The following is a 1,153,433-nucleotide window of genomic DNA, read 5'->3' as shown; positions in this document are numbered from 1 at the left end:
ACCAACACACCCCCCGAGGAAGCTATCGCGAAAGGCACGTAGGGTACGCGCTGGCACATGGACATCAGAACGGGTAGTGGCTGAAACCCTTTATTAACCAGGGACTTCCCTCCTTCTTCCCTTTCTGGGCCAGAGTTGGATATACTTTGTTAGGACACTATGTTTGTTAATATTGGCTCTTTTAGGGGGTTAGAAGGTTAAGGAGTGATAGGACCCCACTTTGCTTCCCCCATTCATTTGGGATATTGATGCGATGGTCACTGTATACCATACTATTTTGTATCTTGTGGGATCCTTGGGGTAATATGTCGGCCTAACCCTCTTTTTTATTGTGGTGCTCATTGTGCAGCACGGTTTTTATTGTATATGTTGGTGCAATCTGACCTGTGTTTAATGACTCTGTCTTTGTCTATACATTGTGATGATATATTTTTATGATGAATTTTGTATCAATAAAGCAAGTTTGATATTTAATTGAGTAAAAAACATGGATGTTTTGCTCCATTTTTTCCTCGTTTTCTAGAGTATTTTTGCATGTTTGTCATTCTGTGCTTTCTTTTAGTGTTTCAATAAATGAACACACGCGGGTTAGCGTCACCCGGTGTGTACAGAAGCGAGTTCTGTTACTTCACAGAACTGCGATGCCGCGCAAAGTAAATGCCAAAGCCTGTTAAGCTCACAGGACTCGTCCAGATGAGCACTAGAATATGGACACAGGACTGTCCCAAGAGCATGGGATTAGAGTCCTTCTAGTCCACTAGCGCTCAGCGCCCATGGGATAGTAATCCCAGGTAAGCATGCAGGTGGGCACAGAGCCGCTCAGGCAAACGCCTCTAATCACCCAGGGTTCAGCCAGATAAGCGCATAGGTTGCGCAAGGCGCTGCACAGGCGGTAGCTGCCACTTGCTGCGGTATGATCATGCCCTGCAGTGGGCGACACCATTGGACGCTAGTATGTGCAGAGTACTAGGGGCACAGTGGCGTGAGCATAGCCACCCATTAGCGCTGACTCTAACTCTGAATCCCTAACACAAACACAACCAGAGGGAGGGAATCTTAATGAGTTAGTCACCTGATACATGCATCCATCATCATACACACAAATCAGGATAAGAGTCTATACTAGCACATGGCCGAGCGGCCATGCGGCTCTTTTATAGCGCCATCCTTCCGGGACCTTTCCAGTAGTGGACCAATCAGAGCATGACTGGGACCTGCGCATGTGACCTCCGACCTCCAATGAGAGGTTGTCTCATGGGCATGCTCAGTAGGCAGAATACAGGACTTAGTCCCTGGAGCATCTGCTTGCCGCTGACTAAAACATTATGTTACAGCAGAGCCTGAAAGAGCAACCAGACGCCTAGCATTAGCCTGAGCAAGACGCCTGGACCAACATCTCTGCTGAGCAGGAATCTCTGAGGCCGCAGAGGAATGGGAGACCACAGAGGACATTGCTTGAGATTCTCCCTGTGCAGTGGGGGAAACTCGATGCCTACCACCACTGCATTTAAATAGTTAAACAACAGCGAATGCAGCTAGCGGCAATCACTGTTGTTGTGGACAGATGCTGCATGTACCCTGGCCATGTTGTAATTGTACAGAATGATGTGTGAAGGGGTTAAAATTCATAAAACAAATCCACAAATTGTACAAATGTGCTAGTTCATAACAGGACGATTATAAAATGACTTAACAAGTAAGACTTGTTTGGGAAGTTTGCTAGTAAAAAGCTTCTTCTTTCTAAAAGAGCATGACAGCATGGTTAAAGTTTGCAAAATTGCATCTGAACAAACCAGAAGACTTTTAGAACTTTGGCTTTTGGACAAACAATACAAGAGTGGAGATATTTGCCCACCATGTCTTGTGCCGCTTCATCACAAACATCTCATACTCATTGTAGGTTCACACGACCGTATAAAAAATTGTTCAGAGTTTCATGCAGAAAATCGGGACTTTCTTTTCTCACTTGTCATCTATGTGAAGTCTGCATGCAATCTGTTTTTTTTTTTTACATCAAGAGCTGTTATTCATATACAGGACCATTAACAGTTTCCTATGATAAAGAATAGCAATGTATCCGTAAAAATTAGATACTAGACTGTTGCTTCTGTTTTTTTTTTCATGTGCACCTGTAGACTTGAATGGCCGAGTTTCATCTGATTTATGGAGTAAACTTGTGCATGCTGCAATTTTTTTTCACACACTGATTTGGTCACTGGAAAAAAAATCGTTCATCTGCACTGCTTCATTCAATCACATTGGTCCTAGTGCAATCTGATTTTTTAATGGATAGTACTAGGATCGAAAGTATAGTCTTTTGCATGAGCCCTAATTTTCAGGCACTATGGTGGAGCGGTGATGATTTAGGCTTGCTTTCCAGCCATAGTACTGGGGCAACATACAGTCATTGAGTCCACTATGAACTCATCTGCATGCTAAAGTATTTTAGAGTCAAATATGAGGTCTACATTTTTAATGATACTAACATTATTTATTTCTATTCCCAAAGAACCTCTTTCATAAAATATACTTTTTGTAATGAAATTTGGATGTGCGCCTTTTTTTACATTTGCAACTTCTCCATAGTACGGTAATCTGTTTTTTTTTTACACATGGACTTTATTGCTATTTGGTGATTATCTCAAGCTCTGCCCACTATACCTTATTTTGAGGTCAGTTTGCTAAAAAAAATTTTTATAATAGATGAGACAAGAAGTAGGTGGACACTTGATTTTTACCAACACATCTGTAAATGTAAAATATTCTGATTTGTATATGATATTCTAAAAATGGTTTCCTTTCCTTACATTAAATGTAATATTTTACAGGCACAATCAAGAAAACATAAAAATGCATATTTTATAGGTACGATCAAAAAAGCGTTAACACAATCATAGAAAACACTGACCTGGGAATGGATTTATAAATACATTATTCGAGTGTGAAAGTAGGGCGTTTACAAGAAATGTGACCTACATTTCTTAGTTTGGAGAAAGAAAGATTATTTTTTTCATGGTTTCTTACTAAATAATATAAGGAATAAATGAGAAAAGTCACCATGTGCAAACACATACTTCTATGAAGTTATTCCTTTAAATGTAACCATGAATGTATTGGTCTGAAAGGTCTAAACAATCATAACACTAAGCAGGGAGAGTTTTTGAAGAGTTATATCCGAGCCTATTTATGAGAACCCTTGGGATCTGTAGTTAAGACTAGAAATATCTAGATACTATGAAAAGATTGTTATTCAGTTTAATAATAGAGGGCATTTTGGAAGGGACATGAGACAAGTAAGTCTTGAAGTTGGTAGTCAGATCTACCAAGTCAAGATTAAGGATTGTCAGCTAATGTTCATTACATACAGTGGGTTCGGAAAGTATTCAGACCCCTTTACATTTTTCACTCTTTGATTCATTGCAGTCATTTGGTAAATGCAAAAAAGTTCATTGCTTTCTCATTAATGTACACTCTGCACCCCATCTTGACTGAAAAAAACACATGTAGAAATTTTGGCAAATTTATTAAAAAAGAAAAACTGAAATATCACATGGTCATAAGTATTCAGACCCTTTGCTCAGACACTCATATTTAAGTCACATGCTGACCTTTTCCTTGTTATCCTCTTTGAGATGGTTCTGCTGCTTCATTGGAATCTGACTGTATTTAAATACTGACTGTACTGACTGTATTAAAATACACTGATAGGACTTGAATTGTAAAGGCACACACCTGTCTATATAAGACCTCACAGCTCACAGTGCATGTCAGACCAAATGAGAATCATGAGGTGAAAGGAACTGACCAAGGAGCTCAGAGACAGAATTGTGGCAAGGCATATATCTGACCAAGGTTACAAAAGAATTTCTGCAGTACTCTCGGTTCCTAAGAGCACAGTGGCCTTCATAATCCTTAAATGGAAGAAGTTTGGGACCACCAGAAGTCTTCATAGACCTGGCCGTCGAGCCAAACTGAGCAATCATGGGAGAAGAGCCTTGGTGAGAGAGGTAAGGAAGAACCCCAAGATCACTGTGACTGAGCTCCACAGATGCAGTAGGGAGATGGGAGAAAGTTCCACAAAGTCAACCATCACTGCAGCCCTCCACCCGTCGGGACTATATGGCAGAGTGGCCCGACAAAAGCCTCTCCTCAGTGCCAAACATACGAAAGCCCGCATAGAGTTTGCTATAAAACACATGGAGGACTCCCAGACTATGAGAAATAAGATTCTCTGGTCTGATGAGACAAAGATAGAACTTTTTGGTGATAATTCTAAGTGGTATGTGCGGAGAAAACCAGTCACTGATCATCACCTGCCCAATTCAATCCCAACAGTGAAACATGATGGTGGCAGAATCATGTTATGGGGGTGTTTTTCAGCTGCAGAGACAGGATGACTGGTTGCAATTGAAGGAAACATGAATGCGGCCAAGTACAGAGATATCCTGGATGAAAACCAATTCCAGAGTGCTGTGGACCTCAGAGTTGGCCGAAGGTTCACCTTCCAACAAAACAATGACCCTAAGCACACAGCTAAAATAACAAAGCAGTGGCTGCAGTACAACTCTGTGACCATTCTTGACTGGCCCAGCCAGTGCCCTGACCTAAACCCAACTAAGCATCTCTGGAGAGACCTGAAAATGGCTGTTCACCAACGTTCACCATCCAACCTTACAGAACTGGAGAGGATCTGCAAGGAAGAATGGCAGAGGATCCCCAAATCCTGATGTGAAAAACTTGTTGCATCATTCCGAAGAAGACTCATGGCTGTACTAGCTCCAAAGGGTGCTTCTACTCAATGCTGAGCAAAGGGTTTGAATACTTATGATCATGTGATATTTCAGTTTTTCTTTTTTAATAAATTTTCAAAAATGTCTATATTTCTGTGTTTTCCTGTCAAGATGGGGTGCAGAGTGTACATTAATGAGAAAAAAAAATTCTCTTTTGAATTTACCAAATGGCTGCAGTGAAAAATTTAAAGGGGTCTGAATACTTTCCATACCCACTGTATGGCAATCATGTTCAAATGGCAAAGACCCCAACATCCACAAAATATTTGAGCATGTTGAGATAGAATTCTACACATGTCCATATTTTTCAATAACAGTAGAAAAACAGGAGACTTATTCCAGGAACAGTTCTTTATTAAAACATTCAGTTTATTATTTTTTTGGTAAAAAACATAAATTAAAGTGTTTTCTTCAGAAAAGCCAACTCCTTTCCATCTCATTGTGATTTCTTAAGCCATAAAAATGTGTATTCCTCTCAAATAAAAATAAATAGTTATGTGTACAATAGTCAATTGTTGGCCAAGGGTTCCCTTTTTAAGAATATACTGTTTTGTGTATGCTTGTAAAGAAGAATTCATAAACTGGATGTTTTAATATTGGAGTATTGTGGAGTGACTTTCCGAGCACCTTCAACAGTCTCCAGAACAGTAAACTATTTCCTCTGAGAGTGGTTCACTGATCTTGCCTTTGCTGCCCTTAGCAATTTGTTAAGAATTATTGAAAGTCAAGTAATTAAATATTAAGGAATTCAATACTGGTAATTGTAAAATGTGACTTCTATATTCAAATTACCAGATATTATTTAATTGGTCCACAATTAGGACATTTGAAGAGAAGCTATCTAAAGAATAATAATAATAATAAATTTTATTTCTATAGCGCCGACATATTCCCCAGCACTTTACATTTCAGAGGGAACTTGTACAGACAATAGACATTACAGCATAACAATAATCACATAGATCATAACAGATACCAAGAGGAATGAGGGCCCTGCTCGCAAGCTCACAATCTATAAGGAAAAAAGGGAGACACGAAAGGTGGGTGGTAACAGTTGCCCTGATTGTATGGACCAGCCATAATGTTAAGTGTGTAACAGTACAGACACAGAGGGCTAATCGATGTATAAAGCATGTGGGAACATGATGCGGGGAACCTGGTTATGGTAAAAACTTTTGGCTGTGCCACACAGGGATAGATTAGGCTAATGTGTTGAGGCGGTAGGCCAATCTGAATAAATGAGTTTTTAGGGCACGCTTAAAATTGTGGGGATTGGGGACTAATCGTAATGACATGGGAAGTGCATTCCAAAGAATTGGCGCAGCACATGTATAGTCTTGGAGACGGGAGTTGGAGGTTCTGATTATTGTGGATGCTAACCTCAGGTCATCAGCAGAACGGAGGGCGCGGGTAGGATGGTATACTGAAACAAGGGAGGAGATATAGGGTGGTGCTGAGCCATATAGAGCTTTGTGGGTGAGTGTAATAAGTTTATACTGGATTCTGGAGTGGATGGGTAGCCAGTGTAATGACTGGCACAAGGTAGAGGAATCGGTGAAACGATTGGCGAGGAATATGATCCTGGTAGCAGCATTCAAGACAGATTGGAGGGGGGAGAGTTTGGTAAAAGGGAGACCGATTAGAAGAGAGTTGCAATAGTCGAGATGAGAATGAATAAGAGAAACAGTAAGAGTTTTTGCGGAGTCAAAAGTAAGAAAAGGTCGAATTCTAGAAATGTTTTTGAGGTGCAGATAACAAGAGCGAGCCAGTGATCGTATGTGGGGGACAAAGGAAAGCTCGGAGTCAAGTGTGACCCCAAGACAACGGGCATGTTGCTGGGGAGTAATAGTGGAACCACACACTGAAATGGCAATGTCGGGTATAGGTACAATAGTAGCAGGTGGAAACACAAGGAGTTCAGTCTTTGACAGGTTCAGTTTCAGATATAGTGAGGACATGATGTTAGACACAGCGTTTAGACAATCGCTGGTGTTTTCTAGAAAGCCAGGCATGATGTCAGGAGAAGAAGCGTATAAATGGGTGTCATCAGCATAGAGATGGTACTGGAAATCAAATCTATTGATTGTTTGACCAATAGGGGCAGTGTACAAAGAGAAGAGGAGGGGGCCTAGGACTGATCCTTGAGGAACCCCAACAGTAAGCGGAAAATGAGAGGAGGAGGAGCCAGCAAAAGATACAGTAAAGGAGCGGTCAGAGAGATAGGATGAGAACCAGGAGAGAACGGTGTCCTTGAGGCCAATGGAATGGAGCATAGTGAGGAGGAGCTGATGATTCACAGTGCTGAATGCTGCAGAGAGATCCAAGAGAATTAGCATGGAGTAATGACCATTTGATTTAGCTGCTAGTAGATCATTAGAGACTTTAGTGAGGGAAGTTTCAGTAGAGTGTAAAGAGCGGAAACTGGATTGGAGAGGGTCGAGAAGAGAGTTATCAAAGAGATAACGGCTAAGACGGGAGTGGACCATGCGTTCCAGGAGTTTAGAGATGAAGGGAAGATTAGAGACAGGTCTATAGTTAGCGGCACAGTTTTGGTCGAGGGATGGTTTTTTAAGTAGTGGATGTATGATGGCGTGCTTAAATGAGGAGGGAAATAAACCAGAAGAGATAAAGAGGTTAAATATTTTAGTCAGGTGAGGGGTGACAGCAGGGGAAAGGGACTGGAGGAGATGTGACGGAAATGGGTCACTGGTGCAAGTGGTTGGGCGAGAAGATGCAAGGAGTCTGCTTACTTCTTCTGTGACTGGTTCTAAATCAGAGAGTGAGCTAGATGCAGTGGGGGAGGGAGGACAGTGCATGGTGTGAAGTGATTGGGAGATAATTTCCTGTCGGGTCTGGTCAATTTTTTTTTAAGTAATTGGCCAGATCGTCAGCTTGAAGCTCCGTGGTTGGGGCCTGTACTCTTGGAGGCTCTAAAATGACTTAGAAGAAACCTAAGAAAATATGTTGAAACCTTTTTAAATCAAGATATAAAATATTTGAGTTGAAATTACTTGTGTTGGAGAAGGGGAAATACATTGGCTATATAGTTTAAACTTAATAAATCCAAATGATAGTGACATTTTGCAACTTCAGTATGGTTGTATAGGTTTGTATTGCCAAGTTTTTAACATTAAGGTTCGGATACAGCTTTAAAGAAGGCTACTACTTGCGATATAACTCAATTTTATTTCAAAGTACAAAATTAAAGGAATAGTATGATTGAATAGTATGATTGCGTACACTTTTGTATATTTTAAGATACAAAGGAAAAATACATATAATGATTAAATACGTATAATGATTAAGTACATATAAAGATTAAGTACATACAGTATACTTACATCATCACAAAGAGGCTTTTAAACATCATCCGTCTGGAATATCAGAGAGGCAACACCAAGACAGAGAACTCCTGGGAAATTCACAACACTGCACAGGCGCCCCCAATTATGCAACTATCACCACACTGTACATGTACAGGTACCCCTTTTTTTGCTTCTGTCTTAGTCATGTTTTTCTGGCCTTATATAGTGATTTATACTATGTAGTAACTCTAGTTTCACCCTGCCCTTCCAGTGGCCAGTTTTCAAAATGGGATGAAACTGAGATACCATGGAATCATCACACTATGAGCAATAAAGCTTTAGAATATAAAAGCCACAAGGACTAGATAACTCCACTACAGACAGAGATTAACCCCGCTTTTGACATTTGCCCGATATATCAATAAAAAAAATATTAATCCAATCGCTAAACCGCGTAGAGAGAAAAAAATCAAACTGCAGAATTACGTTTTTTTGGTCGCTGTGACATTGCATTAAAATCCACTAATGGGCAATCAAAAGAATGTATCTGCACAAAAGTGGTAACATTAAAAACATCAGTTCGGTGCGCAAAAAATAAGCCCCCACCCAACCCGAGATCACAAATAATGGAGACGCTACAGGTCTTGTAAGATGGCGCAATTTATTTATTTTTTTTTAACAAACTTTGGAATTTTTTTCACCAGTTAGATAAAAAAAGAAAATAGACATGTTTGGTGTCTATAAACTTGTAATGACCTGGAGAATCTTAATGGCAGGTCACTTTTAGCATTTAGTGAACCTAGCAAAAAAACAAGCAAAAAACAAGAGTGGGATTGCACTTTTTTTTTGCAATTTAACCGCACTTGGAATTTTTTTCATGCTTTGTAGTACATGACATGGTAAAATCAATGGTGTTGTTCAAAAGTGCAACTCGTCCTGCAAAAAACAGGGCTTCACATAGCCATACTGATGGAAAAATTAAAAAAGTTATGGCTCTGGAAAAGAAGGGGAGGGAAAAATGAAAATGCAAAACCAAAAACACCCCTGGTCGTTAATGGGTTAAATAAACCTTCATGTTTTACAATAACAAATATGAGAAATTTAGAACTGTTTGTGAGGTAAAGTCATTCAGACAATAAGTAAACAGTCCTCAAGATTGTGTCATTATAAGCATTGTCTGTCTATGTGTAAATGTTTGACCAGAAATGCAGCTATGTAATGGTCTGAATGTATTCTGTATATTTCAATATGGACTCAAAATAGCCATTTTTATATTCACACTACAATCCAACCTTGGCCATTTTGAGCCATACATTATTTATGAAAAGTGCCATATCCTAACGGGACAGTTTTAGTGGATGATTGGCTTAAGGATAATAATGGAAGTGTACACTGTGTACAACAACACAAAGCAATGTATGCACAAATTATAGCAAAAATTACTATTGTGTGTGAAATTTTGAGTCACATCTTCTTCTTGTATGTCTTCATCTTGAGTACATACCCCTATCAGCTGTGTCCATAACTGTAAAGGGGTCGGTACTGTCAACAGACAAGTTTCTAATATATTGGTAGCAGTGGCAGTCTTTGTCAGACAAAAATGACTAGTGTTCATCAACTGAGCCAAGTAAATCTTTAGACTGTTCTGTTTTCCATAAAGCCCCATTTTCCATGATTGGTCTCTTGGTTTTTCACCTGAAGATCTCTTGGGTAGTGGCAGAAGTTGAAAGGACCATGACACCGTGGCTGCAACGATGCACCATTTCCAGATTTTGATCTGAAGAGAAAAAAATATATACATTATATTATTCTCTAAGATAACACCTGTCAGTTGGGATGTGTTCCCACTTCTTTTGTCCAGGTTTCTTAACTATCAGCACATTATTGCGATGTCCACAGGTGACTGGATACTCCGCCTCCAGCAGGGCAAATTTCAATGACACCCGTGACCCTGGATACACCGCCTCCAGCAGGGTGAATTTAAACAATGAAACGTGCAGCCAGATACACCGCCTCCAGCAGGCAAATTTCAATAGTTACACGTGTATCTGGATACATCGCCTCCAGCAAGGCGAATTTTCTGAGATAAGGGAAACACCAGGGAAACCGATACAATGGAGGGACCTGCAATAGGGAACGGGGACGTGGAGACCTCCTTCACTCCCCTGAGTCACTCCTAACGGTCCCTAGGCAGGTTCCGCACCTGGTGACGAGCAGGATACCTAAAAACCCTAGCTCGCCCTGCACCTATCCCTTTCTAATGAATTGGACGGTGCAGAACCTAATCCCACCACTGCACTAAAACACACATAAGGATAGTTACAAACAGGAAAAAAACACTTAGCTTTGCTCTGTTGCTATTGCTCCCAGCAACAAAGTCCAGCACCTGAGTGCAGCTTTCCTCCTGAATAGCTGCTACTTCACCAAAGCTTTGTCAGAGCTGCAAGGAACTACTCACTGTAGCTCCTTCCACAACAGGACTCTGACTGAGCTGCAAGGAACTCTTCTCTAGCTCCTTCTTCCACCAAGGATGGTTGGAAATGACCAATATCACCAACAGTGAGTGAGAACACCTGACTCTCCTTTATAGGCAAGAGCCAGAGAAATCACACCTGCTAGTGATTCCCGTGTAATAATACTAGCCACCACCGGGGGCAAAACTATCTTTAACCCCTTTCTGTCATGTGACATACTATCCCGTCCATGTGCCCTGGGATTTAATTCCCAGGGATGGGATAGTACATCACAGCGATCAGCAGCGCCCATGTGGTGAGCGCCGCTTATCACGGCCGGATGTCAGCTGATTATCACAGCTGACACCCGGCACAATGTGTCATGAGTGGTAACGGACTGCCTCCGACATGTAACCCCTTGCACACCGCGATCAAACACGATCGCGGTGTACCGGGGGTTAAAGGTAAGCATCGGCAGGGAGAGGGCTCTCAACGTGCTTCCCTGAGCCCCCAACAGCAGCGCAATGTGCAGCGCTGCTGCGGGGGGCTCCATCCCTGCAGGTGCCCGAATCCAAGATGGCGACGGGGACCTTCGGGGCCTGCAGGGAGCTGGCTTCCTCATGCCTGCAAAGCGCAGGCAAGGAGGAAGCCTTGTGCAGTGCCTGTGACTGATCGCTGATCTGTCACAGTGATCTGTGATGTGACAGATCAGCGATCTGTCACAGGACAGTGATGTCCCACCTGGGACAATGTAATAAAGTTTAAAAAAAAAAAAAGTGTAAAAATAATTTTAAAAAAATCGCTAAATAAATTAAAAAAAAATATTCCCTAATAAATTCATTTTTTGGAAATAAAAAAAACCAAAACAATAAAAGTACACATATTTGGTATCGCCACATCCGTAGCGACCCGCCCTGTAAAACTGTCCCATTAGTTAACCCCTTTAGCGAACCCCTTAAAAAATAAAAAACGAAGTAAAAAATAATGATTAATTATCATACCGCTGAACAAAAAGTGCAATAACGCACGATCAAAAAGACACATATAAATAACTATGGTTCCGCTGAAAACGTCATCTTGTCCCACAAAAAACGAACCACCACACAGCATCATCAGCAAAAAAAATAAAAAAGTTATAGCTCGCAGAATAAAGAGATGCATAAATAATTATTTTTTATGTAAAATTGTTTTCATTGCATAAAAGCGCCAAAACATAAAAAAAGACATAAATGAGGTATCGCTGTAACTGTACTGACCCAAAGAATAAAACCGCCTTATCAATTTTACGGCAGGTGGAACAGTGTAAACGCACCCCCCAAAAGAAATTCATGAAACGCTGGTTTTTGTTCATTCTGCATCCCAAAAATCGGAATAAAAAGCGATCAAAAGATGTCACGTGCCCGAATATGATACCAATAAAAGTGTCAACTCGTCCCGCAAAAAATAAGACCTCACATGACTCAGTGGGTCAAAATATGGAAAAATTATAGCTCTCAATATGTGGTGATGCAAAAACTATTTTTACAATAAAAAGCGTCTTTTAGCGTGTGACAGCTGCCAAATATAAAAACCGCCATAAATAGTAAATCAAACCACCCGTTATCACCCCCTTAGTTAAGGAAAAATAATAAAATAAAAAAAATGTATATATTTCCATTTTCCCATTAGGGTTAGGGTTAGGGCTAGGGCTAGGGCTAGGGTTAGGGCTAGGGTTCGGGCTGAGATTAGGGTTAGGGGTGTGTTGGGGTTAGGGTTGGAGTTAGAATTGGTGGGTTTCCACTGTTTGGGCACATCAGGTGCTCTCCAAATGCAACATGGTGTCTGATCTCAATTCCAGCCAATTCTGTGCTGAAAAAGTCATATGGTGCTCCTTCCCTTCCAAGCTTTGCCATGCCCGCAAACAGTGTTTTACCCCCACATATAGGGTATCAGCGTACTCAGGACAAATTGCAAAACAACTTTTGGGGTCCAATTTCTCCTGTTACCCTTAAGAAAATAAAAAAATTGGGGACTAAATGATCATGTTTGTGGAAAAAATACGATTTTTTTATTTTCACGCCTGGGCGTTATAAACTTCTGTGAAGCACTGGGGGGTTCAAAGTGCTCACCACACATCTAGATAAGTTCCTTGTGGGGTCTAGTTTCCAAAATGGTGTAATTTGTGGGGGGTTTTCACTGTTTTGGTACATCAGGGGCTTTCCAAACGAGACATGGTGTCCGATCTCAATTCCAGCCAAAAACGTCAAATGGCGCTGCTTCCCTTCCGAGCTCTGCCATGTGCCCAAATAGTGGTTTACCCCCACATGTGGGGTATCAGCGTACTCAGGACAAATTGCACAATAACTTTTAGGGTCCTGTTACCCTTGGAAAAATAAGGATTGAGGGTGAAAAGATCATTTTGTGGAAAAAATATGATTGTTTAATTGTACGGCTGTACGTTATAAACTTCTGTGAAGCCCTTGGGGGTTCAAAGTTCTCACCACACATCTAGATAAGTTCCTTGGGGGGTCTAGTTTCAAAAATGGTGTCATTTGTGGGGGGTTTCCACTGTTTTGGTACATCAGGGGTTTTCCAATCGCGACATGGTGTCCGATCTCAATTCAGCCAAAAAAGTCAAATGGCGCAGCTTCCCTTCTGAGCTCTGCCATGCACCCAAATAGTCATTTACACCCACATATGGTGTATCAGCGTACTCAGGACAAATTGCACAATAACTTTTAGGGTTCTGTTACCCTTGGGAAAATAAAAATTGGGGGTGAAAAGATCATTTTTGTGGAAAATATGATTTTTTTAATTGTACCGCTGTACGTTATAAACTTCTGTGAAGCCCTTGTTGGTTCAAAGTTCTCACCACATATCTAGAGAAGTGCCTTGGGGGGTCTAGTTTCCAAAATTGGGTCACTTGTGGGGGGTTTCCGCTGTTTAGGTACATCAGGGGCTCTCCAAACGTGACATGGCGTCCGATCTGAATTCCAGCCAATTCTGCGTTGAAAAAGTCATATGGTGCTCCTTCCCTTCCAAGCTCTGCCATGCCCGCAAACAGTGTTTTACCCCCATATATAGGGTATCAGCGTACTCAGGACAAATTGCAAAACAACTTTTGGGGTCCAATTTCTCCTGGTACCCTTAGGAAAATAAAAAAAATTAGGGGGCAAAAATATCATTTTTGTGGAAAAAAATGTTTTTTTTTATTTTCACGCCCGGGCGTTATAAACTTCTGTGAAGCACTTGGGGGTTCAAAGTGCTCACCACACATCTAGATAACTTCCGTGGGGGGTCTAGTTTCCAAAATGGGGTCACTTGTGGGAAGTTTCAATAGTTTAGGTACATCAAAGGCTCTCCAACTGCACATGACACCCGCAGAACATTCCATGAAAGTCTGCATTCCAAAATGTCACTACTTCCCTTCCGAGCCCCGACGTGTGCCCATACAGTAGTTTTCTCCCATATATGAGGTATCAGCGTACTCAGGACAAATTGGACAACAACTTTCGGGGTCCAATTTCTCATGTTACCCCTGGGAAAATAAAAAAATTGGGGACTAAATGATCATGTTTGTGGAAAAAATACGATTTTTTTATTTTCACGCCTGGGCGTTATAAACTTCTGTGAAGCACTGGGGGGTTCAAAGTGCTCACCACACATCTAGATAAGTTCCTTGTGGGGTCTAGTTTCCAAAATGGTGTAATTTGTGGGGGGTTTTCACTGTTTTGGTACATCAGGGGCTTTCCAAACGCGACATGGTGTCCAATCTCAATTCCAGCCAAAAACGTCAAATGGCGCTGCTTCCCTTTCCGAGCTCTGCCATGTGCCCAAATAGTGGTTTACCCCCACATGTGGGGTATCAGCGTACTCAGGACAAATTGCACAATAACTTTTAGGGTCCTGTTACCCTTGGAAAAATAAGAATTGAGGGTGAAAAGATCATTTTGTGGAAAAAATATGATTTTTTAATTGTACGGCTGTACTTTATAAACTTCTGTGAAGCCCTTGGGGGTTCAAAGTTCTCACCACACATCTAGATAAGTTCCTTGGGGGGTCTAGTTTCCAAAATGGTGTCATTTGTGGGGGGTTTCCACTGTTTTGGTACATCAGGGGTTTTCCAATCGCGACATGGTGCCCAATCTCATTTCAGCCAAAAACGTCAAATGGCGCTGCTTCCCTTCCGAGCTCTGCCATGTGCCCAAATAGTGGTTTACCCCCACATGTGGGGTATCAGCATACTCAGGACAAATTGCACAATAACTTATAGGGTCCTGTTACCCTTGGAAAAATAAGAATTGAGGGTGAAAAGATCATTTTTGTGGAAAAATATGATTTTTTAATTGTACCGCTGTACCTTATAAACTTCTGTGAAGCCCTTATTGGTTCAAAGTTCTCACCACATATCTACAGAAGTGCCTTGGGGGGTCTAGTTTCCAAAATGGGGTCACTTGTAGGGGGTTTCCGCTGGATAGGTACATCAGGGGCTCTCCAAACGTGACATGGCGTCCGATATGAATTCTAGCCAATTTTGCAATGAAAAAGTCAAACGGCGCTCCTTCCCTTCTGAGCTCTGCCATGTGCCGAAACAGTGGTTCCCCCCAACATATCAGGTATCAGCGTACTCAGTACAAACTGTACAATAACTTTTGCAGTCCAAATTCTCCTGTTACCCTTGGTAAAATAAAAAAAATTGAACCTAAAGTATTTTTTTTGTGAAAAAAGTTAAATGTTCATTTTTTTTAAAATATTGAATAAAATTCCTGTGAAGCACCTGAAGGGTTAATAAACTTCTTGAATGTGCTTTTGAGCACCTTAAGGGGTGCAGTTTTTAGAATGGTGTCACTTTTGGGTATTTTCTACCATATAGACCCCTCAAAATGGCTTCAAATGTGATGTGGTCCGTAAAAATAAAATGGTGTTGCAAAAATGAGAAATCGCTGGTCAACTTTTAACCCTTATAACTTCCTAAGAAAAAAAATTTGGGTTCCAAAATTGTGCTGATGTAAAGTAAACATGTGGGAAATGTTACTTATTAAGTTTTTTGTGTGCCGTATCTCTGTGATTTAAGGGCATAAAAATTCAAAGTTGGAAAATTTTTTTTCACAAATAAACGCAAGTTATATGAATGAAATTTTACCACTAGCATGAAGTACAATATGTCACGAGAAAAAAATGTCAGAATCACCAGGATCCATGGAAGCGTTCCAGAGTTATTACCTCATAAAGGGACAGTGGTCAGAATTGTAAAAATTGGCCCGGTCATGAACGTGCAAACCACCCTTGGGGGTTAAGGGGTTAAGCAAACAGCTTAAAGGAAAAAAAAGGTTACATATGCTTTTATCTGTGACAATCCAGCATGGATCGTGACAGTACCCTCCCTCAATGAGGGGCCTCTGGACCCTCAAGACCGCTCATCATCAGGGAACCAACTTACAGAGGGGATGCCCAAATCCAGAGTTCACCCCAGCCACTACCTGTACATCAGGTTCATGACAAACGACAAACGAGCACCGCTGGTATTGGCAATGTATGTTCTGGAGGAACCACACATCTCCAAAGCGCCGACCTGGGGAACGAGTTGTGTATGTGCATGTTTGGGTGTAACTCGAGCTGGCAAGACTCCGCAACACACTTCCACTGGATGTTTTTTGGTGGCCACCCATACATGCTCGTTCACACACAGGTCCGGACCTGAACTTTATTGCCACACATTAGTTTCACAATACGGTGAACTCTTACTGGAACTGACAACAGAGGCGTCCCCCTGTGTCACCACACTCACACCCCTGCAATTCACCAAGGGGCTCACCACCCTCCAACTCCTTCCACCACGAGGTCTGTGCCTCCCAGGGTTGGCTAATGATGAGGGTTGAGACTTGCCCCTACTCTCCTGCAGCACATCTGCTGCTCCCATGGGAGAGGAAGGGGCCAGTTGCAGAGAGATGGCAGAGACAGTAGCCCCTAGGCAGCAGCCCTCACACGACTGCCCCCAGCTGACTACTTCTCTAGCCTGCCATTCTATTACCGGGTTGTGTTTTTTCAGCCAAGAGAGGCCTAAAACGATAGGCATCGGCATTCCCTCCAAGATGTAGCATGCCAAGGACTCCTCACGATGTCCTATCCGCAGATGGATATTTTCTACGACTTGAGTCAAGCTCCCCTGACTCTCCTTTATAGGCAAGAGCAAGAGCAATCACACCTGCTAGTGATTCCCATGTAATAATACTAGCCACCACCGGGGGCAAAACTAACTTTAAGCAAACAGCTTAAAGGAAAAAAAAGGTTGCATATGCTTTTATCTGTCACAATCCAGCATGGATCATGACAATTATCTTCTCCACGAACAACTACTTTAGCAGATTCTGGATAACCTTTGTCCCCCAGTTGCTTCCCCCTGATTTTTGCACCATCAATGATAGGATATGAGGTTCCAAATCCTTTATCAAATCTAACCTGATGGGCACCCCTCTGGTCTGTGCCCATTAGTAAGCAGCTATTTCTACCAGGTGTCCATATTTCTGGCATGACCACTGAGTCATTTCGAGCAGTCCCTCAGTGGTGTCAGTCTTTGAACTGGATTTAGCGACTGATATTTTGGAAGGTTCCTCTGCTAATAAGTTGAAGAGTCTTTCCAGTGTACCTGAAGCACAATAAGCATCAATATTAAACATAGTCACTTTAATTATTTGTACAATTTCCCAGATATCTTGTCACAACTCTTTCCCCATACTACAGGATGGTTCCATTAAGTAGTAGTAGGCACAAGCACACCCGTCTCCTCCTAATCCTGTAACTATAACCTTGCGCCCACTGAATTGCTTTGGATTTATATAAATCAAACTGGCCTCCACCCTTGTATCTACCAAAGCTTTAACATGTTGGCTGTTTTTATTTTTCAGTTACTCACCAAATCTATGTGGGGGTATCTATCCATTCGTGGGGTGTGGCCAGTAAATCAATAACTCTTATCTTTTTTCCTCCATTGATCCTCCATTTCAGATGATGACATCTTGGTAGGAGAAACTGATAGCCCCTTCAGTTGGGCTTTGAATTCCTTTATCAAGGACTTCATTTCAGCATAAGGATCCTCAATCCCCGGTGCTGTGGGCTTTGACAGAGACAAAAAGGAAGTGGGCCCTCTCTCTCCATGTGTCCTGTCTCGCCCCTGCTGTGGAGATTGAGAATCTTTTACTGTAACCTTTTTATAATGTTAAACACCTGGCTTTTTATTAAGTCCTCTCTTTTGATACAATTTCCATATCTCGTCAGTACCAATCCTGTCTATTTTATCCCTGTGGACGCCATCCTTTATTAAGGCCCTAAACATATATTTCCGGGTAATATGGGATCTAGGATTGTAATGACTTTTGTCATGCTGCTCTTCAGAGGGAAAATGACCATTTTGTTTGGGATCCCAATCTCCCAGATCCCTTAATTCTCGAATTGCCTCTAATGTATTAGTAATTGTTTTCCAAGTCTGATTTACCATTAGCATCATCATGATATGTTTATAAGCTGGAGGGGCATTTCTAATGATACGATTTCTAATAGATACACTTACAACAACTTGCATATAGTCATCATAGGTGTTTGCTGAAACTGCATTTTTCATTACCTCCTCCTTCAACCTCTGAGCACAATCTTTTAACGTAAACCATGGTTTTTCATTGGGCGGCCAGTCCGCCTCAGATGGGTATGTATGCCGCAATGTATGCACAAATTATAGCAAAAATTACTATTGTGTGTGAAATTTTGAGTCACATCTTCTTCTTGTATGTCTTCATCTTGAGTACATACCCCTATCAGCTGTGTCCATAACTGTAAAGGGGTCGGTACTGTCAACAGACAAGTTTCTAATATATTGGTAGCAGTGGCAGTCTTTGTCAGACAAAAATGACTAGTGTTCATCAACTGAGCCAAGTAAATCCATAGACTGTTCTGTTTTCCATAAAGCCCCATTTTCCATGATTGGTCTCTTGGTTTTTCACCTGAAGATCTCTTGGGTAGTGGCAGAAGTTGAAAGGACCATGACACCGTGGCTGCAACGATGCACCATTTCCAGATTTTGATCTGAAGAGAAAAAAATATATATATTATTCTCTAAGATAACACCTGTCAGTTGGGATGTGTTCTCACTTCTTTTGTCCAGGTTTCTTAACTATCAGCACATTATTGCGATGTCCACAGGTGACTGGATACTCCGCCTCCAGCAGGGCAAATTTCAATGACACCCGTGACCCTGGATACACCGCCTCCAGCAGGGTGAATTTAAACAATGAAACGTGCAGCCAGATACACCGCCTCCAGCAGGCAAATTTCAATAGTTACACGTGTATCTGGATACATCGCCTCCAGCAAGGCGAATTTTCTGAGATAAGGGAAACACCAGGGAAACCGATACAATGGAGGGACCTGCAATAGGGAACGGGGACGTGGAGACCTACTTCACTCCCCTGAGTCACTCCTAACGGTCCCTAGGCAGGTTCCGCACCTGGTGACGAGCAGGATACCTAAAAACCCTAGCTCGCCCTGCACCTATCCCTTTCTAATGAATTGGACGGTGCAGAACCTAATCCCACCACTGCACTAAAACACACATAAGGAAAGTTACAAACAGGAAAAAAACACTTAGCTTTGCTCTGTTGCTATTGCTCCCAGCAACAAAGTCCAGCACCTGAGTGCAGCTTTCCTCCTGAATAGCTGCTACTTCACCAAAGCTTTGTCAGAGCTGCAAGGAACTACTCACTGTAGCTCCTTCCACAACAGGACTCTGACTGAGCTGCAAGGAACTCTTCTCTAGCTCCTTCTTCCACCAAGGATGGTTGGAAATGACCAATATCACCAACAGTGAGTGAGAACACCTGACTCTCCTTTATAGGCAAGAGCCAGAGAAATCACACCTGCTAGTGATTCCCGTGTAATAATACTAGCCACCACCGGGGGCAAAACTATCTTTAACCCCTTTCTGTCATGTGACATACTATCCCGTCCATGTGCCCTGGGATTTAATTCCCAGGGATGGGATAGTACATCACAGCGATCAGCAGCGCCCATGTGGTGAGCGCCGCTTATCACGGCCGGATGTCAGCTGATTATCACAGCTGACACCCGGCACAATGTGTCAGGAGTGGTAACGGACTGCCTCCGACATGTTAACCCCTTGCACACCGCGATCAAACACGATCGCGGTGTACCGGGGGTTGAAGGTAAGCATCGGCAGGGAGAGGGCTCTCAACGTGCTTCCCTGAGCCCCCAACAGCAGCGCAATGTGCAGCGCTGCTGCGGGGGGCTCCATCCCTGCAGGTGCCCGAATCCAAGATGGCGACGGGGACCTTCGGGGCCTGCAGGGAGCTGGCTTCCTCATGCCTGCAAAGCGCAGGCAAGGAGGAAGCCTTGTGCAGTGCCTGTGACTGATCGCTGATCTGTCACAGTGATCTGTGATGTGACAGATCAGCGATCTGTCACAGGACAGTGATGTCCCACCTGGGACAATGTAATAAAGTTTAAAAAAAAAAAAAGTGTAAAAATAATTTTAAAAAAATCGCTAAATAAATTAAAAAAAAATATTCCCTAATAAATTCATTTTTTGGAAATAAAAAAAACCAAAACAATAATAGTACACATATTTGGTATCGCCACATCCGTAGCGACCTGCCCTATAAAACTGTCCCATTAGTTAACCCCTTTAGCGAACCCCTTAAAAAATAAAAAACGAAGTAAAAAATAATGATTAATTATCATACCGCTGAACAAAAAGTGCAATAACGCACGATCAAAAAGACACATATAAATAACTATGGTTCCGCTGAAAACGTCATCTTGTCCCACAAAAAACGAACCACCACACAGCATCATCAGCAAAAAAAATAAAAAAGTTATAGCTCGCAGAATAAAGAGATGCATAAATAATTATTTTTTATGTAAAATTGTTTTCATTGCATAAAAGCGCCAAAACATAAAAAAAGACATAAATGAGGTATCGCTGTAACTGTACTGACCCAAAGAATAAAACCGCCTTATCAATTTTACGGCAGGCGGAACGGTGTAAACGCACCCCCCAAAAGAAATTCATGAAACGCTGGTTTTTGTTCATTCTGCATCCCAAAAATCGGAATAAAAAGCGATCAAAAGATGTCACGTGCCCGAATATGATACCAATAAAAGTGTCAACTCGTCCCGCAAAAAATAAGACCTCACATGACTCAGTGGGTCAAAATATGGAAAAATTATAGCTCTCAATATGTGGTGATGCAAAAACTATTTTTACAATAAAAAGCGTCTTTTAGCGTGTGACAGCTGCCAAATATAAAAACCGCCATAAATAGTAAATCAAACCACCCGTTATCACCCCCTTAGTTAAGGAAAAATAATAAAATAAAAAAAATGTATATATTTCCATTTTCCCATTAGGGTTAGGGTTAGGGCTAGGGCTAGGGCTAGGGTTAGGGCTAGGGTTCGGGCTGAGATTAGGGTTAGGGGTGTGTTGGGGTTAGGGTTGGAGTTAGAATTGGTGGGTTTCCACTGTTTGGGCACATCAGGTGCTCTCCAAATGCAACATGGCGTCTGATCTCAATTCCAGCCAATTCTGTGCTGAAAAAGTCATATGGTGCTCCTTCCCTTCCAAGCTTTGCCATGCCCGCAAACAGTGTTTTACCCCCACATATAGGGTATCAGTGTACTCAGGACAAATTGCAAAACAACTTTTGGGGTCCAATTTCTCCTGTTACCCTTAAGAAAATAAAAAAATTGGGGACTAAATGATCATGTTTGTGGAAAAAATACGATTTTTTTATTTTCACGCCTGGGCGTTATAAACTTCTGTGAAGCACTGGGGGGTTCAAAGTGCTCACCACACATCTAGATAAGTTCCTTGTGGGGTCTAGTTTCCAAAATGGTGTAATTTGTGGGGGGTTTTCACTGTTTTGGTACATCAGGGGCTTTCCAAACGAGACATGGTGTCCGATCTCAATTCCAGCCAAAAACGTCAAATGGCGCTGCTTCCCTTCCGAGCTCTGCCATGTGCCCAAATAGTGGTTTACCCCCACATGTGGGGTATCAGCGTACTCAGGACAAATTGCACAATAACTTTTAGGGTCCTGTTACCCTTGGAAAAATAAGGATTGAGGGTGAAAAGATCATTTTGTGGAAAAAATATGATTGTTTAATTGTACGGCTGTACGTTATAAACTTCTGTGAAGCCCTTGGGGGTTCAAAGTTCTCACCACACATCTAGATAAGTTCCTTGGGGGGTCTAGTTTCAAAAATGGTGTCATTTGTGGGGGGTTTCCACTGTTTTGGTACATCAGGGGTTTTCCAATCGCGACATGGTGTCCGATCTCAATTCAGCCAAAAAAGTCAAATGGCGCAGCTTCCCTTCTGAGCTCTGCCATGCACCCAAATAGTCATTTACACCCACATATGGTGTATCAGCGTACTCAGGACAAATTGCACAATAACTTTTAGGGTTCTGTTACCCTTGGGAAAATAAAAATTGGGGGTGAAAAGATCATTTTTGTGGAAAATATGATTTTTTTAATTGTACCGCTGTACGTTATAAACTTCTGTGAAGCCCTTGTTGGTTCAAAGTTCTCACCACATATCTAGAGAAGTGCCTTGGGGGGTCTAGTTTCCAAAATTGGGTCACTTGTGGGGGGTTTCCGCTGTTTAGGTACATCAGGGGCTCTCCAAACGTGACATGGCGTCCGATCTGAATTCCAGCCAATTCTGCGTTGAAAAAGTCATATGGTGCTCCTTCCCTTCCAAGCTCTGCCATGCCCGCAAACAGTGTTTTACCCCCATATATAGGGTATCAGTGTACTCAGGACAAATTGCAAAACAACTTTTGGGGTCCAATTTCTCCTGGTACCCTTAGGAAAATAAAAAAAATTGGGGGCAAAAATATCATTTTTGTGGAAAAAAATGTTTTTTTTTATTTTCACGCCCGGGCGTTATAAACTTCTGTGAAGCACTTGGGGGTTCAAAGTGCTCACCACACATCTAGATAACTTCCGTGGGGGGTCTAGTTTCCAAAATGGGGTCACTTGTGGGAAGTTTCAATAGTTTAGGTACATCAAAGGCTCTCCAACTGCACATGACACCCGCAGAACATTCCATGAAAGTCTGCATTCCAAAATGTCACTACTTCCCTTCCGAGCCCCGACGTGTGCCCATACAGTAGTTTTCTCCCATATATGAGGTATCAGCGTACTCAGGACAAATTGGACAACAACTTTCGGGGTCCAATTTCTCCTGTTACCCCTGGGAAAATAAAAAAATTGGGGACTAAATGATCATGTTTGTGGAAAAAATACGATTTTTTTATTTTCACGCCTGGGCGTTATAAACTTCTGTGAAGCACTGGGGGGTTCAAAGTGCTCACCACACATCTAGATAAGTTCCTTGTGGGGTCTAGTTTCCAAAATGGTGTAATTTGTGGGGGGTTTTCACTGTTTTGGTACATCAGGGGCTTTCCAAACGCGACATGGTGTCCAATCTCAATTCCAGCCAAAAACGTCAAATGGCGCTGCTTCCCTTCCGAGCTCTGCCATGTGCCCAAATAGTGGTTTACCCCCACATGTGGGGTATCAGCATACTCAGGACAAATTGCACAATAACTTATAGGGTCCTGTTACCCTTGGAAAAATAAGAATTGAGGGTGAAAAGATCATTTTTGTGGAAAAATATGATTTTTTAATTGTACCGCTGTACCTTATAAACTTCTGTGAAGCCCTTATTGGTTCAAAGTTCTCACCACATATCTACAGAAGTGCCTTGGGGTGTCTAGTTTCCAAAATGGGGTCACTTGTAGGGGGTTTCCGCTGGATAGGTACATCAGGGGTTCTCCAAACGTGACATGGCGTCCGATATGAATTCTAGCCAATTTTGCAATGAAAAAGTCAAACGGCGCTCCTTCCCTTCTGAGCTCTGCCATGCGCCGAAACAGTGGTTCCCCCCAACATATCAGGTATCAGCGTACTCAGTACAAACTGTACAATAACTTTTGCAGTCCAAATTCTCCTGTTACCCTTGGTAAAATAAAAAAAATTGAACCTAAATTATTTTTTTTGTGAAAAAAGTTAAATGTTCATTTTTTTTAAAATATTGAATAAAATTCCTGTGAAGCACCTGAAGGGTTAATAAACTTCTTGAATGTGCTTTTGAGCACCTTAAGGGGTGCAGTTTTTAGAATGGTGTCACTTTTGGGTATTTTCTACCATATAGACCCCTCAAAATGGCTTCAAATGTGATGTGGTCCGTAAAAATAAAATGGTGTTGCAAAAATGAGAAATCGCTGGTCAACTTTTAACCCTTATAACTTCCTAAGAAAAAAAATTTGGGTTCCAAAATTGTGCTGATGTAAAGTAAACATGTGGGAAATGTTACTTATTAAGTTTTTTGTGTGCCGTATCTCTGTGATTTAAGGGCATAAAAATTCAAAGTTGGAAAATTTTTTTTCACAAATAAACGCAAGTTATATGAATGAAATTTTACCACTAGCATGAAGTACAATATGTCACGAGAAAAAAATGTCAGAATCACCAGGATCCATGGAAGCGTTCCAGAGTTATTACCTCATAAAGGGACAGTGGTCAGAATTGTAAAAATTGGCCCGGTCATGAACGTGCAAACCACCCTTGGGGGTTAAGGGGTTAAGCAAACAGCTTAAAGGAAAAAAAAGGTTACATATGCTTTTATCTGTGACAATCCAGCATGGATCGTGACAGTACCCTCCCTCAATGAGGGGCCTCTGGACCCTCAAGACCGCTCATCATCAGGGAACCAACTTACAGAGGGGATGCCCAAATCCAGAGTTCACCCCAGCCACTACCTGTACATCAGGTTCATGACAAACGACAAACGAGCACCGCTGGTATTGGCAATGTATGTTCTGGAGGAACCACACATCTCCAAAGCGCCGACCTGGGGAACGAGTTGTGTATGTGCATGTTTGGGTGTAACTCGAGCTGGCAAGACTCCGCAACACACTTCCACTGGATGTTTTTTGGTGGCCACCCATACATGCTCGTTCACACACAGGTCCGGGCCTGAACGTTTATTGCCACACATTAGTTTCACAATACGGTGAACTCTTACTGGAACTGACAACAGAGGCGTCCCCCTGTGTCACCACACTCACACCCCTGCAATTCACCAAGGGGCTCACCACCCTCCAACTCCTTCCACCACGAGGTCTGTGCCTCCCAGGGTTGGCTAATGATGAGGGTTGAGACTTGCCCCTACTCTCCTGCAGCACATCTGCTGCTCCCATGGGAGAGGAAGGGGCCAGTTGCAGAGAGATGGCAGAGACAGTAGCCCCTAGGCAGCAGCCCTCACACGACTGCCCCCAGCTGACTACTTCTCTAGCCTGCCATTCTATTACCGGGTTGTGTTTTTTCAGCCAAGAGAGGCCTAAAACGATAGGCATCGGCATTCCCTCCAAGATGTAGCATGCCAAGGACTCCTCACGATGTCCTATCCGCAGATGGATATTTTCTACGACTTGAGTCAAGCTCCCCTGACTCTCCTTTATAGGCAAGAGCAAGAGCAATCACACCTGCTAGTGATTCCCATGTAATAATACTAGCCACCACCGGGGGCAAAACTAACTTTAAGCAAACAGCTTAAAGGAAAAAAAAGGTTGCATATGCTTTTATCTGTCACAATCCAGCATGGATCATGACAATTATCTTCTCCACGAACAACTACTTTAGCAGATTCTGGATAACCTTTGTCCCCCAGTTGCTTCCCCCTGATTTTTGCACCATCAATGATAGGATATGAGGTTCCAAATCCTTTATCAAATCTAACCTGATGGGCACCCCTCTGGTCTGTGCCCATTAGTAAGCAGCTATTTCTACCAGGTGTCCATATTTCTGGCATGACCACTGAGTCATTTCGAGCAGTCCCTCAGTGGTGTCAGTCTTTGAACTGGATTTAGCGACTGATATTTTGGAAGGTTCCTCTGCTAATAAGTTGAAGAGTCTTTCCAGTGTACCTGAAGCACAATAAGCATCAATATTAAACATAGTCACTTTAATTATTTGTACAATTTCCCAGATATCTTGTCACAACTCTTTCCCCATACTACAGGATGGTTCCATTAAGTAGTAGTAGGCACAAGCACACCCGTCTCCTCCTAATCCTGTAACTATAACCTTGCGCCCACTGAATTGCTTTGGATTTATATAAATCAAACTGGCCTCCACCCTTGTATCTACCAAAGCTTTAACATGTTGGCTGTTTTTATTTTTCAGTTACTCACCAAATCTATGTGGGGGTATCTATCCATTCGTGGGGTGTGGCCAGTAAATCAATAACTCTTATCTTTTTTCCTCCATTGATCCTCCATTTCAGATGATGACATCTTGGTAGGAGAAACTGATAGCCCCTTCAGTTGGGCTTTGAATTCCTTTATCAAGGACTTCATTTCAGCATAAGGATCCTCAATCCCCGGTGCTGTGGGCTTTGACAGAGACAAAAAGGAAGTGGGCCCTCTCTCTCCATGTGTCCTGTCTCGCCCCTGCTGTGGAGATTGAGAATCTTTTACTGTAACCTTTTTATAATGTTAAACACCTGGCTTTTTATTAAGTCCTCTCTTTTGATACAATTTCCATATCTCGTCAGTACCAATCCTGTCTATTTTATCCCTGTGGACGCCATCCTTTATTAAGGCCCTAAACATATATTTCCGGGTAATATGGGATCTAGGATTGTAATGACTTTTGTCATGCTGCTCTTCAGAGGGAAAATGACCATTTTGTTTGGGATCCCAATCTCCCAGATCCCTTAATTCTCGAATTGCCTCTAATGTATTAGTAATTGTTTTCCAAGTCTGATTTACCATTAGCATCATCATGATATGTTTATAAGCTGGAGGGGCATTTCTAATGATACGATTTCTAATAGATACACTTACAACAACTTGCATATAGTCATCATAGGTGTTTGCTGAAACTGCATTTTTCATTACCTCCTCCTTCAACCTCTGAGCACAATCTTTTAACGTAAACCATGGTTTTTCATTGGGCGGCCAGTCCGCCTCAGATGGGTATGTATGCCGCAATGTATGCACAAATTATAGCAAAAATTACTATTGTGTGTGAAATTTTGAGTCACATCTTCTTCTTGTATGTCTTCATCTTGAGTACATACCCCTATCAGCTGTGTCCATAACTGTAAAGGGGTCGGTACTGTCAACAGACAAGTTTCTAATATATTGGTAGCAGTGGCAGTCTTTGTCAGACAAAAATGACTAGTGTTCATCAACTGAGCCAAGTAAATCCATAGACTGTTCTGTTTTCCATAAAGCCCCATTTTCCATGATTGGTCTCTTGGTTTTTCACCTGAAGATCTCTTGGGTAGTGGCAGAAGTTGAAAGGACCATGACACCGTGGCTGCAACGATGCACCATTTCCAGATTTTGATCTGAAGAGAAAAAAATATATATATTATTCTCTAAGATAACACCTGTCAGTTGGGATGTGTTCCCACTTCTTTTGTCCAGGTTTCTTAACTATCAGCACATTATTGCGATGTCCACAGGTGACTGGATACTCCGCCTCCAGCAGGGCAAATTTCAATGACACCCGTGACCCTGGATACACCGCCTCCAGCAGGGTGAATTTAAACAATGAAACGTGCAGCCAGATACACCGCCTCCAGCAGGCAAATTTCAATAGTTACACGTGTATCTGGATACATCGCCTCCAGCAAGGCGAATTTTCTGAGATAAGGGAAACACCAGGGAAACCGATACAATGGAGGGACCTGCAATAGGGAACGGGGACGTGGAGACCTCCTTCACTCCCCTGAGTCACTCCTAACGGTCCCTAGGCAGGTTCCGCACCTGGTGACGAGCAGGATACCTAAAAACCCTAGCTCGCCCTGCACCTATCCCTTTCTAATGAATTGGACGGTGCAGAACCTAATCCCACCACTGCACTAAAACACACATAAGGAAAGTTACAAACAGGAAAAAAACACTTAGCTTTGCTCTGTTGCTATTGCTCCCAGCAACAAAGTCCAGCACCTGAGTGCAGCTTTCCTCCTGAATAGCTGCTACTTCACCAAAGCTTTGTCAGAGCTGCAAGGAACTACTCACTGTAGCTCCTTCCACAACAGGACTCTGACTGAGCTGCAAGGAACTCTTCTCTAGCTCCTTCTTCCACCAAGGATGGTTGGAAATGACCAATATCACCAACAGTGAGTGAGAACACCTGACTCTCCTTTATAGGCAAGAGCCAGAGAAATCACACCTGCTAGTGATTCCCGTGTAATAATACTAGCCACCACCGGGGGCAAAACTATCTTTAACCCCTTTCTGTCATGTGACATACTATCCCGTCCATGTGCCCTGGGATTTAATTCCCAGGGATGGGATAGTACATCACAGCGATCAGCAGCGCCCATGTGGTGAGCGCCGCTTATCACGGCCGGATGTCAGCTGATTATCACAGCTGACACCCGGCACAATGTGTCAGGAGTGGTAACGGACTGCCTCCGACATGTTAACCCCTTGCACACCGCGATCAAACACGATCGCGGTGTACCGGGGGTTGAAGGTAAGCATCGGCAGGGAGAGGGCTCTCAACGTGCTTCCCTGAGCCCCCAACAGCAGCGCAATGTGCAGCGCTGCTGCGGGGGGCTCCATCCCTGCAGGTGCCCGAATCCAAGATGGCGACGGGGACCTTCGGGGCCTGCAGGGAGCTGGCTTCCTCATGCCTGCAAAGCGCAGGCAAGGAGGAAGCCTTGTGCAGTGCCTGTGACTGATCGCTGATCTGTCACAGTGATCTGTGATGTGACAGATCAGCGATCTGTCACAGGACAGTGATGTCCCACCTGGGACAATGTAATAAAGTTTAAAAAAAAAAAAAGTGTAAAAATAATTTTAAAAAAATCGCTAAATAAATTAAAAAAAAATATTCCCTAATAAATTCATTTTTTGGAAATAAAAAAAACCAAAACAATAATAGTACACATATTTGGTATCGCCACATCCGTAGCGACCTGCCCTATAAAACTGTCCCATTAGTTAACCCCTTTAGCGAACCCCTTAAAAAATAAAAAACGAAGTAAAAAATAATGATTAATTATCATACCGCTGAACAAAAAGTGCAATAACGCACGATCAAAAAGACACATATAAATAACTATGGTTCCGCTGAAAACGTCATCTTGTCCCACAAAAAACGAACCACCACACAGCATCATCAGCAAAAAAATAAAAAAGTTATAGCTCGCAGAATAAAGAGATGCATAAATAATTATTTTTTATGTAAAATTGTTTTCATTGCATAAAAGCGCCAAAACATAAAAAAAGACATAAATGAGGTATCGCTGTAACTGTACTGACCCAAAGAATAAAACCGCCTTATCAATTTTACGGCAGGCGGAACGGTGTAAACGCACCCCCCAAAAGAAATTCATGAAACGCTGGTTTTTGTTCATTCTGCATCCCAAAAATCGGAATAAAAAGCGATCAAAAGATGTCACGTGCCCGAATATGATACCAATAAAAGTGTCAACTCGTCCCGCAAAAAATAAGACCTCACATGACTCAGTGGGTCAAAATATGGAAAAATTATAGCTCTCAATATGTGGTGATGCAAAAACTATTTTTACAATAAAAAGCGTCTTTTAGCGTGTGACAGCTGCCAAATATAAAAACCGCCATAAATAGTAAATCAAACCACCCGTTATCACCCCCTTAGTTAAGGAAAAATAATAAAATAAAAAAAATGTATATATTTCCATTTTCCCATTAGGGTTAGGGTTAGGGCTAGGGCTAGGGCTAGGGTTAGGGCTAGGGTTCGGGCTGAGATTAGGGTTAGGGGTGTGTTGGGGTTAGGGTTGGAGTTAGAATTGGTGGGTTTCCACTGTTTGGGCACATCAGGTGCTCTCCAAATGCAACATGGCGTCTGATCTCAATTCCAGCCAATTCTGTGCTGAAAAAGTCATATGGTGCTCCTTCCCTTCCAAGCTTTGCCATGCCCGCAAACAGTGTTTTACCCCCACATATAGGGTATCAGTGTACTCAGGACAAATTGCAAAACAACTTTTGGGGTCCAATTTCTCCTGTTACCCTTAAGAAAATAAAAAAATTGGGGACTAAATGATCATGTTTGTGGAAAAAATACGATTTTTTTATTTTCACGCCTGGGCGTTATAAACTTCTGTGAAGCACTGGGGGGTTCAAAGTGCTCACCACACATCTAGATAAGTTCCTTGTGGGGTCTAGTTTCCAAAATGGTGTAATTTGTGGGGGGTTTTCACTGTTTTGGTACATCAGGGGCTTTCCAAACGAGACATGGTGTCCGATCTCAATTCCAGCCAAAAACGTCAAATGGCGCTGCTTCCCTTCCGAGCTCTGCCATGTGCCCAAATAGTGGTTTACCCCCACATGTGGGGTATCAGCGTACTCAGGACAAATTGCACAATAACTTTTAGGGTCCTGTTACCCTTGGAAAAATAAGGATTGAGGGTGAAAAGATCATTTTGTGGAAAAAATATGATTGTTTAATTGTACGGCTGTACGTTATAAACTTCTGTGAAGCCCTTGGGGGTTCAAAGTTCTCACCACACATCTAGATAAGTTCCTTGGGGGGTCTAGTTTCAAAAATGGTGTCATTTGTGGGGGGTTTCCACTGTTTTGGTACATCAGGGGTTTTCCAATCGCGACATGGTGTCCGATCTCAATTCAGCCAAAAAAGTCAAATGGTGCAGCTTCCCTTCTGAGCTCTGCCATGCACCCAAATAGTCATTTACACCCACATATGGTGTATCAGCGTACTCAGGACAAATTGCACAATAACTTTTAGGGTTCTGTTACCCTTGGGAAAATAAAAATTGGGGGTGAAAAGATCATTTTTGTGGAAAATATGATTTTTTTAATTGTACCGCTGTACGTTATAAACTTCTTTGAAGCCCTTGTTGGTTCAAAGTTCTCACCACATATCTAGAGAAGTGCCTTGGGGGGTCTAGTTTCCAAAATTGGGTCACTTGTGGGGGGTTTCCGCTGTTTAGGTACATCAGGGGCTCTCCAAACGTGACATGGCGTCCGATCTGAATTCCAGCCAATTCTGCGTTGAAAAAGTCATATGGTGCTCCTTCCCTTCCAAGCTCTGCCATGCCCGCAAACAGTGTTTTACCCCCATATATAGGGTATCAGTGTACTCAGGACAAATTGCAAAACAACTTTTGGGGTCCAATTTCTCCTGGTACCCTTAGGAAAATAAAAAAAATTGGGGGCAAAAATATCATTTTTGTGGAAAAAAATGTTTTTTTTTATTTTCACGCCCGGGCGTTATAAACTTCTGTGAAGCACTTGGGGGTTCAAAGTGCTCACCACACATCTAGATAACTTCCGTGGGGGGTCTAGTTTCCAAAATGGGGTCACTTGTGGGAAGTTTCAATAGTTTAGGTACATCAAAGGCTCTCCAACTGCACATGACACCAGCAGAACATTCCATGAAAGTCTGCATTCCAAAATGTCACTACTTCCCTTCCGAGCCCCGACGTGTGCCCATACAGTAGTTTTCTCCCATATATGAGGTATCAGCGTACTCAGGACAAATTGGACAACAACTTTCGGGGTCCAATTTCTCCTGTTACCCCTGGGAAAATAAAAAAATTGGGGACTAAATGATCATGTTTGTGGAAAAAATACGATTTTTTTATTTTCACGCCTGGGCGTTATAAACTTCTGTGAAGCACTGGGGGGTTCAAAGTGCTCACCACACATCTAGATAAGTTCCTTGTGGGGTCTAGTTTCCAAAATGGTGTAATTTGTGGGGGGTTTTCACTGTTTTGGTACATCAGGGGCTTTCCAAACGCGACATGGTGTCCAATCTCAATTCCAGCCAAAAACGTCAAATGGCGCTGCTTCCCTTCCGAGCTCTGCCATGTGCCCAAATAGTGGTTTACCCCCACATGTGGGGTATCAGCATACTCAGGACAAATTGCACAATAACTTATAGGGTCCTGTTACCCTTGGAAAAATAAGAATTGAGGGTGAAAAGATCATTTTTGTGGAAAAATATGATTTTTTAATTGTACCGCTGTACCTTATAAACTTCTGTGAAGCCCTTATTGGTTCAAAGTTCTCACCACATATCTACAGAAGTGCCTTGGGGGGTCTAGTTTCCAAAATGGGGTCACTTGTAGGGGGTTTCCGCTGGATAGGTACATCAGGGGCTCTCCAAACGTGACATGGCGTCCGATATGAATTCTAGCCAATTTTGCAATGAAAAAGTCAAACGGCGCTCCTTCCCTTCTGAGCTCTGCCATGCGCCGAAACAGTGGTTCCCCCCAACATATCAGGTATCAGCGTACTCAGTACAAACTGTACAATAACTTTTGCAGTCCAAATTCTCCTGTTACCCTTGGTAAAATAAAAAAAATTGAACCTAAATTATTTTTTTTGTGAAAAAAGTTAAATGTTCATTTTTTTTTAAATATTGAATAAAATTCCTGTGAAGCACCTGAAGGGTTAATAAACTTCTTGAATGTGCTTTTGAGCACCTTAAGGGGTGCAGTTTTTAGAATGGTGTCACTTTTGGGTATTTTCTACCATATAGACCCCTCAAAATGGCTTCAAATGTGATGTGGTCCGTAAAAATAAAATGGTGTTGCAAAAATGAGAAATCGCTGGTCAACTTTTAACCCTTATAACTTCCTAAGAAAAAAAATTTGGGTTCCAAAATTGTGCTGATGTAAAGTAAACATGTGGGAAATGTTACTTATTAAGTTTTTTGTGTGCCGTATCTCTGTGATTTAAGGGCATAAAAATTCAAAGTTGGAAAATTTTTTTTCACAAATAAACGCAAGTTATATGAATGAAATTTTACCACTAGCATGAAGTACAATATGTCACGAGAAAAAAATGTCAGAATCACCAGGATCCATGGAAGCGTTCCAGAGTTATTACCTCATAAAGGGACAGTGGTCAGAATTGTAAAAATTGGCCCGGTCATGAACGTGCAAACCACCCTTGGGGGTTAAGGGGTTAAGCAAACAGCTTAAAGGAAAAAAAAGGTTACATATGCTTTTATCTGTGACAATCCAGCATGGATCGTGACAGTACCCTCCCTCAATGAGGGGCCTCTGGACCCTCAAGACCGCTCATCATCAGGGAACCAACTTACAGAGGGGATGCCCAAATCCAGAGTTCACCCCAGCCACTACCTGTACATCAGGTTCATGACAAACGACAAACGAGCACCGCTGGTATTGGCAATGTATGTTCTGGAGGAACCACACATCTCCAAAGCGCCGACCTGGGGAACGAGTTGTGTATGTGCATGTTTGGGTGTAACTCGAGCTGGCAAGACTCCGCAACACACTTCCACTGGATGTTTTTTGGTGGCCACCCATACATGCTCGTTCACACACAGGTCCGGACCTGAACGTTTATTGCCACACATTAGTTTCACAATACGGTGAACTCTTACTGGAACTGACAACAGAGGCGTCCCCCTGTGTCACCACACTCACACCCCTGCAATTCACCAAGGGGCTCACCACCCTCCAACTCCTTCCACCACGAGGTCTGTGCCTCCCAGGGTTGGCTAATGATGAGGGTTGAGACTTGCTCCTACTCTCCTGCAGCACATCTGCTGCTCCCATGGGAGAGGAAGGGGCCAGTTGCAGAGAGATGGCAGAGACAGTAGCCCCTAGGCAGCAGCCCTCACACGACTGCCCCCAGCTGACTACTTCTCTAGCCTGCCATTCTATTACCGGGTTGTGTTTTTTCAGCCAAGAGAGGCCTAAAACGATAGGCATCGGCATTCCCTCCAAGATGTAGCATGCCAAGGACTCCTCACGATGTCCTATCCGCAGATGGATATTTTCTACGACTTGAGTCAAGCTCCCCTGACTCTCCTTTATAGGCAAGAGCAAGAGCAATCACACCTGCTAGTGATTCCCATGTAATAATACTAGCCACCACCGGGGGCAAAACTAACTTTAAGCAAACAGCTTAAAGGAAAAAAAAGGTTGCATATGCTTTTATCTGTCACAATCCAGCATGGATCATGACAATTATCTTCTCCACGAACAACTACTTTAGCAGATTCTGGATAACCTTTGTCCCCCAGTTGCTTCCCCCTGATTTTTGCACCATCAATGATAGGATATGAGGTTCCAAATCCTTTATCAAATCTAACCTGATGGGCACCCCTCTGGTCTGTGCCCATTAGTAAGCGGCTATTTCTACCAGGTGTCCATATTTCTGGCATGACCACTGAGTCATTTCGAGCAGTCCCTCAGTGGTGTCAGTCTTTGAACTGGATTTAGCGACTGATATTTTGGAAGGTTCCTCTGCTAATAAGTTGAAGAGTCTTTCCAGTGTACCTGAAGCACAATAAGCATCAATATTAAACATAGTCACTTTAATTATTTGTACAATTTCCCAGATATCTTGTCACAACTCTTTCCCCATACTACAGGATGGTTCCATTAAGTAGTAGTAGGCACAAGCACACCCGTCTCCTCCTAATCCTGTAACTATAACCTTGCGCCCACTGAATTGCTTTGGATTTATATAAATCAAACTGGCCTCCACCCTTGTATCTACCAAAGCTTTAACATGTTGGCTGTTTTTATTTTTCAGTTACTCACCAAATCTATGTGGGGGTATCTATCCATTCGTGGGGTGTGGCCAGCAAATCAATAACTCTTATCTTTTTTCCTCCATTGATCCTCCATTTCAGATGATGACATCTTGGTAGGAGAAACTGATAGCCCATTCAGTTGGGCTTTGAATTCCTTTATCAAGGACTTCATTTCAGCATAAGGATCCTCAATCCCCGGTGCTGTGGGCTTTGACAGAGACAAAAAGGAAGTGGGCCCTCTCTCTCCATGTGTCCTGTCTCGCCCCTGCTGTGGAGATTGAGAATCTTTTACTGTAACCTTTTTATAATGTTAAACACCTGGCTTTTTATTAAGTCCTCTCTTTTGATACAATTTCCATATCTCGTCAGTACCAATCCTGTCTATTTTATCCCTGTGGACGCCATCCTTTATTAAGGCCCTAAACATATATTTCCGGGTAATATGGGATCTAGGATTGTAATGACTTTTGTCATGCTGCTCTTCAGAGGGAAAATGACCATTTTGTTTGGGATCCCAATCTCCCAGATCCCTTAATTCTCGAATTGCCTCTAATGTATTAGTAATTGTTTTCCAAGTCTGATTTACCATTAGCATCATCATGATATGTTTATAAGCTGGAGGGGCATTTCTAATGATACGATTTCTAATAGATACACTTACAACAACTTGCATATAGTCATCATAGGTGTTTGCTGAAACTGCATTTTTCATTACCTCCTCCTTCAACCTCTGAGCACAATCTTTTAACGTAAACCATGGTTTTTCATTGGGCGGCCAGTCAGACTCAGATGGGTATGTATGCCGCAATGCCATAGCCACAACTAGAGTTGAGCGAAACGGGTCGAAAAAATTCAAAAGTCGCCGACTTTCGCCAAAGTCGGGTTTCATGAAACGAAATCCGACCTCAGCGTGAGGTCGGCCACGAGGTCGCCGACTTTAGCGCCAAAGTCGCGTTTCAAAACATGCTTAAGCGCCCTTTTTCAGCCAATGAGGAAGAACGGACACTGTGGGCAACGTGATGACATAGGCAGCGGTCCCCACCATCTTTGAGAAGGGCATGCAAGTGATTGGCTTGCTTTGGAGGGCGTCACAGGGGGTATAAAAGGGCGTTCACGCCGACCGCCATCTTACTTCTGCTGATCTCAGTATAGGGAGAGATGCTGCTGCTGCAGATTCTGTAGGGAGAGCGTTAGGCAGGGAAGAAGAAAAAAAATCAGCTGATGCTGCTAGCGATTTTGCCTGTACAACACACCAGTCACTGTGCAGTGCAAGGGGAGGCTATATTTTGGTGGATCAGCTCTGTTGGTTGTTAGGCTGCCTTATAAGGCTACCTGATAGCTGCATTGCTGGTTTCACACTGCTTTGCAAACTGCTTTTTTAAAAGCAATCCTTTTTTTTTTGTCCTGGTGAGATACTGAGCGTGCATTTTTTCACACCGTACAGTGGTGTACGCTGTTCTCTCAGTACCGTGTAATGGCTGTTATCACGGCCACAGTGAAGCTAAGGGTGTGACTCTGTAAGGATAAGTCGAGGAGTTGTTCCGTTCTTACAGACCTCCACCTTATAGTTTTGTCTGTTTTTCAAACAGTTTAGTCTATTTGCTGTTTGATTACATTCAAAACTATAGAGAGACAGCGTGTGTCAGTCCGTATACTAAAAAAACACGGAGCTTGACAATTTAACATACACCGGACAGCGGTGTACGTGCACGCTGCTCTCTCAGTACCGTGTAATGGCTGTTATCACGGCCACAGTGAAGCTAATGGTGTGACTCTGTAAGGATAAGTTGAGGAGTTGTTCCGTTCTTACAGACCTCCACCTTATAGTTTTGTCTGTTTTTCAAACAGTCTAGTCTATTTGCTGTTTGATTACATTCAAAACTATAGAGAGACAGCGTGTGTCAGTCCGTATACTAAAAAAACACGGAGCTTGACAATTTAACATACACCGGACAGCGGTGTACGTGCACACTGCTCTCTCAGTACCATGTAACGGCTGTTATCACGGCCCCAGTGAAGCTAAGGGTGTGACTCTGTAAGGATAAGTCGAGGAGTTGTTCCGTTCTTACAGACCTACACTCTAGGGAGATTCCAATCCTGCCCTGTCCTATATAACATTTTTCACACCAGCCAAATTCATCCTGTCATACAGCGGTGTGATATACACTGGGCCTGACACAATACATCAGTGTCCAGAAGTGTGTAAGGACATTCCATTTCTCCCGTCCTATATAACACTTTTCACACCTGCCAAATTCATCCTGTCATACAGCGGTGTGATATACACTGGGCCTGACACAACACATCAGTGTCCAGAAGTGTGTAAGGACATTCCATTTCTCACATCCTATATAACATTTATCACACCTGCCAAATTCATCCTGTCATACAGCGGTGTGATATACACTTGCCTGACACAATACATCAGTGTCCAGAAGTGTGTAAGGACAATCCATTTCTGCCGTCCTATGTCACATTTTTCACACCAGCCAAATTCAGCCTGTCATACAGCGGTGTGATATACATTGGGCCTCACACAATACATCAGTGTCCAGAAGTGTGTAAGGACATTCCATTTCTCCCATCATATATCACATTTTACACATCAGCCAAATTCAGCCTGTCATACAGCGGTGTGATATACACTGGCCTGACACAATACATCAGTGTCCAGAAGTGGTAGGAGAATTAAATTCTCCCCTGTCCTATATACACCTTGTACCTTGTTTTACAGTTCCATATCGTTGGTGGAATTGTGGGTACATTTTTCAAAAAAATGAGGAAGTGTGGTGTAAGAGGCCGTGTTAGTGGGCGGGGGTTGCTAGCTGTTAATGATGGTGTTGGTGTTGGATCTGCTGGTAGTGGCAAAAGCAAAATAACACCTAATGCAGGAGGTGTTAAGCCTGCATCATCGTCTGGCTCCACAAGGCCTCAAAGGCTCCCTTTTCTGGGAGTAGGTAAACCGCTTTTAAAGCCGGAGCTTCAGGAACAAGTTTTGGCCTACATTGCTGACTCGGCCTCCAGCTCTATCGCCTCCTCTTCTGAACTTGTAAAAAATAAAAGCACTGAGTCGTCTTTGGAGGCTAATCGTCATGAACCACACCTTTCTTTGTGTCCTTCACCCCAACCAAAATTGAAGGATGCGGCAGGCCACACAACAGATTACTCCATGGAGCTGTTTTCACATACCATGCCTGGGTTATCAAGTGAAATGGTGAATTATCCAGGCCAAGATGAATCTGACATGGAGTGCACTGATGCACAGCTACTAATAGATGATTCTGCTGGTACAGTCACTCAGAGCACGACATTGTCCTCGCAGTGTACTGAGCCAGATTCTGACCCTGATGAAACTCAGGTGCCCCTTCCCGCATACTATACCACCGTACACGGTGACACAGAGGAAGGTGCACATGACATTGAAGAGGAGGTGATGGATGACCCAGTTGTTGACCCAGATTGGCATTCCATTGGGGGAAGAGGGTGCCGCTGCCAATAGCTCTGAAGAGGAGGAGGAGCATCCGCAGCAGGCATCGACATGGCAACAGCTGTTATCTGGCAGGCACGGAGCAGTCCAAAAACGGGTTACAAAAAGCCAAAAAGTTGCTGGACTGCTTGGCCAGACAGTCAAAATAGCACAGCGTGCAAGGACGCAAAATGTCTTCCATAGTAGGAAGAGTGCAGTGTGGCACTTTTTTGAACAAAATCCTAATGATCAGGCCAAGGTTATCTGTAAGAAGTGCGCAAAGACCTTTAGCCGAGGGAAAAATCTGAAAAATTTGAATACCAGTTGCATGCTTAGACATTTAACCACCATGCACTTGCAAGCGTGGACGGAACACCAAACCTCAAGTACCACATATGCAAATGCTCCCAAAGAAGGTAGTCAGCAACGCTACATTGTTTCCCCCACTGTAAGCCCACCGGTTAGCACAGCAGCAAATGTTGAGGTGTCGTTGCAAGGCCAAAGCTGTCAGGGAATCACAATGTTATATCAACAAAAGACTGAATCTAGGCCATCAGAAAGAACACCTACTCCATCACCATCATCAACGCTCTCTCAGTCCGCCCTGTCCACCGCTAGTTCCACCATAGGCATCTCTCAAGTCCAGCTCACCCTGCCAGAGACTATGAGTAAAGTACTCATCCTCTCATCCGCGTACACTGGGTTTGAAGGCCCACATTGCCAAACTAATCTCGTTAGAGATGATGCCCTATCGGTTGGTGGAAAGCGCAGCTTTCCTCGAACTCATGGCCTACGCAGTACCACGCTATGAACTACCCAGTCGCCACTTCTTTTCTCGCAAAGCCATCCCAGCCCTCCACCTTCATGTGAAGGACCGCATTGTCCATGCACTCAAGCAATCAGTGAGTGGAAAGGTGCACCTCACAACTGATGCATGGTCCAGTAGGCATGGCCAGGGCCGTTACGTGTCCATCACTGCGCACTGGGTTAATGTGGTGGATGCAGGGTCCACAGGGGACAGCGGTGGTGGGACTGTGCTGCCTAGCCCACGGTATAGGAAACAGTTGGCTGTAGGCGTTCGACCCTCCTCCTCCTACTCCTCTAGAAGCGAAAGCTCGTCCCCAGAGCACAGTTGCAGCAGCACTCCATCCGCAGCTGCCAGTGTTGCACACGAGGTGTCCCCCTATCGATCAGCTAGTGGAAAGCGTCAGCAGGCTGTGTTGAAGATGATGTGTTTGGGCGACAGACACACCGCAGAGGTACTGGCCGACTACTTTCAGCAACAAACTGAGTCATGGCTGGGCAGTCTACATCTTGAGGCAGGCAAGGTAGTCAGCGATAACGGCCGTAATTTTGTGGCTGCCATAGCCCTTTCAAAACTCAGACACATACCTTGCTTGGCTCACACCTTGAACCTGGTGGTGCAGTGCTTCCTCAATAATTATCCAGAGTTAACAGGCCTGCTCCAGAAGGTTCAAAAACTGTGCTCGCACATCTGCCGGTCACCCGTACACTCCAGTCGTATGCAGAAGCTGCAGCAATTGCTACACCTTCCCAAGCACCGGCTAATTATCGACGTTGCAAGAAGGTGGAACTCCACCATGCACATGGTTGAGCTGCTGTGCGAACAGAGGCAGGCCGTAATGCATTTGTGGGAGGATACCCAGACCGGCAATTTGAGGGCAGACGTGGAGTTGACAGGTGTGCAGTGGTCAAAGCTGAAAGACCCCTGTAAAGTCCTTCAGTGTTGTGAGGAATGCACAAGGCTGGTAAGGCCAGACGACGCCATCATAAGCATGAGCATCCCACTTATGCGTCTGCTCATGCAAACTTTGACGCACATTAAGGGGCAGGCGTCTGCAGCCGAGGTTGACGAAGAGGAAGAGGAGGAGGAAATCCTTGATGACAGTCAGCCATTGTCTGCTCCGGGACCTCTCCTGGACGAGGTGGAGGAAGAAGAGGAAGAGGAGGAGGAGGGTGATGATGGGCATGATTATTTAGGGGAGGAGGATGCTTCTCGTGTGTCCAGAGAAAATGTTGGAGTGGCAAGGTTAGGTACAGGGTTTGTGCGTGACTGGAGGGATGTGGATTTGCCAGAAAGTGCTCCTCCACCAAGCAGTCGCACTGCATCATTGACACCGGGAACATTGGCCCACATGTCAGATTATGCCTTGCAGATCCTAAAAAGGGACCCCCCGCATTGCCAAAATGATGAACGATGACGATTACTGGTTGGCCAGCATCCTGGATCCACGCTATAAAGGCAAATTCCAAAACATCATGCCACACGAGAACCTTGACCTAATATTGGCTAACAAACAAGCTACTCTGGTAAACCGGTTGGTTGAGGCATTCTCAGCACACAGCAGCGGTGATGGTTCTCACACGAGCCGTATGGGCCAGGGGCAGCTTGGAAGAGGTGTTCGTGGTGCACACATCAGAAGTGGCGTTGGAGACAGGGGTTTCATGACCATGTTGTGGACTGATTTTTCAAGTCCCGCTCACACGACTGGTAATACTGCATCGATGGAAAGTGACAGGAGACAGCACTTGTCAACTATGGTTACAAACTACTTTTCCTCCCATGTCGATGTTCTCCCTCACAGGTCATTCCCCTTTGACTATTGGGCCGCTAAACTGGACACCTGGCCTGAATTGGCACAATATGCGCTACAGGAGCTCGCTTGCCCAGCTGCAAGTGTGCTATCGGAAAGAGTCTTCAGTGCTGCTGGATCAATCCTGATAGAAAAAAGGACCCGTCTGTCGACCCAAAATGTGCATGATCTAACCTTCATTAAAATGAACCATGCATGGGTTTCCAAGGATTTTGTCCCACCTTCCCCTGATGACACATAGGTTGACAGAAAAATGGCTTGCTTTGGTCCTCCTCTTCCTGGGCCTTGAACAATTTCGCCTTTTGCATCAGCTGAATGTCCAACATCAACATATGCCACTTTCTAAAACTCCCTAACTGTGCTGCCTCCACCCCCCATGGCCGGGGTCACCACCTAGCTCACGAAACCGTGCGAGTGCCGTTGCCCTGGACAGGTGGGTAGGCCGATTCTTGGGGGCGGGCACTGGCACAGGGTCCCTCATAGTGCAATCAAGTGTTTCTGACGGTGGTGGTGCACACCCGCCATCAGACACACCGCCGTACTATGAGGGGCCCAGTGCCAGTACCGACACCCACGAGTGGGCCCCCCTTGCTTGGGCAGGGCCCCAGCATTTGCAATCTTTACCTCTCCCTGCTCCTCCGCTGTGTAGTCTGGGCCGTCAAATCCATACTGGGCCTGACACCGTCTGAGCCTGCCTCCTGATCTATAGACATATATTTTGAATGTGTACACTATGCTATCCATACATGTTATCCGGTGATACGGTACCCTTTCTCACATTTGTGCAATCACGTGTAATCCATACTGGGCCTGACACCGTCTGAGCCTGCCTCCTGATCTATAGACATATATTTTGAATGTGTACACTATGCTATCCATACATGTTATCCGGTGATACGGTACCCTTTCTCACCTTTGTGCAATCACGTGTAATCCATACTGGGCCTGACACCGCCTGAGCCTGCCTCCTGATCTATAGACATATATTTTGAATGTGTACACTATGCTATCCATACATGTTATCCGGTGATACGGTACCCTTTCTCACCTTTGTGCAATCACGTGTAATCCATACTGGGCCTGACACCGTCTGAGCCTGCCTCCTGATCTATAGACATATATTTTGAATGTGTACACTATGCTATCCATACATGTTATCTGGTGATACGGTACCCTTTCTCACCTTTGTGCAATCACGTGTAATCCATACTGGGCCTGAGAACAGCTGGCGAGCTGTTAAGCAAGCTACAGCACCTGTGGTTTGCACACGTAAGTTTTTCATTTTTTCAGGAATGACGGTTAGGCCTAATTCTGGAACTGCGGCTGACCTGCACTTACTGGGAAATCATCGTTCGCGGGTAATAATTGTAATCCCAGATCCCCATCACTAACGGTGTTCAGCGGGTTATCTGCACCTGTAAGCGACAAACGCTGGCCCTTTCAGTGTAGCGCACATGCAGCCACGGACATGTAAGGGCATGACACACCAGTTATTGGCCCAACTCACGTGCCAGAGCCTCGCGTGTCCCTCTAGTAAGCCGGACTCGGACCGCGGGGCATGACGGAGTCTCGTTCATTAACGGAATTAAGCTTGCAATGTGTGCATCTTTTTTGTTGCTGGATGGTTGAGGTTGCCCGTGTTGAGTCAAATTACGCCGCAGGCTCCACTCCTGGTGGTGCCCTTCTGGACATTCCTTTAAGGTTCAGCTTTGCAACCATACTGCCCACGTAAAACAAACACTTTGCCTTCATGAACGCTGTTTGGAGGGTCGTGACTCGTGGGAATAACGCCGCCCAATCAGTTAACCTGCTAGAGAGATCCTTCGTTGCTCCCAAGCATGACATCACACTCCCTAGGAGGAAGGTAATGCCACTGTGGCGACTGTACTCCTGGGGGCGACACAAGTGAACTGATGCCCAGCCTCTGCTCTATGAATCTGCAGGTAAATTGACCCAGACCACTACATTCCCCTCGCACTCTACACGGCCTGAATCTAACCCTGATGAAACTCAGGTTACCCTTCCCATATACTGTTCCATCTTACACAGTGACAAAGAGGAAGCTGCAGATGAAAGTGCAGGTTCGGCCCCCCCGCCGTCAGACACACCACCGTACTCTCAGGGGTCCTGTGCCAGTGCCGTCACCAACGAGTGGGCCCCCCCTGCTTGCTCAGGATCACAGCACTTGATGGGGACGACGAGGAGTCCAGACTAGTACAGGGATTCCCTAGCGAGGAGACTTATTTCATTGTTTTCAATGTTGGGAGAGCAATTTTTGGGGAGCACTATACTCTGGAGAATGATAGATGGGGCCCACCATACACTGGAACATTCCAAAGGTGGACATTATACACTAGAGCATTAGAAATGGGGCCCGTTATGTATGGAGCATTATTTGGGCCCATAAGACAGTGGAGCTTCATCCATGGGGACCAACATATACTGTAGCATTATGTGGAGCTCATCATATACTGTTTCAAACATTATATGGGACCAATGATTCTGTATGGAGAAATAGATGGGCCTCGTCATGAGATGTAAAAAGTGAAGTATTTTTCTTTGTAGTATACCACTATTTCTCTGCCGTGTCGGAGCAGCATGAGTTGTGGTATGTGTTAAAGTGGCGCTCTTTCGCCCAGGGCACATGAAAACCTGGAGCCAGCCCTACCCCCCCACAACTTTAGCCAAATAACCCCCATTTTTCAGTGCGTAACTAGTATTATGAAGTAAATAAAGGGTGACAAGCTTCAGTAATAAGAATTTATGCTTTTGGCATTCAAATGGGCACTGTAAGTGTGTTTCCTGTCCTCCTCTCACTGCTGACTTTTCTTCCCCATTGACTTACATTGGGTTTCGTGTTTCAGTCGGACCCCCGACTTTTCCCTATAGTCGGCCGATTTCGTTCGACCCGACTTTTGCGAAAGTCGGGTTTCGCGAAACCCAACTCGACCCGAAAAAAGGCAAAGTCGCTCATCTCTAGCCACAACATCAAGCATACTACACACCACATGTAGTTGCTGAATTAACAGGGTACGAAATGCCTTTTTCACTACACGTTCTTGACTGAGTTGGACAAATTTTGGGCCACCCATAGCGTCCACCTGTACTTCATGAGCCACCATCTGCCATAATCTGACTGCCCAAGCTACCAGAGGTTCATTTGTGTTTTAAAAATGATCATAAAGGTCAATAAGCTCCTGCTGACTGTAATACTCTATCGCATTCTCCTTCTGTTTACCTGCAGCTGTCTCTACAATCCGCCTTCGATATATAGGATGAACTTTCACTGGGTTAAGAGGAGGAGCAATTTCCCTCTTTCCATGGAAATGTTCATCCTCAGACTCGGGATCAGTGATGTTTTCGTAGTCAGTTGAATTCCAAACATCACCATCCCAATGATCAGGGTTCCACTTTATCCCTGCTTTTGCTATGGCCAAAGTTACTTTCTTTTTATTCACCTTGCCTCGCTTCATTCTGTACTTATACTCTGCTACACATACTGCAGCCTTTTCTGCAACATGCTGATATCCATCACATCTGTCCATTAACCCCTTCCTGACATGAGACGTACTATCCCGTCCATGGGACCCGTGCCCCTATGCCCATGGACGGGATAGTACGTCTACCGCGATCATCGGCGCCCACGTGGTGAGCGCCGCTGATCGCGGCCGGGTGTCAGCTGATTATCACAGCTGACACCCGGCACAATGTGTCAGGGGCGGTCACGGACCGCCCCGACACGTTAACCCCTTGTACACGGCGATCAAACACGATCGTGGTGTACCGGGAGTTAAAGGGAAGCTTCGGCAGGGAGGGGGCTCCCTCCGTGCTTCCCTGAGCCCCCCACGGCAGCGCAATGTGCAGCGCTGCTGCCGGGGGCTCCTTTCCTGCAGGCCCCCGAATCCAAGACGGCCACGGGGGCCTCCGGGGGCCTGCAGGAAGCTGGCTTCCTCAGTGCCTGCAAAGCGCAGGCATGAGGAAGCCTTCTGCAGTGCCTGTGACAGATTGCTGATCTGTCACAGTGATCTGTGATGTGACAGATCAGCGATCTGTCACAGGACAGTGATGTCCCACCTGGGACTATTTAATAAAGTAAAAAAAAAATAAAAAAAGTGTTAAAATAAATTAAAAAAAATAGCCAAATAAATTAGAAAAAAAAAAAAAAAATTCCCCCCAAATAAATCCATTTTTTAGAAATAAAAAAAAACAATAAAAGTACACATATTAGGTATCGCCGCGTCCGTAACGACCCGCCCTATAAAACTGTCCCATTAGTTAACCCCTTTAGCGAACCCCTTAAAAAATAAAAATAAAAAACGAAGCAAAAAATAATGATTTATTATCATACCGCCAAACAAAAAGTGTAATAACGCGCGATCAAAAAGACGCATATAAATATCCATAGTACCGCTGAAAATATCATCTTGTCCCGCAAAAAACGAGCCGCCACACAGCATCATCCGCAAAAAAATAAAAAAGTTATAGCTCGCAGAATAAAGCGATGCAAAAATAATTATTTTTTTATATAAAATAGTTTTCATTGCATAAAACCGACAAAACATAAAAAAACCCTAAATAAGGTATCTCTGTAAGCGTACTGACCCGAAGAATAAAACCGCTTTATCAATTTTATCGCACGCGGAACGGTGTAAACGCACGCCCCCAAAAGAAATTCATGAAACGCTGGTTTTTGTTCATTCTGCGTCCCAAAAATCGGAATAAAAAGCGATCAAAAAATGTCATGTGCCCGAAAATGGTACCAATAAAAACGTCAACTCGTCCTGCAAAAAATAAGACCTCACATGACTCGGTGGGTCAAAATACGGAAAAATTAGAGCTCTCAATATGTGGTGATGCAAAAACTATTTTTACAATAAAAAGCATCTTTTAGCGTGTGACAGCCGCCAAACATAAAAACCGCCATAAATAGTAAATCAAACCCCCCGTTATCACCCCCTTAGTTAGGGAAAATAATAAAATACAAAAAAATGTATTTATTTCCATTTTTCCGTTAGGGCTAGGGTTAGGGTTAGGGTAGGGTTAGGGCTAGGGTTAGGGCTAGGGTTAGGGTTAGGGTTAGGGTTAGGGCTGAGATTAGGGTTAGGGGTGTGTTGGGGTTCGGGTTGGAGTTAGAATTGGGGGTTTCCACTGTTTGGGCACATCAGGGGCTCTCCAAATGCAACATGGCGTCTGATCTCAATTCCAGCCAATTCTGAGTTGAAAAAGTCAAATGGTGCTCCTTCTCTTCCAAGCTCTGCCATGCGCCCAAACAGTGTTTTACCCCCACATGTAGGGTATCAGCCTACTCAGGTCAAATTGCAAAACAATTTTTGGGTCCAATTTCTCCTGTTACCCTTAGGAAAATAAAAAATTGGGGGCAAAAATATCATTTTTGTGGAAAAAAATGATTTTTTATTTTCACGCCCGAGCGTTATAAACTTCTGTGAAGCACTTGGGGGTTCAAAGTGCTCACCACACATCTAGATAAGTTCCGTGGGGGTCTCGTTTCCAAAATGGGGTCATTTGTGGGGGTTTCCACTGTTTAGGTACATTAGGGGCTCTCCAAAGGCAGCATGACACCCGCAGACCATTCCATCAAAGTCTGCATTCCAAAACGTCACTACTTCCCTTCCGAGTCCCGACGTGTGCCCATACAGTAGTTTTCTCCCACATATGGGGTATCAGCATACTCAGGACAAATTGGACAACAACTTTTGGGGTCCAATTTCTCCTGGTACCCTTGGGAAAATAAAAAATGGTGACTAAAAGATCATGTTTGTGGAAAAAATACGAATTTTTTATTTTCACGCCCGGGCGTTATAAACTTCTGTGAAGCACTGGGGGGTTCAAAGTGCTCACCACACATCTAGATAAGTTCCTTGGGGGTCTAGTTTACAAAATGGTGTCATTTGTGGGGGGTTTCCACTGTTTTGGTACATCAGGGGTTTTCCAATCGCGACATGGTGTCCGATCTCAATTCCAGCCAAAAACGTCAAATGGCGCTGCTTCCCTTCCGAGCTCTGCCATGCGCCCAAATAGTGGTTTACCCCCACATGTGGGGTATCAGCGTACTCAGGACAAATTGCACAATAACTTTTAGGGTCCTGTTACCCTTGAAAAATAAGAATTGAGGGTGAAAAGATCATTTTTGTGGAAAAAATATGATTTTTTAATTGTACGGCTGTATGTTATAAACTTCTGTGAAGCCCTTGGGGGTTCAAAGTTCTCACAACACATCTAGATAAGTTCCTAAGGGGGTTTAGTTTCCAAAATGGTGTCATTTGTGGGGGGTTTCCACTGTTTTGGTACATCAGGGGTTTTCCAATCTCGACATGATGTCTGATCTCAATTCCAGCCAAAAACGTCAAATGGCGCTGCTTCCCTTCCGAGCTCTGCCATGCGCCCAAATAGTGGTTTACCCCCACATGTGGGGTATCAGCGTACTCAGGACAAATTGCACAATAACTTTTAGGGTCCTGTTACCCTTGGGAAAATAAAAATTGGGGTGAAAAGATCATTTTTGTGGAAAAAATATGATTTTTTAATTGTACCACTGTACGTTATAAACTTCTGTAGAGCCCTTGTGGGTTCAAAGTTCTCACCACATATCTAGATAAGTTCCTTGGGGGGTCTAGTTTCCAAAATGGGGTCACTTGTAGGGGGTTTCCACTGTTTAGGTATATCAGGGACTCTCCAAACGTGACATGGCATCCGATCTGAATTCCAGCCAATTTTGCATTGAAAAAGTCAAACGGCGCTTCTTCCATTCTGAGCTCTGCTATGCGCCGAAACAGTTGTTCCCCCCCACATATCAGGTATCAGCGTACTCAGGACAAATTGCACAATAACTTTTGCAGTCCAATTTCTCCTGTTACCCTTGGTAAAATAAAAAAAATTGAACCTGAAGTATTTTTTTTGTGAAAAAAAGTTACATGTTCATTTTTTTTTAATATTCAAAAAAATTCCTGTGACGCACCTAAAGGGTTAATAAACTTCTTGAATGTGGTTTTGAGCACCTTAAGGGGTGCAGTTTTTAGAATGGTGTCACTTTTGGGTATTTTCTATCATATAGACCCCTCAAAGTGACCTCAAATGTGATGTGGTCCTAAAAATAAAATGGTGTTGTAAAAATGAGAATTCGCTGGTCAACTTTTAACCCTTATAACTTCCTAACAAAAAAAATTTTGGTTCCAAAATTGTGCTGATGTAAAGTAAACATGTGGGAAATGTTAGTTATCAAGTTTTTTGTGTGCTGTATCTCTGTGATTTAAGGGCATAAAAATTGAAAGTTGGAAAATTGCAAAATGTTCAAAATTTTCGCCAAATTTCCATTTTTCTCACAAATAAACGCAAGTTATTTGAATGAAATTTTACCACTAACATGAAGTACAATATGTCACATGAAAACAATGTCAGAATCACCGGGTTCCATGGAAGCGTTCCAGAGTTATGACCTCATAAAGGTACAGTGGTCAGAATTGTAAAAATTGGCCCGGTCATGAACGTTCAAACCACCCTTGGGGATGAAGGGGTTAATAACTTATTCTGACATTGTGCTATAACCAATGCATTCTGCACCTCACACAACTGTTTTTTCCAATTCCTGTACTTTTGTTAACATAAGTATTCTTTCCTTATGCTGTTTTCTATATGCAGACAACAATATCCATCCACGCCTATCAACAGCGCCCAGCTCTTTACCCTTCTCCACTTTCACTTTCTCTAAGCATGCAACAACATCAGCAGGTTCAGCATCCTTCAAACATTTGTCCCATGCTTCACCCAAACCAGCACTGAGAAACCACTTGGTTCCCAGCCTGGAATCTCAACAGACTCACTCACAACCAACTTTTTCTTAAAGAGAGGCATGTTTTACTCATAATCACACTATCACACAAAGTCCTGTTAATACAGTGGCATGCAAAGTTTAGGCACCCCTGGTCAAAATTACTGTTATTGTGAACAGTTAAGCAAGTTGAAGATAAAATGATCTCTAAAAGGCCTAAAGTTAAAGATGACACATTTGTTTTGCATTTTAGGCTAAAAAGTAATACACATTGCAATTTTTTCACATTTTAAAAATTACAAAAAGAAAAATGGTCCGATGCTAAAGTTTGGGCACCTTTAGAGATTTGTGTGCTCAGATAACTTTGACCAAGGTTTCAGACCTTAATTAGCCTGTAAGGGATATAGCTTGTTCACCCTCAATGTTAGGAAAGGCCAGCTGATGCAGATTCCACAGGTTTGGAAACACATAGCCTCCTCTAACCTTGTGCAAAAAAACAGCCACCATGTGTTCTTTTAAGCAGCTGCCTAGCACTCTGAAAATGAAAATGGTGGAGGCTCACAAAGCAGGAGAAGGCTATAAGAAGATAGCAAAGCGTTTTCAAGTTGTCCTTTCCTCAGTTCAATATGTAATTCAGAAATAGCAGTTTACAGGAACAGAGGAGGTCAAGATAAGGTCTGGAAGGCCAAGCAAAATTTCAGAGAGAGCTGCTTTTAGGATTGCTAGAAAGGCATATCAGAACCCCCACTTGACTGCAAAAGACCTTGAGAAAGATTTAGCAGATTCTGGAGTTGTGGTAATTGTTCTACTGTTCAGAGACACCTTATCAAATATGGCCTTCATGGAAGAGTCATCAGAAGAAAACCTCTCCTGCACCCTCACCATAAAATTCAGCATCAGAGGTATGCAAAAGAACATCTAAACAAGCCCAATGCATTTTAGAAACAAGTCCTGTGAATCGTTGAAGTTAAAATAAAACTCTTTGGTAGCAATGATCAAAGGTATGTGCAGAGAAAAAATTACCTAGAATTTCAGGAAAAGAACATCTCTCCAACCATTAAGCATGGGGATGGATCAATCATGCTTTGGAGTTGTGTTGCAGACAATGGCACAGGGAACATTTCACAGGTACAGTAGAGGGAAGAATGGAGTCAATGAAATTTCAACAAATTCTTGATGCAAACATAACACCATGTGTAAAAAAGCTGAATTTGAGAACAGGATGGCTTCTACAAATGGATAATGATCACACACATCAAAATCCACAATAGACTACCTCAAAAGGCGATAGCTAGATCTTTTTCAATGGCCCTCACAGTCCCCCGATTCCATCATCATTGAAAATCTGTGGTAGTCCTCAAAATAGCAGTGCATGAAAGACGACCCAGGAATCTCACAGAAATGGAAGAATTTTCCAAGGAAGAATGGATGAAAATCCATCAAACAAGAATTGAAAGACTCTTGGCTGGCTACTAAAAGCGTTTACAAGTTTAAAAGGGAGTGCTACTAGGTACTAACTATGCAGGGTGCCCAAACTTTTGCATTGGCCTATTTTCCTTATTGTAATTTTTAAAATGTAAAAAATGACAATATATATTTTTTTGGCCTAAAATACAGAGAAAATGTGTCATCTTTAACTTTAGCCCTTTTAGAGATCATTCCATCTTCAACTTGCTTAACTGGTCACAATATCAGTAATTTTGACCAGGGGTGCCCAAACTTTTAAATGCCACTGTATTAATAAAAAACTTCGGACCCTTCTGCGTATCCTGCCGACTACGCCAAACTATGTATTGCCAAGTTTTTAACACTAAGGTTTGGATACGGCTTTAAAGAAGGCTACTACTTGCGATATAACGCAGGTTTATTTCAAAGTACAAAATTAAAGCAATAGTATGATTGAATAGTATGATTGCGTACACTTTTGCATATTTTAATATACAAAGGTTAAGTACATATAAAGATTAAATACATATAATGATTAAGTACATATAAAGATTAACTACATACAGTATACTCACATCATCAAGAGGCTTTTAAACATCATCTGTCTGGAAAATCAGAGAAGCAACACCAAGACAGAGAACCCCTGGGAAATTCACAACACTTCATGGGCATCTCCAATTATTCCAATTATGCAGGTATCACCACTAGTGTTGAGCATTCCGATACCGCAAGTATCGGGTATCGGCCGATATTCGCTGTATCGGAATTCCGATACTTAGTTCCGATACTTTTTTCATATCGAATACCGGAATCGGAAGTTCCCATAATGCTAGGAGCCCGCTCGATTTGATTCAGCCAATGGGGATCCTCAGAAGCGTGGGCACATCCTGTTAGGCATGTAAGCATGTTAACTACTGGCATGGCTATGATTGGCTGCTGAAATGATGTCATGATGCACTATAAAAACCGCAGCAGCCGCCATTTCGGGTTCACTCTGCTGTGAATTCAGTTAGGGACAGGCTGCTGTTGAAGACTGTGAGGGACAGTTAGAAATAGCGATCATCAAACATATTTATTGCTCTACCCAGGCTACATAATCCACCACTGTAGCATTTTTTTAGCCCAGCAGCGCTATTTTAATAGCTGTCTGCAAGGGCTGTGTGAGTGCAGACCCATGCTGTGTAGTGTGTCCTGCAGGCACGTCTGCTTGTAGGCCGCCCAGCGTGTGTCTCTGCCTCATACACATTTTTCTTTTATTGCTGCTTATTTTTTCTCCTGTATAGTGTGCTTCCATACGTATCCATATACGTTGGTTGCAAACACTAAAGATGTGGACAGCGGAGCCTTTCAGCAGCCTTTCAGTGCTATAGCCCATTTCTCTGCACTGTTTTTGGCTGTCTGATAGGTCTCTCTGTGTGTGAGTGCAGCTCACGTTGCAGTGTGTTCTACAGCCACCGCTGATTGTAGTCCGCTCAGCGTGCGTCACTGCCTCATACTTAGTCCTTTTTTTGCAGCTAATTTGTCCAGATTTTTGCTCCTATATTAGTGTGCTTCCATCCGCATCCATTGTCATTGGTTGGTTGCAAACACTATATAGGATTAGATAGAGGAGCCTTTTTGCTGGCTTGTGCCCTTCAGGGCCAGCCAGACTAGTATCACCCTATTTTTTGGAGCCTCATCAATTGCATTGTAGGTTAGCTTCCTGCATTGTAATCGCTCCAAAAAGTTTGTGATACTATAGCTTTCAAACTTTGGTAACATCCTTTTCTTTTTCCCCCCCCCAAAAAAAAAAGGAAATAAAGTTCACCAAACACTCCACTTTAGAGTTGTGTAGGCCACATTAGATCATATTAAAGTGTAGTACACACACTCTTAGCCAAATTAGTGTTTCTTATACTGGTTAGCAGGTGTTCAGGAATAAGAACACAAAGCCACCCCTTTTTTACTTTTCTGCCTATCTTTATCAGTCTACCAAGATGAAGAAGGCAGGGAGTAAGGCACGTGGTCGTGGCCGTGGAGTTTCAGCGTTGAGAGGATGGGGGGATTCAGCAGGGAGAGGACGTGGGGATTCGGTGTCTGCTGCGGCCACCAGTGACCCGGCATCCCCCACTTTTACCAGGCAACAGTCCTTCATGCGCAGCTTTGTAGGACCTCGCCGTACCCCACTGCTGCGTGACGAACAAATTGAAGCCGTTGGATGGATGGCTGCTAACGCATCCACTTCAATGACTTTCGCATCCTCCCAGGGCCAGAGCACTGAAGAGCAACCATCTGTCTCTTCAACACCTGCCAAATTGCCAAGGCAGTCTGAGAGCCCTGGACAGGAGCCATCTCAATCTTTACTTCTGTTCTCAGAATCTGTTGGCTTGGAAAGAGGTGGCCAGCCAAGCAACATTCTTGAGCGTGAAGAAGAGGGAGTATGCAGTGATGCGCAACTGCTTTGTCCCTCTGAATCTGAAGAGGCGGGTGGGCCAGTGCCTATTGTCAGCACACCTCAGTGCTCATCTGATGATGATGAGACTCAGTTGCCAATTTCTGGTGCGTACGGTGCTGGCGAGACAACCCAGGACCAGCCGGTGCTTGAAGAGGGGAGTGGAGATGATGAAGAACTTGACCCATCATGGCATCAGCCACAGGAAGGTGGTGGGAGCAGCTCTGATGAAGAGAGTCCCCGAACGGCCAAAAGAGGAGGGAGAGGGCGGGGGCAGACTTGGTTGCCTGTAGCCTCCACTTTGGCACCCGTGAGGAGCAATCCTCTTCCAAAACAGAAAACGGGCGCTCCCAGGACATGCAGTGCGTGGTCTTTTTTTGACACAGTTGCAGATGACATTTGCTTTGTCAAATGCAAGCTGTGTCATCAGAAAGTTAAACGAGGGAAAAATGTGAGCAACCTCAATACCACAAATATGTGGAAACATGTGCGTACCAAGCACGAGGTGGAGTTACACAGACACACTGAAGATGTAGGCCAACCTTCAGCAGCACCTACCACCTCTTCAGCTCGTGTTGGGGCCTCTTCCTCCAGCTCACACACAGCTGGTTCGGCTTCCTCACTGGAACGCCATGAAAGAACCACTGCCACTGTTGTCAAGAGACCCAGTGAAATTCCACCCACTGAACCACGTTCTCAGTCATCATCACACTCCCAGGCCACTCACCAGCAATCGGTAGCACAGGCATGGGAGAAAAAGCGGCCATACTCGGCAAACCATCCCCGAGCACTGGCTCTGAATGCCGGCATTGCCAAACTACTGGCCCTTGAGATGCTGTCATTCAGGTTGGTGGAGACTGACACCTTCCGGAACTTGATGTCATAGGCAGTTCCACAATACAATGTGCCCAGCCGCTTTTATTTCAGCAGGCAAGCCGTCCCTGCCCTGCAAAAGCATGTGGAGGGAAAAATAAAAAATGCGCTACTAAACGCCGTCAGTAGCAAGGTCCACCTGACCACCGATGCGTGGACCAGTAGCCATGGACAGGGACGATACCTTTCCCTCACTGCCCATTGGGTCAATGTTGTGGAGCCGGGTACAGATCTGGATTGTGGCTCTGTACGTATTCTGCCAACTCCAAGGATTGCAGGAATGCAGTCTGTACATATTGAGTCCTCCTCCTACTCTAGTTCCTCCGAATCAGCACTGCATGAGCCTGTTAGATATGAGCACAGGTGTGGCCAATCGTCAACAGGCCATCCTTAAATTAATTTCTTTGGGGAATCGGAGCCACACAGCACAGGAGCTCTGGAATGCCATCAAGCAGGAGAGCGATGTGTGGTTTGTGCCAGCGAATCTCCAGCCAGGTTTGGTAGTGAGTGACAAAGGCCGAAATCTAGTGGCAGCTCTGGGCCTAGGCAACCTCACTCACATACCATGTCTGGCACACGTGCTCAATTTGGTCGTGCAGAGCTTTCTGAGGGACTATCCGGATCTTGAAGCACTGCTGCACAAGGTTCGCCTAGAGTGTGCTCACTTGCGGCGTTCCAGCATGGCAAGATCGCGAATTGCATCTCTGCAATGCCGATTCCTCCTGCCAGAACATTGCATCATATGTGACCTCCCCACCAGGAGGAATTCAACGTTACATATGTTGGAGCGGTTGTGTGAGCAGCAGGCAGCAGTAATGGAGTACCAGCTGCATCAGGCACAAACAAGTCGCACTGTGCGCCGGACACACTTCATCACCACTGAGTGGGCCACTATGAGGGACATCTGCCAAGTTTTGCGTGCCTTCGATGACTCCACGCGGATGGCCAGTGCAGATGATGCACTAGTCAGCATGACTGTCCCCCTTATCTGTCTGCTTCAAAAAACCTTACAAGCACTAAGTGAGGAGGTTTTTGAAGAGGTCGAGGATGAGGAGTCAGAAATGCCATCTGCTTCTGGCAAGTCTGCGCAACGTGCTTCCACACAAAGGCCCAGGCAGGGGACACTTAGTGAGGAGGATGACAAGGAGTCAATGGAGGAGGAGGAACACATCTCTCCAGAGGAGAGAGGTACACAAGGCTCTAGTACTCAGTGTGTACAGCGAGGGTGGGGTGATGCTGAGCAGGCTGAGATGCTGCCTCAAGCTGGGGACAGCGTTTCCGGTCCAGTTGGCAGTCTGCAGCACATGGTTGATTTCATGCTGCAGTGCTTGATAAATGACCGCCGCATCGCCAACATTCTCCACACGGCTGATTATTGGGTGTACACCCTCCTAGATCCTCGCTACCGGGACAACTTACAAAGCCTCATACCACAGTTGAACCGGGAGAGAAAAATGCGGGAGTACCAAGAAACACTTGTGCAGGCCATCATGTTCTCCATTCCCCCCGCAAGTGTTGCTAGTAGTGCTTTTCAAAGCAGCCATGTGGGTAGATGCAGTGGAGGAAGCTCTGCACAAAGAGGTAGTCGAGGCAGTGCCGCAGGACAAGGCAAGGCCAGTATGGCCCAAATGTGGAAAAGTTTTGTGGGACCGCCACAAACGGCTACACCATCACAGACGGCTCCAGTCAGCAGGAGGCAACGTTTCCGTCAGATGGTGACAGACTACTTGTCTTGCCCTGTTAGTGTACTCCCAGACAGCTCTTCCCCGTTCAGGTATTGGGTCTCTAAGTTGGATACATGGCCGGAGCTTAGCCAGTATGCATTGGAGGTGCTTGCTTGCCCTGCTGCCAGTGTATTATCGGAACGTGTCTTTAGTGCTGCAGGTGGTGTGGTAACAGACCGTCGCACGCGACTATCTGCCGATAATGTTGACCGGCTTACTTTTCTGAAAATGAACAAGGCCTGGATCTCACCTGAATTTGCCAGTCCTCTTCCAGAATAAATAATTGGCTGGCAACAGGATCCAGGTCTCCTGTTGTGTTCATGTTTCTATGACCTGAACTTTATTTCCTGGGCTACAGCAATGCCCGTTGTTGCTCAGAAGTGCTGTCCACACAGACAAAACACTTGCTCATGTGTAAGTGGGGTTCGGTAATGTCAGCAGATCCCCTGCTGTGTGTACGGCAAACTCTCCTGCTGCCTACAACTTCTGACTACCTCTGATTTAATATGTTCTCTGATTTGCCCTCTGTCTCCACTCTGTTTTGAGTATTTCCTCTGGCCTACAACACCGCCTGTTTCTGCTCTCAAGTGCCGTCTGCACAATCAACACTTGTTCCTGTGTTACCTGGGTCCTGTAACATCTGCTCATCTCCAGAGGTGAGTCCGGCAATGTCTCCTGCTTTGTCTACATTCCCACTACTTGTAGTGGAAAAGTGGACAGAGCAGGAGACATTGCCTGACTCACCTCTAGGGAGAAGCTGCTGTTACAGAACCCCAGTAACACAGAAACAAGTGTGGGTTGTGCAGACGGCATTTCAGAGCAGCAACCGGCGTGGTTGAAAGCCAGAGGAAATACTCGAAACAGAGTGAAGACAGAGGCCTAATTGGAGTACGTTGACAGTTAGTAGTAGTCTAGAAACAATCTAAAACTGCCACCAAGTAGGCCTCAGCCTACTACTTGATTTTCCCTGGGCTCCGACACCGCCAGTTGGTGCTCAGAAGTGCTGTCCGCACAGACAAAACACTCGCTCATGTGTAAGTGGGGTTTGGTAACGTCAGCTGATCCCCTGCTGTGTGTATGGCAAAGTGTCCTGCTCCCTCCACAGTCAAACAACCTCAGATTTACACCTGGCTCCACGTAGGCCTCGGCCTACTACCTGATTTTCCCTGGGCTCCGACAACGGCAGTTGGTGCTCAGAAGTGCTGTCCGCACAGACAAAACACTCGCTCATGTGTAAGTGGGGTTCGGTAACGTCAGCTGATCCCCTGCTGTGTGTACGGCAAACTCTCCTGCTGCCTCCAAATTCAAACAACGTCTTATCTTAAACTGTCTCCAAGTAGGCCTCAGCCTACAAAATGACTATCCCTGGGCTCCAACATCGTCAGTTGTTGCTCGGAAGTGCTGTTCACACAGAAACAAACACTCGTTCATGTGTAAGTGGGGTTCGGTAACGTCAGCTGATCCCCAGCTGTGTGGAGGGCAAACTGCTGCTGCCTCCAAATTGTAACTACTTCAGATTTAAACATTCTCTGATTTGGCCTCTGTCTCCACTCTGTCTCTAGTATTTCCCCTGACCTCCAACACCGCCAGTTCCTGCTCACAGTTGCCGTCCATGCGTTCCACACTTGTTCCTGGTGTTCTGTTACGTGAGCTGATCCCCTAATGTGTGTCCGGCACTGTCTCCTGCGCTGTCCACCTTCCCACTGCAAGCGGTGGGAATGTGGACAGAGCAGGAGACAGTGGCAGACACACATCAGGGGATCTGCTGACATTACAGAACCCCAGTAACACAGGAACACGTGTGGATTGGGCAGACGGCTACTGTACGCATAAACTGGCGGTGTTGGTGGTCACGTGAAATCCTGGAAACAGAGTGGAGACAGATGCCTAATTGGAGCACGTTGACAGTCTGTTGTAGCCTACAAACAATCTAAAACTACCACCAAGTAGGCCTCGGCCTACACCATGATTGTCCCTGGGTTCCGACAACGCCAGTTGGTGCTCGGAAGTGCTGTCCACACAAAAAAACACTTGTTCATGTGAAAGTGGGGTTCGGTAACGTCAGCTGATCCCCTGCTGTGTGGAGGGCAAAGTGTCCTGCTCCCTCCAAAGTCAAAATACCTCCAATTTACACCTGGCTCCTAGTAGGCCTCGGCCTGCACCATGATTGTCCCTGGGCTCCAACAACACCAGTTGGTGCTCGGAAGTGCTGTCCACACAGAAAAAAAACACTCGTTCATGTGAAAGTGGGGTTCGGTAACGTCAGCTGATCCCCTGCTGTGTGGAGGGCAAACTGCTGCTGCCTCCAAATTGTAACTACTTCAGATTTAAACATTCTCTGATTTGGCCTCTGTCTTCACTCTGTCTCTAGTATTTCCCCTGACCTCCAACACCGCCAGTTTCTGCTCACAGTTGCCATCCACGCATTCCACACTTGTTCCTGTGTTCCTGATGTTCTGTTACGTGAGCTGATCCCCCAATGTGTGTCCAGCACTGTCTCCTGCGCTGTCGACCTTCCCACTGCAAGCGGTGGGAATGTGGACAGAGCAGGAGACATTGGCAGACACACATCAGGGGATCTGCTGACATTACAGAACCCCAGTAACACAGGAACACGTGTGGATTGGGCAGACGGCTACTGTACGCATAAACTGGCGGTGTTGGTGGTCACGTGAAATCCTGGAAACAGAGTGGAGACAGATGCCTAATTGGAGCACGTTGACAGTCTGTTGTAGCCTACAAACAATCTAAAACTACCACCAAGTAGGCCTCGGCCTTCACCATGATTGTCCCTAGGTTCCAACAACACCAGTTGGTGCTCGGCAGTGTCTTTGGCACGGGTACTCCCTGTTGCCCAGCCTGGTTCCAGCACGCCAGCTGTTTCCGGGTAGTGTCAAGGTCACTATGCCACCAATCCGTTGTCCTGTCGTCTTGCGGCCGGGTTAGCCGACTCTACGGTGCCTGCAGTTTAGGTGACTCCAATGTGGGCTGCGGGAACTGGCACTGAAGGCTGGATCCGTAGTGCCAATGGGACATGGACCCCCTGTAGGACTGTGGGTTTCGGTAACTGCGGCCGGCTTGCGGCCTGGCTACTTTGCTTTGGATGGGTACCTTCTGCTACCCACCCGGGTTCCAGCACTGTCAGCTGGTTCTCGCCAGAACCTTTGGCCTAGGTGCCTCCATCTCGGTATCCGAAGGTCCAGCACCATCAGCTGGTCCTTGGTAGTGCTTTCTAGCACAAGTACCTCCTGCCTAGTAACTGTGGTCCAGCACCGTCAGCTGTTCCTCGGTAGTGCCATTGGCTCTTGTAGCTTTTGCTACCCTTCTGGGTTCCAGCACCGTCAGCTGGTTCTCGGCAGTGTCTTTGGCATGGGTACTCCCTGTTGCCCAGCCTGGTTCCAGCACGCCAGCTGTTTCCGGGTAGTGTCAAGGTCACTATGCCACCAATCCGTTGTCCTGTCGTCTTGCGGCCGGGTTAGCCGACTCTACGGTGCCTGCAGTTTAGGTGACTCCAATGTGGGCTGCGGGAACTGGCACTGAAGGCTGGATCCGTAGTGCCAATGGGACATGGACCCCCTGTAGGACTGTGGGTTTCGGTAACTGCGGCCGGCTTGTGGCCTGGCTACTTTGCTTTGGATGGGTACCTTCTGCTACCCACCCGGGTTCCAGCACTGTCAGCTGGTTCTCGCCAGAGCCTTTGGCCTAGGTGCCTCCATCTCGGTATCCGAAGGTCCAGCACCGTCAGCTGGTCCTTGGTAGTGCTTTCTAGCACAGGTACCTCCTGCCTAGTAACCGTGGTCCAGCACCGTCAGCTGTTCCTCGGTAGTGCCATTGGCTCTTGTAGCTTTTGCTACCCATCTGGGTTCCAGCACCGTCAGCTGGTTCTCGGCAGTGTCTTTGGCACGGGTACTCCCTGTTGCCCAGCCTGGTTCCAGCACGCCAGCTGTTTCCGGGTAGTGTCAAGGTCACTGTGCCACCAATCCGTTGTCCTGTCGTCTTGCGGCCGGGTTAGCCGACTCTACGGTACCTGCAGTTTAGGTGACTCCTATGTGGGCTGCGGGAACTGGCACTGAAAGCTGGATCCGTAGTACCTATGGGACATGGACCCCCTGTAGGACTGTGGGTTTCGGTAACTGCGGCGGCTTGCGGCCTGGCTACTTTGCTTTGGATGGGTACCTTCTGCTACGCACCCGGATTCCTGCACTGTCAGCTGGTTCTCGCCAGAGCCTTTGGCCTAGGTGCCTCCATCTCGGTATCCGAAGGTCCAGCACCGTCAGCTGGTCCTTGGTAGTGCTTTCTAGCACAGGTACCTCCTGCCTAGTAACCGTGGTCCAGCACCGTCAGCTGTTCCTCGGTAGTGCCATTGGTTCTTGTTCCTTCTGCTACCCATCCGGGTTCCAGCACTGTCAGCTGGTTCTTGCCAGAGCCTTTGGCCTAGGTGCCTCCTTCTCGGTATCTGAGGTCCAGCACCGTCAGCTGGTCCTTGGTAGTGCTTTTTAGCACAGGTACCTTCTGCTTAGTAACCGTGGTCCAGCACCGTCAGTTGGTCCTCGGTAGTGCCATTGGCTCTTGTTCCTTCTGCTACCCATCCGGGTTCCAGCACTGTCAGCTGGTTCTCGCCAGAGCCTTTGGCCTAGGTGCCTCCATCTTGGTATCCGAGGTCCAGCACCGTCAGCTGGTCCTTGGCAGTGCTTTTTAGCACAGGTACCTTCTGCTTAGTAACCGTGGTCCAGCACCGTCAGTTGGTCCTCGGTAGTGCCATTGGCTCTTGTTCCTTCTGCTACCCATCCGGGTTCCAGCACTGTCAGCTGGTTCTCACCAGAGCCTTTGGCCTAGGTGCCTCCATCTCGGTATCCGAGGTCCAGCACCGTCAGCTGGTCCTTGGTAGTGCTTTTTAGCACAGGTACCTTCTGCTTAGTAACCGTGGTCCACCACCATCAGTTGGTCCTCGGTAGTGCCATTGGCTCTTGTTCCTTCTGCTACCCATCCGGGTTCCAGCACTGTCAGCTGGTTCTCGCCAGAGCCTTTGGCCTAGATGCCTCCATCTCGGTATCCGAGGTCCAGCAACTTCAGCTGGTCCTTGGTAGTGCTTTTTAGCACAAGTACCTTCTGCTTAGTAACCGTGGTCCAGCACCGTGAGTTGGTCCTCGGTAGTGCCATTGGCTCTTGTAGCTTTTGCTACCCATCTGGGTTCCAGCATCGTCAGCTGTTCCTCAGTAGTGCCATTGGCTCTTGTTCCTTCTGCTGCCACTACAGGTTCCAGTACTGTCAGCTGGTTCTCGCCAGTTTCTCAGCCTTCTTGTACCTTCTGCTACATTTCCAAGATCAAGCTTTTTGAAATTGTCTTTGGTGATCCATATTGATCTCCATGACGACGACCCTGATGACGACGACCCTGAAGACCACACCAAAGAAGACCAGAAATATGACCCTAAATAATATGACCAAGAGGACAAAGAACATGAAGACAACCACCAAGATACAGAACAAAAGACAGAAGAACAAGAAGCAGAAGAAGCAAAAGCAGAAGAACATTAAGCATAAGACTAAAAATCAGCATAGAAGAAATCAAAATTATAAGCAGAAGAAGACTAAGCAGTAAATGGGGGTGAGTCCGTTCCTCCTCGTGGTGCCCCTGGAAAATGCCTGCTGCTGCAGGCCAAACTGAACGCGGACAAATCCTGTTGTAAATCTTTAGTGACAGGCAGAGTGTAAGGTGTAATCTTATAACTTTTATAGACAAGTACTACAGGAATGCCTGTCACCATAAGAAAATGAAGAAAAAGAAGAATAGGAAGAAGATGAAGAAATAGCATATGAAAATTAATAATAGCTGAATAAGAAGAATATGAAGAATGGAAAAAAAAAATTAATGGGAAGAAGATGAAGAAGAAGAAGATGAATAAGGTGAAGAAAAAGTAGATGAAAAAAATGCTACTGCTGCGGATCATGAAGGAGAAAGTGTGGGAGAAGTACAAAAGAAGGTGAAGAGCATGGAAGTTGTGAAACATACATATCTGACAAAATATAAAAAAGGTTAACATAGTCAATATCTTTTTAACTCCGAACGTCTTGAAAAAAAAAATTGGAATTAATGCTATGCCATGTGATTTGAATAAACCACTATGCCTTTAATGTCTCCTCCACCTCCCACAATACATTCTACATGATTCTTATTTGTTTTCAATTATGTAGAATTAGCCAACAAGGAAATGAAGGGCTTTTTTAAATTCCGATACCGGAAGTCCCATTGGCTTGAATGGGACTTCGGGTATCGGAATCGGCGATACCCGATATTTTTTTCGTATCGAGCGATACCATCCGATACGATATTTTTGGGGTATCGAACGGTATCGCTCAACACTAATCACCACACTGTACATGTACAGGTACCTCCGTTTTTGCTTCTGTCTTAGTCATGTTTCTCTGGCCTTGTATAGTGATTTACACAATGTAGTAACTCTTTGATGAAACTGAGATACCATGGAATCATCAGATAATGGGCAATAAAGCCTTAGAATATAAAAGCCACAACGATTAGATAACTCCACCACAGACAGCAATTAAATAAACCTTTACAATAACAAACAACAAACATGAGAAATTTAGAACTGTTTGTGAGGTAAAGTCATTAAGATAATAAGTAATCAGTTCTCAAGATTGTGTCACTATAAGCACTGTCTGTCTATATGTAAATGTATGACCAGAAATGGAGCTATGTAATGGTCTGAATGTATTCTGCATATTTCAATATGGACTCAAAATAGCCATTTTATATTCACACTACAAGGTTGTTATCTTGATTGACACAAACATACTGTGACGCTAGTCACACCACACAGACAGGCTGTGAGGCAGAGAAGTTAAAAGTTCTGGGGTCAGTACCAATGCAAAGGTGTAAATCAAGTAACAGTCCAGGGTCATAATACTAGTGAAATACATGATTGCTCAGTGGTTAGCTTTGCAGCACTGGGGTCCTGGGTTTAAATCCCACCAAGGACTACATCTGAAAGGAGTTTGTATGTTCTCCCAGTGTTTGCGTGGGTTTCCTCCAGGTTCTCTGGTTTCCGCCCATACTCCAAAGACATAATGATATGGAATTTAGATTGTGAGCCCCATCGGGGACAGTGCCAATAATGTCTGTAAAGCGCTGTGGAATTAAAGTCGCTATATAAATGAGTAAAATAAATAAATTAAAAAAATAGCAGACTAGCAAAGGGGCAATAGTCAGGCAGCAGTAGATCAGAATTCAGAGCACAGAAATCAGTCAAACACACACAAAAAAGCATATGCTTTTGACTGGCAGTGATCTGGGCAAGACAGCTCACTTAAATGTCAGACGTATATGACTGTTTCTGATGTCTTTATGTTACAGTAGTCATTCCTTAGACTGAACTGTGAGGACAAACGGAGAAACAAAATAGGTGTTTGGTGACTGTGCTGCATACAAGGGGTCAGAGTTTGGTATGGGGTTTTCCTTTAATAAACATGGCTTTAGGGGGCTTGAAAGTTGAAAGTTCTGAACTCACGTCCAACAGCATGGAGGAACCTCTGTTAGACATCAACTTCAATCTGATAAATAAACTAAAATTTCATTGTCAAAAATTTCCTCCGTTTTAGCTGCGGGATTTATGCCAAGTTGAACATGAGCAAAAGATGTTGCTGTTAATGGAAAGCAGAATCTGCTATAAGTCTATGTGCATGGTGCAGTTTATCTGCTTGGCAGTAACATTTCATGTAATGTATTGTCACAAGTGAGATCTGCAACGTTAAAAATGATACAAACAGAGAGAGAGATTGAGCGTGAATTCCAATTGTAATGTAATAAAAACCATTTGGTAGCAATTACGCCCATGTTTTCCCCCCTTTGTTGACATGTATGGGATCCATCTGTAGGATTCTGTGAAGAGACTGAACTGCTATAACACTTTATGTTATTAGGATTACGTTGCAGCTTTATGGACCAATTTGCCAACCAACAGCTGTTTGATACTTCAAAACTAAGTTGACAAACTACAATCATTAAAATACTAATAGCCCGTTATTATCATTAAGACTTTTTCATATATCGTTAGCATAATAATAGGCATTTTATTTATTTCTTTATTACATTGATTGTGTAGGAGGACTAATTGTTGTTTTAGTCATCTGCTAGGAAAAACTTTTCAGTTTCTAAAGTCCGCATTGCCAAGACTCGTGATTTTGCCATTTTTATCTATTTCAACTCTACTGTATATAAGTTTTTCATCATTAAACATTTTTTTCCATATAAACTTGAACAATTCTGTAGAGTTTGATAAATAAGGAGAAATGTAATTTCAACATTAAGCAATAGGCAATTCCATATAAAAGACATTTTATTTTACTTATGGTCTAAATAATGAAATGAGAGCATATTTGAGTTGATAGAAACCAAATAGGTTTGTAATGAAAATCTCAACGGGAGATTATAAAAATTATATATAAAAAAGTTGACATTGTTCAAAAATCCATATTTGTAAAAAGTGCCATTTAGATAATGTTAGAGGTGCTGATGTCTTGCTATGTGTTCCCAATAATAAATTCCAGAACAGAACCTCCATTAATATTACCTAAGCTGGGTGCCCCTTATTACTAGTAAGAACAGAATACACCCAATACTTTCATTCAATAGTGCCTAGCAAAATTCCCCCTTGGATAATGTCATGAAGAGTACTCCCAATAACAGTGCAATAAAAAGTATCCAAAGTAAAAAAAGTTTTTCTCCATATTTGGCATACCACTCAGCAGTATGAATCGGTACATCTTTATTACATTTTATTGAAAAGTGTTGTTACTTTTCGATACAAGCAAAAATCATTTACTATTTGGTATACTGTTTTTACAATGCAAGCTAATGGGCATATGATGTCAGGAGCATCTGTGGCACCCCTGAGGGTTCAGTCACCACAGAGGTACTGCACCTCATCCAGATGTGTGGTATCTCACTCTCAGGTAAGGAGGGAGCACCACCCAGGACTCTAACGCTTGCACCCAACACACACCAGTTCAATCAGGGCATCTGGGTGTACCCTGTGGGAGGATGGCCTCATCCCAGGCTTTGCTAGGAAAGGGTGTTGGTAGGTGAGTGGGGAAAGGTAGAGAAGGGGCGGAGCTTGGTGAGTGGTGTGAGAGGTGACAACCAATGAGTAACAGTTAGTGGAAGGAGTGCTGAGGAGAAGGACTGAAGTAGGAAGATCAAGAGCCAGAGAGAAGTGAGAAACATCTGAAGGAAGCTCCTGTGAGGACAAAAGGGGTTCTTGGGGCACGGGAAGTGCGGAAGCCACCCATGGGGCCCGTATCCAGAAGTGGAAGGGCGGGGTTGCAGTGGGGTTGCCGTCCCTTAACACTAGTAGAGAACGACAAGCCTCAGCTAGCAAATCGGGGGCTGAGTTAATGGCAAGTAACTCAGCAACAATCACAACCATTCCTTAAAAAGCTAGCCATATCGGATCCCGGGGCCGACCAACGTCGCCCGACAAGGTCTGCAGCGGTTGACTTAGGGACACTGGTTGTGAAGGCGCTAAGTAGAAGAAGTGACAATCAGCGCAGTGAGATGGCCAAAGGAAAGGCAAACATCAAAGGGAGTCCTGGAAAGGTGTTTCCCGATCTGCCTGGGAGTTGGCTGGACCCCTCACCCAAAGGACATGGCACCAAGCAGGCACTAAGCACATAAAAAACTGTGAGCAAAATCTCTGAAACTGCACCCAGCCGTGTCCCTCGTGTCTCACGTGCACTACACCGCACTCACCACCACAGTCACCATCTCAATCGATAACATCTTTACTGCCCCAGGACAAAAGCTCTGCCTGTGGAGAGCTATAACAACTCAGCTGCATTACCATCAATCCCGGAGGATCTGCTTTGCAGCGCTGGTCAGCTTTGACCGGAAACCACAGGTGGCGTCACGACTTAATTTCCCTACAATTTCCCCATCATTTTGCCCATTATCATCATCCTTCATTTAACAACCATTTTTACTGGACGCCCAAGGCCATGGACTGGGCCACTGCCACTGTGACCCATTACCTTTAAGAAGCTGACGGGCCCAGTACTGATTAACCTACGAACCTGTGGGGTGCTCCACATCTCCTCATCTATATGAAAAAGGTTTCACTACACAGACCATGAATACGCCCAGTCAGCTGATTAACACTTTAATGTTCAATGACAGATGATCGCAGCTTCTAGTCTCCCCCATGGAGACTATGGAAACTAGTAAAAAAAAAAAGTTATTAAAAATACAAAAAATATAAAAGTTCAAATCACCCCCCATTCACCCCATTCAAAATAAAACAATTGAAAAAAATAAAATTACACATATTTGGCAACATCACGTTCAAACTCGCCCGATCTATCAGTACATAAAAATAATAATTCAATCAGTAAACGGGGCAATTAGAAAAAAAAATCAAAACTTCAGAATTACGTTTTTTTGGTCACTGCAACTGTAGGAGTGTCATCATTGCCGTCATGTATATTTATATGTATATTGTTTAATGCCAATGTAATAAATGGAAAAATGGAGACGCTAAGAGTCTTGGAAAGTGGCGACATATATATATATATATATATATATATATATATATATATTTTTACAAACTTTGGATTTTTGTTTGGCTTGGTATCTGGGCAGCCTGGTGGCTCAGTGGTTAGCACTGCAGCCTTGCGGAGCTGGAGCCCTGGGTTCAAATACCACCAAGGACAATATCTGAAAGGCGTATGCATGGGTTTCCTCCCACATTTCAAAGTCATAGAGATAGGGAATTTACATTGTGAGCCCCATTGGGGGCAGCGATGATAATGTGTGCAAAACTGTAAAGCACTGTGGAATATGTTAGTGCTATATAAAGATTATCATTATCTATGAACTCGTAATGATCTAGAGAATCATAATAGCAGGTTAGTTTTAGCATTTAGTGAACATGGTAAAAAAAATGGTGGAATTCGACTATTTTTGCAACTTTACCACATTTTTAATTTTTTACCAGTTTTCCAGTACATGATATGCTAAAATCATTGGTGAATTTCAAAAGTATAACTCGTCCCGCAAAAAACAAGCTCTCACATGGCCATATTGACGGAAAACTAGCAAACTTATGGCTCTGGGCAGAAGGGGAGCAAAAAACAGAAATACCCCTGGTCCTTAAGGGGTTAAAGCCTCTGCTGCACTCTGCTAAGTTCTGTAATGTAAGTGGCTTCTTTCCAGTATTACAGCTTAGTCCTTGATATAGAGCATTTAAGGGAGAATGTTTTTCTTTGTTTAGCGTGCCAAGCCATTGTGAGGAGTCTTATAGGCCTTGCGGTGCTTTACTGGGAATTTAAATATGCCAATGGCCTCTTCGGAAAGGAAAAGGATTGACTTTTGCTGCACCTGTCAGATGTAGCATTCCTAAAAGTCAATATTGACCCTATGATGCAACTTGCCACAAGACTTAGGATAATAAGCCAAACCAGTGTTTGTCCCTCACGGCAAAGCAGGACATCTGATTTGGCTAGGTGAGAGACCTTTGACTGTGGATCTAAGGGAGAACAGTTCTCCTTGAGTAGAGTGCCAAGTCGGCGTAAGTAAATTTATAGGCCATGCAATTGTCATGATTCCAGCACTCATGGTGTAATAAGGACACTGTGAGTGACAGCTCAGCCACCCTGTGGGATCATGCGCATAATGGGATGTCAAGTATTGTGAGAGACAGCCCAGTCATCTAATCTGAGGCAGAGGCAGGCAGGGCTGTCAGTATTGTGAATGACAGCCAAGCTGTTCTATCTGGCCAGATCTGTGGGGTTTCCTCCAGGTGTCACTCTTTCAGGGTTATTACCTGGCTATTTAGCTGGCTAGCGATGGTTAGACAATTGCCAGTTATAGCCTTGCTTTTTGGTGTGTTGCTCTGCACTCAATGTTCTGATTTCCTGATTTTTGTTGCTGGATCTTAAATTTACCTTTTGACCACTCATTTGTAATGCCCCTTTTGTCTTTGAGGGTATGAAAAAAAGTGGAACGGGGAACGGGAGAAGTCAGCTCACCATTTGCAGTCTCTTTCCAAGAATGAATTCCATGCACGGAGCCGCCTGGACTTGGGCGTGCAAGTTCCAAAAAATGAAGAAAAAAAGGTACTCCAGCGTAGAAAAATATAGAACTTTGTCTTTAATGGAAAAAAAATCATAAAAACAGGCACAGCCAACCATCGCAGTTCGATAATCTGGTCTTAATCATGAGCTTTTTGGCATTAACTCAAGTTGTTGTGTTTGGAGGAAGAGAAATGCTGCCTATGACCCAAAGAACACCGTCCCCACTGTCAAGCATGGAGTTGGAAACATTATGTTTTGTGTGTTTCTCTTCTAAGGGCACAGGACTTCTTCACCGCATCAATGGTAGAATGGATGGAGCCATGTACGGTAATATCCTGAGTGAGAACCTCCTTCCCTCTGCCAGAACATTAAAAACGGGTCATGGCTGGGTCTTCCAGCATGACCCAAAACATACTGCCAAGGCAACAAAGAAGTGACTCAAAAAGAAGCACATTAAGGTCATGGAGTGACCTAGCCAGTCTCCAGACCGTAATCCCATAGAAAACTTAAGGAGGGAGTTGAAGCTCCGAGTTGCCAAGCGACAGCCTCAAAATCTTAATGATTTAGAGATGATCTGCAAAGATGAATGAACTAAAATTCCTACCTATGTGCGCAAACTTCATCATCAACAACAAAAAATGTCTGACTGCTGTGCTTGTCAAGAATGGTTTTGCCACCAAGTATTAAGTCTTGTTTGACAGAGGGATCAAATACTTATTTCTCACTGCAAAATGCAAATAAATGTACAGTATATAATTTATACAATGTGATTTTCTGGATTTTATTTTTGATATTCTATCTCTCAATGTTAAAATTAACCTACCCTTAAAATTATAGACTGGTCATGTTTTTGCCAGTGGGCAAATTTACAAAATCAGCAAGGGATCGAATAATTATTTCCTTCATTGCACTCCTGGCTGCTTCATACACTACAGTATATTCATACAACCAAACTGTTTGTCCGAGTGTTGCCCATGGAAAAAACTGACAACACTCTGACCAGTTTAGATGGGCATTTGTACTGGTCAGGTGCAGTACACCTGCACCTAATTTCTCTAAGATGGATATATGCTTTCAAATATGTAGCAAAGCAAGGTTTGCTGTGCTTTTCTACACTGCTAAAAACATATCCTGTGAGTAATGGTGGTCACTAGAGTTGAGCGACTTTTTTTTTTTTTAGGGTCGAGTTTCGTTTCGTGAAACCCGACTTTTCCAAAAGTCGGGTCGAGCAAGATCGTCCGATTATAGGGAAAAGTCGGGGTCGTCCCGAAACACGAAACCCAATGTAAGTCAATGGGGAATAAAAGTCGGCAGTGAGAGGAGGACAGGAAACACACCTACAGTGCCCATTTGAATGCCAAAAGCATCAATTCTTCTTACTTAAGCTTGTCAACCTTAATTAACTTCATAATACAAGTTACGCACTGAAAAATGGGGGTTATTTGGCTAAAGTTGTGGGGGGGTAGGGCTGGCTCCAGGTTTTCATGTGCCCTGGTCGAAAGAGCGCCCCTTTAACACATACCACAACTCATCATGCTCCGATACGGCAGAGAAATAGCGGTATAGTACAATGAAAAATACTTCACTTTTTACATCTCATGACGAGGCCCATCTATTTCTCCATACAGAATTATTGGTCCCATATAATGTTTGAAACAGTATATGATGAGCTCCACATAATGCTACAGTATATGTTGGTCCCCATGGATGAAGCTCCACTGTCTTATGGGCCCAAATAATGCTCCAAACATAATGGGCCCCATTTCTAATGCTCTAGTGTATAATGGGCCCTGTAAATGCTGCTCCAGTGTCTGATGTCCACCTTTGGAATGTTCCAGTGTATGGTGGGCCCCATCTATCATTCTCCAGAGTATAGTGCTCCCCAAAAATTGCTCTCCCAACATTGAAAACAATCAAATAAGTCTCCTCGCTAGGGAATCCCTGTACTAGTCTGGATTCCTCGTCGTCCCCATCTTCCATCTCACTGCACAGTATTTCAACCTTGCAAGTGCTGTGATCCTGAGCAAGCAGGGGGGCCCACTCATTGGCGACGGCACTGGCACAGGGCCCCTGATAGTACGGTGGTGTGTCTGATGGCGGGTGGGCCGAACCTGCACTTTCATCTGCAGCTTCCTCTTTGTCACCGTGTAAGATGGAACTGTATATGGGAAGGGTAACCTGAGTTTCATCAGGGTTAGATTCAGGCCGTGTAGCGTGCAAGGGGAATGTAGTGGTCTGGGTCAATGTACCAGCAGATTCATCGAGCAGTGGCTGGGCATCAGTGCACTTGTGTCGCCTCCAGGAGTACGGTCGCCACAGTGGCATTACCTTCCTCCTAGGGAGTGTGATGTCATGCTTGGGAGCAACGAAGGATCTCTCTAGCAGGTTAACTGATTGGGCGGCGTTATTCCCACGAGTCATGACCCTCCAAACAGAGTTCATAAAGGCAAAGTATTTGTTTTACGTGGGCAGTATGGTTGCAAAGCTGAACCTTAAAGGAATGTCCAGAAGGGCACCACCAGGAGTGGAGCCTACGGTTAAATTCAACTCCACCTGGGAAACCTCAACCATGCCAGCTACAGAACAGATGCACACATTGCAAGCTTAATTCCGTTAACGAATGAGACTCCGTCATGCCCCGCGGTCCGAGTCCGGCTTACTAGAGGGACACGTGAGGCTCTGGCACATGAGATTGGCCAATAACTGGTGTGTCATGCCCTTACATGTCCGTGGCTGCATGTGCGCTACACTGAAAAGGCCAGCGTTTGTCGCTTACAGGTGCAGATAACCCGCTGAACAACGTTAGTGATGGGGATCACTGATTACAATTATTACCCGCGAACGATGATTTCCCAGCGCAGGTCAACTGCAGTTCCGGAATTAGGACTAACCGTCATTCCTGAAAAAATGAAAAACTTACGTGTGCAAACCACAGGTGCTGTAGCTTGCTTAACAGTTCGCCAGCCGTTCTCACGCCCAGTATGGATTACACGTGATTGCACAAAGGTGAGAAAGGGTACCGTATCCCAGGATAACATGTAAGGATAGCGTACACATTCAAAATATATGTCTATACATCAGGAGGCAGGTTCAGACGGTGTTAGGCCCAGTATGGCTTGCACGTGATTGCACAAAGGTGAGAAAGGGTACCGTATCCCCGGATAACATGTATGGATAGCGTACACATTCAAAATATATGTCTATACATCAGGAGGCAGGCTCAGACGTTGTTAGGCCCAGTATGGATTGCACGTGATTGCACAAAGGTGAGAAAGGGTACCGTATCCCCGGATAACATGTATGGATAGCGTACACATTCAAAATATATGTCTATACATCAGGAGGCAGGCTCAGACGGTGTCAGGCACATTATGGATTTAACGGCCCAGACTACACAGCGGAGGAGCAGGGAGAGGTAAAGATTGCAAATGCTGGGGCCCTGCCCAAGCAAGGGGGGCCCACTCGTGGGCATCGGTACTGGCACTGGGCCCCTCATAGTACGGCGGTGTGTCTGACGGCGGGTGTGCACCACCACCGTCAGAAACACTTGATTGCACTATGAGGGACCCTGTGCCAGTGCCCGCGCCCAAGAGTCGGCCTACCCACCTGTCCAGGGCAACGGCACTCGCACGGTGTCGTGCGCTAGGTGGCGACCCTGGCCATGGGGGGAGGCAGCACAGTTAGGGAGTTTTAGAAAGTGGCATATGTTGATGTTGGACATTCAGCTGATGCAAAAGGTGAAATAGGTCAAGTCCTAGGAAGAGGTGGACCAAAGCAAGCCATTTTTCTGTCACCCTATGTGTCATCAGGGGAAGGTGGGACAAAATCCTTGGAAACCCATGCATGGTTCATTTTAATGAAGGTTAGATCACCCACATTTTGGGTTGACAGACGGGTCCTTTTTTCTGTCAGGATTGATCCAGCTGCACTGAAGACTCTTTCCGATAGCACACTTGCAGCTGGGCAAGCGAGCTCCTGTAAGGCATATTGTGCCAATTCAGGCCAGGTGTCCAGTTTAGCGGCCCAATAGTCAAAGGGGAATGACCTGTGTGGGAGAACATCGATATGGGAGGAAAAGTAGCTTGTAACCATAGTTGACAACTGCTGTCTCATGTCACTTTTCATCGATGCAGTATTACCAGTTGTGTGAGCGGTCCGTGAAAAATCAGTCCACAACATTGTCATGAAACCCCTGTCTCCAACGCCACTTCTGCTGTGTGCACCATGAACACCTCTGCCAAGCTGCCCCCGGCCCGTACGGCTTGTGTGAGAACCATCACCGCTGCAGTGTGCTGGGAATGCCTCAAGCAACCAATTTACCAGAGTTGCTTGTTTATTAGCCAATATTAGGTCAAGGTTCTCCTGTGGCATGATGTTTTGTAATTTGCCTTTATAGCATGGATCCAGGATGCTGGCCAACCAGTAGTCGTCATCGTTCATCATTTTGGCAATGCGTGGGTCCCTTTTTAGGATCTGCAAGGCATAATCTGACATGTGGGCCAATGTTCCCGGTGTCAATGATGCACTGCGAGTGCTGGGTGGAGGAGCACTTTCTGGCAAATCCACATCCCTCCAGTCACGCACAAACCCTGTACCAGACCTTGCCATGCCAACATCTTCACTTGCCCCACGAGATGCATCCTCCTCCCCTAAGTAATCATCCCCATCATCATCCTCCTCCTCCTCTTCTTCCTCCACCTCATCCAGGCGAGGTCCCTGAGCAGACAATGGCTGAATGTCATCAAGGATTCCCTCCTCCTCTTCCTCCTCATCAACATTGGCTGCAGAAGCCTGCTCCTTTAGGTGCGTCATTATGGCCTGCCTCTGCTCGCACAGCCGCTCCACCATGTGCAGGGTGGAGTTCCACCTTGTTGCAATGTCGATAATGAGGCGGTGGTTGGGAAGGTGGAGCAATCACTGCAGCTTCTGCATACGAACGGAGTGTACAGGCGACCGGCGGATGTGCGCGCACAGTCTTTGCACCTTCTGGAGCAGGGCTGTTAACTCCGGATAATTTTTGAGGAAGCACTGCACCACCAGGTTCAAGGTGTGAGCCAAGCAAGGTATGTGGCTGAGTTTTGAAAGGGCTATGGCTGCCACAAAATTACGGCCGTTATCACTAACTACCTTGCCTGCCTCAAGATGTACACTGCCCAGCCATGACTCAGTTTGTCGCTTCAAGTACTCGGCCAGCACCTCGGCGGTGTGTCTGTCGCCCAAACACATCATCTGCAACACAGCCTGCTGACGCTTTCCACTAGCTGCTCGATAGGGGGACACCTCGTGTGCAACAGTGGCAGCTGCAGATGGAGTGCTCGTACGACTGCGCTCTGTGGACGAGCTTTCGCTTCTGGAGGAGGAGGAGGAGGGTCGAACGCCTACAGCCAACTGTTTCCTATACCATGGGCTAGGCAGCACTGTCCCACCACCGCTGTCCCCTGTGGACCCTGCATCCACCACATTAACCCAGTGCGCAGTGATGGACACGTAACGGCCCTGGCCATGCCGACTGGACCATCCATCAGTTGTGAGGTGCACCTTTCCACTCACTGACTGCTTGAGTGCATGGACAATGCGGTCTTTTACATGATGGTGGAGGGCTGGGATGGCTTTGCGAGAGAAGAAGTGGCGACTGGGTAGGTCATAGCGTGGTACTGCATAGGCCATGAGTTCGCGGAAAGCTGCGCTTTCCACCAACCGATAGGGCATCATCTCAAACGAGATTAGTTTGGCAATGTGGGCGTTCAAACCCAGTGGACGCGGATGAGAGACTGAGTACTTTCTTGACCTACTCATAGTGTCTGGGAGGGTGAGCTGGACTTGAGAGCTGCATATGGTGGAAGTAGCGGTGGACAGGGCGGACTGAGAGAGGGTTGATGATGGTGATGGAGTTGGTGTTCTTTCTGATGGCCTAAATTCAGTATTTCGTTGATATAACAGTGGGATTCCCTAACTGCTGTGGCCTTGCAACGACACCTCAACATTTGCTGCTGTGCTAACCGGTGGGCTTACAGTGGGGGAAACAATGTAGTGTTGTTGACTACCTTCTTTGTGAACAGTTGCACATGTGGCACTTGAGGTTTGGTGTTGTGTCCACGCTTGCAAGTGCATGCTGGTTAAATGTCTAAGCATGCAACTGGTATTCAAATTTTTCAGATTTTTCCCTCTGCTAAAGGTCTTTGCGCACTTCTTACAGATAACCTTGGCCTGATCATGAGGATTTTGTTCAAAAAAGTGCCACACTGCACTCTTCCTACTTTGGCAGACATTTTTCGGCCTAGCACGCTGTGATCTTTTGACCGTCTGGACAAGCTGTCCAGCAACTCTTTTGATTTTTGGAACCTGTCTTTGGAGTGCCAGATAACAGCTGTTGCGATGTCGATGTCTGCTGTGGATGCTCCTCCTCATCTGAGCTATTGGAAGCAGCACCCTCTTCCCCCAATGGATGCCAATCTGGGTCAACAACTGGGTCATCCATCACCTCCTCTTCAATGTCATGTGCACCTTCCTCTGTGTCACCGTGTATGGTGGTATAGTGTGCGGGAAGGGGCACCTGAGTCTCATCAGGGTCAGAATCTGGCTCTGTACACTGCGAGGACAATGTAGTGCTCTGAGTGAATGTACCAGCAGAATCATCTATCAGCGGCTGTGCATCAGTGCACTCCATGTCAGATTCATCTTGGCCTAGGTAATTCACCATTTCACTTGATAATCCAGGCATGGTATGTGAAAACAGCTCCATGGAGTAATCAGTAGTATGGCCTGCGTCATCCTTCAATCTTGGTTGGGGTGAAGGACACAAGGAAAGGTGTGGTTGATGAACATGAGCCTCCAATGACGACTCAGTGCTTTTACTTTTTACAACTGAAGAAGAGGAGGCGATAGAGCTGGAGGCTGAGTCAGCATTGTAAGACAAAACTTTTTCCTGAAGCTCTGGCTTTAAAAGCGGTTTGCCAACTCCTAGAAAACGAAGCCTTCGAGGCCTTGTGGAGCCAGATGATGATGCAGGCTCAACACCTCCTGCTTTCGGTCCTATTTTGCTTTTGCCACTACCATCAGATCCACCACCAACACCATCATTACCAGCTGCCAACCCCCGCCCAATTCCACGGCCTCTTCCACCAGCCTTCCTCATTTTTGGTAGAAATGTAGACAAAATCCAACAAACTATATAGTAATGTAAAACAAGGTACAAGGTGTCTATAGGACAGGGGAGATTTTGAATTTCTGCAGACACTTGTGGACACTGGACACTTTTGGATTGTGTGAGGCCCACTGAATATCAGAGCGCTATGTCACTGGCTCGATGGCACAGGTGTGAAAAAAGTGACTACAGGATAAGGGAGATTTTGAATTTCTGCACACACTAGTGGACACTGGACACTTTTGGATTGTGTGAGGCCCACTGAATATCAGAGCGCTATGTCACTGGCTCGATGGCACAGGTGTGAAAAAAGTGACTACAGGATAAGGGAGATTTTGAATTTCTGCAGACACTAGTGGACACTGGACACTTTTGGATTGTGTGAGGCCCACTGAATATCAGAGCGCTATGTCACAGGCTCGATGGCACAAGTGTGAAAAAAGTGACTACAGGATAAGGGAGATTTTGAATTTCTGCACACACTAGTGGACACTGGACACTTTTGGATTGTGTGAGGCCCACTGAATATCAGAGCGCTATGTCACTGGCTCGATGGCACAGGTGTGAAAAAAGTGACTACAGGATAAGGGAGATTTTGAATTTCTGCAGACACTAGTGGACACTGGACACTTTTGGATTGTGTGAGGCCCACTGAATATCAGAGCGCTATGTCACAGGCTCGATGGCACAGGTGTGAAAAAAGTGACTTCAGGATAAGGGAGATTTTGAATTTCTGCAGACACTAGTGGACACTGGACACTTTTGGATTGTGTGAGGCCCACTGAATATCAGAACGCTATGTCACAGGCTCGATGGCACAGGTGTGAAAAAAGTGACTACAGGATAAGGGAGATTTTGAATTTCTGCACACACTAGTGGACACTGGACACTTTTGGATTGTGTGAGGCCCACTGAATATCAGAGCGCTATGTCACTGGCTCGATGGCACAGGTGTGAAAAAAGTGACTACAGGATAAGGGAGATTTTGAATTTCTGCAGACACTAGTGGACACTGGACACTTTTGGATTGTGTGAGGCCCACTGAATATCAGAGCGCTATGTCACAGGCTCGATGGCACAGGTGTGAAAAAAGTGACTACAGGATAAGGGAGATTTTGAATTTCTGCAGACACTAGTGGACACTGGACACTTTTGAGGCCCACTGAATATCAGAGCGCTATGTCACAGGCTCGATGGCACAGGTGTGAAAAAAGTGACTACAGGATAAGGGAGATTTTGAATTTCTGCAGACACTAGTGGACACTGGACACTTTTGGATTGTGTGAGGCCCACTGACGCTGTATGGTGTGAAAAAATGCACGCTCAGTACCTCAGCAGGACAAAAAAAAAATTGGGATTGCTTTTAAAAAAGCAGTTTGCAGAGCAGTGGGTAAACAGCAATGCAGCTGTCAGGAAGCCTTAGAAGGCAGCCTAACAACCAACACTGCTAATCCACCACAATATAGCCTCCCCTTGCACTGCACACACAGTCACTGGTGTGTTGTACAGGCAAAATCGATAGCAGCAGAAGCAGTTTTTTTTTCTTCTTCCCTGCCTAACGCTCTCCCTACAGAATCAGCAACCTCTCCCTATGCTAAGATCGGCAGAAGTAAGATGGCGGTCGGCGTGCACGCCCTTTTATAACCCCTGTGACGCCCTCCAAAGCAAGCCAATCACTTGCATGCCCTTCTGAAAGATGGTGGTGACCCCTGTCTATGTCATCACGTTGCCCACAGTGTCCGTGGATCCTGATTGGCTGAAAAAGAGCGCAAAACAAACTTTTGAAACGCGACTTTGGCGCGTAAGTCGCCGACCTCGTGGCCGACCTCATCCTAGGGTCGGGTTTCGTTTCATGAAACCCAACTTTGCCAAAAGTCGTCGACTTTTGAAATTTTTCGACCCGTTTCGCTCAACTCTAGTGGTCACATAGAAGCACAGGTCTACTAGACAGATTTGTATGAACTTTTTTTGTATATTTTTTCATACATACTTGATCAATCAAGTCATCAATGTAAACTTTAATGCCACAGCACTGAAAAAAGGTATTAGTATATGAAGTACAAGTCAGTTATTACCCTGAGTATCCCATCTGATGTCTGTGCATGTAGTATATCACATACAGTATATAGGAGCAGGGCTGCCACTAGGAATTTCAGGGCACCTTACTTTCAAATTTTTGGGGTCTCTTGGGACTCCGCCCAGACTCCACCCCAGATCCGCCTTCACCCCTCGAATCTTCCACAGTTCCACCGCCCACTCTTGGAAAAGCTCCACTTTTGCACCACGTCCTCACCAATCACACATTAACAGTTCCCTGATCACATACATAGCCATTAGCTTTTTTCTGGCCAAAAGAATTTTCAATCCGCCACGATGATAAGGTAGACTCTTTTGGCTGGGCTCTACTCTACTCTGACTGCATTGCAGTGCAAGCACAGACCAATTTCCCCCTTTCAATAATTATACTGCCATAATAATAAATAAAGATGTTTCCCAATGATATATACCAACTTATTTTTCTATCAATATGGCCATGTGAGAGCTTGTTTTTTGCAGAACGAATTGTACTTTTGAATGACATCATTGGTTTTACCAAAGAGTGTACTGGAAAATGGGAAAAAAATTCAAAGTGCGGTAAAATTGCAAAAAAAGTGGAATTCTACAATTCATTTTGTTTGTTTTCTTTTTTACCATGTTCACCAAATGGTAAAACTTACCTGCCATTATGATTCTCTCGGTCATTTCTAGTTCGTAGATACCTAACATGTCTAAGTTCTTTTTTATGTAAGTGGTGAAAAAAAATACAAAGTTTGTTAAAAGAGGAAAAAAAAGTTGCCATTTTCCGAGACCCATACCATCTTCATTTTTCGTGATCTGGGATTGGGTGAAGGCTTAATTATTGCATGCCGATCTGACGTTTTTATTGATACTACTTTGGTGTGGATACGATCTTTTTATCGACAATTATTGCATTTTAATGCAATATTGCAGCGACCAAAAAAGTAATTCTGCCTTTTTTCTTTTTTTGCTCTATGCCGTTTACCTATCTGATTAATTCTTTCTATATATTGATAGATCTGGCGATTCCGAATTCAGCAATACAAAATATGTGTAATTTTTATTTTATTGCTTTATTTTGAATGAGGCAAATGGGGGGTGATTTAAACTTTTATATTTTTAAAAAATTTGTAAAAACATTTTTGTTTTCACTTTTTAATAGCTTCAATATTCTCCATGGGAGACTAGAATCTGCGATCATCCGATCGCCTCTGCTACACATAGCAGGGCTGCAGCCCTGCTCTATGTAGCGGAAATGCTCATTTGCTATGAATGCCTACCACTGAGTGATGCTCATAGCAGAGTAGCAATGACAACAACAGGGCTCTGCTGCAGAGCTCGGGATGTCATGCCAACCCAACGGCGACTAACAGTCATAGAATCATAGAATCATAGAATTGCAGAGTTGGAAGGGACCTCCTGGGCCATCTGGTCCAACCCCCTGCTCAAAGCAGGATTCGCTAAATCATCCCAGTCAGATGTCTGTCCAGCCTCTGTTCGAAGACTTCCATTGAAGGAGAACTCACCACTTCTTGTGGCAGCTTGTTCCACTCATTGATCACTCTAACTGTCAAAAAGTTTTTTCTAATATCTAATCTGTGTCTCCTCCCATTCAGTTTCATCCCATTGCTTCTAGTCTTTCCTTGTGCAAATGAGAATAAAGTTGATCCTTTTACAATGTGACAGCCGTTTAGATATTTGTAGACAGCTATTAAGTCTCCTCTCAGTCTTCTCTTTTGCAAACTAAACAATCCCAAATCCTGCAACTTTTCCTCATAAGACAGGGTTTGCAGACCGGTCACCATTCTGGTTGCTCTTTTCTGAACTTGCTCCAGTTTATTCATGTCTTTTTTAAAATGTGGTGCCCAAAACTGGACACAATATTCCAGATGAGGTCTGACCAAAGAGTAGAGGGAAATAATGACTTCACGTGATCTAGACTGTATGCTTCTGTTAATACATCCTAGAATTGCATTTGCCTTTTTTGCTGCTGCATCACACTGTTGACTCATATTCAGTCTGTGATCTATTAGTATACCCAAGTCTTTTTCACATGTGCTGTTGCTTAGGCCTATTCCTCCCATTCTGTATATGCTTTTTTCATTTTTATTGCCCAGATGTAGTACTTTGCATTTTTCCCTCTTAAAAACCATTCTGTTAGTTGCTGCCCACTTCTCCAGTTTATTTATATCTTTTTGATTCCTCTCTCTCTCTTCTCTAGTATTAGCTATCCCTCCTAGCTTTGTGTCATCAGCAAATTTAATCAGTTTACCTTCAATTCCTTCATCTAAATCGTTGATAAAGATGTTGAGCAATATAGGGCCCAGGACAGAGCCCTGTGGTACCCCACTTGAGACATTCTTCCAACTGGATGTGCAGCCATTTACGACCACTCTTTGGGTCCGATCACTAAGCCAGTTATGAATCCACCTAACAGTTGCCTTGTCCATTCCATACTTAGTCATTTTTTCAATAAGGATTGTATGAGATACATTGTCAAATGCTTTGCTGAAGTCAAGATATACTATATCTGCAGCATTTCCTTGATCCACCCAATCAGTGATTCCATCATAGAAGGAAATTAAGTTAGTCTGACATGACTTATTAGTTACAAACCCATGCTGACTCTGTTTAATCACTTCATTCTTATCCATGTACTGACATACATGTTGTTTAATAATTTGTTCAAAGATCTTTCCTGGTATAGAAGTCAGACTCACCGGCCTATAGTTGCCTGGGTCCACCTTCTTCCCCTTTTTGAAGATAGGAACAACATTTGCTTTTCTCCAGTCTTCTGGGACTTCTCCTGTTCTCCAAGAATTTTCAAAGATTATGGAGAGGGGTTCTAAAATTTTTTCTGCTATCTCCTTCAGTACTCTGGGGTGTAATTCATCTGGACCTGGAGACTTGAATTAATTTAGGTTAGCTAAGTGTTTCCTCACTATCTTTCTGTTTATAGATATCCTGGATTCTTCTATTCCCTTAATAGGACAGTGAAGAACAGTTGATGTTACATTTCCTTTCTGAGAGAAAACAGATGCAAAATAGGAATTTAAAAGTTCGGCCTTCTCAGCATCCTGTCTTACCATTTCATCATTTTCATCCTGTAAAAATCCTATAGCATCTTTGACTTTTCTTTTACTTTTGACATATCCCCAAAATCCTTTATTATTGCTTTTGACATCTCTTGCAAGCCTCAATTCATTGTCAGCTTTAGATAATCTGATTTGTGTCCTGCAGGTTCTGCAGACAGCATTATATTCTTCTTTAGATATGCCTCCCTCTTTCCATTTTATAAACATTTTTTTCTTCCTTTTTAGCATGTGCTTAAGTTCTGTGTTCATCCATCCTGGCTTCCTCAAATGCTTCCTATTCTTCCCTCTTTTCGGATTGTTAACAATTGTGCTTTGAGAATTTCATTTTTCAAGATTTCTCATCCTTGCTGGACATTTTTGTCTTTAAGGATATCCAGCCATTGGATCCCTCCAATTCTCTTTCTGAATCCCTTAAAATCTGCCTTTCTGAAATCTAACCTTGACGTCTGAGTCTTCACAGGTCTTCCGCCTCTAGTTATCCAAAATTCTAAAATAGCATGGTCGCTACCGCCTAGGGTCCCAGCCACTTTTACCTCCTCAACCATTTCCTCCCTGTTTATAAGGATTAGATCCAAGGTAGCAGTTCCCCTTGTTTTCTCCCCTACCTTTTGGAAGATAAAGTTGTCAGCAAGAGAGGATAAGAATTTCCTTGACCTATTAGTTTTGCCTGAGAGAGATTCCCAACAAATGTCTGGATAGTTGAAATCTCCCATGACAACTATGTCATATTTTTTGGAGAACTTGGCCATTTGATGCATAAAGAGTTCATCCATATCTTCAGCTTGCACAGGCGGCCTGTAGTAAATGCCTACAATGGTGTCCTTTCCATTGTTCTGTCCTTGTATTCTTACCCAAACAGTTTCCACAGAACTCCCAGTCTCTGAAGCTTCAATCTCTGTGCAGATATACGCATTTCTAACATACAATGCGACACCTCCTCCTCGTTTATCAAGTCTGTTTCTTGCAAATAAGTTGTATCCTTCTAGCCTTGTATTCCAATCATGTGTATCGTCCCACCAAGTTTCAGTGATTCCAATGACATCATATTTCTTTTCCTGTGTTAGTAGTTCCAATTCTCCTTGTTTGTTGCCCATGCTTTGTGCATTAGTATAGAAACATTTTAGTTTGTGATTGTTTTCTATTTCTCCAATATTTTTATTAATTAGATTCTTTTGTCTTTGTTCTTCCTTTCCACTCCTAATAGCAGAGTTCTCAATAGCATTTGTCAGGTGTATGGCTTTTTCTGGTCTTTTGCTTCCCTTCCCATGTTGTTCTAGTTTAAAGCTCTCCTTACAAGTGTAGCAAGGCGACTTCCAAATACATGTTTTCCAGTCTTCGTAAGGTGCACCCCATCTCTAGCAAGTAGTCCATCGTAAAGGTAATTCACTCCGTGATCCATAAATCCAAATCGTTGCTGACGGCACCATCGACGTAGCCAGTTGTTCACCTGCAGAATCTTATTCCACCTCCTTGCTTCATGTGACACGGGCTCCGTTGGGCGTGTGAATGTTAAGGCTGTCAGACATTGACAGTGTCATTTAACATATTAACAGCCGTAAGTGGATCATGATTCCACCTCCATGTTAGGGGCACATGACAGCTGATCAGCTCAGCTACCATGTGCCAGAAAAGGTGCAGGCTCATCGTCGGAGCCCGCACCAAACAGGGGGAGGCATCCAACGACTTACACTGCACGTAATTGGGTATCAAGGGGTTAATAAATGTAAACAGTGTTTATTCTAGCATATATATTCACTGATTAAACACTACCAAAAAATGTTTTTATTGGTATTCATGAAAAACCTTTAAATACTAGTATATAGAGTAAATGCACCCCAAAACATGAGAACTCTAAAAGTGATATGATAATATAAAAAAAAACAAGTAGTCAAGCATAAAAGGGGGGAGGGAATCACCCTATTTGTCAACTACTCTTCCTCATACCTGTCCACAGAGGTTGGCACCCTTTTGAAACGCAATTGGCGCTGCCGCTCCTTGTTGACTAGCCCTGGTCATCCTTGCCATTGCCTCCTCAGCCTCACCCTGTCAAATGCAGACTCCCCTCAGCAGCTTCCCCTGCTGGATGCAGACTTTCCTCAGCAGCCTCTTCTCACTCCCTAAGCAGCCTTCCCCTGCCAGATGCAGAATTCCCACAGCAGCCTCACCCTGCCGAACACAGACTCACCTCAGTAGCCTTCCCTCTGCAGCCTCATCCTGCCGGATGCAGCCTCTCCTCGGCAGCCTCACCCTGCCGGATGCAGACTCCCCTCAGCATCTTCTCTTCTCCTCACTCCCTTCAGCAGCCTCCCTTCTCGCTCATCCCAGCAGCCACCCATCTCCTCACTCCCCTCAGCAGCCCCCTTCTCCTTTCTCCACGCATCAGCCTCCCATCTCTTCACTCACCTCAGCAGCCTCCCATCTCCTCACTCACCTCAGCAGCCTCCCATCTCCTCACTCACCTCAGCAGCCTCCCATCTCCTCAATCGCCTCAACAGCCTCCCATCTCCTCACTCACCACAGCAGCCTCCCATCTCCTCATTCACCTCAGCAGCCTCCCATCTCCTCACTCACCTCAGCAGCTTCCCATCTCCTCACTCCCCTCAGCAGCCTCCCATCTCCTCACTCTGCTCACCGGGCCCCATACAGTAATAAGGGCAGTAATGCCCTGTATAGGAGACTATATTACTGGTATATAGAAATGAGCAACCTAATTTGCAGGACCCTGGTATAGCGGTCAGATCAATAATCAGTGGCTGCTGGACCAGAGCCCTGTGACCGCACCCTACCTGGCGGCATCCTTTCTCTTCCTTTTATTTGTAGCCTGATACAATGTCATGTATGTGTCACGCTGCAAAGATGACATCTCACAAGGTCTACGAATCAAAAGAGGAGCCAGAAATGGTGGCAGATAGAAGGAGGCTTGTAGGGCTCTGATCTGGTGGCCATAGACTACTGATGTGACCGTTTGACCAGTGTCCTGTGAATAAACTTGCTGATCTCTACTGGTATATGATATAGCTACACTTATCAGATATAATACACAGGATAGTATGTGACCGTTATATATTAAACAATGACTACAGACACCAGACACCAGTCATATATTATTCTGTGTATAACACTGGATGCCTGTGTACACGGTACAGCACATACACTATACAGGAGAATATGTGACTAGCATATATACTGTGAAACAGATAACAAATATTTTACCATCCGCCTATTATCCTGTATACAATATGGAATGTCTGTGCATATAGAATAGCACATATAGTGTACAGGATAATATGTAACTAGTATATATTATACTAGTATACATACCATACTGTACACACATCACGGTATATATACCATGTTATGGTATATACAGTATAATACTATGACTACAGACATCATATATTATGCTAGTCACACATTATACTAAACATAACATCTGATGTCTGTGCACTCAGTATACCACATATATTATACAGGAGAATGTGTGATTGGCATATGCTATTCTGTAACTACAGACATCTGATAGTATAAAGTATAATAGTGTGTATTTTGTTAAACATCTAATGTGTGTATCATAGTATCTCATAGACCAAAGTTGGGAAATTAATTTCCCCAGGGGCCACATGAGAGACCGTGACTGTTGCGGTGGGTCGACCCAATTAATACTTCTCAATATTAACATAAATTATAATTATTTTATATTAATAGTATTTGTGTCACTGAATATTGAGAAGAATTAAAGTGGTTTTCCCAGGAACAAAGTGAATTTTAATCAATAGGTCTTTGAAAAATAAGTTAGATAATTGGATGTGTTTAAAAATTGTTCTTGTGCTGAGATTATCTTATACGCTAGATGTGTGCCCGATTCTACCGCATCGGGAGGGCAGTAACATCACAATGGGGACAGCTTTGTGGCGCTGGGGGGTGGCGGCCCACCCACTTCTGTGCAGTCACAGCTGGCAGCAAAGTCGGAGTTTTGCGGCCTGTGCTGGAGATGGTGTGCAGCGCCACCAGAGGGTGGCCACACCCAATCTCCAGCACAGGCTTCAAGCCACAGTCTTTCCTGCCGGCTGTGACTGCACGGAGGTGGGTGGGCAGTCAGCGGTGGGATCCGGGGCGTGTAGTCAGGCGGTGGGTCCTGGCGGGGGTCCGGCTGCGGCATCCCTCTCATTACTCCCCTGCTGTGAATTCCCTTGTTCAGACTTCTGAGCAGGAGCTCCCTCTGGTGGTTGCTGGTGATTTCCTCCTTGTGCATTTGGAGTTCTTTTGTCTCCTGCCTGATCTGCATGGTTACGTTAAGTGATTCTTTTGCTAATCCTTTGCATCTAATCTGGTTGTGCCTTTTTTTTTTCTGCTTTGTTGTGAGGGCTCAGCGTACTCCCTGCTGGGGGCAGCGCTGGGCCCCGCTCCATATGTTACAGCTTGTGTCAGTTTGTTCAGTCCCCTGTTATATCAGTATCTTTTGCTTTGCTTCCAGTTCATACCAGAGTGCTGTTCTAGCGGGGGTGAGGTTGTGTGGCTTCAGTTTTTTTGTATATCAGATGTGTTGGATTTTTTTAAGGGTTTTTTGTGTGATTGCAGACAGTATCTTTTCTGTCCTGTCCTGTCTAGACAGCTTGGGACCCACCGTTTGCTCAGTCTATTCTCTGCCTGTGTTTGTGTCTCATCTGGTCTCACCGACAATATATGTTTGGGTGCTGTCTATTCCTTTGAGGATCTGCTCCCGGGCAGTTTAGATTTCACCTTTCTGGCTTTAGGCTTAGTTAGTTCTCCGGCTGTGCCGAGGCATCTAGGGCATCGTAGGAACGCTCCACGGCTACTGCTAGTTGTGTTGATAGGATCAGGGGTCTGCAATCCACTTATTTGCCAACCTCTCTGGTTTCCTGGTGGCTTAGCTTGTTCCTGTCATCCTCCTTGGTGACCCATTCATAACACTCCCCCCTCATTACACCCTATTGTTACACCCCTCTCACAGCTGGTAGGAAAGACGGTGTTTTGCGGCCTGTGCTGGAGATGGTGTGCGGCGCCACCAGAGGGTGGCCGCACCCAATCTCCAGCACAGGCCTCAAGCCGCGGTCTTTCCTGCCGGCTGTGACTGCACGGAGGTGGGTGGGCAGTCAGCGGTGGGATCCGGGGCGTGTAGTCAGGCGGTGGGTCCTGGCAGGGGTCCGGCTGCGGCATCCCTCTCATTACTCCCCTGCTGTGAATTCCCTTGTTCAGACTTCTGAGCAGGAGCTCCCTCTGGTGGTTGCTGGTGATTTCCTCCTTGTGCATTTGGAGTTCTTTTGTCTCCTGCCTGATCTGCATGGTTACGTTAAGTGATTCTTTTGCTAATCCTTTGCATCTAATCTGGTTGTGCCTTTTTTTTTTCTGCTTTGTTGTGAGGGCTCAGCATACTCCCTGCTGGGGGCAGCGTTGTGCCCCGCTCCATATGTTACAGCTTGTGTCAGTTTGTTCAGTCCCCTGTTATATCAGTATCTTTTGCTTTGCTTCCAGTTCATACCAGAGTGCTGTTCTAGCGGGGGTGAGGTTGTGTGGCTTCAGTTTTTTTGTATATCAGATGTGTTGGATTTTTTTAAGGGTTTTTTGTGTGATTGCAGACAGTATCTTTTCTGTCCTGTCCTGTCTAGACAGCTTGGGACCCACCGTTTGCTCAGTCTATTCTCTGCCTGTGTTTGTGTCTCATCTGGTCTCACCGACAATATATGTTTGGGGGCTGACTATTCCTTTGAGGATCTGCTCCCGGGCAGTTTAGATTTCACCTTTCTGGCTTTAGGCTTAGTTAGTTCTCCGGCTGTGCTGAGGCATCTAGGGCATCGTAGGAACGCTCCACGGCTACTGCTAGTTGTGTTGATAGGATCAGGGGTCTGCAATCCGCTTATTTGCCAACCTCTCTGGTTTCCTGGTGGCTTAGCTTGTTCCTGTCATCCTCCTTGGTGACTCATTCATAACACTCCCCCCTCATTACACCCTATTGTTACACCCCTCTCACAGCTGGTAGGAAAGACGGTGTTTTGCGGCCTGTGCTGGAGATGGTGTGCGGCGCACCAGAGGGTGGCCGCACCCAATCTCCAGCACAGGCCTCAAGCCGCGGTCTTTCCTGCCGGCTGTGACTGCACGGAAGTGGGTGGGCAGGCATCGGCGGGATCCGGCGCATGTAGGCAGGCGGTGGGTCCTGGCGGGGGTCCGGCGGTGGCATCCCTCTCATTATTCCCCTCTCATTACACCCTCTCATTACACCGCCTCATTACACCCCTTTCACAGCCTCATGATAGCAGCAGCGGCCTAGATCCGAGCGGCAGCTGGGATCTGAGCGACGGCTGGGATCCAAGCAGCGGCCGGGATCCCAGCGGCGGTTGGGATCGCAGCGGCAGTTGGGATCGCAGCGGTAGCCTGGATCCGAGCGGCAGCTGGGATCCCAACAGCGGTCGGGATTGCAGCGGCAGTCATGATCGCAGCGGCGGTTGGGATCGCAGCGGTGGCCTGGATCCGAGCGGCCACTGGGATCCCAGCGGCGGTCGGGATCGCAGGAGTGTTCGGGATCACAGCTGCATCCTGGATCTGAGCGGCATCACTTGGGTGTTCCAAAATGGTGGTCGGCATAGTTCCTGTGCAGCACAGTGGATTGTGGGATTCCGGGACATCCAGACGGAAGTGGATGACAGACAATTTAAGGCAATTATATATATACTTTGGAAGATGTGCATCTGCTGTGTACTGTGTAATGGCTGTGTCTGACTGTGCAGGGGAGGAAGCAAAAGAGAGTATACAAACGGGACAGCACAAGAGAACAGCTGATTCTTTCTTTGAGGTAAAATATTGCTTAAAAACGCAGTGAAATCTTTTACCATTAGCTGTGATCCCGAGCTGTGCTGTATGTATCTTATGTTTTGCTTCCTCCTCTGTCCAGAAGATGTGATAGGGTCAGACACAGCCATGACACAGTATACAGCAGGGGCACATTTGTAAGATTATCTCAGCATGGAGACATTTTCTAAAGGCCCCGTCACACACAGCGGTCTCGCTAGCGAGAGCGCTGATTTTGTGACGCCACAGCGCTCTCGCCAGCGAGATCGCTGTGTGTGACGGGGATCAGCGACCAGCCCCCCTGCCGGGTATCGCTGATTGTGCTGGATCGGCCTGGGCCATTTTTCGATTGCTGGTTTCCCGCTGGCCTGCACGCATCGCTGCGTGTGGCAGCGAGAGACCAGCGATCAGCTACGCTGGATACTGGTTTCTAATGTTTACCTTGGAAACCGGCATACACACTGGTTTCCAAGGTAAACAGCGGGTATCCAGGAGTCGCGCGGCTCTTAGATACCCGATGTTTACCTTGGAAACCAGCATCCAGTGTCGCTGGTCCTGATCACTGGAGGGGCTGTCTATGTGACAGCTCACCAGCGATCAGCCTAGCGATGTCCCAGCGATGCCATCATGTCGGATTGCTGGTGGGATCGCTGGGACATCGCTATGTGTAACGGGGCCTTAACACATCCAATAGTGGAACTTACTATTATTCCAAAATCTATTGATTAAAGTGTACTTTGTTCATGGGAAGCCCCTTTAAATATGCCAACATCCCCTTATATGGTGTATAAGCCCATACACAGCCTCCTATAAACCGTAAGAACCTACACAGAGTCCCCTATATACCGTAAAAGCTCACACATAGCCCCAAAATAAAGTATGAGCCCCAACATAGCGCCCTACATACAGTAATACAGTATGAGCTTCCACATAGCCCCCTGAATACAGTATGAGTCGCCACACAGCACCCTGTAAACAGTATGAGCTCCAACATAGTGTTAGGAACGGCGGAACGCACTAAATAAAAATAATAATAAAGTGCGTTCGCCGCTCGGGGGCCACCGTGCAGTAGGTGATATAACCGCTGCTAAGTGGTGGCAGGAGCAATATGGCGGTAAAGCGCACAGGGTTAAACTTCACCCAGGTGCGCAGAGCAATCTCAGTTAAGTCACAGAGATGCAAAATAAACACAAATACAAAGACTGAGCCTGTTGAGGTCACAGGAGTAGCCCAAGATGGTGGCACTACGTCCGTCTAGACCTACCGTGTGTGCGGCTTTGCAGCTGTGGACGCTAAGGAGAGCTGCTACTGCAGCTCGGCGTGGACACTGTCGCTAAACGACAATGCTATGACGCAAGCGCAATGTCGGACGCTAGCAGCTGTGGATGTTGCAGCAGAGGAGCGCTGGCGCTGATTCTAACTCAGTCCCTAACCACATACGTAATATCAGAGGGAAGGGGTTTTATAATGAGTCATTCACCAGAATCATACATCCGTCCTCATACACACAGCAGCAAGTAAGTCTATACTAGCGCATGGCGGAACAGCCATGCGCACCTTTTATAGCAGCCGGGACCTTCTGCAAGCTTCCAGATCTCTGAGATGGACCAATGAGATCTGGAGTGGGACCTGAGCACATGACTCCCGATTTCCAATGGGAGATCGTCCCATGAGCATGTGTGGCGCCCCTGAGGCTCAGTCACCACAGAGGTACTGCACCTTCTCCTACGGTGTAGTGCCCCACCAGCTAGGTAAGTTGGGAACTCCTTTCCACGCTCCAACACTCGCATCCCACACAACAGGGTAGTTCTGCACATCCACAGTGAGGTTTCTCTCTCCTCCTAGACTTTAGGAGTGCCTTGGTGGTTCCCTGCATGGAACATTGGATGTGCTGGGAGGTGTGTGGAGTTGAGATCCATATAAAAGGTTTAGAAGGTTTAGAATTACAGGTCAGTCTGACGGGAGGTCAGGCGGGAGAAGGACAGTCAGTCAGGAGAGTCTGAGGACGGGTCCGAGAGAGAAGAAGGAGTGCTGCAGCTGCCTCAGTGATCTGAGCCAGCTGGCATGGGAAAGGAACAGAAGAAGGAACGCGGGATGCAGTGACAGGACACAGGCAGAGCAAGGGTTAACAGGTCCAGCTCAGTCCAGCTCCATAACAGAATGTTGCTCCCTGTAAACTTGGGGAGATTACTCAAAATTGTTCCCAGTGGTATACTGGCCCTTGGAGCTCCCCCATCCGCTTTGTCTGCCACCCTTGTGCCTGTAGACTGCATCCTGCCGACTACGCCAAGTGTAAGATTCTAGCAGGAACTTGGGATGCAGTGACGTGACACAGGCAGAGCAAGGGATAACAGGTTTATTTACAGGGGAATACTCCACGCAGGGAGGTAAAGGGTTAAACAGCATGAATGGAAAAAGATGTAGGGAGGTAAAGGGTTAGATAGGGGAGACAAATGGTACATTAAGTAAAAGGATATCTTGAGGTGAAATACAACGGTTCAAATTACGGCAGTTCGTTAGCACAGATGTCAGGCAGTTCTTAAAGGGAATCTGTCACCCTTTTTTTGACTATCAGCTGCTGACATTGACATCAGGGGCTTATCTACAGCAATCTGTGAAGGTACTACAGCATTCTGTACAATAGAGTCTCCACATTTAAAAAAATTATTGTCACACACCACTAAAGTGGCATCAATTTTCACAGACTAGAAACAGTATAATATGCCTCTGACACACCTTCTGCTACAGGCAACTCACCAGATGGAGACCCAACTTGGAGTCTACTCTTCACGTTTCAAAAAAATTTTGTCACACACCACTAAAGTGGCATCAATTTCCACAGAGTAGAAACAGTATAATATGCCTCTGACACACCTTCTACTACAGGCAACTCACCAGATGGAGACCCAACTTGGAGTCTTCACATTTCAAAAAAATTTTGTCACAATTTCCACAGAATAGAAATAGTATAATATGCCTCTGACACACCTTCTACTACAGGCAACTCACCAGATGGAGACCTAACTTGGAGTCTTCACATTTCAAAAATTTTTTGTCACATACCACTAAAGTGGCATCAATTTCGACAGAGTTGAAATAATATAATAGGCCTCTGACACACCTTCCACCAAAAGCAACTCACTAGATGGAGGCCCAAATTCGAGATCTTACATTTCAAAAATTAATTTGTAACATCAGCAGAAGTAATTCGAGTCACAGACTGCAATAATGTGAGATCATTGCATGACACTAAAAAAGATACCATCGCCAAGTCTGCCCAGTCTTGCACTGAGGTGCAAAAGTCATTGGAGATCCATGACTTGTTGATTTTGATGAAAGTTAGGCAGTCTACACTTTCAGAGGACAGTCGGATGCACTTAGCAATCAGGACACTACTAGCATCACTGAAGACACATTCGCAGAGAACACTGTTTGCCGGGTATGATAAAACCTCCAGGGCGTGACAGGTGAGCTCAGGCCACTCATCCATTTTTGAAGACCAAAATGCAAAAGAGTCAAAACCACCCAATGGCATTGATATTGAGCTCTAGATACTCCTGCAGCATCCTATCAAATTGTACACAATGTGTCATACTTGTACTATGTTCTGCTGGTGTATGGGCTGGTCTAAAAATTGTGAAAATGACTGAAAGAAAATGCTTATGCCACTTACACTGCTGCTGCTGCTAATGTTTTTGCAATGATGCTCCCGGGGTTGCACGTCTAGAACTGCGATGCACACTGTGTGCCTCACTGCTGTCTTGGGGAAAACCATGTTTAAGATTGTCTACAAGTGTGTTTTGATACTCCAGTACTGTGGACCTAACAGAGTAGCAACCCAGTAGTAGCACTATTTCTAACCATAAGAATATGGGCATCATGTCGAAGATAGTGCAGCAAGAAGATGCTCATGTGTCAGGCGCTTCTATGAGGTTTGAGTCCATGGTGTGTTGCTCGTGGGGTAACACTCAAGGTTGCTTCCTCTGGGCAACCATGGACAACAGAGAAGGGATCATTATCCTCTTTGTCTCCTGACTGTTGCGTGTCTATCATCTCTTCCTCCTCATCCTTGTCTATTTCTTCTTTGTCTCCTGCACCTTCACTAACAGTTTGTCTGGTACCATGAGCCCCCCCTAGATCACTGTAAGCCACCCTCCCTTGGCATCCACATGTGCGACGACAGTCTGGAAATCTGAAATATTGTTATCCCTTCTGCATCCTCCTCTGCTTTCAAATCTTCCTCTGGGGCCACCACCTTCTCATGCAGACTATTGAAAGTCTGCTTCAGCATGTAGCTGACCTGAATAGTGATGCTGGTGATGCCATCATCCGCACTAACCATCTTAGTAGTCATTTCAAAACTATGCAGAAGAGTGCAGAAGTCCTTCATCTGTGCCCACTCTGCAAGCGTGATTTGCATCATGTTTATATTGCATTGGCTCAGGCTATACAAAATGACATACTGCACCAGGACCTTCCCTGGCTGCAGGTTTAATAGAATCAGCCATTGCTCTAACTCACCCTGAATATGTTCACAACTCTTGAGCTGTGTGACTGCGATCCCAAAAGCATGTTAATTTTAATAGCTGATTGTGGTGAGCCATGACTGCACAGTATGGAGGTGGGAGGGATTATTTCTGCACTGTTGCAACAGTGTCTGTTTAAGGGCAGGGTTGAGGGCACAGGTGGAGAGCTTAGAGAAGGTGGAGGAGCCAGAAGCAGTGAAGAATGTGCTAGATACAGAGGTTTATCATTCAAGCCTTGAGGATTTAAAGACTTGTGGAGCAGCCCAGTCAATAAGATGTAATGCCCCTGCCCATGTTTGCTCGTCTAGGTGTTAGTGGTGAAAATACATTCTGGCGGACGGATTTTTTCATGGAACAGGTGATGTTGTCTGTGAGATGCTGGTGTAGTGCAGGCACAGCTTTAGAGAAATAATGGCAACTATGCAACTGGGGGACTGCGATGGCTATCTACTTACTAAATCCGTCTGTATCCAACAGGAGGAAAAGGCAGCATTTCCGTGGCCAATAAATTGGCGATGGTGGCGTTCAAGCTCTTACCTTTGGCATGTGAATTAGGAACCATTATTTTACATGACCACAACTTCGGGATCGAGTGCTGACTGTTGTGCTGAGAGTGGGTGGAGTATGGAGAACACGACAAACTGCTGGACTGTGAGTCAGGTGCAGGCGGAGATTTTATGGCGGATTGAGAAAGATTTGTTGTGCTAGGTGATACAAAAACAGCAGGCATAACAGCTGATGGGCTCTCACTCACACCGAATGTAAGGGTAAACAAGTAAAGTTTCTGCTGCCTGTTAGCATTTTCGCTTGGCGAGTCAAGACTCCAGGAGTGCACCCTCTGGACCGTGGCACCGAGGGGTCCCCGGGCGAGCAACCAGGTGGAGCCGACCCCTATACAGGCACCGTTAGGAGCAGGCCCAGGTGTTCAAATGCAACGGCAGCCGGTACCAAGAGGGGCAGCTCGGAATGGACTGGAGTTGGACTGAGTACCTGGTACCATGAGCACAAAGCCAGCGTAGGGCTTGGGTGGCGAGACTGGAATAGGACAGCAGGAGATAGAGACGGACAGCCGAATGGAGCAAGAGCACAGGACCGTAGTAGGATGACAGGAATCAGGCATGGGCAGCAGGACAGAGCAAGGACACAGGACTGGAGTAGGATGACAGGACTCAGGCACAGGCAGCAGGATGGAGCAAGGGCACAGGACCGGAGTAGGATGACAGGAATCAGGCACGGGCAGCAGGACGGAGCAAGGCTGCAAGAAGAAGCACAAGGGAAGGTGAGAACCGGGCACAGAGCACAGGGCACGGGGAGCCTAGTGTGTGGGTAGGAACACGACGGTTAGGTGCCTCCAATACAGGAGGGCGGCCTGAAATACCTTAGGAGCGGCCCCCATTGGTCCGGCGGTGCTTCCGGGTCAGGGCACCGCCGGAGCACAAGAAGCGGTAGGGAGATGCGGCCGTGGCCTACGCCGCATGCGCAAAGCATGCAGTGACATCACAGGCGGCGGGCCGGTCAAAGGAGGACGCCACGGCTGACAGGAGGAGACAGGCTGCAGCACAGGAGCGAGCAGGTGAGTATACCGGGGCGCGACTGCGGCCGTGACATTGTCGGAGACCTGTGTGAGAAGACTTGGCCCGTGAAGGAGGAGGAAGATGCAGCATGTATGGTTGATGGGGTGGCCAGAGGTTGGTGAGACCTACTAGTCGGTATTTTATCTCAGTGAGAGTCCCACACTAAGGCATCTTGATTTCGCATCTGCAGCTTCATGCATGTAGTTGTCAAATTATTGCAGTTTTTGCCTCTACTGAGTTTTTTTCACAAATTTGGCAGATAATGTGAGTTGGGTCATCCTTTGTGGTCTCAAAAAAGCCCAGGCTAGGCAACCCTTGCCGCCCATGTGAACTGCACAGAGTTGGGGCTGAGGATGCAGTGCTTGTCGTGGCTGCATCACTTCATGTCTGTATGGGAAGCTGCAACGTAACCTCTTTGTCTTCCTCCTCCTCCATCTCCTCTGCTGAGCTACTCAGCTGCATACCTCTGGGTTCACACCAAGTTGGATCTGCAACCTCATAATAATCTATTGTGTTCTCTCACTCCACATGCTGATAGTCATACTCCTCCTCTTCCTGCCCTGACACCACAGTACAGTCCGCTTGTGCCTCTGGTATCTGAGTCTGATCAGGATCACCTCCACTCCCGGTGGTTAACATCTGGTAACAAGGGTCTGGTTTCTGCTAGGACCCTACTTCGTCCGGCCCAGATCCAACATGAAAAAATTTTGGGCATGGGTGCAGATGATTTCCTCCTCTGTATTTTGTGAATCTTTGTAGCAGACCTCTGATTTTCATAGAATAGAATGTGTGAACAGCTCTGAAGAATGGCCCATCCATTCCCCACATTCTGTCATTCATTTGGAAATTTGTGATGATGTGGGGAACAAGGTGATTGGTGTCCCACCTCTGAGGATAGTACTGTGTGTGATGTTAAGTTGGAGGAAGAGGAGGAGAGGCCACTTGATGCAGCGCTTGCAATCCACTGGAGCACATGCTGTTTCTTGACCTCATCCACAAGGCATATTGCTGTGCGGCTGTCAAAGAAAGGGAGTGGAGTAGCATGTACAGTAACAGATGTTGTCAGTGGTCTTTGGATAAGACGAGACAGTGTTTGTTCAGTTGAGTTTTCATTAATATTAACACCTAAGCCACATACTCTTCAAACACCAAGCCTATTCCCCTTTCCACCATGACCTTTTTCCCCACTCATGTTGAATGTACCCTTACCCTCTTGTAACCTGCTGTTTCACACTTTTAGGCCCACACCTGTCAGTTACCTGTCACTAAATGAACCATCACTATTTATTTTCTTAGATAGTGTGCCTGAACAGCACTGTTATAACTAATAATTTTTAAGAAGAAATGTGGCCTTTTGACATTAGGCCTAATGATTTTTAAGTGGAAATCTAGTTAGATGCTGGACAATTAATTTCACACAGGACAGGATTGTATCTAGCCAACTGACAAATTCACTTGCAGGCCTAGCAGGAGTGGCTTCTCTGACACTGAGAAAATGGTGCCAGCAAAACAAGCTTTTTATATGGCTAGGGGCATATGACTTCAGCAGCCAATCACAGAAGACAATGTGTCATGACGTTGTGGATGGTTTCCCCTCCCTGATTGGCTACCGGAATTTACACATATTAAGTTATTAAAGAAAAAGGAAAAAAAACTACACTGTGCAGTGTAAGGCGGCCAGGGTGGTAGTCGTAGCAATGAGCTGTAGTGTTCCCACACCCTGGCACCCCACATGAAATATAGTGTCCCTTCTGAAATGTGCTCAACAAGATACTCACACTAGTTGTCAGAGTCCCCTCGGCTTCTGTCTTTGGCTCCGTATCCACAAGCTTCACAAACCATTCCAGAGACAATGTCCTTTTTCAACAGTTCTACTTTACTTAGCAGTAGGGTATCCATCACATATGCAGCACAGTGTACACAGAGTGGCATCTCTCCACCTTTCCCTGTCTTCCTAGCAATCTCTGCTCTTCCTGGACAATCTCTGTCCTGTCTTAGCAATCTCTGCTCTTCCCTGCCTTCCTGGCACCTTTTGTTCCTTCTGGCAACCCGTGCAATGTTTCTGGTAATCACTGCCTCGCTTCTTGCAATCCCTGCCTCGCTTCCAGCAATCAATGCCTTTTGCTGACAATCTCTGTGTGAAGAAGGTGACTTGACGGACAGACGTGACTGGCAGTAGGAGGGGACGAGTTGTACACCAGAGACAGCGATGGACAGGATAGAAGGACTGTAAACATTCAAAAAGAGAAAAAAAAGCCAGCTCACCTGAAGGCATGTGTAGTGGATAGCCCGGACCACGTGCAGTCTTCACGCAGTAACCAAGGAAAAAGAAAAAAGGTCCAGCTTTGCAAATTCAAGTCCAATTTATTGTTAAAAACAAGTCCAAAACAGAGCAAAAAATGGTGTGTTCACATGAGTAACAAGTAGTAGATTACGCGTTTCGAACAATAGCTTGTTCTTTCTCAAAAACTGAGAAAGAACAAGCTATTGTTCGAAACGCGTAATCTACTACTTGTTACTCATGTGAACACACCATTTTTTGCTCTGTTTTGGACTTGTTTTTAACAATAAATTGGACTTGAATTTGCAAAGCTGGACCTTTTTTCTTTTTCCTAGGATAGAAGGACGACAGCTAGGAAAGGCATGATAGAAGGATGTAGTGTTGGAAAGTGACCACAAGATGGCAGGGGAGAGTAGTGTAGGACTGAACAACAGCTTAAGGCTCTGATACGCTTAGTCATGGGGGCGGGGAGATAGGAGCCCGGGTGGGAAATTCCCCTGTGGGAGAGGGGATAAATAGAAGAGGGCAGGGCTCGAGAGGAGTCTAGTCCCAGGAAGAGCTCAGAGGAAGACAGAGAAGAGAGAAGAGCTCGGCCAGGGGACGGACAGAGAAGAGACTGTCAGGGGGTGGTCCTGACCCAACGGACCGCAGGACAGGCAAGGTGACGTACCGCAGGACAAGTGAGGCCCCGGGGGTACTGACTGGATGGCGACCTCGGACAGGTGAAGCGCTGGAGGTAGATTGGTCTAGGACAGCCCCCAGTGAAAGATCCGCGAGGTGCGTTACTGCGACTGGAACGGAGGTACAGGTACCCGGGCCTGGAGACAGTGTGAAGAAGCTGCGGTGCATGTTTGGTGGTCGTCAGGAGGACGACGAAATAAACCTGGAACTGTTGCAACTGGATTCCATCTCCGTCTCGTCTGTGCCTCGTCTGGTAAGCAGCAGTCCACCCCCCATCCCCGGCTACATCTGTTCCTTTCCAGCAATCACTGCTCATTCAAACAATCCCTGTCCCTTTCCAGCAATCACTGTTCTTTTGGACAATCCCTGTCCCTTTCCAGCAATCTCTGCGCCTTCAGACAATACCTGTCCCGTCGTGCTTCAGGCCCACCAGCTTTCTGCCACTCCCCTGGTCCAGCTTCAAGTTGTAGGGTAATGCGCTCATCATCTCAGCTGCCCCCTAGTCCCTGCCGTAAGCTTTGGATCCTCCTCGGAATGGTCCTGTTTAAGCTGGTGAACGCCTGCATGACACTCAGCCTGGAATGCCTTCCTGCCTTTGCAGATTCACCCCCACGGCTGTCAGACTGTCTCTTCTCACTGCTGCATCTGCTCTGTACTGACTTCTTGCCCATGGCAAGGCTGCCTGGACTCTGCTCACTAACCAGGAAGTGTCTGCACTATATCCTATTGCTCTGCACTACACTACACTGTAAACTCCTCCCCGTCTGGAAAACCAATATGCTGACTAAACTTACTCTAAACTCTGATTCCCTATCACTAATGTGCCCCACTAATCTAATCCCACTATTGTCCTATGCTATCTCCTATTCTAGCCCTACTTCTATACCTAACACATATCAAATACCTTCACATTGCAGTACATAAACAATACAGCAACATTACATTAATTGTCCTGTCCTCACTAAATGAACGGGATTCATATAGCTTAACAAGCAGCTAAACCGCTATACCGGGCTCCAATAAGGGAGACTGTAGTTGAATCTGTGGTTTATTGAACGTAGGTATATAGATGTGGTAAAACTACAAACAGAAACAGATATATAGAATCAGTATTGGGTTCATGGAAATATTAAATATACATAGTATACAATCTGGACTAGTAGCTGAGTGGGGGGTGTAACTAAACTAGCTAATATAAGTCAGAAATTATATGCAGAGAGGGTGATTACATACCACAGATGCTGACACAAGGGGAGTAGAGCGATTAGATGCTTCCAATATGCAGACTTGAAAGAAATGGCCGACTGAACAGAGAAAGGGGACTGGGATAGACCATGGTACCTTGCAAAGTTACCCAGAATACATTAGGAATTGGAGGGAAATAATACAGGAAATACAATGCATAATATCATGCAGTTATAACTTTGGGCCACTAGATGGAGCTGGAAACAATGAACATTAAATGTGTGGTAAACTGAGCATTATATACATACAGCAATCATTGTATGTTATCAGAACAGGCAGTTAAGAGTTGTTGAATATGTCAGAGACAGAACATTAATAAACGACAAGGTGCCACACGTGATGCATGTGTACAGTGTCCAAAGGGGGGAAAGATACATGACAGACTCTGTCACCTTCTTATAGCAGCTCCTCTGATCTAGACACAGCCCCCCTTCATCAAACATATACCCCACCCTCCCCGCTCATCATACAGTTCCACTATCATAGCCAAAGTAATAACAAAGGCATTAGTGGAAACACAATGATTTACCGAACTGTGACCGAAATTGTACAACTTTAGGTAAAAATGCTTGTAAAACCGAAAAAGAATCTGAATGTGCTATGTTTGTGTTGACTTTGAAATTGGAGAATGTTTTATGAACAAGTTTGCTCATCTCTAGTCAGCACGGTGGCTCGCAATTGTTAGCATCTTTGCCTTGCAGAGCTGAGGTTCTGGGTTCAAATTGGGTTCAAATCTCACCAAGGATATCACCTGAATGAAGTTTGTATGTTCTCCCCGTGTTTGAGTGTGTTTCCTCTGGTTCTCTGGATTCTTGTCACACTCCAAAGACATACTGACAGGGAATCTAGAGTAAAAGCCTCAGTAGGAACAATGTTGGTGATATCTGTAAAGTGCTGTGAGTGAAATTTAAGAAAATTGTCTCAGCATAATTCTAGGCTCTTAAAGTGATCAGAATCTCTTTTTGCAGAGCTATTGTCACGCTGTAATATTGTGGGTTACTGCAGAGTAACACAAACTCCACTAGATGGCAGCAGAGTGGAGAATGCTCTGAATATCCTGCAATGAAGCAGACCAGCAGAAATACAGTGAAACCACCACTAGGTAGCAGCGGAATAGTCAGAGAGTTGAGTCAATATCAGAGAATAATGCAGTACAAAGGGGAAATCCAAAACACAGAGTCAGAAGAGAGCAAAAGGTCAGTGCTGGTCAATAGCTGAGCTAACAGATGGGAGAGACAGGATCAGGTCATAGACGAGCTAAGTCAAATACCGGGGAATCTAAACACACAGGGAAATAAGGAGCTGGGACGGGTAGGGGGAAGGTCCACAGACATGGGTAGGGTAAGAGAACGCAGCAAGACAGATCAGGAATTCACCAGAGCTAGCTAAACACACCAAAGGTAAGCAATGTAACTGCACACAGATTGCAGCACGGAGATATAGCAGACCGGACACAGGAATGAGGCAGGGAAAATTAACCCCTGATATGACCAAACCGGGAAAGGAGAGACAAGACAAAAACCCAGCCTGGATCATGACAGCACCCTCCTCTCAAGGGGGGGGCCACCAGATCCCCATGTTTCCCAGGAAAACGTATATGAAAAGCACGGACCAACCGATCATAATGAACTGATCGCGCCGGGACCCAAGATCGATCCTCCGGACCGTAACTCCTCCAATGTACCAAGTACTGAATTGAGCTGCGAACCATTCAAGAGTCGGCAATACGTTCAACTTCATATTCTGTTTGTCCATGCACAGAAACAGGAGGCAGAAACCAAGTTGAGGAAGGTACAAATGATTTATGAAGGCCTCTATGAAATACACTGGGGATACAAAGCGACGGAGGCAAGCGTAAGCGAAAGGCAACTGAGTTGACCACCTTCAATGATCTTGTAAGAACCAATAAACTTGGGACCTAGCTTGACAAAAGGAAGTTTCAGATGTATGTTCCTGGTAGCCAACCACACTTTATCTCCTACCAGAAACTTAGGTCCTACAGATCGTCGCTTATCAGAAAAATGTTTCTGTCTTCCCTGGGCCACCCCAATGTTCTTCTGAACCTCCCTCCAAACCTCCCCCAACGGTTGAACCACTGCATCAGCCCCTGGACACCCCAAATCCAGCCAGTAAAATTCCCCAAAATAGGAGTGAAAACCGTAATTACAAAATAATGGAGAGGTGCCAGTGGACTGATTAACCCGATTATTGAATGTGAACTCAGCTACGTGCAACGGGGAGCACCAATCATCCTGCTGAGACATGGCAAGACACCAAAAAATCTTTTCTAGTGACTGATTTTTCTCGGGATGATAGGCAGAGGAGAGCGTCAAGCAAATACTCAATCTCTTGCAAAATGCCATCCAAAACTTACACACAAATTGCACCCCTCTGTCAGACACCAAGTTCAGAGGCATGCCATGCAACCGTGCAATGTGCTCAATAAGCAATTTAGAGAGTGTTTCAGCATTAGGTAGTCCTGCCAAAGGAACAAAATGCTCCTGTTTGCTGAACCTGTCAACCACAACCCAGAGCACTGTTTTGCCATTGGAAAGAGGGAGATCAGTGATAAAATCCGTGGACAAATGAGTCCAGGGTCTATCCGGAATTGGCAATGGCACCAATTCCCCAGCCGTCCGGTTATGGGAGACTTTAGCACGATCACACGTATCACAAGCAGACATGACCACAGTGACATCATAAGACTCTAAGGACCACCAAAAACAGTCTAGCAATAGCTCTCCAGGTGGCAGAGACTCCAGGGTGCCCACTGAGAGCAGTGTCGAGGAACTCCCGGAGACCCCTCAACTGATACTCAACTGGGATGAAAAGCTTGTTATTGGGCAATGACAGAGGAGCAAGAGACTGAGCCTCACAAATTTCAAGCTCCAATTCGGAGGACACCCCAGCAACGACCACCCTGTGCTAAATAATGTAGGTAGGAGATTCGGGAGGTAATATTGGATACAAGCTGTGAGATAAGGCATCGGACTTGACATTCTTGGAACCAGGCCGAAAGGTGATAGAAAAATGAAAACGTGAAAAAAGCAACCACCTAGCCTGTCTAGGAGTTAAACATTTGGCAGGCTCAATGTAAGACAGGTTCTTATGGTCCATAATCACTGTGACCCAATGAACAGCCCCCTCCAAAATGTGCCACCACTCTTCAAAAGCCAATTTTATGGTCAACAACTCCCGATTACCAACATCATAATTTCTCTCCGCAGGAGAAAATTTCCTGTAGAAAAAGGCACATGGTCTTAAATTAGTCAAAGTGACAGATCCCTGGGACAACACCGCCCCCACTCCCACCTCCGATGCGTCCACCTCTCCAATGAATGGTTCTGATGGATGGGGCTGAACCAACACAGGAGCAGACATAAAACACTTCTTCAATGCTGTAAATACTTCAACTGCCAGAGACGACCAGGCTTTAAGATCAGCCTCCTTATGAGTGAGATAGCTGAGTGGTTTGACCACCTGAGGAAACCCCTTGATAAATTTGCGATAATAGTTGGCGAAACCCAAAAAACGCTGAAGACCCTTGAGGTCTCTGGGTTGTACGCAATCAACAATGGTCTGTACCTTTCATGGGTCTATACGAAAGCCATTGGCAGAGAGGATGAACCCTAAAAGGAGAGCTCTTGGACACAAAATGAACACTTCTCAGATTTAGCGAACAGGGAGTTCTCCCGTAACCTATGAAGAACCGCATGTAAATGACCTATGTGAGATTCTTTGTCAGGTGAAAAATAAGAATGTCATCCAGATATAGAACCATAAATCGCCCAATGAAATCAGAAAATACATAATTAACAAAGTTTTGAAACTCCGCAGGCGCGTTCATGAGACCAAAGGGCATGACTAAATTTTCAAACAACCCCTCAGAGGTGAGAAATGCTGTTTTCCACTAATCCCCTTCCTGAATATGGATAAGGTTATACACTCCCCTGAGATCCAACTTTGAAAACCACTTAGCCCCAGATAATTGGTTGTAAAGATTTGGAATGAACGGGAGGGGGTAGGTATTTCTCACTGTAATCTTATTTAGTTCTCGAAAATCAAGGCAAGGGCGTAAACCACCATCTTTCTTTTTAACAAAAAAGAATCCAGCAGCCACAGAAGAGACAGAGGGACCAATGTGACCTTTGCGTAAACTTTTTCAGATATAATCTTTTATAGCAGTGCGTTCCGGGCCAGAAAGATTGTAAAAACGGGCCTTGGGCAATTTAGCCCCTGGAATCAGATTAATAGTACAATCATAGGGTCGATGTGGTAGAAAGACCTCAGCCTCTTTTTTTGGGAAACACATCTCCAAAATCTTTCAGGTACTCTGGAATACCCTCCAGATTAACAGAAGACACAAGAACAGCAGAAAGACAACCATTAGAACAATTAGGACCCCATTTAACAATATCACGAGATTCCCAGTCAATAAAAGGATTATGCACCTGTGACCAGGAGAAACTCAACACCAGTCCCACAGGAAGGTTATCCAGAACTTAACATGAAATTAATTACTGGTGCAGGGAACCCTCCTTGAGGAGAAGCTCCTCAGAAACAAACTTATCCACATTTTGAGCCAACGGTGTCTTATCAATGGCAGTGATATGGATGGGAGTCTTTAGCCTAACTGTCCCTAACTTACTCTTGAACACCAGATCAGAGTCAATAAAATTCATGGATGACCCACTGTCCACAAAAGCTGAAGTGGATGCAAAACCATATCCACAACAAAGTTCCACCTCTAACAGAATCTTTTGAAATGAGGAAAATGGTACCTGAGAGTCTGGGTGACCTCCTCGACAATCACCCAGACTTAAGTGTTTCTCGGCAACTTGTTATTTGGTCGGCAAGAGAGGAAGTCCTTTTTCCAATGTCCCGGACTTCCACAATAGAAACATAATTTCCCTTTGCGTGGAGAGCCAGACTGTTATTGAGATGATCCGAAAGTCCTCTTTTGAACTGGCATCTTAGAGCAGAGTCATTTCAGGATACCTCGGTGGACCACCGTCTAAACTCAGAACAATACCCTTTAGCAGTGAGTTTACCCTGGGAGAGGCCCATGATCATGTCCGCCATCCTGACCCTGTCTGGTTTGTCATAAATCAGTCCTAAAGCCTCAAAGAACCTAACCACAGACATACATTCAGGGGCAGTAGCAGGTAAAGAAAAAGCCCAAGTTTGAGGACCCTCCCGGAGTAAAGAAATAATTATCCAAACCTAGTGACTCTCATCTCCTGAGGATCTGAGTCTAAGGGAAGAAAGTAGCTTACAACTCTCTCTGAATATATGAATCCTCTCCTTCTCTCCAGAGAAAGTATCTGGGAGCCTGACCGTAGGAGAGTGTAAAGAAATATCAATGGGGTCAGATTGCCTAAAGGCTGATTGGGTCAAGGAGCCCTGAAAAGATTTAACAGCTTCAGTAAGCTCTCTTTGTAGTTGGTTATGGGAAGTGGCAAGGGCTAAAAGCTCCACTGACAAATCCTGCATCATTTGGGTTAAATTTGATATCTGATCCACAAGAGTAAGAAGCGAATCCATAGAGAGAGGAAAAAAAAATGTAGGGCCAGTTATAATGTCACGCTGTAATGCTGTGGGTTACTGCAGAGTAACACAAACTCCACTAGATGGTAGCAGAGTAGAGAATGTGCTAAATACCCTGCAATGAAGCAGACCAGCAGAAATACAGCGAAGCAACCACTAGGTGGCAGCAGAATAGTCAAAGAGCCGAGTCAATACCAGAGAATAATGCAGTACAAAGGGGAAATCCAAAACACAAAGTCAGAAGAGAGCAAAAGGTCAGTGCCGGTCAATAGCTGAGCTAACAGATGGGAGAGACAGGATCAGGTCAGGGACGAGCTAAGTCAAATACTGGGGAATCCAAACATACAGGGAAATAAGAAGCAGGGACTGGTAGGAGGAAGGTCCACCGACACTGGTAGGGTCAGATGAACGCAGCAAGACAGATCAGGAACTCACCAGAGCCAGCTAAAGACGCCGAAGGTAAGCAATATAACTGGCAAAGCAAACAGGTTGCAACACAGATATATAGCAGACTGGACACTGGAACGAGGCAGGGAAAATTAACCCTTGACATGACCAAACCGGGAAAGGAGAGACAAGACAAAAACCCGGCCTGGACCAAGACAGGTATGGATTTTACTCCTTTGTCTACAAAATAACAAGGCACCCACTGTCTCACATGTAGCTGGCGTACACACCAACCACTCCATGTCTTTACATTATATATGCAGGCAACTCTTTTCCTCTGTGTCCAAATTCTTCCTGGATGTGAGTCCAATTTCTGCACTTTTTCTGCATGTCAGGAAAGAATTACTAACCCCACCAATGCCCATGGCGCTAGCATCATGGGCCTGTATAGGGGGTGTGCAGGTAGTGTCGCAGTCAGTCCTGGAGCCTGAGGAGCCTTAAAGACTCATCTATTATACAATGCTAAACAGCAGGTGGGAGGCTCTGTTAAAGGTTGTGAATTAGGGATGAAGAACTTACAACTCTGTGCTATGCTAGAACCATGTCATAGACATTTTAACAAAATATATATTGAAGATATTTCTTGTGCTAACTTGGCACAGTTCAGATGATGTGTAATTTACTTCTGGTATATTGAGTACATTTTACAATGCCTAGAGTGATGAGAAGTGCAAAAGTCATTGACTTTTTACATCCTATTAACAAGTTCATCTGAAGTTTGAGAAGTACTCTACACTGTGAACTGGGAGAGCCCCATCCTCCGCTTCAGTGGAGGGAAATGGAAACTTATAATGTATCTTTATTTTGGGTCTGAATGGAAATAGTTCCTGAGATTATGCCAGAAATGAAATAATGATTTGGGAATTGAAGTTGCCCTACATTCTGTAACCTTTGCTTGGTACGTTAAAGGCAAAAAGGAGAATCTGCACAGACTTAGGAGCGAGTCGTATTATAACTGCCTCCAGGTAGTTTCTGTAAATTGAAAGCAAATTGGAGGCAAACAAAGTCATCACCGCGGTTGGTGTCGCAAGTAATCTAAAAGAATTTGATGTATCCATAAATCTGGAGAACAGTCACAATGCTCAGGTAATAGAGGATTGGACACAGTACAGAACTGATTTACTGAAATTACACTGGACATGATTTAAAATGTCCTAATGTAGGAGATGGGAACATATCCTACTAGGTTTCATGTGCGCTCATGTATATTTTTAGATAATATTTGATTTATTAAAAAAGTACTGAAACTCCAGACCTGACCATGACAGAGTTATTAGGACAAAAAGTTTTTAAGGACTGAAGAAATATACAAAGACTGATCAGGGAAATAAGGAAGCAGCAGCGAGCAGGGCCCTCACTCCTCTTGGTATTTGTTATAATCTACTGTATGTGATTATTGTTATGCTGTAATGTCTATTGTCTGTACAAATCCCCTCTGAAATGTAAAGTGCTGCGGAATGTGTCGGCGCTATAAAAATAAAATTTATTATTATATTATTATAAGGAAGGAGTAAAGAATAGAGGCACATTGTAGGTGGGGACAAGTCAGAGCGTTCATTAGTTGCAACAATTTCCTATCTCTTTGACGTTTTGACTTTCTCTCTTTAATGGAAGTGAGTTGAGAAATAGTTGTTCATGCTTGTGTTTTCTTGATTAATATCTCTTGTTAAAAATGGTCGCAACACGTCTGCAACATTTGGAATGAGTTTAGTGCTCTCTTATTGAATGTGAAAGACTGCATCCACCCTATAAAAAGTCCTTAAATTATTGCAAAAAAGTTATGGATTTTTAACACTGAAAATAGTAGTCACTCAGCTTCTGAGTTAATTCATACATGGTATAATTATTAAAAAATTTTGGACAGGAAAATCCATTGCTTTTCTATGAATATACTGTAATATACACACCCAACATAAAACAGCTGTTAAAGACTAAAAAGGCAGTTATGATACATCTCAACTTTTCGACTTTTTAAAATTCTATTTATGGTATTCTTGCATTTCTAGATGTGTGTGTTTGTGTGTGGGGTGGGGTTGGATGGTAATTCTATTTTAGTTTGTTATGGAATATCTCAAGAATTATTCATCTCCATCCAAATCTCCAAATGATGGGACCACATCACTACTTCAGTTGTGCTTTCTCTTCACATGTTTTTTCTGGACCGCTATCTCTTGTCCTTTCAGTTGTGCCAGAGGCCTCAATAAAGCTCTACAGCTGTATGGAAGCGTATGTCTTTTGTACAGAGAAAAAGCTATGATGTGGACACATCACTTAAGGAGTGGTGCAAATAAACCCATCATTATCAGGAATTTTGATGTTTCAGAGGTTGGGCACCCAACAATTATGAAGTGGTCGCATATCCTGCTAATGAGATCCTAGCACCCATTTAAGATGAGGGCAATTTAAAATCCTTTACTATTTTGCTATCTTTTGCCCCAGTACCTATACACAGTATCATTTATGAAATGTTCTATAATTGGGCTTATATAGACAGGAAAAATATATAAACAAGCGGAGGGCACAGCCAAAATAACAAAATTACAAGGGTTCACCAAGGAAGTACTCAAAAATGATACATGGAGCAAGAAGGAAAAAAGTACATCCAAAAAATGGGAACTCCAAAAAATATATATTTGATAACAAAATGTATAAATTTTTATTGTTCATAACATGTACACGAAACAGCACAAAGACATAACATAGTAACATAGTAACATAGTTTTGAAGGCTGAAGGAAGACCTTATGTCCATCTAGTTCAGCCTATTTTTAGTGCAGTTGTTCTGCATTGTTGATCCTGGGGAAGGCAAAAAACCCACAGAGTAGAAGCCAATTTTCTCCATAGGGAAAAAATTTCCTTCCCCTAAGCTGGGTCAACCATCTACCTATAATATTCTGTTATTCGTAACCTTCTATACTGTTACTCACAAGAAAAGCATCCATTCCTTTCTTAAATTCATTCATTGAGTTGGCCATCACCACTTCCTCAGGAAGAGAATTCCAGAGCCTCACTGCTCTTACCGTGAAGAACCCTCTTCTATGCTGGTGCAGAAATTGTCTTTCCTCCAAATGAAGAGAATGCCCCCTTGTTCTTGTCACAGTCCTTGGTACAAACAGTTCATTGGAGAGATCTCTGTATTGCCCTCTGATATACTTGTACATATATATTAAGTCCCCCCTAAGTCTTCTCTTTTCTAGAGTAAATGTATAAATATATGCGGGGACAGTACAAAGACCTTTCTAATGATCTTTTTACTCTTAGACCTGTGACGGGGACCAGGGGGCATCCTCTACGTCTGGAGGAAAGAAGGTTTAAGCATACTCACAGACGCGGATTCTTCACTGTAAGAGCAGTGAGACTATGGAACTCTCTGCCATATGATGTTGTAATGAGTGATTCCCTACTAAAATTTAACCCTTTCGCGCCTGAGCCTGTTTTTGCCTTCGTGACCAGGCCAATTTTTTCAATTCTGACCAGTGTCACTTTATGAGGCCATAACTCTAGAACGCTTCAATGGATCCTGCTGATTCTGACATTGTTTTCTCATGACATATTGTACTTCAGGATAGTGGTAACATTTCTTAGATATGAACTGCGCTTATATGTTAAAAAAATCGAAATTTGGCAAAAATTTTGAAAATTTTGCAATTTTCAAACTTTTAATTTTTATGCCCTTAAATCAGAGAGTGGTATCGCACAAAATAGTTAATAAATAACATTTCCCACATGTCTACTTTACATCTGCACAATTTTGGAAACATAATTTTTTTTTTTTAGGAAGTTATAAGGGTTAAAAGTTGACCAGCGATTTCTCATTTTTACAGCAAAATTTACAACACCATTTTTTTTAGGGACCACCTCACATTTGAAGTGAGTTTGGGGGGTCAATATGACAGAAAATACCCAAAAGTGACACCATTCTAAAAACTACACCTCTCAATGTACTCAAAACCACATTCAAGAAGTTTATTAACCCTTCAGGTGCTTCACATGAATGAATGGAATGTGGAAGGAAAAAATAAACATTTAACTTTTTTTCACAAACATTTTACTTCAGAACCATTTTTTTTATTTTCACAAGTGTAAAAACAGAAAATTAACCACAAAATTTTTTGTGCAATTTCTCCCAAATACGCCGATACCCCGTATGTGGGGCTAAACCACTGTTTGAGCACACGGCAGAGCTCAGAAAGGAAGGAGTGCTGTTTGACTTTTTCAATGCAGAATTGGCTGGAATGAGATAGGACGCCATGTCGCATTTGGAGAGCCCCTAATGTGCCTAAACAGTGGAAACCCCCACAAGTGACCCCATTTTGGAAACTAGACCCCTTAAAGAACTTATCTAGATGTGTCGTGAGCACTTTGAACCCCCAAGTGCTTCACAGAAGTTTATAACGTAGAGCCATGAAAATAAAAAATCATTTTTGTTCCACAAACATGATCTTTTAGCCCCCAATTTTTTATTTTCACAAGGGTAACAGGAGAAATTGGACCCCAAAAGTTGTTGTCCAATTTGTCCTGAGTACACTGGTACCCCATATTTGGAAGAAAACTACTGTTTGGGCACACGGTGGGGATCGGAAGGGAAGTAGTGACGTTTTGGAATGCAGACTTTGATGGAATGGTCTGCGGGTGTCATGTCGCGTTTGCAGAGCCCCTGATGTGCCTAAACAGTGGAAATCCTCCACAAGTGACCCCTTTTTGGAAACTAGACCCCCCCAAGGAACTTATCTAGATGTGTGGTGAGCACTTTGAACCCCCAAGTGTTTCACTAAAGTTTATAATGTAGAGCCGTGAAAATAAAAAAATCATTTTTTTTCCACAAAAATGATCTTTTAGCTCCCAATTTTTATTTTCACAAGGGTAACAGGAGAAATTGGACCCTAAGAGTTGTTGTCCAATTTGTCCTGAGTACGCTGGTACCCCACATGTGGGGGGGGACCACTGTTTGGGCACACGGTGGGGCTCGGAAGGGAAGTAGTGACGTTCTGGAATGCAGACTTTGATGGAATGGTCTGCGGGCGTCATATTGCATTTACAGAGCCCCTGATGTACCTAAACAGTGGAAACCCCCAATTCGAATTCCAACCCTAACCCCAACACACCCCTAACTCTAGCCCTAACCCTAGCCCTAACCCTAGCCCTAACCCTAGCCCTTGCCCTAACCCTAGCCCTAACCCTAGCCCTAACCCTAGCCCTAACCCTAGCCCTAGCCCTAACCCTAACCCTAGCCCTAACCCTAGCCCTAGACCTAGCCCTAGCCTGCCTACCTGCTTTTTTTTTCTTTACTTTTTTTTTTATTTTTGTGTTTTTTATTTTTTGTATTTTTGACTCATAGTAACGCCACTTCTCCTCTGATCTCACACTGGCAGATGATCAGAGGAGAAGCAGCATTACTATGTGACAAGATCGCTGCCCGGCACATAGTAACGCCACTTCTCCTCTGATCTCACACTGACAGATGAGCAGAGGTGAAGCAGCGTTACTGTGTGACAAGATCGCTGCCTGACACAGCTGTGCCAGCGAGCTCTCTCATTGGCTGCTGTGACACGACATCATCAGGACCTGAACCAATCAGGTCTCGATGACGTCGGGGGTCCCAGCATGCATTGTGCACCGGGATCCCCGCGTTATAAGGTATGAGGGGGTCCCGGGGGGCACAAAACCGCCGACAGTAGATAAACGTCGGCGCTGCACAAAGCCCAGCAAGCGCCAACGTTTATCTACTGTGGGCGGTCGCGAAGAGGTTAAGAAGGGACTGGATGCCTTTCTTGAAAAGTATAATATTACCGGGTATATACACTAGTTTCCTTAATATTGCGTTGATCCAGGGAACTAGTCTGATTGCCGTATGTGGAGTCGGGAAGGAATTTTTTTCCCCAACGTGAAGCTTACTGTTTGCCACATGGGTTTTTTTTGCCTTCCTCTGGATCAACATGTTAGGGCACGTTAGGATAGGATATGGGTTGAACTAGATGGACTAAAAGTCTCCCTTCAACCTTAATAACTATGTAAATAGACCTAATTTTGATAACCTTTCTGGGTATTGTAGTGAACCAACTCCATTTATCATTTTAGTAGCCCGCCTCTGAACCCTTTCAAGTTCAGTAATGTCGTTCTTGAGCACCGGCGTCCAAAATTGCACACAATACTCCAAGTGTGATCTGACGAGTGATTTGTACAGAGGGAGAATTATGTTTTCATCTCATGTCCCCAGACCTCTTCTAATGCATCCCATGACCCTATTTGCTTTGGTGGCAGTTGCCTGACACTGGGCACTCCAATTTAGCTTCTTATTGACTAAAATGCCTAAGTCTTTTTCCATGTCTGATTTCCCCAGCAGTTTCCCATTTAGTAAGTAATTATAGCATCTGTTTCTCCTTCCCATGTGCATAACCTTACACTTATCTGTGTTAAACCTCATATGCCATTTTTCAGCCCAATTCTCCAATTTACTCAAACTTGTCTGTAGTTGCAACCTGTCCTTTGTGTTAACTTCCTTACATAGTTTTGTATCATCTGCAAATACTGATATTTTACTGTGTAAGCCATCCACTAGATCATTAGTAAATATATTAAATAGTAGGGGGCCCAATACAGAACCCTGTGGTACCCCACTAGTAACCCTGGCCCAATCTGAGTATGCCCCATTAATAACCACTCTTTGTTTTCTATCACTAAGCCAGCTTCCCACCCATCTACACACATTTTCCCCTAGTCCAAGCTTTCTCATCTTACTTACCAATCTTTTATGTGGGACAGTTTCAAATGCTTTAGAGAAGTCGAGATAAATGACATCCAATGATTCTCCTTGGTCCATTTGAGAGCTTACATCCTCATAGAAGCTGATCAGGTTAGTTTAAAAACAATTAAAAAGCACAAAAGGCAATCATGTTACAATCATGAAATACTGACATAGTGACTCTCCCACAGCAAATACCCCCATATCACAGTATAAATATACAGCAGGCCAACTCAGACACAATAATTCAAACGAACAATGTGTGTAATCACCATAAATAATTAATTGAGGAGGCCTACAATTGCAAGACAAAACGCTATTCACAGCACCATGTAAACAAGAAAAAGGGGGCAAGAGATGTATGAATAGGCCCCTAAATGAAATAAAAAGTGCCCTAATAAAGTATGCACTGTTGGATCAAAGATATTCACTGCATAACTGTTGGAAAAGAAGTCTAATAACCTCTAAACCGGCAAGTGTGCAAAAAGACAAAGGAATTATCCAGCATACCAAACAATGCCAAGTGAAAGCTGAAAAGTGGATTACCTGTGGGGTAAATGAGTGGGGAGAAGCTAACCCCACGCGTATCACCACACGCTGTGTGACTTCTTCAAGGGAGGATGAAGCGCTGAGAGGGTACATGAAACATCTTTATATATAAAAATAAAACACATGTTGTATAATTAATTAAATCAGTACTGACCCACGAGGTGAAGAGAATGGCATGGTTGCGGCCATCTTGTCGGCGTTATGGATGGACAAATAAAGTTATTCACAAGACAATTCAAAAGCCACGGCGTCACCAGACAAATCTGCACCTGCGCAAATGAGAGCAAGGAAGCAAGTGGGCGTGTTAGAATTATTGTTGCCAAGTAACATGGCGATGACATGGCCAATCAAATTGGCGCCTGCGCAGTAAAAGCCGCGACGTCATCAGATTGGACGGCGCCTGCGCAATGAAGGCAAGAACGTAGGCGTGACAAGTGTGTCGGTGCCAGGCAGTTCGGCGATGACGTCGCCAATCAAAGCGGCGCCTGCGCAGTAGAGACAAAGAGACAAATAGGTGTATTAGGCATGTTATTGCCAGGTGAATCGGCACTTGCGCAGTAGCGACAGCACATGAATCTTGGTATGATGAAAGCAAACTTCATAACTTGTTAAAAGACAGATGTTAAAGTTGTCGTGTTATCATATGTCAAGCACTTACACAGTAGCAAACTTGAGCGCTAGTTTATTAAAGAACAGAGTTTAATATTGTCGCGTTACCATATATCAGGCGCCTGCGCAATAGCCAGCTTGAGCGCTAGAGAGAGATACGAAGAGCAAATTTGCACCGCATCTACATAATAAAGTGCAGTACAGAGATGCAATCATATCGCATAGAACTAAAGTATACCAAACCTGATATAAAGAAAACAAGCTTGGTAACTTGTTTACAGACAAATTGATATAAGCGCATTATCATGTGTCAAACACCTATACAGTAGTCGACTTAAGCGCTTTGATTGGCGACGTCATCGCCGAACTGCCTGGCAACGACACACTTGTCACGCCTACGTTCTTGCCTTCATTGCGCAGGCGCCGACCAGTCTGGTGACGTCGCGGCTTTTACTGCGCAGGCGCCAATTTGATTGGCCATGTCATCGCCATGTTGCTTCGCAACAATAGTTCTAACACGCCCACTTGCTTCCTTGCTCTCATTTGCGCAGGTGCAGATTTGTCTGGTGACGCCGTGGCTTTTGAATTGTCTTGTGAATAACTTTATTTGTCCATCCATAATGCCGACAAGATGACCGCGACCATGCCATTCTCTTCACCTCGTGGGTCAGTACTGATTTAATTAATTATACAACACGTGTTTTATTTTTATATATAAAGATGTTTCATGTACCCTCTCAGCGCTTCATCCTCCCTTGAAGAAGCCACACAGCATGTGGCGATACGCGTGGGGTTAGCTTCTCCCCTCTCCTTTACCCCACAGGTCATCCACTTTTCAGCTTTCACTTGGCATTTTTTGGTATGCTGGATAATTCTTTTGCCTTTTTGCACACTTGCCGGTTAAGAGGTTATTAGACTTCTTTTCCAACAGTTAGGCAGTGGATATCTTTGATCCAACCGTGCATACTTTATTTGGGCACTTTTTATTTAGGGGCCTATTCATACATCTCTTGCCCCCTTTTTCTTGTTTACATGGTGCTGTGAATAACGTTTTGTCTTGCAATTGTAGGCCTCCTCAATTAATTATTTATGGTGATAACACACATTGTTCGTTTGAATTATTGTGTCTGAGTTGGCCTGCTGTATATTTATACTGTGATTTGGCGGTATTTGCTGTGGGAGAGTCACTATGTCAGTATTTCATGATTGTGACATGATTGCCTTTTGTGCTTTTTAATTGTTTTTATGTCTTTGTGCTGTTTCGCGTACATGTTATGAACAATAAAAATGTATACATTTTGTTATCAAATATATATTTTTTGGAGTTCCCATTTTTTGGATGTACTTCTTTCCTTCTTGCTCCATGGGCTTATATAGACATTAAATGAATAATATATTGTTTTCTGACACGTAAAACTGAACAATGAGTCTTATCGCTTTCCTATTCCAAAGTTTTAGGTCTTATTAAAAATACTTCATCAGTGATAGCAATTCTTCGTCTTGCTGACCTTTAACTCATGGTTGCTGTCGCTACCTGACTCATGCCCTCATAAGAAATGTTTCCATGGTAATGCTGTATGAACCATATCTAGTCTTGCCTTATTAAATGTTCCTGAATGGGAAGACACTCAGCAGGACACAAGGCGACGGGTTACCACGGCATATAAAACAGACAGCTGGGTCAAAGCTGAGAAGTTAGTGTGGTACTTACAAGGCAACTCGGTGGGACCGGTGGCCTCTCCTCGTCATCACCTGTGGTGTAAATGTTGAAGCAACAATACTGCATGTCAACATGTCTTTATAAAACTCTCTTTTTTCTCTCTATTTTAAACAGTAGCTAACAGACTCAACTGAGCAGCCAAAAGTCAAACCTTGCTTCAGTAATGAGGATCGGCTGGAAGTCTAATTGGATGGGTATTACTGTCTGAGGATCTTAGGCTTTTGGTTCATAGTCAGACTCATTAGTTTTAAGAAGATGGCTCTTTTAATCTGCAGTCTTACCTTCGCTGCTGTGCCAGGCTCTTCTGGAAATGCTTATGAGGGATTTATCAAAGCACTTTCTGCCTCAACAGACTGGAAGATGCACAATATGTGGAATTCCTGCAAAGAGGGGGGTGTAGTAATAATCATTACCATAGACAGACCAGAGTCCAAGTGCTGTGATACACATCTGCTCCATCACTAAACTGCGATATTCATCTGCAATAACAGTTGCTTCATGTGCTGGCTTAAAAATGGCTCTACTCAGAGAATACATAGAAAAAAAGCCCACAAAGTCAAAGCATTGCTCCGGCAATTGATTACAGAACGGATCAGAGTCAAACTGTGACTTCTCATCATGGACCATAAGTCCCAGCATGCTTAGGTAGCCTCAAAGTGTCTTTGTAATTGGCATTAAATAGATTTCTATCAATCTTTTATTACTTTTATTCATGTCTTATCCAGACTGCTACTCTGTAGTTGCCAAGGTGCTATAAAAAAAAGAATTATAAAATGAAATTAGGTTTGCTAATTTCTATGCATGCTCTTATAACAAACAGAAAACATTGACTCTGAGCTTGTTTCCCTTAATCAGTGGCTTAAAATACTAAAATTGTAGGTAGATGCCTAAAAGTGATTCATATTCCTTACAGTATGACTAAACGCTACATCTAAAAGATTTATGTGTTTCTGGCAATCAGTATAAGCTCTAGTGTATTCACATTGCCAATCACATCCCACAATCTGATCCGTATCTCTGAAATGCAAGTGACCGGATCAGATTGATCAGGAGCTGGTTCTCTGGTCTGGCCTTTAGAGGTAGATCCCATTCTATGAAATCCATCATATGTCCTAATATGCTGTTCTTATTGCGATTACCCATTTACAACAACCCTTTATGCTTAGTGGAATATTCATGCAGATAGAACAAAAAAACCCATACCTCCTGCCAAAAGAAGGAGCTTTGCTTCATGCAGAATCAAATTATTTATCAGCCATGTAATTACGATGTCCCTGCGAATTCTGCAGCCTAGATAAAGGAAGATACAGTTGTTTCTATTGGGTTAATGTACAAGAGAAAGTATCTTCAGGCAAAGGATTAATCTGCAAAACAAGGGAATCAGCTGCTTTAAAGGGTTAATCTGAGTCTATTACTATATAGGGTACACAGATACATTCACAATCCACTCCTGTGCCTAGTGGCAAATACTTGCTTGTCTAAGGTTATGAGAACATGGCAACATGACAACTTGGTGTCACTCAAGGCATAATTTAGGGTTTCCAGTTGTTTTTACCTGATTCATCAGTTACAACATTTCAAAAAGTCACAATATTTGTCTCAAATGTATTCCAGTTATGTCTTGGACTGACTTTATGTATGCCAGATAGAGTTAGGTCCAGAAATATTTGGACCGTGACCGAATCTTTGTGATTTGGCCTCTGCACGTGACTATTTTTTTATTTAAAATGAAGCATCTTAGATATAATTGAAGCTTAGATTTTCAGATTCAACTAAAGGGGTTGAACAAAAATATCCTGTGAAACATTTATTAACCATTTATCTACAAAACCTCCTCATTTCAATGGCTCTAAAGTAGTTGGACAAATTAGCTTTGCCAAATTAACTTTTCATTTTTAATAATTTGTAGAGAATCCTTTGAAGTCAATAACTGCCTGAAGTCTCGAAGCTATGCATGTCCCCAAACAGTTTCCTCTTTTGTGATGCTTTGCCAGGCCTTTACTCCAGCTGACCTCAGTTGTTGCTTGTTTGTTGTTTTTTTTTCTGCTTTAAGTTTTGTCTTAAGCAAGTGAAATACATGATCGATGGGGTTGAGATCTAGTGATTGACTCGGTCATTTGAGAATATTAAACTTATTTTCCTTAAAAAATTCCTTGGTTGCGTTCGCAGCATGTTTTGGGTCATTGTCCATCTGTACTGTGAAGCGTTGTCCAATCAATCTTGCTTCATTTGTTTAAATCTGAGCAGAAAGTATCACCCGGTACACTTCAGAATTTATCTGGCTGCTTCTGTCTTCAGTCACATCATCAATAAACACTAGTGACCCAGTTTCATTGGAAGCCATGCATGCCCACGCCGTCACTCTGCCTCCAAAGTCTAATCTGGCGTTTTTATTTTTAAGGCTAATTAATGGTTTGCAACTTGTGATGAACTCTCTGAATTTGTTCTCATGAAGTCTTCAATTTATGATAGACTTAGATACTGAACACCTACTTCCAATAGAGTGTTTGTCACTTAAGGTGTATGTCTCAACATGGAAAGGATTCTGCCCTCCGTGCTCACTTTTTTTTTCAAAATATACCAAACTGTTTATTTGGACACTCCTAACATTTCTGCTCTCTCTCCCATAGATTTGTTCTTTTTATTCAATCTAACGATCATCAATTTCTTTTCCATTGAAAGCTCATTGTCATGATCCAGGCTGGATTATGACAGATTTTGCACTAGTAACCTTTTTTTTTCCTTAAGCTGTGTGCTTAAAGATAGTTTTGCCCCCGGTGGCCATAAGGGTCATTGCACTGTGGTGGTTTCAGCTCTAGTTTTGCCCCCCGGTGGCCGCTATGGTCATTGCACTATGGTTACTTTAGTTTAGTGCACGTGATTATGAAGCAGGTATGATTGCTGGCTCTTACCTATAAAGAGTTTCAGGTGGTTGCAATCACTGTTGGTGATATTGCTCATTTCCAACCAAGTCTGGTGGAGGAAGGAACTACAGAGAGGAGTTCCTTGCAGCTCAGGCAGAGCTCTGGTGTAGTAGCTTCAGGTGGAAGCTGAATTCTGGTGGTGGACTCTGTTGCTGGGAGCAAGAGCAACAGAGCAAAGCTAAGTGGTGTTACTCCTGTTTAGTAACTTTCCTTTTGTGTGTTTCAGTGCAGTGGTGGGATTAGTTTCTGCGCCGTCCATTTCACTAGAGTGTATATACAGTGGGGGAAATAAGTATTTGATCCCTTGCTGATTTTGTAAGTTTCCCCACTGACAAAGACATGAACAGTCTATAATTTTAAGAGTAGGTTAATTTTAACATTGAGAGATAGAATATCAAAAATATAATCCAGAAAATCACAGTGTATAAATTATAAAAATATATTTGCATTTTGCAGTGAGAAATAAGAATTTGATCCCCTACCAACCACAATTAAGAGTTCTGACTCCTACACACCATTTAGATGCTCCTAATCAACTTGTTACCTGCATTAAAGACAGCTGTCTTACATAATCACCTTTATAAAAGACTCCTATCCACAGACTCAATTAATCAGTCAGACTCCAACCTCTACAACATGGGCAAGACCAAAGAGCTTTATAAGGATGTTAGGGACAAGACCATAGACCTGCACAAAGCTGGAATGGGCTACAAAACCATAAGTAAGAAAATGGAAGAAATACAAAAGACTTTCAATTGACATCGATCTGGGGCACCATGCAATACCTCACCTCATGGTGTATCCTTGATGATGAGGAAAGTAGGAGATCAGCCTAAAACTATACGGGGGGAACTTGTTAATGATCTCAAGGCAGCTGGGACCACAGTCACCAAGAAAACCATTGGTAACACATTACGCCATGCTGTGGTCAGGTGTGGCATAAATTGTGCTCTTTGGCATTAACTCAACTCGCCGTGTTTGGAGGAAGAGAAATGCTGCCTATGACCCAAAGAACACCGCCCTCACTGTCAAGCATGGAGGTGGAAACAAGTTTTGGGGGTGTTTATCTGTGAAGGGCACAGGACTACTTCACCGCATCAATGGGAGAATTGATGGATTGGGCCATGTACCGTAAAATTCTGAGTGACAACCACCTTCCCTCCGCCAGGACATTAAAAATGGGTCGTTGCTTTGAGTTCCAGCAAGACAATGACCCAAAACATACAGCCAAGGCAACAAAGGAGTGACTCATAAATAAGCATATTAAGGTCATGGAGTGGCCTAGCCAGTCTTCAGACCTTAGTCCCATAGAAAACTTATGGAGGGAGTTGAAGATCCGAGTTGCCAAGCGACAGCCTCCAAATCTTATAATTTAGAGATAATCTGCAAGGTGGAGTGGACCAAAATTTCTCCAGACATGGGCGCACACCTCATCATTAGTGATGAGTGAGCAAACTCGATAATGCTTGGTGCTTGCCCAAGCATCACAGTACTCGCGATACTCGGCAAGCACGATGATTTCCAGGAATGTTCTGCGGGAGTTTGCGTCCCTGCATGCATGTTTGGTGCTCTTTACAGCGCCAATCAACATGTTAGGATTGTCTGCCACCCACTGTAATGCTGCAGCCATATTGCTTGTGGCATTACAGTGACTGGCTGGTCACGCAGCATCATCAGGTCTATATCAGACCTGGCGCCGCCCTGTTCATCCCAGTCAGCTCCGGAATCACCAGTGTAGGGAGACTTGCTGCAGTGATAGGGACAGAATAGGTGCTATCAGTGCTAGGCAGGCAGGCAGTGTATGTGGCATACTTTATTGTATACAGCAAGAGGGTCCTTTACTTTACTGTCTGCTGCTGCCTATTATAGATATTGACCGTATATACATAGCCCCAGATATCAGTGGCCTGGAATAATTTTTTTTGGTTTAAGTTTTGCATCTTAATCCTGATTATTTTATTCAAAAGCAATCCAGAGCACACTTTTTTTCTCCATTTGCTTGTTGACACTGCAGAATACAGTCAGATCCTTTTCATAGTACAGCGTGAAAGTCTAGCTATTTTAAATGGGTTTGCCTGTCCCAGCCATCACAACTGAGTGATACTGTAAAAATTTTTGGGGAGTGTATTATATAATTTCTTGACACCATTTTGCTGCCAAAAAACTACACTGCTCAAAAAAAAATAAAGGGAACACTTAAACAACAGAATATAACTCCAAGGAAATCAAACTTCTGTGAAATCAAACTATCCAGTTAGGAAGCAACACTGATTGACAATCAATTTCACATGCTGTTGTGCAAATGGAATAGACAACAGATGGAAATTATTGGCAATTATCAAGACACCCTCAATATAGGAGTGGTTCTGGAGGTGGGGACCACAGACCACATTCCAGCACCAATGTTTTCTGGCTGATGTTTTGGTCACTTTTGAATGTTAGTTGTGCTTTCACACTTGTAGTAGCATGAGAGGGACTCTACAACCCACACAAGTGGCTCAGGTAGTGCAGCTCATCCAGGATGGCACATCAATACGAGCTGTGTCAAGAAGGTTTGCTGTGTCTGTCAGCGTAGTGTCCAGAGGTTGGAGGCGCTACCAGGAGACAGGCCAGTACTCCAGGAGACGTGCAGGGGGACATATGAGGGCAACAACCCAGCAGCAGGACCGCTACCTCCACCTTTGTGCAAGGAGGAACAGGAGGAGCACTGCCAGAGCCTTGCAAAATGACCTTCAGCAGGCCCAAATGTGCATGAGTCTGCACAAACGATTAAAAACCAACATCATGAGGATAGTCTGAGGGCCCAACATCCACAGATGGGGGTTGTGCTCACAGCCCAACACCGTGCAGGGCGCTTGGCATTTGCCACAGAACAACGTGATTGGCAAATTTGCCACTGGTGCCCTGTGCTCTTCACAGATGAAAGCAGGTTCACACTGAGCACATGTGACAGAGTCGGGAGATGCCATAGAGAGCGATCTGCTTCCTGCAACATCCTTCAGCATGACCGGTTTGGCAGCGGGTCAGTTATGGTGTGGGGTGGCATTTCTTTGGAGGGCCACGCAGCCCTCCATGTGCTCGCCAGAGGTACTCTGATTGCCATTAGGTACCGAGATGAGATCCTCAGACCCCTTGCGAGACCATATGCCGGTGCGGTTGGCCTTGGGTTCTTCCTAATGCAGGACAATGCCAGACCTCATGTGGCTGGAGTGTGTCAGCAGTTTCTGCAAGATGAAGGCATTGAAGCTATGGACTGGCCCGCCCATTCCCCAGACCTGAATCCGATTGAGCACATCTGGGACATCATATCTCGCTCCATCCACCAATGTCACGTTGCACCACAGACTGTCCAGAAGTTGGCGGATGCTTTAGTCCAGGTCTGGGAGGAGATCCCTCAGGAGATCATCCACCGCCTCATCAGGAGCTTGCCCAGGCGTTGTACAGAAGGGAGGTCATAGAGGCATGAGGAGGCCACACACAATACTGAGCATCTTTTCCTTGTCATGAGGCATTTCAACTGAAGTTGGGTCAGCCTGTAATTTGATTTTCCACTTTGATTTTGAGCATCATTCCAAATCCAGACCTCCATGAGATATTAATTTTGATTTACATTGACAATTGTTATGACTTATTGTTCTGAACACATTCCACTATGCAATGAATAAAAATTTGCAGCTGGAATATTTCATTCAGAGATATCTAGGATGTGGTATTTTAGTGTTCCCTTTATTTTTTGAGCAGTGTATTTAGCTACAGTGCAGATATTTTCCACGGGGTTTTGTCTGCCACACTGATCGCATATCATTGCATTTAAAATTGTGCCATTTCAGCCCTACATAGAATTGTTTTTGTTGTGTCTTAGCCTACTTATTGACACAATTTTACTGGCCAAAAAAAAGTAAAGGCCACATATTTTACAGTGTGGTATCTCTGTCACACAGCTATCTGTGGGATACAAATTGTGGCATTTCAGGGCTACATTGACTGTTTTTCCTGTGTGCTACCCTAGTTAGTGACACTAATTTCCTGTAAAAGATAAAAATACAGGCCACATATTTTACAGTGTAGTATCTACTTCACACACCTTATCTATCTATGGGCTACAAATTGTGGCATTTGAGGCCTCCATTCAACTGTTTATGTTGTGTCTTAGCCTAATTTTTGACACTAGTTTTTTGAAAAAAGAATTGTTACCTAGAGGCCCAATATTTTAAACTGTGGTTTTCCCGCACACGGATCACATATAAGTTCGCTCCAAATTCAGCTAATTGTAGTGAACATGGAATATATTGTAGTCCATTTATAATGGGCAAGGCTCGGGGAAGGGGACATGATGGTGATGGGGCATGCAGAGGTCAAGGCCGTGGGCAAGCTGAAATTGGGCCACAGCAAACACTCACATCTTCTCTTTCGACCTTCCTGTCCCAATTACTAGGGGACCGCAGCAGCACACCACTATTAAACCCAGAGCAGTGTCAAAGATTGTTGGTTGGATAGCAGATAATGCTTCCAGTCACTTTGCTACCACCATCACCCTGACTTCCACACAGTCAAGTTTGAGTAGTCGTGAGTCTGGACCGTATATTCCTCACCCTGACCCTTCTTCCTCCCACCATGCTGAGTGCCGGGAGGCAACTGATCCTACACTTGGACACTCCGACGAGCTGTTCACTTTTCCATTTAAAGATTGGGGCCTCTCGCTTTGTCCACTTGAAGCGGGGCAAGATGAGATCGCATGTAGCGATGCCCAAATATTTGAGCAGCCGCAGTCACACAAAGGTGACGGTGGAAATGTGTCACAAGAGGTGGACGATGATGAGACACACTTGCCAGAAATTCAGGAGGAGGACCAGGGTGCGGAAGTGGAAGACGAGGTGGTGGATGATATAGTAACTGACATAATATGGCAGGAGGACATGCAGAGAGAGGACAGCAACACACAGGGGGAGGGAGGCGTAGCACCCCAACAAGCAGGAAGAAGCAGCGTGGTGCCCACAGAGAGAAGGTGGGCAACCGTACCTCGTAACACCAACATGACAGAAGTTGGCATTACAACTGTTAGGTCTTCCCGAGTCTGGTTGTTTTTTAAAGACTCTGCTGATGACCCCAAACAGGCCATTTGCACAACCTGCTATGCCTGCATCAGCAGGGGAAGCAAAACTATCAGCCTGACCACCACCAGCATGATCAGGCACATGGCAGCAAAGCACCCAAATTTGTGGGCCGAACCACAGGCTCCAGGAACAGTGTCTGCGGGTGACACCACTGCTTCTTCCAATGCCCCACAGGCCACAGTACTAAACACACATTTCTTGTCTGCTTGCGCTCGAAATGTAGCCTTTTAGAGACAGAAGCTTTCCATAGTGTGATGGCGGCGGCCGTCCCAAGGTACTCGGTCTCCAGCTGCCACTATTTCTCCCGATGTGCCGTGGCATTACACAAGCATGTGTCCCACAACAATACCCGTGCCCTCAACAATGCTGTTACTGGGAAAGTCCACCTAACCATGGACACATGGACAAGTGCTTGTGGGCAGGGACAGTACATCTCGCTGACAGCACACTGGGTTAACATAGTGGAAGCTGGGACCCAGTCGGACCTTGGGATAGAACACATCCTTCCGATGCTGAGGATTGTGGGCCTAACGTCAATCAGGGTTATCCCCACAGCCTACAGCTTCGGCACCTCCTCCTCCTCCTCTTCAGCCTCCATCTCTGAAAAGACCACATCAGTCACAAGCTGGAAGCACTGCAGCACTGCCTCAGCCAAGCGGCAACAGGCTGTGCTGAAGCTAATATGCTTAGGTGACAAACTGCACAATGCTGAAGAGTTGCGGACAGCTCTGAAAGAGCAGGCAGATCTGTGGCTGACACCGCTGAACCTACAGCCTGGCTTAGTCATGTGTGACAGTGGCCAGAAACTGGTGGCAGCTCTGAGGCAAGACGAGCTCACACAAATTCAATGCCTAGCACTTGTGCTTTACCTCATTGTTCAACTGTTTCTCAAAAGTTACCCAGATCTGCAGGATCTGCTTGTGAAAGTACGCTGCCTGTGTGCCAATTTTAGAAAGTCAGCTACAGCTTCTGCCACCCTTGCCATGCTTCAGCAGTGTTTGCAGCTTCTGGCTCATTAACTGGTGTGTGATGTGCCCACGCGTTGGAACTCTACAATGCATATGTTGGAAAGGATTTGTGAGCAGAAGAGGGCAGTTGTTGACTACCAGCATCAACAAGGCCATCAGTATTCAGTTACGACTCCACACATAACTCCTCAGAAGTGTACATGGATGTCAGACATATGTACCATCCTACAAAACTTTGAGGAGTGCACCAAGATGGTGAGCGGCGTTGATGCCATAATTAACATCACCATCCCGCTTCTCTGTATTCTGAATAGCTCTCTGCTCACAATGAAAGAGGATGCATTGCAGGAGGAGCACAAAGTGATGGAGCAAGGAACCATTCAGAGTGATTACACACGGCCCCAACTCATCTTATCCCCACATGGATTGGTTGACAATGAGGAAGATGAGAAGGAGGAAGAACAGGAGCTAGTTTCATGCGCTATAGATGGTACTACAAGCATAACTTTCATACCGTCTGTTCGGCATGGATGGCCTGAGGACAGGGAGGAGCCAGCATGGTCCGTCATCTTCTTGGTGTGGACACGGAAGTCTTGCCTGTTAGGAGTCTGGCATGCATGGCTGACTTTATGTTGCGCTGCCTTTACCGTGACCCTCACATTCTCAAAATTTTGGGTGACACTCATTACTGGATGGTGACTCTTCTAGACCCACACTACAAGGAGAACTTTCAATCTCTTATGCCAGAGGCATACAGGTCTACAAAAACGGGGCAGTACCAGAAGGCCCTTGTTGCGTAATTATTAAAAAAATTCCAATTTGAAAACACTGGTGGCAGAGGTCACAGTTCCTTGGAAACCAAGGAGTACAGGTGAGAGAGACACAACTCCAATACAGCAGAGGTAGGGGAACACTGGCAAAGTTCTGGGACATTTTCTCAGACCATCCCATCGCATTGGCCCTGAGGCGCGGGGTACTCTCAGAAGGAGTGCAAAGTTTTGAAAGATGCTGAGGGAGTACCTTGCTGACTGTACCAACATGCTCTGTGATTCCTCTGTGCCTTTTAATTATTGGGTATCCAAGCTGGACATGTGGCATGAACTGGCTCTCTATGCCTTGGAGGTCCTGGTCTGCCCTGCTGCTAGCATTTTGTCAGAGGGGGTTTTTAGTGCCGCTGGTGGAATTATAACTGATAAGAGCATCCGCCTGTCAACTGAAAATGCTGACAGTCTGACTCTTATAAAAATGAACAAGGGCTGGATTGGGTCAGACTTCTCTTCACCACCGAATGATAACAGAAAAACATAACCTCAAATCCACTGTCATTTTTTGGGAGGTTTAATCCCATGCATCTCTTCACACCCACACATGGATACTGTATGTGCTTCCTGATTTTGCCTATTTGCTGTTATCCTGATCCTTCTCCTCATCCTCATCAGCCACCACCACTAGATCACCATAGTAACCATGGTCCATGATGCAACAGCCACCTTATTGTGTTAAAGGGTGTTTTTGATGCCTGTAAAAAATGTTTTACACATTATGCTGATGTGTACCCCCCAGGGGGAAATGCTTGTCAGCCCATACACTTAGATTATGGGCATTACAACCATAGGAGACCTGCTCCTTTAAATTGGGAAATGATTTTTAGAAGACCATCCTCCATGTCTCTTCCGACACCACCACTAGATCACCAGGGTGAAAGTGTTCTGTGATGCAGCAGCCAAGTTTGTTTTTTTTCAAGGGTGTTTATGATGCCTGTAAAAAAAAAGTTTACACAGTATGTTGATGTGTATCCCCCAGGGGGAAATGTTTGTCAGTCAATACACTTAGTGTATGGGCATTACAAGTATAGGAGGCCTGCTCCTTTAAATTGTGAAAAAAAATTTAGTAGGCCATCCTCCACGTCTCTTCCGGCACAACCACTAGATCACCAGGGTGAACGTATTCCATGACGCAACAGCCAGGTTATTTTTTTTCAAGACTGTTTATGATCCTCGTAAAAAAAAGTTTGCACAGTATGTTGATGTGTACCCCCCAGGGGAAATGTTTGCCAGCCCATACACTTGTTACGGTCACGTGTGTCTGGACGCAGCGGTTACCGCAAGGCGAACCCATAACACACGTGACCCAGGATACAGCGCCTCCAGTGGGGCGAATTTAAATAATAAAACGTGCAGATGGATACGCCGCCTCCACCTGGCGAATTTAGGAATTACGCGTTATACATACATTCTGGAAACCCCGCCTCCAGTAAGGCGAATTAAATAATAAGGGGGACCTGGGTAACATTAACAATGGTGGGCCCTGCAATAGGGAATAGGGAAGTGGAGACCTCCTGAGCTCCCCTGAGCCAGTGTCCCTGCACTCCTAACGTTTCCTATGCCGGTTCCGCACCGGGCGCTACACGCGTACCTCAAAACCCTTGCTCGCCCTGACCCTAAACCCTCACTAGGGAATTGGTCGGTGCGGAAACTAATCCCACCACTGCACTAACAACACACATGAGGAAAGAAGACAATACAGGGGAAACACCACTTAGCTTTGCTCTGTTGCGTATGCTCCTAGCAACAGAGCCCACCACCTGCGTGCATCCTCTCCTCCACCCGGATCCATCACCATCCCGGATCCTTCACCGTAGTGCAGCCTTGGAGCACAGTCCACCACCAATTGCAGCAGTCCAGTAACAGAGTCCCAAGGATGAGTCAGCCTGTGCCAAGAATCTAAGCATGCTTGAGTCCAGCTCTCGGCAACCAAGTCGAGCATGCCGAGTGCAACTCTCTCCATAGTCGCCACTCCACCAAGCCATGCACGCACTTCCCGCCGACACCTTAAACTGCGACTCCTCCACGCCGTGCCAGCAATTCCTGCAGACACCATTAGCTGCCACTCATCCCCTCTGGCTGACTGCGCAGGACTCATGTTCAGCTCCATGTTCACCCAGGCTTCCTTGTCAAATGAACACAATCAATGAATGAATCAACATCACCAGCAGTGATTGCACACCCTGAGACTCATTTATAGAGCCCCACACCTGAATTATAATTACAGAGAACTTTAAACTGAAAACCTAAGGTGCGATACCACTAACCACCACCAGGGACAGTCAAGTCACCTTGGCAACTTGCCAAAAGGAAAAAGTTCACTCTGTGCTTTTAAAACTGTCAGATCACTTCAGATCATGACAACACTTAGTATATTGGCATTACAACCATAGGAGACCCGCTCCTTTAAATTGGGAAAAGATTTTTAGTAGGCCATCCTCCACGTCTCTTCTGACACCACCACTAGATCAGCAGAGTGAACGTGTTTCATGATGCAACAGCCAGGTTTTTTTTTTTCAAGGATGTTTATGATGTCCATAAAAAAAAAGTTTACCCAGTATGTTGTTGTGCACTCCCAGGGGGAAATGTTTGTCAACCCATACACTTAGTGTATTGGTATTACAACCATAGGAGACCCGCTCCTTTAAATCTGGAAAAGATTTTTAGTAGGCTATCCTCCAGGTCTCTTCCGACACCACCACTAGATCGCCAGGGTGAACATGTTCCGTGATGCAATAGCCAGGTTTTTTTTCAAGGGTGTTTATGATGCCCGCAAAAAAAAAGCTTACACAATATGTTGATGTGTACCCCCAGGGGAAATTGTTTGTCAGCCCATACACTTAGTGTATGGGCATTACAAGTATAGAAGACCTGCTCCTTTAAATTGGGGAAAAAATTTTAGTAGGCCATCCTCCACGTCTTTTCCAAAACCACCACTAGATCACCAGGGTGAACCTGTTCCGTCATGCAAGACCCGCGTTATTGTTTTCAAAGGGGTATTTTTAGCATCAGCAGAGTTCACATATCAGTTCTTGTGGCCCCCCTCACAATGAGGAGTCCAAATGAATATCAATTTAAAAAAAAAATAGGGTTGTACAGGAAGAGCAAATAGATAGTCGTGGTATTGCACTGCACGCTGCCTACAATCGAGACATTTTTTTTTATCACCAGCATTAAATACAAATTTGTAAATGCAGATGAAGTTGATAGAAAACCACAATCTGTGTCCTCCCAGCATTCCTCTGTACACATCTCAGTATTTAGATGTCTATTATTGTGATCTATTTCCCTTCAGCATTTCTCTGTATTCTGATCAGAGATAGCACAACATGCTTCAGCTACAGGGCAATAAGTATTGCCTACAATTGAAGAGTTCTGGATGACATTTTCATAGTGGGAAACATTAATTAGGCATAAAAACTTTATTGGCCTAGAACACAGTTAATGGACAATTAGTAATTCCCCCCCCAATTTATTGGTATATGCAGGTCTTCATATCCATTTGTATGAATCCAGATATTAAAGCTACAAATTAAGAAATATTATCTTTTAAGTAGAAACAGATTATTGAAGAAATTTAAGCAAGTTATTCAACATTTTGCCTCCCTTGACATAACAGTTAAACCATAATCATGCTTTATCAGAATACAAGAGCAGGTGGAAAACAGAAATTCTTGATGCAATAATGCAACTGCCTCACAACGAAGGTGAACTGTACTACAATGCTAGGAACAGGATTGATTGTGGTCATCAGTGCTAAACAAAACCCAAGAAAAAAAAAGGAACGATTTTTTTAAAGGAGTATCTGGGCCCATATGTTAATTGGGAAGCTCTCTTATTACAATCTCCAATTTGTGGTGGTCTCATCAGAGCTTAATCTTAAATGCAGTTGGTTGAATGACTGCTGATGACCCTGAGGATTTAAAAAGTGCTTTTAAGAGAGTGAATCAACTTCAGCGGGAGGATTTGAAGCAACACTGGAGGAGGAGGCGGTTGTGTTTCTTGTAGATTCACCTTCCTTCTTTGATGGGGTGTCACTTAATCTTAGAAGGATGGGCTGGTTTAATGTTATCACACTACCATTCCAATGAAGAATGCATTTCATTGGTTGTCCATCTAGGTATCTGTTGTTGTATTTTTTTGTAGGCATCAACTGCATCTTCCTTTCTTACAAACACAACCTCTGTAACTCCGGAACTCAACAAGCAGGTGCGCGTCAAGGCACCACAAACACAGAAAAGTTACACAATATCTTCCTCTGTGACTCTTGGATGCACATTATTAACGGTCATTTTTTGGCCTTCTAAAGGGCTAAAGACAGACTCTTTTGGAGATGGCCCTACTGAAGAACTGTCCTCCTTTGTGACAAATGTCCGTGACATGTTGGTTGGAGCCTTTGTGTGCAATAAAGGTGCTGAAGTCTCATGCTGAGTAGACATGGGAGCTGTGATTGCATCACTCTGTGCCACTTTAGTAAGAGGTAAAGTTTGCTCAAGAGAAAATGAATTTCCAGACATTCCCGGCCTTTTTTGCACAGTGTTGGTAGCTGTGATCTTCATCTTCTTGGAGGGAATGTGGGAAAGTTCAAAGTTGTCATCAATACCATCATCGTCCATATCTTGTAAAGAGGAAATCTGTGGTTTCTCAGGTTCGTGGTTAACTACAGCTTCCAAAAATTAACAAAATGTATTAAGACATAAAAACAATGTCATCAGACAGACCGCATCAGTGCAGAATAGCGATAGCAGTAGCAACGCGTTTCGAACAATCCACTGTTCTTTTTCCAAGCTGCTAACACGCGGTATATATGACCCCTTCACCAATTACAATTACCCACACATATGGTGCATAATGACAAAACCACATGATGCATGATTAAAACCACAGATCGAAATTGTATCAAGCATTTCCTTAACAGACATAAAAAAATATACAAAAAGACAAATATAAAACATACATGATTCAATATAAAAAGAAGAATATAAGTACTTTAATAATGGAACATAATTTCCTTGCGCACATTAAGTTCATAAGGAACACATGTTCTCAAACGAAGCACCCTATCGACTATTCTTTCGGATGGCTGTCTAATTGTTGCCAAAAAAGCGGCTACCTTGGGGAACATTATTTCTCCTAGTTTTTTGAATTTTCAGTCAGAAACGCACCTGGTTGAATCACATCAGTTTTTACCTCTGTGGGGGAACCAGTTGCAGAACGTGTGCTCATTCCAGGACTATGCATTTTTTTCTGATAGTGGTGACAAGCAGCAATTTAAAATTCAACATTTTATCAATTGCAACACCAAAAATGTTGTATATTTAATTATGTGCACAGAATGCAAACTGAATTATGTTGGTTGCACTATGCGCAGTTTGAAAGTGAGGATTTATGAACACATAACTGATGTTATCTCTCGGCAGTTCCAATCGGGCGATGTCCTTCGCCTCTAAACATTTTATCTTCCAGCACCATAGAAATCTTTCTTCATTCCAAGTTGTGGGAATTGAAAAAAATCGATATTTCAACAAGAGGTGGAGATTTGAAGCAGCGATTAATGACCAGGGAAGCCTTTTGGATGCTTCGTTTGATAACATGTGTTCCTTATGGACTTAATGCGTGCAAGGAAATTATGTTCCATTATTAAAGTACTTATATTTTTCTTTTTATATTGAATCATGTATGTTTTATATTTGTCTTTTTGTATATTTTTTATGTCTGTTAAGGAATTGCTTGATACAATTTCGATCTGTGGTTTTAATCATGCATCATGTGGCTTTGTCATTATGCACCATATGTGTGGGTAATTGTAATTGGTGAAGGGGTCATATACAGTATACCGCATGATGTCTATGTGTTAGCAGCTTGGAAAAAGAACAGTGGATTGTTAGAAACGCGTTGCTACTGCTATTGCTATTCTGCACTGAAGCGGTCTGTCTGATGACATTGTTTTTATTTCTTAATAAATTTTGTTAATTTTTGGAAGCTGGAATTATTCATTTTTTCAAGTTTTACGTGGGACTACACGGAATCCGTGCTTCCTATGCACCACTCGCCAAGAAAGGTGAACTGGTTATCTACCGTATCGCACGTGGTTAACTACATTTATTCGCATTCCTTTATCAGTGTTTGTTACACCGGAAGAATAGTTTTTGGCTGTGAAATTTTGATGGTCTTGGTAATATTTATTGGTGAAGATGAACAACCTTGTGCCATGGGTGAGTTGAGAGTTAAGGCATGTGCACTCCTCTTTAAACTTTGTTTTTCATGAGCATCCATCAGTTTGGTTGGTTTTCCTCCAACACTGATCTGATGCTTTCTAGAATTCAGCATCTCACAAGCATCTTGCACTATACCCTTTATACGAAAACGTGTGTCTTTGGCAAACAATTTCTCATGGGTATCTTTTTTGCCTAGCTTCAGACACGCATCTGTTACACCTATCTTCTGATGGGTATCAAACGCATTCTGGTAATTGGTGGTGGGTAAATGACTAATCATTGTAGGCTGGATCCTGGATCTCATCCCTCCCACAGCCCCCCTGTTATTAATCCTGTACATACTCATTCCCGCCATCACCATACCCCTTTTCCTGATCACTTCATCCAACAACACGTCTGCCATATTTCTGCTACAAAACTGCACCTTCCCAGCAGCAACTTTGTAGGAAACCACATTATTGTTTTCAAGGGTGTTTATGATGCCCATAGAAAAATATGTACACAGTATGTTGATGTGTACCCCCCGGAGGAAATGTTTGTCAGCCCATACACTTACCTCATGGGCATTACAAGTACAGGAGACCGGCTCCTTTAAATTGGGAAAAGAATTTTAGCAGGCCCTCCTCCACGTCTCTTCCATGGGAAATATTATGGGAGCAGCAAATTAAAAAGAATGGTAACTTTGGTTTCATGTGGCCATCCAGTTCAAAGGGTTATTGGGGTGCATGTTACTTTGTGGCAGGGCAGGCCTTGCATTCACTTCAGGGGCAAACATTATGGGAGTAGCAAATGAATAAAAATGGCAACTTTGGTTTCATGTTGCCATTCAGCACTTTGGTTCAAAGGGTTATTGGGGTGCGTGTAACTTTGTAGCAAGGTGGGCCTCACATTCAATATTTAGGCAAACAGTATGTGAGTACCAAATTTCTAATAATGGGAACTTTGGTTTCATGTGGCCATGCACTACGTGACTTCAAAGGGTTATTCTGGTGCATGTAACTTTGGGGCAGGGCAGGCATTGCATTTGATGCATAGACAAACAGTATGGCAGTACCAAATGAAAAATAATGTGAACTTTGGTTTCAAGTAGCCATCCAGGATGTCGATTCAAAGGGTTATTGGGGTACGTGTAACTTTGTGATAAGGCGTGCCTTATATTCAATGCATTTGCAAACTGTGTGGCAGTACAAAATTTCTAATAATTGGGAACTTTGGTTTCATGTGGCCATCCAGGACATCTGTTCCAAGTGTTATTGGAGTGTGTGTAAGTTTCTGGCAGGGCAGGCCATGCATTCACTTCATGGGCAAACTGTATGGGAGTAAAAAAAATAAGCATAATGGGAACTTTGGTTTCAGGTGACCATCCACTATGTTGGTTCAAAGGGTTATTGGGGTGCGTGAAACTTTGTGGCAAGGTGGGCCTTGCATTCAATGCATAGGCAAATACTATGGGAAACCCACTTTCTTCTAATGGGAACAATTTTTCATGAGACCCTCCTGTAAGTCTCTTCAAAGGAGTATTGTGGTGCGTCTAAATTTGGTGCAGAGAAGTAAAGTTAGTGTGCACTCTGTCTGGATTGCGAGGTGCCGGTGCAATGGACCAATTGGTCCCATTAGCAATATAATTTAAATTCACCGCACACTCATATGGATTTAATGCTGATTAGTATAAATTTTTATTATATACAAATTTATGGGAGCAAACAAGAATATATAGTAGAAGCGATATAAACACTTTATGTTTCGGCTCTACCAGAGCCTTAATCACTTTATCGCTTAATCCAAAGCCAGATCATGGATAAGGTGCAGAGAAAAGAGGGGGAGGGAATATCTCCCTGTAGTGCCCAGAAACGGCTAGTACTGCAACACTATTCTTATGGTAATTACAGGTGACCACTTAATGATGTTGGAAGTCTGGTTTAATGTAGATATAAAGTGGCTCCCCTGGGTCGCAATATTTGCCAGAATGGATTGGCTCATCGTACTTGCTAAAGGAAGTTATAGGCCAAAATCTTTTACTGACTTTCCATGTACCCATAACACAGACTCAATTTCATGTATTGTCATATAGGGGGCCTTTTTCTACATAAGGGAAAAGTCTGTTATAGTCTGCCAAGTGATTTTTATTGTGCCTTTGAAACAATACAAACAATTGCCTAAGTTGTATTGGCATTTTGTAAGTGGCAGCTTCTGTTAGGCAAGTATCTATTCAGAGTCATCATCACTTAAATCTCTTGCATTACATATTTCTTGGAAAGTAGCAAAATGGCTTCCTTTAGTTGTTCTAAGATACTCAAACCTCCTCTAACATTGAGAAGGTGAATTCTTAGAAAGAATTTGTCTCTGTCTAATAAACTAACGGTAAGCATTCTGCCAATTGTGTTTTTTTTACCTTTGCTACATGGTTCCCATGTAACATTTTGATCATGCCATGTGTAATATTCAGGAATATTAATGTATAAATATTGTTGGGCATTAGGATCTTCCCGATTCAGTTTAAACCAAACAGGAAGTTTAGACTTGGTGTCTTTCTGCTGCACAGCTTCAGCTTCTTTTCCTGGTATAAAGCACATTACATGCTTGTCCTCAAGGTGGACTTTTAATCTTTCCACACAATCAGTTTGATGGTGCACTTTATATTCCCTGAGTCTACAGAATGCTTCAGGTGCACATACAAATCGAGTTTCCAAGTATTTTTTACTTTACCCCATTAAACTGTGCTTCTTGTTCTGTGGAGACAGTAACCCTTTGTAAACGTATTTGAACAAATATTTTAGACTTTGTATGGAACTGAAAATCTCTACTTTTATGTGGGCATTGAAAAGAAATATAAGGGTTGTAAGGTACAGCCCATCTGTTATCAACTTTGTTTCCACCAAGTTCAACAAACTAGTCATCGTCCCGTCTTTGGTATTTAGAACAATCCATTTACATTGCTATTAGTTTCAGAACAGAAATCCTTAGGAAAGCCTTTGATACAGTTCCCACTATCCATGCATGTTGCATTTGGATTCAGTAGACCACATGGACCGTGTATCATAAAAGATTTTACAGTTTTATAAAGCCTTGGATGAGTGTCTTGGTGGCAGCTCTGCACAAATAATTTTGTAAATTCTTTCTTTCTTCCAGGTCTTGTATTCCCAGTCCATAAATACTAATATGTGTCCGTGAGGGAACCCTCTTTTTTTGGAACTCAATTACATACACTATACCATTAACACGTCCAAATGTGTGGTATCTAGTTAAGTCTCTAAGTAGCAATTTTAGTTTCATGTTAAATACTCTACTAAATTGGGCCTGCCACATGGTTGCTGACTGGGAAGTAAGTTTTCCCTGATTTCCATCCATTTTGAATTGCATGTAAATGTTACAAGTAGGTCAGGTTTGCCATATTTTCTGACCATTCATAGTTTTGTACCATATTTCTTGGACTTCCCTGGAAAGTTGAGGGCAATATTACTTTTTTACAGGTAGGATATCTACATCCTTGAAATGGTAGTTGTTCATGAATCGATGAAGAATGACTTATTCTTCAGCTCTTATGGTACTTCGATTTTTGCGCACCCAATTCAAATGGTTTGTCTCAGTTTTACAATAGGTATCAACCATAAATTGGTGTGTCTGCTTTCCTGCATTAAGGAAATGGTTAAAAGTACCATCAAGAATGAGAAAGTGGTATGAATACCATTGAAGTTGAGTCACATTTCCCTGAGCAACTGTTTTTTTTAGATCTGTTGTCCACCCAAAGACCCCATAAGGGAAAAGCAAATGGTAACATACTGGGTCACAGAGTTTACTCAGGACAGATATATTTTGTAAAATCACACTTTTAAGGTGAGACAGATGTATTTTGTAAAATTACACTTTTAGGGTGAATTGTAACGTCATTGTTTTCTGGAGGTGTACTACAGTATCTGCGCTTTGGAAAAAGGCAGTAATTTCCCCTCTGGCAGTTGAAACTTTAATTCTGTAAGGGTCACAGTATATACTTTTTTTCTCATGAAAGTCATGTTATATTCAACTGGGGTTCGGTTTTTCAGATTTGCCTTTAGCATTTGTTCTTGTTCAAATTTCAACATAGTTTTGTATTCGAAAAGATTGATATCTTCAAGAATTCTTTGGAGATTTTCCATTACGCTATGAATTCATGCAATGATGGCTGGATTGTTCATTCTTATATTTAAGGCTTGAGCCGAATCAAGAATACATAACTGGGCGTATGTTGGTAATTCACCTTTGTCAGGGTGCAACGCAGATGCTGCATGATAATTTTGCCCATGGATTCTGTAACAGAAAGAACCTGATCACCTTTGAACTGATTGGTCAACTTATTTTCCCATTGATGCAAAAGCATTTGCGCTATTGTATGATCTTGTGTTTTCCATAAAATTCTTAGAGTTTGGTTCCGATCCCTTCATGCAATTAGTAATCCAGGGATGCATGCATATTTCTTCCAATATGATGGTTCCATTATGCCAACAGTTTGTTTGTAATTTCATTTTTTAAATGGTTGGCATTACAAAATAGGCAATTTTTTGTTCATTGGGCCAAAATAGCATGCTTTAATGTAGTTTTTCATTGAAGCTTTTAACAAACATCTGAAGTTCTTACTCCAGTGAGCAGGTTGGTTAGTATAAGTTACTCAGTGTCCATCAGTATTGGCTTTGCGATGCTGCTGAAGCTCACCTTCCATCATATTCTGCTGGGCAGACCTATGCCTTTCAGCATCAGCTTTGTGCATCTGTTGACAGTCTTTTTGGATGAGAGTTTGATGATCAGCCCTTTTTCTAACAGCATTCGCTTCATGCTGAACTTGAAGGTGCTGTTCTGTAACCTTACTTCTATGAACCCTTTGAGCTTCAGCTCTTCTTCCTTTTTTTGCATGAGCTTCCTCCTCAGAAGTTACTTGCTGGCATTTGGACGGCATTATTATGGAACTAATGAATAATGCTGTAAACTTTTATTGGCAGTTTTTAATTATATCGCAGCATTAGCCCTCTGATGAAGTTAATATGAAACGTGCGTTTCGGCTGAGGACAGCAAAGCTGAACATTGGATCCAGGACACACAACAAACGTCAAACTTTGCAGGTAAACAAATCAACCCATGTATATTTATTTATATGCACATAAGGAGATTTTACACTGCAGTCACTTGGCTTTCATTAGGGCAGAGTATATCTACCTTTATGCACATGCACTTTGTATAAATCAAGTTGCACTTTTATTATTGGTTGTCCTTTTACCTGTAACGAGGAATAGATAAAACTTAACTGTTATCTGGCTAAATATCCTAATGAACTTGCTCTGCTGTGTGGTCCCTCACATGTGAGGCACCAGTTCTGTGTATACCTATATGCAGTATATATATTTTTTTATTCTCATGTGTAGATTTTAAATTTGAATTAATAAAATTAAATGTTTTTACACTATTCATTGAAGTGGTAATGAGTGTGACCCCTTGGTTCCTTTTTTCTGATAAGGAACATATGGAGACCACCCTGTTGATATTTATTCCTGTATGATGCCACAATATTTTGGACACTTTATTGATTTTAATGAATAAGGTTGTAAACTTTTATTGGCAGTTTTTAATTATACTGCAGCATTAGCTGATAAAGAAATGTACCGTATTTATTTTTGAATAAATTGCCTGTAAACAACTTTTTTTTAAAACTGTGTGATATTTCTTTATGTTTGGTTGCTGTGGAAGTGTGTAGGTGGAGTTTTATGTACTGTATTTTTAGAATTAAAAGACGCACCTTTTTCCCCAAATTTGTGGGGATAATGGGGGTGCACCTTATAATTCGAATTGCACCAGAGTGTGGATATGCGCAGTGCTATGTTATTTTGTAGCCAATACTTCAATATAATGGCATCGGAGTCAGGGTGTGGGCAATTCACTGTGTCTATGAATTCGCATATACAACGTTTTCAATAAAATGGCGCTGGAGGTCATGGTATGCGCATGTGTTGACTCTGGCACCATTTTATTAAATTAATGTACAGCAATGTCAACATGGCAGTGCGCACGCGCTGGTCATATGCTTAATGGCAATGATTGATGCTTGCACACTGCTATGTTTACGTTGTAGTATATTATTTTAATAAAATGGAGGCGAAGTCTGTGTGCGCATTTACCGCGATATTCGGTGCCATTTTGTTAAAGACACTGTGTCTGCAAATTTACATACACAGTGTGCTCAATAAAATGGGCCGTAGTGTGAAACGCGCATGCGCTTTCTCCGGAGTCACACTACGCAGGTGCCGCCCATCCCGGCTACGGACAGAAGAATGTGATATCCTGCGCCATTTTTTGAAGACATTGTCTGTGAATTCACATAAACAGTGTGTTCAATAAAATGGAGCCGTATGGTGCAGTATGTGCATGTGCTGACTTCAGTGCCACACTGTGCAGGTGCGGTCCAGTCTGGCTTCAGACAGAAGGACGTGTCCACCATTACATGTAAGATAAAAATATATATACATTATATAATAATAGATATCAGACCTGCCAACCATATAAGAGATTATGGTTAAAGTATATACAATACTAGCTGAAGAGCCCGGCGTTGCCTGGGTAGAGTAACCAACTGTTGTTAGTTATAACAAATTATAATGATTATATTGCACATAAAAACCATGCATCTAATCCTATCCTGTGTGATACTGACTGCTGAGCCGTGTATCTAATCCTATTCTGCGTGATACTGTCTGCTGAGCCATGTATCTAATACTATTCTGTGTGATACTGTGTGCTGAGCTGCGTATCTAATCCTATCCTGTGTGATACTGTCTGCTGAGCCGTGTATCTATTCCTATCCTGTGTGATACTGACTGCTGAGCTGTGTATCTAATCCTATCCTGTGTGATACTGCCTGCTGAGCCATGTGTCTGATCCTCTCCTGTGTGATACTGACAGTTGAGCTGTGTATCTAATCCTATCCTGTGTGATACTGACTACTGAGCCATGTATCTAATCCTATCCTGTGTGATACTGGGCTCCCCCTGCAGTCTGTGTCAGAGGGTGGTCTGTATTGGCACGGTAATAAATTGTGTTATTTCCAGCTTTACAGAAGGACGATAACACCATAGAAATGATAAGAATAATAGGCCTCAGTTACCACAACTGTCTACAAAGAAAACTGTTGCTGATAGCAACCAATCACAGCTCATTTTTCATCTTTTAAACAGCTCTGGGACAGCGTGGCGAGTTTTGAGTGGCAACTTTTGTGTTTTGACTTTTATATGGTGAGGTTGGTGTATGTGTGATGAAATGTGTGCTGAGGGTGGTATATGTGTTGAAGCACGTGGTAGTGTGTGGCGCATTTTGTGTGTGTGTGTTCAAATCACCGTGTGTGGTGAGTATCCCATGTCAGGGCCCCACCTTAGCAACTGTATGGTCTATACTCTTTGGCGCCATCGCTCTCATTCTTTAAGACCCCCTTGTTCACAATTGGCAGCTGTCAATTTGCCTCCAATACTTTTCCTTTCACTTTTTCCCAATTATGTAGATAGGGGCAAAATTGTTTGGTGAATTGGAATGCGCGGGGTTAAAAGTTCACCTCACAACATAGCCTATGACGCTCTTGGGGTCCAGACGTGTGACTGTGCCAAATTTTGTGGCTGTAGGTGCGACGGTGTGGATGCCAATCCCGGACATACATACATACACACCCACATTGAGCTTTATATCTATACTAGCTGAAGAGCCTGGCGCTGCCCGGGCATAGTAACTAACTGTGGTTAGTTATAACAAATTATAATTATCCTCCATCCCATAGTCCCGTGCCCATATACCCATCATACATATCCACCATCCCATAGGCCCGTGCCCATATACCCATCATACATATTCTCCATCCCATAGTTCCATGCCCATATACCCATCATACATATTCACCATCCAATAGTCGAGTGCCCATATACCCATCACACATCCTTCATCTCATAGTCCCATGCCCATATACCCATCATACATATCCTCCATCCCATAGTCCCGCGCCCATATACCCATCATACATATTCTCCATCCCATAGTACCATGCCCATATACCCATCATACATATTCACCATCCCATAGTCGAGTGCCCATATACTCATCACACATCCTTCATCTCATAGTCCCATGCCCATATACCCATCACACATATCCTCCATACCATAGTCCCATGCCCATATACCCATCATACATATCCACCATCCCATAGTCCCGTTCCCAAATACCCACCGTACGTATCCTCCATCCCATAGTCCAGTGCCCATATACCCATCACACATCCTCCATCCCATAGTCCCGTGCCCATATACCCATCATACATATCCTCCATCCCATAGTTCAGTGCCCATATACCCATCACACATCCTCCATCCCATAGTGAACCATTATGACATCTTAATGAGCGGCGGGGCTTGCAACCTATGATGACATCAGCGTCACCATGGAAACCATTATAACATCATAATGAGGGGCGGGGCTTGATACACACACACTTTTTCCCCATTATGTAGATAGGGGCAAAATTGTTAGGTGAATTGGAATGCGTGGGGTTAAAATTTCACTTCACAGCATAGCCTAGGACACTCTCGGGGTCCAGACGTGTGACTGTGCCAAATTTTGTGGCTGTAGCTGCGATGGTGCGGATGCCAATCCCGGACATACACACACATGCACACATACATACACACACTTGAGCTTTATATATTAGATATATAATTGCCTTAAATTGTCTGTCATCTACTTCCGTCTGGATGTCCCCGAATCCCACAATCCACCACACCGACTGGAAGTACGCCGACTGCCATATTGAAATACCCCAGTGATGGGTGTTCCAATATGGCACCCGCTGGTGGTCCCAGGACCACCAGTGGGACACCGATGGGACCCCCGCCGCCGGACCCGTCCCCGCCCCTGCCAGACCCGCCGCCGATGGACCCCCCACTGCTGCCCTCCCACCCACCTCCGTCACATCCGGCAGGAAAGACCGCGGCTTATGGCCTGTGCACAGGCCGCAAGCCGCAGTCTTTCCTGCCGACTGGCCGCGGCCAGGCCCCCCACCCCTGGACCTGCCGCCACTGAACCCCCCACCGCCACCTGTACTCACATACACACACGCACGTATTCACATGCAGACACACACGTATTCACATACACACACACACATACTCACATACACACACACGTACCCCCCCACCGCTGGACCTGCCGCCTCTGCCCCCCCACCGCCGCCTGTACTCGCATACACACACACACGTATTCACATACACACACACGTATTCACGTTCACACACACACGTATTCACATACACACACACACTTACTCACACACACGTACTCACACACATGTACTTACATACACACACGTACACACACACTTCCCTCCTGATGTGATAGCATCGGGCACACCTCTAGTATTAGATATTTCCACCTGGTGCCATACAACTTGATAACATGTTTTAGCCACTACTCATCTGCAGAGTTTGCAAGAGTTTATAGCCAACATTACCTCTCTTGGTATAATAGCTCTTTTGTGGGATCAGACCACTAGTGCTAATTTTTCTTGCCTATACTCATCAGTGAGCTTTGGGTATACTTAATCCTCATGCCAGTTCATGGTTTTCCTTCCAGGGCCACTTTTGGCAGATGAGACATTTTGCAGTTAATCTGACAAAGTTATCTAGCTATCACAGTATGGTCCTTGTCAGAACTGCTCAAAACTTTACACTTGCTAATTTTCCTGTTTCCAATACATCAGCTTCAAGAACTGACTATTTTCTTTCTGCTTATTATATCCTATGCCTTGACATGTGGCATTGTAACATGATAATCACAGTGATTTTAATGTTATGATACTTAAAAATTCTGCTACTTTTCCTTCTTGGTAAACAAAAAACAAAAAACACAAATATCCTAAACTAAAAAGTAAAAAATAAACTGCAAATAATGCATAAAGGTAATAATAATAATAATAAGGGTATTTAGTAAACATAATTTTGATCAAAATAATGTACAAGCCATTCCACCACGTCACGGCAACCCTTGTGGGACAGTCCTCCTCTAGTATTTAAAACCTTTTCACTTGCCAAGTGACATGAATGTGAACAAGGATCGAGCGACTGAACCACTAGTAAAAGCTTAGGCCAGACAGGATGGTTTTCCCAGCTCAGAAAGAGGGCGGTCACACCCTTATATGCACAGAATTCACAATGAAATGAATAATATTACCTTTATGCATTATTTGCAGTTTATTTTTTACTTTTTAATTTAGAATATTTGTGTTTTTTGTTTTTTGCTTTCTCTGGTTAATGGTCATGTGTTAATATGCACGTACATTGTGCATACACATTAATTTACTTTTTCAGTTCAGATTCGTTTTTTTATTCATTTCATTGTGCATTCTGTGCATATATGGGTGTGACTGCCCTCTTTCTGAGCTGGGAAAATCATCCTGTCTGGCCTAAGCTTTTACTAGTGGTTCAGTCGCTCGATCCTTGTTCACATTCACGTCACTTGGCAAGTGAAAAGGTTTTAAATACTAGAGCAGGACTGTCCCACAAGGGTTGCTGTGACGTGGTGGGATGGCTTGTACATTATTTTGATCTAAATTTTGTTTACTAAATACCCTTATTATTATTACTACCTTTATGCATTATTTGCAGTTTATTTTTTACTTTTTAGTTTAGGATATTTGTGTTTTTTGTTTTTTGTTTTTTCTAATTAATGGTCATGTGTTAATACGCACTTACATTGTGTGTACACATTAATTTACTTTTTCAGTTCAGACTCCAGCTTTTTTTCCTTCTTGGTGTAGCAATTTTGATGTTGAGGGGTGTTTTTATGTAATATATATATTTATATCTACTCTACTTACCATTGAAATTGCAGCACCGAGAAAGAAAAGTTGTGGAATTATGGAAATCATAGGATCAATAAACATGTCAATGATATGCTGAATGCATTAGGGCACAGAAATCTTCAAGATCCACAGCTGGCAGCTGATATTTGCAATTGCCAACCAATGACGTCCCAATGATGTGAAATGGTTTTATCCTCTGATAATGTTGAAAATAATTTCCAAACTTGAAATGGCCTTGCATAGGAATCACCAGCACCATGACAACCACCACCAATATCACTGCTTATATGATATGATATGATTTCACAGCAACATTGGATGGACATCAGCTGATCCTCAGCTTACTGCAGAAGAAGCCGGACATCTTTTAATTCAATTCCACCTACCCATCCTTCTTGACACCTCTATTTGGTTCCCAATTTTCAGCAGCGATATCCACGACTAGGATCACAGTTCCCTCTGTGTGGAATAGTCCCTTACCTCCATGCCTGTTCCCCCACCTGATTCCCACATTGAGATTTGGTATGGCTCATAGTACTACTATCATTCACAGCACCTCTACCACCATACTATTAAATTCACAGTATATGGAGACATGCGGTAAGTTAGGAGCAACATATTAATGAAACGTGTAGTCTCCCTTAAGTTTACTCAGGAGGGTTTACATAATAGATACATCATTAAAGTAATCTCCATATACCGTATATAGCCTACAACAATGATTGGAGTACTTTGTTTAAGACAAGAACAAGCTTTTTCTTGAAATATTTTAAGAAAAATTACAACACATACATAATATATATATAAAACAGTCACTGCTGCAGGGACCAAGGAAGAAGAAAGGGTTAAAAAAGGGTTCCTTCCACGGTCCCTGCATCAGAGATTCAACATTGGTAAGCTATTCTAATATTTCATCTACGCTTTACTAATAGGGTTTAATCTGAGTATGTCGTAATAAACGTATGGTCAGCCATACATGTTATTATGGGAACTGGTCTATATTGACCAATCATTGAATTTTAATTGTGTGCCACCCAGACACCATTCAGGTTGCTCCATTGAATCTGCTGGGTAAAGAAATCATTATACTAGCCTTATAAGACATTCATATCAGCTAATATTTCCAGTTATTTTACTGTTTCTGAATTGCTTCCCCAGCAGACTATTATGTGTATATATAACAAACCCTATCACATATGTCACTGTCATCTAATTAATGATAATAAAGTTGCTTGCATACCACAAATGGACTACATTGTGGTATTTCCTTGACTCTACCTCTGACCTATATTTTACGTATGTGTTGTAATTTTTATTATAAAGGAGTTGTGAGACACAATTCCAAAGCCAAGCTCTGCAGCTGGATTTGCAAACCATAGTGATAGGGGTATATATAACCTAGAAAAATGATTGAAGTCCTTTGTTTATCATTTTTCTAGGTTATACATACCCCTACCACTATGGCTCGCAATTCCAGCCGCAGAGCTTGGCTTTGGAATTGTGTCTCACAACTCCTTTGGCCCCAGATCAGTTTGAATAAGTTATTTTAGTGATGTATCTTCCTTGGCCCCCAAGGCTGCTGTGGGTTGAGAGACTAATAGGCACAACAAAAACAGGTGTCATTGATGAAGTTGAAGCTTATTAAGTGTTATGGCGGGAGAGGAGATGGCTTGAGCAGAACACTGACTCAAGCTTGTGGTTTGCCTTTCAGAGGCTTAATCATCCTGCTGTGACTGAAACAAGTGATGCAACAAATATTTAATTACTCCCTCTGTCAGAGACGTACATATAATTCATTGGTCCCCATAGTAGAAATTCTTTTTGGACCACCTCCCTAAAAAAAACAGCACCGGACACAAGCAGCACCATACACCCACAGCAGCACCTGACACCTGCAGCGGCGCGCCACACATCCGAACACCCTCTCATCCCAGACTGCGGCCTTCAGCAATGCTCCACTCTTGCCTCCTCCAGCAGCGACCCTGAGACTCCGCTTCACCGCAGCCACCACACCCGGTAAGCAATAAGACGCATGGATTATAAGAAACACTACCATTTTATTTAAAAAAAAATTATTTTTCTCCTCAAAATTTGGGGTGCGCCTTAAAATTCAGAATGTCTTATAATCCACAAAATACGGTAGTTCCCAATTGTCAGGCAGTTATTGAGAAGTTACTGAAGAGGAAGAAGTGTTATACAATGTTGTGTAGATTATGGACCACAAATTAGAAGTGTGTTCAGCAACACAAGTTCTAAGGATAGCAAGTCCCAGACCAAAGTATACAACAGCAATTGTGTTCTTACACGGCAGGCGTGCAGAGATTGAAGGAGTATTAAGAAGGCTCCTATTTGCCATGAGTGAGTACCACCTTTAGCAAAATAGGGAGACAGAATTTCCTTAGGGATCTAGAAGGAATGAAATACAGAAAGGCACCATGTTAACCAGTTCTGGAGCTATAGAAAATTCCTATTCTGACTAGGAGGGGACATGTGGTAACATTACAGTGAAGACTAAAGAAATGTAAGCCACAGCTGTGAAGCTTGAGAAATACTCTGTCATTCTTGAATTGTACTAATACCATTGAAATGCTGTGTATATAATGCATTAGAAGAAAACCTCTATGTTAAAGAAGAAATGTATCAAAGAGTATTGTGTATTCTATTAATTGTTGAAAACCTGTTTAAACAGTTCCAGTACAAATGGATTCTGGTCTCATTGATTTGTTGCATGTTTTCACGGTCCCTGTACCATCAAATCGCTTGTGACTTTAATACGAGTAAGCAGCAAACCTGTGGAGGACCATAACATCATTGCTGCACCACACCATCTGTCCCAGAGGATCTCTCTGCAGCGTCGGCTTAACATCTTCATTGCCGAACACCACAGGTGGCGTCACAAATCATTCACTCATAAACTTTAATCATCATCCACACGTTCAACATTTCCCTTTTACAATGGATGCCCAGGGCCACGGACCGGGTCACAGCTACCGTGACATCTCCCATTGAAACCAACGGGCCCGGTACAGAGTACCCCACCAGCCCTGGCGGGCAATCCAACTTGGCGGAAATACATAACAGAACAGGTTGTCCAGGCTTTTCACATAATCTCAGTGCATATCTAGGCTGCAGAATGCTGACAATAAGTAATTTACCTTCTGTGGCTAGTCTGCACGGTTTCCAAGATATCATCTCTTGCTTCTAAGATAAACGTCCAGGGGGGTGTGTTCTGGCATTGAAATGAGAACTTGTTGTTTCCTCCTCCCTCACTAGTTTCACTTTCCATAGATCACTGTTCAGCGTGTGTCTGGGGGAGGAGCAGCTGGGTGGTCTGCTCACAGCCAATCACAGCCATGCCATTATTTAACATGCCTACATGCCTGACAGGATGTGCCCACACTTCTTAGGATTCCTCATTGGCTGAATCAAATCAAACTGGCTCATAGCATTATGGGAACTTCCGATTCCGGTATTCGATATACAAAAAGTATCGGAACTCAGTATCGGAATTCCGATACCGTGAATATCGGCCGATACCCGATATTTGCAGTATCGGAATGCTCAACACTAGTGCTGAGGAGTTAATGGGCCATGACAGGTTTGGGTTTTTTGTGAGTAGGTGTAAGAGATATGAGGGACTGCCACTTGCCATATTACCTCCGTAAGGGTGTAGTTGGGGAAGTTGGATGTCAAGCTGTTTTTTTTTCTCAGATATTTGTTTAGAGACAGGGATGTCTCCAGGTGGTATCTCCAGTGGGAGCTGAAGTGTACTGTATCCTGAGCGAGCGAGTCACACAGATATATGGGCTGTGCTCAGTGGCATAACTACAAACTTATGGGCCCCGGTGCGAACTTTTAAATAGTTCCCCCATGCCAAAATACACACACATCTCCGCTCCGTACACCTCATACACATGCGGCTCCTCTCCATCCACCTTGTACCCATGCGGCTCTGCTCCGTACACCTTGTACCCACGCAGCTCCGCTCCATACATCTCATACCCACGCGGCTCTGCTCTGTACACCTCGTACCCACGTGGCTCCGCTCCGTACACCTCGTACAAAAACAGCTCCGCTCTACTCACCCTGTACACACACGGCTCCGTTCGGTACACCTCGTACACACACGGCTCCGCTCTGCACTGCAGGCATCGGGAAAGGTCAGAGAGGTCCGGCGCCTGTGCACTGCAGTACTCTGCTCTGCCCTCAACAGGGCAGAGCAGTACACCTGTGCTGGAGCCGTGACAGTAAGCAAAGAAGAGGACATCACCGCTAGAAGATGGGAGGCGCTGGAGCGGACCGCGACACCCATTGGACCCGGACCGGACCGCCCCCGGGTGAGTATATTATAACTCGTTTTTCTTCTCTTTCAGGTTACATCTGAGGCTTATCTACAGCATTACAGAATGCTGTAGATAAGCCCCTGATGGTGGTGGCCGCATCTTATAGTCGAAAAAATAGGTGACAGATTCCCTTTAAATCCTGCCATGGTTTATGCTGTGTTTAATAAACCAGCAGAAGATTAACCCAAGCAGCGCTCCTGTATCTACTTCTGAGAGCAACTGAGAGCGTCAAACTACTGTACCACAATATATATATATATTTATAAACAAAATAGTAAATATGTATACACTATATATGAGAAATGTTTACTATTTTGCCTGTCTGTTATTTCATGAAGTTTTCCAGGAGGTGATAGGTCCTGTTTAAATACAGAATTTTTCTTTTTCTAAATGGTTGTGTAATTTTGCAGACACCTGCTGCCACTCATGATAGGCATGCAAGCATCCAAACATCATGTTAGCCTTCTAATAAATACATCAAACCCGAAGAAATCAATGATTATACCTGGCTCACAGTAAAAGAAAAGCTAAATGTCAAATTGAAGGTGTTGAGAGAACTTCAGAGTCAATTTGCTTGACACAATTCCCTTCACATATGAAATATAACTGCGAATTGGTAGATAAGTGAAAAAAAAATGTATGATTTGGTCAGAACAAGCCCTTAGCTCATATAGGTCTGAATTTCCAAGTAATAGACACTGTGAACACATAAATTACTATTTCTAACCTTTGAATTGTTATATATATATATACTGTGTGCACAATTTTTAGGCATTTAAGTATTTGACCATATCATCGTTTTTATGCATATTTTCTAACTGCAAGCTGTATAAACGTCAATGCTTATTGATTGACGCAGATCAGATGATGTGTATGTATGTATGCGCAGGTAGACAGAAGCTTCCCAGTCCCTGAGCAGGGTGATGCCTCTCGGGAACCACCTGTACGACTAGTCAATAGCACGGCCCAGTCCCCGGCACTGCTGATTAGTATGTTTAAAATATATTTTTCTCTGAAATACTGCAGCGTATCAGAGACAAAATATACGTGGCTATGGTCGTACACCCAATAGTTGAAACACGCTGCCCACGATTTGAGTATTGCCTGCCAGGTACCCTTTAGCTGCCAAAGATTTGAGTAGAATCATATGTAAAGTGACAGGAAGCCATCAAATACTTATTTCTCACTGCAAAATGCAAATCAATTTATATAATTTATACAATGTGATTTTCTGGATTTTATTTTTGATATTCTCTCTCGCAATGTTAAAATTAACCTACCCTTAAAATTACAGACTGTTCATGTCTTTGTCAGTGGGCAAACTTACAAAATCAGCAAGGGATCAAATAATTGTTTCCTTCACTGTATATATTCTGTAAGGTGTATACTTGTGCAGAATATGTTCAAATAAGTGAAAAAAGTTAACTTCTTTAAAAAAAAACCCAACTAAATACATCCTATATAAAAAAGAAAATAAATCTGTACTTTAACTTTATAATTCAAATGTGACGTGAACATTGCCTTTCATAGATGCAGTATATTAATTTACTGATTTCAATTCCATGCCACTTATTCTAGTAATGAAGAAAGATGAAAATAACGTAAGATACCCTCCAGATAAAAAAGTGGGTATAAGGCTGTCATTAATCTCAGCCAAGTCCATGCATGCAGGACTATTACTTTCCATCTTTATCAGTCATCTCTTTGATGCTCCACAAATAGAAAACACATTACTATGTAAAATAGTTTATGACCGGAGTGCTAAAGAGAATTGTAAAAAAGTTTATGAAAAACTTTCAAGGCTGCAAAATAAACAATCGATTGAAGCACGGCAAGATATTAAAGGGTTGTCTGGTAGTGATTCGGGTCCTGTGGAAAGTGAGGATTTTACATCTATTCACCTGGTTTTGGTGTTGCATGGCGGCCATTGTTGCTGTGGTTTTGTGTCTGTGGGGTGATGTGGTCTGGAGTAATGAGAACTAAGCTTTGCAGCATGGGTGCTATGAGGTAACAGGTTGCCCGCCCTGCTGGTGCCTTGTTGAAGAGGCGGTGGTTAGCACATGGCGCCACATCTTCAACACTATAAAAAGTTAGGAACCCACTAAGAGGTTCACTGTGATGTTGCAGTGTGCTTCATAGAGTCTGATCAGAATGTTAAACTAAGAACTTCATGTTCAGTTTTGTAAATTTTTGCCTAACTGCATTAGATCATCGTATTATTTTTGGATGTGCGGACTGTGACTCTTTTTTCTAAAGTTGAGCGCATGAAATGATAGTGGCTTAGTATCCGTTAATCTCATGAAAATGCAATGGACTAACTAGCTAAGCAATTAGGGTTTTAAGTTTTTCAGATAAAAAAGCCTTTAGCAAATAGACACATTGAGGCACCTTCATAGCAATAGTCATTTTTGCAAAAACGTTATCAAAATCGTTCAAATTTAAAAATCTATTTTGCTATAGGTTTTCACCTATTTAGCAAAAGGAAAGGAGAAATGTCACAAAACTTGTTTCAAACTAAATGAACTGCTACATTTCCCCATTAGTACACTTTAGACCTGCGTTAGGGGCTTGATTAGGGTTCCAGCTTTTTAATGGAAAAATGTTATACACCATAGTGAAAAATCAAACTTGTAAAGTACAAGTGACTAAAATTGTTTCCAACCACCTGAAAGCCTGTACTGATGCCTTATGGACACAATGACTATAATAAAGTCTGTTGGGTACCATAGCTGGCTTGGAGATGGCTGACTTGCAGTTTTACTGACATGTAATTTACAAATTTAATACATACTTATAGATTTCCTTTTTATTTGAAAAAGAAAAATCTTCTAGGAGGAGAGATTTCCAAAAATGGCGGCCAGATGCTGCATCAGCTCATATGCACACACTATTTTCTGTTCCGGATTCACTCAAAATGTCTGTATTATATTTCACTGACTGCACAGACTTCTTGGCATAGGAGGAAGAATTAAGGGATTTGTCTTGGTGCCAATAATATTATCCAAATAAAAGGAGCAGCACAACATTTGTAAGGGAGAGATTTGAGATTGCCTCTGTAGAGATTTTACCAGGGAAACGAGAGATTTCCATACATCTGTCTTCACTCCTGTTAACAGGATTAGATTACAAAGGTCAAACAGGCTTCTTAGCCATTTTCAAATAAAGAGAAGGCCATCGACAACAAGATTAATATTTATTTCAGTAGCATTTTGAAGATTGGCTGTATGGTTCTGTAAGCCTTCAAGCTGTCAAAGAAGATCCAGATGAGCTAATGGTTGCAGTTTTCTATTCTTGCCATACATGCAGACCAATACTAGTTAATGCACGCACACCTATTCCACTGGAAGGACGCTAGTGAAAATATATTCATCTAAGTCACCCACTGAAAATTCTGGTTTTAATAATTTATACCCACTTACAGGAAGGATAAATGGCTTAGGGCTGGCTATTTATAGTAGGATAAGAAGCATAGACGATTAACCGTTCCTCAGTCACAAGGCCGCACATGTAAGACCTAGAGCTTTAATAAATTCAGTATTTTATACTAGAGGTTAATTCAATACTTAGGATGCTATTTTCTCTCTATATTGTACATCCATTTTTTTTATTATGACTCACTTCAATAATGACGATATCTCCCTCTGGATGCAGATGTTTCCCCGGCAGGAAAGACTGCACCATACATATGTTAATATATTGCATGAAGAAGCACAATACACTTTATATGGCATGAATGTTGTTATTAGCATTTAAATAGCACGGACATATTGAGTGGAGCTGTATTGATAAATGGACTTTGCTTTCATACTGTATTTCTCAGTGGACAAAATTAATGGCTAATCTGGTGATCAGAATCAATCTCTGTTAACATTACTGCAGTAATTTCATGGCAGACATTCATTGGATTGCCTCAGCCAATCACCAAAGCCAGCGTGTTTGGCGCGAGACATGTCTGCTGCATCCAGGGCATGATATGAGTTATAGATTTACAGCAGCTAAAATGTCATCTCTTAGAGACGACTGCTTTATGGTATGTGCATTCGTACTTATTAAGAAAATTACCTTTATCATTCTATGAGAAAGGGAAATAATGTATTCATTGACTGTTCTGTCAGTTCATATGGACAATTTCTACATAAAACTCAATGAGATTTGCCTTTCAAATAATCTGAAAGCTTGTAAAATTAGCAGTTAAGCCAAATCTATATATATAATTACCTTGTAAAGTCTTCACATCCTGTTCTGTCCAGATGTGTCTGGATCCCCAAAAAAGTTCATTTCAAAAATTGTCTGTGTCTGACCGTGTAGGGAGCATACCACATCTCCTGGGTAGGGGAGGAAGCAAAAGACAATACTGACAATACAGCAGGGGATCACAGAGGATTCATTTTGTGAGATAAAATATTTCACTGACTGTTTTTAAACAATAGTTTACCTCACAAAATGTATCCTCTGCGATCTCCTGCTGTAATGACAGTATTGTGTTTTGCATGCTTCCCTGCCCAGGAGCTGTGGTATGTTCTGTGCACGATCAGACACAGACAACGAGAGGAGAAGACAGCAGATGGGGGAGAGAGAAAGCACACAGAAGTGAGAGAGACAGAGCACAGGGGGAGACAGCTCAAATGGGACAGCACATGAGGGGAGAACACAGCACAGGAAGGAGAGAGACAGCAGACAAGGGGACAGCACATGGGGTAGACAGGTCAAAGAAGAGAGCACAGATGGGAAAAGTCAGCACATGGGGAAAGACAGAGTGGATAGGTGGGTGAGCACATGGGGTGGAGAGATTCTCAACACTGCAAAGCCTGCCCCCATCGTGACATTACCGCCCTTCTGATGCGATAGCATCGGGCCGCCATCTAGTAATATATAAAAGGCTTTGATTGGCAACTTTAGTAGATACCCAAATAGTATTTTTGGACCTCCTTTGGCCTTTAAAACATGACAGTTCATCATGTCAGAGAGGACATAAAGTGCTGAAATATTTACGCAGTTATTTTGGCCCAGCCAGACAGGTTAGCTTTTTGGAGTTTCCTTATCTATTATTTTAAGTATTTATTGTGCTTTGATTTTATAGCACCATCATAGTGCACCGCACCTTACAGATATTATCACTGTCCTCAACGAGACTCACAATCTATATTCACTACCAATATATCTTTGGAGTATGGGAGGAAACTGGAGTACTTGGAGGAAACCGACACACGGGAAGAACATACAAGCTTCCTTTAACTAGATGGAGCTACTGACATGTTGTCAACAGCCTATTTCACCTCATACCAGGATTAATATGTGGAAACTGTGAAGGCCAGGGGAGTAAAGAAAACCCATATCATACCACAATGCTTAGCTAAGCATTAATGATAGATGTCCAGCCACAGGTGTCAGAGAACTAAAGGTTTGCAAAAAAAAAATTCCCCACAACATTACTCCACCTCCACCAACCTGAACCTGACATCCTGACAGGCAGGGTTAGTTGCATCATGCTGCTTGTGTCAAATTCTAACCCTCCCCTCAGTATGGTTTTGCCTTTCTTTTTCTATCATAGAAACATATCAACGGCTCTGAAACTGGACTTCTGCTGTTATATCCAATCCATTGTAAGGATCAAAGATCAGCGGAGGATCGAGTTGAATTTCCTGAAATTTGCATTTTCATGCAAATTCAAACACTTTGAAATTCGATTCACGGTTAGCAAAAAATGAAAACTTGCCTATTGCCCAAAGCAATTTACCACTCTGCTGGAGCATAAGGTAGCAGCAACATCATTGTGCGTGGCTGTGCAGGCCTTCCCATAATACCCTGCAGCTCTGACACCGAGTTATCATACCTTGTTCAGTGGTAGTCAGTACCTGGACTGTCACAGATTAGAGGTTCCCAGTGGTGCACAGTTTATACGGCAGAGTCATTTTCCATCTCCAGAATCACTGGCTAAGGCTGGGGTCACACAAGCATAGATTTTCTCTTCCAAGAGAATTGGATCAATTTTGTGAATAACACATGGATCAAACTCTGACCAGAGTTTGATCCGAGTGACAGCTTAATGTGATCAGATTCGCTCAGATGAGAGAATCATAACACAAATGAGGAGAAAATGGAGAACGAAATTTCTCCATCTTCTAAATTCTATGAGTGAGCGGAAATCGGACTGCACGCAGATGACACGTGAGTGCAGTCCAATATTCCACACACACCCATAGATTTGAAAGGGTGACTGCGATCCGATCTGTCCTGCAAATTGCAGCATGCTGTGATTTTCATTCTAATGCCGAATCTGCATGAGAAAAAAACATTTATCAGTGATCAGCACTGCCCTATAGTATAACATTGGTCTGAGTGCTAGCTGATAAAACATCTGATAGCACCTGTCCATTGTCTATGCTTGTGTGAGCGAGACCTATATCTCTCTTTCCTGTAGAGTGTAGGCTCTTATTGTCAATGGGATCCTCTCTTTTGCCCTCTCCTATTGAGTGCAAGCTCTTTTGCTCAGCAGGGTCCTGTCTCTTGCTTCTAAACAGTTTAAGCTCCTTTGCTCATCAAGGTTACCTCACTCTCTCACCTGTAAAGTATAAGCTCTTCTTGTTAACGGGTCCCCTTACGATATTTCCTCTCTTACTTGCTTATTCTCTGAGCAATTACAAGCTTTCCAGGATTGAAATTTGTGTAAATTTATTTGTTGCAAATCAAATTTTTGTGGAAAATTTGAAGACATCAGCGAATTAGAATTTCAAAAGATCCATTTATCTCTACTGTTTATGTCTAATTAAACAATTAAAAATAATCCTCACCTTGTCAAACTGTGATCCGGACCTAGCTCCTAACCATCTCTGAGTAGGTTCACTGATTGTGGGGATTTTGGACCATTAGGATAGTATGCGACAACAAAATAGAAACATATTCTTAACTTTAAGCTGTTAGAAAGTTTGAGAAACTGTTAATTTAAGAAACAGAAGATTCGGAACTTCGTAAACAAAGAGTTAAAAATTAAACTAATGAGAATTGCACTTCAAGTGCTACATTTAAAATCTGCATATTTTATTTCAGAAAAGAACATTTTTAAAAATATCATTTTCAAATTGTTTCAACTTGAAGAGAAGAATCTCAAAGGACTGCCGCTGATTTACCAGGTAGGGGGTAAAAGATTGAATGGAAACATATATTTTAGATGTATCCTTTCTTTAATAAGTAATCACACAGAGCATGTTTATGCATTCACATATTATAATACATAGGCAGTAATAAAAACAACATTGCACTCTAGCATATGAGACTGAGTCTTACAGGTTAGTGGGCATGCTGAGGGCTGCCAGTCACTCATTTCTGATTCCTGGGATTTTAGTGATTGTACTGATCCCCCCTGTGTCTCCTCTCTGCTGTATAGCTGTCAAGAAGAACAGCACTTATGTACTGCCAGCTAAAGACCTAAGAATGAAACCATGTAATATTGAGAAATAATTGTAATTACATCTATAAATGTTGCCCTCAGTATTGTATAGGTAATTGTTTTAAAATAGCCCTAGAAAATCTGTGTATAATTACAATGAAAGGGAACCATCAAAGCCCTGTAACAGTTTAAGGCTATCTGCACATTTATTTCATGAGCGCAGTAAAGTTTTTCTGATTTTGTTTGATCCTTTTTTCATACCGGGGCCATCAGGAGATGTGTGCAGGAGGTCAGGAACTGAATTCAGAGAAGCATGTAGTTACAGGGAAGCCATCGTACATGACTGCATACATACATTGTAAAACAGGTGTAGAAAACATTAACGTGGCACATAACATATTATGATATGGTGACAAAGAATTTCAATGGCTTGTGTAGGGGGGTAGTATGGTACCTCTTCTACTCTTGCTACTCATCCCCACATGTGTGTTCTAATATACTTCAAATGTGTTGTGCATGTGAGTGAATGTTGTGACAGGACGGCCATTAGGTGACAGGAGCAGAAGGCACTAGAAGGGGTGCAGTGGTAGACTACAAGCAGGCATGGGTTAACTTGGAGGGAGGAGCAAGGAGATAAGGGAACAGCAGCAGCAAAGCTTGGGCACTGGCAGCCATGCTCTGGGCAATAAGTGAATAGAGTGCAGAACTCAGGTAGCCATGCCCAGGGCAAGGAGTAAATAGAAGCCATGTTGCAGAGACGATGCTCTGTAGAGGAAAAGCAACACTACAGAACAGTGCAGACCGGTGATGGTGTAAGCACGCTCAGACCAGAGGTCAGAACACGTTGACTCAAGGGTCCAAGAAAGTACAAGAGTCAGGCAGCCAGAGACCAAGACAGGGTCAAGACAGTTTGTGGACTGGTGCACAAGAAAAAAGTCAGCAGCTGAGGCTGAGGACTGAATAGAGGCTCCCCTGGTGACGTTCGTCAGGCTCGAAAGCTGCAATAAGCTGGGGGGCACAAATGTGTTCAATCAGCTCTCAGGTCCTATCCTCTGGCCCATGACCCTTCCAGTCCACCAAAAATAATTTTTTTTACCACGTACCACCTTGGACCCAACAATGGCATTGACCTCAAAATTGTCCGAGGACGTACAGAGAGATATGGAAGGTGTCAGCGATGTTCAGATGTGGAAGAAGTCTGAAATGATATACCACAGGATTCACCTCTTCCAGAACCTTGAGTGAGGAGCAAATTGAGTGGACTCTACACCCAGCCTGATGGTACGAGCAGAAAGCCACACTAAATTGCCGGGGGCAAAAAACGGAGAGGGACGACGATGCAGATCGGAAGAGATCCTCATTTTCTCCTTAGAGGCCTTAATAGCATCCTGCATGCAATTCCAGATGTCACGCACCTCCACAACCCAATCCACCACCCTTGGATCGGAAGACAAGATGGGCATGGGCACAGGTACACATGGGTGCTGACCGTAACTAAGGAAGAATGGCATCTGCCCAGTAGAATCAGCAACAGAGTTATTTGAAGCAAACTCAGCCCAGGGCAGCAAGGATACCCAGTCATCATGCCTGGCAGAAGCAAAGTGCCGTAGATATGTGAAAAGGGTCTGGTTGGCCCTTTCCACCATTCCATTCTTCTCGGGATGGTATGCTGAAGAGAGAATGAGCTCTAAGCTTAACAGCCAACAAAGATCCCTCCAGAACTGAGACACCAATTGGGGCCCCCGATTGCTTACTTTCTTGTCAGGTATCCCATAGTGGCGGAAGATATGCTTTACGAAAAGTACAGCCAAGGCCCGTGCCGAAGTCATGCATGGGAGAGGAAAAAGATGGACCATTTTGGAAAAATGGTCAGTGACTACCCAAATAACCCTATTGTTACGAGACCTGGGCAAGTCCACAACAAAATGCATCCCGACCATCTCCCAGGGCCTATCCGCCACCGGCAAAGGATGTAATAAGCCCGCGGGTCTCTGCCAGGAAGACCAGTTCCTGACAGATGAGACGCAAGTCTGAACGTAATACCTGATGTCCCGCGCCAACCGAGATCACAAATAAGTTCTCACTAATAGCTCAGTAATCCTCTTAGTGTTGAAATGCCCTCCCAACCTGGAGGAGTAAGCCCACGCGAGGACCTCCGGTCACATGTTAGGTGGTACATAGGATTTGCCCAGAGATACCTGCTCCAGAGACACCAGAGCCACCATTCAGAGACTCTCTGATGGAACAATAAGCCATGGCTCATCTCCCTCCTTAGATGAGACAACGGAATGGAATAGGGCATTGACACGTAAATTCTTCTCCCCGGTGAGAAAGTGAAGAGTAAAGTTAAACCAGGAGAAGAATAAAGGCCACCTGGCTTGGTGAGAATTTAGCTGCTGGTCCATCTGCAAGTACAGTAGATTCTTGTGGTCAGTAAAGACCTGAAAGGGATACCAGGCTATCTTTAGGAGATGTCTCCACTCACAGAAAGCTAGCTTCATGGCTAATAACTCCTGATCCCCAATGGAACAGTTCCTCTCTGCTGGTGTGAAGGTCTTAGAGAAGTAGAAACATGGGTGTTTCCGTCCATGAGCATCCTTCTGGTAAAGGACTGCTCCAGCACTGACGGAAGAGACATCCACTTCCAGAATGAATTGCTTATCTACATTGGGTCGATGTATCACAGGAGCCCTAGCTAAATTGAACTTCACTGAAGCAAAATCCTTGGACACCTCCTCTGTCCACTGTCTGGGATTTGCTCCCTTTTTGGTGAGGGCTACCAACAGAGCTACCAGGGTAGAGAATTGAGGGATGAACTGGCGATAGTAGTTGATAAATCCCATAAAGCGCTGCACCGTTTTAAGAGAGTGTGGCTCTTGCCAGTTCATCATCGACTCCAGTTTGGCAGGATCCTTAGCCAACCCCTTGGCCGAAATAATATACCCAATGAAAGGCAAAGATTCCTTCTCAAACACACTTCTCTAGCTTAGCGTAAAGGGAATTGGCACGTAATAGCTCAAAGACTTTACAGACATCTCTTTGGTGAGTGTCAATATCAGGAGTGTAAATAAGTATATCACCCAGATAAACTACTACCGAGGAGGATAACAACTCCAGAAAGATGTCATTAACGAAGTCTTGGAAGATGGCAGGAGCATTACAGAGACCGAACAGCATTACCAGATACTCATAATGACCGTCCCACGTGTCTTCCATTCATCCCCTTCTCGAATACGAATCAAATTATAGGCACCACGCAGATCTAACTTACAAAATATCTTTGCCCCTTGCAGCCTATCAAAGAGCTCCGAGATGAGCGGCAGAGGGTATTTATTCTTGATGGAGATAGAATTCAACCCCCTGTAATCATTACATGGACGAAGTTCCCCGTTCTTCTTCTGTACAAAGAAGAACCCAGCCCCAGCAGGAGACACAGATTTCCTAATAAACCCTCTGTCCAAATTCTCCTTGATGTATTGGGACATAGCCTCAGTCTCCGGGAGAGATAATGGGTAGACATGTCCCCGGGGAGGCTCAGAACCAGGTAAGAGGTCTATAGGACAGTCATATGGGCAATGAGGCGGAAGAGTGTCCACGACTTTCTTGGAGAACACGTCTGTGTATTGCCAATAATGTCTAGGGATAGAGGTTAGATCTGGAGAAAGGTTAGATCTGTGATGACCTCAGATATACCGACCTGAACCTGGGACCCCAAACACCGTCCCTCACATGACCTACTCCACCCCAGTATGCTTCCAGTAGACCAATCAATGTGGGGTGAATGGTGACGCAACCATGGAATACCCAACAATACCTCATCAATACCCTCTGAAATGATTAATAAAGAAATGATCATAGAATCATAGAATCGTAGAGTTGGAATGGACCTCCTTGGCCATCTGGTCCAACCCCCTGCTCAAAGCTGGATTCACTAAATCATCCCAGTCAGATGTCTGTCCAGCCTCTGTTTGAAGACTTCCATTGAAGGAGAACTCACCACTTCTCGTGGCAGCCTGTTCCACTCATTGATCACTCTAACTGTCAAAAAGTTTTTTCTAATATCTAATCTGTGTCTCCTCCCATTCAGTTTCATCCCATTGCTTCTAGTCTTTCCTTGTGCAAATGAGAATAAAGTTGATCCTTCTACAATGTGACAGCCCTTTAGATATTTGTAGACAGCAATTAAGTCTCCTCTCAGTCTTCTCTTTTGCAAACTAAACATTCCCAAATCCTGCAACCTTTCCTCATAAGACAGGGTTTGCAGAACGGTCACCATTCTGGTCGATCTTTTCTGAACTTGCTCCAGTTTGTTGATGTCTTTTTTAAGATGTGGTGCCCAAAACTGGACACAATATTCCAGATGAGGTCTGACCAAAGAGGAGTAGAGGGAAATAATGACTTCAGGTGATCTAGACTGTATGCTTCTGTTAATACATCCTAGAAATGCATTTGCCTTTTTTGCTGCTGCATCACACTGTTGACTCATATTCAGTCTGTGATCTATTAGCATACCCAAGTCTTTTTCACATGTGCTGTCACTTAGCCCTATTCCTCCCATTCTGTAAATGCATTTTCATTTTTATTGCCCAGATGTAGTACTTTGCATATCTCCCTGTTAAAAACCATTCTGTTAGTTGCTGCCCACTTCTCCAGTTTATTTAAATCTTTTTGAATCCTCTCTCTCTCTTCTCTAGTATTAGCTGTCCCTCCTAGCTTTGTGTCATCAGCAAATTTAATCAGTTTACCCTCAATTCCTTCATCTAAATCGTTGATAAAGATGTTGAACAATACAGGGCCCAGGACAGAGCCCTGTGGTACCCCACTTGAGACATTCTTCCAACTGGATGTGCAGCCATTTACGACCACTCTTTGGGTCCGATCACTAAGCCAGTTATGAATCCACCTAACAGTTGCCTTGTCCATTCCATACTTAGTCATTTTTTCAATAAAGATTGTATGAGAGACTTTGTCAAATGCTTTGCTGAAGTCAAGATATACTATATCTACGGCATTTCCTTGATCCACCCAATCAGTGATACCGTCATAGAAGGAAATTAAGTTAGTCTGACATGACTTATTAGTTACAAACACATGCTGACTCTGTTTAATCACTTTATTTTTATCCAGGTATTGACATACATGTTGTTTAATAATTTGTTCAAAGATCTTTCCTGGCATAGAAGTCAGACTCACCGGCCTATAGTTGCCTGGGTCCACCTTCTTCCCCTTTTTGAAGATACATTTGCTCTTCTCCAGTCTTCTGGCACTTCTCCTGTTCTCCAAGAATTTTCAAAGATTATGGAGAGGGGTTCAAAAATTTCTTCTGCTATCTCCTTCAGGACTCTGGGGTGATCTCCTGATGTTTTGGAGATATATTGCAAGAGAGAAAGGAATGGTCTGATGTGTGATCAGAGAGGATAACGTGGACCCATTTACCACTTGGATGGTGATCGGCTTGGTGAGCATTACTAGAGGTATTGCGTGCTGTTGGGCAAAGGCAGAAAACATAAAATTACCCTCAGCCCTGGAATCCACGCAAACCTCTGTAGTGTGGGAGGCTGACCCATAAGACAGTGTGGCCCTGAAAGTTAGTTTGGAGGACATCTCTGCTGTGTCTAATGAGCCACCTCCAATAGCCACTAGACGTGATCACTGCACCTGCCGCTGGGGACACCTGTTAGCATAATGGCCTGCCTACAGACATGGCAGGTTGGGGGTGTGCGAGCGGAATGAGACTTAGATTCCACTCGAGATACCTCCATGGCCTCCACTGGCTCGCTAGACTAAAGTAAGCCAGAGATTCTAGATACTTGGTGAAATTTGGCACCAGACGAAACCTCTTTGTACACTGGGCTTGCTCCAACCTTCATTCGACATACCAAAGATTGATGTGGATGGAGACCGATATTAATTTCTCCAGTGTGGCAGGAATCTCCTTAGTGGCCAGGGCATCCTTTACATGATCAGTGAGTCTCTTCCAGAATACCAGGATGAATTCTTTATCCGACCACTCCAAATTGGTTGTGAGGGTTCGAAGATGGATGGCAAACTGGCTGACCATGGAGGAGACCTGGGCTAATGCCAAGAGTTGGAGCGTGGTGTCGTGGGGAACACGAGGTCCTAAGAAGACCTGTTTCAGAGCACTCAGAAAGCAAGAGACACTCTGCACCACCTGGTCATTGCACTCCCACAGCAGCATAGCCCATTTCAACACCCTGTCCATCAATAAAGAGACCACAAATCCAACCTTGGCCTGCCCTGATGGGAAACATGATGCCAATAGCTCCAAATAAATAGTGCACTGGCTCACGAATCCCCAACAGACTTTGCTGTCACCCGAAAACTTATCGGGCAGGGGGAAGTGCGTGAGAGACGGAGCAGGTGTGGCAGTGGAAACTATCGACACAGCTTCCCTGGCTGCTTGAGTCACTACTGCAGTAACATCCACTGCTAAAGTCATGCGCTCTAAAGTGAACAACCTGCCCTCCAGCTGCTGGATGTATCGCTGTAAGCGTTGCTCGTCCACCATTGCTAGCCAGACGCTGGCGCTAAGGTACTGTTGGAGTTTGCGGATCGCACCAAATATAAATTATGAAAAGGTGTGATCGCAACCCGGGATCCACCGTGCGGCGATGGAGGAACCAGCTAGTAATCAATGGTGGAGCAATGCTGCGTGTAAGCACCATAACCACATGGAGTTAAATGTTACTCCATGTGGGAAGAGTGCAAAGTACCTGCTTGGTTGCTCCACAGAGCGGTACAACAACAAGAGAGAGCACTCAAGCCTATACCCTGTTAGGCTTCACAGGAGTATAGTGATAATGACGCTAATTGGGGTCCCTATAGCTACCCCCCAGGAAAGTATAAGCTGGAAGTTGCGCTTGCTCTGATACATTGTGTGCGATGCACACATGCGACTTAGGACACCTGGTTCAGAAGCTAAGCTAAGTGGCAGATCCCACCCTACACTGCCTGCTTAAACACACTTGCAGTGCTAGTAGCGGCACACGTGCACACAGGGTGGTAACGTATCCACCAACACACCAAACATAAATTACCTTTGCGTGCCGACACCCGCTTTTGGGAACCTTTTATATGTTGCTTTCAAGTCTAGCCAGAAAGGACCTTGCTCGCAAACCAATCCGGACCTGCCACATCACCTGAGCAGCTGACGACCGACCACCAATGTGAGGTCGCCACCTCACAAGCATGCTCAGTAGGGAGAAATCTGGAATTAACCTCTGGAATGTCTCTTCGCCGCTGCCTGTTGTTAGTTAGTATAGCTTTGGCTGGAGAGCAGCAGTAACAGACAGCAGTAACCAAGCACACAGCATGAGTCTGAGCAAGACGCTGAGACCAATGTCTCTGCTGAGCAGCCTCCACTGTGGCTGGAGCAGAATGGGAGACAGCAGAGGCAGACAAAGCTTGGGATCTACCCTGTGTCAGTCAGTCAGTGGTTGGTGCATGGCTGCAAATACTGCTCACTATGATCTGAGCAATGACTGAATCTGCGCTGCCTGCACCTCTGTGACTGGGTTAGCGCTGCAGCCTTGCAGCGCTGAGGTCCTGGGTTCGAATCCCACCAAGGACAACATCTGAAAGGAGTTTGTATGTTCTCCCCGTGTTTGCGTGGGTTTCCTCCGGGTACTCCGGTTTCCTCCCACATTCTAAAGACATACTCCTAGGGAATTTAGATTGTGAGCCCCATTGGGGATAGTGATGATAATATGTGCAAACTGTAAAGCGCTGCGGAATATGTTAGCGCTATATAAAAAATAAAGATTATTATTATTATTATTATTATAAAGTTAATTTCCTTCTGGCAGTCGGCATTCTCTTCGCTTGATGCACCCACTAAATCTAACAAGGGCAACTTGAGTCTGTGCAATTTCTGCTGGCTTTAGTAATACTATGATTATCTCAGAATTCTCCCTAGTAAGCTAATAGAATATACAGCATGTATACGGTCATGGAAACTGAACTGTCATTATTCGTAAGTGACGAGAGCTGTATGATCATTACCAGTAACTGTGATAGGAGTTTCTGTTTCCACCCTTCACACCAGTAGAAAACATTTGTATTTTAATCCATGCATTTTCATCATACAGGGAGTTCTGGTGACCCCCGTCAGAGAAGAAAAAGGCATGTAATTCCCAAAGGTTTAAAATATAATAACATCATTCAATTGAAAGTATGCCTCAAATTTCCAGATAAAAATAATGATTAAATAAAGAAATATTTATACATATATACTGCTAAAAAAATAAAGGGAACACTATTCCATTTGCAACAAGCTGTTTGTGTTCCCTTTATTTCTTTGAGCAGTATATATTGCGGAACTTTTGACAGGCAGAGGTTTGTATGTTTGCATTTGCCCTAGATCCTGAGATTGAAAATGTCCCATTTTTTGGGTTTAAACTTACAGCACAACATTTTGTTAAGTATTCATACTGATAGAAATAACTATACACCACAATATATCTAGCCCAGTTTTAAAGTTTTCAAAACAGATACAAATAAAGGTGCACACACACTTACCAAACATGCACACACATTTACCAAATGCGTACACACACATAAACATATATACTGTCAGTATTCCGGGTTTTCTAAATCACCTTGTGAATGAATTTGCCCTTTGTCAAGATGGAGGTTGCTGTTCTTGTTTGCCCTACTTCCTGTTCATGTGTATAAAACCAGCTCAGGTGCTGCTTTCCTTGCTGGAGTATTCTGCTTCCTTCAGCTGTGCTGTTTGCTTCTTAGTGTGCTTCTGGACATTCCCTGTTCTCTGTAGGGAAAGCTGCACTCATCTTTGGAACTTAACCCTTGGTTCACTTTATCTGGTAAGAACTATGTGTTATTCTTAACCCTTCACTCTCCCCAGTGAGAGCAGTCGGAACTGTCACCAACCGTATGCTTTAATGTGAACCTGTTCCTGGACTCACCTGTGTTCACGCCGCTCCTGGGATCAACTTGTAAATCAGTTTTTGGACTTTCCTGTGCTTTCTCTCATCTGGGATTTACCTATAGACTTGTTCTGGAATTCCCTGTGCTTGCTACATACCTGGATTGGACTCTTTCTGCATCACTACTGTGTGAACTGCGCCACGTCACCTGAGTGTTACACTCACCTTTGGATCACATGTTTATGAGGACTCTGTCTTAAGAACTTTACTGAATGGCTATATAGCTTTAGGACTTGTCTCATTTCAGGTTATCAGCATATTGTTTTTGGGTGTCACTGCTGTTATAAAATACACAATTTGCACTAAAGTAACCCGCTTCTGTCTGATCATTGCCCCACGCTATCAGAATCCTTGAGTTCCTACAATAGTATTACAGGATACTCCAGCCTTAAAGAGGATTCTGCTGGGGCAATGTCACAGTCACAAGCAGATAAGATGTTTTCTATGATTAACTCCTTGCAGCAGGAGGTGGGGGCTTTACAAAATAAGCTCAGAGACTTGGAATCCCGGGTGGACCAAACTGCACAGGTTTTTGGTCAGGCTCTTCAAGATCTATGTACCAGGGCAGAGGTCAAGGAGGCCTTACCCACTGAGCATATACCGTTCCCCAGTATGCCCAAGTTGCCCCCATTCCGGTTTAATGGTGACCGAAGTCAATTTCGTGGGTTTGTTAATCAATGCATATTATTTTTTGATGTACATGCCTCTTACTACCGGTCTGATAGATCTAAGGTTTTATGTATTATTATGTTGTTGACATCACGGGCTTTGGCTTGGGCAAATCCTATGGTTGAAAGTCATGATACCCGTCTAAATAATTTAGATGATTTTCTGAAATCTATGGCGCAAATGTTCGACGATCCCAACCGCTGTGCCACTGCTGAATCTGCGCTGCTGTCATTGCGCCAGGGGAAGCGCTCAGTCATAGAATGTTACCGAATTTAAGAGGTTAGTGGTGGATACCAACTGGGACAACAATGCTTTATTGCCAATTTTTAGGAAAGGTTTATCCAGTACAATCAAGGATGAGCTAGCTCGTTCCGAGTCCCCACAGGAGTTCGAGTTGTTTTTACAACACTGTGTGCCAGAGGCGTATCTAGGCTTTCTGGCACCCGGGGCAAGAATTTGGTTCGGCGCCCCCCCCCCCAAAAAAAAAGTACATATGTGACTTGCACACTTAGCCATGTAGCCACGAGCTGCTCTCCCTAATGCTCTCAATGTTCAGTAAAAACTGAAAGCAGGAAGAGAAGCTCGTTGTCACAGGACCATAACTATGAAAATCGCATATGAGTGAAGTGTCCGTGTGGTGACTACTGGAACCTGCAGAGCTGAGTCCTGACATTGCAGCTTCTGAATTCTCACAATGAATGCACTGCACACTTTTAGGATTCTCCCTTGCCGATGTACAGTCATGTCAGCACAAGTATGTGATTTATATACTTCTGGCCACATTCCGACTAGACTTGCCCGGCCTCACTCCGTTCATTTTCATTGAGTGAGGCCACACATGTCTAGTCAGCATGTGACCGCATGTATGTAAATTACCGGCACGAGAGAATCCTGACAGCGTTCAGTGAGCACTGTGAGAATTCAGAAGTCTGCAGACTCCGTACAAACCTGGACAACCCCTGTAATGTTCCTAACAAATAAAAACATGAGAATTAGTCAGTGTCACAAATAACATTTACATCCAGGTACCTTATAGATGCAGTCGTTCTCCTTTTCTTCTTCTTGTCCAGACCCCATGATGAGTTTTCTCATCCACATCTCGTCTCAGCAGACTTCCATCTTCTCCGGTCTTCTGCAGCAAATCTTCACACGATGCCCTTAAAGATAGAAGTGTCATTATAATGCTCCTAAATAAAAATGTCTGCAATATACTGTCGCCTCACACTATTCCCCTCCCTCCTCATACTGTCTCCTCATATATTTACCCCCTCACTCTCTATACTGTCTGCTCACACATACCCCTGACTCCCCATACTGTGTCTGCACACATGCCATCACCCTCACTCCCCATACTGTGTCCACATACATTCATCTGTTCGCACCCCTTACTGTCTGCACCCATCCCCCATACTGCTTCCTCATATATGCCCTCATACATACTCTTCATTTTGTGTCCTCAAATTTCCCCACACACGTTAAATACCATCCCCACTCCAAATCCCCCATCCCAAATCCACCACACACATTAAGTATCCCCCATCCCCACTCAATAATCCCTTGTCCCTACTCCCAAATCCCCCCCCCACACATTAAGTATCCCAAATCCCCCCACACATTATGTACCTCCACTCATTAACCCCATCTTCACTCATTAACCCCCATCCCCACATTAACCCCCATCTCCACTCAATAACCCCCCACTCATTAACACCCATCCCCACATTAAACCCCATCTCCACTCATTAACACCCCCCCATCTCCCATCTTCGGTGGTTCTTCAGCTCCACAGAGGAGCACACTTACCACCAGCGTTTGCTCTGGGCGCCGGGGAGTGACGTCAGCAGCGTGATCACATGACATGATCACATAGCTGACGTCGCTCTGACCCGGCGGTCAGAGCTAATTGTACAGGCGTCTGTATAGACGCCAGTACAATTGCTGCCTGGGAGTCGGCGCGGCCTCCTTCTCTGTGCCGGCTGTCAGCTTGACAGCCGTCACAGAGAACAGCCGGCTCACAGGATGGGGGGTGGCAGAGCGCAGCCGCCGGGGGGGAGACACTGCGGACCGCTGCATTAGGCGGCCCGACTGTGCCCCCCTGCTGGCTGCGCCCGGGGCAACTGCCCCGGCTGCCCCCCCCTGGATACGCCACTGCTGTGTGCGTATTGACACTCGCCTAACTGAACGCAGACAAGAGAAATGGGCAGCTTTAAATCGCATTGCTAATTTTTCTCTTCCATCTAGGGAAACTACAGGCAAAAACCCGCGGGAGACCGAGGAGGTGCCTATGCAAGTGGACTCGCTACAAAGACGTGAGAATAATGAACGCCGGGAATACCGTTTCCGTGAACGATTATGTTTTTATTGCGGTCAATCAGACCATTTCCTCATTAATTGTCCTAAATGTCCCAGGCGACCTAACAAGGTGTTAGCGGCAGTAGGGGATTATGACAATACGGACGCTGAGTCTGAGGTTTCGGAGACCAGTCTACACCTAGACGCTGTTTCCCCCAACATTGATGTCAACTTCCCCTAAAGATCAAGGGGGAAAAATATTCACATTGTTCTCTTCCTATTCAGATTCTGTGGGAAGGTCAGTGGATACCAAGTTCTGCCATGATAGACTCTGGAGCAGGTGGGAATTTCATGGATTCATCTTTTGCCAGGAAACATGGTATAAGGACACAACTAAGAGCTTCGCCAGTCACCATGGAAATGGTGGATGGTTCCCCATTAACTTCTGGACCAGTAGACCGGGAAACGGTGCTCCTGGAGTGTAAGATGGAACCAGACCATCAGGAAACGCTTTCATTTATGCTAATATCTTCTCCTCATTTTCCTATAATTTTAGGAATTCCCTGGCTACGGTCGCAAAATCCAAACATCAATTGGGAAACCAAGGAGATATCCTTCCCCTCGAAGGGTAGTCCTACCATCTGTCCAACGGTCACAGTTCCAGTTACCCAGGACATGGAAGAGGCAATACAGGTACCTACTCTCCCTCTGGTTTACCAGGAATTCGCGGATGTTTGTAACAAAAGGAAGGCAGATCAACTCCCACCACATAGACCATATGACTGCCCCATAGAATTGCTTCCGGGGACAGCGATCACTTTCGGCCATGTTTACCCGCTGGCAGCTCCAGAACTAAAAACATTACGAGAGTATATAGATGAAAACCTAGCCAAGGGGTTTATCCGACCATCCTCTTCACCAGCGGGAGCCCCCATATTCTTTGTAAAGAAGAAAGATGGGACTCTAAGACCTTGCATTGACTACCGGGAGCTAAATAAGGTAACCATTCGTAACGGGTACCCGTTACCGCTAATTCCTGAAATGTTAGAAAGAGTTCGTCAAGCCAAGGTGTTTACCAAATTAGACCTTCGTGGGGCATATAATTTACTCCGTATACGTCCCAGAGACGAATGGAAGACAGCTTTTAGATGCCGGTATGGACATTTTGAATATTTAGTGATGCCATTCGGACTGTGTAACGCTCCTGCTGCTTTTCAACACTTAGCCAATGATATCTTCAGGGATTTATTGGACCATTATATGGTAATTTACCTGGATAACATCTTAATTTTCTCTGATTCTCTACAGGAACATCAGGAACATGTCAAGACCGTGCTCAGACGCTTAAGAGATAATGATTTATACATTAAACTCGAAAAATGTGAGTTTCATTGCTCCGAAATTCAATTTCTGGGCTATATTATTTCTCCCCAGGGATTGAACATGGAATCCAGCAAGATCCAGGCAATCATAGACTGGCCGGTACCAGGTAACATCAAAGAGGTACAACGATTTATTGGTTTTGCTAATTTTTATAGACGTTTTATCCGGAATTTTTCGGAAATTGTCCGTCCCATCACTCTTCTTACTAAGAAGGGGAAGAAGTTTGTATGGTCTTCGCAAGCCCAGGAAGCCTTTAACCGCCTCAAGGTTTGTTTTACCACGGCTCCGATATTAATGCATCCGGATCCTGCACTGCCTTTCATCGTGGAGGTGGACGCTTCTGACTGTGCACTGGGAGCTATCCTCTCACAACGAACCGGAGACAAATGTTTGCTGCACCCGTGTGCCTTCTTTTCGCGCAGGTTATCTTCTGCTGAACTAAATTATGACATTGCAGATAAGGAACTTTTGGCAATCATTTCCGCCTTTAAAGAGTGGAGACACCATTTGCAGGGAGCTACTCAACAAGTAGTAGTGCTTACAGATCATCGTAATTTGGAATTTCTTAAATCCGCCAGGTGTCTTTCTCCTCGACAAGCTAGGTGGAGTTTGTTCTTGAACCAGTTTGATTTTATTACCTTGTACCGCCCAGGTTCACGTAATGGGAAGGCCGATGCATTATCCCGAATCCACACGGTGGACTCCGTGCCTGGGACCCCGTCTAAGACCATCTTGTCTGATGCCAATTTCATAGGAGTGCTCCAGGACCGGGACTTGTGGGAGGAGATCAAGCTGGCCTATGACGGTGATGTATTTCTTGCTGCTCCACCTGACAACGTGAATCTTGTCTTTCAGAATGGTGTGTGGCTTAGGCTGGTTTCACATTTGCGCTTTTGTGCGCAGCGCATCGTGCGCACCCGTGCGCATGCGCACTGCGCACCTATGTTTAACATGACGTGCGCATGTTTTTGCGCACACTTGCGTTTTCGTGCGCATGCGTTTTTTTGTCTTTTGCGCCAGGTGCGCCAGACGCAACATGTTGGATTTTTTGGTGCGCCCTGTCTCGGCAAAAAAACGCATGCGCACGCTTGCGCACGGAATGCGCAAAAACAACACATTGAAGTCTATGGTAACGCATGCGTGCGCATGGTCTTGCGCACGGTTGCGTTTTTTTACGCATGCGTTTTTGAGTGAAACAAGTCTAGAATGTTCTCTAGACAATGGAAAAAACGTCACACTTAAAAACGCATGCGCATAAAAAACGCCAACGCATGCAAAAAACGCATGTAAAACGCAAACAACGCTGCGTTTTTTTTACACATCAGCGTGCGCATGACGTTAAAAAAACGCGCATTTGTTTTGCGTTTTTCTTTGCGTTTTTTATGCGCCCGATGCGCTGCGCAAAAAAACGCTAATGTGAAACTAGCCTTAGAGATCGACGTATTTACGTCCCAGAGGCTGTGAGACTTCGAATCCTCAAATTGGTCCATGACTCCGTATTGGCTGGTCATAGGGGGGTACAGAAGACTCAGGAATTTTTAAGTCGTTTTTTCTGGTGGCCTACCTGCTTAAAGGATGTGAATGAGTATGTCCACTCTTGTGAGGTTTGTGCCCGGTACAAAGTTCCTCGTGTTTCACCTACTGGTCTTCTCAAACCACTACCCGTACCATCTCGCCCTGGGGGTCTATTTCAATGGACTTTATTGTGGAGTTACCCACCTCTGGCGGTAAAAACACTATTTTGGTGGTAGTGGACCGTTTAACGAAGGCGGCCCATTTTATTCCATGTACCGGTCTCCCCTCAGCTACAGAGACAGTGCATCTGGTTATCCAAAATGTTTTCCGGCTGCATGGGGTACCAGATGAGATCATCTCTGACAGGGGAATACAGTTTACCTCTAGGTTTTGGAAAGAATTTTGCTCTGCGCTCCACATTAATGTTTGCTTGTCTTCTGCATACCATCCTCAGACCAACGGGCAGACCGAACGTACCAATCAAACCTTGGAGCAATATCTACGCTGCTAAGTCAGTCATTTGCAGGATGATTGGCTGAAGTTACTTCCTTTAGCGGAGTTTTCGTACAACAACTCACAGAACAGTTCCACGAAGGTAACTCCTTTTTTTTTTTTTTTTTTTTTTTTTTTTTTTTTTTTTTTTTTTTTTGCCAATCTGGGATATCATCCAAATATTCTCCCTAGGTCTCCGGTTGTCTCTTCGGTACCGGCGGTTCAAGACAGAGTGGAGCTGTTGCAACCTAATCTTGAAGTTTTGAAGGACTCGCTGACTGTAGCACAGGAGCGTTACAAGAAGTCAGCTGATAGGTTCCGGAAGCCAGCACCTTTGTATAAGGTAGGAGACTCGGTTTGGTTGTCTACCAAGAATCTAAGGTTGGGTGTTCCTTCGCAGAAACTGGGACAGAAGTTCATCTGTCCATTCAAAATTACCGGGATTGTGAGCTCCATTGCTTGTCGGCTGAAGCTACCACGAACTCTAAAGGTACACCCAGTATTTCATGTTTCTTTATTAAAACCGGTTTCTCCTAACAAGTTTCAGGGAAGTATCGTACCTCCTCCTCCACCAGTGTTGGTTAATGGCGAAGAACAATTTGTGGTCCAGGACATTATTGATTCAAGACTTCATCGAAACCGGCTTCAGTATCTAGTTAGATGGCAGGGTTACTCTCCTGAAGACGATTCCTGGGAACCAGTAAGTAACATCAATGCTCCCCTGAAGGTTGCTCAGTTTCATCGGAGATACCCAGACAAACCTGGTCCGGGATCGTCCTGAGGCCGTTTCTAGGGGGGGGAAGTAATGTCAGTATTCCGGGTTTTCTAAATCACCTTGTGAATGAATTTGCCCTTTGTCAAGATGGAGGTTGCTGTTCTTGTTTGCCCTACTTCCTGTTCATGTGTATAAAACCCGGCTCAGGTGCTGCTTTCCTTGCTGGAGTATTCTGCTTCCTTCAGCTGTGCTGTTTGCTTCTTAGTGTGCTTCTGCTGTGGCTCTGGACATTCCCTGTTCTCTGTAGGGAAAGCTGCACTCATCTTTGGAACTTAACCCTTGGTTCACTTTATCTGGTAAGAACTATGTGTTATTCTTAACCCTTCACTCTCCCCAGTGAGAGCAGTCGGAACTGTCACCAACCGTATGCTTTAATGTGAACCTGTTCCTGGACTCACCTGTGTTCACGCCGCTCCTGGGATCAACTTGTAAATCAGTTTTTGGACTTTCCTGTGCTTTCTCTCATCTGGGATTTACCTATAGACTTGTTCTGGAATTCCCTGTGCTTGCTACATACCTGGATTGGACTCTTTCTGCATCACTACTGTGTGAACTGCGCCACATCACCTGAGTGTTACACTCACCTTTGGATCACATGTTTATGAGGACTCTGTCTTAAGAACTTTACTGAATGGCTATATAGCTTTAGGACTTGTCTCATTTCAGGTTATCAGCATATTGTTTTTGGGTGTCACTGCTGTTATAAAATACACAATTTGCACTAAAGTAACCCGCTTCTGTCTGATCATTGCCCCACGCTATCAGAATCCTCGAGTTCCTACAATAGTATTACATATACATATATTCATACAGTACTGTGCAAACGTTTTAGGCAAGTGTTGATGATCTGTGATGACCCAGGTACTGACACATTCTATAAATGGTATGATAATCCATAAGATATCATAGATGCAGAGCATTTTGAAGAAGCAAATATGGCAACGCAAAATGTTAATGTTAGCCTGCTATTCGATGCTTTAACAGTGTGGGAAATGGTGCAGGAAAAGTTTTTTTTTTTTTTTTTTTTTTTTTTTTTTTTTTTTTTTCTGCAAACAGCTAAGCAAATTTCAAGTGAAATTGTTTGAATTCGTGTAAAACCAAATTTGACTCAAACTTGATCCTCCACTGCATACTGCAGGGTATTTGCTCATTTGTTTTTAATCCTAGGTTCCGTCTGTTAAATTGCTATAGTGTGAATGTGCATCTACACATTGTTCTTATACCAACATGTGTGCTGGCCAACATGTGTGCCAGTCCATTTTTCTGTTTTTGCTTTAGTCTCTTGAACTTTATTCATACAGAGGCACTTGTCCTCCTTTTTATGCTGTGCATCCCATTTACATAGTTTTCGACAGGCAAATGTTGAAACAGGGATGGGTCCTGCTCTTCTCCAGTCTATTTTGAGGCCTGCCGGCATACAGTGAGGTAGACTACAAGATTTAGGGACCATCCTGATTGGGTATACCTTGTTGCAGTGGGATGACTTTTACGCTGTATTGATGAAAATAATATTAATTAAGTACACTATATGATATTTACATGTTCAATTACAATTTATTTATATACTTAAGTTTTGATTTTCATCTAGTTTGGTGAGCATTTTATCCCCTTGATGGCATATGATGTGTACATATATCATTAGAAAATCATTAAAAAGTTCATTTATTTCAGTTCTTCGTTACAAAAAGTGAAACTCATTATAGAGTCACTACAAACAGAGTGATCTATTTCAAGTGTTTATTTCTGTTGATGTTTATGGTTTACAGCTAATGATAAAGAAAACCCAGAAGTCATTATCTCAGTAAATTAGAATACTTTAAAACTCCAGCTTGAAAAATGATTTTAAGATCCGAAATATTGGCCTACTGAAATGTATAAAACAAAATACATAAGAGAGACAGAAGATTCGGCACTGCTCCTTAACCTCAAAACAGTTCCTGGACTGCTATTCAAGTCGACAGTCACACACCTGGACCGACCGCCGAAATACCGTCAGAACCGGTGCTCAATCCAGAAAAGCAAACATGTAATCTGATTATGTCAAAAGAGAAAAACAAAAGGTGATGGAACTCACCGTTCTGTTGTGAAAATTCTTTATTAATTAATAGGCATTGGCATGGGAGGAGCGTACAGAGTGGACAATGGCGGTTTCACGCACTTGCGCTTCAACGGGCCCCTTTTTTTTTTCTCTTTTGTACAACTACTGAAATGTATGTTCATTAATGCACTCAATACTTGATCAGGGCTCCTTTTGCATCAAGTACTGCATCAATGCGGCAAGGCATGGAGGCAATCAGCCTGTGGCACTGCTGAGGTGTTATGGAAACCCAGGTTGCTTTGATAGCAGCCTTCAGCTTGTCTGCATTGTTGGGTCTGGTGTCTCTCATCTTCCTCTTGACAATACCCTGTAGATTCTCTATGGAGTTAAGGTCAGGTAAGTTTGGTGACAAATCAAGCACAGTAATACTGTTGTTTTTAAACCAGGTATTGGTACTTGTGAGGAAGGAAAGATAATCCAGCTTCATTATTAAAAATTGAAAAACTTTCATTGTAAAATTTAAAAAACAAACAAAGGAAAGCATAGAATACAAAAGTGAATTGCAAATGCAGATGGATTGGCAGATGCAGAAAACACTAGGAAGAAAACCGGACGCGTTTTGAACACTGACGTGTTCTTAAACTTGGTATATGGTACTTGTGGCATTGGTACTTGTGGCAGTGTAGACAGGTGCCAAGTCCTGTTGGAGAATGAAATTTCCATCTCCAAAAAGCTTGTCTGCAGGGGGAAGCATGAAGTGCTCTAAAACTTCCTGCTAGATGGCTGCGCTGACTTTGGTCTTGATAAAACACAGTGGACCTACACCAGCTGATGACATGGCTCTCCAAACCATCACTGATTGTGGAAACTTCACACTAGACCTCAAGCAGCTTGGATTGTGTGCCTCTCAACTCTTCCTCCAGAGTCTGGGACCTTGATTTCCAAATGAAATGCAAAATTTACTATCATCTGAAAACAACACCTTGGACCACTGAGCAGCGGTCCAGTTCTTTTTCTCCTTGGCCCAGGTAAGACACAAGGAACGTGACACTTGTAGCCTATGTCCTGTATACATCTGTGTGTGGTGGCTCTTGAAGCAATGACACCATCAGCAGTCCACTCCTTGTGAATCTCCCCCAAATTTTTGAATGGCCTTTTCTTAACAATCTTTTCAAGGCTGCGGTTATTTGGGTTGCTTGTGCACCATTTTCAACCACACTTTTTCCTTCCACTCAACATTCCATTAATATGTTTGGATACAGCACTCTGTGAATAGTCAGCTTCTTTAGCAATGACCTTTTGTTGTTACCCTCCTTGTGGAAGGTGTAAGGGGGCTGACGAGACAGCGGATATCTGCATGTCCGGAACTAGAGAGGCTGCATCCTCTGTTCCCGGGGGGAAGCTTGAGCGAGGCAGACCTTCCCCTGCTGCCTGCAGGAAGCCCTAGCGAGACGGCGCTTCCTGCTGTGAGAAGGTGGTGGAGAGTGAGAGGAGAAAAGCGCGCACAGCAGTGGGCGGATAAGAGCAGAAAACGTGCGCTGCAGAACAATTTGGCACCGACAGAGTGCAGCGCGCAGAGCGGTGAGTGGTGCACCCTGGTTCCCCTTTTCTCACCAGAGAGTACCAGCGCTGTGATGGGCTGCATAGAGAAGGCCACCGCTGCCCGCAGATAGATCGCCTTAGAGCAAAGCAGAGCAGTGCAGCGCAGAACCGTGCAGGACAGAGCCGTGCACACAGAACAGAGCCGGGCTGCAGCAGACCAGAAGGACAGGGACTGCTGGGCTGAGGAGAGCTGTGGGTCCATCAGTAGCAGCAGCCAGGGAGTGCTTAGTTCGGGGAGCGTCAGCATTGTGCATGCCAGCGTCCACTATCGCCCGCCGCCAGCAGCGAGGACCAGAGAGGGAGAGGCATGTGCAGTGTGCCGGTGACTACCAGAGAGAGGCAGTGCACCAATGGTTGTCAGCACTTGAGTCTTGGTGGGAACAGGTAGCGCACAGCATAGAGAGGAAAGTGCGCTGTGCCCAGTAGCTGGCAGAGATCAAGATGCCGTGCTCTTTGTGACCATGAGTACAGCGCACAGAACGCAAGGAGAGAACTTAGGACTGTACAGACTTTTGTAACCCACCACACCCACATAAACCGCGGAGCAAAGCTACGCTCCGTCGGTATCATGCAATGAACTGAGCACACTACGTGGAAGCCGTGAGAACAGGAGCCCAGCTGACTCAGCAAAGACCCCTCGCCCGCATAGGATACCAGAACTTCGTCTACACCAGACAACTCCAAGACTATACATGCCGCTGTTGTCGGTGCCACCGTTGGAGACCAAGGAGCTGCAAGCAAGAAGCCAACAGACTGATAAGTTTATTTTCTCTTGAACATTTTTTTGCCCTTGTTTTACCTCTTCCTTCCCTTCCCTTACAACATTGCTCCATACCATACCCCCATAATCACTTTCTCCCTGCGAGGAGTATAAGGCTGAGTTCACACGTGGAGTTTTTTTCACGTTTCCGCGGCGGTTTTAACCGCGCGATTTTGCCGCGAAAAATAAGCATCCCATGCATTCCTATGGGATTCCGCAATGCTGTGCTAATGCTGCGGTTTTTACCGCAGCGGAATCGCTTCGCGGTAAAAACCGCAGCATGCTCATTAATTTGCGGAATCGCGGCGATCCCGCACCCATAGGAATGCATTGTTCCGCTTATTTCCCGCATGTGGCTGTGCACACCATGCGGAAAGTAAGCAGAACAATTGCGGATGGTACCCACGGTCCGGAGGAGAGGAGACTGTCCTCCGGGCTTTGGGTACCATATCCCTGTAAAAAATAGAATTTAAAATAAAAAATATTGTTATTCTCACCCTCCGACGTCCCGCGCAGCCTTCCCGCTTCTCTTCACGCTCTCGTTCCCAGTAGTCCTTTGCGAAAATGCTCGCGATGACGTCCCTTCTCGTGGGATCGCGAAGTCTCGCGGTCATTCGCGCGACGTCATCGCGAATTACCGTGAGACGTCGCGATCCCGCGAGAACTGACGTCATCGCGGGCATTTTCGCAAAGGATTACTGGGAACGGATGCGCGGGACGTCGGAGGGTGAGAATAACACCGTTTTTTATTTTTTTTTTACATTCTATCTATTACTACTGATGCCGCATAGGCGGCCTCAGTAGTAAAAAGTTGGTCACACTCGTCAAACACTATGTTTGACGAGTGTGACCAACCTGTCAATCAGTTCTCCAAGCGATGCTACAGATCGCTTGGAGAACGCTAGCATTTTGCAAGCTAATTACGCTTGCAAAATGCTAGTTTTTCCGTGGGAAAATCGCGGGAATTTAAAATGCGATTTTCCCGCGGACTGGAATTCCGGAATTCTCGCGGTAATTTCCGCGAGAGTTCCGGTACGTGTGCACTTAGCCTAAATCTGTTAATAAATCTGTTATCCCTTGATCTGCATTCCTGCGATTTCTACACTTGGTGTAGTCGGCAGGATACCGAAGTCGTGCAATTTGGGAATGCTGTAAAAGATGAAACCGATGTGACAAGAAAAGATGAGACTGAAGATTTGAGAAAAGTGACAAGTGTCTTAGATGTTAATGAAACCCTGGAAGATTTGATGTGGATCGACACTCTGCAATGCGGAGATACCACGAAGAGAGCAGAGACTAAAATTCTGAATGTGACCACTTTATTGGATGTGACTAAAACTTTGTGTGGGACCGATAATGCTTTGGTGACTAAAATGGTGGTCATCAAGATGGTGGTGAATGGCGCCAAAGAAGAAAACGACAACTGTGACTCCACATCTCATGTTCATGTTGTCCTAGAAAGAGCGCGAAAATTAATCTGTAAACAGCCTCTGGCCTACTCATGGTGGGTGTAGCTTAAAGAACGAGGACCCCACACTCCACTATTGAATATTGCAAAAAATGGGTGGAGTGGTTTGAGATGGCCCCACCTTGGAACAGGTGGGGCTCTCAAGAAAACCGTGGGTGCGGCTGTGAGGTGTCATTCTGAGAGTTAGGACAGGCAGCAATGGAACAGTTCTGAACCCATCATTGCAGAGGAGTGGGTCGTTTAGAGTGGAAATGGCGGCAGGAGAAAGACTGGGCCCAATCTGGGTGACAGAGCGGTGTTGCAGCTGATGTACCCCCTTACCTGAACCCAGAGGACCACGGCGGCTGCCGCGACTAGTCCACCGATCCGGAGATCCAAAATTGCAAGGCCCAGCAGAGTAGGAGCCTCTTTGGTGGGAGCCACGGGACCCGCAGCTGCAACATCCCTATGGACCAGGATCCTCTCTTGCAGAGCCGGAGCATCCACGTCAACCCCGGGAGCCAGAACCTTGTCTTCAGGAACCTTGTCTTTGGGAATCAGGGGCCGGGAGAACGGAAGCAGCGGCCACCCCGGAGGAACCCGTTCCGGACGCTAAGCCGAAGCTGGAACTTCTTCTTTTGGAGCCAGACTGCACAGTCCTCGTGGAGGAACACAGCGACCGTGGTACGGGTGCGGTCAGATGATGACAGCCGGAGGTGGTGAGTGGGCCTCAGCCTCTGACCCCGGATGGCTGGTCCAGGCCCCAACCCCCATCATTGAGGTTCTACCGGTCATGCGGCCTCCCATTTCAGGTAGTGCACCCCTGTATAGCGGACCCAGCCTTCCTGGTTTGTCCCTTGTTCATCAGACTCAGGAGTCCAGGCCCACACCCAATGGCAGCGCATCACTTGGCATATCACAGTTCCACCAGACAGCAGAGGGCCCCTTCCCTATCTCCAAGCACGCTGCCTGGATTGAAGGGGAGAAAGGTCTGGGCAGAGCTGCGTCAACAGAGGGGGCACTTTGGCTGGCCACTGCACCAGTGGGCAGCCTGTGTACACTGACATGGACCGTGGCTATGGGTTTATTCATGAGATGGGGACCAACGCAAATGTTTATGTCAACGCCACCTTGGTGAAGTTTGGCAAACCCTTACAGGAGGGAGATCAGGTCACCTTTTACAAGGAGGATGGCACTCGTGATTTTTATGCTCTGGCCGTCAATGTGCAAACAGAGGAGGATGTGGAACCTTATGTGGGCCTGGAACAGACCCAGTCTCTTCCCTGTATTCAGGCTACTGCTTTGCCAAACCCTGTTTCTGCCATGCCCTGGCAGCTCCAGACATCTGCGGCTGCAGAGTCATCAGCCCAAACCCGAGCACAGAGTCTGGGAGTTGACAAACCGGCACGGGACGAATGCCGTTGAACTGCTACCACTGAAAAATTATATGTAACTGTTCCGCATCCTTGTGTACGTTGTGCTTGTTGCACCAAAATAATTTGGGACTGTTCTGCATCCCTGGTGGCGAAGAAGACCGGGTAGCACCCTCAGAGCTGGGAGTGTTGTGGTCAAGGTGACCAAAAGAAATTGATTTTGAGTTTCTTTTGTTGCTCCTGTTGCACCCTTTCTGCTGGATAGCAGAATCTATTGTACGTGGCACATATGGTAGTGCCATACACAAAGGGAGGGGGATGTGTTGTGAGTACATTTTCTGGTTCACAAGTTGTGAGTTCTCCTTCCAGACTCCCTCTGGTGGTAATAGGAGGTAGAGAGGTTGATTTGATCGGTGGAGATCTGCCACCTGAGAATGAGGATGACGATTGGATCTCAGGAGTCTCAGATTGGATTTAAGACAGCCGACGCCCTATTCAGTTGCTGGTGATTCCTTCTGGCTTGTCAGCTCTTGGTTTTCAGCTCTGTTCCAGTCATCTAAAGCTAAGTTTTTCTGCTAATGTTCACACTTGCTTTTGTTGGTCTATTCAGTTTTTTGGTGTGTTCAGCCAACCCCTGCTGGGGGCTGTGCTGAATTTCCTCTCTTATTTATCAGTATTTTTGCCAATTGGCTTTTTGTCCCCTACTAATTCAGTCTCTTTTTGCTCTGTCTCAGAATATTTCAGAGTGCTGATATAGTGGGAGAAGTCTAGTGACTTCAGGGTTAATTTTGGTATCAGAAGTGTTGGACATGATTTTTGTAGGGTTTTTTGCAGGTTGCAGACAGTGTCTTTCCTTTCTTGTCTAGTTAGTTTGGGCCCCGTCATTTGCTCAGCCTATTTTCCTGCCTGTGTTTGTGCCTTCATCTTGTTTCACCTTCAATACATGTGTGGGGGCTATCTATTCCTTTAGGGTCTGCTCTGGGGCAGTTAGTTTTCCCTTTTCTTGCTTTAGGCTTATCTAGCCCTCCAGCCGTGACGAGGCATCTAGGAACATCGTAGGCACGCTCCATGGCTACTGCTAGTTGTTGTGGTAAGATCAGGGATCTGCAATCTGCATAGTTACCAACCTCCCTGGTTTTCTGTGACTTAGCTTGTTCTGCTTTTTTTCTCCTCGGTGACCCATTCATAACAGGGATGCCTCCCCTAAAGAACTTTTGACCTCATGGACTGGTCATATTTTGTAAATATGTTGTATATGTAACCTGGAGGACTGTGAGCCAGGTACCTCTTTGGAGAAAAAGGATCTATTATGTATGTACATAATAAAGTTTTTGGGTAGTGGTCCGGGAAGACCATTGTTTAAGGAAGGAGAATGTAATGTGTTAATGAGACCGCTCTGTATAGATGTGTATATATTAATGTATGGTTTTATAAATGTATATTGTTATTATGATTTATGTTAGGTAAAGTGTAGCACCCTATTTAGTCCTCTTGATGGGGGTAAAGTTATGCTCAGAATGTAAATAGCTAAATGTAGGAGGGGCTAACTGTGGCTAAGCCGGGGAACATCCGGCATTTTGGTCAGTTGGGCTAGGTAGCACTGACAGGGCGGTTAACCCCCTAACATTTAAGGATATGAGCCCAGCATTTCCAGGCTTGAGAGTCACAGATGACAGCAGTGCAGAACATTGCAGTACAGAGCACTAGACTGCAAATGGTAGTGAGACAGTTGGCAGCAGTACAGCAGCACAGATTGCTCATCATGAGGCAGCTTACTACATAGGCAGATGCCCGTTTGTCTGGGGAGAAACAGACTGGGGAACTCCCAAAGATAGCAAAGCTGGACAGGGAGGATGCTGTGATGCTGACTGGGACAGGACAACCCGGGAATGTTCTGGAAGGTGATAGTGAAAATTTTGGGAAAGAGAAGAAGGCAAACTGTGTGTTACCTGATGTATATGCTGTAACTGAAGTGAATAGACTGAGAATGTATAAGAGTAAAGTTTCTTGTTTAGAGTTGGAATTGGACTGTGATTCCGTTTGTCAAAAAAGTTGGAAAAAATATACAGCCGCCTAGGGAAGGCCCTGAAGGTGAGAAGAATGGAGCAACAGGTATGCTGACAGAGAACTGTGGTGTGTATGTAAGGGGAGGCCAGGGCGCGCCTGACCCCATTACCTCAGTCATGACTACCACCCTGGCCGACCCTTATAAAGGTGACAATGACTGCCTTCTGGGCATCTGTCAAGTCAGCAGTCTTTCCCATGATTGTGGAGCTCACTGAAACAGACTAGGGGACTTTTTTAAATGCTTAGGAAGTCTTAGCAGGTATTTATTGTTAAATATTTTAATTTACTGAGATGATGACTTTTGGGTTTTCATTGGCTATAAGCCATAATCATCAACATTAACAGAAATAAACACTTCAAATAGATCACTCTGTTTGGCATTTAGTGAACATGGTAAAAAAAAACCAATAAATCATTATGAAATTCCACTTTTTTTGCAATTTCACCGCACTTGGAATTTTTTTTACTGTTTTCCAGTACATTATATCGTAAAATCAATTATATTGCTCCAAAGTGCAACTCTTCCCACAAAAAACAAGCCATCACACAGCCATATTGACAAAAAATAAAAAAGTTAGGCCTCTGGGAAGAAGGGGAATGAAAAGAGAAAACAGAAAAAAACGGAATGTCCCAGGGGTAATGGAGTTAAACGCAAAAACATTTTTTTTTCAATAACATTTAACTTTAGCCCTGTATTCTTCATGTTGACAAGTAGTAATAGACCAAACAATTTTTTATTAAATTGTTTTTCAATTCTTATAGAGGCACATGTGCGTTATCTACCTGAACAAAATAAACCTTCTGGGAATTAATACTGATAAAAGGATGCATGTCTCTAAAAGCGCATTTGCTGTAAATATAACTTTGTCTTGCTAATAATGCAGTTGTCCTTCTATTGTATTGATTAAACACAAAAAATAAACTGTACTGTTGTGAAGGGAGATATGTACAAAATATAGAGGAAAATGTATCCAGCATGTGGCAAATTTGAGTTTGGAGTTTGTTCCCAGGATGAAAGAACACCAGTAGGGCTTTAATGGCCAGTTTATTTTTCAATGTGACTGGTCAAGTGGTCATACTTAACATTGGCCTCATCAAACGCTCTAAGATGGACAAATGTGCCAAGCAACATGGTACACCAGGTGCCTTTCAAGGTAGGAATCACTGTGTGCAAGAACACTTACAGAAATTCTAAAAATATTGTTAGTTGTAAGAGGTTTAGCAAAAACCTTACAACACCGTAATGAAACCAATAATGTATTAATATGTTAAAGCTTCATTGTTAGAAATCGGCCAAAAAAAAAATGTGATCATGCCCATATCACATATCACCAAAGAGTTATATGAATGGAACAAAACATTTGATGTAGTACAACATGGTTGTAACAGTGGTAAAAAAAAACGCTAAATAATGAAAATGCAATTTTTATATGAGTTATTAAAGGAGTTTTCCGGGAAAAATGAAAAGCTCACTAGTGGCTGGGAGCAGTAAAAAAAAATAAATCAAGGGATAATACACACTTACTGACATCTACATGGATTTAACACAGGATGCTCTGTGGTTTCTGCTTGCATAAAATATCCAATGGGATCTATTTTGTTTTTGTTTTTTTCATTTTTTTTATCAACCCCATATATATTTTGATGGCATTTTATAAGTTTCAAGAACACTTGTTGAGATTAACATACTGGAATAAACAGATATGGTCGGCCAAACAATAATTTGTCTCCATAATAAAGTTTAGTGTGTGATGATCAAGGCTTGGAATTAATTATCCACAGGCTTCAATTTTCAAGAACAATTGTAGTTGTCCACATTGAAAAATATACAGATGTGTGTAGACAATAATTTGAATAATAAAATCTGGTATGTTATGGCCTGGAATAGGTCTAAAAATATTGACAAAAATTCATAAGAGGTAAAATGTGTTTCACTGATAAAAATATGCTCTGTTACTTCCAATAAGAAATAAACAGGAAAATATGAATAATATTAATTGATTACCCAATGAGAACCTTCCCAGACATGAAGTGATAAACATACCTCTATAAATATTTGGTTATTTTCAGAAGTATGAAAATACCTCATTAGTGACCCTAAATTGCATATTAGGAATAGTAGGAAAGACTTTCATGGGGCATTTACAGAGTTGACAATTTTCAGATGTTGTATACTGCTGTAATGTTTGCACGAATTCTAAAGTGGCAATGTTAGAAACTCTCTGAGAGCTGTAACTTTTAAAATTAAAGTATTCCTCAAGATTGGTGAAGAAATAGTTCAAGGACAATGAAGTAGAGGTGCTGAAATTGCCCCCACAGTCCCCCAGACCTCAACCCAATCAAACACTTGTGGGTAGTATTGAAGAAAAAACTGTATACATACCCAAGTGAGTCAACTAGAAAGCACCAACTGTGGGAACGTGTAGAAGAGACCTGAGATCAAATTTTGGACAACACATGCTTGAATCTGATCTGGAGCATGCCCAGAAGGATTCAGGCAGTGTTGAAAGCCAAATGTGAATTTATAAAATACTAACAAAATAATAAACATTTAAATTTAGATCTTTAGGATTAATATCCAAGATGTATCATTTCTCCTTGTGGAGATTGACATGCTAAGCATGCCGAGATGAGGAGACTTAAAGCCGCAATGCTCCTCTGGGAAATATGCAAATTGTCTCTTCAGAGAGGAAGAGGACTAGAACTCTGGTGCCACCTATTGGAAGTAGCAATCCTAAAAGTCAATGTCGACCCTTTAACAAGTCTTGCCACATGACTTAGGATAAAAGCCAAACCAGAATCTCAATTTGCAGACACTGTGTTTTGGGGTAGTGCCTCTCATCAGTGCAATGTGTGAGATCAGGTTTGGCTGTGTGAGAAGCATCTAACCAACATCCAAGAAGTATTGTTTCTCCTTGTGGAGATTGACATGCTAAGCATGCCGAGATGAGGAGACTTAAAGCCGCAATGCTCCTCTGGGAAATATGCAAATTGTCTCTTCAGAGAGGAAGAAGACTAGAACTCTTGTGCCACCTATTGGAAGTAGCAATCCTAAAAGTCAATGTCGTCCCTTCAACGAGCCTTGTCACATGACTTAGGATAAAAGACAAACCATAATCTCAATTTGCAGACACTGTGTTTTGGGGTAGTGCCTCTCATCAGTGCAATGTGTGAGATCAGGTTTGGCTGTGTGAGAAGCATCTAACCAACATCCAGGAAGTATCATTTCTCCTTGTGGAGATTGACATGCTAAGCATGCCGAGATGAGGAGACTTAAAGCCGCAATGCTCGTCTAGGAAATTTGCAAATTGTCTCTTCAGAGAGGAAGAGGACTAGAACTCTTGTGCCACCTAATGGAAGTAGCAATCCTAAGGGTATGTGCACACTCTGCGGATTCTGCTGCGGATCCGCAGCGGATTTGGCCCTGTGGATCCGCAGCAGAATCTGCTGCTTTGTACAGTACCATTATAACCTATGGAAACCGCAGTGCACACGGTGCGGAATTTTCCGCATGGTTTTTGCTGCGGTTTCCAATCCGCAGAAAGAAGTGACATGTCATTCTTTTCTGCGGATTCCGCTGCGGTTTGCCATCTCTTCCATTGTAAAGGTGATAAACCGCAGGGCAAACCTACAGGCTAATCCACAGATAAACCGCAGGTCTTCTGACCTGCGGATTTACCTGCGGATTTTGCAAAATCCGCGCGGAAACAAACACAGACCAATCCGCAGCATGTGCACATAGCCTAAAAGTCAATGTCGACCCTTTAACAAGCCTTGTTACATGACAAAAGGATAAAAGCCAAACCAGAACCTCAATTTGCGATCTTTAGGATGAAAACAAGAACAATGTAGTAACGTGACAAGAATTTACATAACTTATCATATGCTAAATAGTTGCAAGCCAAATTTAAGTGTGAGATATTTTTAAGACTCTTGTCTATAAAAAGATGGCAGACTCAAGTTCAAAGCAGAAGTGGGCAATGAGATATGTTCAAAACATTTTAACTTTTTGCTCTTCATTGTATACAGTGGGAAAAATAAGTATTTGATACACTGATGATTTTGCAAGCTTTCCTACCTACAAAGAATGGAGAGGTCTGTACTCTTCAACTGTGAGAGACAGAATCTAAAAATAAAAAAACAGAAAATCGCATTGTATAATTTTTAAATAATTAAATTGCATTTTATTGCATTATATAAGTATTTGATTACCTACCAACCAGCAAGAATTGTGGCTATCATGAACCTGTTTGTTTTCCTTTAAGAAGCCCTCCTACTCTGCACTCATCACACTGGGGAACAATTTTAAAAAAAATTTCTGTTGAGTTAGGTTTTTGAGCTGATTTATACTAAAATTGGCATGCTGATTCCAAAAATGTAGTCAGTTTTTTTCTATCATGTCAAGTTTTTCCTCCTCAACTTACTTGCCATAGAAGCACAATTGCACTGATTTCTGTAATAAGACTTGTTATCTGAGTACAATTCAACTCATATAGAGCTACGTGGCAACTTGTAAGAGTAGTCACAACTGAGACAGTGTGGTGAGAGGTGTGTACAGCTCCCAATACGTCATAATTATCAATATCTTTACACAAAAAATGTATCATAGTAGGAATAAATAGGATTTGTGATAGCTTTTCTCTTTACATTGGGCGCTTAGTTGTAATTTATATATCTTTTATGATTTTTTTCTTTGTTAGTTTTCAAAGCTTGTAACTTTCCATCTCAGTGTTTTATTTACTTATGTACATATTTCCTTTGTTTCAGATCATGTCTGCTCCTTCTTCCTCTCGTCGTAAATGCCTAAACAACCCTGACTCCTTCTGCTATATTTGTGGTGTTTTCACCATTCCAGTTCAAAGGGCAAACATCAGTGCATTTGTCAAACAAGCATATTTTGCATATTTTAAAGTAAAACTCGGTGATCAAGATAAGCCATGGGCCCCTCACATAGTGTGCAAGCAGTGTGTCGAGAGTTTACGGATGTGGACCAAAGGAACACGTGAAAAGTTGGCATTTGGTATCCCCATGGTGTGGAGAGAGCAAAAAAGTCATTCCACAGACTGTTACTTCTGTTTAGTGAAAACATCAGGATTTAACAGGAAAAATAAAAGTAAAATAGAATATCCAAATCTACCGCCAGCTATCAGACCAATGCCTTTCAGCTGAAATTCCAGTGCCAGTTTTCGAACAGCTACCATCTCTAGAAGTTCTGAGTGATGTTGACGAACACAGTGACAGCAATGATGCAGAATTTGAAAGTCACAAGGATTCAGTTCGTAAGGGATTTGATCAACACAAGTTAAATGATTTAGCACGTGAATTGGGCTTATCAAAAAAAGCTTCAGAATTACTAGCATCAAGGCTGAATGAGAAACAGTTACTTGAACAAGGAGCGAAGGTATCATACTTTCGTACTAGAGAAAGTACATTTTTGCAGTACTTTCGGTGTGGCAGCGGTTTTGTGTTTTGCCATAATATTCCTGGTTTACTAAAAGAATTAGGGCTTTCAATGTACAATCCAAATGAATGGCGACTGTTTATTGATAGCTCAAAGCGGAGTCTTAAGTGTGTTCTTCTACACAATGGCAATTTATTTGGTGCAGTCCCTATTGGGCATTCTGTCTCTCTTCGTGAAGAACATGGAGATGTAAAGAGAGTTATTGAGTTATTGAAATATGACACACACAATTGGATCATCTGTGTTGACCTTAAAATGGTTTGCTTCCTTCTTGGTCAGCAACGTGGGTACACAAAGTATCCCTGCTTTCTCTGTATGTGGGACTATGTCAGATCTTGAGAAGAATGCTTGGTTATCATTCAAAGACATCGTCAAGAACTTTCTTGGAAATACACGTGCAAGTAATTACAAAGAAATTGTTCAGAAACTATTGGAGAGCTACAAAGCGCTTGGTTGCAACATGAGTATTAAACTACATTTTCTGCATTGCCATCTTGCCAAGTTTCCGGAAAATCTTGGTGCTGTTAGCGATGAGCAAGGTGAACGATTTCACCAAGATTTGAAGGTTATGGAAGACCGTTACCAGGGTAGATGGGATGTACATATGATGGCTGACTGTTGCTGGAGCATCAAACGTGATTGTCCTCAAGTTAAACACTCCAGAAAAAGCTATAAATGTACATTTTTACCTTAAATACTTGCATATACAGTGGGGCAAAAAAGTATTTAGTCAGTCAGCAATAGTGCAAGTTCCACCACTTAAAAAGATGAGAGGCGTCTGTAATTTACATCATAGGTAGACCTCAACTATGGGAGACAAACTGAGAAAAAAAAATCCACAAAATTACATTGTCTGTTTTTTTTTTTCATTTTATTTGCATATTATGGTGGAAAATAAGTATTTGGTCAGAAACAAAATTTCATCTCAATACTTTGTGATATATCCTTTGTTGGCAATGACAGAGGTCAAACGTTTTCTGTAAGTCTTCACAAGGTTGCCACACACTGTTGTTGGTATGTTGGCCCATTCCTCCATGCAGATCTCCTCTAGAGCAGTGATGTTTTTGGCTTTTCGCTTGGCAACACGGACTTTCAACTCCCTCCAAAGATTTTCTATAGGGTTGAGATCTGGAGACTGGCTAGGCCACTCCAGGACCTTGAAATGCTTCTTACGAAGCCACTCCTTCGTTGCCCTGGCAGTGTGCTTTGGATCATTGTCATGTTGAAAGACCCAGCCACGTTTCATCTTCAATGCCCTTGCTGATGGAAGGAGGTTTGCACTCAAAATCTCACGATACATGGCCCCATTCATTCTTTCATGTACCCGGATCCGTCGTCCTGGCCCCTTTGCAGAGAAACAGCCCCAAAGCATGATGTTTCCACCACCATGCTTTACAGTAGGTATGGTGTTTGCTGGATGCAACTCAGTATTCTTTTTCCTCCAAACACGACAAGTTGTGTTTCTACCAAACAGTTCCAGTTTGGTTTCATCAGACCATAGGACATTCTCCCAAAACTCCTCTGGATCATCCAAATGCTCTCTAGCAAACTTCAGACGGGCCCGGACATGTACAGGCTTAAGCAGTGGTACACGTCTGGCACTGCAGGATCTGAGTCCATGGTGGCGTAGTGTGTTACTTATGGTAGGCCTTGTTACATTGGTCCCAGCTCTCTGCAGTTCATTCACTAGGTCCCCCCGCGTGGTTCTGGGATTTTTGCTCACCGTTAGTGTTGAGCATTCCGATACCGCAAGTATCGGGTATCGGCCGATACTTGCTGTATCGGAATTCCGATACCGACTTCCGATATTTTTTCAATATCGGAATTCGGCATCGGAATCGGAAGTTCAGTTGATTGACGGCCTGACGTCATCATGATGCGCGGTGTGTGCGCATCATGATGCGCCGTCATTTCGGGCCTTCCGGGGGTCTCTGCCGGCCTGCCGGGGGGCTGTGCCGGCCTGCCGGGGGGCTGTGTGGACTGCCCGGGGTCTCTGCCGGCCTGCCGGGGGGCTGTGCCGGCCTGCCGGGGGGCTGTGCACCCTGTGGGGGTCTGTACCGGCCTGCCGGGGGGCTGTGCCGGCCTGCCGGGGGGCTGTGCTGATGTCCGGGGGTCTGTGCAAGCATCGTCCGATGGGACTACAAGTCCCATCGGGCGATGCCTGCTACCATGACAGTGATTGACACATTAGCCAATGATGGGACAGTAGTAGTCCCATCATCCGGCTAATGTGTTAAATGTTAAAAAAAAAAAAAAAAATACTACATACATACTACATGCTACATACATACTACATATATACTACATACATACTACATACATACTACATACATACTACATACATGCTACATACATACTACATATATACTACATACATACTACATACATACTGCATGCTACATACATACTACATACATACTACATACATACTACATGCATGCTACATATATACTACATGCTACATACATACCACATACATACTACATGCATGCTACATATATACTACATGCATGCTACATACATACTACATATATACTACATGCATGCTACATACATACTACATGCTACATGCATGCTACATACATACTACATACATGCTACATATATACTACATACATACTACATATATACTACATGCATGCTACATATATACTACATACATACTACATATATACTACATGCATGCTACATATATACTACATACATACTACATATATACTACATACATGCTACATATATACTACATACATACTACATATATACTACATACATGCTACATACATACTACATACATACTACATATATACTACATGCATGCTACATATATACTACATGCTACATACATACCACATACATACTACATACATGCTACATATATACTACATGCATGCTACATACATACTACATATATACTACAATCATGCTACATACATACTACATGCTACATGCATGCTACATACATACTACATACATACTACATGCTACATACATACCACATATATACTACATACATACAATACATTCATACAATACATACATAGACATACAGTACATATAACATAGAGTAACATACTTACCAATACTTGTCACATTGTTCCCCGAAGCCATTGTCTTTCCGGAATAAATATTAACATAACAAACCACAAAAATACTCACCCACGATCCGAAGCAGTCCACGAGTGTGTCCCACGACGATCTTGGGTAGAGAACTGCAGCATCAGATGATGCTGCCGTTCTCTACGGGCTGCAGGAATCCAATGACGGAAGGTAGGTATCCTTCCGCACTGTATTCCTCCGCCACTTAAAAAAAAAAAAGTCCCTAGTCTCACTTTATGCCATTGCTGTGTGGGAAATTCCCACACAGCAATGGCATAAAGTGAGACTAGGGACTTTTTTTTTTTTTAAGTGGCGGAGGAATACAGTGCGGAAGGATACCTACCTTCCGTCATTGGATTCCTGCAGCCCGTAGAGAACGGCAGCATCAGCTGATGCTGCAGTTCTCTACCCAAGATCGTCGTGGGACACACTCGTGGACTGCTTCGGATCGTGGGTGAGTATTTTTGTGGTTTGTTATGTTAATATTTATTCCGTAGACGACAATGGCTTCGGGGAACAATGTGACAAGTATTGGTAAGTATGTTACTCTATGTTATATGTACTGTATGTCTATGTATGTATTGTATGAATGTATTGTATGTATGTAGTATATATGTGGTATGTATGTAGCATGTAGTATGTATGTAGCATGCATGTAGCATGTAGTATGTATGTAGCATGCATGTAGTATATATGTAGTATGTATGTAGCATGCATGTAGTATATATGTAGCATGCATGTAGTATGTATGTGGTATGTATGTAGTATATATGTAGTATGTATGTAGTATATATGTAGCATGTATGTAGTATGTATGTAGCATGCATGTAGCATGTAGTATGTATGTAGCATGCATGTAGTATATATGTAGTATGTATGTAGCATGCATGTAGTATATATGTAGTATGTATGTAGTATATATGTAGCATGTATGTAGTATATATGTAGCATGCATGTAGCATGTAGTATGTATGTAGCATGCATGTAGTATATATGTAGTATGTATGTAGCATGCATGTAGTATATATGTAGCATGCATGTAGTATATATGTAGTATGTATGTAGTATATATGTAGCATGTATGTAGTATGTATGTAGCATGCATGTAGCATGTAGTATGTATGTAGCATGCATGTAGTATATATGTAGTATGTATGTAGCATGCATGTAGTATATATGTAGTATGTATCATGTAGTATGTATGTAGCATGCATGTAGTATATATGTAGCATGCATGTAGTATATATGTAGTATGTATGTTGCATGTAGTATGAATGTAGCATGTATGTAGTATGTAGTATGAATGTAGCATGTATGTAGTATGTAGTATGAATGTAGCATGTAATTTTTTTTTTTTTTTTTTTTACATTTAACACATTAGCCGGATGATGGGACTACTACTGTCCCATCATTGGCTAATGTGTCAATCACTGTCATGGTAGCAGGCATCGCCAGATGGGACTTGTAGTCCCATCGGACGATGCCTGCACAGACCCCCGGAGCCTGCACAGACCACCGGCAGGCCGGCACAGCCCCCCGGCAGGCCGGCACAGCCCCCCGGCAGGCCGGCACAGCCCCCCGGAGCCTGCACAGACCACCGGCAGGCCGGCACAGACCACCGGAGCCTGCACAGACCCCCTGGCAGGCCGGCACAGCCCCCCGGCAGGCCGGCACAGCCCCCCGGCAGGCCGGCACAGCCCCCCGGAGCCTGCACAGACCACCGGCAGGCCGGCACAGACCACCGGAGCCTGCACAGACCCCCTGGCAGGCCGGCACAGCCCCCCGAAAGGCCCGTACAGACCCCAGAGAGGCTGTACAAGGGCAGGAAAGGGTTTTTCTTATTCCGATACCGGAAGTCCCATAGACTTGAATGGGACTTCCGGTATCGGAATCGGCGATACCGATACTTTTTTTAAAGATCGGCCGATACCATCCGATACGATACTTTGAAGTATCGGATGGTATCGCTCAACTCTACTCACCGTTCTTGTGATCATTCTGACCCCACGGGGTGGGATTTTGCGTGGAGCACCAGATCGAGGGAGATTATCAGTGGTCTTGTATGTCTTCCATTTTCTAATTATTGCTCCCACAATTGATTTCTTCACTCCAAGCTGGTTGGCTATTGCAGATTCAGTCTTCCAGCCTGGTGCAGGGCTACAATTTTGTTTCTGGTGTCCTTTGACAGCTCTTTGGTCTTCACCATAGTGGAGTTTGGAGTCAGACTGTTTGAGGGTGTGCACAGGTGTCTTTTTATACTGATAACAAGTTTAAACAGGTGCCATTACTACAGGTAATGAGTGGAGGAAAGAGGAGACTCTTAAAGAAGAAGTTACAGGTCTGTGAGAGCCAGAAATCTTGATTGCTTGTTTCTGACCAAATACTTATTTTCCACCATAATATGCAAATAAAATGAAAAAAAAACAGACAATGTGATTTTGTGGATTTTTTTTCTCAGTTTGTCTCGCATAGTTGAGGTCTACCTATGATGTAAATTACAGACGCCTCTCATCTTTTTAAGTGGTGGAACTTGCACTATTGCTGACTGACTAAATACTTTTTTGCCCCACTGTATATATATATATATATATATATATATATATATCCTTTGTAAAAAACATGATAGTGTTAAAAAACATATTTGTCATGCCTATTTCTTATATATTTCATTTTTTGTTCATATTTGTACTATTTAAAAAAAAAAAAACTTTTTAGGTACAGTAGTTTACATATTTTTGAGAAGACAAAAATCCTATAGTTCGAAAACTTGATGTGATAGAGAAAAACAGATCATTTCTGGATTCAGCATCCAAAAATTAATTAAGAACAGTTGTCTGACCTAACTCCTAAAAAATTGCGTTCCCTAGTTATCTATAATAGTTGCACTAGTTTGAACTCGCTACCTGTATAAAATACACCTGTCCACACACTCAATCAATCACACTCCAATCTCTTCACCATATTCAAGACCAAAGAGCTGTCTAAGCACACCAGGGACAAAATTGTAGACGTGCACAAGGCTAGAATGGGCTACAGAACAATAGGCAAGCAGCTTAGTGAGAAGGCAACAACTATTGGCATAATTATTAAAGAATGGAAGAAACATACGATGACTGTCAATCTTCCTCAGTGTTACGGTTGCAGTAGCGGAGAGGAACGAAGAGGCAACCCGTAAGTGGACCCTCTGGGTCACGGCTCCAGAGCCCCCGAGGGTGAGCGCCCAGGCGAGGACCACCCCCTATACAGGGAGTGTTAGGGACAGACCCCCAGGGGATGGAACCGCGACAGCCGGGAACCAAAGGGATGACTGGGGCTTAAGACCGGAGTGGAGGCACAGGCGGGTCCATAGAGAGAGCACAGAGGACCACAGAGACCGTGGATAATGGGCAGGACACAGGACTGGAGCGCAGTGGGTGGCAAGAGCCGGAGACTGCAAAAGAGGAAGCACAGATATAACACTGAGTGAAAGGCAAGGCAGACAAGCAGAGAAGATCAGAGGAAAGGACGGATGGATGGACGGAGCAGGACAGGGAGGATACCAGGACACAAGGAGGCAAGGAAAGGCTGGAGCACAGGGGAAGAGAAATCAGAGGCAGCACTAGCAGCAGCAAAGGCAGCGGACCAGAGACACAGAGGACAGCGCAGACAGAAGCGTTAGGATGGGGGGCCTGAGACACAGAGACAGCTGCCAAGAGACAGCGTCACCGCAATAGTAGACAGGCATCTTACCAGTCCAGACGCCGGCCATAAGTAGCGATGGGCGCCGCCATGTTGGAGGCGGAGTCATGCGCGTCACACTACCCAGGAGGCTGCGCGCCAGGAGGACGGCAGTGCACAGGTGCCCGACACCAAGGGAGCCGGAGGCCGGGTGCGGGAATGCGCCGGAGAGCAGGAGCAAGCCGGGTGGTGTGCGCAGAGGAACTGGTAAGGGCCGGGTCCGTGACACTCAGTCTGTGGCTCCACGCAACATCTCGCCTGGTGGGGTAAGGATGATTCTGAGAAAGGTCAGGTATCATCCCAGAACTACACGGAACGACCTGGTCAATGACCTGAAGGGAGCTGGGACCACAGTCTCAAACATTACTGTTAGTTAGCTATTACGCCGTCATGGTTTAAAATCCTGCAGGGTACGCAAGGTCCCACTGCTCAAGCCATCAGATGTCCAGGCCCATTAGAAGTTCATCAATGATCATCTGAATGATCCAGAGGAGGCATGAGAGAAGGTCATGTGGTCATATGAGACCAAAATAGATTTTTATGGTATCAACTCCACTCGCCATGTTTGGAGAAAGAAAACCCCAAAAACACCATCCCAACCATTTAGTATGTTGGGGGAAACATCATACTTTGGGGGGGCTTTTCTGCAAAGGGGACAGGACTACTATGCCATATTAAAGTTAACCAATGTGCAAAGCACCAGTAAATTGAAAGGTAGTATATCAATAACAATTTAAGTATAATGCTATAATGAATACCACCAGTGCTTAGTAAAAGGGAAGTGGAACCACTTAAATAGCAGAAAGGACCAAAGTACCCCTGATAGACGGACACCATAGGAGACAAACATTAAATTAATCAGGTAAAATGCCTTTATTTAAAATGGCAAATGGTAGTATCATACCAAAAGAGTGCCTGTATTTAGAGCCTACATAAAATAAATACAAGAATCATTGCATATACACACGTGGTCAAAATTGTTGGTACCCCTCGTTTAATCACAGAAAAACCCACAATGGTTGCAGAAATAACTTGAATCTGACAAAAGTAACAATAAATTAAAAATCTATGAAAATGGACAAATGAAACTTAGACATTGCTTTTCAACCATGCTTCCACAGAGTTTTTAAACAAATAAAACTCATGAAATAGGCCTAGACAGAAATGATGTAACTTAATATTTTGTTGCACAACCTTTTGAGGCAATCACTGCAATCAAACGATTCCTGTAACTGTCAATGAGACTTCTGCAATTCTCGACAGGTATTTTGGCCCACTCCTCAAGAGCAAACTGCTCCAGCTGTCTCACGTTTGAAGGTTGCCTTTTCCAGATGGCAAGTTTCAGCTCTTTCCAAAGATGCTCAATAGGATTTAGGTAAGGGCTCATAGAAGGCCACTTCAGAATAGTCCAATGTTTTCATCTTAGAGATTCTTGGGTGTTTTTAACTGTGTGTTTTGGGTCATTATCCTGTTGCAAGACCCATGACCTGCAACTGATGTTGATTCACACTCGATGCGTGTGTCATCTTAAGTGTCTGCTTCCAAATTAGAATGTGAGATTTTATGGCCGGGAAATCAGACACAAATGCAAGCAATTGTCTCAAAATGATTTCTGTTTTATTAGCTGAAAATGCAGAGTATTTATGGAGAAAACAAGGTACACCTTAGCTAGCTAATGGTGTTTGATATGGCCAATACTGTTTGATTTCTGTGAGAAGTGACACCTGTGGAGACTGGTACTGTCTAGTACAAGTGCAGTTTCCATTCTTAGATTTCCATTCATTAATCATGTCATCCTAGCTTGTTGACAGAATTAAATTAAAGAACAAGTACATTTAATACAGATTGAGTAAAAGCAATCATACAAGTTCAATTTTGGTATATATTCATATGCCATATATTCTCCCCTTAACAGTCCCCCCTTGGAGATATGTCAAATCAAAACCCTAATCTCGTCGACCCTATCGATCTGTCCTCCTATCTCAAAATGACGGTCCCTAACTAACTAATCTTCACCGTATACATGAGACGGACCATCTCTAGTAGATGGACCCCCTCCCAGCGGACTTTGCACAGGAGGAAGTCAGATTCTGGTCTCTCCCTTGTTGGTTTGCTTCAGGCAGACATATTCCGGGGGATGCGGATATGGCGTTTCTCGTATGATTTCATAGCAGCATCTTTTAGCTTTGGGATCTTCGAAGTCGGCATGCATGGTTATCACTGTGGTCTCCATGGTCGTCATCATTTTCTTAACGCAGGGAGCTATGCAGCATAGAATTATGGCAAATATGATCAAAACACATAAAAATAGCTATTGCAAACTTACTGGGTCAATAATTGCCTTTATGGTATCCCCAGTGTATTTTATAAACTGTTGTTGGTTATAGTATAGGTAGTTTATCCACTTTGCATTCTTAGTTACCGGGATGGTGGGGTTAAGCCCAACTGTTGTCTTGGTCCTGACACTGGTATCTATGCTTCTTAACCAAAATTTACCTTTTTTGTCACCATCCTTCCTCCCAAGTTTAGTACTTGAGCCCAGTACGTATAACCCTTGGTCACCTTCGGAGGGGTTCTCAATGGTGAGGTACAGAACTATGCATCCCTCATTGGGGCAATGAGTGGCAGTGATGGGGAGTATTGAATCTGGAAGGCCCCTCTGGCCCTTAAAGGGGGCTTTGGACAGGGTCATGCGGCTTAATAGGCTTATTCCCCATTTGTCTCTGCATTGTAGGGCCTGATCTAGTTGATGTCCCCAGTCCCTTTCACCAGTGTGCCACCCAACAAGTGACCAATCCTTGCAGTTTGAACCTTCCCCTGTTTCAGCAGTAGTGACACAGACGAATTGTGTACTTAACCAGATGTCAAACTGGGCCATGGGGCCTGGACATTTTACTATGAGACAGTAGTCAAATTGATATGTTACTCTTGGGGTGGAGACATTTTACCAGAATGCCACTATACCCTTCTCATGAGTGACTACCCCCTGGTGACTGACTACCCCTTGGGCTAGGAAAAGGATAAGTGCCAGATGGATGAAGAGTGGCCGCCGCCACTGGACTCTGGATTCAGCATCTCCTTGCAGTGGGAAGCGTGGACCCATGGACTGCTGTGATAGTTGACAGGACTCTGAATGGGCTGTCATCTCTAGGTCCAAGGGTACATCTGTTGAACCTCTTGGTGATGAGGACTCAGTCATCAGGCAGGATCTGGTGGGCTCCTAGGTCCTCAGGATCTGGGATGGATGGAACTTGAGAACAAATTTTAGTCACATGTTCTATTTAACTTAACAATAAACTTAGTCTGCATATAGACAACTATAGTGAGCAAGATATAATCCTAAACTGTGATTATTTACAAGTAGGATCTTATAGGGCTGAGTTTTGTTGGACCTGCTAGTGTGTGTGTGTGCATGTGTGTGGGTCACATATGTGTGCTTGTGTGTGTGTGTGTGTGACCCAAGGGAAAGACTAAAACTCTTATGCTATGGCTCCCCTGTTTCCTGTCCAGCAGCAAGTATGTAGGGTTTTTTGTTCGAGGCCTTAAATTTTCCTTGTTCATCCTTAGGCGTATTTGATCCTGTGTAGCTTCATCTTGGGTCCATTTCTTCTTTTCTTCTTTGAATGCTTGCTTCTCCATAGTCATCCATGTAGTATAATAGATTTCCTTATAGATTGTAAGCTTGCGAGCAGGGCTCTCACTTCTTCTGTAGCTGTTGAAATGTGTTACATTATATTATTCCCCCAGGGTTATCTCTTTCCCTCTGTTTCTGGATCCATATTAGAGTACAGATGAGATGTTTCTGTATCAAGTGGTGTCACTGCTGCTTCTTTTGCTGTTACTTCAGCTAGTCTGCTGGACACTGCTTCCCTTGAGGTGTCTCCAGTGTGTGTCTTCACCTTTTTCCATCGCAACTCTTCCTGGAATCAACAAAGACTCCATTAGTTCTTCTATGGCTTTGTGGTGTCCGACCGGCATTCCGTTAGCCGTGATGACGTCTCTTTCCCTCTAGATTGGTCATAGTTTCATGTTGAGTGGACCTCTTGCTTCTGTCAAGGCCCGCAGTCCTGCCTTTGTGTGGAGGCAGTGTGGTCTGCATTCCTTGGTCTATCCACAAAGAGCGTCAGGTCAGGATCTTCCAGATGTTTTCTTGCCTCATGACAGCGAGACAATCGCGTTGAGCCATTTCAGAGTCGACTACCTCTTCCACTGGTGTGTCAGAGATGTGGTGTTCACCCTCTTCCCCCTTGGCAGAGGTAGGAGAGTAGCTGGGTTATAGACAGCACATCTGGAGATGGTGACGTTGTCCAGGAGCAGAGTAGGGCATTGCAGACATAGGTGGCAGACAGGTGCTTTGGGCCAGGACCTTCAACTGGTGACCCATAATGATGTCAGAAGCCTTGTCGAACACAGGTGGGTTGCAAACACTGCTCTGATGCAGTTTAGGACTCCATGAGCCACTGAGTTAAGTCTGGGAGAGTAGTAGCCAGGAGGGCTTTGTCTTCCTCCGTGAAGCTGTGTCAGGACTCCAGTTGCATGGTCAGGCTTCTTTATGACAAGCAGACAGAACAGAGCTGGATAAATGTGATTGCAGATTAGCATATAAAACCAATCGATGGCCTCCTTGGTTAGCCTTTAGGTAGGTATAAAGGGGTTGCATGGGTAGAGAGGCATTATTGGCTCCAGGGACGGTAGTAGGATACAAGTCCAAGCCAGCTGTGGGGGCTTGGATGGCAGGGGTATGTTCTGCACGGCTGTTTTCCTGTCCTCAGTCAGGTGTTTGGTTTGATGGGAAATGCAATATCCCGAAAACACAACTTTCTCCTTGCAGACCTGCATCTTGTCTTTACATGCCTGGCATCCGCTATGTGCCAAGAACTGTAGTAAGGAGATGTACCCTGTCTGAGCTTCTTCCAGGGTGTCAGCACAGAGGAGGAGGTCATCCACGTACTGTAAGAGAGTGGCAGTGGGATGTGTCCTCTTCCAGGGCTCTAGGACCGTGGTCATGGTTCGGGTGATCATACAGGGTATTTGTTGTGCCCCTTGAGGCATCATAGTCCAAGTATATTGCCGACCCTCATGTGTGAAAGCAAACAGGTACTGGCTTGCCGCATGTAGGGGGTAAACTGAAGAAGCCATCGGCCAGGTCAATCACCGTAAACCATGGTGGGGTGGGTGTGATTGATGAAAGCAGAGTGTGTGGGTTTGACACAATGGATGTGTCCATTACTGTGGCTTCATTGACAGCACACAAGTCATGTATCATGCAGAACTTGATGGGAATGATTGCAGATTGAATCTACGATGGGTATTACAATTTCCTTGGTAGCAGGGCTCCATAGTGAGTCTGGGATCAGGGTCATCAGTTCAACATCATCTACATGACCTACAGGTATGTCCTGTAAAGAGAAGAGACCGCACACTTCTGTAGCGGGTAATTCAATGTCCCTGATTACGCTTCAGGCTGCATCTGGACCCACCAGGAATTTGAGGGGAGTATCCCCAATCTCTATCCGGGTGAGAGATGTTGATTCTCTCTTGTATTTTTGTGAACTGTAAGAATATATGTACTTTCAGGGGTACATACATTTTACATGGAGGTTGTCGGGCTCAAGGGTTAGTCACATCCTCGGCCAAAGGGAATATCCTGCTGTAATTTGAGCGAGCCTTTCTAAATCTGTCCATGAGGCAGAATTTGCCTTCTGTTTTTGACTCATCCTTTTATAGAATGGCATGAGATCTTGCACTGGGTCTGGCAAGCTGCTCACTAGGGTATCTATCTCCTGGTATCTCCAGGAGTCCTTGTGTGGGTAGATTGTGTACGAGAGTATAAACTTTCAGGCTTAAAAGATGATGATTAGAGTTGAGCGACTTTTTTTTGGCTTTTTAGGGTCGAGTTTCGTTTCGTGAAACCCGACTTTTCCAAAAGTCGGGTCGAGCAAGATCGGCCGATTATAGGGTCATCCCGAAACACGAAACCCAATGTAAGTCAATGGGGAATAAAAGTCGGCAGTGAGAGGAGGACAGGAAACACACCTACAGTGCCCATTTGAATGCCAAAAGCATCAATTCTTCTTACGTAAGCTTGTCAACCTTAATTAACTTCATAATACAAGTTACGCACTGAAAAATGGGGGTTATTTGGCTAAAGTTGTGGGGGGGTAGGGCTGGCTCCAGGTTTTCATGTGCCCTGGGCGAAAGAGCGCCCCTTTAACACATACCACAACTCATCATGCTCCGATACGGCAGAGAAATAGCGGTATAGTACAATGAAAAATACTTCACTTTTTACATCTCATGACGAGGCCCATCTATTTCTCCATACAGAATCATTGGTCCCATATAATGTTTGAAACAGTATATGATGAGCTCCACATAATGCTACAGTATATGTTGGTCCCCATGGATGAAGCTCCACTGTCTTATGGGCCCAATTAATGCTCCAAACATAATGGGCCCCATTTCTAATGCTCTAGTGTATAATGGGCCCTGTAAATGCTGCTCCAGTGTCTGATGTCCACCTTTGGAATGTTCCAGTGTATGGTGGGCCCCATCTATCATTCTCCAGAGTATAGTGCTCCCCAAAAATTGCTGTCCCAACATTGAAAACAATCAAATAAGTCTCCTCGCTAGGGAATCCCTGTACTAGTCTGGACTCCTCGTCGTCCCCATCTTCCATCTCACTGCACAGTATTTCAACCTTGCAAGTGCTGTGATCCTGAGCAAGCAGGGGGGGCCCACTCGTTGGCGACGGCACTGGCACAGGGCCCCTGATAGTACGGTGGTGTGTCTGATGGCGGGTGGGCCGAACCTGCACTTTCATCTGCAGCTTCCTCTTTGTCACCGTGTAAGATGGAACTGTATATGGGAAGGGTAACCTGAGTTTCATCAAGGTCAGATTCAGGCCGTGTAGCGTGCGAGGGGAATGTAGTGGTCTGGGTCAATGTACCTGCAGATTCATCGAGCAGTGGCTGGGCATCAGTACACTTGTGTCGCCCCCAGGAGTACGGTCGCCACAGTGGCATTACCTTCCTCCTAGGGAGTGTGATGTCATGCTTGGGAGCAACGAAGGATCTCTCTAGCAGGTTAACTGATTGGGCGGCGTTATTCCCACGAGTCATGACCCTCCAAACAGCGTTCATGAAGGCAAAGTGTTTGTTTTACGTGGGCAGTATGGTTGCAAAGCTGAACCTTAAAGGAATGTCCAGAAGGGCACCACCAGGAGTGGAGCCTATGGTTAAATTCGACTCCACCTGGGAAACCTCAACCATGCCAGCTACAGAAAAGATGCACACATTGCAAGCTTAATTCCGTTAACGAACGAGACTCCGTCATGCCCCGCGGTCCGAGTCCGGCTTACTAGAGGGACACGTGAGGCTCTGGCACATGAGATTGGCCAATAACTGGTGTGTCATGCCCTTACATGTCCGTGGCTGCATGTGCGCTACACTGAAAAGGCCAGCGTTTGTCGCTTACAGGTGCAGATAACCCGCTGAACAACGTTAGTGATGGGGATCACTGATTACAATTATTACCCGCGAACGATGATTTCCCAGTAAGTGCAGGTCAACCGCAGTTCCGGAATTAGGCCTAACCGTCATTCCTGAAAAAATGAAAAACTTACGTGTGCAAACCACAGGTGCTGTAGCTTGCTTAACAGCTCGCCAGCCGTTCTCACACCCAGTATGGATTACACGTGATTGCACAAAGGTGAGAAAGGGTACCGTATCCCCGGATAACATGTATGGATAGCGTACACATTCAAAATATATGTCTATACATCAGGAGGCAGGCTCAGATGGTGTTAGGCCCAGTATGGCTTGCACGTGATTGCACAAAGGTGAGAAAGGGTACCGTATCCCCGGATAACATGTATGGATAGCGTACACATTCAAAATATATGTCTATACATCAGGAGGCAGGCTCAGATGGTGTTAGGCCCAGTATGGATTGCACGTGATTGCACAAAGGTGAGAAAGGGTACCGTATCCCCGGATAACATGTATGGATAGCGTACACATTCAAAATATATGTCTATACATCAGGAGGCAGGCTCAGACGGTGTTAGGCCCAGTATGGCTTGCATGTGATTGCACAAAGGTGTGAAAGGGTACCGTATCCTTGTATAACATGTATGGATAGCGTACACATTCAAAATATATATCTATACATCAGGAGGCAGGCTCAGACGGTGTTAGGCCCAGTATGGATTGCACGTGATTGTACAAAGGTGAGAAAGGGTACCGTATCCCCGGATAACATGTATGGATAGCGTACACATTCAAAATATATGTCTATACATCAGGAGGCAGGCTCAGACGGTGTTAGGCCCAGTATGGATTGCACGTGATTGCACAAAGGTGAGAAAGGGTACCGTATCCCCGGATAACATGTATGGATAGCGTACACATTCAAAATATATGTCTATACATCAGGAGGCAGGCTCAGACGGTGTTAGGCCCAGTATGGCTTGCACGTGATTGCACAAAGGTGAGAAAGGGTACCGTATCCCCGGATAACATGTATGGATAGCGTACACATTCAAAATATATGTCTATACATCAGGAGGCAGGCTCAGACGGTGTCAGGCACAGTATGGATTTGATGGCCCAGACTACACAGCGGAGGAGCAGGGAGAGGTAAAGATTGCAAATGCTGGGGCCCTGCCCAAGCAGGGGGGGCCCACTCATGGGCGTCGGCACTGGCACTGGGCCCCTCATAGTACGGCGGTGTGTCTGACGGCGGGTGTGAACCACCACCGTCAGAGACACTTGATTGCACTATGAGGGACCCTGTGCCAGTGCCCGCGCCCAAGAGTCGGCCTACCCACCTGTCCAGGGCAACGGCACTCGCACCGTGTCGTGCGCTAGGTGGTGACCCCGGCCATGGGGGGGGGAGGCAGCACAGTTAGGGAGTTTTAGAAAGTGGCATATGTTGATGTTGGACATTCAGCTGATGCAAAAGGCGAAATAGGTCAAGTCCCAGGAAGAGGTGGACCAAAGCAAGCCATTTTTCTGTCACCCTATGTGTCATCAGGGGAAGGTGGGACAAAATCCTTGGAAACCCATGCATGGTTCATTTTAATGAAGGTTAGATCATCCACATTTTGGGTTGACAGACGGGTCCTTTTTTCTGTCAGGATTGATCCAGCTGCACTGAAGATTCTTTCCGATAGCACACTTGCAGCTGGGCAAGCAAGTTCCTGTAAGGCATATTGTGCCAATTCAGGCCAGGTGTCCAGTTTAGCGGCCCAATAGTCAAAGGGGAATGACCTGTGTGGGAGAACATCGATATGGGAGGAAAAGTAGTTTGTAACCATAGTTGACAACTGCTGTCTCCTGTCACTTTCCATCGATGCAGTATTACCAGTTGTGTGAGCGGTGCTTGAAAAATCAGTCCACAACATTGTCATGAAACCCCTGTCTCCAACGCCACTTCTGCTGTGTGCACCATGAACACCTCTGCCAAGCTGTCCCCAGCCCGTACGGCTCGTGTGAGAACCATCACCGCTGCTGTGTGCTGGGAATGCCTCAAGCAACCGATTTACCAGAGTTGCTTGTTTATTAGCCAATATTAGGTCAAGGTTCTCCTGTGGCATGATGTTTTGTAATTTGCCTTTATAGCGTGGATCCAGGATGCTGGCCAACCAGTAGTCGTCATCGTTCATCATTTTGGCAATGCGGGGGTCCCTTTTTAGGATCTGCAAGGCATAATCTGACATGTGGGCCAATGTTCCCGGTGTCAATGATGCACTGCGAGTGCTGGTTGGAGGCGCACTTTCTGGCAAATCCACATCCCTCCAGTCATGCACAAACCCTGTACCAGACCTTGCCAGGCCAACATTTTCACTTGCCCCACGAGATGCATCCTCCTCCCCTAAGTAATCATCCCCATCATCATCCTCCTCCTCCTCTTCTTCCTCCACCTCGTCCAGGAGAGGTCCCTGAGCAGACAATGGCTGAATGTCATCAAGGATTCCCTCCTCCTCTTCCTCCTCATCAACATTGGCTGCAGACGCCTGCTCCTTAAGGTGCGTCAAAGTTTGCATGAGCAGACGCATAAGTGGGATGCTCATGCTTAGGATGGCGTCGTCTGCGCTTACCAGCCGTGTGCATTCCTCAAAACACTGAAGGACTTTACAGAGGTCTTTCAGCTTCGACCACTGCACACCTGTCAACTCCATGTCTGCTCTCAAAGTGCCTGGCCGTGTATCCTCCCACAAATGCATTATGGCCTGCCTCTGCTCGCACAGCCGCTCCACCATGTGCAGGGTGGAGTTCCACCTTGTTGCAATGTCGATAATGAGGCGGTGGTTGGGAAGGTGGAGCAATCGCTGCAGCTTCTGCATACGAACGGAGTGTACAGACGACCGGCGGATGTGTGCGCACAGTCTTCGCACCTTCTGGAGCAGGGCTGTTAACTCCGGATAATTATTGAGGAAGCACTGCACCACCAGGTTCAAGGTGTGAGCCAAGCAAGGTATGTGGCTGAGTTTTGAAAGGGCTATGGCTGCCACAAAATTACGGCCGTTATCACTAACTACCTTGCCTGCCTCAAGATGTACACTGCCCAGCCATGACTCAGTTTGTCGCTTCAAGTACTCGGCCAGCACCTCGGCGGTGTGTCTGTCGCCCAAACACATCATCTGCAACACAGCCTGCTGACGCTTTCCACTAGCTACTCGATAGGGGGACACCTCGTGTGCAACAGTGGCTGCTGCAGATGGAGTGCTCGTACGACTGCGCTCTGTGGACGAGCTTTCGCTTCTGGAGGAGGAGGAGGAGGAGCAGGGTCGAACGCCTACAGCCAACTGTTTCCTATACCGTGGGCTAGGCAGCACTGTCCCACCACCGCTGTCCCCTGTGGACCCTGCATCCACCACATTAACCCAGTGCGCAGTGATGGACACATAACGGCCCTGGTCATGCCGACTGGACCATGCATTAGTTGTGAGGTGCACCTTTCCACTCACTGACTGCTTGAGTGCATCGACAATGCGGTCTTTTACATGATGGTGGAGGGCTGGGATGGCTTTGCGAGAGAAGAAGTGGCGACTGGGTAGGTCATAGCGTGGTACTGCATAGGCCATGAGTTCGCGGAAAGCTGCGCTTTCCACCAACCGATAGGGCATCATCTCAAACGAGATTAGTTTGGCAATGTGGGCGTTCAAACCCAGTGTACGCGGATGAGAGACTGAGTACTTTCTTGACCTACTCATAGTGTCTGGGAGGGTGAGCTGGACTTGAGAGCTGCATATGGTGGAAGTAGCGGTGGACAGGGCGGACTGAGAGAGGGTTGATGATGGTGAAGGAGTTGGTGTTCTTTCTGATGGCCTCGATTCAGTATTTCGTTGATATAACAGTGGGATTCCCTGACTGCTGTGGCCTTGCAACGACACCTCAACATTTGCTGCTGTGTTAACCGGTGGGCTTACAGTGGGGGAAACAATGTAGCGTTGCTGACTACCTTCTTTGTGATCAGTTGCACATGTGGCACTTGAGGTTTGGTGTTGTGTCCACGCTTGCAAGTGCATGGTGGTTAAATGTCTAAGCATGCAACTGGTATTCAAATTTTTCAGATTTTTCCCTCGGCTAAAGGTCTTTCCGCACTTCTTACAGATAACCTTGGCCTGATCATGAGGATTTTGTTAAAAAAAGTGCCACACTGCACTCTTCCTACTTTGGCAGACATTTTGCGGCCTAGCACGCTGTGATCTTTTGACCCTCTGGACAAGCTGTCCAGCAACTCTTTTGATTTTTGGAACCTGTCTTTGGAGTGCTCCGGGCCTGCCAGATAACAGCTGTTGCGATGTCGATGTCTGCTGTGGATGCTCCTCATCTGAGCTATTGGAAGCAGCACCCTCTTCCCCCAATGGATGCCAATCTGGGTCAACAACTGGGTCATCCATCACCTCCTCTTCAATGTCATGTGCACCTTCCTCTGTGTCACCGTGTATTGTGGTATAGTGTGCTGGAAGGGGCACCTGAGTCTCATCAGGGTCAGAATCTGGCTCTGTACACTGCGAGGACAATGTAGTGCTCTGAGTGAATGTACCAGCAGAATTATCTATCAGCGGCTGTGCATCAGTGCACTCCATGTCAGATTCATCTTGGCCTGGGTAATTCACCATTTCACTTGATAATCCAGGCATGTTATGTGAAAACAGCTCCATGGAGTAATCAGTAGTATGGCCTGCGTCATCCTTCAATCTTGGTTGGGGTGAAGGACACAAGGAAAGGTGAGGTTCATGAACATGAGCCTCCAATGACGACTCAGTGCTTTTACTTTTTACAACTTCAGAAGAGGAGGCGATAGAGCTGGAGGCTGAGTCAGCAATGTAAGACAAAACTTTTTCCTGATGCTCTGGCTTTAAAAGCGGTTTGCCAACTCCTAGAAAACTAAGCCTTCGAAGCCTTATGGAGCCAGACGATGATGCAGGCTCAACACCTCCTGCATTCGGTCCTATTTTGCTCTTGCCACTACCATCAGATCCACCACCAACACCATCATTACCAGCTGCCAACCCCCGCCCAATTCCACGGCCTCTTCCACCAGCCTTCCTCATTTTTTGTAGAAATGTAGACAAAATCCAACAAACTATATAGTAATGTAAAACAAGGTACAAGGTGTCTATAGGACAGGGGAGATTTTGAATTTCTGCAGACACTTGTGGACACTGGACACTTATGGATTGTGTGAGGCCCACTGAATATCACAGCGCTATGTCACAGGCTCGATGGCACAGGTGTGAAAAAAGTGACTACAGGATAAGGGAGATTTTGAATTTCTGCACACACTAGTGGACACTTGACACTTTTGGATTGTGTGAGGCCCACTGAATATCAGAGCGCTATGTCACAGGCAGAAATTGGCTAGTGTATCACAAACTACAAGGTGTATGTAGAATTGGGCAGAATAGGAATCTCCCTAGAGTGTAGGTCTGTAAGAACGGAACAAGTCCTCCACTTATCCTTCCACAGTGACACACAGATAGCTTCACTGTGGCCGTGATAACAGCCGTTACATGGTACTGAGAGGAGCGTGCACGTACACGGCTGTCCGGTGTACGTAAAATTGTCAAGCTCCGTGTTTTTTAAGTATACGGACTGACACATGCTATCTCTCTGTAGTTTTGAATGTGATCAAACAGCAAATATATTTAACTGTTTGAAAGCTAGACAAAACTAGTAGGTGCAGGTCTGTAAGAACGGAACATGTCCTCGACTTATTCTCACAGAGTGAAACACAGATAGCTTCACTGTGGCCGTGATAACAGCCGTTACACGGTACTGAGAGGAGCGTGCACGTACACGGCTGTCCGGTGTACGTAAAATTGTCAAGCTCCGTGTTTTTTAAGTATACGGACTGACACATGCTATCTCTCTGTAGTTTTGAATGTGATCAAACAGCAAATATATTTAACTGTTTGAAAGCTAGACAAAACTAGTAGGTGCAGGTCTGTAAGAACGGAACATGTCCTCGACTTATTCTCACAGAGTAAAACACAGATAGCTTCACTGTGGCCGTGATAACAGCCGTTACACGGTATTGAGAGGAGCGTGCACGTACACGGCTGTCCGGTGTACGTAAAATTGTCAAGCTCCGTGTTTTTTAAGTATACGGACTGACACATGCTATCTCTCTGTAGTTTTGAATGTGATCAAACAGCAAATATATTTAACTGTTTGAAAGCTAGACAAAACTAGTAGGTGCAGGTCTGTAAGAACGGAACATGTCCTCGACTTATTCTCACAGAGTGAAACACAGATAGCTTCACTGTGGCTGTGATAACAGCCGTTACACGGTACTGTGTGAGGAGCGTACACCGCTGTATGGTGTGAAAAAATGCACGCTCAGTACCTCAGCAGGACAAAAAAAAAAATTGGGATTGCTTTTAAAAAAGCAGTTTGCAGCACAGTGGGTAAACAGCAATGCAGCTGTCAGGAAGCCTTAGAAGGCAGCCTAACAACCAACACCGCTGATCCACCACAATATAGCCTCCCCTTGCACTGCACACACAGTGACTGGTGTGTTGTACAGGCAAAATCGCTAGCAGCAGAAGCAGTTTTTTTTTCTTCTTCCCTGCCTAACGCTCTCCCTACAGAATCAGCAGCAGCAACCTCTCCCTATGCTAAGATCGGCAGAAGTAAGATGGCGGTCGGCGTGCACGCCCTTTTATAACTCCTGTGACGCCCACCAAAGCAAGCCAATCACTTGCATGCCCTTCTGAAAGATGGTGGTGACCCCTGCCTATGTCATCACGTTGCCCACAGTGTCCGTGGATCCTGATTGGCTGAAAAAGAGCGCAAAACAAACTTTTGAAACGCGACTTTGGCGCGTAAGTCGCCGACCTCGTGGCCGACCTCATCCTAGGGTCGGGTTTCGTTTCATGAAACCCGACTTTGCCAAGAGTCGGCGACTTTTGAAATTTTTCGACCCGTTTCGCTCAACTCTAATGATGATGATGATGATGTCCCCTCACCATATAGCGATGGATGCTGTAGATTATCAGTCTGAGCTGTTGACTCATGTCTTCCCTGCTCTGCTTGATGATGTATCTCCATGTCATGTTCATCTTTTTCTTCATTATTCTTTTCATAGGCTGCATTAATTAATGGAGCTATAGTGGATGCTGGACAGGATGTTGCATAAGGTGTGCCATCTATATAGATAGTTGGAAAGAAGGTAGGGCTATTTGGGTTGGTCATCTGACAGTTAGAACAAATCTCACGATATTCTGCATTCTGCGTTTGACAGCTGGCACATGTCCAGCCATCGGGAATGTATATAGGAGGTATAAATGACTGTAATGCAGATGTTGCAAATGACACTTTTCCCGTAGACGCCTACTTGGCATAAAATCCAGTAACCTTGTCATATTCCTCTCCCCATTCCTTTCTTCTAACTTTCCTTACCATCTTATAAAATGCTTCAGGGTCCTGTAAGACCTCATAGTACCTGAGGTAGGGACGCTGCTCTCTACTCATTAACACATTCTTCCATTCCTTCTTATCTAATCCTCCTCCCGGAGGGTTCTTAACATACGTTTTCTTTCTTCACTCCGCCATGGTTCGTTTTTGTCTTATAGGTGTTGACTAACTACCCCCACCCATTCTATCATCTGAATTCTGAGTGCATCTGAGGGACATGTGTGTCTTATCTCTTGAGCCAAGTTCAGTTGGATATGTGGACAGTTTGATATGTGGACAGTTGGATATGTGAACAGTGAAAGCTGTATGTACTCCTTATGTCTGAGTAAAAGGTGTCTTCAGTGATATTGTGATGTCTAGCTATCTTCAACACAGTGATATAGGGAGTGCCACCAGGGTATTTCACAATTCTTGTGTATCCAGAAACTGTGTGGTCTAACAATACCAGATAACTTACTAGAATATCTGTTTCCGTAACACCTTTGCTTTAAAACATTTCAAACCCATCTCACAGAAAAATGCAGTGTCGCTAGTAAAACATTAACTGAAGAGTAACTGTGGACTTTGATCAATTACCATTCAAGGAATTCTTTTTCTACATGAATAAGTTTTAACAACTAACCTTACAATTCTGAAGTATGCGAAACAAAACCGGTTAACCAATTCCCTAATCTCACAACATATATACATATTCAAAACATCAACCATATGCTAGTATGCCTCCTGCCAGCAAATCATACACAATACAAACAGACAGAATGAATTCAAACCTGATGCTGACATCAAATACTGCGAATCCTTGACACCAAAACACATCACAATTTACCTATCTATACGCCAGCCTGATTTATAGAGATGAAAAGTCTACACCTGGGAAAAACACACTTTACGTAGACAGGGAGAGAGCAATCACTTAGTCACATCAATACGGTAATTGTAATTACCCTTCCACCCGTATAGAATAAAACCTAAGAACCTATGCTGCAGCTAAAACACCATAACCTTAGCCAGGTGATGTCCGGTGGGAACCCCGCAAGAAGTCACCAACCACTTAGAGGTTAGAAAATCACTCAGAGTAATCGAGCCCCTACTCCCACTTGCCCACTGGGAGAGACACAGTTCAGACTTCTGCGACCTCGGTCAAGCCAAGAGCAGGACTGGAACCAGAGTGACAGTGAATTTGCTCAGTACGTCTCTCTATCCGGCTGGCTGAGGTAACAATCATGTATGCAAACAACCAAAACAGCAAAGCAGAGAGGCAAAGCAGATAAGTCAGACAATTAAGGAAATCGTGACCAGGGTGGGTTTTTGGTGCTAGGACTTGTCAGATTGATCACTATGAGTGAATCTCACAGCCGACTGACCTTTATCTCAGCACTGGAGGCACTGGAGGGTTATAGGTAAGATTAATGATTTTCTTATCTAGTAGGAGGTACACTTCTCCACCCTCGAGTGGTCCAGTCCAAGATTCGAGGTCTTCTTCGTGGCTGGTCAGGTTCGAACTCTCGTCCTAGCCCCACGTTGGGCGCCAATTGTTGATTCACACTCGATGCGTGTGTCATCTTAAGTTTCTGCTTCCAAATTAGAATGTGAGGTTTTATGGCCAGGAAATCAGACACAAATGCAAGCAATTGTCTCAAAATGATTTCTGTTTTATTAGCTGAAAATGCAGAGTATTTATGGAGAAAACAAGGTATACCTTAGCTAGCTAATGGTGTTTGATATGGCCAATACTGTTTGATTTCTGTGAGAAGTGACACCTGTGGAGACTGGTACTGTCTAGTACAAGCGCAGTTTCCATTCTTAGATTTCCATTCATTAATCATGTCATCCTAGCTTGTTGACAGAATTAAATTAAAGAACAAGTAAGCATTTAATACAGATTGACTAAAAGCAATCATACAAGTTTGATTTTGGTATATATTCATATGCCATATATTCTCCCCTTAACACTGAGACCAAGCTTTCTAATAAAGGGCAGCACATTTCTCTCTAGAATCCCTTGGTAGTATTGATATTTCATTGTACCATGCACAGATTCTAGACACACTGTGCCAGATTCAACAAAGCAGCCCTAGAACATAACAGAGCCTCCTCCATGTTTCATAGTAGGGACAGTGTCCTTTTCTTGATATGCTTCATTTTTTCATCTGTGAACATAGAGCTGATGTGCCTTGCCAAAAAATTTGTCTCATCTTTCCATAGGACATTCTCTCATAATCTTTGTGGCTTGTCAACATGTAGTTTGGCAAATTCCAGTCGGGCTTTTTTATGATCTTTTTTCAACAATGGTGTCCTCCTTGGTCATCTCCCATGGAGTCCACTTTGTCTCACACAATGACGGATGGTGCGATCTGACACTGATGTTCCTTGAGCTTGAATTTCACTTTTAATCAGTTTAGAAGTTTTTCTAGGCTCTTTTGTTACCATTCGTATTACCAATCTCTTTGATTTGTTGGCTACAGTCCCATGGAGCTTAAATTTCCGAATAATATGTGCAACTGCTGTCACAGGAATGTCAAGCTGCTTGGAGATGGTCTTATAACTTTTACCTTTAAAATGTTTGTCTATAATTTTCTTTCTAATCTACCGAGACAACTATTTCCTTTGTTTCCTCTGGTCCATGATAAGTTTGATACACACCATGTCACCAAACAGCACAGTGAGTATCTGTAGCCCTCTATACAGACCCACACACTGATTCCAAGATTGTAGACACCTGTGATGCTAATTAGTAGACACACCTTGCATTAACATATCCCTTTTGTCACATTTTCAGGGGTACCATCATTTCTGTCTAGGCCTATTTCATGAGTTTTATTTATTTTTTTTAAATCTGTGGAAGCATGGTTGAAAAGCAATGTCTGACTTTCATTTGTTCATTTTCATAGATTTTTTTATTTATTATAAATTTTGTCATATTCAAGTTATTTCTGTTACCATTGTGGGTTTTTCTGTCATTACATGACATTCAACAATTTTGACCACGTGTGTATGGGTTCCCAAAGAGGATTCATTTTGACCAAAGAGCCTGCTTCCAGAGAAGAGTAAAGGAAGAGCTTCACCGTCTCTATGGAGTTGATACTTGAACCACACCATATCACCCACAAGGGAATGGGGCCTGTGAACTCTTCAATCGGACCTTGTTGCCGATGTTACAAACCTTGGAGGATGACAATTAGATGAAGGGACCAATTTTGTCTCTGAGTTGATGTGGGTATACAACAATCGAGTACATGCGACTACTGGTTACATGCCCTAAATGCTGCTGTTTGGGTGAAGTGGATGGGAGATTACTGAGACTCAGAAGACCCCTACCCAGGTAGTAGGCCGAGTACCCAGATCCGAGAACGCCGGCACTGACTCCAGATATTGAGGCGTTTGGTAGTGCAGAAGTTTTGGGAGGTGGAACATCCAGGTCTGCATACGACATCAGGTGAACAGCTTCAGTCAGGAGACAATGTTCTAGAGTGGGTCAAGTGGCCCAAGAATAAGCTGGATCACCATTTGGCAGCAGCTACATATCGAGTAGTGACGAAGATTCACCTGGATACTGAATAGTCCAGTCTATGAAGTCAGACCTGAGGGCAATGAGGGAGCCCACCTAGAGTGTTACATCAAAATATGCTGCAGCCCTCTTACTCTGAAATGGAGGAGCCCACCAAGATAAGGTCCCCAATGGGACTGGCTTACATCACACAAATAAAAGTCTAATACATACTCATAGACTTGCATTGGTGAAGATTGATTTCATCCTTCCTTACCTTGGCCATATGTCTGAGCATGAGCACTGAACACCTTGCACTTCTGGTCAGTCCAGGAAGGTTGCAGTTCTGGAATATGACAGCACTGGTTGGTCGTCAGCTGCTCAGGTCCTATGCCGGCTCCGGATTTGCTCGCAAGCAAGGTACTGTCTGACTGACGCAGTCTATAAAAGGATCTTTGGGGCGCCCGTCGGTGCGCTAAGATCACTTGTATTTGCTGTGTGTGTGTAAGTGGGACAGTTGCCACCCTATATGCACGTGTGCTGCTACTGGCACTGCGAGTGTGGTTCTTGTCAGGCAGTGTAGGGTTGGAACTCCCGCTTAAGCTTAGCACCTGCACCAGGCGTCATCGTCGCAAGTGCGTGATCGCAATAACCATGTGTCAGGGCAGGCACAATCACCAGCATAGTTGGGAGAGAGTTATAGGGACCCTAACTAGCGTCAATTCCACTATGCTCTTGTGACGTCTAAGAGGGCATAGCTTAGAGTGCTCTCAGTTTTTGTACTGCTCTGTGGAGTAACAGAGTCGGGTACCTTGCACGCTGTTAACACCGAGTGACATATAACTTGGTGTGTTTAAGGTGCTTGCTCGCAGCTATGCTCCGCCATTGTCCTCTCGCTGCTGTTTCTCCATCACCGCATGGTGGACCCCGGGTTGCGATCGCACCTTCTCATAATTTAAATTTGGTGCGATCCGCAAACCCTAACACATACTATTTTTTCTTACAAAGTTTAATTTTCATATTATTTGTTTCTCAATTTTTCTTCTTTAGGGCATTCCTTGATTGGCAGATCCCCGGCGACCCTAGTTTTTCTCTTTCACAGATTGTAAACTGTATAGCAGATATATTGAAAAACACAATAAATGCTTAATGGAAATATAAATTGAATTTAGCAAAGAAATGAAAATATATTAATTAAAACATTTTTTGCCAGTCACCATTTCAGCTTAAAGGATTAGTAATGCCTAGGAGTCACAACTGTATAATAAGGTTTTCATCTTTTAGTATCAGTGGGGTGTTAAAACATTTCTAAAAGTAGAATAATTACGTTTATTTTTTAAACTCTCAGTATCTCTACCCATTATCTCTATATTAAGCTTTCCTGTTTTGTATAAGGCTTTTAATTTCAATTGATTGTCACAGCTGTAACAAAAGTCCATATTATTACATTAAATAATTAGAAGTATTTGCATTCAGAGTGTGCATGGGTTTGTACAATCCACAGTCTTTAGAGATTACTCAGCAGATTAAAGCATTACTCCACACGTAGGTGATGTGGGAGATGGATTGGTGAGCAGTGAGCAGCAGTATTTGCTTGTATTCTTTCATATTTATTAAAACCAAAGGGAGATAAAATATGTAGCCCTTACCATTAGAGATTAGTGAATCCTATTCTCTAAAATGATTCTCTAAATGCAAAACATTTTGCAAGCAAATCTTTTAATAGGTTGTCCAGGATAAACTTAACAAAATCCACTTTTTTCCATGAATGTGTTTGATATAGCAGCTAGTTTAGATGGGTGAGTAAAAGTTGTTTAGAATTTTACAAGTCTCAAATTCACTAAAGTTTAAACTTTTTGAGATTAATTTTCATTGAATTCAGTAAATATCACTGAGGAGGCCTCACCTGACAACATAGCATGTGTCGTTTCACAGTCTGATGACATCAAGATGCTTAGTAAATGTTCAAAGAAATGAGTATTGCAATATTTTTTTTCAACCATATTTTTTATTATTCTATGATGTCTGGAAAGGCCTCAGAGCATAATAAATGTGCGCATATGGCAAATTTGAATCAAATTTCTTAGTCAAATTCGAGCACTGAATTCAAGTTTTGCAGATTTTCTCATTTAATTTCTAGTCCCATTCACTTAAAGAAGCACTGACATCAAAGTTTTTATCCTTTTACTATATTGCAGTCATCCAATTATATAGCATTGTGTACTTACAATTGCTCATTTTGCTTTTCTACACTTATAAGTCTCCTCTTTCCTCTGCTCTATATAGAACCAGGAAGTCTCTTGTCCCTGCATTTATCATTCACCTCTTCGATTCCTGACACAGCTGTTCCTTCCCCCCAGCCAGGGACTTTTGCAGTGACTTATGACTTATACATGGAAAATTGACCTCCTGTTTCCACATAGAGCTTAGTAGGATTCAGCTAGTCTGATTTTAGTCACATGATGTCAAGACCTCATGGAAAACAAAAGAATTAGCTAGGTACAAGGGCAAAATGAGTAATTGTAGTAAGTACACAGTGCTATATAATATGATGGCTGCAATATATTTAGAGGATAACAATTTTGATGGAAGGAATGCTTCTTTAAATGGAGATAAGCTGACATACCTGACCCATGGATTGTTTCTTCCAAAAATCAAATTGCTACAATTGCTCCCCCACTGAGGAATCACATCCACATGGAATCACTGTGATTGTGAGGACTGCAATTCTACCATCTTTAGTGGCCATTGACTTTAGTAAATGTACTCTAATTTACAAGCTTGTTATAAGGGATAACATTTCTCCTATTAGGATTGCAACTTTCAATAGGTGGCACTAAAGCTCAAGTCCTCTTCCTATGTGAAGAGGCAATTTTCATATTTAATTTCCCAGAGGAGCATTGCAAGGCTTTTAAGCCTTTTCACATTGGCATGCCAGGCTAGGCATGTCACTCTAAACAAGGAGAAACGTTACCCCTTAGATACCACTAAGAGACTTTTATACAGCCAAATCAGATCTCTTACTTTGCACTGATGGGGGAGCAATATCACGAAACACTGTCTGGAAATTGAGATTCTGATTTATCCCTAAGAAGTTGTCAGACTTTGCCCCATTAAGGTGAAGTTATTAGAGAAAATGTTACAGGCTTCTACTATATTTGTTGCTACATTGGTCAATCTTAACATCCAATATCTACTATATTTGTATGGTTTGTGGTTACTAATACGGCTGACTAGGGTCTAACTAGGGCCAGCCATCTTTGAATGGGAGCGTCACTTGCGTATTTAGGGTGCCAACCTCTGCGGCTAGGTAGGGTACAGTTCCCCATTAAGGCTTTATAGGGCACAATAATATCAGTATCTTTATTCACACCTTTTTCCAGTAAATGGGTCCAGGACATACCTGGACAGCAATCCAGATTTTAATTCTACACTGTAAGCATTTTTTTTACATTGCTAATAAACTTCATGTTTTTATTGTAGAATATTTTGTCTGAGCTATTTTTCTAATTAGATGCTACTTTACCATTTTTCGGTGATAGTTACTTCAGCAAAGTATTAGTTTAATGGTATGCATATTTAGGCAACCACATAATTTTAGTTATCTATTTTTGTTTTTCCACCAAAAAATATTAATTCTTCTTGGTATGATTTTTTCTTACATCACAAAACCTGGCATTTTAACATGGGTGTGTAGACTGTTTAAATCCACTATGTATAAGACAATCAGAACTTAGTTGTCACAGACATTCATAGTACCGGGTTTTCCCACCTCTCCAGGTGCTAATAAATGCCATCCGTTGTATGATATCACCAATGCAGCAACATTGGTTTATTAATTACCCTGCCTTAAATGCCTGAACACATCTTAAATCAAATGTATAACACTGTTACGTGACACAGTAAAATCCACTGTAACGGTAGATAATAGATCAACCAAGTGATGATGACTTATTAGACACATACAGATTGTAAGGGTCAAATGATTAAGTGACTTGACAACAGGATAATAGATTTACAGTAACATATGACCTTATGGATGTCCCTCAATAAAAACTTAATGGAGGAAAAAGGTTATCTAGGCAAACATATTTCCAATATACTTCCTTTGAAGAAATCAGAGATCCAGAGCAAGGGAGGGAGCAGTCACAGGTCCAACTTCTTCCAGATGTCAGTTGTGTCAGAAGGAGGAGAGTGGCCACAGCGATTGCATGACATAAAAGTGTAACAGGGGCCCTAGGTGAGCCAGTTCCATCAATGCTGGAACGGCACTGTATGTGATTATATCTGTTACTATTTTACTTGAGGGAAACATAGTGATTGAAAAAAGGGTTGACCGAGTAGTCGACAACCCCTTTAGTGGACCATTTCTGAAGACTGTAAATTGCAATCTCCTTTCTCTTTAATGCAATGTTAAGGACAGTATGTGTAGTTGTGTCCGCTTTTATAGAATATAGTGTTATACTAGCCACATTACAGAGCATGCTTTGGTTTTAGTTCATTCACTCCTATGCTGGCCTTCGCTGTGAATAAATTTGGGTGCCATTGAGAAAGTAGTTGCTGACTCAAGTTGGCAATAGAGTAGCCAATAAGCCGGGTCACGACTAGTGTTGAGCATTCCAATACTGCAAATATCGGGTATCGGCCGATATTCGAGGTATCGGAATTCCGATACTGAGTTCCGATACTTTTTGCATATCGAATACCGGAATCGGAAAGTTCCCATAATGCTATGAGCCAGTTTGATTTGATTCAGCAAATGAGGAATCCTAAGAAGTGTGGGCACATCCTGTTAAGCATGTAGGCATGTTAGCTAATGGCATGGCTGTGATTGGCTGCTGAAATGATGTCATGATGCACTATAAAAGCCGCCGCCGCCATTTTAGGTTCACTCTGCTGTGAATTCAGTTAGGGACAGGACGCTGCTGTTCACACTCTGAGGGACAGTTAGAGATAGCGATTTTGTATATAGTGCTTTACCCAGGCTACTTTATCAACCGCTGTAGCTTTCTTTTGCCTTGCAGCGCTGTTCACAGCTGTCTGCAAGGTCTGTGTGTGAGTGCAGCTCACGCTGTAGTGTGTTCTGCAGCCACCTCTGGTTGTAGTCCACTCAGCGTGTGTCACTGCCTCATACATAGTCCTTTTTTTGTTTTATTGCTGCTCATTTTTCCTGATTTCTCCTATTAGTGTGCTTCCATCCGTATCCATCTACATTGGTTGCAAACACTATATAGGAGTAGATAGCGGAGCCTTTCTGCAGCCTTTCAGTGCTAGAGCACAGTTCTCTGCACTGTTCACGGCTGTCTGTGAGGTCTCTGTGTGTGAGTGCAGCTCACGCTGTAGTGTGTTCTGCAGCCACCTCTGGTTGTAGTCCGCTCAGTGTGTGTCACTGCCTCATATATTGTCCTTTTTTGCTGTAGTGCTGCTTATTTTTCCTGAATTTCTCCTATTAGTGTGCTTCCATCTGTATCCAGCTAGATTGGTTGCAAACACTATATAGGAGTAGATAGAGGAGCCTTTTTGCTGGCTTGTGCCCTGCAGCCCCAGCCAGATTAGTATTAGCCTATTTTTTGGAGTCTCATCTATTGCATTGTAGGTTACCTTCCTGCATTGTAATAGCTACAAAAAGTTTGTGATACTATCGCTTTTACGTCTTTGGTCACATCCTTTTTTTTTGTGAAAAAAAACACGTAAAAAGAGTTCACCAAACACTCCACTTTACAGTTGTGTAGGCCACATTAGCTTCTATTAAAGTGTAGTCCACACACTTTATAAAATTAGTGTTTCTTATACCTGTTAGCAGCTGTTCAGGAATAAGCACACTAAGCCCTTTGTACTTTTCTGCCTATCTTTATCAGTCTACCAAGATGAAGAAGGCAGGGAGTAAGGCACGTGGGTGTGGGCGTGGAGTTTCAGCAGGGAGAGGACGTGGGGATTCTGTGCCTGCTGCGGGCACCAGTGACTCAGCATCCCCCAGTTTTCCCAGGGAACAGTCCTTTATGCGCAGCTTTGTACGAGCTCGCCATACCCCACTGCTGCGGGAGGAACAAATTGAAGCCGTTGTCGGATGGATGGCAGCTAACGCATCGACTTCAGTTACTTCCACATCCTCTCAGGTCCAGAGCACTGAAGAGCAACCATCTGTCTCTTCACCACCTGCCAAATTGCCCAGGCAGTCAGAGAGCCCTGGACAGGAGCCATCTCTACTTCTGTTCTCTGAATCTCTTGGCTTGGAAAGAGGGGGCCAGCCAAGCAGCATTCTAGAATGTGAAGAAAAGGGAGTGTGCAGTGATGCGCAACAGCTTTGTCTCTCTGAATCTGAAGAGGCGGGTAGGCCAGTGCCTATGGTCAGCACACCTCAGTACGCATCTGATGATGAGACTCAGGTGCCACTTTCTGGTGCGTACTGTGCTGGCGAGTCTACCCAGGAGAAGCAGGTGTTTGAAGAGGGTAGTGTAGATGATGAGGTCCTTGACCCATCATGGCATGAGGAACAGGAAGGTGGTGGGAGCAGCTCTGAGGAAGAGATTCCCCTAACGGCCAAAACAGGAGGGAGAGGGAGGGGGCAGACTTGGTTGCCTGTAGCCTCCACTTCAGCACCCATTAGGAGCATTCCTCTTCCAAAACCCAAAACGGGCGCTCCCAGGACTTGCAGTGCGTGGTCCTTTTTTGACACAGTTGCAGATGACATTTGCTTTGTCAAATGCAAGCTGTGTAATCAGAAAGTCAAAAGAGGGAAAAGTGTCAGGAACCTCAATACCACAAATATGTGGAAACATGTGCGGACCAAGCACGTGGTGGAGTTACAAAGACACACTAAAGACGTAGGCCAACCTACAGCACCACCTACCACCTCTTCAGTTTGTGTTGTAGCCTCTTCCTCCAGCTCACACACAGCTGGTTCGCCTTCCTCACAGGATCGCCGTGGAAGAACCTCTGGCACTATTGTACAGAGACCCAGTGTAATTCCACCCACAGCACCACGTTCCCTGTCATCCTCACACTCCCAGGCCACTCTACAGCCATTGGTAGCACAGGCATGGGAGAAAAGGCAGCCATACTCGGCAAACCACCCACGAGCAAAGGCTCTGAATGCTGGCATTGCAAAACTACTGGCCCTTGAAATGCTCTCATTCAGGCTGGTGGAGACTGACACCTTCCGTAACTTCATGGCATTGGCAGTCCCACAATACAACATGCCCAGCCACTTTTATTTCAGCAGGCAAGCCGCCCTGCCCTGCAAAAGCATGTGGAGGGAAAAATTAAACATGCGCTACTAAATGCCGTCAGTAGCAAGGTCCACCTGACCACCGATGCATGGACCAGTAACCATGGACAGTGACGATACCTTTCCCTCACTGCCCATTGGGTAAATGTTGTGGAGCCAGGTACAGATCTTGAGAGTGGCGCTGTACGTGTTCTGCCAACTCCAAGGATTGCAGGAATCCAATCTGTACACATTGACTCCTCCTGCTCCAGTTCCTCTGAATCAGCGCTGCAGGAGCCATCACGGTCTACCTCCACATGGAGCCCGTGAACGCTTACCTGTTACGACCGATATGAGCACAGCTGTGGCCAAACGTCAACAGGCCGTACTGAAATTAATTTCTTTGGGGAATCGAAGCCACACAGCGCAGGAGCTCTGGAATGCCATCAAGCAGGAGAGCGACGTGTGGTTTGTGCCAGCGAATCTCCAGCCAGGCTTGGTAGTGTGTGACAATGGCCGAAATCTGGTGGCAGCTCTGGGCCTAGGCAACCTCACTCACATCCCATGTCTGGCACATGTGCTCAACTTGGTCGTGCAGAGTTTTTTGAAGGACTGTCCGCATCTTGATGCACTGCTGCTCAAGGTCCGCTTAGAGTGCACTCACTTGCAGCGTTCCAGCATGGCAAGATCGTGCATTGCAGCTCTGCAGCGCCGATTCCACCTTCCGTAACATCTCATCATATGTGACCTACCCACCCGGAGGAAATCAACGTTAAATATGTTGGAGAGGTTGTGTGAGCAGCAGGCAGCAGTAATGGAGTACCAGCTGCATCAGGCGCAAACAAGTCGCACTGCGCGCCGTTCACACTTCACCACCACTGAGTGGGCCTCTATGAAGGACATCTGCCACGTTTTGCGTGCCTTCGATGATTCTACGCGGATGGCGAGTGCAGATGATGCACTAGTCAGCTTGACTGTCCCCCTTATCTGCCTGCTTGAAAAAACACTGCAAGCACTAAGGGAGGAGGTTGTGGAAGAGGTGGAGGATGAGGAGTCACAAATGCCATCTGCTTCTGGACAGTCTATGCATTGTGGTTCCTCACAAAGGCCTAGGGAGGGGACACTTTGTGAGGAGGAGGAGGAGTCAATGGAGGAAGACATCTCTCCAGAGGAGGGAGGTACACTTGCCCTGCTGCTAGTGTATTATCGGAACGCGTCTTTAGCGCCGCAGGTGGTGTACTAACAGACTGTCGCATGCGACTATCCTCCGATAACGTTGACCAGCTTACTTTTCTGAAAATGAACAAGGCCTGGATCTCGCCGGAATTTGCCAGTCCTCTTCCAGATTAAATAATTGGTTGGCAACAGTATCCAGGTCTCCAGTTGTGTTCATTTTTCTACCACCTGAACTGTAATCCCTGGGCTCCAACACCGCCAGTTGCTGCTCAGAAGTGCCGTCTGCACAGAAAAACACTAGCTCCTGTGTTAGTGGGGTTCAGTAACGCCAGCTGATCTCCTGCTGTGTGTACGGCAATGTCTCCTGCTCCCTCCACATTCACACTACATCAGATATTAAACTTGCTCCAATTAGGCCTCAGCCTACACCCTGATTGACCCTGGGCTCCAACACTGCCGGTTGCTGCTCAGAAGTGCCGTCTGCACAGAGAAAAACACTAGCTCCTGTGTTAGTGGGGTTCAGTAACGTCAGCTGCTCCCCTGCTGTGTGTCCGGCAATGTCTCCTGCTCTGTCCACATTCACACTACTACTGATTTTAAACTTGCTCCAATTATGCCTCTGGCTCCACTCTGTTTCTAGTATTTACCCTGTGCTCCAACACCGCCAGTTGCTGCTCAGAAGTGCCGTCTGCACAGTCAACACTTGCTCCTATGTTACTGGGGTTCTGTAATGTCAGCTGATCCCCTGCTGTGTGTCCGGCAATTTCTCCTGCTCTGTCCACAGTTGTGGGAATGTGGACAGAGCAGGAGAAATTGCCGGACAAACAGCAGGGAACAGCTGACGTTACTGAACCCCAAATCACAGGAGCAAGTGTTGACTGTGCAGACGGCACTTCTGAGCAGCAACTGGCGATGTTGGAGTCCAGGGTAAATACTAGAAACAGAGTGGAGCCAGAGGCCTAATTGGAGCAAGTTTAAAATCAGTAGTAGTCTACAACAGATATTAATCTTGATCCAATTAGGCCTCTGGCTCCACTCTGTTTGTACTATTAACCCTGGGCTCTGTGCCTTCTGCACAGTCAACATATGCTCCAGCGTTATTTGGGTTCAGTAATGTCAGCTGATCCCCAGCTGTGTGTCCGGCAATTTCTCCTGCTCTGTCCACACTCACACAACTACAGATTTTATACTTGCTCCAAATAGGCCTCTGCCTCCACTCTGTTTGTACTATTAACCCTGGGCTCCAACAGCACCAGTTGCTGCTCAGAAGTGCCATCTGCACAGTGAACATAGGCTCCAGTGTTATTGGGGTTCAGTAATGTCAGCTGATCCCCAGCTGTGTGTCCGGCAATTTCTCCTGCTCTGTCCACACTCACACAACTACAGATGTTAAACGTGCTCCATTTAGGCCTCTGTCTCCACTCTGTTTGTAGTATTTACCCTGGGTTCCAGCAACGAAAGCTGGTTCCCGGCAGTGTCTTTGGCATGGGTACTCCCTCCTGCCCAGCCTGGTTCCAGCACGCTAGCTGTTTCCGGGTAGTGTCAACGTCACTTTGCCTCCAAAACTTTGTCCTGTCGTGTTGCGGTCGGGTTAGCCGACTCTATGGTGCCTGCAGTTTAAGTGTTTCCTATGTGGGCTGCGGGATTTGGCAATAAAGGCTGATTCCATAGTGCCAATATGACAAGCACCCCCTGTAGGACTGTGGGTTTCGGTAACTGCGGCCGGCTCGCGGCCTTGCAACTTTGTTTTTCATGGGTACCTTCTGCTACCCATCCGGGTTCCAGTACCGTCAGCTGGTTCTCGGCAGTGCCTTTGGCTTAGGTGCCTCCTTTTCGGTATCCGAGTTCCAGCAACGTCTGCTGGTCCTTGGTAGTACTTTCTAGCACAGGTACCTCCTGCTTAGTAACCGGGTTCCAGTGCCATCAGCTGGTCCTCGGTAGTGCCATTGGCTCTTGTTCCTTCTGCTGCCCCTCCGGGTTCCAGCACCGTCAGCTGGTCCTCGGTAGTTCCATTGGCTCTTTTAGCTTCTGCTACCCATCCGGGTTCCAGCACCGTCAGCTGGTTCTCGGCAGTGCCTTTGGCTTAGGTGCCTCCTTTTCGATATCCGAGTTCCAGCAACGTTTGCTGGTCCTTGGTAGTGCTTTCTAGCACAGGTACCTCCTGCTTAGTAACCGGGTTCCAGTACCATCAGCTGGTCCACGGTAGTGCCATTGGCTCTTGTTCCTTCTGCTACCCATCCGGGTTCCAGTACCGTAAGCTGGTTCTCGGCAGTTCCTCAGCCTTCTTGTACCTTATGCTACATTTCCAAGTTCAAGCTTTTTGAAATGGTTTTTGGTAATCACTCTGGATCTCCCTGACGACGACCCTGAAGACGACGACCCTGAAGACCACCCCGAAGAAGACGACGACCCCGAAGAGAATGACCCTGAAGACCATGACCCTGAAGACCACCCCGAAGAACACGATGACCCCAAAGACAACGACCCTGAAGACTATGACCCTGAAGACCACCCCAAAGAAGACCAAAAAGATGACCCTGAAGAAGATGACCAAGAGGACAAAGAACATGAAGACAACCACCCAGATACAGAACAACAAGAGACAGAGAGTGCCGTAAGAAAAAAATCGTTACACTTGCGCAGCAAAAAAAAACTTTACATATAAAATCCACATCATAATTTCTCTTTTTAAAAGTGTACACAATGGGGGAGATAATAAAAAACTGTCTAATATTAAAGCTGGCTTTGTTGCATATATCAACCAATCAACGCTCAGTTTTCACTTCTCTGTTAAAGCGAAAGTTGCTCTCTGATTGGTTGTTATGTGCAGCTCAGCCAGTTTTGCTATTAGGCAGTCTTTTATTATCTCCCTCAGTTTTTTATTATCTCCCACAATGGGTTGAAAGAAGCTTAAAATGGAAGAGAAATCCCATGCCTTGGCTCTGCTCGAGAAGGGGGATTCGGTGATTGCTGTAGCTAGAGATCTGGGAGTGTCAAGAGAAGCAATTTATCAACTGAAGCAGTCGGTGGCATTATTGCCTCCTGGGATGGTACTGCAGAGGAAGTCAGGCTCTGGCGCACCTAAGAAGACTTCACCAAGGGCTGATAAACTTCTGAAGCGTGAAGTGATGTCACATCCTTCTATAACTGCTGTTGAACTAAAAAACGAGTACCCTATGCTCCTCCAAAACATCGCAACTAGGACAATTCATCACCGCCTGCAGAAGGACCTGGGTCTACCAAGTTGCCGTGCCGCAAAGATGCCCCTGCTCACAGCAGCAATGAAGAAGAAAAGGCTTGCCTTTTGTAAGAAATATCAAGATTGGACATCTGAAGAGTGGAAGAAAGTGATGTTTAGTGATGAGAGCACTTTCAGGCTGGTCAGGGGAGGCTCAAAGGTTGTGCGTCGTCCGAGTACCATGTCATGGTAAGACCCAAAATATACAGTTAAGACTGTTAAACACCCTGACAGTGTGATGGTGTGGGGTACATTCAGTGGAAGCATGGGCAGGGCAGGTTTGTACTTCCTTCCCAAGAATGTAACTATGAAAGCAAGCAATTATATTACTGTTTTGGAAGAACACATGCTTACTTTTGGGTCATACATCAGTGTGATTACTTTATGCATGATGGAGCCCCTGTACACAAAGCCAAGGCCGTGAGAAAGTTTCTCAGTGACCATAACATTAACATTTTAGAGTGGCCAGGTAATTCCCCTGACCTTAACCCCACAGAAAATGCCTGGAATTTAATGAAAAACAAGGTTCAAGAGACACGACCCAGCAACATCAACAATCTAAAGGAGGTGCTGAAGACACTGTGGGTAAACATGGACTCCTTGCTGAATCCATGCCTAAACGACTGCAGATGATGATAAAATGTAAGGGTGACATGACAAAATACTAATTGTAATAAAATATCCACAAAACACTTGAATCCACTTGAATATTAAGATTTTGTGGTTTCATTGAACTTGTAAAGATTTTTTTTGCCAGCACTGGAAGACCAAGAAGCAGAAGACCAAGAAGCAGAAGAACAAAAAGCAGAAGAACAAAAAGCAGAAGAACATTAAGCATAAGACTAAAAATCAGAGCAAAAGATATTATCTAAATTATAAGCAGAAGAAGACTAAGCAGTGTATGGGGGTGAATCCGTTCCTCCTCGTGGTGCCCCTGGAAACAGAAGCATACAGTCTAGATCACGTGAAGTCTTTATTTCCCTCTACTCCTCTTTGGTCAGACCTCATCTGTAATATTGTGCCCAGTTTTGGGCACCACATTTTAAAAAAGACATCAACAAACTGGAGCAAGTTCAGAAAAGAGCTACCAGAATGGTGACCGGTCTGCAAAACCTGTCTTATGAGGAAAGGTTGCAGGATTTGGGATTGTTTAGTTTGCAAAAGAGAAGACTGAGAGGAGACTTAATAGCTGTCTACTAATATCTAAAGGGCTGTCACATTGTAGAAGGATCAACTTTATTCTCATTTGCACAAGGAAAGACTAGAGGTAATGGGATGAAACTGAATGGAAGGAGACACAGATTAGATATTAGAAAAAACTTTTTGACAGAGTGATCAATGAGTGGAATAAGCTGCCACGAGAAGTGGTGAGTTCTCCTTCAATGGAAGTCTTCAAACAGAGGCTGGACAGACATCTGACTGACATGATTTAGCGAATCCTGCTTTGAGCAGGGGGTTGGACCAGATGGCCCAGGAGGTCCCTTCCTACTCTACGATTCTATGATTCTATGAAAATGTCTGCTGCTGCAGGCCAAACTGAATGCCGACAAATCCTGTTGTGACAGGCAGAACGGAAGGTGTAATCTTCAAACTTTTATAGATAACAACTACAGGAATGCCTGTCACAAATAAGAATATGATGAAGAAGAAGAATAGGACGAATAGGAAGAAGTAGAATATGAAGAAGAATAATAGTTGAATAAGAAGAATATGAAGAATGTAAAAAAAAAGAATAATAGGAAGAAGGTGAAAAAGAAGAAGAAGATGAATAAGGTGAAGAAGAAGTTGATGAAAAAGATGCTGCTCCTGCTGAGGATCATGAAGGAGAAAGTGGGGGAGAAGTAAAAAAGAAGGTGAAGAGCATGGAAGTAGTGAAACATACATATCTGACAAAATATAAAAAAGGTTAACATAGTCAATATCTTTGTAACTCCGAACGTCTTAAAAAAAAATAATTCCTGCTATTCCATTTGATTGGGCTAAGCCTCTATACCTTTAATGTCTCCTCCACCTCCCCCAATACATTCTACATTATTCTTAGTTGTTTTTCTTCATGTAGAATTAACCTACAAGGAAAGAAAGGGTTTATTTTAATTCCGATATTTCTGTCCCACTGACTTGCATTGGTTTCCGGTATCGAAATCAGTGATATCCGATACTTTTTGGGTATCGGTCCGATCCAATCCGATCCGATATTTCCCGATATCGGAAGGTAGCGCTCAACACTAGTCACGACCAGAGGGCAGAACCAAAGACAGAATCAGCAGGCAGAGATGTAACCATGATAATAGCTGAAGTGTAACCTGGAGGAAGAAACCAGAAACAAAGTCAGAACACAGGAGAAGAGTTAATCGATCTGAGCTCAAATTTCTATAGCGATTCAAGGCATTAAGCAGAAGAGGAGTGAAGTATCAAGCTGGGTTAGGTATCAGAATAACTTTCTGCAGCTTAGTGCACCAGGATCTGTAATAAAACTTATAATTGGCTTATAATTATAATTGGCCTACCGCCTAAACACATTAACCTAATCTATCCCTATGTGGCACAGCCAAAAGTTTTTACCATAACCAGGTTCCCATGCTTCATGCATCCATTAGCCCTCTGTGTCTGTACTGTTACACACTTAACATTATGGCTGGTTCATACAATCAGGGCATCTGTTACCACCCACCTTTCGTGTCTCCCTTTTTTTCCTTATAGATTGTAAGCTTGCGAGCAGGGCCCTCATTCCTCTTGGTATCTGTTATGATCTATGTGATTATTGTTATGCTGTAATGTATATTGTCTGTACAAGTCCCCTCTAAAATGTAAAGTGCTGCAGAATATGTCAGCGCTATAGAAATAAAATGTATTTTTATTATTATTATAACTGGCAGATACTCAGTGTCACAGGAAGATTTAAACCAGGTGTTGTGTTCAGAAATTGGTTTCCTGACCTAGCTTGTCTTTACCTCTTCAGAAAGACCTTTTATGCAGTGGCATGTAAAGGATTGGGCACCCCTGGTCACAATTACTGTTATTTTTAACAGTTAAGCAAGTTGAAGATGAAATGTTCCCTAAAATGCCGAATAATAAAGATGACACATTTCCTTTGTAATTTAGGCAAATATATATTTTAATCATTTACATATTAAAAATTAAAAAAGGAAAATGGGCCAATGCAAAAGTTTGGACATGGTTAGTACCTAGTTGCACCCCCTTTTGCAAGTATCACAGCTGGTAAACGCTTTTTGTAGCTAGCCAAGAGTCTTTCAATTATTGTTTGAGGGATTGTCAGCCATTCTTCCTTGGATATTTATTCTAGTTCTGTGAGACTCCTGTGTTTTCTTGCATGCTCTGCTTTTTTGAGGTCTAGCCACAGATTTTCAATGTTCAGATCAGTGGACTATGAGGGCCATAGTAAAACCTTCAGTTTGTGCCATTTGAGGTAGTCTATTGTGGATCTTCATTTGTGTTTAGGATCATTATTCATTTGTAGAAGCCATCCTCATTTCAACTTAATTTTTTTACCGATGGTGTTATGTTTGCATCAAGAAATTGTTGACATTTTATTGAATCCATTGTTCCCTCTTCTTGTGAAATGTTCCCTGTGCTATTGGCTACAATACAAACCCAAATCATGATTGATCCACCCCCATTTTTAATGGTGAGATGTTCTTTTCCTGAGATTCTGTTACCTTTTATCTCCACATATACCTTTAATCATTGTGTCTGAAGAGTTCTATCTTAGCCTCATCAGTCCACATGACTTGTTTCCAAAATGCATCAAGCTTGTTTAGGTGTTCTTTTCTATACTTCTGATACTGAATTTTATGGTTAAGAATGCAGGAGAAGTTTTCCTCTGATGACTCTTTTACAATATAAAGGTCATATTTGTGCAGGTTTCTATGAACAGCAGAACAATGTACCACAACCCTGGTCTGCTAAATCTTTTTGAAGGTCTTTTGCAGTCAAGTTGGGGTTCTGATTTGCCTCTCAAGCAATCCTAAGCAACATTGAAATTTTCCTTGGACTTCCAGGACTTATCTTGACCTCCACTGTTCCTGTTAACTGTCATTTCTTAATTACATTTTGATCTGAGGAAAGGGCAACTTAAAAACACTCTGCTATCTTGTTATAGCATTCTCCTGCTTTGTGGGCCTCCACCATTTTCATTTTTCAGAGTGCTAGGCAGCTGCTTAGAAGATCTCATGGCTGCTGTTGTTTTGGCACCAGGTTTTTATTAAACTGGGAAATTTACATCACCTGGCCTTTCCTAATGATGATAGTGAATAAGCCATAAACCTAACAGACTTATTCAGGTCTGAATCCTTGGGCAAAGCTATCTGAACACACAAATCTCCAAGAGTAGCCAAACTTTTACATTGGCCCATTTTAGTTTTTGTAATTTTTAAAATTTAAAAATGATGACATATATATATATATATATATATATATATATATATATATATATATATATATATATATATTGTGAGAATCATGTGGGAATAGTGGATGAGGGCAGGTATATCTCGCCCAGATTCCTTTCCTATGTGGCCTAGTCTTGTCAGTATCGCACCTGCTTACTAATGGATAATGGGAGGTGGATATAAAAGGATGTAAGGTGGTTGTGTGAGTGTCTCAGCCTGGGAACACAGAGAGCCTGTCTGTGTGAGAGACACACATGAGTGGAAGCAGTGCCCACTGCAACTGTGGTTTGGCTGGACGGGAGAAGCCCGCCAGTTGGTAGTTAGGTTGTACTTTGTTTAGTTAGTGCCGGACAGGCAAGGATTTGTTTTATGTTTTATTTCCTTTTGCATTGCTTTCACCGTTAATAAACCTGACCCAGGGTCAGTTACACCCGAATCCCAGCTCTGCGCCTGAGTTTCATGCTGAATGCACGTGACCTTTGACCCCAGCAAAGGCGATACCGGAGTGTTTTATCACATTGTGGTGGAGAACGCGGGCATCACGTTGCAAGCATGAGCATGGAGGACGTGGTGAAAGCGCTGGTACAGTCCACAGCCGTCCAGCAAGAAGCTAATCGGGTGATGATGGCCCAGCTGAAGGAGTTGGTGGACATGACAGTTACCGATCGTTCGCTTCTCCAGCAGGTGGCGCAGCGCTTGGCAAGCTTACCTGAGCTTAACCTGGAAGCCGAGTCGAGAGTGATTCACGTGAGTCGGTACTGGCAGAAAATGACGACCGAAGATGACGTCGAGGCATACCTGACCACGTTTGAACGGACGGCAGTGCGAGAAAAATGGCCGAAGGCACGATGGGCCGGCCTGATTGCCCCGTTTCTTTCCGGTGAGGCCCAAAAGGCTTATTATGACTTAGAGCCTGAAGCCGCGCAGGACTTTGACAAATTGAAAGCCGAGCTCTTGGCCCGGCTGGGAGTGACGACCGCTGTCCGTGCACAGAGAGTGCATCAATGGACTTATCAGCCGGATAAACCACCGCGGTCACAGATGTTCGACCTGATCCACGTGACGAAGAAGTGGCTACAACCCGAGGTGCTGACAGCGCCAGAGATAATCCAGAGAGTCGTCATGGACAAGTACCTGAGAGCTCTACCGCCAGCCCTGAGGAAGTGGGTAAGCCATGGAAATCCTATGACGGCAGATCAACTGGTGGATCTGGTTGAACGTTACTCCGTGGCGGAAGGACTCCGAGACGACGCTACCCCACCTCGTTCTTCATCATCTCCACGTGGAACCGGTAAGACTGTTCCAGGGAGTAGGGGAGATGGAAAAATCCCTAAGACAGTGGGGGAGGAAAACGGGACTGCCCGCACTGCGAGGCCGAGAGTAACGAACTATGGTCTAAGCAAGCGGCCCGTTAGGTGTTTCCGCTGCCAAGAGATAGGACATATTGCTGCGAACTGTCCGGTCACTACTGAACCCATGCAGTGTGACGTCACAGACTCTAAAAACCGCATGTCTATGGTTGCACGGGTAGTGAGTGTGAATGCCGGTCAAAAGGATGTGGAAAAACACCTGTGTGATTTAACTGTTGATGGCAAAAATGTGGTGGCATTGTTAGACTCGGGAAGTGTGGTGACTCTGGTGAAGGCCAGTCTGGTGTCAGCCCCGACTGGACCATCAGACAAATTTTCTGTAACGTGTGTGCATGGAGACACCTGTTTGTACCTCACCACGGTCATATGCATTACTACTTCCTATGGGTCTGTGCAACGTAAAGTGGGACTCGTCCCGGCGTTATTGCATGATGTTATCCTGGGCCGGGATTTTCCCCACTTCTGGCAATTGTGGGAGAATCAGTTGATGCCCTCGGGTAATCAGGTACATGATTCTTCTCCCAGGGCGCGTGTGGGTCCCGAAGCCCTGGAAGAGGTCTCCCCGAAAGACTCGGGGGAAGAGTCTGCGGGAAATGACCTGCAGTTCCCGTTTTCAGTCATGGCTGGTGATACGGAGGAGACCAGGGAAGAGGAGGAGGCCGACAGCCGTCCACCTCCCCGTTTGCCGGATTTAGAAGTTCAGAAAGATGACTTCCAAAGCGAGCAAATAAAGGATCCTACCCTTTCTCAGGCTAGGACAAATGTAAAAGTGATAAATGGGGTACCTGTAGAACCTGGCTCTTGGCTGGCATATCCTTACATGGTTCTGGAGAATGATTTACTCTATCAGATAGAGAAAAAGGGGGAAGATACGGTGCAACTATTAGTCGTGCCAAAACCCTACCGGCGGCAGGTGCTGGACCTGGCCCACAGACATGTGATGGGAGGTCACCTGGGAGTCCAGAAAACCACCAAAAGGATATTACACTGTTTTGTTTGGCCAGGCATGCATCACGATATTTGTGTATATTGTGAGTCTTGTCCTGACTGCCAAGCCTCTGCACCTAAGCCCCGGTTCTGTAGCCCTTTGGTACCCCTACCTATTATTGAAGTCCCGTTTGAGAGGATTGGGATGGATTTAGTTGGGCCCCTTCCACGGTCTGCAGGTGGACACCAACATATCCTGGTCATCTTGCATTATGCCACTCGTTACCCGGAGGCCATCCCTTTGCGTAACACGGCCACCAAGACGATTGCCAAGGAACTGGTGCATGTGTTTAGTCGGGTCGGTATACCAAAACAGATACTCACCGACCAGGGGACCCCCTTTATGTCCAGGATAATGAAGGAGCTCTGCCGATTGTTACAAATCGAACCGTTACGCACATCCGTGTATCACCCTCAAACAGATGGGTTGGTTGAACGGTTCAATAAAACTCTGAAGCAGATGCTGAGAAAGGTGATAGACAAGGATGGGAAGAACTGGGACTATTTACTTCCGTATTTGCTTTTTGCCATCAGGGAAGTACCCCAGTCTTCCACGGGATTCTCGCCTTTCGAGTTATTGTACGCCCGACGTCCTCACGGACTGTTAGACGTTGCAAAAGAAACCTGGGAGGGTCAGGTCACTCCATTTAAAACAGTGATAGATCACGTCACACAAATGCAGGACCGTATTGCGGCTGTTATGCCTATCGTCAAAGAACACATGATACAGGCTCAAGGAGCCCAAAAAAGAATCTATGATAGGGGCGCCAAGATCCGTACGTTTGCACCCGGAGATAGGGTGTTGATCCTGGTCCCCACGGTGGACAGTAAGTTCCTGGCAAAGTGGCAGGGCCCCTTTGAGATCAAGGAAAGAGTTGGTGAAGTAAACTACAAAGTATACCAGGCAGGTAAACGGAAACCTGAACAGATTTATCATGTAAATCTGATAAAGCCCTGGAAGGATCGGTCTGCCTTGTCAGCGGAGCTGGCCCGTCCTGTCTGCTCGCATACCGTACCAGAGGTACGGGTTGCAGAGACTCTCTCGGAGCGGCAAAAGACTGAGGTCAGGCAGTTTCTACTTCACAACCAAAAGTTTTTCTCAGAAAAACCCAGGCAGACTACGCTAAAAAAACATGACATCATAACGGAACCTGGTGTCACAGTTCACATAAAGCCCTACCGAATCCCGGAAGCGCGCCGTGAAGCCGTTTCCCGAGAAGTGAAGGCAATGTTAGAGTTAGGTGTCATTGAGGAATCACACAGTGCTTGGTCCAGCCCGATTGTGCTAATTCCTAAACCGGACGGCACCATCCGGTTCTGCAATGACTTCAGGAAACTGAATGCGGTCTCAAAATTTGATGCCTACCCCATGCCCCGGGTCGACGAGTTGATAGATCGGTTAGGAAAAGCCCGGTATATTACGACCCTAGCCCTAACAAAGGGGTATTGGCAGATCCCTCTGGTGGAGGCTGCCAGAGAAAAGACAGCATTTGCTACCCCAGAAGGTCTATTTCAGTATGTGTATATGCCGTTTGGTCTGCACAGAGCACTGGCGACCTTCCAGAGACTGATGGATCGAGTCCTGAGGCCACATAGGCAGTACGCTTCGGCCTATTTGGACGACATTGTCATTTACAGCTTGGACTGGGAGACTCATCTCCAGAAAGTACAAGCTTTGATTGATGACCTGTGGGAGGCAGGTCTAACCGTGAACCCCAAGAAATGTCACATCGGGCTAGAAGAAGCCCAGTATTTGGGGTATGTAATTGGGAGGGGTGTTGTTAAACCCCAGGTTGATAAGATTCAGGCGGTTCAGGACTGGCCACAACCTGTCAACAAGAAGCAGGTGCAAGCCTTCCTGGGGATCGCCGGCTATTATCGCCGGTTCATACCCAATTTTGCAGCCATCGCTACCCCCTGACGGATCTTACAAAAGGGAAAGACTCCGTCATAATTAAATGGAGTTTAGCGGCTGAAGAAGCCTTCCATAGCCTAAAACGGGCACTTTGCTCTCAGCCCGTACTGGTGACTCCGGACTTCCGCAGCGAGTTTGTGGTACAAACGGATGCCTCTGATACCGGTATCGGGGCCGTACTCTCACAAGTGAGGGACGGAGTGGAACACCCAGTCCTCTATCTCAGCAGGAAGCTGAATAAACACGAGCAAAGGTATGCAGTCATAGAAAAAGAGTGCCTCGCCATTAAGTGGGCTCTAGAGGCCCTCAAATATTACCTGGTGGGCCGAAAGTTCAGGCTGATCACTGACCATGCCCCTCTCAAGTGGATGCACTTGAACAAGGAACGGAATAGCCGGGTGACCCGGTGGTTCCTTGCCCTGCAGGCCTACACTTTTACGGTGGAGCACTGCCCAGGGGTACAGATGGGGAATGCAGATGCCCTGTCCCGAGTGCACTGTTTGGCGGGTGTCATTGCTCGACCAGAGTGGTCTGAGCAGAGGGGGGGGATATGTGAGAATTATGTGGGAATAGTGGATGAGGGCAGGTATATCTCGCCCAGATTCCTTTCCTATGTGGCCTAGTCTGGTCAGTATCGCACCTGCTTACTAATGGATAATGGGAGGTGGATATAAAAGGATGCAAGGTGGTTGTGTGAGTGTCTCAGCCTGGGAACACAGAGAGCCTGTCTGTGTGAGAGACACACATGAGTGGCAGCAGTGCCCACAGCAACTGTGGTTTGGCTGGACCTGAGAAGCCCGCCAGTTGGTAGTTAGGTTGTACTTTGTTTAGTTAGTGCCGGACAGGCAAGGATTTGTTTTATGTTTTATTTCCTTTTGCATTGCTTTCACCATTAATAAACCTGACCCAGGGTCAGTTACACCCGAATCCCAGCTCTGCGCCTGAGTTTCATGCTGAATACACGTGACCTTTGACCCCAGCAAAGGCGATACCGGAGTGTTTTATCACAATATATATATATATATATACTGCTCAAAAAAAGGGGACACTTAAACAGCATAATATAACTCTAAGTAAATCAAACTTCTGTGAAATTAAACTGTCCACTTAAGGGCCCGTCACACTAAGCGATATCGCTAGCATTATCGCTATAGCGTCACTGGTTTTGTGACACAGCAGCGATATTGCTAGCGATATCGCTATGTGTGATACTTACCTCCCACCGGCTCCCCCGCTGGTTATCACTGATCGCGCGAGAACGATCTGGGCCGTTTCTCGTCGTCAGCTTCCTGCTGGGCTTCCTGCTGTGGCGACGAGCGACGCGTGGACGCGGGCGGGAGGGCGTCTTCATCGCCGCGTCTGACAGGTAAGTAGCAACCACCGACCGCTGCTATGTCGCTGGTGAGATCTGCCTGTTTGGCAGCTCCCTAGCGACCATTTAGCAATGCACCAGCGATCCTGACCGGGTCATATCGTTGTCGGGATCGCTGGTGCATCGCTAAGTGTGACAGTACCTTTAGGAAGCAACACAGTTTGACAATCAATTTCACATGCTGTTGTGCAAATGGAATAGACAACAGATGGAGATTATTGACAATTATCAAGACACCCTCAATAAAGGAGTGGTTCTGCGGATAGGGACCACAGACCACATGTCAGTACCAATGCTTTCTGGCTGATGTTTTGGTTGTGCTTTCACACTCGTGATTTCATGAGATGGACTCTGCACAAGTGGCTCAGGTAGTGCAGCTCATCCAAGATGGCACATCAATGCGAGCTGTGGCAAGAAGGTTTGCTGTGTCTGTCAGCATAGTGCCCAGAGGCTGGAGGCGCTACCAGGAGACAGGCCAGTACACCAAGAGACATGGAGGGAGCCGTAGGAGGGCAACAACCAAGCAGCAGGACCGCTACCTCAGCCTTTGTGCAAGGAGGAACAGGAGGAGCACTGCTAGAGCCCTGCAAAATTACCTCCAGTAGGTCACAAATGTGCATGTGTCTGCACAAACAGTTATAAACCAACTCCATGAGGCTGGTCTTAGTGCCCAAGGTCCACAGATGGGGGTTGTGCTCACAGCCCAACACTGTGCGACCCTCCAAAGAAATGCCACCCCACACCATTACTGACTCACTGTCAAAGCAGTCATGCTGAAGGATGTTGCAGGCAGCAGATCGCTCTCCATGGAGTCTCCAGACTCTGTCACGTCTGTCACATGTGCTCAGTGTTAACCTACTTTTATCTTTGAAGAGCATAGGGTGCCAGTGGAGAATTTGCCAATCCTGGTGTTCTGTGGCAAATGCCAAGCATCCTGCACGGTGCTGGACTGTGAGCACAACCCCCATCTGTGGATGTCAGGCCCTCAGACCATCCTCATACAGTTGGTTTCTGTTTGTGCAGACTCATGCACATCTGTGGCCTGCTGGAGGTCATTTTGCAGGGCTCTGGCAGTGCTCCTGTTCCTTTTTGCACAAAGGCAGAGGTAGAGGTCCTGTTGCTGGGTTGTTGCCCTCCTACGGCCCCCTCCACATCTCCTGGTAGCACCTCCAGCCTCTGGACACTATGCTAACAGACACAGCAAACCTTCTTGCCACAGCTCACATTGATGTGCCATCCTGGATGAGCTGCACTACCTGAGCCACTTGTGTGGGTTGTAGAGTCCGTGTCATGTTACCAGGAGTGTGAAAGCACAACCAACATTCAAAAGTGACCAAAACATCAGCCAGAAAGCATTGGTACTTAGATGTGGTCTGTGGTGACCACCTGCAAAACCACTACTTTATTGAAGGTGTCTTGATAATTGCCAATAATTTCCATCTGTTGTCTATTCCATTTGTACAACAGCATAAAGTAATTATTCCCCTCTTCTCCTCCTTGGTCAAACCTCATCTGGAATACTGTGTCCACTTCTGGGCATCACATTTTAAAAAATATATTGAAAAACTGGAGTAAATTCAGGGAAGAGCTAGAAAATGGTGAGTGGACTGCAAAGTATGCCCTATGAGGAATGATTAAAAGATCTGGGAATGTTTTACCTTGCAAAAAAGAAGGCTAAATGGAGACTTAATAGATGTCTACAAATAACTGAAGGGATGTCACAGTATAGAGGGATCATTAGTATTCTCATTAGCAAATGGAAACACGAGAAGCAATGGAATGAAACTGAAAGGGAGAAGATACAGATTAGATATTAGAAAAAACTTTTTTGACATTGAGGGTGAACAATGAGTGAAACAGGCTGCCACAAAAGGTGATGAGTTGGAAGTCTTTAAACAGAGGCTGGACAGTCTGAAATGTTTTAGTGAATCCTGTACTACAGTGAGCAGGGGGTTGGACATGATGACCCTTGAGTTCCCGTTGAAGTCTAACATTCTATGATTATAAGTAGTTTCCCTATCCACATTTGTTTGCAGGGCACGTGTCTTCCTCTTACCCCATTTTTGTTTCCTTTTACAGCCTCTTGAAATTCGAATTCACTGCGTCGAATTTTGAAAACCTGTGATTTACAGCAAATCGATTTCTGATAGTATAAAGCTTTTAATTGCCCTGAAAAGATTTGTGCAACACTCTCAGTTCTCCTTGTACTGCATATAACCCCTTTCAAGCTCTTCAATACAAACTCATCCTTAGTAATGTCACAGGAACATTATTATAGAAATGTATGATAGCTAGTGATGAATGAACCCGTGGCTGTTCGGGTTCACCGGGTTCACTGAAAATGCTGTAAAAAGTTTGATTCAGGTCTGAACTTGATCTCATACTTTATTATGGGCCCGGAAACAATATAAGTCAATGAGAATCTGAACTTCGGTGGTTTAAAATGGCTGTAAAGTGGTCACAGTTAAGCGTATGAGATTCAATCACCTTTATCAAATGATAAAGGTAAATCACATGGATTTTATGGGAATTTTGATTTACAGCAATTAGTCTATGTAAATTAAATGTTTTGTGTTATTCTCTGTGGTCTCTCTAGACCCCAAAGAATAATATAGGTTGGCTGCAGAAAAAAAATATTATTTAACACACCGCTTAGCTATCTTGTCGTCCTCACAGCCCATCATCACATCCACTACGCCTCTTCTTTTTCCCTATCCCCATTGTGTGCATGTGCTACAGCCTCTTAACTCTAAGCCAGGAATTTAGGCAAGACTTGACTTTTGACTTAGGCCTCTTTCACACTTCAGTTTTTTACAATCAGTCACAATCCGCCAGGTTTTGAAAAAAACGGATCCTCAATTTTCTTTTGAGGATCCGTTTTTTTCCCCCATTGACTTTCATTAATGGCGGATTGTGACGGATTGCCGTCCGTTGCATCCGTTTTTTTTGAGGATCCGCCAAAAGTTGCTGTCCGTCACCATCCTCAAAGATTTCAAAACGGAGTTTGCAACGTTTTTTCCTCTGGCGGATTCTCCAGACACTGATTTAACCCGAAATTCTTTCTGGGTGCCGGACAAAAAAAAAATTCTCATTCTCTCTCTCTCTCTCTCTCTCTCTCTCTCCTTTTCCAGGCTGCGATTCCTTTAAAATTCTTCATTTTGCGGAACCGTCAAAAAAACGGACGGGTGGCATCCGTTGGCATCAGTACTAAAACGGATCCGCCATCCATCCTTTTAGCGGACTTTGACTGATGCAAAAAACTGAAGTGTGAAAGAGGCCTTAAATGCATGTTGTAATGTTGTGACATAGGAATATGAGACTTCTAGTAATGCAGGAAGTTCTGTAATGGTGTGAAGCGACCCATGTGGGTGATAAAAATAATAATCTTTATTTATATAGCGCCAATATTTTCTGCAGTGCTTTACAATTTAATGTGGGTGCGATCGATGAGTAAAGGAGAAAAGAAGAGGCTCTGAAGACCGGCTGGCAGGCTGCTGGGTTGAAGGCACATGTGAGCAGTGTGGCAAATATTATTATTATTCTATTTCAAATGTTTGCCTGGCCCTCTACAGCTCTGCAAACTGGCAGTCACAACTGGCTATTATTTTGCTAAATTGGAGCAGAATGAATAAAAAAATAAGTATTTTGGAGAATATTAATTAAAACAAAAAATCAAGAAGAATTGAATTAAATGAAAAATTCTGCAGAAAGACAAGTAGTATCACCTGATTGTATTTCATATCATATCTCTGTAATAAATCCCCCTGTACATTAGGTCAGCAGATCATTGGCTTTTAATTAATTTTATTTTTTATAAAAGGATTAGAGATTTGTTAAAGGTATTGCACATTGTTTTTAATAGAACAATGTCTCCTGTGGTGTATTGATGCATTGTTACATTCTCATGTATGTAGCCTTGCATTAACTGCCCCCTCTTCTTTTGCCTTCCTTTACAAAAAGCTACTATTCAATGTTGTCATGACAACATGTCATCACAATGAGCAGCTCACATGGATCCAGGCGCTGCTACCATAAGGGGGATACACATGTGACATTTTGGCTTTCAGCATTTCACTAATCTCTAAAAATATACAATTGATGTTTTCTTGAAAGGTCTGAGGACTTTTTATTGTGCCATTTATTACCCCCAAAAATGCTACTATAAATAACCATTAAAAGATGGAAAAATGGAGAAAAGTATAGTCAAATGATTTGTTGCTGGATCTGTAACTTGTATTATGCTGTAAATGTACTATATGTCTTTATATTTCTAGGTTATTTAACACTTATGCTGAGTTGAGCAGAAATAGGTTTGCAATACCCATGTATGGCTATATTAGAGTTGATGGGATTATCCATGGCTGGTACCCTGTTTGCTTATCTTTGTACCATCTTATTTATTTGTTGTAATACCAGTAGTCATTTTAGTATACACATGTATTAAACTTTTGTATATTCACTCACAAGTCTCTTTTCTCCAGTTTTTTATTTAAATTGCAAGGAGTTAGTCTTCTAGGTTGTGTGGCTCTTATGCACCCACTGGTGGTGCTTCCATACACACACCCCATGTATCTGGGTTTATGTTTCATCTATCTATCTATCTATCTATCTATCTATCTATCTGTCTGTCTGTCTGTCTGTCTGTCTGTCTGTCTGTCTATCTATTTATCTATCTATTAGTGATGACTCTGAGCGAATAGTGAAATATTTGGATTCGGGAAAATCGGCACAAATAATTTCTATTTTCCGTGTATTCGTACTGAATAACGAATGCAATGCAAATCAATGGAAAAGCCGAATATTTTTCTGCTGAACCCAACAAACAAATCTGAGGGCATGAGAAAAAAGCTGAAATGGATGGGAAAGAGCTAAAACTAAGTGGGAATAGCATGGAGAAGATGCCTGCATACTTTTCTGACTCACATACAGGTTCTTCTCACAAAATTAGAATATCATCAAAAGGTTAATTTATTTCAGTTCTTCAATAGAAAAAGTAAAACTCACATATTATATTGAGTCATTACAAACAGAGTGATGTATTTCACATATTTATTTATGTTAATGTTGATGATTATGGCTTATAGCCAATGAAAACCCAAAAGTCATTATCTCAGTAAATTAGAATACTTTATAACACCAGCTTGAAAAAATGATTTTAAAATCCAAAACGTTGGCCTACGGAAATTTATATTCGGTAAATTCACTCAATTGGGGCTCCTTTGGCATCATTGACTGAATCAATGCAGCGTGGCATGGAGGCAATCAGCCTGTGGCACTGCTGAGGTGTTATGGAAGCCCAGGTTGCTATGATAGCAGCATTCAGCTTGTCTGCATTGTTGAATCTGATGTCTCTCATCTTCCCCTTGACAAAAGGGTTAAGGTCAGGTGAGTTTGCCGGCCAATAAAGCACAGTGATACTGTTGTTTGTAAACCACATATTGGTACTTTTGGCAGTGTGGACAGGTGCCAAGTCCTGCTGGAGAATGAAATTTCTATCTCCAAACAGCTTGTTGGCAGCTGCATTGATGCAGTAATTGATGCCAAAGGAGTCCCTACCAAGTATTGAGTGCATTTACTGAATACACATTTACTGAATATACATTTTGGTAGGCCAACATTTCACAATTTTACAATCATTTTTTCAATCTGGTGTTATAAAGTATTCTAATTTACTGAGATAATAACTTTTGGTTTTCATTGGCTGTAAGCCATAATCATCAACATTAACAGAAATAAACACTGGAAATAAATCACTCTGTGTATTGGAGAACTGAAATATATAAATTTTTTGAATGATATTCTAAGTTTGTGAGATGCACCTGTATAGTATCTGGGAATAATGTTGTCAAACTATTGAGCCAGTTTTACGGATTTTTAAAAAGACCTACCAAACCAAACCAAATTTTTTTTTACAGGGAAAAATTCTAAGAAACTTTTTTTCCCTTCATAATTACATGTATATAACGCAAAATAAAAAAAATAAAAAATTATACCTCACCTTTAGCATATGTTCACACGGAGCGTTTTGGCTTTATTTTTTCCTTTAACATTTGGGAGAGCACTCACCCCTACATTTGGGAGGTCCCTCCCTCATTCCAAATTGTTAGCTAAATAGTGGCATACATATTCCCCATCACTTTAGAATGCTAGCTATAACATACCCATTTGAATTTTGGGCTTCACCTGTCATCACCACTACTTCCACCGCCATGTTATTATGTGGCCTTCGTTTGACATTTTCAGTGGGCAAGCAGGTCCCGTGAAACCTGAGTTTGGGAAGTGCCCTCAGGTGGCCCTGTATCATTCATTTGGAAGAGCTCTCACTGCTATGTTTGGGAGGTCCCTCCCTCATTCCAAATTGTTAGCAAGATAGTGCAATACATATTCCCCATCACTTTAGAATGCTAGCTAAAACATGCCCATTTGAATTTTGGGCTTCGCCTGTCATCACCACCACTTCCACCGCCATGTCATTATGTGGCCCTAGCTTGACATTTTCAGAGGGCCAGCAGATGCCGTGAAACCTGAGTTTGGGAAGTGCCCTCAGGTGGCCCTGTATCATTCATTTGGGAGAGCTCTCACTCCTATATTTGGGAGGACCCTCCCTCATTCCAAATTGTTAGCTAGATAGTGCAATACATATACCCCGTCACTCTAGAATGCCATCTAAAACATGCACATTTGAATTTTGGGCTTCACCTGTCATCACCACCACTTCCTCCGCCATGTCATTATGTGGCCCTCACTTGACATTTTCAGAGGGCCAGCAGGTGCCAAGAAATATGAGTTTTGTGAGCTACTACAAGAGATAGAGAGCACAAGTTTCCCCATTGCACAATGTGCAAAGGTTTCCAAAAATTAGCCAATGGGTCTCTCTCAGACCAACTGAAAGACGCTGTGATGGGGATATCACAATACACTTAGCAGTTATTGCAAGAGATAGAGAGTACAAGTTTCACCATTGCAGAATATGAAATGGTTTCAAAAAATTAGCCAAAGGGACTCTCTCAGACTCGCTGAAAGATGCCATGATGGAGACATCACAATACACTTAGCAGTAATTACAAGAGGTAGAGAGTACAAGTTTCACCATTGCACAGGTGCAAAGGTTTCAAAAAGTACAAAACAATACCCACTTGGGGTATACATAGATGAACACTAAGTACATATTGCAGAAGCAGGAGGAGGAGGATTTCCTGAGTTGATTTCCTGAACAAAATGGTTTTGGATGGTAAGCGACGGACATTAAGACAACTTCCAAAAATAAACATTTGGCCTGCATTTACATAACGTTGCTGTCATCCGTAGGGCTTACTGTACAAAGCCAAAGGAAATCCAGCCCTTGTTCAATTTTAGAATTGAACAAGCCTATCTGCATTTTCCTTTGACTGGTGTGTGCACCTATCCGTTATGATTGCATCTGCCAAACTAAAAACCCGCTCATACAACACACTCACGGCAGGGCATGGATTGGCAGCACCTTCAAGGCATACAAGGAGATGTCGGGGCAAGTGTACAGTTTGGACAACCAATAGTTAAAGGGCACTAAAGAATCAGGAAGGATGCTAGTATGGTCACTTAATTCGTCCTTCACCATCTTGGTCAACTTCTCCCTCCTCATCATAGTTACACCCACAGATAGCCCTTGCTGCCTTGCTGATGGGACAGTTTCATGAAAATGGACCAGTTGGTGGACATTTCCCCCCCTGAGTTGCACTTGGTGTTTCTGGCCCTCCTCTGTAATCCTTGTGGACAAAAAGAGCTGGTACTATGACCCTCTGGCATGCATGCACTCAAAATGCCACATCTGCCTCTGATATTAGAGAAGCAAATTTCTCCTTGTACTGTGGGTCAAGAAAGGTGCACAGCCAGTATTTCATGGTGGACAAAATGTCTTTCACGTGAGGGTTTTGGGAAAGGCATCTTGACATGAACTCTGCCATGTGTGGCAGAGTACAAAGAGTCAAAAGTTCAGTGTCTTCTCCAGGAGCAACACTTGCCATCCTCTCCTCCTAACGATGCATAGCCACCTCCTCCTCCTCCTGTTCAGGCCATCCATGCTGTACAGGCATGAAGCTGGGATTGGGAGTCCCCTCTGTAGCACAGAGCAAAAAATACTGTTCTTCCTTCTCATCCTCTTCCTCCTGTTCCTGATCATCACCCAATGTGGCCTTAGAATATTGTGTAAGGCTGGGCTGTGTGGTATAAGCCACTGTACAATCTTGCTCCATAGCCACTTGCTCGTCAGAAAGAGGTTTTAAGTTTGGGGTTAACTTTTTCTCCTTCTAACAATTTTAGTTTCTTTCTAGCGCTTAAGGACCTCCACCTCTTCTCTCGGAAACTGGTGTTACATAAACTACATTCCAAATCACAATCTGGACAACCATTGAAATCTACCCTTGAGAATGAGGCTATTGCTGCATTGGAGGAACTAGAACGGGAGTCTAACTTTGGAGCAGCAGGTATTTCACCGCCACCCATTTGTCCCAAGTCCACCACCTTCCCTCCCTTATCTATTTGCCCACAGGTTGACATTTTCACCTGTTTGGTGATGGAAGACTTTAAGAGGATTAAGAATCAGAGATGCAAGGATAATTTGACATCTGCACAACGTAGTGCTTTAGACGACCTCAGGAAACTGGAGGACGTCATTATCAAACCAGCCGATAAGGGAAGGAATGTGGTGGTTTGGTCGGTGGAGAAATACGAGAGGGAAGCCTTAAGACAGCTGAGAGATTGGGAAACGTATACCCTACTCTCTAACATTCCACTTGACTCCTATAAAAGTGAGCTAATCTCTATTCTGGAGATAGCATTTGAACGGGGTGTCATCCCCAAAAAGGTACTTGAGGGACTCCTAGTTAAGACCCCGGTGGTCCCGACCATTTACCTCCTGCCCAAGTCCATAAGGATTCAATCTCACCCCCCGGGCATCAGATTGTTTCTGACATAGGAGGGCTTTGCGTCCCTGTGTGTAAATATATTGAACACTCTCTTCAACTACAGGTGGAGGCACTGCCCTCCTATGTCAGGGACACTTCGGACGTTCTGAGGCGTCTAGATGCCTGTCCCTCGATCTGGACACGATTCTAGTGGTAGCCGACGTCGATTCGCTTTATACTAGTATCCATCATGTTGATGGACTTATAGCCTGAACATCGATGATATTTTGTTTTTTTGGCAAGGCTCTATACATGACCTTGACAATTTCATGTTGGGGTTGAATCGCAACGGGTCCAACATCAGACTCACCTACACCTATGATGGATGTATAGAAACCAATCTGTACCATAAGAAGACTTCTGTAAATTCTCTATTGCATGCATCGTCCGCACACCCAGTGTCTACTATCAATGCTATTCCCACGGGCCAGTTTTTGCAGGATCGGAAGATTTGCAATACAGATGTGTTATTTGAGGGACAGGCCAAAGACCTTGGGCGGAGGTTCAGGGAACAGGGCTACAGCAATAGAAGCATTCGCAAGGGCTACATGAGAGCAAGAAATACGAGGAGAGGGGACCTATTGGTGTTGAACAATCAAAATAGGAAAAAGAATAAGGGCACTAACGTGAAGATAAGATATATCTCCACATTTAACCAGGAATGGGGTACAATGCGCAAAGTACTTGAAAAACACTGGCCTATATTGATGATGGATGTACATCTGGGCCAACGGTTGTCCCTGTACCAATTAATAACGGCTAGACGGAGCAGGAATTTGAGAGACTCTTTGGTTTGTAGCCACTATGTGTCCAAATCTCGTTTCTTGTTTGATGGGAGGGGGAAGACCAATAGATTTATTCCCTGTGAGAAATGCCTGGCCTGCAGGAACAATGTTAGGGCTACCTCCTTTGCATCATCGGACGGTCTCAAATCATTTGAGATTAGAGAATACATCACATGCTCCACTACACACGTGGTTTACCATGAGACATGTAGCTGTAACCTTATTTATATAGGCCTTACTTCACGGGAGTTACGTGTCCGTACCCGTGAGCATATTAGGGATATTGAGGCCGCCCGTGACGCTGCTGATGTGGGATCCCTAAAAACCAACCCCTGACATTTTTGATTGAAACATAAATCTAACTCCAATGAATTGAAAATTAAGGGGATAGACCGGGTGAAAATGGGAATCCGGGGTTGGGATAGCATTCGGATTTTATCACAGATAGAACGTCGCTAGATTGTATTACTTGAAACCATGGTTCCTGCAGGACTTAATGAGCAACTCAGTTTTTCATCTTTTTATAGTTTTATACGTCTTCTCTGGACCAATAATCATTTTTATTTTTTAACTGTGTGTGTCTCTCTTTTTTGCTATTAGCATGAAACTTGATTATGAGATGTTGCCTTCGTCCCTCTGCTGCCTGAACACATACCCTCCATGGATGCATATCATATACAGATTACCGGCACTACGCTGTTGACGCCACTATTATGGCAATTTAAACACCGATATATATGATGTATTATGATGTGCTTATTGTGATATAGCTTTTTATATATACCTTTTTGCAATGTTATACTACTAGTACTGATGCATGAGTACTTGTGAACTATCCTATTGCATTTATGTATTTGTGTACTATTCTATTGTATCTATGTATTTTTCAAGCTACTCTCTGCGCAGGTGTAATGTCATTATATTGCAGTTTTTTGCTGTTTGCTATTTAAATCAAATATTTTGCTTGCATTATACTGTTTACATCTTTGGGTATTTGCCTATATATTTTGCAACGCGCTGGGGGCAGTGTTTATCCTTGTTCCTGTTGGTATACATTTTTTGAATGCTGCTGTGCCTCCCACTCTTGTGCACCTGTGGGACGCTTGAACTCTGTGATGCCTTGGGAGGTGTGGTGATGCCGCGTCTCATTACACCAATTACATGTGCTACCAATGGCAATGTTAACAGGGGATATAAAAGGCAAGGAGGGGCAACTATGTGAGCAAGGCCCCCTGAGGAAGCAACTGCGAAACGTGCGTAGGTGCACTTTCCTGCACACCAGACAAGAACATGGGTAAGATTAACCCCTGATTACTCTGTCTTTATGCCTCATGTTTTTGTCCCATATACCTGGATCCATTTAATAGCCATGTTTATATGTGTACGGGGATCTACTACAGGTAAGAGTATTATATGGTGACTGGGGTTTATTCTCTGATGGCATTATACTACAGACTAAGGGATATGATCCTAATTAAGGAACCAATACTCCTTGTTTCTTAGCCCATTTATGTCCATGTCTGGATGCAGGACGGCTTTTTCATCTGGTTTTTCCCGGCTCATGTGTTAACAACTATCTGTTTTGTGTGACATGCTGTACTATTCATCTATGTGAATTTTATATTTTGATACTATTACATTAAAGACTTCTTTAATATTTTGGGATATTTTGGTATTATGGTGGTTATTGCTCCGCTTGCTTGGTGTTATTACATATCAGGAGCTCCATAGGGGATTTTTCTCCAAAAAGTCACTGAGGGTGACTTAGGAAGGATTACTATTATGTACTCTGTACTTGGGATCTTGTTATTCATAGAATATAATGTTGCCCCCCATAGAATATATTGCATCTCACACATAGAATATAATGTACCCCCCATAGAATATAATGTACCACCCATAGAATATAATGTACCCCAATAGAATATAATACAACCCACCTCCCCATAGAATATGGGGCATAGACTATAATACAGCCCCCCATAGATTATAATGCAGCCCCCATAGAATAAAATGTACCCTCCATAGACTATAATACAGCCCCCCATAGACTATAATATAGCTCCCATAGAATATAGTGTACCCCACCATAGACTATAATACAGCCCCCATAGACTAAAAAACAGCCCCCCATAAACTATAATACAGTCCCCATAGACTATAATGCATCCCCCCCATAGACTATAATACAGCTCCCCCATAGACTATAAAGTACCCCACCATAGACTATAATACAGCCCCCCCAGAATGGCCCCACAGTACAGTACTCACTGATATATTTAAAAAAAACGCACAATCCTCACCTCATCTCATGCCCGTGCTGTTCCAGGCTTGGCTTCTGTGTCAGATGCTGCACTGCAAGGGCCTGGCACACAGCGGGTGCGTGATGATATGACGTCATCAAGCACCAGCAGTGTTTGAGGCAGCGATGGGAGAGGGAGCGTCAGCTGACGCTCTCTCCTCCATCATTGCTTTGAACTGCACCGGCGTCTATGACACCAGTATAGTTCAAAGCGATGGCAGCAGGGGGAGTTGGCGCTGGCGGCAGGTGGGTCCCCCTGCATCCCAGAGGCCCCATAGCAGCTGCGTGATGTGCCGCTAGCTGGGGGCCCCTGGGGGAGCGGGGGCTCTAGGCAGCTGCCTGGTCTGCCTATCGCTAACGTCAGCCCTGCTTGACAGCTGTATAGTAATCCATCATGTTGTCTTTCTCAGGTCAGGAGAGGCGTCGGGCCAGTGCATGCAGTGCGATGCAATTTTCGCACGAGTTATACGGCCGTCTGACTCAGCCTTAATGAAGAATATTGCCCCTGATAAATTGCCACGTATTGCCATCTCTACCTGGATTGAGCGAGTCGCACAACTGCTAGATAAAGATATGCTATTTTTTAGCACAATGGAAAATTAAGATTTTTTTTTAAATCGTCTTGCTGACACACTGCAGATGTGGAGTAATGAAGATTATTTCCCCTGAAAAATTGTCATGCACGATAATCTCTACCCGTATTGCGCCAGTTGCACAACTGCTAGACAAATATTAGGTATATTAAGTGGAAAATAGTAGAGAGCTGCAGCATGTAATTGCAATGGTCAGATCACCCAGGTGCCTGCCTTTCACCCTAACCTCCCTGCTATTAAATCTCTCACTACTAAATCCCCACCTATCAAACAAAAGCAAGAAATCAAGACAGTCTTCAGCTCTTACAAGAGCTTTTTGGAATAAATAACGCTCACTATAACTTTCTGTCACTGTCCCTACACTCCTTTCACTCTCCCTATGCTCACAATATGCTCTCCCTATGCTGTTTCCGGCTGCACTGTGCGCAAGATGGTGCCGGCAGCCTTTAAATTGCCCCTATGACACTGGAAGGCCAACCAATCACAGTAATGCCACAACAAAGATGGTGCCGTCATTACTGTGATTGACTAGCCAGCCCAGAATGTTCATTGGCTGCAAATAAAGCGCCAAACATGCTGGAGGGGTCACTCGAATATATCGAGGTGAATACCTAATTACGCGTTGAGAAGCTAATAGTCCGAATATTGTGCTATTCGTGTGAGCAACGAATAGTGCCGAATGTATTCGCTCATCACTATTAGAAAGGTTAAAATTTAAAAGCAATTTTTTTTTTCAGGGAATCTGTAAATCCTGTTTTTACCGAGCTATTGAGCTTATAAATTAGTTTTAGGTTCCTATATATTGGAAAACCCCAAGATGTGATACCATTTTAAAAACTGCACCCCTCAAATTATTCAGTCAGGAAATGAGTTATTTAGCTGGAATTGATTGTGGAAGTTATGCTGCAGTTGCAGAACACATGACATACTAAAACAGCAGAAATCCTCTATATAAAACTATGCCCCTCAAGAAATTCAAGTAAGGTTGTGCTGAAAATGTTTAACCCACAGGTACTTTACAGAACTTTATAATATTTAGATGTGATATTGAAAAATTGATTTTCCCATTAAAATGCTGTTTTAGCCCCAAATGTGTACATTTGTAACTTCTACAAGAGTTAATATGGACCCCATAATCATTTTAGCAATTTCTATGGAACACAGTGATACTTCATATTTCATAAAAAAAAATAATTTTGGGCACTTGAATTGGCTCAGAAAGAAAAGAGCAAATTTGGATGCTATGCTACATTTTTTTTGTGCCCTTGACGTGCCAGAAAGCTAAAAGCCTCACATGTGACCCCATTTTGGAAACTAAACTACAGAAGGAATTCATTTAGGTATATGGTGAGCATTTTTAACTTACAAACATCATCACAGAATTATGAAAGTTTGGGCCACACAAATGAAAATGTTAAAATGTTAATTTAGCTTCAAAGTCTTAATTCACGCAAGGGGCAACAGGAGAAAATAAACAGCAATTCAAGAATTGTCTTTTTTTATACAGATATTGATATACTGATAAGACTTTTATGAATTACAGATTATTCTTCGGGTCAGTACAATGGTGGCAACGCCAGGGTTAAATAATATTTTTAGACTAGCTTGGCCCCTGTAAAATTTTTGCACATTGGTCGTCGGGGTCACAGGCAATTTCAGAAAAAGCAAGCTGTTCAAATGTAAATGTATTTCATGACCTGATGAATACAGACAGGTATTTATATATGTAGATTGGTAATACAATAAATTGTTTTGATAAGTAGAGGTGAAAAAATGTTTTCCGGTTGAGGTGAGACTTGCAGGTCATTGTATCTTTCTGCAGGTTTATGAAAATGAATGTTTAAACTGTATTTAAGAATATTCAGAATTGAGGGTCCTCAGTGGTTAATACCTTTTAATGGCTAACTGAAAAGATGGTAACAAATTGCAAGCTTTCAGTTAGCCATTAAAAGGTATCAACCACTGAGGACTCTCAATTCTAAATATTCTTCTATCTACTGGCTAACATGGTACAAAGATGTATTTCTTTCCTGTATTAAACTGTATTTAGTGACAAAATCATGAATGTGTGGTTTGTTTGGCTGTTTTCTTGCTGAAGGGAGCAAGTTTACCTTTCAAATGGTGTATCATGTGATTATGTGGGGCGAAAAAGCAGTGCATGTTTACAAATGTGTTGGTGACGTGCTTTGGGGCACTGTGGTGCCACCTGCAGGTCATTTTTCCTCACTGAAGGTTTATGAAAATTAATGTTCAAACTGTATTTTGTGATCAAATCGTGGATGTGTAGTTTGGCTATTTTCTTGCTGAAGGGGGCAAGTTTAACTTTCAAATGGTGTATCATTTGTGTGTGTGGGTGCAGTATGAACGGGGATACAAAGGATTCACCTAAAAACAGTGTTTAGAAATAATAGAATAGATTTTGCTATTTTTTAAAATGAAAAACACTTTTGTATGCAAATTTTTTTTTGTATGACCATGTTCTGAGAGCAATCCTACAGATTTGGATCTGCTAAGAGGATCCCCCAGTGCTTTTTAAAGATTGGGTACACCCTATTTGCTTGACCATTTAAGATACCAATCATCCTAACCAGATTTTTTCTTCCACCTGGGTACACTTATCTCCCAAAAGAGAGTGCCTATCAACAGATAGAACCTCTTTTAGTGAATTGTTGAATACATCACATGGATATCCCCTAGTTCTAAATCTTTGATAAAGATCAGAGGCCTATCTTCTGAAGGTACCAGTTTCAGAGCAGTTTCTCCTAATACGGAGAAACTGCCCCTTAGGTATTCCCTTCTTTAAAGAGACTGGATGTACCGATAGGGTGTACCAAATCTTTAAAAAGTACTGGGGGATCCTCTTAGCAGATCCGAATCTGAAGGATTTTGTTGCACCAAAGCCCAGCATCACATAGAAGGGGGAGGTCTACTGGAGACCGTTTGGTCCATAGTTTCTACCAGAGACCTAGGAGGATGGGACCTTGGCTGGATAGAAAACCTGTTTTTTTTTTTTCGATGTGTTATTTGCTCTAGATATGGCATCATGTCTCAGTGTAAGACATTTTGTAGCACAGTGGATGGCAGGACCTATTGGATCAGGGATTTGGTAATTGTAGATCCATAGGGTTGGTGTATAAGGCAACATGCACCTTCCCCTTGTACTACGTTGGTAAAACCATAAGAGAACTGAGGGTTAGGGTGGGTGAACACCTGTGTGATATAAAAAATAAAATGGATACACCAGTTGCCTGCCACATGAATGAGATACATGGGGACCATTTGGGCGACATCACCTTCAGTATGATCGAATTGGTTAGACCCAAAGTTCGGGGGGGTGATCTGGAATAAAATCATACAGAGGAGCGAGACAGAATTAATTTATAGGGTCCAATCCCTCACCTCCAGAGGGTTAACTGAATACCTGTCATTCACATGCTTTATTTGAATGTACTTGCATTTTGGGGTTTACTTGGTATCGTCCGCTCTGAAGATTTTTGGGGTTGATGGTTATTTTTTATTGCATATTACATTCTATGCGGTATGATCCAGCATATACTACATTGAGAGTATTCATCAAATTGAATTAGCCTATTTACTCGTTTCTTTATGTCATTTTGTTTACATATGCTTCTTGTTTAGTCTCTTACCGTTAATTATATGTATTTTTTGTGGTTATTTATTGTATAGTTTATGCTCCACGGTCTTTTTCCGCTGTGTGCGTTCCACAACTTGGAATGCAAATATAAGAATACTTCTGGACATGCGCAGACAGCTGGAACGCATGTTGAATCTGCCCGTTTTCCAGTCATGCTCATTGTGCTTGATGCGCACGCCGGTGTTTTCATCTTGGAATGCAAAAAGGACTCCCGGCAGTAATTCCGCTAGAATATCTCATGATTGGGTAGGTAGCAGGTGTCTTTTTTCAAATGTTCTGACCCAGTTTACTACAGTGACGCTGATTGGATGTCTGTTGCACATTGTTGTGCCTGTTGATTGGTGGGGGTTATTTAAGTCCTCCCATCTTTGACCGCCGGTTATGCTATTTTCATCATGGCATCCGGCATCTGATGGCATTTGACATCTTTGGCATCCTCTCTTCTGTATGAACTGTCACAGTGGGGAAATGTGTCGGGCCGTACGCTATGCACGATAAGTGATCTTCAATGTGGAGTTCTGTTTTTGTTGTTATCAATGCATTTACTCTATTGGGCTTATAACTTTTGAGCCATTTTCATCCTGTGTTTATGATACCACTGGTTGGTCATGTTAGTGCTTAGCATTAATGTTTGGCCAAGATCCTATACATGCTAAGTTTCTTTGAATATGGTTTTTTGGTTATTGCCGCTATCAAAGCATTTGACCAGTTTTGGGTGCTTCATATTGTTTGAGCAAATATCAATTGTGCCATTTGCTATTTTTATGCATGATATAGGATGCTTATCTTTATGATGTTATTTGTCCAGCAAAATACATGCTAGTTCTTCCTTCTACTTCCTTCATCTCTACCCTATCAATTATTGTTTTATCACCTTTTTATCTAGGATGAGATTAGGGAGCGAGGGACAGTCTACGATGAGTGGGGGCGCCAAAATCGTTTTCTCCTAGGGTGCCAACCTCCACAGCAAAGAAGGTGTCATAACAGGCCTATTGCAGGGTTTTTGTAGGGCTTTTTTAGGTCTAGGTATTTGTGGAATTTTCCAGATTTTCTTGTTCCCTTGGACAGGTGTTATTTAGTATTTCTATTAACCCCTTCCCGACCTGTGACACACTGCATGCGTCATGAAAGTTGTTGCTAATCTCACCTGTGGTGCATATGCTATGTCATGGGGAGATTGCCCTCCTGCGGGTTGGGTGACCGGGGTCCATCAAAGGTCACCTGACCCGCAGATACAGGGGGACCTATACTTCACCCCGGGGGGGGTGGCTTGGCCCCATGGGGCTACAATCGCTATGATTGGCTGTTGAAAGTGAAACAGCCAATCAGAGCGATTGTAATATTTCACCAATGAAACTTGGTGAAATATTACAATCCAGCCATGGCCAATGCTGCAATAGCATAGGCCATGGCAGGAGACACCGATCAGACCCCCCCCATGACTGAAGGGAATGATCTGCCCCCACTACCGACTGATAGAGGCGATCTTCCGCCGCTGTCACTAATTGCTCCCCCTTGCTCCCCCCGCTTTCCGATTCCCCCCCGGCCGGTACCTCCCAAGTCCCAGTGTTCCTCGTTCTTCCTGTATGGGCGCTGCCATCTTCCAAAATGGTGGGTGAATGCGCAGTGCGCCCACCGAATCTGCCGCCTGGCAGATTCATTCATTCACTGCAGGTACATTTAAATCACTATGATAAACCCTATCACAGTGATCTAAATAAAAAAAAGTAAATAAACCCTCCCTTTATCACCCCCATAGGTAGGGACAAATAGTAAAAAAAAGAAAATATTTTTATTTTTCCATTACGGTTAGGATTAGAATTAGGGTTAGGGTTAGAATTAGGGTTAGAATTAGGGTTAGGGATGGAATTAGAGTTAGAGTTAGGGTTGGAATTAGGATTAGGGTTGGAATTAGGGTTAGGGTTGGAATTAGGGTTAAGATTAGGGTTAGGGGTGTTTTGGGGTTGGGATTAGGGTTGTTGTTAGGGTAAGGGGTGTGTTGGGGATAGTGTTGTGGTTAGGGTTGTGTGTTATGAATGGGTCACCATATCACCCACTTTAAACCAGGGACCAATGGTCCTATGTCGGTTGGAAAATCGTGGGCCTTTTCCTGAGAGAGTGACAACTTATCCACCACTTGGTCCCATATCTGCTGCATTCTCTTAACCACAGTGTCCACACCTGGGCAGGACGAAGATTCCACTTGCCCTGAAGAGAATCGAGGATGAAACCCAAAATTACAGAAAAAGGGTGACATCAAAGTGGCAGAACTAGCTCTATTGCTAAGTGCGAATTCGGCCAAGGGCAAAAATAAGACCCAATCATCCTGATCAGTAGATATAAAACATCTCAAATAAGACTCCAAGGTCTGGTTTGTTCTCTCAGTCTGTCCATTGGTCTGGGGATGAAACGCGGAGGAGAAAGATAACTGTATTCCCAGATTGGAACAAAAGGCTTTCCTGAATCTGGAAACAAACTGGACTCCTCTGTTGGACACAATGTTCTCAGGAATCCCATGTAACCGAACCACCTGTTGTAAAAACAAGGGCACCAACTCAGCAGAAGATGGCAACTTTGAGAGTGGTACAAGATGGAAAATCTATCACAAATCACCCAGATAACAGTCATTCTCTGAGATACAGGAAGATCAGAAATAAAATCCATTGAGATATGGGTCCATGGCCTCTTGGGCATCGGCAAGGGCATCAGCAACCCACTAGAACGAGTACAGGGTTTAGACCAAGAACAAGTCCCACAGGACTGTACAAAATTCCTGACGTCACGAGATAAGGCAAGCCACCAAAAGGACTGACTCACCAAATCTCTGGTACCAAAAATACCTGGATGACCAGCCAATGTGGAGCAATGAATTTCAGACATCACTCTCTTTCTCCACTGGTCAGGAACATACAATTTTCCCATAGGGCAACGCTCAGGTTTATCCTCCTGAAATTCCTCCAGAGCGCGTCTCAAATCAGGCGAAATATCAGAAAGAACTACCCCCTCACCTAGGATGGTAGTAGGCTCAGTCACACTAAGAGAATCGGCAAAGAAACTCCTAGAAAGGGCGTCTGCCTTAACATTGTTAGTGCCTGGAAGAAAAGAGACCACAAAATTAAAATGCATGAAAAACAAGGCCCATCTAGCCTGTCTAGGATTCAAGCGTTTGGCCGACTGCAGATAAATCAAATTCTTGTGATCGGTGAGGACCACAACTTGATGTCTAGCTCCCTCCAACCAATGTCTCCACTCCTCAAATGCCCTCTTCATGGCCAACAATTCCCGATTCCCCAAGTCATAGTTGCGTTCAGATGGGGAGAACTTTCGAGAAAAGAAGGCACAGGGATTCATCTTAGAAGTCGCAGGGTCTTTTTGGGACAAAACAGCTCCTGCACCAATCTCAGAAGCATCTACCTCCACCTGAAATGGAAGTGAGACATCAGGTTGCCGTAAAACTGGAACTGAGGTAAATCTCTGCTTAAGCTCCTGAATTGCTGAGATAGCCTCAGGAGACCAATTCAGCACATCAGCGCCATTCTTGGTCAGATCAGTCAGTGGTTTGACAATACCAGAAAAATTACCTATAAATTTACGATAGAAATTAGCAAAACCCAAAAACTTCTGGAGGGCCTTCAAAGAAGTAGGCTGAACCCAATCATAAATGGCCTGTACCTTGGTCGGGTGCATTTCAATAGTCGATGGAGATAAGCTAAATCCAAAAAATGAAATCCTCTGTGCACCAAAGAGGCATTTCGATCCCTTAACAAACAGGGAATTCTCTCTCAAAATCCGGAACACAGTCCGGACGTGTTCCACATGAGAATCCCAATCACTAGAAAAGATCAAAATATCATCCAGATAGATGATCAAAAACTTATCCACAAAGTCACGGAAAATATCATTCATAAAGTACTGGAAGACAGAAGGGGCATTAGTGAGCCCAAAAGGCATCACCAGGTACTCAAAATGTCCCTCCGGAGTATTAAACACCGTCTTCCATTCCTCCCCGTGCTTGATGCGAAAAAAATTATACGCCCCCCTGAGGTCAAGTTTAGTAAACCAGCAGGCACTCTTAACTCTGGAGAATAAATCAGACATCAGAGGTAACGGGTACTGATATTTAACCGTCATCTTGTTAAGGGAACGATAATCAATACACAGTCTTAATGAACCATCTTTCTTGGCCACAAAAAAACCCCAGCACCTAAAGGTGACGAGGATGGTCTAATATGACCCTTCTCAAATTACTCCTTAATATAGCATCGAATAGCATCATGTTCGGGTACTGATAATTTGAAAAGCCGACCCTTGGGAAATTTACACCCAAGCATCAACTCAATTGCACAGTCATAACTCCTATGAGGAGGCAAAGACGCAGACTTGCTCTCACTAAATACATCAGAAAAATCGGCTAGATAATCAGGAATATCATGAGACTGAGAAGAGGTGGTGAAAACAGGAGCATCCCTAAGAACACACTGACAACTCCAACTCACCACAGACCCAGATTTCCAATCCAAAACTGGATTATGAGTTTGCAACCAAGGAAAACCCAGAACAATAATATCATGCAAATTATGCAGCACCAAAAATTTACAATTTTCTTGGTGGTCTGGGGCAACCCGCATCGTCACCTGGGTCCAAAACTGAGGTTTATTCTCCGCCAAAGGAGTAGCATCAATACCCCTCAAAGGAATAGGCGTCCGCAGAGGCGTCATGGAAAAACCACAATGTTTAGCAAAATCCAAATCCATCAGATTCAACGCTGCTCCTGAATCCACAAAAGCCTTCGTGGAAAATGTGGATAAGGAGCAGATCAGTGTAATTGCCAAAAGAAACTTAGGTTGTATACTGCCCACAGCAAATGTGTGTGCAAAACGTTTCTCTCGTTTCGGGCAGACAGAAATAATATGAGAGACGTCTCCACAGAAGAAACACAGCTTATTACGCCTTCTAAACTCCTGACGTGGCGCCCTAGACAAAACTCTATCACATTGCATAGGTTCATACATTTGTCCAAAAGGTGGCAACTCCTCTCAAGTAGTTTTGCGTTCACATAAATGCCGATCAATTTGAATGGCTAATGACATAGAATCGTCAAGACCAGAAGGAACAGGAAAACCCACCATAGTATCTTTTACGGTTTCTGACAAACCCTTCCGAAAGAGAGCTGCCAAGGCACCATCATTCCAGGTAGTAAGGACCGCCCACTTTCGGAATTTTTGACAGTATAACTGCGGAATCCTGACCCTGGTTCAATGCCAATAGGGCTTTCTCAGCTTGATCAATAGCATTAGGTTCATCATACAACAACCCCAAGGCTTGAAAAAATGCATCCACATTAGTCAGAATAGGATCTTCAGGTGTCAAAGAAAACGTCCAATCCTGGGCATCACCGTGCAGCAAAGAGATGACAATTTTAACCTGCTGTGCAGAGCTCCCCGATGAATTAGGCTTCAAGACAAGAAATAATTTACAGTTATTCTTAAAATTCAAAAATTTAGAACGATCCCCAAAAAACACATCAGGAGAAGGGATCCTTGGTTCAGCAGCATGTGAATGAGCGAGATAGGCGGAAATGCCCCGCACTTCAGCAGTGATCTGCTCCACATGATCAGACAATTGCTTAATCTCCATTTAAAAAAAAAAATCCTCCTACGGCCCCAGAGAAAAAGAGGAAAAAATATACATATAAAAAAAAAAATTCTGACACTTTTTTTTTTTTACAATTCTTTCCTGCTTTAGAGTACCCTAGAATCTGCAGTATGGCTGGTGATTTAAGCCACAGAAAACCAGAGTGGTTGGTAACTATGCAGATTGCAGATCCCTGATCTTACCACACAACTAGCAGTAGCCGTGGAGCGAGCCTACGATGAACCTAGACGCCTCGTCACGGCCGGAGGACTACATAAGCTTAAAGCAAGAAAAGGGAAAACTAACTGCCCCAGAGCAGACCCCAAAGGAATAGATAGCCCCACACATGTATTGATGGTGAAACAAGATGAAGGCACAAACACAGGCAGGAAAATAGGCTGAGCAAATGATGGGGCCCAAACTAACTAGACAGGAAAGGAAAGGGAAGACACTATCTGCAACCTGCAAAAGACCCTACAAAAATAAAGTCCAACACTTCTGATAGCAAAATTAACCCTGAAGTCACTAGACTTCTCCCACTATATCAGCACTCTGAAATATTCTGAGACAGAGCAAAAAGAGACCAAACTAGTAAGGGACAAAAAGCCAATTGGCAAAATACTGATAAATAAGAGTGGAAATTCAGCTCAGCCCCCAGCCGGGGCTGGCAGACAACACAAAAAACTGAATAGACCACCAAAATCAAGTGTGAACATTAGCAGAAAAACTTAGCTTTAGATGGCTGGAACAGAGCTGAAAACCAAGAGCTGACAAGCCAGATGGAATCACCAGCAACTGAATAGGGCGTCGGCTGTCTTAAATCCAATCTGAGAATCCTGAGATCCAATCATCATCCTCATTCTCAGGTGGCAGATCTCCACCGATCAAACCAGTTGCACCACCTCCTGTCACCACCAGAGGGAGTCCAGAAGGGGAGCTCGCAACTGGTGAACCAGAGAATGAACTCACAACAGTTGTGGTTAGGGATTGGGGTGTGCTGGGGTTAGGATTGAGTTAGAATTGAGGGGTTTCCTTTATTTAGGCACATCAGGGGGTCTCCAAATGCGACATGTCACCACCATTGATTCCAGCCAATTTTGCGTTCAAAAAGTCAAACAGTGCTCCCTCCCTTCCAAGCCCTGACGTGTGCCCAAACAATGGTTTACCCCAACATATGTGGTATCAGAGTACTCAGAAAAAAATGCACAACTGCTTTGGGGGTCTAATTTCTCCTGTTACCATTGGGAAAATAACAAAATTGATTTTTGTGGAAAAAAATATTTTTCATTTTCACGGCTCTGCATTATAAACTTCTGTGAAGCACTTGAGGATTCAAAGTGCTCACCACACATCTAGATGAGTTCTTTGGGGGGTCTAGTTTCCAAAATGGGGTTACATGTGGGGGGTTTCTACTGTTTAGGCACATCAGGGGCTCTGCAAATGTAACATGATGCCCACAGACCATTCCATCAAAGTCGGCATTTCAAAACATCACTACTTCCCTTCCGAGCCCCGACATGTGCCCCAACAGTGATTCCCCCCACAAATGGGGTACCAGCCTACTCGGGACAAACTGGACAACAACTTTTGGGGTCCAATTTCTCCTGTTACCCTTGTAAAAATAAAAAATTGCAGGCTAAAAAAATCATTTTTTGAGGAAAAAAATGATTTTTTATTTTCACGGCTTTGCGTTATAAAGTTCTGTGAATCACCTGGGGGTTCAAAGTGCTCACTATGCATCTAGATAAGTTCCTTAGGGGATCTAGTTTCCAAAATGGGGCCATTTTTTGGGGAGCTCCAAAGTTTAGGCAAACAGGGGCTCTCCAAACATGACATGGTGTCCGCTAACGATTGGAGCTAATTTTGCGTTCAAAAAGTCAAATGGCGCTCCTTCTCTTCTGAGCCCTGCCGTGCAACCAAACAGTGGTTCCACCCACATATGGGGTTTCAGCGTACTCAGGAGAAATTGCACAACAACTTTTGGGGTCCGATTTCTCCTATTATCCTTGGGAAAATAAAAAAAGCGGGCTAAAAAATCATTTTTGAGAAAAAAAAATGATTTTTTATTTTCACGGCTCTGCGTTTATAAACTTCTGTGAAGCACTTAGGGGTTCAAAGTGCTCACTACCCATCTAGATAAGCTCCTTGGGGGGTCTAGTTTCCAAAATGGGGTCACTTGTTGGAGGTTTCTACTGTTTAGGCACATCAAGGGCTCTGCAAACGCAACATGACGCCCGCAGAACATTCCATCAAAGTCTGCATTCCAAAATGGCACTCCTTCCCTTCCGAGGTCTCCCATGCACCCAAACAGTGGTTCCCCCCCACATATGGGGTTTCAGCATACTCAGGACAAATTGCACAACAATGTATGTGGTCCAATTTCTCCTGTTACCCTTGGGAATAGCGGGTTAAAAAATCATTTTTATGGAAAAAAAAAGATTTATTTTCACTGCTCTGCGTTATAAACTTCTGTGAAGCACTTAGGGGTTCAGTGCTCACCACACATCTTGATAAGTTCCTTAAGGGGTCTAGTTTCCAAAATGGTGTCACTTATGGTTTTTTTTACTGTTTAGGCACACAGGGGTTCTGCAAACGCGACACGATGTCTGCTAACGATTGGAGCTAATTTTCCATTCAAAAAGTCAAATGGCGCACCTTTCCTTCTGGGCCCTGCAGTGCGCCCAAGCAGTGGTTTATGACCACATATGAGGTATCCGTGTACTCAGGAGAAATTGCCCAACAAATTTTCGGATCCATTTTATCCTTTTGCCCTTGTGAAAATGAAAAAAAGATGCTAAAAGAAAATTTTGGTTGGAAAAATTAAAATGTCAATTTTTTCTTTCCACGTCACTTTAGTACCTGTGAAGCACCTGAAGGGTTAACAATCTTCTTGAATGCAGTTTTGAATACCATGAGGGGTGCACTTTTTAGAATGGTGTCACTTTTGGGTATTTTCTGCCATATAGACCCCTCAAATTGACTTCAAATGTGAGATTGTCGATAAAAAAATGGTTTTGTAAATTTTGTTGTAAAAATGAGAAATTGCTGGTCAACTTTTAAACCTTATAACTTCCTAACAAAAAAAAATTTTGTTTCCAAAATTGTGCTGATGTAAAGTAAACATATGGGAAATGTTATTTATTAACTATTTTGTGTCACCTAACTCTCTGGTTTAACAGAATAGAAATTCAAAATTTGAAAATTGTGAAATTTTCAAAATTTTTGCTACATTTCCATTTTTTTAACAAATAGACACAAAAATTATCGACCTAAGTTTACTACTGACATGAAGCCCAATATGTCATGAAATAACATTCTCAGAATCGCTAGGATCCGTTGAAGCGTTCCTGAGTTATTGCCTCATAAATGGACACTGGTCAGAATTGCAAAACATGGGCAGGTCATTAAGGTCAAAATAGGCTGGGTCATGAAGGGGTTAAAGAGTATTTTTAAGGGAATATATGTTCACTCTTTAGAAAATAACTTGCCAGTACAAGATCCGCTCCATGTATGCCCAATAGCTACATACCGATACTGGTCCTCCAGTGAGCTCATTGCCCTCACTTCCCATATCCTGGACCCTGAAAACCCCTCCTAACATTTAGAATGCATTTCCAATGTTTCCTGGAGAAGTTTCAGGCCACATGGGATGATGTACTCTAGGTCATTTTACAGGAAAGGTAGTGACCCCCCTACTTACTATTGCTGCAGTGTCTCATGAATGGCCTTAGAACAGCTTAGACCAGACCCAACCACAGTATGTTCCATTCACTCAGAGTGGTGCAATATTCAATGGATTGATATGAAGGTAATAGCTTAAACTGGCAAATGTGATGAGACCGCTAGCGTCTCCCCCAAAGCTTTTCCAAACAGAGATTTCCACGACAAGATCCAAAGGCTCTAGAACCGTCATGTTTTTCAGAATCATATTGTCAATGTAAAGATCCCAAATTAAAAACACACTCCAGGACAGATAATTCAGATTACTGCTACTTGTATGGTTGGTACTTTGCACTAGCTCTTTTGCTGAGCTCAGGTTTTCTGCATGATGTGGAGTCCTTCAAGAGCACTTCTTCTTGAGAGGACTTCTTCACAGCCCTACACATATATTTGTCCAAACACACAAGATGTCTTTTCGTGATGAATCAATTCATGTTGAAGCACACTAATTCAGGCAGCAATTCATTCAAGCACAAAGACATTAGAAGAACCAAAGGCTTGATTAGTGGGCGAGAATGCAAAGCTTCTTACCCAGTCACTGACTTCAAATAACTGGTGCGTGGTACAACTGTGTTAATGGCACTATCGAACATTAATGACTGTTTTAGTAACCTGTGAATAACTTAAAATACCTAAATAAATAATAAAATATAAGAGATGTGTCAGCCTGGAGGTTTAAAGGAATTATAAAGAGCTGTAGGATATTAGTCTCTCAACGACTATTAGGCAATACTCTTCTCCGACTGGAATGAATGCTCTTTCTGCACTGGTTGTTTAGGTTAGTGGTGTTCAAACAGCTTCAAAGCTCAGTAATGAATGTCTTTGTTTTGCCTTCAACAATTAAAATTACTGAGCAAAAAAGAAGAATTTGATAGTCTAATGACTGAAACCACCAGGCAGATTCACAGCTCCTGAAGATGCATTGATTACAGTGACTTGTTCAATTTTCTGTACACAGAGGACTATTAATCCATCAGAGTTAAAGGAATACATATATTTTTCCTCCTAATGTTATACCCAAGTCCTACTACCTTTTTGTACAGAAAAATAGACATTTTTGTGATTGGAAGTAATTAAATAACTACTACAGAGTCCCATGTAAGCTTATCACTCTTATACACAATGCTGTGCACCACCCTACAGCTCCTCCCCTCATTTCTGTTCCTTGTCTACCCCCATGCCTTCTCTCCATTCTGCTAATGACTTAAGACAAACATCCTCTACAATCTCAACCTCCCACTACAGTCTCCAAGACTTCTCTTGTGCTGCACTAGTTTTCTGAAATGCATTACCCCAGACAAGCCAGTTAATTTCCAGTATTCACAGTTTGAAGCATGACCTTTTACCTTATCTCACAAATCAAACTAACTATTCCCTATTCTCTCTTCCACGCACTCAGTAGCACTCAGAAATTGTACAGATACTGGCTGGTGACTGGTTCATGCATCTTATTTGAATGCCCCTGCTTATTATACTGATGGCTGGACCTTACATGACATGTACTTTATTTTTTTCTTTTGTTACACTTATTTCCTCATAGATTACAAGCTTGAACATCACACTTGATATGAGTTGAAGTATGTGTTACTCTGTAATGTCTTATCTTGTTTGTATAATTACACTCTGAATTGTAAATTGCTGCAGAATATTTTGGCGCTATAGAAATTAAAATTATTATTAATAATAATGATGTGAAGCTGATATATAAACAAAATAAAAAGTGCTGGTTCGACGAAGAATGAGATGTCTTACTTTTCTGTCTTTTAATTTATTTATTCATGAGTCCTTCCATGGCCAACAGCGTATATGGTTCCAGATCCCCCAAAACCAAAATGAGGTCCACTCTGCAGTTCTTATGTCAGGAATTATTACAATACTTTTACACTTAATTCTTAGCAGAACAGAACATTTCCTGATGCTCTTTATGGAGATGGAATACATTGGTTAGCTTGTAACATGCACCTGAAAACTCTTCTGATGGCACCTTACTTCTTGTTTTTGTTTTTCAGGAATTAAGACATATTTCCCTCGAGCTCATAATGATGTAAGAACTGTGTTAACAAAACAGATGAAATCCTGAGAGTAAACGAGCGTCTTGTTGCCATTTCTTTGAAAAGTTGTGAAATTTCTATTAGCAAAAGCGTTTTAAAGCTGTTGCTCCACTGACGAGAAAGTCTCTTGGCCAAGGAGGTTCTGCAGAAGATACGATGTCAGTGCTTTTGCTTTCCTTTTCTAGAAACATTGACAGTATTGACCACAAATAACCTTGGATCACACATATCACAACACACCTCTTTCTACCCATCTCCACAATAAAATGACAGACTGAACCAGATCATTGACGTAACTAGCCACGTTCAATGACCACTGAAGACGAAAAAAAAGCAGAACGTATTACAGAATTTTACACAGTCAATATTGTTAATGACATTATCTATAATTTATACTTCATTTGGCTACACGGGACCCCAAACACGGAACACTTGGACTGGTTTAGGTATCAGTCACGGTATTACATTTAGATCTTCAGAAGGTTCAACTCCTAAATGACCCCGAAGTTTTACTACCAGAATAATGTATTCTAAGAAAAATACTCAGACCTCACAGGACTATTGGCGGTCACCCAGCTTTTTAAGAACAATATGACAATTACAGTAGAATGTGCTATTTCCTGACTGGTGAACATCATTGTTTTTTGTACACTTTTAAATACACCTATATATAACTGTATCATTTCTACCCCAAATGCAAATAATGTCAATGCACATCTATTTTTTTTTTAATACAAACAGTTGAATTGTAGTTATAGGCACAAATCAGCACTTGCTGAAAGCAGTACTAGAGAGAGACATCTGAGGCTCCTATTTCTTTGCACGAACTTGAATGATTATCTCAGAACATTATTAGCACTGTATATCTAATAACCAGGAGTAGCAATACTGCAGTTTGCTTACACTTGCTAGAAGCGAGTGCCATTTTCTCAGTCCAGAAAAACCATCAAAGTGTGTCCAAAAATTTTAGAAGGAAGTAGTAAATAATAATTACAGACAATCTTCATGTATATTGATAGCACCATATTCATCCTCCTATAAGACTGGGTTTGTGTTGTGTTGCTAGTACTACTTTTTCACTGTAAGAAGGCAAATATCAGCGCAAACAGTGCGCTCCACCATTCTGTGACTCAAATTTTGAGCTAGAAGTGTCTAGTTGTCCTACACACTTGAGCTCACTGAAGGCTCATTCCCTTCTGTATTCATACTTAAAGCCAACAATACTTTTACAACGCAATAAAATCTTGACAATTGTCACTGAAGCCGTCCTATCATTGTCCAGCTGCTTTTGTGTTTCGCGAAGAAAGCACTGCATAAGATGCTATGTTGCTGATTCGCATTTACCCACTGTAAGTTTCAGAGCTCCTTGTAAATGGAGATTTTTCAACGCCTTAAATTCCATGGGCATTGCATGTGGTCCAGCCTGTGATGTGTAGCCATATTTAAGGCTGTCATAGTAGTGGTATTTCACAGGGTTCTGGTGAAGATCTCGGGAAAATGGCCAGAAGCCGTACAAGTCAATTCTGCTGCAGAAACGCGTTGCCAATGTGTACATGAGGATTCCTGTAGTAGGTCTTTTTATATGCACTTTATTGGTCAACCAATACCTGGAAAAGACAAAAGACAATATTGTGTAACTCGTTTTGGTTCATCATGCAACACTATGCAGTCCATTATTACATTTTATGAATAACTTAGTTTAATTATTCAGGCAGTCATAATTTTACGAAAAGGTTATTTCAAATTTAGTATTCAGGAAGTCTCAAGGACAATGAATAGGGCATTGTGCACATACACAGCCAACTCTCCTTTCTAATGGAGCATTTCAGAGACCTGTTATGGGGATCGTGAGGATAGGTGATAACTTGTCAAGATTGGAATAAGCTTTTAAAGTAACAATATTTACAGTACTTTTTGGACTATAAGGCACACTTTTTTCTTCCAAAAATGTGGAGGAAAATAGGGGGTATGTCTTATAGTCCGGATGTACCTGCTCTGGCTGTGGTGAGGAGGTGGAAGAGCGGCAGCAGCTAAGCTGGCTGCTGCGTCTAACTCTTTTGTCCACTGCTAAAGAGAAATGAATATTCACTGCCCCCCACACCCATGGGTGTGGAGGGCAGTGAATATTCATTTCTCTTTAATAGCATCCTGATATGCATGTTTTTCTGATGGGGTCCAGCATACCAGAATGGGGATGGGGCCAGTCATACCAGGATAAGGATGGTGCCATGCACACCGGGATGGAGATGGGGGGCACTGCATACCAGGATGGGGATTGGGCCATTCATACCAGGATAAGGATGGGCCATGCATACCAAAAATGAGATGGGGGCCCTGCATACCAGAATGGGGATGGGGCCAATCATACAAGGATAAGGATAGGGCCCTACATACCAGGATGGCGATGAGGGGAACCATTCCTACCAGGATAGGGAAGAGGGGGCCATGCCTACCAGGTGAATGATAAGGGGGACTTATTTACCAGGATGAAGATGAGGAACCATGCATACCAGGATAAGGATGAGGGGAGCTATGCATACCAGGATGGGGATGAGGGGGCCACGTATACCAGGATGAGGTTGAGGGGATCATATATACCAGGATAGGGGATATTAAGTACACAATTGACCACATTTTTTGCTTCAATTTTTTTTATTTTCTCCTCTAAAACCAAGGTGCGTCTTATGGCCGGTGCGTCTTATGGCCGGTGCGTCTTATAGTCTGAAAAATATGGTATTTATTGTACTCTCTTATAAGGCGCCATTAATTCCACAAAACAACTAAAATGACAATACTTGATGAATACACTAAATGTGAACTCCCAGGCATCATATACTGGTATAAGGTTTGCTACAGAAACTCCCACTTGACTCCATCATAGGGATGATTCTCTTTATTGTTACTATACAAAAATTATACTTCATTCATCAAAATCTAAAACTATTTTTTTGCCATAGTCTTGTGGTTGAACAATTGCTAATTGAACTGTCCATGAATGCTGCTCAGTAAACCTAATGAAAAACTGTATCTACACTTACTGTGAAGCATATACTGCAAAGTCAGTCATAACATTAAGTTGAAAACAAAAAAGATGAATATATAATTCAAGTATAATATTCTCTTAAAGAAGCACTCCCCCCAACAATTTTTTTTCATCTTAATATATTGCTGTCACCATATTATATAACACTATGTACTTGCAATTGCTCATTTTGCCTCTTTACCCAGTTGATTTTTCTCTTTCAAATTAGGTCTAAGACATCATGTGATTAAGAACTGACTAGCTAAAATCCTTCTAAGATCTATGTAGATACCCGAGGTCTATTTTCCCTGAATGAGTCATCATTAGGCTAGGTGAAAACGACTGTTTATTCTCTAATTTGAGAGCATGGGGTCAATTATGAAAACCACCCCCTGATCAGTGCATGATCAGAATGGGAGCATAGTGTAATCTGATTCTCTCAGATGAGGATAAAATAGAAAAAAAAAGTCTCCATTATGTCAGTCTGTGGAAATTAGACTGTGCTCAGATGACATCCAAGTGCATTTTGATGGTTTCCACGTACTCACTGTGTTCCTTAGCTGAGTTCAATCAAAATTTCGGATCAAACTTGGGCATGTGGTGTTTTTTTCCTGGGACTGAGGACATATCCATGGCTCCATAGAATAACATTGATCCAGTGTGATCCAATGTTTTTTCGAATCACGCTCAAACCGAAAATACGGCCATTAGAACTACAATGCTACATTACTGCAAAGTCCCTGGCAGCCCAGATTTGCCCTTTCTTTACCTCCTGACCCAGCAGCTCCGCTTCTCACCCTGCCAGGAACTTTGCCGTTATGTAGTATTGTAGTTCTAATGATGACTCATGATGGAAAAATAAAGTTCCTGTTTCTACATAGAGCTTAGAAGGATTCAGCCACTTTTTTTAATCACGTGATATTATAGACGTAATGAAAAACAGTAGAATTAATATTGTAGAAGGGCAAAATGAGCAATTGTAAGTACACAGTGCTATATAATATGATGATTACAATATATTAAGAGGATAAAAAGTTTTATGGGAGGAGGAGTGCTTCTTTAATATAAATCACTCTTCAGGTCACTTCAGAAATATGAGGATTAAGAATTTGGATGGCATCTTGATTAAACTCTCTCCTACTTAGAAGAAGGAAAAAATTATGCTAGTTCAGTTTTTTGGAGAAAAAACACCTTAAGTTTTCTTTTTCTCAATAGTTATATAAACCTATCCAGACACAATATCATTTTTTATTCCAAGGACTTTTATAAATGATCAGCAACTGTGCAGAGATAAAAAGCGGATCTAGTGGCTCCTCACAGTAAGGGGTTCTTTACAGTAAAAGTGGAAGACATGTCATGCATGCCAATGGAAGCATTCTGCAAGTGTATATGCAAATGCATGTGCTTTACATATCAAATAGTATTTTTCATATTAATATTCCATCCATTGTGAATGAACTGCAAAAGAATTTGTGATTCATCCTGAATTAATCCTCAGTACAGTTTCTTAAGGCTGCAATTAATTGTGCAAGTGATCCATTAGAGCCTAGCTAGTAAAAGTGTATTCCTGTATTTCTCAAAATGGGACATGTTGACTGAAGAAAATGATAAACAAAATGATAAACTAAAGTACCGTATATACTTGAGTATAAGCCGACCCGAGTATAAGCCGACCCCCCTAATTTTGCCACAAAAAACTGGGAAAACTTATTGACTCGAGTATAAGCCTAGGGTGGCAAATGCTCCATAGATTATTCCCCCATATGCTGCCCCCATAAGAAGCTCCATAGATTATTCCCCCATATGCTGCCACCATAAGAAGCTCCATAGATTATTCCCCCATATGCTGACACCATAAGAAGCTCCTTAGATTATTCCCCCTTATGCTGTCCCCATAAGAAGCTCCTTAGATTATTCCCCCATATGCTGCCCCCATAAGAAGCTCATTAGATTATGCCCCCATATGCTGCCCCCATAAGAAGCTCCATAGATGATTCCCCCATGTGCTGCCGCTGCTGCTGCATGTAAAAATAAAAAAATGACATACTCACCTCTCCGTCGCTGGGTGTCAGATTCTCACCTGTCCTGCGTCCATGGCTGCTCACCACTATCTGCCACGTCATCAGTCAGTGACGTTCAGACTGCAGGGGGCGCGGCGCACACTAACCACGTCACCGCGCCCCCTGCTGTCTGAAGTCACTGACCGATGGCAGACAGCAGCAAGCAGCCATGGACGCAGGACAGGTGAGTATCACTATACTTACCCGTCCTGACGCTGTCTCTTGAGCCCCCAGCTTCTCTGCGCTCTCTCGTCCTGCGTTCAGCGGTCACGTGATATTGCTCATTAAAACTCATGAATATGCGCATATTCATGAGTTTTAATGAGCGGCACCACGTGACCGCTGAAGGCAGGAAGAGAGAGCACGGGGAGAAGCTGGGGGCTCAAGAGACAGCGTCAGGACGGGTAAGTATGACCTGACACCCCCGCTCCCCCTCCCCCTCCGACCCCCCGGTGTATATGAATCGAATATAAGCCGAGAGGGAGACTTTCAGCCCAAAAAATTGGGCTGAAAATCTCGGCTTATATTCGAGTATATACGGTATGCTAATTTGTCAAAAATGTGTCAGCAGGTTTTCCATGTAATTTGAGAGCAGCATGATGTAGGGACAGACAGCCTGATTCCAGCAATATATTACTTAATGGACTTCTTGGTGTGGTTTTGATAAAATCCCTGCTTTTGCGGTAGTTCTAGTAGTGGTTGGAATGCTGAACTGTTTGCTTTGTTGTCTCTTGATTTGGAACTAGTTGATCCGTCTGTTAAATTCGTTATCATTCATATTTTTCTAGTAACTAAGAATTTAATTGCTTTTTGGTGGAAAAAACCTGACTAACCATTATTTTCTGAAGTTCTAGATAGGATCCATCAGCACAGCTCTATAGAAAAGAGATTTGCATTTGTAAATGATGGAATAAGCAGATACTCCAACAAATGGAAGGTTTGGAACACTAAATTTTCAACGCTTAATTATATTTGGTGTGTTTTGAATTCGCTGGCTTAACTTTAAATATATACATTGTGCATGTGGTTACGACAACTTAATCTTGTATATTCATGTGCTAGTAAGGTATGGTCAAATTGGACTTGAGTTCTCTATTTTTTATCCCCTTATACCCTTAACCCTTTTCCTTTGCTTTCCCTTTATTTAACCCTTTCTTTGCCTTTCCTTCCCTCTCCTTTCCCATCCCGTTATTTAAAAATCTAATAAAAATGTTTGAAAATGAATGCTGAACTGTTTATACGTAACACCATCCCCACCCCTAGTTGACAGCTTTCCGAGCACAGCAAACTGCCAATCAGTGGTACAAGTGAAGTTACACAAATTAGCTGGACTGCCTTGCATTTGACCTGATACAGTAATGATAATCTCCTGCTGTGAAAATACTAACTTTATTAAAGCAACAGCACACAGCCTAGTGACACATCCCTGGAATCAGCCTCTGCCCCTACTTTATGCTGCTCTCAAATTAAATAGTAAAATCCTGCTGGCAAATTCCTTTTAGAGGGAATCTGTCATATACAGGCTTACAGGTCTGAAATGCAAATCAATGGACACCTTATTTCTTCTAGTAGTATTTTCATTTATATGCTAATTGTACGTTTCGTGCTCCAGGATATCTCTGTACTTGGCCGCATTCATGTTTCCCTCAATTGCAACCAGTAGTCCTGTCCCTGCAGCTGAAAAACACCCGTATAGCATGATGCTGCCACCACCATGTTTCACTGTTGGGATTGTATTAGGCAGGTGATGAGCAGTGCCTGGTTTTCTCCACACATACCGCTTAGAATTATCACCAAAAAGTTCTATCTTCATCTCATCAGAGCAGAGAATCTTATTTCTCATAGCCTGGGAGTCCTTCATATGTTTTTTAGCAAACTCTATGTGGGCTTTCATATGTCTAGCACTGAGGAGAGGCTTCCGTTGGGCTACTCTGCAATAAAGGCCCAACTGGTGGAGGGTGCAGTGATAGTTGTCTTTGTGAAACTTTCTTGGGGTTCTTCTTTACCTCTCTCACCAAGGCTCTTCTCCCATGATTGCTCAGTTTGGCTGGATGGCCAGGTCTAGGAAGACTTCTGGTGGTCCCATACTTCTTCCATTTAATGATTATGAAGGCCACTGTGCTCTTAGGAACCTTGAGTACTGCAGAAATTCTTTTGTAACCTTGGCAAGATTTGTGCCTTGCCACAATTCTGCCTCTGAGCTTCTTGGCCAGTTCCTTTGACCTCATGATTCTCATTTGGTCTGACATGCACTGTGAGCCGTGAGGTCTTATATAAACAGGTGTGTGCCTTTCCAAATCAAGTCCTATCAGTTTAATTAAACACAGCTGGACTCCAATGAAGGAGTAGAACCATCTCAAGGAGGATCACAAGGAAATGGACAGAATGTGATTTAAATATTAGTGTCTGAGCAAAGGGTCTGAATGCTTATAGCCATGTGATATTTCAGTTTTTCTTTTTTAATAAATTTACAAAAATTTCTACATTTCTGTTTTTTTTCAGTCAATTTGGGGTGCAGAGTGTACATTAATGAGAAAAAAACAAACTTTTTTGAGTTTACCAAATGACTGCAATGAAACAAAGAGTGAAACATTTAAAGGGGTCTTAATAATTTCCATACCCACTGTAATAGCACAACACCCTGACATAATAAAATTGCACCCTGTGGCGTTTATTGGACAGCTTTTTATGATTAAATAGATTAAAAAAATGATGGGATCCCTCCAAATTTTTGTAGCCAGCAAAGATAAAGCAGACAGCATTGAGAAAAGAGCCAGAGTTGGCGCATCTCATATGAAGTGCCATTTCTGGAATGGTTGCAGGCTGGTATTTTTAGGCTGAGGAGGGCCAAATAACAAGGGACATTCCCAACCTGATAATATAAAAAATGGGGGGACCGAATGTCATTTTTTTCACTTATTTAATCATATAAAGCTGTCCAATAAGCTCCACATTGTGTAATATTATAATATGTTGGGAGGATTGTGCAAATATTTTTCTATATGTCACTATTTGTCTGTCTTTCTATATCTATCTGTTATCTATCTCTATCTACTATCTATCTCTATAGATCTGATAGAAAAAAGAGACTCTCTTCTCCAATGATTAATGTAAAAATTATTTATTGGTACATCAAGTCAAAGGGATATACCATATTTTTCCGACAATTAGACACACTAGACTATAAACGCATCCCAAATTTACAGGAGGAAAATCGTAAAAAAAATATATTATTAATGTGAAAAGTTGATAGTCTGAATTTAACTCACTGGGGATGTGGCAGCAGCGGTGGAGTGGAATCACAGGAGGCAGGAAGTCAGAGGCTGGCTGCAGTAAATTGGCGTCTTCAGAAGTGGGGCACTGCTGTGGACCCTGGGCAGGGAGGAGGGGGTGTCCCGGCGGTGAAAGGCAGGAGCCATTGATCTCCCAGTGGTGTGCTTCAAGAAAATGTCAGCAGTGCAAGGAAGGAGAGGAGTCACTGCTCTGCACAATGATCTCCTGATGGTAGACTTCAGGAAAATGGCTTTTGTAGGCAGCTCATGCACAGATGGAGATATCGGCTTGTCATTGAGCCAAGATCTCAATCTCCACGAGCCAATACCGGGAGTCATTTTCCTAAGGCACACTGCTGGGAGATCAAAGCTCCTGCCTTGCACCACAGGGACACCCTAACCTCCTAGTCCCGGGCTCTCAGCATCACCCAACACCTGTTGTCATCGACTTCCTGCAGCAGTGACCTTGCCTCCTGTGACCCTGCTCCTCCACTACTGACTCCCCAGTAAGCTACATTCACACTATAAGATGCACCCACATTTTGAGGACAAACAGTGCATCTTACAGTTCAAAAAATGCTGCACATATTAAAATCATTGCAAAGAGAAAATAAAAGAATGTGTAGAATGCAAAAATACAGACCCAGGGCACAATATAAAAACGTTGTCAATTCTAACTAAAATTTACAACAAAATACAGTACTTTCCATATATACCTGATGACCTCTGAATCAAAACATCACATTGGTTGCATATATTAGGATGGAAAGGTATACACACATAGAATATAAATAGCATTTAAATAATTGATGGTAGTGTGATGCATAGAGCAAGTAGATATACCATGTATGCAATGGGGAAAATAGGTATTTGATGCACTGACGATTTTACAAGTTTTCCCACCTACAAAGAATGGAGAGGCCTATAAATTTTACACTTCAACTGTGAGAGACAGAATCTTAAAAAAAAACTCCAAAAAAATCACGTTGCATGATTTTTTCATAATTAATTTGCATTTTATTGCATGAAATAGGTAATCAAATACTTATCAACTAGCAAGAATTCTGGTTCTCACAAATCTGTTAGTTTTTCTTTAAGAAGCCCTCCTACTCTGCACTAATTACCTGTATTAATTGCACCTGTTTGAACTCGTTACCTGTATAAAAGACAACTGTCCACACACTCAATGAATCACACTCCAACCTCTCCACCATGGTCAAGACCAAAGAACTGTCTAAGGACACCAGGGTCAAAATTGAAGACCTGCTGAATGCTGGGATGGGCTACAGGACAAGAGGCAAGCAGCTTGGTGAGACGGCAACAACTGTTTGCACAATTATTAGAAAATCGAAGAAACACAAGATGCCTGTCAATCTTCCTTAGTTTGAGGCTCCATGCAAGATTTTGCCTTGTGGGGTAAGTATGCGTAAGGGGGTGCAGAGACTGATACATGCCCCTACCCCCTTACTAATATTGGACTACTATATATACAGTATATGTATATGTTCTGTTAATATATAGTTATGTATATATGTGAAATAGGGAAAGTGTAGTACCCCAAATTGGACACTAGATGGGGCACATTAGTGCACATAGTTACTTAGGAGGAGCTAGATGTGTTAAGAGGAAAGTGTCTAACTATTGTTAGTCAGTAAGGGTCTAGTGCCCATGTTGGGCGCATAGCTCTGTAACATTAAGCAGATGCCCAGTCTTTCGGAGTCCTTAAGGACAGAAGTGCAGCTGAAGCAGCAGCGTGGCTGCAGTTGAGAATAGGAGCTTGAGAAGTGGTCCTTGACAGTACAGGGACATAGGTTGCTCACCATGTGGCAAATCATTGCATGAACTGCCCTCCGTTCCGGGGTGAAACGGACGATGGAACTCCCAGGCGTAGTGAGCTTGTACAGGGAGGATGCTGTGTTTATGCAAGAAGTGGTGCGACTCCGTAATGTACTGAAGGACGTAGGAGGAAGCGCAGGGAGAGTGGAGTGATGGGATGAGTGTACACCAGAGCCACTAGTCTCAGCCACGACTATGGCCCTGGCCCTCTCTCACAGATGATTATGAGAAATGTAAGGAATCAGCCCAGAATAACACGGGAGGACCAGGTCAATGATCTGAATAGAGCTGGGACCACAGTTTCAAACATTACCATTAGTAATACACTTCGCTGTCATGGATTAAAATCCTGCAGGACATACAAGGTCCCCCTGCTCCCACCAGCACATGTACAGGTCCATTTGAAGTTCACCAATGACCATCTGGATGATCCAGAGGAGGCATGGGAGAGGACAAGGACATGTTGTCAGATGGGACCAAAACAGAACTTTTAGATGGTCAGCTGCTCCCATTCAGAGTGTGTTTGGTTGCCAAAATAATGTGTCTGGCCACCTATATTTGTTATACTCAGTGGTGTTATCCAGGGTGAATATACAAAGTACTGCTGCTTTCTATGTGAGTGGGTTGGATAGTTGGAATATAGAATATCACTACAAAAAAAACCCAAAGTCTAGCTTCTCCGATGTTCACTTTAGTCAAGGAGTAAAAATGTCCTGCATCCAGCACTTGTTGACCGACAAAACATTTTGTTACCACAACTGAATATCAAGTTGGGCCTAATAAAGAACTTTGTAAAGACAATGGATAAAAATGCAAAAGCATTCAAGTATTATTATTATTTATGTATATAGCACCATTGTTTCCATAGTGCTGTACATGAGAATACAAATATCACTTACAGTGAACAAACTAACAAAGGCAGGCTGGTACAGAGGGAAGAGGATCCTGCCCTTGCGGGTTTACATTCTACAGGATGAAGGGGAAGGAGACAGTAGGTTGGGGATTGCAGCAGCTCCAGTGGTGTTGAGGTGGCAAAGTGGTCATTGCAGGTTGTAAGCTTTCTTGAAGAGATGGGTTTTCATTTTCATAAATAGAAAAACGGCGGCAAACAGCACTTGCAGGATCAGAGAGATGCACGCTCACCGTCCAGAGACCCAATTGGACAACAGGAATCCCAATGTAATGAAGAAGAGCAGCATCCAATCCAGGTGAGAAATATATAAATTTATTCAGCCATGAAGAAATGCAACGTTTCAACCACCAAGTGGTCTTTTTCAGGCATGCTTGAAAAAGACCACTTGGTGGTTGAAACGTTGCATTTCTTCATGGCTGAATAAATTTATATATTTCTCACCTGGATTGGATGCTGCTCTTCTTCATTACATTGGGTTTTCATTTTCAGTCTGAAGGATCAAAATGTGGTGGATAGTCGGACATGTTGGGGCACAGAAATCCAAAGAATGGGGGATATTCGGGAGAAGTCTTGGAAGCGATTGGGTGAGGAGCGAATAAGTGTGGAGGAGAGAAGGATGTCTTGGGAGGACCAGAGATTACGTGAGGTAAGATATTGGGAGATTAGTTCGGAAATAAATGGAGGAGAAAGGTTATGGATGGCTTTGTAGATCAGTGTTAGTAGTTTGAACTCTGCATATGTCATGCATAATATTGCTTTAAGAAGGATTCTGTGCTCCAGAGGAGGTTGCATGGATTATGGTGTAGTGACTACTGTGTCTGCTAGGGGGCGCTGTGTGGGTGTCCCAGGACAGGTGTATAAGCATTTCCAGTGTCCTAATAGGAGTAGGATGATGAATGATCGTAATGTATCCCAAGGTGGGTGGCCTTTGGATGAATGCTTGCTTATGTGCTGATCAGCGGAGCTGATCTTTTGTTCCAATGTGTCAGGGAGAAGCCTTCAGGTGATTGATGAGATGGGTGGGATCAATCATCTACAAATCCACCCAGGGGTGTGTTTAAGAATGCCATTCTAAAGTGTATATGAGTGTGTGTGAAGGGCCTGTGATGTGGCCATAGCCATGTGACCCGATGGGCGTGGCTACGGACCATATAAGGTGGCCAGGGTAGGTCACATGGAGTGAATGCTTGGACCCGGTTGGTCCGTTGTGAAAGGTCCCGCTGGGAGATGGGGCTTCCTGCCTGACAGCACATGAATGCTGTGAGTAATGGCTGCAAGCGTCTGACAGTTCCCAGGGAGAGGGAATGAACATCTGCAGTGAGCTGAAGCAGCCATGAGGTAACCCTGATGGGGTGAGAGATCTGTGAGGCTGAAGAGCCCTAGTACTGGACGTTGCGTAACCTGTGTGACCACAGGCTTAACAAAGGGAAGATCTGTCATGAACGCTATGCTGATTATATGAACTTTATGTTGCTGCTGTGGGTTTATGATGCCTGAATAAACCGCATGGATTGTTATTGTTTTATGGAAAACCCGTGACAGATGTGATTATTTGGCTGCCAAGCGAGTGTCCCCAACCTTGAATGACAGCGCTACCTTACAGGATTAATATGGTCAGTGTCTAAGAGAGGGAGATAGTGAAGAGATTTGCAAAGGGGGGAAGCAGGAGTGTAGCGAGGAGCAAGAGTGTTAGAAGGCAGGCCACAGAGGAGAATGTTGCTGTAGTCAAGGTGGGAGATGAGTAAGGCATGCACAAGCATTTTGGTAGAGTGAGGGTTGAGGAAAGGACGGATTCTGGAAATATTTTTCAGTTGGAGGTGACAGCAGGTGGCGAGACCATGGATGTGCGGTTTGAAGGATAGGGCAGAGTCAATGGTTACTCCAAGGCAGCGGATTTACAGAACAGGGAACAGTGTGATGTCATTTATTGTGATAGACAGATCAGGTATATGCGAGATGTAGGAAAGATAACTAGTTCAGATTTGTCCACATTGAGCGAGAGGAGAAGAAGGGGGATATGGCTGGTAGATACTCTGGGATTTTGGACAGCAAAGAGGCGACATCTGGGCCAGAGAGGTAGATCGGAGTGTCATCAGCATATAGATAGTACTGGAAGCCATAGGACCTTATGAGTTGTCCCAGGCTAAGGGTATAGATGAAGAAGAGTAGGGGTCCTAGGACAGAGTCTTGAGGGACAACAACAGAGAGAGGGTGACATGAGGAGGTAGTGTGAGAGTAGGAAACACTAAATATGCGGTTGATAAGGTATGAGGAGATCCAGGATAGGGCAAGATCATAGACGCCAAAGGAAGAGAGGCTCTGTAGTAGGAGGCAGTGGTCAACTGTATGAAAGACAGAGGACAGGTCCAAAAGGAAGAGTATAGGGAAGTGTCTGTTAGCTTTGGTTGTAAAGTAAGTCATTAGTAAGTTTGGTCAAGGCAGTTTCAGTGGAATTGTGGGGACAGAAGCGAGATTGTAGGTTGTCGCATAGTGAGTTAGATGCAACGTGAGAGGAAAGTTCAGCATGGATGTGCTGCTCAAAGAGTTTGGAAGCAAATGGGAGCAACAATATGGCACAATAGCTGGACATAGTGCTCAGATTAAGGGATGGCTTTTTGAGGATAAGTGTGATTGTGGCATGTTTGAAAGCAGAGGGTAAGGTACCAGAAGTTAGTGATAGGTTGAAGAGATGGGTTAGGGGTGGAATAAGTGTGGTGGTGAGGTTGGGGAGAGGGTGGGATGGGGTCAAGTGCACAAGTGGTGGGGTGTAGTAAGCTCTCCTTCAGTGATTTTGGAAAGGGAAGTTATGGGGATAGGGCATTGGTCTCGTATACAAAGGGGTTGTGGTGGTCAGACAATAAAGATTTGCCTTGTTTGGTCTATCTTATTTTTTGAAGTGCGTAGTAAAGTCCTCGGCAGAGATTATTGTTTCTGCAGGGGTGCGCTAGTTGTTGGACATGGGTAACAGGTGAGGAGGACAGTAATGAAAACGTGAGTAGATGGTGGTCAGATAGTGGGAGAGGAGAGGTTGTGAAGTTAGATAGGGAGCAGAGACGGGTGAAAACCAGGTCCAATATATTTCTGTCTGTGTGGTTGGCTGACGAGGACAACTGAGTAAGTCCAAAAGATGAAGTGACCTACAGGAGTTTAGAGGCTGCAGACTGGCAGGTGTCAATGAGGATATTGAAGTTACCCATGATGATGGTGGGAATGTCAGCAGAGAGAAAGTGAAAGCCAGGTGGATAACTGGTCAATAAGGGCAGTGGTCGAGCCTGGAGTTCGGTATACAACAACCACTTGGAGGTTGCAGGGAGAGTAGATGCAGACAGAGTGGACTTCAAAAGAAGGGAGGATGAGAGAGGGAAGAGGTGGGATTGGGTTAAAGGTATAGTTGGTAGAAAGGAGAAGACCCACTCCTCCACCATGTCTGTTGCCAGGGCTAGGAGTGTGGGTGAAATGGAGGCCACCGTAACATAGCGCAACTTGGTAGGCTATGTGAGAGGGTGTCTGACATGTTTTGGTGAAGCCTAGGAAGGAAAAATTATGCGCGGTAAAGAGCTCATGAATCACATGAAGTTTATTGCAGACAGAGCGGGCATTCCAGAGTGATCCAGAGAGAGGAAGCAGAGTGGTGGGCGTTAAGGGCACGTGTTTTACGTAAGAGAGATTATTAGGTTGGGAATGAGAGGAAGAGGAAATAATGGGAGGTATTAGCTGTGGGGTCCAGGATTGGGGATATGTTCCCAGCAGTGAGGAGAAGCAGGGAGAGAGAGAGCAGGTTGGAGAAGGAAAGTGTTCAGCTTGATTTATGTTTTAGTAGAAGAGATCTGATGTTGAGAAACAGATCAGCAAAGGAGGTCAGGTGGGGAGGCAAAAGGAAAGGAGAGATTATTATTTGGTTTGAGGGTGCTGGAGTTCAGGGATAGCGAAGGAGAATTAGGATTAGTGGAGCAAAAACTGTAAGGACATATGTAAACATAAGGAGAGTAAGTGTGAGGAAAAAGAAAACTAGTTACTTTTAATAACAGAGGTTTCTCGCACCTTCTGTTCCATTTCTGGCATATTTCTAGCTGCACACTGAAAGAGCCATACTTATAGAGCCAGACCACAGTCAGTCTGACCTGGGACTCTAAATTTATAACAATTTAAGAGCACATGAGATAGGCCAGGTGTGAGCAGGAGGGAGGAGTAGCAGGAGGCAGATCACAGAAACGCAGGAGGGGAGAATTAGGAGACAGAAGCTGAAATGCATTCAGGAAATAGACATAATCAAATGGACAGATGAATAGACAAGTGTGTATTAGCATCAAGGAATTAAGGTGATAAATATGCAGGAAGCAACATATCAATAAATGACAGACACGTACAGTGTGAAAAAGGGTCAGGAAATATGAAACATGATTTTGCAAGAATGTCATTGATAAATTTCCAAGGTTGAGTGAAGTAAATATAAAGAAAAAAGTCTTTATTAAACATTAGCTTTGTTAGCTTCTTCAAGATGAGGAGTTTCTCCGTTTGAAGCAGGGCAAGGATAAGGCTGCATGGGTAGCATTCGTATTAGTGGTAACTAATATTTTGGGAAACACAAGAGCAAATAACTCTTGGTGGATTTGGTGGAAAATCTAAAACAAATATGGATCTCAGCTATAACATTTAATTAAAGATTAATTTCTTACAGTCGCATCTAGAATTTTTTCTACCAAACTGCACAGCATTGAGCAACTAGCACGGTGAGAGATTTCACAAAGATATTGCAGGTACAAAGAAAAAAAAATCAAGGATAATGGAATACATCAAAGTTTGCAAATTTCTGTTGGACTATTGTAAAAGATGATCTGATGTAGATGTACAAGAGGCAAACAAAAAAAGAGTTGACTGAATGAAGACCAAATTTTGTAGTGCAAATTCTGTAACTTTATATTTGGCAATAGTGTTTAGACATGTTTTCGCTATTTGAATTGTTAATTTTGTGCTAAATAAATATAAAATTGGCATAACAAAATAATCTGCATCTTTATATTTAAAAAATAATGTTTCAAAGTACTGAAACTTTTATACATTAATTTTATATAGCAGTAAAAGGAAAACTCTTTGTTATCATAGAAACAAGTGCCAACCCAAAACTTTCATAGTCGGATATGAATTCAGGAGCTCAAGGTCGTTGAGAAATGGCTCATTTTATAACCAAACCTGACAACTTTTGATAATATGTAGTGAAGAAATTCCTTTATGGGCACTCAAGGGCATTCGGTGGTCATAGGGCAGGATGATGTCACCAATTACTATGGTCAGGGTGGGAAAGCACAGAGCAATATTCCTTGTTACAGTTATATTTGTGAAAATGAAGTTCATATCTGGCCATATAGATATATTTTGACTGTGTCAGGTCATAAAATTGTGAAATAAAAATAATGTAAACTCTATGGAAATGAGATTTAAGTACAAGATGACAAATCCGAGGATAATCTGTCGCCTGAACTCCATGGTGCTGCATCATTTACTGCTGAATATATATTAGAGCAACATCACTCCATTTATGGCAAGATTTCAGCATGACTCCTCAGACACTGACCATATTAATCCATACAACCTCCAATATTATGCACAGCTACTAATCTTAAATATATGTTGCTTTAATACTACATTTAAGCGCTGACCTAGTGAATAAGAGAACAGTGACTTTAACAGAATCTGGATCTAAGTTACATTTTAAACAGGGATGTGACTTATGAAAAAGTCTGAATGGGTATAATAGCAAATGGTCGTGAGCCACCATAACATAGCAATACATCTCCAAACTAATATAACGGGATAAAACCTAGAAGAAAAAGATAGGGCTAGTGAAAACAATTGATTCTTCTGATTACAATAGCAACTGTGCTCAAATTTTAATTGGAGCTTTTAAATTGAAATATCCATCTCCTTTTCTAGGACTAATCCAAAGTAGTGCTATTAGCTTAAACGGCATGGGTTGTACGGTGGCTCAGTGGTTAGTTCTGTTTTTTTTTTACCTTGGGTTCTTAGGTTCACATTCCATCACAACCAACATTTCCAAGGAATTTGTATGATCATCCCATGTTTGTGTGTGTTTCCTCTCTATTGCAAAAAAAATTGCATGTTGGGAATTTAGACTAACCCCTTCCCAACTTGCACCGTACATATACGGCACTGCGGGAGATGCGTTTCCGTAAACCACAGTATATGTATGATCCTGCAATTGTGTGGGCTCACGCTGAGCACAGCGATGATCAGAAGAGGGTGTCAGCTCTATGTTAGAGCTGACACATTGCAGCAATGCCCACGATCAGTGATCAGTGCTAGCATCAATCGCAGACGTTTTATCCCTCTGATGCCGCTGTCAATAGTGATAGCACCACTGAGGAGCATTACACAGGGAGTGAGCTCCTGTCTGCTCTCAAAGGCACAATGCGTTGCGATCGCATTGCACTGAAAGTATCCATTGTGACCCCTGGCGGCATGATGGCCACGGGGTCCTTCAGGGAAAGTGGATTCCCTCCCTGCCTGAAAGACACTGCTCTGATGTCCTGCAATGCATAAGCATTGCAGAGTATCAGATCAGCTATCTGTCAGTAAAATTATGATGTCCCATAGTGGGATAATGTAAAATATGGAAAAAAAAGTTATTAAAAAATGTAAAAAAAATCCTCAAATAAAGACCAAAAAGAAGAAAAAAATATTATTTCAATAAATACATTTATTTATGTAAAAAAATATTAAAAAATACATATATTTGTTATCACCGCATCTGAAACATTCCTTGCTGTAAGGCTGAGTTCACACGTGATGGTGGTTTTAACCGCGCGATTTTGCCGCAAAAACGCGAAAAATAAGCAACCCATTCATTCCTATGGGATTCCACAATGCTGTGCTAATGCTGCGGTTTTTACCGCGGCGGAATCGCTTCACGGTAAAAAACGCAGCATGCTCATTAATTTCGCTGAATCGCAGCGATCCCACACCCATAGGAATGCATTGTTCTGCTTACTTTCCGCATGTGGCTGTGCACACCATGCGAAAACTAAGAAGAACATTTGCGGATGGTACCCACAGTCCGGAGGAGAGGAGACTGGCCTCCGGGCTTTGGGTACCATATCCCTGTAAAAAATAGAATTTAAAATAAAAAACATTGCTATTCTCACCTTCCGACGTCCCGCGCAGCCTTCCCGCCTCTCTCCTCGCTCCCGGTACCAGTAATCCTTTGAGAGCGATGACGTCCGATCTCGCGGGAACGCGATGTCTCGCGGTCATTCGCGCGACGTCATCGCGAATGACCGTGAGACGTCGCTATCCCACGAGAACGGACGTCATCGCGGTAATTGTCGCAAAGGATTACTGGGACCGGGAGCGTGGAGAGAGGCGGGAAGGCTGTGCGGGAGGCCGGAAGGTGAGAATAACAATATATATTTTTTTTTATTATTATTTTTTGCATTCTATCTTTTACTATTGATGCCGCATAGGCGGCCTCAATAGTAAAAAGTTGGTCACACTCTTCAAACACTATGTTTGACGAGTGTGACCAACCTGTCAATCAGTTCTCCAAGCGATGCTACAGATCGCTTGGACAACGCTAGCAATTCTGCAAGCTAATTATGCTTGCAAAATGCTAGTTTTTCCGCGGGAATTTAAAATGCGATTTTCCCACGGAATGGAATTCTGGAATCTCGCGGTAACTTCCGCGAGAGTTCTGCTACGTGTGAACCCAGCCTCAAACTGTCCCACTAATTCATCTCTTCAGTGAACACCGTCAAAAAAAGTTTATAAAAAAAGAGGCAAAAAACTGTGCTTTATTATGATACTGCCGAATAAAAAGTGCAACAAAACGTGTTCAAAAAGACGAATGCAAATAAAAAATGTACAGCCGAAAAAAAGCCACTATAAAGCTCCGTCAACCGAAAATTAAAAACGTTAGAATAAAGAATATAGCGATGCAAAGATTATTATTTTTTTCTATAAAATAGTTTTTATTGTGTAAAAGAGCCAAAACATAAAAACAATATAAATGTGGTATCGCTGTAATCATGCTGACCCGAAGAATAAAGCTGCCATATTAATTTTACTACACGTGGAACGGTATTTAAAAAAAAAAATCCTGAATTGCTGATTTTTGTTTATTCTAGGTCTCAAAAAATAAGAAAGTGATCAAAAAATATCATCTGGCCAAAAATGGTACCAATAAAAACATCAACTCGTCCCTCAAAAAAAGAAGCTGACACATGCATCAGAATTTTAAAATGTTGAATTGTGTCTTTTCTGCGTAAAAAAGCACATTAAAAATGCTGTGCAGAAAAAAGTCATGCAAAATGCAACAAAAACAGCATAGCTAATAGCTAATGTGTATATTGGTGCACGCATTGTCATTTAAAGTGGCTTGCAAAAGTATTCATCGCGTTGGCTGTTTACCTATTTTGTTACATTACAACCTGTGTTTAAAAATGTTTGTAATCCAATTTGTGTGATCAGCACTAAATGAATTGAAGTGACAAAAATATAGACACAAATTAAATTTATAGGATCAAAGAACAAAAAATTGCCATGTGCATATATATCCATTTCTTTTGCTATGAAGCCCCTAAAAATTTGTGGTGCAATAAATTACCTTCATAAGTCATAAGCTTAGTAAAAAGAAGTCTACTTGTGTGCAATCTAAGTGTCACATGGTCTGTCAGTATATACACATCAGGCCACAGAGGCTGCAACAACATTAAGCAATCAGCACCAGTAGAATCACAGAATGGTAGAATTTGAAGGGATCACCTGGGTCACCTGGTCCAACCCCCTGCTCAAAGCAAGATTCACTATATCATCCCAGACAGATGTCTGCCCAGCCTCTGTTTGAAGACTTCTATTGAAGGAGAACTCACCACCTCTCATAGCAGCCTGTTCCACTCATTGATCACCTTGTCAAAAAGTTTTTGCTAATATCTAATCTGTGTCTCCTCCCATTCAGTTTCATCCCATTGCTTCTAGTCTTTCTTTGTGCAAATGAGAATAAAGATGATTCTTCTACAATGTGACAGCCCTTGAGGTATTTGTACACAGCTACTAAGTCTCCTCTCAGTCTTCTCTTTTGCAAGTAAAATATTTCCAAATTCTGCAACCGTTCCTCATAGGACATGGTTTGCAGATTGGTCACCATTCTGGTCGCTCTTCTCTGAACTTGCTCCAGTTTGCTGATGTCTTTTTTAAAATGTGGTGCCCAAAACTGGAGACAGTATTCCAGATGAGGTCTGACCAAAGAGGAGTAGAGGGAAATAATGACTTCACGTGATCTAGACTGTATGCTTCTGTTAATACATCCTAGAATTGTATTTGCCTTTTTTGCTGCTGTATCACACTGTTGACTCATGTTCAGTCTATTAGTATACCCAAGTCTTTTTCACATGTGCTGTTGCTTAGCCCTATTCCTCCCATTCTGCACATGCTTTTTTCATTTTTATTGCCCAGATACAGTCATTTGCTTTTTTCCCTGTTAAAAACCTTTCTTTTAGTTGCTGCCCATTGCTCCAGATTATTTATATCTTTTTGAACCCTCTCTCTCTCCTCTAGTATTAGATATCCCTCCTAGTAGCCAAACAACACCTTGAATACCAATGAGATCTCCAAACAAGTCAGAGATAAAGTTGTTGAGAAGTATGAGTCAGGGTTGTGTTATAAAAAAAAATATCCAAATCTCTAATGATCCCCTGGTGCACCATGAAATCCATTATCATTAAATGTAAAGAAAATAGTACTGCAACAAACCTGCCAAGAGGGGGTCGCCAACCAAAATTCTCAGCTAGTCAGGGAAGCAGTATAGAGAACAAAGGTAACCCTGAAGGAGCTGCAAAGTTGCCAAACAGACACTGGAGTATCTGTCTATACGATCACAATAAGCCATACATTCCACATAGGTGGCCTTTATAGAAGACTTTGCAGAAAAAATCCTTTACCTACACTCAAAAATTGTAAGGCTCATTTTGAGATTGCTAAAAGACGTGGGAGACTTCCCAAATGTATGGAGAAAGTTGATGTGGTCAGATGACACCAAAACTGGACTTTTTAGCCACCAAGGTAAATGCTATGTCTGGCGCCAAACAACACAGCTCATCACCCCAAGAACATCATCACCACAGTGAAACAGGGTGCCGGCAGCATCATGCTGTGGAGATGTTTGTCGGCAGCAGGGACAGGAAAATGGTCCAAGGGGAAGATGTATGGTATGAAATATTGGCATATTCCTGAGCAAAGCCTGTTTCAGTCTGTCAGTGATTTGAGACTGGGATGGAGGTTCAGCTTTCAATAAGACAATGACCCAACTCATACGGCTAAAGCAACACTCAAGTGGTTTAAGGGGAAATGTGTAACTGCTTTGGAGTGGCCTAGTCAAAGCCCAGACCTTAATCCGAATGAGAATCTGAGGTGAGACTTGAAGATTGTTGTTCACCATAGGAAACCATCTAACTTGAAGGTGCTGGGGCAAATTTGCCTTGAAGAATGGGGAAAAATACAAGTGACAATATGTGGAAAGATCAGAGAAACTTATCCAAAGCGACTTGCAGCTGTAATTGCTGCAAAAAGAGGTTCTGCAAAATACTACCGTATTTTCCAGCGTATACGACGACTTTTTAACCCCTGAAAATCTGCTTAAAAGTCGGGGGTCGTCTTATACGCCGGGTGTCATCTTATATGCCGAGTGCATATAGCGGGGGAGTGGTCCCGATGAAGAAGGGAGGGTGTAGGTGGTGTTATCATCCCCTTTTACCTCATTGGTGGCAGCGGTGCGGCGGCTCCTTCAGCAGTGTGGCGGCTCTGTGCTTGGGTCATCGTCGGCGGCTCCTGTTTGTCCAGCATGGGGGCGCTGTGCTGAGGGGCGGCTGCGGCGGCTCTCTGTCCAGCGTCGGGGCTCCTCCGGCATTTCCCCATAGCCCGGAGGCCCAGGCAGCTCTATTGCAGCGAAGAGGTGGCCTCCAGGAAAATGGCCGAGATCTCGGGAGATGAGATCTGAATCTGAGCTTGCGCGGGCTCCGGCGGCCATTTTCCCGGAGGCCACCGCATCGCAGCAATGGAGCTGCCTGGGCCTCCGGGTTATGGGGAAATGCTGGAGTCCTGATGCTGGACAGAGAGCCGCCGCATTCGCCCCCCAGCACAGCGCCCTCACGCTGGACAAAGAGGAGCCGCCGTCGCCAACATCCAGCACAGTCGCCACACAGCAGATTGAGGAGCCGCCGATCCCGACAGCACAGAGACCCGCAGCACCGCTGCCACCAATGAGGTAAAAGGGGGACGATAACTCCACTTACACCCTCCCTTCTTCATCGGGACCACTCCCCCATCATATGAAGATTGCTCCGCACCCGGCATATAAGATGACACAGTCGTATAAGAAGATCCCCCGACTTTTAAGAAGATTTACTATTTTAACTGGAAAAGTTGGGGGGTCGTCTTATATGCCTGGTCGTCTTACATGCTGGAAAATACGGTACCTTTAGGGGGATGAATAGTTTAACACACAGAACTTTTCAGTAATTTTGTTCTATTTGTTGTTTGCTTCACAAAAAAAGGAAACCAAACATTCACAGTTGTATGCAGTTGTATGCTCAAAAAAAACAGTGAAATTCCAGGTTGTGAGGTAGCAAAGCATGAAAAATGCCAAGAGGTGAGAATACTTCCGCAGTCATTGTAGATGAAAACGTATCCTTGTCCACCATGCTTGGATACTGATTAATTGCAAGAAATTTAAAACTGGACCTGCACTAATATAGGCCTAAGTGTCTCTGTCACTTGAAGGGGGTAATAATATATCTTGCAACTTTGTATTTTGATAAGTCAGCTGATGGCTTTAAATATTTTACCAAAACATCTTATTCTGCTTTTTAAGACAATATCTTATCAAAGAGGCAATAAAACTACAGCATAAAGTGCAGGGTTATAAGACTCTATAAGATAAACAGCTAAAGCCATTGACACAAATGAAAATGTTTGTCGAGGTTTTAAGCACTGCAGATATGTGAGATAAAGCTGTCCTCAGGGGCAGACATTTTTATGGATTTCTCAAACTGTACAGTATACTTATCAACAGCCTTAAATATCTGATAATGGGGAATGATGGATAAGGTAGACTTCAGCCTAAATGGAATATGGATGGACTGTTACTTAGCTCAATAAAGGATTCTAAACTAACAGTAAGGATATGTTCATACATTGTATTTTTGCAGCTTTTTTTTCTGCATAAATCCCAGAGTGGTAGCAGGAAAATATGCTTTCTTATGTGCACTTTTTGCAGCGTTATTACTTCCAATTTTCACTCATGCATTTGAGTGGGTGAAAAGCGCTGCTGACATTTTGTTTCAGTATCACAGTATGCACTGGGATTCTGAAATGAAGTATCATCAGAAAGGAAATTGAAAAAAAATAAGTAAAGCAGTTTGATAATGTACAGTTGTGTTCAAAAGTTTACATACCCCTGCAGAATTTTCCTTCCAATGTGCAGCTCTGGGCTGAAGATTATAACTTAGCCTCCAGTATTTGCTGATAACATGCTGCATTCATCTTTCCTTCAATTTTGACCAAGTTTCCTGTGCCTTTATAGCTCACACATCCCAAAACATCCGCAATCCACCCCCATGCTTTACAGTAGGAATGGTGTTACTTTCATCATAGGCCTTGTTGACCTCTCTCCAAATGTAACATTTATGGTTGTGGCCAAAAAGTGCAATTTTGGTCTCATCACTCCAAATTACATTGTTCCAGAAGTTTTGAGGTTTGTCTCTGTGCTGTTTTGTGTATTGTAGGCGAGATTACTTTGAGGCATGTGTGCAGTAGTAGATTTCTTCTGGTGACTCGACCATGCAGCCCATTTTTCTTCAAGTGCCTCCTTATTGTGCATCTTGAAGCATCCACTCTGCTAGTTTTCAAAGAGTACAGTATTTCAGCTGATGTTATTTGTGAGTTTTTCTTTGCATCCTGAACAATTTTTCTGGCAGTTGTGGATAACATTTTTGTTGGTCTACCTGACCGTGCTTTTGTTTTTACAGAGCCCATGATTTTTCATTTGTTAATTACAGTTTGAACACTGCTGACTGGCATTATTAATTCCTTGGATAACTTTTTGTATCCCTTTCCTGTTTTTTACAGTTCAACTACCTTTTCCCGTAGATCCATTGACAATTCTTTTGCTTTCCACATGACTCACAATCCAGAAATGTCAATGGCTGGATGAAAGATGCAACAGTCTGTCTGGATCCCAGAAACACACAGCTTTTATGCACACAGACTGATTACAAGCAAACATGTCACAGGTCATGATGTTGCCTTTAGTATCCATTCAAACCCATTTGTGTCAACTCTTGTGCATGTTATCAGGCCAAAATCACCAGGGCATGTGAACTTTTGACAAGAGTCATTTGGATATTTTGGGTTGTCATTGTAATTTAAAAAGAGAAAACACAGTAGTTTGACAATAAATGGCTTCACTCAACCACTAACCATGAGTGGAGAAAAAGTTTTGGTGTTAGCATTCATATTCTGTGAAAAAAAGGCCAAGAAAGCAAAAATTCTGCTGGGATATGTAAACTTTTGAGCACAACTGTAGTTACTGAAGGATAGGGAATTTTCTATTAAAGTATAATGGAAAATAGATTAGATTATTGAATCTTCTTTAGGATGAAAATTAATTTGTATTTAGGACCACCAATTTCATCACCATTTGACGTTTTCTGCTAATTTTGGTGCACAGGGGTTGGATTTTACATGGGTCGGCTCCTTCCTGTCTGTGATTTTCCGAGACCCTGTCTGCCTTTGGCCTTTGAATGACAGGTCATTGCTGAGATTTCAAACAAAGGAAGCAGATAATTCTTAGAGCGGAGGCAGGCGGAGGGGTCGGGGAATCATAGACAGGGATAAGATGACCTTGTGTACAGTCCGGCCCCTGTGTAGCAAAATCTAATTACCAGAAGACTTCAAAAGGGGATTAAAGAATAAGAATAAAGATGACTCTTCACCAAATATATCAATTTAATCAGTATTATAGTGCCATTATAGTCATGTCTTGTCACAGGGTTACCGTAACTGAGAGGAGCCAGAAGACCGCAGCGTTTGATTGCTCCTACTACTACACTGAAGCTAAGCACTTCACCTTCTTTTTCAATGGTGTTTATTCCTTCTGGCAGAACAGGAGTTAATCGGACATGTTGAAACTCTGGGAGTCTGACCTCTCAGCTGAGCTCGGTAAGCCACTTCTATCCCCTATATAATCTGGTACCTGATTGAAACACATTGTCAGAACTAGCTTATACTGCATGGCTTGGATGAGAAGTGTTTTTGGTGGTTTCATGAGAAGGAATTTGGAGACGCTACCTGTCATTGTTGTGTGGGTTTGTAAGTGTGATAATTCCCATCCCTTCTCTTATTTTCGTGTCTCCCCATCCTCCACTCCCTGATGCATTCCTTTGCTATATGTGAGTGAATATTTGTATGCCTGGTATTTTCATTTACCCTTGTTCGTTTTGCCTTATTCATCGGGTTGGTGTTCTGCGGTGCAATGCAGCTCCCCTCTTCCCTGGGTAGGGGAAGGGAACAGATGGAGAACTGATTCAGGAGATAAGGCAAGGGTGGTGGCACCGACATCATCACCTTCAGAAGTTCCCCGGGGAATAGGGTGAGCTAGGGCGCCCCTGAGTGTTAGGGACAGGGAAGGAGCCGATGGTCCTGGGTCACCGAAAAACTGAGTCGTGACATGTCTTTACTTTACATGACAAAGTCATGCTGACATGTACTTTTTAAGGATTCATGTAATTGGGCCAATTGTGGCTGTTAAAAAGAATTCTAAATCACTACATGCAAGCCGATCGGCTTTGTTGTTGTTTAATAGCCTGATAGTCAGGCTGACTATGCTTCTTTGCACAATTATTAGTTATAATTTAATTTTCCCCATTATATATTATTATATAACTAATTATTATATACATCTTATTATACAGTGTGTCCATAAAGTCATGGTGCACTTTTGACCAGACACTGGAAAGCAACAAAAGACGATAGAAATGTGAAATCTGCTCTAAATAAAAGAAAAATTCTCCCAGTTTCATACCTATTCAGTGCAGTCTGATGTGGGCTCCATTTGTTGCCCTACACATATCCAAACGATAGTGAAGTTCTTGCCCCACACGGGTAAGGACGTCTGATGTAACAGAGTGAATAACGTCTGTGATTCTCTGTTTTAAGTGATTAATGTCATTGATACGTTCAATGTACACATGTTGCTTCACATAACCCAAAAGTGGGAGGGTTTTCCTTTTATTTAGTGCAGATTTCACATTTCTATCGTCTTTTGTTGCTTTCCTGTGACTGGTCAAAAGTGCACCATGACTTTACGGACACACTGTATATAGGTATAAACTGGATGTGTCTGAAAATTTTCACCTATAAAATAACATTTTGCTCCAATTGCTTTTTTATAACAAGATATCATGGCGCTAACATTCATTTGTGTAGAATAAAAAAAAAAAAAGCAACACTTGCATCAAAATGTAAAAATTCTAGGCAGGTTACAGTATATCATTGGGATTAAAGTGAATTAATTCAATAAATCATGCAGATTGCTTCAAGTAGGCATGGCATTTGAATGGTTAAGGTCATAGTGCTGTACCTCACAAATGTTCAATCCTTTCATCCTCTCCCTTTTCTCTGATTCCCTCTTCTGGTCACCATAGAGACACATAGTGAGGCTTTCATCTGCTAAATGAGACCAGTCTCAGACTGGAACAATTAATTAATCTTGAATATTTAAATGAGGGCGTTAAAATCTATACTCACAAAGCTTCTGCTTTCTTTATTAGGACACAAAATGACTGTAAATTTGTTTCAATGCTATAAGCTTAAAGGATGATCCAAATTACTGCTGCATTAGGACATAGTATAATGTCTGGCTGGAGGCAGGATTAGACACAAGGTATTGTTCACTTATATTTTTCAGCAGAAGGACTGTCCAGATCAAAGTATCATCTAAGGAAATGGAAACAGTCAAGACAATGAGGATTTACTAGCAAAGTGTAAATCAGCACTGCAATATATGAGATTTTCTTCCAATGGGGAGGTTAGGGGAGAAGTATGTTTTATTGTTTGATTATTGCAGCAAATTTACAATATAGTAATTTAGTAAATAAGTATTGATAATTTTATAAGAGAGCGATAACCTTCATCATGACATTCTTCATTATTCTTCAAGTTTTCACAGTCCCACCTCCATGACTATTCCCATGCTTCCTCCCACCCCCCTCTGGAATTTGACACCTTAGTGCATTTGACACTTCCCTACTCCACAATGCTTCTCTTTCATGATGTTTAGTTGTATTTGTATCTTTAAGCTCTCAATATTGTTGTGTATCTTTAAAGGGTTTGACCAGCCTTCTGAATCCTTATGTTTCCCCCTAGTTTCCCCCTTAGGCCAGTGTCACACTAGAGAGGAATACGGACGAGTGAGAGGCGTTAAAAAAACGCATTGCACGCGGACCAATAATTCTCAATGGGGCAGCTCCCATCAGCCGTATTTTTCTTGCGTATATTGATTCAGCTCTGCACAGCCTCAATAGCTGCCTGTAGATGATCTAATTACCATAGGAAAGTTTCTGACTTTTCTTCCACGGTCATTAGTTCATTGACAGATCAGCCGGGGACTCCCCACAGCCTCAGTGACGTCAGGAGGAGTCCCCGGCTGATCTGTGAATGAACTAATGACCGTGGGAAAAAAGTCAGAAACTTTCCCACGGTAATTAGATCATCTACAGGCAGCCATTGAGGCTGCACAGAGCTGAATCAACTCATTTTGTAGTAGATTATAGTGAGGCTAGTCGCATTAGCACCGGTCCTCATTGTAAACTTTTTAATCCCTTCTGATGGATTGCAGCGTCGGACATGACTGAACGACGGAGAGGTAAGGATATTGGTGATTTTTTATGTTATTTTTGTTGCAGGTCATGTTTTTTTGGGGATTACCAGACAAATAAAAATTTGTCAAAAACTTGGTGTATTTCTTTCATTAAAAGACTTTTTAATTAATGTCTGTGTGTGGTTTTAACCCTTTCTTAGTATAGGGTTAATAATGGATTGGTGTCTTATTGACACCTCTCCATTATCAATCGGCTTAATGTCACCTTACAATGGAATGGTGACATTAACCCTTTGTTATATTAACCCATTCGCCACCACTACAGGGCAATGGGAATACAGAGGATAAGTGCCAGAATTGGCACATCTTATACATGCGCCATTTCTGGGGTGTCTGGGGGCAGATTTTTGCATCCGGGGGGGCAAAAACAATGGTCCCTCTCATGGCTATTATAATCTGCCCTCACTCACCTGCTTTACCTCTATGGTTGACAAATTACCGCAGGAGCCCACGCATATTTTTACAATGAATTAACCCCTTAAATTAACACCTACACCTGTTATGAGCTCATTTTCTGCTCCACCAGTTGAGAGTTCTCCTTCCGTTCTCCCTCTGGTGGTGACAGGAGGTAGTGAGGTTGGTTTAAGTGGTAGTGATCTGCCACCTGATGAGGAGGATAACGATTGGATCTCTGGAGTATCAGACTGGATATTAGACAGCCGACGCCCCATCCTGGTGCTGGTGATTCAGTCTGCTTCTCAGGTCTTGGACTTCAGCTCTCTTCCAGTCTTCTCAAGTTGTTTGTTTTTTGCTAATGTTCACACTTGTGCTTGTTGTTCAATTCAGTTTCTTGTGTGGTCAGCTTGCCCCTGCTGGGGCTATGCTGAACTTCCACTCCTATTTATCTGTATTTGCCAATTTGCCTTTTTGTCCCTTATTTGATTGGCCTCTTTTTGCTCTGTTTCAGAATATTTCAGAGTGCTGATATAGTGGGAGAAGTCTAGTGACTTCAGGGTTAATTTTGCTATCAGACGTGTTGGACATGATTTTGGTAGGGTTTTTTGGCAGATTGCTGACAGTGGCTTTCCTTTCCTGTCCTTTCTAGTTAGTCGGGCCCCATCATTTGCTCAGCCTATTTTCCTGCCTGTGTTTGTGTTTTCATCTTGCTTCATCGTCAATACATGTGTGGGGGCTGTCTATTCCTTTGGGGTCTGCTCTGGGGCAGTTAGTTTTCCATTTTCTTGCTTTAGTTTACGTAGTCCTCCGCCAGTGACGAGGCATCTAGGAACATCGTAGGAATGCTCTACTGCTACTGTTAGTTGTGTGGTTAAGATCAGGGATCTGCAATCTGCATAGTTACCAATCTCTCTGGTTTTCTGGGACTTAGCTTTTTGTTGTTCCTCCTCGGTGACCCATTCATAACAGAATCATCAGCCATACCGCAGATTCTAGGGTACTCAAAAGCAGGGAAAGGTTGCTTAAAGGAGAGAGAGAAAAAAAAAAGTGTGTCAGAATTTTTTTTTTTTGTATATTTTTTCCTCTTTTTTTTCTGGGGCCGTAGGAGGATTTTTTCTTTCCTAATGGAGATTAAGCAATTGTCTGATGGTGTGGAGCAACTTGCTGCTGAAGTGCAGGGAATTTCCACCTACCTCATTCAGTCACATGCTGCTGAACCTAAGATTCCTACTCCTGATGTGTTTTCTGGGGATCAATCTAAATTTCTGAATTTTAAGAATAATTGTAAATTATTTCTTGCCTTGAAGCCTAATTCATCGGGGAGCTCTGTGCAGCAGGTTAAAATTGTCATCTCCTTGCTGCGCGGCGATCCCCAGGATTGGGCTTTTTCTCTGACACCTGAAAATCCTATTTTGACTAATGTGGATGCATTTTTTCAAGCCTTGGGGTTGTTGTATGATGAACCTAATGCCGTTGATCAAGCTGAGAGAACCCTGTTTGCATTAGACCAGGGTCAGGATCCTGCAGAGTTGTACTGTCAAAAATTCTGAATGTGGGCGGTCCTTACTACATGGAATGATAGTGCATTGGCAGCTCTCTTTCGGAAAGGTTTGTCAGAGACCGTAAAAGATGTTATGGTGGGATTTCCTGTTCCTTCTGGTGTGGATGGCTCTATGTCATTAGCCTATCAAGTTGATCGGCATTTATGTGAACATAAAACTACATGGGAGGCGCTGCCACCTTTTGAACAAATGTCTGAACCTATGCAATGTGATGGGGTTTTGTCTAGGGCGCAACGTCGGGAGTTTAGAAGGCGTAATAAGCTGTGTTTTTTCTGTGGAGACGCCTCTCATACTATTTCTGTCTGCCCTAAATGAGAGAAATGTTTTGCACACACATTTGCTGTGGGCAGTATACAACCTAAGTTCCTTTTGGCAATTACTCTGATTTGCTCCTTGTCCACATTTTCCACTAAGGCTTTTGTGGATTCAGGAGCAGCTCTGAATCTGATGGATTTGGACTTGTGAAAACGTTGTGGTTTGTCCATGACGCCTCTGCAGACGCCTTTTCCTTTGAGGGGTATTGATGCCACTCCTTTGGCGGAGTATAAACCTCAGTTTTGGACCCAGGTGATAATGCGAGTTGCCCCAGACCACCAAGAAAAGTGTAAATTTTTGGTGCTGCATAATTTGCACGATACTATTGTTCTGGGGTTCCCCTGGTTGCAAACTCATAACCCAGTTTTGGATTGGAAATCTGTGTCTGTGGTGAGTTGGGGTTGTCAGTGTGTTCTTAGGGACATTCCTGTTTTCTCCACCTCTCCTCAGTCTCATGATATTCCGGATTATCTGGCTGATTTCTCTGATGTATTTAGTGAGCGTAAGTCTGCGTCTTTGCCTCCTCATAGGAGTTATGACTGTGCAATTGAGTTGATGCCTGGGTGTAAATTTCCCAAGGGTCAGCTTTTCAACTTATCTGTACCCGAACATGATGCTATGCGATCCTATATTAAGGAGTCGTTGTAGAAGGGTCATATTAGACCATCCTCATCACCTTTAGGTGCTGGTTTTTTTTTTGTGGCCAAGAAAGATGGTTCATTAAAACCGTGTATTGATTATCGTTCCCTTAACAAGACGACGGTTAAATGTCTGTACCCGTTACCTCTGATGTCTGATTTATTCTCCAGAGTTAAGAGTGCCTGCTGGTTTACTAAGCTTGACCTCAGGGGGGTGTATAATCTTATTCGCATCAAGCACGGGGATGAATGGAAGATGGCATTTAATACTCCGGAGGGACATTTTGAGTACCTGGTGATGCCTTTTGGGCTCTCTAATGCCCCTTCTGTCTTCCAGTCCTTTATGAATGATATTTTCCGAGACTTTGTGGATAAGTTTTGGATCATCTATCTGGATGATATTTTGATCTTTTCTAGTGATTGGGATTCCCATGTGGAACATGCCTGGACTGTGTTCCGGATTTTGAGGGAGAATTCCCTGTTTGTTAAGGGATTGAAGTGCCTCTTTGGTGTACAGAGGATTTCATTTTTTGGATTTATCTTGTCTCCATCGACTATTGAAATGGACCCGGCCAAGGTACAGGCCATTTATGATTGGGTTCAGCCTACTTCTTTGAAGGCTCTCCAGAAGTTTTTGGGTTTTTCTAATTTCTATTGTAAATTTATAGGTAATTTTTCTAGTATTGTCAAACCACTGACTGATCTGACCAAGAAGGGAGCTGATGTGCTGAATTGGTCTCCTGAGGCTGTCTCAGCATTTCAGGAGCTTAAGCGGAGATTTACTTCATCTCCAGTTTTACGGCAACCTGATGTCTCACTTCCATTTCAAGTGGAGGTAGACGCTTCTGAAATTGGTGCAGAAGCTGTTTTGTCCCAAAAAGACCCTGTGACTTCAAAGATGAATCCCTGTCCCTTCTTTTCTCGAAAGTTTTCCCCATCTGAACGCAACTATGACGTGGGGAATTGGGAATTGTTGGCCATGAAATGGGCATTTGGGGACTGGAGACATTGGTTGGAGGGAGCTAGACATCAATTTGTGGTCCTCACCGATCACAAGAATCTGATTTATCTGGAGTCGGCCAAATGCTTGAATCCTAGACAGGCTAGATGGGCCTTGTTTTTCACGCGTTTTAATTTTGTGGTCTCTTTTCTTCCGGGCACTAAGAATGTTAAGGCAGACACCCTTTCTAGGAGTTTCTTTGCTGATTCTCTTAATGTGACCGAGCCTACTATTAGTATCCTAGGTGAGGGGGTAGTTCTTTCTGCCATTTTGCCCGATTTGAGACGCGCCCTGGGGGAATTTCAGGAGGATAAACCTGAGCGTTGCCCTATGGGAAGATTGTATGTTCCTGACCAGTGGAGAAAGAGAGTGATGTCTGAAGTCCTTTGCTCCGCATTGGCTGGTCATCCGGGTATTTTTGGTACCAGAGATTTGGTGAGTCGGTCGTTTTGGTGGCTTGCCTTATCTCGTGATGTCAGGAATTTTGTACAGTCCTGTGGGACTTGTTCTCGGTCTAAACCCTTTTCTCGTTCTAGTGGGTTGCTGATGCCCCTGCCGGTGCCCAAGAGGCCATGGACCCATATCTCAATGGATTTTATTTCTGATCTTCCTGTCTCGCAGAGAATGACTGTTATCTGGGTGATTTGTGATAGATTTTCGAAGATGGTCCATCTTGTACCACTCCCAAAGTTGCCATCTTCCGCTGAGTTGGTACCCTTGTTTTTACAACAGGTGGTTCGGTTACACGGGATTCCTGAGAACATTGTGTCCGATAGAGGGGTCCAGTTTGTTTCCAGATTCTGGAAAGCCTTTTGTTCCAATCTGGGAATTCAGTTATCCTTCTCCTCCGTGTTTCATCCCCAGACCAATGGGCAGACTGAGAGAACAAACCAGACCCTGGAGTCTTATTTAAGATGTTTTATATCTGCTGATCAAGATGACTGGGTCTCATTTTTGCCCTTGGCCGAATTTGCGCTGAACAATAGAGCTAGTTCTGCCACTTTGATGTCACCCTTTTTCTGTAATTTTGGGTTTCATCCTCGATTCTCTTCAGGGCAAGTGGAATCTTCGTCCTGCCCAGGTGTGGACACTGTGGTTGTGAGAATGCAGCAGATATGGGACCAAATGGTGGATATGTTGTCACTCTCTCAGGAAAAGGCCCAGCGTTTTTCCAACCGGCATAGGACCATTGGTCCCCGGTTTAAAGTGGGTGATATGGTTTGGTTGTCATCTAAGAATATTCCTATGAAGGTTGCATCTCCAAAATTTAAGCCCAGATTTATTGTACCTTATAAGATTTTGGAGATTCTTAATCCTGTTTCTTTTCGATTGGCTCTTCCAGTTACGTTCAAAATCCATAACGTATTTCACAAGCCACTGTTGAAGAGGTTTGTTGAGCCAGTAGTTCCTGTGGCGTCACCTCCTGACCCTGTATTGGTTAAAGGCAATGTGGAATATGAGGTAGAGAAAATACTGGATTCTCGTTTGGTTAAACGGAGACTCCAGTATTTGGTCAAATGGAACGGTTATGGCCAGGAGGATAATTCTTGGGTCTCTGCCTCTGATATTCATGCCAATAAATTGGTTTGTGCTTTTCACCGGGCCCATCCTGATCGGCCTGGTGGCATGCATGAGGGTTCGGTGACCCCTCCTCAAGGGGGGGTACTGTTATGAGCTCATTTTCTGCTCCACCAGTTGAGAGTTCTCCTTCCGTTCTCCCTCTGGTGATGACAGGAGGTAGTGAGGTTGGTTTAAGTGGTAGTGATCTGCCACCTGATGAGGAGGATAGCGATTGGATCTCTGGAGTATCAGACTGGATATAAGACAGCCAACGCCCTATCCTGGTGCTGGTGATTCAGTCTGCTTCTCAGGTCTTGGCCTTCAGCTCTCTTCCAGTCTTCTCAAGTTAAGTTTGTTTTTTGCTAATGTTCACACTTGCGCTTGTTGGTCAATTCAGTTTCTTGTGTGGTCATCTTGACCCTGCTGGGGCTAGGCTGAACTTCCACTCCTATTTATCTGTATTTGCCAATTTGCCTTTTTGTCCCTTATTTGATTGGCCTCTTTTTGCTCTGTTTCAGAATATTTCAGAGTGCTGATATAGTGGGAGAAGTCTAGTGACTTCAGGGTTAATTTTGCTATCAGACGTGTTGGACATTATTTTGGTAGGGTTTTTTGGCAGATTGCAGACAGTGGCTTTCCTTTCCTGTCCTTTCTAGTTAGTCGGGCCCCATCGTTTGCTCAGCCTATTTTCCTGCCTGTGTTTGTGTTTTCATCTTGCTTCACCATCAATACATGTGTGGGGGCTGTCTATTACTTTGGGGCCTCCTCTGGGGCAGTTAGTTTTCCCTTTTCTTGCTTTAGGTTTATGTATTCCTCCGGCGGTGACGAGGCATCTAGGAACATCATAGGAACGCTCAACTGCTACTGTTAGTTGTGTGGTTAAGATCAGGGATCTGCAATCTGCATAGTTACCAACCTCTCTGGTTTTCTGGGACTTAGCTTTTTGTTGTTCCTCCTCGGTGACCCATACATAACATACACCTCCTAAATTTTGCACACAAACCCTCATCTAATTATTAGCCAGGGACATATAAAAAAACATGAAATGAAATGGTTTACTGTATGTAAACCACGTGTCATTTCATGTCGGGTTGGGGAATGATTTGACAGAAGCCGGCAATTGAATTAGTGGCTTTTCTGCTATGAAGAACTCTGTGAAATATAAATACATATATATATATATATGTGTCTCAATGACATGTATATATATATATATAAATATATATATATATATGTATTCTATGTGTCTAGATCTATTCTTTCGTTTAGATTTGAAAACCTGTCATTGGGCTCCATTATATGTCCGTTTTGCAAGCCTGCGAGAAAAAAAGGTATACGGATGCCATACAGATTACATACGGATGCTTACATGAGAAAAATACGTGACCACACCCTGACAATGGATGACATACGGAGCACTATCTAGGGATCATTTATGCATATTACGGCCATCAAATATGGTCCGTATTTTTCTACGTTGTGTGTGACTCCAGCCTTATACTCACTTCTGATGCAGGCGCTGTTCCAGTGGTACCGGTACTGGCTCTCCTGCGCTTGTGTGACATTGTTATGTCATGTGATTCCTGAGACCAATTAGCGCTGACATTACTCTCCACCCCTACAGACGTAAATGACATCCGGAGGGAGTGAGAGAGCAGCAGCTCTCACTTCTTCTGGATGTCAATTACATCTGTAAAATAGGAGAGTGAAGTCAGTGCTAACTGGCCACAGGGATCATGTCAGGCTTGGTCTGGCCTGGCGGGGTACCGGGTAAATGCCCGGTGGGCCCCGAGGGTCGCTGGGGCCCTTTAAAATGCGGCCCCTTTAAAAGCGTGGGCCCTTTAAAAGCGTGTCCCAGTATTGCAGCCAGTGATGTGCACGCTCGTAACCATAGTTACCCCCTCTGACGCGGCGTCGGGCGACGCTGGCTGGCTCTGGCTGAAGCCCCACTTCCGCAGATATGGGCGCTCTGCTTTATGGTTCTGCTTTACGACTCCTGGCTGGCTGCTAATAGCGTGAGAGACGGCAAGCTGAGCTCTGCTCTCCTGACTGCTTCCTCCCACTCTGCTCTGTGTACTGCCGGCTCCGGTGAGTAGACACCCAGTACTGTGTTTTTGCAATATTAGTAGTAAGGTCCTTGTTTGTTGAACCCAGAGTAGCTGAGTCGGCTCAGTGGAGAGTCCCACCGCTAGCAGCATGCAGCCTGTCTGTCTAGTCCTGCCTCCCCGGGTCTAGTGTGCAGCTCTGAGAGGGGACGCTTGTGTCTGCATATATACACAGGGGGAAGGGGCCCTGGAGGCATATACATACAGGGGGAAGGGGCCCTGAATGCATATATATATATACGGGGGAAGGGGCCAGGATGCATATATATACGGGGGGAAGGGGTCAGAATTGATATCTAATATATAAATCTCAAAGTGTGTATGTATGTATGTATGTGTGTGTGTGTGTATGTATGTGTGTGTGTGTGTATGTGGGTGTGTGTGCGTGTGTATGTCCGGGATAGGCATCCACACCGTCGCAGCTACAGCCATAAAATTTGGCACAGTCACACGTCTGGACCCCGAGAGCGTCCTAAGCTATGTTGTGAGGCGAAATTTTAACCCCGCACGTTCCAATTCACCAAACAATTTTGCCCCTATCTACATACTGGGGAAAAAGTGTGTGTGCGTCAAGCCCCGCCCCTCATTATGATGTCATAATGCCCCTATTTGCATACTGGGGAAACAGTGTGTGCGCATCAAGCCCCGCCCCTCATTATGATGTCACAATGGTTGCCATGGTGACGCTGATGTCATCATAGGTTGCAAGCCCTGCCACCGCTCATTATGATGTCATAATGGTTGACTATGGGATGGAGGATGTGTGATGGGTATATGGGCACTGGACTATGGGGTGGAGGATATGTATGATGGGTATATGGGCACGGGACTATGGGATGGCGGATACGTATATGGGCACAGGACTATGGGATGGAGGATGTGTTATGGGTATATGGGCACTTGACTATGGGATGGAGGATACGTTTGACGGGTATATGGGCACGGGACTATGGGATGGCTGATATGTATATGGGCACGGGACTATGGGATGGAGGATGTGTGATGGGTATATGGGCACTGGACTATGGGATGGAGGATATGTATGACGGGTGTTGTGAGTTCATTTTCCCCTTCGTCTCTGAAGTCTGGTGAACTCCCTATTCTGGTAAAGGAAGGTAATGAGCCTGATTATCAGGCACCTGAGCCTGATCATGATGACTGGCTGAGTGGAGTCACGGACTGGATATAAGGCTGCCGACGCCCTTCTGCCCTGCGGGTGATTTCTCTGTGGACTTCTAAGAGACCAGTCTGATTCCTGCTCCTCTAAAGCTAAGTTTTCTGCTTTGCTTGTTAGCATTTGTGTTTTCTTTTTGTTTGCCTTGCTTTTTGGATTCTGCCATTCCCTGCTGGGGTGAGCTGAATCTCCTTTTTCCTGTTGCTCTGTCTTCAGAATATTCCTGAGTACTGACATAGCTTTTTGAAGCCTAGCGTCTTCAGGGCCTTTTTCTCTGTCAGTTTGTTGGCCCTTATTTTTCATAGGGTTTTTCACGGATTGCAGACAGGAGCCTTCCTGTCCTTTCCTATCTAGTTAGCTTGGGCCCCGTCTTTGCTCAGTCTATCTTTCTGTCTGTGTTAGTGTTCTTTCTTCTTGCTTCACCGTCATTATATGTTGGGGGCTGCCTTTTGCTTTGGGGTCTGCTCTGGGGCAATTTAGATTTCCCTTTCTGTCTTTAGCCTATATAGTTCTCCGGCTGTGTCCGAGGGGTCTAGGGCTTCGTAGGAACCCCCCACGGCTACTGCTAGTTGTGTTGATAGGTTCAGGGGTCTGCAATCCGATAGCTGCCAACTTCTCTGGTTTTCTGGACTTAGCTAGCATTTCTGTTTTTGCCTCCTACGGTGACTCATTCATAACAGAATCACCCGCCATACCGCAGATCCTAGGGTACTCAATAGCAGGAAAGAATTGTAAAAAAAAAAAAAAAAAAAAGGTGTGTATATTCTTTCCTCTATATCTCTGAGGCCGTAGGGGGAATTTTTTTTTCTCTCAATGGAGATAAAGCAATTGTCTGATCGTGTGGAGCAGCTCGCTGCGGAAGTGCAGGGAATTTCCGCCTACCTTGCTCGTTCGCATGCTGTTGAACCAAAGATCCCTACACCTGATGTATTTTTTGGGGATCGATCTAAATTTTTGAGTTTCAAAAATAATTGTAAATTATTTTTTGCCTTGAAGCCTAACTCGTCAGGGAGCTCCACGCAGCAGGTTAAAATTGTCATCTCTTTGCTGCGTGGCGATCCCCAGGATTGGGCGTTTTCTTTGAAACCAGATAATCCTATTCTGACTAATGTGAACGCATTTTTTCAGGCCTTGGGGTTGTTGTATGACGAACCTAATGCTATTGATCAGGCTGAAAAGACCCTGTTGGCATTGAACCAGGGTCGAGATTCTGCAGAGTTGTACTGTCAAAAGTTCCGAAAGTGGGCGGTCCTTACTACCTGGAATGATAATGCCTTGGCTGCTCTCTTTCGGAAGGGTTTGTCAGAAGCCGTAAAAGATACTATGGTGGGATTTCCTGTTCCCTCTGGTCTGGACGATTCTATGTCGTTAGCCATTCAGGTTGATCGGCGTTTACGTGAACGCAGGATTACACGAGAGGTGTTGCCACCGGTTGAACAGACGTCTGAACCTATGCAATGTGATAGAGTTTTGTCTAGGGCGCAACGTCAGGAGTTCAGAAGGCGTAATAAGCTGTGTTCTTTCTGTGGAGATGCCTCGCATATTATTTCTGTTTGTCCTAAACGAGAGAAACGCTTAGCACACACGTTTTCTGTTGGTGGTGTTCAACCTAAGTTTCTTCTGGCAATTACTCTGATCTGCTCCCTGTTCACATTTTCCGCCAAGGCTTTTGTGGATTCAGGAGCAGCGCTAAACCTAATGGACTTGGATTTTGCTAAACGTTGTGGATTTCCGATGACACCTCTGCAGACGCCTATCCCTTTGAGGGGGATTGATGCTACTCCTTTGGCGAAAAATACACCTCAATTTTGGACCCAGGTGGTCATGCGGGTCGCCCCAGACCATCAAGAAAATTGCAGATTTTTGGTGTTGCATGGTCTGCATGATGCCATTGTTCTGGGGTTTCCCTGGTTGCAAATTCATAATCCAGTTTTGGATTGGAAATCTGTGTCTGTGGTGAGTTGGGGTTGTCGGTGTGCCTTTAGTGAGGCTCCGTTTTTTTCCACCTCTCCTCAGTCGCATGATGTTCCTGACTATTTGGCGGACTTTTATGATATATTTAGTGAGAATGAGTCTGCATCCTTGCCTCCTCATAGGGGTTATGACTGTGCAATTGAACTGAGCCCGGGGTGTAAATTTCCCAAGGGTCGGCTCTTCAATTTATCTGTACCTGAGCATGAGGCTATGCGATCCTATATTAAGGAGGCGTTGGAGAAGGGTCATATTAGACCATCCTCTTCACCCTTAGGTGCCGGGTTTTTTTTTGTGGCCAAAAAGGATGGTTCTTTAAGGCCTTGTATTGATTATCGTGCCCTCAACAAAATTACTATTAAATATCAGTATCCGTTACCCCTGATTTCGGATCTATTCTCTAGAGTTAGAGGTGCTTGCTGGTTTACCAAGCTTGACCTCAGGGGAGCGTATAATCTTATCTGCATTAAGCAGGGGAATGAATGGAAGACGGCGTTTAATACTCCGGAGGGACATTTTGAGTACCTGGTGATGCCTTTTGGGCTCACTAATGCCCCTTCTGTCTTCCAGTGCTACATGAACAATATTTTCCGAGACTTTGTCGATAGATTTTTGATTATCTATCTGGATGATATTTTGATCTTCTCCAAGGATTGGGATTCTCATGTGGAACATGTTCGGACTGTGTTCCGGATCTTGAGGGAGAATTCCCTGTATGTCAAAGGATCGAAATGCCTTTTTGGAGTACAGAGGATTTCATTTTTGGGATTTATTTTGTCTCCGTCAACTATTGAAATGGACCCGGCCAAGGTACAGGCCATTTATGATTGGGTTCAGCCTACTTCTTTGAAGGCCCTCCAGAAGTTTTTGGGTTTTGCTAATTTTTATCGGAAATTTATAGCAAAATTTTCTAGTATTGCCAAGCCATTGACTGATCTGACTAAGAAGGGTGCTGATGTGTTGAATTGGTCTCCGGAGGCTGTTGCTTCCTTTCAGGAGCTGAAGCGAAGATTTACCTCCGCCCCGGTTTTGCGGCAACCTGATGTCTCACTCCCGTTCCAGGTAGAGGTGGATGCTTCTGAGATTGGTGCAGGAGCTGTTTTGTCCCAAAAGGATCCTGTAACATCTAAAATGAATCCCTGTGCTTTCTTTTCCCGAAAGTTCTCTCCATCTGAACGTAACTATGATGTGGGGAATCGGGAACTGCTGGCCATGAAATGGGCATTTGAGGAGTGGAGACATTGGTTGGAGGGAGCTAAACATCAAGTTGTGGTCCTCACTGACCACAAGAATTTGATTTACCTAGAGTCGGCTAAACGCTTGAACCCTAGACAGGCTAGGTGGGCCCTGTTTTTTACACGTTTTGATTTTGTGGTCTCTTTTCTTCCTGGAACTAAGAATGTCAAGGCAGACGCCCTCTCTAGGAGCTTCTTTGCTGATTCTCCTGTGGTGACCAAGCCTGCTACCATCTTAGGCGAAGGGGTAGTTCTTTCTGCCATCTCGCCCGATTTGAGACTTGCTCTACAAGAGTTCCAGGAGGACAAGCCTGAGCGTTGTCCCAGTGGAAAGTTGTATGTTCCTGACCAGTGGAAGAAGAGAGTGATGTCTGAAGTTCATTGCTCTGCATTGGCTGGTCATCCAGGTATTTTTGGTACTAGAGATCTGATGAGTCGCTCTTTTTGGTGGCCCACCTTGTCTCATGATGTCAGGAATTTTGTGCAGTCCTGTGGGACTTGCTCCCGGTCTAAATCTTGTTCTCGCCCTAGTGGGTTGTTGATGCCTTTTCCGGTCCCCAGGAGGCCATGGACCCATATTTCTATGGATTTCATCTCTGATATGCCTGTCTCTCAAAGAATGACTGTTATTTGGGTGATGTGTGATAGGTTCTCTAAGATGGTTCATCTTGTACCACTCCCTAAGTTGCCGTCTTCCTCTGAGTTGGTGCCCCTGTTTTTGCAACAGGTGGCTCGCTTGCACGGGATTCCTGAGAACATTGTATCTGACAGAGGAGTTCAGTTTGTGTCTAGATTTTGGAGGACTTTCTGTTCCAAGCTGGGAATTCAGTTGTCCTTCTCCTCTGCTTTTCACCTTCAGACCAATGGGCAGACAGAGAGAACAAACCAGACCTTGGAGTCGTATTTGAGATGTTTTATTTCCGCTGATCAGGATGATTGGGTTTCATTTTTGCCCTTGGCCGAATTTGCTTTAAATAATAGAGCTAGTTCTGCCTCTTTGATGTCACCTTTTTTTTGTAACTTTGGGTTTCATCCTCAATTTTCCTCAGGGCAGGTGGAGCCTTCTGCCTGCCCAGGTGTTGACACTGTGGTGGAGAGAATGCACCAGATCTGGGACCAAGTGGTGGATAAGTTATCTCTCTCCCAGGAAAAGGCCCAGCGGTTTTCCAATCGACATAGGACCATTGGTCCCCAGTTTAAGATTGGTGATATGGTGTTGTTATCATCAAAAAATATTGCTATGAAGGTGGCTTCTCCTAAGTTTAAGCCTAGATTTATTGGACCTTACAAGATTTTGGAGATTATTAATCCGGTCTCTTTTCGTTTGGCTATTCTTGTCACATTTAAGATCCATAATGTGTTCCATAAGTCCTTGTTGAAGAGGTTTGTTGAACCAGTTGTTCCTGGGGTGGCACCTCCGGACCCTGTATTGGTTGAAGGTAACATGGAATATGAGGTAGAGAAAATACTGGATTCCCGTCTGGCTAGACGGAGACTCCAGTATTTGGTTAAGTGGAAGGGTTATGGTCAGGAGGATAATTCCTGGGTCTCTGCCTCTGATATTCATGCCAAAAGATTGGTGCGTGCCTTTCATCGGGCTCACCCTGATCACCCTGGTGGCGTGGTTGAGGGTTCGGTGACCCCTCCTCAAGGGGGAGGTACTGTTGTGAGTTCATTTTCCCCTTCGTCACTGAAGTCTGGTGAACTCCTTATTCTGGTAAAGGAAGGTAATGAGCCTGATTATCAGGCACCTGAGCCTGATCATGATGACTGGCTGAGTGGAGTCACGGACTGGATATAAGGCTGCCGACGCTCTTCTGCCCTGCGGGTGATTTCTCTGTGGACTTCTAAGAGACCAGTCTGATTCCTGCTCCTCTAAAGCTAAGTTTTCTGCTTTGCCTGTTAGCATTTGTGTTTTGTTTTTGTTTGCCTTTCTTTTTGGATTCTGCCATTCCCTGCTGGGGTGAGCTGAATCTCCTTTTGCCTGTTGCTCTGTCTTCAGAATATTCCTGAGTACTGACATAGCTTTTTGAAGCCTAGCGTCTTCAGGGCCTTTTTCTCTGTCAGTTTGTTGGCCCTTATTTTTCATAGGGTTTTTCACAGATTGCAGACAGCAGCCTTCCTGTCCTTTCCTATCTAGTTAGCTTGGGCCCCGTCTTTGCTCAGTCTATCTTTCTGTCTGTGTTAGTGTTCTTTCTTCTTGCTTCACCGTCATTATGCCAACTTCTCTGGTTTTCTGGACTTAGCTAGCATTTCTGTTTTTGCCTCCTACGGTGACTCATTCATAACAGACGGGAATATGGGCACGGGACTATTAGATGGCGGATATGTATGATGGGTATATGGGCACGGGACTAAGGGATGGAGGATATGTATGATGAGTATATGGGCATGGGACTATGAGATGAAGGATGTGTGATGGGTATATGGGCACTCGATTATGGGATGGCGAATATGTATGATGGGTATATGGGCATGGGACTATGGGATGGAGAATATGTATGATGGGTATATGGACATGGGACTATGGGATGGAGAATGTGTGATGGGTATATGGGCACTCGACTATGGGATGGAGGATATGTATGATGGGTATATGGGCACAGGCTTATGTATTCGTGGATATGTATGATGGGTATATGGGCACGGGACTATGGGATGGAGAATAATTGTAATTTGCTATAACTAACCACAGTTAGTTACTATGCCCGGGCAGCACCGGGCTCTTCAACTAGTATATACTGTATATATATGTATATACAGGAGGAAGGGGCCCTAGATGCGTATATATATGGGGGGAAGGGGCCAGGATGCATATATATATGGGGGGAAGGGGTCAGGATGCATATATATACAGGGGGAAGGGGCCCTGGATGCATATATACAGGGGGAAGGGGTCAGTATGGATATATATATACAGGGGGAAGGGGCCCTGGATGCATATATATACAGGAGGAAGGGACCCAGGATGTATATATATACAGGGGGAAGGGGCCAGGATGTATATATATATAGAGGGGGAAGGGGCCCTGGATACATATACATACAGGGGGAAGGGGCCCAGGATGCATATATATCTAATATATAAAGCTCAAAGTGTGTATGTATGTATGTATGTATGTGTGTATGTATGTGTGTGTGTATGTCTGGGATAGGCATCCACACCGTCGCAGCTACAGCCACAAAATTTGGCACAGTCACACGTCTGGACCCCGAGAGCGTCCTAAGCTATGTTGTGAGGTGAAATTTTAACTCCGTGCGTTCCAATTCACCAAACAATTTTGCCCCTGTCTACATACTGGGGAAAAAGTGTGTGTGCGTCAAGCCCCGCCCCTCATTATGATGTCATAATGCCCCTATCTACATACTGGGGAAACAGTATGTGCGCATCAAGCCCCGTCCCTCATTATGATGTCACAATGGTTGCCATGGCGACACTGATGTCATCATAGGTTGCAAGCCCCGCCGCTCATTATGATGTCATAATGGTTGACTATGGAATGGAGGATGTGTGATGGGTATATGGGCACTGGACTATGGGATGGAGGATGTGTGACGGGCATATGGGCACGGGACTATGGGATGGAGGATGTGTGATGGGTATATGGGCATTGGACTATGGGATGGAGGATATGTATGATGGGTATATGGGCACGGGACTATGGGATTGAGGATATGTATGATGGGTATATGGGCATTGGACTATGAGATGAAGGATGTGTGATGGGTATATGGGCACTTGACTATGGGATGGCGAATATGTATGATGAGTATATGGGCATGGGCCTATGGGATGGAGAATATGTATGATGGGTATATGGGCACTGGAATATGGGATGGAGGATGTGTGATGGGTATATGGGCACTCGACTATGGGATGGAGGATATGTATGATGGGTATATGGGCACGGGCCTATGGGGTGGAGAATGTGTGATGGGTATATGGGCACGGGACTATGGGATGGATGATAATTATAATTTGTTATAACTAACCACAGTTAGTTACTATGCCCGGGCAGCGCCGGGCTCTTCAGCTAGTACATATATATATATATATATATACAGGGGGAATGTGTCAGGATGGATATATATATACAGAGGGAAGGGGTCAGGATGGATATACAGTATACAGGGGGAAGGGGCACAGGATGCATATATACACAGGGGGAAGGGGCCCTGGATGCATATATATGGGGGTAAGGGGTAAGGATGGATATATACAGGGGGAAGGGGCCCAGGATGGATATATATACAGGGGGAAGGGGCCCAGGATGCATATATATACAGGGGGAAGGGGTCAGGATGGATATATATGGGGGGGCCAGGTTGCATATATTTGGGGCCAGGATGGCTATATTGGGGGGGCAGTACAAGAGTCCAGGATGCATATATATGGGGGACAGGATGGATATATGTAGGGGGCAGTACAAGAGACCAGGAAGCATATATATGGGGGGAGCAGAATGCATATATATGGGGGGGCCAGGACATGGGACATATGTGGGCCAGTATGTATAGCTGGGGAGCGGGATGGATATCTGGGGCCAGGCAGGACAAGGAACATAGGGGACCAGGCAGGGCATATTATAAAATAAAGAGGGGCAGGCTAGGGCATATTATAAAATAAAGGGGGCCAGGCTGGGTGAGATTATTAAATAAAGGGGGCCAGGATGAGGGACTTAATTAATGTTCGAGGGCCAGAATGAGGAACATGATATAGTAGTTTATGGTGACAAGTGGGGAACATAATTTATTTAGGGTCCAATTAGGGACATTATTAGGCTGGTTTCACACTTGCGTTTTTTTTCGCGGTATTTTAGCGCTAAATAGCGCATGCGTTTTTTTTTCCTATACTTTGCATGGGATGCGCTTATGTGCGCATACACATGCGTTTGTACGCGTTTTACCGCGCATGCGGTTTTTTGCGGTATGCGCTCGGGCGCACAAAATGCAACCTGTTGCATTTTTTGGTGCGTCCGACTTGCCTCAAAAAAACGCATGCGCGCGCAATGCGTTTTTTTACAGCAAGACACCCATTATAGTCTATGGGTGCGCATATGTGCGCATTGGCATGCTTATGTATGCGTTTTTTTGCACATGCGTTTTTTTTTGTTAACCATGGAATTTAGGGGTTTGGGTTAGAGTTAGGGTTAGTTAAGGGGGTTTAGGGTTAGGGTTAGGGTCAGGGTCAGGGTTAGGGTTAGGGTTAGGGTCAGGGTTAGGGTTAGGGTTAGGGTTAGTTAGGGTTTAGGGTTTGGGTTAGGGTTAAGTATGGTTTGGTTAAGGGTTAGGGTCAGGGTTAGGGTTAGGGTTAGGGTTAGGGTTAGGGTCAGGGTTAGGGTTAGTTAGGGTTTAGGGTTTGGGTTAGGGTTAAGTATGGTTTGGTTAAGGGTTAGGGTCAGGGTTAGGGTTATGGTTAGGGTCAGGGTTAGGGTTAGGGTTAGGGTTAGGGTCAGGGTTAGGGTTAGTAAAGTCATGGTTTGGGTTAGTGTGAGGGGCCACCTAATGTTTGGAAAAAACGCAAACGTGGTAAAAACGCACTAAAAACGCATACAAACGCATAAAAACGCTGCGTTTTTTCATGCATGCTCATAAAAATGCTTGAAAAAAACGCAGCAGTTGTATGCTTTTGTATGCGTTTTTTCAATGCGTTTTTTTGCGGGAAAAACGCGCTGCAAAAAAAAGCAAGTGTGAAACTAGCCTTACTACTGTAATATAATTTACTTTTTAGGAAACTGTTTTCCATGTAGGGAACAAAATGGAGGTCCTGTTACTGTGCAGGGCGGTACTATGTCGCTTTTCATCTGATGTAGTGTAGAAATCAGGGAAAAAGTGGGGAACGTGCTCTGGAAGCAATCAGCTATTGATGACTGGGTTATTTTTTGCAGAGACGAGTCCTGGCTGGAAGAAGTGATGGCGGTCTGTGCTGGTTGAAGAAGAAAAACGAAGATGAAGGACTTTAACTACAGATGTCACTGGTGAGTCAGTGTATTACATGTACACGCACACTATACCCTGTGTACAGAGCTCCTGTGTATAATATCACTGGTTATCACTGTATTACCTGTACACTGACACTATATACAGAGCTCCTGTGTATAATGTCACTGGTGATCACTGTATTACCTGTGCATTTACACTATATACAGAGCTCCTGTGTATTATGTGACTGGTGGTAATAACAGTGTTGTTAGTATTGTGGTTTGTATTCATAATTAGTATTGTGGTATTCAGTCAGTATGTGGTGGTAATTTGTGGTCAGGTCACGGTGTGGCAGTATTTCTCCTTGTATGTGGTATTATTTGGTCCCTATATGCTGGTAATATGTCATATTATTTGGTCATTATATGGTGGTAATATGTGGTCTAGTGATGGTGTGGCAGTATTTTTCCTTGTAAGTAGTATTATTCGGTCACTATGTGGTCTAGTCATGGTGTGGCGGTATTTCTCCCCTGTATGTGGTGGTATTGGTCTTGGTATAGGGGATTGTGTTGTGTATGGCAGTCATTTGTTCTCTCTGATATTAATTAGGAGAAGATTCTTTATTTCCACTAAAGATTAAATACTTTGTACACAGCTGCAGAGATGCGCATACAGGGGGTTTCCTGTGGAAAAAGTAATCACCTCTCCACAGGTTTAGTGATAACGTATTGATTGGTGGGGGTCTGACTGATGGGACCCACTCGGCAAAATGTGGAACTTTTCCTCCCCATTAGACTGGAGTGGCATGTCTGACTTGACCACTGATCCATTCATTCCCTCCGTGGCTGCACTTGTTTTTTTCTAGAAGCCCCAAAGAGAATGAATGGAGCTGCGGTCAGACATCCCAGCTGCCCCTGCATTTTAAAATGGGGATAAGTGTCCTATCAACCAGGGTTCCCCAACTCCAGTCCTGAGGTCATGTTTTCAGGATTTCCTTAGTATTGTCAAGGTGATAACTGCATTACCTGTACAATACAAGGGAAATCCTGAAAACATGACCTGTTGGTGGGCCTTGAGGACTGGAGCTGGGGAACCCTGCTATCAATGATAAAACTTCGCCATTCTTCCAATCAGTGCAGTTTCTAATGGTCGGACCTAAGCGATCATCTATCCTGTGGAGCTCATGGATTGGTGATAACTTGTTTCAACCAAACAACCCCATTTAATGTAAACTACCATAATTATACATCCCAGTTATGGGGGCGCTCAGTAGATGTGCAGGAGCCGCCTGTGTTTTACAGTCGATGCTTCTCTACAATGGGGATAACGACTGACAGATATTTGCTTATAGCTGTAGGGTGGGCCCCTAGAGTCCATTACTCTGGTGGGCCCCAGACACCCCAGTCCGACCCTGGATCATGTCACATAGCAATGTCATGCAATCCCCGTGAAAGTCAGTGCTTACACTGCTGATACGGAAGAAGTTGTCAGAGTGTTGGACAATGCCTTTGAGCTCTCGTTGTTTTGTATCACATTGTATAACATACTAACTATGCAACTGCAATACAGAGCATGCAGCTATGCAAACCTTTTGTTACGCACCTGTCTCAACTGCAGGACTCTGCTCCATTCACCTATCAATGCCACCTTTTGTTATGCTTTACATCGGATTTTACAAGTTGCCCAGCAAACTATAGTAACATCATCATCACCAAAAACCTTTTAAGAACTAGTTAGACACACAAGTGTATCTGAATATTGAGAAACCCTTGTTTACTGTGTTACCGTGTGCTTTGAAGTTTGCCACCATCCAGTATTGTCAGCTGCAATAATCTCTGTAAATGCCTGTGTTTCTAAAATTTGCTTCTAAATGCCCTTTTACATTTAGCGATGCACCAGCGATCCAACCAGCGATACAACCCGGTCAGGATCGCTGGTGCATTGCTAAATGATCGCTAGTGAGCTTTCACACAGAAAGATCTCATAGCGATGCAGCAGCGACGCAGTGCACGATCCTCACCTTTCACACACAGCGATCCTGACGTCCTCCCGCCCACCTCCACACGTCGCTCGTCGTCACAGCAGGAAGCCCCAGCAGGAAACTGACGACGAGAAATGGAGCCGCCCGATCTCGCGCGATCAGCGATGGACAGCGGGGGAGCCGGTCGGAGGTAAGTATCACACATAGCGATATCGCTAGCAATATCGCTATAACGTCACAAAACCGGTGACGTTTTAGCGATATTGCTAGCGATATCGCTATGTGTAAAACCCCCTTAAGTCCAGGCGCAGTCCTGCTGATTACCACTTCATCTGATATAAGAACAAAATATTTTCTGTAGATTTTTGTCTACACCATTGCTCTGTGTCTTCTGTTATGTTCTTCTCCACTTGCCTGTCCTTCAGCTTAGGCTGGTTTCATACCTGCGCATGGCCTGCGTACCCAATGCTAAAGATAGGGTATGCAGGTCGCATGCAGTGTCATCCTCCCATAGGCGGAGCTAACAGGAGGAGACACTGGAGGGGGCGGAACTTAGCGGCGGCCATGCGCAGACCGACGCAGGTCTGTGCAACGCAAGTGTGAAACCAGCCTACCTTGTTGTTCTAGTCCTCGCTATTCCACATGCCATCCATGTAGTCTTGGCTGCTGTGCCATCTCCTCTGGGTCATGTGTTCGCCTTAACCTGCAGCTTACTCAGTGCTGGCGTCAATGTCCCCACCTTTGGACAAATCCAATATGAAGAGGAAGTCCAGGCTGTACCTGATTTCAGACTTCCTCTTCATGCTCAACTCGACACAACAACAACACTGGAGCCCCGGGGAGAGTGAGTGCTGACACTGTGGGAACGGCGCCAGCATGGAAGGTGAGTATAGGTTTTATTATTTATGGGGGCCAATCAAGGGGTATGAGAAGAAGTTATCCAACTAGTGGACAACTTTTTTAAATGGAAACTGTTCCTGTGTCAACGTTTGTGTGCAGCTGAGTGAGCCAATCTACCACACTGGCCATACATTACTTTTAAAGTGATTAGGCGTATGGAGGAGCTGCGGATGGATGCGGACTTCCTCCGTGAAGCTTCACCCACTGCCGCACCTCCTATGGTCAGCTCTGCCTCCATCGGCATGTGGCCTGTGTACCCTATCTTTAGCATTGGGTACGCAGGCCTTGCAGATGTGTGCGGATGCCTCCGCATGCGTCGTTTTGACGGTGCGGCGACCGCACCAAAATGCAACACGTTGTGTTCGGCGCAGGTCACCGCACTGTCAAAACAACACATATGGAGGTATCCGCATACATCCGCATGGCCTGCGTACCCAATGCTAAAGATAGGGTGCGCAGGCCGCATGCCGACAGAGGCAGAGCTGACCAGAGGAGGTGCGGCCCTGGGAGGAGCTTCACGGAGGAAGTCTGCATTCCTTCCCAGCTCCTCCATACACAAATGTGAAACCAGCCTTATGCAGCATAAATGTTTAACAAAATGGCAGTCATTTAAATGAATTCCTGTAACACAATAGTACATTCAATCCATTGGGGTGTAAGAAAATTTCTATGAAGGTCTCAATTCTGACTTATAAAGAGGGCCCTGAATGTGGCATCTCTTATCTGAACCTGTAGGTAAAATGTAAAGGTGCTGTATATGAGACTATGCTGAAAATACTTGGTGGCCTATAACCATATTGCCCATGCAAACGTGCATATACAAATGAACATACAAAGGGACTCAGTAATATTTTAAGAATTAAGATTTTTCAGTTTTCTTTTACAACCAGTGTAAATATTATATTGTCAAATCTTACTCTTCATCATTCCAGATTTACTGTATTGATGTGCTATCTATTAAAAAATGGGAACTTCTGTCTAATGTAGTATACCGTAATTCTTTAATATATGATGTTTCCCAGGAAAACTGAATAAGTGGGAAATTATGAAAGGTATACGATAATGAAGTGAAAGACAAAAGAAAAGAGCATGCTTAACCACATTCCCTCCAAGGAAATTTTTCATTTTTGCACTTTCATTCTTTCGTCCTCTTTTTCCAAAAGTCATAACTTTTTTTATTTTTCTATCCACATAGTTATATGACTGGGTTTTTTTTAGGGACAAGTTGTAGTTTTGATTGGGCGATTCCTTTTACTGTATAATGTACTGAAAAATGAAAAAATTCCAAATGTGGTGACGTGGTTAAAAAATGCAATTTGGTGTTGCCCGAAACTAAAACGTCTGTGGCTCCAGGTTTCTCGTCATATTGAATCATTTACAGACAATTTTACCCTGACTCCCAAAAAAGCATTGCTTTCTTTGGACTTGGATCAATTACACCCGTCGGTGAGACAGATAGTTATTCACATCCTTTTGGTAGTTAAAAATAACTTGGCTTACTCTTGGAAGAAGCCTGACCCTCCTAAATTTTCAGATATCGTAGACAAAATCTACCAACATAATGCTTTCAAATGGAGGTTCGCAGTTTGTAACAATAATATTCTCGCCTAAACTAATAAGTGGAAGGTCTGGAACAGTAAATTTAGATGAGATTAAATTTCTATTATGCACCTCCTTAAGTGGTTGGACTAGACTGCCTTCTTGTATCTCCTCCTTAAAGGTTCAGCATTATTGTGCCTCTTATTGACATTCGTATTTTGTATACTTATTAATGTATGCTTTGTTACAAGGGTTCTCTATTTTTTATGACCCTTACCCTTCCTATGTACATTTACCCTTTTCCCCTCCCTTTTTCTTGACCCCCCTCCCTATCCACCTCCCAGTTTTATAAAAACTTTAATAAAAATATTTAAACACAAAAAAAAAATATATGCAATTTGGCCATTATTTTTTTCTTTGTATTTACAGCCGTTCATTGTTTGGTATAAAATGACCTGTCATCATGATTCTCCAGGTCAGTACAATTATGGTTTTACAAAGCTTTTATTTTTTGTTTAAGTGGTGAAAAAAAATTCAGAAGTTTGTAAAAATGTTGTTTGTGTTGCCAATTTCTAACACTTTTTAAAATTTTTCCTCCAACAGACCAGTATGAGGGTTTATTTTTTGCGTAGTGAGCTGATGTTTTCATTGATCTCATTTTTTTATCATATGACATTTTGATTGCTTTTTAATCTTTTTTTTAGGGACGGCCATCATCAGAAAAAACGCAATTCTGACAATTTGATTTTTTTTCCTCATTGCGGCGTTTAGCGATTGGGTTAATTAACTTTATGTTTTGATAGATTTGACTTTTATGTACATAATGTCAGATACATTATTTCATTTGTAATACTTTTGTTTTCAAAAGGGGAAAAGTGGGGTGATTTTAATTTTTATATTTTTCATGTATATTTTTTTTAAATGTTTCTAATTTTTACTTTAAGGGTTAAGACCAGGGCAATCACTGAGCTCTTGAACATGGAGTAGGTAGTGTGAAGCCTGTTTGTGGACCTGCCAGGTGACCACAAACAGTCCCTTCATGACAGTCCCTGCCTGTCAAAATAACCAATCGGCACCCCGTAATTGGGTCATGGGACCCTGATGAGGACTTGGCTCCAGCTACAGGTGTTAGAGACAAATTCTGACTATTTAACATGGCTGTTAAATCAGTTTTGTGTGGAGAATGCTGAGCTCCTGAGCCCCTTCCACATGCGATCACCTTAGCGTGCATGTACAGTTACGTCCATATGCGCAGAGGGTTAAGATGGGCAAAATAATAATAGTTAATCTGGTTAATGCTACATTCTCATATCTGTTATACACGTCTATGAGCTGGCTAAGTTTTGAAATAAAGAGCACCCATATCCATAGAGTTTCATTGGTCCAGTCAGACATTTGAGAAAAAAGAACCATGTGCTCGATCTGTAAACCTCAGAGCATGTTCTATTCTGATCTGTTTTGTGGATTGGACGTGGCCATGAAAGTCTATGGAGATTCATAAATAAAGAAAGAAAATACAAGACATCCTTTTCACACCAGTTTACCATCCATACTTTATCTGTTTTTAAATGATTCATTCCTAAAAGTCAATAGGTATAAAAGTTTAGTATTCAGTTTACTTAGAAGCAAATATGGAAACTTCTGTGCGAAAGTAGCCTAACCGAATAGAAAAGAGTTGATCTAGCATTAGACTGGCATATCGACAACTGACTAAATGTATAATTGTATCGCAGGAAATTAAGAGATTTAATATAGTAAACTAAATGATTTTTTGGCTGTTTTGACTTCTCTCAAAAAAAAGTTTCTCTCTTTAAATGACAATAGCGTCATTAAGAACCTGTCAAAGAACATGTGTCTGTGACTCTGTGACATTTCCACTATCTGCAGCTAATTTATATTAAATATGCCAAAGGCTTGGAGTGACATTGATGATTTCAAATTATTGTCACCTGCCACCTTCTGGGCCACTGAGGCCTCACACTTCTAGAAAGGGCACACACTCTCCTTTTGAGGCTGGCGGAGCATTGTATACAATTTCTTGACTAAGCGTCCTGATCTGACTCGCACACACAAGATGTAGCGGCTGTTACCCTGGTGACTAGAGACAATGCTCGAGCGGTGACCTATTAAAATAAATATTTAATAGGCAATCATTCAGAGATCAAATGTGTCATGCTCATGGTGCACACCACGCAAGGAATTAAACAAGACCTATTTATGTTTTGCAGGGAATTACAGATAACACAATTACAGATAACAAGATGAGGACACTGTCGGAATCAGTTCATAACAAGTAGGACATTGCTGTTCATGAAGAAATTAACACTTACTGAACATGACAGCTTCACTGTCTAAAATACATGGCCAAATTATATCATGGCTGTCAGGAAATACAAAAGAATATGAGAATTCTTGGATGAAAGAAAAGACACAATGGAGCTTCTCAACTGGTATTACGACTCCACTTCGCACAGAGTTTACAGTAATAAATTACAAGAGACTCTACTGCAACTTTATATCAAAGGGGTCATCTCAGATTCTTCATGCAAAATGAGCTGAGAGTAAATAACAAAATAAATAATATTTGCTTATAGTTTTCCCCAGCAAGCCAAAACAACCACTTGGATGATCCCCTACCGTGATAATCATTACTGCCATTCATTTGACCACTGCAGGCAATCACTGGTCTCAGTGGTGATTCTTGCATGTATGATATGTGACTGATGATGCCAGTGACTAGCTGCAATGGGTATGTAAATGATGGATGTGATGTCATTACTGTAGTACCAGTGGGGAGGGGCAGGATGGGGACTGAATCGGTGAGTGTTGTTTATATTAATATTATAACCTACTAGCTGAAGAGCCCGGCACTTCCCGGGCATAGTAACTAACTACGGTTAGTTATAACAAATTATAATGATTATATCTATATATACAAAGCTGAGTGTAGAGCTCCGCCCACTCTGCATAGCCACATTCACTATAATATCCCACATCATACCGTCAGCCAGAGCCACCGGACTACTACCCCTAATATCCCACATCGTCCCGTCAGCCAGAGCCACCGGACTGCTACCCCTAATATTCCACATCATCCCATCAGAGCCACCGGACTACTACCCCTAATATCCCACATTATCCCATCAGCCAGGGCCACCAGACAACTAGCAATAATGTCCCACATCATCCCGTCACAGATGTCGGACTACTCCCCCTAATATCCCACATCATTCCTTCAGCCAGAGCCACTGGACTACTACCACTAACATCCCACATCATCCCGTCAGCCAGAGCCACCGGACTACTACCACTAACATCCCACATCATCCTGTCAGCCAAAGCTACCAGACTACTACCACTAATATCCCACATCATCCCATCAGCCAGAGCCACCGTACTACTACCCCTAATATCCCACATCATCCCGTCAGCCTGGGGTCAGAACCAGAGCACAGATGCCAGACTACTCCCCCTAATATCCCACATCATCCCGTCAGCTAAAGCTACCGGAATACTACCACTAATATCTCACATCATTCCATCAGCCAGAGCCACCGGACTACTACCCCTAATATCCCACATAATCCCGTCAGCCTGGGATCAGAACCGGAGCACTGAGTGGAATGGTCCTAACTTACATACTGGGGATCCCTTTAAGAGAGGCCTGGCATCAGAAACAGAGCGCTGAGTGGATTTGCCTTGACTTCCATACCAATGATCCCTTTAATAGAAGCCTGGGGTGAGAATCAGAGCGCTGAGGGATTTATCTTAACTTCCATACCGGAGATCCCTTTAAGAGAGGCCTGGGGTCAGTACCAAAGCGAACAGTGGATTTTCCCTCACTTCCATACCGGGGATCCCTTTAAAAGGGGCCTTGGGTCAGAACCAGAGTGCTGAGTGGATTTGCCCTGACTTGCATACCAATGATCCCTTTAATAGAACCCTGGTTTCAGAATCAGAGTGCTGAGGGATGTGCCCTAACGTTCATACTGGAGATCCCTTTAAGAGAGCCTGGAGTCAGTACCAGAGCATTTGAAGGCAATTGCCCTGACTTCCATACGGGGATCCCTTTAAGAGAGGCCTGGGGTCAGTACCAAAGCACAGAGTGGATATGCCCTAACTTCCATACCAATGATCCCTTTAAGAGACCCTGGGGTCAGAACCACAGCGCTGAGTGGAACGGTCCTAACTTCCATACCGGGGATCCCTTTAAGAGAGGCCTGGAGTCAAAACCAAAGTGCTGGAGGGATTTGCTCTGACTTCCATACCAATGATCCCTTTAAGAGTGAAGATGTGACTATGAGATGGAGGATGTGTGATCGGTATATAGGCATGGGAAGGGGGGACTCATTTCTGTCATGTACTCACTGCTCCTTTCTGAGGGACAGACGATGGCTGGAGCTTATGTTCCCGGGGATGCTAGATTTCTCCCACTATGTCAGTGTCTGCTGAGGTGCTGTCAAGTGGGAAAACTGTTGGTCATAGCAACCAATCACAGCTCAGCTTCTTTTAACCAGCTCTGGTGAAATGAGAGATGCTTAGTGATTGCTTGCAAGGAAAACTGTTGCTCATAGCAACCAATCACAGCTCAGCTTCCTTTGAACAGCTCTGTTGAAATGAAAGATGCTTTGTGATTGATTGGTTGGTGATATACTGTATACACACACACACATACATACATACAAACGACTGTCCAACATACTTTAAATGGGACAGTTTCCATCCAAAACACATAAAGAACTCTATTATCTATAGCCAAGCCATCAGATACAATCGTATATGTTCCAACCCCATGGATAGAGACAAACACCTTGGTCACCTCAAAGAGACCTTTTTGAATCAGGGCTACCATCCAAGAACAATTGAAAACGAAATTACAAGAGCTACCAGAATGTCAAGGAATCACCTGCTACATTACAAAGCTAAAGAAGAAAATAACCGGGTGCCTCTAGTAGTCACCTACAACCCAAATCTGAAAGTGCTAAGGGGAACTGCACGGAAATTACAACCTTTACTACAAAAAGATGCACGATTACAATCCATTTTTCCAGACCCCCCCACTACTGTGCTTTAGGCAGCACCCAAATCTAAGAAGCATCATTGCCAGAAGCTCCTTCCTCTCCAACAGCTGCAGGAACCTTTCCTTGCAACCAGAAAAAATGTAAAACCTGTACATCTATAATGACCACGGACAAGATAAAGATCCCCAATTCACATCAGGACTACAAGATCCCAGGTACTTTCAGCTGCATTACATCTAATGTGGTGTACTTAATTATTTGTACTAAATGTCCTACTGAGGGTCTGTATGTGGGAGAGACAGGGCAAAAGCTTAGAACAAGGATGAGTGCTCATCGTCACACAATAAGAGAAAAAAGAATGGATCTACCTGTGGCAAAACATTTTTGTATGCTGGACCACAACACCAGGGATATGAAATTACTGGTATTGAAAGGTAACTTCACATCTCAGAGAGAGACAAGAGTCTGTGAGTATAAATTTATGATGACCTTTGACACTTTCAATGCTGGAATGAATGTGTCGCATGGATTTATGTCTTTTTACATCAATTAAGGAATTTGCTCCTAAGACCTTGTGGGGGCATCACAACACATTAGGAGTCCCCAATCAGAGGACAATAAAACATCCAGACTCCTTATCTATGAACTGGTCCAATATTTATGTTTCTCCCTCTCCCATAATCATAATTCTGCTTCACGTCACTTGTCTCATCTATTGCATTTTTTCTGTGCTGTATTGTGCATAAATATGTGACGCTTCAGATTTTGTATTAGTCTATGCCTGATGAAGAGACCTGAGTAGTCTCGAAAGCTTGCAATGTGTTACCATCTTTTCAGTTAACCATTAAAAGGTATCAACCACTGAGGACTCTCAATTCTGAATATTTTTTTTTATACATACATACATTCACTTTTATATATATAGATTTCCTACTTTCAGCTTTTTTGTTAAATGCCAGGCAACCCCTTTAATTTTACTTTTTGTGAAGTATACTGTAAGTAGTCATCATTGCCAATGTTTGGTTTGATATTGAACTAGATATCCTTAGAAATGTAATCAGAATTCACAGGGCTCCTTTGCAAAATAGATGTGCACCCACCATCTAGTGATAAAAAAGAGAAAGAGGAACAACTAGCAATAATATAGCTATGGAAAATAAAAAAGTGCCATATATTAAAGAACCCATATTGTAGTGCTGGATAACTAAAACCCACCACTTTGCTATTTCCCACAGTAAGGAACAATGTTCTTTTACCCGAGTGAACCCAGTAAAGCTCAGCATCCCATATGGTTACTTTACACTCAGGTCAGGAGTCCAGCCTATAGAGTCAATAGCATTTTTAGCTAATATGCCTAAGGTAATGTGCAGATGTAGTGGACAACCTAAATGGGTTCTAAAACTAAAACTAAAATGTATCACGATGCACAAAATAAAAATGCAAGTCCTGATTCATTCAGAGTGGTGTTTTTCACGATGATGGTGCAGGGTGGAGGGTCAGGTGCCTGATTCATTAAGAGGATCATACCTTAATGAAATCAGGCAAGACACAAAAGTTTGCCTCATCACAAATTTTACTCTTTATAGACTAGAGTAAGGTGTGTAGCATAAGGAACTGCACCCCTTGTCAGGAATTTGATTATTGAGGTCACCACATCGTGTTCCCGTCCCTCCCAGGATTGCCAACCATCCAGAAATTCCAGGACAGTCTGTAAAAATAGGCCAATTCTTTCCCCTAACCGTAAATAAAAATTAAGGCATGTTTTTTTTCAAAGCAAAAGAAATTTATGCAGATTATTTTGACTGTAACTATGATAATTTTACAATATACAGTGAATCAAATTGATATCTACATATCAGAATCATGGGCTGTAGACACGTATCACTTACAATCATAATCATTTATTATAGTTTTCCAATGTGCCCACAAAAACTATTGTGTCTCTGTGATTTTTTGATAAGCTGTCCAAAAAAAAATAAAAAGTTAAGTTGGCAACCCTGGTCCATCTAGAGCCCCACCCTCTTTGTTGGTGCCGGACGCCAAAGGTCACAAAAATATTTGTGGACTTCGGTGTTGTGCAAAGCTTATAATACTTTTAACAGCTTTTTGTCATGATTCCTACTCTCAGTGTGGTGATTGGCAGCTCAGACATCCAATCTGGCAGGGGCGTGCTGAGCTGTAAAGCCCCCGTTACACGTAGCGATATCGCTAGCAATATCGCTGTAACGTCACCGATTTTGCGACGTAGCAGCGATATTGCTAGCGATATCGCTATGTCTGATACTTACCTCCGACCGGCTCCCCCGCTACTCATCGCTGGTCGCGGGAGAACGTCCTGGACCATTTCTCGTTGGGCGCTTCCAGCTGGGCTTCCTGTGGCGCCGACGAGCGACGCATGGACGCGGGTGGGAGGACGTCAGGATCGCCACGTCTGACAGGTAAGTAGCGACCCCCGACCCCTGCTATGACACTGGTGAGATCTGCCTGTGTGGCAGCTCACTAGCGACCACTTAGTGATGCACCAGCGATCCATATCGGTGTTGGGATCTCTGGTGCATCGCTAAGTGTAACGGTACCCTAAGTGTTGTGTCCAGTCACCCAATTAGGACGAGGTATGCTGGGTTTCCTGCAGGTGTCACCTGTTCTGAGTGATCCCCTGGCTATTTGGCTGGTTGTCTGCCTCTGATTGCTGCCAGTTGTAGCCTTAGCTCAGTGGTACATGTTGGCCCTGTTCTTCAGAGTTCTGTATCTGATCTCTTACTGTCTGACCTTTGACCTTGTCTCTGACCATCTGTTTGCCTAGCTCCTTTGTCTTGACCCAATACCTTCCTGGAATTCTGATCTCAGACTGTGACTTGACTATGCCTTTGCCTTACCCCTATTTTTTATTACGAGCACTCTTGGCATCTGACCCTGTACCTCTTGACTACTCTGCCTGACAGCTTGTCCATGAGTAGTGACTAGCATCACATTTTTTACACCAGTTTTCTGGCATAAAAAATTGGATGAAATGAGGCGGTAGTCTTTGTCGGAAGACAGGTTAATAAACCATCATCAATCTTCTCTATACCTCTTACTTGGTAAATAAGCATAGTGTAAGCTGGAAACAAAACAATGGCAGCAAGTAGCAAGATTAGATGAGCAATCAGTAATTTATCTACTATCCTAGGCAACAGGCACACAAGTGCCGGCATTATTAAAGCCTTACTTTGCGAGGAAGATTAAACATTCTGACGTATGTTTTGCACAGAACGTATCTCATTAAATCAATCTACTCTCCACATATCCAAATAACTTAACTCATACTGCTTGACACTTATCCCTTTCTCTTATAATGAAAGACAGATTACTGCTAAAGATTTAATAGAAAGGAGGGATGGTTCACTGAATCCTTCAATTGCGAAATGTAATACAAAGAGCTGTCCAAGGCTTGGCCCCTCTGCCTGGTTTTTTGAGCAGGTGCACCGGTAGATAAGCCAATCATAACTGTTTGGTGAGATAGGTCCAGCCAGGGGCATATCCCATCACAAGGCGGCCTCACTGTGTGTTCCTGAGATGAGTTAAGTAAATGATTGACTGTGGCATCTCAGAATGAAAACAGGAAACCAAGCAGCTGCTGCGGACTAAATTCAATTACAATGAAAATGGCTGAAATGGACTAGCCCACAGGCAGCAAGGTTTCAGATAGACATCTCAAGTGTAAAATGTCTAAGGATGGTTTAATAAAATCCCAAAAAATTGATAAGATTGCTTTCTCAATTCCTTGAAGGAGCATAGCAAGACCCTGTATAGCAAGATCAGGTAAGCAATCAACAGCCAACATTATCAGCAATATCCTACCTATAGATAATAAAGAAAAAGTTGCAGATTATGTTAAGGAAAATATCTAATTTTGAAGCTACTCCAAATGATTATGGTATAACTAACAGCAAAATAAGTGATAATTTCATCTCGTGTGCAGGAATGGAAAAACAGAATTAAATAAAACGTGCCTAGGGCCACAATGGACGCATTACAACTTTAAGTTTTAGTTTATTTTTGTCATGCCCGCAGGTGGCACATGTGATTCATGGACCCATTGGCTAACTGGTGCTTACTGGAGCTCCTGATGGTAAAGTCAGGTTTGAGCTGCAAGTAACCACAAGGTAGCACTCCTAGGCAGTCCCCAGTACTACAGCTGCTGACCCCAAGTGTCAGGTTCACTGGCACGGATATGGACTTAGGCTCCTTTCAGACTACTCATTTGACAGAACGGATACTGACATGGAGTTACCGACATAGCTGAATTTAGAGACTGGTTGTAGCAGTCAGTTTAAACGGCATACACATTCAGACACTAGCCACACACAGACCAGGGGACATGTTAAGGACCCAGACACACAAGAACCAGGAGAGCACGTTAAGTCACTGGCAGCACAAGGACCAGAGGTTTGGATTCTGGAGCTAGCCACATAAAGACCGGGAACTTAAGGTTCAGGACACTGGTCACATCAGGACCAGGGGACCTAACAACTCAGTAGCAGTAAACCTAACTCAGTAATAAATTCATGTTGCTTCTGCCCCTGTATTGACCTATTGGAGAGGGTGCATTTTAAACAAGATGCCTCCCAGTTATTGGCTGGGGTCATATTAGCAGGTGCACATGCTGCCCCTCTAAGAACAGGGGAGCCCGAGGGTGCAATAGGTTCTGTTCCAGAAACAGTGAAAAGGGGCAAAAAGCAGGGAACATGCCATGACGAGCGACGGGGAGGTGACAACACAACTGCGGCGGCATGACAGCATCCCCGCATGGAGGGGGGAAAGGGAACTAAGCTGGGGCACAGGCATTAGTGCTACACTTTAGTTATATTTAAAAGGGTTTTCCACCTTTGGAGGCATTTTTTTCTTCTTACTTAACCCAATAGTGACTGAGCCAATTTTAACCTAAATGACCAGGCAATTTTTTTTTAACTCAGAACAGTGTTAATATATGTGGTAAGAACTCTGGAACACTTCAAGGCATCCCAATGATTCTTAGATTGTACTTACAGTTAGGTCCATATATATTTGGACAGAGACAACATTTTTCTAATTTTGGTTCTAGACATTACCACAATGAATTTTAAACAAAACAATTCAGATGCAGTTAAAGTTCAGACTTTCAGCTTTCATTTGCGGGTAGCCACATTAAAATTGGATGAAGGGTTTAGGAGTTTCAGCTCCTTAACATGTGCCACCCTGCTGTTAAAGGGACCAAAAGTAATTGGACAGATTAAATAATTGTAAATAAAATGTTCATTTCTAGTACTTGGTTGAAAACCCTTTGCTGGCAATGACTGCCTGAAGTCTTGAACTCATGAACATCACCAGACGCTGTGTTTCCTCCTTTTTGATGCTCTGCCAGGCCTTCACTGCGGTGGTTTTCAGTTGCTGTTTGTTTGTGGGCCTTTGTGTCTGAAGTTTAGTCTTTAACAAGTGAAATGCATGCTCAATTGGGTTGAGATCAGGTGACTGACTTGGCCATTCAAGAATATTTCACTTCTTTGCTTTAATAAACTCCTGGGTTGCTTTGGCTTTATGTTTTGGGTCATTGTCCATCTGTAGTATGAAACGACGACCAATCAGTTTGGCTGCATTTGGCTGGATCTGAGCACACAGTATGGCTCTGAATACCTCAGAATTCATTCGGCTGCTTCTGTCCTGTGTCACATCATCAATAAACACTAGTGACCCAGTGCCACTGGCAGCCATGCATGCCCAAACCATCACACTGCCTCCGCCGTGTTTTACAGATGATGTGGTATGTTTTGGATCATGAGCTGTACCACGCCTTTGCCATACTTTTCTCTTTCCATCATTCTGGTAGAGGTTGATCTTAGTTTCATCTGTCCAAAGAATGTTCTTCCAGAACTGTACTGGCTTTTTTAGACTTTTTTTAGCAAAGTCCAGTCTAGCCTTTTGATTCTTGATGCTTATGAGTGGCTTGCACCGTGCAGTGAACCCTCTGTATTTACTTTCATGCAGTCTTCTCTTTATGGTAGATTTGGATATTGATACGCCTACCTCCTGGAGAGTGTTGTTCACTTGGTTGGCTGTTGTGAAGGGGTTTCTCTTCACCATGGAGATTATTCTGCGATCATCCACCACTGTTGTCTTCCGTGGCCACACAGGTCTTTTTGCATTGATGAGTTCACCAGTGCTTTCTTTCTTTCTCAGGATGTACCAAACTGTAGATTTTGCCACTCCTAATGTTGTAGCAATTTCTCGGATGGGTTTTTTCTGTTTTTGCAGCTTAAGGATGGCTTGTTTATCCTGCATGGAGAGCTCCTTTGACCGCTGTTTCTTTCACAGCAAAACCTTCCAAATGCAAGCCCCAAACCTCAAATCAACTCCAGGCCTTTTATCTGCTTAATTGAGAATGACATAACGAAGGGATTGCCCACACTTGTCCATGAAATAGCCTTGGAGTCAATTGTCCAATTACTTTTGGTCCCTTTAAAAACAGGGTGGCACATGTTAAGGAGCTGAAACTCCTAAACCCTTCATCCAATTTTAATGTGGATACCCTCAAATGAAAGCTGAAAGTCTGAACTTCAACTGCATCTGAATTGTTTTGTTTAAAATTCATTGTTGTAATGTCTAGAACCAAAATTAGAAAAATGTTATCTCTGTCCAAATATATATGGACCTAACTGTATGTGACTTGTAAATTTAGGTCGATATGTTTTGCATTTACTTGTGAAAATATCATAATTATGGAGAAAATGCAGAAAAATTAGCAATTTTCAAACTTTCAATCTTTATATTCCTAAACCAGTTAGTCATGCTGTACAAAATAATTAAAAACATAGCAATAAAATTCCCCATATATCAACTTTACATCTGCAGAATTTTTCAAATGTCATTTTATTTGGTTAGTATGTTAGAAGGGTTAGTAGCAATTTCTCATATTTTTCAACAAATTTACAAAATCTTTATGGATCTGTCAAGATTTAAATGGACTTTGCAGGACCTATATAATGGATACTTCCCAAAAGTGATATCATTTTAAAAACAGCACCCCTAAAATGCTGTCAGGAAATTTTTTAACTCTTCAGATGCTACACAGGAATTAATTTAAACTAAAAAAAAATTCACTCTAAAATGTTGCTATAGCCTCAATTGTACTCCCTTTTATGAGGAATGGCACAAGAAAATGGACCACACAATTTGTTACCCATTTTCTTATGCACACGATGATACCCTACATGTGGACAGAAACCTCTTTTCAAGTGGTAACATGAAAAAGAGGACCACACAGTTTGTTACCATCTTTCTTTTGAGCCTGGTGATACCTCACATGTTGTAAAAAAAGTTCTGTTTGGACACACGGCAGGGATCGGAAGGGAAGAAGTGACATTTGGTATTTGGGATATAAATTTGTTTGGAATAGATTGCAGAAACCATGTCTCATTTGCAGAGCTCCTGAGTAGAGATGAGCGAATTTGTTCGGATTCGGTTCCGAATAATCATCGGAATCAAATATTGTTTTTGAAATATTCGTCGAACACAGCCGAACGTCATTAGAGTCAATGGGAGTAGAAATTACTGAATATGTTCGGAACCGATCATAAGACATACAGAGACCGACAGGTCTTTCACTACATCCAATCCAGCAGATGGACACCCAACAAAGAGCGTTCACATTTAAAGAAATGAGGGCCTTATACCACAGAACTAGCATCAATTTCACCACAGTAGAAAATGTATAATAGGGACCGACAGGTCTTCCACTACACCCAATCCAACAAATGGACACCCAACCAGGAGTGTTCACATTTCCAAAAATTATAGGCAGACACCACCAAAGTGGCATCAATTTCACCACAGTAGAAATAGCATAGTAGGGACTGACACATCTTTCCCTACACCCAATCCAACAGATGAACATACTACAAGGAGTGTTCCCATTTAAGGAAATGAGGGCCTTACACCACAGAACTGGCATCACGGCATCAATTTCACCACAGTAGAAGAGTATAATAGGGACCGATAGGTCTTTCACTACACCTGATCCAACAGATGGACACACTACAAGGAGTGTTCACATTTATAGAAATGAGGGCCTTACACCACAGCAGTGGCATACAAGAGTAGAAATAGTATAATAGGGACCGACAGTTCTTCCACTACACCCAATGCAGCAGATGGACACCCAACCAAGATTGCTCACATTTTAAAAAATGAGGGCCTAACACCACTGAAGTGGAATAACTGTCACGAGAATAGAAATAGTATAATTGGAAGTGACATGTCTTCCACTACAGCGAACAAAGCAGATGTAAACCAACCATGCATGTTCACATCTCCACAAACTTGTGTTAACATGAGCAGCATCAGCCACAGGATCAACACTAAAGATATCACAGAGTGCAGTTACGTGACATTAATGCATGACACTAAAAAATGCAATATCACCTACTCTGTACAGTCTGCGATTGGGGTGAAAAAGACCTTGGAGATCCATGACTTGTTCATCTTATTGAATGTTAGGCGGTCTACACTTTCAGGGGACAGCTGGGGACAGCCGGATGCGCTTATCAATCAGGACACCAGTAGCAGCACTGAAGAAATGTTCTGAGAGAACGCTGGCTGCCGGGCATGATAAAACCTCCAAGGCATGTGAGGCGAGCTCAGGCCACTCCTCCATTTTGGAAGACCAAAATATGAAAGGGTCCATACAAAATATGAAAGCGTCCAAACCCTCCCTGATGGTATTGATATTTAGTTCTAGATACTCATCTCCATTTGTTCACTATGTGTAAGACTTGGACTCTGTTGTGCTGCTGCATGGAGATGGTGTAAAAAAGTGTCACAGGACTCACAGAAATTGCTTCTTCCACTTCCACCACTGCTGCTGCTAATGTATTGCCTTTGACTAATTGAAGGGCTGGAGGTTGGAAGTCTACAGCTGTGATGTGAACAGTGTGCTTCACTGTTGTCTTGGCGAAAAGCTCTCTTAAGGTTGTATAAATGCGTGTTTCGATACTCCAGCATTCACGGGTCCCGTTCTAGGGTGGGAATCATCTAGCAAAATTTCGTTTTAAAATGTCGATCTAACAAAGTGGCAACTTAGTAGTCAGCATAATTCATAACCATAACTATGCGGGGATCATGTTGCAGATAGTGCACCAAGAAGGCACTCATATGTTGGGCTCTACCATGAGGTCCGAGCCCATGCTGTATTGGTGGCTGGGTAACAATGAGGCTTGTTTCCTCCGTCCCCTCCCACCAACCACAAACAACCGAGAGGGGAGGATTATACTCTTCATCTGACAGTTGCTCGCCATCACCTCTTCCTCCTCCATTTGTTCCTCGGATCTTGCACCTTCGATAACAGTTTGTCTGTTATTAACAGCCCCCCTGAATCGCAGTAATCCACCCTCCCTTGGCACCTGCCTGTGTGACGACAGTCTTGAACTTAGAGACAATGTCATCCCTTCTGCAGCCTCCTCTGTTTTCCCCTCTTCTTATGGGACCACTATCACCTTCCGCAGGCTATTCAAAGTCTGCTCCAGCATATAGATGACCGGAATAGTGATGCTGATGATACATTGTCAGAGTTAACCATCTTAGTAGCCCTTTCAAAACTGTGCAGAAGGGTGCAGAGATCCTTAATCTGTGCCCACTCTGTAAACATGATATGTGCCACGTCCGTACTGCGTTGATCAAATCTATATGACATGACATACTGACTCAGGGCTCATTGCTGCTGCCACAGTGGCTGCAACATGTGCAGAGTGGAATTACACAGTGTCGGCACATCTCATATCAACCCGTTAACTGGCATGGACAAAGACCTCTGAGTCGATGAGCAGAGGGATGTGAATGGTGGAAATGAGCACACAGCTTACGTGCTTTCTAAAGCAGCTCGCCCAGGCCAGGATAGTGGCTGAGCAAATGCTGTACCATCAGGTTGAGGACGTGAGCCATGCAAGGCCCATGTGTGAGCTTGCTGCCTCGCCGTAGGGCCGCCACCAGGTTCACACTGTTAATGGACGCGGTCTTCCCTTGATGCAGGTTCAGTGGAGACAGCCATTGATCAAATTCAGCCTGGATAGCTGTCCATACCTTCAGCTGTATGACTGCGATCTCCAAGGCATATCAATTTTAAGACTGCCCGATTGCGGTGAGCCCTGGCTGCGCAGTATGGAGGTGGTAGGGGTTCGCTATGCACTGTTGGAATGCGTGTCTCATGAAGGCAGAGTTTGAGGGCTTAGGTGGAGGCCCTAAAGGAGATAGAGGAGGCAGAAGCGGTGTAGAAAGTGTTAAATGTAGAGGTTTGGTCTGCAAGCCTTGGGGATTCCAAAACTTATGGAGCAGCCCCTATCCCCACAGCCACCAGAGTCACTCAGTGCCCAGTCAGCTAGAGGTAATGCCCATGGCCATGCTTACTCATTCAAGTGTCTGTGGTAAAAAGCACCCTGGCAGACAGAGATTTTGTCAAGGAACGGGTGATGTCTGCTACATGCTGGTGTAGCGCAGGCATAGCTTTCTTAGAAAAGTAATGGAGACTGGGTAATTGGTACTGGGGGACTGCGACGGCCATCAGCTTTCGGAAACTGTCGGTATCCACAAAGTGGAAAGGCAGCATTTCCGTGACCAACAAATTGGAGATGGTGGTGTTCAACCTCTTAGCTTTGTCATGCGTAGGAGGGAACAATCTTTTCCGTGACCACAACTGCGGAACCATGGGCTGGCTGCAGTGCTGTGAGAGGGCGGAGTACAGTGAACCAGACAAACTGCTGGGCTGTGAGAGAGGTGCAGGCGGAGATGTTACTTTGGATTGAGAAATTTGTGGTGTGATCACTCTCTAAGATCAGTCAAAAACAGCAGGCATGTCCGCTTCTGTTATAGCTGAAGGCGGCCTGTTGTGAACTCTCTTAATCCGACTTTTGAGGCAGGGCTCCCTCTGGTGGATACTGCTGGTAGTGGAGCTGGTCAACATGAAGTTAATCCAACAGCTCCAGAAGATGATTGGAGGAGTGGGGGTAGTGACTGGGAGTACATAAGCGAGCAAGCTTCTCTCAGTGGCTGCCGGTGATACTCCTTTCTCTGCTTTTTTGAGGATATCTGTCTCCTGCCTGATCCTGCATTTTTTCAGCTAAGTGTCATTTGCTAAATCCTTTGCATTTGATTTTGCCTTGCTGTCAGGGGTCAGCTTGCTCCCCCTTGGGCTGCTGGCTCCTGCCCTGCATTTTGCATCTTGTGTTTGTGTGCTCAGTCCCCTGCTGTATTAGCCTGTTGCTAGTCGCCAGTTCACACCTGAGTGCTGATATAGTGGGGGCGAGGTTGTGCTAACCTCAGTATTTTTGTTCATCAGTCGTGTTGGAATTTTTAGGGTTTTTGCATGATTGCAGACAGTGCCTTTTCTGTCCTGTCCTATCTAGTCAGTGTGAGCCTCATCATTTGCTCAGTCTATTTTCTGTCTGTGCTTCATCTTGTCTCACCGACAATATATGTTTGGGGGCTGTCTATTCCTTTGGGGATCTGCTCAGGGGCAGTTTAGATTTTACCTTTCTGTCTTTAGGCTTAGTTAGTCCTCCGGCTGTGACGAAGCGTCTAGGGCATCATAGGAACGCTCCACGGCTACTGCTAGTTGTGTTGTTAAGATCAGGGGTCTGCAATCCGCTGAGTGACTAACCTCTCTGGTGTTCTGGTGGCATAGCCTTTTGTGCTTTCCTCCTCAGTGACCCATTCATAACAGCGGCCTCTCAGTCAGCATGACTCGATCAGGTAAAGAACCCAAGATTCTGCAGTCAAAGTCCTGCGTATCAATGGTTGGCAAGGTAACAGAGGAGGAGGAAGAAGCAGCAGATGTGATTGATGGGGCGGCTGATGGTTGTAGGTGTCCGCTGGTCCCCATTTTTGCGCAGTGGGATTCCCACAGTAAAGCATGTTGATTGCACATGTGAAGGTCCCTACATGTAGTAATCAAATTATTGAATTTTTTACCTCGATTCAGTTTTGTTTGCAAATGAGGTAGATTATGTGAGTTGGCTCATCCTTTGCAGTGTCAAAAAAGGCCCCAGCTAAGCAACCCTTGCCACCCATGCAAGCTGCAGACCTGCAGACACTGCTGGTCAGAGGCACAGTTGTGGCTGAGGATGCGTCACTCGTCGTGGCTGCATGACTATATGTCTCCGACGGACAGTGCAATGCAACCTCCTTGTCTTCCTCCTCAGATGACCTACTCAGCTGTGTGACTCTATGTTCACGCCAACTGCGATGTAACATCTCATCATCATCCTCTGTGTTATCACATTCCTCGCCATTGGAGTTACCCTCCTCCTCTTCTTGCCCTGACAGCACAGTACAGTCCGTGTGAGCCTCAGATATCTGAGTTTCATCAGGATCACCTCCACACCCAGGGGTTAATGTCTGATGACTAGGATCAAAATGCTGCTTGGACCGTACTTCTTCTTTCCCCGGATCCAAGCTAAAAAAATTTTGGGCATTGGTGCAGATGTCCTCCCCTTGACTCTGCGAAGCTTTTGAGTACACTTCTGATGAGCATGGCATAGAATCTTTGAACAGCTCTTCAGACTCATCCATCTGTGGTTCCGCATAGAGTTGAGCGAATTTTGGTTTTTTAGGGTCGCGTTTCGTTTCCAAAAGTCAGGTCGAGCAAGATCGGACGATTATAGGGAAAAGTCGGGGTTGTCCCGAAACACGAAACCCAATGTAAGTCAATGGGGAATAAAAGTCGGCAGTGAGAGGAGGACAGGAAACACACCAACAGTGCCCATTTGAATGCCAAAAGCATCAATTCTTCTTACTTAAGCTTGTCAACCTTAATTAACTTCATAATACAAGTTACGCACTGAAAAATGGGGGTTATTTGGCTACAGACTGTGGGGGGGGAGGGCTGGCTCCAGGTTTTCATGTGCCCTGGGCGAAAGAGCGCCCCTTTAACACATAATACCACAACTCATCATGCTACGATACGGCAGAGAAATAACGGTATAGTACAATGAAAAATACTTCACTTTTTACATCTCATGACGAGGCCCATCTATTTCTCCATACAGAATCATTGGTCCCATATAATGTTTGAAACAGTATATGATGAGCTCCACATAATGCTACAGTATATGTTGGTCCCCATGGATGAAGCTCCACTGTCTTATGGGCCCAAATAATGCTTCAAACATAATGGGCCCCATTTCTAATGCTCTAGTGTATAATGGGCCCTGTAAATGCTGCTCCAGTGTCTGATGTCCACCTTTGGAATGTTCCAGTGTATGGTGGGCCCCATCTATCATTCTCCAGAGTATAGTGCTCCCCAAAAATTGCTGTCCCAACATTGAAAACAATGAAATACGTCTCCTCGCTAGGGAATCCCTGTACTAGTCTGGACTCCTCGTCGTCCCCATCTTCCATCTCACTGCACAGTATTTCAACCTTGCAAGTGCTGTGATCCTGAGCAAGCAGGGGGGGCCCACTTGTTGGCGACGGCACTGGCACAGGGCCCCTGATAGTACGGTGGTGTGTCTGATGGCGGGTGGGCCGAAGCTGCACTTTCATCTGCAGCTTCCTCTTTGTCACCGTGTAAGATGGAACTGTATATGGGAAGGGTAACCTGAGTTTCATCAGGGTCAGATTCAGGCCGGGTAGCGTGCGAGGGGAATGTAGTGGTCTGGGTCAATGTACCAGCAGATTCATAGAGCAGTGGCTGGGCATCAGTGCACTTGTGTCGCCCCCAGGAGTACGGTCGCCACAGTGGCATTACCTTCCTCCTAGGGAGTGTGATGTCATGCTTGGGAGCAACGAAGGATCTCTCTAGCAGGTTAACTGATTGGGCGGCGTTATTCCCACGAGTCATGACCCTCCAAACAGCGTTCATGAAGGCAAAGTGTTTGTTTTACGTGGGCATTATGGTTGCAAAGCTGAACCTAAAAGGAATGTCCAGAAGGGCACCACCAGGAGTGGAGCCTACGGCGTAATTTGACTCAACACGGGCAACCTCAACCATGCCAGCTACAGAACAGATGCACACATTGCAAGCTTAATTCCGTTAATGAACGAGACTCCGTCATGCCCCGCGGTCCGAGGCCGGCTTACTAGAGGGACACGTGAGGCTCTGGCACATGAGATTGGCCAATAACTGGTGTGTCATGCCCTTACATGTCCGTGGCTGCATGTGCGCTACACTGAAAAGCGTTTGTCGCTTACAGCGTTTGTCGCTTACAGGTGCAGATAACCCGCTGAACAACGTTAGTGATGGGGATCACTGATTACAATTATTACCCGCGAACAATGATTTCCCAGTAAGTGCAGGTCAACCGCAGTTCCGGAATTAGGCCTAACCGTCATTCCTGAAAAAATGAAAAACTTACGTGTGCAAACCACAGGTGCTGTAGCTTGCTTAACAGCTCGCCAGCCGTTCTCACGCCCAGTATGGATTACACGTGATTGCACAAAGGTGAGAAAGGGTACCGTATCCCCAGATAACATGTATGGATAGCGTACACATTCAAAAGATATGTCTATACATCAGGAGGCAGGCTCAGACGGTGTTAGGCCCAGTATGGATTGCACGTGATTGCACAAAGGTTAGAAAGGGTACCGTATCCCCAGATAACATGTATGGATAGCGTACACATTCAAAATATATGTCTATACATCAGGAGGCAGGCTCAGACGGTGTTAGGCCCAGTATGGATTGCACGTGATTGCACAAAGGTTAGAAAGGGTACCGTATCCCCAGATAACATGTATGGATAGCGTACACATTCAAAAGATATGTCTATACATCAGGAGGCAGGCTCAGACGGTGTTAGGCCCAGTATGGATTGCACGTGATTGCACAAAGGTTAGAAAGGGTACCGTATCCCCAGATAACATGTATGGATAGCGTACACATTCAAAAGATATGTCTATACATCAGGAGGCAGGCTCAGACGGTATTAGGCCCAGTATGGATTGAACGTGATTGCACAAAGGTTAGAAAGGGTACCGTATCCCCAGATAACATGTATGGATAGCGTACACATTCAAAAGATATGTCTATACATCAGGAGGCAGGATCAGACGGTGTTAGGCCCAGTATGGATTGCACGTGATTGCACAAAGGTTAGAAAGGGTACCGTATCCCCAGATAACATGTATGGATAGCGTACACATTCAAAAGATATGTCTATACATCAGGAGGCAGGCTCAGACGGTGTTAGGCCCAGTATGGATTGCACGTGATTGCACAAAGGTTAGAAAGGGTACCGTATCCCCAGATAACATGTATGGATAGCGTACACATTCAAAAGATATGTCTATACATCAGGAGGCAGGCTCAAATGGTGTCAGGTACAGTATGGATTTGACGGCCCAGACTACACAGCGGAGGAGCAGGGAGAGGTAAAGATTGCAAATGCTGGGGCCCTGCCCAAGCAAGGGGGGCCCACTCGTGGGCGTCGGTACTGGCACTGGGCCCCTCATAGTACAGCGGTGTGTCTGACGGCGGGTGTGCACCACCACCGTCAGAGACACTTGATTGCACTATGAGGGACCCTGTGCCAGTGCCCGCGCCCAAGAGTCGGCCTACCCACCTGTCCAGGGCAACGGCACTCGCACGGTGTCATGCGCTAGGTGGTGACCCCGGCCATGGGGGGGGGAAGAAGCACAGTTAGGGAGTTTTAGAAAGTGGCATATGTTGATGTTGGACATTCAGCTTATGCAAAAGGTGAAATAGGTCAAGTCCCAGGAAGAGGTGGACCAAAGCAAGCCATTTTTCTGTCACCCTATGTGTCATCAGGGGAAAGTGGGACAAAATCCTTGGAAACCCATGCGTGGTTCATTTTAATGAAGGTTAGATCATCCACATTTTGGGTTGACAGACGGGTCCTTTTTTCTGTCAGGATTGATCCAGCTGCACTGAAGACTCTCCGATAGCACACTTGCAGCTGGGCAAGCGAGCTCCTGTAAGGCATATTGTGCCAATTCAAGCCAGGTGTCCGGTTTAGCGGCCCAATAGTCAAAGGGGAATGACCTGTGTGGGAGAACATCGATATGGGAGGAAAAGTAGTTTGTAATCATAGTTGACAACTGCTGTCTCCTGTCACTTTCCATCGATGCAGTATTACCAGTTGTGTGAGCGGTACTTGAAAAATCAGTCCACAACATTGTCATGAAACCCCTGTCTCCAACGCCACTTCTGCTGTGTGCACCACGAACACCTCTGCCAAGCTGACCCCGGCCCGTACGGCTCGTGTGAGAACCATCACCGCTGCTGTGTGCTGGGAATGCCTCAAGCAACCGATTTACCAGAGTTGCTTGTTTATTAGCCAATATTAGGTCAAGGTTCTCCTGTGGCATGATGTTTTGTAATTTGCCTTTATAGCGTGGATCCAGGATGCTGGCCAACCAGTAGTCGTCATTGTTCATCATTTTGGCAATGCGGGGGTCCCTTTTTAGGATCTGCAAGGCATAATCTGACATGTGGGCCAATGCTCCCGGTGTCAATGATGCACTGCGAGTGCTGGTTGGAGGAGCACTTTCTGGCAAATCCACATCCCTCCAGTCACGCACAAACCCTGTACCAGACCTTGCCACGCCAACATTTTCACTTGCCCCACGAGATGCATCCTCCTCCCCTAAGTAATCATCCCCATCATCCTCCTCCTCCTCTTCTTCCTCCACCTTGTCCAGGAGAGGTCCCTGAGCAGACAATGGCTGAATGTCATCAAGGATTCCCTCCTCCTCTTCCTCCTCATCAACATTGGCTGCAGAAGCCTGCTCCTTAAGGTGCGTCAAAGTTTGCATGAGCAGATGCATAAGTGGGATGCTCATGCTTAGGATGGCGTCGTCTGCACTTACCAGCCGTGTGCATTCCTCAAAACACTGAAGGACTTTACAGAGGTGTCTGCTCTCAAAGTGCCTGGCCGTGTATCCTCCCACAAATTATTGCATTATGGCCTGCATCTGCTCGCACAGCCGCTCCACCATGTGCAGGGTGGAGTTCCACCTTGTTGCAATGTCGATAATGAGGTGGTGGTTGGGAAGGTGGAGCAATCGCTGCAGCTTCTGCATACGAACGGAGTGTACAGGCGACCGGCGGATGTGCGCGCACAGTCTTCGCACCTTCTGGAGCAGGGCTGTTAACTCCGGATAATTTTTGAGGAAGCACTGCACAACCAGGTTCAAGGTGTGAGCCAAGCAAGGTATGTGGCTGAGTTTTGAAAGGGCTATGGCTGCCACAAAATTACGGCCGTTATCACTAACTACCTTGCCTGCCTCAAGATGTTCACTGCCCAGCCATGACTCAGTATGTCGCTTCAAGTACTCGGCCAGCACCTCGGCGGTGTGTCTGTCGCCCAAACACATCATCTGCAATACAGCCTGCTGACGCTTTCCACTAGCTGCTCGATAGGGGGACACCTCGTGTGCAACAGTGGCAGCTGCAGATGGAGTGCTCGTACGACTGCGCTCTGTGGACGAGCTTTCGCTTCTGGAGGAGGAGGAGGAGGAGGGTCGAACGCCTACAGCCAACTGTTTCCTATACCGTGGGCTAGGCAGCACTGTCCCACCACCGCTGTCCCCTGTGGACCCTGCATCCACCACATTAACCCAGTGCGCAGTGATGGACACGTAACGGCCCTGGCCATGCCGACTGGACCATGCATCAGTTGTGAGGTGCACCTTTCCGCTCACTGACTGCTTGAGTGCATGGACAATGCGGTCTTTCACATGATGGTGGAGGGCTGGGATGGCTTTGCGAGAGAAGTGGCGACTGGGTAGGTCATAGCGTGGTACTGCATAGGCCATGAGTTCGCGGAAAGCTGCGCTTTCCACCAACCGAAAGGGCATCATCTCAAACGAGTTTAGTTTGGCAATGTGGGCGTTCAAACCCAGTGTACGCAGATGAGAGACTGAGTACTTTCTTGACCTACTCATAGTGTCTGGGAGGGTGAGCTGGACTTGAGAGCTGCATATGGTGGAAGTAGCGGTGGACAGGGCGGACTGAGAGAGGGTTGATGATGGTGATGGAGTTGGTGTTCTTTCTGATGGCCTAGAATCAGTCTTTCGTTGATATAACAGTGGGATTCCCTGACTGCTGTGGCCTTGCAAAGACACCTCAACATTTGCTGCTGTGCTAACCGGTGGGCTTACAGTGGGGGAAACAATGTAGCATTGCTGACTACCTTCGTTGTGATCAGTTGCACATGTGGCACTTGAGGTTTGGTGTTGTGTCCACGCTTGCAAGTGCATGCTGGTTAAATGTCGCATGCAACTGGTATTCAAATTTTTCAGATTTTTCCCTCGGCTAAAGGTCTTTGCGCACTTCTTACAGATAACCTTGGCCTGATCATGAGGATTTTGTTCAAAAAAGTGCCACACTGCACTCTTCCTACTTTGGCAGACTTTTTGCGGCCTAGCACGCTGTGATGTTTTGACCCTCTGGACAAGCTGTCCAGCAACTCTTTTGATTTTTGGAACCTGTCTTTGGAGTGCTCCGGGCCTGCCAGATAACAGCGGTTGCGATGTCGATGTCTGCTGTGGATGCTCCTCATCTGAGCTATTGGAAGCAGCACCCTCTTCCCCCAATGGATGCCAATCTGGGTCAACAACTGGGTCATCCATCACCTCCTCTTCAATGTCATGTGCACCTTCCTCTGTGTCACCGTGTATGGTGGTATAGTGTGCGGGAAGGGGCACCTGAGTCTCATCAGGGTCAGAATCTGGCTCTGTACACTGCGAGGACAATGTAGTGCTCTGAGTGAATGTACCAGCAGAATCATCCATCAGCGGCTGTGCATCAGTGCACTCCATGTCAGATTCATCTAGGCCTGGGTAATTCACCATTTGACTTGATAATCCAGGCATGGTTTGTGAAAACAGCTCCATGGAGTAATCAGTAGTATGGCCTGCGTCATCCTTCAATCTTGGTTGGGGTGAAGGACACAAGGAAAGGTGTGGTTCATGAACATGAGCCTCCAATGACGACTCAGTGCTTTTACTTTTTACAACTGAAGAAGAGGAGGCGATAGAGCTGGAGGCTGAGTCAGCAATGTAAGACAAAACTTTTTCCTGATGCTCTGGCTTTAAAAGCGGTTTGCCAACTCCTAGAAAACTAAGCCTTCTAAGCCTTATGGAGCCAGACGATGACGCAGGCTCAACACCTCCTGCATTCGGTCCTATTTTGCTCTTGCCACTACCATCAGATCCACCACCAACACCATCATTACCAGCTGCCAACCCCCGCCCAATTCCACAGCCTCTTCCACCAGCCTTCCTCATTTTTGGTAGAAATGTAGACAAAATCCAACAAACTATATAGTAATGTAAAACAAGGTACAAGGTGTCTATAGGACAGGGGAGATTTTGAATTTCTGCTCACACTAGTGGACACTGGACACTTTTGGATTGTGTGAGGCCCACTGAATATCTGAGCGCTATGTCACAGGCTCGATGGCACAGCTGTGACCAAAGTGACTAGAGGATAAGGGAGATTTTGAATTTCTGCAGACAATGGACACTTTTGGATTGTGTGAGGCCCACTGAATATCTGAGCGCTATGTCACAGGCTCGATGGCACAGCTGTGACCAAAGTGACTAGAGGATAAGTGAGATTTTGAATTTCTGCAGACACTGGACACTTTTGGATTGTGTGAGTCCCACTGAATATCTGAGCGCTATGTCACAGGCTCGATGGCACAGCTGTGACCAAAGTGACTAGAGGATAAGTGAGATTTTGAATTTCTGCAGACACTTGTGGACACTGGACACTTTTGGATTGTGTGAGGCCCACTGAATATCTGAGCGCTATGTCACAGGCTCGATGGCACAGCTGTGACCAAAGTGACTAGAGGATAAGTGAGATTTTGAATTTCTGCAGACACTGGACACTTTTGGATTGTGTGAGGCCCACTGAATATCTGAGCGCTATGTCACAGGCTCGATGGCACAGCTGTGACCAAAGTGACTAGAGGATAAGTGAGATTTTGAATTTCTGCAGACACTTGTGGATACTGGACACTTTTGGATTGTGTGAGGCCCACTGAATATCTGAGCGCTATATCACGGGCTCGATGGCACAGCTGTGACCAAAGTGACTAGAGGATAAGTGAGATTTTGAATTTCTGCAGACACTTGTGGACACAGGATACTTTTGGATTGTGTGAGGCCCACTGAATATCTGAGCGCTATGTCACAGGCTCGATGGCACAGCTGTGACCAAAGTGACTAGAGGATAAGTGAGATTTTGAATTTCTGCAGACACTGGACACTTTTGGATTGTGTGAGGCCCACTGAATATCTGAGCGCTATGTCACAGGCTCGATGGCACAGCTGTGACCAAAGTGACTAGAGGATAAGTGAGATTTTGAATTTCTGCAGACACTGGACACTTTTGGATTGTGTGAGGCCCACTGAATATCTGAGCGCTATGTCACAGGCTCGATGGCACAGCTGTGACCAAAGTGACTAGAGGATAAGTGAGATTTTGAATTTCTGCAGACACTGGACACTTTTGGATTGTGTGAGGCCCACTGAATATCTGAGCGCTATGTCACAGGCTCGATGGCACAGCTGTGACCAAAGTGACTAGAGGATAAGGGAGATTTTGAATTTCTGCAGACACTGGACACTTTTGGATTGTGTGAGGCCCACTGAATATCTGAGCGCTATGTCACAGGCTTGATGGCACAGCTGTGACCAAAGTGACTAGAGGATAAGTGAGATTTTGAATTTCTGCAGACACTTGTGGACACTGGACACTTTTGGATTGTGTGAGGCCCACTGAATATCTGAGCGCTATGTCACAGGCTCGATGGCACAGCTGTGACCAAAGTGACTAGAGGATAAGTGAGATTTTGAATTTCTGCAGACACTTGTGGACACAGGACACTTTTGGATTGTGTGAGGCCCACTGAATATCTGAGCGCTATGTCACAGGCTCGATGGCACAGCTGTGACCAAAGTGACTAGAGGATAAGTGAGATTTTGAATTTCTGCAGACACTGGACACTTTTGGATTGTGTGAGGCCCACTGAATATCTGAGCGCTATGTCACAGGCTTGATGGCACAGCTGTGACCAAAGTGACTAGAGGATAAGTGAGATTTTGAATTTCTGCAGACACTGGACACTTTTGGATTGTGTGAGGCCCACTGAATATCTGAGCGCTATGTCACAGGCTCGATGGCACAGCTGTGACCAAAGTGACCAGAGGATAAGTGAGATTTTGAATTTCTGCAGACACTGGACACTTTTGGATTGTGTGAGGCCCACTGAATATCTGAGCGCTATGTCACAGGCTCGATGGCACAGCTGTGACCAAAGTGACTAGAGGATAAGTGAGATTTTGAATTTCTGCAGACACTGGACACTTTTGAATTGTGTGAGGCCCACTGAATATCTGAGCGCTATGTCACAGGCTCGATGGCACAGCTGTGACCAAAGTGACTAGAGGATAAGTGAGATTTTGAATTTCTGCAGACACTGGACACTTTTGGATTGTGTGAGGCCCACTGAATATCTGAGCGCTATGTCACAGGCTCGATGGCACAGCTGTGACCAAAGTGACTAGAGGATAAGGGAGATTTTGAATTTCTGCAGACACTGGACACTTTTGGATTGTGTGAGGCCCACTGAATATCTGAGCGCTATGTCACAGGCTCGATGGCACAGATGTGACCAAAGTGACTAGAGGATAAGTGAGATTTTGAATTTCTGCAGACACTGGACACTTTTGGATTGTATGAGGTCCACTGAATATCTGAGCGCTATGTCACAGGCTCGATGGCACAGCTGTGACCAAAGTGACTAGAGGATAAGTGAGATTTTGAATTTCTGCAGACACTGGACACTTTTGGATTGTGTGAGGCCCACTGAATATCTGAGCGCTATGTCACAGGCTCGATGGCACAGCTGTGACCAAAGTGACTAGAGGATAAGTGAGATTTTGAATTTCTGCAGACACTTGTGGACACTGGACACTTTTGGATTGTGTGAGGCCCACTGAATATATGAGCGCTATGTCACAGGCTCGTTGGCACAGCTGTGACCAAAGTGACTAGAGGATAAGTGAGATTTTGAATTTCTGCAGACACTGGACACTTTTGGATTGTGTGAGGCCCACTGAATATCTGAGCGCTATGTCACAGGCTCGATGGCACAGCTGTGACCAAAGTGACTAGAGGATAAGTGAGATTTTGAATTTCTGCAGACACTGGACACTTTTGGATTGTGTGAGGCCCACTGAATATCTGAGCGCTATGTCACAGGCTCGATGGCACAGCTGTGACCAAAGTGACTAGAGGATAAGTGAGATTTTGAATTTCTGCTGACACTTGTGGACACTGGACACTTTTGGATTGTGTGAGGCCCACTGAATATCTGAGCGCTATGTCACAGGCTCGATGGCACAGCTGTGACCAAAGTGACTAGAGGATAAGTGAGATTTTGAATTTCTGCAGACACTGGACACTTTTGGATTGTGTGAGGCCCACTGAATATCTGAGCGCTATGTCACAGGCTCGATGGCACAGCTGTGACCAAAGTGACTAGAGGATAAGTGAGATTTTGAATTTCTGCAGACACTGGACACTTTTGGATTGTGTGAGGCCCACTGAATATCTGAGCGCTATGTCACAGGCTCGATGGCACAGCTGTGACCAAAGTGACTAGAGGATAAGGGAGATTTTGAATTTCTGCAGACACTGGACACTTTTGGATTGTGTGAGGCCCACTGAATATCTGAGCGCTATGTCACAGGCTCGATGGCACAGCTGTGACCAAAGTGACTAGAGGATAAGTGAGATTTTGAATTTCTGCAGACACTGGACACTTTTGGATTGTGTGAGGCCCACTGAATATCTGAGCGCTATGTCACAGGCTCGATGGCACAGCTGTGACCAAAGTGACTAGAGGATAAGTGAGATTTTGAATTTCTGCAGACACTGGACACTTTTGGATTGTGTGAGGCCCACTGAATATCTGAGCGCTATGTCACAGGCTCGATGGCACAGCTGTGACCAAAGTGACTAGAGGGTAAGTGAGATTTTGAATTTCTGCAGACACTGGACACTTTTGGATTGTGTGAGGCCCACTGAATATCTGAGCGCTATGTCACAGGCTCGATGGCACAGCTGTGACCAAAGTGACTAGAGGATAAGTGAGATTTTGAATTTCTGCAGACACTTGTGGACACTGGACACTTTTGGATTGTGTGAGGCCCACTGAATATCTGAGCGCTATGTCACAGGCTCGATGGCACAGCTGTGACCAAAGTGACTAGAGGATAAGTGAGATTTTGAATTTCTGCAGACACTGGACACTTTTGGATTGTGTGAGGCCCACTGAATATCTGAGCGCTATGTCACAGGCTCGATGGCACAGCTGTGACCAAAGTGACTAGAGGATAAGGGAGATTTTGAATTTCTGCAGACACTGGACACTTTTGGATTGTGTGAGGCCCACTGAATATCTGAGCGCTATGTCACAGGCTCGATGGCACAGCTGTGACCAAAGTGACTAGAGGGTAAGTGAGATTTTGAATTTCTGCAGACACTGGACACTTTTGGATTGTGTGAGGCCCACTGAATATCTGAGCGCTATGTCACAGGCTCGATGGCACAGCTGTGACCAAAGTGACTAGAGGATAAGGAGATTTTGAATTTCTGCAGACACTGGACACTTTTGGATTGTGTGAGGCCCACTGAATATCTGAGCGCTATGTAACAGGCTCGATGGCACAGCTGTGACCAAAGTGACTAGAGGATAAGTGAGATTTTGAATTTCTGCAGACACTGGACACTTTTGGATTGTGTGAGGCCCACTGAATATCTGAGCGCTATGTCACAGGCTCGATGGCACAGCTGTGACCAAAGTGACTAGGGGATAAGGGAGATTTTGAATTTCTGCAGACACTGGACACTTTTGGATTGTGTGAGGCCCACTGAATATCTGAGCGCTATGTCACAGGCTCGATGGCACAGCTGTGACCAAAGTGACTAGAGGATAAGTGAGATTTTGAATTTCTGCAGACACTGGACACTTTTGGATTGTGTGAGGCCCACTGAATATCTGAGCGCTATGTCACAGGCTCGATGGCACAGCTGTGACCAAAGTGACTAGAGGATAAGTGAGATTTTGAATTTCTGCAGACACTTGTGGACACTGGACACTTTTGGATTGTGTGAGGCCCACTGAATATCTGAGCGCTATGTCACAGGCTCGATGGCACAGCTGTGACCAAAGTGACTAGAGGATAAGTGAGATTTTGAATTTCTGCAGACACATGTGGACACTGGACACTTTTGGATTGTGTGAGGCCCACTGAATATCTGAGCGCTATGTCACAGGCTCGATGGCACAGCTGTGACCAAAGTGACTAGAGGATATGTGAGATTTTGAATTTCTGCAGACACTGGACACTTTTGGATTGTGTGAGGCCCACTGAATATCTGAGCGCTATGTCACAGGCTCGATGGCACAGCTGTGACCAAAGTGACTAGAGGATAAGTGAGATTTTGAATTTCTGCAGACACTGGACACTTTTGGATTGTATGAGGTCCACTGAATATCTGAGCGCTATGTCACAGGCTCGATGGCACAGCTGTGACCAAAGTGACTAGAGGATAAGTGAGATTTTGAATTTCTGCAGACACTGGACACTTTTGGATTGTGTGAGGCCCACTCAATATCTGAGCGCTATGTCACAGGCTCGATGGCACAGCTGTGACCAAAGTGACTAGAGGATAAGTGAGATTTTGAATTTCTGCAGACACTTGTGGACACTGGACACTTTTGGATTGTGTGAGGCCCACTGAATATCTGAGCGCTATGTCACAGGCTCGATGGCACAGCTGTGACCAAAGTGACTAGAGGATAAGTGAGATTTTGAATTTCTGCAGACACTGGACACTTTTGGATTGTGTGAGGCCCACTGAATATCTGAGCGCTATGTCACAGGCTCGATGGCACAGCTGTGACCAAAGTGACTAGAGGATAAGTGAGATTTTGAATTTCTGCAGACACTGGACACTTTTGGATTGTGTGAGGCCCACTGAATATCTGAGCGCTATGTCACAGGCTCGATGGCACAGCTGTGACCAAAGTGACTAGAGGATAAGTGAGATTTTGAATTTCTGCTGACACTTGTGGACACTGGACACTTTTGGATTGTGTGAGGCCCACTGAATATCTGAGCGCTATGTCACAGGCTCGATGGCACAGCTGTGACCAAAGTGACTAGAGGATAAGTGAGATTTTGAATTTCTGCAGACACTGGACACTTTTGGATTGTGTGAGGCCCACTGAATATCTGAGCGCTATGTCACAGGCTCGATGGCACAGCTGTGACCAAAGTGACTAGAGGATAAGTGAGATTTTGAATTTCTGCAGACACTGGACACTTTTGGATTGTGTGAGGCCCACTGAATATCTGAGCGCTATGTCACAGGCTCGATGGCACAGCTGTGACCAACGTGACTAGAGGATAAGTGAGATTTTGAATTTCTGCAGACACTGGACACTTTTGGATTGTGTGAGGCCCACTGAATATCTGAGCGCTATGTCACAGGCTCGATGGCACAGCTGTGACCAAAGTGACTAGAGGATAAGTGAGATTTTGAATTTCTGCAGACACTGGACACTTTTGGATTGTGTGAGGCCCACTGAATATCTGAGCGCTATGTCACAGGCTCGATGGCACAGCTGTGACCAAAGTGACTAGAGGATAAGGGAGATTTTGAATTTCTGCAGACACTGGACACTTTTGGATTGTGTGAGGCCCACTGAATATCTGAGCGCTATGTAACAGGCTCGATGGCACAGCTGTGACCAAAGTGACTAGAGGATAAGTGAGATTTTGAATTTCTGCAGACACTGGACACTTTTGGATTGTGTGAGGCCCACTGAATATCTGAGCGCTATGTCACAGGTTCGATGGCACAGCTGTGACCAAAGTGACTAGAGGATAAGGGAGATTTTGAATTTCTGCAGACACTGGACACTTTTGGATTGTGTGAGGCCCACTGAATATCTGAGCGCTATATCACAGGCTCGATGGCACAGCTGTGACCAAAGTGACTAGAGGATAAGTGAGATTTTGAATTTCTGCAGACACTGGACACTTTTGGATTGTGTGAGGCCCACTGAATATCTGAGCGCTATGTCACAGGCTCGATGGCACAGCTGTGACCAAAGTGACTAGAGGATAAGTGAGATTTTGAATTTCTGCAGACACTTGTGGACACTGGACACTTTTGGATTGTGTGAGGCCCACTGAATATCTGAGCGCTATGTCACAGGCTCGATGGCACAGCTGTGACCAAAGTGACTAGAGGATAAGTGAGATTTTGAATTTCTGCAGACACTTGTGGACACTGGACACTTTAGGATTGTGTGAGGCCCACTGAATATCTGAGCGCTATGTCACAGGCTCGATGGCACAGCTGTGACCAAAGTGACTAGAGGATAAGTGAGATTTTGAATTTCTGCAGACACTGGACACTTTTGGATTGTGTGAGGCCCACTGAATATCTGAGCGCTATGTCACAGGCTCGATGGCACAGCTGTGACCAAAGTGACTAGAGGATAAGGGAGATTTTGAATTTCTGCAGACACTGGACACTTTTGGATTGTGTGAGGCCCACTGAATATCTGAGCGCTATGTCACAGGCTCGATGGCACATCTGTGACCAAAGTGACTAGAGGGTAAGTGAGATTTTGAATTTCTGCAGACACTGGACACTTTTGGATTGTGTGAGGCCCACTGAATATCTGAGCGCTATGTCACAGGCTCGATGGCACAGCTGTGACCAAAGTGACTAGAGGATAAGGAGATTTTGAATTTCTGCAGACACTGGACACTTTTGGATTGTGTGAGGCCCACTGAATATCTGAGCGCTATGTCACAGGCTCGATGGCACAGCTGTGACCAAAGTGACTAGAGGATAAGTGAGATTTTGAATTTCTGCAGACACTGGACACTTTTGGATTGTGTGAGGCCCACTGAATATCTGAGCGCTATGTCACAGGCTCGATGGCACAGCTGTGACCAAAGTGACTAGAGGATAAGTGAGATTTTGAATTTCTGCAGACACTTGTGGACACTGGACACTTTTGGATTGTGTGAGGCCCACTGAATATCTGAGCGCTATATCACAGGCTCGATGGCACAGCTGTGACCAAAGTGACTAGAGGATAAGTGAGATTTTGAATTTCTGCAGACACTGGACACTTTTGGATTGTGTGAGGCCCACTGAATATCTGAGCGCTATGTCACAGGCTCGATGGCACAGCTGTGACCAAAGTGACTAGAGGATAAGTGAGATTTTGAATTTCTGCAGACACTGGACACTTTTGGATTGTGTGAGGCCCACTGAATATCTGAGCGCTATGTCACAGGCTCGATGGCACAGCTGTGACCAAAGTGACTAGAGGGTAAGTGAGATTTTGAATTTCTGCAGACACTGGACACTTTTGGATTGTGTGAGGCCCACTGAATATCTGAGCGCTATGTCACAGGCTCGATGGCACAGCTGTGACCAAAGTGACTAGAGGATAAGTGAGATTTTGAATTTCTGCAGACACTTGTGGACACTGGACACTTTTGGATTGTGTGAGGCCCACTGAATATCTGAGCGCTATGTCACAGGCTCGATGGCACAGCTGTGACCAAAGAGACTAGAGGATAAGTGAGATTTTGAATTTCTGCAGACACTGGACACTTTTGGATTGTGTGAGGCCCACTGAATATCTGAGCGCTATGTCACAGGCTCGATGGCACAGCTGTGACCAAAGTGACTAGAGGATAAGGGAGATTTTGAATTTCTGCAGACACTGGACACTTTTGGATTGTGTGAGGCCCACTGAATATCTGAGCGCTATGTCACAGGCTCGATGGCACATCTGTGACCAAAGTGACTAGAGGGTAAGTGAGATTTTGAATTTCTGCAGACACTGGACACTTTTGGATTGTGTGAGGCCAACTGAATATCTGAGCGCTATGTCACAGGCTCGATGGCACAGCTGTGACCAAAGTGACTAGAGGATAAGGAGATTTTGAATTTCTGCAGACACTGGACACTTTTGGATTGTGTGAGGCCCACTGAATATCTGAGCGCTATGTCACAGGCTCGATGGCACAGCTGTGACCAAAGTGACTAGAGGATAAGTGAGATTTTGAATTTCTGCAGACACTGGACACTTTTGGATTGTGTGAGGCCCACTGAATATCTGAGCGCTATGTCGCAGGCTCGATGGCACAGCTGTGACCAAAGTGACTAGAGGATAAGGGAGATTTTGAATTTCTGCAGACACTGGACACTTTTGGATTGTGTGAGGCCCACTGAATATCTGAGCGCTATGTCACAGGCTCGATGGCACAGCTGTGACCAAAGTGACTAGAGGATAAGTGAGATTTTGAATTTCTGCAGACACTGGACACTTTTGGATTGTGTGAGGCCCACTGAATATCTGAGCGCTATGTCACAGGCTCGATGGCACAGCTGTGACCAAAGTGACTAGAGGATAAGTGAGATTTTGAATTTCTGCAGACACTTGTGGACACTGGACACTTTTGGATTGTGTGAGGCCCACTGAATATCTGAGCGCTATGTCACAGGCTCGATGGCACAGCTGTGACCAAAGTGACTAGAGGATAAGTGAGATTTTGAATTTCTGCAGACACTTGTGGACACTGGACACTTTTGGATTGTGTGAGGCCCACTGAATATCTGAGCGCTATGTCACAGGCTCGATGGCACAGCTGTGACCAAAGTGACTAGAGGATAAATGAGATTTTGAATTTCTGCAGACACTGGACACTTTTGGATTGTGTGAGGCCCACTGAATATCTGAGCGCTATGTCAAAGGCTCGATGGCACAGCTGTGACCAAAGTGACTAGAGGATAAGTGAGATTTTGAATTTCTGCAGACACTGGACACTTTTGGATTGTATGAGGTCCACTGAATATCTGAGCGCTATGTCACAGGCTCGATGGCACAGCTGTGACCAAAGTGACTAGAGGATAAGTGAGATTTTGAATTTCTGCAGACACTGGACACTTTTGGATTGTGTGAGGCCCACTGAATATCTGAGCGCTATGTCACAGGCTCGATGGCACAGCTGTGACCAAAGTGACTAGAGGATAAGTGAGATTTTGAATTTCTGCAGACACTTGTGGACACTGGACACTTTTGGATTGTGTGAGGCCCACTGAATATCTGAGCGCTATGTCACAGGCTCGATGGCACAGCTGTGACCAAAGTGACTAGAGGATAAGTGAGATTTTGAATTTCTGCAGACACTGGACACTTTTGGATTGTGTGAGGCCCACTGAATATCTGAGCGCTATGTCACAGGCTCGATGGCACAGCTGTGACCAAAGTGACTAGAGGATAAGTGAGATTTTTAATTTCTGCAGACACTGGACACTTTTGGAATGTGTGAGGCCCACTGAATATCTGGGCGCTATGTCACAGGCTCGATGGCACAGCTGTGACCAAAGTGACTAGAGGATAAGTGAGATTTTGAATTTCTGCTGACACTTGTGGACACTGGACACTTTTGGATTGTGTGAGGCCCACTGAATATCTGAGCGCTATGTCACAGGCTCGATGGCACAGCTGTGACCAAAGTGACTAGAGGATAAGTGAGATTTTGAATTTCTGCAGACACTGGACACTTTTGGATTGTGTGAGGCCCACTGAATATCTGAGCGCTATGTCACAGGCTCGATGGCACAGCTGTGACCAAAGTGACTAGAGGATAAGTGAGATTTTGAATTTCTGCAGACACTGGACACTTTTGGATTGTGTGAGGCCCACTGAATATCTGAGCGCTATGTCACAGGCTCGATGGCACAGCTGTGACCAAAGTGACTAGAGGATAAGGGAGATTTTGAATTTCTGCAGACACTGGACACTTTTGGATTGTGTGAGGCCCACTGAATATCTGAGCGCTATGTCACAGGCTCGATGGCACAGCTGTGACCAAAGTGACTAGAGGATAAGTGAGATTTTGAATTTCTGCAGACACTGGACACTTTTGGATTGTGTGAGGCCCACTGAATATCTGAGCGCTATGTCACAGGCTCGATGGCACAGCTGTGACCAAAGTGACTAGAGGATAAGTGAGATTTTGAATTTCTGCAGACACTGGACACTTTTGGATTGTGTGAGGCCCACTGAATATCTGAGCGCTATGTCACAGGCTCGATGGCACAGCTGTGACCAAAGTGACTAGAGGATAAGTGAGATTTTGAATTTCTGCAGACACTGGACACTTTTAGATTGTGTGAGGCCCACTCAATATCTGAGCGCTATGTCACAGGCTCGATGGCACAGCTGTGACCAAAGTGACTAGAGGATAAGTGAGATTTTGAATTTCTGCAGACACTTGTGGACACTGGACACTTTTGGATTGTGTGAGGCCCACTGAATATCTGAGCGCTATGTCACAGGCTCGATGGCACAGCTGTGACCAAAGTGACTAGAGGATAAGTGAGATTTTGAATTTCTGCAGACACTGGACACTTTTGGATTGTGTGAGGCCCACTGAATATCTGAGCGCTATGTCACAGGCTCGATGGCACAGCTGTGACCAAAGTGACTAGAGGATAAGTGAGATTTTGAATTTCTGCAGACACTGGACACTTTTGGATTGTGTGAGGCCCACTGAATATCTGAGCGCTATGTCACAGGCTCGATGGCACAGCTGTGACCAAAGTGACTAGAGGATAAGTGAGATTTTGAATTTCTGCTGACACTTGTGGACACTGGACACTTTTGGATTGTGTGAGGCCCACTGAATATCTGAGCGCTATGTCACAGGCTCGATGGCACAGCTGTGACCAAAGTGACTAGAGGATAAGTGAGATTTTGAATTTCTGCAGACACTGGACACTTTTGGATTGTGTGAGGCCCACTGAATATCTGAGCGCTATGTCACAGGCTCGATGGCACAGCTGTGACCAAAGTGACTAGAGGATAAGTGAGATTTTGAATTTCTGCAGACACTGGACACTTTTGGATTGTGTGAGGCCCACTGAATATCTGAGCGCTATGTCACAGGCTCGATGGCACAGCTGTGACTAACGTGACTAGAGGATAAGTGAGATTTTGAATTTCTGCAGACACTGGACACTTTTGGATTGTGTGAGGCCCACTGAATATCTGAGCGCTATGTCACAGGCTCGATGGCACAGCTGTGACCAAAGTGACTAGAGGATAAGTGAGATTTTGAATTTCTGCAGACACTGGACACTTTTGGATTGTGTGAGGCCCACTGAATATCTGAGCGCTATGTCACAGGCTCGATGGCACAGCTGTGACCAAAGTGACTAGAGGATAAGGGAGATTTTGAATTTCTGCAGACACTGGACACTTTTGGATTGTGTGAGGCCCACTGAATATCTGAGCGCTATGTAACAGGCTCGATGGCACAGCTGTGACCAAAGTGACTAGAGGATAAGTGAGATTTTGAATTTCTGCAGACACTGGACACTTTTGGATTGTGTGAGGCCCACTGAATATCTGAGCGCTATGTCACAGGTTCGATGGCACAGCTGTGACCAAAGTGACTAGAGGATAAGGGAGATTTTGAATTTCTGCAGACACTGGACACTTTTGGATTGTGTGAGGCCCACTGAATATCTGAGCGCTATATCACAGGCTCGATGGCACAGCTGTGACCAAAGTGACTAGAGGATAAGTGAGATTTTGAATTTCTGCAGACACTGGACACTTTTGGATTGTGTGAGGCCCACTGAATATCTGAGCGCTATGTCACAGGCTCGATGGCACAGCTGTGACCAAAGTGACTAGAGGATAAGTGAGACTTTGAATTTCTGCAGACACTTGTGGACACTGGACACTTTTGGATTGTGTGAGGCCCACTGAATATCTGAGCGCTATGTCACAGGCTCGATGGCACAGCTGTGACCAAAGTGACTAGAGGATAAGTGAGATTTTGAATTTCTGCAGACACTTGTGGACACTGGACACTTTAGGATTGTGTGAGGCCCACTGAATATCTGAGCGCTATGTCACAGGCTCGATGGCACAGCTGTGACCAAAGTGACTAGAGGATAAGTGAGATTTTGAATTTCTGCAGACACTGGACACTTTTGGATTGTGTGAGGCCCACTGAATATCTGAGCGCTATGTCACAGGCTCGATGGCACAGCTGTGACCAAAGTGACTAGAGGATAAGGGAGATTTTGAATTTCTGCAGACACTGGACACTTTTGGATTGTGTGAGGCCCACTGAATATCTGAGCGCTATGTCACAGGCTCGATGGCACATCTGTGACCAAAGTGACTAGAGGGTAAGTGAGATTTTGAATTTCTGCAGACACTGGACACTTTTGGATTGTGTGAGGCCCACTGAATATCTGAGCGCTATGTCACAGGCTCGATGGCACAGCTGTGACCAAAGTGACTAGAGGATAAGGAGATTTTGAATTTCTGCAGACACTGGACACTTTTGGATTGTGTGAGGCCCACTGAATATCTGAGCGCTATGTCACAGGCTCGATGGCACAGCTGTGACCAAAGTGACTAGAGGATAAGTGAGATTTTGAATTTCTGCAGACACTGGACACTTTTGGATTGTGTGAGGCCCACTGAATATCTGAGCGCTATGTCACAGGCTCGATGGCACAGCTGTGACCAAAGTGACTAGAGGATAAGTGAGATTTTGAATTTCTGCAGACACTTGTGGACACTGGACACTTTTGGATTGTGTGAGGCCCACTGAATATCTGAGCGCTATATCACAGGCTCGATGGCACAGCTGTGACCAAAGTGACTAGAGGATAAGTGAGATTTTGAATTTCTGCAGACACTGGACACTTTTGGATTGTGTGAGGCCCACTGAATATCTGAGCGCTATGTCACAGGCTCGATGGCACAGCTGTGACCAAAGTGACTAGAGGATAAGTGAGATTTTGAATTTCTGCAGACACTGGACACTTTTGGATTGTGTGAGGCCCACTGAATATCTGAGCGCTATGTCACAGGCTCGATGGCACAGCTGTGACCAAAGTGACTAGAGGGTAAGTGAGATTTTGAATTTCTGCAGACACTGGACACTTTTGGATTGTGTGAGGCCCACTGAATATCTGAGCGCTATGTCACAGGCTCGATGGCACAGCTGTGACCAAAGTGACTAGAGGATAAGTGAGATTTTGAATTTCTGCAGACACTTGTGGACACTGGACACTTTTGGATTGTGTGAGGCCCACTGAATATCTGAGCGCTATGTCACAGGCTCGATGGCACAGCTGTGACCAAAGAGACTAGAGGATAAGTGAGATTTTGAATTTCTGCAGACACTGGACACTTTTGGATTGTGTGAGGCCCACTGAATATCTGAGCGCTATGTCACAGGCTCGATGGCACAGCTGTGACCAAAGTGACTAGAGGATAAGGGAGATTTTGAATTTCTGCAGACACTGGACACTTTTGGATTGTGTGAGGCCCACTGAATATCTGAGCGCTATGTCACAGGCTCGATGGCACATCTGTGACCAAAGTGACTAGAGGGTAAGTGAGATTTTGAATTTCTGCAGACACTGGACACTTTTGGATTGTGTGAGGCCAACTGAATATCTGAGCGCTATGTCACAGGCTCGATGGCACAGCTGTGACCAAAGTGACTAGAGGATAAGGAGATTTTGAATTTCTGCAGACACTGGACACTTTTGGATTGTGTGAGGCCCACTGAATATCTGAGCGCTATGTCACAGGCTCGATGGCACAGCTGTGACCAAAGTGACTAGAGGATAAGTGAGATTTTGAATTTCTGCAGACACTGGACACTTTTGGATTGTGTGAGGCCCACTGAATATCTGAGCGCTATGTCGCAGGCTCGATGGCACAGCTGTGACCAAAGTGACTAGAGGATAAGGGAGATTTTGAATTTCTGCAGACACTGGACACTTTTGGATTGTGTGAGGCCCACTGAATATCTGAGCGCTATGTCACAGGCTCGATGGCACAGCTGTGACCAAAGTGACTAGAGGATAAGTGAGATTTTGAATTTCTGCAGACACTGGACACTTTTGGATTGTGTGAGGCCCACTGAATATCTGAGCGCTATGTCACAGGCTCGATGGCACAGCTGTGACCAAAGTGACTAGAGGATAAGTGAGATTTTGAATTTCTGCAGACACTTGTGGACACTGGACACTTTTGGATTGTGTGAGGCCCACTGAATATCTGAGCGCTATGTCACAGGCTCGATGGCACAGCTGTGACCAAAGTGACTAGAGGATAAGTGAGATTTTGAATTTCTGCAGACACTTGTGGACACTGGACACTTTTGGATTGTGTGAGGCCCACTGAATATCTGAGCGCTATGTCACAGGCTCGATGGCACAGCTGTGACCAAAGTGACTAGAGGATAAATGAGATTTTGAATTTCTGCAGACACTGGACACTTTTGGATTGTGTGAGGCCCACTGAATATCTGAGCGCTATGTCAAAGGCTCGATGGCACAGCTGTGACCAAAGTGACTAGAGGATAAGTGAGATTTTGAATTTCTGCAGACACTGGACACTTTTGGATTGTATGAGGTCCACTGAATATCTGAGCGCTATGTCACAGGCTCGATGGCACAGCTGTGACCAAAGTGACTAGAGGATAAGTGAGATTTTGAATTTCTGCAGACACTGGACACTTTTGGATTGTGTGAGGCCCACTGAATATCTGAGCGCTATGTCACAGGCTCGATGGCACAGCTGTGACCAAAGTGACTAGAGGATAAGTGAGATTTTGAATTTCTGCAGACACTTGTGGACACTGGACACTTTTGGATTGTGTGAGGCCCACTGAATATCTGAGCGCTATGTCACAGGCTCGATGGCACAGCTGTGACCAAAGTGACTAGAGGATAAGTGAGATTTTGAATTTCTGCAGACACTGGACACTTTTGGATTGTGTGAGGCCCACTGAATATCTGAGCGCTATGTCACAGGCTCGATGGCACAGCTGTGACCAAAGTGACTAGAGGATAAGTGAGATTTTTAATTTCTGCAGACACTGGACACTTTTGGAATGTGTGAGGCCCACTGAATATCTGGGCGCTATGTCACAGGCTCGATGGCACAGCTGTGACCAAAGTGACTAGAGGATAAGTGAGATTTTGAATTTCTGCTGACACTTGTGGACACTGGACACTTTTGGATTGTGTGAGGCCCACTGAATATCTGAGCGCTATGTCACAGGCTCGATGGCACAGCTGTGACCAAAGTGACTAGAGGATAAGTGAGATTTTGAATTTCTGCAGACACTGGACACTTTTGGATTGTGTGAGGCCCACTGAATATCTGAGCGCTATGTCACAGGCTCGATGGCACAGCTGTGACCAAAGTGACTAGAGGATAAGTGAGATTTTGAATTTCTGCAGACACTGGACACTTTTGGATTGTGTGAGGCCCACTGAATATCTGAGCGCTATGTCACAGGCTCGATGGCACAGCTGTGACCAAAGTGACTAGAGGATAAGGGAGATTTTGAATTTCTGCAGACACTGGACACTTTTGGATTGTGTGAGGCCCACTGAATATCTGAGCGCTATGTCACAGGCTCGATGGCACAGCTGTGACCAAAGTGACTAGAGGATAAGTGAGATTTTGAATTTCTGCAGACACTGGACACTTTTGGATTGTGTGAGGCCCACTGAATATCTGAGCGCTATGTCACAGGCTCGATGGCACAGCTGTGACCAAAGTGACTAGAGGATAAGTGAGATTTTGAATTTCTAGAGACACTGGACACTTTTGGATTGTGTGAGGCCCACTGAATATCTGAGCGCTATGTCACAGGCTCGATGGCACAGCTGTGACCAAAGTGACTAGAGGATAAGTGAGATTTTGAATTTCTGCAGACACTGGACACTTTTGGATTGTGTGAGGCCCACTGAATATCTGAGCGCTATGTCACAGGCTCGATGGCACAGCTGTGACCAAAGTGACTAGAGGATAAGTGAGATTTTGAATTTCTGCAGACACTGGACACTTTTGGATTGTGTGAGGCCCACTGAATATCTGAGCGCTATGTCACAGGCTCGATGGCACAGCTGTGACCAAAGTGACTAGAGGATAAGGGAGATTTTGAATTTCTGCAGACACTGGACACTTTTGGATTGTGTGAGGCCCACTGAACATCTGAGCGCTATGTAACAGGCTCGATGGCACAGCTGTGACCAAAGTGACTAGAGGATAAGTGAGATTTTGAATTTCTGCAGACACTGGACACTTTTGGATTGTGTGAGGCCCACTGAATATCTGAGCGCTATGTCACAGGTTCGATGGCACAGCTGTGACCAAAGTGACTAGAGGATAAGGGAGATTTTGAATTTCTGCAGACACTGGACACTTTTGGATTGTGTGAGGCCCACTGAATATCTGAGCGCTATGTCACAGGCTCGATGGCACAGCTGTGACCAAAGTGACTAGAGGATAAGTGAGATTTTGAATTTCTGCAGACACTGGACACTTTTGGATTGTGTGAGGCCCACTGAATATCTGAGCGCTATGTCACAGGCTCGATGGCACAGCTGTGACCAAAGTGACTAGAGGATAAGTGAGATTTTGAATTTCTGCAGACACTTGTGGACACTGGACACTTTTGGATTCTGTGAGGCCCACTGAATATCTGAGCGCTATGTCACAGGCTCGATGGCACAGCTGTGACCAAAGTGACTAGAGGATAAGTGAGATTTTGAATTTCTGCAGACACTTGTGGACACTGGACACTTTTGGATTGTGTGAGGCCCACTGAATATCTGAGCGCTATGTCACAGGCTCGATGGCACAGCTCTGACCAAAGTGACTAGAGGATAAGTGAGATTTTGAATTTCTGCAGACACTGGACACTTTTGGATTGTGTGAGGCCCACTGAATATCTGAGCGCTATGTCACAGGCTCGATGGCACAGATGTGACCAAAGTGACTAGAGGATAAGTGAGATTTTGAATTTCTGCAGACACTGGACACTTTTGGATTGTGTGAGGCCCACTGAATATCTGAGCGCTATGTCACAGGCTCGATGGCACAGCTGTGACCAAAGTGACTAGAGGATAAGTGAGATTTTGAATTTCTGCAGACACTGGACACTTTTGGATTGTGTGAGGCCCACTGAATATCTGAGCGCTATGTCACAGGCTCGATGGCACAGCTGTGACCAAAGTGACTAGAAGATAAGGGAGATTTTGAATTTCTGCAGACACTGGACACTTTTGGATTGTGTGAGGCCCACTGAATATCTAAGCGCTATGTCACAGGCTCGATGGCACAGCTGTGACCAAAGTGACTAGAGGATAAGTGAGATTTTGAATTTCTGCAGACACTTGTGGACACTGGACACTTTTGGATTGTGTGAGGCCCACTGAATATCTGAGCGCTATGTCACTGGCTCGATGGCACAGCTGTGACCAAAGTGACTAGAGGATAAGGGAGATTTTGAATTTCTGCAGACACTTGTGGACACAGGACACTTTTGGATTGTGTGAGGCCCACTGAATATCTGAGCGCTATGTCACAGGCTCGATGGCACAGCTGTGACCAAAGTGACTAGAGGATAAGTGAGATTTTGAATTTCTGCAGACACTGGACACTTTTGGATTGTGTGAGGCCCACTGAATATCTGAGCGCTATGTCACAGGCTCGATGGCACAGCTGTGACCAAAGTGACTAGAGGATAAGGGAGATTTTGAATTTCTGCAGACACTGGACACTTTTGGATTGTGTGAGGCCCACTGAATATCTGAGCGCTATGTCACAGGCTCGATGGCACAGCTGTGACCAAAGTGACCAGAGGATAAGTGAGATTTTGAATTTCTGCAGACACTGGACACTTTTGGATTGTGTGAGGCCCACTGAATATCTGAGCGCTATGTCACAGGCTCAATGGCACAGCTGTGACCAAAGTGACTAGATGATAAGTGAGATTTTGAATTTCTGCAGACACTGGACACTTTTGGATTGTGTGAGGCCCACTGAATATCTGAGCGCTATGTCACAGGCTCGATGGCACAGCTGTGACCAAAGTGACTAGAGGATAAGTGAGATTTTGAATTTCTGCAGACACTGGACACTTTTGGATTGTGTGAGGCCCACTGAATATCTGAGCGCTATGTCACAGGCTCGATGGCACAGCTGTGACCAAAGTGACTAGAGGATAAGTGAGATTTTGAATTTCTGCAGACACTGGACACTTTTGGATTGTGTGAGGCCCACTGAATATCTGAGCGCTATGTCACAGGCTCGATGGCACAGCTGTGACCAAAGTGACTAAAGGATAAGGGAGATTTTGAATTTCTGCAGACACTGGACACTTTTGGATTGTGTGAGGCCCACTGAATATCTGAGCGCTATGTCACAGGCTCGATGGCACAGCTGTGACCAAAGTGACTAGAGGATAAGTGAGATTTTGAATTTCTGCAGACACTTGTGGACACTGGACACTTTTGGATTGTGTGAGGCCCACTGAATATCTGAGCGCTATGTCACAGGCTCGATGGCACAGCTGAGACCAAAGTGACTAGAGGATAAGTGAGATTTTGAATTTCTGCAGACACTTGTGGACACAGGACACTTTTGGATTGTGTGAGGCCCACTGAATATCTGAGCGCTATGTCACAGGCTCGATGGCACAGCTGTGACCAAAGTGACTAGAGGATAAGTGAGATTTTGAATTTCTGCAGACACTGGACACTTTTAGATTGTGTGAGGCCCACTGAATATCTGAGCGCTATGTCACAGGCTCGATGGCACAGCTGTGACCAAAGTGACTAGAGGATAAGTGAGATTTTGAATTTCTGCAGACACTGGACACTTTTGGATTGTGTGAGGCCCACTGAATATCTGAGCGCTATGTCACAGGCTCGATGGCACAGCTGTGACCAAAGTGACTAGAGGATAAGGGAGATTTTGAATTTCTGCAGACACTGGACACTTTTGGATTGTGTGAGGCCCACTGAATATCTGAGCGCTATGTCACAGGCTCGATGGCACAGCTGTGACCAAAGTGACTAGAGGATAAGGGAGATTTTGAATTTCTGCAGACACTGGACACTTTTGGATTGTGTGAGGCCCACTGAATATCTGAGCGCTATGTCACAGGCTCGATGGCACAGCTGTGACCAAAGTGACTAGAGGATAAGTGAGATTTTGAATTTTTGCAGACACTGGACACTTTTGGATTGTGTGAGGCCCACTGAATATCAGAGCGCTATGTCACAGGCTCGATGGCACAGCTGTGACCAAAGTGACTAGAGGATAAGTGAGATTTTTAATTTCTGCAGACACTGGACACTTTTGGATTGTGTGAGGCCCACTGAATATCTGATCGCTATGTCACAGGCTCGATGGCACAGCTGTGACCAAAGTGACTAGAGGATAAGGGAGATTTTGAATTTCTGCAGACACTGGACACTTTTGGATTGTGTGAGGCCCACTGAATATCTGAGCGCTATGTCACAGGCTCGATGGCACAGCTGTGACCAAAGTGACTAGAGGTTAAGTGAGATTTTGAATTTCTGCAGACACTGGACACTTTTGGATTGTGTGAGGCCCACTGAATATCTGAGCGCTATGTCACAGGCTCGATGGCACAGCTGTGACCAAAGTGACTAGAGGATAAGTGAGATTTTGAATTTCTGCAGACACTGGACACTTTTGGATTGTGTGAGGCCCACTGAATATCTGAGCGCTATGTCACAGGCTCGATGGCACAGCTGTGACCAAAGTGACTAGAGGATAAGTGAGATTTTGAATTTCTGCAGACAATGGACACTTTTGGATTGTGTGAGGCCCACTGAATATCTGAGCGCTATGTCACAGGCTCGATGGCACAGCTGTGACCAAAGTGACTAGAGGATAAGTGAGATTTTGAATTTCTGCAGACACTTGTGGACACTGGACACTTTTGGATTGTGTGAGGCCCACTGAATATCTGAGCGCTATGTCACAGGCTCGATGGCACAGCTGTGACCAAAGTGACTAGAGGATAAGTGAGATTTTGAATTTCTGCAGACACTTGTGGACACAGGACACTTTTGGATTGTGTGAGGCCCACTGAATATCTGAGCGCTATGTCACAGGCTCGATGGCACAGCTGTGACCAAAGTGACTAGAGGATAAGTGAGATTTTGAATTTCTGCAGACACTGGACACTTTTGGATTGTGTGAGGCCCACTGAATATCTGAGCGCTATGTCACAGGCTCGATGGCACAGCTGTGACCAAAGTGACTAGAGGATAAGTGAGATTTTGAATTTCTGCAGACACTGGACACTTTTGGATTGTGTGAGGCCCACTGAATATCTGAGCGCTATGTCACAGGCTCGATGGCACAGCTGTGACCAAAGTGACTAGAGGATAAGTGAGATTTTGAATTTCTGCAGACACTGGACACTTTTGGATTGTGTGAGGCCCACTGAATATCTGAGCGCTATGTCACAGGCTCGATGGCACAGCTGTGACCAAAGTGACTAGAGGATAAGTGAGATTTTGAATTTCTGCAGACACTGGACACTTTTGGATTGTGTGAGGCCCACTGAATATCTGAGCGCTATGTCATAGGCTCGATGGCACAGCTGTGACCAAAGTGACTAGAGGATAAGGGAGATTTTGAATTTCTGCAGACACTGGACACTTTTGGATTGTGTGAGGCCCACTGAATATCTGAGCACTATGTCACAGGCTCGATGGCACAGCTGTGACCAAAGTGACTAGAGGATAAGTGAGATTTTGAATTTCTGCAGACACTGGACACTTTTGGATTGTGTGAGGCCCACTGAATATCTGAGCGCTATGTCACAGGCTCGATGGCACAGCTGTGACCAAAGTGACTAGAGGATAAGGGAGATTTTGAATTTCTGCAGACACTGGACACTTTTGGATTGTGTGAGGCCCACTGAATATCTGAGCGCTATGTCACAGGCTCGATGGCACAGCTGTGACAAAAGTGACTAGAGGATAAGTGAGATTTTGAATTTCTGCAGACACTGGACACTTTTGGATTGTGTGAGGCCCACTGAATATCTGAGCGCTATGTCACAGGCTCGATGGCACAGCTGTGACCAAAGTGACTAGAGGATAAGTGAGATTTTGAATTTCTGCAGACACTTGTGGACACTGGACACTTTTGGATTGTGTGAGGCCCACTGAATATCTGAGCGCTATGTCACAGGCTCGATGGCACAGCTGTGACCAAAGTGACTAGAGGATAAGTGAGATTTTGAATTTCTGTAGACACTGGACACTTTTGGATTGTGTGAGGCCCACTGAATATCTGAGCGCTATGTCACAGGCTCGATGGCACAGCTGTGACCAAAGTGACTAGAGGATAAGTGAGATTTTGAATTTCTGCAGACACTGGACACTTTTGGATTGTGTGAGGCCTACTGAATATCTGAGCGCTATGTCACAGGCTCGATGGCACAGCTGTGACCAAAGTGACTAGAGGATAAGTGAGATTTTGAATTTCTGCAGACACTGGACACTTTTGGATTGTGTGAGGCCCACTGAATATCTGAGCGCTATGTCACAGGCTCGATGGCACAGCTGTGACCAAAGTGACTAGAGGATAAGTGAGATTTTGAATTTCTGCAGACACTGGACACTTTTGGATTGTGTGAGGCCCACTGAATATCTGAGCGCTATGTCACAGGCTCGATGGCACAGCTGTGACCAAAGTGACTAGAGGATAAGGGAGATTTTGAATTTCTGCAGACACTGGACACTTTTGGATTGTGTGAGGCCCACTGAATATCTGAGCACTATTTCACAGGCTCGATGGCACAGCTGTGACCAAAGTGACTAGAGGATAAGTGAGATTTTGAATTTCTGCAGACACTGGACACTTTTGGATTGTGTGAGGCCCATTGAATATCTGAGCGCTATGTCACAGGCTCGATGGCACAGCTGTGACCAAAGTGACTAGAGGATAAGGGAGATTTTGAATTTCTGCAGACACTGGACACTTTTGGATTGTGTGAGGCCCACTGAATATCTGAGCGCTATGTCACAGGCTCGATGGCACAGCTGTGACCAAAGTGACTAGAAGATAAGTGAGATTTTGAATTTCTGCAGACACTGGACACTTTTGGATTGTGTGAGGCCCACTGAATATCTGAGCGCTATGTCACAGGCTCGATGGCACAGCTGTGACCAAAGTGACTAGAGGATAAGTGAGATTTTGAAATTCTGCAGACACTTGTGGACACTGGACACTTTTGGATGGTGTCAGGCCCACTGAATATCTGAGCGCTATGTCACAGGCTCGATGGCACAGCTGTGACCAAAGTGACTAGAGGATAAGTGAGATTTTGAATTTCTGCAGACACTTGTGGACACTGGACACTTTTGTATTGTGTGAGGCCCACTGAATATCTGAGCGCTATGTCACAGGCTCGATGGCACAGCTGTGACCAAAGTGACTAGAGGATAAGTGAGATTTTGAATTTCTGCAGACACTGGACACTTTTGGATTGTGTGAGGCCCACTGAATATCTGAGCGCTATGTCACAGGCTCGATGGCACAGCTGTGACCAAAGTGACTAGAGGATAAGTGAGATTTTGAATTTCTGCAGACACTGGACACTTTTGGATTGTGTGAGGCCTACTGAATATCTGAGCGCTATGTCATAGGCTCGATGGCACAGCTGTGACCAAAGTGACTAGAGGATAAGTGAGATTTTGAATTTCTGCAGACACTGGACACTTTTGGATTGTGTGAGGCCCACTGAATATCTGAGCGCTATGTAACAGGCTCGATGGCACAGCTGTGACCAAAGTGACTAGAGGATAAGGGAGATTTTGAATTTCTGCAGACACTGGACACTTTTGGATTGTGTGAGGCCCACTGAATATCTGAGCGCTATGTCACAGGCTCGATGGCACAGCTGTGACCAAAGTGACTAGAAGATAAGTGAGATTTTGAATTTCTGCAGACACTGTACTCTTTTGGATTGTGTGAGGCCCACTGAATATCTGAGCGCTATGTCACAGGCTCGATGGCACAGCTGTGACCAAAGTGACTAGAGGATAAGGGAGATTTTGAATTTCTGCAGACACTGGACTCTTTTGGATTGTGTGAGGCCCACTGAATATCTGAGCGCTATGTCACAGGCTTGATGGCACAGCTGTGACCAAAGTGACTAGAGGATAAGTGAGATTTTGAATTTCTGCAGACACTGGACACTTTTGGATTGTGTGAGGCCCACTGAATATCTGAGCGGTATGTCACAGGCTCGATGGCACAGCTGTGACCAAAGTGACTAGAGGATAAGTGAGATTTTGAATTTCTGCAGACAATGGACACTTTTGGATTGTGTGAGGCCCACTGAATATCTGAGCGCTATGTCACAGGCTCGATGGCACAGCTGTGACCAAAGTGACTAGAGGATAACTGAGATTTTGAATTTCTGCAGACACTGGACACTTTTGGATTGTGTGAGGCCCACTGAATATCTGAGCGCTATGTCACAGTCTCGATGGCACAGCTGTGACCAAAGTGACTAGAGGATAAGTGAGATTTTGAATTTCTGTAGACACTTGTGGACACTGGACACTTTTGGATTGTGTGAGGCCCACTGAATATCTGAGCGCTATGTCACAGGCTCGATGGCACAGCTGTGACCAAAGTGACTAGAGGATAAGTGAGATTTTGAATTTCTGCAGACACTTGTGGACACTGGACACTTTTGGATTGTGTGAGGCCCACTGAATATCTGAGCGCTATGTCACAGGCTCGCTGCCACAGCTGTGACCAAAGTGACTAGAGGATAAGTGAGATTTTGAATTTCTGCAGACATTGGACACTTTTGGATTGTGTGAGGCCCACTGAATATCTGAGCGCTATGTCACAGGCTCGATGGCACAGCTGTGACCAAAGTGACTAGAGGATAAGGGATATTTTGAATTTCTGCAGACACTGGACACTTTTGGATTGTGTGAGGCCCACTGAATATCTGAGCGCTATGTCACAGGCTCGATGGCACAGCTGTGACCAAAGTGACAAGAGGATAAGTGAGATTTTGAATTTCTGCAGACACTGGACACTTTTGGATTGTGTGAGGCCCACTGAATATCTGAGCGCTATGTCACAGGCTTGATGGCACAGCTGTGACCAAAGTGACTAGAGGATAAGGGAGATTTTGAATTTCTGCAGACAATGGACACTTTTGGATTGTGTGAGGCCCACTGAATATCTGAGCGCTATGTCACAGGCTCGATGGCACAGCTGTGACCAAAGTGACTAGAGGATAAGTGAGATTTTGAATTTCTGCAGACACAGTACACTTTTGGATTGTGTGAGGCCCACTGAATATCTGAGCGCTATGTCACAGGCTCGATGGCACAGCTGTGACCAAAGTGACTAGAGGATAAGTGAGATTTTGAATTTCTGCAGACACTTGTGGACACTGGACACTTTTGGATTGTGTGAGGCCCACTGAATATCTGAGCGCTATGTCACAGGCTCAATGGCACAGCTGTGACCAAAGTGACTAGAAGATAAGTGAGATTTTGAATTTCTGCAGACACTTGTGGACACTGGACACTTTTGGATTGTGTGAGGCCCACTGAATATCTGAGCGCTTTGTCACAGGCTCGATGGCACAGCTGTGACCAAAGTGACTAGAGGATAAGTGAGATTTTGAATTTCTGCAGACACTGGACACTTTTGGATTGTGTGAGGCCCACTGAATATCTGAGCGCTATGTAACAGGCTCGATGGCACAGCTGTGACCAAAGTGACTAGAGGATAAGTGAGATTTTGAATTTCTGCAGACACTGGACACTTTTGGATTGTGTGAGGCCCACTGAATATCTGAGCGCTATGTCACAGGCTCGATGGCACAGCTGTGACCAAAGTGACTAGAGGATAAGGGAGATTTTGAATTTCTGCAGACACTGGACACTTTTGGATTGTGTGAGGCCCACTGAATATCTGAGCGCTATGTCACAGGCTCGATGGCACAGCTGTGACCAAAGTGACTAGAGGATAAGTGAGATTTTGAATTTCTGCAGACACTTGTGGACACTGGACACTTTTGGATTGTGTGAGGCCCACTGAATATCTGAGCGCTATGTCACAGGCTCAATGGCACAGCTGTGACCAATGTGACTAGAGGATAAGTGAGATTTTGAATTTCTGCAGACACTTGTGGACACAGGACACTTTTGGATTGTGTGAGGCCCACTGAATATCTGAGCGCTATGTCATAGGCTCGATGGCACAGCTGTGACCAAAGTGACTAGAGGATAAGTGAGATTTTGAATTTCTGCAGACACTGGACACTTTTGGATTGTGTGAGGCCCACTGAATATCTGAGCGCTATGTCACAGGCTCGATGGCACAGCTGTGACCAAAGTGACTAGAGGATAAGTGAGATTTTGAATTTCTGCAGACACTGGACACTTTTGGATTGTGTGAGGCCCACTGAATATCTGAGCGCTATGTCACAGGCTCGATGGCACAGCTGTGACCAAAGTGACTAGAGGATAAGTGAGATTTTGAATTTCTGCAGACACTGGACACTTTTGGATTGTGTGAGGCCCACTGAATATCTGAGCGCTATGTCACAGGCTCGATGGCACAGCTGTGACCAAAGTGACTAGAGGATAAGTGAGATTTTGAATTTCTGCAGACACTGGACACTTTTGGATTGTGTGAGGCCCACTGAATATCTGAGCGCTATGTCACAGGCTCGATGGCACAGCTGTGACCAAAGTGACTAGAGGATAAGTGAGATTTTGAATTTCTGCAGACACTGGACACTTTTGGATTGTGTGAGGCCCACTGAATATCTGAGCGCTATGTCACAGGCTCGATGGCACAGCTGTGACCAAAGTGACTAGAGGATAAGGGAGATTTTGAATTTCTGCAGACACTGGACACTTTTGGATTGTGTGAGGCCCACTGAATATCTGAGCGCTATGTCACAGGCTCAATGGCACAGCTGTGACCAAAGTGACTAGAGGATAAGTGAGATTTTGAATTTCTGCAGACACTGGACACTTTTGGATTGTGTGAGGCCCACTGATTATCTGAGCGCTATGTCACAGGCTCGATGGCACAGCTGTGACCAAAGTGACTAGAGGATAAGTGAGATTTTGAATTTCTGCAGACACTGGACACTTTTGGATTGTGTGAGGCCCACTGAATATCTGAGCGCTATGTCACAGGCTCGATGGCACAGCTGTGACCAAAGTGACTAGATGATAAGGGAGATTTTGAATTTCTGCAGACACTGGACACTTTTGGATTGTGTGAGGCCCACTGAATATCTGAGCGCTATGTCACAGGCTCGATGGCACAGCTGTGACAAAAGTGACTAGAGGATAAGTGAGATTTTGAATTTCTGCAGACACTGGACACTTTTGGATTGTGTGAGGCCCACTGAATATCTGAGCGCTATGTCACAGGCTCGATGGCACAGCTGTGACCAAAGTGACTAGAGGATAAGTGAGATTTTGAATTTCTGCAGACACTTGTGGACACTGGACACTTTTGGATTGTGTGAGGCCCACTGAATATCTGAGCGCTATGTCACAGGCTCGATGGCACAGCTGTGACCAAAGTGACTAGAGGATAAGTGAGATTTTGAATTTCTGTAGACACTGGACACTTTTGGATTGTGTGAGGCCCACTGAATATCTGAGCGCTATGTCACAGGCTCGATGGCACAGCTGTGACCAAAGTGACTAGAGGATAAGTGAGATTTTGAATTTCTGCAGACACTGGACACTTTTGGATTGTGTGAGGCCTACTGAATATCTGAGCGCTATGTCACAGGCTCGATGGCACAGCTGTGACCAAAGTGACTAGAGGATAAGTGAGATTTTGAATTTCTGCAGACACTGGACACTTTTGGATTGTGTGAGGCCCACTGAATATCTGAGCGCTATGTCACAGGCTCGATGGCACAGCTGTGACCAAAGTGACTAGAGGATAAGTGAGATTTTGAATTTCTGCAGACACTGGACACTTTTGGATTGTGTGAGGCCCACTGAATATCTGAGCGCTATGTCACAGGCTCGATGGCACAGCTGTGACCAAAGTGACTAGAGGATAAGGGAGATTTTGAATTTCTGCAGACACTGGACACTTTTGGATTGTGTGAGGCCCACTGAATATCTGAGCACTATTTCACAGGCTCGATGGCACAGCTGTGACCAAAGTGACTAGAGGATAAGTGAGATTTTGAATTTCTGCAGACACTGGACACTTTTGGATTGTGTGAGGCCCACTGAATATCTGAGCGCTATGTCACAGGCTCGATGGCACAGCTGTGACCAAAGTGACTAGAGGATAAGGGAGATTTTGAATTTCTGCAGACACTGGACACTTTTGGATTGTGTGAGGCCCACTGAATATCTGAGCGCTATGTCACAGGCTCGATGGCACAGCTGTGACCAAAGTGACTAGAAGATAAGTGAGATTTTGAATTTCTGCAGACACTGGACACTTTTGGATTGTGTGAGGCCCACTGAATATCTGAGCGCTATGTCACAGGCTCGATGGCACAGCTGTGACCAAAGTGACTAGAGGATAAGTGAGATTTTGAAATTCTGCAGACACTTGTGGACACTGGACACTTTTGGATGGTGTGAGGCCCACTGAATATCTGAGCGCTATGTCACAGGCTCGATGGCACAGCTGTGACCAAAGTGACTAGAGGATAAGTGAGATTTTGAATTTCTGCAGACACTTGTGGACACTGGACACTTTTGTATTGTGTGAGGCCCACTGAATATCTGAGCGCTATGTCACAGGCTCGATGGCACAGCTGTGACCAAAGTGACTAGAGGATAAGTGAGATTTTGAATTTCTGCAGACACTGGACACTTTTGGATTGTGTGAGGCCCACTGAATATCTGAGCGCTATGTCACAGGCTCGATGGCACAGCTGTGACCAAAGTGACTAGAGGATAAGTGAGATTTTGAATTTCTGCAGACACTGGACACTTTTGGATTGTGTGAGGCCTACTGAATATCTGAGCGCTATGTCATAGGCTCGATGGCACAGCTGTGACCAAAGTGACTAGAGGATAAGTGAGATTTTGAATTTCTGCAGACACTGGACACTTTTGGATTGTGTGAGGCCCACTGAATATCTGAGCGCTATGTAACAGGCTCGATGGCACAGCTGTGACCAAAGTGACTAGAGGATAAGGGAGATTTTGAATTTCTGCAGACACTGGACACTTTTGGATTGTGTGAGGCCCACTGAATATCTGAGCGCTATGTCACAGGCTCGATGGCACAGCTGTGACCAAAGTGACTAGAAGATAAGTGAGATTTTGAATTTCTGCAGACACTGTACTCTTTTGGATTGTGTGAGGCCCACTGAATATCTGAGCGCTATGTCACAGGCTCGATGGCACAGCTGTGACCAAAGTGACTAGAGGATAAGGGAGATTTTGAATTTCTGCAGACACTGGACTCTTTTGGATTGTGTGAGGCCCACTGAATATCTGAGCGCTATGTCACAGGCTTTATGGCACAGCTGTGACCAAAGTGACTAGAGGATAAGTGAGATTTTGAATTTCTGCAGACACTGGACACTTTTGGATTGTGTGAGGCCCACTGAATATCTGAGCGGTATGTCACAGGCTCGATGGCACAGCTGTGACCAAAGTGACTAGAGGATAAGTGAGATTTTGAATTTCTGCAGACAATGGACACTTTTGGATTGTGTGAGGCCCACTGAATATCTGAGCGCTATGTCACAGGCTCGATGGCACAGCTGTGACCAAAGTGACTAGAGGATAACTGAGATTTTGAATTTCTGCAGACACTGGACACTTTTGGATTGTGTGAGGCCCACTGAATATCTGAGCGCTATGTCACAGTCTCGATGGCACAGCTGTGACCAAAGTGACTAGAGGATAAGTGAGATTTTGAATTTCTGTAGACACTTGTGGACACTGGACACTTTTGGATTGTGTGAGGCCCACTGAATATCTGAGCGCTATGTCACAGGCTCGATGGCACAGCTGTGACCAAAGTGACTAGAGGATAAGTGAGATTTTGAATTTCTGCAGACACTTGTGGACACTGGACACTTTTGGATTGTGTGAGGCCCACTGAATATCTGAGCGCTATGTCACAGGCTCGCTGCCACAGCTGTGACCAAAGTGACTAGAGGATAAGTGAGATTTTGAATTTCTGCAGACATTGGACACTTTTGGATTGTGTGAGGCCCACTGAATATCTGAGCGCTATGTCACAGGCTCGATGGCACAGCTGTGACCAAAGTGACTAGAGGATAAGGGATATTTTGAATTTCTGCAGACACTGGACACTTTTGGATTGTGTGAGGCCCACTGAATATCTGAGCGCTATGTCACAGGCTCGATGGCACAGCTGTGACCAAAGTGACAAGAGGATAAGTGAGATTTTGAATTTCTGCAGACACTGGACACTTTTGGATTGTGTGAGGCCCACTGAATATCTGAGCGCTATGTCACAGGCTTGATGGCACAGCTGTGACCAAAGTGACTAGAGGATAAGGGAGATTTTGAATTTCTGCAGACAATGGACACTTTTGGATTGTGTGAGGCCCACTGAATATCTGAGCGCTATGTCACAGGCTCGATGGCACAGCTGTGACCAAAGTGACTAGAGGATAAGTGAGATTTTGAATTTCTGCAGACACAGTACACTTTTGGATTGTGTGAGGCCCACTGAATATCTGAGCGCTATGTCACAGGCTCGATGGCACAGCTGTGACCAAAGTGACTAGAGGATAAGTGAGATTTTGAATTTCTGCAGACACTTGTGGACACTGGACACTTTTGGATTGTGTGAGGCCCACTGAATATCTGAGCGCTATGTCACAGGCTCAATGGCACAGCTGTGACCAAAGTGACTAGAGGATAAGTGAGATTTTGAATTTCTGCAGACACTTGTGGACACTGGACACTTTTGGATTGTGTGAGGCCCACTGAATATCTGAGCGCTTTGTCACAGGCTCGATGGCACAGCTGTGACCAAAGTGACTAGAGGATAAGTGAGATTTTGAATTTCTGCAGACACTGGACACTTTTGGATTGTGTGAGGCCCACTGAATATCTGAGCGCTATGTAACAGGCTCGATGGCACAGCTGTGACCAAAGTGACTAGAGGATAAGTGAGATTTTGAATTTCTGCAGACACTGGACACTTTTGGATTGTGTGAGGCCCACTGAATATCTGAGCGCTATGTCACAGGCTCGATGGCACAGCTGTGACCAAAGTGACTAGAGGATAAGGGAGATTTTGAATTTCTGCAGACACTGGACACTTTTGGATTGTGTGAGGCCCACTGAATATCTGAGCGCTATGTCACAGGCTCGATGGCACAGCTGTGACCAAAGTGACTAGAGGATAAGTGAGATTTTGAATTTCTGCAGACACTTGTGGACACTGGACACTTTTGGATTGTGTGAGGCCCACTGAATATCTGAGCGCTATGTCACAGGCTCAATGGCACAGCTATGACCAAAGTGACTAGAGGATAAGTGAGATTTTGAATTTCTGCAGACACTTGTGGACACAGGACACTTTTGGATTGTGTGAGGCCCACTGAATATCTGAGCGCTATGTCACAGGCTCGATGGCACAGCTGTGACCAAAGTGACTAGAGGATAAGTGAGATTTTGAATTTCTGCAGACACTGGACACTTTTGGATTGTGTGAGGCCCACTGAATATCTGAGCGCTATGTCACAGGCTCGATGGCACAGCTGTGACCAAAGTGACTAGAGGATAAGTGAGATTTTGAATTTCTGCAGACACTGGACACTTTTGGATTGTGTGAGGCCCACTGAATATCTGAGCGCTATGTCACAGGCTCGATGGCACAGCTGTGACCAAAGTGACTAGAGGATAAGTGAGATTTTGAATTTCTGCAGACACTGGACACTTTTGGATTGTGTGAGGCCCACTGAATATCTGAGCGCTATGTCACAGGCTCGATGGCACAGCTGTGACCAAAGTGACTAGAGGATAAGTGAGATTTTGAATTTCTGCAGACACTGGACACTTTTGGATTGTGTGAGGCCCACTGAATATCTGAGCGCTATGTCACAGGCTCGATGGCACAGCTGTGACCAAAGTGACTAGAGGATAAGTGAGATTTTGAATTTCTGCAGACACTGGACACTTTTGGATTGTGTGAGGCCCACTGAATATCTGAGCGCTATGTCACAGGCTCGATGGCACAGCTGTGACCAAAGTGACTAGAGGATAAGTGAGATTTTGAATTTCTGCAGACACTGGACACTTTTGGATTGTGTGAGGCCCACTGAATATCTGAGCGCTATGTCACAGGCTCGATGGCACAGCTGTGACCAAAGTGACTAGAGGATAAGTGAGATTTTGAATTTCTGCAGACACTGGACACTTTTGGATTGTGTGAGGCCCACTGAATATCTGAGCGCTATGTCACAGGCTCGATGGCACAGCTGTGACCAAAGTGACTAGAGGATAAGTGAGATTTTGAATTTCTGCAGACACTGGACACTTTTGGATTGTGTGAGGCCCACTGAATATCTGAGCGCTATGTCACAGGCTCGATGGCACAGCTGTGACCAAAGTGACTAGAGGATAAGTGAGATTTTGAATTTCTGCAGACACTGGACACTTTTGGATTGTGTGAGGCCCACTGAATATCTGAGCGCTATGTCACAGGCTCGATGGCACAGCTGTGACCAAAGTGACTAGAGGATAAGTGAGATTTTGAATTTCTGCAGACACTGGACACTTTTGGATTGTGTGAGGCCCACTGAATATCTGAGCGCTATGTCACAGGCTCGATGGCACAGCTGTGACCAAAGTGACTAGAGGATAAGTGAGATTTTGAATTTCTGCAGACACTGGACACTTTTGGATTGTGTGAGGCCCACTGAATATCTGAGCGCTATGTCACAGGCTCGATGGCACAGCTGTGACCAAAGTGACTAGAGGATAAGGGAGATTTTGAATTTCTGCAGACACTGGACACTTTTGGATTGTGTGAGGCCCACTGAATATCTGAGCACTATGTCACAGGCTCGATGGCACAGCTGTGACCAAAGTGACTAGAGGATAAGTGAGATTTTGAATTTCTGCAGACACTGGACACTTTTGGATTGTGTGAGGCCCACTGAATATCTGAGCGCTATGTCACAGGCTCGATGGCACAGCTGTGACCAAAGTGACTAGAGGATAAGGGAGATTTTGAATTTCTGCAGACACTGGACACTTTTGGATTGTGTGAGGCCCACTGAATATCTGAGCGCTATGTCACAGGCTCGATGGCACAGCTGTGACAAAAGTGACTAGAGGATAAGTGAGATTTTGAATTTCTGCAGACACTGGACACTTTTGGATTGTGTGAGGCCCACTGAATATCTGAGCGCTATGTCACAGGCTCGATGGCACAGCTGTGACCAAAGTGACTAGAGGATAAGTGAGATTTTGAATTTCTGCAGACACTTGTGGACACTGGACACTTTTGGATTGTGTGAGGCCCACTGAATATCTGAGCGCTATGTCACAGGCTCGATGGCACAGCTGTGACCAAAGTGACTAGAGGATAAGTGAGATTTTGAATTTCTGTAGACACTGGACACTTTTGGATTGTGTGAGGCCCACTGAATATCTGAGCGCTATGTCACAGGCTCGATGGCACAGCTATGACCAAAGTGACTAGAGGATAAGTGAGATTTTGAATTTCTGCAGACACTGGACACTTTTGGATTGTGTGAGGCCTACTGAATATCTGAGCGCTATGTCACAGGCTCGATGGCACAGCTGTGACCAAAGTGACTAGAGGATAAGTGAGATTTTGAATTTCTGCAGACACTGGACACTTTTGGATTGTGTGAGGCCCACTGAATATCTGAGCGCTATGTCACAGGCTCGATGGCACAGCTGTGACCAAAGTGACTAGAGGATAAGTGAGATTTTGAATTTCTGCAGACACTGGACACTTTTGGATTGTGTGAGGCCCACTGAATATCTGAGCGCTATGTCACAGGCTCGATGGCACAGCTGTGACCAAAGTGACTAGAGGATAAGTGAGATTTTGAATTTCTGCAGACACTGGACACTTTTGGATTGTGTGAGGCCCACTGAATATCTGAGCACTATTTCACAGGCTCGATGGCACAGCTGTGACCAAAGTGACTAGAGGATAAGTGAGATTTTGAATTTCTGCAGACACTGGACACTTTTGGATTGTGTGAGGCCCACTGAATATCTGAGCGCTATGTCACAGGCTCGATGGCACAGCTGTGACCAAAGTGACTAGAGGATAAGGGAGATTTTGAATTTCTGCAGACACTGGACACTTTTGGATTGTGTGAGGCCCACTGAATATCTGAGCGCTATGTCACAGGCTCGATGGCACAGCTGTGACCAAAGTGACTAGAAGATAAGTGAGATTTTGAATTTCTGCAGACACTGGACACTTTTGGATTGTGTGAGGCCCACTGAATATCTGAGCGCTATGTCACAGGCTCGATGGCACAGCTGTGACCAAAGTGACTAGAGGATAAGTGAGATTTTGAAATTCTGCAGACACTTGTGGACACTGGACACTTTTGGATGGTGTGAGGCCCACTGAATATCTGAGCGCTATGTCACAGGCTCGATGGCACAGCTGTGACCAAAGTGACTAGAGGATAAGTGAGATTTTGAATTTCTGCAGAAACTTGTGGACACAGGACACTTTTGTATTGTGTGAGGCCCACTGAATATCTGAGCGCTATGTCACAGGCTCGATGGCACAGCTGTGACCAAAGTGACTAGAGGATAAGTGAGATTTTGAATTTCTGCAGACACTGGACACTTTTGGATTGTGTGAGGCCCACTGAATATCTGAGCGCTATGTCACAGGCTCGATGGCACAGCTGTGACCAAAGTGACTAGAGGATAAGTGAGATTTTGAATTTCTGCAGACACTGGACACTTTTGGATTGTGTGAGGCCTACTGAATATCTGAGCGCTATGTCATAGGCTCGATGGCACAGCTGTGACCAAAGTGACTAGAGGATAAGTGAGATTTTGAATTTCTGCAGACACTGGACACTTTTGGATTGTGTGAGGCCCACTGAATATCTGAGCGCTATGTAACAGGCTCGATGGCACAGCTGTGACCAAAGTGACTAGAGGATAAGGGAGATTTTGAATTTCTGCAGACACTGGACACTTTTGGATTGTGTGAGGCCCACTGAATATCTGAGCGCTATGTCACAGGCTCGATGGCACAGCTGTGACCAAAGTGACTAGAAGATAAGTGAGATTTTGAATTTCTGCAGACACTGTACTCTTTTGGATTGTGTGAGGCCCACTGAATATCTGAGCACTATTTCACAGGCTCGATGGCACAGCTGTGACCAAAGTGACTAGAGGATAAGTGAGATTTTGAATTTCTGCAGACACTGGACACTTTTGGATTGTGTGAGGCCCACTGAATATCTGAGCGCTATGTCACAGGCTCGATGGCACAGCTGTGACCAAAGTGACTAGAGGATAAGGGAGATTTTGAATTTCTGCAGACACTGGACACTTTTGGATTGTGTGAGGCCCACTGAATATCTGAGCGCTATGTCACAGGCTCGATGGCACAGCTGTGACCAAAGTGACTAGAAGATAAGTGAGATTTTGAATTTCTGCAGACACTGGACACTTTTGGATTGTGTGAGGCCCACTGAATATCTGAGCGCTATGTCACAGGCTCGATGGCACAGCTGTGACCAAAGTGACTAGAGGATAAGTGAGATTTTGAAATTCTGCAGACACTTGTGGACACTGGACACTTTTGGATGGTGTGAGGCCCACTGAATATCTGAGCGCTATGTCACAGGCTCGATGGCACAGCTGTGACCAAAGTGACTAGAGGATAAGTGAGATTTTGAATTTCTGCAGACACTTGTGGACACTGGACACTTTTGTATTGTGTGAGGCCCACTGAATATCTGAGCGCTATGTCACAGGCTCGATGGCACAGCTGTGACCAAAGTGACTAGAGGATAAGTGAGATTTTGAATTTCTGCAGACACTGGACACTTTTGGATTGTGTGAGGCCCACTGAATATCTGAGCGCTATGTCACAGGCTCGATGGCACAGCTGTGACCAAAGTGACTAGAGGATAAGTGAGATTTTGAATTTCTGCAGACACTGGACACTTTTGGATTGTGTGAGGCCTACTGAATATCTGAGCGCTATGTCATAGGCTCGATGGCACAGCTGTGACCAAAGTGACTAGAGGATAAGTGAGATTTTGAATTTCTGCAGACACTGGACACTTTTGGATTGTGTGAGGCCCACTGAATATCTGAGCGCTATGTAACAGGCTCGATGGCACAGCTGTGACCAAAGTGACTAGAGGATAAGGGAGATTTTGAATTTCTGCAGACACTGGACACTTTTGGATTGTGTGAGGCCCACTGAATATCTGAGCGCTATGTCACAGGCTCGATGGCACAGCTGTGACCAAAGTGACTAGAAGATAAGTGAGATTTTGAATTTCTGCAGACACTGTACTCTTTTGGATTGTGTGAGGCCCACTGAATATCTGAGCGCTATGTCACAGGCTCGATGGCACAGCTGTGACCAAAGTGACTAGAGGATAAGGGAGATTTCGAATTTCTGCAGACACTGGACTCTTTTGGATTGTGTGAGGCCCACTGAATATCTGAGCGCTATGTCACAGGCTTGATGGCACAGCTGTGACCAAAGTGACTAGAGGATAAGTGAGATTTTGAATTTCTGCAGACACTGGACACTTTTGGATTGTGTGAGGCCCACTGAATATCTGAGCGGTATGTCACAGGCTCGATGGCACAGCTGTGACCAAAGTGACTAGAGGATAAGTGAGATTTTGAATTTCTGCAGACAATGGACACTTTTGGATTGTGTGAGGCCCACTGAATATCTGAGCGCTATGTCACAGGCTCGATGGCACAGCTGTGACCAAAGTGACTAGAGGATAACTGAGATTTTGAATTTCTGCAGACACTGGACACTTTTGGATTGTGTGAGGCCCACTGAATATCTGAGCGCTATGTCACAGTCTCGATGGCACAGCTGTGACCAAAGTGACTAGAGGATAAGTGAGATTTTGAATTTCTGTAGACACTTGTGGACACTGGACACTTTTGGATTGTGTGAGGCCCACTGAATATCTGAGCGCTATGTCACAGGCTCGATGGCACAGCTGTGACCAAAGTGACTAGAGGATAAGTGAGATTTTGAATTTCTGCAGACACTTGTGGACACTGGACACTTTTGGATTGTGTGAGGCCCACTGAATATCTGAGCGCTATGTCACAGGCTCGCTGCCACAGCTGTGACCAAAGTGACTAGAGGATAAGTGAGATTTTGAATTTCTGCAGACATTGGACACTTTTGGATTGTGTGAGGCCCACTGAATATCTGAGCGCTATGTCACAGGCTCGATGGCACAGCTGTGACCAAAGTGACTAGAGGATAAGGGATATTTTGAATTTCTGCAGACACTGGACACTTTTGGATTGTGTGAGGCCCACTGAATATCTGAGCGCTATGTCACAGGCTCGATGGCACAGCTGTGACCAAAGTGACAAGAGGATAAGTGAGATTTTGAATTTCTGCAGACACTGGACACTTTTGGATTGTGTGAGGCCCACTGAATATCTGAGCGCTATGTCACAGGCTTGATGGCACAGCTGTGACCAAAGTGACTAGAGGATAAGGGAGATTTTGAATTTCTGCAGACAATGGACACTTTTGGATTGTGTGAGGCCCACTGAATATCTGAGCGCTATGTCACAGGCTCGATGGCACAGCTGTGACCAAAGTGACTAGAGGATAAGTGAGATTTTGAATTTCTGCAGACACAGTACACTTTTGGATTGTGTGAGGCCCACTGAATATCTGAGCGCTATGTCACAGGCTCGATGGCACAGCTGTGACCAAAGTGACTAGAGGATAAGTGAGATTTTGAATTTCTGCAGACACTTGTGGACACTGGACACTTTTGGATTGTGTGAGGCCCACTGAATATCTGAGCGCTATGTCACAGGCTCAATGGCACAGCTGTGACCAAAGTGACTAGAGGATAAGTGAGATTTTGAATTTCTGCAGACACTTGTGGACACTGGACACTTTTGGATTGTGTGAGGCCCACTGAATATCTGAGCGCTTTGTCACAGGCTCGATGGCACAGCTGTGACCAAAGTGACTAGAGGATAAGTGAGATTTTGAATTTCTGCAGACACTGGACACTTTTGGATTGTGTGAGGCCCACTGAATATCTGAGCGCTATGTCACAGGCTCGATGGCACAGCTGTGACCAAAGTGACTAGAGGATAAGGGAGATTTTGAATTTCTGCAGACACTGGACACTTTTGGATTGTGTGAGGCCCACTGAATATCTGAGCGCTATGTCACAGGCTCGATGGCACAGCTGTGACCAAAGTGACTAGAGGATAAGTGAGATTTTGAATTTCTGCAGACACTTGTGGACACTGGACACTTTTGGATTGTGTGAGGCCCACTGAATATCTGAGCGCTATGTCACAGGCTCAATGGCACAGCTGTGACCAAAGTGACTAGAGGATAAGTGAGATTTTGAATTTCTGCAGACACTTGTGGACACAGGACACTTTTGGATTGTGTGAGGCCCACTGAATATCTGAGCGCTATGTCACAGGCTCGATGGCACAGCTGTGACCAAAGTGACTAGAGGATAAGTGAGATTTTGAATTTCTGCAGACACTGGACACTTTTGGATTGTGTGAGGCCCACTGAATATCTGAGCGCTATGTCACAGGCTCGATGGCACAGCTGTGACCAAAGTGACTAGAGGATAAGTGAGATTTTGAATTTCTGCAGACACTGGACACTTTTGGATTGTGTGAGGCCCACTGAATATCTGAGCACTATGTCACAGGCTCGATGGCACAGCTGTGACCAAAGTGACTAGAGGATAAGTGAGATTTTGAATTTCTGCAGACACTGGACACTTTTGGATTGTGTGAGGCCCACTGAATATCTGAGCGCTATGTCACAGGCTCGATGGCACAGCTGTGACCAAAGTGACTAGAGGATAAGTGAGATTTTGAATTTCTGCAGACACTGGACACTTTTGGATTGTGTGAGGCCCACTGAATATCTGAGCGCTATGTCACAGGCTCGATGGCACAGCTGTGACCAAAGTGACTAGAGGATAAGGGAGATTTTGAATTTCTGCAGACACTGGACACTTTTGGATTGTGTGAGGCCCACTGAATATCTGAGCGCTATGTCACAGGCTCAATGGCACAGCTGTGACCAAAGTGACTAGAGGATAAGTGAGATTTTGAATTTCTGCAGACACTGGACACTTTTGGATTGTGTGAGGCCCACTGATTATCTGAGCGCTATGTCACAGGCTCGATGGCACAGCTGTGACCAAAGTGACTAGAGGATAAGTGAGATTTTGAATTTCTGCAGACACTGGACACTTTTGGATTGTGTGAGGCCCACTGAATATCTGAGCGCTATGTCACAGGCTCGATGGCACAGCTGTGACCAAAGTGACTAGAGGATAAGTGAGATTTTTAATTTCTGCAGACACTGGACACTTTTGGATTGTGTGAGGCCCACTGAATATCTGAGCGCTATGTCACAGGCTCGATGGCACAGCTGTGACCAAAGTGACTAGAGGATAAGTGAGATTTTGAATTTCTGCAGACACTTGTGGACACTGGACACTTTTGGATTGTGGGAGGCCCACTGAATATCTGAGCGCTATGTCACAGGCTCGATGGCACAGCTGTGACCAAAGTGACTAGAGGATAAGTGAGATTTTGAATTTCTGCAGACACTTGTGGACACAGGACACTTTTGGATTGTGTGAGGCCCACTGAATATCTGAGCGCTATGTCACAGGCTCGATGGCACAGCTGTGACCAAAGTGACTAGAGGATAAGTGAGATTTTGAATTTCTGCAGACACTGGACACTTTTGGATTGTGTGAGGCCCACTGAATATCTGAGCGCTATGTCACAGGCTCGATGGCACAGCTGTGACCAAAGTGACTAGAGGATAAGTGAGATTTTGAATTTCTGCAGACACTGGACACTTTTGGATTGTGTGAGGCCCACTGAATATCTGAGCACTATGTCACAGGCTCGATGGCACAGCTGTGACCAAAGTGACTAGAGGATAAGTGAGATTTTGAATTTCTGCAGACACTGGACACTTTTGGATTGTGTGAGGCCCACTGAATATCTGAGCGCTATGTCACAGGCTCGATGGCACAGCTGTGACCAAAGTGACTAGAGGATAAGTGAGATTTTGAATTTCTGCAGACACTGGACACTTTTGGATTGTGTGAGGCCCACTGAATATCTGAGCGCTATGTCACAGGCTCGATGGCACAGCTGTGACCAAAGTGACTAGAGGATAAGGGAGATTTTGAATTTCTGCAGACACTGGACACTTTTGGATTGTGTGAGGCCCACTGAATATCTGAGCGCTATGTCACAGGCTCAATGGCACAGCTGTGACCAAAGTGACTAGAGGATAAGTGAGATTTTGAATTTCTGCAGACACTGGACACTTTTGGATTGTGTGAGGCCCACTGATTATCTGAGCGCTATGTCACAGGCTCGATGGCACAGCTGTGACCAAAGTGACTAGAGGATAAGTGAGATTTTGAATTTCTGCAGACACTGGACACTTTTGGATTGTGTGAGGCCCACTGAATATCTGAGCGCTATGTCACAGGCTCGATGGCACAGCTGTGACCAAAGTGACTAGAGGATAAGTGAGATTTTGAATTTCTGCAGACACTGGACACTTTTGGATTGTGTGAGGCCCACTGAATATCTGAGCGCTATGTCACAGGCTCGATGGCACAGCTGTGACCAAAGTGACTAGAGGATAAGTGAGATTTTGAATTTCTGCAGACACTTGTGGACACTGGACACTTTTGGATTGTGGGAGGCCCACTGAATATCTGAGCGCTATGTCACAGGCTCGATGGCACAGCTGTGACCAAAGTGACTAGAGGATAAGTGAGATTTTGAATTTCTGCAGACACTTGTGGACACAGGACACTTTTGGATTGTGTGAGGCCCACTGAATATCTGAGCGCTATGTCACAGGCTCGATGGCACAGCTGTGACCAAAGTGACTAGAGGATAAGTGAGATTTTGAATTTCTGCAGACACTGGACACTTTTGGATTGTGTGAGGCCCACTGAATATCTGAGCGCTATGTCACAGGCTCGATGGCACAGCTGTGACCTAAATGACTAGAGGATAAGTGAGATTTTGAATTTCTGCAGACAATGGACACTTTTGGATTGTGTGAGGCCCACTGAATATCTGAGCGCTATGTCACAGGCTCGATGGCACAGCTGTGACCAAAGTGACTAGAGGATAAGTGAGATTTTGAATTTCTGCAGACACTGGACACTTTTGGTTTGTGTGAGGCCCACTGAATATCTGAGCGCTATGTCACAGGCTCGATGGCACAGCTGTGACCAAAGTGACTAGAGGATAAGTGAGATTTTGAATTTCTGCAGACACTGGACACTTTTGGATTGTGTGAGGCCCACTGAATATCTGAGCGCTATGTCACAGGCTCGATGGCACAGCTGTGACCAAAGTGACTAGAGGATAAGTGAGATTTTGAATTTCTGCAGACACTGGACACTTTTGGATTGTGTGAGGCCCACTGAATATCTGAGCGCTATGTCACAGGCTCGATGGCACAGCTGTGACCAAAGTGACTAGAGGATAAGTGAGATTTTGAATTTCTGCAGACACTGGACACTTTTGGATTGTGTGAGGCCCACTGAATATCTGAGCGCTATGTCACAGGCTCGATGGCACAGCTGTGACCAAAGTGATTAGAGGATAAGTGAGATTTTGAATTTCTGCAGACACTTGTGGACACTGGACACTTTTGGATTGTGGGAGGCCCACTGAATATCTGAGCGCTATGTCACAGGCTCGATGGCACAGCTGTGACCAAAGTGACTAGAGGATAAGTGAGATTTTGAATTTCTGCAGACACTTGTGGACACAGGACACTTTTGGATTGTGTGAGGCCCACTGAATATCTGAGCGCTATGTCACAGGCTCGATGGCACAGCTGTGACCAAAGTGACAAGAGGATAAGTGAGATTTTGAATTTCTGCAGACACTGGACACTTTTGGATTGTGTGAGGCCCACTGAATATCTGAGCGCTATGTCACAGGCTCGATGGCACAGCTGTGACCAAAGTGTCTAGAGGATAAGTGAGATTTTGAATTTCTGCAGACAATGGACACTTTTGGATTGTGTGAGGCCCACTGAATATCTGAGCGCTATATCACAGGCTCGATGGCACAGCTGTGACCAAAGTGACTAGAGGATAAGGGAGATTTTGAATTTCTGCAGACACTGGACACTTTTGGATTGTGTGAGGCCCACTGAATATCTGAGCGCTATGTCACAGGCTCGATGGCACAGCTGTGACCAAAGTGACTAGAGGATAAGTGAGATTTTGAATTTCTGCAGACACTGGACACTTTTGGATTGTGTGAGGCCCACTGAATATCTGAGCGCTATGTCACAGGCTCGATGGCACAGCTGTGACCAAAGTGACTAGAGGATAAGTGAGATTTTGGATTTCTGCAGACACTGGACACTTTTGGATTGTGTAAGGCCCACTGAATATCTGAGCGCTATGTCACAGGCTCGATGGCACAGCTGTGACCAAAGTGACTAGAGGATAAGGGAGATTTTGAATTTCTGCAGACACTGGACACTTTTGGATTGTGTGAGGCCCACTGAATATCTGAGCGCTATGTCACAGGCTCGATGGCACAGCTGTGACCAAAGTGACTAGAGGATAAGTGAGATTTTGCATTTCTGCAGACACTGGACACTTTTGGATTGTGTTAGGCCCACTGAATATCTGAGCGCTATGTCACAGGCTCGATGGCACAGCTGTGACCAAAGTGACTAGAGGATAAGGGAGATTTTGAATTTCTGCAGACACTGGACACTTTTGGATTGTGTAAGGCCCACTGAATATCTGAGCGCTATGTCACAGGCTCGATGGCACAGCTGTGACCAAAGTGACTAGAGGATAAGTGAGATTTTGAATTTCTGCAGACACTGGACACTTTTGGATTGTGTGAGGCCCACTGAATATCTGAGCGCTATGTCACAGGCTCGATGGCACAGCTGTGACCAAAGTGACTAGAGGATAAGTGAGATTTTGAATTTCTGCAGACACTTGTGGACACTGGACACTTTTGGATTGTGTGAGGCCCACTGAATATCTGAGCGCTATGTCACAGGCTCGATGGCACAGCTGTGACCAAAGTGACTAGAGGATAAGTGAGATTTTGAATTTCTGCAGACACTTGTGGACACTGGACACTTTTGGATTGTGTGAGGCCCACTGAATATCTGAGCGCAATGTCACAGGCTCGATGGCACAGCTGTGACCAAAGTGACTAGAGGATAAGTGAGATTTTGAATTTCTGCAGACACTGGACACTTTTGGATTGTGTGAGGCCCACTGAATATCTAAGCGCTATGTCACAGGCTCGATGGCACAGCTGTGACCAAAGTGACTAGAGGATAAGTGAGATTTTGAATTTCTGCAGACACTGGACACTTTTGGATTGTGTGAGGCCCACTGAATATCTGAGCGCTATGTCACAGGCTCGATGGCACAGCTGTGACCAAAGTGACTAGAGGATAAGTGAGATTTTGAATTTCTGCAGACACTGGACACTTTTGGATTGTGTGAGGCCCACTGAATATCTGAGCGCTATGTCACAGGCTCGATGGCACAGCTGTGACCAAAGTGACTAGAGGATAAGTGAGATTTTGAATTTCTGCAGACACTGGACACTTTTGGATTGTGTGAGGCCCACTGAATATCTGAGCGCTATGTCACAGGCTCGATGGCACAGCTGTGACCAAAGTGACTAGAGGATAAGTGAGATTTTGAATTTCTGCAGACACTGTACACTTTTGGATTGTGTGAGGCCCACTGAATATCTGAGCGCTATGTCACAGGCTCGATGGCACAGCTGTGACCAAAGTGACTAGAGCATAAGGGAGATTTTGAATTTCTGCAGACACTGGACACTTTTGGATTGTGTGATTCCCACTGAATATCTGAGCGCTATGTCACAGGCTCGATGGCACAGCTGTGACCAAAGTGACTAGAGGATAAGTGAGATTTTGAATTTCTGCAGACACTGGACACTTTTGGATTGTGTGATGCCCACTGAATATCTGAGCGCTATGTCACAGGCTCGATGGCACAGCTGTGACCAAAGTGACTAGAGGATAAGTGAGATTTTGAATTTCTGCAGACAATGGCCACTTTTGGATTGTGTGAGGCCCACTGAATATCTGAGCGCTATGTCACAGGCTCGATGGCACAGCTGTGACCAAAGTGACTAGAGGATAAGTGAGATTTTGAATTTCTGCAGACACTGGACACTTTTGGATTGTGTGAGGCCCACTGAATATCTGAGCGCTATGTCACAGTCTCGATGGCACAGCTGTGACCAAAGTGACTAGAGGACAAGGGAGATTTTGAATTTCTGCAGACACTGGACACTTTTGGATTGTGTGAGGCCCACTGAATATCTGAGCGCTATGTCACAGGCTCGATGGCACAGCTGTGACCAAAGTGACTAGAGGATAAGTGAGATTTTGCATTTCTGCAGACACTGAACACTTTTTGGATTGTGTTAGGCCCACTGAATATCTGAGCGCTATGTCACAGGCTCGATGGCACAGCTGTGACCAAAGTGACTAGAAGATAAGTGAGATTTTGAATTTCTGCAGACACTGGACACTTTTGGATTGTGTGAGGCCCACTGAATATCTGAGCGCTATGTCACAGGCTCGATGGCACAGCTGTGACCAAAGTGACTAGAGGATAAGTGAGATTTTGAAATTCTGCAGACACTTGTGGACACTGGACACTTTTGGATGGTGTGAGGCCCACTGAATATCTGAGCGCTATGTCACAGGCTCGATGGCACAGCTGTGACCAAAGTGACTAGAGGATAAGTGAGATTTTGAATTTCTGCAGAAACTTGTGGACACTGGACACTTTTGTATTGTGTGAGGCCCACTGAATATCTGAGCGCTATGTCACAGGCTCGATGGCACAGCTGTGACCAAAGTGACTAGAGGATAAGTGAGATTTTGAATTTCTGCAGACACTGGACACTTTTGGATTGTGTGAGGCCCACTGAATATCTGAGCGCTATGTCACAGGCTCGATGGCACAGCTGTGACCAAAGTGACTAGAGGATAAGTGAGATTTTGAATTTCTGCAGACACTGGACACTTTTGGATTGTGTGAGGCCTACTGAATATCTGAGCGCTATGTCATAGGCTCGATGGCACAGCTGTGACCAAAGTGACTAGAGGATAAGTGAGATTTTGAATTTCTGCAGACACTGGACACTTTTGGATTGTGTGAGGCCCACTGAATATCTGAGCGCTATGTAACAGGCTCGATGGCACAGCTGTGACCAAAGTGACTAGAGGATAAGGGAGATTTTGAATTTCTGCAGACACTGGACACTTTTGGATTGTGTGAGGCCCACTGAATATCTGAGCGCTATGTCACAGGCTCGATGGCACAGCTGTGACCAAAGTGACTAGAAGATAAGTGAGATTTTGAATTTCTGCAGACACTGTACTCTTTTGGATTGTGTGAGGCCCACTGAATATCTGAGCACTATTTCACAGGCTCGATGGCACAGCTGTGACCAAAGTGACTAGAGGATAAGTGAGATTTTGAATTTCTGCAGACACTGGACACTTTTGGATTGTGTGAGGCCCACTGAATATCTGAGCGCTATGTCACAGGCTCGATGGCACAGCTGTGACCAAAGTGACTAGAGGATAAGGGAGATTTTGAATTTCTGCAGACACTGGACACTTTTGGATTGTGTGAGGCCCACTGAATATCTGAGCGCTATGTCACAGGCTCGATGGCACAGCTGTGACCAAAGTGACTAGAAGATAAGTGAGATTTTGAATTTCTGCAGACACTGGACACTTTTGTATTGTGTGAGGCCCACTGAATATCTGAGCGCTATGTCACAGGCTCGATGGCACAGCTGTGACCAAAGTGACTAGAGGATAAGTGAGATTTTGAAATTCTGCAGACACTTGTGGACACTGGACACTTTTGGATGGTGTGAGGCCCACTGAATATCTGAGCGCTATGTCACAGGCTCGATGGCACAGCTGTGACCAAAGTGACTAGAGGATAAGTGAGATTTTGAATTTCTGCAGACACTTGTGGACACTGGACACTTTTGTATTGTGTGAGGCCCACTGAATATCTGAGCGCTATGTCACAGGCTCGATGGCACAGCTGTGACCAAAGTGACTAGAGGATAAGTGAGATTTTGAATTTCTGCAGACACTGGACACTTTTGGATTGTGTGAGGCCCACTGAATATCTGAGCGCTATGTCACAGGCTCGATGGCACAGCTGTGACCAAAGTGACTAGAGGATAAGTGAGATTTTGAATTTCTGCAGACACTGGACACTTTTGGATTGTGTGAGGCCTACTGAATATCTGAGCGCTATGTCATAGGCTCGATGGCACAGCTGTGACCAAAGTGACTAGAGGATAAGTGAGATTTTGAATTTCTGCAGACACTGGACACTTTTGGATTGTGTGAGGCCCACTGAATATCTGAGCGCTATGTAACAGGCTCGATGGCACAGCTGTGACCAAAGTGACTAGAGGATAAGGGAGATTTTGAATTTCTGCAGACACTGGACACTTTTGGATTGTGTGAGGCCCACTGAATATCTGAGCGCTATGTCACAGGCTCGATGGCACAGCTGTGACCAAAGTGACTAGAAGATAAGTGAGATTTTGAATTTCTGCAGACACTGTACTCTTTTGGATTGTGTGAGGCCCACTGAATATCTGAGCGCTATGTCACAGGCTCGATGGCACAGCTGTGACCAAAGTGACTAGAGGATAAGGGAGATTTCGAATTTCTGCAGACACTGGACTCTTTTGGATTGTGTGAGGCCCACTGAATATCTGAGCGCTATGTCACAGGCTTGATGGCACAGCTGTGACCAAAGTGACTAGAGGATAAGTGAGATTTTGAATTTCTGCAGACACTGGACACTTTTGGATTGTGTGAGGCCCACTGAATATCTGAGCGGTATGTCACAGGCTCGATGGCACAGCTGTGACCAAAGTGACTAGAGGATAAGTGAGATTTTGAATTTCTGCAGACAATGGACACTTTTGGATTGTGTGAGGCCCACTGAATATCTGAGCGCTATGTCACAGGCTCGATGGCACAGCTGTGACCAAAGTGACTAGAGGATAACTGAGATTTTGAATTTCTGCAGACACTGGACACTTTTGGATTGTGTGAGGCCCACTGAATATCTGAGCGCTATGTCACAGTCTCGATGGCACAGCTGTGACCAAAGTGACTAGAGGATAAGTGAGATTTTGAATTTCTGTAGACACTTGTGGACACTGGACACTTTTGGATTGTGTGAGGCCCACTGAATATCTGAGCGCTATGTCACAGGCTCGATGGCACAGCTGTGACCAAAGTGACTAGAGGATAAGTGAGATTTTGAATTTCTGCAGACACTTGTGGACACTGGACACTTTTGGATTGTGTGAGGCCCACTGAATATCTGAGCGCTATGTCACAGGCTCGCTGCCACAGCTGTGACCAAAGTGACTAGAGGATAAGTGAGATTTTGAATTTCTGCAGACATTGGACACTTTTGGATTGTGTGAGGCCCACTGAATATCTGAGCGCTATGTCACAGGCTCGATGGCACAGCTGTGACCAAAGTGACTAGAGGATAAGGGATATTTTGAATTTCTGCAGACACTGGACACTTTTGGATTGTGTGAGGCCCACTGAATATCTGAGCGCTATGTCACAGGCTCGATGGCACAGCTGTGACCAAAGTGACAAGAGGATAAGTGAGATTTTGAATTTCTGCAGACACTGGACACTTTTGGATTGTGTGAGGCCCACTGAATATCTGAGCGCTATGTCACAGGCTTGATGGCACAGCTGTGACCAAAGTGACTAGAGGATAAGGGAGATTTTGAATTTCTGCAGACAATGGACACTTTTGGATTGTGTGAGGCCCACTGAATATCTGAGCGCTATGTCACAGGCTCGATGGCACAGCTGTGACCAAAGTGACTAGAGGATAAGTGAGATTTTGAATTTCTGCAGACACAGTACACTTTTGGATTGTGTGAGGCCCACTGAATATCTGAGCGCTATGTCACAGGCTCGATGGCACAGCTGTGACCAAAGTGACTAGAGGATAAGTGAGATTTTGAATTTCTGCAGACACTTGTGGACACTGGACACTTTTGGATTGTGTGAGGCCCACTGAATATCTGAGCGCTATGTCACAGGCTCAATGGCACAGCTGTGACCAAAGTGACTAGAGGATAAGTGAGATTTTGAATTTCTGCAGACACTTGTGGACACTGGACACTTTTGGATTGTGTGAGGCCCACTGAATATCTGAGCGCTTTGTCACAGGCTCGATGGCACAGCTGTGACCAAAGTGACTAGAGGATAAGTGAGATTTTGAATTTCTGCAGACACTGGACACTTTTGGATTGTGTGAGGCCCACTGAATATCTGAGCGCTATGTAACAGGCTCGATGGCACAGCTGTGACCAAAGTGACTAGAGGATAAGTGAGATTTTGAATTTCTGCAGACACTGGACACTTTTGGATTGTGTGAGGCCCACTGAATATCTGAGCGCTATGTCACAGGCTCGATGGCACAGCTGTGACCAAAGTGACTAGAGGATAAGTGAGATTTTGAATTTCTGCAGACACTGGACACTTTTGGATTGTGTGAGGCCCACTGAATATCTGAGCGCTATGTCACAGGCTCGATGGCACAGCTGTGACCAAAGTGACTAGAGGATAAGTGAGATTTTGAATTTCTGCAGACACTTGTGGACACTGGACACTTTTGGATTGTGTGAGGCCCACTGAATATCTGAGCGCTATGTCACAGGCTCAATGGCACAGCTGTGACCAAAGTGACTAGAGGATAAGTGAGATTTTGAATTTCTGCAGACACTTGTGGACACAGGACACTTTTGGATTGTGTGAGGCCCACTGAATATCTGAGCGCTATGTCACAGGCTCGATGGCACAGCTGTGACCAAAGTGACTAGAGGATAAGTGAGATTTTGAATTTCTGCAGACACTGGACACTTTTGGATTGTGTGAGGCCCACTGAATATCTGAGCGCTATGTCACAGGCTCGATGGCACAGCTGTGACCAAAGTGACTAGAGGATAAGTGAGATTTTGAATTTCTGCAGACACTGGACACTTTTGGATTGTGTGAGGCCCACTGAATATCTGAGCACTATGTCACAGGCTCGATGGCACAGCTGTGACCAAAGTGACTAGAGGATAAGTGAGATTTTGAATTTCTGCAGACACTGGACACTTTTGGATTGTGTGAGGCCCACTGAATATCTGAGCGCTATGTCACAGGCTCGATGGCACAGCTGTGACCAAAGTGACTAGAGGATAAGTGAGATTTTGAATTTCTGCAGACACTGGACACTTTTGGATTGTGTGAGGCCCACTGAATATCTGAGCGCTATGTCACAGGCTCGATGGCACAGCTGTGACCAAAGTGACTAGAGGATAAGGGAGATTTTGAATTTCTGCAGACACTGGACACTTTTGGATTGTGTGAGGCCCACTGAATATCTGAGCGCTATGTCACAGGCTCAATGGCACAGCTGTGACCAAAGTGACTAGAGGATAAGTGAGATTTTGAATTTCTGCAGACACTGGACACTTTTGGATTGTGTGAGGCCCACTGATTATCTGAGCGCTATGTCACAGGCTCGATGGCACAGCTGTGACCAAAGTGACTAGAGGATAAGTGAGATTTTGAATTTCTGCAGACACTGGACACTTTTGGATTGTGTGAGGCCCACTGAATATCTGAGCGCTATGTCACAGGCTCGATGGCACAGCTGTGACCAAAGTGACTAGAGGATAAGTGAGATTTTTAATTTCTGCAGACACTGGACACTTTTGGATTGTGTGAGGCCCACTGAATATCTGACCGCTATGTCACAGGCTCGATGGCACAGCTGTGACCAAAGTGACTAGAGGATAAGTGAGATTTTGAATTTCTGCAGACACTTGTGGACACTGGACACTTTTGGATTGTGGGAGGCCCACTGAATATCTGAGCGCTATGTCACAGGCTCGATGGCACAGCTGTGACCAAAGTGACTAGAGGATAAGTGAGATTTTGAATTTCTGCAGACACTTGTGGACACAGGACACTTTTGGATTGTGTGAGGCCCACTGAATATCTGAGCGCTATGTCACAGGCTCGATGGCACAGCTGTGACCAAAGTGACTAGAGGATAAGTGAGATTTTGAATTTCTGCAGACACTGGACACTTTTGGATTGTGTGAGGCCCACTGAATATCTGAGCGCTATGTCACAGGCTCGATGGCACAGCTGTGACCAAAGTGACTAGAGGATAAGTGAGATTTTGAATTTCTGCAGACACTGGACACTTTTGGATTGTGTGAGGCCCACTGAATATCTGAGCACTATGTCACAGGCTCGATGGCACAGCTGTGACCAAAGTGACTAGAGGATAAGTGAGATTTTGAATTTCTGCAGACACTGGACACTTTTGGATTGTGTGAGGCCCACTGAATATCTGAGCGCTATGTCACAGGCTCGATGGCACAGCTGTGACCAAAGTGACTAGAGGATAAGTGAGATTTTGAATTTCTGCAGACACTGGACACTTTTGGATTGTGTGAGGCCCACTGAATATCTGAGCGCTATGTCACAGGCTCGATGGCACAGCTGTGACCAAAGTGACTAGAGGATAAGGGAGATTTTGAATTTCTGCAGACACTGGACACTTTTGGATTGTGTGAGGCCCACTGAATATCTGAGCGCTATGTCACAGGCTCAATGGCACAGCTGTGACCAAAGTGACTAGAGGATAAGTGAGATTTTGAATTTCTGCAGACACTGGACACTTTTGGATTGTGTGAGGCCCACTGATTATCTGAGCGCTATGTCACAGGCTCGATGGCACAGCTGTGACCAAAGTGACTAGAGGATAAGTGAGATTTTGAATTTCTGCAGACACTGGACACTTTTGGATTGTGTGAGGCCCACTGAATATCTGAGCGCTATGTCACAGGCTCGATGGCACAGCTGTGACCAAAGTGACTAGAGGATAAGTGAGATTTTGAATTTCTGCAGACACTGGACACTTTTGGATTGTGTGAGGCCCACTGAATATCTGAGCGCTATGTCACAGGCTCGATGGCACAGCTGTGACCAAAGTGACTAGAGGATAAGTGAGATTTTGAATTTCTGCAGACACTTGTGGACACTGGACACTTTTGGATTGTGGGAGGCCCACTGAATATCTGAGCGCTATGTCACAGGCTCGATGGCACAGCTGTGACCAAAGTGACTAGAGGATAAGTGAGATTTTGAATTTCTGCAGACACTTGTGGACACAGGACACTTTTGGATTGTGTGAGGCCCACTGAATATCTGAGCGCTATGTCACAGGCTCGATGGCACAGCTGTGACCAAAGTGACTAGAGGATAAGTGAGATTTTGAATTTCTGCAGACACTGGACACTTTTGGATTGTGTGAGGCCCACTGAATATCTGAGCGCTATGTCACAGGCTCGATGGCACAGCTGTGACCTAAATGACTAGAGGATAAGTGAGATTTTGAATTTCTGCAGACAATGGACACTTTTGGATTGTGTGAGGCCCACTGAATATCTGAGCGCTATGTCACAGGCTCGATGGCACAGCTGTGACCAAAGTGACTAGAGGATAAGTGAGATTTTGAATTTCTGCAGACACTGGACACTTTTGGTTTGTGTGAGGCCCACTGAATATCTGAGCGCTATGTCACAGGCTCGATGGCACAGCTGTGACCAAAGTGACTAGAGGATAAGTGAGATTTTGAATTTCTGCAGACACTGGACACTTTTGGATTGTGTGAGGCCCACTGAATATCTGAGCGCTATGTCACAGGCTCGATGGCACAGCTGTGACCAAAGTGACTAGAGGATAAGTGAGATTTTGAATTTCTGCAGACACTGGACACTTTTGGATTGTGTGAGGCCCACTGAATATCTGAGCGCTATGTCACAGGCTCGATGGCACAGCTGTGACCAAAGTGACTAGAGGATAAGTGAGATTTTGAATTTCTGCAGACACTGGACACTTTTGGATTGTGTGAGGCCCACTGAATATCTGAGCGCTATGTCACAGGCTCGATGGCACAGCTGTGACCAAAGTGATTAGAGGATAAGTGAGATTTTGAATTTCTGCAGACACTTGTGGACACTGGACACTTTTGGATTGTGTGAGGCCCACTGAATATCTGAGCGCTATGTCACAGGCTCGATGGCACAGCTGTGACCAAAGTGACAAGAGGATAAGTGAGATTTTGAATTTCTGCAGACACTGGACACTTTTGGATTGTGTGAGGCCCACTGAATATCTGAGCGCTATGTCACAGGCTCGATGGCACAGCTGTGACCAAAGTGTCTAGAGGATAAGTGAGATTTTGAATTTCTGCAGACAATGGACACTTTTGGATTGTGTGAGGCCCACTGAATATCTGAGCGCTATATCACAGGCTCGATGGCACAGCTGTGACCAAAGTGACTAGAGGATAAGGGAGATTTTGAATTTCTGCAGACACTGGACACTTTTGGATTGTGTGAGGCCCACTGAATATCTGAGCGCTATGTCACAGGCTCGATGGCACAGCTGTGACCAAAGTGACTAGAGGATAAGTGAGATTTTGAATTTCTGCAGACACTGGACACTTTTGGATTGTGTGAGGCCCACTGAATATCTGAGCGCTATGTCACAGGCTCGATGGCACAGCTGTGACCAAAGTGACTAGAGGATAAGTGAGATTTTGGATTTCTGCAGACACTGGACACTTTTGGATTGTGTAAGGCCCACTGAATATCTGAGCGCTATGTCACAGGCTCGATGGCACAGCTGTGACCAAAGTGACTAGAGGATAAGGGAGATTTTGAATTTCTGCAGACACTGGACACTTTTGGATTGTGTGAGGCCCACTGAATATCTGAGCGCTATGTCACAGGCTCGATGGCACAGCTGTGACCAAAGTGACTAGAGGATAAGTGAGATTTTGCATTTCTGCAGACACTGGACACTTTTGGATTGTGTTAGGCCCACTGAATATCTGAGCGCTATGTCACAGGCTCGATGGCACAGCTGTGACCAAAGTGACTAGAGGATAAGGGAGATTTTGAATTTCTGCAGACACTGGACACTTTTGGATTGTGTGAGGCCCACTGAATATCTGAGCGCTATGTCACAGGCTCGATGGCACAGCTGTGACCAAAGTGACTAGAGGATAAGTGAGATTTTGCATTTCTGCAGACACTGGACACTTTTGGATTGTGTTAGGCCCACTGAATATCTGAGCGCTATGTCACAGGCTCGATGGCACAGCTGTGACCAAAGTGACTAGAGGATAAGGGAGATTTTGAATTTCTGCAGACACTGGACACTTTTGGATTGTGTGAGGCCCACTGAATATCTGAGCGCTATGTCACAGGCTCGATGGCACAGCTGTGACCAAAGTGACTAGAGGATAAGTGAGATTTTGAATTTCTGCAGACACTGGACACTTTTGGATTGTGTGAGGCCCACTGAATATCTGAGCGCTATGTCACAGGCTCGATGGCACAGCTGTGACCAAAGTGACTAGAGGATAAGTGAGATTTTGAATTTCTGCAGACACTTGTGGACACTGGACACTTTTGGATTGTGTGAGGCCCACTGAATATCTGAGCGCTATGTCACAGGCTCGATGGCACAGCTGTGACCAAAGTGACTAGAGGATAAGTGAGATTTTGAATTTCTGCAGACACTTGTGGACACTGGACACTTTTGGATTGTGTGAGGCCCACTGAATATCTGAGCGCTATGTCACAGGCTCGATGGCACAGCTGTGACCAAAGTGACTAGAGGATAAGTGAGATTTTGAATTTCTGCAGACACTGGACACTTTTGGATTGTGTGAGGCCCACTGAATATCTAAGCGCTATGTCACAGGCTCGATGGCACAGCTGTGACCAAAGTGACTAGAGGATAAGTGAGATTTTGAATTTCTGCAGACACTGGACACTTTTGGATTGTGTGAGGCCCACTGAATATCTGAGCGCTATGTCACAGGCTCGATGGCACAGCTGTGACCAAAGTGACTAGAGGATAAGTGAGATTTTGAATTTCTGCAGACACTGGACACTTTTGGATTGTGTGAGGCCCACTGAATATCTGAGCGCTATGTCACAGGCTCGATGGCACAGCTGTGACCAAAGTGACTAGAGGATAAGTGAGATTTTGAATTTCTGCAGACACTGGACACTTTTGGATTGTGTGAGGCCCACTGAATATCTGAGCGCTATGTCACAGGCTCGATGGCACAGCTGTGACCAAAGTGACTAGAGGATAAGTGAGATTTTGAATTTCTGCATACACTGTACACTTTTGGATTGTGTGAGGCCCACTGAATATCTGAGCGCTATGTCACAGGCTCGATGGCACAGCTGTGACCAAAGTGACTAGAGCATAAGGGAGATTTTGAATTTCTGCAGACACTGGACACTTTTGGATTGTGTGATTCCCACTGAATATCTGAGCGCTATGTCACAGGCTCGATGGCACAGCTGTGACCAAAGTGACTAGAGGATAAGTGAGATTTTGAATTTCTGCAGACACTGGACACTTTTGGATTGTGTGATGCCCACTGAATATCTGAGCGCTATGTCACAGGCTCGATGGCACAGCTGTGACCAAAGTGACTAGAGGATAAGTGAGATTTTGAATTTCTGCAGACAATGGCCACTTTTGGATTGTGTGAGGCCCACTGAATATCTGAGCGCTATGTCACAGGCTCGATGGCACAGCTGTGACCAAAGTGACTAGAGGATAAGTGAGATTTTGAATTTCTGCAGACACTGGACACTTTTGGATTGTGTGAGGCCCACTGAATATCTGAGCGCTATGTCACAGTCTCGATGGCACAGCTGTGACCAAAGTGACTAGAGGACAAGGGAGATTTTGAATTTCTGCAGACACTGGACACTTTTGGATTGTGTGAGGCCCACTGAATATCTGAGCGCTATGTCACAGGCTCGATGGCACAGCTGTGACCAAAGTGACTAGAGGATAAGTGAGATTTTGCATTTCTGCAGACACTGAACACTTTTTGGATTGTGTTAGGCCCACTGAATATCTGAGCGCTATGTCACAGGCTCGATGGCACAGCTGTGACCAAAGTGACTAGAGGATAAGGGAGATTTTGAATTTCTGCAGACACTGGACACTTTTGGATTGTGTGAGGCCCACTGAATATCTGAGCGCTATGTCACAGGCTCGATGGCACAGCTGTGACCAAAGTGACTAGAGGATAAGTGAGATTTTGAATTTCTGCAGACACTGGACACTTTTGGATTGTGTGAGGCCCACTGAATATCTGAGCGCTATGTCACAGGCTCGATGGCACAGCTGTGACCAAAGTGACTAGAGGATAAGTGAGATTTTGAATTTCTGCAGACACTTGTGGACACTGGACACTTTTGGATTGTGTGAGGCCCACTGAATATCTGAGCGCTATGTCACAGGCTCGATGGCACAGCTGTGACCAAAGTGACTAGAGGATAAGTGAGATTTTGAATTTCTGCAGACACTTGTGGACACTGGACACTTTTGGATTGTGTGAGGCCCACTGAATATCTGAGCGCTATGTCACAGGCTCGATGGCACAGCTGTGACCAAAGTGACTAGAGGATAAGTGAGATTTTGAATTTCTGCAGACACTGGACACTTTTGGATTGTGTGAGGCCCACTGAATATCTAAGCGCTATGTCACAGGCTCGATGGCACAGCTGTGACCAAAGTGACTAGAGGATAAGTGAGATTTTGAATTTCTGCAGACACTGGACACTTTTGGATTGTGTGAGGCCCACTGAATATCTGAGCGCTATGTCACAGGCTCGATGGCACAGCTGTGACCAAAGTGACTAGAGGATAAGTGAGATTTTGAATTTCTGCAGACACTGGACACTTTTGGATTGTGTGAGGCCCACTGAATATCTGAGCGCTATGTCACAGGCTCGATGGCACAGCTGTGACCAAAGTGACTAGAGGATAAGTGAGATTTTGAATTTCTGCAGACACTGGACACTTTTGGATTGTGTGAGGCCCACTGAATATCTGAGCGCTATGTCACAGGCTCGATGGCACAGCTGTGACCAAAGTGACTAGAGGATAAGTGAGATTTTGAATTTCTGCAGACACTGTACACTTTTGGATTGTGTGAGGCCCACTGAATATCTGAGCGCTATGTCACAGGCTCGATGGCACAGCTGTGACCAAAGTGACTAGAGCATAAGGGAGATTTTGAATTTCTGCAGACACTGGACACTTTTGGATTGTGTGATGCCCACTGAATATCTGAGCGCTATGTCACAGGCTCGATGGCACAGCTGTGACCAAAGTGACTAGAGGATAAGTGAGATTTTGAATTTCTGCAGACACTGGACACTTTTGGATTGTGTGAGGCCCACTGAATATCTGAGCGCTATGTCACAGGCTCGATGGCACAGCTGTGACCAAAGTGACTAGAGGATAAGTGAGATTTTGAATTTCTGCAGACACTGGACACTTTTCGATTGTGTGAGGCCCACTGAATATCTGAGCGCTATGTCACTGGCTCGATGGCACAGCTGTGACCAAAGTGACTAGAGGATAAGTGAGATTTTGAATTTCTGCAGACACTGTACACTTTTGGATTGTGTGAGGCCCACTGAATATCTGAGCGCTATGTCACAGGCTCGATGGCACAGCTGTGACCAAAGTGACTAGAGCATAAGGGAGATTTTGAATTTCTGCAGACACTGGACACTTTTGGATTGTGTGATGCCCACTGAATATCTGAGCGCTATGTCACAGGCTCGATGGCACAGCTGTGACCAAAGTGACTAGAGGATAAGTGAGATTTTGAATTTCTGCAGACACTGGACACTTTTGGATTGTGTGAGGCCCACTGAATATCTGAGCGCTATGTCACAGGCTCGATGGCACAGCTGTGACCAAAGTGACTAGAGGATAAGTGAGATTTTGAATTTCTGCAGACAATGGACACTTTTGGATTGTGTGAGGCCCACTGAATATCTGAGCGCTATGTCACAGGCTCGATGGCACAGCTGTGACCAAAGTGACTAGAGGATAAGTGAGATTTAGAATTTCTGCAGACACTGGACACTTTTGGATTGTGTGAGGCCCACTGAATATCTGAGCGCTATGTCACAGTCTCGATGGCACAGCTGTGACCAAAGTGACTAGAGGATAAGGGAGATTTTGAATTTCTGCAGACACTGGACACTTTTGGATTGTGTGAGGCCCACTGAATATCTGAGCGCTATGTCACAGGCTCGATGGCACAGCTGTGACCAAAGTGACTAGAGGATAAGTGAGATTTTGCATTTCTGCAGACACTGGACACTTTTTGGATTGTGTTAGGCCCACTGAATATCTGAGCGCTATGTCACAGGCTCGATGGCACAGCTGTGACCAAAGTGACTAGAGGATAAGGGAGATTTTGAATTTCTGCAGACACTGGACACTTTTGGATTGTGTGAGGCCCACTGAATATCTGAGCGCTATGTCACAGGCTCGATTGCACAGCTGTGACCAAAGTGACTAGAGGATAAGTGACATTTTGAATTTCTGCAGACACTGGACACTTTTGGTTTGTGTGAGGCCCACTGAATATCTGAGCGCTATGTCACAGGCTCGATGGCACAGCTGTGACCAAAGTGACTAGAGGATAAGTGAGATTTTGAATTTCTGCAGACACTTGTGGACACTGGACACTTTTGGATTGTGTGAGGCCCACTGAATATCTGAGCGCTATGTCACAGGCTCGATGGCACAGCTGTGACCAAAGTGACTAGAGGATAAGTGAGATTTTGAATTTCTGCAGACACTTGTGGACACTGGACACTTTTGGATTGTGTGAGGCCTACTGAATATCTGAGCGCTATGTCACAGGCTCGATGGCACAGCTGTGACCAAAGTGACTAGAGGATAAGTGAGATTTTGAATTTCTGCAGACACTGGACACTTTTGGATTGTGTGAGGCCCACTGAATATCTAAGTGCTATGTCACAGGCTCGATGGCACAGCTGTGACCAAAGTGACTAGAGGATAAGTGAGATTTTGAATTTCTGCAGACACTGGACACTTTTGGATTGTGTGAGGCCCACTGAATATCTGAGCGCTATGTCACAGGCTCGATGGCACAGCTGTGACCAAAGTGACTAGAGGATAAGTGAGATTTTGAATTTCTGCAGACACTGGACACTTTTGGATTGTGTGAGGCCCACTGAATATCTGAGCGCTATGTCACAGGCTCGATGGCACAGCTGTGACCAAAGTGACTAGAGGATAAGTGAGATTTTGAATTTCTGCAGACACTGGACACTTTTGGATTGTGTGAGGCCCACTGAATATCTGAGCACTATGTCACAGGCTCGATGGCACAGCTGTGACCAAAGTGACTAGAGGATAAGTGAGATTTTGAATTTCTGCAGACACTGTACACTTTTGGATTGTGTGAGGCCCACTGAATATCTGAGAGCTATGTCACAGGCTCGATGGCACAGCTGTGACCAAAGTGACTAGAGCATAAGGGAGATTTTGAATTTCTGCAGACACTGGACACTTTTGGATTGTGTGATGCCCACTGAATATCTGAGCGCTATGTCACAGGCTCGATGGCACAGCTGTGACCAAAGTGACTAGAGGATAAGTGAGATTTTGAATTTCTGCAGACACTGGACACTTTTGGATTGTGTGAGGCCCACTGAATATCTGAGCGCTATGTCACAGGCTCGATGGCACAGCTGTGACCAAAGTGACTAGAGGATAAGTGAGATTTTGAATTTCTGCAGACAATGGACACTTTTGGATTGTGTGAGGCCCACTGAATATCTGAGCGCTATGTCACAGGCTCGATGGCACAGCTGTGACCAAAGTGACTAGAGGATAAGTGAGATTTTGAATTTCTGCAGACACTGGACACTTTTGGATTGTGTGAGGCCCACTGAATATCTGAGCGCTATGTCACAGGCTCGATGGCACAGCTGTGACCAAAGTGACTAGAGGATAAGTGAGATTTTGAATTTCTGCAGACACTTGTGGACACTGGACACTTTTGGATTGTGTGAGGCCCACTCAATATCTGAGCGCTATGTCACAGGCTCGATGGCACAGCTGTGACCAAAGTGACTAGAGGATAAGTGAGATTTTGAATTTCTGCAGACACTTGTGGACACTGGACACTTTTGGATTGTGTGAGGCCCACTGAATATCTGAGCGCTATGTCACAGGCTCGCTGGCACAGCTGTGACCAAAGTGACTAGAGGATAAGTGAGATTTTGAATTTCTACACACATTGGACACTTTTGGATTGTGTGAGGCCCACTGAATATCTGAGCGCTATGTCACAGGCTCGATGGCACAGCTGTGACCAAAGTGACTAGAGGATAAGTGAGATTTTGAATTTCTGCAGACACTGGACACTTTTGGATGGTGTGAGGCCCACTGAATATCTGAGCGCTATGTTACAGGCTCGATGGCACAGCTGTGACCAAAGTGACTAGAGGATAAGTGAGATTTTGAAATTCTGCAGACACTGGACACTTTTGGATTGTGTGAGGCCCACTGAATATCTGAGCGCTATGTCACAGGCTCGATGGCACAGCTGTGACCAAAGTGACTAGAGGATAAGTGAGATTTTGAATTTCTGCAGACACTGGACACTTTTGGATTGTGTGAGGCCCACTGAATATCTGAGCGCTATGTCACAGGCTCGATGACACAGCTGTGACCAAAGTGACTAGAGGATAAGTGAGATTTTGAATTTCTGCAGACACTGGACACTTTTGGATTGTGTGAGGCCCACTGAATATCTGAGCGCTATGTCACAGGCTCGATGGCACAGCTGTGACCAAAGTGACTAGAGGAAAAGGGAGATTTTGAATTTCTGCAGACACTGGACTCTTTTGGATTGTGTGAGGCCCACTGAATATCTGAGCGCTATGTCACAGGCTCGATGGCACAGCTGTGACCAAAGTGACTAGAGGATAAGTGAGATTTTGAATTTCTGCAGACACTGGACACTTTTGGATTGTGTGAGGCCCACTGAATATCTGAGCGCTATGTCACAGGCTCGATGGCACAGCTGTGACCAAAGTGACTAGAGGATAAGTGAGATTTTGTATTTCTGCAGACACTGGACACTTTTGGATTGTGTGAGGCCCACTGAATATCTGAGCGCTATGTCACAGGCTCGATGGCACAGCTGTGACCAAAGCGAATAGAGGATAAGTGAGATTTTGAATTTCTGCAGACACTGGACACTTTTGGATTGTGTGAGGCCCACTGAATATCTGAGCGCTATGTCATAGGCTCGATGGCACAGCTGTGACCAAAGTGACTAGAGGATAAGTGAGATTTTGAATTTCTGCAGACACTGGACACTTTTGGATTGTGTGAGGCCCACTGAATATCTGAGCGCTATGTCACAGGCTCGATGGCAAAGCTGTGACCAAAGTGACTAGAGGATAAGGGAGATTTTGAATTTCTGCAGACACTGGACACTTTTGGATTGTGTGAGGCCCACTGAATATCTGAGCGCTATGTCACAGGCTCGATGGCACAGCAGTGACCAAAGTGACTAGAGGATAAGTGAGATTTTGAATTTCTGCAGACACTTGTGGACACAGGACACTTTTGGATTGTGTGAGGCCCACTGAATATCTGAGCGCTATGTCACAGGCTCGATGGCACAGCTGTGACCAAAGTGACTAGAGGATAAGTGAGATTTTGAATTTCTGCAGACACTGGACACTTTTGGATTGTGTGAGGCCCACTGAATATCTGAGCGCTATGTCACAGGCTCGATGGCACAGCTGTGACCAAAGTGACTAGAGGATAAGTGAGATTTTGAATTTCTGCAGACACTGGACACTTTTGGATTGTGTGAGGCCCACTGAATATCTGAGCGCTATGTCACATGCTCGGTGGCACAGCTGTGACCAAAGTGACTAGAGGATAAGTGAGATTTTGAATTTCTGCAGACACTGGACACTTTTGGATTGTGTGAGGCCCACTGAATATCTGAGCGCTATGTCACAGGCTTGATGGCACAGCTGTGACCAAAGTGACTAGAGGATAAGTGAGATTTTGAATTTCTGCAGACACTGGACACTTTTGGATTGTGTGAGGCCCACTGAATATCTGAGCGCTATGTCACAGGCTCGATGGCACAGCTGTGACCAAAGTGACTAGAGGATAAGTGAGATTTTGAATTTCTGCAGACACTGGACACTTTTGGATTGTGTGAGGCCCACTGAATATCTGAGCGCTATGTCACAGGCTCGATGGCACAGCTGTGACCAAAGTGACTAGAGGATAAGTGAGATTTTGAATTTCTGCAGACACTGGACACTTTTGGATTGTGTGAGGCCCACTGAATATCTGAGCGCTATGTCACAGGCTCGATGGCACAGCTGTGACCAAAGTGACTAGAGGATAAGTGAGATTTTGAATTTCTGCAGACACTGTACACTTTTGGATTGTGTGAGGCCCACTGAATATCTGAGCGCTATGTCACAGGCTCGATGGCACAGCTGTGACCAAAGTGACTAGAGCATAAGGGAGATTTTGAATTTCTGCAGACACTGGACACTTTTGGATTGTGTGATGCCCACTGAATATCTGAGCGCTATGTCACAGGCTCGATGGCACAGCTGTGACCAAAGTGACTAGAGGATAAGTGAGATTTTGAATTTCTGCAGACACTGGACACTTTTGGATTGTGTGAGGCCCACTGAATATCTGAGCGCTATGTCACAGGCTCGATGGCACAGCTGTGACCAAAGTGACTAGAGGATAAGTGAGATTTTGAATTTCTGCAGACACTGTACACTTTTGGATTGTGTGAGGCCCACTGAATATCTGAGAGCTATGTCACAGGCTCGATGGCACAGCTGTGACCAAAGTGACTAGAGCATAAGGGAGATTTTGAATTTCTGCAGACACTGGACACTTTTGGATTGTGTGATGCCCACTGAATATCTGAGCGCTATGTCACAGGCTCGATGGCACAGCTGTGACCAAAGTGACTAGAGGATAAGTGAGATTTTGAATTTCTGCAGACACTGGACACTTTTGGATTGTGTGAGGCCCACTGAATATCTGAGCGCTATGTCACAGGCTCGATGGCACAGCTGTGACCAAAGTGACTAGAGGATAAGTGAGATTTTGAATTTCTGCAGACAATGGACACTTTTGGATTGTGTGAGGCCCACTGAATATCTGAGCGCTATGTCACAGGCTCGATGGCACAGCTGTGACCAAAGTGACTAGAGGATAAGTGAGATTTTGAATTTCTGCAGACACTGGACACTTTTGGATTGTGTGAGGCCCACTGAATATCTGAGCGCTATGTCACAGGCTCGATGGCACAGCTGTGACCAAAGTGACTAGAGGATAAGTGAGATTTTGAATTTCTGCAGACACTTGTGGACACTGGACACTTTTGGATTGTGTGAGGCTCACTCAATATCTGAGCGCTATGTCACAGGCTCGATGGCACAGCTGTGACCAAAGTGACTAGAGGATAAGTGAGATTTTGAATTTCTGCAGACACTTGTGGACACTGGACACTTTTGGATTGTGTGAGGCCCACTGAATATCTGAGCGCTATGTCACAGGCTCGCTGGCACAGCTGTGACCAAAGTGACTAGAGGATAAGTGAGATTTTGAATTTCTACACACATTGGACACTTTTGGATTGTGTGAGGCCCACTGAATATCTGAGCGCTATGTCACAGGCTCGATGGCACAGCTGTGACCAAAGTGACTAGAGGATAAGTGAGATTTTGAATTTCTGCAGACACTGGACACTTTTGGATGGTGTGAGGCCCACTGAATATCTGAGCGCTATGTTACAGGCTCGATGGCACAGCTGTGACCAAAGTGACTAGAGGATAAGTGAGATTTTGAAATTCTGCAGACACTGGACACTTTTGGATTGTGTGAGGCCCACTGAATATCTGAGCGCTATGTCACAGGCTCGATGGCACAGCTGTGACCAAAGTGACTAGAGGATAAGTGAGATTTTGAATTTCTGCAGACACTGGACACTTTTGGATTGTGTGAGGCCCACTGAATATCTGAGCGCTATGTCACAGGCTCGATGACACAGCTGTGACCAAAGTGACTAGAGGATAAGTGAGATTTTGAATTTCTGCAGACACTGGACACTTTTGGATTGTGTGAGGCCCACTGAATATCTGAGCGCTATGTCACAGGCTCGATGGCACAGCTGTGACCAAAGTGACTAGAGGAAAAGGGAGATTTTGAATTTCTGCAGACACTGGACTCTTTTGGATTGTGTGAGGCCCACTGAATATCTGAGCGCTATGTCACAGGCTCGATGGCACAGCTGTGACCAAAGTGACTAGAGGATAAGTGAGATTTTGAATTTCTGCAGACACTGGACACTTTTGGATTGTGTGAGGCCCACTGAATATCTGAGCGCTATGTCACAGGCTCGATGGCACAGCTGTGACCAAAGTGACTAGAGGATAAGTGAGATTTTGTATTTCTGCAGACACTGGACACTTTTGGATTGTGTGAGGCCCACTGAATATCTGAGCGCTATGTCACAGGCTCGATGGCACAGCTGTGACCAAAGCGAATAGAGGATAAGTGAGATTTTGAATTTCTGCAGACACTGGACACTTTTGGATTGTGTGAGGCCCACTGAATATCTGAGCGCTATGTCATAGGCTCGATGGCACAGCTGTGACCAAAGTGACTAGAGGATAAGTGAGATTTTGAATTTCTGCAGACACTGGACACTTTTGGATTGTGTGAGGCCCACTGAATATCTGAGCGCTATGTCACAGGCTCGATGGCAAAGCTGTGACCAAAGTGACTAGAGGATAAGGGAGATTTTGAATTTCTGCAGACACTGGACACTTTTGTATTGTGTGAGGCCCACTGAATATCTGAGCGCTATGTCACAGGCTCGATGGCACAGCAGTGACCAAAGTGACTAGAGGATAAGTGAGATTTTGAATTTCTGCAGACACTTGTGGACACAGGACACTTTTGGATTGTGTGAGGCCCACTGAATATCTGAGCGCTATGTCACAGGCTCGATGGCACAGCTGTGACCAAAGTGACTAGAGGATAAGTGAGATTTTGAATTTCTGCAGACACTGGACACTTTTGGATTGTGTGAGGCCCACTGAATATCTGAGCGCTATGTCACAGGCTCGATGGCACAGCTGTGACCAAAGTGACTAGAGGATAAGTGAGATTTTGAATTTCTGCAGACACTGGACACTTTTGGATTGTGTGAGGCCCACTGAATATCTGAGCGCTATGTCACATGCTCGGTGGCACAGCTGTGACCAAAGTGACTAGAGGATAAGTGAGATTTTGAATTTCTGCAGACACTGGACACTTTTGGATTGTGTGAGGCCCACTGAATATCTGAGCGCTATGTCACAGGCTTGATGGCACAGCTGTGACCAAAGTGACTAGAGGATAAGGGAGATTTTGAATTTCTGCAGACACTGGACACTTTTGGATTGTGTGAGGCCCACTGAATATCTGAGCGCTATGTCACAGGCTCGATGGCACAGCTGTGACCAAAGTGACTAGAGGATAAGTGAGATTTTGAATTTCTGCAGACACTGGACACTTTTGGATTGTGTGAGGCCCACTGAATATCTGAGCGCTATGTCACAGGCTCGATGGCACAGCTGTGACCAAAGTGACTAGAGGATAGGTGAGATTTTGAATTTCTGCAGACACTTGTGGACACTGGACACTTTTGGATTGTGTGAGGCCCACTGAATATCTGAGCGCTATGTCACAGGCTCGATGGCACAGCTGTGACCAAAGTGACTAGAGGATAAGTGAGATTTTGAATTTCTGCAGACACTTGTGGACACTGGACACTTTTGGATTGTGTGAGGCCCACTGAATATCTGAGCGCTATGTCACAGGCTCGATGGCACAGCTGTGACCAAAGTGACTAGAGGATAAGTGAGATTTTGAATTTCTGCAGACACTGGACACTTTTGGATTGTGTGAGGCCCACTGAATATCTGAGCGCTATGTCACAGGCTCGATGGCACAGCTGTGACCAAAGTGACTAGAGGATAAGTGAGATTTTGAATTTCTGCAGACACTGGACACTTTTGGATTGTGTGAGGCCCACTGAATATCTGAGCGCTATGTCACAGGCTCGATGGCACAGCTGTGACCAAAGTGACTAGAGGATAAGTGAGATTTTGAATTTCTGCAGACACTGGACACTTTTGGATTGTGTGAGGCCCACTGAATATCTGAGCGCTATGTCACAGGCTCGATGGCACAGCTGTGACCAAAGTGACTAGAGGATAAGGGAGATTTTGAATTTCTGCAGACACTGGACACTTTTGGATTGTGTGAGGCCCACTGAATATCTGAGCACTATGTCACAGGCTCGATGGCACAGTTGTGACCAAAGTGACTAGAGGATAAGTGAGATTTTGAATTTCTGCAGACACTGTACACTTTTGGATTGTGTGAGGCCCACTGAATATCTGAGCGCTATGTCACAGGCTCGATGGCACAGCTGTGACCAAAGTGACTAGAGGATAAGGGAGATTTTGAATTTCTGCAGACACTGGACACTTTTGGATTGTGTGAGGCCCACTGAATATCTGAGCGCTATGTCACAGGCTCGATGGCACAGCTGTGACCAAAGAGACTAGAGGATAAATGAGATTTTGAATTTCTGCAGACACTGGACACTTTTGGATTGTGTGAGGCCCACTGAATATCTGAGCGCTATGTCACAGGCTCGATGGCACAGCTGTGACCAAAGTGACTAGAGGATAAGTGAGATTTTGAATTTCTGCAGACAATGGACACTTTTGGATTGTGTGAGGCCCACTGAATATCTGAGCGCTATGTCACAGGCTCGATGGCACAGCTGTGACCAAAGTGACTAGAGGATAAGTGAGATTTTGAATTTCTGCAGACACTGGACACTTTTGGATTGTGTGAGGCCCACTGAATATCTGAGCGCTATGTCACAGGCTCGATGGCACAGCTGTGACCAAAGTGACTAGAGGATAAGTGAGATTTTGAATTTCTGCAGACACTTGTGGACACTGGACACTTTTGGATTGTGTCAGGCCCACTGAATATCTGAGTGCTATGTCACAGGCTCGATGGCACAGCTGTGACCAAAGTGACTAGAGGATAAGTGAGATTTTGAATTTCTGCAGACACTTGTGGACACTGGACACTTTTGGATTGTGTGAGGCCCACTGAATATCTGTGCGCTATGTCACAGGCTCGCTGGCACAGCTGTGACCAAAGTGACTAGAGGATAAGTGAGATTTTGAATTTCTGCAGACATTGGACACTTTTGGATTGTGTGAGGCCCACTGAATATCTGAGCGCTATGTCACAGGCTCGATGGCACAGCTGTGACCAAAGTGACTAGAGGATAAGTGAGATTTTGAATTTCTGCAGACACTGGACAGTTTTGGATTGTGTGAGGCCCACTGAATATCTGAGCGCTATGTCACAGGCTCGATGGCACAGCTGTGACCAAAGTGACTAGAGGATAAGTGAGATTTTGAATTTCTGCAGACACTGGACACTTTTGGATTGTGTGAGGCCCACTGAATATCTGAGCGCTATGTCACAGGCTCGATGGCACAGCTGTGACCAAAGTGACTAGAGGATAAGTGAGATTTTGAATTTCTGCAGACACTGGACACTTTTGGATTGTGTGAGGCCCACTGAATATCTGAGCGCTATGTCACAGGCTCGATGGCACAGCTGTGACCAAAGTGACTAGAGGATAAGTGAGATTTTGAATTTCTGCAGACACTGGACACTTTTGGATTGTGTGAGGCCCACTGAATATCTGAGCGCTATGTCACAGGCTCGATGGCACAGCTGTGACCAAAGTGACTAGAGGATAAGTGAGATTTTGAATTTCTGCAGACACTGGACACTTTTGGATTGTGTGAGGCCCACTGAATATCTGAGCGCTATGTCATAGGCTCGATGGCACAGCTGTGACCAAAGTGACTAGATGATAAGTGAGATTTTGAATTTCTGCAGACACTGGACACTTTTGGATTGTGTGAGGCCCACTGAATATCTGAGCGCTATGTCACAGGCTCGATGGCAAAGCTGTGACCAAAGTGACTAGAGGATAAGGGAGATTTTGAATTTCTGCAGACACTGGACACTTTTGGATTGTGTGAGGCCCACTGAATATCTGAGCGCTATGTCACAGGCTCGATGGCACAGCTGTGACCAAAATGACTAGAGGATAAGTGAGATTTTGAATTTCTGCAGACACTTGTGGATACAGGACACTTTTGGATTGTGTGAGGCCCACTGAATATCTGAGCGCTATGTCACAGGCTCGATGGCACAGCTGTGACCAAAGTGACTAGAGGATAAGTGAGATTTTGAATTTCTGCAGACACTGGACACTTTTGGATTGTGTGAGGCCCACTGAATATCTGAGCGCTATGTCACAGGCTCGATGGCACAGCTGTGACCAAAGTGACTAGAGGATAAGTGAGATTTTGAATTTCTGCAGACACTGGACACTTTTGGATTGTGTGAGTCCCACTGAATATCTGAGCGCTATGTCACAGGCTCGATGGCACAGCTGTGACCAAAGTGACTAGAGGATAAGTGAGATTTTGAATTTCTGCAGACACTGGACACTTTTGGATTGTGTGAGGCCCACTGAATATCTGAGCGCTATGTCACAGGCTTGATGGCACAGCTGTGACCAAAGTGACTAGAGGATAAGGGAGATTTTGAATTTCTGCAGACACTGGACACTTTTGGATTGTGTGAGGCCCACTGAATATCTGAGCGCTATGTCACAGGCTCGATGGCACAGCTGTGACCAAAGTGACTAGAGGATAAGTGAGATTTTGAATTTCTGCAGACAATGGACACTTTTTGATTGTGTGAGGCCCACTGAATATCTGAGCGCTATGTCACAGGCTCGATGGCACAGCTGTGACCAAAGTGACTAGAGGATAAGTGAGATTTTGAATTTCTGCAGACACTTGTGGACACTGGACACTTTTGGATTGTGTGAGGCCCACTGAATATCTGAGCGCTATGTCACAGGCTCGATGGCACAGCTGTGACCAAAGTGACTAGAGGATAAGTGAGATTTTGAATTTCTTCAGACACTGGACACTTTTGGATTGTGTGAGGCCCACTGAATATCTGAGCGCTATGTCACAGGCTCGATGGCACAGCTGTGACCAAAGTGACTAGAGGATAAGTGAGATTTTGAATTTCTGCAGACACTGGACACTTTTGGATTGTGTGAGGCCCACTGAATATCTGAGCGCTATGTCACAGGCTCGATGGCACAGCTGTGACCAAAGTGACTAGAGGATAAGTGAGATTTTGAATTTCTGCAGACACTGGACACTTTTGGATTGTGTGAGGCCCACTGAATATCTGAGCGCTATGTCACAGGCTCGATGGCACAGCTGTGACCAAAGTGACTAGAGGATAAGTGAGATTTTGAATTTCTGCAGACAATGGACACTTTTGGATTGTGTGAGGCCCACTGAATATCTGAGCGCTATGTCACAGGCTCGATGGCACAGCTGTGACCAAAGTGACTAGAGGATAAGTGAGATTTTGAATTTCTGCAGACACTGGACACTTTTGGATTGTGTGAGGCCCACTGAATATCTGAGCGCTATGTCACAGGCTCGATGGCACAGCTGTGACCAAAGTGACTAGAGGATAAGGGAGATTTTGAATTTCTGCAGACACTGGACACTTTTGGATTGTGTGAGGCCCACTGAATATCTGAGCGCTATGTCACAGGCTCGATGGCACAGCTGTGACCAAAGAGACTAGAGGATAAATGAGATTTTGAATTTCTGCAGACACTGGACACTTTTGGATTGTGTGAGGCCCACTGAATATCTGAGCGCTATGTCACAGGCTCGATGGCACAGCTGTGACCAAAGTGACTAGAGGATAAGTAAGATTTTGAATTTCTGCAGACACTTGTGGACACTGGACACTTTTGGATTGTGTGAGGCCCACTGAATATCTGAGCGCTATGTCACAGGCTCGATGGCACAGCTGTGACCACAGTGACTAGAGGATAAGTGAGATTTTGAATTTCTGCAGACACTTGTGGACACTGGACACTTTTGGATTGTGTGAGGCCCACTGAATATCTGAGCGCTATGTCACAGGCTCGATGGCACAGCTGTGACCAAAGTGACTAGAGGATAAGTGAGATTTTGAATTTCTTCAGACACTGGACACTTTTGGATTGTGTGAGGCCCACTGAATATCTGAGCGCTATGTCACAGGCTCGATGGCACAGCTGTGACCAAAGTGACTAGAGGATAAGTGAGATTTTGAATTTCTGCAGACACTGGACACTTTTGGATTGTGTGAGGCCCACTGAATATCTGAGCGCTATGTCACAGGCTCGATGGCACAGCTGTGACCAAAGTGACTAGAGGATAAGTGAGATTTTGAATTTCTGCAGACACTGGACACTTTTGGATTGTGTGAGGCCCACTGAATATCTGAGCGCTATGTCACAGGCTCGATGGCACAGCTGTGACCAAAGTGACTAGAGGATAAGGGAGATTTTGAATTTCTGCAGACAATGGACACTTTTGGATTGTGTGAGGCCCACTGAATATCTGAGCGCTATGTCACAGGCTCGATGGCACAGCTGTGACCAAAGTGACTAGAGGATAAGTGAGATTTTGAATTTCTGCAGACACTGGACACTTTTGGATTGTGTGAGGCCCACTGAATATCTGAGCGCTATGTCACAGGCTCGATGGCACAGCTGTGACCAAAGTGACTAGAGGATAAGGGAGATTTTGAATTTCTGCAGACACTGGACACTTTTGGATTGTGTGAGGCCCACTGAATATCTGAGCGCTATGTCACAGGCTCGATGGCACAGCTGTGACCAAAGAGACTAGAGGATAAATGAGATTTTGAATTTCTGCAGACACTGGACACTTTTGGATTGTGTGAGGCCCACTGAATATCTGAGCGCTATGTCACAGGCTCGATGGAACAGCTGTGACCAAAGTGACTAGAGGATAAGTGAGATTTTGAATTTCTGCAGACAATGGACACTTTTGGATTGTGTGAGGCCCACTGAATATCTGAGCGCTATGTCACAGGCTCGATGGCACAGCTGTGACCAAAGTGACTAGAGGATAAGTGAGATTTTGAATTTCTGCAGACACTGGACACTTTTGGATTGTGTGAGGCCCACTGAATATCTGAGCGCTATGTCACAGGCTCGATGGCACAGCTGTGACCAAAGTGACTAGAGGATAAGTGAGATTTTGAATTTCTGCAGACACTTGTGGACACTGGACACTTTTGGATTGTGTGAGGCCCACTGAATATCTGAGTGCTATGTCACAGGCTCGATGGCACAGCTGTGACCAAAGTGACTAGAGGATAAGTGAGATTTTGAATTTCTGCAGACACTTGTGGACACTGGACACTTTTGGATTGTGTGAGGCCCACTGAATATCTGTGCGCTATGTCACAGGCTCGCTGGCACAGCTGTGACCAAAGTGACTAGAGGATAAGTGAGATTTTGAATTTCTGCAGACATTGGACACTTTTGGATTGTGTGAGGCCCACTGAATATCTGAGCGCTATGTCACAGGCTCGATGGCACAGCTGTGACCAAAGTGACTAGAGGATAAGTGAGATTTTGAATTTCTGCAGACACTGGACAGTTTTGGATTGTGTGAGGCCCACTGAATATCTGAGCGCTATGTCACAGGCTCGATGGCACAGCTGTGACCAAAGTGACTAGAGGATAAGTGAGATTTTGAATTTCTGCAGACACTGGACACTTTTGGATTGTGTGAGGCCCACTGAATATCTGAGCGCTATGACACAGGCTCGATGGCACAGCTGTGACCAAAGTGACTAGAGGATAAGTGAGATTTTGAATTTCTGCAGACTCTGGACACTTTTGGATTGTGTGAGGCCCACTGAATATCTGAGCGCTATGTCACAGGCTCGATGGCACAGCTGTGACCAAAGTGACTAGAGGATAAGTGAGATTTTGAATTTCTGCAGACACTGGACACTTTTGGATTGTGTGAGGCCCACTGAATATCTGAGCGCTATGTCACAGGCTTGATGGCACAGCTGTGACCAAAGTGACTAGAGGATAAGGGAGATTTTGAATTTCTGCAGACACTGGACACTTTTGGATTGTGTGAGGTCCACTGAATATCTGAGCGCTATGTCACAGGCTCGATGGCACAGCTGTGACCAAAGTGACTAGAGGATAAGTGAGATTTTGAATTTCTGCAGACACTGGACACTTTTGGATTGTGTGAGGCCCACTGAATATCTGAGCGCTATGTCACAGGCTCGATGGCACAGCTGTGACCAAAGTGACTAGAGGATAAGGGAGATTTTGAATTTCTGCAGACACTGGACACTTTTGGATTGTGTGAGGCCCACTGAATATCTGAGCGCTATGTCACAGGCTCGATGGCACAGCTGTGACCAAAGTGACTAGAGGATAAGTGGGATTTTGAATTTCTGCAGACACTGGACACTTTTGGATTGTGTGAGGCCCACTGAATATCTGAGCGCTATGTCACAGGCTCGATGGCACAGCTGTGACCAAAGTGACTAGAGGATAAGTGAGATTTTGAATTTCTGCAGACACTGGACACTTTTGGATTGTGTGAGGCCCACTGAATATCTGAGCGCTATGTCACAGGCTCGATGGCACAGCTGTGACCAAAGTGACTAGAGGATAAGTGAGATTTTGAATTTCTGCAGACACTTGTGGACACTTTTGGATTGTGTGAGGCCCACTGAATATCTGAGCGCTATGTCACAGGCTCGATGGCACAGCTGTGACCAAAGTGACTAGAGGATAAGTGAGATTTTGAATTTCTGCAGACACTTGTGGACACTGGACACTTTTGGATTGTGTGAGGCCCACTGAATATCTGAGCGCTATGTCACAGGCTCGATGGCACAGCTGTGACCAAAGTGACTAGAGGATAAGTGAGATTTTGAATTTCTGCAGACACTGGGCACTTTTGGATTGTGTGAGGCCCACTGAATATCTGAGCGCTATGTCACAGGCTCGATGGCACAGCTGTGACCAAAGTGACTAGAGGATAAGTGAGATTTTGAATTTCTGCAGACACTGGACACTTTTGGATTGTGTGAGGCCCACTGAATATCTGAGCGCTATGTCACAGGCTCGATGTCACAGCTGTGACCAAAGTGACTAGAGGATAAGGGAGATTTTGAATTTCTGCAGACACTGGACACTTTTGGATTGTGTGAGGCCCACTGAATATCTGAGCGCTATGTCACAGGCTCGATGGCACAGCTGTGACCAAAGTGACTAGAGGATAAGTGAGATTTTGAATTTCTGCAGACACTGGACACTTTTGGATTTTGTGAGGCCCACTGAATATCTGAGCACTATGTCACAGGCTCGATGGCACAGCTGTGACCAAAGTGACTAGAGGATAAGTGAGATTTTGAATTTCTGCAGACACTTGTGGACACTGGACACTTTTGTATTGTGTGAGGCCCACTGAATATCTGAGCGCTATGTCACAGGCTCGATGGCACAGCTGTGACCAAAGTGACTAGAGGATAAGTGAGATTTTGAATTTCTGCAGACACTTGTGGACACTGGACACTTTTGGATTGTGTGAGGCCCACTGAATATCTGAGCGCTATGTCACAGGCTCGATGGCACAGCTGTGACCAAAGTGACTAGAGGATAAGTGAGATTTTGAATTTCTGCAGACACTGGACACTTTTGGATTGTGTGAGGCCCACTGAATATCTGAGCGCTATGTCACAGGCTCGATGGCACAGCTGTGACCAAAGTGACTAGAGGATAAGTGAGATTTTGAAATTCTGCAGACACTGGACACTTTTGGATTGTGTGAGGCCCACTGAATATCTGAGCGCTATGTCACAGGCTCGATGGCACAGCTGTGACCAAAGTAACTAGAGGATAAGTGAGATTTTGAATTTCTGCAGACACTGGACACTTTTGGATTGTGTGAGGCCCACTGAATATCTGAGCGCTATGTCACAGGCTCGATGGCACAGCTGTGACCAAAGTGACTAGAGGATAAGGGAGATTTTGAATTTCTGCAGACACTGGACACTTTTGGATCGTGTGAGGCCCACTGAATATCTGAGCGCTATGTCACAGGCTCGATGGCACAGCTGTGACCAAAGTGACTAGAGGATAAGTGAGATTTTGAATTTCTGCAGACACTGTACACTTTTGGATTGTGTGAGGCCCACTGAATATCTGAGCGCTATGTCACAGGCTCGATGGCACAGCTGTGACCAAAGTGACTAGAGGATAAGGGAGATTTTGAATTTCTGCAGACACTGGACACTTTTGGATTGTGTGAGGCCCACTGAATATCTGAGCGCTATGTCACAGGCTCGATGGCACAGCTGTGACCAAAGAGACTAGAGGATAAATGAGATTTTGAATTTCTGCAGACACTGGACACTTTTGGATTGTGTGAGGCCCACTGAATATCTGAGCGCTATGTCACAGGCTCGATGGCACAGCTGTGACCAAAGTGACTAGAGGATAAGTGAGATTTTGAATTTCTGCAGACAATGGACACTTTTTGATTGTGTGAGGCCCACTGAATATCTGAGCGCTATGTCACAGGCTCGATGGCACAGCTGTGACCAAAGTGACTAGAGGATAAGTGAGATTTTGAATTTCTGCAGACACTGGACACTTTTGGATTGTGTGAGGCCCACTGAATATCTGAGCGCTATGTCACAGGCTCGATGGCACAGCTGTGACCAAAGTGACTAGAGGATAAGTGAGATTTTGAATTTCTGCAGACACTTGTGGACACTGGACACTTTTGGATTGTGTGAGGCCCACTGAATATCTGAGTGCTATGTCACAGGCTCGATGGCACAGCTGTGACCAAAGTGACTAGAGGATAAGTGAGATTTTGAATTTCTGCAGACACTTGTGGACACTGGACACTTTTGTATTGAGTGAGGCCCACTGAATATCTGTGCGCTATGTCACAGGCTCGCTGGCACAGCTGTGACCAAAGTGACTAGAGGATAAGTGAGATTTTGAATTTCTGCAGACATTGGACACTTTTGGATTGTGTGAGTCCCACTGAATATCTGAGCGCTATGTCACAGGCTCGATGGCACAGCTGTGACCAAAGTGACTGGAGGATAAGTGAGATTTTGAATTTCTGCAGACACTGGACAGTTTTGGATTGTGTGAGGCCCAATGAATATCTGAGCGCTATGTCACAGGCTCGATGGCACAGCTGTGACCAAAGTGACTAGAGGATAAGTGAGATTTTGAATTTCTGCAGACACTGGACACTTTTGGATTGTGTGAGGCCCACTGAATATCTGAGCGCTATGTCACAGGCTCGATGGCACAGCTGTGACCAAAGTGACTAGAGGATAAGGGAGATTTTGAATTTCTGCAGACACTGGACACTTTTGGATTGTGTGAGGCCCACTGAATATCTGAGCGCTATGTCACAGGCTCGATGGCACAGCTGTGACCAAAGTGACTAGAGGATAAGTGAGATTTTGAATTTCTGCAGACACTGGACACTTTTGGATTGTGTGAGGCACACTGAATATCTGAGCGCTATGTCACAGGCTCGATGGCACAGCTGTGACCAAAGTGACTAGAGGATAAGGGAGATTTTGAATTTCTGCAGACACTGGACACTTTTGGATTGTGTGAGGTCCACTGAATATCTGAGCGCTATGTCACAGGCTCGATGGCACAGCTGTGACCAAAGTGACTAGAGGATAAGTGAGATTTTGAATTTCTGCAGACACTGGACACTTTTGGATTGTGTGAGGCCCACTGAATATCTGAGTGCTATGTCACAGGCTCGATGGCACAGCTGTGACCAAAGTGACTAGAGGATAAGGGAGATTTTGAATTTCTGCAGACACTGGACACTTTTGGATTGTGTGAGGCCCACTGAATATCTGAGCGCTATGTCACAGGCTCGATGGCACAGCTGTGACCAAAGTGACTAGAGGATAAGTGAGATTTTGAATTTCTGCAGACACTGGACACTTTTGGATTGTGTGAGGCCCACTGAATATCTGAGCGCTATGTCACAGGCTCGATGGCACAGCTGTGACCAAAGTGACTAGAGGATAAGTGAGATTTTGATTTTCTGCAGACACTTGTGGACACTGGACACTTTTGGATTGTGTGAGGCCCACTGAATATCTGAGCGCTATGTCACAGGCTCGATGGCACAGCTGTGTCCAAAGTGACTAGAGGATAAGTGAGATTTTGAATTTTTGCAGACACTTGTGGACACTGGACACTTTTGGATTGTGTGAGGCCCACTGAATATCTGAGCGCTATGTCACAGGCTCGATGGCAAAGCTGTGACCAAAGTGACTAGAGAATAAGTGAGATTTTGAATTTCTGCAGACACTGGACACTTTTGGATTGTGTGAGGCCCACTGAATATCTGAGCGCTATGTCACAGGCTCGATGGCACAGCTGTGACCAAAGTGACTAGAGGATAAGTGAGATTTTGAATTTCTGCAGACACTGGGCACTTTTGGATTGTGTGAGGCCCACTGAATATCTGAGCGCTATGTCACAGGCTCGATGGCACAGCTGTGACCAAAGTGACTAGAGGATAAGTGAGATTTTGAATTTCTGCAGACACTGGACACTTTTGGATTGTGTGAGGCCCACTGAATATCTGAGCGCTATGTCACAGGCTCGATGGCACAGCTGTGACCAAAGTGACTAGAGGATAAGTGAGATTTTGAATTTCTGCAGAAACTGGACACTTTTGGATTGTGTGAGGCCCACTGAATATCTGAGCGCTATGTCACAGGCTCGATGGCACAGCTGTGACCAAAGTGACTAGAGGATAAGTGAGATTTTGAATTTCTGCAGACACTGGACACTTTTGGATTGTGTGAGGCCCACTGAATATCTGAGCGCTATGTCACAGGCTCGATGGCACAGCTGTGACCAAAGTGACTAGAGGATAAGTGAGATTTTGAATTTCTGCAGACACTGGACACTTTTGGATTGTGTGAGGCCCACTGAATATCTAAGCGCTATGTCACAGGCTCGATGGCACAGCTGTGACCAAAGTGACTAGAGGATAAGGGAGATTTTGAATTTCTGCAGACACTGGACACTTTTGGATTGTGTGAGGCCCACTGAATATCTGAGCGCTATGTCACAGGCTCGATGGCACAGCTGTGTCCAAGGTGACTAGAGGATAAGTGAGATTTTGAATTTCTGCAGACACTGGACACTTTTGGATTGTGTGAGGCCCACTGAATATCTGAGCGCTATGTCACAGGCTCGATGGCACAGCTGTGACCAAAGTGACTAGAGGATAAGGGAGATTTTGAATTTCTGCAGACACTGGACACTTTTGGATTGTGTGAGGCCCACTGAATATCTGAGCGCTATGTCACAGGCTCGATGGCACAGCTGTGACCAAAGTGACTAGAGGATAAGTGAGTTTTTGAATTTCTGCAGACACTGGACACTTTTGGATTGTGTGAGGCCCACTGAATATCTGAGCGCTATGTCACAGGCTCGATGGCACAGCTGTGACCAAAGTGACTAGAGGATAAGTGAGATTTTGAATTTCTGCAGACACTGGACACTTTTGGATTGTGTGAGGCCCACTGAATATCTGAGCGCTATGTCACAGGCTCGATGGCACAGCTGTGACCAAAGTGACTAGAGGATAAGTGAAATTTTGAATTTCTGCAGACACTTGTGGACACTGGACACTTTTGGATTGTGTGAGGCCCACTGAATATCTGAGCGCTATGTCACAGGCTCGATGGCACAGCTGTGACCAAAGTGACTAGAGGATAAGTGAGATTTTGAGTTTCTGCAGACACTTGTGGACACTGGACACTTTTGGATTGTGTGAGGCCCACTGAATATCTGAGCGCTATGTCACAGGCTCGATGGCACAGCTGTGACCAAAGTGACTAGAGGATAAGGGAGATTTTGAATTTCTGCAGACACTGGACACTTTTGGATTGTGTGAGGCCCACTGAATATCTGAGCGCTATGTCACAGGCTCGATGGCATAGCTGTGACCAAAGTGACTAAAGGATAAGTGAGATTTTGAATTTCTGCAGACACTGGACACTTTTGGATTGTGTGTGGCCCACTGAATATCTGAGCACTATCTCACAGGCTCGATGGCACAGCTGTGACCAAAGTGACTAGAGGATAAGTGAGATTTTGAATTTCTGCAGACACTGGACACTTTTGAATTGTGTGAGGCCCACTGAATATCTGAGCGCTATGTCACAGGCTCGATGGCACAGCTGTGACCAAAGTGACAAGAGGATAAGTGAGATTTTGAATTTCTGCAGACACTGGACACTTTTGGATTGTGTGAGGCCCACTGAATATCTGAGCGCTATGTCACAGGCTCGATGGCACAGCTGTGACCAAAGTGACTAGAGGATAAGTGAGATTTTGAATTTCTGCAGACACTTGTGGACACTTTTGGATTGTGTGAGGCCCACTGAATATCTGAGCGCTATGTCACAGGCTCGATGGCACAGCTGTGACCAAAGTGACTAGAGGATAAGTGAGATTTTGAATTTCTGCAGACACTTGTGGACACTGGACACTTTTGGATTGTGTGAGGCCCACTGAATATCTGAGCGCTATGTCACAGGCTCGATGGCACAGCTGTGACCAAAGTGACTAGAGGATAAGTGAGATTTTGAATTTCTGCAGACACTGGACACTTTTGGATTGTGTGAGGCCCACTGAATATCTGAGCGCTATGTCACAGGCTCGATGGCACAGCTGTGACCAAAGTGACTAGAGGATAAGGGAGATTTTGAATTTCTGCAGACACTGGACACTTTTGGATTGTGTGAGGCCCACTGAATATCTGAGCGCTATGTCACAGGCTCGATGGCACAGCTGTGACCAAAGTGACTAGAGGATAAGTGAGATTTTGAATTTCTGCAGACACTGGACACTTTTGGATTGTGTGAGGCCCACTGAATATCTGAGCGCTATGTCACAGGCTCGATGGCACAGCTGTGACCAAAGTGACTAGAGGATAAGGGAGATTTTGAATTTCTGCAGACACTGGACACTTTTGGATTGTGTGAGGCCCACTGAATATCTGAGCGCTATGTCACAGGATCGATGGCACAGCTGTGACCAAAGTGACTAGAGGATAAGTGAGATTTTGAATTTCTGCAGACACTGGACACTTTTGGATTGTGTGAGGCCCACTGAATATCTGAGCGCTATGTCACAGGCTCGATGGCACAGCTGTGACCAAAGTGACTAGAGGATAAGTGAGATTTTGAATTTCTGCAGACACTTGTGGACACTGGACACTTTTGGATTGTGTGAGGCCCACTGAATATCTGAGCGCTATGTCACAGGCTCGATGGCACAGCTGTGTCCAAAGTGACTAGAGCATAAGTGAGATTTTGAATTTTTGCAGACACTTGTGGACACTGGACACTTTTGGATTGTGTGAGGCCCACTGAATATCTGAGCGCTATGTCACAGGCTCGATGGCAAAGCTGTGACCAAAGTGACTAGAGGATAAGTGAGATTTTGAATTTCTGCAGACACTGGACACTTTTGGATTGTGTGAGGCCCACTGAATATCTGAGCGCTATGTCACAGGCTCGATGGCACAGCTGTGACCAAAGTGACTAGAGGATAAGTGAGATTTTGAATTTCTGCAGACACTGGGCACTTTTGGATTTTGTGAGGCCCACTGAATATCTGAGCGCTATGTCACAGGCTCGATGGCACAGCTGTGACCAAAGTGACTAGAGGATAAGTGAGATTTTGAATTTCTGCAGACACTGGACACTTTTGGATTGTGTGAGGCCCACTGAATATCTGAGCGCTATGTCACAGGCTCGATGGCACAGCTGTGACCAAAGTGACTAGAGGATAAGTGAGATTTTGAATTTCTGCAGACACTGGACACTTTTGGATTGTGTGAGGCCCACTGAATATTTGAGTGCTATGTCACAGGCTCGATGGCACAACTGTGACCAAAGTGACTAGAGGATAAGTGAGATTTTGAATTTCTGCAGACACTGGACACTTTTGGATTGTGTGAGGCCCACTGAATATCTGAGCGCTATGTCACAGGCTCGATGGCACAGCTGTGACCAAAGTGACTAGAGGATAAGGGAGATTTTGAATTTCTGCATACACTGGACACTTTTGGATTGTGTGAGGCCCACTGAATATCTGAGCGCTATGTCACAGGCTCGATGGCACAGCTGTGACCAAAGTGACTAGAGGATAAGTGAGATTTTGAATTTCTGCAGACACTGGACACTATTGGATTGTGTGAGGCCCACTGAATATCTGAGCGCTATGTCACAGGCTCGATGGTACAGCTGTGACCAAAGTGACTAGAGGATAAGTGAGATTTTGAGTTTCTGCAGACACTTGTGGACACTGGACACTTTTGGATTGTGTGAGGCCCACTGAATATCTGAGCGCTATGTCACAGGCTCGATGGCACAGCTGTGACCAAAGTGACTAGAGGATAAGTGAGATTTTGAGTTTCTGCAGACACTTGTGGACACTGGACACTTTTGGATTGTGTGAGGCCCACTGAATATCTGAGCGCTATGTCACAGGCTCGATGGCACAGCTGTGACCAAAGTGACTAGAGGATAAGGGAGATTTTGAATTTCTGCAGACACTGGACACTTTTGGATTGTGTGAGGCCCACTGAATATCTGAGCGCTATGTCACAGGCTCGATGGCATAGCTGTGACCAAAGTGACTAAAGGATAAGTGAGATTTTGAATTTCTGCAGACACTGGACACTTTTGGATTGTGTGTGGCCCACTGAATATCTGAGCACTATCTCACAGGCTCGATGGCACAGCTGTGACCAAAGTGACTAGAGGATAAGTGAGATTTTGAATTTCTGCAGACACTGGACACTTTTGAATTGTGTGAGGCCCACTGAATATCTGAGCGCTATGTCACAGGCTCGATGGCACAGCTGTGACCAAAGTGACAAGAGGATAAGTGAGATTTTGAATTTCTGCAGACACTGGACACTTTTGGATTGTGTGAGGCCCACTGAATATCTGAGCGCTATGTCACAGGCTCGATGGCACAGCTGTGACCAAAGTGACTAGAGGATAAGTGAGATTTTGAATTTCTGCAGACACTTGTGGACACTTTTGGATTGTGTGAGGCCCACTGAATATCTGAGCGCTATGTCACAGGCTCGATGGCACAGCTGTGACCAAAGTGACTAGAGGATAAGTGAGATTTTGAATTTCTGCAGACACTTGTGGACACTGGACACTTTTGGATTGTGTGAGGCCCACTGAATATCTGAGCGCTATGTCACAGGCTCGATGGCACAGCTGTGACCAAAGTGACTAGAGGATAAGTGAGATTTTGAATTTCTGCAGACACTGGACACTTTTGGATTGTGTGAGGCCCACTGAATATCTGAGCGCTATGTCACAGGCTCGATGGCACAGCTGTGACCAAAGTGACTAGAGGATAAGGGAGATTTTGAATTTCTGCAGACACTGGACACTTTTGGATTGTGTGAGGCCCACTGAATATCTGAGCGCTATGTCACAGGCTCGATGGCACAGCTGTGACCAAAGTGACTAGAGGATAAGTGAGATTTTGAATTTCTGCAGACACTGGACACTTTTGGATTGTGTGAGGCCCACTGAATATCTGAGCGCTATGTCACAGGCTCGATGGCACAGCTGTGACCAAAGTGACTAGAGGATAAGTGAGATTTTGAATTTCTGCAGACACTTGTGGACACTTTTGGATTGTGTGAGGCCCACTGAATATCTGAGCGCTATGTCACAGGCTCGATGGCACAGCTGTGACCAAAGTGACTAGAGGATAAGTGAGATTTTGAATTTCTGCAGACACTTGTGGACACTGGACACTTTTGGATTGTGTGAGGCCCACTGAATATCTGAGCGCTATGTCACAGGCTCGATGGCACAGCTGTGACCAAAGTGACTAGAGGATAAGTGAGATTTTGAATTTCTGCAGACACTGGACACTTTTGGATTGTGTGAGGCCCACTGAATATCTGAGCGCTATGTCACAGGCTCGATGGCACAGCTGTGACCAAAGTGACTAGAGGATAAGGGAGATTTTGAATTTCTGCAGACACTGGACACTTTTGGATTGTGTGAGGCCCACTGAATATCTGAGCGCTATGTCACAGGCTCGATGGCACAGCTGTGACCAAAGTGACTAGAGGATAAGTGAGATTTTGAATTTCTGCAGACACTGGACACTTTTGGATTGTGTGAGGCCCACTGAATATCTGAGCGCTATGTCACAGGCTCGATGGCACAGCTGTGACCAAAGTGACTAGAGGATAAGGGAGATTTTGAATTTCTGCAGACACTGGACACTTTTGGATTGTGTGAGGCCCACTGAATATCTGAGCGCTATGTCACAGGATCGATGGCACAGCTGTGACCAAAGTGACTAGAGGATAAGTGAGATTTTGAATTTCTGCAGACACTGGACACTTTTGGATTGTGTGAGGCCCACTGAATATCTGAGCGCTATGTCACAGGCTCGATGGCACAGCTGTGACCAAAGTGACTAGAGGATAAGTGAGATTTTGAATTTCTGCAGACACTTGTGGACACTGGACACTTTTGGATTGTGTGAGGCCCACTGAATATCTGAGCGCTATGTCACAGGCTCGATGGCACAGCTGTGTCCAAAGTGACTAGAGCATAAGTGAGATTTTGAATTTTTGCAGACACTTGTGGACACTGGACACTTTTGGATTGTGTGAGGCCCACTGAATATCTGAGCGCTATGTCACAGGCTCGATGGCAAAGCTGTGACCAAAGTGACTAGAGGATAAGTGAGATTTTGAATTTCTGCAGACACTGGACACTTTTGGATTGTGTGAGGCCCACTGAATATCTGAGCGCTATGTCACAGGCTCGATGGCACAGCTGTGACCAAAGTGACTAGAGGATAAGTGAGATTTTGAATTTCTGCAGACACTGGGCACTTTTGGATTTTGTGAGGCCCACTGAATATCTGAGCGCTATGTCACAGGCTCGATGGCACAGCTGTGACCAAAGTGACTAGAGGATAAGTGAGATTTTGAATTTCTGCAGACACTGGACACTTTTGGATTGTGTGAGGCCCACTGAATATCTGAGCGCTATGTCACAGGCTCGATGGCACAGCTGTGACCAAAGTGACTAGAGGATAAGTGAGATTTTGAATTTCTGCAGACACTGGACACTTTTGGATTGTGTGAGGCCCACTGAATATTTGAGTGCTATGTCACAGGCTCGATGGCACAACTGTGACCAAAGTGACTAGAGGATAAGTGAGATTTTGAATTTCTGCAGACACTGGACACTTTTGGATTGTGTGAGGCCCACTGAATATCTGAGCGCTATGTCACAGGCTCGATGGCACAGCTGTGACCAAAGTGACTAGAGGATAAGGGAGATTTTGAATTTCTGCAGACACTGGACACTTTTGGATTGTGTGAGGCCCACTGAATATCTGAGCGCTATGTCACAGGCTCGATGGCACAGCTGTGACCAAAGTGACTAGAGGATAAGTGAGATTTTGAATTTCTGCAGACACTGGACACTATTGGATTGTGTGAGGCCCACTGAATATCTGAGCGCTATGTCACAGGCTCGATGGTACAGCTGTGACCAAAGTGACTAGAGGATAAGTGAGATTTTGAGTTTCTGCAGACACTTGTGGACACTGGACACTTTTGGATTGTGGGAGGCCCACTGAATATCTGAGCGCTATGTCACAGGCTCGATGGCACAGCTGTGACCAAAGTGACTAGAGGATAAGTGAGATTTTGAGTTTCTGCAGACACTTGTGGACACTGGACACTTTTGGATTGTGTGAGGCCCACTGAATATCTGAGCGCTATGTCACAGGCTCGATGGCACAGCTGTGACCAAAGTGACTAGAGGATAAGGGAGATTTTGAATTTCTGCAGACACTGGACACTTTTGGATTGTGTGAGGCCCACTGAATATCTGAGCGCTATGTCACAGGCTCGATGGCATAGCTGTGACCAAAGTGACTAAAGGATAAGTGAGATTTTGAATTTCTGCAGACACTGGACACTTTTGGATTGTGTGTGGCCCACTGAATATCTGAGCACTATCTCACAGGCTCGATGGCACAGCTGTGACCAAAGTGACTAGAGGATAAGTGAGATTTTGAATTTCTGCAGACACTGGACACTTTTGAATTGTGTGAGGCCCACTGAATATCTGAGCGCTATGTCACAGGCTCGATGGCACAGCTGTGACCAAAGTGACAAGAGGATAAGTGAGATTTTGAATTTCTGCAGACACTGGACACTTTTGGATTGTGTGAGGCCCACTGAATATCTGAGCGCTATGTCACAGGCTCGATGGCACAGCTGTGACCAAAGTGACTAGAGGATAAGTGAGATTTTGAATTTCTGCAGACACTTGTGGACACTTTTGGATTGTGTGAGGCCCACTGAATATCTGAGCGCTATGTCACAGGCTCGATGGCACAGCTGTGACCAAAGTGACTAGAGGATAAGTGAGATTTTGAATTTCTGCAGACACTTGTGGACACTGGACACTTTTGGATTGTGTGAGGCCCACTGAATATCTGAGCGCTATGTCACAGGCTCGATGGCACAGCTGTGACCAAAGTGACTAGAGGATAAGTGAGATTTTGAATTTCTGCAGACACTGGACACTTTTGGATTGTGTGAGGCCCACTGAATATCTGAGCGCTATGTCACAGGCTCGATGGCACAGCTGTGACCAAAGTGACTAGAGGATAAGGGAGATTTTGAATTTCTGCAGACACTGGACACTTTTGGATTGTGTGAGGCCCACTGAATATCTGAGCGCTATGTCACAGGCTCGATGGCACAGCTGTGACCAAAGTGACTAGAGGATAAGTGAGATTTTGAATTTCTGCAGACACTGGACACTTTTGGATTGTGTGAGGCCCACTGAATATCTGAGCGCTATGTCACAGGCTCGATGGCACAGCTGTGACCAAAGTGACTAGAGGATAAGGGAGATTTTGAATTTCTGCAGACACTGGACACTTTTGGATTGTGTGAGGCCCACTGAATATCTGAGCGCTATGTCACAGGATCGATGGCACAGCTGTGACCAAAGTGACTAGAGGATAAGTGAGATTTTGAATTTCTGCAGACACTGGACACTTTTGGATTGTGTGAGGCCCACTGAATATCTGAGCGCTATGTCACAGGCTCGATGGCACAGCTGTGACCAAAGTGACTAGAGGATAAGTGAGATTTTGAATTTCTGCAGACACTTGTGGACACTGGACACTTTTGGATTGTGTGAGGCCCACTGAATATCTGAGCGCTATGTCACAGGCTCGATGGCACAGCTGTGACCAAAGTGACTAGAGGATAAGTGAGATTTTGAATTTCTGCAGACACTGGACACTTTTGGATTGTGTGAGGCCCACTGAATATCTGAGCGCTATGTCACAGGCTCGATGGCACAGCTGTGACCAAAGTGACTAGAGGATAAGGGAGATTTTGAATTTCTGCAGACACTGGACACTTTTGGATTGTGTGAGGCCCACTGAATATCTGAGCGCTATGTCACAGGCTCGATGGCACAGCTGTGACCAAAGTGACTAGAGGATAAGTGAGATTTTGAATTTCTGCAGACACTGGACACTTTTGGATTGTGTGAGGCCCACTGAATATCTGAGCGCTATGTCACAGGCTCGATGGCACAGCTGTGACCAAAGTGACTAGAGGATAAGGGAGATTTTGAATTTCTGCAGACACTGGACACTTTTGGATTGTGTGAGGCCCACTGAATATCTGAGCGCTATGTCACAGGATCGATGGCACAGCTGTGACCAAAGTGACTAGAGGATAAGTGAGATTTTGAATTTCTGCAGACACTGGACACTTTTGGATTGTGTGAGGCCCACTGAATATCTGAGCGCTATGTCACAGGCTCGATGGCACAGCTGTGACCAAAGTGACTAGAGGATAAGTGAGATTTTGAATTTCTGCAGACACTTGTGGACACTGGACACTTTTGGATTGTGTGAGGCCCACTGAATATCTGAGCGCTATGTCACAGGCTCGATGGCACAGCTGTGTCCAAAGTGACTAGAGCATAAGTGAGATTTTGAATTTTTGCAGACACTTGTGGACACTGGACACTTTTGGATTGTGTGAGGCCCACTGAATATCTGAGCGCTATGTCACAGGCTCGATGGCAAAGCTGTGACCAAAGTGACTAGAGGATAAGTGAGATTTTGAATTTCTGCAGACACTGGACACTTTTGGATTGTGTGAGGCCCACTGAATATCTGAGCGCTATGTCACAGGCTCGATGGCACAGCTGTGACCAAAGTGACTAGAGGATAAGTGAGATTTTGAATTTCTGCAGACACTGGGCACTTTTGGATTTTGTGAGGCCCACTGAATATCTGAGCGCTATGTCACAGGCTCGATGGCACAGCTGTGACCAAAGTGACTAGAGGATAAGTGAGATTTTGAATTTCTGCAGACACTGGACACTTTTGGATTGTGTGAGGCCCACTGAATATCTGAGCGCTATGTCACAGGCTCGATGGCACAGCTGTGACCAAAGTGACTAGAGGATAAGTGAGATTTTGAATTTCTGCAGACACTGGACACTTTTGGATTGTGTGAGGCCCACTGAATATTTGAGTGCTATGTCACAGGCTCGATGGCACAACTGTGACCAAAGTGACTAGAGGATAAGTGAGATTTTGAATTTCTGCAGACACTGGACACTTTTGGATTGTGTGAGGCCCACTGAATATCTGAGCGCTATGTCACAGGCTCGATGGCACAGCTGTGACCAAAGTGACTAGAGGATAAGGGAGATTTTGAATTTCTGCAGACACTGGACACTTTTGGATTGTGTGAGGCCCACTGAATATCTGAGCGCTATGTCACAGGCTCGATGGCACAGCTGTGACCAAAGTGACTAGAGGATAAGTGAGATTTTGAATTTCTGCAGACACTGGACACTATTGGATTGTGTGAGGCCCACTGAATATCTGAGCGCTATGTCACAGGCTCGATGGTACAGCTGTGACCAAAGTGACTAGAGGATAAGTGAGATTTTGAATTTCTGCAGACACTGGACACTTTTGGATTGTGTGAGGCCCACTGAATATCTGAGCGCTATGTCACAGGCTCGATGGCACAGCTGTGACCAAAGTGACTAGAGGATAAGTGAGATTTTGAATTTCTGCAGACACTGGACACTTTTGGATTGTGTGAGGCCCACTGAATATCTGAGCGCTATGTCACAGGCTCGATGGCACAGCTGTGACCAAAGTGACTAGAGGATAAGTGAGATTTTGAATTTCTGCAGACACTGGACACTTTTGGATTGTGTGAGGCCCACTGAATATCTGAGCGCTATGTCACAGGCTCGATGGCACAGCTGTGACCAAAGTGACTAGAGGATAAGTGAGATTTTGAATTTCTGCAGACACTGGACACTTTTGGATTGTGTGAGGCCCACTGAATATCTGAGCGCTATGTCACAGGCTCGATGGCACAGCTGTGACCAAAGTGACTAGAGGATAAGTGAAATTTTGAATTTCTGCAGACACTTGTGGACACTGGACACTTTTGGATTGTGTGAGGCCCACTGAATATCTGAGCGCTATGTCACAGGCTCGATGGCACAGCTGTGACCAAAGTGACTAGAGGATAAGTGAGATTTTGAGTTTCTGCAGACACTTGTGGACACTGGACACTTTTGGATTGTGTGAGGCCCACTGAATATCTGAACGCTATGTCACAGGCTCGATGGCACAGCTGTGACCAAAGTGACTAGAGGATAAGGGAGATTTTGAATTTCTGCAGACACTGGACACTTTTGGATTGTGTGAGGCCCACTGAATATCTGAGCGCTATGTCACAGGCTCGATGGCATAGCTGTGACCAAAGTGACAAAAGGATAAGTGAGATTTTGAATTTCTGCAGACACTGGACACTTTTGGATTGTGTGTGGCCCACTGAATATCTGAGCACTATCTCACAGGCTCGATGGCACAGCTGTGACCAAAGTGACTAGAGGATAAGTGAGATTTTGAATTTCTGCAGACACTGGACACTTTTGGATTGTGTGAGGCCCACTGAATATCTGAGCGCTATGTCACAGGCTCGATGGCACAGCTGTGACCAAAGTGACTAGAGGATAAGTGAGATTTTGAATTTCTGCAGACACTGGACACTTTTGGATTGTGTGAGGCCCACTGAATATCTGAGCGCTATGTCACAGGCTCGATGGCACAGCTGTGACCAAAGTGACTAGAGGATAAGTGAGATTTTGAATTTCTGCAGACACTTGTGGACACTGGACACTTTTGGATTGTGTGAGGCCCACTGAATATCTGAGCGCTATGTCACAGGCTCGATGGCACAGCTGTGACCAAAGTGACTAGAGGATAAGTGAGATTTTGAATTTCTGCAGACACTTGTTGACACTGGACACTGTTGGATTGTGTGAGGCCCACTGAATATCTGAGCGCTATGTCACAGGCTCGATGGCACAGCTGTGACCAAAGTGACTAGAGGATAAGTGAGATTTTGAATTTCTGCAGACACTGGACACTTTTGGATTGTGTGAGGCCCACTGAATATCTGAGCGCTATGTCACAGGCTCGATGGCACAGCTGTGACCAAAGTGATTAGAGGATAAGGGAGATTTTGAATTTCTGCAGACACTGGACACTTTTGGATTGTGTGAGGCCCACTGAATATCTGAGCGCTATGTCACAGGCTCGATGGCACAGCTGTGACCAAAGTGACTAGAGGATAAGTGAGATTTTGAATTTCTGCAGACACTGGACACTTTTGGATTGTGTGAGGCCCACTGAATATCTGAGCGCTATGTCACAGGCTCGATGGCACAGCTGTGACCAAAGTGACTAGAGGATAAGTGAGATTTTGAATTTCTGCAGACACTGGACACTTTTGGATTGTGTGAGGCCCACTGAATATCTGAGCGCTATGTCACAGGCTCGATGGCACAGCTGTGACCAAAGTGACTAGAGGATAAGTGAGATTTTGAATTTCTGCAGACACTGGACACTTTTGGATTGTGTGAGGCCCACTGAATATCTGAGCGCTATGTCACAGGCTCGATGGCACAGCTGTGACCAAAGTGACTAGAGGATAAGTGAGATTTTGAATTTCTGCAGACACTTGTGGACACTGGACACTTTTGGATTGTGTGAGGCCCACTGAATATCTGAGCGCTATGTCACAGGCTCGATGGCACAGCTGTGACCAAAGTGACTAGAGGATAAGTGAGATTTTGAATTTCTGCAGACACTTGTGGACACTGGACACTGTTGGATTGTGTGAGGCCCACTGAATATCTGAGCGCTATGTCACAGGCTCGATGGCACAGCTGTGACCAAAGTGACTAGAGGATAAGTGAGATTTTGAATTTCTGCAGACACTGGACACTTTTGGATTGTGTGAGGCCCACTGAATATCTGAGCGCTATGTCACAGGCTCGATGGCACAGCTGTGACCAAAGTGATTAGAGGATAAGGGAGATTTTGAATTTCTGCAGACACTGGACACTTTTGGATTGTGTGAGGCCCACTGAATATCTGAGCGCTATGTCACAGGCTCGATGGCACAGCTGTGACCAAAGTGACTAGAGGATAAGTGAGATTTTGAATTTCTGCAGACACTGGACACTTTTGGATTGTGTGAGGCCCACTGAATATCTGAGCGCTATGTCACAGGCTCGATGGCACAGCTGTGACCAAAGTGACTAGAGGATAAGTGAGATTTTGAATTTCTGCAGACACTGGACACTTTTGGATTGTGTGAGGCCCACTGAATATCTGAGCGCTATGTCACAGGCTCGATGGCACAGCTGTGACCAAAGTGACTAGAGGATAAGTGAGATTTTGAATTTCTGCAGACACTGGACACTTTTGGATTGTGTGAGGCCCACTGAATATCTGAGCGCTATTTCACAGGCTCGATGGCACAGCTGTGACCAAAGTGACTAGAGGATAAGTGAGATTTTGAATTTCTGCAGACACTGGACACTTTTGGATTGTGTGAGGCCCACTGAATATCTGAGCGCTATTTCACAGGCTCGATGGCACAGCTGTGACCAAAGTGACTAGAGGATAAGTGAGATTTTGAATTTCTGCAGACACTTGTGGACACTGGACACTTTTGGATTGTGTGAGGCCCACTGAATATCTGAGCGCTATGTCACAGGCTCGATGGCACAGCTGTGACCAAAGTGACTAGAGGATAAGTGAGATTTTGAATTTCTGCAGACACTTGTGGATACTGGACACTTTTGGATTGTGTGAGGCCCACTGAATATCTGAGCGCTATGTCACAGGCTCGATGGCACAGCTGTGACCAAAGTGACTAGAGGATAAGTGAGATTTTGAATTTCTGCAGACACTGGACACTTTTGGATTGTGTGAGGCCCACTGAATATCTGAGCGCTATGTCACAGGCTCGATGGCACAGCTGTGACCAAAGTGACTAGAGGATAAGTGAGATTTTGAATTTCTGCAGACACTGGACACTTTTGGATTGTGTGAGGCCCACTGAATATCTGAGCGCTATGTCACAGGCTCGATGGCACAGCTGTGACCAAAGTGATTAGAGGATAAGGGAGATTTTGAATTTCTGCAGACACTGGACACTTTTGGATTGCGTGAGGCCCACTGAATATCTGAGCGCTATGTCACAGGCTCGATGGCACAGCTGTGACCAAAGTGACTAGAGGATAAGTGAGATTTTGAATTTCTGCAGACACTGGACACTTTTGGATTGTGTGAGGCCCACTGAATATCTGAGCGCTATGTCACAGGCTCGATGGCACAGCTGTGACCAAAGTGACTAGAGGATAAGTGAGATTTTGAATTTCTGCAGACACTGGACACTTTTGGATTGTGTGAGGCCCACTGAATATCTGAGCGCTATGTCACAGGCTCGATGGCACAGCTGTGACCAAAGTGACTAGAGGATAAGTGAGATTTTGAATTTCTGCAGACACTGGACACTTTTGGATTGTGTGAGGCCCACTGAATATCTGAGCGCTATGTCACAGGCTCGATGGCACAGCTGTGACCAAAGTGACTAGAGGATAAGTGAGATTTTGAATTTCTGCAGACACTTGTGGACACTGGACACTTTTGGATTGTGTGAGGCCCACTGAATATCTGAGCGCTATGTCACAGGCTCGATGGCACAGCTGTGACCAAAGTGACTAGAGGATAAGTGAGATTTTGAATTTCTGCAGACACTTGTGGACACTGGACACTGTTGGATTGTGTGAGGCCCACTGAATATCTGAGCGCTATGTCACAGGCTCGATGGCACAGCTGTGACCAAAGTGACTAGAGGATAAGTGAGATTTTGAATTTCTGCAGACACTGGACACTTTTGGATTGTGTGAGGCCCACTGAATATCTGAGCGCTATGTCACAGGCTCGATGGCACAGCTGTGACCAAAGTGATTAGAGGATAAGGGAGATTTTGAATTTCTGCAGACACTGGACACTTTTGGATTGTGTGAGGCCCACTGAATATCTGAGCGCTATGTCACAGGCTCGATGGCACAGCTGTGACCAAAGTGACTAGAGGATAAGTGAGATTTTGAATTTCTGCAGACACTGGACACTTTTGGATTGTGTGAGGCCCACTGAATATCTGAGCGCTATGTCACAGGCTCGATGGCACAGCTGTGACCAAAGTGACTAGAGGATAAGTGAGATTTTGAATTTCTGCAGACACTGGACACTTTTGGATTGTGTGAGGCCCACTGAATATCTGAGCGCTATGTCACAGGCTCGATGGCACAGCTGTGACCAAAGTGACTAGAGGATAAGTGAGATTTTGAATTTCTGCAGACACTGGACACTTTTGGATTGTGTGAGGCCCACTGAATATCTGAGCGCTATTTCACAGGCTCGATGGCACAGCTGTGACCAAAGTGACTAGAGGATAAGTGAGATTTTGAATTTCTGCAGACACTTGTGGATACTGGACACTTTTGGATTGTGTGAGGCCCACTGAATATCTGAGCGCTATGTCACAGGCTCGATGGCACAGCTGTGACCAAAGTGACTAGAGGATAAGTGAGATTTTGAATTTCTGCAGACACTGGACACTTTTGGATTGTGTGAGGCCCACTGAATATCTGAGCGCTATGTCACAGGCTCGATGGCACAGCTGTGACCAAAGTGACTAGAGGATAAGTGAGATTTTGAATTTCTGCAGACACTGGACACTTTTGGATTGTGTGAGGCCCACTGAATATCTGAGCGCTATGTCACAGGCTCGATGGCACAGCTGTGACCAAAGTGACTAGAGGATAAGTGAGATTTTGAATTTCTGCAGACACTGGACACTTTTGGATTGTGTGAGGCCCACTGAATATCTGAGCGCTATGTCACAGGCTCGATGGCACAGCTGTGACCAAAGTGACTAGAGGATAAGTGAGATTTTGAATTTCTGCAGAAACTGGACACTTTTGGATTGTGTGAGGCCCACTGAATATCTGAGCGCTATGTCACAGGCTCGATGGCACAGCTGTGACCAAAGTGACTAGAGGATAAGTGAGATTTTGAATTTCTGCAGACACTGGACACTTTTGGATTGTGTGAGGCCCACTGAATATCTGAGCGCTATGTCACAGGCTCGATGGCACAGCTGTGACCAAAGTGACTAGAGGATAAGTGAGATTTTGAATTTTTGCAGACACTGGACACTTTTGGATTGTGTGAGGCCCACTGAATATCTAAGCGCTATGTCACAGGCTCGATGGCACAGCTGTGACCAAAGTGACTAGAGGATAAGGGAGATTTTGAATTTCTGCAGACACTGGACACTTTTGGATTGTGTGAGGCCCACTGAATATCTGAGCGCTATGTCACAGGCTCGAAGGCACAGCTGTGACCAAGGTGACTAGAGGATAAGTGAGATTTTGAATTTCTGCAGACACTGGACACTTTTGGATTGTGTGAGGCCCACTGAATATCTGAGCGCTATGTCACAGGCTCGATGGCACAGCTGTGACCAAAGTGACTAGAGGATAAGTGAGATTTTGAATTTCTGCAGACACTGGACACTTTTAGATTGTGTGAGGCCCACTGAATATTTGAGTGCTATGTCACAGGCTCGATGGCACAACTGTGACCAAAGTGACTAGAGGATAAGTGAGATTTTGAATTTCTGCAGACACTGGACACTTTTGGATTGTGTGAGGCCCACTGAATATCTGAGCGCTATGTCACAGGCTCGATGGCACAGCTGTGACCAAAGTGACTAGAGGATAAGGGAGATTTTGAATTTCTGCAGACACTGGACACTTTTGGATTGTGTGAGGCCCACTGAATATCTGAGCGCTATGTCACAGGCTCGATGGCACAGCTGTGACCAAAGTGACTAGAGGATAAGTGAGATTTTGAATTTCTGCAGACACTGGACACTTTTGGATTGTGTGAGGCCCACTGAATATCTGAGCGCTATGTCACAGGCTCGATGGTACAGCTGTGACCAAAGTGACTAGAGGATAAGTGAGATTTTGAATTTCTGCAGACACTGGACACTTTTGGATTGTGTGAGGCCCACTGAATATCTGAGCGCTATGTCACAGGCTCGATGGCACAGCTGTGACCAAAGTGACTAGAGGATAAGTGAGATTTTGAATTTCTGCAGACACTGGACACTTTTGGATTGTGTGAGGCCCACTGAATATCTGAGCGCTATGTCACAGGCTCGATGGCACAGCTGTGACCAAAGTGACTAGAGGATAAGTGAGATTTTGAATTTCTGCAGACACTGGACACTTTTGGATTGTGTGAGGCCCACTGAATATCTGAGCGCTATGTCACAGGCTCGATGGCACAGCTGTGACCAAAGTGACTAGAGGATAAGTGAGATTTTGAATTTCTGCAGACACTGGACACTTTTGGATTGTGTGAGGCCCACTGAATATCTGAGCGCTATGTCACAGGCTCGATGGCACAGCTGTGACCAAAGTGACTAGAGGATAAGTGAAATTTTGAATTTCTGCAGACACTTGTGGACACTGGACACTTTTGGATTGTGTGAGGCCCACTGAATATCTGAGCGCTATATCACAGGCTCGATGGCACAGCTGTGACCAAAGTGACTAGAGGATAAGTGAGATTTTGAGTTTCTGCAGACACTTGTGGACACTGGACACTTTTGGATTGTGTGAGGCCCACTGAATATCTGAGCGCTATGTCACAGGCTCGATGGCACAGCTGTGACCAAAGTGACTAGAGGATAAGGGAGATTTTGAATTTCTGCAGACACTGGACACTTTTGGATTGTGTGAGGCCCACCGAATATCTGAGCGCTATGTCACAGGCTCGATGGCATAGCTGTGACCAAAGTGACTAAAGGATAAGTGAGATTTTGAATTTCTGCAGACACTGGACACTTTTGGATTGTGTGTGGCCCACTGAATATATGAGCACTATCTCACAGGCTCGATGGCACAGCTGTGACCAAAGTGACTAGAGGATAAGTGAGATTTTGAATTTCTGCAGACACTGGACACTTTTGGATTGTGTGAGGCCCACTGAATATCTGAGCGCTATGTCACAGGCTCGATGGCACAGCTGTGACCAAAGTGACTAGAGGATAAGTGAGATTTTGAATTTCTGCAGACACTGGACACTTTTGGATTGTGTGAGGCCCACTGAATATCTGAGCGCTATGTCACAGGCTCGATGGCACAGCTGTGACCAAAGTGACTAGAGGATAAGTGAGATTTTGAATTTCTGCAGACACTTGTGGACACTGGACACTTTTGGATTGTGTGAGGCCCACTGAATATCTGAGCGCTATGTCACAGGCTCGATGGCACAGCTGTGACCAAAGTGACTAGAGGATAAGTGAGATTTTGAATTTCTGCAGACACTTGTGGACACTGGACACTTTTGGATTGTGTGAGGCCCACTTAATATCTGAGCGCTATGTCACAGGCTCGATGGCACAGCTGTGACCAAAGTGACTAGAGGATAAGTGAGATTTTGAATTTCTGCAGACACTGGACACTTTTGGATTGTGTGAGGCCCACTGAATATCTGAGCGCTATGTCACAGGCTCGATGGCACAGCTGTGACCAAAGTGACTAGAGGATAAGTGAGATTTTGAATTTCTGCAGACACTTGTGGACACTGGACACTTTTGGATTGTGTGAGGCCCACTGAATATCTGAGCGCTATGTCACAGGCTCGATGGCACAGCTGTGACCAAAGTGACTAGAGGATAAGGGAGATTTTGAATTTCTGCAGACACTGGACACTTTTGGATTGTGTGAGGCCCACTGAATATCTGAGCGCTATGTCACAGGCTCGATGGCACAGCTGTGACCAAAGTGACTAGAGGATAAGGGAGATTTTGAATTTCTGCAGACACTGGACACTTTTGGATTGTGTGAGGCCCACTGAATATCTGAGCTCTATGTCACAGGCTCGATGGCACAGCTGTGACCAAAGTGACTAGAGGATAAGTGAGATTTTGAATTTCTGCAGACACTGGACACTTTTGGATTGTGTGAGGCCCACTGAATATCTGAGCGCTATGTCACAGGCTCGATGGCACAGCTGTGACCAAAGTGACTAGAGGATAAGGGAGATTTTGAATTTCTGCAGACACTGGACACTTTTGGATTGTGTGAGGCCCACTGAATATCTGAGAGCTATGTCACAGGCTCGATGGCACAGCTGTGACCAAAGTGACTAGAGGATAAGTGAGATTTTGAATTTCTGCAGACACTGGACACTTTTGGATTGTGTGAGGCCCACTGAATATCTGAGCGCTATGTCACCGGCTCGATGGCACAGCTGTGACCAAAGTGACTAGAGGATAAGTGAGATTTTGAATTTCTGCAGACACTGGACACTTTTGGATTGTGTGAGGCCCACTGAATATCTGAGCGCTATGTCACAGGCTCGATGGCACAGCTGTGACCAAAGTGACTAGAGGATAAGTGAGATTTTGAATTTCTGCAGACACTGGACACTTTTGGATTGTGTGAGGCCCACTGAATATCTGAGCGCTATGTCACAGGCTCGATGGCACAGCTGTGACCAAAGTGACTAGAGGATAAGGGAGATTTTGAATTTCTGCAGACACTGGACACTTTTGGATTGTGTGAGGCCCACTGATTATCTGAGCGCTATGTCACAGGCTCGATGGCACAGCTGTGACCAAAGTGACTAGAGGATAAGTGAGATTTTGAATTTCTGCAGACACTGGACACTTTTGGATTGTGTGAGGCCCACTGAATATCTGAGCGCTATGTCACAGGCTCGATGGCACAGCTGTGACCAAAGTGACTAGAGGATAAGTGAGATTTTGAATTTCTGCAGACACTGGACACTTTTGGATTGTGTGAGGCCCACTGAATATCTGAGCGCTATGTCACAGGCTCGATGGCACAGCTGTGACCAAAGTGACTAGAGGATAAGTGAAATTTTGAATTTCTGCAGACCCTTGTGGACACTGGACACTTTTGGATTGTGTGAGGCCCACTGAATATCTGAGCGCTATGTCACAGGCTCGATGGCACAGCTGTGACCAAAGTGACTAGAGGATAAGTGAGATTTTGAATTTCTTCAGACACTGGACACTTTTGGATTGTGTGAGGCCCACTGAATATCTGAGCGCTATGTCACAGGCTCGATGGCACAGCTGTGACCAAAGTGACTAGAGGATAAGGGAGATTTTGAATTTCTGCAGACACTGGACACTTTTGGATTGTGTGAGGCCCACTGATTATCTGAGCGCTATGTCACAGGCTCGATGGCACAGCTGTGACCAAAGTGACTAGAGGATAAGGGAGATTTTGAATTTCTGCAGACACTGGCCACTTTTGGATTGTGTGAGGCCCACTGAATGTCACAGCGCTATGTCACAGGCAGAAATTGGCTAGTGTATCACAAACTACAAGGTGTATGTATAATTGGGCAGAGTAGGAATCTCCCTAGAGTGCAGGTCTGTAAGAACGGAACATGTCCTCGACTTATTCTCACAGAGTGACACAAATAGCTTCACTGTGGCTGTGATAACAGCCGTTACACGGTACTGTGTGAGGAGCGTACACCGCTGTATGGTGTGAAAAAATGCACGCTCAGTACCTCAGCAGGACAAAAAAAAAAAATTGGGATTGCTTTTAAAAAAGCAGTTTGCAGCTCAGTACCTCAGCAGGACAAAAAAAAAAATTGGGATTGCTTTTAAAAAAGCAGTTTGTAGAGCAGTGGGTAAACAGCAATGCAGCTATCAGGAAGCCTTAGAAGGCAGCCCAACAACCAACACCACTGATACACCACAATATAGCCTCCCCTTGCACTGCACACACAGTGACTGGTGTGTTGTACAGGCACAATCGCTAGCAGCAGAAGCAGTTTTTTTTTCTTCTTCCCTGCCTAACACTCTCCCTACAGAATCAGCAGCAACCTCTCCCTATGCTAAGATCGGCAGAAGTAAGATGGCGGTCGGCGTGCACGCCCTTTTATACCCCCTGTGACGCCCACCAAAGCAAGCCAATCACTTGCATGCCCTTCTGAAAGATGGAGGTGACCCGTGCCTATGTCATCACGTTGCCCACAGTGTCCGTGGATCCTGATTGGCTGAAAAAGAGCGCAAAACAAACTTTTGAAACGCGACTTTGGCGCGTAAGTCGCCGACCTCGTGGCCGACCTCATCCTAGGGTCGGGTTTCGTTTCATGAAACCCGACTTTGCCAAAAGTCGGCGACTTTTGAAATTTTTCGACCCGTTTCGCTCAACTCTATTTCCGCACAGTCACTTGAATGGTTGGATACTTGTAATGTGTGAGGAAGCAAACGGGAATTTGGGTGCCATATCTGTGGACTGTACAGGGTGTGATGTTGAGGTGGAGGATAAGGAGGAGAGGCCACTTGAAGCTGACCTTGCCATCCACTCAAGTACATGCTCTTTCTGGGAATCATCAACAAGGCATACCGCTGTGCGTCTGCTAAAGAAAGGTAGTTGTGTAACCTGTCCAGTAACATAAGTTGTCAGTCATCTTTGCATAGGAGGTGACGTTGCTTCACTAGTGCTTTCACAAACATTACTACCTACCCCTCATACATCTTGAACACGGAGCCTAATGCCCCTTCCATCACAACGTCGCTTTTTCCCAGTCATGTTGCTCAAAAATTGTGGTAGTGGCACATTACTAACAACCAAAAATTAGATTTTAAACTCTGCACCACCTCACCAAACAGATGAATTTCAGTGACAGTAAATTCAAAGTTGAAATATGGCATGCTGTATCATGTTAGTCACAGAAAATTGATTGTGGATCAGGCTTCTATAACACACTAGCTGCTACAAACTATTTTTAAAGTCAGGTCCCTTACTGTATGATGTTAATAACAGAAGAATTTTTTTCGGACCAAGCATCAGGCCTCTATAACAAGTAAGATAAAATGAATATTGGGCCTCAAACCAGACAAAGAAAAAACAGATCAGACCAATTCGAGGAACATAAAAAATTAATATCATTCAGGTAAACAATTATGGTCATAAAAATATATGGACCCATATATATACCCTATCTCTTAATGAAGTTTAGACAAAAAAAGATAATTTGCTTAAATATAATTCAATGCACATTATGTATACTTATTTAAAACATAGAGCATTCTAATGTTTTTTATAGACCAGAGTTGAAAAAAGTGCTCTCAAAAAAGGTGCATATAAATAAGGCGCCATATTCATACAGATACCATACCCATAGTGGCTGTTTGCGCGGCAATCTATTACATCCCACTGCCAATTCAACCTTATAAATTCAATGGAGTCCCGCTCCCAATGAAATCCATATACTGTATCAGGACAGAGGAATAATCTATCTGTACTGCGCAATTCAAGGCACATGGACCCTTAAAAAATACATATTACCTGAAAGTTGTTCCCCGCAATAGAATGTCAAGTGACAGACCGACCTCCCAAACCCCGAAGCGTTTTTCACATCGCAAGTGCTTCTTCCTGGGGGCGTGTCAATAGCCGGGCAACGTAGGAGTTATATACCATGACTCAACCAATCAAGATTCAATGGGAGGGACAAGATATGCACACAAAGACCAAAACTGCGCATGCGGCTCAAAATCACAGTGGCAACCAGTGAAAGCGTGTGTGACGTAAACCCGGCACGATACTACAGTGGTAAACAAGCTGTCAGGCTCAGATCATCACAGCACATGCGGCTCTAAATCACCACAACAATAAACCGGGATGGCGCATGCAGCTCAAACTCACCCTGACAACCAATGGAAGCATGTGTGACGTAAACCCAGTACGATACTACAAAGGTAACCGAGCTGTCAGGCCCAGGTTATCACAGCACATGTGGCTCAGAATTGCCACAACAGACAGGCTTAACTAAGCCAAAAATATTAAGTGAAACAAGTTACTTCGATGACTTTAATAACAGAAAAATTTTGGTGGCCTCTGGATCAGGCGTATACAGCTTAATTTCAACCCAAACAAATGACAAAGCGTGATATGGCGAGTTGTCTAAGTTTTTGCAACTGAAAAATTATAATTTTTTTTAATGTGCCTTAGGTCTGCAGACAGGTTCATGTCACCGCCACAAAATGACAAAGTGGGATACAGCAGGCTGTTTCACATTTAGCAACAGAAAACAATTATAACTTTTCTTTTAATGTGCTTTAGGTCTGCAGACAGACCTAAACTCCTCCATCTCAACTCCTGGAATGCCTGGTCCACTCCCATCTTATCCGCTATCTCTCTGATAACTCTCTTCTCGACCCTCTCCAATCCAGTTTCCGCTCTTTACACTCTACTGAAACTGCCCTAACTAAAGTCTCTAATGATCTACTAACAGCTAAATCAAATGGTCATTACTCCATGCTAATTCTCTTGCATCTCTCTGCAGCATTCAACACTGTGGATCATCAGCTCCTCCTCACTATGCTCCGTTCCATTGGCCTCAAAAACACCGTTCTCTCCTGGTTCTCCTCCTATCTCTCTGACCGCTACTTTACTGTATCTTTTGCCGGTTCCTCCTCCTCTCACCTTCCCCTTACTGTCCTCTCACCTTCCCTCTTCTCCTTGTACACTGCCCCTATTGTTCAAACAATCAGTAGATTTGGTTTCCAGTACCATCTCTATGCTGATGACACCCAATTATGCGCTTCTTCTCCTGACATCACACCAGCCTTTCTAGAAAACATCGGCGATTGTCTAAACGCTGTGTCTAACATCATGTCCTCACTCTATCTGAAACTGAACCTGTCAAAGACTGAACTCCTTGTGTTTCCTCCCTCTACTAATGTACCTATAGCCGACATTGCCATTTCTGTGTGTTGTTCCACTATTACTCTCCAGCAACATGCCCGCTGTTTTGGGGTCATACTTGATTCTGAGCTTTCCTTTGCCCCTCACATTTGATCACTGGCTCGCTCTTGTCTTCTGCACCTCAAAAACATTTCTAGAATTCGACCTTTTCTTACTTTTGACTCTGCAAAAACTCTTACTGTTTCTCTTATTCATTCTCGTCTCAACTATTGTAACTCTCTTCTAATCAGTCTCCCTCTTAGAAAACTCTCCCCTCTCCAATCTGTCTTGAATGCTGCAGCTAGGATCATATTCCTCACCAATCGTTACACCGATGCCTCTACCTTGTGCCAGTCATTACACTGGCTACCCATCCACTCCAGAATTCAGTATAAACTTATTACCCTCACCTACAAAGCCCTCCATGGCTCAGCACCACCCTACATCTCCTCCCTTGTTTCAGTATACCACCCTACCCGCGCCCTCCGTTCTGCTGATGACCTGAGGTTAGCATCCTCAATAGTCAGAACCTCCCACTCCCGTCTCCAAGACTTTACACGTGCTGCGCTAATTCTTTGGAATGCACTTCCCAGGTCAATACGATTAGTCCCCAATCCCCAAAATTTTAAGCGTGCCCTGAAAACGCACTTATTCAGACTGGCCTATCGCCTCAACACATTAATCTAATCTATCCCTGTGTGGCACAGCCAAAAGTTTTACCATAACCAGGTTCCCCGCATCATGTTACCACATGCTTTATGCATCCATTAGCCCTCTGTGTCTGTACTGTTACACACTTAACATTATGGCTAGTCCAAACAATCAGGGCAATTGTTACCAACCACCTTTTGTGTCTCCCCTTTTTCCTCATAGATTATAAGCTTGCGAGCAGGGCCCTCATTCCTCTTGGTATTTGTTATAATCTATGTGATTATTGTTATGCTGTAATGTCTATTGTCTATACAAATCCCCTCTGAAATGTAAAGTGCTGCGGAATATGTCGGCGCTATAGAAATAAAATTTATCATGATTATTATCATATTACCACAGCCCTAAATGACAAGGTGAGATACAGCAGGCTGTTTAATATTTTTTCACTAGCAACATGAGAATTAGAATGTTATACAAGTGCATTGATCACAATATAAGCAGTGCATGACACGTGCCCTGCTGGCTTTCTTTGTGTACCTCAGTATGGTCAAAAAAGAAAAAAAAATGCTGGAAGGTAAATTTAACAGCCACACTGGACACTAGCTACCTACAGAATCTTACTGATATACAACCACCTAGCTAACTAGCTAAAATGTGGGATACAGCAGGCTTTTTCACATTTAGCTACTGAAAAATTATTACTTAGAATGCTATACTTTTGCACGGAGCACAATAGAAGCAGTGCACAACACATTTGTAGGGCATGTGCCCTGCTGGCTTTGCCTGTGAACCTGTGTTGTGCATAAATATGTGATTCTTGAGATTTTGTATTAGTCTATGCCTGATGAAAAGACCTGAGTAGTCTCAAAAGCTTGCAATCTTTTACCGTCTTTTCAGTTAGCCATTAAAAGGTATCAACCATTGAGGACTCTCAATTCTGAATATATTTCACAGCCACACTGGACACTATCTAGCTATATCATCTGACTGATATACAACCAACTAACAAGCTGAAATCTTGCTGTTAACAGTGGCAACGTTAGGGCTCATACCCATATGTGAGAAAAAAATGGTCCATAATCTCGACCAAAAAAACGAATGAGTGACATGCGAGTGTCATGCGACTACAATGCGATTTTCACACCTAATATCCGATTTACATCCGAGTGCATTGAGATTTTAACATGAGCTTTTACATACAGCAGTTCCCTAGGTCATTTACACATCGTTTTCAAAGGAAATATTCTTCTAAACACATATACACACACATATATATATATAATTGATATTATGGCGTGGCTAAGGGTTGTGTAATCGATGGGAGATATGTGTCTCAGAGATGGCTTGTCTCCATAATGTAAGGCATAACAGATATTGCTGTATTACTATTGCTTCGCCAGGACCTGTGGTGAGGTCACAGTCACGTGACCAGTCAGCTGCTGGGTTTGTGGGTGTGGCTACACCCTTATAATGTGGCCTGCTCCTGAACCAGGCAGTTGTAGGTGGGGAGGACTAAGCCCCATGTGTGCGGAGACTCCCGGTCTGAGTCTGAAGCCACGGACGTTTGTGGTCTTTTTGCCAAAGCTAAAGGCTATTTTTGTTATACGCTGCTTTGTGGGTTTATGACGAAAATAAACCTCATGAACTTTTGGAAGAACCTGTCTCATGATTGTCTCCCGCTGCACCTGAGCAAGTCGAATCCCTACAATATATAGATAGATAGAAAGAAGAAAAACTTGCAATTCCTGTGCATGTACAGTAAAATCATACTGACAAGTTAGAATAGAATAGATATATACACATAGAAAACATATATATATATATATATGTCAGTGACACACACATATACAGTATATATATGTATTTATATTGCATAGAGAGATAGATAGAAGAAAAGCCGGTAAAACACCTGCCGGGTTCTGCAAAATCACTGCAGGAGCCGACAGGATAGAAGAGATGGTTTACATACAGTAAAGACAAATGGAATAGGTAGATATATAGATGTCAGTGACAAATACAATTAGTACAGTGTGTGTGCAAATTACTGGATATGTATTTAAATGATAAAAGCTTATTTTTCCGAAAAAAAAAATCTGCTGTGAATACATTGAGCATGAACTGCGATCACCTCATCACTGCAATTTTCCCATGGCACAGAGGTCACCGCAGTTTAGGCTGTGAGGTAGCAGAGAGTCAGTGACGTCACCGCTAGTCACTGAAGCTCCGCTCCCAGCAGCTCATTCACCAGTGGTTTTCAGCCAGGGCGATCGCATCTTGGCACCATCCAGGTTGAAAACTATTTCTCCCCCAGATATAGATTACAGCATGGGACACAATGACGGACAGGTATGGTATATTGTTGGTTTATTATTTTTCTTTTATTACAGGAGATCGAGGGATACGCAGGAATTAGGAGTGGTCATAAGTATGGTTTAATTAAGAATATTAAAGGAGTCTTCTGTGTCTTTATTTCAATTAAAGGATTTTTTGCTGGGTGTCTGTTTTATTTACAATTTGACTATGGGGTTAGTAATAGGAGCGTCTTATTGACACCTATCCACTACCAACGTCAGGGCTTGAAGTCACAAAGGTGACATCAACCCCCCAGCTATTACCCCACTCGCCACCGCTACAAGGCAAGTGGGAAGAGCAAGGCTAAGTGCCAGAATTGGCGTATCATAGAGATGCGCCTTTTCTGGGGTGGCTGAGAGCTGATGGTTTTGGCCAGGGGGGGCAGTATCCATGGCCCCTTCCTAGGCTATTAATATTAACCCAGTCCGCAAGGACAGGGTCCTCTCCCCTCTGTACCAGTCTGTCATTGTAAATTTGTTTACTGGTAACAATTTTTATAACTTTGTATGTAACCCCCCTTCTCATGTACAGCACCATGGAATTAATGGTGCTATGTAAATAAATAATAATAATAATAATAATAACCCACAGTTTTCTGTATAGCCTTTGCTGGCTATTAATTATAGGAGGACCCCACGTCATTTCTTTTAGGGTGTGTGCTCACGCTGTGGATTCTGCTGCGATTCCGCAGAGGTTTTGTCCCTGCGGAACCACAGCAGTTTCTGCTGCGGTGTACAGTACCATTTTAGTCAATGGGAATTGAAAACCACTGTGCACATGCTGCGGAAAAAAACTGCGCGGAAACGCTATGGTTTATTTTCCGCAGCATGTCAATTCTTTTTGCGGTTCTGCACCCATTGACTTCTATTGATTTTGGAAAATCCGCCGAAAAACCGCAGTTTGAAACATATCAGCGGTTTTTACTGCGGATTGGGGTGTAAAAACCGCTGCAGAATGGAGGGAAGTGATGTCAGGCGGGAGGAAGTGTAGTGTGTGGGCGGAGTGTAGTGTCCAGTCACCATATTTGCAGGATGATGGAGGGCTACTGTTGCATGGAGATGGACGTATGATTGACTTGGTATGTACAGTATGTCTGTATGTATACATGTATGTGTCTGTCTGTATGTCTGTCTGTGTGCCTCAGTCTGTGTGTGTCTCCATGCGACGGTAGTGCGACAATTGTGCTCAATTGCCGCATGTGACTGCTGCTCCTATCCGGCTATCAGATGGGAGAGTAGTTCCTGCGGCGACCGAGCACAATTGTACAGTGATAAACACGTAACAAAACACAACATACATGTAACATACATGACATACATTACATACAACATACATATAACAGACATGACATACAACATAAAAAATATACTATATACTCACCATACAGGCCAGGCCATCTTGCTCCCCGAAGCCCTCGCTCCCCTCGGTGATTAAAATCAAAAAAAAATATTTTCTGTCCGCAGTAATCCCAAAAAAGATTGTCCTGCAGCGATCTCTTGTGTCCTCGGCGATACACTAGCAGGAGTGGTGCTCCTGCAGTGTATCACCGAGTTTCCCAGTGTTCGGCCGCTCCGGGACCTCGCTTTACGGCATTATAGCTGCGTGAGAACTTTCACACGCAGCAGTGCCATAAAGGAGAGTACCGGAGTCAATGAACTCCGGTAAACTCTGTCGCATGCGCAGTAAGACACTGCAGGAGCTTAGCTCCTGTCAGTGTGTTTCTGCAGCCATGGAGAATGGTCACATCTCCTGATGAAAAAAATGGTCAAAAACAATGTTTTTGATTTCATTAAAAAATTTTTTTTAATGTGTCTGTGTATTTTTTTTAAACTTTTCGATTGGATTAATAATGGATCGGCGTCTTATTGATGCCTCTCCATTATTAACCAGGGTTAAAGTCAGCTTACAAACAAAGGTGACATTAACCCCTTGATTACCCCATCTCCCACCGCTACACAGGAGTGGGAAGAGAGGGGCTAAGTGCCGGAATTGACGCATCTTATAGATGTGCCATTTCTGGGGTGGCTGCGGGGTGATATTTGTAGCCAGGGGGGCCAATATCCATGACCCCTTCCTAGGCTATGAATATCAGCCCGCAGCCTTTCTGGCCCTAAAATATAGGGGGACCCCACGTAAAATTTTTTTGGGGGTCCCCCAAATTTTAGGGCCAGAAAGGATACGCAAACAGCTGCAGGCTAATATTCATAGCCTATGGAGGGGCCATGGGTATTAACACCTTCCCAGGCTACAATTACTAGCCCGCTATTGTCTGCTTAGCCTTTCTTGCCCAAAAATATAGGGGGACCCCACATAAATTTTTTTTTTGGTGTCCCCCGAACTTCATGGCCAGAAAGGATACGCCGACAGCTGCGGTGTGAGATTCATAGCCTGGGAAGTGGCCATGGGTATTTACCCCTTCCCAGGCTACAAATATCAAGCCGCTGCTGTCTGCCTAGCCTTTCTAGCCATAAAATATAGGGGGACACGACCTAAATTTTTTGGTGTAAAATTTTATTTTTCAAAGAAAAAAAACAACTTTGACATCTACATAAAAAAGCACATTATTTTACCACATTATGCAAAAAATAAAATCATGTGTGGGGATTAGGGTTAGGGTTAGAGATGGGATTAGAGTTAGGGTTAGAGATGGGATTAGGGTTAGAAATGGGATTAGGGTTACGGTTAGGGTTAGAGATGGTATTAGGGTTAGAGATGGGATTAGGGTTAGAGATGGGGTTAGGGTAAGAGATTGGATTAGGGTTAGGGTTAGAGATGGGATTAGGGTTAGGGTTAGAGATGGGATTAGGGTTATGGATGGGATAAGGTTTAGGGATGGGCTTATGGTTAGGCCATGTGTAGGGGTTAATTGTTAAATTTAGTTTCTTGTTTTTTTTTATTATTTTGGTAAAGGATATAGTAGCTTATTACATTATTTGTTTGTTTGTAGGTACGCGATTACCCAGCACTTTGGGACCCCTCAGACCATTTTTACAAAGACAGTGCCCACAGGGATAGATGTTAGTTAAAAATTTTGTGTGAACTTTACCCCGACTGGCATGCATTGCCAAATGCAACCCAGTCGCAAATTGGTAATTAGCCGTTTATGTACCAATTTTTAGATAACTTGCTAAGAAAGCAAGAAAGATTGGTAATATTGTGTGTTTACTTTTATTTTTTAGAAAAGGATGTAAAACAACGATGGTGGTCGGTTTGTGACCGCTTTAATAAATTCCTGGCAAGCTGCAACAAAAGTGGGACACCACCAAGCAGACGAACCTTCCCCTACCTATGCGGAGCTACAATTTCTGGTATCCAGCCGGACATTGCGGAGGTAAGTTGAAAAAAAAAATCCTCACTATGCTGACTAAAACGCATGTGAAACAACCCCGAATACAGACATACGGTGCAGCTTTTGACAATACAGCATGTGTATTTATCTTGCGTTGGCGCTATGTGTCACCAAGATAAGTAGCATAGTGTATTGATAGCATGCGTTGAATCCGCATGTGTACAACGCCAACATGCGTTATCAACATGCTATAAAAAAGGGGGCACCTCTTTGTTCCTAGATGTCTTTTGGAGTTGTCAAAAACGTTGCTCATATAAAGCGTTTCAAAATTAACATAATAATGTTTTTTGTTTTTTCTCTCCACAGCACTCAAGGGAACATTGTTTCTCAAGTGGAAGATTCAGAAGATGGAGCAGGGTCCTGTAAAGCTGGTGACATCTTGTCACCATGTCCTCACACAGCTTCTCATGGAGCCCCATCTTCATCAGCTGCAAGAACCATTGGGTTCCGCAGAAGCTGGTGGACTACAAAAAAACTGTCTTTCCGGTGTCCGGAGAGCCATTCAAAAAAAAAAAAAACTAAAAAGAAACACCAGGACACCACCTTCAAAGCTACAAACTAAACCCTTGATTTACTACGGAAATCGACCACTGAAGACGAATTAAATTTTCTTGGAATGGCTATAGCCAGCAAGACTCGCTCACTGACACTGGAGATGCAGTCGATCTTATTGAGCATGGTGCAGATGTCACTAACTGCTTTACAGGACCCTGCTCCCATTGCTCCATATAACAGTATCCTAATCGGCCTTTTTGGCCTATTCCGCCCTACACCACCCACACAACAGCAGCGACCACCAATGCCTCAACAAAATTACTATCCCCAGTCCGACTCTGGCAGCTTCCAGGTAACCTACCCCTATACCCCAGAGTATCAGTATCTGCCCTAAGTTTTCCTTGTTCAACTTATAGTTTTGGATATTAACCAGACATGGTGTACCTTTACAAAACTTTGGCTGCTTCAACATACTGATAAAAGAACAATGTTATTGTTGACCAAAAATTTTTATATTGAGGTTGTTAAAGAAATAATATATTTGGCATTATTTATGTTTGTATATGCCCAAAATGACTTTGAAGTTTGATGTATTTTTGAAATAAAAAATTATTTTTTTTCAAATTTGGTTTCTTTTCTTTTGGTATACATTAACAGAAGTGTGATAGAAAATCCCTTGATATGTGTGATGGTATATTTGCCAGGGAATATAAAAAATAAGATCGACCAAACAAGGCAAGTCTTCATTGTTCAACCAACACAACCCTTTTGTATACCAGACCAATGCCCAGACCTCATAACCTCCCTCTCCAACATCACTGAAGAGGGGCTTAGTCGCCTCTTCTCCAAACCACACCTCACAACCTGTGCATTTGACCCCATCCCTCCTCCTCCCCAACCTCACCACCACACTTATTCCATCCCTAAGCCACCTCTTCAACCTGTCGCTAACGTCTGGTACCTTCCCTTCTGCTTTTAAACATGCAACAATCATGCCTATCCTTAAAAAGCCAACCCTCGACCCAATGTCTAGCTATCACCCAATAACACTGCTCCCATTCGCTTACAAACCCCTTGAGCAGCACGTCCATGCTGACCTTTCCTCCCACCTCTCATCTAACTTGCTCTTTGACAATCTACAATCTGGTTTCCGCCCTCATCACTCTACTGACACAGCCCTGACTAAAATTACTAATGACCTACTTACAGCTAAAGGAAACGGACAATACTCTATATTCTTCCTTCTAGACCTGTAAACCTGTACACCCTCGCACCTCTCCAGTCCATCCTTAACTCTGCTGCCCGACTAATTCATCTCTCTCCTCGCTACTCCTCCGCTTCTCCCCTCTGCAAATCTCTTCACTGGCTTCCATTCCCTCAGCGTATACAGTTCAAATTACTAATACTGACCTACAAGGCCATCTATAACCTGTCTCCTCCATATGTCTTTGAACTAATCTCCTGATACCTTCCCTCACGTAATCTACGGTCATCCCAAGACCTCCTTCTCTCCCCACACATATTCGCTCCTCACCCAACCGCCTCCAAGACTTCTCCCGAATAGCCCCCATCCTCTGGAATTCTTTGCCCCAACATGTCCGACTATCAACCACATTTGGATTCTTCAGACGGAACCTGAAAACCCACCTCTTCAAGAAAGCCTACAGCCTGCAATGACCCTGCTACCTCCTCACCACTACTGGAGATATCACCTCAACCAAGTGCACACCAGGCACTCGAAACGCGTCAGTAACCTGATTTTAATATGGCTTAATTTGCCACAATAAAATATATATTTTTTCTTTATTCCTGGAGTGCCGTCAATCTCCTTTTTTCTTGATTCCGCTATGCTAACCAGCTTGGATGTGCACCCTCCACATGTAAATTGGCTCATCTAATTTGGATTCATCTCGTGGCAGCTCCAAGTCCTCCCTCCATGCACACCTCAACCAACACCACAACTGCTGCAACCCACCAACCTACTGTCTCCTTCCCCACCATCCTGTAGCACGTAAGGCCGAAAGGGCAGGGTCCTCTCCCCCTGTATCAGTTTGTGATTGTTAGTTTGTTTACTGTAAGTGATATCTGTAATTTGTATGTAACCCCTTCTCATGTACAGCACCATGGAATCAATGGAGCTATATAAATAAATAATAATAATAATTATATGTGATCTCTGCATCTCTGATGACATATGATATGTGCATCTCTGATGACAAATGTGCATGGGAGTATATGCATGATTGGTATCAAGGCACTGGACTGTGGCCAGGGGAGGAAGAATGAAAATTTGGTCATTGAAACAAACGTCGTTATTAAAAAAAACAAACACATCAATTAACAATCCAACTTTTTTTATTGAATCACAAAAAATTACTTTTTTGTTATACTTTTTCGAAATAATATTTTGTATATTACTTGAGGGGTCCTTAGTTTGTGACAGTCAATCTTCTTCCATCTTTCAGTGATGGCCTTCCTCATCATGGTATCCGCAAAGGTCAGATGGGATGATAATATTTCGAACAATCGTTCGAATGCTGGGATGGACAGCCGGCAGAACAAGATGAATTTGTCAGGAAATCTGAAAATATAACATGAAAACAATGGTTAGTTACTGCTTATATTTTTTTTAAGAGACGGATTACAGATATTTTTAACTTACCTCCTCAAATCTTGGTAAAGGACATAAAAATGCACTTTCTCCTGTCGCTCAACTACAAGCGGGTGCACCCACATTCTTCTGGCTCGCTTTCTCCTTCATTGCTCCTGCAAATAAAATATAAATTTGAATGACAAAATACATTAAAGCCATGTGCACACGTTGCGTAACTGCTGTGCAAATTTCAGTGGCAATTCATAAAGTCCCGCGGCTACCTATTCTGCTTCAGTAGTAAAAGACAGCATGTTCAAAATAATAAAAGCAAAATTTTATCACCTTCCAACGGCCCCCAATAGACTCAACAGCGCTCACGGCATATTCGGCTACCAGTCCTTTTCACAAATGACCTGAGATGACATCACGCTTGCGAGAATGCGATGTAATCAGAGGTAATTTGCACATACCATTATGGGAATATGGAAACGGAAGATGCCAGGAGCATGGTGAGAGGCTGGAAGGACTCCGGTGGTCGCCGGAGGGTGAGTATATCACTATTTTTTTTTTAATTGGATTGTTTACACGATTATTTTATCCTGGGCCTGGAACACAGTATCCACTACTCCAGACCCTGGGTACCATCCGCACATGAAGCACTGAATTACGCATGGTGGCCATAGCCGCATGCGTAACGGGATCGTTTCAATGCATTCCTATGGCGACAGAATCGCCACGATTACGCTACAAGAATGAGCATGCGGCATATTTAGCCGCTATCAATGTGGAATACTATAGGAGTGCATGGGAGGTGTTTTTTCCCATGACTCAACAAGGAAAAAAGTGTTGCAAAAAGTTTAAAAAAAAAAAAGAAGGTGTGCACACAGCATTACAAAACGTATAAAAAATAAAAAAAAGTACTTTATCTTACCTCCTCTCTGTGCTTATATGATTTTTCAGCATAAACCACATCAAAGGGATTGTATATCTCCTGCAGAGCAGGCATCGCTGTGTGATCTGGTTCTCAGGCTGCTGGGCGGTATGCTGAGCGCTCTTCTGGGTGCTCCACTGCTGGATGTTTCTGCTACTCATACTTGTTTTTGGATATCAAAATGGAGTAGGGGGGTTGGACAAGGAAATTACATCATCTTTTTTTTTTCCTCAGTCAAGTTTGACAAGCTTTATGTATGTAGTTTGCTTGGAAAAACGCTGACAAAACTGCACCAAAAACCGCACTAAAAACCACACCAAAAACCACACAAAAAACCGCACATGAGTTTTCTGGCAAGATCTGCGGTTTATGTGCAGAAAAAAAACACAGCTGAATCCACAGAGTGTGCACATACCCTTAGGTTCCCCCATTTTAAAAGCCAGTAAAGACAAAGTTTACAGCTGTGAGCTGATATTAATTGCCTGGGAAGCTCCATGGGCATTACCACCTTCCCAGGCTATAAACATTGGCCTCCAGCTGTCGGCTTACCCTCTGCTGATTACGAAAAGTGCACGGGAGTCCACGCCATCTTTTTCCGAAAAATAATATTTAATTAATTAAATAAATGTACAATAAGCTGCACACACACTGTATTAATTGTATTTGTCACTAACATCTATATATCTACCTATTTTGTATGTATTTACTGTATGTAATTCATCTCTTCTATCCTGTTGGCTCCTTTTACACTACCGCGGCTGCTGAATTACTGACTTTCTTCTATCTATGTAATATAAATACATGTATATGTGTGTGTCACTGACATGTATATATATATATATATATATATGTATTCTATATGTATATATATATTCTATCTATTCTATTCTAACCTGTCAGCGCAATTTTACTGTAGCCTCATATGAATTGCCGGTTTTTCAAAAGACACCGGTGCGTAAAAATTGGACAGCACTCGCATTGTGCGAGTGCTGTGCGTTTTTTTCTCGCACCCATTGACTTGCATTGGTGAGTCTCCTCCAAGATACGCAGCAAATCGCAGAATGCTGCGATTTTTTTCTCTGTCCGATTTCAGCTGAGAAAAAAAAAATTGCAGATGAGATGTAACCCTTTGAAGAACATTGGTCAGAGTGCAATCCAATTTTTTCTCGGATTGCACTTGTCCGTTTTTCTCGCAAATGATTATGAGCCCTTAAGAGCTGACTATCTGCGCTGCTACAGTGTCAAAATGGCGTTAAAACAAGATGTCCGCTATTTATGTGTAGACGGACGTGATTTCTGCAGCCAATGACAAAAACCGTTATGTCAGAACATTGTTGGTGTTTCCTGCACCCTGATTGGCTAGCCACAATGTGCACACATAAAGTTAGGAAAAAAAATGACTGCTGTGCTGTGCTTACAAAAACGCCGCGCCTCTGGGCTCTGAAAACCCACTCCCCTCGTCAAAGATGTGCCAAACGCTCATGATACACCACCATTATTGTTGCTAAAGTGGTGAAAATATTTTTGTGGCAACGCAAATATTTTCCCGCACTTTTACAGATTTTATAAAATCTTGCTCGGGTTTCCGATCACGTATCCGAATGTGCCATATTCATGTCGAAATTTATGTTTGACGATCGTTTTGCAAATAAATTTGCTCATCACTAATCATTACTTTGTATTTTCATTTTTGATATACATGTTGAACCCACATATGTTTTGATGGATATTTTATCACTATATAACTTGTTTAAATGCTTTTGATTGGTGGTTTTGATTCTATTAGTTCATTACTTATATAGCCACATATAATTTTTTTCATTTGTTATACTTGTGCCAATCAGTCATGCATTTGCTGTCTCTGCTTTATATGTGATTTCTTTGTTTTTTGTTTCTTTTGCAAGTTTGCAAGCTATTTTCACATTTTATATCAAGGTGTTTAGGAATGGCGCTGGACCATTCTGTTGAAGTTTTGGATGTTTCTTTTGAACACAATTTATTTAATGAATACTGTTGCTGGATGAAATTGAAGATGTTACTCATTTTTCGCACTTGAATAAAGTTCTATTTTGTCCTGCTTTTTCGGCTGGAGGAGGTTTTTTTCTTTTGGAAGTGCGTATGTATTCATATAAAAAAAATAAATAACACCAAACAGCAACAATTGTATAATCAACATATAATAAAAGCCTGATTTAAATTATAGATCATTACTTGTGATACATTTTATTCTGTATTGTTAATTGAAGTAACATCTCAAACAACATATTTCATTTCACTCCAATGAGCAATTTTAGCAAATATAAAGGGTATTTTGTGATGATAACAAATGGATGGAAAAATACAAAAATCTGTAAAAACTGGAGCCAAGTTTCAAGCTTATTACATATCAAATGGCTACATAATACTAGAACTAGTCACTTCAAAACTGAATAGGTCCCTTAAAAAATACATTTTGTAACTTTCCTTTAAAAAACGAAAAATTGCTGCTACAATTTTAAAGCTTCTAACATCCTAGCAAAATATATTTTTTTTTACAGATGGCTTTGATATAATGTAGACATAAATTAAATGTTATTTATTACCTATTTTGTGTGGAATTACTATCTCGATTAAAGGGATAAGTATTCAAAGTTTGAAAATGGCTAATTTTTAGACATTTTGTAAAGTTTCTGATAAGTTTTGCATTTGTTTATAAAACTATCGACCTAAATTTACCATTAACATAAGACATAATGTGTTGCTAAAAAAGATTCTCAGAATCACTGGGATATGTTGAAACATTCCACAGTTATTGTCACATAAAGTAGCACATGTCAGATTTGAAAAATTTTGCCCGGTCACTAAGGTGTTTTAACCCTCTAAGGGCAAAGTGATTTTTAGCTCTTTTGCATTCATTTTTCCTATCCTTCTTCCAAGAGCTGTAACTTTTTTACTTTCTCACTGACAAAACCATTTGAGGGCTTGTTTTTCATGGATCTAGTTAATTGTTGCCATGGACTTTACTGGAATTTCTGGAATGTTTGAAGACTAGTACGTAGTAGTTGTACTTTTGAATTAAACCATCCATTTTGGCATGCAGTTTAATGGAAAATGGGGAAGAAATTCCAAGAGAAGTGAAATTGTAAATAAAAAAAAACAACTTACCGTATATACTCGAGTATAATCCGAGGCACCTAAAACTGGATAAGCTTTTTGACTTGAGTATAAGCCGGGTATGCATTGTCCCCTTATCTCTATCCTGATATGCATGACTTCCCCCGTCCCTGTCCTGCTATGCGTGGCTCCCCTCATCCCATCATTGTATGTATGGCTCCCCCGTTCCGTCGTTGTATGCATGGCTCCCTCGGTCCTGTCATTGTATGCATGGCTACCCCGGTTCATCGTTGTAAGCTTGGCTCCCCCGGTCCCATCATTTCATGCTTGGCTCACCTCCTCCTTTCCTGGTATTCATGCTTCAAAAAAAAAACAAAAAAACATCCTACTCACCCTCCTCCAGCGTGACATCACATGTGCAGCACATTGTTCCGGTTTCCTGTGCGGAGAGATCACGGGGCCACGCTCATTAAGATAATGAATATGCACTACACACCTATGGGAGTGGAGACCATGCATATTCATTACCTTAATGAGCGGTGCCATGTGATCGCTCAGCACAGGAAGTGCTGCCGGCATCGGGAACAATGGAGATGCAGTGACGGCACGAGAATGAGAATGATGTCTTCTGGAAGCCGGTGGCTGCAGCTGTCACTGCTATAAGAGAAATGAATATTCATTTCTCTTTAGCAGCGGCACAGTTGCAACCGCAGCCGCTGGCTCCTGCCGCTGCTCCGCCGCCCCCCTACCCCGCCAGCTTTCTGGACAATGACTCATGTATAAGCCGAGGGGGGCGGTTTCAGCACAAAAAAATGTGCTGAAAAACTCGGTATATACACACGAGTGTATATGGTAATTCCACAATTTTTTGGGGGGTTTTGTTTTTTTGTCAGTAATTAATTCTGCACTAAACACGAACTGGAAACATGATTGCACAGAGCAGTACAATTATGATATCAAAACTGCATTTTTCATTTATTTTAGTGGTGAAAAGCAATTCAGAAATTTGGAAAAAAGAAAAATTGGTATGAGTAGACATTTTTCTAAACCTGTACCATTTTTAATTTTCAGTTCATGGAGCTGTGTGAGGGCTTATTTTCTGTAGAATGTTATTGATACTATTTTGGGGTAGATATGAAGCATTCTTTGCTTCTTATTGCATTTTTTGTGGAGTTGAGGCAACTAAAATCCTACATTTCTAATAATAATCTTTATTTTTATATAGCGCTAACATATTCCACAGCGCTTTACAGTTTGCACACATTTTCATCACTGTCCCCGATGGGGCTCACAATCTATATTCCCTATCAGTATGTCTTTGAAGTGTGGGAGGAAACCAGAGTGCCCGGAGGAAACCTACACAAACATGGGGAGAACATACAAACTCCTTGCAGATGTTGTCTTTGAAGGGATTCGAACCCAGGACTCCAGCTAACTGAGCCACCGTGCTGCCCTTTCTGGCATTTCACTTTATTTTTCTCTTTACAGGTTCCACAGAAGGGGTGAATTAATTCTATATTTTAATACATTGTATTTTTCTGAACATGTTGACATCAAATATCTATATATATATCTAATATATAAAGCTCAATGTGTGTGTGTGAGTGTGTGTGTGTATGTATGTGTGTATGTCCAGGATTGGCATCTGCACCGTCGCAGCTACAGTCACAAAATTTTTGCACAGTCACACGCCTGGACCCCGAGAGCGTCATAGGCTATGTTGTGAGGCGAAATTTTAACCCCACACGTTCCAATTCACCAAACAATTTTGCCCCTATGTACATAATGGGGAAAAAGTGTATGTATGTATGTAGGTGTGTATGTCCGGGATTGGCATCTGCACCGTCACAGCTACAGCCACAAAATTTTGCACAGTTACACGTCTGGACCCCGAGAATGTCATAGGCTATGCTGTGAGGCAAAATTTTAACCCCATGTGTTCCAATTCACCAAACAATTTTGCCTATTAGTCTTATCATTTCTATGGTGTTATCGTCCATATGAAAAGCTGTAAATAACACAATTTATTACCATGCCAACGCAGACCACCCTCTGACACAGACTACAGGGAGAGCCCAGTATCACACAGGATAGGATTAGATACACGGCTCAGCAGTCAGTATCACACAGAATAGGATTAGATACACAGCTCAGCAGTCAGTATCATACAGGAGAGAATTAGACACATGGCTCAGCAGTCAGTATCACACAGGATAGGATTAGATACACAGCTCAGCAGTCAGTATCACACAGGATAGGATTAGGTACAGAGCTCAGCACACAGTATCACACAGAATAGTATTAGATACACGGCTCAGCAGACAGTATCACACAGAATAGGATTAGATACACGGCTCAGCAGTGTGTATCACACAGGATAGGATTAGATACACAGCTCAGCAGTCAGTATCAAACAGGATAGGATTAGATACACAGCTCAGCAGTCAGTATCCCACAGGATAGGATTAGATACATGGCTGAGCAGTCAGTAACACACGTGATAGCATTAGGTACACGGCTCAGCAGTTAGTATCACACAGGATAGGGTTAGATACATGGCTGAGCAGACGTATCACACAGGATAGAATCATAGAATCGTAGAGTTGTAAGCGACCTCCTGGGCCATCTGGTCCAACCCCCTGCTCAAAGCAGGATTCAATAAATCATCCCAGACAGATGTCTGTCCAGCCTCTGTTTGAAGACTTCCATTGAAGTAGAACTCACCACCTCTCGTGGCAGCCTGTTCCACTCATTGATCACTCTAACTGTCAAAACATTTTTTCTAATATCTAATCTGTGTCTCCTCCCATTCAGTTTCATCCCATTGCATCTAGTCTTTCCTTGTGCAAATGAGAATAAAGATGATCCTTCTACAATGTTACAGCCCTTGAGATATTTGTAGACAGCTATTAAGTCTCCTCTCAGTCTTCTCTTTTGCAAGCTAAACATACCTAAATCATGCAACCTTTCCTCATAAGACAGGGTTTGCAGACCGGTCACCATTCTGGTCGCTCTTTTCTGAACTTGCTCCAGTTTGTTGATGTCTTTTTTAAAATATGGCGCCCAAAACTGGACACAGTATTCCAGATGAGGTCTTAACAAAGAGGAGTAGAGGGCAATAATGACTTCACGTGATCTAGACTGTATGCTTCTGTTAAAACATCCCAGAATTGCATTTGCCTTTTTTGCTGCTGCATAACACTGTTGACTCATATTCAGTCTGTGATCTATTAGTATACCCAAGTCTTTTTCACATGTGCTGTTGCTTAGCCCTATTCCACCCATTCTGTATATGCTTTTTTCATTTTTATTGCCAAAGATATAGTACTTTGCATTTTTCCCTGTTAAAAACCATTCTGTTAGTTGCTGCCCACTGCTCCAGTTTATTTATTTCTTTTTGAATCCTCTCTCTCTTCTCTAGTATTAACTATCCCTCCTAGCTTCTATTAGCTATCCCTCCTAGTATTAGATACACTGCTCAGCAGTCAGTATCACACAGGATAGGATTAGATACACGGCTCAGCAGTCAGTATCACAATGGATAGGATTAGATACACAGCTCAGCAGTCAGTATCACACAGGAGAGGATTAGACACACGGCTCCGCAGTCAGTATCACACAGGATAGGATTAGATACACATCTCAGCAGTCAGTAACACTCAGGATAGGATTAGATACACAGCTCAGCACAGTATCACACAGAATAGAATTAAATACACAGCTCAGCAGACAGTATCACACAGGATAGTATTAGATACACAGCTCAGCACAGTATCACACAGAATAGAATTAAATACACAGCTCAGCAGACAGTATCACACAGAATAGGATTAGATACACATCTCTGCAGTCAGTATCACACAGGATAGGATTAGATACAAGATTCAGCAGTCAGTATCACACAGGATAGGATTAGATACACGGCTGAGCAGTCAGTAACACACATGATAGGATTAGGTACATGGCTCAGCAGTCAGTATCACACAGGATAGGGTAAGGCTGGTTTCACATTCGCGCTTTTTAAGCGCACGCACGGCCGGGGGTAGCTCCGCCCCCGAGCCGGCTCTCTGCCCGGCGTGCCCGCCCCTTGCTTGTAGCGCCGCCTCCTAGCGCACAGCGGCGCCTGCGATCGGCGCACCCTATCTTTAGCATAGGGTGCGCAGATCGTGCGCAGGCCGTGCGCTAGTTGCGCTTTGACCTGCGCTGCGCACTTTTGACGGTGCGCCGTGCGCGCCAAAATCAAACTTTTCGGATTTTGGCGCGCACGGCGCACCGTCAAAAGTGCGCAGCGCAGGTCAAAGCGCAACTAGCGCACGGCCTGGGAACGATCTGCGCACCCTATGCTAAAGATAGGGTGTGCCGATCGCAGGCGCCGCTGTGCGCTAGGAGGCGGCGCTACAAGCAAGGGGCGGGCACGCCGGGCAGAGAGCCGGCTCGGGGGCAGAGCTACCCCCGGCCGTGCGTGCGCTTAAAAAGCGCGAATGTGAAACCAGCCTTAGATACACGACTCAGCAGACGGTATCACACAGGATAGGATTAGATACACTGCTCAGCAGTCAGTATCACACAGGATAGGATTAGATACACAGCTCAGCACAGTATCACACAGAATAGAATTAAATACACAGCTCAGCAGACAGTATCACACAGGATAGTATTAGATACACAGCTCAGCACAGTATCACACAGAATAAAATTAAATACACAGCTCAGCAGACAGTATCACACAGAATAGGATTAGATACACGGCTCTGCAGTCAGTATCACACAGGATAGGATTAGATAAAAGATTCAGCAGTAAGTATCACACAGGATAGGATTAGATACACGGCTGAGCAGTCAGTAACACACATGATAGGATTAGGTACATGGCTCAGCAGTCAGTATCACACAGGATAGGGTTAGATACACGACTCAGCAGACGGTATCACACAGGATAGGATTAGATACACTGCTCAGCAGTCAGTATCACACAGGATAGGATTAGATACACGGATGAGCAGTCAGTAACACACGATAGGATTAGATACACAGCTCAGCAGAAAGTTTCACACAGGTGAGGATTAGGTACACAGCTCAGCAGACATTATCACACAGGATAGGGTTAGATACACAGATACACATGTTGTTTATCAAAAGGCTCTTGAATGAGTTGAAAATAAAATACTGTCAATACTTGGGTAATCGTTTAGTTAATTTGTGTTGCAAATCTGTAGTGCTGAATATATGATGTGAAATGTTTTTATGTGCAATATAATCATTATAATTTGTTATAACTAACCACAGTTGGTTACTATGCCTAGGCAACGCCAGGCTCTTCAGCCAGTATATATATATATATATATATATATATATATATATATACAGTCATATGTTAACGTTTGGGCACCCCTATTAATGTTAACCTTTTTTCTTTATAACAATTTTTGTTTTTGCAACAGCTATTTCAGTTTCATATATCTAATAACTGATGGACTCAGTTATATTTCTGGATTCAAATGAGGTTTATTGTACTAACAGAAAATGTGCAATCTGCATTTAAACAAAATTTGACCGATGCAAAAGTATGGGCACCCTTATCATTTTCTTAATTTGAACACTCCTAACTACTTTTTACTGACTTCCTGAAGCACTAAATTGGTTTTGTAACCTCATTGAGCTTTGAACTTCATAGCCAGGTGTATCAAATCATGAGAAAAGGTACTTAAGATGGCCACTTGCAAGTAGTTCTCCTATTTGATTCTCCTATGAAGAGTGGCATCATGGGCTCCTCAAAACAACTCTCAAATGATCTGAAAACAAAGATTTTTCAACATAGCTTTTCAGGGGAAGGATACAAAAAGTTGTCTCAGAGTTTTAACCTGTCAGTTTCCATGACTTAGAAAAGTCTGACTGACGGCTTCACTATAATGACCCATCCCAAAACCCACACTTACCCCTTCTTAACTTAAATAAGACACGACTGCGTGACTTTTGATGTAAAAGGCCACAGCAGCCCCGTTTATTAACACCAAACAAGCAATAACATTTTATCCATAAACGTAGAAATATTCCATAAACATAACCACCAGCAAAAGGAGGGGGGGTAAATGAAGAGTCCATTGTACATGATTGCAACACCAGCTCCACCATGTGCCCTCAGCCGCACCACACCGGCACGAGGACACCCAGCCGAGTGTTGCCCAACCAATGTCCTGCTGGGACCCGGCCCAGCAGGGACCCACGTTAACATGCCCCGCTGTGACCCAGCACAGCAGGGTCCCACGTTAACATGTCCCGCTGTGACCCAGCACAGCTGGGACCCACCTTAACCAAGTATACCATTGCACCACCAGGGGTAACCCGCTCCTGCACTGGGTTCACCCCCCCGCTCTTTGTGCAATCCACCGACTTCAAATACCCCCCTCCTTTCCGCCACCGCGAGCACGTATGACACCTTGTACGTGCGAGTACCACCACCAAAAAACCCAACCCGAGCCGACTCTGCGGCTCGAGTAACCAATGCTTCTGTACCAAGACCAGTCGATCAAAACTGATCCCCATTAGACCTCACAATGCCAACCTACACCAAACAACCAGTACAACAAGGTCAGCCACACCCAAGACCTGCAACTAGCCAACCGCATTGTCCAATCCTGTGCACCGCCTGCGCGACCAGTCCCCAACCTGAGCCGCCGCCTTTGCCTCGTTGAGACCGCAACATTGCAGGCGCCTCCGAAAATTGCACTTCACCTAATAATTAATCAAAGCCAACCATTATTGCCGTGAAAAAAAGAACCTACATTGGTTCCCCAAACCTCCGATAGATTCTTGAAATTGTGCCCAGTAAAACCCACTATGTAGTCATTCCAAACAGGAGCCCCTATGAACAACAACACGAGCACGGCTCCCAGGCAGAAAATTGCACTCCACCTGATAATAATCAAAGCCAACCATTATTGACGCAACAAAAGAACCTACACTGGTTCCCCAAACTCCGACAGATTCTTGAAAAACGTGCCCAGTAAAACCCACTATGTAGTCATGAACAACAACACGAGCATGGCTCCCAGGCAGGAAGAAATGAACCACAGCATTCAGGCCCGATGTCTCAGATCAAACCCCTTGACGCCCCAGCGACCAAGTCTCCACCACACACGTGCAGTACCAAAACGCTGTTGGTCCCGTCAACCCTGCGTGATAGCATCGATCTTAAAATATCCACCCAACTCGAAAACATAAACCAATCCACCCTGGAATCACCACGACCCGGAAACGAATTAATTGTGTGCATCACCCGTGCACTTCGAACCCAGAATCACAACACTACTGTTGCCACCCTCTTACCGAAAGTGAGATGTACTCCGCACCCATTCCCCGCTGAACTGCGGACTCGACACTACTCACAAAAAGAAAGAAAAGCGACTCCACACCACCTGAAGTCCAGGAAAACTCAGACACACATCACGTCTCGCGAAAACCCCAGACACCATAAACCCGGGCCATCCGTCAAAACATTGCACTCACCGGTGCCCGATGCTTGTCCACCACTCAGCCTTAAAGCACCGCAAAAAACACCCCCAAACGGAGCACAGCCCCAGACGATTACCAGGTCCTTAGAATCATTAAAAGTCAATGCACATCGCACTAGCTTCCCCTGCCACGGCGTACCACCAGCCTGACATTAATGAAAGTAATGTTATAGTTGCAACCTGCTCACCCACTACCTAAAGTACACCTCCCCCGCAGCTGCGCTGCACCACAACTGTGTCCCCATAATACCAGCCGGTCCTGACAAGTGCGCATAACGGAATGAATGACATAGCCATGCATTGCCGGACGGGCTACACCCACACGGGAGACCATTCACACGGCCATCGGTCCTGCCTCATGCTCTATACAGAATTCCCGACAAATGGAACAACACCCGCTGGATAAACAAACCGTTCACCAACCAGGACCCCCGAGACCAGTAAAGCACACGCTGGGTTACCCAACTCAAATGTTGCATCATCCTTGCACAACACTTCACCCTAGCCCCCCGTCCGGGGGCACCCAAAAAGAAAAGACTCTAAGGAGAGCTGTATACCCAGAAGGCAAAGCAGGACCAGCTGCACCCACAATAAACCTCCTAGCCCATCGTAACGAAAACTACCCACTCTGTATAATAAACTCCTACGTAGCTGCCATCAACGGCTGTAACAAATACCACCCGATACAGTCTGCCAAAAGCTCAATCGGCAACCCTAAAGAACCGCAGTGAGAACCCACCAGTCCTTACATACAAAAGTTGTTAAAACTGCCCCTGGGCAGCCACGATCAGCAAATTACTGTAAGAACGCCATATGACTGCAGATCATGCAAAAGCCCCCAGTGGCTCGTAGACCCACGTATTCAATAACCACACTCAACCCCCAAAACAGCAGCGCGATATACACGGGAACCTAATAACGACCCCCGACCTGACACGATGTACTCGTTAACCTAACCTGACTTAGACATAGGGCCCCAGGTGAATCAAACAGGTTGACTTATCCACACACATGATAATCGCAAATACGCCCTGAGCATGAAGAAACCCTAAGTAGTCAAGGGTTGGACCATGAACAGAAAATAAGCACACCACCTTCCCTAATACCAGATAATCCCTAGTAGTCCCAGGTTGGACCATGAACAGAAAATAAGCACTCCACCATCCCTAATACCAGATAATCCCCGACTACCACACAGAAACCAAACCACGGACCTCAACAACCAGACATTGACCAACCATAAAACCCCAGCTCCACGCAATATCTACGTACCCCAAGAAATTAACCAGGAAAACAAATCCGGTAAAAGGTCAACTCCAAGCCCCCCGGGGGAAATGTCATCCATTGCTGCCAGAAAGGCAGGTTCCCAAAAGATCTGCCGTCCCAAGCATCTCGACCTCTCCTGAACGTCTGCCGCAACAAACCATAATGCCCCTAGTGAACATGAAAACCCTTAGTACACTCAAAGCCCCTATTGGAGAACCGAACCCGGACCGAGGCATATAAATAAAACACACCGTAATGAAAACTCGACCACCTACCCCCTCACCTCTGACCAGCAATAGCACACACCCCACTGTAACGTGAAAGATTAAGCCGCCCGGTGCACTCCCCAAACTGCTCACCACGTCAGTGAACTGCCATCAAACCCTTATCAAATACTAGGCGCGGCGATAAAACTGCTCACCACCTCAGTGAACTACCATCAAACCCTTATCAAATACTAGGCGATAATCCTCCAGCCAAAAGACCCCATGCCTATAACAATAAACCATAAAACCGGCATGGATATGGCTATCCACCACCGCTCTGCCAATATCCGTATCACCACCTGAATTACTCACAAACTGCCATGGAATCACCACCAGTCATACACAAACACCCAGAGAATGCAAGCACAATTATACCAACCAAAATAAAATGATGTCGTCACCTATAGATATACCCACTATCATAAAAGCAAACTAGCATGAAAATAAAAAAAACCTCCCAACACTCATGAAGTGCACAAAACAGCCTTCTGGACCACAAAGCAACCATTCCCTCACAGATTCGAACGCTGTCCACATGGACCAGCCGTGCATCTTTCCGAACCCCCAGACAAACACACTACCACCCTAGTGCACCCGAAACCATACGTAGCAACACCCTTCCCAACCAATATAATCTAGACATTAATAAAGGTTTAAGTGAGCCTTACTTACTAGGCTGACTCCGCGGAACCCCACGGAACAGCCGTCACGTGTCCTCCGTGTCGAGCACCGCAACTGCGATCTTCTCCATGGATCTACGCCGACTGCAGCCCTCCTGGGCCGCAGCGCCAGCGCCCAGACCGACTGTCCGTCTGGGAATGCTTGGCAAAAAGTCACCGGCTCGGAGCCTCAAACAGGGGGGGGGAGGTTGGCGCTCCAGCCGCAGGCAACACCTCCTGAATCTGGCGCCCAACGCCGGGGGAACGCGACGCCGGACCACATGACCTGTGGCCCTTGGCTGCTGAAGGGTGGCCACATGACCGTGCCACCGCCCGCTTCCCCCAGCGCCGCGAGAAAGGAAATGAGGCCAGTGACATCACACACCACCTCGCCACCGGGCTCCTTGCCGCATCACGTCACCGCCGATGACCGCGCCGGGTCAGGTGACCACGCCGGGTAACGTGGCCACGACGTGCGCGTCACCACTGGGTGCCACGATCCGAAATGGAGGGGAGGCCGGCCACGTCACTCACCGCCCCACTGTCTTGCTGCCTGCTTCTCGACTTCTGGCTCCAGCCCCGCGATGTCTTCTGCAACAGGTCTGCTAATGGGGCTCATCCTCCGCTGCAAACTTAACTCCGGGCTGAGGTGCTCAGGAGGCCGTGATCGTCGCTGCCGCTTCGAAGGCAGAGGGGTCCCATCTTCTCCGCCGTCGCCATCACCGGACCATCGCTGCAGCTGTTCCTTCATCCACTGCTGGTTGCGCTGCTCCATCATCCTCTTCATCTGTGCCACGAGGTATTCCATCTTCTGGATCCAAAGATTCAAGCTGAAGTCCCAGATGTGAGGGGCTGACGATTCCGGACGTCTGCAAGGTAAGGAATGACCATCCCCCACTGTTCTGCCCTATATATCCATCCCACAACTGACCACTCCCTGCCAACTCACATTGCACCATAAGCCCCATAGCTCCAACCCACACCTTCCCCACAAACACAAAAGCACTACACCTTAACCCTTCACTAACCCTCAGGCCTAGCATCCCTCCTTAGTCATGTGCGCCCTCCCTGTAGCCCCTTTGGGGCAGGCATCCGGGCTTGCCTCTGTGAGGAACATAGTAAGGAAATGGAAGGACACAGGTACAGTTCTTGTTAAGCCTAGAAGTGGCAGGCCAAGAAAAATATCAGAAAGGCAGAGAAGAAGAATGGTGAGAACAGTCAAGGACAATCCACAGACCACCTCCAAAGACCTGAAGCATCATCTTGCTGCAAATGGTGTCACTGTGCATCGGTCAACAATACAGCGCACTTTGCACAAGGAGAAGCTGTATGGGAGAGTGATGCAAAAGAAGCCGTTTCTGCAAGCACGCCACAAACAGAGTCGCCTGAGGTATGCAAAAGCACATTTGGACAAGCCAGTTACATTTTGGAAGTAGGCCCTGTGGACTGATGAAACAAAGATTGAGTTGTTTGGTCATTTAAAAAGGCGTTATGCATGGAGGCTAAAAAACACAGCATTCCAAGAAAAACACTTGCTACCCACAGTAAAATTTGCTTTGGGGCTGTGTTGCCAATGCCGGCACCGGGAATCTTGTTAAAGTTGAGGGTCGCATGGATTCAACTCAGTGTCAGCAGATTCTTGACAATAATGTGCAAGAATCAGTGACGAAGTTGAAGTTACGCAGTGGATGGATATTTCAGCAAGACAATGATCCAAAACACCGCTCCAAATCTACTCAGGCATTTATGCAGAGGAGCAATTACAATGTTCAGGAATGGCCATCCCGGTCCCCAGACCTGAATATCATTGAACATCTGTGGGATGATTTGAAGCGGGCTGTCCATGCTCGGCGACCATCAAACTTAACTGAACTGGAGTTGTTTTGTAAACAGGAATGGTCACAAATACCTTCATCCGGGATCCAGGAACTCATTAATAGCTACAGGAAGCGACTAGAGGCTGTTATTTTTGCAAAAGGAGGATCTACGAAATATTAATGTCACTTTTATGTTGAGGTGCGCATACTTTTGCACCGGTCAAATTTTGTTTAAATGCAGATTGCACATTTTCTGTTAGTACAATAAACCTCATTTGAAGCCAGAAATATAACTGAGTCCATCAGTTATTAGATATATGAAACTGAAATAGCTGTTGCAAAAACCAAAATTGTTATAAAGAAAAAAGTGTAGGGATGTGACTCACTAAGGTGCAGCGGGAGACAATCAGGAGACAGGTTCTTCCAAAGTTCATGAGGTTTATTTCTGTCATAAACCATAAAACAGCGTGTCACCAAAAATAGCCTCTAGCTTAGGCAAACAAAAACATAAACGTTCGTGGTTGCAGACTCAGACCGCGAGTCTCAGCACATGCTGGGAGGTGTAGTCCTCCCCACATACAGCTCCCTGGTTCAGGAGCAGGCCACATTATAAGGCTGTAGCCACACCCACGAACCCAGCAGCTGACTGGTCACCTGACTGTGACCTCACCACAGGTCCTTCAAACAACAACAATAATAATAATATCTAGTACGCTTTACTTATGCCTTACATTATAGAGACAAGCCATTTATGAGGCACATATCTCCCATCAATTACACGACCCTTAGCCCTGCCACAAAAGGTTAACATTAATAGGGGTGCCCAAACTTTACCATATGACTGTACATATATATATATATATATATATATATATGTACAGATTCTTCTCACAAAATTAGAAAAGTTAATTTATTTCAGTTCCTCAATACAAAAAGTGAAACTCATATATTATATAGAGTCATTACAAACAGAGTGATCTATGTCAAGTGTTTATTTCTGTTGATGTTGATGATTATTGCTTGCAGCCAATGAAAACCCAAATGTCACTATCTCAGTAAATCAGAATACTTTATAACACCAGCTTGAAAATGATTTTAAAATCTGAAATATTGGCCTCCTGAAATGTATGTTCAGTAAATGTACTCAATGCTTGGTCGGGGCTCCTTTTCCATCAATTACTGCATCAATGCAGCGTGGCATGGAGGCGATCAGCCTGTGGCACTGCTGAGGTGTTTGGAAGCCAAGGTTGCTTTGATAGAAGCCTTCAGCTTGTCTGCATTGTTTGGTCTGGTATCTCTCATCTTCCTCTTGACAATACCCCTTTGATTCTGTATGGCGTTAAGGTCAGGCAAGTTTGCTGGCCAATCAAGCACAGTGATAATGTTTTTAAACCAGGTATTGGTACTTTTTGGCAGTGTGGACAGGTGCCAAGTACTGAAGAATTAAATTTCCATCTCCAAAAAGCTTGCCGGCAGAGTGAACCATGAAGTGCTCTAAAATTTTGTGGTACATGGCTGTGCTTACTTTGGTCTTGATAAAACACAGTGGACCTACATCAGCAGATGACATGGCTCCCGAAGCCATCAGTTACTGTGGAAACTTCACAGTAGACCTCAAGCAGCTTGGATTTGGTGCCTCTTCCACTCTTCCTCCAGACTCTGGGACCTTGATTTCCTAATGAAATGCAAAATGTACTTTTATCTGAAAACAACACTTTGGACCACTGAGCAATAGTCCAGTTCTTTTTCTCCTTGTCCCAGATAAGACACTCCTGGCGTTGTCTATTGGTCATGCGTGGCTTGACACAAGGAATTCGACACTTGTAGCCCATGTCCTGGATACCTCTGTGTGTGGTGGCTCTTGAAGCAAAGACTCCAGCAGCAGTCCACTCCTTGTAAATCTCCCCTAAATTATTGAATGGCCTTTTCTTAACAATCCTTTCAAGGCTGCGATTATCCCGATTGCTTGTGCACCTTTTTCTACAACACTTTTTCCTTCCACTCAACTTTCCATGAATATGTTTGGATACAGCTGTGAACAGCTAGCTTCTTTAGCAATGACCTTTTGTGGCTTACCCTCCTTGTGGAATGTGTCAATGACTGCCTTCTGGACATCTGTCAAGTCAGCAGTCTTCCCCATGGTTGTAAAGCCTACTGAAACAGACTACGGGACCTTTTTCAATGCTTAGGAAGTCTTTGCAGGTGGTTTTTGTTAATTATTCTAATTTACTGAGATAATAACTTTTGGGTTTTCATTGGCTGTAATCCATAATCATCAACATTAACAGAAATAAACCCATGAAATAGATAACTCTGTGTGTAATGACTCTATATAATAAATGAATTTCACTTTGTGTATTGAAGAACAGAAATAAATTAACTTTTTAATGATATTCTAATCTTGTACAGGGTGCATGATCAGAACAGGTTTGAGCAATGGTTATTGTTTAGTCTTCATAAGTCATGTAGCTGGATATGTATCCCAGTGATCTGGGAAGCTATGGGTATAGTGCAAATTATATACCTTTTAGTTAATGTTAGGAAATGATCCTGCTCATGTTCTGTGAAAGTACAAGGTGAACACAGTATATTTCTATTTCCACATCACATGGTTAATGTTACAGTAAACCTCATGTAATAACCTTTTTGCCAGGGTCTATTAGACCTTAATACATTACTATATTTATGTGATTCCGTCCACCATTACTATAAAATGCTGTCTTCTAAAGCCTACTTAGCACACAATTATCCTGTAGGAGAGCAGCCAAATGTAAACCATTGACCGCAATGAAATTTTAGATAGGAGCTATAGAGAGAAGGAAAATGTGGTCACTGAGCACCATTCAAAAAGTAATAGAGTAATACCAGGGAGCTTAAAAAAATGTTCTGTAGAGTTACTGGGGATTTCACAAATTAGAAAAAAATCTTCACAAATCATCAATAAAAGAAGAAACAATATGTTTTTGTAAGTATGCTGAATTTCTGAACTTAATGTATGCAGCTGAAATTAAAAATGACTAGAGTTGAGCGAAACGGGTCGAAAAAATTCAAAAGTCGCCGACTTTTGGCAAAGTCGGGTTTCATGAAACGAAACCCGACCCTAGGATGAGGTCGGCCACGAGGTCGGCGACTTACGCGCCAAAGTCGCGTTTCAAAAGTTTGTTTTGCGCTCTTTTTCAGCCAATCAGGATCCACGGACACTGTGGGCAACGTGATGACATAGGCAGGGGTCACCACCATCTTTCAGAAGGGCATGCAAGTGATTGGCTTGCTTTGGTGGGCGTCACAGGGGGTATAAAAGGGCGTGCACGCCGACCGCCATCTTACTTCTGCCGATCTTAGTATAGGGAGAGGTTGCTGCTGATTCTGTAGGGAGAGCGTTAGGCAGGGAAGAAGACAAAAAAACTGCTTCTGCTGCTAGCGATTTGGCCTGCACAACACACAAGTCACTGTGTGTGCAGTGCAAGGGGAGGCTATATTGTGGTGTATCAGTGGTGTTGGTTGTTGGGCTGCCTTTTAAGGCTTCCTGACACGCTGACATTGCTGTTTACCCACTGCTCCGCAAACTGCTTTTTTAAAAGCAATCCAATCTCCCTTATCCTCTCGTCACTTTGGTCACAGGCAGCTGTGCCATCGAGCGTGTCACATAGCGCTCAGATATCAGTGGGCCGCACACAATCCACAAGTGTCCACTGTCCACAAGTGTATGCAGAGATTCAAAATCTCCATTATCCTCTCGTCACTTTGGTCACAGGCAGCTGTGCCATCGAGCGTGTCACATAGCGCTCAGATATCAGTGGGCCGCACACAATCCACAAGTGTCCAGTGTCCAAAAGTGTACGCAGAGATTCAAAATCTCCATTATCCTCTCGTCACTTTGGTCACAGGCAGCTGTGCCATCGAGCGTGTCACATAGCGCTCAGATATCAGTGGGCCGCACACAATCCACAAGTGTCCAGTGTCCAAAAGTGTACGCAGAGATTCAAAATCTCCATTATCCTCTCGTCACTTTGGTCACAGGCAGCTGTGCCATCGAGCGTGTCACATAGCGCTCAGATATCAGTGGGCTGCACACAATCCACAAGTGTCCAGTGTCCAAAAGTGTACGCAGAGATTCAAAATCTCCATTATCCTCTCGTCACTTTGGTCACAGGCAGCTGTGCCATCGAGCGTGTCACATAGCGCTCAGATATCAGTGGGCCACACACAATCCACAAGTGTCCAGTGTCCAAAAGTGTACACAGAGATTCAAAATCTCCATTATCCTCTCGTCACTTTGGTCACAGGCAGCTGTGCCATCGAGCGTGTCACATAGCGCTCAGATATCAGTGGGCCGCACACAATCCACAAGTGTCCAGTGTCCAAAAGTGTACGCAGAGATTCAAAATCTCCATTATCCTCTCGTCACTTTGGTCACAGGCAGCTGTGCCATCGAGCGTGTCACATAGCGCTCAGATATCAGTGGGCCGCACACAATCCACAAGTGTCCAGTGTCCAAAAGTGTACGCAGAGATTCAAAATCTCCATTATCCTCTCGTCACTTTGGTCACAGGCAGCTGTGCCATCGAGCGTGTCACATAGCGCTCAGATATCAGTGGGCCGCACACAATCCACAAGTGTCCAGTGTCCAAAAGTGTACGCAGAGATTCAAAATCTCCATTATCCTCTCGTCACTTTGGTCACAGGCAGCTGTGCCATCGAGCGTGTCACATAGCGCTCAGATATCAGTGGGCTGCACACAATCCACAAGTGTCCAGTGTCCAAAAGTGTACGCAGAGATTCAAAATCTCCATTATCCTCTCGTCACTTTGGTCACAGGCAGCTGTGCCATCGAGTGTGTCACATAGCGCTCAGATATCAGTGGGCCACACACAATCCACAAGTGTCCAGTGTCCAAAAGTGTACACAGAGATTCAAAATCTCCATTATCCTCTCGTCACTTTGGTCACAGGCAGCTGTGCCATCGAGCGTGTCACATAGCGCTCAGATATCAGTGGGCCGCACACAATCCACAAGTGTCCAGTGTCCAAAAGTGTACGCAGAGATTCAAAATCTCCATTATCCTCCCGTCACTTTGGTCACAGGCAGCTGTGCCATCGAGCGTGTCACATAGCGCTCAGATATCAGTGGGCCGCACACAATCCACAAGTGTCCAGTGTCCAAAAGTGTACGCAGAGATTCAAAATCTCCATTATCCTCTCGTCACTTTGGTCACAGGCAGCTGTGCCATCGAGCGTGTCACATAGCGCTCAGATATCAGTGGGCCGCACACAATCCACAAGTGTCCACTGTCCACAAGTGTACGCAGAGATTCAAAATCTCCATTATCCTCTCGTCACTTTGGTCACAGGCAGCTGTGCCATCGAGCATGTCACATAGCGCTCAGATATCAGTGGGCCGCACACAATCCACAAGTGTCCACTGTCCACAAGTGTACGCAGAGATTCAAAATCTCCATTATCCTCTCGTCACTTTGGTCACAGGCAGCTGTGCCATCGAGCGTGTCACATAGCGCTCAGATATCAGTGGGCCGCACACAATCCACAAGTGTCCACTGTCCACAAGTGTGTGCAGAAATTCTAAAACTCCCCTGTCCTATAGACACCTTGTACCTTGTTTTACATTACTATATAGTTTGTTGGATTTTGTCTACATTTCTACCAAAAATGAGGAAGGCTGGTGGAAGAGGCCGTGGAATTGGGCGGGGGTTGGCAGCTGGTAATGATGGTGTTGGTGGTGGATCTGATGGTAGTGGCAAGAGCAAAATAGGACCGAATGCAGGAGGTGCTGACCCTGCGTCATCGTCTGGCTACATAAGGCCTCGAACGCTTAGTTTTCTATGAGTTGGCAAACCGCTTTTAAAGGCAGAGCATCAGGAAAAAGTTTTGTCTTACATTGCTGACTCAGCCTCCAGCTCTATCACCTCCTCTTCTTCAGTTGTAAAAAGTAAAAGCACTGAGTCATCATTGGAGGCTCATGTTCATGAACCACACCTTTCCTTGTGTCCTTCACCCCAACCAAGATTGAAGGATGACACAGGCCATACTACTGATTACTCCATGGAGCTGTTTTCACATACCATGCCTGGATTATCAAGTCAAATGGTGAATTACCCAGGCAAAGATGAATCTGACATGGAGTGCACTGATGCACAGCCGCTGATGGATGATTCTGCTGGTACATTCACTCAGAGCACTACATTGTCCTCGCAGTGTACAGAGCCAGATTTTGACCCTGATGAGACTCAGGTGCCCCTTCCCGCACACTATACCACCATACACGGTGACACAGAGAAAGGTGCACATGACATAGAAGAGGAGGTGATGGATGACCCAGTTGTTGACCCAGATTGGCATCCATTGGGGGAAGAGGGTGCTGCTTCCAATAGCTCAGATGAGGAGCATCCACAGCAGACATCGACATCGCAACAGCTGTTATCTGGCAGGCCCGGAGCACTCCAAAGACAGGTTCCAAACATCAAAAGAGTTGCTGGACAGCTTGTCCAGAGGGTCAAAAGATCACAGCGTGCTAGGCCGCAAAATGTCTGCCAAAGTAGGAAGAGTGCAGTGTGGCACTTTTTTGAACAAAATCCTCATGATCAGGCCAAGGTTATCTGTAAGAAGTGCGCAAAGACCTTTAGCCGAGGGAAAAATCTGAAAAATTTGAATACCAGTTGCATGCTTAGACATTTAACCAGCATGCACTTGCAAGCGTGGACACAACACCAAACCTCAAGTGCCACATGTGCAACTGATCACAACGAAGGTAGTCAGCAACGCTACATTGTTTCCCCCACTGTAAGCCCACTGGTTAGCACAGCAGCAAATGTTGAGGTGTCGTTGCAAGGCCACAGCAGTCAGGGAATCCCACTGTTATATCAACGAAAGACTGATTCTAGGCCATCAGAAAGAACACCAACTCCATCACCATCATCAACCCTCTCTCAGTCCGCCCTGTCCACCGCTACTTCCACCATATGCAGCTCTCAAGTCCAGCTCACCCTCCCAGACACTATGAGTAGGTCAAGAAAGTACTCAGTCTCTCATCCGCGTACACTGGGTTTGAACGCACACATTGCCAAACTAATCTCGTTTGAGATGATGCCCTTTCGGTTGGTGGAAAGTGCAGCTTTCCGCGAACTCATGGCCTATGCAGTACCACGCTATGACCTACCCAGTCGCCACTTCTTCTCTCGCAAATCCATCCCAGCCCTCCACCATCATGTGAAAGACCGCATTGTCCATGCACTCAAGCAGTCAGTGAGCGGAAAGGTGCACCTCACAACTGATGCATGGTCCAGTCGGCATGGCCAGGGCCGTTACGTGTCCATCACTGCGCACTGGGTTAATGTGGTGGATGCAGGGTCCACAGGGGACAGCGGTGGTGGGACAGTGCTGCCTAGCCCACGGTATAGGAAACAGTTGGCTGTAGGCTTTCGACCCTCCTCCTCCTCCTCCTCCAGAAGCGACAGCTCATCCACAGAGCGCAGTCGTACGAGCACTCCATCTGCAGCTGCCACTGTTGCACACGATGTGTCCCCCTATCGAGCAGCTAGTGGAAAGTGTCAGCAGGCTGTGTTGCAGATGATGTGTTTGGGCGACAGACACACCGCCGAGGTGCTGGCCGAGTACTTGAAGCGACAAACTGAGTCATGGCTGGGCAGTGTACATCTTGAGGCAGGCAAGGTAGTTAGTGATAACGGCCGTAATTTTGTGGCAGCCATAGCCCTTTCAAAACTCAGCCACATACCTTGCTTGGCTCACACCTTGAACCTGGTGGTGCAGTGCTTCCTCAAAAATTATCCGGAGTTAACAGCCCTGCTCCAGAAGGTGCGAAGACTGTGCGCGCACATCCGCCGGTCGCCTGTACACTCCGTTCGTATGCAGAAGCTGCAGCGATTGCTCCACCTTCCCAACCACCGCCTCATTATCGACATTGCAACAAGGTGGAACTCCACCCTGCACATGGTTTAGCGGCTGTGCGAGCAGAGGCAGGCCATAATGCATTTGTGGGAGGATACACGGCCAGGCACTTTGAGAGCAGACATGGAGTTGACAGGCGTGCAGTGGTCGAAGCTGAAAGACCTTTGTAAAGTCCTTCAGTGTTTTGAGGAATGCACATGGCTGGTAAGCGCAGACGACGCCATCCTAAGCATGAGCATCCCACTTATGCGTCTGCTCATGCAAACGTTGAAGCACCTTAAGGAGCAGGCGTCTGCAGCCAATGTTGATGAGGAGGAAGAGGAGGAGGGAATCCTTGATGACATTCAGCCATTGTCTGCTCAGGGACCTCTCCTGGATGAGGTGGAGGAAGAAGAGGAGGAGGAGGAGGAGGATGATGGGTATGATTACTTAGGGGAGGAGGATGCATCTCGTGGGGCAAGTGAAAATGTTGGCGTGGCAAGGTCTGGTACAGGGTTTGTGCGTGACTGGAGGGATGTGGATTTGCCAGAAAGTGCTCCTCCACCCAGCACTCGTAGTGTATCATTGACACCGGGAACATTGGCCCACATGTCAGATTATGCCTTGCGGATCCTAAAAAGGGACCCCCGCATTGCCAAAATGATGAACGATGACGACTACTGGTTAGAGTTGAGCGATACCGTCCGATACTTCAAAGTATCGGATCGGAATGGATCGGCCGATCTTTAAAAAAAGTATCGGTATCGCCGATTCCGATACCGGAAGTCCCATTCAAGTCTATGGGACTTCCGGTATCGGAATAAGAAAAACCCTGTTTTTGCCTTGTACAGCCTCTCTGGGGTCTGTACGGGCCTTTCGGGGGGCTGTGCCGGCCTGCCAGGGGGTCTGTGCAGGCTCCGGTGGTCTGTGCCGGCCTGCCGGGGGGCTGTGCCGGCCTGCCGGTGGTCTGTGCAGGCTCCGGTGGGCTGTGCCGGCCTGCCGGGGGGCTGTGCCGGCCTGCCGGTGGTCTGTGCAGGCTCCGGGGGGCTGTGCCGGCCTGCCGGGGGGCTGTGCCGGCCTGCCGGTGGTCTGTGCAGGCTCCGGGGGGCTGTGCCGGTCTGCCGGGGGGCTGTGCCGGCCTGCCGGTGGTCTGTGCAGGCTTCGGGGGTCTGTGCAGGCATCGTCCGATGGGACTACAAGTCCCATCGGGCGATGCCTGCTACCATGACAGTGATTGACACATTAGCCAATGATGGGACAGTAGTAGTCCCATCATCCGGCTAATGTGTTGAATGTAAAAAAAATTCCCACACACCGCGCATCATGATGACGTCAGGCTGTCAATCAACTTTGAACTTCCGATTCCGATGCCGAATTCCGATATTGAAAAAATATCGGAAGTCTGTATCGGAATTCCGATACAGCAAGTATCGGCCGATACCCGAAACTTGCGGTATCGGAATGCTCAACACTACTACTGGTTGGCCAGCATCCTGGATCCACGCTATAAAGGCAAATTACAAAACATCATGCCACAGGAGAACCTTGACCTAATATTGGCTAATAAACAAGCAACTCTGGTAAATCGGTTGCTTGAGGCATTCCCAGCACACAGCAGCGGTGATGGTTCTCACACGAGCCGTACGGGCCGGGGGCAGCTTGGCAGAGGTGTTCGTGGTGCACACAGCAGAAGTGGCGTTGGAGACAGGGGTTTCATGACAATGTTGTGGACTGATTTTTCAAATAACGCTCACACAACTGGTAATACTGCATCGATGGAAAGTGACAGGAGACAGCAGTTGTCAACTATGGTTACAAACTACTTTTCCTCCCATATCGATGTTCTCCCACACAGGTCATTCCCCTTTGACTATTGGGCCGCTAAACTGGACACCTGGCCTGAATTGGCCCAATATGCCTTACAGGAGCTCGCTTGCCCAGCTGCAAGTGTGCTATCGGAAAGAGTCTTCAGTGCAGCTGGATCAATCCTGACAGAAAAAAGGACCCGTCTGTCAACCCAAAATGTGGATGATCTAACCTTCATTAAAATGAACCACGCATGGGTTTCCAAGGATTTTGTCCCACCTTCCCCTGATGACACATAGGGTGACAGAAAAATGGCTTGCTTTGGTCCACCTCTTCCTGGTACTTCACCTATTTCGCCTTTTGCATCAGTTGAATGTCCAACATCAACATATGCCACTTTCTAAAACTCCCTAACTGTGCTGCCTCCCCCCCCATGGCCGGGGTCACCACCTAGCGCACGACACCGTGCGAGTGCCGTTGCCCTGGTCAGGTGGGTAGGCCGACTCTTGGGCACGGGCACTGGCACAGGGTCCCTCATAGTGCAATCAAGTGTCTCTGACGGCGGTGGTGCACACCCGCCGTCAGACACACCGCTGTACTATGAGGGGCCCAGTGCCAGTACCGACGCCCACGAGTGGGCCCCCCTTGCTTGGCCAGGGCCCCAGCATTTGCAATCTTTACCTCTCCCTGCTCCTCCGCTGTGTAATCTGGGCCGTCAAATCCATACTGTGCCTGACACCGTCTGAGCCTGCCTCCTGAGACATATATTTTGAATGTGTACGCTATCCATACATGTTATCCGGGGATACGGTACCCCTTCTAACCTTTGTGCAATGACGTGCAATCCATACTGGGCCTAACACCGTCTGAGCCTGCCTCATGCTGTATAGACATATATTTTGAATGTGTACGCTATCCATACATGTTATCCGGGGATACGGTACCCTTTCTAACCTTTGTGCAATGACGTGCAATCCATACTGGGCCTAACACTGTCTGAGCCTGCCTCATGCTGTATAGACATATATTTTGAATGTGTACGCTATCCATACATGTTATCCGGGGATACGGTACCCTTTCTAACCTTTGTGCAATGACGTGCAATCCATACTGGGCCTAACACTGTCTGAGCCTGCCTCATGCTGTATAGACATATATTTTGAATGTGTACGCTATCCATACATGTTATCCGGGGATACGGTACCCTTTCTAACCTTTGTGCAATGACGTGCAATCCATACTGGGCTTAACACCGTCTGAGCCTGCCTCATGCTGTATAGACATATATTTTGAATGTGTATGCTATCCATACATGTTATCCGGGGATACGGTACCCCTTCTAACCTTTGTGCAATGACGTGCAATCCATACTGGGCCTAACACCGTCTGAGCCTGCCTCATGCTGTATAGACATATATTTTGAATGTGTACGCTATCCATACATGTTATCCAGGGATACGGTACCCTTTCTAACCTTTGTGCAATGACGTGCAATCCATACTGGGCCTAACACCGTCTGAGCCTGCCTCATGCTGTATAGACATATATTTTGAATGTGTACGCTATCCATACATGTTATCCGGGGATACGGTACCCCTTCTAACCTTTGTGCAATGACGTGCAATCCATACTGGGCCTAACACCGTCTGAGCCTGCCTCATGCTGTATAGACATATATTTTGAATGTGTACGCTATCCATACATGTTATCCGGGGATACGGTACCCCTTCTAACCTTTGTGCAATGACGTGCAATCCATACTGGGCCTAACACCGTCTGAGCCTGCCTCATGCTGTATAGACATATATTTTGAATGTGTACACTATCCATACATGTTATCCGGGGATACGGTACCCCTTCTAACCTTTGTGCAATGACGTGCAATCCATACTGGGCCTAACACCGTCTGAGCCTGCCTCATGCTGTATAGACATATATTTTGAATGTGTACGCTATCCATACATGTTATCCGGGGATACGGTACCCTTTCTAACCTTTGTGCAATGACGTGCAATCCATACTGGGCCTAACACTGTCTGAGCCTGCCTCATGCTGTATAGACATATATTTTGAATGTGTACGCTATCCATACATGTTATCCGGGGATACGGTACCCTTTCTAACCTATGTGCAATGACGTGCAATCCATACTGGGCCTAACACTGTCTGAGCCTGCCTCATGCTGTATAGACATATATTTTGAATGTGTACGCTATCCATACATGTTATCCGGGGATACGGTACCCTTTCTAACCTTTGTGCAATGACGTGCAATCCATACTGGGCCTAACACCGTCTGAGCCTGCCTCATGCTGTATAGACATATATTTTGAATGTGTACGCTATCCATACATGTTATCCGGGGATACGGTACCCCTTCTAACCTTTGTGCAATGACGTGCAATCCATACTGGGCCTAACACCGTCTGAGCCTGCCTCATGCTGTATAGACATATATTTTGAATGTGTACGCTATCCATACATGTTATCCAGGGATACGGTACCCTTTCTAACCTTTGTGCAATGACGTGCAATCCATACTGGGCCTAACACCGTCTGAGCCTGCCTCATGCTGTATAGACATATATTTTGAATGTGTACGCTATCCATACATGTTATCCTGGGATACGGTACCCCTTTTAACCTTTGTGCAATGACGTGCAATCCATACTGGGCCTAACACCGTCTGAGCCTGCCTCATGCTGTATAGACATATATTTTGAATGTGTACGCTATCCATACATGTTATCCGGGGATACGGTACCCCTTCTAACCTTTGTGCAATGACGTGCAATCCATACTGGGCCTAACACCGTTTGAGCCTGCCTCATGCTGTATAGACATATATTTTGAATGTGTACACTATCCATACATGTTATCCGGGGATACGGTACCCCTTCTAACCTTTGTGCAATGACGTGCAATCCATACTGGGCCTAACACCGTCTGAGCCTGCCTCATGCTGTATAGACATATATTTTGAATGTGTACGCTATCCATACATGTTATCTGGGGATACGGTACCCCTTCTAACCTTTGTGCAATGACGTGCAATCCATACTGGGCCTAACACCGTCTGAGCCTGCCTCATGCTGTATAGACATATATTTTGAATGTGTACGCTATCCATACATGTTATCCAGGGATACGGTACCCTTTCTAACCTTTGTGCAATCCATACTGGGCGTGAGAACGGCTGGCGAGCTGTTAAGCAAGCTACAGCACCTGTCCAGACAAGTACAGGGATTCCCTAGCGAGGAGACTTATTTGATTGTTTTCTATGTTGGGACAGCAATTTTTGGGGAGCACTATACTCTGGAGAATGATAGATGGGGCCCACCATACACTGGAACATTCCAAAGGTGGACATCAGACACTGGAGCAGCATTTACAGGGCCCATTATACACTAGAGCAGTAGAAATGGGGCCCATTATGTTTGGAGCATTATTTGGGTCCATAAGACAGTGGAGCTTCATCCATGGGGACCAACATATACTGTAGCATTATGTGGAGCTCATCATATACTGTTTCAAACATTATATGGGACCAATGATTTTGTATGGAGAAATAGATGGGCCTCGTCATGAGATGTAAAAAGTGAGGTATTTTTCATTGTACTATACCGCTATTTCTCTGCCGTATCGGAGCATGATGAGTTGTGGTATGTGTTAAAGGGGCGCTCTTTCGCCCAGGGCACATGAAAACCTGCAGCCAGCCCTCCCCCCCCACAAATTTAGCCAAATAACCCCCATTTTTCAGTGCGTAACTTGTATTATGAAGTTAATTAAGGGTGACAAGCTTAAGTAAGAAGAATTGATGCTTTTGGCATTCAAATGGGCACTGTAGGTGTGTTTCCTGTCCTCCTCTCACTGCCGACTTTTATTCCCCATTGACTTACATTGGGTTTCGTGTTTCGGGACGACCCCGACTTTTCCCTATAATCGGACGATCTTGCTCGACCCGACTTTTGGAAAAGTCGGGTTTCACGAAACGAAACGCGACCCTAAAAAAGCAAAAGTCGCTCAACTCTAAAAATGACAACTACAGGGGCAGGCGTTTCTCATATCATATCAGGCATGGATGATGTGACTGTATTGTCCATTATCTTTACACTAAACGTGCATCAACAATAAGGCTATGTTCCCACATTGCATTTTGGCAGCTTTTTTTTATGTAAATTTAAGCTGCTATTTAAGAGTACCATCAAAACCTATGAGATTTCAGAAATCTCATGCACACAGTTTTTTCCTGAATGAATTGGAAAACTACTGCTTTTTTAAAATATGTAGCATGTCAATTCTTTTAGCATTTTTTTCATCATAGAAAGCAATGACAAAGAGCAAGTATGCTGCAAAAATGCAACCATGCATTTTATTGTGCTTTTGCTACGTTTTTGATGAATAAAACTATAAAACTAACTTTATGAAATACTAGCTGAAGACCCAAGCGTTGCCCGGGCATAGTAACTAACTACGGTTAGTTATAACAAATTATAACGATTATATCTATATATTTAAAGCTGAGTGTAGAGCCCCGCCCACTCCGCATAGCCACATTCACTATAATATCCCACATCATCCTGTCTGCCAGAGCCACCGGACTACTACCCCTAATATCCCACATCATCCTGTCAGCCAGAGCCACCGGACTACTACCCCTAATATCCCACATCATCCTGTCAACCAGAGCCACCGGACAACTACCACTAATATCCCCCATCATCCCATCACAGCCGCCGGACTACTACCACTAATATCCCACATCATCCCGTCATCCAGAGCCACCAGACTACTACCCCTAATATCCCATATTATCCCGTCAGCCAGAGCCACCGGACTACTACCCCTAATATCCCACTTCATCCCATCAGCCTGGGGTCAGAACCAGAACGCTGAATGGAACGGTCCTAACTTCTATACTGGGGATCCCTTTAAGAGAGGCCTGGCATCAGAACCAGAGCACTGAGTGGATTTTCCTTGACTTCCATGCCAATGATGGTGAGAACCAGAGAGCAGAGGGATTTACCCTAACTTCCATACCGGAGATCACTTTAAGAGAGGCCTGGGGTCAGTATCAAAGCACAGAGTGGATTTGCCCTCACTTCTATACCGGGTATCCCTTTAAGAGGGGCCTGGGGTCAGAACCAGAGTGATGAGTGGAATTGCCCTATCTTCCATACCAATGATCCCTTTAAGAGAGACTGGGGTCAGAACCAGAGCGCTGAGTGGATTTGCCCTGACTTGCATACCAATGATCCCTTTAATAGAATCCTGGGGTCAGAACCACAGCCCTGAGTGGAACGGTCCTAACTTCCATACCGGGGATCACTTTAAGAGAGCCTGGGGTCAGTACTCAAAAAGTAATAGAGTAATACCAGGGAGCTTAAAAAAATGTTCTGTTGAGTTACTGGGGATTTCACAAATTAGAAAAAAATCTTCACAAATCATCAATAAAAGAAGAAACAATATGTTTTTTTTAGTATGCTGAATTTCTGAACTTATTGTATGCAGCTGAAATTAAAAATGACAACTACAGGGGCAGGTGTTTCTCATATCATATCAGGCATGGATGATGTGACTGTATTGTCCATTATCTTTACACTAAGGCTACTTTCACACATCCGGTGTGTGGGGTCCGGCGGCGTGCGGCGAAAAGCCGGGCCGCCGGATCCGGCCTGCAGCCGTGACACCGGATGTGTGTGCGGCGAGACGATACGGCTCGGACATTATTAAAGGAGCCGCAGGACGAGGTGGACAGAGGCAGCCAATGAGACAGCTGCTGAAAGGGAGGGGAGGAGAGGGGAGGGGAGGGGGGTGGAGAGAGACATGGGGGGTTAACACTTAGTGTCCAGGCAAGAGAATCTTTCTCTCTTGCCGGGCACTTGTGGGGTTAACCCCACAGAGAGATCTCTCTCACCCAGACACTGTGAGTGTTAACCCCACAAGTGCCCGGCGAGAGAGATCTCTCACAAGTGTCCGGGTGACAGAGAGAGATCTCTCTCTCTCTCGCCGGGCACTTGTGGGGTTAACATTCACAGAGTCCAGGCATGCGCTGTGGTCCGGCGCTGCAAAAAAAGTTACATGGAACGTTTTTTCCAGACGCCGGACAGGCTGTTTTTTCCGGATCAGGCAAAAACCGGATACGCCGCATAGGTATCCGGCGCGATGCGGCAATAATGAAACTGAATGGGGGAAAAAACGGATCCGGTGGCAACCGGCGCCGGATCCGGTTTTTACACTTTTCGCCGCATCGCGCCTGATGCTGAAAACCGGATGTGTGAAAGAGGCCTAAACGTGCATCGACACGTGGATTTTCCCTCACTTCCAAACCGGGGATTCCTTTAAGAGACCCTTGGGTCAGAACCAGAGCGCTGAGTGGAACGGTCCTAATTCCATACCGGTGATCCCTTTTAGAGAGGCCTGGGGTCTAAACCAAAGCGCTGGATGGATTTGCCCTAACTTCCATGCTAATGATCCCTTTAAGAGATGCCTGGAGTCAGTATCAGAGTGCTGAGGGATTTGCCCTAACTTCCATACCAGAGATCCCTTTAAGAGGGAAGATGTGCCTATGGGATGGAGGATGTGTGATGGGTATATGGGCATGGGAGGGAGGGATTCATTTCTGTCATGTGCTCTCTGCTGCTTTCTGGGGGCTGACAATGGCTGGGAGCTTATGTTCTAGGGGATGCTAGATTTCTCCCACTTAGTCAGTGTCTGCTAAGGTGTTATCGAGTGGGAAAACTGTTGCTCATAGCAACCAATCACAGCTCAGCTTCTTTTAAACAGCTCTGGTGAAATGAAAGATGCTTAGTGATTGGTGCAAGGAAAACTGTTGCTCATAGCAACCAATCACAGCTCAGCATCTTTTAAACAGCTCTGGTGAAATGAAAGATGCTTCGTGACTGGTTGGTGATACACACACATACATTCAATTTTATATATATAGATGTACTTTAGACAAATGACACATGTAATCTGCACCAAAAAATGCAGCAAAAACTCACAAAAAATGTAGCAATAGTCTACTATTTGTAATCAGCTTCTTTACAGCCAAGAGATTAGATTTTGACTGCAGAAAAAAAGTAGCAAAAAAGCAATGTGTTAACATAGTCTTACACAGATTACAAAAGGCATTCAAATTTTCAATTACAATAATATATATAAAAATGCTACCGTGTCTAGATAGTTCTGTTATATACTTACAGAACTGTTTGTGTTATTTTTCATTGTTTGACCTAATGCTTTATGGTGTGACCTCATTTCACAAAAACCCAGTCCTGTTGCTCAGATGTGCTTGCTCATGGAAAGCAGAACAGTTTTGATTTTTTTAGCAGCCCGATAAATAAGAATCATTGCAGAATACACTATATGGACATTTTGAAAGGGGATCCAGAGAACACTAAAGAATGCCGTAACAAATATGTAAACAATGTCTAGAAAAATAAGTACTTTGTTGTAAAGAATGCCAACTGAAAACAGAAATTGAATGCATAAATTGAATTTACTATGTCCAGAAACATTTCCTTAAGGTTTTATTATATTAATTGTAGCATATTTTATATTATCACATGTATTTATATGGGATTTTTTTTTTACAAACATTAGCAGTTATCTTTAGATAATAAACTTGCTGAAAGTTTCAGTCTAATTTGCAATCTTCATTCCTCCATTTTCAAATATTTCTCTTCTGGGAGTGTCCCTTTTTGTAATACAGATGTGATGGGAACTATGTGTATATTCAGTGTGTAGATGCAAAACTGTACATTCCATGTGTTTTCCTTCTTTCTATAGCCTGTTTCTCATGCTTTCTGAGATACTTTGGCTCCCATCTACACTACAGATTTGTGTACAATCTCCTCTCCCTCCTGCTATGTCTAAGTCTATGGGCACGAGTGAAATATCGGATATCGGAATGGAAAAATTACTTTCTTTGTCTCCATTGCACCTGTGCTGTGATTCTCTCATCCTGGAGGATCGAAGCAAAGAGCACTGGCACTCGTTGTCATGGGTTTAACACAACAGAGAGGAGCAAGAAGACCTCAGTGTCTGATTTATCCTACTCCTGCACGAGTTAGAAGAAGCGATTAACCTTCTGATTAGGCTGCTGATTTACGGGCCGTATTGCTGCTCTTTTTGCGTTCTTTCGCAAAAATGGGCCACAGAAAACCTTCTCGGATCACCGTTTTTCCGTGTTATGACAAATAGCAGGGAAAAAAACAGCGATCCGCAAGTATGGTGTACCGCAAAACAAGCAAACGTTTTTGCGGTACCACTGAAATGCATTGTGGCCATGTCTGTAAGCCATGAAAAATATCGAGCAAGCTCGATATTTTTTCACGGCCACAAATACGGCCCTCATGATCATACGGAGTACGGCCCTCCTACTAATTTTTGCGGGCCGATTTTGCGGCCTCATAGAAATCTATTGAGGAAGCAAAAACAGCCCTCAAAAATACAGCAAGTATAAAACCAGCCTTAAGCAGTGCAAATTTCTTTTGGCAGTGAGGGGGTTAATCTGCTTTGTTTAGAGCTCCTGGAGCGTTTAAGCTCTCAGCTGTGCACTGTTAGCCACTCCCATCTCATATAAAAACAAGGCCCTGGCTAGCACTCATTGTCAGAGTTAGCTTATGCGGCATGGCTGGAGGTTGTTGTTGGTTTAAAGGAGAATACAGTTGGTGAGTTTATCTGAGACTGTTGGTTTGTTCTGAATGTGTGATAATCCCCTTTCTTCTACTACTTTGATTAAACCCCATCCTCCACTCCCTGGTGTTTTCCTCTGTAAAATGTGTGAGTATATTTGTGTTTGGTGTTTTTGTCATCCCTGTTCATATCACCTTGTTAGTCTGGTTGTTGCATTACGGTACACTATTACCCCAATCTTCCCTGGATGATGGAAGGGTACAGACTGATGGCTAATTCAGGACTAAGGCAAGGTACATGGCCCCATCATCTTCACCATCAAAAGTAATCCGAGGTACAGGGTGAGCTAGAGCGCCCATAGCATTAGGGACAGGGAAGGAGCCCCTGGTCCAGGGACGCCCAACAACAGAATCGTGACACTCAGCTCGCGGTCACAGCAGAGCTGGAGCAAAGGATCATTAGCATATTGCATCAGATGCTCTTGCACTGGATACCATATGATAGTGTGATTCCAGCTAAGAGTAAGTTTTCACAACTGGATAATCTCATCCAATTAAAAAATCATGATTTTTTAGTACCATATTTAAAAGGAAACAACTCAAGTTTCTGGTCAAGAAAAAATAGAACGATGGCATCTACTAGAAAAACAAAGTATTAATAAAAGTACACAATCAAGGTGCCACAAAAGGCAGGGGTTTCATTAAGGAATAAAACGAGGGAAAGGATAGGCCTTTTCTCTGACTCCCTCCCCACTTGCTCTATATATATAAAATAGTGTTGAGCATTCCGATACTGCAAATATCGGGTATCGGCTGATATTCGCTGTATCGGATTTCTTGATACCGAATACCGATATTTTTACAATATTGAATACCAGAATCGAAAGTTCCCATAATGCAATGACCCAGTTGTGTTAGCCATGTTAACTAATGGCATGGCTGTGATTGGCTGCTGAAATGATGTCATCATGATGAGCGGTCTGTGCGGGGCTGCCGGGGGTCTGTGCGGGCTGTCGGGGGTAGTATGTATGTAGTATGTATGTATGTATGTAGTATGTATTATGTAGTATGTATGCTGTATGAATGTAGTATGTATGTATGTTGTATGAATGCTGTATATATGTAGTATGTATGTGTGTTTTTTTTTTTTTATATTCAACACATTAGCCGGATGATGGGACTACTACTGACTTCAATCACTGTCATTGTAGCAGGCATAGCCCAATGGGACTTGTAGTCCCATCGGAAGATGCCTGCAAGCCCGCACAGACCCCCGAGAGGCCCGCACAGACCCCGCCCGCACGCACAGACATGCACAGTCTCCCCCCACGCACCGCCCACACTCTTCCCCCCTCCAGAACTGGATGTGCAAGGAAAGAAAGGGCTTATTTTTATTACGATATTTGTGCCCCATTGACTTGCATGGGTTTCCGGTATCGGAATCGGCGATACCCGATATTTTTGGGGTATCGGTCCGATCCGATATTTCCCGATATCGGAAGGTATCGCTCAACACTAATATAAAATAAGGCCCTGGATATTTGTGTGGCATATTGATTCTGTACTTATATGAATACTTTGTTTTTCTAGTAGATGCCATTGTTCTGTTTTTCCGTGACCAGGAAATTTAAGTGTTTCCTTTTAAATAAGGTACTAATAAAATTATGGATTTTTAACTGGATGACATAAGCCGATTGTGAGCACTTTCAATACACTCCACCTTACTTATATTTTGCTAGTCAAAAGTAGCTTCACACGACTGATGTCTCCACATCTGAGAAAAATGGTCCAATTATTCTAATCAGACTTGGATCAGAATTTTATCAGAGTGGCATCAGTTTTTCTTGGCCATAGAAAGAAAAAAAAAGTTTCTCCATTTTCTCCTTTCTGTCAGTCCTTGAAAATCGGACCACATTCGGATGTCATCTGGGTGCGGTCAATTTTTTTTAGATGGACCCATAGACTTGCATTGGCGATTTTGAACCGACAATCGAATCAAAATTGGACATGTCTCTGATTTTTTTTTTTATACGTACCACTCGGTCTGAGGAAAAAAATCGGACATATGCATAGCCCTATAGAATATCATAAGTTCTATCTGAAAAAACATGAACAGCACTGGTATGAGAAAGTTTGTTTTGTGCATGAGGCCTATCACTGAGGGGATTGAGAGGAATTTTTGATGGATTTGTAATATTCCTGTAAAACACTAAGCTACATAAAGGACTTGCAGATCCTCTGCAGCAGAATGTTAGAACGTTTTTAATGGAGACTATATAGAAAGTTTCTGAAAGGGAACCTGTCATTATATTCATGCTACCAATACCACGGCTGCGTGATTAGGGCAGCCTTTCAGAGTAAATCTACCTGGCAGCAGATTCAGGCAGATTCACCATATTCAGGCAATCAGGAATCTCATGCCAGGTTTCCTTTAACTTTGCAGTTAGGTAGTAAAATTATAAATAAAAATAATTATGTGCAATGGTGTAGATAGCATTTAGTAGAATGTATGAGTCAAGCACAGGAATATAGCTGGATTCCCAATTAGAAATAAATATGAGATATTGGGCTACAATATTAGGCCATGTTCACACATTTAATATTTAGTCAGTTTTTTACCTCAGTATTTGTAAGTTTAGACCAGGAGAGGAAAAATCAGAGGAAAAGTATAATCGAAACAAGTCACCACTTCTGGATTTATCACCCACTCCTGGTTTTGGCTTATACAGATACTGAGGTAAAATACTGACCAAATACTGACCGTGTGAACGTGGCCTTAATATTATCTTAAATTTACATGACTTTTATGGTAATGGGAATGGGCAGCGTAGTGACTCAATGGTTAGCACTGATGATTTGCAGTGCTGGGATTCCAATCCCACCATGGACAACATCTGCATGAAGTGTGTATGGTCTCCTCCGGTTTCTCTGGTTTCCTTACACTCCAAAAACATACTGATAGGAAATCTAGATTGTGAGCCCCAATGAGGCAGCAATGGCAAATGTCTATAAACATATAAGTATAATAGATGGCAAAAAAGCCAAATGAACATTTGCACCTATCTACTATGCAGTGATGTAGCCAGTATAACACAGAAGAAAGAGATCAGGCGCCGGAAGTTAACATAACACAACAAATGCTGTTAAATATATATTGTTAGGCATTGTAGATCCCGCGCCGGGATATTTTTCTGCATTTGATATCGTTGTCATTTTAAGAATGGCTGCATCTTTGGATAAGAAAGCCTGACTCGTATATTTCTAGAGACAATACTTTCCGCCCATCAATAATATAAATCTAATCACTTCCACTCAATCAAATTAATGACAAGAGATATTTTTCAACCAGGGCTGCCTGGACCCGAGAGCACACTTACTGCTGAGATTTACCTGCCTGGCGCTATACAATCCTTGGAAAAACATTTCCGAAATTGGCATCTATAGCATTTTCTGTCAGGAGGAAGGATTAGAACTGCTTAGCAAATGTGTTCCCTTTGCTTTTCTTTGTCGAGAAAGATATTGTACCTTCCCATTCTGGAGCTGAGTGATATTATTTCCTTGACACGCTCCTTTCTCCCATGCTGAGCTGCAGCAGGTGCATAGGAAAACCTCGATCTGTATTTTTCGTCTTGACAGTAAAGACTAATATGTGACTCACTTTCTGCCCCGTTCAGCTTCCTAGAGATAAGTCTTGGAGATTCAGTGACCCAATTATGAAAACAACCAACTTTGAGCAGTACATTGCTGCACACACTATAGAGCCTTCTCCCGATAGAAGGCCGCGGTGAATACCGTTATCTGCAGGAGGTAGTGCTGAGGCCACAGTGCCGGGATTAGAAATGTGCCTGTTTATAAGGAGCTTATTACAGAAGAATAACTACCGAGATGAAGGAATGTCACTTACAGCCATAAGATCTCAACCTTTTGTTCCCTTCATTTTTTTTTTACAGGTACTAAAATAAATAGCTTTACTGCTGTACAGAGCTAATACCCCTCTAATGGTCTTGACGTTTTGTATCATTCCCCCCGTTGATTAGCGCATTTTGTTATTTTTTTTTACAAGGAAAAGCACAAAAATCAAACAATTGCTGACCTGTAGCGCTCGCAGCAAAGCCATTGAATTTCACAATCTCCCGACCCACGGCCTTTATTTTGCAAACTCTATACTTAGAGCTATTTATGTGACCTGCTCATAATGTAACTGTGCTTCATGCTTGCAACATATACTCCAGCTTACTTACAATCTCACTGATTCAGTTCCATTATCCTTTGTGTTCCTGGAGGGAAATGTGGTTAAAATGATGTACTTATTTCAAATAGTATTAGCTTTCTTTAAAGACCCAAGATACACACTTGATGAATTTATTGAGAAATGCGGATACCACCACAGCCAAAAATATCTAGAATGTGTGTGTGCTGTATGCTTTGTATATGAGCAGCAATTGTTAAGGGATAAGCTGTCAACATGTATGTAGGAAATCAGCATGTATTAATCAATGTGATTGGTATGGTGGTTGTCCAACTTTGAAATAAAAAAAGAAAGAAATTAAAAAAAAAAAAAGCTATAAATAAAGCACACTCACCTCACTGGTTTAAGATGCTGCTCTTCTAATGCTGCCCGTCTCTGTACTTCCATTTCCAGATGTATGGACATCCAGCTGCTGCAGACAATCATGGGCCACAGATGACGCATTTGTTACGACAACAGGCAATGCCCATGCTGGAAGAGGAAGTATAGAGTCTGACAGAGGCAGCATTAGAAGAGGAGCGGCAAGGACCGGTAAGATAATATGCTTTATTATTATATTTTACAATATTCTGAATGTTTTTTGGAAATTTTAGCGAGTTGATCTTCCGTGTTCACGAGCAAACCTCTCTATTAGGACTATCTTACACGAGTGTATAACATAGCCTAATGCTATCTGATGTTTCGTCGGATAACACTTGGCTCAATGCTATGCTATGGGGTAGTGCCGATTCGACATGAGAAAAAAAATTGTAGCATGTTGCGAGTGGCTCCAGAATTCGGATCACACACACCCACAGAAGACTATCGGTCACTGGAAAACATCGGACTACAGTCTGATATCATCTGAGTTGAGACCGCCATTAGCTGACTCAGACAATGGAGAAGATGGAGAAATTAAGTTCTCCATCTGTTCCTCACCTGTAATACAATTCTCTCATGCAATAGAATTGGATCACACTGTGATGACACTCGGCTTGAACACTAACAGAGTTTGAGCTGAGTGTCATTAGCATAATTGGCCCGATTATCTTGCATGAGAGACTCTATGGCCGTCTGACCGCAGCTCGAGACAGAGTAAAGTACCATCTCAAAAATGGGCTTGCACTCTGGAGCTCGAACACAAATGTGTCCACCTCTACTTTTCCTCAAACTTCATTAAGAACTCCAATTTCTGCAATACAAAATCAAGTCAATATGGTGACATGCCAGAGAAACTTTCAACATTGTAACCACTGGGTTATGCAAATTGTCACTGATAGAGCATAATTGTCAGGCCATAGAGACACATATAGCATAAACATGTCTTGCTAAACTATTGCAAAATCATGGCTTGTTTTTTTTCAAAGCTAGCCATCTTTTGAGACTTGTCTCTTGTTTTAAGCCTTTGAAAAAATTACAAAAGGACATATTTGCATTATTACATGGTCTACATAGCTTTGAATGTTTGGAGAAAACGTACCCTCTGACAGCATGAAGGAGTCGTAGAGACGGGTAAGCTGTATGTACATTGATGTGGTGCTTTATAATAAGGTCATTAACCCATTCAACTCGCTCTTCTCCGCCTTTAGCCATGAATGCTGGAATCCACAGAATGCTTTCATTCAAGCTTTTCAGACGTTGCAAAAATTTATCCTTCCAAGTGTCATTCACTAGGTCCTCAAATGCACGCTGCACCACGGATGGGTTCATAGTTACCAAATGCGTCTTCATACCAACATCTCTTGCATATTCTTCAACTGGTGCCAAATTACATCTACAAAAAGAAGGCTGTTTTTTAAATATTTCAAAATAACATAAACGTACAATTTGTCATATAACAAAACTTGTGGAAACTAGCGAGAAAAATGGAGTGTTTGGCAGTGCTGTCAGTTTTTCGGTTACGTACCAGGATCTTCATCAGGCCTCCAAAACCTGAGAAAGGTCCTGGCACAGGATCGAAAACACGTTAGCACTGTTTTTATTTTTGGTTTTATCTTGACCAATAAAAAAGTGGATTTAAATTGGTGAATGGAAGACGACTTCTTTTACATGAGACGGTGCCAAAAAAAATTCCAATTTTTTTCATGGGTTTCCATGTGTATGACGGACTCGACCTCAATCACATTATTATATATCAGCAATACTACTAGTTGGAGCATTCTTGTTCCTCTAATTTTTTTTTCTACAGTCACTGATATAACTAAACATAACTTGATTGTTTGTGCCTTTGTATAACTCTGTAAGCAAATGCAACGTAATAAATTTACCTATAGCATTGTTACAGACTAGGACTGATCCTTTAACTGCTAAGCTGAGGACATTCAGAGATTTCATGGAATTATCTTTTCCCTATAATCTGTATAATAATATGCTAAGTTCCTTGTGTTCTGTAACCTGTGCCAATAGACTGAATAGCGTTACCATGATGACAGAATACCTGTAAGGCCAGGGTTACACTAGTGTATGGCAACCGATCCAAGAACATCGGATGCGATATGCCAATGACCCTCGGCTCCTGCTCTGCTGTGAGCGGGAGCCGAGTGTCATGCGACTGTGCTCCGAGCCTCTCACACACAGAGGATCGGAGCACAGCTGCGGTAGAGTCGGAGAAAGTAATTTCTCCATCTCCATTGCCGGGGTCAGCTTATATCGTACAGCACTCAAATACATAAGTTACAAAAGCATTCCCAGTGCATCACAATGGTAATAATGGACAACATATGGATTGCACATGAATGACAATATACGCTGCCCATGATTTTCACAGACCCATAGACTTAAAAAAACGGATGTTTCTGTGATTTTTTTTTCCGGACACAGTCTGCAAAATAACACGAAGTGTGAATAGCACCATGGACTAGAGAAAGGTATGTGTTCTATCAGTAAAAAACACAGAGAGAACACATATGTGAAAAATAGAAGTCTGAATCAGGCCTAAAACAGCATGCAAGAAAGATGGGCTTTGGTCTTTTAAATACCGATTCTAATCATCCACAGATGCGACATCAATTATATGGCTGCAATTAGTAAAAAAAATAGAAAAAAATACTAAACACCAGGATTCTGCAAAGACCTATGTTTTAAAAGAGTCTTCCAAAATCTGTACAATCTGTAATCTAAAGGCTGCCAGACACATTAAATCGCTATCTACTTAACAGGGATCCAAAGGGTAACATTTCTCCAAGCGGAGACTGACTTGTTATGGTAAGGAGACTTTTAAGCTTTGCAGTGCTCCACTGGGAAATATACAAATTGTCTCTTCAGAAAGGAAGAGGACTAGAACTCTAGTGCCACCTATTGGAAGTATCTACTGAACAATCATGCAGTTGACGCTTGGCTCGGCAAAGTGCTCTTGTATTTTCTGTGCAAGCTACTGTCAAAAACAAATTTATCTTTCGAAGAAGAAAAGTATCGGGCATTAGAAATCCAACAAGCCAACATTATCTCCCAACATTACATCTCTCAACATTATCTGTTGGGGTAGAGTCTGGAGGCCCCATAAATAATACTGTCAGCCGATCCTGATGATATCTCTATGATTGTGTAAGAATATAGTCCACCAAATAGTTTCTGTCTAATAGATACCCAATAAGAAGGTCCTTAAGTGTCCAATGGGTCCAGTTGATGGCGCAATAATGGGCTCTGAAGGTCCTGTCCATCACAAACCCATTTCATTTCAGAATCCATCACTTGCTGTTATTAATAAATACTTAAGGCTTAGTTCATACATAACTTAATAATAGGTTGCTTATTCATAAATGGATACTGCTTGTACCATCACCTCAATCAAATAAATATTCTCATATAAAGTTCTACAAACATAACTTAACATCTTTTTGGCCAAAGTCATGAACTAGGAATCAGTGAAATCTTTGTAATAGACAGTAAGACTATTCTTGACATCAGGAAAATGTTTTTTTTCAAGCCCTCTGCACTTCTGTGTCATGAATCTTATGATGTAATTTTCAATACCTAAAGCTCGCAGACATAATGACTCGTCCAAAGTCACAAGGAGGTGACACAAGAATTAAACCAGGCTCGCCTACTCAGTTATTAATCAAATGAGCTGTTCTCTCCTCACATCAAGGCAAACAGAGCGCTATTTGAATTCAGATTTCCTTTAGCATGGATCTTTGAAATCACAATGCTAATGCCTCCAGTCTTTGAAGACAGTTGCTCCGTGCTGCAGCACTTCAATGGCATTGTACTCCATAACACTCTCAGCTATATAATCTCCTATTCTGCTCTGTACACCTGTTGAGCTCAAAGATGCTGAGAGTCTGAGAGTCTAACAGCTAAGAAAGAAGCCATTCTGTAGCTTAGCGTCAACACCTCCAACATTCCTGAAATGCCAACATCGTATACACCAGTGGAATGGCAATGAAGTGGTTAAATGTGCCTTTTAATTCACATTTCATATATAGTAGATCTACTCTAAGTGGTATATAATTACAATGCTTCTTCCTATTACAGTACAACTCATAGCGGCCATATTGGCATAGCGAACAACATGGCATCCTTTCGGTATTTAACTAGAGTATTTTCAATGTCTTTGATAATTTTTTTCATTTACTGAACAGCTTAACATGACAGGACAACCCCTGACTATAATATTAAAGGATGGGATGTATAGAATATTTTTTTCAGTCTAGTGTACAACTAAAATAGCTACTTATATTTTAACTTTATGTTTTGTTTCCTAGTGGTGTTGCCTCAAAAAAATTAGATGGATAATATTTTATGTGAAGCTAAGACTCTCTTGTCTCTACTGTTCAGTACTGCTCAGCTTCACATACTAAGGATCTCGTTGCAATATAGTAATTTCTTCTGCTATTATGGAAACCATGACAGGTGTAACAAATCTATCTATTGGACGTCATGAGACAAGTTTGGGTAGATTGACTTTTAAAATGGAAAGATTGATAACATCTTCAAGTCGGGAGAACCAGTGTGGATTTATGCCAGAAAAGTCAACAGTGATGGACATAAGAAGACTCTATTGCAGCTTCCGGATCAAGGAGGGAGAGTCAGGAGGAGAGTGTCACTCTATGTTCTCCTTGGATGGAGTAAAAGCGTGACATCTTGATACTGGGAAGTAGCTGGAGAGTAAAGAGGGGCAGTACAATTGCACAGGAGAGGGCTGGGGTGAGGTGGGTATAATTTTTTAAATACTTCCTGGCCCTTTAGAATTCAGCAAAAATGACAGCTGGCTGGCTTCCATTTTTCTGGTTTCGTGAGCGACTTGCCTAAAATTTGGATTCAAATGAAACTAATAATTTGGGGAAATCCTAAAGGAATTGCATTCATTTTGAATTGATTTGCGTCTCTCTAGTAGAATACCTTCATAGAATTTGCATAGGTAGGCTGTTCTCATTTACTTTAAATGAGCAACACACAACAGAAATATCATAAGTGCGTAACTTTCAAATTGGCAAACTGCTACTTCAGCATAGAGCCTTTACTGGCTAAAATTAGGCAAGGTAAAAATATGAGAGAGGACAATATATAATTATATGGGCATCATATTCTTTCATGTTTAATCAGTCTTTCTCCATATATAAGTCAGAAGCTGGTGTATGGAGCGGGCTCAAGCAGCGGACCCGTCCCAAACCAGCATGCGATGGCTGAGTATTACAGCCAGGACCTGCCTCTAACAATTGTGCGTAGAGTGAAGCTCCGCTCGCAACTGCTAACCTGTTAAATGCTGCTGTCAATCTCTGCCATAGAGCATTATTGGTCAACCGAAGATATAAAATGGGCCTACAATTTGGTGCTTGACTCTGTCATACATATATACCTGACATTTGCTTAGGGCTAGGATGAAGGCTAGGAAACAGACAGTACAACTCACAAGAACTACCGCATTTGTGGTACTTCACAAGAACTATCATACTTGTGGTTCTTGTTTTCCCATACTTAATTTACACTCAGCAAAAAGAAAACATCCAGTTGTCCAGTGAGAGGCATATAGACTATGAATATGACTGTCACAACTTTCAGGATACTGGGGGCCAGGGTTTCCTTTCTTGTTCCTAACGCTAGGGATGCCCAGCTATGCCTGCTCCCTGGATTACTTCTAATAGTGAAGATGCCGGAGCCACATATCTTGCTGAACTCCTGAATCAGCCCTGTAGCTGTCCCTCTCCCCCACCCATAGAGTAATAGTGCATGTATATATACACACCAGACTAACAAGGGAGGACGTACGGATAAATGAAATACTAAACATACAAATATGCACTCACAGACAACAGAGCGGAACACCCGGGAGAAAAGGTAGGTGAACCAAATTGGAGATTATAAGAATTTACACACAGCCAAAACACCAAGCAACAGTCACAGATCACTCCAAACACTTCTACCAACAACTGACACCTTCACTCGAGGCAGTACAAGATTAACACTGGCAATCCAGATTGCCAGAGGTGAGTATATATAGGAGACAGAAGTAGCCAATACTGGACAGCTGAGCTCACCTAAGCAGAACAGTGTAACCCCTGCACTGCTAACAGAAACCTCCTTTAATATGAAGAAGTGCTCATAATCAGAGCAGAAGAGCGGGAAATTAAATGCTGCGCCTTCTGGCCCCTCTTTGTAGAGGTAAAACCATGACAATGACCATATATGCAAGATCATAGCTTATGTAGATTATCCTGTATAAATACATACACCTCTGAAATTGCAAGATAGTGAGTATCTAATAATGATGTGCGAGTGTGCTCGTTACTCGAGTTTTCTGAGCATGCTCGGGTGTTCCAGTATCATGGGCGTGCTCGTAAATTATGTCTGAGTCCCCACAGCTGCATGATTTGCGGCTGCTAGACAGCCTGAATACATGAAGCGATTGCCTGTTTGTTAGGGAATCCCCACATGTATTCAGGCTGTCTAGCAATGGCAAATCATGCATCTGCGGGGACTCAGACTCATTTACGAGCACGCCCAAGAACACCCGAGCATGCTCGGAAAACTCGAGTAACGAGCACACTCGCTCATCACTAATACCTAACCAAACAGAATACACCTGAGAGTCAGCAACTGAGCATTACTGCACTCAAAAATAGTATTCCTTGTTCATATGCCATCTGCATGAAATCGCCCTGAAAAAGCAATAGAGCAGAGGCAACAAGCACTACGGCCCTTGAAAGCAATTTATATACTGTAGCTTCTCACTGCAGTAATGGTGTAAGTAAACTGACAATATTCTATAGAATGAACACACCGCAGCCCATAATGGCCAATTTAGAAATAATACAGTTTCATTTTACAGCAGTTGCTGACAGTTTGAATCACAGATCTGTGGTTTAATGCCAAAACAATCGCGCAAGTTTCCAGCAAATACGCCGTTTTACAAAAACAACTCTCCATCCAAGATCTAACAGTTAAGAAATGTCTGTGCCAAGGCTGCTGATGAAAAGCAATATTACTTAATTAGCACTTAGTGGATTAGTGTACAAACATTGAGTCTCATTCATCCTTCATCTTCCCAGGACACAAATAGTTATATCATCTCCTATAATCCAGTCATCACTTTTCTTGCTTTATTCAGTACATTTACTCTAGGACAGTGAATACTAATAAACAAATGTATGTATCTGAGATGAGACAAAGCTATGAAATATTAATACTAATTACAATGCTAATTAAAATAACAGTTACAAGACCCATCAATATAAAATGCTATTATAAAAATCAAGATGTTAAAAAGGACAATTCTATGGGCAAAATTGATTTTGCTGGGGTTTCAGAAGAAAATTATTAGTTCATTAATCACTTGTCTATCTGTAGGTAAATAAGGCATCAATTAACAATGCACAAGACTCCTACACAATACACTTTCTGTGTCCATTTAGTTTCTAAATACAGATCAGAGGGATTGCTGCAAATTTGACATTGTGATGCGTTGATGACAAAGTTAGTATTTTTTTAACTTGTCTGATTACTATGGAGAGCCCATTTTAAATTTTGGGGATCATACACTAGGTATTTTTGCCATTCTGACTACTATATCGGGCAAATAGCAAAGTTGTAGGAATATATATAGTATATTCCATCGCTTTACTTACACTTTGTGATTTGCAGATAACTATCATTCATAATTTTCATGCACCAAAGGCTCAGCAAAGAGTCCTGGTCCTTCAGCTACAATCCACACATGGTGAATCATTATAAACCAAGGGACTGTTCAGACCAACATGTAGAAACAAAAGAGAAAAGAAAGCGCTCAACCAGGGACACCAATCCCTCACTATTTTTTATGAAACCACGTTAATCAGATTCAAATGATACTCACTTTTTATGAGAGGACCACTACTTTATCCATCTCAATTACAAGTGAACTCATCTCAAATCCACTTGTTTGCAACCAGGAAACAGATGAACCCACAGTATGAGATAAACCTGGAGATCCATATATATTGACTAAGAGTATAGTTCAAGGTAGGGTATCAAAAAGGTTCACCATGAAAAAGCCCTGTAAAATTTAATTTATTAACATACTATCTAAAATAGACCCTAAAAAGTGCAAGTGTGCAAAAGTATGTACAGAGTACCAAAAGAGTCAAGAGGGACAAAGGGCAGGGAGACAATATAGTCTCACACTGCAGAATATGTAACAGTGACTATGGGAGTAAGAGCTAACCATATAGATGCAACAGATAGATTTCCAGCCTGCACTTTTTTTCAGTTCCAGAACAATATCAAAACAGACCAAATAAAAGTTGTCGGTGTCCCTCATAAAACACACCTCATATGTAGAGGAACATGTAAAAAATAGGGGAGCACTAGGGGGTGTGCCATAGTGCTTTTCTTTTTGCATACTCCCCCATTTTTTACATGTTCCTCTACATATGAGGTGTGTTTTATGAGGGACACCGACAACTTTTATTCCGTCCATACTGATATTGTTTTGGGACTAAAAAAAAAGTGCAGGCGGGAGTTCTATGTGCTGCATTTATATAGTTAGCTTTTACTCCCGTAGTCACGGTTCCTTATACTGCAGTGTGAGGCTAAATTGTTTCCCTGCCCTTTGTCCCTCTTGACTCTTTTGGCACTCTGTACTTATTTTTGCACACTTGCATTTTTTTTTACCCCCTTATGGGTCTATTTTAAATAGTATCTTAGTAAAAGTTAATAAATTTTATAATTTTTTTTTCACTCTGAACAGAGAATAGTATGTATATATGTATGTATATATATATATATATATATATGTGTGAAAAAAGGGAAAAAGCAGCACAAAAAATGAACTGACATAGCGGGTGCAAGCCTTACAGGCATATACCAGACCTCAAAAATAGTCCTCAAGATGAAAGCAACACACCCAAAGAAATCCAGTCAAAGTGTTATTAATTGGCCCATCTGGCTAGTTGCCCATACAGCGACGTTTCGGTCCTGGGAGTTGTGGACCTTTCTCAAGCAGTATATGTATATGCTGAAAAGTGGATTTAAGATGTTTTTAGCTGGAATCGGGAGGGACTTAAGAGAGGCCCCTCTATAAAAGGTCAGTGCTATTTGATTTTGAGTTTGAAGTCATCATACAAAATTGTGAATGATTGATGTTCCTGGTTGCTTGCTCTATTTTTTCCTTTGTTTCTACAGTTTGCATCGTGCACAAGGACATTTGTTAATTGTCCTTACAACATGATTTATGGGCTCCTTGCATGAAAACCTTTAAATCCACCTCATTAATTGTTCTTAACTAATACTTAGATTACTTTTTTTATTGTCTTTTTCAATCTTAAATATAATTTAACTTGACTAATGAGAAAACTTCGCAGAAATTTATGTATACTTCCTAGATTGGCAAAAAGTCTTGGCTTTATCTTCTTTACACTAACGACTCACATGCTTTGAATATTGGAGGGGCATATATGATGGTGATTGGACCATGAGAGGACCAAGAAAGGAAAATAAAGTTTGAATGGGGGCTATGGGTTTGGATCAATAAGGGGTGGGAGGGGGCAGTAAAAAGGGTGTATAAAAGAAAAAGTGGAGAAAAAGGGGTCATTATTGTGGGAAAATCAGTAAGAATAGTCCATCCACCCCCACACACACTCCTTCACCTGCTTACCTACAAAGTGGCAATCCTGGATGCCTTTATGGGCCAGCTGAGATTTGAGGCAGGTGAGCGAGGTGAGGTCTGTCCGGAAGAGCAGTTATCCAGACTACTGTGAAGAGGAGAGCCCCAGCCTCAGCCTGAGGGGCCAATCAGCAGCTGAGTTGGACAAGGCCGTCGGAAAGATTGAGCCCTGTTGTGACCCCTCACTCCAGGCGTCTGCTCAGGAGCCCCTCGGGGTAGTGGGTGATTGCACACAGCATCCAGACTGCATCCGTGGTCTGGGAAGAATCCTGCAACCAGCAAGGGGTTGTGGGAGGAAGTACGCTGAAGTACAAGCAGGCTGCATGGCCTGCTTCTCCTTGGACACCGGCTTGTGTAGCTGACTCTGGAGAACCCCTGGTTTGTCCTGCTGCGCTTAGCTCACTTTGCTTGTGTCTGTGCTTTCTGTCCCTGCCTGTCTCATCTCTGTGTGTCCTTATGTGTTTGGATTCCTCAGTGCCCGACTCTGCTTTGGCCTGACCTGCTCCTGTCTCTTGCTTCTGGTATTTCTGCTTTTGACTGGTACTGACCTTTTTGGCATTCCTCTGACTCTGTGTTTTGGTATTTCCCTTGGTACTGCACTACTCTCTGGTATCGACCCAGCTCGTTTGACTAATCTGCTGTCACCTAGTGGTAGCCTCACTGCAGTGCTGCTGGTATGCTCTGTGCAGTATTTCAGCCTTCCCTCCACTCTGCTGCCATCTTGTGGAGTTTGTATTTACCTGCAGAGCTCCAGTGTGACATTATGACTGAATCGAAGACTTGTTTTAACTTTTTCCCTTTTGCCATAAATCCGCTTTGTAGCCTTGTGGATCAGATGTCAAATTTGACTCAAATGATGCAGGACTTGTCTGTGGAACATAGAACTCTGGCTACTTCCCATAATCAACTCCAGAGGTAACTTACTCTGACGGTTAGGTCTGTTCAGGTTTCTGTGACACTATTAGCCTGTAAGCACTCAGACTAAATAGAGGTCTCTTTACACTCTCCTGAACCTACGGTCAGGCTCCCTGATATTTTCTCCAGGGAAAAAGAGAAGTTCTGTACATTTAGAGAGAGTTGTAAGCTGCATTTTTCCCTTAGACCCAGATCTTCAGGAGATGAGAGTTAACGGGTGGGGATAATTATTTCATTACTCGGGGAGGGTTCTCAAACTTGGGCTTTTTCTTTATCTATGACTGCCCCTGAATGTGTGTCTGTAGATAAGTTCTTTGAGGCTTTAGGACTGATTTATGATGAACCAGACCAGGTCATGGTGACAGAGGATATGATCATGGGTCTCTCCCAGGGTAAACTCACTGCCGAATGGTATTGCTCGGAGTTTAGACGGTGGTCCACTGAAGTGTCTTGGGACGACTCTGCGTTAAGAGGTCAGTTCAGGAGAGGACTGTGAGATTATCTTAAGGATGCTCTGGCTCTCCATCTGCCTCCCAACTCTTTGGAGGAGGCCATGACTCAGGCCATTCGTATGCATCAGAGATTGTGGGAGAATGAAGTAATCTAGCACGAGGATCCTATACATCTTGATAAATTCAAAGTGATGCCCTATACGGAACCTTTGGAGGTTGGGGACACTAGCCTCAGGGGGGAAAGGAGAGGAGGTGACGACATGAAGGGAAGTTATGTTTTTACTGTGGAAGTCCGGGACATTGGAAAAAAGACTGCTCCTCTTGTCCACCAACTAAAAAGTGGCCGAGTCTGGGTGATTGTCGAGGAGGTCAACCAGACTCTCAGGTAACTTTTTTATTTCAATTCAAAAAATGTTGTTAGAGGTGGAACTTTGTTGTAGGGATTGCTTCACACCCACTACAGCATTTGTGGACTGTGGATCAGCCATGAACTTCATTGGCTCAAGTCTGGTATCCAGGAGTAAGAAAGGGACAGTTAGGCTTGAGTCCCCAATCCATATCACTACCATTGATAAGACACCGCTGGCGAAAAATGTTGTTAAATTTGTCTCTAAAGAGTTTTGCCTCAAGGTGGGGTCCCTGTATCAGGAAATTTCATGTTATGCTCTGGATAATATTCCAGCGGGACTGGTGTTGGGAGTCCCCTGGTTGCAATTGCATAATCCTGTTATTGACTGGGAATCTCGGGATATTGTGAAATGGGGTCTTAATTGTTCAAATGGTTGTTTTTCGACTGTGCTTATGGCGTCCGTTAATCTGGAGGGTATTCCGGAGTACCTGAAAGATTTTGAGGATGTTTTTTCTGAAAAAGAGGCTGAGGTATTGCTACTCCAACGCCCCTATGATTGTGCTATTAATCTTATTCTGGGTGCTAAATTGTCCAAGGCCCGTTTGTACAATCTTTAACGTAATGCTATATAAAATTATATCTCTGAAAGTTTACGCAAAGATCAAGTCCGTCCCTCTGTCTCTCCGGTGGCCGCTGGATTCTTTTTTGTTGAAAAAAAGGATGGTGGTTTACGTCCTTGCCTCGATTTTCAGGAACTAAATAAAATTACGGTGAGAAATACCTACCCCCTCCCGCTTATCCCTGATCCGTACAACCAATTTTCTGGGGCTACGTGGTTTTCCAAGTTGGATCTCAGGGGAGCGTATAACCTTATCTGTATTCAGGAGGGGGATGAGTGGAAACCGGCATTTCTCACCTCTGAGGGTTTGTTTGAAAATTTGGTCATGCCCTTTGGTCTCATGAATGCGCTAGCGGTTTTTCAGAATTTCATCAATAATGTATTTTCTGACTTCATTGGGAGCTTTATGGTAGTTTATTTAGATGACATTTTTGTATTTTCATCTGACAAATAATCTCACTTGGGTCATCTACGTGCAGTTCTCCAGAGGTTGCGGGAGAACTCTTTGTTCAATAAACCTGAGAAGAGCTCATTTTTTCTCCAAGAGCTGTCCTTTCTGGGGTTCATCCTGTCTGCCAAGGGGTTTCGTATGTACCCTGGAAAGGTGGTGGCCATTGTTGATTGGACGCAACCCAGAGACCTTAAAGGTCTTCAGTGTTTTTTGCATTTTGCCAATTACTATCGCAAATTTATTAAGGGGTTTTTTTCAGGTGGTCAAGCCTCTCACTATTCTCACTCTTAAGGGGCCTGATCATAAAAACTAGTCGGCCCCGGCAGTGGTAGCCTTTTCTACATTGAAAAAATGTTTCATATCAGTATTGGTCCAGCATGATCCATCTGAACCACTCATTGTTGAGGTGGTTGCGTTGGAGGTGGGAGTGGGGACGGTGCTGTCTCAGGGACCCATCACTTTGACTAACTTAAGACCTTGTGCCTTTTTCTCCAAGAAATTTTCTCCTGCTGAAAGAAATTATGATGTTGGGAATGAGGAATTATTAGCCATAAAACTGGTTTTTGAAGAATGGAGGCACTTTTTGGAGGGGCTGTTCATCAGATCATGGTGATTATAGACCACAATAACCTGTCCTACATTGAGTATGTCAAATGTTTGACTCATAGACAAGTGAGGTGGTTGCTTTTTTTCACATTTTCATTTTTCCATCACCTTTCAACCTGGTTCCAAGAATGTCAAGGCAGATGCCTTATCTCGCAGCTTAGATCTGATCTCACCTTCCGAACCTCCTTCCTCCATTCTTCAGCGTTGGGTGGTCTTTGCAGGGGTGTCCTCTGAATTGGAGCAGGAAATTCGTGAGGCTCAGTCCCTTGCTCCTTCATCTTTGCCTTATAACAAGCTCTTTGTTCAATATCGTTTGAGGTTGCTCCAGGAGTTCCACTATTCCACCAGGGGAAGAGTCTTGAGGAGATCATCTGCATATTCCCAGTGCCTTCTGGGATAAGTGAAGAGTCTCCGTGAGCTCAACGATCACTGGGTTTTGGCTGTTGCAGCTGAAAAGAGGACATTTTGGCTCATCTTTCATCGTTTTTAAGAAATCTCAATATGGAAGAGGCCAGGAGCCATTTGGTGAGCTGCATTTCTTGCTACATGTTCACAGATTTACCAGTGGAAAAGCCAAACTTCACATGCCACAAATGCAAGCTTGTGTCCCTGTTGGAGGAAAAGTTGCAAAGTCTCGAAGACAGGTTAGCTACGTTGAAGATCATTAAGGAAGGTGAAGAGTTCTTGGACAGCGCAGAATTATCTCTTCATGTTACAGAAAGAGAAGAAATTCGTAGTGCACCTGAAGAAACAGAGGAATGGAGACATGTGACCCAGAGAAGCAGGAGGACCAGGAGGCAGTCAGCACCCATACTGCTCAGGAACCAGTACCAGGCTCTCACGCAGGAAACCAATGAAGAAATACATCAGGATAAGACTTTGCCCACAAACAGCAACCTTGTACGCCTTCAGAGTCCTCCTGGATGGAGAAAGAAAAATGTTGTGAAGAAGAAACGGAGAGTGGTTGTCATGGGGGATTCCCTGTTGAGAGGAACAGAGGCCGCTATCTGCAGACCGGATATAACTTCAAGAGAAATGTGCTGTCTTCCAGGTGCAAAAATTAAAGATGTGTCTGACAGGATATCAGGACTCTTCAGATCTACAGATGACTACCCATTCCTGCTACTACATGTGGGGACAAATGACACCGCAAGAAACGACCTGGAAACCATCTGCAGAGACTTTGAAGACTTAGGCAAGAAAGTGAAAGAACTGGGAGCGCAGGTGGTCTTCTCTTCCATCCTCCCAGTGGATGGCCATGGAACAAGGAGGTGGAATAAGATTCTGCAGGTGAACAACTGGCTACGTCGATGGTGCCGTCAGCAACGATTTGGATTTCTGGATCACGGAGTGAACTACTTATACGATGGACTACTTGCTAGAGATGGGGTGCACCTTACGAAGACTGGAAAGCATGTATTTGGAAGTCGTCTTGCTACACTTGTAAGGAGAGCTTTAAACTAGAACAACATGGGAAGGGAAGCAAAAGACTAGAAAAAGCCATACACCTGACAAATGCTATTGAGAACTCAGCTATTAGAAGTGGAAAGGAAGAACAAAGACGAAAGAATCTAATTAATAAAAATATTGGAGAAAGAGAAACCAATCACAAACTAAAATGTTTCTATACTAATGCACAAAGCATGGGCAACAAACAAGGAGAATTGGAACTACTAACGCAGGAAAAGAAATATGATGTCATTGGAATCACTGAAACTTGGTGGGACAATACACATGATTGGAATACAAGACTAGAAGGATACAACTTATTTGCAAGAAACAGACTTGATAAACGAGGAGGAGGTGTCGCATTGTATGTTAGAAACGCGTATATCTGCACAGAGATTGAAGCTTCAGAGACTGGGAGTTCTGTGGAAACTGTCTGGGTAAGAATACAAGGACAGAACAATGGAAAGGACACCATTGTAGGCATTTACTACAGGCCACCTGTGCAAGCTGAAGATATGGATGAACTCTTTATGCATCAAATGGCCAAGTTCTCCCAAAAATATGACATAGTTGTCATGGGAGATTTCAACTATCCAGACATTTGTTGGGAATCTCTCTCAGGCAAAACTAACAGGTCAAGGAAATTCTTATCCTCTCTTGCTGACAACTTTATCTTCCAAAAGGTAGGGGAGAAAACAAGGGGAACTGCTACCTTGGATCTAATCCTTATAAACAGGGAGGAAATGGTTGAGGAGGTAAAAGTGGCTGGGACCCTAGGAGGTAGCGACCATGCTATTTTAGAATTTTGGATAACTAGAGGAGGAAGACCTGTGAAGACTCAGACGTCAAGGTTAGATTTCAGAAAAGCAGATTTTAAGGGATTCAGAAAGAGAATTGGAGGGATCCAATGGCTGGATATCCTTAAAGACAAAAATGTCCATGAAGGATGGGAAATCTTGAAAAATGAAATTCTCAAAACACAATTGTTAACAATTCCGAAAAGAGGGAAGAATAGGAAGCATTTAAGGAAGCCAGGATGGATGAACACAGAACTTAAGCACATGCTAAAATGGAAGAAAAAAATGTTTATAAAATGGAAAGAGGGAGGCATATCTAAAGAAGAATATAATGCTGTCTGCAGAACCTGCAGGTCACAAATCAGATTATCTAAAGCTGACAATGAATTGAGGCTTGCAAGAGATGTCAAAAGCAATAATAAAGGATTTTGGGGATATGTCAAAAGTAAAAGAAAAGTCAAAGATGCTATAGGATTTTTACTGGATGAAAATGATGAAATGGTAAGACAGGATGTTGAGAAGGCCGAACTTTTAAATTCCTATTTTGCATCTGTTTTCTCTCAGAAAGGAAATGTGACATCAACTGTTCTTCACTGTCCTATTAAGGGAATAGAAGAATCCAGGATATCTATAAACAGAAAGATAGTGAGGAAACACTTAGCTAACCTAAATGAATTCAAGTCTCCAGGTCCAGATGAATTACACCCCAGAGTACTGAAGGAGATAGCAGAAGAAATTTTTGAACCCCTCTCCATAATATTTGAAAATTCTTGGAGAACAGGAGAAGTCCCGGAAGACTGGAGAAGAGCAAATGTTGTTCCTATCTTCAAAAAGGGGAAGAAGGTGGACCCAGGCAACTATAGGCCGGTGAGCCTGACTTCTATACCAGGAAAGATCTTTGAACAAATTATTAAACAACATGTATGTCAGTACCTGGATAAGAATGAAGTGATTAAACAGAGTCAGCATGGGTTTGTAACTAATAAGTCATGTCAGACTAACTTAATTTCCTTCTATGACGGAATCACTGATTGGGTGGATCAAGGAAATGCTGTAGATATAGTATATCTTGACTTCAGCAAAGCATTTGACAAAGTATCTCATACAATCCTTATTGAAAAAATGACTAAGTATGGAATGGACAAGGCAACTGTTCGGTGGATTCATAACTGGCTTAGTGATCGGACCCAAAGAGTGGTCGTAAATGGCAGCACATCCAGTTGGAAGAATGTCTCAAGAGGGGTACCACAAGGCTCTGTCCTGGGCCCTTTATTGTTCAACATCTTTATCAACGATTTAGATGAAGGAATTGAGGGTAAACTGATTAAATTTGCTGATGACACAAAGCTAGGAGGGATAGCTAATACTAGAGAAGAGAGAGAGAGGATTCAAAAAGATATAAATAAACTGGAGAAGTGGGCAGCAACTAACAGAATGGTTTTTAACAGGGAAAAATGCAAAGTACTACATCTGGGCAATAAAAATGAAAAAAGCATATACAGAATGGGAGGAATAGGCCTAAGCAACAGCACATGTGAAAAAGACTTGGGTATACTAATAGATCACAAACTGAATATGAGTCAACAGTGTGATGCAGCAGCAAAAAAAGCAAATGCAATTCTAGGATTTATTAACAGAAGCATACAGTCTAGATCACGTGAAGTCATTATTTCCCTCTACTCCTCTTTGGTCAGACCTCATCTGGAATATTGTGTCCAGTTTTGGGCACCACATTTCAAAAAAGACATCAACAAACTGGAGCAAGTTCAGAAAAGAGCAACCAGAATGGTGACCGGTCTGCAAACCCTGTCTTATGAGGAAAGGTTGCAGGATTTGGGATTGTTTAGTTTGCAAAAGAGAAGACTGAGAGGAGACTTAATAGCTTTCTACAAATATCTCAAGGGCTGTCACATTGTAGAAGGATCATCTTTATTCTCATTTGCACAAGGAAAGACTAGAAGCAATGGGATGAAACTGAATGGGAGGAGACACAGATTAGATATTAGAAAAAACTTTTTGACAGTTAGAGTGATCAATGAGTGGAACAAGCTGCCACGAGAAGTGGTGAGTTCTCCTTCAATGGATGTCTTCAAACAGAGGCTGGACAGACATCTGACTGGGATGATTTAGCGAATCCTGCTTTGAGCAGGGGGTTGGACCAGATGGCCCAGGAGGTCCCTTCCAACTCTACGATTCTATGATTCTATGATTCTATTCTGCTCTCAGTGGGGACCTTGGAATCTCGGTCACCCAGAGAGCTATTGCTAGACTGTTTTGGTGGTCCTCCATGTCTTCTGACATCGCTGTGTTTGTGTCTGCTTGTGATATGTGTGCCTGTGCTAAAAGTTCCCATAACTGGCCGGGGAATTGGTGCCATTGCCAATTCCAGATAGACCTTGGACTCATTTGTCCATGGATTTCATCACTGATCTCCCTCCTTCCAATGAAAAATTGGTGGTCTGGGTAGTGGTTGACAGATTTAGCAAACAGGTGCATTTTGTACCTTTGGCAGGACTACCTAACGCAGAAAAACTATCTAAGTTGATTATTGAACACACTGTGCAGTTGCATGGCATGCCTCTGAATTTGGTGTCTGATAGACGGGTGCAGTTTGTGTCCAAATTTTGGAGGGAATTTTGTAAAAGATTGGGTATTAGCTTGACCTTCTCCTTGGCCTACCATCCCGGAACCAACGGTCAGATGGATAGGGCCAATCAGTCACTGGAACAGATTTTGCGGTGTCTTGCCATGTCTCAGCAGGACGATTGGTATTCCTCATTACCCGTGGCTGAGTTTGCATTTAATAATTGAGTTAATCAGTCCTCTGGCACTTCTCCGTTTTTTTTGTAACTACGGTTTTTACCCCCATTTTGCTGAATTTTCCAGGCTGGATTTGAGGAGTTCAGGGGCTGATTTAGCGGTGCAACGGTTGGGGTAGGTTTGGTGAGAGGTCTAGAAGAACATTGGGGTGGCTCAGGGCAAACAAAAACATTTTGCTGATAAGCGACGAACTGTAATACCTACATTTCTGGTAGGAGATAAAATGTGGTTGTCTACCAAGAACATATGTCTGAAACTTTCTTCCGTTAAGCTGGGTTCCAAGTTTATTGGTCCTTACAAGATCATTGAGGTTGTCAATTCAGTGGCCTTTCGCTTAAGCTAACCTCCGTGGCTTCGTATCCCCATGTGCTCCATAAGTCCCTGCTTAAGTAATTTGTACCTTCCTCTGCTGGGTTTCAATCTCCATCTCCTCCGTCTCCTGTATTGGTGGATGTTCAGAGTGACTATGAAGTGGAACGGATTGTTTATTCTCGATTGGGTCGCTTCAGTACTTGGTACATTGGAGGGGTTACAGTCCTGAGGATTGACCTGGGGTCCCAGCGTGCTCACGCGCTCAGTCATGCACATCGGTTTGTCCGGGCTTTTCATGTGCACTATCCTGAGAAACATGGGGGTCCGGTGACACCCCTTTGAGAGGTTGGTTTTTCCTATCTCTCCTTTTCCTGGTCTGGTCATTCAGGGGTTAACTTTTCTCTGTCTCGCTCTGGTGTCAGGTTGGCTATTTCTCTGCGCTGCTTCCTGCAGGCAGCGTCAGTTATATTTCCTGCCTAGGGCTTGTGTAGCTGACTCTGGAGAACCCCTGATTTGCCCTGCTGCGCTTAGCTGTCTTTGCTTGTGTATGTGCTTTCCGTCTCTGCCTGTCCCATCTCTATGTGTACTTGTGTGTTTGGATTCCCCGGTACCCGACTCTGCTTTGGCCTGACCTGCTCCTGTCTCTTGCTTCTGGTATTTCTGCTCCTGACCGGTACTGACCTTTTTTGGCATTCCTCTGACTCTGTGTTTTGGTATTTCCCTTGGTACTGCACTACTCTCTGATATCGACCTGGCTTGTTTGACTATTCTGCTGCCACCTGGTGGTCGCCACGTTGCAGTGCTGCTGGCCTGCTCTGTGTAGTATTTCAGCCTTCCATCCACTCTGTTGTCATCTTGTGGAGTTTGCATTTACCTGCAGAGCTGTAGTGGCAGGCTCTACCAGCGATGCTTCTGTGGCAGGGCCTGCTTGTAAAATGAGAGAACGGCGACATATAGTGGACACAGATGGAATTGCAGGTGGATGGATGGCTGGATCAGGATCCAGACTGCAAGGAAAGAGACAGTTCAAGAGGTGAGTCTTGGTACTGGGGTTACTGGTACAGGGCCAGCTGGTGTCAATGACCAGAAAGTGAGAAGAGATGAAGCCCAGGAAATGAGAAAACGGGCCATGTGTAGAGGTCGTCACCCATGCAGCAGGTGCAGGAAGAAGGAGCAATACGAAGGTCTGGACAACGAAAAGTCTGCATTTGAATAACAAACACCCCCTGACCGCCACAGAGGTGAGGAGTGAAGGACTGGTGAAAGACAGAAGCGAGAATGAGCCATCAAGACCGAGAGTGGCTATTGGAGAATGGCTGGATGTGAGATCTGCAGCTGGCAGGCTTACATCATCTTTGCAGTTTCGTGAGTATAACTCTATGTATGTCCTTTGCAGAGCATTAGATTATCAGTTTTGGGGAAGGAGGACACGTGGGGCCCCTTTCGGTGGCTCCAAATGGAGGAGTCAGTGATACAAACATTGCTGGGTTTAAGGATTTATTAGGTAACATGAAGGAGCTGTTGTCGTGTTTGGAGCATGGAACGGGAATGGGGAATAGGGTATCCCCATCTGCGGCATGTATATTGGATCTGGTTAGCCTGGCAGGGATAGGAAGCATTGCGCTTGCGCAGGAAGTGAGTCGGGGCAAGGAGGGATATAGGTGTCAGTTCAGACAGAAAATGAAAAAACGGAGACGGCAACTTATAAATTAAGAAAGTAGAACAGAGGTGACTTGGCAGCCTGGGGTACTTTTTTGGAAAACTACAATGGCCGGTCTATGATTCAGGATGAGGTGCAGGATAATGTGGATCGCAAGACCTATACGGATGCTGCTGGTGGTGCAGGTTTTGGGGCCTACTGTAGGGGGCAGTGGTGCGCTTGCGAATGGCCAATGAGTGGAAAGAGTTACTGTAGCTGTGGTAGCTGTGTTTTACTTGGGAAGAATTTAATAAATGTAAAATCAGGTTTCATTGTGATAACAAGGGGGTGGTAGCTATTATTAACAGTTTAACGGCTTCATCCCCCCGTGACAAAAAAAATTGCTCAGGGAATTTGTCTAGCGTTGCCTAGAACTGAATGCTTGGATTGTAGAGGTACATGTTCAGGGAACTGAGATTTCTATTACAAATTCTTTATCTCAATGTCAGTGGGATTGCATTAGCAAATTTGCCCCAGAGTCTCAGGATTCAGTATTGGAGAGCCCAGTGCACCTGTGGAGGCTGGTTATCGAGAAGCAAGACAACTGATTCAGGGTTTGTTTGCTGACCATATGTGGTAGGCTTATGAATCACCTTGGCTAATATGGATAAGCTGGTTAATCTATTGGGGTGAGGTAATTTCGGATTGGGATAGAATGTTTGCAGTGATGTTTTTAATTGGACGAGCGGTGGAAATGCGTTGGTCGGACGGTAGCTAAAATCAATAGTTTCAGAACATTGGCTTTTAGTTTTAAACTTCAGTGACAGAAGAATATGACTAAATAATTTATGGTGAATCAGGCCTTAAAGGGTTATAGAAAGGATCAGGTATTGATGAATAACTGATGTCTAGTTTCATTTGATGTTTTGGAACGACTAGGAGGGCAGTTGGTTTTTGTTTGTATTTCTTGGTTTTAGACTGTGCTATTTAAGTTAGCTTTTCCATTAGCCTTTTTCGAGGAATTAGCGTCGCCAAATAAAAATAAAGGTGGAGGTTTGTTAGGGGAGTATGTTTGTTGTTTGGACAGAAGAATGCAATTTTGGATTAGGAGGTCAAAAACTGATCAGACTGAGAGAGGCAGAAGGGTTTTGTTGGGGTCAGTGGCTAGTTCAGCGATGTGCCTTATATACTGTTTTCAGGAATACCAGCAGCTTGTGAGGGATAAGAAGAGACCCTTGCTGCGACATTGAAGATGGGTTTTTTCTTTCTCAATACCAATTCATGGCTGTCCTGCAAAAGTGTTTAGTGAAGGTGGGATTGGATTTGTCTCGTTTTGCCTCCCATATTTTTCATATAGGTGCTGCAACTGATGCGGCAAACAGAGGCCTTAGACCAGAAGAAATACAACGGGTAGGGAGGTAAAGCTCTAATCATTATAAATCTTATTTTCACCATTGAGATGTTGGGGTGGTAATTGTCTTTTAAGGTAGGCATGAAAAATTGGTTGATAATTCGAAGTGTATTATTTGGTTTATTCTATTACAGATGGAGGCCCAGATTAAGACTGGTTTTTAGGACATTTGTACGTTCATTGGGTGGCCCGTCATGTGGATATCAGACCCGAGAGAAGGCAGCTAGGTTTTCATATAGATGGCCTGATTATTAGATGGCAGGAATTTAGAGGTATGGTGTGAAGCAAAGTTTTAACAGAATTGCATAAGACCGCACGTTTAGATAGGATGCCAGATATACTTGTTCTGCACGTTGGAGGCAATGATTTAGGTGTAATAGCAGTAAGAGAATTGATAAAAGACATTTGTTTTGGTCTCCTGAAGTTCTGGTTGGTATCTCTAAAAATTGTGGTAGTGTGGTCAGACATAGTGCCTAGGAGGAGGTGGTGAGGAGCTACATGTCAAAAAGGTATTAATAGGGTGAGGGTAAAACTGAAAAAGGCTATTGAGGGTTTTGATGCATGTAATGGAGGAGTTTGTCTATGACATGACGACTTGGAAACGGGCGAAAGGAATTTTTGGAGAAGTGTTGGGGTACATTTGAATGTGGTTGGAATTGATTTATGGGCACTTCTCCATTCAGCGAGGGGTGGAGCATGCGTTGGAGTTGTTGGAGGGCTCATGCACTTTAGGTGTCAGAGTGTGTTTGCTGTGGCGGTGGTGGGGTACTTGGGGCTGGTGGAATTCTTTATGGGGAAGAATTTACAGAGATAGTTCCCCTCAGGATGGAATTACTAATCAGCTGACCTGCCACTTAGTGGGGCTCTAGATGGGAGTGTACCCTGGGAGCCAGTGGTGGTGATCTTTTACCACTGATTGTGGCATGGTGCCCTCAAGCTTGGGGTTACGGCTGAGCTTAAAATAATTCTATTGAAAAATACTTTGTTCTACAAGTGCTCATTTAGCCCGAACGACCTCCCCCAATTCTTTCATTGGCTATTATTGTTTGTTAATAAATGGCTGCTGTGGCCAATTATACCAAAAAAGAAAGTCACTTGTGTATCATTATTATAAGTTACGTGGTATGAGGAGACTGATGGGAGGACAGAAAGTTAATTAATATAGGGGATGGTTTCAGTGGAATGATTTTAGCCATACACTGTCATGATTCCTAAAGGTGTTAATCACCACTTCTCACTTCCACTTCAGGAAGTGATAATAACTGCTCAAGTGGTATCCATCTGTCCATTGCTAGGTATCAAAGATGCTTGGCAAGTGTTGTGCACTAGTCCTAATTAAAGGGGTTGTGCCACCATAAAGAATACATTTAACTAAGCAGAAAAGGTGGAAATAAATCGTTGTAATTTACAGTTATTAAAAATGATGCTTCATTCAAAAAATAGCAAACTTTCATCCGGTGAAGTATGCTCCCTGGCGCCTCCTGGCGTTATTCCGTCTGCAAGCCATAGCCATCCTCTCAGTGGCTGATCAGCTGCCCGAGCATGCACAGTTCCTGTCATCATAAGAGTTCCACCCCAACTCCTGACCCCACATTATGCTAATGTCACTCGTATCACACTTTGATCTCAGTGGTACCTTTAGTGTGATTCAATTTCCTTGCATGAATCCGCAGTAATCGGAGTGCCCTCAGATGATATCCAAGTGCAGTCCAATGTTTCACACACATACATATACTTGTATGGGTGTGCGTGATCCAATTATCGAATGCTTTCGCAGCTTGCCATGATCGTTTTTGGCATGAGAAGAAAATGTCAGATTTGCACTGCCCCACAGTATAACCTTGGGCAGAGTGCTATCGGATAAAACATACACTAGTGTGAGTGTACCCTGAAGGTCCCGTCACACACAGCAATCTCGCTGATTTTGTGACATATCAGCGATCTCGCCAGCGAAATCGCTGTGTGTGACGGGGATCAGCGACCGGCCCCCCTGCCGGTTATCGCTGATCGTGCTGGAGCGGCCTGGGCCGTTTTTCCATTGCTGGTCTCCCGCTGCCCAGTGCGCATCACTGAGTGTGGCAATGAGAGACCAGCGATCAGCGACGCTGGTTTCTAATGTAAACATCGGGTATCCAGGAACCGTGGCTCCTGGATACCCGCTGTTTACCTTGGAAACCGGCGTACACGCTGGTTTCCAAGGTAAACAGCGGGTATCCAGGAGTCGCGCGGCTCCTAGATACCCGTTGTTTACCTTGGAAACCAGCGTGTACACTGGTTTCCAAGGTAAACAGCGGCTCCTGGATACCCGACATTTACATTAGAAACCAGCGTCCAGCGTCGCTGGTCCTGATTGCTGGGGCTGTCTAACGATGTCCCATCCATGTCGGATCGTTGGTGGGATCACTGGGACATCATCATGTGTGATGTGGGCTTAAGAGTGTATGTCAGAAGAAATCTGGCAATCTAGGAGAGGGCAGCAGTCAGCCAGCAGTCAATAAGGGCTGGACTCGGACTAGTCATCTGAGATATATAGTCTGCACCTTGTTCTTCACAGTTTGCTTCTCTGGAACGCCACAGAGTTTCAGAGTAAAGCATTCCTAGGTGAACTTATGCAGCCCGTATTTTATTACTGCTTGTTGTTTGAGCAGTAAGAATCAGGTGACAAGTTCCCTTTAAACACACATGCCGAGTCATATTAAGAGTTCTTTGAAATGTAGTCACAATCCGGGGTGAATACTCACATTGTCGAATCATTGTTGAAAAATGAGTTTTGTGTCTATCAACTTCAACTTATCTCTTCCAAAATATATATGAGTTAATTTTATTTTTCAACTTTACTACTCTAATTGTAAAGAACCCTTCCCTATTTCAATATCTGATTTGCCTTTTTTCCATCCATAAGTTTCCACAAGTATTACCTTATGACAAAGTCATGTGAGTCAATCTCTTTCCCACAGCCACTGTTGAGCAAAATGCCAGAGTTTCCCACAATGGCGCAAGTCTTGAAGTTCTTGTTTTTCAAAGGAGAAGTTCTTGGTAAGAGTTCATACAGGTTCTTGGATATATTCATGGTGCTGTCTCTGTCGAATATATAATGTATAATATCTCCTGGTTTCAGAGTTCCTTTCAGAACCGAGATGTCCCTTTCAGCATCCAGAAAATGTAATATTTGCTTCCTGTAAACAGAAGCAGAAAGAACATGAACATTTATTAATAAGCTTTCGTATAAGGAGAACAGGCAGGCATTCCTAAGTACTTTGATCTCCGTTGCTTCGCCATCTGAAGCATGGAGTTTTTCTTGATTATGTTCTGTGTTGCTTTTGTAATCATATAACACTTGCCAAAAGCTTATCAGCCAATGTGTGCTCATTGAAGTGGATATAACGGCGCATCTTATTAGTACACAACAGAATTGCACAATAACTACAATAGCCCACGGTGTGGGATTTTCATGTTTATGTACTTTTCGCTTTCAATCAGTGCCATGCGCTTGGGGGGGGGGGGAGCATGGTGACCAGACTTTAAAAACTCAAGAAAAGGCATATGTCCCATTGTAGTGTAAAACTTCTTATTAGAAATAGTATATTTTTTATTCATTATTTATTATAATTGGCTTATAAATTTTACATTGATATCATCTTGTTACAAGGGTGCTGACATTTCTATAATATCGAACCATAATGGGGAAATTACTATAAGATGGGACCAGGATGAGAACATTACTATAGGACAGAGGACATTATTACAGGCTGAGAGACATTATTACAGGACAGTGGACATTATTACAGGATTGGAGACAATCCCATTAAAATACATTTAAGTTTGTGGGTGTAACATGGGAAAATGTCAAAAGTTCACGAGGTATGAATACTTTTTCAAGGCACTGTATATAGAAATGCTTTAACAAATGTGCACTTTTGAACATCATACAGTACTTATTTTTAACTAGCTGAAGAGCCCGGCGTTGCCTGGGCATAGTAACCAATTGTGGTTAGCTATAACAAATTATAATGATTATATTGCACATAAAAACATTTCACATCATATAGTCAACACTACAGATTTGCAACACAAATTAACTAAACGATTACCCAAGTATTGATAGTATTTTATTTTCAACTTATTCAAGATTTTTGGTTTTTCCTTTCGGTGAAAAGATGAACAAATTTTTGGCAGTTCCAACTCTTGAACAGACCACGTAAAGTTGACCATGAGAAAAGCATAGAGATTGCAAATCAATCCCTACTACTTTCAAGGACTGTCCCTGAGCACTGTTAATGGACACTGCAAATAGCAGTTGAACTGGAAACTGGAGGCGTTTAAAATCAAAAAACAAATCAGATGGAATGAATGGAATTCTTGGAATGAAAATGTCCTCTCCTTTGGCACATCTTGTTTCTGAGCTGTGTAGCTAACCCTATCCTGTGTGATAATGTCTGCTGAGCTGTGTACCTAATCCTCTCCTGTGTGATACTTTCTGCTGAGCTGTGCATCTAATCCTATCGTGTGTTACTGACTGCTCAGCCGTGTATCTAATCCTATCCTGTGTGATACTGACTGCTGAGCTGTGTATCTAATCCTATCCTGTGTGATACTGACTACACAGCCATGTATCTAACATTATTCTGTGTGATACTGTCTGCTGAGCCGTGTGTCTAATACTATTCTGTGTGATACTGTGTGCTGAGCTGTGTATCTAATCCTATCCTGTGTGATACTGACTACACAGCCATGTATCTAACATTATTCTGTGTGATACAGTGTGCTGAGCTGTGTATCTAATCCTATCCTGTGTGATACTGTGTGCTGAGCTGTGTATCTAATCCTATCCTGTGTGATACTGGGCTCCCCCTGCAGTCTGTGTCAGAGGGTGGTCTGTGTTAGCACGGTAATAAAATGTGGTATTTCCAGCTTTACAGATGGCCAAATTGTTTGGTGAATTGGAACGTGTGGGGTTAAAATTTCACCTCACAACATAGCCTATGATGCTCTAGGGGTCCAGACGTGTGACTGTGCAAAATTTTGTGGCTGTAGCTGCGACGGTGCAGATGCCAATTCTGGACATACACACATACATACATACACTTTTTCCCCCATCATGTACCTAGGGGCAAAATTGTTTGGTGAATTGGAACATGTGGGGTTAAAATTTCACCTCACAACATAGCCTATGACACTCTTGAGGTCCAGACATGTGACTGTGCAAAATTTTGTGGCTGTAGCTGCGACGGTGCAGATGCCAATCCCGGACATACACACATACATACATACAAACATACACACACGCATTCAGCTTTATACTGTATATTAGACTGTTTGCAACTCATTTGTTTATATATATATATATATATATATATATATATATATATACAGTTGAAACCAGTAGTTTACATACATTATATAAAAAGACACATTTGCATGTTTTTCTCAATATCTGTAATAACCCAAGTCATTCAGTTTAAGGGCAATGGTACCAAATACTAATGAAATGTATGTAAACTTTTGACTTGCAGTAATAAAAATGCCTTAAAACATTCTCTCTCTCATTATTCTGGCATTTGGCATGTATTAATAATTATGGTAATCCTAATTAACCTAAAATGGGAAAGGATTATTCTGATTCCATGTCAGATATTGAGAAAAACATGCATATGTGTCTTTTTATATAGTGTATGCAAACTTCTGATTTCTTTTCCAAAGATTTTATTCTTTTAAACAATGGGGAGAGGGGAAGACGGGGGGGGGGGAGGGATGGGAATGGGAAGAGAAGGAAAGATAAGGAGAAGTAGGGAAATTACAAGTTGACATCATGTACAGAAAATGCAAAACATGCATGATGTCATTTTACAAACGTATCTTGCCAACGCCTAAATATGTAGAATGCAAGATTGTACAACAGAATAATAGCAATAAAGAACATAAAAACACACAAATGAGTATAATGAGTGTCATTACAGATCTAACCCTATGTCAAATAGTAGATACAAGATCAGTTATGTCAGAGGCAAGACTAAAACAGCATTTATTATATCGAGATTACTAAGTGTTAAAGGATTCATTCAAGTAATAGGAGTAGGGAAAGTTTGGTCCCATTTAGACCATTTCCTATAGAAGTTACTGAATTGGTCATTAGCCAATGCGAAATGTAACTCATGGGATCTATGTTGTGCGATCAACTGTAAGATATCAGCAACTTTGGGACGGAAACAGTTCTTCCAATGGAATGCAATGGAATTTTTTACCACAAGACAAACATGGATGACTATATCTTTTAAGGCAGGGTCCAATTCCTCTAGATTAAGGGAAAGTAGGGCCGAGTGAGGTGTGAGGTTTGTGGTTTTGCCTGTAAGTTTGCTAATGATGCGGGAGTAGATCTGCGACCACAAGATATTAACCGTTGGGCAACTCCATTAAACATGTAGGATGTCTCCCTTCTGACCGCAGTCCCTCCAGCATAGAGGCGAGTGGTATACACCTTAAAATGTATAATATTTTTGCCAAAGTAAAAAGCTTTATTGTAAGGATCCTTCGTAGTCCCAATATGGCAAGTCTATTGGGGGTATAGTACCAACGTGATACAACCTTAAAATGGGTCTCCTGCAATGACGTGGAGAGTACGGAGTGATATGATAAAGAGAGAGAGTCCTCCCAGTCTTCTACAGTGAAGGAAGAGTTTAAGTCTTTCTCCCAACTCAGCATTGAAGGGCTTTTTGTCAAGGCCGTATCTTGGTTGTAGTTATCATAAACAAAGCCATGACTCCAGAAAATACGATGACCACAATTATTTAGTATTTTTATGGATGACTCAGTGAAGTTTATTTTCTTGTCGAGAAATATTTTTATATTATCCTTAAGAGTAAGGTATTCGAGATACAGGGACGAGGAGATATTACATGTAGTTTTTAGTGTTTGAAAGGATAAAAATTCCGTCCCGTTAAAAATGTCTTCTAAGTTTGATATTTTTAAATCTGCCCAGATGGGGGATAATGAATGGTTAGTCATAGAGTAAATGAGTGTTAGGGGGAGTTTCTTAAGGATGGTCGTTTTATGGGATCCTCTCTTTGGTTTAGAGATCTTAAACCAGGCGAGTGCAACAGCTTGAAAGATTGGATGAGCAACAGAGTTTGGAAGGTTGTTAGCTATGGCATTATAGATTATGGATCTAGGGTGCTTATTGTTATTAAGTGTAGACTCTAAGTCAAGCCAGGCCGGGGGATCTGAATCTATTAACCAATGGGCACTTTATTTAAGTAACAAAGAATAATAGTGGGCTGTGATGTTAGGGATGCTTATACCTCCATTCAATCTTTTCTTAAATAAGGTTTGAGTGGCCGTTCTGGACTTCTTATAGCCCCAAATGAAAGAATTAATCTGTGCCTGTAAGTTAGAAAGATGGATAGAAGGGATAGGGAGTGGTATACACCTTAAAATGTATAATATTTTTGCCAAAGTAAAAAGCTTTATTGTAAGGATCCTTCCCCACCATGATAGAGATCTATCCCTGAAAATCACGCAATCCTTATTTATTAATTCAGATAGTTTTTTAAGGTTGGATTTAACTAACCCAGTGAGGTTACTGTTCACCGTGATTCCCAAATAAGCAAATTCCTTGTCACACCAGTTAAGAGAGGTTACAGTTTTAATACATCTGGTTTGGTCCTTACTGATGTTTAACGGGAGAATGTTAGACTTGCGTTCATTGATTTTAAAATTGGACAATGACGAGAATTTGTTAATTTCTGAGAGAGCCTCAGGGATGGAGATCTCGGGTTTGGTTAAAGTTAGGATAACATCATCAGCAAAAAGACTGATCTTATGATGATGATTTAAGGTGTTTAATCCTACTATTTTGGGTTTTTTTCTGATCTGTTCGGCCAGAGGTTCCATAGCTAAATTAAATAGAATGGGGTAGAGGGGGCAGCCTTGTCTAGTGCCATTGATATGGTAAGTGGCTCTGAGACATGGTTGTTACAAATTACACTGGCTCTTGGGTCTGAATATAGGGCCATGATGGAGGATGTCAGATTATCATCGAACCCGAATTTTTTGAGTGTCTGCTTGAGAAAACACCAACTAAGTCTGTTGAATGCTTTCTCGGCATCGAGTGACAACAGAGCCATGGGTGTTTTCGAAGAGTTAGCCCATTTTATGGTATTGATGATTCGCCTTGTTGCATCAGCTGGTTGTCTCCCTTTTGTAAAGCCCATCTGATCATTGCTTATCAGTTTAGGAATTATCAGACATAGCCTATTCGCTATGATCTTAGAATACAACTTAATGTCTGTGTTAATTAGTGAAATAGGGCGGAAGTTCTCTATGGCTTCAGGATCCCCTTTCATTTTGGGGATGACCGAGATCGAAGCCATCAGCATTTCGGATGGTAAAGCTCCCTTTCCTGAGGCATAATTGAACATCTCGGTAAGGTGAGGGGAGAGAGAATTGTTGAAGGCTTTGTAATAGGAGTTGGTTAGTCCATCGGGACCTGGGGATTTGTGAAGATTAAGTTTCTTGATGGTGTCTTCAATTTCAATAGAAGTAAACGGGGCTGACAAGAACACTATATCATCGGAAGATAAAGAAGGCATATTTATTGTTGATAGCTAGTTATCAATTTTTTCTAGGTTTTGGGAAAGCGGCTTAGGGTCATGGTTTAAATTATACAATTATGGCGTAGAAGTTCGCAAATTCATTTGCTATTTCCTGGGGATGCGAAAGTTTAGAGCTACCATTAATCGAGTTAATTCTATTAATTTTATTATGAACTCTTTTGTTTTTGATTTGGTTGGCCATGTACCTCGTGGGTTTATTGAGAGACGTGTAATAGTTATACTTAGGAGATTTTACTATTGCTTTATACTGGGAATTCAGCTGAGTCCTGAGTTCTTGTCTTAGTTTAGCAAGTTCTAATTTTAGGGTGGGAGATGGTGAGGCAAGGTTCACAATGGAACTTTCAAGTTTACTGATTGATAGTAGAGTGGCGTTAATTTTTTCTCTATTCTCTTTCTTTAATTTAGACGTAATGCTAATAATGACGCATCTCACAACTGCCTTGTGAGCACACCAATTAGTGAATGGGTTTGTCACTTCAGTTCTATTCTCTCTAAAGAAGTTATCTAAAGCTTCCTGAATGACAGTCTTGTGAATTGGATTATGTAAAATGTTTGCACTACACTTCCAGAGTTTGGCATTCTTCAAGGGAGGACCCAATAAAAGTTTGCCAAAAACCGGAGCATGGTCAGAAATGGTTCTGTTTCCAATGGAGATTTCCTTAAATCTAGTGAGAGAAAATACATTTGTAACAATCAAATCAATCCTGGATGCGGATTGATGCACCTCAGAGAAATGTGAATATTCCCTCGATGTGGAATTTAAACACCTGAAAGCATCCAGTAACTCATTTTTATCTAACCATGCATTGAGGTTATCATGATTAGGTCTTGAGCTTGAAGAAGAATCCATAATATTGTTGGGAGTGATGTTGAAGTCACCTAAAAGGAATAAATCACCTCTTTTCACAATAGACACTTTTTTCATGACTTTGTTGAGGAATGACACTTGATCTTGGTTAGGAGCATAGATATTGACCAGTGTACATACCTGATCGTTCAGTCTGCACACCAAGATATGGAATCTACCCCCCTCGTCCTTGTGTTCCTCCAAGGCTTCGAAGGGGATAGAACTCCCAATCATTGTCAATACTCCAGCTTTCTTTTTCGAGTTACAGGACTCGAAAATATGCGGATATTTATGATGATTAAAGTAAGGGTGATTCTTGTGTAGGAATTTTGATTCCTGGATACAGGCAATGTCTACACGAGAATCTAGGAGTTCCTTCCAGAGGATATGCCTCTTTCTTGGACTATTCAAGCCCCTGACATTGTACGATGCCACTTTGAAGCTCATGGTTACAATGCGGTGTGACTGTCTAGGGTTAGTCTGCAGCGGAATTACGCTGGATGCTCAAGGAGAAGGTTGAACTAGCAACACCAAAACTTATAGAACTTTGCTAACTACCAAACCTTTAGTTAACTTGTCATCAACTTTGAATTTAGCTGCAACGAAAGGGTTAACACAATAAAGAAATTGTTCAAGTAGTTCAATTACGAAACTACCTCCTTACAATGGGGTCCAGAATGTGGACGGGAAAAAAAAGAGAAAACCTCCAATACGAGGTTAATCAGGCCAAAGCTGCCTGTTAAAACAAGGTAATCTTCCATGGCGAAGGCCTAAGTCATTTGCCGTGGTTAGGTTGAGCTTCTTTAATAGACCTGAGGAAGTCTGCTCCTTCTTCCGGTGAGAACAGAGGTATTGTCCTCCCTCTGTAGAAAACCAGCAGCTTCACGGGGAATCCCCATTTGTAAAGGATGCCTTTCTCCTTCAGTGCTGATGTTATGCTTTTGAATGATCGGCGTAGATCCAGAGTCTCCTTGGAAAGGTCAGGAAACACTTTAAGATCCTTGTGTGGATCCAGGAAAGTTTTGTTGGATTTCAGATAGTTCAGAATCTTCTCTTTAGTTTGATAAAAGTGCACCCTGAGAATGGTATCTCTAGGGACCTCTATAGGGAGCTTAGGAGGACGGGGTAGCCTATGGGCTCTGTCGATGATAAGGTCAGATGGTGTTAGATCAGGGATGGCCTTCTTAAAGATATCCTGAATATGGCCCGAAAGTTCATCTTGGGAAATGCTCTCCGGGATTCCTCTAATCTTTAGATTATTTCTGCGGCCTCTATCTTCGAGATCCGCCATCTTGGTCCTGAGCTTATGTATTTCCGAAGATAGGTATTCCAGGTCCACTGAGTATTCTGACGATCTCTGCTCGAGCTTATGTATCCTCTCCTCCTGGTTTACTAATTTTTTCTCCACCGTCTCGCGGAATTCTTGAAACTGCAGGTCAAGTCTTTGACTTTGAGTGTTGAGTTTTTTGTCAAGTAGGGCACTTAACTTATTGAATAGGACCTCCATGTTATCCGAGGTTTGTGATTTCGGAGGAGGAATGTCGAGATCCAAATTAGACCCAAGTGTTTGCATCTTGGACCTGCTTTTGGCTGGAGTTGTGTTTGGGGAGTAGTCACTAGATTCCTCCTCAGACTCAGATATCCCTGCCGTATTTGAGTATTTTTCACCATAGGTTCCTGGCATTCTCCGCTTGGCATTTATGGAGGAGTCCATGCTTTCTTGTAATTGGACTTCTGGTACAAATGTAACTTTTCTACCACGATCCGCTTGGTGATAGAGGTCTCTCGGAGGAGATCTAGATCTAATGGGGCTCCGAGCATTGACTTGGTCCCTTGAATGATGTCGGTTGTTAAATGATTTGTCAGATTTCAGAGGGTTTTGAGCTTTATTTAAGGGCGAGGTTAAATTTTTCCCCCTGGTTTTAATGCCGCTCATGATGCTGTAAGAGGATCCACTTAGATGCTGAACCGCAAAAACTTCACCAGCGATCTCAGAGGGATAATAAAGTTGGTCGAGATCTCTGTTGTGACTCCAAACGAGAATGCGCAGAGGGGTCGCAGTGGGCGATATTATTTATCTCAGGATGCGTTCTGCCGGGATCACAGCTGCGATCCTAATGGAAGACGCTCAGGAGAGGTCGCAGGTGTGGTGGAATTGGAGACTGAGATGCGTTCTGAGACTTTGCAGCGTCACCGTTTATAACGCAGCTGCGATCTCACGTCTTTGCTGATAAAGAGCACCGACTCTAGGCAGAGTTATGGCTCTCCAGAAAGTCTATATAAGCTAAGGGGAGGAGGTCGGGGCGATCTGTCATGTAATACTCACAGCCCCTACGATCTCCCGTGGTGAGCTTCTTTTTGCAGGCTGCAGCGTCTGGACCGGGGTCTCAAGGGAGACGCAGCTGCGTCCCTGATTATGGAACCAGAGGGGAAGGCTGGGTAAGCCTTACAATAAAATGCTGATTCCCACTTGTAGGTTGAGGGTCCTGACTAGTGTCGCTAGTGTGGGTGAGCTGGGAGCAGGTCCTGAAGGGTTGCGGAGTGTTGATTGAGGCTCTGGAAGCAGGGAGGCTGCAGCCCTGGAAGTCCGGGTGGCTGCACAGTGGTAATTTAGTCCGAGGCTTTGAAGCCCAGTGGTGTGGAAGGCCTCAGATGGTTTCTATGCTCCAGGAGGTCCAAAAACGTCGGTTTTGGTGTCAAAATGTTCCTTATAGGGTCAGGGGTCCTTCCTAAAAGGTATCCAGGCAGAATGGCATGAAATAGTCGAGTTGAGAGTCGGGTTGGGAGGTTTTTCTCAGGAGCTCTCTATTCCTAAGTCTCACATGCTAGTGAGCTAGGCCACGCCCCCATAAACTTCTGATTTCAACTGTATGTATATACATATATTTATTCATTCCTCAGATCTCTACATGCTGTCTCTGAAGACAAGACTTTACAAATTCAGAGGTAGATAAGTTTTCTAATAATTTACAGCTGACACAGTTGTACTTCTTGTTCAGAGTTTAAGTGCTTGTTATAGTGACTAACCTCAAGCACAAATTTTGAAAACCAGTAGTGTAGCTACCGGGGGTCAGATGGTGCAGTTGCTCTGGGCCCTGTGCTCAGAGAGACCCATCCGGAGCTATTCTACCCTTAACTATATCAGTGTGTGGCACAATAGAGCACTATGTCAAGTTAATTATACAGTTTGGGGGCTAGTGAGGGGGCAATTACACAGTATAGGATCTAATATGGGGCCCATTTTAAAGTGTGGGAACTTATGTATGGGCCATTATACAGTCTGAGGGCTAATGTGGGGGTCATTATAGAGTATAGGAGTTAACATGGGGCCCATTAAACAGTATAGGAGCAAATGTGGGGCCTATTATACAAAGTGGGAGCTAATGAGTGGGTCATTATACAGTTTAGAGCTTACTGTGGGGCCATAATACACTGTGGGAGCTAATGCATGGGCCAATATACAGTTTGGGGCTTACTCTGGAGGCCATTATACAGTGTGGGAGCTAATTAAGGAGCCATTATAGAGTTTAAAGAATAGCACAGGGACTACTGTGGAGGCTATTATACAGTCTGGGGACAATTATACAGTGTGAAGGCTTTTGTGGGGTTCATTATACTGTGTATTTGGGGAGTAGTTGTATAGAGGAGCTGTGAAGGTTTCATACTGTGCATACCGAAGCTATGGACCCACCATACTGTGTATAAAAGAGCTGTAGTGACATCATACTTTGTATAAAGGAGATGTGGGACCAACATACTGTGTAAAGGGAAGCTGTGTGCCTACGTTACTGTGAATAGGGGAGCTGTGAGCTTACTATACTGTGAATAGAGGAGCTGTACATTGGGGTACTCAGTAGACATTATCAACAAATGTTAAAGAGGTTGTCTATATTCTCTAACTGGGTCGCTGTGAGCAGTGGGGTACCACAGGGGTCGGTGTTGGGACCTCTTCTCTTCAACATATTTATTAACGATTTGGTAGAAGGATTGCAAAGTAAAATATCGATAATTGCAGATGACACAAAACTATGTAAAGCAGTCAATACAAGAGAAGGTAGTATTCTGCTACAGATGGATCTGGATAAGCTGGGAACTTGGGCTGAAAGGTGGCAGATGAAGTTTAACAATGATAAATGTGAGGTTATACACATGGGAAGAAGGAATCAATATCACCATTACACACTGAGCGGTAAACCACTGGGTAAATCTGACATGGAGAAGGACTTGGGAATCGTAGTTAATGATAAACTTACCTGGAGCAGCCAGTGCCAGGCAGCGGCTGCCAAGGCAAACAGGATCATGGGGTGCATTAAAAGAGGTCTGGATACACATGATGAGAGCATTATACTGCTTCTCTACAAATCTCTGGTTAGACGGCACATGGAGTACTGTGTACAGTTTTGGGCACCGGTGCTCAGGAAGGATATAATGGAACTAGAGCGGGTACAAAGGAGGGCAACAAAATTAATAAAGGGGATGGAGGAACTACAATACCCAGAGAGATTAGCAAAATTAGGATTATTTATTCTAGAAAAAAGACGACTGAGGGGCAATCTAATAACCATGTATAAGTATATAAGGGGACAATACAAATATCTCTCCGAGGATCTGTTTATACCAAGGAAGGTGACGGTCACAAAGAGGCATTCTCTGCGTCTGGAGGAGAAAAGGATTTTCCACCAACATAGAAGAGGATTCTTTACTGTTAGGGCAGTGAGAATCTGGAATTCCCTGCCTGAGGAGGTGGTGATGGCGAACTCAGTTGAAGGGTTCAAGAGAGGCCTGGATGTCTTCCTGGAGCGTAACAATATTGTATCTTACAGTTGTTCGGTTCTTTAGAAGGACATAGATCTGGGGATTTATTCTGACAGAATTTTATAGGCTGAACTGGATGGACTAATGTCTTTTTTCAGCCTTACTAACTATGTTACTATGTTACTACAAGGAAAACCCCTTCTTAAACTAAATGTTTGGTCCCGATAAAATAAATAAACCTATACTCACCTCCCATGCCGACTCTGTTCCCACAATGTTGACACTCGCAGTTCCGGGGCTGTGATGCAGTGAAATGACAACATGATGGCGCGACGCCCAATCAGTGCTTTTGTCACTGTGTCTGCCTTTGGACAAACTGAACTTGAAGTGGAAGTCCTGGCTACAGCTGATAAAGGTCTTCCTCTTCATGTTCATTTCGAGGGGAGGCGGAAACAGTGACGCCAGCGCTGATTGGGCATCAGGGTCACATATCATTTCACTGCACCACAGCCCTGGGACCGCGAGTGCCAACACTGCCGGAATGGAGCCAGCACAAGAGGTGAGTATAGGTTTAGTTATTTTATCGGGGACAAACATTTAGTTTAAGAAGGGGTTGTCCCAATAGTGGACAATCCCTTTAAGTGGGCACTTAAAAAGCATTATTGTTATAGGTGCTCTCAGAGTATTGTGGCCATCAATGGAGCAAAATGTGGACACTGGTTAGTAGGTCATTTACACAGGGTACTAATATTTTTAGGGGGCAGTTTTACCATCTAGTGATTGCCATGTTGGTTTGGGCCAAATGGAAAAGGCGTGCAAAATGAACGACTTTATCATTAAGAATATCAGCTGTAAAGCACCATCTATAATTGTACTGTGATCACTTGTATGTTATGCAGGACTGGTATCTGCTAGAGTTGAGCGAAACAGGTCAGCCAGATTCATAAGTCGCCGACTTATGCCAAAGTCGGGTCTCGCCGACCGAAACTCGACCATAGCGTGAAGTCGGCCATGCGGTCGGCAAAATGAGCGCCAAAGTCGGATTTCCCAGAATGCTTGCAGGTGCCTTTTTTTCAGCCAATGAGCAAGGACACACAGTGTGCGCAATGAGATGACATGTGCATCGTCCACCACCATCGTAGATAAGGGCATTGCAGTGATTGGCTTGCTTTGGGGGCATCATAGTGTCTATAAAAGCCCTGACCGCAGACCTCCATCTTACTTCTGCCAATCTTAACAGTAGGGAGTAGTGTTGAGTGATACCATCTGATACTGAGAAATATCAGATCGGATTGGATCGGCCGATACCCAAAAAGTATCGGGTATTGCCGATTCCGATACCAGAAGTCCCATTCAAGTCAATGGGACAGAAATATCGGAATTAAAAAAACCCCTTTCTGTACTTGCACATCCTGTTCGGGAGGAGGGAAGAGTGTGGGTGGTGCGTGGGCGGACACTGTGCATGTCTGTGTGTGCGGGTGGGGGTCTGTGCGGGCCTGCCGGGGGTCTGTGCGGGCCTGCCGGGGGTTTGTGCGGACTGCCAGGGGTCTGTGCCGGCTGCTGGGGTCTGTGCGGACTGCCAGGGGTCTGTACGGGCCTGCCGGGGGTCTGTGCCGGCTGCCGGGGGTCTGTGCGGGCCTGCCGGGGGGGTCTGTGCAGACTGCCGGGGTTGTGTGCGTGCCTGCCGGGGGTCTGTGCCGGCTGCCGGGGGTCTGTGCGGGCCTGCCGGGGGTCTGTGCGGGCTGTCGGGGGTCTGTGCGGGCTGCCGGGGGTCTGTGCGGACTGCCGAGGGTCTGTGCGGGCCTGCCGGGGGTCTGTGCGGGCCTGCCGGGGGTTGTGTGTGTGCAGGCATCGTCCGATGGGACTACAAGTCCCATCGGGCGATGCCTGCTACAATGACAGTGAGTGACACATTAGCCAATGATGGGACAGTAGTAGTCCCATCATCCGGCTAATGTGTTGAATGAATGTAAAAAAAAAAAAAAATACTACATACATACTACATATATACTACATTCATACAACATACATACATGCTACATACTACATACATACTTCATATATACTACATTCATGCAACATGCATATATACTACATACATACTACATATATACTACATTCATACAGCATATATACTACATACATACTACATATAGACTACATTCATACAACATACATACATACTACACACATACTACATATATACTACATTGATACAGCATACATACATACTACATATATACTACATTCATACAACATACTACATACATACTACATATATACAACATGTATATATGTAGTATGTATGTATGTTGTATGAATGTAGTATATATGTAGTATGTATGTTGTATGAATGTAGTATATATGTAGTATGTATGTAGTATGTATGTATGTTGTATGAATGTAGAATATATGAAGTATGTATGTAGTATGTATGAATGTTGCATATATGTAGTATGTATATTTTTTTTTACATTCAACACATTAGCCAGATGATGGGACTACTACTGTCCCATCATTGGCTAATGTGTCAATCACTGTCATTGTAGCAGGCATCGCCCGATGGGACTTGTAGTCCCATCGGACGATGCCTGCACACAGACACAAAGACCCCCGGCAGCCGGCACAGACCCCCAGCAGCCGGCACAGACCCCCGGCAGGCCCGTACAGACCCCCGGCAGTCTGCACAGACCCCCGGCAGGCCCGTACAGACCCCCGGCAGGCCCGTACAGACCCCCGGCTGGCCCGCACAGACCCCCGGCAGCCGGCACAGACCCCCGGCAGGCCCGTACAGACCCCCGGCAGTCCGCACAGACCCCCGGCAGCCGGTACAGACCCACGGCAGGCCCGTAAAGACCCCCGGCAGGCCCGCATAGACCCCTGGCAGGTCCGCACAGACCGCGCATCATGATGCGCACAGACCGCGCATTATAATGACATCATTTCAGCAGCCAATCACAGCCACAACAGTGGCTCACTGCATTATGGGAACTTCCGATTCCGGTATCCGATATTGTAAAAATATCGGTACTCGGTATCGGAATTCCGATACAGCGAATATCGGCCGATACCCGATATTTTCAGTATCGGAATGCTCAACACTAGCAGGGAGAGGTTGCTGTTTATCAGTAGGGAGAGAGTTAGGGCTGTAAAGATATAAGAAGTTCTTATGTGCTTGTGCTGATAGCAATTGTGCTGTACCGTTAGTGTGCAGTGACAGGGGAGAATTTTCTTGTGTGCAGCAGCGCTGGTTATTAGGCTGCCTGATAGCTGTATTGCTCTGTGTACATTGCTGTGCAGACTGTTTTTTACACAGCACTAATACTTTTATTCTTTTTTTCTGCACAGTTACCGACCGTTCATTTTTTCCCACAGCGTATAGAGCTGTACGCTCCTCACAAACTACCGTGTACCAGCTGGTATCACGGACAAATACATGCTGACTATCTGTGTGTGACTCAGGAAATAAATACGGAGATTTAAATTTTCCCCTACACCGTATACAGTTGTACGCTCCTCATACAGTACTGCATAACTGCTGTTTGTATTACGGTCAAATACATACTGAGTGAGCGTCTGTGTGTGACTCCGGAAATATATACAGAGATTTAAATTTTCCCCCACACCGTATACAGCTGTACGCTCCTCATACAGTACCATATATCTGCTGTTTGAATTACGGTGAAATCCATACTGAGTGAGCGTCTGTGTGTGACTGCAGAAATAAATATGGAGATTTAAACTTTCCCCTACACCGTATACAGCTGTACACTCCTCATACAGTACCGTATATCTGTAGTTTGTATTACGGTCAAATCTATACTGAGAGAGCGTCTGTGTGTGACTCCGGAAATATATACGGTAACTTAAATTTTTCCCTACACCATATACAGCTGTATGCTCCTCATACAGTACCATTTATCTGATGGTATTTTTGGTACATTTTCCCAAACATGAGGAAGTATGGTGGAAGAGGCCGCGGATGTGGGTGGGGGGCAGCTGATACTGATGTGGTGGTGGTGCATCTGCTGGTAGTGCCAAAAGCACAATAGCACCTAAGGCAGGAGGTGTTGAGCGTATCGTCTGGCTCCAGAAAGCCTGGAAGGCTCCCTTTTCTGGGAGTAGGTAAACCGATTTTAAAGCCGGAGCATCAGGAACAGGTTTTGGCTTACATTGCCGAAACAGCCTTCAGCTCTATCACCTCCTCTTCTGAAGTTTCAAAAACTGCAAGCACTGAGTCGTCAGTGCAGGCTCCTGGTCAGGAACAACACCTTCCCTTGTGTCCTTCACCCCCACTAAAAGTGAAGGATGCGGCAGGCCACACTTCAGATTACTCCCTGGAGCTTTTTTCACATACCATGCCTAAGTTATCAAGTGAAATCCTGAATTCCCCAGTCCAAGATGAATATGACATGGAGTGCACTGATGCACAGCCAGTGCTATATGATTCTGCTGGTACAATCACCCAGAGCATGCATTGCCCTCGCAGTCTACTGAGCCAGATTCTGACCCTGATAAAACTCAGGTGCCCCTTCCCGCATACTATACCACCTTACATGGTGACACAGAGGAAGGTGCAGATGAAATTGAAGAGGAGGTGATGGATGACCCAGTTGTTGACCCGGATTGTTATCCATTGGGGGAAGAGGGTGCCGCTGACAATAGCTCAGAAGAGGAGGAGGATCCGCAGCAGGCATAGACATCACAGCTGTGGTTATCTGGCAGGCACGTAGCAGTCCAAAAATGTGTTAAAAAACAAAAAGAGTTGCAGGACAGCTTGACCAGATGGTCAAATTAGCACAGCGTGCAAGCCCTGAAAATTTATACCATAGTAGGAAGAGTGCAATGTGGCACTTTTTTGAACAAAATCCTATTGATGAGGCCAAGGTTATCTGTAACCAGTGCAGAAGGACCTTTAGCCGAGGGAAAAATCTCTGAAATTTGAATACCAGTTGCATGCTTAGACATGTAAACACCATGTACTTGCAAGCATGGACGGACTACAAAACCTCAGGTAGCACACGTGCACCTGCTCCGACTGAAGGTGGTCAGCAGCGCTACATCGCTTACCCCACTGTAAGCCCACCGGTTAGCACACCACCAGCAAGAAATGTTAAGGTGTCGTCACAAGGCCAAAGCAGTCAAGAATCACAATGTTTTTCCAACAAAAGTCTGCATCTAGGTTATCACCACCACCACCAACCCACTCTCAGTCCGCCATGTCCACCACTAGTTCCACTATATGCAGCTCTCAAGTCCAGCTCACCCTAGCAGAGACTCTGAGTAGGACAAGAAAGTACTCATCCTCTCATCCACCTACATTGGCATTGAACGCCTACATTGCCAAACTGATCTCATTAGAGATGATGCCCTTCCATTTGGTTGAAAGTGCAGCATTCCGAGAGCTCATGGCCTATGCTGTCCCATGCTATGACCTACCCAGTCGGCACTTCTCTTCTATAAAAGCCATCCCTGCCCTCCACCTGCATGTGAAAGACCACATTGTCCATGCATTCAAACAATCAGTGAGTGGAAAGGTGCACCTCACAACAGATGCATGGTCCAGTAGGCATGGTCAGGGCCATTACATGTCCATCACTGCACACTGGGTGAATGTGGTGGATGCAGGGTCCACAGGGGACAGCGGCAGTGGGACAGTGCTGCCTAGCCCTCGGTATAGGCAACAGTTGGCTGTAGGCGTTCGACCCTCCGCCTCCTGCAGAAGCGAAAGCTCGTCGACAGAGCGCAGTCGCACAAGCACTCCATCCGCAGCTGCCAGTGTTCCACACAAGGTGTCCCACTGTCAAGCAGCTAGTGGCAAGCATCAGCAGGCTGTTTTAAAGATGATGTCTTTGGGCGACAATAGACACACCGCGGAGGTACTGGCCGACAACTTGCAGCGAGAAACTAAGTCATGGCTGGGCAGTCTACATCTTGAGCCAGGCAAGGTAGTCAGTGATAACGGACGTAATTTTGTGGCGGCCATAGCCCTGGCAAAATTCAGACACATACCTTACCTGGCTCACACCTTGAACCTGGTGGTGCAGTGCTTCCTCAATAATTATCTGGAGTTACCAACCCTGCTCCATAAGGTGTGAAGACTATGCTCGCACATCCGTCACTCGCCCATAGACTCCAGTGGCTGCAGCGATCACGCCACCTCCCCAAGCACCGCGTAATCATAGATATTGCTACAAGGTGGAACTCCACTATGCACATGGTCGAGAGGCTGTGTGAACAGAGGCAGGCTGTAATGCATTTGTGGGAGGATACATGGGCAGGCAGTTTGAGGGTAGACATCGAGATGTCGGGTGTGCAGTGGTCAAAGCTGAAAGACCTCTGTAAAGTCCTTCAGTGTTTTGAGGAATGCACATGGCTGGTAAGCGCAGACAACACCATCATAAGCATGAGCATCCCACTTATGCGTCTGCTCATGCAAACTTTGACGCACATTAAGGATCAGGAGTCTGCAGCGGAGGAGGGAAGCCTTGATGACAGTCAGGCATTGTCTGCTCAGGGAACTGTCCTGGACGAGGTGGAGGAAGAAGAGGAAGAGGAGGAGGATGATGGGGATGATTATTTTGGGGAGGAGAATGCTTCTCAGGGAGCAAGAGAAAATGTTGGCTTGCTAAGGTCAGGTAGAGGGTTTGTACGTGACTGGAGGGATGTGGATTTGGCAGAAAGTGCTCCTCCACCCACCAATGGCAGTGCATCATTGACATCTGGAACATTGGCCCTCATGTGTGATTATCTCTTGCGGATCCTAAAAAGGGACCCCCGCATTGCCAAAATTATGAAGTGTGATGACTACTGGATGGCCAGCATCCTCGATCCACGCTATAAAGGCAAATTACAGAACATCATTGCACAGGAGAACCTAGAGCTAATATTGGCGAACAAACAAGCAACTCTGGTAAACCAATTGTTAGAGGCATTCCCAGCACACAGCAGCGGTGCAGGTTCTACCACGAGCCGTACTGGGCAACATGGAAGAGGTGTTTGTGGTGCACACAGCCGAAGTGGCGTTGGAGACAGGGGTTTCATGACCATGCTGTGGACTGATTTCTCGAGTACCGGTCACACGACTGGTAATACTGAATTGATTGCAACAGACAGGAGACAGCAGTTGTCAACTATGGTTCAAAATCACCTCTCCTCCCCTGTCGATGTTCTCCCTCACAGTTCATTCCCCTTTGACTACTGGGCCTGTAAACTGGACACCTGGCCTGAATTGGCACAATATGCCTTACAGGAGCTTGCTTGCCCTGCTGGTAGCGTACTATCAGAAAGAGTCTTCAGTGCTGCTGGATCAATCCTGACAGAAAGAAGGATCCGGCTGTCGACCCAAAATGTAGGTGATCTCACCTTCATTAAAATGAACCATGCCTGGGTTTCAAAGGATTTTGTAACACCTTCCCCTGATGACACATAGGTTGCCAGCAAAATGGCTCACTTTGTCCTCCGCTTCCTCCGACTTCTCCAATTCCTCCATTTGCAGCTACTGAGCGTCCAGCCTACACCTCAACATATGCCAGTTTTTCCACCACCCTAACTGGGCTGTACACCCCCACAACTTTAGCCAAATAACCCCAAGTTTTCAATGCGTTACTATTATTATAAAGTTAATTAAGGTTGACAAGCTTAATAAGAATTGATGTCGTTGCCATTGAAGTGGGCACTGTAGCTGTGTTTACTGTCCTCCACTCACTGCCGACTTTTATTCCCCATTGACTTGCATTGGGGTCGGGTTTCGGTCGGAACTCCGACTTTTGCCGATAGTCAGCCGATTTCGTTCGACTCGACTTTTGGTAAAGTCGGGTGGTCCGAAACCCGACTCGACCCTCCCGGAGGCAAAGTTGCTCATCTCTAGTAGCTACCACTATATGGTCACCATATGGCGGTAATATCAGTGAGCCACCATAGTTGTAATCAGGGTTCCCTGTTAGGTGCCCACTCAGATGTTTCACCACCCACCTGCCGCTCTCTGTGAGCTGAACCCATAGCTACCCCTCTGCAAACTGCAAGCAATCAATACACAGAACATTGCCAAGTAGCAAAATGCTTTATTTTACAGTGATTAAGCTTTACTCACATTAATCTGCATAGCCCTTCACAATTTATGATGTTGGCAATCTAACAAACGTACCTTATCTTCATTGAGAGTGTCTCATTGTGTCTCCATTTCACTATTGCTGGTTTCATATTTAATTTGAGGCTTTCATTGCTTCTGTCTGTAATAGCTGGACTACTTGATTCATTCATTGATAATCCCACTCTAAAACAAAACGTAGGTTAATATACTTAATGCAATTTAAAAAAACATATAGCTGTAAATTAAAAGAAGCTAAATATAAGAATTTGGAAGAAACCAGTGCTAATAAATTGAAAATAAGATGCTACGAGCAACTGTAAGGGTCATGCAATATGTAATCTCTCATGACCTGAACTAAAGCATTTTACAACAGTTGGAGGCTTGTGCGTTAGAGGGACTGTGTTGAGCAGGCAACAGGTGGCGCCGTGTGGTTAGAGTATGTTCACACTGTTATGAACGGTGTCTTTAGTTTGTGTGTTCTCTCAGAAACAGTAATCCTCCATTTTTGTGATGATGTGGATAATAGTTTCTGTATGCCTCAAGCTGAAAATCTGCAAAACATACAATGAATTGTGAAATGTGGACGTACGAAGCTGGCTTTATTCCAGTGTCAGATGTTGCTTTTCTTACAAGGGCAGAAATGCACCTTTTCTTTTTGTTATTGAGATGCAGAACTGGTGACTACACAATTCTCAGTTACTGGCACAAATTATGAACATGCAGATGAGCAGCCAGTCATAAAAGAAGTGATCAAAGAGTCTGTATAAAAAGCCTTAGGGTGCAGAGCATTTAGTTCAGCTTCGGGAACAGTAAATTGGAAAGTAGAGATGTAGCTGACATTCACGGAAAAATACTGTGAGTAAATCTCAAACAATTATATTATATTTTTAGTCACCCTTTTTATTGTATCTTAAACTGATTATATATAGTTATATGATAAGTAAGAATATTTATTAACATAGATCCATGCTACATTTCAGCTCCTCATTTGAAGCCTTTCTCAAGCATAATACATGACACCTAGAATACATATTTATGTGCCAGTGCAATTAGAGCTTAAAGGGATGGTCTGCCAAAAAAAGTAATTTTCATCCACCATAATCTAAGCTACCTATTTCCAATATACTTAAACTAAAAATCCACTATCCTTCCCTAACTGCTTTTTTTACTACTTCTTTTCTTGATAATGCTCCGTTTGAGAATTCCAGTGCATACTGGGATACTCAAACGAAGTGTCATCAGGGGGCAGAGACTGCTTCCACTGCTGCAGCATTTGTCCTCTTCCTGAAATGAAGCATCATCGGTATCGCTCATTTCTAGGCCAGGGTTAGTCCCTACTCTGTCACTGCACGATGTGCACTATGTCGCCCCCATGTGAACATAGATGAAAATAGACAGTAGCAAAAATTGGGTGAAAAAATGTCAGAACTTCTTTATTCTGACATAAAGTGTGACGTTTCCAACTACCAAGCTTGAAAAAACCTATGGTAGGGCGAAACGTCGCACTTTACGGCAGAATAAAGAAGTTGTGACATTTTTTCACCCAATTTTGGATGCTGTCTACCTATTTTAATCTATCTGCTCTTTAAAAGTTGGCTCTTTGGGATCTTTTTGACGATACATTCACACATGGGCAACTGCCTTGTTTTGCAATTGTCAATTTTAGGTGCACTCTGGTGCTGGCTCTTTACTGCTGATCTGAGTCAGCAACAGAGAGGGCACTGTCATTGTGCACAGACCCATTTAAGCATAACTGATTTTGCTTCACACTCGCATGTATGGTATACAGTATACTGTATGTATCTGAGGGATATATATCAAACTGCTGTTTTGTGGTATGCTGTTACCATATTGTTGAGCATACATTTTTAACATAGTGCCCTGTACACACATTTAGATTATTCATGCCAATATCGATGAGTAAGTGTAGTGGAGCCGGAAGTGCTGGATTCTTTAAAAGGAGGACATCACCTAATGAATCAGGCACATTTAAAAATGGCATGCAACTAAATGTGCATTGCTACAAATCTTAGGAGTCCACACTGAAGTAAGATTAATCACATAAGGTACACCTTAACCCGTCATAAATCAGGTGAGCGTGCATCGCCATGCCCCATATTGCCCCCATCCCACCACAGCTCCACCAATTTTGGTGGAACTGACCAAAACTGGAATAAAAATATCAAGAGTAAAAAAAAATTAAGCGCAACCTCACGTTGCACATAAATTTTGCAAATTTTCAAAATATTTTATTTTCTGCAAGATTTCTGGTGTAAACACTATTATTACTATTGGTATAGTGCACTATATTAACAACACAGAATGGCCATGGTCCACTATGTTTAAAGTATAGTGCGCTAGCTGTCCACTTTTTTAGCACTACAGCAGCCCATAGTCCTCCTTTTTCTGCCTGTGAGAGCTTTGCAAATATTAAGAAACTTACTTGTTACTAAAATGTCTAGAATAATAAAGCACAGTGGCATGTAAAAGTTGTGGCACCCCTAGCCAAAATTACTGTTATTGTGAATAGTTGAAGATGAAATGATCTCTAAAAGGCTTAAAGTTAAAGATGACACAAATATATATATTCATCTTTTGCATTTTAAAATTACAAAAAGGACATTGTGCCAATGAAAAGTTTGGGCACCCTGCATGGCTAGTACCTAGTAGCACCCCTTTTGCATGTATCACAGTTTGTAAATGCTTATTGTATGAAGCCAAGAGTGTTTCAATGCTTGTCTAAGGGATTTTCTTCCTTGGAAAATTCTTCCAGTTTTGTGAGATTCCTGGGTTGTCATGTATGCACTGTTATTTTGAAGTCTAGCCACAGACTTTCAATGATGTTCAGATCAGGGAACTGTGAGGGCCATTGCAAAACCTCCAGCTTGCACCTTTTGAGGTAGTCTATTGAGGATTTTTAGGATCATTGTCCATATGTAGAAGCCATCCTGTTTTCAACTTCAGCTTTTTTACAGATGGTATTGTGTTTTCAACAAGAATTTGCTAAAATTTCATTGAATCCATTCTTCTCTCTACCCATGAAATGTTCCCCATGCCAATGACTGCAACACAACACCAAAGCATGATTGATCTACCCCCATGCTTAATGGTTGGTGAGATATTTTTTACTGAAATTCTGTGCCCCTTTTTCTCCACACATGCCATTGATCATTGTGGCCAAAGAGTTCTATTTTAAACTCATCGGTCCACAGGACTTATTTCCAAAATGTATCAGGCTTGTTTAGATGTTATTTTGCATACTTCTGATATTGAATTTTATGGTTAGAATGCAGGAGAGGTTTTCTTCTGATGACTTTTCCATGCAGGCCATATTTGTACAGGTGTCTCTAAACAGTAGAACACCTTATCTTGACCTCCACTGTTCCTCTTAACTGCCATTTCTTATTTACATTTCGCACTGTGGAAAGGGCAATTTGACAACACTTTGCTATGTTCTTATAGCCTTTTCCTGCTTTGTTGGCCTCCACAATTTTCATTTTTCAGAGTGCTAGGCAGCTGCTTAGAAGGCTGCTGTTTTTTTGCCCAAAGATAGAGGAGGTTGGATTTTTTTAAAGCTGGGAAATTTGCATCACAAGGCATTTTCTAACAATTATCGCAAACAAGCCATAACCCTAACAGGCTAATTAAGGTCTGAAACCTTGGTCAAAGTTATCTGAGCACACAAATCTCCAAGGGTGTCCAAATTTTAGCATTGGCCCATTTTCCTTTTTTTAATTTTTTAACCCCTTACCTACAATGGACGTAATATTCCGTCCATGTGACCCTGGACCTAATTACCATGGACGGAATATTACGTACCAGCGATCAGCGGCGCCCACGTGGTGAGCGCCGCTGATCGCGGCCGGGTGTCAGCTGATTATCACAGCTGACACCTGGCACAATGTGTCAGGGGCGGTCACGGACCGCCCCCGACACGTTGACCCCTTGTACACCACGATCAAACGCGATCGCGGTGTACCGGGGGTTAAAGGGAAGCATCGGCAGGGAGGGGGCTCCCTCCGTGCTTCCCTGAGCCCCCCACAGCAGCGCAATGTGCAGCGCTGCTGCGGGGGTCTCTTTCTCTACAGGCCCCCGGATCCAAGATGGCGACGGGGGCCTTCGGGGGCCTGTAGGGAGCTGTCTTCCTCACTGCCTGCAAAGCACAGGCATGAGGAAGTCTGCAGAACTGCCTGTGACAGGTTGCTGATCTGTCACAGTGATCTGTGATGTGACAGATCAGCGATCTGTCACAGGACAGTGATGTCCCACCTGGGACAAGGTAATAAAGTAAAAAAAAAAAAAAAGTGTTAAAAATAATTTTAAAAAAATCGCTAAATAAATTAGTAAAAAAAAAAAAAAATATTCCCCAATAAATCCATTTTTTCAAAATAAAAAAAAACAATAAAAGTACACATATTTGGTATAGCCACGTCCATAGCGACCCGCCCTATAAAACTGTCCCATTAGTTAACCCCTTTAGCAAACCCCTTAAAAAATAAAAATAAAAAACGAAGCAAAAAATAATGATTTATTATCATACCACCGAACAAAAAGTGCACTAACGCGCGATCAAAAAGACGCATATAAATATCCATGATACCGCTGAAAATGTCATCTTGTCCTGCAAAAAACGAGCCACCATACAGCGCCATCCGCAAAAAATAAAAAAGTTATAGCTCGCAGAATGAAGTGATACAAAAATAATTATTTTTTATATAAAATTGTTTTCATTGCAAAAAACCGACAAAACATAAAAAAAGACCTAAATGAGGTATCCCTGTAACCGTACTGACCCAAAGAATAAAAATGCTTTATCAATTTTACCGCACGCGGAACGGTGTAAACGCACCCCCCCAAAAGAAATTCATGAAACGCTGGTTTTAGTTCATTCTGCGTCCCAAAAATCGGAATAAAAAGCGATCAAAAAATGTCACGTGCCCGAAAAAGGTACCAATAAAAACGTCAACTCGTCCCGCAAAAAATAAGACCTCACATGACTCGGTGGGTCAAAATACGGAAAAATTATAGCTCACAATATGTGGTGATGCAAAAACTATTTTTACAATAAAAAGCGTCTTTTAGCGTCTGACAGCCGCCAAACATAAAAACCCGCCATAAATAGTAAATCAAACCCCCCGTTATCACCCCCTTAGTTAGGGAAAAATAATAAAACTAAAAGAAAATGTATTTATTTCCATTTTACCATTAGGGTTAGGGCTAGGGTTAGGGTTAGGGCTAGGGTTAGGGCTAGGGTTAGGGCTAGGGCTAGGGTTAGGGCTAGGGTTAGGGCTAGGGGTGTGTTGGGGTTAGGGTTGGAGTTATAATTGTGGGGTTTCCACTGTTTGGGCACATCAGGTGCTCTCCAAATGCAACATGGCGTCTGATCTCAATTCCAGCCAATTCTGCGTTGAAAAAGTCAAATGGTGGTCCTTCCCTTCCAAGCTCTGCCATGCGCCCAAACAGTATTTTACCCCCACATATGGTGTATCAGCCTACTCAGGACAAATTACAAAACAACTTTTGGGGTCCAATTTCTCCTTTTACCCTTAGGAAAATAAAAAATTGGGGGCAAAAATATCATTTTTGCGGAAAAAAATGATTTTTTTATTTTCACGCCCAGGCGTTATAAACTTCTGCGAAGCACTTGGGGGTTCAAAGTGCTCACCACACATCTAGATAAGTTCCGTGGGGGGGTCTAGTTTCCAAAATGGGGTCACTTGTGGGGAGTTTCAATAGTTTAGGTACATCAGGGGCTCTCCAAACGCACATGACACCTGCAGACCAATCCATCAAAGTCTGCATTCCAAAACGTCACTACTTCCCTTCCGAGCCCCGACGTGTGCCCATACAGTAGTTTTCTCCCACATATGAGGTATCAGCGTACTCAGGACAAATTGGACAACAACTTTTGGGGTCCAATTTCTCCTGTTACCCTTGGGAAAATAAAAAAAATGGGGACTAAAAGATGATGTTTGTTGAAAAAATACGATATTTTTATTTTCACGCCCGGTCGTTATAAACTTCTGTGAAGCACTGGGGGGGTTCAAAGTGCTCAACACACATCTAAATAAGTTCATTAGGGGGTCTAGTTTCCAAAATAGGGTCACTTGTGGGGGTTTCCACTGTTTAGGTACATCAGGGGCTCTCCAAAAGCAACATGACACCCGCAGACCATGCCATCAAAGTCTGCATTCCAAAACGTCACTACTTCCCTTCCGAGCCCTGACGTGTGCCCATACAGTAGTTTTCTCCCACATATGAGGTATCAGCGTACTCAGGACAAATTGGACAACAACTTTTGGGGTCCAATTTCTCCTGTTACCCTTGGGAAAATAAAAAAATTGGAGACTAATTGATCATGTTTGTGGAAAAAATATGATTTTTTTATTTTCATGCCTGGGCATTATAAACTTCTGTGAAGCCCTTGGGGGTTCAAAGTGCTCACCACACATCTAGATAAGTTCCTCAGGGGGTCTAGTTTCCAAAATGGGGTCAATTGTGGGGGGTTTCCACTGTTTAGGTACATTAGGGGCTCTCCAAAGGCAACATGACAACCGCAGACCATTCCATCAAAGTCTGCATTCCAAAACGTCACTACTTCCCTTCCGAGCCCCAACGTGTCCCCATACAGTAGTTTTCTCCCACATATGGGGTGTCAGCGTACTCAGGACAAATAGTACAACAACTTTTGGGGTCCAATTTCTCTTGTTATCCTTGGGAAAATAAAAAAATGGGGACTAAAAGATGATGTTTGTGGAAAAAATACGATTTTTTTATTTTCACGCCCGGGCGTTATAAACTTCTGTGAAGCACTGGGGGGTTCAAAGTGCTCACCACACATCTAGATAAGTTCCTTGGGGGGGTCTAGTTTCCAAAATGGTGTCATTTGTGGGGGGTTTCTACTGTTGTGGTACATCAGGGGCTTTCCAAACGCGACATGGTGTCCAATCTAAATTCCAGCCAAAAGCGTCAAATGGTGCTGCTTCCCTTCCGAGCTCTGCCATGCGCCCAAATAGTGGTTTACCCCCACATGTGGGGTATCAGCGCACTCAGGATAAATTGCACAATATCTTTTAGGGTCCTGTTACTCTTGGAAAAATAAGAATTGAGGGTGAAAAGATCATTTTTGTGGAAAAAATATGATTTTTTAATTGTACCGCTGTACGTTATAAACTTCTGTGAAGACCTTGTGGGTTCAAAGTTCTCACCACATATCTAGATAAGTTTCTTGGGGGGGTCTAGTTTCCAAAATGAGGTCATTTTGGGGGGTTTCCACTGTTTAGGTATATCAGGGGCTCTCCAAACGCGACATGGCGTCCGATCTGAATTCCAGCCAATTTTGCATTGAAAAAGTCAAACGGCGCTCCTTCCCTACTGAGGTCTGCCATGCGCCGAAACAGTGGTTCCCCCCCACATATCAGGTATCAGCTTACTCAGGACAAATTGCACATTAACTTTTTCAGTCCATCTTCTCCTGTTACCCTTGGTAAAATAAAGAAAATTGAACCTGAAGTATTTTTTTTGTGAAAAAAAGTTAAATGTTCATTTTTTTTAAATATTCAAAAAATTCCTGTGATGCACCTAAAGAGTTAATAAACTTCTTGAATGTGGTTTTATGCACCATAAGGGGTGCAGTTTTTAGAATGGTGTCACATTGGTGTATTTTCTATCATATAGACCCCTCAAAGTGGCTTCAAATGTGATGTGGTCCCTAAAAATAAAATGGTGTTGCAAAAATGAGAAATCGCTGGTCAATTTTTAACCCTTATAACTTCCTAACACAAAAAAATGTTGGTTCCAAAATTGTGCTGATGTAAAGTAAACATGTGGGAAATGTTATTTATTAAGTTTTTTGTGTGCCGTATCGCTGTGATTTAAGGGCATAAAAATTCAAAGTTGGAAAATTGCGAAATTTTCAAAATTTTCGCCAAATTTCTGTTTTTTTCACAAATAAACGCAAGTTATTTGAATGAAATTTTACCACTAACATGAAGTACAATATGTCACGAGAAAACAATGTCAGAATCACCGGGATCCATGGAAGCGTTTTAGAGTTATGACCTCATAAAGGGACAGTGGTAAGAATTGTAAAAATTGGCCCGGGAGTTAACGTGCAAACCACCCTTGGTAGTGAAGGGGTTAAAATGTAAAAAATGACTATATATCTATATATATATATATATTGTTTAAAATACAAAGGAGATGTGTCATCTTTAACCTTAGCCTTTTTAAAGATAATTTAATTAAATTTTGACCAGGGGTGCACAAACTTTTACATGCCACTGTATATTGAAGATAAGGAGTGGTTTTAGTCACTGTATCTCTCCCTCAATTCGCTCAATTAATCAGCTGATCAGCTAACCAAAAAATTTTGGGTTCTATTTTCTCCTGTTACCCTTGTGAAAATAAAAAAAAATTTCAGTTCTTCAATACAAAAAATTGGGGCTAAAATAACATTTTTGTGGAAGAAATGTGATTATTTTATTTTTACGGCTCTAAGCTATAAACTTCTGTGAAGCACCTTGAGCTCATCACACACTTAGACAAGTATCCTGAGAGGTCTAGTTTACAAAATGGTGTCACTTGTGGGGGGTTTCCACTGTTTAGGCACATCCGGGGCTTTCCAAATGCAACATGGCATCTGCTAAATATTCCAGCAAGTTTTGCATTCAAAAAGTCAAATGGTGCTTCTTCCCTTTCGTGCCCTGCCCTGCGCCCAAAATCAGGTTTCCCCCCACATATGGGGTATCAGCATACTCAGGAGAAATTGCACAACAAATTTTTGCAGTCCATTTTTTTCTCCCTTGTGAAAATAAAAAAAATTGGGTCTAAAGTCAATTTATTATGAAAAAAAAGTTAAATGTTCACTTTTCCCTTCAATATTCTAAAAATTCCAGTGAAGCACTCTAAGGGTTAATAAAATTCAGGAAGGTGGTTTTTAGTACCCTTTGTGGGTGCAGTTTTTAGAATGTTGTTACTTTTGGGTGTTTTCTGACATATAGACCCCTCAAAGTCACTTAAAATGTAATGTGGTCCCTAAAAAATTTTCTAATTTTTTTTAAAAAAAAATAGAAATCACTGATTAACTTTTAACATAAAAGCCACAAAAAGAGGAAAAAAGATCCTCCACTATTCAAGATAAAACAAAAACAGGCAGAGATGCTTACCTGCCTAAACAGGCCTCAATACAAATGCACAAACGGTGCAGCGGGCCCAAGTAAAATGGCAACTGCACAGGTGCAATAATACCAAATGAGACAGCCAGCCTACAATTAGGGATTGGCCATGTGGCACACCAATGCAAAAAAAATATATAACCCATATCTGGCAATGAATGTGGCATTTTGAAAAAATGGAAATTTGTCGAAAATTTAGCAATTTTCAAACTTTTAATTTGTATGCCCTTAAATCAGAGACATACATCACACAAATTATTTAATAGATAACATTTCACATATGTCTATTTTACATCAGCACAATTTTTTAAACATAATTTTTTTGTTAGCAATTTATAAGGGTTAATCAAGAAAAAACAAAAACAGGCAGAGATGCTTACCTGTCTAAACAGGCCTTGATGCAAATGCACAAACAGGGTGTAGCGGACCCAAGTAAAATGGCAACTGCACAGGTGCAATAATACCAATTGAAACATCCCTCCTTCAATCAGAAATTGGCCATGTGGCACACCAATGCAAAAAAAAAAATCCATTTGTGTCAATGTTCACACAAGGAATACAGAGCATCTGGTTCACAGCCTATTACTGACGCCATATGGTGGGCTGCCAGTGCTAACTATAATGCATCCTGTGTAAACAGAGGTCACAGTTTACAGAACCATTTGGGCCAAACTGCTCCCCGAAAAAAATATAGAGTGCGCAAAAAACATATCACTAAATTTTCGACAAATTTCCCTTTTTTAAAAAATAAATGCAAGTCATAGCGAAGTAATTTTACCACTATCATGACGTACAATATGTCACAAAAAAGCAATCTCAGACTTAGAGGCATACGTTGAAGTGTTCCAGATTTATTGGTCAAAATTGGTCATGAAGATGTTAACAGCCCTTGTGGGGAAAAAGAGTTCAAAGATTTTTTGTTTACGTTTCACTTTATTTTGAATTCCATTTAGAGGACTTGAGCCTTTGATTATGTTATCTCTTTTACTATATACAGTAATATTATAGTACTATATACAATATTGCTGTATGTAGAAAAAATTAGTGTCTGCTATGATGCCCAGCCCATGGCTGGATGTCACAGAAGAAATATTATGTCAGGCACAGGGGCCTTCAGATGACAAAACAACCCATTGGCTCCCCACAACACGTCAGGTAGGGGCAGATGGACCCACAAACTAACGCGGATCGTGGTGCTTAAATATTGCTGTCAGTGATTTAAAATGTTAACAGATGTGATGAGCCATATCGTTTATTGCTGCAGTAAAAGACAGATGCCAACTGTGTAATATAGCCGGCATCTTTTTGTGTTGAGCGGGCTCAGCTTTTGAGCCTGCCCCAGGCACCTTGACCAACTCCATGGCATGATAGTACATCTAGAATGCGTGATGCCTGAAATATACATTTTCACATAACCTGGGCCTTAGGCCCTTGTGCAAATCATATGGAGGAACTCAAATAAATATCTTCTACAAGTTTACTTCAAAATTGCAAAGATATATGAAAAATGCACAACATTGTAATTATAAAACAGCGAAAAAAAGGTAAGCTACTAAAAGACTTGGGTTACTCATTATAGAGTTAAGCAGTTAAAGATAGGCATGCTTTAAACCTTTTTATGACCACATGGTCTATGTTTAACAAATATGTTATTTTACAATGATTATTATTATTATGACATGCGACAAGCTAATTTCCTTCACTTCTGATTCATGCTCATCTCATTGTTCACCTGACAGGGTAATTCTTTGACCCAAAGCAATTTCTAATTAGCTTGGCCAGCATGACCATTAAGTACCTCAGTGCCAGACGTTAAGTAAACATGTCAGGCATTGAAGGATCATTTGTTCAGAGTTTCTGTTTTACATGCCAAGTAAGTTCTGCTGCACAATACCAATCACTTGAAAAGTGATAAGAAGAACCTCTTAAATATTCATCTTTTCTCCAGAAAACTCAATGTTCTCTCCTATTGAATCTGTATATAATGTTAAAGAAATCCATGGTCAAGAAAAAAATTAATCTGTTAACTTTAAGTTATAGGAAAAGGGATATAAAAAGTGTAAAACATATCTGTGTATAGGGGGGACAAAATTTTCCCCCCATTTTACTTAATGGTAGCAATATAATTATATACAGGTGCTTCTCACAAAATTAGAATATCATCAAAAAGTTAATTAATTTCAGTTCTTCAATACAAAAAGTGAAACTCATATGTTATATAGAGTCATTACAAACAGAGTGATCTATTTCAAGTGTTTATTTCTGTTAAAGTTGACGATTATGGCTTTCAACCAATGAAAACTCAAAAGTCATTATCTCTGTGAAATAGAATAGTTTATAGAACCAGCTTGAAAAATGATTTTAAAATCTAAAATGTTGGCCAACTGAAATGTATGTCCAGTAAATGCACTCAGTGCTTGGTAGGGGCTCCTTTTGCTTCAATTACTGCATCAATGTGGCGTGGCATGTAGTCCTGCTGAAGAATGAAATTTCAATCTCGAAAAAAGCTTGTCAGTAGAGGGAAGCATAAAGTACTCTAAAATTTCCTGGTAGATGGCTGCGCTGACTTTGGTCTTGATAAAACACAGTGGACCAACACCAGCAGATCACATGGCTCCCCAAACCATCATTGATTGTGCAAACTTCACACTAGACCTCAAGCAACTTGGATTTGGTGCCTATTCACTCTTCCTCCAGACTGTGGGACCTTAATTTCCAAATGAAATGCAAAATTTACTTTAATCTGAAAATAACACCTTGGACCACTGAGCAGCAGTCCAGTTCTTTTTTCTTCTTGGCCCAGGTAAGACGCTTCTTGCGCTGTCTGTTGGTCATGAGTGACTTGACACAAGGAATGCGACACATGTAGCCCATGTCCTGGATCAGTCTGTGTGTGGTGGCTCTTGAAGGAATGACTCCAGTAGCAGTCCACTCCTTGAGAATCTCTCCCAAATTTTTGAATGGCCTTTTCTTAACAATCCTTTCAAGGCTGTGGTTATCCTGGTTGCTTGTGCACCTTTTTCTACCACACTTTTTCCTTCCACTTCACTTTCCACTAGTATGCTTGAATACAGCACTCTGTGAATAGCCAGCTTCTTTAGCAACGACCTTTTGTGGCTTACCCTCCTTGTGGAGTGTGTTGTGAATGGCTCACCAAGGAGGAAAACAAGACCAAGCCAAGTCACAGAAAACCAGAGAGGTTGGTAACTATGCGGATTGCAGACCCCTGATCCTAACCACACAACTAACAGCAGCCGTGGAGCGTACCTATGATGATTCTAGACGCCTCGTCACAGCCAGAGGACTAAATAAGCCTAAAGCAAGAAAAGGGGAAATCTAAAACTGCCCCAGAGCAGACCCCAAAGGAATAGACAGCCCCCACACATGTATTGACAGTGAGACAAGATGAAAACACGAACACAGGTAGGAAAATAGGCTGAGCAAATGATGGGGCCCTGTTATGATTGAGTCACCGTAGGAGGCAAAAACAAGAATGCTAGCTAAGTCCAGAAAACCAGAGAAGTTGGCAACTATCGGATTGCAGACCCCTGAACCTACCAACACAACTAGCAGTAGCCGTGGGGGGTTCCTACGATGCCCTAGACCCCTCGATCACAGCCGGAGAAATAGCTAGGCCTAAAGAAAGAAAGGAGAAAACTAAACTGCCTCAGAGCAGACCCCAAAGCAATAGGCAGCCCCCAACATATAATGACGGTGAAGCAAGATGAAAATACTAACATAGACAGAAAGATAGACTGAGCAAAGACGGGGCCCAATCTAGCTAGATAGAAAAGGACAGGAAGGCTGCTGTCTGCAATCCGTGAAAAACCCTATGAAAATAAGAGCCAACAGACTGACAGTAAAAAAGGCCCTGAAGATGCTAAGCTATGTCAGTACTCAGGAATATTCTGAAGACAGAGCTACAGGCAAAAGGAGATTCAGCTCACCCCAGCAGGGAATGGCAGAATCCAGAAAAGCAAGGAAAACAAAAACAAAACACTAATGCAAACAGGCAAAGCAGAAAAACTTAGCTTAGAGAAGCAGGAATCAGACTGGTGTCCTAGAAGTCCACAGAGAAATGACCCGCAGGGTAGAAGGGCGTCGGCAGCCTTATATCCAGTCCGTGACTCCACTCAGCCAGTCATCCTCATCAGGTTCAGGTGCCTGATAATCAGGCTCATTACCTTCCTTCACCAGAATAGGGAGTTCACCAGACCTCAGTGACGAAGGGGAAAATGAACTCACAACAGTACCTCCCCCTTGAGGAGGGGTCACCGAACCCTCAACCACGCCACCAGGGCGATCAGGGTGAGCCCGATGAAAGGCACGCACCAATCTTTTGGCATGAATATCAGAGGCAGAGACCCAGGAATTATCCTCCTGACCATAACCCTTCCACTTAACCAAATACTGGAGTCTCCGTCTAGCCAGACGGGAATCCAGTATTTTCTCTACCTCATATTCCATGTTACCTTCAACCAATACAGGGTCCGGAGGTGCCACCCCAGGAACAACTGGTTCAACAAACCTCTTCAACAAGGACTTATGGAACACATTATGGATTTTAAAAGTGACAGGAAGAGTCAAAGGGAAAGAGACCGGATTAATAATCTCCAAAACCTTGTAAGGTCCAATAAATTTAGGCTTAAACTTAGGAGAAGCCACCTTCATAGCAATATTTTTTGATGATAACCACACCATATCACCTATCTTAAACTGGGGACCAATGGTCCTATGTCGATTGTAAAACCGCTGGGCCTTTTCCTGGGAGAGAGATAACTTATCCACCACTTGGTCCCAGATCTGGTGCATTCTCTCCACCACAGTGTCAACACCTGGGCAGGCAGAAGGCTCCACCTGCCCTGAAGAAAATCGAGGATAAAACCCAAAGTTACAAAAAAAAGGTGACATCAAAGTGGCAGAACTAGCTCTATTATTTAAAGCAAATTCGGCCAAGGGCAAAAATGAAACCCAATCATCCTGATCAGCGGAAATAAAACATCTCAAATACGACTCCAAGGTCTGGTTTGTTCTCTCTGTCTGCCCATTGGTCTGAGGGTGAAAAGCAGAGGAGAAGGACAACTGAATTCCCAGCTTGGAACAGAAAGTCCTCCAAAATCTAGACACAAACTGAACTCCTCTGTCAGGTACAATGTTCTCAGGAATCCCGTGTAAGCGAACCACCTGTTGCAAAAACAGGGGCACCAACTCAGAGGAAGATGGCAACTTAGGGAGTGGTACAAGATGAACCATCTTAGAGAACCTATCACAAATCACCCAAATAACAGTCATTCTCTGAGAGACAGGCATATCAGAGATGAAATCCATTGAAATATGGGTCTATGGCCTCCTGGGGACAGGCAAAGGCATCAACAACCCACTAGAACGAGAACAAGATTTAGACCGGGAGCAAGTCCCACAGGACTGCACAAAATTCCTGACATCATGCGACAAGGTGGGCCACCAAAAAGAGCGACTCATCAGATCTCTAGTACCAAAAATACCTGGATGACCAGCCAATGCAGAGCAATGAACTTCAGACATCACTCTCTTCTTCCACTGGTCAGGAACATACAACTTTCCACTGGGGCGACGCTCAGGTTTGTCCTCCTGGAACTCTTGCAGAGCAAGTCTCAAATCGGGCGAGATGGCAGATAGAACTACCCCTTCGCCTAAGATGATAGCAGGCTTGATCACCACAGGAGAATCAGCAAAGAAACTCCTAGAGAGGGCGTCAGCCTTGACATTCTTAGTTCCAGGAAGAAAAGAGACCACAAAATCAAAACATGTAAAAAACAAGGCCCACCTAGCTTGTCTAGGGTTCAAGCGTTTAGCCGACTCTAGATAAATCAAATTCTTGTGGTCAGTGAAGACCACAACTTGATGTTTAGCTCCCTCCAACCAATGTCTCCACTCCTCAAATGCCTATTTCATGGCCAACAGTTCCCGATTCCCCACATCATAGTTACGTTCAGATGGAGAGACTTTCGGGAAAAGAAAGCACAGGGATTCATTTTAGCTGTTACAGGATCCTTTTGGGACAAAACAGCTCCTGCACCAATCTCAGAAGCATCCACCTCTACCTGGAACGGGAGTGAGACATGAGGTTGCCGCAAAACCGGGGCGGAGGTAAATCTTCGCTTCAGCTCCTGAAAGGAAGCAACAGCCTCCGGAGACCAATTCAACACATCAGCACCCTTCTTAGTCAGATCAGTCAATGGCTTGACAATACTAGAAAATTTTGCTATAATTTTCCGATAAAAATTAGCAAAACCCAAAAACTTCTGGAGGGCCTTCAAAGAAGTGGGCTGAACCCAATCATAAATGGCCTGTACCTTGGCCGGGTCCATTTCAATAGTTGACGGAGACAAAATAAATCCCAAAAGTGAAATCCTCTGTACTCCAAAAAGGCATTTCGATCCTTTGACATACAGGGAATTCTCCCTCAAGATCCGGAACACAGTCCGAATACGTTCCACATGAGAATCCCAATCCTTAGAGAAGATCAAAATATCATCCAGATAGATAATCAAAAATTTATCGACAAAGTCTCGGAAAATATCGTTCATGAAGCACTGGAAGACAGAAGGGGCATTAGTGAGCCCAAAAGGCATCACCAGGTACTCAAAATGTCCCTCCGGAGTATTAAACGCTGTCTTCCATTCATCCCCATGCTTAATGCGGATAAGATTATACGCCCCCCTGAGGTCAAGCTTGGTAAACCAGCAAGCACCTCTAACTCTAGAGAATAGATCCGAAATCAGGGGTAACGGATACTGATATTTAATAGTAATTTTATTGAGGGCACGATAATCAATACAAGGCCTTAAAGAACCATCCTTTTTGGCCACAAAAAAAAAAACGGCACCTAAGGGTGAAGAGGATGGTCTAATATGACCCTTCTCCAACGCCTCCTTAATATAGGACCGCATAGCCTCGTGCTCGAGTACAGATAAATTGAAGAGCCGACCCTTGGGAAATTTACACCCCGGGCTTAGTTCAATTGCACAGTCATAACTCCTATGAGGAGGCAAGGACGCAGACTCATTCTCACTAAATACATCATAAAAGTGCGCCAAATAGTCAGGAACATCATGCGACTGAGGAGAGGTGGAAAAAACCGGAGCCTCACTAAAGGTACACCGACAACCCCAACTCACCACAGACACAGATTTCCAATCCAAAACTGGATTATGAATTTGCAACCAGGGAAGCCCCAGAACAACGGCATCATGCAGACCATGCAACACCAAAAATCTGCAATTTTCTTGATGGTCTGGGGCGACCCGCATGACCACCTGGGTCCAAAACTGAGGTTTATTTTTAGCCAAAGGAGTAGCATCAATCCCCCTCAAAGGGATAGGCGTCTGAAGAGGTGTCATCGGAAATCCACAACGTTTAGCAAAATCCAAGTCCATTAGGTTTAGCGCTGCTCCCGAATCCACAAAAGCCTTGGCGGAAAATGTGGACAGGGAGCAGATCAGAGTAATTGCCAGAAGAAACTTAGGTTGAACACCACCAACAGAAAACGTGTGTGCAAAACGTTTCTCTCGTTTAGGACAAACAGAAATAATATGCGAGGCATCTCCACAGAAAAAACACAGCTTATTACGCCTTCTGAACTCCTGACGTTGCGCCTTAGGCAAAACTCTATCACATTGCATAGGTTCAGACGTCTGTTCAACCGGTGGCAACACCTCTCGTGCAATCCTGCGTTCACGTAAACACCGATCAACCTGAATTGCTAATGACATAGAATCGTCCAGACCAGAGGGAACAGGAAATCCCACCATAGTATCTTTTATGGCTTCTGACAAACCCTTCCGAAAGAGAGCAGCCAAGGCATTATCATTCCGGGTAGTAAGGACCGCCCACTTTCGGAACTTTTGACAGTACAACTCTGCAGAATCTCGACCCTGGTTCAATGCCAACAGGGTCTTTTCAGCCTGATCAATAGCATTAGGTTCGTCATATAACAACCCCAAAGCTTGAAAGAATGCGTTCACATTAGTCAGAATAGGATCATCTGGTTTCAAAGAAAACGCCCAATCCTGGGGATCGCCACCCAACAAAGAGATGACAATTTTAACCTGCTGCGCGGAGCTCCCTGACGAGTTAGGCTTCAAGGCAAAAAATAATTTACAATTATTTTTGAAACTCAAAAATTTAGATCGATCCCCAAATATACATCAGGTGTAGGGATCTTTGGTTCAACAGCATGCAAACGAGCAAGGTAGGCGGAAATTCCCCGCACTTCCGCAGCGAGCTGCTCCACACGATCAGACAATTGCTTTATCTCCATTGAGAGAAAAAAAAATTCCCCCTACGGCCTCAGAGATATAGAGGAAAGAATATACGCAGCACACCTTTTTTTTTTTTAAACACAATTCTTTCCTGCTATCGAGTACCCTAGGGTCTGCGGTATGGCGGGTGATTCTGTTATGATTGAGTCACCGTAGGAGGCAAAAACAGAAATGCTAGCTAAGTCCAGAAAACCAGAGAAGTTGGCAGCTATCGGATTGCAGACCCCTGAACCTTTCAACACAACTAGCAGTAGCCGTGGGGGGTTCCTACGATGCCCTAGACCCCTCGATCACAGCCGGAGAAATAGCTAGGCCTAAAGAAAGAAAGGGGAAAACTAAACTGCCCCAGAGCAGACCCCAAAGCAATAGGCAGCCCCCAACATATAATGACGGTGAAGCAAGATGAAAACACTAACATAGGCAGAAAGATAGACTGAGCAAAGACCGGGCCCAATCTATCTAGATAGAAAAGGACAGGAAGGCTGCTGTCTGCAATCTGTGAAAAACCCTATGAAAATAAGAGCCAACAGACTGACAGTAAAAAAGGCCCTGAAGACGCTAGGCTTCAAAAAAGCTATGTCAGTACTCAGGAATATTCTGAAGACAGAGCTACAGGCAAAAGGAGATTCAGCTCACCCCAGCAGGGAATGGCAGAATCCAGAAAAGCAAGGAAAACAAAAACAAAACACTAATGCAAACAGGCAAAGCAGAAAAACTTAGCTTAGAGGAGCAGGAATCAGACTGGTGTCCTAGAAGTCCACAGAGAAATGACCCGCAGGGCAGAAGGGCGTCGGCAGCCTTATATCCAGTCCGTGACTCCACTCAGCCAGTCATCCTCATCAGGTTCAGGTGCCTGATAATCAGGCTCATTACCTTCCTTCACCAGAATAAGGAGTTCACCAGACCTCAGTGACGAAGGGGAAAATGAACTCACAACAGGGCCCACACTAACTAGAAAGGACAGGAAAGGAAAAATACTGTCTGCAATCACGCCAAAAAACCCTGCAAAAATGTCCAACACTTTTGATAGCAAAAAATACCCTGATGTCACTAGACTTCTCCCACTATATCAGCACTCTGGCATATTCTGAGAACAGAGCAAAAAGAGGCCAATCTAATAAGGGACAAAAAGCAAACTGGCACATACAGTGACATAAGATTGGAAAATTCAGCACAGCCCCAGCCGGGGCTGGCTGACCACACAAAAAACTGAATAGACCAAACCAAATCAAATGTGAACATTAGCAAAGACAACTTAGCTTGAGAAGGCAGGAGCTGAGCTGGAAACCAAGACCTCAGGAAGCAGGAAAAAATCACCAGCATGCGAATAGGGAGTCGGCTGTCTTAAATCCAGTCTGGGACTCCAGATGTCCAATCCTCTTCCTCATTATCAGGTGGCAGGTCTCTGTTAATTAGATCAGCTTCACTACCTCCTGCCACCACCAGAGGGAGCCCAGAAAGAGAACTCACAACTCCTCTGTCAGCACAACCAGCTCCCTCACCAGAAACCAGTGGCATAACAGAAAATGAGTTCACAACAGTACCCCCCTCATCACTGAACCCTCATCCACGCCACCAGGCCGATCAGGATGGGGGCGGTGAAAAGCATGAACCAATCTATTGGCATGAATTTCAGAGGCAGAGACCGAAGAATTATCCTCCTGGCCATAACCCTTCCATTTGACCAAATACTGGAGTCTCCGTCTAGCCAAACGAGAATCCAATATTTTCTATTCCTCATATTCCACATTGCCTTCAACCAATACAGGGTCAGGAGGCGCCACCACAGGAACTACTGGCTCAACAAACCTCTTCAACAGAGATTTGTGAAATACGTTATGGATACTTAAACGTAACTGGAAGAGCCATTCGAAAAGAAACAGGTTTAAGAATCTCCAAGATCTTATAAGGTCCAATAAATCTTGACTTGAATTTTGGAGATGCAATCTTCACAGAGATATTCTTTGATGACAACCAAACCACATCACCCACTTTAAACTGGGGACCAATGGTCCTATGCCGGTTGGAAAACCACTTGGTCCCAAATCTGCTGCATTCTCCCTACCACAGTGTCCACACCTGGGCAGGCTGAAGCTTCCACTTGCCTTGAAGAAAATCGAGGATGAAACTCAAAGTTACAGAAAAAGGGCAACATCAAAGTGGCAGAACTAGCTCTATTGTTTAGCGCGAATTCGGCCAAGGGCAAAAATGAGACCCAGTCATCCTGATCAGCAGATATAAAACATCTCAAATAGGACTCCAAAGACTGGTTTGTTCTCTCAGTCTGCCCATTAGTCTGAGGATGAAACACAGAGGAGAAAGATAACTGAATTCCCAGATTGGAACAAAAGGCTTTCCAGAACAAACTGGACTCCTCTGTCTGACACAATGTTCTCAGGAATCCCATGCAACCGAACCACCTGTTGTAAAAGCAAGGGCACCAACTCTGAGGAAGATGGCAACTTTGGGAGTGGTACAAGATGGACCATCTTAGAAAATCTATCACAAATCACCCAGATAACAGTCATTCTCTGAGAGACAGGAAGATCAGAAATAAAATCCATTGAGATATGGGTCCATGGCCTCTTGGGCACCGGCAGGGGCATCAACAACCCACTAGAACGAGAATAGGGTTTAGACCGAGAACAAGTCCTACAGGACTGCACAAAATTCCTGACATGATGAGATAAGGCAGGCCACCAAAATGACCGACTCACCAAATCTCTGGTACCAAAAATACCTGGATGATCAGCCAATGCAGAGCAATGAACTTCAGACATCACTCTCTTCCTCCACTGGTCAGGAACATACAATTTTCCCATAGGACAACGCTCAGGTTTATCCTCCTGAAATTCCTCCAGGGCGCATCTCAAATCGGGAGAAATGGCAGAAAGAACTACCTCCTCACCTAGGATGGTAGTAGGCTTGGTCACAATAAGAGAATCAGCAAAGAAACTCCTAGAAAGGGCATCTGCCTTAACATTCTTAGTGCCAGGAAGAAAAGAGACCACAAAATTAAAATGCGTGAAAAACAAGGCCCACCTAGCCTGTCTAGGATTCAAGCGTTTGGCTGACTCCAGATAAATCAAATTCTTGTGGTCAGTGAAGACCACAACTTGATGTCTAGCTCCCTGCAACCAATGTCTCCACTCTTCAAATGCCCATTTCATGGCCAACAATTCCCGATTCCCCACGTCATAGCTGCGTTCAGATGGGGAGAATTTTCGAGAAAAGAAGGCACAGGGATTCATTTTAGAAGTCACAGGATCTTTTTGGGACAAAACAGCTCCAGCACCAATCTCAGAAGCATCTACCTCTACCTGAAATGGAAGTGAGACAACAGGTTGCCGTAAAACCGGAGCAGAAGTGAATCTCCGCTTAAGCTCCTGAAATGCAGAGACAGCCTCTGGAGACCAATTCAGCGCGTCAGCGCCCTTCTTGGTCAGATCAGTCAGTGGTTTGACAATACCAGAAAAATTACCTATAAATTTACGATAGAAATTAGCAAAACCCAAAAACTTCAGGAGAGCCTTCAAAGAAGTGGGCTGAACCCAATCATAAATGGCCTGTACCTTGGCCGGGTCCATTTCAATAGTCGACGGAGACAGAATAAATCCCAAAAATGAAATCCTCTGTACACCAAAGAGGAATTTCGATCCCTTAACAAACAGGGAATTCTCCCTCAAAATCCGGAACACAGTCCGGACATGTTCCACATGAGAATGCCAATCACTGGAAAAGATCAAAATATCATCCAGATAGATGATCAAAAACTTACCAACAAAGTCCCGGAAAATATCATTCATAAAGGATTGGAAGACAGAAGGGGCATTAGTGAGCCCAAAAGGCGTCACCAGGTACTCAAAATGTCCCTCCGGAGTATTAAACGCTGTCTTCCATTCATCCCCGTGCTTGATGCGAATAAGATTATACGCCCCCCTGAGGTCAAGCTTTGTAAACCAGCAGGCACTTTTAACTCTGGAGAATAAATCAGGCATCAGGGGTAATGGGTACTGATATTTAACCGTCATCTTGTTAAGTGAACAATAGTCAATACAAGGTCTCAATGAACCATCTTTCTTGGCCACACAAAAACCCCAGCACCTAAGGGTGAAGAGGATGGTCTAATATGACCCTTCTCCAACGACTCCTTAACATAGGATCGCATAGCATCATGTTCGGGTACTGATAAGTTGAAAAGCCGTCCCTTGGGAAATTTACACCCAGGCATCAACTCAACTGCACAGTCATAACTCTTATGAGGAAGCAAAGACGCAGACTTACTCTCACTAAATAAATCAGAAATATCAGCCAAATAATCAGGAATACCATGAGACTGAGGAGAGGTGGAGAAAACAGGAGTGTCCCTAAGAACACACTGACAACCCCAACTCACCACAGACACAGATTTCCAATCCAAAACTGGATTATGAGTTTGCAACCAGGGAAAACTCATAACGATAGTATCATGCAAATTGTGCAGCACCAAAAATTTACAATTTTCTTGGTGGTCTGGGGCAACTCGCATTATCACCTGGGTCCAAAACTGAGGTTTATTCTCCGCCAAAGGAGTAGCATCAATACCCCTCAAAGGAATAGGCATCCGCAGAGGTATCATAGGAAAACCACAATGTTTAGCAAAGTCCAAATCCATCAGATTCAAAGCCTCTCCTGAATCTACAAAAGCCTTAGCAGAAAATGTGGATAAGGAGCAGATCAGAGTAATTTCCAAAAGAAACTTAGGTTGCACACTGCCCACAGCAAATGTGTGTGCAAATCATTTCTCTCATTTAGGGCAGACAGAAATAGTATGAGAGGCGTCTCCACAGAAAAAACACAGATTATTACGGCTTCTAAACTCCTGACGTTGCGCCCTAGACAAAACCCTATCACATTGCATAGGTTCAGACGTTTGTTCAAAAGGTGGCAACGCCTCTCGTGTAGTTTTACATTCACCTAAATGCCGATCAACTTGAATGGCTAATGACATAGAATCATCAAGACCAGAGGGAACAGGAAATCCCACTATCATATCTTTTACGGTCTCTGAAAAACCCTTCCAAAAGAGAGCTGCCAATGCACCATCATTCCATGTAGTAAGGACCACCCACTTTCGGAATTTTTGACAGTATAACTGCAGAATCCTGACCCTGGTTCTCAATGCCAATAGGGTTTTCTCAGCTTGATCAATAGCATTAGGTTCATCATACAAAAACCCCAAGGCTTGAAAAAATGCGTCCACATTAGTCAGAATAGGATTTTCAGGTGTCAGAGAAAAAGCCCAATCCTGAGGATCTCCGCGCAGCAAGGAGATGACTATTTTAACCTGCTGCACAGAGCTTCCCGATGAGTTTGGCTTCAAGGCAAGAAATAATTTACAATTATTCTTAAAATTCAAAAATTTAGACCGATCCCCAGAAAACACATCAGGAGTAGGGATCTTTGGTTCAACAGCATGTGACTGAGCTAGATAGGTGGAAATTCCCCACACTTCAGCAGCGAGCTGCTCCACACGGTCAGACAATTGCTTAATCTCCATTAGTGAAAAAATCCTCCTACGGCCCCAGAGAAAAAAAGGAAAAAACACATATAAAAAAATCTGACACTTTTTTTAAAAAAAATTCTTTCCTGCTTTTGAGTACCTTAGAATCTGCGGTATGGCTGGTGATTCTGTTGTGAATGGGTCACCGAGGAGGAAAACAAGACCAAGCCAAGTCACAGAAAACCAGAGAGGTTGGTAACTACGCGGATTGCAGACCCCTGATCCTAACCACACAACTAACAGCAGCCGTGGAGCGTACCTACGATGATTCTAGACACCTTGTCACAGCCGGAGGACTAAATAAGCCTAAAGCAAGAAAAGGGGAAATCTAAAACTGCCCCAGAGAAGACCCCAAAGGAATAGACAGCCCCCACACATGTATTGATGGTGAGACAAGATGAAAACACGAACACAGGTAGGAAGATAGGCTGAGCAAACGATGGGGCCCACACTAACTAGAAAGGACAGGAAAGGAAAGATACTGTCTGCAATCACGCCAAAAAACCCTGCAAAAATGTCCACACTTCTGATAGCAAAAAATACCCTGAAGTCACTAGACTTCTCCCACTATATCAGCACTCTGGCATATTCTGAGAACAGAGCAAAAAGAGGCCAATCTAATAAGGGACAAAAGCAAACTGGCACATACAGTGACATAAGAGTGGAAAATTCAGCACAGCCCCAGCCGGGGCTGGCTGATCACACAAAAGACTGAATAGACCAAATCAAATGTGAACATTAGCAAGGACAACTTAGCTTGAGAAGGCAGGAACTGAGCTGGAAACCAAGACCTCAGGAGGCAGGAAAAATCACCAGCATGGGAATATGGAGTCGACTGTCTTAAATCCAGTCTGAGACTCCAGATGTCCAATCCTCTTCCTCATTATCAGGTGGCAGGTCTCTGTTAATTAGATCAGCTTCACTACCTCCTGCCACCACCAGAGGGAGCCCGGAAAGAGAACTCACAACTCCTCTGTCAGCACAACCAGCTCCCTCACCAGAAACCACAGGCAGACCAGAAAATGAGTTCACAACAGAAGTGTGTCAATGGCTGCCTTTTCCATGATTGTTGAACCTACTGAAACAGACTAAGGGACCTTTTCATATGCTTAGGAAGCCTTTTCAGGCATATTTTGTTAATTATTCTAATTCACTGAGATAATGACTTTTGGGTTTTCATTGGCTGAAAGCCATAATCATCAACATTAACAGAAATAAACACTTGAAATAGATCACCCTGTTTATAATGACTTTATATAATACTAGCTGAAGAGCCCGGCGCTGCCCGAGCATAGTAACTAACTGTGGTTAGTTATAACAAATTATAATTATCCTCCATCCCATAGTCCCGTGCCCATATACCCATCATACATATCCACGATCCGATAGGCCCGTGCCCATATACCCATCATACATATCCTCCATCCTATAGTCGAGTGCCCATATACCCATCACACATCCTCCATCCCATAGTCCCATGCCCATGTACCCATCATACATATTCTCCATCCCATAGTCCCATGCCCATATACCCATCATACAAATTCGCCATCCCATAGTCGAGTGCCCATATACCCATCACACATCCTTCATCTCATAGTCCCGTGCCCATATACCCATCATACATATCCTCCATCCCATAGTCCTGTGCCCATATACCCATCACACCTCCTCCATCCCATAGTCCCGTGCCCATATACCCATCATACATATCTTCCATCCCATAGTCCAGTGCCCATATACCCATCACACATCCTCCATCTCATATTCAACCATTATGACATCATAATGAGCGGCGGGGCTTGCAACCTATGATGACATCAGCGTCGCCATGGCAACCATTGTGACATCATAATGAGGGGCAGGGCTTGATGCGCACACAGTTTCCCCATTATGTAGATAGGGGCAGACATCATAATGAGGGGCGGGGCTTGACACGTACACACTTTTTCCCCAGTATGTAGATAGGGGCAAAATTGTTTGGTGAATTGGAACGCCCAGGGTTAAAATTTCGCCTCACAACATAGCTTAGGACGCTCTCGGGGTCCAGACGTGTGACTGTGCCAAATTTTGTGGCTGTAGCTGTGACGGTGCGGATGCCTATCCCGGACATACACACACACATACAGTGGGGAAAAAAAGTATTTAGTCAGTCAGCAATAGTGCAAGTTCCACCACTTAAAAAGATGAGAGGCGTCTGTAATTTACATCATAGGTAGACCTCAACTATGGGAGACAAACTGAGAAAAAAAAATCCAGAAAATCACATTGTCTGTTTTTTTTTTCATTTTATTTGCATATTATGGTGGAAAATAAGTATTTGGTCAGAAACAAAATTTCATCTCAATACTTTGTGATATATCCTTTGTCCTTTGTTGGCAATGACAGAGGTCAAACGTTTTCTGTAAGTCTTCACAAGGTTGCCACACACTGTTGTTGGTATGTTGGCCCATTCCTCCATGCAGATCTCTTCTAGAGCAGTGATGTTTTTGGCTTTTCGCTTGGCAACACGGACTTTCAACTCCCTCCAAAGGTTTTCTATAGGGTTGAGATCTGGAGACTGGCTAGGCCACTCCAGGACCTTGAAATGCTTCTTATGAAGCCACTCCTTCATTGCCCTGGCGGTGTGCTTTGGATCATTGTCATGTTGAAAGACCCAGCCACGTTTCATCTTCAATGCCCTTGCTGATGGAAGGAGGTTTGCACTCAAAATCTCACGATACATGGCCCCATTCATTCTTTCATGTACCCGGATCAGTCGTCCTGGCCCCTTTGCAGAGAAACAGCCCCAAAGCATGATGTTTCCACCACCATGCTTTACAGTAGGTATGGTGTTTGATGGATGCAACTCAGTATTCTTTTTCCTCCAAACACGACAAGTTGTGTTTCTACCAAACAGTTCCAGTTTGGTTTCATCAGACCATAGGACATTCTCCCAAAACTCCTCTGGATCATCCAAATGCTCTCTAGCAAACTTCAGACGGGCCCGGACATGTACAGGCTTAAGCAGTGGGACACGTCTGGCACTGCAGGATCTGAGTCCATGGTGGCGTAGTGTGTTACTTATGGTAGGCCTTGTTACATTGGTCCCAGCTCTCTGCAGTTCATTCACTAGGTCCCCCCGCGTGGTTCTGGGATTTTTGCTCACCGTTCTTGTGATCATTCTGACCCCACGGGGTGGGATTTTGCGTGGAGCACCAGATCGAGGGAGATTATCAGTGGTCTTGTATGTCTTCCATTTTCTAATTATTGCTCCCACAGTTGATTTCTTCACTCCAAGCTGGTTGGCTATTGCAGATTCAGTCTTCCCAGCCTGGTACAGGGCTACAATTTTGTTTCTGGTGTCCTTTGACAGCTCTTTGGTCTTCACCATAGTGGAGTTTGGAGTCAGACTGTTTGAGGGTGTGCACAGGTGTCTTTTTATACTGATAACAAGTTTAAACAGGTGCCATTACTACAGGTAATGAGTGGAGGAAAGAGGAGACTCTTAAAGAAGAATTTACAGGTCTGTGAGAGCCAGAAATCTTGATTGCTTGTTTCTGACCAAATACTTATTTTCCACCATAATATGCAAATAGAATGAAAAAAAAACAGACAATGTGATTTTCTGGATTTTTTTTTTCTCAGTTTGTCTCCCATAGTTGAGGTCTACCTATGATGTAAATTACAGACGCCTCTCATCTTTTTAAGTGGTGGAACTTGCACTATTGCTGACTGACTAAATACTTTTTTTCCCCACTGTACATACATACACACTTTGAGCTTTATATATTAGATATGAGTTTCACTTTTTATATTGAAGAATTGAAATAAATTAACTTTTTGATGATATTCTAATTTTGTGAGAAGCATCTGTAAATCTGACCTCAATATAGAATTAACTGAACAAAATAAGAACAATTTTAAAAGCCATTTTTCTGGAATTAAGGTGGTTGAAGAAAGTCTGGGAAGGTACTATCTCGTCTAAAAATTTGAGTTATTTTAAACAATATAGTGAAATAAAAATGAACATAAAATTTTGTGTTTCTGCATCTTATGTATGTTTGGATGTTTTTATTCATCACACTGTTTTTACACTACACAATGTTATTCAGATTGTATCTTACAACCTAAAGTTTAAAAATGGCATGCATCGTATCAGACACTTACGGTAATTAAAACACTAGGATACATATTTATTTAGATGAGGATAAAGTTTAATTTGAAGAGAAAATCAACTTTTTAATCATTATGCAAGTTAGAGTATTTCAAAGACGTTCTCCAGCACCAAGCTATATAGGTCTTTCAAGTGTGGACCAGGGCTCCACCATTACAATGAACAAATCTAGTGTCCAAAAGAATGGCTCTGCACCAATGACACCAATAAGGTGGTATCCAAACTATAGTGATGAACTGAAAAAGGCCACTTTCTGGCTGAAACTTCAGTATTATCTCACTACATATACTATATACAGTATTTACTGATGGACATGTAATCAAAGAATTACTTGGGTAATATTCTATCTTCTTGCAATTGGTGTAGCAAAATTCTCTTTGAATACTGCAAAGAGTTCAAATGGTACCCAGTGGGTGTTTATGAGCCAGTCGAGAGCTTTGACAGTTGTCATTAAAGGGTAACTGTACTTTCGAGTACCGTATATTCTCATGTATAAGCCGACCCGTGTATAAGCTGACCACCCTAATTTTGTCACAAAAAACTGGGAAAACTTATTGACTCGTGTATAAGCCCAGGGTGCACAGTGAGTGGCCCCAGATAATGCTGCTAGTGAGTGGCCCCAGATAATGCTGCACAGTGTGTTGTGGCCCCAGATAATGCTGCACAGTGAGTGGCCCCAGTTATGCTGCACAGTGAGTGGCCCCAGTTATGCTGCATTTTCCCGCTGGGCCGCTGTCATGTGGGCCGCGGGCGTCAGCGCCCGCTCATCTGGCCGCTTGCCAGCTGATCCGGCCACTGGCCTGGCTGTTGTTCCTGCCGCCGGCCCTCTGCGCGCACTGCAGGGAGATAAGCGGCCATGCACCCCATCCTTGCCCAAGCTTGAGACCCCCCCCGCAGCCACTCACAGCATCACTTGACTGCTCTCTTCTCTGTACACAGGACCTGTAATGAGGTCACAGAAGGGGAGGAGTCAGGGGTCACATGATCAAGAGCCTTTGTCCAGACCCCTGATCAGGTGACCCCCCTGACTCCGCCCCTCATGTGACCTCATCACAGGTCCTGTGCACACAGCCCTGCCTCTTGGTGTCTGCCGAACTCTGCTGTGCTGGTTGTCATGGTGCTGGATGAGGTAAGTATGTGTAGGGTTAGGAGGGGTTTACAGGGTAGATGTAGCAGTGCTGTGTGTGTATGAGGTGTATGGAGCGGAGCCGTGTGTTTACGAAGTGTACGGAGCGAAGCCGTGTGTGTACGAGCTGTACGGAGCAGAGCCGTGTGTGTACGAGGTGTACGAGCGGAGCCACATGTGTACGAGGTGTACGGAGCAGAGCGGGATGTGTACGAGGTGTACGCAGAGGAGCCGTGTGTGTATGAGGTGTACGGAGAGGAGCCGTGTGTGTATGAGGTGTACAAAACGGAGCCGCGTGTACGAGGTGTACGGAGCGGAGCCGTGTGTGTACGGGGTGTACGGAGAAGAGCCACGTGTGTATGAGGTGTACGGAGAGGAGCCGCGTGTGTACGAGGTGTACAGAACAGAGCCACGTGTACGAGGTGTACAAAGAGGAGCAGCGCGTGTATGAGGTGTATGGAGCGGAGCCGTGTGTGTACGGGGTGTACAGAGAGGAGCTGCGCGTGTACGGAGAGGAGCCGCGTGTGTACGAGATGTACAGAGCAGAGCTGGATGTGTACGAGGTGTATGGAGAGGAGCCGCGTGTACGAGGTGTACAGAACGGAGCCGCGTGTACGAGGTGTACGGAGAGGAGCCGCACGTGTACGAGGTGTACGGAGTGGAGCCGTGCGCGTACGAGGTGTACGGAGAGGAGCCGCGTGTGTACGAGGTGTACGGAGCGGAGCCGTGCATGTACAGGGTGTACGGAGAGGAGCCGTGTGTGTATGAGGTGTACAGAACGGAGCCACGTGTATGAGGTGTATGGAGAGGAGCCGTGTGTGTACGAGGTGTACGGAGAGGAGCCGCATGTGTACGAGTTGTACGGAGAGGAGCCGTGTGTGCATGAGGTGTACAGAACAGAGCCGCGTGTGTACGAGGTGTACAGAACGGAGCCACGTGTACGAGGTGTACAGAGAGAGCTGGATGTGTACGAGGTGTATGGAGAGGAGCCACGTGTACGAGGTGTACAGAACGGAGCCGCGTGTACGAGGTGTACGGAGAGGAGCCGCGCGTGTACGAGGTGTACGGAGTGGAGCCGTGCATGTACGAGGTGTACGGAGAGGAGCCACGTGTGTACGAGGTGTACGGAGCGGAGCCGTGCATGTACAGGGTGTACGGAGAGGAGCCGTGTGTGTATGAGGTGTACAGAACGGAGCCGCGTGTACGAGGTGTACGGAGAGGAGCCGCATGTGTACGAGTTGTACGGAGAGGAGCCGTGTGTGCATGAGGTGTACAGAACAGAGCCGTGTGTGTACGAGGTGTACAGAATAGAGCCGTGTGTGTACGAGGTGTACAGAATGGAGCCGCGTGTACGAGGTGTACGGAGAGGAGCCGCGCGTGTACGAGCTGTACGAGGTGTACGGAGAGGAGCCGCATGTGTACGAGGTGTACGGAGCGGAGCCGTGCATGTACAGGGTGTAAGGAGAGGAGCCGTGTGTGTATGAGGTGTACAGAATGGAGCCGCGTGTATGAGGTGTATGGAGAGGAGCTGTGTGTGTACGAGGTGTACGGAGAGGAGCCGCATGTGTACGAGGTGTACGGAGCAGAGCCGTGCATGTACAGGGTGTACGGAGAGGAGCCGTGTGTGTATGAGGTATACAGAACGGAGCCGCGTGTATGAGGTGTATGGAGAGGAGCCGTGTGTGTACGAGGTGTACGGAGAGGAGCCGCATGTGTACGAGGTGTATGGAGCGGAGCCGTGCATGTACAGGGTGTAAGGAGAGGAGCCATGTGTGTATGAGGTGTACAGAACGGAGCCGCGTGTACGAGGTGTACGGAGAGGAGCTGCATGTGTACGAGTTGTACGGAGAGGAGCCGTGTGTGCATGAGGTGTACAGAACAGAGCCGTGTGTGTACGAGGTGTACAGAATGGAGCCGCGTGTACGAGGTTTACGGAGAGGAGCCACGCGTGTACGAGGTGTACGGAGCGGAGCCGCATGTGTACGGGTTGTACAGAGAGGAGCCGCGCGTGTACGGAGGGAAGTCGCGTGTGTACAAGGTGTATGGAGCGGAGCTGGATGTGTACGAGGTGTACGGAGAGGAGCCGTGTGTGTATGAGGTGTACAGAACGGAGCCATGTGTACGAGGTGTACGGAGAGGAGCTGCGCGTGTACGAGGTGTATGGAGCGGAGCCGCACGTGTACGGGGTGTACGGAGAGGAGCCGTGCGTGTACGGAGGGAAGCCGCGTGTGTATGAGGTGTACGGAGCGTAGCTGGATGTGTACGAGGTGTACAGAGAGAGGAGCCGCATGTGTACGAGGTGTACAGAGCGGAGCCGTGCCTGTAGGGGGTGTGCGGAGAGGAGCTGCGCGTGTACGAGGTGTACGGACCGGAGCTGTGTGTGTACTTGGTGTACGGAGCGGAGCCGCGTGTGTATGGGGTATATGGAGCGGAGTCGTGTGTGTATGGAGTGGAGCCATATGTGTACGGGATGTACGGAGCAGAGCCAAGTGTGTACGAAGCATACAAAGCAGGCTTTTCCCACGGACACAGGAGTACACGGTGGAGCCCCGAGGAGCATTTTAAAACTCACACATGACATTCCGCCGGAAGTGATATGCTGGAAGCTGACCGGAAATGGGATAATTTCATGAGGAGATTGTGACGGAACTAGGAATGCTTCAGTTCCATCACCATGTCCTCCTCCGACAGCGCAGACAGCAGGATCGCCTTGGAATCGAGGATGCCGGCCTTGTGAGCGGATCATGATATGTTCTGCATCGGGAGGCACAGGTGGGCACTACAATGGGAGGCGGGCTGCTATAGTATCTTTATAGAATCTTTCTTTATTTCTTTCTCTTTATTTCTTTCTCTTTTTCTTTCTTTCTCTGTTCTTTCTTTCTCATTCTCTGCTCTGTCTTTCCCTCATTTTCTTTCTCTCTCTCTGTTCTTTTTTCTCTCTCTAATCTTTCTTTTTTCTCTCTCTCTGTTCTTTCTTTCCCCTCTTTCTTTCTTTTTCTTTCCCCTCTTTCTTTCTCTCTGTTCTTTCTTTTCTTTACTTCTTTCTTTCTCTCTCTGTTCTTTCTCTGTCTCTCTCTGTTCTTTCTTTCTTTCCCCTCTTTCTTTCTCTCTCTGTTCTTTCTTTCTCTCGCTCTCCTTTCTTTCTCTCTCTGTTTTCTTTTTTCCCTCTCTCTGTTTTCTCTCTTCCTTAGTGCCAGTGTGCCCATAATGCCAGCCACTGTGCCCTCAGTACCAGTCAGTGTGATCAGCAGTGCTAAATGGGTGCGGTTGGGCGTGTACATGGGTGTGACTAGTTGCAAAATGGATGTGGCCGGGGCGTGGCCTAAAATTTAAAGCGTCTTTCTCCCTCTTTCCCTTCTTCAAAACCTGGGAGGTATGATAGGGGCGGCTGTGACCAGGGGGTCTGGTTGCCCAATGGATAGCAGTTCTGCCAGGAATTCTGTCACCGTGCGTACAAAAGGGGACAGAGCTTTGGGAGGAGTACTGTACCTAAAAGCAGAAAATTGGATCCTACACAGGACTATTACAAGGAACTAAACAAGTTGGTATCTTGTCTGACAGACGAATCCATAAGAGCCGATGACCTGATACCAGAGAGTCCAAAAATAGGGACATTCTACATGCTTCCCAAAATCCAAAAATCTGGAAATCCAGGGAGGCCGATTATCCTTACTGAGCAGGTATCTGGATGGGTAGAGGGTGTTCTTAATCCCCTGGTAAAGGATACACTCAGCTACATTCAGGACACAACTGACCTATTGAATAAACTAACAGCAATAGGTCCTCTACCAGAAGGAACCTGTTATGAATGGGTCACCGAGGAGGATAGCAGGCCAGGCTAAGCCACAGAAAACCAGAGAGGTTGGTAACTAAGCGAATGCAGACCTCTGATCCTGTCCACACAACTAGCAGTAGCCGTGGAGCGCACCTACGATGATCCTAGACGCCTCAGAACAGCCGGAGAGCTATTTAAGCCTAAAGCAAGAAAGGGGAAATCTAAACTTCCACGGAGCAGACCCCAAAGGAATAGATAGCCCCCAAACATATATTATCGGTGAGACAAGATGAAAACACAAACACAGGCAGAAAAATAGACTGAGCAAACGATGGTGCCCACACTGACTAGACAGGACAGGAAAGGAAGGACACTGTCTGCAATCACGCAAAAAACCCTGCAAAAAGTCCACCAAATCTGATGCACAAAAACAATGAAGTCGCACGACTTCGCCCCCACTTAGAATCATAGAATCATAGAATCGTAGAGTTGGAAGGGACCTCCTGGGCCATCTGGTCCAACCCCCTGCTCAAAGCAGGATTCGCTAAATCATCCCAGTCAGATGTCTGTCCAGCCTCTGTTTGAAGACTTCCATTGAAGGAGAACTCACCACTTCTCGTGGCAGCCTGTTCCACTCATTGATCACTCTAACTGTCAAAAAGTTTTTTCTTGTGCTTTATCAGCACTCTGGTATATTCTGAAAGCAAAGCAAAAAAAGACCAATATAAAAGGGGACAAAACAAAATGGCACATGCAGTAACATATGGGCGGTGATTCAGCACAGCCCCAGCCAGAGCTAGCTAACCCGCACAAAGCAGAGATAAACAAAACCAGATCAAATGCAAACAGAATAGCAAATGAACCACTTAGCTGAACATGCAGGGAAATAGAAGGAGACATCAGACCTCAGGAGGCACAGGAAGAAAATCACCAGCAGGGATAGAGGGAGTCAGCTGTCTTAAATCCCAATCAAAAACCCCAGATCTCCAATCGTCTTCCTCATTATCAGGTGGCAAGCCTCAGTCAATCAGATCAGCTCCACTACCTCCAGTAACCACCAGAGGGAGCCCAGAAAGAGAACTCTCAATCTGACCAGCTCCACTATCTTCAGTAATCACCAGAGGGAAGCCAGAGAGTGAATTCACAACAGTACCCCCCCTTGAGGAGGGGTCACCGAACCCTCATCCACGTCACCAGGCCGGTCAGGATGGGCCCAGTGAAAAGCATGAACCAATCTTTTGGCATCAATTTCAGAAGCAGAGACCCAAGAATTATCCTCCTGGCAATAACCCTTCCATTTGACCAGGTACTGGAGTCTTCGTCTAGCCAAATGAAAATCCAATATTTTCTCTACCACATACTCCAAATTACCTTTAACCAATACAGGGTAAGGAGGCGCCACCATAGGAACTACTGGCTCTACAATCCTCTTCAACAAGGATTTATGGAACACGTTATGAATCTTAAATGTAACTGGAAGAGCCAAAATGAATGAAACGGGATTAAGGATTTCCAAAATCTTATAAGGTCCAATGAATCTTGGCTTGAATTTTGGAGAAGCAACCTTCATAGGAATATTCTTTGAAGACAACCAAACCATATCACCCACTTTAAACTGGGGACCAATGGTCCTATGCATGTTGGAAAACCGTTGGGCTTTTTCCTGAGAGTGGAACAACTTATCCACCACTTGGTCCCAAATCTGCTGCATTCTCTCTACCATGGAATCCACACTTAGGCAGGCTGAAGATTCCACCTGCCCTGAAGAAAATCGATGATGAAACCCAAAATTACAGAAAAAGGGCAACATCAAAGTGGCAGAACTAGCCCTATTGTTTAGTGCAAATTCGGCCAAGGGCAAAAATTAGACCCAGTCATCCTGATCAGCAGATATGAAACATCTCAAATAGGATTCCAAAGTCTGGTTTGTTCTCTCAGTCTCCTCATTGGTCTGAGGATGAAATGCAGGGGAGAAAGATAACTGAATTCCCAGTTTGGAACAAAAAGCTCTCCAAAATCTGGAAACAAACTGGACTCCTCTGTCTGACACAATGTTCTCAGGAATCCCGTGCAACCGAACCACCAGTTGTAAAAACAAGGGCACCAACTCAGAAGAAGATGGCAACTTTGGGAGTGGTACAAGATGGACCATCTTAGAAAATCTATAACAGATCACCCAGATAACAGTCATTCACTGAGAGACAGGAAGATCAGAAATAAAATCCATTGAGATATGAGTCCATGGCCTCCTGGGCACCGGCAAGGGCATCAACAACCCACTAGAACGAGAGCAGGGCTTGGACCGAGAACAAGTTCCACAGGACTGCACAAAATTCCTGACATCACGAGATAAGGCAGGCCACCAAAAAGACCGACTCACCAAATCTCAGGTACCAAAAATACCTGGATGACCAGCCAACGTGGAGCAATGAATTACATTACTCTTTTCTTCCACTGGTCAGGGACATACAATTTTCCCATAGGGCAACGTTCAGGTTTGTCCTGAAATTCCTCCAGGGCACGTATCAAATTGGGTGAGATGGCGGAAAGAACTACACCCTCAATAAGAATGGTAGTAGGCTCGGTCACATCAAGAGAATCCGCAAAGAAACTCCTAGAAAGGGCATCCACCTTAACATTCTTAGTGCCTGGAAGAAAAGAGACCACAAAATTAAAACGTGTGAAAAACAAGGCCCACCTAGCCTGTCTTGGATTCAAGTGTTTGGCTGATTCAAGATAAATCAAATTCTTGTGGTCGGTGAGGACAACCACAACTTGATGTCTAGCTCCTTCCAACCAATGTCTCCACTCTTCAAATGCCCATTTCATGGCCAACAATTCCCGATTCTCCACATCATAGTTACGTTCAGATGGGGAGAATTTTCGAGAAAAGAAGGCACAGGGATTCATCTTAGAAGTCACCGGATCTCTTTGGGACAAAGCGGCTCCTGCACCAATCTCAAAAGCATCTACCTCCACCTGAAATGGGAGTGAAGCATCAGGTTGCCGTAGAACTGGAGCAGAAGTGAATCTCCGCTTAAGCTCCTGAAATGCCGAAACTGCCTCTTCTTTAACAATACCAGAAAAATTACTTATAAATTTATGGTAGAAATTAGCAAAACCCAAAAACTTCTGGAGAGCCTTCAAAGAAGTGGGCTGAACCCAATCTTAAATGGCCTGTATCTTGGCCGGGTCCATTTCAGTAGCCGACGGGGACAAAATGAATCCCAAAAATGAAATCCTCTGTACACCAAAGAGGCACTTTGATCCCTTAACATACAGAGAATTTTCCCTCAAAATCCGGAACAAAGGTGAAGAGGATGGTCTAATATGACCCTTCTCCAACGACTCCTTGATATAAGATCGCATAGCATCATGTTCGGGTACCGATAAGTTGAAAAGCCGACCCTTGGGAAATTTACACCCGGGCATTAACTCAATAGCACAGTCATAACTCCTATGAGGAGGCAAAGACACAGACTTACTCTCACTGAATACATCAGAAAAATCAGCCAAATAGTCAGGAATATCATGAGACTGGGGAGAGGTGGAGAAAACAGGAGTGTCACCAAGAACATATTGACAACCCCAACTCACCACAGACACAGATTTCCAATCTAAAACAGGATTATGAGTTTGCAACCAAGGAGAACCCAGAACAATATCATGCAAATTGTTGGTGGTCCGGAGCGACCCGCATTATCACCTGGGTCCAAAACTGGGGTTTATTCTCCGTCAAAGGAGTAGCATCAATACTCCAAAGGATAGGAGTCCACAGGGGTATCATGGGAAAACCAGAACATTTAGCAAAGTCCAAATCCATCAGATTCAAAGCTGCTCCTGAGTCAACAAAAGCCTTAGCGGAAAATGTAGACAAGGAGCAGATCAGGGTAATCGCCCAAAGGAACATAGGCTGTACACTGTGCACCGCAAATTTGTGAGCAAAATGCTTTTCTCATTTAGGGCAGACAGCAATAGTATGAGAGGTGTCCCCACAGAAAAAACACAACTTATTATGCCTTCTAAACTCCTGATGTTGCACCCTGGACAAAACCCTATCACATTGTGTTAGGAACGGTGGAACGCACTAATTAAAAATGAATAATAAAGTGCGTTTGCCGCTCGGGGTCCACCGTGCAGTAGATGTTACACCGCTGCTAGGTAATGACAGACGAACAATATAACGGTATAATGCGCATGGGTTAGACTTCACTCGAAGTGCACAAAGCGGGCTCTGTTCACACACAGAGGCGCTGCAACATAAACATATGAAAACGCTGAGCCTGTTAGTGTCACAGACCACAGGGAAATGCACACATGGTATCTAGTCACAGGAGCAGGACCCAAGGCAGAGGAGCTGCGTCCGTCTAGACTTACCGTGTTTGCAATGTCGCTACTGCGGACGCCAAGGAGAGCTGCAACTGCAGCGCGGCGTAGGGCACGGCCACTAGTCGACAAAGCTAGGAAGCAGGCGCAGTGTTGGATGCTAGAGTAGAGATGCGGTGTGCACAGTGGCATAAGGCTTGCCGCTGACTGGCGCTGACTTCTGCACTAATTCCCTATCCACATGTGTAATATCAGAGCGAAGGGGTTTCAAATGAGTTAGTCACCAGAGTCATACATCCGTCACCATTCACACATTAGCTTGAAAAGTCTATACTAGCACATGGACAAATGGTCATGCGCGCTTTTTATAGCTGTGCGGGACCTTCCAGATCTCCGAGATGGACCAATGAGATCTGGAGTAAGACCTGGGCACATGACTCCTGATCTCCAATGGGAGATCGCCTTGTGAGCATGCCCAGTAGGAGCACAGAGGAACTTAGTCTCTGCAGCGGTCTGCTGCAAAGTAATCTCTGCAGTAGATAGACAGCAGGAGACCGCAGAGTGTGAGGCTCTGGATTCCTGCAGAGCAGATGCAGAAACCAGACGCCTAACATTACCCCCCCTCCTAGGGCCCCCTCCCCTCTGAGCCTTCCAGTCCAACACCTTGTGCCCATCAGAGGCATAGGTCTCAGACTCATCCGAAGGCAAGTTTGATGTCCCTGTAGATGACACAGAAAACCGGGACATGTGGAAGGTATCAGAGGCGGCAAGATAGCCAGGTTTAAGAAGGGACACATGGGAGACAACGGGAGCTGCAAAACCACCCGGAGCATAGGTTGAAGTGGAACACCACGGTGTGTCGGCGGACATTTCCATTCTGTTTAAGGAGGCTATCCCGAGCACATGAGGCGCATGCCCGAATATATTTTATAATGTCCCGAGCCCTGTGCGGCCACCAATATGACCCTGCCTGGAGTTTTGTGGTCTGTATGTTGCCACAGTGACCACCCGCCCTGGACGCATGTGCCCACGCGAGAACCTTCGGCCGAAGGCGAGGGAGAACAAAGGTCTTGCCCGGCGGCACAGAGTTTGGCCATTGCGGGGCCCCGTTATCCTGGGGAACAGAGTGTTGACAGTGGTAGCTGCAAGTGGAGCTTAGTGCCGGACGTGCCTCGAGACTGGCGCGAGACACCTCCATGGGCTCTGGGAGTGAACACTCTGGCTCGGGTGATTCCAGAGATTCAAAGAGGTTGGGAGCCGGAGTAACTCTCCGTCTGGATTGAGCACGCTCCAGCCCGCGCTCCGAGAAACGGAGATTAATACGGGTGGCAATGGCAATCAGCTCCTCCAGACTTGCAGGAACCTCTCTGGTAGATAGAGCATCCTTAACATGCTCAGCTAAACCTCTCCAAAACACAGGGATGAGGGCTCTATCAGACCACTCCAGCTTGGAAGCCAGTGTCTGAAAATGAACGGCATACTGGCTGACCGAGAGGGATCCCTGCGTTAATGCAAGGAGCTGAAGAGAGGTATCGTTCGTGACTAGTGTTGAGCATTCCGATACCGCAAGTATCGGGTATCGGCCGATACTTGCTGTATCGGAATTCCGATACCGACTTCCGATATTTTTTCAATATCGGAATTCGGCATCGGAATCGGAAGTTCAGTTGATTGACGGCCTGACGTCATCATGATGCGCGGTGTGTGCGCATCATGATGCGCCGTCATTTCGGGCCTTCCGGGGGTCTCTGCCGGCCTGCCGGGGGGCTGTGCCGGCCTGCCGGGGGGCTGTGTGGACTGCCCGGGGTCTCTGCCGGCCTGCCGGGGGGCTGTGCCGGCCTGCCGGTGGTCTGTGCACCCTGTGGGGGTCTGTACCGGCCTGCCGGGGGGCTGTGCCGGCCTGCCGGGGGGCTGTGCTGATGTCCGGGGGTCTGTGCAAGCATCGTCCGATGGGACTACAAGTCCCATCGGGCGATGCCTGCTACCATGACAGTGATTGACACATTAGCCAATGATGGGACAGTAGTAGTCCCATCATCCGGCTAATGTGTTAAATGTTAAAAAAAAAAAAAAAAAAAAATACTACATACATACTACATGCATGCTACATACATACTACATGCTACATACATACTACATATATACTACATACATACTACATACATGCTACATACATACTACATACATACTACATATATACTACATGCTACATACATACTACATGCATGCTACATACATACTACATACATACTACATACATGCTACATACATACTGCATGCTACATACATACTACATACATACTACATGCATGCTACATGCATGCTACATGCATGCTACATACATACTACATGCTACATACATACCACATACATACTACATACATGCTACATATATACTACATGCATGCTACATACATACTACATATATACTACATGCATGCTACATACATACTACATACATACCACATATATACTACATACATACAATACATACATAGACATACAGTACATATAACATAGAGTAACATACTTACCAATACTTGTCACATTGTTCCCCGAAGCCATTGTCTTTCCGGAATAAATATTAACATAACAAACCACAAAAATACTCACCCACGATCCGAAGCAGTCCACGAGTGTGTCCCACGACGATCTTGGGTAGAGAACTGCAGCATCAGATGATGCTGCCGTTCTCTACGGGCTGCAGGAATCCAATGACGGAAGGTAGGTATCCTTCCGCACTGTATTCCTCCGCCACTTAAAAAAAAAAAAGTCCCTAGTCTCACTTTATGCCATTGCTGTGTGGGAAATTCCCACACAGCAATGGCATAAAGTGAGACTAGGGACTTTTTTTTTTTTTAAGTGGCGGAGGAATACAGTGCGGAAGGATACCTACCTTCCGTCATTGGATTCCTGCAGCCCGTAGAGAATGGCAGCATCATCTGATGCTGCAGTTCTCTACCCAAGATCGTCGTGGGACACACTCGTGGACTGCTTCGGATCGTGGGTGAGTATTTTTGTGGTTTGTTATGTTAATATTTATTCCGGAAAGACAATGGCTTCGGGGAACAATGTGACAAGTATTGGTAAGTATGTTACTCTATGTTATATGTACTGTATGTCTATGTATGTATTGTATGAATGTATTGTATGCATGTAGTATATATGTAGTATGTATGTAGCATGTAGTATGTATGTAGCATGCATGTAGTATATATGTAGTATGTATGTAGCATGTAGTATGTATGTAGCATGCATGTAGTATGTATGTAGCATGCATGTAGTATGTATATGGTATGTATGTAGCATGTAGTATGTATGTAGCATGCATGTAGTATATATGTGTTATGTATGTGGTATGTATGTAGCATGCATGTAGCATGCATGTAGTATGTATGTAGTATGTATGTAGTATATATGTAGTATGTATGTAGCATGTAGTATGTATGTAGTATGTATGTAGTATGTATGTAGCATGTAGTATGCATGTAGTATGTATGTAGCATGTAGTATGTATGTAGTATGTATGTAGTATATATGTCGTATGTATGTAGCATGTAGTATGTATGTAGCATGCATGTAGTATGTATGTAGCATGTAGTATGCATGTAGTATGTATGTAGCATGTAGTATGTATGTAGTATGTATGTAGCATGCATGTAGCATGCAGTATGTATGTAGCATGCATGTAGTATATATGTAGTATGTATGTAGCATGTAGTATGTAGCATGCATGTAGTATATATGTAGTATGTAGCATGTAGTATGTATGTAGCATGCATGTAGTATATATGTGTTCTGTATGTAGCATGTAGCATGCATGTAGCATGCATGTAGTATGTATGTAGTATATATGTAGTATGTATGTAGTATGTATGTAGCATGCAGTATGTATGTAGCATGCATGTAGTATATATGTAGTATGTATGTAGTATGAATGTAGCATGTATGTAGTATGTAGTATGAATGTAGCATGTATGTAGTATGCATGTTGTATGTATGTAGCATGTAATTTTTTTTTTTTTTTTTTTTTACATTTAACACATTAGCCGGATGATGGGACTACTACTGTCCCATCATTGGCTAATGTGTCAATCACTGTCATGGTAGCAGGCATCGCCCGATGGGACTTGTAGTCCCATCGGACGATGCCTGCACAGACCCCCGGAGCCTGCACAGACCACCGGCAGGCCGGCACAGCCCCCCGGCAGGCCGGCACAGCCCCCCGGCAGGCCGGCACAGCCCCCCGGAGCCTGCACAGACCACCGGCAGGCCGGCACAGACCACCGGAGCCTGCACAGACCCCCTGGCAGGCCGGCACAGCCCCCCGAAAGGCCCGTACAGACCCCAGAGAGGCTGTACAAGGGCAGGAAAGGGTTTTTCTTATTCCGATACCGGAAGTCACATAGACTTGAATGGGACTTCCGGTATCGGAATCGGCGATACCGATACTTTTTTTAAAGATCGGCCGATACCATCCGATACGATACTTTGAAGTATCGGACGGTATCGCTCAACTCTATTCGTGACCCATGGTCCCAGGAACCTGCTTGATAGATGTTAAGAACTGAGCAGCGGTCCGAACCTCAGGGTCACCATGCTCCCACAGTGGCATGGCCCACTCCAACGCCCTGCCCGACAGAAGGGAAATAATAAACCCCACCTTAGCCTGTTCTGTAGGGAATCACGCAGCCAGTAACTCCAGCTTGATAGAGCACTGGCTCACGAAACCCCTACAGGAGGCACAATCGCCAGAAACTTTATCGGGCATTGGGAGGCAGGAAACTGTCGGCGCAGGGGAGGACGTGGACATTCGTGAAACCGCCTCTGCGATCACCTGTACAGCAGCCTTCAACGACTTCGCCGCTGAGATAACACTCTCAAGAGTAGCCAACCAGCCCTCTAGCTTGCGAATGCACTGAAGGCGTTGCTGCTGATCTGCTATTACTAGCCAGACCCTTGCGCTAGTATAATGTTAGGAACGGCGGAACGCACTAAATAAAAATAAATAATAAAGTGCGTTCGCCGCTCGGGGTCCACCGTGCAGTGGATGATACACCACTGCTAGGTAATGACAGACTAGCAATATGGCAGTATAATGCGCATGGGTAAGACTGCACCCGAAGTGCGCAAAGCGGGCTCTGTTCACACACAAAAGGTGCCACAAGGTAAACATACGAAAACGCTGAGCCTGTTAGTGTCACAGACCACAGGGAAATGCACACACGGTATCTGGTCACAGGAGCAGGACCCAAGGCAGAGGAGCTGCGTCCATCTAGACGTACCATGTGTGCGGCGTCGCTACTACGGATGCCAAGGAGGGCTGCAACTGCAGCACGGCATAGGGCACGGCCACTAGTCGACAAAGCTAGGAAGCAGGCGCAATGTCGGACACTAGAGTAGAGGTGCGGTGTGCACAGTGGCCTAAGGCTTGCCAATGACTGGCACTGACTGCTGCGCTAACTCCCTATCCACATGCATAATATCAGAGGGAAGGGGTTTCAAATGAGTCAGTCACCAGAGTCATACATCCGTCACCATTCACACATTAGCTGGAAAAGTCTATACTAGCGCATGGACAAATGGTCATGCGCGCTTTTTACAGCCATGCGGGACCTTTCAGATCTCTGAGATGGACCAATGAGATCTGGAGCAAGACTTGGGCACATGACTCCCGATCTCCAATGGGAGATCGCCTCGTGAGCATGCCCACTAGGAGCACAGAGGAACTTAGTCTTTGGAGCGGTCTGCTTCAAAGTAATCTTCTCTGCAGTAGATAGACAACAGGAGACCGCAGAATGTGAGGCTCTGGATTCCTGCAGAGCAGACCCAGAAACCAGACGCCTAACACATTGCATGGGTTCAGAAGTTTGTTCGAAAGGCGGCAATGCCTCTCGTGTAGTTTTACGTTCACATAAACGCCGATCAATTTGAATGGCCAGTGACATAGAGTCGCCAAGACCAGAGGGAACAGGAAATTCCACCATAACATCTTTTATGGTTTCTGCCAAACACTTCCGAAAGAGATCTGCTAGGGCATCGTCATTCCATTTAGTAAGGACCGCCCACTTTCGGAATTTTTGACAATATAACTCTGCAGAATCCTGAACCTGGTTCAATGCCAATAAAATTTTCTCAGCTTGATCAATAGCATTAGGTTCATCATACAACAACCCCATGGCTTGAAAAAACGCATCCACATTAGCGAGAATAGGATCTCCGGGTGTCAAAGAAAAGGCCCAATCCTGGGGATCGCCGCATAGCAGGGAGATGACAATTTTAACCTGCTGCACAGAGCTCCCCGATGAGTTAGGTTTCACAGCAAAAAATAATTTAGAATTATTCTTAAAATTCAAAAATTTAGACCGATCCCCAGAAACACATCAGGAGTCGAGATTTTTGGTTCAACAGCAGATGATTGAGCGAGATATGCAGAAATTCCCCGCACTTCAACAGCGAGCTGCTCAACACGATCAGACAATTGCTTAGTCTCCATTTAGACAAAAAATATCCTCCTATAGCCCCAGAGAAAGAGGAAAAAAAATATGAAAAAAAAATTCTGACACTTTTTTTTTCTTAAATCTTTCCTCTTTAGAGTACCCTAGAGTCAACGGTTAGTCTGGTGATTCTGTTATGAATGGGTCACTGAGGAGGATAGCAGGCCAGGCTAAGCCACAGAAAACCAGAGAGGTTGGTAACTAAGTGGATGCAGACCCCTGATCCTGTCCACACAACTAGCAGTAGCCGTGCAGCGTACCTACGATGATCCTAGACGCTTCTACACAGCCGGAGAGCTAACTAAGCCTAAAGCAAGAAAGAGGAAATCTAAACTGCCCCGGAGCAGACCTCAAAGGAATAGATAGTCCCCAAACATATATTGTCGGTGAGACAAGATGAAAACACAAACGCAGGCAGAAAAATAGACATTTTGGGTCGACAGACGGGTCCTTTTTTCTGTCAGGATTGATCCAGCAGCACTGAAGACTCATTCAGATAACACACTAGCAGCTGGGCAAGCGAGCTCCTGTAGGGCATATTGTGCCAAATCAGGCCAGGTGTCTAGTTTATTGGCCCAATAGTCAAAGGGGAATGACCGGAGAGGGAGAACATCGATATGGGACGAGAAGTAGTTTGTTAGCATAGTTGACAACTGCTGTCTCCGGTCACTTTCGATCGATGCAGTATTACCAGTCGTGTGAGCAGTACTTGAAAAATCAGTCCACAACATGGTCATGAAACCCCTGTGTCCAACGCCACTTCAGCTGTGTGCACCATGAACACCTCTTCCATGTTGCCCCCTCCAGCTCGTTGGAAAAACATCACCACCGCTGTGTGCTGGGAATGCCTCAAACAAACGGTTTACCAGAGTTGCTTGTTTGTTAGCCAATATTAGCTCTAGGTTCTCCTGTGGCATGATGTTTTGGAATTTGCCTTTATAGCGTGGATCCTGGATGCTGGCCAACCAGTAGTCCTCATCGTTCATCATTTTGGCAATGCGGGGGTCCCTTTTTATGATCTGCAAGGCATAATCAGACATGTGGGCCAATGTTCCAGGTGTCAATGATGCACTGCGAGTGCTGGGTGGAGGAGCACTTTCTGGCAAATCAACTTCCCTCCAGTCACGCACAAACCCTGTACCTGACCTTGCCACGCCAACATTTTTTCTTGCCCACTGAGAAGCATCCTCCTCCCCAAAATAATCATCCCCATCATCCTCCTCCTCTTCCTCTTCTTCCTCCACCTCGTCCATGAGACTTCCCTGAGCAGACAATGGCTAACTGACATCAAGGCTTCCCTCCTCCTCTTCCTCCTCGGCTGCAGATGCCTGCTCCTTAATGTGCGTCAAAGTTTGCATGAGCAGACGCATAAGTGGGATGCTCATGCTTATGATGGCGTTGTCTGCGCTTACCAGTCGTGTGCATTCCTCAAAACACTGAAGGACTTTACAGAGGTCTTTCAGCTTTGACCACTGCACACCAGACAACTCCATATCTGCCTGCAAACTGCCTGCCCGTATATTCTCCCACAAATGAATTACAGCTTGCCTCTGTTTGCACAGCCTCTGAAACATGTGCAGGGTGGTATTCCACCTTGTTGCAACGTTGATAATTAGGCGGTGCTTGGGAAGGTGGAGCAATCGCTGCAGCTTCTGCATACGACTGGAGTCTACGGGAGAGCGGGGAATGTGCAAGCACAGTCTTCGCACCTTATGGAGCAGGGGTGTTAACTCCGGATAATTATTGAGGAAGCACTGCACCACCTGGTTCAAGGTGTGAGCCAGGCAAGGTATGTGTCTGAGTTTTGAAAGGGCTATGGTTGCCACAAAATTCCTGCCGTTATCACTAACTACTTTGCCTGCCTCAAGATGTAGACTGCCCAGCCATGACTCAGTTTGTCGCTGAAAGTAGTCGACCAGTACCTCCGCGGTGTGTCTGTTGTCGCCCAAACACATCATCTTCAACACAGCCTGCTGACGCTTACCACTAGCTGTTTGATAGTGGGACAACTCGTGTGCAACACTGGCAGGTGCGGATGGAGTGCTCGTGCAACTGCGCTCTGTGGACGAGCTTTCGCTGTGGACCCTTCATCCACCACATTAACCCAGTGCGCAGTGATGGACACGTAACGGTCCTGGCCATGCCTACTGGACCATGCATCTGTTGTGAGGTGCACCTTTCCACTCACTGATTGCTTGAGTGCATGGACAATGCGGTCTTTCACATGCACGTGGAGGGCTGGGATGGCTTTTCGTGAAAAGTGCCTACTGGGTAGGTCATAGCGTGGTAATGAGTATGCCATGAGTTCGCGGAAAGCTTTGCTTTCAAGCAACCGGTAGGCCATCATCTGTAACGAGATTAGTTTGGCAATGTGGGCGTTCAAAGCCAGTGTACGTGGATGAGAGGATGAGTACTTTCTTGTCCTACTCAGAGTCTCTGGTAGGGTGAGCTGGACTTGAGAGCTGCATATGGTGGAACTAGCGGTGGACATGGCGGACTGAGAGAGTTGGTGATGGTGTTGCTGATGGCCTAGATTCAGTCTTTCGTAGCAATAACATTGTGATTCCATGACTGCTTTGCCCTTGCGACGACACCTCGACATTTGTTGATGGTGGTGTGCTAACCGGTGGGCTTATAGTGGGGGAAGCGATGTAGCGTTGCTGACTACCTTCATTCGGAGCAGGTGCACATGTGGTACATGAGGTTTGGTAGTCCGTCCACGCTTGCAAGTGCATGGTGGTTAAATGTCTAAGCATGCAACTGGTATTCAAATTTCTCAGATTTTTCCCTCGGCTAAAGGTCTTTGCGCACTTCTTACAGATAACTTTTGCCTGATCATTAGGATTTTGTTCAAAAAAGTGCCACACTGCACTCTTCCTACTATGGAAGACATTTTGAGACCTTGCACGCTGTGCTAATTTGACCATCTGGCCAAGCTGTCATGCAACTCTTTTGGTTTTTGTAACACGTTTTTGGACTGCTACAGTCATGCCAGATAACAGCTGTTGCGATGTCGTTGCCCGCTGCGGATCCTCCTCCTCCTCTTCTGAGCTATTGGCAGCGGCACCCTCTTCCCCCAATGTATGCCAATCTGGGTCAACAACTGGGTTATCCATCACCTCCTCTTCAATTTCATGTGCACCTTCCTCTGTGTCACCGTGTAAGGTGGTATAGTATGCGGGAAGGGGCACCTGAGTTTCATCAGGGTCTGATTCTGCCTCAGTACACTGCGAGGACAATGTAGTGCTCTGAGTGAATGTACCAGCAGAAAAATCTAGCAGTGGCTGTGCATCAGTGGACTCCATGTCAGATTCATCCTGGACTGGGGATTTCACGATTTGACTTGCTAACCCAGGCATGGTATGTGAAAAGAGCTCCATGGAGTAATAGGTAGTGTGGCCTGCCACATCCTTCACTTTTGGTAGGGGTGAAGGACACAAGGAAAGGTGTTGTTTCTGACCAGGAGCCTCTACTGACGACTCAGTGCTTTTATTTTTTGAAACTTCAGAAGAGGAGGTGAGAGAGCTGGAGGCTGTGTCAGCAATGTAAGCCAAAATTTGTTCCTGAAACTCCGGCTTAAAAATTGGTTTACCTACTTCCAGAAAAGAGAGCCTTCGAGGCCTTGTGGAGCCAGATGATGACGCAGGCTCAACACCTCCTGCCTTAGGTGCTATTGTGCTTTTGCCACTACCAGCAGATGCAACACCACCACCACCACCATCGGGACCAGCTGGCAACCCCCGCCCACTTCCATGGCGTCTTCCACCATACGTCCTCATTTTTGTGAAAATGTGCCCAAAATAACACCAGCTATATGGTACTGTAAAACAAGGTAGAAGGTACAGTATATCTACTATTGGTGAGAATTTGTGGACGCTGAACTATTGTCTCAGGCCCAGTAGAGATTACACCTCAATGTAACAGGCTGAAATTGGATGGTGTATGACAAGGTGGAGGGTGTCTATAGGATTGGTGAGAATTTGGATCTCACTAGAGATTTGAGGACGCTGCCAATGATGCTCTCAGTCCAAGTATGGACACAGGCAGCCTAATAAACAGGACTGCTGCACACACAAAAGGGTGGAAAAATGAATGCTTGATACCTGTGCAGAAAAGAGGAAGAAAAGTATTTTTGCTTTTGAAAAAGCAGTTTGCACAGCAGTGTGCAAACAGCAATGCAGCTATCAGTGAGCCTTATAAGGCAGCCTAATAACCAACAGAGCTGATGCACAAAAATAGAGCCTCCCCTATCACTGCACACAAAGTGTTGTGTTGTAAGTGGAAATCACTAACAGCAGAAGCAGTTTTTTGTTCTTCTTACCTGCCTAACGCTCTCCCTACAGAATCATCAACAGCAGCAGCTCTCCCTATGCTAAGATCGGCATAAGTAAGATGGCGGTCAGCGTTCACACCCTTTTATAGCCCCTGTGACGCCACACAAACCAGCCAATCACTTACATGCCCTTCTCAAAGGTGATGGTGACCGATGCCTATGTCATCACGTTGCCCACAGTGTGCGTCCTCCATCATTGGCTGAAAAAGGGCGCTGGAAGCATCTTTTGAAACGCAACTTTGGCGCTCTGGTCGCCGACCTCATGGCCGACCTCACGCTATGGTCGAGTTTCGTTTCATGAAACTCGACTTCAGCGAAAGTCACCGACTTTTGAATATGACCGACCCGTTTCGCTCAACTCTAGTTGCAATCAATGTTGGTGATAGTGTTCATTTCATCCATCCTTGGTGGAGGAAGGAGCTGTCTTAGCTCTGGTGTGGAAGGAGTCATAGGGGATTTCCTTGTAGCTCTGACAGAGCTTGGTGGCAGCGATTCAGGAGGAGAGCTGCATTCTGGTGGTGGACTCTGTTGCCAGGAGCAAGTGCAACAGAGTAAAGCTAAGTGGTGTTTCCCTGTTTGTTTCTTTCCCTTAGTGTGTATTAGTACAGCGCTGGGGCCAGTGCCTGCGCCACCCAGCTCCCTAGCAAGGGATAGGTGTAGGGTGTGCTAGGGCGACAGGTTCCTGATCGGTGCCCGGTGCAGAACCGGCATAGGGAACGTTAGGAGCATTAGGGACACTGACTCAGGGGAGTGCAGTAGGTCTCCACGTCCCCTTTCCCTATCGCAGGGCCCACCGTTGTAACTGTTTCCCCTTTCCCTGTGTCTCGTTGTTTACAGTTACCGGCCTGCGGGTCGTGTCACACAGGACGGGTCATCGTGACAACTTGCCTTTCATTTTATCCTGCTCTTTAACCATGCTCACATTTGCCCTCACCGCTTTTTCTCCACTAATCCTCACTCTCCTTCACTATCCCCACCTGTACCCTCGAACCAAATAACTATCTTCCCCTCTTTCTTACCCCCTACCTTGCTTCATCTGCAGACCTGCTCCTTAACCTTAGACCTCTCCTACTAAAATATAATATAAGCCGGTCACTCTCCTTCACCCTCCTGCTTTCCCTTTCTCTGCTTCTTCTCACTGCTGGCGGCATATCTCCCAATTCTGCCCCCTGCCTCATACATCCCACTAATCCTCACCCCAATCTTTCTTACACTAAGAGAAACTACTGCAATCCCTCACACTTAAAATCTGTGCCACTGACCCCCACCCCCTGCTTCCTCTCTCTTGAGCTCTTTGGAATGCCCGCTCCATCTGCAACAAGTTCCAAGTGATCCACAATCTCTTTACTTGCTGCAACCTTTACTTTCTGGCTCTCACTGAGATTTGGCTGATGCCCCCTGACACGGCCTCCCCTGCTGCACTTAGTTACGGTGGCCTCCACTTTACCCACACGCCTAGCTCTGGCAACAGACATGGCAGAGGAGTGGGTTTCCTTCTTTCTAAAAACTGCTCCTTCAACCCTATCCAACCCCCACCATCCCTTATCCTCCCTTCTTTCGAGGTCCACTCTGTCCGTATTTACTCTCCCGCTAATCTCCAAATGGCTTTCATATACCGTCCACCAGGCTCAGCCACTGCCTTCATCGACCAATTCTCCACCTGGCTTCTTCACTTTCTGTTTGCTGACATCCCCACCATCATCATGGGTAACTTTAATATCCCTACTGACACCCACCAGCCAGCAGCCTCCAAACTCCAGTCACTTACTTCATCCTTTGGACTTACTCAGAGGTCCTCCTCAGCCACCCACACAGATGGACATACATTAGACCTCATCTTCACCCGCCTCTGTTCGCTATTTAATCGTACAACCTCTCCCCTCCCCCCTATCTGACCATCACCTACTCACCTTCTCATCCCAGTCCTCCTCACCTGCCCAATGTTAGGAGTCAGATTCCTGCATTTACTCAGCAGGGATCCAGATCCTCACATTCAGCACTCTCCTCCTATTTTACCACTGCAGAGGAGATTGCAGAGGAGATTGCCTTGCAGCAAATCTCTCTTGATGCTAAGTCCTTCTGTCCTTTTACTGGGCATGCTCATGGGACGATCTCCCATTGGAGATTGGGAGTCATGTGCTCAGGTCCCGCTCCAGTTCACATTGGTCCATCTCAGGGATCTGGAAGCGTGAAGAAGGTCCGGGCTGCTATAAAAGGCGCGCATGGCTGTTCCGCCATACGCTAGTATAGTCATACTTGCTGCTCTGTGTATGAGGATGGATGCATGATTCTGGTGACTGACTCATTTGAAACCCCTTCCCTCTGATATTACACATGTGAATAGGGACTGAGTTAGTTTCAGCGCCAGCGCTCCTCTACTTCAACTTGCACAGCTGCTAGCGTCCGACATTGCGCTTGCGCCTTGCCTTTGCCGTTTGGCGGCAGTGTCCATGCCGTGCTGCAGTAGCAGCCTCGTTTGCGTTCGCAGTTGCAACGCTGCACACACAGTAGGTCTAGACGGACGTAGTGCCGCTGACTTGGGCTACTCCTGTGATGTATACCGTGTGTGCGTTTTTTACTGAGTACTGTGACTACAACAGGCTCAGTTATTTGTGTTTGTACTTTTGGCATCTCCGTGAGTTTAACTGAGATTGCTCTGCACACCTGGGTGGAGTTTAACCCTGTGTGCAATTCCGCCATAGTGCTCCTGCCACCACTTAGCAGCGGTTATTTCACCTACTGCACGGTGGACCCCGAGCGGCGAACGCAATTTATTTATATTTTTATTTAGTGCGTTCCGCCATTCCTAACATTACACTAGCGCCAGGGTCTGGCTAGTGATGGCAGAACAGCAGCAACTCTTACAGTGTATTCGGCAGCTTGAGGGTCGGCTGGCCACTCTTGAGAGGGCTTTCTCAGCTGCACAATCCAACGAAGCTGCTGTAAAGGCAATCACAGACGCAGCTTCCCGTATGTCCACGTCCTCCCCAGCGCCGACAGTTACCCGCCTCCCATTGCCCGATAAATTTTCTGGCGATGGTGCCTCCTATAGGGGTTTCATCAGCCAGTGCTCCATTCAGCTGGAGTTACTGGCTGCACGATTCCCTACGGAACGGGCCAAGGTGGGGTTTATTGTTTACCTGCTGTCGGGCAAAGCATTGGAGTGGGCTACGCCACTATGGGAGCGTGGTGACCCAGAGGTCCGGACCGCTGCTCACTTTCTAACAGCTATTAAGCAGGTCTTCCTCGGTCCACGGGTCACACACGATACCTCTCTTCATCTTCTAGCTTTGACTCAGGGTGCTCTCTCGGTTAGTCAGTATGCTGTCCGTTTTCGGACACTGGCTTCTGAGTTGGAGTGGTCCGATAAAGCCCTCATCCCTGTGTTTTTGAGAGGTTTGGCGGAGCATGTAAAAGATGCTCTCTCCACTAGAGAGGTTCCTGCCAGTTTGGAAGAGCTGATTGCCATTTCCACTCGCATTGACCTCCGATTTTCGGAGCGCGGAATGGAGCCTGCTCAATCCAAACGGAAGGATACTCCGGCTCCCAATTTTTTTGAGCCTCTGGAACTACCCAAGCCAGAGGTTCCACCTCCAGAGCCCATGGAGGTGTCTCGCACCGTTCTTCAGGCGTGTCCGGCACAAGACTCCAGGCGCGGCCTTATTTGTCAACACGCGGGGTCTCAGAACAACTGTGCCCCGCAACGGCCAGATTCTGTACTGCCGGGTAAGACCCTTGTTCCTCCCCACCTTCGGCCGAAGATTCTTGCCTGGGCACACACGTCCAGGAGGGGTGGTCACTGCGGCTATATGAAGACCACAAAACTCCAGGCAGGGTCTTACTGGTGGCCGCACCGGGCTCGGGATGTTAAAAAATATATTCGGGCCTGCGCCTTTTGTGCTCAGAATAGCCTCCTTAAGCTAAGAGCGGAGACGCCCGCCGACACACGGTGGCATTCCACTTTAACTTCTGCTCCTGCTGTCTCCCACGGGTCCCTTCTCAGACCTGGCGAGCTTGCCACCCCTGAGGCCTTCCACGTGTCCCGGGGCTCTCTGTCATCTACCGGGACATCAGACTTGCCTGCAGACGAGTCTGAGGCCTATACCTGTGACGGGCACAAGTTGGTGGATCGTAAGACTCAGGGAAGGGGGGTAATGTTAGGAGTCAGATTCCTGAGTTTACTCAGCAAGGATCCAGATCCTCACATTCTGCACTCTCCTCCTATTTTTCCACTGCAGAGGAAATTGCCTTGCAGCAAATCTCTCCTGAGGCTAAGTCCTTCTGTCCTCTTACTGGGCATGCTCATGGGACGATCTCCCATTGGATATCGGGAGTCATGTGCTCAGGTCCTGCTCCAGTTCTCATTGGTCCATCTCAGAGATCTGGAAGCGTGCAGAAGGTCCGGGCTGCTATAAAAGGCGTGCATGGCTGTTCCGCCATGCGCTAGTATAGTCATACTTGCTGCTCTGTGTATGAGGATGGATGCATGATTCTGGTGACTGACTCATTTGAAACCCCTTCCCTCTGATATTACACATGTGAATAGGGACTGAGTTAGTTTCAGCGCCAGCGCTCCTCTACTTCAACTTGCACAGCTGCTAGCGTCCGACATTCCGCTTGCGCCTTGCCTTTGTCATTTGGCGGCAGTGTCCACGCCGTGCTGCAGTAGCAGCCTCGTTTGCGTTCGCAGTTGCAACGCCGCGCACACGGTAGGTCTAGACGGACGTAGTGCCGCCGTCTTGGGCTACTCCTGTGACCGTATACCGTATGTGCGTTTTTTACTGAGTACTGTGACTACAACAGGCTCAGTTATTTGTGTTTGTACTTTTGGCATCTCCGTGAGTTTAACTGAGATTGCTCTACACACCTGGATGGAGTTTAACCCTGTGTGCAATTCCGCCATATCGCTCCTGCCACCACTTAGGAGCAGTTATTTCACCTACTGCATGGTGGACCCCGAGCGGTGAACACACTTTATTTATATTTTTGTAGAAAAAGACAGCAGGATGGCACTCACCGTTCTCTTGAAATGATTTACTTTATTTCATATTAATAAAGCATAGGCAATGACAGGGGAGGAATGCAAAAAGACGGACGACAGCCGTTTTGTGCGCAACGGCTGTCGTCCATCTTTTTGCATTTCTCCCGTGCCATTGCCTATGCTTTATTAATATGAAATAAAGTGAATCATTTCAAGAGAACGGTGAGTGCCATCCTGCTGTCTTTTTCTACTATGATATTTCATGTTTTTTCTTCACATGGATAGAGCACCCGTTCAGCAAGGGTTACAGCTGTCACACTGATAGCGGTTATAAGTGACTTTGCGGGTATTTCTTTCTCAGGGACAGTGCCGGATGTTTCTTTTTTCTTTGACTGACTATTATTTATATTTTTATTTAGTGCTTTCCGCCGTTCCTAACACCCTCCATGTCCAGCCACTAGCACATCCTCACAGAAACCTCACACACCTTGATATTCACAGACTCTCAGACTCTCTTCTACCTCTGTCATCCATATCCTCAGTCCACAACACGGACAGCACCACTGCTTTCTATAACGCCACCCTCACATTAGCCATAGACTCAGTCACCTCTCTCATGCATGGCAAAGTGTGATGATTCAATAGGCAACCCTGGCACAACAATCTCACCAAAACACTTTGACAATCATCCAGGGGTCATGGAGCGGCGTTGGAAGAAAACACACCTGTCAGGCAACTTCACTGCTTTCAAACAAGCTACATTTGCCTTCAAATTAGCCCTCACCTCTGCTAAACAGACCTACAAACCTTGTATCTTCATTATCCTACAACCCAAAACAACTGTTCAGCACATTCAACTCTCTAAGGCTACTTTCACACTTGCGTTTTTTTGCTGCGCGTTTTTTGCGCACACAAACGCATGAAAAAAACGCATTATGCGTTTGTGTGCCTTTTTTTGCGTGTTTTGGTGCTTTTTTAAAAAAAAAACGCATGCGTCTTTTTGCACATACGTGCGCACTACAATGCGCACGTATGCGCACCCATAGACTATAATGGGTGTTTTGCTATAAAAAAAACTGCATTGTGTGCGCATGCGTTTTTTGGGGGCAAGTCGGACACGCAAAAAATGCAACAGGATGCATTTTGTGCGACCGAGCGCACACTACAAAAAACGCATGTGCATACAAACGCGTACAAACGCATGTGTATGCGCACACATGCGCACCCATGTTAAAGTATAGGGAAAAAACACATGCGTTCTTTTGCGCTAAAACATAGCGCAAAAAAACGCAACTGTGAAACCAGCCTAAATCCACCCACCACTGCCACCTCTAACTCCCCTCATCTCTGCCGATGACTTTACCACCTACTTCAAAAATAAGATCGACCAAACAAGGCAAACCTTTACTGTTCCACCACTCCAACCACTCCATATACCAGACCTCTGCCCTTCCCTAATAGCCTCCCTCTCCAACATCACTGAAGGAGAGCTTACTCATCTTCTTTACAAATCACACCTCCCCACCTGTACACTTGACCCTATCCCTCCCCACCTGCTCCACAACCTCACTAACATGCTCATTCCAGCCCAACCCATCTCTTTAACCTATCACTATCTTCTGGTACCTTCCCTTCTGCCTTCAAACATGCCACTATCACCCCATCCACAAAAAAACAAACCTTGACCCAAATGCTAGGCCCAGCTATCACCCCATATCACTGCTCCCGTTTGCTTCCAAACTCCTTGAGCAGCATGTTCATGCTCAACTTTCCTCCCATCTCTCATCTAACTCTATCCTTGACAACACACAACCTGGCTTCCGCCCCACCACTCCACTGAAACTGCCCTGACCAAAATTACTTATGACTTACTCACAGCCAAAGCTAACAGACAGTTCTCCTTCCTCCTCCTTCTTGACCTGTCCTCTGCCTTTGACACAGCTGACCACTGCCTACTGCTCCAGATTATTTCTTCCCGTGGCATCAAAGACCGTGCCCCGTCCTGGATCGCCTCTTACCTTTCCAACCGCACATTTAGCATTTTCCACTCCCACACTACCTCCTCATCCCGCCCTCTCTCTATTGGAGTCCCTTAAGGCTCTGTCCTGGGGCCCCTTCTTTTTTCCATCTATACCCTTGGCCTAGGACAACTCATAAAGTCCCATGGCTTTCAGTACCACCTGTATGCGGACGACACTCAGATCTACCTCTCTGGCCCAGATGTCACCTCCCTGCTGTCCAGAATCCCGGACTGTCTATCAGCCATATCCTCCTTCTTCACCTATCACTTCCTAAAACTCAATGTATACAAAACCGAACTCATCATCTTTCCTCCATCTCATGTATCTTCCCTACCCGATCTATCTATTATGGTAAATGGCATCACGCTCTCTCGTGCACCTGAAATTCACTGCCTCGGAGTAACTCTTGACTCTGCCCTGTCCTTCAAACCACACGTCCAAACTCTTGCCACCTCCTGTCACCTCCAACTCAAAAATATTTCCAGAATCCATCCCTTCCTCAACCCTCAATCTACTAAAACTCTTGTGCATGCCCTTATCATCTCCCACCTTGATTACTGCAACACCCACCTCTGTGGCCTCCCCGCCAACTCTCTTGCACCACTCCAGTCTGTCCTCAACTCTGCTGCCCGACTAATCCACCTTTCTCCTCGCTATTCCCCTGTTTCTCCCCTCTGCAAATTCCTCCACTGGCTCCCAATTCCCCAACGAATTCAGTTCAAACTACTAACACTAACCTACAAAGCCATCCACAACCTGTCCCCTCCCTATATCTCTGAACTAATCTCCCAATATCTTCCCTCACATAACCTTTGATCCTCCCTAGACCTCTTACTCTCCTCCACACTTATTCGCTCCTCACACAACTGCCTCCAAGATTTCTCCCGAATATGCCCCATCCTCTGGAATTCCATGCCTCAACACGTCCGATTATCAACCACCTTCAGATCCTTCAGACGAAACCTGAAAACCCATCTCTTCAGGAAAGCTTACAGCATGCAATAACCATTCTGCCTCCTCACCACCACCAAAGCTGCTGCACCCCTGACCTTCTGTCTCTTCCCCATTATTCCATAGAATGTAAGTCTGCAAGGACAGGGTCTTCTCCCCTCTGTACCAGTCTGTCATTGTAAATTTGTTTACTGTAAACAATATCTATAACTTTGTACTTAACCCCTTCTCATGTACAGCACCATTAAATCAATGGAGCTATACAGTCATATGTAAAAGTTTGGGCACCCCTATTAATGTTAACCTTTTTTCTTTATAACAATTTTGGTTTTTGCAACAGCTATTTCAGTTTCATATATCTAATAACTGATGGACTCAGTTATATTTCTGGATTCAAATGAGGTTTATTGTACTAACAGAAAATGTGCAATCTGCATTTAAACAAAATTTGACCGGTGCAAAGGTATGTGCACCTCAACATAAAAGTGACATTAATATTTTGTAGATCCTCCTTTTGCAACAATAACAGCCTCTAGTCGCTTCCTGTAGCTATTAATGAGTTCCTGGATCCTGGATGAAGGTATTTGTGACCATTCCTGTTTACAAAACAATTCCAGTTCAGTTAAGTTTGATGGTCGCCGAGCATGGACAGCCCGCTTGAAATCATCCCACAGATGTTCAATGATATTCAGGTCTGGGGACTGGGATGGCCATTCCAGAACATTGTAATTGTTCCTCTGCATGAATTCCTGAGTAGATTTGGAGCCGTGTTTTGGATCATTGTCTTGCTGAAATATCCATCCCCTGCGTAACTTCAACTTCGTCACTGATTCTTGCACATTATTGTCAAGAATCTGCTGATACTGAGTTGAATCCATGCGACCCTCAACTTTAACAAGATTCCCGTTGCCGGCATTGGCCACCAAAGCCCCAAAGCATGATGGAACCTCCACCAAATTTTACTGTGGGTAGCAAGTGTTTTTCTTGGAATGCTGTGTTTTTTAGCCTCCATGCATAACGCCTTTTTGTATGACCAAACAACTCAATCTTTGTTTCATCAGTCCACAGGACCTTCTTCCAAAATGTAACTGGCTTGTCCAAATGTGCTTTTGCATACCTCAAGCTACTCTGTTTGTGGCGTGCTTGCAGAAACGGCTTCTTTCACATCACTCTCCCATACAGCTTCTTGTGAAAAGTGTGCTGTATTGTTGACCGATGCACAGTGACACCATCTGCAGCAAGATGCTGCTGCAGGTCTTTGGAGGTGGTCTGTGGATTGTCCTTGACTGTTCTCACTATTCTTCTTCTCTGCCTTTCTGATATTTTTCTTGGCCTGCCACTTCTGGGCTTAACAAGAACTGTACCTGTGTTCTTCCATTTCCTTACTATGTTCCTCACAGTGGAAACTGAAAGGTTAAATCTCTGAGACAACTTTTTGTATCCTTCCCCTGAAAAGCTATGTTGAATAATCTTTGTTTTCAGATCATTTGAGAGTTGTTTTGAGGAGCCCATGATGCCACTCTTCATAGGAGAATCAAATAGGAGAACTACTTGCAAGTGGCCACCTTAAATACATTTTCTCATGATTTAATACACCTGGTTATGAAGTTCAAAGCTCAATGAGGTTACAAATCCAATTTAGTGCTTCAGGAAGTCAGTAAAAAGTAGCTAGGAGTAGAGTTGAGCGACTTTTGGTTTTTTAGGGTCGAGTTTCGTTTCGTGAAACCCGACTTTTCCAAAAGTCGGGTCGAGCAAGATCGGCCGATTATAGGGAAAAGTCGGGGTCGTCCCGAAACACGAAACCCAATGTAAGTCAATGGGGAATAAAAGTCGGCAGTGAGAGGAGGACAGGAAACACACCTACAGTGCCCATTTGAATGCCAAAAGCATCAATTCTTCTTACTTAAGCTTGTCAACCTTAATTAACTTCATAATACAAGTTACACACTGAAAAATGGGGGTTATTTGGCTAAAGTTGTGGGGGGGTAGGGCTGGCTCCAGGATTTCATGTGCCCTGGGCAAAAGAGCGCCCCTTTAACACATACCACAACTCATCATGCTCCGATACGGCAGAGAAATAGTGGTATAGTACAATGAAAAATACTTCACTTTTTACATCTCATGACGAGGCCCATCTATTTCTCCATACAGAATCATTGGTCCCATATAATGTTTGAAACAGTATATGATGAGCTCCACATAATGCTACAGTATACAGTATGTTGGTCCCCATGGATGAAGCTCCATGTCTTATGGGCCCAAATAATGCTCCAAACATAATGGGCCCCATTTCTAATGCTCTAGTGTATAATGGGCCCTGTAAATGCTGCTCCAGTGTCTGATGTCCACCTTTGGAATGTTCCAGTGTATGGTGGGCCCCATCAATCATTCTCCAGAGTATAGTGCTCCCCAAAAATTGCTGTCCCAACATTGAAAACAATCAAATAAGTCTCCTCGCTAGGGAATCCCTGTACTAGTCTGGACTCCTCGTCGTCCCCATCTTCCATCTTACTGCACAGTATTTCAACCTTGCAAGTGCTGTGATCCTGAGCAAGCAGGGGGGGCCCACTCGTTGGCGACGGCACTGGCACAGGGCCCCTGATAGTACGGTGGTGTGTCTGATGGCGGGTGGGCCGAACCTGCACTTTCATCTGCAGCTTCCTCTTTGTCACCGTGTAAGATGGAACTGTATATGGGAAGGGTAACCTGAGTTTCATCAGGGTCAGATTCAGGCCGTGTAGCGTGCGAGGGGAATGTAGTGGTCTGGGTCAATGTACCAGCAGATTCATCGAGCAGTGGCTGGGCATCAGTGCACTTGTGTCGCCCCCAGGAGTACGGTCGCCACAGTGGCATTACCTTCCTCCTAGGGAGTGTGATGTCATGCTTGGGAGCAACGAAGGATCTCTCTAGCAGGTTAACTGATTGGGCGGCGTTATTCCCACGAGTCATGACCCTCCAAACAGCGTTCATGAAGGCAAAGTGTTTGTTTTACGTGGGCAGTATGGTTGCAAAGCTGAACCTTAAAGGAATGTCCAGAAGGGCACCACCAGGAGTGGAGCCTATGGTTAAATTCGACTCCACCTGGGAAACCTCAACCATGCCAGCTACAGAAAAGATGCACACATTGCAAGCTTAATTCCGTTAATGAACGAGACTCCGTCATGCCCCACGGTCCGAGTCCGGCTTACTAGAGGGACACGTGAGGCACTGGCACATGAGATTGGCCAATAACTGGTGTGTCATGCCCTTACATGTCCGTGGCTGCATGTGCGCTACACTGAAAAGGCCAGCGTTTGTCGCTTACAGGTGCAGATAACCCGCTGAACAACGTTAGTGATGGGGATCACTGATTACAATTATTACCCACAAACGATGATTTCCCAGTAAGTGCAGGTCAACCGCAGTTCCGGAATTAGGCCTAACCGTCATTCCTGAAAAAATGAAAAACTTACGTGTGCAAACCACAGGTGCTGTAGCTTGCTTAACAGCTCACCAGCCGTTCTCACGCCCAGTATGGATTACACGTGATTGCACAAAGGTTAGAAAGGGTACCGTATCCCCGGATAACATGTATGGATAGCGTACACATTCAAAATATATGTCTATACATCAGGAGGCAGGCTCAGACGGTGTTAGGCCCAGTATGGCTTGCACGTGATTGCACAAAGGTGAGAAAGGGTACCGTATCCCCGGATAACATGTATGGATAGCGTACACATTCAAAATTTATGTCTATACATCAGGAGGCAGGCTCAGACGGTGTTAAGCCCAGTATGGATTGCACGTGATTGCACAAAGGTGAGAAAGGGTACCGTATCCGCGGATAACATGTATTGATAGCGTACACATTCAAAATATATGTCTATACATCAGGAGGCAGGCTCAGACGGTGTCAGGCACAGTATGGATTTGACGGCCCAGACTACACAGAGGAGGAGCAGGGAGAGGTAAAGATTGCAAATGCTAGGGCCCTGCCCAAGCAAGGGGGGCCCACTCGTAGGCGTCGGTACTGGCACTGGGCCCCTCATAGTATGGCGGTGTGTCTGACGGCGGGTGTGCACCACCACCATCAGAGACACTTGATTGCACTATGAGGGACCCTGTGCCAGTGCTCGCGCCCAAGAGTCGGCCTACCCACCTGTCCAGGGCAACGGCACTCGCACGGTGTCGTGCGCTAGGTGGTGACCCCGGCCATAGGGGGGGAGGCAGCACAGTTAGGGAGTTTTAGAAAGTGGCATATGTTGATGTTGGACATTCAGCTGATGCAAAAGGCGAAATAGGTCAAGTCCCAGGAAGAGGTGGACCAAAGCAAGCCATTTTTCTGTCACCCTATGTGTCATCAGAGGAAGGTGGGACAAAATCCTTGGAAACCCATGCATGGTTCATTTTAATGAAGGTTAGATCATCCACATTTTGGGTTGACAGACGGGTCCTTTTTTCTGTCAGGATTGATCCAGCTGCACTGAAGACTCTTTCCGATAGCACACTTGCAGCTGGGCAAGCGAGCTCCTGTAAGGCATATTGGGCCAATTCAGGCCAGGTGTCCAGTTTAGCGGCCCAATAGTCAAAGGGGAATGACCTGTGTGGGAGAACATCGATATGGGAGGAAAAGTAGTTTGTAACCATAGTTGACAACTGCTGTCTCCTGTCACTTTCCATCGATGCAGTATTACCAGTTGTGTGAGCGGTACTTGAAAAATCAGTCCACAACATTGTCATGAAACCCCTGTCTCCAACGCCACTTCTGCTGTGTGCACCATGAACACCTCTGCCAAGCTGCCCCCGGCCCGTATGGCTCGTGTGAGAACCATCACCGCTGCTGTGTGCTGGGAATGCCTCAAGCAACCGATTTACCAGAGTTGCTTGTTTATTAGCCAATATTAGGTCAAGGTTCTCCTGTGGCATGATGTTTTGTAATTTGCCTTTATAGCGTGGATCCAGGATGCTGGCCAACCAGTAGTCGTCATCGTTCATCATTTTGGCAATGCGGGGGTCCCTTTTTAGGATCTGCAAGGCATAATCTGACATGTGGGCCAATGTTCCCGGTGTCAATGATGCACTGCGAGTGCTGGTTGGAGGAGCACTTTCTGGCAAATCCACATCCCTCCAGTCACGCACAAACCCTGTACCAGACCTTGCCACGCCAACATTTTCACTTGCCCCACGAGATGCATCCTCTTCCCCTAAGTAATCATCCCCATCATCATCCTCCTCCTCTTCTTCCTCCACCTTGTCCAGGAGAGGTCCCTGAGCAGACAATGGCTGAATGTCATCAAGGATTCCCTCCTCGTCAACATTGGCTGCAGACGACTGCTCCTTAAGGTGCGTCAAAGTTTGCATGAGCAGACGCATAAGTGGGATGCTCATGCTTAGGATGGCGTCGTCTGCGCTTACCAGCCGTGTGCATTCCTCAAAACACTGAAGGACTTTACAGAGGTCTTTCAACTTCGACCACTGCACACCTGTCAACTCCATGTCTGCTCTCAAAGTGCCTGGCCGTGTATCCTCCCACAAATGCATTATGGCCTGCCTCTGCTCGCACAGCCGCTCCACCATGTGCAGGGTGGAGTTCCACCTTGTTGCAATGTTGATAATGAGGCGGTGGTTGGGAAGGTGGAGCAATCGCTGCAGCATCTGCATACGAACGGAGTGTACAGGCGACCCCCGGATGTGCACGCACAGTCTTCGCACCTTCTGGAACAGGGCTGTTAACTCCGGATAATTTTTGAGGAAGCACTGCACCACAAGGTTCAAGGTGTGAGCCAAGCAAGGTATGTGGCTGAGTTTTGAAAGGGCTATGGCTGCCACAAAATTACGGCTGTTATCACTAACTACCTTGCCTGCCTCAAGATGTACACTGCCCAGCCATGACTCAGTTTGTCGCTTCAAGTACTCGGCCAGCACCTCGGCGGGGTGTCTGTCGCCCAAACACATCATCTGCAACACAGCCTGCTGATGCTTTCCACTAGCTGCTCGATAGGGGGACACCTCGTGTGCAACAGTGGCAGCTGCAGATGGAGTGCTCGTACGACTGCACTCTGTGGACGAGCTTTCGCTTCTGGAGGAGGAGGAGGAGGAGGGTCGAACGCCTACAGCCAACTGTTTCCTATACCGTGGGCTAGGCAGCACTGTCCCACCACCGCTGTCCCCTGTGGACCCTGCATCCACCACATTAACCCAGTGCGCAGTGATGGACACGTAACGGCCCTGGCCATGCCGACTGGACCATGCATCAGTTGTGAGGTGCACCTTTCCACTCACTGACTGCTTGAGTGCATGGACAATGCGGTCTTTTACATGATGGTGGAGGGCTGGGATGGCTTTGCGAGAGAAGAAGTGGCGACTGGGTAGGTCATAGCGTGGTACTGCATAGGCCATGAGTTCGCAGAAAGCTGCGCTTTCCACCAACCGATAGGGCATCATCTCAAACGAGATTAGTTTGGCAATGTGGGCGTTCAAACCCAGTGTACGCAGATGAGAGACTGAGTACTTTCTTGACCTACTCATAGTGTCTGGGAGGGTGAGCTGGACTTGAGAGCTGCATATGGTGGAAGTAGCGGTGGACAGGGCGTACTGAGAGAGGGTTGATGATGGTGATGGAGTTGGTGTTCTTCCTGATGGCCTAGATTCCCTGACTGCTGTGACCTTGCAACGACACCTCAACATTTGCTGCTGTGCTAACCGGTGGGCTTACAGTGGGGGAAACAATGTAGCGTTGCTGACTACCTTCTTTGTGATCAGTTGCACATGTGGCACTTGAGGTTTGGTGTTGTGTCCACGCTTGCAAGTGCATGCTGGTTAAATGTCTAAGCATGCAACTGGTATTCAAATTTTTCAGATTTTTCCCTCGGCTAAAGGTCTTTGCGCACTTCTTACAGATAACCTTGGCCTGATCATGAGGATTTTGTTCAAAAAAGTGCCACACTGCACTCTTCCTACTTTGGCAGACATTTTGCGGCCTAGCACGCTGTGATCTTTTGACCCTCTGGACAAGCTGTCCAGCAACTCTTTTGATTTTTGGAACCTGTCTTTGGAGTGCTCCGGGCCTGCCAGATAACAGCTGTTGCGATGTCGATGTCTGCTGTGGATGCTCCTCATCTGAGCTATTGGAAGCAGGACCCTCTTCCCCCAATGGATGCCAATCTGGGTCAACAACTGGGTCATCCATCACCTCCTCTTCAATGTCATGTGCACCTTCCTCTGTGTCACCGTGTATGGTGGTATAGTGTGCGGGAAGGGGCACCTGAGTCTCATCAGGGTCAGAATCTGGCTCTGTACACTGCGAGGACAATGTAGTGCTCTGAGTGAATGTACCAGCAGAATCATCTATAAGCGGCTGTGCATCAGTGCACTCCATGTCAGATTCATCTTGGCCTGGGTAATTCACCATTTCACTTGATAATCCAGGCATGGTATGTGAAAACAGCTCCCTGGAGTAATCAGTAGTATGGCCTGCGTCATCCTTCAATCTTGGTTGGGGTGAAGGACACAAGGAAAGGTGTGGTTCATGAACATGAGCCTCTAATGACGACTCAGTGCTTTTACTTTTTACAACTTCAGAAGAGGAGGCGATAGAGCTGGAGGCTGAGTCAGCAATGTAAGACAAAACTTTTTCCTGATGCTCTGGCTTTAAAAGCAGTTTGCCAACTCCTAGAAAACTAAGCCTTCGAAGCCTTATGGAGCCAGACGATGACGCAGGCTCAACACCTCCTGCATTCGGTCCTATTTTGCTCTTGCCACTACCATCAGATCCACCACCAACACCATCATTACCAGCTGCCAACCCCCGCCCAATTCCACGGCCTCTTCCACCAGCCTTCCTCATTTTTTGTAGAAATGTAGACAAAATCCAACAAACTATATAGTAATGTAAAACAAGGTACAAGGTGTCTATAGGACAGGGGAGATTTTGAATTTCTGCACACACTTGTGGACACTGGACACATGGATTGTGTGAGGCCCACTGAATATCAGAGCGCTATGTCACAGGCTCGATGGCACAGGTGTGAAAAAAGTGACTACAGGATCACAGAGATTTTGAATTTCTGCACACACTTGTGGACACTGGACACTTATGGATTGTGTGAGGCCCACTGAATATCACAGCGCTATGTCACAGGCTCGATGGCACAGGTGTGAAAAAAGTGACTACAGGATAAGGGAGATTTTGAATTTCTGCACACACTTGTGGACACTGGACACTTTTGGATTGTGTGAGGACCACTGAATATCAGAGCGCTATGTCACAGGCAGAAATTGGCTAGTGTATCACAAACTACAAGGTGTATGTAGAATTGGGCAGAATAGGAATCTCCCTAGAGTGTAGGTCTGTAAGAACGGAACAAGTCCTCCACTTATCCTTCCACAGTGACACACAGATAGCTTCACTGTGGCCGTGATAACAGCCATTACATGGTACTGAGAGGAGCGTGCACGTACACGGCTGTCCGGTGTACGTAAAATTGTCAAGCTCCGTGTTTTTTAAGTATACGGACTGACACACGCTGTCTCTCTATAGTTTTGAATGTGATCAAACAGCAAATATATTTAACTGTTTGAAAGCTAGACAAAACTAGTAGGTGCAGGTCTGTAAGAACGGAACATGTCCTCGACTTATTCTCACAGAGTGACACACAGATAGCTTCACTGTGGCCGTGATAACAGCCGTTACACGGTACTGAGAGGAGCGTGCACATACACGGCTGTCCGGTGTACGTAAAATTGTCAAGCTCCGTGTTTTTTAAGTATACGGACTGACACACGCTGTCTCTCTATAGTTTTGAATGTGATCAAACAGCAAATATATTTAACTGTTTGAAAGCTAGACAAAACTAGTAGGTGCAGGTCTGTAAGAACGGAACATGTCCTCGACTTATTCTCACAGAGTGACACACAGATAGCTTCACTGTGGCTGTGATAACAGCCGTTACACGGTACTGTGTGAGGAGCATACACCGCTGTATGGTGTGAAAAAATGCACGCTCAGTACCTCAGCAGGACAAAAAAAAAAATTGGGATTGCTTTTAAAAAAGCAGTTTGCAGAGCAGTGGGTAAACAGCAATGCAGCTGTCAGGAAGCCTTAGAAGGCAGCCTAACAACCAACACCGCTGATCCACCACAATATAGCCTCCCCTTGCACTGCACACACAGTGACTGGTGTGTTGTACAGGCAAAATCGCTAGCAGCAGAAGCAGTTTTTTTTTCTTCTTCCCTGCCTAACGCTCTCCCTACAGAACCATCAGCAGCAACCTCTCCCTATGCTAAGATCGGCAGAAGTATGATGGCGGTCGGCGTGCACGCCCTTTTATAACCCCTGTGACGCCCACCAAAGCAAGCCAATCACTTGCATGCCCTTCTGAAAGATGGTGGTGACCCCTGCCTATGTCATCACGTTGCCCACAGTGTCCGTGGATCCTGATTGGCTGAAAAAGAGCGCAAAACAAACTTTTGAAATGCGACTTTGGCGCGTAAGTCGCCAACCTCGTGGCCGACCTCATCCTAGGGTCGGGTTTCGTTTCATGAAACCCGACTTTGCCAAAAGTCGGCGACTTTTGAAATTTTTCGACCCGTTTCGCTCAACTCTAGCTAGGAGTGTTCAAGTCAAGAAAATGATAAGGGTGCCCATACTTTTGCACCGGTCAAATTTTGTTTAAATGCAGATTGCACATTTTCTGTTAGTACAATAAACCTCATTTGAATCCAGAAATGTAACTGAGTCCATCAGTTATTAGATATAGGAAACTGAAATAGCTGTTGCAAAAACCAAAATTGTTATAAAGAAAAAAGGTTAACATTAATAGGGGTGCCCAAACTTTAACATATGACTGTATAAATAATAATAATAATAATAATAAAAATAATAATTTCTGTGCTGTTTGGTGCACAAATATGTGATTCTTCAGATGTTGTATTAGTTTTTTCCTGATGAAGAGACCTATGTTGTCTTGAAAGCTTGCAATTTGTTACCATCGTTTCAGTTAGCCATTAAAAGGTATCAACCACTGAAGACTCTCAATTCTAAATATTTTTTTATCTACTGGCTAACACGGTACAAAGATATATTCTCGCCATGTCATTGTGAGCATCTGCTGAGCAGCTGGAACCAAATAAGTGAATTCCAAATCTACTGTTTCCATCTGCAGGCTGGCTGAGGGTAGACAATCTTTCCATCTTTTCACCTTGATAAATGAAATCATACCTAAACCTTGTCTGGTTATTTTCTGTAGACAACGATCATAATTCATATGTCTCCAATAGATAGGGTTATTGGAGACAAATATAGAGATTTATAAAATTGCGGTTACATGAGTATAATTTTTATGGATCACATATGGGGTATTTGTAATAGGAAAATCTACCGTAATTTATGAAGAACTTATGTTCAAGGAGAATTTAAAGGTACCAGGCAAAACTGAAAGGATAACTAAAAATGCAAATATCTTCGGATATGTTATAGCACCCCTTGGCGACTGAGCCAATTTTGACCTTAATTACCAAGCCAATTTTTACCATTCTGACCACTGTCACATTATCAGGTTATAGCTCTGGAATGCTTCAACAGATTTTTTCGTGACATGTTAGTTGTAAAATTTATTCGATATAACTTGCGTTTATTTATGAAAAAAATGGAAATTTGGCAAAAATTGAGAAAATTTTGCAATTTTCAAATTTTAATTTCTGTGCCCTTAAATCAGAGAGTCATGTCACACAAAATAGTTAATAAACATTTCCCACATGTCAAATTTACATCAGCACAATTTTGGAAACATAATAATTTTTTTTGTTAGGACATTATAATTTACTTTAGACCCAAACTTTTTTATTTTCACAAGGGTAACAGATGAAAACGGACGACAAAATTTGTTGTGCAATTTCTCCTGTGTATGCTGATACCCTCCACGTGGGGGAAAGCCGCTGTTTGGGTATATGGCAGGGCTCAGAAGAGAGGGAGCACAATTTGAATTTGAATCATATTTGGAGTCCCCCTGATGTGCCTAAATAGTGGAAACCCTCCCAATTCTAACTCCAACCCTAATACAGCCCTAACCCCAACCCTAACCCCAACACACCCCTAACCACAACCCTAATCCCAACACCAAAACAATAACCCCAACACCACAACCGTAACCCCAAGACAACCATAACCCCAACACAACCCTAACACCAACACAAACCTAACCCCAATACAACCCTAACCCTAGCCCCAACCCTAATCCTAGCCTCAACCCTAGCTGCAACCTTAACCCTAGCTCTAACCCCAACCCTAACCCTAGCACCAACCCTAACTGCAAAGAATGGAATAAAATATAATTTTTGTATTATTTTTACCTATCTAAGGGGGTGACAAAGGGAGCTTGATTTACTATTTTTTTTATTTTGATCACTGTGCTTGGGTCTATCACAGTGCTCAAAATGAACCAATAGGAAAAATCTCCTATTGTTACCCGGTACCGACTGGCAGATCTCAGCGGGCGTACTGCGCATGTGTCCGCCATTTTCTTTCAGGAAGCAGATGCGGAGGGCTGGGGGACAGAGCAGGAGGGTCTGGGGATGGCGGGGGTACTGGGGTGGTATGGGCGACCCCATTTCTCACTCCTCTGGTATGACAGATCATAACAGAGGAGAGAGAAAAGAATGGGAAATCATCCCTTTTTTTGCAATCACGCAACTAGGGATGGTAAAAACCAACCCGAATCATGTTCTCCGGAGTCTCAGCTACCCCCGGTAGCTGACACCCTGGAGATTTTCCAACACTGGGGGTTCTATACACATATTTGTCAGCGCCGTTAAAAAGTGGCACTGAATACCCTTAACTGCTGCCGTTAAAAGGCCTATCGGCAGTCGTTAAGGGGTTCAAAGCTCTGTTTATTTGTGGGGGGATTAAAGTCCATCATTCACCCAAATCACTGGGCTGAAATATTCAAACAATGCATGATTGTGCACACAGTAGTATAATGGATCAATAGAAAGACTATGTGTCCATACCCACAATGTGCATGAATGCTTCTGATTTTCGGATTGAGTGATCAGTGGTAGACTCAGGATATTCTTATGTGGCATTTATATCACACCATCATTTGTTATTATGATATGCATTTGTGGTTTTCAAGATTTAATAAAGTGATCAACCCAGGCGGTCAACCCAGAGTTCATAGAAAAAACAGCACAAAATTCAAACTTAAACACTGTATCGTAACATGAACCCTTGATCCTAAGTAGACTGTGTATAGTTTTGAGTGCAATATAAAGCATTTTAGAAATTATATGGTTCTATGCAAACATTGTCTCTACTTTGTACAGAAGTGTCAACTATGTGTACTATATGGGAAAACTTTAGTGCATTTTGGAACTGTTTACCGTGACAGAGAGGAGCCAGAAGCCACAGCGTCTGATTTCTCCTACTATTGCAGTAAATGGTGCAGGTTTCGTTTAGCAATGCAAGGATTAATCTGCCCAGTTGAGAACACCTGGAAGCTTTCCTGCATTAAGGCTCAGCTGTTCACTGTTAGCCACTCCCATTTCCTATATAATAAGGGCCCTGGCTAGAACTCATAGTCAGAGTTAGCATTAGCTGCATGGCTAGAGGTTGTTGTTAGTTGTTATTTGAGAAGGCGTTTAGTGGATTTATCTCTGACTGCTGCTAGGTTTTGGGTGTGTGATAATTCCTCTTCTTCAACTACTTTGGTTTAACCCCATCCTCCACTCCTCGATGCATTCCTCTGTTGTTTGTTTGAGTATATTTGTATGATTGTTATTTTTTGTTATCCTTGTTCTTATTACCTTATTAGTCTGGTTGGTGTATTACGGGACACCACTAATCCCCTCTTCCCTGAGTGGGGGAAGGGTACAGACTGAGGACGGAATCAGGAGCTAAGGCAAGGTACTTGGCCCCGACGTCTTCAACATCAGAAGAAATCCGGGAAACAGGGCAAGCTAGAGCGCCCCCTAAAGTTAAGGATAGGGAAGGAGCCCCTGGTCCCGGGTCACTCAACAACAGAGTTGTGACAATTACTATGTAAATAGTTTGCAGTGTCCTCCCTGTATGTAAAATTAGTCTAATTCACCGCACCCTCAAACAGATTTTATGCAAATGGGTGTTCATTTTATTACATGTGGGAGCCAAACAAGAATATATAGCACACAGTAGAAGCGATATAAACAAGACGCTTCAGCTCAGCCCGAGCCTTTATCACTTTATCGCTGAAATACAAAAAACATATATCAGATATACGAACGAAATACAGAGAAACAATAACAAAAAATCATTAAAACACAAAGATCATCCCGGTGGATCAAAGTGGTGGATGTCCCTGTATGTAGGGACACACATAATTTCTATTGTAGGCATAGTATAGCTATGTGAACATATATTTCTTTACTATATTAGCAATACATGGCTATTTGTGGACATTGCATATGTTGTCCGTTTTCTAAAATGTACTTTGAATTTCTTTTATAATTGCTCTATATATTTGGCTTAATATATTGGATGAGACACTACTTAAATAGTGTGTGGCCAGTTTTTGTTCTTACATTATTCACACTGCTTTTCTGATTTAGTTTTTTTATTATCTTTTAAATTCGCCATTTGAATCCAGAGATATGAGCCTTTTATGTAATGCAAATTTTGATAGTCTTTATCAAAGGGGGCATTGCTCAAGGAGTAATGATGCAAAAGTAACTAAAGACACACACCCAGAGAATCCTGTGAGCAACACCTCCTTGGTAAAGACTTTAAAAATTAGCACTAAAGAAGGACCATATGCCTGGACCCATTCTGTATTTAAAAAGAGAGAAACAAAAAGAAATCATTATACTCAGGGGAACAATGAAAACAAAATAATGGTTAAGACTGGCCACTTGGAACCTGTAACTCTTTTTTGTTTTAATGAGCAACAAAAAAGTGCATTCATGCACCTAAATAAGCTGTTTTGAACTGCCAGGCTAGCAAATATTTGATCCTGTGTGAGACTCCCTACTCCCCTCTCCCATGAGGAGGCAGACACTATATAAAAACTCATTCCCTGTCTGATCATCAGTAAGGGAGCACAAAAGCTCACACGGAAGTATGGATATTTGTGTCACAGTTTAACCTGTGTGCCTCCTCAGCACCACCCTACTGACCATGGTCACCGAGCAACGTCTCCTAGTGTCAGGTCGGCTGGATGAAGTTTGCTTCTTGCAGTACTCCTCTGCACTGCTCCTACAGTATGGTATTTCTATTTGACTTTAGGGGGGGCGGGCCGGTCTCTGCAGGAATTTAACCCTGCTGTGTCCTGCAGAGATCTGGCTCACTGGCCTATTTCATGCTGCCTGCCCTGAGCTCGGACCATCTGAACACGTTTTGTCTTTGCCCTCCTGTAGCGCATACCTGTACCTCGGACCCTATGGTAAGCTGCTGCAGTCCCGGGGACTGTCCTGGGATGGCAAAAATTATAGGTCCTGATGAAAAACAGGTAGTTGCTTAGTCAAACCCCTTCCCAGCGTGGTAAGATAAGATAATGGGGTATTTTTTAAAAGATTCATAACTTTGGAACAACTGATCAATAACTAAGTTAAAAAAAGTTAAGTTACTATTTCAATCATACATTTAAAGCAAATCTGTAACCAAACTTCAGGATATAAACTGCATACATTACTACATAGATCACTTAGACCAGCTTAGACTGCTGTACTTAGGCCTCTTTCACACATCAGGTTTTCGCCGTCAGGCGCGATCCGGCGCTTTTGACAGAAACCGGATCCGGCGAAATGCAATGCCGGATCCGGTTTCCCCCCCATTGACTTGCATTTGCGCCGGATCGCGCCGGATGGCCATGCGTTTCATCCGGTTTTCGCCGGATCCGGCAATGTGTCGCGATCCGGCGTCTGGAAAAAACGGTGACTGTAACGTTTTTTGTCTCCGGCGAAAAAGCCGGACACGCCGGATCCGGCGCGTCCGGCTTTTTCACACAATGAAAGCCTATGAGCGCCGCAATGCGCCGGATCCGGCAAAAGCCGGATCCGGCGGCTGGATCCGGTTTTTTGGTCTGAGCATGCTCAGTAGCTCTGCCCACAAGACATATATAAAAGCAAGACAGTGGGACCCACAGCCACACCCAACATGCCACCCAAGAAAGCAACCAAGCGAAGCAGGAGAAGGCAGGAGACCACTGCAGCACCATCCGCACCACCACCACCCCAAATGGAGCAGCAAATAGAACATGCTGAGGAGGGGAGGCCAGCAGCAGATGAGAGACGGTAATTATCAAATAACCCATTCCTCCAAACTAGGGCTATTGAATATCAAGATATTCATTGGCCCTTTGTTTCTCTTTATTCAACAGCCGCCCAATAGATGCAGCAGCAGCAGCAGCAATGGCAGCAGCTGGAACACCACCCACAGGCATGGAGTGTGGCCACCAGGAAGACAGCACATCATCTTCTGGGAGCCCTCCCTCGCATCGTCAGCGTTTGACGGTAAGTTTTTATTTCCAAAATCCATCTTCTCTGTAATATATGTCTATTCATTGCCTTTTATTTCAAAACAGGAATCACAAGATGAAGAGGAGCTCCCAGAAGAAGAAGGAAGGGGTGGACAGACACCTGGAGTGGGCTCACAATTGGTAAGTTTTTTGCATCAAACGCAGAAACACAACATCACACTACACACAACACATAGAAAACAATGTTCTGCAGACCACACACAGCAAACAAATGCCTACATCCAAAGACATAACATTTTTTGTTTTCTTCTCTAGTCTTCCCAATCTGGTGCTTGGCCAAGAGGTCCTCGCAGTGCCTCCCAGGGTCGTCGGCGACAGCAACGCGGCGGTCACCAGCGTGTAAGTATAAATATTTTTGCTTTGTTTTTTTGCACTTTTTATTTCATTTCTTTTGTGGAGGCTAATTATGTTATTTTTGTCTTTTTCTTTAACAGCCTTCACAGCGTGCTCCCGATTCTGACGGTGAGGATGGAGGGATTGATGTGGACCGCCTCATCGATCTCGTCAGAGAAAGGGAGCCGCTCTGGAATATGGCTGACCGCCGCCACGCTGACCTGATCGTTACCCGACGACTCTGGGAGGAAATCTGTTCGCTCCTTGTGGGCCGCTGGGAGGACCTCGAAGCTCGGGCCCAGATTAAAGAGCGTAAGTATATACAGTACCGGTTGCTTGATGTAAACCAGTGTTTCCCGAACTCCAGTCCTCGTGGTCCCCACGGATCATGTGTTCAGGATTTCTATTTACTATGGAAATCCTGAAAACATGACCCCTGGGGACCATGAGGACTGGAGTTTGGGAAACACTGATGTTGTATACTAACCACTCCTTTCTCGTTTCAGGGAACAGAATTGTGAATCGGTGGCGGTCTGTGAGAGATCGTTTCAAGAAGGAGTTCAATAAAGAGATGCGGGCCCCGAGTGGATCTGGAGGACGCAGGAGCAAGTACAAGTACGCAGAAGCCCTGTCGTTCCTCCGGGAAACAATGGTCACCAGAAGGTAAATATTACACACCACATGTGAAAAAAAATGTTATATGTAAATTTTTTTTTCATCCAGGGCCATACCATGTCAGTATTTTAATTGTTTTTTTTTCTCTTTATTCCACAGCACGGTGAGCAGCACTCGGGAGCCGGCACGATTGGACCCTTCTGAGGCGATCCCTGAGGAGACCGGCACCGAGGGACACTTCGACCGCCCCGGTACATCTGCACCTTCCCAGCCTTCCCACACATTCGACCCATCTGTCCCATCCACCAGCACAGGAGCATCGTGGCCGCCTACATTACATGAAGCTGCTGGTGAGGAGATCGCTTTCCCTTTACCCCACCCTTCTGCCCCTGCCACCTCTAGTACACCTGCGGGTACTGGGCGGCAGCGGCAGAGGGGTCAGGAAAAGACTTATGCGCCAGAGTTCTTGCATCTGAATGCATCTTTCCAAAACTGTCTAAAAGTCTTGTCAGAGCAAATCTCTGCAGGCTATCAGCAGATCAACTCCAGCATTCTGGAGGTGAAGACACTTCTGCAAACCATGCATTCAGAAGCAAGATCTTCGCCAAACCACACCTTTTTCAGGTCTGTTGTGGAGTGCATGGAAACGCTCTCTCCTGCCCAGCAGATGCATGTAATGCATTCATGCCACGCTGCTCTCCAGCAAGTTACCTCCCAACCTCCTCCTCCTCCCACCACAGTAGTTCCTCCACCTGCACCCCCTCCAGCCACTTTCCATCCTCCCCCTCCTATTACATCTACACCCCCTCCAGCCACTTTCCATCCTCCCCCTCCTATTACATACCATCCACCTCCAGCCACTTTCCATCCTCCCCCTCCTATTACATACCATCCACCTCCCCAGTACCATCCACCACCCCAGCACCATCCACCTCCCCAGCACCAGCAACCTCCCCAGCACCAGCAACCTCCCCAGTACCAGCAACCTCCACAGTACCTGCAAACTCCCCAGTACCAGCAACCTCCCCAGTACCAGACATCTCCCCACTTCCAGCAACCTGCCCCGTACCAGACATCTCCCCACTTCCAGCAACCTGCCCCGTACCAGACATCTCCCCACTTCCAGCAACCTGCCCCGTACCAGACATCTCCCCACTTCCAGCAACCTGCCCCGTACCAAACTCCTTCCCCATACAACTTGCCATCAACATCATCTGCTCCTACAGTCCCTGCCCAACCTTCCACTCCACCACCCACCACCTCTTCTGCTTCCCACATGTCCACCCATTCTGTAGTTTTTTCCACACCTTCACCTCTAACTGTTCCTTCCCCACCACGATCCCAGTCCTCTCTCCACACTCCCAGTGTCGAAGTGTCCCGCAGCCCCTACAGCAGTATTTCCACCACACACTACACAGATTTATAATGTGTGTATTTAAATAAAAATTACCAGTTTTATGGTTTCAGTTTTATAGTTTCAAAGTTTTATTAAACAAGTTTATTAAAATTTTAAAAAAGTTTACTAAAAAAAACATTTTTCAATAAAAGTTAAATTATTTTACACTGGTTGTCTGTCATTTCTTTCTGCGGCGAAAAAGGTTAAATACAGGGTATTTAAAAGGTGAAATGGTATTCAAAACTAGGTATATAACTGTGGGTAAATTTTAGCTTTTTGCCACAGTTGTGTTCCTGGTTGTGTTTGAAGCAAAGTATTTCACCTAAAAAGTTGTGTTTATTGGTGGTGATTTCCTAACAATGTACACAACTTTTGTTAAAAGGTGAAATACTTTGCATAAAACACAACCAGGTACACACCTGTGGCCTAAAGCTAAAAATAGAGACCATGACAAGATAGCCAACTTTGGTTGGCAAAGGTATATACTGTTGGTACAGAAGGTACACAAGTATGGTTAGGGCACAAATCTTTCACACTCTGTCATCCTGCCAGTGTACTCTGCCTTGAGGTGACATAAAGTATAGTGCAAAATTGTCCCTCATTACTGAAACCGTCACAGAACTTCTAGTGGTAATGTCATGGTAATCTTGCAAGGTGGTTTCTTCAGAGGTGTCCTCAATGGAAATGGGTTCCTTGCAGATAACAAAATTGTGGAGTACCACGCACGCTTTGATCACCTCGTCCACAGTTTCTGTCTTGAGGTTGATCGCAGTCAATAGGACCCGCCATTTGGCTGTCAGAATACCAAAGGTACATTCAACCATTCTTCTTGCTCTTGTGAGGCGGTAATTAAAAATGCGTTTTGGTCTTGTCAATCCTCTGCTAGAGTACGGTTTCAAAAGGTGTTCTGACAGCTGGAAGGCTTCATCCCCTACACAGACAAATGGCATAGGTGGACCAGATGTTTGCGGCAGCGGTCTAGGTGGTGGGAACTGGAAGGTGTTTCCATACAGTTTACGCCCCATGGCAGACAGTTTGAAAACTTGAGAGTCATTGGAGCGGCCATAGGCCCCAATATCAACCGCAATAAATTTGTATTCCGCGTCAGCGATGGCCATGAGGACAATTGAAAAATATTTCTTGTAATTGAAATATTCCGATCCCGATCCAGCTGGCTTTACAATGCGGATATGTTTCCCGTCCACAGCGCCCAAGCAGTTTGGAAACTGACATATCTGTTGAAACTTGTCAGCAATTTCAATCCACCTCTCTGTTGTTGGCTCTGGTAAAAACTCTTCAGCTAAGGAGTCCCACAGTGCACGGCATGTGTACTTCACAATTCCAGATATGGTGGAAATCCCGAGTCTGTACTGGAAATGCAGTGACGAAAGGGATTCTCCAGTTGCAAGAAATCTGTGGGGAATTAAAAAACAATAAATTAGTTTTAAATCACAGCATTACATACCAAAACTGACCTATAACACTTGGAGATACAAATTACCACCAACAAGATTGCAGTGAAAGTGTGCTCTGATGCGCTCATATCCAATAAATGTGGCTTACCTTAAAGTCACCATCAGACGCTCTGCGGGTGAAACAGAGAAGCGGCAATAGGTGTCCGCTTTTCTTATGAGGTGTGCAATGCGCTCCACCAAGTAATCAAAATTCTCCATTTTCATCCTAACATATTCAAAAAATTTATCCGGGTTTCGTCGAAGGTCCATGCATAGTGTAGAATAGACCCCACGCGTCATTCTCTTGGCTGTGATGGGGTGGATCCACAAACGTCGTCTACGATGCCTGATGCGCTGCTGTCTCGCTCTCTCCTTCTCCAGAACAATCACCCTCAAACGATTTGCCTCCGCTGTAAAATCCGCCAAATTCTTCAAAATATTTCCAATGACAACATCCATCTTCGCCAGTAACTTGCTCTTCTCTCCAACCTGCACTTTCTCCTCTACAACCTGTCAGAGAAGGGCTGTAGGAACATGCTATATATAGTTTTCCAGTAGCCAATCCCGTTCGGAAGGCCACAAGGGTCAATTTTAAAAACCGGATCCGGCGTAATCCGTCGAAAAACGGATAGAAAAACGGATGAACCGGATGAGACAGATCCGGTTTTGTCTGTCCAGAAAAAGACGGATCCGCCAGAAAACCGGATCCATCACATCCGGTTTTACGAAACATTTGCCGGATCCGGCGTTCCGGCACGACGCCGGATCGCGCCTGACGCCGAAAACCTGATGTGTGAAAGTAGCCTAAGTCTTTACAGCCATTCTGAAATTGATTTTCAAACCTTTTTAAAAGTTTCCTTTCTTAATAAAATGATATAGAAGAAAATGCAGGGCACTATCGCTGCTGATAATAACAGTCCAAAGAATAGAGGATGTTGCTAAGGTTTATTTATTGGTAAGACATTCAGATTATGCACTTCGATGCTAAACTGGTATCTTCATCAGGCAAAATACTGTACCTGATGAATTTTTATATTTTGCAGCATCTATTCATATTAAAATGTACATTCTATGAGATCAGATCTAGTTTGACTCACAAATTGCTCATTTGGATTTTAAAATTTTTACAACCATTAGGAAATGGACCTTGAAATTAAGTACACCAGCCTCATCAAGTCTAAGTGATCCACATAATAATGCATTCATTTTGTATTATGACATATGATTACAGATCTATTTTAAACAAAATCTATTCCCAAGTAAAAAGTGACCAGTTTTTGCATTTATTTTATTCTATTTTTTATTTTATTTTTTTTAAATCTGCCTTTCACTTCCAGAGATTTAAGCCTTTTTATTTGGTGTCATAAGAAGTCTCCAATCAAACATTGTAGTATTTTATGCATATATATACACATAGGACCCAATAGGTAAATATGGTAGCAACTCTATAGAATATGAAGAGTAGAACACTGAGTCAATGCTACAAGTAAAAACTATAAATTTTTTTGAGAAAATCACAAACAATTAAAATACATAGATGATGGGCAAGGGTCAAGAATAAGGGCAGGACAGTGACAGTTAACCCAGAAATTAAGCAGCCGGTAGCACTAAATGGTGGGTAAAAAGTAATGACTAATAAAGAATGTATGAAAAATATTTTTTAGTGTATCAAATTAAGTCATCCTAAAAGGAAATTGTATTGAATGCCCAGTTAGAGCATAAGCAGCATTAGTAGTGTGTACATCAAGTATAGTATAAATCTGTGGGAATGGATCTCCAAATACCCCATGTACTATGGAAACTTGATATGAGTTCAAGGGGAATGGATCTCCAAAAAATCCCTGCACTGTGGAAACAATGTAGCAGGGCTCCACATCTATTTGACAAGATGACACACTCAGTAAACAGGGTAAACAGTGTATGCAGTGATAAACACACCCAAATATGCATGCATACGCATAAAAAACATGCAGCTGTAGTAAAGGATGATGATATAGGTAAAGAAAGTGAATTAGTAATTACCCATGGCTGTCATCAGAGCAGTGCGCCGGACCAGCTTTCCCCAATGCACATTTCGCTTGAGGGTTCCTTCTTCAGGGGTGTGGCTTATTAGCTCATGGGTCCCTCCATATGTATTTGGTACCACCGATCACATGGTCGGCGGGAACCATTCATGATGGATAAGCAGTGTAAGCGGCGCATGCGCAGTAGCGCCATGGAGCCTCACAGCTGTTCACCCCTCCGTCAGTCCAACACGATCACATGGAGCGGCTGGCGCCTGGCCATAACTAATAACCACGCAACCATATCAAACCTTGGAAGACAAGGGGATGTCCAGAGGAAGATACTGAGAGAGAGCTCATGCGCTCGCTTCGAAGATAAAGTGCATGGGTGAATATAGAATATACAACAAAAGTGCCTTCGTGCAGGGTAAGGTATATACATACCAAGGCAGAATTTTTGCTTGCTTGGCCCTTTTTCAGAGAATATGAATGATAACACCAAAACATCTCCACTAAAGGTTAGTGGTTGGGAGAAGCCATTTATTGTCAAACTACTGTGTTTTCTCTTTTTAAATCATAATGACAACCCAAAACATCCACATGACCCTAATCAAAAGTTCACATACCCCATTTCTTAATACCATGAATTTCTCCCTTCTAACATCAATGACAGCTTGAAGTATTTTGTGGTAGTTGTGGATGAGGCTCTTTATTTTCTCAGATGGTAAAGCTGCCCACTCTTCTGGCAAAAAAACCTCCAACTCCTGTATATTTCTGGGCTGTCTAGTAAGAATTGCGTGCTTGAGATCTCCCCAGAATGGCTCAATGATATTGAGGTCAGGAGACTGAGATAGCCACTCCAGAACCTTCACTTTTGTGCTGGAGCCAATAACAGGTCAACTTAGCCTTGTGTTTTGGATCGTTGTCATGTCGGAATATCCAAGTACATCCAAGTACGTCCCATGCACAGCTTCTGGGCTGATGATTGCAAATTTTCCTCCAGTATTTTCTGATAATATGCTGCATTCATGTTTCCTTCAACTTTGACCAAGTTTCCTGTGCCTTTGTAGCTTACTCATACCCAGAACATCAGCGATCCACGTCTGCGCTTTACAATAGGAATGGTGTTCCTTTCATCATAGGGCTTGTTGACCTCTCTCCAAATGTAACATTTATGGTTGTGGCCAAAAAGTTCAATTTTGGTCTCATCACTTCAAATTACCTTGTTCCAGGTGTTTTCAGGATTCTCTGTGCTGTATTGCATACTGTAGGCGAGATACTTTGTGGCATTTGCACAGTAATGGCTTTCTTCTGGCATCTCAACAATGCAGCCCATTTTTCTTCAAGTCCCTCCTTATTCTGCATCTTGAAACAGCCACACCACTAGTTTTCAGAGAGTCCACTATTTCAGCTGATGTTATTTGTGGGTTTTTCTTTGCATCCCGAACAATTTTCCTTGCAGTAGTGGATGAAATTTTTGTTGGTCTACCTAACCGTGGTTTTGTTTTTACAAAGCCCCTGATTTTCCATTTGTTAATTACAGTTTGAATGCTGCTGACTGACATTATCAATTCCTTGGATATCTTTTTGTATCCCTTTCCTGTTTTACACAGTTCAACTACCTTTTCCTGTAGATCCGTTGACAATTCTTTTGATTTCCCCATGACTCACAATCCAGAAGTGTCAGTGGCTGGATGAAAGATGAAAGAGTCTGTCTGGATCCCAGAAACTCACTCAGCCTTTATGTACACACACTGATTACAAGCATACAGGTAACAGGTGAGGATGTTACCGTTATTAGCCATTCAAACCCACTTGTGTCAACTTCGTGCATCTTATCAGGCTAAAATCACAAGGGTATGTGAACTTTTGATCAGGGACATTTGAATGTTTTGGGTTGTCATTATGATTTAAAAAGAGAAAACACAGTAGTTTGACAATAAATGGTTTCGACTTAACTATAAGTGGAGAAAAAGTTTTGGTGCTATTCATTCAAATTCTCTGGAAAAAAGTCCAAGAAAGCAAAAATTCTACAGGGGTATGTAAACTTTTGAGCACAACTGTAGGTGAAGCTTGGAGGCTATATCACCCCATTAGGGAGAGCAGATTATAAGATTAAGAGATGGTGATCGCACGTTCATCTAGCAGAGTCTAAATTGTGGCCATATATACATAGACAACATGTCTGCTCTCATTAATGGGTATAGTAACAGGGTAAATTAGACAAATCAATATTTACAGATATACATTACATTGTCAAAAAATGCGATAACATGTTCACATAATATTGAAATATATACAAACAATATAGATGAGACCCCTGTAGGTTAACCCCTCTCTGCCATTAGATGTACTATTCTGTCCATGTAACCTGAGACTTAATTCCCATGGGCGGAATAGTACATCATTAGCGATCGGCCGCGCACACACGTATTAAATAATTGTAAAAATATTTTTTCAAAATAAAAAAAATAATAAAAAAATCAATATTTATTCCATCAATAAATAAATATTTAAGCAAAAAAATCAGAACAATAAAAGTACACATATTTAGTATTGCCGCATTTGTAATGACCCGACCTATAAAACTGTCCCATTAGTTAACCCCTTTAGTAAACACCATAAGAAAACAGGGCAAAAAAGCAATGCTTTATCATCATATCACTGAACAAAAAGTGGAATAACACGCAATCAAAAAGACAGATATAAATAAACGTGGTACCACTGAAAATGTCATCTTGTCCCGCAAAAAACTAGTCACCATACAGCGTCATCAGCAAAAAAATAAAAAGTTATAGCTCTCAGAATAAAGTGATGCAAAATAATAATTTTTTATATAAAATAGTTTTTATTGTATAAAAGCGCCAAAACATAAAAAAAGGATATAAATGAGGTATCGCTGTAATCGCACTGACCCGAAGAATAAAACTGCCTTATCAATTTTACCACACACAGAACGGTATAAATGCCTCTCCCCCAAAAGTAATTCATGAATTTTTTGCTTTTGCTTATTCGGCCTCTCAAAAATCGGAATAAAAAGCGATCAAAAAATGTCATGTGCCCAAAAATGGTACCAATAAAAACGTCAACTCGTCCCACAAAAAGCAAGACCTCACATGACTCTGTAGGCCAAAATATGGAAAAATTATAGCTCTCAAAGTGTGGTGATGCAAAAACTATTTTTTGCGATAAAAAGCATCTTTAGTGTGTGACAGCTGCCAAACATAAACACCCGCTACAAAAATCCACTATAAATAGTAAATTAAACTCCCTTTTATCACCCCCTTAGTTAGGGAAAAATAATAAAATAAAAAAATGTATTTATTTCCATTTTCCCATTAGGGTTAGGGTTGGGGCTAAAGTTTGTGTTAGGGTTAGGGTTTGGATTAAGGCTACGGTTGGGATTAGGGTTAGAGTTGGAATTAGAGTTAGGGTTGGGATTAGGTTTAGGGGTGTGTTAGGGTTAGCTTTGTGGTTAGGTCTATGGTTAGGGTTGGGATTAGGTTTAGGGGTGTGTTGGGGTTATGGTTGTGGTTAAGGTTGGGATTAGGGTTAGGGGTGTGTTGGGGTTAGGGTTGTGGTTAGGCTTATGGTTAGGGTTGGGATTAGGGTTAGGGGTGTGTTGGGGTTAGGGTTGGAGGTATAATTGGGGGCTTCCATTGTTTGGGCACATCAGGGGCTCTCCAAATGCGACATAGCATCTGATCTCAACTCCAGCCTACTCTGCGTTGAAAAACTCAAACGGTGCTCCTTCCCTTCTGAGCTCTGCCATGCGCACAAACAGTGGTTTACCCCCACATATAGGGTATCAGCATACTCAGGACAAATTCCACAGCAACTTTTGGGGTCCAATTTCACCTCTTACTCTTTGAAAAATAAAAAACTGGGGTGAAAAGATCATTTTTGTGGAAAAATTATTTTTTATTTTTACGGCTCTACATTATAAACTTCTGTGAAGCACTTGGGAGTTCAAAGTCCTCACCACACATCTAGGTAAGTTCCTTAGGGGGACTACTTTCCAACATGCTGTCACTTTTGGGGTTTTTTCACTGTTTAGGCACATCAGGGGCTCTCCAAACGTGACATGGCGTCCAATCTCAATTCCAGACAATATTGCATTGAAAAGTCAAACGGCGCTCCTTCCCTTCTAAGCTCTGCCATGAGTCCAAACAGTGGTTTACCTGCATATATGTGGTATCAGCGTACTTAGGACAAATTGTACAACAACTTTTAGGGTCCAGTTTCTCCTGTTACCCTTGGTAAAATAAATTGTATCTGAAATAAATTTTTTGTGAAAAAAAGTTAAATGTTCTTTTTTTTTTAAACATTACAAAAATTTCTGTAAAGCACCTGAAGGGTTAATAAACTTCTTGAATGTAGTTTTGAACACCGTGAGGAGAGCAGTTTTTTTTAGAATGGTGTTCCAGAGTTATTACCTCATAAAGGGACAATTTTCAGAATTGTAAAAATTGGCCGTCATTAACATGCAACCACACTTGGAGGTAAAAGGGTTAAATGAGTTTCCACCAAACATGGCAAGCACATGATGCTACTGTATAATTCAAACAATGCACAATAGTGGGATGGATGTCCATATCGCGAGAGAAAATAAGGGGTGGAGATTTTTGCCACAGATATTTTGTTACTAGTGGTCACTGGAAAAAGGGGGACAAATTGAAAGAAAAAAAATAATAAAAGAACTGTAAATAAAAAGCATAAGATATCAGATAAAACAGAGGGTGCCAGAGACCATTAGACTATTATGAGGTTATTTATACAATTAAAGGAAGGAGGTAAATCCTTGGGATTCGTTCAGACAGTGAGGGGAACTGTCTGATGTAAATCTGCTATCATTCGGGAACTAAATAGTGAATTTGTAGTCAAACCTCCACCAGGGGGAGCTGGTGAAGGAAGAGAGGTTACACACTAAGCGTAGCAACACTGAGCAACCTTACAGGTGTCACAGGTAATGAGAGAATGGTCAGACGAACTGAGTCAGAAACGATCAGGAGCAGACGTACCAGAAGTAGCAGCAATACACGTAGTCAAAATACCAAGCCGAATGTCAAAAAGCCAAACGTGTGTGGGGTCCAAAAACGTGAGACGGAAGACGTGGTCGGGGTACAAGCCGGGGAATCAAAAACCAGACAGAGAACATATCAACAGAGACGAATACCAAGAGACAGGGTCAGAGATCAGTCCGGGTCATACACGTGGATACAAGTCAAAGGCAGGAGGATCACCAAGGTACAAGGGTCAGAGGCTCTAAACTGGAAGCTTGAGCTATCACTAACACTGGTCAGCAGGCTGTGACGGACTGAAATAGCCCAGCAAGCTTCAGAACAAGGCTGAGGCTGAGGAGATTAATTCCTGCATGACCATTCCAGAGAGAAGACAGCAGAAAGTAATCTCTGGACTGGACCATGACAGAATTCCTCAAATGGGAGGAAGACATCTGTGAAGCCAAAACAAAAAATATCCAAAGAGATATTAGGGATCAACTGTCTAAAACCGATTTAGGAACGTCTCCAGAATGAGATCAATATTTATGACATCATATGCCTCATTAAAGAGTCTTCTAAATCTAGACCAAAATTATGGAGATTCACAACAAAGGTCCCAAAAGAGATACGCAAGCTGTAAAACATAAAATTCCCCAATCTAATAAACAAGATAAAAGGAATAAAAATAATCTCGAGGTAATTAATCTATCCAACTATATCCTAACACAATCACAAATAGAGGTACTTTCTAAGGGATTAACCTTTTCCCCTACTAATTATTTTCATTTCTTCTCAGCTATAAAAGATTTATACTTATTTTCAAGAAAACTGATTCTTAATAAATTATATAACAGCAGAACAGGGCATCAACTCTCTAATGGCCAGATGGAGGAGAAAGCAGGGAGCAGGACATAGATATAACAGATATGTTCCCTCAATCCATATACCCGTGGTCCACTAGGTTTCCCCCTTTGCCAATTTGTCCAGCGGTTGAAATCTTTACCAAGTTGATTCTGGAATGAATTCCAAGTAGATGGAGATTTGATAATTTAACAGCTAAACAATGCACTGCTCTGAAAGAATTACAAGCTTATCCAGACATTGTGATCAAACCTGTGGACAAGGGGGGAGACATAACGGTATGGACATAGTGTATGTATGAAAGAAAGGCATATACCTGAGGGATAAAAATATGTACTTCAAATTAGATCATAGTCCTTTGGCAACTTTTTTTGTTGAACTAGAAACTATTCTCCTCCAGGCATTTGAGAAAGGAATAATCCCCGAAAAAGTCCTAGATGGCTTATTAACTAAATTTCCCAAGATCCCAAGTATATACTTTGTACCCAAAATTCACAAAAAACCAGTGGAACCACTGGGACGTCCAAATGTGTCTTGTATAGGTGAGCTTTGTGAACCAAGCTGCAGATTTATAGATTATTACTTAAGTTGAATCACTGCCCTCTTATGCTCATGACTAGAGTTGAGCGACTTTTGGTTTTTTAGGGTCGCGTTTCGTTTCGTGAAACCCGACTTTTCCAAAAGTCGGGTCGAGCAAGATCGTCCGATTATAGGGAAAAGTCGGGGTCGTCCCGAAACACGAAACCCAATGTAAGTCAATGGGGAATAAAAGTCGGCAGTGAGAGGAGGACAGGAAACACACCTACAGTGCCCATTTGAATGCCAAAATCATCAATTCTTCTTTCTTAAGCTTGTCAACCTTAATTAACTTCATAATACAAGTTACGCACTGAAAAATGGGGGTTATTTGGCTACAAACTGTGGGGGGGGAGGGCTGGCTCCAGGTTTTCATGTGCCCTGGGCAAAAGAGCGCCCCTTTAACACATACCACAACTCATCATGCTCCGATACGGCAGAGAAATAGCGGTATAGTACAATGAAAAATACCTCACTTTTTACATCTCATGACGAGGCCCATCTATTTCTCCATACAGAATCATTGGTCCCATATAATGTTTGAAACAGTATATGATGAGCTCCACATAATGCTACAGTATATGTTGCTCCCCATGGATGAAGCTCCACTGTCTTATGGGCCCAAATAATGCTCCAAACATAATGGGCCCCATTTCTAATGCTCTAGTGTATAATGGGCCCTGTAAATGCTGCTCCAGTGTCTGATGTCCACCTTTGGAATGTTCCAGTGTATGGTGGGCCCCATCTATCATTCTCCAGAGTATAGTGCTCCCCAAAAATTGCTGTCCCAACATTGAAAACAATCAAATAAGTCTCCTTGCTAGGGAATCCCTGTACTTGTCTGGACAGGTGCTGTAGCTTGCTTAACAGCTCGCCAGCCATTCTCACGCCCAGTATGGATTACACGTGATTGCACAAAGGTGAGAAAGGGTACCGTATCCCTGGATAACATGTATGGATAGCGTACACATTCAAAATATATGTCTCAGGAGGCAGGCTCAGACGGTGTTAGGCCCAGTATGGATCGCACGTGATTGCACAAAGGTTAGAAAGGGTACCGTATCCCTGGATAACAAGTATGGATAGCGTACACATTCAAAATATATGTCTCAGGAGGCAGGCTCAGACGGTGTTAGGCCCAGTATGGATTGCACGTGATTGCACAAAGGTTAGAAAGGGTACCGTATCCCTGGATAACATGTATGGATAGCGTACACATTCAAAATATATGTCTCAGGAGGCAGGCTCAGACGGTGTTAGGCCCAGTATGGATTGCACGTGATTGCACAAAGGTTAGAAAGGGTACCGTATCCCTGGATAACATGTATGGATAGCGTACACATTCAAAATATATGTCTATACAGCATGAGGCAGGCTCAGACGGTGTTAGGCCCAGTATGGATTGCACGTGATTGCACAAAGGTTAGAAAGGGTACCGTATCCCTGGATAACATGTATGGATAGCGTACACATTCAAAATATATGTCTCAGGAGGCAGGCTCAGATGGTGTCAGGCACTGTATGGATTTGACGGCCCAGATTACACAGCGGAGGAGCAGGGAGAGGTAAAGATTGCAAATGCTGGGGCCCTGCCCAAGCAAGGGGGGCCCACTCGTGGGCGTCGGTACTGGCACTGGGCCCCTCATAGTACAGCGGTGTGTCTGATGGCGGGTGTGCACCACCACCGTCAGAGACACTTGATTGCACTATGAGGGACCCTGTGCCAGTGCCCGCGCCCAAGAGTCGGCCTACCCACCTGTCCAGGGCAACGGCACTCGCACGGTGTCATGCGGTAGGTGGTGACCCTGGCCATGGGGGGGAGGCAGCACAGTTAGGGAGTTTTAGAAAGTGGCATATGTTGATGTTGGACATTCAGCTGATGCAAAAGGCGAAATAGGTGAAGTACCAGGAAGAGGTGGACCAAAGCAAGCCATTTTCTGTCACCCTATCTGTCATCAGGGGAAGGTGGGACAAAATCCTTGGAAACCCATGCGTGGTTCATTTTAATGAAGGTTAGATCATCCACATTTTGGGTTGACAGACGGGTCCTTTTTTCTGTCAGGATTGATCCAGCTGCACTGAAGACTCTTTCCGATAGCACACTTGCAGCTGGGCAAGCGAGCTCCTGTAAGGCATATTGTGCCAATTCAGGCCAGGTGTCCAGTTTAGCGGCCCAATAGTCAAAGGGGAATGACCTGTGTGGGAGAACATCGATATGGGAGGAAAAGTAGTTTGTTACCATAGTTGACAACTGCTGTCTCCTGTCACTTTCCATCGATGCAGTATTACCAGTTGTGTGAGCGGTATTTGAAAAATCAGTCCACAACATTGTCATGAAACCCCTGTCTCCAACGCCACTTCTGCTGTGTGCACCACGAACACCTCTGCCAAGCTGCCCCCGGCCCGTACGGCTCGTGTGAGAACCATCACCGCTGCTGTGTGCTGGGAATGCCTCAAGCAACCGATTTACCAGAGTTGCTTGTTTATTAGCCAATATTAGGTCAAGGTTCTCCTGTGGCATGATGTTTTGTAATTTGCCTTTATAGCGTGGATCCAGGATGCTGGCCAACCAGTAGTCGTCATCGTTCATCATTTTGGCAATGCGGGGGTCCCTTTTTAGGATCTGCAAGGCATAATCTGACATGTGGGCCAATGTTCCCGGTGTCATTGATGCACTGCGAGTGCTGGGTGGAGGAGCACTTTCTGGCAAATCCACATCCCTCCAGTCACGCACAAACCCTGTACCAGACCTTGCCACGCCAACATTTTCACTTGCCCCACGAGATGCATCCTCCTCCCCTAAGTAATCATCCCCATCATCCTCCTCCTCCTCCTCTTCTTCCTCCACCTCGTCCAGGAGAGGTCCCTGAGCAGACAATGGCTGAATGTCATCAAGGATTCCCTCTTCCTCCTCATCAACATTGGCTGCAGACGCCTGCTCCTTAAGGTGCGTCAAAGTTTGCATGAGCAGACGCATAAGTGGGATGCTCATGCTTAGGATGGCGTCGTCTGCGCTTACCAGCCGTGTGCATTCCTCAAAACACTGAAGGACTTTACAAAGGTCTTTCAGCTTCGACCACTGCACACCTGTCAACTCCATGTCTGCTCTCAAAGTGCCTGGCCGAGAATTCTCCCACAAATGCATTATGGCCTGCCTCTGCTCGCACAGCCGCTCCACCATGTGCAGGGTGGAGTTCCACCTTGTTGCAATGTCGATAATGAGGCGGTGGTTGGGAAGGTGGAGCAATCGCTGCAGCTTCTGCATACGAACGGAGTGTACAGGCGATCGGCGGATGTGCGCGCACAGTCTTCGCACCTTCTGGAGCAGGGCTGTTAACTCCGGTTAATTTTTGAGGAAGCACTGCACCACCAGGTTCAAGGTGTGAGCCAAGCAAGGTATGTGGCTGAGTTTTGAAAGGGCTATGGCTGCCACAAAATTACGGCTGTTATCACTAACTACCTTGCCTGCCTCAAGATGTACACTGCCCAGCCATGACTCAGTTTGTCGCTTCAAGTACTCGGCCAGCACCTCGGCGGTGTGTCTGTCGCCCAAACACATCATCTGCAACACAGCCTGCTGACGCTTTCCACTAGCTGCTCTATAGGGGGACACCTCGTGTGCAACAGTGGCAGCTGCAGATGGAGTGCTCGTACGACTGCGCTCTGTGGACGAGCTTTCGCTTCTGGAGGAGGTGGAGGAGGAGGAGGGTCGAACGCCTACAGCCAACTGTTTCCTATACCGTGGGCTAGGCAGCACTGTCCCACCACCGCTGTCCCCTGTGGACCCTGCATCCACCACATTAACCCAGTGCGCAGTGATGGACACGTAACGGCCCTGGCCATGCCGACTGGACCATGCATCAGTTGTGAGGTGCACCTTTCCGCTCACTGACTGCTTGAGTGCATGGACAATGCGGTCTTTCACATGATGGTGGAGGGCTGGGATGGCTTTGCGAGAGAAGAAGTGGCGATTGGGTAGGTCATAGCGTGGTACTGCATAGGCCATGAGTTCGCGGAAAGCTGTGCTTTCCACCAACCGAAAGGGCATCATCTCAAACGAGATTAGTTTGGCAATATAATAATAATAATAATAATAAATTTTATTTTTATAGCGCCGACATATTCCGCAGCACTTTACATTTCAGAGGGGATTTGTACAGACAATAGACATTACAGCATAACAATAATCACATACAGTAGATTATAACAAATACCAAGAGGAAAGAGGGCCCTGCTCGCAAGCTTACAGTCTATGAGGAAAGAGGGAGACACGAAAGGTGGGTGGTAACAGTTACCCTGATTGTATGGACCAGTCATAATGTTAAGTGTGTAACAGTACAGACACAGAGGGCTAATGGAGGCATAAAGCATGTGGGAACATGATGCGGGGAACCTGGTTATGGTAAAACTTTTGGCTCTGCCACACAGGGATAGATTAGGTTAATGTGTTGGGGTGGTAGGCCAGTCTGAATAAATGCGTTTTCAGGACAAGCTTAAAATTGTGGGGATTGGGGACTAATCGTATTGACCTGGGAAGTGCATTCCAAAGAATTGGCGCGGCACGTGTAAAGTCTTGGAGACGGGAGTGGGAGGTTCTGACTATTGAGGATGCTAATCTCAGGTCATCAGCAGAACGGAGGGTGCGGGAAGGGTGGTATACTGAAACAAGGGAGGAGATGTAGGGTGGTGCTGAGCCATGGAGGGCTTTGTGAGTGAGGGTAATAAGTTTATACTGAATTCTGGAGTGGATGGGTAGCCAGTGTAATGACTGGCACAAGGTAGAGGCATCGGTGTAACGATTGGTGAGGAATATGATCCTGGCTGCAGCATTCAAGACAGATTGGAGGGGGGAGAGTTTGGTAAGAGGGAGACCGATTAGAAGAGAGTTACAATAGTCGAGACAAGAATGAATAAGAGAAACAGTAAGAGTTTTTGCAGAGTCAAAGGTAAGAAAAGGTCGAATTCTAGAAATGTTTTTGAGGTGCAGATGACAAGAGCGAGCCAGTGATCGAATGTGGGGGGCAAAGGAAAGCTCGGAATCAAGTATGACCCCAAGACAGCGGGCCTGTTGCTGGGGAGTAATAGTGGAACCACACACAGAAATGGCAATGTCGGGTATAGGTACATTAGTAGAGGGAGGAAACACCAGGAGTTCAGTCTTTGACAGGTTCAGTTTCAGATATAGTGAGGACATGATATTAGACACAGCGTTTAGACAATCGCCGGTGTTTTATAGAAAGGCTGGCGTGATGTCAGGAGAAGAAGCGTATAATTGGGTGTCATCAGCATAGAGATGGTACTGGAAATCAAATCTACTGATTGTTTGACCAATAGGGGCAGTGTACAAGGAGAAGAGGAGGGGACCTAGAACCGATCCTTGGGGGACCCCAACAGTAAGGGGAAGATGAGAGGAGGAGGAACTGGCAAAAGATACAGTAAAGGAGCGGTCGGAGAGATAGGAGGAGAACCAGGAGAGAACGGTATCCTTGAGGCCAATGGAACGGAGCATAGTGAGGAGGAGCTGATGATCCACAGTGTCGAATGCTGCAGAGAGATCCAAGAGAATTATCATGGAGTAGTGACCATTTGATTTAGCTGTTAGCAGATCATTAGAGACTTTAGTGAGGGCAGTTTCAGTGGAGTGTAAAGAGTGGAAACCGGATTGGAGAGGGTCGAGAAGAGAGTTTTCTGAGAGATCGCGGATAAGACGGGAGTGGACCAGGCGTTCCAGTATTTTAGAGATGAAGCGAAGATTAGAGACAGGTCTATAGTTAGCGGCACAGTTTTGGTCGAGGGATGGTTTTTTAAGTAGTGGATGTATGATGGCATGCTTAAAAGAGAAGGGAAAAATACCAGAAGAGAGAGAGAGGTTAAATATTTTAGTTAGGTGAGGGGTGACAGCAGGGGAAAGGGACTGAAGGAGCTGTGACGGAAATGGGTCACTGGTGCAAGTAGTTGGGCGAGAAGATGCAAGGAGCCTGCTTACTTCTTCTTCTGTGACTGGTTCAAAATCAGAGAGTGAGTTCGATGCAGTGGGGGAGGGAGGACAGTGCATGGTATGAGGTGATTGGGAGATAATTTCCTGTCAGATCTGGTCAATTTTTTCTTTGAAGTAATTGGCCAGATCGTCAGCTCGGAGCTCCGTGGTTGGGGCCTGTACTCTTGGATTGTGGGCAATGTGGCAATGTGGGCGTTCAAACCCAGTGTACGCGGATGAGAGACTGAGTACTTTCTTGACCTACTCATAGTGTCTGGGAGGGTGAGCTGGACTTGAAAGCTGCATATGGTGGAAGTAGCGGTGGACAGGGCGGACTGAGAGAGGGTTGATGATGGTGATGGAGTTGGTGTTCTTTCTGATGGCCTAGAATCAGTCTTTCGTTGATATAACAGTGGGATTCCCTGACTGCTGTGGCCTTGCAACGACACCTCAACATTTGCTGCTGTGCTAACCGGTGGGCTTACAGTGGGGGAAACAATGTAGCATTGCTGACTACCTTCGTTGTGATCAGTTGCACATGTGGCACTTGAGGTTTGGTGTTGTGTCCACGCTTGCAAGTGCATGCTGGTTAAATGTCTAAGCATGCAACTGGTATTCAAATTTTTCAGATTTTTCCCTCGGCTAAAGGTCTTTGCGCACTTCTTACAGATAACCTTGGCCTGATCATGAGGATTTTGTTCAAAAAAGTGCCACACTGCACTCTTCCTACTTTGGCAGACATTTTGCGGCCTAGCACGCTGTGATCTTTTGACCCTCTGGACAAGCTGTCCAGCAACTCTTTTGATGTTTGGAACCTGTCTTTGGAGTGCTCCGGGCCTGCCAGATAACAGCTGTTGCGATGTCGATGTCTGCTGTGGATGCTCCTCATCTGAGCTATTGGAAGCAGCACCCTCTTCCCCCAATGGATGCCAATCTGGGTCAACAACTGGGTCATCCATCACCTCCTCTTCTATGTCATGTGCACCTTCCTCTGTGTCACCGTGTATGGTGGTATAGTGTGTGGGAAGTGGCACCTGAGTCTCATCAGGGTCAGAATCTGGCTCTATACACTGCGAGGACAATGTAGTGCTCTGAGTGAATGTACCAGCAGAATCATCCATCAGCGGCTGTGCATCAGTGCACTCCATGTCAGATTCATCTTGGCCTAGGTAATTCACCATTTCACTTGATAATCCAGGCATGGTATGTGAAAACAGCTCCATGGAGTAATCAGTAGTATGGCCTGCGTCATCCTTCAATCTTGGTTGGGGTGAAGGACACAAGGAAAGGTGTGGTTCATGAACATGAGCCTCCAATGACGACTCAGTGCTTTTACTTTTTACAACTGAAGAAGAGGAGGCGATAGAGCTGGAGGCTGAGTCAGCAATGTAAGTCAAAACTTTTTCCTGATGCTCTGGCTTTAAAAGCGGTTTGCCAACTCCTAGAAAACTAAGCGTTCGAGGCCTTATGTAGCCAGACGATGACGCAGGCTCAACACCTCCTGCATTCGGTCCTATTTTGCTCTTGCCACTACCATCAGATCCACCACCAACACCATCATTACCAGCTGCCAACCCCCGCCCAATTCCACGGCCTCTTCCACCAGCCTTCCTCGTTTTTGGTAGAAATGTAGACAAAATCCAACAAACTATATAGTATGTAAAACAAGGTGTCTATAGGACAGGGGAGATTTTGAATTTCTGCACACACTTTTGGACACTGGACACTTTTGGATTGTGTGAGGCCCACTGATATCTGAGTGCTATGTGACAGGCTCGATGGCACAGCTGTGACCTAAGTGACTAGAGAATAAGTGAGATTTTGAATCTCTGCACACACTTTTGGACACTGGACACTTTTGGATTGTGTGAGGCCCACTGATATCTGAGCGCTATGTGACAGGCTCGATGGCACAGCTGTGACCTAAGTGACTAGAGAATAAGTGAGATTTTGAATCTCTGCACACACTTTTGGACACTGGACACTTTTGGATTGTGTGAGGCCCAATGAATATCTGAGCGTCATGTGACAGGCTCGATGGCACAGCTGTGAAATAAGTGACTAGAGAATAAGTGAGATTTTGAATCTCTGCACACACTTTTGGACACTGGACACTTTTGGATTGTGTGAGGCCCAATGAATATCTGAGCGCTATGTGACAAGCTCGATGGCACAGCTGTGACCTAAGTGACTAGAGGATAAGTGAGAGTTTGAATCTCTGCACACACTTTTGGACACTGGACACTTTTGGATTGTGTGAGGCCCAATGAATATCTGAGCGCTATGTGACAAGCTCGATGGCACAGCTGTGACCTAAGTTACTAGAGAATAAGTGAGATTTTGAATCTCTGCACACACTTTTGGACACTGGACACTTTTGGATTGTGTGAGGCCCAATGAATATCTGAGCGCTATGTGACAGGCTCGATGGCACAGCTGTGACCTAAGTGACTAGAGGATAAGTGAGAGTTTGAATCTCTGCACACACTTTTGGACACTGGACACTTTTGGATTGTGTGAGGCCCAATGAATATCTGAGCGCTATGTGACAAGCTCCATGGCACAGCTGTGACCTAAGTGACTAGAGAATAAGTGAGATTTTGAATCTCTGCACACACTTTTGGACACTGGACACTTTTGGATTGTGTGAGGCCCAATGAATATCTGAGCGCTATGTGACAGGCTCGATTGCACAGCTGTGACCTAAGTGACTAGAGAATAAGTGAGATTTTGAATCTCTGCACACACTTTTGGACACTGGACACTTTTGGATTGTGTGATGCCCAATGAATATCTGAGCGCTATGTGACAGGCTCGATGGCACAGCTGTGACCTAAGTGACTAGAGAATAAGTGAGATTTTGAATCTCTGCACACACTTTTGGACACTGGACACTTTTGGATTGTGTGAGGCCCAATGAATATCTGAGCGCTATGTGACAAGCTCGATGGCACAGCTGTGACCTAAGTGACTAGAGGATAAGTGAGAGTTTGAATCTCTGCACACACTTTTGGACACTGGACACTTTTGGATTGTGTGAGGCCCAATGAATATCTGAGCGCTATGTGACAAGCTCGATGGCACAGCTGTGACCTAAGTGACTAGAGAATAAGTGAGATTTTGAATCTCTGCACACACTTTTGGACACTGGACACTTTTGGATTGTGTGAGGCCCAATGAATATCTGAGCGCTATGTGACAGGCTCGATGGCACAGCTGTGACCTAAGTGACTAGAGAATAAGTGAGATTTTGAATCTCTGCACACTTTTGGACACTGGACACTTTTGGATTGTGTGAGGCCCAATGAATATCTGAGCGCTATGTGACAAGCTCGATGGCACAGCTGTGACCTCAGTGACTAGAGGATAAGGGAGATTGGATTGCTTTTAAAAAAGCAGTTTGCGGAGCAGTGGGTAAACAGCAATGCCAGCCTGTCAGGAAGCCTTAAAAGGCAGCCCAACAACCAACACCACTGATACACCACTATATAGCCTCCCCTTGCACTGCACACAGTGACTGGTGTGTTGTGCAGGCCAAATTGCTATCAGCAGCAGAAGCAGTTTTTTTTTCTTCTCAGCAGGACAAAAAAAAAAAAATTGGGATTGCTTTTAAAAAAGCAGTTTGAGGCCCAATGAATATCTGAGCGCTATGTGACAGGCTCGATGGCACAGCTGTGACCAAAGTGACTAGAGGATAAGGGAGATTGGATTGCTTTTAAAAAAGCAGTTTGCGGAGCAGTGGGTAAACAGCAATGCCAGCCTGTCAGGAAGCCTTAGAAGGCAGCCCAACAACCAACACCACTGATACACCACTATATAGCCTCCCCTTGCACTGCACACACAGTGACTGGTGTGTTGTGCAGGCCAAATCGCTAGCAGCAGAAGCAGTTTTTTGGTCTTCTTCCCTGCCTAACGCTCTCCCTACAGAATCAGCAGCAACCTCTCCCTATACTGAGATCGGCAGAAGTAAGATGGCGGTCGGCGTGCACGCCCTTTTATACCACCTGTGACGCCCACCAAAGCAAGCCAATCACTTGCATGCCCTTCTGAAAGATGGTGGTGACCCGTGCCTATGTCATCACGTTGCCCACAGTGTCCGTGGATCCTGATTGGCTGAAAAAGAGCACAAAACAAACTTTTGAAATGCGACTTTGGCGCGTAAGTCGCCGACCTCGTGGCCGACCTCATCCTAGGGTCGGGTTTCGTTTCATGAAACCCGACTTTGCCAAAAGTCGTCGACTTTTGAATTTTTTCGACCCGTTTCGCTCAACTCTACTCATGACACAATGGACGTCCTGGGGAGGATTGATGGGATAGTTTTGGAAAGGGACATGTTACTAGTAATGGTGGACATTGACTCCCTTTAAACATGCATCCCCTATCATGATGGGGTAGATGCACATCTATTATTTTTGAAAGGTAGCAACTGGGATGGCCCTATTTGTTATCTAGTATTGGAACTGCTCAAATACATCCTTACTCATAACTTTTTTGTTTTCCAAGATGTATATTATTTGCAACAGTGCGGCACTGCCAAGGGTGTGGCCTGTTCGTCCTCCTTCGCTAACCTCTTTTTGGGGTTTTGGCAGAGGGAGATTTTCGGAGAGGCCGCCAACCAGGTGTAGTGCTGGCTACGTTGTATCAAAGATGTGCTTATGAAAGATTTGAATATTAACATATTTAATATCAAGTTGACCTTATACATCTAGTAATGTTGAGGTGGATTTTCATGACATTAAAATTCAAGTGGACCACCACTTACAATTGCAGACAGATGTTTAGCGTAAGCCAACCTCAGTCAACTCTCTCCTGCACACTTACTCCTGCCACACATATTGTCAGGATTCGTACCGGGGTCTAGTGTGTGTTCCACAGCAAGTCTCGCTGCCTTACTGGCTGTGCCACACAACCAGTCTGAAGATACAGTTTCTGATCAACTAGTTCTTTTCGTTCTTCGTTCTCCTCCGTTCTGGTGATTGGCTGCTTCACTGTTTCCTGTGCTTATGTCCCGCCTTCTTCCTATTTAGCACTCCACAGGGCTTTCACTCCTTGCCGGTGATTCTTCTGTGGTACGGATTCCTGCCTTCTCTACCGCGCTGTCCTGGACAACCTCTGACAGCCTCCCGGTCTCTCTTTCGTTGAGTACCTCTGGACTCCAGTCTTCCACTTTTGTCTTTGCTGAAAGCTTAGTATTTTTTGTGTTAGTTTGGGGTTTAGTGGTTTTACCCTTCAGGTTCATTTACTCTTTAGTTTCACTTTAGTAGTCCTCCTTGCTGCTGCTTGCCTCCCTTAGGTTGTCCTGCACTAATTCCACCCTCGGTTTACCCTCACTGTAGCTCCCTGCACTTACGCCGAGGTAGGGACCGCCGCCCAGTTGTCGCCCACCGGCTAGGGTGGGACCGGCAAGTAGGTAGGGTCAGTGGGGGGTGGAGCTCAGTGGCACCTTCTTCCCCCGCCGTGTGGTGGAATCATAACAGAATCACCGGCCTTCCCTATGGACGCTATGACCTCCTTAGTCAATCAAATGCAGGGTCTTACTCAGCTGGTGCAAGATCTTGCTGCGCAGGTCCAGCGTCAGGAGCAAATTCAAGCAGCTGCCGTTGCAGGGACAACTAATTCTGAGCCTAGAGTTAACTTACCCGAGCCATTTTTCGGAGATAGAAGCCAATTTGCTTCTTTTAGAGAAAATTATAAATTATATTTTCAATTACGACCTCTTTCTTCTGGCCCCCCAGCTCAAAGAGTCCGTATCATAATCTCTCGCTTACGGGAGGGACCCCAAGAGTGGGCCTTCTCTCTGCCGCCAGATTCAAATCTCCGTGATTCAGTAGACAACTTCTTTCAAGCCTTAGGGAATATTTATGATGAGCCTGACCAAGTCGCTCTGGCCGAGGCAAACCTTACCTCCCTGACCCAGGGTGATCAGGAGGTAGAGGTTTACTGCACCCAGTTTCGTAGATGGAGCTTAGCTACCCGTTGGAATGATCCCGCCCTTCGGAATCAATTTCAGCGGGGCCTTTCACCAGCCCTGAAGGATGAACTGGTACACTACACCCTGCCCCAGTCTCTGGAGGAGCTGATGGCTTTAATGGTCAGAATAGATCGCAGGTTAAGGGCGAGGAGATCGGAGCAGGCAGCAGCACAAGTTTCCATTTTCTCTAGGGTCACTCCGGCTGTTCCGAATCTGCCTGCTGCCGAACCTATGGAATTGGGAGCCATGCAAGCTACCACAGATCCTAGTCCATGCCGTCCATGCCACGCACTTGGAACCTGTTTTTACTGCGGGGATCCTCGGCACTGGATAAAGGATTGCCCGCGGCGCCCGGGCACTCCACAGGAATCTTCTCGAAATACACCACCTAGGCCTGTGGGTGGACAGGTAATTCCTTTAAGTTCTAAGAGACTCTTAGTGCCAATTTCTATTGCTTTCACCTCCTCTAAGGGAGAAGGAGTTGCCATGATTGATTCAGGGGCTACTGCTAATTTTATGTGTTATGAGTTTGCTGTCTCTTTGGGTATTCCTTTAATTCCACTTGCTCACCCCACTAAATTAGTTGGTATTGATAACACCCCACTAGCAAGTGGGGAGATTAGTCTCTGTACTCCATTGCTATCATTTCAGGTTGGTGTACTGCATGTGGAACAGCTGTCATTTTTGGTTATGCATGACCTCCCAACTAGTGTCATACTGGGGCTTCCATGGCTCCAGCTCCATAACCCCAACATTAACTGGGTTTCTGGTGAATTAGAGAAGTGGGGTGCAGATTGTTCACAGAAATGCTTGTTAACACACGTTTGTGGTATCGTCTCCGTACAAGCTTCTCTTCAGAATCTTTTGGGCCAATTCGCAGATGTCTTTTCTATGAAGGAGTCTGAGCGGTTGCCACCTCATCGCTCCTATGACTGTACTATCAATTTGGTTCCCAATTGTAAATTCCCTAAGGGACGCCTATATAATTTATCTCCTCCTGAAAGAGAAGCTTTACGTGAGTATGTACAAGAGGCTCTAAAAAAGGGGCATATCCGTCCGTCCACCTCACCCCTGGCCGCAGGTTTCTTTTTTGTCAGTAAAAAGGATGGAGGCCTTAGGCCGTGTGTAGACTACCGAGGTCTTAATGAAATAACTGTTCGTAACCAATATCCACTACCGTTGATTCCGGACCTGTTTAACCAGGTTCAGGGGGCTCGATGGTTCTCGAAGTTGGACCTGAGAGGGGCGTATAATCTCATTCGTGTAAAGGCTGGCGACGAGTGGAAGACCGCCTTCAATACCCCCGAGGGCCACTTTGAGTGTCTAGTTATGCCCTTTGGGCTGTGCAATGCCCCGGCGATTTTTCAAAATTTCACTAATGATATTTTCCAACATGCTATTGGCCGCTATGTAATTGTCTATCTGGATGATATTTTGGTGTTCTCTCCTGACTGGGACTCACATTTAAATCATGTAAGGGATGTACTCCGCAATAACCAACTTTTCGCCAAGCAAGAAAAGTGTATTTTCGGGGTCCAAAGTCTATCTTTCTTGGGTCATATTTTGACACCCCAGGCCATCACAATGGAGCCGGAGAAGGTAAAAGCGGTTCTTAATTGGGCTCGTCCTGCATCTTTGAAAGCTCTTCAAAGATTTCTGGGATTTGCCAATTTTTACTGCAAGTTTATAAAAAACTTCTCCATTGTGGTGAAACCTCTCACATATCTTACTGTGAAAGGTTCCGACTTGGTAAACTGGAGTAAAGATGCAGTGGACGCCTTCACGTTTCTTAAGGAGAGCTTTGCCACTGCTCCTGTTCTTACCCAGCCCGATCAGGAGAGACCCTTTGTGGTTGAGGTTGACGCCTCGGAGGCAGGGGTGGGGGCAGTACTTTCTCAGGGGACTTCGTCTTTGACTCATTTGAAACCCTGTGCGTTCTTCTCAAAGAAGTTTTCCCCAGCGGAAAAAAATTATGATATTGGGAATAGGGAACTGCTCGCTATAAAATTGGCCTTTGAGGATTGGCGGCATTTCCTGGAGGGGGCCAAACATCCTGTTACTGTCCTCACCGACCTTAAAAATCTTGAATATCTCAAAACGGCCAAACGGCTTAATCCAAGACAGGCAAGGTGGGCGTTGTTCTTTTCACGTTTTAATTTTGTGATTTCTTTCAGACCCGGCTGCAAAAACGCCAGAGCAGACGCGCTATCTAGAAGCTTCTTGCCTGAACAACCGTCAAACATCCCACCTGTTCCCATTTTACCTGATAAAGTATTCTTGGCTGCTAATTCCTCTGATTTGTTTGCTGAAGTTAAGCAATTTCAACATTTGTCTCCGTCCGGCTCTCCTGATAATAAATGGTATGTTCCCTGTCATTTGCGTTTGAGACTGCTGAATGAACACCACAACTCTCCTCTTTCAGGTCACCCTGGTATCTCGGGTACTATGGAGTCAATCTCCAGAAATTTTTGGTAGCCGACTTTACGCCGGGATGCCACTGCCTATGTCAAGGCGTGTGACATTTGTGCCCGGTCTAAGGTTAACCGCTCATGGCCTTTGGGAGAACTATGTCCTCTACCTGTTCCCTCCAAGCCATGGACCCATCTTTCCATGGACTTTGTTACTGATTTACCTCCCTCCCTGGGAATGACTACCTTGTGGGTTGTGGTGGATCGTTTTAGTAAGATGGCGCACTTTTTTCCTTTACCCAAATTGCCATCCTCCAAGCAATTGGTCCCCTTGTTTCTAAATCATGTGGTGCGGCTGCATGGAATTCCTTCTAATATTGTGTCAGATAGGGGTACCCAATTTGTCTCCAAATTCTGGAGAGCTTTCTGTAGTAAAATTGGCGTTTCCCTTGCTTTCTCATCGGCCTTTCACCCGGAGACCAATGGGCAGACAGAACGGGCCAATCAAGCCCTTGAACAAATCTTACGTTGCTATGTGGCTGATAAGCAAGAGACCTGGGCATCTTTTATTGCCCTGGCAGAGTTTGCCATAAATAATAGGGTGAACTCTTCCACAGGGATATCTCCCTTCTTCTGCAACATGGGATTTCACCCTAAATCCAGCTCTTTCTCTGGGGACCCCTCGGACAATCCTGAGGTAGAGATTGTTTCCTCTGATCTGCGGTCAGTTTGGGAGCAAGTCCAAAGCAACATCAAAAAGGCTCATGAGTCACAGTGCCACTTTGCTAATATGAAAAGGAGGAGAAGTCCTTCCTTTGAAGTGGGGCAGAAAGTGTGGCTTTCTACTAAAAATCTGAAACTAAGAGTCCCCTCTGGTATACTGGCTCCCCGGTATATTGGTCCTTTTAAAATATCTCAGATAATCAACTCTGTTTCTGTCAAATTGGACCTCCCTCAGGCGATGAGAGTGCATAGGGTATTCCATGTCTCTCTCCTAAAACCTTATGTACCTCCAGTTTGTCCGGCTGACACACCTCCTGCTCCTGTTGTTGTACTTGGTCACCCTGAGTTTGAGGTAAGAAAGATCTTGGACTCCAGGAAAGTTCGTGGGGTCCTGCAGTACCTGGTGGACTGGAAGGGGTATGGCCCTGAGGAGAGGTCGTGGGTGTCTCATTCTGAGGTTCATGCTCCCAGGTTATGTAAGAGGTTCCATATCAATTTTCCTGAGAAGCCTTCCCTGTGTGAGGGTCCAGGGGCCCCTCATAAAGGAGGGGGTAATGTCAGGATTCGTACCGGGGTCTAGTCTGTGTTCCACAGCAAGTCTCGCTGCCTTACTGGCTGTGCCACACAACCAGTCTGAAGATACAGTTTCTGATCAACTAGTTCTTTTCGTTCTTCGTTCTCCTCCGTTCTGGTGATTGGCTGCTTCACTGTTTCCTGTGCTTATGTCCTGCCTTCTTCCTATTTAGCACTCCACAGGGCTTTCACTCCTTGCCGGTGATTCTTCTGTGGTACGGATTCCTGCCTTCTCTACCGCGCTGTCCTGGACAACCTCTGACAGCCTCCCGGTCTCTCTTTCGTTGAGTACCTCTGGACTCCAGTCTTCCGCTTTTGTCTTTGCTGAAAGCTTAGTATTTTTTGTGTTAGTTTGGGGTTTAGTGGTTTTACCCTTCAGGTTCATTTACTCTTTAGTTTCACTTTAGTAGTCCTCCTTGCTGCTGCTTGCCTCCCTTAGGTTGTCCTGCACTAATTCCACCCTCGGTTTACCCTCACTGTAGCTCCCTGCACTTACGCCGAGGTAGGGACCGCCGCCCAGTTGTCGCCCACCGGCTAGGGTGGGACCGGCAAGTAGGTAGGGTCAGTGGGGGGTGGAGCTCAGTGGCACCTTCTTCCCCCGCCGTGTGGTGGAATCATAACACATATGCCATCCCAGTTGGCCAATACCTGAGAATGAGACACATCTGCTCATCTGATATTCAACAAGCAGATGACCTAAAGGAGAGGTTTCAAATGAGAGGGTATAATAATAGATGTACTAAACAGGGCTACATTAAAGCCAAAAAAGCAGCCAATAGGCACTCTTACATCCCTCATGTAAGTATAAAAGATTACAAGACCATATAAGGTTAATTTCCACCTTTAATGGAGAATGGTCTGCCATGAGGGAGTGCCTCCAAAGACACTGGAATGTGCTACACATGGAATGTATCTTATGTAAACATCTGCCAAAATATCCTCTCATGACCTCTAGAAGAAGCAAAAACCTGGGTGTCATATTGGTACATAGCCACTATGTCCCCACCATCAAAAACTCATTCAACTCCCGTGGTTATCTACAGGGATGTCTGACATGCTTTTTCCTTTGTTTTGACAGATGGCACCCAAACTTACACTATGAAACAATACATCACTTGTACCGCTACACAGGTGATATATTATGCCACCTGTAGTTGTCCCAAAATTTATATTGGACTAACATGCCTTCAACTCAATACTCGCACAAGGGAACACATACGTGACAAAATGGCCGCTGAAACTGTTACCGACTTGTCTAATCTGAAAACAATACCTTGGCAATACAAAATGTTCCATCACTGTAACCCTAAGTCCTTCATGGTGAGAGGAGCTCAGCATGTTCAATGTGGAATTAGAGGAGGAAATATCAAAAGTCTCCTTGCACAAAAAGAGTGTAGATGGATCACTGTTCAGGGAACAATGATCCCTCACGGTCTGAACAAATCCCAAATCCCATGCCGACTTTAATTGTATAAGTAACATCCTAATGGTTCCAATGGTCTCTGCCGTCCTCTGTTTCAACTGATATCTTATGGCTTTTTATTTACAGTATTTTTATTATTTTATTTCTTCCAATTTGTCCCCCATTTTCCAGTGACTCCTAGTGTTGCAAAAATCTCCATCCCTCCATTTTCTCTGCTGATATGGACATCCATCCCACCATTGTGCATCTTTAAATTATACAGTACCATCATGTGCGTGTCATGTGATCTGTGAGGCTCCGTGACGCTAGTGCGCATGTGCTGCTTACCCATCATGAATGGTTCCCACTGACCATGTGATCGGTGGAACCGAATACGCGTAGAGGGACTCATGATCTAGTAAGCCACGCCCCCTGAAGGAGCAACCCACAAGCAAAACATGCGTTGGGGAAAGCTGGTCCGGTGCACTGTTCTGATTACAGACATGGGTAAATACTAATTAACTTTCTTCACCTATATCATCATTCTTTACTCCAGCTGCCTGTTTTTGACGCATATGCATGCATATTTGGGTGAGTTTATTACTGCATACACTGTTCACTGAATGTGTCATCTTATCATATAGATGTGGAGCCCTGCTACACTGTGGCCACAGTGCAGGGGTTTTTTGGAGATCCATTCTCCTTGAATGCATATCAAGCTTCCATAGTACATGGGATATTTGGAGATCCATTCCCACAGATTTATACTATACTTGATGTACACACTACTAATGCTGCTTATGCTCTAACTGGGCACTCAATACAATTTCCTTTTAGAATGGTTATATTTGAAACACCAAAAGAAAATATTTTTCATACATTCTTTATTAGCCATTGCTTTTTACCCACTGTTTAGTGTTGCTGGCCACTAAATTTCTGGGTTAACTGTCACTATCCTGCTCTCATCCTTTACCCTTGCCCATCATTTATGTATTTTAATTGTTTGTGTTTTTCTCGATAAAATTTCTGTTTTTTACTTGAAGCATTGACTCATTGTTCTTCATCTTTTTATTTGCTGCTAGTTTTTATAGTTTTTACTATTGTTCACAGGATTCTCCAGGGGGGTGTCTTTAGGTTCTTCTGCATTATTACCTAGTGAACCATGCCCTGTTGGTAAAGGCCATAATTACTATCCAAAGTATCCATGGAACTGTACTGCGGATACAAAAAAAACAGAATACTCACAGTAGCAACAGTAACGAAATAAGAGAAAATACTGTCCACTTTTGATCTAGGTTACCTTAATATAAATGTATCATTTACAAATACTTTTTCAAATCATTTTCTATTTATTTAATGCGATTCTCTCCTTATATATTATTCACATTCCCCAATATAATGATGATGTTTTGAAGCATAAACTATGTGTTCTACAATACATAATGTTTGGAGAGCTGACTGCCATATATATCAGTTGAACTTTTAGAACTAAAACCATAACTTATTTATGATCTTGGAAAGAATTGCAGGATACTCTATGCTATTAGCTGTACCTAGAGAAGAATTAAATTTATTTTTGAATTTGCACAGTACAGTATTCCGTAAAGTCATGGTGCACTTTTGACCAGTCACAGGAAAGCAACAAAAAACGATAGAAATGTAAAATCTGCTCCAAATAAAAGAAAAACTCTCCCAGTTTCATACCTATTCAGTGCAGTTCAATGAGGGCTCCATTTGTTGCCCTACACACATCCAAACAATAGTGACGTTCTTGCTACACATGGATAAGGACGTCTGATGTAACAGAGTGAATGATGTCTGTGATTCTCTGTTTTAATTGAATAATGTCGTTGATACGTTCAATGTACACATGTTGCTTCACATAACACCAAAAGTAAAAGTCTTAGGCTGGTTTCACATTTGCGTTTTTTAGCGCTGGAAAAAAACGCATACGTGCGCATGCGATTTTTCCCCTATATTTAACATGGGTGCGCATACCTGCGCACTTGTAAGCGCATGTATGCGATTTTCATGCGCTGCATTTTTTTGGGGTGTGCGTTGGTATTTTCCAGACGCTGCATGTTGCATTTTTTGGCCCTTGAAAAAATCGCATGCGCACGTATGCGCACGTTTTGCGCTAAAAATGGCCATTATAGCCTATGGATGCGCACTGGCATGCGCAGGTATGCGCTTTTTTAGCGCAGCGTTTTTTGGGTGGTGTCCACTTTTTATCCTAGTTAGAATCTTCTAAAGTCCAAAAAAAAAAGGCTATATAAAGGAGGTGCCTGCCAAAACTCTGCCACTACTACACTAGACAGATTGAAGAGCAGACATTCAACCAAGAACCCATTATATCAGCGAAGAATGTGAGTATATTACATTATATGCCTGTCCTTTTAAATTATGTATGTACTAATGATTTTTATTATTTTTACATGCAGTATGTCTTCAGAATCGGAGTATTCCCCATCGCGGCAGGAATTGGCGCAAGCAGACCGTGAGGTGATTATTTTCGTGCATCTGGTAAGTATATCTGCTGCTTCTCCAAATCTCTTACGTTTTTTTCAACTTTCAGACATCGTCATCATCATCTGCGGACGGGAATAGTGAGGGCGAACAGCAGGAGCAGCGAAGCCAAGTCCCGGTGGTGATACGTAATGTAAGTATCAAATGATTTGTAATGTTTTTTTTTTTTTTTTTATCTTCTATTTTTACTCTTTTTTTTTTTTCTTTTTTTGTAACTTTTTAGTCAATTTAAATTTGATTATTCTAATGAATGTGTTTTGTCTAGGTTCCACAACGGGATGAAGACGTCTACCTGGATAATGAGCAGCTCATCAGCCTGGTCCAGGAGCGTTCGCCGTTGTGGGACAGCCGTGACCGGCTGTACAAGGACAATGTGGTGACACGGCGGCTATGGAATGAGGTGGCCGCAGCGTTGATGGATGGCTGGGACAGCGCCACAGCATCCGCCAAAAAGGCGTTTAGTGAGTATTTCCCTGCTCTGTATTGTGCCGCAGTGACTGTTGTCCTTGACGGCACTGTTGGGTTTCGTGCTAGGCGTATTCTAGCAGGAAACCCAACAGTGTCATCGTGGTCTACAGTGACTGCTTTGAGTATTGTATTGCTACATTGTGCCGCAGTGACTGTTGTCCTTGACGGCACTGTTGGGTTTCGTGCTAGGCGTATTCTAGCAGGAAACCCAACAGTGTCATCGGGGTCTACAGTGACTGCTTTGAGTATTGTATTGCTACATTGTGCCGCAGTGACTGTTGTCCTTGACGGCACTGTTGGGTTTCGTGCTAGGCGTATTCTAGCAGGAAACCCAACAGTGTCATCGTGGTCTACAGTGACTGCTTTGAGTATTGTATTGCTACATTGTGCCGCAGTGACTGTTGTCCTTGACGGCACTGTTGGGTTTCGTGCTAGGCGTATTCTAGCAGGAAACCCAACAGTGTCATCGTGGTCTACAGTGACTGCTTTGAGTATTGTATTGCTACATTGTGCCGCAGTGACTGTTGTCCTTGACGGCACTGTTGGGTTTCGTGCTAGGCGTATTCTAGCAGGAAACCCAACAGTGTCATCGTGGTCTACAGTGACTGCTTTGAGTATTGTATTGCTACATTGTGCCGCAGTGACTGTTGTCCTTGACGGCACTGTTGGGTTTCGTGCTAGGCGTATTCTAGCAGGAAACCCAACAGTGTCATCGTGGTCTACAGTGACTGCTTTGAGTATTGTATTGCTACATTGTGCCGCAGTGACTGTTGTCCTTGACGGCACTGTTGGGTTTCGTGCTAGGCGTATTCTAGCAGGAAACCCAACAGTGTCATCGTGGTCTACAGTGACTGCTTTGAGTATTGTATTGCTACATTGTGCCGCAGTGACTGTTGTCCTTGACGGCACTGTTGGGTTTCGTGCTAGGCGTATTCTAGCAGGAAACCCAACAGTGTCATCGTGGTCTACAGTGACTGCTTTGAGTATTGTATTGCTACATTGTGCCGCAGTGACTGTTGTCCTTGACGGCACTGTTGGGTTTCGTGCTAGGTGTATTCTAGCAGGAAACCCAACAGTGTCATCGGGGTGTACAGTGACTGCTTTGAGTATTGTATTGCTAAATTGTGAAGCAGTGACTGTTGTACTTGACGGCACTGTTTTTTTTTATCAACAGTGGACAAAGTCCGAACACGTTGGCGTTCGATCAAGGACCGCTTCAACAGTGATGTTCGTGCTGAGGGCCAGGTTCGCAGTGGATCTGCGTCAAGGACCAGAACTAGATACCGTCACTATCACGCGTTGCAGTTCCTAAGACCGGTCCTTGCCACAAGATCGTAAGTATTATACATTTTGGGTTTTTATTTTTATTAATCTGTGTTTTTCTAATCCACAGCTGATGCTTCTTGTAAAGGCATGGTAGTAATGATTTTCCTTTCTTCCACAGCACCTGGAGCAGCACCCTGCAACCTGGCCCTGGAGCGGTCCTTCGTCGGACGTCCTCTGACCCGTCCCAGCCATCCGACAGCCAGGAAGCACCTTGCAGGTCCCACACACACACAGCTGGTGACCAGGAAGCTGGGCCATCAGGTGTTCCCCTGTCCCAGGTCTCTGCCACTGGTTATGCGGGCACTACCCGCCAGCGGCAGAGGGCCTTGGACAGGAATGTCTTGCCCGAGTTTATGCATTTGAGCGAGACATTTAATTCCAGCCTCAAGTCACTGTCCGACAGAGTTGAAAGCGGTTTTGCACTGATGGAACGTGGTTTTAACCACTTTGAACACCGCTTCAATTCTGTAGAACAGCGCCTTGACCGTCTGGAGGCCGACCTCAACAGACCAGCACACCATTTTTTTAGTAAGATTGAAAAGGGCATGGCGGAACACCTTAGTCCTGATCAACAGCTGAATGTGCTGCAGGCCTGCAACAATGCTTTCTTGCAGGCTATGCAGCATAATCGGTACGGTCAGCAGTCAGTGGTGTCCTTTCCACCTGTGCCACCATTGACTCGCTTCACCTCACTACCGACTTGTGCTGCATACCACTGCACGGACACCTCTCTTCAAAGGCTGGACACCCACCGTTACACCACCACAAGTCTGAGTGCAGCTGGTCACTTCACCGACACCACCATGGCAAGCGCTGCTCCTGTCTGGAGCACCACCGCCAATCCCATGCATGCGTGGAGCTCAGCCACCACTAGGCAAACATGGAACAGCCCTGCCGCTACAACAACATGTAGTAGCCCTGCCACCACCACTCTGCAAACCTGGGCCATCACTGCCGCCACCAGTCCTCCTGCAAGGACGAGCACTGACCAAGAAGAGCAGCATCAGCCACCTCAGCAGCAGCAGCCAACTCAGCAGCCGCCACCTCAGCAGCAGCAGCCACCTCAGCAGCAGCCGCCACCTCAGCAGCAGCAGCAACCACCTCAGCAGCAGCCGCCACCTCAGCAGCAGCAGCAACCACCTCAGCAGCAGCAACCACCTCAGCAGCAGCTGCCACCTCAGCAGCAGCTGCCACCTCAGCAGCAGCCGCCACCTCAGCAGCAGCCGCAACCTCTGCAGCAGCAGCCGCCACCTCAGCAGCAGCAGCCATACCAGCAGACGGGGGACCTACATTCCATATTTGCCCCTACTTCAAGGCGAAATCAATCAAGGCGGGCATTGGGCCAAAGTCGGTCCAGGCACACAAGCCTACGGCGACATGCCATTACAACTAATGTAACTGAACAGATTTCCTCTCCTACAAGTGTTCCAAGTTTAATTCCCTTAACTGGACTACCTTCCCCCACAAGTTTTGTTGCCCCTTCCCCTCAAACACCGTCTTCAACTGCAAGTGTTGCATATTCCCTGCACACCCCCAAATTGAAACCATCTGCCCCCAAACGCCGTAAAAAATAATTTTTAAATTTTTTTTTTGTGATAAAAAATAAATTTACATTTGTGGTTCACCATTAATAAGTTTCATTAATGTTGTTTGCGCCGCTCACACACACTGATGGGTAAATACATGTTAAAAACCAACCCAAGGGCTAGTATAGTCATATGTGAAATAACATGGACTAGTATAGTCATTCAAAGGCCTAGTGTAATAACTCTAGTTTTACCAAATAGAATCTGGTTTCATGAAAAACAAATTGTTGAAACTTGTCTAAAAAATAAAGTTTCTTTCTAGTTTCACCACTTTGTTTTTGGTGAAACAAGATGCTAGTTGTTTAAAATGCTAGTTGTTAAAAATCGAGTTATTACAGTAGGCCTTGGTATGACTATACTAGGCCGTGGTATTTCACATATACTACTAGCCCCAAGGCCTAGTATACTCATATTTGAAATACCACGGCCTAGTATAGTCATTCCAAGGCCTAGTGTAATAACTCTAGTTTTACAAAATAGAATCTGGTTTCATGAAAAACAAACTGTTGAAACTTGTCTAAAAAATAAGTTTCTTTCTAGTTTCACCAGTTTGTTTTTGGTGAAACAAGATGCTAGTTGTTAAAAATCGAGTTATTACAGTAGGCCTTGGTATGACTATACTAGGCCGTGGTATTTCACATATACTACTAGCCCCAAGGCCTAGTATACTCATATTTGAAATACCACGGCCTAGTATAGTCATTCCAAGGCCTAGTGTAATAACTCTAGTTTTACAAAATAGAATCTGGTTTCATGAAAAACAAACTGTTGAAACTTGTCTAAAAAATAAGTTTCTTTCTAGTTTCACCAGTTTGTTTTTGGTGAAACAAGATGCTAGTTGTTAAAAATCGAGTTATTACAGTAGGCCTTGGTATGACTATACTAGGCCGTGGTATTTCACATATACTACTAGCCCCAAGGCCTAGTATACTCATATTTGAAATACCACGGCCTAGTATAGTCATTCAAAGGCCTAGTGTAATAACTTTTAATGGAGCAGATTACATTCATCCACTCAATGCTGACTTGTATTCCCCATGGACTTTCATTGGGGTTGGGTTTTGAGTGTTGTGTTTTGAGAAAATCACATACTTTGTTTTAAACTATTTGCACAATTTTATCTTGAAAAAAAATGGTTTCCTGATTCATGGCCTGCAGCTTTGCTCATTCCAATATATTTAACGCAGACTAGCAATGCTGCATTTTAACTCGTATGTGTATTTACCTGCCCAGGTGTGTGAACATAACAAAATTCAGTTATACATAGGAAGTTTTTTAATTAATCGGAGTTTAAAAAATATAGTGCACTCAGTAATGGTATCAAATAAGGATTTTTATTACCATAAACAACAACATTACACCATTTCATCTTGCCAGTGCACCCGTCCTACATCAGAAATAAAGTAGGCCGCAAATTTGTCCCTCATTTGGCCAACTTCAACGGATGACCTGAGAGTGTGCTGAGTGAATTCAGGCAATGGGTTAGGAGCATCATCGTCCAGTTCAAAGGTCGGGTGCTCTTTAGCCATCACAAAGTTATGTAGAACCACACAGGCCTTCACCACCTCATCGACTGTTTCAAGTTTAAGATTAATGGCCGTGCCCAGAATTCGCCATCTGGAAACAAGAATCCCAAAAGCACACTCGACAGTTCTTCTGGCCCTGGTCAGCCTGTAATTAAAAATTTTTTTGGTGTGGTCCAAGTCCCGGCTGGAGTAGGGTTTCAGTAAGTTTCCGCACATTTGAAAAGCCTCATCGCCAACCATTACAAAGGGCAGTGGCGGAGCTTCGGTGTGAGGAAGAGGCCGTGGCATAGGGAAATTAAATTGGTTGCCATACAACCTCCGGCCCATGTCTGAGTTTTTAAAAGCCTGCGAGTCATTACCACGGCCAAATGCTCCAATGTCCACTGCTACAAACATACATCCGGCATCCGCAATTGCAATGAGTACTATTGAAAAGTACTTTTTGTAATTATAGTACTCAGATCCCGTTCTTTGGGGTTTGATGATCCGTATGTGTTTCCCATCAACAGCTCCCAAACAGTTGGGAAAATTGCATACTGTCCAGAATTTGTCAGCAATTTCCATCCACTTTTCAGCGGTGGGCAGGGGCATAAATTCTGGGCAAAGAACATTCCAGAGAGCCCGGCAGGTGTCAGCAACAATTCCAGACAAGGTAGAGATTCCAATACGGTACTGGAAGTGTAGTGAGGATAGGGTTTCTCCAGTCGCCAGGAATCTGTGAACAGACAAAGAAGTAAAATTAATATTTATGTATATTATTTTTAAAAACTATAAAAAAAAATTAGTACATTCACGAAAACTAATTACCCAAGGTTTTGAATACTAAATTTACAAAAAAAAACATCAGACCACACCCCTTTGTTTTTAAAACATACCGTAATGTCACCAGTAGCCGTTCCTCAGGAGGAATCGCACGACGGAGCTGTGTGTCCTGTCTCCGGATGGATTGTTGGACACGAGCAAGCAAATCCATGAAACTTTCGTGGGACATCCGGATATAATCAGTAAATTTCTCCGGGTTTGCACGTAGCTCGCTGTAGAGGGTGTGGTATGCCCCACGGCTCTCCCGGAGTTCAACAATCGGATGTATCCACAAACGCCGCCGTCTTCGCTGCCTCTCTCTCTTCCTTTGTTCATGGCAAGCAACTGCATACGCCTGAGCCATCGCGATGTCCAAATCCAAGTTGAAGTGAAAACTCTTCCAGCGCAGATCCATGGTCACGAGAAGAATCAAGCAAATGTGAAGAATACTGTAGACAGGGTGTATATATATTAACATACCACACCCACAATGAAGTCCCATTGGTCTTGTGTGTTGTTGAATGGTTGTTTTTTCTTTTTTGTGGGGTTTTTCCAAAATCTGTAAAAAAACGCAAACGCACAAAAAACGCATACAAACGCGCAAAAACGCTGCGTTTTTTTCCTGCATGCGCATTAAAATGCTGGAAAAAAACGCAGCGTTTGTATGCATTTGTATGCGTTTTTTTAATGCGTTTTTTTGCGGGAAAAACGCGCTGCAAAAAAAAGCAAGTGTGAAACTAGCCTAAGGGCGTCAGATCTGGGGATCGTGGTATACTTGTATACTTTCCTATGACTGGTCAAAAGTGCACCATGACTTTACGGACACACTGTATTATAGGTAAACTACATCATAATCCAGCAATGAAAAAAGAACTGCTAAATCTGTAATCAGATTCCAGCTCTTATTTCTCAGAGCTTAGAAAATGAAAATATTAGTCTGATTGGTAGTCTTTGGCTCATACTCCACTTTTTCTATACTTTTTCATCAGCAATTTTATTTATGTGTTTATGTTCACCTAGCAAAAGCTCCCAAATGATCACTTAATGAGTATTCCTGTTTGTAAAAAAAAGTGATGACATATTGCTTTATGATCGGTGCAGGCCCAACTTCTAAAACCCAATCAATCCTGAGAATGGATTGGGCTGCACTGGAACTCCTGGGCAGCCGGATGGTTAGGAGTGACCTTGTGTTGGGAAACAGAATTTTAGAATGGTGGAAATCCCAGAAGTGGGACTCAAAATGATCAATGCAACTTTATAAGATGGGAAAACTGCTTTATCTGGAGATTAGTTTTAAAATATCAAATTAGAAAGTAGATTTGAAAAAAAATATAACATTTCCACAAAACTGTACTTAGCCAACATTAGTATCAAGAGATATTTATTATTCATTTATGTGAGGCACTGACATGAGCTTTGACATCAGCGACAGATCTCCTTGAATAAAACTTTGCTAAAAGTTAGCACACACAGTCCCCAGGATCCCAATGACAAGACCTGCATGTCAATTTCCCTTTAATGAGTGCTGAGGACTACATTTTACCTACACAATTCCTCAGACTTCTAGAAAAACTCCAGCAGTTTACAGGGACATGTGAAGGTTATAAGAATCGTGATGTCTTCTCAGAAGAAACAGATTATTTTGTCTGTTCTGAATTGAATACTTTGATGTGTTTTCTCTTCTTCATTTTGCTCATTTTGAATAGCAATATGGTAAAATCTAGTCCTATAAGAGTAGAAAAAAATTGGTTTGCAATGGCTTTTTTTTCCATCTCAACAATATGATTATTGTTTACTGCTATTTTTAGATTTTATCCCCTTGTTTAAAATGGGCAATTTTGATCTTAAAAAATGTAAGGTCTCCACACTAAAGAATAGTGAATTGATTTGATGAAAATCGAATCTGTGTCAAATTTTTAGGAAATTAATGAACCATACATCTTGTGATTCAATTAGAGTGAATTGGCCGTCTTCAATGGTGAATGTTAATTATCAACCACAGTTCAGGTGCCCAGGTGGGAACGCTGCCTCAGTGACCGGAGGTATGCTCACAGCAGCTCATTCTCCCAGTGGTTTTCAGCCTGAAAAGTCGCATCTTGGCACCATACAGGTTGAAACCTATTTATCCCAGACAAGGATTACAGCGTGGGACAAAACGTCCGGTAGGTGAAGGATATGGTTGTTTTTTTATCTTTTTTTTTTTACAGGAGACCATGGCTTCAATGGAATGGGCATTAGGTGAGTACAATTGTGTGTGTTATTTTTAAATAAAAAAGTAAAAGTGTGTTTTTTTAATTTCAAGTAAAGGACTTTATTCAGACTGTGTGTTTATTTACAATATAGCTATAGGATTAGTAATGAATAGGTGTCTTATAGACGCCTCTCCATTACTAACCTGTGGGTTTATTGTTACTAGAAAACACAATGATGACATCAACCCCACAAATATAAACCCCACTTGCCACCATCATATGGCAAGTGGGAAGAGTCAGGCAAAGCGCCAGAACTAGATGCATCTTTTTTGAGGCGGGTGCAGGCTGCTAATTTTAGGATGGGGGGCCAATATCTATGTCCCCTTACCATCCTGAGAACACTAGCCCCCAGCTGTCTGCTTTAGCTTGCCTGGTTGTCAAAAATGGGGGGGCCCCATGCGGTTTTTTTTATTTATCTAAATAATTTAAAATAATGGCATTGGACCCCTCTATTCTTCATAACCAGCCATGAAAAAAGCTGACAGCTGAGGGTTGCAGCCTGCAGCTGCCAATTTTGCCTGGCTTTTTATCAAAAATACAGGCGGAACCCATACAATTTTTAAAATGTATTTATTTATAGCTCTCACTGTTATTAGCAGCAGCAGGCGTAGGCTTATGGGAGTAGTAGTCCCGCCAGCCAATACCTTTGATAGGAGGCAAACTGTTTTTTGTCATCTGGCAGCATGGGAGCCACAGCTCTCCAACCAGTGGTACTAATCTTACCGCCGATTAGAGCCGCCGATGTTTGACACACCCAAACCCGAATAATAACACAGACTTCCTGGTGGAGTCCGTGTTCGGGGCCATACCCGAACACTTGTTACGGACCCCAAACTTTACTGTTCAGGTTCGCCCATCTATAGTGGTTAGCTATCAATAGACATATGTGGCATAGATATCTCTTGACAAAATATTGTAATATCTTGGTTTTTTTTTTTCAAAGATGCTATGAGGACCACCAATGAAGAAGGTCCACCTCCACACAGGTAAAGGGCTGTGATAGATGAAGAACATAAAACATTTAAGTCAGTTCATTACTACACCAAGTTGAGGACGATAAACTCATACTGTGACAACTCTATGTTTTACCTCCTAACTGTGATTTTACTATCTTTCATTATCTTTGTATCTTGACAATATTACTTACATTATTCCTGATCTGTAACATATCTTTGTAGGATAACACTCTTATGTACATTTTACCTGTTCTGTGACATCATTGTGCACATGTCTGTTCTATGACATCGCTGTCATAATTATTGCTATAAAATCAAATCTAATAAAATGAGTTTCATAAATTGTGTAAATAAATACAATTAGGCATTATTCACACTACTATCATGACTTATATCTAGAATGAAAGCTATGACATTGTGATGGATATGTTTTACAAGGATTTCCTGCTAATTCTGATGGATTTCATTGACTTTGGGGAGGTCCTGTAATGTCTGGTCAGGATTATTGTATATTTAAAGGCACACTGCACAATTCTCAATGTGAAATCAATAACACTGGCAACCATGATCCCAATGTGAAAGTGTGAACAGAATTTTACAATTCTGTACCCTCAGAATTAGAATTCTGTTTCACCTGTATGACCTTCATGCCTGCAGTTTACAATATGCCTTTCTGAGATACACAATCTGTGTTGCCATCTCGGCTTTTAATTACAGTTTTTCTCACTTCTCCATAGGAATTTTTCACACTTAGCACATAGTTTGTGTTTTCTAAAATGATCTAGAAATAGAATCATTGTTACAATTGGCACAGCATTGGAATTTCACAATGTTTACTTCATTATTTGTTGTTTGGACTGTACAACACCTCAAAGAAAAGAAATGGGAATTTCATATTTGCTTCTGAACTGTAACAGTGTGACACAGTAGGGGTCACTAAGCATGACCGCCTAGAGCCATATTTTCAATGACTACCTGCTGAGATGCGCCAAATGGGAATAAAGCAAAGTTTTTCTATTGTCTTCAAAGTGAAGGACAGTGTTATAAATGATGCAATGCAGCAACTGTTAATGGAGTCATTCTGCAATACTATAAAACTGAAATCTGATTTGGATTATTTCAGTGTGTTAACAATAACTTATGTGACAATAAATAGTATTGGAATACTACTGTACTTTTTCCTGGAATGTTTTGTCATTGGAAGAAACCCCATATAAATACACCTAAAGGTACTGTCTCACTAAGCGATGCACCAGCGATCCCAACAACGATATGGATCACTGGTGCATCGCTAAGTGGTCGCTAGTGAGCTGCCACACAGGCAGATCTCACCAGCGACATAGCAGCGGTCGGGGGTCGCTTCTTACCTGTCAGAAGCGGCGATCCTGACGTCCTCTCGCCCGCGTCCACGCGTCGCTCGTCGGCGCCACAGGAAGCCCAGCAGGAAGCTGACGACGAGAAACGGCCCAGGCTGTTCTCGCACGATCAGCGATAACCAGCGGGGGAGCCGGTCGGAGGTAAGTATCAGACATAGCGATATCGCTAGCAATATCGCTATAACGTCACAAAACCAGTGACGTTATAGCGATATTGCTAGCGATATCGCTTAGTGTGACAGGCCCTTAACATTCCTAGGAATCAGGGATAGATTCGACTGTCTATATAAGGCCCCGTGCACACATCAAGTATTTGGGGAGTTTTTTACATCAGTACTTGTAAGCCAAAACCAGTGGTGGAATAATCAGAAGAAAAGTATAATAGAAACACATCACCACTTCAGTATTTATCACCCACTCCAGGTTTTGGCATACAGATAGTGATGTAAAATGGGCAGCTTGGTGGCTCAGTGGTTAGCACTGCAGCCTTGCAGCACTGGGGTCCTGGGTTTAAATCCCACCAAGGACAACATCTGCAAGGAGTTTATATGCTCTCTCTATGTTTGCGTGGGTTTCTTCCAGGTACTCCAGTTTCATCCCACGTTCCAAAGACATACAGCTAAATCTTATGGTCACTACTCCATGCTAATTCTCTTGGATCTCTCCACAGCATTTGACACTGTGGATCATCAGCTCCTCCTCATTATGCTCTGTTCCATTGGCCTCAAGGACACTGTTCTTTCTTGGTTCTCCTCCTATCTCTCTGACCACTCCTTTACTGCATATATTGCTAGCACTTCCTCCTCTCATCTTCCCCTTACTGTTGCGGTTCCTCAAGGATCGGCTCTAGGCCCCCTCCTCTTCTATTTGTATACTGCCCTATTGGTCAAGCAATCAGCAGATTTGGGTTCCAGCACCATCTCTATGCTGATGACACTCAATTATACATTTTTCTCCTGATATCACGCCTGCCTTTTTGGAAAATACCAGTGATTGTCTTACCGCTGTCTCTAAGGGTACCGATACACATAACGTTGTCCCAGTCATCCCACCAACGATCCGACGTGGATGGGATCGCTGGGACATTGTTAGCTGATCGCTGGTGAGCTGTCACATAGACAGCCCCTCCAGTGATCAGGACCAGCGAGCACGCTGGTTACCAACCTAAACATCGGGTTTCTAAGGGCTCCACCTCCCGCCCTGCCTGTAGTGCATGCTGGTATCTAGGGTAAACATCAGGTTTCTAAGGGCCCCGCAGCCCTTAGAAACCCAATGTCTACGTTGGTAACCAGCGTGCAGCGTCGCTCATTGCTAGCTCCCGCTGCTGCACGCAGCGATGCGCGCTGGCCAGCGGGAGACCAGTGATGAAAAAATGGGCCAGGACGATCCAGCATGATCAGGGATACCCCACGGGGGGGGGCGATCGCTGCTGGATGTCACACACAGTGATCTCGCTGGAGAGATCGCTGATGTGTCACAAAATCAGCGATCTCGCCAGCGTGTGTAACGGGCCCTTAACATCATGTCCTCTCTCTATCTGAAACTGAACCTTTCAAAAGTTGAACCCCTCATGTTTCCTCCCTCTACTAACCTACCTATGCCCGACATTGCCATTTCTGTGTGTGGTTCCACCATTACTCCACAGCAACACGCCTGCTGTCTTGGGGTCATACTTGATTCCGAGCTTTCATTCACCCTCCACATAAAATCACTGGCTCGCTCTTGTTATCTGCATCTCAAAAACATTTCTAAAATTCGATCCTTTCTTACTTTCGACTCTGCAAAAACTCTTACTGTTTCTCTTATTCATTCTCTTCTGGACTCTCTACTAATCGGTCTCCCTCTTTCCAAGCTCTCCCCTCTCCAATCCATCCTGAATACTGCTGCTAGGATCATATTCCTCACCAATCGTTAAACCGATGCCTCTACCTTGTGCCAGTCCTTACACTGGCTATCCATCCACTTCAGAATTCAGTATAAACTTATTACACTCAACCACAAAGCACTCCATGGCTCAGCACCACCCTACATCTCCTCCCTCGTCTCAGCCTACCGCCCTACCCGTGCCCTCCATTCTGCTAATGACCTGAGGTTAACATCCTCATTAATCAGAACCTCCCACTACCATCTCCAAGACTTTTCACGTGCCACGCCAATTCTTTGGAATGCACTACCCAGGCTAATATGATTAATCCCCAATCCCTAGGGATAAGCGAGTATACTCGTTAGGATTCGGTACTCGGCGAGTAATGCGGTACTCGCGGTACTTGAATCCTAGAGAGTAAATTTCACTAATCACCTCGCAATATTTGGATCTCTTCTTTGTTGTGGCATTACTGTGATTGGCTGGCCGCGCAGCGTTATATGTGTGTGGGGGGGGTCTGTGCGGGCTCTGCCAGGCTGATCGGGGGTCTGGGCAGCCTCTGCCGGGCTGATCAGGGGTCGGTGCGGGCTCTGCCGGGCTGATCCTGGGTCTGTGCGGGCTCTGCCGGGCTGATCGGGGGTCTGTGCGAGCTCTGCCAGGCCAACACAGACCCCCGATCAGCCCGGCAGAGCCCGTAAACACAGCCCCACAGTCCCCCGCACATATTCTCCACCCGCACACATAGTCTCCGCCTGTTACTCGCATTTCCCATAGACAAACCTTGGACTCGCTACTCGTTACGAGTACCCGAGTATTAGGAGCTACTCGTAACAAGTACAGTGAGTCCGAGTATTTCACTACTCGCTCATCCCTACCAATCCCCACAGTTTTAAGCGTGCCTTAAAAACGCATTTGTTCAGACTGGCCTATCGCCTCAATGCATTAACCTAAATATCCCTGTGTGGCGCATTTCAAAATTTTTTACCATAACCAGGTTCCTCTCATCATGTTTTCACATGCTTTTTGCATTTAATAGCCCTCTGTGTCTGTACTGTTACATATTTAGACTGTTAACTGGTTCATGCAGCAAAAGGAGCACCTAATTCTTACACTAGGGATGGTCCAAACGATAAAAGCAATTGTTACCGCCCACCTTTCGTGTCTCCCCTTTTTCCTTATAGATTGTAAGCTTAAGAGCAGGGCCCACATTCCTCTTGGTATCTGTTTTGATCTATGTGTTTATTGCTATGCTATAATGTCTATTGTCTGATATTCTGGCCATAATACGTAAGTGCAGAAGTATTGAGGCCTGTATATACAGGTAAGCATCTCTGCCTGTTTGTTTTTTTCCTGAATGTCTATTGTCTGTAGAAGTCCCCTCTAAAATGTAAAGTGCTGTGGAATATGTTGGCGCTATAGAAATAAAATTATTATTACTATGGGGAATTTAAATTGTGAGCCTCATTACAGTGCCAGTAGTGTCTGTAAAGCGCTGTAGAATTAATAGCGTTATATAAATGAGTAAAGTAAATAAAATAAAAATACTGTGTGCACGTGGTCTAAATGTAGTTATGCATTCAAATTTAATTGGCCATCCATATAAAATACTCAATGGAGGTCCTAAAGCCACCAGTGCCACTGCTTGTTAGGTTAGATCCAAAGCAAGCATAGCACAGAAGTGATCCTAATGATACACAGGTCCAGCTGCAGGGACCCAAAGTAAATAGCCGGTTTTAGTAGTTTGAGATCGCTATACAAGTGTCTATTGAGCCTGTACTTTTAGTAATTCCATTACTATTCCTTCTTACAGTTCCATATATAGGAAGCCTGGATGAGGGGCGGCCACAAGACAAGGGGTACAGCAAGAGTCAGCAGACATGCATAATGATTAGATAATACAATATAAATGTTTACTAACCAGTTTTTAAAACAAAGGAAATGAGGGTGGGTAAACAATGTAAAAGTAACAATGACAACAATTACTTTCAGTAACACCAACTAAAGGGCCTGTCACACTAAGCGATATCGCTAGCAATATCGCTATAACATCACTGGTTTTTGTGACGATATAGCGATATTGCTAGCGATATTGTCTGATACTTATCTCCGACCGGCTCCCCCCGCTGGTTATCGCTGATCGCGCGAGAACGTCCTGGACTGTTTCTCGTCATCAGCTTCCTGCTGGGCTTCCCGTGGCGCCGACAAGTGACGCCTTGACGCGGGCGGGAGTATGTCAGGATCGCTTCGTCTGACAGGTAAGTAACGACCCCCGACCGCTGCTATGTCGCTGGTGAGATCTGCCTGTGTGGCAGCTCACTAGCGACCACTTAGCGATGCACCAGCGATCCTGACCGCGTCATATCGCTGGTCGGGATCGCTGGTGCATCGCTAAGTGTGACAGTACCTTTAGAGTATACGCAGGTGTAGAATTAACAATTATATGTGAGCAAAATACAATGCTATTAACCCTTATTTTGCATAAATCAATAAAACAACAGTGTTGTGCCAGTACATTAGTAATTGCCTACTCAGAGCAGTTTTTGACTTAGATCCCAGTCTTAGCTTCTCACCCAGCCAAATCAGATCTTATACTGATGATTGTTCAACATCTTTATCAACGATTTAGATGAAGGAATTGAGGGTAAACTGATTAAATTTGCTGATGACACAAAGCTAGGAGGGATAGCTAATACTAGAGAAGAGAGAGAGAGGATTCAAAAAGATTTAAATAAACTGGAGAAGTGGGCAGCAACTAACAGAATGTTTTTTAACAGGGAGAAATGCAAAGTACTACATCTGGGCAAAAAAAATGAAAAAAGCATATACAGAATGGGAGGAATAGGGCTAAGTGACAGCACATGTGAAAAAGACTTGGGTATACTAATAGATCACAGACTGAATATGAGTCAACAGTGTGATGCAGCAGCAAAAAAGGCAAATGCAATTCTAGGATGTATTAACAGAAGCATACAGTCTTGATCACGTGAAGTCATTATTTCCCTCTACTCCTCTTTGGTGAGACCTCATCTGGAATATTGTGTCCAGTTTTGGGCACCACATTTTAAAAAAGACATCAATAAACTGGAGCAAGTTCAGAAAAGAGAGACCAGAATGGTGACCGGTCTGCAAACCCTGTCTTGTGAGGAAAGGTTGCAGGATTTGGGAATGGTTAGTTTGCAAAAGAGAAGACTGAGAGGAGACTTAATAGCTGTCTACAAATATCTAAAGGGCTGTCACATTGTAGAAGGATCAACTTTATTCTCATTTGCACAAGGAGAGACTAGAAGCAATGGGATGAAACTGAAGGGGAGGAGACAGATTAGATATTAGAAAAAACTTTTTGACAGTTAGAGTGATCAATGAGTGGAACAAGCTGCCACGAGAAGTGGTGAGTTCTCCTTCAATGGAAGTCTTCAAACAGAGGCTGGACAGACATCTGACTGGGATGATTTAGCGAATCCTGCTTTGAGCAGGGGGTTGGACCAGATGGCCCAGGAGGTCCCTTCCAACTCTACGATTCTATGGTTCTATGATTCTATGATTTGTAGGAGCAAACTTTAATGTTTTTACAGATGGTGTTATGTTTATATCAAGAATTTGTTGAAATGTCATTGAATCCATTCTTCCCTCTACCAATAAAATGTTCCCCGTGCCACTAGCTGCAACACAACCCCAAAGCATGATTGATCCACCCCCATGCCTAATGGTTGTTGATATGTTCTTTTACAGAAATGCCCTTTTTTCTCCATATATACCTTTGATCATTGTGGCTAGAGTTCTATTTTAACCTCATCAGTTCACAGGACTTGTTTCCAAAATGCATCAGGCTTGTTTAGATGGTCTTTTGCATGCTTCTGACACTGAATTTTATGGCGAGGATGCAGGAGAGCGTTTCATCTAATAACTCTTCCATGAAGGCCATATTTGATAAGGTGTCTCTGAACAGTAGAACAATGTACCACAACTGCAAAGTCTGCTAAATCTTTCTGAAGGTTTTTTGATGTTAAGCGGGGTTCTGATTTGCTTCTCTAGCAATCCTACAAGCAGCACTGAAACTTACGAGCAGCACTGAAATTTTGCTCTACGATTCTATGATTCTATGATTCTATGATTCTATGATAATGTCTGTAAAGCGCTGTGGAATTATTTGCAATATATAAGTGAGTAGAATAAAGAAATAAAAATAAATAAATAAATACTTTGTACTGACGAGGAGTATTACCCCAAAACACTGTGTCTACAAATTAAGATTCTGATTTGAGTTTTATCCTAAGTCATATTGCAAGGCTCATTAAAGAGTTGTTAATGGCTTGTAGGATTGCTACTTCCAATAGGTGGCACTAGAATTCAAGTCATCTTCCTCTCTAAAGAGACATTCTTACAGAACAAGCATTTTGTCCTAAGTTTACTTCTATAAGGTTATTTATATATGCACATACAGAATATATTTAGATGTAAGATGGTACTGGTATGTCCTGAAACTGAAGTAGAAGGGTCCTTGCTGTGCTGAGTCCTGAATAATCAGAAACACCATCTTGAAGCTCTTATTGAATGGCAATTAGGGATGAGCGAATAGCTTCGGATGAATGCTTATCCGAATAGTTTTAGCGGTTTCCGAATAGCTGCATCTGGAACCCGGATACCTGGAGTGCTCCCGATAATAAGCTGTTCGGTGCCGCAGCTGCAAGTGTCGTGGCTGTGTGACAGTCACAACTAGAGTTGAGCGAAACGGGTCGAAAAAATTCAAAAGTCGCCGACTTTTGGCAAAGTCGGGTTTCATGAAACGAAACCCGACCCTAGGATGAGGTCGGCCACGAGGTCGGCGACTTACGCGCCAAAGTCACGTTTCAAAAGTTTGTTTTGCGCTCTTTTTCAGCCAATCAGGATCCACGGACACTGTGGGCAACGTGATGACATAGGCACGGGTCTCCACCATCTTTCAGAAGAGCATGCAAGTGATTGGCTTGCTTTGGTGGGCGTCACAGGGGGTATAAAAGGGCGTGCACGCCGACCGCCATCTTACTTCTGCCGATATTAGTATAGGGAGAGGTTGCTGCTGATTCTGTAGGGAGAGCGTTAGGCAGGGAAGAAGACAAAAAAACTGCTTCTGCTGCTAGCGATTTGGCCTGCACAACACACCAGTCACTGTGTGTGCAGTGCAAGGGGAGGCTATATAGTGGTGTATCAGTGGTGTTGGTTGTTGGGCTGCCTTTTAAGGCTTCCTGACAGGCTGGCATTGCTGTTTACCCACTGCTCCGCAAACTGCTTTTTTAAAAGCAATCCCAATTTTTTTTTTTTGTCCTGCTGAGAAGAAAAAAAAACTGCTTCTGCTGCTAGCAATTTGGCCTGCACAACACACCAGTCACTGTGTGTGCAGTGCAAGGGGAGGCTATATAGTGGTGTATCAGTGGTGTTGGTTGTTGGGCTGCCTTTTAAGGCTTCCTGACAGGCTGGCATTGCTGTTTACCCACTGCTCCGCAAACTGCTTTTTTAAAAGCAATCCCAATTTTTTTTTTTTGTCCTGCTGAGAAGAAAAAAAAAACTGCTTCTGCTGCTAGCAATTTGGCCTGCACAACACACCAGTCACTGTGTGTGCAGTGCAAGGGGAGGCTATATAGTGGTGTATCAGTGGTGTTGGTTGTTGGGCTGCCTTCTAAGGCTTCCTGACAGGCTGGCATTGCTGTTTACCCACTGCTCCGCAAACTGCTTTTTTAAAAGCAATCCAATCTCCCTTATCCTCTAGTCACTTTGGTCACAGCTGTGCCATCGAGCCTGTCACATAGCGCTCAGATATTCATTGGACCTCACACAATCCAAAAGTGTCCAGTGTCCAAAAGTGTGTGCAGAAATTCAAAATCTCCCTTATCCTCTAGTCACTTTTGTCACAGCAGTGCCATCGAGCCTGTCACATAGCGCTCAGATATCAGTGGGCCTCACACAATCCAAAAGTGTCCAGTGTCCAAAGGTGTGTGCAGATATTCAAAATCTCCCTTATCCTCTAGTCACTTTTGTCACAGCAGTGCCATCGAGCCTGTCACATAGCGCTCAGATATCAGTGGGCCTCACACAATCCAAAAGTGTCCACTGTCCACAAGTGTGTGCAGAAATTCAAAATCTCCCTTATCCTCTAGTCACTTTTGTCACAGCTGTGCCATCGAGCCTGTCACATAGCGCTCAGATATCAGTGGGCCTCACACAATCCAAAAGTGTCCAGTGTCCAAAAGTGTGTGCAGAAATTCAAAATCTCCCTTATCCTCTAGTCACTTTTGTCACAGCTGTGCCATCGAGCCTGTCACATAGCGCTCAGATATCAGTGGGCCTCACACAATCCAAAAGTGTCCAGTGTCCAAAAGTGTGTGCAGATATTCAAAATCTCCCTTATCCTCTAGTCACTTTTGTCACAGAAGTGCCATCGAGCCTGTCACATAGCGCTCAGATATCAGTGGGCCTCACACAATCCAAAAGTGTCCAGTGTCCAAAAGTGTGTGCAGATATTCAAAATCTCCCTTATCCTCTAGTCACTTTTGTCACAGCAGTGCCATCGAGCCTGTCACATAGCGCTCAGATATCAGTGGGCCTCACACAATCCAAAAGTGTCCAGTGTCCAAAAGTGTGTGCAGATATTCAAAATCTCCCTTATCCTCTAGTCACTTTTGTCACAGCAGTGCCATCGAGCCTGTCACATAGCGCTCAGATATCAGTGGGCCTCACACAATCCAAAAGTGTCCAGTGTCCAAAAGTGTGTGCAGATATTCAAAATCTCCCTTATCCTCTAGTCACTTTTGTCACAGCAGTGCCATCGAGCCTGTCACATAGCGCTCAGATATCAGTGGGCCTCACACAATCCAAAAGTGTCCAGTGTCCAAAAGTGTGTGCAGATATTCAAAATCTCCCTTATCCTCTAGTCACTTTTGTCACAGCAGTGCCATCGAGCCTGTCACATAGCGGTCAGATATCAGTGGGCCTCACACAATCCAAAAGTGTCCAGTGTCCAAAAGTGTGTGCAGATATTCAAAATCTCCCTTATCCTCTAGTCACTTTTGTCACAGCAGTGCCATCGAGCCTGTCACATAGCGCTCAGATATCAGTGGGCCTCACACAATCCAAAAGTGTCCAGTGTCCAAAAGTGTGTGCAGAAATTCAAAATCTCCCTTATCCTCTAGTCACTTTTGTCACAGCTGTGCCATCGAGCCTGTCACATAGCGCTCAGATATCAGTGGGCCTCACACAATCCAAAAGTGTCCAGTGTCCAAAAGTGTGTGCAGATATTCAAAATCTCCCTTATCCTCTAGTCACTTTTGTCACAGCAGTGCCATCGAGCCTGTCACATAGCGCTCAGATATCAGTGGGCCTCACACAATCCAAAAGTGTCCACTGTCCACAAGTGTGTGCAGAAATTTAAAATCTCCCCTGCCCTATAGACACCTTGTACCTTGTTTTACATTACTATATAGTTTGTTGGATTTTGTCTACATTTCTACCAAAAATGAGGAAGGCTGGTGGAAGAGGCCGTGGAATTGGGCGGGGGTTGGCAGCTGGTAATGATGGTGTTGGTGGTGGATCTGTTGGTAGTGGCAAGAGCAAAATAGGACCTAATGCAGGAGGTGCTGACCCTGCGTCATCGTCTGGCTACATAAGGCCTCGAACGCTTAGTTTTCTAGGAGTTGGCAAACCGCTTTTAAAGCCAGAGCATCAGGAAAAAGTTTTGTCTTACATTGCTGACTCAGCCTCCAGCTCTATCGCCTCCTCTTCTTCAGTTGTAAAAAGTAAAAGCACTGAGTCGTCATTGGAGGCTCATGTTCATGAACCACACCTTTCCTTGTGTCCTTCACCCCAACCAAGATTGAAGGATGACGCAGGCCATACTACTGATTACTCCATGGAGCTGTTTTCACATACCATGCCTGGATTATCAAGTCAAATGGTGAATTACCCAGGCCAAGATGAATCTGACATGGAGTGCACTGATGCACAGCCGCTGATGGATGATTCTGCTGGTACATTCGCTCAGAGCACTACATTGTCCTCGCAGTGTACAGAGCCAGATTCTGACACTGATGAGACTCAGGTGCCCCTTCCCGCACACTATACCACCATACACGGTGACACAGAGGAAGGTGCACATGACATAGAAGAGGAGGTGATGGATGACCCAGTTGTTGACCCAGATTGGCATCCATTGGGGGAAGAGGGTGCTGCTTCCAATAGCTCAGATGAGGAGCATCCACAGCAGACATCGACATCGCAACAGCTGTAATCTGGCAGACCCGGAGCACTCCAAAGACAGGTTACAAACATCAAAAGAGTTGCTGGACAGCTTGTCCAGAGGGTCAAAAGATCACAGCGTGCTAGGCCGCAAAATGTCTGCCAAAGTAGGAAGAGTGCAGTGTGGCACTTTTTTGAACAAAATCCTCATGATCAGGCCAAGGTTATCTGTAAGAAGTGCGCAAAGACCTTTAGCCGAGGGAAAAATCTGAAAAATTTGAATACCAGTTGCATGCTTAGACATTTAACCAGCATGCACTTGCAAGCGTGGACACAACACCAAACCTCAAGTGCCACATGTGCAACTGATCACAACGAAGGTAGTCAGCAACGCTACATTGTTTCCCCCACTGTAAGCCCACCGGTTAGCACAGCAGCAAATGTTGAGCTGTCGTTGCAAGACCACAGCAGTCAGGGAATCCCACTGTTATATCAACGAAATACTGATTCTAGGCCATCAGAAAGAACACCAACTCCATCACCATCATCAACCCTCTCTCAGTCCGCCCTGTCCACCGCTACTTCCACCATATGCAGCTCTCAAGTCCAGCTCACCCTCCCAGACACTATGAGTAGGTCAAGAAAGTACTCAGTCTCTCATCCACGTACACTGGGTTTGAACGCCCACATTGCCAAACTAATCTCGTTTGAGATGATGCCCTTTCGGTTGGTGGAAAGCACAGCTTTCCGCGAACTCATGGCCTATGCAGTACCACGCTATGACCTACCCAGTCACCACTTCTTCTCTCGCAAAGCCATCCCAGCCCTCCACCATCATGTGAAAGACCGCATTGTCCATGCACTCAAGCAGTCAGTGAGCGGAAAGGTGCACCTCACAACTGATGCATGGTCCAGTCAGCATGGCCAGGGCCGTTACGTGTCCATCACTGCGCACTGGGTTAATGTGGTGGATGCAGGGTCCACAGGGGACAGCGGTGGTGGGACAGTGCTGCCTAGCCCACGGTATAGGAAACAGTTGGCTGTAGGCGTTCAACCCTCCTCCTCCTCCACCTCCTCCAGAAGCGAAAGCTCGTCCACAGAGCGCAGTCGTACGAGCACTCCATCTGCAGCTGCCACTGTTGCACACGATGTGTCCCCCTATAGAGCAGCTAGTGGAAAGCGTCAGCAGGCTGTGTTGCAGATGATGTGTTTGGGCGACAGACACACCGCCGAGGTGCTGGCCGAGTACTTGAAGCGACAAACTGAGTCATGGCTGGGCAGTGTACATCTTGAGGCAGGCAAGGTAGTTAGTGATAACGGCCGTAATTTTGTGGCAGCCATAGCCCTTTCAAAACTCAGCCACATACCTTGCTTGGCTCACACCTTGAACCTTGTGGTGCAGTGCTTCCTCAAAAATTATCCGGAGTTAACAGCCCTGCTCCAGAAGGTGCGAAGACTGTGCGCGCACATCCGCCGGTCGCCTGTACACTCCGTTCGTATGCAGAAGCTGCAGCGATTGCTCCACCTTCCCAACCACCGCCTCATTATCGACATTGCAACAAGGTGGAACTCCACCCTGCACATGGTGGAGCGGCTGTGCGAGCAGAGGCAGGCCATAATGCATTTGTGGGAGGAATACACGGCCAGGCACTTTGAGAGCAGACATGGAGTTGACAGGTGTGCAGTGGTCGAAGCTGAAAGACCTTTGTAAAGTCCTTCAGTGTTTTGAGGAATGCACACGGCTGGTAAGCGCAGACGACGCCATCCTAAGCATGAGCATCCCACTTATGCGTCTGCTCATGCAAACTTTGACGCACCTTAAGGAGCAGGCGTCTGCAGCCAATGTTGATGATGAGGAAGAGGAGGAGGGAATCCTTGATGACATTCAGCCATTGTCTGCTCAGGGACCTCTCCTGGACGAGGTGGAGGAAGAAGAGGAGGAGGAGGAGGATGATGGGGATGATTACTTAGGGGAGGAGGATGCATCTCATGGGGCAAGTGAAAATGTTGGCGTGGCAAGGTCTGGTACAGGGTTTGTGCGTGACTGGAGGGATGTGGATTTGCCAGAAAGTGCTCCTCCACCCAGCACTCGCAGTGCATCATTGACACCGGGAACATTGGCCCACATGTCAGATTATGCCTTGCGGATCCAAAAAGGGACCCCCGCATTGCCAAAATGATGAACGATGACGACTACTGGTTGGCCAGCATCCTGGATCCACGCTATAAAGGCAAATTACAAAACATCATGCCACAGGAGAACCTTGACCTAATATTGGCTAATAAACAAGCAACTCTGGTAAATCGGTTGCTTGAGGCATTCCCAGCACACAGCAGCGGTGATGGTTCTCACACGAGCCGTACGGGCCGGGGGCAGCTTGGCAGAGGTGTTCGTGGTGCACACAGCAGAAGTGGCGTTGGAGACAGGGGTTTCATGACAATGTTGTGGACTGATTTTTCAAATACCGCTCACACAACTGGTAATACTGCATCGATGGAAAGTGACAGGAGACAGCAGTTGTCAACTATGGTAACAAACTACTTTTCCTCCCATATCGATGTTCTCCCACACAGGTCATTCCCCTTTGACTATTGGGCCGTTAAACTGGACACCTGGCCTGAATTGGCCCAATATGCCTTACAGGAGCTCGCTTGCCCAGCTGCAAGTGTGCTATCGGAAAGAGTCTTCAGTGCAGCTGGATCAATCCTGACAGAAAAAAGGACCCGTCTGTCAACCCAAAATGTGGATGATCTAACCTTCATTAAAATGAACCACGCATGGGTTTCCAAGGATTTTGTCCCACCTTCCACTGATGACACATAGGGTGACAGAAAAATGGCTTGCTTTGGTCCACCTCTTCCTGGTACTTCACCTGTTTCGCCTTTTGCATCAGCTGAATGTCCAACATCAACATATGCCACTTTCTAAAACTCCCTAACTGTGCTGCCTCCCCCCCATGGCCGGGGTCACCACCTACCGCACGACACCGTGCGAGTGCCGTTGCCCTGGACAGGTGGGTAGGCCGACTCTTGGGCGCGGGCACTGGCACAGGGTCCCTCATAGTGCAATCAAGTGTCTCTGACGGTGGTGGTGCACACCCGCTGTCAGACACACCGCTGTACTATGAGGGGCCCAGTGCCAGTACCGACGCCCACGAGTGGGCCCCCCTTGCTTGGGCAGGGCCCCAGCATTTGCAATCTTTACCTCTCCCTGCTCCTCCGCTGTGTAATCTGGGCCGTCAAATCCATACTGTGCCTGACACCGTCTGAGCCTGCCTCATGCTGTATAGACATATATTTTGAATGTGTACGCTATCCATACATGTTATCCGGGGATACGGTACCCTTTCTAACCTTTGTGCAATCACGTGCAATCCATACTGGGCCTAACGCCGTCTGAGCCTGCCTCATGCTGTATAGACATATATTTTGAATGTGTACGCTATCCATACATGTTATCCAGGGATACGGTACCCTTTCTAACCTTTGTGCAATCACGTGCAATCCATACTGGGCCTAACACCGTCTGAGCCTGCCTCATGCTGTATAGACATATATTTTGAATGTGTACGCTATCCATACATGTTATCCAGGGATGCGGTACCCTTTCTAACCTTTGTGCAATCACGTGCAATTCATACTGGGCATAACACCGTCTCAGCCTGCCTCATGCTGTATAGACATATATTTTGAATGTGTACGCTATCCATACATGTTATCCAGGGATACGGTACCCTTTCTAACCTTTGTGCAATCACGTGCAATCCATACTGGGCCTAACACCGTCTGAGCCTGCCTCATGCTGTATAGACATATATTTTGAATGTGTACGCTATCCATACATGTTATCCGGGGATATGGTACCCTTTCTAACCTTTGTGCAATCACGTGCAATCCATACTGGGCCTAACACCGTCTGAGCCTGCCTCCTGAGACATATATTTTGAATGTGTACGCTATCCATACATGTTATCCAGGGATACAGTACCCTTTCTAACCTTTGTGCAATCACGTGCAATCCATACTGGGCCTAACACCGTCTGAGCCTGCCTCATGCTGTATAGACATATATTTTGAATGTGTACGCTATCCATACATGTTATCCAGGGATACGGTACCCTTTCTAACCTTTGTGCAATCACGTGCAATCCATACTGGGCCTAACACCGTCTGAGCCTGCCTCATGCTGTATAGACATATATTTTGAATGTGTACGCTATCCATACATGTTATCTAGGGATACGGTACCCTTTCTAACCTTTGTGCAATGACGTGCAATCCATACTGGGCCTAACACCGTCTGAGCCTGCCTCATGCTGTATAGACATATATTTTGAATGTGTACGCTTTCCATACATGTTATCCAGGTATACGGTACCCTTTCTAACCTTTGTGCAATCACGTGCAATCCATACTGGGCCTAACACCGTCTGAGCCTGCCTCATGCTGTATAGACATATATTTTGAATGTGTACGCTATCCATACATGTTATCCGGGGATACGGTACCCCTTCTAACCTTTGTGCAATCACGTGCAATCCATACTGGGCCTAATACCGTCTGAGCCTGCCTCATGCTGTATAGACATATATTTTGAATGTGTACGCTATCCATACATGTTATCCAGGGATACGGTACCCTTTCTATCCTTTGTGCAATCACGTGCAATCCATACTGGGCCTAACACCGTCTGAGCCTGCCTCATGCTGTATAGACATATATTTTGAATGTGTACGCTATCCATACATGTTATCCGGGGATACGGTACCCTTTCTAACCTTTGTGCAATCACGTGCAATCCATACTGGGCCTAACACCGTCTGAGCCTGCCTCCTGAGACATATATTTTGAATGTGTACGCTATCCATACATGTTATCTGGGGATACGGTACCCTTTCTCACCTTTGTGCAATCACGTGTAATCCATACTGGGCGTGAGAACGGCTGGCGAGCTGTTAAGCAAGCTACAGCACCTGTCCAGACAAGTACAGGGATTCCCTAGCGAGGAGACTTATTTGATTGTTTTCAATGTTGGGACAGCAATTTTTGGGGAGCACTATACTCTGGAGAATGATAGATGGGGCCCACCATACACTGGAACATTCCAAAGGTGGACATCAGACACTGGAGCAGCATTTACAGGGCCCATTATACACTAGAGCATTAGAAATGGGGCCCATTATGTTTGGAGCATTATTTGGGCCCATAAGACAGTGGAGCTTCATCCATGGGGACCAACATATACTGTAGCATTATGTGGAGCTCATCATATACTGTTTCAAACATTATATGGGACCAATGATTCTGTATGGAGAAATAGATGGGCCTCGTCATGAGATGTAAAAAGTGAGGTATTTTTCATTGTACTATACCGCTATTTCTCTGCCGTATCGGAGCATGATGAGTTGTGGTATGTGTTAAAGGGGCGCTCTTTCGCCCAGGGCACATGAAAACCTGGAGCCAGCCCTCCCCCCCCACAGTTTGTAGCCAAATAACCCCCATTTTTCAGTGTGTAACTTGTATTATGAAGTTAATTAAGGTTGACAAGCTTAAGAAAGAAGAATTGATGCTTTTGGCATTCAAATGGGCACTGTAGGTGTGTTTCCTGTCCTCCTCTCACTGCCGACTTTTATTCCCCATTGACTTACATTGGGTTTCGTGTTTCGGGACGACCCCGACTTTTCCCTATAATCGGACGATCTTGCTCGACCCGACTTTTGGAAAAGTCGGGTTTCACGAAACGAAACGCGTCACAGTGGGTATAAAAGGCTGTGTCCGCCGACCGCCATCTTACTTCTGCCCATCTTAGAATAGGGAGAGGTGCTGCTGCTGATTCTGAACAGGGAGAGCGTTAGGCAGGGAAGAAGAAAAGCAAACTGCTTCTGCTGATAGCGCTTTTCACTGTACAGTTAGTGTGCAGTGAAAGGGGAGGATTTATGTTGTGTGCAGCAGCGCTGATGGTGATTAGGCTGCCTTTTAAGGCTACCTGCTAGCTGCATTGCTGTGTGCACACTGCTCTTCAAACTGCTTTTTTCAAAGCACTCCAACTCTTATTATTTTGTCCTGGTGAGTTACTGAGCGTTCATTTTTTCACACACCATATAGTGGTGTACATTCCTCACACACTACCGTGTGCCTGCTGGTATCACGGACAAATAGAAGTTATCTGGGTGTGACTCTGGAAGAAAAAGCCAAGGAGTTTTTCTGTTTTTCCAGACCTACACCTTAGAGTGCTGTCCGCTTTTCAAACAGTTTCGTATATCTGTTGTTTGATGACGGTCAAAACTAGACAGAGACAGCGTGTGTCAGTCCCTATACAAATAGACGGAGATTGACAATTTTCCAAACAGACAACGTATAGCGGTGTACGCTCCTCACACACTACCATGCACCGGCTGGTATCACGAACAAATAGAAGCTATCTGGGTGTGACTCTGGAAGAAAAAGCTGAGTTTTTCCATTTTTCCAGACCTACACCTTAGAGTGCTGTCCGCTTTTCAAACAGTTTTGTATATCTGCTGTTTGATAATGGTCAAAACTAGACAGAGACATTGTGTGTCAGTCCCTATACAAATAGACAGAGAATGACAATTTTCCATACAGACACCGTATAGCGGTGTATGCTCCTCACACACTATTGTGTACCGCCTTGTATCACGGACAAATTGTGACTCTGGAAAAAAAAGCAGAGGATTTTTCTGTTTTTCCAGACCTACACCTTAGAGTGCTCTGCGCTTTTCAGACAGTTTCGTATATCTGCCATTTGATCACGGTCAAAACTAGACAGAGACAGCATGTGTCAGTCCATATAGAAATAGATGGAGATTGACAATTTTCCATACAGATACCGTATAGCGGTGTATGCTCCTCTCACACTACCGTGTACCGCTTTGTATCACGGACAAATAGAAGCTATCTGTGTGTGACTCTGGAAAAAAAAACCGAGGAGTCTTTCCATTTTTCCAGACCTACACCTTAGAGTGCTGTCCGCTTTTCAAACAGTTTTGTATATCTGCTGTTTGATAACAGTCAAAACTAGACAGAGACAGCATGTGTCAGTCCCTATACAAATAGACGGTGATTGACAATTTTCCATACAGACACCGTATAGCTGTGTACGCTCCTCACACACTACCGTGTACCACCTTGTATCACGGACAAATAGAAGCTGTGTGTGACTCGGGAAAAAAAAGCCGAGGAGTTTTTCAGTTTTTCCAGACCTACACCTTAGAGCGCTGTCGGCTTTTCAAACAGTTCCGTATATATCTGCTGTTTGATTATGGTCAAAATTAGACAGAGACAGCTGTCATGATACCAGTGCTGGGTGACTGGCACTGCTGGGGTTAATGTTCTGACCTCAGTGCAGACTCTCACCTGCACACCTGGGACCTATTATGGTTGCCTCTCATTGGTTCTGGGGAGGCTTCTTATAGCCTCAGGAAGCTCCCATCCCCCGTCAGTTATACTTTCACCCTTGGCATTGTGTGGTGACCCCTGAGTGTGTTAGTGCTGTGTTCTGGTTGCATGATTCTCTGTGTATGACTCGGTCTGTTCTCTGGATATTGCTTTGGATTCTGCTAGGTACCTTCTATGTCTGTTTGGTTTTGATCTCTGCTTGGCCCTGACTATCCGTTCTGTCTCACCCCTGGTACTTTACTGATATCTTGTGTATGACCTTTGGCTTTGCCTGACCTCCCGTCTGTTTATCCCTCCTGTACCTCGCTTGCCTGTATTGTGCATGACCCCCGCTTTGCCCAACTTTGAGTTTTCTACCTTCTTTGAAAGCAGGATGCTAAGCCCTGCCCCCTTGCAGTCACATGACCGTTCACATGACCGTAGGTACTGTGCCAGCTTGCTAAACTTCTACATTCAGGTCCTGTGCATCTTTATTTACTGTTCTTGTCCCCAGGGGTCCCTACGGTGCGGGTGAGTCCCTGCTTAGCGGAGGCTGTACACCGGCGCTGTCAGGACCCTGACATTATAACTGACAATTAAGTTTTTTTGTTTTTTTTTATGCAGACAGTTATGGATCCCATACAGTCTCAGGCTGACCAGATGAAAAGTCTGAGTCAGATGTTTCAGGGTTTATCTCTGGAGCAGCAAGCTCTGGCTCGTTCTCAGCAGCAGGTTTCTGAGACAGTGCGGGGAGCTCTAGCTGCTGGGTCTCTGGGGGCTGGGGCGAGTGATGTTGTTTTGGTGTCCCCAGAACCACCTATTAAACTGCCTGACTTTTTTTCTGGAAACAAAAAGGAGTTCAGGGTCTTCATGGAGGGGTGCAAACTTTTTTTTAGTTTGAGACCACGCTCCTCTGGGGACGAAAGTCAGAAGGTTGGGGTTATTATGTCTCTGTTAACAGGGTCCCCACAAGCTTGGGCTTTCTCTCTTCCTCCCACTGCCCCTGAGAGAGTGTCTGTGAATGCATTCTTTGAGGCCCTCGGGCACATTTATGATGAGCCTGACCGAGTGCGATTGGCAGAGGACATGGTGATGAGCGTCTGTCAGGGGAAACACTCAGCTGAGTGGTTTTGTACTGAATTCCGCCCCTGGGCCGCAGAGGTCTCTTGGAACAACGCCGCACTCCGAGGATTCTTTCGCAGAGGCTTGTCCAAGCGGCTGCAGGATGCCTTGGCGTTACATCCCTCACCTAACTCTCTCGAGGACGCCATGACCCAGGCCGTCCAGATGGACCGCAGGCTGCGGGCCAGAGGGGTGATGCAGGTGGAAACTCCATTGTTCCCCAGTGGAAAAGAGACTGCCCCTGAGCTCATGGATGTAGGCGCCCTCTCCCTGAAGGATACGGAGAGGAAATGCCGGAAGGACAAGCAGTTGTGCTTTTACTGCGGTAAAACGGGACATTGGAAAAGGGAGTGTCCTGATTGCCCATCTTCAACCCGGTCGGCGGGAAATGACTAGGTCTGGGTAGTCAGCGGGGAGACTACTCAGACCCTCAGGTACCCTTTTCCTCATTTTCTAAAGTGTTACTGCATGTGGAACTGTTTGTGGATGGTAGTTCTTTTTCCTCTACAGCCTCCGTGGACTGCGGATCATCGATTAACCTCATTGACTCCCAATTGGTCACACACTGTAATATAGGGACAGTTAGGCTCAAGGTTCTGATCAAGGTGATGGCCATTGACTCCTCTCCCCTAACTAAGGAGGGAATTCTCTTTATGTCTGACTTGTTTTCGCTCAGAGTGGGCGCTACTCATGTGGAAAACCTAAGTTGTTTTGTTCTGGACAATCTACCTGCAGGGTTGGTGTTGGGCATGCCCTGGTTACAACGTCATAACCCAGTTATTAACTGGAAAACAGGGGAGATTGTTCAATGGGGGTTTAATGATTCAATGTTATGTGATAAATCCGCACTGCTGGCTGAACCTGTTAAATCTGTGTCTGTATCATCTGTCGAGCTGGAAGGTATTCCGGAATGCCTGAAGGACTTCGAAGATTTATTCTCTGAAAGCGAAGCCGAGACGTTACCGCCACATAGACCCTTTGACTGCGCTATTGAGCTGGTCCCGGGGGCTAAATTACCTAAAGCCCGTCTGTTTAATTTGTCCGGTCCTGAGCGCTTGGTTATGAAGAAGTACATTGCTGAAAGTCTGCGCAAAGGACACATACGTCCTTCAGTCTCACCTGTGGCGGCAGGTTTTTTTTTTGTAAAGAAAAAAGATGGCAGGTCCCAGTCTCGATTTTCGGGAGCTTAATCAGATTACGGTACGGAATACGTACCCCCTACCGTTGATTCCTGATTTGGGTAACCAACTATCAGGGGCAAAGTGGTTTTCTAAACTGGATCTTTGGGGGGGCATATAATTTGATAAGGATCCGAGAGGGGGATGAATGGAAAACCGCGTTCCTCACGACCGAGGGACTGTTTGAAAATTTAGTCATGCCGTTTGGTCTTACCAACGCCCCTGCCATATTTCAGAATTTTATCAACGTGGCATTCTCGGATCTCATTGGTTGTTTTGTCGTTATCTACTTAGATGATATTTTGATATACTCCTCCGACAAGCATTCTCATTTGGAACATGTACGAACTGTTCTCCAAAGACTGAGAGAAAATCATCTGTATGCCAAATTGGAGAAATGTGTATTCTGTGTGCAAGAATTGTCTTTTTTGGGATTAATAGTATCCGGTGAGGGTTTTTGCATGGACCCCAAGAAGGTGCAGGCCATTTTGGATTGGGTGCAACCCCGAGATCTTAAGGGTCTTCAGCGCTTCTTGGGGTTCGCCAATTATTACCGCAAATTTATCCAGGGGTTTTTGCAAGTGGTCAAACCTCTCAGGGATCTAACATGCAAAGGTGCGGATGTGAGAAATTAGTCCTCACTCGCAAAAGAGGCCTTTGCGATGCGGAAAAAATGTTTTATGTCTGCTCCTGTCTTGGTACAGCCAGATCCTTCCAAACCATTTGTGGTGGAGGTGGATGCCTCTGAGGTGGGGGTGGGGGCAGTGTTATCCCAAGGGTCTGCCACTCTAACCAACCTCAGGCCATGTGCTTTCTTTTCCAGGAAGTTCTCTGCTGCTGAAAGAAATTATGATATAGGCAATAGAGAGCTTCTTGCGGTCAAGTTGGTGTTTGAGGAATGGAGGCACTTTTTGGAGGGGGCCAGTCACCCGGTTACTGTGATCACTGATCACAAAAATTTGTCATACATTGAGTTTGCTAAAAGATTAACGCCCAGACAGGCCCGTTGGTCACTTTTTTTTCTCGTTTCCAGTTTACTATTATATTCCGTCCAGGGTCAAAGAATGTCAAGGCTGACACTTTATCTCGTAGTTTTCACCCTGTGTCTGCCCCTGAGCCACCGTCCTCCATCCTGCACCCTGGGGTGGTGTTAGCAGGGATCTCGTCTGAATTGGAACAGGAAATTGAGGGGGCCCAGTTGCTGGCTCCTGCGGCCAAGCCAGGGGGCAAGTTGTTTGTCCCAGAGCAACTACACCTTAAACTCTTGCAAGAGTTCCATGAATCCAAGTTGTGTGCTCACCCTGGTATATCAGCCACACGACTGGCGGTGGCTAGGATCTTCTGGTGGCCTACTCTTGGTTCTGATATAAAGAAATTAATTTCTGGTTGTGGGGTCTGCGCTCGTTCTAAAAGCTCCCATAGCCGGCCGTGGGGGAGCTGATGCCCTTGGAAGTTCCCGAAAGACCGTGGACCCATCTGTCCATGGATTTTATTACCAATCTTCCCTCTTCCAGGGGTAATACGGTGGTATGGGTAGTGGTGGACAGATTTTCAAAGCAGGCTTATTTTGTACCCCTGTCAGCATTACCTTCTGCTGAGATCTTATTCAGATTGTTTGTACAGCATGTGGTCCGCTTGCATGGGGTACCCCTGAATGTGGTGTCTGATCGTGGTGTGCAGTTTGTGGCTAAGTTTTGGCGTGCTTTCTGCAAAAAATTAGGGATATGTCTGTCCTTTTCGTCTGCATACCATCCTGAGAGTAATGGTCAGACGGAACACACTAATTAGTCTCTGGAACAGATCCTCAGATGTCTGACTTCTGCTAGACAGAATGACTGGTGTGATATACTGCCGTTGGCTGAATTTGCCTTCAATAGTCGGGTGAGTCAATCCACTGGTATGTCCCCTTTCTTGATCAACTATGGGTTCAGTCCTCATTTTGGTGAGTTTTCTCGTCTGGACTCGGGGTGTCCTGGGGCTGAGGACTCTGTTCAGCGGTTAAAAGATACATGGGCTGAAGTCCAGCGGTGTATATCTAGGTCTCAAGGCACGTATAAGTTTTTCACGGACAGGAAACGAACACCTGGTCCCATGTTTCAGGTTGGAGAGAAAGTTTGGCTCTCCACGCGAAACATTAAGTTAAAGATTCCATCAGCCAAGTTGGGCCCCAAATTCATTGGCCCGTACAAGATTGTGGAAAAAATCAACCCAGTAGCATACAGGCTGTGCCTTCCACCCTCTTTCAAGATCCCTAACGTCTTCCATAGATCTCTACTGAAACCGTTTGAAGCAGTCCGGAGAGAATCCGAGTCCACTGCTCCTTCGGTTTCGGTTGAGGGATATGTGGAATATGAGAATGGTCACATTATAGATTCTAGGTTGTTACGCCGGTCAGTACAATACCTAGTTCATTGGAAGGGGTATGGGCCGGAGGACAGGTCCTGGGTGCCGGCCCGGTTGATGCATGTGGATCGTCTGGTTTGGGCTTTCCATGCTAGATACCTGGGCAAGCCTGGGGGTCCAGAGGCCCCCCGTTGAGAGGGGGTACTGTTATGATACCAGTGTTGGGTGACCGGCACTGCTGGGGTTAATGTTCTGACCTCAGTGCAGACTCTCACCTGCACACCTGGGACCTATTATGGTGGCCTCTCATTGGTTCTGGGGAGGCTTCTTATAGCCTCAGGAAGCTCCCATCCCCCGTCAGTTATACTTTCGCCCTTGGCATTGTGTGGTGACCCCTGAGTGTGTTAGTGCTGTGTTCTGTTTGCATGATTCTCTGTGTATGACTCAGTCTGTTCTCTGGATATTGCTTTGGATTCTGCTTGGCACCTTCTATGTCTGTTTGGTTTTGATCTCTGCTTGGCCCTGACTATCTGTTCTGTCTCACCCCTGGTACTTTACTGATATCTTGTGTATGACCTTTGGCTTTGTCTGACCTCCCGTCTGTTTATCCCTCCTGTACCTCGCTTGCCTGTACTTGCATGACCCCCGCTTTGCCCAACTTTGAGTTTTCTACCTTCTTTGAAAGCAGGATGCTAAGCCCTGCCCCCTTGCAGTCACATGACCGTAGGTCCTGTGCCGGCTTGCTAAGCTTCTACATTCAGGTCCTGTGCATCTTTATTTTCCAGCTGTTCTTGTCCCCAGTGGTCCCTACAGTGCGGGTGAGTCCCTGCTTAGCAGAGGCTGTACGCTGGCGCTGTCAGGACCCTGACAACAGCATGTGTCAGTCCCTATGCAAATAGACGGAGATTGACAATTTTCCATACAGACACCGTATAGCTGTGTACACTCCTCACACACTACCGTGTACCGCCTTGTATCACAGACAAATAGAAGCTATCTATGTGACTCTGGAAAATAAAGCAGAGGAGTTTTTCTGTTTTTCTAGACCTACACCTTAGAGTGCTGTGTGCTTTTCAAACAGTTTCTTATATATCTGCCATTTGATCACGGTCAAAACTAGACAGAGACAGCGTGTCAGTCCCTATACAAGTAGACGGAGATTGACAATTTTCCATACAGACACAGTATAGCTGTGTACGCTCCTCACACACTACCGTGTACCGTGTTGTATCATGGACAAATAGAAGCTATCTGTGTATGACTCTGGTTAAAAAGCCGAGGAGTTTTTCTGTTTTTCCAGACCTACACTATAGAGTGCTGTCCGCTTTTCAAAATTTTCAAACAGTTTCGTATATATCTGCTGTTTGATGACGGTCAAAACTAGACAGAGGCAGCGTGTGTCAGTCCCTATACAAATAGATGGAGATTGACAATTTTCCATACAGACAACGTATAGTGGTGTACGCTCCTCACACACTACCGTGTACCGCCTTGTATCATGGACAAATAGAAGCTATCTGTGTGTGACTCTGGAAAAAAAAGCCGAGGAGTTTTTCCGTTTTTCCAGACCTACACCTTAGAGTGCTGTCCGCTTTTCAAACAGTTTCGTATATCTGCTGTTTGATGACAGTCAAAACTAGACAGAGACAGTGTGTGTCAGTCCGTATACAAATAGACGGAGATTGACAATTTTCCATACAGACACCATATAAAGCTGTCCGATTCTCAAACACTATTGTATATCTGCCGTTCGCATTACAGTCACATCTATACAGAGTCAGCGTGTGTGTGTGACACTCCGTAAATATATATATGGAGATTGTTAGTTACACAAAAAACGTATACAGCTGTACAGTTCCTTATATCTGCTTGTTGGATTACGGTCCAATACATACTGTGAGAGCGTCTGTGACTAACAAAATATATACGTAGATTTAATTTTTTTAATACACCTTACAAAGCTGGACTTTCCGCATACAGTACCATCTCTCTGCTGGTATTTTTGGTACATTTTCAAAAACATGAGGAAGTATGGTGGAAGAGTCCGCGGATGTGGGCAGGGCGGCGCAGCTGGTACTGATGGTGGTGGTGCATCAGCTAGTACTGGCAAAAGCACAATAACAGCTAAGGCAGGAGGTGATGAGCTTGCGTCATCATCTGGACCAAGAAGGCCTGTAAGGTTGCCTTTTCTTGGAGTAGGAAAACCGCTTTTAAAGCCGGAGCATCAGGAATAGGTTTTGGCGTACCTTGCCGAAACAGCCACCAGCTCTATTGCATCCTCTTCTGAACATTCGAAACCACAGAGTCATCAGTGCAGGGTTCTGGTCAGGAAAAACACCTTTCCTTTTGTCCTTCACCCCCACCAAAAGTTAAGGATGCGGCATCCCACACTTCAGATTACTCTATGGAGCTATTTTCACATATCATGCCTGGGTTATCCAGTCAAATCCAGAATTCCCCAGTCCAAGGTGAATCTGACACGGAGTGCACTTATGCACAGCCACTGCTAGATGATTCTGCTGGTACATCAACCCAGAGCACTACATTGCCCTCGCAGTCTATTGAGCCAGTATCTGACCCTGATGAAACTCAGGTGCCCCTTCCCACACACTATACTACCTTTCACGGTGACACAGAGGAAGGTAAAGAGGAAGGTGCAGATGACTTTGAAGAGGAGGTGATGGATGACCCAATTCTTGACCCGGATTGGCATCCATTGGGGGAGGAGAGCGGCGCTGGCAATAGTTCAGATAAGGAGAAGGATCCGCAGCAGGCATTGACATCGCAGCAGCAGTCATCTGCCAGGCCCGTAGCTGTCCAAAAACGTGGAACAAAAACTAAAAGAGTTGCAGGACAGCTTGGCCAGATGGTCAACTTAGCACAGTGTGCAAGGCCAGAAAATGTATACCATAGTAGGAAGAGTGCAGTGTGGCACTTCTTTGTCCAAAATCCTACTGATGAGGCAAAGGTTACCTGTAAGAAGTGCGGAAGGACCTTTAGCCGAGGTAAACTCAGAAATTTGAATACCAGTTGCATGTTTAAACATTTAATCAACATGCACTTGCAAGCGTGGATGGAGTACAAAACCTGAGGTAGCACATGTGCACCTGCTCCGACTGAAGGTAGCCAGCAACGCTCCATCGCTTCCCCCACTCTAAGACCACCGCCACCATTAAGCACACCACCAGCACTAAATGTGGAGGTGTCGTCGCAAGGCCAAAGCACTCAGGGAATCACAATGGTTTTGCAACACAACACTGAATCTAGGCCATCACCACCAATACCATCACCAACCCCCTCTCACTCCGTCCGGTCCACCGCTACTTCCCCCATATGCAGCTCTCCAGTCCAGCTCACCCTACCAGACACTCTGAGTAGGACAAGAAAGTACTCATCCTCTCATCCGCGTACACTTTGTTTGAACGCCTACATTGCCAAACTAATCTCATTAGAGATGATGCCCTACCATTTGGTTGAAAGCGAAGCTTTCTGCGACCTCATGGCCTACGCTGTCCTACGCTATGACCTACCCAGTCAGCACTTTTTTTCTCGAAAAGCCAACCCTGCTCTCCACTGGCATGTGAAAGACTGCATTGTCCATGCACTAAAACAGTCAGTGAGTGGAAAGGTGCACCTCACAACAGATGCATGGACCAGTAGGCATGGCCAGGGTCGTTACGTGTCCATCACTGCGCAATGGGTTAACGTGGTGGATGCAGGCTCCACTGGGGACAGCGGCGGTGGAACAGTGCTACCTAGCCCACGGTATAGGAAACAGTTGGCTGTAGGCTTTCGATCCTCCTCCTCCTCTATCAGCGAAAGCTCGTCAACAGAGTGCAGTCGCATGAGCGCTCCATCCGCAGCTCGCAGTGTTGCACATGAGGTGTCCCACTATCGAACCGCTAGTGGTAAGCGTCAGCAGGCTGTGTTAAAGATGATGTCTTTGGGTGACAACAGACACACCGTGGAGGTACTGGCCGACTACTTGCAGCGACAAACTGAGTCATGGCTGGGCAGTCAACATCTTGAGGCAGGCAAGGTAGTCAGTGATAACGGCCATAATTTTGTGGCAGTCATAGCCCATGCAAAACTCACACACATAACTTGCCTGGCTCATACTTTGAACCTGGTGGTGCAGTGTGTCCTTAATAATTATCCGGAGTTAACATCCCTGCTCCATAAGGTGCGAAGACTGTGCTCGCAAATCCGTTGCTCAAACGTCCACTCCACTCGTATGCAGAAGCTGCAGCGATTGCTCCACCTCCCCAAGCATCGCCTAATTATAGATGTTGCAACAAGGTGGAACTCCACCCTGCACATGGTTGAGAGGCTGTGCGAACAGAGGCAGGCTGTAATGCATTTGTGGGAGGATACATGGGCAGGCAGTTTGAGGGAAGACATGGAATTGTCGGGTGTGCAGTGGTCAAAAATGAAAGACCTCTGTAAAGTCCTTCAGTGCTTTGAGGAATGCACATGGCTGGTAAGCGCAGACGACGCCATCATAAGTATGTGCATCCAACTTATGCATCTGCTCATGCAAAGTTTGACGCACATTAAGGATCAGGTGTCTGCAGCGGAGGAGGAGGAGGGAAGCCTTGATGACAATCAGCCATTGTCTGGTCAGGGAACTGTCCTGGATGAGGTGGAGGAAGAAGAGAAAGAGGAGGAGGAGGAAGATGAGGGGGATGATTATTTTGGGCAGGAGGATGCTTCTCAGGGGGCAAGAGAAAATGTTGGCGTTCCAAGGTCAGGTACAGTGTTTGTGCGTGACTGAAGGGATGTGGATTTGCCAGAAAGTGCTCCTCCACCCATCACTGGCAGTGCATCATTGACACCTGGAACATTGACCCACATGTGCGATTATGCCTTGCGGATCCTAAAAAGGGACCCCCGCATTGCCAAAATGATGAGGGATGACGACTACTGGCTGGCCAGCATCCTCGATCCACGCTACAATGGCAAATTACACAACATCATGCCACAGGAGAACCTAGAGATAATATTGGCTAACAAAGAAGCAACTATGGTAAACCATTTGTTTGAGGTATTCCCAGCACACACCAGCGGTACTGTTTCTCCCACGAGCCGCAGTGGGCAAAATGGAAGAGGTGTTCATGGTGCACACAGCCGAAGTGGCGTTGGAGACAGGGGTTTCATGTCCAGGATGTGGACTGATTTCTCAAGTACCGCTCACATGACTGGTAATACTGAATCGATTGCAAGTGACAGGAGACAGCAGTTGTCAACTATGGTTACAAACTACTTCTCATCCCATATTGATTTTCTCCCTCACAGGTCATTCCCCTTTGACTATTGGGCCGCTAAACTGGACACCTGGCCTGAATTGGCACAATATGCCTTACAGGAGCTCGCTTGCCCAGCTGCAAGTGTGCTATCGGAAAGAGTCTTCAGTGCAGCTGGATCAATCCTGACAGAAAAAAGGACCCGCCTGTCTACCCAAAATGTTGATGATCTAACCTTCAGTAAAATGAACCACGCATGGGTTTCAAAGGATTTTGTCCCACCTTCCCTTGATGACACATAGGTTGCAAGAAAACTGCCTCGCTTTTGTCCTCCTCTTCCTCGGACTTGCCCAATTCCGCCCTTTGCAGCAGCTGAATGTCCAGACAACACATCAACATATGACATTTTTTAAACCTCCCTAAGTGGGCTGCCCACCCCCCTGGCTCGGGTCAACACCTGGCGCAGCCGGGCAAGTGCCATTGCTTTGAACAGGTTGATGGGCCCACAGATGGCCGACGGCACTGGCACAGGGCCCCTCATAGTACAATACAGTGCCTCTGATGGTGGGAGGGCCCACTCGCCGTCAGACACACCAGCGTACTATGAGGGGCCCTGTGGCAGTACCGTCGACCATGAGTGTGCCCCCCCTGCTTGGTCATGGCCACAGCACTTGCAAGTTGCAATACTTACCTCTCCCTGCTCCACCGCTGTGTAGTCTGGGAAGTTAAATCCTTCACAGGGACGGCCACTAGAAATTTGGTTTATTGATCGATGATGGGTAAGATGTAGCTATGGCCTTTCCTGCTGGCATCTACCTTCAGATGATCAATGGCTACCATTTGTAATGGATGTCAACTTACAAGCGAATGCAGTGGTGCTTTATGATTACCTTTCACAGTTGTGATAGTCACAGACATGTGACATTCCAGCCACCAATTTTCAATGTCTCCTCTCATGCCAATCCAATAGAATCATTTACGGTCTGTGACTTCTGTCTTTTTCTCTCCAAAATGACCAGACACATCATGATAGGCAGTGAGGACCATGTCTACATTTCTCACTGTGATCACAGTTTGATGGAGATGAGTAACAGTGATGTGATCCACACTACTGCGATAAAGCAATCCTTTCTTCACAAAGAACCATTTTCGCTGTCTCCACAGACACAGTAATTGATGGTCTGCATCGCCTCTGCAACATGTACCGGGAGGTATTCCCGCGATGAGTAATTCCCAAATTTCTGCTAACATTCGATTTTTCGTCTGTACTTGTATCCATGTACTTTCCAGTAGCGGAGAGTCTGGACTGGCTTACTGAGATTGAAATATATATGAAGATTTAAAAGTACCACAACACTGTATACTCTTGTGCGCATCGACTACCTTTCCCTTTTTCTACTTGTTAAATTCTGGTGTAATACATACTGAGCCTGTGAGTGTCTGTGTCTTACTCCGGAAGTATAGACGGAAATTTAAAATTACCCCTAGATTGGATACACCTGGTATGTGCTGATACAGTACCTTTGTTGAAAATTTGTTATTACGGTATCATCCATTGTGAGTGAGCGTGTGTGGTTTATGCCTTCTATATATACCGTGAATCGGAGATACCAATTTTTACCCTATACTCGATACAGCTTGTATCTTGTTATACAGTACCTTTATTCGACATTTAGTATTACGGTCAAATCCATACTGAATAAGCGCCTGAGACTGACTACAGAACTATGTATACGGAGATTTCAATTGTACCCTATAATATATATACTTGCTATCTTGTTATCTAGTACCTTTTTTACAACATTTTTTATTATGGTCAAACCCAGACTGAGTGAGCGTCTGAGGGTGACTCCGGAAATATATACCGAGATTTCAAATTTGGCCAACACTGTATACAGCTGTACGCTTGTGTTACATTACCCATTTACAGCTTTTCATATTCTACTGTCATCCATACTGGGCCTGAGAGCGTTTGTGTCTGCCTCCTGAAATGTATACGGAGATTCAGAATGTTTACACTATTCTATATATACCTTGTATCTGGTGATACTGTACCCTTTTTCACCTTTTTATTTTATTGGGTAATCCATACTGAGCCTGTGAGTGTCTGTGAATGACTCATGAAATACATACGGAGATTTACTGTTATCCCTAGACTGTATAGAGCTGTACGCTTCTGATACAGTACCATATATCTGCTGGTATTTTGGGTCAATTTTCTAAAACATAAGGAAGTATGGTGGAAGAGGATGCGGACGTGGGCATGGGGGGACACCTGGTACTGATGGTGGTGGTGGTGCATCTGCTGGTAGTGCCAAAAATACAATAGCAGCTAAGGCAGGAGGTGTTGAGCCTGTGTCATGGTGTAGCTTTGGAAGGCCTGTAAGGCTCCGTTTTCTGGGAGTAGGTAGACTGCTTTTAAAGCTGGAGCATCAGGAACTGTTTTTGGCTTACATTGCTGAAACAGCCTCGCCTCCTCTTCTGAAGTTTAAAAAAATGCAAGCACTGAGTCGTAAGTGCGGGCTTCTGGTCAGGAGAAACCACTTTCCTTGTGTCTTTCACCCACACCAAAAGTGAAGGATGCGGCAGCACACACTTCAGATTACTCCATTGAAACTTCCATAACAGGTCTTTTATCATTTGAACATGTTTGGAAGATAACTGAATGGTGTCAATTCATATTATTTTGAGGATCTTTTGGTCATTCCACTCCGTATTAAGCTCTGTCCTTGAAGCTTCAGACACAGTCGCAATCCATGGTTTCTGTTCCTCAGCAATCAGGGCCAGTTGGACTTTGGGGACTGTCTCTCCTCCATACTCAAAAAAATCCACAACTTTTTCATATGCACAAAACACAACAAAAGAATCATGTAAATTAGGACACCGCATGGCCACTTGTCCATCCATCACTGTTGCTATAGTACGTGTGATCATCTGGCGTTGTCCGGTTCCTGTTGGCTTCTTTGGCTCAATAATATGTACCCTACTCACAGTACCAAATAAAACGTGGATGAGGGACAGCCACAAGATGAGTGGTACAGCAAAAATCAGCAGACATGCACAAAGATTAGATAATATAATATGAATATTTACTAACCAGTTTATAAAACAAAAGGAAAGGATGTTAGATAAACAATGTATAAGTAACAAATACAATTACAGTTCGCTCAATAATGCTAAGAGTATAATATGCAGGTGCACTTAAACAGAAATAACAGCAAAATGCAACCCAATTAACCCATTCTATGCATAAATCAATAAAACGACAGTGTTGTGCCAGTACTATAGTAATTGTGTCTCTTACAGAAAGCGCCTTTTCTCCTAACTAACTGGACCTCTAAAAAGCTATTTATATATGCACATATAAATTCAGATGTAAGGTGGTGCAGGTACATCCTGAAACTGAAGTAGAAAGGTTCTTGCTGAGTCCTGAATAATCAGAAATGCCATCTTGAAGCTTTTAGGGAATGCCAATCTCCCTAACATAGGGCTTCCCTAAGTCCTTAGAGATAGAAATGTAATCTTGAAGCTCTTATGGAATGCTGATCTCTCCAACACAGGGCTTTCATATACAATATATATGTATTGTATATGTATATATTTAAATACAAGATTCCTTCAACATTTCCTGTACATTTGAAAAACTAAAAAAAAACATTTCATAAATTTTTCAATGGAATATGTGGGTAACCATTAAAATTATAGTTGAGTGAAACGGGTTGGTCAAATTCAGAATCCGCCGACTTTTGCTAAAGTCGGATTTCTCCGATCAAAACCCGACCATAGTGTGAGGTCGGCCATGAGGTTGCCGACTTGAGCGCCAAAGTCGTGTTTCCCACAATCCTTCCAGAGCCTATTTTCAGCCAATCATGAAGGACGCACACTGTGGGCAATGCAATTACATCGGCAGCGGCCCCCACCATGTTAGAGAAGGGCTTGCAAGAGATTCGCTGGCTTTGTGTGGCATCACAGTGCCTATAAAAGGCTGTGACCGCCAACCGCCATCTAACTTCTGCCGATCTTAGCATACGGAGAGGTTGCTGCTAATCATTCTCAATAGCGAGAGTGTTTAGGCAGGGAAAAAGAAGAAAAAATTGCTTGTGCTGATAGAGAATGTCACAGTAAAACACAACTGTAGAGTGTGCAGTGACAGGGGAGGATTTATTTGTGTGCAGCAGCTCTGTTGGTTATTAGGCTGCCTTATAAGGCTCCCAGATAGCTGCATTGCTGTTTGCACACTACTGTGCAGAATGCTTTTTTAAAAGCAAAAATATTTTTATTCCTTTTTTCTGCACAGAATCCTTCATTTTTCACACTTTTTTGTGCAGCAGCTCTGTTGGTGATTAGGCTGCCTTATAGGCTCCCTGATAGCTGCATTTCTTTTTGCACACTGCGGTGCAGGCTGCTTTTTTAAAAACAAAAATCCTTTTATCCCTTTTTTTCTGCACAGTAGATACTGAGTGTACATTTTTTCACACACCGTATAGAAGTGTACGCTCCTCACACACTACCGTGTACCGGCTGGTATCACGGACAAATACATGCTATATGTGTGTGACTCCGTAAAAAAATAGACGGAGATTATCATTTTTCCATACATACACCGTATAGAGGTGTCTGATTCTCAAACAGTATCGGATATCTGGTGTTCTTATTACTGTCATATCTACACAGAGTCAGTGAGTATGTGACACTTCATAAATACATATACGGACATTTCCGTTTCTTTATACAGCGTATTGAGCAGCCCGATTGTCAAACAGTATTGGATATGTGGTGTTCTTTTTACTGTCACATCTACACAGAGTCAGCGTATGTGTGTGAGACACTCCATAAACACATATATGGACATTTCCGTTTCTTTATACACCGTATTGATCAGTCCGATTGTCAAACAGTATCGGATATCTGGTGTTCTTATTACTGTCACATCTTCACAGAGTCAGCGTGTGTGTGACCACTCCATAAATACATATGCGAACATTTCCATTTCTTTATACACCGTATTGAGCAGTCCGATTGTCAAACAGTATCGGATATCTGGTGTTCTTATTACTGTCACATCTACACAGAGTCAGCGTGTGTGTGACACTCCATAAATACATATACGGACATTTCCATTTCTTTTTTCACCGTATTGAGCAGTCTGATTGTCAAACAGTATCGGATATCTGGTGTTCTTATTACTGTCACATCTACACAGAGTCAGCGTGTGGGTGTGACACTCCATAAATACATATATGGACATTTCCATTTCTTTATACACCATATTGAGCAGTCCGATTGTCAAACAGTATTGGATATCTGGTGTTCTTATTACTACCACATCTACACAGAGTCAGCGTGTGTGTGTGACACTCCATAAATACATAAATGGACATTTCCATTTCTCTATACACCGTATTGAGCAGTCCAATTGTCAAACAGTATCGGATATCTGGTGTTCTTATTACGGTCACATCTACACAGAGTCAGCGTGTGTGCGACATTCCGTAAATACTGTACATAGACGGAGATTGACAGTTTCACCAACAACATATACAGCTGTACACCTCTGATACAATACCGTATATCTGCTTGTTGGATTACGGTGAAATACATACTGGGAGAGCATCTGTGACTCACAAAATATATACGGAGATTTCACTACTTACATACACCTTACACAGCTGTATGCTACTCATACAGTACCATTTCTCTGCTGGTATTTTTGGTACATTTTCACAAACATGAGGAAGTCTGGTGGAAGAGGCCGCGGATGTGGGCGAGGGGGTGCAGCTGGTACTGATGGTGGTGTTGGTGGAGGTGCATTGGCTGGTTCTGGCATAAGCACAATAGCATCTAAGGCAGGAGGCATTGAGCCTGCGTCATTGTCTGGCACAAGAAGGCCTTTAAGGTTCCCTTTTCTGGGAGTAGGTAAACCGATTTTAAAGCCGGAGCATCAGGAACAGGTTTTGGCTTACATTGCCGAAACAGCCTCCAGCTCTATTGAATCCTCTTCTGAAGTTACAAAAACTGCAAGCACAGAGTTGTCAGTGCAGGCCTCTGGTCAGGAACAATACCTTTTGTTGTGTCCTTCACCCACACCAAAAGTGAAGGATGCTGCAGCACACACTTCAGATTACTCCATCGAGCTCTTTTCACATACCATTCCTGGGTTATCAAGTCAAATCCTGAATTCCTCAGTCCAACATGAATCTGACATGGAGTGCACTGATGCACAGCCACTGCTAGATGAATCTGCTGGTACATTCACCCACAGCACTACATTGCCCTCGCAGTCTACTGAGCCCGAATCAGACCCTGATGAAACTCAGGTGCTCCTTCCCGCATACTATACCACCTTACATGGTGACACAGAGGAAGGTACTGAGGAAGGTGCAGATGACATTGAAGACAAGGTCATGGATGACCAGTTGTTGACCCGGATTGGCATCCATTGGGGGAAGAGAGTGCTGGTGACAATATGTCAGAACAGGAGAAGGATCCGCAGCAGGCATCTTCACCGCAGCAGCAGTTATCCGGCAGGCCAGTAGCTGTCAAAAAACTTGGCAAGAAAACTAAAAGAGTTGCAGGACAGCTTGGCCAGACGGTCAAATTAGCACAGTGTGCAAGCCCTGAAAATTTGTACCATAGTAGGAAGAGTGCAGTGTGGCACTTTTTTGAACAAAATCCTACTGTAAGAAGTGCTAAAGGACCTTTAGCAGAGGGAAAAATCTAAGAAATCTGAATACCAGTTGCATGCTTAGACATTTAACCAACATGCACCTGCAAGCGTGGATGAACTACAAAACCTCAGGTAGCACATGTGCACCTGCTCCGACTCAAGTTAGCCGGCAATGCTCCATTGCTTCCCCCACTGTAAGGCCACCCCTAAGCACACCACCATCAAGAAATGTTGAGGTGTCGTCGCTAGGCCAAATCAGTCGTGCAAACACAATATTTTCACGAGGAAACACTGAATCTAGGCCATCAACACCATCACCAACCCCTTCTCAGTCCATCATGTCCAATGCTAGTTCCCCCATATGCAGCTCTCAAGTCCAGCTCACCCTACCAGACACTCTGAGTAGGACAAGAAAGTACTCAACCTTTCATCCACATACACTGGCTTTGAACGCCTACATTGCCAAACTGATCTCATTAGAGATGATGCCCTTCCGATTGATAGAAAGCGAAGCTTTCTGAGAGCTAATGGCCTATGCTGTCCCACGCTATGACCTACCCAGTGGGCACTTTTTTTCTCAAAAAGCCATCCCTGCCCTCCACCGGCATGTGAAAGACTGCATTGTCCATGCACTAAAACAATCAGTGAGTGGAAAGGTGCACCTCACAACAGATGCATGGACCAGTAGGCATGGCCAGGGCGTTATGTGTCCATCACTGCGCACTGGGTTAATGTGGTGGATGCAGGCTCCACAGGGGACAGCGGCGGTGGAACAGTGCTGACTAGCCCACGGTATAGGAAACAGTTGGGTGTAGGCATTCGACCCTCCTCCTCCAGAAGTGAAAGCTCGTCGACAGAGCGCAGTCGCACGAGCACTCCATCTACACCTGTCAGTGTTGCACACGAGGTAACCCACTATCGAACAGGTAGCGGTAAGCAGCAGCAGGCTGTTTTAAAAATGATGTGTTTGGGCGACAGTAGACACACCGTGGAGGTACTGGCCGAGTACTTGCATCCACAAACTGAGTCATGGCTGGGCAGTCTACATTTTGAGCCAGGCAAGGTAGTCAGTGATAATGGGCGGAATTTTGAGGCAGCCATAGCCCTTTCAAAACTCACACACATACCTTGCCTGGCTCACACCTGGAACCTGGTGGTGCAGTGCTTCCTAAATAATTATCCAGAGTTAACAGCCCTGCTCCATAAGGTGCGAAGACTGTACTCGCACATCTGTCGCTCAAACGTCCACTCCAGTCATATGCAGAAGCTGCAGCGATCACTCAACCTCCCCAAGCACTGCCTAATCATAGACGTTGCTACAAGATGGAACTCCACCATGCACATGGTTGAGAGCCTGTGTGAACAGAGGCAGGCTGTAATGCATTTGTGGGAGGATACACGGGCAGGCAGTTTAACGGCAGACATGGAATTGCCGGGTGTGTAGTGGTCAAAGATGAAAGACCTCTGTAAAAGTCCTTCAGTGTTTTGAGGAATGTACACGGCTGGTAAGTGCAGACGATGCCATCATAAGCATGTGCATACCAATTATGCGTCTGCTCATGCAAACTTTGACGCACATCAAGGATCAGGCGTCTGCAGCTGAGGAGCAACAGGAGGAGGAGGAGGAGGGAAGCCTTGATGACAGTCAGCCATTGTCTGGTCAGGGAACTGTCGTGGACGAGGTGGAGGAAGAAGAGGAAGATGAGGAGGAGGGGGATGATTATTTTGGGTAGGAGGATGCTTCTCAGGGGGGAAGAGACCATGTGTGCATGCCAAGGTTAGGTACAGGGTTTGTGCGTGGCTGGAGGGATGTGGATTTGCCAGAAAGTGCTCCTCCACCCACCACTGGCAGTTCAGCATTGACACCTGGAACATTGGCCCACATGTGTGACTATGACTTGCAGATCCTAAAAAGGGACCCCCGCATAGCCAAAATGATGAGGGATGACGACTACTGGTTGCCAGCATCCTCGATCCACGCTATAAAGTCAAATTACACAACATCATGCCACAGGAGAACCTAGAGCTAATATTGGCTAACAAACAAGCAACTCTGGTAAACAGGTTATTTGAGGCATTCCCAGCTCACAGCAGCGGAGCTGGTTCTCCCACGAGCCGTAGTGGGCAAAATGGAAGAGGTGTTCGTGGTGCACACAGCCGAACTGGCGTTAGAGACAAGGGTTTCCTGACCATGTTGTGGTCTAATTTCTCAAGTCCCATGCACACGACAGCTAATACAGAATCGATTACAAGTGACAGGAGACAGCAGTTGTCAACTATGGTTACAAACTACTTCTCTTCCCATATCGAGGTTCTCCCTCACAGGTCATTCCCCTTTGATCATTGGGCCTCAAAACTGGACACATGGCCTGAATTGGCACAATATGCCTTACAGGAACTTGCTTGCCCTGCTGGTAGTGTGCTAGCTGAATGAGTCTTCAGTGCTGCTAGATCAATCATGACAGAAAAAAGGACCCATCTGTCAACCCAAAATGTTGATGATCTAACCTTCATTAAAATGAACCATGCATGGGTTTCAAAAGATTTTGTCCCACCCTTCCCTGATAACACATAGGCTGCCAGAAAAAAGGCTCGCTTTTGTCCTCCTCTTCCTCTGATGTCTTCAACTCCTCCATTTGCAGCAGCTGAAAGTCCAGCCTACACATCAACATATGCCATTTTTAAACCACCCGAAATGGGCTGCCCCCCACCCCAGGCCCAGGGTCAACACCTGCCGCACCCGGGCAAGTGCTGTTGCCCTGAACAGGTGTGTGGCCCAACCCTTGGGTGACGGCCCTGGCACAGGGCCTCTCATAGTACAATAAAGTGTCTCTGACGGTGGGGGAGCCCACTCGCCATCAGACACACTGGCATACTATGAGGGGCCCTGTGCCAGTACCGGTGCCCACGACTGGGTCCTCCCTGCTTGCTCAGGGACACAGCACTTGCAATACTTACCTCTCCCTGCTCCACCGCTGTGTAGTCTGGCCAGTTAAATTTGTCACAGGGACAGCCACTACAAATTTGGTGTACTGATCGATGATGGTTAAGATGTAGCTATGTCCGGTCCTGCTGGCCTCTACCTTCAGATTACCAATGGCTACCATTTGTAATGGACATCAACTCCCAATCGGATGCAATTGTGCTTTATGATCACCTTTCACATTTTCGTAGTCTCAGACGTGTGACATTCCTGCAACCATTTATCAATGTCTCCTCTCATGGCAATCCAATAGAATCCCCAACAGCCTGTGGCTTGTGTGTTTTGCACTCCAAAGTGACCAGACAGATCATGATAGGTAGTGAGGACCATGTCTTCAGCTCTCGCTGTGATCACAATTTGATGGAGATGAGATACCGTGATGGGATCGACGCAACTGCGATACAGCAACCCTTTCTTCACTAATTTGCATTTTAGCTGTATCCACAGTTAACCCCTTCACCCCCAAGGGTGGTTTGCACGTTCATGACCGGGCCAATTTTTACAATTCTGACCACTGTACCTTTATGAGGTCATAACTCTCGAACGCTTCCATGGATCCCGGTGATTCTGACATTGTTTTCTCGTGACATATTGTACTTCATGTTAGTGGTAAAATTTCATTCAAATAACTTGCGTTTATTTGTGAGAAAAACGGAAATTTGGCAAAAATTTTGAAAATTTCGCAATTTTCCAACTTTGAATTTTTATGCCCTTAAATCACAGAGATAAGGCACACAAAAAACTTGATAACTAACATTTCCCACATGTTTACTTTACATCAGCACAATTTTGGAACCAAAATTTTTTTTTGTTAGGAAGTTATAAGGGTTAAAAGTTGACCAGCGATTTCTCATTTTTACAACACCATTTTATTTTTAGGACCACATCACATTTGAAGCCACTTTGAGGGGTCTATATGATAGAAAATACACAAAAGTGACACCATTCTAAAAACTGCACCCCTTAAGGTGCTCAAAACCACATTCAAGAAGTTTATTAACCCTTTAGGTGCGTCACAGGAATTTTTTTGAATATTTAAAAAAAAATGAACATCTAACTTTTTTTCATAAAAAAAATACTTCAGGTTCAATTTTTTTTATTTTACCAAGGGTAACAGGAGAAATTGAACTGCAAAAGTTATTGTGCAATTTGTCCTGAGTACGCAGATACCTGATATGTGGGGGGGAACGACTGTTTCGGCGCATGGCAGAGCTCAGAATGGAAGGAGCGCCGTTTGACTTTTTCAATGCAAAATTGGCTGGAATTCAGATTGGACGCCATGTCACGTTTGGAGAGTCCCTGATGTACCTAAACAGTGGAAACCCCCTACAAGTGACCCCATTTTGGAAACTAGACCCCCCAAGGAACTTATCTAGATATGTGGTGAGAACTTTGAACCCACAAGGGCTTTACAGAAGTTTATAACGTACAGCGGTACAATTAAAAAATCATATTTTTTCCACAAAAATGATCTTTTCACCCCAATTTTTATTTTCCCAAGGGTAACAGGACCCTAAAAGTTATTGTGCAATTTGTCCTGAGTACGCTGATACCCCACATGTGGGGGTAAACCACTATTTGGGCGCATGGCAGAGCTCGGAAGGGAAGCAGCGCCATTTGACGTTTTTGGCTGGAATTGAGATCGGACACCATGTCGCGTTTGGAAAACCCCTGATGTACCAAAACAGTGGAAACCCCCCACAAATGACACCATTTTGGAAACTAGACCCCCTAAGGAACTTATCTAGATGTGTGGTGAGAACTTTGAACCCCCATGTGCTTCACAGAAGTTTATAACATAAAGCCATACTATTAAAAAATCATATTTTTTAAACAAAAATGATCTTTTCACCCTCAATTCTTATTTTTCCAAGGGTAACAGGACCCTAAAAGTTATTGTGCAATTTGTCCTGAGTACGCTGATACCCCACATGTGGGGGTAAACCACTATTTGGGCGCATGGCAGAGCTCGGAAGGGAAGCAGCGCCATTTGACGTTTTTGGCTGGAATTGAGATCGGACACCATGTCTCGTTTGGAAAACCCCTGATGTACCAAAACAGTGGAAACCCCCCACAAATGACACCATTTTGGAAACTAGACACCCTAAGGAACTTATCTAGATGTGTGGTGAGAACTTTGAACCCCCATGGGCTTCACAGAAGTTTATAACATAAAGCCATACAATTAAAAAATAATATTTTTTCCACAAAAATGATCTTTTCACCCTCAATTCTTATTTTTCCAAGGGTAACAGGACCCTAAAAGTTATTGTGCAATTTGTCCTGAGTACGCTGATACCCCACATGTGGGGGTAAACCACTATTTGGGGGCATGGCAGAGCTCGGAAGGGAAGCAGCGCCATTTGACGTTTTTGGCTGGAATTGAGATCGGACACCATGTCGCGTTTGGAAAACTCCTGATGTACCAAAACAGTGGAACCCCCCACAAATGACACCATTTTGGAAACTAGACCCCCTAAGGAACTTATCTAGATGTGTGGTGAGCACTTTGACCCCCCCAGTGCTTCACAGAAGTTTACAACGCCCGGGCGTGAAAATAAAAAATTCGTATTTTTTCCACAAACATGATCTTTTAGTCACCATTTTTTTATTTTCCCAAGGGTACCAGGAGAAATTGGACCCCAAAAGTTGTTGTCCAATTTGTCCTGAGTATGCTGATACCCCATATGTGGGAGAAAACTACTGTATGGGCACACGTCGGGGCTCGGAAGGGAAGTAGTGACGTTTTGGAATGCAGACTTTGATGGAATGGTCTGCGGGTGTGATATTGCCTTTGGAGAGCCCCTAATGTACCTAAACAGTGGAAACCCCCCACAAATGACACCATTTTGTAAACTAGACCCCCCAAGGAACTTATCTAGATGTGTGGTGAGCACTTTGACCCCCCCAGTGCTTCACAGAAGTTTACAACGCCCGGGCGTGAAAATAAAAAATTCGTATTTTTTCCACAAACATGATCTTTTAGTCACCATTTTTTTATTTTCCCAAGGGTACCAGGAGAAATTGGACCCCAAAAGTTGTTTTCCAATTTGTCCTGAGTACGCTGCTACCCCATATGTGGGAGAAAACTACTGTATGGGCACACGTCAGGGCTCGGAAGGGAAGTAGTGACGTTTTGGAATGCAGACTTTGATGGAATGGTCTGCGGGTGTCATGTTGCCTTTGGAGAGCCCCTAATGTACCTAAACAGTGGAAACCCCCCACAAATGACACCATTTTGTAAACTAGACCCCCCAAGGAACTTATCTAGATGTGTGGTGAGCACTTTGACCCCCCCAGTGCTTCACAGAAGTTTACAACGCCCGGGCGTGAAAATAAAAAATTCGTATTTTTTCCACAAACATGATCTTTTAGTCACCATTTTTTTTATTTTCCCAAGGGTACCAGGAGAAATTGGACCCCAAAAGTTGTTTTCCAATTTGTCCTGAGTACGCTGCTACCCCATATGTGGGAGAAAACTACTGTATGGGCACACGTCAGGGCTCGGAAGGGAAGTAGTGACGTTTTGGAATGCAGACTTTGATGGAATGGTCTGCGGGTGTCATGTTGCCTTTGGAGAGCCCCTAATGTACCTAAACAGTGGAAACCCCCCACAAATGACACCATTTTGTAAACTAGACCCCCCAAGGAACTTATCTAGATGTGTGGTGAGCACTTTGACCCCCCCAGTGCTTCACAGAAGTTTACAACGCCCGGCCATGAAAATAAAAAATTCGTATTTTTTCCACAAACATGATCTTTTAGTCACCATTTTTTTTATTTTCCCAAGGGTACCAGGAGAAATTGGACCCCAAAAGTTGTTGTCCAATTTGTCCTGAGTACGCTGACACCCCATATGTGGGAGAAAACTACTGTATGGACACACGTCGGGGCTCGGAAGGGAAGCAGTGACGTTTTGGAACGCAGACTTTGATGGAATGGTCTGCGGTTGTCATGTGCGTTTGGAGAGCCCCTGATGTACCTAAACTATTGAAACTCCCCACAAGTGACCCCATTTTGGACAGTAGACCCCCCACGGAACTTATCTAGATGTGTGGTGAGCACTTTGAACCCCCAAGTGCTTCACAGAAGTTTATAACACTCGGACGTGAAAATAAAAAAATCATTTTTTTTCCACAAAAATGATATTTTTGCCCCCAATTTTTTATTTTCCTAAGGGTAACAGGAGAAATTGGACCCCAAAAATTGTTTTGCAATTTGTCCTGAGTAGGCTGATACCCTACATGAGGGGGTAAAACACTGTTTGGGCGCATAGCAGAGCTTGGAAGGGAAGGAGCACCATTTGACTTTTTCAACTCAGAATTGGCTGGAATTGAGATCAGACGCCATGTTGCATTTGGAGAGCCCCTGATGTGCCCAAACAGTGGAAACCCCCAATTCTAACTCCAACCCGAACCCCAACACGCCCCTAACCCTAGCCCTAACCCTAGCCCTAACCCTAGCCCTAACCCTAGCCCTAGCCCTAACCCTAACCCTAGCCCTAGCCCTAACCCTAACCCTAGCCCTAACCCTAACCCTACCCCAACACACCCCTAGCCCTAACCCTAGCCCTAACCCTAATGGAAAAATGGAAATAAATACATTTTTTTTATTTTATTATTTTTCCCTAACTAAAGGGGTGATAACGGGGGGTTTGATTTACTATTTATGGCGGTTTTTATGTTTGGCGGCTGTCGCACGCTAAAAGACGCTTTTTATTGTAAAAATAGTTTTTGCATCACCACATATTGAGAGCTATAATTTTTCCGTATTTTGACCCACCGAGTCATGTGAGGTCTTATTTTTTGCGGGACGAGTTGACGTTTTTATTGGTACCATTTTCGGGCACGTGAAATATTTTGATCGCTTTTTATTCCGATTTTTGGGACGCAGAATGAACAAAAACCAGCGTTTCATGAATTTCTTTTGGGGGGGGTGCGTTTACACCGTTCCGCGTGCGGTAAAATTGATAAAGCGCTTTTATTCTTCGGGTCAGTACGGTTACAGCGATACCTCATTTAGGTCTTTTTTTATGTTTTTGTCGGTTTTATGCAATGAAAACTATTTTATATAAAAAATAATTATTTTTGCATCGCTTTATTCTGCGAGTTATAACTTTTTTATTTTTTTGCTGATGATGCTGTGTGGCGGCTTGTTTTTTGCGGGACAAGATGACGTTTTCAGCGGTACCATGGATATTTATATGCGTCTTTTTGATCGCGCGTTATTGCACTTTTTGTTTGGCGGTATGATAATAAATCATTATTTTTTGCTTCGTTTTTTATTTTTATTTTTTAAGGGGTTCGCTAAAGGGGTTAACTAATGGGACAGTTTTATAGGGCAGGTCGTTACGGACGCGGCGATACCTAATATGTGTACATTTATTGTTTTTTTTTTTTATTATTTTAAAAAAATGAATTTATTGGGGAATATTTTTTTTTTTTTTTACTAATTTATTTGGCGATTTTTTTTAATTTATTTTTACACTTTTTTTTTAATTTTTTTTTACTTTATTACATAGTCCCAGGTGGGACATCACTGTCCTGTGACAGATCGCTGATCTGTCACATCACAGATCACTGTGACAGATCAGCAATCTGTCACAGGCAGTGCACAAGGCTTCCTCATGCCTGCGCTTTGCAGGCACTGAGGAAGCCAGCTTCCCCAGGCCCCCGAAGGCCCCCGTCGCCATCTTGGATTCGGGGGCCTGGGGGATAGGAGTCCCCCGCAGCAGCGCTGCACATTGCGCTGCCGTGGGGGGCTCAGGGAAGCACGGAGGGAGCCCCCTCCCTGCCGATGCTTCCCTTTAACTCCCGGTACACCGCGATCGCGTTTGATCGCGGTGTGCAAGGGGTTAATGTGTCGGGGGCGGTCCGTGACCGCCCCTGACACATTGTGCCGGGTGTCAGCTGTGATAATCAGCTGACACCCGGCCGCGATCAGCGGCGCTCACCACGTGGGCGCCGCTGATCGCGGTAGACGTACTATCCGGTCCCCGGTCATACGGGCCCGGGTACCGTGGACGGGATAGTACGTCTCATGTCAGGAAGGGGTTAAAGTTATTGAGGGTCAGCATCGCCTCTGCGAATTCTCCCAGGAGGTTTTCCCATGATTACAAATTCAAAAACATCTAAATTCACTCGACTTTACGTCTGTACTTTTATCCATCTACCTTCCTCTAGTGGAGAGTCTGGACTGGCAGACTGACACTGAAATATAAACGAAGATTTCAAAGTACTCCAACACTGTACACTGGTGTACGTTTCGAATACAATTCCCTGTTTCTCATTTTTATATTCGGATGTAATCCATACTGAGCCTGTGAGAGTTTGTGTCTTACTCTGGTAAAATATAAGGAGATTTAAAATGAGACCAACACTGTATGCAGCTGACCGATTGTATAACATTACCCTTTTTCAAGGTTTTATATTCTTGTATAATACATACTGAGCCTGTGAACGTCTGTCTGTAACTCCAGAAATATATTTGTAGATTTAACATTAACCCAACACTGTATACAGCTATACGCTTGTGATACCTTACTCATTTACTGCTTTTTATATAGTGGTCTAATCCATACTGGGCCATTGAGAGTCTGTTTCTGACTCTGGAATATCTACTGAGATTTACAATTACCCCAACACTATATGCAGCTGTGCGCTTCTGATCCATTACCCTTTTACTGCTTTTTATATTGTGTACTCCATACTGACCCTGAGAGCATCTGTGTCTGCCTCCTGAAAAAAATAAGATTTATAATGTTTAAACAATACTATATGTACCTTGTATCTGGTGATACAGTAACCTTTTTATACTTTTTATATTCTTGGCTAATGCATACTGGGACTGAGAGCATCTGTGCCTCTCTCATGAAATGTCTACGGAGATTTAGAATGCTGAAACTATACTATATATACTGTGTATCTACTGTACCCTTTTTCAACTTGTTACACTATTGTCAAATCCATACTGAGCATGTGAGCATATCTGTCTGCCTCCTGAAATACATACAGAATTTTTTTTGTATTTTGAGTAGACTATATACACCATGTATCTGTTGATCCAGTACCCTTTGTGCCCGAAATTCATCCTCCACCCACAACTCAAAGTGCATCATTGACACCTGGAACATTGGCACACATGTGTGATAATTTCTTGCGGATCTTCTTTTTATATTATGGTGTGATCCATACTGAGCCTGTGAGAGGTTGTATGTTACTCTTGAAATATATATGTAGATCGCCAAATGACTCCAACACTGTATACAGCAGTACGCTTGGGATCCATTCCCCTTTTACTGCTTTTTATATTGTTGTGAAATCCATACTGGGCCTCAGAGCGTCTCTGTCTGCCTCCTGAAATAAATATGAAGATTTTGAATGTTGAAACTATACTATATATACCTTTGATCTGGTGATACTGTACCCTTTTTCTATTTTTTAGATTGTTGTCGAATCCATACTGGCCATGACAGCGTCTGTGTCTGCCTCCTCAAATATATACGTAGATTTATAATATTGAAACTATACAATATATCCCTGTTATCTGGTGTTAAAATGAAACGCCACGCAGGGCCGGGGGTTACTCAGTACCAGGCCTTTCAGGCTCTTTTAAGGGGGAAGTATGTCACGGTGGTGATTGGGACCCGGTCCGTGGCCTTGGGTGTCCAATAAAGAAGATGACAGTTCAGATGAGGGGGCATGATAATTAATTTGGAAAAGGGGGATCGTAACGCCACCCGTGGTACTCGGCTAGGGTAGCTGACTCTGCAATGCAGATACTCTGTGCTGGTGTTAAAGCAGACAAGATGATGAAGCTCTCCATGGGCAGAGCTGTATCCCAGAGCAGTTGAGATGGTGTTTGTGAGCCACTGATGGTGATGGTGAGTGTAGCGTGTGTAGCAGGCGAGTTGTAAAAGCCACCAAGGACACAGTTGGGTGCAGTTTCTGAGTTTTTCCTCAAAAGTTTTGTGCACAAGATGACCCGAATGGTCTGGCAAACTCCAAGGTAGATCAGGAACACCTGTTCAAGACTCCTCCTTGTGTATCCTTTCTAGGCCATGTCTCTGTGCCGATCTCTTCCTTCCTTCCTGCTGTGGGCCTTCGCAAACAGTGTCCCAAGCCGGCAGCCACGGATCACACCGGGCGACGTGGGTCAGGCTCCAGGGTCCTTTATTCCAATTGCTGCCTTTTTGAGTATTGAATGCGGCTGCGACTGAGGCACTTAAAGTTACATCAGCCTCCATCTTTCCAGCTGAGTCCTGTATTTCTCCACTACCTTCAGGAGCCACCTTCCCCAACGAGGCCTCGTCCTTCCTTCTCCAGAAACGGGCTTCAAAGGTGGCTTATTGCACTTCCCGTGCCCCAAGGACCCCTTCCTTCCAGTCTAGGAGCTTGGACAAGATTTTTCTCTCTTCTCTGACCCTCAGCCCTCTCACAGCAATTCTGCTCTTACTCTGTCCTGTCACCGACTGACAACTCTCTAGAAAGATTCATTTACCTCAGACTAGCTCCACCCATCAACTGTCAGCTTGCTTTCTCTGATTGGATGCTCACAATCACTCCACTACCTAAGCTCCTCCCACTGTACCTACCTTCCACACTAACCCCCAACACCCTTTCCTAGTCAGTCTGGGATGAGGCCATCCTCCTCCCGTGTACACCCAGAAAGCACTGACTAACATGTGTGTGTTGAGTGCAGGGTTAGGAGTCCTGAGTGGTCATCCCTCCTTACCTGAGGGTGAGATACCACACCTTTGGATGAGGTGCAGTACCTCTGAGGTGACCGTACGATCAGGGGCGCCATAGTACCCTTTCAAAACTTTCTATATTGCTGTTGGATCCATACTGGGCCTGAGAGCGTCTGTGTTTGCCTCCTGAAGTGTAGACGGAGATTCAGTATGTTTAAACTATACTATATACACCTTGTATCTAGTGATACTGTACCCTTTTGCAAATTTTTATATTATTGTCTAATCCATACTGAGCCTGTGACCATCTGTATCTGATTCATGAAATATATACGGAGATTTACAATTATCCCTAGACTGTATAGAGCTGTCCGCTTCTGAGACAGTACCATATATCTGCTGGTATTTTGAGTCCATTTTCACAAAAATTATTAAGTATGGTGGAAGAGGCCGCGGACGTGGGTGTGGGGGGGCCAGCTGGTACTGATAGTGGTGGTGGTGCATCTGCTGGTATTGCCAAAAGCACAATAGCATCTAAGGCAGGAAGTGTTGAGCCTGCGTCATCAGCTGGCACAAGAAGGCCTTTAAGGCTGCCTTTTCTGAGAGTAGGTAAACTGCTTTTAAAGCCGGAGCATCAGGAACTGGTTTTGCCTTACATTGCGGAAAAAAATTCCAGCTCTATCGCCTCCTCTTCTGAAGTTTAAAAAAATGCAAGCACTGAGTCGTCTGTATGCTCTCTACCGAAAGAGTACAAGTGCAGAGAGCTTTAAAATGGCAATGCTGAGGTGTCCAGAGTAGAGCAGTGCCCAGTGAGGAGAGGCATTTAATTTTTTTAAATGTTGGGAGCTTTTTTGGGGAGCAATATACACTGGAGAATGATATATGGGACCCATCATACACTGGAGCATCATCCATTTGGCCCATCATATACTCTAGCATTCCAAATGGGGGACATCAGACACTGGAGCAGCATTTACAGAGCACATTACACACTGGAGCATTAGAAACGGGGCCCATTATATATGGAGCATTATTTGGGCCCATAACACACTGGAGCATCATCCATGGGGACCAACATATACTGGAGCATTCCAAATGGGGGACATCAGACACTGGAGCAGCATTTACGGGGCCCATTATACACTACAGCATTAGAAATGGGGCCCATTATATATGGAGCATTATTTGGGCCCATAACACACTGGAGCATCGTCCATGGGGACCAACATATACTGGAGCATTCCAAATGGGGGACATCAGACACTAGAGCAGCATTTACGGGGCACATTATACACTGGAGCATTAGAAATGGGGCCCATTATATATGGAGCATTATTTGAGCCCATAACACACTGGAGCATCGTCCATGGGGACCAACATATACTGTAGCATTATGTGCAGCTCATCATATACTGTAAAGAACATTATATGGGACTAATTATTCTGTATGGAGAAATATATGGGGCTCATTATTCTGTATGGCGCACTAGGTGGTGGCCATAATACTGTATGGAGTAATATACTGTCCGGTTTTTGAGCTATTGTAGAATTTAAAATAGATATCAGTCATGTCATGTAAGCAGTGAAGTATTTTTCATTGTACTATACCTATATTTCTGTGCCGTATCGGAGCATTATGAATTGTGGTATGTCTTAAAAGGGCGCACTGAAACTCTTTGGCCCAGGGCATACGAAAACCTGGCGCCAGCCCTACCCCCCCACAACTTTAGCCAAATTACCCCCAGTTTTCAATGCGTAACTATTATTATAAAGTAAATTAAGGTTGCCAAGCTTAAGTAATAAGAATTGATGTCGTTGGCATTGAAATGGGCACTGTAGGTGTGTTTACTGTCCTCCACTCCCTGCCGACTTTGCTTCCCCATTGACTTGCATTGCGTTTCGTGTTTCAGTCGGCCTCCGTCTTTTCCCTATAGTTGGCCGATTTCGTTCGACCCGACTTTTTAGAATGTCGGGTTTCATGAAACCCGACTCGACCCGAAAAAAGGAAAAGTCGCTCATCTCTAATTAAAATAAATTCCTTTGAATGGACAAATGAGGAACATTTGGCCCCAGTAGCAGCTTTTTTAAGTCAAAAGTCTGTATGTAACAAAAACACTTTCACCTTCAGATCTAGAATTGACTAGAAGTCATGTAATGTCTTTCAGGCGTCCAAATTCTTGCAAATAAGCTGTTATCAAGATGAACATACTGACTGAAATCTTAGATAATTCATAGAAAATGAAAATTTGTTTAAGAAATGTATTTTCAGAGGCTAAGGTAACATTCAAACATAGCATTGAGAACTAATTTCTGTATAAACAAACTTTTGAATGAGGTTTTCAAAATCCCAATTACAATGAGTGGATTTAAAGTAAAGATTCTGAAAGTGTGAACACAGGGATAATGTAGGAACAGCAAAAAGAATAAACAGAGGATCAGAAAAAAACAACATATTAAGTTCATAAAAATGTTTCCATTATAGAGAAACTTCGGCAGCTTTCAACTCTGAATGGTGATCTTCTCCACAAAACATATTTTTGCGACTTTACACTTGGTTTTTATTTATATTTTTAAGTCATTGCTCAATACAAAGTAGGACAAAGTCTGAACGGCTTGCAACTCAATAACACCAGAAATCAGGTGGTTTCCAAGATGTGCAGTATTTTCAAAGCCATTGGCTGAGGTACAGTATATGCTGTAATTGATATATTCCCTTAGGAGCTTATTTTAACAGTCCACTAAGGAATTATAAGAAATGTTTGATAATCTGGAACCCACCTGATCTTTGGTGCATCTGAGTTCTGAGCTCTTAAGACTGCATTCTGTTGAGTGGACACTTAAAATATTTCTATAAAAGGATAGAAGAACTTGCACACTTTTAAATTCACAGTATGTCTATTATGTTACCTCATACTGCAAGACTGGATCAAGTAATTGACAAAATTCATACTTTTACTTGCAAGGACACTTGCAGGGAGCTCTAGCACTTTATTCTTACAGTAATTTCCCCCGCATATCTGTTTTGTGCTGCTTGAGGCTCATGCACTTGTGCAAACTTCTTTTTTCTTGACATTAGTGCTAAAATCTCAAGTCATCAAGCAATGCCTAGAGGACCAAGGATGTATGAGACCATTCTCCTTCACCTTGAGCCTAAGCAATAAAAATTTTTAAAAAGAAGCTGTCAGCAGGATTCACCCCTCCCCAAAATGTTTGTATGGTAATTTATCTTTATATATGTCAGGTGTTGCAAACTGGCTGAAAAATTGTTGTTTTAATTCATATGCAAATGAGGCTAAAGTACTGTGGGCATGTCAAAGCACTTCCCAAGCCTCTGGCTCTATTCTGTATAGTCAAGCACGTGAGCTGTCAGCCAAGCAAACAAGGTGGGACTGGTTAGAAAATTGGGCCATAGAGGCAGAAGCTTGGGAGTTTGGAGGGGGGAGAGAAGGGTGAATCAGATTCTCTTTCTTTAAATTCCTGTGCTGTGGATAATGTGTTCTTCTGTTCTGAATGCTTCATTCATGCTTCCTGACTATATCTACAGAACCTGTCTGTTGCATGGCTTAATCTACTTCCCGTATACTATCGTTATATAAAAAAAATTGCTCTAACTCCAGGCTGTCTGATTAAACTCTCAAGCTACTGCTTTGACACTGTATATAGAAGTCTTTCATACATCAGCGGTTTACTGTCATAATCTAAAGGTGACAACTTGAGGATTCTCTATAGAGAAGCTCACATCTCTATACAGGGGTTCAATAACCTGGCAATCACTTAGATTCCACTCCTCAGTTTATCTCAATGTCAAATCCACAGAAACCCACTTTGTCAACATCATCCCGAATAGGCACAGTAATGTAAAGTGTAATGATTCACATGATATATGTAGCCCCAATTTTTAGCCTTAATGCATTGTACATTTATGTAAGACACAATGAATTTGAATAATTAAAGAGGACGGCCTCTGTCTCTTGTTCGGGCAGCTTTCCTCACAAACTGCCCTGCACTTCTGTCCATAAAACGGCTGTTGATGAAGGAGAATGTAACCAGATCAGTCCTTCATCTTCTTCCAATGGAAAAGCAGTTTTCCCATGTAAGATGTTTTACAATTGGAGGATCGACTGATCTGGCCAAATTCTCATCCAACAGCAGCCATTGTATGGACAAAAGTGCTGAGCAGTTTATGAGGAAAGCCAAACAAGAGAAAGTGGTGCCTTCTTAAGAGTACTAACTGTATGACCCAATCATCATACCTCATAGAACAGATCACCTAAAAAATACAGACAATACACCTGGCACTCAAAATTTAGGCACTCAATAAGCACCCTAATCAAATAATAACCCAGATTGCTAATTAACCCTTCCTCGGGCAACAGGAACAGCTCACACATTTTTGTTTCCCTCTCTTTTCCAAGGTGACAGGGGATCCTGCCCCGATCCCGCCCCTCACGGCACCTTCCTATCTTTAGATGCTGCTTGAAACCCCCCTACTCAGTTTCACAGCTGTCCTTGTGGAGAGCAGGTGTGACCTCCGTGGCCTCTCAGGCTAATTGCACCTGAAGGTTCTCATTTTTGAAGGTTCATATTTTTGGGGTTTTTTTTATCACAATTGTTTATTTTGCTCGTTTTATGATTGAATAATGCATAGCTTATGGATATTTCGTAGAAACAAGAGGGTTTTCTTAGAAATGGCCTTTCAGGCAAAGTGCTCTGGAACTCGTATTGATAATCTCTGATATGATAATATGATCTGCCAACCTTGCTTTTGTGTTTCTTCTGCTGAGCTTTTAACATCTGGATCTGAGTGAATATGACTCTAGTGGCATATAACTGCCTTACAATTAAGTGTTTTACCTACCATAATTTTAAAGGTTAGTAATAGTTATGTCCTGATAACTGGAGGCTATTTGGTGGTGATTGCAAAATTTGGGTACTTTTTGTTTTATTACTTTTATGGTTATTCAATGAGACTTTTTGCATCTGATTTTGTACACTCTCTTTTAATACATCCATATGAAAGTCACTGATTACTTTTAGAGCCCTAAAATGAGATAAATAGATATTATAGGTGATTTCGTAACCTGTTCTTGTCAGGCACATTGAGCCCAAACTCTAGTGTGCCAGAGATGCACATGATACAGGGTAAATATAGACCCCAGAACCATCAAATAAATATAGTCTTCAGATCATAAGTGATATAATTATAGACCTCACAACTAGAGTTGAGCGACTTTTGCTTTTTTAGGGTCGCGTTTCGTTTCGTGAAACCCGACTTTTCCAAAAGTCGGGTCGAGCAAGATCGTCCGATTATAGGGAAAAGTCGGGGTCGTCCCGAAACACGAAACCCAATGTAAGTCAATGGGAAATAAAAGTCGGCAGTGAGAGGAGGACAGGAAACACACCTACAGTGCCCATTTGAATGCCAAAAGCATCAATTCTTCTTACTTAAGCTTGTCAACCTTAATTAACTTCATAATACAAGTTACGCACTGAAAAATGGGGGTTATTTGGCTAAATTTGTGGGGGAGGAGGGCTGGCTGCAGGTTTTCATGTGCCCTGGGCGAAAGAGCGCCCCTTTAACACATACCACAACTCATCATGCTCCGATACGGCAGAGAAATAGCGGTATAGTACAATGAAAAATACCTCACTTTTTACATCTCATGACGAGGCCCATCTATTTCTCCATACAAAATCATTGGTCCCATATAATGTTTGAAACAGTATATGATGAGCTCCACATAATGCTACAGTATATGTTGGTCCCCATGGATGAAGCTCCACTGTCTTATGGGCCCAAATAATGCTCCAAACATAATGGGCCCCATTTCTACTGCTCTAGTGTATAATGGGCCCTGTAAATGCTGCTCCAGTGTCTGATGTCCACCTTTGGAATGTTCCAGTGTATGGTGGGCCCCATCTATCATTCTCCAGAGTATAGTGCTCCCCAAAAATTGCTGTCCCAAAATAGAAAACAATCAAATAAGTCTCCTCGCTAGGGAATCCCTGTACTTGTCTGGACAGGTGCTGTAGCTTGCTTAACAGCTCGACAGCCGTTCTCACGCCCAGTATGGATTGCACGTGATTGCACAAAGGTTAGAAAGGGTACCGTATCCCTGGATAGCATGTATGGAAGCGTACACATTCAAAATATATGTCTATACAGCATGAGGCAGGCTCAGACGGTGTTAGGCCCAGTATGGATTGCACGTCATTGCACAAAGGTTAGAAGGGGTACCGTATCCCCGGATAACATGTATGGATAGCGTACACATTCAAAATATATGTCTATACAGCATGAGGCAGGCTCAGACGGTGTTAGGCCCAGTATGGATTGCACGTCATTGCACAAAGGTTAGAAGGGGTACCGTATCCCCGGATAACATGTATGGATAGCGTACACATTCAAAATATATGTCTATACAGCATGAGGCAGGCTCAGACGGTGTTAGGCCCAGTATGGATTGCACGTCATTGCACAAAGGTTAGAAGGGGTACCGTATCCCCGGATAACATGTATGGATAGCGTACACATTCAAAATATATGTCTATACAGCATGAGGCAGGCTCAGACGGTGTTAGGCCCAGTATGGATTGCACTTCATTGCACAAAGGTTAGAAGGGGTACCGTATCCCCGGATAACATGTATGGATAGCGTACACATTCAAAATATATGTCTATACAGCATGAGGCAGGCTCAGACGGTGTTAGGCCCAGTATGGATTGCACGTCATTGCACAAAGGTTAGAAGGGGTACCGTATCCCCGGATAACATGTATGGATAGCGTACACATTCAAAATATATGTCTATACAGCATGAGGCAGGCTCAGACGGTGTTAGGCCCAGTATGGATTGCATGTCATTGCACAAAGGTTAGAAGGGGTACCGTATCCCCGGATAACATGTATGGATAGCGTACACATTCAAAATATATGTCTATACAGCATGAGGCAGGCTCAGACGGTGTTAGGCCCAGTATGGATTGCACGTGATTGCACAAAGGTTAGAAGGGGTACCGTATCCCCGGATGACATGTATGGATAGCGTACACATTCAAAATATATGTCTATACAGCATGAGGCAGGCTCAGACGGTGTTAGGCCCAGTATGGATTGCACGTCATTGCACAAAGGTTAGAAGGGGTACCGTATCCCCGGATAACATGTATGGATAGCGTATACATTCAAAATATATGTCTATACAGCATGAGGCAGGCTCAGACGGTGTTAGGCCCAGTATGGATTGCACGTGATTGCACAAAGGTTAGAAGGGGTACCGTATCCCCGGATAACATGTATGGATAGCGTACACATTCAAAATATATGTCTATACAGCATGAGGCAGGCTCGGACGGTGTTAGGCCCAGTATGGATTGCACGTGATTGCACAAAGGTTAGAATCATAGAATCGTAGAGTTGGAAGGGACCTCCTGGGCCATCTGGTCCAACCCCCTGCTCAAAGCAGGATTCGCTAAATCATCCCAGTCAGATGTCTGTCCAGCCTCTGTTTGAAGACTTCCATTGAAGGAGAACTCACCACTTCTCGTGGCAGCCTGTTCCACTCATTGATCACTCTAACTGTCAAAAAGTTTTTTCTAATATCTAATCTGTGTCTCTTCCCATTCAGTTTCATCCCATTGCTTCTAGTCTTTCCTTGTGCAAATGAGAATAAAGTTGATCCTTCTACAATGTGACAGCCCTTTAGATATTTGTAGACAGCTATTAAGTCTCCTCTCAGTCTTCTCTTTTGCAAACTAAACATTCCCAAATCCTGCAACCTTTCCTCATAAGACAGGGTTTGCAGACCGGTCACCATTCTGGTCGCTCTTTTCTGAACTTGCTCCAGTTTGTTGATGTCTTTTTTAAAATGTGGTGCCCAAAACTGGACACAATATTCCAGATGAGGTCTGACCAAAGAGGAGTAGAGGGAAATAATGACTTCACGTGATCTAGACTGTATGCTTCTGTTAATACATCCTAGAATTGCATTTGCCTTTTTTGCTGCTGCATCACACTGTTGACTCATATTCAGTCTGTGATCTATTAGTATACCCAAGTCTTTTTCACATGTGCTGTCACTTAGCCCTATTCCTCCCATTCTATATATGCTTTTTTCATTTTTATTGCCCAGATGTAGTACTTTGCATTTCTCCCTGTTAAAAACCATTCTGTTAGTTGCTGCCCACTTCTCCAGTTTATTTAAATCTTTTTGAATCCTCTCTCTCTCTTCTCTAGTATTAGCTATCCCTCCTAGCTTTGTGTCATCAGCAAATTTAATCAGTTTACCCTCAATTCCTTCATCTAAATCGTTGATAAAGATGTTGAACAATACAGGGCCCAGGACAGAGCCCTGTGGTACCCCACTTGAGACATTCTTCCAACTGGATGTGCAGCCATTTACGACCACTCTTTGGGTCCGATCACTAAGCCAGTTATGAATCCACCTAACAGTTGCCTTGTCCATTCCATACTTAGTCATTTTTTCAATAAGGATTGTATGAGAGACTTTGTCAAATGCTTTGCTGAAGTCAAGATATACTATATCTACAGCATTTCCTTGATCCACCCAATCAGTGATACCGTCATAGAAGGAAATTAAGTTAGTCTGACATGACTTATTAGTTACAAACCCATGCTGACTCTGTTTAATCACTTCATTCTTATCCAGGTATTGACATACATGTTGTTTAATAATTTGTTCAAAGATCTTTCCTGGTATAGAAGTCAGACTCACCGGCCTATAGTTGCCTGGGTCCACCTTCTTCCCCGTTTTGAAGATAGGAACAACATTTGCTCTTCTCCAGTCTTCTGGCACTTCTCCTGTTCTCCAAGAATTTTCAAAGATTATGGAGAGGGGTTCAAAAATTTCTTCTGCTATCTCCTTCAGTACTCTGGGGTGTAATTCATCTGGACCTGGAGACTTGAATTCATTTAGGTTAGCTAAGTGTTTCCTCACTATCTTTCTGTTTATAGATATCCTGGATTCTTCTATTCCCTTAATAGGACAGTGAATAACAGTTGATGTTGCATTTCCTTTCTGAGAGAAAACAGATGCAAAATAGGAATTTAAAAGTTCAGCCTTCTCAACATCCTGTCTTACCATTTCATCATTTTCATCCTGTAAAAATCCTATAGCATCTTTGACTTTTCTTTTACTTTTGACATATCCCCAAAATCCTTTATTATTGCTTTTGACATCTCTTGCAAGCCTCAGTTCATTTTCAGCTTTAGTTAATCTGATTTGTGCCCTGCAGGTTCTGCAGACAGCATTATATTCTTCTTTAGATATGCCTCCCTCTTTCCATTTTATAAACATTGTTTTCTTCCTTTTTAGCATGTGCTTAAGTTCTGTGTTCATCCATCCTGGTTTCCTTAAATGCTTCCTATTCTTCCCTCTTTTCGGAATTGTTAACAACTGTGCATTGAGAATTTCATTTTTCAAGATTTCCCATCCTTCCTGGACATTTTTGTCTTTAAGGATATCCAGCCATTGGATCCCTCCAATTCTCTTTCTGAATCCCTTAAAATCTGCCTTTCTGAAATCTAACCTTGACGTCTGAGTCTTCACAGGTCTTCCACCTCTAGTTATCCAAAATTCTAAAATAGCATGGTCGCTACCTCCTAGGGTCCCAGCCACTTTTACCTCCTCAACCATTTCCTCCCTGTTTATAAGGATTAGATCCAAGGTAGCAGTTCCCCTTGTTTTCTCCCTTACCTTTTGGAAGATAAAGTTGTCAGCAAGAGAGGATAAGAATTTCCTTGACCTGTTAGTTTTGCCTGAGAGAGATTCCCAACAAATGTCTGGATAGTTGAAGTCTCCCATGACAACTATGTCATATTTTTTGGAGAACTTGGCCATCTGATGCATAAAGAGTTCATCTATATCTTCGGCTTGCACAGGCGGCCTGTAGTAAATGCCTACAATGGTGTCCTTTCCATTGTTCTGTCCTTGTATTCTTACCCAAACAGTTTCCACAGAACTCCCAGTCTCTGAAGCTTCAATCTCTGTGCAGATATACGCGTTTCGAACATACAATGCGACACCCCCTCCTCGTTTATCAAGTCTGTTTCTTGCAAATAAGTTGTATCCTTCTAGTCTTGTATTCCAATCATGTGTATTGTCCCACCAAGTTTCAGTGATTCCAATTACATCATATTTCTTTTCCTGTGTTAGTAGTTCCAATTCTCCTTGTTTGTTGCCCATGCTTTGTGCATTAGTATAGAAACATTTTAGTTTGTGATTGGTTTCTCTTTCTCCAATATTTTTATTAATTAGATTCTTTCGTCTTTGTTCTTCCTTTCCACTTCTAATAGCAGAGTTCTCAATAGCATTTGTCAGGTGTATGGCTTTTTCTGGTCTTTTGCTTCCCTTCCCATGTTGTTCTAGTTAAAAGCTCTCCTTACAAGTGTAGCAAGGCGACTTCCAAATACATGCTTTCCAGTCTTCGTAAGGTGCACCCCATCTCTAGCAAGTAGTCCATCGTATAAGTAGTTCACTCCGTGATCCAGAAATCCAAATCGTTGCTGACGGCACCATCGACGTAGCCAGTTGTTCACCTGCAGAATCTTATTCCACCTCCTTGTTCCATGGCCATCCACTGGGAGGATGGAAGAGAAGACCACCTGTGCTCCCAGTTCTTTCACTTTCTTGCCTAAGTCTTCAAAGTCTCTGCAGATGATTTCCAGGTCGTTTCTTGCGGTGTCATTTGTCCCCACATGTAGTAGCAGGAATGGGTAGTCATCTGTAGGTCTGAAGAGTCCTGATATCCTGTCAGACACATCTTTAATTTTTGCACCTGGAAGACAGCACATTTCTCTTGTAGTTATATCCGGTCTGCAGATAGCGGCCTCTGTTCCTCTCAGCAGGGAATCCCCCATGACCACCACTCTCCGTTTCTTCTTCACAACATTTTTCTTTCTCCATCCAGGAGGACTCTGAGGGCGTACAAGGTTGCTGTTTGTTGGCAAAGTCTTATCCTGATGTATTTCTTCATCGTTTTCCTGCGTGAGAGCCTGGTACTGGTTTCTGAGCAGTATGGGTGCTGACTGCCTCCTGATCCTCCTGCTTCTCTGGGTCACATGTCTCCATTCCTCTGTTTCTTCAGGTGCACTTCGAATTTCTTCTCTTTCTGTAACATGAAGAGATAATTCTGCTCTGTCCAAGAACTCTTCACCTTCCTTAATGATCTTCAACGTAGCTAACCTCTCTTCGAGATTTTGCAACTTTTCCTCCAACAGGGACACAAGCTTGCATTTGTGGCATGTGAAGTTTGGCTTTTCCACTGGTAAATCTGTGAACATGTAGCAAGAAATGCAGCTCACCAAATGGCTCCTGGCCTCTTCCATCTTGAGATTTCTTAAAAAGATGAAAGATGAGCCAAATTTCGCGCGCCTATCGGCGCGCAGTTTTTCCGATTTCCTCTTTTCAGCTGCAACGGCCAAAACCCAGTGATCGTTGAGCTCGCGGAGACTCTTCACTTATCCCAGAAGGCACTGGGAATATGCAAATGATCTCCTCAAGACTCTTCCCCTGAAGGGGTACCGTATCCCCGGATAACATGTATGGATAGCGTACACATTCAAAATATGTCTATACAGCATGAGGCAGGCTCAGACGGTGTTAGGCCCAGTATGGATTGCACGTCATTGCACAAAGGTTAGAAGGGGTACCGTATCCCCGGATAACATGTATGGATAGCGTACACATTCAAAATATATGTCTATACAGCATGAGGCAGGCTCAGACGGTGTTAGGCCCAGTATGGATTGCACGTCATTGCACAAAGGTTAGAAGGGGTACCGTATCCCCGGATAACATGTATGGATAGCGTACACATTCAAAATATATGTCTATACAGCATGAGGCAGGCTCAGACGGTGTTAGGCCCAGTATGGATTGCACGTGATTGCACAAAGGTTAGAAGGGGTACCGTATCCCCGGATAACATGTATGGATAGCGTACACATTCAAAATATATGTCTATACAGCATGAGGCAGGCTCAGACGGTGTTAGGCCCAGTATGGATTGCACGTCATTGCACAAAGGTTAGAAAGGGTACCTTATCCCCCGATAACATGTATGGATAGCGTACACATTCAAAATATATGTCTCAGGAGGCAGGCTCAGACGGTGTCAGGCACAGTATGGATTTGACGGCCCAGATTACACAGCGGAGGAGCAGGGAGAGGTAAAGATTGCAAATGCTGGGGCCCTGGCCAAGCAAGGGGGGCCCACTCGTGGGCGTCGGTACTGGCACTGGGCCCCTCATAGTACAGCGGTGTGTCTGACGGCGGGTGTGCACCACCACCGTCAGAGACACTTGATTGCACTATGAGGGACCCTGTGCCAGTGCCCGCGCCCAAGAGTCGGCCTACCCACCTGTCCAGGGCAACGGCACTCGCACGGTGTCATGCGCTAGGTGGTGACCCCGGCCATGGGGGGGGAGGCAGCACAGTTAGGGAGTTTTAGAAAGTGGCATATGTTGATGTTGGACATTCAACTGATGCAAAAGGCGAAATAGGTGAAGTACCAGGAAGAGGTGGACCAAAGCAAGCCATTTTTCTGTCACCCTACGTGTCATCAGGGGAAGGTGGGACAAAATCCTTGGAAGCCCATGCGTGGTTCATTTTAATGAAGGTTAGATTATCCACATTTTGGGTTGACAGACGGGTCCTTTTTTCTGTCAGGATTGATCCAGCTGCACTGAAGACTCTTTCCGATAGCACACTTGCAGCTGGGCAAGCGAGCTCCTGTAAGACATATTGGGCCAATTCAGGACAGGTGTCCAGTTTAGCGGCCCAATAGTCAAAGGGGAATGACCTGTGTGGGAGAACATCGATATGGGAGGAAAAGTAGTTTGTTACCATAGTTGACAACTGCTGTCTCCTGTCACTTTCCATCGATGCAGTATTACCAGTTGTGTGAGCGGTATTTGAAAAATCAGTCCACAACATTGTCATGAAACCCCTGTCTCCAACGCCACTTCTGCTGTGTGCACCACGAACACCTCTGCCAAGCTGCCCCCGGCCCGTACGGCTCGTGTGAGAACCATCACCACTGCTGTGTGCTGGGAATGCCTCAAGCAACCGATTTACCAGAGTTGCTTGTTTATTAGCCAATATTAGGTCAAGGTTCTCCTGTGGCATGATGTTTTGTAATTTGCCTTTATAGCGTGGATCCAGGATGCTGGCCAACCAGTAGTCGTCAACGTTCATCATTTTGGCAATGCGGGGGTCCCTTTTTAGGATCCGCAAGGCATAATCTGACATGTGGGCCAATGTTCCCGGTGTCAATGATGCACTGCGAGTGCTGGGTGGAGGAGCACTTTCTGGCAAATCCACATCCCTCCAGTCACGCACAAACCCTGTACCAGACCTTGCCACGCCAACATTTTCACTTGCCCCACGAGATGCATCCTCCTCCCCTAAGTAATCATCCCCATCATCCTCCTCCTCCTCCTCCTCTTCTTCCTCCACCTCGTCCAGGAGAGGTCCCTGAGCAGACAATGGCTGAATGTCATCAAGGATTCCCTCCTCTTCCTCCTCATCAACATTGGCTGCAGACGCCTGCTCCTTAAGGTGCGTCAAAGTTTGCATGAGCAGACGCATAAGTGGGATGCTCATGCTTAGGATGGCGTCGTCTGCGCTTACCAGCCATGTGCATTCCTCAAAACACTGAAGGACTTTACAAAGGTCTTTCAGCTTCGACCACTGCACGCCTGTCAACTCCATGTCTGCTCTCAAAGTGCCTGGCCGTGTATCCTCCCACAAATGCATTATGGCCTGCCTCTGCTCGCACAGCCGCTCCACCATGTGCAGGGTGGAGTTCCACCTTGTTGCAATGTCGATAATGAGGCGGTGGTTGGGAAGGTGGAGCAATCGCTGCAGCTTCTGCATACGAACGGAGTGTACAGGCGACCGGCGGATGTGCGCGCACAGTCTTCGCACCTTCTGGAGCAGGGCTGTTAACTCCGGATAATTTTTGAGGAAGCACTGCACCACCAGGTTCAAGGTGTGAGCCAAGCAAGGTATGTGGCTGAGTTTTGAAAGGGCTATGGCTGCCACAAAATTACGGCCGTTATCACTAACTACCTTGCCTGCCTCAAGATGTACACTGCCCAGCCATGACTCAGTTTGTCGCTTCAAGTACTCGGCCAGCACCTCGGCGGTGTGTCTGTCGCCCAAACACATCATCTGCAACACAGCCTGCTGACGCTTTCCACTAGCTGCTCGATAGGGGGACACATCGTGTGCAACAGTGGCAGCTGCAGATGGAGTGCTCGTACGACTGCGCTCTGTGGACGAGCTGTCGCTTCTGGAGGAGGAGGAGGAGGGTCGAACGCCTACAGCCAACTGTTTCCTATACCGTGGGCTAGGCAGCACTGTCCCACCACCGCTGTCCCCTGTGGACCCTGCATCCACCACATTAACCCAGTGCGCAGTGATGGACACGTAACGGCCCTGGCCATGCCGACTGGACCATGCATCAGTTGTGAGGTGCACCTTTCCGCTCACTGACTGCTTGAGTGCATGGACAATGCGGTCTTTCACATGATGGTGGAGGGCTGGGATGGCTTTGCGAGAGAAGAAGTGGCGACTGGGTAGGTCATAGCGTGGTACTGCATAGGCCATGAGTTCGCGAAAAGCTGTGCTTTCCATCAACCGAAAGGGCATCATCTCAAACGAGATTAGTTTGGCAATGTGGGCGTTCAAACCCAGTGTACGCGGATGAGAGACTGAGTACTTTCTTGACCTACTCATAGTGTCTGGGAGGGTGAGCTGGACTTGAGAGCTGCATATGGTGGAAGTAGCGGTGGACAGGGCGGACTGAGAGAGGGTTGATGATGGTGATGGAGTTGGTGTTCTTTCTGATGGCCTAGAATCAGTCTTTCGTTGATATAACAGTGGGATTCCCTGACTGCTGTGGCCTTGCAACGACACCTCAACATTTGCTGCTGTGCTAACCGGTGGGCTTACAGTGGGGGAAACAATGTAGCGTTGCTGACTACCTTCGTTGTGATCAGTTGCACATGTGGCACTTGAGGTTTGGTGTTGTGTCCACGCTTGCAAGTGCATGCTGGTTAAATGTCTAAGCATGCAACTGGTATTCAAATTTTTCAGATTTTTCCCTCGGCTAAAGGTCTTTGCGCACTTCTTACAGATAACCTTGGCCTGATCATGAGGATTTTGTTCAAAAAAGTGCCACACTGCACTCTTCCTACTTTGGCAGACATTTTGCGGCCTAGCACGCTGTGATCTTTTGACCCTCTGGACAAGCTGTCCAGCAACTCTTTTGATGTTTGGAACCTGTCTTTGGAGTGCTCCGGGCCTGCCAGATAACAGCTGTTGCGATGTCGATGTCTGCTGTGGATGCTCCTCATCTGAGCTATTGGAAGCAGCACCCTCTTCCCCCAATGGATGCCAATCTGGGTCAACAACTGGGTCATCCATCACCTCCTCTTCTATGTCATGTGCACCTTTCTCTGTGTCACCGTGTATGGTGGTATAGTGTGCGGGAAGGGGCACCTGAGTCTCATCAGGGTCAAAATCTGGCTCCGTACACTGCGAGGACAATGTAGTGCTCTGAGTGAATGTACCAGCAGAATCATCCATCAGCGGCTGTGCATCAGTGCACTCCATGTCAGATTCATCTTGGCCTGGGTAATTCACCATTTGAGTTGATAATCCAGGCATGGTATGTGAAAACAGCTCCATGGAGTAATCAGTAGTATGGCCTGCGTCATCCTTCAATCTTGGTTGGGGTGAAGGACACAAGGAAAGGTGTGGTTCATGAACATGAGCCTCCAATGACGACTCAGTGCTTTTACTTTTTACAACTGAAGAAGAGGAGGCAATAGAGCTGGAGGTCAGCAATGTAAGACAAAACTTTTTCCTGATGCTCTGCCTTTAAAAGCGGTTTGCCAACTCCTAGAAAACTAAGCGTTCGAGGCCTTATGTAGCCAGACGATGACGCAGGGTCAGCACCTCCTGCATTCGGTCCTATTTTGCTCTTGCCACTACCATCAGATCCACCACCAACACCATCATTACCAGCTGCCAACCCCCGCCCAATTCCACGGCCTCTTCCACCAGCCTTCCTCATTTTTGGTAGAAATGTAGACAAAATCCAACAAACTATATAGTAATGTAAAACAAGGTACAAGGTGTCTATAGGACAGGGGAGTTTTAGAATTTCTGCACACACTTGTGGACACTGGACACTTGTGGATTGTGTGCGGCCCACTGATATCTGAGCGCTATGTGACACGCTCGATGGCATAGCTGCCTGTGACCAAAGTGACGAGAGGATGATGGAGATTTTGAATCTCTGCGTACACTTTTGGACAGTGGACACTTGTGGATTGTGTGCGGCCCACTGATATCTGAGCGCTATGTGACACGCTCGATGGCACAGCTGCCTGTGACCAAAGTGACGAGAGGATAATGGAGATTTTGAATCTCTGCGTACACTTGTGGACAGTGGACACTTGTGGATTGTGTGCGGCCCACTGATATCTGAGCGCTATGTGACACGCTCGATGGCACAGCTGCCTGTGACCAAAGTGACGAGAGGATAATGGAGATTTTGAATCTCTGCGTACACTTTTGGACAGTGGACACTTGTGGATTGTGTGCGGCCCACTGATATCTGAGCGCTATGTGACACGCTCGATGGCACAGCTGCCTGTGACCAAAGTGACGAGAGGATAATGGAGATTTTGAATCTCTGCGTACACTTGTGGACAGTGGACACTTGTGGATTGTGTGCGGCCCACTGATATCTGAGCGCTATGTGACACGCTCGATGGCACAGCTGCCTGTGACCAAAGTGACGAGAGGATAATGGAGATTTTGAATCTCTGCGTACACTTGTGGACAGTGGACACTTGTGGATTGTGTGCGGCCCACTGATATCTGAGCGCTATGTGACACGCTCGATGGCACAGCTGCCTGTGACCAAAGTGACGAGAGGATAATGGAGATTTTGAATCTCTGCATACACTTTTGGACACTGGACACTTGTGGATTGTGTGCGGCCCACTGATATCTGAGCGCTATGTGACACGCTCGATGGCACAGCTGCCTGTGACCAAAGTGACGAGAGGATAATGGAGATTTTGAATCTCTGCGTACACTTTTGGACACTGGACACTTGTGGATTGTGTGCGGCCCACTGATATCTGAGCGCTATGTGACACGCTCGATGGCACAGCTGCCTGTGACCAAAGTGACGAGAGGATAATGGAGATTTTGAATCTCTGCGTACACTTGTGGACAGTGGACACTTGTGGATTGTGTGCGGCCCACTGATATCTGAGCGCTATGTGACACGCTCGATGGCACAGCTGCCTGTGACCAAAGTGACGAGAGGATAAGGGAGATTGGATTGCTTTTAAAAAAGCAGTTTGCGGAGCAGTGGGTAAACAGCAATGCCAGCGTGTCAGGAAGCCTTAAAAGGCAGCCCAACAACCAACACCACTGATACACCACAATATAGCCTCCCCTTGCACTGCACACACAGTGACTTGTGTGTTGTGCAGGCCAAATCGCTAGCAGCAGAAGCAGTTTTTTTGTCTTCTTCCCTGCCTAACGCTCTCCCTACAGAATCAGCAGCAACCTCTCCCTATACTAAGATCGGCAGAAGTAAGATGGCGGTCGGCGTGCATGCCCTTTTATACCCCCTGTGACGCCCACCAAAGCAAGCCAATCACTTGCATGCCCTTCTGAAAGATGGTGGTGACCCGTGCCTATGTCATCACGTTGCCCACAGTGTCCGTGGATCCTGATTGGCTGAAAAAGAGCGCAAAACAAACTTTTGAAACGCGACTTTGGCGCGTAAGTCGCCGACCTCGTGGCCGACCTCATCCTAGGGTCGGGTTTCGTTTCATGAAACCCGACTTTGCCAAAAGTCGGCGACTTTTGAATTTTTTCGACCCGTTTCGCTCAACTCTACTCACAACCGATTCTTAAAGAAATACAGACTCCTCTTAATGTAGACCCCAGACCAAACTTATATTAATTTTATAGCAGACCCTTAAAGGCAATCTGTCTTGTTTTTTCCCAATTTAAATTAAGGCCATCACCTTTAATGTTTCTTACATACAGGTTGTTAGGCTGTTGTAAAAGTCCTCAATTCCCTCTACATATCTCAAAAAATACCTTTGATGCCCCTTTGCGACATGGCCGTTGCTGGTCTTGCTTCGGTGGCTCCTCTATCCCCACAAACATCCACCTTCTGCTCTGCTTCATGTGGATGATCCATCCTATGTCATCCACTCAGTGCCCCCAATCTTGCTCCTGCGTAGGCATATTTCAGTCTGCCCTACTGACGGCAGAGCAAAGTTCTGTAATGCACATGCATCAACTTTACTTCTTGGTTATCAGCATTCATTGGCCTTTCATGGCACATTCCCATTACAGGACTTTGCTCTGCTCTCAATAGGGCTGAGCAAAGTACACCTGACAAGAGCAAAATTAGGGGTTCTATGTGAAAGACATAGAACATGTCAACTGCTGGGATAGAAGAGGCGCTGAAGCAAGAACAACGACGCCCATGGTACTGAACCCCTATTCAAATAGACCCCCGACCAGAATTACCTGATTATATCTTAGACCCAGTACAGTACCCAGACAAGACCCCTTGTTTCCACAATGCCAGACAGGCAGAAACACAACTCCCCCCTATACTCCTTGCCTTTCACTTAAGTAAGCCACAGGCATTGTCCTGATGCTGGCCTTAGTGTCTGTGTCAACACCTGGGAATAAAGGGAAATGCAGGAACGAAGAGGGATAAGAATAATTTTGAAAACTCTCAACCTTGTTAATGCACCTTCTCTTTTTGGGAGTTCTGGAGATTTCTGCAATTTTCTGAGAATCTCAGACATTTTGGGAGATTTGGCAATAATGTATGCACCTCAAAATTGTCGCAATAAAAATAATAGAAATAAATTAGTAAAAATATTACAGTCTAGTGGTGGCTTGTGCATCTTTGTCATGATCAAGACAATCTTAGTCCCTAACGGCACGGCAGCCTGGAAAAAACTGGATATTTTCTACTGCAGTCAGAAAGCAGAAAAGACTAAGCTGCACACCATGAGCAGTGTCCTAATCATTATATAAAGAACAGCAAGTCCTGTGTCTGAGAGCATCTGTATCTGCTAGACATAGAGGATCTGTGAAGTGTTTGTGTAAGGCTTCAGGGGATATCAGATGCAGGTCAGAAGGTGCAGAGAATGCTCTGTTAAGGATTAGAAGGTCTAAAACCTGACTAACAAACAGTAAAAACATATTTTTCCAAGGCATGTAACATAAATTGTGGATGGATTCTAATTACATATAATGTAGGATTTAGTGGAAAGGAAGAGTGGCGATGGCTCTTCTTATTTCTACATTAGTCTAAGGCTATTGTAAGAGATTGACAGTAGCTACAAATCAATCTTACCATAGCTGTCTATTAGAGATTGGTATTATGAAAGATGTAATAAAAGAAATAGCATATAATGATTGTTTTGATATTTTATGTAGAAATAATATATTGTCACACAGTCATCAGCATTGACGAAATAAAAATGCATCAAAATAAATGTAAAAGTGTAAAATTATCAGTTCTGTGGGTTTTGTACTACGTGAAAAGAATTGGGGCCCATTACTTTTACTATATTTTCCTGGAATACACTTGAAATTACAAGTTTTAGATCTTTCCAACCAATCACATTTACACACAGTTGCCAACCATCCAAAAATTCCTTGGTCAGTGCATAAAACTAGGGCACTTGATTGTTTGTTAAAAAAAATTGAGGCGTCTGAGATATTTTTGGAGCTGAAGAGACTTATACAGATTATTTTGACAGTAATTATTTTACAGTTCACAGTAAATGAAGCTGATGTTTACATATCAGTATTACGGGCTGTAGACATGTATCACTTATAATCAGAATGATTAATTATGGTTTTGAAAAGTTTTTGTAAAAAATATTGGAAAAGACTGGAGGTATCACACATGCGCTGCTGATAACAGATCACTGATGTATGGATTAATAACATTTATTAGTCAAGTTTAAAAAGTCAACACGTTTCTAGTTCACACAGGACCTCTTCATCAGGACAAAAACCTGATGAAGAGGTCCTATGTGACCTCAAAATGCGTTGACTTTTTAAACCTGTCTAATAAATGTTATTAATCCATACATCAGTGATCCGTTATCAGCAGCGCCTTTTCCCGTATGCTTGGTCTACGTACTGACCGGTATCTATGCAGCAGCTGTTTTACATGCTCGTTTCACAATGCTTTTGAGCAAACTAACTGGGTGAGTGCATCCTCCTTTCTGACACCCCAATGTCATCAGATAAGATCCTATTGCGCTTCATTTGTTCCCAGTTTTCCCCATCTGTAAAAAATATTGTCTGTCTGTCTGTGATTTTTTTTGATAAGCTCTACACAAAAAATAAAGCCAGGTTGGGAACCCTGCACTTGCATCATGTGCAGAATACATTTGTCATGTTTATTGCTACAATTCTTGGTTACCCATTTTCGGAGCATCCAGTCTCCACTTACCCCCAAGCCAGATAAAAAAATTATCTAATACTTCACCAGCATATGAAATCCTATTACAGACTGATCAACTTTAGTTCGATGATCTTAAAATTCTAACAAAGATAAGTGCAGGATAGATATGAATAATGGAATAGCTATTATCTCTGACTGACAGGAGTGCCCAGTACTTTTTGAACAGTTCATCATTTGACTTTTCCTGATGTATTGTTTCACTTCAAACAGAGGAAAATGAGCTGATATATTGACACATGTGGTATAAACTCATATTACAACCAACCTGTAAGCCACAGCGCATGGGAAGCATGCAGATAAAGCTGTGGCAGATGCACCTTCAGGTGCCACCAGAACTGGATTGTAATGAAGCCTACTGGCTTGTGGGACCTCACTCAAGCTAAGATAGCATGATCAGTTCCCCCTCTAATTGGCCAATCTGGAAAGTAAGAAGTTAAACCAACAACTCCAATCCCATATTTGTGGAATATTTTTTAACTGCATCATTTCCAGCTTGTAGGGAACAACATGCATGACTGCTTCAAGACCAGGACTGCCCACATTACTCCTCAGGATTAATAAACAACTCACAATAAATTATAACTTTCTTTTACACGTTTTAGTTCCAGGGACAGTTTAGACCAGACATCTTTAGAAAACTATTATCATGGGGTACAATGTCAATATGTTACTTTAGAGGAAGAAAACATGGTGACTTCAATTGAAAATGACAGGTCTTTATTGAAGTATGAAGATATTTGTTGAAAACTCGAAATATACACATTGCTGATACAATTCACATACATTGTAGCTTCATCTCCTACTTTACTTTTCCTATTTTGACACAATTGGAAATGAAGTTGCAATGAAGAAGAGCACAGACAGGTTGAGAATTGGGCTGAGTGATAACTGTTTCCATTGAGGCGAGCATCACAATTTAGGGCTGCAGCAGATTAATAGCAGCCTCACAGCCAAAACAAATGAACAAAAACAAAAATCTCATTTACAAACCTATTAGATTTGCTATGTAAGCTTTCCACAGCTGATCTGATTGTGCCTCTTCCTCCAGTGCTCCTGCAAGACAAAAGACAATACATTATTTATCAAATTCTGTTACTGTCTGTAAGCTTTGCTCTAACAATCCACGATCCCTTATAGAGAGCTGAGACATTTCCTCTTGCTTGTTAAGACCTGGTGAAAACACACATTTGTAGACAGAGGGGACAGATGTTTGCGGCACAACTTTGCAGTAAAATGTAACCAAGAGACATTACATCAGATCCCATCATGAAAAGACTATGCATTATTTAAGACTGATTATTTCAAATGTCAACTTTTTAAATCTAGGTCCTGAGAAGACTTTCGGAGACACATGAAAGAGCATTGATGTTAACTGATGACTGAATTAGAACTCAAATAATATTTAACAGGATTATATCACGCATTTAATTTCAGTTTCACAAACTAAATAGAAGTACTAGAGACACAAGCAGCTTCCATCATCCACGCAAACCATGCAGCAGGACTTTTGACCTTATGGCTACTGCAATGAAAAAAAAATTGAGGGATTGTCCAAAAACAGTAAGTCTTCCCCTATCCATAGGCCGCAAAATAACTTAAAGAAGCACTCCTCCTATCAAAATTTTTATCCTTGTAATATATTGCGGTCATCATATTATACAGCCCTGTGTACTTACAATTGCTACACCAAAATGGTATCAATAAAAACGACAGCTCAGCATGCAAAAAATAAGCCCTCACCCAGCCCCAGATCACGAAAAATGGAGATGCTTTGAAAATGGCTCAGTTCTTTTTTAACAAACTTTGGATTTTTTTTCACCACTTAAATAAAAAAGATACATGCTTGGTGTCTATGAACTCGTAATGACCTGGAGAATCATAATGGCATATCAGTTTTAGCATTTGGTGAATATGGTAAAAAAAAAATAAAAAACATTGTGGAATTGCACTTTTTTTTGCAATTTCACCACACTTGGAGTTTTCCCATTATTGAGTACACAACATGGTAAAACTAATGGTGTTGTTCAAAAGTACTATTTGTTTCTTAAAAAACAAGCACAAACATGGCCATATTGACGGAAAAAAGAAAAAAGTTATGGCTCTAAGAAGAAGGGGAGTGAAAAACAGAAACCCAAAAATGAAGAGGGGCAAGGTCTTGAAGGGGCAGCTAAAATAAACTGCCATCAAATTCATCCATCTAGTAACATTTTATTTCACTTGTTTTAGATTAATACTGACTTTCAAATCATTTTAAATTTAAATACCTTATTTTTGCATCTTTTCTTTGTTTCAAATGTGCACCGACATGTTGTAATTATGTAAACTGCTCAAAAAACTAAAGGGAACACTTAAACAACAAAATGTAACTCCAAGTCAGTCAAAGTTCTGTGAAATCAACATTGATTGTGATTCAATTTCTCCTACTGTTGTGCCAATGAACAACAGGTAGAAATGATAGGAAGGTCACTAACATCCATATGTTGGCTCAGTAAGAGTGTCTAGTGTTCCCTTTATTTTTTTGAGCAGTATAGTTTTGGTTTGAGAGAGGGTTTGGTATGGACCTGAAACACGCAACTGAAGACTAGGAGAAGCACAACTACTAGCGTGAAACCACTCTGTCTGCCTAGCAGTGTGATCAGCTAAATGTCTACCTCCTAACCACTCTCCAATTGACATCTTGTGGTTGGCATCTCAGAGTTTCCTTTGGTTTGCACATCATTCTAATGTGCAGGCACACTGCTTTACCATTCTTCTAATTCCTGCTCATGGAGATCACACTGTTTAGGACACAAAGTGCAGCAATGAAAAAGAATCGTCCCTTTACTATGGATGCTGTAGGTTTTCTTATTGAAGAAGCTCTCCTCCCATCAAAGTTTTTATCCTCATAATGTATTGCAATCATCATATTATATAGCACTGTGTACTTACAATTGCTCATTTTGCCTTTCTATACAGATAATTATTCTCTTTTCTCTGCTCTCTGTAGAGACAAAGTCTCTTGTCCCTGCATTTATCATTCCCCTTTTCAACTTCTGACCCAGCTGCTTTTCCGTATTGCTAATCATATATCATATATTTCACATTGACATGCTTTAGCATTATAGAGTGCAACATTTGTTTGCATATTGTATATGGAGGTAGCTACTCCTGGTACACACCTATTCACACTAGTCTGGATGTGGCAGTCAGTTTTTTGTCATTATTCATCCTTATATATTGTGGTCTGTCTAATTAACAATAGTGCTTAGTCACGATCATTTAATGGATGGTTTATTAGGATTGATATATTGATATGGGTACTTTTTGCCTCTATGTACTGGACACTGCACATACTCAATTTGGTTGGATTTTTGTACATTTCTCTTATCATCCTAGTGCCTGAAGATTTACCGTATGTGAATTTAATACTGATAATTGGTAGTCATTATCTTGATACCCACTAAACAGCCAAAATAATTGCAGCATTTTCTTATTTATTATACGCCTTGCCTTACAGGAATACAAGACACCTGGTTGTGGTATTTGCACATTCAATGTGCCCATCCATTGTCATCACATAGGGACTAGAGTCCCATAAATGGGTCTCTGTCAATCTGTAATATGGCTAAAGTTTCAGCACGTAGAATGGGTGAGATATCCATGCAACCACTTGGAGATTTGCCGATACGCTCTGATATAAATTACAATGTGCGCTCTAAATAACCAAAACACACTGGATCAGTGATCAATATATTTGCAGTTTCCATTTGCCACAAGGCCATTTCCCTTGGTTTACACAATGTTCACACATTGCCGTTCTAGGGAGGTTCAGTGGCACTTTGTACCTATATTGTGATATTAGTTTGCATGATACTTATATGTACCATTCCATCTTATTTGATTCTCTATTTTTAATTCTTCTTTCTTCATCTATAATTGACTATTGAGAGATTAGAGTAAACTGCAAATCCTTTTACAGGCTTATCAGCCTGTGCAGGATGTGGGCATTCCCTATTCTAATATGGCAGATGCATACAACTGAGAATGCCCAGATTAGTCCCCTGATCCAATATGGTGCCACGCAACTCAATATAGAGGAGAGTGCAGGTACAAAGTATTAAGTGCAGTGAGTCGTGGGGAGTCCTGACATCACAGCTGAGCCCAGTACTAGACTGTCCCTAGGATGCCATGCTCTGAGTGATTACTGACATCAGCAGTTGGGTGAGCGGTTTTTCACTATAACACAAGCATTATCACGATATCATTATCATGCGACTAAGGTTTTCTAATAGTCTATGCACACTACATGTGAACTGGTTCATATTCTAAGTGAATTATTGTTACATATGTAATGACACATGAGGAGGTTGATGTTATTGTGCCGTATACATATGGACTATGCTCTCCTGATGTATATAGATTAATCACTGATTATGGAGGGGAACCTTTATATGCCTTGTTCATGCACTATGAATGTTTTTAGCTTGAGACAAGCTAACAGATAAAAGAGCCATAAAAAAAACACCATGAGCACAACTGGGGGATGGTGCTAAAGGTTAGGTTCCCAAACCATATAGATAGTAGTTATGAACCTAGCACTCAACTTTGATGTAGTCAGGAGGAAATTTATTGTAGTATGCAAACAAAAAATGTTTCGGTCAATTGTGACCTTCTTCAGCTAATACAAAACCAGATACATAAAATAAGATAAGTACAAAATAAAAGAAAACAAACAAATTGCAACATAAGTATATACATTAAATGGTATATGGTCATATATATAGCAGATCTATTAAATGCAGACATTAGTCCACCGCAGCGCAGCATTGCATTGGCCGTCAATCACCTAGTCCCGCCTCCCTGCCTGACCGAAACGTTTTTTGCGTACTACAATAAATTTCCTTCTGACTATATCAAAGTTGAGTGCTAGGTTCATAACTACTATGTAAAGAGCCATAAGGGCAGATACAGTCTATATCGGTGAATAAAGACCACAGCTCATTTTTCACTAAAGCTAGAGTGCTGCCATTTTTGCTGTACATTTATCTTACATGGGATGGCTGCTAATCAGACAACCCGTTATCAATGCCTATGTTTCCCACAGTAAAATAATAACACCTATACCCACTTCCAGTACTGATGCTGTTCCAGTGGTATCGGCACTGGTTCTGCTGGGGACAGCATGACACTGTTAAGTCCCATGATCCTTGCAGCCTGTAAGCACTAGCTTTACTTTCCCCACCCTCAGACAAATCACAAAAATCTGGAGAAGCAGAAGCGCGCACTTCCTATAGAGGTATGTGATTTGCCCAAGGGTGGGGAGAGTGAAGCTAGTGCTGGTTGGCCGCATGGATTTCATGACATTGTCATGTCACACAAGCCCTGGGAGAGCCAGTGCTGACACCGCAGGAACAGCACCAGCACAGGAGGTGGGTATAGGTGTTATTATTTCATTAGGCTGAAACATAGGGATTGAGAAAAGTTGTCTAGGTAGCGGATAACTTCTTTAATATAAAAATATAACCTATCTTTTAATTTAATATTTATAAGTCGACATTTTCATTAAAAAGAGTTAGGTGGTTCACTTGTGACTCACACTTTGCTTTCTTCCTTTCCATTCTGCTACTTTTTAAGTTATTGAGTGCTTGTCCTTATATTAGGCCTTTTAATATTAGTGAAAATTACCATCTGAATTAAGGTGTATTAATGACTGACCGGCTCATTAATCTGAATGGGGCTGCCACCAAAGTTATCCATTCCTGATGAATGAACTGAATTTCAATCACAGAAAATTCTGTTCCAAATCTGATCTGTGTGAATATATTCTTAGAGGATATAGTCGCGTGCACTAACTGTCTTCTATTCAGCCCTAGCTCCTTAGTACACAAGTTATTTCTGAACTCTGAAGAATAATGGGGTAAGGACAATGGCCTTTAATGAACACTGAGTTGCCTACTACTACAGTTTGGATCCACAGAAAATGACTATCTCTAGAGGTTTACCATTCTTACATCATGGAGATTAATTGCCTCAGGTAGAGATGCAAAGAATTTCTCTCATTGTTCCATAGGCACACAGTTTGGTTGAAAAAAGACACATCCATGAAATTCAACAGAGGGATGAGAAAGTATAAAGGGAATGTGGTTTTGTTATATCCAGAACACATGATTCCATCTGACTTAACCCTGCTGTTCTGTTCGCATTTGCTATACACTTGTACTGTTCCCAGGTCAATATGACCCGACCTATTAATTCTTGATTTTTAGCTACTCTAATTGTTTTATTTGAATACTTTTTTCATTAAAATACTGTATGTGAACATGGTTGATCATAAACAAATGAAAAATTTAAATTAAAACTTAATTATTTATTTTTTTCATAAAAAGGTTACACAGGCTTTTTGCAATTATCTTCGATTGTTGACATTCTGCACACAAATAACAAAGAAGATTTACATTACTATTACTTAAACATGAAATTTAACTTTTTGAAAACAAATTTTATAAATCAACAAATGAAAAATCATAAAAACTTCAACCTTTTTAGAAAGAAGAAAGAAAAAACTGAACATGTTCATGCGTTTTTACACTAACACAATAAGACACATGTCCTTTACACAGATATTTTGAACATCCAGCACATGTCAGATTAGTCTTATTGTCACAGGAAGATGGACAGAAGCTACAACTCTTCCTTTTTTTGCTGGTAGCTGTGCTGCTGGTAGCTGTGCTGGTGGAGGCCGTGGATGTGGAGTCTCTTTCTTGAGCATGCTGGACACTTTTTACAATGGCTGTTGCTCCATCACTTCTGGGAGTCACTTTTCTGCTCTCAATATATGGTCTCACCAGGGATTTTCCCAATTCCTCAAGAAATAATCTTTTATGCAGCTTATTCCGGTTCCAATCGGGGTCGATTTCTCTCCGTAAGACAAATGCATTGTATACAGAAACGTCCAGTATGTTATAAAATAAAATCATTGGCCACCGATTGGTTTTGTGTTTGCATGTATATGTTGATATTGCTTGGTCTAAAGTATCAACTGCTCCCTTTGTGGCATTATAATCCAAAATAATGTCAGGCTTTCTGTCTTCTCTATCACTTACGGCATTGTCATGGTGCATTGTGCTCATTAGAATTACCTGTTTGTTTGTTTTTGGATCATAAGAAACAACAGTTGTATTTCCAGAAAAATAAAAAGTAGAACTGTACACCTCTCTCTTGCTAAGGATACCTTGCGGTAGTTCAGGTTTGTTTTTTCTCATAGTACCCAGCATGGTAAGTTGTTTTTTCTTCAACATCTGGCCTAGTTGATAGGATATAAAAAAGTTGTCACATGTGACATTTTGTCCTTTTAGTCTATGAGTCAAATCAAGAACAACACGCATACCCTAATTTTTTTCAGGTCTTTCATCAGGGGTTTTTCCTGTATACACTTGAACATTTAGAGCATATGAACTTTTGCTGTCGCAAAGTGTCCAGATCTTGATGCCATATTTTGCTGGCTTACTTGGTATATATTGTCTGAATGGGCACCTACCTCGGAATGCCACCAGTTGCTCATCAACAGTTACAGTTTCACCACTATTATACAATTTTGGTAGAATCTCTACCCATTGATTCCAAACATTTCTAATAGGGGCTAGTTTATCTTTAGCTCTTCTTTCCATTCTATCTGTTTTAGAATCAAACCGCAGTACTCTAGAAATTTCATGAAACCTTTCTCCTCTCTCACAAACAGACTAGATAATGACTTTCTTACTGATAAGAACAGTGAAACCACCACCATTTTGAGATGAAGTACACATAAAAAAAATAACTTTTGCAGTCAGAAATAATCAGAGACCTGTAGAACAGTATAAAATGCTATCGGGTCATATTGACCCGAACAGTACAAGTGTAACAATCAGCGTGTAGCAAAAAGTAAACAAAAAAACAAAAACAAAAAAAAAATGTAGAGCTCCACAAATGAGGAGAAGTCAAGGAACCACTAGTTTCAAATCCTCATTAAAAAAAATCTGCAGGGTCTCAAAAATCATTTCGGGTCATATAGACCCGACAAGTACAGCAGGGTTAAAGAGCAAAATCTTCTCATTTGATATCAAGTTTCGATCAACTGGATCAACATTCAGAGATAGAATTTTATACATTTTATACATTTTTCATAAGTGTTTTCATATTTTTTTTCCTCTAAAAAAAGCATCTTAATTATATTTGAACCACTTACAGTTCCCTATGTAACCAGCTTCTGAGGTAGGCTGTTTTACAGATTAATAGTTCTCATGGGAAAGAAGCCTTGCCTCATATTGAGGTTGAACCTTTTTTTTCCTCCAGAAGGTGGAAGTGTCCTCTTGAAGGGTTTTTACATGCCTTTGACCACATTTTTTGTATGGGCCATGTATGTACACATACAAGTTATTCATTTTCCCACTCATTTGTCTCTTTTCAACACAATATAAAATTTAATTATTTTAATCATTCCTTATAATTAAGATTATACACGCCCCTTACAGTTTTATGGCTCTTCTTTGCACTTTTTCTAACTATACTTTCTATGAACCCTCCATTTTGCTGATGACCTGAGGTTAGCATCCTCAATAATCAGAACCTCCCACTCCCATCTCCAAGACTATACACATGCTGCACCAATTCTTTGGAATGCACTTCCCAGGTCAATACGATTAGTCCCCAATCCCTACAATTTTAAGCGTGCCCTGAAAACGCATTTATTCAGACTGGCCTACCGCCTCAACACATTAACCTAACTATCCCTGTGTGGCACAGCAAAAAGTTTTACCATAACCAGGTTCCCAGGATCATGTTCCCACATGCATTATGCATCTATTAGCCCTCTGTGTCTGTACTGTTACACGCTTAACATTATGGCTGGTCCATACAATCAGGGCTATTGTTACCATCCACCTTTCATGTCTACCTTTTTCCTCATAGATTGTAAGCTTGTGAGCAGGGCCCTCATTCCTCTTGGTATCTGTTATGATCTATGTGATAATTGTTATGCTGTAATGTCTATCGTCTGTACAAGTCCCGTCTGAAATGTAAAGTGCTGCGGAATATGTCGGTGCTATAGAAATAAAATTTATTATTATTATTATTATTTTTATTATGAACTGTTGGCCAGAACAGAAGAGTATATTACAGATGAGGTTGAAATAATGCTTGGTAAAGTGGTATTATGTCCCTATCCTGCGAATGAATGCTTCTTTTAATACATGACAAAATCCTGCTGGCCTCAAATGCAAATAGATTCTTCTCTACAAAAAACTATCCTAGTTTGACTTCTTCTAAAACATATGGTGCCTCAAGGCTGTTAGTGCCAAGATTCATAGTTTTACATTGATCCACCTTTAATTTTATCTACCACGTTGTTTTTGTGCGAGTCAGTTGTAACTTATGGTCGCCTTATTTCGTCTTATTTTGCTTTAATTATTGTATTGTTAACGTTGTTACTTATGACTTGTGTTTTGAAACTATTAAACTGTAAAGCGCTGCGGAATATGTTGGCGCTATATAAATAAAGATGTATTATTAATATTATAATTATTACTTATGAACAGCTTTCATAGACTGCACTATACTACATGGTTTGGTTTTATATGCAAAAATAGAAACCACACTATTCATCCTATTCATCCAATTTTCTGTATCATTAATAAGTAAATTAGTAGTAGCGGGCTGAACCTTGAAGTGCACCACTTATAACAGGAGACCATCAAGAACATCTCTCTGGGTGTGGTCTTAGAGCTAGTTTTTTTTATCCAACTATAAACCTAATTTACCCATACGCTCAATGGGTGAAATTTACAGTGGAGGAGATACACAGCACTCTACCTTATTTACAGTTAGGTCCATATATATTTGGACAGAGACAACATTTTTCTAATTTTGGTTCTAGACATTACCACAATGAAATTTAAACAAAACTATTCGTATGCAGTTGAAGTTCAGACTTTCAGCTTTCATTTGAGGGTATCCACATTAAAATTGGATGAAGGGTTAAGGAGTTTCAGCTCCTTAACATGTGCCACCCTGTTTTTAAAGGGACCAAAAGTAATTGGACAATTGACTCCAAGGCTATTTCATGGACAGGTGTGGGCAATCCCTTCATTATGTCATTATGCAATCATCCACCACTTTTATTCTCCCGTTTGTATTTTGGACTTTATTAGTACATTTTGGGCTCTATTTGCATTGCACATTTTTGCATGTTCTTTGTCATAACCAATCTAAATAGCAATTGTTATTCCAATCCATTCCTGTGGTGTGCTTGAGAGCCAGCATATGACAGCTTTTTGTGAAACCCAGTTAACAATGTCCAAGAATTACTTCCAGACCCAATGCATTTTATAGTCAATGTAATAGATTGACACAAGATGGAGTTTTATTTCTTATTCTATTATTTTAGATCTGCTTTAGGTTTTGGTCTACACTAAGCGTTCAAAATAAAGCAGGCTGTTTTGTGGATAGAGATGTGATGGTCTTGCTGGAAAGGGAAAGGAAATGCGATTACAGAGATGGATAACATAATTTTGAAATTCTGATTTTATCTTCCTCAATATGTCCAAAGATATAATGATGGGCAGTTATGAAACAGGCAAGAAGTGCAGTGACATACATCATGAATGATTGCTGTATGAAGAACAAATTCTTTAGCCATTTTTCATAAATTGTTTTTGAAGAGCAGCAATCCTAATGTCAAACCATTTTTATTGTCATCTATACCGTCATGCATTTCACATTCAGTATGAATAAAACAAAGGAATAAGGAATGAATAGGAAAAGTCAGATAGTGACATCTCCTGTCCTATAACCATACTGTTGTGTTAATGCTTTCAGACAACAACAAAACTTCATTTTCAAATCCAATACTCGGCTATTGGTAGCGTCATACATGTTCTGCTCAAACAGATTCCTCAAAGCTCACAATTTTTTTTTTTATAAATTACGTTTGCCAGAGCCTTCGGATCCTGCTGTGAGTAAATCTCAACATTCTCCCAGATGTCTCAAGCACTCTTAAGGGGGATTCATCAGAGAAAATAATAGTTAAAATGGCATGAATAATAGTTAAAATGGCATGAATAAAGAAAGGTATCCAAACATTCTGTTACAGCAACTCCTCCCAACGATCCAGGAACAATTTGGTGATGGACAATGCTATTTCCAGCATGATTTATCACCATGACACAAGGCCAAAGTGATAACTATGTGGATCAGTGAACAAAATATTGGAATTTTGTGTCCATGGCCAGGAAACTCCCAAGTTCTCAATCACAATGAGAACCTGCTGTCATTCCTCAAAAAGTGGGTGGACAAACAAAAACCCAGAACTTTTACTAATATTTAAATACTGATTAGGCAAGAATGGGCTGACATAAGATAGTGTTTGGTCCAGAACTTGATGTCCAGCGTGCTAGGGAAAAATGTCAAAATGTCTTGAAAACAAAGGGGTAACACTGAAAAATACGAGTCTTTGCCACAGCCTGACTCTGTCAGGTTTCTGCCAACTCATGGAGGGAGAGACCCGTCACTCAATGGGAGTTGGCAGAGAGAAGCTGATTGGAACCGGTCTTTTTGACGAAACACCCGTGTGCCATGGTCCTCGGTGGCTTTTAGAATATGATTTTCTATGTAACACTGCAGTGTTTCAGAATCAAACATACATGGTTGAAACTATGCAGCCAGTGTCTAATGCATGCTGCCCACTCTTCAGACTGTATGTATCCGCTGTCGGTTTTTTTATGCAAATTTTTGGTAGTATTTGCTTTTAGTGAAGCTAATGTTCAGATTGTTCCCAAGTGATCTACCCATCTCATTTTACACTCATGTAAGCTAAAAGGTATTCCAGTGGTGACTGAGTGGGCATTTCCTACCACTGCCTGTATTGAGACCAGGGGGTAGAAACATAGAGGGAGCAAATCAGCTAGGGTAAGAATCACTTTTTTTATTTTATTTTACACCACTCAGAGACCCCGGTAATTTTTGTTTCACGCTGAAAGTCTCTTTAACCATGATTGATAGACACTTTCAGAACGACTGGGCCAGAACGACTTTACATCATTGATGGTACAATGAAGTCATATTTTTTTTAAACAAATGCTAAGGGAAAATGTCTGAGTTGAATCTCAAGACATCATGGGCAATGTAGCAAGACAACAACGAAAAGCACACAAGCTGTTTTACTAAATGGTTAAAGAAAAATAAAGTGAAAGTTTTGGAAATTGGTAAAAATTTCTCCAAGTCAATGTGCAGTTCTAATCAACAATTACAGAAAATGGCTAGAGGCAGTTAGTGCTAAACAAGAGGCTCAGATACTGAAAGCAAAGATTCATATACTGTATCTAACAGACATGACATGTTGAATCATTTTGCTCAATATGAAACTGTCAAAGTGAAATATTTTTTACTCATTTATTTAATTTGGTTCTCTTTTTCTACTTTTAGGTCTTGTGTTAAAATCTGATGTAGCTTGAGGTCAAATTTATTTTGAAATATAGAAAATTCGTAAGGGTTAACAAACTTTCAAACATCACTATATATAAGGTTTACAATTTTCTCATCACAACGAATCAGTTAAGTAAATTTTGACAGTAAATTATATTCATAAGTTTCTCTCTTTTGAACACCAGAGAATTATTGATCACCCTGTTACGACTTAGAAGCTAGCCTACAGGACTACCATGTAACTCCATAATTTAATGCAGTACTTCTTCACAGTTCACCTGAACTCACCATATGAAGCCAGCTTCTTAGTACAACTTACAGCTTTGGTGCTTTTTCATCTATGACCCTTTCCAGACTCTAGCACCTTGTATAAATCCATCCATCACATAATATGTTCAAGTATTTTCTTTCAGAAAAGTATGTGATAATTTGTGTCTATCATGTCAAGCATGACAAAATATTTTAAGAATAAAGAGCTGTTATCTATGGAGTATTCTAGTCCTTGTGTGGGTGGTTTATAGTCTGAATTAAATTAAATACTGTACATTTTTTTAGCATTTTCCTAATGATAGGAAGTAGCCATAGCATAAGCTTAATGCTTTCTTTGTCAATAGACCAGGTGTCAGGATCCTGTCAGCGTTGGCAAACTGCCACAGCTGAGCAGGGTGACTTACCCAAAACTACGGGAGGGCCCGGGGTCTGATACTGCAGTGAAAGTTCAAGCAGACAGGACCTGCGACACTGAAAGTAGTAAGGAGTACAAGGACCTACGATCATGTGACTGCAGGGGGCTGGGCTTAGCGTCCTACTGCTGCAGATGATGTAATATACTTACTACAGGGATACTGTAGTAGAGGAGAGGGAAGCGCAGGTCAGACAAGCAGAGGTCATACACGGAGAGGGCGGCGCGGTAACAGAGGGACGAAGAGAGAATAGTCAAGTCACAGGCCAAGAGTCATACACAGAGAGGGTAGCGCAGTACAAGAGGGACAGGCAGAACTAGTAACAGGGACGGAACCGGATCAAAACCAAACAAGCAACACGTTATCAGGCACAAGGCACACGTACGCAAGGGGTCAACTAACTCAGCTGAGGGCAGGAGTATAACTGACACAGGACCTAGGTCAAGTGGCCACTAAATAGCCGCCCTCTGCCAGAGAGAGGTAGAAACAATTAACCCCTGTCTGACCAGGACGGGCCAAAGACAAAACCCCGTCCTGGATCATGACAGTACCCCCCTCTCAACAGGGGGCCACTGGACCCCTGGGTCTCTCAGGATACTTGGCATGAAAGGCCCGGACCAACCGATCCGCATGAACCGATCAGGCAGGAACCCACGACCGGTCCTCAGGACCATAGCCTTTCCAATGCACAAGATATTGAAGAGCACGACGGACCAACCTAGAGTCAACAATATGTTCCACCTCGTACTCAGACTGCCCGTCTACCAAAACCGGTGGCGGGGAAGACAATGATCCCTCCCCACAGGACCCCACAGGTTTCAAAAGGGCCCTATGAAAAACATTGGGGATCCGTAGAGACGGCGGGAGATGCAACCGAAAAGCCACTGGGTTGACCGCTTCGGTAATTTCATAGGGACCAATAAATTTAGGTCCAAGCTTCGTAGAGGGGACCTTGAGCCTTATATTCTTGGTAGACAACCATACCTTATCCCCAACCTGGAACACTGGCCCCACGGACCGTTTTTTGTCTGCAAAAAACTTATATTTAGTCTGAGCCTTTGTAATTTTACTTAGGACCTCCCGCCATACCTCCCCCAACCGCTGGATAGTCTCATCTGCCCCAGGACACCCAGAGTCCAAATGGGAGAACTCTCCAAAATGTGGATGATACCCATAGTTGCAGAAAAAGGGAGATGTACCTGTAGACTGGTTAATGCGGTTGTTAAACGCAAACTCGGCCAAAGGTAACGCAGAACACCAATCATCCTGTCGGGCTGAGGTCAGGCAACGCAGAATTTGCTCCAGAGACTGATTGGTCCGCTCAGTCTGCCCATTAGTCTCTGGATGATAAGCGGATGAAAAAGACAGACCAATACCCAACCTCTTGCAAAATGCCCTCCAAAATCTGAAAACAAATTGTACCCCCCATCAGACACCACATTCAGGGGTACCCCATGCAACCGCACCACATGCTCAACAAAAAATCTTGACAACATTTCCACATTAGGTAGAGTCGCCAAGGGTACAAAATGTGCCTGCTTACTAAACCTGTCCACCACTACCCAAATGACGGTATTACCCTTGGAAGGGGGAAGATTGGTGATGAAATCCATGGACAAATGGGTCCATGGTCTATCAGGAATTGGCAGTGAAAGTTAAAGCAGACAGGACCTGCGACACTGAAAGTAGTAAGGAGTACAAGGACCTATGATCATGTGACTGCAGGGGGCGGGGCTTAGCGTCCTACTGCTGCAGATGATGTAATATACTTACTGCAGGGATACTGTAGTAGAGGAGAGGGAAACGCAGGTCAGACAAGCAGAGGTCATGCACAGAGAGGGCGGCGAGGTAACAGAGGGACGAGCAGAGAATAGTCAAGTCACAGGCCAAGAGTCACACACAAAGAGGGTAGCCCAGTACAAGAGGGACAGGCAGAACTAGTAACAGGGACGGAACCAGATCAAAACCAAAGCAGCAAGTTATCAGGCACAAGGCACACGTACGCAAGGGGTCAACTAACTCAGCTGAGGGCAGGAGTATAACTGACACCGGACCTAGGTCGAGTGACCACTAAATAGCTGCCCTATGCCAGAGAGAGGCAGAAACAATTAACCCCTGTCTGACCAGGACGGGCCAAAGACAAAACTCTGTCCTGGATCATGACACCAGGCATATCAGGCCCATTGAGGTTCAACCAGTTATCCTTTATTGAATCATAGAATAATCGAATGGTAGAGGTGAAAGGGATCTCCTGGGTCTTCTGGTCCAACCTCCTGCTCAAAGCAGGATTAATTATATCATCCCAGGCATGTCTGTCCAGCCTCTGTTTGAAGACTACCATTGAAGGAGAAATCACCACCTCTCGTGGCAGCCTATTCCACTCACTGATTACCCTCACTGTCAAAAAGTTATTTCTAATATCTAATCTGTCTCCTCCCATTCAGTTTCATCCCATTGCTTCTAGTCTTTCCTAGTGCAAATGAGAATAAAGATGATCCTTCTACAATGTGACAGTCCTTGAGATGTTTGTAGACAGCTATTAAGTCTCCTCTCAGTCCTCTTTTTCAAGATAAATATTCACAAATCCTGTAATCCTCATAGGACATGGTTTGCAGACCGGTCATCATTCTGGTCGCTCTTCTCTGAATTTGCTCAAGTTTGTTGATTTATTTTATAAAATATGGTGCCCAAAACTGGACACAGTATTGCAGATGAGGTCTGACTAAAGAGGGGTAGAGGGGGATAATTACGTCACGTGATCTAGACTGTATGTTTCTGTTAATATATCCCTGAATTGTATTTACCCTTTTTGCTGCTAGAGAGCCCTGAGGTACTCCACTTGAGATATTCTTTAACTGGATGTGCAGCCATTTACGACCACTCTTTGGGTCCGATAAGCCAGTAATGAATCCACCTAACAGTTGCCTTGTCCATTCCATATTTAGTCATTTTTTCAATAAGAATGGTGTGAGATACTTTGTCAAATGCTTTGCTGAAGTCAAGATATAATATATCCACAGCATTTCCCTGATCCACCCAGTCAGTGCTTCTGTCATATAAGGAAATTACGTTAGTCTGACATGACTTATTAGATGCAAACCCATGCTGACTGGTTAATCACTTCATTCTTATCCAAGTACGTACATACATGTTGTTTAATAATTTGTTCAAAGAACTTTCCTGGAATTGAAGTCAGACTCACCGGCCTATAGTTCCTTAGGTCCACCTTCTTCCCCTTTCTGAAGATAGGAACAACAATTGCTCTTCTCCAGCCTTCTGGGACTTCTCCCGATCTCCAAGAATTTTCAAAGATGATAGCGATAGGTTCAAAAATTTCTCCTTCAGTATTCTGGGGTGCAATTCATCTGGACCTAGAGACTTGAATTCATTCATGTTAGCTAAGTATTCCCTTACTTTCTTTCTGTTTATAGATAGCCTGGATTATTAATAGGACAGTGAAGATCAGTTGATGTTACATTTTCTTTCTGAGAGAAAAGAGATGAAAAATAGGAATTTAAAAGTTCGGCCTTCTCAACATCCTTTCTTACCATTTCATAATTTTCATCTTGCAAAAATCCTATAGCATCTTAGACTTTTCTTTTACTTTTGACATAACTCCAAAATCCTTTTTTATTGCTTTTGATGTTTCTTGCAAGCCTTAATTCATTGTCAGCTTTAGATAATCTTATGCGTCCCCTGCAGGTTCTGCAGACAGCATTAAATTCTTCTTTAGATATGCTTCACTCTTTCCATTTGATAAAGATTTCTTTCTTCCTTTTTAGCATGTGTTTAACCCCTTCATGACAAGCCTATTTTGACCTTAATGACCAGGCCATTTTTTGCAATTCCGACCAGTGTCCCTTTATGAGGTAATAACTCAGGAACGCTTTAATGCATCCTAGCGATTCCGAGATTATTATTTCGTGACATATTGGGCTTCATGTTAGTGGTAAATTTAGGTCGATAATTTTTGCATTTATTTGTGAAAAAAATACCAATTTGGTGAAAATTTTGAAAATTTAGCAATTTTCAAATTTTGAATTTTTATTCTGCTAAACCAGAGAGTTATGTGACACAAAATAGTTAATAAATAACATTTCCCACATGTCCACTTTACATCAGCACAATTTTGGAAACAACATTTTTTTTATTAGGAAGTTATAAGGGTGAAAAGTTGACCAGCGATTTCTCCTTTTTACAACAAAATTTTCAAAACCATTTTTTTAGCGACCACCTGACATTTGAAGTCACTTTCAGGGGTCTATATGGCAGATTATACCCAAAAGTGACACCATTCTAAAAACTGCACCCCTCAAGCTACTCAAAACTACATTCAAGAAGATTATTAACTCTTCAGGTGCTTCACAGGAACTAAAGCAATGTGGAAGGAAAAATTGGACATTTTAATTTTTCCAACATAAATTTTCATTTAGCATCAATTTTTTCCTTTTCACATGGGTAACAGGATAAAATGGATCCTAAAATTTGTTGGGCAATTTCTCCTGAGTACACCGATACCTCATATGTGGTCATAAACCACTGTTTGGGCGCACAACAGGGCTCAGAAGGGAAGGAGCGCCATTTGACTTTTTGAATGGAAAATATGCTGGAATATTTAGCGGTTGTCATGTCGCGTTTGGAGGGCCCCTGTGCGCCTAAACATTGGATCTCCTCGACAAGTGACCCCATTTTAGAAACTAGACCCTCCAGGCAACTTACTTAGATGCATAATGAGCACTTTGAAGCCCCAGGTGCTTCACAAATTGATCCATAAAAAAGTACTTTTTTTTCACAAAAATTTTGGTTTGCGGGCGTCATGTTACGTTTGCAGAGCCCCTGATGTACCTAATCAGTGGAAATCCCCCACAAGCGACCCCATTTTGGAAACTAGACCACCCAAGGAACTAATCTAGATGTGTGGTGAGCACTTTGAACCCCCAAGGGCTTCACAGAAGTTTATAATGCAGAGCTGTGAAAATAAAAAAATATTTTTTCTTCCTCAAAAAATGATTTTTAGCCCTCTATTTTTGATTTTCACAAGGGTAACAGGATAAATTAGACTCCAAAAGTTGTTGTCCAGTTTGTCCTGAGTACGCTGGTACCCCATATGTGGGTGGGACCACTGTTTGGGCACACGTCGGGGATCGAAAGGGAAGTAGTGACGTTTTGAAATGCCGACTTGATGGAATGGTCTGCGGGCATCATGTTACGTTTGCAGAGCCCCTGATGTACCTAAACAGTGGAAACCCCCCACAAGTGAACCCATTTTGGAAACGAGACCACACAAGGAACTAATCTAGATGTGTGGTGAGCACTTTGAACCCCAAGTGCTTCACAGAAGTTTATAACGCAGAGCCGTGAAAATAAAAAATAATTTTTTTCCACAAAAATAATTTTTTTAGCCCCCAATTTTTTATTTTCCCAAGGGTAACAGAAGAAATTAGACTGCCAAAGATGTTGTGCAATTTTTTCTGAGTACGCTGATACCCCATATGTGGGGGTAAACCACTGTTTGGGCACATGTCGGGGCTTGGAATGGAGGGAGCACTGTTTGACTTTTTGAACACAAAATTGGCTGGAATAAATGGTGGTGCCATGTCGCGTTTGGAGACCCTGTGATGTGCCTAAACAGTGGAAACCCCTCAATTCTATCTCCAACCCTAACCCCAACACACCCCTAACCCTAATCCCAACCCTAATCATAACCCTAACCACAACCCTTACCCCAACACACCCTTAACCCTAATCCCAACCCTAACCCTAACCACAAGCCTAACCCTAATCCCAACCCCAACCCACCCCTAACCCTAATCTTATCCCTAATTCCAACCCTAACCCTAATTCCAACCCTAACCCTAATCTCAACCCTAATTCCAACCCTAACCCTAATCCCAACCATAACCCTAATTCCCACCCTAACCCTAATCCCAACTCTAATTCTAACACTAACCCTAATCCCAACCATAGCCCTAATTCCAACCCTAACCCTAATTCCAACTCTAACCCTATTTCTAACATTAATTCCAACCCTAACCCTAACCCTATTTCTAACCCTAATTCCAACTCTAACCCTAATTCTAACCCTAGCCCTAACCCTAGCCCTAACCCTAATGGAAAAATAAAAATAAAAATATTTTCTCTATTTTATTATTTTTCCCTACAGGGGACGGTGATTTCCTTTTTTTTATTTTGATCACTGTGAGAGTTTATCTCAGTGATCAAAGCAAATGAATGAATCTGCAGCATTGCAGATTCGAGCGGGCACACTGCACATGCGCCCGCCATTTCCCAAGATGCCGGCACACATGGACAGAGATCGCGGGACACCGGGACGGCCAGAAGGATGTCGGAGGCACCGTGGAGGGTGAGGGGGGATCGGAAGGCGGGGGAGTGGAGGGAAGGGGAGGGGGGGCAGATTATGACGGCGGCTGCCGATCGGTGCCGTCAGTCGGTGGCGGCAGCTGATCGGCGCCTCCAGTCGGTGGGGGGGCTGATCGGTGTCACCAGGCATGGCAGATGCTATTGCAGCATTGGCCATGGCTGGATTGTAATATTTCACCAAATTTCATTGGTGAAATATTACAATCGCTGTAATTGGCTGTTTCACTTTTGACAGCCAATCAGAGCGATCATTGGCACGTAGGGGCTAAGCCACGCCCCCTGGGGTTAACTTTGAAGGGTCCTCTGTGTGCGGGTCAGGTGACCTTTCAGTGAACCCGGTCACTCAACCCGCAGGGGGGCTTTAGAGTCATGACGCCACATAGGCGACATGGTCATAATGGCACAGGCTTTCATGACGCCTATGTGGCGTCATTGGTTGGGAAGGGGTTAAGTTCTGTTTTCATCCCTCCTGGTTTCCTTAAATGCTTCCTATTCTTCCCTCTTTTCGGAATTGTTAACAATTGTGCTTTGAGAATCTCATTTTTCAAAATTTCCCTTGCTTCCTGGACATTTTTGTCCTTAAGGATATCCAGATATTGGATTCCTCCGATTCTCTTTCTGAGTCCCTTATTACATTTATGAGTTTGTAAGGAGGTAGCGGGGAACCTCACGTACCTTCTCTCTTATAATTCATATAATTATATAGTTCATATAATTGTAAGGGGGTGAAATGGTATAACCGCGTTGCTCTGCTCCCATAATGGTTGTTGGTGTATAACTGTTTACATGTGTTGGTTACTGTAATGTCGTTGTTAATACTCGGTGGTATTGCTACATGCAAAGTATGTATTATCCCGTATAGTTAATGGTACTGCCACACTCTTTTCTGTGATAACATTCTCTGTATAATGTTATATATGCGTGTTGTTCCTTTAATGTAAAACTGTATCTACAGTATGTCTAGGGGATAGGGACAATTCTTCGTACATCTTTTGGACACTAGAGGGGGGTACTGTACAGTTCATAATTCTGAGGAAGTTTAGTTTCCTGGTTGGCCACTAGATGTTGGCCATTTCAGTTCATACAGTTATTAGATTAATATACAGGACTTGTTTAGCTTAGGAGGGGCTTTCTGTAAGTTAAGCTGCAGGATTTCCTGTATTGAGTCAGTTGGGCTAGGGAGCTGAAGGAACTCAGTTGGGGCCAAAGAACCCCTCACCGTCCAGGAGGCTAATGCTAAAGGTTCACCACTTGAACCGAAACGTCACATTTATGGGCTAAATAAACAGCTCTCATTTAACCCTGAAAAACCGGTGTGCTGTTCCTGCTTTTTGGATTTTTTTTATATCAAAAGAAAGATATATTTATGGATATACTGTATCTATAGATATATCTATAGATAGATATGGATATATATAGATATATCTATAGATAGATATAGATACATCTATAGATAGATACATCTATATCTATCTATCCCATATTTATCTATCTATCTATCTATCTATCTATCTGTCTATCTGTGTGTGTAATGGAGTGTGGGTTGGACAAATGTAAAAGAGGAGGTTGGACCAGAAATGATATCACAAATCTTTCTTTGTTTTGTTAAATAACATATCATTATTTAGCTTACAAAAACGCATACAATCCGCATTGAAAATCCGCAACAAAACCGCATCAAAAATGCGCTGATTTTTACCTGCGTTTTCTCCCAAGAGGTGCAGATTCTGTACAGAAAATTCTGCAGGCAAATCTGCAACGTGTGCACATACCCTTACAATTTGATATGCAAAAATAACTCAAGAATGGTTATGACCATTTTATACACTGTAGTAGATTGCATCTTTGAGATAATGCTGCATGGGCTTCACCAACATATCACGCAGCTGTACGGCAGCCTCGCTCCCCACCAAGCACTAATCGCAAAGCCCAGTCCAGGCTAGTATTGTGCTTCCTGTAATCAGGTTCTCATTTCTCCCATACACTCTAGATCTGTCAACTTCTCTCATTTTATCACAGCCTGTATCCCACTTATAGCTTTTCTTATAGCCCTTTTAAATTTATGTAAAAAACATTTTACATAATGACTACGGCGAACAGACACAGAATTCACATGTGAAGGAGCATTGCAACTACCACACATTGTCCTGCGTCTGAACTCTACGCGTCTCTCTCTCTATTTCGCATCTCACTTCCAGCTAACTGTGATGGTCAACATGTGACTGGACACACCGCCTCCAGCAGGGTGAATTTAAATAATATAGGGAAACACCAGGGAAACCGATACAACAGAGTTCCCTGCGATAGAGACCGGGGACGTGGAGTCCTCCTGCACCCCCCTGAGTCAGTGACTCTACACTCCTAACGATCCCTAGGCCGGTTCCGCACTGGGCGCTGATCAGGAACCTAAAAACCCTAGCTTGCCCTGCACCTAGCCCTTTCTAGTGAAATGGACGGTGCAGAAACTAATCCCACCACTGCACTGAAACACACAAAAGGAAAGTTACAAAACAGGGGTAACACCACTTAGCTTTGCTCTGTTGCTCTTGCTCCCAGCAACAGAGTTCAGAACCTATACAGCTTTCCTCCAGAATAGCTGCTGCTTCACCAAGCTTTGTCAGAGCTGCAAGGAACTCTCTCTAGCTCCTTCCACACCAGGACTCTGACTGAGCTGCCAGGAACTCTCTCTAGATCCTTCCTCCACCAAGGATGGTTGAAATGAACACTATCACTAACAATGAGTGAGAGCACATGACACACCCTTATAGTTAAGCCAGAGGAATCACACCTGATAGTGATTCCCGTGTAATAACGCTAACCACCACTGGGGGGCAAACTAGAACAAAAGACACTACTGTGCAATGACCCTAATGGCCACCGGGGGCAAAACCAAACTTAAGCACACAGCTTAAGGAAAAAAAAAGGTTACATATGCTTTTATCTGTCATCATCCAACCTGGATCATGACACTAACTCGGGCCACTTAAACACACTAAAACCAGCAGCATAAATTTCTAACACCTCACACTGTAAGGGCTCATGCATTATCGATCCAAATGTCATCCGAGAAAACAAATGTATTCTAAGGGGTTATGCACATGTCCAAGTCTATCAGAGGAAAAAATTGCTGCATGTCCGAGTTTGATCCGATATTCGGCTCACACTCAGCCACGCAAGTCAATGCTCCTCATCGGGTGCTCAGATTCTCTCATCTGAGATCACACTAAGTTGACACTGATCAAACTCTGATCAGAGTTTGATAAGAGTCTCATTTGCATAATTGTCACGTAACTAATCCCTGGAAGTATTTTGCTGTGTTCTGGGGCCTAGTTAACCGGCGCATGCGCAGTAAGGCTTTTCGACTTTGCCAGCAGTTGGGCAAAGCATACTGCGCGTGCGCGAGCCAAGAATGCTTAGCGCACGCGCAAAAATTGGCAGACACCTACTCCTATTCATGAAAAAACTGCGGATGGCAGCCAAGGATGGGGAGGCGGCAAAGATCGGAAACACCGCCCATCGGACCATACCAACCTCATTTAAATAGCCCGCCAAAAGTAGGTGACAGATTCCCTTTAATAATATTAGGTAAAAACTGGTAACCCTTTCTATGTCAATATTGTACAATGAGTATAAATAAGAAATAGTGCGCACCACTATATGACAAAAATAATGGGAGGTGCAACACAAGTAGCAAATGAACAATGGTAAACAAAAAAGAATGTACTATGACTGGACAATTTTTTCCTTCCATGCTTTGGCAGGTACCTATTTGGGAGTCCCTATTTTAATCATGTCTTTAATGTGCACTGTTTATATTGTGTGCCAATAAAGCTGAATTCACTTCACTCTATTGTACCATGGTGTAGTGTGCATAATTCCGGTAGCGCTTTTTCTTTCTTTTCTGTTTACTATTTTAAAATGAGTAGCCTTCTCCATGTGACTATTGGTCAAAATTAGCTTAATGGGAACCTGTCACCAGAAAAAATGCTATTGATCTGCAGTTATTGAATATATTTGCAGGTTAATAGTGTTACTAACCAGCCCGGTGCCTGTTATATCATTGTGGTGACTGAATCTACACTGTTGCTGCCCCCCATCATTGAAACCAAAACGCTGCTGGGGTGAATAAAGTTCATTTTCTCCCCATAGCGTTCAACTAAGTGCAGGTGCCAGGCAGGTTAGTAACCCTATTAACCTACAGATTAATCCCAGATCTGCATGTTAACCCCTTAGTGAGAGAGCAAATTTTGTCCTTAATGACTCGGCCAATTTTTACAATTTTAACTACTGTCAATTTATGAGGTTATAGCTCTGGCGTGCTTCAACGTATCCCACTGATTCTGAGAATGTTTTTTCATGACATATTGTACTTCATGCTAGTTGTAAAATTTCTTCAATATACCTTGTGTTTATTTATAAAGAAAAATGGATTTTTAGTAAAAATGTTGAAAATTTAGCAATTTTCCAACTTTTAATTTTTGTGCCTTTAAATCAGTCGTGTCACACAAAACAGTTAATAACATTTTCCACATGTCACCTTTACATCAGCACAATTTTGGAAACAATTTTTTTTTTTTTTGTTAGGATGTTATAAGGGTTAAAAGTTGACCTGCGATTTCTAATTTTTACAACAAAATTTACAAAACCATTTTTTGGGACCACCTCACATTTGAAGTGACTTTGGGGGGTCAGTATGAGAGAAAATACCCAAAAGTGCCACAATTCTAAAACCTGCACCCCTCTAGATGCACAAAACCACATTCAAGAAGATTAACCCTTCAAGTGCTTCACGAGAACTAAAGCAATGTGGAAGGAAAAAAATTAACATTTAACTTTTTTACAAAAAAATTTACTTTAGACCCAAATGTTTTTATTTTCACAAGGTTATCGGGAGAAAATGGACAACAAAATATGTTGTGCAATTTCTCCTGAGAACGCCAATACCCAGAATGTGGGGGAAAGCCACTGTTTCGGCACATGGCAGGGCTTAGAAGGGAGGGAGCATCGTTTGACTTTTTGAGCACAAAACTGACTGGAATCAATGGCGGGCACCAGTGACCCCCTGAAGTGCCTAAATGGTGGAAAACCCCCAATTTTTAGTCCAACCCTAACACAGCACTAACCCCAACCCTAAACCTAACACACCCTTAACCCTAATCCCAACCCTAATTCCAACACAACCCTAACCACAACCCTAACCCCAACACCACAATCGTAACTCTAAAACAACCATATGCCCAACACAACCGTAACACCAACAATAACCCCTAACCCCAACACAATCCTAACCCCAAGCCAAGCCCCTATCCTAGCCCCAACCTTAACCCTAATACAACTCTAACCACAGCTCTAACCCCAACCCTAATCCTAGGCCCAACCCTAACCCTAACTGCAAAGAATGGAAAAAAAATATTTTATTATTTTGATCATTGTGACACGGTCTATCACAGTGATCAAAATGAACCAATAGGAAAAATCTCCTATTGTTGCCAGGTAATGGTCAGCAGATCTTGGCGGGTGTACTGATGATGTGGATGGCCGGGGGACAGAGCAGAAGGATCCAAGGATGTCGGAGGTACCGGGGGTGCATTTTTCTCTCATCTGATATGCTAGATCATATCAGAGGGGAGAGAAATGAATGGAAAACCAACTTTTTTTTTGCGCCGTTATTCAGTGCACTATACACTTATTTCTCAGTGCTGTTAAAAAGCGTTGCTGAAGAATAAATACTCTTAACCGCCGCCATTAAAAGGCGTAACGGCGGTGGTTAAGAGGTTAATAGCATTTTTCTGGTGGCAGGTTCCTTTTAATTGGAGTCTCCCAGCACAAAAATGATAGCTAAAATAAAGCGCAGAAGATCAGTGTATCCTTGCTGTAGCCAAAATCTCAAGGCAACTTCCCACCTACTTGTTTTCTGTCTATTTCCAACCTTCTTTAGCACATTTTTAGTGACATCATGTATTCCTTTCCCCCATAAGCAGTTTGCCTTCACCTCTGCCCCTTGTATCTATTATTGTCTGTGTAGGGAAGGTGGACTGATGTACGGACCTGTCTGTAGAAGAAGGGCAGATGTGTAGTGTATACAAGGTAGACTGTTGTAGTAAAAGAGGGGAAACAGCCTAGCTGGAGATAGGAAGGAGGGCTGTAGTGTTGGATTTTGACCATTAGAGGGCAATGGAGAGCTGTGAGGTTAGGACTGAACAACAGCCATTGGCTAAGAAAACCGTTGAGTCATGGTGGGCGGGGTTACCAGAACAGAAGTGCATAAAAGAGGGAGAGAAGGTTCTGGAAAAGTCAGTCAGCGAAGGGAGCACAGGAAACAAGAAGCACGGCTGAGGAGAAAGGAAGTTCCTGAGAGGACTGACAGTTGTGCCAGTTACGGGGGGTGGCCCTGACAGGATTAGCCGCAGACAGAGACATCAGAGGCCACAGACGGAGAGTAAAGAGAGGCCGCAGACAGAGACAGCCTGGGGTATCACTAAACAGAACGGACTCGGACTGGTGAAACGCTGTGGTGGTAGGCCTAGGGCAGCCACAGTGACAGAGCCGCGAGTGTCATCCATTTGCCAACGAAAGAAAGTGAAGGTACCCGGGCCTGTGTGCGATGTCAAGCAGCTACTGTGTGTAGCTGAGGGAATTGTCGAGCAGCTGCTGTGTGCGGCTGTGGAGTGATGAGCAGCTGCTGTGTGCGGCTGTGGAGATTGTCAAGTAGCTACTGTGTGTGGCTGAGGGGATTGTCGAGCAGTTGCTGTGTGTGGCTGTGAAGATTGACAAGCAGCTGCTGTGTGCGGCTATAGGGATTGTCGAGTAGATTCCGTGTAAGGCTGCAGAGATTAAGGTGCCGTTGCTGTGAGGTGCTGTGGGTCGTGGAAGGACGATCAATAAAGAAGACCTGTTGAACACGATCCTGTCTCTGTCTCAAGTCTGTCTGCGGCAAGTAATGGACCACCCCCCGGTCGGTTGCCCTCACTCCTACCTTACCTACATCTGCAGTGCTAATGTCATGTTGACAGCACTGCAGCCAGTAACTGAGCTCAGTGGTTCGGCGCAAGTTGACGGCACAAGCTGCTCAGAGCCGATGAGCTTACTGATTGGCTGCAGCACTGTAAATGTAAGCTAAGTACTGCAAACAATAACAGACACTGGGTATAGAGGAGGAGACTCAGTGCTGGATCCAGTGAGGGTGAGTAAAGCACAGTTTGTTGATTTAAAACAAAATGCAGATAAAACCGGAAAACCCCCTTTAACAGTTATATATCAGATTTCACATTGCCTTCACTAAAAAAAGGATTCTACCCTGAAATGGGTGCATTCCTGCGGTCTGCAATATTTGGAATATCAGAAAAAGGGAGAAAGTAGAATTAGATTTGGCTAAATATATATAGATTCTTGACAAGTAGCTTTTTCATATCGATGCATAAATCTCTTTTCATCTTCTGAGGAGGATCCATGTGGTGCGTCCTTAGAGGAACAATGTAGCCATAGATAACCTTTACACATTCATAATATTGCTTCCTCTACTGCAGATGATCCTCAATATGCTCCAGTTCTCTTCATATGTAGAAACTAAATTTTAGTGCATGTCAGTCACAGTCGGTAAAGGCTGCGGCAAACTTACAGTTTTCCAAGTAACAAAACACGGCATGAACTCTGTTACACACAATCTCAGCGACAGACAGTTTCTGTGGCTGTTGGAGAAGTTTCTTAGATATAAGATATTTACAAGACTTTAAAAAAAATAATAGCTTTTCTTTAGATGGAAATGAGGCTCCCAAAGAAAGAATGATGGGGAGTTGGGGGTATAAAACATAATGAATGGTGCTGGTCCTGCTATAAAACAACTCACCAAACAATACCGGTTCCCATCCGGCAGCACAATGTGCTGTATGACATAGTCCCATTTCTCAGCTTGGTATTTTCTTTATTTCACAGCTATTTGGAATAAACCGCTGTCAAAAATATACAATTACAATAACATATAAGAAGAAGCCATTGATAAAGGCCGAGCTCAGCGGCTAATTCCGTAATCGCTGCTTGTAGCCACTTTGTCCGAGATATACTACAAACGTTCATACAACAGTCCCTGAACCTACTCCTTCAATCTTTGCTCTGCCTTTTCTTCCTATCTAACATCTGCTTCATGGATCGCTTCCAAAAAAGCCATAAAATAGGTTCTAGTAATAGGCCCAGCTTATAATTTGTGAATTGGGAGATAAGTGAATCCAGCATTTGGCCGGCATTGATGCCCACCCGCGGGCAACACAAATATATATTTTTTAAATAATGCTGTCAGTTTTGTGCTATTTCAATTTACTGCCCGCTGTCCATGACGTGAAGCCTATGCACATGGATCAGCTTTTATAGTTTTCTTTTTCTTTAAATTGCTGTCTTTTTAAACCAGCACCAAAAAGAAAAGAAAAAAGGATGTAAATCACAAGTAGAGAAAGGGCGAAGTGCTCCTTGTTTTCTACGCTAAAATGAACATCACGAGTCTAGTAGATTTACATTTGTCAATTTGCCTATTGATGTATTTTGTATCTGCCAGTGAACTGAACGTGTTAATGATGTTACACTCATTCATCATGGATTTGCTCCAATTACTGACTGAAGCCAATACAGTAATAACAAATCCCAACCTTGGATTTATTGTTCTCTTCACTTTGTTATACATTGTTTATGTATAAGAGATAATACAAAGAAAATGGAATGGAAAAACGCTATGACATTAATAAGAAATAACTTTCCTAAACAATGTGGGAGCATGAAACAAATGGGTGTGCGAGGTTCTCATAATGAGACATCCACAATTTACATGGCTCGTAAGCAAAAATAAATGGTTTCATAAACATCCGACTGATTTACTGTGTTCCACATCTATTTCATTAAACTATCAGGATTCAATTACTGACACATTTTTTAATAAATTGGGATGACATGGCAGTAAATCACTAGGCTATCCTTAAATCACCCAGTGCACTCATGTTTACGAGACAGATTGGGTACATTCAGGTGACTCTTACATATGAAAAATGTGGTATGTGGGGTCCACATTACATATCTAGCATCATGTAGGAACTTAAAATGGTATTCCCATCTCCAAGGTACTATCCCAATATGTAGTAGATGAAATAATAATATTAGAAAATACCTCCAATTAGAAATGTTGTATAGTTCTTCTGATTCTCTATGTTGCTTATTCTATGTGCAGGGCATTGCGGTAGCTTAGATATCTATGGCAGCAACCACTAGCAAATGACTGGCCTTAAAGGGAATATGTCACCCATTTTTAGTGATATTATGTAAATATATCATTCAATTGTGTGTCACATAAGGATTCTATTAGGACTTTTGATTCTCCCTGACCCAGCACCTTTGATGCATAAATAACTTTTTTATCTTGGTTGAGATGTATGTAAATCGCCGCGGTCCGGTCCGATGGGTGGGGCTTATTCACCTTCTCCCCCCTTCCTCGGCTTGCTGAACGTAACTTCATCTGTGAATATCACAGATGCCGTAGTTTTTCCATGCTTGTGCATTGAAAAGGCCTCCAGTGCTTGCACAGTATGCTTTGCCCAACTGTGGGCAAAGCATATAATCAGTACTGCGCATGCGCCGGTATTTTTCAGCATGCATCTGGCATCCAGGAAGAGTGTCCTGCATGTGAAGACTTCCGGGGCATAGACCGTGTTGAAAGATACTGGCGCATGCGCAGTACCGATTATATGCTTTGCCCACAGTTGGGCAAAGCATACAGCGCAAGCGCCGGAGGCCTTTTCAATGCACAAGCATGGAAAAACTACCACATCTGTGATATTCACAGATGAAATTACATTCAGCAAGCCGAGGAGGAGGGGGAGAAGGCAAATAAGCCCTGCCCATCAGACCGGACCACGGCGATTTACATACATGTCAACCAAGATTAAAAGGTATTTATGCATCAAAGGTGCGGGGTCACGGAGAATCAAAAGTCCTAATAGAATCCTTATCTGACACACAATTGAATGATATCTTTACATGATATCACTAAAAATGGGTGACAGATTCCCTTTAACCAGCTATTGCAATGCCCTGTACATGTGGTAAGCAACATAGCAAATCAGAAGAACTATACTACATTTCTAACTGGAGGTAATTGCCTATATTATTATTACACCTACTACATATTGGAAAGGATTTTGAAAATGGGAATACATCTTTAAGCCCTGTGTCATTAAGACTGGCATTTTATATGCCAGTTTAGAAGACCAGTACTCTGGAGAAAAATGTGCCAAATTCATAAAAGAGAATCTGAAAGCAGATACATGCTACCTGATCCGCGGACAGCATGTCTCAGACACCACCTGTATGATTAAAGCCCCATATGATTAACTCTGAAGCATGCAGCATTTCAATGAAAACCACAGTTTATTAGCCACCAGGGTTGGCTCCTCCCCACCCACTGCCCTCCAGTGATTGATCTCTCCTTTGACACGCAAGAAGAGACCTGTCACTGCAGGATAGCAAAGCCAACTGGTTTCCCATGCGGGTCGGTCCCTGATTACTGGAAAACTATGTTTGTCTCTGAGATGCTGCTGATTTGCAGATTAAACCTACTGTATTATGGCAGAAATTGTGCAGCCAGTGTCCGATAGATGCTGCACGTGGAGCGGGCAACATGTGTCAACGCTCAGCTTCCCTTTCATTAATCCTTTAATGAATTTGCTGCATTTTTAGCTTCTGTGTGCAAATCCGAAAACTGTACACTGGTCCAGGAATGGAGTACATCTATATTGTTATTTGGTTGCATTTAATGTCAGAACATGATTAAGACCTGAGGCGTCGAAACGCGTTGTTCTGTAGCCATCCGACTGATATGCTGTACCTGCTGGAATTTTAATATGCATTGGCACAATAAAATGGATTTTTAATTTTCCATTTCTGGCGCTGGAATTTCTCTTTTCTTTCTTCCAATATTGTAATTTAAGCCACTTTTATAACATAAATTATAATAAAGTTACCTGACACGCTGGATAAAACAACACAAATGAGAAGCCAATTTACCTAGACAAACAGTCTCAATGTGCTCTGCCAATTAGACATGAGCGAATATCGTCGGATCCCTCCATATTTGGCTCACTAATAGCGCTTACCGAATAGCTGCTGCGGGAACTCGGATAATTGGAGCGCTCCCGATAATCAGGTGTCCGGCACTGCAGCTGCATATGTCACGGCTGTGTGACAATCACAACACATGCATGGGAAGGCTGTGTGTTGTGACTGTCACACAGCTGCTCAGTGTGTCATGTGTGTATATAAAGTATGTATGCTGCGTGTTAACTGCATGAGATACCATCTACTCATTGTCTGGTGCGTCCCTTGCATACATCTATGTTTGCCTGTCCACATGTGTTCGTCCACACCTATTCTTGCCTGTCAAACGTATTAACCCCTTAGTGACAGAGCCAATTTGCAGATTAATGACCAGGCCAATTTTTACAATTCTGACCACTGTCACTTTATGAGGTTACAACTCTGGAATGCTTTAATGGATCCTACTGATTCTGAGACTGTTTTTTAGTGACATACTGTACTTCATGTTAGTGGTAAAATTTCTTCGATAAGACTTGTGTTTGTTTATGCAAAAACAGAAATATGGCGAAAATTTTTAAAACTTTGCAATTTTCAAATTTTTAATTTTTATGCCCTTAAATCAGAGAGATATGTCACACAAAATACTTAATAAATAACACTTCCCACACGTCTACTTTACATCAGCACAATTTTGTAAAAAAAATCTTTTTGTTAGGCACTCATAAGAGTTAAAAGTTGACCAGTGATTTCTCATTTTTACAGCAAAATTTACAAAAGAATTTTTTTAGGGACCACATCACATTTAAAGTCACTTTGAGGGGTGTACATGACAGAAAATACCCAAAAGTGACACCATTCTAAAAACTGCACCCCTCAAGATGCTCAAAACCACATTCAAGAAGTTTATTAACCCTTTACGTGCATCACAGGTACTGAAGCAATGTGGAAGGAAAAAATTAACATTTACTGTATATACTCGAGTATAAGCCGACCAGAGTATAAGCCGAGGCCCTTAATTTTGCCACAAAAAAAACTGGGAAAACTTATTGACTCGAGTATAAGCCGAGGGTGGGAAATGCAGCAACTACTGGTAAATGTCAAAAATAAAACTAGATACTAATAAAAGTAAAATGGTGGCCCCATAAGATGTTCCATATTAATAAATTCCCCCATATAATGCTGCAGAAAGGTTAATGGTGGCCCCATGAGATGCTCCATATTAATATATGCCTCATGTAATTCTGCACAAAGGTTAATGGTGTCCCCATAACATGCTCCATATTAATACATGCCCCATATAATGCTGCTCAAAGGTTAATGGTGGCCCCCGAACATGCTCCATATTAATATATGCCCCATATAATGCTGCTGCTGTGATTTAAAAAAAATGACATACTCACCTCTCGTCGCTGTCAGCTGCTCCTCAGCGACTGTTCAGGCAGAGGGCGCGCACTAATCACGTCATCGGTCCTCTGACCTGAACGTCACAGCCAGAGGACCCAGGAGACACGGCGCAGTGGTGGAACGGGGACAAGTGAATATGATATGGTTGGTTCACCCTCCCCCAGTCCTACTCACCCTCCTGGTGTCTGCATATCAGGCTCTGCTACATTTCAGTCCTGCAATCTGCATCTCCCTTTTTGTCTTCTTCCTGTGCTGGTCACATGGTACCGCTCACTAAAGTCATGAATATGTTCACCACCCCTTTGGGAGTGGAGACATGTCCATATTCATGACTTTAATGAGCGGTACCATGGGACCAACACAGGAAGAAGACAGGAACGGAGATGCAGACACCGGGACTGAGATGTAGCAGAGCCTGATACTCAGACGCCAGGAGGGTGAGTATGATGTCTTCTGCTCCCCCACCGGCTTTCTGGTGTATGACTCATGTCTAAGTCGAGAGGGTCTTTTTCAGCCCAAAAAAGGGGCTGAAAAACTCGGCTTATACATGAGTATATGCGGTAACTTTTTTACAAATATTTTACTTCAGAACCAATTTTTTTATTTTCACAAGTGTAAAAAGGAGAAAATGAAACACAAAATTTGTTGTGCAATTTTTCCTGAATACATCAATGTCCTATATGTGGGGGTAAACCACTGTTTGGGCGCATGGCAGAGTTTGGAAGGGAAGGAGCGCCGTTTGACTTTTTCAATGCAGAATTGGCAGGAATTGAGATCGGATGCATGTCATGTTTGGAGAGCCGCTAATGTGCCTAAACAGTGGAGATCCCTCACAAGTGCCCCCAATTTGGAAACTAAACCCCCAAGGAAGTTATCTAGATGTGTTGTGAGAGCTTTGAACCCCCAAGTGTTTCACTAAAGTTTATAACGCTAATCCCAACCCTAACCCTAACCACAACCCTAACTCCAACACACCCCTAACCCTGATCCCAACCCTAACCATAACCCTATCCACAACCCTAACCCTAATCCCAACCCTAACCATAACTCTAACCACAAACCTAACTCCAACAGACCCCTAACCCTAATCCCAACCCTAAACCTAATCCCAACCCTATCCCTAACCCTAATCACAGCCCTAACCCTAATCCCAACCCTAACCCTAATTCCAACCCTAACCCTAATCCTAATCCCAACCCTAATTTTAGCCCAACTCACTTTAGCCTAACTCTAACCGTAATGGGAAAATGGAAATAAATATATTTTTTATTTCATTATTTTTCCCTAAGGGGGTGATAAAGAGGGGGTTTATTTACTATTTTTTTTGATCACTGTGATAAGGTCTATCACAGTGACCAAAATGAACACACAGAAAAAATCTTCCTATTGTTGCTGGGTGGCAGTCGGCAGATCTCAGTGGGTGAACTGCGCATGCGCCTGCCATTTTCTTACTGGAAAAAGACGCTGGCGGCCGTGTGGGGAAGTCAGGAAACCCAGGGACACTGGGAGGTTCTGGAGGGGGATTGGGGACCCTATTTCTCTCTCCTCTGATATGTGATCACATCAGAGAAGAGAGAAATTCAATGGCACATCTGACTTTTTTTTGCGGTTGCCGTCATAGGTTAATAACAGCGATCGCAACACCGGCGCTGGCAAAAACTGACCCGAATCATGTTCTCTGGGATCTTTGCTACTCCCGTTAGTCGAGAACCTGGAGAACATCCAACTCTAGAGGGCACTATACACTTAAACTTCAGTGCCATTAAAAAGCGGTGATGTGGTTTAAGTACCCTTAACTGCTGCTGTGAAAAGGCGTATCAGCAGTCATTAATGGGATAACAAAAAGATATTTTGTATGCACTTTGCTATGGACCTTGAAATTGTCTTTTTGGTTCTCCCTCTCCCCCTGTCTCTCATAACTGACAATCAGTCCTGCTTACATGTGAAAGGTTGCACATATTTTTTGCATATTTTTATGATACCTTTTTTAGGGGGACATTTAAAATACAATATAATCTTTGCACTCAATCCCTCTAGCATATCAATGTCTGTCATTAACTTCTTATGATTTCCTGTGTTTCACATTTATTTCATTAACGTCTTCAACCCCAAAGCCTGTTTCCACCTTCATGACCAGTGTCACTTTATGTGTAAATGACTCTGGAATGCTTTGGAGGATCCTACTCATTCTGAAAAAGTTTTTTAGTTACAAATTGTACTTCATCATTGTTGTAAAATTTGTTTGATATGACTTGCATTCATTTGTGAAAAAAATCAAAAATCTGGTGAAAATGTTTTAATTTTCAAACTTTTCATTTTTATGCCTTTAAACCATAGCGTTATGTCACACAAAACAGTTAAGTTTTTGCGGGATGAGCTCACTTTATTTTGGTACTATTTTTGGTCACACGACATCTTTTTATCGCTTTCTATTCTGATTTTTGAGGGGCAGAATGAAGAAAAAAATGTATTTCAGGAATTGTTGTTATTTTAATGCAGTTTAATACTTGTGGTAAAATTGATAAGGCAGCTTTATTTTTTGGATTAGTTCAATTACAGCGATACCACATTTATATACTTTTTTGTATGTTTTGGCGCTTTTACACAATAAAAACTATTTTATAGAAGAAATAATTAATTTTGCATAGCTTTATTCTGAGAGCTCTAACTCTTTTTATTTTTTTGTTGATGGAGCTGTGTGGTAGCTTGTTTTTGTTGGACAAGATGACGTTTTCAGAGATACCATTTTTATTTACATTCATCTTTTTGATTGCATTTTATTCCAATTTTTGTTTGGTGGTATGATGAAAAAGCATAGTCTTTTGCCTCATTTTTTGATGGTGTTCATTGAAGGAGTTGAGTAGTGGGACAGTTTTATAGGTTGGGTTCTGGATGTGGAGATACCAAATATGTGTCTTTTTTTGTTTATTTTTATTTTTTATTAATATATTTATTTATGGGTATAATATACTTTTATTTTGTGATTGTTTTAAAAAAAATTTTTTTACAATTTTATTTTACTTTCTTAATTTGTCCCACTATAGGACTTTCACTTTTAGGCCGGGGTCACACTTGTGAGTGCAATGCGAGAAACTTGCGCGAGTCTCTTGCCTCAAGCACTGCCGCCGGCGGTTCGGACCGGAGCGTTCAGCTGCATAGAAAGATATGCAGCAGCACACTCTGGTCCCAAGTGCTGGTGCAGTGCCGGGTATTGAGGCGAGAGACTCACGCGAGTTTCTCACATTGCACTAGCAAATGTGACCCTGGCCATAGGACTCTTATCGCACTTAGAAAAAAATTGCAATTGTGGCGCATTGCTATGCTTTAGAACTGTCAGTGCTGCACTGACACAAGTTAATTAACTCATGCACTGCAGTTGATCTAACTAACTTTCTAACCCTGGTGACCTAGATGTCATCATGACGATATCGGATCACCATGGAAATGATTGGTACCATCGTGATGACATCATGTGGGCCCCAATCTGAGGGCTCTGCCTGCTTTCTAAATGCTGCGATCAATATCAACTGCAGCATTTAGAAGGAAAAACTGCTGGAAGCATTTCAGGCATTGCTCCTGGCAGTGAGTGATGGGTGTCAGTTGTCATGTCAGCTGAACAACCGGTGGGATCGCTCTCTAACACAGCTTTTGTGCAGGCAAAATCGCCTGGACATATCCATACATCCAAGGTCAGTAAGCACCCCCAGGACTGTCAAACGCTTCTTACACAGCCACGCTTTAGTTTCCATGGCTGTGTGTTTTGGGTCATTGTGATGCTGGAAGACCCAGCCATGACCCATCTTCATTGCTTTTACTGAGGGAAGGAGGTTGTTGGCCAAAATCTTGCAATATATGACCCCATCCAACCTCCTTTCAATACGTTGTGGTCATCCTGTACCCTTTGCAAAAAAGCACTCCCAAAGTATGAGGTTTCCCCCACCATGCTTCACAGTTGGGACAGTGTTCTTGGGGTTGTACTCATCCTTCTTCTTCCTCCAAACACATAGGGTGAAGTTGATACCAAAAAGTTCTATCTTGGTCTTATCTGACCACATGACCTTCTCCTATGCCTCCTCTCGTTCATCCACATGGTCATTGGTGAACTTCAAATGGGCCTGGACATGTGCTAGCTTGAGCAGGGGGACCTTGTGTGCTATTCATGGCATCGTAATGTGTTACTAGCGGTAATGTTTGAGACTGTGGTCCCATTTCTCTTCATGTCATTGACCAGGTCCTTCCATGTAGTTCTGGGCTCATTCCAGAACTTTCTCTTGTCCATCCTTACTCCATGAGGTGAGACCTTTCATGGAGCCCCAGACTGAGGAAGATTGACAGTCATCTTGTGTTTCTTCCATTTTCTAATAATTGTGCCAACAGTTGTTGCCTTCTCACCAGGCTGCTGTCCTATTGTCCTGTAGCCCATCCCAGCCTTATGCAGGTTTAAAATGTAGTCCCTTTCTCCTTAGCCGGTTCTTTTGTCTTAGCCATGGTGGAGTAGTTGAAGTGTAATTGATTGACAGTGTGGACAGATGTCTTTTATACAGGTAACAAGTTCAAACAGGTGCAATTAAAACAGGTAATAAGTGCAGAGAAAGAGGGCTTCTTAAATAAAAAGTAACAGGTCTGTGAAAGCTAGAATTCTTTCTGTTTGGTAGGTGATCAAATACTAATTACATGCAATAAAATGCAAATTAATTATGTCCCCCAACAGACCTATCCATTAAAGTAAATGGCTGCTCACTCCCCCCAGTCCCACAAGCTTGACAATCCCACAAGCTTGTAATCCTTGACACTGATCTCTCCTTCAAATCACATACCCAAGCCCTTTCCACTTCCTGCTGACATCAACTCAAAAATATTTCCAGTATTCGTACATTCCTCCACCACAAATCTGAAAAAACCCTAGTCCATGCCCTCATCATCTCCTGCCGTAACTACTGCAACCTCCTACTCTGTGGCCTCCCCTCTAACATTTTTGCACCCCTCTAAACTCTGCTGCCTGACTAATCCACCTGTCCCCCTGATATTCCCTGGCCTCTCCCCTCTGTCAATCCCTGCACTGGCTCACCATTACCCAAAGACTCCAGTTCAAAACCCTAACCATGACATACAAAGCCATCCACAACCTGTGTCCTCCATACATCTGTGACCTCGTCTCCCTGTACTTACCTGCACACAACCTCAGATCCTCACAGGATCTCCTTCTCTACTCCCCTCTTATATCCTCTTTCTACAATCGCATACGAGATTTCTCCCGCGCATCACCCTTACTCTGGAACTCTCTACCCCAACATATCAGACTCTTGCCTACCATGGAAACCTTTGAAAAGAACCTGAAGACCTACCTCTTTCGACAAGCCTACAACCTGCAGTAACCACCGATCGACCAAACCGCTGCACGACCAGCTCTACCCTCGCCAACTGTATCCTCACTCATCCCTTGTAAATTGTGAGCCCTCGCGGGCAGGGTCCTCTCTCCTCCTGTACCAGTCGTGACTTGTAACGTTTAAGATTGCTGTACTTGTTTTTATTATGTATACCCCTCCTCACATGTAAAGCGCCATGGAATAAATGGCTCTATAATAATAAATATTTATAATTAAAATCATACAATGTGATTTTTTGGATTTTTTTTTAAAGATTCTGTCTCTCACATTTGAAGTGTACCTAAGATTAAAATTACAGAACTCTCCATTCTTTGTAGGTGGGACTTGCAAAATCGTCAGAGTATCAAATACTTATTTTCCTCACTGTATATACCATATTTTGCGGATTATAAGATGCACCGGATTATAAAATGCACCCCAAATTATGGGTAAAAAAATATAAAAAACCTTTTCTTTTAATCAAATGGTGGTGCGACTTATTGCTTTTGGTGGGTGGCAGCTACAATGGAGTGAAGTGGAGGCAGGAATGGGGCAATGCTGTGGATCCCAGGCTGGGAGGAAAGGGGATTTGGAGGTGTGACGCTGTGGGTGTTGGATGTCACGGGGGCGACATTAACATTTTTTTAAATCCTGGAGGCCCTGAACTTACATGGTTTAATTTGTGATGGAAAATGGCGGGCGGGGGTTGTGAATGTCGAGATGGAGATATTTTCGTAGAGATCTTGTCTCTTGAAATCTCCATCTGAGCATGCACCACCCCAGGTGGTCATTTTCCTGGAGTCCTCCGCAGTGTAAATCATGGAAGTGCTGAGGGCTCCGGCCTTTAACAAAATGTCGACGGAGCCCAAACGCGACCGAACATCCACAGCGGGGCACCTCTGAATACCCCCTCCTCCCAGCCTCAGGCCCGCAGCATCACCCCGCTCCTGCCTCCACCGGCAGCATGCCTGTGACCCCGTGCAACCGCAACTGGTAAGGTATATTCAAATTGTATGACTCACCCCCATTTTCTCAAAAAAAATTTTTTGAGAAAATTTTGTATAATCCAAAAATTATACACAGTTGCCAAGAAGAGTGGGCAGTTTTACCATCTGAGAAAATAAAGAAACACACCCACAATTACCACAAACGACTTCAAGCTGTCATTGTTAGAGAGGGCAATACACGGTATTAAGAAATGGGGCATGTGAACTTTTGATCAGGATCATTTGGATGTTTTGGGTTGTCATTATGATTTAAAAAGAGAAAACAAGGTAGTTTGACAATAAATGGCTTCACTCAACCAGTAACCGTGAGTGGAGAAAAAGCTTTGGTGTTATTCATATTCTCTGAAAAAAGGCCAAGAAAGCAAAAATACTGTAAACTTTTGAGCACAACTGTATATTTATATATATATTAGTTTTGGGGTGTATTTTTGATGAGTGGGTGTGGGGGAATGGTTATAGGACATTTATAGAAAATAAAAGTTAGGAACCACTTAAAATTGATCTTTTCATAAAGTGGACAAAGCAAATAACCAGCTTCTGTATTTGCTATTGCCATTAACTAGGTATAATATATTTTCCTGTAAATCATCACAGCATATTTGTGCTCTTGCTCTCAGCAGTATGGATAGAACAGATCTTCAACTTCAGCATTACTGAAACAGACTATGTCTAATTTGACTATGACTTTTGATCTTGGGCCTTATTCTTTCTTGCGTGCAAAAGGATCTGAGGGCATATGTTATGTGTCTTGTGTAGCCTGGCCCTCAGCAGCACATGAGCTTATGACACTTGAATTCATGTCAGCTCTTGTTACTAATATCCTGGAGTCACACACAAGCTACTTAGCCTTCTCGCTATGTATATGCGCCAGATAGGGTTTTTTACTTGAACAGATTATTCTTCAGCAAACAAACAGTTTTTCAAGGTTTTGATGTTTCCAAGTTTTAGATATAGGCATTTACTAATTATTTCCTCCGGTCTTATACAGTATATAGATCTGTCCAGATTTAACTGCTCTGGAATTTTTTTAAGGACTTCAGTTTATTAAAATAAAATTAATTGTAATATTGCGTTTTGCTGCAATTTACATTCTATTAAGTGGCCACATAAAAAAATTTGCATAACTGTGAATTATGCAAAAATTTTACAACTTTTTTTTATAACTTTTGGCACTTTTACGCTACATATTATTATACAGGAAATGGTCAGAAAGAAGGCAGTGCTTAGCCAAGAGTGTGTGTGGCTAAACACAGCTGACAATTTCATCATGATTTAGTCCACAAAAAGTGGTGTAAAATTACAACAGAATTAAACTCGAGTAGATTTCTTTCAGTGGTGCACAACAATGGAAAGATGAGACAATTTCATTAGAAAATCATATGTTTCTTTTAGAAATTTTTTGTGCTTCTTACGTGAGAGCACTTTTAATCAAGTCTGGCATAAAAAAATTCAGTCTCAATGAATCAAGACCCATTAAGCATTAGACAAATGCACAAAGAATACTGAAAAATGCTTTAAATTTTGCATTTATTTTTTAAACTGAATGGTTTATCTCATGCCTCTTATGTACCAAGTTCAAAGGTAAAAACAGACAAATCTGTATTGTCTGAAAATTCTTTTGCTCATTTAGTTGTTACACGTACAAAGGAGTGGTCTCATAGCAAATAACAATATTGGATCCTCGACTGATGTCAGACTATGCTCTTTCTTTCTACCATTCTAGTACAGACAGCCTGCTCCACCAGTCTCAGGCAGTGTGCCCACGTTGGATTTTTTTTGCATTTCTGCCGCATTTTGCAACAGCGGAATTGCTTAAAAACGCTAATAAAACGCATCCCGTTGCAATCCTATGGGATTCTGCAGTTGCTGTGCCCATGCAACGGATTTTTCCGCTGAGGAATCGCATAGCGGTAAAATCCGCAGCATGTTCATTATTTCTGTGGAATCACGGCGCCATAGGATTGCTTTGAAACACTCACTTTATGCATGTGGCTATGCCCACCATGCGTAACGTGAGCACTTCATGTGCAGGTGGTACTCAGGGTCTGGAGGAGAAGAGACTCTCCTCCATGCCCTGGGTACCATATTCCTGTAAAATTAGAATTAAAATTAAAAATACTGATATACTTACTACGTCATCAGAGGTCATTGTCGCAAGGCATCCCTGGGAATGGAAGTTTCCGGCAACGCCATGAGGGCCGGGATGACTCCGGGGGCCGACAAAGGGTGATTATATCTCTATTTTTTCTTTCTTTTTTTATTTTTAACATTCTATCTTTTACTATTGATGCTGCATAGGCAGCATCAATAGTAAAAAGTTGGTCACACTTGTCAAGCACTATGCACTGTGTGCACCCTGGGGGACACATAGCGACCCTCGCATATAACACTGGTCACTGCCTCACAATGATGATTGCAATATATTAAGAAAATTGTGATAGGCGGAGTGCTTCTTTAATGCTGCTCCACTCTGAATGACTGTCAGTCTTTAAAAATTATATCACTGCCCTTAACATCATGATCTCGATGACATCAGGCTGGTTACAGCAGTGTTTATGTGGCTGACATTGGCATTAAAAAACTAAAACTATGGCCACGACATAGCGACAGCTCTCCTTTATTCACATGAATTTGAGCATAATCTCCCTGCCTTAGGGCAGTTTCACACTCCCAGATAATTCCGGTACCGGAAAAACCGGTACCGGAGCTATCCGTGTCTGTGTGTCCGTGTGCATACGGAGGTCATCCGTGTGCTATCCGTATGTCTGTGTGTACCATCCGTGTGCTGTCCATGTCCTGTCCGTGTGCTGTCCGTATGCTGTCCATGTGTCCATGTTTTTGAAAAATTATTTTTAATGTTAACCCTTTGACTTTTAAAAACGCACACGGATCGCACACGGACAGCACACGGACAGCATCCGTGTGCGGTACATGTTTACACGGACCCATTGACATGTATGGGTCCATGTGATCCATGCTGCTGCACAAAAACGGACATGTCAGCGTGTTTTGCACATGGACACACGGTCCGTGAAAACATGCTGACATCTGCATAGACACATTCCTGAGAATGTGTCTACGTGTGTTAGTGTCTCCGGTACGTGAGAAAACTGTCACTACACGTACCGGAGACACTGACGTGTGAAACTGCCCTTAAGCAGCGAGATCTTGGGATAACTTGCAAAATCTCACTCTTTAGGAGCGAGATTATGTGTTGTGCTGGGAAGTGGCATAACATAAAGTAAGCTGGGAACTTCTGATCCAAATGCCTAGCGGTGAAAGTCTAGGGGTCAGTGCACAGGTTGCAGTTTTGTCGCATTTTTTTTCTGCACAGATTTGTCACAAAACCAGATTCCTGAAGTCTCATGCACAAATTGCTTATTTGTTCCTTGCAGAATTCGTGCAGATTTACATCTGCAGCATGTCAATTCTTTCAGCGTTTTTGCGGCATATTTCACCAATACTAATGAGTGTGCAAAAAACTGCAATAAAAAAGCATGTAACAAAGCTGGTAAAAACGAGCCTATACTGTATTACACATATTTTCCTGCCAGAGATGCAGAAATGGTGCAGAAATGTTGCTGCAAACACTTAAAGCACCACTCTAGTGTTTTTTTTTATCCAGCACTTCAGTGGCACTTTCTCGAAGGGCTCGCATACAAAAGGCTTTTTTCTCTCATCTGAGATAATCAGGCAGATTACGCCAATGACACTCAGCTCAAACTCTGTCAGATCAAACTCTGTCATGTTAGCATGATCCAATTCTCTCACATGACAGAATCATATCACAGGTGTGGAAAAGACAGAGAACTTCAATTCTCCATCTTCTCCATTGTCTGTGCCCACGGTAATCGCACTGAACTGGGATGACATTTGAGTGCAGTCCGATGTTTCACACGCACCCATAGACTTGTATAAGTGCATGTGATCTGATAATAGGATAGATGCTAGATGATAGCATCAGCATGATAGAAAAGATCCCAGATCTTCACTGCCCCATAGTATAACACTGCTACACAATAAATCAATGGATAACACGCATCTGATATATACGCTCGTGTGAGCAAGACCTTAAAGAAATTGGAGGCAGCATTGAACACTTGAAAGCAAAAAAAAAAATCACCAATTTCACATTCCCATTATCTGTATTTCCTCCATAAAAGCTCATGCTACCTTTATATTTTTCAGTACATACAGTTGTGCTCAAAAGTTTACATACCCCGGCAGAATTTTTGCTTTCTTGGCCTTTTTTAAGATAAGATAAGATAAGATAATCCTTTAATCGTCCCACCATGGGGAAATTCAGAGCATTATAGCAGCAAAGCAGGAACAAGTACAGATATAGATGCATAAAGGCATTACACTGACAGTAGGTAGGTACATATACGAAAAAAAAAAAATGTAACCGGACTGTCTCAACTTTGGATCTATCAGTTCTCTGTTTGGGTCGTTCTCCGTTTTGGACAGTGCTGGTTATACAGCCTAACTGCAGCAGGAAGGAAGGACTTTCGATAGCGCTCCCTCTCACATTTAGGATGAAGTAGCCGGTCACTGACAGTACTGCACATCTTTGTCACGGTCTCATGCATGGGATGGGAATCATTCTGCACCATGTAGCTCACCTTGGCCAGTATCCTCCTGTCTCCTACTTCCTGAACTGGGTCAAGGGGGCATCCCAGGACAGAGATGGCCCTTCTAATCAGTTTGTCCAGCCTATTCCTGTCCCTGGTTGATATGCCACTACCCCAGCACGCCACACCAAAGAAGATGACTGATGTCACAACAGAGTTGAAGAAGAATGCAAGGAGTGCCCCTCTAACACCGAAGGCTCTCAGCCTTCTGAGCAGATAAAGCCTGCTTTGGCCCTTCCTGTACACTGCATCCAAGTGATGGGCCCAGTCAAGCTTATTATTGAGGATCACACCAAGGTACTTATAGGTGTCGACTATCTCAATGTCATTTCCCTGAATGTTCACCACTACTGGTGGATTTTTGCCCTTGCGAAAGTCCACCACCAATTCCTTGGTCTTCCCGGAATTAATCCTAAGGTGGATTCCTCTGACACCACTCCACAAAAGCTTGGTTAGTATCTCTGTACTATCTTTCATCTCCTCCTGTGATGAGGCCTACTATTGCAGAGTCATCAGAATACTTCTGCAAGTAGCAGCTAGATGAGTTGCACCTAAAATCCGCAGTGTACAGTGTGAAGAGAAAAGGGGCAAGAACTGTACCTTGAGGTGCCCCTGTATTGCAGATCACTGTGTCTGACACACTGTCCCGAACCTTTACAAACTGAGGTCGGTTCGTGAGGTAGTTAAGGATCCAGGTGGAGAGTTGGAGGTCCACACCAACAAGGCCCAGCTTGTCTCTCAGTAGACCTGGCTGTATGGTGTTAAAAGCACTAGAGAAATCGAAGAACATTATTCTCACAGTGTTCCCAGGTTTCTCCAGGTGAGAGAGAGGCCTGTAGGCAAACTGGAGAGGGTCCATATCCGAGCTCACTAGAGGACGGAGACGTGTGAGAACCAATCTCTCTAGTACCTTCATCAGGTGTGATGTCAATGCTACAGGTCTATAGTCATTAAGCTCTTTTGGATAAGAGAATATGAATGATACACCAAAACTTTTTCTCCAATCATGGTTAGTGGTTGGGTGAAGCCATGTATTGTCAAACTATTGTGTTTTCTCTTTATAAATCATAATGACAACCCAAAACATCCAAATGGCTCTGATGAAAAGTTTACATACCCCATTTCTTAATACCATGTGTTGCCCCCTCTAACAACAATGACAGCTTGAAGCCTTTTGTGGAAGTTGTGGATGAGGTTCTTTATTTTCTCAGATGGTAAAACTGCCCACTCTTCTTGGCAAAAAAACTCCAGTTCCTGTAAATTCCTGGGCTGTCTAGCATAAACTGCGCAATTGAGATCTGCCCAGAGTGGCTCAATGATATTGAGGTCAGGAGACTGAGATGGCCACTCCAGAACCTTAACTTTGTTCTGATGTAGCCAGGTTGACTTGGCCTTGTGTTTTGGATCATTGTCATGTTGGAGTGTCCAAGTATGTCCCATGCGCAGCACGTAGTTTTTCGGTTGTGCGGATTTTGTTGAAAAATCTGCAGGTAAATCCGCAGGACAAAAGTCCTGCAGTTTATCTGTGGATTAGCCTGCGGTTTTACCCTGTGGCTTCACACCTCATAATGATAAGGTGTGAAACCGCAACGGAAACCGCACAAAGAATTGACATGCTGCGGATTGTAACCCACAGCAAATCCGTGCGGAAAAATCCGCAGCATGTGCATAGTGTTTTTTTTCACAGAAAATAAAGGTACTGTACAACGCAGCAGAATCTGCTACGGACCCGCGGAGCCAAAACTGCTGCGTATCCACAGCAGAATCCGCAGCATGTGCACATACCCTTATATGGTTTTTCTGTATTTTGGCACTTTTACACAATAAAAACTATTTTAGAGAAAAAATAATTATTTTTGCATCGCTTTATTCTGAGAGCTATAACTTTTTTATTTTTCTTCTGATGGAGCTGTATGGCAGCTTGGTTTTTTCGGGAGGTAAGACATTTTCAGCGGTACCATATTTGTTTATATTCATCTTTTTGATCGTGTTTTATTCCACTTTTTGTTCCGCGGTATGATAAAAAAAGCATTGTTATTTGCCTTGTTTTTTATTTATTTTTTCTTATGGTGTTCACTAAAGGGGTTAACTAGTGGGACAGTTTTAACGGGCCCCGCTGTGGGGTCTCTGATCAAAAGGCAGAGGGGGCTGCTTGCCCTCTGCCGGTTCCAGGAATTGAAGCATTTCAGGAGTTAGGCTGCGTGCACACGCTGCGGATTTTTCCGCAAGGATTTGCAGGTAAAACCGCAGGTAAAGTGACCTGCGGTTTATCTGTGGATTTGCCTACGGTTTTCCCCTGCAGATTGACACCTGGACAATGGAACAGGTGTCAAACCGCTGCGGAATCTGCAGAAAGAATTGAAATGCTGCTGATTTAAAACCGCAGCAAAACCGCACGGAAAAATCTGCAGCATGTGCACAGTGGATTTGAAATCCCATTTGCTAACATTGTACTGTACACTGTCTGCGGAACTGCTGCAGATCCGCAGGGCCAAATTCGCTGCAGATCCGCAGCAGAATCCGCAGCGTGTGCACATACCCTAACAGTGCCGTGAGCGGTGCGTGACCGCTCCTGGCACTTAGTGCCGGATATCAGCTGTCAGAATCAGCTGACACCTGGGGAGTGATCGCCCACATACAGCCCATGTGCGCGGGTGATCTTGCCTAGGTAAAAATTCATCCCTGGTCATATAGGCCCAAGTCACATGGACGGATTACTACGTCTGATATCAGAAAGGGGTTAAACATGGCAGTACTTTGTATTAAATAAATTAAGAAAACACCAATTACCATAAAACAATGCCTAAGTCCAATCTTTCATTAAAACATTAATGATAATACAAAAAAATGGAGAGAGTTCCAATTCCATGCATGCAGAGATAAACATTTGGTCAGTAGTGAATAGAGGGATAGTCACATTGAACATCCTGTCCTTGAGGTCCTTGAGTTTCTCAGCAGTCAGACTTCCCATGTATTTAATGATAGGATGCCTTTAAACATAGCAAGTTTCTTGACATTATCCAAAAGGTGTTGGATAGATGCTGCTTAATTACACTAAGTAGGAGACTTCAAGATTGAAAGTGTTAATCCTCTATAATTCTTGACTTGGGTGTGTGCCTGAAAGGGATGAGAGACTAAACGCCACTGCAGGAGATAAACATTCCTGACGGTAAGACACTATGGTATAAGAATATATAAAGGAGGATAGTAAAACAATCGCTTGCTCAGCATTATCCACTTTAATATAAGAATATTTATTGTACATTTAACTCTAGACCAAGTGCATTTGCTGGAGATACTTCCGCACAGCTTTGTTTCTACACATAGTCCGTGAATACTTTGGACTGTACAGCTGGCTCTAATCCAGTTGCGAAGCCTAAACCATGAATAATGATTGTGTCAAGTGTACTAGCCTTCTATTAATAGCAAGCGAGCCTTGAATCCCTAAGCTTTGCACTGAATTTATATACAAGAAGACTAAACGGGGCTATAGATAACAGAAATGTGATTCAAAATACAAATCTTGACATTTGGTCAGCAGGCATAGCAACTACGCAGATATATTATTGTTCTAGTAGTCGATACAGTGAAAAAATAGCATAAAAAAATATATTATGTTGTGATAAAGTCAGTCAGTATGACGTCTAATGTGGTTTAAAACAATGAGGTTGTGAAGTGTCTAGATCTACACTGCCCTTTATGGCCAAAATGGACTAGGAATGTCAATGTGACTGTAAGGCCGGAGTCACACTACAGCGAGATACGGCCGAGTCTCGCAGGTTAAAACCAAGCTCTGGCGCCGGCACTCCGGAGGTGAGCGTGCAGCTCCATGTTTTGCTGTGCGGCTGCACGCTCCACTCCGGAGTGCCGGCGCCAGAACTTGGTTTTAACCTGCGAGACTCGGCCGTATCTCGCTGTGTGTGATCCTGGCCTTATGCTGATTATAATGACTTGTGGCATTCACTTGGCTCTTGGACAACATTTTTCAGAATCAGCTTTCATATAAAAAAGAAAAAAAATAGATGAAAAGAATTTAGACTGTCATTGCAATTTTTGCAAGATAGCCAACATTTTACCATTAAAAAACCATGGGGATGGACAGGCATTCCATAGTTTTTGGACATTAGGTTTTGGCTGAAATCTGACTTATTCACTCTCTGAGATTAATATTCCATTCAAGTTGTAATTGTGACAGCTGTTGGAAATGTTATTTTCTGCAGGATCCTTGATTATGTTCCATGGAACACCAGGGGTCATTGGAAGCTTTGTTTAGGCAATGTATATATTTTAATGGCATGTTTGGAGGACCATAGAAAAGATTTATCTTCATTGGATCCGGCAGCAAACTACAGTATATCTAACTTTACTAAAGACTTGAAGTTGTTCTGTAGTCTAGACCAGTAAAGAAATCTTTAAATGATGTAAAAGTGGAGATTAAAATAATTCTCATAGACCTGATCAGGCTGGTGTGCTTTATCAGACCATCTGTATAATCCTATTATAAAATGTATTCAATATTTTCCCATCCAATCTGATTGAAACCTGCAGCTTGTACTGAGCCGTGAGAGATCTCAGCTGCAGGGAGTAGGGACACTGAGTAGGCTGGGGGTGGGGGGGTGGAATATTGAATTTACATTTTTAAATGGAATTATACAGCCATTATGACATGGATTTTAAAAGTAAGAACTTTAGCCTCATCAATCTAAGAGATTTTTCCAATACTAAAGTTCAGTTTTTACTGGTGACTAATCCTCTAACTTTAAGAGATGTTTGTACTCAAATTTCAAACATTTCATCTCTTACTAAATCATCTCTAAAAATCAATGTAACAATGCAATATCCTGTAGATTTGTTATCATTGGATAGGTGAAACTAAGTCATGATTTCTACTATTACTTGTTGGACAAAATTGCTGTCTGAAGATATGTTCTCACAGGGAAAATTTCCATTAACTTGAAGGGGGTTGTCACCCCATTTGGATGATGCAACAGCTACAGAAATTTCTACAATAAATCCACCAGCTGTAACATATCTTTAGGCAACTATAGTGACCCACAAATGATAGGTTTACTCACTGGGCATCGAAACTGTGAAGATCTGATGTTGTTGGTTTTAATAATCTAAAAAAGGGAGTACTTAGTGGTGCTGATGTATAAAGAAAGGTTCTGCTGCAAATATGACAATCACACAATTGTCAAAATTGATCCATATGAAATAATAAAAATGTATTTGCGCTAGAAAACTTTTCCAAATGGGAGTCAAATGCACCTATGTGGATACAGGACCCATTGAGAGCCTGTGCAACGATGGTAATATAATTCTCTGGTTTCTCAATGAGTATACCAGTATAGCAACTTTCCCTATATTACATTCTTGTGACTGCTACTAACACACTGGTATCCCATTGTACTGCGCTCCTACTAACCTCAAATTGAATATACCTCACCATAATATGTGGAACCCTATTTGTACTCTAAACATCTCTTGAACCTTATAGATCCAGTTGCTTTACTGGCCTCTCACTGGAAAACCAGTGATTTATATTACACTGATGCACAGGCTCTCATTAGGTCCTATATCCACATAGGTGCATTTAACTCCCATTTGGAAAAGTATTCTAGCACAAATACATTTTTATTATTTCATAGGGTTCTAATAATCACCTAGGCAGGTTAACAATGTAAGTATTTTTATTACTTACGTCCACAGTCTTACACCAATTCCGGGTAGATGGTCACAATGTAATGTACCCAGTCCATAAGATCCCATTTCTGTGTCAATAGTTAAACTGCCCCCGTACCAGGAGACACCCACTGTCTCCCAACTTTTGGTTAGCCTACAGCTTTAGCCCACAGCTTTTGTAGCTCATGCAGTTCATGCTCCTCCAGATGACAGATATCATGACAATTGAATGTGTATCCCACTCCATCCAGCAACAGCAGACCTTAAGATAGTTCCTCACATCAAAACAATGGATATCACAACTGTAGCATCTGTACTTAGCTAAAGCCTACAACAACATATACTTATGTCCCAATCTGTGTTTTCCAAATATCTTTGTGGGATCAGTGAAGGGCTGAGGAGGAGACCTGTATTCCACCAGATGGAGCCATGGTTCCTTGTGATGTTCCTGAAGAGACCCTCTACATAGGGAGCCATATACTTTATAGCCACAGCTCCAATTCAGAAAATTACTTCTTGGGAAGGCACAGGTAGAGAATCCTTCACTGTTTGTCTATTCAACTAACCTCATATTTATGCTAAATTGTTCTGATTAGTAAACTGCTGTGGGCTGATGCAATGAGTACTCAGCAGGCATTTAAAAATTAACATACAACAAGAGTCAAAGTACTGCTTTATACCAAACAATGGTTCAATTGAGGCCTCTGAGGCACTAAAAAAATTACCAATCTCGTAACTGGTCATATGTATACATAAGATTCAGCCTCCACATCTTCTCCACTTACTGTCACTGAAAAGAAACATTGATTTCTGAGGATGAATTGATGAGCAAGCAAATCTCTAATAAAACAAAGCAAACAAATCTCTAATAAAACACAGCAAGCAAATCTCTAACAAAACACAACAGTAATATTAAAGTAACCGATGCTCCATCCTGGAAAAAGTCTGCATCCCTTAAGGTACTGTCACACTAAGCGATATCGCTAGCAATATCGCTATAACTTGTGACGTTATAGCGATATTGCTAGCGATACCGCTGTGTCTGATACTTACCTACGACCCACTCCCCCGCTGGTTATCGCTGATCACGCGAGAACGTCCTGGACTGTTTCTCGTCGTCAGCTTCCTGCGGCGCTTCCTGTGGAGAGACGAGCGACGCGTGAACGAGGGCGGGAGGACGCAGGATCGCCTAGTGTGACAGGTAAGTAGCGACCCCCGACCGCTGCTATGTCGCTGGTGAGATCTGCCTGTGTGGCAGCTCACTAGCGACCACTTAGCGATGCACCAGCAATCCTGACCACGTCATATCGCTGGTCGGGATCGCTGGTACATCGCTATGTGTGACAGTACCTTTAGAGCCGTGGATTCCGCAGTATGCGCCAATGGTCTAACAGTCATTAGAACAATGCCAGCTCCTCATAGAAATCATGAATCTAATCCTACAAAATGCCAGCAGCATTATATCACTTTTCAACTATAAATCAAAAGTATATATAAATCCATTTATTAACAAATGTATTATCAAATTGCGAAATTTTATTACAAGATGAGTTTGCAATTTCTTTATGATGTGTTTGTAGCCTAGAGTCAGAAAAATGTAAATGAGTAAAGGATAATGTGATTTCTAGGATTTCTAGAATATGCAGGGATAAAATTGAATGGAGAACAGTTAATTTCTGTTGCTATACAATCCCATACCATATAAAAATAGCAATATACAGTAGCAAAACCCACAATAAACTGACTATCAGTTTTTTCTGATTCACTTGCCAAGCTGCTCCATCTCCTGGTATTGTCCGGGGCTTAATACTGAATATCTGCCTCTTATTCAAAGCAATAGGAGGCGGATGTGTAGTACCAAGCCCCGGCAACTACAAGTAGATGGAGGAGCTCGGCAAATGAGTACTTTCAGTTGGCGGCGGCCATCACAGATAACATCTGATTGGTGGACCCGGCCAATCGGACATTAATTACCTATCTTAAGGATAGATCATTTATGTAAGAGCAATGGACAACCTCTTTATATCTAGCAGCAGGCACAAATGTACACAGTTAACTCATTCAACTACTAAAAGACTGATAGAAACCGTGAGATTTAGGGATGGAGACACAAATATTTTCATAATAAATCCTCTTCATATTAATAGAGTTAAAAAATAAAAATGTGCTATCCCGCAACAACTACTAGAAAAAAAAATCTTAAAAACTATTTTGTTGTTCTTCATGTCTAACAAGTTTTCATTGAGTTCTCACTAGAGGTCACTTAAAGCAGCCAAAACTTTATATCACTTAAAGAGAACCTAACAGATGATACATACTGCCCAATTCATGGTCAGCATGTCAGGCACTGGCTGTAGCATCTCATCCAGGTATACTTGACTCTGAAAAGCTGTGGCTGTTTTCATTTATAAAATATGAAACAGCTGCATTGAATATATCTAAACAGCTAAAAGAATTGCAAAACAAACAAAAGCTTTACAGGTTCTGTGAAAAAATATGCTATCTAATGTATCATGCAAAGGAGGTTACACTTGTAAAACCCTTCCACAAGGGCTTCTGTTTATTATGTCAAACAATATTGATCATGAGAACTACAAAATTGTTATTTCTGTCTTCAAGAAGTGAATACATTTCAATATACAGTAGGGCAAGAACCAAAAACAAAAAAATGAATTCAGCAATATGCATGATGTATGATTTTAACATGATAAAAATAACTAATTTCAGAATAATAAATGTAATATCTGTATTGTATAGCTGGCAAGATCCGATACAGAAATCATCTGTCATGGGGTTACAGCAACAGAGAGAAACCAGAAGACTGCAGCGTCTGATTGCTCCTATTCCTGCAATGAAAAGAAGCACTTTTCCTTTTTAAATAACGTTTCTTCCTTTTGGTAGAACAGGGGTTAATCAGCCTTGTTGGAAACTCTCTCAGCTGAGTTCAGTTAGCCACTCCCATCACCTTTATAACCTGGGTCCTGATTCAAACCCATGTCAAAGCTAGCTTTTGCTGAATGACTTGGTGGAGATGTGTTTATATGAGGAGTTTTGGAGGAGTTATCTGTGACTGTTGCGTTGTTTGTAAGTGTGATAATTCCCTTCCCACCTCTTACTTTGGTTAGTTCCTTGTCCTCCACTCCCTGGTGCATTCCTCTGTTATATGTAAGTGAATATTTGTATGCTTGGTGCTTTCAGTTTACCCTTGTTTGTGTTGCCTTATTCATTGGGTTGGTGTACTCATGTGCACAGTAGCACCCCTCTTCCCTGGGTGGGGGAAGAGAACAGACAGACAGCTGATTCAGGAGATAAGGCAAGGGTGGTGGACCTGGAGTCTTCACCTTCAGAAGTATCCTGGGGAATAGGGTGAGCTAGGGCACTCCCTAGTGGTAGGGACAGGGAAGGAGCCCCTGGTCCCGGGTCACCCAAAAGCATGGTCGAGACATTAGCTCTGACGGTAACCATTTTCTAATCCATTATGAATCCTATTACTGCTCTGACGGGGGAACTACAGCAGCTCAGTCTGGAGGTGGCTGATGTATGCATGGCTGTTTTGCTGCACTCTAATACATCTGGCATAGGAATCACATCTCCCAGGCAAACCGTAGTGGAGTCCAAGATCGCTTTGCCTGACAGGTTCTCTGGGGGCGTGACAAGCTTTATGTTTTCAGGGAGGCCTGTAAACTGTATTTTAAGTTAGGCCTTGTTTCGTTAGGTACAGAAGAGCAATGCGTGGTGATAATAATACTGCTCTTTCAGGAGGACCCCCAAGCATGGGCATTTTCCCTCCCGTCTGACTCCTAGTCGCTTAAGACAGTGGAGTAGTTTTTTTGGGGTGCTGGGCTTTATATATGGTACCCCTGACTGCGTCTCCTTGGCTGAGTCCACACTGTGCCAACTTCAGCAAGGAGACCAGCTGGCGGAGAAGTATTGCTCTGAGTTTCAAAGGTGGGCCATGGACACTAAGTGGAATGGTCCCACACTCCATAGCCTGTTCTGTGAGGAGCTTACAGTAAGGGTTAGGGATGCTTTAGCCCTGTATTAGACTCCTGTCTCCCTTGAGGCGGCCATGTCTTTTGCAATCCAGGTTGATTGCCATCATTGCCAGAGCCATAGGGAGACACCCCAAGCTGCGGAAGGTCCGGGGCCAAGGGAGATTGGGACTGAGTCATCTGAGGTACCCATGCAGGTGGGAGTGGCAATTCACTCTGCTGAACTGTCTGTTGTTCGGCGAAAAGGGGAGTGTATTTTTATTTTGGTAAAAAAAGGCCACTTTGTGGTCACGTGCCCTTCTTGATCTCACAGTAAACAGCCGCCAGGAAAACTAAGGCCCGGGATGAGGGGAGGTTAGCAACCCAGGTGTACTCATCACCTCCAGGGGTAGGAAACAATTTTTTTAGCCAGCAGAAATTACCCTGGGTGAAATTGAGGTAGATGTGTCTGTACTTTTGGACACTGGGGTGGGGTTTAACTTGGTCTATGCTATAGTGGGTACAGAATGTATTCAGACCCCATTAAATTTTTTACTGTTTCATTGCAGCCATTTGGTAAAGTCAAAAAAGTTCATTTTTTTCTCATTAACATACACTCTGCACCCCATCTTGATTGAAAAAAAACAGAAATGTAGAAATTTTTGAAAATTTATTAAAAAAGAAAAACTGAAATATCACATGGTCATGAGCATTCAGACTCTTTGCTCAGTATTGAGTAGAAGCACACTTTTGAGCTAGTACAGGTATGAGTCTTATTGGGAATGATGCAACAAGTTTTTCACACCTGGATTTGGGGATCCTCTGTCACTCTTCCTTGCAGATCCTCTCCAGTTCCATCAGGTTGGATGGTGAACATTGGTGGACAGGTATTTTCAGGTCTCTCCAGAGATGCTAAATTGGGTTTAGGTCAGGGCTCTGGCTGGGCCAGTCAAAAATGGTCACAGAGTTGTTCTGAAGCCACTTTTTTGTTATATTTTAGCTGAGTGCTTAGGGTCATTGTCTTGTTGGAAGGTGAACCTTCAGCCAAGTCTGCGGTCCGGAACACTGTGGAAGAGGTTTTCATCCAGGATATCTCTGTATTTGGCCACATTCATGTTTCTTTCAATGGCACCAGTCGTCCTGTCCCTGCAACTGAAAAATCCCCCCCATAGTATGATGCTGCCACCACCATGTTTCACTGTTGGGATTGTATTTGGCAGGTGATGAGAAGTGCTTCGTTTTCTCCACACATAACACTTAGAATTATCACCAAAAAGTTCTATCTTCATCTTATCAGACCATAGAATCTTATTTCTCATAGTCTGGGAGTCCTTCATGTGTTTTATTATCAAACTCTATGCGGGCTTTCATATGTCTTGCACTGAGGGGAAGCTTCCGACAGGCCACTCTGCCTTAATGGCCCAACTGGTAAAGGGCTGCAGTGACACTTAACTTTATGGAACTTTCTCCCATATCCCTACTGAATCTGTGGAGCTCAGCCACAGTGATCTTGGGGTTCTTCTTTACCTCTCTCACCAAGGCTCTTTTCCCACAATTGCCCAATTTGGCTGATAACCAGGTCTAGGAAGACTTCTGGTGGTCCCAAACTTCTTCCATTTAAGGATTATAGAGGTCACTGTGCTCTTAGGAACCTTGAGTACTGCAGAAATTCTTTTGTAACCTTGACCAGATCTGTGCCTTCCCACAATTTTGTCTCTGAGCTCCTTGGCCAGTTCCTTTGACCTCAAGATTCTCATTTGATCTGACATGCACTGTGAGCTGTAAGGTCTTATATAGGCAGGTGTGTGCCTTCACAAATCAAGTCCCATCAGTTTAATAAAACACAGCTTGATTCCAATGGAGTAGAACCATCTCAGGGAAGATCACAAGGAAATGGATAGTATGTGACTTAAATATGGAGTGTCTGAGCAAAGGGTCTGAATACTTATGACCATGTAATATTTCATTTTTTCTTTTTTAATAAATTTGCAAAAATTTCTACATTTGTTTTTTTCAGTCAATGTGGGGTGCAGAGTGTACATTAATGAGTAAAAAATGAACTTTTTTGAATTTACCAAATGGTTACAATGAAACAAAGAGTGAAAATGGGTCTCCCATCAGCTGGGTTGTGACATAATCACTATGGTACGGGATCTATTTGCATGGGGAATATAGGCCAATGGGCATTTAGTAGGTAATGCACAAAAAAATGCCCAAAACAGAAACTGTGCTACTTATTTAAATCAAGATTATACATATATCCTTTGCCGAGTAAAGGACATAATTATAGCAGGTTCTAGTCCCATAGGGGGACTACAATAAAAATTAAGCAAACAATATTTAATAAAAATATTCAAAACATAAATAGGATCAGTTTACATCACCACCTTTTCCGATTAGAAAATAGAGAGGTAAAAAAATAACATTTGTTATTGTTTTGTGCATAAAGTTTCAATGTCTCAAAATCTAAAATTATTTGACCATTATGTAAAACGCACCCCCCAAAAAAAATAACACCACAATTGTATTTTTTGATGACCAAACTTTACCCCAAAAAATGCAATAAAAATTGATCAAAACATCACAGCCACTCCAAAGTGGAGTCAATGCAAACTGCTGCTTGGCATGGAAAAAAACATGCCCTTATACTCCGCCATCAATGGAAAATAAAAAAGTTACTGGTTTCAAAATATGGCAACACAAATCAAGTATTTTTTTTTATTTTTACAAGGTTCAATTTTTTTAACGGCGTAAATATAAAAAAATCATTAGAATATTAAACATTTATTGCATTTAAATTTTACAATTTTACTTGTTTTCAGTATATTATATGATAAAATTAATGGTGTCATTCAAAACTACAATCTCTCATATGGCTATGTCGACTGAAAAAGGAACAAAATTAATAGTTTCCAGAGAAAAACGAGTGAAAAAAATTAACAGTTGCCGGGAAAAAAAAAGAGTTAAAAATAAATTATCACAAGTGAAGCTTAATATAGAAAACTCCTACTTCTTGGTCTAAACACTGTTGCAACCATTGATGTAAAAAATGAAATATCAAGTACCTAAAATCTGCTTAGATTTCTCAAACTCAGTGTGTTACTACACACATTGCCGGTAAGCACAAGTTAAATTTGACAATATGGTGGTCATTTATTAACAGTGTCAATTTTAAAGTCAGTTTTGCTTGTGGGTGTTTTTGCTTTATTTTTGTCTAATTTATTATTATGTAACACAATGTTTGATACATTTAGTACATTTTTACACACTCTATAACACCTCTGTATCCAGCACTAGAGTGAAAATTACAACTGTTTGCAACTTTTTAGTCTCATAAGCATGTAGTCCTTTCTGTGGACAATATGTTATAGAGAAGAAGTTGAGTAGAATAATATATAGGTTTGTTGGAAAAGATTCAGTGTAACTAGTACTTTATTCAGTGAAATTCTTGCTGTTTCTATGTACCAAATTTTTCGGATTATAAGACGCACCCCAAATTTTGAGGAGAAAAATAAGAAAAAAATATTTTTTAATAAAATGTTGGAGCTTCTTATAATCCTTGCATCTTATTGCTTACCATGGGTGGTGGCTGCGGTGAAGCGGAGTCCTAGAGTCGCTGCCGAAGGAGGCAGGAGTGGGGTGATGCTGCAGGCCACAGGCAGGGATGAGGGGGGCTCCGATGTGCGGCGCACAGCTACGGGGATCTTGTGCTGCTGCAGGGTTCTTGTGCTGCTGTGGGGGTCTTGTGCTGCTACGAGGGTCTTGTGCTGCTGCCGGGTGTCTCCGTGTGCCCAGCGGTTGCTGGCCGGTGCTGCGGGTGTCTCCAATGCCAAGAGGTGCTGCGTGGGTGTCCGACGCTGCCACGGTTCCATGTGCCGTGGTCTCCGCAGCCGGGGGCAGCGTATGTGCACATGGTGATCTCGGGACCAAGATCTCGAGAGATGAGATCTCAGTGCTGAAATCTTATAAATGACGACACTCTGACTAAACTCTGATGCTGATAACTTCACACTGATCAAGTTCTGATGACACTCTGATATTATTACGGGCTTCTTCATGCAAAAACAGTTCAAGTTGCGTCAGTGTTTATGTTCAAAGTGGCCTTACCATAGAAAAGGATGGCAACCCAGTAGTAACCAACAGCCTATTTAATAACAAAATGCACTCAAAGACATTTAACTCTTTTTCTTTCAAAATTATTCCTTATAGTCATTTTTCATCAGACAGACAATTCTGTGCTAAACACTGACTCAAACTGACGGTGTCCCTGTTATCAGTAACATCATCCTGCCGTGAATAGATGAGTGATGTGAAATATTCCCTGCGCCATTGGCTGCAACACAATCCCAAAGCATAACTGTTATGAATGAGTCACCGTAGGAGGCAAAAGCAGAGATACAAGCTAAGTCCAGAAAACCAGAGAAGATGGCAACTATCAGATTGCAGACCCCTGAACCTATCAACACAACTAGCAGTAGCCGTGGGGGGTTCCTACGATGCCCTAGACCCCTCGATCACAGCCGGAGAATTACATAGGCCTAAAGAAAGAAAGGGGAAATCTAAACTGCCCCAGAGCAGACCCCAAAGCAATAGGCAGCCCCCAACATATAATGACGGTGAAGCAAGATGAAAATACTAACACAGACAGAAAGATAGACTGAGCAAAGACGGGGCCCAAAACTACCTAGATAGGAAAGGACAGGAAGGCTGCTGTCTGCAATCTGCCAAAACCCTATCAAAGACATAAGCCAACAAGCTGATATGAAAAAGGCCCTGAAGAAGCTAGGCTTCAAAAACTAAATCAGCACTCAGGTATTTTCAGAAGACAGAGCTAAATGAATTCAGCACACCCCAGCAGGGAATGGCAGAAATCCAGAAAAACAAAGCAAAACAAAGTCAAAGCACCAAAGCAAAAGGCCGAGCAGCAAACTTAGCTTTAGAGGAGCAGGAATTCAGACTGGTCTCCAAGGATCCCACAGAGAAATCACCCACAGGGCAGAAGGGCGTCGGCAGCCTTATATCCAGTCAGTAACTCCACTCAGCCAGTCATCATCATCAGCCTCAGGTGTTTGATAAGCTCACTACCTTTCTTTACCAGAAGAGGGAGTTCCTCGGGCCTCAGTAATGAAGGGGAAAATGAACTCACAACAGTACCTCCGCCCACCAGGGCGATCAGGGTGAGCCCGATGAAAGGCACACACCAATCTTTTGGCATGAATATCAGAGGCAGAGACCCAGGAATTATCCTCCTGACCATAACCCTTCCACTTAACCAAATACTGGAGTGTCCGTCTAGCCAGACGGGAATCCAGTACTTTCTCTACCTCATATTCCATGTTACCTTCAACCAATACAGGGTCTGGAGGTGCCACCCCCGGAACAACAGGTTCAACAAACCTCTTCAACAAAGATTTATGGAACACATTATGGATTTTAAATGTGACAGGAAGATCCAAACGAAAAGAGACCAGATTAATAATCTCCACAATCTTGTAAGGTCCAATAAATCTAGGCTTAAACTTAGGAGAAGCCACCTTCATAGCAATATTTTTTGATGATAACCACACCATATCACCAACCTTAAACTGGGGACCAATGGTCCTATGTCGGTTGGAAAACCGCTGGGCCTTTTCCTGGGAGAGAGATAACTTATCCACCACTTGGTCCCAGATCTGGTGCATTCTCTCCACCACAGTGTCAACACCTGGGCAGGCAGAGGGCTCCACCTGCCCTGAAGAAAATCGAGGATGAAACCCAAAGTTACAAAAAAAAGGTGACATCAAAGTGGCAGAACTAGCTCTATTATTTAAAGCAAATTCGGCCAAGGGCAAAAATGAAACCCAATCATCCTGATCAGCAGAAATAAAACATCTCAAATATGACTCCAAGGTCTGGTTTGTTCTCTCTGTCTGCCCATTGGTCTGAGGGTGAAAAGCAGAGGAAAAGGACAACTGAATTCCCAGCCTGGAACAGAAAGTTCTCCAAAATCTAGACACAAACTGGACTCCTCTGTCAGATACAATGTTCTCAGGAATCACGTGCAAACGAACCACCTGTTGTAAAAACAGGGGCACCAACTCAGAGGAAGACGGCAACTTAGGGAGTGGTACAAGATGAACCATCTTAGAGAACCTATCACAAATCACCCAAATATCAGTCATCCTCTGAGAGACAGGCATATCAGAGATGAAATCCATTGAAATATGGGTCCATGGCCTCTTGGGGACAGGCAAAGGCATCAACAACCCACTAGAGCGAGAACACGATTTAGACCGGGAGCACGTCCCACAGGACTGCACAAAATTCCTGACATCACGAGACAAGGAGGGCCACCAAAAAAAACGACTCACCAGATCTCTAGTACCAAAAATACCTGGATGACCAGCCAAAGCAGAGCAATGAACTTCAGACATCACTCTCTTCTTCCACTGGTCAGGAACATACAACTTTCCACTGGGACAACGCTCAGGTTTGTCCTCCTGGAACTCTTCCAGAGCACGTCTCAAATCGGGCGAGATGGCAGAAAGAACTACCCCTTCGCCTAAGATGGTAGCAGGCTTGGTCACCACAGGAGAATCAGCAAAGAAGCTCCTAGAGAGGGCGTCTGCCTTGACATTCTTTGTTCCAGGAAGAAAAGAAACCACAAAATCAAAACGTGTAAAAAACAAGGCCCACCTAGCCTGTCTAGGGTTCAAGCGCTTAGCCGACTCTAGGTAAATCAAATTCTTGTGGTCAGTGAGGACCACGACTTGATGCTTAGCTCCCTCCAACCAATGTCTCCACTCCTCAAATGCCCATTTCATGGCCAACAGTTCCCTATTCCCCACATCATAGTTACGTTCAGATGGAGAGAACTTTCGGGAAAAGAAAGCACAGGGATTCATTTTAGATGTTACAGGATCCTTTTGGGACAAAACAGCTCCTGCACCAATCTCAGAAGCATCCACCTCTACCTGGAATGGAAGTGAGACATCAGGTTGCCGCAAAACCGGGGCGGAGGTGAATCTTCGCTTCAGCTCATAAAAGGAAGAAACAGCCTCCGGAGACCAATTTAACACATCAGCACCCTTTTTAGTCAAATCAGTCAATGGCTTGGCAATACTAGAAAATTTTGCTATAAATTTCCGATAAAAATTAGCAAAACCCAAAAACTTCTTGTCATGTCCACCATGTTTACCATGTCTGCCATGTCTGTTTTGTCTCAAGAACTCCTGGAGCGATGTGCATGTGCATATCTTGTCTGCTGTCCTGCATGTTCACTAGAGCAGTGTGCACACTCACCTCATGTCTGAGCTGCAGGATGCCTGCGTTTCTGCTCTGCCTTCTGTGATCTTCTCGTCATGTCTAGGATTCCTGATCATGTGTTCCTGCCTGGATCCTGCACTGTCTGGTTCTGCAATCATCTCGTCATGTCTGAAACGTTGATCATGTGACCTGTCTAGGTTTCAGCACTGGATCTGCAGTCGTCTCGTCATGTCTGGAACTCTGATCATGTGACTGTGCTCTTTTATCCTGTGGATCTGAACCCGGAAGTGGTCCCCTGGTCCTGACCTGGAGGAGGAGGTGCTATGCCCTATATCAGGCCGCCCCTTCTTATGCTCTGGGCCTGAGTATTGTGTGGTGTCCCTGCATGGCTGCTTGGTCTGTGGGGCGCTCCCTCTATTCTTTGCCCTTGCACTCTGCTCTGTCGTGCCTCTCTGCACACGCTCCGTGCTCGTATTCCGTCTCTTGTCTTGTGCCATGTCTTGTGTTGTCCTTCGTGCCATGTTCTGTCCCTGATCTGCTTTGCCTTGTAGTCCTTGTCTGCTTCTGTTCCGTGTCTCTGTCCCTGGCATGCCTCTCTGCACGCGCAGGACTCTGCCTCGCCTGTCTCTGGCGTGCCTCTCTGCACGCGCAGGACTCTGCCTCGCCTGTCCCTGGCGTGCCTCTCTGCACGCGCAGGACTCTGCCTCGCCTGTGTACCTTGTCTAGTCCCAAGGTCCTTCCTTGGCCCGGCTCTGGGCTTCGGCCTACGCTCCGCTGCTAGACTATCCCTGTCCCTGGCATGCTCTTTGCATGCGTAGGTCTCTGCCTTGTTCTTTGTATTGTCCCTGATGTTTTGTGCGCCCTTGCACTTTTCGCACTAGGCTCTGCCGTACTGTCTGTACGTGTTTCTGTCCTGTGTCTTTGCCTAGCCCTGCCTTGTGACTCAGTGCCTCCGTGCACGTGCCTGGTCGTCTGTGCCTGCCTGGTGTGCCTCAGCCGTGCCGCCTCTAGCCGTGCTCGCCTGTGTGCCTCAGCCGTGCCCCGTCCAGTGCTATAGTGGTCTGGCTGCGTGGCCCCACGGCGGTGCCACCTCTAGTCGTGCCCGCCTGCAACTGCCATTGTCAGTACCACCTGCCGGCGCTCCCAGCCGTGGTCTCCGTGCTCCCTTGCACTCACGCTGGTTCTCGCACTGTGCCTTTTCGTGCTACTCTTGCACAACTCTTTGTTAACTTTGCTCTGCTCTGATTCCTGTCTTGCCTGGTCCTTGAGCCCTGTTCCTGGCGTGCCTCTCTGCACGCGCAGGACTCTGCCTCGCCTGACCCTGGCGTGCCCTTTGCACGCTCAGGACTCTGTCTCGTACCTTGTTCCTTGGCGTGTCTCTACACACGCACTCCATCTTGTGCCATGGCGTGTCTCTACACACGCACTCTGTCTCGTACCTTGTGCCTTGGCATGTCTCTACACACGCACTCTGTCTCATGCCTTGGCGTGTCTCCACACACGCACCCTGTCTCGTCTGTGAACCCTGGCGTGTCCCCTACACGCGCACCTAGCCTTGAACCCTGGCATGTCCCCTACACATGCACCTTGCCTTGCACCTAGCTTTGAACCCTGGCGTGTCCCCTACACACGCACCTTGCCTTGCACCTAGCCTTGGACCTCGGGGTGTTCCCTATCACGCACCATGCCCGGATATCTGTCGTGCCTCCTTGCCTGGAACCTGGTTTGCCTGCCGGATGCCCGGAACCTGCTGATCGCTGCCAGAGACCATGAGCTGGATGACTGCGGCCTGACGTCCGGAGCTGATGTCCGCAGCCTGATGCCTTGATGATGTCGATCGTTGCCAGCAGTCCGGAGTCCGATGCCATCGTGCCGTTACCTGTACCTAGGCGCTCCACCTGGCACGTACCATGCTATGGACCTTGGCGTGCCCACGTGCGCACCTTGCACGTTTTGCTTGTTTAGACTGTATGTGATCCTGAGTTATCCTAATGAAGTTACCTTGCACCTACGTCTTGTCTCGTCTTGCTTCCTGCTCGTCCTTGTCGTCAGACACTCGTCTAGTGTCCCCTGAGCCGGCCGTCTGGTCCCAGCAGTCATGGTGGCTCACCCCCTTGGTCTTGCCCCTGACACTCCCTGTATAGGGGGTGGATTCTCACAAGGTAAGCTCGCCCTCGGTGGGTGGGTGCCATGACCCAGAGGGTCCACTCAAAAAATGGGCTCAGCAGGAGCTGAGTCCGCCACACTTCTGGAGGGCCTTCAAAGAAGTGGGCTGAACCCAATCGTGAATGGCCTGTACCTTGGCCGGGTCCATTTCAATAGTTGACGGGGACAAAATAAATCCCAAAAAAGAAATCCTCTGTACTCCAAAAAGGCATTTAGATCCTTTGACATACAGGGAATTCTCCCTCAAGATCCGGAACACAGTCCGAATATGTTCCACATGAGAATCCCAATCCTTGGAGAAGATCAAAATATCATCCAGATAGATAATCAAAAATTTATCGACAAAATCTCGGAAAATATCGTTCATGAAGCACTGGAAGACAGAAGGGGCATTAGTGAGCCCAAAAGGCATCACCAGGTACTCAAAATGTCCCTCCGGAGTATTAAACGCCGTCTTCCATTCATCCCCATGCTTAATGCGAATAAGATTATGCGCCCCCCTGAGTTCAAGCTTGGTAAACCAGCAAGCACCTTTAACTCTGGAGAATAGATCAGAAATCAGGGGTAACGGATACTGATATTTAACAGTAATTTTGTTGAGGGCACGATAATCAATACAAGGTCTTAATGATCCATCCTTTTTGGCTACAAAAAAAAAACCGGCACCTAAGGGTGACGAGGATGGTCTAATATGACCCTTTTCCAATGCCTCCTTAATATAGGATCGCATAGCCTCGTGCTCGGGTACAGATAAATTGAAGAGCCGACCCTTGGGAAATTTACACCCCAGGCTCAGTTCAATTGCACAGTCATAACTCCTATGAGGAGGCAGAGACGCAGACTCATTCTCACTAAATACATCATAAAAGTCCGCCAAATAATCAGGAACATCATGCGACTGAGGAGAGGTGGAAAACACCGGAGCCTCACTAAAGGCACACCGACAACCCCAACTCACCACAGACACAGATTTCCAATCCAAAACTGGATTATGAATCTGTAACCAGGGAAACCCCAGAACAATAGTATCATGCAGATTATGCAACACCAAAAATCTGCAATTTTCTTGATGGTCTGGGGTGACCAGCATTACCACCTGGGTCCAAAACTGGGGTTTATTTTTAGCCAAAGGAGTAGCATCAATCCCCCTCAAAGGGATAGGCGTCTGCAGAGGTGTCATCGGAAATCCACAACGTTTAGCAAAATCCAAGTCCATTAGGTTTAGGGCTGCTCCCGAATCCACAAAAGCCTTGGCGGAAAATGTGGACAGGGAGCAGATCAGAGTAATAGCCAGAAGAAACTTAATTTAAACACCCCCCACAGAAAACGTGTGTGCAAAGTGTTTCTCTCGTTTAGGACAGACAGAAATAATATGCGAGGCATCTCCACAGAAAAAACACAACTTATTACGCCTTCTGAACTCCTGACGCTGCTCTCTGGAAAAAACTCTATCACATTGCATAGGTTCAGACATTTTTTCAACAGGTGGCAACACCTCTCGTGCAGCTTTGCGTTCGCGCAAACGCCGATCAACCTGAATGGCTAGTGACTAGAGTTGAGCGATACCGTCCGATACTTCAAAGTATCGTATCGGATGGTATCGGCCGATCTTTAAAAAAAGTATCGGTATCGCCGATTCCGATACCGGAAGTCCCATTCAAGTCTATGGGACTTCCGGTATCGGAATAAGAAAAACCCTTTCCTGCCCTTGTACAGCCTCTCTGGGGTCTGTACGGGCCTTTCGGGGGGCTGTGCCGGCCTGCCAGGGGGTCTGTGCAGGCTCCGGTGGTCTGTGCCGGCCTGCCGGTGGTCTGTGCAGGCTCCGGGGGGCTGTGCCGGCCTGCCGGGGGGCTGTGCCGGCCTGCCGGGGGGCTGTGCAGGCTCCGGGGGGCTGTGCCGGCCTGCCGGGGGGCTGTGCCGGCCTGCCGGGGGGCTGTGCCGGCCTGCCGGGGGGCTGTGCAGGCTCCGGGGGTCTGTGCAGGCATCGTCCGATGGGACTACAAGTCCCATCGGGCGATGCCTGCTACCATGACAGTGATTGACACATTAGCCAATGATGGGACAGTAGTAGTCCCATCATCCGGCTAATGTGTTAAATGTAAAAAAAAAAAAAAAAAAAAAATTACATGCTACATACATACAACATGCATACTACATACATGCTACATTCATACTACATACTACATACATGCTACATTCATACTACATAAATACTACATGCAACATACATACTACATATATACTACATGCATGCTACATACATACTGCATGCTACATACATACCACATATATACTACATACATACTACATGCATGCTACATGCATGCTACATGCTACATACATAACACATATATACTACATGCATGCTACATACATACTACATGCTACATACTACATGCATGCTACATACATACTACATGCTACATACTACATATATACTACATGCATGCTACATACATACTACATACATACTACATATATACTACATGCATGCTACATGCTACATACTACATGCATGCTACATACATACTACATGCTACATACTACATATATACTACATGCATGCTACATACATACTACATGCTACATACTACATATATACTACATGCATGCTACATACATACTACATACATACTACATATATACTACATGCATGCTACATGCTACATACTACATGCATGCTACATACATACTACATGCTACATACTACATATATACTACATGCATGCTACATACATACTACATGCTACATACATACTACATATATACTACATGCATGCTACATACATACTACATGCTACATACATACTACATATATACTACATGCATGCTACATACTACATGCTACATACATACTACATACATACTACATGCATGCTACATACATACTACATGCTACATACTACATGCATGCTACATACATACTACATGCTACATACTACATATATACTACATGCATGCTACATACATACTACATACATACTACATATATACTACATGCATGCTACATGCTACATACTACATGCATGCTACATACATACTACATGCTACATACTACATATATACTACATGCATGCTACATACATACTACATGCTACATACATACTACATATATACTACATGCATGCTACATACATACTACATGCTACATACATACTACATATATACTACATGCATGCTACATACATACTACATGCTACATACATACTACATGCTACATACATACTACATATATACTACATGCATGCTACATACTACATGCTACATACATACTACATACATACTACATGCATGCTACATACATACTACATATATACTACATACATACTACATACATACTGCATGCTACATACATACTACATGCATGCTACATACATACTACATGCATGCTACATACATACCACATGCTACATACATACCACATATATACTACATACATACAATACATTCATACAATACATACATAGACATACAGTACATATAACATAGAGTAACATACTTACCAATACTTGTCACATTGTTCCCCGAAGCCATTGTCTATTCCGGGATAAATATTAACATAACAAACCACAAAAATACTCACCCACGATCCGAAGCAGTCCACGAGTGTGTCCCACGACGATCTTGGGTAGAGAACTGCAGCATCAGATGATGCTGCCGTTCTCTACGGGCTGCAGGAATCCAATGACGGAAGGTAGGTATCCTTCCGCACTGTATTCCTCCGCCACTTAAAAAAAAAAAAGTCCCTAGTCTCACTTTATGCCATTGCTGTGTGGGAATTTCCCACACAGCAATGGCATAAAGTGAGACTAGGGACTTTTTTTTTTTTAAGTGGCGGAGGAATACAGTGCGGAAGGATACCTACCTTCCGTCATTGCATTCCTGCAGCCCGTAGAGAACGGCAGCATCATCTGATGCTGCCGTTCTCTACCCAAGATCGTCGTGGGACACACTCGTGGACTGCTTCGGATCGTGGGTGAGTATTTTTGTGGTTTGTTATGTTAATATTTATCCCGGAATAGACAATGGCTTCGGGGAACAATGTGACAAGTATTGGTAAGTATGTTACTCTATGTTATATGTACTGTATGTCTATGTATGTATTGTATGAATGTATTGTATGTATGTAGTATATATGTGGTATGTATGTAGCATGTGGTATGTATGTAGCATGCATGTAGTATGTATGTAGCATGCATGTAGTATGTATGTAGCATGCAGTATGTATGTAGTATGTATGTAGTATATATGTAGTATGTATGTAGCATGCATGTAGTATGTATGTAGTATGTATGTAGCATGCAGTATGTATGTAGCATGTATGTAGTATGTATGTAGTATATATGTAGTATGTATGTAGCATGCAGTATGTATGTAGCATGTATGTAGTATGTATGTAGTATATATGTAGTATGTATGTAGCATGCATGTAGTATGTATGTAGTATGTATGTAGCATGCAGTATGTATGTAGTATGTATGTAGTATATATGTAGTATGTATGTAGCATGCAGTATGTATGTAGCATGTATGTAGTATGTATGTAGTATATATGTAGTATGTATGTAGCATGCATGTAGTATGTATGTAGTATGTATGTAGCATGCAGTATGTATGTAGCATGTATGTAGTATATATGTAGTATGTATGTAGCATGCATGTAGTATGTATGTAGTATGTATGTAGCATGCAGTATGTATGTAGCATGTATGTAGTATATATGTAGCATGCATGTAGTATGTATGTAGCATGCAGTATGTATGTAGTATGTATGTAGTATATATGTAGTATGTATGTAGCATGCATGTAGTATGTATGTAGTATGTATGTAGCATGCAGTATGTATGTAGTATGTATGTAGTATATATGTAGTATGTATGTAGCATGCATGTAGTATGTATGTAGTATTTTTTTTTTTTTTTTTTTTTTTTTTTAACATTTAACACATTAGCCGGATGATGGGACTACTACTGTCCCATCATTGGCTAATGTGTCAATCACTGTCATGGTAGCAGGCATCGCCCGATGGGACTTGTAGTCCCATCGGACGATGCTTGCACAGACCCCCGGACATCAGCACAGCCCCCCGGCAGGCCGGCACAGCCCCCCGGCAGGCCGGTACAGACCCCCACAGGGTGCACAGACCACCGGCAGGCCGGCACAGCCCCCCGGCAGGCCGGTACAGACCCCCACAGGGTGCACAGACCACCGGCAGGCCGGCACAGCCCCCCGGCAGGCCGGTACATACCCCGGGCAGTCCACACAGCCCCCCGGCAGGCCGGCACAGCCCCCCGGCAGGCCGGCAGAGACCCCCGGAAGGCCCGAAATGACGGCGCATCATGATGCGCACACACCGCGCATCATGATGACGTCAGGCCGTCAATCAACTGAACTTCCGATTCCGATGCCGAATTCCGATATTGAAAAAATATCGGAAGTCGGTATCGGAATTCCGATACAGCAAGTATCGGCCGATACCCGATACTTGCGGTATCGGAATGCTCAACACTACTAGTGACATAGAATCGTCAAGACCAGAGGGAACAGGAAATCCCACCATAGTATCTTTTACGGCTTCTGACAACCCCTTCCGAAAGAGAGCAGCCAATGCATTATCATTCCAGGTAGTAAGTACTGCCCACTTTCGGAATTTTTGACAGTACAATTCTGCAGAATCACGACCCTGGCTCAATGCCAGCAGGGTCTTTTCAGCCTGATCAATGGCATTAGGTTCGTCATACAACAACCCCAAAGCTTGAAAGAATGCATTCACATAAGTCAGAATAGGATCATCTGGTTTCAAAGAAAACGCCCAATCCTGGGGATCGCCACGCAGCAAAGAGATGACAATTATAACCTGCTGCGCGGAGCTCCCTGATGAGTTAGGCTTCAAGGCAAAAAATAATTTACAATTATTTTTGAAATTCAAAAATTTAGACCAATCCCCAAAAAATACATCAGGTGTAGGAATCTTTGGTTCAGCAGCATGTGAATGAGCAAGGTAGGCGGAAATTCCCCGCACTTCCGCAGCGAGCTGCTCCACATGATCAGACAATTGCTTTATCTCCATTGAGAGACAAAAAAATTCCCCCTACGGCCTCAGAGATATAGAGGAAAAAATATACACACTTTTTTTTTTTTACAATTCTTTCCTGCTATTGAGTACCCTAGAATCTGCGGTATGGCGGGTGATTCTGTTATGAATCAGTCACCGTAGGAGGCAAAAGCAGAGATACAAGCTAAGTCCAGAAAACCAGAGAAGTTGGCAACTATCAGATTGCAGACCCCTGAACCTATTAACACAACTAGCAGTAGCCGTGGGGGGTTCCTACGATGCCCTAGACCCCTCGATCACAGCCGGAGAATTACATAGGCCTAAAGAAAGAAAGGGGAAATCTAAACTGCCCCAGAGCAGACCCCAAAGCAATAGGCAGCCCCCAACATATAATGACGGTGAAGAAAGATGAAAATACTAACACAGACAGAAAGATAGACTGAGCAAAGACGGGGCCCAAAACTACCTAGATAGGAAAGGACAGGAAGGCTGCTGTCTGCAATCTGCCAAAACCCTATCAAAGACATAAGCCAACAAGCTGATATGAAAAAGGCCCTGAAGAAGCTAGGCTTCAAAAACTAAATCAGCACTCAGGAATTTTCAGAAGATAGAGCTAAATGAATTCAGCACACCCCAGCAGGGAATGGCAGAAATCCAGAAAAACAAAGCAAAACAAAGTCAAAGCACCAAAGCAAAAGGCCGAGCAGCAAACTTAGCTTTAGAGGAGCAGGAATTCAGACTGGTCTCCAAGGATCCCACAGAGAAATCACCCGCAGGGCAGAAGGGCGTCGGCAGCCTTATATCCAGTCAGTAACTCCACTCAGCCAGTCATCATCATCAGCCTCAGGTGTTTGATAATCAGGCTCACTACCTTTATTTACCAGAAGAGGGAGTTCCTCGGGCCTCAGTAATGAAGGGGAAAATGAACTCACAACACATAACTGATCCACCCTCATGGCAAAATGTTCTTTTCCTGAAATTCTGGGCCTATTTTTCTCCACACATACATTTTATCAATGTAGCCAAAGAGTTCTATTTCAAACTCAATGGTCCGCAGGACCAAAATGCATTTGACTTATTTTGCATGGTTTTTTTTGCATACTTCAGGCACTGGATTTTATCATGAGGACGCGGGAAAGGTTTTCTTATGATGACACTCACATGAAGGCTATATTTGTGCAATTATCTCTGAACAGCAGAACAATTCACTACAACTCCAGAGTCTGCAAAATCTTTCTGAATGTTTTCGCAGTCAAGCGGGCATTCTGATTTGCTTCACTAGAAATCCTACAAGCAGTTTTCCATGAAATTTAGCTTGGTCTTCCAGACACCTGATCTTGACCTCTACTGTTACTGCTAACAGCCATTTCTTAATTACATTTTGAACTGCAGAAAGGGAAACTTGAATAATGCTTTGCTTTCTTCTTATCGCCTTCTCCTGCTTTGTGGGCATTCTGCTTTAATAGTGCTATGTTTTATAATATGTGTCAATAAAAAATGTTTTTATACAGTTGTGGCCAAAAGTATTGACACCCCTGCAATTCTGTCAGATAATACTCAGTTTCTTCCTGAAAATGATTGCAAACACAAATTCTTTGCTATTATTATCTTCATTTAATTTGTCTTAAATGAAAAAACACAAAAGAGAATGAAGCAAAAAGCAAAACATTGATCATTTCACACAAAACTCCAAAAATGGGCCAGACAAAAGTATTGGCACCCTCAGCCTAATACTTGGTTGCACAACCTTTAGCCAAAATAACTGCCACCAACCACTTCCGGTAACCATCAATGAGTTTCTTACAATGCTCTGCTGGAATTTTAGACCATTCTTCTTTGGCAAACTGCTCCAGGTCCCTGATATTAGAAGGGTGCCTTCTCCAAACTGCCATTTTTAGATCTCTCCACAGGTGTTCTATGGGATTCAGGTCTGGATTCATTGCTGGCCACCTTAGAAGTCTCCAGTGCTTTCTCTCAAACCATTTTCTAGTGCTTTTTGAAGTGTGTTTTGGGTCATTGTCCTGCTGGAAGACCCATGACCTCTGAGGGAGACCCAGCTTTCTCACACTGGGCCCTACATTATGCTGCAAAATTTGTTGGTAGTCTTCAGACTTCATAATGCCATGCACACGGTCAAGCAGTCCAGTGCCAGAGGCAGCAAAGCAACCCCAAAACATCAGGGAACCTCCACCATGTTTGACTGTAGGGACCGTGTTCTTTTCTTTGAATGCCTCTTTTTTTCTCCTGTAAACTCTATGTTGATGCCTTTGCCCAAAAAGCTCTACTTTTGTCTCATCTGACCAGAGAACATTCTTCCAAAATGCTTTAGGCTTTTTCAGGTAAGTTTTGGCAAACTCCAGCCTGGCTTTTTTATGTCTCGGTGTAAGAAGTGGGGTCTTCCTGGGTGTCCTACCATACAGTCCCTTTTCATTCAGACACCGACAGATAGTACGGGTTGACACTGTTGTATCCTCGGACTGCAGGGCAGCTTGAACTTGTTTGGATGTTAGTCGAGGTTCTTTATCCAACATCCGCACAATCTTGCGTTGAAATCTCTTGTCAATTTTTCTTTTCCGCCCACATCTAGGGAGGTTAGCCACAATGCCATGGGCTTTAAACTTCTTGATGACACTGCGCATGGTAGACACAGGAACATTCAGGTCTTGGGAGATGGACTTGTAGCCTTGAGATTGCTCATGCTTCCTCACAATTTGGTTTCTCAAGTCCTCAGACAGTTCTTTGGTCTTCTTTCTTTTCTCCTTGCTCAATGTGGTACACACAAGGACACAGGACAGACGTTGAGTCAACTTTAATCCATGTCAACTGGCTGCAAGTGTGATTTAGTTATTGCCAACACCTGTTAGGTGCCACAGGTAAGTTACAGGTGCTGTTAATTACACAAATTAGAGAAGCATCACATGATTTTTCGAACAGTGCCAATACTTTTGTCCACCCTCTTTTTTATGTTTGGTGTGGAATTATATCCAATTGGGCTTTAGGACAATTCTTTTTGTGTTTTTTCATTTAAGACAAATTAAATGAAGATAATAATAGCAAAGAATTTGTGTTTGCAATCATTTTCAGGAAGAAACTGAGTATTATCTGACAGAATTGCAGGGGTGTCAATACTTTTGGCCACAACTGTATCATGGCTCTCGGCATCACTCAGCCTAATGCATGTTTGGTCTGGGTTAATAGCCGTCAGATTATAAAGGCTGTAAATACTTTTGTCAATTACTATTTTTATTACATGAATACATCTAAAAATTTAAAAAAAAATCTGTCTCCTTGGTTACAGACTACAAAGTTGTATGTAGTCAGATTCTGCAGTTATATCCTATTTTCTTTAATATGCCCTCTTCTATGAAAAGTGGACAGCGTATGTAGTGTGTGCTAAATCAGCTGTAATTCATCCATAATTTACCATCAACAATTTTAAATGTGATTTATTATTTTTAGCCGAACAGCACAGTATACCATATTATATATTCACTGTAAGCTCTCAATTGCCAGTAGACAGTGCGGATTATAAATGAGATGATAAACAACTATCCTATACAGTGTAATAAATTATTTTTTGTCATTTCATTGAATGATAATCCCACAATTCTTACACTGTCTGAATGTGACTGAGTCACTGGACCGTGACTTAAGCGGGCAACTTTTTACTGGTCATTGCTTTTGCATCTTGCAATTTATTTTTGTCCTTCTGGATAAGAACTGCTGGTATCTAACTGTTCATAAATCCGCACTCCTACACTCGAAATGTGCAGTGCTGTATAATTATACCAAATACCGCTATATGCTTTCCACTCACATCCCACATATCATTTGTGTGGAAAATAAATGGCCGAGAGTTAAAGTCAGGCATCCATGTTAGACCGACTGCAGCAGTGACCTTCCTCACATTTTTTTCATATTTTTATAGTTGAGTAAGAAACTTAACAATAAAAAATGCTAAGAAAATCAAAGAATGTGTTTTGTTTTTAATCCTGTCGCCAAGGACTGCCATTATAAATCTTGTCTGGCCATGAACCATACATTATGATTTTTCTGTGTTTGCACATATAGCTGCGTATGTTATGTTATATCTAAATAGAAGAGATGATGTAAAGTATACTTGGCTATATCTTTTGAAAACATTATCCATTATATACAGTATATCACGATGAAAGGGCATGGTCACCTTTGAACAAAACTTTACAGTTTTGAGATTGAATTATTCTACATAAAAGTTGAGTTTATTTGCACGTACCGGGTGTCATCTACACACAATTTTCTAAGCTATAGGTCTAAATGCCCTAATGTCAGCATAGAGCTTAGATTGGTGATAATCCTGCCTAGAGTGTAAATTTAAGTGCTAAACTTTTTTCTGATAAAGGAGAAAAGTGATTTTCCTGCTATATCACAAGAACTCAGCTAAGCTGTTAGAGATGTGTCTGTTGACTCACTTGTTGACCATTTTGAATGGCAAATAGCAGAATTGTGAAATCAGTTCTGGAGTATCAAAGCGTAGGTACTAGGTTGTAGCAGATAAAAGTGTTTTTTAAAGTATACTTGCTCTTTAAGCACACTATTGACATTTCATTAAAACATGTCCAAAGTTTTAATCGGTAGGAGTCTGGGTGCTGAGACCTTACTCGATCGATGAAATGAAGGAACAGAAGCGCTCAGTTGAGTTCTGTGTCACCTTCTAAACTGAAGAAGGGCTTAGACTTTTCATTGAGCTCATTTACAGTTTCTGTGGAAAGTAGTTCTCCACTGAACATTTATTTACCTTTGCTGTAGAAATCGGTTGGGGTCTTAGCATGCATGCCATCACTCTTCAACCCTTGTTTTGAAAGTTTTTTTTTTAAAGGAAATCAGTCACCAGGATCAACCCACATAAGCCAGCTATTTGGGCATGGAGATCATAGAAAGTTGAATAAAATGATTCTATCATATCTGCATTTCAATGTCTTATTCCCCAGAAAATCAAGAGTTTTCGGAATATATACAGTATATGAGCTGTTAAACTCTATGAGCTGGACACAGATCTACATGAGAATCTTCCTGTAAAGCTTATTTTAAATGAAAAGAGGGTGTTACGAGTTTGAGACATGTAATAAGTTACTGACAGTCTTCTCTCTGGACCTATATGTCTTACACTAGTAACACACCCTTTCATTTAAAATAAGTTGTGGAGGCAGACTCTCGGGGAGATATCCAAAGTGAAAAAAGTAAATTAAATACCATAAAAATATACACATTTTATTGACATGAGAAAAATAAATTTTTTTAAAAACAATTCAACAATAATATAATCATGGGAACAACATGTGCAATTGGAAGTCACACATAAAGGTAAAGTGCCAAAGTGCCAGACAAGGTATTAGAGAATGACAAAAATTGTTTTGTGCAATATACTGTGAGGCCACAAAAAAGTAAAACAGGAATCTTCAAACTGATTTTCTAATATGTGAAAAAAGGGCCAAATAGAAAAGTGCTTTCAACAAATCAAAGGTGGCATCCAAAATAACCCAAAAATATATATGCCCCTAAAAAGGCAATAAGTGAGCCAATACTACCAATTAGCATAAATTAATCAAGGTAAATATGATAAATAAATCAAAATAGTGATTAGATGCAAGTGCGTAAGCAAGTGAATGCAATAAACATGATCATTCATAAGTATGAAGGTATGGTGTGCGACAATAAGGGGCAAATATGGGGTAAGTCTGGTGATAAATTACCTTGATGTGATGACCGGACACCCCCTGGGTAATTTATCACCAGACTTACCCCATATTTGCCCCTTAATGTCGCACACCATGCCTTCATACTTATGAATCACGAGAACTCATTGCCGAGATGTAAATCTGAGCATGAGCCGGCCTGGCGGCCATTTTCCGGAGGCCACCACATCGTAGCACTGGATCTGCTGGGGCCTTCGGGCTTTCACAAAATGCCTGTGGAGCGCAGCCGCCATCCAAAGGAGCAGCACTGCCCCACAGAGGAGCAAGACCACCACCATACCTGGCACAAAATACCGGTGGAGCTCTGCTGCACCAGAGAGCAGCAGCACCACCACAGAGCACCAACACCGCAGCAGCCTGGGATGGGGTTTCCCGGAGGCCACCGCACCAGCCTGGACCACCGAACAACTCCTGTGACCACTCCTCCACCTGTGCCAGACTGTAAGATGGACCCCATTTGACACATTATATTTTTTCCCTATTTTCCTTCTGAAAATTTTGGGGTGTGTCTTTTGTTCTGATGCATCTTATAGTCTGAAAAATACGGTAGATATCCCTAAGCTTAAGGTAATAATGCCTCAGAAAATAGCATAAATTACTTACCTACAGTCCTTACTAAGTTCCCCCCAACCGCAGCTGAATCTTTAAAGATTCAGAACATCTTTTTAGAACTTATTTAGTCTAAGTAAATGTTTAATACATTTACTATAACCTTGATATGTCTACTCCTTCTGTTGACTGATAAGACAACAACCCTACTCACAATATGTAACAAACTACAAACAGAAAAGAGGATTTCTCTTGCTGATAGAAGAGGAGTGATATGAAGCCCAAGTGCAAAACGTAAAAGTCTCTAATAGACAGCCACCTACCATGTCTCATTTATAATACTAGTATGTTCTGCTGTGGTAGAGGGCCATTTGACTCCTCATGTAAAACTGTTTCCGCTTCACACCGTGAAGCTTTGATCAAGACTAGAGTTGAACGACTTCGGTCGGATCGGGTTTCATGAAACCCGAATGAAACAAAATTTGAGTCGGATGAAACGGATCCGACTAGGGCAAAAAAAGTCGGACTTTCGTCCGAAACCCAATCCCAATGCAAGTCAATCTAATATATAAAGCTCAAGTGTGTGTATGTATGTATGTGTGTGTGTATGTCCGGGATTGGCACCTGCACCGTCGCAGCTAAAGCCACAAAATTTGGCACAGTCACACGTCTGGACCCCGAGAGTGTCCTAGGCTATGTTGTGAGACGAAATTTTAACCCCGCGCGTTCCAATTCACCAAACAATTTTGCCCCATCTACATAATGGGGAAAAAGTATGTGTATCAAGCCCCGCCCTTCATTATGAAGTCATAATGGTTGACCATGGGATGGAGGATGTGTGATGGGTATATGGGCACTGGACTATGGGATGTAGGATATGTATGACGGGTATATGGTCACGGGACTATGGGATGGTGGATATGTATGATGGGTATATGGGCATGGGACTATGAGATGAAGAATGTGTGATGGGTATATGGGCACTCGACTATGGGATGGCGAATATGTATGATGGGTATATGGGTACGGGACTATGGGATGGAGGATGTGTGATGGTATATGGGCATGGGACTATGGGATGGAGGATGTGTGATGGGTATATGGGCACTCGACTATGGGATGGAGGATATGTATGATGGGTATATGGGCACGGGCCTATGGGATCGTGGATATGTTTGATGGGTATATGGGCACGGGACTATGGGATGGAGGATAATTATAATTTGTTATAACTATACACATTTAGTTCCTATGCCCGGGCAGTGCCAGGCTCTTCAGCTAATGGGGAATAAAAGTCGTCATTGAGTGGATGAATGTCATCCCCTCAAAGCCGACTTTTATTTCCCATTGACTTGCATTGGGGTCGGGTTTCGGACGAAACTCCGACTTTTTTTTGCCCTAGTCGGACCAGTTTAATCCGACTCAAATTTTGTTTCATTCGGGTTTCACGAAACCCGATCCGACCAAAGTCACTCAGCTCTAATCATGAATAAGTGCAGAGGGCACTGAGTTTCTATCTCACTTTTCTTCCTGATGCTCCCTGTGCTTTTTGATAAATACAGACAAATGTGACCTTGGCAAAATAAGTGACTGTAAAAAAAAGAGGATCCCAAGTCAATTAATTTAAATTACATAAGATTTGTAGATTAAAGCTCAACATGGTTCTTTGTGCTTACTTTGCTGTTTCTTCTGTTAAATAGAACCGATAGTAATATTATTCATAACTTGTCAATTGATTTTTTTAAAGGAGCAACATAAGGTCAGAAACAAAATCTTTTTTTTTCCAAAAACCACAACCCTTTGTTATGCATCTGGCATCGCAATTAAGCTCCATACACTTGAATGCAGCTGGTCTACAACACAGTCTATGGCCAAAAGTGGAAGTATTCAGTAAAAAAAAAGGCAGATACTTTTATACCAACTCATGGAACTACATCAATGTATGGCTTCATGGGATCACATGTATCTCATGGCCAAAATTAATACATTACCATAATAATTGAAAAAATGGGAAACAATGATGTCTAGTCAATTGTAGAATTCCGACCTGTAGCACAGCCACAGTTGCCTTTTTGCCCACCAGATCCTGTTATTTTGGCATTCACTATCACTAGAGATGAGGAAATAAATTAGAATGGAATTCTACTCAAATTTTACAGAAATCCGCTTTTGCCAAAATGCTAGTTTTTGGTAATTCACCTCCGTATGGAGACAGCAATATAGTAGCCACAATTTTTCTGATTTTTTTCTGAAGTCCATCAAAGTAGAATAAAAACAAATCCTTAAATTCACTTCTCTGACCACTCCTCTCCTGATTATCATCACATCTTCAAATTGCCATAAGCGGTGCTGAAGCCTCCAGGAATCTTACACTAGGCTGGGATTTCCCGGTTTCATAGGTTCGGGGGGCTCTGAAAATGCGCTTACAAAGGTCAGTGCCCACACTGAGCCATCATGATATTATGGCTTTTCCGTGACCTTTGTGGGTGCACGCACAGAACCCTCCTAAGCCTATCAACACTGGAAGCCCAAGCCTTGGTTCCTTGCCCGGGGATTTTAGTGTGGCTGACGGCAAGCCAAAGATATGATGAGGTGGTGAGGAGCAGAAGGGTGACTATATGGATTGCTTTTTTTTACATATTATATCTATTATGTTATTAAGTTATATGGAGAGATCCCAGTGCATTAGAAGGGACATTAAATTAGTGGAGAATAACGTCTTTTCAAATGGAGCTTTTCAGGAAAATTCTGTGCAAATAAGTGAATTTGAATGTTGCCTAATCCGCTAATGGTTATGACTATAAAGGTTTGCATTTGTGGATGGAGTTAAAAATACAGGGGCAGTAAGGTAATTGTAGCCCACCACAGGGAAATGTTATATTTCCTACTGTGGGAAAAATAGAAACAGCTTTTGTGCCAAAGTTTACATTTTTTATCTCCTGTCTCATACTTCTCAGCACGCCTTAAAAACAAAATCAAATTCAGAGCTGGTTATCTCCCAATGCCGATGCGTGCTTCCCATACATATTATGCAGTAGAAGGCAGACACATTTAAATTTCAGGTTACACATGGTTAAATACAACATGGTTATTTTTAGGGAAAGTAAGTGTCCTTTTCATTTACCATTAGAGATCAAGCGTATAAAATAGCAGTGCTAGGACATTGAAAAATGTTAATGAGTCATAAATATTCAGTTGGGGATAATTAATATGACAGGATCGGAGTCCTCTGTTAGCTATTTATTGACACAGTGGCATGGAGGTTCATGAGACTGGAGATCTACAATATTCAATATTAGCATTTCAGAAAGTTACATTAAAAGCTAAAACATGAAAAAGCTCAGCCCATCCTAGGAAATTACACTACTATAGCATTAATTATATGATTCTATAATTGCATTATGAGAAATCGTAATTACTCCAAATTTTAAAAGCTATAATATTCTCATTACCCCAGCTATTAAGGCGTATTTTTCTATTATTAGTGCTATTCTGGAATAAAATGTTAATAATATATTTAATAACATCGTCTCCAAACTGCAAACTGTGCCCATTATATCAGGATTTATATGTTTATACGCCTGTTACCTGTTTTTAGCAGCAATATATCACCACAGGTGAAGCGTTTTGTGATGTTTGTAGACTTTTGCCACCTGTCACTTTAACTATGACATCCGTAGAATAAAAGTGATATCAGATTTTGCAGCTGTTCACATGGCTGAAACTGCACTCACCTGCAGCGGATCGTGGCTGCGCGACTTTGCTTCGATATTGTGCCATTGACCATGGTGGTGTGTGGAGTTTTAGGCACATGTGGTCAGCCATCTGATCTTACCCTTAGGCATAGTCTAGTTTATTTCATTTTAGTTTAATTGATTTAAACATTCAGATTGTTTCCATACTGTACTTTTCTAAAACACACAACCTCCCCCATTCGAGTTATTTCATAACCTTACCCAAATTTATCCCTTATCTATAACTTGCTGTATTTGGGGGTCTGACTGCTGTGAGCCATGGTCATCTCAAAATTGAGACTCTGGAACACCAAAAACACAGCTCTGGAATAGGAAAGAGTGGAGGTGTATGTACTCAGCTTCCATTCCATTCATTGTCTATGGGACTGCCAGAAATAGCCATGCTCTGTAATCACAATGCCATAGGCAATGAACGAAGTGTTGGACAGGGATACCTTGGCTTTTTATGAACAACCCTTAAGCCCCCATCACACACAGAGATCTCGCTAGCGAGATCGATGCTGAGTCACAAGTTTTGTGACGCAACAGCGATCTCACCAGCGAGATCGCTGTGTGTGACACTTATTAGCGACCGGCCCCCCTGCCGGCCCCCCTGCCGGGTATCGCTGATCGTCCATTTTTTTGATCGCTGGTCTCCCGCTGGCCAGCACGCATTGCTGCGTGTGGCAGGCGGCAGACCAGCGAGCTGGCGCTGGTAACTAAGGTACACATCGGGTTTCTAAGCGGCGCGCAGCGCTTAGAAACTCGATGTGTACCTTAGTTACCAGCGTGCTGGTGCAGGGAGCTGATAACCAAGGTACACATCGGGTTTCTAAGTGCCGCGCGCCGCTTAGAAACCCGATGTGTACCTTGGTTACCAGCTCCCTGCACCAGCGCGCTGGTAACTAAGGTACACAGTGGGTAACTAAGTGACGTGCGTCGCTTGTTACCCGCATGTCGCTGGTGCTGATCGCTGGTGAAGCTGACTGTTTGGCAGCTCACCAGCGATCATGTAGCAACACACCAGCGATCCTGACAAGGTCATATCATTGTCGGGATCGCTGATGCGTCGCTATGTGTGACGGGGCCCTTAGAAACCATTCTTTCCTAATCCAAATAATTATTGGAATATAAAACCACTCTTCCTTGATGATGCTTAGTTACTAAACCTCCAATGATGTAATGTGCCCCCTGCAGCACAAACCGGTCACAATTAAGATGACCTAATTATAATCACATATGTACAAAAGTCAGGAATAGGATATGATGGTTATTTCTTAGCATTTTTTCTGCCTTCATATATCAAATTTTTCTTGATTTATGTGACCACTTTTGTACATATGTGATTATAATTGGGTCATCTTAATTCTGACCGGTTTGTGGTGCAGGGGGCACATTACATCATTGGGAGCTCAGTGTCCTTGCTTTTAATTCCATTTTTTGGTGTGTGTTTTTCTATGACCAATTGAATAAAGTATTTCATATTTTGTAATATATATTTTTTTTGGTGATCCCTGGTGTGTAGTATGTCTCTCTTCTCTCTCGTTCTTACACATATTTTTGACATAGTCCAGGTTTGTATCCCATTGTTTATTTAAATTTGATGGTGCCCTCCATCCCTTGTATTCATTAGTTACTAAACCTACTACTTATTTTAAGCAGTCTTTGCTGCTTTTTAGATATTCTCCATTGGCACTATGATTAGCAACTACAGTTTACGTGCATGACAGAACCAGGCATTACATTTATGGTTCAATCACAGAAAGGTATACCTTGTCATGGCTGATGGGCACACACCAAATTGGCCAATTTTTGGCAACGTAACTCAACTGTGCAAGCATAGTCTTATGTAGCAGTAATGTAGTTTAATATTAATATATTTACTTGATATATGTTTAATATTTGCTTATAACTTGGTGCACACAGTACCTTTTTGGTATTATCTAAACCAGTGGTGGACAATGCTTTCTAGTCTGATTTTGACAGTGTACACATGTGTTTTAGTGTATTTCCAAGGAGGAAATGCATTAAATTTGCATGATATCATCTCCTGACTATATCAATAAAGTTTTTGCACAGTCAAATGCCAGGAAGTCTTAAAAACAAAACAGCTTTATTTAAAAACAAGACAAAAAAAATGCAGCGTCAAAAACGAGATAAAAAACCCGTGTGAAAAACACACTAAAGAATGCAATGAAAAAACACTAGTAACCTAATTTACCTAATAGGTGCAGAGATGACAACATCAAAAATAGCTGCATTGTGTGCCCAGTTTGGCTGTTATGTTTAAAGATATACGCTTACTGGATTTTTTATTTACAAAAGCCTTCTTCCTCCCATCAAAGTTTCTATTATCATAATATATTGCATTCATCATATTAGATAGCACTATTTTCTTACAATTGCTCATTTTGTCTTTCTACCCAGCTAATTCTTCTCTTTTCTCTGCTCTGTATAGAAACAGGAAGTCTCTTTTCCCTGCGGAAATCATTCCCCTCTTCAACTCTGGACCCAGCTGCTCCATCCTCCTCCTGTCAAAGACTTTTGCAGTGACTCATGAGTCATACAGGTAAAATTGACTTGCTGTTTTTACATAGAGCTTAGAAGGATTCAATTAGTCAGTTTTTATTCACATGATGTCATAGATCTAATGGAAAAGATTATCTGGGTAGAAAGGCAAAATGAGAAACTGTAACTACACAGTGCTATATAATATGATGACTGCAATATATTAAGAGGATAAACATTTTGATGGGAGGAGTGTTTATTAAAGCTGACTACCTCCTCCAATTGGCACTGCTATACTGATTCTGAATACGTTTTTCTTCTTCTGTGTCCCTCCATTCCAAAGTCATGCCCTCCCAGTAATAGAGATTCCAATTTTCCCTTCAACCTACAGGGTATAGACCACAGAACTCTGAGGGAATGACCGTCTTTTGACTGGCTAGTGTTAGAAGAAGAAAGCAAAACCCAAAGAGTTTTGTAGCATATGACAAGTTGGTTGATAATAATACATTTATTATCGAGGGGTATAACTTTGGAACAGAGGGCCAAAGAAAAAGAAAAACTGTTCTAGAATCACCAATTGCAGTTACTTAGTTAAAATATCCATTCAAAGCTCCTTTTACGCACAATTTCCTGAGAAAGTCAGTGCAAGTTTAGATGACTGCTCTTACAACAAGGAGAGAATGGATACAAATTGTAAGCAATTAGACAACCGCCAGGAAAAAAGACAATGAGGCAAATTTATTAACTCTGTCTAATATGTACACAGCATAAACTTAGGGCCCAATTCATTATTTAAGTTTTTTATGTCACCTTTCTTTTATTATTGTCTTTTGATATTCATTGACATTTTACATTAAATTCTTAAAAAGAAAAGCAATTTGTAATAAAAAACTATTTAAAAAAGGTGCAAATTAAAAAAAATTAAAAATGCTTAAAATACAAGAAATAATAGACAAAAACACGCATAAATACAACAATGAATCGACATTCTCAAATGCACTGAATTTCTCACAATGGTATATCCTTTAGAGATGGGCAAACCCAAACAGTAAAGTTCGGCATCCATACCGAACACCTACTGTTCAGGCACGGACACTGACTTCACCAGGAAGTCCATGTTACTGGTCGGGTTTGGCCCCCTGAACGCCGAGTGTTTCTCGCACTGTCATGCACATTCACTTGAATGGGGGGCCCGAACAGCCAGTGTTTGCCACATTTGCATGACAGCACTGCAAACACTGCCTCTGATCGGTGGTAAAATCATTACCACCAGTCATACAGCCACGGTTCCCACGCTGTCAAATGACAACGTGAGAACGCAGCTGTGATCGGAGGTAAAAAGGTTACCTCTGGTCACTGGCGTCAGATGATGGAAATACTGCTCCCATCAGCCTATGCCTGCTGCCGCTTATAATCAGGCGGCATCTGTGCTTAATAATTAAAAAAAGGCATAGGTTTCCCTGTAATTTTGATAACCAGCCAGGCAAAACTGACAGCTGCGGGCTACCACCCTCAGCTGTCAGCTTCAGCAAGGCTGGTTATCAAGAATAGAGGGGTCCTCACGCTGTTTTTTAATTATTTAAATAAATATTTTTTTTAAAAAAGTGTAAAATCCCCCAATTTTTCACAATCAGCCTTGCTAAAGCAGACAGCTGGGGGCTGGTATTCTCAGACTGGTAAGGGGCCATAGATATTGGCCCCCCAGCCTAAAAATATCAGCCTGCAGTCACCCAGAAAAGGTGCATCTATTAGATATGCCAATTCTGGCTCTTTGTCCTATGGCAGTGGCAAGTGAGGTTTATTTTTGTGGGGTTGATGTCACCTTTATATTGTCCGGTGACATCAAGCCAACAGCTTAGTAATGGAGAGGTGTCTATATGATGCCTATCCATTACTAATCCTATAGTAATATTGTAAATAAACATACAGCCATATTTAAAAAACTCACACTTTTCCTTTTTTATTTAAAAATAACAAAAACAGTTATACTCACCTAACATCCATTCCATTGAAGACCTCGTCTCCTCTAATAAAACAAAAATAAAAAAACATATCCCTCACCTTTCCGACATTCTGTCCCATGAAGTAATCAATGTCTGAGGAAAAACAGTTTTCAACCTGTATGGCGCCAAGATGCGACCTTCCAGGCTGAAAACCACTAGAGAATGAGTGGCTGCAAGCGCAGCATCAGTGATTAGTGGTGACATCATCGAGGTTACCACCAGTCACTGAGGCTATGTTCCCAGCTGGGCCTCTGAACTGCAGTGACCTATGGTAAGATCACCACTAGCACAGTGAGAAAAAGTCTCTGGATGCAGAGATGAGTTCACAGCAGTTCACCAGGAGAAATCTCTCATTTCTCCTGGTGAACTGTCTGAGCTCAGCACTGCACCATGAGACTATTTCTCACTATGCTAGCAGTGAACCACGGCTCTGGCTAGCGGTAATGATTTAACTGCCGATCAGAGGCAGTGCTTTCCGCACTGTCATGCACATGACAGTATGGCAAACACTGGATGTTCAGGCCCTCCATTCAAGTGAAAAAGTACCCTAACCTGAACATCCAGGGATCTGCCCATCTCTAATCCTGGATTATACATTTGGTGCACCATTACATATTTTTTTCTAATATAACACCACCTTGTAGTTGGTTTAATTTTATGTGGATTTATCATGCCAAAGTTGGTGTTTCTCACTCTACACCTATTCCTAAATAAATCTTACCTTTTCAAAGTAAACCATTCTTTTTGTCTAGTGAGGTGCAAACTGCTTTAAACAATAAATAGGTCTAAAACTAAATTGACAATTTGTGTCAAAATTTGCAAATTTTCTTTATAACCTGAGGCACATTCCTACTAGTAAATCTTCCCAAATGAAGTGATCACACCACATGTACTCTGCCAAAATAGTACCCTTTTTTTCATATAAAAATGAATTAGCCATGAAAATAATATTTAAAAACCTCTTTGCAAACCTACATTTCTCTATAGTAATAGAACATAAACACATCTTGCAGTGTCTGACATTGTAGTTCTTATAAACTCACAAGAAGAGTACAATATGTTTTCAAGTAAGAGACAGATTGACCGGAATATGATGGTAGGATCTGACTGCACGCGGTATGTTTGGCTTCTACTACCATGAGATCCAAAAATCTCAATAGAAGGAAACTTGTCAGCAGCTTTTCAGTCTCCAAATCTAGCCAACTATGCCCCATTATCCACAGGGACATCAATTAATCCAGATTGTGCAGTACTATGATGTGGCCATCTAGACTTTTCCCCTTAGCATCTCCACCTCATTGACTCTGACAATGTAATAATTACCATAAGTTTTTTTTACAAGAAAATTGAGCACTTGTATTGGCTAAAAATGACACCTTTGGAAATCTTGGGAGGATCACAGTCAACTAGTGATGGCTGTAGATGACTATTTAATCTTTAAAATCAATATTTTATCAAGCTTTAATTTTCTCTATGTCTTTATGACTCAGCTTCAGCCTTGTATAAACAGTAAAAACTCAATTTATTTTTCAGCGGAATCGTACGACTTCTCTGACTTCTTCAGAACTACCATGCAAGCAACATGTCTCTGGAAATTTTTAACACAGTTTTCTATATTTTTTTTCAATGCCAGCTAGAAGGCAGCTGTAAAAATGATGAAAACATCTTCACTTTGTCTCTGTCTTCACGTGCCTTTGTTAAAAACTGACATTTCTAGACACTGTGTCTGGCACTTATGGATTTAGTCTATTACCTTTATAAAGTATGTTATAAGTCTGCACTTGGGCAAGTTAAAGTCTCAGCTGTAATGTTAAAAAAAATAGCTTTTATCCTCTTAACCTAAATTCTAGTTTTCTATTTCTGGGACCTTTCAATGGAACAGGGCTGATGTAATACTTATAGGTAAGCCAGTGATCTAACTTGTGGTCATTGCACAAAATTTTGGCAGCCCTGCTACCTTACATTTGGAATGGAAATGTAATACAGAACTTATACTGGTAATGTGCATCTGAATGCGACCCTCATGTGCCTAATATCTAGCCCCCCAGGTGAAGACATATGGCAATGTTATTTTTTTAACGCATTTTCTAGTTTTCTATTTCTGGGGTCCTTCAAAGGACTAGGGATAATATAATACTTATTGATATACCAATGGTCGCACTAAGGGTTATTGCACCAAATAACTATTGCTGTAAAGATTCATATGCAATGACAAAAAGCTAAAATACACTGTGTTCCAAATTATTATGCAAATTGGATTTAAGTGTCATAAAGATGTTATTTTTTGTTTTTCAAATAAACTCATAGATAGTATTGTGTATCAGGGCTCTTTGGATCACTGAAATCAATCTCAAATGCCTGTGATAATTAGTTTACCAGGTGAGCTCAATTAAAAGAAAACTACTTAAGAATGATGTTCCACATTATTAAGCAGGGCACAGGTTTCAAGGAATTTAGGAAATAAAAAGGATCTCTCTGCTGCTGAAAAGCATCAAATAGTGCAATGCCTTGGTCAAGAGATGAAAACATTAGATATTTCCCAAAAATTTAAACGTGGTCATTGTACTGTTAAGAGATTTGTGGTTGATTCTGAGCACAGACATGTTTGTGCTGATAAAGGCAGAATGAGGAAGGTTTCTGCCAGACAAGTCATTGGATTAAGAGAGTGGCTGCTAAAAAGCCACTACAAACCAGCAAACAGATATTTAAAGCTGCTGGTGCCTCTGGAGTCCCTCGAACCTCAAGGTGTAGGATCCTTCAAAGGCTTGCTGTGGTGCATAAATCCACTATTCGGCCACCCCTAAACAGTGTTCACAAGCAGAAATGGTTGCAGTGGGCCCAGACATACATGAAGACTAATTTTCAAACAGTCTTGTTTACTGATGAGTGTCGAGCAACCCTGGATGATCCAGATGGATGGAGTAGTGGATGGTTGGTGGATGGCCACTATGTCCCAACAAGGCTGCGACGTCAGCAAGGAGGTGGAGGAGTCATGTTTTGGGCCGGAATCATGGGGAAACAGCTGGTAGGGCTCTTTAAGGTTCCTGAAGGTTTGAAAATGACCTCTGCAAAGTATATAGAGTTTCTGACTGACAGCTGTCTTCCATGGTATAAAAAGCAGAAACATGCCTTCAGGAGCAAAGTCATTTTCATGCATGACAATGCACCATCTCATGCTGCAAAGAATACCTCTGAGTCATTGACTACTATAGGCATAAAAGGAGATAAACTCATGGTGTGGCCACCATCTTCCCCTGACCACAACCCTATAGAGAACCTTTGGAGTATCATCAAGCAAAAGATCTATGAGGGTGGGAGGCAGTTCACATCCAAACAGCAGCTCTGGGAGGCTATTCTGACTTCATGCAAAGAAATACAAGCAAAAGCTCTCCAAAAACTCACAAGTTCAATGGATGCAAGAATTGTGAAGGTGATATCAAAGAAGGGTTCCTATGTTAACATGTAACTTGGCCTGTTAAGCTATTTAACTCCAAAATATCCTTTTTGTTCAGTGAATGTGACCTCCTAATGCTGCAAATTCCACAAATGAGCATTTTCAGTTCTTTAAAACATATCAAATGTTTAGAAATTCTACTGTGCCTAATAATTTGGAACAGTGCAATTTGAGCTTTTATTCATTTTGGAGATTATACTGTTATTATTGGGAGGTTTCTTCAATAAAATTTGATGTATACTCTAACCGGTGATGACTTTTATTAGACTGACTGTCATTTGTAGCGACTATTTAGGAAAATCAGAGTAAAATATCGTTTGCATAATAATTTGGAACACAATGTAAAAATCCTACGGTGAACTGATATGAGAATATTGCTGAAAGTGTAATCGTTGTTTTAATTATTATTTCACAAATTAAAATTACACAAGAAAGTAAGCAACTTTGCAAAATATCTTATCAGAAGACAGATTGTAAGATTACCGAGATAGGAGATGGCAGTTACTACGAGTAAAGTTCCGGTTACACACAGCGAGATCGCTGATTTTGTGATGCCACAGTGATCTCGCCAGCAATATCGCTGTGTGTGTCACACATCAGCGACCGCCCCCCCACCGGGTATCGCTGATCGTGCTCGAATGTCCTGGGCCGTTTTTTGATCGCTGGTCTCCTGCTGGACAGCGCGCATCGCTGCATGTGACAGAGAGAGACCAGCAATCAGCGATGCTGGGAGCTGGTATCCAACGTAAACTGCGGGTTTCTAAGAGCTGCGGGACTCTTAGATACCCACTGTTTACCTTGGAAACCAGCATCATGCTGGTATCCAACGTAAACATCGGGTTTCTAAGAGCCACGCGGCTTTTAGAAACCCTCTGCTTATGTTGGATACCAGCTTACTCGCTGGTCCTAATCGCTGGTGAGTCTGTCTATGTGACAGGTCACCAGCGATCACCTAACCTAACTATGTCCCAGTGATCCCATCCACGTCGGATCGTTGGTGGGATCACTGGGACATTGATGAGTGTAACAGGGCCTTTAGAGAGTCTATGAAGACCAATGGGGAGGAGCTCTGCCTCTAGCACCACCCCCTCACCTCCCTTCTACATAGATGACAGTTACTACTAGTAAGATTATATGAAGAGCAATGGAGAGGAGCTCTGCCTCTAGCGCCACCCCCTCACCTCCTGTCTACATAGGAGATGGAAGTTACTACTAGTATGATTCAATGAAGACCAATGTAGGAGGAACTCTGCCTCTAGCTCCACCTCCCCCTCACCTCACATTTACATAGGAGAGGGCAGTTACTACTAGTAAGATTCTATGAAGACCTATTGGGAGGAACTCTGCCTCTAGCTCCACCTCCCCCTCACCTCCTGTCTACATAGGAGATGGCAGTTACTACTAGTAAGATTCTGTGAAGACCAATGGGGCGGAGCCCAGCCTCTAGCTCCACCTTCCCCTCACCTCACATTTACATGGGCAGTTACTACTAATATGATTCTATGAAGACCAATGGGGCAGGAGCTCTGATTCTGGCTCCATCCCCCTCACGTCCCATTCACATAGGAGATGGCAGTTGCTACTGATAAGATACTATCTCGTTAATGTAAAAAATTGTCTTCACTGAATACAGATTTTAAAATGAGGCTTTTGAGAATGAAAGATCAGGAGGAGAAAGCAGATTTCTCTGATAAGATATATTACAAAGTTGCTTATTTTCATGTGCACTATCATAGAATCATAGAATCATAGAATCGTAGAGTTGGAAGGGACCTCCTGGGCCATCTGGTCCAACCCCCTGCTCAAAGCAGGATTCGCTAAATCATCCCAGTCAGATGTCTGTCCAGCCTCTGTTTGAAGACTTCCATTGAAGGAGAACTCACCACTTCTCGTGGCAGCCTGTTCCACTCATTGATCACTCTAACTGTCAAAAAGTTTTTTCTAATATCTAATCTGTGTCTCCTCCCATTCAGTTTCATCCCATTGCTTCTAGTCTTTCCTTGTGCAAATGAGAATAAAGTTGATCCTACTACAATGTGACAGCCCTTTAGATATTTGTAGACAGCTATTAAGTCTCCTCTCAGTCTTCTCTTTTGCAAACTAAACATTCCCAAATCCTGCAACCTTTCCTCATAAGACAGGGTTTGCAGACCGGTCACCATTCTGGTCGCTCTTTTCTGAACTTGCTCCAGTTTGTTGATGTCTTTTTTAAAATGTGGTGCCCAAAACTGGACACAATATTCCAGATGAGGTCTGACCAAAGAGGAGTAGAGGGAAATAATGACTTCACGTGATCTAGACTGTATGCTTCTGTTAATACATCCTAGAATTGCATTTGCCTTTTTTGCTGCTGCATCACACTGTTGACTCATATTCAGTCTGTGATCTATTAGTATACCCAAGTCTTTTTCACATGTGCTGTCACTTAGCCCTATTCCTCCCATTCTATATATGCTTTTTCCATTTTTATTGCCCAGATGTAGTACTTTGCATTTCTCCCTGTTAAAAACCATTCTGTTAGTTGCTGCCCACTTCTCCAGTTTATTTAAATCTTTTTGAATCCTCTCTCTCTCTTCTCTAGTATTAGCTATCCCTCCTAGCTTTGTGTCATCAGCAAATTTAATCAGTTTACCCTCAATTCCTTCATCTAAATCGTTGATAAAGATGTTGAACAATACAGGGCCCAGGACAGAGCCCTGTGGTACCCCACTTGAGACATTCTTCCAACTGGATGTGCAGCCATTTACGACCACTCTTTGGGTCCGATCACTAAGCCAGTTATGAATCCACCTAACAGTTGCCTTGTCCATTCCATACTTAATCATTTTTTCAATAAGGATTGTATGAGAGACTTTGTCAAATGCTTTGCTGAAGTCAAGATATACTATATCTACAGCATTTCCTTGATCCAACCAATCAGTGATACCGTCATAGAAGGAAATTAAGTTAGTCTGACATGACTTATTAGTTACAAACCCATGCTGACTCTGTTTAATCACTTCATTCTTATCCAGGTATTGACATACATGTTGTTTAATAATTTGTTCAAAGATCTTTCCTGGTATAGAAGTCAGACTCACCGGCCTATAGTTACCTGGGTCCACCTTCTTCCCCTTTTTGAAGATAGGAACAACATTTGCTCTTCTCCAGTCTTCTGGCACTTCTCCTGTTCTCCAAGAATTTTCAAAGATTATAGAGAGGGGTTCAAAAATTTCTTCTGCTATCTCCTTCAGTACTCTGGGGTGTAATTCATCTGGACCTGGAGACTTGAATTCATTTAGGCTAGCTAAGTGTTTCCTCACTATCTTTCTGTTTATAGATATCCTGGATTCTTCTATTCCCTTAATAGGACAGTGAATAACAGTTGATGTTACATTTCCTTTCTGAGAGAAAACAGATGCAAAATAGGAATTTAAAAGTTCAGCCTTCTCAACATCCTGTCTTACCATTTCATCATTTTCATCCTGTAAAAATCCTATAGCATCTTTGACTTTTCTTTTACTTTTGACATATCCCCAAAATCCTTTATTATTGCTTTTGACATCTCTTGCAAGCCTCAATTCATTTTCAGCTTTAGATAATCTGATTTGTGCCCTGCAGGTTCTGCAGACAGCATTATATTCTTCTTTAGATATGCCTCCCTCTTTCCATTTTATAAACATTTTTTTCTTCCTTTTTAGCATGTGCTTAAGTTCTGTGTTCATCCATCCTGGTTTCCTTAACTGCTTCCTATTCTTCCCTCTTCTCGGAATTGTTAACAACTGTGCTTTGAGAATTTCATTTTTCAAGATTTCCCATCCTTCCTGGACATTTTTGTCTTTAAGGATATCCAGCCATTGGATCCCTCCAATTCTCTTTCTGAATCCCTTAAAATCTGCCTTTCTGAAATCTAACCTTGACGTCTGAGTCTTCACAGGTCTTCCGCCTCTAGTTATCCATTATTGATTAATGAAAAAAATGTAAACTTTTCATAGTACGCTGAATAACATTTATTGCTAAATCTAGAACCCCTTTATATCATGCTGTGCCCTTATATCAGTAAGGAGCTAAATTCTTACAACTGTAACAGACACATCTGACTAGGACTTGCTTGCTAGAAATAATGTGCTATTTCCAAATGTTACTTCTGATTGAAAGGATACACTTGAAGGCTAGTGGAGCTGGGGTTTGTTAAAAAAAAGCCATCCTCCACATTTATTAGAATTACAGATCACCTTTAATGCATTCACCTCTCGGGTCCTACACCCAGCAGGCACCATTGTTTCTCTAATTTCATGTTCTTGCTTAAAAACAAGAGCAATACAATGCTGGATTACTTTCAATTGCACTGCCATTCGGGAGCCTCATTTTACAATTATATACTTTAACTCTTTATTGTTGTTGGAAGCTTAAGGTTTGTGAGTACAATACATGCATTGTAATACAGTATGCATAGTTTATATATGGAAACCATAGATTTCTACCAATAGTTGAACAAGACCAATGGCCTGTGCTTAGCCTAGCTTATTTTGCTTCACCCATGTAATATGGTAGGTTGAAGATTGCATGGTTAGGCGGATGAGCACTGCTGCTGCTACACTGTCTTCCCGCTGAGCCTGAACTTTTACTGAATCACTGCACTTCTCTGCTGGTTTGAGGAGATGCCAAGCAGCATCTACTAAAAATAAAACTTAGAGCCCACAAAATAATTGACATTTTTTATCTGTAAAATGACCTACGGGATTTAAAAATATTACAGATTTACTAAGCAAAATATTACAGAATATTTACAAAATATTACACATACAGAATTGATAAAGGTGTACCATATGATATGTGGCAAATGTATATGTTAAAAAACAAACAAGCAAACAAGACAAACAAAAACAAGCCAAACCAGTGACCTACTGTATCTGTAGACTGCACTGTTTCTGGGTTTTTGAAACTCATCAGTACAAAGAATGAGATTCTTTAGAGGCAGCTCAGGGGGAAAACTGCTCTCAATGAAGAGACCCTATGGTGTATTTAGACTAATTTTCAAGGCAATGTTCCATTTGGAAACAGAATGAAAAACTGTCAATCACAGTCAAACTAGAAATCTGTATGAAAACCGCACAGTATTAAGAGCTTTGAACCTCATCAGTATAGAGCATGGTACTGGGGGCTGAATGATATGCCAAGGCATTAAGTGCAGTTCTGTGGGAAAAATGGCTCCATTGAAGAGACTTAGCCAGTGTCGAACTGGCCCACCAGAGAACCGAAGATTGTTCGGTGGGCTCAGGCACTGACACCTGCTGGCATACAGGGACAGCAGCTGCCTAGGGCCCCCAATGCTCCAGGGGTCCCAGCCAGTGGTGTGTCGCTAATAGCGGCACACCATGCAGCTGCCATGGGGTCCCCTGGTGCCAGCAAAGCAGCAGCGGTGACAGGAGGCAGAAGCCAACTGCTGCAGCTAAAGCCTGTACCCGCTGCTAAAGAGAAATTAATATTCACTCTTCCCTATGCCTCCATGGGCATGGAGAGGATCTGAATATTTATTTCACTTTAACAGTGGGCAGTGTTAGCTGCAGACTGCGGCTAACACTGCCCGCTATCAGGGCCAGTAGACCAGGGCCCCCCACTCACCTAGGGGCCCCCAGTCCATGTGGCCACTATGGAGCAATAAGTCAGGGGGGCCCGGTGACAGCGCCGCTCCCCACTGTGCACTGCATTCAACTGTATTGGCATCATAGATGACGATACAGTTGAAAGCAATAAAAGAGGAGAGAGCGTCAGATGGCTCTACCTCTTCCATCATTCCCCTCTGCATTTAACACTGCCGATGCATGATGACATCACTTCATCGTGTACCTGCTGTGTGCCGGGCAGATGGCAGAGCAGCTCCTAAGCAAAGCAGGAATCAGCGTGGGAGCAAGAATGAGAGGTGAGTATTGTGTTTGTTTTTATGTATATTATATACTAGCTGAAGAGCCTGGCGTTGCCTGAGCATAGTAACTAACTGCCGTCCCGCTCTCTCCCTGCACATCCCCTGTCTCCACTGGCCATCCCGCTCTCTCCCTCAGCAGCCCTGCTTTCACTCCACAGCCATACTGTCACCCTCCACAGTCCAGCTCTCCATCCACCGTCACGCTCTCTCCTTCCTCAGCCCCACTCTCCAATCGCTGTCCTGCATTCTCCCTCCACAACCCCGCTCTCTCCCTCATCAGCCCATCTCCACTGGCTATCTCGCTCTCTCCCTCTGCAGCCCCGCTCTCCACTGGCCATACCACTCTCTCCCTCTGCAGGCCCGCTCTCCACTCGCTGTCCCACTCTCCACTCGCTGTTCTGCTCTCTCCCTCTGCAGCCCATCTCCACTGGCCATCCCACTCTCTCCCTCAGCAGCCCAGTTCTCCACCTGCATCCTGCTCTCCCTTAACTGCTCCGACTCCACCCTACATCATGCTCTCTCCTTCCGCAGCCCCGCTCTCCACCCGCCGTCCTGCTCTCTCCCTCTGCAGCCCTGCTCTCCATGCACAGTCCTATTCTATCCCTCTGCAGCCCTGATCTCTCCCTCCACAGCCGTGCTCTCTCCCTCCACAGTCCCGCTCTCTCCCTCCACAGTCCCGCTCTCTCCCTCCACAGTCCCGCTCTCTCCCTCCACAGCCCCACTCTCTCCCTCCACAGCCCCACTCTCTATCTGTGTCCTGCACACCCTCCACAGCTCTGCTCTCTTCCTCCACAGCCCCGCTTTCCACACACCGTCCCACTCTATCCCTCTGCATTCCTGCTCTCCATCTGTGTCTCTCTCTCTGCCTTGCAGCTCTGCTCTCCACCCATGTCCCACACTTTCCCTCTGAAACCCTGCTCTGGGCGGGGCTATGTAGCGTGGGCGTGGCTTGATGATACACATACATATACTCATATATATATATATATATATATTAGGGTGCCAAGGAAATGCATGGTAAAAATTAAGTAGCAAGTTTTTGAAGGTCTTACCTCCTACTTTTGTTCCTTTTTGGTCATAGATATTTTATAATTTTCTTTTTTTAAGATTATGTCAGGAACACCGAACTGCACTTGCTCACTGAGCCAGGGCACGTGTCTTGAGTGCAAAAACAGTGCTCAAAGATACCTGTGGAGCGAGGCAGCAGCAGTGAGGATGCATGCTTCAGACTATCAAGACCTGAAGCACGTGACTGCTGGGGGCGTGACCTAAGCTCCACAGAGCTAGGAGCTGCAGGGAAACTCCTAGAAAGGTAACTATGGGACAAGTTACCAAGGGGCATAGACAGGGACGTAAATCAGATCAAGTCGGGTCAAAGCACGAGATAGCAGGACAGTACCAAAGGGTTAGACAGAGTGAATAGTCAGGACGTAGCAATAGATCAGAAAACCAGAACGGGCAATGGACAGTACAATAGGGACAAACTGTAACGGAGTAACAATAGTCAAGCCAGAAGGTCAGAACCGGAGAAGACAATAGTACCAAAACGAGAGACGGAGTACAGAGTGTGGGGACAGACCGGGTCATACACGGGAATCAAACAAGCAATGCAGTATACACGCACACCAGGGGGGTCAGACACACAGCCAGAATAACTAACAACTGGTTGGTGCGTTCAGTCTGTCCACTGGATTCCGGGTGATAGGCAGAGGAGAATGACAACGTGACCCCCAACTTCATACAAAACGCTCTCTAAAACCTGGCCACAAATTGCACACCCCTGTCCGACACCACGTTCATGGGCACTCCATGCAATCAAACAATGTGCTGTATAAACAAACGGGCCAAGGTTTCAGCAGATGGTAACGCAGGTAATGGCACAAAGTGGGCTTGCTTAGAAAATCTATCAACCACTACCCATACCACTGAGTTGCCCTTGGAAGATGGAAGATTAGTGATAAAGTCCATGGACAGGTGTGTCCATGGTTTATCCGGAATTGGCAAAGGCACCAATTCCCCGGCAGGCTGGACCTGACAGCTTTTAGAGCGCATGCACACCCCACAAGTAGTTACAAACCATTTTATATCAGTACCCATAGAGGGCCACCAAGAACCCCTAGCTACTGCCCCCCGGGTAGCTGCAATACCAGGGTGTGCACTTAACACAGAATCATGAAATTCTTGAAGGAGTGTGAGACGGAATTGTTCGGGTACAAACAATTTACCTGGGGGTTTATTCCTGGGAGCTTGTGCTTCCAGAATCGCTCTCTGTAAGTCAGAGGAGATTTAAGCTACAACCACTCCTGTTTGAAGAATGGAAGAAGGAGGTTCTGGAGGGGACACAGAATCAAAACTTCGGGATAAGGCATCCGCCTTTACATTTTTAGACCCTGGTCGGAACGTGATGGAAAAAAAGTGCCCACCGAGCCTGTCTGGGGGTCAGTCTCTTAGCTGACTCGATATAGGCCAGGTTTCTATGATCAGTGATGACCGTAATGGGATAAGCGGCCCCCTCCAAAAAATGCCTTCATTCTTCGAAGGCCAATTTAACCGCTAACAATTCCCTGTTACCGACATCATAGTTTCTCTCGGCCGAAGAGAACTTCTTAGAGAAAAAGGCACAGGGTTTGAGGTTAGTCAGGGTAGAGGGGCCCTGTGACAATACTGCCCCCACCCCCACCTCCGAAGCGTCGACCTCAACAATAAAAGGTCTTGACGAATCGGGTTGTACCAACACAGGGGATGTGGTAAAGCACTTCTTTATTGTAAGAAAGGAATTTTTTGAGGCCAAGGACCAATTTTTTACATCTGCCCCTTTAAGAGTGAGGTCCGTCAAGGGTTTCACCACCTGCGAGAACCCTTTAATGAACTTCCTATAATAATTAGTGAAGCCCAGAAATCGCTGCAAACCCTTCAGGTAATGGCCTGAACCTTCCCTGGATCCATGCGGAATCCCTCCCTGGATACAATTACACCCAGAAAAGACAGTTCTTGCATAAAAAATGAGCACTTCTCCAGCTTAGCATACAAATGGTTCTCCCGCAGTCTCATAAGAACCGTACATAAATGGTGTAAGTGTGACTGACTGTCCTCAGAGTATATCAAGATGTCATCCAAGTAGATGACTACATAACGCCCAATCAAGTCAGAAAAAACAACATTAATGAAGTTCTGAAAAACAACAGGAGCGTTAGTGAGGCCGAAGGGCATAACCAGGTTTTCAAACAGTCCCTCAGTTGTAAGGAATGCTGTTTTCCATTCGTCCCCCTCCCGGATCCTTATAAGGTTATAAGCCCCTCGTAGATTGAGCTTAGAAAACCATTTGGCCCCCGTGAGTTGGTTGCATAGATCAGGAATCAATGGGAGAGGGTACGTATTCTTATCAGTAATTTTGTTCAGTTCCCAAAAGTCGAGGCACGGTCGCAACCCACCATCTTTTTTCTTTACAAAGAAAAACCCCGCTGCCACGGGTGAGACCGAGGGCCGAATATGCCCCTTGCAAAGGCTCTCTTTGATGTACTCTTTCATAGCTTGGCGCTCAGGCCCGGACAAAATAAACAAACGAGGCTTGGGTAATTTGGCTCCAGGTACTAAATCGATAGCACAATCAAATGGTCTATGTGGTGGAAGCGCCTCAGCCTCGCTTTCGGAAAACACGTCTTCAAAGTCTCTCAGGTACTCCGGAATACCCTCCAGACCGACAGACGACACAGATACAGATCTTATCGGATTGACAAGAGGAACCGGGTTAGAACACAGACCATTATCATTACATCCCCATCGGATGATCTCCCCCTTCACCCAATCAATGAGAGGATTGTGGCATTGCAACCAGGGCATCCCCAATACCAGTCCTGCAGGCAAATTATTCATAATGAAACAACTTAACTTTTCCACATGAGTGGAACCAATTTTCATTGAAAAAACTTCTGACATAAAGAAAATTCCATCCCGGGTAAGAGGGGATGAATCCAGAGCCACAATTTTAACAGGGTCTTTTAACCTGACTGTCCCTTGTTAAGAGTCATAACTTGGGCATCAATCAGATTAATGGAGGAACTACAGTCAGCAAAGGCGATGGTCATAACAGTACCGCCAGCAAGTTCCAATTCAACCTGGAGCACCATCTTTGTACATGAGAAAAAATGTACCTGGGAGTCTGGACAACCTCCTTGATTGTTGCCCAAACTCAGTCGTTTCTTTGATGGTTTCTCTGAAGAAGGGCAGGAGGGGCAATTCCTTGTCCAATGTCCAGAGGCTCCACAGTAAAAGCATAGTAGATTGTCTCTAGGGTGCCTTCTCTCTTTCTCCTTAACCGAGACTGACCCAACCTCCATGGGCTCAGATACAGGTGCAGTGTCACACAATTTGGGGTACAAGGGAGACTCTTGTTGCATCATTCCTCTAGCACGGAGTCTCCGGTCCATAAGGACCACCTGCATCATGGCATTCTCCAGGGTATCAGGGGGAGGATGTAATGCCAGAGCGTCCTGCAGATGGTCAGGCAGGCCCCTGCGGAACAACCCCCTCAGGGCAGTGTCGTTCCAGGATACTTCGGCGGTCCAACGTCTAAACTCTGAGCAGAACCATTCAGCAGAGTGCCTCCCCTGTGTCACACTCATCACCATATCCTCTGCCAGATGCACTCTATCAGGCTCATCATAAATGTGCCCCAGAGCCTCAAAGAATACATTCACAGACATACGTTCAGGAGCAGAGGAAGAGAGAGCATGCCTGTGGAGCCCTCTGAAGTAGGGAAATGACGATCCCCACCCTCTGGAACTCATCCCCGGAGGAGCAGGGCCTCAGAGAAAAAAAAAGCTTGCATCCTTCTCTGAACGACCTGAACTCCCTTTTATCCCCTGAGAAAGGGTCTGGCAATTTGACCGGAGATTCGGGGGATGCCAATGGCACATCTCTATCCCCAGCACTAGGAGCCCCTGCAGCGACAGCTCCCTGCACAGTATCCACCAACTGTTGCTGGGTATGGGCCATCGTGCGCTGTTCCGCATTAAGTTTGTGGAACATTTGGGTCAGGTGCTTGACCTGATCAGCCAAAGCTTGTATGGGATCCATGAGAATAACACACTTTTTTTTTCCCTTCAGAGGAAAAAAAAATGAAATGGTCAGCTATAATGTCAGGAACACCGCACCGCACTTGCTCACTGAGCCAGTGCGCGTGTCCTGAGTACAAAAACAGTGCTCAAAGATATCTGTGGAGCGGGGCAGCAGCGGTGAGGATGCGTGCTTCAGACTATCAGGACCTGAAGTATGTGACTGCTGGGGGGAGTGACCTAAGCTTCACAGAGCTAGGAGCTGCAGGGAAACTCCTAGAAAGGTAACTTACGGGACAAGTTACCAAGGAGCATAGACAGGGACATAAACCAGATCAAGCCGGGTCAAAGCACGAGATAGCAGGACAGTACCAAAGGGTTAGACAGAGTGAATAGTCAGGACGTAGCAATAGATCAGAAAACCAGAACGGGCAATGGACGGTACAATAGGGACAAACTGTAACAGAGTAACAATAGCCAAGCCAGGAGGTCAGAACTGAAGACAATAGTACCAAAACGAGAGACAGAGTGCTGGGTGAGGGGACAGACCGGGTCATACATGGGAATCAAACAAGCAATGCAGTATACACGCACACCAGGGGGGTCAGACACACAGCCGGAATAACAGTATAGCTTACAGGAAATCCTAGTCTGGAGTGAGCATAAATACCCCTTCCAGATCCAAAGAGAGGCCAGCAAAAGTTAACCCTGTGAGAACAGGACATTAACCATGTCCAAACCATGACAGATTAGTTATCATTTACTGGTTGCTCAATGGCACATCATATTGCAGTTTTAAATGTTTGTTTAGTATTTATCGGCATGCATATCCCGCATTATGTATAGTATTAAAAACACATGAGACATGCACAAGAATAAACAGGTCAGTAAGAGACTGTTCACACCACCTAAAGACTGAAACACAAAGAAAAAACGCACCCTGTTCTTGTTATCATTTTTTACTAGCACTGGCTGTCTACTGTTATGTATTTTTTACAACAGAGTATTTTTGCACATTTGTCATACTGCGTTTTTTCGTTATGTATAGAATGTTATACCGTTTACCGATCAGATTAATTGATTTTATGAAAAACTGAATTGACTGCTACACTAAGTGCTGATACATGTACAATGTACAGAATTGTGTAATGCATATTTTACTGTAATAGAATGATTACTGCCATTCTATGTTTTTTGAATTATACATAGTATATCCATCCAGTTAAAGATATGCTGACAAACTGAGTGGTTATTGTGTGTACAATATTGTGGAAAATGAGAAACATGGAATAATTCACATGCCTTGAGCAAGTGGTAAATCTAAATTTAATGTCAACATATTTTACATGGTGAATCCTTATGCCAAAAGGAACAAATTTGAGGGGTAAGACTTACCAATTTGCAAAGGTCATGTTTCCTTGGCACCCTAATATATACATATATATATATACACTGTGTGCAGAATAATTAGGCAAATGAGTATTTTGATCACATCATCCTTTTTACACATGTTGTCCTACTGCAAGCTGTATAGGCTTGAAAGCCAACTGCCAATTATGTAAATCAGATGATTTGCATCTCTGTAATGAGGAGGGGTGTGGTCTAATGACATCAACACCCTATATAAGGTGTGCTTAATTATTAGGCAACTTCCTTTCCTTTGGCAAAATGGGTCAGAAGAAAGATTTGACGGACTCTGAAAAGTCAAAAATTGTGAGATGTCTTGCAGAGAGATACAGCAGTCTTGAAATTGCCAAACTTTTGAAGCGTGATCAGCGAACAATCAAGCGTTTCATGGCAAATAGCCAACAGGGTCGCAAGAAGCGTGTTGATAAAAAAAGGCGCAAAATAACTGCCCATGAATTGAGGAAAATCAAGCGTCAAGCTGCCAAGATGCCATTGCCACCAGTTTTGCCATATTTCAGAGCTGCAACATTACTGGAGTATCAAAAAGCACAAGGTGTGCCACACTCAGGGACATGGCCAAGGTAAGGAAGGCTGAAAAATGACCACTTTTGAATAAGAAACATAAGATAAAAAGTCAAGACTGGGCCAAGAAATATCTTAAGACTGATGTTTCTAAGGTTTTATGGACTGATAAAATGAGAGTGACTTTTGATGGGCCAGATGGATGGGCCCGAGGCTGGATCAGTAAAGGTCAGAGAGCTCCACTCCGACTCAGACGCCAGTAAGGTGGGGTACTGGTATGGGCTGGTATCATCAAAGATGAACTTGTGGGACCTTTTCAGGTTGAGGATGGAGTGAAGCTCAACTCCCAGACCTACTGCCAGTTTATGGAAGACACCTTCATCAAGCAGTGGTACAGGAGGAAGTCGGTATTGTTCAAGAAAAACATGATTTTCATGCTGGACAATGCTCCATCACATGCATCCAAATACTCCACAGCATGGCTGGCCAGTAAAGGTGTAAAAGAAGAAAAAATAATGACATGGCCCCCTTGTTCACCTGATCTGAACCCCATAGAGAACCTGTGGTCCCTCATAAAATGTGAGATCTACAGGGAGGGAAAACAGTACACCTCTCGGAACAGTGTCTGGGAGGATGTGGTGGCTGCTACACGCAATGTTGATCGTAAACATATCAAGCAACTGACAGAATCTATGGATGGAAGGCTTTTGAGTGTCATTGTACAGAAAGGTGGCTATATTGGTCACTGATATTTTTTTGTTTTTGAATGTCAGAAATGTTTATTTCTAAATTTTGTGTTGTTATATTGGTTTACCTAGTGAAAATAAACAAGTGAGATGGGTATATATTTGGTTTTTATTAAGTTGCCTAATAATTCTGCACAGTAATAGTTACCTGAAGAAACAGATATCCTCCTAAGAATAGCCAAATCTAAAAAAACCCACTCCAACTTCCAAAAATATTAAGCTTTGATATTTATTTATTTAAAAATAAAAAGAATCCTCACAAATACAACTTGCCTAATAATTCTGCATGCAATATATATATATATATATATATATATATCTCAGTGTGTCTTGGTTACATTATACCCTAAGGGGGACTCCACTGTATCCTATGAGGGGGGCAGCATTATTCCCTATGAGGGAAGTATTATTCCCTATGACGGCGCATCATTATACCCTATGAGTGGGGCAGCATTATACCCTATGAGGGGGCAGCATTATACCCTATGAGGGGGCAGCATTATACCCTATGAGGGGGGCAGCATTACACCCTATGAGGAGGGCAGCATTATACCCTATGAGGAGCAGCATTATACCCTCTGAGGGGGCATTATACCCTATGAGGGGCAGCATTATACCCTATGAGGGGGCTACATTATATTCTGTGGGGGGCTGCATTATACCCTTTAAGGGGGCTACATTATATTCTTTGGGGTGATACATTATGTTCTATGAGGGCTGCATTATATGCTATGAGGGAAGCGCCATTATATTCTATGAGGGGAGCTACGTTATATTATATGAGGAGGATGCATTATACTACAGTATATGAGGGCAGCATTACATTCTATGAGGGGGGCTACATTATATCCTATGAAGGGGCTACATTATACTATATGAGGGGGCTACGTTATATTCTATGAGGGGGCTACATTATCTTCCATTATATTCTATGAGGGGGCTACATTGTATTCTATGACGGGGCTACATTATATTCTATGAGGGGGCTACCCCAACTCCTGCTACATAATTAATACATGTACTACCTTATATTATACTTGGATATTAACGCGTTTTATAGCACAATTGATGGTCTTGTATTTATTTCTTTGTAGCTATATAGTGGACCCCAAGAATGATTTTCTCTGGTGGGCGGAAGGTGCTCCAGTCTGACGATGGACTTAGCTATGTATGGCAACGTATTATCAATGAAATGATTCATGGGACATTAAAATATTAAGTGTACTAGCCAAATCTGACAGATTTTGAAAGGGTCTACAGCATCACATGGGTAGCTTTAAAATGTAAAGGGATAGCTGGAATATAAGCCCCCACAGCTGAGACCCACACCAATCACCAGAACAAGAAGTATTTGGCTTTTTCTGTTCTGTTAGACCTCATTCAGGCATCCGCTTTTTACTCCTAAATCAAAAAAATGCCAATTTAAATCAACATACTGTTGCAGATTTTCATGTGTTTGGTCAGTGTGTTTGTTCTTACCATCGGTGTTTCATCAATATTAGACATGTACAAAAAAAAACTGATGGATGTCTCTTAAGGTTGTGTTAGCAATGAAAAACGGACAGTAGCAGAATGCTACGAGGATGGCATTAGAGTGTTGTCCAAGTTTTTATGTACAAATAAACTTGAATGTATCACTATAAAAAAAACATATCTCCATTTTTTCTGTGGTTTGTTCATAAAAAAAATGAATAGAACAAGAAAGTGAAACACGGACATCTGAATGAGGTCTATTTCCTATAAATTTTGAATATACAGTAGTACCAGCTAGTATACTCAACTGGCATTCGATTCACGTACCCCATTTGTGTGAATGTGGAGGAATGGTAGACTTGAAACCTCCATTCTAGTGATTGGTGGTATATCAGTGTTACTCTTTATATATTTATTACCTATACTCAGCCTGAGTGAGTTCAAAACGCGTTGCTTTGCACTGTGGATTCATGTTTTTAAATTTTTTTAAATAAATACTGGAATTCTAGAAGCTAGAATCTTCCTAATTTTTGTGGGATTGGTAAGAATACCCCTGAAAATGGATTCCACATTTTTCTCTACAAATTAAATTAAAGAAAAAAATAATTATACAAACAAATTATTCATATACAACATAAACAGAAGAGGGAAAAACATGGCTAAAAAGTCATTGCCCGTGGTGCTGCTGTTGGCATAATTGGAAACTTGGAAATAGGGCATCAGATCATATTTTATTGATGTGCAGCTACGTGTTTCAGCTCTTGACTAATACAGCCATCTGGCTGGTAGATCCTAAATGTAATTTTCATATGCCTACACTATTCAGTTGTGCTTCTATTCTGATGATTACTACGGCTATCACAGTCAGAAAGTAGAGATGGGTATGAAGGTACACTGTTCAGCGGGGAGTTGACTTCTTACCTATCAATGTGACAATCAAATCAATGTGCAACTCCTGGCAGTTTGTTGTAGAATTTCAAGCCTGTTATTGATTGACCCCTCTAGAAAGTAAGCAGGGTTCGTTCCTGTCATCCAGTGGGTTCAGTGTTGCTGAATGGAGGAGTTAGGTGTTAAAGATAGTGTCCACTTCTGGAAACTTCCTAATGTATAGCTCAACCTTGCGGGATAACATAATACAAACTTCATACTTACGGACCAGTGTCATTCCTCAAATATTGGATCTAGTTGGATGAAACACGTATGCTGGGCTGCACTGCTGGATGATAATAATGTTTTTATTCACAACACAATTCAATACCATCCTGGCATTTTTTATCAACTGATAATATTTCATAGAGGATTTATCCATCAACCACTAGGCAGTAGCAGCTGTCTATATGTCTACATAGGAGTTGGGCCTGTCGCAACTCCAACAGGTGAGTATTAACCAAGGACTTACCCACTCTTCCTCCGTAGGGTATCACCCTATTGTCTGCTCTTATCCCCACAGATTTATTCATTCCTCAAATGTTGGTGGTGTGTCCCTCACGGCCACGTAACATTGGTATTTCACTTGACAACTGCAGCTAATCAACAGCAGATGATCAGCTGCAGCCTTAAAATTTTGTCAAAGTGGAAGTCTTGTCTGACCGAATATTGATCGCTGCAGCCAATCAGTAACTGCAGAATTCCAAACTGACGGAATTGTGAATGCTGCACCAATCAGCGGAGATAAGCTTGAAATTTGTTTCTTAATTTTAGGCTGCGATGAGCTGTTCATAAGACATTATCCAGGAGTGAAGAACCCCTTTAGCAAAAACTTGTTGCTTTGAATTCAATGATAAAATCATAACATATATTGTAAACATACAGAAAATGTCCAAAAACATATCAAAATTATATAAGGAAATTCAATATTCCCATCATAATACAAAAAGATGGGTGTGTAATAACTATGTATACAATACAGCGGATATCAAGTATCCAAACAAACCACTAAAGAAATTCTACTAAAATATAATCTTTATTGTAAATTCTTAAAAAGAATATTATTGAGCAAAGAACAACAAATAAATACAGAAATAGTACAAAATGAGGATATAATCAAACAAGATAGTACCCAAATGCAAACGAATGGCAATGTGGAAAAGTTACGGGCTATATAATAATAATAATAATAAATTTTATTTTTATAGCGCCGACATATTCCGCAGCACTTTACATTTCAGAGGGGATTTGTACAGACAATAGACATTACAGCATAACAATAATCACATACAGTAGATTATAACAAATACCAAGAGGAAAGAGGGCCCTGCTCGCAAGCTTACAGTCTATGAGGAAAGAGGGAGACACGAAAGGTGGGTGGTAACAGTTGCCCTGATTGTATGGACCAGTCATAATGTTAAGTGTGTAACAGTACAGACACAGAGGGCTAATGGAGGCATAAAGCATGTGGGAACATGATGCGGGGAACCTGGTTATGGTAAAACTTTTGGCTCTGCCACACAGGGATAGATTAGGTTAATGTGTTGGGGTGGTAGGCCAGTCTGAATAAATACGTTTTCAGGACACGCTTAAAATTGTGGGGATTGGGGACTAATCGTATTGACCTGGGAAGTGCATTCCAAAGAATTGGCGCGGCACGTGTAAAGTCTTGGAGACGGGAGTGGGAGGTTCTGACTATTGAGGATGCTAATCTCAGGTCATCAGCAGAACGGAGGGCGCGGGTAGGGTGGTATACTGAAACAAGGGAGGAGATGTAGGGTGGTGCTGAGCCATGGAGGGCTTTGTGAGTGAGGGTAATAAGTTTATACTGAATTCTGGAGTGGATGGGTAGCCAGTGTAATGACTGGCACAAGGTAGAGGCATCGGTGTAACGATTGGTGAGGAATATGATCCTGGCTGCAGCATTCAAGACAGATTGGAGGGGGGAGAGTTTGGTAAGAGGGAGACCGATTAGAAGAGAGTTACAATAGTCGAGACGAGAATGAATAAGAGAAACAGTAAGAGTTTTTGCAGAGTCAAAGGTAAGAAAAGGTCAAATTCTAGAAATGTTTTTGAGGTGCAGATGACAAGAGCGAGCCAGTGATCGAATGTGGGGGGCAAAGGAAAGCTCGGAATCAAGTATGACCCCAAGACAGCGGGCCTGATGCTGGGGAGTAATAGTGGAACCACACACAGAAATGGCAATGTCGGGTATAGGTACATTAGTAGAGGGAGGAAACACCAGGAGTTCAGTCTTTGACAGGTTCAGTTTCAGATATAGTGAGGACATGATATTAGACACAGCGTTTAGACAATCGCCGGTGTTTTCTAGAAAGGCTGGCTATATGGTAGCTGAGTAGAAGAATCATAGAATCATAGAATCATAGAATCATAGAATCGTAGAGTTGGAAGGGACCTCCTGGGCCATCTGGTCCAACCCCCTGCTCAAAGCAGGATTCGCTAAATCATCCCAGTCAGATGTCTGTCCAGCCTCTGTTTGAAGACTTCCATTGAAGGAGAACTCACCACTTCTCGTGGCAGCCTGTTCCACTCATTGATCACTCTAACTGTCAAAAAGTTTTTTCTAATATCTAGTCTGTGTCTCTTCCCATTCAGTTTCATCCCATTGCTTCTAGTCTTTCCTTGTGCAAATGAGAATAAAGTTGATCCTTCTACAATGTGACAGCCCTTTAGATATTTGTAGACAGCTATTAAGTCTCCTCTCAGTCTTCTCTTTTGCAAACTAAACATTCCCAAATCCTGCAACCTTTCCTCATAAGACAGGGTTTGCAGACCGGTCACCATTCTGGTCGCTCTTTTCTGAACTTGCTCCAGTTTGTTGATGTCTTTTTTAAAATGTGGTGCCCAAAACTGGATACAATATTCCAGATGAGGTCTGACCAAAGAGGAGTAGAGGGAAATAATGACTTCACGTGATCTAGACTGTATGCTTCTGTTAATACATCCTAGAATTGCATTTGCCTTTTTTGCTGCTGCATCACACTGTTGACTCATATTCAGTCTGTGATCTATTAGTATACCCAAGTCTTTTTCACATGTGCTGTCACTTAGCCCTATTCCTCCCATTCTATATATGCTTTTTTCATTTTTATTGCCCAGATGTAGTACTTTGCATTTCTCCCTGTTAAAAACCATTCTGTTAGTTGCTGCCCACTTCTCCAGTTTATTTAAATCTTTTTGAATCCTCTCTCTCTCCTCTCTAGTATTAGCTATCCCTCCTAGCTTTGTGTCATCAGCAAATTTAATCAGTTTACCCTCAATTCCTTCATCTAAATCGTTGATAAAGATGTTGAACAATACAGGGCCCAGGACAGAGCCCTGTGGTACCCCACTTGAGACATTCTTCCAACTGGATGTGCAGCCATTTATGACCACTCTTTGGGACCGATCACTAAGCCAGTTATGAATCCACCTAACAGTTGCCTTGTCCATTCCATACTTAGTCATTTTTTCAATAAGGATTGTATGAGAGACTTTGTCAAATGCTTTGCTGAAGTCAAGATATACTATATCTACAGCATTTCCTTGATCCACCCAATCAGTGATACCGTCATAGAAGGAAATTAAGTTAGTCTGACATGACTTATCAGTTACAAACCCATGCTGACTCTGTTTAATCACTTCATTCTTATCCAGGTATTGACATACATGTTGTTTAATAATTTGTTCAAAGATCTTTCCTGGTATAGAAGTCAGACTCACCGGCCTATAGTTGCCTGGGTCCGCCTTCTTCCCCTTTTTGAAGATAGGAACAACATTTGCTCTTCTCCAGTCTTCTGGCACTTCTCCTGTTCTCCAAGAATTTTCAAAGATTATGGAGAGGGGTTCAAAAATTTCTTCTGCTATCTCCTTCAGTACTCTGGGGTGTAATTCATCTGGACCTGGAGACTTGAATTCATTTAGGTTAGCTAAGTGTTTCCTCACTATCTTTCTGTTTATAGATATCCTGGATTCTTCTATTCCCTTAATAGGACAGTGAATAACAGTTGACGTTGCATTTCCTTTCTGAGAGAAAACAGATGCAAAATAGGAATTTAAAAGTTCAGCCTTCTCAACATCCTGTCTTACCATTTCATCATTTTCATCCTGTAAAAATACTATAGCATCTTTGACTTTTCTTTTACTTTTGACATATCCCCAAAATCCTTTATTATTGCTTTTGACATCTCTTGCAAGCCTCAGTTCATTTTCAGCTTTAGATAATCTGATTTGTGCCCTGCAGGTTCTGCAGACAGCATTATATTCTTCTTTAGATATGCCTCCCTCTTTCCATTTTATAAACATTTTTTTCTTCCTTTTTAGCATGTGCTTAAGTTCTGTGTTCATCCATCCTGGTTTCCTTAAATGCTTCCTATTCTTCCCTCTTTTCGGAATTGTTAACAACTGTGCATTGAGAATTTCATTTTTCAAGATTTCCCATCCTTCCTGGACATTTTTGTCTTTAAGGATATCCAGCCATTGGATCCCTCCAATTCTCTTTCTGAATCCCTTAAAATCTGCCTTTCTGAAATCTAACCTTGACGTCTGAGTCTTTACAGGTCTTCCACCTCTAGTTATCCAAAATTCTAAAATAGCATGGTCGCTACCTCCTAGGGTTCCAGCCACTTTTACCTCCTCAACCATTTCCTCCCTGTTTATAAGGATTAGATCCAAGGTAGCAGTTCCCCTTGTTTTCTCCCTTACCTTTTGGAAGATAAAGTTGTCAGCAAGAGAGGATAAGAATTTCCTTGACCTGTTAGTTTTGCCTGAGAGAGATTCCCAACAAATGTCTGGATAGTTGAAATCTCCAATGACAACCATGTCATATTTTTTGGAGAACTTGGCCATCTGATGCATAAAGAGTTCATCTATATCTTCGGCTTGCACAGGCGGCCTGTAGTAAATGCCTACAATGGTGTCCTTTCCATTGTTCTGTCCTTGTATTCTTACCCAAACAGTTTCCACAGAACTCCCAGTCTCTGAAGCTTCAATCTCTGTGCAGATATACGCATTTCGAACATACAATGCGACACCTCCTCCTCGTTTATCAAGTCTGTTTCTTGCAAATAAGTTGTATCCTTCTAGTCTTGTATTCCAATCATGTGTATTGTCCCACCAAGTTTCAGTGATTCCAATGACATCATATTTCTTTTCCTGTGTTAGTAGTTCCAATTCTCCTTGTTTGTTGCCCATGCTTTGTGCATTAGTATAGAAACATTTTAGTTTGTGATTGGTTTCTCTTTCTCCAATATTTTTATTAATTAGATTCTTTCGTCTTTGTTCTTCCTTTCCACTTCTAATAGCAGAGTTCTCAATAGCATTTGTCAGGTGTATGGCTTTTTCTGGTCTTTTGCTTCCCTTCCCATGTTGTTCTAGTTTAAAGCTCTCCTTACAAGTGTAGCAAGGCGACTTCCAAATACCTGCTTTCCAGTCTTCGTAAGGTGCACCCCATCTCTAGCAAGTAGTCCATCGTATAAGTAGTTCACTCCGTGATCCAGAAATCCAAATCGTTGCTGACGGCACCATCGACGTAGCCAGTTGTTCACCTGCAGAATCTTATTCCACCTCCTTGTTCCATGGCCATCCACTGGGAGGATGGAAGAGAAGACCACCTGCGCTCCCAGTTCTTTCACTTTCTTGCCTAAGTCTTCAAAGTCTCTGCAGATGGTTTCCAGGTCGTTTCTTGCGGTGTCATTTGTCCCCACATGTAGTAGCAGGAATGGGTAGTCATCTGTAGGTCTGAAGAGTCCTGATATCCTGTCAGACACATCTTTAATTTTTAATTTTTGGACATATATAGAAGAACCATATATAGATCTAAGCATAGGCTGATAATAAAGTGCATATAGCGTAGACCCAAAAGGTCACAGTGGAATAGCCATAAAAGTAAATAAGTAACATGAATTAATGCAGCTTACTCATAATGAGATATAAAATGCCCATCCACAGTGCAAAAGACTCCTCGACACATGTTTCGCAGATGTGCTTTATGTGGTCGATATCGGGTAAAGTGCGCGTGTGCCTTTATCATTGGTCCTCTTCATTTCCTTTAGCTCTTGAGCACATCATTTATATATGTTGCAGTCTGATTCATCGCGGTCAGTTCACATATGCGTACTGTCATGTTGATTATAAAGAAGCATACATTCTAAGATGGCCGCGGCCAATGTACTTTTCAAAAATGGCGACCGCCATGTGCATGCAAACAGTGGCTTTCCTCTATGTACGGGGTATTGGCATACTCAGGAGAAATTGCACAACAAATTTTGTGGTCCATTTTCTCCTGATACCTTTGTGAAAATAAAAACGTTTGGGTCTAGAGTAGAATATTTGTGAAAAAACTTAAATGTTAATATTTTCCTTACACATTGCTTTAATTCTCGTGAAGCACTTGAAGGGTTAAATAAACTTCTTGAATGTGGTTTTGCGCATCTTGAAGGGTGCAGTTTTTAGAATGGTGTCCCTTTTGGGTATTATCTGTCATATTGACCCCTCAAACTCATTTCAAATGTGAGGTGATCCCTAAAAAAATGGTCTTGTCAATTTTGTTGGAAAAATGAGAAATTGCTGGTCAACTTTTAACCCTTATAATGTCCTATCAAAAAGAATGATGTTTCCACAATTGTGCTGATGTAAAGTTGACATGTGGGAAATGTTATTTATTAACTATTTTGTGTGACACAACTCTCTGATTTAAGGCCAAAAAAAAAATAAAAAGTTTGAAAATTGCAAAAATTTCAAAATGTTTGCCACATATTTTCATAAATAAACGCGTCATAGCTAAGAAATTTTACCACTAACATGAATTACAATATGTGACGAAAAAACAGCCTCAGAATCAGTGGGATTCGTTGAAGTGTTCCAGAGTTGTAACCTCATAAAGTGACAGTGGTCAGAATTGTAAAATTTGGCTCAGTCACTAAGGGGGTTAGAATTTATTTTGAAAACATTGCTGTATCTAGAGCCAAACTAGAGGAATATACAACTGCTGATTGAAAGTAGAGTTTTCACTTTGACTTTTTTGTTATTTTCTATGCTCTTCATATGAATAATTCTAAACTATGATTCAGTCCAATCTGTAGGGGTTCAGCTTTACCGCTACATCTATAATAAAAATAAAAGCAGAACAGAACACGGTGTAACATTCACATACACGGCTATGCCTCAACACTAATGATATTTTTCTTACAATGTAACATTCACATGTATATTTATAAAACATTCATACTGTGACAGAAACAGAAAAATCAATGTCGTGGCCAGACTTAGGATATTTCTAGCTACTGTAATACACAAAATGTATCTTACGCCAAGAGCAGCGATTTTTCAGACCAGAAGTGGCAGATTATCAGTTGGTGACAAGAATCTATAGATTCCTCCAAGTATATAGGACCTTCCACAAGGAGAATGATCCCAAGCATACATCAAAATCTACTAAGGCTTGGGATCAGGAGAAGTCTTGAAAATTCTGGAGTGGTCATCAGAATCACCTGACTTGAACCTCATGGAAAATCTTTGCTAGAATTTGTAGATGGTAGTTTCCACACATTAAATCATGAATATTCGTGAAATGGAAGCCATTGCCTTGAAGGAATGAGCTAAGATTTCTCAGGAACACTGATGTATTCTGATCTTTGGATATGTATCATATTTTCAGCCAAAGACAGGGGTCACACTTGCGAGTGCAATGCGAGAAACTCACTAGAGTCTCTTTCCTCAATACCCAGTACTGCCACCGGTGGTTCGGACCAGAGCCTTCAGCTGCAAAGGAAGACATGCAGCCGCACACTCCGGTCCCGAGTGCGAGTGGCAGTGCCGGGTATTGAGGTGAGAGACTCGCGCGAGTTTCTTGAATTGCACTCGCAAGTGTGACCCCGGCCAAAGGGTGATCTACAAAGTAGAAAAAATGCTTGTGATGATGAACTTAGTCATATTAACCCTTTAAAAAATTATTTGAGTTCATTTTTCCTCCCCCTTGTTCTAAGAGCTATAAAGTCTTTACATCTCTGTCGACCTAACCATAAAAGGAATAAGTTGTAGTTCTGAATCACACCAAATATTTTAACAAACAGTGTACTGAAAAATGGGGTATAAGTTCCAAGTGTGATGAAATTAGCAAAAAAAAAAGAAAAATGCCATTCCTCCATTGTTTTGGGGCTTTGATTTTACAAAATTCATTGTATGGTAAAAATGACCAAACAGCATGATTTTTCAGATCAGTACGATTACAGCAATACCAAACCGGTCCAGTTTTATTGTTTTTTTTAGGATAAAAAATTCTGAAATAAGTAAAAAAAATGTTATATTGTCATATTCTGAGACTTTTACATTTTTAATTCACAGTTTATGCAGCCAGGAGATGACATTCTTTTTGTGTGCTAAGCTGATGGTTTTCTTGACACCATTTTGTGGCACTTTCATTTTGATAATTTTTTGTTGTTTTTTGGGGGGGAGGTGTAGCAACCAAAAAAGCATCAATTCTGATATTTGGATTCTTTTCCGGTGTTTAATATACAGTTTCAATAATTTTATAGACTTATTTTTTCCTCCCCTTATTCCACGTACCATAACTTTTTTATTTTCCCATCCACATATTTGTATGTTAGCATGTTTTCTGCAGGAAGAGTTGTAGTTTTGAATGGCACCATTCATTTTACCATTCCATGTACAGGAAAATGGGAAAAAATTTCCAAGTGTGGTGAAATTGGGAAAAAACTACAATTCTGAAATGGTTTGGGGTTTTGTTTTACAGCATACATTGTGTGGTGAAAGTTACTCTGAAACATGATTTTACAGGTCAGTACCATTATGTTTATACCAAACTTCCTGCATATATGACAAAAAATATAAGTAGAGAAAAAGAAATTCAGAAATGTATTACAAATGTTTAGCTTGCATTGCCATTTTCAGAGACCCATAATATTTTTGGCTTTCCTTTGATTAGCTGGGTGATAGCTTGTTTATTGTGTGATGAGCTAATGATTTAATTAATACTCTTTTTGGCTGACATTCTGATCTGTTTTTATTGCATTTTTTTAAGGAGGCATGGTGACCAGAATAAGGTACTTCTGACTTTTTTTCCTCATTATGATGTCTACCAATTTGGTTATTTAATTTTATATTTTGATAGATCAGACTTTTATCAATGCATCGACAAAATATATTTATCCTTTTACTTTTTTAATTTGAGCTTTTTTTAAAACATTTTGTTTGTTATATTTTGAAAAGCATTTATTTTATTTTTTGCTTTAAATTTTAAGTCCCCTTTGGTAACCATGATCGCATCACAGGGCACCGATGGGAGTCGGTAAGTGCAAGCAACGGTGCACATTTCATTTTGTTTTTGTAAGAGATTGCTAGTTATCCTCTCTGTGGATGCCTGCCAAAAGTGGGGTGCCACTGTTTAGGGTAGTTGGCCTTGGAAATCCCAAAGTCGCAGATGTTTTAATTCCTGTCAAAAAAGCAGAAAGGTGAGACTCTGTTATTTGCTCCATCTTCTGTATTTGCTGGGACTGTACTATAAAGCTGGAGTCACACATAGCGACTCACCAGCGATCCCGACAACGATATCAACGTGTCAGGATTACTGGTTAGTCACTATGTGATCGCTGGCGAGCTGTCACACAGACAGCTTCACCAGCGATCAGCACAGCGACGCCGAGCGCGCCGCGTCACTGTGTTCATAGATACCAGCGCGCTGATGCAGGGAGCTGGTAGCTAACGTACACATCGGGTTTCTAAGAGACGCACATAACTTGGATACCCGATGTGTATGTTAGTTACCAGCTGATCACTGGTCTCCCGCATGTCACACGCAGCGATGAATGCTGGCCAGCGGGAGATCAGTGATGAAAGAAATGTCCAGAGGTTTCCCAGACCGATCAGCGATACCGGCAGGGGGGCCGGTCGCTGATCGCTGTCGCACACAGCGATCTCGCTGGTGAGACCGCTGTTGTGTCACAAAATTTGTGATTCAGCAGCTTTCTCGCTAGCGAGATCGCTATGTGTGATGGGGCCCTAAGTTATTGACTGTTGGTGAACCAATTAAGTATCATCCCATTGTGTTACCCTCATACTTTGTTGCCTGTGTAACATTATGCCCACGAGAAAGGATTAGAGCTTTCAGTGGGATGAGCCCTGGTCTATGTGGTCTTTCGAAAGCCAGCGGATGATAGCACCCACTGTCCCTCATGCCTGCACATTTGTAAATTTTGAAAATTAACCTAATTTGAAATGATGGGTTGAATAATTTTGATTTCAACAATAAGAAACTAGCAGGAGGGTTTAATTTGTAAGCATTGCTAGAGGACCTAAAGTGTGCATCAACAGATAAGATGTGTCTATAAACCATGGTCAAATTCCAAACCAAAAGATATCTAGTGAGTTTTAAACACCAAGTGCTTGCCAGTCCTGTTATCGCTTACTACATAGGAAGCAATTCTTTCCAGTACCTTTAATTCTTACTGCTTAAGAACAGATGGAAGCCCTTTGTTACTCACCTCTCCGGCACAAGCAAACTCTGTTCACATCATCCTTTAAGGCCAATTCTGGCCAATTCTTTGTGCTTGGGTTTCATGTAGCATTGTCTAAAGTTGCTACTTTTCTTGGCTCAGTTCCAGCCTGGAGTCTGTCAATTCTTTAGATTCTCCTAACTTCTATGCCACAACAAGAGTTATTTCCATGCTCACTCCAGTACACTGGGGTTGTCCTCATGAACCTCTCAGCTAGTTACCAACTTCTTGCAACTGTTTTCTGTTTTGTTCATACCTGGCCTCATTATTCAAGTTAACATATCTCTTCAAGTAAATCTCCAGTTTGCTTGTACTCATACTGCTATCCTGCAGCAAGCCATTTATTTGCTAGAAATCTGTGTTTACATTAGCCACTTTCCCTGCTGGAAGATAACAGATTGCATTTGTCTGTTATACCTGTGGTTCACCATTTACCTGCTGGAAGATCCCAGAATGCACTTCTGTTACATCTATAAATAACCATTGTCCTGCTGGAAGATACCAGACTATATTCCTATGATTGACAAATGGTTCAGGAAAATTCCCATTTCCTTTATGGCACTATTTTGAGAAATATTTTTTTTTCAGAATAAATGTATACTAATAAATAATATAATTTAATGCATGTTATAGATGCGATCATGCTGCAGCACAGGAATGTGATTTTTATTTTTTTAATAAATATCATATTCGGTATGTAAAATAGGGGGCAGGTCACTGAGGGATCAGTGACCTGTCAAGCCATTGTAAGGTGGCAGCTGGACAGGTTGTGGATGGGAGGTATGTGTCCCCCAGGTGCCAAACCTTGCTGATGTAGGACCCGGCGAAGCAGGCTGCAGCACATTTAGTGCTGAGAGGTGTTTTTATGAGCCCATATTATGGGTCTGGGATTTATGAGCAGCTGAAAGAGCTGGGTGGGATCGGCTGCTTACTTACCTCCAGTCCAGGTCTTGGAAAGTCTGATTTTAGGCAACTGGTGCTGTGTGTTTTGCAAGGTGAGGAAGCCTTGTATGTGTTTCTCAGATCCTGCTGGAGTCTGATAGGAAAAGACTCACATTGAAATGGCTGAACCCGTGTTTTATATCGACTTGTTATTTTCTACTTTGTTCTTTGATGCCTTTGTTCACCTAGAAGAGGGTGTTTTTCTTTGTAACCCGGATGGCTTATGGACTTCTTTTAATAAACCACACATTTGTTTGAACCTGCAAACTAAGTCCCATGTGTGAACCAGCGTCTACTGCAGACCCGATCCATCACACCATACAGATGCATATGTAAGCAGAGCACCACATAAAGACCCCCCACAGCTCCGCCCCAAAGCACAAGAATCTAATTAACTGAAAACTGCAAATAAAGATTAAACAACAACCACAAGGCGGATTTCATCTATTAAGATATCATTTTAATTAATCAGTATAATGTTGTCAAACTGGCAATGTCTGGAGGTTAATTAGCACAATCCAGCTGACAGGTGTCACAAATCCTCTGCTCAGAATGTTTGGAACTCTGTGCTGGACAGCTCTGTCATCTTATCCTGTGCTGGGACGTGCTGAGCTGCCGATGCTTTGACTGACTGCTCAGTTGACCGATCTGTCTGGAAGGTGCAGAGATTTCCACAGGTGCTCCATGTTCTTGGTAATTTGCTTGTTATTTAGGTGAGCTGTCTGGACCAGATCATTGCCAGTCAAAACACTCACGCTGCTGCTATGCAGTTACAGTTGTCGCCAAAAGTATTGACACCCCTGCAATTTTGTCAGATAATACTAGGTTTCTTCCTGAAAATGATTGCAAACACAAATTCTTTGGTATTATTATCTTCATTTACTTTGTCTTAAATGAAAAAACACAAAAGAGAATGAAGCAAAAAGCAAAACATTGATCATTTCACACAAGACTCCAAAAATGGGCCAGACAAAAGTATTGGCACCCTCAGCCTAATACTTGGTTGCACAACCTTTAGCCAAAATAACTGCGACCAACCACTTCCGGTAACCATCAATGAGTTTCTTACAATGCTCTGCTGGAATTTTAGACCATTCTTCTTTGGCAAACTGCTCCAGGTCCCTGATATTTGAAGGGTGCCTTCTCCAAACTGCCATTTTTAGATCTCTCCACAGGTGTTCTATGGGATTCAGGTCTGGACTCATTGCTGGCCACCTTAGAAGTCTCCAGTGCTTTCTCTCAAACCATTTTCTAGTGATTTTTGAAGTGTGTTTTGGGTCATTGTCCTGCTGGAAGACACATGACCTCTGAGGGAGACCCAGCTTTCTCACACTGGGCCATACATTATGCTGCAAAATTTGTTGGTAGTCTTCAGACTTCATAATGCCATGCACCCATTCAAGCAGTCCAGTGCCAGAGGCAGCAAAGCAACCCCAAAACATCAGGGAACCTCCGCCATGTTTGACGGTAGGGATCGTGTTTTTCTCTTTGAATGCCTCTTTTTTCTCCTGTAAACTCTATGTTGATGCCTTTGCCCAAAAAGCTCTACTTTTGTCTCATCTGACCAGAGAACATTCTTCCAAAACGTTTTAGGCTTTTTCAGGTTAATTTTGGCAAACTCCAGCCTGGCTTTTTTATATCTCAGGGTAAGAAGTGGGGTCTTCCTGGGTCTCCTACCATACAGTCCCTTTTCATTCAGATGCCGACAGATAGTACGGGTTGACACTGTTGTACCCTCAGACTGCAGGGCAGCTTGAACTTGTTTGGATGTTAGTCGAGGTTCTTTATCCAACATCAGCACAATCTTGCATTGAAATATCTTGTCAATTTTTCTTTTCCATCCACATCTAGGGAGGTCAGCCACAGTGCCATGGGCTTTAAACTTCTTGATGACACTTCGCACGGTAGACACAGGAACATTCAGGTTTTTGGAGATGGATTTGTAGCCTTGAGATTGCTCATGCTTCCTCACAATTTGGTTTCTCAAGTCCTCAGACAGTTCTTTGGTCTTCTTTCTTTTCTCCATGCTCAATGTGGTACACACAAGGACACAGGACAGAGGTTGAGTCAACTTTAATCCATGTCAACTGGCTGCAAGTGTGATTTAGTTATTGCCAACACCTGTTAGGTGCCACAGGTAAGTTACAGGTGCTGTTAATTATACAAATTAGAGATGCATCACATGATTTTTCGAACAGTGCCAATACTTTTGTCCACCCTCTTTTTTATGTTTGGTGTGGAATTATATCCAATTTGGCTTTAGGACAATTCTTTTTGTGTTTTTTCATTTAAGACAAATTAAATGAAGATAATAATACCAAAGAATTTATGTTTGCAATCATTTTCAGGAAGAAACTGAATCTGACAAAATTGCAGGGGTGTCAATACTTATGGCCACAACTGTAGTTGCAAGCTCCACTAGATGGCAATAGAGTGGAGGGAGGACTGCATACAGCAAGAGGGACCTGCAGTGCAGCAGTGAGGTTGCCACCAGGTGGCAGCAGAATAGTCAAATAAGCTGAGTCAATATTAGTCTGTAGCGCAGTACCAAAGTAGCATATATGCCAAAGACAAGAAACAAAGAGCAGGTCAGTGTCCAAGCTGAGTCAGATACCAGGGAGTCCTAAACTTGAAAGGGAAACACTGAGTAGGGATGAGGAGTGGGGGACAAACAAACACGGGCAAAGTCAGCAACAGCAGGAGGACAAATCAGGGTACTACCAGAGTCAGATACTCACGCCAAAGGCAGAAAATAAAACTGACATGGCCTGCAGGACGCAGCAGGAAAAAATAGCAAACCTGAATCCAAAATTAGGCCAGGCAAAGTTAACCCTTGACATGATCAGCTCGGGATAAAGGCAGACAAGGCTCAAAACCTGGACTGGATCATGACAAAAAGCTTGTTCTAAGCTTGTGCTCTCTGGTGTGTTTGCCTGTACAATGTGCTGTAAGTTCTGATCTTCTTCTGCTGCTGACCTTTGGACGGTGTTCAGACTACCCATTGTTATTGCCCCTTCGCATCTGATATTCTGCTGCTGACCTTTCGACTGTGTTTAGACTATGCATTTGTTATTACCCCTTTGCTTATCTGCTATTTCTCTGGTAATCTGACCCTGGCATGTGGCCTGACTTATGACTTCGTGTTTTCCCTTGGTTTACTATGTGATCTTTTGGTATTGACTCCAAAATGTCTGACTGCACTGATTCATGGCCCAGCCATGGGTTGTGACTAGCATCACAACAGGTTCCCTTTATCCCCTTCACGACATGCGCCGTATATGTATGGTGAATGTCGTGTCTTCGCCTTTGATGTGGGCTCCAGAGCTGAGCCCACATCTTTCCCAGCACATGTCAGCTGTTTTGAACAGCTGACATGTGCCTCTCTAACAACCTCGGGTGGAATTGCAATCTACCCGCAGCTGTTAACCTGTTATATGCAGCTGTCAATCTCTGACAGCGGCATTTAACTTGGTATTCTGTGAAGCGCACCGGAAATGCCAACCATCGTTGACCCCGTCACGTGAAGCATTGAAGAATGCAAAAAGTAAAAAAAAAAGTTTAAAAATATTTTTTAAAATTTTAAAAATATGAAAGTTCAAATCACCCCCCTTTGGCCCCATTCAAAATAAAACAATAAAAAAAATCTGAATTAATCTGATTGGTAAACTGCTTAGCTAAAAAAAAGTCAAACCCCCAGAATTATGTTTTTTTTGGTCGCCGCAACATTGCATTAAAATGCAATAAGAGGCGATAAAAAGTTTTTATACACACCAAAATGGCATAATTAAAAACGTCAGCTCGGCATGCAAAAAATATGCTCTCACCCGGCGCCAGATCCTGAAAAATGGAGATGATAAGGGTCTCAGAAAATGACGCTTTTTTTTAACAAACTTTACAATTTTTTTAACCACTAAAATAAAAAAGAACCTAGACATGTTTTGTGTCTACGAATTCGTAATGACCTGGAGAATCATAATGGCATGTCAGCTTTAGCATTTGATGAACATAATTATAAAAAAAATTTGTGGAATTGCACTTTTTTTGCAATTTCACCGCACTTAGATTTTTGTTCCCATTTTCGAGTACATGATATGGTAAAATCAATGGAGTCCTTCAAAAGCACAACTCGTCCCCCAAAAAACAAGCCCTCACATGACCATATTGACAGAATATAAAAATTATGGCTCTGGGAAGAAGGGGAGCCAAAAACAGAAAAGCAAAAATGAAAAAGGGCTCAGTCATGAAGGGGTTAATAAAGGACCAAACCCACAGAGCTCTAAGAAAATTCTACCTGGTGAACTGCATAGCCTAAATATTTGGATCATCTGGAACATACGGATAGCTAAGCACTAAATTCACTGTATTGTAGATAATATATAAATACAAAGATGCTGCCAGTTCAGTCACCTGCTTGATTTAATTGTGCAGGTGCTCAGTCTATTGAAACGACTTGAGATTTGTTTATTTCCCTGTATTAAAATGTTTGCATCACTAGGAGGTGAATAACTCATCGGTCTTATAGCGGAAGCATAATTTGCTTTACATTAGTGATGGTTGGAGGCTGCACAAAACAGCCTCATGGACTGTATGTAGTCCATAGGTTTAATATGGTAGAAAACTGAGCTGTTAGAGTGAATAAAAGTTAAAAAAAAATCTAAAAGTACCATCAACAATAATGAAACATATGTAAAGGGAAAACTTTAACTATAAATGTAAAAGAGAATTTTGTTTTCAGACACAACAACTTTACATCATGTACTTTTTCTGGCAATCACAAAGTAGTTCATGATAATGGAATTTAATTATGTGACTTGCGTGTGATTGCAGCTCCCAGCAAGCCAGGTGACATTTCATGTAGTTTTAAATTACAGTCTGTGCAACACTGCCAAATTTTCTACAATGACTCACTTCAAGTATTTACTTTTCTATAATCTATGTATTTATCTGTAGTGGACATAGCCTCCTTTCAAGTGTGATACTTGAAATCATTTATGTATTATAATTACAGATTGTCACGTGACTGCAGTTTGATATCCCTGGAATAGAGGCTCCTTCTCTATCCCAAAAGCTAGGGGCACCCTAGCCAACACCGCTCCCTGGATTACTTATTTTCCAATGTTTTTATTGACAAAATTTAAAACCATACAGTAATAACAAAAGTGTTTCACAGCTGGATATTAATAGGAGGGGGGGAGGGGGACAGGAAAGGGGGAGGGGGATGAGAAAAGGGTAAGGGAGGAGGGGTAAAAGCACACAGAGAAGTTATGCTTTATAAAATATTACCATATGAGAAAACAGTGAGATAATGAGATCTACAATAATATGGCAATGCTCTAAAAACACTGTTATGGTTCAAAATAATACATTAACAACAGAACCATCAAAGCCTAAAAAATAAAACAAAAAGCAAAAGAAATAATAGCACAAAGGTTTCCTAACCAATGAGGTATAGGTTAGTACCTGGATTACTTCTAATGTTGAAGATGCCAGGGCCGCGAACCTTGCTGAGCTCCTGAATCAGCCCTCTCTGTCCCCCCCAACCTGGTAAGTGGAGAGTAGTTGTATATAAGAATACACAACCCAGATTAACAAGAGAAGACATACAAGGCTAAATGAAAGTACCAATCATACAACTATGCACTCACAAACAACAGAGTGGAACACCATGAAGTAAAAGAAAGGTACACACAGGGTCATCTTTTGCTGAGACTATGAACTTTGAAAAAGGCCACAATATGACCGAAACGTTGTATTTTGTACTGGCAGAATAAATTTTTGATACAATTTTTCACCTAGACCGGATGCTGTTCCTTTTCCTTATATGAACGTTGTGTTGTCTGCTGGGTGCTCGGGTTCCACATATTACACATTGGATAGACAGATTGCTGGGTGGGGCTGGGTAAAACCCAGTGGTCATGGTACACAACGGCACCAATGACAAAGTTAAAGGGATGTGGAAGGTCCTTAACAATGATTGCAGGGAACTAGGAGAGAAGCTGAAGGCCAGGACCTCCAAGGTGGTGTTTTCAGAAATACTGCTAGTACCATGAACGTCACTAGAAAGACAGTGGGAGCTTAAGGAGATAAATAAGTGGCTTAGAAATTGGTGCAGGGAGGAAGGGTTTTGGATTCTGGAGAAGTGGGCCAAATTATCTGTCAGCTACAGGCTTTACAGTAGGGAAGGGCTGCATCTCAATGGGAAGGGTGCAGCTGTGCTTAGGGAAAAATGGTAAGACGGATGGAGAAGCTTTTAAACTAGGATCTGGAGGAGAGAGGGTTGTTGTACTAATAAGGAGATAGACAAAGTAGACAAAAGGAGTTGGTCACTAGAGGTTAATGAGGATTTAGGATGCTGGGATATGCAAGGAAAACAGGGAGCTGAGTAGGAGTAACAAATGTGCTAATAATATTAAATGTCTGCTAGCAAATGCAAGGTCTCACAAATAAAACTAATGAACTGGAGACTCTTAAGTTAGTCATAGAATATGATGTGGTGGGAATTACAGAAACCTGGCTGGATGAAAGCCATGACTGGGTAACAAACGTAGAGAGTTAAGGGGGCTTTACACATAGCGATATTGCTAGCAATATCGCTAAAGAGTCACCGATTTTGTGACGCCGCAGCGATATTGCTAGCGATATCGCTACATGTAATACTTACCTCCGACCGGCTCCCCTGCTGGTTATTGGTGATCGCGCAAGATCGGCCTGGTCCATTTCTCATCGGCGGCTTCCTGCTGGGCTTCCTGCTGGCGCTGACGAGCGACGCGTGGATGCGGGCAGAGGATGTCATCATCGCCGCTTCTGGCAGGTCAAGTAACGACAGCTGCTGTGTCGCTGCTGATATCTGTCTGTTTGGCAGCTCACTAGCGACCATTTAGTGATGCACCAGCGATCTTGACCGGGTCACATCGTGGTCGGGATAGCTGGTGCATCGCTAAATGTAACGGGGCCTTTACACTTCATTTAGGAAGGACAGGAAAGATAAAAATGGCAGAGGGGTTTGCATATTTGTAAAATTCAAATTAAAACCTACCTGTGCTCAAAGACTACATTGGAGCGAGTTACAGCAATGTAGAGTCACTATGGGTAAATGTAAATGGGGATGGCAATAATGGAAAGCTGCTAATTGGAGTTTTCTACAAGCCTCCTAACATAGCTGAACAGGTAAAGGATTGAAATGCTGCAGCAAATTAAAAAGGCAGCAAACAGTAATAGAGTTCGTATAATGGGGGATTTTAACTATCCAGACATTTAATGGGACATAGAATCTTCTGGCTGTGCTAAAATCTACAAGTTCTTATCCATACTTCAGAACAATTACCTCTCTCAGCTGATAGATGAACCAACCAGTGGAGGTAAACTGCTGGATCTGGTTCTGTCAAATAGATCAGATACAATCTCAGTTCTACAGGTCCAGGAGCATTTGGGAAGCAGTGACCATAATATGGTAAGTTTCAATGTAATTTTCAATCAAACATTCAAAAGTGGAAATGCCAAAACCTGGAACTTTAGGAAAGCTGATTTCAACAAATTAACCCCTTAACGACCAAAGGTATTTTTGGTTTTGCATTTTAGTTTCATGCTCCCCTTCTTCCCAGAGCCATAACTTTTTTATTTTTTGGTCAAAATGGCCATATGAGGGCTTGATTTTTGCAGGACGAGTTGTATTTTTGAACAACACCATTGGCTTTAACATATCGTGTACTGTAAAACGAGAAAAAAATTCCAAGTGCGATGAAATTGCAAAAAAAGTGCAATGCCACAGTTGTTTTTGCTTTTATTTTTTTTTTACCATATTCACTAAATGCTAAAACTGACCTGCCATTATGATTCTCCAGGTCACTAAAAGTTCATAGACACCAAACATGTCTAAGTTCTTTATTTAAGTGGTGAAAAGAGTTCCAAAGCTAGTGATTGCCTGCAGTGGAGAAATGCCTGACCCCCTGAAACAAAAAGCAGAAAAACTGCAAGGGGACACATTGGCAGCAGTGGAGTGGCGCAAAGGGGGATACGTAACATGTGTCCATTTTGATTCATTCTTGTAGAGCATTGTATGTGGCATAAAAAAAACATGGGTGGATAACTTTGCAAAATAAATGTGTGCAATGATAATTATAATAGCAAGCATCATATTTTATATATATATAGATATATATATATCTATATATACACAGTATACTGTGAGGGGTTGACTCACTCAGCTTCTTTCAGAAGTAGACGCAGGAACACTTCTTAGGTAACTCACCTGCTAGTTCATTATGGAACAGCAAGAAACATAGCAGGGTTCAGTAAAGTAAACATTTTCTTTCTGGCATAACAGCAAAACAAAGCATATATCACTGCAAGTCCTTGTATCTGAGGAGTTTGCTCGTTCAGACCATCATATGTATTCAGCTCCTCCTGGAGACATGTCTGGAGACTCACCTCTCGAAAATACAACACACCGAAAAAAACAATGGCTGAACATTTAACTTCCCAGCCAAACCCCTGAGGTGGAGATATGGTGAGTAAGGCTGGGATCACAAATGCGAGAAACACAGCCGAGTCTCGCATGTTAGAACCCGGCACTCCCACGTGCACTCAGGAGCGGAGCGCGTGAATCTGGAAACATCAGTGGCTTTTTTTGCAGCATTTTTAAAACACTGCAAGACACCAAATGTCTTCCATCAGTTTTTGGCGGGGTCCCATACACTTCTTTCAGTTAAAGCATCATTGAGGAGGAATACACCACACATTAAAGAGGCTGCCCACTACTAGGACACTGCCTTCTTAAACTAAATGTTCAGCCCCGATAAAATAAATTAACCTATACTCACTTCCCGTGTAGGATCTGTACCTGCAGTGTCTGCGCATCACAGCCCCGGGACTGTGAGTGCAAAGTGGGAACGGAGCCAAAACGAGAGGCGAGTATAGGTTTAAATATTTAGTTTAAGAAGGGGTTGTCCTAACAGTGGCAACCCCTTTAAGAATGGTCAGGATACTTTTTTTTAACCGCTTTACATCTGAAACTAGCAATGGTAAAAGAAGATCAGAAGACTGAATATATGAACCAATCGCTTTGACATAGACATGTTCAATCTTTTGAATGTTTTTGTGGCTCTTTTTACAGGCGGGTGTTAGAGTGGAACCTCCTGAAAAAAGTCTTTGTGTGCACATACCCTTAGGAGATGAAAAATTCTAAATCAGAAACAAGATATACTGACATACACAGTAGTTGTACAGAGTCTGCTGCTTGGATACATGACAATGTCAAACACCTGGCATCATGTTCATGAATCTGGTTAGACAAACTATTATTTTCTAAGGCTAATTCTCTGGGTAAAATCGTGTAATTAGCAAGTGGTTTGAAGAAAAGTCAGTTCGCAGCTTGTACAAGAGTAATATCCCTTGCAATATAGTTTCAGGTCAAGCAAAAGCTACCTGAAGTTTCCTGTCAGTGTCAGTATAAGACTCCTTCAGTTATTTAGTATTTGGTCAGTATTTTACATCAGTATTTGTGAGCCAAGTGGGTGATAAATACCCCAGAATCACAAAAGTGGTGACATGTTTCTATTATACTTTTCCTCTGACTGTTACACTCCTGATTGAATGTGACTGTGCTTTTGGTACAATCAATTCAAAATTCAGTGTGCAGAGAGCCGCCGCAGTGATCTCTGGTGCTTCCACTACGTATTCCTAGGGTCTTAAAAGATTAGGGGCACAAGGCATATACACCCCTCTACACACTAGCAAAAGATTTAAATATAGAGTTATTAAATAAAACCCATATGCAAAGTCAAAATGTTACCAGAGTATAGTGATTGCAAGTTAATTCTAATAAACAAAACGCAATGTACAAAGACCAAAATAATACCACCACAACATGTCCATTACCATTACCACCACCTTGTGAGTAAATAATATTACTCTAATGTTACTGAATAAAAGACAATTATTTATATTATATTGTGAAAAAAGGGGGCAGAAAGCCGTTTTGAAAAGGCGCTCTTCAAACCATGATTTAATACAATTCAGTAAAATCTAGTGACTTGCGGATGATTTTCTGACATCATTCACCTTCCCTCTCTTTTCTATCCAGCCGACTGCCTTGAAGACTTCTTATAGCCGTGTGTTAGATGCCAGGATTCTCCCTCTGCACAAGGTAGATCCAAAGCCTTATCTCCCTCTGCGGTTCTCCATTTAGCTTCGACCACAGTGGGTGCTGCTTAGCAGAGATGTTGGTCTCAGCGTTTTGCTCAGACTCGTGCTGTGCGCTTTGTTACTGCTAGCTCTCCAACTTCAGCTATAGTAACTAGAAATAGGCAGTAGCGAACAGGCATTCCTGATGCTAAGTCCGGGAATCACTTCACTGGGCATGTTCGTGAGGTGGCGACCTCTCATTGGTGGTCAGTCGTCAGCTGCTCCGGTGATGTGGCAGTCCCAGATTGGTCCACGAGCAAGGTCCTGTCCAACTAGACTAAAGCGCTGTCTATAAAAGGGTCTTTGGGGTGCCCGGCGGCATGCTAAGATCATTTGAGGTTATGTATCTTTGGGTGGAGACTCTGCCGCTCTGCGTGTGTGAACATCTAGTTTTACCTATAGAGGCAAGTTTTTCCTTGGCTTGACCTTGCGCCTGTCTTGGCTGCATGTGCTGTTAGCACAGGCTGTTTACAGAGCACAGTCAAACCCACGTGCTTTAACCCTTTCATTTTGTGTAATAGCACACACCTCTTTTGGTACCACTCGGCAGTTAGCTGAGCTTGGTACTCTTATTTTTGCGCCACTCAGTGGAGCTGAATTAGTTGTATTTTTGTTGCTGCTCGGTGGTTGGCTGAGCTGGTAGTCCTCGGCCAGTGCTCACCCCTCTGAAAAGCTATTAGAGTAGGGTAATCTGCACTCAGTCCACAAAGGGTGACGTTTAACCCTGTGTGTTCTTCGTGATCGCTCACCGCTCTGCTCCACTATTGCTCACTAGCAGCAGATTAACATGTCTGCAAGGTGGACCCCGGGTTGCGATCGCACTAAATAAAGTGATTAATAAAGTGAGATCCAACAACCCTAACACCTTGTCTATAGTTTTCAGCCTAGTCATCTTTAGCTAATCACTTTTTATACATCCTCCCTGCCTATACCCAGCCTTCATAAACTCCTTATTCTGCTGCTATGTGTTATGATAGTGTAGCAACTCACTCGGGAAAATAAGTAACACACTAAAAACTGAAACTGACCCTGACGTTTCCTTTACAGACTAGAGATCTTCATCCCGCAGTCCCTAGTAGTTCCTGCGTGAGCTGAGGTAGCCCTAACCACGGACTAGAGAATGTCAATTTGGACCTATGCTGCTTGAAAGGCCATTGAGTGCCTGATATAAAAACGGAGTGCAGGGCAGAGTGCAAATTATCTACAGAAGGGAAATTTGCATAAATAGAAAGAGATCCCAGAGTGCGCAAAACAAACCACAGAATACAAAATAAAGGATTGACATTGAAAAAATGGTTATCCATAAACTGAAGTCCTCCAGTAGTGCAGTCCAGCAGCCTAATACACAGTTTTCAATAAAGTACACCCAAGCACCATATTCACACAAAAATGTCATCAAATTTGTCCCAACAGTGCTATTCAAAGGAGGAGGCATATGCTTTACTTGCCTCTGACACTGATAGCGAGGGAGAGGATCCCACTTTTCTTTATTTTTCAGATTCTTCATCCTCTTCCTCTTCTCCCTCGGGTCCTGCAGAACCGCCACGCAGACGCTCCAGGACAGAAGATGAGGCAGCGCCCACCATGCCCGCATCTGACCCAGCGCTCCTCGTATGGACCTTGTCCCCCAAAAATTACGAGCCACTGATTCCTGATTTTGTGGCAGAATCAGGAATCAAGTTTGACACCACTGGCCTCACAGAAATTGACTTTTTCAAAGTCTTTTTCTCTGAGTATTTTATTAACCTCATGGTGGAGCAAACTAATTTGTACGCTCGACAATTTTTGGAGCAAAACCCGCGTTCATAATTTTCAAACTGTTCTCCTGTAGACGCAGTTGAAATGACGCAGTTTTGGGGCCTGGTCCTCCATATGGGGATCCTGAATAAGCCCGAACTTCGGCAATATAGGAGTGTTGACATTTTATAAAACACTGTTCCGAATGGTCATGGCCCGGACGCGTTTTGAGGCCATCCACAAATTTCTGCATTATACTGATAATGCACAGTGTCCCGCACGAGATGACCCCAACTTTGACCATCTTTTCAAAGCTCGGCTGGTCATCGGCTGGTCATCGAACACTTCAACAAATAGTTTGCTGAGGTGTACGTGGCCCAAAGGGACTTCTGCGTGGATGAGTCCTTGGTTTATTTCAAGGGAAGGCTGCAATTCCGTCAATACCTGCCCAGTAAGAGGGCCAGGTACGGAATCAAACTCTATAAGCTGTGTGAGAGTACCTCAGGGTACACCCACAGGTTTAGAGTGTGCAAAGGGAAGGACACCAGGATTGAACCCCCTGAGTGTTCTCTTTTCCTGGGAGTGAGTGGGAAAATTGTGTGGGATTTGGTGCTGGATAAAGGTCATCACTAGGGATGAGTGAGTATACTCGCTAGGATTCGGTACTCGGCGAGTAATGCGGTACTCGCGGTACTTGAATCCTGGCGACTATTTCACGACTCACCTTGCAATATTTGGCACAGCCCGCACAGTCCCCGCACAGCCCAGCACAGTCCTTGCACAGTCCCCGCACAACCCAGCACAGCCCTGCACAGTCCCGCACAGCCCTGCACAGTCCTGCACAGCCCGGCACAGTCCCCGCACAGTAGCTGCACAACCCAGCACAGTCCCCGCACAGCTCAGCATAGTCCCGCACAGGCCAGCATAGTCCCCGCACAGTCAAGCACAGTCCCGCACAGGCCAGCACAGTCCTGCACAGGCCAGCACAGTCCCCGCACAGCCCAGCAGTCCCGCACAGGCCAGCACAGTACCTGCACAGCCCAGCACAGTCTCACACAGCCCTGCACAGTCCTGCACAGCCTGGCACAGACCCCACATAGTACCTGCACAGCCCAGCACAGTCCCGCACAGCCCAGCACAGTCTCCGCACAGCCCAGCACAGTCTCCGCACAGCTTGGCACAGTCTCCGCACAGTACCTGCACAGTACCTGCACAGTCCCACACAGCCAGGCACAGTCCCTGCACAGTACCTGCACAGCCCAGCACAGTCCTGCACAGGCCAGCACAGTCTTCGCACAGTCCCCGCCCAACCCAGCACACACACACAGCCCATTACTCGCATTTTCCATAGACTTACATTGGACTCACTACTCGTTACGAGTACCCGAGTATTAGGAGGTACTCGTAATGAGTACAGCGAGTCCGAGTATTTCACTACTCGTTCATCCCTAGTTATCACCTCTACACTGATAACTTTTATACCAGTGTCCCACTCTACAAATCCCTCTCTGAGCGAGGTACCACAGCCTGCAGTACTGTCTGCAAAAATCAGAGAGGCCTCCCGAAGACGCTACTTGGGCAGATGCACCGAAAAAATGAGAGCAGGGATTGGAGAAGCAGGAAGCTCATCTGCATATTTCCGGTGCATTCTGGGAAGAGGAGAAGAGTCACCTTAAGAGGACACAAAACCACCCATCATAGACTGCATCAGCAATATGGAAGAGAAGAAAATCCACATGGTCACCTGCAACACATGCTACATGTTTACGGATCTTCCGGACCAAAAACTCAACTTTACCTGTCAGAAGTGCAAACTTGTTGCACTCTTAGAGGAAAAGGTGCAGGGACTGGAAGAAATAATAGCAACATTGAAGGTAATTAAAGAACATGAGGACTTCTTGGATGAAGCAGAAGCAACCATTCAGGATTTGGAAAGTGAGAAAAGGTTCAGAGCACATACAGAGGCTGAAAAGTGGAGCCATGTGACGAAAAGAAGCAAACGGATCAAGTGGTCATCACCACCCACACAGCTTAGCAACCAATATGAAGCCCTCATGCTGGAGAAAGAAAATGGCACAGCTCAGGATGATACAGTATCTACAAGAGAAGACACACTATCAACAAAAGTTACTCTGTCAACAAAAGTGGAAACAAATGACACTCAAAAACACGAGCAACAAGCAGTGCGTCCGGAAAGAAAAGAAGAGTGGTAGTTGTGGGCGACTCACTACTAAGAGGCACGGAGGCAACTATTTGCAGGCCGGACATAACCGCACGAGAAGTATGCTGCCTCCCAGGAGCAAAAATCAAGGATGTGGCCAACAGGATACCAACTATCCTCAAATCCAAGGACGACTACCCTTTCCTACTGATACATGTAGGCACAAACAACACGGCAAGAAATGACCTACCAACTATCTGCGAAGACTTTGAAATTCTGGGGAAGAAAATAAAGGAACAGAACGTACAGGTTGTTTTTTCATCAATCCTCCCAGTCGATGGCCATGGCATCAGAAGATGGAATAGGATGCTAGAGGTGGACAACTGGCTACGACGGTGGTGCGGGCAGCAAGGATTTGGATTCTTGGACCATGGCGTGAATTACCTCTACGATGGACTTATCGCAAGAGATGGGATACACCTCATAAAACCTGGGAAACACACATTCGCCAGAAGACTTGCCACACTCATCAGGAGGGCTTTAAACTAGAAGAAGAGGGGATGGGAGGAAAAACAGCAGACAAGAACATGCAGCAGTAGGACAAATTAATCAATGATACTAGATGTGGTAAAGAGGACCCAACACAGGGTACTCAGAAGGAAGATAAGAAAAATGAAGCAAAACTTCTTTCCTGCATGCTGATCAATGCAAGAAGCCTGACCAATAAGATTGAAGATCTGGAGTTGGTAATGTATGAGAAAAATACGACATAGGAGGAATAACTGAGACATGGTTAGACGACAGCTATGACTGGGCGGCTAACTTGCAAGGATATGATTTGTTTAGGAGGGATCGCATAAAAAAGGAAAGGGGGTTGAGTCTGTCTAGATATAAAGTCCACTTTAAAGCCCACACTAAGAGAAGATATACAAGAGGGAAATGAAGAGGTGGAGTCTCTATGGGTGGAGATACAAGGAGGGAAAAGTAATAAAATCCTCATAGGGGTTTGTTATAAGCCACCAAATATAACAGAAACCACAAATGTATTATTGAAACAAATAGACAAAGCAGCAAATCACAATGAGGTGATTATTATGGGGGACTTCAACTACCCCAACACAGACTGGGAAACTGAAACCTGCGTATCTCAGAAAGGAAACCAATTTCTGTCAGTGACCAAGGATAATTATCTGTCACAACTTGTGCAGGGACCAACTAGAGGGACAGCCCTTCTGGACTTAATTTTAAGCAACAGGCCAGATAGAATAACAGAAGTACGAGTCGATGGGCACCTAGGGAACAGTGATCACAATACAATACAATTCCACTTGTCCTTCAGTAAGGGGCCCTGGAAGGGGTTACGAAAATGCTGAATTTCAAGAAAGCAAAGTTTGATCAGCTTAGAGAGAACCTTCGCCGAATTGATTGGGACAATGTCCTCAAAAATAGGAGCACAGAAAATAAATGGGAAATATTTAAATCAGCTTTACACACCCACTGCGAGCTAGCCATACCGTACAGAAATAAAAGGGCTAGGAACAGGAGAACACCAATGTGGCCAAATAAGGATGTAAAAAGGGCAATAAATAACAAGAACAAGGCATTTGGGAAGCTAAAACAAGAAGGCAATGAAGAAGCGTTAAAAAGTTATAGAGAAAAAAATTAAATGTGTAAAAAACAAATACATTTAGCAAAAGTGGAAACTGAGAGACTCATTGCAAAGGAAAGTAAAACAAACCCCAAACTATTCTTTAATTATATAAAACAGTAAAAAGATTAAAATTGATGGTGTCGGTCCTTTAAAGAACAATGAGGGTGAAATCATAGAGAGCGATGTGGGAAAAGCAAATGTTTTAAATACTTTTTTCTCAACAGTGTTCACACAGGAAAAGGATTTGCCAGGGGAAATGCAGAGTGATAATGTAAACTCTCCGTTAAGCATTACCTGCCTAACCCAGGAAGAAGTGCAGAACCGCCTTAGTAAGATTAAAATTGACAAATCACCAGGCCCTGATGGCATTCACCCTCGGGTATTAAGGGAGTTAAGTAATGTGATAGACAGGCCTCTATTTCTTATATTTAAAGACTCTATAGAAACAGGGTCTGTTCCTTTTGATTGGCGGCAAGCAGATGTGGTACCAATATTCAAAAAGGGTTGTAAAAGGGAACCTGGAAACTATAGGCCGGTAAGTTTAACGTCTGTTGTGGGTAAAATTTTTGAAGGGTTTCTAAGGGATACCATTATGGAATATCTCAATGTTAATAAATGTTTAACTGCATATCAACATGGATTTATGAAGGATCGCTCCTGTCAAACTAACCTGATCAGCTTCTATGAGGATGTAAGCTCTCAAATGGACGAAGGAGAATCATTGAATGTCATTTATCTCGACTTCTCTAAAGCACTTGACACAGTCCCACATAAAAAATTGGTAAGTAAGATGAGAAAGCTTGGGCTAGGGGAAAATGTGTGTAGATGGTAGGTAGCTGGCTTAGTGATAGAAAGCAAAGACTGGTTATTAATGGTGCATACTCAGATTGGGCCAGGGTTACTAGTGAGGTACCACAGCGTTCTGTATTGGGCCCTGTACTATTTAACATATGTATTAATGATCTAGTGGATGGCTTACACAGTAAAATATCAGTATTTGCAGATGATACAAAACTATGTAAGGTAATTAACACAAAGGAGGACAGTTTGCAGATTTGAGTAAATTGGAGAATTGGGCTGAAAAATGGCAAATGAGGTTTAACACAGATAAGTGTAAGGTTATGCACATGGGAAGGAGAAACAGATGCTATAATTACTTACTAAATGGAAAACTGCTGGGGAAATCAGACATGGAAAAATACTTAGGCATCTTAGTCAATAGGAAGCTAAATTGGAGTGCCCAGTGTCAGGCAGCTGCCACCAAAGCAAATAGGGTCATGGGATGCATTAGAAGAGGTCTGGGGACATGAGATAAAAACATAATTCTCCCTCTGTACAAATCACTCGTCAGATCACACTTGGGGTATTGTGTGCAATTTTGGACGCCGGTGCTCAAGAAAGACATTACTGAACTTGAAAGGGTTCAAAGGCGGGCTACTAAAATGATAAATGGAGTTGGTTCACTACAATACCCAGAAAGGTTATCAAAATTAGGTCTATTTACTCTAGAAAAGAGAAGACTTAGGGGAGACTTAATATATATGTCCAAGTATATCAGAGGTCAATACAGAGATCTCTCCAATGAACTGTTTGTACCAAGGACTGTGACAAGAACAAGGGGGCATTCTCTTTGTTTGAAGAAAAGACAATTTCTGCACCAGCATAGAAGAGGGTTCTTCACGGTAAGAGCAGTGAGGCTCTGGAATTCTCTTCCTGAGGAAGTGGTGATGGCCAACTGACTGAATGAATTTAAGAAAGGAATGGATGCTTTTCTTGTGAGTAACAGTATAGAAGGTTACGAATAACAGAATATTATAGGTAGATGTTTGACCCAGCTTAGGGGAATGAATTTTTTTCCCTATGGAGAAAATTGGCTTCTACTCTGTGGGTTTTTTGCCTTCCCCAGGATCAACAATGCAGAACAGCTGCACTAAAAATAGGCTGAACTAGATGGACATAAGGTCTTCCTTCAGCCTTCAAAACTAGGTTATGTTACTATGTTATGTTAGAGCAGAGCCCAATGTAGCGACCACCTGCTTGTGGTTAAGTACAAGGACAAGAGGGATGTCCTTCTCTTCACCACCATACACGGTGATGGCAGTGCCCTCTGCACTGTACGGGGTACCTCTACACAGGTCCGCAAGCCGACCTGTATACTGGGGTACAATAAAAACATGGGGGGCGTTGATCTCTCCGATCAACTCCTTCAACTGTACAATGCTTTGAGGAAGGCCAAGGTGTGGTATAAAAAGCTGTCTGTGCACATCGTTCAAATGGCAATGCTCAACGCATTCCTGCTGTCACAATGTGCACGCCACACCGGTACGTCGTACCTTCATTTCCAGGAGGTAGTGGTTAAGGCCCTGATGTTTGGCACTCAGGAAGGAGAGGGCCCCAGTACTTCTAGAACTGAAGGTGTTCATATTGTACCAAGTCAGCATTTTCCGGGAGGTGATCCCGTCAACACAAAGAAAAGGTAAGGGGTAAAGGTAAGGGGTTTCTACTGTTTAGGCACATCAGGGGCTCTGCAAACAGAACATAACGCCCACAGACCATTCCATCAAAGTCTGTATTCCAAAATGTCATTACTTCACTTTTGAGCTCTGACGTGTGCCCAAACAGTAGTTTTCTCCCACATGTGGAGTATCAATGTACTCAGGACAAATTGGTCAACAACTTTTGGGGTCCAATTTCTCCTGTTAGACTTGGGAAAATTAAAAATTGGGGACTAAATGATCATGTTTGTGGAAAAAATGATTTTTTTATTTTCAAGCCCGGGCGTTATATACTTCTGTGAAGCCCTTGGGGGTTCAAAGTGCTCACCACACATCTAGATAAGTTCCGTAGGGGATCTAGTTTCCAAAATGGGGTCACTTGTGGGGGGTTTTCACTGTTTAGGTACATTGGGCGCTCGTCAAACGCGACATGGCGTCCGATCTCAATTCCAGCCAATTTCAGGTTGAAAAAGTTAAACGGCGCTCCTTCCCTTCTGAGCCCTGCCATGTGCCCAAACAGTAGTTCCCCCCTCATATTGGGTATCCGCGTACTCAGGACAAATAGGACAACAATTTTTGGGGTCCAATTTCTCCTGTTACCCTTGAGAATATAAAAAATGTTGCTAAAAGTTCATTTTTGTGACTAAAAAGTTAAATGTTCATTTTTTCCTTCCACGTTGCTTCTGCTCCTGTGAAGCATCTGAAGGGTTAATAATCTTCTTGAATGTAGTTTTGAGTAGCTTGAGGGGTGCAGTTTTTAGAATGGTGCCACTTTTGGGTATTTTCTGCCATATAGACCCCTCAATGTGACTTCAAATGTGAGGTGGTCCCTAAAAAAAATGGTTTTGTAAGTTTTGTTGTAAAAATGAGAAATTGCTGGTCAACTTTTAACCCTTATAACTTCCTAACAAAAAAAAATTGTTCCCAAAATTGTGCTGATGTAAAGTAGACATGTGGGAAATGTTATTTAGTAACTATTTTGTGTCACATATTTCTCTGTTTTAAGGGCATAAAAATTCAAAGTTGAAAATTGCAAAATTTTCAAAATTTTCGCCATATTTCTGCTTTTTTCATAAAAAAAATGCAAGTTATAGCGAAGAAGTTTTACCACTATAGTGAAGTACAATATGTCACGAGAAAACATTCTCAGAATCACTTAGATCCGATGAAGCGTTCCAGAGTTATAACCTCAAAGGGACAGTGGTCAGAATTGTAAAAATTGGCCCGGTCATTAACGTGCAAACCACCCTTGGGGGTAAAGGGGTTAAATACAATGGTCCCATAGCTATTGATATTTCAGAAATCTATTCCACACAGACAGGGTCCCTAAATACAATAGTGCCAGATTGTGGTGCCAAAGAGGAAGTGCTACCTGTTGTAAACCACACAGTAATATTGCCCTCTTGAAGCTCTGTACTGTAGTGTTCCCTAAAAAGTTAGTGTACCCCCTTTCCTTTGATAAACTGAAATAACTGTTTGATTTGGGGGGGAAGGTTGATGAACACCGAATATGATTTGATGGTTATATCTAGGAATTAATTCATTGTACATCAAGAAAGCGTGTCCAGTCAGACAGTCACTTGTGATGTCAAGGATGATTAGTAATAATAAATTTTAATATTTTTTTTAATCTTAATCAAAGCAGCTGTCATGACTACTGCCATTGTCAACCTATTGCTTTCCCCTTCCAGCAATGTGCTAAGACCTTAATGCCTTTACAGTCAGTGTAGTGTAAGTGGATGGAGATGGTGCAGTTGGGATCCAGAAGAAGAGCTACAGGACAATGGAAAAAAGGCTAGATTTTATTAATTTATTTTCCATAAAATGTACTAGAAAAACAATAATTACACACCAGAAGACTAAGTTAAAAAAAAGTGTGCAGAAAATCATCCAATTTTGATACAGAAAAAAAACTGGACGTTTTTTCATTTGTATTTTCATCATCAGTATGCGATCCGTATGGCATCTGTGTTTATGCATCATCAATTATAAGTTTTACAACACCAAATGCAGTCTCCTATGTTAAAGAGTTGCAATGTTTCTGTAAAAATCAGATGTTGTATGGTTGATCAGTGTAGAATCCGATTTTGGTCTATTTGCTCACCCATACATGAACAGGAGAGTCTCATTAGAAATACAAATGAGACTAGCGCATGCTGCAATTATTTTTTACGCTGACACTTGGTCCGTGAGAGAAAAGGGTCATCTGAACAGCCCAACTGAATAACATTGGGCCAAATGCTGCCTGATTTTTCATGGACAGCACTCAAATTGAAAATATGATAGTGTGAATGTAACTCAGTGAGAAACTACAAGTATCGCCATTACCTAGAAAATCATTATAATAAATAGTAGAATTGTGAAATACTGCAAGTCGCAGCAAAAAAAATTCACACAGCAAAAAAATAAAGTACCATTCTCAGCATTACCTGATTATAATTCATTTGAAACTGAAATACTTCACTAGTATAATTTCCGGCATAAGATAGTCAGGATTAATTACATAATGCAGAGCCGAGGTACAACAAATCCCAGCAGCAAAGCCTGTATCCAAAAGCACACTTCAAAATCGAGGTACAGCAGATCCCCACTGTGGAGACACAGCATTGTGTCTTACTTAACCAGACATCTTAATTTTAGCAAACCAAGAATAGACTGCTATCTGCATGTTGGCTTTTGAATTTAAGCATTTCTGGCTGGTCAAGAAACCAGACCTTTGATTGTGTAAGCCTGTAGTATTGACCTGTAAGCTGATATTTGATATAACATAGTGTGCTCTGGTTAAGGACTGACCTGGTTTGGAGTAATGATATTGTAGTCACTAGGGTCAGCACAGGCAGGTAGCGTAATCAGGAATAGCCAAGGATTTGCTACACAGGAACAGCAATGTTGTTTGAAGGAATAAGCAGTAATCGTAGTCAGGAAAGCCAGAGGTCGATATCAAGAACAGTAGTGTCATTTGAAGAAATAAGCAGTAATCGTAGTCAGCAAGCCAGAGGTCGATATCAGAAACAGCAGTGTCATTTGAAGGAATAAGCAGTGGGTGGAAGGAAGCTTGACTAGAGGCTGGTAGTTCAATAATCAGTATCACACAAGGGTGTGCAATCTGTGTGGAACTCAGGGTGGTAAACAAACAGGAAACTCAGAGTGGAGTCATCAGCAACAATGTAGGTACAAGTATTTGGGTTAGCAAAAAACTGTCCAGCAAGCTCAATAGCACAGAGGGAAGAGCTGCTGTCTGGTGCACAGGAGCTGCTAGGTTCAAATCCTGACAGCTCTTATCCTTGATCACTTGTGATATGCTAACTATTCATTGGGATTTTTAAAACAGAGGATGAAAATGTATGCAAATGGATTGCATAATCAAACCAGACAACTTGGTCTTCACCATTCTCCCCTTTACCTGTGATGCTGGACTGAAGGACACTGGTTAAAAGATAAAAAGAAGTTAAATGTCTCTGTGTACAGAGACTCAGGGACAGAGAGAGACAGCCAGAGATTCTGCCAAGACAGCCATACATCAAAAGGACCAGAGACAGGACAGCAGCATTACATTATGATTCCATCACAAGGGGCATGGATCTATCATTCTACAGTAAACAACCTTGGGGTTCTCAGCCTTGGTTGGAAGAATGCAGATCTGTTCCAATGACCATCGCTGAACCATGGATACATTTGAAGAAAGCCAGGATTGAGACTCGACGGTCACCTGGCTCCATGGAGATGTCTGGAGAAGCCTGGTTGTGACCCTCAGGTCAACATGTCTTGTACATCAATGGATTGGTATCTCCCTTCCCACCACTACTTTTTCTTACACTGATGATGTTATTCGGATCCTATCTGGTACTCATGTGGATAATTCATTTTTAAATAAACCTACTGTTGACATGCTCAGGGAAAGATATGAGCATGAGAGAAGGAAACTCATTTCCTTTGAGCAACATGTCACTACTCTTACTGAATACTATAAAGCTTGCAGAATACCAAGTGGTTTGCGTCCACACTTGCGACCTACACTGCTTTCTGATAATGCACAGTTTTGTAGCAAGTTTGAATCAATTACTAACACATTTTCATATGATTTCATGCTCCTTAATATTGAGTTTCTACATATAGAGATGGATACCATCAGAAAGAGCATTGTGGATCTGATCTGGAGCAACAATTGACAGCCCAGTTGACAACATAGGATATGGACTCATGTAAGACCCAGCTGAAAAAAAAACCTCCTGAAATATTGTGGAGACATTGAAATGACCAAAAGGACCAAACGGTTCCGTGATGCAGAAGACTACAGGACAGGTTGTATTTTTTCTTGGCATACTGGTTTTCAAGTGTCTTCTTATACTAGAAAAGAAAAAATTTTCTCATTCACGAAGACAAAGGAGACCACTAGAGTTGAGCGACTTTTGGTTTTTTAGGGTCGCGTTTCGTGAAACCCGACTTTTCCAAAAGTCGGGTCGAGCAAGATCGTCCGATTATAGGGAAAAGTCGGGGTCGTCCCGAAACACGAAACCCAATGTAAGTCAATGGGGAATAAAAGTCGGCAGTGAGAGGAGGACAGGAAACACACCTACAGTGCCCATTTGAATGCCAAAAGCATCAATTCTTCTTACTTAAGCTTGTCAACCTTAATTAACTTCATAATACAAGTTAAGCACTGAAAAATGGGGGTTATTTGGCTAAAGTTGTGGGGGGGGAGGGCTGGCTGCAGGTTTTCATGTGCCCTGGGCGAAAGAGCACCCCTTTAACACATAATACCACAACTCATCATGCTCTGATACGGCAGAGAAATAGCGGTATAGTACAATGAAAAATACTTCACTTTTTACATCTCATGACGAGGCCCATCTATTTCTCCATACAGAATCATTGGTCCCATATAATGTTTGAAACAGTATATGATGAGCTCCACATAATGCTACAGTATATGTTGCTCCCCATGGATGAAGCTCCACTGTCTTATGGGCCCAAATAATGCTCCAAACATAATGGGCCCCATTTCTAATGCTCTAGTGTATAATGGGCCCTGTAAATGCTGCTCCAGTGTCTGATGTCCACCTTTGGAATGTTCCAGTGTATGGTGGGCCCCATCTATCATTCTCCAGAGTATAGTGCTCGCCAAAAATTGCTGTCCCAACATTGAAAACAATCAAATAAGTCTCCTCGCTAGGGAATCCCTGTACTAGTCTAGACTCCTCGTCGTCCCCATCTTCCATCTCACTGCACAGTATTTCAACTTTGCAAGTGCTGTGATCCTGGGCAAGCAGGGGGGGCCCACTCGTTGGCGACGGCACTGGCACAGGGCCCCTGATAGTACGGTGGTGTGTCTGATGGCGGGTGGGCCGAACCTGCACTTTCATCTGCAGCTTCCTCTTTGTCACCGTGTAAGATGGAACTGTATATGGGAAGGGTAACCTGAGTTTCATCAGGGTCAGATTCAGGCCGGGTAGCGTGCGAGGGTAATGTAGTGGTCTGGGTCAATGTACCAGCAGATTCATCGAGCAGTGGCTGGGCATCAGTGCACTTGTGTCGCCCCCAGGAGTACGGTCGCCACAGTGGCATTACCTTCTTCCTAGGGAGTGTGATGTCATGCTTGGGAGCAACGAAGGATCTCTCTAGCAGGTTAACTGATTGGGCGGCGTTATTCCCACGAGTCATGACCCTCCAAACAGCGTTCATGAAGGCAAAGTGTTTGTTTTACGTGGGCAGTATGGTTGCAAAGCTGAACCTTAAAGGAATGTCCAGAAGGGCACCACCAGGAGTGGAGCCTACGGTTAAATTCGACTCCACCTGGGAAACCTCAACCATGCCAGCTACAGAACAGATGCACACATTGCAAGCTTAATTCTGTTAACGAACAAGACTCCGTCATGCCCCGCGGTCCAAGTCCGGCTTACTAGAGGGACACGTGAGGCTCTGGCACATGAGATTGGCCAATAACTGGTGTGTCATGCCCTTACATGTCCGTGGCTGCATGTGCGCTACACTGAAAAGGCCAGCGTTTGTCGCTTACAGGTGCAGATAACCCGCTGAACAACGTTAGTGATGGGGATCACTGATTACAATTATTACCCGCGAACAATGATTTCCCAGTAAGTGCAGGTCAACCGCAGTTCCGGAATTAGGCCTAACCGTCATTCCTGAAAAAATGAAAAACTTACGTGTGCAAACCACAGGTGCTGTAGCTTGCTTAACAGCTCGCCAGCTGTTCTCACGCCCAGTATGGATTACACGTGATTGCACAAAGGTGAGAAAGGGTACTGTATCCCCGGATAACATGTATGGATAGCGTACACATTCAATATATATGTCTCAGGAGGCAGGCTCAGACGGTGTTAGGCCCAGTATGGATTGCACGTGATTGCACGTGATTGCACAAAGGTTAGAAAGGGTACCGTATCCCCGGATAACATGTATGGATAGCGTACACATTCAAAATATAAGTCTCAGGAGGCAGGCTCAGACGGTGTTAGGCCCAGTATGGATTGCACGTGATTGCACAAAGGTTAGAAAGGGTACCGTATCCCCAGATAACATGTATGGATAGCGTACACATTCAAAATATATGTCTCAGGAGGCAGGCTCAGACGGTGTTAGGCCCAGTATGGATTGCACGTGATTGCACAAAGGTTAGAAAGGGTACCGTATCCCCGGATAACATGTATGGATAGCGTACACATTCAAAATATATGTCTCAAGAGGCAGGCTCAGACGGTGTTAGGCCCAGTATGGATTGCACGTAATTGCACAAAGGTTAGAAAGGGTACCGTATCCCCAGATAACATGTATGGATAGCGTACACATTCAAAATATATGTCTCAGGAGGCAGGCTCAGATGGTGTTAGGCCCAGTATGGATTGCACGTGATTGCACAAAGGTTAGAAAGGGTACCGTATCCCCAGATAACATGTATGGATAGCGTACACATTCAAAATATATGTCTATACATCAGGAGGCAGGCTCAGACGGTGTCAGGCACAGTATGGATTTGACGGCCCAGATTACACAGCGGAGGAGCAGGGAGAGGTAAAGATTGCAAATGCTGGGGCCCTGCTCAAGCAAGGGGGGCCCACTCGTGGGCGTCGGTACTGGCACTGGGCCCCTCATAGTACAGCGGTGTGTCTGACGGCGGGTGTGCACCACCACCGTCAGAGACACTTGATTGCACTATGAGGGACCCTGTGCCAGTGCCCGCGCCCAAGAGTCGGCCTACCCACCTGTCCAGGGCAACGGCACTCGCACGGTGTCGTGCGCTAGGTGGTGACCCCGGCCATGGGGGGAAGGCAGCACAGTTAGGGAGTTTTAGAAAGTGGCATATGTTGATGTTGGACATTCAGCTGATGCAAAAGGCAAAATAGGTGAAGTCCCAGGAAGAGGTGGACCAAAGCAAGCCATTTTTCTGTCACCCTATGTGTCATCAGGGGAAGGTGGGACAAAATCCTTGGAAACCCATGCATGGTTCATTTTAATGAAGGTTAGATCATCCACATTTTGGGTTGACAGACGGGTCCTTTTTTCTGTCAGGATTGATCCAGCTGCACTGAAGACTCTTTCCGATAGCACACTTGCAGCTGGGCAAGCGAGCTCCTGTAAGGCATATTGTGCCAATTCAGGCCAGGTGTCCAGTTTAGCGGCCCAATAGTCAAAGGGAAATGACCTGTGTGGGATAACATCGATATGGGAGGAAAAGTAGTTTGTAACCATAGTTGACAACTGCTGTCTCCTGTCACTTTCCATCGATGCAGTATTACCAGTTGTGTGAGCGGTATTTGAAAAATCAGTCCACAACATTGTCATGAAACCCCTGTCTCCAACGCCACTTCAGCTGTGTGCACCACGAACACCTCTGCCAAGCGGCCCCCGGCCTGTACGGCTCGTGTGAGAACCATCACCGCTGCTGTGTGCTGGGAATGCCTCAAGCAACCGATTTACCAGAGTTGCTTGTTTATTAGCCAATATTAGGTCATGGTTCTCCTGTGGCATGATGTTTTGTAATTTGCCTTTATAGCGTGGATCCAGGATGCTGGCCAACCAGTAGTCGTCATCGTTCATCATTTTGGCAATGCGGGGGTCCCTTTTTAGGATCTGCAAGGCATAATCTGACATGTGGGCCAATGTTCCCGGTGTCAATGATGAACTGCGAGTGCTGGGTGGAGGAGCACTTTCTGGCAAATCCACATCCCTCCAGTCACGCACAAACCCTGTACCAGACCTTGCCATGCCAACATTTTCACTTGCCCCACGAGATGCATCCTCCTCCCCTAAGTAATCATACCCATCATCCTCCTCCTCCTCCTCTTCTTCCTCCACCTCGTCCAGGAGAGGTCCCTGAGCAGACAATGGCTGAATGTCATCAAGGATTCCCTCCTCCTCTTCCTCCTCATCAACATTGGCTGCAGACGCCTGCTCCTTAAGGTGCGTCAAAGTTTGCATGAGCAGACGCATAAGTGGGATGCTCATGCTTAGGATGGCGTCGTCTGCGCTTACCAGCCATGTGCATTCCTCAAAACACTGAAGGACTTTACAGAGGTCTTTCAGCTTCGACCACTGCACACCCGTCAACTCCATGTCTGCTCTCAAAGTGCCTGGCCGTGTATCCTCCCACAAATGCATTATGGCCTGCCTCTGCTCGCACAGCCGCTCCACCATGTGCAGGGTGGAGTTCCACCTTGTTGCAATGTCGATAATGAGGCGGTGGTTGGGAAGGTGGAGCAATCGCTGCAGCTTCTGCATACGAACGGAGTGTACAGGCGACCGGCGGATGTGCGCGCACAGTCTTCTCACCTTCTGGAGCAGGGCTGTTAACTCCGGATAATTTTTGAGGAAGCACTGCACCACCAGGTTCAAGGTGTGAGCCAAGCAAGGTATGTGGCTGAGTTTTGAAAGGGCTATGGCTGCCACAAAATTACGGCCGTTATCACTAACTACCTTGCCTGCCTCAAGATGTACACTGCCCAGCCATGACTCAGTTTGTCGCTTCAAGTACTCGGCCAGCACCTCGGCGGTGTGTCTGTTGACCAAACACATCATCTGCAACACAGCCTGCTGACGCTTTCCACTAGCTGCTCGATAGGGGGACACATCGTGTGCAACAGTGGCAGCTGCAGATGGAGTGCTCGTACGACTGCGCTCTGTGGACGAGCTTTCGCTTCTGGAGGAGGAGGAGGGTCGAACGCCTACAGCCAACTGTTTCCTATACCGTGGGCTAGGCAGCACTGTCCAACCACCGCTGTCCCCTGTGGACCCTGCATCCACCACATTAACCCAGTGCGCAGTGATGGACACGTAACGGCCCTGGCCATGCCGACTGGACCATGCATCAGTTGTGAGGTACACCTTTCCGCTCACTGACTGCTTGAGTGCATGGACAATGCGGTCTTTCACATGATGGTGGAGGGCTGGGATGGCTTTGTGAGAGAAGAAGTGGCGACTGGGTAGGTCATAGCGTGGTACTGCATAGGCCATGAGTTTGCGGAAAGCTGTGCTTTCCACCAACCGAAAGGGCATCATCTCAAACGAGATTAGTTTGGCAATGTGGGCGTTCAAACCCAGTGTACGCGGATGAGAGACTGAGTACTTTCTTGACCTACTCATAGTGTCTGGGAGGGTGAGCTGCACTTGAGAGCTGAATATGGTGGAAGTAGCGGTGGACAGGGCGGACTGAGAGAGGGTTGATGATGGTGATGGAGTTGGTGTTCTTTCTGATGGCCTAGAATCAGTCTTTCGTTGATATAACAGTGGGATTCCCTGACTGCTGTGGCCTTGCAACGACACCTCAACATTTGCTGCTGTGCTAACCGGTGGGCTTACAGTGGGGGAAACAATGTAGCGTTGCTGACTACCTTCGTTGTGATCAGTTGCACATGTGGCACTTGAGGTTTGGTGTTGTGTCCACGCTTGCAAGTGCATGCTGGTTAAATGTCTAAGCATGCAACTGGTATTCAAATTTTTCAGATTTTTCCCTCGGCTAAAGGTCTTTGCGCACTTCTTACAGATAACCTTGGCCTGATCATGAGGATTTTGTTCAAAAAAGTGCCACACTGCACTCTTCCTACTTTGGCAGACATTTTGCGGCCTAGCACGCTGTGATCTTTTGACCCTCTGGACAAGCTGTCCAGCAACTCTTTTGATGTTTGGAACCTGTCTTTGGAGTGCTCCGGGCCTGCCAGATAACAGCTGTTGCGATGTCGATGTCTGCTGTGGATGCTCCTCATCTGAGCTATTGGAAGCAGCACCCTCTTCCCCCAATGGATGCCAATCTGGGTCAACAACTGGGTCATCCATCACCTCCTCTTCTATGTCATGTGCACCTTCCTCTGTGTCACCGTGTATGGTGGTATAGTGTGCAGGAAGGGGCACCTGAGTCTCATCAGGGTCAGAATCTGGCTCTGTACACTGCGAGGACAATGTAGTGCTCTGAGTGAATGTACCAGCAGAATCATCCATCAGCGGCTGTGCATCAGTGCACTCCATGTCAGATTCATCTTGGCCTGGGTAATTCACCATTTGACTTGATAATCCAGGCATGGTATGTGAAAACAGCTCCATGGAGTAATCAGTAGTATGGCCTGCGTCATCCTTCAATCTTGGTTGGGGTGAAGGACACAAGGAAAGGTGTGGTTCATGAACATGAGCCTCCAATGACGACTCAGTGCTTTTACTTTTTACAACTGAAGAAGAGGAGGCGATAGAGCTGGAGGCTGAGTCAGCAATGTAAGACAAAACTTTTTCCTGATGCTCTGGCTTTAAAAGCGGTTTGCCAACTCCTAGAAAACTAAGCGTTCGAGGCCTTATGTAGCCAGACGATGACGCAGGCTCAACACCTCCTGCATTCGGTCCTATTTTGCTCTTGCCACTACCATCAGATCCACCACCAACACCATTATTACCAGCTGCCAACCCCAGCCCAATTCCACGGCCTCTTCCACCAGCCTTCCTCATTTTTGGTAGAAATGTAGACAAAATCCAACAAACTATATAGTAATGTAAAACAAGGTACAAGGTGTCTTTAGGACAGGGGAGATTTTGAATCTCTGCACACACTTTTGGACACTGGACACTTTTGGATTGTGTGAGGCCCAATGAATATCTGAGCGCTATGTGACAGGCTCGATGGCACAGCTGTGACAAAAGTGACTAGAGGATAAGGGAGATTTTGAATCTCTGCACACACTTTTGGACACTGGACACTTTTGGATTGTGTGAGGCCCAATGAATATCTGAGCGCTATGTGACAGTCTCGATGGCACAGCTGTGACAAAAGTGACTAGAGGATAAGGGAGATTTTGAATCTCTGCACACACTTTTGGACACTGGACACTTTTGGATTGTGTGAGGCCCAATGAATATCTGAGCGCTATGTGACAGGCTCGATGGCACAGCTGCCTGTGACAAAAGTGACTAGAGGATAAGGGAGATTTTGAATCTCTGCACACACTTTTGGACACTGGACACTTTTGGATTGTGTGAGGCCCAATGAATATCTGAGCGCTATGTGACAGGCTCGATGGCACAGCTGCCTGTGACAAAAGTGACTAGAGGATAAGGGAGATTTTGAATCTCTGCACACTCTTTTGGACACTGGACACTTTTGGATTATGTGAGGCCCAATGAATATCTGAGCGCTATGTGACAGGCTCGATGGCACAGCTGCCTGTGACAAAAGTGACTAGAGGATAAGGGAGATTTTGAATCTCTGCACACACTTTTGGACACTGGACACTTTTGGATTGTGTGAGGCCCAATGAATATCTGAGCGCTATGTGACAGGCTCGATGGCACAGCTGTGACAAAAGTGACTAGAGGATAAGGGAGATTTTGAATCTCTGCACACACTTTTGGACACTGGACACTTTTGGATTGTGTGAGGCCCAATGAATATCTGAGCGCTATGTGACAGGTTCGATGGCACAGCTGCCTGTGACAAAAGTGACTAGAGGATAAGGGAGATTTTGAATCTCTGCACACACTTTTGGACACTGGACACTTTAGGATTGTGTGAGGCCCAATGAATATCTGAGCGCTATGTGACAGGCTCGATGGCACAGCTGCCTGTGACAAAAGTGACTAGAGGATAAGGGAGATTTTGAATCTCTGCACACACTTTTGGACACTGGACACTTTTGGATTGTGTGAGGCCCAATGAATATCTGAGCGCTATGTGACAGGCTCGATGGCACAGCTGCCTGTGACAAAAGTGACTAGAGGATAAGGGAGATTTTGAATCTCTGCACACACTTTTGGACACTGGACACTTTTGGATTGTGTGAGGCCCAATGAATATCTGAGCGCTATGTGACAGGCTCGATGGCACAGCTGTGACAAAAGTGACTAGAGGATAAGGGAGATTTTGAATCTCTGCACACACTTTTGGACACTGGACACTTTTGGATTGTGTGAGGCCCAATGAATATCTGAGCGCTATGTGACAGGCTCGATGGCACAGCTGCCTGTGACAAAAGTGACTAGAGGATAAGGGAGATTTTCAATCTCTGCACACACTTTTGGACACTGGACACTTTTAGATTGTGTGAGGCCCAATGAATATCTGAGCGCTATGTGACAGGCTCGATGGCACAGCTGTGAGAAAAGTGACTAGAGGATAAGGGAGATTTTGAATCTCTGCACACTCTTTTGGACACTGGACACTTTTGGATTATGTGAGGCCCAATGAATATCTGAGCGCTATGTGACAGGCTCGATGGCACAGCTGCCTGTGACAAAAGTGACTAGAGGATAAGGGAGATTTTGAATCTCTGCACACACTTTTGGACACTTTTGGATTGTGTGAGGCCCAATGAATATCTGAGCGCTATGTGACAGGCTCGATGGCACAGCTGTGACAAAAGTGACTAGAGGATAAGGGAGATTTTGAATCTCTGCACACACTTTTGGACACTGGACACTTTTGGATTGTGTGAGGCCCAATGAATATCTGAGCGCTATGTGACAGGTTCGATGGCACAGCTGCCTGTGACAAAAGTGACTAGAGGATAAGGGAGATTTTAAATCTCTGCACACACTTTTGGACACTGGACACTTTAGGATTGTGTGAGGCCCAATGAATATCTGAGCGCTATGTGACAGGCTCGATGGCACAGCTGCCTGTGACAAAAGTGACTAGAGGATAAGGGAGATTTTGAATCTCTGCACACACTTTTGGACACTGGACACTTTTGGATTGTGTGAGGCCCAATGAATATCTGAGCGCTATGTGACAGGCTCGATGGCACAGCTGCCTGTGACAAAAGTGACTAGAGGATAAGGGAGATTTTGAATCTCTGCACACACTTTTGGACACTGGACACTTTTGGATTGTGTGAGGCCCAATGAATATCTGAGCGCTATGTGACAGGCTCGATGGCACAGCTGCCTGTGACAAAAGTGACTAGAGGATAAGGGAGATTTTGAATCTCTGCACACACTTTTGGACACTGGACACTTTAGGATTGTGTGAGGCCCAATGAATATCTGAGCGCTATGTGACAGGCTCGATGGCACAGCTGCCTGTGACAAAAGTGACTAGAGGATAAGGGAGATTTTGAATCTCTGCACACACTTTTGGACACTGGACACTTTTGGATTGTGTGAGGCCCAATGAATATCTGAGCGCTATGTGACAGGCTCGATGGCACAGCTGCCTGTGACAAAAGTGACTAGAGGATAAGGGAGATTTTGAATCTCTGCACACACTTTTGGACACTGGACACTTTTGGATTGTGTGAGGCCCAATGAATATCTGAGCGCTATGTGACAGGCTCGATGGCACAGCTGCCTGTGACAAAAGTGACTAGAGGATAAGGGAGATTTTGAATCTCTGCACACACTTTTGGACACTGGACACTTTTGGATTGTGTGAGGCCCAATGAATATCTGAGCGCTATGTGACAGGCTCGATGGCACAGCAGTGACAAAAGTGACTAGAGGATAAGGGAGATTTTGAATCTCTGCACACTCTTTTGGACACTGGACACTTTTGGATTATGTGAGGCCCAATGAATATCTGAGCGCTATGTGACAGGCTCGATGGCACAGCTGCCTGTGACAAAAGTGACTAGAGGATAAGGGAGATTTTGAATCTCTGCACACACTTTTGGACACTGGACACTTTTGGATTGTGTGAGGCCCAATGAATATCTGAGCGCTACGTGACAGGCTCGATGGCACAGCTGCCTGTGACAAAAGTGACTAGAGGATAAGGGAGATTTTGAATCTCTGCACACACTTTTGGACACTGGACACTTTTGGATTGTGTGAGGCCCAATGAATATCTGAGCGCTATGTGACAGGCTCGATGGCACAGCTGCCTGTGACAAAAGTGACTAGAGGATAAGGGAGATTTTGAATCTCTGCACACACTTTTGGACACTGGACACTTTTGGATTGTGTGAGGCCCAATGAATATCTGAGCGCTATGTGACAGGCTCGATGGCACAGATGTGACAAAAGTGACTAGAGGATAAGGGAGATTTTGAATCTCTGCACACACATTTGGACACTGGACACTTTTGGATTGTGTGAGGCCCAATGAATATCTGAGCGCTATGTGACAGGCTCGATGGCACAGCTGCCTGTGACAAAAGTGACTAGAGGATAAGGGAGATTTTGAATCTCTGCACACACTTTTGGACACTGGACACTTTTGGATTGTGTGAGGCCCAATGAATATCTGAGCGCTATGTGACAGGCTTGATGGCACAGCTGCCTGTGACAAAAGTGACTAGAGGATAAGGGAGATTTTGAATCTCTGCACACACTTTTGGACACTGGACACTTTTGGATTGTGTGAGGCCCAATGAATATCTGAGCGCTATGTGACAGGCTCGATGGCACAGCTGCCTGTGACAAAAGTGACTAGAGGATAAGGGAGATTTTGAATCTCTGCACACACTTTTGGACACTGGACACTTTTGGATTGTGTGAGGCCCAATGAATATCTGAGCGCTATGTGACAGGCTCGATGGCACAGCTGCCTGTGACAAAAGTGACTAGAGGATAAGGGAGATTTTGAATCTCTGCACACACTTTTGGACACTGGACACTTTTGGATTGTGTGAGGCCCAATGAATATCTGAGCGCTATGTGACAGGCTTGATGGCACAGCTGCCTGTGACAAAAGTGACTAGAGGATAAGGGAGATTTTGAATCTCTGCACACACTTTTGGACACTGGACACTTTTGGATTGTGTGAGGCCCAATGAATATCTGAGCGCTATGTGACAGGCTCGATGGCACAGCTGCCTGTGACAAAAGTGACTAGAGGATAAGGGAGATTTTGAATCTCTGCACACACTTTTGGACACTGGACACTTTTGGATTGTGTGAGGCCCAATGAATATCTGAGCGCTATGTGACAGGCTCGATGGCACAGCTGTGACAAAAGTGACTAGAGGATAAGGGAGATTTTGAATCTCTGCACACACTTTTGGACACTGGACACTTTTGGATTGTGTGAGGCCCAATGAATATCTGAGCGCTATGTGACAGGCTCGATGGCACAGCTGTGACAAAAGTGACTAGAGGATAAGGGAGATTTTGAATCTCTGCACACACTTTTGGACACTGGACACTTTTGGATTGTGTGAGGCCCAATGTATATCTGAGCGCTATGTGACAGGCTCGATGGCACAGCTGTGACAAAAGTGACTAGAGGATAAGGGAGATTTTGAATCTCTGCACACACTTTTGGACACTGGACACTTTTGGATTGTGTGAGGCCCAATGAATATCTGAGCGCTATGTGACAGGCTCGATGGCACAGCTGCCTGTGACAAAAGTGACTAGAGGATAAGGGAGATTTTGAATCTCTGCACACACTTTTGGACACTGGACACTTTTGGATTGTGTGAGGCCCAATGAATATCTGAGCGCTATGTGACAGGCTCGATGGCACAGCTGTGACAAAAGTGACTAGAGGATAAGGGAGATTTTGAATCTCTGCACACACTTTTGGACACTGGACACTTTTGGATTGTGTGAGGCCCAATGAATATCTGAGCGCTATGTGACAGGCTCGATGGCACAGCTGTGACAAAAGTGACTAGAGGATAAGGGAGATTTTGAATCTCTGCACACACTTTTGGACACTGGACACTTTTGGATTGTGTGAGGCCCAATGAATATCTGAGCGCTATGTGACAGGTTCGATGGCACAGCTGCCTGTGACAAAAGTGACTAGAGGATAAGGGAGATTTTGAATCTCTGCACACACTTTTGGACACTGGACACTTTTGGATTGTGTGAGGCCCAATGAATATCTGAGCGCTATGTGACAGGCTCGATGGCACAGCTGCCTGTGACAAAAGTGACTAGAGGATAAGGGAGATTTTGAATCTCTGCACACACTTTTGGACACTGGACATTTTTGGATTGTGTGAGGCCCAATGAATATCTGAGCGCTATGTGACAGGCTCGATGGCACAGCTGTGACAAAAGTGACTAGAGGATAAGGGAGATTGGATTGCTTTTAAAAAAGCAGTTTGCAGAGCAGTGGGTAAACAGCAATGCCAGCCTGTCAGGAAGCCTTAAAAGGCAGCCCAACAACCAACACCACTGATACACCACAATATAGCCTCCCCTTGCACTGCACACACAGTGACTGGTGTGTTGTGCAAGCCAAATTGCTAGCAGCAGAAGCAGTTTTTTTTTCTTCTCAGCAGGACAAAAAAAAAAAATTGGGATTGCTTTTAAAAAAGCAGTTTGCGGAGCAGTGGGTAAACAGCAATGCAGGAATGTCAGGAAGCCTTAGAAGGCAGCCCAACAACCAACACCACTGATACACCACTATATAGCCTCCCCTTGCACTGCACACACAGTGACTGGTGTGTTGTGCAGGCCAAATCGCTAGCAGCAGAAGCAGTTTTTTTGTCTTCTTCCCTGCCTAACGCTCTCCCTACAGAATCAGCAGCAACCTCTCCCTATACTGAGATCGGCAGAAGTAAGATGGCGGTCGGCGTGCACGCCCTTTTATAACCCCTGTGACGCCCACCAAAGCAAGCCAATCACTTGCATGCCCTTCTGAAAGATGGTGGTGACCCCTGCCTATGTCATCACGTTGCCCACAGTGTCCGTGGATCCTGATTGGCTGAAAAAGAGCGCAAAACAAACTTTTGAAACGCGACTTTGGCGCGTAAGTCGCCGACCTCGTGGCCGACCTCATCCTAGGGTCGGGTTTCGTTTCATGAAACCCGACTTTGCCAAAAGTCGGCGACTTTTGAAATTTTTCGACCCGTTTCGCTCAACTCTAGAGACCACAAGAGAGAAATCATCAACATTCTGGTTTTACTACAGCTGAGTCTGACTCTACTGATGATTGCAGTTTGGGGGCGACAACATCGTCTAATTTTTTAGGAAGAGACAAGTTGGACAAACCAATATCCAAAGGAGGGTCCATCGAAGCGGCAGGAAACACAGGAGGAAGAAGAACCAATCGGGAACAGAGGCCTATTCGCAGCACTTGAATGAGGACCCGGAACATGGAGGAGAAACAGAAGGGTAACTGAGTCATAGAGAAATTGGTGGTAAATATATCTTCTCTTGAACTAACTGAAGTGGAATGTGATATGTTAGCAAGGGGATTATAATTTTGCCCAACAAATTCTCCAGATTAGTTTGGACTTGAATGTGACTTCTTTAGAAGATTGCGGCTGACTACTTACTTTGCAGATAAACAAAGGGTACATATTGATTTAGGTGTGGACATCACACTGGTTTTTCCCTACAATGGGTGGGTTTGTGTAACAAAAGTCATTTTCAGCCACCCATTAAGAATCATTTTGTTGAGTCATATATACAGCTTGTAGAGAGGGATATTAAACAGCTGAGGAATACATATCATGGTTCTGGTGAATGCAATCTCACAATTAATGAAAGACAGGTCTTGATTAAGTTGTCTAACAACACTGCCATTACGATAAAACCAGCCGATAAAGTGGCAGTGGTTGTTATCGATACGGTTAAATACAGGGCTGAAATTCTCAATCAATTGGCTGATAAATCTGTATATACTAAATTATCTAGTGACCCAACCTCTCGGTTCCTTAAGGAATTACAGCTTCTGGTCAATGACGTCTTATTGAATCACATGATTTTTTGAACAGTGCCAATACTTTTGTCCACCCTCTTTTTTATGTTTGGTGTGGAATTATATCCAATTTGGCTTTAGGACAATTCTTTTTGTGTTTTTTAATTTAAGACAAATTAAATGAAGATAATAATACCAAAGAATTTGTGTTTGCAATCATTTTCAGGAAGAAACTGAATATTATCTGACAGAATTGCAGGGGAGTCAATACTTTTGGCTACAACTGTATGTATGTATGTATGTGTGTATGTCCGGGATTGGCATCCGCACCGTCGCAGCTACAGCCACAAAATTTGGCACAGTCACACATCTGGACCCGAGAGTGTCCTAGGCTATGTTGTGAGGTGAAATTTTAACCCCCCGCGTTCCAATTCACCAAACAATTTTGCCCCTATCTACATAATGGGGAAAAAGTGTGTGTGTGTCAAGCCCCGCCCCTCATTATGATGTCATAATGGTTGCCATGGCGACGCTGATGTCATCATAGGTTGCAAGCCCCGCCGCTCATTATGATGTCATAATGGTTGACTATGGGATGGAGGATGTGTGATCAGTATATGGGCACTGGACTATGGGATGGAGATATGTATGACGGGTATATGGGCACGGGACTATGGGATGGAGGATGTGTGATGGGTATATGGGCACTGGGCTATGAGATGGAGGATATGTATGATGGGTATATGGGCACGGGACTATGGGATGGCGAATATGTATGATGGGTATATGGGCACGGGACTATGGGATGGAGGATAATTATAATTTGCTATAACCACAGTTAGTTACTATGCCCGGGCAGCGCCGGGCTCTTCAGCTAGTTATAAATATATGATTAAAATTTCCATTAAAACAAAAAAATACAAGAAATATTTTAACATTATGCTTTAAGTGTTCTTCTTTTCATTTATTTAAATCTACCGGTACTTCTTTTTATTTACCTACTTTCTGCTTTTAAACCTGGGGACAATGAAGTTTCTGCTATACTCTTGCAAGCCCTATGTTGCTTTTATGGTTTCACAGGCTCAGTTGCTCATCCGAATGATCAGCTGTTCCTGGTACTGCAGCTTATTCCTTACACTTAGATGAGATGAGCTATGAAAGAGACATAACATTTGCAGGAGCACTGCAGCCACTTCAGCTTCATTGTGCTCATTGGCAAGGGTCCCAGAGTCCCACCGGGATCAAGCAATCAATGTACACTTCCTGGAGAATCCTTTTAAAGTCCTGATAATCCCTAAAATAAGCCTTAAAATGCTCCAAATGACTAAAAATATCAAAATGACATGTATTTCCTCTATAACGGATTTTCCAGCTTTCAAAAAAAAAAGAACTGTTTACACTGTACCGGATCACTGCCGGCAGCACTCACACATTGCCGCAGTAGCCAGAAATGCCACTCACGGAAATGTGTTGTGAAAAGATGGACGTGTATTAGATGCATGAATTCTGCACTTAAAACACGAAATAGAAGAATATAACTCTTTGTCTCAGTCAGCCGTCAAATCTAAACTAATTTGGCTGTTTATAGAGGTATTCTCAGAACCGAGTATTGCTATGGCATTTAACTTTCGCAGCGGCAGCCGTCTGCTGACATTATAACCATGCCGTTTATATCTAAGTCTAAAGTGGCCTTTACAAAGATTTGCTGATGGGAACTGGACAAAAACCTTAACAAACTGAAAAGAAAGTTATAAAAAGCTCACCGGAGTAATTCTACCTACTGTTGTACAATATGAGAGTGTCAGAAACCACTGGAATGTAATGTAACTATTACAAAGGAACGTCGGGGACTGAGCTACGCTCTCATTCTTATTGCATCTTTTTTACATTAAAACTAAGTTATTTCTTAAAATATAAGAAAAGGTTATTTCAAAAAGAGCCACCATGTTTCTAAAGCCGTGCAATCACCGCCACTCATGTAACTTGTACTTATATTTCCTATTTAATGAGGACCTGCATCCTGTACATAGGGATTTTACGTAGCCCACATCCAGTCCTCATGTTCTCATTAAAGCTATGTTCCCATGTTCCGTTTTTTGAGGCATATTTAATGTAAATTAAAAACTGCTTTTTACAGTTACATATTTTATACATCTAAAGTCCATATATAATTTTGGAACAACCTCATACACATCAGAATAAACAAAATCCCAATTAATGTTATCAAGAGGGATGAAGTGGCATAAGCATAAATGTCATAAAATACAATTTATTGAGAAGATATTAAAAAATAATTTAAAATATAAACAAAGGGATTTTCTCAGAGGTAGCAGGGTGTGGACTGTCATTGGCGGAAAGACTTAGCAACAACTAGATATAATGGAAATGGCTGAATCATAATCACAAAAGGTGCAAATTAGGAGAAGGTATGACCTGTGATAAAGTGTAAAGTGCCCAAATATAGAGGAATACAATCACAGAAAGCACAGTAGTTGTAAGCAAATTAATATAGATGAATCAAATAAAAATAAAGTGCCCATATGCATATATAGGAAGCTGCAAAGCATCGCAAGATCTCACATTACTTATATCAGTGTGAATCCCAGCTACAGCCATGACCCCGACAGTGCCGATTCGTCTATCTGGCTTCTTCCAAAGGGAGCAAAACAGCAACAAATACGTTATCATAGTTTTTGCAGCATTTTTGGTTAAAAAAAAAAAATCACAGGTACACCTGAATGGGAAGGGATTTATTTTTTGTGATTTTCCCAAGCCTAAACCATAATATCTTGGTATCCTCACATGAGCATAGATATTAGTATTAGTAATAATAGTGTTCAAAGTAATAGAATTGTTCAAAAACATAAGTTAATCACAAAATCTCTATACTAGTTTTTATTTCCATGCACTGGGAACATTGTACACTGTTTTCTAATTCAAAACATGAAGACAAATGTATATAATTTTAACTAATTTACAGAAAATAACAAAAAATAAACATTGGGTGGGAAAATTCTACCACAGCCGCGCCGTTAGTGAGAGAACCGGAGCTAATGAACTCCGGTGAACTCTCACGGAAGCTCAGTGATACACTGTAGCAGCGATTACCTCCTGTCAGTGTATTGTCAGTGGCTGGGTAGAGCGGTCACATCTCTCGATGTGACTGTTCTACATGAGAGATCGCTATGCGACACTCGGATTACCTGGACTATGGCGGAAAGGTGAGTATATATTGGTTTATTATTTTATATTATTTCTAGGAGATGAGGGCATCGGGGATTGGGTATTAAGGTGACTATAATGTTTTTTTTTTTATTTGAATATGTATGTAATTTAACATTTTGTGAGCACAGGCGCCGGCAGATGAGACTACATCTCCCATCAGCGGCACCTGCTGTCACTGTTATCAGTGACAGCAGACGTAGCCCGATGGAAGCAGTATTTTCATCGGTAAATGCCTGTGGGTCATAGTCACAGTTGCGGGGTCATGCTCACATCTGGCAGCATGATCCCGCAGCGCTCTGACTGACAGTCTGCTGTAGCATCGCGGGTTGCAGTCACAGCTGCGGGATCATGCTGACATCTACCAGCATGATAGCGCAGCGCTGAGACCGACAGTATCGGTGGTAGGGTTACCGTGGATGACAGTCACAGCTGCGGGGTCACTCTCACCTCTGCCAGCATGATCCCGCAGCATTCTGATTAATGGTCTTACCGGCAGTAGTGTTACCGCCAAAAAGAAACACCGCGCCGGTGTCTCTCACGCTGTCACACAGATGACAGTGTGGGAAACACCCTAGGAAGCCGGTAAAATGCAAAACAAAAACTCAGCAAATCCGCAAACATTTTTTTATACCTGCGCTTTTGCTGCAGATTTAACTGACTCAATTGAAGTCAATGGGTGCAGAAAAGCTGCAGAAACGCAAAAAGAACTGAAATGCTGCAGAAAAAAATGCACTGCAAATGCGTACGAAATTTACTGATCATGTGCACAACACTTTAGGACTGTCATTGCATGAGCTTGCATAAGGATTCCATAGCATTTTTGCTTCATTTCCATGCAGAAAAAAACGCCACAAAAATGCATCAAAAACTCACTGTGTGCACATAGCCTTAGGATTAGTACAGTGATATGTGTGAAAGGTAACATTGCCTGACCAATGTGAGAATTGAACAATGCCTGAACAACTCAATGGCCCTGACCAATGTGTAAAAGTAAATTGTGCCCAACTTACAAAATGTACTGCTAATATCTTGGATAAACTGTGTCAGACCAATACAGCTCGCCCGCTGTTTTTACAATTGACATTGTGTATTTTTTCACGAACTCATCAACTTTGTGGTTTAGAATCGTCACTATTTTTCAAATATAAAAATCTATTTCCACTAAATAATTTGACCAAATTGACCTTTGTTCCAAAAATGCTTAAATGCTTTCACATGCATCTTGCATTGGTGACCTAACAACTTGCATTGTTCATGCTTGTAAGGTGGAAGCAAAACTGAACTTTGCTGAAAAAAAATGCTGAGAAACCTGATTTTTGTCTGCAGCTTTTTTACTGCCGAGAAATCAGGTTTTGGCTGCAAAAAAAAAAAGAAAAAAAGCAATGTGTGAACATATCCTTACTTGGCAAAATTTATTTACAAGAATTCTTGGAAAGTTATTTCTGGTTCTGAGATCTGTAGAGCATCAGGTAGGTTGATAGTGGGAAGTGCCAATCTCTCTTTCACTGCAAGATTTCTGTATGTTACTAGGTCAGCTCAGGTCAACCCCCTGAGCTTGTTTCCTGGCCATACAAGGTATACAGACAAGGCAGGCAGAGAGACAAGAAACCCACATGGGGCCAGTGTATGACGTATCACACCTATGAACACATTTTGACTTTCAATTTATGGTTAGGTGAGATAACCAGCATTTAGTTTCTATTTAAAGTGAATCTGTCACCAGGTTTTTCCTATCCTATCTGAGAGCAGCATAATATTGGGAAAGAGACCCTGATTCCAACAATGTATCACTTAGTTTACTGGGTGCAGCTGTTGTGACACAATCAAGAGTTTTCAGTTGTAGCATGTCGCAGAGCTCAGAAAACTAAACCTGCCCCCACTATGGCTTTCTATGTGCATTATATATTGACAGTGAGCTGCTTATGAGAGGAGGGGGGTTGGTCGGTCAAAAATTCACATGAGACGTAGTGCAGGAAGTGACAATCTCCTGGTAATAAACTATAATTGTGACTCATTCCTAAATTCTGCTTTTCAACCTCTATCTCTTTCTGCCTTTAGATTATGTAGCAAAACCTGCTAACAGATCCTCTTTAATGCCTACGTGTGCAGCTCTCTGCAGGTTCATAAACCAAACACTGGTGTGAAGAGCTCCCCTCTCTCCTGGTCCTTTCCATGGAACAAATCAGAGGCCAAAGTTAAGGGTGAACAATTTTTAAGGCTGTGTGCACACGTAGCGATTTTTAAGCGTTTTTGCCGCGATTTTCGGCGCGAAAATGCTTAAAAATTGTGTACAGAACGCCCCCCATGCATTCCTATGGTATTCCGCACATGCTGTGCTAATGCTGCGCTTTTTTCCGCGGCGGAATCGCATCGTGGAAAAATCGCAGCATGCTCATTCTTTTGTGCGGAATCGCAAAGAATTGCCGCGATTCCGCACCCATAGGAATGCATGAGAATCGCTTACTTTCCGCATGTGGCTATGCCCACCATGCGGGAAGTTAAGCGTCTCATGTGCGGTTGGTAGGAGGAGAGGAGACTGTCCTCCAGGCCCTGGGTACCATATCCCTGTAAAAAAAAGAATAAAAAATAAAAAATCGGGGTATATTTACCTTCCGGTGTCCCGTGCTGCATTCCCGGCCTAGCGTTCCCAGTAATGCCTTGCGGCATGGCCCTGTAATGACGTAGTCTCGCGTGACTCTAGCGGTCTCGCGAGATCGCTATAGCAACGCGAGACTACGTCATCACAGGTCTCGCAAGGCATTACTGGGAACGCTGAGGCCCGGGAATGCAGCGCGGGACGCCGGAAGGTAAATATACCCCGATTTTTTTTTTTTTTTTTTTTTTAGCATTTTAACATCCTATCTTTTACTATTGAGGCCGCATAGGCGGCCTCAATAGTAAAAACCTGGTCACACTTGTCAAACACTATGTTTGACGAGTGTGACCAACCTGTCAATCACTTTCCAAGCGATGCTTCAAATCGCTTGGAAAGTGCTTGAATAACGCACGCGAAAATCGCGGCAAAATCGCGATCATAATCGCGGTAAAATCGCGGTGAAATCGCGTGGAAAAATCCGCGCGATTTCTGGGAAGGAGTCCGGTTTTTAGTGAGCGTTTTAAAACGCTACGTGTGCACATAGCCTAAAAGTGTTCTCTAGTTGTAACAGTTGTATTTACTTTCTGGTCCCTATCTGAATGACCTCATAACCCACTCAAAAACTAGCATTTGGATATTCTATTTCTCTGTTTTGTTTTTACGAATAGTCAAAATAAATTAATGTAAAAAACTCTGCTGCCTATATAAAGGTCGGCCTGGGCCATAGTCGAGGCTGAGAATTTTTGCTTTAACGCACCCTGGCCTCCCATCACATGTAAACACTGTCCATCACTCTGCATACCTGTAGATTTATCAACTGCACCGTCAGGGCCTTCTCTACATAGCTGGACGCTTCTTCTGTCCGGTTTTACACAAAATGAGCCACAGTCCATTTCAACTTGCAAATAACCAACTTTACTGATCTTCTTACACAGCACATCCATGATTGTTACAGCATCAACATCAGATCGTACGCAATGCAACTCTTCCTCTTTTCCTGTACTTCTCTCTCTGTCACCTAGCACACTCCCAGGTCGGACCGTATCTCTTGGGTCCTCAGCGTTCTCCCTACTCAGACTTACTTTATTCAGGAGTTCCCTCAGCTGTTTTGCCCCGGTTCTGAGGGCATCAGCCAACGCAATAAGCTGCTACATGATGAGTGACCTGCCTGTCTGTAATGCAATCATACCATCTCACACAGTAACGCAGTGTCCTCTCTGTTCAGCCTCACCACGTCTAGGAGTTCCCTCATCTGTTTAGCATGGACATTAGGGTGTCAGCACATGCAGTCAACTGCCATGTTGTAGAGCGATCTGCGTCCCTGTACTGTTGTCACTGTTGCATTAGCCTCTGTTCCACCGCTGCTGTTACTACTGCTGCTATGGTTGTGTTTCTGCCCCACTGAGCCCTGGATGGCTGGGCACTTTACTTCCCAAAAACGTTGCGTGGTTTGCTGTGTTTTTCGGGCATTAAGCCCACCCGAGCTCTGTGGGCGGACTGGCCCTAACCCCTTACAATCAGTAAACCCCTCCTATGTTTAACTATTCCCATGCTAATTCCCTTATTCCTAATATAGTGTATACAGTTCAATGATCTCTGTGCCCCATCTAGTGGCTATATTTAGCACTGTGCTTTCCCTATAATCACACATTATACATTATGCAGCAGAAGCTAAAATACGATACATATATACACAGCACTAGACGACAAGAATTATACAATACTAATAAACCATATTTACATTGAATCGAGACGTGCTTTAAAGGGGTTAGATGCAGATACTATACATTACAACCCCTTACACACCTATTTGATGCAAATAAAAGCAGAGGGACTGCAAGTATAATGGGATCTGACTGGGATTCATTATGTCTCCATTTTTAGAAGAAAATAAAAATTATATAATGCAGAATGTATTTTTCAGACACAATAGGGAACACAGATGGACTCCATAATAATTAATTTGTATCCTCTGCTTCTGTTTGTATCAGTTATATAACATTTTTTTAGATAAATTGTATTGTTCAACTGCGATTATCCAAGATTAAAGCAAAAATCGTACAGCAAAAAGACAAAAGGCAGCATCAAATGTATGAGTGATTCATGTTGTTTGATAAATCTGGTGCCCCTTTGTACTATCTGGTCTATGACCCCGATTCATCATGACTTGTGCTTTGTCGTTGATAGCGTGGCTGGTCTGGGCCCAGGGCGAGCTGCCAGGTGGAACCGACCCCTATATAGGGACCGTTAGGAGCAGGCCCAGAGGTTCGAGTACCACGGTAGCTGGTACCGAGAGGGGCGGCTCAGGATGGACTGGAGCAGGATTGAACAGGAACACCGGAGACAGGACTGGAGCAGGATGGAACAGGAACACCGGAGGCAGGACTGGAGTAGGGCGGCAGGACTGGAGCAGGATGGAACAGGAACACCGGGCAGCGAGGGGCTGCGGCGTGGGAGCGATGGCCGGGTGAGTATGCAGAGACAGCGTAACAGTCGTCCAGTCTTGATGAAGGGTTCACTTGAGTCAGATGCACCAAATTTGCAACTTCAGTGGCATAAATGATGAATTTTTCATAGAATCATAAAATGTTAGAGTTGGAAGCCCCCTGCTCCATGCAGGATTCACTAAACAATCTTAAATAGATGTCTGCTCAGCCTCTGTTTGAAGACTTCCATAGAAGGAGAACTCACCATTAGAGATGAGCGACTTTGCTTTTTTTCGGGTCGAGTTGGGTTTCATGAAACCCGACTTTCTCAAAAGTCGGGTCGTACGAAATCGTCCGATTATCGTGAAAAATCGAAGGCCGACTGAAACACGAAACCGAATGCAAGTTAATGGGGAACCAAGGTCGGCAGGGAGTGGACGACAGGAAAAACACCTACAGTGCCCATTTTAATGCCAAAAACATCTATTCTTATTACTTAAGCTTGTAAACCTTAATTTACTTTATAATAACAGTTAGGCATTGAAAACTGGGGGTTATTTGGCTAAAGTTGGGGGGGTAGGGCTGGCTCCAGATTTTCGTGGACCCTGGGCCAAAAAGTGTCACTGGGCTCTTTTAACACATGCCACAATTCATGATCCTCTGATACAGCAGAGAAATAGCAGTATAGTACAATGAAAAATACTTCACTTCTTACATCTCATGACTGATATCCATTTTAAATTCTCCAATAGCTCCAAAAACGGACATTATATTACTCCATACAGTATTATGGCCACCGCATAGTGCGCTATACAGAGTAATGAGGCCCATATATTTCTCCATACAGAATCATTGGTCCCATATAATGCTTGAAACAGTATATGATGAGCTCCACATAATGCTATATGTAGTATGCAGTATATGTTGGTCCCCATGGATGAAGCTCCACTGTCTTATGGGCCCAAATAATGCTCCATATATAATGGTCCCCATTTCTAATGCTCCAGTGCATAATGGGCCTTGTAAATACTGTTCCAGTGTCTGATGTCCACCTTTGGAATGCTCCAGTGTATGGTGGGCCTCATATATCATTCTCCAGAGTATAGTGCTCCCCAAAAATAGCTGTCCCAACGTTGAAAACAATTAAATAAGTCTCCTCGCTAGGGAATCCCTGTACTAGTCTGGACTCCTTGTCGTCCCCATCTTCCATCTCACTGCACTTGGACTGTTTAGGCAGAGGGCGTACAGACGTGATGTCATCGCGCTCTCTGACCAGAATGTCACTGTCAGGAAACGCGGAAGACGTCACGGCGGTGGAGCAGGGAGAGGTAAGTATTTCAACTTTGCAAGTGCTGTGATCCTGAGCAAGCAGGGGGAGCCCACTCGTTGGCGATGGCACTGGCACAGGGCCCCTCATAATACTGCGGTGTGTCTGACGGCGGGTAGGCTCTCCCACCGTCAGAGACACTTTTGCGTACTATGAGGGGTACTGTGCCAGTGGCATCGCCCATGAGTATGCCCCCCACCTGCTCAAGGAACCTGCACTTTCATCTGCACCTTCCTATTTGTCACCGTGTAAGGTGGTATAGTATGCGGGAAGGGGAACCTGAGTTTCATCAGGGTCAGATTCTGGCTGTGTAGAGTGCGAGGGGAATGTAGTGGTCTGGGTTAATGTACCAGCAGAATCATCTAGCAGTGGCTGGGCATCAGTGCACTTGTGGCGCCCCCAGGAGTACGGTCGCCACAGTGGCATTACCTTCCTCCTAGGGAGTGTGATGTCATGCTTGGGAACAACGAAGGATCTCTCTGGCAGTTAAACCAACACACAACACAATTCCCACTCCAGGCCAGCAGGGAGACCTCTGAACCTGACTGCTGAGGAGCTGCTCTCTGTGGTCGGGAGGAGGTAAGTTAGAGTAGTCTGTGAAGGGAAAGGGAAGTGTGTTGACGTGAGAAGGGGAGTTGGAGGATAAGCAGAGTTAAGGCTCACTCCTAGCTGGAGCGCATGGTCAGGATTCTGGTCTCCGAGTTTGTAGGGACACTGACGGTCCTGCAACTAAGGCTCGGAGGCCCCAGCAGCGATGTGTGTGAGCCAGAAGGAAAAGGCTATGGCTGCCTGCCATACGAGAAAGTTCCAAAAGAGAGTCAACAGGGGGAACTTCAGTGAACTCAGTACTGCGAGTACCTCAGATAAGCGCTAGAACGGAGGCCACACTACCTATCTGCAGAGAGAGAATTCCAAATTTGCTTCCAGGCTGACCAACTCCTTCTCCATCTGTACTCTGGGTCCTGGACAGCACTTACCAAGTACAGGTAAAGGAACTGCACGACTGTGTCTGTCATCTTTCTCCTGCGCCTGGTGCATGGCTCTGCTACATCCTGCACTTCACACCATCTACCAACTCTTTCATCTGCCCTGAAACTACGGCCCTACCTGTGCAGGGCTTCTACATCTTAGCTGCACCACAACATCTGTCCCAGAGAAGTGACACTGCAGCGCGGGTCAATCTGATCAGAAACCACAGGTGGCGTCACGTATCATTCACCTTTAAACGTTATTCACCCCTTTGCATGGACGCCCAGGGCCACGGAACGGGTCATCACCATCAACGTGAAACATCCCTCTGAGACACCGGCCCGGTACCGATTAACCCCACTGCCCTGGCTGGCCACCCACACGCCATGTCAGATTCATCTTGGACTGGGGAATTCACGATTTGACTTGATAACCCAGGCATGGTATGATAGAAAGAGCTACATGGACTAATGTGAAGTGTGGCCTGCTGCATCATTTACTTTTGGTGGGGGTGACAGACACAAGCAAAGGGGTTCTTCCGGACCAGGATCCAGCCCAGCACTTGACGACTCAGTGCTTGCATTTTTTGAAACTTCAGAAAAGGAGGGCATATTTGCTGGAGTCTGTTTCAGCAATGTAAGCCAAAACCATTTCCTGATGCTCCGGCTTTAAAAGCGGTTAACCTACTCCCAGAAAAGGTAGCCTTCCAGGCCTTGCTGAGCCAGACCATGACGCAGGCTCAACACCTCCTGCCTTAGCTGCTATTGTGCTTTTGCCACTACCAGCAGATGCACCACCACCATCAGCACCAGCTGACCCCCCCATGCCCACGTCTGCAGCCTCTTCCACCAAACTTCAAAATGTTGCAGAACATGAACCCAAAATAACATCAGATATATGGTACTGTATCAGAAGAGTACAGCTCTATACAGTCAAAAGCTGATTGTCAATCTCCCTATATATACCATCAGTCACACAGAGACGCTCACAGACTCAGTATGGATTAGACAAGAATATAAAAAGTAGAAAAAGTGTACAGTATCATCAGATAGCAGGTATATATAGTATAGTTTAAACATTCTTAATCTCCGTAGATATTTCTGGAGGCAGACACAGACACTCTCAGGCTCAGTATGGATTACAACACAATATAAAAAGCCATAAAATGGTAATGGATCTGAAGAGTACAGCTGTACACAGTGTAGGGGTCATTGTTGTCAATCTCAGTATTTATTTCCACAGTCAGAAAATAACTCTCACTTGGTCAGTTTGGATTAGACCAGAATATAAAAAGCAGTAAATGGGTAATGTATCACAAGCGTAGAGCTGTATACACTAGTGTTGGGGTAATTTTTAAATGTACATCTAAATTGCAGGAGTAACCCACAGACTGTCACACGCTCAGGATGGATCACACCACAATATAACAAGAAGATGCGCAAGAAATAATCACACATGTGGGACAATGTTCCAGGTGTCAATGATACACTTAGAGTGGTGGGTGAAGGAGGACTTCCTGGCAGAAAGGGTACAGTATCACCAGATGCCAGGTATATATAGCATAGTTTAAACATTAAAAATGTAAGTCTATATATTCAGGAGTAGTGTTGAGCCACCCCGCTAGTGTTCCAGTTTGTTTTGGTTCGTCGAACACGAGGCAAGTTCGTCGAATGTTTGTCGAACGTTTGACGAACAACGTCGAACACCATTGAAAACAATGGCAGGCAAACACAAACACATACAAACACATAGAAAACAATTACAAAACACCTTAAAAGGTGTCCCAAAGCAGACAAAATGCTCAGAAGACACAAATAACATATTGAAAAGGGAAACTACATATAGAAAAGAGGTGGAGGAGTAAAAGGAGGAGGAGACACAGATATAGGCTCTTATGTCATGCTCTTATGAGGTCAAGAAAGGCTGGAATCAAAATGTAAAATACCAAAAAACAGTAAAAAGCTGAAATTGAAGACGATCATTTACCGTTGGACTTCCCACCATAAATTAGGCCAACTGCTGATCGGGCGGCATTATTTTCTCACGAACCTCCGAACAGCGTCCATGAAGGCAAAGTGTTTGGTTTCCGGGGGCAGTATGGTTGTAAAGCTGAACCCTACAGGAATGTCCAGAAGGGCACCACCAGGAGTGGAGCCTGCGGCTTAATTCAACTCCACCCGGGAAACCTCAACCATGCCAGCTACAGAAAAGATTGACAGATTGCAAGCTTTGTTGATTCTGTGGGTGGTGGTGGATGTACGTTTTTAGTTGTGCTAGCGATTTGTCAGCTTAATTCCGTTAACTAACGAGACTCCGGCATGCCCCCGTGGTACGCATCATGCTTACTAGAGGGACACGCGAGGCTCTGACACGCGAGATCGATCAACAACAGGTCTGTTATGCCCTTACATGTCCGGGGCTGCATGCGTGCTACACTGAAAGGTCCAGCGTGTGTCGCTTACAGGTGCAGATAACCCGCTGAACCCCGTTAGTGATGGGTATCTGGGATTACAATTCTTCCCCGCGAATGAGGGTTTCCCAGTAAGTGCAGGTCAACCAGAATTCCGGAATTAGGCCTAACCGGCATTCCAGAAAAAATGAAAAAATTAAGTGTTCAAACCACAGGTTCTGTAGATTACTTAACAGCTGGGCTCCTCTGCTGAGTAGCACGCAGTTCTTACATAAACAGGCGGCATAGCTTGGTTCACTGATGGGCTCCTCTGCCGAGTAGCAGACAGTGCTACAAGGCCCAAAAGGATTTTCTGGACAAGATGCGGTAAAAAATAATTAGAAACACACACGGTGTAGCTCCTTGACAGGTGTACTACACAGCTTGCTACCACACACCGCTACTATGACATGAAACAGTCTATTAACATTGAAAACCATTATTAATGTGAAAATGAAGTTACGCTTTTGGTGAACGAACCGTTCTCGAACGGAACCTCGAACAGCCGAATTTTAAGCAAAGTGTTCGAGTTCGACGAACGGCTCGAACACCGCCAAAAACAGCAGGAATTTTAGCTTGGCGAACAGGTCGACTCAAACACCGCTCATCTCTAATCAGGAGGCAGACTCAGATGGTCTCAGGCCAAGTATGGATTCGACGTGATTGTAGAAAGTTGAGAAAGGGTACAGTATGACTGGATAGCAGGTATATACACTCACTGGCCACTTTATTAGGTACACCTGTTCAACTGTGTGTTAAGACTTAATTTCTAATCAGCCAATCACATGGCGGCAACTCAGTGCATTTAGGCATGTAGACATGGTCAAGACAATCTCCTGCAGTTCAAACCGAGCATCAGTATGGGGAAGAAAGGTGATTTGAGTGCCTTTGAACGTGGCATGATTGTTGGTGCCAGAAGGGCTGGTCTGAGTATTTCAGAAACTGCTGATCTACTGGGATTTTCACGCACAACCATCTCTAGGGTTTACAGAGAATGGTCCGAAAAAGAAAAAAAATCCAGTGAGCGGCAGTTCTGTGGCCGGAAATGCCTTGTTGATGCCAGAGGTCAGAGGAGAATGGGCATACTGGTTCGAGCTGATAGAAAGGCAACAGTGACTCAAATTGCCACCCGTTACAACCAAGGTAGGCAGAAGAGCATCTCTGAACGCACAGTGCGTCGAACTTTGAGGCAGATGGGCTACAGCAGCAGAAGACCACACTGGGTACCACTCCTCTCAGCTAAGAACAGGCATCTGATGGCTACTTTCAGCAGGATAATGCGCCATGTCATAAAGCTCGAATCATCTCAGATTGGTTTCTTGAACATGACAATGAGTTCACTGTACTCAAATGGCCTCCTCAGTCACCAGATCTCAATCCAATAGAGCATCTTTGGGATGTGGTGGAACGGGAGATTCGCATCAGGGATGTGCAGCCGACAAATCTGCGCCAACTGTGTGATGCCATCATGTCAATATGGTCCAAAATCTCTGAGGAATGCTTCCAGCACCTTGTTGAATCTCTGCCACGAAGAATTGAGGCAGTTCTGAAGGCAAAAGGGGGTCCAACCCGTTACTAGCATGGTGTACCTAATAAAGTGGCCAGTGAGTGTATATCATAGTTTAAACATTAAACATCTGCGTGTATATCTCCGGAGTCCGACAAAGACACTCACAGCCTCAGTATGGATTAGACAAGAATCTAAAAAGTAGAAAAAGGGTTATGTATTCGAAGCATGCACCAGTTTACACTGTTGGGGTATTTTTCAATCTTCATATATATTTCAGTCTCAGTAAGACAGTCCAGACTCTCCGCAAGAGGAAACAAGATGGATACAAGTACAGAAGGAAAGTCGACTGATTGCCGAAATTTTAGAATTACTCATCATGGTAAAAACTCCTGGGACAATTCTCAGAGGCAATGCTGACCCTCAATTACTTTGTCTATGGAGACAGCGTAAACAGTTCTTGTGAAGAAAGGTTTGCTGTATCGCAGCACCGTGGAACCCATCACCGTTACTCATCTCCATCAAATTGTGATCACAGAGACAGATGTAGACATTATCCTCACTGCCTATCATGATCTGTCAGATAAATTTGGAGTGCAAAAGACACAAGCCACAGGCCGTAGGCGATTTTATTGGTTTGGCATGAGAGGATACATTTAAAAATGTGGGCAGGAATGTCACACGTCTGTGAGTCAGAAAACCGTGAAAGCTGATGAAAAACCACCACTGCATCTCATTGTGAGTCAATGTCCATAACAAATGGAAGCCATTGATCATCTGAAGATAGAGCCCAGCAGGAGAGGGCATAGCTACGTCTTAACCATCATCTATCATTTCACCAAATTTGTATTGGCAGTCCCAGTGAAGTATTTCACAGGCCAGACTACACAGTGGTGGAGCAGGGAGAGGTAAGTATTGCAAGTGCTGGTGCCCTGAGCAAGCGGGGGGGGCCCACTTGTGGGCGGCGGTACTGGCACAGGGCCCCGCATAGCACGCTGGTGTGTCAGACGGCGGGTGTGCACCCCCACCGTCTGAGACACTTGATTCTACTATGAGAGACCTTGTGCCAGTGACGTTGCCAAAGAGTGTGCCCACCCACCTATTCAGGGCAACGGCACTCGCACGGGTGCGTGCACCAGGTGGTGACCCCGGCCCTGTGGGGGGAGGCAGTCCAGTTAGGGAGGTGGAAAAAATGGCCTATGTTGATGTTGGACATTCAGCAGCTGCAAATGGAGTAATTGGAGAAGTCTGCGGAAGAGGAGGACAAAAGCAAGGGGAGGGTGGGACAAAATCCTTTGAAACCCATGCATGGTTCATTTTAATGAAGGTTAGATCATCAACATTTTGGGTCAACAGACGGGTCCTTTTTTCTGTCAGGATTGATCCAGCAGCACTGAAGACTCGTTCAGATAACACACTAGCAGCAGGGCAAGCGAGCTCCGGTAAGGCATATTGTACCAATTCAGGCCAGGTGTCAAGTTTACTGGCCCAATAGTCAAAGGGGAATGACCGGTGAGGGAGAACATCGATATGGTAGAAGTAGTTTGTTACCATAGTTGACAACTGCTGTCTCCTGTCACTTTCTATCGATGCAGTATTACCAGTCATGTGAGCGGTACTTTAAAAATCAGTCCACAACAAGGTCATGAAACCCCTGTGTCCAACGCCACTTCGGCCTTGTGCACCACGAACACCTCTTCCATGTTGCCCTCTATGGCTCGTTGGAAAAAACATCACCGCCGCTGTGTGCTGGGAATGCCTCAAACAAACGGTTTACCAGAGTTGCTTGTTTGTTAGCCAATATAGCTCTAGTTTCTCCTGTAGCATGATGTTTTGGAATTTGCCTTTATAGCGTGGATCCAGGATGCTGGCCAACCAATAGTCAGCATCGTTCATCATTTTGGCAATGCGGGGGTCCCTTTTTAGGATCTGCAAGGCATAATCAGACATGTGGGCCAATGTTCCAGGTGTCAATGATGCACTGCGAGTAATGGGTGGAGGAGCACTTTCTGGCAAATCAACATCCCTCCAGTCACGCACAAACCCTGTACCTGACCTTGCCACGCCAACATTTTTTCTTCCCCCCTGAGAAGCATCCTCCCTAAAATAATCATCCCCATTATCCACCTCCTCCTCCTCTTCCTCTTCTTCCTCCACCTTGTCCATGAGACTTCCCTGAGCAGACAATGGCTGACTGTCATCAAGGCTTCCCTCCTCCTCTTCCTCCTCGGCTGCAGACGCCTGCTCCTTAATGTGCGTCAAAGTTTGCATGAGCAGACGCATAAGTGGGATGCTCATGCTTATGATGGCGTCGTCTGTGCTTGCCAGCCATGTGCATTCCTCAAAATACTGAAGGACTTTACAGAGGTCTTTCAGCTTCGACCACTGCACAACAGACAACTCCATGTCTGCCTGCAAACTGCATGCCCGTGTATCCTCCTCTCAGGCAAAACTAACAGGTCAAGGAAATTCTTATCCTCTCTTGCTGACAACTTTATCTTCCAAAAGGTAGGGGAGAAAACAAGGGGAACTGCTACCTTGGATCTAATCCTTATAAACAGGGAGGAAATGGTTGAGGAGGTAAAATTGGCTGGAACCCTAGGAGGTAGCGACCATGCTATTTTAGAATTTTGGATAACTAGAGGCGGAAGACCTGTGAAGACTCAGACGTCAAGGTTAGATTTCAGAAAGGCAGATTTTAAGGGATTCAGAAAGATAATTGGAGGGATCCAATGGCTGGATATCCTTAAAGACAAAAATGTCCAGGAAGGATGGGAAATCTTGAAAAATGAAATTCTCAAAGCACAGTTGTTAACAATTCCGAAAAGAGGGAAGAATAGGAAGCATTTAAGGAAACCAGGATGGGTGAACACAGAACTAAAGCACATGCTAAAAAGGAAGAAAAAAATGTTTATAAAATGGAAAGAGGGAGGCATATCTAAAGAAGAATATAATGCTGTCTGCAGAATCTGCAGGGCACAAATCAGATTAGCTAAAGCTGAAAATGAATTGAGGCTTGCAAGAGATGTCAAAAGCAATAATAAAGGATTTTGGGGATATGTCAAAAGTAAAAGAAAAGTCAAAGATGCTATAGGATTTTTACAGGATGAAAATGATGAAATGGTAAGACAGGATGTTGAGAAGGCTGAACTTTTAAATTCCTATTTTGCATCTGTTTTCTCTCAGAAAGGAAATGTAACACCAACTGTTATTCACTGTCCTATTAAGGGAATAGAAGAATCCAGGATATCTATAAACAGAAAGATAGTGAGGAAACACTTAGCTAACCTAAATGAATTCAAGTCTCCAGGTCCAGATGAATTACACCCCATAGTACTGAAGGAGATAGCAGAAGAAATTTCTGAACCACTCTCCATAATCTTTGAAAATTCTTGGAGAACAGGAGAAGTGCCAGAAGACTGGAGAAGAGCAAATGTTGTTCCTATCTTCAAAAAGGGGAAGAAGGTGGACCCAGGCAACTATAGGCCGGTGAGTTTGACTTCTATATCAGGAAAGATCTTTGAACAAATTATTAAACAACATGTAAGTCAATACCTGGATAAGAATGAAGTGATCAAACAGAGTCAGCATGGGTTTGTAACTAATAAGTCATGTCAGACTAACTTAATTTCCTTCTATGACGGTATCACTGATTGGGTGGATCAAGGAAATGCTGTAGATATAGTATATCTTGACTTCAGCAAAGCATTTGACAAAGTCTCTCATACAATCCTTATTGAAAAAATGACTAAGTATGGAATGGACAAGGCAACTGTTAGGTGGATTCATAGCTGGCTTAGTGATCGGACCCAAAGAGTGGTCGTAAATGGCAGCACATCCAGTTGGAAGAATGTCTCAAGTGGGGTACCACAGGGCTCTGTCCTGGGCCCTGTATTGTTCAACATCTTTATCAACGATTTAGATGAAGGAATTGAGGGTAAACTGATTAAATTTGCTGATGACACAAAGCTAGGAGGGATAGCTAATACTACAGAAGAGAGAGAGAGGATTCAAAAAGATTTAAATAAACTGGAGAAGTGGGCAGTAACTAACAGAATGGTTTTTAACAGGGAGAAATGCAAAGTACTACATCTGGGCAATAAAAATGAAAAAAGCATATATAGAATGGGAGGAATAGGGCTAAGTGACAGCACATGTGAAAAAGACTTGGGTATACTAATAGATCACAGACTGAATATGAGTCAACAGTGTGATGCAGCAGCAAAAAAGGCAAATGCAGTTCTAGGATGTATTAACAGAAGCATACAGTCTAGATCACGTGAAGTCATTATTTCCCTCTACTCCTCTTTGGTCAGACCTCATCTGGAATATTGTGTCCAGTTTTGGGCACCACATTTTAAAAAAGACATCAACAAACTGGAGCAAGTTCAGAAAAGAGCGACCAGAATGGTGACCGGTCTGCAAACCCTGTCTTATGAGGAAAGGTTGCAGGATTTGGGAATGTTTAGTTTGCAAAAGAGAAGACTGAGAGGAGACTTAATTGCTGTCTACAAATATCTAAAGGGCTGTCACATTGTAGAAGGATCAACTTTATTCTCATTTGCACAAGGAAAGACTAGAAGCAATGGGATGAAACTGAATGGGAGGAGACACAGATTAGATATTAGAAAAAACTTTTTGACAGTTAGAGTGATCAATGAGTGGAACAGGCTGCCACGAGAAGTGGTGAGTTCTCCTTCAATGGAAGTCTTCAAACAGAGGCTGGACAGACATCTGACTGGGATGATTTAGCGAATCCTGCTTTGAGCAGGGGGTTGGACCAGATGGCCCAGGAGATCCCTTCCAACTCTACGATTCTATGATTCTATGATTCTATGATTCTATGATTCTAAATGAATTACAGCCTGCCTCTGTTCGCACAGCCTCTGAACCATGTGCAGGGTGGAGTTCCACCGTGTTGCAACGTCGATAATTAGGCGGTGCTTGGGAAGGTGGAGCAATTGCTGCAGCTTCTGCATACGACTGGAGTGTTCGGGCGACCGGCGGATGTGCGAGCACAGTCTTCGCATCTTATGGATCAGGGGTGTTAACTCCGGATAATTATTGAGAAAACACGGCACCACCAGGTTCAAGGTGTGAGCCAGGCAAGGTTTGTGTCTGAGTTTTGAAAGGGCTATGGCTGCCACAAAATTCTGGCCGTTATCACTAACTACCTTGCCTACCTCAAGATGTTGACTGCCCAGCCATGACTCAGTTTGTCACTGCAAGTAGTCGGCCAGTACCTCCGCGGTGTGTCTGTTGTCGCCCAAACACATCATGTTCAACACAGCCTGCTGACGCTTACCACTAACTGTTCGATAATGGGACAACTCGTGTGCAACACTGGCAGCTGTGGATGGAGTGCTCGTGTGACTGCGTTCTGTGGACGAGCTTTCGCTTCTGGATGAGGAGGTCGAACGCCTACAGCCAACTGTATCCTATACCGTGGGCTAGGCAGCACTGTCCCACCGCCGCTGTCCCCTGTGGACCCTGCATCCACCACATTAACCCAGTGCGCAGTGATGGACACGTAACGGCCCTGGCAATGCCTACTGGACCATGTATCTGTTGTGAGGTGCACCTTTCCACTCACTGATTGCTTGAGTGCATGGACAATATGGTCTTTCACATGCACATGGAGGGCTGGGATGGCTTTTCGCGAAAAGAAGTACAGACTGGGTAGGTCATAGCGTGGTACTGCGTAGGCCATGAGCTCGCGGAAAGCTTTGCTTTCAACCAACCGGTAGGGCATCATCTCTAACGAGATTAGTTTGGCAATGTGGGCGTTCAAAGCCAGTGTACGCGGATGACAGGATGAGTACTTTCTTGTCCTACTCAGAGTCTCTGGTAGGGTGAGCTGGACTTGAGAGCTGCATACGGTGGAACTAGCGGTGGACATGGCGGACTAAGAGAGGGTTGGTGATGATGGTGGTGCTGATGGCCTTGGTTCAGTCTTTCGTAGCAATAACATTGTGATTCCATGACTGCTTTGCCCTTGCGACGACGCCGACACCTCGACATTTGCTGCTGGAGGTGTGCTAACCGGTGGGCTTACAGTGGGGGAAGTGATGTAGCGTTGCTGAATACCTTCATTCGGAGCAGGTGCACATGTGGTACTTGAGGTTTGGTAGTCCATCCACGCTTGCAAGTGCATGGTGGTTAAATGTCTAAGCATGCAACTGGTATTCAAATTTCTTAGATTTTTCCCTCGGATAAAGGTCTTTGCGCACTTCTTACAGATAACCTTTGCCTGATCATTAGGATTTTGTTCAAAAAAGTGCCACACTGCACTCTTCCTACTAGGGAAGACAGTTTGAGACCTTGCACGCTGTGCTAATTTGACCATGTGGCCAAGCTGTCCTGCAACTCTTTTGGTTTTTGTAACTCGTTTTTGGACTGCTATGGTCCTGCCAGATAACAGCTGTTGCAATGTCATTGCCTCCTGTGGATCCTCCTCCTCCTCTTCTGAGCTATTGGCAGCGGCACTCTCTTCCCCCAATGGATGCCAATCTGGGTCAACAACTGGGTCATCCATCACCTCCTCTTCAATTTCATGTGCACCTTCCTCTGTGTCACCGTGTAAGGTGGTATAGTATGCGGGAAGGGGTACCTGAGTTTCATCTGGGTCTGCTTCTGCCTCAGTACACTGCGAGGACAATGTAGTGCTCTGAGTGAATGTACCAGCAGAAAAATCTAGCAGTGGCTGTGCATCAGTGCACTCCATGTCAGATTCATCTTGGACTGGGGAGCTCACGATTTGACTTGCTAACCCAGGAATGTTATGTGAAAAGAGCTGCATGGAATAATCTGTAGTGTGACCTGCCACTTCCTTCACTTTTGGTAGGGGTGAAGGACACAAGGAAAGGTGTTGATCCTGACCAGGAGCCTCCACTGATGACTCAGTGCTTTTATTTTTTGAAACTTCCGAAGAGGAGGCGACAGAGCTGGAGGCTGTGTCAGCAATGTAAGCCAAAACTTGTTCCTGAAGTTCCAGCTTTAAAAGTGGCTTACCTACTCCCAGAAAAGAGAGCCTTCGAGGCTTTGTGGAGCCAGATGATGACGCAGGCTCAACACCTCCTGCATTAGGTGCTATTGTGCTTTTGCCACTACCAACAGATGCACCACCACCATCGGGACCAGCTAGCAACCCCCGCCCACTTCCATGGCGTCTTCCACCATACTTCCTCATTTTTGTGAAAATGTACACAAAATACCACCAGCTATATGGTACTGTAAAAAAGGTAGAAGGTGTATCTACTATTGGTGAGAATTTGAATCTCACTATAGATTTCAGGACGCTGAACTATTGTCTGAGGCCCAGGAGAGAATACACCTCAATGTAACAGGCTGAATTTGGATGGTGTATGACAAGGTGGAGGGTGTATACAGTATTGGTGAGAATTTGAATCTCACTATAGATTTCAGGATGCTGAACTATTGTCTCAGGCCCAGGAGAGATTACACCTCAATGTAACAGGCTGAAATTGGATGGTGTATGACAATGACAAGGAGTAGGGTTTCTATAGGATTGGTGAGAATTTGAATCTCACTATAGATTTGAGGACGCTGAACTATTGTCTCAGGCCCAGGAGAGATTACACCTTAATGTAACAGGCTGAAATTGGATGGTGTAAGACAAGGTGAAGGGTGTCTATAGGATTGGTGAGAATTTGAATAGCACTATAGATTTCAGGACGCTGAACTATTGTCTCAGGCCCAGGAGAAATTACACCTCAATGTAACAGGCTGAAATTGGATGGTGTATGACAAGGTGGAGGGTGTATATAGTATTGGTGAGAATTTGAATCTCACTAGAGATTTGAGGATGCTGAACTATTGTCTCAGACCCAGGAGAGATTACACCTCAATGTAACAGGCTGAAATTGGATGGTGTATGACAAGGTGGAGGGTGTATATAGTATTGGTTAGAATTTGAATCTCAATAGAGATTTGAGGACACTGAACTATTGTCTCAGGCCCAGTAGAGATTACACCTCAATGTAACAGGCTGAAATTGGATGGTGTATGACAAGGTGGAGGGTGTATATAGTATTGGTGAGAATTTGAATCTCACTAGAGATTTGAGGACGCTGAATAATTGTCTCAGGCCCAGTAGAGATTACACCTCAATGTAACAGGCTGGAATTGGATGGTGTATGACAAGGTGGAGGGTGTATATAGTATTGGTGAGAATTTGAATCACTATAGATTTCAGGACGCTGAACTATTGTCTCAGGCCCAGGAGAGATTACACCTCAATATAACAGGCTGAAATTGGATGGTGTATGACAAGGAGTAGGGTTTCTATAGGATTGGTGAGAATTTGAATCTCACTATAGATTTGTGGACGCTGAACTATTGTCTCAGGCCCAGGAGAGATTACACCTTAATGTAACAGGCTGAAATTGGATGGTGTAAGACAAGGTGAAGGGTGTCTATAGGATTGGTGAGAATTTGAATAGCACTATAGATTTCAGGATGCTGAACTATTGTCTCAGACCCAGGAGAGATTATACCTCAATGTAACAGGCTGAAATTGGATGGTATATGACAAGGTGGAGGGTGTATATAGCATTGGTGAGAATTTGAATCTCAATAAATTTTGAGGATGCTGAACTATTGTCTCAGGCCCAGGAGAGATTAGACCTCAATGTAACAGGCTGAAATTGGATGGTGTATGACAAGGTGGAGGGTGTATATAGTATTGGTTAGAATTTGAATCTCAATAGAGATTTGAGGACACTGAACTATTGTCTCAGGCCCAGTAGAGATTACACCTCAACGTAACAGGCTGAAATTGGATGGTGTATGACAAGGTGGAGGGTGTATATAGTATTGGTGGGAATTTGAATCTCACTAGAGATTTGAGGACGCTGAATAATTGTCTCAGGCCCAGTAGAGATTACACCTCAATGTAACAGGCTGAAATTGGATGGTGTATGACAAGGTGGAGGGTGTATATAGTATTGGTGAGAATTTGAATCTCACTAGAGATTTGAGGATGCTGAACTATTGTCTCAGGCCCAGGAGAGATTACACCTCAATGTAACAGGCTGAAATTGGATGGTGTATGACAAGGTGGAGGGTGTATATAGCATTGGTTAGAATTTGAATCTCAATAGAGATTTGAGGACACTGAACTATTGTCTCAGGCCCAGTAGAGATTACACCTCAATGTAACAGGCTGAAATTGGATGGTGTATGACAAGGTGGAGGGTGTATATAGTATTGGTGAGAATTTGAATCTCACTAGAGATTTCAGGACGCTGAACTATTGTCTCAGGCCCAGGAGAGATTACACCTCAATGTAACAGGCTGAAATTGGATGGTGTATGACAAGGTGAAGTGGGTCTATAGGATTGGTGAGAATTTGGATCTCACTAGAGATTTTAGGAGGCTGACAATGATGCTCTCAGTCCAAGTATGGACGCAGGCAGCCTAATAAGCAGGACTGCTGCACACACAAAAGGGTGGAAAAATGAACGCTTGGTAACTGTGCAGAAAAGAGGAAGAAAAGTATTTTTGCTTTAAAAAAAAAGCAGTTTGCACAGCAGTGTGCAAACAGCAATGCAGCTATCAGGGAGCCTTATAAGGCAGCCTAATAACCAACAGAGCTGATGCACAAAAATAGAGCCTCCCCTGTCACTGCACACAAAGTGTTGTGTTGTAAGTGGAAAGCGCTAACAGCAGAAGCAGTTTTTTAGTTCTTCTTCCCTGCCTAACGCTTTCCCTTCTTCTGAATCAGCAGCAGCAATCTCTCCCTAAAGCTAAGATCGGCAGAAGTAAGATGGCGGTCGGTGTGCACGCCCTTTTATAGCCCCTGTGATGCCACACAAAGCCATCCAATCACTTGCATGCCCTTCTCAAAGATGGTGGTGACCGATGCCTATGTCATCGCATTGCCCACAGTGTGCGTCCTCCATCATTGGCTGAAAAAGCGCGCTGGAAGCATCTTTTGAAAAGCGACTTTGGTGCTCTCGCCGACTTTTGAATCTGACCGACCCGTTTCGCTCAACTCTACTCACCTTCTTTCGTGGCAGCCTGCTTCACTCATTGATGACCCTCACTGTCAAAAATATTTTTCTGATATTTAATCTGTATCTTCTCCCTTTCAGTTTTATTCCATTGCTTCTTCTGTTTACATGTGCAGATGAGAATAAGGATGATCCCTCAACACTGTGACTTCTTTTCAGATATTTGTAGACAGCTATTTAAGTCTCTTCTTAGTCTTCTTTTTTACAAACGAAACATTCCCAGATCCTTTAACTATTCCTTGTAGGAAATACTTTGCAGTTCACTCACCAACCTGGTAGCTCTTCTCTGAACTTGCTCCCTTTTTTCAATGTCTTTTTTAAAATGTGTTGCCCAGAACTGTGCTTAGCGGCATACCCCCAGACTAAGCTCAACATAATTAAAAATCAGGCAGGACTGGCTGGGATTGGTGTAAAAACACCAAAAGTCTTAACATTTTTGTGCAACTAGGATTTGCACTAAATTTTTTTGACATTTTAAAGGCCCTGTTACACATACCGATGTCCCAGTGATCCCCCAACGATCCAACATGGATGGGATCGCTGGTACATCGTTAGGCTGATCGCTGGTGAGCTGTCACATAGACAGCCCCTCCAGCGATCAGGACCAGCGAGCAAGCTGGTTTCCAATGTATCCACGTGACTCTTGGATACCCGCTGTTTACCCTAGATACCAGCGTGCATGCTGGTATCCAACGTAAACATTGAGTAACTAAGAGCCGCGCGGCTCTTGGATACCCGCTGTTTACCCTAGATACCAGCGCTGCCCTTAGTTACCCGAAGTTTACTTTGGAAACCAGCATCCAGCATCTCTGATTGCTGGTTTCTCACTGCCACATGCAGCGATGCGTGCTGGCCAGCGGGAGACAAACGATCAAAAAATGGCCCAGGATGATCGTGCACGATCAGTGATACCCGGCAGGGGGGGCTGGTCGCTGATCCCTGTCACACACAGCGATATTGCTGGAGAGAGCGCTGATACGTCACAAAATCAGCGATCTCTCCAGCAATATCGCTGTGTGTGATGGGGCCCTAAGGAGTTTTACATCGGAAAACTGGCAAAAACTGCTTAATAAATCGGAACCAAAGTTTACACCACCTTTAAGTTGGCTTACACAGAACAAATAAGTCATCCCAAATTTCAGCCCTCAGGATGACACTGTAAGCTATACACCTTTACAACAAACCACATCCTTTTCTGGTATTGCTTTTTGGCACAAACTAAACCAGAATTCTGGTGCAAAAAAGCAATAAATCAACCATTTTATTTCAATACCATGCTTTCCCGCTCTGTAGTGAACACTGCGCACCTCACATGTCCCTGTCTAACCCCGTCCATCTGCCATGCAGCTGATAATCACAAAATCATATAAGATTACACAGCGTGTCATGTGTTCGAGCTTTGTGATGTGTGTGCTCCAATGATATTATGTCTCCAAAACTTGGTAAAAATTTCCAGCAGTGAAACATTTAATATCTGTCAAATGAGCAAAGTGAGCTGAACAGTGCTGATTATGAGAGGCCATTCTAAAAGTTGACCTATTTACTTTAGCACCATTGATTCAGACTTCCCAGATTTCCATTTCAAAAGGAAAGTTCATTAAGCCAAAGAGACACGCATTGATTTTCAAATGCTCCTTTAAGTTACTGAGCTGACTGAATTTTATAATATCCTTAACCCTTCCGCTGCCATATGTGCATTGCACAGCAGATTAGGAAGCGATTCTGGGCCCATTACAAGCCTCCAGCCCAAATCTCTCAATAACAATGACAGCGTTCCTCTGCCAAAGCAACCAACAAAGCCATTTGAGGTTTTAACAAATTAACCTGACTGACAGGGATTATCCTTAAGCCACTGATTTACTGTATTACTAGGCTGTCTTCTAAAATGCAAACGTTCAAAAACGGATCAACCTGTCTCACGGCTTCCTCTTATATCATACTCCTGTACACAGCAGGCAATGTCTTATTACTTTACAGATGTTGAGGATAAATTATATGTTGACTCGTATGTATAAATGTATATATTACTAATACAACAAAGCACAAAGCTTATTTTGGCAAACAGACAAGACACATTTAACCGCTAGTCCAGAGTCTGTTCCAGATGCTGAGGTGAAAGCAAGCTGAGGACGACTGTAGATTATCTTCTACTCTCGAGTAGTGTTGAGCTTTCCGATACCGCAAGTATCGGGTATCGGCCGATATTTGCCGTATCGGAATTCCGATACCGAGTACCGATACTTTTTTCGTATCGGATACCGGAATCGGAAGTCCAAAATGCAATGAGCCACTTTTGTGGCTCTGATTGGCTGCCGAAATGACGTCATCATGATGCGCTGTCTGTGCGCATCATGATGCCCCGTCAGTTCGGGCCTTCGGGGGGCTGTGCCGACTGTCCGGGGGTCTGTACCGGCCTGCCGGTGGTCTGTGCAGGCTCCGGTGGTCTGTGCCGGCCTGCCGGTGGTCTGTGCCGGCCTGCCGGTGGTCTGTGCAGGCTCCGGTGGTCTGTGCCGGCCTGCCGGTGGTCTGTGCAGGCTCCGGGGGTCTGTGCCGGCCTGCCGGGGGGCTGTGCCGGCCTGCCGGTGGTCTGTGCAGGCTCCGGTGGTCTGTGCCGGCCTGCCGGGGGGCTGTGCCGGCCTGCCGGTGGTCTGTGCAGGCTCCGGGGGTCTGTGCAGGCATCGTCCGATGGGACTACAAGTCCCATCGGGCGATGCCTGCTACCATGACAGTGATTGACACATTAGCCAATGATGGGACAGTAGTAGTCCCATCATCCGGCTAATGTGTTGAATGTAAAAAAAAAAAAAAAATGTACATGCTACATACATGCTACATACATGCTACATACATACAACATGCATACTACATATATACTACATGTAACATACATACTACATATATACTACATACTACATACATGCTACATACTACATACATGCTACATACTACATACATGCTACATATATACTACATACATAATACATATATACTACATGCATGCAACATGCATACTACATATATACTATATATACTACATGTAACATACATACTACATATATACTACATGCTACATACATAATACATACATACATAATACATATATACTACATGCATGCAACATACATACAACATATATACTACATGCATGCAACATGCATACTACATATATACTATATATACTACATGTAACATATATACTACATATATACTACATGCTACATACATGCAACATACACACTACATGCTACATACATGCAACATACATACTACATACATGCTACATACATACTACATACATACACTACATGCATGCAACATACATACTACATATATACCACATGCATGCAACATGCATACTACATATATACCACATATATACTACATGCATACTACATATATACCACATGCATGCAACATGCATACTACATATATACTGCATATATACTACATGCATACTACATATATACCACATGCATGCAACATGCATACTACATACAGTCATATGTAAAAGTTTGGGCACCCCTATTAATGTTAACCTTTTTTCTTTATAACAATTTTGGTTTTTGCAACAGCTATTTCAGTTTCATATATCTAATAACTGATGGACTCAGTTATATTTCTGGATTCAAATGAGGTTTATTGTACTAACAGAAAATGTGCAATCTGCATTTAAACAAAATTTGACCGATGCAAAAGTATGGGCACCCTTATCATTTTCTTGATTTGAACACTCCTAACTACTTTTTACTGACTTCCTGAAGCACTAAATTGGTTTTGTAACCTCATTGAGCTTTGATCTTCATAGCCAGGTGTATCAAATCATGAGAAAAGGTATTTAAGGTGGCCACTTGCAAGTAGTTCTCCTATTTGATTCTCCTATGAAGAGTGGCATCATGGGCTCCTCAAAACAACTCTCAAATGATCTGAAAACAAAGATTATTCAACATAGCTTTTCAGGGGAAGGATACAAAAAGTTGTCTCAGAGATTTAACCTGTCAGTTTCCACTGTGAGGAACATAGTAAGGAAATGGAAGAACACAGGTACAGTTCTTGTTAAGCCCAGAAGTGGCAGGCCAAGAAAAATATCAGAAAGGCAGAGAAGAAGAATGGTGAGAACAGTCAAGGACAATCCACAGACCACCTCCAAAGACCTGCAGCATCATCTTGCTGCAGATGGTGTCACTGTGCATCGGTCAACAATACAGCGCACTTTGCACAAGGAGAAGCTGTATGGGAGAGTGATGCGAAAGAAGCTGTTTCTGCAAGCACGCCACAAACAGAGTCGCCTGAGGTCTGCAAAAGCACATTTGGACCAGCCAGTTACATTTTGGAAGAAGGTCCTGTGGACTGATGAAACAAAGATTGAGTTGTTTGGTCATACAAAAAGGCGTTATGCATGGAGGCTAAAAAACACAGCATTCCAAGAACACTTGCTACCCACAGCAAAATTTGGTGGAGGTTCCATCATGCTTTGGGGCTGTGTGGCCAATGCCGGCACCGGGAATCTTGTTAAAGTTGAGGGTCGCATGGATTCAACTCAGTATCAGCAGATTCTTGACAAATAATGTGACGAAGTTGAAGTTACGCAGGGGATGGATATTTCAGCAAGAAAATGATCCAAAACACCGCTCCAAATCTACTCAGGCATTCATGCAGAGGAACAATTACAATGTTCTGGAATGGCCATCCCAGTCCCCAGACCTGAATATCATTGAACATCTGTGGGATGATTTGAAGCGGGCTGTCCATGCTACCGTTCTCTACCAGCTCCAGGAATACAATGACGGAAGGTAGGTATCCTTCCGCACTGTATTCCTCCACCACTGTAAAAAAAAAGTCCCTAGTCTCACTTTATGCCATTGCTGCATGGGAATTTCCCACGCAGCAATGGCATAAAGTGAGACTAGGGACTTTTTTTTTTTTTTTTTTTAAAGTGGTGGAGGAATACAGTGCGGAAGGATACCTACCTTCCGTCATTGTATTCCTGGAGCTGGTAGAGAACGGTAGCATCAGCTGATGCTGCTGTTCTCCACGCAAGATGGACGTGGGACCCTCGTGGACTTCTGCGGATCGGGGTAAGTATATTGGTGTTTTTTTATTTTGATATTTATTCCTCAGGCGACAATGGCTTCGGGGATCAAAGTGACAAGTGACAGTGAGTATGTACTCTATGTTATATGTACTGTATGTCTATATGTATGTATTGTATGTAGTATATATGTATGTTGCATGCATGTAGTGTATGTATGTAGTATGTATGTAGCATGTATGTAGTATGCATGTAGTATGTAGCATGTATGTAGTATGTATGTTGCATGTATGTAGCATGTAGTATATATGTAGTATGTATGTTACATGTAGTATATATAGTATATATGTAGTATGCATGTTGCATGCATGTAGTATATATGTTGTATGTATGTTGCATGCATGTAGTATATATGTATTATGTATGTAGTATATATGTAGCATGTATGTAGTATGTAGCATGTATGTAGTATGTAGCATGTATGTAGTGTGTAGCATGTATGTAGTATATATGTAGTATGAATGTTACATGTAGTATATATGTAGTATGCATGTTGTATGTATGTAGCATGTATGTGGTATATATGTAGTATGCATGTAGTATATATGCAGTATATATGTAGTATGCATGTTGCAAGCATGTGGTATATATGTAGTATGTATGTTGCATGCATGTAGTGTATGTATGTAGTATGTATGTAGCATGTATGTAGTATGCATGTAGTATGTAGCATGTATGTAGTATGTATGTTGCATGTATGTAGCATGTAGTGTGTATGTTGCATGTATGTAGCATGTAGTATATATGTAGTATGCATGTTACATGTAGTATATATAGTATATATGTAGTATGCATGTTGCATGCATGTAGTATATATGTTGTATGTATGTTGCATGCATGTAGTATATATGTATTATGTATGTAGCATGTATGTAGTATGTAGCATGTATGTTGCATGTAGTATATATGTAGTATGTATGTTACATGTAGTATATATGTAGTATGTATGTTACATGTAGTATATATGTAGTATGCATGTTGTATGTATGTAGCAGGTAATTTTTTTTTTTTTTTTTACATTCAACACATTAGCCGGATGATGGGACTACTACTGTCCCATCATTGGCTAATGTGTCAATCACTGTCATGGTAGCAGGCATCGCCCGATGGGACTTGTAGTCCCATCGGACGATGCCTGCACAGACCCCCGGAGCCTGCACAGACCACCGGCAGGCCGGCACAGACCACTGGAGCCTGCACAGACCACCGTCAGGCCGGCACAGCTCCCCGGCAGGCCGGCACAGACCCCCGGAGCCTGCACAGACCACCGGCAGGCCGGCACAGCCCCCCGGCAGGCCGGCACAGACCACTGGAGCCTGCACAGCCCCCCGGCAGGCCGGCACAGACCACCGGAGCCTGCACAGACCCCCCGGCAGGCCGGCACAGCTCCCCGGCAGGCCGGCACAGACCCCCGGAGCCTGCACAGACCACCGGCAGGCCGGCACAGCTCCCCGGCAGGCCGGCACAGACCCCCGGAGCCTGCACAGACCACCGGCAGGCCGGCACAGACCCCCGGAGCCTGCTCAGACCACCGGCAGGCCGGCACAGCCCCCCGGCAGGCCGTCACAGACCACCGGAGCCTGCACAGACCCCCCGGCAGGCCGGCACAGCTCCCCGGCAGGCCGGCACAGACCCCCGGAGCCTGCACAGACCCCCCGGCAGGCCGGCACAGCTCCCCGGCAGGCCGGCACAGACCCCCGGAGCCTGCACAGACCACCGGCAGGCCGGCACAGCTCCCCGGCAGGCCGGCTCAGACCCCCGGAGCCTGCACAGACCACCGGCAGGCCGGCACAGCCCCCCGGCAGGCCGGCACAGACCACCGGAGCCTGCACAGACCCCCCGGCAGGCCGGCACAGCCCCCCGAAAGGCCCGTACAGACCCCAGAGAGGCTGTACAAGGCAAAAATAGGGTTTTTCTTATTCCGATACCGGAAGTCCCATAGACTTGAATGGGACTTCCGGTATCGGAATCGGCGATACCCGATATTTTTTTTAGATCGGCCGATCTATTCCGATCCGATACTTTTAAGTATCGGACGGTATCGCTCAACACTACTCTCGAGATGTTCAATTTATAGACATGGTTTAGCTGTATCCTTGGCATATGTATTTGGGAAAGCTCCTAGCACATAGCAAGCATATTTATAGGACTCCATTCACCTCCATTCAAATGTCTTTTTGTCATCCTTTGGATCAGTACTTCAGACCAACTAAGTCAGTATAACTTTTAGAGAATCTTAGCTGATTATACTTTTCCCACATAAACAGTACTGTATATTGCACAGTAAACCTTTTAAAAAAAAATTTAACATAGGAATCTACTGGCAGTGGCAGATGTTGGAGCCACCTTTGAAATGTGGTGAAATCTTCCAACTGTATATGTCCAATGGAAAACTTAAAGGGAATCTGTCACCCCTTTTTTGAAATATCATATAATGATATAATTCAATTTTGTGTTACCTAAGTATTGTAGTTGTATTTTTCCCCCCTGTCCCCGCACCTTTGATGCATAAATACCATTGTTATCACTCTTCAAATGTATGGAAATCGCCGCGGTCCGGTCCGATGGGCGTGGCTTATTCTTTCCCCACCTTGGCTTGCTTGACGTAATTTCTTCTGTGAATCTAACAGATGGCGTTGTTTATTCACACCTGTGCATTGAAAACACCGTTCATGCTTGCTCAGTATGCTTTGCCCAAATATGGGCAAAGCATATAATCACCACTGCGCATGCGCCGGTATTTTTCCCGGCGTCTATGACCGGAAGTCTTCATATGTCTGAGAGACACTCTTCCTGGACACCGGATACCTGAGGAAGGCCCTGAGCAGAGCGCAAACACCGGACCCTGAGATGATTTTCTTCCTCAGGGTCCGGTGTTTGCGCTCTGCTCAGGGCTTTCCTCAATGATCTGGCGTCCAGGAAGAGCGTCTCTCAGGCATATGAAGACTTCCGGGTTATAGACGCCGGGAAAAATACCGGCGCATGTGCAGTGGTGATTAGATGCTTTGCCTATAGTTGGGCAAAGCATACTGTGCAAGCGCGAACGGTGTTTTCAATGCGCAGCCACTGACATACTACCTACGTGAACGCAAGAATTCTTATAATGAAATACGCAGAGCAAGACAGAAGGGAGGGGAGAATAAGCCACGCCCATCGGACCGGACCACGGTGATTTCCATAAATCTGAAGAGTGATAACAAAGATATTTATGCATCAAAGGTGTGGGAACAAGGGGGAAGAAAATACGACTACAATACTTAGGTAACACAAAACTGAATGATATCATTACATGATATCTCAAAAAAGGGTGACAGATTCCCTATAAACATAATGCGAGTAGAGATGAGCGAATGGATTCATTCGACACCACCATGCAGCTAGACGAAAGGACTGTGAATATCTTACCTTCCAAGGTCCCTGGGCAGCTTTTGATTAGTGTCATGTCACACAGATGTCAAGCCAGCCAAGACTAATCAAAAGTCACGCCAGGAAAGCTGGAAGGTAAGAGGTTCTCAGGCGTGCTGTCTAGCTGACATGGACGCCAGACCGGAGTCCTGCAAATCGATCTGCTCATCGGCCTCATTCAGACATCTGTTTTTTTGCATACAAGTGATATCCGCATTTTTTACAGATAGCACTTGTACCTGTGATAGTCTATAGGGCCAGTCAAGTGTCTAAATTTTTGCGGACCAAACGATTTTGATCCAAGTGTCAGATTGGAATAGGCAATGTAAGTCTGTGGGTTTGTGAGAAAATCGGACTGCACTCGGATGACATGGATTGTCATGAAGAAGAAGGTGGAGAAACTTTTTTTTCTGCATGTACAATAAATACTGATGATATTTGGACCACACTCTGATTAAAGTCTGGTCAATAAATCCATCCGTTATTCTCCCACGTGGAGAAAAACAGGCATCTAAATGAGCCCTTTATGAGAGCAAAGCCTTTGATAGAACTTCTACGCAACTATTATGGTCCATGTGGATAACAGGAAGCAATTTTTGCAGATTTTTTTTCTTATTTACAAATTTTGCAATATTGAAAGCCTCAGATTAGGCTGATTCCTACTATTCTGTAGAGATCACTTTTCAGAAGTTTTTTTTATTACTGCAGGAAGGATTACATGACAGGTAACCTACAGTATATATAGATATCACAGGATCCATCATACACAATAAGTAATAGCCACAGTGTGAGGGGGTGGTTGAAGATTTCCACTCCACACCTGTTTACCTGCGCAAACATAAAAGATGTTATTGGTGTTTTAGCCACTAGATGGCAGCGGTTTGCAGATTCATACAACTGTCACCGATATGTCCATTGGCACACAGGGAGATAACCAGTTTGAGCCGCCCCCAGCAACTGTTGGAAAACTGAAGGATGACTGAGAGTTGCAGGCAGCTATCTTGGAGTGCAGTTTGTAAGAGACAGATGTGACGGGAGATGGTCAGATTACCGAAGAAGAATCACGTTGGAGAGACGACTACGGTTGGATACAGAGTTAGGTTCCACCCAAAGCATCGGCTGGGCTTCTGCTAGCCTGTCAGGCAAAAGCTGCGCTCCAGGATCTACTCCATGGTCTCCCAGCTAAACGGCTGTTCAGATGATTAGACAGCCACTTCTGTGTTCGGTTAATGGCCTATAAGTCCTGAGCTTAAACCCCACTACAGGGATACTGGTGGGAGAGTGCACGCAGACTTTAGAGTTTGGCGTCAAACCTAAATTCTCAGTTAGATACATTGTTTGCTTAGAGGGCTGTGTGAACCTTAGCTAGATACTCCCCTCAGTGGGTGAGCTTGTGTATAGATATAACAGAATTGTAATTTTAGAGAATTGTTAAGTTTGTGAATCTCTGCGTTGCACCAGTGCAGGGGTCACCTCTCATCTAATTAGACCCTTGCTCTGGGTAACTCCAGGTTACCGCATTAGGCAGAACCACAGTTCAGGCAAATGTACCCGATAGAGCCTGCTGGGCCTATCAGTTGTGCAGCGCAGGGGTCCTAGCTGATCCAGGCTAGGTGTGTGTGTGATAGTTAACTGTAAGTTTCCTGCTGTTTCCGGGGTAACACAGTTTCATTCTTAGTAAAAACTAGTTCCTTAAAGGGAATCTTTCACCACTTCTCTGGCCTACCAACTAAAAATATCAGTTAACTGAGTGTCAGCTATGCATTCCACAACTACTTATCAAACCCCCTGACTCCCCATGCTTCACCCATAAAAACCTTTTTTTTATTGCTCCCGCACTGTATGGTAATGTATTCGGTCTGGTCTGCTTTTCGGCTTTGCCCGCAGTTGATCAAAGCATACTGCGCACGCGCGAGATCCCATTTGGCTGCACACGCGCAAAATCTCTAAGCGATGTGCATTATTCACGTCAAGGAATGCGTACAGCAAGCCGAGGAGGGGTGGAGTGAGGGAACTGAAGCAACGCCCATCGACCGGACTGAACACATTAGCATACAGTGCAGGAAAAAAATGGTTTTATGGGTGATACATGGGGAGTCAGGGGTAGTTGTGGAACGCATAGCTGACTCTCAATCAACTGATATTTTTAGCTGGTAGGCCATAAAAGTGGTGACAGGTTCCTTTTAACAAACTGCCTGGTTGTGTTCTTTGTCCTCAGCCCACTGTATTCTGGGAGCGACCACAGCTGATTCTTTTTGCAAGGTAAAACATTTCCCTGCCTGTTTTTAAACAATGTTTTAACTCAAAGCTGTGATCCCGTGCTGTCCTGTCTGTATACTCTTTTGCTTCCCCCCTGCCCAGGAGCTGTGGTATGATCAGACCATGTCCCTGTACGGTCAGACACAGCCATTACACAGTACACAGCAGGGACACATTTATAAGATTATCTCAGCACAGGAGCATTTTATGTAAACACATCCAATTGTGGAAATTATTATTATTCCAAGATCTAATGATTAAAATGTACTTTGTTCATGGGAAAACCCCTTTAAGAAAATAGAATACAAATTATACAACCTGAAAAAAAAACAGATTAGAAAAACAGAAGGTTGATCATTGCAAGGATTTAATTAGAAAATACATTCTCTTTATAGTGGAACCCACATAAGATTGATGCTGCCCAAATTATGGATAGCATGGATAAGAGAAATTGATGTATATTTTACATGGGAAACGATGCTTTGCAAATCTGTCCTGAGAACTATGTTTCTCAGATGAGAATTCCAAGACAGGTCCTCAATGACTTCTCCACGCCACTTTCCTCCAGCCTGACAGTTCCATCCCTATATACACACAGTGGGAGGGACCTGTCAATCTAGAGGAACGAGGCAGTGAGAAGCGGCTGAGGATCTGCCTCAGGCTAGTCATTCTAGATGCATATGCCCCAGCCGACTTTTCAAAGCTTCTTTTCACTGTGGCATTTCATAGTAAGACATACACGTCAGGGTTGACAATATTAATTTTCTATTTTTTTATGGACAGCTTTTCAAAAAATAAAGGACTGCCAATTTTTTTACAGTCATATTAGAAAAGCATAATAAATCTGAGATTACAAATGATATATGTCTATAAAATATACATCCTATACAATGTTATTAGCTGGATTCACTGTGAACTGTAAAAATGTGATAAATATTGTAAAAACAAATCTGTACAAGTCTCTACAGATTCAAAAAATCCCGGAAATTTTCTTACAGACATTAAAAAAAATTGGGATTGTCCAGGAATTTCTGGATTTGTGGCAGTCCTGATTCACTGCTGCATTAGTGCAGCCGATCTCAGACTCATGCTGTCTGTAGTTCGGGTAAGAAACCCGGTAAGGTTTTGCCACTGTACTTATCACCCAGAAGTTACAGCTATAACAGCATTAAATAAGTGACTTTCCTAAAGGTCTCTTGCTTTGTTAAGGCTCGGTTACACTTTTCCTGCCCCTCTTTCATTAGTAGAGCTCCAGCACGCTTCGAGGACGGATCTCCAGTTTCTCCCCTGAGCACTGTCACCAGCAAGGCCAGTAAGTAGAAATGTTGCTTTCTAAAAGAGATCAATGATCTTCGATCATTACTATATATTTCACACAATTGCAGGCTAAATTTCCCTTTTGCTGGTGCAATCTCACTCGCATCACTCTATTCTCCGATGCTACCTGTGATTAACCAATAATAGCATTGATTTGTTGTTTGCATGACTTTCTGTTTGACCACAGTCACAAGTTAAGAGCCACAGTGGGCTGAATATTGCCTCTACTTATGTCAATATCTGTATACAAAGGAAGTTTATCTGTTTTTAATCACTTACATTTCTCTTTATTAAAACTAATATGGACATTTTTACAAATGTTTAGGAAAATTATATGATATGAATAATAACTTATTCTCTAGGTGGAAAAATCGTATGATCTCCTCAAAACACCACCTCATTGAGAAGATGACCACTCATTTATTTGAATGAAATATACATATTTTTTATTTCAGATTTTCAGCTTCATTAAAACTATGTATACTGACCATCTTCTTGAAAATGGAGAACCCATCTATAGCACCATTTTTAATGCCTGAGAATATTGTAATCTTCAGGAGTACTTTAAGTAAACTGCAACATACAAAAGGGTTAAATATGTTGATGTGTGAACTGATTCTGATTATACCAGACATATCTTGAAGTGTTTCGTCTGAAATCATTAATCTGCATTAAAACTATACATTGTGCGATATATTGTATGTTACAATTAGGTGTAAAGTTAATATGTTCTCAGACTCAAAAGTCAGGCATGTTCCTTGTGTCTAGAGCTCCATGGTGTCCTTCCTAAATACTGGAGATGTACCATCATCTTTGGCAAAGATCAACTTTATGCTTGCGAGGTGCACCTACTTGATTGAATGTTCATTTCAGCATCACTGGTCCAAACTTTGCACTCCATGATGCTGCTATATGAGACAACTTTGCCTGGTCAGCATCGAAGGAGCTCAGGGACACTGACGATCACTAGGATTGGGAGCTAATGGTGATCTACAGAGGTTCCGTTAAGCTTTAGAGGAGTGCTTACAAGCTTTATTCGAATTTACTTACAAGTAGATTTGGGCAAATTTGTTCGGGTCCCGCTTATTCAGCTGATCGGTGCCGCAGCTGCATGTGTCGAGGCTGTGTCACAGTCATAGCACATGCATGGAGAGCCCAACACACAGGCTCTCCATGCATGTGCTTAAAGGGTGTCTGTCACCCCCAAAATGCAAATTAAACTACTGTATTTTCCGGCGTATAAGACGACCAGGCGTATAAGACAACCCCCCAACTTTTCCAGTTAAAATAGTAAATCTTCTTAAAAGTCGGGGGATCTTCTTATACGATTGTGTCATCTTATATGCCGGGTGCGGAGCAATCCTCATATGGCGGGGGAGTGGTCCCGATGAAGAAGGGAGGGTGTAAGTGGAGTTATCATCCCCCTTTTACTTCATTGGTGGCAGCGTTGCTGCGGGTCTCTGTGCTGTGGGGATCGGCGGCTCCTCCATCTGCAGTGTGGTGGCTCTGTGCTGGGTGTCGGTGGCGGCTCCTCTTTGTCCAGCGTGAGGGCGCTGTGCTGGGGGGCGGCTGCGGCGGCTCTATGTCCAGCGTCGGGGCTCTGGCTCTGGTAAAATGGCCGTGCAAGCTCAGATTCAGATCTCGTCTCCTGAGATCTTAGGAGGAGATCTGAATCTGAGCTCGCACGGGCTCTGGCGGCCATTTTCCCGGAGGCCACCCCATCGCAGCAATGGAGCTGCCTGGGCCTCCGGCCTATGGGGAAATGCCGAAGGAACCCCGACGCTGGACAGAGAGCCGCCGCAGCTGCCCCCAGCACAGCACCCCCACGCTGGACAAACAGGAGCCACTGCCGCCGACCCCCAGCACAGAGCTGCCACACTGCTGAAGGAGGAGCCGCCACACCGCTGCCACCAATGAGGTGAAAGGGGATGATAACACCACCTACACCCTCCCTTCTTCATCGGGACCACTCCCCCGCCATATGCACTCGGCGTATAAGATGACAACCGGCGTATAAGACGACCCCCGACTTTTAAGCAGATTTTCATGGGTTAAAAAGTCGTCTTATACGTCGGAAAATATGGTAACTAAACAGTTATACAGTGTGCGCCACTGACGCCTGCCCAGTCAGTGTGCACCTTGGTTAGAATTCAGGCAGTGCTAGCTGAGCGCTAAGCATACTGAGCGCTGTTAGAGATAGGCTACAGTCACACATTCAGTATTTGGTCAGTTTTTTACCTCAGTATCTGTAAGCCAAAACCAGGAGTGGGCGAAAAATACAGAAGTGGTGACGTGTTTCTTTTATACTTTCTCTCTGATTGTTCCACTCCTAGTTTTGGCTTACAAATACTGTGGTAAAATATTAACCAAATACTGAATGTGTGATCACAGCATTAGCGGACTGCTCAGCATGTATATTAACCCCTTAATGACAGCCAATACGTCTTTTTAATGACCTGAGATATATGCCAATGCCGCTTATATCCTTTGTTAATGCTGTGGTTTACCGTTAACCCAAATATGGTGGAGATCCAACCTAGTTACCCAAGTTGCCTTATTATGAAAGTACTTGTACCTTATTCATGCTGATTTTATGCTGTGTATCTATAGCTGGGCATAGTTGCTTCTTTTTATTGTGCCCGTTCTAATTCTAGGTATACAGGGTGGGCCATTTAAATGGATACACCTAAATAAAATAGGAATGGTTGGTGATATTAACTTCCTGTTTGTGGCACATTAGTATATGGGAGGGGGAAAACTTTTCAAGATGGGTGGTGACCATGGCAACCATTTTGAAGTTGGCCATTTTGGATCAAACTTTATTTTTTTCAATGGGAAGAGGGTCATGTGACACATCAAACTTATTGAAAATTTCACAAGAAAAACAATGGTGTGCTTGGTTTTAATGTAACTTTATTCTTTCATGAGTTATTTACAAGTTTATGACCACTTATAATATGTGTTCAAAGTGCCGCCCATTGTGTTGGATTGTCAATGCAACCCTCTTCTCCCACTTTTGACACACTGATAGCAACACCGCAGAAGAAATGCTAGCACAGGCTTCCAGTATCCGTTGTTGCAGATGCTGCACATCTCTGAGGTAAAATATTCACCAAATACTGAATGCGTGATCAGCATTAGTGGACTGCTCAGCATGTATATTAACCCCTTAATGACAGCCAATACGTCTTTTTACTGACCTGAGATATAAGAGAATATCATCCCCATACAGGTAACAATCCAGCAGCTGTCGGCTGTACACTATAGCTCACAACTTGCTGCATCAGCCACGATCAGTGTTGGAACCGTCCATAACTGTTTAACCTCTTAGTTGCTGATGTTAAAAGTGACTACATCAAATAAATGGTTAATAGATTGTGGAGGCTTCCGCTTTAACCTAATTGACACACCGAGATCATGATTGTGTGGTCCTGATGTTTGCCATAGCAGTTCATGGCCAAATAGCGACCTTATCAGTTCATGGCCAAATAGCAGCCATAAAATCATGCCTGCGTCGCACAGTTCTGAGTCGCCAACGAGGTTGCTCATCGTTGATTAAGGCTGTCAAACACAGAAATGCATGCTGGCTAGCGGGACTCCAACAATCAATAAATGGCCCAGGACATTCGAGCACGATCAGTGACATTGCAGTGGGGGCACGGTTGCCGCTGTGTGTCACACGTAGCGAGATCGCTGGCAAGGTCGCTGTTGCGTCACAAAATCGATGACGCTTCAGAAATCTCGCTAGCGATCTCGCTATGTGAGAAAGGGCCTTTAGAGTCTCGTGGCTATAGCGGTCAGTTAAGAAGTTAGCAACATTTAGGTGGTAAACAAACACTTTTTCATTCCTGCTACACCACTTTCCATTAATTCCTGAAAATTTCCTTGAAGGGTTAATAAACTAGCTGACAGCGGTTTCAATATGTCAAGGGGTGCTGTTTTTAAAATTGTATCACTTTTAGGGGTTTTCAAATATATAGGACCCCCAAAGTCACTTCAAACTTTGATAGGTCCCTAAAAAAATAAATTTTGTAAATTTCCTTGACAAAATGAAAAATTACTGCTACATTTTTAAACCTCCTAAAAGGCTAACAAAAAAAACTAGCATTTTAAAAATAGTGCTGATGAAAGGCAGACACGTGGGAAATCTTACTGATTAATGTTTTTTGTGGTATGACTATCTGGATTAAAGGGATAATCATTCAAAGTTTGAAAATTGCAATTTTTTTTACATTTTTGTCAAGTTTCTGATATTTTTTATAAATAAACACAAAACATATCAATCTAATTTTATCATTATCATAAATTATAATGTGCCACGAAAAAACATTCTCAGAATCAGTGGGATTTGTTGAAGCGTTCCTGAGTTATCACCACATAAAGTGACATTGGTCAGAATTTAAAAAATGTATTTAAAAAAAGGTGCACAAAACATAAACAGAAACCCCCTAATTTGCATATGGAGTAAAAGGAGTTTTAAAAGTAATTACAGCAATTAAATATATTGAAATATATGCTGCTTACATGATTTTTACAGGAGGTAAGTCCTGTATGTAGCTTTTTAATTAGTTTAATTTGCATTTCGGGGGTGTCAGAGTCCATTCAAGAAGCTCTTTTCTCGCACTTAACTACATACATACAAAATACACTATCACAGAAAAAACAATATTGATTAAATTTCATTCATGTTGATTCATACTTTTTCAAGGGAGGCAAGAAGCCTTTTGTAAAGAATAAAAAAGGTAATAGAAATATACATGATTGGATTATACAATCTGAAAAAAGATAATTTTACATTTTGTAGCATATTGTAAAAAGTAAAACACTATATCGAGGCTCTATTATGGCTGAAACACAATTTAAAATTATCTTTCATTTAATACAATGTAGTCTAGAATAAGAAAGATGCTAATACTTTATTTCCTGAGCGACAATCTCAATGACAGCCGTCTTAGCCACATCTGCTTACTCTGCCGGTCACTTAAAGATTAGAAAATCTTTTTTTTTTTTTTTAAAGACTTGAATTACACACCATATAATGTAATAAACACTGCTGAAAAATAATAATATGGATTAGAATAACTTTACAAATCCTGAAGCATTACATGTCTAGGAAATAACTTTCTAGAAGAGGCAAATGCAGATAATGAATTAAAAATAAAAATGTCACGGTGGAGAAATTAATTTAAAGGTGTAGAAGTTTCATGCTTAGTGTCTATGGAGCTTCTATTCCCTGTTCTGGTAAAGTCTAAGGCTGGACAATTTGGGACTAGTGGGTAGCATGAAGCAATTACTTGGCTGTCCTGGAGCAATATAATGGCCTGGTTGGTTCATTTTTGAATGGAAGCACAGAAGTCGGGGAAGTTATGGAGGAGCTTTCAGAAATAACGCTAAGAATATCATTAATGCTCCCCCTAATTGCACACCGAAGGTTGTGTTGTAAAGTTAAAGGGAAGCATCTTTGGATCGGAGGAGCCGCACTAGGCCAAACTGTCTCCGACCCAACAGTAATCCAATGGACGAAGTACTAGGACAGTGTTCTGTTCATGGTTCATCCTACCGGAATGTCAGAGGGTGGTTTATGGCAGACGTGCCAGCCGTGACAGTCTTTGTCTTCACGTGAGTTGTGATAAGATCTTGCAATGTGGACTAATCTTGCTATAGTCTGGACAAGTTTCATCCAATTGGAGAAGCGTTCGAAGCGCTGGCAACCGAGGCTGGAGGTTAGTTTAGTCAATAATGAAAAAGTTTCCAGCTTCCAATTATACAAAAATTTATTAAATGCATAAGAGCAAGGGTAAACAGACATGCCACATCATAGCGGAAAGACACAGCAATGCGCATCGAACAATATGTTCTTTTTCAAGCTGCTTTGGGGTGAACATAATGGGAGATATATACTACCACCCACCAATCAAATTACAACACACATGGTGTATAATCACTATAAAATTACATACCAAAAAAACAAAAAACAGACAATAGTTAAAAACAATTACCAGGTATGGCAAAGTATATACATAAACAGTTACAATAAAAAAGTAGTCATCCCCAGCATACTATAAAAGCAATTCCCGTGGGGGAACTCACCAGAATTACCAGAAACTGTAGTGACACACAGATGCTGACACAAGAAATTCATTCTTGTAATAGACTCAAAAAAGAGGTTATCCTCATTGGGCATTGGATCGAGCAAAAAAAATTGTGAATAATAAAAATAGAGAGAATTTATTGAATTCGCAAAAAATATGTGGTCATAATAGTATGGATTAGACAAAAAATAAAAAATTGGTGTGTTCCATTAATTTTAGTCCACAATTTAATGCCATTAAACAAATTTTTCACAAAAATATAGGAATTTTACATGAAGATGATAATCTGTCTGAGGGTTGCCATATAGTGGCTAAAAAAGCAGCCACATTAGGTAATATAATTTATCCCAGTTTTTCAGATGTCCAAAGCAATAAAAGCACCTTGCTACAACGTGAAGGATGTGGTGAAGCCAGATGCAGGACCTGAACACATTCTCAGGTAATAAAATTTTTTCCAGATAGTAAAAATGTGCAGCAATTTAAAATTTGGCAGTTCATTAACTGCAATATTAAGTGTTGTATATATGATCATGTGCACAGATTGCAAACTGAATTATGTAGGTTGTACCACGAGAAAGTTAAAAATAAGAATTTCTGAACACAACTGACATAATTTCTCTTGGCAGCTCCAATCGGAATATATCTTTTGCCTCCAAACATTTTATTTCCCAACATCAAAGAAATATATCTTCGTTTCAAGTGATGGGAATTGAGAAAGTATGTGTTCCGTTGAGAGGCCCTCCGTGGTTCTGCACCACCCTACATCTCCTCCCTTGTTTCAGTATACCACCCTACCCGCGCCCTCCGTTCTGCTGATGACCTGAGGTTAGCATCCTCAATAGTCAGAACCTCCCACTCCCGTCTCCAAGGCTTTACACGTGCTGCGCCAATTCTTTGGAATGCACTTCCTAGGTCAATACGATTAGTCCCCAATCCCCACAATTTTAAGCGTGCCCTGAAAACACATTTATTCAGACTGGCCTATTGCCTCAACACATTAACCTAATCTATCCTTGTGTGGCACAGCCAAAAGTTTTACCATAACCAGATTCCCCACATCATGTTCCCACATGCTTTATGCATCCGTTTGCCCTCTGTGTTTGTACTGTTACACACTTAACATTATGGCTGGTCCATACAATCAGGGCAACTGTTACCACCCACCTTTCGTGTCTACCTCTTTCCTCATAGACTGTAAGCTTGCGAGCAGGGCCCTCTTTCCTCTTGGTATTTGTTATAATCTATGTGATTATTGTTATGCTGTAATGACTATTGTCTTTACAAATCCCCTCTGAAATGTAAAGTGCTGCGGAATATGTCAGCGCTATAGAAATAAAATGTATTATTATTATTATCTTAAAAGACGCTTTATGATGAGAGAAGCTTTCTGGATGTTTCAGCTTAAAACCTGTGTCCCAAATGGATTGAATGCACACAAAGAGATTATGTTTCAGTATTGATATGTACAAAAAACAATTTTTTTTCTCTTTGCTACACATTGGAACTGTTTATGTACAGTGGGGCAAAAAAGTATTTAGTCAGTCAGCAATAGTGCAAGTTCCACCACTTAAAAAGATGAGAGGCGTCTGTAATTTACATCATAGGTAGACCTCAACTATGGGAGACAAACTGAGAAAAAAAAATCCAGAAAATCACATTGTCTGTTTTTTTTTCATTTTATTTGCATATTATGGTGGAAAATAAGTATTTGGTCAGAAACAAAATTTCATCTCAATACTTTGTGATATATCCTTTGTTGGCAATGACAGAGGTCAAACGTTTTCTGTAAGTCTTCACAAGGTTGCCACACACTGTTGTTGGTATGTTGGCCCATTCCTCCATGCAGATCTCCTCTAGAGCAGTGATGTTTTTGGCTTTTCGCTTGGCAACACGGACTTTCAACTCCCTCCAAAGGTTTTCTATAGGGTTGAGATCTGGAGACTGGCTAGACCACTCCAGGACCTTGAAATGCTTCTTACGAAGCCACTCCTTCGTTGTCCTGGCGGTGTGCTTTGGATCATTGTCATGTTGAAAGACCCAGCCACGTTTCATCTTCAATGCCCTTGCTGATGGAAGGAGGTTTGCACTCAAAATCTCACGATACATGGCCCCATTCATTCTTTCATGTACCCGGATCAGTCGTCCTGGCCCCTTTGCAGAGAAACAGCCCCAAAGCATGATGTTTCCACCACCATGTTTTACAGTAGGTATGGTGTTTGATGGATGCAACTCAGTATTCTTTTTCCTCCAAACACGACAAGTTGTGTTTCTACCAAACAGTTTCAGTTTGGTTTCATCAGACCATAGGACATTCTCCCAAAACTCCTCTGGATCATCCAAATGCTCTCTAGCAAACGTCAGATGGGCCCGGACATGTACAGGCTTAAGCAGTGGGACACGTCTGGCACTGCAGCATCTAAGTGGCGTAGTGTGTTACTTATGGTAGGCCTTGTTACATTGGTCCCAGCTCTCTGCAGTTCATTCACTAGGTCCCCCTGCGTGGTTCTGGGATTTTTGCTCACCGTTCTTGTGATCATTCTGACCCCACGGGGTGGGATTTTGCGTGGAGCACCAGATCGAGGGAGATTATCAGTGGTCTTGTATGTCTTCCATTTTCTAATTATTGCTCCCACAGTTGATTTCTTCACTCCAAGCTGGTTGGCTATTGCAGATTCAGTCTTCCCAGCCTGGTGCAGGGCTACAATTTTGTTTCTGGTGTCCTTTGACAGCTCTTTGGTCTTCACCATAGTGGAGTTTGGAGTCAGACTGTTTGAGGGTGTGCACAGGTGTCTTTTTATACTGATAACAAGTTTAAACAGGTGCCATTACTACAGGTAATGAGTGGAGGAAAGAGGAGACTCTTAAAGAAGAAGTTACAGGTCTGTGAGAGCCAGAAATCTTGATTGCTTGTTTCTGACCAAATACTTATTTTCCACCATAATATGCAAATAAAATGAAAAAAAAACAGACAATGTGATTTTCTGGATTTTTTTTTCTCAGTTTGTCTCCCATAGTTGAGGTCTACCTATGATGTAAATTACAGACGCCTCTCATCTTTTTAAGTGGTGGAACTTGCACTATTGCTGACTGACTAAATACTTTTTTGCCCCACTGTATATACTTTGCCATACCTGGTAATACATCTTGTATTAGATTGTTTTTAACTATTGTCTGTTTTTAGTTTTTTTTGGTATGTAATTTTATTGCGATTATACATCCTGTGTGTTGTAATTTGATTGGTGGGTGGTAGTATATATCTCCCATTATGTTCACCCCAAAGCAGCTTAAAAAAGAACATATTGTTCGATACGCGTTGCTGTGTCTTTCCGCTATGATGGGGCATGTCCGTTTATCCTTGTTCTTATGCCTTGAATACATTTTTGTATAATTGGAAGCTGGAAACTTTTTCATTATTGATTTACTCCACGTGTGGCTTCACAAAATATCCGAGCTTCCACGCACCACTACTAGCCAAGAAAGCAGGTGAGCTGGTTACCATTATTTTTTGCACTGGTTAGTTTAGTGTTTGTGACCAAAGCACTGACCTCGGAGCGGACTTCTGGATCCTTATCCGGATGCTGAAGACTTCCTGGTCACATTCACTTCCCTTCAGTTCCAACAGAAACTTAGGACCTGAAAGCCAAGAATAGTTAGTAAAGGATCTTATAGACTTAGGTCTAGTGGCATGGTCAGCTGGATTAAGTTCAGATGGGATATAGTGCTATTGTTCAGCCTTGGAAGACCTCCTTATTCTCTCGATGCAGTTACTGACATACACGTAGAAGCACCTTGTTTGGTTGTAGATGTAACCTAAGACAACCTTACTGTCACTGTAGTATTGAACGTCATCTATGTTGGTATCCATCTCATGCTGTATAAAGTCTGTGAGTTCTACTGCAAGCACGGTCGCACAGAGTTCGAGCCTGGGAATAATGTGGTCAGGCTTGGGAGCCAACTTAGCCTTGCTGAAAACGAACCTAACGTGATCTTGATTGTCAGGTCCCGTCACCTTCAAGTAGGCGACAGCTGCAATGGCTTCTGTGGATGCATCTGAAAACACATGGAGATCCGTCCTAGTGCTAGCAGCAAGTGAGATTCTGGCGTAGTATCTTGGTATATGGATTTCATCCAAAGCATTCAAAGACTGCTTCCAGGTTTCTCATTTTGGTTCCTTAACAGGAGGGAGTGGGGCATCCCAGTTCTTGACCGTTTCGGAAAACTGTCTCAGAAGGGATTTACCTTGTATGGTAATTGGTGCTACAAATCCCACTGGGTTGTATAAGCTATTCACCACTGACAGGACACCACATTTAGTGAATGGTTTGTCTGCACAGTTGATTTGGAAACTGAAGGTGTCGACTGACAGGTTCCACCTGAAGCCTAAGCTCCTCTGCACAGGCGAACAGTCTGGTCCCATGTCTATATCCTTGAATCCTGGTGTGTGGTAACTTGACTCAAAGGCTCTCATGACAGCCAGGCTGTTTGAAGCAATTTTGTGCAATCTAAGCTTAGCTTGGTACAGCATACCTTGGGTTCTCTTCAGTAGGTCGAGCGCCTCTTCTTATGTGGGTAGAGATTTTAGTCCATCATCTACATAGAAGTCTTTCTCTACAAAGTCTCTGGTGTCTGTTCCATATTCGGCCTCTCCTTCTTGTGCGGTTCTCCGCAGGCCAAAGGTTGCCACTGTGGGGGAAGGGCTGTTTCCGAATACATGCACCTCATGCGATACTCCACCATCTCTTTGCTGAGGTCATTGTCCTTGTACCATAGGAACCTGAGGAAATTCCTATGGTCCTCTCTGACTATGAAACAGTGGAATATCTGTTCAATGTCGGCAGTGATGGCAATGGGCTCGTTCCAGAACCTCATCAACACTCCTTCTAGGTTGTTTGTAAGATTAGGACCCGTGAGGACATCATTGAGAGATAAGCCTTGATGCTTGGAGCTTGAATCAAAGACAACTCTAATTTGCTTAGGTTTCCATGGATGATATAGTCCAAATGAGGGTAGATACCAGCACTCCTCGTTTTCCTTTAAGGGAGGTGCTGGCTCCGCATGGTTATTATGGAATATCTTGCTCATAAGGGTGACAATGTGTTCTTTCATCTCCGGTTTGTTGCTAAATGTGCGCTGGAGAGAGTTGAAGCTGGACAAAGCTTGTTCGTGATTGTTCCGGAGTCTTACCCTGGTAGCTCGGAAGGGTAGGGGAAAAACCCAGTGATTGGTCTCGTCCTTAAGGAACTCATTGTCCATTATCCTGTCAAATTCCTTGTCTTCCATTGACGGGGCTACCTTGTTGTCATCCTTAGTTGTATGAAACACCAATTTTCCCAAGTCATCTGCATAGGGAGAAGGAATGACATCAGGCAGCTGTACAGGATCTGGAGGTTTCTCTTCCTTCGTGAAACGATAGTTCTCGAGGACCTTTAACGTTGGCTTAAGGGAGCGTACTGGTCGTGAGTCTTGGTCTGTTTGTGAAGCTGGCTGTTTCCCACTCTTCTTAATGGGCAATATTGGGTTGTATTTGCTCTGTTTCAGCAGTGGGAGACTGTGCAGGGTCTTTTTCGGCCATTTTGATTTAAGGTGCCCTGTCTCTTTAAGAAACTGAACTTTTGAATTGGAGGCTGGAAATCGCAATGCAGCTTAGTTAAGATGTCCTGACAAGATTCCCAAGCTGTTTTTGGAGAATTGTGAGGTTTTGCAGTCCAACAATCTGCAGCAATGTGGTAAAATATACAGAGAGTCTCTATACACAATGCAGTCTGGGGTGATGTGCAGACCATTTCTTAGCAGAGCAGGGCTGCAGTATGTGAGCAGGCAGAGCACAGGCATGTGGATAGGGAAATAAGGATGATTTTTGCCGGGCTTCAAGGCAGTTTTTCGACTGTTCTATTCCCACATGAGGCGAATGGAGGTATAGTTGATTGGGGCTGGGAGAGATTCCTACCTTCCATTTCCTCAATGCAGGGCAGACTGGAACATGTTGCTCAGCTTCCGGAGAGATAATGCACACCAGGGATTGTGAAGTCCAGACTTTTTTAATTGGCAATCTGGACATACAGCATAGGATTGGTAATACAATAGGTTCTCCAGACGTGTAGAGTGTTATCAAAGTGATACAGCAAAGTGGTCGAAAAACTGATGCCTTTCACAGCTTGGTACAAGCATGTCTCTCCCAGGTGAAAGTGAAACTAACAATGGCTGCTAGAAGGAAGAGAAGGCGTGACCTCTGAACCCGAAGTGAAAGGCATGTACAAGAATTAACTAACTTCAGACTGCCATACAGAAAAAATTCCAGCAGGTAGCAGCAGAGCAAATGCAAGACAACCATATAAGCATAACTTAGACGGAACAACACACTGTTAGCAGCTCATGCAAGATGGCCATCCCTATAATGATTTACAGTAAACAGAATAAGATTGAACATTGAAAATAAAGATTAGCATATTTTTTTAATTATAATACACACTTTTTCTCCCCCAAATTTGGAGGGAAAATGAGGGTGCGTCTTATAACCCAAATATAGCTCACCAGCTGTGGTGGAGCAGGGGTCTCAGGGTCAATGCAGCAGGAAGCTTCTGGCGGTGGCAGGAGTGGGGTGATGCTGCAGGTCCCAAGCTGATAGAAGGAGGGTGTTCGGCAGTGCGGGGTCTCTGCCGACAATTTGTGAAAGACCAGAATCTTCTGTAACTTTCCATGTTTTTCAATGAGATGGACTCCAGGAAAATGGCTGCTGGAGGTGGAGCATGTGCAGATTGTGATCTCGGCACCATTTTCTCGGCTCCTGAGATCTCAATTGCTTATGCGCCGCCTCCAGAAGCCATTATCCTGGAGTCCACTGCATTGAAAAGCATGGAAAGTGGGGTGGCTCCGCCGAACACCACCTATCAGCCTGCGACCGAGCTCTGCCGCCGTCCCCAGGTAAGCTACCGTAAAACCAGATTATAAGATGCACCATTTTATTAGAAAAATGTATTTAATATTTTATTCCCCAAAATTTGAGTGCGTCTTTTAATCCACAAAATATGGTATCTATCACGCACATGGTTTTAATGTGTTAAAAAGAATAGATTTTTCTGTTCCCTCTAAATTAGCTCTCTACCATGCAACATTTAGTTGATACATGATCACCTGTTCTGATTGTCCAACATGTGCAGTGGTTCTATGGTTACAATCGTATACGTAACATGCTCTACTTTCCAAATATACTCATTGCTGTAACTTGTGCCCAGAATGATGATCTCAGGGACCATGTCTTCATGGGGCAGTGTTAGTTTACGTCACATCCATATGGATGAAATGCTTACAAATCCCTATGGATGTATCCCATGTCTTTAGATGACAGATAACACCCCTCCCCGCAGCAGCACTGGTCCCCTAGAGTTTGCCAGTAAATTAGAACACATTTTATGCTCTATTAAGTTTGCTTCATGTACTCACAGATAATCTCTTCAGATTTTGCTTAAAAAATAACAAGAATAAACAAGAAATTCACAGACCCGAGACCAAAGAAGCGTTTGATTTTTTGAACACAGCTGTCTGCAAAACTTTTTTAGAAATCAGAATCTGACTAGCGATAGTATCTATACATTGAGAAGACTTAATGCAGGCTACTGTACAACAGCTTCATACAACCCAAAATAATACAGCATAGATAGATGGAACTCATACTCAGAATGCTGTGTCATGCTTCACTGGAAGAATATTTCCATAATAAGGGCAATCAAGAGGCAGTAAACGGTGCAAACGCCGCTTATATCCTTTGTTAATGCCGTGGTTTACCGTTAAACCAAATATGGTGGAGATCCAACCTAGTTACACGAGTTGCCTTATTATGAAAGTACTTGTACCTTATTTCTGCTGATTTTATGCTGTGTATCTGTAGCTGGGAATAGTTGCTTCTTTTTACTGTGCCCGTTCTAATTCTAGGAATACAGGGTGGGCCATTTATATGGATACACCTAAATAAAATGGGAATGGTTAGTGATATCATCTTCCTGTTTGTGGCACATCAGTATATGGGATGGTGGAAACTTTTCAAGATGGGTGGTGACCATGGTGGCCATTTTGAAGTCTGCCATTTTGGATCAAACTTTTATTTTTTTCAATGGGAATAGGGTCATGTGACACATCAAATTTATTGAGAATTTCACAAGAAAAACAATGGTGTGCTTGGTTTTAATGTAACTTTATTCTTTCATGAGTTATTTACAAGTTTATGACCACTTATGAAATGTGTTCAAAGTGCTGCCCATTGTGTTGGATTGTCAATGCAACCCTCTTCTCCCACTTTTGACACACTGATAGCAACACCACAGAAGAAATGCTAGCACAGGCTTACAGTATCTGTTATTTCAGATGCTGCACATCTCGTATCTTCACAGTATAGACAATTGCCTTCAGATGACCCCAAGAATAAACGTCTAAGGGGGGTCACATCGGGAGACCTTGGTGGACATTCAACTGGCCCACGACGACCAATCCACTTTCCAGGAAACTGTTCATATAGGAATGCTTGGACCTGACACCCATAATTGATGGTATGGTGTGGTATATGGGGTACAAAGATAGTGGGGCCATTCTTCATCAATGGAAACCTCAATGCCACTGAATATCTGAATTTGCTACATGATGATGCTTTGCCCTCTTTATGCACTGAAGATGGCATGCTTCCTAAGTTTTTCCAGCAAGATGGTGCACCACCACATTATGAGTGTCAGGTGCGAGCATTCCTACAAGGAATCTGACCCCCTTAGACTAGCATTTCTTCTGCGGTGTTGCTATCAGTTTGTCAAGAGTGGGAGAAGAGGGTTGCACTGACAATCCAACACAATGGAAGACACTTTGAACACATTTTAGAAGTGGTCATAAACTTGTAAATAACTCATGGAAGAAAAAAAGTTACGTTAAATCCAAGCACACCATTGTTTTTCTTGAGAAATTCTCAATAAGTTTGATGTGTAACATGACCCTCTTCCCATTGGAAAAAATAAACTTGCATCCAAAATGGCCAACTTCAAAAGGGTCGCCATGGTCACCACTACAGATGAGCGACTTTGCCTTTTTTAGGGTCGAGTCGGGTTTCATGAAACTTTCGCAAAAGTCGGGTCGAACGAAATCGGCCAACTATAGGGAAAAGTCGGAGGCCGACTGAAACACGAAACCCAAAGCAAGTCAATGGGGAAGCAAAGTCGGCAGGGAGTGGAGGACAGGGGGGGGTTAAACCTAGTCGAAGAAGACATTATGCTGTATTGTGAACATCATGATGAGTCCCAGTCATACTACATCTTGGAGGAAAATCCAGCACCTATTGTTGTGGGCCCACCTTGGTCTAAAAAATACAACCCGGTCTTAGATGGGCGGACTAGGGAAGTAATCAGCTGGGAGCAGTCGTGTGAGAGCTGCTGCCTAGGGGCTACTGTCCCTGCCGTCTCTCTACAATTGTCCCCTTCCTCTCCAGTGAGAGCAGCGGAGATGCTGCGGGAGAGTAGAGGCAAGGCTCAACCCTCGCCATTAGCCAACCCTGAGAGGCGCAGACCTCATAGTAGGAGGGGTTGGAGGGTGGTGTTTCCCATGGTGAATTGCAGGGGTGTGAGTGTGGTGACACAGGGGGACGCCTCTGCTGTCAGTTCCAGAAAGAGTTCACCCTATTTTGACAAACAAATGTGTGGCAATAAACGTTCAGGTCTGGACCTGTGTGTGAACGAGCATGTATGGGTGGCCACCAAAAATATCCAGTGGAAGTGTGTTGCGGGGGTCTGGAATTCTCAGGTGATCGGACCGTATCTGGTGTCAGCTGTCCAGGGCCCAGAGTCTTACCAGCTCGAGTTAACCCCAAACATACACATACACAACTCATTCCCCAGGTCAGCGCTTCGGAGATGTGTGGTGCCAGAACATACATTGCCAATACCAGCGGTGCTCGTTTGTCATCAACCTGACGTGCAGGTAGTTGCAGGGGTGAACTCTGGATCTTGGCGTCCCCACTGTGGGTGGTTCCCTGTTGCCCCTGATCATTTGACCATTCCCTTTTCCTATATAGGGTCACATGATCTATGAGCAGGTGTTGGTGATAGCGCCTTTTAGGATTCCAACCACGGTGAAGTGAGCAGCTGGCTGGAATGTTGGAGCCACTGCTGAAACTGGTGTTGAACTCTGTCTGCCCGGTTTCCGCAGCAGAGGGAGAAGGTGAAGGCGGCAGCTGGCTCTGAGGTGTCGAGCCACTGCGAAAAGTTTATCCGGTGATACATTCTGCTGCCTGGTGCTGCAGCAGAGCAAGATAAGGGTTTTGGTGTTTCTCCTGTTTGTATTTTTCCCTGGTGTGCATTAGTACAGCGGTGGGGCCAGTGCTTGCACCACCCAGCTCCCTAGCAAGGGATAGGTGTAGGGTGTGCTAGGGTCACAGGTTCCTGAGTGGTGCCCGGTGCGAAACCGGCATAGGGAACGTGAGAAGTGTGAGGGACACTGACTCAGGGGAGTGCAGGAGGTCTCCAAGTCCCCATTCCCTATCGCAGGGCCCACCGTTGTAACTGTTTCCCCTTCCCCTGTGTCTTGTTGTTCTAGTTACCGGCCTGCGGGCCGTGTGACACAGGACAATTACACGTGCCGTGTCCAGTTGTTTTAGTTATCGGCCTGTGGGTCGTGTCACACAGGACGGGGCACATGACACATAGTTGACAGCTGCTGTCTCCCCTCACATTTAATCGATGCAGTATTAGCAGTCATGTGAGCGATACTTGAGAAATCATTCCACAACATGGTCATTAAACCACTTTCTCCAATGTCACTTCGGCTGTGTGCACCACGAACACCTCTTCCATTGTGCCCACTACGGCTCGTGGGAGAACCAGCACCGCTGCTGTGTGCTGGGAAAGCCTCAAACAAATGGTTTACCAGAGTTGCTTGTTTGTTAGCCAATATTATCTCTAGGTTCTCCTGTGGCATGATGTTGTGTAATTTGCCTTTGTAGCTTGGATCGAGGATGCTGGACACAGCCTAGAGAGTATCCCACATAAAGTCAATTAAAACATGACCTTTAATGAACCATTAAAAGGACATAACACACAAAATCATTACAAAAGAGTGCTCATGTGAACCAGTGCTCAATAAAAAATGGTTTGGTCTCACCATTGGTATTAGATATAGCATTCCAGCATCAGGGCGTATCCTGCTGGAGAGACGATCAACTCATGGGGAGCTGAGACATGGGAAAACCAGTGTTAATGTAAAGTATTCCCCTACACTCCCTGTCGTGCCCCAGTGTTACTCCTGTCCTAACAAGGACAAGCCCCAAGTGGATCCTATAGTGGACACCCCCACTGATAAGGGGAAAAATAGACAGAAGCTCCCTACGGGTTTCTTCCCCAATGGTGGGGATTCATCAGGGGAGTCAAATAGATATAAAGCAGTAGGAAAGGATATATAGAATTAGTGTTGTCCGTTAAGTCCACAGTCCCTGCAGTGGTGAGGTGCCTAACAAACTAGTGTGACTGTCCCTGTCACTACCAAGTGGAGTCCTGGAGGGGAAAGCACATGGACTCTTGATAAAGACTCTATTATTGGTATGCTCCACCCCAGCATCTTTTGACTTTATGTTGGATTCTCTCTAGGCTGTGAGCAACATTTAACCCCTGAGGATTTTTTGGAATAGTGTCAAAAAGCTCACACTATAGCTGAGTGCACATCGAGGATGCTGGCCAGCCAGTAGTCGTCATCCCTCATCATTTTGGCAATGCGAGGGTCCTTTTTTAGGATCCGCAAGGCATAATCGCACATGTGGGCCAATGTTCCAGGTGTCAATGCTGCACTGCCACTGCTGGGTGGAGGAGCACTTTCTGGCAAATCCACATCCCTTCAGTCACGCACAAACACTGTACCTGACCTTGGCACGCCCACATGTTCTCTTGCCCCCTGAGAAGCATCCTCCTGCCCAAAATAATCATCGCCCTCATCCTCCTCCTCTTCCTCTTCATCCTCCACCTCATCCAGGACAGTTCCCTGACCAGACAATGGCTGACTGTCATCAAGGGTTCCCTCCTCCTCCTCCGCTGCAGACCCCTGACCCTTAATGTGCGTCAAACTTTGCATGAGCAGATGCATAAGTGGGATGCTCATGCTTATGATGGCGTCGTCTGCGCTTACTAGCCGTGTGCATTCCTCAAAATACTGAAGGACTTTACAGAGGTCTTTCAGCTTTGACCACTGCACACCCGACAATTCCATGTCTTCCCTCAAACTGCCTGCCTGTGTATCCTCCCACAAATGCATTACAGCCTGCCTCTATTCACACAGCCTCTCAACCATGTGCAGGATGGAGTTCCACCTTGTTGCAAAATCTATGATTAGGCGGTGCTTGGGGAGGTGGAGTAATCGCTGCAGCTTCTGCATACGAGTGGAGTGGACGTTTGAGTGACGTATGTGCGAGCACAGTCTTCGCACCTTATGTAGAAGGGATGTTAACTCTGGATAATTATTAAGGAAGCACTGCACCACCAGGTTCAAAGTGTGAGCCAGGCAAGGTATGTGTGTGAGTTTTGCACGGGCTATGGCTGCCACAAAATTACAGCCGTTATCACTGACTACCTTGCCTGCCTCAAGATGATTTCCCACACCCCTGGAAGAAGCTACATAGCGAAACGGCGCTCATCGGGCGGAGGGAGACTCCTGCGGCATTCCCTCAGCTGTTACTGGTGGATGCTGCACCGAATCCGGCACATTCTTCTAACTCAGGTATTAACAACCAGTCCCCGGTTTATACCAGGCACTTTATTTCTCTTTTACTCATTAACCCTTTAGCACACTCAGGACGCTAATAGTCACATGGGCAATGTGCTATACTGTTTCCTTTGCAGATACTCAGCAGTAACAAACAATGGCTTTTGTCTACTGAGGCATGTTGAACCCTGCAGTGATTATTTTGCATGTCAATACCTCTTTATATTTACATCTAATTTACATCTACTTTTTCCATAGCCACATGGGCAATGTGCAATATTGCCATTTTTTCAAAACCTAGTAGTAACAAGCAATGTGTTCATTGTCATCTACTATGGTGCACTGACTCTGGCAGGAATTTTATTATTACTTTTGCATGCAAGAACCATTTTTGTATTTATATTCAAATCAACAGGGTTATTATTGTGTGTGTATTATTATTATTTTTTTACATCATTGTATACTGTTTTGCCGCAGCCTGTCCCCTTTTTTTGAAGGCCTTTTGCCCTGTCTTTTTAAGTTCTCTTTTTAATAATGAATCATTTTTTATCAATCAATATTTTCTCTTATTTTCACTTTTTTTCCCACGATATACCTTCTTGTGGAATATGTTGAGCTCAAGATATAGACTGCCCAGCCATGACTCAGTTTGTCGCTGCAAGTAGTCGGTCAGTACCTCCGCGGTGTGTCTGTTGTCGCCCAAAGACATCATCTTTAACACAGCCTGCTGACGCTTACCACTAGCTGTTCGATAGTGGGACACCTCGTGTGCAACACTGCCAGCTGCGGATGGAGTGCTCGTGCGACTGCGCTTTGTGGACGAGCTTTCGCTGATGGAGGAGGAGGAGGGTTGAAAGCTTACAGCCAACTGTTTCCTATACCGTGGGCTAGGCAGCACTGTTCCACTGCCGTTGTCCCCTGTGGAGCCTGCATCCACCACATTAACCCAGTGCGCAGTGATGGACACGTAACGGCCCTGGCCATGCCTACTGGTCCATGCATCGGTTGTGAGGTGCACCTTTCCACTCACTGACTGTTTTAGTATGGACAATGCGGTCTTTCACATGCCGGTGGTGGGCAGGGATGGCTTTTTGAGAAAAGAAGTGCCGACTGGGTAGGTCATAGCGTGGGACAGCATAGGCCATGAGCTCGCGGAAGCTTCGCTTTCAACCAAACAGTAGGGCATCATCTCTAATGAGATTAGTTTGGCAATGTAGGCATTCAAACACAGTGTACGTGGATGAGAGGATGAGTACTTTCTTGTTCTACTCAGAGAGTCTGGTAGGGTGAGCTGGACAGGAGAGCTGCATATGGGGGAAGTAGCGGTGGACCGGACAGAGTGAGAGGGAGTTGGTGATGGTATTGGTGGTGATGGCCTAGATTCAGTGTTGTGTTGCAAAACCATTGTGATTCCCTGAGTGCATTGGCCTTGCGACGACACCTCCACATTTAGCGCTGGTGGTGTGCTTAACGGTGGTGGTGGTCTTACAGTGCGGGAAGCGATGGAGTATTGCTGGCTACCTTCAGTCGGAGCAGGTGCACATGTGCTACCTGAGGTTTTGTAGTCCGTCCATGCTTGCAAGTGCATGTTGATTAAATGTCTAAGCATGCAACTGGTATTCAAATTTCTGAGTTGTTTACCTCGGCTAAAGGTCCTTCCGCACTTCTTACAGGTAACCTTTGCCTCATCAGTAGGATTTTGGACAAAGAAGAGCCACACTGCACTCTTCCTACTATGGTATACATTTTCTGGCCTTGCACGCTGTGCTAAGTTGACCATCTGGCCAAGCTGTCCTGCAACTCTTTTAGTTTTTGGTCCACGTTTTTGGACAGCTACGGGCCTGCCAGATAACCGCTGCTGCGATGTCAATGCCTGCTAGGATCCTTCTCCTTATCTGAACTATTGCCAGCGCCACCCTCCTCCCCCAATGGATGCCAATCCGGGTCAAGAACTGGGTCATCTATCACCTCTTCTTCAAAGTCATCTGCACCTTCCTCTTTACCTTCCTCTGTGTCACCGTGTAAGGTGGTATAGTATGCGGGAAGGGGCACCTGAGTTTCATCAGGGTCAGATTCTGGCTCAATAGACTGCGAGGGCAATGTAGTGCTCTGGGTCAATGTGCCAGCAGAATCATCTAGCAGTGGCTGTGCATCAGTGCACTCCATGTCAGATTCATCTTGGACTGGGGAATTCAGGATTTGACTGGATAACCCAGGCATGGTATGTGAAAACAGCTCCATAGAGTAATCTGAAGTGTGGGCTGCCGCATCCTTAACTTTTGGTGGAGGTGAAGGACACAAGGAAAGGTGTTTTTCCTGACCAGAACCCTGCACTGATGACTCCGTGCTTGCAGGTTTCAAACATTCAGAAGAGGAGGCAATACAGCTGGTGGCTGTTTCGGCAATGTAAGCCAAAACCTGTTCCTGATGCTCCGGCTTTAAAAGCGGTTTTCCTACTCCAAGAAAAGGCAACCTTACAGGCCTTCTTGGGCCAGATGATGATGCAGGCTCAATGCCTCCTGCCTTAGATGCTATTGTGCTTTTACCAAAACCAGCCGAAGCACCACCACCATCAGTACCAGCTACGCCCCCCTGCCCACGTCCGTGGCCTCTTCCACCATACTTCCTCATGTTTGAGAAAATGTACCAAAAATACCAGCAGAGAGATAGTACTGTATGAGGAGCGTCCACCTGTGCAAGGTGTATTAAAAAAATTAAATCTACATATATATTTTGTTAGTCACAGACGCTCTCACAGTATGCATTTTACCGTAATCCAACAAGCAGATATACGGAACTGTATCAGAAGTATACAGCTGTATACGCTTTTTTGTGTAACTAACAATCTCCGTATATGTATTTACGGAGTGTCACACACACACGCTGACTCTGTATAGATGTGACTGTAATGCGAACGGCAGATATACAATACTATTTGAGAATCGGACAGCTCTATATGGTGTGTGTAAGGAAAATTGTCAATCTCCAGATAGTTTCTATTTGTCCATGATACCAGCCGGTACATGGTAGTGTGTGAGGAGCGTACACTGCTATACGGTGTGTGTATGGAAAATTGTCAAACTCTGTCTATTTGTATACGGACTGACACACGCTATCTCTGTCTAGTTTTGACCGTCATCAAACAGCAGATATATGAAACTGTTTGAAAAGCGGACAGCTGTCTAAGGTGTAGGCCTTGAAAAATGGAAAATCTCCTCGGCTTGTTTTTCCAGAGTCACACACAGATAGCTTCTATTTGTCCGTGATACAAGACGGTACACGGTAGTGTGTGAGGAGCGTACACCACTATACGGTGTCTATATGGAAAATTGTCAATCTCCGTCTATTTGTATACGGACTGATATACACTGTCTCTGTGTAGTTTTGACCATTATCAAACAGCAGATATACGAAACTGTTTGAAAAGCAGACAGCTCTCTAAGGTGTAGATCTGGAAAAATGGAAAAACTCCTCGGCTTGTTTTTCCAGAGTAACACCCAGATAGCTTCTATTTGTCCATGATACCAGCCGGAACACGGTAGCGTACACTGCTATACGGTATGTGAAAAAATGAACGCTCAGTAACTCACCAGAACAAAATAATAAAAGTTGGAGTGCTTTGAAAAAAGCAGTTTGAACAGTAGTGTGCACACAGCAATGCAGCTAGCAGGTAGCCTTAAAAGGCAGCCTAATCACCACCAGCGCTGCTGCACAGAACAAAAATCCTCCCCTTTCACTGCACACTAACTGTACAGTGAAAAGCGCTAGCAGCAGAAGCAATTTTTTTTTTTTGCTTCCCTGCCTAACGCTCTCCCTATTCAGAATCAGCAGCTACAGCACCTCTCCCTATTGTAAGATCGGCAGAAGTAAGATGGCGGTCGGCGGTCACGGCGTTTTATAGCCACTGTGACGCCACACAAAGCCAGCCAATCACTTCAATGCCCTTCTCTAAGATGGTGGTGGCCGCTGCGCATGTCATCGCATTGCCCACAGTGTGCATCCTCCATCATTGGCTGAGAAAAGGCACTGGAAGCATTATTTGAAACGCGACTTTGGCACTCTGATCGACGACCTCATGGCCGACCTCACGCTATGGTCTGGTTTCAAGCGGCGAAACCCGACTTTAGCTAAAGTCGGTGATTTTTGAATTTGACCGACCCATTTCGCTCAACTCTAGTCACCACCCATCTGGAAAAGTTTCCCCTCTCCCATATACTAATGTGCCACAAACAGGAAGTTGATATCACTAACCATTCCCATTTTATTTAGATCTATTCATATAAATGGCCCAACCTGTATAATAATGCTAAGCCTCTGACTGGTAGGTACTTCTGGATTTCATAATTGATCAATATGTACACAATTATAATATACAGTGGGGAAAAAAAGTATTTAGTCAGTCAGCAATAGTGCAAGTTCCACCACTTAAAAAGATGAGAGGCGTCTGTAATTTTACATCATAGGTAGACCTCAACTATTGGAGACAAACTGAGAAAAAAAAATCCAGAAAATCACATTGTCTGTTTTTTTTTTCATTTTATTTGCATATTATGGTGGAAAATAAGTATTTGGTCAGAAACAAAATTTCATCTCAATACTTTGTGATATATCCTTTGTTGGCAATGACAGAGGTCAAACGTTTTCTGTAAGTCTTCACAAGGTTGCCACACACTGTTGTTGGTATGTTGGCCCATACCTCCATGCAGATCTCCTCTAGAGCAGTGATGTTTTTGGCTTTTCGCTTGGCAACACGGACTTTCAACTCCCTCCAAAGGTTTTCTATAGGGTTGAGATCTGGAGACTGGCTAGGCCACTCCAGGACCTTGAAATGCTTCTTACGAAGCCACTCCTTCGTTGCCCTGGCGGTGTGCTTTGGATCATTGTCATGTTGAAAGACCCAGCCACGTTTCATCTTCAATGCCCTTGCTGATGGAAGGAGGTTTGCACTCAAAATCTCACGATACATGGCCCCATTCATTCTTTCATGTACCCGGATCAGTCGTCCTGGCCCCTTTGCAGAGAAACAGCCCCAAAGCATGATGTTTCCACCACCATGCTTTACAGTAGGTATGGTGTTTGATGGATGCAGCTCAGTATTCTTTTTCCTCCAAACACGACAAGTTGTGTTTCTACCAAACAGTTCCAGTTTGGTTTCATCAGACCATAGGACATTCTCCCAAAACTCCTCTGGATCATCCAAATGCTCTCTAGCAAACTTCAGACGGGCCTGGACATGTACAGGCTTAAGCAGTGGGACATGTCTGGCACTGCAGGATCTGAGTCCATGGTGGCGTAGTGTGTTACTTATGGTAGGCCTTGTTACATTGGTCCCAGCTCTCTGCAGTTCATTCACTAGGTCCCCCCGCGTGGTTCTGCGATTTTTGCTCACCATTCTTGTGATCATTCTGACCCCACGGGGTGGGATTTTGCGTGGAGCACCAGATCGAGGGAGATTATCAGTGGTCTTGTATGTCTTCCATTTTCTAATTATTGCTCCCACAGTTGATTTCTTCACTCCAAGCTGGTTGGCTATTGCAGATTCAGTCTTCCCAGCCTGGTGCAGGGCTACAATTTTGTTTCTGGTGTCCTTTGACAGCTCTTTGGTCTTCACCATAGTGGAGTTTGGAGTCAGACTGTTTGAGGGTGTGCACAGGTGTCTTTTTATACTGATAACAAGTTTAAACAGGTGCCATTACTACAGGTAATGAGTGGAGGAAAGAGGAGACTCTTAAAGAAGAAGTTACAGGTCTGTGAGAGCCAGAAATCTTGATTGCTTGTTTCTGACCAAATACTTATTTTCCACCATAATATGCAAAGAAAATGAAAAAAAAACAGACAATGTGATTTTCTGGATTTTTTTTTCTCAGTTTGTCTCCCATAGTTGAGGTCTACCTATGATGTAAATTACAGACGCCTCTCATCTTTTTAAGTGGTGGAACTCGCACTATTGCTGACTGACTAAATACTTTTTTTCCCCACTGTATGCTTTCATATTTATTGCTACTTTGTGAAGTGTGGTGGTGTTACAACTGAAGTGTAACTGATGTGCAACCTGTTGTTCATCAAGCTTAAGAACATCACATGAGGTATGTGAAAGAGTAAAATGCTTAAAAGGGTTGTCCACATTTGGGATGAAAACTGTAGTCAAGCTATGTGACTGCAGACTTCTGAATCCTTACAGCCTGCATATAGCAAATTGTCAGGATTTTCCGATGCCAGTAGTCAGAGCGTGAGGTCATGTGACCGCAAGTTTGTGATTTGCATACTTCCAGGCATATTCCAACTAGATGTGCCCAACCTCGCTCAATAGAATTGAATTGATCTAATCAGCACGTGTCTGCATGTATGCAAATTGTGAACTTGTGCTCATGTGACCGCCCGCATACATCACTGACACTGGAGAATCCTGACACCTTGCAATGCACGCTGTGAGGATTCAGAAGTCTGCAGTCACAACCACTTCAATAGAAAAAATGCCTATGTTTAGTTAGTCCTTGTAGGAGTGAGCGGAGTGGCGCATCAATAGGAATCAATCCTATGTCCTTTGAAATGTGAGAGTCTTAAAAATGGCTAATTTTCTATGAACATAGGCAGGCACATGTAGGTGAACAACTTCACAGATGTTGGGAGAACTGTGCCGCACAGTAGAAATTGTTTGCATCATAGATAGCTAGAATTAGGGGTAAGTAGTAATTGGGCTGTATATTGTGCATGAGCTATAGTAAGGGCCACAAGGAAGCAAAGCAGGAAGCTACAACTTTTTACTGCCATCCTGCTACAGTATCTGTCTCATGTTGAGGAAAACCAGCCCACCTGTGAGTGAATATTGCCACTGTTAAGAGAAATTGAGAATATCCACCACATAAGGTTGAATATTAGCAATAACAAGGCTTAAAGAGTTGAAGAGAAGACACCAGAAGTAGGGGCTGTTTCACGCACCAAAACGGAGAAAATGCTGTACTATAATAGAAGTGAGGCAAAGCTTGCACCTTAGTAGCTGATGAGGTTTCTGGCAGTGGGCTCACTAAGGGATTTCAAGGGTTGATGTTAGAGTTGAGCGACTTTGGTCAGATCGGGTTTCATGAAACAAAATTTGTTTCAGACGAACCTGGTCCGACTAGGGCAAAAAAAATTCGGAGTTTCGTCCGAAACCCGACCCCAATGCAAGTCAATGGGGAATAAAAGTCGGCATTGAGTGGATGAATGTTTTTTGCCCTAGTCGGACCAGTTTCATCTGAAAAAAATTTTGTTTCATGAAACCCAATCCGACCAAAGTCGCTCAACTCTAGCTGATGTTATTGCTAATTGTCTACCTCGGTGAACATGTTTGTAACTACCAAGCATGAGGTTTTTTAACAGAATATGTAACCATCAAGTTTATCTATTAACGCTCTGTGGTTAAAGTTATCTTGAACTGTCTCATGTGTACACCTGGATTCCTGGAGAGTGGAAATCTGATAACCACTATCATTATGGGTTATTGTATCATGTACCTCCATCCTATCAAGCCCCCTCTTAAACAGTATGTGTAACCATGTGTCACAGTAATGGTGTCTTCTTATCTCGCTTGTTGGCCCCCTCAGCTACTATGCCCTGATGTGACTTCTACCTCTGTGCTGTGCTATGTACAGGAGACCTTATGAATATTTGGGACTTCTCACAGCTAAATATCCAGCAGAAAGTGACATAGCTTCTACAACCCAATAAAATTATCTCTTTTTTATGGGCCATTAAAAGTAAATGAAAACAGCTTCACTGGATCCAATAAATGAATCATAGTGGACTCGTGTGAGATTTCTCTAGCCACTTATAGCATTTCGGGGACATTCTAAAAATAAAAGCCTGGCATTCTTAGAGCCTAAGCAGCAATTTAGAACTGTGAGCAACAAAGAAAAACTACACAGAAATCCCAGATCTTCTAACTATTTGTATTCCTTGCAGGTGGATATCTGAAACAATGAGGCATGGAGGAAGAGTTTGCTGGAGCATATGGAAATGGATCAGCACGTGATGCCTGGTGTCTGCTGGATGGATTATAAAAGAGAATTCCTCAAAAAATCAAAAATAACGGATGTCATAGCTTGTCTTTTTGCAACAGTCTTTTATTGTTCTACTCAACAGTTTAAGATTTATTTTCTTTCATTTGTTGGTAATAGATTCCAAGTAACATTCACTGATAGGAGCCATTACATTGCTTGTTTGTAGAGCAGTGGCTGGCCTTCTTGTCCCCTGTGGCAAAGGTTCAGTATAATGCACAAGACTGACCTGTATCTGAAAACGGCTTGTCTTGGTAGCCCCCTCTATCGGCCACATCTTTGCTTATATGTGTATTAGTAACTCAGCCTTCCTAAGGTTAGTTTCACACTAGCATTCTTGGGTGCAGCGCAGGGCCGCCACTAATCCCCGCCCCTGGCCGCGCCCCCTCCTGTCAGCTCCTCCTCTCATCGCATGAGGCTGCATGCAATTAGAAAATGCAACACAGTGCCAGCAAAATCAGACCAGTGCACGGTCAGCACACGATCAGCGTATCCAACGCTAAATATAGGATACGTTGATCGCATGCAGCCTCATGCGATCAGAGGAGGAACTGACCGGACGGGGCGCGTGATGTGAATTGAGACTTTCATTGCTTATATATATATAAAGTATACATATATATATCTATATATAGTGGGGGAAAAAAGCATTTAGTCAGCCACCAATTGTGCAAGTTCTCCCACTTAAAAAGATGAGAAAGGCCTGTAATTGACATCATAGGTAGACCACAACTATGAGAGTCAAAATGAGAAAACAAATCCAGAAAATCACCTTGTCTAATTTGGCAAGATTTATTTTGAAAATTATGGTGGAAAATAAGTATTTGGTCACATAAAAAATTGCATTATTTCTGGCTCTCACAGACCTGTGACTTCTTCTTTAAGAGGCGCCTCTGTCTTCCACTCATTCCCTGTAGTAATGGCACCTGTTTGAACTTGTTATCAGTATAAAAGACTCCTGTCCACAACCTCAAACAGTCACACTCCAAACTCCACTATGGTAAAGACCAAAAAGCTGTGGAAGGACACCAGAAACAAAATTGTAGCCCTGCTCCAGGCTGGGAAGACTGCATCTGCAATAGGCAAGCAGCTTGGTGTGATGAAATCAACTGTGGGAGCAATAATAAGAAAATGGAAGACATACTAAACCACTGATAATCTCCCTCGATCTGGGGCTCCACGCAAGATATCACCCCGTGGGGTCAAAATGATCACAAGATCCTGCAGTGCCAGACATGTCCCCCTCCTTAAGCCAGTACATGTCCGGGCCTGTCTGAAGTTTGCTAGAGAGCATATGGATTATCCAGAAGAGTACTGGGGGAATGTCATATGGTCTGATGAAACCAAAGTAGAACTGTTTGGTAGAAACAAAACTTGCCATGCTTGGAGGAGACAGAATGCTGAGTTGCATCCAAAGAATACCATACCTACTGTGGAGCATGGGGGTGGCAACATCATGCCTTGGGGCTGTTTCTCTGTAAAAGGGACCAGGACAACTGATTTGTGTACATGAAAGAATGAATGGGGCCATGTATCGTGAGATTTTGAGTGCAAACCTCCTTCCATCAGCAAGGGCATTGAAGATGAAACGTGGATGGGTCTTTCAGCATGATATATACTGATATATATATTAGCATTGAAAATCTCAATTCACATCAAATTTTTGCATATAATTGGCAGTATACATAAGTAAACAACAAGAAGAAGCCTTGACAGACCTGCACAGTATCCATTGACCTTTACGGTGCAGTCCTATGCCAATAATGCTTTTGGCATGCATCTGGCACAATTCCATCTAGATTCTATTTTTGACTGTATTAAAAATATTGGCTGCTGAAATTTGCAAAACAACAAGATACTGCAAAAAAGTACATATTAAACTGAATAATGTAACTCAATGGAAGATACATCTAAACATAGGGACATATGTTAGCAATGGTTGCGTTGGGCAAAGAAAACAAATCTGTCATAAGAATGCCAACTGTATGGAATTATAAGCCAGCGTTATACAGGTACCATAGAAATCCTGAAGAACAGTTGCGCCCCTACAGGTGACTTCTGCGTTACATAGATTTACAAAAGGGCTCAAAAAACTTTTTTTCAGAAAAACTGTAAGGAACGGAAGCTCTGGTGCCTTCCTAACTAGTGATTTGAGCTTTTGTGTCATTGACAGACTGTACATTTCAAGCACTTGAGGATCCGGAGATATTTGGAGATGAATTGAGTTCAGTGTTTAGATGTGTCCACAATGGGTTGCTTCCCGCTGTCATACAAGTAAATAAATACCAAAAAAGGTCTCAGTACTAAAAATATAACAAAGGTTGTTTGGGAAAGGTGAGAAAGCAAAAAATGGTTTTTGAAACCTGCACTTTTCAGTGCTATAAATGTCAAGCAATGCAGCCAATTTTTACAACCCTTTAACCCATCCAAAGGAACAATCAAAGTAACAGGAGCTTTTGAAAAACCCTTAATATATCCAGCAATATAAAAATGGTTTTGCTATCCACAAAATTCAGATAACTGGCCCATGGTAGTGGTCGTCTGCTCATCTTACCAAATCAACTAGAAAGCATTATCAATTAATATCAAACTAGATGGTAATAATGGACAGGATGTTTAAAGAACCACTCCAGGGTTTTATTTTTTTTTTCAACACTGGAGTGGCGCTTCTTGACTAAGTTCCCTTACCCTTGTCTTATACTTACCCGCCTGCAGGGCCAGTTTTAGACAACGTGAGGCCCCAAATGCTCCTCATATTGCACCATCACACAAACATTGGTTGTCTTTACTTGCGCTGAGTTCAGATCATTAAACGAACGTGATCAATAGTATTGAAGTCGTTCGACACTTGTTACCCGGCCTTTTTACACCGGCTGAGGAAGAATGAAGGGCACAGAACAATCACTATTAGTTCAATCTGTCCACATACAGTATCACGTTATTAACAGCATATATGCAGTTCTCCCAGGGCGATGTGCTGCTGAGAACAATGATTTCTGTCCTAGCATAAACAATCTAATCACTGGATGAATAGGCAGCATTTTGCTCATTTAGTATAATGCAGCTCGTAGTCCTCCATACAGTATAATACATCCCATAGTCCTCCATATAGAATAATGCATGCCCTATAGTCCTCCACATAGTATAATAAACACCCCATAGTGCTCTACACAGTATAATGCACACCCCATAGTCCTTAATATAGAATAATGCATGCCCTATAGTCCTCCACATAGTATAATAAACACCTCATAGTGCTCAACACAGTATAATGCACACCCCATAGTCCTTCATATAATAGTATAATGCATGTACCATAGTCCTCCATACAGTACAATGCACACAATAGTCCTCCATTGGAGCTTAATGCAGCCCCATACCGGTATCATATACCCCCATAGGGGTATCATGCAGCCCCCATGGGGTTATAATGCAAGCCCATAGGGGTATCATTCAGCTCTATAGGGGTATCATGCAGTCTCCATAGGAGAATTATGTAGGCCCGATAGGAGTACCATGCAGCACCCATAAGAGTTCAATGCAGCCCTCAAAGGAGTATAATGCAGCCCCCCATAGGAGTATTATGCTGCCCCCATAGGAGTATAATGAAGCCCCATAGGAGTATCATGCAGCCTCCATAGACATATAAAGTAGCGCTTATGGTCCTGCAGTATTATGGCCACCACGTACTCAATAATTTAAAAAATATATGCAATACTTACCTCCCCTCAATCCCTGCTGCAGCACATCTCATCACCCCATTAGCTCCACTGCCCGGCATAGTGTGGTGCACGATGAAGTAATGTCATCGTGCGCCTGCTGCGTCTGAGGCAGAGGGGGATGATGGGAAGGGGGGCATTATGTGACATGACGCTCTCTCATCCATCATTGCTTTCAACTGTATTGGCATCAATGAAGCTGATGTGGTTGAATGCGCAATGCAGGGGGCACTGGCACTGGACCAACCTGACTCATGGGTCCCATAGTGGCCACGTGGTCTGCTGCTATTAGCGACACACCACTGGGTGGATGCCCCTGGGGCAGTTGGGGCTCTAGACAGAAGCCTAGTGTGCCTGCCTCTCACACCGGCCTTGTCCATTAGCATATTCAGCTTCTATTGACGCTGCTTCATTCTTGCGGTGCCATCTTGTGACTGCCTCTCCTGGCTGGCCGGACATATGAGGTAACAATCATAAGCCAGAACAAGGCTTTCATATACTTGCACTGGAAAATTACCTCCAGCTCGCTCCAGCAAACACCGGAGCAATCCGGCAGGCTACAAACTGATAGGGACCGACAGGAGCGGTGCGGATAACAGATGAATATGGCGGCTGGTAGGTAAGAGGCTGGGGACAGGGACCTTAGATTAGAAGATAACTTTTTTTACACATTGAATCAGAGGAATTACTTTTGATTCTATTTGCATATGTGGAAATGGCAAAATATGGTATACAGAAGAAACTCTTTAATCTTGCTGCATAAAAACAGTTCCAGGATTTGTGTTTCAGAAGGGAGGCTGCACTCGCTGTTGGGGACACCAGTACGCTATGGGGTCCATGAGTTGGGGGAGCCCAGTACTAGTGCTGGCACCGGTACCCCCTCAAATACTCCTCATTCCACACTACTTTGGTCTCTTCACTGTCTTCTGACTCTCTGTGACGTCTCAGGGCAATGGGTGTGATGAAGACACTAGAGCGTGCCGAGCAGTGGAGAGAATCAGAAGACACTGAGGTGACTGCAGCAGCAGGGAATGAGGAGAGGTGAGTATTTGATTATTTTTTTTTTTTTTGTATGTAGAATTATATGACATTGTATGAAGATGGGAGGCGCCGGACCCGGACCTGCAACACTCATCGGACCGGACCACCCCAGGGTGAGTATAATAAAACTTGTTTTTCTTCTCTTTCAGGTTAAATCGGGGGCTTATCTACAGCATTCTAGAATGCTGTAGATAAACCCCAAAAGGCAGCTCATAGATGAAAAAGGAGGTGACAGGTTCCCTTTAAAGAGGCCCACTGAGACTCTTTCACTCAAGGCGCACAAAAAACCTGGAGTCGGCACTGGAGAGGGGTTATCATATTTTGTATTTGATTTATTTGGGGAGGTGTTCCCCGTGGTTGTAGCTAGTTGAGAAATATTTAATAAAAAAGTATCTGATTAGAAACAAAAAGCACCACATCAATACACTATCAAGCAAAGTTAAGTTGGTTAATACTTAAATTGCATGCAGCACAATGTACTCCTTTAGACTGTAGTTGTCATTTGAGAGTTAAACTTGAACTTAAAGTTTTCGTTAATCCATATCGTAATAGGCAAATTATTATATGACCAGAAGCATAGGAATTTCACAGAGCAATGTAATGTATTCCAACTTAGCAATTCTAATAGAACATTCCTTAATATACGGGTACGGGTACGAAGGAATCGCAGATTACTCTTCATCTCATGCCATGGGTGCATTTATTTTCATCCCTTGAGTATTTTTGACAGTCTAAGCTATTTCTTATAATGATCTTCAACATTTTATGAGTTTTTGCGGCCAGCTACATCATGAATATTGCCCCAATGACCTATTAGGAAGCAAGAGGACGGCAGAGAATACAGACACAACACACCCAGGAGATACCAGGAAAAGCTTAGCTCATCTTTCCTGCTGCTGTCCAATATCGATTCCGACATGAGTAATGCCAGCCATGGGGGCAACTCACCACACCCCACATCGCATGGCCATACACTGTAGCCATGAAAATCCTACCGAAATCCACCATTTAATCACTGATCAATAATAGAAATTAACACATCTACAGAAAATGGAATCCTTCTCTTGACTGAGGTTCCAACATGATTTGCAACCCAAGTTGTCAAAGAGGCAGGTGAGTAGGTGAGTTGGAAGAAGTCCAGATCACAAAGATGCAAGAGTAACAGAATAGAGTCCTGGAGCCCCCACCATGATGCACGTATCAGTCCTGGAGCCCCCACCATGGTGCAGGTATCAGTCCTGGAGCCCCCACCATGGTGCAGGTATCAGTCCTGGAGCCCCCACCATGGTGCAGGTATCAGTACCGGGGGCAGATGTTTGGATCCTGAGCAGGAAGCCTGGTTCTGCATTCAGGAGGCTGGTGTTGTGATAGAAGCACAGCTTTGCATCATAACTATTGTTTTCCAGCATCCACTGTTTTGCATTGGAGGCTCAGCCTTGTCTCCAAGGCATGGTCCAGCATTAAGCATTGTGCTTTCCAGCAATATGTTGCATTTATCTTACTAGCAGATCATTCATAGCCTAAAGCAGCCCCATCTCACTAGTGATGCTACACATTGCCTAGGTCATAACTACATGAAGTCATCAGTGAGATCTGTCAGTAGATATTCACCTATATGTACAATGGAAAGTACTGACTGCTACGACCCACACATTATACGGCCAGTGGCACACACCTTGCACCTGAAGGGGTTAAATACTAGAAGAAGGAAACCATAGAAAGGCATGAGTTAAGCAAGAGCCAAGCTGAACTATGAAGACAAAGAAACTAGATGATCAGGAGCTCCCTGCTGCTCTAGGTGAGGGGGTAGATGTGCACTTACCCGATCTCCTCCTCCAGCTCAGATATATCCGCCAAAATGAGGAAGACCACCAGCAAGGTGACAGTGGCCAGGACCCAGCTCCTGAAGTCCGGATGCATAGCTCCTGAAGGTGCCGGCTAGCAATGCAAGCGATGCCAAGACAGCCCTAGCTCCACCACTGCTCCAAGTCAATCCCAGCTCGGTGCAAGCCCAGCAGGAGAAGCAGGGTCTCTGGCGATGAGTCCTCCTCCTGTGATGAGAGGGTGCGGGGAAGGTGGCAGATCACTGTCACCTATCATCAGAGTACATGCTGCTGCTCTCACAGACACTGAGAGGGAGAGCAGAGATCCAGGCAAAGTACTGACATCCACTGGCTGACACAGATCCTCCCTCTCCCCCACCTCCTCTCTTGCCTAAAGTTAGTGTGGCAGAGAAGAAGAGCTCCTCACCTGGGGATGGTCCTCAGGAGGAGACTGGGGAGAGGTGTCTACAGTCTACTGGTATCAAATCATAGGAACCAGAACTACATTACACTAGGGAGGGAAGGTATAGTGACATCTGATTGGATCTTAAAGTGTCAGTAAGTAAAGGGTTACACGGCACAGAATAATGGCTAAGTAGCATGATGCCTCTTCTGTATGTTGGATCTGAAGGTGTACACACAAGCACAGACGTGCGCACACATAATCATCACTCATCGGCCGGGGTCACACTGGCGAGGAATACGGGAGAGTGAGAGGCGCTAAAAGCACGCATTAGACACGGACCAATGATTCTCTATGGGGTCACTCGCACCAGGCATATATTTCTCATCCGTATTCTACGCTCCGTGCCAATCGCAGCATGCTGCGATTGTCAGCGTACTACGGCCGTAATACGCCAATGCAAGTCTATGGGTGCGCAAAAAATACTGATTACACACGGACCACACATGTGACTTGCGAGAAATACACACCCGGTGTCTTTTAGCAAAGCCGGCAATTCAATGCGCTATACAGTAAACTCACACTGACAGTTTTAATAAAGAAAGAAAGAATAGATATATACACATAGAATACATACATATATATATATATATAGATATATATGCATTCTATGAGTCTATATCTATTCTTTGGTTTCTGTTATAAACCCTGTCATAGGGCTCCATTATGTGTCCATTTTGCAAGCCTGCGAGAAAATCTCGCCATACGGATTACATACGGATGCTCACATGCGCAAAATACGCGACCACACCTTGATTACAGATGACATACGGAGCACTATTTAGGGGCCATTCATCCGTATTACGCATGTAAAATACTGACCGTATTTTGCGTCGGTTAGTGTGACCCCGGCCATACACATGCACAGGCGCGCACACCCCCCAAAGAACTTATTCATGTGCACACGCAAGCACTCATACACATACACACATGCACAGATGTACACACACGCACGAGAACTTATACATACAGTATGCACACGCAAGCACCCATACACATGCACACATACACACATGCACAGACGCACACACACGCACGAGAACTTATACATATGCACACATAGGCACTCATACACATGCACAAGCACACATGCACAGGCGCGCGCACACACCCCCAAGAACTTATTCATATGCACACGCAAGCACTCATACACATACACAAATGCACAGATGCACACACGCATGAGAACTTATACATACGGTAGGCACACGCAAGCACTCATACACATGCACACATACATGCACAGACGCACACACACGCACGAGAACTTATACATAGGCACACATAAGCACTCATACACATGCACACACATAAATGCACAAGCACACATGCACAGGTGTGCGCACACACCCCCAAGAACTTATTCATATGCACACGCAAGCACTCATACACATGCACACATACATGCACAGACGCACACACACGCACGAGAACTTATACATATGCACACATAAGCACTCATACAGATGCACACACACAAAAGCACTCATACGCACAGACGCGCACACACACAAGCACTCACACATGCGCACACACACAAGCACTCATACACGTACACATGCACACATACACACATACACAGATGCGCACACACCTGAATCTACACACAAATGCACACACAGATGCACACACACATGAATGCACACACACAAGCACTCATACACACATGCATACACAAGCACACACACTTGTCAATCTCACAGACAAAAGTTGCATTTAACAATAACTTTTGAACAAGCTATTAAATCTTATAAAGGACAATGATAATTGTTCACAACTGTGACACAATGTTTCGATTGATTTTTAGCAAACAATCACCACAAACGCCGATCTTTTGCAGCAGCAGTAAGGCTGGGTTCACACGTAGCGGAACTCTCGCGGAAATATTACCGCAAGAGTTCCGGAATTCCATTCCGCCTGAAAATCGCATTTTAAATTCCAGCGATTTTCCCGTGGAAAAACTAGCATTTTGCAAGCGATGTGTAAAGTAAGTGGAACAGTGCATTCCTATGGGTGCGGGATCGCCGTGATTCAGCAAAATTAATGAGCATGCTGCGGTTTTTACCGCGAAGCGATTCCACCGCGGTAAAAACCGCAGCATTAGCACAGCATTGCGGAATCCCATAGGAATGCATGGGATGATTATTTTTCGTGTTTTCGCTGCAAAATCGCGTGGTTAAAACCACCGCGGAAGCGCGAAAAAAACGCCATGTGTGAACTCAGCCTAAGGTGTGAAGAAAAGTAACGTTACTTCTGTTGGAATTTTCATTTGATGTCATTACACCCAAATACCCGGTGACACCCGCTCACTAATGAATGATAACACTACTCACACTACAAATCTCTATTTATTGTTTCATTTACCAAAATCCACTCATTTCGGTTTGTGAAGAAGGTTTGTAGAAGCGGAGTTATGTTCCCAGGGACAAATGTAGAATTATTGGAATCATGAGCAGGACCAGGAATGTTACATTGGGGGGTCAGAAGATTTCAACATCACTCTGGCACCTGAATACATTACTAACAGATTATTAACCCCTAATGAATTCTGCATTTTACGTATCTTGCAGAGATCCTACGTATCTCATGACCGCATATGGCGAATCCAGTTTTTCTCTCTTCTCCCAAAAACCACCCCGACTCCTAGTATCCCATATTCTTAAAATAACACAGACTACCACTTTTCCTTTGGATAATTATGGCCACAGCGGCCAATTTATTAACAAACAATCAAATATTAACAATAAACATCCAAATATTAAATACAAATAATATGAGGGGAGGGTTCTTGGAGCTAAAAGATCTGGCTATAAAAAACCTTTTTGGCCCAAGACCAAAAACTAAACCACCATGTTACCCCCAGCCGTCCAACCCAGCTCAAGGGCACCGTAACTCCCGTTCCGGGAGACTCACCACCAGAGCTCCCGAGGTAAAAACCCCGTCCAGAGCCCATAACCAAAAAGCCAGATCCCCCATACCATTTTTTAAAACTGTCGGGAATATTACATCCAACTCCTTCCCCGACCAATCACCGTCAACTCCAAGAACCCCACCCCCCACCCCTTAGCCACTGTGACGACAGCAACAAGCAGCGCCTCGCATAGATTCCCACCAAAATGCCTCTGCTACTTTTTCCTCTTTTTTTTTTTTTTGTTATCAATTACAAAAATCCCCTAGCACCTTTAATTCAATCCTGCTGCCTAAAAAAGGGAGGGTGGGTGGGTCTTCTCTCCTTCAGATTCGTTGGTGAAGTGTGGCTTTCCCGCACTTTTCCCTGACCAGGCTGCCCCCCCACCCCAAACCCCTCCCCTGGCCCATCCCAGCCAACCATTATTGCCCGGCCAAAACAAATTCAAAAACCTACCCGCCCATTGCAGTCATGGGGGGCTTCCTTTAGGCTGTGCCCCCTCCAGCCCCCTTCTTGACCGCATATGGCGAATCCAGTTTTTCTCTCTTCTCCCAAAAACCACCCCGACTCCTAGTATCCCATATTCTTAAAATAACACAGACTACCACTTTTCCTTTGGATAATTATGGCCACAGCGGCCAATTTATTAACAAACAATCAAATATTAGCAATAAACATCCAAATATTAAATACAAATAATATGAGGGGAGGGTTCTTGGAGCTAAAAGATCTGGCTATAAAAAACCTTTTGGCCCAAGACCAAAAACTAAACCACCATGTTACCCCCAGCCGTCCAACCCAGCTCAAGGGCACCGTAACTCCCGTTCCGGGAGACTCACCACCAGAGCTCCCGAGGTAAAAACCCTGTCCAGAGCCCATAACCAAAAAGCCAGATCCCCCATACCATTTTTTAAAACTGTCGGGAATATTACATCCAACTCCTTCCCCGACCAATCACCGTCAACTCCAAGAACCCCACCCCCCGCCAACCACGAACAGCCCTGACCACCTCAGGCTCGTGAGTGCCCCAAAACCACCAAGGCCCTCTCGATCCCCTCTTGTATTGCCAATGCCCACAGATCAGTGCCGATAGAATTTAAATGAACCCCATCACCCAACCAAAAATTACCGACACCTGCCTCCAACTCAAAGTGCCTGACACTAATGCCCCCATTCCTAGACACAAACCCCGACACTGCCCGATTCAATTTGACCCTTGCCCTGTTAATGCCCTTTAAAGACCTAGCCTGCCTCCACTTTTGCCTCGGAACAACGTCCGACCATACAGTCAACACTTCCGGGAAAGATTCCCACAATCTTAAAAAATCGGAACGTATGTCCCTGATCAAGTCCCTCACCGGCCTGACCCCCAAATCGTTACCTCCAACATGTATGACGATAACGTCGGGGGCTCGGTCCAGGCGGACGGACCTGGCAAATTCCGGGAACACCCTGCTCCACACCATACCACGAAAACCCAACCACCGAACCAGAACCTGTCCCCTCCTAAAACCCAACTGCCTACCATCTGGCCTCGCATCAGCTCTCAGCGCACCCCAATACACATACGAATGTCTAAATATCCAGGCAAGCAAGGGGTCGCCACCTGAAAAAACATAACAGATTATAAAAAACAAATTACTTAACCGGAGCCACAACCACTGTTAACGTCGAACATATAGTAAGTAGCGATCCGACTGCCACCCGCCAATTCCTTTGATTGCCTCCGCCCCCAGACCAAGACCGTCCGCCTCAGTTGCCGCTCCGATCCTAAAAGAATGCGACCCGAACCTGTCCTGGGGAAGGCCCAACTCCAACAATCCCCTCTTCAAGACTGCAATGAACTGGAAGCGAGACAAATAGGTGCCATCCGCATGGCACAAAAGAGGCCCCGTCCTACCTGCCCACACATTCCAATATGATTCCAAACAACTACTTGGGCACATTAGTGCCCGACCAATGCGCCCCAAAACTACCCTTCTGCCCCTCCCCAGTTGATCCGTTTTTGAACGCCGGATCCAAAAAACAATGCCCCCTGACCAAAATTCCACATATTCTGTCTGCAACCCACCAGGTGAAACCTTGCTGCATGACACCACCTCGCCAATCCGCATTGCTCCAAAAAAGGCCAAAGAAAAAGCCAACCTAAACAGCACCAACTCGAATCCTGAAGTACAAATACCCTCCAGGACTCTGCCTAAGCTTTCCAACGTAGTAAACGAAATAGGCCTTCGTTTATCACAAACTTTCTTACCCCTACGAAAGCCTTTCAACGCCTGTCTCACCAAAAAACTCTTCGTCACGTCCGTCATCCCCTGTAACTTGAAACCGAAAGCCAAGCCTGACACAAATTTGTTGACCTTAGCGGCGGACCAACCGCTGTCAGCCGCCTTCCCGACCAAAAACAATACCGCCAACATCCTATCCTCCTCGCTATCAACCCCATCCCATTCTGCCATCCACCGCTGCCATACTCGCCACGAGGATTCGTATGCCGACCAGGTTTGCTGAGATAACGATTCCCGGATTAGTCTTCCCGCTCTTCCAAAATCACCTTCCACAGCTGAGAAGGGCATTCCACGCCCACGACATCCGCTCCTGGTGCCAACTCTCGAAAACGCCCCCACTGAAAACGAGACAAAGAGTCTGCTATTGAGTTCGAAACACCGGGCACATGCACTGCTGAAATCCCTGCATTCAACTCCAGACAGCGAAGAACCAAAACTCTAACCAATCTGATCACTGGGGGAGAAGAGGCCGACAAGCTATTAATCACCGCCACTACACTGGCGTTGTCGCAATGAAAACGCACTTTCCGGTTCGCAAACATAAGACCCCACACGAACACCGCCACCACAATAGGAAACAGTTCCAACAATGCCAAGTTTTTTGTATGGCCCAGCAACTGCCAGGCCTGAGGCCAACGCCCCACGCTCCACTTTCCTTTGCAGTAGGCGCCGTAACCAGAACCACCCGCTGCATCCGTATAAATCTCAAAATCAAAATTGCTCAACGCCTCCTCCTGCATTAGTGACCGACCATTGTAATTCTGCAAAAAACACTGCCAAACCAACAAGTCCGCCCTATGCTCTTTATTCAAACGAACAAAATGGTGCGGAGCCTTTACTCCTGCCGTCGCACCTGCCAAGCGACGAGAAAAAATGCGGCCCATAGGCATGATCCTACAGGCAAAATTCAAACGCCCCAACACTGATTGCAACTCCTTCAGAGTCACTTTATGCAACTTCGCAATCCTATCCCCCTCCTGTTTCAACAATGACAACTTGTCCTCTGGCAAACGACACTCCATCCTTTCCGAATCAATGATTATGCCCAAAAAACTTATAACGGTTTTCGGCCCTTCCGTCTTCTCTGATGCAAGCGGGACCCCAAAATGCTCTGCCGTCCAAACCATGGCTGCTAACGCATTCCTACACAACGGTGAATCCGGGGGACCAATAAAAAGAAAGTCATCTAGATAGTGAATGATCGATTCCACACCCGCGACATCCTTTACCACCCACTCCAAAAAAGTACTAAACATCTCGAACAACGAACACGAAATTGCACAACCCATCGGCAAACACCTATCAAGGTAAAAATTCCCGTCCCAAAAACAACCCAACAGCGGAATGCTGTCTGCATGAACCGGCAATAACCGAAACGCGGACTCGATGTCCGTCTTTGCCAACAAAGCCCCTGACCCATAACGACGCACCCAATGCACCGCCGTATCAAAGGAGGTATACTCCACTGAGCACAACTCTCGGTCAATGCCGTCATTGACTGACAAGCCCTTTGGGTACGACAAATGTTGAATCAAACGAAACTAGTTCGGCTCCTTCTTTGGCACTACCCCCAATGGGGAAACAACCAAACCCGCCACTGGAGCCGCGGGGAACGGACCCGCCATCCTGCCCAATTCCACTTCCTTATTCAATTTCGCATCAACCACCTCCGCATGCATTACTGCCGACCGCAAATTTTTTAACGAAAGCGGAACCACATGGCCGGGAGCCGGAATCCTAAAACCCTCAACAAAACCGTGCCAAAGAACACTAGCCTCTGCCCTAGATGGGTATCTATTTAGAAAGGGGGCCATCTTTTGAACTCTCACCGGGCTCTCCCCCTTGACCGGCACCCACGTTTGGCTTACCCTTCCCCTTCTTAAAACATTTTGAAGCCCCGTGGGAGCCACCGTTACAGTGGGAGCACGCATGCCTGAACTTGCAGTTGGTCCCATACTTGCACTGCCCATCATTAAATTGCCAGCACGTCCCTGACTTTTCTCTTCCTCCCTGGGTTGCCTGACCACCACTTCCGTGACCTGCCAGCTGACTACTACCGCCCCCGCTCCCGTGAAAGGACTGCCCATACCTCACTGGAGCCATCACCTTCAACCACAACCCGATATCTTTCTGGTCCCACTTTATCTCTGGCCTTACTGCCTTCCTCTGTCTAAACTGCTCGTCATATCGCAGCCACGCCTGCCCCCCGTAGATACGATTCGCCTCCCCAATAGCGTCTAAATAACAGAACAAGCCAGAACAATTATCCGGAGACTTTTCACCTATGACACTCGCCAAAATAGCGAATGCCTGCATCCAATTCACAAAAGTCTGTGGAATCAGACGCCACCTCCTCTTTTCCTCCTCTTCTTTCTTACTATCATCTTTTTTTCCCTTCTCCAGATTAAATTTTTCTAACGGAAGCAGGGAAAATATCTCAACATACTCGTCGCACCAAATCTTTTCCTTCACCTCTTTTTTCAAATGGGCACCCAGAGGCCCCTCAAAACACACATAAACTTCCCCCTTTGCCCTATTGTCCAGTTTTATCTTATCCCCCTTATCCGTTTCCGTCTGCACCAAGACAGATACCCCCGCCGATGCTCCCTCGTCACCTTCCACAGAGCGAACCGCCTCACCTACTGACTGAGTGACGGAACCACGCCCCGCTAACCATACCCCCGCCGGGGATGGAGCTGCTTCTCCAATTACCCCCCCCCTTCCAATCTCCGCAATACTTTTGACATAGTATCTAAAATATCCCTGAGTCCGGGCACCTCAGCTCTGGTAGGACCCCTACGCCCCCCCTGTTCCCTAACATCTCCCATCCTATCTCCAATCTCATGTAATACAGCCCCTGCGGGCAACAAACAAGACATAGAGCCATACTCACCAAGCTGCGCGGGTGCTGTTTCCCCGCCAGCCGGATATCCAGAATCCTGACGCCTTCCGTCCTCCTGAAGCACGCTCGGCTGCTCAAGGCCCGCGCCCCTGGCCTCCTCGTCACCAGGGGGGGACCCGAGCACGAGAATCCCGACGCTCCCTTGAACTCCCGCCCGAACGGGATCTGCGACGTTCTCTAGACCCGGACCAGCCTGACCGGTCCGTATGACACTCCAGCCGACTGCCGGGCATCCGGTCGGGGGTACCAGTCGCTCTCTCCACCCTCCATTCTGTGTTGGGGCCAGGTCGGGCGGTCTCCAACTGCCTCCTCCCGCCCGCCGCTCTCTCTGCCGTCCGCGCTGTGCTGGGGCCAGGTGGGGTGCCGTCCCGCTGCCCCCTCCCGCCCGCTGCTCCCTCTGCTCTCCCTGCTGTGGTGAGGCCAAGCAGGGCGTCCCCTCGCTGCCCCCGCCCGCCCGTTGCGCCACTCCATCTGGCGCCCCGACTGCCAGGCACCCCGGAGCAGTCCGCATCACTGGGGGTACCTGCCGCCGCTCCACCAGGCGCCGTCCTTCCTGTCGCTGCCCGCTGCCGCCCCCCACGTGTGGCAGCAGACCTGCCGCGGCCTGCTCCGTCTCCCTGGGGCCGGCTGGACGCTGCTGGGCCCCGCGATGAGTCGTCTCCAGCCGGTGACGTCACCTCCGGTCTCACTTCCTGCTCCTGGGCACCCTCCGCTCTCCGGCTATAAGCGCCCACAGGCCGGCTGAGCGGATTCCTGCCGGGACGGGCGCTAGGAGGGGAAGCGACCCCAGTGCCTGCGCCGCCCGCAGGGTCCCTGGAGGGGCTCCGCAGCCGTCGCCTGCTGCGCCGCCTCACCTCCGGCGACAGCCTTTCGGGGGGTCTGGTCCTTCTTCCTCGCCGGCTGGTCCCTGGAGGGTCCGTTGCTCTGAGGATGGTGGAAAGCTGAGTTTGAAGCCATCCTCCCCTCCTGGACCGGGCGGCCTCTTGAAGTCTGGCCATCAGCTGCTCCACGGTCTCCATCTGGCTGCTTCGTTTAAGGTAAGGGTCTTCTCTCCTTCAGATTCGTTGGTGAAGTGTGGCTTTCCCGCACTTTTCCCTGACCAGGCTGCCCCCCCCACCCCAAACTCCTCCCCTGGCCCATCCCAGCCAACCATTATTGCCCGGCCAAAACAAATTCAAAAACCTACCCGCCCATTGCAGTCATGGGGGGCTTCCTTTAGGCTGTGCCCCCTCCAGCCCCCTTCTGTATCTGCTTTATTTCTCAGGAAAGAACAGTTCTGGATCTCTTCTTCTTAGGTCTTGCGGTATTATTCCTTCTGGACATATAAATGAATAGACCACTAGGTGCTACCATTGCTCATGTCAATGCTGCGAGTCTCTGTGCGCTCCGGCACTGTCTGGTAATATCACACTGGAGACAAAGCAAAGCGTTACTCGCAGTTATCTACTTACACATTTCCAGGAGGAATAATAGAGGAAAGGCCTAAGGCCTCATTCACACATCAGTATTTTCGATCAGTATTTCAGCAGTATTTGTATGCCAAAACCAGGAGTGTCTCCAAAACAAAGGAGTCAATCTTTCAATTACATTTTTCCTTAGTAAGATCCATTCCTGGCTTTGGCATACAAACACTGATGCAAAATACTGACCAAATACTGACGTGTGAATGAGTTATAGGAAAACTGCTCTTGCAGCGTTTTTCTTAAGGATGTTAAGAAAGCTGACAGGTGTTGTATAAAGATTTATACCAAATGTTGTTACTGGCCTGAGATGGTTTAGCGGTTAATAGTGAATATTAACAGGATCGTCTAGGGGTTAAAAATAATAATATAATATAATAATATATAGACTAGTCTTAGAGGTAATATATTTTTGGTGGTTTATGAATGGGAATGTTGTAACCGTGGTTCATTTTAGCATGTAGTGCTTATTCTACTTGATCATTCAAGGAGACCTGTCATGTGGTTTGGACAGTAAGGATAAGTTCACACTAGGCGTCTTTTTTAGCGGTTTTTTTTTCTGCAGCAAAACCTGATCTCTTGGCAGGAAAGAAGCTGCAGAAAAAAGCTTGCATTTGCTGCCTGGCAGTTTTGGCATGCTAGATTAGTCTCTTGTGCATGCTGATAAAGTTCAGTGTGGTAAAAAAAAAGTTCTATTCTCTATAATCAGATGTTGGAAAAAGAATGCAGAAAATCTTGATACCTGCGTTTTTTTTTAATGTTTTTTCACCACCCATTCATCTCAATGAGTAAAAAACGCTGAAAGAAGTGACATGCTCCATTGTGCAAAAAAAAAAAACCATGCAAAGCACAATATCCTGATGACAAAAGAAACAAGCTGTGTGCATGAGATTCCTGAAATCTCATAAGCTTTGCTGGTACTGTAATACGCAGCTGAAAATTTGCATAAAAAATGAATTAAAAAAAATCAGCAAAAACGCCTAGTGTGAACTCAGCCTTAAAATCATAGACCAGCTCCTCTTTATAAATATATATATGTGTTTTAGGCTATGTGCCCACGTACGTAACGTTTTAAACCGGACACTCAAAACCGGACTCCTTCCCAGAAAACGCGGGTTTTTTTCCCGCGCGATTTTACTGCGATTATGTTCCCGTTTTTGCCGCGATTTTCACGAGCGGAATTCAAGCACTTTCAAAGTGATTTGAAGCATCACTTGGAAAGTGATTGACAGGTTGGTCACACTCGTCAAGCATAGTGTTTGACAAGTGTGACCAGGTTTTTACTATTGAGGCTGCCTATGCGGCATCAATAGTAAAAGATAGAATGTTAAAAATGATAAAAAATACAAAATCAGGGTATATTTAAGTTCCGACGTCCCGCGCAGCCTCAGCGACGCTCCCGTTCCCAGCGATGCCTTGCGAGACCTGTGATGACGTTGGTCTCGCGTTGCTATAGCGATCTCACGAGACCGCTAGAGTAACGCGAGACTACGTCATCACAGGTCCTTGCCACAAGGTATTACTGGGAACGCTGAGGCCCGGGAAGGCTGCGCGTGACGCCGGAAGGTAAACATACCCTGATTTTTATTTTTTATTCTTTTTTTTACAGGGGTATGGTACCCAGGGCCTGGAGGACAGTCTCCTCTCCTCCACACCATGGTACCATCCGCACATGAGATGCTTAACTTTGCGCATGGTGGGCATAGCCACATGCGGGAAGTATGCGGTTCTCATGCATTCCTATGGGTGCGGAATCGAGGCAATTCTTTGCGATTCCGCAAAAAGAATGAGCATGCTGCGTTTTTTTCCGCGATGCGATTCCGCCGTGGAAAAAAGCGCAGCATTAGCACAGCATGTGTGGAATGCCATAGGAATGCATGGGGTTCGTTCTGTACAAGTTTTTTAAACGTTTTCGCAGCATTTTTGCGCCAAAAATCGCGGCAAAAATGCTTAAAAATCGCATCGTGGGCACACTGAAGCTATGCAGCATTTTAGAGAAAAGCATAGTTGAAAGTGTGGCCAGTGATGAGGTGACTGGTCCAGAAGCTGTGTCCACGACTTCTCAATGCAGGAGCCGGTCTCTGATTCATGCTGCTTGTGGTTCAGGCAGCATGAATTATCTGACAGGTTCCTTTGAATGGACCCTATGAGAAACTTCTAAACCCCTATCACTTATAAGAATATGTAGTGCTTTGCAAGATACGATAACCCATCTCTTTATCCCTTCAAAGAACTGATTGAAAGGGCAAAAATACATTTTGAAGTTCAGTATACATCAGTCTGGAAATCCGTTGGAATGTGGAAATGCACTTCCAGCATCTCAGTCTCCTACTGTATTTCCTGTATAGGACCAGCACCACCCTTTTCTTGTTGATCGCCAAGTCATTGGTCATCTTCCAGAGCAAACAAAAAGTCGAACAAAACATGGCAGTGCTAAGCAGGAAATACAGTGTGAGGCTTAGGAGCTGAAAGTGCTTCATCATGCCACAATGCACTTTCAGTCTGATGCTGAACTTAAAGGAGCAGGGTTTTGGGGTCATAAACAGATGAATTGACTAGTTTGTTAAAGACTACACATACACATTTTATGAATGTTTTTTTTTCTATTGGGGGGGGGAATTTTGAAGTTTTGACAGTTTCCCTTTAATGCTTTGTCTGATCACTAAGGGTGTGAGGCATCTTGTTCCTGCCTCTGCACAGGAGGAATCCCAAGCCTTAGGCTGGTTTCACATTTGCGTTAAAACAACGCTGCGCCCTGCGTCGTTAAGCCCCGCCCCGAGCCGGCTCCCTGCCCGCCCCATCCGGGATCACCGCCTACTTTCGCATTTGCACGCATGCGATCGGCGCACCCTATCTTTAGCATAGGGTGCGCTGATCATGCGCTGCCAGTGTGAAAGTAGCGTGCTGCGCACTTTTGACGGTGCGCCGTGCGCGCCGAAATGCAACATGCTGCATTTCGGCGCGCACGGCGCACCGTCAAAAGTGCGCAGCATGCTACTTTCACACTGGCAGCGCATGATCCGCGCACCCTATGCTAAAGATAGGGTGCGCCGATCGCATGCGTGCAAATGCGAAAGTAGGCGGTGATCCCGGATGGGGCAGGCAGGGAGCCGGCTCGGGGCGGGGCTTAATGACGCAGGGCGCAGCGTTGTTTTAACGCAAATGTGAAACCAGCCTTACCTTCCACAGTCTCCCTTTCAGTCCCAACTGCAGAGGAGGCTGCTCAGCAAAGATGTCGAGACCAGCATCTTGCCCAAGCTAGTGCTGTCCATTTAGTTGCTGCTGCCATCCCGGGGTCAGCTATAGCAACCTGCACTAGCCAGCAGCAAGCAGCTTCTGGGACTAAGTCCTTCTTTCGGGCTACTGAGCATGCCCGTCGGTTGACCTCTCGTTGGAGGTCAGGGATAACATGCTCAGGTCCTGTTGCTTCCCCATTTGGTCCACGGTGAAAGTCCTGGAAGAACGCTGCTATAAAAGATTTGCATAGCCGCTCGGCCATGCGCTAGTACAGACAGTATTTTGTACTCATGTGTGTGTGTTGACGGATGCATGTGTTTTGGTGAATGACTCATTATGATCCCATCCCTCTGGTTGTGCTTGTGTATAGGGAATTGGAGTTAGAGTCAGCGCCTACTAGTGGCTTTGCTTACGCGCCACCGTGCTTACAGTTATCAGCACATACTTAGCGCCTGTTTGTGCCATTCAGTACAAGGCACTATTGTACCTTGTCAAGTAGCAGCAACCCCCAGAGCGGTGCTGTACGCAAGTTGTGCTCTTTTCTAGCCCAAGTCTGGGTGATTAGTGGCATCCGCCACAGCGTACCGCACACTTGCATGCTTTAAGTTTACTCTCTTGCTGGCTCCGCACTTACAGTGCCAAGTGCTAGTGGTCTAAAAGGACTCTAACCCTTATCCTTGGGGCAGAGTCCTGTGACTGTACACTAGCGCTCGGTTGTCAAGCTCTGTGAGCGTAAACAGGCTCCGGCATTTATATTCTGCGGTTCTGTGCAGTTACAGAATCCACCTCTGTACACACTGGGTGCCGCTAACCTGCCTGTGTCCAGTTATTATATTGCCATACAGCATCCGCCATTACCGAGCAGCAGGTAACATCTCTGCTTGGTAGACCCCGGGCTGTGAAGCCCCCTTGATACCATCTTTTATTACTTGGTGCATTCTGCTAGCCCTAACATTAAACTAGCACCAGGGTCTGGCTATTAATGGCGGATGAACAGCGACTTCACAGGTACATCCAGCAGCTGGAGGGCAGGTGGGCGGCTCTCGAGTGCTCAGCCTCAGCTGTGGATGTAACTGCGGTCGCTGTTCAGGCAGCTACGGAGGCTGCCTCCCATGAGTCCACTGCCACCCCTGCCCCGACTTTGACCTGCCTTCCACTGCCCAAGAAGTTCTCGGGCGATGGCGCTTCTGGGTCGCCCTCACACCCAGGGCTGTGGGGTACTCTGTACCGGTCCCGATGAGCCTCAATGAGGGATGTCACGGCAGCAGGGACCTGGCCCGTGGCTCTGGGCACCCAGTGTAAATGTTCAGTGTGAATGAATAAGTTGTGACGCCACCTGTGGTGTTCGGCAATGTAGATGTTAAGCCGATGCTGCAGACAGTACCTCTGGGACAGATGGTGTGGTTCAGCACTGATGGTATAGCCCTCCACAGGCAGGGCTGTAGTCCCAGGGCAGAGTAAATGTAGTGACACTTAGATGGTGTAGTGTCAGGCGCAAGGGATGTAGCAGTGCGAGCAAGTTGACGCGGGAATAAGTGGAGGACACCAGAGCATGTAGTTCCAAAGCTTTACTCACAGTCTGTTGTGGCCCAAGAGCCCGCATCGGTGCCGTGTCCTCCGGGTCAGGAGCTCTGCCAACCTCCAGGCAAGATGAAGCACACTTTTCCAACACTCCGCCAACTTATATGCCTTTTCTGAACGTCTCCCTCTTAGCGCCTTTAGTGAAGTACTCACAGTACTGAGTTACACTGGAGTTCCTCCTGTCAGATGTTCCTATGAACTCTACTTCTACGGCAGACAGCTGTAGCCTGCTTTGGGGACTCTCTGCTACCAAGTCCTGGCTCTCTATCTCGTTGCTGTTGTGCCCCCAAGTCTGGTGTGGGAATAAAGTGATGACTAACTTCTATTCCTCCGGTGTCTGTTGCGGGACCATTAGCATCCAAACAACCTCGGGGACCGGACCCCGGCCTTGCGCTTAGAACTTGGGAAGGGTTCTCCTCTAACCCTGGTCCTAGGTTCTTTTCCTCTCCTCACGTTCCATACTAATCCTTTCCTTCTTATGGAGAGTCAGGCTTTCTATCAATCTTCCTTTCCTGTGCCAGCGGACCCAGATTACTGAGGTCGGCTGCAGCACTTTCCTTCATCCATCCCTCTCAGGGGATCTCCTTACACAGGTCCGACCTCGTCAGACTCCTGTGACTAACTCCTCATTCCTATCCTCTTTCCGCTCTTTTGGTGCAATCTAAATTCCACCCGCCTCCCAGCACGCTTCGGTTCCAAGCAGGGAGTCACCAAAGGGTGCTTTGCTACGCTACTGTGTTGTGTGGGATGCAGGTGTAGGAGCATGGTCAGGTGTCTCCACCTTACCTGGATGGTGGGGTACCACACCTCAGGATGAGGTGCAGTACCTCTGTGGTGACTGAACCCTCAAGGGCGCCACATACCCCCCCGTTAAACACAGCACGTCCACGAGCTGCAAGAAAACAAAAGTTGACAAATACAGGAACATACAACATTTTTTAATGCTAAACAAACAATTCTTATCTAATCTTCTCAATATGAGAGGTATTGTTTCTTAAACGTTGCAAACAGTTCTTAATTAACTATCTATAGTCTAACACAGTTCCTAATTCAAAAGCGCAAGTTTTCTCTATCAACACATTTCTTCATCATCTTTCCCTTTCACATTTTCTACCTTCTTTTATTAACTTTAAGTGACAACCGCTGATGCCTGGTTCGTCACCTGCATTTTTCAAATCTTTATCCTTTTATTCAAATCTCTCATTACTTTATTAAAACATTCCAAAATCTTATATAAAGGCTGTTCTCTAGTCATGAATACTTTCATAAGACACATTATCAAATACTTCACATTAAAGCTTCAATAATTCTTGTAAGTGCTGGACACCGCTCCCAGCCGGGATCTCTTGCAGTGTCCTTAGGTTGGAGCCATGCTCCAGATGAGGTAGTCCTTATCTTCAAAAGGTCTATGTAAAACCAAGAGAGGGCACCTAAAGAGCTGCAACTATATACAAACACAGTTCTGGATCATTCAGTGTCCATGATCTCCACAGTTCAGTAAGAAAAACGCTGCCAATGAAACTGGGCAACAAAACTAGAAACACAGGGAAAACATCATGATAACCAAAAATAGGAAAAATTAGAAAACAGGCATAATGGTGCAAATACCCTCCTGGGTAGCAAAGTGTTAGTTGGCTCTAGGTTTTGTGGGCCCCTCCTGGGGTACTGGAAGCTGTTGGGCTGCTGCTTCCAGGGAAGAATTTCTTGACATCCTCTTCCTGCTGATCCTCCAAAAATTGCATATACTCTTTCTCCCCTGGGGTGAGATTGGCATCTGCCTGTAAAGGTAGCACATCAACTACTGCTGGTGGTATTTCTGCTACCAGTGATTCCGCAGTGGTTGCAGCTGGTACCACTGGATGTTGTTCTCTCATTGTAGATGGTACCGCAGTTAACGGGGCCACTGTCTGTTGCTGCTGATGTAGCACCATTTGGGTGTTGTCGCTTGGTGCTTGAGCCACCCCTGGACCATTTCTGTCCATAGGTACTGTCCCCAACACCAAGAGCATGGTCGGGGCGGTGACCGTACCTGGTGCTTCTCGATGAAGCTCCGGTTCCTGCGTGGGTGCTGGGTGGCGAACGATAGCAGCCCTAACTCCTGTAGCTGCCTGGTAGATGGGCGGCAGCTATACCGGTACTATCGCAGGGTTGACGTCCGCCAAGACCTCCGGGGTGGACATGCGCGGCCGTGCCAAGTCCAGGTAGGGCCTCAGTCCCTGCTCCACCGCTTGCTCCGGGACTTGCATGTATCTCCTCCGGGCAGGTCGCATCCAGTGGCGGCACCGGTTTGGAGGTGGGGGTGGGTGCTGCAGATGGTATCGCAGCGGCCATATGGTCCGCAGGGGCTGCCTGGGAGCAAATGGCTTCTCTCCCCCATTCTCTGCCGGCTTCCGCCCTCCTTCCATCATGGCGTTCCCTTCCTTCTTTCTGTCTCGACTCTTTTCCCGCCACCGGCTCTCACTCCTCCTTCTGGGGGCGGCGTCTTCTTCCTACTCCTCCATACCAGGCCAGCACACGAACCCCTCAGGGGGTGGGCCATGTTGCTGCTGCATAGAAGTTCAGACAGGGGAGGCCCGGGACAGTTTGCGGTCTTTTCTTAGGACCACCCATGTTGTCACGCCCCTCTTCTCCACGCCGGCGGCCATTTTTAGCATCCATTTTACAGTCTATCAAATTGAGTCTTCTGCACATTTCCACAAACTTTTAAGTCGAATAAATCGTAGGCACACAGAACCCGGTGGCACCGGGCTTCGTCATCCTGTTCGTGACGCCAAGTTGGGTCGCCCTCACACCCAGGACTGTGGGGTACTCAGTACCGGTCCCGATGAGCCTCAATGAGGGATGTCACGGCAGCGGGGACCCGGCCCGTGGCCCTGGGCGCCAAGTGTAAATATTCAGTGTGAATGAATAAGTCGTGACTCCACCTGTGGTGTTTGGCAATGTAGATGTTAAGCCGACGCTGCAGACAGTTCCTCTGGGACAGATGGTGTGTTGCAGCAATGATGGTATAGCCCTGCACAGGCAGGGCTGTAGTCCCAAGGCAGAGTAGTGACACTTAGATGGTTTAGTGTCAGGCGAAGAGGATGTAGCAGTGCCGGGCAAGTTGATGCGGGAATAAGTGGAGGACACTAGAGCATGTAGTTCCAAAGCTTTACTCACAGTCTGTTGTGGCCCAAGAGCCCGCATCGGTGCCGTGTCCTCTGGGTCAGAAGCTCTGCCAACCTCCAGGCAAGATGAAGCACACCTTTCCAACACTCCGCCAACTTATGTTACTTTTCTGAACGTCTCCCTCTTAGCGCCTTTAGTGAAGTACTCACAGTTAGTGTTGAACATTCCGATATTTATTGGATATTGTGCCGTATATTATATTCTGACTCGTTTGATGTGCCGTGTATTTTACTCTGATTCGTCTGATGACTGATCATTTGCGATATTATAGGTACTTACGTACGGCATTTCACTTATATTTATGTGGTCAAACATGACACAGGCATATTGTGTACATCCATGACTGGTGTTGAGCATTCATATACTGCAAATATCGAGTATCGGCCGATATTTGCTGTATCGGAATTCCGATACCGAGTACTGATATTTTTACAATATCGGATACTGGAATCGGAAGTCCCCATAATGCAATGAGCCACTGTTGTGACTGTGATTGGCTGCTGAAATTATGTCACCATGATGCGCGGTCTGTGCGCATCATGATGCGCGGTCTGTGCGGACCTGCCGCTGGTCTGTACGGGCCTGCCGGGGGTCTGTGCCGGCTGCCAGGGGTCTGTGCGGACTGCCGGGGGTCTGTACGGGCCTGCCGGGGGTCTGTGCCGGCTGCCGGGGGTTTGTGTGGACTGCCGGAGGTCTGTACGGGCCTGCTGGGGGTCTGTGCGGGCCTGCCGAGGGTCTGTATGGGCCTGCCGGGGGTCTGTGCCGGCTGCCGGGGGTCTGTGCGAACTGCCAGTGGTTTGTACGGGCCTGCTGGGGGTCTGTGCCGGCTGCCAGGGGTCTGTGCGGGCCTACCGGGGGTCTGTGCGGGTCGGCCGGGGGTATGTACAGGCCTGCCGAGGGTCTGTGCGGGCTGCCGGGGGTCTGTACGGGCCTGCCGGGGGTCTGTGCGGGCCTGCCGGGGGTCTGTACGGGCCAGACGGGGGTCTGTGACGGCTGCCGGGGGTTGTGTGTGTGTGCAGGCATCGTCCGATGGGACTACAAGTCCCATCGGGCTATGCCTGCTACAATGACAGTGATTGACACATTAGCCAATGATGGGACAGTAGTAGTCCCATCATCCGGCTAATGTGTTGAATGTAAAAATATATATATATATATATATACATACTACATACATACTACACACATACTACATATATACAACATACCTACAGCATACATACAACATACATACTACATACATACTTCATATATACTACATTCATACAACATACATACATACTACATACAAACTACATATTTACTACATTCATACAGCATACATACATACTACATATATACTACATTAATACAACATACATACATAATACATACATACTACATATATACTACATTCATACAACATACGTACATACATAGTACATACTACATATATACTACATTCATACAACATACATACATACTACATACATACTTCATATATACTACATTCATACAACATACATACATGTATACTACATACATACTACATATATACTACATTCATACAACATACATGCATACTAAATACTACATACATACTTCATATATACTACATTCATACAACATACATACATGCATAATACATACTACATACATACTACATATATACTACATTCATACAACATACATACATGCATAATACATACTACATACATACTTCATATATACTACATTCATACAACATACATACATGCATAATACATACATGCTACATATATACTACATTCATACAACATACATACATGCATACTACATACTACATATACACAAACAAGAAGTATTCAGCTCACCCCTCTTCACTCCTGATCACACCTCCGACGCACGGAAACACCCTGACCCGGGTGTATAGTGCATGCACAACATAAAGAAGGATTTTTCCAGCGTCTCCAGGAGATAAAATAATAATTGCTTTATTGAGAATATAAAATCTTCATACCATCAGGTAAAAACGACATAAAGAGGCGTATGGAGGGGAGCAATTTCCTACGCGTTTCACCCTGAAAGGGCTTAATCATGGAATGCGTAAGAAAGGTCTCCAAGCAAATATTTAAACACATCAAGAAAACAGGTGAACCAATTAGATGAAAAACACACCCATTCGTTTAGCATGAAAAACAAAACAAAAAAAAAAAAAACAAAACAAATTTAAATCAACTGTGCAAAGGATGGAGACCAACACACAAAAAAATTTGTAATAACAAAAAAGATGAGAGGAAAAAAGAAAGAGAAAAAAAAGAAAAAATACTAGTGTATAATGTAAACAGTTAAAAAACACACATTAATGTTATAAAGAAGCCATATTATATTTTGATGGTGTTATAACAAGAGTCTTGCGATTCACAAACAATTTATGTACAATTTATTGTCAAAAAGGGAAAAAAAAAATATTTCTCAGAAAATATATGAATATTTAAAAGTGGATTTTCCTATTATCCCCATTTATCATGCTCTCCACAAACTCCATAAAGGTATCTTTCCACCACCATTCAGGCCTATTATATCAGGCATAGGTTCCCTTGGAGAAAAGCTGGGAGCTTGGATAGATCATTTTTTGCAACCTTTAGTTAGGGACATGCCAGGCTTTCTGAGAGACACCAAATCTTTAATAAATAATTTAAATTCTATCTCATGGCAAGCAGGCTATATGTGGCTGACTTGTGATATTGTCAGCCTATATCCGTCTATACCACACTATGTAGCCATAGATTGTCTTCAGGTGTTTCTCAGGAAACATAGCTCTTATCCTCCACAGACTCAAAATTTCATTATCACAGCTATTAATTTTTTGTTGACTCATAATTATTTTTCTTTTGATGGGGAATTTTTTCTTCAGAAGTGTGGCGTTAGCATGGGAGGGAAATTTTCCCCCTCCCTTGCTAACATTGTGGTCGCCATTTTTGAAGAATTTTATAATTTTGATGATGATAATAATTTTTCAGAACATATAATTTTTTATACACGTTATATTGATGATCTATTATTTATCTGGAAGGGAGATGTTGCTACAGCACATTCCTTCATAAATCATCTCAATCAAAATTCTTTTAACCTTAAATTTACTTTTTCAGTCCATCCGTATACCATCAATTATTTGGATGTGACTCTTTTTGGTAACCACAACATAATTGACATTCTTCCCTACCATAAGGAAACTGACTCCAATTCCATTTTGTTAGCCAGTTCATGTCACCCTCCACATACGGTGACAAATATCCCCATTGGAGAATTGATCAGACTTAAACGTAATTGTTCTAGGTCTGATCTTCTCCCACATGAAACTAATAAAGCTATTACCAAACTTAAACATAGGGGGTATTCCAACTGGTGTCTGAACAGAGCCCAAAAGATAGTGAATCAAATTGATAGATCGGATCTTTTTTCAGACCATCACAAAAATAAACACAATATCAATCATCAATTAACTTTTTCTACCAATTTTTCTCCGCAATTCAAGGATATTGTAAAAATAATACAAAAACATTTACCGATTTTATCACAGGATAATTTACTTTGCCATATTCTAGAAAAAAATAAAATTAATTTCGTAGCAAAAAGGGCGCCCAATTTAGCCCATATTTTGTCACCTAGTTTAGTAGTCAGTAATAATAATAAAAAAAGTAATTCCAAAAATTGGTTATCATGTACTGGCTTTTTTGGCTGTGGGCATAATTTTTGCATTTCATGTAAACATGTTAAGAAATGCAAATCATTCACTTCTATGTTTACTGGTTTAACTTACAACATTAGGGATTTTATTAATTGTAATACCCCTAATGTTGTTTATCTTATTGAATGTACTTCTTGCTCAATTCAATATGTAGGTTGTACGACTTGTCCTCTTAAACAGCGGATACGCAGACACATGTCTGATACACTAAATCCTTCCGCAGTAAATGTTTCTGCAGTCTCGAGGCACTTTATTACTATTCATAATAGGTGCCTGGATTCCCTTACATTCATTGGCATTGAAAAGGTGTACAAACCAACTAGGGGAGGGGACCACCGCAGAAAGATTCTCAATCGAGAGTCTTTCTGGATCTACAAATTGGGTACTAGAATGCCGCATGGTATGAATAAGAGGAGAGATCTAATCATGCAGTATTCTTAGGCATCTCTTTCTCTTCCATGTTACCCTATTTTCCCCATAACAAAAGAAAAGGGAATATATAAGTAGGAAGAGGGAAACAAAAGCAGGAAGAAGTAACAGGGAAAAGAGAGGAAAAAAAAAAATGGCAATTTTTTTTTTTTTTTCCCTTTTTGACAATAAATTGTACATAAATTGTTTGTGAATCGCAAGACTCTTGTTATAACACCATCAAAATATACTTTGGCTTCTTTATAACATTAATGTGTGTTTTTTAACTGTTTACATTATACACTAGTATTTTTTCTTTTTTTTCTCTTTCTTTTTTCCTCTCATCTTTTTTGTTATTACAATTTTTTTTGTGTGTTGGTCTCCATCCTTTGCACAGTTGATTTAAATTTGTTTTTTTTTTTTTTTTTTTCATGCTAAACGAATGGGTGTGTTTTTCATCTAATTGGTTCACCTGTTTTCTTGATGTGTTTAAATATTTGCTTGGAGACCTTTCTTATGCATTCCATGATTAAGCCCTTTCAGGGTGAAACGCGTAGGAAATTGCTCCCCTCCATACGCCTCTTTATGTCGTTTTTACCTGATGGTATGAAGATTTTATATTCTCAATAAAGCAATTATTATTTTATCTCCTGGAGACGCTAGAAAAATCCTTCTTTATGTTGTGCACATACTACATATGTACTACATTCATACAACAAACATACATGGATACTACATACTACATACATACTACATTCATACAACATACATACATGGATACTACATACTACATACATACTACATATATACTACATTCATACAACATACATACATGCATACTACATACTACATACATACTACATATATACTACATTCATACAACATACATACATGCATACTACATACATACTACATATATACTCCATTCATGCAACATACATACATGCATACTGCATGCTACATACATACTACATATATACTACAGTCATACAACATACATACATACATGCATACTACATACTACATATATACTACATTCATACAACATACATACATCCATACATAGTACATAATACATACATACAACATACATACAACATGCTACAGACATACAAAATACATACTACATACATACTACAGACATACAACATACATACATACAATACATTCATGCATTCATACAATACATACATTTAGGTGGGACACTCGTGGATTTCTGCGGATCAGGGAGTATATTGCTTGTTTGTTATTTTCATATTTTTTATAGATGACACTGGCTTCGGGGAACAACGTGAAAAGTGATGGTGAGTATGTACTCTATGTTATATGTACTGTATGTCTACTTGTATGTATTGTATGAATTTATGAATGTATTGTATGTAGTATGTATGTAGTATGTCTGTAGCATGTTTTATGTATGTTGTATGTATGTATTATGTACTATGTATGTTGTATGAATGTAGTATATATGTAGTATGTATGTATGTAGTATGAATGTAGTATATATGTAGTATGTATGTATGTTGTATGAATGTAGTATATACTGTATGTAGTATGTAAGTAGTAGGTATGTATGTTGTAAGAATGTCATATATATGTAGTATGTATGTAGTATGTAGTATGCATGTATGTATGTTGTATGAATGTAGCATATATGTAGTATGTATGTAGTATGTATGAATGTTGTATGTATGTATGTTGTATGAATGTAGTATATATGAAGTATGTATGTAGTATGTATGTTGTATGAATGTAGTATATATGTGATATGTATGTAGTATGTATGTATGTTGTATGAATGTTGTATATATGTAGTATGTATGTAGTATGTATGTAGTATGTGTGTATGTTGTATGAATGTTGTATATATGTAGTATGTATGTATACTGTATGAATGTAGTATATATGTATTATGTATGTAGGTTGTATGTATGTTGTATGAATGTAGTATATATGAAGTATGTATGTAGTATGTATGTATGTTGTATGAATGTAGTATATATGAAGTATGCATGTAGTATGTATGTATGTATGTTGTATGAATGTTGTATATATGTAGTATCTATGTAGTATGTATGTTGTATGAATGTTGTATATATGTAGTATGTATGTAGTATGTATTTTTTTTACATTCAACACATTTTACATTCAACACTACTACTGTCCCATCATTGGCTAATGTGTCAATCACTGTCATTGTAGCAGGCATATCCAGATGGGACTTGTAGTCCCATCGGACGATGCCTGCACACATACACAACCCCTGGCAGGCCTGCACAGACCCCCGGCAGTCCGCACAGACCCCCGGCGGCCAGCACAGACCCCCGGCAGGCCCGCACAGACCCCCAACAGTCCACACAGACCCCCGGCAGCCAGCACAGACCCGCGGCAGGCCCGCACAGACCCACGGCAGGCCTGTACAGATCCGCAGCAGGCCCACACAGACCCCCGACAGTCCGCACAGACCACCCGGCAGCCGGCACAGACCCCTGGCAGGCCCGTACAGACCCCCGGCAGTCCGCACAGACCTCCGGCAGCCGGCACAGACCCCCGGCAGGCCCGCACACACCCCAGGCAGACCCATACAGACCCCTGACAGGCCCGCACAGACCCCGCCCGCACACACAGACACACACAGTGTCCGCCATGCACCACCCACACTCTTCCCCCTTCCCAAACAGGATGTGCAAGTAAAGAAAGGTTTTTTTTTAATTCCGATATTTCTGTCCCATTGACTTGAATGGGACTTCTGGTATCGGAATTGGCGATACCCGATACTTTTTGGGTATCGGCCGATCCAATCCATTCCGATATTTCTCAATATCGGATGGTATCGCTCAACACTACTCACAGTACTGAGTTACACTGGAGTTCCTCCTGTCAGATGTTCCTATGAACTCTACTTGTACGGCAGACAGCTGTAGCCTGCTTCGGGGACTCTGCTATCAAGTCCCGGCTCTCTATCTTGTTGCTTTTGTGCCCCCAAGTCTGGTGTGGGAATAAAGTGATGACTAACTTCTATTCCTCCGGTGTCTGTTGTGGGACGATTAACATCCAAACAACCTCGGGGACCGGACCCCGGCCTTGCGCTTAGAACTTGGGAAGGGTTCTCCTCTAACCCTGGTCCTTGGCTCTCTTCCTCTCCTCACGTTCCGTACTTATCCTTTCCTTCTTATGGAGAGTCAGGCTTTCTATCAATCTTCCTTTCCTGTGCCAGCGGACCCAGATCACTGAGGTCAGCTGCAGCACTTTCCTTCATCCATCCCTCTCAGGGGATCTCCTTACACAGGTCCGACCTCGTCAGACTCCTGTGACTAACTCCTCATTCCTATCCTCTTCCCGCTCTTTTGGTGCAATCTAAACTCCACCCGCCTCCCAGCACACTTCGTGTTCCAAGCAGGGAGCCACCAAAGGGTGCTTTGCTACACTACTGTGTTGTGTGGGATGCAGGTGTAGGAGCGTGGTCAGGTGTCTCCACCTTACCTGGATGGTGGGGTACCACACCTCAGGAGGAGGTGCAGTACCTCTGTGGTGACTGAACCCTCAGGGGCGCCACACTTCTTGTAGGGGTTTCGTCAGCCAGTGTGCTATTCAGCATGAGCTGCTGGCTGCACGATTCCCCTCCGAGCGGGCTAAGGTAGGATTTGTCCTTTCCCTCTTGTCGGGCAGGGCTTTGGAGTGGGCCACAACGCTGTGGGAGCGTGGCAATCATGTGGTGCAGTGTGCCTCGCAGTTCTTTTCCACGCTGAAGCAGGTCTTCCTGGGACCGGGAGTCACCAATGATACCGCACTCCAGCTGCTGGCACTATCAGAGGGCTCGTCCTTGGTCTGCCATTATGCCATCCAGTTCCGGACCCTGGTCTCAGAGCTGGAGTGGCCAGATAAGGTCCTCATTCCAGTGTTTTGGAGAGGTCTGGCTGACCATGTGAGGGATGCCCTGACCACCAGGGAGATTCCCACCACACTGGAGGAGCTTATCACCATCTCCACCCGTATAGACCTCAGCTTCATCCAGCAATGGTTAGAGCGGTCCCAGTCAGGGCTGAAGTTTAGGTTGGCACCTAGTTTTTCTAAACCGATGGAGTCCCCCGATAGGATGTCCGAGGCCCAAGAGGCCATGGAGGTTTCTCGCGCGGGATCCAGGTCCCAGTCAGCTCGAGCACCCGTGGTCTGCTATGTGTGCTGGCATTCTGGTCACCTTGCCAACAGGTGCCCACAGCGGTTGGGAAACCGCTCCCATCCAGTGGTCATTGGAGGAGGCTTACTAGACTCAGCGGCATTTTCCTCCAATCTGTCCTTTGAGGGGACGCTTGAGTTTAGTGCTTCCACTCTGGCGATGGAGGTTTGTGTGGACTCCAGAGTGGAGGGCAATTTTATGTCTTCTGCCTTCGCTCAACGACACACAATACCCCTAGTTATGCTATCTAAGCAAGTCACCGTCAGAGTGGTGAACGGCATGAATCTACCCTCACAGATTACCCACCAGACTACCCCGTTGATACTCTCCGTGTCTCCATCCCATCAGGAGAAGATATCCCTTCTCGTTATGCCTGATGTTATCGATCAGATCCTTTAGGGACCCCTGGTTACGCTTTCATTCTCCCCATATAGAGTGGTCCTCGGGGAGAATTCTCAGTTGAAGTAAATCCTGTGAGGGTAGATGTCAGAGGGAGTGCATTCAGGTTGCCTCCACTGAGGTTCCCGCAGATCTTTCCTCTCTCCCTAAATACTATTGACAGTATGCAGACATGTTCTCCAAGAAGGCGGATAAAACCTTTCCACTTCACCACCCCTATGACTGTCCTATTGACCTCTTGCCTGGTGCTGAGCCTCCCTGGGGTCGAGTCTCTCCTCTATCCCGGAGATGGAGGCCATGTCTCAATATATCAGGGAGAATCTGGCAAGGGGATTCATTAGGAAGTCGATGTCACCAGCAGGGGTGGGATTCTTCTTTGTCCAGAAGAAGAATGGAGAACTACGTCCCTGCATCGATTACAGGGGTCTTAATGCTATCACCGTTAAGAATAAGTAGCCTCTGCCTCTGATATTGGAACTGTTTGATAGGCTACGAGGAGCTAGAGTGTTTACTAAACTTGATCTGCGGGGGGCTTACAACCTGATTCACATCCGTGAGGGGGACGAATGGAAGACGGCATTTAACACCAGGGATGGGCATTATGAATTCCTGGTGATGCCCTTTGGGCTCTGTAATGCTCCGTGCATTTTCCAAGACTTTGTGAACGACATCTTCTGGGATATGCTCGCCACCTTGATAGTACTCTATCTGGATGATATCCTCATCTACTCTTCAGATATTGACTCTCACCGGAGAGATGTTTGCAAAGTTTTCGACCTCCTACAGGCAAACTCCCTCTATGTCAAGTTGGAGAAGTGTGTGTGTTTGAGCAGGTGTCCTTACCTTTCCTGGGCTATATCATCTCTGCCTAGGGATTGGCCATGGATCCTGCCAAGCTACAGGCGGTGATGGATTGGCAAGAGCCCCATTCTCTCAAAGCAGTGCAGCACTTTATGGGGTTCATTAATTACTATCACCAATTCATCCCCCACTTCTCAACATTGGTATCCCCCTTGGTGGCCCTCACCAAGAAGGGAGTAAATCCCAAGTTGTGGTCGGAACCAGTCTCCAAGGCCTTCTCCTCCATCAAGTCCATTTTGCTAGCGCTCCCATTCTACATTGCCCCGATGTAGATAAACCCTTCATCTTGGAGGTGGATGCCTCTTCCGTTGGTGCCGGAATGGTCCTTCCAGAAGGACTCGCAAGGTCAGAAGCAGCCCTGCTTCTTTTTCAGTAAGACCTTTTCACCGGCGGAGAGGAACTATTCCATCAGGGACAGGGAGTTTCTAGCTATGAACTTTGCCTTCTCGAGTGGAGACACCTCCTGGAAGGTGCTCGGTACCCTTTCCAGGTGTTTACCGACCACAAGGACTTGGTGTATTTGCAAACAGCCCAGCGGCTAAATTCTCGCCAGGCCAGATGGTCCCTATTCTTCTCTCAGTTCCACTTCACCCTCCCCTTTCTCTCCGGAGAGAAGAATGTCCGGGCCGATGCTCTCTCCCACGCCATGGTGTTATTGGAGGAGGAGGAGCCTCGGCTGATTGTCCCATACGAGAGCCTGAGGACCGTGGCTCCGGTCGCCCTCGATTCGGTGCCTCCTGGCAAGACATTCATCCCTGCCCATCTGCAACCGGAGGTCCTCTCTTGGGCTCACTCCTCCAGGGTGGGTGGATATTTTGGGACAAAATGGACCTCTGAGCTTCTGGCGAGTACGTACTGGTGGCCGCATATGGCCCGTGACGAAGGAGATTGTATTCGGGCGTGTGTCTCTTGCACCCTGAATAGGTCTCCTTGGCAGCAGCCTGCTGGGCTACTTTACCCCCTGCCGGTGATGAACAGGCCCTGGCAGATGGTCGGTGTGGACTTTGTGGTGGGACTGCCCAAGTCCAGTGGCAGCATGGTCATTTGGGTTGTCACCGACCATTTTTCCAAAATAGTGCACTTGGTGCCTCTCTCTCGGCTACCTTCTGCATGGGCCTAGGAAGCATTGTTCATTAAGCATGTCTTTCGCCTACACAGCATGCCGGACAAGATTGTCAGTGACTGGGGTCCCCAGTTTGTGTTTTGGTTCTGGAGAGAGCTCTGTCGCTTGCTCAGCATTGAGCTAAATCTCTACTCGGCTTATCATCCTGAGATGAACGGGTTGGTAGAGAGGGCCAACCATTTTGCCTTGAACAACGCTGTGGCCGATTCCACCAGTCAGACCCCATTCCTCCTTAATTATGGCCAGCATCTGCGCCTCCCTGTGCCCATGCCCCTGACGTCCACCGATTCTAGGGTGGCAGACTGGGCGGTGGAGGTACAGTATGTGACATTTGGGACCGCACTCAGGATGCCATCTGGGCCTCCAAGGAGAGAATGAGGGTTTCCACTGACGCACACCGGCGCCCTGCTCCGTCCTTTGCTCCTGGCGACTTGTTGTGGCTCTCCGCCTGTAACATCAAGCTATGGTTTGAGTCCACTAAGTTCACGCCTCGTTACATAGGTCCCTTCAAGGTCCTTGAGCAAGTCAACCCTGTAGTCTACCATCTGGCCTTTCCTCCACGACTGGGTATCACCGACACCTTCCACGTATCCCTCCTTAAGCCTGTCTACGTGTCCCGGTTTTCCGAGTCATCTGCTGGGACGTCAGGCTTGTTCTCAGATGAGTATGAGGTGAATGCCATCATGGGGTGCCAGGTGGTACGTGGCAAAAAATATCTGGTGGACTGGAAGGGTCATGACCCAGAGAATCAGACCTGGGAACCTGAGAAAAACATCCGTGCTCCTCTGCTCATTGCGGCATTTGAGCATTGGGTTCCTGCCTCTACACAGCAGGAATCCCGAGCCTTACCTTCTGCGGTCTCCCATTCAGTCCAGACCGCAGAGGACTCTCCTTAGCAAAGACGTCGATCCAGGCATCTTGCCCAAGCCACTGCTGTCGGTTTGGTTGCTGCTGCCATCCTGCGGTCAGTTATAGCAACCTGCAATAGCGAGCAGCGAGCATCTCCTGGGACTAAGTCCTTCTTTCGGGCTACTGAGCATAGCCGTGGATCAACCTCTCATTGGAGTTCAGGGATCACATGCTCAGGTCCTGTTGCTTCCCCGATTTGTCCACGGAGAAGGTCCTGGAAGGACGCTGCCATAAAAGGTTCGCATGGCCCCTTGGCCATGTGCTAGTATAGACAGTATTTTGTACTCTTGTGTGTGTGCTGATGGATACATGTGTTTTGGCAAATGACTCATTATGATCCCCTCCCTCTGGTTGTGTTTGTGTATAGAGAATTGGAGTTAGAGTCAGCACCTACAAGTGGCATTGCTTATGCGCCACCGTGCTCCCAGTTATGAGCACATACTTAACACCAGTTTGTGCCATTCAGTATAAGGCACTATTGTACTGTGTCAAGTAGCAGCAACCGCCAGAGCAGTGCCATGTGCAAGTTGTTCCTTGCCCAAGTCTGGGTGGTTAGTGGCATCTGCCAGAGGGGTACTGTGCACACTTGCACGCTTTAAGTTTACTCTCTTGATGGCTCCGCACTTGCGGCGCTGAACGCTAGTGGCCTACAGGGGGTCTAACCATGTGTCCTTGGGGCAAAGTCCTGTGACTGTACATTAGCTGTCACTTGCCGAGCTCTGTGAGCGTTAACAGGCTCCGGCGTTTATATTCCGCGGTTCTGTGCAGTAATAGAATCTGCCTCTGTACACATCAGGTACCGCTAACCCACCTGTGTCCAGTTATTATATTGCTATACAGCATCTGCCATTACCAAACAGCAGGTAACATCTCTGCACGGTGGACCCCGGGCTGCGAACGCACCTTGATACCATCTTTTATTGGTGCGTTCCGCTAGCCCTAACAAAGGGCTTGACTAGATGTAGTGGCCAAAAAGTTTCTGATATGCTGTTGTTCTGTCCTCACTAATGAACCGGGATTCATGTGGCTGCTGTTCTCCACGGGACATCATCGTGGGACACTCGTGGATTTCTGCGGATCAGGGAGTATATTGCTTGTTTGTTATTTTCATATTTTTTATAGATGACACTGGCTTCGGGGAACAAAGTGAAAAGTGATGGTGAGTATGTACTCTATGTTATATGTACTGTATATCTACTTGTATGTATTGTATGAATTTATGAATGTATTGTATGTAGTATGTATGTAGTATGTCTGTAGCATGTTTTATGTATGTTGTATGTATGTAGTATGTACTATGTATGTATGAATGTTGTATATATGTAGTATGTATGTATGTATGTTGTATGAATGTAGTATATGTAGTATGTATATATGTTGTATGACTGTAGTATATATGTAGTATGTATGTATGTATGTTGTATGAATGTAGTATATATGTAGTATGTATGTAGTATGTAGTATGCATGTATGTATGTTGTATGAATGTAGTATATATGTAGTATGTATGTAGTATGTATGACTGTTGTATGTATGTAGTATGTATGTGTGTTGTATGAATGTAGTATCTATGAAGTATGTATGTAGTATGTATGTATGTTGTATGAATGTAGTATATATGAAGTATGTATGTAGTATGTATGTATGTTGTATGAATGTTGTATATATGTGGTATGTATGTAGTATGTATGTATGTTGTATGAATGTTGTATATATGTAGTATGTATGTAGTATGTGTGTATGTTGTATGAATGTTGTATACATGTAGTATGTATGTATGCTGTATGAATGTAGTATACATGTATTATGTATGTAGTATGTATGTATGTTGTATGAATGTAGTATATATGAATTATGTATGTAGTATGTATGTATGTTGTATGAATGTAGTATATATGAAGTATGCATGTAGTATGTATGAATGTTGTATATATGTAGTATCTATGTAGTATGTATGTTGTATGAATGTATTATATATGTAGTATGTATGTATGCTGTATGAATATATTATATATGTAGTATGTATGTAGAATGTATGTAGTATGTATTTTTTTTTTACATTGAACACATTTTACATTCAACACTACTACTGTCCCATCATTGGCTAATGTGTCAATCACTGTCATTGTAGCAGGCATATCCAGATGGGACTTGTAGTCCCATCGGATGATGCCTGCACACACACACAACCCCCGGCAGGCCTGCACAGACCCCCGGCAGTCCGCACAGACCCCCGGCGGCCGGCACAGACCCCCGTCAGGCCCACACAGACCCCCGACAGTCCACACAGACCCCCGGCAGCCGGCACAGACCCCCGACAGGCCCGTACAGACCCCCAGCAGCCGGCACAGACCCCCGGCAGGCCCACACAGACCCCCGGCAGGCCCGCATAGACCCCCGGCAGACCCGCACAGACCACCGGCAGTCCGCACAGACCCCCGGCAGCTGACACAGACCCCTGGCAGGCCCGTACAGACCCCAGGCAGTCTGCACAGACCTCCGGCAGCTGGCACAGACCCCCGGCAGTCCGCACAGACCCCCGGCAGCCCGCACAGACCCCCGGCAGCCGGCACAGACCCCGGGCAGGGCCGTACAGACCCCCGTCAGGCCCATACAGACTCCCAGCAGGCCCGCACAGACCCCCGGCAGGCTTGTACAGATCCGTGGCAGGCCCGCACAGACCCCCGGCAGTCCGCACAGACCCCCTGCAGCCGGGACAGACCCCTGGCAGGCCCGTACAGACCCCCGGCAGTCCGCACAGACCTCCGGCAGCAGGCACAGACCCCCGGCAGTCTGCACAGACCCCCGGCAGGCCTGTACAGACCCCCGGCAGGCCCGCACACACCCCCGGCAGACCCATAGAGACCCCTGGCAGGCCCGCACAGACCCCGCCCGCACACACAGACACACACAGTGTCCGCCATGCACCACCCACACTCTTCCCCCTTCCCAAACAGGATGTGCAAGTAAAGAAAGGGTTTTTTTGAATTCCGATATTTCTGTCCCATTGACTTGAATGGAACTTCCGGTATCGGAATTGGCGATACCCGATACTTTTTGGGTATCGGCCGATCCAATCCGATCCGATATTTCTCAATATCGGATGGTATCGCTCAACACTACTCACAGTACTGAGTTACACTGGAGTTCCTCCTGTCAGATGTTCCTATGAACTCTACTTGTACAGCAGACAGCTGTAGCCTGCTTCAGGGACTCTGCTATCAAGTCCCGGCTCTCTATCTCGTTGCTGTTGTGCCCCCAAGTCTGGTGTGGGAATAAAGTGATGACTAACTTCTATTCCTCCGGTGTCTGTTGTGGGACGATTAGCATCCAAACAACCTCGGGGACCGGACCCCGGCCTTGCGCTTAGAACTTGGGAAGGGTTCTCCTCTAACCCTGGTCCTTGGTTCTCTTCCTCTCCTCACGTTCCGTACTTATCCTTTCCTTCTTATGGAGAGTCAGGCTTTCTATCAATCTTCCTTTCCTGTGCCAGCGGACCCAGATCACTGAGGTAGGCTGCAGCACTTTCCTTCATCCATCCTTCTCAGGGGATCTCCTTACACAGGTCCGACCTCGTCAGACTCCTGTGACTAACTCCTCATTCCTATCCTCTTCCCGCTCTTTTGGTGCAATCTAAACTCCACTCGCCTCCCAGCACACTTCGTGTTCCAAGCAGGGAGCCACAAAAGGGTGCTTTGCTACACTACTGTGTTGGGTGGGATGCAGGTGTAGGAGCGTGGTCAGGTGTCTCCACCTTACCTGGATGGTTGGTACCACACCTCAGGAGGAGGTGCAGTACCTCTGTGGCGACTGAACCCTCAGGGGCGCCACACTTCTTGTAGGGGTTTCGTCAGCCAGTGTGCTATTCAGCATGAGCTGCTGGCTGCACGATTCCCCTCCGAGCGGGCTGATGTAGGATTTGTCCTTTCCCTCTTGTCGGGCAGGGCTTTGGAGTGGGCCACAACGCTGTGGGACCATGGCAATCATGTGGTGCAGTGTGCCTCGCAGTTCTTTTCCACTCTGAAGCAGGTCTTCCTGGGACCGCGAGTCACCAATGATACCGCACTCCAGCTGCTGGCACTGTCACAGGGCTCGTCCTTGGTCAGCCATTATGCCATCCAGTTCCGAACCCTGGTCTCATAGCTGGAGTGGCCAGATAAGGTCCTCATTCCAGTGTTTTGGAGAGGTCTGGCTGACCATGTGAGGGATGCCCTGACCACCAGGGAGATTCCCACCACACTGGAGGAGCTTATCACCATCTCCACCCGTATAGACCTCCGTTTCATCCAGCAATGGTTAGAGCGGTCCCAGTCAGGGCCGAAGTTTAGGTTGGCACCTAGTTTTTCTAAACCTCTGGAGTCCCCCGATAGGATGTCCGAGGCCCAAGAGGCCATGGAGGTTTCTCGCACGGGATCCAGGTCCCAGTCAGCTCGAGCACCCGTGGTCTGCTATGTGTGCTGGCAGTCTGGTCACCTTGCCAACAGGTGCCCACAGCGGTTGGGAAACCGCTCCCATCTAGTGATCTTTGGAGGAGGCTACTAGACTCAGCGGCGTTTTCCTCCAATCTGTCCTTTGAGGGGACGCTTGAGTTTAGTGCTTCCACTCTGGCGGTGGAGGTTTGTGTGGACTCCAGAGTGGAAGGTAATTTTATGTCTTCTGCCTTCGCTCAACGACACACAATACCCCTAGTTATGCTATCTAAGCAAGTCACCGTCAGAGTGGTGAATGGCACGAATCTACCCTCACAGATTACCCACCAGACTACCCCATTTATACTCTCCGTGTCTCCATCCCATCAGGAGAAGATATCCAACTCGTTATGCCTAAGGTTATCGATCAGATCCTTTTAGGGGCCCCTGGTTACGCTTTCATTCTCCCCATATAGAGTGGTCCTCGGGGAGAATTCTCAGTTGGAGTAAATCCTGTGAGGGTAGATGTCAGAGGGAGTGCATTCAGGTTGCCTCCACTGAGGTTCCCGCAGATCTTTCCTCTCTCCCTAAATACTATTGACAGTATGCAGACATGTTCTCCAAGAAGGCGGCTGAAACCCTTCCACTTTACCACCCCTATGACTGTCCTATTGACCTCTTGCCTGGTGCTGAGCCTCCCTGGGTTCGAGTCTCTCCCATATCCCGGAGATGGAGGCCATGTCTCAATATATCAGGGAGAATCTGGCAAGGGGATTCATTAGGAAGTCGATGTCACCAGCAAGGGCGGGATTCTTCTTTGTCCAGAAGAAGAATGGAGAACTACGTCCCTGCATCGATTACAGGGGTCTTAATGCTATCACCGTTAAGAATAAGTAGCCTCTGCCTCTGATATTGGAACTGTTTGATAGGCTACGAGGAGCTAGAGTGTTTACTAAACTTGATCTGCGGGGGGCTTACAACCTGATTCACATCCGTGAGGGGGACGAATGGAAGACGGCATTTAACACCAGGGATGGGCATTATGAATTCCTGGTGATGCCCTTTGGGCTCTGTAATGCTCCGTGCATTTTCCAAGACTTTGTGAACGACATCTTCCGGGATATGCTCGCCACCTTGATAGTACTCTATCTGGATGATATCCTCATCTACTCTTCAGATATTGACTCTCACCGGAGAGATGTTTGCAAAGTTTTCGACCTCCTACAGGCAAACTCCCTCTATGTCAAGTTGGAGAAGTGTGTGTGTTTGAGCAGGTGTCCTTACCTTTCCTGGGCTATATCATCTCTGCCTAGGGATTGGCCATGGATCCTGCCAAGCTACAGGCGGTGATGGATTGGCAAGAGCCCAATTCTCTCAAAGCAGTGCAGCACTTTATGGGGTTCATTAATTACTATCACCAATTCATCCCCCACTTCTCAACATTGGTATCCCCCTTGGTGGCCCTCACCAAGAAGGGAGTAAATCCCAAGTTGTGGTCGGAACCAGTCTCCAAGGCCTTCTCCTCCATCAAGTCCATTTTGCTAGCGCTCCCATTCTACATTGCCCCGATGTAGATAAACCCTTCATCTTGGAGGTGGATGCCTCTTCCGTTGGTGCCGGAATGGTCCTTCCAGAAGGACTCGCAAGGTCAGAAACAGCCCTGCTTCTTTTTCAGTAAGACCTTTTCACCGGCGGAGAGGAACTATTCCATCAGGGACAGGGAGTTTCTAGCTATGAACTTTGCCTTCTCGAGTGGAGACACCTCCTGGAAGGTGCTCGGTACCCTTTCCAGGTGTTTACCGACCACAAGGACTTGGTGTATTTGCAAACAGCCCAGCGGCTAAATTCTCGCCAGGCCAGATGGTCCCTATTCTTCTCTCAGTTCCACTTCACCCTCCCCTTTCTCTCCGGAGAGAAGAATGTCCGGGCCGATGCTCTCTCCCACGCCATGGTGTTATTGGAGGAGGAGGAGCCTTGGCTGATTGTCCCATACGAGAGCCTGAGGACCGTGGCTCCGGTCGCCCTCGATTCGGTGCCTCCTGGTAAGACATTCATCCCTGCCCATCTGCAACCGGAGGTCCTCTCTTGGGCTCACTCCTCCAGGGTGGGTGGATATTTTGGGACAAAATGGACCTCTGAGCTTCTGGCGAGTACGTACTGGTGGCCGCATATGGCCCGTGACGAAGGAGATTGTATTCGGGCGTGTGTCTCTTGCGCCCTGAATAGGTCTCCTTGGCAGCAGCCTGCTGGGCTACTTTACCCCCTGCCGGTGATGAACAGGCCCTGGCAGATGGTCGGTGTGGACTTTGTGGTGGGACTGCCCAAGTCCAGTGGCAGCATGGTCATTTGGGTTGTCACCGACCATTTTTCCAAAATAGTGCACTTGGTGCCTCTCTCTCGGCTACCTTCTGCATGGGCCTAGGAAGCATTGTTCATTAAGCATGTCTTTCGCCTACACAGCATGCCGGACAAGATTGTCAGTGACTGGGGTCCCCAGTTTGTGTTTTGGTTCTGGAGAGAGCTCTGTCGCTTGCTCAGCATTGAGCTAAATCTCTTCTCGGCTTATCATCCTGAGATGAACGGGTTGGTAGAGAGGGCCAACCATTTTGCCTTGAACAACGCTGTGGCCGATTCCACCAGTCAGACCCCATTCCTCCTTAATTATGGCCAGCATCTGCGCCTCCCTGTGCCCATGCCCCTGACGTCCACCGATTCTAGGGTGGCAGACTGGGCGGTGGAGGTACAGTATGTGACATTTGGGACCGCACTCAGGATGCCATCTGGGCCTCCAAGGAGAGAATGAGGGTTTCCACTGACGCACACCGGCGCCCTGCTCCGTCCTTTGCTCCTGGCGACTTGTTGTGGCTCTCCGCCTGTAACATCAAGCTATGGTTTGAGTCCACTAAGTTCACGCCTCGTTACATAGGTCCCTTCAAGGTCCTTGAGCAAGTCAACCCTGTAGTCTACCATCTGGCCTTTCCTCCACGACTGGGTATCACCGACACCTTCCACGTATCCCTCCTTAAGCCTGTCTACGTGTCCCGGTTTTCCGAGTCATCTGCCGGGACGTCAGGCTTGTTCTCAGATGAGTATGAGGTGAATGCCATCATGGGGTGCCAGGTGGTACGTGGCAAAAAATATCTGGTGGACTGGAAGGGTCATGACCCAGAGAATCAGACCTGGGAACCTGAGAAAAACATCCGTGCTCCTCTGCTCATTGCGGCATTTGAGCATTGGGTTCCTGCCTCTACACAGCAGGAATCCCGAGCCTTACCTTCTGCAGTCTCCCATTCAGTCCAGACCGCAGAGGACTCTCCTTAGCAAAGACGTCGATCCAGGCATCTTGCCCAAGCCACTGCTGTCGGTTTGGTTGCTGCTGCCATCCTGCGGTCAGTTATAGCAACCTGCAATAGCGAGCAGCGAGCATCTCCTGGGACTAAGTCCTTCTTTCGGGCTACTGAGCATAGCCGTGGATCAACCTCTCATTGGAGTTTAGGGATCACATGCTCAGGTCCTGTTGCTTCCCCGATTTGTCCACGGAGAAGGTCCTGGAAGGACGCTGCCATAAAAGGTTCGCATGGCCCCTTGGCCATGTGCTAGTATAGACAGTATTTTGTACTCTTGTGTGTGTGCTGACGGATACATGTGTTTTGGCAAATGACTCATTATGATCCCCTCCCTCTGGTTGTGTTTGTGTATAGAGAATTGGAGTTAGAGTCAGCACCTACAAGTGGCATTGCTTATGCGCCACCGTGCTCCCAGTTATGAGCACATACTTAACACCAGTTTGTGCCATTCAGTATAAGGCACTATTGTACTGTGTCAAGTAGCAGCAACCGCCAGAGCAGTGCCATGTGCAAGTTGTTCCTTGCCCAAGTCTGGGTGGTTAGTGGCATCTGCCAGAGGGGTACTGTGCACACTTGCATGCTTTAAGTTTACTCTCTTGATGGCTCCGCACTTGCGGCGCTGAACGCTAGTGGCCTACAGAGGGTCTAACCATGTGTCCTTGGGGCAAGTCCTGTGACTGTACATTAGCTCTCACTTGCCGAGCTCTGTGAGCGTTAACAGGCTCCGGCGTTTATATTCCGCGGTTCTGTGCAGTAATAGAATCTGCCTCTGTACACATCAGGTACCGCTAACCCACCTGTGTCCAGTTATTATATTGCTATACAGCATCTGCCATTACCAAACAGCAGGTAACATCTCTGCACGGTGGACCCCGGGCTGCGAACGCACCTTGATACCATCTTTTATTGGTGCGTTCCGCTAGCCCTAACAAAGGGCTTGACTAGATGTAGTGGCCAAAAAGTTTCTGATATGCTGTTGTTCTGTCCTCACTAATGAACCGGGATTCATGTGGCTGCTGTTCTCCACGGGACATCATCGTGGGACACTCGTGGATTTCTGCGGATCAGGGAGTATATTGCTTGTTTGTTATTTTCATATTTTTTATAGATGACACTGGCTTCGGGGAACAAAGTGAAAAGTGATGGTGAGTATTTACTCTATGTTATATGTACTGTATGTCTACTTGTATGTATTGTATGAATTTATGAATGTATTGTATGTAGTATGTATGTAGTATGTCTGTAGCATGTTTTATGTATGTTGTATGTATGTAGTATGTACTATGTATGTATGTATGTTGTATGAATGTATTATATATGTAGTATGTATGTATGTATGTTGTATGAATGTAGTATATATGTAGTATGTATATATGTTGTATGACTGTAGTATATATGTAGTATGTAGTATGCATGTATGTATGTTGTATGAATGTAGTATATATAGTATGTATGTAGTATGTATGTAGTATGTAGTATGCATGTATGTATGTTGTATGAATGTAGTATATATGTAGTATGTATGTAGTATGTATGACTGTTGTATGTATGTAGTATGTATGTGTGTTGTATGAATGTAGTATCTATGAAGTATGTATGTAGTATGTATGTATGTTGTATGAATGTAGTATATATGAAGTATGTATGTAGTATGTATGTATGTTGTATGAATGTTGTATATATGTGGTATGTATGTAGTATGTATGTATGTTGTATGAATGTTGTATATATGTAGTATGTATGTAATATGTGTGTATGTTGTATGAATGTTGTATATATGTAGTATGTATGTATGCTGTATGAATGTAGTATACATGTATTATGTATGTAGTATGTATGTATGTTGTATGAATGTAGTATATATGAAGTATGTATGTAGTATGTATGTATGTTGTATGAATGTAGTATATATGAAGTATGCATGTAGTATGTATGTATGTTGTATGAATGTATTATATATGTAGTATGTATGTATGCTTTATGAATATATTATATATGTAGTATGTATGTAGTATGTATGTAGTATGTATTTTTTTTTTACATTGAACACATTTTACATTCAACACTACTACTGTCCCATCATTGGCTAATGTGTCAATCACTGTCATTGTAGCAGGCATATCCAGATGGGACTTGTAGTCCCATCGGATGATGCCTGCACACACACACAACCCCCGGCAGGCCTGCACAGACCCCCGGCAGTCCGCACAGACCCCCGGCAGCCAGCACAGACCCCAGACAGGCCCGTACAGACCCCCAGCTGCCGGCACAGACCCCCGGCAGGCCCACACAGACCCCCGGCAGGCCCGCATAGACCCCCGGCAGACCCGCACAGACCCCCGGCAGTCCGCACAGACCCCCGGCAGCTGACACAAACCCCTGGCAGGCCCGTACAGACCCCAGGCAGTCTGCTCAGACCTCCGGCAGCTGGCACAGACCCCCGGCATTCTGCACAGACCCCCGGCAGTCCGCACAGACCCCCGGCAGCCGGCACAGACCCCCGGCAGGGCCGTACAGACCCCCGTCAGGCCCATACAGACTCCCAGCAGGCCCGCACAGACCCCCGGCAGGCTTGTACAGATCCGTGGCAGGCCCGCACAGACCCCCGGCAGTCCGCACAGACCCCCTGCAGCCAGCACAGACCCCTGGCAGGCCCGTACAGACCCCCGGCAGTCCGCACAGACCTCCGGCAGCAGGCACAGACCCCCGGCAGTCTGCACAGACCCCCGGCAGGCCTGTACAGACCCCCGGCAGGCCCGCACACACCCCCGGCAGACCCATAGAGACCCCTGGCAGGCCCGCACAGACCCCGCCCGCACACACAGACACACACAGTGTCCGCCATGCACCACCCACACTCTTTCCCCTTCCCAAACAGGATGTGCAAGTAAAGAAAGGGTTTTTTTGAATTCCGATATTTCTGTCCCATTGACTTGAATGGAACTTCCGGTATCGGAATTGGCGATACCCGATACTTTCTGGGTATCGGCCGATCCAATCCGATCCGATATTTCTCAATATCGGATGGTATCGCTCAACACTACTCACAGTACTGAGTTACACTGGAGTTCCTCCTGTCAGATGTTCCTATGAACTCTACTTGTACGGCAGACAGCTGTAGCCTGCTTCAGGGACTCTGCTATCAAGTCCCGGCTCTCTATCTCGTTGCTGTTGTGCCCCCAAGTCTGGTGTGGGAATAAAGTGATGACTAACTTCTATTCCTCCGGTGTCTGTTGTGGGACGATTAGCATCCAAACAACCTCGGGGACCGGACCCCGGCCTTGCGCTTAGAACTTGGGAAGGGTTCTCCTCTAACCCTGGTCCTTGGTTCTCTTCCTCTCCTCACGTTCCGTACTTATCCTTTCCTTCTTATGGAGAGTCAGGCTTTCTATCAATCTTCCTTTCCTGTGCCAGCGGACCCAGATCACTGAGGTAGGCTGCAGCACTTTCCTTCATCCATCCTTCTCAGGGGATCTCCTTACACAGGTCCGACCTCGTCAGACTCCTGTGACTAACTCCTCATTCCTATCCTCTTCCCGCTCTTTTGGTGCAATCTAAACTCCACTCGCCTCCCAGCACACTTCGTGTTCCAAGCAGGGAGCCACAAAAGGGTGCTTTGCTACACTACTGTGTTGTGTGGGATGCAGGTGTAGGAGCGTGGTCAGGTGTCTCCACCTTACCTGGATGGTTGGTACCACACCTCAGGAGGAGGTGCAGTACCTCTGTGGCGACTGAACCCTCAGGGGCGCCACACTTCTTGTAGGGGTTTCGTCAGCCAGTGTGCTATTCAGCATGAGCTGCTGGCTGCACGATTCCCCTCCGAGCGGGCTGAGGTAGGATTTGTCCTTTCCCTCTTGTCGGGCAGGGCTTTGGAGTGGGCCACAACGCTGTGGGACCATGGCAATCATGTGGTGCAGTGTGCCTCGCAGTTCTTTTCCACTCTGAAGCAGGTCTTCCTGGGACCGCGAGTCACCAATGATACCGCACTCCAGCTGCTGGCACTGTCACAGGGCTCGTCCTTGGTCAGCCATTATGCCATCCAGTTCCGAACCCTAGTCTCATAGCTGGAGTGGCCAGATAAGGTCCTCATTCCAGTGTTTTGGAGAGGTCTGGCTGACCATGTGAGGGATGCCCTGACCACCAGGGAGATTCCCACCACACTGGAGGAGCTTATCACCATCTCCACCCGTATAGACCTCCGCTTCATCCAGCAATGGTTAGAGCGGTCCCAGTCAGGGCCGAAGTTTAGGTTGGCACCTAGTTTTTCTAAACCTCTGGAGTCCCCCGATAGGATGTCCGAGGCCCAAGAGGCCATGGAGGTTTCTCGCACGGGATCCAGGTCCCAGTCAGCTCGAGCACCCGTGGTCTGCTATGTGTGCTGGCAGTCTGGTCACCTTGCCAACAGGTGCCCACAGCGGTTGGGAAACCGCTCCCATCTAGTGATCTTTGGAGGAGGCTACTAGACTCAGCGGCGTTTTCCTCCAATCTGTCCTTTGAGGGGACGCTTGAGTTTAGTGCTTCCACTCTGGCGGTGGAGGTTTGTGTGGACTCCAGAGTGGAAGGTAATTTTATGTCTTCTGCCTTCGCTCAACGACACACAATACCCCTAGTTATGCTATCTAAGCAAGTCACCGTCAGAGTGGTGAATGGTACGAATCTACCCTCACAGGTTACCCACCAGACTACCCCGTTTATACTCTCCGTGTCGTCATCCCATCAGGAGAAGATATCCAACTCGTTATGCCTAAGGTTATCGATCAGATCCTTTTAGGGGCCCCTGGTTACGCTTTCATTCTCCCCATATAGAGTGGTCCTCGGGGAGAATTCTCAGTTGGAGTAAATCCTGTGAGGGTAGATGTCAGAGGGAGTGCATTCAGGTTGCCTCCACTGAGGTTCCCACAGATCTTTCCTCTCTCCCTAAATACTATTGACAGTATGCAGACATGTTCTCCAAGAAGGCGGCTGAAACCCTTCCACTTTACCACCCCTATGACTGTCCTATTGACCTCTTGCCTGGTGCTGAGCCTCCCTGGGTTCGAGTCTCTCCCATATCCCGGAGATGGAGGCCATGTCTCAATATATCAGGGAGAATCTGGCAAGGGGATTCATTAGGAAGTCGATGTCACCAGCAGGGGCGGGATTCTTCTTTGTCCAGAAGAAGAATGGAGAACTACATCCCTGCATCGATTACAGGGGTCTTAATGCTATCACCGTTAAGAATAAGTAGCCTCTGCCTCTGATATTGGAACTGTTTGATAGGCTACGAGGAGCTAGAGTGTTTACTAAACTTGATCTGCGGGGGGCTTACAACCTGATTCACATCCGTGAGGGGGACGAATGGAAGACGGCATTTAACACCAGGGATGGGCATTATGAATTCCTGGTGATGCCCTTTGGGCTCTGTAATGCTCCGTGCATTTTCCAAGACTTTGTGAACGACATCTTCCGGGATATGCTCGCCACCTTGATAGTACTCTATCTGGATGATATCCTCATCTACTCTTCAGATATTGACTCTCACCGGAGAGATGTTTGCAAAGTTTTCGACCTCCTACAGGCAAATTCCCTCTATGCCAAGTTGGAGAAGTGTGTGTGTTTGAGCAGGAGTCCTTACCTTTCCTGGGCTATATCATCTCTGCCTAGGGATTGGCCATGGATCCTGCCAAGCTACAGGCAGTGATGGATTGGCAAGAGCCCCATTCTCTCAAAGCAGTGCAGCACTTTATGGGGTTCATTAATTACTATCACCAATTCATCCCCCACTTCTCAACATTGGTAGCCCCCTTGGTGGCCCTCACCAAGAAGTGAGTAAATCCCAAGTTGTGGTCGGAACCAGTCTCCAAGGCCTTCTCCTCCATCAAGTCCATTTTGCTAGCGCTCCCATTCTACATTGCCCCAATGTAGATAAACCCTTCATCTTGGAGGTGGATGCCTCTTCCGTTGGTGCCGGAATGGTCCTTCCAGAAGGACTCGCAAGGTCAGAAGCAGCCCTGCTTCTTTTTCTGTAAGACCTTTTCACCGGCGGAGAGGAACTATTCCATCAGGGACAGGGAGTTTCTAGCTATGAACTTTGCCTTCTCGAGTGGAGACACCTCCTGGAAGGTGCTAGGTACCCTTTCCAGGTGTTTATCGACCACAAGGACTTGGTGTATTTGTAAACATCCCAGCGGCTAAATTCTCGCCAGGCCAGATGGTCCCTATTCTTCTCTCAGTTCCACTTCACCCTCCCCTTTCTCTCCGGAGAGAAGAATGTCCGGGCCGATGCTCTCTCCCACACCATGGTGTTATTGGAGGAGGAGGAGCCTCGGCTGATTGTCCCATCCGAGAGTCTGAGGACCGTGGCTCCGTTCACCCTCGAGTCGGTGCCTCCTGGCAAGACATTCATCCCTGCCCATCTGCAACGGTAGGTCCTCTCTTGGGCTCACTCCTCCAGGGTGGGTGGATATTTTGGGACAAAATGGACCTCTGAGCTTCTGGCGAGTACGTACTGGTGGCCGCATATGGCCCGTGACGTCGGAGATTGTATTCGGGCGTGTGTCTCTTGCGCCCTGAATAGGTCTCCTTGGCAGCAGCCTGCTGGGCTACTTTACCCCCTGCCGGTGATGAACAGGCCCTGGGAGATGGTCGGTATGGACTTTGTGGTGGGACTGCCCAAGTCCAGTGGCAGCATGGTCATTTGGGTTGTCACCGACCATTTTTCCAAAATAGTGCACTTGGTGCCTCTCTCTCGGCTACCTTCTGCATGGGCCTAGGAAGCATTGTTCATTAAGCATGTCTTTCGCCTACACAGCATGTCGGACAAAATTGTCAGTGACTGGGGTCCCCAGTTTGTGTTTTGGTTCTGGAGAGAGCTCTGTCGCTTGCTCAGCATTGAGCTAAATCTCTCCTCGGCTTATCATCCTGAGATGAACGGGTTGGTAGAGAGGGCCAACCAGTTTGCCTTGAACAATGCTGTGGCCGATTCCACCAGTCAGACCCCATTCCTCCTTAATTATGGCCAGCATCTGCGCCTCCCTGTGCCCATGCCCCTGACGTCCACCGATTCTAGGGTGGCAGACTGAGTGGTGGAGGTACAGTATGTGACATTTGGGACCGCACTCAGGATGCCATCCGGGCCTCCAAGGAGAGAATGAGGGTTTCCACTGACGCACACCGGCGCCCTGCTCCGTCCTTTGCTCCTGGCGACTTGTTGTGGCTCTCCGCCTGTAACATCAAGCTATGGTTTGAGTCCACTAAGTTCACGCCTCATTACATAGGTCCCTTCAAGGTCCTTGAGCAAGTCAACCCTGTAGTCTACCGTCTGGCCTTTCCTCCACGACTGGGTATCACCGACACCTTCCACGTATCCCTCCTTAAGCCTGTCTACGTGTCCCGGTTTTCCGAATCATCTACCGGGACGTCAGGCTTGTTCTCAGACGAGTATGAGGTGAATGCCATCATGGGGTGCCAGGTGGTACGTGGCAAAAAATATCTGGTGGACTGGAAGGGTCATGACCCAGAGAATCAGACCTGGGAATCTGAGAAAAACATCTGTGCTCCTCTGCTCATTGCGGCATTTGAGCATAGCGAGGCTCAGGGCGGAGGGGGCCCTAGGAGGGGGGGTAATGTTAGGCATTGGGTTCCTGCCTCTGCACAGCAGGAATCCCAAGCCTTACCTTCTGCGGTCTCCCATTCAGTCCAGACCGCAGAGGTCTCTGCTCAGCAAAGACGTTGATCCAGGCATCTTGCCCAAGCCACTGCTGTCGGTTTGGTTGCTGCTGCCATCCTGCGGTCAGCTATAGCAACCTGCAATAGCGAGCAGCGAGCATCACCTGGGACTTAATCCTTCTTTCGGGCTACTGAGCATAGCCGTGGGTCAACCTCTCATTGGAGTACAGGGATCACATGCTCAGGTCCTGTTGCTTCCCCGATTTGTCCACGGAGAAGGTCCTGGAAGGACGCTGCCATAAAAGGTTCGCATGGCCCCTTGGCCATGTGCTAGTATAGACATTATTTGTACTCTTGTGTGTGTGCTGACGGATGCATGTGTTTTGGCAAATGACTCATTATGATCCCCTCCCTCTGGTTGTGTTTGTGTATAGGGAATTGGAGTTAGAGTCAGCACCTACAAGTGGCATTGCTTATGCGCCACCGTGTTCCCAGTTAAGAGCACATACTTAACACCAGTTTGTGCCATTCAGTATAAGGCACTATTGTACTGTGCCAAGTAGCAGCAACTGCCAGAGCAGTGCCATGTGCAAGTTGTTCCTTGCCCAAGTCTGGGTGGTTAGTGGCATCTGCCAGAGGGGTACTGTGCACACTTGCGCGCTTTAAGTTTACTCTCTTGCTGGCTCCGCACTTGCGGCGCTGAACGCTAGTGGTCTAGAGGGGGTCTAACCATGTGTCCTTGGGGCAAGTCCTGTGACTGTACATTAGCTCTCACTTGCCGAGCTCTGTGAGCGTTAACAGGCTCCGGTGTTTATATTCCGCGGTTCTGTGCAGTAATAGAATCCGCCTCTGTACACACCAGGTACCGCTAACCCACCTGTGTCCAGTTATTATATTGCTATACAGCATCTGCCATTACCAAACAGCAGGTAACATCTCTGCACGGTGGACCCCGGGCTGCGAACGCACCTTGATACCATCTTTTATTGGTGCGGTCCGCTAGCCCTAACAAAGGGCTTGACTAGATGTAGTGGCCAAAAAGTTTCTGATATGCTGTTGTTCTGTCCTCACTAATGAACCGGGATTCATGTGGCTTATACAGGCAGCTAAACCGCTATAACAGGGGTACAATAAGGGAGACTGTAGATGAATCTGTATTTTACTGAACGTAGCGTATATTGGTGCCGTGAAACTATAATACAAAATATATACACAGAATCAGTACTGGGTTCATAGGAATACATAATATACATAATACCTAACAGGGGAGAGCTAACTAAGCAGGATGATCTAAGACAGGAATTAGCTGTGGGAAGCGTGATTACCTACCACAGATGCTGACACAAGGGGAGTAGAGGAATGAGATGTTCACAGGAAGCAGGCTTGAGAGAAAATGGCAAGCTGGAGGGAAAAATGGGGCTGGACTGAACCATAATGCTTTGCAAACTTACCCAGGATGCATTGTGAATTGGAGGGAAAGAAAATTCAGGAAGTGCAACGCATAATAACATGCAGTTATGACTTTGGTCCTAGATGGAGCCAAAGATACAGAAAATATTAAATCTATGGCTGAAACTGAATATTCTGGATATTCACAGCAAATCATTGTATATATATAAGCAAATAGACAGTCAAGGATCATGAATTATGTCGGAGACAGAACAGCTGTTTTACTGCAAACCCATATTGTCATGCTACTTGGTGAGTTAAACTGGTTGTCATTAACAATCATTTTTTGTTAAAATTGAATGTTGGATGGTTTTCTAGTATGATTTAGCAGTACCATAAGCAAGTGCCTAAAATGGATAGATGCTGCTACTCGATTTTCGAGCACCACAAACCCCTTACATTTTTGGTGATCCTGCATGTACTATATATTTTTAAACACAATTAGCTGCTGTAGATACTTTTCTAGGAACAGGAAACGGTTAAATTCATCTACACAAAAAAAGTTGTAGTTTCCTCGACCCTCACTGGATGCAACGGAAGTTTGGTGCTAGTTTCTATGGAGCAGATCACTTTACTTCTGAATTCATAAGCACAAAATCACTACTTGGAGGAACTACACACCAAAAAAAACAAAAAAAAGTTTCAAATGCTTTTTATTTTTCTCATATCCATAATTAACATTGACTTGAGAGAAATGTACAGTGAATTGCAGCAACATTTTTGGTTATATACTTTGTGTAAGGTTATAATACGAGTCAGCAAACGGTGTCCTTATGTTAGAAAACAAGTGCAACTATGTCATAAGGAAGTTGTCTTTAGGAAGCCTCTGAGCATGAAAATACAAACTAGGGTGAGGAGTAGAATTCCCCCACAAAAGAGAAAAGAGACCGTGAGGTGACAGTGTAAGGAAGCAGAGGTGTTGCCCACAAACCCCCTTGAAGAATCAGAGCTGACATGATGCACTCTGCTGCTTTGCACATGTACTGTGTTAATGCCTAATGATTTGCATTGTTATGTGATGAGGTTGTGTTCTGCACAGCAACAGTTAACTGGTAGGTATAGATAGAATTGAGTTGGGACTAGCCCACAATGGGAGGAAATAAATGGGGACAGAGGACAGTTAGAGCCCAACTTGCAGCCATAACAGATTCAGGTCTGAAGATTGGCAGATCTGCATGTAATAGGTCTTCATGTGGCATGAGGGAAATGTGAGGAGTAGAGATGGGCAGACTTATGGATGTTTGGGTCTGGTGGATTCGGATGAACAGTTAAAAAAGTTCAGGTTCGGGTACCAGAACAGTACCTGGACCCCATTCACGTGAATGGGGGGTCTGAAAATCCAGTATTTGCCTCGCTCTCATGTGTATGACAGCACAGCAAACACCGCTTCTGATCGGCAGTAAAATACTATGGGATAAAGTCTAAGTCTCTAGCTGACTGGACTTTAGTGAAGTTGTTGAAGAAGATGGAAGCTCCAAGTTAGTTTGCTGGACTGTTGTCATGATCCAGGTTGGGGTTTACTTTTAACTTTTCTTTCCCTGGCCTGGTCATGTGGGGGTTGACCTTCTCTGCTTCTCTCTGATATGTGGGTGGCTATTTCTCTGCGTGGCCGCCGGTAACTCGTGTCAGTGACAGTTCCGGTCCTTGGCTAGAGCAGCTGACCTAGTTTACCCTGAGTGTCCTTTGCTCCCTGACTTCCTGTGTTCGTATTCGCTCCATTCCATAGCCCTGACTTAGTGTGTTCCCTCGTGCTTACTCCGCAGTGTATCACCTGGCTTGATATCTGACCTGCCCTTCCGCTTCTGACTGACTACGACCTTTTGGCATGTTTCTGACTATCTTACCCCTCGGATACGGCGCTCCTGACCGGCTCTGACCTTTTGGCTTGCTTCGGACTCTGCCCTGGTTTTCCTCTCTGGTACTTCGCTCCCGGCTGTTACCGACTTGGTGCAATCGACTATTCTACTGCCACTTTGCGGTGCTTGCACTGCGGCTCCACAGGCTTGTGGTGAGCTCCTGCTTCCCTCACTTCATCGCCCTCTTGTGGTAGGTCCTGGTATTGCATCCCCAGTGTCATGACAGCTGTACTGATAGTAGAGAGAGGCAATGAGAAGACCAGAGCAATTTCAGCAAGGAATGAAAGGTGTGTGATGTTGCATATTGCTAAAGAAATGTCCATGAAGATTCATGCCTACAATCTGCTGTATATAGTTTCTACTATGTTATTCTTCAGTAAAAAGTTTATTTTTTAACTGTGGTCTCCCTCCCTCAACACCTGGTCCTGCCCAGCCAAATACAGAGGCAACATGTGGTCTGCGAGGCATTACGCCAAAGAAGCAAGTCCACACATCCCGCCATGACCCCCATTTTCATGTAGTGTGGAAGACGAGTATGTTACCCACAGCTGCCGCTCTGCACCATGTTACAACAGGACCATTGTGTCACACCACCTCCCTCTCTGCACATTAAAAGAAGGATGTCTTTTGCTGACATGTTCAATAGCCTTATACACATGTAAGGAAGAGGACAAGGCTGTGGGTACCTCTGAGACGCCAGGTCCGGAACTGCCGAGGCGGTGTCCAGTGTTGCAGGGGGAAAGTAAAGAGGAGACAAAAAGAATCCATGACCTGAAATGAGGGGGCATGGTAAAAGACGGCAGGGTTTAGCACGACAAAAGGCAGAAAGTTCCCGCAGAAGGAGAGCGAGAGCAGGGACCGGCTGTGTGCTGCGGAGCGAGTTGAAGCGCAGAGAAGAGACCCAGGACAGGGTCAGTGAGGACTCCCGGGTACCGTAGGGTGTACAGAGAGACAGGCATCGGGTAAAGCAGTAAGATGCAGGTGTTCAGGTATCAGCTGGTGTACCGAGGGACGAGCACCAAGTGAGACATTGTGGTGCGTGCATCCAGTTGTTGGCAGGTGCGCAGGGGAGCACAAGCCGAGGAGAAAAGTGTGCGGAGTTTCACAATTCATCTCTGCCGTTCAGTGGACTAAGGGCTCAGCGGGCAAAACTGGAGACCACCCGCTGTCGCCAGAAGCATGACCATGTGTTGAGTTGGAAAGCCTGAAGACTCAGTGTTGGCCTCCACCAGCAGTATATTATCTATTGGACTACAGGCAACTAAAAGACAGCAGAGTCATGATGAGTTACAGTTTATAGAAAGACTGTTACGTTGAACCACATTTGTACTGTTTAACCTGTTTTCCCCCTTCCTGTTAACTCCCTGCGTGAAGTTCATTATTGTTAATTAAACCGCACTCCTGTTAAACCTTGCTCTGCGCCTTTGCGTTACTGGACCTGTTTACCTGCTTTACACACACGATGCATCAGCACTCTGCTACTAATAAATACATAAACTCCAATATTGCTGCAAATGTTAAAAATGTAAAGTACTTAGACAGCATTTTTTGGTCAATAGCCATCCAACCAGGTCAAGGTATATGACTGTTGTATGATCGAAACATTGCTACAATTCAATGTACATTTCACTCACAGCAGTGAGCAGGTTTTGTGTATTTTTGGCGTGCAGTTCCTCCAAGTAGTGATTCTGTGAGGGTTACATTTATGTTACACTGATTTAGCCTACAGTGTGTCCTAAAGGTTTACTTCAGCTGCTGCAGACCATCTTTGAGCAAGGGCATACCTTCAGAGTCACTATTCAGTCATTTTCAAAGCACCTTTATTTTCTTTCTTTCCAAGTATCCAAAGCTTTAATAAAATAAGCAATTCTTTTCATCTTTGTCCACAAGCATAAGTAATCAGTAATCATCACTAAATATTTTCTTCTCTTCAAATCATATATTGTATGTCCTTTTGTATATCAAGACGCAGCGCACACAAATATAATGTAATAAGGGTACAAATGACAGAGCCATGCAGTGCATAAATTACAAAGCCATACATTCAAGGGTGGACATACCGCCGGTGCAGCTGCACAGGGGCCCCTGTTGTGAGTTCATTCTCTGGTTCACCAGTTGTGAGTTCTCCTTCCAGACTCCCTCTGGTGGTAACAGGAGGTAGTGAGGCTGATTTGATTGGTGGAAATCTGCCACCTGAGATTGAGGATGATGATTGGACCTCAGGAATCTCAGATTGGATTTAAGACAGCCGACGCACTATTCAGTTGCTGGTGATTCCTTCTGGCTTGTCAGCTCTTGGTTTTCAGCTCTGTTCCAGTCATCTAAAGCTAAGTTTTTCTGCTAATGTTCACACTTGATTTTGTTGGTCTATTCAGTTTTTTGTGTGTTCAGCCAGCCCCGGCTGGGGGCTGTGCTGAATTTCCACTCTTATTTATCAGTATTTTGCCAATTTGCTTTTTGTCCCTTACTAGTTTGGTCTCTTTTTGCTCTGTCTCATAATATTTCAGAGTGCTGATATATTGGGAGAAGTCTAGTGACTTCAGGGTTAATTTTGCTATCAGAAGTGTTGGACATTATTTTGTAGGGTTTTGGGCAGATTGCAGACAGTGTCTTTCCTTTCCTCTCCTGTCTAGTTAGTTTGGGCCCCATTGTTTGCTCAACCTATTTTCCTACCTGTGTTTGTGTTTTCATCTTGTTTCACCGTCAATACATGTGTGGGGGCTGTCTATTCCTTTGGGGTCTGCTCTGGGGCAGTTAGTTTTCCCTTTTCTTGCTTTAGGCTTATTTAGTCCTCCGGCCGTGACGAGGCGTCTAGGTTCATCGTAGGCACGCTCCACGGCTGCTGCTAGTTGTGTGGTAGGATCGGGGATCTGCATTCTGCATAGTTACCAACCTCTTTGGTTTTTCTGGGCTTAGCATGTTTAGGTTTTTTCCTCCTTGGTGACCCATTCATAACAGGCCACGAAGAAGAGCGGGCCCGATCAGCTGCTGAACTGTCTTGTTCTCTGATAGAGCCAGCGGTAGCATCTACACAAAGAAGAGAAGAAGGGGGCCCCTACTTGTGTCTTTTGCTATCAGAGACGGGTGTTGTGAATTCTCTTACTTCCCTCTTGTGGTTACTGTGGGTAGTGGAGCTGGCCGGATTGACAGAGGTCTGCCACCTGATGATGATGATTGGAGATCTGGGGTCACTGATTGGAGTATTTAAGTCAGCAGGCTTCCTTCAATCCCTGCTGGTGATTAGTTCTTCCTGTGCATTCTGAGGTCTGATGTCTCCTGCCTGATCCTGCTTTTTTTCAGTTAAGTTGTTCATTTGCTAATCCTTTACATCTGATCTGGTTTTGCCCCTTTCTGCTTGTTGTGAGGGTTCAGCGTGCTCCCTGCTGGGGCCAGTGCTGTACCCCGCTCCATATGTTACAGCTTGTGTCAGTTTGTTCAGTCCCCTGTTTTATTAGTCTATTTTGCTTTGCTGCCAGTTCATACCAGAATGCTGATATAGTGGGGGCGAGGTCGTGTGACCTCACTCAGTGTTTTTTTGTACATCAGATGTGTTGGATTTTTTAGGGTTTTTGTGTGATTGCAGACAGTGTCTTTCCTTTCCTATCCTATCTAGTCAGTTCGGGCCCCATCATTTGCTCAGTCTATTTTTTGCCTGCGTTTGTGTTTCATCTTGTCTCACCGACAATATATGTTTGGGGGCTATCTATTTCTTTGGGGTTCTACTCCGGGCAGTTTAGATTTCACCTTTCTTGTTTTAGGCCTAGTTAGTTCTTCGGCTGTGTCGAGGTGTCTAAGGCATCGTAGGTACGCTCCACGGCTACTGTTAGTTGTGTTGTTAGAATTAGGGGTCTGCAATCCACTAAGTTACCAACCTTTCTGGTTTCCTGGTGGCCTAGCCTATTCCTGCCATCATCCTCGGTGGCCTGTTCATAACAGATGGGCGTTCACTCTTCAGAATATGCTAGAAGGGGCCCCTTCCTCTCCTAGTTGATGCTGTTGCTCACTCTATGATGCAGGAGTTGGGATTCCTGAGCACGCCCCCCGGGATTCTTAGCCACGTCCTCAGTATTCCTGGACATGCCCCCAGCTTCTATGCACCGTCCTTCAGGCACAGGCACGATGACAGGCCTGGTAAGTATGGCCATCTCAGCCAACCCTGTCTCCTGCCTCCTCACTGCATCTGACTGCTGGGAACAGCCTCCGAACAGTCAGCACAGCTGACAAGTCATCTTTCTGAGCAGTTCGGAGGTAACAATTGAACTGCCTTACTGATGTGAACATTGGCTATTACATAACTCTCCACTGCCCCCTTTAGCTACCTCCACCCCTTGTACTGAGGGGGCTTTATTAGAAAACCTGCTGCACTGGCAAATTCAGAAGCAGTAGCTGCAGGGGGTGGTAAGTGGCTACAGCGGAGGGGGGAGGGGAGGTTGATGTGATGGCCGATGTTCACATGGGTGAGGCAGCTGCCAAGACTGCTCAGGAGGAAGGAGGATGAGGCTGAAGTTGGTTTCTCTTTCGTCCAGTTTCTTATTCGGAGCTGAAGTTGGTTTCTTATTCGTCAGTTTCTTATTTGGAAATATTTTCTTTTCTGTTTTTTATAGGTTTAACCACAAAAAATAAGCATCACAATAATATCACACAATGCAACGAGGTGCCCTGATGTGAATACACTTAAAAACAGCTACAAAAATAATTAAGCTGGCACAAAAATGGGCATCAAAGTGGGCTCCGATGGGCATTAATGAAAGGCTTAAATGACTTTGGGCCACTGATAACACACTGCAAACATATAGAACAGGGAGCCCCACATCAAAACCAGGTATCTCCAGCCTGGCCCAAATGGGTTCTGGGCATTAGAACTGGCATCAAAGTGGATAAACAGCCCATTTTCACAGATTTGAATAAGCCACTGATGTTTTTAAGGGGTTAAATGACTTTGGGCCACTGATCTCACACTTGTATTCTTAGTGTGAGATCAGTGGCCAAAAATCATTTAACCCCTTAAAAACATCAGTTACTTATTCAAATTTGTGAAAATGGGCTGTTTGCTCACTTTGATGCCAATTCTGATGCCCTGAACTGATTTTGGCCAGACTAGAGGGAACTGGGTTTGATGCGGGGCATCACTATCTGTGAACTCTTAGTGTGAGATCAGTGGCCCAAAGTCATTTAACCCCTTAAAAACATCAGTTACTTATTTAAATCTAGGAAAATTGGATGTTTGCAAATTGTGATGCCAATTCTGATGCCCAGAACCCACTTGGACCAGGCTAGAGCAACCTGGGTTTCATACGGGGCATCACTATCTACATATTCTTATTGTGAGATCAGTGGCCCAAAGTCATTTAACCCCTCAAAAACATCAGTTACTTATTCAAATCTGTGAAAATTGGCTGTTTGCCCATTTTGATGCCAATTCTGATACCCAGAACCTATTTAGGGCAGGCTGAGGGTCCTAGATTTGATGCGCAGCATCACTATCTGTGTATTCTTAGTGTGAAATCAGTGGAACAAAGTCATTTAACCCCTTTAAAACACCAGTTACTTATTCAAATGGCTAAAATCGACTATCTGCCCAATTTGATACCAGTTCTGATGCCCAGAACCCATTTGGGCCAGGCTGGAGAGACCAGGTTTTGATGTGAGGCTCCCTGTTCTATATGTTTGCAGTGTGATATCAGTGGCCCAAAGTGATTTAACCCTTTCATTAACACCTTTCAGTGCCCACTTTGATACCCATTTTTGCCTCTGAAGAAGCCAGCAGTGAAACGCGCGTTGGGGTGGGGAGCCGCCTCATCTCTTGATCTCCAGGTAGTTACCCATTATTTGTTATTTCTTTTGGTTGTGTTTCTTTTCCCTCTCTTCACTTTGAAGTGAACTATATACCTTGAGCAATAAGTTTTTTATGGCATCAAATATACTTGTTAGCATTGAGGCATACGTTATATTATATGTATATTTTTGCTTATATGGATGATTTATGATCATATTATTGGGTCCTTTGGACTCATTGTGGCTCCTCCTTGTGGTGAGACATTTCTGCTTTTTAACTTCACAAATTTTGTTTTTTTGTTTTTAAATTGAATATTAATAAACATGTTGTTTTTATTATTATTATTGGATCTCTTCTTTTCTCTACTGACAATGGTCATTAGAGGGTGATTTCCATTTTTGTACCAGTTTTATAATTTTTGTAGTTGTTTTTAAGTGTATTCACATCAAGGTACCTCGATCCATTCTATGTTATTATTGTGATGCTTATTTTTTATTGCTAAACCTATAAAAAAACAGAAAAGAAAAAATTGCCCAATAAGAAACTGACAATAAGAAACCAACTTCAGCTCCAAATAAGAAACTGGACGAATAAGAAACCAACTTTAGCCTCGTGGAAGAAGGAGTGTCAGATACACTGACTGCATGGAGGCTGTTCTCTGCAGCTATCAGAGGTAGTGAAGAGCCAGAAAGACTGGCGACAGCTGGAGATATGGCCAGTAAGTGCTGATGGATGGACTAAAGACCCACAGGAAGGAGCTGCTGGACATGGAATAATGCACCTGTCGGAGGACAACATATGTAAGTAATAAACGGTGTACAGATTTGCTGATATATATACCTGTACGCAGTGCTTATATGTATCTATGTGTACTGTGGTTATCTGTGTATGTATGTGTCTATAGACACAGATAATAGTACACTTTATATATATATATGTGTGTGTATATATAAATATGTATATATATTAGTACCTGAGACACAATAGACAGTATGTGTATTTGTAGGGATAATTATCAGTTAACGGGGGTTTCTCGGGAGCAGACAAATAGCCAATGCGGCTACATTGGGCCCAGAGTTGGAGTGAGGCTGGCTGACACCAGTGAATATTTTAGCTCAATCTGCATCCATGGACACACATTCACCTAAAATATATTGCAGCTCAGGGGATCCACCAGTTTCGCTGCAGTACACACCGCTGGCCAATTTGCGTCCAGAAGGTGACCTCGGTGTGCCCATGATTGGGGGGCACATGGCAGTGACGTCATGCGAAATGGTGGGGACACCGAAGTCAGCTGGCGGCTCCTGCGCCGGTTGCAGAAGAGGACATCGCGTAGCGTGGGAGTGGAGAAAGGTGAGTAGAATCTTTTTTTCACGTGTTGCAGAAGAACAAGACAAATTATCAGAGAAAAGGGCATGTAGCCCTATGCCTGGCATGGTGACCCCCTTCCTTCCTCCAGTGATGGACGCCAGCTTACTCACCAACCCTTTGACGCGGTCGCCGACATGCTCCTGCCTCCTCTGTGCACTCTGTCTGCGTTACTGGTACCCTGCCGTCCCTTATTATGCAACATCCTCTCTATTTATGCATGGTGCCATCCTTTATTATTTAGCGCCCTGTTATGTGTAGCGCCATTATTTGTTATATAGCGTCCTGTTATGTGGAGCGCTGTCCATTATTATATAGCGTCCTGTTATGTGGAGCGCCATCTACTATTATATAGCATCCTGTTACAGTATGTGAAGCACCATCTTTTATTATATAATGTCCTGTTATGTGGAGCGCCATCCTTTATTATATAGTGTCCTGTTATGTGGAGTGCTGTCCATTATTATATAGTGTCCTGTTATGTCGAGTGCCATCCTTTATTATATAGTGTCCTGTTATGTGGAGTGCCATCCTTTATTACATATTGCCATATTGCCCAGAGGGAGTGGGGGAGCAGAAGACATCATACTCACCCTACTGGTGTCATCGCTGCATATCCGTCCCTGCATCTCAAGCACCAGCATCTCTCTTCCTGTCTTCCTTCCTGTGCTGAGTGGTACCGCTCATTAAAGTATTGAATATGCTCGTGTCTCCACTCCCATAGGCGTGGAGCGCATGTTCAATACTTTAATGAGCGGTATCACTGACCACTCAGCACAGGAAGGAAGACAGGAAGAGAGATGCTGGTGCCCGAGATTCAGGGAGTGAGATGTAGCAGCGCCAGAAGGGTGAGTAGGATTGGGGGAGGGTGAGCCATGCGATATTCACCTGTCCCCGTTCCACCGCCACACTATGTCTTCTGCATCCTCTGGCTGTGACGTTCAGGTCGGAGGGCACAATGACGTGTTTAGTGCACGCCCTCTGCCTGAACAATCACTGCAGAGAGCCAGCGACGCTGAGGAGCAGCAGGCAGCAACGAGAGGTGAGTATGTCATTTTTTTAATCGCAGCAGCATTATATGGGGCATATTTTAATATGGAGCATCATATGGGGCCATCATTATCCTTTGTGCAGCATTATATGGGGCATATTTTAATATGGAGCTTCTTATGGGGCCATCATTAACCTTTGTGCAGCGTTATATGGGACATATTTTAATATGGAGCATCTTAGGGGGCCATCATTAACCTTTAAGGAGCATTATATGGGGCATATTTTGTATGGAGCATGTTATGATATTCAAAAACATTTAACCTACTGATGTCTCAATTAATTTTACTTTTATTGGTATCTATTTTTATTTTTGAAATTTTCCAGTAGCTGCTGCATTTCCCACCCTAGGCTTATACTTGAGTCAACAAGCTTTCCCAGTTTTTTGTGGCAAAATTAGATGCCTCGGCTTATACTCGGGTCGGCGTATACTTGAGCATATACAGCATCTCTGTAGCTTGGTTGCCATAAAAGGAGGAGGGCCCAGACACATTTCTTGCACAGGAGACCCAAGCTGTCAGTGTCCGCCCCTGCATACAGTGCATAAATAACAGCCATACAAAGTGCAAAAAAAAGAGCCATACAGTGCACAAATAAAAGGGTCATACAATGGACAAATAACAGAGTCATCCAGAGCACAAATAATAGAGCCATACAGAGTGTAGATAATAGAACCTACAAGAGTGCAGAAAACAGGGCTAAATAGAGTGCAAAGAACAGACATACACAAAGCACATACAGAATGTAAAACAGAGAACCATAAAGTGCCGACATACTGTTATAGATGAATCATGCCATAATCTGACCTCAAGTTTCATGAGCTAGAAGGCAACACAGAAGCATGCACCAATCCCGCTGTCCATAACCTCAAAAAAGTCAGTCACAGCCAATTCAGTTGAAAGTAACAACCCTACTGGACCAACAACTACACATGTAAGTCCAGCGAAAATCCATGAAAAGCATTTTGCCATTTACAAATGAAATATTGAAGCAAAGCACAGTCAGCGTAACAAGGCGTGAACGGAACAGGATGCTTAGCTACATCATAAGAATGATGAGACAACTCGGACTCTGATATTAAAATACAAACTGCACCAAAAAGGAAGGTCTTAGACTGTTCACATCTCTGGATACAGCTAAGCAATAAGTTCTTGAAGCATATGACAACACTAAATAGTTTGGTTTGCTAAGTACCGAACACACATTTTATTTTTGAGGAAAAACATTTGCATTGAGATCAAAAAGATCAGCATTTTCCTTCATGTATGTCACTTCACTGTTATAGCATAGTATTATATTTTCAGTGTTTTTAACATACAGAGGTCTCATCATCCTGATAATTCTTGAAATACGGAAAAAAAATTTTAATCAGCACACCCTAAGGCCAAATTCAAATTTTTTTTCTTGTTTTCAAAAAACAGATTGTTTCTCATTAGCATGTTGGATCCAATTTTCATCTGCTTATGGCCCAAGTGTCCATTGTTACCATTCGTGTGTCATCCATTTATCTCAAATGCAAAAAAATGATGGAGGCTTCCAAGCTTCTTTTAGCAACCAATTAGAGAAAAATTGACCACACACAAGACAGCTCGGATGGCATCTGTGTGCTGCCTCTTTTCTTGCAGAACATTTGATTGGGAAAGTTTTGATTGCACTGGAAAGCAAAGTAGGACGTAATTCATGGGCTCTATCTGCCATCAAAATCTATGATCTGTGAATCGCGTAAAAGTACAGTGGGGAAAAAAGTATTTGATACACTGCCGATTTTGCAAGTTTTCCCACCTACAAAGATGGAGATGTCTGTAATTTTTATCGCAGGTACACTTCAACTGTAAGAGACAGAATCTAAAAATAAAAATAAAACTTTTTGGTATCAACTCCGCTCTCCATGTTTGGAGGATGAAGAAGGATGAGTACAACTCCAAGAACATCGTCTCAACCGTGAAGCATGGTGAAGGAATCATCATGCTTTGGGGGTGCTTTTCTGCTAAGGGGACAGGACAACTGTGTAAGGGGGTGAGATTGAATTATCTCCTTGCTTCCCTTCCTCTAATTGTTCTCAGTGTGTTGATGCTTACATGTGCTAATGTTGGTAATGTCTATGATAATAGTTGTGGTACTGCTACATAGTAATATGTATTACCATTCACATTTATGGTACTGCCACATTCATACATGTGTTACCATTCTTTGTAGAACTATATATTATTATGTTGTGTTCCTTCAGTGTAATACTGTATATAATGTAGTAATGTTTACTATGGCTCATGTACAGTTTAGGTAAAGTGAAGTGTACCCTTTGGACAATAGAGGTTGGCATTATAGTGTTTGCCGTTCTTTATTACTAAGGGTAACTGTAGTACTTGCGGGAACCACTAGATGTGGTCATACTAGTGTGCACTGTAGGTATAGTTCATAGTATGGTTATAGGGGGTTAAGTGTAGGAGGGGCTGCCGGGTGGTAAGACAGGAGTTTTCAGGAAGTTAGCTCAGATGGGGCGAAGGTGCCCGAAGTGTCCACATGGGCTATAGGCCTGGACGGCTCGGCAGCCATGCAACATTAAATAGCTGCAGCCCACATTATCCACAGCCACTGGGAATCATTGCAGTGGGCCAGTACAGGAGAAGAAAAATGTGGCCACTCATCACATGGACGGACGCCTTTAAGGCAGGAGTCGGTTGAAGTGATGAGTTGAGGGAAGTTGGAGCTTCAACGGTAACGGTACAGACAGGCCGGATGCTCTACCAGAGGCAACCAAACCGGGTGGCTGATGATTTAGAGTCTGGGGTGAAACAGGCAGAACGAATTGTCATCATGGTGAGGTTAGGCCAGGAAGGATCTGGGAAGCAGTCTGAGATGGTCCGATCCGGACATGTGCCGCACAGAAGCATCAGCGAAGTAGGGAAAGATGAGGAAACAGTGAATTTCATGATGTGCCAAGATCTTCAGATCTCTAATAGAACACTTGAACCTCATCTGCATGTGTAACAAAAACCTTAAATTGATTTCCTTGGCCTGTCTCCAGAAAGCATCACCTCATGTCCTGCTGTAATTCTTATTTAAATGTTGCCGTCTCTTCTCAGTAATTCACTTGTATTTTAGCCTGATGAAGGGGCCTTCTGAGCCCTGAAAGCTTGCAAATATAATTTCTCATAATTTCTCTGGTTAGCCAATAAAGGAATCACTCTTTGAATACCTTTCTCATTTTTTTGGGACCTAAGTATGTACATTGATTTTTCTGGCTAACATGGTACCACAATATTATTTTGTACTGTACATCGTATATAATATAATGTGTCATTGTTTAAGTAGGAACTTGTGACTGTGCCCTCTGAGTGAGGGGACCGATGACAAATGTTATAATAATTGTAATAAAGTCCATTCTTTTATGTGCGTGTATATATATATATATATATACATATATATATATATATATATACACACGTGTATGTGTGTGTGTGTATATATATATATATATATATATATATATACACACACACACATGATTGCATATATGCCATGCTTAGAAACTCTTTTCAGCTGATGTAATACATGGGTGTAATGCTTAGTTTGCTATCCTTATCTAACGTACAAAATAAAAAGTCATACCTTTAGGCTGAGTTCACACGTGGCGTTTTTTTCGCGTTTCCGCGGCGGTTTTAATCGCGCGATTTTGCCACGAAAACGCGAAAAATAAGCATCCCATGCATTCCTATGGGATTCCGCAATACTGTGCTAATGCTGCGATTTTTACCACGGCGGAATCGCTTCGCGGTAAAAACCGCAGCATGCTCATTAATTTGCGGAATCGCGGCGATCCCGCACCCATAGGAAAGCATTGTTCCGCTTACTTCCCGCATGTGGCTGAGCACACCATACGGAAAGTAAGCAGAACAATTGCGGATGGTACCCACGGTCCGGAGGAGAGGAGACTGTCCTCCGGGCTTTGGGTACCATATCCCTGTAAAAAAAAGAATTTAAAAATAAAAAATATTGTTATTCTCTCCCTCCGACGTCACGCGCAGTCTTCCCGCTTCTAATCACGCATCCGTTCCCAGTAATCCTTTGCGAAAATGCCTGCGATGGCGTCTGTTCTCGCGGGATCGCGAAGTCTCGCGGTCATTCGCGCGATGTCATCGCGAATTACCGCAAGACATCGAGATCCCACGAGAACGGCCGTCATCGCGGGCATTTTCGCAAAGGATTACTGGGAACGGATGCGCGGGACGTCGGAGGGTAAGAATAACACCATTTCTTATTTTTTTTTACATTCTAGCTTTTACTACTGATGCTGCATAGGCAGCCTCAGTAGTAAAAAGCTGGTCACACTCGTCAAACACTATGTTTGACGAGTGTGACCAACCTGTCAATCAGTTCTCCAAGCGATGCTACAGATCGCTTGGAAAACGCTAGCATTTTGCAAGCTAAATACGCTTGCAAAATGCTAGTTTTTCCGCGGGAAAATCGCGGGAATTTAAAATGCGGTTTTCCCGCGGACTGGAATTCCGGAATTCTCGCGGTAATTTCCGCGAGAGTTCCGGTACGTGTGCACTTAGCCTTACTTCTCTGGTAGCGTAGATAGGGATTGCTAACAGCTAAGCATATTGTATGTACTATTTTTGCAAACGTAGTAGTTTTGAACGCCCTTTCGGCACTTCTACTTAAACTCTAAGAATCTGTATTGAGGCAGACAGAGGACTGCTCACACCTGGTGTGGTTGTCATTCTTTCTCCATGCCGGCATGACAAATAAAGGATCTTACTTATTCAGGTCTGGACGATTTCTAATTGGAAGAGTAAAACTTCACTGACAACATGGGTCCTTGCACCTCTTCTCATGCTGCTCAACTGTTGGCACTGAAGTGTAACTGCTTGTTTACACAAAATGCCAGTTTAAATGCATCACTGATATAGTACATCTTGATGTGGGAACTGACATCCCGCTCAAGATGGGCTATGTCCATCATTGGTTGTTAAGGAGTTAAAGAGCACATCTTATACAATAACACAGACATAAACATTAACCTCTTCACGACATGCACCATACATGTACTGCACATGTCATGTCTCTCCTTTTGATGTGGGCTCGCTATCCACCTGCGGCTGTTAACCTGTTAAATGCCGCTATCAATCCCTGACAGTGGGAATTAATGTGATCACGTCGGAAGCATGTCACTAATCCCACCCATCGGCAACCGTGTCACATGACCGCGGGTCACCTATGGGTTAGCATGACAACCCGGGGTCTGCAGCAGACCCCTGTGGTTGTCATTGCCAGATTGCTATGAACGCCACCAAGCAGTGGGCACTCATAGCAAGTAGGCATTTCTGCTACACATAGGCGATCTGATCATCGCTTGTGTGTAGCAGAGGTGATCAGAAGATCGCCACTTCTAGTCTCCCATGAAGGCTATTGAAGCAAGTGAAAAGCAAAAAAAAATGTTGTTAAACGTATTAAGAAATGAAAAAAATTAAACTTCAAATCACTCCCCATTCACCTTATTCAAAATAAAACAAAAAACCCACACATATTTGGTATTGCCACATTCAATATCACCCGATCTTTCAAATATAAAAAGAGTTATTCCGATTGGTAAATGGTATAGTGAAAAAAGCGATGCCATTTTGCTGTAGGAAAAAAATGACTCCAAATCCGACGAGGAAAAGGTAACTTGATTCTTATGGGCAGTGTTCACAAAAGTACGAGACTTTTCTTTAGAATAGATTTGGGTGTATGGTTTACTCTTTCCCACCTGCCCCACTCATAAACTTGATCATTAGAGTAATCAAAAATGTCTCGATTAAATTTTCTTTTCTTAACCTCCACAATAGAATCTTCCAAAACTTGCGTTTTTACTTTTAGATCCTTACGGAAATTCTCATATGGTTGTGCCGCCATGGAAGACTTTAATAGAGACAAATTTTTATCCAAATCAGCTTGAACACATGTCAGTTCTTGGTCTTCATACTTGATAATTAGTTCCATCAATCTTATGGAACATTCAGACAAAATAGTGTTCAAAGCCTGTACAAAATCCTCATTGAAAACTGTTGTTGGAATCTTTTTAATTCTAAGACCACGCGGTATCATACGCTTTTGAATATAGTTATCTAATGTGGTCTTATCCCACCAAACAAGGGTTTCACCAGAGGATAATTTCTCTATTTCATGAATGAGATTAAGTTGGTCAGGTGGAGTATCCAGAGTGTTTGCAACAGATTGGAATACTAATGCAGCACGCGCATGTCTATAAATTGCGCACTTCTGATTAGATGATTTTTATCACCTGTGATTGAGTTTTATATGTGGTTCAGCTGATATTCCACAGTCACTCTGAGGCCCTTTTACATTTAGCGATGCACCAGCGATCCGACCCGGCCAGGATCGCTGGTGCATCGCTAAATGATCGCTAGTGAGCTTTCATACAGAAAGATCTCACAGCGATGCAGCAGCGACGCAGCGCACGATACTCACCTTTCACACACAGCGATCCTGGCGTCCTCCCGCCCGCCTCCACGTGTCGCTCGTCGTCACAGCAGGAAGCGCCCGACGAGAAATGGAGCCGGACATTCTCGCGCGATCAGCGATGGACAGCGGGGGAGCCGGTCGTTGGTAAGTATCACACATAGCGATATCGCTAGCAATATCGCTATAACGTCACAAAACCAGTGACGTTTTAGCGATATTGCTAGCGATATCGCTTAGTGTAAAATCCCCTTAAGAGCACTTGTGCTCGAAACGCGTACAGAGATCAGGAGAATATCCTCATGCGGTAATTTTGTTGCCGATATTTGATCACAAGCAGCCATGAATTTATTTTAAACATGATTCAATAAAAATCTTGGATTTTAATTTCTGGATCTGGACCTTCCTTTCTTTTCACTGAAGGTTCAGTGACATGTCATTTAATCCCATAAGGGTGAATATAAGAACAGAGCACCAAATAAAGACCCGACCGCCCTGAAGCATGAGAATCTCAATAACTAAAAACTGCAAATACAGATCAAACAGCAACCATAAGGCTGCGTTCACACGTTCACATTTTATTGCATTTTCACGGCAGTTTTTACCACATGATTTTGCCACAAAAACGCAAAAAAACAGCATCCTATGGGATTCCACAATCCTGTGCTAAAGCTGCGGATTTTCCTGTGGCGGAATCGCATTATGGAAAAATCCGCAGCATGCTCATTAATTTGCGGAATCGCGGCAATTCCGCCCACATAGGAATGCATTGTTCTGCTTACTTTCCGCATGTGGCTGTGCCCACCATGCGAAAATTAAGCAGAACATTTGCGAATGGTACCCAGGGGCTGGAGGAGAGGAGACTGTCCTCCAGGTTGTGGGTACCATATCCCTGTAAAAAATAGGATTAAAATTAAAAAAAAAAAAATCGGGTTATATTCACCTTCCGATTAACCGTGCAGCGTCCCCAGGCTTCAGCGATACAAGCGGCAGGTCCCGTTCCCAGTAATGCATTGCGATGACCTTTGCTGACGTCACGTCTCGCGATGCTGTAGCGGTCTCGCGAGACCGCAACGTCATCAAAGGTCATTGCCGCAACGCATCACTGGGAACGGGACCTGCCGGAGAATCGTGGAGGCCTGGGGATGCTGCGCGGGACGTCGGAAGGTGAATATAACCCGATTTTTTATTTTTTTAATTATTTTTAACATTAGATCTTTTTACTACTGATGCTGCATAGGCAGCCTCAATAGTAAAAAGTTGGTCTCACTTGTCAAACACTGTGTTTGATGAGTGTGACCAACCTGGCAATCAGTTCTCCAAACGATTCTACAGATCGCTTGGAAAACGCTAGCATTCTGCAAGCTAATTACGCTTTCAAAATGCTAGTTTTTCCATGGGAAAATCACGGGAATTTAAAATGCGATTTTCCCACGGAATGGAGTTCCGGAATTCTCGCGGTAACTTTAGCGGGAATTCCGCTATGTGTGAACTTAGCCTAAGATGGATTTCATCAACCCAGGTATCACTTTAATCAGTGTAACGGTGCCAACCTGACAATGCGTGTAGTGTATGTCACAAAATCCTGACGACAGGTTCGCTATGAAGAACAGTGACAGAACGGGGGAACATATATTTCTGGATGGGGAACATGTACAGTATACCAGAGTGGGGGACATATATATCAGGATGGAGGACAGATATACCAGGATGGGGGAAAAATATTCCAGGGTGGGGGACATATATACTGGAAGGGGCCCAGGATGGCGGCCTGTATCATATATAGCAGGAAGAAGCCCAGGATCAGGAACATATATATCATGATAGGCCCCGGATAGGGGACACATATACCAGGATGGGGGACAAATATACCAGGAAGGTGCCCAGAATGTTGGACAACTATACGATGACGATGAGCTCAGGATGGAGGACATTTTACCATAAAGAGGCCCAGGATGGGGGATGGCATATATTCAAGGATGGGGACATATATACCAGGAAGGGGCCTAGGATAGGGACATATATCTGTAAGGAGCCCAGTATGTGGATAATACTACAAGATGGGAGGCATTTCAAATAAGGGGTGAGGGAGCAACATTTATGTATCTATAGGATTAAGAATGCTACAAGGGCTTATACATCTGACCAACATGGAGGATAGGCAGGTCCAAATTTTGCATCGGGGCCCATCAAACTCTAGCTATGTCATTGATATCTGCCTATTCGAACTTCTACAGATCGCTCGGTACTCATCGTTTGTTTTTAGACAGCCTGCGTAAATAGGCTCTTAAATGACTACCGATGGGTAAAAGTTTACCCATCAGCGGTTGTATTGTGCCGCTGGTCGGTCCATGTAAATGGACATTAAGATTACTGTAAACATATAAACAATCCTATGTTCTATCAAATAGCAATGCTTGCACATGAAACTTGGAAGCTAGCAATGTAAAATTGAATTATTGCTTATGTTCAAAGAATTTCTATTACTTTGGTTGTTTTCTCATCAGGTGAAAAATATTTAGAAAATATAGTTACACTTATGTTCTAATTCATCAAGCAGTTTTTTTTTAAGAATTCTGGCACAAAACTGTTTGAAAAGTTTCAAATTTTTGCAACTTGACACTTTTATGACAGTTCCAGCCAGCTCTGCTTTTTGAACAGTGATCAGAGCTTATATGATAAAGCATAACCAAACATACCAGACAAAGTCATCTAAATCTGTCACAAAAAATGTAAATGAAAATGTATGCTGGGTAGCCTCTAGCTGGCGTATATTTCTGCCGGTGGTGCATGGCAGTTCAAAGATGTGCCAGATTCATTAAAATGGAGTATATGACAGTATATTGAGTATATGGAGTAAGGCATGTGATGGATTCATCATGTCTTACTCCAGCACTCTGTTCAATAAGTTTGGCATACAAAATGCCAGTCTTAATAAATTGGAGGCCATAGTTTCAAAAAATAAAATGTTAGATGACACACCTGGAGGTTCATCTTTGTAAGAGACCTGTATCCTAGAAAAAGCTCCCTCTCTCTGCAGTCACCTGTCACCAGTGTGCCACGTCATCCTGGGAGATCTGGGGTTCGGCAGTCATTATGTACTGTGAATTGCAAGTCTTCCCATTTAGCCTGTATGTTTTCTTCCACATATTAAATGGACTTTGTTTTCTCTGGCGCTGAAGAGGTTAATGAATCTTTGTATGCTGGTTAGAGAGATGCAGCTCCATTTCATAGTTGCTCCTGACCTGCTCTTTTTCTCTCTATATAAAGCCTGTGAAGACTTTCTCATCCCTGCCTGTGGAAGATTTACTGGAGTTGGTGTGCTGAAGTTAGAGTTCGTAGTTGATGCTGGAGATTGTTGTTTGCTGTTTTTAGTTGAATGGTTCCTCCATTATCCTATTCCCATTCTGCTTGTACCTTCCCATCCTTCCGTTTATGCCTCTCTACCCTTGGTGAGTGTTTTTGTATGTACGTTGCTTTTTGTTATCCCTGTTTGTCTTACGTGTACATACACTAACATATCTGTACCAGGCCTCCTGAGGAACACTTAGGACATTAACAGGAGCCTAGTAAGGTTAGAGACTTGGGCCTCTCTATCTATAAGAGTACCCCCAGGATAGGGATAGTTAGGCTCCCAGTTCCATCACAGTGTGACATCACCTTAGTTTTAGTGAAAAGGAGAGATGAGAATTAGGTTAGGGAGGGATTTGTAATGGTACATACCGTAACTCAGCTCTATATGGTGTGGCATGTTCTTTTCTCACCTCCATGATACTGCCTGCTTTTGATTACATGCACCCAGAGACAAAACTCTGGTAACACCCAGTTAAACTATAACAAATTATAACCCAAACTTTAGAAACTAATTTCTCTGCTATGGAGAGGAGAGATAAAAAAAACGTCTTTTTACTCATGTCTGCTGCCATGATATGGCTAGTTTATCATGCTCTAACTGATTAAGTGCTCTCTTTAAAGAGAGTCTGTCAGCAGGTTTTTTATACCTCAACTGAGAGTAGCATAACGTAGGAAAAGAGACCCTGATTATTGGTCTGTGTCACTTAGTTTACTGGGTGCACCAGTTGTGGTAGAATCAGAGCTCTTAGGCTAAGTTCACACTGGTATTGAAAAAAAGTTCAAAACTAACATGTTAGTCAAAAGTGGCCAGGAACCAGTTAGAATAAACATAATAGTTCCCCCACTAAATAATAAGGACAAACCATCAAACGTGGAGTACTCACAGACATGTGTAAATAAAAAGAGAGGAAAAATGGAGTAACCATAAACCACGACAAGAAAATATGAAAAATAATAAGAACAATCTTTATTTAATCACATTAAAAGAGAATATCAAACATTCATAATTACATCAGAGGTGAATAAAGAAAAAGACAATCCTGATAACAACGAGGGTAATCATCCCCACCAACGGTCAGAGTGACGATAAGCCATAAAGACCACATACATAATTGTGGTCATAGCACATATAAGTTGCTAAATAAACGCAACAGTCAATGACTGGCGAAAAATGGCCCCAAAAAGATATATAACATCGGTAACAAATACCTATAAGAGCAGCAGCATGTACTACCATAAATGGGGCATTAATCGGTAAATACAAAAATCAAGCTCAGTACCCGGCTGCCATAGTCACTCACCCATACTATTGCTGTGTAGGTAGGGGGACGACTCACTCGACCCCGACGCGAGTTTCGCCACGGCTTTCTCAAGGGGAAGTGTCTCACTTCCCCTTGAGAAAGCCGTGGCGAAACGCGCGTCGGGGTCGAGTGGGTCGTCCCCCTACCTACACAGCAATAGTATGGGTGAGTGACTATGGCAGCCGGGTACTGGGCTTGATTTTGGTATTTACCGATTAATGCCCCAATTATGGTAGTACATGCTGCTGCTCTTATAGGTATTTGTTACCGATGTTATATATCTTTTTGGGGCCATTTTTCGCCAGTCATTGACTGTTGCGTTTATTTAGCAACTTATATGTGCTATGACCACAATTATGTATGTGGTCTTTATGGCTTATCGTCACTCTGACCGTAGGTGGGGATGATTACCCTCGTTGTTATCAGGATTGTCTTTTTCTTTATTCACCTCTGATGTAATTATGAATGTTTGATATTCTCTTTTAATGTGATTAAATAAAGATTGTTCTTATTATTTTTCATATTTTCTTGTCATGGTTTATGGTTACTCCATTTTTCCTCTCTTTTTATTTACATAAGTTCACACTGGGCATTTTTGCTACATTTTTTTCTGCAGAAAAACCTGAGTGCTTGGCAGGAAATAAGTTGTGGCAAAAATGCAAGTTTTGCTGAATTTTTTTGTGGTGTTTTTGGTGTGTTTTTGTTGTGATTTTACATGCATTTTTTCATTTGATTCAATGGGAAAAAAAATTGTGAAAGAAGTAGCATACTCTTTATCCTAAAAACCATGCAAAGCACAAAGTGCTGATGACAAACAAACAAGCTGTGTGCATGAGATTTCTGAAATCTCATAGCCAGAGCTGGTACTGTAAAACACAGCTGAATATTAGCATAAAAAAATAAAAAAAAAAAAACACTACAAAAAGACCCAGTTTGAACTTAGCCTTAGATGCTGCATGCAGCGGAGCTGAGAAAGCTGCACCCGCCCACACCAGGCTCTCTATGTACATTGTCTATTGCCTCTGAGCTGCCTATCAGATGAGGGGGAGTGGTCGGTCTAGCAGTCACATGAGAAGTAGGATGTGTAGTGATAATATCCTGGTGATAAAACCTTCACTGTAAGTAACTTTCAGGTTACATCGGGGGCTTATCTACAGCATTACAGAATGCTGTAGATAAGCCCCTGATGGCAGTGCTGGCAGCTCATAGGGCAAAAAATAGGTGACAGATTCCCTTTAAAGCACCACTCCAGAATTTTCTGTTTATTGCAACTTTGATCTCATACTTACCTACCGCTGTCTTCCTCTTCTATTGCCACCACTTTCCTTGGTCTCCGACAGTTTTTGATGGCAGTGGCTGCATCTTTTAGGCCAAAAAATAGGGGACAGATTCGATTTAAGGCCTCTTTCACACATCAGTTTTTCGCCGTCAGGCGCGATCCGGCTATTTTTACGAAAACCGGATCCGGCGAAATGCTATGTCGGATCTGGTTTTTCCCCATTTACTTGCATTAGCACCGGATCACGCCGGATGGTCATGCGTTTCGTCCGGTTTTGGCCAGATCCGGCAATGTGTCGCAATCCGGCGTCTGGAAAAAAAGGCAACTGTAATGTTTTTTGTCTGCGGCGAAAAAGCCGGACCCGCCGGATCCGGTGCTTTCGGCTTTTTCACACAATGAAAGTCTATGAGCGCCGCAATGTGCCGGATCCAGCAAAAGCCGGATCCGGTGGCCGGATCTGTTTTTTTGGTATGAGCATGCTCAGTAGCCCTGCCCACAGCAAACATATAAAATCTTGACAGTGGGACCCTCAGCCACACCCAACATGCCACCCAAGAGAGGAGCCAGCCGCAGGAGAAGGCAGGAGACTACTGCACCACCTGCACCACCACACCAAATGGAGCAAAGGGACCATGGTGACCATGCGGAGGGGAGTCCACCAGCAGATGACAGATGGTAATTATCAAATCCCCCATTCCTCAAAACTAGGGCCATGGAATATCAATATATTCAGTGACCGTTTGTTTCTCTTTATTCACCAGCAGAAGAAGCCCTATAGATGCAGCAGCACCGGCAGCACCAGCAGCAACAGCAGCACCAGCAGCAACAGCTGGAGTGGAGACTGGCCAACAAGAGGACACCACATCTTCTTCTGGGAGCCCTCCCTCACATCATCAGCGTTTGACGGTAAGATTTTATTTCCAAAATCCATAATCTCTGGAATATATGTCTATTCATTGGCTTTTATTTCAAAACAGGAATCACAAGCTGAAGAGGAGCTCCCAGAAGAAGAAGGAAGGGGTGGACAGATACCTGGAGTGGGCTCGCAATTGGTAAGTTTCCTGCATCAAACGCAGAAACACAGCATCACACTACACACAACACATAGAAAACAATGTAGCGCAGATATCACACAGCAAACACATATGCCTATATCCAACCACATAATTTTTTTAAACTTTCTTTTCTAGTCTTCCCAATCTGGTGCTCGGCCAAGAGGTCCCCGCAGTGCCTCCCAGGGTCTTCGGCGACAGTGACACGGCGGTCACCAGCGTGTAAGTATAATATTTTTGCTTTGGTTTTTTTGCAGTATTTATTTCATTTCTTTAAGCGTGGAGGCTAATTATGTTATTTTTCTCTTTTTCTTTAACAGCCTCACAACGTGCTCCCGACTCTGACGGTGAGGATGGAGGGATTGATGTGGACCACCTCATCGATCTTGTTAGAGAAAGGGAGCCGCTTTGGAATATGGCTGACCGCCGGCATGCTGATCTAATTGTGACCCGATGGCTCTGGGAGGAAATCTGTTCACTCCTTGTGGACCGCTGGGAGGACCTTGATGCTCGGGCCCAGATTCAAGAGCGTAAGTATATACAGTTCCCGTTGCTTGATGTCAAGCAGTGTTTCCTGAACGCCAGTCCTCGTGGTACCCATGGTTCATGTTTTCAGGATTTCCTTTTGAGCAACACTATGGAAATCCTGAAAACATGATCCGTTGGGAACCACGAGGACTGGAGTTTGTGAAACACTGATGTTGTATACTAACCACTTTGTGCTTTCTCGTTTCAGGGGAGAGAATTGTGAAGCGGTGGCGGTCTGTGAGGGATCGTTTCAAGAAGGAGTTCAGCAAAGAGATGCGGGCCCCGAGTGGATCTTGAGGATGCAGGAGCAAGTACAAGTACGCCCGAGCCCTGTCGTTCCTCCGGGCAACAATGGTTACCAGAAGGTAAATATGAAACATCCCATTGTAAAAAAAAAATGTTTACATGTCTAAATTTTTTTTTCAGCCAGGGCCAATGGCATGTCAGTATATTAATTGTATTTTTTTCTCTTTGTTCCACAGCATGGTGACCAGCACTTGGGAGCCTGCACGGTTGGACCCTTCTGCGGTGATCCCTGAGGAGACCGGCACCGAGGGACACTTCGAGCACCCCGGCACATCTGCACCTTCCTAACCTTCCCTCACATTCGACCCATCTGTCCCATCCACCAGCGCAGGAACATCGTTGCCGCCTACATTATATGAAGCTGCTGGTGAGGAGATCACTTTCCCTTTACCCCACCCTTCTGCCCCTGCCACCTCTAGTACACCTGCGGGCACTGGGCGGCAGCGGCAGAGGGGTCAGGAAAAGAGCTATGCCCCAGAGTTCTTGCATCTGAATGCATCTTTCCAGAACTGTCTCAAAGTCTTGTCAGAGCAAATCTCCGCAGGCTTTCAGCAGATCAACTCCGGCATTCTGGAGTTGAAGACACTTCTGAAAACAATGCATTCAGAAGCAAGATCTTCTCCAAACCACACCTTTTTCAGGTCTGTTGTGGAGCGCATGGCAACGCTATCTCCTACCCAGCAGATGCATGTAATGCATTCGTGCCACGGTGCTCTACAGCAGGTTACCTCCCAACCTCCACCTCAGTAGTTCTTCCACCTGCACCCCCTCCAGCCACTGTCCCTCCTCCCCCTCCTATTCCATACCAGCCACCTACCCAGTACCAGCAACCTCCCCACTTCCAGCAACCTGCCCCGTACCAAACTCCTTCCCCCTACCACTTCTCAACCACATCATCTGCTACTCCAGTCCCTGCCCAACCCTCCACTCCACCACCCACCACCTGTTCTGCCACCCACATGTCCTCCCATTCTCTTGCTTTTTCCACCCCTTCACCTCTAACTGTTCCTTCCCCACCACGCTCCCAGTCCTCTCTCCACACTCCCAGTGTCGAAGTGTCCCTCAGCCCCTCCAGCAGTATATCCACCCCACACTACACTAATTTCTAAATGTGTGTATTCAAATAAAAATGTAAAAATATTTTTGCAATTAACAGTTTATTAAAAAAATTTTTTTTCAATAAATGTTAAATTATTGGTTTACACTGGTTGTCTGTCTTTCATTTCTGCGGCAAACTATGGTATAAAAAAGGTTAAGTACAGGGTAGACAAAAGGTAAAAAGGTATACAAAACCAGGTACATAACTGTGGGTAAAAGGTAAATCAAATTTACCATTAGGCCACAGTTGTGTTCCTGGTTGTGTTTTTGACAAAGTATTTCACCTTTTACCAAAAGTTGTGTATCTTGTTGGGGATTTCCTAACAATGTACACAACTTTTGTTAAAAGGTGAAAGACTTTGCCTAAAACACAACCAGGTACACAACTGTGGTCAAAAGGTAAAAATAGTTAAACCACGACAAGATAGACAACAAGATAGCCAACTTTGTTTGGAAAAGGTATACACTGTTGGTACAGAAGGTACACAACTTTGGTTAAGGGCAGAAATTTATCACACTCTGTCATCCTGCAAGTCTATTCTGCCTTGAGGTGACATAAAGTATTGTGCAAAATTGTCCCTCATTCGTGACACCGTCACAGAACTTCTATTGGTAATGTTCTGGTAATCTTGCAAGGTGGTTTGTTCAGAGGTGTCCTCAATGGAAATGGGTTCCTTGCACATAGCAAAATTGTGGAGTACCACGCAAGCTTTGATCACCTCGTCCACAGTTTCTGTCTTGAGGTTGATCGCAGTCAATAGGACATGCCATTTGGCTGTCAGAATACCAAAGGAGCATTCCACCATTCTTCTTGCTCTTGTTAGGCGGTAATTAAAAATGCATTTTGTTCTTGTCAATCCTCTGCTACAGTACGGTTTTAAAAGGTGTTCTGACAGCTGGAAGGCTTCATCCGCTACACAAACAAAAGGCATAGGTGGACCAGATGTTTGCAGCAGAGGTCTAGGGGATGGGAACTGCAAGGTGTTTCCATACAGTTTACGCCCCATGGCAGACAGTTTGAAAACTTGAGAGTCATTGGAGCGGCCATAGGCCCCAATATCGACAGCAATAAATTTGTATTCCGCATCAGTGATGGCTATGAGGACAATGGAAAAATATTTCTTGTAATTGAAATATTCCGATCCCGATCATGCTGGCTTTACAATGCGGATATGTTTCCCGTCCACAGCGCCCAAGCAGTTCGGAAACTGACATATCTGTAGAAACTTTTCAGCAATTTCAATCCACCTCTCTGTTGTGGGCTCTGGTAAAAACTCATCAACTAAGGAGTCCCATAGTCCACGGCATGTGTGCTTCACTATTCCAAATATGGTGGAAATCCCAAGTCTGTACTGGAAATGGAGTGACGAAAGTGATTCTCCAGTTGCAAGAAATCTGTGGGGAATTAAAAAACAATAAATTAGTTAAAAATCACAGCATTACATACCAAAACTCACTTGGAGATACAAACTACCACCAACAAGGTTGCAGTGTAAGTGTGCTCTGATGCGAGCATATCCAATAAATGTGGCTTACCGTAAAGTCACTATCAGACGCTCTGCGGGTGAAACAGAGAAGCAGCAATAGGTGTCTGATTTTCTTATGAGGTGTGCAATGCGCTCCACCAAGTAATCAAAATTCTCCATTTTCATCCGAACATATCCAAAAAATTTCTCCGGGTTTCGTCTAAGGTCCATGCAGAGTGTAGAATAGACCCCACGCGTCATTCTCTTGGCTGTGATGGGGTGGATCCACAAACAGCGTCGCTGACGCATGATGCGCTGCTGTCTCGCTGTCTCCTTCTCCAGAACAATCACCCTCAAACGGTTCGCCTCCGCTGTAAAATCCACCAAATTCTTCAAAATATTTGCAATCACAACATCCATCTTCGCCAGTCACTTGCTCTTCTCTCCAACCTGCAGTTTCTCCTCTACAACCTGTCAACGATGGGATGTAGGAACACGGTATATACAGATTTCAGCAGCCAATCCCGCTTCGAAGCCCCCAAGGGGCGTTTTTAAAAACCGGATCCGGCGGAAAACGGATGGAAAAACGGATGAAACGGATGAGACGGATCCGGTTTTTGGTCTGATGACCAAGACGGATCCGGCAGAAAACCGTATCCATCACATCCAGTTTTACATAACATTTGCCGCTTCCGGCGCTTCGGCGCGATGCCGGATCGCGCCTGACGGCGAAAAACTGATGTGTGAAAGTAGCCTTAGGCTTGGTAGTTTTATAAATGGATATCTTATCTGTACTACACATTAGAATCAAATCAGATATCCATAGAGATTACCTACTTTATATAGCCGAGCTTATATCACATTGCCTCGTCAGTGCCATCAGCAGGCTATAGGGGCCATCTACAGCGCATGTATTATGGTGATACCACTATGAAGAAGATCTCCAATGAATTTGATTTCCACTCCCTATAATCCCTTTTGTTAAATGAAAGATTACGAATCAATTGGGAATTAATACAAATATATTCTGAATTATATACTGTATACTCTTTCATGAACCTTGAGCCTTTGCAGTCATTAATACGTGAGGTGAACTGGCCGCAACTAATCATGGCTCCTGGTTATTTATTGCAGAGATGAAACATTGCTGTGACATAGAATTATTGATCTGATCACCTGTTTGTCATCAGTTCATAAATCGCAAACCTGCAGTTTGCAAAATAATAGCATAAACCAAATAAAAGACTACTATAATAATAATAATAATAATAATAATAATAATATAAATGTAGTAACACACAAATGCATCTCATAACATAATACTAAAAAGCACGTTTTAAGTGTTTTTATTGTTGATGTGCAAATCAATAATAAAATCCCCGTAGATACAAAAAATGTCCTTGTTATAGAACAAAAGGTTATTCAAATACAAAAAATATATAAATGTTTATAGCAATATAAAATAGTGATATAAAATTGTTTCCAGACTGATTTTGGAAAGAAGTGTCTGTGCTGTCTGTGATGAGGAGAGGAGGGCGCTCAGCATGTGGGGAAGATAAAAGGCTGAATAGGTCAGCTGAGGTCCTTCAAGCCTATTCCTGGCTAACAGATTAACTCAGATCGCTTACTGGGACCTGCTAAAAATTGTCTGGGAACATTCGCCAGCGTAGAAGGGGTGGTGCTACTCCGTATATAATACAGCCAACGTGAAAACACAGCTGCGTTTTCACAGGAGCAGATAAAAGACAAATTATAATTGCATCCATGTTTAGAGACCATTCTTTAATCGAAGATTGGGACAAAGCTCTCATGCCTCAAAACAAAGCGGCTAAATACATTATTCTCAGTGGAGAAAACACCAAATCATTTCAGCAGCACCATTGCGTTTTCAGCGGAGGGGTTTTATGAAAAGATATTTTGCATACAAGCATGGTTATTTTCCCCTATTGTTTGGATGAGTTGCTGCCAAGGACCTTGCTTCATGCCCTCCTAGAACATTTGAAGCAAGCATTCTCTGAATAGATAAAAGGAATTTATGACGGCAGTCAGTCTACTTGAGTCCAAAATTCCTCCTCATTTAATAAGCAGAGCTTTTGACAGGTACTCTGGGTGATGTCGGGTAAATGAGAAGCTTTACTGGTGGATGCGGAATCATAGAGCTGACTACATTCGGAGACTAACAATGTAACTACTGGGTCTAACGCAAACACTATTTACCAGGACAATGGGGAGGTGTGGCATTTTAAGAAGAGAGCATATAATTTAATTTACATTATAACTGTATTTTCACAAGAATTTTGCAATCTGCTGTGTTGTTATCTGCCCAACATTACTATTTCATCAAACAATTCTTGTCATTAAGGATTTGATAAGAGATGCATTTCATGTACTGTAGTTAGTAATATCAATATCAGACTAGTTTTAATTGTAGCAATAGTCTACAATAGTCTAACAATACAGGTAATATCACAAATAAACCAGTTTAATAAATCTTTTGCAATCAGTCTTTTGCAAGCCTTCTTCTCTCTTTGGATAAATACCTTAAAGAGAAACTTCCATCAAAATGGTTTCCTCATATATTGCAATTGCCATATTATATAGCACTGTGTACTTACAGTTGCTCATTTTGCCCCTCTACCCAGTTAAATGTTCTCTTTTCCATTAGTCATCAGTTTGGGGTTCGCACTGGACACAGACTTTTTACTGTGTGTCCGGTTTTCTGTTCAGGTTCGCCAGTCTAATAAAGCTTGTTGAAAGGCAGCAGCGCAGCCAATCAACATGCTTTTAGACCGCCCCCAGTCTGCAGGAGTACTGCCCTTTAAGCCGCTGTGTGTACTCTGCAGTCATATCTGTGGGAGTGCTGTCTTCTAAGCTGCTGTGTGTCCTCTGCATCCCCCTTCCTGTGGAAGTACTGTCCTTTAAGCAGCTATGTGTACTCTTGTAAGCAGGTTGCAGGATGCAGTGACGCAAAGGAGGCAGAGTTAGGGTTAACAAATTTTAACAATTTTAATTAACAGGGTAGATAAACTCCTCGCAGGGAAATAAATGGTTAAAGCAGGTGCAAAATAATAACCGTCCAATTATCAAACTTATCGTGTCCTTTAAGTTTCTCCACAGTAGATGATCCTTTGGGGGTTGTAACACCGGCAATGGCCAGGGAGATGTCCACAGATGGGGGTCTTTCGAATGATGATCCGTCTTCTGGCAGCAACGGGCGGTCTCCCATTTTACTCATTGAGTCCCTAGTCCATGACCTGTGCAGCCAAAGCAAACAGGGCCGCAGCAATCCCAGGGTTAAATGTGGGCTGAGGTGTAACAGATGGCAGAGAGGGCAGCAAGCGACTGTCCTTTACCCGGCCCTCGCTTTTCCGCACATGCGTGGTACTCAGTCACTGGGTGCATGGCGCTCTTTACTTTCACTGTCCTACCAGTGGTGCTGGGATCCGTCATCTGTAGTGCGTCTCAGCGCAATTCTGCTTCTCTTCGTACGCTTTTTCCCTGGTTTCTGCTTTTCCTGGGCTCCCTCCTTTTGGGTCATGGGACATGTCCGGTCCCTATTCCTTCCCCCGGGCAACATGGGACGCAGCCTCGACAGTTCCGGACCAGGCTCATTACAGGTACCCACAGCCCGGTCTTCCTCCTTAAGGCCCCGTCTCACTAAGCAATGTCGGTAGCGAGATCGCTGCTGAGTCACAACTTCTGTGACATAACAGCGATCTCACCAGCGAGATTGCTGTGTGTGACAGCTCACCAGCGATCACATAGCGATTTACCAGCGATCCTGACACCTTCATATCGGTGTCGGGATCGCTGGTAAGTCGCTTAGTGTAACGGGGCCTTTACACTTTGCACCCATATCTGTCCTAGTACTGTCCTAGTACTGTGCTAAGCTACTTGTCCCTGATCTTTTCAACCTATTGTCTGGGGCTAAGTGGTTTTCCAAGTTAGACCTCCAGGGAGTGTATAATCTTATCTGTATTCAGGAGGGGGATTAGTGGAAAACAGCATTTCTCACCTCTGAAGGTTTGTTTGAAAACTTGGTTATGCCCTTTGGTCTCACTAATGCACTAGCGGTCGTTCAGGATTTCATTAATAACATTTTTTTCTGACTTTACTGGGGGCTTTGTGATGATTTATTTAGATGACATCCTGGTATTTTCAGCTTACAAGGAATCTCACATGGGTCACCAACAGGCAGATGGAGAGACCAACCAGTCATTTGAACAAATTTTCCGGTGTCTTGCTACATCTCGGCAAGATGAATGGTGCTCCTCCCTGCTGGTGGCTGAGTTTGCATTTAATATTCGAGTTAATCAGTCCACTGGGTCCTCTCTGTTTTTCTGTGTAACACCGGCACAGGGAACTGTCAGAGCATCTACCGGCATGCTGGAGCTTGCAGACTCTAAGAAGAGTTTTACAATTCCTAGGGACCCTTGTTCCCATGAGATGAGAGAAGAGGAGAGGAGGAGGGACTTGGGGGAGGACGCTGTGGAGAAAGTGAAAGTAAACGTGGAGAGGAGTGAGAATGTGGCTGCTGCGTGCTATGAGAGACAGAGCAGTGTGGATCTGGTTTCCCCTGAGCTGCAGAGTGTGGGGGACCCCGCGGAGATACCCGTGTTGCTGGAGAGAGCAAAGATCCAGAGAGCCCGGCAGGCACTCCCATCACATAAAGGACTAAATCCTACAGCCCCCAATTGGAGTCCAAAGAATCCTCCGGCCATAAGAGACACAGTGAGTGCCCTTCTGAGACTTGTGGTCCTATCAGCACTATTTACAGTGAGTACACAGCAACCTAAACTATTGGCATCAACATTCATCTAAGTGCACCCACGGTTTTTACTTTGCGTGCCAACATCCACGGCAACTGGGCCCCAACATTTGGACTGAGTCAATACAAAAGAAGGGGAACCTGCCGCATTATATTTGCAGGGTGGGAGTTTAATTAGACTGTGATGTGCATATGCTTTTCAGAGAGCACCGTTAATTGCATTGTATGTTTATTCCTTTAAAGCCACTTAAATTCTGCTGTATAGCAATAAATCTGTTAAACTGTTTTACTCCTGTTTCCTGAGTGTGTACCGAGCTGTGGCAGGGGTTTCCTGAATCAGCCCCTTGCAGAAGATAACTATCTTTCTGCGGCCCCAGAGACAGAGCTCCAATCAAGAATCGGGTGGAGGCACTGCGCCATAGAGAGGTGAGACCCCCCCATAACACCCAGGGTACCGTGGTAGCCCTAAAGGGGTGTTACATCTGTAACTACAGCTTTCACCCTCATTTTGGTGAATTTTCCAGGCTGGATTCGGCGTGGTCTGGGGCTGATTCTGAAGTCCTATGGTTGGAGGAGGTGTGGAGGGAGGTACAAAAGAATATTGGAGTGGCTCAGGGCAAACAAAACCATTTTGCTGATAAACAACGATCTGTGGGACCTAAGTTGCTGGTGTGAGACAAGGTGTGGTTGTCTACCAGGAACATACGTCTGAAGGTTCCTTACATTAAGCTGGATCCTAAGTTTATTGGTCGTTACGAGATCATTGAGGTTGTAGATCCAGTTGCCTTCCAGTTACGCTTACCTCCGTCGCTTCGGATCCCCAATGTGTTCCATAAGTCCCTTATTAAGCCATGTGTACCTTCCTCTGCTGGGTCTTCACCCCCTCCGCCTCCTATCTCGGTGGATGGTCAGACTGAGTATGAAGTTGAACTGGTTGTCAATTCTCGAAGGGTTTGCAGTTCACTTCAGTACTTGGTCCACTTGAGGAGTAACGGTCCTGAGGAGCGATCTTGGGTTCCGGCGTGATTCGTCTATGCTGATTGCCTGGTTCGGGCATTTCTTGCACATTATCCTGGAAAACCTGGGTCCAATGGCCCCCTTGAGAGGAGGGTACTGTCATGATCCAGTCCAGGTTTTGAGTCCTGTCTGCCCTTTTCCCGGACTGATCATGTCAAGGGTTAACTTTGCCTGTCCTAATTTTGGGTTCAGGTCTGCTATTTCTTCCTGCTGTGCCCTGCAGGCTATGTCAGTTATATTTTCTGCCTACAGAGTGAGTATCTGAATCTGGTAGTACCCTGATTTGTCCTGCCTGCTTGTTCTGACCTTGCCCGTGTCTGTTTCTCCCTCTCTGCCCATCCCATTTTAGTTTTTACTGATTGCTTTTGGATTTCCCGGTATGTGACTCAGCCTTGACTCTGACTTGATGTCTCTGGTCCCTGGTACTTCTGCCTTTTGTCTGAAATTGACCCTTTGGCTCTTCACTGACTTTGTGCTTGTTTTTCCCTTTGTACTGTGTGACGGTCTAGGTTTTTACTCAGCTTGTTTGACTATTCTGCTGCTACCTCATGATAGCTTCGCTGCAGCACTGCAGGTCTGCTCTTCCTGACTTGTTACCATCTTTCCACTGTATTGCCATCTAGTGGAGGTTGCAGTTACCTGCATAGCTGCAGAATGACACTCTGCACCCATATCTGTGGGAGTACTGTCCTTTAAGCCACTGTGTGTACTCTGCACCCCTACCTATGGGAGCTGTGGGAGTACTGTGTTTTAAGCAGCTGTGTGTACTCTGCACCCCCTGTCGGTGGGAGTACTGTCCTTTAAGCTGCTGTGTGTACAATATACCCAATATAGCTAAACAATCGGAGGAACCAAAACGGTCTTTGGAGGGATATATATATATATATATAGTTAACAAATTGGGAAGAGCTCCAAATAAACCCCTTCTAGAAAACCATCAAATTTAACCATCAAAGTTTTGTCCCTAATCTGCCTCTATTATTTGCAACAGATTTATGCAGTGTGCCTTCTATTTTATATTATTGGTCTGTATAGCACCTGGCATGCAAATACATATCCAGCTGAACAGGACAATAAATTTTAAGACCAGCATCCCCCCAGCATGTTTCACTGCGTCATGAGGGGATGGGACATATGCTGCTGTGTGTACTCTGTATCTGTGGGAGTACCATCTTTTAAGCTGCTGTGTGTACTCTGAAGCCCCCACTTGTGGGAGTACTGTCCTTTAAGTCGGAGTGTAATCTACACCCCCTGCCTGTGTGAACAGTATTGCAGAGGGGTTAGTGCAGTGCAACAGATAGGCAGGGACCACAGAAAGTTCAATATAAATGGAGTCTTCATTTTCAGAACTCACACTTTGGAATGATGTCCTCCACATCGCTGCAATGTTTCCATAAACACAGGCCAGAACTCAAATACCTGTTGCCATGAACAATGGCACTTCCGTGCCTTTTGGGTGCACCAGCCACCTGGAAATCCCTGGCTCTGTGTTTGCTCCACACAGACCTGGCTTCACAGACCCACCTGCTCTGCAGTTTGCAAACTCCAACACTGACACACCCAGGAAAAAACTGAGAGAGTGGAGAGAGGGATTCACACTACTACCAAACCTGCAAATCGCTCTAAAAATAAAAGCCCTTTACAGGTTTTGCAAATAATCTCACTGAGTCACTTCTTGGACCCAATCCATTCTTTCATTTTGCCTTATGACTCACAGGTGTCCTGCTGTGAACACAAAGCACTCCAGGGGATTTATTAGGATTAGGACTCCATCCGCATTCTCGGGGACACATATTGACCCTCACATATGATTCCCCACACTGCCTCATGGTACTCTGAACCCATATCTGTGGGAGTACTGTCCTTTAAGCTGCTCTGTCTACTCTGCACCCTCCTGCCTGTGGAAATACTGTTACTTTAAGCCACTGTGTGTTTTCTAGTAGTCTGGGAAAAAAATGATTGTCATCAGCCATCTCATTGCCATTTATTGGCCAAAGAAATAATTTCTCTGGGCCTGTGTGTGGTTTTTAGTAGTCTAGGAAATAAAATAATTAACATGAGCCGTGTTGTTGCCATTTCAAGGCCAAACCAATAATTTTACTGTACTGCTGTGTCCATATAAGTAATGTGTATAAAAAATAAGTGTACTCTGCAGCATATTTTTGCAAGTGGTATATCTTAACAATTACTGTACTCTGCAGAGGTTTTTGGCTAGTAGTGTGTCTAAAAAATTAGCGTACTCTGTAGCTTTTTTGCATATAGTGTGTGTAAAAAATAAGTGTACTCTGCTGCCTTTTTTGTGAGTAGTTTGTCTAAAAATATTCTACTCTGCAGCCTTCTATTTCCCATTTGTGGGCTGAAAAACAATTTAATTCTATTGCTGTGTATAAATAAGTAGTATTTCAGAGGAGTAACTCTGCTTTGCAGCCGTTTTCTCGTGAATAGCGTGTCTAAAAAAAATGTATCTCTTCCACTGTATCTCTGCGAGTTGCAGCTGTGCCTAAAAAATAACTTTGCCTTTAAGCCTCTGCAACTCTACCTTTGGGAGTACTGTGCCAAAAAATCCTGTGTGTACTGTGCCAAAAAGCCTCTAATAGTACAGTGCCAAAGAGCCTCTCTTTGTACCCTGCAGCCTAAAAAATAACTATACTCAGCCGCTGGGTTTGCAAGAGTTGTGTGCCTAAAAATAGATATAATCTGCACCAGTGTCTGTGGGAGAACTCTGCATAAAATCAAATTTTTCTACTCTGCAACCTTGTCTGTGGTAATACTGTCCCTGTACAACGTGTGTGTGTACTCTGCACGCGTGTCTATGTGAGTACTCTGAAAAAAAGCCTCTGTGGGTGTACTCTGCAAAACAGCCTCTTTTTCAAATTTGAGTAGGCCACAAAACATTGTCAATGGAAAATAGAACAAACAAACAATCTGCAGTGCAGTCTAACGATGGCTGGGTGTGGCTGGTATAATATTTAGCCAAAGGTACAGTGAAGTCCTGTGGGATCCATGCCTGGTTCATTTTAAGGAATGTGTCGAATTTGGAGACCCAGAAGTTATATGAGCCATACCCATCAATCAGTGTACACATACTCTTCCACCATGTTGCTGATACAGTGCTACAGTACCATGCTCATGGATTTTATCCCTTGAGCTTGTGTTTTGTGGTCATCTCTTTTTCTACCAAGCCACAGGAGACACACCTTTTCGCCAAATGTTTGAGTTCTGTTTTCTGGCTGCAGTCTATCTAGCTCAGCGCAGGTGTTTTCCTTTGCCCAGCTAACACTTTTTGGAGGCAGCTTTATATGCTGTCCCCTAGAGGGTTTCGTGCCGGTGATAGATTAATTTACAGTGGGTACGGAAAGTATTCAGACTAGTGATGAGCGAGCACTAAAATGCTCGGGTGCTCCTTGCTCGGGTCAAGAAAATTGGAATGCTCGGGTGCTCGACCAGAGCAACGAGCCCAATGTAAGTCTATGGGAAAACCGAGTATTTTAACCGCGACCCCCAGGGGTCCTTCTAGGGTCTAAAAATGATGGAAACAGTGCTCAAATTACATGGCGACATCATGGTGAAGCCCCTAGAAGCATTTCTGACTCCCAGGTCACAGGTGTGAACAATGTTGTCCGAGTCTTACTCCATTTTTACACTCACACAATAAAACATACAAAAACAAAACCAAAATGGATTTTCCTGGGAAATATGTTAAGGAACATCCTTTCCAGGGTAGTGACTTTTATATAAGGCAAAATAAATAACCCAAAACAAAAATGTTCCTCCACCACTTGGGCTATGTTCACACGTAGCGTTTTTGATACATTTTTCAACTTTACGATTGCTTTCAACCAAGACAAATGCATTCAATGGGAAATGTCACTATAACAGTTTGCAACCTTATTTGGCCATGTGTTGTTGGACACATTGTCAGACACATCCTGTTTCATTTATGAAGGAAGGACTCTGAAAATCACAAAGTCTATTTTTATAGGGCCAGCAGTCGGCCCTCACTATTCTTAGAGAGCCATCAGACGGCTATGCTTTGTTGCTCCCATTATTAACCATTTGGTCCCTTATACTGTTATTGTGTATGCAGTGAGTGGCAGAGCTGCCCAAAATTTGGACGCACCCCAACAACCCATTGAACAGACGTCATGGATGATTACATGCATCCAAAGATCCAAGTATTCATTTGGTACTCCCATACTGCTTGCTTATGCACTGAAGGCAAGGCCTGCCCTGCACCAAAGTTACATGCACCCTAATAAGCTTTTGAACACACGTACTGGTTGGCCACAGGAAAACCAAGTTCACATTGTCCATTTAGTACTCCCATACTGTTTGCTTATGCATTGAATGCAAGGCTTGCCCTGCACCAAAGTTACACCCTAATAAGCCTTTGAACCCATGTACTGGATGGCCAAAGGAAAACCAAATTCAAATTATTCATTTGGTACTCCCATACTGTTTGCTGATGCATTGAATGCAAGGCCTGCCCTGCACCAAAGTTACATGCACCCCAATAAGCTTTTGAACCAAGGTACTGGATGGCCACATGCATCCAAAGTTCCCAGTATTCATTTGGTACTCCCATACTGTTTGCTTATGCATTGAATGCAAAGCCTGCCCTACACCAAAATTACATGCACACTAATAAGCTTTTGAACACACGTACTGGTTGGCCACAGGAAAACCAAGTTCACATTGTCCATTTAGTACTCCTATACTGTTTGCTTATGCATTGAATGCAAGGCTTGCCCTGCACCAAAGTTACACACACCCCAATAAGCCTTTGAACACACGTACTGAATGGCCACATGAAACCAAAGTTCCCATTCTGATTTTTTTTAAGTCACCTAAAGTTTGCCCATGAAGTGAATGCAAGGTCTGCCCAAAATTTGCACATACCTCAATCCACCAAGGAAGAAATGTGGAGGATGGTCTCTGAAAAATGATTTCCCAGTTTAAAGGAGCAGGTCTCCTATACTTGTAATGCCCATACACTAAGTGTATGGGCTGAAAAACATTTTCCCCTGGGGGGTACACATCAACCTACTGAGTAAATATTTATTTTATGGCCATCATAAACACACTTGCAAAAAACTATAGTGCCTGTTGCATCACGGACCACGATTACCCTGGTGTTCTAGTGGTGGTGTCGGAAGAGACATGGAGGATGGCCTCCGAAAAATGTTTTGCCAGTTTAAAGGAGCAGGTGTCCTATACTTGTAATGCCCATACACTAAATGTATAGGCTGAAAAACATATTCCCCTGGGGAGGGGGCAACACAACATAGAGTGTAAACATTTTTGGAACGGACATCATAAACACCCTTGAAAAAAATTGGCTGTTGCATCACGGAACACGTTCACGCTGGTGATCTAGTGGTGATATCTGAAGAGACGTGGAGGATGGCCTACTAAAACTTTTTTTCCCAGTTTACAGGAGCTGGTCTCCTATACTTGTAATGCCCATACACTTCCCTCTGGGGGGTACATATCAACCTACTGTGTAAATATTTTTTTAAGGCCATCATAAACACCCTTGCAAAAAAGTATAGTGGCTGTTGCATCACGGAACACGTTCACCCTCGTGATCTAGTGGTGGTGTCTGAAGAGACGTGGAGCATGGCCTCTGAAAAATATTTTCCTAGTTTAAAGGAGAGGGTCTCTTCTACTTGTAATTCCCATACACTAAGTCTATAGGCTGAAAAACATTTTCCCCTGGGGTGACACCTCAACATAGAGTGTAAACATTTTTGGAACGGATATCATAAACACCTTTGAAAAATTACTTGGCTGTTGCATCACGGAACACGTTCATGCTGGTGATCTAATGGTGGTGTCAGAAGAGGCAAGGAGGATGGCTTACTAAAACTGTTTTCCCAGTTTACAGGAGCGGGTCTCCTATACTTGTAAACACTTGTAATGACCATACACTAAGTGTATGGGCTGACAAACTTTTCCCCCTGGGGTGTACACATCAACCTTCTGTGCAAATATTTTTTTATGGCCATCATAACACCTCAACACAGTTGTTAAAAAATTTGTTATGGGCATCATAAACACCCTTGCAAAACTTTCTAGTGGCTGTTGCATCACGGACCATGGTCTCCATGGTGACCTAGTGGTGATGGATGATGAGGAGAAGGAGGAGGATAACAGCAAATAGTCAAAATCAGGAAGCATATATCCATATGTGGGTGTGAAGAGGTGCATGGGAATATAACTCCCAAAAAAGATTTGAGATTAGGTTTCACTATTATCATACAGTGGTGTACAGAAGTCTAACCCAATCCTGCACTTGTTCATTTTTATTAGAGTCAGTCTTTCAGCATTATCAGTTGACAGGTGGATGGGCATATCAGTTATAATTCCACAAGCGGCACTAAAGATGTGCTCTGACAAAACGCTAGCCGCAGGACAGGCCAGGACCTCCAAGGTGTAGAGAGCCAGTTCGTGCCACGTATCCAGCTTTGAGACCCAATAATTAAAAGGCACAGAGAAATCTTGGACGATGTTGGTACAGTCAGCAAGGAACTCCCTCACCATCTTCCAAAACTTTGCATTTCTTGTGAGAGTACCCCACGCTTCATGGCCAAAGCGATAGGAGGGTCTGAGAAAACTCTCCCAGAATGTTGCCAGTGTTCCGCCGCCTCTGCTGGATTGGAGTTGTGTCTCTCTCACCTGTACGCCTTGGTTGTCTAATGAACTGTGACCTTTACCACCAACATTTTCAGATGGGAATTTTTTTTATAATCTGCAACAAGGGATTTCTGGCACTGCACCATTTTAGTACACCTGTCTGCCTCTGGAAGAAGAGATTGAACACTCCCCTTGTAGCATGGGTCTAGAAGTGTCACCAACTAGTAATGACTGTCAGCCAACATTTTGACAATACGAGGGTCACAGGAAAGGCATCGCAGCATAAAGTTAGCCATGCGTGGCAGACTGCTAACAGGCAAGACTTCCGTGTCCCCACCAAGAGGACAACTGACCATGCTCTCCTCCTCATCCTCCCTATCCTGAGGCCATCCACGCTGAAGAGACGGTATGACAGTTGTGCTTGTCTAGAGCGCATGAAAGTTGCTCCTGTTCTTCCTCCTCCTCCTCTTCCTCATTGTCATCCAATCCACATTGGGATGACATGAGGCTAGGCTGTGTGTAATCACCCTGTATGCTTCCTTGCATCATCTTATCGTGCTCAGCTTGCAATGCCACCTCTTTGACTGTGAACAGAGAGCGTTTCAGAATACAGAAAAGCGGGATGGTGATGCTAGTTATGGCGTCATTGCCGCTCACCATCTTGGTGGGCTCCCCAAAATTTTGTAGGATAGTACATGCTGTAGGTTTGACATCGATGTCCACTCCTGAGGTCTTATGTGTGGATTCTGAACTGAATACCGAAGGCCTTGTTGATGCTGGTAGTCAACAACTGCCCTCTTCTGCTCACAAATCCTTTCCAAAATGTGCAGTGTTGAGTTACAAAACGTGGGGACATCACATACCAGTCAGTGAGCCGAAAGCTGCAAACGTTGCTGAAGTACGGCAAGGGCGGTGGAAGCTGGAGCTGACTTTCTAAAATGGGCACACAGGTGGCGTATTTTGACAAGCAGATCCGGCAGCTCCTGATAGCATTTGAGAAAATGTTGAACGACGAGGTTGAGCTCATGGGTCAGGCATAGTACATGTGTGAGCTCGCCTCGCCTCAGAACCGCCACCAAGTTCCAGCCATTGTTACACATGACAATGCCTGGCTGTAGGTTCAGTGGTGTCAGCCACATATCTGCCTGCTCTTTCAGAGCAGTCCACAACTCTTCAGCATTGTGTGGTTTGTCACCTAAGCATATTCGCTTCAGTACAGCCTGTTGATGCTTGGCTGAGGCAGTACTGCTGTGCTTCCAGCTTGTGACTGATGTGGTCATTTTGGAGATGGAGGCTGAAGAGGAGGAGGAGGATGCGGTGCAGGAGCTATAGACTGTGGGGGCAACACTGATTGACGTAGGGCCCGCAATTCTCGGCGTCGGGAGGACGTGTTCCATCCCAAGGTCCATCTGGGTCCCGGCTTCCACTATGTTAACCCAGTGTGCCGTCAGCAAGATGTAGCATCCCTGCCCACAAGCACTTGTCCACGTGTCTGTGGTTAGGTGGACTTTTCCAGTAACAGCATTTTTCAGGGCACGGGTATTCTTGAGGGACACGTGCTTGTATAATGCTGGGACAGCATACCGAGAGAAATAGTGGCGGCTGGGCACCCTGTACCTTGGGGCGGCCGCCGCCATCAGGTTGTGGAAAGCTTCCATCTCCACGAGCCTAAAAGGCAACATTTCGACTGCACGCAGACGAGTAGTACTGTGGCTTATGGGGCGTTGGCTGCGTATTTACGCTTGTATTCCAATGACTGGGGTATGGACAACTGAAGGCTGTACTGGGATAAGGACTTGGATGTGCTTGATGATGGTGGTAGTTGAGTGTGGGCAATGACAGGTGCAGGGTAGGAGGCATCTTCGCATGCACTGTGGACAGAGGATTGGCTTGCATGCACAACAGTGGAAGAAGCAGTGTTTTCACATGGTCTTTCTGCTGGATTTATTCTTGGAGTGCATTTCCTGGACGCATCATTGTTTTTGTTCATCATATGCCCAAGGATCCAACCTTCATGTGAGGATACCTTTGTGATTGTGATTCTGATCATTTCCTCTTATCTCCATTTATTTCCAGGGAGTTTTTGATGCTTAAAACTACTTGATTCAGTTGGTGCAGGCTCCTGTGGGCCATATATCACTATTTCTTATTAATTTGCGCATTAATATCATCATTTTGATCTGTCCAGCTCAATATTGATGGTTCATCAATCCTTTTAGCATCAGGAATTTAAACATCTACATTACCTTAATTTGTTGAATCCATTATGTGTGATCTTTGTCTACTTACTTTACTGGCGTGTATTGGGGATTCCTAGAGCTCTCAACACATGGAGTCCGAATAAGTGATATTTCTGTGGAACCTCCATTTTTACAAATACTCTTTTTATCAGTATTACCAATTCAGCTTGTTTTCTAACCATTTTTTACTTTTGTTAACCTCATTACTTTGGCAATCTAACCTTGTATTCGGACGTTATATTGACTGAACTGTAATCTGCATATGCGAGGACATATTTTGTTTGAGTTAATTCGTTTTTTCAGTCTATTGGAATTCATGCATTATTTCCTTAGCCAGTGTGTATACTCTAATTCTATATCTGGATATTGTACAAACTGAACATATCCTATACAAGTACATGTATCTTCAATTGATTTATTCTTGCGCATGTGCTGTGTATTGTGTTTTTTCAGTCGGTGATTTATTGGATATTGTGCCGTATATTATATTCTGACTCGTTTGATGTGCCGTGTTTTTTACTCTGATTCGTCTGATGACTGATCATTTGCGATACTATAGGTACTTACGTATGGCATTTCACTTATATTTATGTGGTCAAACATGACACAGGCATATTGTGTACATCCATGACTGGTGTTGAGCATTCCTATACTGCAAATATTGGGTATCGGACGATATTCGCTGTATCGGATTTCCGATACAGAGTACCGATATTGTTACAATATCGAATACCGGAATCGGAAGTTCCCATAATGCAATGAACCAGTTGTGTTAGCCATGTTAACTAATGGCATGGCTGTGATTGGCTGCTGAAATGATGTCATCATGATGCGCGGTCAGTGCGGGCCTGCCGGGGGTCAGTGCGGGCCTGCCGAGGGTCTGTACGGGCCTGCCGAGGGTCTGTGCGGGCCTGCCGGGGGTCTGTGCGGGGCTGCCGGGGGTCCGTGTGGGCCTGCCGGGGGTTGTGTGTGTGCAGGCATCGTCGGATGGGACTAAAAGTCCCATCCGGCGATGCCTGCTTCAATGACAGTGATTGACACATTAGCCAATGATGGGACAGTAGTAGTCCCATCATCCAGCTAATGTGTTGAATGTAAAAAAAAACAACATACATACTACATATATACAACATTCATACAACATACATACATACTACATACATACTTCATATATACCACATTCATACAACATACATACTACATACTTACTACATACATACAACATGCTACATAAATACAACATACATACTACATACATTCATACAATACAGTACATATAACAGAGTACATTCTCACCATCACTTGTCACTTTGATCCCTGAAGCCAGTGTCATTCTCACTGTAAAAAATATTAAAATAACAAACAACCAATATACTCCCTGGTCCGCAGAAATCCACGAGTGTCCCACGACGATCTCTTGTAGTGCATCACTGAGAGGTTACTATAGTTCACTGGTCTCACTTTATGGCAAAAGCTGTGTGCGAACTTTCTCACACAGCAATGCCAAAAGTGAGACTAGGGACTATTTTTTCACAGTGGCGGAGGAATACAGTGCGGAAGTATACCTACCTCCCATCATTTTGCAATAAAAAGAGAGAAGAGCCAGCACTGCCAGTGGTCAGAACGCATAACATGAGGTGCATATGCACATATCTTACTGCATTCAAAATGAGACATTTATCAAAATATTGATCAATATATTGAGCCACCCCGCCACGCCAAGGCAATCTCATATGGGGGGTCCTACTCTACATTTTTATTTATTCACTGTGCCATTGCGGCCTCCTAAATGTTTTAAAAGCAAGACCATATCAAATGCAATCCATACCTGAAGCATATCTGCATCACTCCCGTGCAGCCAGATGGAGCAGGTGCAGATAAAGGCCAACCAGGTCTGAACACAGACATCTCAGGTTTGCGCTCCACACACTGCCCGTCCAGCAAACACAGATGAAGGGCAATGCAGGCTCAGACATGGATGCAAAAATAAATAAAGCCTGGAGCAGGGCGGGGCTGCCGTGAGTGTGCACAGCAGCCTAGATCAATCACAATAAACACAGAAAAGATGGCGAACATGACCCAGCGTGCACGGCAACAGTGGTGGTCAGCCACAAAACCAATTTGCAATAAAAAGAGAGAAGAGCCAGCACTGCCAGTGGTCAGAACGCATAACATGAGGTGCATATGCACATATCTTACTGCATTCAAAATGAGACATTAAGCAAAATATTGATCAATAAATTGAGCCACCCCTCCACGCCAAGGCAATCTCATATGGGGGGTCCTACTCTACATTTTTATTTATTCACTGTGCCATTGCGGCCTCCTAAATGTTTTAAAAACAAGACCATATCAAATGCAATCCATACCTGAAGCATATCTGCATCACTCCCGTGCAGCCAGATGGAGCAGGTGCAGATGAAGGCCAACCAGGTCTGAACACAGACATCTCAGGTTTGACCTCCACACACTGCCTCACCAGCAAACACAGATGAAGGACAATGCAGGCTCAGACATGGATGCAAAAATAAATAAAGCCTGGGGCAGGGCGGGGCTGCCGTGAGTGTGCACAGCAGCGTAGATCAATCACAATAAACACAGAAAAGATGGCGAACATGACCCAGCGTGCACGGCAACAGTGGTGGTCAGCCACAAAACCAATTTGCAATAAAAAGAGAGAAGAGCCAGCACTGCCAGGTGTGCACACGCTGCGGATTAGGTGCGGATTCATCCGCGTGGATTTTGTACAATCCGCAGGTGAAACCGCAGGTCAAAAGACCTGCGGTTTTACCTGCGGATTGCTCTGCGGTTTTGCCCTGCGGTTTTTCATCTCCTCAATGGAGGAGATGGCAAACCGCAGGGGAATCCGCAGAAAGAATTGACATGTCAATTCTTTCTGCGGATTGAAAACCGCAGATAATCTGCGCGGAAAATTCCGCACCGTCTGCACTGCGGTTTTTGATTCCCATAGGGAATCATGGTACTGTACACCGCAGCAGAAACTGCTGCGGGTCCGCAGCGGCCAAAACCGCTGCGGAACCGCAGCAAAATCCGCAGCGTGTGCACACAGCCTTAGGAGGCCGCAATGGCACAGTGAATAAATAAAAATGTAGAGTAGGACCCCCCATATGAGATTGCCTTGGCGTGGCGGGGTGGCTCAATATATTGATTAATATTTTGCTAAATGTCTCATTTTGAATGCAGTAAGATATGTGCATATGCACCTCATGTTATGCGTTCTGACCATTGGCAGTGCTGGCTCTTCTCTTTTTTTACTACCTCCCATCATTGTATTCCTGGGGCCCCTAGAGAGCGGTCGCATCAGCTGATGCTGCTGTTCTCAACGGGAGATCGTCGTGGGACACTCGTGGATTTCTGCGGATCAGGGAGTATATAGTTTGTTTGTTATTTTAATATTTTTTACAGAGGACACTAGCTTCAGGGATCAAAGTGACAAGTGATGGTGAGTATGTACTCTATGTTATATGTACTGTATGTCTATATGTATGTATTGTATGTAGTATGTATGTTGTATGTCTGTAGTATGTAAGTTGTATGTACTATGTATGTATGTTGTATGAATGTAGTATATATGTAGTATGTATATATGTATGTTGTATGAATGTAGCATGTAGTATGTATGTATGTTGTATGAATGTAGTGTATATGTAGTATGTATGTATGTTGTATGAATGTAGTATATATGAAGTATGCATGTGGTATGTATATACGTTGTATGAATGTTGTATATACAGTGCCTACAAGTAGTATTCAACCCCCTGCAGATTTAGCAGGTTTACACATTCGGAATTAACTTGGCATTGTGACATTTGGACTGTAGATCAGCCTGGAAGTGTGAAATGCACTGCAGCAAAAAAGAATGTTATTTCTTTGTTTAATTTTTTTTTAAATTGTGAAAAGTTTATTCAGAGGGTCATTTATTATTCAACCCCTCAAACCACCAGAATTCTGTTTGGTTCCCCTAAAGTATTAAGAAGTATTTCAGGCACAAAGAACAATGAGCTTCACATGTTTGGATTAATTATCTCTTTTTCCAGCCTTTTCTGACTATTTAAGACCCTCCGCAATGGTCTCCGTTCCAGACGAGCCCGTAAGGTACCTTTACTTTCAAAGCGTCATGTCAAGGCTCGTCTACAGTTTGCTCATGATCACTTGGAGGACTCTGAGACAGACTGGTTCAAGGTTCTCTGGTCTGATGAGACCAAGATCGAGATCTTTGGTGCCAACCACACACGTGACGTTTGGAGACTGGATGGCACTGCATACGACCCCAAGAATACCATCCCTACAGTCAAGCATGGTGGTGGCAGCATCATGCTGTGGGGCTGTTTCTCAGCCAAGGGGCCTGGCCATCTGGTCCGCATCCATGGGAAGATGGATAGCACGGCCTACCTGGAGATTTTGGCCAAGAACCTCCGCTCCTCCATCAAGGATCTTAAGATGGGTCGTCATTTCATCTTCCAACAAGACAACGACCCAAAGCACACAGCCAACAAAACCAAGGCCTGGTTCAAGAGGCAAAAAATCAAGGTGTTGGAGTGGCCTAGTCAGTCTCCTGACCTTAACCCAATTGAAAACTTGTGGAAGGAGCTCAAGATTAAAGTCCACATGAGACACCCAAAGAACCTAGATAACTTGGAGAAGATCTGCATGGAGGAGTGGGCCAAGATAACTCCAGAGACCTGTGCCGGCCTGATCAGGTCTTATAAAAGACGATTATTAGCTGTAATTGCAAACAAGGGTTATTCCACAAAATATTAAACCTAGGGGTTGAATAATAATTGACCCACACTTTTATGTTTAAAATTTATTAAAATTTAACTGAGCAACATAACTTTTTGGTTTGTAAGATGTAGGCATCTGTTAATAAATCCTGCTCTTGTGTGAAGTTTGAAGGCTCTAACTTATTTGCATCTTATCAAACCTGCTAAATCTGCAGGGGGTTGAATACTACTTGTAGGCACTGTATGTAGTATGTATGTATGTTGTATGAATGTAGTATGTAGTATGTATGTTGTATAAATGTTGTATATATGTAGTATGTATGAAGTATGTATGTTTTTTTTTATTTTTTTTACATTCAACACATTAGCTGGATGATGGGACTACTACTGTCCCATCATTGGCTACTGTGTCAATCACTGTCATTGTAGCAGGCATAGCCCGATGGGACTTGTTGTCCCATCGGACGATGCCTGCACACACACAACCCCCGGCAGGCCCGCACAGACCCCCAGCAGGCCCGTACAGACCCCCAGTAGGCCCACACAGACCCCCGGCATCCCGCACAGACCCCCGGCAGGCCCGCACAGACCCCCGGCAGGCCCGCACAGACCCCCGGCAGGCCCGCACAGACCCCCGGCAGCCCGCACAGACCCCCAGCAGGCCCGCACAGACCCCCGGCAGCCCGCACAGACCCCCGGCAGCCCGCACAGACCCCCGGCAGACCCGCACAGACCCCATCCGCACACGCACAGTCTCCGCCCACACTCTTCCCCCCTCCCGAACTGGATGTGCAAGAAATGAAAGGGTTTATTTTAATTCCGATATTTGTGCCCCATTGACTTGCATGGGTTTCCGGTATCGGAATTGGCGATACCCGATACTTTTTGGGTATCGGTCCGATCCAATCCGATATTTCACAATATCGGATGGTATCGCTCAACACTATCCATGACTCCATTTCAATTTATGTACAGCGCAAGCGCATTTGACTGATTATTTGACCCTATTCTGGGTCTTGTGCATGCGCAATAAGTACACTTCTGCCCAGCTGGAATCCAACAGTACATTGCGCTTGCGCAGTTGCCAATTGTACATATGCTGACTATGTTTCCTATGCCGGGACCCTCGTGATCCTCTGGCTGTTTCCTGATCCGCACCAATGGGATGGCTTCCACACACCGGTAAATACTTGAATTCATTAGTATTTTGTGTATATAAAGCACTCATATGGTTCCCTGTACAGACTTCCCCTGACAAAACTGTTTCATACAGTGATACACGTGGGGTCTTCCCACAGCCTGTCTTGTGTGAACTAATTGCCCACTTGGGCTTGATAGGAGCTTGCTTCTTTATGAGCTGCACAAGTAGCTTTTTGGACTTACAGCCACTCATAGCAGCTTTTGCTTATTTGATCAATCAACATCTGGACATTGACATTCTTTTGCTTTTCCCATTATTTTCAGCTATATCCATACCATGAAATTTTCACTCTGCCATTTGGTGTTTGTTGTATTGATTGTTTGGTAATTTTCTTATTGTTTTTTTAACACCATAGCCTATTAGCAGTGATCTCTAGCATCTGACTGTATATGTAATGGTTACATTATCATATTAATGATTGTACTATGTGCATGATTATTTCATGTCAATTAATTTTCTAATTGGTCTTTGCAGCCACAGTTTACCAGTAGTGATCTTTAGTATCTGATTGTACATGCTACTGTTAAATTAGCATATTAATTATTGTATTAAGTGCATGATTATTGCATATTAATGAAGCTCCTTGTACCCATTGTCCCAAGTAGACACATATTTCTCTGGGGGGTGTAATGATCATCATGTCGTATTTTTGGTTTTAGATGTTTTTAAACTTGTCTGTCCAGGGTTCCTAATAAAGATTTATTTATATTTTCTATTGAATTGCATTAGGTGTGCATGCCATCATTTGTTTGGTCTTTTTTTCTCTTGTTCTTGCATTTTCCCATTCCAACATGGCATAGCACCCTGTTATCAAATCCTAATCATGGAGGTGCATTCTATCTTTTTATAGAATTTCGGTAAGACACAGCAAAAGAACGTGAATGTAGGCCTGAAATGCCACAATTTGTAGCCCACAAATACCACACTGTTCAAAATGTGGCTTGTATTTATTTATTTTTTACCCCAAAATAGTGTATAGACCTAGGGTATCAGACAGCAAATATAGTAGAATGGAGGCCTGAAATGCTACAATTTGTAACCCACAGATAGATCAGGCATCTGATGGAGATACCACACTTTTTAATATGTAGCCTGTAAGTTTGTTTTTTTACAGAAAAATACTGTATAGAATTACTGTAAGACACAGCCAAAAAAGGAGAATGGAGGCCTGAAATGCCACAATTTGTTGCCCACAGATAGATCAATCATCTGACGGAAATACCAGACTGTTCAATATGTGTCCTATATTTTTCTGTATTTTTTATTTTTTTTTGCCCAGCTAAATTTTGCCAACAAGTAGGGTAACATAAGACACAGCAAAAAAATTCTATGGAGGCCTGAAATGCCGCAATTTTGAGCGCAATGTTATGTGATCCGTGTGGCGAACAAAACACGGTTTAAAATATCTGCCCTGTAGCTAAATATATTTTTGGCAGCTAAGTATTCTTTGGGCAGCAAAATGGTGACAAGAAATTCTACAAGACACTCGAAATAAATTTAACAGTACAACAAAAATGTCAGAAATTTCTGCGCATTCAGATGTCATAGCTGGGATGGGCAACCCTGTTTAAAATAGCTGGATTTTCACGCTGTACTATGAAAAGGCTCTGGCAGTATTCTGCTATGTCAACAAGCAAATGGAGAAAAAAGGGGGCTCTAGATTGCTTTGGAATAAAATAATCAGGATAAAGATGCCAAAAAAATTATTCTTGCCCACTGGGCTACAGTTGTGGCCAAAAGTATTGACACCCCTGCAATTCTGTCAGATAATATTCAGTTTCTTCCTGAAAATGATTGCAAACACAAATTCTTTGGTATTATTATCTTCATTTAATTTGTCTTAAATGAAAAAACACAAAATAGAATGAAGCAAAAAGCAAAACATTGATCATTTCACACAAAACTCCAAAAATGGGCCGGACAAAAGTATTGGCACCCTCAGCCTAATACTTGATTGCACAACCTTTAGCCAAAATAACTGCGACCAACCACTTCCGGTAACCATCAATGAGTTTCTTAGAATGCTCTGCTGGAATTTTAGACCATTCTTCTTTGGCAAACTGCTCCAGGTCCCTGATATTTGAAGGGTGCCTTCTCCAAACTGCCATTTTTAGATCTCTCCACAGGTGTTCTATGGGATTCAGGTCTGGACTCATTGCTGGCCACCTTAGAAGTCTCCAGTGCTTTCTCTCAAACCATTTTCTAGTGCTTTTTGAAGTGTGTTTTGGGTTATTGTCCTGCTGGAAGACCCATGACCTCTGAGGTAGACCCAGCTTTCTCACACTGGGCTCTAAATTATGCTGCAAAATTTGTTGGTAGTCTTCAGACTTCTTAATGCCATGCACACGGTCAAGCAGTCCAGTGCCAGAGGCAGCAAAGCAACCCCAAAACATCAGGGAACCTCCGCCATGTTTGACTGTAGGGACCGTGTTTTTTTTCTTTGAATGCCTTTTTTTAGGACAATTCTTTTTGCTTTTTTTTCATTTAAGACAATTTAAATGAAGATAATACCAAAGAATTTGTGTTTGCAATCATTTTCAGGAAGGAACTGAGTATTATCTTACAAAATTGCAGAGGTGTCAATACTTTTGGCCACAACTGTATAAATATGCGGTCAATATATGTAATAGGCAGCAGCAGAAAGTAATGGAATGGACCCTCTTGATGTATGCAATGATATCTATATACCCAGTGCCTGTATGCCTTGCACTGATGCATGTATAGCCACATACACTCCCCTGCCTACCTAGCATTGCAATCTATATACCCTGTAATTAGTCCTTAGAAGGACTGTTGGTTTAGCTGGATTTGTGTATTCAACAATGGCATATCCACACTATCTAATAAAAACAAAAATCCCTCCCTATCTCAGCAGCAGCTCTCCCTACACTGTCTAATTCTGGAGATGACTGAGATGAGCAGGGCGGCACTAGGTCTGATATAGACCTGATGACCCTGTACGGCCAGCCAATCGCTGTAATACCACAACAAAGAAGGCTGGGGCATTACAGTGCATGGCACACAATCCCTGCATGTTGATTGGGGCTCTAAAGAGCACCAGAAATGCATGGCAGGGATCCGAGTTCCCACCGAATAATCCCGGAAATGCTTGGTGCCCGCTGAGTACCGCGAGTACAGCGATAATCGGGCGAGTACCGAGTAGTGGTGAACATGCTTGCTCATCACTAGTGATCACTCATCACTATTCTGCATCCATCCCCACATACTTTATCTTCATACAAGCCCCATCTGCCCCCTTGTTTCTCATACTGTATCTTCAAATTTCTCTGGCCCCCCATATTGTGTCTGCGCTTTCCTTGTCCCCCAAACTGTGTCCTCAAATCTTCCCCACCCCCATTACAAAGAAGGGCTGATTCCCAGTCCAGGGGGGTGGCAAAATGCAGCCGCTGAGAAGACACATTAGGCCGCCGCAACAGGCGACACGATGGCGCCCCCTTGCTGGCTGTGCGTGGGATACATCCCCCCTGCCCCCCCTAGATAACTAGATATGCCTCCGAATTCTTGATTAGTTAGTATTTTAATACTCTTGCACTACACTAAATGCGTAATTACGGGTTAGGCTGAGTTCACACGTGACGCTTTTTTCACATTTCCGCGGCGGTTTTAACCGCGCGATTTTGCCGCGAAAAATAAGCATCCCATGCATTCCTATGGGACTCTGCAATGCTGTGCTAATGCTACGGTTTTTACCGCGGCGGAATCGCTTTGCGGTAAAAAACGCAGCATGCTCATTAATTTTGAGGAATCGCGGCGATCCCGCACCCATAGGAATGCATTGTTCTGTTTACTTTCCGCATGTGACTGTGCACACCATGCGAAAAGTAAGCAGAACATTTGCAAATGGTACCCATGGTCAGGAGGAGAGGAGACTGTCCTCCGGGCTTTGGGTACCATATCCCTGTAAAAACTAGAATTTAAAATAAAAAATATTGTTATTCTCACTTTCCGACGTCCCGTGCAGCCTTCCCGCCTCTCTCCACGCTCCCGATCCCAGTAAGCCTTTGCGAGCGATGACGTCCGTTCTCGCGGGATCACGAAGTCTCGCGGTCATTTGCGCGACATCATCGCGAATGACCCCAAGACGTCGCGATCCCGTGAGAACAGACGTCATCGTGGTAATTGTCGCAAAGGATTACTGGGATCGGGAGCATGGAGAGAGGCGGGAAGGCTGCGCGGGACTTTTTTTTATTATTATTTTTTACATTCTATCTTTTACTATTGATGCCGCATAGGCGGCCTCAATGGTAAAAAGTTGGTCACACTCGTCAAACACTATGTTTGACGAGTGTGACCAACCTGTCAATCAGTTCTCCAAGCGATGCTCCAGATCGCTTGGAAAATGCTAGCAATTCGGCAAGCTAATTACGCTTGCAAAATGCTAGTTTTTCCGCAGGAAAATCGTGGGAATTTAAAATGCGATTTTCCCGCGGAATGGAATTCTGGAATTCTCACGGTAATTTCCGCGAGAGTTCCACTACGTGTGAACCCAGCCTAAAGGAAATAAAATTTGCTAAAACATCTCCTTTAAAGATGTGACCCTGACAATTGCTAGAATGAAATGATCATGTTGCTTAGAATGTGCCTTGCCACTTTGTCCCCATCTGTTCCACTTTCCTTTGACTTTATGACCATACCGCCATGCATAAATAATAGAACCAAAAAGAGATGAAGTGCTACAGTTCCTTTCTAGGGAAGCTGCCGCTAGAGATTAGAGATTGGCTGTTGGACGATAGCTAATTAGTTATTGGTGGCATATGCTAGTCAAGTGGGCCACCAATATATACAGAATTTATGCAACTAAAAATTAGTTCCATTTATTTCAGTAAGGTTTTACCTCCAGCAACATTCTGTCTCTCATAGCAATTATCAGAGGTCAAGGAGAGAATAAGACATTTCATTTCAATGACTGTGGACATGGTCAAGAGAATGGAAAGAAGCTTCACTGAGCTCCTGTAATATTCCAAACTCAAGAGCTATTTCCCGGCTGCACACTTGATTGGCTTCTCTTAAAAGGCCATCTAATTGAATGCAGTCTTAAGTGGCGTGATGCCGCATATATGACAGTCTTGCTGTTTACCCAAAAGGTCAGAGTGATTTCTTACAAGTCTATTCGTTCCACAGCGGGCATCGACATATTGCTCAGTACATTGTCTCCATCTCACAATAATGCTGATCTGTAATTGGAGTTGCTGTATTTGGTATTTTATATGGTGATGGATGCCCTTAAGTTCTTATATTATTGTCAACCTTCCCAGAAATGCCCCCAATTTGTCTCCTCAATTGTGGCATTTCCACCAGCAAAATGAACTATCTGCCAGCAATGCAAATTTACAGACAATTGAAAAGTGGACATACAGCATGAATCTCAACCACTATTCTTACAGAAAGTATCACTTCATCTCTCTGCAAATTGGTGCCAAACACGCTACATTAGAACATTCTCTTCCTCCCACACTTTCTAAATAAAAGTGCTACTGAACTTATTTCTGTCACCAAAATGACATTATTGACAAACCAAGAAGGCATTTTTTTATTAAGTAAAAAAGAGCAATTCTGCGCTGTACGAAAACATATAACTTACAGCCTGCGGACTATAAGAACTACTTCATCGGAGTGTGTGTACTAATTAGCTGGATCAATCTTTCTTCTATCCATCTTATAATAAGCTCATACTCATTACAGTAATTAGATGATTACAGTAAACATCCATTAATATTACTAATCTGAAATTCTGGTGAATATTGGGAGTTCCAATTGGAGACACATGTTCTAGCTCTAGTTTCATCTGTCTAGTATAGAATGATAAATTCTTCTCTCCAGAATACCCTATTTTGAAGAAAAAAATTGTTGAAAAGTCCATCCCAATCAAAACACAGGTGAAACAGATATTTCAGACCCCCCCCCAAAAAAAAAATATATATATACTGTATGTATGTGTGTATATATATATCTCTCCAGACTCCCCAGATGGCTTCTGTAATGGCTGCGCAGAATATTGTATCGATCATATAGCGCCTGTTATAGAAAGGATGCAGCAGGACACATTGCTGGAGGGTAAACCACTAGGCCAACATGTATTAGCTTTTTCTTCTACACTCGACGAAAGTAGGATTTAACCTGGACCACCAAGAAATCAAGTACTCTCTTCTATCTTAGGGTACTGTTACACTTAGCGATGCACAAGCGATCCCGACAACGACACGACCTGGTAAGGATCACTGGTGCACGCTAAATGATCACTAGTAAGCTGTCAAACAGTCAGATTTACCCAACGACGCAGCAACGATCCAGCCATCTGTATAACGACCTCGGCGGTCGTTGGGACCTTGTCACACAGCAGCGATTCTGACTACTCCCACCTGCGTCCATGATTTCTGAGAGGCTAAAGAGGTCGCTCATCGGTGTCAAACACAGTGATGCATGCTGGCCAGTGGGACACCAGTGATCAAAAAATGGCCCAGGACATTCGAGCACAATCAGCGACAACCCAGTGGGGGCCTGGTCGCTGCTATGTGTCACGCATAACAAGATCGCTGGCGAGGTCGCTGTTTTGTCACAAAATCGGTGACGCTTCAGCGATCTTGCTAGCGATCTCGCTATGTGAAATGGGGCCTTTAGTGTTGATTAGAAGGAGTGATTAGCAGGAAGGAGGCAATGAAGGAGATGATAAAATATTAACACCTCCACTATCCTAGACCACAAGACTTGGGGAAGTAGAAGTTTCACTATCTCATATCACTTGGGTTTAGCAGCCAATTTACACTGCAATCTGCATCCAAGCTGCATTGTCTGAACACAGCAATATACAAACTAATGTAATAAACTGAATGCTTAGCATTCCCACTAATATCTTTGCATAAGGAGTTTGATAAAATCAATTATGAATTATCAGTAGGAAAGATTGCATATTTTAGGATGAGTATGCTTCTAACAAGTGTAGAAATTGAATAATCTTCCATCCAGAGGTTCATTCACGTATGTCTCTGAACTAAGAGAGATATACAAATATAGATCTTAAGGGGCAGACAGACAGATGGTTGAATTTCTCATACGAGGATCACATTGCAATCCTAGGACTGACCATCAGCTTTCCTGACCTGAGTGTTACCGCTGCATAGAAATACATGAAGATGTCAAGCTCAGGTCAGGAGATGTCCCGGGCCAGTCCGTGCAGTGTGATCACTTGAGAAATACTAACACCTGTCTGTCCCCTTAATCCCCTTAAGGCTATGTGCCCACGGTGCGTGTTAAAACGCACACCAAAAACCGGACTCCTTCCCAGAAATCGCGCGTTTTTTTCCGCGCGATTTCACCGCGATTTTACCGCGATTATGATCGCGATTTTGCCGCGATTTTCGTGTGCGATATTCAAGCACTTTCCAAGTGATTTGAAGCATCGTTTGGAAAGTGATTGACAGGTTGGTCACACTCGTCAAACATAGTGTTTGACAAGTGTGACCAGGTTTTTACTATTGAGGCCGCCTATGCGGCATCAATAGTAAAAGATAGAATGTTAAAATGCTAAAAAAAAATAAAAAAATCGGTGTATATTTACCTTCCGGCGTCCCGCGCTGCATTCCCGGGCCACAGCGTTCCAAGTAATGCCTTGCGAGACCTGTGATGACGTAGTCTCGCGTTGCTATAGCGATCTCGCAAGACCACGTCATCACTGGACCGTGCCGCAAGGCATTACTGGGAACGCTTAGGCCGGGAATGCAGCGCGTGACGCCGGAAGGTAAATATACCCCGATTTTTTATTCTTTTTTTTACAGGGGTATGGTACCCAGGGCCTGGAGGACAGTCTCCTCTCCTCCACACCGTGGGTACCAACCGCACATGAGACGCTTAACTTCCCGCATGGTGGGCATAGCCACATGCGGGAAGTAAGCGATTCTCATGCATTCCTATGGGTGTGGAATCGCGGCAATTCTTTGCGATTCCGCACAAAAGAATGAGCATGCTGCGATTTTTTCCGCGATGCGATTCCGCCGTGGAAAAAAGCGCAGCATTAGCACAGCATGTGCGGAATGCCATAGAAATGCATGGGGGGCATTCTGTACACGATTTTTAAAAGTTTTCGCTGCGTTTTCGCGCCGAAAATCACGGCAAAAACGCTTAAAAATCGCTACGTGGGCACACAGCCTAAAAGTAACCTACTATCACATTCATGCTGCCTGAACGCTGCCACGTTTTAGAGTAAACATACTTTGAAAAGCCTGCCGATGATTAGGTGGCCCAGCTGACTAGGCCAATGCGGTTCCTGGCTGACTTTCAGAAATTCCAGGATAATTCAAAAAAATAAGGCCCTTTTTTTCACTCTGTATGTAAAAAATTGAAGGTGTCTGATTTTTTTAAGCTAAAGAAACTTATACAGATTATTTTGACCGCATTTATTGTTAATTTACAGTTCACACTGAATGTTATTGTGGGGAGGAGGACTCCCATGCAGTGACCGGGCAGGTACCCAGGGGACCGCCATCAGGGTTCCTGTGGGAACGATACTGGGAGAACAGTAAAGGGAGAGACTTGACTGAAGTTGTCAGGGAAACAGGGGGTGGGGCAAGGGTAAAAGGAGCAGGGGGCGCACTGAAGTGGCAGTTGACAGAGAGCAGGACAACAGACAGGAAGCCGTGTGAGACAGACAGGACTGAGGGAGCGGACGGTGTGTTGAGAGACTGACAGGGCCCTGTGAAAGGAAAGCTACGGACTTACCGACTAGTGACACATGAGAGCCTTGCACCGGCGGCCGCTCCCCTCATACGGTCACATACAACCGCCCCCGCTGTTTCCCATCCTGCTGTGACAGGTCCATGACCTCCACTGACCACTGCGACTAGAGACTATTCCTTTAGAGCAGTCAGGACACTGCCCCCCTGCCTTCTCCCACAGCTGCGGCCCTGTCATCACCGGCCCCAGGGGGCGCCACTTCGCTACAGGCGGCAGTAGAGGCCCCCATCTGGTTTGCTGAAGGACTCTGGGCAGAGACTGGTGAACGGTTACATTTGGATACTGCGTCATCACCGCGCCCACCGGCATTGTTCCTTCAGGGCCTGTTGCGCCCCATTGGCACCATTTCTTTAGGGCCTGTTGCGCCCCACCATCATCATTTCTTCAGGGCCTGTTGCGCCCCACTGGCATCGTTTCTTCAGGGCCTGTTGCACCCCACCATCATCGTTTCTTCAGAGCCTGTTGCGCCCCACCGGCATCGTTTCTTCAGGGCCTGCTGCGCCCAGTTTCATCCTGGAGTATCGAGGTGACAAGGCAGCCACATCAGCTGAACCCTACACTTGGCGTAGTCGGCAGGATGCAGTCTCTGAGCACAGACAGTGGTGTCCCAGATCAGGGTAGAGGTGTAAACTCTACAAATGATGAGGGTCCCCGTACCAGCATATCATTGGGGGCCATTCTGAACAACCTGCCTAGATTTTCCGGCTCCAATACTATGTTATGGAGCTGGACAGAGCGGATGTGAGGGTACAGTCAGGTTAAAAGATCCTGTTAAAATCGTCGCAATTGATCTTCTACTATCACCCAGGAGGGAATTTGTTTCATGACTGATACCTTTTCTCTGAAAGTGGGTTCCACTCACGTGGAAAAATTAAGGTGTTTTGTTATAAATAATCTGCCGGCTGGACTGGTACTGGGTATGCCTTGGCTTCAACATCACAATAATACTATTGACTGGGTCACGGGGAAGATCATTCAGTGGGGTTGTATGGCTAACGGTCTATGTTGTAACTTGACAACTCTTGTCACCCCAGTAAAATTTGTGTCAGTGTCGTCTGTCGATCTGGAAAGTATTCCGGAGTACCTAAAAGATTTTGAAGACGTATTTTCTGAAAGTGAGACTGAGGCGCTACCACCACATAGAGCCTTTGATTGTGCCATTAATCTAGTCCCTGGAGCCAAGTTACCCAAGGCTCGCCTGTTCAATTTGTCCGGGCCCGAACATCTAGCCATGAAGGAGTACATTACCGAGAGTCTCCGCAAAGGGCATATTAGGCCTTCTGTTTCACCTGTGGCAGCGGGCTTCATTTTTGTTAAGAAAAAAGATGGTGGTTTGCGGCCGTGCCTCGACTTTCAGGAATTAAGCAGAATTACTGTGAAAAATACATACCCTCTCCCCCTAATTCCTGATCTATGTAACCAACTCACTGGGGCCAAGTGGTTCTCTAAACTGGATTTACGTGGGGCGTATCACCTTATAAGAGTCCGGGAAGGGGACGAATGGAAAACAGCATTCCTGACGACTGAAGGGCTGTTCGAAAACTTGGTTATGCCCTTTGGTCTCACCAACGCTCCTGCTGTTTTTCAGAATTTTATTAATGCAATTTTCTCTGATTTAATTGGTCGTTTTGTGGTTATCTATTTAGATGACATTCTGGTGTACTCGGTGGACAGTCAATCTCACTTGCAACATTTGCGGATGGTTCTCATGAGACTGAGGGAGAATCATTTGTATGCCAAGTTGGAAAAATGCTCATTTTTCATGCAAGAAGTATCCTTTCTGGGGTTGATTGTGAGGGGTTCCGCATGGATCCTAAGAAGGTCCAGGCTGTTACAGAGTGGGTGCAGCCTCATGACTTGAAAGGGTTGCAGTGATTTTTGGGCTTTTCCAACTTTTATAGGAAATTTATTAAGGGCTTCTCGCAGGTGGTAAAGCCTCTAACGGACCTCACTCTCAAGGGAGCTGATGTAAAAAATTGGTCTGTAGCTGCAAAAAATTCTTTCATGACATTAAAAAAGGGCTTTTATTCTGCCCCTGTATTGGTATAACCCGACCCGTCAAGACCTTTTGTCGTGGAGGTTGACATCTCTGAAGTAGGGGTGGGGGCAGTTTTGTCTCAGGGCCCTCCTATCCTTACTAATCTGAGGCCTTGCGCCTTCTTCTCTAAAAAATTTTCCTCTGCCGAGAGAAATTACGATGTCGGCAATAGAGAATTGTTGGCGGTAAAGTTGGCTTTTGAAGAATGGAGGCATTTCCTGGAGGGGGCTGTTCATCCCATTACAGTCATCACTAGTGTTGAGCATTCCGATACCGCAAGTATCGGGTATCGGCCGATATTAGCTGTATCGGAATTCCGATACTTAGTTCCGATACTTTTTCATATCGAATACCGGAATCGGAAGTTCCCATAATGCTAGGAGCCCGCTCGATTTGATTCAGCCAATGGGGATCCTCAGAAGTGTGGGCATATCCTGTTAGGCATGTAGGCATGTTAACTACTGGCATGGCTGTGATTGGCTGCTGAAATGATGTCATGATGCACTATAAAAAGCGCTGCATCCGCCATTTCTGGTCACTCTGCTGTGAATTCAGTTAGGGACAGGCTGCTGTTGAAGACTGTGAGGGACAGTTAGAAATAGCGATTCTAAAAACAATATTGTGCTTTATCCAGGCTACATAAACCACCACTGTAGCTTGCTTTTCCCTAGCAGCACTGTTTTCACAGCTGTCTGCAAGGGCTGTGTGAGTGCAGACCCACGCTGTGTAGTGTGTCCTGCAGGCACGTCTGCTTGTAGGCCGGCCAGCGTGTGTCTCTGCCTCATACACATTTTTCTTTTATTGCTGCTTTTTTTTTCTCCTGTATAGTGTGCTTCCATACATATCCATATACGTTGGTTGCAAACACTAAAGGAGTGGACAGCGGAGCCTTTCAGCAGCCTTTCAGTGCTATAGCCCATTTCTCTGCACTGTTTTTGGCTGTCTGATAGGTCTCTCTGTGTGTGAGTGCAGCTCACGTTGCAGTGTGTTCTACAGCCACCGCTAGCTGTAGTCCGCTCAGCGTGCGTCACTGCCTCATACATAGTCCTTTTTTTGCAGCAAATTTAGCCAGATTTTTGCTCCTATATTTGTGTGCTTCCAACCGCATCCATTGTCATTGGTTGGTTGCAAACACTATATAGGATTAGATAGAGGAGCCTTTTTGCTGGCTTGTGCCCTTCAGGGCCAGCCAGGCTAGTATCACCCTATTTTTTGGAGCCTCATCAATTGCATTGTAGGTTAGCTTCCTGCATTGTAATCGCTCCAAACAGTTTGTGATACTATAGCTTTCAAACTTTGGTCACATCCTTTCCTTTCCCCCCACCCAAAAAAAAAAAAGGAAATAAAGTTCACAAAACACTCCACTTTACAGTTGTCTAGGCCACATTAGATCATATTAAAGTGTAGTACACACACTTAGCCAAATTAGTGTTTCTTATACTGGTTAGCAGTTGTTCAGGAATAAGAACACTAAGCCACCCCTTTTTTACTTTTCTGCCTATCTTTATCAGTCTACCAAGATGAAGAAGGCAGGGAGTAAGGCACGTGGTCGTGGCCGTGGAGTTTCAGCAGGGAGAGGACGGGGGATTCAGCAGGGAGAGGACGTGGGGATTCGGTATCTGCTGCGGCCACCAGTGACCCGGCATCCCCCACTTTTACCAGGCAACAGTCCTTCATGCGCAGCTTTGTAGGACCTCGCCGTACCCCACTGCTGCGTGACGAACAAATTGAAGCCGTTGTCGGATGGATGGCAGCTAACGCATCCACTTTAATGACTTCCGCATCCTCCCAAGGCCAGAGCACTGAAGAGCAACCATCTGTCTCTTCACCACCTGCCAAATTGCCCAGGCAGTCTGAGAACCCTGGACAGGAGCCATCTCAATCTTTACTTCTGTTCTCAGAATCTGTTGGCTTGGAAAGAGGTGGCCAGCCAAGCAGCATTCTAGAGCGTGAAGAAGAGGGAGTATGCAGTGATGCGCAACTGCTTTGTCCCTCTGAATCTGAAGAGGCGGGTGGGCCAGTGCCTATGTTCAGCACACCTCAGTATGCATCAGATGATGATGAGACTCAGTTGCCAATTTCTGGTGCGTACGGTGCTGGTGAGACAACCCAGGACCAGCCGGTGCTTGAAGAGGGGAGTGGAGATGATGAGGTCCTTGACCCATCATGGCGTCAGCCACAGGAAGGTGGTGGGAGCAGCTCTGAGGAAGAGATTTCCCGAACGGCCAAAAGAGGAGGGAGAGGGCGGGGGCAGACTTGGTTGCCTGTAGCCTCCACTTTGGCACCCGTGAGGAGCAATCCTCTTCCATAACACAAAACGGGCGCTCCCAGGACTTGCAGTGCGTGGTCTTTTTTTGACACAGTTGCAGATGACATTTGCTTTGTCAAATGCAAGCTGTGTCATCAGAAAGTGAAACGAGGGAAAAATGTGAGCAACCTCAATACCACAAATATGTGGAAACATGTGCGTACCAAGCACGAGGTGGAGTTACACAGACACACTGAAGATGTAGGCCAACCTTCAGCAGCACCTACCACCTCTTCAGCTCGTGTTGGGGCCTCTTCCTCCAGCTCACACACAGCTGGTTCGGCTTCCTCGCTGGAACGCCATGGAAGAACCACTGCCACTGTTGTCCAGAGACCCAGTGAAATTCCACCCACTGAACCACGTTCGCAGTCATCAGCACCCTCCCAGGCCACTCACCAGCAATCGGTAGCACAGGCATGGGAGAAAAAGCGGCCATACTCGGCAAACCATCCCCGAGCACTGGCTCTGAATGCCGGCATTGCCAAACTACTGGCCCTTGAGATGCTGTCATTCAGGCTGGTGGAGACTGACACATTCCGGAACTTTATGTCATTGGCAGTTCCACAATACAATGTGCCCAGCCGCTTTTATTTCAACAGGCAAGCTGTCCCTGCCCTGCAAAAGCATGTGGAGGGAAGAATTAAAAATGCGCTACTAAATGCCGTCAGTAGCAAGGTCCACCTGACCACCGATGCTTGGACCAGTAGCCATGGACAGGGACGATACCTTTCCCTCACTGCCCATTGGGTCAATGTTGTGGAGCCGGGTACAGATCTGGAGAGTGGCTCTGTATGTATTCTGCCAACTCCAAGGATTGCAGGAATGCAGTCTGTACATATTGAGTCCTCCTCCTACTCTAGTTCCTCGGAATCAGCACTGTGTGAGCCTGTTAGGCCAGATATGAGCACAGGTGTGGCCAAACGTCAACAGGCCGTCCTTAAATTAATTTCTTTGGGGAATCGGAGCCACACAGCACAGGAGCTCTGGAATGCCATCAAGCAGGAGAGCGATCTGTGGTTTGTGCCAGCGAATCTCCAGCCAGGTTTGGTAGTGAGTGACAATGGCCGAAATCTAGTGGCAGCTCTGGGCCTAGGCAAACTCACTCACATACCATGTCTGGCACACGTGCTCAATTTGGTCGTGCAGAGCTTTCTGAGGGACTATCCGGATCTTGATCCACTGCTGCACAAGGTTCGCCTAGAGTGTGCTCACTTGCGGCATTCCAGCATGGCAAGATCGCGCATTGCATCTCTGCAACGCCGATTCCGCCTGCCAGAACATCGCATCATATGTGACCTCCCCACCAGGTGGAATTCAACGTTACATATGTTGGAGCGGTTGTGTGAGCAGCAGGTAGCAGTAATGGAGTACCAGCTGCATCAGGCGCAAACAAGTCGCACTGTGCGCCGGACACACTTCACCACCACTGAGTGGGCCACTATGAGGGACATCTGCCAAGTTTTGCGTGCCTTCGATGACTCCACGCGGATGGCCAGTGCAGATGATGCACTAATCAGCATGACTGTCCCCCTCATCTGTCTGCTTCAAAAAACCTTACAAGCACTAAGTGAGGAGGTTTTTGAAGAGGTCGAGGATGAGCAGTCAGAAATGCCATCTGTTTCTGGCAAGTCTGCGCAACGTGCTTCCACACAAAGGCCCAGGCAGGGGACACTTAGTGAGGAGGATGATGAGGAGTCATTGGAGGAGGAGGAACACATCTCTCCAGAGGAGGGAGGTACACAAGGCTCTAGTAGTCAGTGTGTACAGCGAGGGTGGGGTGATGCTGAGCAGGCAGAGATGCTGCCTCAAGCTGGGGACAGCGTTTCCGGTCAAGTTGGCAGTCTGCAGCACATGGTTGATTTCATGCTGCAGTGCTTGTTAAATGACCGCCGCATCACCAACATTCTCCACACGGCTGATTATTGGGTGTACACCCTCCTAGATCCTCGCTACCGGGACAACTTACAAAGCCTCATACCACAGTTGAACCGGGAGCGAAAAATGCGGGAGTACCAAGAAACACTTGTGCAGGCCATCATGTTCTCCATTCTCCCCACAAGTGTTGCTGGTAGTGCTTTTCAAAGCAGCCATGTGGGTAGAGGCAGTGGAGGAAGCTCTGCACAAAGAGGTAGCAGAGGCAGTGCCGCAGGACAAGGCAAGGCCAGTATGGCCCAAATGTGGAAAAGTTTTGTGGGACCGCCACAAATGGCTACACCATCACAGACGGCTCCAGTCAGCAGGAGGCAACGTTTCCGTCAGATGGTGACAGACTACTTGTCGTGCCCTGTTAGTGTTCTCCCAGACGGCTCTTCCCCGTTCAAGTATTGGGTCTCTAAGCTGGATACATAGCCAGAGCTTAGCCAGTATGCATTGGAGGTGCTGGCTTGCCCTGCTGCCAGTGTATTATCGGAACGTGTCTTTAGTGCTGCAGGTGGTGTGGTAACAGACCGTCGCACGCGACTATCCGCCGATAATGTTGACCGGCTTACTTTTGTGAAAATGAACAAGGCCTGGATCTCACCTGAATTTGCCAGTCCTCTTCCAGAATAAATAATTGGCTGGCAACAGGATCCAGGTCTCCTGTTGTGTTCATGTTTCTATGACCTGAACTTTATTTCCTGGGCTACAGCAACGCCCGTTGTTGCTCAGAAGTGCTGTCCGCACAGACAAAACACTCGCTCATGTGTAAGTGGGGTTCGGTAACGTCAGCTGATCCCCTGCTGTGTGTACGGCAAACTCTCCTGCTGCCTACAACTTCTGACTACCTCTGATTTAATATGTTCTCTGATTTGCCCTCTGTCTCCACTCTGTTTTGAATATTTCCCCCGGCCTACAAAACTGCCTGTTTCTGCTCTCAAGTGCCGTCTGCACAATCCACACTTGATCCTGTGGTACCTGGGTCCTGTAACATCTGCTCATCTCCAGAGTTGAGCACGGCAATGTCTCCTGCTTTGTCTACATTCCCACTACTTGTAGTGGAAATGTGGACAGAGCAGGAGACATTGCCTGACTGACCTCTAGGGAGAAGCTGCTGTTACAGAACCCCAGTAACACGGGAACAAGTGTGGGTTGTGCAGACGGCATTTCAGAGCAGCAACTGGCGTGGTTGGAAGACAGCGGAAATACTCGAAACAGAGTGAAGACAGAGGCCTAAATTGGAGTACGTTGACAGTTAGTAGTAGTCTAGAAACAATCGCAAACTGCCACCAAGTAGGCCTCGGCCTACTACCTGATTTTCCCTGGGCTCCGACACCGCCAGTTGGTGCTCAGAAGTGCTGTCCGCACAGACAAAACACTCGCTCATGTGTAAGTGGGGTTCGGTAACGTCAGCTGATCCCCTGCTGTGTGTATGGCAAAGTGTCCTGCTCCCTCCACAGTCAAACAACCTCAGATTTACACCTGGCTCCAAGTAGGCCTCAGCCTACTACCTCATTTTCCCTGGGCTCCGACAACGCCAGTTGGTGCTCGGAAGTGCTGACCGCACAGACAAAACACTCGCTCATGTGTAAGTGGGGTTCGGTAACGTCAGCTGATCCCCTGCTGTGTGTACGGCAAACTCTCCTGCTGCCTACAACTTCTGACTACCTCTGATTTAATATGTTCTCTGATTTGCCCTCTGTCTCCACTCTGTTTTGAGTATTTCCTCCGGCCTACAACACCGCCTGTTTCTGCTCTCAAGTGCCGTCTGCACAATCCACACTTGATCCTGTGGTACCTGGGTCCTGTAACATCTGCTCATCTCCAGAGTTGAGCACGGCAATGTCTCCTGCTTTGTCTACATTCCCACTACTTGTAGTGGAAATGTGGACAGAGCAGGAGACATTGCCTGACTCACCTCTAGGGAGAAGCTGCTGTTACAGAACCCCAGTAACACAGGAACAAGTGTGGGTTGTGCAGACGGCATTTCAGAGCAGCAACTGGCGTGGTTGGAAGCCAGCGGAAATACTCGAAACAGAGTGAAGACAGAGGCCTAATTGGAGTACGTTGACAGTTAGTAGTAGTCTAGAAACAATCGCAAACTGCCACCAAGTAGGCCTTGGCCTACTACCTGATTTTCCCTGTGCTCCGACACCGCCAGTTGGTGCTCAGAAGTGCTGTCCACACAGACAAAACACTCGCTCATGTGTAAGTGGGGTTCGGTAACGTCAGCTGATCCCCTGCTGTGTGGAGGGCAAACTGCTGCTGCCTCCAAATTGTAACTACTTCAGATTTAAACATTCTCTGATTTGGCCTCTGTCTCCACTCTGTCTCTAGTATTTCCCCTGACCTCCAACACCGCCAGTTCCTGCTCACAGTTGCCGTCCACGCATTCCACACGTGTTCCTGTGTTACTGGGGTTCTATTACGTCAGCAGATCCCCCAATGTGTGTCCGCCACTGTCTCCTGCGCTGTCCACCTTCCCACTGCAAGTGGTGGGAATGTGGACAGAGCAGGAGACATTGGCAGACAAACATCAGGGGATCTGCTGACATTACAGAACACCAGTAACACAGCAACACGTGTGGATTGGGCAGACGGCTACTGTACGCATAAACTGGTGGTGTTGGTAGTCACGTGAAATCCTGGAAACAGAGTGGAGACAGATGCCTATTTGGAGCACGTTGACAGTCTGTTGTAGCCTACAAACAATCTAAAACTGCCACCAAGTAGGCCTCGGCCTGCACCCTGGTTCTCGCTGGGCTCCAACAACGCTAGTTGGTGCTCGAAAGTGCTGTCCACACAGGAAAACACACTCGTTCATGTGAAAGTGGGGTTCAGTAATGTCAGCTGATCCCCTGCTGTGTGGAGGGCAAACTGCTACTGCCTCCAAATTCAAACAACTTCTTATCTTAAACTGCCTCCAAGTATGCCTCAGCCTACAAAATGACTATCCCTGGGCTCCAACATCGTCAGTTGTTGCTCGGAAGTGCCATCCATACAGAAAAACACACTCGTTCATGTGAAAGTGGGGGTCAGTAACGTCAGCTGATCCCCTGCTGTGTGGAGGGCAAACTGCTACTGCCTCCAAATTCAAACAACTTCTTATCTTAAACTGCCTCCAAGTATGCCTCAGCCTACAAAATGACTATCCCTGGGCTCCAACATCGTCAGTTGTTGCTCGGAAGTGCCATCCATACAGAAAAACACACTCGTTCATGTGAAAGTGGGGGTCAGTAACGTCAGCTGATCCCCTGCTGTGTGGAGGGCAAAGTGTCCTGCTCCCTCCAAAGTCAAAATACCTTTGCTTTACACCTCGCTCCTAGTAGGCCTCGGCCTGCACCATGATTGTCCCTGGGTTCCAACAACGCTACTTGGTGCTCAGAAGTGCTGTCCACACAGAAAAACACACTCGTTCATGTGAAAGTGGGGTTCAGTAACGTCAGCTGATCCCCTGCTGTGTGGAGGTAAAACTGCTGCTGCCTCCAAATTGTAACTACTTCAGATTTAAACATTCTCTGATTTGGCCTCTGTCTCCACTCTGTCTCTAGTATTTCCCCTGACCTCCAACACCGCCAGTTCCTGCTCACAGTAGCCGTCCACGCATTCCACACGTGTTCCTGTGTTACTGGGGTTCTGCAACATCAGCAGATCCCCCAATATGTGTCCGCCACTGTCTCCTGCGCTGTCCACCTTCCCACTGCAAGCGGTGGGAAGGTGGACAGAGCAGGAGACAGTGGCAGACACACATCAGGGGATCTGCTGACATTACAGAATCCCAGTAACACAGCAACACGTGTGGATTGGGCAGACGGCTGCTGTACGCATAAACTGGCGGTGTTGTTGGTCACGTGAAATCCTGGAAACAGAGTGGAGACAGATGCCTAATTGGAGCACGTTGACAGTCTGTTGTAGCCTACAAACAATCTAAAACTACCACCAAGTAGGCCTCGGCCTACACCATGATTGTCCCTGGGCTCCAACAACGCCAGTTGGTGCTCGGCAGTGTCTTTGGCCCGGGGACTCCCTGTTGCCCAGCCTGGTTCCAGCACGCCTGCTGTTTCCGGGTAGTGTCAAGGTCACTATGCCACCAATCCGTTGTCCTGTCGTCTTGCGGCCGGGTTAGCCGACTCTACGGTGCCTGCAGTTTAGGTGACTCCTATGTGGGCTGCGGGAACTGGCACTGAAGGCTGGATCCGTAGTGCCAATGGGACAGGGACCCCCTGTAGGACTGTGGGTTTCGGTAACTGCGGCCGGCTTGCGGCCTGGCTACTTTGCTTTCAATGGGTACCTTCTGCTACCCACCCGGGTTCCAGCACTGTCTGCTGGTTCTCGCCAGAGCCTTTGGCCTAGGTGCCTCCATCTCGGTATCCGAGGTCCAGCACTGTCAGCTGGTCCTTGGTAGTGCTTTTTAGCACAGGTACCTTCTGCTTAGTAACCGTGGTCCAGCACCGTCAGTTGGTCCTCGGTAGTGCCATTGGCTCTTGTTCCTTCTGCTACCCATCCGGGTGCCAGCACTGTCTGCTGGTTCTCGCCACAGCCTTTGGCCTAGGTGCCTCCATCTCGGTATCCGAGGTCCAGCACCATCAGCTGGTCCTTGGTAGTGCTTTCTAGCACAGGTACCTCCTGCCTAGTAACCGTGGTCCAGCACCGTCAGCTGTTCCTCGGTAGTGCCATTGGCTCTTGTAGCTTTTGATACCCATCTGGGTTCCAGCACCGTCAGCTGGTTCTCGGCAGTGTCTTTGGCACAGGGACTCCCTGTTGCCCAGCCTGGTTCCAGCACGCCTGCTCTTTCCGGGTAGTGTCAAGGTCACTATGCCACCAATCCGTTGTCCTGTCGTCTTGCGGCCGGGTTAGCCGACTCTACGGTGCCTGCAGTTTAGGTGACTCCTATGTGGGCTGCGGGAACTGGCACTGAAGGCTGGATCCGTAGTGCCAATGGGACATGGACCCCCTGTAGGACTGTGGGTTTTGGTAACTGTGGCCGGCTTGCGGCCTGGCTACTTTGCTTTCAATGGGTACCTTCTGCTACCCACCCGGGTTCAAGCACTGTCTGCTGGTTCTCGCCAGAGCCTTTGGCCTAGGTGCCTCCATCTCGGTATCCGAGGTCCAGCACCGTCAGCTGGTCCTTGGTAGTGCTTTTTAGCACAGGTACCTTCTGCTTAGTAACCGTGGTCCAGCACCGTCAGTTGGTCCTCAGTAGTGCCATTGGCTCTTGTTCCTTCTGCTACCCATCCGGGTGCCAGCACTGTCTGCTGGTTCTCGCCACAGCCTTTGGCCTAGGTGCCTCCATCTCGGTATCCGAGGTCCAGCACCGTCAGCTGGTCCTTGGTAGTGCTTTTTAGCACAGGTACCTTCTGCTTAGTAACCGTGGTCCAGCACCGTCAGTTGGTCCTCGGTAGTGCCATTGGCTCTTGTTCCTTCTGCTACCCATCCGGGTGCCAGCACTGTCTGCTGGTTCTCGCCACAGCCTTTGGCCTAGGTGCCTCCATCTCGGTATCCGAGGTCCAGCACCGTCAGCTGGTCCTTGGTAGTGCTTTTTAGCACAGGTACCTTCTGCTTAGTAACCGTGGTCCAGCACCGTCAGTTGGTCCTCGGTAGTGCCATTGGCTCTTGTTCCTTCTGCTACCCATCCGGGTGCCAGCACTGTCTGCTGGTTCTCACCACAGCCTTTGGCCTAGGTGCCTCCATCTCGGTATCCGAGGTCCAGCACCGTCAGCTGGTCCTTGGTAGTGCTTTCTAGCACAGGTACCTCCTGCATAGTAACCGGGGTCCAGCACCGTCAGCTGTTCCTCAGTAGTGCCATTGGCTATTGTTCCTTCTGCTGCCACTACGGGTTCCAGTACTGTCAGCTGGTTCTCGCATGAAGACAACCACCAAGATACAGAACAAAAGACAGAAGAACAAGATGCAGAAGAAGCAAAAGCAGAAGAACAGAAAGCAGAAGAACATTAAGCATAAGACAAAAAATCAGCATAGAAGAAATCAAAATTATAAGCAGAAGAAGACTAAGCAGTAAATGGGGGTGAGTCCGTTCCTCCTCGTGGTGCCCCTGGAAAATGCCTGCTGCTGCAGGCCAAACTGAACGCGGACAAATCCTGTTGTAAATCTTTTGTGACAGGCAGAACGTAAGATGTAATCTTATAACTTTTATAGATAAGTACTACAGGAATGCCTGTCGCCATAAGAAAATGAAGAAAAAGAAGAATAGGAAGAAGATGAAGAAATAGCATATGAAAATTAATAATAGCTGAATAAGAAGAATATGAAGAATGGAAAAAAAAAAAATTAATGGGAAGAAGGTGAAGAAGAAGAAGATGAATAAGGTGAAGAAAAAGTTGATGAAAAAAATGCTACTGCTGCGGATCATGAAGGAGAAAGTGTGGGAGAAGTACAAAAGAAGGTGAAGAGCATGGAAGTTGTGAAACATACATATCTGACTAAATATAAAAAAGTTAACATAGTCAATATCTTTTTAACTCCGAACGTCTTGAAAAAAAATTTTGGAATTAATGCTATGCCATGTTATTTGAATAAACCACTATGCTTTTAATGTCTCCTCCACCTCCCACAATACATTCTACATGATTCTTATTTGTTTTCAATTATGTAGAATTAGCCAACAAGGAAATAAAGGCCTTTTTTTAATTCCGATACCGGAAGTCCCATTGACTTGAATGGGACTTCCGGTATCGGAATCGGCGATACCCGATATTTTTTTCGTATCGGGCGATACCATCCGATACGATATTTTTGGGTATCGAACGGTATCGCTCAACACTAGTCATCACTGATCACAAAAATTTGGCCTATATCGAGTCTGCCAAGAGATTGACCCCCAGACAGGCTCGATGGGCGCTTTTTTTTCTCGATTTCAGTTTACCATCACATTCCGCCCGGGATCTAAAAACATCAAGGCTGATGCCTTATCCCGAAGCTTTGATTCAGTGTCCCCTCCAGAACCTCCCTCCTCCATTCTTCAGCCAGGATTAGTGGTGGCCGAAATCTCATCTGAGTTACAGAGAGGGATTTTGGAGGCCCAGGCTCGGGCTCCTGTTGGTAAACCCCCTGGTAAATTGTTTGTAACGGAACGTTTCCGTCTCGAACTTATGCAGGAATTTCATGATTCTGTGTTGAGTGCTCATCCTGGGATTGCAGCTACCCGGGGGCAATTGCGAGAGATTTCTGGTGGCCCTCTATGGTAACAGATATTAAAAGGTTTGTGACTGCATGTGGGGTGTGCGCTCGTTCTAAAAGTTCTCAGGTCAGGCCGGCCGGGGAATTGGTGCCTTTGCCAATTCCGGATAGACCATGGACACATTTGTCCATGGATTTTATCACAAATCTTCCTCCTTCCAGGGGCAACTCGGTGATATGTGTGGTGGTGGATAGGTTTTCAAAACAAGCTCACTTTGTACCTCTCCCCGCATTACCATCTGTTGAAACCCTGACCCGCTTATTTATGCAGCATATAATTAGGTTGCATGGAGTGCCTATGAATGTGGTGTCAGACAGAGGGGTACAGTTTGTAGCCAGGTTCTGGAGGGCTTTTTGCAAAAAGCTGGGGATTTCCTTGTCCTTCTCCTCTGCCTACAACCCAGAGTCTAATGAACAGATGGAGCGCACGAACCAGTCGTTGGAGCAGATTCTGAGATGCTTGGCCTCTTCCAGGCAGGAAGACTGGTGTGAGGTATTGCCCATGGCAGAGTTTGCATTCAATGGTCTTGTGAGTCAATCTACTGGGAAGTCTCCCTTTCAGGTCAACTATGGGTTTAACCCACATTTTGGAGAGTTTTCCCGCATGGATTCAGGTTGTCCTGGTGCTGAGGATGTGACACAACGTCTTAGAATTCTTTGGAGGGAGGTTCAGAGGAATATTTCCAAGGCCCAGGTTTGCTGACAGGAGGAGGGGGTCAGGTCCAGCATTTGCAGTAGGGGAGAAGGTGTGGCTATCCACCCACAATATCAAGCTTAAGATACCATCTATAAAGCTGGGCCCCAAGTTTATTGGCCCATACAAAGTTGTGGAGGTTGTTAACCCAGTAGCCTACCGACTGCAGCTGCCCACCACCTTTAAAATTTCTGATGTCTTCCACAGGTCCCTGTTAAAGCCTGTGGGGATGGTGAGAGAGGATCCCTCATCAAATGCTCCGCCAGTGCTGGTAGAGGGGCAGCTGGAGTATGAAGTAGGGTGCATTGATGACTCCCGGTGGGTGCGCCGGAGACTCCAGTATCTGATACACTGGAAGGGGTACTCTCTGGAGGATCGGTCATGGGTTCCGGCCAGTTCGGTGCATGCCAATCGTCTGGTGCGGGCTTTCCACGCCAGATAGCCAGACAAGCCTGGGGGTCCAGTGGCCCCCCGTTAAGAGGGGGGGTACTGTCATGGTTTGAACAGGGTTAAGTGTTCGTGGCCTCTTTCTGGATCTGGGAGGGGTATTTATACTCACTCTTTACCAGGGTTCTCTGTCAGCTATACTGTTGTTCTGGTGTGTCTGACCCCTGGTGTGCGTGTATTCTGCATTGCTTGTTTGCTTCCCGTGTATGACCCGGCCTGTTCCCTCACTCTGTACTCTGTCTCTCGCTTTGGTACTATTGTCTTCTCCGGTTCTGACCTCCTGGCTTGGCTATCGTTACTCCGTTACAGTTTGTCCCTATTGTACCGTCTATTGCCCGTTCTGGTTTTCTGACCTATTGCTACGTCCTGACTATCCATTCTGTCTAAACCTTTGGTACTGTATTGCTATCTTGTGCTTTGACCCTGGCTTCATCTGGTTTCTGTCTCTGTCTATGCCCCTTGGGGTAACATTGTCCTGTAGTTACCTTTCTAGGAGTTTCCCTGCAACTCCTAGATCTGTGGAGCTTAGGCCACGCCCCCAGCAGTCATGTGCTTCAGGTCCTGATACTCTGAAGCACGCATCGTCACCGCTGCTGCCCTGCTCCACAGGTATCTTTGAGCACTGTCTTTGTACTCAGGACACCCGCACTGGCTCAGTGAGCAAATGCAGTGCGGGGCTCCTGACACCCAACTCTCACAGATAAAAACATTGCTGGGACAGTACCATGAAGTATTTGCTAGTCATGAGGACGATTTTGGGTGTACCACCGCCATCACTCATGAAATCCCCACAGCAGGAGCGGCCCCTATCTGGGAACGATATCAACAGATTCCGCCACAACTCTATCAAGAGGTGAAAACTTTGCTGGCCCAAATGCTGCGAAAAGGGGTGATACAAGAAAGTCAAAGCCCATGGGCAGCCCAATTGTGTTGGTCCGGAAGAAAGATGGTACACTACGATTCTGTGTGGATTATCGTAAACTGAATGCTTGCACTATTAAAGACTCATATCCACTGCCCTGCATAGAAGAATCCCTGTCAGCCTTGGGAAAAGCAACATATTTTTCAACCCTGGACTTGGCCAGTGGGTACTGGCAGGTGCCCATGTCAGAAGAAGATAGAGCCAAGGCGGCGTTCATATTGCCCATGGGACTTTTTGAGTTTAATCGGGTGCCGTTCAGGCTGGCCATCACCCCTGGGACCTTTCAGCGATTGATGGAGCGGTGTCTGGGAGATCTCAATTTTGAGGCTACGTTGATCTATCTGGACGACATCATCGTCTATACCGCCACCTTTGAGGACCACCTGAAGCGGTTGGGACAGGTACTCAGCCGGTTGCAAAAGTACGGGTTGAAGGTGAAGCCTCAGAAATGCCACCTATTTCACTCTCAGATTGAGTATCTGGGTCATGTCGTTTCGGCAGAGGGTGTGAGGCCATCCCGGGAGAAGGTGGCTGCTATCCAGGAATGGCCTACCCCCGAGACAGTGAAAGATGTGCGGGCTTTTCTGGGGTTAGCTGGATATTACCGTCACTTCGTAAAGAATTTTACATGTCGAGCTCAAGCCCTGCTCGACCTGCTGAAGGGGGCTCCCGCTGGGGCCAATGGGCGAAAAATCCAGTAACAACACCCTCAGGAAGAGGCTTTCCGAGACCTCAAGGCTGCGCTCTCGGATGCCCCAGTGTTGGCTTACGCGGATTTCTCTCAACCGTTCATCTTGCACACTGACGGAGTCTTCACGGGCTGGGGGCTGTGTTGTCACAGGTTCAGGATGGCCGGGAGAGGGTGATCGCATATGGAAGTCGATCACTCCATGACTCCGAGCGTAACCCTGACAATTACAGCACCTTTAAGCTCGAGCTCCTCGCAGTGGTGTGGGCTATGACGAAGAGATTCGCAGAGTACCTAGCGGGCTCCGAGGTGGTAGTGTGAACTGACAACAACCCGCTGGCACATTTGGAAAACGCCAAATTGAGGGCTCTGGAACAGCAATGGGTGGCCCGGATGGCGAAGTACAATTATAAGATTATCTACAAAAGAGGGGCCGAGAATGTCCATGCAGACGCCCTCTCCAGGATTCGACATACAACTCCAGGACAGGATCGAGACGAAGAATTAGAAGGAGAGAAAATACCGTTCGCTCTCAGTGCTGCCGTGCTTACAACTGACAATAAAAAAAATCTTCCTCTGAGACCCCAAGGGGCATATTGGAACAATCCCAGGATAAGTGGATAAGTGGATACAACAGCAACAAGAAGACGAAGAGGTTGGCCTTCTCAGGACATGGGTCGCCGCTGGGCAATTACCCACTGCCTCTCAACGGCAAAATTTGACTCAAGACCTGTTGCTTATGCTGCGACAATGGGAGAGGTTGGTTATCTGAAAGGGATTATTGTACTGTAAAGTAACATCGCAAACAACCTCAATGACAGTTTGGCAGGTTGTTACGCCCGGAGCTCAACTACACGAACTGGCTCGAGAGGCTCACGAAAAAGGGGCCCACTTTGGAGTTAAAAAGACTTTGCAATGGTTGCAACAGAAAGCTTATCACCTGCGCTTGCCGGCTGTTGTGGACGAAGTTTGCCGGACGTGCCGCTTATGTGAATTGGCCAAACCGCCCGCTCAGCGAGCCGCAACACAGACAATTGTGACTTCAGCACCCCTTGAGCTCCTGACGGTGGATTACCTGACCATTGGTCCCGCATTCCAGGGATTCGAACACCGCCTCGTCATGGTGGATCATTTCACCAAGTTCGCTGTGGTCACCCCCACTTGGGATCAGACTGCAGAGTCAGCTGCCTCCGCAATTTGTAGAAACTTTATACAAGTATACGGCTGTCCTCAACAAATACATTCTGATCAGGGAGCATGTTTTTTGGGAAAAGTCATGGAAGAATTACATCACCTCTATGGAATTGACAAATCCCGGACCACACCGTATCACCCGCAAGGGAATGGGGCTTTTGAACGATTTAATCGGACATTGATTCAGATGTTGCGTACTCTGGAGAGTGACAAGAAGGCCCATTGGCACGAATATGTTTCTGAATTAGTTTGGGTCTATAACAATAGGGTACATCAAGTGACTGGCTATACCCCCTATTCCCTGTTGTTCGGACGAGAAGGTAAAGGGATCATGGAGGTGGAGTTAGACCCCGAAGAGCATCAGCCCTGGACTGGAGTGTCGTCTTGGGTCCGAAATCATCGTCACCGGCTGCAAACTCTTCATCGAATTGTACACACCAAGCTCCGAGACTGGGAACACGCAGGGAAGAATGTAACCCCACCTCCTCACCTCCAAAGCGGTGACCGGGTGCTTGTACTAGATCAACGCCCCCAGAACAAACTGGAGCCACGTTGGGAAGAAAGTCCTTATCGGATATTACGCCGTATCCATCCAGACGGGCCGCTGTACGAGATACGACCTGAGAAGGATGAAACATTGCCCACTCGTATTGTGCATCGTAATATGTTACGCCCATGTACTTCCTTCGACCCGAAGCAACCGGAGTCTACCCCGTCGACATCCTTGCCGTTTTCCGTATGTTGGGACCCGGACGACGACGAAGATTGTCTCCCAGGACACAGAGGCCCTCCACTCAGTAATGAATCATCTGACACGATTAGCCCACCCGCACCAATCAGCCCACCGATGTCCACCACCCCAGACTACTCTACCCCAGTTGAACTTAGACGCTCCGAGCGGTCAACAGCCGGCAAACCCCCTGAATGATATGAGCAAGAACAATTCATATGGCAACAAACATTGAAACCCCTACAGACCGATCTCAATAGATTAAGGCCCTCACCCGAGGACTGGCGAGCTTACAGGGTGGGGGAGTGTGGGGAGGAGGACTCCCATGCAGTGACCGGGCAGGTACCCAGGGGACCGCCATCAGGGTTCCTGAGGGAACGATACTGGGAGAACAGTAAAGGGAGAGACTTGACTGAAGTTGTCAGGGAAACGGGGCGGGGCAAGGGTAAAAGGAGCCCCCTGAAGTGGCAGTTGACAGAGAGCAGGACAACAGACAGGAATCCATGTGAGACAGAGAGGACCGAGGGAGCGGACGGTGTGTTGTGGAGAGACCGACAGGGCCCTGTGAAAGGAAAGCTACGGACTTACGTCTAGTGACATGTGAGAGCCTTGCAGTGGCGGCCGCTCCCCTCATACGGTCACATACAACCGCCCCCGCTGTATCTAAATTAGGACAGACCTGTCAGACAACTAAAGTGGGTCTGGGTGAAGCTGGACAGAGTCCACAACATACTATACAATTATGGTTGTACTCAAATAAAGCTTTAAAATAATCCTGCAATATTCCATCTAGACTGTATGGCTCCTGCACACAGATACTTTTCTCAGTAAGTGTAGTAGTAATCTATATTTGAAAATCTCCAGTTTAGCTTTCAGATGTGAGACTACAGCAGGGAAGGACAAAAAGCAATTGGAGGAATACAGGCAGTAATAAGATTCCAAAAAATGCTTTTCATGCCGTGAAAACAGAAGTTAATAGCACTCGCACAGGTGTTAAGAGAGGCCATCTGTACATTGTATCTGTGTATACTTTTGGACTGATTGCCAGGGAGCAGAGGTTGCATGAACTAAGTGCATTATGCGCAGCCGGCAATTATGAAACAGTTTTCTATTTCACCCATCAAAATGTTCTCAAGGAAGTAATCATAATAAAATTAAATCTGCATTTGAATGCTTTGGATATGGCTATTTTAGTTGTCTCCACAAAATGCAGATGATCTCATGTTTCTGCACCTGCAAAGTACAGATCCATTAAAACTCAACAACGGAAATCTTAGTTTCATGAGAAAAGAAGCATTAGTCATTGCTTAGTATTATGTGTCAAGTTCACCTTTCTAGTTGGAAGCACAGAGTGGCACCTCGAGTTGTCCTGCACTATTGTGTATATGTGATGAATACATCCTTTTTAGGTAATGCCTTCATTCTGCAATGCCAGACAGTAATGGAAACACAAATAACAGTGGCATTGTCTAGTGTTTTCTATTAGTGTTTTACTATAATGGGAAAACATATCCTTGTGACTCTCTAGACAATTCAGGAGGATTACTCAATCCTCACTTTTTAAAAGTTCCTTTTGTGCTCTTTTATGAGTGCCAGATTTCTGTAATTAGACAGTTATTGAAAACTCTCAGCAGAATTGATATATTTCATTAAAGTGAAGGTCAGGGATATTTAGGCATCTTTGAATTACTGCAAAACTCTCTACCAACTCCTTTGACTATAATTTAACTATTATTGAAGTGGCAACAACAGCACTTTTTAACAGCGCTGAGAAATAAGGTTATAACACCTCCAGCATCGGAAATTTTCTGGGGTCTCGGCTAACCGGGGGCTAGCCATGACCCCGGAGAACATGATTTGGGTTGGTTTTTACCAATCCCAGTGTTGCAATCACTGTTATTCATGGAATAACGGTGACTGCAAACAAAAAGTCTGTTTTCCTATTTATTTCTCTCTCCTCTGATATGATCTAGCACATCAGAGGAGAGAGAAATGGGGTCCTCCAAGCCCGCCCCGGAACCTATGATGTCACCGGTCCCTCCAACTGTGTCCCGCGACCCTCAGCATCTTCCGGGAAAAAAATGGCAGGCACATGCACAGTGCGCCCGCCGAGATCTGCCGGCCGGCACCCGGCAACAGTAGGAGATTTATCTTATTGGTTCATTTTAATCTCAGTGATAAGGTCTATCACAGTGATCAAAATAAAAAAAATAGTAAATCAAACCCCCCTTTGTCACCACCTTAGTTTGGCAAAAATAATAAAATAAAAAAAAATGTATTTTTTTCCATTAGGGTTAGGGGGAGGGCTAGGGTTATGGTTGGGGTTATAGTTGGGGATATAGATAGGGTTAGGGTTGGGGCGAGGGTTAGGTTTATGGTTGGGGTCATAGTTGGGGTTATAGCTAGGGTTAGAGTTGGGACTAGGGTTAGGGTTGGGGCTAGGTTTAGGGTTGGGCTAGGGCTAGGATTGGGACTAGGGTTGAGCTAGATTTAGGGTTAGGGCTAGGGTTAGAGTTGGGGCTAGGGTTGTGTTGGGGCTAGGGTTTTGGTTAGGGTTGGGATTAGGGTTATGGGTGTGTTGGGGTTAGGATTGGGATAGGCATGTGTCCGAGTTAGAGTTAGAATTGGGATGTTTCCACTGTTTATGTACATCAGGTGGTCTCCAAATGGGGCATGGCGCCCACCATTGATTCCAATCAATTTTGTGCTCAAAAAGTCAAACGGTGCTCCCTACTTTTCTGAGCCCTGCCAAGTGCCCAAACAGTGGCTTTCCCTCAAATATGGGGTATCGGCATACTCAGGAGAAATTGAACAACAAATTGGGGGAACAGAGGAAGAAGTCTACAACTGTTCTTCAGAGCTCTGACACTCCTGAATTTCTCCGTCAAAGAGTTAGGTGTTCTCAAGGCTTGTCATTTTTTACCTGTGACATGACTTGTGATCAGCAGGGGCCTGACCACTAAGAGCCTAACCACCGCCAGCATCATCAGGCACATGCCAGCTAAGTGCCTAACTCAGTGGGCTGAACGCCTTTGTCCACAATTGGTGCCAGCGGATAACACCACCTATTTGACTGTGCTAGGTACTTGCTATTCCCCTGTCCATGACACTGGCGCAGATACCTCCCACCCTGCACCTGTCCTTGCATATTCTGTGGTACCATCATCAGGCACGTGCAAATCCTTGTTCCAGCACAACCTTCAGCTGTCCCTACCCCAGGCCTTGGAATGAAGAAGAAAGGTCCATAAAAAGAAGGAAGATGATAACATACGTTTTTTCTCAGTTTTCAGCCATGAATGGGAGAGTACGAGTGAGATTTTGACTAGGCACTGGCCTGTTTTGATGACCGAGCCCTCCTTGGGACCTTTCTTAATGGACTGACCATTCATGACCCCATGGAGGTCAAAAAACCTTAGGGACATGCTTGTTAAGAGCCACTACATAGCACCCAATAAAAACCCATTCGGATTTACAAAACCAGTTAAGGGCTGTTTTAGTTGTGGCAATTGTGTGGCTTGCGCCAATGTTCTCCGCAGTGCCTCCTTTGACTCAACAGATGGTACAAAGAGCCACAAAATTAGGGAATACATTTCTTGTGGTACAAGCAATGTAATTTATTATGCAACATGTAGCTGTCCCTTAATCTACATTGGCTTAACATCACGTGAGCTTAGACTACGTGTCAGAGAGCAAGTGCGAGACATTGGCACAGCCAGCACGGAGGAAGATATATCTAGCCTTAAGACCATTCCTAAACATTTTAAGATGGACCATAACTGTGATCCTACAGAATTTTGGGTGAGAGGTATAGATGTGGTACATACAGGAATTAGAGGGGGGAATGTTAAAAAACTCTTGGCACAATGAGAGTTAAAATGGATTATCACATTAGGGACAATGAAAACGACTGGTTTAAACAATTCTTTGAATTTTGTCCCCTTCTTATAAGGATGATAAGCATGTCATAGTTCCTTGGACCTTCCCTCCATATATGCATTTTTTAATGTCTGTGTGTGTTATTGCATATAATTTTATCTTTTGACATACTTTTTGTCTATTTAGTTTTAATCCTCAGTTTTGTCAACTGTGGGACCTTTTGAAAGTTTTCATAAGCTCTACTCCTGTTGACATCATAATTATTGTCTGTGGATGCTGGAAGGCACTAGACTCAAAACCACTGCAACGACATATATCCTACAGTGTACAGACACCCTGGCTGATATCCGAATTATGTGTCTTTTGCTATGTACTGTATATGGAGTCTCATACATTGTGTTTTAGTGTGTTATATGGCTTAATAATTAGTGCCCCAACTGCGGTGCGCATGCGCCTGTTAGTCGCCTGTGACTGCCCCCCGGTATCGGGCAAAGTCCTGCAGATGCACAGCTGATGCCCTTTCTGGGCCTCTGCTTGTGTGGTAGGCTGGACACATCTGGGTCACATGGGGTGTGTGCAGTGACGACACGCGCATGCGCCTCTCCAATGCAGTTGAAGTTAGGCAGCGTCACGTGTTGATCACGTGACCAGTATCCATGGCTACTTAAGGTCCTGTAGGAGAGCAGTATCACACCTCCCCTTGAGAAAGCGAGGCTGACAGCAGTGAAACGCACATCGGGGTGCGCTCAGTGTGGGACCACAGCACATGGTGAGAAATCAGTCTTCCCTCCTGCTTCCCTTATACTCCTTGTTCCACTGTTCACGCTACCAGTGAGCTACTAGTGGGTTATGTATGTATAGGTGGTATTGGCTTTGCGGGTGTTTCTCTATGTAAAGCCTTGATTATGTGGATAGACTTTCATTAAGAGAGTCCTTATGGTTATATTACCAGTATAGGGCATTACTTGGGCTTTTGTACTTGGAAGCTTTCTCACCTCAAAAGTGAAATTTGATGATACATTATATGAATTATCTATTTGTGCTGTTGCGTGTCAAACTTCTGGTGTCTTTTTTAAAACACATCTTTTTATCATAAATTTGTCTTTGGTATTTAATTGTATGGTGTCAATAAAATATTTTGCAAAAAAAAATTTCTAAAAAAAACGCCTATGTTTCTCTGGTTTTGATTATATTCTGATATGGAGTTATATGTAGTTATTAGGTGATCTTTCACCGCTACATTGCACACAATATGAGTCTTGATATCTTTGTATTAATGGATGGGCTGAGGATTGGAATGTGGATGAACTTAGGGAGTAGGAGGGGGAAATGGAAATTTGCCATCATGGTGTAGACAGAGAAGTGTAGGCTGTAGGGATCATGGCACATATTGCCAACTTTATGTACTGCTGCCTTTCCCATGACACTCGCGTTACATTCATCTTGGCCAATAAGGAGTATTGGTTGTTCACCCTGATAGACTCACTCTACAAGGAGAACCTTGCTTCTCTCCTTCTTGAGGAGGAGAGGTCTAATAAAATGGTGCTATACCAGAAGGTTTTTGTGGAAAATATGTTGAAAAAATTCCCATCAGACAACACTAGTGGCAGTGGATAAGCTTCCTTTCCCAACCAAGGAGGAGAAGCGAGGGAGACACACACCAGGTAGAGCAGATGTAGGGGTTCACTGTCAAAGGCCTGGTCCAATTTCATGACACCTTCCCAGCATCCAGGCCCTGATAACCGGGTATTTTTGACAAGGAGGGAAACGTTTTTGAAGATGGCAATGAAATACCTGCCTGACAAAGCTAGCATACTCCCTAATTCCACTGCGACCTTCAACTATTGTGTCCTAATGCTGAACACCTGGCATGAGCTGTCCCTCTGTGCCTTGGACGTGTTGTGCTGCCCTGCCACTAGTGCCTAGTCTGAGTGAGTTTTTAGTGCCGCAGGAGAGTTCCTAACAGATGGCGCTTTTGGCTGGCAACAGAAAATGCTGACATGCTCATTCTGATGAAAATGAATAAAGCCGGGATTAGTGCCGACTTTTTCACACCACCAGAGAACAGCAGCACATACTGTAAAGTGTTTTTAATCTTAAATATTTGAATGAGGCACTCCAGTCTTTTTAAATGATGCCTTATATGTAAGTTATTATAGAGGAAAGAATGTTTTTTTAACATTTTATCCTTTAAACTATAATTTCTCTTCGATTTTGAATGTTTTAGTGTCAGTCCTTAAAGCGGAGTAGAAGTGTGACAGCATTGTTCTCAACAGTGCTCTGGGAGCCTGAGATGCTTCTAGGGTTCTTCCTGTGCTGTTCTTTTTCCATTCAGCACTTTTTTCATCCATTTCAACATTTTCACTGACCCCCATACCTCCTTGTAGAGTCTGATGGAAAAATGCTCAGATTTCCCATTGACTCCTATTATGCTCGTTACTCGAAACAAGCATCAGAGCATTAAGAATTGGTCAGTTCAAGTAATGAGTATCTGAGCATTTTAGTGCTTGCTCATCTCTAGTCCTCTTGTAAACTGAAAGAATATGAAAAGTAAAATGGAAAGCTTTTGGGAAAGTAATTTTTGGCAACTTCCCAGTAGCCTGTCAATCAACTGTCTCAGTATCTCCTAATACAAACTAAAGAAAGCTTCAATCAGTAGTGTATATTTTGTCAAATTGGTTTAGGGACGATGGGAAAGTGACACTACTTTACTGCTGCAATCTGCTGTTCTCTTTGCTGATAGGAACACTATGCCTATACAGATTTTGGCCCCCTTATCACTTCCATTTTTCATGTCTGTATGCGGTCCGTTTTTTAAGGACCATAAATACGGACACACACACACCCATTGTGTTCAAAAGTGGTTTGCAAATGTTGGATTTTTCACACAAACCATGTTTCCATGTCACAAACCCACAAACATGTCCATTTTTAACCAGTGCTATGGACAAAATGCGTGCTGCACATGTGCACACTGATGACACATGGATAGCATCGACACCTGGGATAAGCCATACAGATTGCGCTGTTCCTCTGTGCCGGTTGTTGAAGGCAGCGCTCATCATTGTCGCTTGCGCTCCATGTGATTAGCGAGAGCAGGTGTTGTTGATGATAGTTGTAGTCAGAGGCCGGCGTGTATCTAGCTTGTATTAAATAAATATAAAAAGGTGTGGGATCCTGCATAGTTTTCATAACCAGCAGAGGGAAAGCCAACTGCTGGGGGCTCATATTATTATTGTCAGGAAAGGGACAATAGCCCTAAATGTATCCAGGCTATTAACAGCTCAAATCTGTTTCCTTAGCGTTTACTGGTTAGCTTAAAGGGGGGCCCCAGACAAAAAATGACATAGGGTCCCCACTATAAATTCTAACCAGCAAAGGCTAAATCGACAGCTGTGGGCTGATATTAATAGCCAGAGAATGGGCAATGGATATTGACCCCCTCCCAGTCTAATACCATCAGCCCTCAGGGACCCCAGAAATGGCTCATCAATAAGATGCACCAAATATGGTGCTTAGCCTCGCCGTTCCCACTTGCCCTGGTGTGGTGGCAAGTGGGGTAATAAGGTTGAGGTTGATGTCAGCTTTTTTATGTCCACTAACATCAAGCTTAAGGGTTAGTAATGGAGACTAACCCCATAGACATAATGTAAAAATACACAGCCTTTAATTAAAAGACACAGACCCCTTTATTTGAAATAAGCACTTCCCATCCTCTTTCACCTATTTCTTATTGTTAAATGAAAAATAAAAAAAACATATTCCTCACCTGTCCGGAGATAATCCATTTGTCATAAGCTGTAATCCATCTCTGCTTCAATATGGATGCCTTGCTGAATGGTGGTATTCAGTCTGGCATCCAGGAGACACTGAGCTGTGCATCAGAGCGCAGGTTCAATGACCTGCAGTTATGTCTTTGAGATTACCACAAGTCACTGAAGCTGCGGGTTCCCATGGGATGCTCGTTGTGAGCAGCCCGATGAACTGCGGTGACCTCAATGAGATCAATGCTAGCACTGTGAGAAATTTCTCACGGTGGCACACAGACACAGACCACACCAGTACTAGTTTTTAGTACAGTCTACCAACCACAGGCAGTATGTCATCAGTCTTTTTTCAATTTTTTAGGTGATAAAGGGAATGTCCACTACCTTACAACCTCTTTTTAAAGGAAGTCATGTGCCTTGTAAAATAGACATTACAGATATTTAACATTTGCACTGGCGCCATTCCAGCAGTGTTGTCACCGAGACTATTGAGGTTCACATGGTATTATTTTGCTGGATTGGAGCCAGTGAGGGAGATAAATATTTGTTATTTTTATTTTACAAGGGAGACTACTTCATTTAAAAGGGGGGGTTTCCAGGTGGCGGACAACCCCTTATTAGCTTATGTCAAATTTGTACTACATCTAAGGCAGAGAATAGGCAAGTGAGCAATCTTGGAAGTACCCGTGTTGTCCTATTAAAATATTAATCATATCTTTGTAAAAGAATACAAAACAGGTAATCCAGATAGATTTTGTATAACATGATCAATTCTCCCCCTAAAGGACATTGTTAATTTTACTTGATATTTTCCCTCTTTGCCTTCAACTGACTTGGGCCAGTTGGGTCTCATCAGGGCAAGAGATATAAATTGTAGGCTCTGTATTACAGACCTTAAAGGGATTTCTGTACATTATTAAAAGATTATCCAAATTGATCAAAATCAATTAACCTAATTTGGGTGTAAAAGTGCGTAACAGTCCACAACAATCAGATTCTGCTTTTATTTTTAAAGTGTTTCTAAAAATATGATTAAATTGGATATTTTAATAGGGTCAACTGCTCTACTTTAACTTCGCAGCAGTTTACATATAAACCTCTATAACTATGTACATATTTTTGAACTGACTGTTTCCATGACAATACTATTATTAAATCTGTTTAAGAGTGGAAATGACATCAATTCAAAATAAAGAAAAATATATAATAAAAATGTATTAAAAATTTATAATACAAATAGTATTGAAAAGGGTCAGTGTGATTAGCACTAATTTGCTACATGGCCTTTCATGTTTAGACATATGACAAAAGATCGTAATTGTAACTAAATATGTTGTCAAATGTAGTACAAATCTCAAATAAGTCAACCACCAGAGTCCTATGATAATATAGAAACTTGAATAAAATGAATACGGCCAGGTTGGAGGCCAGTAAGTGTCCAAAGTGTCTCTATCCACTTCATCAAATTTAACATTGCAATTTTTTCTCACCTTGAGGTATCTCTTCAATTATGATACTTAAATTCCTCAGAATCAGTGGTCAGAACTGCAGCTGTTCATGGTGATCCACACATAGTCATGTAGGGTTGGTAGGGCGAGCTGGGGGGGTGGTCCCTCTTCTTACCGCGCAGAGACGAAACAGAGACAAGATGAGGCAGTTTCTGGGTGCAACAGGTCCAAGTTTATTTCACTCGCTGTCTGTCTGACGGCCTCAGAGCACACCACACTTTCTTTACCTCACGGCCCTCCATTTCCAGGGTCGCTTCTCAAACACCGTACTGGGGACGTGTATGCGTACACCGTCCCCTCTTCACTCGTCGACGCTCCTGACAGGTCCGTCACTGTGGCCGCCTTAGGCCCGTAAACCAACAGCGCTTCCACTAATCAGTCGTCGTGTCAAATATGGTGTCTCACACCCAATGCCTCGTCCCTTCTGCGGTCCTTCCTGTCAGGACCACCCCCCTGACGTTCTCTCTCCTCAGTCCCCCTGGTTTGGATTCTCCTCACAGCGCACAGACTGTCGCAGTCCTCCTGTCACTGGAGCTCCCCCTGGGGACTGGAACTTTCTGGAACCCTCCCTCAGTATTTATAGCTCTCCCGGTCCCCTGTCACTGTAACCCCGCCCCCCATGACCAACGGTTTCTAAAGCCCTAAGCTGATGTCAAGTCCTTTGCTCACACTCCTCCCTGCCATCTAATGGTCAACCCAAGGTACTGCACGTCCACTACACTTTTCTAGCTGTTTTCCCACTGTAATACCTGACACCTACCCTCACTGTGCAAACCTTTCCTTCTTCACTCTGACTAGTCCGTCCGTCCGTCAGGTCACCTTCCCTACAGTCACAGTGTTGTGCCTTCCCCGCACAACCTGACCAGGTGGGCAATGCACAATATTTTACCAAATATCCAGGTTTATTGATCCACACATTGAGCCATTTTCCTTTGTTTCTATTAGGTATTTGAAGGAACTGGTGTCCTTAATTCTTACATCCAGGTAAAGGTGAATTGGAGCAACCGTCTGTCTGAAGAATTAGCTGCTGTGTAGATTTATTGGAATAGCCTCATGGACTGTTTTGTCGAGAGATCTATTTTGATGAGAGTGAGGAGGTGAGGTGGGGGTGGGGGGTGGAATCAGTAGTTAAAAATGGGGATCTAAAGAATTGTTGAGCAGAAAAAAATTCTTTCAGTGATTAGACCTCTTTTAGAAAGGATTACAAGAGGAAACTGCTACATAATGTGGAAAAGTCGTCCTGTGTCTGCACAGCATTTCCAACAGACAAAAAAAGGCATTCAAAGCATGTAACAGGGCTGCTGAATAATAGCAGCGCATCAAGAACTTACGTTGTATATCATCCATATTCATATGATGGAGTCACTCACTGGAGAATTGGATAAATTATAGCGATAACTTTTGATTAGTGATCCACTTGACAAAATCTTTCAAAATCTGCTGGCATGGACATCTAGGTACTGTAGATCCGAAAACAGAGTTTCCTAAATGGCACACCTGATGGTAACAAAATAGCTTATGATGAGAGGTGAAGGTATCTTGTTAAAAAGTGCAAGGAATTCAGTTCTAAAGAGAAGACATCCACCAGGTCAGCAAATATTTCCACCGAGGAGTAGCCTCGGACTATAGGGATATATATCATGAGGTGGTTTCTAGAAGACAATTGAAAGCATTTCTCGTACATTATACAGATATTTCTCATAACAGCATCGGCCTCAGTAAATTGGAAGTGGCAAGGGGGGAGATCGTGGTGCCATACAACAAACTTTGAAAGTACAGTACCTTTAGAATTCAACCTTTAAAATGGTCCTTATATAGTGAGGTTAAGACCGGTATTAAAAACACAGTCATGTAACTAGGATAATTCAGTTTTCTTCTTTTTTGTTTGTTGATTGTCCCCTATATAGAATTAGTTATGTGGTGGAGGTTTGCTTATATTATATATCGTCCATATGCTTATGATGGATAGATGTGTCACTCACTGGAGAAACAGATAAATCATAGAGATACCTTTCAATTAGTGACCCACTTGACAAAATCTTTCAAAAGATGTTGGAGTGGACATTTAGGTGGATCCAAAAATGTAGGTTTCAAAATGGCACACCTGATGGTAACAAAATCGTTTTTGATAAGAGAGTTGAAGAGATCTAGATATGAACTGAAAGGAATGCAGTTCTAAAGAAAGGACATTCACCAGGTCAGAAAATATTCCCACTGAGGAGTAACCTTGGACTATAGGGATATACATTATGAGGTAGTTTCTAGAAGACAACTGAAGGCATTTCTAGATATTTCTTGTAACAGCAATAGGCTCTGTAAGCTGGAAGTGGCAAGGTGAGATCGTGGTGCCATAGGACAAACTTTGAAAGTACAGAGACTTTAGAATTCAACCTTTAAAGTGACCCTTATAAAGTGAGTATAAGACCACTATTAATAAAACAGTCATATAACTATGAAAATTATTTTTTCCAGTCACTCATGACGGCAAAAACGAAAGAGGTGATCCACCCTTCAAGGACAGGAAACCTTCAAGATAAAAAGGGCAGCTCCTCTCTCCACATCAGTGGTTTCCTGTCTTTGACATGAAACTTCACCTGCAAGACGGTGGCAGAATAAAGAAGAGCAAGTTCCAGACCTGGGCTGTTCGGTTTCGGCAAGCACTGGAGTTACTGGAAGCGCCGCGGGGGGGATGGATGGGGTTTTGGCCGTCATATGGGTGTCTGCAGCGCCATCACCGCAAGGTTAGCCAGCAGCTTTGTGTCTTGACGAGGTCACAGAGTGCAGCCGGAAACCGGAAGTCATGCTCTGATGATGTGGCCGGGGCCTTTCATCCGGAGCACTTCCGGGGGCGGGTACCGGAAGCTGCAAGAGACACTGATTCCCTACAAGCACAATACTTAAGGGTAGATCACTGGCCAGACAGGAGCACCAATGCAGTGATGGGTGCACAGCAGCCCTCTCTACAGCGGCAGCAACAGCAACAGCAGAGCTTGCAGACACAGCAGCAGCATTTGGAGCCAGAGCAACCACAGCAACTCTGACGCCAGATGCGACCACACCAGGATAGGAGTTCCGGATGCTCCAGCGGGGCACGCAGGTCCAAAGACTTTAGGACAAGTTGGCACAGCTTTACCATGATTTGAGATAAAGGAGGCCTTTCAGGTGACATCCTGCTTCCTGTTCCGGTACCTTTCAATTTCCTCTGAGTGGTAAGTGAGCTACGAGAATGCCATTTTAATAATGCAAATCTCTCTCTCCTTCCCTGTCTGGCCTTTCTGGTAGGATCCCCCTAGAAAATGTACAGGGAAATCGAAGCACAGGGCCTGCACTCTGTGTGGGCAGCATTTGGCTAGCATGTAGCCCCAAAAATTATGCCAGGTGTGTATTAATGACACGGTGGCTAATGAGACCCCAGATTTCTCTTCCACCTTAAGAATCCTCATCAGAGCAGAGGTGGAGAACTCATTAAGGTCTCAATCCCTATCTTGTGAAACACCACATAGGGATAAGGCTGAAGTGTCTCCCATGTCGTCGACTGCATACTCGGATGAGGGAGTTCTGTGAAATATTTCAGGATCATTTCAGGATCATCCTCGTCAGAACGCTATTGCTTCCCCCTAGAAGAGGTGGACAATTTAGTTAAGGCTGTAAAGTACACAATGGGACTGGTTGACCAGAAGTTCAAAAAGTCTATCCAAGTTATCATGTTTGGTACCTTGGACAAGAAAAGACGTAAATCCTTTCCTATGAATGAGAAATTGCTAAACCCCATTAGTTAGGAATGGGAGAAGCCAGATAGGAAGGGTCCTCTGCCATCCTCCTTTAAAAGGAAGTATGCCTTTAAGGAAGAAGCAACCTCATCCTTGAGTAAAGCACTCAAATTGTATGTCACCATATCCAAGGCCTTAAAAAGTTCATCCCTCCTGTTTGAAGACTCATGATTACTGAATGACCCTCTTGAGAGGAAGGTTGACACCTTTCTTAAAGCTACGTGGGAGTCATTGGCAGGGGCACTGAGGCCGGCCATTGCCGCAACCTGCACAGCAAGGTCCCTCATGGTCTGGCTCAAGAGATTGGAAGACCAGCTGAGCAAAAATTCGTCAAGAGACTCCATTCTGGCCACACTCCCAATAATCAATTGGATGACGGCCTTCTTGGCGATGCCTTGGCTGACTCAGCTGTCTGGTTAAAGGGTTGCCCAGGGCATGTATAAGCAAAAGGGAAACTGTGTTCTCTCCCCTGTGAAGGTCAATACTCATTTAGCTCAGCATTGGATGACATCTTAGAAAGAGCTGCCGATAAGAAGAAAGGGTTCCCAAACCTCCCTTCTCGTCCTTCAGGCAGTCCTTTCAGAGGAAGAGAACATCTACAGAAAATAGGAGATGGGAGGATAAAGCAAGGAAGGGCAAGGAATTTCTGTTCGGTAATTCTTCCCAAAGTGGTAGAAAGCCCTCTCAATGATTTTCTACCCCAGGTGGGAGGAAGGCTCTCTCTCTTCCTTCCAGTCTTGGAGAAAATATCATCAAGCCCTTGGATTCTCAAACTGGTGAGGGCAAAGTTAGAATTGGAATTCTGGAGACATCTACCAAACAGGTTCATCGTGACGAGCGTCCAGCTCAGAACAAATAGCACTAGAATCAGAGGTACTGAGCCTCTTAGAGAAAAATGGTCTGCAGGATGTTCCCACAGGAGAAGGACAGAAAGGCTTCTATTTTCCCTTGTTTCTAATAAAGAAGCTGGACGGCTCATACACAATGATTTTCAACCTGTAGGGCCTGAACAAATTCCTGAACAGTCAAAAATTCAAGATGGAATCTATAAAATCAACAATACAACTGCTCTTTCCTGATTGCTACATGGCTGTCCTGGACCTGAAGGACATGCATTACCACATGCCAATACACATAGCGTTCTGGACCTATCTCAGAGTAACAGTGCCAATAGGGGGTGCGCCTCTAGTACAAGACCCTCCCTTTTGGCCTGGCAGTGGCCCCTCGTGTATTCAAAGAAAGAAACAGACTGGTCATCCCATACCTGGACGACCTCCTTATAGTAGGCTGTTCTTTCGCTCATTGCTGCAGTCACATCATGAGATACATATCCACCATCTTAGGGTGGTGTTTGAACCTAAAAAAAATCAAGGTTAGGCCCACAAATGACACAAATCTTTCTAGTTGGCACGAGTTGAGTAAGAGTCCTAGAGTGTCGCCGACTGGATCAAAAAAAGGAAAAATTGCTCAGTCTCCTCTCCCGGTCAAGACAAGATCCAGTGATGTCTCTCAGGAGTGCTATGTCCCTCCTGGGCTCCCGGACCTCATGTATCCCAGCAGTGAAGTGGGTCAGAACCCTCTCAGGAAAGTTGCAGTGGTTTGTGTTGGAAAGCCAACGTTCCTTGCAGGGGTATCTGGAAGACACACTGATACTGCCTCGGGAGGTTATACATTCGCTCCACTGGTGGATGGAGATAGAGTCCCTAAGAGAGGGGGTCCCATGGTTTCCTCACATCACCAGGGTAGTTACCACAGATGCCAGTCCCAGGGGATGGGGAGCACATCTGGACAACCATCTGGTTCAGGGAACATGGTCAGCAGAAAAAAAGTCAGGCTTCTCAAATATGTGGGAGCTTCTGGCAGTAGAGAAAGCATTACAGAGTCTCCTACCATTCCTATGAGGCCATCACACAAAAATATTGTTGGACAACCAGGTCATAGTTACATACCTGAATCATCAGGAGGTACACAGTCCTGTTGCTTGCTAGTAGGAAGACAGTCACTACAAGAATTTACTGTAGGACCTGGAAGAAATTCTTGTCATCTACAGGGTTTACTCTGGAAGGAAAGGTGCCCCTTAAAGAGATACTGGTGTTCCTTCAGATGGGGCAAGAACAGGGCCTGGTGGTTAGTACCTTGAAATTTCAGGTGTCAACCTTAGGGACTCTGTATAATAACAACCTTGTGAATAATCAGTGGGTGGTCAGATTTATTAAGGAATGTGCTAGATCTAGATCAGTTCCGGTGGCCAGGGTCATTCCATGGGACTTGAACTTGGTCTTGAATGCTTTGACAGTACCCCCTTTGAGACTTAACTAAAGGGTCCATAAAATTAATTACTTTAAATAATATACTCTTAGTATCCTAACATCAGCATGGAGAGTAAGTGATATACAGGCCCTATCAGCAGACCCTCCCTTTAACATGATGATGGACGATAGAGCAGTTTTAAAACCTCACCAAGTCTATCTGCCTAAAGAGATATCTAGGTTCCATAGGTCATGAGGGAAAAGTTCCACACCCTTCATGTGAGGAGATGCCTTCGTTACTATTTGTTAGCAACAAAACCTTGGAGGAAGGATAGGGCTCTGTTTATCTCCTTTCTGGGATCTAGGAAAGGAATGGGAGTCTCGAAGGGTACTCTATCCAGGTAGATAAGGGAAGCAATCAACTTGGCCTATATAGGCGCAGGAAGACCGGTCCCTGATGACCTAATCATCAACATTAACAGAAATAGATCACTCTGTTTGGAATGACTATATATTATATGAGTGTCACTTTTTGTATTGAAGAACAGAAATAAATTAACTTTTTGATGATATTTTAATTTTGTGAGAAGCACCTGTATACTGTATAGAGACTGAAATGGTTGGCTTATCTACTTGATTATTTTATATAGATATTTAGGGCTATTCATAAAATGTGCACTATCATGAACCTGTTTGCAAGGGAAATCAACATAATAGTTTATCTGTGGAAACTTGGAGGATTTTTGTCGCATAATAATGAGCCTTTAAAATTCCCCAAATCACCAATGTTCTAATGAACCAAAAAGTTTAATTTGCTTGAGCCCCTCCGATTGTGTAGTCGTATTCTTGGGTGTATCTCTGCAACTATGAATTCTGTGAGGACTGAATGAGAGATGAGTATCACATTCATCTGTAAAATGGACATATGGAAAGCACTAAATTATACTTCGGAAACAATTTGGTAACTACCTTTAATTTCATTGACAAAATTGCCTCATATGAGCCACTTTCCTTGCGAAAACCATCTATAGAACCCCTACTGATGTAACTGATGCACCTTTTACGACACCCTATTTGACATAACACAAAGATTGTGTGAAACTCCATTGTAACAAATAATGACCCTTATAACTGGTGTTTGTGATAAAGTATTAGACACCCTCTTTTCTGCTTAAGTATGGCCATTACAAAAATATGGAAATTTCGAAAAATAGATTTGAAAGAAATTAGAGTGTACACTATGTATATCAATCAGTCTGGAATTTTTATAGTTGAGTTTTTGAATTTACAGTGCAATTTTCTTTGAGAAAATACCCATACTGCTTCAGTTCAAAGTTTGCAATATAATGTAAAATGAGGACCTTAGAGGTCAAACATAGATAGAAAAAATATGGTCTGCTTTTTACGTTTCATCATATTTCTGTAAGTGATGGAATAGTCTTGCCCAGAAAATAATGTCAGGTGGCGGGGATGGTCCAGCGCAGCCCTGCATACACACATTGTTAAATTCCCAGAAGAGTTCTGATTTTATGAATTTAAAAGGCATCATTTCAAAGAGTAGCAACTGCTGGCAAGTTTGTCAGATCATTATCCAGAGAAGACTGCAGATACTGTAAAAGCAGACAGATACTGCTTGACTTTTATCATCGTAAACGCACATATTTTTGAGCATTTGGTCTCAGTTGCTGTGGATTTATCTGATGCCGGTGGGATATACTGTCATTGCTTACCCATACACCCTTTGGAGTCTTATCCCAGATGATATGCTTTTGCATGTGCAATGCGTGTGCACTGCCTTAATATAAATGTCCGGGGAAGAGAAGAAAGAGAGAAGATCATACGGATAATAGATTAGGTGCATTACAGCAGGATCTGCAGATATAAAACAAGACGTTACCAACAGTAATAAAATATGGGGGGGTCGTATTGTTGACAGCTTATTTTGATATAGCTATTTCTAATAGAGAAAAATACAGTATATATATGTGAAATATTACAAGACAAGCAAGAAGATTGTATCAGAGTCTGAGTTTTATCCTTTGCTGGATCTTTGAAGATTAATTTTTACAAACTGAATGTCCATAATTCATTCATGTACCATGTATATTATCTGTCCACATGAAAAGACATGTCATTTGACAATATATTAAATATATTGTAATAATTATGGCATCATTATCATCAACAAAATGTGCTATTATTGCTATGTGTAGCGGAAATAATATTGTACTGCCTAAAATTAAATCTGCTTGGCTATTGTGGTCATGTGAAATACTATATTCAGAATCTCCCAACGTTCTTCGCTAGCAGTGCTAATCACCATGTCACAATAGTGCTGAGATCTCTATGCTATAAGAAGATTTCTTATATTTAGTGCTTTCATATGTCTTTGAGTTTGATATTTTTCATTTTCCACTCAAAAAGATTTAACTTTATTTTTTCAATTGAATTTTACAATTTATCATGATATTAAAGGGTGGGAAAGTTCTGAAATTAGAGAGAAGAATGGAGAGAGAGAGAGAGACAGAGAGAGAAAGAGAGCGAGCTAAATTACAGTACCTTGAAAATATAGTCATACCCTTGAAAGTTTCCACATATTTTCATTTTTATTGGGATTTTATATGATATATCAACGCAAAGTAACAAGTATTTGTGAAGTGTTAAGGAAATGATACATAATTTTCTGACTATTTTAAAAATATAAATCTGAAATTGTGATGTGCACTTTGTATTTAGCACCTGCAATCTGATAACCCTAAATAAAATCCTGAGTGACCAACTGCCTCCAGAAGTCACATAATTAATACATTGAGTCCATCTGTGTTTGATTTATTCTCATTATAACTTCAGCTGTTCTTTCAAGGCCCCAGAGGTTTGTTTGAGAACATTAGGGATCAAACAACATCGCAAAAACCAAGGAACACACCAGACAGGCCAGTGATAACATTGTGGAGAAGAGTAAATAAGGTTAGGTTATAAAAAAATAGCCCAAGTTATGAACATCTCACGGAGCATTTTTCAATCCATCATCCAATAAAGGAAGGAATAAGGAACAACTGCAAACCTGCCTAGTTTGCATAGATGAATGGGCAAAAATTTTATCCTATAGTTGTGCAAAGACGGTAGAGACATACCTCAAAAAACTTGCATCTGTAATTTGTTGGTAAATTGCATAAAATCATTAAAAATTACATTTAAGTTTGTGGGTGTAACGTAAAAAATGTGGAAAACTTCATTAGCCATAAATACTTTTTTCAAGGCTCTGTAAGCACATACAGTGGGGAAAAAAGTATTTAGCCAGCCACCAATTGTGCAAGTTGTCCCACATAAAAAGATGACAGAGGCCTGTAATTGACATCATAGGTAGACCACAACTATGAGAGTCAAAATGAGAAAACAAATCCAGAAAATCACCTTGTCTGATTTGGTAAAATTTATTTTTCAAATTATGGTGGAAAATAAGTATTTGGTCACCTAAAAATGCAAGATTTCTGGTTCTCACAGACCTGTAACTTCTTCTTTAAGAGGCTCCTCTGTCCTCCATTCATTGCCTGTAGTAATGGCACCTGTTTGAACTTGTTATCTGTATAAAAGACACCTGTCCACAACCTCAAACAGTCACACTCCAAACTCCACTATGGTGAAGACCAAAGAGCTGAAGAAGGACACCAGAAACAAAATTGTAACCCTGCACCTGGCTGGGAAGACTGAATTTGCAATATACAAGTGGCTTGGTGTGATGAAATCAACTGTGGGAGCAATAATAAGGAAATGGAAGACATACAAAACCACTGATAATCTTCCTCGATCTGGGGCTCCACACAAGATCTCACCCTGTGGGGTCAAAATGATCACAAGAACGGTGAGCAAAAATCCCTGAACCACACGGTGGGACCTAGTGAATCACCTGCATAGAGCTGGGTCCACCATAACAAAGGACACCATCAGTAACACACTACGCCGCCAGGGATTCAGATCCTGCAGTTCCAGATGTGTCCCCCTACTTAAGCCAGTGCATGTCCGGCCCATCTGAAGTTTGCCAGAGAGCATTTGGATTGTCCAGAAGAGTATTGGGACAATGTCATATGGTCTGTTGAAACCAAAGTAGAACTGTTTGGTAGAACCAAATCTCGTCGTGTTTGGAGGAGACAGAATGCTGAGTTGCATCCAAAGAACAACATACCTACTGTAAATCATGGGGGTGGCAACATCATGCTTTAGGGCTGTTTCTCTGCTAAGGGACCAGGATGACTGATTCGTGTATATGAAAGAATGAATGGGGCCATGTATTGTGTGATTTTGAGTTCAAACTTCCTTCCCTCAACAAGGGCATTAAAGATGAAACATGGATGGGTCTTTCAGCATGATAATGATCTCAAGCACACCACCAGGGCAATGATGGAGTGGCTTTGTAAAAAGCATATGAAGGTCCTGGAGTGGCCTAGCCAGTCTTCCGATCTCAACCACACAGAAAACATTTGGAGGGATTTGAAAATCCGTGTTGCCTAGCGACAGGCCCCAAAACATCATCTGCATGGAGGAATGGGCCAACATACCACCAACAGTGTGTGCCAACCTTGTGATGACTTACAGAAAACGTTTGACCTGTCATTGCCAACAAAGGATATATAACAAAATATTGGGATGAACTTTTGTTAATGACCAAATACTTATTTTCCACCATAATTTGAAAATTAAAACTTGACAAATCAGACAAGGTGATTTTCTGGATTTGTTTTCTCATTTTGACTCTCATAGTTGTGGTCTACGTATGATGTCAATTACAGGCCTCTCTCATCTTTTTAAGTGGGAGAACTTGCACAATTGGTGGTTGACAAAATGCTTTTTTTCTCCACTGTAAATGCAATTGATAACTTCCAACATACAGTATTCACTATCAGTGTGATGTAGACCAAAAATGTGTCTTCCCCTGACTTCACTGAAATGTCCAAGGTAATAGATATTTAAATCTTCATCATGCTAATATACCACAAGATGTAGTGTGTTGGAATGATCTTCTACACTCATGTGCTGCAGCATATCATGGAGGTTTCCATTTTTAAAGCTCAAGCAATAATGTGACTAAGATTTGTCAGCATGAGGTACCAGGTAATGGAAACAGGGCATAATTATAATGATTTACGAGGTTGAAACAGCACCTAGATCCTTGGGGCTAAGTGTTCAAAATGTCCCTATGAGAAAACCAAAACTAATACAATGTGATACATGGGAGCCTAGTGTGTGATTTTGCATTTGCATCAAATTACGCCACTGGTAAGTATCCTAGTGCCTTTGCATGATTCATCCTATGCTTCCGTCAATGTCCCAGAGTGCCCAAAGTATAAAACACTCCTGCTTTGAACAGACTATCCATGACTTTTCTTATTAAATGTGTCAGGATATCCCTAGAACGCATACCTGGGGCCTCGCAGGCCTGCTAGGTTAATTGTTTTCTATTTTTTGCATGATTACTTTAGTTAGAATTCTGAATCTCTAGGTATTCCTCAGGTATATAGTTGTTATTAATTTCCAGTTGTTCATATATTTTTATGTTACAGGCATTTCGGTATATCAATTCTTTTTTGAGAATACCCCATATTCACATACCTGGGGCCTTTTAGGCCCATACTAGGTTTACATGTGATCCTCAGCTTTTTTGTCTTTACTGTTGCTGGGGAAGACTTTGTCTTTATGACTCAGTCTTTATGACTCTGCTGTTGCTGTGAAGAGTGTGGATTCTTTCTGACTACATGGTCATGTGATCTTGGGAAGGAGGCTCCCTCACAAAGACATGCATCTCTGACATCATCACAGGTCCTGAACACACAGGACCTGGAGGACAGACAACATCCTGTTCATTGTGTGCTACTTGCTGAAGAGACTTTGGAGGAAGGAGTCAGCTTTCTTGTTTCTGGAAAAAGAAACTTTCAGAGATAGAAAAATTCAGAGGCTTCTACTGCACCTAAAAGAAAGTGGTAACCTGCTGAAGGTGAGAGGAGGGGAGCTGCACTTCACCCTTAGCATACACACTAACAAAGAGTGTACAACCCTGATTGTAATCATTATTATTATGGACAACTACTTTACCAATCTTGAACTGGGCAAATTTTTGCTTCAGAAACAAGTTACACTTGTTAGTACTATGAAGCCAAACCGCCGAGAAATTCTTCCAATCATGAAGCACAATCTACAGCGAACACTTTATGAGAGTGTCTTTGGTTTCTGCAATCAAGCAACATTGGTATCTTATAAAGCGAAGAAAGAAAAATCAGTGATACTACTGAGTACCATGCATCATGATGGAAGTATTGACACCAATGACAGGAAACAGAAATCAAAAATCATCCTGCATTATAATAAAACTAAAGGAGGTGTGGACAAGATGTATAAAATAATTGGAGAGTATACGTGCAGGAGGCAGACAAAATGTTGGCCTGTAGTCATTTTTTCTATTATGCTTGATGTGTCAGCCCTCAATACCTATATTGTTTATAGCGAAACTCATCCAGAATTCCATGCCAACAGGAAGGACAAGAGACGTCTATTCTTGATGGAACTTTGCTATGAACTTTTAATGCCTACCATGATGGAGCGAAGCAACACTAAGTGCTTGCCAAGGCAAATTACGGAAGCTATGATCCGATGTGGTATACATTTTCAGGAACATCCAGAACCAAGAGAAAAAAAAAGAATGCGTTATTATATTTGTCCAGCAAAGAAGGAAAGGAAATTGTATAGTATGCAAATATTGGGCATTTTAAGCCGGTGTACTTACTTTTTTGTTGTTTTTTTGCACATAATTATGATGTTTTGAAATATTCACATCTCAGGCTGCATTCCGAATGGTGCTGGGGTCCGCCAGGAGGGGATCCGTAATGGAACTGACCTCCTGGTAACTCCAGTTAAGGCTGCCGGAATGCCGGGATTCCGCCAGCCTTTGTTGGGGTCACCAGGAGGTCAGATCCATTATGGTTCCCCTCCTGATGGACCCCAGTGCTAGTGGGAATGCATCCTTACTTTGCAACTTTAAAATAAACTTTGAAAAGTATTTTTGTTTGCGTTATTCCATGTTATTTGCACACATGCCTAAAAGGCCCTAGGTATTTGAAAGTGTAGATTTCTATGGTTATGCATTCTAGGGTTAATAGAAGTAGGAATTACAAAGTTGTGAAAACCTATATTGGTACAGACAAAAGCAGCACTATGATATAGTAACTCAGTTACATTTCATTAAAATGGAGGAAATATATATCTCGAACTATAATTCTAACAGTACCTGTGACAAATCCCACTGGTCATCATTCTCAGAATTCCTGTGTCATAGCATTTGGATTATCCCAATAAAATTACACTTTTCTGATCTGTAATGAGTTCTGACAAGATTAGGATTCCAGTTAGAATTCATATTCTTGGTCTGGATTGCTGGATAACTGGAATTAAAATGTTTTTGTCAGGTCTCCTGTGCGTCTTAAAATATATTATGGGCTGTTAAGATAGAGATAGAGGTGAGCGAGTTGATTTGATGCAAATTCAAGTTGAATATTATGAAATTCATAGGTTTTGGTAAATTTAAACAAGTTGCAAATCAATTTGCATGACTCACAAAAAAAAACTCCTGCTGACTAACGCTAGTTTCATACTAGCGCTTCTCAGAGCTGCGAAGGGCTGCAGACATCCTCTGTGTAGCTCCGCCCTGTTATGAATGGGTCACCGAGGAGGATAGCAGGCCCAGGCCAAGCCACAGAAAACCAGAGAGGTTGGTAACTAAGTGGATTGCAGACCCCTGATCCTATCCACACAACTAGCAGTAGCCGTGGAGCGTACTTACGATGATCCTAGATGCCTCGGCACAGCCGTAGAGCTAACTAAGCCTAAAGCAAGAAAGGGTAAATCTAAACTGCCTCGGAGCAGACCCCAAAGAATAGATAGCCTCCAAACATATATTGTCGATGAGACAAGATGAAAACACAAACGCAGACAGGAAAATAGACTGAGCAAATGATGGGGCCCACACTGACTAGACAGGTCAGGAAAGTAAAGACACTGTCTGCAATCACGCAAAAAAGCCTGAAAAAGTCCAACACGTCTGATGCACAAAAAACATTGAAGTCGCACGATTTCGCCCCCACTATATCAGCACTCTGGTATATTCTGAAAGCAAAAAGAGACCAATATAACAGGGGACAAAGCAAACTGGCACAAGCAGTAAAATATGGGCGGTGATTCAGCACAGCACCAGCCGGAGCTGGCTGACCGCACAAAGCAGAGATAGACAAAACCAGATCAAATGCAAACAGAGTAGCAAATGAACCACTTAGCTAAATAATGCAGGGACAGAGAAGGAGACATCAGACCTCAGGAGGCACAGGAAGAAAATCACCAGCAGGGATAGAGGGAGTCGGCTGTCGTAAATCCCAATCTGAAACCCCAGCTCTCCAATCGTCATCCTCATTATCAGGTGGCCAGCCTCTGTCAATGAGATCAGCTCCACTACCTCCAGTAACCACCAGAGGGAGCCCAGAAAGAGAACTTGCAACCCCTCTGTCAATCTGACCAGCCCCACTACCTTCAGTAATAACCAGAGAGAGGCCAGAAAGAGAATTCACAACACCGCCCATTGCCGCACCTCCTCCGGTTTTCTGCGCCTACGGCCGCATGTGGCCTGCGTACCTATCTTCAACATTAGGTATGCAGGCCGTGTGGATGTATGCGGATGCGACCACATGCGTCATTTTGACGATGCTGCGACCCGTGTTGTACTAGTAGGATTTTTTTTCACTGCATCATCAAAACGACGTATGCAATCGCATCCGCATACATCCGCATGGCCTGCATACCTAATGTTAAAGATAGGTACGCAGGCCGCATGCGGCCATAGGCCGAGCAAGCCGGAGGAGGTGCGGCAATGGGCAGAGCTACAGGGAGGACATCCGCAGCCCTCCACAGCTCTGAGAAACGCTAGTGGGAAACTAGCCTAAGTGTAATGATCTGTAACATTGTATAACAGGCATGTGTCCTGCTTCATTTGAATTTGAATTACATATTGTTTTCATTCAAAAAGCAGTAAGAAGCAAGAAAAACTGAAATCAGAGACTATTGAATTTTTAAATTTCTTGTGCAATTTTTTTTAAGAAGAGTGAAATATTGATTTCAGAACTCTTCCTGAGTTAAAACATTAGTATTGTTGTTTCTAAATGATTATGAACTTGTTTTCTTTGTATTATTTGAGGTCTGAAAGCACTGATTTTTTTTAATTTTGACCATTTTTTTCTTTGTCAGAAAAAAAACACAAAATTTACAAAATTTATTGCTTGGAAATTTCTGTCAGAAGTTTATAGACTAAAAGAATAATTTACATTTTACTCAAAAATATACCTATAAAGAGAAAAATCAGAAAAATTGAACATTTGAAAGTGGTCACTTAATTTTTCCCAGAGCTGTATATGGTGAGCAGCAGTCTCTCACTACTCATCAGCTGCTCACAATCAATCTGTCTTAGCTTATTAACCCCTCTTAAAACTTAACTTGCTGAAGCATATTCCTATTTGAAGCATTACTTCAAATTTATTTCCTAACTACTAGGTGTCTGACAGTCACCTTACATACCGACGCCTCTGCCTAAAACCATCGGTTTTCACCTTCTACCACTAGACATGTAATTCTTGGGAGGTCATTGGAATTACCTTATAACACCCCGCTCTATGTTCTACATAGAAGCGGAAATCTGGTAGAGCAAGAAACCAGCGGGTAGCATGAGCATTTTTCCCCTTTTTTTCCCTGATCCACTTGAGTAGGGCATGGTCTGATACTAATTTAAATTTTCACCCTAAGAGATATTATCGCAATGTGTCCACCACCTACTTTATGGCAAAATGTTCCTTTTCTACCATGGAATAATTTTTCTCTCATGCTGACAGGTTCCTTTTCAGGTAGAGAACAGGTCACTCATCTCTGTGTTCTTATGAGAAAGGACCGCTCCTAAACTTCTGATGCGTTAATTTGAAGTACAAATTCATTCTTAAAATCGGGGGCAATCAGGCTTGGCTGCATACACAGAGCTACTTTCAGTTCTTTAAAGGCCTTCTCCGAATCTGACATCCATTTACCCATGACTGATTTTGTTCCCTTAAAGAGGTCGTTCAGGGGAGTGGTCACCATGGTAAATTTTGAAATTAATCTCCTGAAGTATCCCACGATTCCCAGAAAGGCCCTAACTTTCTTGTTTGAGAGTGTTTTTGGCCAGTTCTGGATTGCATCCACGTTCTTGATTTTGCCTCTAGCAACTACATATCCTAGTCATTTGGCCAACTTATTTCCCATGGCACATTATTTTGGATTTAAAGAGAACCAAGCATTCCTGATTGTATCAAACACTGCCTGAATATTTCCCAGATGACTTCATCAATACGGGCTAAAGATTACGATATCATCCATGTATGCTACAGTGCAATTCTTGTTCGGTGCAAGGATCCGGTCCATGACCATGTGGCCAGAGCTCCCTGAAGTCCAAACAGCATCCGAACAAATTGGAAGCAACCGTCGGGCGTAGAGAATGATGTCTTTAACTTGACTTCTTGTGCTACATGGAATTGCCAATATCCATTTGTTAGATCCAAGGTTGTTATGTATCTTGCTGGTCAACCCTACATCAGGAATGTTGGCCTCAGAGAATACTACCTCCTCATCTCCCACTATTACACAGAAGGTAAACCTATCTGGCTCTGGGGTTGGTTAAACTTCTTTAGGGCCACCTCGTTTCTTGTCCGAGCAATCGAGGTCTCCTACCCTCTCCACAAGTCCCAAAACAACACAAAGTTGCGGCCTATACTAGATAGGTGCAAAAAATCCTGGACCATGCCAACCTCATGAGAATCAGTACCTCGGGCTGTCTCAATGTCCACTGGATAGTCTTTAGCATCCTTGTGAATGCAGTGGATGCCGTCACAGGGTCACCAAACTCCTTTAGTCTAGTAGTCCAGTCATTTGCAGACCATTCACTTTTACCAGACAAGCTTGGGGCCCTTCACCGGGAGGATAGTCCACACTGCAGACTAGATATGCATAGAATGAACACCGGCATCCCATGCTATTGTCCATTTGCTCAGTGATAAGGGAACAATGGGCATTACATCCCCTGATGAGACCCTTGGCATGACCTCATTTGTCCCCTTGAACTTTGGATGACCCACCCCCTTTTTAACCTCCATGCCACGATATGGATTGGGTTGCCTCACGAAGGAACCATTAACCCCCTGATACCTTTCGACCAGTCCGCCCAAGTCATCAGTGTTCTAGGGATCTCCCTGGGCAATCCAAGTCTGCTTTGGGCTCCTAAGGGAGTGCATGAACCGGTCCATTAAAACACGCTCCACCATCTGCTCTGCGGTAGTGGACTCTGGCAACCTCTTTTGGACAAGGTTCAGCAGATCAAACATTTAGGAGTGAGAGTGTTTTAATGGTGATATGACCAATGGTGGACACATTGTGCCCTGACAGACATTATCACCCCCAAGTGCATCAAAATTTCCGTTTTCAATTTTGCAGATAATTTGGCATCCTGTGTGGCTAAATTATAGTAGGCCTTTTGTGGCTCCCACGTTAACTATGGCACCAGGACTTCCGCCCACTGCTCTGGCAGAACTTTCTATCGGCATCCCTTTCAAAAAAGGCCCCTATATTGTCCCTCCGGGGATAATTTTATGCAAGACTTTCCTCACCGCTTTCTGGATAGAAAAATCAGTATCTGATCTTGGATTCGGAGCAGCAACCATGCCATGAACTGCCTCTGTGAGTAAATCAGTCTGCTGCTGCTGTTGTTGCAGTTGCTGGTGCTGCTAGCGCTGTTGCTTAAGCAGCTTACTTGTCTCTTGTTGTGTCAGTTGTTGCTGCTGTAGCTGTTGCTGGTGCTGCTGCTGGGATATCACCAGGTATTTCATCAAGTCCTCAATGCTGTCTGATGCTGCTCCTTGACCTATAACTGCCTTCAGCCAAGACATTCAGTAATTCTGTATGCAGTCACATGTGTTACCTGGAAACATTACCAGCACTTCTAACACCAAATGTGGTAGGTTGACTCGGTCGGCTTCTTAAAAAGGTAAATACAGGAACTGTTTCTATTTAAAGTCCAGCTGGTTTATTGCAGTCCTCATAAACCATGTCACCAGAAAAATTAAAAACAGCTTTTGTCCGGCATAAAGTAAAACATAAAGTAACAAGTCCATACAATAGTGCAGGTTAACCCACCCATCTTAAAGTCCAGCTTTTCAGTCCTTTCAGCAAAGGAATTCAATCCAGGAGATCTGCAACCTCCAGACACACACACATACCTGTGTGAGACAAAACACCTCTCAATTTACAAAGTGAACCACACCCAGGGTTGGAGATATATGGTGTGCAGGATTATCTCCCAACTCATCAGTTGCACACAATTAATCCGTCAGAGCAAAATAACCCCTTTCATCACTTAGTATGCTAGAGAATTTCCCTACATTTACTAAAGCATTGCTTCAAGTTTATTTTCCAATGACTAGGTGTACCACAGCCTCGTTACAATGTGTATTTACCTATCTAACATTTCCTATTACTTCCCTTTTGGTTGAATAATTGGGTTGAACAGATTGTCAAAACATACCAAGTTACCATGGCTAATATTCCTGGAGCTACTAGCAGCAGAAGCACTTCCATCACTGGCACCAGGCATACCGGCATTAGTAATACTAAACACAGGCCACAATTTAGCTCCCTTTCCATCAGGTGTATTAGTGAGGATTACATTATGTAATGCATGGCACATTACTCAACTCAGTCATAGCAGAATGTTGTTACTTCTTTCAGCAACACTGTTAGTTTAGGTCAGTATTCTACAAAGCACAGCCTGTGTCATTACAAATGACTAAGATGAATAATTGTTGGACCATTGTTGTAACTTTTGGGCATTTGGAGGCTTTGCAGTATTGCAATTTATTGTGATTCAGCAAACTTTTCAATTTTGAATTTCAAAAGATTCAAGCTTCTCAAGATAGAGGTGAAAAAGTCCCCAAAACATTTTTTTTTACCCACTGTAGCAATGTCAGTAAGCTAGTGTAAAATCCTAGCTCTTCAGGCTTTAATTAGTACACCTGGCTATCTCTGTTTATTACCAGGCTAGGTGTTCATCTAAGTCAGTCTGCTGTGGAGAGTTAGAAATTCAAGCATCTCAAGATAGAGGTGAAAAAGTCCCCAAAACATTTTTTTTACCCACTGTAGCAATGTCACTAAGCTAGTGTAAAATCCTAGCTCTTCAGGCTTTAATTAGTACACCTGGCTATCTCTGTTTATTACCAGGCTAGGTGTTCATCTAAGTCAGTCTGCTGTGGAGACTAAGCAGACTGAATGTGTCTTGAAATTGAAGAAACAAGCCTTAATCCCTTTGAGAAGAGTTTGCACAGGCCATGTGCACCAAATTTCAAGCACAAGTGGTTGCTTTGGATGATAGCAGTTTTGTTTGATCAAACTGCGAATATCTCAGCAGTGTCTGAAGTAGTCAGGCTCTATGCTGCTTAGTTAGCACCTGAACAAGGCTAGGGATATATGCTTATGATTTTACAATTTTGGAGCAGTGCAATCTGTGCAAAGCAATAAAAACTGCACTTGTTTGTGTCATGATCCATGCTGGATTATGACAGATAAAAGCACTAGTAACCTTTTTTTTCCCTTAAGCTGGTGGCTTCAGTTCTAGTTTTGCCCCCGGTGGCTGTTAGGGTCATTGTACTTGATGTTTTCTTTGCTTTGCCTTTTGCCCCGGTGGTCACTGGGATTATAGCAGCTTTTGGCCCCTGGTCATTTGACCATTCCCTTTTCCTATATAGGGCCTCATGGTCTATGAGCAGGTGTTGGTGATATTGGTCATTTCAACCATCCTTGGTGGAGGAAGACGCTAGAGAGAGTTCCTGGCAGCTCAGTCAGAGTCCTGGTGTGGAAGGTGCCATAGAGAGGAGTTCCTTGCAGCTCTGACAAAGCTTGGTGAAGGAGCAGCAATTCCGGAGGAAAGCTGCATTCTGGTGCTGGACTCTGTTGCTGGGAGCAAGAGCAACAGAGCAGAGCTAAGTGCTGTTATCCCTGTTTGTATTTTTCTCTGGTGAGTATTAGTGCAGCGGTGGGGCCAGTGCCTGCACCACCCAGCTCCCTAGCAAGGGATAGTTGTAGAGTGTGCTAGGGTGACAGGTTCTTGCTCAGCGACAGGTGAGGAGCCTGTATAGGGAATGTTAGGAGTGTGAGGGGCACTGACTCAGGGGAGTGCAGGAGGTCTCCACGTCCCTGTTCCCTATCACAGGGCCCACCGTTGTAACTGTTTCCTGTTGTGAACTCATTTTCTGCTCCACCTGTTGAGAGTTCTCCTTCGGTTATCCCTCTGGTGGTGACAGGAGGTAGTGAGGTTGGTTTAATTGGTAGTGATCTGCCACATGATGAGGAGGATAACGATTGGATCTCTGGAGTATCAGACTGGATATAAGACAGCCGACACCCCTATCCTGGTGCTGGTGATTCAGTCTGCTTCTCAGGTCTTGGACTTCAGCTCTGTTCCAGTCTTCTCAAGTTTAGTTTGTTTTTGCTATTGTTCACACTTGCTCTTGTTGGTCAATTCAGTTTTTTGCGGTCAGCCAGCCCCTGCTGGGGTTGTACTGAATTTCCACTCCTATTTATCTGTATTTGCCTTTTGGTCGCTTATTAGATTGGCCTCTTTTTGCTCTGTCTCAGAATATTTCAGAGTGCTGATATAGTGGGAGAAGTCTAGTGACTTCAGGGTTAATTTTGCTATCAGAAGTGTTGGACATTATTTTGGTAGGGTTTTTGGCAGATTGCAGACAGTGTCTTTCCTTTCCTGTCCTTTCTAGTTAGTCGGGCCCCATCGTTCGCTCAGCCTATTTTTCTGCCTTTGTTTGTGTTTTCATCTTGTTTCACCGTCAATACATGTGGGGGGCCGTCTTTCCTTTGGGGTCTGCTCTGGGGCAGTTAGTTTTCCTCTTTTCCTGCTTTAGGCTTATGTAGCTCTCTGGTTGTGATGAGGCATCTAGGATCATCATAGGTACGCTCCACGACTGCTGCTAGTTGTGTGGTAAGATCAGGAATCTGCATAGTTACCAACCTTTCTGGTTTTCTGAGACTTGGCTTGTGTTGTTTTTTCTTCCTCGGTGACCCATTCAAAACAGAGTCACCAGCCATACCGCAGATTCTAGGGTACTCAAAAGCAGGAGAAAGTTGTTTAAAGGGGGAAAAAAAAAAAGAAAAGTGTCAGAATTTTTTTTTTTAATTATATTTTTTCCTCTTTTTCTCTGGGGCCGTAGGAGGATTTTTTTTTCCTCTCCTAATGGAGATTAAGCAACTGTCTGATCGTGTGGAGCAACTTGCTGCTGAAGTACAGGGAATTTCCACCTATCTCATTCAGTTACATGCTGCTGAACCCAAGATTCCTACTCCTGATGTGTTTTCTGGGGATCGGTCTAAATTTCTGAATTTTAAGAATAATTGTAAATTATTTCTTGCCTTGAAGCCTAACTCATCGGGGAGCTCTGTGCAGCAGGTTAAAATTGTCATCTCCTTGCTGCGCAGCAATCCCCAGGATTGGGCATTTTCTCTGACACCTGAAAATCCTATTCTGACTAATGTGGATGCATTTTTTCAGGCCTTGGGGTTGTTGTATGATGAACCTAATGCCGTTGATCAAGCTGAGAGAACTCTGTTGGCATTAGACCAGGGTCAGGATCCTGCAGAGTTGTACTGTCAAAAATTCCAAAAGTGGGCGGTCCTTACTACATGGAATGATAGTGCATTGGCAGCTCTCTTTCGGAAATGTTTATCAGAGACCGTAAAAGATGTTATGGTGGGATTTCATGTTCCCTCTGGTCTGGATGGCTATATGTCATTAGCCATTCAAGTTGATCGGCGTTTACGTGAATGTAAAACTTAATAATTTCATGAAAAAACACCCCATTTATATAAATCAAATAAGAGCATATAAGTGTATCATTATATGAATGGGTATTACTGTGGACATCATAGGACAATCGCAAATATAGATAATATATGAGAAAAAAACACGAAAAAAGGTCCCATACAACAATTTTTCAAATTACCAAAATGATTTTGTTAGAATATGACAGGAATATAGGAAAAAGGTGGTAAAAAAGTCAATTCTGACCATAATTAGCACATGAGCAAAGAAACAAAGGGTACACCATAGGTAATGGACATGGGGAAATAAGTAATGATGTCAAACCCTAGTACAAAAATAATTATTCAGCTTTATCCCAAAATAATATATAGCAGCCAGTCCAGGTATACAGGCTAAAAAACAATTATAGCCCTCACATATGGTGAAACCTGCCACCAGTGAGGATAAATAACATAGTCACACCAAATGAATTCATTGCCTGATATTACCTCTTAGACTGGTCAGAAGTACAAGTCCACCTAGGAGTACCCTCCCCGACATACGTTTCGGCTAAATGGCCTTCATCAAGGGGTTCCCTAATTGTTTTTTATCCTGTATACCTGGACTGGCTGCTATATATTATTTTGGGATAAAGTTGAATAATTATTTTTGTACTAGGGTTTGACATCATTACTTATATCCTCATGTCCATTACCTATGGTGTACCCGTTGTTTCTTTGCTCATGTGCTAATTATGGTCAGAATTGACTTTTTTACCACCTTTTTCCTGTATTCCTGTCATATTCTAATAAAATCATTTTGGTAATTTGAAAAATTGTTGTATGGGACCTTTTTTCGTGTTTTTTTCTCATATATTTTGAATGTAAAACTACACGGGAGGCGCTGCCACCATTTGAACAAATGTCTGAACCTGTGCAATGTGATGGGGTTTTGTCTAGGGCGCAACGTCAGGAGTTTAGAAGGCGTAATAAGCTGTGTTTTTTCTGTGGACACGCCTCTCATACTATTTCTGTCTGCCCTAAACGAAAGAAACATTTTACACACACATTTGCTGTGGCCAGTGTACAACCTAAGTTCCTTTTGGCAATTGCTCTGATCTGCTCCTTGTCCACATTTTCCACTAAGGCTTTTGTGGATTCAGGAGCAGCTCTGAATCTGATGGATTTGGACTTCGCTAAACATTGTGGTTTGTCCATGACGCCTCTGCAGATGCCTATTCCTTTGAGGGGTATTGATGCCACTCCTTTGGTGGAGAATAAACCTCAGTATTGGACCCAGGTGATAATGCGAGTTGCCCAAGACCACCAAGAAAATTGAAAATTTTTGGTGCTGCATAATTTGCATGATACTATTGTTCTGGGTTTCCCCTGGTTGCAAACTCATAACCCAGTTTTGGATTGGAAATCTGTGTCTGTGGTGAGTTGGGGTTGTCAGTGTGTTCTTAGGGACGCTCTTGTTTTCTCCACCTCTCCTCAGTCTCATGATATTCCTGATTATCTGGCTGATTTCTCTGATGTATTTAGTGAGAGTAAGTCTGCATCTTTGCCTCATCATAGGAGTTATGACTGTGCAATTGAGTTGATGCCTGGGTGTAAATTTCCCAAGGGTCGGCTTTTCAACTTATCTGGACCCGAACATGATACTATGCAATCCTATATTAAGGAGTCGCTAGAGAAGGGTCATATTAGACCATCCTCGTCACCTTTAGGCGCTGTTTTTTTTGTGTGGCCAAGAAAGATGGTTCATTAAGACCATGTATTGATTATTGTTCCCTTAACAAAATGACGGTTAAATATCAATACCCGTTACCTCTGATGTCTGATTTATTCTCCAGAGTTAAAAGTGCCTGCTGGTTTACGAAGCTTGACCTCAGGGGGGCGTATAATCTTATTCGCTTCAAGCACTGGGATGAATGGAAGATGGCGTTTAATACTCCGGAGGGACATTTTGAGTACCTCGTGATGCCTTTTGGGCTCTCTAATGCCCCTTCTGTCTTCCAGTCCTTTATGAATGATATTTTACGAGACTTTGTGGATAAGTGTTTGATCATCTATCTGGATGATATTTTGATCTTTTCTAGTGATTGGGATTCCCATGTGGAACATGTCTGGACTGTGTTCCGGATTTTGAGGGAGAATTCCCTATTTGTTAAGGGATCGAAATGTCTCTTTGGTGTACAGAGGATTTCATTTTTGGGATTTATCTTATCTCCATCGACTATTGAAATGGACCCGGCCAAAGTACAGGCCATTTATGATTGGGTTCAGCCTACTTCTTTGAAGGCTCTCCAGAAGTTTTTGGGTTTTGCTAATTTCTATTGTAATAGGTAATTTTTCTAGTATTGTCAAACCACTGACTGATCTGACCGAGAAGGGAGCTGATGTGCTGAATTGGTCTCCTGAGGCTGTCTCAGCATTTCAGGAGCTTAAGCGGAGATTTACTTCAGCTCCAGTTTTACGGCAACCTGATGTCTCACTTCCATTTCAAGTGGAGGTAGACGCTTCTGAGATTGGTGCAGGAGCTCTTTTTGTCCCAAAAAGACTCTGTGACTTCTAAGATGAATCCCTGTGCCTTCTTTTCTCGAAAGTTTTCCCCATCTGAACGCAACTATGACATGGGGAATCGGGAATTGCTGGCCATGAAATGGGCATTTGAGGAGTGGAGACATTGATTGGAGGGAGCTTGACATCAATTTGTGGTCCTCACCGATCACAAGAATCTGATTTATCTGGAGTCGGCCAAATGCTTGAATCCTAGACGGGCTAGATGGGCCTTGTTTTTCACGCGTTTTAATTTTGTGGTCTCTTTTCTTCCGGGCACTAAGAATGTTAAGGCAGACGCCCTTTCTAGGAGTTTCTTTGCTGATTCTCTTAATGTGACCGAGCCTACTGCTATCCTAGGTGAGGGGGTAGTTCTTTCTGCCATTTCGCCCGATTTGAGACACGCCCTGGAGGAATTTCAGGAGGATAGGCCTGAGCGTTGCCCTATGGGAAGATTGTATGTTCCTGACCAGTGGAGAAAGAGAGTGATGTCTGAAGTCTATTGCTCCGCAGTGGCTGGTCATCCAGGTATTTTTGGTACCAGAGATTTGGTGAGTCGGTCGTTTTGGTGACCTGCCTTGTCTCGTGATGTCAGGAATTTTGTACAGTCCTGTGGAACTTGTTCTCAGTCTAAACCCTGTTCTCGTTCTCGTGGGTTGCTGATGCCCCTGCCGGTGCCCAAGAGGCCATGGACCCATATCTCAATGGATTTTATTTCTGATCTTCCTGTCTCTCAGAGAATGACTGTTATCTGGGTGATTTGTGATAGATTTTCGAAGATGGTCCATTTTATACCACTCCCAAAGTTGCCATCTTCTGCTGAGTTGGTACCCTTGTTTTTACAACAGGTGGTTCGGTTACACGGGATTCCTGAGAACATTGTGTCCGATAGAGGGGTCCAGTTTGCTTCCAGATTCTGGAAAGCCTTTTGTTCAAATCTGGGAATTCAGTTATCCTTCTCCTCAGCGTTTCATCCCCAGACCAATGGGCAGACTGAAAGAACAAACCAGACCCTGGAGTCTTATTTAAGATGTTTTATATCTGCTGATCAAGATGATTGGGTCTCATTTTTGCCCTTGGCCGAATTTGCGCTGAACAATAGAGCTAGTTCTGCCACTTTGATGTCACCCTTTTTCTGTAATTTTGGGTTTCATCCTCGATTCTCTTCAGGGCAAGTGGAATCTTTGTCCTGCCCAGGTGTGGACACTGTGGTTGTGAGAATGCAGCAGATATGGGACCAAGTGGTGGATAAGTTGTCACTCTCTCAGGAAAAGGCCCAGCGTTTTTCCAACCGGCATAGGACCATTGGTCCCCGGTTTAAAGTGGGTGATATGGTTTGGTTGTCATCTAAGAATATTCCTATGAAGGTTGCATCTCCAAAATTTAAGCCAAGATTTATTGGACCTTATAAGATTTTGGAGATTCTTAATCCTGTTTCTTTTCGATTGGCTCTTCCAGTTACCTTCAAAATCCATAACATATTTCACAAGTCACTGTTGAAGAGGTTTGTTGAGCCAGTAGTTCCTGTGGCGGCACCTCCTGACCCTGTATTGGTTAAAGGCAATGTGGAATAAGAGGTAGATAAAATATTGGATTCTCGTTTGGTTAGACGGAGACTCCAATATTTGGTAAAATGGAAGGGTTATGGCCAGGAGGATAATTCTTGGGTCTCTGCCTCTGATATTCATGCCAATAAATTGGTTCGTGCTTTTCACCGGGCCCATCCTGATCGGCCTGGTGGCATGGATGAGGGTTCGGTGACCCCTCTTCAAGGGGGGGGGTACTGTTGTGAGCTCATTTTCTGCTCCACCAGTTGAGATTTCTCCTTCCGTTCTCCCTCTGGTGGTGACAGAAGGTAGTAAGGTTGGTTTAATTGGCAGTTATCTGCCACCTGATGAGGAGGATCTCTGGAGTATCAGACTGGATAAAAGACAGCCGACGCCCTATCCTGGTGCTGGTGAATCAGTCTGCTTCTCAGGTCTTGGACTTCAGCTCTGTTCCAGTCTTCTCAAGTTAAGTTTGTTTTTGCTATTGTTCACACTTGCTCTGGTTGGTCAATTCAGTTTTTTGTGGTCAGCCAGCTCCTGCTGGGGTTGTGCTGAATTTCCACTCCTATTTTTCTGTATTTGCCTTTTGGTCCCTTATCAGATTGGCCTCTTTTTGCTCTGTCTCAGAATATTTCAGAGTGCTGATATAGTGGGAGAAGTCTAGTGACTTCAGGGTTAATTTTGCTTTCAGAAGTGTTGGACATTATTTTGGTAGGGTTTTTGGCAGATTGCAGACAGTGTCTTTCCTTTCCTGTCCTTTCTAGTTAGTCGGGCCCCATCGTTTGCTCAGCCTATTTTTCTGCCTTTGTTTGTGTTTTCATCTTGTTTCACCGTCAATACGTGTGGGGGGCTGTCTTTCCTTTGGGGTCTGCTCTGGGGCAGTTAGTTTTCCTCTTTTCCTGCTTTAGGCTTATGTAACTCTCTGGTTGTGACGAGGCATCTAGGATCATCGTAGGTACGCTCCACGACTGCTGCTAGTTGTGTGGTAAGATCAGGGATCTGCAATCTGCATAGTTACCAACCTCTCTGGTTTTCTGAGACTTGGCTTGTGTTGTTTTTTCCTCCTCGGTGACCCATTCATAACAGTTTCCCCTTCCCCGTGTCTTGTTGTTTTAGTTATTGGCCTGCGGGTCTTGTCACACAGGATGGGTCTATGTGACATTATCACCAACCCTAACATTTTTCTCTGTTGAGCCATGGGCCAAGTGCAGACCAGTGAGCAGTTGCTGCTGGCCCTCACTGAATGATGTGTTTCAGCAGCACCTGCAGCGGAATTATGGGTCTGAGGCCTATCCTCTGCCTCAACTAGAGGGTCCATATACGGCTTTGGCGAGGATGTGCCGTGGAGTCCCTGCTAGGGAGCAAGACTTGCTTATATAGGCGGACATACCCAGGCAGGTGTGTGGAGTCGGTGTCCCCATGGTGCTGCCTGGTGTTCCCCAAGGTGAAGGGGTACTTCCCTGTAGTGAGCAGACTAATGATTAGTCTTTGGCACTGACGCCGAAACTTCTGTACTGTCAGAGAAGCCGTGTCCCCCTGGTCATGTGGAGGAAGAAGACCTGAGAGTGTATATTTCCTCCTCGCCCTCAGAAGGTACTATGACAGCAGAGGTGATGGTTGACGAGGTACCTGAGGGCATACCGATGCTTGTGGACAGTGGAGCAGAAGTCAGTCTGGTGGATGCTCTGGTTGTCCAGACTCATAGTCTGAGGTGTAAGACGCTGGACAAACCCATAAGCATCCGGGCCATTAACTCTGACCCACTGAGCCAGGGGGGTTAAACCAAGTCGTAGAAGACATTGAGCTGCATAGTGGGCATCAGGATGTGTCCCAGCCATACTACGTCTTGGAGGGAAATCCAGCACCTATCATTGTGGGCTCCCCTTGGTCTAAAAAACACAACCTGGTCTTAGATTGGCGGACTAGGGAAGTAGTCAGCTGGGAGCAGTCATGTGAGGGCTGCTGCCTAGGGGCTACTGTCTGCTGTCTCTCTACAAACGTCCCCTTCCTTTCCAGTGGTAGCAACTGAGGTGCTGCAGGAGAGTAGGGGCAATTCTCAACCCTCACCATTAGCCAACCCTGAGAGGCACAGGCCTCGTAGTAGAAGGGGTTGGAGGGTGGTGTTTCCCTTGGTGAATTGATGGGATGTGAGTGTGGTGACACAGGGGGACGCCTCTGTTGTCAGTTCCAGAGAGAGTTCACCGTGTTGTGACAAACAAATGTGTGGCAATAAATGTTCAGGTCCGGACCTGTGTGTGAACGAGCATGTATGGGTGGCCACTAAAAACATCAAGTGGAAGTGTGTTGCGAGGGTCTGGAATTCTCAGGTGATCGGGCCGTATCTGGTATCAGCTATCCAGGGCCCGGAGACTTACCAGCTGGAGTTACCCACATACTTGCCCATACACCTCTCGCTCCCCAGATTGGCGCTTTGGAGATGGGTGGTGCCTCCAGAACATACTTTGCCAATACCAGCGGTGCTCGTTTGTCATAAACCTGAAGTGCAGGTAGCTGCTGGGGTGAACTCTGGACCTGGGCGTCCCCGCTGTAGGTGGTTCCCTGATGAGGATCGGTCTTGAGGGTCCGGAGGCCCCTCATTAAGGGAGGGTATTGTTATGATCCATGCTGGATTATGACAGATAAAAGCACTAGTAACCTTTTGTTTTCCTTAAGCTGGTGGCATCAGTTCTAGTTTTGCCCCCCCAGTGGCCGTTAGGGTCATTGTACTTGATGTTTTCTTTGCTTTGCCTTTTGCCCCCGGTGGTCACTGGGATTATAGCAGCTTTTTGCCCCGGGTCATTTGACCATTCCCTTTTCCTATATAGGGCCTCATGCTCTGTGAGCAGGTGTTGGTGATATTGGTCATTTCAACCATCCTTGGTGGAGGAAGGAGCTAGAGAGAGATCCTGGCAGCTCAGTCAGAGTCCTGGTGTGGAAGGTGCCATAGAGAGGAAGTTCTTGCAGCTCTGACAAAGCTTGGTAAAGGAGCAGCAATTCCGGAGGAAAGCTGCATTCTGGTGCTGGACTCTGTTGCTGGGAGCAAGAGCAACAGAGCAGAGCTAAGTGCTGTTATCCCTGTTTGTATTTTTCTCTGGTGAGTATTAGTGCAGCGGTGGGGCCAGTGCCTTCACCACCCAGCTCCCTAGCAAGGGATAGGTGTAGAGTGTGCTAGGGTGACAGGTTCTGGCTCAGCGACAGGTGAGGAGCCTGTATAGGGAACGTTAGGAGTGTGAGGGACACTGACTCAGGGGAGTGCAGGAGGTCTCCACGTCCCCATTCTCTATCGCAGGGCCCACCATTGTAACTGTTTCCCCTTCCCCCATGTCATGTTGCTTTAGTTACCAGCCTGCAGGTCGTGTCACACAGGACAGTTACACGTGCCGTGTCTTGTTGTCTTAGTTACCGACCTGCGGGTCATGTCACACAGGACGGGTCCACGTGACAGTTTGGACTTAAACTGCATTGCCTGTGTGAATGCTAGATAAGGCCTTATACCTAATGCCTTAAGAACACTTTTTATTATTATTCATTTAAAAAACACCTCCCCAGTGGCAAAAAGGTACCATAGCCCAAAAAGAATATTGCTTTGACCAGAGAAAAAAATCTAAGCAACCCTATACTAGACCTATCTGTAAACCTGCCTTGCTGTGGAGGTTGGCACCCTAAGAGAAACAATGTTTTGGCGCCCCCACTCAATGAAGACTCTCCCTCTCTCCCCTGTCTCAACCCTGGCTGCAAAGGAGAGAAAACAATAATCAAATAGGATAGAGATGAAGGAAGCAAGAAAAACTGGTAATAAAAATGTCACATCAAAAACGGCTGATAGGCCTAGGTTACAAAAGTCAATATACTTAGATTGCCAATATAGCAAATGCATACCACACTGCACAAAATTAATGGTGGTCCATCAATGCAAAAAAAAATATATATATATCACCAGATAGAAAAGATTCAATAATCTATAATAATCAGCCCCATAGATACGTACATAATCATAGTGGTGACTAAATATTTGCATGATTGTGTCCTCAATAATACAAACAAGCTGCACAATAATACTAACACAATGATGATCAATCATCCCACAGAAAAGGTCACCAGATAGAAAGAATAGGCTCAAATTGGCCCCAAAAATACATAGTTAGTCATATGGTGACTTATCATTTGCAGGACATGCCCCGACGCATTTCCCTGCACTGACGGTTCATCAGGGGGCCATGATGATAGCAGAAGAAGAAAGAGATGCTTCCTTCATCTCTATCCTATGGTCCTTTTTTGCCACTGGGGAGGTGATTTTAAATGAATAATATTAAAAAGTGTTCTTAAGGGAATATATGTTCACTAAGTTTGATTTGATTCCTTGGATTATTGTTATTTGTTCGTACTTATGCCTAATGCCTACCAGAGTGAGTAAAACCCTACAATTGATGGACGAAAAGCAGGTGTGAAGTCACAGAGAACACAGTGCAGTGTAAAAATTGAATGTTCTGGGTAAGGGTAGCAAGAGCATCGCAAACACATTCTGAAATCATGAAGGAGCTTGTTAAGCAATTGTCACAGAAGCATTTGCAGAAGCAGCAGCACCAGCATCAGAAGCCCGCCCAATAGGAAACTAACAAACTCCTGATTCCACAGTATCAACAGCAGCAGTACTTAAAGCTTCAGCTTCTACAGCAGCAGCAGTTAAAGCAGGTTCAGCAATAGCATCATCAGCAGATGGCTCTCCTGGAAGAAACTGTTCAAGCCAGGGAGAAGGCACCACCTTCCAGCCAAATTGAATGTATCTCAGTGAGGCAAATTATACGGGAAGCTTTACAGATGGTGACTTTGGAAAACAACATTGAGGCTTCCCTCATGAATTGGAGGGTCACAGACAGAAAAAACTGCCCCCAAAGCAATGGACATAAGTCCTAGCTCCATATCTTAAGGGAAAAATGCAGAAAGCATACTACTGCCCTATAGGATGCTGGGGAGACAAGGGGGTGGTCAGTAGATGCCCTTGTCCACTAGCCAAAACCGCATGGATCAGGGATCATCCCACCTAATGCCCGCTCTCCTTTTGACATGGGTGTAACGCTACTCAGATAACACGGTGAGGGTAAAACAGTGTGACAATACTTTATTGAACCACAAAACAGGCAAATAATATGTAGCATAGTCCCAGCAAAATACCCAAGATGGTGCATATTACAGAGTCTCAGCCTTCCAATGACCCACCAGGAAAAAAACAGCTGCTACTTCTGAGCTTCCAGCGCAAACCACCTCACCTGTGGCACAAACACACATAGGCAGTAACGACTAGATTAGCAAGAATCTTTTAGTGTCTGACAGCAGTCAAACAAAAAAACCCTATGTAAATCTGGTGTCGCTGTAATAGCGCCGACCTGAAGAATAAAGTTGCCTAATCACTTAAACCACATGAGAAACGGCATAAAAAATAAATAAAACCAATTTTTCACCTGCGGTTGATTTGTTCATTCTGCATCCCAAAGATCACAGTAAGGCTTGGCTCATATTTATTCTGCACTCTTCACTGAGCGCTTACAAAAGGGTTTCTGTGTAAATCTCTGAAATAGATGACTTAGATGGAACTTCTGTTGCAAGATTTCCTATAATGGGGTAGATGGAGGCATTGTGGACGCTGTTTGGCTGCCTATGATTCGGTGGTGTCCATCTTTTTATGCGTGCATAAAAGTGCCGTCTGCCACAGTTTTGTGCATTTCTAAAAATAAAGACAATGCTGGACTGAGGCCAGATAGAGTCCAGAGTAACTCTGCTGCCTCATTATAGTGGATGGAAACCCCAAAGTAAGTGCTCAGAGTAGAGCACCGGATCAATGGGATCCCAAATGTTATGCAAAATATTCACAATAAAAGCTTCAAATCAATCCACATAAAAAGCAAGTCCCCACTCAGGTATATTACCTTTCAGTGGAAATATGGGGCTCTTCCATGTTACTGGTAGTAGAAAGTCTCTGGAAAAGCAAAATGGCTCCTCGCACCCCAAAAAAAATCCAGCAAAATTTTTTGCCTCAAAATCCAAATGCCCCTATTCATTCTGAGACTCACAGTGTACCTAAACCACATTTATCATCCACATGTTTGATATTTCTGTAGGGATGATAGCCTGCCTAATTTACAGGTGCATGTCTCCAGAAGCATGTGCTTGGCACAATGTACTGGTCACTACAATACACTGGTCATTACAATGCACTGGTCACTACATCGTACTGCTTACTATAATGGCAGCTTGCAATTTTCAGTCAGCAATATCCACTACTGCTTTCTTCCAGAAAGCATCCATGCAGTAAAAATTGATACGACAGCTGTCGATAAATTCCCAAAGAAGTATTACTTCCAAAATGAGGTAGAGCAATTGCACAACAAACTGTATAGTGAAATTTCTACTGTTAATTTGTCTGAAAATGCAAAGTTTGGGACTAAAAAACATTTTTGTGGGAAAAATTTGATTTTTTTTATTTTCACGGCTTAATGCTATAAACTTCTGTGAAGCACTTGGAGGTTCAAGGAGCTCACCACACATCTATATAAGTTCCCTGAGGTGTCTAATTTCCAAAATGTTGTCACTTGTGTTTTTTTTTTCACTGTTTAAGCACATCAGGGGTTCTCCCATCGTGACATGGTGTCCGCTAATTATTACAGCAATTTTTGCAATGAAAAAGTCTAATGGCGCTCCTTCTCTTCCAAGTCCTGCGATGTGCCCAAACAGTAGCTTTCTCCCACATATAGGTTATCAGCGTACAGAAAAGAAACTGCAAAACAACCTCTATGGTGCAATTTCTCCTATTAGGCTGGAGTCACACACAACTATTAAAAATTCGGACCGATTTTAACGGTACGAAATCGCACAAAGATTTCTTGTCCAGGGACCCGTCTGTCATCAGAATTTCCGGCGATGAACCGATTTTATTCGCATCTAGGCTTCAAATTGACATCCAATGCCAATGCCTGATGCTCTTTCCTGTTGACCTGGATAAGTCTTGCGATTTAATCGCAAGTCACACGTGTGGTGCGTTTTCAATGCGATTTTTAATCACATCCATAGACTTGCATTGGCTAATCCGATCCGAAAATCGGTGACAATCACAGCATGCTGTGATTGTCTCGGTCCAAAGAACGAATCCGATAAAACAACGCATGATGGAAGCAGCACCATTGAATAACATTGGGGCGAATGCAATGCGATTTGTCAGATTTTATCGCTGGTGTGACTCCGGCCTTACACTTGTGAAAATGCTAAATTTGAAGTTAAAAAACCTTTTTGTGGGAAAATTTTATTTTTTTTATTTTCTCGGCTCAATGTTATAAACTTTTGCAAAGCACCTTGCTGTTCACGGTGCTCACAACACATCTAAATAAGTTCCCTGAGGAGTCTAATTTCCAAAATCGTGTCCACTAATTATTCCAGCAAATTTTACATTCAAAAAGTCAAATGGCGCTCCTTCCCCTCTGAACCCTGCCATGCAGCTAAATAAAAGTTTTCCTCCACATATGGGGTCTCAGCATACTCAGGAGAAATTGCTCAATAAATTGTATGCAATTTCTCCTGTTGACCTTGTGGAAATAAAAAAATTGGATCTGAAGTAAAATTTTTTGTGAAAAAAATAAATACACACAATAAAATGTATGGTTCAATTTCTTCTGTTACCCTTGTGAAAATAAAAAAATTGGGTCTAAAGTAAAATTTTAGTGAAAATTTTCATTTTTTCCTTCCATAATCCAAAAATTCCTGTGAAGCACTGGAAGGGTTAATAATCTCTTGAATATGGTTTTGAGCACCTTGAGGGGTGAATTTTTTTTACATTGGTGTCCCCTTTGGGTATTTTCCATCATATAGACCCCTCAAAGTTACTTCAAATGTAATGTGGACCCTAAAAAAATGGTTTTGTTAATTTTGTTGAAAAAATTAGAAATTGCTGGTTAACTTTTAATCCTTATAACTTCCTAACAAAAAATTAGGCTTCAAAAATTGTTGTGATGTAAAGTAGACATGTGGGAAAGGTTATTTACGAACTATTTTGTGTGAAATTTTAGAGCATAAAAACTATAAGTTTGATAATTGCAAAATTTTCACCAAAGCTTAATTTTTTTCATAAATAAATGCAAGTCATATCAAAGAATTTTTGCCACTGTCATGAAGAATATGTCATAATAAAACATTCTCAGAATCAGTGGGATCCATTGAAGCATTTCAGAATTGTTACCACATAAATTGACACTGGTCAGAATTGTAAAATTTGGCCTGGTCATGAAGGTGAAAACAGTCTTGGGGGATGAAGAGGTTAAAAATGACCTGGCAATATGATTCACCAAATCATTACGAATATGGCGATACCATATATGCATAGTTTTCTTTCTTTAAGTGGTAAAAAAAAATTAAAAATTAATTTGAAAAAATGTGGTTATGTTGTTATTTTCCGAGACCTGTAATTTTTAATTCAATTTCCTCTTGATGGAGTGGTGTGAGGGCTTGTTTTCTGTACACTGAGCTGACATTTTTAATTGAACTATTTTGGAGTATATATGGTGTTTTGCCCGTATCATGTTGGAATTTTTTTCCAGGTGTTGCGGAGGCAGAAAAACTGCAATTTTTATTTCTTTGTTTTAGTGGAGAGTAAAAGGGGATAGTTCAAACTTCAATATTTTTTTATTTTTCCATATTTTTAAAAACATTTTAAAAAAAATTGGCAAAGAGGATAGTTTTGCACTGCTCCGTCCCGTAGTAATGCTGTAGTGCAGCAGTAATGCTACTCCATATTACTCATGTGCAGTTGGATCAGCTGTCTCGTCCTCAGGTGAAGCTCAATGACAAATGTGATATTAAAATATGCATTGTTTCAGAAAACAGAAATTACACAACATTCACCAACACGTGAAATAAAGCAGATTATGTCGTTAGAATGATATATGAATTTGGAAAAACAAGTTCCAATAATGGAAGAAACTACTATATTTTATGACTTGGTGAGTGTAGTAGAATTTCTGCTTTTTGAAACTTTTTTATTTTTGCTGTATTCTGTGGTCCCCATTAAGGGACTAGAACCCAAAATCTCCTGATCTCTTCTACAATACATAGCTAGACCACAGTACTGCTGTGTAGAGCAAAAAAATCATGGTTTTCTATGAAAGACAACCACAGGCATTTAGCAGACTCCCAGCTGCCATGGCAACCCAGCATAGCTGCATTTAGCAGGTTAAAAGCCGCATGTGGAGCTCTACTTGTAGCTGTAAGGGGCAGATGATGGCTGCACAACACAGCCATCATCTACCAGCAAAGATGCGGGCTCAGGTGATGAGCGAATTTGTTCAGAAAACGATCGCCAAACATAAATTCGGCATGAATATGGCACATTCAGATTCGTAATCGGAAGCACAAGCAAAATTTTATAAAATCGGGAAAAATTGGTAACATTTGGTAAAAAGTGTGGGAAAATATTTGCGATGCCACAAAAGTATTTTCTGCATTTTAGCAATGATAGTGGTGGTGTATCATGAGCGCTTGGCACGTGTTTGATGAGGAGAGGGGGAGCTCAAAGGCGCAGCGTTCTTGTAAGCAGTGCTTTTTTCCCTAACTTTATGTGTGCACATTGCGGCTAGCCAATCAGGGAGCAGGAAACACCCACAAGGTCCTGATACAACGGCTTGTGTCACTGGCTTTTAAAATCACATGTCCCTCTCCATATAAATTGTGGGCATCTTGTTTTAGTGCCATTTTGACACTGTAACAGCACAGAGAGGCTGCTTCTAACGCTGGCACTGTGAGCAGCAAGATTATTCTAGTTAGTTAGGCGGTTGTATGTCTGTCAGATAGTGTAATAGCAAAAAAAGAAAAAAAAAGTCAGATAGTGTAGCTAGCTAGTGTCCAGTGTGACTGTTAAATTTACCTTCCAGCACTTTTTTCTTTTTTGACCATTACTGAGGTCCACAAAAAAGCCAGCAGGGCACGTAATGTGCACTGCTACTATTGTGCTCCATGCACGAGTATAGCATTCTAATTAATAATTTTTCAGTAGGTAAATGTGAACACGCCTGCTGTATACCACATTTTAGGTAGTTAGCTAGGTGGTTGTATATCAGTCAGCTAGTGTACAGTGTGGATTTAAAATTTACGTTCCCGCGTTTTTTGGGGGGCCATTACTGAGGTCTACAGACAAAGCTAGCAGGGCACATGTCCTACAAGTGTGTTGTGCTGCTTCTATTGTGCTGCATGCACAAGTATAGCATTCTAATTAATATTTTTTCATTAGCTAAATGTAAAACATGTTGACGTTGGTGGAGTGGCTTAGTATACATTTTTTGCAAAAAACATATCAACTAAATACCCTGTTTTTGTTGTCATATTTTTACTAGCACTTGCTGTCTACTTTTATATATTTTTTACAACACAGTATTTTTGCACGTTTGTCATACTGTGTTTCTTCTTTGTGTTTTAAATGTGAAACATGTAGTCCAAAAGGCAAGTGCAATAGAGATCCGCACTGCTGCAGCACCAATGTCCAAAACCTTTGTAGGTATCCAGACCGCTATTTGGCTTCTTTGTCCAGGGCCCACGGGTGGCAGCCCATTTAAAAAACAGAGCAAATGTCCATGCACAGAAAAAGAGAAGAGGGTTGCATTCACCATCCCTTTAAAAATCCACTTTATTGAGGCAGTTTAAAACATACAGGACAGGAGAGTTTCATGCGGTATAAACAGGACAACGATCGTTTTGTGCAAATGCGCTTCTAAGGCTGGTTTCACATTTGCGTTTTTTAGCGCTGGAAAAAAACGCATACCTGCGCATGCGTTTTTTCCCCTATATTTAACATGGGTGCGCATACCTGCGCGCTGGTAAGCGCATGTATGCGATTTTCATGCGCTGCGTTTTTTTGGGGTGTGCGTTGGTATTTTCCAGACGCAGCATGTTGCATTTTTTGGCCCTGCAAAAAAGCGCATGCGCACATATGCGCACGTTTTGCGCTAAAAATGGCCATTATAGCCTATGGATGCGCATATGTGCGCACTGGCATGCTCATGTATGCGTTTTTTTGCATATGCGTTTTTTTTTTAACCATGGAATTTAGGGGTTTGGGTTAGAGTTAGGGTTAGTTAAGGGGGTTTAGGGTTAGGGTTAGGGTCAGGGTCAGGGTTAGGGTTGGGGTTTGGGTCAGGGTTAGGGTTAAGTATGGTTTGGTTAAGGGTTAGGGTCAGGGTTAGGGTCAGGATTAGGGTTAAGTATGGTTTTGTTAAGGGTTAGGGTCAGGGTTAGGGTTAGGGTCAGGGTTAGGGTTAGGGTTGGGGTCAGGGTTAGGGTTAGGGTCAGGGTTAGGGTTAAGTATGGTTTTGTTAAGGGTTAGGGTCAGGGTTAGGGTCAGGATTAGGGTTAAGTATGGTTTTGTTAAGGGTTAGGGTCAGGGTTAGGGTTAGGGTTAGGGTCAGGGTTAGGGTTAGGGTTAGGGTCAGGGTTAGGGTTAGGGTCAGGGTTAGGGTTAAGTATGGTTTTGTTAAGGATTAGGGTCAGGGTTAGGGTCAGGATTAGGGTTAAGTATGGTTTTGTTAAGGGTTAGGGTCAGGGTTAGGGTTAGGGTTAGGGTCAGGGTCAGGGTTAGGGTTAGGGTCAGGGTTAGGGTTAAGTATGGTTTTGTTAAGGGTTAGGGTCAGGGTTAGGGTTAGGGTCAGGGTTAGGGTTAGGGTTAGGGTCAGGGTTAGGGTTAGGGTTAGGGTCAGGGTTAGGGTTAGGGTTAGGGTTAGTTAGGGTTTAGGGTTTGGGTTAGGGTTAAGTATGATTTGGTTAAGGGTTAGGGTCAGGGTTAGGGTTAGGGTCAGGGTTAGGGTTAGGGTTAGGGTCAGGGTTAGGGTTAGTAAAGTCATGGTTTGGGAAGTGTGAGGGGCCACCTAAAAATGTTGGAAAGAAACGCAAACGCGGTAAAAACGCACTAAAAACGAATACAAACGCATAAAAACGCTGCGTTTTTTTCATGCATGCTCATAAAAATGCTTGAAAAAAACGCAGCAGTTGTATGCTTATGTATGCGTTTTTTCAATGCGTTTTTTTGCGGGAAAAACGCGCTGCAAAAAAAAGCAAGTGTGAAACTAGCCTCAGGGTCCTCCTGAGGACATGCATGGACATTTTCTCTCAATGTGAAACAGCCTGCTGTATCCCACCTTGTCATTTAGTATGGTGGTGATATGAAATTGTCTGGAGACCTAAGGCACATTTAAAAAAATTATAATATTTTCTGTTCCTGAAGGTGATACAGCCCGCCATATCCCACATTGTCATGTTGTGGTGGTAATATGAACTTGTTTGCAGACCTAACGCGCATTTAAAAAAAAAATCTGTTTTTTCTGTTGCTGAATGTGATATAGGCCACTGTATCCCACATTGTGATGCAGTGGCAGTGAAATGAACCTGTCTAGACCCAACGCAATATAAAAAAATATAATGAAATTAAAGAAAGCACCTTGGGTCATGATTAGTGTTGAGCGATACCGTTCGATACCCAAAAATATCATATCGGATGGTATCGCCCGATACGAAAAAAATATCGGGTATCGCCGATTCCGATACCGGAAGTCCCATTCAAGTCAATGGGACTTCCGGTATCGGAATTAAAAAAAGGCCTTTATTTCCTTGTTGGCTAATTCTACATAATTGAAAACAAATAAGAATCATGTAGAATGTATTGTGGGAGGTGGAGGAGACATTAAAAGCATAGTGGTTTATTCAAATCCCATGGCATAGCATTAATTCCAATTTTTTTTTTCAAGACGTTCGGAGTTAAAAAGATATTGACTATGTTAACTTTTTTATATTTAGTCAGATATGTATGTTTCACAACTTCCATGCTCTTCACCTTCTTTTGTACTTCTCCCACACTTTCTCCTTCATGATCCGCAGCAGTAGCATTTTTTTCATCAACTTTTTCTTCACCTTATTCATCTTCTTCTTCTTCACCTTCTTCCCATTAATTTTTTTTTTCCATTCTTCATATTCTTCTTATTCAGCTATTATTAATTTTCATATGCTATTTCTTCATCTTCTTCCTATTCTTCTTTTTCTTCATTTTCTTATGGCGACAGGCATTCCTGTAGTACTTATCTATAAAAGTTATAAGATTACACCTTACGTTCTGCCTGTCACAAAAGATTTACAACAGGATTTGTCTGCGTTCAGTTTGACCTGCAGCAGCAGGCATTTTCCAGGGGCACCACGAGGAGGAATGGACTCACCCCCATTTACTGCTTAGTCTTCTTCTGCTTATAATTTTGATTTCTTCTATGCTGATTTTTTGTCTTATGCTTAATGTTCTTCTGCTTTCTGTTCTTCTGCTTTTGCTTCTTCTGCATCTTGTTCTTCTGTCTTTTGTTCTGTATCTTGGTGGTTGTCTTCATGCGAGAACCAGCTGACAGTACTGGAACCCATAGTGGCAGCAGAAGGAACAATAGCCAATGGCACTACTGAGGAACAGCTGACGGTGCTGGACCCCAGTTACTATGCAGGAGGTACCTGTGCTAGAAACCACTACCAAGGACCAGCTGACAGTGCTGGACCTCGGATACCGAGATGGAGGCACCTAGGCCAAAGGCTGTGGTGAGAACCAGCAGACAGTGCTGGCACCCGGATGGGTAGCAGAAGGAACAAGAGCCAATGGCACTACCGAGGACCAACTGACGGTGCTGGACCACGGTTACTAAGCAGAAGGTACCTGTGCTAAAAAGCACTACCAAAGACCAGCTGACGGTGCTGGACCTCGGATACCGAGATGGAGGCACCTAGGCCAAAGGCTGTGGCGAGAACCAGCAGACAGTGCTGGCACCCGGATGGGTAGCAGAAGGAACAAGAGCCAATGGCACTACCGAGGACCAACTGACGGTGCTGGACCACGGTTACTAAGCAGAAGGTACCTGTGCTAAAAAGCACTACCAAGGACCAGCTGACAGTGCTGGACCTCGGATACCGAGATGGAGGCACCTAGGCCAAAGGCTGTGGCGAGAACCAGCAGACAGTGCTGGCACCCGGATGGGTAGCAGAAGGAACAAGAGCCAATGGCACTACCGAGGACCAACTGACGGTGCTGGACCACGGTTACTAAGCAGAAGGTACCTGTGCTAAAAAGCACTACCAAGGACCAGCTGACGGTGCTGGACCTCGGATACTGAGATGGAGGCACCTAGGCCAAAGGCTGTGGCGAGAACCAGCAGACAGTGCTGGCACCTGGATGGGTAGCAGAAGGAACAAGAGCCAATAGCACTACCGAGGACCAACTGACGGTGCTGGACCACGGTTACTGAGCAGAAGGTACCTGTGCTAAAAAGCACTACCAAGGACCAGCTGACGGTGCTGGACCTCGGATACCGAGATGGAGGCACCTAGGCCAAAGGCTCTGGCGAGAACCAGCAGACAGTGCTTGAACCCGGGTGGGTAGCAGAAGGTACCCATTGAAAGCAAAGTAGCCAGGCCGCAAGACGGCCGCAGTTACCGAAACCCACAGTCCTACAGGGGGTCCCTGTCCCATTGGCACTACGGATCCAGCCTTCAGTGCCAGTTCCCGCAGCCCACATAGGAGTCACCTAAACTGCAGGCACCGTAGAGTCGGCTAACCCAGCCGCAAGACGACAGGACAACGGATTGGTGGCATAGTGACCTTGACACTACCCGGAAACAGCAGGCGTGCTGGAACCAGGCTGGGCAACAGGGATTCCCCGTGCCAAAGACACTGCCGAGAACCAGCTGACGGTGCTGGAACCCAGATGGGTATCAAAAGCTACAAGAGCCAATGGCACTGCCGAGGAACAGCTGATGGTGCTGGACCACGGTTACTAGGCAGGAGGTACCTGTGCTAAAAAGCACTACCAAGGACCAGCTGACGGTGCTGGACCTCGGATACCGAGATGGAGGCACCTAGGCCAAAGGCTCTGGCGAGAACCAGCAGACAGTGCTGGAACCCGGGTGGGTAGCAGAAGGTACCCATTGAAAGGAAAGTAGCCAGGCCGCAAGCCGGCCGCAGTTACCGAAACCCACAGTCCTACAGGGGGTCCCTGTCCCATTGGCAATACGGATCCAGCCTTCAGTGCCAGTTCCCGCAGCCCACATAGGAGTCACCTAAACTGCAGGCACCGTAGAGTCGGATAACCCGGCCGCAAGACGACAGGACAACGGATTGGTGACATAGTGACCTTGACACTACCCAGAAACAGCAGGCGTGCTGGAACCAGGCTGGGCAACAGGGAGCCCCGTGCCAAAGACACTGCCGAGAACCAGCTGACGGTGCTGGAACCCAGATGGGTATCAAAAGCTACAAGAGCCAATGGCACTACCGAGGAACAGCTGACGGTGCTGGACCACGGTTACTAGGCAGGAGGTACCTGTGCTAGAAAGCACTACCAAGGACCAGCTGACGGTGCTGGACCTCGGATACCGAGATGGAGGCACCTAGGCCAAAGGCTCTGGCGAGAACCAGCAGACAGTGCTGGAACCCGGGTGGGTAGCAGAAGGTACCCATTGAAAGCAAAGTAGCCAGGCCGCAAGCCGGCCGCATTTACCGAAACCCACAGTCCTACAGGGGGTCCCTGTCCCATTGGCACTACGGATCCAGCCTTCAGTGCCAGTTACCGCAGCCCACATAGGAGTCACCTAAACTGCAGGCACCGTAGAGTCGGCTAACCCGGCCGCAAGACGACAGGACAACGGATTGGTGGCATAGTGACCTTGACACTACCCAGAAACAGCAGGCGTGCTGGAACCAGGCTGGGCAACAGGGAGTCCCCGTGCCAAAGACACTGCCGAGAACCAGCTGACGGTGCTGGAACCCAGATGGGTATCAAAAGCTACAAGAGCCAATGGCACTACCGAGGAACAGCTGACGGTGCTGGACCACGGTTACTAGGCAGGAGGTACCTGTGCTAGAAAGCACTACCAAGGACCAGCTGACGGTGCTGGACCTCGGATACCGAGATGGAGGCACCTAGGCCAAAGGCTCTGGCGAGAACCAGCAGACAGTGCTGGAACCCGGGTGGGTAGCAGAAGGTACCCATTGAAAGCAAAGTAGCCAGGCCGCAAGCCGGCCACAGTTACCGAAACCCACAGTCCTACAGGGGGTCCATGTCCCATTGGCACTACGGATCCAGCCTTCAGTGCCAGTTCCCGCAGCCCACATAGGAGTCACCTAAACTGCAGGCACCGTAGAGTCGGCTAACCCGGCCGCAAGACGACAGGACAACGGATTGGTGGCATAGTGACCTTGACACTACCCGGAAACAGCAGGCGTGCTGGAACCAGGCTGGGCAACAGGGAGTCCCCGTGCCAAAGACACTGCCGAGCACCAACTGGCGTTGTTGGAGCCCAGGGACAATCATGGTGTAGGCCGAGGCCTACTTGGTGGTAGTTTTAGATTGTTTGTAGGCTACAACAGACTGTCAACGTGCTCCAATTAGGCATCTGTCTCCACTCTGTTTCCAGGATTTCACGTGACCACCAACACCGCCAGTTTATGCGTACAGTAGCCGTCTGCCCAATCCACACGTATTGCTGTGTTACTGGGATTCTGTAATGTCAGCAGATCCCATGATGTGTGTCTGCCACTGTCTCCTGCTCTGTCCACATTCCCACCGCTTGCAGTGGGAAGGTGGACAGCGCAGGAGACAGTGGCGGACACATATTGGGGGATCTGCAGATGTTACCGAACCCCAGTAACACAGGAACACGTGTGGAATGCGTGGACGGCTACTGTGAGCAGGAAATGGCGGTGTTGGAGGTCAGGGGAAATACTAGAGACAGAGTGGAGACAGAGGCCAAAATAGAGAATGTTTAAATCTGAAGTAGTTACAATTTGGAGGCAGCAGCAGTTTGCCCTCCACACAGCAGGGGATCAGCTGACGTTACTGACCCCCACTTTCACATGAACGAGTGTGTTTTTCTGTGTGGACAGCACTTCCGAGCACCAACTAGCGTTGTTGGAGCCCAGGGACAATCATGGTGCAGGCCGAGGCCTACTAGGAGCCAGGTGTAAAGCTGAGGTATTTTGACTTTGGAGGGAGCAGGACACTTTGCCCTCCACACAGCAGGGGATCAGCTGACGTTACTGACCCCCACGTTCACATGACCGAGTGTGTTTTTCTGTGTGGACAGCACTTCTGAGCACCAACTAGCGTTGTTGGAGCCCAGGGAGAACCAGGGTGCAGGCCGAGGCCTACTTGGTGGCAGTTTTACAGTGTTTGTAGGCTACAACAGACTGTCAACGTGCTCCAATTAGGCATCTGTCTCCACTCTGTTTCCAGGATTTCACGTGACTACCAACACCGCCAGTTTATGCGTACAGTAGCCGTCTGCCCAATCCACACGTGTTGCTGTGTTACTGGGATTCTGTAATGTCAGCAGATCCCATGATGTGTGTCTGCCACTGTCTCCTGCTCTGTCCACATTCCCACCGCTTGCAGTGGGAAGGTGGACAGCGCAGGAGACAGTGGCGGACACATATTGGGGGATCTGCTGACGTAACAGAACCCCAGTAACACAGGAACACGTGTGGAATGCGTGGACGGCAACTGTGAGCAGGAACTGGCGGTGTTGGAGGTCAGGGGAAATACTAGAGACAGAGTGGAGACAGAGGCCAAATCAGAGAATGTTTAAATCTGAAGTAGTTACAATTTGGAGGCAGCAGCAGTTTGCCCTCCACACAGCAGGGGAGCAGCTGACGTTACCGAACCCCACTTACACATGAGCGAGTGTTTTGTCTGTGCGGACAGCACTTCCAAGCACCAACTGGCATTGTCGGAGCCCAGGGAAAATGAGGTAGTAGGCCGAGGCCTACTTGGAGCCAGGTGTTAATCTGAGGTTGTTTGACTGTGGAGGGAGCAGGACACTTTGCCATACACATAGCAGGGGATCAGCTAACGTTACCGAACCCCACTTACACATGAGCGAGTGTTTTGTCTGTGCAGACAGCACTTCTGAGCACCAACTGGCGGTGTCGGAGCCCAGGAAAAATCAGGTAGTAGGCCGAGGCCTACTTGGTGGCAGTTTGCGATTGTTTCTAGACTACTACTAACTGTCAACGTACTCCAATTAGGCCTCTGTCTTCACTCTGTTTCGAGTATTTCCGCTGGCTTCCAACCACGCCAGTTGCTGCTCTGAAATGCCGTCTGCACAACCCACACTTGTTCCTGTGTTACTGGGGTTCTGTAACAGCAGCTTCTCCCTAGAGGTGAGTCAGGCAATGTCTCCTGCTCTGTCCACATTTCCACTACAAGTAGTGGGAATGTAGACAAAGCAGGAGACATTGCCGTGCTCAACTCTGGAGATGAGCAGATGTTACAGGACCCAGGTACCAAAGGATCAAGTGTGGATTGTGCAGACGGCACTTGAGAGCAGAAACAGGCGGTGTTGTAGGCCGGAGGAAATACTCAAAACAGAGTGGAGACAGAGGGCAAATCAGAGAACATATTAAATCAGATGTAGTCAGAAGTTGTAGGCAGCAGGAGAGTTTGCCGTACACACAGCAGGGGATCAGCTGACGTTACCGAACCCCACTTACACATGAGCGAGTGTTTTGTCTGTGCGGACAGCACTTCTGAGCAACAACGGGCGTTGCTGTAGCCCAGGAAATAAAGTTCAGGTCATAGAAACATGAACACAACAGGAGACCTGGATCCTGTTGCCAGCCAATTATTTATTCTGGAAGAGGACTGGCAAATTCAGGTGAGATCCAGGCCTTGTTCATTTTCACAAAAGTAAGCCGGTCAACATTATCGGCGGATAGTCGCGTGCGACGGTCTGTTACCACACCACCTGCAGCACTAAAGACACGTTCCGATAATACACTGGCAGCAGGGCAAGCCAGCACCTCCAATGCATACTGGCTAAGCTCTGGCCATGTATCCAGCTTAGAGACCCAATACTTGAACGGGGAAGAGCCGTCTGGTAGAACACTAACAGGGCACGACAAGTAGTCTGTCACCATCTGACGGAAACGTTGCCTCCTGCTGACTGGAGCCGTCTGTGATGGTGTAGCCGTTTGTGGCGGTCCCACAAAACTTTTCCACATTTGGGCCATACTGGCCTTGCCTTGTCCTGTGGCACTGCCTCTGCTACCTCTTTGTGCAGAGCTTCCTCCACTGCCTCTACCCACATGGCTGCTTTGAAAAGCACTACCAGCAACACTTGTGGGGGGAATGGAGAACATGATGGCCTGCACAAGTGTTTCTTGGTACTCCCGCATTTTTCGCTCACGGTTCAACTGTGGTATGAGGCTTTGTAAGTTGTCCCGGTAGCGAGGATCTAGGAGGGTGTACACCCAATAATCAGCCGTGTGGAGAATGTTGGCGATGCGGCCGTCATTTAACAAGCACTGCAGCATGAAATCAACCATGTGCTGCAGACTGCCAACTGGACCGGAAACGCTGTCCCCAGCTTGAGGCAGCATCTCTGCCTGCTCAGCATCACCCCACCCTCGCTGTACACACTGACTACTAGAGCCTTGTGTACCTCCCTCCTCTGGAGAGATGTGTTCCTCCTCCTCCATTGACTCCTCGTCATCCTCCTCACTAAGTGTCCCCTGCCTGGGCCTTTGTGTGGAAGCACGTTGCGCAGACTTGCCAGAAACAGATGGCATTTCTGACTGCTCATCCTCGACCTCTTCAAAAACCTCCTCACTTAGTGCTTGTAAGGTTTTTTGAAGCAGACAGATGAGGGGGACAGTCATGCTGATTAGTGCATCATCTGCACTGGCCATCCGCGTGGAGTCATCGAAGGCACGCAAAACTTGGCAGATGTCCCTCATAGTGGCCCACTCAGTGGTGGTGAAGTGTGTCCGGCGCACAGTGCGACTTGTTTGCGCCTGATGCAGCTGGTACTCCATTACTGCTGCCTGCTGCTCACACAACCGCTCCAACATATGTAACGTTGAATTCCACCTGGTGGGGAGGTCACATATGATGCGATGTTCTGGCAGGCGGAATCGGCGTTGCAGAGATGCAATGCGCGATCTTGCCATGCTGGAACGCCGCAAGTGAGCACACTCTAGGCGAACCTTGTGCAGCAGTGCATCAAGATCGGGATAGTCCCTCAGAAAGCTCTGCACGACCAAATTGAGCACGTATGCCAGACATGGTATGTGAGTGAGGTTGCCTAGGCCCAGAGCTGCCACTAGATTTCGGCCATTGTCACTCACTACCAAACCTGGCTGGAGATTCGCTGGCACAAACCACACATCACTCTCCTTCTTGATGGCATTCCAGAGCTCCTGTGCTGTGTGGCTCCGATTCCCCAAAGAAATTAATTTAAGGATGGCCTGTTGACGTTTGGCCACACCTGTGCTCATATCTGGCCTAACAGGCTCACACAGTGCTGATTCCGAGGAACTAGAGTAGGAGGAGGACTCAATATGTACAGACTGCATTCCTGCAATCCTTGGAGTTGGCAGAATATGTACAGAGTCACTCTCCAGATCTGTACCCGGCTCCACAACATTGACCCAATGGGCAGTGAGGGAAAGGTATCGTCCCTGTCCATGGCTACTGGTCCACGCATCGGTGGTCAGGTGGACCTTGCTACTGACGGCATTTAGTAGCGCATTTTTAATTTTTCCCTCCACATGCTTTTGCAGGGCAGGGACAGCTTGCCTGCTGAAATAAAAGCGGCTGGGCACATTTTATTGTGGAACTGCCAATGACATAAAGTTCCGGAAGGTGTCAGTCTCCACCAGCCTGAATGACAGCATCTCAAGGGCCAGTAGTTTGGCAATGCCGGCATTCAGAGCCAGTGCTCGGGGATGGTTTGCCAAGTATGGCCGCTTTTTCTCCCATGCCTGTGCTACCGATTGCTGGTGAGTGGCCTGGGAGGGTCCTGATGACTGCGAACGTGGTTCAGTGGGTGGAATTTCACTGGGTCTCTGGACAACAGTGGCAGTGGTTCTTCCATGGCGTTCCAGTGAGGAAGCCGAACCAGCTGTGTGTGAGCTGGAGGAAGAGGCCCCAACACGAGCTGAAGAGGTGGTAGGTGCTGCTGAAGGTTGGCCTACATCTTCAGTGTGTCTGTGTAACTCCACCTCGTGCTTGGTACGCACATGTTTCCACATATTTGTGGTATTGAGGTTGCTCACATTTTTCCCTCGTTTCACTTTCTGATGACACAGCTTGCATTTGACAAAGCAAATGTCATCTGCAACTGTGTCAAAAAAAGACCACGCACTGCAAGTCCTGGGAGCGCCCGTTTTGTGTTTTGGAAGAGGATTGCTCCTCACGGGTGCCAAAGTGGAGGCTACAGGCAACCAAGTCTGCCCCCGCCCTCTCCCTCCTCTTTTGGCCGTTCGGGGAATCTCTTCCTCAGAGCTGCTCCCACCACCTTCCTGTGGCTGACGCCATGATGGGTCAAGGACCTCATCATCTCCACTCCCCTCTTCAAGCACCGGCTGGTCCTGGGTTGTCTCGCCAGCACCGTACGCACCAGAAATTGGCAACTGAGTCTCATCATCATCTGATGCATACTGAGGTGTGCTGACCATAGGCACTGGCCCATCCGCCTTTTCAGATTCAGAGGGACAAAGCAGTTGCGAATCACTGCATACTCCCTCTTCTTCACGCTCTAGAATGCTGCTTGGCTGGCCACCTCTTTCCAAGCCAACAGATTCTGAGAACAGAAGTATAGATTGAGATGGCTCCTGTCCAGGGCTCTCAGACTGCCTGGGCAATTTGGCAGGTGGTGAAGAGACAGATGGTTGCTCTTCAGTGCTCTGGCCTTGGGAGGATGCGGAAGTCATTGAAGTGGATGCGTTAGCTGCCATCCATCCGACAATGGCTTCAATTTGTTCGTCACGCAGCAGTGGGGTACGGCGAGGTCCTACAAAGCTGCGCATGAAGGACTGATGCCTGGTAAAAGTGGGGGATGCCGGGTCACTGGTGGCCGCAGCAGATACCGAATCCCCACGTCCTCTCCCTGCTGAATCCCCCGTCCTCTCCCTGCTGAAACTCCACGGCCACGACCATGTGCCTTACTCCCTGCTTTCTTCATCTTGGTAGACTGATAAAGATAGGCAGAAAAGTAAAAAAGGGGTGGCTTAGTGTTCTTATTCCTGAACACCTGCTAACCAGTATAAGAAACACTAATTTGGCTAAGAGTGTGTGTACTACACTTTAATATGATCTAATGTGGCCTAGACAACTGTAAAGTGGAGTGTTTGGTGAACTTTATTTCCTTTTTTTTTTTGGGTGGGGGGAAAGGAAAGGAAAGGATGTGACCAAAGTTTGAAAGCTATAGTATCACAAACTTTTTGGAGCGATTACAATGCAGGAAGCTAACCTACAATGCAATTGATGAGGCTCCAAAAAATAGGGTGATACTAGCCTGGCTGGCCCTGAAGGGCACAAGCCAGCAAAAAGGCTCCTCTATCTAATCCTATATAGTGTTTGCAACCAACCAATGACAATGGATGCGGTTGGAAGCACACTAATATAGGAGCAAAAATCTGGCTAAATTTGCTGCAAAAAAAGGACTATGTATGAGGCAGTGACGCACGCTGAGCGGACTACAGCTAACGGTGGCTGTAGAACACACTGCAACGTGAGCTGCACTCACACACAGAGAGACCTATCAGACAGCCAAAAACAGTGCAGAGAAATGGGCTATAGCACTGAAAGGCTGCTGAAAGGCTCCGCTGTCCACTCCTTTAGTGTTTGCAACCAACGTATATGGATACGTATGGAAGCACACTATACAGGAGAAAAAAAAAGCAGCAATAAAAGAAAAATGTGTATGAGGCAGAGACACACGCTGGCCGGCCTACAAGCAGACGTGCCAGCAGGACACACTACACAGCGTGGGTCTGCACTCACACAGCCCTTGCAGACAGCTGTGAAAACAGCGCTGCTAGGGAAAAGCAAGCTACAGTGGTGTTTTATGTAGCCTGGATAAAGCACAATATTGTTTTTAGAATCGCTATTTCTAACTGTCCCTCACAGTCTTCAACAGCAGCCTGTCCCTAACTGAATTCACAGCAGAGTGACCAGAAATGGCGGCTGCAGCGCTTTTTATAGTGCATCATGACATCATTTCAGCAGCCAATCACAGCCATGCCAGTAGTTAACATGCCTACATGCCTAACAGGATATGCCCACACTTCTGAGGATCCCCATTGGCTGAATCAAATCGAGCGGGCTCCTAGCATTATGGGAACTTCCGATTCCGGTATTTGATATGAAAAAAGTATCGGAACTAAGTATCGGAATTCCGATACAGCTAATATCGGCCGATACCCGATACTTGCGGTATCGGAATGCTCAACACTAGTCATGATCCATTTTTGGATCTTTGTCAGATTCTGGATCCTCTTGTATAAACTTTTTTCCTTTCAGGCCATCAGGGGTTAATATTAGTTTTTGTCCCCGGTGGCTGCTGGTGTTATTACATGTTTAGTTAGTCAGCAGGGGGAGACCACTCCCACCTTCCTATATAAGGTCACCTGGTACACCAGCTGACTGTTGGTAACACAGGTCATTTGGAAGCCAACCTTTCTGAAGAGAGACGCCATCTTTAGCAGTGGTGTTCGCAGCTGATTTGGAGCAGTGGTTTTCCTGCTGGAAGCTGTGTTCAGGTGCCTTACTCTGCGGTCCTGTGCATGACTGCAGAGCAAGCTAAGTGTTGTTTGTTTTTCCCTGTCTGTTATTTTCCTTGGTGTCTTATTAGTACAGCAGTGGGACTAGTGTCCGCACTTGCCAGTTCCCTAGTAAGGGATAGGTGCAGGGCAAGTGAGGGACCTAGGTATCCTGGTCGGTGACAGGTTGAAAGAACCTGTATAGGGAATGTGAGGAGAGTTCAGGGCTCTTAGGGGAGTGCAGGAGGTGTCTATTTCCCTGTTCCCTATTTCAGGGCCGACAGTTGTAATTGTGTCCCCTTGTTTGTCTTTGTTGGTTTTGTGACTGACCGGTCGGCGGGTCGCGCCATGCAGGGCCAGTCACATAGTGACACCATGTTTCTTCCAAAGAAAAAAACATAGAACAAACTACTTCCATACAAGAGGCCAGAAAGCACCTTGAAAGTATCAAAATGTTCATTCCAGTTGATTGGTTAAGAAATTGATCCCAGCGGAAGGTTTCATATTTTAGTTTGTAACCTTAATGGCAAACCTTTTACAATAGTCAATATTTATGCCCCAAACAAGAAACAGCTTCCATATTTTAACAAATTAATCAAAAAAATTGACAAGGTCAAAAACGGAGAGCTAATGTTGATGGGAGATTTTAACATCGTACCTCATACTAATTTGGACTCATCTTCTATTGCTCGTTCGTCATCTTTATCTTTAGATAAATGGATATCTAACAACGAATTGTACGATGTCTTTAGATGCCTCAATACATCATCTAGAGAATATACTCATTACTCTGAGGTACATAATTCCTCATCGAGAATAGACCTCTTTCTCACTAACGTTTTCTCCCTATCTAAATTTAGGAAACTTGAAATTCATAACAAATTGTTCTCTGACCACTCTCCACTCAGGGCAGAATTTATAATAGGTCCTCCAACTCACAATACTTTCCTTTGGAAATCCAATTTAACTGTACTAAAAACGCAGAAATGTAGGGAAACTATAGAAGAGGCAATGAACAATTATTTTAAAAAAAAGCCACAGAAAATATGGATCCAATTATATTGTGGAAAGCCCATAAGGCTGTTATTAGAGGTTGTATTATGCAACTGTCATCTAGGCTCAATAGAGAAAAGAGGGAAAAAAATAATGAAAATACAAGCATTAATCAAACTAAAAGAACAACAAAACAAGCTAGGTACTCCATCACATGATATGCATGCAGAAATACTGGAGTTAAGGCAACAACTGAAATCGCACCTAATATCCGAGTATGATGCAGCTATTAAAGCCTCTGAATTTAATTACTACACGTCTACAAACAAACCCACAAAATATATGATGAACAAATTAAAAAGATGCTTATTAGAAGAATAAACAAGAGTAAAACTCCAGCAGGACATTTTCAAACCCACCCGCAAGATATTGCTAATTTTTTTGAAAAACTATATAACTTAAAGCAGGATCCTATGAATCTACCTCCAGGCCAAGGTGAAATAAACTCCTTCTCAGTTGGCCTAAATCTCCCACAAGTCAACAAATTAGACTTGGACATATTAAATAAACCCATTAATATAGAGGAAATTAATAATACCATTCATAGACTTAAACCATTAAAATCACCCGGATCTGATGGGTTTGTAAGCGAGTACTATAGAATATTTTCTAAAATTCTTTCTCCCCAATTAAAGGCCCTATATGATCAAGTAGCAATTCTCGGATCATTTCCAAAAGATATGCTGGAGGCCACAATAATATTAATACCTAAGGGAAAGGGTGAGTCAGAGAACGTACAAAGTTGTAGGCCCTCTCCCTAATTAATGGAGATATTAAAATATTTTCCAAGATATTAGCAGAACGACTCAAAAATATTATGCCAAAATTGATCAAAGATGATCAGGTGGGTTTAATCACTGGAAGGCAAGCGTCAGACAGCACAAGAAAAGTTCTTAATTTACTTAACTTGGTTAAGACTTCCAGTACTCCTTGGTTTCTAACCCTAGGTGCAGAGAAGGCATTTGACAGAATAAATTGGTCATATCTCAAAAGTGTCTTGTTTAAATTTGGTTTTGATGAAAAATTTGTGTCTTCTGTCCTTTCCCTATATTCAAAACCCAATGCCAAATTTTATATAAAAAACCACCTATCCAAATCGTTTAGTTTTTCAATTGGTAGTAGACAAGGATGTCCCCTTTCTCCCCTACTATTTACAATAGCAATTGAGCCATTAGCAGAGAAAATTAGGGCAAACCCTTTAATTTCTGGTTTCAAAACTAAAAACAGTTCCCACAAACTAAGTCTCTTTGCAGACTATTTGTTTCGTTGACTGACCCTGTTAAATCTGTTGAAACACTAATGGTAGATTTAGAACACTTCTCAAAAATTTCCTTTTTCAAAATAAACACGCATAAATCTAATATATTGCCCTTCAATATGTCACAAAACGATATTAAAACTATTTTGGACAAGACTAATTTTAGAAACAAAAAGCTTAACTTATCTAGGTATTGATATAACAAAGAGTTTTAAACTGATTATTCCCACTAACATTGAAAGACTTATAAGTATTATATCTAGAGACTGCCCATTTTCACCTTTTGGATCTCACTCTCATGGGAAGAATTTTAGTAGTAAAATCAATTATATTACCCAAAATATTGTATATTTTTTGCTCTATTCCACTGAAAATTAATATAACCTTTCTAAATAAGTTGCAAAACTTAATAAAATTACTTGTTTGGAAAAATAAGAGGCCAAGAGTCTTGCATAACATACTGTTTAGAGGAAAGAAAAATGGTGGATTTGCGTTGCCAAATATTGAAGCTTACTTCAAAGCAACTCTTCTCAAAAATAGCATTCGATGGTTTACGAAAGGTGAACACCCTTCATGGTTAGATCTGGAACTAGCCAGTAATAATTATAAGGCTAGGATCACATTGCATTAGGGCATCCATTTAATGGATCCGTTAAACGGATGCGCTAACGCTGATGTCATTTTTGACATCTTTAGTGACCTAGCGCTAACGGTATGCGTTAATGATGATGTTGATCTCTTTATTGAAAAAATTAATAATAATGACTTGGGCTTATCCTTTTGTGCACTTCATGATTCTAATAACATTAATTTTCTTGATATTACTATTTTTATTAAAGATAATAATATTTGCAGCAAAATATTTTTCAAGGATATTGACACAAACAGCTATATTCTTTTTAATAGCAGACACTACTCGAAATGGCTGATTAATATTCCCAATAATCAGTATCGAAGAATTAGAAAGAATTGTACTTTACACAAGGATTATAAAGAACAAGCTGCTGTTTTAAACAGAAAGTTCTCTAAACAAAATTATTCATTTGACCTTGTCAAACGAGCATTTACTGACCCTGGGAATTTATATAAGGATTCTTAATCATGGATAAAAATTAGAACCCCAACTGATAAAAAAAATGCTAAATTTTATTGCACAATTTAATACAGACCATAAAGAAATACATGGAATTCTTCAAACCAACTGGCATATTTTGCTAAAGGCATGTTGATGTGGTATTTCCTGAAGAATGAGTCATATAGACTCTGATACGCGTTGAATAAACCACTATTAAATTCTTCTCTACATATGGCTTTGAATTGGTTGGCAGCGTGAACACAATCCACAAGTCTTCCTTTATAACATAGTAGGGGACATCTGTCACGATTGGGCTGGCATGTAAACTGGGACCAGGGGCACCTTTCCTGGCCCTGACACTAGGGGGTACCCTAACTCACCCTGTTGCCCGGGATACCTCAGATGGCGAGGATGTCGGGGCCTCCGCCCTAGCCCTGTCTCCTAGCTTTAGCCCTGCATCTGTCCCCTTCCCCCTACTGGGGAAGAGAGGCGCTACTGTGTACCGAAGTACACCAACCCGACAGACAGGGGAACGAGACAAGGGTAAAAGAAAATTCCACTCACAAATAATACTCTCACAAGCAACAGAGGTATACATCATGGTGTGAAGGATGGGGGAAGAAAACAAAGCAGGAATGGATGAGGAATCTTCAAGCGTACAAACCAAGCAACCGTCGCACAATAAACTCCTCCAGCACTCCAAACACCAGCTCCTCTCTCTCCATATCCTTGTAGCAAATGCTATCTCAGACAATGATCTGGCCTGCAGACCTAGTTTTTATAGGAGAGAGGAGTGGTTAACCAAGCACAGCCGAAAGCAGGGATTTCCACAAGGACGATTAACCCTTGTCCTGCTGAAAGAAAACAAACACCCTTAATACGCCGGAGAAGTGCTTCTTCTCAACGGCAAAACAGGAGCCATCAGACGCTGCGGTCTTCTGGCTCTGTTCTGTCACGGTAACCTCTTGACAACATCTCACTTTGAAGTTGTTTGGAGCCTATCTTCTACATTATGTGCATCTTTGGCATCCAATTTCTCTCAGGCATCTTTTATTCCTAGCTTTAGATGCACATTTGCTACACCTATCTTCTGACAAGCATAAAACAATCTCTGGTAATTGGTGTTCGGTAAATGAGTAATCATTGTAGGCTGGATCCTGGATCTCGCACTTCCCATAAAAGCCCTATTACTGATCTTGCTGTACATTCCCATTCCCGCCGTCATCATGGCCCTTTTCCTGGTCAGTTCATGTAATGACACGTCAGCCATATTTCTCCAGCAAACCTGCACCCTACCAGCAGCAACTGTAGGAAAAAAGAGCGTTCCAATGCCATGGACAATCTTCTAGATTATTCAGGCCTCATCCACACTAAAAAAAAATATTTTATGTTGCTAACCGAATACAGAAGGAGAGATCTCAGTTTGAAATTGTTTTAAGCATCTAGTCAATGTTATACAAGTCTTATCAACAGGCCTCTAAAGATTCTTCTGTTACTAACATCATACAGTAGGGGACATCTTACTTTGAAATTGTTTGGAGCATCTAGTCAATGTTATACAGGCGTTATTGACAGGCCCCCAAAAATTCTTCTGTTACTAACGTCATACAGTAGGGGACTTCTCTCTTTTGAAATTGTATGGAGCATCTAGTCAATAATACAGTAGTACAGGCCTCATCCACACCAAAAAAAAAACAAAAAAAATTATGTTGCTAATGTCATACAGTAGAGGACATCTCACTTTGAAACTTTTTGGAGCAGATCTTCTCTGTCATACAGGCCTCATCGACACTGAATCAATTCTTTCTGCTGTGAGTGACGTGATTAATCACGCCATATTTCACCTTCTAATTTTGTACTACTGAAATTCAGCTGTGTGCAGAGGTTGTGCAGAGTAAAAAAAATCAATTTTTAGTTGCTAACAGTGTGCTCCTAGCATACTATCTGACAAACATGACTGGGAAAAAGCGGGGTTGTGGAGGTAGGGGGATTAGGCTTGGTGTTCGAGGTGTATGTGGGGTAGCTGCTAATGTTTCTGAAAGCACTAGTGAACCACTAACATGACGTTCTATCCAAAGACAACTGACAACTTCTGTTACTGGATGTTGTATTTTTTAGTGTGCTACATTGTTCTTGTGTAATTGTAGTCTCTGATATCTTTAATGGGGCTTATGTGCCTGCTGTTGCTGCTGCTGCTGGAGATGTTAACACTAATATGTGGAAATGTGAAAAGTCCTGCTTGGGTGTCTTTTGCTCAATTATTATACTATTCGGGGCTGAGTTTTGGTCACCTATTTTAATATTCGGGTTGCCCTTGGGTCACCTACTATAATATTTGGGGCTGACCTTTGATCACCTATTATAATATTGGGGTTGACCTTTGCTCAATTATTATAATATTCAGGGCTCAGCTTTGGTCACCTGTTATAATATTCGGGGCTGACCTTTGCTCAATTTTTATAATATTTGGAGCTGAGCTTTGGTCACCTATTGCAATATTTGAGGCTAACCTTTAGTCACCTATTGACTACATAATTCTATAGAATACTGTGATCAGCACTTCACTATTCCATTGGTGTATGTGGAGGCAATAAAATCAAAGACATTCCTGGCGCTCACAACTTCAATGCAATTTTTCATTTATTTCAGCATAGAATTCAGTGTAGTGTTAGGCTAGTTTCACACTAGTGTATTTTCCATGCAGCGCACGGCGCCGCTAAGCCCCACCCCCTGCCGGCTCCCTGCCCGCCCCATCCAGTCATCGCCGCCTACCATTGCACACGGCCGCATGCGATCTGCGCACCCTATCTTTAGCATAGGGTGGGCAGACCATGCTCTGGCCGTGCGCTAGTAGGATTTTAGAGTGCTGTGCACTTTTGAAGGTGCGCCCGTGTGCGCCGAACGCACCATGTTGCATTTTTGCGCGCTCAATGCACCTTCAAAAGTGCGCAGCGCACGCTAAAATCCTACTAGCGCACGGCCAGCGCACAGTCTGCGCACCCTATGCTAAAGATAGGGTGCGCAGATCGCATGCGGCCGTGTGCGATAGCAGGCGGCGATGATCGGATGGGGCGGGCAGGGAGTGGGGCTTAGCGGTGCTAAGGATGTGTTTAAGCCCAACCCAAGCTTTTCATCAATTCTCAATCAAACATGGCTGGAGAATGCATCTTTGCCATAATGGAAATCCTCCTATAATTGTTCTTCAGCATCAGATAAAATGTGCTGCTTGTGATTCTACAATACACTTCGAGGAGAATTAAAGTCTTCAAGTGGTTTGGTAGCAAACAGAATGAAATGTCTGAAAGATATGTGAAAGGTGATGCAATAATGTTTGTAAGCAAGCAGACATTCTGTCTGCAATATGACTACCCAAGGTTCAGCAAAGATCTGATGAGTAATAAGCCAGACAGATCCGCTGGCAATTTCAGCATTAAACTAATCTCATAGAGAAAAGCTGCAAAGACATTTAATGTTAATAAATTATACTTTATGGGTTCAACTTATATTAACCCTTTTGTAGCAGATTGTGGATATTTATTTTGGAAACCTATCTGCAATAATAATAATCTGACACAATATTTATATTTTAAAAGGTACGACAAGAAGATAACATTGTACTAGGACAATAGTTGTCAATATTATTTATTATCCATTGCAATAACAACCAGTTGAGTTATAAGCAGACACAGAGTTGGCGGTTTCTTATGACAAATTTGCTCTAGGACATCGAGTCTCAATTTTCTTAAGCCATGTATTTTCAGTTTAAAAACTCTAGTAAACTACCTCCAAGGCTGTGTTGCCTCTCTAGTGCCACCCATAAGTGGCCACCAAGTAAGTACACATCTGCTCTAGGTTTGGGTGATCCAATGTTCTCCTATATGACAAAAGCATACATTATGGAGTGCTAGATTTCTTTCATGGAAATTATCAGTTACTGTATATCTGTGTGTAGTATGACTGGAAACTTATAGGCTGATCTAGTTAAATACAGTTTTTGTTCCCAAACCAAAGTAATTGTGTAGTTTCATCTGAAACCATTTGCTGGGAGACCGGGAAATGTCCAATATGTGCTTGTCCCTCCCCTGTTGAACAGAACAGAGGTCTATAATGGTAGGAATAGAAATTGGAAAATCAGGAGGGAGAGGGATTGGAGTCCATAAAGCAATCTGGCAGAAGATTGAAGAATACAGACAAAAAGTAGAAAGAATAGATCTGGAGACAATAAAACAAGGAAGAAAGAGTAGACATATAGGGACATGAAGGGAAGACATGAAAATAAGAGGATGATATAGGCAGTGGGCAGCTAGGAGGTGTAACAAGAAGTGTAACAGCTGAAACGGAGCCAGGAACCAGCAACAGGGCCATCTGTTAGCTCACAGGAACCCGTGAGGAGCATTTTGTGAAGTTTTTTGCACATCTTACCTCACCCTTGGGCAACCGTTCACCATTCATTGTGATAGGTGTTTCCACTGCTTACCTTTTAAAGAGTCCCCACTGTTCCCACCATATTCTGTCACACACAACACGAATATAAAAGTTATCTTTTTGTCCTCAACAATGCAAGACATTAACATTATAAAATAGAAAATATAATATTAAAAGTTATACAATTTTCTGACATAGAAGGCAACTTCTATTTCATCCACAGCCTTTTTCATTTTCATGCTAACACCATGGTTGCATTGGGAACTTGTTGTTAAGAACAGAAGATTTGAAGGGTTTCCACTACTGGACAAATTCTTGTGAATGTCCATAATTCACTCAGCAAGTTGAAAAAAGCATACTTACCATACAGGTATGGTTTCTCCACTCTAAATGCTGTATTTGCAATTTATCTAAAGATTTGCAGGCACCATAATGATTAATGAACGTGCCAGGGACTGCGAGGGTTAATTATTTAAATATGTGGGGATGATATATTTCAATTGGGGTCTTGAACAAGGCTATTGGTTGGAAGGGAAAGAGGGAGGGTCAAAGGGGTATGTAGGATTGACCGGGAAAGTTTTCCCCCCTCTTTCCTACTTTCTGTCCAAAGGGAGCAGAGTGGGCACCAGAATGGCTGATGCTCTGGAAAGAATGGTGCTGGAGCGGGTGGCTCAGGAAGGTTCCTCGTGACTCCTGGAGGTTCTGGCAAGGACACAGCAGCAGAGTGTGGCGGATCCTACCCAGCGAGGAAGAGACTGAACTCCAGCAGCTCGGGGTAGGCTTCATCGGTGGGTTCGGGCACTGAATCGCTTGTCCCTAAGCCACTGCTCGAGAACTGTGCATTGCACTTTCACTGGCACAGTGGTGAGTGCGTCGTTGGCTGACAATGTCATCAATGCAAGATTCACAGCTGTGGGTCATTGCCGAATGCTTACACAGCATTCAGACCGCCCATGGCTGGCTGTGCCAGCGGCACCGGGAGACATGCAACCTGCCGGCGGTGGCACCAGCCGGAGCAATTCTTGTCATCAGAAGACAGGGTTATCGGTCCAAGAAGAAGGGGGTGGGGCTTTCCCATCACTGATGCTGGGCCTACAGTGAGAGGAGCTGCAGGACAGACAGTAGCACAGATTTCCTCAGGTAGGCAGCCCAGCTTGCATAGCAGCTCCCGCCCCCCCTCTATTGCTGCGATAAACTGCAGGCCCAATACCTGGCCCCAGGGAGCAGAAGGTGGGCAGCTAGGTGAGGATCCCAGACAGGGGAATACCCCTCTGCTATCAGCGGTTGGGAAGGACAATACTACAGGGTAGCTTGGAACAGCTGTGCCTGGTTTTTGTTTGGAAGCAATCTCCCGTATTTATGAGACTTAGTCTTTGGACCATGCTGCCATGATAGGGGTTGGGGATTTTGATAGTGACAGTAGGAGGAACTGTGCATCAAATAGCAAGAGGCCTGTTGCTGGTTCTCCATAGCTTTTTACAGGAAATGAGGGCGGCAGTGATGTGCAGAGCTGGAGACATTGTTGTAGCAGAAGTGGAATTGAACATGGCAGATATGATCATAGAATGAGTCGGGAGACTCCATCGTCTGGGTCATCAATTTCTTCAGCATCTTCCGCGGAGTCATCGCCGAGAAAGAGTCACTGGCATAGGCTATGGTGAAGAAAGCATCATAAAAAAGGTCACCAAAAGACAAGCGAGGACTGGGCCCCCCCTCGTCCAAGACCACGTTCTAGACCAGCTGGTTTAACCCAGGATGGATTGGTTCTACCACCACAGTCTGGAGCAGCTGATTGAATGACTGATATGCCCGCTGGGGGTGAGTTGACCTGCAGTGCAGCTTGGCTCACGGCAGCTGCTGCAACGCAAATTAATCATGATAATTTTATTGATCTTTTGAAGCTTTTTTGTAGCAGGGTTAAAGCAGTCAGATGGTCGGTCAGTTGATATGGATTCAACAGGGGAACATTCATTTCAGCCTGGTCAGTCAGATATTAGTGTCAATTTTGCCTTTCATGATTCAATGTTTTACGGCATAGCCCCATTAGGGACTCACATGTCTGTGGAGACAAGGGAAAGAATATTAAAGAACGAATTTGTGGATGTTGGTCCCTCGTTCCCGTAGAACACATGACGGTAGACAAAGAGCGGGATTTCAAGAGGGATTCGGATAAAGTGGCAAAAGTTGCTAAAACGTTCGGCTATTGAATTTAGGATTTTTCTACTAAGGCTTTCATTCTGGTTCAGCATTTTCCAGAGAAGGGAGCGGAGCTTTTGGTTTATCTAGATACGATATATAGCAGCTATAAGTTGCACGGTGGTGTAGCTTGGTGGCGCTATGACTAGGAGTTTAGGTGTCGTTTGGCTTTGTCGCCTGCTATATGGTGGGCGTCAAAGCTAAACGATGTGTGGTTACAGCTAATGATGTTGCAGCGCCCACAGTCACGCTCTTCCTTTCACTGTGAGCCTCTGCCAGGGCACTTTCAACTTCTACAGTGGGACAGCATCTTACAGGAGCGTGCTGGTTGTTCAACGAAGGGCACTGTAAGTTTCTTGCGACATGCAAATTTAGGCACGATTGCTCATTGTGCGGAGGAGCGCACTCAGCACTCCACTGCTTTAGGAGAGTTAAACAGCCTGAAAAAGTTACAGTCCTTCATTTAGAAAAAAATTCCAGTGTGCATTCAAGAGATGCTGCATTATTTAGAGCTGTGTCCCAGGAAAAAGGAAGCAAGCCTTCTTTTTGAAGGTTTTTCTTTCGGATTTAAGATTCCTTTTCAACCTTCATCAGGAGGGATATTTTAAAAAAATGTAAAGTCGGTTTTGGAGCACCCAGATGAGACAAGGGAAAAGATACAAAAGGAAGTTAGGATGTTTCATATGGCAGGACATTTCGCTTCCCCTCCCTTCTATAACTTGAGAGTATTTCTTTTGAGCTTGGTTCCAAAAAATGAGCAGGGTAAGTTTCGTCTGATACGACATTTGTCATATCCTCTGGGGGATTTTGTTAATGATGCTATTTCAAAGGAGGAAGCAGCAGTGTTGTTTACTTCTTTCAATGTGGAGGTGCAATGGGTTAGCCGCTATGGGAAGGGTGCATTGTTGGTAAAGTCGGATATTAAATCAGCGTTCCAACTGTTGCCGCTTCAGCCATCATGCTATCTTGGGTTACATATTGGATGATAGCTATTTTGTGGATGTGTGTTTGCCTATGGGATGTTTGATCTGATGCTACTATTTTGAGCCTTTTTCTTCATTTTTAGAGTGGATAGTACGTTTTTCAGTCGGCATTCCATAAGTTATACATTATTTAGACAACTTTCTTTTTATTGGTTCGGGCAATGATAACACTTGCACTTATCTGTTGCACGTTTTCCACCGTTTAATGGAGAAAATAGGGGTTCCGTTTGCAAACGAGAAAACGGAAGGGCAGGTTATGAATCTTCCTTTTTAGGAATTGAGTTGGATACTGTGGCCATAGTTTTCTGTTTACCTGATGAAAAGTTGGCAAAGTTAACAGCTTTGATAAATCAGTTCATGATGGCGAGAAAAGCCAGAAAAAAACAGGTTCAATCTCTTTTAGGTTTGCTGGTTTTTGCCTATAGGATAATTCCTATTGGGCGTGTTTTTTCTAGACGCTTTTCTTTGGCAATGAGGGGCATAGAAAGGCCTAACCATTTTGTCAGGATTTTTAGGTTCATAAAGGAGGATTTTTTGATATGGCAAACATTTTAACACTCTTGACAGTAAGGAGGATGAAGTGTCGGATTTTGATTTGCAGTTAGTTATGGATGTGTCGGGTCATTGAGGCTTCGGTGCAGTTTTTGATTCACAGTGGTGTAGAGTAGATCGGATTGACAAACTGCATGACAGGATTCACCAGTGCTACAGAAAGTGACTCTGATGGAGTTGATTTGGGGTCATGCTCTGAAAAATAAACAGATTCGTTTTTTGTCTGATAATTTGACTGTAGTAAATGCTATTAATTCTTTATCATCTTCTTTGCCGGTGTTAGGCTGGTTTCACATTAGCGTTTTTGCACGCAGCGCATCGAGCGCTATCGGGCGCATGTGCCATGTGCCCCTATGTTTAACATGTAGGGCGCATGGTCTAGCGCTTGCACGCGTTCACGTGCACATGCGCTTTTGGCAGGTGTGCGCCTAGGCGCGCTAGACGCTACATGTTGCATTTTTTGTTCCACCCAACCTCGTCAAAAAAATGCAAGCAATCGCGTACGCACGGAATGCACCAAAAAACACATTATAGTCTATGGCGTTGCAGGTATGGGCATGGTCATGCGCCCACCTGCGTTTTTGAGTGTATGCGATTTTTGAGAAAACAATGTCTAGACACTTATTTAAACCACCCCCTACACAAGAAACATTGTTTGGGGGTAGTGTAGATAAAAGAAGATGTTTGCACTGGCAGACGACTATCTACAGACAGCCTGGAAGACAGAACAGGCAGCCATAATTTCTGAGAGAAACAGCAACTTCAAGAATGTGAGTATTCTGAACCTCATGTCTGCCTGTCCTTTTTTAAATTTATTATGTACTAATGTATTTTTTCTTTTATTGCAGCATGTCATCTGGGGATGAATATACACCGTCCCGGGGTGAGCTTGCCCAAGCAGAGCGTGAAGTGAGTATCTTCCTGCCCTATATTTTGGGTAAGTATTCGCTGCTGCATGTACACATGTGGCAAAATAATTTTTGTTCTTTTTCAGACCACATTGGCCATGGCAAGTGAGGACAAACAGCAGGAGCAGCCAAGCGAAGTGCCAGCGGGGAGAAGACCTGTAAATATAGACTGACTGTGAATGTCCTTTTTTTCCCCCTGCCATTTTTTCTGTCCAGTTTTTATCTTCAATCTCTCTTCTTTTCTGTATCTTTCTCTATCTTTTTCATTTCCTAATCTTTCAAAGATTCTAATGTTTGTTTTTTTCTAGGCTCCCCAATGGGACGAAGAAATCGTCCTGGACAACGATGCCCTCATCAACCAAGTCCAGGAGCGAGTCCCGTTGTGGGACAGCCATGATCCACAGCACTGGGACAAAGTGATGACCCGGCGGCTCTGGAATGAGGTGGCCACAGCGCTGATGGATGGCTGGGACGACGCCTCTCAAAGGGTCTGCAAGGATTTTTGTAAGTATTTCAATGTTCTGTGATGCGGCAGTGACTCTTGTCCATGATCACACAGGTGTATGTCATGCTAGATATATTCTAGCATGATATACAGTGGGGAAAAAAGTATTTAGTCAGTCAGCAATAGTGCAAGTTCCACCACTTAAAAAGATGAGAGGCGTCTGTAATTTACATCATAGGTAGACCTCAACTATGGGAGACAAACTGAGAAAAAAAAATCCAGAAAATCACATTGTCTGTTTTTTTTTCATTTTATTTGCATATTATGGTGGAAAATAAGTATTTGGTCAGAAACAAAATTTCATCTCAATACTTTGTGATATATCCTTTGTTGGCAATGACAGAGGTCAAACGTTTTCTGTGAGTCTTCACAAGGTTGCCACACACTGTTGTTGGTATGTTGGCCCATTCCTCCATGCAGATCTCCTCTAGAGCAGTGATGTTTTTGGCTTTTCGCTTGGCAACACGGACTTTCAACTCCCTCCAAAGGTTTTCTATAGGGTTGAGATCTGGAGACTGGCTAGGCCACTCCAGGACCTTGAAATGCTTCTTACGAAGCCACTCCTTCGTTGCCCTGGCGGTGTGCTTTGGATCATTGTCATGTTGAAAGACCCAGCCACGTTTCATCTTCAATGCCCTTGCTGATGGAAGGAGGTTTGCACTCAAAATCTCACGATACATGGCCCCATTCATTCTTTCATGTACCCGGATCAGTCGTCCTGGCCCCTTTGCAGAGAAAGCCCCAAAGCATGATGTTTCCACCACCATGCTTTACAGTAGGTATGGTGTTTGATGGATGCAACTCAGTATTCTTTTTCCTCCAAACACGACAAGTTGTGTTTCTACCAAACAGTTCCAGTTTGGTTTCACCAGACCATAGGACATTCTCCCAAAACTCCTCTGGATCATCCAAATGCTCTCTAGAAAACTTCAGACGGGCCCGGACATGTACAGGCTTAAGCAGTGGGACACGTCTGGCACTGCAGGATCTGAGTCCATGGTGGCGTAGTGTGTTACTTATGGTAGGCCTTGTTACATTGGTCCCAGCTTTCTGCAGTTCATTCACTAGGTCCCCCCGTGTGGTTCTGGGATTTTTGCTCACCGTTCTTGTGATCATTCTGACCCCACGGGGTGGGATTTTGCGTGGAGCACCAGATCGAGGGAGATTATCAGTGGTCTTGTATGTCTTCCATTTTCTAATTATTGCTCCCACAGTTGATTTCTTCACTCCAAGCTGGTTGGCTATTGCAGATTCAGTCTTCCCAGCCTGGTGCAGGGCTACAATTTTGTTTCTGGTGTCCTTTGACAGCTCTTTGGTCTTCACCATAGTGGAGTTTGGAGTCAGACTGTTTGAGGGTGTGCACAGGTGTCTTTTTATACTGATAACAAGTTTAAACAGGTGCCATTACTACAGGTAATGAGTGGAGGAAAGAGGACACTCTTAAAGAAGAAGTTACAGGTCTGTGAGAGCCAGAAATCTTGATTGCTTGTTTCTGACCAAATACTTATTTTCCACCATAATATGCAAATAAAATGAAAAAAAAACAGACAATGTGATTTTCTGGATTTTTTTTTCTCAGTTTGTCCCCCATAGTTGAGGTCTACCTATGATGTAAATTACAGACGCCTCTCATCTTTTTAAGTGGTGGAACTTGCACTATTGCTGACTGACTAAATACTTTTTTTCCCCACTGTACATTTGTGTTATCATGGTCAACAGTGAGTGCATTGTATATTATATTGTTTTGTGATGCCGCAGTCACCTTGGCCATGATCACACAGGTGTGTGACATGCTAGATATATTCTAGCATTATACACATTTGTGTTATAATGGTCAACAATGAGTGCATTTTCTATTGTATTGTTTTGTGATGCCGCAGTCACGTTGGCTGTGATCACACAGGTGTGTGTCATGCTAGATATATTCTAGCATGATACACATTTGTGTTATCATGGTCAACAATGACTGTATTTGCATTGTATATTGTATTGTTTTGTGATGCCGCAGTCACCTAGGCTGTGATTACACAGGTGTGTGTGATGCTAGAGATATTTTAGCATCATACATATTTGTGTTATCATGGCCAACAGTGCATTGTCTATTGTATTGTTGTGTGATGCCGCAGTGACTCTTGGCTGTGCTCACACAAGTGTGTGCTATTCTAGAGATTTGGCCATCAGTGCATTGTATATTCTTTTTTCTTTATTTTTCGCACAGTGAACAGTCAGAACTCGTTGGTGCTCGATGAAGGACCGCTTCATCAGGGATGTTCATAATGAGGCCTGGTTCGCAGTGGTTCAGCGGCAAGGACCAGAACAAAATAACAATATCATCGGGAGTTGGCGTTCCTAAGACCGGTCCTTGCCACCAGAGCGTAAGTATTTTGGTGTATTGTTTTTTAATCTGTGCTTTCCTGTTCCACAGCAGTGGGCACTTGTAAATGCATGATACTAATGTTTTCTTTACTTTTCACAGCACCTGGAGTAGCACCCTGCAACCTGTCCCTGAAGCGGTCCTTCATCGAACGGACCCGTCCTGTTATAAATGGGTCACTGAGGAGGATAGCAGGACCAGGCTAAGCCCCTAGAAAACCAGAGAGGTTGGTAACTAAGTGGATTCAGAACCCTGATCCTATCCACACAATTAGCAGTAGCCGTGGAGCATACCTACGATGCACTAGACGCCTCGGCACAGCCGGAGAGCTAACGCAGCCTAAAGCAAGAAAGGTGAAATCTAAACTGCCACAGAGCAGACCCCAAAGGAATAGATAGCCCCCAAACATATGTTGTCGGTGAGAAAAGATGAAAACGCAAACACATACAGAAAAATAGACTGAGCAAATGATGGGGCCCAAACTGACTAGACAGGACAGGAAAGGAAAGACAATGTCTGCAATCACTCAAAAAACCCTGAAAAGTCCAACACGTCTGATGCACAGAAAACAACAAAGTCACACGACTTCTCCCCCACTATATCAGCACTCTAGTATATACTGAAAGCAAAGCAAAAAGAGACCAATGTAGCAGAGGACAGAACAAACTGACACAAGTAGTAACATATGGGCGGTGATCCAGCGCAGCCCCAGCAGGCGCAAGCTGACCCGTACAAAGCAGAGATAGACAAAACCAGATCAAATGCAAAAAGATTAGCAAATGAACCCCTTAGCTGAACCATGCAGGAACAGAGCAGGAGACATCAGACCTCAGAAGGCACAGGAAGAAAATCACCAGCAAGGATTGAAGGAAGTCAGCCGTCTTAAATACACCAGTCAGAAACCCCAGATCTCCAATCGTCATCATCATTATCATGTGGCAAGCCTCTGTCAATCTGACCAGCTCCACTACCTCCAGTAACCACCAGAGGGAGCCCAGAAAGAGAACTCGCAACACCTCTGTCAATCTGACCAGCTCCACTACCTTCATTAACCACCAGAGGGAGCCCAGAAAGAGAATTCACAACACCGTCCCAGCCATCGGACAGGCAGGAAGCATCTTGCAGGTCAGCAACACAGACAACTGTAAACCAGGAAGCTGGTATGTCAGGTCTTCCCCTGTCCCAAGTCTCTCTGCCACTGGTTTTGCGGGAACTTCCCGCCAGCTGCAGAGGGCCTCAGACAGGAATGTCATGCCCGATTTCCTTCACTTGAGCTCGGCCTTTAAGAATGGCTTCAAGGCGCTGGCAGACAGAGTGGAAAGCGGTTTTAACCAAGTGGACAGCGGTTTTAACAACATGGACCACCGCTTCCAGTCTGTCGACAGTCGCCTTGACTGTCTGTAAGCCGACCTCAACAGACCATTGCACCATTTTTTCAGCAAAATTAAACGGACCATGGTGGAACACCATAGTCCAGATCTCCAGCTGACTGTGATGCAGGCCTGCAACAATGCTTTCTTGCAGGCTGTGCAGCAGAGTCAGTACGTGCAGCAGTCAGTGGTGGTGTTTCCACCTGTGCCACCACTGACTCGCTTCACCGCACTACCGACTTCTGCTGCATACCACTGCACGGCCACCTGCATTCCAAGCCAAGTTGGACACCACTACACCACCCCAAGTCCGAGTGCTGCTGGACACTCCACTGCCACCACCATGGCAAGGGCTGCTCCTGTCTGGACCAACCACGTCACCACCATGCCTGCTTGGAGCACCGCCACCACTCCTCCAGCCTGGACCAGCACTGCCACCACAACTCCTCCAGCCTGGACTAGCACTGCTGCCACAACTAATCCAGCCTGGACCAGCACTGCCGCCACCAATCCTCTTGCAAGGAGAAGCACTGCCACCACAAATCCTCCTGCAAACACCAGAACTGGCAATACAACCACCAAACAGCAGCAGCAGCAGCAACAGCATCAAAGTGGGGACCTACATTCAATTTTTGCTCCCACGCAGCCAAGGTCACCCAGCTCCAGGCGGTCAGCCAGCTCCAGGAGGTCCAGGCAGGACACACAGACACAAAAGAGACACAAAAAAAGAAAAACTTTAACCGTCCCTCCCCCCTCACCTCCCACTGTGTCTCAACCGGCCTCAAGTTCAATCCCTGAGCTCCTTTCCGCCCCACCTTTTGTTTCACCTTCCCCTAGAACCCCTTCCTCGCCTTCCAGCCATTCCTCGTCTCTCCACACCCCCAACGTGCAACCATCAATCATCTACCCTCAAATGTCGTTACGAATATTTTTTTTTTTGGTTCAAAATAAATGTTAATTAATGGTTTACCTTAATAATGTTCGATTAATGTGTCTTTCGCTGCCTACACACACTGCGCCGTACACACACTGCGCCATACACTTTGTGTTTTTGCCACCACATAGCTCCATTAATGACACATGTTTCTTGTGTCATACCTGGAGATATGTGTAGTCAAAACCACAAATACATGACTTGCATTTTCACCACCAGTCTCTTTAGTCTGCTAATATTGTACAGACTGAATAGAGGATGGTGTTGAGTGCAAGGCATATCTATTGTTACCTTGCCAGGTATCATAAAGAGTGACTTGAGGATTGGTGTATTTTTTACCATCTTCATTTCACTCATTGTGACACAAGGCCAAGGGATTCTAGCTATACCTTGTAATTAAGCACATCCTCTATTCAGTGTGTGGTGAATAAACTGAGCAGATGATGGAGAAATTACACGTCATATGCACAATACCCTGGCCTCATATCATAAGTATTTATCACACCTGGGCATCTGAATACACATATGAGTTAACCTGCAGCATCGCTTCCGTCAGCATTATCTATTGCAAGCAGACTGGAGTGATGCTGGCGTTTAAATCATATGTGTATTCACCTGCCCAGGTGTGCTAATTTCACCATGACAACAGGCCTGGGTATTGTAGAAGTTGTAATAATAATAATAATAAATTTTATTTTTATAGCGCCGACATATTCCGCAGCACTTTACATTTCAGAGGGGATTTGTACAGACAATAGACATTACAGCATAACAATAATCACATACAGTAGATTATAACAAATACCAAGAGGAATGAGGACCCTGCTCGCAAGCTTACAGTCTATGAGGAAAGAGGTAGACACGAAAGGTGGGTGGTAACAGCTGCCCTGATTGTATGGACCAGCCATAATGTTAAGTGTGTAACAGTACAGACACAGAGGGCTAATGGATGCATAAAGCATGTGGGAACATGATGCGGGAAATCTGGTTATGGTAAAACTTTTGGCTGTGCCACACAGGGATAGATTAGGTTAATGTGTTGAGGCGATAGGCCAGTCTGAATAAATGTGTTTTCAGGGCACACTTAAAATTTTGGGGATTGGGGACTAATCGTATTGACCTGGGAAGTACATTCCAAAGAATTGGCGCAGCACGTGTAAAGTCTTGGAGACGGGAGTGGGAGGTTCTGACTATTGAGGATGCTAACCTCAGGTCATCAGCAGAACGGAGGGCGCTGGTAGGGTGGTATACTGAAACAAGGGAGGAGATGTAGGGTGGTGCTTTGCCATGGAGGGCTTTGTGGGTGAGGGTAATAAGTTTATACTGAATTCTGGAGTGGATGGGTAGCCAGTGTAATGACTGGCACAAGGTAGAGGCATCAGTGTAACGATTGGTGAGGAATAGGTGAGTTGTATACACTTTATCATCGCTATAGTCTGCATTCATACTAAATCCACAGTGGAGATCCTATATTAATTTTTATTCTTACATGGTCAGTGAAGAATGCTATTGCATACATAAATCACTATTTGTAACATCAGGCCATGTGATAAAAATATGTATTATCTCCACCATCGCTGCACATTGAACACAAACTGTAGAGATGATACAGGTCATACATCTTGTGTGTATGTAGTCACCTGGCCAGGAGTGCTAGTAAATTAATGATGCACAAAACCCAGCATCATGAATTCACAAGTACACCTGGGCAGATGATTATTGTGTTGGAGTGTATAAAAAAAGAGTGCACTCAGAACCGGTATCCAAACAGGTTTTTTATTAACATACACACAAGAAACCATTTTTATACCATTTCATCTTGCCATTCCACACGTCCCACATCAGAGATAAAGTAGGCTGCAAATTGGTCCCTCATTTGGTCAACTTCAACTGATGACCTGAGAGGGTGCTGAGTGAATTCAGTCAATGGGTTTGCAGCTGGTTCTTCAAGTTCAAAGTTAGGGTGCTCTTTAGCCATAACAAAATTATGAAGAACCACACACGCCTTCACACCTCATCCACTGTTTACTGCTTTAGATTAATGGCTGTGCCGAGAATGCGCTATCTGGAGAAAAGAATACCAAAAGAACACTCTACAGTTCTTCAGGCCCTGGTCAGTCTGTATTTAAAGATTTTTTTGGTGTGGTCCAAGTCACGACTGGAGTAGGGTTTCAGCAGGTTTTGGCACATTTGAAATGCCTCATCCCCAACCATTACAAATGGCTGTGGCGGACCTTCGGTGTGGGGAAGAGGCCATGGCATGGGGAAATTAAAATGGTTGCCATACAACCTACGGCCCATGTCAGAGTTCTTAAAAGCCTGTGAGTCATTCCCCCAGCCAAATGCCCCAATGTCCACCGCAACAAACAGTCAGTCTGCATCCTCAATGGCCATGAGTACTGTAGAAAAGTACTTTTTATAGTTATAGTACTCAGAGCCTGTTCTTTTGGGTTTTATTATCCGGATGTGTTTCCCATCCACCACTCCAAAACAGTTGGGGAAATTGCAGACTGTCCAGAATCTTTCAGCAATTTCCATCCACTTTTCTGCGGTGGGCAGGGGCATAAATTCTGGACAGAGAACGTCACACAAAGCCCGGCAGGTGTCCGCAACTATTCCCAACAAGGTGGATATTCCAATCCAGTACTGGAAGTGGAGTGAAGATAGGGTCTCTCCACTAGCCAGGAATCTGCGAAACAGAGAAAAAACAAAAATTAATATTTAGGTCTAGGTTTTTTAAAACAATAACATAAAAAAGGATTAATACCTGGCATAACAATAATTCAGCAGGCTTTTGTTTAATACATGGCAGAACAAAAACAATTATGCAGGCATTGGTTTGTAAATATTACGTACCGTAATGTTACCAGGAGCCATTACTCAGGAGGAATCGCACAACGAAGCAGTGTGTCCTGTTTCCGGATGGCTTCTTGAACACGATCAAGCAAATCCATGAAGCTTTCTTGGGACATCCAGGTATAGTCTGTAAATTTCACCGGGTTTCCCTGGAGCTCGCTGTAGAGGATGTGGTACGCTCGACGGCTCTCCTGGAGTTCAATAATCGGATGTATCCACAAACACCCCTGCTGCCATCTTCCCTGTCTCTCTCTCTCCCTTTGTTGCTGGAAAGCAAATGCAAAAGCCTGAGCCAGCACGATATCCAAATCCAAGTTAAAGTGAAAACTCTTCCAAAGCAGATCCATGTTCACAAAGGAAAAAGCAAGCAAATCTGAAGAATTCAGCTGTAAACAGGGTCTACATAAAGAATTCCCAGGACATATGCCCACTAGTGTCCCATTGGTGGAGTATGTTTCAAGAATTTTTCCAGGATTTTCCTCCTGTGAAATGTGACATCTAGACAACGCATGCGCATAAAAAATGCAAACTCATGCAAAAACGCATAACATCGCATACAAACACTGCACTTTTTTGTCATCATGCGCACGCTGATGTGTCAAAAAATCACTGCGCTTACATGCATTTGCAAACGTTTTTTCATTGCATTTCAAGTGCGTGTGAAACACTGCACAAAAAGGCGAAAATGTGAAACTAGCCTTAGCCATTAGGGTCATTACACAGTAGTGTCTTTTCGTCTAGTTTGCCCCCGCTGGTGGTTAGCGTTATTACACGGGAATCACTATCAGGTGTTATGGCTCTGGCTCTTGCCTATAAATGAGAGTCAGGTGGTCTCACTCACTGTTGGTGATATTGGTCATTTCAACCATCCTTGGTGGAGGAAGGAGCTAGAGAGAGTTCCTTGCAGCTCAGTCAGAGTCCTGATGTGGAAGGAGCCACAGAGAGGAGTTCCTTGCAGCTCTGACAAAGCTTGGTGAAGCAGCAGTTATTCAGGAGGAAAGCTGCATTCTGGTGCTGGACTCTGTTGCCTCGGAGCAAGAGCAACAGAGAAAATCTAAATGGTGTTATCCCTGTTTGTACCTTTCCTTTTGTGTGCTTCAGTGCAGTGGTGGGATTACTTTCTGCACCGTCCATTTCACTAGAAAGGGCTAGGTGCAGGGCGAGCTAGGGTTTTTAGGTATCCTGCTCGGCGCCAGGTGCGGAACCTGCATAGGGTCTGTCAGGAGTGTAGAGACACTGACTCAGGGGAGTGCAGGAGGTCTCCAAGTCCCTGCTCCCTATCGCAGGGCCCTCCATTGTATCGGTTTCCCTGGTGTTTCCCTTTATTATTTAAATTCACCCTGCTGGGGGCGGTGTATCCAGATACACTTGTAATTCTGAAATTCGCCCTGCTGGAGGCGGTGTGTCCAGTCACACGTAACCATCACAGCCCCTTGCCATTATTAGTGGAGGCCTGTTGCATCCTACCAGATGTGCATTTGTCAGACAGGGTTTTGGGAAGGCCGTATCTTATAGTATATTACTTTTCCACCTTCGCCTTTGTGTGACCATGGCTGTTCAAATATTTGGGCATCACTACATGCGATCTCCTCTTGCCCTGCTTCAAGTGGACTGGGCAAGAGGCCCGAATCTATAAATGGAAAAGTGAACAGCTCTTTGGCATGGTGGAAGGAAAGAGGATAAGTGTGAGAAATATGCGGTCCAGACTCACGGCTACTCAGACTTGACCGGGTGGTAGACAGGGTGGTGGTGGCAAAGTGACTGGAAGCATTATCCGCTATCCAACCAACAATCTTTTAATCTTTTGACACTGCCATGGTTTCAATAGTGGTGTACTGCTGTGGTCCCGTAGTAACTGGGACAAGAAGGTCAGGCAAGGAGATGTGGGTGTTTGTTGTGGGGCAATTTCTACTTGCCCATGGACTCGTCCTCTGCATGCAACATCACCATCACCATCACGTCCAGTTCCCTGTCTCTTGCCACGCACCTTACCCATTTTAAATGGAGGACAATATTTTCAATGTTTACTACAAATGTCTGAATTTGGAGCCAACTAATATGTGATCTATGTGATGGACAAACCCCAGTTTAAAATATCTGGCCTGACAAACCACAGTTTGAAATATCTGGACTTCACTGTATCCCATATTTTGGATTTTCTTTTAAAGTAAGAGTAAATAAAAATCTTTGTAAAAGAAAAGAATATAGTCAGCTAACCTGTCACTCTATAGGAAATCCATAAAAAAATGGAGGAAACGTGCAGAGAGAAAGCACAAGCGGAAATCGCTACCCAACCCGCAACAAAAATCATTGGCATTAAATATACCAATATGGAATTTATCAAGCTATATCATCTCAAGTCAGCAGATTTCATTATTAACCCCTTCACGACCTTCGCCGTACTAGTATTGCTCTGCTGAAACTGCATTTCTGTCCACAGCAGTACTAGTACGGTGCAGCGATTAGGTATGTGACAGCTGACACCCTGCAGAACTGCCCAGTAGTGACAGCGGTATAGAGAATCATCGTGCAGGGAGGGGGCTTCCTGTGCACTTCTCTCAGAACAACGCGATGCGATCACATTGTCCTGATGGTTTCTATGGAGACTCCTGGCACCAAGATGGCCACGGGGTCCTTCCAGGACCTGCAGGGAGGTGGCTTTTCAGTGCCTGCTGAGAGCAGGACCTGAGAAGCCTCCTTCCCTGCCTGTCAGATTGCTGATCTGACACTGTGCTGTGCAAAGTGTCAGATCAGCGATCTGACATTATATAGTGATGTCCCATACTGGGACAATGTAATAAAGTAAAAAAAAAGATATAATGTGTAAAAATATTTTTTTTAATAAGTCCCAAAATAAAGAAAAAAAATGAAATAAATATTTTACTAATAAATACATTTATTTATGTAAATAAAAAAACAATAAAAGTAAACATATTTGGTATCGCCGGGTCGATAATGACCCGTACTACAAAACTCTATAAAACCATTCCACTAGTTAACCCCTTCAGTGAACACCGTAAAAAATAAAATAAAAAATGAGGCAAAACACAATGCTTTATCATCATACCGCAGAACTAAAAGTGTAATAAAACACGATCATAAAGACGGATGTAAAAAATTAGGTACCGCTGAAAACGTCATCTTGTCCCGCAAAAAACAAGCCACCATACAGCTCCATCAGCAGAAAAATGAAAAAGTTATAGTTCTCAGAATAGGGCTATGCAAAAACAATTATTTTGTAAAAATAATTATTTTTTCAATAAAATAGTTTTTATTGTGTAAAAGTGCCAAAACATTAAAAAAAAATATAAATGAGGCATCGCTGTAATTGCACTGACCCGAAGAATAAAGCTGCTTTACCAATTTTAGCACATGCGGAACGGTATAAGAAAAGCAAAAGCAATTCCTGTATTGCTGGTTTTTGTTCATTCTGTCTCCCCAAAATCGTAATAGAAAGCGATCAAAAAAGTCATGTGTCCGAAAATGGTACTAATAAAAACATCAGCTCGTCCTGCAAAAAACAAGCCCTCATTTGACTCTGTCAACCGAAAAATAAAGAAACTATAGCTCTCAATATATGGTGATGCAAAAACTAGTTTTCACAAGAAAAAGCATTTTTTAGTGTGTGACAGCAGCCAAACACAAAAACCTGATATAAATCTGGTAATTGCACCGACCAAAAGAATAAAGTCGCCTAATCACTTATACCACATGAGGAATGGCGTTAAAAGTAAATAAAATCAATTCTTCACGTGCTGTTTTTTTTTTAAATTCTGCCTCCCAAAGATCACAGCAAGGCTCGGTGCACATTTATCCTGCTCTCTGCGCTGAGCACTTACATCGGGGTTTCTGTATAAATCTCTGAAATACGTGATTCAGACAGAACCCTGTTGTGAGTTCATTTTCCCCTTCATTACTGAGGCCCGAGGAACTCCCTCTTCTGGTTAAGAAAGGTAGTGAGCCTGATTGTCAAACACCTGAGGCTGATGATGAGGACTGGCTGAGTGGAGTTACGGACTGGATATAAGGTTGCCGACGCCCTTCTGCCCTGCGGGTGATTTCTCTGTGGGATCCTTGGAGACCAGTCTGAATTCCTGCTCCTCCAAAGCTAAGTTTGCTGCTCGGCCTTTTGCTTTTGTGCTTTGACTTTGTTTTTGCTTTGTTTTTCTGGATTTCTGCCATTCCCTGCTGGGGTGTGCTGAATTCATTTAGCTCTGTCTTCTGAAAATACCTGAGTGCTGATTCAGTTTTTGAAGCCTAGCTGCTTCAGGGCCTTTTTCATATCAGCTGGTTGGCTTATGTCTTTGATAGGGTTTTGGCAAATTGCAGACAGCAGCCTTCCTGTCCTTTCCTATCTAGGTAGTTTTGGGGCCCCATCTTTGCTCAGCCTATCTTTCTGTCTGTGTTTGTATTTTCATCTTGCTTCACCGTCATTATATGTTGGGGGCTGCCTATTGCTTTGGGGTCTGCTCTGGGGCAGTTTAGATTTCCCCTTTCTTTCTTTAGGCCTATGTATTTCTCCGGCTGTGATCGAGGGGTCTAGGGCATCGTAGGAACCCCCCACGGCTACTGCTAGTTGTGTTGATAGGTTCAGGGGTCTGCAATCTGATAGTTGCCAACTTCTCTGTTTTTCTGGACTTAGCTTGTATTTCTGCTTTTGCCTCCTACGGTGACTCATTCATAACAGAACCCCGATGGACGATTCCCTCTAATGAGGCAGATGGAGGCACTGTGGGCTCCATAGGACCTGTGATCTGGCGGTGTCCATCATTTTAGGATTACATAAAAGTGCCGTCGGCCACAGTTTTGTGCACTTCTGAAAAAAGGAAACCGCGAAACAGAGGCCAGACAAAGTCCAGATAAACTCTGCTGCCTCACAATAGTGAATGGATCCATCAGGGGTTTCATCTGAATCACATCACTCAGAGATTATGATGGAAACTGCAAAGTAAGTGGTCAGCGTAGAGCGCCGGATAACTGTGACCCCAAATGTTATGTAAAATGTTCCCAAAAAAGCTTCTACTCAATCCACAAGAAAAGCAAATCCTCACTCAGATCAGTCATGTGTTAATGGAAATATAGGGGTCTTCCACATTACTGGTAGCACAAAGGCTCTGGAAAAGCAAAATGGCTCCCGACAAAAGAAATTCAGCAAATTCTTCACTCCCAACACTCCCAAATCCAAGTGACCCCCTCCCTTCTGAACACCAGTGTGCCTGAACAACATTTGCGCCCACATGTTTGGCATTTCTGTAGTGATTATAGCCCACCTAATTTACATGTGCGTGTCTCCAGAAGCATGAGCTGGGCATAATGAACTGGTCACTACAGTGTATTGGTCACTACAATGGCAGTTTGCAATTTTCACTCAGCAATAGAGATAAGCGACTTTGCCTTTTTTAGGGTCGAGTCGGGTTTCATGAAACCCGACATTCGCAAAAGTCGGGTCGAACGAAATCGGCCGACTATAGGGAAAAGTCGGAGGCCGACTGAGACACAAAACCCAATGCAAGTCAATGGGGAAGCAAAGTCGGCAGGGAGTGGAGGACAGTAAACACACCTACAGTGCCCATTTCAATGCCAAAAACATCAATTCTTATTACTGAAGCTTGTCAACCTTAATTTACTTCATAATAATAGTTATGCATTGAAAACTGGGGGTTATTTGGCTAAAGTTGTAGGGGGGTAGGGCTGGCTCAAGGTTTGTGTGCCCTGGGCCAAAGAGTGTCATTTCGCCCCTTTAACACATACCACAATTCATGATGCTCCGATATGGCACTGAAATATAGGTATAGTACAATGACTATTGTTGAGCATTCCGATACTGTAAATATCGGGTATCGGCCGATATTCACTGTATCGGAATTCCGATACCGAGTACCGATATTTTTTCAATATCGGATATCGGAATCGGAAGTTCCCCATAATGCAATGAGGCACTGTTGTGGCTCTGATTGGCTGCCGAAATGACGTCATCATGATGCGCGGTCTGTGCGCATCATGATGCGCCGTCAGTTCAGGCCTTCCGGGGGGTCTGTGCAGTGCCGACTGCCCGGGGGTCTGTGCCGGCCTGCGTGGGAAATTTCTCACACAGCAATGCCATAAAGTGAGACTAGGGACTTTTTTTTACAGTGGCAGAGGAATACAGTGCGGAAGGATACCTACCTCCCGTCCTTGGATTCCTGGAGCCCGTAGAGAACGGTAGCATCAGCTGATTCTGCTGTTCTCCATGCAAGATCGTCGTGGGACACTCGTGGGCTTCTGTGGATCAGGGGTAAGTATATTGGTGGTTTGTTATTTTAATATTTATTCCACAGATGACAATGGCTTCGGGGAACAAAGTGACAAGTGATGGTGAGTATGTACTCAATGTTATATGTACTGTATGTCTATATGTATGTATTGTATGAATGTATTGTATGTAGTATATATGTATGTTGCATGCATGTAGTATATATAGTATATATGTAGTATGCATGTTGCATGCATGTGGTATATATGTAGTATGTTGCATGCATGTAGTATATGTGTAGTATGCATGTTGCATGCATGTGGTATATATGTAGTATGTATGAAGTATGTATGTTGCATGTAGTATATATGTATGCTGCATGCATGTAGTATATATGTGGTATATATGTAGTATGCATGTTGCATACATGTAGTATATATGTGGTATATATGTATGTTGCATGCATGTAGTATATATGTATGTTGCATGCATGTAGTATATATGTGGTATATATGTAGTATGCATGTTGCATGCATGTAGTATATATGTGGTATCTATGTAGTATGCATGTAGTATATATGTGGTATATATGTATGCAGCATGCATGTAGTATATATGTATGTTGCATGCATGTAGTATATATGTGGTATATATGTAGTATGCATGTTGCATGCATGTAACATATATGTGGTATATATGTATGCTGCATGCATGTAGTATATATGTAGTATGTATGTATGTTGCATGCATGTGGTGTATATATAGTATGCATGTTGCATGCATGTGGTATATATGTAGTATGCATGTAGTATATATGTGGTATATATGTAGTATGTATGTTGCATGCATGTAGTATATATGTAGTATATATGTAGTATGTATGTTGCATGTAATATACAGTATATGTAGTATATATGTATGTTGCATGCATGTAGTATATATGTGGTATATATGTAGTATGCATGTTGCATGCATGTGGTATATATGTAGTATATATGTAGTATGTATGTATGCTGCATGCATGTAGTATATATGTGGTATATATGTAGTATGCATGTTGCATGCATGTAGTATATATGTATGTTGCATGCATGTGGTATATAGGTAGTATGCATGTAGTATATATGTAGTATGTATGTAGTATGTATGTATGTTGCATGCATGTAGTATATATGTAGTATGTATGTTGCATGTAGTATATATGTAGTATATATGTATGTTGCATGCATGTAGTATATATGTAGTATGTATGTTGCATGTAGTATATATGTTGTATATATGCATGTTGCATGCATGTAGTATATATGTTGTATATATGTATGTTGCATGCATGTGGTATATATGTAGTATGCATGTATTATATATGTGGTATATATGTAGTATGCATGTTGCATGCATGTAGTATGTATGTTGCATGTAGTATATATGTAGATATATGCATGTTGCATGCATGTAGTATATATGTGTTATATATGTAATATGCATGTTGCATGCATATGGTATATATGTAGTATGTATGTATGTTGCATGCATGTAGTATATATGCAGTATGCATGTTGCATGTAGTATATATGTAGTATATATGTATGTTGCATGCATGTAGTATATATGTAGTATGCATGCTACATGTAGTATATATGTAGTATATATGTATGTTGCATGCATGTGGTATATACAGTATGTAGTATGCATGTAGTATATATGTAGTATGTATGTATGTTGCATGCATGTAGTATATATGTAGTATGTATGTTGCATGTAGTATATATGTAGTATATATGTATGTTGCATGCATGTAGTATATATGTAGTATATATGTAGTATGTATGTTGCATGTAGTATATATGTTGTATATATGTATGTTGCATGCATGTAGTATATATGTTGTATATATGTATGTTGCATGCATGTGGTATATATGTAGTATGCATGTATTATATATGTGGTATATATGTAGTATGCATGTTGCATGCATGTAGTATGTATGTTGCATGTAGTATATATGTAGATATATGCATGTTGCATGCATGTAGTATATATGTGATATATGTAGTATGCATGTTGCATGCATGTGGTATATATGTAGTATGTATGTATGTATGTATGTATGTTGCATGCATGTAGTATATATGTTGCATGCATGTAGTATATATGTAGTATGTATGTAGCATGCAGCATGTATGTAGTATGTATGTAGCATGTATGTAGCATGTATGTAGCATGTATGTAGTATGTATTTATTTATTTTTTTTACATTCAAACACATTAGCCGGATGATGGGACTACTACTGTCCCATCATTGGCTAATGTGTCAATCATCGTCATGGTAGCAGGCATCGTCCGATGGGACTTGTAGTCCCATCGGACGATGCCTGCACAGACCCCCGCAGCCTGCACAGACCCCCGGACAGTCGGTACAGACCACCAAAGGGCCGGCACAGCCCCCCGGCAGGCCGGTACAGACCCCCGGCAGCCGGCACATGCCCCCGGCAGGCCGGCACAGGCCCCTGGCAGGCCAGTACATGCATGTGGTATATATGTAGTATGCATGTTGCATGCATGTAGCATATATGTTGTATGCATGTTGCATGTAGTATATATGTAGTATATATGTATGTTGCATGCATGTAGTATATATGTAGCATGTATGTATGTTGCATGTAGTATATATGTAGTATGCATGCTGCATGTAGTATATATGTATGTTGCATGCATGTAGTATATATGTGATATATATGTAGTATGCATGTTGCATTCATGTGATATAAATGTAGTATGTATGTATGTTGCATGTAGTATATATGTATGTTGCATGCATGTGGTATATATGTCGTATGTATGTTGCATGTATGTAGCATGTATGTAGTATGTATGTAGTATGTATTTTTTTTTTTTACATTCAGCACATTAGCCAGATGATGGGACTACTACTGTCCCATCATTGGCTAATGTGTCAATCATCGTCATGGTAGCAGGCATCGCCCGATGGGACGATGCCTGCACAGACTCCCGCAGCCTGCACAGACCCCCGGACAGTCGGCACAGACCACCGGTAGGCCGGCACAGCCCCCCGCAGCTGGTACAGACCCCTGGCAGTCTGCACAGACCCCCAGACAGTCGGCACAGACCCCCGGCAGGCCCGTACACACCCCCGAGAGGCTGTACAAGGACAGAAAAGGGTTTTTCTTATTCCGATACTGGAAGTCCCATAGACTTGAATGGGACTTCCGGTATCGGAATCGGCGATACCCGATACTTTTTTTGTATCGGGCCGATACCATCCGATCCGATATTTTAGGGTATCGGATGGTATCGCTCAACACTAACAATGACAAATACTTCACTGCTTACATGACATGACTGATCCATTTTAAATTGTACAATAGCTCAAAAAAGGACAGTAGATTACTCCATACAGTATTATGGCCACCACATTGTGCACCATACAGAATAATGAGCTCCATATATTTCTCCATACAGAATAATTGGTCACTCACATATAATGTTCCATACAGTATATGATGAGCTCCACATAATGCTCCAGTGTATGATGGGCCTCATGGATGATGCTCCAGTGTATGATGGGCCCTAATAATGCTCCATATATAATAGGCTCCATTTCTAATGCTCCAGTGTATAATGGGTCCTGTAAATGCTGCTCCAGTGTCTGATGTCCCCAATCTGGAATGCTGCAGTATATGATGGGCCTCATGGATGATGCTCCATTGTATAATGGGCCCTAATAATGCTCCATATATAATGGGCCCCATTTCAAATGCTCCAGTGTATCATGTGCCCCATTTTTAATTAACCCAGACATGGTATGTGAAAAGAGCTCCATGGAGTAATCTGAAGTGTGTGCTGCCGCATCCTTCACTTTTGGGGTGGGTGAAGGACACAAAGAAAGGGGTTGCTCCTGACCAGAAGCCTGCACTTACAACTCAGTGCTTGCATTTTTTTAAACTTCAGAAGAGGAGGCGATAGAGTTGGAGGCTGTTTCAGCTATGTAAGGCAAAAACAGTTCCTGATGCTCTGGCTTTAAAAGCAGTCCACCTAATCCCAGAAAACGGAGCCTTACAGGCTTTCCAGAGCTACACCATGACGCAGGCTCATCACCTCCTGCCTTAGCTGCTATTGTGTTTTTGGCACTACCAGCAGATGCATCCTCTTCCACCGTACTTCCTCATGTTTTGGAAAATGGACCCAAAATACCAGCAGATATATGGTACTGTATCAGAAGTGTACAGCTCTATACAGTCTACGGATAACAGTAAATTTCCGTATACATTTCATGAGTCATACACAGACGCTCACAGGCTCAGTATGGATTACCCAATAAAATAAAAAGTTGAAAAAGGGTACAGTATCACCAGACAAAAAGGTATATATAGTATAGTGTAAACATTCTGAATCTCCGTATACATTTCAGGAGGCAAACACAAATGCTCTCAGGCCCAGTATGGATTACACAAGATAATGAAAAGCTGTAAATGGGTAATGTAACACAAGAGTACAGCTGTATACAGTGTTGGGGTAATCTTAAAGCTCATAATATATTGCCAGAGTAACAGACAGACGTTCACAGGTTCATAATGGATTACACCAGAATCTAAATAGCTAAAAAGGCTACTGTATTAGAAGCGTACAGCTGTATACAGTGTTGGCCAAATTTGAAATCTTGGTATATATTTCCGGAGTCACCCTCAGACGCTCACTCAGTCTGGGTTTGACCATAATAAAAAATGTTGTAAAAAAGGTACTGGATAAAAAGATAGCAAGTATATATATTATAGGGTAGAATTGAAATCTCCGTATACATAGTCCCGTAGTCAGTCTCAGACGCTTACTCAGTATGGATTTGACCGTAATACGAAATGTCAAACAAAGGTACTGTGTAACAAGATACAAGCTGTATCGAATACACAGTAGGGTAAAAATTGGTATCTCCGATTCACCGTATATATTGAAGGCGTAAACCACACACGCTCACTCACTATGGATGATACCGTAACACAAAATTTTGAACAAAGATACTGTATCAGCACATACCAGGTGTATCCAGTCTAGGAGTAATTGTAAATTTTCGTCTATACTTCTGGAGTCAGACACAGACACTCACAGGCTCACTATGTATTACACCAGAATTTAAAAAGTAGAAAAAGGGAAAAGTAGTCGAAGCGTACAACAGTATACAGTGTTGTGGTACTTTTAAATCTTTGTATATATTTCAATCTCAGTAAGCCAGTCCAGACTCTCCGCTACTGGAAACTACATGGATGCAAGTACAGACGGAAAGTCGAGTGTTATCAGAAATTTGGGAATTACTCATTGCAGGAAAACCTCCCGGTAGAAGTTGCAGAGGCAATGCAGACCCTCAATTACTGTGTCTGTGGAGACAGCGAAAACGGTTCTTTGTGAAGAAAGGATAGCTTTATCGCAGTAGCATGGATCACATCACCGTTACTCGTCTCCATCAAATTGTGATCACAGGGAGAGATGTAGACATGGTCCTCACTGCCTATCATGATGTGTCTGGTCATTTTGGAGTGCAAAAGACAGAAGCCACAGACCGTAGGCGACTATATTGGTTTAGCATGAGAGAAGACATTGAAAAATGGTGGCAGGAATGGCACACGTTTGTGACTATCACAACTGTGAAAGGTGATCATAAAGCACCACTGCATCTGCTTGTACGTTGACGTCCATTACAAATGGTAGCCATTGATCATCTGAAGGTAGAGGCCAGCAGGACAGGCCATAGCTACATCTTAACCATCATCAATCAATACACAAAATTTCTAGTGGCCATCCCTGTGAAGGATTTAACTGCCTAGACTACACAGCGGTGGAGCAGGGAGAGGTAAATATTGCAACTTGCAAGTGCTGTGGCCATGGCCAAGCAGAGGGGGCACACTCGTGGTCAACGGTACTGGCACAGGGCCCCTCATAGTACGCTGGTGTGTCTGACGGCGAGAGGCCCCACCACCGTCAGAGACACTGTATTGTACTATGAGGGGCCATGTGACAGTGCCGTCGGCCACCAGTGGGCCCATCCACCTAAAATGGCATATGTTGATGTGTTGGCTGGACATTTAGCTGCTGCAAAGGGCGGAATTGGGCAAGTCTGAGGAAGAGGAGGACAAAAGCGAGGCAGTTTTCTGGCAACCTATGTGTCATCAGGGGAAGGTGGGACAAAATCCTTTGAAACCCATGCATGGTTCATTGTAATGAAGGTTAGATCATCAACATTTTGGGTCAACAGACGGGTCCATTTTTCTGTCAGGGTTGATCCAGCAGCACTGAAGACTCTTTCAGATAACACACTAGCAGCAGGGCCAGCAAGCTCCAGTAAGGCATATTGTGGCAATTCAGGCCAGGTGTCCCGTTTATAGGCCCAATAGTCAAAGGGGAATGACCTGTGAGTGAGAACATCGATATGGAAGGAGAAGTAGTTTGTAACCATAGTTGACAACTGCTGCCTCCTGTCACTTTTAATCGATGCAGTATTAGCAGTCGTGTGAGCGGTACTTGAGAAATCATTCCACAACATGGTCATTAAACCCGTGTCTCCAATGCCACTTCAGCTGTGTGCATCATGAACACCTCTTCCATTGTGCCCACTACGGCTCGTGGGAGAACCAGCACCACTGCTGTGTGCTGGGAAAGCCTCAAACAAATGGTTTACCAGAGTTGATTGTTTGTTAGCCAATATTATCTCTAGGTTCTCCTGTGGCATGATGTTGTGTAATTTGCCTATGTAGCGTGAATTGAGGATGCTGGCCAGCCAGTAGTCGTCATCCCTGATCATTTTGGCAATGCGGGGGTCCCTTTTTAGGATCCGCAAGGCATAATCGCACATGTGGGCCAATGTTCCAGGTGTCAATGCTGCACTGCCACTGCTGGGTGGAGGAGCACTTTCTGGCAAATCCACATCCCTCCAGTCACACACAAACACTGTATCTGACCTTGGAATGCCAACATTTTCTCTTGACCCCTGAGATGCATCCTCCTGCCCAAAATAATTATCCCCCTCATCCTTCTCCTCCTCCTCTTCCTCGTCTTCCTCTACCTCATCCAGGACAGTTCCCTGACCAGACAATGACTGTCATCAAGGCTTCCCTCCTCCTCCACTACAGACGCCTGATCCTTAATGTGCGTCAAAATTTGCATGAGCAGACGCATAAGTGGGATGCTCATGCTTATGATGGTGTCATCTGCGCTTACCAGCCGTGTGCATTCCTCAAAACACTAAAGGACTTTACAGAGGTCTTTCAGCTTTGACCACTGCACACCCGACAATTCCATGTCTTCCCTCAAACTGCCTGCCTTTGTATCCTCCCATAAATGCATTACAGCCAGCCTCTGTTCGCACAGCCTCTCAACCATGTGCAGGGTGGAGTTCCACCTTGTTGCAACATCTATGATTAGGCGGTGCTTGGGGAGGTGGAGCAATCGCTGCAGCTTCTGCATACGAGTGGAGTGGATGTTTGAGCGACGGATGTGCGAGTACAGTCTTCGCACCTTAAGTAGCAGGGATGTTAACTCCGGATGATTATTAAGGAAGCACTGCACCACCAGGTTCAAAGTATGAGCCAGGCAAGGTATGTGTGAGAGTTTTGCACAGGCTATGGCATCCACAAAATTATGGCCATTATCACTGACTACCTTGCCTGCCTCAAGATGTAGACTGCCCAGCCATGGCTCAGTTTGCCGATGCAAATAGTCAGCCAGTACCTCCGCGGTGTGTCTGCTCTCGCCCAAAGACATCATCTATAACACAGCCTGCTGATGCTTACCACTAGCAGTTCGATAGTTGGACACCTCGTGTGCAACACTGCCAGCTGCAGATGGAGTGCTTGTGCGACTGCGCTCTGTGGATGAGCTATCACTGATGGAGGAGGAGGGTCGAAAGCCTACAGCCAACTGTTTCCTATACTGTGGGCTAGGCAGCACTGTTCCACCGCCGCTGTCCCCTGTGGAACCTGCATCCACCACATTAACCCAGTGCGCAGTGATGGACACATAACGACCCTGGCCATGCCTACTGGTCCATGCATCTGTTGTGAGGTGCACCTTTCCACTCACTGTTTTAGTGCATGGACAACGCGGTCTTTCACATGCCGGTGGAGGGCAGGGATGGCTTTTCGAGAAAAGAAGTGTCGACTGGGTAGGTCATAGTGTGGGACAGCGTAGGCCATGAGCTCGCGGAAAGCTTTGCTTTCAACCAAACGGTAGGGCATCATCTCTAATGAGATTAGTTTGGCAATGTAAGCATTCAAACACAGTGAACACGGATGAGAGGATGAGTACTTTCTTGTCCTACTCAGAGTGTCTGGTAGGGTGAGCTGGACTGGAGAGCTGCATATGGGAGAAGTAGCGGTGGACCGGATGGAGTGAGAGGGAGTTGGTGATGGTATTGGTGGTGATGGCCTAGATTCAGTGTTGTGTTGCAAAACCATTGTGATTCCCTGAGTGCTTTGGCCTTGCGACGACACCTCCACATTTAGTGCTGGTGGTGTGCTTAATGGTGGCGGTGGTCTTACAGTGGGGGAAGCGATGGAGCATTGCTGGCTACCTTCAGTCGGAGCAGGTGCACATGTGCTACCTGAGGTTTTGTAGTCCGTCCACGCTTGCAAGTGCATGTTGATTAAATGTCTAAGCATGAAACTGGTATTCAAATTTCTGAGTTGTTTACCTCGGCTAAAGATCCTTCCGCACTTCTTACAGGTAACCTTTGCCTCATCAGTAGGATTTTGGACAAAGAAGTGCCACACTGCACTCTTCCTACTATGGTATACATTTTCTTGCCTTGCACGTTGTGCTAAGTTGACCATCTGGCCAAGCTGTCCTGCAACTCTTTTAGTTTATGGTCCACGTTTTTGGACAGCTACGGGCCTGCCAGATAACCGCTGCTGCGATGTCAATGCCTGCAGCCTTCTCCTTATCTGAACTATTGCCAGCGCCACCCTCCTCCCCCAATGGATGCCAATCTGGGTCAAGAACTGGGCCATCCATCACTTCCTCTTCAAAGTCATATGCACCTTCCTCTTTACCTTCCTCTGTGTCACCGTGTAAGGTGGTATAGTATGAAGGGGCACCCGAGTTTCATCAGGGTCAGATTCTAGCTCTATAGACTGCGAGTGCAATGTAGTGCTCTGGGTCAATGTACCAGCAGAATCATCTAGCAGTTGCTGTGCATCAGTGCACTCTATGTCAGAATCATCTTGGACTGGGGAATTCAGGATTTGACTGAATAACGTTTGCATGGTATGTCAAAAGAGCTCCATAGAGTAATCAAAAGTGTGGGCTGCTGTTTCCTTAACTTTTGGTGGGGGCGAAGGACACAAGGAAAGGTGTTTTTCCTGACCAGAACCCTGCACTGACGACTACGTGCTTGCAGGTTTCGAACGTTCAGAAGAGGAGGCAATAGAGCTGGTGGCTGTTTCGGCAATGTCAGCCAAAACCTGTACCTGATGCTCTGGCTTTAAAAGTGGTTTACCTACTCCAAGAAAAGGTAACCTTACAGGCCTTCTTGGGCCAGAGGATGATGCAGGCTCAACACCTCCTGCCTTAGCTGCTATTGTGCTTTTGCCAGAACCAGCCGATGCACCACCACCATCATCAGTACCAGCTGCGCCCCCCTGCCCACCAGCAGAGAGATGGTACTGTATGAGGAGCATCCACCTGTGTAAGGTGTATTAAAAAAAATTAAATCTACGTATATATTTTGTTAGTCACAGATGCTCTCACAGTATGTATTTGACTGTAATCCAACAAGCAGATATACAGAACTGTATCAGAAGTGTACAGCTGTACACGTTTTTTGCATAACTAACAATATCCGTATATGTATTTACGGAGTGTCACACAAACACACGCTGACTCTATATAGATGTGACTGTAATGCGAACGGCAGATATATAATACTGTTTGAGAATCGGACAACTCTATACGGTGTGTGTATGGAAAATTGTCAATCTCCGTCTATTTTTATACGGACTGACACATGCTGCCTCTGTCTAGTTTTGATGTCATCAAACAGCAGATATACGAAACTGTTTTAAAAGCGGACAGCTCTTTAAGGTGTAGCTGTGTAAAAATGGAAAATCTCCTCAGCTTGTTTCTCCACAGTTACACCCAGATAGCTTCTGTTTGTCCATGATACCAGCGGGTACATGGTAGTGTGTGAGGAGCGTACACCGCTATACGGTGTGTGTATGGAAAATTGTCAATCTCCGTCTATTTTTATACGGACTGACACATGCTGCCTCTGTCTAGTTTTGATGTCATCAAACAGCAGATATACGAAACTGTTTTAAAAGCGGACAGCTCTCTAAGGTGTAGCTGTGGAAAAATGGAAAATCTCCTCAGCTTGTTTTTCCACAGTTACACCCAGATAGCTTCTATTTGTCCGTGATAACAGCGGGTACACGGTAGTGTGTGAGGAGCGTACACCGCTGTACGGTGTGTGTATGGAAAATTGTCAATCTCCGTCTATTTTTATACAGACTGATACATGCTGTCTCTGTCTAGTTTTGACCGTCATCAAACAGCAGATATACAACACTGTTTGAAAAGCGGACAGCTCTCTATGGTGTAGGTCTGGAAAAATGGAAAATCTCGGCTTGTTTTTCCAGAGTCACACACAGATAGTGTCATGATCTGACAGTTTTAAATTGCACTGGGTGAACTTTTTTTACTTTGGAAAGTTCCAAGGTGTCTTGACTGTCCCCGGTGGTGGTTAGTGGTATTGCACTTTAGGTTTTTGTGCGCTTAATTATGAATCAGGTGTGACACCCTATAAAGGTGTGCTAGGGGTGTGCAATCACTGCCTGTGTTATTGTGAGATTGTATTCACTGATTCATTTATTCTGAGTTTGTGAGAGCCTGGTGAAAGGATGGAGCTGAGGAGGAGTCCTGCGCAGCTTAGCCAGGGGGGACGTGTGTCAGCGATGGTGTCTGGACGAAGGGCTGGCATGGCGTGGTGGGGTCGCAGTGATGGTGTCAGCGGGAAGTGTCTGCATGGTCTGGTGGAGTGGCTACTATGGAGAGTGGCACTCACCATGTGGGACTTGGCTGCTGAGCTGGACTCAAGCATGCTTGACTTCGTGGCAGAAGCTGAACTCATCCTTGGGACTCTGTTACTAAGCTGCAGCAACTGGTGGTGGACTCTGCTCCTAGGCAGCACTATGGTGCAGGATCATGTTATGGTGATGGATCCAGGTGGAGGAGAAGATGCACGCAGGTGGAGGGCTCTGCTGCAGGAGCATAAGCACAGAGCATAAAGCTAAGTGGTGTCCCCCTGTATTGTCTCTTTCCCTCATGTGTGTTATTAGTGCAGTGGTGGGATTAGTTTCCGCACCGACCTATTCCCTAGTGAGGGTTTAGGGTCAGGGCGAGCTAGGGCGTTGAGGTACGCGTGCGGCGCCCGGTGCGAAACCGGCATAGGGAACGTTAGGAGTGCAGGGACACTGGCTCAGGGGAGCTCAGGAGGTCTCCAATTCCCTTTTCACTATCGCAGGGCCCACCACTGTTAATGTGTCTCAGGTCCCCCTTATTATTTAAATTCGCCGTACTGGAGGCGGGGTTTCCAGAATGTTTATTAACGTGTAATACCTAAATTCGCCAGGTGGAGGCGGTGTATCCATCTGCACGTTTTATTATTATTTAAATTCGCCCCACTGGAGGCGCTGTATCCAGGGTCACGTGTGTTATGGGTTCGCCTTGCGGTAACACCTGCGCCCAGACACGCGTGACCATGACAGATAGCTTCTATTTGTCCGTGATACAAGGCGGTACATGGTAGTGTGTGAGGAGCGTACACCGCTATACGGTGTGTGTATGGAAAATTGTCAATCTCCGTCTATTTGTATATGGACTGACACACGCTCTCTCTGTCTAGCATTGACCGTCATCAAACAGCAGATATACGAAACTGTTTGAAAAGCGGACATCTCTCTAAGGTGTAGGTCTGGAAAAATGGAAAATCTCCTCGGCTTGTTTTCCGGAGTCACACACAGATAGCTTCTATTTGTCCGTGGTACAAGGAAGTATACGGTAGTGTGTGAGGAGCGTACACCGCTATACGGTGTCTGTGTGGAAATTTGTCAATCTTTGTCTATTTGTATACGACTGACACATGCTGTCTCTGTCTAGTTTTGACCGTCATCAAACAACAGATATGCGAAACTGTTTGAAAAGCAGACAAATCTATAAGGTGTCGGTCTGGAAAATGGAAAATCTCCTCAACTTGTTTTTCCAGAGTCACACTCAGATAGCTTCTATATGTCCGTGATACCAGCCAGTAAACGGTAGTATGTGAGGAGTGTACACCGCTATACGGTGTGTGTATGGAAAATTGGCAATCTCCGTCTATTTTTATACGGACTGACACATGCTGTCTCTGCCTTGTTTTGAGCGTAATCAAACAGCAGATATACGTAACTGTTTGAAAAGCGGACATCTCTCTAAGGTGTAGGTGTGGAAAAATGGAAAATCTCCTCGGCTTGTTTTCCGGAGTCACACACAGATAGCTTCTATTTGTCCGTGGTACAAGGAAGTACACGGTAGTGTGTGAGGAGCGTACACCGCTATACGGTGTCTGTGTGGAAATTTGTCAATCTTCGTCTATTTGTATACGGACTGACACATGCTGTCTCTGTCTAGTTTTGACCGTCATCAAACAGCAGATATCAGAAACTGTTTGAAAAGCGGACAGCTATCTAAGTTGTAGGTCTGGAAAAATGTAAAATCTTCTCGGCTTGTTTATCCAGAGTCACACACAGATAGCTTCTATTTGACCATGATACAGCGCAGTACACGGTAGTGTGTGAGGAGCGTACACCGCTATACGGTGTGTGTATGGAAATTTGTCAATCTCCGTCTATTCGTATACGGACTGACACACGCTGTCTCTGTCTAGTTTTGACCGTCATCAAACAGCAGATATACGAAACTGTTTGAAAAGCGGACAGCTCTATAAGTTGTAGGTCTGGAAAAATGGAAAATCTCGGCTTGTTTTTCCAGAGTCACACCCAGATAGCTTCTATTTGTGCGTGATACCAGCTGGTACACGGTAGTGTGTGAGGAGTGTACACTGCTATATGGTGTGTGAAAAAATGAACGCTCAGTAACTCACCAGAGCAAAATAATAAAAGTTTGAGTGCCTTGAAAAAAGCAGTTTGATCAGCAGTGTGCACACAGCAATGCAGCTTGCAGGTAGCCTTAAAAAGGCAGCCTAATCATAAAATCATAGAATCATAGAATCATAGAGTTGGAAGGGACCACCTGGGCCATCTGGTCCAACCCCCTGCTCAAAGCAGGATTCACTAAATCATCCCAGTCAGATGTCTGTCCAGCCTCTGTTTGAAGACTTCCATTGAAGGAGAACTCACCACTTCTCGTGGCAGCTTGTTCCACTCATTGATCACTTTAACTGTCAAAAAGTTTTTTCTAATATCTAATCTGTGTCTCCTCCCATTCAGTTTCATCCCATTGCTTCTAGTCTTTCCTTGTGCAAATGAGAATAAAGTTGATCCTTCTACAATGTGACAGCCCTTTAGATATTTGTAGACAGCTATTAAGTCTCCTCTCAGTCTTCTCTTTTGCAAACTAAACATTCCCAAATCCTGCAACCTTTCCTCATAAGACAGGGTTTGCAGACCAGTCACCATTCTGGTTGCTCTTTTCTGAACTTGCTCCAGTTTGTTGATGTCTTTTTTAAAATGTGGCGCCCAAAATTGGACACAATATTCCAGATGAGGTCTGACCAAAGAGGAGTAGAGAGAAATAATGACTTCATGTGATCTAGACTGTATGCTTCTGTTAATACATCCTAGAATCCAGTACTGCTGTACACCACAAAAATCCTCCCCTTTCACTGCACACTAACTGTACAGTGAAAAGCGCTATCAGCAGAAGCAATTTTGTTTTTCTTCTTACCTGCCTAACGCTCTCCCTATTCAGAATCAGCAGCAGCAGCACCTCTCCCTATTCTAAGATAGGCAGAAGTAAGATGGCGGTCAGCGGTCACGGCATTTTATACCCACTGTGATGCCACACAAAGCCAGCCAATCACTTCAGTGCCCTTCTCTAAGATGGTGGTGGCCACTACCAATGTCATCGCGTTGCCCACAGTGTGCGTCCTCCATCATTGGCTGAGAAAAGGCGCTGGAAGCATTATTTGAAACGCGACTTTGGTGCTCTGATCGGCAACCTCATGGCCGACCTCACGCTATGGTCCGGTTTTGATCGGCGAAACCCGACTTTAGATAAAGTCAGCTATTTTAGAATTTGACCGACCCGTTTCGCTCAACTCTACTCAGCAAGATCCTCTGCTGCCTGTTTCTGGAAAACACCCATGGAGTCAAAATCATCACTACATCTGTAAATTATAACCCTTTGGGAATTTATCTTCAAAATTGTGTCACTTGAGGGGGAATTTTGCCTTTCTAGCACTTAGGAGCTCGTTATATGGAATCCACAAACTAGTCTAGGAAAATCTGCGCTCCAAGAGGCAAATAGCACTCTGTCCTTCCCGAGACACTCTCTATGGCAAAGTAGCACTGTACAGCCACATATGGGGTATTTCTATATTCAGCAGAAATTGTGGGACAAATTCTGGTGCCATTTTTACACATTTCCCAGTGTGGAAATGTAAAACGTGGGGCTAACACTCAATCTTGGTGGTAAAAATTTAAATTATTTTTTCTTCACTTCCCAATGGTATAAAAGTTTTTGACACACCTGTGGTGTCAACATAATCACTGCACACCTAGATTAATTCATTGAGAGGTTTAGTTGGTAAAATGGGGTCACTTTTTGGGGGTCAATGTAACATTGCACCCTCCAACAAGTGCAGCAAAATCTGCACTGTAATATGGCTCTACTTCCCTTCTGAGCTTTGCACTGTGCCTCAAAAGTAGTTTTCAACCACATATCGGGCATCAATGAACTCAGGAGAAATTGTACAAAAACTTTAGGGTCAATTTTCTCCTTTAGCACTTGTGAAAATTTGATTTTTTTAATTTTCACGGCTTAACGTTACAAACTTCTGTGAAGCACCTGGGGGCTCAAGGTGCTCAGTACACATCTAGATAAGTTCCATAAGGGGTCTAATTTCCAAAATTGTGTCACTTGTGGGAGTTTTCCACTGTTTAGGCACATCAGGGGCTCTCCAAACGCTACATGGTGTCTACTAATTATTTCATCAAATTTTGCATTCAAAAAGTCAAATGGCGCTTCTTCCCTTCCAAGCCCTGCCATGTGCCCAAACAGTGGTTTTCACCCACTTATGGAGTATTTGCATACTCAGGAGAAGTTGCACAACAAATTTTATGGAGCAATTTTCTCCTGTTACCCTTATGAAAATGCAAAAAGTGAAGCTAAAAAGATTTATTTGGGAAAAATATGATTTTTTTATTTCCATGTTCTATGCAATAAACTTCAGAGAAGCACCTGTGGGTTCAAGGTGCTCAATACACATCTAGATAAGTTCAATAAGGGGTCTAGGTTACAAAATGGTGTCACTTGCTGGGGTTTCCACTGTTTAGGCATATCAGGGGCTCTTCAAACGCGACATGGTGTCCGCTAATTAGTCCATCAAATTTTGCATTCAAAAAGTCAAATGGCGCGCCTTCCCTTCCAAGCCATGCCGTGCGTCCAAAGAGTAGATTACCCTCATATATTGGGTATCTACATGCTCAGGAGAAATTGCACAACAAAAGATATGGTCCATTTTCTCCTGTTACCCTTGCAAAAGTAGGTAATAGGTCTAAAGAAAATTTTTGTGAAAGAAAAGTAAATGTTTATTTTTTCCTTCCACATTCCATTCATTCATGTGAAGCCCCGGAAGGGTTAATAAACTTCTTAAATGATTTCTCATTTTTTGTTGCAAAAATGAGAAATCACTGGTCAAATTTTAACCCTTATAACATCCTAGCAAAAAAAAATAATGCTTCCAGAATTGTGCTGATGCAAATTAGACATATGGGAAATGTTATTTATTAACTATTTTGTGCGATATGACTCTCTGATTTAAGGGCATAAAAATTGAAATTTTGAAAATTGCTAAATTTTCGCCAAATTTAAATTTTTTCACAAATAAATGCAAGCCATATCGAATAAATTTTAATTCTATCATAAAGTTCAATTTGTCTCGAGAAAACATTCTCAGAATTACCTGGATAAGTTGAAGTATTACAGAGTTATGACCTCATAAAGTGACAGTGGTCAGAATTGTAAAAATTGGCCGGGTCAGAAAGGTGAAAACAGGCTGGGTCTCAAAGGGATTAAATAAGGGGTTGGGATTCTCTCTGACCAATGAATTTGACATTTTTAAAACAATCTTTGATGTCAATAGACTAGTCCGCAACTTAACATTAAAATTTCATTTTTTAAATAAAAAGGACAATCATCAGGATACTTTGGTTGATGCTACCAATAATTCTGTATCAGATGAATCGGTATATATAAAGAACTTTGATGAACAATAGACTTTGATGCAATTGAGACTAATGGAATCAGAATCTCGGTACTCAGTTACCAATCTCAATGACAATTTTATGATGGTGAACCCATTTTTTTATCCTTTACAATCCCGCCCTGCACCTTTAGATCAATTCCAGGAATTAATAGTGTAATAAATAAAGATAATACGCCCAAAGATCATCTGACTACGGGAGAATGAAAAGCACTTGCAGAAATTAAGAGTAATAAGGATCTTCTTGTTCACCAAGCAGACAAAGGTGGCATGATAGTTTTGTTGAATAAGGGGCTTTATAGGAAATTAATTCTAACTGATTTGGAAGACACAAATAAACATACTGATTTAGAGAGGTATCCCACCAGTAAATGTAATCAGTATCTTTTTGATTTGATACAAGAGGGATTATTCACTGGCGCCATTAATAAGAATGAAAATATTATTATGCTAGAGTTGGATTTGGATAAGTTGGAAACTTGGGCCGAAAGGTGGCAGATGCAGTTTAACATTGATAAATGTAAGGTTATACACATGGGAAGACAGAATCAATATCACCATTACACACTGAACGGGAAACCACTGGGTAAATCTGACTTGGAGAAAGACTTGGGGATCCTAGTTAATGAGAAACTTACCTGGAGCAGTTAGTGCCAGGCAGTGGCTGCCAAGGCAAACAGGATCATGGGGTGTATTAAAAGAGGTCTGGATACACATGATGAGAGCATTATACTGCCTCTGTACAAATCTCTGGTTAGACCGCACATGAAGTACTGTGTACAGTTTTGAGCATCGCTGCTCAGGAAGGATATAATAGAACTAAAGTGAGTACAAAAGGAAGGCAACAAAATTAATAAAGGGGAAGAGGGAACTACAATACCCAGAGAGACTAGAAAAACTAGGATAATTTAGCCTATAAAAAAGATGACTGAGGGGCGATCTAACAACCATGTATAAGCATATATGGGACAATACAAATATCTCTACAAGGATCTGTTTATACCAAGGAATGTGACGGTCACAAGGAGGCATTCTCTGCGTCTGGTGGAGAGAAGGTTTTTCCACCAACATAGAAGAGGATTCTTTACTGTTAGGGAAGTGAAAATCTGGAATTCCTTGCCTGAGGAGGTGGTGATGGCGAACTCAGTCGAGGGTTTCAAGAGAGGCCTGGATGTCTTCCTGGAGCATAACAATATTGTATCTTCAGTGATTTGGTTCTTTAGAAGGATGTAGATCTGGGAATTTATTCTGATGGAATATAGGCTGAACTGGATAGACAAATGTCTTTTTTCTGCCTTGCTAACTGCATAACTATGTTACTATGTAAATTATCAGAATACCTGTATATGGAATATACCATTATCTCCATATATCATGCTCTCCTGAAAGTCCATAAAAATATTTTTCCACCACCACTTAGTAGAGTTGAGCGACTTTGGTCTGATCGGGTTTCATGAACCAAACTTTGTTTCAGATGAAACTGGTCCGACTAGGGCAAAAAAGTCGGAGTTTCGTCCGAAACCCGACCCCAATGCAAGTCAATGGGAAATAAAAGTCGGCATTGAGCGGATGACATTCATCCACTCAATGCCGACTTGTATTCCCCATTGACTTGCATTGGGGTGGGGTTTCGGACGAAACTCCGACTTTTTTTGCCCTAGTCAGGCCAGTTTCATCTGAAACAAATTTTGTTTCATGAAACCCGATCTGACCAAAGTCGCTCAACTCTACCACTTAGACCAATAGTGGCTGACATAGGGGCATTAGGGGAGAAAATAGGGGCATGGGTGGACCAAAATTTAAAACCCTTGGTGGTTACTGATGCACCTAATTTTATAAAGGATATCAAATTAATTGCAGGGGATTTTGACAAATTCGAATGGGATAAGAATTATAGTTGGCTATCCTGTGACATATTGGATCCTTATCCCTCAATTCCATATGATATAGCAATATCATTTTGTCATAACAACTTGATACATTTAGTCCATACAATACTGCCACCAAAGATTTTTTATTGTCCACTATCAATTTTCTTTTGAATTATTTTTGTTTTGATGGCAGGTATTTTTTGCAGAACACCAGAGTAAGCATGGGAGCTAAATTCTCCCCAGTGCTAATGAATTTAGTTATGGCTAGATGAGAACAATTATATTTATATAATGATAATAATTACTACAGTAATAACTTATGATCTATACACAATACAATACACAATGAAAATTACCCTTAAGTCAAGGGATGCACTTCAGAAACCGAATAATATACAATTATTTTTGTATACCTCATGGTATGGTATGAGACATGTATAGATGACCTTCTGTTTGTATGGGGGGGACTCAGTCAGAAGCCATTAATTTTGTAGCTCATATTAATACTAACATTTTTCATCTTAGGTTTACATTTTTTTTTATAATAGTATTATTTTTTTGGATGTAAAATTGATGGCAGACAATGAAAATGGCAAAGTTCAAATTGCCCCGTACAGGAAACCAACAGCCAGCAATATATTAGAGGCTCATTCTTGTCATCTGCCTCAAGTCAAATATAATATCAATTTGGGGAATTGACTACAATCAAGTGTAATTGCTCAGATTTTATTACTTTTCAGTGAGAATGCAACAATACATGTGATAGTCTACTGGAAAGAGGATATCCTAAGTCAGCGTTCCCCAACTCCGGTCCTCAAGAGCCACCAACAGATCATGCTTTCAGGATTTCCTTAGTATTGCCCAAATGATAATTGCATCACCTACACAGGCAGGAATTGCATCACCTGTGAAATACTAAGGAAATCCCGAAAACATGACCTGTTGGTGGGCCTTGAGGACTGGAGTTGGGGAACACTGTCCTAAGTGGACTTTTACTAAAGCAAAAGCAAGGATTTGTAGCCTTGACCGAGACACACTTCTACATAAAAATAGAAATAAAAATTGTGAAAAAAAAACCCTTCAACATACATTACAATCACAACGGAGTATGGTCCACAATTTAATGACTTTATATATATAAAAAAAAATCAGTTATCAAATCAAGATATTAAGTTAAAATGGGTGGTTGATAGTGATATACGATATGTGGCAAGAAAAGCACCCACATTGGGGTCTTTATTATCGCCCAGCCTGTTTACTAGTTTTCAATCCCATTCACATTCAAAAGGGAAAAAAACTTGGTTGGAATTACAAGCTTTATTCGGGTGTGGAGCTTGGCGTTGTCTGGCATGTCAGAATGTCTTGAAAACTGAAAACATCAGTCCGTAGTCAATTTTCTGACATTTCCTATTACAGACTTTATTAATTGTAATGGCACATTTGTGGTTTACCTTATAGAATGCAATATTTGTAGTTTACCATATGTAGGATGTACCACTTGCACATTAAAAGTAAGAATAAGAAGACATATGTCTGATGCTGCTAATCCCCAGGCTCTGTCCTCCTCTGCTGTATCCATGCATTTTTCTAATGTCCATAAAGGTGATACAAAGGATTTTGCTTTTTGTGGTATTGAAAAGATGTACAGACCATGAGGGGGGGACTGTTGTGAGTTCATTTTCCCCTTCACCATTGAGGTCTGATGAACTCCCTCTTCTGGTGAAGGAAGGTAGTGAGGCTGATTACAAGCACCTGAGCAGAATGATGATGACTGGGTGACTGGAATTGCTGACTGGATATAAGGCAGCCGACACCCTTCTGCCTTGCGGGTGATTTCTCTGAGGGATTCTAGTAGTCCAGTCTGATTCCTGCTCCTCAAAAGCTAAGTTTTCTGCTCTGTTTTTTGCATTTGTGTTTTGGTTTTGTTTTGCCTTGTTTTTCTGGATTTCTGCCTTCCCCTGCTGGGTGAGCTGAATTCCTTTTTGCTCTGTCTTCAGAAAATACCTGAGTATTGATATAGTCTTTTTGAAGCCTAGCGTCTTCAGGGCTTTTTTCCCTATCAGTCTGTTGGCTCTTGTTTTTGAGAGGGTTTTGGCGGATTGCAGACAGCAGCTTTTCTATTCTGTCCTATTTAGTTAGCTTGGGCCCCATCATTTGCTCAGCCTATCTTTCTATCTGTGTGAGTGTTTTTTCATCTTGCTTCACAGTCATTATATGTTGGGGGCTGCCTGTTGCTTTGGGGTCTGCTCTGGGGCAGTTTAGATTTCCCTTTCTGTCTTTAGGCTATGTAGTTCTCCGGCTGTGATCGAGGGGTCTAGGGCACCATAGGAACCCCCCGCGGCTACTGCTAGTTGTTGTTGTTAGGTTCAGGGGTCTGCAATCCGATAGCTGCCAACTTCTCTGGTTTTCTGGACTTAGCTAGTATTTCTGTTTTTGCCTCCTACGGTGACTCATTCATAACAGGGGACTATAAAAGAAAACTTCTCATTTGATAATCATTTTTGATCTTCACACTGGAGACGAGGGTGGCACATGGTCTGAACCATAGACAAGACCTGATATAACATTATTAATAACCAAACCATTAAAGATGTTTTTTTCTCATAATGGTTGGTTGTGATAGTTTTCATATATACTATATTGTCTTTTTCACCATGTGTTGTTTCATGATATGTCATTTGTCTTTTCTGTGTTATGCGCAGCAGTTTCTCAATTAGCCATCAGATTGTCGTCCTGATTAATCAGCTGAGCTTCTCCATGTGGTAGAGTATATAAACCTCTTAATAGTTTTTTGTTTGGACCATGAGTAGGACAATCGTCGAAACGCATTGGTTATAATGCTGCATAATGTGTATACTGCTATAAGACGCGTTATTACCCAAAAAGCGAACCAGAGTATAATCCAAAATAAAGATTATACTCCGGTTTGCTTTTTGGGTAATATAAGTTATAGCTGAGTTCTCAGTCCAAACCGTAGTGTTTGCTTAATTAGTGGGCAATTTTGTATTTAATGCGGTAAGATGCTGCATTTTTAAGTTTTTTGTTGAACACTAGAGTTGAGTGACTCTAGTGACATTCATCCACTCAATGCCGACTTTTAATCCCCATTGATTTGCATTGGGGTCGGGTTTCGCACGAAACTCCGACTTTTTTTTCCCTAGTCGGACCAGTTTCATCTGAAACAAATCTTGTTTCATGAAACCGATCCGACCAAAGTCGCTCAACTCTATTGAACACCATTGTACATAATTTAATTGTTCCTGTTTTTTAAATGGCTCATTAAAAGCTACATTTTAAGTGGATACTACTGCTCCCTGGATTCAATATACTCTTTGTTTGCTAAAATAAACCTTTGAGTTCTGTAAAAGTCAAACTGCTTCCATTATTGTACATTAGTCTGCAATTGTCTTTTTTTTTCAAATGGAAATCACTTAAAAAACAAGCAGTATTTAGGTGTAGGTTAACCCATGTGGACATCAGGAATTGGACACCAAACAGAAAAACTGGAGTGTTGGAGTGCTTTGCTTTTTGAAAATAAGACCCAGCTTCAAATGCATTTTTGCTTCCGAATATAATGATGTTAACCTCGAACTGCACCATAAAGTGACATTATTATGATTATTATCAAAATGATGTTTGTGCTTATCTAACGCCATCATTTTTTGGCATCCTTTTACAGGTATTATCAGCTCAGTCCCCATCAGGGCTCACAATCTAAATTTTCTGTCAGCGTGACTTTGGAGTGACGGAGGAAACCCACGCAAACACTGGGAGAAATCTATAGAAAAAAGGAAGACCTGAGTCTAAGGCTGGTTTCACACTTGCATTCCTTGGAGCTGCGCGTGGCCGCTTCTAAGCTCCGCCCCCTGTCGCTCCTTCTCCAGTCAGCTCCGCCTATGGGCGCATGATGCTGCATGCGACCTGCGTACCCTATCTTTAGCATTGGCCTAAGCTGATTATAAAAAGATATAAATTTTAATCAAATATATTTAAAAAGAAATGTAAAAATTGCAAACACAAAAAGATAAAGTTTTTTAGCAGACAAACATATAATAACATGTAATATAAGTGCAGGTCAGCGACTAGTTTAACCCAGAGTTAGTATGCACCATAACTAGTTATATTATAATGATTTGGAGATTATTTGTGCTACTGGGAGAAATCCATTGCTACTTCAATGCCCTCCAGCTCCTCTGATACTATGTAGGCTGGCTACTTCTGCTTGCAGCATCGGGGAGTGAACAGTTAAAGAAAGCAGCACAACCATGGCGATAACCTGAAGTATCAATCAGAAATGCACAGCCCCTGCAGAGAGCCAGGAGGTAGAGGAGCAGGGCACTCTTGTTCAACAACTTGGTAGAACCCCTGTAAGGAGGGCCTTAAAACCATCCACTAATGCTTATAAATATCACATGATGCTCTTTAATTCATTTTTATGTTGCTTTATGGCTAATAATGACATTTTGTCTTCTTTGCAGTGCCAACCTTTACTTGTTTATCTGAGAGCATCGAAGCTTTGAGATGTAAAGCTCCTATTGATTGATACATCTCCTTAAATCTGCAGGTCACATAATAAAGATTAAAGATTATAGTGGTCAATTTAATGCATATCTTGCTATTTTTTTCCTAGTACCAAAAATTTAAGTTTTCTGGAGTCTGCAACTCCATGATTCAACATCATTGGAAGATAGTGCAGTAAAGAGTTTATTGAACTAGAGATTTAATGATAATTTTCCCTTTTACATGACATAGGACATTGAAATATTATACCTACAGTAAGTGTTTTAATAACATTTGCCTGTGAGGGTAAAACTGGCAGTCACACATGATAGTTTGCCCAGCCAAGGTCCGGAGAGAACCCGTATGGAAGCAACTCTGAAGACCATACTTACGAACTTGGTGGCCATAAAAACGTATCGGCAGTCAAGGATTGTGTCACATTGGCATCTAGTGAGCAGACAAAGGAAGATCCTCTCTTTATCTACACCTCTATGTAATGCAGCTGTAACTGTCTATGTGTTCAAAAAGACATGATTGAAGTTCTCTGATCCCAGCCATTACCTGGAGATATCAGCTGTCAGTTACATCCAAGTCTCCTGGGTGCTCTCAAGGACTGTCCCTACACCATTACCACCACACTAATCCAGAATCAGTCAACTAGCATTTTAGTGATTATTTTGCAAGTTACAAATAATCTCATTGCCATTTATGTTAGGTAACATGCCAATAAAATCTAAATTCATCTGATATTGAGATGATTGTTGAAATATCCAAAGTTAAAGGTCGCATGGATTTATTCTTTATACCATTTTTACATAAATTATTAATTTCCCATATCTTACATTAAATTTAATCATACTGATGACCTCAAAAAGATGATTAAATCTGGTAAAAAGGTTTGATTTGATTTTTATAATATATGCCTTTTATTGAAGTGCACAAAATGTCATTAAATCAAAACATAATTCACTTTGCCTACTGGTTAAAAGAAAACTGTCCTTTTAACTTTAAGTGACAAGGTGTTTAGAAACCCCAAAGACGGCTTAGCAGAGTTGCTGTGGCATGCATTTTAATGATAAGATTAGCTATTAATATGTGACTGGCGCGCCCCTAAGATAAAAACATAGTTAAGAAATTCTGATCTTTCAGGCTGACTTTAATACAGCAAAAACCTGAAGCGCTGGAAGCCAAGACTGAATAGAAATAAGAAAATGTAAACCCCCCAGGGATATACAGACGATAAGGATTAAGCAGCTTAAATTGAGACCATGCTGATAAAAGTCAATTAGTAAAAATAGAACCTGTTGTCTGCATGTATTTACCTGTTCCATTGTCAGCAAATCACATCTGCTTACCTTGCTCGTTGTAATCCTGTACCCCCAGCTAGAAGCACAACGTACATTCATGTACGCTGCCTAAAATTATTTTCTTATATGCGGTGATGCAATTCATATTTGCATTTGAAACATTGATTTTAACATGTTTATATAGTGAATGTTATTATTTCATATAATATTGTGTTTTACATTAATTGAAGTGTCCTTTCTACTGATACTCAACAATAACCTCTTATGTCCTCATAGATGGTGAAGAATGAAGCTAAAAGGACAAGTTCTTTCTTAATATATCCAAGTTCAACAGATCATGACTATGACCAATTGGTATTAGTGGTTTCAAATAAAAAGATTTTATTTCCCATATAGCATTTACTTAAAGAAAGCCTGACTACATTTAATATACATAAGCTGCCCGATCGAGGCTAGCATTTATCAGACACTGGCTGTATGATGTCAGCCACGTATGTTTGACTCTGAAACGCTACAGTATTTTAAAGAAAGATATGCTTTAAAAGCTGCTGGGGACCAAACCACATGGGGAACTTGTCAGACAGACTGTTCACCAGCATCTACTCTACATCTGCTAAACTTGAGTAGTAGGAGATACATGTCAGTCACTGGCAGTGGGTGGAGAGAAGCCACCAGAAAACTACCTGTAGCGATGAGCAAACTTGTTAAGAAAAGGTTCTGATGTCAAAGTTGGCACGAACCTTGCACATTTGGATTTGTGTTCGGATTCCCGGGCATTTTACTCAAAATTGGCAAATATGGTCCAAAGTTCAGTAAATTATTGAGTTTCCACATGCTTTTGTTAGGACTTTGGCTATGATAGTGGTGCTGTATGATGAGAGGGAGGGACGTGATTGATGAGGGGAGGTGGTAGGGAGTGGTCAAAAGAAGACTCATTCTTTTTTTATTAACTTAATGTGTGGAGATTCCAGCAGCCAATCAGGGTGCAGAAACCATCCAAAATGTTCAGACAAAATGGCTTGTGTCATTGGCTGTCCTCCTTTGGGAACTGCTGATCTGTGATGGCCCAGGTAGATGTCATAGTTCTAAGTAGAGTTGAGCGACTTTGGTCAGATCGGGTTTCGTGAAACCCAAATGAAACAAAATTTGAGTCGGATGAAACTGATCCGACTAGGGCAAAAAAAGTCGGAGTTTCATCCGAAACCCGACCCCAATGCAAGTCAATGGAGAATAAAAGTCGGCATTGAGTGGATGAATGTCATCCGCTCAATGCCGACTTTTAATTCCCATTGACTTGCATTGGGGCGAGTTTCAGGTGAAACTCCGACTTTTTTTGCCCTTGTCGGACCAGTTTCATCCTACTCAAATTTTGTTTCATTTGGGTTTCACAAAACCCGATCCGACCAAAGTCACTCAACTCTAGTTCTAAGGCATTATGGGAAGCCCACATGGCCATGCAAAAAGACATTAGCCGGCTTTCTGATGCTTCAGCAATGTGCAAAATGTGACCGGCAAGTTATGTTATTGTGAATCGGAAATGGAATCTCAACAAAAGAAAATAGATAGGTGTGCTCATTTTATAGTTCTCGATAAAATGGTTACTTCTTTTTTTAATGTTCCTGATATTGTGTTTTTAATCTTTAATTGTTGCTTTATTTTGACTAGAACTTAACAATAAAATGTTTGCGGTATACTTACACAATACTATTTTGCAATTTTTTGTGGCTGCAAATTTACTAAATTTGCAAAAAGTGCAACAAAATTTCACACAATGCATTAATATTGTGTGAACATATCCTTATTTTACATTGCTAAATTACCTCAAAGTGAAGTTCTGGATTTGACAATTCTCATAAAGACCCAAAATAAAGTGGTGGGGAAAGGGAGTCCTATCATTCAATTTTATAATCCTGTTATTTTTATCTATGGGTTTCTTTGGATACGATAGCATATAATATGAGTAGATGACCTCAATTGCATGTCAATATTTTTTTCTTTCTGTAAGATAATTTTAGTATGTTTTTGTTTTGTTTGTCTTGTTTAGACTGTATTCTCTGTTTAAGAAGCAGCATTAAATCAAAGTTCCACATGAGAGAGTTACATTTTTGTTCCTTTCACTCATCTGTATCACCAAATAAAAGGCTTAGTTGTTCAGAGTGACTATCTTCAATCCAAATGTGTATCCAGAGAATGTTCTGTTTGCTCTTGTCAACTTAGCTGGCTTTACAGGCACATTGACAGCTGAGTGGAATACTTTTTTACAAATTAATCTCAGCTGCATTTTCTATTATATCCCTCTGCAAGTTTATCTCCTGCAAGTGTCATTTTTGATGAGGTTGCCATTGAGTAGTCACAAAAATAATAATAAACACATTTGCATTTTAATGAATTTTTAATTAGAGGCAAATCTGTTGTTTCGTTGTTAAGACAGTCTTGACTTTCTGGTCTGTGTTGTTGAGTATTGAGTAAGATCTTAATGTGATAAAACAGTGACAACATTAACCTTAATGAGGTATGAAAGCTTCACTAGTAGAGAAAGGAAGAAACAAAGCGAAAACAAGATACAGGCCAGTAATTCACAGCGGAAATATGTTATT

General features: G+C 44.3%; 1 protein-coding gene across 5 annotated transcripts; it reads right to left on the bottom strand.

Moving 5' to 3' along the window:
• Positions 1-255,347: 255,347 nt before the first annotated feature.
• Positions 255,348-920,831, bottom strand: ST8SIA2 (ST8 alpha-N-acetyl-neuraminide alpha-2,8-sialyltransferase 2). Of its 5 annotated transcripts, none has more exons than XM_073568743.1 (6): positions 920,348-920,828; positions 701,495-701,557; positions 521,518-521,646; positions 502,079-502,336; positions 478,743-479,036; positions 255,348-257,257 (listed from the first exon to the last, which is right to left on the bottom strand). In XM_073568743.1, exons 1-6 carry the CDS (start codon positions 920,443-920,445, stop codon positions 256,972-256,974), a joined length of 1,128 nt encoding a protein of 375 aa, XP_073424844.1. In that variant the 5' UTR covers positions 920,446-920,828; the 3' UTR covers positions 255,348-256,971. The 5 variants fall into 5 exon arrangements, with proteins under 5 accessions (XP_073424844.1, XP_073424847.1, XP_073424848.1 ...); XM_073568746.1 differs by lacking the exon at positions 920,348-920,828 and adding an exon at positions 822,318-822,856; XM_073568747.1 differs by lacking the exon at positions 920,348-920,828 and adding an exon at positions 716,825-717,123.
• Between the last annotated feature and the right edge of the window lie 232,602 nt (positions 920,832-1,153,433).

The sequence above is a fragment of the Dendrobates tinctorius genome, unplaced genomic scaffold (assembly GCF_039654945.1).
Source record: "Dendrobates tinctorius isolate UK_male_01 unplaced genomic scaffold, ASM3965494v1 ptg000022l, whole genome shotgun sequence".
Classification (NCBI taxonomy): domain Eukaryota; kingdom Metazoa; phylum Chordata; class Amphibia; order Anura; family Dendrobatidae; genus Dendrobates; species Dendrobates tinctorius.
Note: the sequence above shows the minus strand (reverse complement) of the source record. Positions and strands in the feature narration are given on the sequence as shown.

Coding starts and splice junctions, on each gene's coding strand:
- ST8SIA2 (XM_073568743.1), bottom strand. CDS start 920,445: ATGCATCCGGACTTCAGGAGCTGGGTCCTGGCCACTGTCACCTTGCTG. Junction 701,558..920,347: donor GAGCTGGAGGAGGAGATCGG/GTAAGTGCACAT, acceptor TTTGTCTTGCAG/GAGCACTGGAGGAAGAGGCA. Junction 521,647..701,494: donor TTACATAGCAAATCTAATAG/GTTTGTAAATGA, acceptor GTTTTGTTTTAG/AGTGGGATTATCAATGAATG.